The sequence below is a fragment of the Mobula birostris genome, chromosome 15 (assembly GCF_030028105.1).
Source record: "Mobula birostris isolate sMobBir1 chromosome 15, sMobBir1.hap1, whole genome shotgun sequence".
Taxonomy (NCBI): domain Eukaryota; kingdom Metazoa; phylum Chordata; class Chondrichthyes; order Myliobatiformes; family Myliobatidae; genus Mobula; species Mobula birostris.
The window spans coordinates 32,893,226-33,804,628 of NC_092384.1; the positions used below are offsets into that span (position 1 = coordinate 32,893,226).

A 911,403-nucleotide genomic window follows, 5' to 3' on the forward strand; every position below is an offset into this window, starting at 1 on the left:
ATATGGTCTTCTCCCAACTGAATAAACCGTTGTCACTTAGCCCAGCAATTGCGAGCGTTAAGCCAGTTTGCATTTTAATTTGGCCCTGAAGTTACTTATTTCATTATTGATCAAACATAATGCTGAATCAATGTTCATCTTGTTACCTGGGACATTTCCATGTAATACAGTGATAGCACTGCCCGGAGTTACTCATTCCAATTCAAAACTGACTTTACGAGAAATCAATGGTTATTTGTTACTGATATAGGACTTCGAATAGAGTGTTAGGGCTCCAAGAAAAAAACGAAAAAGAAACGCATTCGATGATTTTGCGTACTTTGTCGATTCGCATAACAAAAACCACGACTTCAGCAAAATTAACTGCTCCGTTTCAAGTATCAAGCTGCTCAAATGCTCGCGTTAAATCAATCAGTAAATCCGTCCATCTATTGGCTATCGCACATAGTTTCCATCTGTAGGTTACACCAATTAAAACATTACAAATCCTGCACGATAAAGTTAATCAGGGCATATGTTCGGAATAGCGATACGCTTTCAGGAGATGGGACTAGATAGGAAAATAAAGTCATTTCAATAAGGCGTGCTGTAGGTACAGTAACAATGTTCAGATTACAGTTGTAAATTGCATTCTTCAGATATAAAGGCAAGGAAAAGTGGGGATCGAGATCATTCTGTGCGCGAAAAATGCGCGGATCCAAACTTTTTTTCATGTACGCCCCAAGTCTTTACTTTGTTCAGATCAATTTTGTTTAGAAATAGTAAAACCGCGTTAGAGAGTGGGGACTGTTTGTCTTGGTTTGGCTCTGTTTAGATTGATTAATTAACATGTCCCCGTGGCATTTGTCTAGCCAGAGAGCCCGCGAGAGCGCGAGAAAGAAGTATTCTCCGGGCGATCATTTTTACACTGATAGATGCTCCAGTCATTCGGTCCCGATTTCAGTAAGTAAAAGTTCAGTGTAAATAGCATTCAAATAATCAGACGAAAAGCCCACAATAAAACACGTGGAAGCCCCCACAGGAGCGACTGCACAATATTTACTAAAGACTCAACGGCAGCGAAGCCACTAACAGCAGCAGGCTGCCTGACATCAGGAGCCCTGACCTCCCCAATCAATTACTACACAAACTCTCGAATTTAACCACAAAATCATTATTTATGGGTTCCTTTTAACATTCACCTCGCAGTTGTTTCCTTTACCAGGCCCTGTGCACCGTTTTCTTTCCCACAATCTAATTGACAAACAGCATTGACTGGCGCCCTGCTTGCCCAGTACTTAAACAACTAGTGCAAAACAGTGGTTCGAGCTGTGAACACAATATTTTGCCAACGGGGCAATATTGGAGCAGTCTAATTGTTATGGCATGGAATTACATTTTGCGCAGCGCCATTATGAAATAGTCATCTTATTTTAGAACTGTTCCTTCTTGATTGTAGTGTTAATACAGCTTCTGGATTCTAACCGTACATAACCCGCTGAGTGTTTAATTATAGTGCTAAAATATATAGTATTTGTAAGTCAGTTTCGTGCAACGAGCCATCTTCCTAAACATCATGTAAATGAAAACCCTCGTATTGAAATTGACTCTACCGAGATCTAAAGGGAATTTAGATGTAGTATTTGCTCACTCCTAATCCCTGGTTTGCTGGTATGAAGTCGCTCACAGGTGCCTTATACTAAGGCTTCTCATTCGATTGCGCCTCATTAGACTAAAATGTACTCTACTAAAGAAAGCGGAGCTGTTTGTCAGCTTGTTCCCATTGACCCGTTTCGCACGCGTTGAATTGGTCCCTGCATATTCACCTAAGGCAGGAAAAAACCTCCTTGAATACCTTTTATCGCTCCTATGCTTAACATCCCCACGGAAACAACACGGTGAATAAATATCCAAAAGATAAATACGTATTCTACTCATCACAATTCGTCAATTTGTATTGAGTTCATCATATCCCGAACTTTACACTTCATGCTTATCTATAAACATTAATTGCCAATCCACGGATAAAATATGCAAAGTACTCCAGCTAAAATATCGACTGTTTATTAATGATATTCTTGGGGCAGCGTTACCCTTTGGGTATATTTAAAATATGTCCTGTTGAAAAAAAAACGAAAACGCGCTATTGGAGTACACAGGTTTCAAGTTTTGCGAAGGAGCTTCTTTTATTCAAAAATTTGTAAGGTTCAGCCCCCATTCCTACCGTTCGGCTACGGGAAAGAAACAGCAGTAACTAATTTGAAATCCCTTGACGTGCAAATGCGATCCCTCTGCTGTAATGAAATTTAAGATGTAGATTCTTAGGAGACAAGCCGAACTCCCCAAACGTCCTGATTTTATTAACGTCTCCCTCCAAGAATTTGCAAATAAAAGTTTATGTTTTTTAAGGTAGTAAAAGAAGTTGTGTCACGGGCTTTCAGACCGTTGGGTCCAATGGGTGCGCCAAACATTGACTGTCATTAATTGTGTTTTCTTTTCAAATCAAATGTCAGTGCAATTAACAGATTTTGATTGGAGGACTGCTAAGGATTGATTCCATATGCGATAAGGAATGTGCAACTTGTTATCTGTCGCCCCGGAATTACGAAAAATCTCCAAACGTGTAATTCGAAGAAGTGCTGGCTGCTCTTTCAACACTTTGATCTCTCCCGCTCTCTATTTTTTTCTCTCTCCAACACTTTTTTTCTGCTTGAAAGTTCCCGCAGATTTCTTGTTTGGTTGAAATAGCTTTCGAATATTATTGTAAATTGAATAGACATGAATTCTTCCTAAATGCTCAACATCTATTTGTAACATTCGAAAATGTCTTCGGGATTTCACATTTAAAAAAGGCATCCTATATGGTTCAAGTTAAAGCTAGCTGCCAACAAGTTTCGTAAGTTTACCTTCAGATAAAACAGTGAAACGACTAAAGTTGGATTCAATTACTTGCCAAGAGAAGCAATATCTTTAAGTTACATTATGCGGACAGTTATAAACTAATCCCAAAGGATCCGGTAGATATAGAGTATGAGATAAAATCTCAAGGTTTGAGAAATATTGTCAATTACATTATGCATACTGTACAGCCCTACTGGATTTTGGCAGTGATGATTAGCATTGAGAATAATAAGTATTTGAAATAAGAAAAATAAAACTCAATCTTACTTCAGAGTCATTAAAACTTTATTTATAGTTCACAGCGGAAGTCTTAGGGTAAGCGCTGGACCAACTTTGTTTAAAAAAAAGGACCGGTTTCAGATTATGAAAGATTTTATAGCGCTTCCTTTAACCAGGACTTCTTACACATTCCCTGAAGAGGTTTATAAGTGTAAAAGGAGTAACGAGTGTTAAAGAGGAGTAATAAATCAGCAGCTGGCCAGCGGGTCCTGACACCGCCCGGAGATGCGGCACGTGTCATGGCCGGAGTCTGAGTGCCTTAGAGCGGGGAAGTATCCCAGCCAGGACCGCCGGTTGGACAGCTTCATTTATTGTGTTACAGTTCAAACATGGAACGAGTTGATCTGACCTTTTAACATTTTTTTCAATACTGATCAAAAACTAATTCCACAAATGTACATGAAATAATAAATAATGGTGTTTATAGTCTGATGACTCCACTGTAATGAAAACCCGACATGAAGCTTTTGCCCTGAAGGAAACATTGATCCTAATAGCATAATGGCCTTCCATGAAAGAATGAGCAAAATATACTATAACCTCGCTTAGCATAAACTGCTATCAAAGGAACTCTGTCACAGTACTGGGCCACTATCTGATAGATTCGTATAAGTATCTAATGTTTTACCGCTCGACATTCATTATTACTCTTTGCATAACTCATTTTAAAGCAACTAAGCATTGAAAGCATGTTAATTACACAGTAATTCAACGAAGCTCTCAAGTCTTCAAAGGGTTAATAACAATAACGTGTTTAGTACCGTATGTTCCCTAAAATCAAGAGGAGGGCTTCTTCGGTCGACTAATTGATTTTTGTACAGTGTGTACTTCAGCCGCTAAAGTTACTCATTAAATTAATAGATTATTAGTGCGTTGGTGCTGTTGCTGATGTCAATGACAGAGGAGACACGTTTCTTACTGAGCATATTAAAACCAGTCACAATCCACGTGTCTTTCAGTAAGTAACAAACGTCTAAATTACTGATACCACGATATGAAGTACGCGCAGTGACACGGGGCAAATCACATTAGCATGACAATATGGAATCTATAGAAATGCAGCGTCGAAACGTTCCGTGCCGTGACCTCCATTCCTCACTGTTCCCTTTAGCTGCATCACCTGCGGCCACCATTTGCTCTTGATTTTTGTCCAATGTCATTCCTTGTTTTTACTCATTTCCTATTGTCTCACTTTCCCGGTCCTCCCCGCGTTCTAGCTCGGCTGTGCGCTGTTTGTGCCCGCAAATTCTTCGCACACTTGCTTTAATCACTTTAAAATGTCTCTCCGTGCCCGCTTTTCTCTCGCGTTTACTATTTTGCCCTTGTGATCTATTTTCCTTTATTTCAGTCTTCCAGCCTGTGTCTTTCTTGCCTTTATTCTTATCTAGTTCTCTATCCTTTTTTTAAAAAGAGATATGTTCAGCCTACATTGCTGACTTTTCATTCTTACTTCTTTCTTTTCATCCTCTGCATTCTTCATTTCCTCTGACAATGTTTAATCTCTTTCGTTTGTTTCAAAAATGATCCAAATGCCCGGCTTCTCATTTCCTTGACTCTGTACCCTTCATTGCTGCTCTAAATATTCTTTTTCGGATGTGTTTTCTAATATTTGTATCACTTTGCGCCAATGTGATTCCCTTCAACACATGCGGCTAAGGGTTTCCTGAAACACCCTTGTAAATGCACAGGCACACAATACTGAATTTTTCAAGATGATTAAAATTCTGTCTACATGACACATGGCAGTGTACCTGAGATAATTAATAAGCTAATAATCTTTTATTATCCCCCTCCCCATCTGGGCAGAAACTGGAGTGGAGCTGATTCCGCCCCAAAAATCAGTCAGATTAAACTGAAATAACAAGCAGCTTTCCAATGTGCTGCAAAGCACATAATCCGAGATGTGGACGGCGTTCGTCCTTGCAAAAGCACTAAACACAGGTCACTTCGAGAACCCTCCTCCGTTACAGCAAACAGGAACACCCCCGTATAAAATTAATGAGTTGAGTTTAATATAGCAATGGTATCCGACAGCGCGCGTAAAGTGGCATCGCAGTGAATTCCTCCAAAGGGAAATAACGCACCGACCAAAGCTTAGACCTGCACTGCAAGTTTAAAGTACAGAGCACTGTTCCCCTTTTGTGCGCTTTCTACTTCACCGCGCATACCGTTTCAAGCACAGACGCAACGTTTGATTTGCAAAACCTTTCTCAGAAATCAGATAATAATTCGATTTCCAGATCGTATTTCTACTCATTTCGATACATGGACCTAATGTTAACAAGACCAAATAAATAAAATGTAAAACAAAATACTTTCTTCTTCAAACAATAGGTGGGCGATTATCTGACATCAAATACCAAAAAGATGAGCCGTAAAGCGATTAGATGTGGTACATACAGATTTAATATATCGATTCGGAGAATTTCAATCCGGAGACTTGCTTCACTCTAATCCGCATTTATTACAACCTCGTATTTAGCTTTATCATACAGACCCATCGTTGCTGAACTCCGCAGAGGAGCAAGGAACAGGGTACAAACAACGTGGGGTCATAAATTTGCTAATTACAGTTTAGGGACAGGACTAAAAGTGATAATGAGTTTGATTTGAAGGCGCTGGTGTCTGATTCTCACACCATTTATTTACCAGTTCAACCACGGGACTGGGAGCTTCTGGGGTTGCGCCGGATTTTTTTTGTTTTAATATTGCGTTGGTTCTCTTTGATGTCAAATGGTGACTACAACTGTTTGAAGTCCATTATTAACAAAGAATTAACTCGATCCTAAGCTGTATTGGCCATTCTCAGCCTACGCGGAGAGGATTCCTGCAGCGTAAGAACCGCCAGCTCAATTAGAAAAAAAATCTAACCCATTTGTACCAAACAAACGTACTTTATTTAATAGAACAGTTATCAGGATCAAAGCTGAAGTGTATGCATTTTGTACTGACGTCACCAAAACTAAGTTTCTGCCGAACAAAGTTTAAACAATAGCTAGGAGAATGAAGTTTAGTCACACTGAGTGAAGAACTACATCAAAGAGATTAAAAGTTGTTCAAATTCTGTTTTGGTTTACTTGGGTCGATTTTCTTTCCTTTTTGCAACCAATTACAGTTCTACAAATACGTAGCGTTTGGAAGAAACCCTATGGCAAAAAGTGGGAGGCGAATGTTCTTCTTTAAAAAATTGGGAGCGGGCGTGTTTTTTGCCGGAGAAACTAGTACTGATTGGCGATTGCAAACTGCGACTTGAATGCAACTGAAATAAAAGATCGCGACGTCAGTAAATAGATTTGGAAAAGACACGCTCTGTGACAAAAGCGGAGATTGAGTAAAAGCTGCGGCGGACCCTAAAGAAATAGGAGGGGCTTAGTTAATACCAGAAATGTCAATCAGGCCATCAACTCCGAATAATCTCTACGAATCTGTTAGGACCTGACCCGGGCACCTTCAGATCAATAGCAAGTTGAGAGTGAGCGATCGGATCTGTTACAGTGCGTCTGCATGTGGAAACGTATACTTTCAGCTGAGTCTATAGCATTAAAGGTGGATTCTGCGGCTCTTTCTGCACAGAGGTTTCTCTCGCAGTAGTCACTGACCATGTCTTTCCCACAACTGGGATATCAGTACATAGCTGCGACTAGGCCACTATACCCAGATCGCCAGGGTATATCGTCTTCCAGGACTGGGAGCGATCTGACGGCGTCCGGTGCTGCTTCTACTGTACTAACCATGTATGGATCCCCTTATGCCGCTCAAGGATACGGCGCCTTTTTGCCTTATGCAGCCGATCTCCCCATGTTTCCTCAGCTGGTAAGAACATTTACGTCGATTCACTCTATCTGAGTCTCTTCCATCTAGTAAATCATTAAAAAAAAGTTTGTTGCAACCATGAAAACAAGACCCAGGGATGAGGAAAAGGAGGTATAGGTCTCTGCGTTAATGCCGTTTTCTTTTTAAAATGCAATCGCTGCTTTTCTTTTCTTTTCACGGCGAGTTTTCTCGATAAAAGTTTTTTTTTGCCTGTCGCTGTGCTGCGTTTGCTAGTTTCACTCGCACTTCCTTCCTAATTTCACTTGCAGATTTTTTGTGCAAATTTCATTGCTGGTTTGTTTCTAACCACTTTAAACCTTCTCCTCCTGATTCGTCCCCCAAACAGATAAATTTCCCCACCACCGACACCCTTTCCATCCCCACCCCCCACTGCATTCACATACTTTTTTTGTGTGTTTCAAAATGGGCGGATCGTTTAGTAATGCAGAATGTAATTGAAATAACAGCAATGCTTTATTTTAACATGTATGCTTAAAAAATATTCCCACTTTCGTCCTTCGTTTTCTTGCCCAGGGCGCCCAGTACGAACTGAAGGACAGTCCGAGCGTACAACACCCTGCTTTCCCACACCACCACGCCGCTTACTACCCTTACGGCCAGTACCAGTTCGGGGATCCATCCAGGCCGAAAAACGCCACAAGGGAAAGCACCAGCACCTTGAAAGCTTGGCTGAACGAGCACAGAAAGAACCCATACCCGACCAAAGGGGAGAAAATTATGTTGGCCATAATCACCAAAATGACCCTGACCCAAGTGTCTACCTGGTTCGCTAATGCTCGCAGGAGGCTTAAGAAGGAGAACAAGATGACTTGGACTCCCAGAAACCGAACGGACGAAGAGGGTAATTCGTATGGAAGCGACCCGGACCTGGAAGGGGAGAAAAAGGAGGACGACGAGGAGATCGATTTAGAGAATATCGATACCGAGAATATCGAGAATAAAGAGGACGAAGACGAGCACGACCCGGACTTAAGCCTGGACTGCAAACTGGACGGGAGAAGTGACTCTGAGATCTCAGACACTTTTGATGACTTGAATGGTTCGGAGGACGGTTTTCTGAAATCGGTGGTAAAAGATTCCAGAGTGACTGAAGAGAAGCGAGGCGATCTTTCGCCTGAGATTTCAGGACAGTCCAGTGGCGACCAGACCAAAAACAACTCCGAGGGGAAAAGCCCCGTCTCCTCTCCAGCCGAGAACAGCCTGTCGCTGAACCAAAAGCCTAAGATCTGGTCTTTGGCTGAAACCGCCACCACTCCGGACAATCCCCGCAAGTCCCCACAGATAGGCAGCTCTCCAGCGGGGCCTCCAGCCTCGTCTCTCCTCGGCCAGCACAGACTATTCGCCTGCCCCATGGGCAAATTTCAGAACTGGACAAACCGAACCTTTTCTCATCACCCCCTGGCTTTAATCAATTCAAACCACTTCCTCGGACTCAGTGCTAGTCAAGCAGCCCCGGCTGCTGGTGTCCCTGCATTCTGTACTCTAAGAGGAGAAGAGCGGGCTCAGACAGCAGAACCCACAGTAACAGGTACAGAGCATTTGACTGAAAAATACAAAATACATGCTCCAGCCAGACTGTGAGAACATCAGACAAAATTTTCAAAAGGATCAACGTAATGCAAAAAAAGAATAAAATTGATTGGCAGCCTTAACGCTGGGCCCCCACTAAAGTTCAAAATTTAAAACGAAAGTGAACTCATTGAAGATCTGCAAAGTGATCCATGCTGTTTCGAATTAATTTTATTTTCTGGTAATATCTATACAAAGGCTCTCTCTCCAAGCTTTTGAATCGATACCTAAAGATTTTTACATCCTGTTTCCGAAAAGTAGCATTGCTCAACTGTAACTGAATACAAAATAAAACTCCTACAAGGCGCAATCAAAGTAATGGGATAATGATTTTTGATGGCCAAAATTACATTTATTATAAACTGATTTTTAGCACATTGTAAATGATAATTTATAATTTGATTACAACAACTTTTTTCCAATAAGTATTAAACGGCAGAAAAGACCAATGTAATAAGATAACACTTACCATTTGTTGTATTCGGATCACTTTGTACTTGAAGTTGCATAATAGGTAACGATTCCCCAACAAAGTTGAATTTCAGCGTGTCGCTCTGGGTAAAGGTGGCCTCGGTAATGGCGAACAATACCAATTATAAGAACTCGTTATTATTTACAGATCGAAGCAGTGCCTTGGAAATAGAGAAAAAAATAGTAAAGACAGCTTTTCAGCCGGTTCAGAGACGGTAAGAAATACATTTTATTCTTCCCTGTATATTCCCACGATTTCATACCAGACTCGAGATCCCAATCAAAACAGGCCTACAGCTATTTTTGGGGGTACCTTTCACTGCAGTTAATCTGCATTCAAAACTTAAATTGCAACATTTTATGCAAAACATGGGTCTCAATGTTTATTACAAAAGTTGTAAACACTGATGGTCAATAATTTTATTCGTTTCAGACCCCAGAAACAACTCGATGCAGCCATGGTTTTGTCGGCGCTCTCCTCCGCATAGTCCCTTTTGGCTTTTTTAAACTTTTATTTTGTAACCATTTTCTTGTTAAATGGAATGTAAAAAATGTTTACCCCTGTATAGTTTAACCTGTAAGCATGTATGTGTATTAAAATAAAATTGGTAATGTTATACTGGCCGAGAAGGCGTGTATCAATTAGTTCAGTTTGTGACATGTGGAACCCAGATTTTTTTTTGTAAGTCGAGTGAAAATTAGGTATCACCTGGTGTTCAAGATGTTTTGTATATACCGCAAACAAAAGTGTACATACGTGTGAACGAAATTGTACAAGAAAGTATATATTTTTGGCTAATAAATGAACGATTATGACTTTACATTTGTGTCTGAATTTTCAAAACTCTCAACGAGCAGCAATTCCCTAGGAACATATTAATGTTTTGTTTGCTAAATGCATTGAGATGTATGACTATCAATTGACATTCCGGCCAAGAGAAAATACATATTGGAAATCTTGTAAAAGAAACGATTTGACTGAAAAAGCCTAAGCAGTATTTAATTTTGTTTTTAGTATGGTGTTTTATAACAGTCCGCAACAAAGTGTAAAACGATATGATCCCCTCTGAATTATTTTTAAAATGCTGGTGGCTCCATAAGCGGGAAGAGCTAGTTATTGCATCGCTTTTTGTAGCCAATAGTTTAAAAACTATTCCCAAGTGCCGAAATAACGCAGGTTAAATTGTTGCACTACGTTTGTAACATTATTGAAGAAACCAAAATACGGCACTGAAGTACAGCTTCGTCGTTTGTTTAGATCTTTATTTGTAAACAATGCTTTGAGGATTATCCTGTTGTAGGATTTAGCAAATATCTTAACTGGTTGCAAGAGATCATAATTTCACTTTATCGTTAATGATTGTGGTTAAACATCACGGCAATATTTTAATGCGAGATGATTGTAGATGCTCAAGACACTTATGCAGTATAATGACTAAATGACTTGTATAATACCAGACCCCCGAAGGGCAGACGCTGATGTGTTGGGTTTTACAGTGAGGGGGAGGCGGGGTGGGGTGGGGGAGGGGGCAAGAGTTGGACTAAGAGCGCCTCCTGCAGGTCTATACTGTGAAATGCTGCAGTACAAAGCAGTGGGAAACGCCGCAAATTAATGGTGGTATATCAGGGGGAGATAAGAGTCATAAATGCCAGCTGCTTCATTTGCTCTTGCTCCGCTCAATCCCTTCATTTTGTAAAATTTGATTGTCTGTGAAAAAAAACATTTAAAAAACGTTGACTCGCCCTGTGCGTTGCTTTCAGAGCCGTGGGACTCTGAAACTGCCATTTATCCTCGATGGTTTGCAAAACAGTCGTGAACTCTGAAATGTTCCAGGCCACAAGTCAAACTTTAGTCGGCTCCCAACTTTGTGAAGAAGTTTGTTCCCTGAGACTAAGCCAGTTTATTCCCTCCCGTATACTGTCACCTCCCGAAAGGGAAATATGTTAACGAATAAAATATTGGGAATGGTTTAAACAGGCCCCTGCCAGTTAAGTCCGCAGACATACAATCATTGTGAAAAAAAGAAACCTCCTTTGAAAATTGGTCAGAAGGCGCATTAATCATATTTTAAGGGGATCGACATCAAAATTATTTTTCCTAATAGAATGTCCATTAACAATTCCTAACCAAGTTCTTTATAAATTATTGACAATGAATGGAATTAAAAACTGTTTTACACGTTTGTTCACTGTTGGTGCGGGGTCCTTTGAATTCTTGTAATGTGTTTCATTGTAGTTGTTAATGATTTTCACTGAAATCAACCCGAGTTTCGTTAAAAAAAATCAAAAAAAAGTCTTTACACCTGGCACTAAGCGCGGAATTACCCAAGCTTTCGGATTCTTCCGAAGGTAAGAAATTGATACGCTCTCGATCATTTTGTTACAAAACACGCATCTGCTGGATCTCTCAGAAAGTAGTATTCTGCAGATTACATGATTAAACCGTGCTAAAAGACTTTTACATCGCATTCATGTATAACATAATAAAGTAGTGCTGTTTGAAGTGTAATCGATTACGACGTTTAGGTTTAAGTCAGCGAAGGTAAAATAAAGAAATATTAAGTTAAACTCATTTTAAAATTCAAGTTCCTTTATTGGATCGCTTAATGACATTTTAATGAAAATACATTCCGATTAAAATTCGGTATAAACGTGCTTAAACGACGGAAGGAGATTTGGGGTTTATAAGTCGGGTGCAGACTAGTTGATCAGAGCAAATGATAATTCTGTTTTGTACCATTTATAAATTAAAACACCACTTTCCCGATTATTTAAATAAATGCAATAAATGGAGATTCCTGTCGTTTTCTAATTGTTACGCAAAGCGCATTCATTCAGTAACTGAAACATGCAGTTTCGTTTTGTTAAACTAGCACAAAGTAATTCGAAAAAGCTTTAATTAAACTGTTGTATATCGTGATTTAGTTTCCTAGCCAAGATCCCCACCGTCCTTTATTTTGATTATGAGAATGTATAGCTCGGCAGACGCAACCAGGGTGTATGCGGTATCTATCTCACCAAATACTTCCTGCACAATTTACTTCAAGCTATCAGATGTTTCATTCGGTTAACAGACTCGAAGCTGTCCTTTCTGTTTCATTTCCTTGGTTTAATCTTAGACTCGGTTAAAATAAAGCCAATTAAATTAAAAACACTTGTCGCGTTTGGATAGTTCGCCATAAACGTGGGATGTAGGAAGTTTAGCTGGGACTCGTTAAAAGAGATTGGGGAGGCCGTAAAGTTTCTCTCTCTTCTCTTCTTTACTCTCTCCATCTCTCTCGATCCTTCTTTCTCTGCCTCCCTCTCTCTCTCGCTCCCCCTTTCTCCCTTCCCCTCTCTCTCTCCCTCCCTCCCTCCCCCTCCCCACAAAAAAACGGCTTCACAGTCTGACGACAGCACATCAACTGTACCCCTGACATAATTTGGAGGATTCTTTGAACTTTCCGCCTTTAATTGGTGTTTGCTGTTCCTGCTAATTTAAGGAACTCCAGGAGCTCCACTTTCGACAGCACCCTGTCCCATTTAACCAGCGAGGCAACAACGAGCAGCAACGCCCCAATTGCTTTAATACTCATTAATATTCTGGAAGTTTTAATATTATTTTGGGAAATTGCTTAAAACTTATCGGAACGTATCTTTCCGCTAATAATTGGACCAGTCTCGGGCATTCATTACTTTAGCATGCTCATTGATGCGTTTGAAAATATAGTTAGCTCTCACTGCGCAATCTTCTTATTCCGTTTTCCACTCCCTCCCTCCCTCTTTGGCGCTCTCGCTCATTCCCCCTTCCCGTCTAATCAATTATCTACCCACTATTCCTGTTCAGAAGTGAGAACCCATTACGCATATTCATAAATCATCTCTGGTTGGCCTGACACTGATTGATGCAATCATCTTTTCCCCACTCAGTTATTTTCACTAGTTCGCTTGATGAAGGATTGTATTTAAAAATAAAGAAACAATGCAGACTTGGGTATTTTGAAGGAGAGGAGGCGACGAGGTTGATTTTGGTGGTGATAACTAAAACGTTGAAAACCAGCTGGACTTGTTCGTAAATACTGCTATTTAGAAGTTAAACTTTTGCAGCAGTCCCAGTTACTTAACTAAAAGCATAAACCTGAATCGGCCAATTGGCATATTGTTTCAATATGTCGGATTTTATCGCAATTGGGTAATTCCCCGTCTTGAACTCATGTTGTTAATAAAAGAGTCCGCGCTTTCAAGTTAATGCTTTTGAAATGATTTAATGACGGTCTTTATTTTTTTTTTGCTTTCAATTAATCTTTGGAATTGATTACTTTAAAAATTGATTTCCCAACAAGCAATCTTTTAAAATAACTAAATCTTTGAAATTCATCACATGGGTTTGGGGCAGTTGGGAAACAAAGTTTCACAAGGGAACAAGGCTTGGCTTAATTTATATTTCTCAGACCCCGAACCTCTTCATCCAGCATATTACCCTCGCCGACCAGCGGCAGAGGTGGGGCCGTGTTTCGCGTAGAAGTGAGGGAGGAAAGTTTTGCGCCCAAATAGACAGCTACATCCTTGAAGAGACAGGTGCGTTGGTTGTTCTTCGTTATCCCAGCAAAGAACCTCTCGGCTGTCACAGCCATGGGAGGGACAACGGGGTTTCTCAGCCACACTGTTACTAAGAATATTAGACTAGCCAAACACAGTCGGGCGAAGAGATTTGCTGGTTTATTTGGTACATTCAAAATGCTAAATGTATTCCAGACTTTAGAACTGGTTCATTTAGTTTGGTGTCTTTGGTTTGAAGTGGACTGGCAGGAATGAAGTTGCCCATAATTGTCAGCATTGGCTAATTTTAAGGGTTTGCTACACTGTATAATGTGCAACAGCAGTAGCAGGGGTCTGTGGATCTTCTGACCCGCCGCTTCATAAATAAAGAAACAATTATTAGACCTTATGGTTGGAAATACTCTGTAAGGTTAGAGAAAATTTCTCTTGTAATATCGGACCGAATGAGATTGAATGTCACGTTATAAAGAGAAGCATAAAACTTCGGATGTCCTTACGGAAATGCTTATTTGGAAGATTGGGTTTTTCAATCACACCTTGTGGAGATATCAAATGTGCGTGTTCGGGTACTTTGGGACCAATTACCGAGAAGCTCACGGGTTGACTGCGAAGGTTGGGGAGTGGGTTAACCCACTTCTGCATTGATTGGTTGAAAATGAAGGAATCGTTTTATTTTAAAGTTTTGCAGAGCTGAAAGACTTATAAGTTTATTCGAATACATCTGTTTTCGGAGATCTAAACAAAATCATGAAATAGTCACAGCGTAATTCTAATTTTCTGCAGCGACAGTGAGCGGTTTGTGAACTGCCTTGAGCCTCGAGTTAGGACACTAAATGTTTAAGAGTTCAGTAATGATACCATACAAGTATGTACACGTAATGTATAACATTGCTGGTGGCTTCTAATATTATACTGGGTAGTGGGGATTACTTGCAGTGGAATAAAAATCTCTAGACTTCAATTTCAGTTGGCTTAATGAGACGATCAGTAATTCCAATGTATAATAAATTTAATAACTCTAGTGATTCGAATTTCAGAAGATTCTGCGCATCTTTGAAAGTATTCTTAGTCATGCATTATGTTGAGGAAGTGGAAATAGCTAATCCAAAATGACGAAAGGGTAAAAGAGGGCGATCTTTGAAGTTAACTAAATGTTTCGCCTCTTCTGTGATTGGCTCTTACCTTCCTGGTGCAAATTCTAACCCGGACAGTGACCAGAGTGAGTAATACTCTATTGGCTCCTGGCAATCAAAGTTCTATCTTTTCTTTTGTGATCTTGGCCTGCAAGTACAAACGCTAACACGAAACAAAAGAGGTTGTTTTCATTAAAGCACTTACAGTATATGTTCATACCGCACTAACACGTGAACGGTTCTGCATTCCACGTCCATTAAGGACAAGTTCAGGAGATAAGCGCAGGGCGATATAATTCGCCATAATTGCTAAGTGTGTGATTCTTCTGTTGGGAACATGTACAGGAAATTAACGATGGACTGAAATTGGATCAGAAGCGCATGGGAAAATGAACACCAGCCTCACAGTTAGAGATTTGCGTGTAAATTATTGTCGTGTGTGATCGTTTGGTAAATGTCATCCTCAGCACAACTAGGTCCGAGTCGGAAAGTCAGGGTACAACCTCTTTCTAAGGGGTTGAGCACAAAGTCTAAGGCGGAAATTTTGCACGGTCAGTGGTAGGTTAAGTAAGCTAAGGCCATACTGTACTATCATCTCCGGTGGATACAGAAGTCGCGGTGCACTACTTGCACTGTCCTGATCAACACTCCTAAACTGCATATGAAATAGACTGTGAAAAGCAGAAAGTGCTGGAAACGTTAAGCAGGCCACGCAGCACGGGTGGGAAGACAAAACTGAATTCATGTATCAGGTTGAACGCCTTTTGACAGCATCAGTGTCTGGTTAATTGATTTGTGGAATATTACAATGCAGACATAGGCATTTTAAAAGTAATTACTTCTTTTAAATAACATTGATGCCTTTGAGATATAATCGGGTTGTGAAAGGTGTTGTGCAATTATGAGTTATTTCTGATTTTTTTCCAGATCAACAGGTACTCCTGCAAATGAAATCATATAGTATTGCTCTTGTAAATATTGATTTGGATATAACTGTTGCCATCACACCAGAAAACAGGCAACAATCTCCAGACTGTATACATATGCAGTTAAACTCAAATGCATGCCCACCACTGTTGCTGTTTTTCCATGGCGTTTGTTACTTTGTAGCCTTCTCCAGCTTAATCTTCAGAAATTACCTAAGAGTGACTCTCCTTGAAAAATACTCCAATGGATTATGTTTTGTTGTCTGGTGTAAATTTTATGATGTCATAAGCTGTTTGCAACTTTCCTGTACTGCAAAACTAATTTTATATATGGTGGAGTTTAATTCTCTCAAATAAATATTTGAACATTTAAAGGATTGTAATAATATGCCTACAGTTTTAAAGCAGTTTTTATTTTGTTTGAAATATTGTTGGATTCTTTACGAACATAAATTTTGTCCATAGAACTGAGACGTATCAATGCTTAGGAGCGGTGAAATCCATGCTAGAGAAATTACTAGATTTCCATGGTTAGGTTTCCATACCAATGAATGTTGTTGCCCAGGAAGTTCTTGGAAGTAATTTACCTGCCATTTGCCTGAAATATGACAATATATTTTGATTTGAAATGACAGGTTATTTTAACCATCTTCTTAAAAGAACTTGCTTAAATCCTCCAAAATGTACATACCAAATATTTTTTTAAAATGTATAATTTCTCTTGATCTCATGATATCTGCTTTCAATTGGATTGTCTAAAGAGGAATGGTTGGGTTGGCTAGACTAGAGTTTAGAAGAAGGACAGGTGACTGGATTGAAATAAGGAAATCTCCTCTTGTTCAAAAATCGAGAACTAAGTGTTACTATTCACCCCTTTAGGACAGCGATGGGATGATTTTTTTTCTCTCTCAAGTCACTGCTTAAGCATCAGTGGAGTCAGTTTTTGAATGACTTTAAGGTAGAGAAAGGTAATTTCTCAATTAGCAAAGTTGCTATATGCAGATAGGATTGTGAAAAGGATACTACAATCCAGTCAGACACATTTTCACTGAATATAGGATCGGGCTTGAGAAGCAAATTGGACTAGTCGTGGCTATTTTTATATGTTCATTGGGGTAATAGTGGAAATTGTTGGATGCATGGCAGTGCTAACATGGGATTGAGAAATGGTGAACCCTTGAATTCTCAGTGGAGTATTTATTTCTAAGTGGGACATTGAGAATAGTATTTTTAGATGTATTTTAATACAAAATAGGATTTACTTTTTATATATTCTTTGTCTAATAGAAGGAGACTACTTCCTAGAGCCACTAAGCATAAATGAGATTTTGGTTATAGCTCAAGGCAAAAATGCTCTGTTCTTTGCAAACTGGTATTAGCACAAGTGGAACTCAAAATGGTTGTGAAGAAACGTAATCTCATCCATTTATTATTTGGATAGTTTGATTGATCAAGAATAGCTGGATGACCAAAAGGAAATTTTTACATAAAGCCCACTCAATAGGCTCACATTACACAAATTTTCTGCTGCCAATTTGCATACATCAATCTGTAAGGCTGAGTTCCACTGATAAAATGTTCTTGAAGTTGTTTTATTTCATCACTTTTTTCTTGATATATAATGTTAATATCTACACATTCATTGTCCTATCATTTATAAGCATTCATTTAATAAACCTAACAGGATTTATAAAGACAGAATGAATTTTATCCCCCACATAAAAAATGAGCCTCTTTCTGTTACAAAAAATTATTGCAAGATTAAAAACATTTTAGTTGTCTGCATCTCGATACTTTTTTTCTGGCAACTTCACACTGGCTGCTCACCAGTCACAAATGTAAGGTTTATTTCATCACACTGGCATTCAAACATGTTTTTGTTTGGATTTTTTTTGTATCACAACGGAAAGCAGTGAGAAGTTGCTTCACAGACAATGCATTCCATCCAGCCCTTCGCAAGCATGAGGTGCTAGGTGACAGTATATGTTTCATGTGTGTGAAAGCTGTGTCAGTGAGATCTGCTATTCAGATTTTTATATCACTGATACCTTCAGCGGAGTGAAGTTTCTACCTTTTTGACATTACAGTGCTTGTTTGTTGTTACAGTTCTCTTTATTTGTATAAAGACATCCTACACATCCTGTACATAGCAACCTAGCTAGTGAGTTCTTTATAAAGCAAACAGCGACACATCATTTGATATTATGGCAACGACTAGAACACTTTACAAACAATGTGAAAAAAGAAGTATCAGTAATGTATTTACTTTACAAGTTAAATAAGCAAGTAGGTACCACAGTAGTAGATTGAGGAGTTAATCTCATTTATAAGCATATCATTAATAATGTATTTTAGTCACATCAGTTTTTCAGCCTAGAACAAGGTAACAGAGAACTAGAAATGGCAACTTGGCCCATCTATCCTCATTCTAAATGATCAGAAGTATTGTGTTATTGCTTACACCCAATATCCTTGATGTAACCTTCATGGAATATATAAACTATACTGCAGCCACAGGCAAAGGCGTGTGTTTTAAATACAACAGGATGACAATAGGACCTGACATTTCCATTGAAAACAATCAAGATTGAATTGCATCAGTTATTATTACTGAAGGTGCACAAAGATATAAGAGGCAGAACCAGCTATTCTATTCAATTAAATGTGCTCCAGATTTTTTTTTTGGCACCATTCTCCTACTATTTATCTCTGTTGTTCAAAATTTCTGTTGAGTGCCAAGTTAACTGAAAACCAACTATGTTCCACTGTTGCATTCATAATGACTCTACTGAGTGACTGAACCACAAAATCCAAGAAAGTCCCAAACTGGGTTATCTGGAGTAAGTTCAGCACATACAATTGCTCTAAAAATGTTCCTCCTTGACTGGGGTGGAGAAAACTGGGCTAACTTTTTATGCTTTATCAGCACTCAGTGGCACTTATTGGATTGAACATATTGGCGCAGGCACTATCAGGGCAGACTTTAATGTTGCCACAAGTCCATCATTATCATTGTTAAGCAGCATTCACAGGGATGGTCAGCTGGGATAGGTACTGGAAAAGAATTGGCATTTGCATAACTCTACCCCAAGGAGGAAAGGGGGAGAAAGTTAGAGCCATAGAGTCGAAACAGGTCCTACAGCCCACTGTGTCTATGCTGACCATATATTAATTTCACTTGCCTGCATTAATTCCATATCCTTTTGTGCTCTACTCTTTCAAATACCTGCTGAAGATGCCTCTTCAGTGTTGTTCCTGTTCCTGCCAGCTGATTAGAGAAAAGCTCGAAAATATTGGAGGATGCCTTCACATTGCTTTGCCTTACTTTGACAGAGTATCTACAAAAGTAGATATAAAGAACGCAATATTTATCTCTATAATGAAAACTGGGATAATTTTGTTTTTCAATTTGATTAGGTACTCACAACACTCGTCTTCACACTTTACAAAGCAAGTTCCTGCATTATGAACAAAGTATACAAGTGCAATGAACTATTGCTGACTGACCATGAAAAGTTGTCTCTTTCATGGCGGTTTTTATCTGCTGTAAAACCAAAATAATCACAATTGATATTTCTGTCACTGTCTCGCCATCTCTCAACATTCATCAATACCTACCAGTTTGTCTATGTACAGTTGCATAATTTGTATATATACACAAAACAATGGATTGGTCCCTAAAAAATTCAAGTAAAATACTGACTTACAGGCCATGTCTTGAATGTGATCTGGAACCCTAGGTGATGCAACAGTGCCTCTGGTGACTCTGCATACTGTATTCTTTAGCCAATTATTAATTGCCCGTTTTGACTATATAAAAGGACCGAGGATATATTTTTAAAAATTACGTCCAATTCTATTGGCCAGACACACCAACAAGTATAACATGGCAGCAATTGCAAAATGTTTGCTCTGGTTTCAGGAAACTATTATAGAATAACCTACAGATTGACCCACTTACCAGCAAGTCACTTAAAAGTAACTTACCACCACATGAAATCTTGACAACATCAGAGTTTTGCGTGTGGAAAACACTACTCGTTTTCAGTCTTTACAATCCCTTCTTTTAACCAAAAAGCATTTTTTTGAGGACTAAAGATCATAAGGCATGGTATAACGTGGGACACAGGAGCTGAAGAGGGGAAAAAAAGTCAATTGGGAAGCAATGGCTAGAGTCTCCCAGTGATACCTCAGAAGGTTTAATCTAATACAAGGAACAGTTCTCATGAGAATAGCACCACCTTTAAAAAAATAATGCCACAGTTTATCTATAATAATAAAAAAGACATTTACAGTGCTGCTAAAAGGTTTTATAAAGGAGTGGACAGTGGCTTACAAAAACCATTCACTCTGCAGTAGATATAAACCCATATGACTCATCGGTTGTGGCTTACTAAAATCGCATTGTGAGGTATATTGTAAAACCATGGTTCCAAATTGCATTTCTTTGATGTATTTTAAAGAGGTTGAAGGGCTGCGGTAAGACCAGACACCAGGAGTTAAAGTGATTATTGCTCTAATTACTGGATGAATTATTTGCGTTTTCTTTTGGTTTGGGTGGTGACATATCTGTAGGTGTAGAATCTGTATAAAATGTACACTTTGGGGGCTGAAAGTGAGACAGTAAGGGATATGCAGGAGCAAAATGAGAAAGCTGACCTCACTGCGGCTCAGTGGTACTGCTGTCCTTTCTGAATCTGGTGGTGTGTTTTCAAGCCCCATTACAGAACCTTGATCACATAATCTAAACTAGCGTTTCAGTGCTGCACCACAGGAGGTGCTGTCCTTCGAATGAAATGTTAAACCAAAACACTGCCTTCCCTCCCAGGTGGACATAGAAGACCACACAGCAATATTTCCAAAGCAGCTTGAGAAATTTTCATGACCAACATTTATCCTTTACTCAACATTGTGACAGCTGATGATCAGTGTTCATTTCATTGATGTCTGTGAGCCCCTGCTATGTGCATGCTAATTGCATTTCACCTGCATTACAGGGATGACTCCATTAACTGTGAAACACCTTTACACAGTCAGAAATTGTGGAAGGTTTTTAAGTGATTTTTAATATTTTCTGATTCTGAATGGGTGTCTAGACTTTGAAATTATATGAAAATATGTGGTAAAATTACAAATAACTTATCAGTTTCAAATTTAATTTCTCTGATTATTTATTTCAATAATCAGGCACTTTGTATTTTTTTTAGCTTGGAAACCAGATATTGTGGCAGTTGCTGATGGTACCCGCCTTGCAAATCTCTCAGAACACAGCATTAGAACAGTTATGCAACTGGGAATTTGGCCATGAAAACTGGTTTGTTAAAAATGGCTGTGCATCAGTTTTGATCAAAATAAAAGTTTGCAGCTGTAATTTATTACGTGAAATGCCTTTTGCTTTCTTGCCATTGGAGTATTGTTGGCAGTTAATTAGCGGAGATATTGATTTTTGTCAGATGAGATAACTGTTTGCAATCTAGAGAACCTCTGTTTCATCAGGAAGATATCTTCTTCAGTGGATAAACACCTACTTTATGCTCTCACTACTGTCTTTGTTGACAACTAGTATAAAGAAGTGACGGTAGTGTAGCACTTTTCTGACATTAAATGTCTCAGCTTTCCAGTGATTTCAAAATTTATAAGAATTAATAGTGAATGAACCAGAAATAATATGTCTAATGTAGTTTCTGATTTGAGCAATTATAAAGAAGTTTTGAAATGATGGTTAAAAAAACTAGAGCTAATTTAGAAGAGACTAACTGTTACAGCACTTCAGAACCTTAGCCCTGGGGTAGAACAGCTATAAAATTTGTATAAATAATAATTATGGAGCTATTTCTTATATTTAGTTGTCTATGCAGATGACACTTAAATTTTGAAAGAGCTCCTCTTTTTTGAAGAATGCCACTATTTTGGTTTTAAGATGTAGAACTATGTAGCCTCATTCCCCTAAGGTTTTGTTTGATTTATTTTACACGTAGCACGCTCAGTTTAAAACGTCGAGAGTACCATGCCTTAGTCTCAGCTGCTCCAACCTGCCTCTGTGCACCTGTTCATGTACAAATGTATTGTGGCTACTGATAGCTTAGGGGCCACAGTCGCTATTACCTCAGGCAACCACGTTAACAGTAATTGGTCCAGTGGAGTTAACTACAGCTTTTAATTATTTTCCTAAAGAAGTATCTGCCAATATAAAGAATATTTTTCAAAATATTCTTTGGCATATTAGTATTCACAATGCAATTGCCAACAAATCCTGCCTAAGGCATATTACATCTTTAACACAGTGAACTGTCCATGAAGGGTTCATTGCAGTAAAGGTGAAGAACAAACTTCCATTTATATGGTATCTTGCACATCCTCAGGGCATCCCAAAGCACCTTACAGCTAATGAATGAATTGTAATTGAAAGTCTCCTCAGCAGTCTAACCATGCTGGGGCAGTTAAGTATCAACCATCTTAAGTAGATATTGCCCTGTGAGATACAATGAAGCACTTTTTCAGTTTATAAGAAAACTACACAGCAGTACTTATTCTTGTTCACTTCATTTCTCTATTCATATAGCTGTTTCCATCAAACTATATCAGGGTTAATAGTGAATGAATCAAACACACTGTGTAAAGATAATTGTCAAGTTATTAACATCTCATTTCACTCAATTTCATTTGCATTGCATTAAAATTACTGAGATATATAAGAGGGGTCCATTTGGTTTGTATTGAGTCTGATTTAATGAAATTGTGCAAAGTTGCTTTTTTCACAAACAACTTTTCCATAAGGAAATATACTTTGCAAGCATGGATAAACAGCATTAATATGCATTTACTGCTTAGACATCAATTCATCTCCAGTTAAGTTGGAAATTTCATAAAATTGCAGGGGAGTTTGGTCTTGACCAGATTCTTCTTATTTAAATCATGCTCTCAGCAGGTTTTTAGAATTTTATTTCTCTCTCCTAATTAGTGCTGTCTGATTAGAAAGGTAACCATATGTCTGAAGAAAAATGAAGAGAAATGTTTCAGAAAATGAGATGTCGCCAATATGTCAGTTATTTGTGGAAAATAATGTCAGTCTAATTTTGAATATTTGAAATGATAAGACATTATTTTCAGCATATATAGAAAAATCTGGTAAAGTATTTAAGGTCTGTTTTAAAACAAACCAAGATTTTTGCTGAAATTAAATTTATATACTTTAATTTTACAGTTATGCTGTGATGCTCAACTAAGTTGAGTGGAAAAACTTAAGCTGAATAATTTGACTAAAATTTGTGTATGAACATAAGTATGTTTTAGGTTCTAGGTGTAGGAACGGTAAGAAGTCTGATGATGTGCCATGTTAGGTACACACTGTGTGTGGGCATATTTATAAAATAACTGGAAAAAGAAACAGTCACTTCTTTTTGTACCACAATTGGAATTACTATCAATGCCTGCTCGGATAGTCAGTGCTGGACGCACTGAATTTCAGGGAGTATATTTCAACCAGGAACATGCTTTACAAGTGAGGAGGAATAATTTTACTCATAGATTTTCTTTTTTCAAAAAAAAGATCAATGCAAAAGACAAAAAAAAATGCAGCTGCAGTCCCAGTTGTCTTTCAGCCACGAAATAACAGAAACAGATCTACTTTAGTTTTATTTCATGATATAATTTCAAAAATTGATAAATCCAGCCAATGTTACTTTTAATAAAAATGTTCACTAAATGACTTTGTTATAGCATCAAAGAAAAAAAAATTAAGCAGGTTTGTTAAACATTGTCTATAAGGAATAAAATAATCATGGATGCATATATTCCCCTTCGCATCCAGCAGGATTCTCTTATATTAAGCAAATGAAAATGTTAGCTGAGATTTTGCTTAGAGCTACACCAGGACTATTTCCATCAGGACATGGTGTCATTCATTTATTCACACACAAAAGTATGTCCTTGTGGCTAATGAGCAATAATCAACACTGGCTTGACTTTATTCCTTTGCTCCTAGCAATGTTAAATACTGTGATGCAATCCCTTTGCTGAGTCACTAGAGAATATGATTGAGAAGCAATGAAGCAAAGCCTCAATCCAAAAGCCACAGCTCAAGTTCCATTGTCACTCAATCTACTTTATGCTTTTATTGCTTTTTGGTATAGTTCTTCAAGGCACGCCGAAGTGGGGGGAAAAAAATTAAACGGAATTCATCAGTTTTCTTATAGGAAGAAACAATGATGGCGCTTCTAGGTTGAATTCATCATATTGTGTGAAGATATGTATGTTTATCTTCTCACAAGGTTTAAAAGGAAAAGATGCCATCAGCAATAATTCAAATTAGAGAAAATTCAGAAGTAAATAAAACAGTGTTGTTTGCAAATGCCTTTTCCATGCTCAGGAAGACAAGGAGTAATGTTTGGTGTTTCTCAACCTCTTTCCAAATTCACCCATTGTTTACTTGCATCATGAACAGCCAGCACATTCATCCAGTGCCTGCCTAAGCCCTAGCAGGAACAAATGTCATCCCTATTGTGTTGTTGGCCTGGCTTTGAAGCCACCGCAGTTCTTTGTCTGCCCTACTAATCCGTTTATTAGGCTCTCCTGATTGTTCTTTCTGAGTATAATCACAAAAGCTTGTCTTGTGAACAAAAATGTCAGTGTCAAAAGAAGGGGTATGCAGCGATTCTGAGCACAGAAGACCTGTGCTACAACTTTCCAGGAGTAGTTGATGCTGGGACTGAGACAAAGGGTAGATAAGATGCTATTCTTCAGTCCGAGCTCCTTTACGAGAAGAGGACAGTGATTTTGTGGCTTTTGTTGCTGAAAGGAAGGAGCAGGATTCTCTCACTGAATTGGAATAGTAACAAGTGGGACTGAGACCTCTTTGGCTTTTGTAGTGCACTCATCTGAGAGACTGTGCTTTTCTCTGCCCTTCAGATTTATTTTTCCAAAGTTACAGGGCAATTATGGAAATGTACCCTTTGAAGCTCTGCCGATTTCTCTTTATTTTCTTCCTCCTGACAAAGCAAAGCTTCTCTCACAGCTCAATATTTTTTTGGCAAGTAGGCAATCATTACATGAGGGTTCCAAGGAATCACGCCAGCAGTCACTTGACCAGCGATAATAAGTTTTAATAAATGTACGTTAAAAGACAGCCTTTGAAGGTAATGGGAAGGAAGTCGGATACAAGACCGGCTGAGTGACACCTAGAAATGGGTTCATGTAAGCTACGTGTTAGTACATGTCATCTTTCCTATGAACAGGCCCCAGTGAGCTAAGATTGCAGATGACTGCCAGGCATGCAATATGTTTGGCAAAATCATCAGCTCTGCTGCCATAAGTTCCTGCCATGCCAACATATTTGTCAGTACTACAAATTTAGCAGAATAAATGCTCTACTCTCCATGCCACACATCTGAGAAGCAGAAGACAATCAACAGCTCTGTACTTTTTCATCTTCGCACTTTATTTATCACTGTAGGACAGAATCTCGCCGCACTATGTGAACTAGAGAGACATTTTCTCCTCTTCTTGACATGTTAAAGTTGAGCAAGTCATTCTGGCTAGATGTAGCTCAGAAGAAAATTATAGAAAATAATGCTGCAACCACATGAGGTATTTGCACATTACCACTGTGCAGTGTAATCATTCCACAGCTGTGCTATGCAATGCATTCTTAATTTTCTGCTTGGTTTTAACAACCCTAACTGACATTTTTTAGCAATGATTGAAAGATAGGGAAAAATGTCAAAATCTGGTTTATGACTATTAAGCTTTTTTTGGACTGGAAATAGGAACAAATTTCCCTTTGCAAAGCTTTACAACATAACACCTAATTGTTTACATGCTTTGAATTCATATTAAATGCACCTGGGTTCTTCAATGAAATGTTTTAGACTAATAGCCCTAATCAAACAGAAGAGCAAAGCATGAAGGGCAAAGAGCAAAATAAAACATCAGTGGCATTTTAAAATGGGTGACAAACCTCCAAAAACTTTCAGATATAATGTTACACAAGCTCTGTGTTGTTATTTGAATAGCAAAGAAACATGGGCTGCAGTAGATGTGTTTCTTTTAAACATTATCCCACCTGGAAGCCTTTTTGATTGGCAACTTGGATTCCTTGGCAGGCAAGGAACACTTCAGCTGGGGTCAGAGGCCAACCGCTGTGCTGGAGATAATAGCTGGGGAAAGGATGGGCATTCTGTTGCCTGTTGGGTGAGGATGTGATTGCTGGTGGCTGAGATACCGAGGGGTATCTGGTAGGGTGGGAAACTTTCTATTGATCACAGAGCATCCTGGTTCTGGTGCAGGAAGGTGATAATATTGAGAGGTCCAATTATATATGGGTGTGTCCAATCACAGGATACGAAGGTTAGATTCCAGCATCTGCAGTTGCTTCTGTCTCCACCTCTACCCTCATCATGGTCTCCATGTAGTCTTAAGACCAGCAGGTTCCAGGCAAGTTAGATTTTTAACTTTACATCCCACTTAAAGTTTTGTGGAGTATACAATTATTATCCCTGCTGTGAAAGGGGTCATAAAGGACAAAGTTGAAATAATGTACATTCTGAAACGTATTCTTTAATACAGTGACTACATTTTCAATGTTATCTGCATTTTTCAGATCTCACAAGACAGTTATGTCTTTCAGTTCATTTAGTAAAGCTCCAAAAGGAGTTGCATTGAGTTTGGTTTAATCTATTTTAAGCATAGTTATTACGATGTCATATCCATAATATATCTTACATATGATGGCAATTAAAGATAGATCCTGTAGCGGTATATTAAGGCGTTAAATCTGCTATTTTTAGGCTATTTATATTTAGTGCATCAAAGAATATCAAGTACCAAGAAAATATGGTAACTGTTTCTTAAAATTACAGTTATCATTACATCAAAAGGGGTTTCTGGATCAAAACCCAGTGTATGCATAAACTGAAGATATCGCCTTCTCAAGCAATTAGGAGGAAAGTAAGCAGACATGACCACTCCTGCCACCAGCAGTGCTTTCCAAAAGCACTGGATGTATTGTGGTGTTAAAGAAATGGTCTCTTACATTGAAAGAGTAAGGATACCAGCAATGTAAAGTGACAGTGATAAATTACTGTTACGACTTTAATGCACTGCTGTTTTTTTCCAGGAAAAAAAGCTAAGGTTTGCATCAAAATTTCACACATTCTTAATTTATTTTGGTATTATATGACTGACATAACAACTGTTTAAGTGCAAAGGGAATTCCACGTATAAAGCAACACTCAGAACCCTTATTCTTTCCAATAATAAGAAAAATGACCTGGAAGTTGGCCCAAAGTATAGGCCCACATGTTTGGCTATGTAGGAGGGCAGGCCCTGTCATATTTTCCAGTGGAGTTTCTCCCCTACGTCAGATGGTAGGCTGCACCACAGGGAACACTTAGGCTGAGGGCAGCATTGAGAACTCTCTGTAAAGTTCTGATCTGCCTACTGTAGGAAGGTTAGAGTCACAGGGAAAAGTACAAAACTTACAAAGAAAATATCAGTGCTAAAAGACTGAACAGGCTGTGTCTCATGTTACTCTATAAGAGTGAAAGCTGAGGAATATTTACATATGCCTGACATAATGAAGGGATTTTACAGAGAAGTACTTAACTTCTTCTCTTTGGTGGGAGAATTCAAAACTAGGCATCATGAAGATGATGAACACTCATGGTTCCAGTAAGAAACTTGGGAATAAAACCCAACGAGAGTCAGAATGCAGAAAACTCCACCACAATGAATGGTTAAGATAATTATATGGAGGTATTTAAGAGGAATTCAAGCTAAATAATTCTGAAATTAAAAAGGCAGTTGGATTAGATGAAGTAGGGGTGGGAAGAAATAAATAATGGAGCAAAAAACACTGGCATGATCTATATGCCATGTTTGGGTGGTGTAAGCTGAAAGTAACTTGGCTGTGGCTGGATGAAAATTGAAACAAAATAGTGAAGTAACCTATTTTGAGGAAGTCCACATCTTCAAAAGGCGGCTCTAAACCAGACGTATGCACAGACTGCTTGGTAAAACGGTGCCATTCAAAGCAACAACAGTAAGACGTTACTCTTTCTCCTGGTTGCAAATGAAGAAGAACAGTGCTCCATTCTGTGGTTCCCTAATGACGATTATAAAGCTCGACACAAAATATAGAAGGAATTCCCACATCCTCTGAGATATGTCCTATAAAGCACCATCAATAACCATTACTCTTGTGCTTCTTGGTGTTACATGTGATCAGACCTTTTCTTGTAGATACAGGAATAGACTTGCAGCACAGTGTTTTTCTGTCCGGAGGGTTCTCAATGGGGTCAATACCTAAGATAGAGTTGGAATAGGACAGTCAGCCAGTAAAAGGAATACAAGATAAGTAAGGCCATTCCGTTGATTTAGCTACGTTGACAAGGATAATACATTGCTGCTATTTCAGAGGGCAACTATGGCAGGTGAACCAAATGAGTTTTACACCAAAGCAGTAGTCTTACTGCTATTTTTTTATTGATATTTGCTTTGCAGTCTATTACTTGAATTTACATTGCCTGTAAGGAGATGAATCTCAAGACTGTATAATGTACACATATTGTACCTTGATAATAAATGTACTTTCAACTTTGAATTTCAGCTGTTCCAGTGGTGAGAGTCAAACCATGGCTCCAGTTTAATAGTAACACACGCAGAATGCTGCAGGGACTCAGTAAGTCAGGCGGCATCTATGGAGAGGAATAAAGAGTCAACGTTTTGGACTCAGACCCATCATGAGTCTTCAGTTTAATAGTTCAAGCCTCTGGATACTTGTCCGGTAAATTAACCACACTGCTACCATTATCTCATTACAAATACACGCCACTTCCTTCCTTTTCTGATATCCTGGGCTATCTGTTTTCAGTCATTAATGTAAACATATTCCCTACCCATCATACTGAAGACTGGTTAGCAAGAGATATTGAGGCCCTGGTGAAGGAAAAAATAGGAGGTGCTTTGCAGGTAGGAACAAATGAGGTGCTTATGGAGTATGAGAAATGCAAGAGAACACATAAGACGGAAATCAGGAGGGCTAAAAGAAGGCATGAGGCTGCCTTAGCAGACAAGGTGAAGGAAAACCTAAGGGATTCTACACATATGCTAAGAGCAAAAGGATTACAAGGGACAAAACTGGTTGCTAGGAAGATAAGAATGGTAATCTCTACCTGGAGCCAAAAGAGATGGGGGAGATCTTAAGTGTATTTTTTTTTTGGATCTGAATTTACTCAGGAGACAGACATAGAGTCTATAGAAGTGAGGCAAAATGGTATCGACTTCATTGACTGTATACATATTGCAGAGGAGGAGGTGTTTGCTGTCTTGAAGCAAGTTAGGGTGGAAAAATCCCAGAGTTTAACAAGGTGCTTCCTGGGACCCCGAAGGAGGCAAGTGCAGAAAATGCACTTTCAATTTAAGTATTTAAATATTTAAATCATCCTTAGCAATAGGTGAGGTGCCGGAGGATTGGAGGATAGCTGATGTTATTCCACTGTTTAAGAAAGGCTCTAAAAATAAACCAGGAAACTATAGGCCAGTAGTGGGAACACAAGCACGAGGAAATCTGCGGATGCTGGAAATCCAAGCAACACACACAAAATGCTGGAGGAACTCAGCAGGCCAGGCAGCATCTATGGAAAAGGGTAAATAGTCGATGTTTTGGGCCATCAGAACTGGAAAGTTATTGGAAGGTATTCTAAGGGACCAGATATATGATTATTTGGATAGACATGGACTGATTAGGGATAGTCAGCATAGCTTCCTGCACAGTAGATCATGTCTAACTGATCTTAGATAGTTCTTCAAGGAAGTTACCAGGAAAGTTGATGAAGACAAAGCAGTGGAAGTCATCTACATGGACTTTAGGAAGGCACTTGACAAGGTTCCGCATGGAAGGTTGGTCAAGAAGGTTTAATCGCTCAGCATTTAAGGTGAGGTAATAAATTGGGTTAGACATTGGCTTTGTAGGAGTATCCAGAGAGTGGTAGTAGGTGGTTGCCTCTCCAACTGGAGGCCTGTGACGAGTAGAGTGCTGCAGGGATCGGTGCTGGGTCCGATGTAGTTTGTCATCTATATCAACAAACTGGATGATAATGTGGTTAACTGGACCAGTAAATTTGCAGATGAGGCCAGATCTGGGGTGAAGTGAACAGCGAGGACAACTATCATGGCTTGTAGAGGGATTTGGACCAGCTGGAAAAATGGGCTGAAACATGACAGATAGAATTTAATGCAGACGAGTGTGAGATGTTGCACTTCAGAAGGATCAACAAGGGTAGGTCCTACACAGTGAATGGTAGGGCACTGAGGAGTATGGTAGAAGCAAGGGATCTGAGAATTCATAATTGATTGAAAGTGGCATCACAGGTAAAGAAAACATGAACTCACATCAAGCAATAAAGAATGATTTAAGCTATAAGAAAGCAAAACAAAAAAAAATGCGTGAATGCTGGAATCCTAAAATGAAAAGTAAACCTTCAAAATGGATGGAAGATCCGAATGTATTTTAAGTTGTGATTCTAACTAGAGGTCCACTTCCAGAGCACTGTAGTGTCAAGGAAGAGTGTATCATCCAATCCTTTTCCTAATCTTTCTCACCATGCACTGTGGATTATTGGGGATTGGTAGGATTGAGTGTGGAGAGATCAAGGAGAATGTAAGTGAGAAGCTGTCATGAGTTGAAGGTTTTGGTCAAGACAACATATACTGAGCTCACCTACTATATGTGTGTGTCAAACCTCATGACCATCTGCTGGATTGGAGATAATCTGTAGGGTGAATGGGATCTTGTTCAACTTCCCCTCCAGAATGAGGACATCCAAACTAAATCATCGAGATGCAGCCCACAGTATGGGGTTGACGTTTGGACAAAAGCAACCAAGAGGCCAATCTCCACATTATCGTCAGTTCCTTCACTGAAGACGTGCAAGAGAGTGGACCTTGAACTTAATGTCAACAAAGCTGCCCTCTGACAATAAAACACTGGAAAATCTGGAACCCTTCCCATAACTCAGGAGTGTCTGTTAGTAAAGACAGGCCTCAGTAATTAAATTCAACATTATTTTCAGTACAGCCTTTGACTGTCTGAGGACAAGAGTGATTGAAGGTCAAAACCTCAAACCCAGCACAACCATATGGTCTACCTTGGGGGGGGGGGGGGAGAAATCCCTGCCCGTTGTACACATCTGAGACTTGGATCAACCTTCGGTGGACGGCTCAAAACATTACAAGAATTTGCCATTCTCTTGTACGTGAAAACAAGAAAAGGAACTTAGCTGGAAATCTTAACACAAAACAAAATGCCACAAACACTTAGGAGATCAAAAAGCATCCATGGAAAGAGAAATGGAGTTAATGGTTCAGTACAAGGACATACGATATAGGTCTCTCAATCTGAAACATGGACTCTGTTTTTCTTTTCACAAAGGCTCCTTGGACTTCAAACCAAAACTTCCTGGTTTTATAACACACCAATGTCATCTTTCTTTCCTAGGCAATATTCTAAGGGGTGAGAAATGCAGTCAAATCTAATGGACAGGCCATGTTATTTGCATTGCTGAAGCAGGAACTCTAGTCAAACACTTTCCAGAAACAATGTAATTCCTTCTTATTTCATTGGCCAATCAAGATACAGAAACTGGTCCTGTAAACCTCAAGTATCTTCATCAGTAGTAAGCAAAAATCTGGTAAAAATGACAAAAGGTGAACACCACTTCCCATCCTACCCACCCATCTGGCTATCAAGCTCACCTTTGTAAAATCTGTCTCAAAATCTACAGATTGCACATTGGCTTCTTAGAATCCATGGAACTGGAGTAAAGTACATCAACCTTGATCTTGATGGATCAATGAGACTTCCAGAAACTCAGTATCCTATGGGTAAAGAAATCTCCTCATGTCTTGGTCCTGAATGCCTGACTCCTTACTGTGAGACTTTGTACCTTATTTCTACACAACTCATCCAGAAAAAAAATCATCTTTGTTAAGCATTACAAGAATTTTGCATGTTTCAATGAGATCATTTCTCTTTCTTCTAACTAGGCCCAACCCACTTAATCTCTTCTCATAGGACAATCCTCTGAATCCAAGAACCAACCTGATGAACTCCCTCCGTTCCTGGTATATTCTCCTTTTGGAAGGGAATGTAGACTTGTGAACAATAGGTACAGCTTCACCTGGACCCAACAACATTTCAATAAAACAATGTACCCAAATCCTCTTAAATAAAGGCCCATGTAACATTTGCCTCTCTAAATGCCTGCTGTAACTACACGTTACCTTTCAGTGCTACATGTTCAGAGAGTGCTGGTCAGAGGACTTCACTCCTTCATCCACCTAAGTTAGAAAGTGAAATTGAAAACGACTTTTCAGCACAGAAAAGATAGCACAAAACACTTTGACCATAACAAACATTTGTCCAAAGGCATATTTCCCTTTTATTGCATTCCTTTGCCCGGCCGCATCAGAAGGTGGCATGTGTACACAATCAGCGGTGGAATGCATGCTTCTCTTCAATGTGAACACAATAAATTGCTTGGAATGTCAACCTTCACACGTCTCCCTAAAACTCGTTCATTTAACTCCCTGACTGTAGAGAATTCACCAGAATCATTATTTCCTTTTCCAAATCCTGCGCTGTTTGATTCTGACACAAAAATCTTTCTTATATTATTTGTGACAACAATGTTAGGAAAATAATTTTGGACGTGCCAGAGCAATCTTGTATGTCACAGATATCCTGTTGTTTTTTATGAAATAAGTTCAATTTGAAGTTATTATTCTAGAACAGGATGTTATGCCCCATGGCATCATAATCAATGCATTTAAAACATCTGTGCTTAAGGATCCAGAAATAATTGATATTTGGTTTAATCTCTCTGATTTCTTATTTTAACTGTTGCTTTGAATTCAGCATTTCCTTTTGCTTACTCCTTTTTGGGAGCTAAATTCCCCAAAAAAATCTTACAATTACTTTGAGAATAGTATATTCTTATTAGTTGGGCATGAGTGCAAAGGATAAAAGGTGAATAGCTAACCTCAATTTCTGCAGAAATTCAGTCACTAGGTGTGCAAATGTTGCACTACATTTTTTAATTGAATTGAATTGACTTGATTACTTACAACCTTCATATACACGAGGCATAAAAATCTTTATGTTACGTCACAGTCTAAATATGCAATGTGCAATTTATAGTAATTTATAATAAATAGTATGTACAACAGGACAGTCAATATAACATATAAATTCAGTTGTGTCAGCATGAATTAATCAGCCTGATGGCCTGGTGGAAGAAGCTGTCCCGGAGCCTGTTGGTCCTGGCTTTTATGCTGTGGTAATGTTTTCCAGGTGGTAGCAGCTGGAACAGTTTGTGGTTGGGGTGACTTGGGTCCCCAATGATCCCTCAGGCCTTTTTTACACACCTGTCTTTGTAAATATCCTGAATAGTGGGAAGTTCACATCTACAGATGCACTGGGCTGTCCACACCACTCTCTGCAGAGTCCTGCGAATGAGGGAAGTACAGTTCCCATACCAGGCAGTGATGCAGCCAGTCAGGATGCTCCCAATTGTGCCCTTGGTAGAAAGTTCTTAGGATCTGGGGGTCCATACCAAACGTCTTCCACTATCTGAGGTGAAAGAGGCACTGTTGTGCTTTTTCACCACACAGCTGGTGTGTACAGACCACGTGAGATCCTGGGTGATGTTTATGCCGAAGAATTTAAAGCTGTTCACCTTCTCAACCCCAGATTCATTGATGTCAATGGGGGTTTACCCTGTCTCCATTCCTCCTGTAGTCCATAGCCAGCTCCTTTGTTTTCGTGACATTGAGGGAGAGGTTGTTTTCTTGGCACCACTGTGTCAGGATGATGACTTCTTCTCTGTAGGCTCCCTCATTATTATTTGAGATTAGGCCAATCAGTGTAGTGCCATCAGCAAATTCAATTAGCAGATTTGAGCTGTGGGTGGCAACACAGTCATGGGTACACAGAGAGTAAAGGAGGGGGCTTAAGACACAGCCCTGAAGGCACCAATATTGAGGGTCTGAGGGACGGAGGTGAGGGAGCCCACTCCTACAACCTGCCGGCAATCTGACAGGACGTCTAGGATCCAGCTGCACAAGGCAGGGTCAAGACCGAGGTTTCTGAGCTTCTTGTAAAGCCTGGAGAGAATTATGGTGTTGAATGCTGAACTGTAGTCCAAGAACAGCATTCTCACATAAGCATCTCTCTTCTCCAGATGTGTAAGGACGGTGTGTAGAGCTGCGGCTATTGCATCATCTGTCGATCGGTTTTCGATAGGTGAATTGTAGGGGGTCCAGTGTGGGTGGCAGCATGCTGCGGGTGTAGTCCTTGACCAGCCTCTCAAAGCATTTGCTTATTATTGAGGTGAGTGTGACGGGACACCAGTTGTTCAGACCTATTACCTTGGTCTTTCTAAGTACAGAGACAATGGTGGATGTTTTGAAGCAGGAGGGCACTCTACACTGAGAGAGGGAGAGATTAAAGATGTCTGTGAACACGCCTGCCAGTTGTGCTGTGCACACTCTGAGTACCCGCCCTGGGATGCCGTCCTGTCCTGCAGCCTTGCGACTGTCCACTGGTTGGAAGCACCCGCGTACCCCAACTTCAGAGATGACCAAGCTGCAGGTCACTTTAGCAGCTCTCCTCGGGGCTCAGTGTTGGCAACATCGAATTGGGCGTAAAAAAGATATAGCTCATCTGGGAGGTAGGCAGCAATGTTGGAAACTCCACTGCATTTAGCTTTGAAGACTGTGGTGGTGTGCAGACCACTTTTATACCCAACATCGAATATAGGATCTTCAATCAGATCAGCCATATTCTTTTTAAATCGTAGGTCATGCTTGAGGGGCCAACTGATCTTGACAACCCATTTCTCCTCCCTGTTTCCTTGGAAATCTGTGATATTAAATATGCACCTGCTCCTCATTATGTCCATAATATAATTGCAGAAGTCAACTCATTATAACACAGTTCAGAAGTAATGCACTTAGCAGGTGTGGGAAAAGTGCTCTTTTCATAGATGAAATTAGGTATTGCTAATAGTTCTAACATCTCCAAGCCTTCCTGATTGCCCTTGGTGATGGTTAAGTGCCTTCTACAACCATTGCAAAAATATTTCATAGTAATGTTGGATCGGGTTGCAGGGTGGAGATATGTCTCTACCAATGGAGGTGTAAGGCACTCCTTCCCTGTGCTAGCCTGTAGGTCACCCTTAGGAGAGGTGTAACACCTGCTTAGCCCTCTCATCAGGGTCATGTGAAGCCATGGAAGCAGATGGCAGATGGTCATATGAGCTGCTGGTGCATATCACAAGTCTTGGTTACGTAACCACTGATGCAATCTCTGAAGAGTATTGATAATGGCTGGGGTCACCCGCCTCATAAAGTCACCGCCCAGAAAAAGGCGATGGCAAACCACTTCCGTAGAACAATTTGCCAAAAACTATCATGGTCACGACCACGATTGCCCACGTCATTCAACATGGCACATGATGTTGGGTAGGGAATTTCAGGATTTGGATTTAGTAATGATAAATGAGTAGCTATACATTTTCAGATAAGGATGATGTGCTACAATACACCTGTTGATTGTCCTTCTCGGTGTAAAAGATAGCAGCCCTTTGGAGGTACAGTTAGAGAAACCAGAATGCATTTGCAGATCATACATATTATTAGTCTGCATGAGAATACATTTCTGGATTGGTGGACAGGATGCCAGCTTTGCAGATTGCTTTGTCTTGGATTATGTTGAGTTTTTGGGTCTTGTTGGAGATGCACTAATTCAGACAACAATGGAAGCAGGTTTTACTTATCTTGGTATATCTTCTACTGGCTGTCTGTGTTATTCCAGCTCCATCTTGGGTATTGAGGAATCTCTGGACAGAAAAGCATTTTATTCCTCAACTACCATACCTACAAAAACAAAAAATGCCCAATCAAGTCTAACACTAAGAAGAACAAGAGCAATGGTTATTGTCAGTGCCCTTTAGGACATACCTCAGAGAATGAGGGAATTCCTACGATATTTTGTGCCAAGCTTTACGAACTTCACTTGGGAGCTCTAAAACAGAACGAAGCACAGCTCTTTCTCACTTGCAACTAGGTGAAGGAGTAATGACTCACAGTTGTTTTCATAGGCATCAACAAAAAAAAAATCTCAGGAATACAGAAAAGAGTTGGCTGAACTGAAGTATTTATGAGATTTTTATGCTGAGCTCTGGCCAGAAAAACAACTAAAACAGGAGAGTAAATGTATGTAGTATATGATGAGTCAGACAGGAATTGAATTTAAATGGTATAATTTTTTTTGAGCAAAATCTATGGTTCTGAACATTAAAATGTTTTTTAGGAGGGCAACAGTTGCCCTATAGAAATAACTTTGTTCGACTCTAATTTTAAAATAGTCATATAGATCATATTAATTGGGTGACAGCAATGAAGCTGTCTGAGAGGTAGTCATTTTTCAATGTTCAATCCACTTCATGTAAATCATAGCCATGCAGGATATACAGCCTCTGACCTGCCCTCGTAGCCACATTATTTATGTGGTTGGTTCAGTTAATGACCATGAATCAAACAGTGGCTATTTTTCCCTGGCTTATATGACACTTCCTGAAACTAAGAGATTCTCTCAATCTCTCCCTTTATTCTGCCAGATGTCCTTAAATTAATGCTCATTGCAGAAACAACTTGCTTTAGCATGTCAAAGAGTTTCAGGGTCCTTCACAGGAATGTTACATTAAAAAAATGAAATTAATGCCAAGCCACACAAGGTTATAGGGTAGATGACTAGATTCTGGATCAAAGTGTCTGATTTCTTATAATGGCATTGAGAAGGAGAGTGAGTTAACTATGATTAGGAGACAAATTTGAGAAGGGTGGTGTGAATACAGCACTGAAGGTGTTATATTTGAATGCACCTAGAATACAAAACAAGGCAGTTGAGCTCATAGTGCTGTTAGAAATCAGCAAGAACAATGTTGTGGGCATCAAAGAGTTGTGGCTGAAAGAAGATCGCAGCTGGAAGGTAAACACCCAAGGCTGCATATCCTATCAAAAAGACAGGCAGATGGGTAGAGGGGGTGATGTGGCTCTGTTCATGACAAGGGGAATCAAATCCTTAGCAAGACGTGATGTAAGATCAGAAGATGCAAAATCCTTGTGGGCAGAGTTAAGAAGCTGCAAGGATAAAAAGACCCTGATGGGAGTTATATACAGGCCTCCGAAGAGCAGCCAGGATGTGGGGTACAAATTACAACAGGAGATAGAAACAGCATGTACGAAAGGCAATGTTACAATGGTGGTGGGGGACTTCAATATGTAGATAGATTAGGAAAATCAAATTGGCACTGGATCCCAAGAGAAGGAATTTACAGAATGCTAATTGGATGGATTTTTAGTTCAATTTGTGGTTGAGTCCACTAAGGAAAAGGCAATGCTGGATTGGGTGTTGTGCAATGAACCAGATTTGTTTATGGAGCTTTGGGTAACGGAATCATTTGAAGACAGTGACCATAACATGATAGAATTCACCCTTGCACTTGAGAGGGAGAAGCTAAGATCAGATGTATCATTATTACAGTTGAATTCCGAAAAATACAGAGGCAAGGGAGAGGTGGCGGCCCAGGTTGCAGGGACGACAGTAGAGAAGCAATGGCAGGAGTTTCTGGGAATAATTCGGAAGATGCAGGATCATTTCATCCCAAAGAAGAAGAAGCATTCCAAAGAGAGGGTGAGGCAACTGTCACTGAAAAGGAAGTCAAAGACAGCATAAAAGGCAAAAGAGGGGTCAAACAATAATAGCAGAAAGCCAAAGGAGTTGGAAGTTAGAGGACTGGGAGGCTTTTAAAAACCAACAGAAGGCAACGAGAAAAAAAAGCAATAAGGGGAGAAATGATGGAATATGAAGTTGAGATAGCCAATGATATAGAAGAGAATATCTGCAGTATTTTTCCGATATATAAAGAGTAAAAGAGAGGTGAGAGTGGATATCAGGCTGCTGGAAAATGATGCTGGAGGAAGTAATACTCAGGAATAAAGAAATAGCAAATGAATTGAATGAATATTTGGAATCAGTTGTCACTGTGGAAGACATCAGCAACATGGAAGAAATTAAAGAGTGTCGGGTGAAGTTGTAGTTGCTGCTATTACTAAGGAGAAGGTGCTTGGGAAGCTGAAAGATTTGATGGTTCACATTTACCTGAACCATATGGAGTGCCCCTCAGGGTTCTGACAAAGGTAGATGAAGAGATTGTGGAGGCACAAGTAGTGATTTTTCTGGAGTCATTAGAGTCAGGAATAGTTCGGAGAACTGAAGAATTGCAAATATTACTTCACTCTTTAATAAGGGAGGGAGACAAAAGATAGGAAATTATCAGGCAATCAGCTTGACTTCAGTGGTTGATAAGATTTTAGAGTCCATTATGAAGGCTACTTGGAAGCCTGTGATAAAGTAGGCCAAATTTAGCATGGTTTCCTTAAAGGGAGATCTTGCCTGACAAATCTGTTGGGATTCCTTGAGGAAGTAACAAGCTATATAGACAAAAGAAAGTCAGTGAATGTTGATTATTTGAATTTCCAAAAGGAGTTTGACAAAATGCCGTACAAGAGGCATCTTGATGGTATTAAGGAAAGACCCTAGCATGTACAGAAGATTGGATAACTGGCAGAAGGCAAAGAATGGGAGTAAGGTTTGGCTGCTGGTGACTAGTGATGTCCTGCGTAAGTTGGAGTTGGGTTTGCCACTTTTTACGTTACATGTTAAGGATCTGGATGATGTAATTAACAGATTTGTGGCCAAGACTGCAGATGATACAAAGACAGGTAGAGGAGCAGGCAATGTTGAGGAAGCAGGAAATCTGCAGAAGGACCGGGACAGGTTGGGAAATGGGCAGAGAAGAGACAGATGGAATACGGTATAGGGAAATGTATGGTCAAGCACTTTAGTAAAAGCAACAAAGGCATAGATTATTTTCTAACTGGAGAGAGAATTCAGAAATCAGAGGTACAAAGGAACTTGTGAGTCCTAGTGCAGGATTCCCTAGATGTTAACTTGCAGGTTGCGTCAGTAGTAAGGAAGGCCAATACAATGTGAGCATACGTATTGAGAGGACTAGAATGAAAAGCAAGGTTTTATAAGGCATTGGTCAGACCACATTTCAAGGATTGTGATCAGTGCAGGGCCCCAAATCTAAGTAAGGATGTGCTGATTCTGGAGAGAGTCCAGAGGAAGTTTACAAAAATGATCTTGGTAATGAATGGGCTCTGAATCAGAATCAGATTTAATACCACTGGCATATGTCGTGAAATTTGTTGTTTTGCAGCAGCAATACAGTGCAATATATAATAATTTTAAAATTACAGATTACAAAATGAATATATAAAATTAGCAGTGCAAAAGAGAGCATGATAATAAAAAAGTAGTGAGATGATGCCCATTGGTTTATTGTCCGATCATAAGCTATTCCTAAAAGGTTGAGTGTGTGTCCTCAGGATCCTATACCTTCTTCTTGATGGTAGCTATGAGAAGAGGACACATCCTAGGTGATGGATATGTCCTGGGTCCTTAATGATAGATGCAGCTTTTTTGAGGTACCACCTTTTGAAGATGTCCTTGATGCTGGGGAGACTTGTGCCCATGATGGAGCTGAGTGAGTTTGCAACTTTCTGCAGCTTTACCCAATCCTGTGTAGGGGTCCTTCCATATCAGACAGTGATGCAACCAATTACAATGCTCTACCCGGCGCATCTGCAGAAATTTTCTAGAGACTTTGGTGACATAGCGAATCTTCTCAAACTCATGATGAAATGTAGCCACTGATATGCCTCCTTTGTAATTGCATCAATATGTTTGGCCCTAGGTAGATCTTCAGAGATGTTGACACCCAGGAGCTTCAAACTGTTCACCCTTTCTACAGCTGATCTATCAATGAGGACTGGTGTGTGTTCCCTCGACTTCCCCTTCCTGAAGTCCACACACAATTCCTTGGTCTTACTGATGTTGAGTGCATCTTTGTTGTTGTGACACCACTCAGCCAGCTGATCTATCTTGCTCCAGCACGCCTCCTCATTGCCATCTGAAATTCCGCCAACAATAGTTGTGTCATAAGCAAATTATAGATGATGTTTGAGCTGTTCCTAGCCACACAATCATGGATGTAGAGAGAGTAGAGTCATGGGCTAAGCATGCATTCTTGAGGTGCGCTTAAGTTGACTGTCAGCGAGGAGGAGATGTTACTTCTAATCTGCACAGACTGCGGTCAAGGATCCAGTTGCAGAAGGAGGTACAGAGGCCCAGACTTTGGAGCTTGTGAAATAGTACTGATGGTGTGATGGCGTTGAACGCTGAGCTGTAATCAATAAACAGCAGCCTGAGGTTGGTATGTATTGCCTTTGTCAGGTGATCCAAGGTCGAGTGGCAGCCCAGTGAGATTGCATCTACTGTGGACCTATCGTGCTGATAGGAACATAGCTGTAACTCAGATAACCATGTGTTGCAAGAGTGGTGGGCAGCAAAGCAACTCTGAGCACACAAGTCAACGCTTGAAGTGGATGGGCTAGCAGAAGACCATGAACATACACTCAGTGGTGCAGGAGGTACTTAATAAAGTAGCCACTGAGTGTACATTGCAGCTAAATTCCACTATATATATTATTCCTCAACATGGTTTTTAATATACTCTTTTTAATTGCATTCTGCAGACTGTAAAAAAATCTTGTGGAAAATCAGTTACAGACATAACAGGAATGCACTGTATTTTGACAAAGGCCATCCCAGGCATTTGATTTAATCTTGGTTTCTCATGTAGTGATCTGTCAAGGTTAGACAGGTGGTCTTATACAGAGTGGAAAGAAAAATAATTTTAGCTCTCTTACCTCTGGCAACCCCCACCCCCACCTTCCTGTAGTTTGATCCCTTTCACCTCTCTCCTTCCCTGCTGCTACACACAGATTACAATGCTGCGGCTTTGAAGCCTCTGTGGTACTTTCCTGCTGACTAGAAGGTGTCTCCCACCACTCTGAATGGCACTGCTTCTGTCCCTGTGTCCCAAGCTCAATCACCCTCTATCATCAAAGGAGTAGGAGATCATGGAACTGAGTGATATGTGGCTAACATCGAAGAACTGATATAAATCTGTCACTATCTGTCTTAAATGTTACACTATGTGCGCCCATCAAATAGGAAAAAAGTGTTTTTTGCATTTTTTTAGAGATAGTTTCTGCTATTTCAAGAGCATAACAAAAGCAAGCCAGCAATGGCGTATTTGCAGTTTAAAACCCAAGCAGTGACAAGCACATCCTAATTAAATTACAAATTGGGGAACGACTCTGAAATTCAACCATACTGATCACAGTATTTTCTTTCTACTAATCAACTATGAGCAACAGAAGGCGAAATTAGGCCAAATCCTCTTGTCGGGCTGCTTTTTTGTTAATCATCTGTCATTTCATGCTGCAGTCATGAACTCTAAGGCCTTTTCTGCAGACAATCTGTAAAGAACACTAATCCGATATAAATGCAGGGCTGGTGAGAGGTTATAACAACATAAGGCCTCGTTAGAACTGATAAAAAGTAGAAATTAAGCAAAGTAAGGGACAAAAATTATCTGGAATAAGGCACCTGTTGCTTTTATTATCTAAATACATGGGCTCATTTATATCTTATTTTGGTAAATGAGTCCTGTATTATTCTCTGCTTGATTACAAATACAAAAAGGTATCTTTGTTCATTAGCATAACCAATTTTTTTGTCTCACAGTACTGAAAGTCTGAGAGTAAGAAAGCATGAACAGCCAAGATCCAACTTCTCTCTTTGAATAAGAAGTTTCTGATGTTGGAATATGTTTGTAAGCCATTGGGAGAGTTCTTCTATGCTGAAACCATTTCTGTTGTTATGCTATTTAAAGTCACATTTATTTTTCAGCTTTTTTCTTGCCTGGGTGACAGTATTTCCTGATTCTTGGTGCTATCCTGAACAAAAATAATATCTTTGAGTCAGACAATGTAGAAACAGTGCTTCCTCAGAGTTACTCCCTCTCAGGTGGTGTTAGTCTCTATTGGAAACAGAATGCATACAGATTTCCAAAAATTCCATCACACTTCCCTGAATCACTGAGTGTGTGCCTTCAGGCTCCTGTACCTCCTCCCTGATGGTAGCAATGAGAAGAGGGCATGTCCTGGGTGTTGGGGGTCCTTAATAATTGATATTGCTCCTTGAAGATGTCCTGGATACTGTGGAGGCTATCGCCCCTGATGGAGCTGACTGAGTTTACAACTCACTGCAGCTTACTTTGACCCTCACCATCCGCCCCCCCCTCCACCGGTACTAGACGGTGAAGCCGCATGTTGGTTCTCCACTGATTAAAGCTGCGGCAAGTTAGGGAAATTTTGACATTGGTCATGATGAACTAAGTGTAAAGGGTGCCACAGCAACTCCAATGACAACCAGCTAATGATCGTTCTTTTCACTGAATAATTTCTATGTGTTTGCTCAAAAACTAGTGGATAGTTTTTCAGACAGACCCCACACAACTTGGGAGGCTAGCATTCTAGGTGATGCTCAGTTATGTGAAAAGCAAAAAGGTCTGCTTTCGTGTTCCAGTACCTCATCGCCCCCCTTAGTTTTTACCACCAATTGTAAGCATAATTATTACACAGAAAGCAGTTGAGTAAGATTTGAGTGCACAATGTGGCATTTATACAGACACCAATTATTCCTTGTACTCTTTTACAGGAGATGGAGGTTTCTTTTTAAGAGCACTCTTTGTACTCTCTGGAAAAATGCTGACAGATTTCAACAAGTTCCAAGTGGCTTCAGCCAGGCCAAGATTCCACAGATTTTTTAAAAAAAATCATGGTATAACAAAAAACGACAATTAAGTTCAAAATAACTCCCATGTTTGCTTCTTGGATTGGACTCAAATCCACTCCAGATAGATTCAATGAGAACTATTTCTTTATTTCATTCTTTTCTCTCATATCACTACCAGAGGTCTCAAGTGAACTGAGTATGGACGACGTCTACTCGTTTCCTAGTGGACACGAGTCTACAGCAAAAAAAAGAGACCATGATCTGGCATTCTCATTGACAGGATAGCATAAGTGCACACAAGGGCAGTTCCTTTCAAGTGTACAGGCATGTTGTTGAGAAGCAGTTGACCTTTACTATTCCACATCTAAGAGTATTTAGTGGTAGCATGATATAGAAAGAATATATACCACTTTCATGCTCTCATAGCAGCATAGGAAAGAGAAATTGATCCACTCAGAAGATGCTGGTCTGGAAATAACTCTGAGAACTTTCATTATAAGAATGCTTAACACATTTGTATTAAATTCCTTTCTGTTACCTTTGCAGATACATTAGTCTGTTTAAAATGTATGAGTAATCCTCTGTAGGAATAATGAAGAGAATTGTGCTACGAACATGATAAGATAATATCAATTACTGTATATCTACTTTGAAGGGTGTTTTTGCTGAACTTTGACCATTCCCATCTAAAAATTTTAATTTCTACGGCTGTAGACAAAAATTTACTCACTGCCGTCAAGAATTTGGAGAATCAAGTGAAGTATCTACTTACAGGATTAAAATTTTTAGAGATGTACTGGGGGATCTATTTGATGTGAAGAGTTCACCCGAGGAGTAAAACCATTTAGAACTAAAAGGAAGAGAAGTTTCATCATTCAAAGGATGGTGAGTCTTCGGAATTCTCTTTTTTAGGAGGAATGTGGGAATCAGTGACTGATTTCTGGAAATAAGAGGATTCAAGAAATAGTGCAAGTAAACAATGCTTGTAATGGAAAATCAGTCCTGATTGTGGAATGGCTCAAAGGGCTGTGTGGCCCACTTTGAGGGCCATATGACATAAGTTGATGCACAGCAGAGAAAAAAGGCCCTTCAGCCCACAAAGCCTCTGCTGATCATCAGGGATTAGTTACACTAATTCCATTTTATCCTCCCCACATACCCAGCAGCTGAATGGTGTCCGATTAGGAAAGGGGGAGGTGCAACGAGACCTGGGTGTCACTGTACACCAGTCATTGAAAGTGGGCATGCAGGTACAGCAGGCGGTGAAAAAGGCGAATGGTATGCTGGCATTCATAGCAAGAGGATTCGAGTACAGGAGCAGGGAGGTACTACTGCAGTTGTACAAGGCCTTGGTGAGACCACACCTGGAGTATTGTGTGCAGTTTTGGTCCCCTAATCTGAGGAAAGACATTCTTGCCATAGAGGGAGTACAAAGAAGGTTCACCAGATTGATTCCTGGGATGGCAGGACTTTCATATGATGAAAGACTGGATGAACTGGGCTTCTACTTGCTGGAAATTAGAAGATTGAGGGGGGATCTTATTGAAACGTATAAAATTCTAAAGGGGTTGGACAGACTAGATGCAGGAAGATTGTTCCCAATGTTGGGGAAGTCCAGAACGAGGGGTCACAGTTTAAGGATAAAGGGGAAGCCTTTTAGGACTGAGATGAGGAAAACTTCTTCACACAGAGAGTGGTGAATCTGTGGAATTCTCTGCCACAGGAAACAGTTGAAGCCAGTTCATTGGCTATATTTAAGAGGGAGTTAGATATGGCCCTTGTGGCTACGGGGGTCAGGGGGTATGGAGAGAAGGCAGGTACAGGGTTCTGAGTTGGATGATCAGCCATGATCATACTGAATGGGTGTGCAGGCTCGAAGGGTCGAATGGCCTACTCCTGCACCTATTTTCTATTTTTTTTTCTATGTCCCCACACACTAGTGATAGTTTACAGTGGCCAATTAAAGTACCAACTGTACTTTTTGAGGACGCGGGTGGAAACCGGAGAGCCCAGAGGAAAGTCATATGGCCACATGCCACACAGATAGTATTGGAGATCAGGACAGAACCTGGCTCACCAGAACTGTGAATCAGTAGCCGAACCAGCTACACCATGCATCACACTGTGTACTCCAGCTCCTGTTTCTTATGTTCGTATTCATATATTTTACGTCATTTTGCACTGATGAATCTTCAATAATGAATCATGCACTGCTTCTTACACGCATCTGAGCCAATAATACTCATAGCTTTTTACAGCAGTGCTGGTAAAGGGAACAGGTCGTGACTGTCCAATTTTAGACTGACAAGTTCTTTCAATGGAAAAGTTGACTAATTGAAATCAAATGAATAATTACGTAAGAAATTATCATAATCATATTTTGTTGGATATTTTCTCTCTTTCCTTTCTAAGACGCCTTATAGAGATGGGGTTCCATTGTAATAAAGTATTACTTAATTTAATTTAGGAAAACAACACAGCAACAGGCCAATAAGGCTGCGCCACCCAAGATGAATTTCAAGGTAAAGTAAAATTTATTATCAGTGTACATACATGTCACCGCATACAACCCCTGAGGCACTTGTACCTTCTACCTGATGGCAGCAGTGAGAAAAGAGCCTGGCCTGGGTGGTGAGGATCTCGGATGATGGATGCTGCTTTTCTACAAGAACGTTTCATGTAGATGTGCTCAAAGGTTGGGAAGGCTTTTCCCTTGATGTGCTGGGCTGAATCCACTACCTTTTGTGTAGGGTTTTCTGCTCAGAGGCATTGGTGTTCCCATACCAGGCCATAATGCAGCCACTCAGCAGACTTTCCACTACACATCTATAAAAGTCTGCCAAGGTTTATGATAACAGCCGAATCTCCACAGACTCCTGAGGAAGTAGAGGTGCTGTCGTGTTTTCTTTGCAATTACATTTATATGTTGCTCATATTTATATTTATATTATTTATAAGATATTTATGTTTATATGAACCCAGGTGTCTAACTGACCTACTAACCCATATATCTTTTTTGGACTGTGGGAGGACACTGGAGAGCCAGGAGGAAACCCATGGGGTCACAGGGAGAGCGTACAAACTCCTTACAGACAGCAGCAGGAATTGAACCAAGGTTGCTGGCACTGTCATACCATTTCACTAACTAATGTACCACCCCACCTTATATGTGGGGTTTGACATTTGTCAGGGAGCATTTGTAAATGGTGAGTGCAACAGTTGAGATCAGATATCTAAACACAATAAGGTCAATATTCAATGTGGGCATGGGTGTTTAACTGGTATTTGAAGGTGAACTTTCCTGTTATCCCTTCATTGACATTGATGGAAATGAAAATCAAGTGACATTCACAAGGGGAGAGTGATTTGTGACTGGCAGTTTTCTGTTTGCACCTTGAGGGAAAGAAAATTATCCCTTTGCATTTCCAGGAAATGTTAATAAACAGAGATCTGAGCAGTGATCTTTAAAGCCCGATCAATGATAGCATTTGCTCTGCCCTAACTGATATCACAACAGGGAATATAGGGGATTGAAGGAAACTCCTTATCTCTACTGCTCTTCTCTGGATAAACACACCAAGGCTGCAATGGGAAATCCCAAGGGAATTGCAGATCAGCCAAAGTTAATGTATTTTTTTAAATTTAAATCAAACAGAGTTGGTGGAGATAATGAGTTTAAAAACTTCAGGATGTTTTTTGACAGCTTACAACAGAAGGCTAATCTATATAAAACAGAGATTTCCCAAGTTGAACACTTGGCTTTTCCTTAATTACTGGACCACAACTGGCTAGCTGATGGGACATTGCATACATCCTCTGCATGTCTCTGACCAGAGATCCCACTTCTGATTGCTAAAACTGATTCCTGCTGGAATGTGCATGTTTGCGTATGACAGGTGAGAAGAGGATTAGCCCCAGTTGTGATGTCTCTTCACAGCTGAATAGTTCGCTGGCACTCATGGTTGACACTTATGCAAAGTTTGCCAGTAGAATGAAATGGTGGAGGAATTTTCAGTGTTTATAGAGTCATAAATTATTAGATTAAAAAATTAACTCTTACACCTGCTCACCTAAGACTACTTAATAATCAGTTGTCACAATTTGCAAACATTGGGTTTAATTATTCATTCATTGTAAAATTTTAACGAAGGATTATTCTGATTCATCTGAGAGGCATACTCTTTATTAATTACACAGTCAAAGAATTCCTTTAAAAATTGGTTTTCTGATCAAACAAGTCTTTTCACTTCATTGCATGAAGACATACATGAGTGGAGGTAGCCATACCGTGCTTCTGGAAGTTACTATTCTTCTAGTAATGCAAAATGCCATAAGAATTCAGCTCTACAAGAATTGAACCTTCTGCACCTTCTGCTGTGGGATACAAAGACAAGGAACACTGAAATTTTTACTCATTTCCAAAGTATTGTCATAGCAAAATCAATATACATGAGGTCCCTAATCAGAATTTTTTTCAGGAAGGTATAATTAATTAGCTGCAAAGACTACTTAATATGTCATTAGAATTTTTACATTTCCAAAGAGATTAAAATGAATTTAGTTGCCTGAAAAATATTTAGATTTGAGGCTGATTCTTGGGCAGGCATTCTCAAGCAAATATGTTATTGAAACCGATTATGTCATGGTGTAATCCACAAGAGAACATATCTGACAACCATGAACACATCTGTCCAATAAATTTTAAATCTCTCCAAGCACAAAAATACCTCATTACCCTAAATTTTAAAGACATTGCTTAAATTAAAAATATATTTCTACCTATATTTTTAACAAACATAAATATGTGGCTGGTGTTAAGTGATGCATGAGCAGTTTTCTCCTGGGCTTTTGGGGTAAGTTTAATAAACTGAATTTTGAATACTAATGAAGTACACCTGATAGCCTTTATTGTATCTTGGTTTTGATATGCTCTAGTAAAGCAGAGATGATGCCACAGAGATCATTTTCTATAATGCATTCATGCCGTGTGAAATTGGCTAAAGGTGATCTGATACAATGTAGATTTGTTATGGAAGTTCTGTTTTGGAAAAAAAAACACATTGTTTAATATAATTTCTCTTGGTATTATAATCACATAGCTTTGAGATATATAAAATATCCATTTAATGGAGATGGGATTATTAGAATATTAAAACTTGTCTGTCCTGTTGTTAAAATTTCTGTATTCAATACTCATCAATTTCAAAGTAATATCATAAATCTAAGTAAATTAATAATTTAAAGATTTATATTAATGGTGTCATAAAATGTTTCATAAAGTAGTAATTTAATACACAATGTAGTATTGTCTCCAAACTGTATTTTTGCCAAATCACTAAGATGCTCTGAATTTCATAACTAGGTAATCTTCTTGCTATTGGTATTGGAGTTATGGAAAGAACCTCTGGGATATATTTACATCAACGAGAAATTGGAATAACACTTAACCACCAGTGAGTAGCAATGGAATAAAACTCACATCACAATAAAGTAATTTATTGTTGCCTGGAAAACTAGTAATTTTCTCCCTGACCTGTTCCAGAAAATATTGTCTCATGTATCAATTACTATCAGCTACCTTGTCAAAAGAGAATATTTAGCTGTGTGAGAGGATTTAATCTGCATCCACGAGACAAGTGAGAGGAATGTCGGATTTGTACGTGACTCCAGAAGTAAAGAAATATGGTTGGCTCTGAACTGGACACAAGATGCTCGATAAGGGCATAATGCTGGTCTAGCCTACTGCCCATGAATGAATAAACCTAAAAAGAAAATGTATCAGAATTAAGCATGATCCCACCTAAGGAAATCTGTTTAGATCTATAGATTAGGATCAAAAGGTGGTGTCAGGAGGGATTGCTTAGCTAGCTTTTGATTTATATAGTCCAGGTTCACGAAAACTACATTTAATACCTCACTCTGCAGAAAATGGATCAAAACTGGATCTTCCTTCAATATGTGGCATATGTGGCATTTGTTACTTATAGCATGATCACAGGCCATGCTCTTTTCCCACTGCTGCCATCAGGTAGAAGGTACAAGAGCCTCAGGACTCACACCGCCTGGTAATGGAAAATCAGTCCTGATTGTGGAATGGCTCAAAGGGCTGTGTGGCCCACTTTGAGGGCCAGATGACATAAGTTGATGCACAGCAGAGAAAAAAGGCCCTTCAGCCCACAAAGCCTCTGCTGATCATCAGGGATTAGTTACACTAATTCCATTTTATCCTCCCCACATACCCAGCAGCTGAATGGTGTCCGATTAGGAAAGGGGGAGGTGCAATGAGACCTGGGTGTCACTGTACACCAGTCATTGAAAGTGGGTATGCAGGTACAGCAGGCGGTGAAAAAGGCGAATGGTATGCTGGCATTCATAGCAAGAGGATTTGAGTACAGGAGCAGGGAGGTACTACTGCAGTTGTACAAGGCCTTGGTGAGACCACACCTGGAGTATTGTGAGCAGTTTTGGTCCCCTAATCTGAGGAAAGACATTCTTGCCATAGAGGGAGTACAAAGAAGGTTCACCAGATTAATTGCTGGGATGGCAGGACTTTCATATGATGAAAGACTGGATCAACTAGGCTTATACTCTCTGGAATTTAGAAGATTGAGGGGGGATCTTATTGAAACGTATAAAATTCTAAAGGGGTTGGACAGACTAGATGCAGGAAGATTGTTCCCAATGTTGGGGAAGTCCAGAACGAGGGGTCACAGTTTAAGGATAAAGGGGAAGCCTTTTAGGACTGAGATGAGGAAAACTTCTTCACACAGAGAGTGGTGAATCTGTGGAATTCTCTGCCACAGGAAACAGTTGAAGCCAGTTCATTGGCTATATTTAAGAGGGAGTTAGATATGGCCCTTGTGGCTAAAGGGATCAGGGGTATGGAGAGAAGGCAGGTACAGGGTTCTGAGTTGGATGATCAGCCATGATCATACTGAATGGGTGTGCAGGCTCGAAGGGTCGAATGGCCTACTCCTGCACCTATTTTCTATTTTTTTTTCTATGTCCCCACACACTAGTGATAGTTTACAGTGGCCAATTAAAGTACCAACTGTACTTTTTGAGGACGCGGGTGGAAACCGGAGAGCCCAGAGGAAAGTCATATGGCCACATGCCACACAGATAGTATTGGAGATCAGGACAGAACCTGGCTCACCAGAACTGTGAATCAGTAGCCGAACCAGCTACACCATGCATCACACTGTGTACTCCAGCTCCTGTTTCTTATGTTCGTATTCATATATTTTACGTCATTTTGCACTGATGAATCTTCAATAATGAATCATGCACTGCTTCTTACACGCATCTGAGCCAATAATACTCATAGCTTTTTACAGCAGTGCTGGTAAAGGGAACAGGTCGTGACTGTCCAATTTTAGACTGACAAGTTCTTTCAATGGAAAAGTTGACTAATTGAAATCAAATGAATAATTACGTAAGAAATTATCATAATCATATTTTGTTGGATATTTTCTCTCTTTCCTTTCTAAGACGCCTTATAGAGATGGGGTTCCATTGTAATAAAGTATTACTTAATTTAATTTAGGAAAACAACACAGCAACAGGCCAATAAGGCTGCGCCACCCAAGATGAATTTCAAGGTAAGGTAAAATTTATTATCAGTGTACATACATGTCACCACATACAACCCCTGAGGCACTTGTACCTTCTACCTGATGGCAGCAGTGAGAAAAGAGCCTGGCCTGGGTGGTGAGGATCTCGGATGATGGATGCTGCTTTTCTACAAGAACGTTTCATGTAGATGTGCTCAAAGGTTGGGAAGGCTTTTCCCTTGATGTGCTGGGCTGAATCCACTACCTTTTGTGTAGGGTTTTCTGCTCAGAGGCATTGGTGTTCCCATACCAGGCCATAATGCAGCCACTCAGCAGACTTTCCACTACACATCTATAAAAGTCTGCCAAGGTTTATGATAACAGCCGAATCTCCACACACTCCTGAGGAAGTAGAGGTGCTGTCGTGTTTTCTTTGCAATTACATTTATATGTTGCTCATATTTATATTTATATTATTTATAAGATATTTATGTTTATATGAACCCAGGTGTCTAACTGACCTACTAACCCATATATCTTTTTTGGACTGTGGGAGGACACTGGAGAGCCAGGAGGAAACCCATGGGGTCACAGGGAGAGCGTACAAACTCCTTACAGACAGCAGCAGGAATTGAACCAAGGTTGCTGGCACTGTCATACCATTTCACTAACTAATGTACCACCCCACCTTATATGTGGGGTTTGACATTTGTCAGGGAGTATTTGTAAATGGTGAGTGCAACAGTTGAGATCAGATAAAAAGAAAATGTATCAGAATTAAGCATGATCCCACCTAAGGAAATCTGTTTAGATCTATAGATTAGGATCAAAAGGTGGTGTCAGGAGGGATTGCTTAGCTAGCTTTTGATTTATATAGTCCAGGTTCACGAAAACTACATTTAATACCTCACTCTGCAGAAAATGGATCAAAACTGGATCTTCCTTCAATATGTGGCATATGTGGCATTTGTTACTTATAGCATGATCACAGGCCACGCTCTTTTCCCACTGCTGCCATCAGGTAGAAGGTACAAGAGCCTCAGGACTCACACCGCCTGGTACAAGAACAGTTGCTGCCCCTCAGCCAACAAGCTCTCAAACAAAATGGGATAACTACACTCATTCTATTTCTGGTGTTTCCACAACCGGTGGTCTCAGCTAAGGACTCTTTATCTTGTTATTTCCATGCTCTCTCGTTATTTATTGCTATTAATTTATATCTGCATTTGCACAGTTTGTTTTTCATTGATCCTGTTTACAGTTGCTATTCTGTAGATTTGCTGAGTTTGCCTGGGGCAAAAAGAATCTCAGGATTGTATGTGGTGACATGTATGTACTCTGATAATAAATGTTACTTTGATCTTTTAGAAAGTATTGTATTTTATCCTAATTGAGAGGGTTACTTCAAATGGTATGAATTCATATGGCATTTTTGCTCTGCAACATGATTAGTATTCACAGCCTGGGCTCCAGAGTTATCCAGTCTGTTGTATTTATGGGGATATTTACCATATGACACTGGTACCCTGATAAAGTGGTAAATAGAATGTTACGAGCTGATTTACAGCACTTGGAATGGAAGTCTGTTCATTAACAAAGTGTTGAAATTGTCAGATGTTTTAATGGTTTGGAGCTAGAGATAGGGAAAGAACAAAGTAGCAGCCAGTATGTCTGTTGTTTGGGCCATGTGCTTGGAGAACAAGATTCCAGAGTCCTATGCCAAGCACTGAAACAACTGACAAATGGGGAAAAAATGAATGAAAGTCTGAGAATAGCTTAGTAAAGAACTGTAAAATAAAATTCCCCTGCAGTCTCCTCCAATACCTTTTACTTTTGGCTTCCCCTTTGAGTCACACGTTGGGTAAAAATTCTGGAAGGCCCTTTTTTTAAATAGGATAGGATCAGGGAATCACAGGTTACAGCATGGAACGAAGCCATTTAACCCACTGAGCTGAACAAAGCAGCTCTCCTGCCCTCTCCCTGTACCTCGGCAATATTTTTTCAAACACTTAGCCAGTTTGCAATACAATCTGCCCCCTCTGAACCCCAGCAGATCCAATTCACTGCTGCATTAAAAGGGCTTTGGAAGGGAAACTAAGAACTGACAATAAATGGCAGTGAAGGCAGACCATAGAATGAATTTTGAAAGAAGCTTCATCACCTGGGCATCGGCAGCAAGTCGACACTGGGTGGAGTGAAGGGGCTTGTGCTCACTGCACCAGATGACACAGTTTGGTGGCGTCTTAAAACTCAACATGGCAGGATAATAATTTTCTAAAGGTGATGCATTCCACGAAATAACACAAAACAATCACTTTTGATATGGGATGTTTGAGGTGCTATTATCATACAATACTCTATAAAAACAGCCTATTAATGTTAGTAAATGCTTGCAGTATTTTTCATGGCTAACATGAAAAATGAGCAATTCAACAGTACAGCAGAGATAAGGCACATCAGCAATTGTGAGTAGACAAGGTTATGTATTGCCTGATAAATAACAGCTTGATTTGTAGGTAAAAGCACTTGCTGTTAACAGCTAGTGGATAACTCCTAAGATGCCTGCAGATTAAGATTATACTTTCAACAAAATGGTTTGCTCAGCTGTCATAGCAACACATCAACATATTCTTTTAAAGACATTGCTTGGTCTCTGACACAGTGTCGCCATGGAAGAGCAAAGGAAAAAAAGCAGCCATTGAGTCGAATTCCAGTAATTGTAATATGCATATTTACATTAATAGAGTTGGCTTTCTCAGAAAATATCCAAGAATTTTCTTAAAAATGTACTTTTTTAATCTTTATGTTTTTATTCACATTTTACAGCTTTGAGAGGTGCTTTTCTCATTATTTAAGAATTTTGAATAATTGACCAGATTGTAACATTTTGAGAAGAAAACATCGCTTATTTCAGAGTAAAATACCCCCAGCACACACTAGGCAAAGCTTAAGCATGGAAACTTACAGGAAGTTGGTATGATGTTCAAACAGGTGGGTAGTACTGTAAGTAATTACTCGCATGACTGATGAGAGAAGTGAGAGAAATGAGCCACTGTCATAGTTCAGCTTTGAGAGTTGGGCAACAGCTTGGCATCGTTTGGATAGAGAAGTGTTTGGATAGAGAAGAGCAGGAAATCTTGCAGCTTCTCAGCAGAGTTGAGCCAGAGGTAACTGTAGTGTATTTAACATTTCAGTAATATTTGAGTAACATTGTAATAGATTTAAATATATTGTTTGATTAAGCATTCTTTGTTTGTTGACATAATTCATTACGGGAGATATTGAAGAAGTACGTGAATGGCATATGTCACTATGCATCCACATCATATGTGCACGCCTCACTAAAGAAAAAGAAAGTAAAAATTAAGTAGACCCGTTTCCTGGTTTCTGTGCTTTACTTTCGACTAGCTTCTAGTGTTACAAACATAACAGCAGTGACAAAGTAGTTTTAAAATGAACTTGAGATGACTACCTACCTGTTGAAGTGCAGCAAGTTTTTTCTTCACTATGGGAGAGAGAAGTTCGAGTTTAAAGAAAACACAACATATGTTTCTTCGGAAGGGGTCAGGGACAGTTGAGTTAAAAAAAAAAGTGGAGAAAAATGGATGAAATTCATGTGTTCATAACCAATGAGTATCAGGTGATAATAATAATAATAAACAAATAAAGCAGAGATGTCTGGCTACATCGGAAAGATAGATATGTTCAATTACACAACAGACAACTAGATGATATATATTGAATGAACTGAACAGTATTTTGAAGCAAATGAAATAGCCAATGAAAAGTGAGTGCGAGCGTTACTGAGTGTAATAGGTGGAAAAGCATACCGTTTGCTTAAACGTTTAACTGCTCCAACCAAACCAGATAAATGAGCTTTGCTGATATAATGAAAGTAATGCAGGAATATTTAGAAGCAAAATCATTGTTGAATGCAGGACACCTTAGGTTTCATAAGCAAAATCAAAAGGAAAGGGAGTCCATTTTAGTTTACATTGATGAATTGAACAAATTGTCGTTACAGTGATGGGCTTGATGATGCACTGAGAGATTATTTAATTTGTGGAATCTTACAGGAAAACATTCAAAAACTGAAGCACAACCCACATTTAAAAGAGCAGTTGAAATTACTGTGTCAATGAAAACAGCAATCAGAGATGCAATTGAGTTACAGTCAGGAATGAAAGTGAACATGAACAAAATTGCAACGTCTAACCAGAAATTTGCCTGAATGAACAAATTGTGTAACCATCGTGGCAGAGGCTCACATACACTAGACCAATGCAGATTTAAAGGTGAAACTTGCAGAAAATGTAACTAGGTAGGACACAGACAAAGAGCATATTGGGCAGGCAAAAATAAATGGGCTGCACAGGGAAGAGAAAAAGATAAAAGTCAAGTTACAGTTTCAAAAAGAGAATTAAACTTCATGCTGCTGATGAAAAATCTAATAATAAGGAGAATGACACAGGATGGGATAGCTTTGAGGTTTACAATTGTTATGAGCCCTGCGGGCCAGTGTGGCAAGCCATAGAGGCTTGTCAGATCTACCATGGTAGATACAATGTTTCTAAATTACATGCAATGGTCCTGAGTTATATACAAAGTTCCCAAGTTATATATAAAGTTCCCAAGTTACATGCAATTTTCCCAAGTTATATACAAAGTTCCCAAGTTATATGCAATGTCACCAAGTTTACCAGTCCTGTCTTGAGAACATCAGGTCTGTCTTCACTTTACCAGCTTTGTATCAAGAGCATCCAGTCTGTCTCATTTACCAGTCCTGTCCTGAGAGTATCAGGTCTGTCTCAAATTTACTAGCTCTGTCTCAAGTTTATCAGCCCTATCTCAAGAGTATCGGGTCTGTCTCGAGTTTGCCAGCTCTGTATTGAGTTTACCAGCCCTCTCTCATTAGCTTCGGGTCTGTTTCGGGTTTATCAGCTCTGTCTCAAGTTCCCCAGGGCTTCCTGGACCATCAGATGCCAGCCTTAGGTAGGGAGGGACCATCATGACCCTGCAGGTTAGCGTGGCGAGTCATATGGTGTTGGTGCTGAAGTTTCTAAAGCACTTGTATTTGTTAATTATTGTCTTAACTAGAGTCATTCAGCCCTTGTGTTTTCTGTTTAATTTTCATTTATTTTGACTAGTAGGGGTTTTCCCACATACTGTGATAATTTAAAGTGGATTCACAATTAGCCCTTATCGCAGGGTTCTTGTTTTGAGAATGATTCAACTGGCTGTGTCATTTGGTCGACCCACTGATGTTCTCTCAGAATTCCTATGTATAAACTATTGTTTCCGTCTCTACATGTGAGTCTGTCGTTTCTCTGCACCTGTGTTCAGTTGTTGCCAACTCACACTGTGACAACAATGAGAAAGTCACTGGGAGACAAGTAATATGGCTTACAGCGGAAGTGAACGGCAAATTAATTTAAATGGAATTGGGCACTGGCTTGGCTGTTTAAGTCATTCCACAAAATGTGTTTGAATTGCATTTCAAAGATAATGAACTGAAGCCTGCAGATATCCAACTAAGAGCTTATACTGGAGAAAAGATAACTCCTGTGGGAATGATATTTGTAACTGTGAAATACAACAAGCATCAAGCCATATTGGGCTTGAATGTGGTAAAAACAGGAGGGCCAGCATTGTGGGGCCGAGATTGGCTGAGATGCATCCACCATTTGCATGCTAAATCCCCTGTAATAAAGTCAACTGAAAATTAATTAAGGAAGGTACTGGATGAGGCATCAGCAGTGTTCAAGAATGGCATTGGAAAATTCTAACATATCATGGGTAAAATGGTATTAAATGACAATGCCTCACCCAAGTTTTAGTTCCTTATACCATCTTTAATAAAGTAGCCAGTGAGCTAGATCACATGGAGGCTGAAGGAATTCTTTCCAAGGTTGAGTGGAGCCCATGGGCAATGGCAGTGGTCCCAGTAGCCAAGAAGAATGGATCTGACAGGATCTGTGGTGATGGTAAATTTAAGGTCACCGTCACTGAAAGAAAATCATACTCACTGCCCAGGATAGAGGCTATCTTTGCAAACCTTTCTGGAAGAAAACACTTCAGCAAAGTGGACTTACCTGCAGATGGAGCTGGAAGAAGATTCCAAAGTGTTTCTCACAAATGGCTTTATGCTATAACAGACTTATTTTTGGAGTTCCATCAGCACCTGCACTCTGGCAGAAAGCTAATAACTGGGCACTGAGTGTTACCAGAGTGACAAGGAACATCTCTAAAATCTCAGGACAATGTTAAAAAGATAAGAATATTATGTGTTCAGAGTACGACACCACATAATCTTTTTTAAACCAAGCATCACTTACTGTGGTCACACCATTGATGCACAAGGTTACACAAGTGTGCTGAGAAAATTCAGGCAACGGTGGATGCCTCTAGGCTAAAGGATGTATTACAGTTGCGTTCCTTTGTAGAATTTGCTAATTACTATAATAACCTGACTGCGGTGCTCCACCCTTGAACTCATTACTACAGATTGAGAAGAAATCTCAATGGACAAAGCAGTGTGAGCTGGCTTTCCATAAAACAAAGGAAATGGAGATGTCAAACACTCTACCCATACATTGTAATCCACATTGTTCAGTGAAGCTTGCCTACGATGCCTCACCTTATGGTATAGGTGTGGTCATGTCACATGGTATGGAAGTGTACGCCCCATAGCATTTGCATTATGTTACCTTACTGCTGCAGAAAAATTACGTACAGATTGACAGAGATGCCTGAAGTCTGGTTTGGGGTGTAAAACATTTTAACTAGTACTTGTATGGAAGAGAGTTTATCCACATTACTGATCATCAACCACTCATGTCCATTTTCAACCCACAGAAGGGTGTTACACAACAGCAGCAACTCAACTGCAAAGATGGGCTGTTTCTTGGAAATCACAATTATGTGACTGATTTCAAGAGGACAACTAATCATGTAATGATGATGCATTGTCCTGTTTACCCTTGGAAAAGGAAATACCTGAAAAATTTACGAAAGAGGAACCTCCTTTGGGTATGTTCTCCCTAATGCAAAATGAAAGTCTCCCTAATACGGCAAAGATGATCCAAAGGGAAACCAGAAAAAAAGACACTGCAGCAGGACTAAATGGCTGGAATGTGCAGCAGAAATTCTAGTTCCCCCATTTTTAACAGTGCAGGAATGAACTTCCCCTTGATGGGGGCTGCCTTATGTGGAAATTGAGAGCTGTTGAAAGTTATTGTACCTAAAGTAAACACAAAATAATCGGCATATGCTGGGATCAAAGCAACACTCACAACATGCTGGAGGAACTCAGCAGATCGGGCATTGGCTGAAAGCATTGGTTCAAAGATTTGTCTGATGGCCTGGGATAGATCAGCCAATCGGACAACTTGCCATTCACTGTTTGGGATACCAACATGTCCAGAAGATGCTAAGAGGAACAATTCTCCATCCCTGGGAATGGTCTGCATTGCCCTGGCAGAGGATTCATGCTGGGTCATTCACAGGCCCAAATTTCTTGGTAGTAGTGGTTGCAGGTGCAAAGTGGCTAGAAGTGTTCCCAACAGCCTCCACTACAGACCTGCACACTTTTGATGTGTTGAAAGGCTACTTCTCAGGGACTGGTGTTCCAGAACACTTAGTCAGTGAAAATGGACCACAGGTTTTTGCAGAACAGTTTTAGTCATTCCTGAAAATGAATGGAATATGATATATTACATTGGTACTGTACCACCCAGCTACAATTGACTTGGTGGGAAGGTCTGTCCAGAGTCTAATGAACACACTGTAAGCAATGTCAGCTGAACACACCACACTGACACCGAATCAGAAGCTCACCAGTTTCCTCCTTGCATATCGCAATGCAGCACACTCCACAACCAACAACTCACCAGCAATGCTGTTCCTGGGTCAGCTCTTACGCTCACACTTGGATCTCCTCAAACCCAATCTCAGAAGGAGTATTACTACTACTACTACTACTACTACTACGTCGACTCAAGCCTAGGGGGCCGGCGTCGGGCACGATGACGGACTCTCCACTTCTCCCTCTCCCTCATCAGTGTGTTCAGTTCATCTACATTAGCCACGCCGCTGTCTTCTAGGAGCGTGTTGACCATAGTGTTGGGAGGGTGCCCAGGGTTCATCCTCCCGTGCTTGGGCTCCCATATGATGACTAGGCTGGCAGGTAGCTTGGGGTGGCGTAGACAGTGCCCTGCTAGTTGCAGTCTTCTCGCCTCGATTTTAGTGGAGAGCATCAGTAGGTTGTTATAGAGCTCAACGTTTGTCATGTGCTGTTGCCAACTCACATCAAGAGCCATCCGGAGCATTCGTGTATAGCAACCATCTACAGACTTTCACATTGTCTTGGTGAGTGTCCACATCTTGCATCTGTATGTGAGAATGGACTCTATGAAGGAGTACATAGGACAAACAGCTGAGTCAGATTGAGGGTTCCTCAAACAAAGAGATCTGATGTTTCACTCATGGACAAGTAGTCCTGGTGAGGGGCTACAGAGCCAAGTGTGTACTTGGAGATTGCATCTGATATCATCTGGAGACGACATATGCATTGGTTGAGGAGAGCCGAGTCAGCTGTTAGAGAGGAAAGGTGTCCAGAGCTGCCAGGACCACTTCCTGCAGTCCCAGGGTCACCTCCTTGAACCACTATGGAGGAGGTCCCACCTGAGATTGTTTCACAGTCGCAAGTCTCACCTACAGAGCAGAGTGACCCCACTTGTCAGGAAAGTCGTATCCCACAAGAGTAAGAAATCCTCAACAGCGATTAAATTTCTAGGCCTGAATGGGACAATTTAAAATGTACTATGCTGTGCATGTCTATATAGCACTTGTGTATATAAAATGACTAGAGAGCAATATGTTACATATTTGATGTATATGAATGGCATACATCATTACACCACCATATAATTCTATATTGAGTTGGATTTTATAGCTAAAGGGGGAGGAGTGTAGTGTATTTAATATTTCAGTAATATTGTAAGTACATTGTTCGACTAAACATTCTTTGTTTACATAATTCATGATGGGTTGTACGTAAGAAGTATGTGAATGGTATACATCATTAATGCACCATATCATATGTGCAATGTGTATGCCTCACTCGAGAAAAGGAAAATAAAAACAAAGTAGACCCATTTCCCAACTCCCGTGTTGTTCTTTCAATTAGTTTCTGGAGTCAGAAGACATAGCAGTAACTGATTAAGGGGGAGAGATGGATGGTGATGTGTTGTACTGGGAAGCTGAAAGGAAAAGAGAAGGTATATGTGAGGCCAGGAGTTGCTTAAATTCCATGTGACTGACTTGTTTCTGAGTGTTGATAAACAGCTTGAAGCCATTCTGATCAATTAGAACCATAGAACCATAGAAACTACAGCACAGAAACAGGCCTTTTGGCCCTTCTTGGCTGTGCCGAACCATTTACTGCCTAGTCCCACTGACCTGCACACAGACCATATCCCTCCATACACCTCCCATCCATGTATCTGTCCAATTTATTCTTAAATGTTAAAAAAGAACCTGCATTTACCACCTCGTCTGGCAGCTCATTCCATACTCCCACCACTCTCTGTGTGAAGAAGCCCCCCCAATGTTCCCTTTAAACTTTTCCCCCCTCACCCTTAACCCATGTCCTCTGGTTTTTTTCTCCCCTTGTCTCAGTGGAAAAAGCCTGCTTGCATTCACTCTATCTATACCCACCATAATTTTATATACCTCTATCAAATCTCCCCTCGTTCTTCTACGCTCCAGGGAATAAAGTCCTAACCTATTCAACCTTTCTCTGTAACTGAGTTTCTCAAGTCCCGGCAACATCCTTGTAAAACTTCTCTGCACCCTTTCAACCTTATTTATATCCTTCCTGTAATTTGGTGACCAAAACTGAACACAGTACTCCAGATTCGGCCTCACCAATGCCTTATACAACCTCATCATAACATTCCAGCTCTTATACTCAATACTTCGATTAATAAAAGCCAATGTACCAAAAGCTCTCTTTACGACCCTATCTACCTGTGACGACACTTTTAGGAAATTTTGTATCTGTATTCCCAGATCCGTCTGTTCCACTGCACTCCTCAGTGCCTTACCATTAACCCTGTATGTTCTACGTTGGTTTGTCCTTCCAACGTGCAATACCTCACACTTGTCAGTATTAAACTCCATCTGCCATTTTTCAGCCTATTTTTCCAGATGGTCCAAGTCCCTCTGCAGGCTCTGAAAACCTTCCTCACTGTCTACTACACCTCCAATCTTTGTATCATCAGCAAACTTGCTGATCCAATTTACCACATTATCATCCAGATCATTGATATAGATGACAAATAACAATGGACCCAGCACTGATCCCTGTGGCACACCACTAGTCACAGGCCTCCACTCAGAGAAGCAATTCTCTACCACCACTCTCTGGCTTCTTCCATCGAGCCAATGTCTAATCCAATTTACCACCTCTCCATGTATACCTAGCGACTGAATTTTCCTAACTAACCTCCCATGCGGGACCTTGTCAAAGGCCTTACTGAAGTCCATGTAGACAATATCCACTGCCTTCCCTTCATCCACTTTCCTGGTAACCTCCTCGAAAAACTCCAACAGATTGGTCAAACATGACCTACCACGCACAAAGCCATGTTGACTCTCCCTAATAAGCCCCTGTCTATCCAAATGCTTGTAGATTCTGTCTCTTAGTACTCCTTCCAATAACTTACCTACTACTGACGTTAAACTCATCGGCCTATAATTTCCCGGATTACTTCTCGATCCTTTTTTAAACAACGGAACAACATGAGCCACTCTCCAATCCTCTGGCACTTCACCCGTAGACAGCGACATTTTAAATATTTCTGCCAGGGCCCCCGCAATTTCAACACTAGTCTCCTTCAAGGTCCGAGGGAACACTCTGTCAGGTCCCGGGGATTTATCCACTTTAATTTTCCTCAAGACAGCAAGCACCTCCTCCTTTTCAACCTGTACAGTTTCCATGGTCTCACTACTTGATTCCCTCAATTCCGTAGATTTCATGCCAGCTTCCTTAGTAAATACAGACGCAAAAAACCTATTTAAGATCTCCCCCATTTCCTTTGGTTCCGCACAAAGCGGACCACTCTGATCTTCAAGAGGACCAATTTTATCCCTTACAATCCTTTTGCTCTTAATATACTTGTAAAAGCTCTTTGGATTATCCTTCACTTTGACTGCCAAGGCAACCTCATGTCTTCTTTTAGCCCTCCTGATTTCTTTCTTAAGTATTTTCTTGCACTTCTTATACTCCTCAAGCACCTGATTTACCCCCTGTTTCCTATACATTTCATACAACTCCCTCTTCTTCTTTATCAAAGTTGCAATATCCCTTGAGAACCAAAGTTCCTTATTCCCATTCAATTTGCCTTTAATCCTGACAGGAACATACAAACTCTGCACTCTCAAAATTTCCCCTTTGAAGGCTTCCCACCTACCAATCACATTCTCTTGGTTAAACCACTCCAAGTCTTTTGCAAGTCAGGAGAGCGTATGGATTACATTCTCTGCTGACTGGTACCCGAGAATTATGTACAGTTACTTCAAATTCCCTAAGAATCTCATTAAAATATTTTAATTAGACCTCCCACCTTTATCGTTATCTGGCAACCAGTGGGTGGTAGCATTGCCTGCCTACCATCTGATATTTCAGTATGAGCAAAATGTTTGGCAGATAAAAAAATTGTCCTCCATGTTTAAATGTGGCTGCAAAATAGACAAAGATGAGAAGGGGTTTGTTTATATAGTGAGCTTTATCTTGAATCAGTAGTAAGTAATTTCTAATACAATCACTCAGGATGATTAAAAATCTGAACTACATACAACTGTATTCCAATTTATACTCACTCCTAAATCTCATACTCCACTAAGTCAGCAGTAAAGTAAAAATCAATCACAGTTTGAATTTAGCATTTTCAAATTGAATTTTCAAGATTTTATATTCATTTTTATGAGGGCAATTTTGGTTCAAATGAATCTTTCTTTTGTGCAAACATTTGGAATTTCAAGAGAGTTAAGGAGTGAGGAAGGATTTTGCTTATAATTATATAGCTGTGGCTTTTGTCCTTGGTTGTGAATGGTGCATCTTTGCTGATAATCAGTCTTCACATGCTAGGAGATTTTTTTTGGCATTGGAACAAGGTTATGCCAAGTGAATATTCAGATGAGGGTTTGTATAGCTGCTAATTCTTTGTTACATTGAGGGAATATTAAGGAAATCAAAGAAGATAGGGATAGCATAAATTAATAAAACTGAGATGGAAGATCAGCCATGATCTTGATCAATAGCTGAAGAGACATGAAGGCCCAGATGTTTAGTCCTGTTCCTAGTATTGGCACTAGTGACAGGTGTATTCCAGGCCTCAGTTCTTTGGATTGTGGCATAGGTGTATCTATAGGAATTGCATGGCTATTCAGGTGCTGGTGATTTCTTGAGTTGTTATCTACAGCCAGATGTGGAGGCAATTAGCACAGAAAAATCCTAAATATATCAGGCTGCAAGAATGTTATCGAGCCTTCCTCCTGCAGGAGAAGTGTGGTACCCAGAACTGGACACAATACCCTAGCTGTGATCAACCCAATGTTTCATAAAAGTTCAAAATTATTTCCTTGCTCTTGTACATTATTGCTCTATTTATAAAACCAGGGGTGCCATATACATGTATAACCATCTTCTCTGCCACTTTCAGTAACTTATGTGCATATACTCCAGATTAATGTTCTTGTCCTTAATATTAGAACAGGGTCATCTACTTTAGAACGCCTCTTTCCATTCTACCTATCAAATGCTTCATATTTCTCGGCATTAAATCCCATCTGCCACCAATCCACCCATTTAACCAGCCTGTCTCTGTCTTCTTGAAGCCTTTTAGTATCCTCCTCACTGTTCATTATACCATTGAGTTGTAGATCATCTGCCAGTTTAAAACTTGTTTCTTGTACACCCAGCTCCAGGCCAGGAGAATAAATTGAAAAGCCAGCATTAACCATAGGGTAACACAGATGAACACCTCCCTCTAGATCAAGATAAGAGCCATTCGCCACCCTCTGATTCTCATTATTTAGCCAATTTTCCAACTATTATTTCATGGCTTTAAATTTAGACATAGCATTTATGAAGTGCCATTAGAAAACCCACATATGCCATAACAATTGAATTTCGCTTATCAACCCTCCATTGTATTTTCTCAAAAGATTCCATGAAGTTAGTTAAACACAACTTGCATTGAACAAATCCATAATAGTTTTCTTTAATCAGTCTGTGCAAAAATCTGAAGGCTCTGTTCCGGATTACTGTTCCTAGAATGTTTCCCACCACTGAGATTGGTGTAACTGGTCTATGGTTGTTAGGCTTAACCCTGCAGCCTTTCTCAAACAAGATGTAAAATTTGCAAACTTTTAGTCCTTCAGCACCATCTCTGGATCCATAAATGTTTGTTAGATTATGACCAGATCATCAGCATTCAGGCTGCATCTCTTGAATTCAGCAGAACAAACCAGTATAAATGCACATGGTTTTCCTACTACTACAACATTGTTTATTTTTATCCCATTCAGAATCTCAGTTTTGTCATTTTTTACTGTAAATTGGCATTGGTGTGTAGGTGAGTGGCGGAGTTTGGAGGGTGCTGAATATTTATTGATTTAGCGATACAGCGCGGGGTTGGGCCTTTGAGCTGCACCACCCTAGCAACCCCTGACAACCCCCATTTAACCCTAACCTCATCACGGGACAATTTACAATGACCAATTAACCTACCCATTACGTCTTTGGACTGTGGTAAGCAACTGGAGCTCCCAGGGAAAACCCACATTCCAAGGGGAGGGGATACAGACTCCTTACAGATGAAGCAGGAACTGAACCCCGATTCCCCGATCTGTAATATTGTTGATCTAATGGCATGCTACTGTGGCACTCAACAGTATGTGAGGTGAATAAAACCTGAGATTAATGTAGGATTGGTGTAAACTGGATGGTTGATGTTGCTGCAGATTGTAGGGCCTGTTTCTGGGCAGTATCACTCTGTGACTGACATGGTAACTGAGGTGGCAGCAACATTTCATTCTTTGTTGCCAACTGATATCTGGCATCCATTCATTACTTCCCACATGCCCATATCCATATGAACATATTTCCTATTTTCCCTACTCTGCTCTTATAACCTGCTTCCTTTCAACAATCTGTTGGTATTTCTAGCTTTCCTTTTATGTTTGCCACCCGTATTTTCTCAAGCCCTCTCCTTGTCTCTCTCATTTTCTTTTTCTCTTCTCAGCTTAATGTAATCACTTTGCACTGGTGTTAGCAACCTTTTCTACTCAGTTTTACTTCCCAGTTTTGGTCATATATGGAGCTTTGACTTTAACTTCTCCTGGAATTCTAGAATGCTCCTAGAATTTAGCTGAGACATCTCCAATCTTTAGGCCTCTGACAGCTTATTTATATCTTTCTTTGCTAAGTTTGATTGCAGTTTACCTCAGCCAGATTTGTTCTCCTCCCATTGAACCTGACCTTGCTCCAACTGAATAATTTGACCTTGGAATGTTCTATGTATTCTTTTCAATAGCTATTCTAAACTTCTTGGCATTATCCCAGATTTTTCCCCACTTGGTCTGGCACATTTCCAATAACGAAGTCCAGTCTATGACATGTCAGTCCATGGACTCCTCTACTGTCGCAATGAGGCCACTCTCAGGTTGGAAGAGCAACACCTTATATTCCGTCTGGGTAGCTTCCAACCTGATGGCATGAACATCGATATCTGAAACTTCTGGTCGTTGCCCCACCCCCACCCCTCTCCTTCACCATTCCCCATTCCCATTTCTCTCTGTCACCTTATCTCTAAACTGTCCATCATCTGGTGCTCCTCCTCTTTCCTTTCTTCCATGGCCTTATGTCCTCTCCAGTCAGATTCCCCCTTCTCCAGCAGCTTACCTATCTTTCACCTATCCACTTCCCAGCTCTTTACTTCTCATCTCCTCCCAGTTTCACCTCTTACCTACTCTTGTATTTCTTCCTCCCCTCCCCTCGCCTTCTTACTCTGACCTCATATTTTTTCTCCAGTCCTGATGAAGGGTCTCCACCTGAAACATCGATTGTTTACTCTTTTCCATCAATGCTGCCTGGCTTGCTGAGTTCCTCCAGCATTTTGTGTGTGTTGCTTGGCTTTCCAGCATCTGTAGATTTTCTCTTGTTTATGCTACCTTCCCTACTGGATGAGAAACATGCTGATCAAGAAAGTTCTCCTGAGCACACTCATAACCTGCTATCCCCCTTGACTTCTTGTATCAATGTTCTCATAGTTGGATAGTTGCCTCACACTTCCTCACCTTTCAATATCCTTTCCATTGATTGACAGCTGACAGAATGGCACCATGGTGTAATTGCATTTAATTGTTTTTCAAAAATATTACCTCTATCCTTAATCATGGAGCATTGTCTCTCTGCAGTATTTTCCTGAATGAATATGTCTGCTTCCATGCCTTTCATCCCTCCTCTATCTTTCCTGGGAGCCAGGAATTTTTTGAAAACATTTTTGCCTTTGTTCTTATGGCAGGTGCCTGTTATTGCCACAACATCAAAACATCATATTTCTGATTGCTTCTGTGTCCACCAACCTTACTTAATACACATCCTGTATTTACGTACATAAACCGTAAAGTTGACCAAGACCTTCTTGCAAACTCTTAGTTTAAGTATGTCGATGACTTTCTATTTTTTTGGTTCTGCAGTTATTTAGTTCTCCTAATACTTTTTGTACCATTCTTCACTTTTTCAATGCTCCTTCCTGAATCCATCCTAATTGAATTAACCCTTTCCTCACTGCATGTACAAATCGTCCTGATCCCCGTGGAGGAGCTGTCTGCTTTGTCTGCACAGACATCATCTTTCTCGGAACCAGTGCTAGTGCCCAAGGAATCTAAATCTAACTCCTTCCTGCTCTATCTCTCTAGCCAAACATACATCTGTGCTACCTTCTTATTCTGATACTTGGTGGTATATGCTGCAAGCAAAAATCTGAAACATTGATTTGAGTAGGTCAACCACCACCTCAAGCCTGCTCTGCCGTTTATCAAGATCATATCTGAATTACTGCCTGAGTGCCACTTTACAGCAATGCCCCTGTGCCTTTGATCTCCTTAATATCCAGAAATAGTTAATTCTTTCTGCTAAAAGTGAATGTCAAATCGGTATTCACAGCTCTCCAGGATAAAAAATCCAAAACATCCCCAACGCTCCAACTAAAAAAATATTCTCCTCTCAGTCCTTATCAGTTGTCTCCTTATTCTGAGACCGTGAACCTGGTTCTACGTTCATCAGTCAGGGGAAACATCCTCCATGGAAATGCAGAGAATTTGTTGCATGGTTGGATATTGGGTGGAGCTGATGTTCAAAGGGACCCAGTTAGGCTCATAAACATTCATCCCTTTTTCTACCTTAGTCATTCATACCAGCATGAAACACACCCACTGGTTCTTCAATCTCCCCTCCAGAAGTTTCTGCAACTGTTCAATGATATGCATAACACTGTCTTCAGGAGAAATCAGACCAGCCTGAAATCCTAAACACAAGAGATTCTGTAGATGCTGGAAATCCAGAGCAACAAATGCTGGAAGAACCCAGCAGGTCAGGCAATGTCTATGGAGAGGAATGGAGACGATGTTTCTAGAATCTCGAGTGTGTGTCTTCAGGCTTCCGTACCTCTTTTCCAATGGTGCTAATAAGAAGAGAGCGCACTAAAACCCCATATATTTAGGGTCAGAAAACAAAATACAGAGCATTGGACAAATTCATTAAATAATCCACTGTTTAGCAGTTTATTAATGTGAATTAATAAAGCAAGCATTTTTATTAAAAGGATTCCTGTCACAAATTATGATATTATGCTGACTTTGTGTTTTGTAACTACTCATTTAAATCCTGTTCTCTTTTTGAATGTTAGCATCAAGTAAGTTTAAGAATTCTGCAATGCAATACCTGATCAGCTGCTTCACTCTCCATTTCAGGAGGTGTTAGCTCATATATTATTCATATTTGATGGCAGAGACTGAATTCAGTTTAGTTCTGTTTATGGTAATTAAATGATTTGAAAGAAACAGAACTATTATGACCAATGCAAAATAAAATAGCTATCAGACCTAACCAAATAATAGAATAATAAAATCCCAAATGCATAATGATGTGGGACTCTTGCCTTAGATAACTACACAGCTGAAGAATATTCTAATCATACAACAGTGCATTTCTATAATCAGGAACTATTCATTTTTCTTTTGAGTAAAGGTTAAAAGAGATGAATGAAACTGAAATTGAACTTTACACAATGTGACATTTCATAGCATCAAATTCTGTGGAGTTGTGGGAGTGAAAGGTTTATTGGATAAGCACACTTTGGTTTCAATTTTCACAGCTGGATTTAGGGCCATTCCAGACTAATGAAATGAAAGTCCAACTTTTTATGGCTATAATGAACCCAAGTGGAATAAAACTTGACAGCATCAACTCAATTCACCACCATCTTTTCAGGGGCAACTAGGGACGGAGCCTGAACTCTGCCCTTACTAGTGATGCTCACAGCCTGAATAATCAGCTAAAGAAAACACCAGTGTTGCTTGTGGCACATAACCAAAGCTCTGATCAATAGGTTCCTCCAAGGTGCACAATTAACTCAGGCCTGATCACTTGAATTCAGACAATTTATTATTTAATTCTACCTGCAGATCATGTATCCATTGTCCATTGATCTTTATAGATGGGGCAAAGCCTCGAAACTGAGAGTAGCTGTCATTGTCACCCTCATACCAACTGCCTAGATCCCAACATTGTGCATGGTTTAGCAGATAGTTCAGAATTTGGATCCTGATACAGTCATCAAATCAGCAATATGCCACAGCATCTGTCCTGACCCATCTAGAAAACCAGGACCTTTTTGTCAGAATGCTTCTTATGGATTTCTGTTCAGCATTCAACACTATTGTTCCTCAGACCTTTGTGAATAAATTCCTACTCCTCGGTTTAAATACACTACTGTGCAAAAGGGTGTTGGACTTCCTAACCGCAGACCTCAGATAGTCTTCCTCCCCATCATCCTCAACACGCAGGTCTGTGTGCTGAGCCTGCTGCTGTACACTCTGCTCACAGGCTACAGCTCGGCCAAACACCCAAGCAGTCGCATTGTCCAGATTGCCGATGACCTGACAGCGGTAGGGCTCGTCACCAACAATAAGGAGATGGCCTAGAGAGCAGGTGGAAGAACTTGAGGCCCGATGCCGATCAAATAACCTCTTCCCTAATGCCAACAAGACAAAGGAGATGGTTATCAACATCAGGAGAACTCGCACCAGTCAGGGCCCTCTTCACATCACCGGCACAGCGGTGGAAATTGGGAGCGCACATCTCACACAACTTCTCATGGTCCCAGAACGCATCCTCCACAAACAGGGAAAGCTCACCAGTGCCTCTACTAGTTATGAACATTAATACTCACGACCTTCTACAGATATGCAGTTGAGAGCAACCTAACATGCTGCATCATGGAAACTGCACAGCAGCAGACGTGAGGACTACATAACTAGATTAGATTATGAGGACACTCAGTCCTCGTTTATTGTCATTGAGTAATTCATGCATTAAAAATGATACAATGTTCCTCCAGAAAGATATCACAGAAACACAGGACAAGCCAAGACTAAAACTGACAAAACCACATAATTATAACATATAGTTACAACAGTGCAAAGCAATACTGTAATTTGATAAAGAGCAGACCATGGGCACAGTAAAAAAAATCTCAAGTCCCGATTGCCCCATCATCTCATGCAGACAGTAGAAGGAAGAAACTCTCCCGGCCATGAACTCCAAGCGCCGCAAACTTGCCAATGCTTTGGAAGCACCTGACCACAGCCGACTCTGAGTCCGTCCAAAAACTTCGAGCCTCCGACCAGCCCTCCGACACCGAGCACCGAGCACCATCTCTGCTGAGCGCTTCGACCCTGCCCCGGCCACCAAGCAACAAGCAAAGCTGAGGACTTGGGGCCTTCCCCTCCGGAGATTCTGGATCACACAGTAGCAGCGGCAGCGAAGCAGGCATTTCAGAAGTTTCACAGATGTTCCTCTGTGCTCTCACGTCCGTCTCCATCAAATCAGGATTGTGCATGGTACCCTACTTGTCAGATAACAGATATCATTCACCGGAGTGGCTGCTGCAAGCTGCGTCACGCCGCCATCTTCTCCTCCTGAAAACTAGGAGTTGAAACGCATCACTGGAACCAGCCTACCCGCCATCAAGGGCATATATACGGAAGGGTGCCAAAAAAAAGGCCAACAATATCATGAAGGATCTCACTCACTCTGTTCATAACCCGATTGTCTCTCTCCCATCAGCCACGCAGATGAGTACTGATGAGAATTCACAATGGAGTACTTGTAGAACCAAGAAGTCTGCCAGAATTAAAAAAATGAATTACTGGAAGAACTTAGTAGGTCAAGCAGCAACTCTGGAAGCAAAGGGATGGTTGTTGCCCTGCAAGGCCTCAACCCGAAACATCAGGGCCTCGACCATTGAAAGAACTTTGCAGGGAACTCAACCATTTCTTTGCATGGCCCCAACTCAAATCATCAACCATTTCTTTGCCTCCACAGATGCTGCTTGATCTTTGAGTTCTTCCTGCAGTTTATGTTTTGTTCCATATTCCAGTGTCTGCAGGCTCATGTCTCTATATGCCAGAAAACCTGCATACGGGAGTCGACTGCGACTTGACAGGGGCCCTGTGCAGAACCTGAAACCATCCTTTCCAGTGAAGTAGTGACCAATTCTATTGACATGCTTGTGGATTCAATTATGAACATGCCCCCAATTGTTCCTTTGAGGGTACTGACATTTCTCAAGGAAAACCTTATAATTCTCTGAAATGTATATTAAACATTTGTTAAACTCAGGAAGGAACATGAGTACTGAATCTCCAAATGCAGTGCATGCAGAAGTTTATTGCTCATGCCTCTGATTTTTTCCTGTACACAGTAATTTCACAGGCACGAGGAGTTGTCGAGTGTCTGACCCAGCTGGTTATTTTACATTTGTGAGCATGGAAGATCAGTGTCAACAGGTCATTAGAATGTGAAGTATATCACTCTATTGTGATAATGACACCAATTTGTGAACTTTCCTGTGGGTGTACACAGCCTGGCTAACTCTTCTCTTCTATGCCAGAGAGATGAGAAATTTTGACAGCACTCCTTTCTCTGACTATATTTGAGACCAACCAGCTCCACACAGAGCTGAGATCCAAATGAAGTGCAGTGACAGCATATAGCTTATTTATACAAATGGGATATATTGGGCAGCCCTGGGGCATTGTTCATTTTTCTAGGCACTGCACCATCATTGCAAGCATTGCAGAATGAAGAGCATAGCTCATTTTGAAATTCATTAAAAGAAAATCTTCACAAGAAGACAGGGCACGTATTAACTTTTAGTGCATTGTGTGTTAAGCAGCATTTGGCACAGACACATGAATTCAGTAGAACCAATGCTTATTTCATTAATGCTTTAGTGTATAAAGGTCTCTGAAACATGAAAAGGTAAAATGACAATCCTCATTAAAGGTCCTGATTTCAAAATACTTTTGCCTAAATGAATATGGAGCCTGAATGATTCTTTATGTTTTCTTTGTTAGGGAGTACATAATTTCAGGCTCCTGCACTTGAAGCGACTGATAAAGAAAATATCTGCATCACACACAAAATTCTGGAGTAGCTCAGCGGGCCAGGCAGCATCTGTGGAAAAGGGTAAACAGTCGACATTTCGGGCCGAGACCCATCGATAGATGCTGCCTGGTCTGATGAGCTCCTCCAGCATTTTACGTGTGTTGTTTAGAATTCCAGCAACTGCAGATTTTCTCTTGGTTGTGAAAGAAAATGCCTGATTTCTTAAAGAATGAAATTAGTAGAAGGAAAGATCATCTACAATGGTTTGTATCATTTAAATAACATGCTTCAAGATAATAAAACATTTCAAATCTGGCAGTCATTTCCATAACTTGGAAACGTTTGTTCATGAAATCTGACATCACAGAAATCTTTTTACTCATTCCAACTCACCATTTGCTTGTTGAAGCATGCATTCACTTTAAGAACAATGCTATGGACCCTTTTCCTTTATACGCGATGTGTCTTTGAAGTTGAGATTGGGATATAGGAAATTAAAAGAAGTATTTACTTGGGTGGAGAGTAAACTCTGATTTGGGTCAGTTAGGTCGAATGTTGTGATTTACTCTGGTAACATCAATGTGAAAGGGATACCTGAATAAGCTGTCAATCAAAATAGGGTTCAAGGATCTTCTGGTGCATGCTTGTCATAGTCTTTAAAAGCAACTTTCGAGAAGAGTTGGGCACCACAGTATCGTGGCGGTTAGTGCAACGCTATTACACCTCGGGTGTCGGAGATCAGAGTTCAATTCCACATCTTCTGTAAGGAATCTGTACAATCCCTGTGGAATGCGTACATTTTCTCCAGGTGCTCCAGTTCCTTCCCACGGTCCAAAGACTAGTAGGCTAATTGATGGTTGTAAATTGTGCTGTGATGCCGTGATTAGGCTCGGGTTAAATCGGGGGCTGCTGAACAGTGCGGCTCAAAAGGCCGAAAGGACTTATTCCGTGCTGTATTTCTAAATAAAAATTATTTTTTCTACCTGAGGAACAGAACCAAAATAACCATTTCCAAGACTGCCATAGTCAAGTTGTCATTATCAACTATATGTACATGCAGCTAGCAACATTAAACCGTTCACTTGTTTAGTTACCTAGGGGATAAAGTGCGAATCCAAATGCACAGCTATTAAAATATTCAGACTTCATAAGAAGGAACAAGTTAGTTCTCATATCAGAATCAGTTCTAATTTTATCTTCCTATGAGTTGAAATTCTTGCCAGAATATTGCAGTCAAATTTGAGGAAAGGTTCAAATTGACTTTTACCTCAGCATTTACTATTTCATATATATCTCACAGTCTCTGTGTAATAAGTCTCGCCAAAGCTGCAAAATGAACATTTTTCCAATTTTTTTTCTTCATCTTGCTGCTTATCTGTTTTGATGTACAAGTGATAAATAAAGCTAATCTTTATCTTTAGCCCTAATTGTCGATTATCTCTCTTCCAGTTCATCAACTATAATTAGAAGCAGTAATTTCAATGTGGTTTGGCTAAATGGTACAACAGTTTTAATTTGACTTCAGTGAAAATGTACTCAGATGATTTTAATTATATTATTCAGGATGATATTTTCTTGATATCTTGGTACTATTTTCTAGATTTTGTGGTAAATTCTACAAATGCGTTTAGATCACTTTCAAATTCATCCTATACTTTATCAGTTCTCCTCAGGAAACAGTACTACCTATTTTAGAGCCTGTATATTTCACAACCTTCTGATTTATCAATTATTGGCATGAAGGAGCTTTAAAACAAGACGAGAGGCAAGCTTAAAAACAACAATGTATTAAGAACAGCATGTTGCTAATGAACACAAACTTGAAATAGATCCATCAGTCTCACCTCCTTGTCTGAAAATCCCACCCCTGACCTTAAAGGCACCAAGAGAATGACATGTAAACCAACACATGATCTTGCAAACGGGATCTTTCAAAGCCTTTGATTATTTTAATGTCATTTTCATTTTCTCTTGCTTGCACACTCCCAATTGCCACCTCTGTTGCCTGGCGATAGGTAGGATAGACAAATAGAGGTTGTGATTCCTTTGAATTGGTGATCCTTTCATCTCCCTGATGCAGCCAAATGAGTAAGTACTCCAGCCTCCCCAGTGCAGTTTACCGTAGGAGCCTGCTTTAGAAACAGTGCTATTTGGTTTGCTCTTTCATCAGTTGAAAGGAGAGAAAATCTTTGTAAGTTATTGTTTGGATCTGGTTCTGAACGAGTAGATTAATCTTCTTACCTGAATCCAACATGCTTTTGGAATTGCCTCAGAATTAAAACACAACCTAAGGGAAGTAAATATTCTCTGTGTAAATGGATTGGGCTGTTGGAACCTGCTCCCATTATAAATGATTACAAATGCACTGGGAATACCAAGGGTCACACCTGAGTAAGTGTAGACTGAATAACCTTAAAGAAGAGATCTGTGTCTCCATGGATCACAACTGCAGCAATACAACAGATTACTGAATGTAAAGTAAAGAAAGCATGCATACAATTTCACTGCAAAGAAGTTATTGATTTATAACACTTGATTGATAGGATGAAACACTGGTCAATTTTTTTTAAGCGTGTCATACCAGACATTCAGTCATTCTTGTCTATCACGTGGTGTCAGGATTAACCGGGTCACGTTATGAACGTTCCTGACTCGACCCTTGTCTTTTTTTATGAGGCCGAGTGGCTAGCTCGACACTCACCTCAGCACAGATGGAAAGCGTGCTCGGTGGTGGCCCGACCTGGATTCGAACTCAGGAACCTTCGCTCCGGAGTCCAGCACTGATCTCACTGCGCCACCAGCCGGCCACTAGTCAATTAAAACAATATAACATTTCTGGAACATTTATGATGTTAATTTGGAAAATATTTGATGCTATTCACAGCTGTAGCATCTTCTGACTTCTGTTTTCAGTTGCAGCTTTCCTTTATACCACTGCTGCTTCTGTGCAAACTACCTCTCTACCACACCTAGCTGTGCGAAAGAAGCTATATACTGTACCTAGCTCGCCTATACTCAGGCAGTTTCTCAGGAAAAAGGGTGATTTACTTCCAGTACGGGTGACTAACGCAGCCAACGTGGAAATCACAGACTCCTTCTCAGGTGGGGCGGGTGATCTTGACTGGGCAGGCAAGAGGGTACGGGTAGTTTGTAAAGTGGTGTGCACTACCTGTCATTCGTGCAGGCTTTTGATGTGCACCTGATTCGTAAGCTTGAGGTTCTCGAAACCATCCCAAATGCTCCTTCTCCACCTAAAGCAGTCATGGATTAGGAATTCCCAGCTGTCCATAATTGTGCCAATCAGTCCATCGAGCCTGGTCTTCCATTCTATTACGCTCAACCCCATATTCCTGACTTCTCTCCATAATTTTTGATGCCCTTACTAGTTAAGAACCTATCAACACACACAAAATACTGGAGGAACTCAGCAGGCCGGGCAGCATCTATAGAAAAGAGTACGGTCGATGTTTTGGACCGAGACCCTTCAGCAGGACTGGATCTACTCCTCAACTTTTTTTCTCCAGTCCTGCTGAAGGGTCTCATCCCAAAATGTCAACTGTACTTTTTTACATAGATGCTGCCTGGCCTGCTGAGTTCCTCCAGCACTTAGTGTGTATTGCTTAGATTTCCAGCATCTGCAGATTTTCTCTTCTTTGTGAATTAAGAACCTATCAACCTGTGCTTTAAATACACCCAATAACTTGGCCTCCACAGCTGTTTGTGGCAATAAATTCCACAGATTCACCAACCTCTGGCTAAAGAAAATCCTCCTCAACAGGGATGCAGCATTTTTACAAAGAGGCTTTGAGCATTTTCTTGAATCATTTCCTTTGTCTCTCCCCTGTCCTGGGCTAAGACTCGTCATCCAAGCCTGAGCTTAGAAGAAAGAGTCATTCCACTAACTTCCCTGTCCTTGTACAGCCCATGGATCTTAATGCTTCCTTCCAGAGGCGTGTAACCAGGGAAATAGCTGCCATGGTGGGAAAGGTGTGTGCACATGTGCGTAGGTGTGTGTGTGAGAGAGAGGGAGAGACAGACAAAAATGAGGGCTGGAGCTGTGTCTTAAAATGGGGCTGAAATTGTGAGCTTCTGCTGTAAATGCGTGGACTGCTGCTTTGGCAATTCTACCGAGGACATGGAATTTCTTCCTGCACAAGGAACTATCACTGCACCCCGCTCCCGTCCTCTGGGGACAGAGGCCGACTTCTCTGCTCTGCTTCATCCATAGCAATGAAGTCCTTATCTGCAAGACAGGGAGATGACTCCACACCCCTGCAATGGGCTCCTGTGGTCACTTTGGCACACTCAGCAGGACAAACACTCCCAACAGTGTTGTGCCATGGAATGAATGCTAACTGAGGCTTGGATTGTTGATATCACAGGCTCCGGGTTCTGAGTCATTAAAAATTGTGAACTGTACATTAACGAGACAGAAGAAGTGCTGCAAGTTTAAAGCATGCATAGATACTTTTGGACCGACCTTGACTGAATATTGTGCGCAACCTGCACCAATATGAATTGGAACACGTTAACCATGCAGTAAATCTCCACCTAACTCTCCAGCAACCCATTCCCATTTAATGGAATCATCCTATCCTATTAAAGACCTAAGCCAAGGAGATTATAATGTCTTTTGACCCTTCTTCCATCCACATCCCTTACATTGGATTGGTTTCCAACAAGCTGGATGAATCAAGATAGCTCAGCAATCTGAGGAGGCTGAAGAGAGCCAGACTATGCACGTTAATACTCATGGCCTTCTACAGTTGCACAGTAGAGAGCATCTTAACATGCTGCATTACTGCACGGTATGGAAAATGCACAGTGTCAGACAGGAAGGCTCCACATCGGGGAGTCCAAACTGCACCATCCTGGCCTCCATGAAGTACATATATACAGAAAGATGCTGCCAAAAATCCATGAAGGAGCCCAGCCATCCTGCTCATGGATTGTTTGTCCCACTCCCATCAGGGTAGGTAGCATCTACATCAGAACCACCAGACTAAAAACAGTTATTTTCCCCAAGTAGTTAGGCTGATCAACACAACCACTCACTAACCCACTCCTCCACAACCTCCACCACCACTACTTTATCATTTCCTATCAGAGTCACCTTATGTACAGACACTCCTGTGCCTAGCATCACTTTATGGACCTACAATCAATCCGTATTGGCTATCTTATGTATTTATATTTATTGTGTTTTTTTATTATTCTGTTGGTTATCTTATTGCTTTTTGTGTTGCACTGGATCTGGAGTGACAATTATTTTATTCTCCTTTACATATGTGTACTGGAAATGACGTTAAACTATCTTGAATTTTGAAAAGACTCAGTATATGACTAACCATTCCTTAATGTATCATGGCCAGGTGACTAGAAGTTCCAGTGGACCCATGGTGAAATCAGAATGAGGGACACTTAATCGACATGGATATCTGACTAAGAGATCCTTACAAAATACACGGAGTTCCAATAACTGGATCAATCAATACAGTTTTACTCTTGAGTAACACCCTGGGAAAGGTTTCACTGCTAACGTAACGGTCTTTCTGTAGCAGCAGTGTTTGGGTTATGGTTAGAGATAATGGGTGCTTTGCAATGTGAGCCATCCAATCAGGGGAGCGGGTTCTTTGTGTCGTGTGCTGGACTTCGGTGTGAGCTGGGGTCCTTTGTGTGGTGGGGATGAAGAGAGAAGACGCTGGAGAGAACCGATGGTAGGATTCGAACTGGTGGGGGACCGTGATTCGATGGAGCCAGGTGCCGAGATCGATTGAGGGTCAGTGAATATAAATTTTGGGAAGAGTTGTGTTCCAACTTCTGCACATTTGACTGTTTAATTGTAATGGGTACTTCATGTTTTTTTTTCTTTCTTTTCTTTGCTAACCCTTTAGTCAGGTTGAGATTCATAAATATAATTCCTTTAATCGTTTGCAGTGTGCTGTCTGATATTTCGTGGCACTGAGTTGTAACAGGGCAGCAAATTACACAGCATCCACACAAACCAGAGTTTGGGGAGGGGGAGCCATCTCAACCTCACGGGTTTGGTGAGACTGGAGTGTGTATTCCCTAGAGTTACACAGCCACGGAAACCAGCAGGGTTTCACTTGTTTTTGAGCTTATAGACTTAAAGATTGGTGTAACTGCTGCAGAATACAGTTCTTCACACTTCCAGCTCCCAATACGCGCAGCATGTTATATATTTTCCAAGCTAAATACACATTAAATCTCTGACAGTATACTTCTGGCATCAGCTTAGCTGAGCACCACCTTTTCACCAATCTGACTATTTTTATATCCCAATACATCCTTTCTTTGGCTTCTATGAGTGAGACTGCCAGCTGTTGTTGAACTTGCACTGAGGGCAAATAAAATTGGATTGAGATGGCCCATACTCATTTCAATCAGGACCTCTACAGCCAGCAGTCACAGACAGATTCAGCTCCATCACTCTGTACTGGAACAGTTTTAAATAAGGTCTTGAGGTATAGGCCAATATCCAGCCAAGCCCTCCCCTCAGCTCTTAATCTGAAAATCTATCACTGAAGGTCCATCATCATGTCACAACATCAGTGTTCCCTACTAGAACAAATGTCAGGTAATGTTGTACTGAGCATCAGAAGTTTATAATGGAAAATCTATAATTTCTAGTTGCAGACAGTGCCTCAACCATAAAAGTAGGTGTCAAAGATTTCAAATAATTCTAACACCTTTGAGTGCGTGGACATTTAAAAATTCAATCTCCATCAGTGATCTTTTTTCTTATGTTGTAATACAGTAAAGCTATTTACCACGTCTTTTATACTTTGAAGACCTTTATTTACAAAAATAAATTTGCCATTTGATGTTCCCAAACGACAGTCAGAGGCTCCTTGCAGGGTTTCTGAATGGCTTGACCAAATATTTTTTTTAAAATTGGTTCCTCAGAACATATTCAGATTTACATGTCATTAGGCCTTCACGAATACCAATCTGAAGTAACTGCTAATATATGCATAAGAACAAGCTAGTAAGGCCTCTCCAATCCTCCATATCATTTTTATTTAGAGTCTTTGGCCAGCACCTATAAGACCAGCACAGAACCATTTGATTGTTAATAAGAGCTAGGACCTGGCCAAAGTTAATTCTTCAGTGGTTGAGGATAGATCTGGATGCTCAAAGTGAGAAAAGCTTCATTCCCTAGCACTGATATTTCACAGACCATTAAAAGCTCAAGAGTAAGCAAATGGGCCTGTAGTCTCCACCTTTGGTCACTGACTTTGATTTTTCATTCATGATCTATCCTTGGACAGCACTGAGCTCTTTATCTGAACTATATTTGCCTGGAGATAGATGAGTGGAGAGTCATGGCACCAATTATCACCATGCCCAATGCCCATCGTTGATTACATAGGGTTGAGTAGGTTTACCAGTTACCTGTGAAGGCAGAATTTACTTTCAAAGGACAATACTATTCATTAAAATTTGATATATAGCCACAAGAACAGAGTGGCATCATTCTTACATTTCTGGAATTACAGATTAAAAACGATATGATTGAGAAAGTGAAGTCATTTCTCTTTTGCCTGTAGTCAGAAATCCCTGTGAAGTAAGTTTGAGCTATCTCGATTTTCTTGCTAGTAAGTGATAATCCACACAATTTGATATCAGCTTCCGAGATCATGTGTTCCTCTGAGGATGACAAAGTCAAATTTTTATGAAAACCAGAGCGAACTCTGCTCAGTGTCTGGCCAAACCATAGCTGCTCAGGCAATGGTTGAGACTCCAAGTATGTGTTCAAAATGGAAAAGTATTCCAGTCCTCCACGCCAGTATTCTACAGCTTGCTATCAAAATATCGACACAATTTTTTTTTGAAAAACTTCACGGCTCCTTTCCAATGCCCTCACAGGATCATTTACTCATTCAATTTAATTATTCCATTAACACAATAATTCTGTCAGGGACCAAGTTCTTCCCTTCCATTTAAAAGCTCTGAACTGTGTCACTTTAACCGTGAGGGAGAATTTGAGGATCAAAGGTAAAAACAAGTCAAAGGTTCGGCACTCTAAATGTGCACATAGTATAGAAATGGAAGACTAACTACTCTCCAATTGTTTAAAGGGAGTTTCATAAGTAGTGCGACACTCCGTCTGGTAACTCTGCCTTGATTTATAAGGAGCTCCTGATTGTGAGCAATATTCAAAGGCCCCAGAGTTCTGCCACTTGAAAATCTTAGAGACCTGAACTCAGCTTTAGAAACTGTTAAGCAACAGTACAGTGTAACAATAGTGTCTCTTAATGCAGGACTATTAAATTGTGCCACTTGAATATAAATCTCTCTTAGAAAATAAATCTATCATTTAAACTTTATCCCAAAAATGTATGAAAAAGTAAAATAGCAGTGCATATTAATAATAACCAGCGTAGCCTGCTGGGGATGAATGATTGCAGTGGTGTTTTCACTTGTTGAGTAAGACCTTCATAACTCACTCAACCCCCCTCTCTGGAGCTTATGAGTTATAAGTCTTTCACACGCACGAGCAAACCAATTGAATTTACTTCATACCGCATGTACGGTCTGAGCAAAGAGCAGATAATTTCATTTTGCCATGTGCTTTGGTCAGCAATGTGATATAAAAGCACCTCCTGAGCATCACCTTTCACGTCAGCTTGGCTCACTGAGATCAGGATTTCGTTATGGCAGGTAAATTACCAGCCCATCAGGAATCACTTTATGCAAAGAGGTAGTAGAAATCTGGAACTGTGCAGAAATGTCTGCAAATGCTGGAACAAATGAGGAATTGACATTATTTACGGTAAGTAAGGTTCATGTGCAAATAAACCTTAACTGTATAGTGGAGCTGACTAAAGGGGCAACAGGTCTCCTTTTCCTAACATCCCTGCTATTTTGTGGTACAGCAAACTATTAAAATAGTACGTGGCATCACTGGACTGTCACTCATCACTTAAACAGATTGCTGGCAGAATGGGATTTTACTTAGTCAATATATTTCACTGAATGAACAGAGATTCTTATTATTAACCATAAGCAGTTCTGTGAACAGAGGAATGTACACAGCAGAGGGACATTGTGCAGTGAAGAAAAATCATAAACATATATAAAGGAAAACATAATTAAAAAAAATAGAATTTGGATTTGCCCGGGGCTTACAAAAGTGATTTCATAGCCTGCCAGAAAAGAGTGAGAGGCAGCTCGCTATCAACAGATGTGTGACATGGTCAGGATGTGTGGGTGTGAGCTACAGAGACACTCAGAGGCAGCAGGTCTGTACTGCACCCTCAAAGCCTGTGCTCCTCCTAACAGAAACAGGTGGGGAGATCTGATTTTCAAATATGGGTCACAATGCACATCTCAACGAGTGTGTCACTGATGCCCGTTATCCTGGGAAATCACATCGGTTCTTTTAACGATGCTGGTATCAGTGGCTGCCTGCCCGGATGCAGGGGTAAACAAAGAATAGCTCTTCCTACTTCGCCAGTCCCCTTCTGGAGAGTGGCTAACCAAGAGCATGCACTATCTCACTACTAAGCATAAGTTATTCTGCACTTCTAAATGGTCTTTAAATAAAATTAAAGAGCAAGGTAGCCTCCGGCATGTGACATTACTGAAGATGGCTAAAGAGCTAATTTACCTGAGCTAATTTGATCACCGAGAAGAAGTCTTGATCCAGCCCTTCTCTGCACAGTAAGCGGGTCAACATCAGTGTGGGGGAAAAGCACAAAAAAAAAGTAAAACCTCCCCCGTTAAAAGCAAATTGGCCCATCACACATTTGGGTGCACTTTTATCTTCCAGTACTGCTCTGTCCATTGAAGAAGCAACAGAAGAAAGTAGTATTGAAAGATAAAAGATCACCCAAATCCTGCTATTCCCAAAACGTCAAAATAGAATCAAATCACACACCAATCAAAAGCTAAAATACATCAAGCCTTGTATAAGAGGAAAGCAAAATCAAACTGTTTTTCTTGGTACAGTGTGACTAAAATGTAACTGGTTATTAATTGACAACACTAATAAATCAGGCTAGACCATGCTTCATTCTAAGTGAACTGCACAGAAAGTCTGCTTAAATAATTGCTGCAGTACTGAGTTAGTCAAGTGGGCCTGCAGGGTAGGATCAACACTATTGGTTTATTCTCTCCCCTTTATTCCTACAAACATAAATGTTCGGGCTATTATAAAAGTCACCATGTCAACTTTCCCTGCGGTAGAAGCAGCTGCCGGTCTTAAAACTGTATCAATTCATAAAGCTTGATACTGCTGTATTTCAACTCTATGATTTATGGCTCAAGGGCTTTAACGATGAAACGGAGCTATGCCAACATCATCCGCTCCACTCAGTATCCTTGACATATGTTTGTAATCAGTGTCTCCAAAATATGTTTGGTTAAACAAAGCATGACAAACAGAATCTAATACTCCTCACTACAATCCAAATTGTTTGAAGTGTAGACATTTTGCTCTTGTTATAGCATATGATTATGCTCTCTGCTGATCTATTACATCACTTTTCAGCGAACAAAAATGGAACTCTCTTCCATGGATTTGCTAAAATATGTTCCAGGCACAAAGCAAGTACCTTTCTTTCCCCCATTTAGGAAAAGGATTCAATTAAATGGACACTGCCTTCACAAGAAATAGTTGATTGCAATTTTGTTTGAGAAGATGGAAAGGGCAGGAGAGCTCTTTTAGACGCAGTAATACGATACACGAGAAATTATGGATCCATAGAATAATGCAGCATAGAAGGAGGCCATCGAATCTGGGCCAGCTTCTTCAAAGAACAGTCCAATTAAACCCACTCCCCAGCTCTTTTTGCTTATCCTTGCAATTTATTTCTCCTTCAAATATTTATCTGATCTTTCCTTTGCACACTATAGTTGAACCTGGATCTGATCAGGAAGTGCATTTGCTGCATTAAAAAAAAGCTATTCTTCATGTTGTCTGCTTTTTACCCACGTAAAAGAAATGTGAACAGGATGGGAATGGAGGGAGAAGGACCACGTGTAAGCAGATGGGATCAGTTTAAATTGGCGACATGGTTGGTGCAGACATGGTGGGCCAAAATGCCTTTTTCCTGGGCTTTACTATTCTATAGTCTATTCATGTTCAATCTGTAGTTTCTGGTCATCTGCCCCCCAACTATGTGACTTATGTTAATGTGTGGTAAGTTTACAAACTCAGAACAATCTTTGGTTAGAAAAAAAAACTTCCTCAAGGGATGAGATCCATTCAATGCAAACACTTTGAGATAAAATGGTTTTTAGATGGCCTAACAATACCTCCAAGGTACTGGAGTTTTACCTTGAACATGGAATTTGATTTCAATTCATTTCAGAGATTTGTAACTAGGGTTTTCCCACAAGTTGAGTTGGTGATTCTTAATCAGAGATGGAATAAAATTCAGAATGTGACTGTCTTTAACTGTCATTCCTAATGGATTGACTGACCATTAATATTTATGGAACCTATTGATAAGCTAGCAAGCTGCCTGACTGAGGACAATCATGAATTGAAAATTATCTTGAGAGGAAGAAGTAGAAGAATTTTATAAAATTAAAACTATCTAGGATGTTGTTTTTAAAAAAGTACTGATTTTAATGCATTGAATTTAATTGAATCTATACAGATATCTATATTGTTCAAAAGTTAGCTAGCATGATCAGTGGCGCAGTTACAGACAACAACTTTAATCTGAACAGCTTCAACACCAAACCTGCCAAGAGGGTCCGGTCTGTATTGATTCTAACAAAAAGGGCGAGTGAAACCATCTCATCTATATACTCAACTCCCCTCTCATTCAGTCTTGGACTGAATTCTGACACAAGATACATGCTGCATTAAAGCTATATCTGCAGAATCAGAGCGAGATGAAGCCACCTCAATATCAGCATAATGACGATCACTCATTGAGAGTTAACCAATGCGTTATGTAATAAGAACAGAAAGTGTTACTGCATATATATGTTATATAATATGAGCTTCCAAAACAAATTTCATACTGTTGAAATACAAATAAAAAATGTTGCTGGACGGCTCTGCACCAGAATGGACTAGTTCTGTATCAAACAGGCAAGGCTGGTTATCTGAAATTGTTGAATTGAGCAATGAGTCCCTAGGGCTAAAATGTGTCAGGACAGAAAGGGAGGTGTTGTTCCCAGAATTTACGTAAGGTTTTGCTGGAACAGTGTAGGAATGTAAAAACAGAGTTGAGAGTGCGAGTGGGTTAATTAATTAAAATTATATATTCACTTCACCACCAGGGGTTATTTGCCTCTGCCTATAAAGAAGCTCCCCAATATTTGCAAATTTTCCTCCTGTTTTGTTGTTTGCAGAATTGTGCCATACTGCTGTAATCTTGGAAGCTCTTACGCAAGCACAAGTCACTCCCTAAGCATTGCCACTCTTCTGATGGCATCTTTTGGGTTTCCAATTATGACAGCAAGATTTCAAAGGAAACAGAAAAACATTAAGAACATACACAAAAGCTACAGTTGTCTTAACAGAGGAAAATTGCCTGGTTGGAAGCCAGTGAGTCTGAGTCTGAGTTCAAACACTTCATAAGCAGTTTTGAACCTCAGTTTGAAAGTGAGCATTCTGAAAAAAAAATAACATCTTACAGGAATTGAATATGTGACCACTCTATATATAAAAAAACATACAGTGAAGGGAGCAATGTGGCATAAATGCCAATGCTGATATTACATCAAATGCTCACAATATACTGTTTTGTTCTGTAAAAAAACAACTGCTAAAGTGCACATTAATCTTTAAAATAGCAGTAATAATATTTACGTCACTGCATTGCACAATTTGTTTCAACTAATCTACAAAGTAAACTGAGAAACTATCAACATTTTTAAAAATTGAGGTATCACACAATGAAAATAGTATTTTCATATTTACTTCTGCAATATAATAATATTTTGATTAATAATAATAATCTGTAGAAAACTAGAATGTGTAAAACTCTGTTTGCAACTATGGTATGGGGAAAAGCCTTAGGTGAAGTGGGCCATTTTGCAACCTGGTCTTGGAATATATTTGCAGTTCAACAAACTGCTTGTCAGTTCAAGGTCAGGAGCAAAGCAGTCGCTTGTGGGTTTGTATCCAGTGGGTATTTCCTTCAGCAGATATATTAGCACTGAATTCCACATGAACAAATGGAAAGACCCAAGTAAATAATACACACAATCACATATGAAGGACAGGAGCAAGAACTGTTCTGTAGCTCTCAAGGTTTGCTCATCTCACAATCAGATTCTAGTAAGTTTCATACTACGGAAAAAGAGTTCAGAATGAAATCTTGAATTAACCTTTAATTTTCTTATAATCAAGGATTTGTTGTCAGTTTAATCCATAAAATATTTATAGAACTTTAGATAGCAAAGGGAAATGGACAAGTTTTATATACAGAGAGAGAAGCATCAACAGAAACAAATTTGAAAATCAGGCTTCTACAGGATCTTTCTATACAAAGTCGGTAAAGGTATATGTTTGCAGAAAAAAAGGCAAAGTGCCATGATTGCAAATATCATTTGTTTCAGTACAAAATATTGTCCAATGTTTTCTGCACATTGCTGAAGAATTTGCCTTCCAGCTCCAGATTTGATTAAAGGATCTTTTTCTAAGCCACTGGAAGAAAAAGCAAAACCGATGTGAAATGTAATAATACTCTAGATTCCAAAACAATGAGTAACATGATACAATGAGGCATGGGTTACACCGTGGGTAGCCTGCCTCTCTTGTGCCTAGGTCCACCTGTAAAGCAGTCTGATCTGAAGAAATTCCGTGGTTTAGGAGATCAATGACTGACTGGAGTATGGATTAATCAGCAAAAAGAACAAAAACTGACATAACCGTACTACGTAAGAATGTAGCATTTTACAGTAGGCAATGGCTGTGCTCTGTCTGAGCCTCCACACATCATCCATCATGTTACCTCAATAACACGTTTCTAATTCTTTTCTCCCTTCTGTGCTGATAGTTATAAGGTAATTAGTGAAAATAGACTCAGAAGCATTGGTCCTTTATGCATAAAAGTATGTATGCATTTACTAATTGATGATATTGATGAAAAGTGCTTACTGCTGGAAGATGTCAATGCACATAGAAAAGTGGCACATCTATCACGGAACATCAGTCGGCTATATCTAATCTTCAAAAATCCACGCGACAAAATGAACTCAAGATGGGGAAAATTGAAGAAACAATTACTATAATGAAGAAAAAACTTGACTTTCTGACCTTTAAAAACTCTGACTTAGAATCCAGAATGCGACAGCAGAATCTTCGAATGATTGGTGTGTGTGAAGCTGTTGAATCTGACAACCCTATGAAGTTTTTTTCTCAACTTTTAAAAGATGCATTTCCTATTGTATTTCCTGACCAACCACCGTTATTGGATCGTGTTCACAGAGTTCCATCATACTCGTCTAAGTCAGATAAACCTCGACATGTCATCTTACGTTTTCATTACTTTCAAGACAAGAAGAAACTGTTTCGATTCGTTTGATCTAAAGGTTACATTGATTTTTTGGATCTTCATTTCCGATTTGTGGAGGATTTCAGTAAACCAATTCGGGATCAACGGGTTCGTTACAGATCTGTGATGTCGGAACTCTACAAGATGGATTTAAAACCAGCGCTGCTTTACCCAGCACGTCTAAGGATTCATACGTTGGATGGAGCCCTCCGTTTTTTTGAATCTCCATCGGATGCCCAGAGTTATCTGGATCAATTTTCACCTTCAACATCTTAATCGTAATTTTTAACTATCTCGGTTTGATCGGAGGTTGTGAATCTGTCGGCCTTAATTTTTTTTTTGCCTTATATGGGCAGAAAAGTTTATTTTTGATTAATTAATATAGTTGCTAAACTTTCTTTCTATCTGCGTCATTCCTTTCTTTTTCCCAGGGGATTCTGGGTGGTTATTTCCTCAGCGTCATTCTACGTATTTCCTTTGAGGCCTTAAATTTTGTAGTTTTTAAATCTATTTTTTTTGTAGGTTTTCATAACTAGTTTATGTTAATAATTTCATTTCTTTTTTTTGTTTATTCATAGGGTCTGGGGTTTGTTGTGGTTTTTTAAATATTTTCTGGCTTTTTCTCTGTTATATTAAGTGTTTGTTTTAATTGATTTCCTTTTTTTATTCTTTTACTGTTTTATAACTAGCTGATCTTTTTTATATTTACACTTTTTTTTTAGTGAGCGTCTATCGGAAGTCATGGGGTTAGTTTTAGTGCTTGCTTCTTTCCGACTGGTCTGTTTTAGATTTAGCCTTGGGGTCATGGGGTGGGGGGTGGTGGGAGGGGCTTCACGCTTTAGTTTTTTTCTTCTTGGGCTATCTACACTATTGAAGTATTGGTTGCGTTCTCCTCCCCAGTATCTCTTGTTTGTTCTGTTCCCTTTCCGGGTTCGTGGGTCGAGCCTATCGTCAATCCTCCTTTTTGCGGGTTGACTTTAGGGTTTATGGAGTTTATTATTAATTTTGTCTCCTGGAATACTAATGGTCTTAACCATCCTATTAAAAGGAAAAAAAATTTTAAAGTGTTCCGGAGACTTAAAGCACAAATTCTATTTTTACAAGAGACCCATGTGCGGAGGGGGGACAGACTACGTTTTTTTAAATTCTGGAAGGAACAATAGTTTCATTCGAACTCTAACGCTAAGATTCGAGGCATCTCTATTTTTATAGACTCCTCAGTTACTTATATACAACATGATATTATCTCTGATCCAAATGGTAGATTTCTACTGGTTAGTGGTCTACTATTTAATAAAAAGGTAGTTTTGGTTAATGTTTATGCTCCCAATATGGACTGTCCGGAATTTTATAAATCATTATTCAATCAGTTCCCGAATTTGAATGAATTTTCATTGATCTGGGGCGGAGATCTTAATACCTGTTTATCTCCAGCTTTGGACCGTTCGGCTCCTCTACGGACCTTACCTAATAAATCTGCAACTTTGATTAATTCATTCCTCTCTGATTCTGGGTCGACGGTCATTTAGCGTTTTTTGCATCCTCAGGAAAAAGATTTTTCTTTTTTTCACATGTTCACCATTCCTATTCAAGAATTGATTATTTCTTTATTGACTCTCGCCTTATTTCTTCAGTGATTAAATGTGATTATGACTCTATAACCATTTCGGATCATGCTCCACTTAAGCTTTCTATTAAAATTCAGGCCAATACACAAAATAATAGACAATGGCGTTTTAATTCGCTGTTGCTTCAGGACTCGGACTTTGTTAACTTTATGAATGAACAGATTGATCTTTTTTTTACAATCAACTATACAGAGGATATTTCTGTGAACATTCTTTGGGATACTTTTAAAACTTATATTCGTGGTCAGATTATCTCATATTCTGCTGCTTTGAGGAAGAAGCTGAAGCAGGAGGAGTTGGTAATTGTGGACAAGATTAAGGAAATTGATAAGAATTATGTTACAGCTCCCTCTGAGGAGTTATATAAACAAAGAACTGAACTTCAAATGGAACACAGTTTATTACTTTCGTCCTCGATTGTAAACCAATTAAAGAAAACAAGAAGTGAATTTTATGTACACAGTGACAAATTTTGCAAACTGTTGGCTAACCAATTGAAGTCTAATTATGCTAAATCTCAAATTAATCAGATTTATAATCAAAATGATTGACTGATACTTGATCATGCAGGGATTAATCAAACCTGCTTTGATTTTTATTCTTCCTTATATCAATCAGAGTCTTCCCGAGACTCTAAATATATGAGTGATTTTTTAGATAACCTAGATTTCCCTGAGATTTCACAGGATATGTCTTCTATGCTAGATACTCCCATTACCACTGATGAGATTAAGAATGTTATTTCCTCTATGAACCTGGGGAAAGCTCCTGGCCCTGATGGGTTTACCGCAGAATTTTATAAATGTTTTGCACCTTCATTAATCCCTTGGTTCTGTAGGGTTTTCGAGGCTTCATTAAAACTTGGTAAACTTCCCGAATCTTTCAATAGAGCGTCAATCTCTCTAATATTAAAGAAGGATAAAGATCCTGCTCAATGTGCATCTTATAGACCAATATCTTTATTAAATGTTGATTCTAAAATTTTTTCTAAATTATTAGCAAACAGATTAGAAAAAGTACTTCCTTTTATTATTTCGGAAGACCAAACGGGTTTTATTAAAGGTCATTACTCTTTTTATAACATTCGTACACTGTTAAATATTGTTTATACCCCCTCACAAAATGTTCCTGAGGGTGCTATCTCTTTAGATGCTGAGAAAGCTTTTGATAGAGTAGAATGGCCTTACTTATTTAAGGTGCTTGAAATGTTTAATTTTAGCTCGAAATTTATATCCTGGATCAAACTGTTATATCATTCTCCTGTGGCCTCAGTCTGCACAAACTCTTTAAGCTCACCTTTTTTCCCCTCTTTTTCAAGGTACTCAACAAGGTTGTCCTCTTAGTCCTTTATTATTTGATATTGCATTAGAATCTCTTGCAATTGCCATTCGAGAATCTCCAAATATTACTGGGATAACTGGGGGCTTAAAATCCCATAAAATATCACTCTATGCTGATGACTTACTTTTATATATTTCTAATCCTCAAAAATCCATCCCTGCTGTTTTAGATTTATTAGCACAATTTAGTCTTTTTTCAGGTTATAAATTAAATCTTAGCAAGAGTGAACTTTTCCCGATTAATAAACAACTTCCCTTATATCATAACTTTCTGTTTAAATTGATTAATAATTATTTTTCATATCTTGGGATTAAAATTACTTGTAAATACAAAGATTTATTTAAGATTAATTTTTTACCCTTAATTGACCATATTATTCAACTTTCCTCTAAATGGTTTCCATTATATTTAACTTTGATTGGTCGTATTAATGCAGTTAAGATGCTTATTCTGCCAAAATTTTTATATATATTTCAGGCATTACCGATTTTTGTTCCAAAATCTTCTTTTGATAAAGTTGACTCAAAAATTTCTTCATTTATTTGGCAAAATAAAAACCTGAGACTGGGTAAAATACATTTACAGGAAGCTAAGAGAGATGGAGGTTTAGCATTACCTAACTTTAGATTCTATTATTGGGCAATTAATATTCGACATATGAAATTTTGGTTACTTGACCAGGATATACTATCCATTCCTAAATGGGTAGCAATGGAATTACAATCTGTTCAGGGCTATACACTTGGCTCTATTTTAGGTTCCTCTCTTCCTTTTGATTTGAAATGCCTCAAACAGGTCTCTAACCCGATAGTTAAATATACCTTACATATTTGGTTTCGATTCAGAAAATTTTTTGATCTTAACCAATTTGGGCTAGCGATTCCTATTTTAGGTAACATATTTTTTCCTCCCTCTTTCACAGATCGTGCTTTTCAAATTTGGAAGACTAAGGGTATTTCACGGTTTTTGGATTTATTTTTAGATGGTTCCCTTATGTCTTTTGAACAATTATCTAATAAATATAATTTATCAAGAATACATTTTTTTAGGTATCTACAAGTTAGAAATTTCCTAAGTACTATACTTTCTTCCTTTCCAATGCTTCCTCCTGCATATATTTTAGATACTATAATTAGCCTTAATCCATGTCAGAAAGGTGCATCGGCTATGATTTATAATATTATTATGAAACTTAGGAAAGCTCCATTTGATATGATTAGGGTAGATTGGGAACAGGAATTGGGTTCTATCATTTCCGTGGATGACTGGGGGCAGATTTTACAATTAGTCAATACTTCCTCTATCTGTGCTAAACATTCCCTAATTCAATTTAAAGTTGTTCATAGAGCACATATGTCCAAAGATAAATTAGCTCGTTTTTATTCTCATATTAATCCTTTTTGTGATAGATGTCCGGGGCAGATAGCCTCTTTAACTCATATGTTTTGGTCTTGTCCTACTCTGGAAACTTTTTGGAGAGACATTTTTAATATTATCTCAAAGGTATTGAATATAGATATCTCTCCCCACCCTATTACTGCTATCTTTGGATTACCTAAAATTTCCTGTAATCTTTCTCCTTCAGCCCGTAGAATGATTGCACTTCTTACTTTAATGGCGAAAAGATGTATCTTACAACATTGGAAAGAGCTTAATGCTCCAACTATCTTTTTTTGGTTTTCTCAGACGATATTATGCTTGAATTTGGAGAAAATTAGAAGCAATCTCTATGATTCCTCACTTAAATTTGAACAGACCTGGAGATCTTTTATTCAATATTTTCATTTAATGTAATTTTTTTTTCTTTTCTTTTTTGCTCCATATTTATATTCCCTTCTTGTTTTTTTTTACTGTTTTTAATGGAGGTCGGGTTTGAGGACGTGATTTTAAGTTCTTTAACTCTACTTGGTTCCAAGTTAGCCCATTGCTTTGCTTTGCTTTTAGTTTAGTTGCACGGTGGGTTTTTTTGGGGTTTTTTTTCCTTTTCTCTATTGATATATATATATAAAAATTAGTATACTATTATGTTACCTTATTATGTTGTTTAAATTACATTGTTTGTATCATTTTTTTATCTGTATTAATATCTCCTGTAATTTTATTATATTCTAACAGTGTATTAGTGCCTATATGGCTTACCTTTTTGTATACTTATTTCATAAAAAGATTTAAAAAGAAAGAAAGAAAGAAAAGTGGCAAATGTTGTTTAATCCAGATTTTAAGGGAATATATTTGGAAAGGGTAAACAGAGGAAAAGAAGACACAGTAAACAGGATACTTAAACGTGTACAAGTACAGAGGGAGATTGGAGTGATCTCCTGGCTTTTTTGATAGTAGCAGGTCAAATAGATGAGGTGCTTACTATAAGTTATCAATCCCCTAGTTAAAGGTAGTGCTTAACACTTAGCTTTAGTTAGATTGAGTACTGAGGTAAAGAAGTAGAGAAGATTAACCCATGGATAATTTAATTATATGTTAGTATTTAAATTGTTTTAAATGATTGCATTTAAAAAATATATTTTTAAATTATTTAAATCTAGTCTTTATCTGGTCTAGAATTTCTAGAGAAACGCCAGGATTTTATTTTGCTGAGTATAATGTGGTGGGAGCCTGGGATTAATATCTGAAAGTGTGGTTTAGACATTAAATTTATAATAGTATTTGTCTGAGCAACTTTAGAAAGAATAACTTATACAAATATAGCTGAAAATTTGGGAAACTGAATGGTTCCTTTCCACATAGAACAGGCATAAGCCAAATGGGGTCTTCAGGCTCCAATAATCTTCTATGATCCTACTATGAAATTTATTTTAACAATGAGTTCATGAGTTAATGATACCGTTTCCAAAATTTTAAGCTAGTTTATATTTAGTACATTTATTTTATTTATGGGACAGGCGTAAATATTAATAGTAATCTATTGGAACCAGTCATTATTTTATACCTTGCTTTGATAGCATTACATGACCATGGTGTTGTAGAATCTGGGTAGGTTTAACCAGTGATTATACTAGAGAGGCTAGTCTAATTTTTGTCAGGGGACTAAATTTGCTTGGCACCTTGTTGGTGCCTGAAGAGGACTGAGGGTGATTCCAGTTTTCACGTGCTTCTCAAACTTTTTCTCCGAGGAATTTTCCTTTAACACAAAAATGTAATACATTCTACGTATTGGTTTCTTTCACTTGCTTCACTTTATCTCCTTTTCTTTTTTAAAAACTATATTTTCACATTTTCTTGAGAATTCACAGTGGATGTCCCTTATTATCACTAACAATGCATCGTACTGAGGTGACTTTGCCATTTTATTTACTTATTGAGATATAATGTGGAATAGGCCCTTCCGGCCCTTTGAGGCACGCCGCCCAGCAAACCCCAATTTAATCCTAGCCTAATCACAGGACAATTTACAATTAACCTTCCAACTGGTACATCTTTGGACTGTGGGAGGAAACTGGAACACCAAGAGGAAACCCACACAGTCACAGGGAGAACGTATGAATTCCTTACAGGTAGTAGTGGGAAATGAGCCCCAGTCGTCTGTACCGTAAAGCATTGTGCTGACCACTACCGTGCCACCACTATATGACCACACCGCCTTTTGGAGCTAATTTCTTTGCATTAGAGGAGGCTGGAAGGTACTTAACTGATCCTACCACTAAACATATCTTTAGTCCCCACCCCCTGCAGCCCCTGCTTTCCGTGGATATCGCTTTCTCCCCGATTCCCTTGTTCATTCATTCCTCCCCACTAATCTTCCTCCTGGCACTTATCCCAGTAAGCGGCCTAAGTGATACACCTGCTCATACACCTCCTCCCTCATCTCCATTCATTGTATACTGAGGGACCGCCTTGTTGAGCAACTCTGTTCCATTCACCAGAATCGGAACGTCCCGGTGGCCAAATGTTTTAATTCTGATCCCCATTCTGACATGTTGGTCTATGGCCTCCTCTTGTGCCAAGATGAGGCCACCCTCAGGATGGAGGAGCATCACCTTATGTTCTGTCTGGGTAGCCTCCAACCTGATGGCATGAATATCGATTTCTCCTCCCAGTAAACTAATTTCCTCCCCCCTTCCTCTATTCCCCACCCTGACCTTTTACCTCTTCTCACCTGCTTATCAATTCCCCCTGGGTTCCCTCCTCCATTTCTTTCTCCCATGGTTCACTCTCCTGAAAGATTCCTTCTCCAACCCTTGACCTTTCCCACCCGACTAGGCTCACCTAACGCCTTCCACTTAGTTTCCTTTCCCCCCTCCCACCTTTTTATTCTTGCATCTTCCCCCCTTCTTCTTTGTCCTGAAGAAGGATCTAGGCCCGAAACGTCAACTGTTTATTCATTTCCATAGATACTGTCTGACCTGCTGATTTCCTACAGCATTGTGAGTATGTGTTGCTTTGGATTTCCAGCATCTGCAGATTTTCTTGTGTTTATACTTAAGAGATGTACTTAAATTTATGGTCAGACTGGACTGAACACATGGGCGTGCAGGTATAGCTTGCTGGTCTAATACAATAAAATAATCAGTCAATTTCTATTTGCAACTAGCTAGCGACTGGCACCAAGTGAGATATGGAGAGGTGGCACGGGGAGGTGTTACTGAACAAATTGGAGAAAACAGCAGCTTGGGAGAAGTTCAAAGCATGACTTCTTCTCTTAATAATAACAAACACTTAAATTGTGTGAAAACATTTGACTGTTACCCTCCTGTAGGCTCTTTAAGGGCTACTGCACTTCTTTCTTTTGCACTTGCCTTCAAGAGCAACATGAAAGGTGGGAAGTTATCCTGTGACCTCTGGTTGTAGTCCCAACCAGTGGGAAAAGCCTGCTTGCATTTGAAGTGCTTGGAAGTAGGTACAGAGGAGATGTCAGGGGTAAGTTTTTTTACGGAGAGAGTGGTGAGTACATGGAATGGTCTGGAGGTGGATACAATAGGGTCTTTTAAGAGACTCTTGGACAGGTACATGGAGCTTAGAAAAATAGAGGGCTATGGTAACTTCTAAAGTAAGTACATGTTCAGCACAGTACTGTGGACCGAGGGGCCTGTATTGTGCTGTAGATTTTCTATGTTCTATGCATTTACCCTATCTATACCCCTTATTTTATATACCTCTATCAAATCTCCTCTCAATCTTCCACATTCTAAATAACACGTTCCTAACCTATTCAATCTTTCCTTATAACTCAGGTCCTCCAGACACGGCAACATCCCTGTAAATTTTCTCTGTACTCTTTCAATCTCGATTACATCTTTCCTGTAGGTAGGTGACCTACATACCTGCATACAATACTCCAAATTAGACGTCACCAATGTCTTATACAACTTCAACATAACATCCCATCTTCTGTACTCAATACAGTGCTTTATGATGGCTAATGTGCCAAAAGCTTTCTCCATGACGCTGCCTACCTGTGACACCACTTTCGATGAATTCTGGATCTCTATTCCCAGATCCCTTTGTTCTACCACACTCTTCAGTGTCTGATCATTCACTGAGTACGACCTACACTGGTCGGTCCTACTGAAGTGCAAAACCTCACGTTTGTCTGCATTAAATTCCATCTGCCATGTTTCAGCCCATTTTTCCAGAGGATGCAGATCCCTCTGCAAGCCTCCCTCACTGTTCACTACACCAATCTTGGAGTCACCCGCAAATTTGTTGATCCAGTTGACCACATTATCATCCACATCATTGAAATGATTACAAACAACAAAAGACCCAGCACTGATTCCTGCGGCAAAGGCCTCCTGTCAGTGAGGCAACCATGTACTACTCTCTGGCTTTTCACACAAAGCCAATGTTTAATCTAATTTACTACCTAATCCTGACGGCTGAGCGACTGAACCTTCCTGATCAGCCTCCCATGCGGGACCTTGTCAGATGCCTTACTAAAGTCATGTAGACAACATCCACTGCCTTGCCTTCACACACTTTCCTGATAACTTCCTCAAAAAACTCTATAAGATTGGTTAGACCTACCATACACAAAGCCATGCTTAATCAGTCCATGCCTATCCAAATACTTAAGAGGAGTGATTGATAAGTTCATGGCCTAAGATAGAAGGAGATGAGTTATTAACTTCAAACTTTCTGCATAATCACTCAAAGAGTTGAACTGCATGTGCATGTAATGAGAGCTGTATAACTTCTCTTTCGACATTAGTCCATGAACTTATCAATCACCCATGCTGTGGACACTTTCTGGAGGTCCAAGATCCGTATGCTCCACGACCGCTGGACTAAGTGTGTAAATGTAGGAGGGGACTATGTTGAAAAATAAATGTGCTAGGTTTTCTAAAATTGACTCTTTCTACCTTAGGCCACAAACTTATCAATCACCCCTTGTATATATCTGGCCCATAGAATACCTTCCAATAACTTTCCCACAAATGATGCCAGACTCACTGGCCTATAATTTCCTGGTTTATGATTAGAGTCTTTTTTAAACAATGGAACAACATTGGCAATCCTCCAATCCTCTGATACCTCTCCTGTTGTTAAGGATGTTTTAAATATCCCTGCTAGGGCCCTGACAATTTCTGCACTTGCCTTCTGTAGGGTCCGAGGGAATACCTTGTCAGGTCCTGGGGATTTATCCAACCTGATTTGCCTCAGGATAGCAAACATCTCCTCCTCTGTAATCTGTACAGGGTCCATAAAGTTGATGCCATTTTGCCTCACTTCTACAGACTCTGTACCCATCTCCCAAGTAAATGCAGATGGAAAGAATGCATTTAAGATCTCCCCCATCTGCTTTGGCTCCACACATGGATTACCATTCTGATCTTCCAGAGGACCAATTTTGTCCCTTGTAATCCTTTTGCTCTTAACATATCTGTGGAATCCCTTAGGATTCTCCTTCACCTTGTTTGCTAGAGCAACTTCATGCCTTCTTGATTTCTTTCATAAGTGTTCTCTTTCATTTGTTGTACTCCATAAGCACCTAATGTGTTACCACTTGCCCTACCTGCTTTGCACCTCCTTTTTCTCTTAACCTGGCCTCAATATCTCTTGAAAACCAAGGTTCACTACACACTTGTTATCTTTACCTTTGATTCTGACAGGCACGTATAAGGTTTGTAGTCTCAAAAGTTTGCTTTTGAAGGTGTGTTTTCCAAGTACGCCTTTGCCAGAAAACAGCCTGTCCCAGTTCACACTTGCCAGATCATTTCTGATACCATCAAAACTGGCCTTTCTCCAACTTAGTATCTCAACCTGCAGACCAGACCTATCCTTTTGCATATTTACTTTGAAACTAATGGCATTGTGGTCACTGGATGAAAAGTATTCTCCTACACAAACTTCTGTTACCTGTCCTGTTCAGTCCCTAGTAGCAGATCTAGTATCACATTCTCTCTTGTACTTACTTAACAGAAGATTTCTTTGAACTTTTGACAGAGTTTTTATACATCAATGCATAGAAAGAAAACAGATAATTAAGAAATTCCAAAGTAATAAAAACTGTTTCCTGATGTGAAACCAGTGCAAAAACATCTACATGGCATTTAAAAAAAATGGAGAATCCTGGAAGAGACAAGTTAATTGAGGATTCTAAAGTGTCTCACATCTAATTACTTTTCAATGAAATATCTCTTGGTTTGATAGAGGTGATGGCATGATTTTGATGAAGTGTATCGTTGGAAGCAGAACTATAACACAGCAAACTTGCTCTTCAACCTATTTTCAGTGGATGGAGCCCCTAGTGTAAAGTAACCTTTTATGATTTGCAACTTGTATAATAATATGCATCAGTTCTAACTTTACTCTTTGCAAGTAACTATGTTATTTATGAGGCAGTGGTGGTGCAAACATTAAGTATAATAACACAGATATAGAACAGAAACAGCCAATAAGTCCATGCTCGTTTATTTCTCAACACTATTGTTTAATCCCTTCGAAATGTCCTACTATAGCTTTCACTCTCATATCCATTTTCCTCAACCTCAGTTCCATTATCACCTCAATTACTCCCTCATGTAGTGGAGTCACATTCTAACGAACATCTCAAAAATTCAGTCCAGTAACTGCATCTTCTCAATGTTTTCCTGTCCAGAGATTAGGCAGCACTTTTGCTGGAAATCAGAGACCCCCACCACCCAGGACCTACTCTCTTCTCGCTGCTGCCATCAGGAAGAAGGTACAAGAGCCTCAGGACTCACACCACCGGGTTCAGGAACAGTGACTACCCCTCAACCATCAGGCTCTTGAACCAAAGGGGATACCTGCACTTGCCCCATCATTGAAATGTTCCCACAACCTATGGACTCACTTTCAAGGACTCTTCATCTTATGATCTCGATAGTTATTGCTTATTTATTTATTTTTGTATTTACTCTGTTTTTTTTTACATACTGGTTGAACGTTGTAGTTGAGTGGTTTTTCATTGATTCTGTTATGGTTATTATTCTATAAATTTATTGAGTATGACCACAAGAAAATGAATCTCAGGTTTGTATATGCTGACATAAATATACTTTGATAATAAATTTACTTTGAACTTTGAAATGTAATTGTGTACCTGATCTCTGCTACCTGTCATGTAATCAAACTAAAATTTAAAGTAACTATAAGATAGTTGGGACCTCCACACTTGTTACGCATCAAAGAATAATGCAGTTAATTTTTCTCATCCCTCTAGCTGTGTGTTTATGTGTATCATGCTTGTCAGCAGCACCTCATATTTCCACAATATTATGGGTACTCACATGTGTTATCATTGATCTAATCAATTTACTGTATGATACTTTCCCCTGATGACTGGGCTCGACCATGTGCCACTTTTTTTTGTGATCGACCCGACGGTACACAGATATATATAATTGGTATGTGTGGATGGTTGGTACATTTTAGTTAGCAAGTTACATATTGTGTCTGGTCAAGTTAAATCTATTTTAACATCTTTGAAAGATAGTACTCATTTGGGTATTAATGATACTGGAATGAACATTGCAGATGTTTTTGAATTGTTAAGCAGATCAGAGACCTAGAAGACTCTTCGGTTGTCCATCGAAATCCGATGACGACGTCCACTCTTTTAACGGTGAGATCTTTGATGACTATACAGTCCTATCCTGGACCCACAAGCTCTATTGCAGGTGGGACATGTATATGTGGTAGTGGTGGCAACCATGGCTGCATTTCTCCTGGCTCTCTCCTGGAGTCTTCTGGTTGTTTTTTCCATCTCCAGAATATGAACCCCATCCCTACATAGCTGTTGCCAAGTGGTACGGTCAGCAGCAACCTCCTCCAGGTCCTCGGGTCTGATCTCGCACTTCCTTAAAGCATTCTTCATCTGACCCTTATAGCGCTTCTTCGGCCCTCCAGCTGAGCGTTGACCATGATGTAGCCGGCCGTATAACACTGTGCAGGATAGCCGACATGGGGGCATCCTTATCACGTGCCCCAGCTACTGCAGCTAACGCTGGGTGATCATGGCCTCGATACTTCTGCAGTTGGTCTTTACAAGTATTTCAGTGTGAGGCACCCACTCACGCCAGGAAATTCCCAGAATGTGCTGGAGGTAGCTTATGTGGAAGCGCTCCAAGGACTTGATGTGACGGCTGTAGGTTACCCAAGCTTCACAGCTATTAAGGAGGGTGGTGACACAGACTGCTTGGTATACGGCGACCTTTGTGGAGAGATGAAGGCTCCTGTTCTGAAAGTCTCTACGCCGAAGTCTCCCAAAGGCAGCTGATGCCTGTTTAATGCGGCTCTGGATGTCGTTGTCAATGCTGCTATCCTCAGAGAGAATGCTCCCCAGATATTTGAAAGATGGCACTACTGACAGCTTTTCATCACCAACAGTGAAGGCAGGTAGAGTGGGTGGGACACTGGTACTCCATTGGCAAACCACTTCTGTCTTGGTGGTATTGACAGTCAGCCCCATCCTGCTGTACGCTCTCACCGCCACAGCAAGGACAGTCTGAAGATCCTCTGGAGTATGGGCCACAAAAGTGCAGCCGTCTGCATACTGCAGCTCCAGGACCCGCTCTCTACAGAGTTTAGTGGTTGCGTGGAGCCTCCTGCAAGACTACTGCACAGAAACAGGCCCTTTCACCCATCTAGCCTCGCCAAACCATTAATCTGACTAGTTCCATAAACCTGCAGCAATTTCCTATGAACGGTTGGTATGCTCAGAAAAATACACTTTGTAGTAGCTATCATACGTGTCCTGAAGTCGAAGGCTTGGTGTCTGCCAGTCTGCTGGCCAGGGATGACCCTCCCAGGACTGCAAGGTCCAGGGTTGGAGGCCCATGTGGTTCTGGAGTCCCGTGATCAGCCAGTCCTGGAACTGATACTGACGGTCAAAGATTGCCTGATGGTTGAGCCCCCTAGATCAGCGGGTCTAGAAATTGGAAGCCCAATGTCTGCAAGTCCGGACCAAGGACTGTAGGCCTGGAGGCAGCCTGTCCTGGAGTTGGAGACAGCTCTACATGTGTGAGGGAGAAAAGGGGCTTGCTTTAGTCATAGTCGTAGTCATCGTCATACTTTATTGATCCCGGGGGAAATTGGTTTTCATTACAGTTGCACCGTAAATAATAAATAGTAATAAAATCATAAATAGTTAAATAGTAATATGTAAATTATGGCAGTAAATTATGAAGTAAGTCCAGGACCAGCCTATTGGCTCAGGGTGTCTGACCCTCCAAGGGAGGAGTTGTTTGATGGCCACAGGCAGGAATGACTTCCTATGATGCTCTGTGTTGCATCTCGGTGGAATGAGTCTCTGGCTGAATGTACTCCTGTGTCCACCCAGTACATTATATAGTGGATGGGAGATTGTCCAAGATGGCATGCAACTTAGACAGCATCCTCTTTTCAGACACCACCGTCAGAGAGTCCAGTTCCACCTCCACAACATCACTGGCCTTATGAATGAGTTTGTTGATTCTGTTGGTGTCTGCTACCCTCAGATGCTGTAGTTGTGTTCTTGATGTTGTTTGTGCTGTTCTGCTGAACATTGTGGGAATGCTACCTTGAGACCAGAATGTGTGGTGACACTTGCGGCCTGCCCCCAGCACACCCTTAGATTGTGTTGGTTGTTTACACATACAACACATTTTACTGTATATTCCAAATGTGATAAATAAATCTGAATCGTGGGTTGTTCTGCAGAGACATGCTCTTGCACAATTAATTCTAAATATTCAGCAATGATGTTGAATGCTGCGCAGTGCATATGTGATGCCCCGTTAACTGATCCAGATTGTCATCGAGTGCTATTTCAATGTACATTTTCATTCCATGTACAGTTCCTAGGTCCTTGCTCTGGAAAGTGCACATGCCATCTTGTCATCAGAAAAGAAAACAGTATTCTGTGCATGTCTTTATTGCAACAGCATGCCGGTCAGTGATTACAACACCATTCTTTGAAAGGTACAATCTTTTCAGCTAACATGTTAGCCTTAACAGGCCAATTAAGCCATGTGGCAATCCACACAGTAGGGAGTTTGAACTCTACCTAGATTTATAGCAATTCACAAGGTGGCCTTTCAGGCCATTGTATCTGTACTGGCCAAAAAACATCTACCCAATCTATATTCACCTTCCAGCATTATGTCCATAACTCTACAGGTCAAGTAAAAATGCAAATACTATTTCATTTTGAAGAAGGCTTTTTCTTTAAGCAATTTTCTGTACAGTAAGAGGTTCCTGAACTTTATCAATTTCTGGATGAAATAATTTCTCCATTTCTTACTTCCATTCCTTCCACCAATGCCAATGCTCCCCCCTGCTAAAGAAGGCAGGTCCTTTCTATTTAGACACCTCATAATTTTATAAACCTCAACGGTCTCACTTCAGCCTCCACTGTTTCTCATCTGATCTTTTCTCATAGGCTTCAACCTGCCATGTACTCCATATCAACAGCTTTGTATACTACATCAAATGTTCAAAAAGGTCTCCTGGCCCCCAAAAGCATTTAGACTCAGTAATCTATATTTCTTATTATAAATATATCATAAGACCATAAGACATAAAAGTAGAATCAAGCCGATCAGCTCATCAAGTCTGCTCTGCCATTTAATTGTGGCTGATTTATCTTCTTTCTCATCCCCAATCTCCTGCTTTGATGCCCTGACTAATCAAGAATATATCAACCTCTGCCTTATTATACACAATGACTCGCCTTCCACAGCCATCTGATTCCACAGATTCACCACCTTCTAGCTCAAGAAATTCCTTCTCACCTCTGTTCTAAAGGGACTTCCTTCTATTCTGAGGCTGTGCTTCTGGTCCTAGACTCTCCAACTATTGGAAACGTTCTCTCTATGCATCCTCTGTCTAGACCTTGCTCAATGGCTGAGGCTCCACAGCACTACCTCTTGGATCCTCCTTCCTGCATCACTCGCCATCACATCCTCTTGTCTCCGGCCATGGACTGAATCTGATGTAGTTAATCTAATGGGCATGATTGCTTCCTTAAACACAGTGCCCAGGTAAGTGCCCCCCTCCCTCTTGCCTCACAGTATTAAAAGCTCAGATTTCAGATCAACTTTCAGCCTCAGATCTCAGACTCCTACACCGGCCTGTTCACAAGATGGCCAGTCCAAACTATCGGTTTACACACGATGAAACAGAGTTTTACTTTTGAAATGCTGTCTTAACCAATAATCAAATTGACAAATCATCTTTTTTTTTTAAAATCAGCCTTTTATTACAATGAAAGTGAAAAGCTGAATCAGAAAATAGAGGTCTGATTTTCCAAGTTTTCTTGGCTGAAGAGTCAGAAGGTAACTTTAGTTTCAATCAGCTTCATCTGTAAAAAAAGATATATAATTTTAAAAATTCATAGTAATTCATACCTGATCCATACTAGATGCATACAATTGAAAAATAACCTTAAATGGAAGAAAACAGAGAAGCACAGCCTTATATCTTCCAGGCCTGTCGCCAGCTGCACACTTCAAATTACTTTTCACTAGATCGCAGGAAATGATCAGTGACCAATCAACAATTTACATTAATATAGTGACTTAAAGTAGAAAAAGTGTGGCATGGTGCTTTGTAAGCTATTTTCCTTCTATTCCCCTTTAAAAAGAAGCATGACCCATTCCCAAAGGAATCATTTAGAATTTATTAAATGTGCCTCTTGGCAATGTACAAAGTGACTAGCACAACAATTTTACCCAGACAAATTACAAAAACCTCTGGAATTATAGTTTGAGCAAGGATCTTATGTCAAATCTTGATCTAACAATTCAATCCTTTTGAAACTGCAGAAAAAAAAAGGATGACCTCTGCTCGCAAAGTGGCAGATAAAATAAACACAAGGCCTAATTCAGGGCTTGAGTGATGGCTCCGTACTCCAAACAGTCTTCCACACTGGGATCAATTGTTATTCATTTGACATCTGGCCCATTCCTAAATTATGAAGCCCTCTGTGGTGAGCTGAGCCTTGAACTATGTAGCACCATCATTTAGAACATAGAGCACACGAACAGGCCCTTTGGCCCAAAATGTCGGTGCAGACCATGATGACAAATGAAACTAATCCCACCTGATTGCTCATGATCCATATCCCAACATTCCTGTCAAGTTCATCTGTTTGTGTAGATGCCTCTAATGTCTGTTTATACCACCACCCTTGCAGCGTGCTTCAGTTTACCAGTTGAGCAATCCAACCACACAAGAAAAAACCGGAAAAAGTTTCGACAGGCCTGACCAACTGTAAAACCTTACAAAGAATTTGGAAATAAAGATGGACATTGCTAGAAATACTCAGCAGTTCAGGAGGCATCTTGGAAGTGAGGAATGGAGTGCTTAGCCATTCATCAGAACTGGGAAAATTTGGAGATGAAGTTTAAGCTTTGGAGAAGGGGGGGGAAGGGGCTGAGAACAAAATGAAAAGCCCATGATAGGGTAAACATGGAAGAGAATGAATGGCACCAATTGTGAAGGTAGCAGCTGAAGAAGTTGATAAAAGTTAGAGAATGCCGAACGAGTACCTGGGGAAGATTCAAAGACAGGGGCAGATCACATCTTAAATATCAGAGAAGAGGAAAGAAAACGGAATGCTCTTTTGCAAGGTACAAGACTGGATGGCTTATTATTTAAACCGTTGAATTTAATAATTTTATGTGTGGAAGCTGTAATACACCTTGTCAGATCATTAGGTGTTGTTTATACACTCATTGGTCAGTTTATTAGCTACACCTGTGCACCTGATCGTTAATGCAAATATCTAGTCACCAATTACGTGGCAGCAATTCAATGCATAAAAGCATGCAGACATGGTCAGGAGGTTCAGCTATTGTTCAGAGCAAACATCCAAGTGGGGAGAAATATGACCTTAGTGACTTTGACTGAGGAATGATTATTGGTACTAGACATGGTGGTTTGAGTAATCATAAATTGCTTATCTCCTGGGATTTTCACACACAACAGTCTCTAGGGTTTGCAGAGAAAGGTGCGAAAAACCAAAAAAAAATACCCAGTAGCATCAGTTTTGTGGGTGAAAACATCTTGTTAATGAGGGAGGTCAGAGGAGAATGGCCAGATTGGTTCACACTGTCAGGAGGGTGACAGTAACTCAAAGGACCACCCATTACAACAATGATGTGCAGAAGAGCATCTCTGAATGCCCAACATGTTGAAACTTGAAGTAGATGGGCCTAGGGCAACCAAAGACAACAAACATACACTCAGTGGCCAGTAGGTGGATGGAAGCTTGTGATTGATAGGAAATGCTACTTATTTAATAACAGATTCAGATTCAGGTTCATTTCAGGGGTGTTATGAACTGAATAAACTCCTGAGGTTCGTGATGAGGTTGAAGAAATATGGCATTTGTCTTCAATCTCAAGAGGTACCTAATAAGTGGCCGCTGGGAGTACGTTCAGCTTCATTGGAACAGTGTTGATGACAAACTCTGCCACCTTCATCAGGGATGATGCCTAAGCATATCTAGTCCAATGGTATTTGTACCCCCATCGTCTGTCCCCCCGGTTGATTAGTCCTCATCCAGTCAGGTTTCCACTCCCTCACCTTGTTCACAATCGAATTCTAATTCTTACTTAGAGTGAGACTTTTATCTTAGTTAAAATTCTTTTCCTCTAGTTTTATTTCAATGGCTCCCTTTACCAGGCAGTCCCAAAACCCACATTAAGGAGCACAGGAGGTGTATCCGTTTGGGTTACCTGGAGGACTTGGCAGTAGCAGAACATTGCATTTTCAATGGCCATAGGATTGACTTTGACGGCACAAAACGAGCGTGCCACGCCGAAGGCTTTTCAGACCGCTTGATGAAGGAAGCCATTGAAATAAAACTAGAGAAATGAATTTTAACAAAGACAAAGGCCTCATCCCTGATGAAGATGGCAGAGTTTGTCATCAAAACTTCATCTAAAATCGATACCTGGTTGGAAGTCTGAGAAGTAGTTGATCCATACCATTTTGTAAGACAATTAAATATCTACTTAAAATAATGATGAATACGGTTGATTGCTAATTGAACACTACATTACCCAAAAAAGCCACTTCATCCTAGTTTATTTCAGAAAGAGCTGAATGATGAACCTTTGGTTACAGCATTTACTGACTGTGATGTTCAGAAATATCATTTTAAAATAGCTAATAATTTTGTTAAAATACAACAAAAATCAGAAACGTAACTGTACAAGACAAATTATTTCACTCAATGGATTGATATAATTTGGAAAAATGCATGAAGTCCAGCATAGATAAATCATAGTATGTTAACTCAAATCCTAAGAATAGCTGCAATGTACACACTAACGCTCAGGAAATTAAGTCTTAATACACAAGTGATTATAGAAGCAACACACATCAAAGTTGCTGGTGAACGCAGCAGGCCAGGCAGCATCTGTAGGAAGAGGTGCAGTCGACGTTTCAGGCCGAGACCCTTCGTCAGGACTAACTGAAGGAAGAGTGAGTAAGGGATTTGAAAGTTGGAGGGGGAGGGGGAGATCCAAAATGATAGGAGAAGACAGGAGGGGGAGGGATAGAGCCGAGAGCTGGACAGGTGATGGGCAAAAGGGGATTCGAGAGGATCATGGGACAGGAGGTCCGGGAAGAAAGACAGTGGGGGGGGGGGACCCAGAGGATGGGCAAGAGGTATATTCAGAGGGACAGAGGGAGAAAAAGGAGAGTGAGAGAAAGAATGTGTGCATAAAAATAAGTAACAGATGGGGTACGAGGGGGAGGTGGGGCATTAGCGGAAGTTAGAGAAGTCGATGTTCATGCCATCAGACTGGAGGCTACCCAGACGGAATATAAGGTGTTGTTCCTCCAACCTGAGTGTGGCTTCATCTTTACAGTAGAGGAGGCCGTGGATAGACATGTCAGAATGGGAATGGGATGTGGAATTAAAATGTGTGGCCACTGGGAGATCCTGCTTTCTCTGGCGGACAGAGCGTAGATGTTCAGCAAAGCGGTCTCTCAGTCTGCGTCGGGTCTCGCCAATATATAAAAGGCCACATCGGGAGCACCGGACGCAGTATATCACCCCAGTCGACTCACAGGTGAAGTGTTGCCTCACCTGGAAGGCCTGTTTGGGGCCCTGAATGGTGGTAAGGGAGGAAGTGTAAGGGCATGTGTAGCACTTGTTCCGCTTACAGGGATAAGTGCCAGGAGGGAGATCAGTGGGGAGGAATGGGGGGGATGAATGGACAAGGGAGTTGCGTAGGGAGCAATCCCTGCGGAATGCAGAGAGAGGGGGGGAGGGAAGGATGTGCTTAGTGGTGGGATCCCATTGGAGGTGGCGGAAGTTACGGAGAATAATATGTTGGACCCGGAGGCTGGTGGGGTGGTAGGTGAGGACCAGGGGAACCCTATTCCTAGTGGGGTGGCGGGAGGATGGAGTGAGAGCAGATGTACGTGAAATGGGGGAGATGCGTTTAAGAGCAGAGTTGATAGTGGAGGAAGGGAAGCCCCTTTCTTTAAAAAAGGAAGACATCTCCCTCGTCCTAGAATGAAAAGCCTCATCCTGAGAGCAGATGCGGCGGAGACGGAGGAATTGCGAGAAGGGGATGGCGTTTTTGCAAGAGACAGGGTGAGAAGAGGAATAGTCCAGATAGCTGTGAGAGTCAGTAGGCTTATAGCAGACATCAGTGGATAAGCTGTCTCCAGAGACAGAGACAGGAAGATCTAGAAAGGGGAGGGAGGTGTTGGAAATGGACCAGGTAAACTTGAGGGCAGGGTGAAAGTTAGAGGCAAAGTTAATAAAGTCAACGAGTTCTGCATGCGTGCAGGAAGCAGCGCCAATGCAGTCGTCGATGTAGCGAAGGAAAAGTGGGGGACAGATACGAGAATAGGCACGGAACATAGATTGTTCCACAAACCCAACAAAAAGGCAGGCTTAGCTAGGACCCATACGGGTGCCCATAGCTACACCTTTAGTTTGGAGGAAGTGGGAGGAGCCAAAGGAGAAATTATTAAGAGTAAGGACTAATTCCACTAGACGGAGCAGAGTGGTGGTAGAGGGGAACTGATTAGATCTGGAATCCAAAAAGAAGCGTAGAGCTTTGAGATCTTCCTGATGGGGGATGGAAGTATATGTAGAGCTTTGAGACCTTCCTGATGGGGGATGGAAGTATATATCGTTGACTTTATTAACTTTGCCTCTAACTTTCACCCTGCCCTCAAGTTTACCTGGTCCATTTCCGACACCTCCCTCCCCTTTCTAGATCTTTCTGTCTCTGTCTCTGGAGACAGCTTATCCACTGATGTCTACTATAAGCCTACTGACTCTCACAGCTATCTGAACTATTCCTCTTCTCACCCTGTCTCTTGCAAAAACGCCATCCCCTTCTTGCAATTCCTCCGTCTCCGCCGCATCTGCTCTCAGGATGAGGCTTTTCATTCTAGGACGAGGGAGATGTCTTTCTTTTTTAAAGAAAGGGGCTTCCCTTCCTCCACTATCAACTCTGCTCTTAAACACATCTCCCCCATTTCACGTACATCTGCTCTCACTCCATCCTCCCGCCACCCCACTAGGAATAGGGTTCCCCTGGTCCTCACCTACCACCCCACCAGCCTCCGGGTCCAACATATTATTCTCCGTAACTTCGACCACCTCCAACTGGATCCCACCACTAAAGCACATCTTTCCCTCCCCCCTTCTCTCTGCATTCCGCAGGGATCGCTCCCTACGCAACTCCCTTGTCCATTCGTCCCCCCCCATCCCTCCCCACTGGTCTCCCTCCTGGCACTTATCCCTGTAAGCGGAACAAGTGCTACACATGCCCTTACACTTCCTCCCTTACCACCATTCAGGGCCCCAAACAGTCCTTCCAGGTGAGGCAACACTTCACCTGTGAGTCGACTGGGGTGATATACTGCGTCCGGTGCTCCCGATGTGGCCTTTTATATATTGGCGAGACCCGACGCAGACTGAGAGACCGCTTTGCTAAACATTTACGCTCTGTCCGCCAGAGAAAGCAGGATCTCCCAGTGACCACACATTTTAATTCCACATCCCATTCCCATTCTGACATGTCTATCTACAGCCTCCTCTACTATAAAGATGAAGCCACACTCAGGTTGGAGGAACAACACCTTATATTCCGTCTGGGTAGCCTCCAGTCTGATGGCATGAACATCGACTTCTCTAACTTCCGCTAAGGCCCCACCTCCCCCTCGTACCCCATCTGTTACTTATTTTTATGCACACATTCTTTCTCTCACTCTCCTTTTTCTCCCTCTGTCCCTCTGAATATACCTCTTGCCCATCCTCTGGGTCCCCCCCCCCCACTGTCTTTCTTCCCGGACCTCCTGTCCCATGATCCTCTCGAATCCCCTTTTGCCTATCACCTGTCCAGCTCTCGGCTCTATCCCTCCCTCTCCTGTCTTCTCCTATCATTTTGGATCTCCCCCTCCCCCTCCAACTTTCAAATCCCTTACTCACTCTTCCTTCAGTTAGTCCTGACGAAGGGTCTCGGCCTGAAACGTCGACTGCACCTCTTCCTACAGATGCTGCCTGGCCTGCTGCGTTCACCAGCAACTTTGATGTGTGTTGTTTGAATTTCCAGCTTCTGCAGAATTCCTGTTGTTAGTGATTATAGAAGCCCTCTTCAAAGATACTTATGTAATTTGATGGTGAAAAGTCAATATACAGTAGGAATCTTGAGTGGATAATGTACTTGTGGTATAAGGAGGTGTTTTTAAACATCAATAGTTAACTGGCTAGACATTTGTTACTCTATAGCAATAATTCTATACTATTCCCACATTCCCCCTGCCACCATCATTTACTGCATGTCCGGGAGTAATTGGGGAAGCAATTGGACAGAGTATGAAGAATCCAACACAATCAAACTGGACAGCCTGTCAATATAATAAAAAAAGCCAATACAATTATTGATGATCTGCTGCAAGCTGCCAACAGCACATTTAGTAAGTACTACATCATAACCGAGTCTACAAAGGATGTCTGAAAGTCAAAGATCACTGCTGCACCACTTCAGGCTGAACATATTATGACAAATTATGTAAACATTTTAGTTTTGCTAATCCTTTGGCCAATATCATAATACCTAAGTTCATCGGGTGGAAGAGAATGAAAAGATACTAAAAACTGAGTGGAAGAGAAACCCAATGCACATTGGTTTATGTAGTCACACTGCTGAAGCTTCCTGACAACCACAACTACCGCCAATATATCAGCTGTGGAACCACAGGAGCCAACACACTTGACCACTGTTTATCAGCATCAAAAACATTTATCGTGAAGAGCAGGGTTATTAAGTGCTGAGAGGTTGGTCATGACTAGAATCAACTCCTGTATCAGGACCTAGATCTAATTTGCCTATAGGTCTACAGTGGATACAATCTCAGTGGCTCACCACTCAGCCTTGAATCACCTGTACAATAATAATACCTATGTCAGGCTGCTGTTTATTGATTACAGCTCAGCTTTAAACACAATCATACCCTCAGTTCTAATCAACAAGCTCCAAATCTGGGCCTCTGTACTTCCCTCTGCAACTAAATCTTTGACTTCCTCACTGGGAAACCACAGTATGTGTGGATCAGAATTAACATCTTCTCCTCCTCGCTGACAATCAACACTGGAGCACCTCAAGGATATGTGCTTAGCCCACTGCTCTACCCTCTCTACACATGATTGTGTAGCTAGGCACAGCTCAAACCCCATCTATAAATTTGTTCATGACGCAGCTATTGTTGGCAGAATTTCAGATGGTGATGAGGAGTCTACAGGAGTGAGGTAGATCAGCTGGTTGAACGGTGGCACAACATCAACCTTTTAATGAATGGTGTAAGACCAAGGAACTGATAGTGGGCTTCAGGAACGGGAAGTCGGAAGAAATACACCAGTCCTCGTTGAAGGATCAGTAGAGGAAATGGTGAGCAGTTTCAAGCTCCAGCAATGCCAATATATTGATGCAATTACCAGAGAAGGCACGGCAGTAGCTATATTTCTTTAGGAGCTTGAGGAGACTTGGTATGTCACAGAAGACATTCGCAAATTTCTACAGAAGTACTGTGGAGAGTATGATAACTGGTTTCATCACTATCTGGTATGGAGGGAGGCCACTGCACAGGATTGCAAAAAAGCTGCAGAATGTGGTAAACTCAGTCAGCTCCATCATGGGTACTAGCTACACAGCTTCAAAAGTCACCGCCTCAAAAAGGCAGCATACGTCATTAAGGACCCCCAACACTCAGTACTTGCCCTCATTGCTACCATCAGGGAAGAGGTACAGGAGCCTGAATATATATTTTATATATATATATATATATATATATATATATACACATACACACACTCACACACACACACACACACACACGCAATATTTAAGAAACAGCTTCTTCCCCTCTACCTCCATTGATTCATTGAGTGGACAATGAATCAATGAGCAGTACCTTACTATTTTTCCCTCTCGTTTTGTACAACTTATTTAATTTATTTTTTTATATATACTTATTGTAACTTATAGTGTTTTTATTATACAGTATATTGCAATGTACTGCTGTCGAGACCCGCAGATACTGACATAGAGTCAGCATAGACATTTAGATGACTGAGCAGTCTGCTGTGAAGGTCGAGAGAAAGGAAGGCCCTAAAGAGTATCTGTAGTTAAGTCATCTGGTCAAGGTGAATGGTGCCATTCTACAATATTTGATATCTATGATTGAGTAGGGAGGTGACCATGAATTACTCTTTGATATGCTCACTGTTGAGGAATAAACTATGCATGATTCAGATTCTTGGTGAGACCAACTCACAAGCCCTGCATCCAAACTGTCAGTGGAAAGGTCTATCACTCCAGTGGATGGACGGACAACAGATGAAAAAAAAATCTGGGAGATCCTCAGCTATGTTCAAACCTTTCTTTTTTCAAGTATCACCCTGCACACCTTTTACCTGTTACGATGTTACAGAATACTCATTTCAAGGTTGATATTAAAATGGAAATGGACAATTTAAGGATTGGTTTAATACCACTCTAAAAGTTATTGGGTTATAAACTCAGCAAACTCTGAAGGAATTACAGAATTTTGTGTGTGTGGCTTTATCAAATTGAAGCTGCTATTTATAATCAGGGATTCTCGTGTTTTCGCCAAAGGAAAGTGAAGGAAAATATGAAGAACATTGGGTATTGATGAACTATTCTCCATTTCAGAAGGCAATTATAGTTGCTCAGATATTAGTCCATAGGTACTTTAAGTATCTTCCTCACATGGTTACTTTTTCAGTAGGAGTTCAGACAATGGGATTCAAAAACTTATTCAAAACTTTTTCATCTTGGCCTTGAGGGGATCCGAGGCAGGTATGCTTAATTCTGCCATTAGGTAATAGTTACAAATATGCAGGAGGTTATGGTATAGGTCAGGGACTTTGGCTGACTATCCCCCTGCACTCTTCATTTTAATCAAGGAGATTTAGGAAACTGTCAGACAGCAATTGCTCTTCTAGCTGTGACTGTGAGTTAAGAACATGGTGGAAGAAGAATACAGATCCTTCCAGTCTATATTTCCTGGTACCACATGACATAATGTGCAGCTCCCATTCTATCTTTACACTATCTTCAAAGGAATGCTGATTGATTTGCAGCTTTTCATCAAAACGAACATTGCCAATGAGTGTCTTTCAACAAATTCAATGTTTTAAATATTTTATTTTGAGATACAGCACAGAACAGGCCTTTCTGGCCCATCAAGCTGTACTACCCAGCAATGCACCTATTTAACCCTCGCCTAATAACAGGGCAATTTACAATGAACAATAAACCTACTGTAGTATATATTTGGAATGTGGGAGGAAGCCAGAGCACCCAGAGGAAATGCATGAGCTCATGGGAAAAATGTACAACCAGCATCGGAATTGAACTCTGGACTCCAAAGGGGTTGTGCTAACCGCTATATTCTTTTGATTTTATTCAGCACCCTTATCATTCCCTGAAGGAGCCACCACTGGATTATGACCAGAAAAGGAAAATTGCCAAATTTTCCCAGCCCAATAGGCTACAATTTAGCTTACCCTTCATTCAGAATTGGGAAGGTGGTCAGTTGTGTCAAGCAGATCCTAAATAGTGGCAGCTGATATCAGTGACTCCTTTCAATTCATAATTTTAGGTATTTTAATGTTTATACTATTGTGATGCTTTTAAATTTAATTAAGTCGGACTTCAAAAGGTACATCAAACCTCAACTAAATGTGAACAGATACAAGTCATTGGGCAGAATCTCCAATTGCACTGCAAGCTGGCGATTTTGAAGACATCAGCAGCAAAATACTTCACAAACCTCGGGAAACTGTTTCCTGTGGAATCCCCAATGGGGATTGGCAGCCTGTATGATCAATATTAACTTGAACAGTACTGATAACATCACCCTTTCAGAAATATCAAAAAATAGATAGTCTTCTCACCTTCCAAGTGACACTCACCTTGGAAAAAGCCAGGATCAGGCACAGACAATGGACGGACAATTGTCATTGTGTGAAAAATAGGTTTGCGTCTACCCCAACCCTCCACTGCCACAATTCCCCACAGTACCTAGCATGGATATGCTGTACAGACGACTCAGCCATTTTATTGATACAATCATAGCAAATGTGTGGCCTTCAACATTTCAAATATTTCTAGCAGTGATTGGAAAAATTGCCATTTATAAATAAGTGAATAAAAATTCACTTTTTTAATCAGTGAAATTTTAAAAAGTCTCTGATTCAGTGATTATTTCTACTGAATAAAAAAACGTCACTGAGTTGACCTTTCACATATCCTTTTTAGTTCCCTACAAATGGCTAAGCAGATGGATAGTTAGCACTACAAGAGCAGCCTTTGGAAGAATATAACCGGAGTGTTATGGAAAGCAATGGTGCTTTGATGGAAAGTATTGTCCATCACATTGAGATATTTGATAGGAAAAAAGATTAGCTCTATTTGTCAGATGTACATTGAAACATCAAAACATACTGTGAGATGTGTCATTAGAGTTAATGAACAACACAGTCCAAGGACTGTGCCGGGGACAGCCTGCAACTGGCTCCATGCTTCCGCCCCCAACATAGCATGTCGATAATTTACTAATCCTAACCTACACATTTTTGGAATGTGGGAAGGAAACTAGAGCACCCAAGGAAACCCACGCGATACAATCTTGCTAGTGAAGGCATATAATGGGTGTTGTTAAACCTATCAACTCTGGTAGCGCACGAGCAGCAGTTGGCACAATGGGTTGACAGGCTGGGACCAGACCTGACAGTAGCAGTAGTGCAGGGAATAACGCTGCTCCCAATACTCTGCTGTGCAAAGAAAGATTTTTCCATCCATCACTTACATCAGAGAAGATACTCTTGCACATCGTATTGAGGTACAGATTGAGGCTGCATGTGGCCTACCATGTGCAATCATCGCCATGGTATAGATGTCTGAGCATGCACCTGGATGAAGTATTACTGATAGTCTTGTCCAATGCATAACTTCCCAGAGCTTGACATCGCCCTTTTTACTCACTGTTGGTACACTGTATAGTGTGTCACTGAACCACTCCAAACAGCCAAAACCCAATTTAAGGGCATGAATTGTCTTTTCTACCATTGTGTGCTTGAGAGCTTATGCACAGCTGTATTGCTCTGGGTCTACAGAGCTTACTTCACATAAGAATTTGTGAAGTACAGAATTTGGCAAAGGACACATCAGTCATATGAACTTGTACAATGAGTGACAAATAACTACAGAATGCACAGTATTGCATGTCAGAGAGGCAGCACAGTTAAGGACTGGAAAATGTGCTGGTTTATGCATGTGACTGCTTTATCGCATGGAATGTGAGTCCCATCTACTATACCAATTAACTGAGGCAAAGAGAACCATCATCACTGGCCCTCCCAGTGAACAAACTTCTAATTGAAGCCCTTTGAAGATGATTTCCTTAACCTGACAAATATAGACAGTCATGTTCTAGGCCTCTGTCCTTATCTGCAAAGAACTGGAGCCTTAGTGGCCATTGCCAGTGAATTCAGGTCAACAAATGGTGCTCACATTTTCCTTAATGGTGTGGCATAGATGTGCCAAGGCACGCTTGCTGAATCAAGGTCTCCACTTTCATAACTCCTCAAATATCATCTCCTGGGGCAATCCCTGTCAGCGGAATCTCTCACATGTAGGCCCTTTTACCAATGGTAGTGGATTGATGTGAGCTCCCTCCTTCTCCACCGCACACTTCAGATGTTTATTCTTTCTTAATAGTAAATGTGTGTAGATTATGTTTGGCCTCCATTTTAGTGGAACCAGTACATCTTTGGACCGTGGGAGGAAACTGGAGTTAAATCTCTGCTCCTCAAACCTATCAGCACAGGCAGCACACTGGTAACAGCTGGCAAAATGGGTTGAGGAACTCGGACCAGACCTGACTGTAGCAGTGGCGTGGGGAATACTGCTGCTTCCAATACACTGCCGTGCAAAGAAAGATCACACTTACCCCCACTGTCACTGCGTATGCATCCAGTGAACACTCTATAACAGCTGTCTCCACAAGGCAGGATAGTGGTAACTGTCATACTCATGTGGTGGTGGAACACTGGACATAACTGTGAGGCCTAACTAAATTGCTGATCATGCAGCCTCATTTCAATCAGATGCCAAGAAGTAGCTGTACACATAAATTGTGAAATGCCCGCTTTCTGACAATTAAGTCTAAATTGTTTCAGATTACAGCACCCTTATTTGTCTGTAACACCAGATTTTTCCTTCACTTGGGGCATACTTGCTCCAATCCTTCCCCATCATTAATGGAATATGTAAACATATCATTTGCCAATTATCACATTTACATAGATACATTAGATTGCTGCCCTATGTCTCTTTAAATTCAAAGTCAAGTTTACTGTTATATGCAGAAAGAGCATGGAGCCACAGGTAGCCTGACCATATGGCAACAACATAGTATCAACATTCAGTCATTAAAAGGCTGCCTGTATTTTAAGGCAGCTGGAGTCTGTTGGGCTGTGATCTATAAACTGGGCCATTGTTAGCTCACTCACAGGATGTACCACTAAACACTTGTTTGTTTTCCCATTTACCTTTGTCCAAAACGTGCTCTTACTAATAAAATAATATGATTAATTTTCATTTCTGAGAACTATATATACTGTATCTCCCATTCTTATTTGCTGATAACCAGGATAGAGTTCTCACTGGAATCCACAAGTAGCTATGGACTTGGTGCACTGACTTTCCTCAGTACAGAGAAGATCAGTGGCAAACCAAGAGCATTCACCAGTGAAGGAGCCAGAAGATGGTCAACATTCTCAGTTAAGCAAACCAGGACTAGTTAGGAGCTCAGCAGACAGCCATAACCATCTCCCGGCAACTGAAGTCCTGAATACCATTGGTTAAGATGGTGTTTGAATTATCTGGCCTATTGTTTAAAGCAGATACTTGTTGAGTCAGAATTTATTGTGAGATAAATTGCTAAAGTTTTACATATCTAGCACTTGATCAAAGACTTCAACCCTGAAAGAGACTGGTACACTTTAAATACTAACTTAACTGTTTTCTCCATGATTGATAACTGATCTGATATGGTTCTAGTCTCTTATTTTTGTGGTTCAGAGTTTATAACAATAATCTTAGTAGTCTAATTACACAGGAAGACACTCGTTATTCCTTATTTACTTCCTTCATACCAAACAAATATGCAAGAACTGGCATATGAGCAGATGCAGAGGTTTAATCCATTCCTGTAAGTATTTTATTCAGATATAAGTAAATTTGTTCCAGTAAATGACTTAAAGACAGCACACACATCCTTAGCATTTAAAACCCAAAATAAAGGAAGTTTTTGACAAAGAACTCTAAATTAAGTATTAAATATTTCAATTACTGTTCTTTAAAGTCAGACAATAAAAAAAACACAAATGAAGGCCTTACCTCCAATAGACAGCAGCTCTGCACCTTTAGGATCAGTTCATTTCTTTTATTAGTCAGAATGAACAGGAAATGCTAGGGGATAAGATAAATAGTGCCTGGCACAACTAGCTAATCACAGAGTCAATATGAAAAGGCTTCAATTGTTTTCTTGTTTACAGCCGAACCTAAACATGACAGGCAGCAACAAAATGTGAAGATACCGAAAGCTGCAGGATGGCCTGAATAAAAACAGGCACAAAGGTCAGCCCCACTTGAGTCTGTTCTGTTAAGCCATCACAGCTGACTCTAGACATTGCAGTCTTTCATCAGCAAACAACCTGGTGACCTCTTTTATTAGTAAAATATATGAACCCAGACCTAATGCAAAAATTCAATATTTTCCCCAAATATTTAAAACATTTATTCAACGTCCCTGGTGGAGTCAGGGAGTCTGCTGGATGTAATTTGACATCTGAATTATTTTGAGCCAATATGGAAAGCTATTCAGAGTCTTATTTGAAGATGTGTCAATCAAGATATCACTTATACTGCACAGAAGCACTTCCAAGATTTCCTTAGTAGTGATATCCTTCAGACAACTCCAGATAAGTTGAAGAAAACCTTTGATGAATCTGTCACATTTTAATGCTAAGAGACAGTGATAAGGAAAATATTTTAATACCCTCTCGCTGTTCCTTTAAGTACCACCTGTTTCAGAATTTATCGAAGCTGATAGCCAAAAACTATGACAATATGCAAAATGATTCTCTTTATTCATTTTTTGCATAGTAATGATTAAGATTTTAAATTATGTTGTTAAATCAAAATGGCAGGCCTGTCCTCAATGATGAGAAATTAAAGCTCTGCTCACATGTTCGCTTGTTGAAACAAGTGGCCTTTGCTGACTTTCGTGCATGCAGAGGCCAGCTATATTAAGCACCCTTTCATCCATTTTAGATGAGATCTGGATGATTGAATTATGTGCGATTGTCAGCAAGAAGTAGCATGAAATAAAATGCTAGTGCCAATTCCTTTTGATTAAAACCTATTCTAGGATTGTGAAGTTTGAATTTTGTATTTCATTTCTCTGTTGTAGTTTCCCTGAATAATGAAAATACTGGACATGAATAAAACAGAGTTCAATATGTTGATATAGGAAAGTATCACTCATTCAGTTTTGGAGGCTTGTGATTTGTGGAATAATTATTCTACTTAATCCAGTAATCTCCATACCTGGTTTGGGTGTGAGGGATTTCCAGGAAAATATAACGTTTCATTTCAAATGCAAATTTCACTAGTTCAGTCCTGAAATATATCACTTCAATACAGTAATGAACTTAGACACAGACCATAATTCTGAGGTATTCCCCCTTCTTCATTTGTTGTGGGAGAAAAAGGGATCTTTAATTAACTTCAGCATTTCAATAGGCACACAGTTTTCATCACGGGTAATTGCCTTTGATTGCCTTCCTAATTTACTGTTGCTATTGTAATATTGCTTGGCATATTCACTAGCTTTAAGCTTGTGACCTCCAGTTTGCAGCATTTTGTGTTAGGCATCAGAATAGCTTCAACCTTATAAAAATTGATAATTTTATCAATTCAACCACCACAGAAATTGCTGGAGAATCTAAACTAGCTAAATAGTGAGGACCTGACTTCAAATGGCAGCTAAAAAGGATATCATATACTCTTAGATGCATCTATAACAGCAATAATACTGTGGGCAGCTGAAACAACCATGCAAGCCATTAACTGATCTTCTTTAATAAGTTAATTACCATAGTTTGTAGCACTAATTATGTATTTAAATACATGTCTCACTTGTAAGCAATGGGATTAATTTATAAACACACTAGCTGCATAGCCATTTAGAAATACTGCTTTGGTAGTTCTCCTACAGACATTTTGCCATTCACGGAGGGAGTCTTGAGAGAAAACACTAATTTTAAAAGGCTGTATGAGAATAGACATATCTATTCAAAATCATTAAAGCCCCTACAGCATAAAGTTGTCATTGTTAATGGCTGCTGTAGTGATGTTCCCTGCAGAATTTACGAAGAAAGATTTCTGTAAAAAAACACGGCATGTGAGTTGCAATTTGAATCACTGAATCACCCTGCTCAAAGTAGAAAGAAGCATATTTATTAATTTGCTAATTAACTGACAGCAGAGTTTTAAACAAAATTCAAATCAATATTCCAAACAGACCACAGAAAGGACCAGTGCAGATAACTTGCAGCTTTATTATGATTTATTGTAACCTATTCTCTCTTCATATATCAACTAATTATAATACAAGGCAAATGCTCTGTGAAGGTTATTAGTAAAGTACAGACTATGATATTTCAAAATATTTCATGTAAGCAATATAAACAACAAGAGGTAAAATTTATCTTCAGTGGAAATCAAATGAACAGCTGTATAACAGTGGCCTGTTAATTGCTCGAGTTTTCATCAGAAGAATGTCCCTCCCCCCACACAACTGAAGGAAAATTTCACCTGCACAGCCATTCTAAAAGCTGCCAAAGCATTGAGTAATAATATGTTGTTGAAGGTAGGGTCAAAATAATTAAAACATTGTATTTCATGAAACACAGACTGCAAGGTTGTGTTTTCCTCTCAGTGTAAACATTTCCACCTAAGTAAGTGTATGACGCAATGTTTATATTTAATCAGACATTCCTTCAGTTCTGTGATACAGTGTGAATATTAGGGGATACAGATGAATTTTATAAATGGAAAGGAAAGGTATGTCGCATCCGGAGTTTCTCCGGTTAGCGGACTATTTCTCTCCACGCCTCCCTGACATAGTGGGGAACCGTGTACGAGGCAAGTTACAGCAGTGGTTTGCCATTGCCTTCTGCTGGGTGAGTTTTCAAAGAAATTACCAGCTCGTAACACAGCACGGATGGAAAGTGTACAGGGGAGCCGGCTGGATCGAACTCAGGACCTCTCATCCCGAAGTCCGACGCTGATGCCACTACGCCACTAGCCGGGTCCTAAAGACAAAAAAAACTTAAAATTTGGAAAACTGAACCTAGAAGAAAGGAGATGCTATGAAGATGTGTGTTTTATTTTTTATTTGCAAAGACTGCTGATGTTTCAAGTCAAAATTTCTTTCAAAAACATGGAAGAGCCTTAGACAAAAACATTAATTGCACTGAAGCTAAAAGCAAATTGCTTTGATGTTTAATTCTAGTATTTACCGTTTTTTCTAAAGCAGTGAGTCATCAGACCAAGCTATCCACTTTAGCCTGTCCACAGAACCTGAACAGCTCCAAATACTCACAAAGATTATTTACACTTTTACAACATCAACTGCATAGTGCAACTGTGTGCAGAGATTACAACAATGGAAACTAAAGTGTGCCCATGTTAAATATAAATGCTTTTTAACTCTGCTTTTCAAACTCACATCAACAGAATGTAAAATGCAGCTATAGTGACAACAAATATTATAAGTATAAAAAGTTGTGAACACAGAGAATGAATTATATTTGTAAGGGAAGCTTAACCATTTAGCTCCTCAGTGGCAAACACTGAATAGTTGAACTACAAGAGAGGAAAGTTGGGCTGGATCCCAGCATGTTATCTCAGCTCTCCATTTCTCCATTAATTACCCTCCACAGTCCCACAACCAACTCACAACTCAATGGCCCTCTGGTCATACTTAGGGCCATGATGCTCCTAACCCCTTGCTAACAATGTTGTAATAAACTCCCACTATTAGGCAAAGACTCTGTCTTGACTCCGCCATACTTAGGAAAGACTGGTCTGTGTCATATGCCAGTGTGCAATGGATAACTAAGTCGGGTGAAGTGGAGCCTGGGTGAGCAACATTCAGGCTCCAGGCAGAGGAAACTAAGAACCCACCCACAGTCCACTATGATAATCCTTTGACAGTTTGTGCCAATGACGGCCAAGTTTTGTATTTCTAGACAGCTCTGCCAATCAAAGAGAAAGTTGGAATCAGAGGAATATATATATATAATTTTTTAAAAAATCATAATTTCCTATAAAATTTTAAAAATATTTAATTCCCTTAAAGTACCACTTAATAGCGGGAGTGCAGCGTAATGCTCTGCAGTGCCTGTGATTGGGGTTCAACCCCTACTCCTGTCTGTAAGGAGTTTGTACGTTCTCCCCATGACCGCGTGGGTTTCTTCCAAGTGCTCTGGTTTCCTCCATTCTTCCAAAGATGTATGCGTTAGTGTTAGTAAGTTGTAGGCATGCTATATTGGTGCTGGAAGCATGGCAACACTTGCTGGCTGTCCCCAGCTCACCCTTGGACTGTGTTAGTCATTGATGCAAAAGGCACACCTCACTGTATGATTCAATGTTTGGATGTACATGTGACAAATTAAAGTTGATCTTTCTTTATCTTTATGAAATGAAGATAACAAACCACTGAGCTACACTTAATCTCTAATGGTTAGCAACTCCTATCCAAATGAACTAGCCCACATTTGGATGTATCAGATAAGGAGTAGGTTACAAAGCGTGTCTACTTCTTCAGTTTGATTTGTTAGGGAATGGTCCTGAAGACATACCCAGGAGCAGTATAGAAGACCACATAGGCTCATTCTCAGCTCCAGTGTTTTTAGCCTCCTCAGGGCAGTGGAAATCTAGTACACACTTGCTATGTTTGGTAACTCCAAGATTAGCTGAAAGAAAAATACAGAGATGGGAATAATGCATCTACCTCTCCTTTCCTTAGCGAGGTGCGGCCTTATGACATGGCTGTATAATGACATATGCCATTCATGTAGTTTTACATATAACCTGTAATGAACAATGTAATCAATAAAGAATACTTAATCAAACAATATATTTACAATATTACTCAAATATTAAATACACAATACTCCTCCCTGCTTAGCTACCAACACCAACTCAATATAGAATGCATCTCAACTCAAATATGCAACGCGCATACACACACACACACACACAAACAAAAGACATAGTTATATAGTAACCCTGTCAAGGAAAAGTTCATACCAGCACTGGTAAAAACAGGGAAACTGGAGATTCTGCTGCTCATTCCAGCCATTTAGGGTGGCCATGTAGATCTGAGACAGTGTGGGGTCTTTTCTGGTTTCCCTTTGGCTCATCTGTGCCACAATAGTGAGACTTTCAATTTGTATTAGGGAGAATAACATCAAGAGGAATGTCCTCCTTTGCAAACTTTTCAGGTATTTCCTTTTACAAGAGAAAATAAGACAATCCATCAGCATTTCCATAATTAGTTGGCCTCTTGAATGCGATTTTGTAATTGTTTCCTCTAAGAAACAGAGCTCATCTCTGCACTTGGGCTGCTGGTATTAGTGGTGCACCCTTCTTTGGATTGAAAACACACACTAGTAGTTGATGATCAGCAATGAGAGTAAACTATCTCCCATGCAAGTACCGGTTGAAATACATTACACCCCAATCCAGGGTCAAGGGCTCTCTCAATCTGCAGCTGTAAAGGAAGGTGATGTAAAGGCTTTGGGACATTCACTTCCATCACTCGTAACATGTGACAAGACTGCACCTATACCATTAGGCGAGGAGTCACAGGCAAGCTTCATTGGATGATGTGGATTACAATGTGTGAGAACAGTGTCTGACGTCACCATTTCCTTTGCCTTTTGGAAAGTCATCTTACACTGCTTTGTTGATTGCCATTTCTTCCTGATCTGCCATAACGAGTTCGAAGGATGCAGCACTGTGGTCAGGTTTGGCAGGAAAAATCCTAAAAAAGGCCAGAACTGTGGCACATCCTGTGACCTTGGGGCATCCAGCATCCCTGATCTTTCTAAGTGCACTTGTGTAAATCCTTGTGTGTCAATGATGTGACTACAATAAGTGGTGCTTGGTGTAAAGAATTCACACTTGTTCCATCATGCCCTGAGCCCATAATCAAAATCTTTTTCACACTATCTTGAGATTTTGGAGATGTTCCTCATCATCCTTACCGATAACAATTATGTCATCCAGGTAACACTGAGTGCCTGGGCAGCTTTGCAGCAAATGGTCTATGCTCTATGGCTTTCTTCCAAAGTGCGGGTACAAATGCTACTCCAAAAATAAGCTTATTATAGAGATAAAACTCCTTGTGAGTGTTTATGGTGAGAAACACTTTAGACTCTTCTTCCGTCTCCATCTGTAGGAAGGCCTCAGCTGTTCATTTTGTTGAGGTGTTTTCCTCCAAAAAGGTATGCGAAGATATCCTCTATCCTGGGCAGAGGGTATTGATCTACGTTCAGTACTGGGTTGACAGTGACTTTAAAATCACCACAGATCCTGATAGAACTATTCTTCTTGGCTACTGGGACCAGTGGTGTTGCCCATGGGTTCCATTCAACATTGGAAATAATTCCTTCAGCCTCTATGTGATCCAGCTCACAGGCAACTTTATCATGGATAGTATAAGGAACCTGACAAGCTTTGTAAAACTTAGGTGTGGCATTTTCATTTAACACTATTTTACCCTTGATAGGTTTGAGTTTTCCAATGTCACCGTGAACACTGCTGTGGCATCATCCAGTACCTTTCTTAATTTGCTTCCAGTTGACTCTATTGCAGGGGATGTGGCATGCTGATGGTCGATGGATCTCCAATCAAGTTGTAGATGTCTTAGCCAATCATGGCCCCACAATGCTGCCATCTTATTTTTACTACGTACGAGCTCAATGCGGCTTGTTTGTTGTGGTATTTTGATTTTTCTTATGAAACCTGAAGTGTTCTGCAATCAACAATGACTTTCATTTTAAATGTTCCTGCATTACTTTCACAATATCAGCAAAGCTAATTTCAGCTGGTTTGGTTGGAAGAGTTAAACTTCTAAGCAAACTCTATGCTCTTTAACCTATTGCACTCAGCAAAACTGGTGCTCTTTTCTCATTGGCTATTTCATTTGCTTCAAAATAATGCTCAGTTCACTCAGTGTACAATATCAAGTCATCTTTTGTGCAATCAAATACATGTATATCTTCCTGATATAGCCAACATTTCTGCTTTTTAAAAATTTACTATTATTATCACCCAGTACCATGAACCTGTGAATTTAATCCATTTTCTGAATTTTCCAAAGAAACTACATGCTGTGCTTTGCTTTTACCCAACCATTTCTCTCCTCTTGTGAAAAAGCATGCTGTATTTCCTTTACAAACTTGAACATCTTGCTGTGCTTCAACAGGTAGGTAATCATCTCGGGTTCATTCCAAAATGTACACGCCTCCACTGTTGTTTAGTACTCCAAAACTAATCAAAAGAAAAATACTGACCCGGAAATAACATATCCATTTTGTTCTTTACTTTAGCAAGGTGCGCCCTTGTAACATGGTGATGTAATGATGTATGCCTTTCATGTACTTTTACATTATAGCCAATAATGAACTATGTACTGTAAGCAATTAATACTTAATCAAACAATATATTTATAATATTACTCAAATATTACTGGAACATTAAATACTTAACAATACTGATACATAAAGTGCAACACTGATGGTTCTCCACAGACCCGCCAGTGAATGTTCAGTATGACTTGACAAAAGACTATATTTGGGTGATCTGAACCACAAATAGCACAACCTTTCCAATCATGTTTGTCCTAGATCCAAGTTCATAAGGTCATAGCACGATGACCCAAATTCAGAGTTACCTGGAGACCAAATTGAAAGTTGGATTAACATTGTGTGCATGTGTGTGTGTGTGTGTGTTTGTTTCCCTCTCTCTCATGCACAACGATTTGCAACATTTTCTGATCACCACAAACCTAAGCACTTCTTGAATGCCATGTTTTACAAAAGCATCATATCTTGTCATTCCAGAGTGCTTCCTGAACAAATTACCTGTCATATCTGCAGATAACATTTGAATACCTGACCTGACAGGTCATCCCCCTCAATTCTGACACACAACACAAACTTGTCTTTCCTATGTATGGAAGATTCAAGGCAGAGTCTTTGCCTGATCAAGGGAGTTTATTTCAGGCTGCCTTTGGGTTGGTCACTGGGGTCAAGCAATAAACACAGACAAAGAGCTTGATTTTGCGCTTTTATAGCAAGTTCAACCGCGCAATAGATTTGTAAGCTGGACATGCTTTAAGAGGATTTTGAGTGCTCATAAAGCTGTATGATGTGATTAGAATAGTAAAACTGCTAACTGGCCATCTAGTTCCCTTAGTGTTTAGCTTCTTGAATACCTCTCAAATTCTATAAATTAATCATAATGGGGTATACCTAAAATATGGTCTACAAAATCTTATGTCAACACAGTCAGACTTTTTCATCAACACCATCTGATCAAGAAGTGTATCTTTAATGTACTTTTTAATGGAAAGGCACGTTAAACAAAATGGAATTTGATGTGAATTTAAATTGGGCAATGGAAGAAAAATTTTGGAAAACTTTTGTTCCTGCTGAACAATTGGAAGTTATAACAGAATAGATGAATTGATCTTGTAAGCATATCCTATGCCTTCAAGAATACTCTAAATTCAGAAAAAAAGACACATTTTTACATCTGTTTGGGACTTTATTTCCTTCCCACCTCCATCTAAGTGAATTATGGCTTCGATGAGCAACAGCTTTACTTCCCACCTATTAGGAATGTTGTTAGGTTTCTACTTTCTTTTTTTCTGTGCCAAGAAGAGGGAGCTACATTGGATGAAATGAAAACCACGAGGAACGGTAATGATGATGATCAGTCACCAATTTTGGATCAGATAACTCTTGTACAAGAGTCAATTAAAAATGTTATTTCCTCATTACCCTGATATTTGTTGTTTTTTTTTGTCTTTGTGGTACATATCCATTAATTTTCTCTCTTTCTCTGCAAATCTCTTCAAGACATACACTCTTCTAACTGTTGTGAGTGATTTAGTTGAAGAGACTCTTTTTACTAACAATGTAATGTCATGTATATCATGAAAATTGGTAAACAAATATTCCTCGAGCCATTTGGAAGGACTAAAATCATGTCGGCCCCTTCATGTATTGATATTTTTTCGAAACTATTCACAGGAATTTCTGTTGCAAAACCAATACAACCAATTCTTTCCCTGAGTGATGGGCTTGCAAGTGCCAGAGACAAACAGTGAAGCTGTGAAATCTTGCTTAAGACAAAACCAATCTGCCCACTTATTTTTTCTCTTTCATTTCTAGAAATTGCCAAATACAATTGCTCGGCCAGAATCCCAAAATCATGATCTTGAAATCACCTTGTCTATTTTCTAATTTGTGGCATTTGATACTTTATTTGGTGATACAAGAATCAGTTTGCTCTGGCATTAGCAATGCCACTCTCGGTGTCAGATGATGTAGATAATGATCGTGCAATGTTGATGTTCAATGTGACTTAAGTGTGTTTGTATACAACCAGGTGCAGCAATAGATCAAGAGGACAAATAGCACCAAAAGCATTTGAAACAGGAATAAGGAAATCTCATTATAATTGTGAAAGGCCTTGGTGAGACTGAAGCTGGAGGACTGTGAACAGGTTTGGTCTCCCTATTAAGAAAAGGATGTATTTACCATTATGGAGTGATAAACATTGATTAGACAGGTTACAGGAACGGCAGATACAAGAGACTGTAGAAGCTAGAATCTGGAACAATGAACAATCTGCTCGAGGAAAAATTCTGCAGATGCTGGGAATCCAAGCAACACGCATAAAATGATGGAAGAACTTAGCAGACGAGGCAGCATCTATGGAAAAGAGTAAACAGTCGATGTTTTGGCCCGAATCCTTATCAATCTCTTTTCCATAGATACTGCCTGACTTGCTGCGTTCCTCCAGCATCTTGTGTGTGTTGCTAGAGGAACTCAGCAGATTGAGCAGTATCTGTGGGAAGAAAGGAATTGCTGATGTTCCAGTTCAAAGCACTGCATCAGGATTCCTTTTCTCCCATAGGTGCTGCTCAACCCAGTGAGTTCATCCAACAATACATCCCAAATGCTCCTTCCCTCTTTCAGTGATAATAGTACAGAGATCCTCAGTGGGGTTGCTATATATCTTAAAGGACATTTTGAGTAACATGGCAGGAAAGTTCAAAGTTTAAAGTTCACAGATCAAAGTAAACTTATAATCAAAGTACATATATGTCACCACATACAACCTTGAGATTCATTTTCTTGTGGGCATATTCAACAAATCCACAATAGAATCAATGAAACACCACACCAACTTAGGCATTCAACCAGCGTGCAAAAGGAAACAAATTGTGCAAATATAAAAAGAAAGAAATAATAATAATAAATAAATAAGTAATAAGTATCAAGAATACAAGATGAAGAGCCTTTAAAAGCGAGTCCATAGGTTGTGGGAACATTTCAATGATGGGGCAAGTGAAGTTGAGTGCAGTTATCCCTTTTGGTTAAAGAGCCTGATGGTTGAGGGGTAATAACTGTTCCTGAACCTGGTGGTGTGAGTCCTGAAACCCCTGTACCTTCTTTCTGATGAACACAGTGAGAAGAGAGCATATCCTGGGTGGTGGGGTCCCATGATAATGAAGACTACTTTCCTGCTACAATGCTTTGTGCTCAGTGGTGGGGAGGGCTTTATCTGTGATGGACTGCGCCGCATCCACTCCTTTTTGTAGGATCTTCCATTCAAGGGCATTGGTATTTCTATACGAGTGATGAAGCCAGTCAACATACTCTCCAGTACACATCTATAGAAGTTTGTCAAAGTTTTAAATGTTATGCTGAATCTCCACAAACTCCTAAGGAAGTAGAATCACTGCTGTGCTTTCTTCATAATTGCACCTACATGCTGGGCCCAGGACAGCTCCTCCGAAATGATGACACCAAGGAAGTTAAAGCTGCTGACTCTCTGCACGTCTGATCCTCCAATGAGGACTGGCTCATGGGCCTCTGGTTTCCTCCTCCTGAAGTCAATTATCAGCTCTTCGGTCTTGCTAACAGTGAGTAAGAGGCACCACCAAGCCACATTTTCAATCTCCCTCCTATATGCTGATTCATTACCACCTTTGATTCGCCCACAATCAAGGAACAACATTTTGGGTGTTGTTTATATGGTAAATCACCACATAAAATAACAAAAACAGGGAATAGAAAGCAATCTATTATTAAAGAGGAGGAATTAGTTAGTAGTTAGTAGTTAGGAGACATAGTGTAGAGCTAATACGTATGTTGTTAAATAAAGAAATATTAACACTGACATCTTTCAGGGATCTATCTATACTGCAACCTGAGTATTCCACTGTATTTATAAGTCACTTAAATACCAGATTTACACTTTAGTTCACTGACAATATTGGCATTGGTATTGGTTTATTATGTCACATGTACAAAATACAGTGAAATGTTTGTCTTGCAGACTGTTTATCCAGATCAAATCATTACACAGTACATTGAGCTGGAATAAGGTAAAACAATAACAATGCAGAATAAAGCGGAAATGCAACCAAAAAAGTGCTGTTCAGGTTAACAATAAAATGCAAGATTTTCCCAAGGTAGTTTGTGAGGCCAAGAGTCTATCTTATTGAACAAGATGTCCATTCATGAATCTTATAACAGTGGCATAGAAGCTGTCCTTGATCCTGGTGGCACATGCTTTCAGGACCCAGAAAGATTATTTTCTAAATAATGAGAAGCTAAGATCATAGAAAAGCAGAGATGGGTCTAAGTCTTGAAATTATTAAAAACTAGTGAAAAAGTTAAAAAAAATCAAAATACTACTGGCATATTAGCACTTATCTTCCAATACCTGAATATAAAAGAGTAGAATATAGATTACATAGATTCTGGTTTGGCATCATTTACAGCATTCCATTCAATATGAACATTAGATTGCATAGTATTCCCTTAAATATAGAAGGCTGTAGCTTGATTACTTCAAGTGTGTAAAGGTAAAAACTTTTAAAACTGGATTATAGCCTTAACTTAATGCTGTTTAATGTATGGCCATGAAGTAATTCTTTGCACAAAGTTAAGTGGAAATCCTAAGCAAACTCTCCTTTATGAAGACATAGGGAAGGAGATAAATCTATCAGATATGCTCTCTACTGCCTGGTTCAGTGATGTAATTATAAGGGTCATCTTTATCTGCCTTCCCTCACTGGCCTAAGAGCTTCTCCCTGAATTGAAATGTAGGTTCCATCCATTAAGTGGATATAGCTTCACCACATTGCAAAACCAAGAGAAATGCGGGGGAAACATTCACCACTATAGATGGACTAGATTTCGCTGAAGGCTTCCAAACTGTCTTAAACAGGAGCGCTATGCAGAAAACTTCGCAAATCCGGATGCTCTCAGAAGTTTATCTCCATTCTCCCTCTGTTCCATGGTAGCACGGACAATATGATTCTGACTAATGCATGTCATTGCATCAACTTTCTTCTCAAACTTCCCTGATGCAAATTTCACCTCATTCCTAATAAGCTTCCCTCTGGAGTGGAGGTAATAGCAGGATGAAAGGGAAATTATTGAATCTCTGTTGACATTAAGAAGGCATATGGTGCATTGGTCTTCATCAATCGTGGGATTGAGTTTAAGAGCCGAGAGGTAATGTTGCAGCTACAATATATAGGGCCCTGGTCAGACCCCACTTGGAGTACTGTGCTCATTTCTGGTCGACTCACTACAGGAAGGATGTGGAATTCATAGAAAGGGTGCAGAGGAGATTTACAAGGATGTTGGATGGATTGGGGAGCATGCCTTATGAGAATAGGTTGAGTGAACTCAGCCTTTTCTCTTTGGAGTGACAGAGGATGAGAGGTGACCTGATAGAAGTATACAAGATGATGAGAGGCATTGATCGTGTGGATAGTCAGAGACTTTTTCCCAGGGCTGAAATGGCTAGCACGAGAGGGCACAGTTTTAAGGTGCTTGAAAGTAGGTACAGAGGAGACGTCAGGGGTAAGTTTTTTACGCAGAGAGTGGTGAGTGCGTGGAATGGGCTGCCGGCAATGGTGGTGGAAGCAGAAATAATAGGGTCTTTTAAGAGACTCCTGGATGGGTACATGGAGCTTAGAAAAATAGAGGGTTACGGGTAACCCTAGGTAATTTCTAAGGTAAGGACATGTTTGGCACAGCTTTGTGGGCCAAAGGGCCTGGACTATTCTGTAGGTTTTCTATGTCTCTATTACTCCAGCACCATGTTCAGTCCACCCTACCTTATTTGCTGAGCCACCGATGCTTGTGAATGTGCACACTTAGATGCTAAGCAGTAAGCCATCATTGATCTCATCCCTTGAAGCTGGGCTTCATATACTGATTATCTATCAAGCAGAAGCACTCCACTATCCTGCCCCTGCTGCACAACACAGCCTATTCCTGTAGGTAGAGATACACCGTGACATCCTGGTAAAAAATGTTCACTCTTCATATCTTGGGATATATTTCCCAGTGAAGGCACACGTCAATGATAAAATTTACCAAGGCCACCAGCACAATCTTCAGAAAATGAGCAAAAAAAACATTCAAAAATCATTACATTAATGTCTTGATTTCTTTACACAAAGTGATGTGGAAATCCTAAGCAAACTCTCCCTTTGAACACAGGCCTTCATTATGCTTCTGATACATGAACTATCAGTTGGTACCTCAAACCACTCACCAGCGTTGTCTCTGCAAAGTCTGCCAAATCCATTACAAAATCAGGAAACCAGAGTCAGTGTCCTCTTCCAGGCTAATATCCCTAGATCAAGACTCTAATTACACTCAGCCAACTTTAATGGGTGGGGCACATTGTTTGCAAGCCCAACATCAGACTCCCAAACCTGGCATTGAACTTCAAGCTCAGTCATAGCAAAATCTTGTGGGCGAACAGAAGAATAACTGAATGATTTTCTCATGCGCTATTTAAAAAAAAACTGTAACAAGCTCAACAAAATGTGGGAGTCTCTGGCCCGTGAATGATCAGAGTGAAGCAGCAACTGGGATGGCATTGAGAATCTTGAGTCTCTTTGTCAGGATCATGTCAAAGCTCGACAGAAGTGGCCATACTGCCAATCCAGTTGCCCCATCAAGCACCTCCTTTCCCACCTCTGGCACAATTCATGGATCCTACATTACCATCATCAGCTACTTCAGAGCACAGTCAACTACAGCAGAAGTGATCACTGATCCCAGAGACTGCCTAAGAAGATGACAGCGTGCCAAAGCAATTTACGCCAAAGGAATGTTTCAGTGGCACTTCATTTTACGTTGCAAACTCCCACAAGTGGAAAAACAAACATTATTTGACTCCTAGTGATGCTGAATGAAGCACAATTATATGCTAGTATACCAGGAATACTTTCCCTATCTTGTTCAAAATACTGTAATGGGTTCTATTCCATCCACTCAAGAGAACAGACAGGACTTCAACTTAATGTCACAGTCAAAGGAAAGCAGATTTCCCTCAATACTGTTCTGCAGCATCAGGCTACATTTTTGTGCTCTAGCATCTGGAGAGACAGATTTGAACTTCCACTCTTACAACTTAGAGGAGAACCGAACTGTCACAAATTTTGGAATCACAATGTTAAGCAAGAGGTAAAATTCATTCTGTATTGTTAGTGCTAAATATGTGATTGAGTGATAGACTCTGCTTTCAGAATGCCATTCTTCAGAAAGGCTTACAATGCACAGACACCACCAAATGACAGTTTAACTCCATTTTATCTGAGAATGAATTTTTGGTTGAGAGAATCAGTAATTACAGGGGATGTGAAATGAATTAGCATCTAGCTAATATGAAATGTCTACATGTTTGTTGAGCTGACAATATATCCTACATGTCCTTTTGTCTCATATCAACAGTTGAATGAAAACTTGCTATAAGACAGAATCAAATACATTGGGCATCTCTCAAGTGATGCTTTAATCCCACACCAAGCACAATAGCCAAGCACTGATGAAAAATGCTGTGATCTCTAGATAAGAATTAACGAGGAGGCTCACTTGTAGCTATTTGAATTATGATGTAGAAGTAAATCTTTGAGAAGTATTTAAGATGGAACAAAACACAGGCTGTTTTTCTTTCATTTGAAGCTGTGGAGCATAAGCCATGGGAACAGGAGAGCTGAAGGCTGTCTTATCATTCTCATCTTTATTGGCTTTTGACAATTTCTTCTCCAACTGAGCATCTGTCAGTTCAGTTTCAATGATCAAAAACAGTTTATGTTTCTGGTGCTTCACCCTGCAATGGAACTTTTGACAGAAATCACAAAAAGCTTATGGTTGGGGGACAAGTACCAGAAACAATGGGCATGGTTGTCATTGGTTCCTCACACAGAATGGGAACTCTAACACAAAGTTCAACATTAAAATGTGAAAAAGAAATAGAGCAACAGAACAAATGACATGCACATCAGGAAAAAAATGCATCTGAAGCTGTCTGTCAAGGGATACTATGATGTGCTACTGAAAAGGAAGGTTAGGTGATCCCACCCAATGTATATTTGAGAAGAGCAGTGTTTCTTTGAGTTGATTTTATTTCTCTGCCGTGCATAGCATATGGAGTATTTTGTTCACTAAGTATGCACCTCCTTGACGCTTTCCTATAAACAACACTGCACACTGACATCTGGGTTTGGGGAGAAGCCATCCGTTCAAATAGTTCTGCTCCCCTAACTGGACATAGGAAGCAAACTATCTTCCTCAGGAGAAAAAATGCAAACAGAGGGAGGGAGAGGTGGGGAGAGAGAGAGAAAGAGAGACGGCCACTTAGTAGGTGGCAGAAACTAGATTAAAATAAGAAAATTAATCAAAACCACAAAGTGCACCATGATTTGGCACGGAAAGCCAAAAGGAAAACCTATGTATATTGGCTGACTGCAAGTGCCGACAGGCAGATAGATCTGTATCTTTTGTAATCAATTCAGCTTGTCAAACATGTAGACAACTTCAACTCATTCGTCTGGGCCTAATGAAAACTAAAGGTAAGCAAAGACATGCACAAAAGCATTTTAAGAGTAGCCTTGCTCTGGAATATGAAGACATAATTTAATCCATTTCCCAAGTCTGTCTGATCTTGGATTTACGTCGATGTATACAGACAGACAGGGATTAACCCTTATAGAACTGCAGAAACACTTGACCTTCATTCAGCAACAATTCAAAGATCAAAAATTGTCAGGATATTCAGTTTAGTAATTGATATGATATTTGCAAATCCAAGAGCTTGATTAAAGTAAGGATAAAAGTGCTCCTTTTAATAGGCTGACAAATAAAGACATTTTAATAGTTCCCAAATCCACACAGACAGGTCCCTTTTGCACTATATCTTTCAAATAATTTCCATTAGTGGTTGAGTTAAAAGACATTGTCTTTATTATTGTCTTCCATTTTATTATCTGGACTGATAATAATATGTTGTTTGTGAAGGGTTCCTTATGCCTGTTTATACAGGCTGTAATCTGAAAGTCTGGGTGAGTGAACAGTGTTATAAAAACTTAACAAAAACATACTCATAGTATAAATAAAAACTAAACATTTTACATATTATACGCCTATTGAATCATTTTCATTCTTTCTGCAATGTTTGAATTAAATACTGTCACAACCTTGTATACCATGTATGAAAATAAATGGTAATGCAATTTTAAGCTATTAAATTTTCTGCATTACAAGTTGCAAAGAATGATGAGGAGCTCATGAGGTTATTATGTTTTGTCAGATTGCAAGCAGGCTGCTTTGTTACATACTTTTCCACATTAACCTAAACCATTGTCCTTTAATGAATGGATAGGTTTATGTGTTGAGATTTTGGCAAATAAATTAACTTCTGCATTTCAATCCCCATTGTAGACTGATTTGGAAATTCCACTGAATTAACTGTTGCACAATATCTGAAGGATTCTAGCAAAATTATGCGTGGTATGGTCATGCATTAATATGTTTAGCTAGAGTTACTTCATTGAAGGTCGAAGCTACTTTTGTGTCCAGATCTGTTGTATGTGGGATTTAAAATTCTGATGTCTTGTAATTGAAAGTTCTTTTCAGCACATGTTGCATTTGGGTTGTAATTGCACACAACCTACAACTGCATCACTCCTTGAATATTAACAATGTAGTTTCATGTTCAGAAGGAGGTGTGGGGTTACATTTTCAGTGGCAGCCCAAGAGGACTGAAATGCCAAAGAATTAGACACATAAAGTAGTAAGTAACGATAAAAGACATAAAAGAGAAAGTAACCAGTAAATATATATCTAGTGAGAAAATCAGAATCTGTAGGTCAAGATGAATATCAAGGAAATCTTAAATAAAGTGTAGGACAGGGGAGGCAGGGAGAAGAGAGTGAGGGACCATTGACTTCCCCTTGCTCTTATAATTTTTAGTAATCATTTGCACTTGTAACTACCCAGTGGCTCCTCGAACAGAGAAACAGAGTTAAGGTTTCAGATTAATGGTCCAATGAAAGGTCATTGATCTGAAGCATTAGCTGTTTTTCTCTCCACTGCTGCTGCCTACTCTGATGAGAATTTCTACTTCTCAATTTTTATTTTGGATTTTGCACAGTTGTCTTTTTGCCTACTTTCCTATCGCTACCTTCTTTCACAGCATACTATCAATGTTTTTTGTCATTTAATTTCTCGTTCTTTCCACCTTATCACTGACCTCAGCTTTTGTTATTTCCTTCCCTCTCTGCTTTCTCTGCACCTTTAAGCTTATTATATTTTCTGTCCGTTCCATCAGAATCTTACAGTGTGGAATGAAGTCTATGTTGGCTGTGTGAAAGAACTGTTCACTTTTCCCACAATAACTACAAATAGGTATGGGTAGAGTAGCCTTTCCAATTCAGGAAGGAAACCCAAGAGAGACTGCAGATGCTGAAAATTTGGAGCACCACACGAAACGATGGAGGAACTCAAAGGATCAGGCAGCATCTATGGAGGGAAATGGACAGTTGACATTTTGGGTCAAGAGGTGAACAATTAATAAAAAAAGTCTAGAATATTGTACAAGTATCAGTAAAATGAAACTACCACATCATTTTATTTAAGAAATACATCTGCTTCAATAATGCACTTCAGTGAAAGAAATCTACCGTCCTTACCAAGCTTAGCTTGAGACTCTATACCCATTAATGAGTCCTAGTTGGTTTCTCAGGCTAAGTAGGGATAGGTCACTAATACTGGCAATACCAGCTCACACTATGTTCCCTTATGATGAATTTATCAGTTTATCTTCTGAAACTTGCTATGATCCTCTTCAACATTTACTATATTAACAAGGGTTATATAATCTACAGACTTCAAACATTATATCCAAGCCCAAGCCATTTCTGTGCACTAAGTCCATGCTATAGATAAACATTGTTTGGTTTCTCTTAGCCCAGGTTTGGGCGCTTCTTTGAATAAATTTCAGTGATTGTATTAAGACCGAGAAACTTATTATAACTGAAAAGAAACATTGACCACATATACCCCAGATATTTACTGACACGTCCTTCTCACTTGCGCAGACTCTAAGCAACAATAATTCTAAATGATATATTGTGATTACACCGAAAGGTATTGGATTGGCCATATGTTATCAATACTTCAAAATAAAAACTCACTTAATTCTGAAGTTGAAGTTATATTTTTACCAAATTTTACATTAAAAATACATAATTCTGAGGGACCAAGGTTCTAATGTAAATTTTGAAATCACAAAACAGGAATAAATTAATTCATAAAAGTTGCTGGTGAACGCAGCAGGCCAGGCAGCATCTCTAGGAAGAGGTGCAGTCGACGTTTCAGGCCAAGATCCTTCGTCAGGACTAACTGAAGGAAGAGTGAGTAAGGGATTTGAAAGTTGGAGGCGGAGGGGGAGGGATGGAGCCAAGAGCTGGACAGGTGATAGGCAAAAGGGATACGAGAGGATCATGGGACAGGAGGTCCAGGAAGAAAGACGAGGAGGGTGGAGGGGACCCAGAGGATGGGCAAGGGGTATATTCAGAGGGACAGAGGGAGAAAAAGGAGAGTGAGAGAAAGAATATGTGTATAAAAATAATTAACAGATGGGGTACGAGGGGGAGGTGGAGCATTAGCGGAAGTTAGAGAAGTCGATGTTCATGCCATCAGGTTGGAGGCTACCCAGACGGAATATAAGGCGTTGTTCCTCCAACCTGAGTGTCAAATTGAGAGGCTTGGAAACGAATCCTAAAGCCAACTGGAGTAAGTTGGCGATGGAGGCACGTTCCAAGAAAGGATATATTGCTGTGATAGCGAGTCTGAGTCAAAATGTGGTCGATAGCGAGTCTGAGTCAAAATGTGGTCACCTTATATTCCGTCTGGGTAGCCTCCAACCTGATGGCATGAACATCGACTTCTCTAACTTCCGCTAATGCCCCACCTCCCCCTCGTACCCCATCTGTTACTTATTTTTATACACACATTCTTTCTCTCACTCTCCTTTTTCTCCCTCTGTCCCTCTGAATATACCCCTTGCCCATCCTCTGGGTGTCCCCCCCCCCCTTGTCTTTCTTCCCGGACCTCCTGTCCCATGATCCTCTCGTATCCCTTTTGCCTATCACCTGTCCAGCTCTTGGCTCCATCCCTCCCCCTCCTGTCTTCTCCTATCATTTTGGATCTCCCCCTCCCCCTCCAACTTTCAAATCCCTTACTCACTCTTCCTTCAGTTAGTCCTGACAAAGGGTCTCGGCCTAAAACGTCGATTGCACCTCTTCCTAGAGATGCTGCCTGACCTGCTGCGTTCACCAGCAACTTTTATGTGTGTTGCTTGAAATTCCAGCACCTGCAGAATTCCTGTCGTTTGCGTTAATAAATTAATTCATATATGATTTCATACAGGAATCATAATATGTAAGTAAGTACAAAACCAGACAATACCTATAACTAAGAAGAAAAGGTTATCACCTCCACAAGGATAACACCAAGATATATTCTCACATCATCAAATCCTGGAATCAGCACTGATTAGATACTTAACGAACTTGATAAATTCTGTGACCAGGACTTAACTTCATTCATCCTAACAATGAACTGATTTCACAACCAATGGACTCACTTTTTAGGACTATACAATTCATGATGTCGATATTTATTGCTTATTTATTTATTATTATTATTATTATTTTGAGGGGTTTTTTTTGCACAAATTGTTGAATTTTTAACATTGCTTGTTTATCTGTCTTTGTTGTATGCGGTTTTTCATTGATTTTTTTTTGTGTCTCTTTGTATTTACTGTGAATGTTTGCAAGAAAATGGATCTCAGGGTAGTATATGGTGACGTATATGTATTTTGATACATTTACTTTGAACTTTGGAATGCAAGATGACGTTGCAGTTTTGATAATTCATGGTGAATCCCTCACCTTGTCAGTCTCGAGACAGTTTTCACCAGTTACAAGACAAAAGCCAGCAGTTATGTGAATTTATGCCTCTTCAATAACACTCAACAACATCCAGGACTAATTAGCTATCCATCCACAAACTTAACCAATTAATGCTCCACCAATGTGCAGCATTTACATCATACAATTTTGCAAAAAAGCCAGCAACTTCCAAATTCTCCAAATACAAGACATTTTCGTACCTCTTGGAAAATAAGTCTTAACAGGGGTGTAGTAGCATCAGTGACTCCAACAAGTCCTCTAAGTCATCTGGTACCTTGACTTGGAATTGACTTGGCATATCTTTACCATTACTTGGCCACAATTTGTATATTTTTTGACCTAGCTAAACCGTGAGGATACCTTCATCATATGCACAGTTGTAGTTCAAAAAGGTAGCTCCCACCCCCACCGTTCTCAAAGATGATCAGATTTGTAACGTAGTACGAAACTAAAAAAAAAGATCTAAATTGTATCAAGCAGGGCATAATTCACAAGAAGTCATAAATATAGGAGTAAGACTATTCAGCCACTCATGACTACTCTGATCTGCTTTTAACTAAATCTAGCTCCTATTTTATACTCAGTGGCCACTTTATTAGGTATAGGAGGGTTAGGTTGGTACCTAATAAAGTGGCCACTGAGTATATGTTTGTGGTTTTCTGTTGCTGATGCCCACCAACTTGAAGGTTCGAAGTGTTGTGTGCTCAGAGATACTCTCCTGCACACCACCGTTGTAACGTATGGTTATTTGAGTTATTGTTGCCTTCCTGTCTGGCCATTCTCCTCTGATCTCTCTCATTAACAAAGTGTTTTCGCCCACAGAACAACCGCCTACTAGATTTTTTTTGCTTTTTGCACAATTCTCCGTAAACTCTAGAGACTGTTGTGCATGAGAATCCCAGGAGATCAGCAGTTTTTGAGATATTCAACCCACCCTGCCTGGCACCAACAATCATTCTACGATCAGTCACTTAGATCACATTTCTTCCCCATTCAGATGTTTGGTCTGAAAAACAACTGAATCTCTTGACCATGCCTGCATTTTTTTATACACTGAACTGCTGGCACATGATTGGCTGATTAGATATTTGCATTATCAAACAGGTGTACAGGGTGTGCTGCTGAGTGTATTTAATAAAGTGACCACTTTATATATGTATTAGATCAATTGCTCTCCACAAATTTACAAAATATATAGAGGCTGAAAACCCTCAGGTAAGCAAATTAGGTAACTTTCTACCCCAGTGCATCATATTTCTTTCATAATGAGTGACGGGTAAGAGGAATTAAAATAGTTACCTTAAAGTTGACTATTTTCGAGTAACCATTTACCTGAAAGTTAACCATTTTAATTTCTCTAACCATTCACACTTTATGAAAGTAACATGACATGTGGTGGGGTGGGGTTGAAAAATACTCTTTCATTCTTGTATTTACTGCTGAAAGGAATTATGAACATGAAGATATAATAGAAAGGAAATATATTATCTGTCAAAGTTGATTAATTCCCCCCATTTACCTTTAGGTAAAAGTTGATTCCTCAAAAGTGAAACAATTTCTTCCAGGTCAAAGGGAAGAGGCATGTTAGGATCTCCCTCGTGCCAGTAAGGGCGACATTCTGGCTGCTCATCAGCAGGTAGATTATTGGCAAGTCTGGACTGACACCTGGAACAGAAACACAAGAGTTGACACAAGCACAGAGTAAAAAGAATTTTACCAATATAAACAGATCAAAACAAGTTTCATAAGGATCAGACTTAAAGTCAAAAGAAACTTTAAAAAAAGAATTGCTTTTTACAGTAATTCAATCATGAAACAAAATACAAAATTGAATTGGGATGAATCTTTCATCTTTATGGTAAAAAACCTTAAACAAGTTTTGAGTTCATTAACATTATCTGCCAAATGCTACTGCAAGTCAAACATGTCACTGGAAAAACAAAGAACATATTGTTGCACAATCCCCTAAAGCAGATTTGGATTATATCATATCATTTTGTAATTTTCTCATCATTTTCTTTAAAATAGAGGGTAAAAATTGTTTTAACTTGTAGCTTTTGACTTTGTCTGGCTCTTCAGTAAATTACTTAATCTGACAGAAAAGATCTTTATTCAATTGCAAGACATTTGTCTGACATGAAATATGCTAGATCTATGTTAACATGCCAGATTTATTAAAAGTAATGCTGAAAAATAGTGCAGCTCAAAAATGTACTTTGTGAATAGATAACCTAAGATGAAAGCACATTACAACACAGATCTTCAAAGCTGGCTCATTAGAATGCACAAGATTCAGTGTATGTCTTTTAATTACAGATTCAGATGCTGTAAAAGTCCCAGCTGTAGTATTGTAATCTCCACAGCATCAGACATTAGAAGTCAATTTACTTTAGTCTACTAAACATCATAAATCAAATCTCATATTTCTCCTTTATGACAACTAGATCTACTCAAAATATGAATGCACTTATCTGAATTAATATTTCCACTTTGACAGAGTTTTAAACCAGCACATTTTAGGGTTGTAACTATTATTAACTGTATGGACAATGCATATTTAATACTTTAAAAATAGTGAACTACCAATTTTGGTTAAGAATGGTAAATAGTTTTGCTACCATTCACAGTACTTATTCCAGGAGCACATTAGATGGCAAGGACTCTGTTAACATATAACATGCCAATATATCTTCAGTAGCCTCCATCATTTCAGGATAATAGCATCTGTTAACATGCACTAAGTACTATTATGTAGCACATCACTTCATAAATAATAAGATTATCTGACCTCAGGGCTCTGAAAAGAGTAATGTGTTTAAATGTTCTCATTATTTATTTAAAACAAGAATTAAGGGGACAAAAGCAATGTAGGACAGCTCAGTAACTAAAAATGACTGAGTGTATGGGATTAGTCAAATTGCAATTAGAAAATCTCTGTGACTCTGGACATAAAGGGTTGTTCTTCATAACAACTTTGTACAACATTCGAATTTTAAAAACAGAGTTGAAACATTGCTGAAGAGATCTTAGTACTTAAGAAACTAAAGTGAACCAATTTTATTAAAGTATGGATTAATTAAGAGCACCTTGGTAGTCAATAAAAGGTTAATGTTGATGTCAAGGGACAAAATGCCATTTAGCTCAGCATCACTACTCTAAATGGCTTTAATACTGTACTTGGTCTTTGAGATCAATAGCGTTTCATTCATGTGGTTTTTAAATCTGTGCTAATAATTCCATAGTTCAAAATTATTACAAACACATGCAAAGGCGACAAAAATTGATATAATTAGATTTTTGACACCAAGTTACAAAGCTACTTCCTACTTTCTGTAAGAAAAAGGGATGACTGAAGGGTGAAGTTCACTTTTTGAAGCTCTCCTCAGAAGTGAAGATAATGCATTTCTATGGAATTTTAAAACAGTTCTGTCAAAGAAAGACAGAGTATATTGGTTTATCACATCTAATACAGTCTTCAGCTTGTAATGTAATATTAAACTGTGAATGTTAGTGAATCAATTAACATACTCGGTGTGTTACAGTGCAGCAACTAATAGAGTCACTGCCTCACAGTTTCAGCAACCTGGGTTCAATCCTGACCTTATTTGCATGCCTTCTCTATAACCATGTGAATTCCCTGTTATGCTATGATTTGGGCCCATGTCCCAAAAACATACAGGTTGGTAGCTTAATGGTCCATTGTATATGGATTGTGTTTATAGATGAGTGACAGAATCTGAAGGGGAAGTTGATGGGAATGTTGGAAGAATACAATGGGTTAAGGTAAGATGAGTACAAAGATGGTTGACAGGTACTCATTGGACATTGAGGCTGCCTTTGTTTATAGGTTACAATAGCTGCAATATGGGTGGTGGGGTGGAGATACATCACTACCAAAGGAGTTGTAGGGTGCTCCTTCCCTCTGCTAGCCTGCAGGTCACCCTTAGGCAATGTGTAGCACCTGCTTAGCCCCCCCTCCCCCCCCACCGATCAGGGTCATGTGAAGCCATGGGAGCAGGTGGTGGGTGGTCGTATGAGCAGCTGGTGTATATCACTAGTCCTGGTTATGCGACCACTGATACCGGACACACAGTCTCCAAAGAGTATTGACAACGGCTGGGGCCACCCGTCTTGTAAAGACACTGCCCAGAAAAAGGGAAATGGCAAACCACTTCTACAGGCCAAGAGCAATCATGGTCATGGAAAGACCATGATTGCCTACATCATACGACATGGCACATCTCTCTGGCTATCCATCCCTTAGGATGATGGTGGTTCCTTTCAGTCAGTTAGTGGGGTTTGATAGGATACCCCACTCCTCAGAAAGGAACAGCGTGTACGTGAATGGATTTTAGGTGAGTAGGGGGTTGCACAGGTCCAGACCCACCCTCTCAACATCCCCTCCGGGATCCAGTGGCATGGTGGGGTCCAAGACGGCTGGAGGAAGTTCTGTTGCAGTGAACAGCCAGAGTAAGCTTCGATGCAAGGGATGCCCTTTCCGCACATCACGGCACGTGTTTGCTAGATGGCCGTTGACTCTACAAGAGGGTTCATCTCCCCTTTGACAGGTCTTTTCTTTCATCCTGCAGGGTGTCTAGCCACCCACCTCACCAGGCAAGCCTGGTGGGGGAGCCGGTTTAGTCACCGACCATCCGACCATGTGACAGGTGGTACTGGGTTACATGGTACCAGTAGCACTCAAGACGAGTGACCTGACATGGCACATAACGAACAAATAAACGGTTGCATTCCTATTCTCTACTTGTTTTAAAAACTGTTGTCTGCATCAGTTCATATACTGATTTATTCATATTTGTGCATTCATTTATTGAGTGGAACTAGTTGCCATATAGAAAATTAATCCCAGGGCATATGGTAACATATACATACTTTGATAATAAACTCACCTTGAATTTTGAGGAAGAAGAAATCCGAGATTTGATTCGTGATTTTTAGTAGACTTAAGTAAATTGATTTCTAATGTTTGCTGTCTTTAATATTTATTAGGATTTAAATGTTTGGCAATTTTCATAAGGTCAGTGCTTTATGAAGATCCACATACAACAAATATAACGCAGGCTGCTAAAATACCTTCAAACATATTAACTGAATGTCTGAAAACCTCACAAAACTTCATGCAAAGATTTGTAAGTGGATTACGGACACTTGAAAAACATGATAACATTGCGTCATTTCAACATGCTATATACATAAACTGGAGATTGGAGGCGGTTATTTGCTGTTTAAGGAGAGTGCCATTTTGAAGTTGAGTAAGGACTGAGTTGCATTTAAAGGGCAGGGTCACAAGATCAATGGTCATGAGTTGCAACAAAGCTAGTATGTCAGGTCCCATTCATCTCAATATACGCAATATCTTTCTAATCAGTCACATAAAAAGAAACAAAAGTGAAAACGTAAGATTACTCTTGCGCTTGAAAGCAACAGAAACGTTGCTCAGTTGAGAAATACTTTATTGTGAAAGCCCATACTGGTTGCAAGAATGCCAATGACATAACCTGCATGGTTCCTATGACATGATTCAACCACTGTTACATGAATATTTATAACTATGTTAGCAAAATTGAAGCAATAATCTTTTTAGAATTTGATCTTCAGTATGATAAGATCTCACATACGAATGCAGTCATGAAAATATAAGAGCTCTATACATTGCTGTTTCAGAGTCAGAGTGTCATCGAATGCTACAACACAGAAACAGGCCCTTCGGCCCACGTAGTCCATGTTGAGCTAGTAATCTGCCTAGCCCCATTGACCTGCACCTGGACCAGAGCCCTCTACACCCTCCCATCTGTATACCAATCCAAATTTCTCTCAAGTGTTGAAATTGAATCCACATCCACTGGCAGCTCATTCCACATTCTCACCAACCTCTGAGTTGCCCTTAAACAGTTCACCTTTCACCCTCGTCTCACCTGACCATTTGAGGAAAGGGTTTTGCTGCTCACATCTACTGTATAAAATCAAACATTTACAACTTCTGGTAATTTTTCTGTCTTATGTTCAATAATTACTGTTATATAATCCAAAGAAATACTTTCTGTTAAAATTGCCATCCTCACCTGGAAGCTTAGCCAGTGGAAACCACTCAATTCAGGACTGAGGGAGAATTAATAGAATTTTAGCTATGATCACAAGCTAACTGAAGCCTCTTTAGTGATTAAGTATTTCTTATTGTGAAAGTATTATTCCAGATCATTTGTGCTGCACAGCTCAACATATCTTTCAAGCCTGAGTCCCTAATGGGGATGGGAGCATACACTGCTCAAGCAACAAGATAGGCTGAAATTTTCCTTTTAATAATAAGTTGTGCAGTGCTCAGCTTCGCCACAATGAATCTTAATGAAGATGTAGGAATGGGCACCTTTAACATGACCAGTTGCTGAGAATGTGATTTAGTTAGCAGCTGTTAATTATAAAAGGAAACAGGCTTGTTTTCTGTTTTTTGTTGAAAAACCAATTTCATCCACCTTATTGTATTTAAGTCACAGAGAAACAGAAAGGGATTTACAAGGATATTAAAGGTAAGACTTCTTTTACAATGTTCTGAATTTTTTTTTGAAGACCATTGGCAGAACTGGACAGAAGGATATATGTTCTGAGATTTCATTGCAGCCTGACATCTATTTGATCTAATTGCTGGTGTATGTTTTGTATTCCAATATTAAATATTCACCTAAAGCACCACACACAAAACGCTGGAGGAATTCAGCAGGTCAGGTGGCATCTATGGAAATGAATAGTTGACATTTCAATTTGAGACCCTTTTTCAGGACTGAGAAGGAAGGTGAAAGTTGCCAGAATAAAAGGGTGGGGGGCAGGAAGGAGGCCAGGTCGACGGTGACAGGTGAAGCCAGGTAGGTGGGAAAGGTCAAGGGCTGGAGAAGAAGGAATCTGATAGGAGAGGAAAGTGGACCATAGGAGAAAGGGGAGGAGGATGGGGCCTAGGAGGAAGTGCTAGGCAGGTGAGAAGAAGTAAAGGGTCAGAATGGGGAATAGAGGAAGGTGGGGGGGGGGGCATGTCGGAATTTGTTTATTGGAAGGATAAATCGATACTCATGCCGTCAGATTGGAGGCTACCCAGATGGAATATAAGATGTTGCTCCTCCACCCTGAGGGTGGCTTCATTTTGGCACAAGATGACACGTCAGAACGGGAATAGGAATGGGAATTAAACTTTTGGCCACTGGGAAGTCCCCCCTGTGGCAGATGGGGTGGACTACTGTATCCATGAGGTCATGTAAACTTGGTAATCATTCCCTGCTTTGACTCTCTTAGTTTAACACTACAAAGAACAAGCAGAATTGCAAATCTTCATCCATGGCTTATTCTTCCAACCACTGTGCTCCACTTATAGACAGCAAAGCTAGACAATTCAGTAAATGAGGAAAACTTCCTAGTCACACTAAATATATCAAGCATAACATGCTTAACTGATTTGACAATACATTATTATTGATTTGTCCAGACTACAATGCCTTGTAAAAGTATTCTGCCCCCAACCCTTTGCTCACATAAATGAGTATTGCAGGGATTTTGATCAATTTAACTGAGAACCTTTATTTGTGAATCACATGCTCCTTTTTTTTTTACACAGCACAGCCCCTCACCCAAAAAGCAGGGATAATTGTAAAGTATGAAAAACTAAAAATTCAAAAGCCAAAATGTCAGCAGTTCAAAAATATTCACCCCGCCCCCCCTCAGTCAGTACTTAGTTGAACCACCTCTTGCAGCTATTACGGTCTCTATTAGCTTTGCACAATGTGATGGAGCAAGATTTCTCTATTTCTCATTGCAAAACTGCTCAATCTTTGCCAGGTTAGTTGGGGAGCGGATGTGGACAGCAATTTTGGGGTCTTGCCAGAGATGTTTGATTGGGTTAAGGTCAGAACTCCGACTGGAAGACTCAAGGATATCAATTTTCTTCATTTGAAGCCACTCCATGGTAGCTCTGGCACTGTGCATTGGGTAGTTGCCCTGCTGAAAGATGGACTTCCTCCTCAGTTCAAGCTTTCTGGCAGAGGCTAGCAGAATTTTTATCCAAGACCTCTCTGTATTTAGCAGCATTCATCTAGACATCAATCCTGACCAAATTTCCATTCACTGCTGCTGAAAAGCCGCTCCATACCACGATGCTACCTGCACCATACTTTAGAGTAGGGATGGTGTTACCTGGCTGATGCGCAGTATTAGATTTACACTACATGTACAGTGTAATGTAGTGTTGAGGCCAAAAAGTTCTACTTGAGTTTCATCTGACCACATGACCTTCATCCACATTTTTACAGTATCTTTTAAGGGATGCTTTGCAAAGTCTTTACAGGCAAGGATTTTTTTTTAAGAGATACGTTAATGCTACTTTTAGTTTGCTAGCTGTAAGAGCTGCAAGAGGTGGTTCAACCAAGTTGAATGGATGCATATAACAAATTCTGCTCCATCTAAATCTTAGTCACTATCCCTCCACAAATCACTGATCCACCCCCTGGGTTGTGACACTTTGCCATGCAGGAGATATAACATCTGCACCTTTAATTCTTCACTTTCTACCTTCAAAGGATCCAAGCAGTCCTTCCACCTAAGGATGAAATTCACTTGCATTTCTTTCAGTTTCAATATTGCATAACATGGTCTCCTCTACACTGGAGAAGCCACCGATAGAGTGACTGTAATTCAGAACACCTTCATTCAGTCCACAAGGCTGATCCAGAGCATCCAGTTGCCTGTAATTTTAACTTTATGCTTGATTTCTACTCTGTCTCCCTGTCATTAACTTCCTATGTTGATCCAAAGATGCCTAAAGTAAGCTTAAGGAACAGTTCCATCTGGGTGTGCTACAGCTCTTGGGATTGAATATTCAATTTATTAACTTCAGGTAGCAATTCCCATTTTTTCTAACAAACGTCTAAGAGAAACATCCTTCTGTTTTATTTTATTTTTGCTTCCTGTCTACAAAAGATTTTTAAAGTAGTTGATACTATGACATCTTTGGTCTACGTGTCCTATCATAGATGTTCCCCTTGTTCTCTCCGTCCACCCACTTTCTGCAATTTAAATCCTCTCACACTTACACTTTGATAAGGCGTCCTTGACGCAAAATGTTGACTCGGTTTCTCTCCACCCTGATGCTAAGTACTTCTAACATTTTCAGCTTCACCTTCAGATTACCAGTATCTGCAATTTTTTGCTCTGATTTGAAAGATGGCTGAATCATCTTTCACCAGAGGTTGGGCTCAGGATAGCCCCATTCAAACAGTATTCCAGCTAAAGGCACTGAAGATCTAAACTGAACAATATTAGTAGGGTGAAAGACTCAGCAGGGACTTTCAGAGCTAAGCCACGATTCACTTTCAGAAAGTGAGAGTCCAAAAGACAATTGAGTACAAACAGCTCAGGACATGGAGCTGACAATGAAAGAGTTAATTAATAATATCATCATTCTGGAGAGCATCTTGGGTAAAATAATGCTTCGAAAGATTTCAGCAAAAAAGTACAGAATTCTGGGAATACAAATGCTCAGAGGCTATTGTGAGTTAGACAATGAAGCTCATTTATCATCTCTCTCATTTCAGAATGAAAATCCAAGGCTGAGATTACTATATTCTATGTTTCCATACAGACAGATTTATATATCAGATGGAGGCTACTGCATCTGATTCTGGTATATCTTATAATTAAAATCTTTTAACAAATGAAATATGAAATCATAAACTTCATATAGCTCAGTAATGTGATAAGCTATGAACATAAGACAATTTTCAACTTAGGCCAGTGCCAGAAAGCTGGCATGCCGGGCCACCAGTGATACTTTATTATGTGCAGCAGCCACTTGGGAATTGAAGGGTAGTATTTCCTGCATCACAACAAAACAAACTGTATGAGTCCACAGCTAGTTCCTAATCAATAGAGAACAGTGTAAATTTTTTTCCCCCACCACCCCCCAAAAGGAGACAGTGTCACACAACTTGGGGTTAAGGAAACACATAGTTTAATTATAATATAATGTCAAATCTAATTTTAAAGTAGTTAGGGAATCCCTTAGAACCTTAAGAGGTGATTTGAGACAATGGGCTCTGAAAGGGTCATACACATGGATAAGTATAACAATATTTTCGCCCCAAGAGTCCATTTTAGATCTAGAAACCACCTGTAATCAATCCTGCAGCCTCAGTACAAATATAGTCTAAAATTTATAATATTGCAGATGATTTCATTGAAATCAAAACTTCTCACACAAAGGAATCAAATGCATCTGACTGCATGTATAATTGGACTAATTTGTAAAATATTCTCTCCAAAGCTCACCATCAGAAAAGCATTTGGGTACATTCTTGCTATCACTTTGCTAACTTGGTTACATGTCCATTAACCATTGATGGGAAACAAATTAGGTAACACACAGTTTTAAAACCTTTCGCTAAAGGCACTTGTCTGGTCCACAGCAGCATTTAACACATGAAAATTTATGACCGGCAATTAAGGTTTTAGGCTGGCAGGTAGCATGCAGAAAACATTTTATACCCAGGTCTATTTGTCTCACTGTCAGTAATATGACTGAGGTGATAAATGGGCCAAAATGACAGCTGAACAGTAAGTGCTACCTGATCTTTGACTCAAGTCACATGATAAGGTCATCTGAAACTTACTCAGTTCCCATCTGACTATGGGCAACAATATAAAGGTCAAACAGGTTTGCTAATTATATGGATCATGTCTGGAAACACCTACATACAAGCACTAGCACTAGCTTTAGGGTACACTGGCTTGGGTTACCAAGTTTTTTTGATGGGTGAAGAGCACAAAAAACATAGAAAAGATATATAATTTCAAAGTTTCGGCCTGTCTTTACACTGGCACATAATGACTTTATTGTTTCTTCAAACAATTTGTGAATACAAACACATTTAAAATAGATTTTTTTACATTATTATAACAGAAAATATTTATTACAGTTTTCCATGGCCATTAATTATAAATGTCACAATATCTAGGAATACATCTTTTGGAACTTATTATCAACCGCAAAAACTGGTTAGATTACCTGGAATGAATAGGCAAGACATTGTAAAGTTAGATCGGAACAATTGTTCAGTGTGAGACTAAATTTACATCCTAGAGGTGAGGTTTTCACCAAGACTATTAAAATCAGCATATGATTTGTACAAACATAAACATTCTACAGGACTGCAGCAATGATCAAAAGTTTTATTCAAATAGTATAATTTCTAATTGCAGACTCAAACGTTGCAGCCAATTGTCACGTCTCAAGATCACAGCTCCAAAGCCCTTGCCTTGTTCTTACCTTCCATAGTCTGATTAAAGATTGACCAATATTTCCACCATTTTTTGTAGTTGTTATCTTAATTCATTCTGTCTCAGTATTTATTTTGTTATTATTCTGGTATTGACTTTAAGGTATCTCTCCTGTTAAAAATAATCTTTGAAAAATCAAATAAAAGAAAATGAGCTTGGCAAAATTATTTCTTTTCCCAGCAGGTAAACAGTTGCTAGGAGTCAAAACATAGTCTGTGATGTATTTGATCTTGTTGCTGAATTGCCTTTGACTCTGTTTTATGCTGCAGTTTCCCCTCTACTTTCCACTTCTTACTTCCTTTTCTCTGCTAAGTGATCAATAATGCCAAGGACTCACTCATTCTCTATTTCTGCTTATCACCAACCCATCTGGAATATTATTTCAACTTTCCACTTCATAATCCTTTACTTTTTGAATATCCCTCCCCAGTGATAATATTGGAACAAGTTGTTTCCTTTAGTTTCGGTAAGTCCACGAGCACCTCAGGAGCCTGTAACCAACAGCAGGCCTCAGAAAAGTGATCATTGCTTACCTGAGTGTCAGATTTTATTTTACCTATTTAAAGAACGATATACTTTGCAATAAACCAAAGAGCTTAAAGTAATCCTTTGTTCACCTAAAACTTGTCATCAGCTTCAAGTTTGGAAAGATTTTGAAAAGTAATTGCACTATGTCAAAAGGTTCCAGTCAACCTTAGGCACTGCCTCAAGTTACAGTGTATCCATAGCACAGAGTTATAGCAAACAGAAAGTTGACAAAAGATAGTAGAAAAGGCAGCTGAATAAAGGCTGTAATGAATGGGGAGATCATTTTGCCACAGGTGGCGGAATAGCAAACCTGCTGGAGATGGGTATTATAGCCACCTGCTGTTCAATAAGAGGGCTATGATGATATTTTCCTCATCTTACGCAGGGACTGATTACAAAATTAACTTTAGTATGACATTATCAGGCACAATTAAGACATTGTGAAACACTGAGGTTCTTCAGCAAACTAACAACTTTACATTGGGGATTCTAACAAAGATGGGTGACAAGTCTGCAAGGATGACCATGAGCTTCTGTCACTTCCTCTCTGATCTCAGACTTCTGCTTCCTACTCTATTCCAACAAAGGCCTGTACAAACCTCTGGATTCAACACGGGGTTAGATTGTACTTGCTTGCTGTTGACTATCTGCCTACTCAATTCATCCTCAACTTCTGCACCTGGTTATTGAAATGCAGAAGCTGGAGATGTTAAACGCCTGCCCACTTGACTCTGAACTCACAGCTGAACCATTGGCAGAGCTCAGGTGAACCGAACAAAGGAAACCAGATGCTTTTCACATTTGGCCCCTCAGCTCTATGCTCAGGATGGTTGTAGCATAAAATGTGATGCCATTCATTTGAATTGGGCTACAAAGCTCGGCAAAAAAAAAACATTTTTTGAATAAGTGGTTTTCACATTTACTCTATCTTAATTTTTATTTAGAGATACAGCATGGTAACAAGTCCTTCTGGCTCACCGAGCCCATGCTGCCCAGTTACACCATGTGACCAATTAACCTACTAACCTGTAACTCTTTGGAATGTGTGACAAAACTGAAGCAAACCCATGAGGTCAGAATCAAAATCAGAATCAGAATCAGGTTTATTATCACCGGCATGTGATGTGAAATTTGTTAACTTAGCAGCAGCAGTTCAATGGAATACACAATCTAGCAGAGAGAGAAAAAAAATAATAATAAACAAGTAAATCAATTACGTATATTGAATAGATTAAAAAAAGTGCAAAAACAGAAATACTGCATATTAAAAAAAGTGATGTAGTGTCCAAAGCTTCAATGTCCGTTTAGGAATCAGATGGCAGAGGGGAAGAAGCTGTTCCTGAATCGCTGAGTGTGTGCCTTCAGGCTTCTGTACCTCCCAACTGATGGTAACAGTGAGAAAAGAGCATGCCCTGGGCGCTGGAGGTCCTTAATAATGGATGCTGTCTTTCTGAGACACCGCTCCTAAAGATATCCTGGATACTTTGTAGGCTAGTACCCAAGATGGAGCCAACTAAATTTACAACTCAACGCAGCCTCTTTCGGTCCTGTACAGTAGCCCCTCCTTACCAGACAGTGATGCAGCCTGTCAGAATGCTTTCCACGGTACAACTATAGAAGTTTCTGAGTGTATTTGTCGACATGCCAAATCTCTTCAAACTCCTAATAAAGTATGGCGGCTGTCTTGCCTTCTTTATGACTACATCGATATGTTGGGACCAGGTTAGATCCTCAGAGATCTTGACACCTAGGAACTTGAAGCTGCTCACTCTCTCCACATCTGATCGTACAAATTCCTTATAGACAGTGGCGGGAATTGAAACCCCACCAATGGCGCTGTAATACCATTACACTAACCACTATGTTGCTGTGCAGGCTCATTGTTAACTTAAAGAACTTTAAAATTCTTAAATTATTACTTACTAAATTTGCTTAACTTGTTTGTAATACTATAAGAAGTTTAACTGTTTAAACATTTTATTTTTAAATTTATTCGCATTGTTTTTAAACCTTTGATTATTAAAGACATTTAAAGAATTGCTCCAAGACCTTTGCGAGCAGTGAACCTGCTGACAGCCTGCACTACTTCATAGGATGCCCTTTGGTGATGTCATAGTCATAGTCAAAGTCATACTTTATTGATCCTGGGGGAAATTGGTTTTCGTTACAGTTGCACCATAAATAATTAAATAGTAATAAAACCATAAATAGTTAAATAGTAAGATGTAAATTATGCCAGGAAATAAGTCCAGGACCAGCCTATTGGCTCAGGGTGTCTGACCCTCCAAGGGAGGAGTTGTAAAGTTTGATGGCCACAGGCAGGAATGACTTCCTATGACGCTCTGTGTTGCATCTCAGTGGATTGAGTCTCTGGCTGAATGTACTCCTGTGCCCAACCAGTACATTATGTGGTGGATGGGAGACATTGTCCAAGATGGCATGCAACTTGGACAGCATCCTCTTTTCAGACACCACCGTCAGAGAGTCCAGTTCTATCCCCACAACATCACTGGCTTTACGAAAGAGTTTGTTGATTCTGTTGGTGTCTGCTACCCTCAGCCTGCTGCCTCAGCACACAACAGCAAACATGATCGCACTGGCCACCACAGACTTGTAGAACATCCTCAGCATCGTCCAACAGATATTAAAGGACCTCAGTCTCCTCAGGAAATGGAGAAATGCTTGTCTTTTATGTATAGAAAAGTATGTAAGATGGGTAGGTGGCAGGGCAGCACAGTTAGTGAGTTTAGGCAGCTGGTTGGATCCACGATGATCCAACCCAAAATATTAAAAAAAATCAGGTAATCAACAATTCCAATCTTGAACTTGATAGTTCCTCTAATTACAGCTATTTTCTATTTCTGACAAATTCAGTTTCTTTCGAACCTCTCCTGCCTGGTATACTCAATATTGTCCAATTCCAGCCAGTACTGCTACCAGTTTTGAAACACACTCCTTCTTTGTTTCCACCTTTGACACACATCTCCTTATGGTCTCTATGCCCTCCTCTCTGCTCTCTGTAACTGAAGACTTGTTTTATATGTAGTGTTTTCCCCCTTCTGCTTTAAGAATATCAACCCAAAACCATAACTCATTTTCACTTTTCACAAATGCCTCCTGATCTGCTGAGCGTTTCCAGCAACCTTTGTCGAACTTAAGAAATATATCAATGCATTTTGTTCACAGATTTACATTTAATTCTTTTGGAAAATAAGGAGCAGGTAAGTATTAGGTTGTAGTCTTGGGGTTAATCCCACTCTGGTCACTGCATCGGTCAATTTTCAACGTTTGGCAGGAAAATTAAAAGAAAGAAATTATTATCATTCTTTATTAAGGAATTGAATACAACAGTAGGGAAGGTATACTTCAGATACATAGTTATTCTTCAGTTACATAGGGCATTGGAGAGTGGTTCAAAAACCGTTTTACTAGACTAATTTTTGGAGTGGTCAGATTGCCTTATGAGATCATAAGGCTATAAGTCATAGGAGCAGAATCAGGCCACTCGGTCAATCAAATCTGCTCCACCACTTGACCATAAGCTGATTTATTATCCTTCACAATCTCATTCTCCTGTCTTCTCCTTGTAACCTTTGGTGCACTTACTAATCTAGAACCTATCAACCGCTGCTTTAAATATATCCAACAACGAGGAAAGGGTCAACAAAGTGGACTGGTATCTTCTGGCATTTAAAGTTGTAAGGAGAGATATCAATGGACCATGTAAAATGCTGAGATGTTGATAACAAGGATGCAGAGACGATGCTTCCTCTTGTGGGAGAATCTAGAACTAGGTGGCACAGTTTAAAATTGAAAGGGTCACCCAATTAAGTTGAGATGAAGTGATTTTCCCCACCTTAGAGGATCCTGAGTCATTGGAACTCCCTTCTACAAAAGGGCATGGAAACAGAGTCTTTGAATACTTTATAAGGCAGTGGTTGATAGATTATTGATAAGTAAAGAAATAATAAGAAAACAGAGCAAAAGTTACAGTGAGATCAGCCATGGCCATTTGAATGGCACAGCTAGCTGGAGGGGCTGAATGGCCTACTCTAATTTTATTTTGCATATTTGTATTCATGTAGACAACTCAGCTCTACATTTGAAAAATAGAGAGCTATGGGTAAGCCTAGTAATTTCTAAGGTAGGGACATGTTCGGCACGACTTTGAGGGCCGAAGGGCCTGTATTGTGCTGTAGGTTTTCTATGTTTCTATGTTGAAACAAGCATAAAACCAGTATTATAAATATTTACATAATTTTATCATCAGGCAAAACAAGAGAACCTGATCTATATTAGGTCTATTATCTCTAATGGCTCAAACACAGAGTACTCATCAAATCCAATGGATGCCCAAAGGCATCTTGTTCGCCATATCATATGGAATTTGCTGATCATTTCTTCAGTGATGTTCCTAAGCTTTGCAGATTGCAAATCCAAAAATGAGGCTTCAATTCTAAGATTTTACGAATAACAAAAATCTATTTCTCATAATTAGTTAGTAACTGTCTCCTGCAGATGTAGAGCCAACATGCCACTGCACAGATTGAAACATCTTTGTATTTCAAGAAAGACAGACCAGTGGAGATCAGTGGAGGTGGCTACACCTTTCCTAGTGAATCAATTATTTGAAAAAAATCTGTACAGAACTAAACTTAACTGACTTGCTTTCTGTCTGATCCTCCTGTGAACAGTTTCAAAGCTACAACTATGTTATTTGAACTAACTTGGTATTAAAGCTTGCTGCCATGAATTGCTTAAATCTTGCATAAACTTGTTTGGCAACTTATTCAACAACAAAATATCTGGTGTGATTGATATTAATAGTTGTCTGAAGTGACAATTAAACTGTTTCATTGCTTGCCATGGCATTCTATCCAAGATTACAGGATCCACTTTGAACTAAGAAAGGACTTGCATTATCTGGAGAAGCTCAAATCATAAAAGCCAGGTTATACATTTATTCTTTAAAATTCTAATACAATGTAGGCTGCACATAGCAAACCTGTCCACAAAAGTGTTGAAAAGTATTGGCAGCTTGGATGATCATGTCCTCTGGCTTAGCTGGCTATCAAAGCTGTCAACAGCTGTTTCCCAGTATCTGACGTACAGAAACATTCAAAGGTTAATAGGAGACTAAACAAACTATTGACACATACAACTTTTATCAAAAATAATAAAACCTAAACACTTAAAACAGAGAATCATCTAAATATTTAGGAAAATTTAACAATTAAAAATATTACGAATTAACTAATGTTCATCCCCACTCAGACAGTAAAATGACTTGAGATGCTGTTCCTGTACCAGCTCCAACTTGGCAGATGTCATTTTGGAGGATTCTCAACGTTAGAGGTTAGGAATTGTTGGAACCTGGAGCTTCCTAATTGGGGAACTCCTGTATACAGAGTCCACTGAGGACATAGTCAGCAAGTTCAGAATGTATGATTTGGCGCTTCCATGTTTGAAAACACTAAACCTGCTGGACTTTCAGCATTGTTCCTTAAAATTAGGCTATCATGATTTTAACTAATGGTCTATGAAATTCTATGCAGTTGAGATTAAATCTTGTACATCAGGTCTAACTTTTCAACAGATAGGCTCAGGACCAAAGGCTGGGTAAGGGATGGGATGAGTACTCCTTCACTCTTTAATAAGCTCCATTTTAATCACTAGGAATAGTCAAGGCAATTTCCTCAGATTATAACCCTTCTTGTGTGCTTTTCTTTTAATACTGTACCTTCATTCACAACCTCATCTGTTTCCACTGAAAGATGCATTTTCTTTAATAAACCATGTACTACTCCCCAACTCCTAACTGGCAAAAAGCTGAATCAGATCAGAATGAGAATCAGGTTTATTATCACTGACTTATGTGAAATTCGTCACTTTGCAGTGGTAGTACATTAGAGAGAAATAAAATTACAGTGAATTACAAAATAACTAAATACTGAGAAAAGACGGAATAAGAGGTAGTGACCGACTGAAGTTTCCCAAAGTGGAAGTCGAAGATCTAATTGCAGAGGGAGGCATGCAGTTTCCTTTTGGATTTCAATCTGTTCAAATTGATTAAAATAGGCCTCAACAGCCTTTTCAAATTATAGACTTGTAGAGCACAGATATTGGGCCTTTAGCCCACCATGTCCATGCCAAACTTTTGCTCATCTATGCTAATCCTATCTGCCCACATTAGGTATGTACCCTGCTACATCTTGCCTGTTCAAGAGCTTGTCTAAATGTCTCTTAAACCTAACAAATGTATCTGATTCCATCACTCCGTTTGGCAGCTGGTCAGATGTTAACCATTCTCTGTGTAAAAACAAACTTCCCTCCTCGAATCCCCTTTAAAATCCTTCCTATCACCTTAAAACAACACACATCAAAGTTGCTGGTGAACGCAGCAGGCCAGGCAGCATCTCTAGGAAGAGGTACAGTCGACATTTCAGGCCGAGACCCTTCGTCAGGACTAACTGAAGGAAGAGTTAGTAAGAGATTTGAAAGTGGGAGGGGGAGGGGGAGATCCAAAATGATAGGAGAAGACAGGAGGGGGAGGGATGGAGCCAAGAGCTGGACAGGTGATTGGCAAAGGGGATATGAGAGGATCATGGGACAGGAGGCCCGGGGAGAAGGACCGGGGGGGGGAGTGGGAGGAGCCAAAGGAGAAATTATTAGGAGTAAGGACTAATTCTGCTAGATACTCTTAATAATTTCTCCTTTGGCTCCTCCCACTTCCTCCAAACTAAAGGTGTAGCTATAGGCACCCGTATGGGTCCTAGCTATGCCTGCCTTTTCGTTGGCTTTGTCGAACAAAAATTTTTATTGTTAATAACTGGGTGTGGAGGAGGATGGACAGGCTAGTGTCACGTTTCATCCCCAGCAGCTGCGTAACAGAGGACTCTCTGATCTACGGGCTGTTCCCGGGGACGCACACAGAGACCAACATCCGGTGCTGCTGGCAGATCATCAACTCGGTGAAAGACACCCTTTGGTCAGCCCGAAACTTAATGATCTACCAGCACATGGAGCTGTCCGTGGGAGAATGCTGCCGACTGGCACATTCTCAGCTGCAGGAGTACGTGCTGAGGGACGCACTGAAACTCGGTGCAGCCACCGCAAGGGCCCGGTGGGGAAGGACCACAGTATAGGTTTCTCCACCCGTGGGAGTGGGAGGGGTCGGTGGGCGGGGAGTATACCCCTCAACAATGATATGGTAAGCTGAACTACTGGAGTGCCACGTGGGTGGCTATAAATACAGATATGTACTGAGTATAATGGAAATGTATGTAAAGGATGAAAAGTTATTGAATGGTTTATTGTATATATTTATTTTTGAATAAAGTATATTTTGAAATAAAAAAAACTGTATTGAATAAGGACTCACAGTCAATGAATGGTTTTCTTATCTTGTATGTAATTATTTTTATTTTGTAATATTTCTGAATAAAGTATTTTTGGAAAAAAAAAATTCTGGTATCGTCCCCCACTATTCCTTCGCTACATCGACGACTGTATTGGCACTGCTTCCTGCACGCATGCTGAGCTCGTTGACTTTATTAACTTTGCCTCCAACTTTCACCCTGCCCTCAAGTTTACCTGGTCCATTTCCGTCACCTCCCTCCCCTTTCTAGATCTTTCTGTCTCTGTCTCTGGAGACAGCTTATCCACTGATGTCTACTATAAGCCTACTGACTCTTACAGCTATCTGGACTATTCCTCTTCTCACCCTGTCTCTTGCAAAAATGCCATCCCCTTCTCGCAATTCCTTCGTCTCCGCCGCATCTGCTCTCAGGATGAGGCTTTTCATTCCAGGACGAGGGAGATGTCCTTCTTTTTTAAAGAAAGGGGCTTCCCTTCCTCCACCATCAATTCTGCTTTCAAACGCATCTCCCCCATTTCAACACATCTGCTCTCATTCCATCCTCCCGCCACCCCACTAGGAATAGGGTTCCCCTGGTCCTCACCTACCACCCCATCAGCCTCCGGGTCCAACATATCATTCTCCGTAACTTCCGCCACCTCCAACGGGATCCAACCACTAAGCACATCTTTCCCTCCCTGCCTCTCTCTGCTTTCCGCAGGGATCGCTCACTACGCGACTCCCTTGTCCATTCGTCCCCCCCATCCCTCCCCACTGATCTCCCTCCTGGCACTTATCCTCGTAAGCGGAACAAGTGCTACACATGCCCTTACACTTCCTCCCTTACCACCATTCAGGGCCCCAAACAGTCCTTCCAGGTGAGGCGACACTTCACCTGTGAGTCGGCTGGGGTGATATACCGCGTCCGGTGCTCCCGATGTGACCTTCTATATATTGGCGAGACCCGACGCAGACTGGGAGACGGCTTTGCTGAACACCTATGCTCTGTCTGCCAGGGAAAGCAGGATCTCCCAGTGGCCACACATTTTAATTCCACGTCCCATTCCGACATGTCTATCCACGGCCTCACTCTACTGTAAAGGTGAAGCCACACTCAGGTTGGAAGAACAACACCTTATATTCCGTCTGGGTAGCCTCCAACCTGATGGCATGAACATTGACTTCTCTAACTTCCGCTAATGCCCCACCTCCCCCTCGTACCCCATCTGTTATTTATATTTTTTTTATACACACATTCTTTCTCTCACTCTCCTTTTTCTCCCTCTGTCCCCCTGAATATACCCCTTGCCCATCCTCTGGTTCCCCCCTCCCTTGTCTTTCTCCCCGGGCCTCCTGTCCCATGATCCTCTCATATCCCCTTTGCCAATCACCTGTCCAGCTCTTGGCTCCATCCCTCCCCCTCCTGTCTTCTCCTATCATTTTGGATCTCCCCCTCCCCCTCCCACTTTCAAATCTCTTACTAACTCTTCCTTCAGTTAGTCCTGACGAAGGGTCTCGGCCTGAAACGTCGACTGAACCTCTTCCTAGAGATGCTGCCTGGCCTGCTGCGTTCACCAGCAACTTTGATGTGTGTTGCTTGAATTTCCAGCATCTGCAGAATTCCTGTTGTTATCACCTTAAAAGTTATTTTTGATAGACCTACCATGGAAATAAAGATGTTAACCATCTACCCAGTCTATGCCTTGTAGGAATTTATACATCTCTTTTGCTCAAGGAAAACAAGCCCTTCTTATCTAATCTCTTCAAATAGCTAAAGTTCTCCCGTCCAGGTAACATCCTGGTGAATTTCCTCAGAATTCTTTCCATAGCAATCACATCCTTCCCATAGTGTGGTGATTAATTGCACACAATACTCCAGGTGTGCTTTAACCAGTGTTTTGTAAAGTTTTAAGATAATTTCCAAACTTTCCTATTCTATGTCCTGCCCTATGTGGGCAAGCATACTTCATGATCCTACATACTGGTGTTGCCACTTCAGGAATCTATGGATTTGAACCCCAAGATATCATCGTTATATGTCCCACCTTGGTTTGATTTCCCAAAATGCATCACCCCATAGCCGTCAGGCTTAAATTCCATCTGTCAATGCTTTGCCCAATTTTCTAAATCATTTATATCCTGCTGTAGCCTTGCTATCCACAACACCACTAATTCTTGTGTCATCTGCAAATTAACTAATCAAACTTCCTACATTCAAGTCCAAGTCATTAAATATATCACAAAGAGCAGTACTGATCTCTAGAACATACCATTGGCCACAGCCTTCCAATTAGAAAAACATCTTTCCACCACCACCCACCATCATTACCAAGCCAATTCTCGATCCAAATTGCTAGTTTGCCTTATCCTTCTGGGCCAAACTACTATGTAGGTCCTGATCAAAATACCTTATTATTTAACTAAAATGAGATCAAAGTACTGCCTTGTCTCTATTAGGACTCTCCACATGTTGCCTCAAAATCTTCGATGCACTTAAGAAATTCAACCCCATCTAGACCCCTTGCAGTAAGGCAGTCCCAAACAATATTGGGAGAATTAAATACGCACGACTAAAACCCATATGGCTTTATTGGGTGATCCCTCCAGGATATCCTCTCTAAGCACTGCTGTGATATTCTCCCTAATCAGTAACGTGTTTCCTCCTTCCCTCTCCTTCTGTCATGCCTGAAACTTCTATATGGGACAATAAGTTGAGTGTCCTACCCTCTTTCAGCAATGTTTCCATGATTACGAACATCATAATTCCTCATGCTGATCCATGCTCTCAAATAATCCAATTTACCAGTGACTCTCTGTTCATGAAAGTAAATGCAGATTGGAATGGCAATCCTCCCATGCTCCCCAGTTTGCCTCAGTCTGCTCTACCCACTGGACTTGGTTGATTTATCCTCTCATACCCGCTGCACTGCTTTTATGTTTCCCAGTCCCCTGCCAAATTAGTTCAAACCATCCTGAGTAGTGTGAGCAAATATTCCTGCAAGGATCTTCATTTCCCTCCAGTTTATGTGCCACACATCTTTCATACATAGTGCGCATTTATGCCAGAAGTGATCTAAATGATCCCTCCTGCACTAGCTCATCAGCTACTTATATATTTGCGCTATCCTCCTATTTCTACCCTCATTTTTATCTGGCAATGGTGAAATCCTGGAATTATAACCCTAGAAGTCCTATAATTTAAAATTATGCTTGACTCCCAAAACTCACTTCAAAGAGCGTCACCACTCTTTCTACTTTTGTTGTTAACACCAATGTGTACTATCACCTCTGACTGTTCTCCCGTCTCCTTCACAATATTTGGTACCCAATTCGAGACATCCCTGACTCCTGACCAGGGAGCAACATACTATTCAAGTCTTGTTCTCAGCAACAGAAGCATCTGTCTATTCACCTCACTAATGAATTCTCTACTCTTAGTGCTTGTGTAAGCTTTTCCTATCAGGGTCATGGTGCTACAGAGTTGACTGTTACTGTGTCTTTCCTATGAGAGGCTACTGCCTCTAACAATATCCAAAACTGTGTACGGTATCTGCTTGAGAGAGGGATGATGATAGGGAGCACTGCACTACCTGCCTACAGCTACTGACAGCAATCGAAATATTCAGCAACAGCCACGTTCTATAGATCAAAGTTTGATTTAACCTTCCTGTACAGACTGGAACAAATCAAAGTCTATTGCCATTAGGAATTAATAGACAGAGAGTCATTTTGAAATGGCCCATATTAAACACTGTCTGATATGGCAAAGTCATAATATTTATATTTTAATTATATTTTATGAGGCCAAAAATTGTACATTTTGGATAACTCATTAGGCAATTGTCTAAAAAAATTACTTTACATTTTAATTATAAATGAATCATTGCAAAATCCAAACCAAAAACTCAGCTGATTTCCAAGATCTAAAGATACAGAAATCTAAACATGCTATTATTGATAGACATACTTACCGTTTAAAATAGTGCACAATCTGAATGTTGCACGGGACTATTTAAATAAATGGATGAAAATGAAAGTTCACATTCCCTTCCTATTTACAGACCATTTATTACTTGTAAGTTTAAAACAACACCGTTTCAAGTAGCAGTGTTTAATAATTAACAAATCATTTAAATAGAAATTTGAGAAGCACATTTCATAGTTCATTTTGAAATTTTTGATTGGAAATGTATATGGTTCCTTTCAGCTTTGTTTCAGTCACAAAGATTCACTATTCCACTGTTGGAATATCAAGATTTCTAAGTTTTGTAGCAACAGCTGTTCAAGAGAAGGTCATACAGAAATAAAAGGACAACACCTATTCATTCAAAATGTCACTGTATAAGAGCATGGGAAAACTAGTTACATTGCAAGTCACCTTTTCAACTCCCACACATACAACTATTAATGGAGAAACCTAGTCACTAAAAGTACATTAAGGAGCCAAGGTCACAAGGGAAACAAACAGAGCTTGCTGTTATGTGAAAGCAAAGAAACAACTTGGTCTCTAGCAAAAACCTTTCGACCTTGCAAAGTGCACCTATGAATGTTAAGCTCCTTTGGCAGACCACAAAGCTCCTGTTCACACTTCTTCCGTTAACAGTGCTTCACTGCAAAGAATACTGCGAGGGCCTTTAGAAACAATCTTCTGGGTCATATTATGTTTCGCCAACCTGCCTTTTGATGGATTATGTACACAGTAAACTTGGGATAAATACTGCACTCAGCACATGAGATTGTTGGTTCAACTTGGAAGTGGCAAAGTCAAATCGGGTTACAGCTCAACACACAAACCTCAAATCAAAAGCTGACGAAGGCTGAAAAATTATTAGCACCAAAGTCGATTGACATTAGTTACGTAGAAAGCATGCAATTATGTTACTGTTATCAGAAATGCTAAACAAAACAAAAGCAATTTTGAACTGATTACAGTGTGAAAAACATTACACAGCACAGTACATTTTTGTTTCTATTTCCTCCTTCAATGGATTCAAAGCAACACCCAGGAGTAGTTACTAGCCATTAGAGTCAAAAGGAACTGCAGATACTGGAAAAAGGAGCAAAAAATATAGAAAGAAACAAACTGAATCAGAATCAGGTTTGATATCACTGGCACATGTGGTGATATTTGTTAACTTTATGGCAGCAGCACAATGTAATACATGATAAATATGGGAATAAAACTGAATTTCAGTAAGTAATTATATGTATATTAGATTAAAATAAGTGGTGCAAAAACAGTTAAAAAAAAGTAGTGAGGTAGTTGGTGTTCATGGGTTCAATGTTCATTTCAAAATCGGATGGCAAAGGGGAAGAAGCTATTCCTGAATCACTGAGTGTGTGCCTTCAGGCTTTTGTACCTCCTTCCTGATGGTAACACTGAGAAGAGGGCATGTCCTGGGTGGTGGGGGTCCTTAATGATGGACGCCGCCTTTCTAGGCACCATTGCAAGAACTCAGTAGAAGGAAAGAGATGGTCGATGTTTCAAGTGAAGAAACTGCAGTGACCACCAACAAGAAAGAATCCAGTTTTTCATGTTTAATGTTATTACCATTGGCAGTTCACCCATGATTCACATCCTAGGGTTAATAATGAAGCAGTAACTTATCTAGACCAGCCACATATGTAATGTGCTGATAAAAGAAGGTCAAAAAGCTGGTTATACTCATGTCATTTATGACAAGTGACTCATGTTATGATGTTCAATACCTTTCCACCATTTGTGATGCACAAGTCAAGAACATTATCTGTGGTGCCCAAGAGACACCCAAGTAACTCAACGGCATTCAGTATAGAGTAACACACACTAAATGTTGGAGGAACTCAGCAGGTCGGGCAGCATCTATGGTCCTGAAGAAAGGTCTCAGTCCGAAACGCTGACTGCTTATACATTTCCTTAGATGCTGCCTGACTGCTGAATTCCTCCAGCATTTTGTGTGTGTTGCTTTGGATTTCCAGTATCTGCAGACTTTCTCCTGTTTTTACTATAGAGTAGCCCATTTGATTGGAATCTCACTCACCACCATAAACATTCACTCTCTTCCACAACCCAACCACTGTGGCTGCAATGCAATCACGGTGCTCAGAAGAGTCACCTGGACTACTCTGACAATATCTCACAAAGTCATGAACATGAAGAAGACAAGGGCAGAAAATGCTGGAAACTCTACCAAATGCATATTGCCCTCCAAATTCCACATGATTATGACCAGAAATATACAATCGTTCTTTCATCATTGTTGTTCCTTTCCGCACCTTGTCGCTTCTTTCGCAATCTTGTCTGTTTATTATGAGGCAGGGTTGCCAGCTCAATGCTTAACCCAGCACAGATAGAAAGCATGCAAGGAGCCGGCCGGATTCTAACCCAGGACCACTTGCCTTGTAGTCCGGTGTGGATGCTATTCTTTCATCATAATTTGATTTCATAATTCACCATTGCAACAGTATTGTGGGTGTACTTCACAAGATGGACAGTCACAGTTCAAGAAGATAGCTCATCAGCATGTACTGTAGGGCAATTAGAGATGTGCAATAAACGTTATTTTGCCAGCAACATCCATTTCTTGCAAAATGAATAAAAAAATTGATGGAATACTGAACAGACAGTAGATTTTATTGGTTTCAATATTGTATGTTACAGAAGGTAGTTTTTTTTGTCTGCATCTCCTAACATAATTTATTTGTTAATAAAATTACAACTGATGTATTACTGACTTGTACAAAATTCAATAACAAACTTATTTATTTTTATAATAGTTAGAAAAATGGAGGAAAATTTGCAGCCTAAATTGACAACAGCTAACAATACTATTTCCTAACTATAGCAATTAATACTGACTGTGGTTGAATGTATTAATCAGGTACAAACACATGATTCATGTTCAAAATTGACTTTGATGTGCTACGAAAAGAAAAGAAAATGGACGAGGGTCCAGAATAACCTCTGAAAAGGCAAAACAGAACTCAAGCCAAACAATGGCTCTAATTATTAATAAATATTAAAAATGTCCAAAAAATTGTCCGTACACAGATTATTCAGTTTTTTGTACCTTGAGCTTCTTGTTGTAGGGCAAGAATGTATTCTGTTTATACCAAGGATCTACTGAATTGTTCAGTCTCTACTCTCTTCTTATTCACATTTTTAAGTTTCAAAGAAGAAAGGAGGTGGGCAGGAACCGGCTGACCAGTGCCAATGTCTCCAATTGGTACCAATGATGTTCCACCCTTGAAAATGAAGTACGTTATGGACATAGCAGATGTGTCATGAAATGCTGAATTAAGATACTGGCTTTACTCAATGAAGCTCCATCCCCATCTTTGCTCAGGGTGCTTGGGGAAGGGACTCGTCACTGTGCTGCCTGAACAACAGCATCTCACTGTTGGAGTGCACAGGACCCCAGAAGTCTCGTCCAGGGGTTCCCAATTCTGATGACATGGACTGCTATCATTAACTAAGGGCTTCGTGGACCCAAGGTAGGTAACCCCTGGTCTGGTGCTATTCACATCTTAATGGGCATAGAAGGATCATGAGTGGCAATTCTGTGTCAAGAAGGTATAGAGTGGGGGTAGCAAACATCATGCCAGCTAGTTCAGGTCCAAAATCTTGAGAAATTGTTCTTTCATTTATTTTCAATGGCACATAAAATTGATCACGTATCATTGCTGCATTTCATTTGTCATGTGACATCAAGCAATTTAAACCCCAAGCATGTACGTTTAACCTTCATCACAGGGTCAAATTCTAATATCTATACCTATCAACAATTTAGCCTGCTGTGGGACTTTTAATTTTGAAAATTATTTCAAGGTACTAAATCAAAGGAGTAACCATTATTTTAGATAACCTTCCTAAAAACATTGCTTAATATAAATCTTAAAAGGGAAAGGGGAATTGGTAGAATGTTTTGGGAATGTTAAATAACAAAGGCACAACCATTTATAACTGCTGAATATTTCCAGCATTTTCGAATATTATTAGCACAGCTACTGTATCAACTTTGATGTATATAGGGGAAATTGGGATAGTAGAGATGGAAAGTGATAAAGAACTGTATAAGCATTTTAACAGACTCAGCCAGTCATTGTGGTGAAGAAACTTTGAGACCGGAATCTCATCACAGGATCAAATAAGACATCAGGATTGTGTAGAGTCTCACCAGAATCTGAATCAGGTTTATCCGGGGGCATCCATCTCAATGCTTTTCAGAAGACCCAGCAAAATCTTCTGCTTAATCTCAAAATGTTTCAGTACTTTAGTATGCCCCACTCTGACTTCACTATCCTTCAAATCCTTCTCATTGGTAAATACCCACATAAAGTATGCATTTACAGTAATATATCACCTCTGGTTCCAAGTATAATCTAGTTTTAGCTTCCTAAACCTTACATATGCTTCGTTTCCTTTCAGACTGAATTCAGGACTTCTTCAGTATCCAAGATTCCCATACCTTACTGGCTGGCCCTTATTCCTTACTGGACCAGGCTGATCCTGATCAGCTGGTCCTTAAACAGCTCCCACATGAGGATTAGCAGTTGCTCCTAATTAATGCCCTTTAGTTATTGTATCATCCTGTTGTAATTTGTCCTCCCCAATTTCGTACCTTCTCATAAGGTCCGATTTTATCCTTGTTCAGAATTATCTTAACACACAATGAACTGTGGTCACTATTCCCAAACATTCACCTATTCACCACTATCAGGTCTATAACTTGGCCTAGCTCATTCACCATAACTAAGTCCAGTATGTTCTATCTCTCCGTAACAATTCTTGGATTCACCGAAGGAACCTGGCTCCATCTAAACCTCATGTATCAAGGAAGTTTTAATCAATAATAGGGAAGTGGGTCCATCACTATTATAAATCATCGCAAAAAAAATGAAATAGTGTTCATAATCTCATGGATATTTCAAATATCTGACGGCAGAGAGGAAGGAGCTGTTCTTGAAATGTTGTGTTTGGGTCTTCAGGCTCCTGTACTTTCTCCCAGATGATAGTAAGGAAAAGGAGGCATGTCCCAGATGGTGAGGTTCCTTGGTTATGAATGCCACCTTCTTGAGGCACCACTTCCTGAAGATGCCTTCAATGGTGGGGAGGGTTGTGCCCATGATGGAGCTACCTGAGTTTACAAATGTCTTGCAATCTACTGTTTTAGAGTCTGTGATGCAACCAGTCAGAATGTTCTCCACTGTACATTTGCAGGAATTTGTAAATCCTTGGTGACATCCATACTGTGCAAAAGTATTAGATAGATATATATATATATATATCTATCTCTAGGGTGCCTAAGACTTTTGCACGGTACTATAGTAATTTTATGCTTTACACTGTACGGCTGCCACTAAAAAGACACGTATGAGTGATAATAAACCTGATTTTGATAATGTGGACTGAAAGTGGGAAGGGGGGAAGGGAGAGGGGAATCTTGGTTGTGAAGACAGGAAGGGAGAAAGATGGCAGCGGGAAGCTTCCAAGAGACATTCCGTAACGATCAATAAACCAATTGTTTGGAATTAAATTACAGTGCCTTGTGTCTCAGGGTTGACTGTGCCACTCACACCCCACGCATTCATTTTCTGCCACCTGTCCCACACTACTCCCGTGGCTCTCCACTCTCACCATTCCCAACATCCTTTGCTCCTGACAGATTTGCAAACGGTTTCTCTGCTCCATGTTGACAAATACAGTACTATGCAAAAGTCTTGGCCACACTAGCTACATATATGTTCTTAAGACCTTTGCACAGCACTGTGCCAATTCTTATCAAACCCCTTATGAAGTAGTGCTGCTGGCAGTCCTTCTTCATGAATTGGAGCAACACAACAATGTCTAGGTGCTCTAAGTCAGAGTGGAGAGCCAGTGAGATTGCATTTACTGTGGACATGTGGCAGTCTGCAAACTGCAGCAGGTCCATGTCCTTGCTTTGGCAGGAGTTAATTCTAGCCACAGTCAACCTCTCAAAGTAGTTTGTCACAGAAAATCAATCTGAGACAGAAGCTGTGGAAGAAGGTTATACCAGTGGCACTTATAGAGTTTACTAGAACAGCATAAGATTCCATATTAGACTACTGTAACCCAGGTTAATTAAACCCAAAGGTGTAACGTTAGAAAGTTCCACCTGCAAAGGGATGAAAATGCGGGTTACAGGATTAAAAAAAAAGAGAATTAAAAAAAAAACACTATGCAAGGCCGGGGAAGGCTGGACACAGGACGGACAAGAAGAGAAACGCAGCAACGATTAGAAGCTGAAGACATGAACTGTTCAGAGTGGAATTAGTAGTAAGTATCTTTACCCTAATAACTTGAAACCCCCAGGGTGAAATCCCTGGAGGAGAGACAACAGCGATAAAAGATTTATTGAAGCTACAGCTATAACATGCAGTAGCTTTAATGAGAAAATATTGGCAGAGATCAGTGTCCAAAATCCCTACCGTGTAGTCGGGAATTAGTTCTGTAAAATCATACCAAGGGATTTGGTCAAGATTTTGTACAAGTTTATGAATTGGCTTTCCGTGGATGATAAACTATTTCATCCAATGAACCAAAAAACAAGATGGCGAGCCACCCAAGATAAAGAAGCAGCGGGGGAATGAAATGTGTAATGACACAGAGGATTTAATACGGTTGGATGTATAAGTTATTTTCATTTGAAGAATCTGAATTTGACTTTCTGCAAGAACTGATCATTTTTGCAAAGTTATGGAATAAGATTTACTTTGTTTAAAAGTTGTGACGTTGGAAAATTGTCGTGAAAGGAGTTAAACTGTGTACATAAAATTTTTGAATTTGAATTTAAACTTATAGATGTACTGCCTGGAACTGAAACTAAAGTTAACTATAATACTTAAGAATAGGAATTACATTTGGTTTTCTAACTAGCCTTGGATAAGTAAAAAGGAAAGTTTAGTCTATAAACATTTAAATAGGGAATAACACTAGATCTAATTAGATAGTGAGATTAAGGTAATAAAGGAATCTCACTGATTCTAATTAAAAAGGAATTTGTTTTGGTTTGATAGCTAAGATTTGGTACCTAAACAGAATGTTTGAATTTTGAATTGTTCTTGCTCCTTAAATATTTTGTATGTATTGTTCTTTTCTTATAAACAAAACTTAACTCCAGAAGTGTGTGGTTTCTATTCACTGCCTCCTTCCGATACCTGGATTCTTCTGATGGCCTACTAGCATCTAGTGCAGTACTACGTATTTTGATTTTCTCAAAGAGTGTGTTGACTAGTCATGTGCGATAAGATGGGTGCTACACAACCCAATACTTAAATGAAGAAAATCAAGCTCAAAGAGCCAGAGAGGATCACAGAGCAAGAAACAAGACCCTTCAATCTATAGTGTCCATAGCAACCATCAAGTAATTATCTATACCATAGATTCATTTTCTAATACTTGTTGAGAGATTATCTCCCTTCACCACCCCATCAGGCAGAATGTTCCAGATTTCAAAAACTCTCTAGGTGAGAAGATTCCACCTCAAATTCCCTTCAGATCTTGTAACCCTGACCTTAAACCCCTGGCATCTGGCCATAAATGCTCTATCAAGGGGAAAAATATAATTGAAAGCTTCCATATTAGTGGCCTTCATAATTTAAATATATTGATCATGTCCCCTTTCATCATGTTTTCATTCTGATGAATGGTCTAAAAGCTTAATTTCTCACAGCAGTAGCTTCCTGACTTGTTGAGTGTAACCAACATTCTCTGTTCTCCAATATCTGCAGCTTTCAGGTTGCTGATCATAATATAAGTGATGTTAACTTTGTTGTATTGCTTCATCTTCACAAAGAAAGAAAATAAATAGCTGACAAAATTATCAGTGGGTTGCACAGTGCTAGCCAATACACCATAACTGTAGCTTAATTGAAACTGCACTCCTGTACCTAATAATGTGGCTACTGAGCTTACGTTTGTGGTCTACTGCTCCGTAGACCATCCACTTCAAGGTTCAACGTGTTGTGTATTCAGAGATGCTCTTCTGCACACCACTGTTATGTGTGGTTATTTGAGTTAAGGCAACAATCATACGATTGCCCAAGAAGAGCAGGGTGAGCTATTGCAACAATTATCACCCAGTGGCATTCACATCTACCGTGATGAAGGGCTTTGAGAGGTTGGCCATGTTAGGAATCAACTCCTGCCTAAGCAGGTATCTAGACCGACTTCAATTTGCCTATTGCCACAATAGGTCTGCAGCGGATGCAATCTCACTTGCTCTGCACATGGCCTTGGATCACCAGGATAATATTAATACCTATGTCAGGCAGCTGTTTATTGATTACAGCTCAGCATACAACATAATCATACCTCAGTTCTAATCAACAAGTTCAACAACCTAGGCCTCTATACCTCCCTCTGTGGCTGGATCCTTGACTTCCTCACTGGGACATCACTGCCTGTGTCAATCGGAAGTAATATCTCCTTCTTGCTGACAATCAACACTGGAGAATCCCAAGAATGCATGCTTAACTCACTGCTCTACTGTCTCTACACCCACAATTGTGTGTCTGGGCACAGCTCAAACACCATCTATAAATTTACCAACGACACAACCTTTGCTGGCGGAATTTCAGATGGCGCCGAAGAGGCATGCAAGAGCGAGATAGGTCAGCTGGTGGAGTGGTGTTGTAACAACAACCTTGCCCTCAACAGCAGTAAGACCAAGGAATTGATTGTGGACTTCAAGAAGGGGATGCCGAGAAAACACACACCAGTCCTCATCGAGGGATTATCAGCGGAAAGGGTAAGCAGTTTCAAGTTCCTGTGCTTTAACACGTCTGAAAATCTATTCTAGGGCCAACATATTGATGCAATTCCAAAAAAAATGTATGATAGAGGCTATATTTCATTAGAAATTTGAGGAGAATTAGAATGTCACCATACGTACTCACAAATTTCTACATCTGTTGGGAGCATTGTAACTGATTTCATCACCATCTGGTGTGGAGGGGCCACTACACACGATCAGAAAATGCTGCAGAAAGTTGTAAATTCAGCCAGCTCCATCATGTGCACGAGCCTCCCAAGCACTGAGGAAACCTTCAAAAGGCATTGCCTCAAAAAGGCAGCACACATCATTAAAAAACCATCATCCAGGACATGCCCTCCTCTTATTGCTACCATGAAGGAGGAAGTAAAGGAGCCTGAAGACACGTACTCAACATTTCAAAAACAGCTTCTTTCTCTCCACCATTGGCTTTCTGAATGGACAGTAAGCCCATGAACACTACCTTACCATTTTTTCCTCTCTTTTTGCATACAGAAACACACACACACACTCACATCACATACTATGTATTTATTGCAAAGTACTGCTACCGTAAAACAACAAATTTTATGACATATGCCAGTGATATTAAACCTGATTCGGGATCTAATTCTGATTCTGATGCTTTCCTGTCAGCTTGAACCAGTCTCACCATTGTCCTCTGACCTTTCCCATTAACAAGGAGTTTTTGTCCACAGAACTGCTGCTCACTAGACGTTTTATTGCTCTTACATCATTTTCTTTAAACTCTAGAGACTGTTGTGCATGAAAATCCCAGGAGATCAGCAGTTTCTGAGATACTTAAACCACCTCGTCTGGTACCAACAATCACTCTACGGTCAAAGTCACTTAGATAACATTTCTTCCGTGGTCTGATATTTGAACAGCAGCTGAACCCTTTGACCATGTCTGCATTCACTGAGTTGCTATCTCATGATTGGCTGATTAGATACTTACATTAATGAGCAGATTTACAGTGCACCTAATAAAGTGGCCACTGAGTATATATTCAACATTTTGCTTAGGAGGCTAATAAATGATTTGAGAACTAATCACAGGATCATCCTGCACAAAACTGCTGATCTCCTGGGATTTTTCACACACAAAAGCTCTAGAGTTAACAGAGAATGGTGCGAGTAACAAATAACATCCAGTAAACGGCAGTTCTGTGGGCGAAAACACCTTGTAATTGCGGAGGTCTCAGGAAAATGACCAGACTGGTTCAAGCTGACGAGGAGTGACAGTAACTCAAATAAACCCACATCACAACAGAGGTGTGCAGAAGAGCAGCTCTGATCACACAATATGTCAAACCTTTAAGTGGATGGGTTAAAGCAGTAGAAGACCACGAACATGCACTCTATAAAGGATGAAACAGGAAATAGGAAGAGAATAGTTATGAGAGGAAAATGTGAGCTGATTTTAAGTGTCTCCCAGTTTATCTGTTTCACATTACAAATTATAAATGTAATGCTTTAAAATGCAGAGAAAACAAACATGTTAATAGAAAAGAGAGGTTATGATTATGTTACCAAATAAAGTATGAAATGTTGATGGTGTTCAAAAACAAAGCATTCCATATAGGTCACATGCCACCTTTCATGTGCAGTAGTACTTGTACCTCTGAGAAAAAAGGCTTAACCTATAGTCCAGCACTTAGGCACATAAACTAGGCTGACAATACATTTCATTGTTGGTGGTGCTTTTTAATAAGATGTTAAATATGATCCTTTTCTGATAGATGTAAAATATTCAATGGCCTCTACTCAAAGAAGAACAAGAAGTTTACTTTCTGGTCATAAAACAATCATTCATTCATTCCTGGGTCATCATTCCTCAGACCTGCACAGGGAGGCACCTCCCAGTCTCCACCCAGCTAACAGGAGTCACCTGCCACTCTTTTCCAATTCTCACCTGCAGCCTATTTAAACCCATCTCTTACCTACAATCCTTATCTCGCCCACTCTCTGCCATTACTCTGACCTATCTGTGCTCTCTGGTGATGTATTGTCTCTGCAAACCCCCAACTGCTTAGCAAATTTGGACTTGCAGTGAATCAAGTACGAGATTGTTGAAAAACATCTTGGGGCTGGGCAGGAGACGTGGATAGGCTGGGAATTGAGGCAGGAAGCAGGGGGTAGAAATGGATGTCAGGAAGTGCTGAAGAAGATGGAAGTGGCAAATGCGTATTGGGTGATAGGAGCTGTATGGAGGAAGGCAAATGGCAGGTTTCTGAGAAACGGAAAAATAAGCGTCAAATTGAGGATTATAGTGGCCTATCATACAATGATGAAGGCAGTAGACAAGATTTAAATAAAAGAAAGAAAAAAAGTTTAAAGTATTGCTGAGTTTAGAATATGGATCTGTTTCCACTATCAATCTGATTAAATTAACTAAGAATTTGATAAAAGCATTGGGAGATATTGTGGGTGCAAGAGCATCAACAGATGGAGCATATGTAATGTTTTGTAGAGATAGTAAGCAGTATGAGAAAGCTTTAGGGTTAAAAGCTGTGGGAGGAAGGAAAGCAACATCAAGGAATTATTCTGAATGACTGGCTTTGGGCAGTAATCACAGGATATATCTAGATGTCTCTAGATGCATCTATGGACTAAATAAATATAATTTAGTTGGGGGAAAATTTGTAGACACGAAATCTTTAAAATGGTTTTGTGGTAGAAAAGATAGCTTATTGGTGTTGATTAAATTTGATGCAAAAGAAGTTGCTAGATAGGGTTAATTTAGATTATATGAGTCGATGTGTTGTCCCCTCTGAGATGTTTTCAGTGCCAGAGATTTGGCTATATAGAGTTGAATGTTGGGGTAAAAAGTGGTGTTGTAGATGTGCTGGAGAACCTGATTATGGTAATTGTGAAGAAGGCTTTAGGCCAAAATGAAGCAATTGTGGAGGGGAACATAGTTTTGCTTATGCAGGGTGTCCTGTGTACAAGAAAGCCATGGAACTTCAGTACTTTTGGGTAGAACTAAGCACATCATATGCAAAGGCTCTTCAGAAATTGCACAAGACCGTGTTAATGGGACATATTAATATCCAAGGTACATATAGATTAAAGTCAGCATGTAAGGTGCATATTTTATAACAAACAATTTGCTGGTTGTTGATCAACTAAAATTTATTACTTTCATGGTAAATTGTACAGCGCAAACTAAAGTAGGACAGAAAAAAATTAAAATTATATTAAAAGCTGCAGGAAAAAACATCTAGTGATTAAATACTTAACTCTAGAAGTTATTAATGATATTTTACAAGGAGAGATAAATAATATTCTGTATAATATTCAGATCCCTTTTTCCTTTTTCATTTTTTCTTATAATGGATGCTAGAATTTTGTTAGTTAATGGTCAGAGAAGGGTTGTTAATAATTTTTTTCTTTGTTAGCTAATGGTCCAGAGATTTTAATGCTCTTAGTGACACAAATGTGAAAGGGACGGTGGTGGAAAATTTATTGGAAGAAAAATACTTGATGTGCTTGAATGATGTTAGGTAGGTGGCGGTAATGCACCTAACCTTGGCCTGCCAACCGCCATTAAACATTACTAGCAGAGAAAGTACAATCCTTGTTCAGTCATCAGAGCAGCATAACTCAACCAGTTGCTCCTACTCTTCAGTTACTTTGTTATCTTGCCATGTTAAGTGTTCGTTCTCTCTTGTTCTGTGGCCACACATGGCTTGTTATTTTGCAGCTTATTACTAAAGTTATTGCTCACCGCTAAGTCATCTCAGCTGTTCTGCCTTTGGGTCAAGCCTGCACTACATTTCTTGATACCATGAGTGAAAAGAGTGATTGACTCAGCAGGAAAGCATTGACCATCTGCTTGCCACTCTCAACCAGCTCTCCGTCTTGATACAGCAACTCCACAATGGTCAACTTCATCCCTCGGAGCCCTGAATTCAGGTGCCTGAATGCTTCAATGGATCCCCAATAAGATGCTGCAACTTCCTGACCCTGTGTGTCCCACAGTTTGAACTCTAGCCATCTCTGTATGTTACTGGCACAGCCAAGACAATCTTTGTCATTGCCTTTTTGACTGGGTGAGCTCTGGGCAAGTGCCAGCGACCCAAATGGTCCCTCGATGCTTGTGGTCTCACACCTCCTTCAATTTCATCACGGGTTTGCAACCTTCCTATGGAGCCACAGTGATCATGATAGCGGTGGACCAGTTCTCCAAGGTGGCTCACTTTATTGCCCTCCCTGAACTTCTGTCAGTCCAGCCGGTGGTGTAGTGGCATCAGCACTGGACTTCAAGGTGGATGTTCCTTAATTCGAATCCGGCCGGGTCTCAACCTGGGCAGTAGCAGTATCTGAGTGGAAGAAAGGCCTGGCAATCTACTTCTGTATCTTGCCATAAAAACCCTATGGACAACTACAATACCCATAGGGTTCCCAAGAGTCAACAATGACTCTAAGGCACGCAACAACAAACTTCACTGCCACCAGGCCAACTGTGGCACCGACTCCCACAAATTCTTGTCCCATTTTGTTGGTCACTTCAAAATTACTCATCTCATCAAGTCACTTACCATCTTCAGCTGCAACACTCACAACACACTGGAGGAACTCAGCAGGTCGGACAGCATCCGTGGAAACGATCAGTTAACGTTTCGGGCTGGAACCCTTCGTCAGGACTGAAGAGGGAAGGGGCAGAAGCCCTATAAAGAAGGTGGGGGGAGGGTGGGAAGGAGAAGGCTGGTAGGTTCCAGGTGAAAAACCAGTAAGGGGAAAGATAAAGGGGTGGGGGAGAGGAAGCAGGGAGGTGATCGGCAGGAAATGTGAAGAAGGAATAGGGGAAAACACAATGGGTAGTAGAAGGAGGTGGAACCATGAGGGAGGTGATACGCAGCTGGGGGAGGGGGCAGAGTGAAATAGGAATAGGGGAAGGGATGGGGAGGGAATTACCGGAAGTTGGAGAATTCTGTGTTCATACCAAGGGGCTGGAGACTACCCAGATGGTATATGAGGTGTTGCTCCTCCAACCTGAGTTTAGCCTCATCATGGCAGCAGAGGAGGCCGTGTATGGACATATCCGAATGGGAATGTGAAGCAGAGTTGAAGTGGGTGGCAACTGGGAGATCCTGTCTGTTGTGGCGGACGGAGCGGAGGTGCTCGACCGAGCAGTCCCCCAAACTGTGTCGGGTTTCACCGATGTAGAGGAGGCCGCACTGGGAGCACCGGATGCAATAGATGACCCCAACAGACTCACAAGTGAAGTGTTGTCTCACCTGAAAGGACTGTTTGGGGCCCTGAATGGTGGCAAGAGAGGAGGTGTAGGGACAGGTGTAGCACTTACGCTTACAGGGATAAGTGCCGGGTGGGAGATCCGTGGGGAGGGACGTGCGGATCAGGGAGTCGCGGAGGGACTGATCCCTGCGGAAAGCGGAGAGGGATGGAGAGGGAAAGATGTGCTTAGTGGTGGTGGCCTGTTGAATTCCTCATGATTCTGCCTCCTTCTACATGGCCTCCTCTACTGCCATGATGAGGTAAACTCAGGTTGGAGGAGCAACACCTCATATACCGTCTGGGTAGTCTCCAGCCCTTTGGAATGAACATAGAATTCTCCAACTTCTGGTAATTCCCTCCCCCTCCCTTTCCCTATCCCTATTTCACTCTGCCCCCTCCCCCAGCTGCCTATCACCTCCCTCATGGTTCCGCCTCCTCCTACTACCCATTGTGTTTTCCCCCTATTCCTTCTTCACCTTTCCTGCCTATCACCTCCCTGCTTCCCCTCCCCCACCCCTTTATCTTTCCCCTTACTGGTTTTTCACCTGGAACCTACTAGCCTTCTCCTTCCCATCCTCCCCCCACTTTCTTTATAGGGTCTCTGCCCCTTCCCTCTTCAGTCCTGATGAAGGGTTCCAGCCCAAAACATTGATTGATCGTTTCCACGGATGTTGCCTGACCTGCTGAGTTCCTCCAGCGTGTTGTGAGTGTTGCTTTGACCCCAGCATCTGCAGAGTACTTTGTGCTTATCTTCAGCTGCAACTGTCCCTCAGAATCACTCCTACCTTCCATGTGTCCTGTCTCAAGCCCATTGTCCACGGTCCACTCAACCAACCAGAGCCTGGATCTCCAGAACTTAGGATGGTGGAAGGTAATCCAGTGCACATCATTCGCCAGTTGATGGATTTACGCCATCGTGGATGGGGTGTACAGTACCTGGTGGATTGGGGAGGTTATGGATCAAAGTGGAGGTCTTGGGTGCTGTCCAGGACCTGTCTGGATCATCCTGGGCCTTTGGGTGCTGCCTGTAAGAGGGGGGGGGGAAACTGTCAGCACAGGCAAACATCTCTCAGTCTCCAGTTAACACGAGTCACTTGCCACTCGTTTTCAATTCATCACCCGAAGCTTATTTAAACCCAGCTCTCAACCACAATCTTTGTTCACTCATTGAAGCAGCCAGCCTCAATCAGTTGCTCCTAGCCTTCAGTTACCATGTTGCCTTGTTGTGTTAAGTATCTGTTCTCTCTTGTTTTGTGGCCCTTCATGGCTTGTTATTTTGCAGTTCATTATTAAATTTATCACTTGGTGCTACATCATCTCCGCTGCTCTGCGTTTGGGTCAAGCCTGAAGTCGTCCCTAAGTTATAAGAATTTGACCAGTTGCCAATGATAATAGCATCCAGAACACCTCTTTAGAATTTGTTTTGTATTTCTGCTGAAATAATAACATAAATGCACTAAAATTTACAGAGAAATGTTGTAATCTAACATCACAATAGCTATTATGCCTTTTTATATAAAACTGATCATGCTTCAGGTAGTGTTTCCAGCTAATACTTTATTTTACATAATTGTGTGTAAATACTTATCAAAACTAGATATAGATAATTTCTGAAAATGATACCAAAACATGCCAAATATGTTACTGTGTATAATATGAGAGAATATAATTTATGAACAACAGGAGAATTGTAAAGTAAGTGTGCACCAGTCAGTATGATTGTCTTGAGGAAACTCAAAGCAAACCTGGAATGTTTCAGCTTTTTAATAGAAATGCCTCTAAATTAGGAGCTACTGTAAATTAAAGTTGGCTATGTATCAATTTGAACCAACATTATCAAAAAGTAAATAGAGTGATTTTTATCAGCTAACATTCATCTGACTAAATTGATAGAATAGGTGAAGCAGATAATGATAGGTTTCTTATTTAGTGATATGAAATCAACCAAACCTACCTTACCATGGAATTTATTTTGCAAGACATTGCAGAAAATGTTCAGGAACAACAAAGGAGTTCCAGTGTTGCTCCATTGTGTAAAGATAGGGTGGAAAAACAGACAAAGTCAAAATATGAAATTATATAACAAAGTAAAAGCTCAGGTATACTTGGGTTAAAAAGAATTAGAATGATGACCGAAGTATCCTTAATAATAATATGTCCAAACAGCTGCTATGCAATTTTTAATCTATTTGACATGTTAACAAGGAAAAGCAAATAAGATATGCATTATGAGTTAATAACTGATAGAAAATGACAAATACTTGACTTGCAACACAGTAATATTTCTTAACAAGTAATCAAATTGCTATTAATGATGTTAAAAACAGGTCTGGATGACCTTATCTGATTGTGTAAAAACAGATCAGAATATATTTGCTGTCAATTGAGATAAAAATAACAGTTTTGAGCTGCAGTAAATAACCTCTTAAGGGCAAATCATAGCTGATTTTATGATGAAACCAAGTACCACATTGTAAAATACTCAGGGGGACAATGGTCCTGGTTATATGGAATCGCAAAACATTGAAACAGGCCCTTTGCCCCAAAAGTCAGTGTTAACCATCAGCCTTGATTACAAATGCAAGGAGTTTACTATTCATTTGCCATGAATATTTTATTTTATGATACTTTCCTAGAACCATTCTAATAGTCTATTTATACTGGATAATTGTCCTGACTAATTATCTTCACTAATTCATAAAAAACCCGCTGTATCCGCTCTCGCCACTACCACTAGAAGTGGCCATTATTCTCAGATTCAGATTAACATTAGTTGTCATATACACCAGAATGTAATGTAGTTCTTTGCTGACATAAAGCTCACAGAGTAACAATAATAAATACAACAATTAATACACAAGCACAAAACAACATAATAGTGTAAAGAAAAGTGGTTTGAACTGATGTAGTGCAAAACAAAAGGCCAAAGTGCCAATAACAGAAGAGGTATAATTAAGGGGATGAGAATCTGATGGCACCACCATGAAGGGAATGTGAAAGAGTTTGGTTTGTGGATTGTTTGAAACCCACTTCCAAAAATGACTCCCTAAATGAACTAATACATTGCTGCCTTGTTTATAATATAGCCATCTCTGTCAGTCAAAGTATATACATATATATTACCATATACAGTACTATCTTAGATTAATTTTCTTGAAGACATAAACAGGAAAATAAAGAAGTGCAAACAAATTGTGCAAATAAAGAGGATAATTCTGAGAACAAGAGTTGCACAGAGTCCTTGAAAGTGAGTCTGTTGATTATAGTATCGGAGTTGTGTTGAGTAAAGTTATCCATGCTAATTCAGGAACTTAATGGTTGTAGGGTAATAACTATTCCTGAACCTGGAGGTGTAGAACTTAAGGCTTCTGTATCTCTTGCTTGATGGTAGTAACGAAAATAGTGCTTGGCCTGGATGGTGGGTGTCTTTGATGATGGATTGGATGCTGCTTTCTTGTGACAGTGCTTCTTATAAATGTGCTCAGTGGTGGGGAAGTGGGGGGGGGGGGCTTTGCCTACGATGGACTGGACTGTATCCACCACTTTCTGTAGACTTTTCCATTTCTGGGCATTGGTGTTTCTATACCAGGCAATGATGCAATCAGATAGCATACTCTCCACTGTGTACCTATAGAAGTTTTTGGTGACAGGCTGAATCCAAGCAAACTTCTAAGAAAGCAGAGCTACTGTTGTGCCTTCTTTATGATGGCATCTATGTGCTGATCCCAAGGCGGATCCTCTGAAATAACAATGAAAAGGAATTTAAAGTTTCTGACCCTCTCCACCTCTGATCCCCTAATGAGGACTGGCTAATGGATCTTTGACTTCTTCCTCCTGTAGTCGATAATCAATTCTTTGGTTTTGCTGGTGTTGAGTGAGAGGTTGTTGTGGCACCATTCAACCAGGTTTGCAGTCTACCTCTTACATGCCAATATGTCACCACCTTTGATTCAGCCAATAACAGTGGTGTCATCAGAAAACTTAAACATGGCATTGGACCTGTACTTAGCCACAGAATCATAGGTATAAAGTGAGTAAAGCAGGTGTCTGAGCACATAGCCTTGTGGTGCACCTGTGCTGATGGTGAGTGTGGAGGATATGTTGTTGCCAACCCGAACTGACTGGGGTCTGCAATCCAGGATCCAGTTGCACAGGGATCATCGAAACCTAGATCTTGGAGCTTAGAAATGAGTTTTGAGGGATTGATAGTGTTGAATGCTGAGCTGTAGTCAATAAAGAGCATCTTGATTGTCCAGGTGTTCCAGAGCAGAGTGAAGGGCCAATGAAATGGTATCTACTGTTGACCTGTTGTGACTGTAGGTAAATTGGAGCAGATCAAGGTCACTCCTCAGGCAGGAGTCGATATGTTCCATGACCAACCTCTCGACGTACTTCATCACAGTAGTCATTGAGGCATGTTAACACATTCTTTTTTGGGCATGGGTATCATTGAAGTCTGTTGGAAGCATGTGGGTGGCTATCTCAGTCAACTGAAGTGAGAGGCTGATTAGCACAATACTTTAGTACTTAGCCAGGTACACAGTTTACTCCAGATACTTTCCACGGATTCATCCTCCTGAAGGATGCTCTTAATTTGGCTTCAGATAATGACATCATAGGGTTATCAAAAGCTGTGAGGATTTATGAAGGTGCTGCCATGTTCTGTCAAAGTGAAGCATCAGTGGAACTAAAATAGAAGTAGTGACTCAAATTCTGACAAACAACTAAGTGCCTCTTGTTAACCTACCGCAATGGAGCAACAATATATAGTATAATTTGGTGTCATCCTTGTTCTGCTCCTGAAACCAACTTTTCTGGGATTAAATTTGGGCATAGACTATGAATAGCTCACAGATTTCTAACATATTATTAGTGAGTTATCCTTTGGAAATTAACACATTAAAAGTTGCTGTTAGATTTTTTACACCCCAGAAAAACCAAATAATAAGCCAGAGCAACAACAGCTTGCAGACAGCCACATTCCACTTGCCCCGTGTCTCTGCCAATTTAAGAAACTATCAGGAACAAAAGATTCTTTTTATTACAATGTCAGCCAGCATCTAGCAAAGCTCTTACCTACTCCACCCTTTGTGACTAGACTCAAGTATACACCAAAGTTTGGAGTTTTGCCAGCTAAATCACTCAGTTTCCATGAAATGACAGACTGGAAAGAAAAGCGCAGACATGGACTGGGAGTCAAGTTAAACAAAGTTTTAGAGTTTTTATTTTGTCAAGGATTCAATGAAAATCCATAAAATGTTGGTAAAAACAAAGTTTATTCTGAGTTCCAATTTCTCCATCTCTTTTATATCTGCACCTACTCTTTTAGATCTCTGCCCTGCTCAGCACAGGCAGGCCAGCAGGACAATAAGTAACTTGGATAGTGTAAACTGTCAACCTGCAAGCAGCTGGTCAAAGCCTGAAAACAGGAGATTCAAAATGGACTAACATAATTTAACAAATGCATTCCACTCTATCACGCTGGAAACCTTCCCTGATGTTATGGTGCTGATCAGTAATTCATCACAAAATGTACATTTATATTGATATCCCACTTATACTCAATCAGAACATAACCTTGCAGCATGTCAGAATGCCACTTTGCCTGGATTACAAAGGAGTAAACCCAAATTAGCTGAGGACTCAAGAATTACAAGTCACAAGATGTTTAGGGGGAAGATGTTTCAGACACTTTTTATACAAGACCATTAGATATAGGAGCAGAATAATGCTATTTGGCCCATTGAGCCTGCTCCGCCATTTTGGCACGGCTGATCTATTTTTTTCCTCTCAGCCCCAATATCATACCTTCTCCCCATATCCCTTCATGTCCTGACCAATCAAGAATCTATCAACCTCTGCCTTAAATATACATAAAGACTTGGCCTCCACAGCTGCCTGTGGCAATGAATTCCACAGATTCACCACTCTCTGGGAAAAGAAATTCCCCCTCATCTCCATTCTAAAAGGATATAGAGAGAATCCAGAAAAAAAAAATTAACCTGCAGGCCATCACATCTTTATATCTAGATCGTTTTCACATTACTCCAATTTTGAACCTTAGGTTTGGCCCAAGGAATTATTAATTCTGATCAACATGTTTCTTAAACCATTGCATCTCTTCTGTTAAAAGTTGCTTTCTTCCCTCGATACTAATGTTAACACCAAGTAACCTCAGTTGAGAAACTTCACTATTTTTTCCTGTTAACATGCTTAACAGAGGGAGGTAGGCATCTTAAAGTATATTGGTGTTGGAGGCAAAGTTGAGATGGTTATTCTGGCAGTCTTCTGTCTGCTTATACAAGATGGAAAATTTCTTGGACGTGCCACATATCTGAAGGGGGAGCAGCTCCAAGTAATTTCCCATCTTTCTGCTCTTCAATCTGCGGTGACTGTGACAAAGCCACTGAAGACTTACATTGATGGATGCAAAAGGTCTTTATTCAAGCCAAAAAGATCTTCTTTAAACATTAGCTTTATTTTCACATATCCATCAAAACATACAGTGAAATGTGTGGTTTATGCCAGCAACTAATATACTTCAAGGATTTGCTGGGGTCGCCATGCTTCTGCTGCCAAGACAGCATGCTAATAACTTACTAACCCCTACTAACCTATGCATTTTTGGAATGTGGGAGGAAACTGGAGCATCTGGAGGAAACCCATGTGGTCACGGAGAGATTGTGAAAACTCCGTACAAAGTTGGGAAATATATTACTCCCCTTCTGACACTGAACAGTATAGTAATATTTTATACTTTTTGAGCACAAAGATGATTAACTACTGTTTCAATGCCTATAATTATCTACTTAGCTTTAACATTTTAAATGTAGTCAGGCAACTTCGCAGAATTATATATTTGCAATGGGAACATATCCCAATTGACAGAAACCTTTGAGTATTCAAATACTAGTGGCTAATCCAGAGGGATTTTGAAACCAAAACACCAGACACCTGAAATATATTGCTTTTGTTGCAGTATTGAGGGATAGCTCCCTAGATATACAAACTGTCAGAATATTAAATACAGAACAGACATGTCCTGAACTGTGTAAGACAAGGATATCTTTTGAATGATGTATTAATATAGGAGATGGCCATTTAATGTCTTCCTGATTTCATTGTCAGGAATGAGTGCTTCAGGTAAAACACAACATATAGACTAAGACATTGATTTACTGTACCTGTGGCCTATTAGTATTGATATGTATAACCAGTGTTTCACTTTAACCCACTCTGTTTCATTTTTTTTGTACTTGGGGCAACCTCATACACAAGCAATTATCTACTCTCTTCAGGGTGTTATGCATAGTAACCTGGAAATTCTTGGGTGACAATACAATGAGGTGTCACAGCAAGGATTCACTGTTACCTGAATGTTTCTTCCTACGTTCATTATGAAGTCAAAAATTTATTCTGAATATACCCTTTCTAAACTTAATTCCACCGAGTGTAAAGAAAGTTATTGCTCTGGCAAACAGAATTATCACAGCAGAGGGGTAAGAATTAGTTCTGACAATTTATCACACTAATATATTTCACCTCTTGGGTGAGTGAAAAACAAGATTTCAACAAATATTTTACAATTTTATAAGTCCTTGCTCCTCAACAAACTGTATTTTGCAGGATTGTTACTCTGACCATGTAGTGGTCATATGTCTTGAAAAAATGATGAAATAATCATACGCAGCATTCAGGTTATTAGTAAAATTAAAACACATTTGAAACTTCAACCATCTATTTGTTGGTATTAAAATGTAATTGTCTTTGATGTCAATGCTAACTTATTTAAAATGGTATACAGTCTTCTATCATATTTCACTTACAATGCTTTCTATTTTTCTATTTTTATACACCTACCTACCCATTGTCTTGACTTCATATTTTGATCATGTTGGTAAATTCAACATGCTCCAGGGTTCTATACATATGAGTAAATTTGATTTATAATATTTCCTCTCCTTGGACAAGTACTGACTACCAATGAGAGTGTGACAGGGAGAAAATGAATTCTGCCACAGGCAGGATGAGACTTATATAGGCTCTTTTCTTGCCACTGTTTTCAAAAGAGGATCAAGAAGCCTTGCAAAATCCTGCTCAATTAATGACATAATAAATAAAAAAGGATAAAATTTAGGAATAAACAAAAAAAGATACTCCCCAGATCATCTGCCTTCAGAAAATAGAATTAACAAAATAGCATTTACAGTATATAATACAGTGAATGGTTCATTGAAGGCACTTGGTCGATCATTACCTTCTAGCAATATAGGTTCATTCTTAGAACTTCTGATGCTATAATATTCTTCTAAAGCAGTGTCTGGGGAATCAAGGCTTACTTGCTTCCACCCTATTTTGCGGGTTCTGAGGTGAACCACAGACTCTTCTGTAGATGGGGCAAAAAATGCCTTTGGGGTAAGTGGTGGGAAAAAGGTACCTTGTAATACCACATCTATCATAAGCTCAGATAATGGTACTGTGGAGGCTAGTGTGATGTGTTGTCCATTGTAACCAGCTTCAAGTTCTGAAGTTGCAGCAGAGTTCTGTTGAAGACATTAGGGTTAAGGTTGTCCCAGAGATTTGAGTTGAAGACAGCAAAAGTTGAGTCTATCCGTCCTCCTTTAATTTGAACAGCCGCAAAGCATCAGTGAAATCATCGTTTGGTCTGAGTCACTGTCAACAGAGTTCCTTGCAAAAATGTGATGGATTTTCTCACAGCAAGGATTTAAAGGTGTTAGGTGCACATCTAGTACCTGAACCACACCTCTGTTGTAATTGTGATACCTTCTCGGGAGAAAGTGTCTGTTTGGAATTCTAGAATGGTGCAAAAAATGAGGAATTGCTCATTATTATATTTTGCTTGGGGTAAAGCTGATTTTAAGTTTCTTACTGCTGGGAAAATAGCGTTATGCGATTGACTTTCTAAGCCCATGTTTTATTTACTTCAACATAATGCTGTGCTTAATTGGGTTGAAAAACAGCTTATGTTTATACTTATTAATATTTCTTGTTGTGGACGATGGTTCAATGTAAAAAATGAAATAAATAATAATTTATTCACCAGAAAAATCACTCATCTACTGTAGAACTGGTTATAGTTTCTAGAAAATGAAAGATAGGGCAGTTATGAAGTATGAAGGATGCGCTTTCACAAGCATTTTTAACCTGAAAGCCCATAATAGTAAATTGACTTCTCTCTAATCTTCCACACTTATTGTGTTGGAAGTTAATAAATGAGCAGAAGTTCATCTTGTCTAGCAACGGAAAAGTAGAACATCCTGACAAGAATGTACCCTAGGCTAAAGCACCTGCCTTAGTTTATTATCCATAAATCAGTTGCCAGGGCATTTTTCACAATCTAATCTTATAAATGTTATTGAATTCTCCACAGAATAAGTATGTGCTGGATGATTTTTTCTTTTTTCAATTGATCACTGTTGAACTGACTCTAAATATGCTTCATTCAAGCCTACGCCATTTGAAGTAATATATTTTCCTCTGGATTTGTGCCAATAATCACAGTTACGAATTTAGATACCCTCAATCCTTCAAGAGGTAGCACTGAAATTTTGGAACAAGTTTAATACTTAAGGGGGTGTCTAAGAATATATCATTGATTATAACCTTTGCAGGTACCTGCCTGGACCCAAGTGGTCATTTAAATTTGGCAGTTAAACTCTGCTTCCTCTCTTTTGAAATGTGAGAGTAATACATGCTTTGGACATAAATGTTAGCTGTCACTAGATGTCAAGATTGCTGAAATTGTGAATTAGGAAATGCCCCTATGAAGCAGAAATACAAGGTTCTTCATTGTTACTGAACTCGTGCCTTTATGAAATAAATTTGCACCATTTTGAGCATATTGGAGCCACATATTGAAGGTGATTTCAGAAGAGAATACAGAAGAAAGGATTTTGTTTTGAGTTCACACTTGAATAAGTAAAGTTTTATTCCTGGAAGAAAGAAGTTTGCCAAAAGGACTCTGAAAAATCAGAGCCTTGAACAGAACTAACCTTGCCAGAATTGTAGCTAAGGTTTGGACAGGAAGAGGAAAAATGTGGGTTGACAATGTTAACAATGTTTTGTGTTACACGATTAGAAAATAATCATTTCCCCAGAAGCTGTAGTCAAAATTTGTTTAAAAGTGGTGAGAAATATAGAATGGAACACATTTGAATATCTATCGACACTATACTATCCTTTGGCCTCAACCGTCACATACTTACAGATACTGATTGCAACATTTCAACAGTAAACCAAACATCTTCCTCAGGCACAAGTTAGTCAAATGACAAGTCCCCCCACCCCCGGCCTCAAAAAGACAACTCTTTTTATACCTTCTCAAGTGTGTGGGTGAGGTTTAATACTTGATCCTGATTGGATGGATCTGAATACCTATTCCTGATTGGCTAGTTTGAATTAGCCTTGCTCTGATTGGTCAAATTTTTGGACCGAACCCTCTTTGGGAACATGTGGTCCCAGACTGGAGCTACCTGTACACCCTTTGAACCTGCATTTAGGTTCCCATCATGCTCCATCTCTAGTGATACCCTAATCTTTCTCTTGTAGACATTCTTTTCCTTGCCGAGGGTGTTAGTCTCATCAAACCTTGGTCTTCATGACAATGATAGGCTGAACACTGAACTAATGGGACTTGTCATTTGACTACTTGTGCCTGAGGAAAACATTAGGGTTTAATGTTGAAACTTTGCAATCAGTGTCTGTAAGTATATGACTGTAAAACCCAAAGGATAGCGTGGATAGATTTGAGAACCAGTCACAAAGCTTCCATAGTCAGTAAAGTTTGGATGTAACTTTATGAATATTTGATGAGCAAAGATTAGGGCTTCTGCTGATAAGAGGCAGCGAAGGTTGGTGTAGAGATAGAATGTTCTGTACACAAAACATAAAGATGGGCTCTATGATAGCATCAACGAAACCCATATTGTCTACCCATCACAAGGTTTAGCACAGTAGGTACACTATTCAATTTTGGGGGGCCATGGTAGTGTAGCAGTTAGCCCAATGCTATTACAGCTTGGGCTGTCGAAGTTCAGAGTTCAGTGTCTGTGAGAAGCTTGTATGTCCTTCCAGTGAGTGTGTGGGTTTCCGCTCACATTCCAAAGACGTACTGCTTAGTCGGTTCAATGGTCATTGTAAATTGTCTTGTGATTAGGTTAAGTAAGTGGGTTGCCAGGTGGTATGGCTCATTAGGCCAGAAGGGCCTGTTCTACGTTGTATCTCTAAATAATAAATAAATAATAAAATTTCACTCCAAGTCACACATTATATTAACAAAGAAATATTGCCTTTTCTCCATTGTGGCTCTGCTGAAACACTGGAATTCAGTAGTTTACCATGAGAATATATTCGCCACTTGAACTGCAGTGAATGAGAAGCAAGCTTATCAACACTTTCTTATGCCCAACTGAAAGAATTAACTTTGTGCCATTGGAGATGAAAAAGGTAAATGGGATTTGGAGAGGGACAATAGGATTTAGGATGAAGTGATTAGAGAAGATAAAGGACAAGCATCTAGCCAGGAGAGCAGTAGAAGAGGCTGAAGACAAGGCATGCATGTGGGTTTTAGTGACAGATGTATTGTGGGAGGGGCAGAGGGAGGCGGTATTATGGAATTAGAATTGGACAGGAAGCTTTGAAAGAGAGGACAAGACTGGAAGTCCACCGTGGGTTGCTTTGGGACTCTGAGCTACAGCTCTCTGTTTCAACATACGACAGGAACAAAAATGAGATCGGTTGCAAGGGGCAGTCACTGAAAGCAACAGGTTCTGACAGGGAATTGGAAAAATATGTTCACTCAAGGCTGGATGTGAGATAGGCTGTCAGATAAAAGTAGAGCACTATGCATATAGAAACTCTGAACTTAGATTCATTAGTAGTGAAGTTCTTTCCATCAAGCCCACAGCAACTCTTTGGAGAGCAGTTCAAATAATCCCCTGGCCTCACTTTTCCCTACGCTCCACAAATGTTTCCTTCTGCAATTTAACAGAATCTGTTTCTGTTAACTTTACACACATTCCATTCCTGATCACTACAAATTACTATGTTAAAATAATACTCATCTCACCACTGTTTATTTTGCCAATTACTTTCTAAGATTCAACAGTGTTGCGCTAAAGGACCCATATCTGTGCAGGATAACTCTATTACTTCATGAGTAATTCAGCAAAATGAAGGCAAGGAAGTGGCAAAGCCTGATGATAAAATCTTGGGAAAACTTCCTTCAAAATTATCTCTTTATAGTTGGCAGAGAAGAGTACAACTAAGTAAAGTTCTTAAAACATCTGCCAAGAGTTTAAAATGCATACCTGCCTTTATCACCTTTTATGGGGTGCATGGGAGGGGTAGCACCTCTAGAAGGGGAGCTTGTCGCACTCCTTGGAGAGGTTCATCATCTATTGGTCCTCACCAATGCCCCAGCTTTCACCTGTGGCTCCTCATAGCTGTTTGCATACGACAGTGGCCACACCCCAGGCAAAGGCTTCGACAGGCCGGCCAAACGAGGTGAGGGTAGCCAATGGGTCTGAAGCCCTTGGTGAATAGGGATTTGCTCATCCCAGCTGGTGAACACTGCTTTGGTGGATCAGGTGGAGGAAACCCTGGGGGCTCAACGGCTGAGAAAGCGTTGCAGCAGCGCATTGTGGAGTGCGTAGGGCACAGCAGAGCACTTAAGAAGATGCGGCCATCCAATGCAGCCAAGGAAGTTGCCACGCGTAACAATTTTTCGTGCCACTGGATCCTGACTTCTGAGGCCGAGAGAGTAGGATTGTCTCTGTGCAAGGCTTTTCCACTTTAATATCTTTCACGCACTGGTTACATTGTGAAAAGGTCGGCTGGTGGCTCAGTGAGATCAGCGCCGGGCTCGAGAATGGAGGTTCCCGAGTTCGATCCAGCGACAGACTGCCCCCGAGCGCACTCTCCATCCGTGCCAGGTTGATGTCGAGCTCGCAACTCGGCCTTGCAAAAAAAAAACTGCCACCCTGCACAACATAGTCTTCCTCGGACCCCGAGACAACCAACATAAAGTAAAATCAAGCGACATAGGCGACAACTGGGCTTCACTTCCAGATGAGCTCAACACCTTCTAAGCTCACTTTGATGATCAAGACATGGAGGAATCATCACAAACTCCCACACCTCCCAATGATCCTATGATTTCAGTTGCTGAGGCCGATGTGAGAGCAGGCTTTAGGAGGGTGAACCCACAAAAAGCATCTGGCCCAGACAGGGTACCTGGCCAAGCACTGAAGACCTGGGCTGATTAACTGGCTGGAGTGTTCACTGAGATCTTTAACCTCTTGCTTAAGCAGTCTGTAGTACCCATCTGTTTCAAGCAGATTTCATTTATACCAGTGCCTAAGAAGAATGTGCCTCCAAGAGGACCACAACCTTGTCACAGGGTTTGGAAGCTTGTGTACCTCAATGACCTGAAGAGCTATGTTGGCTGGGGTCAGGGCCTAGTGCTTTGAATCTTGGTAGGGCCACCCCTGCCAAACACGTAAAGGGGTAGAGGCCAGACCAAGAGTGGTCCACTGGTCTTCCCAGTTTTGGGGGTTCATCTCAAGGCTAACAACCCTGATCGGTGAAAAAAAAAGTTGTGACGAAAACAGCAATGAAGAATCCTTTGGTATCTGACAGTATTCCTGAGTCTCCACCCGGAATTTGCATGACTGACAGTAGTGAAAACCGAGAGGAAGCTACTGGCATGATGAAGGAAGCCCTGATCACCACAAAGGCCAAAATCAAAATTGTTTTTAGGAATGTACGAACCATTAGCACAAATAACTGAAGAAATGCACCAATACAACCTACATATACTGTGTAAACAACAGGAATTCTGCAGATGCTGGAAATTCAAGCAACACACATAAAAGTTGCTGGTGAACGTAGCAGGCCAGGCAGCGTCTCTAGGAAGAGGTGCAGTCGACGTTTCAGGCCGAGACCCTTCGTCAGGACTAACTGAAGGAAGAGTGAGTAAGGGATTTGAAAGTTGGAGGGGGAGGGGGAGATCCAAAATGATAGGAGAAGACAGGAGGGGGAGGAATGGAACCAAGAGCTGGACAGGTGATAGGCAAAAGGGATACGAGAGGATCATGGGACAGGAGGTCCGGGAAGAAAGTCAAGGGGAGGGGGACCCAGAGGATGGGCAAGGGGTATATTCAGAGGGACAGAGGGAGAAAAAGGAGAGTGAGAGAAAGAATGTGTGTATAAAAATAAGTAACAGATGGGGTACGAGGGGGAGGTGCGGCATTAGCAGAAGTTAGAGAAGTCGATGTTCATGCCATCAGGTTGGAGGCTACCCAGACGGAATATAAGGTGTTGTTTCTCCAACCTGAGTGTGGCTTCATCTTTACAGTAGAGGAGGCCGTGGATAGACATGTCAGAATGGGAATGGGATGTGGAATTAAAATGTGTGGCCACTGGGAGATCCTGCTTTCTCTGGCAGACAGAGCGTAGGTGTTCAGCAAAGCGGTCTCCCAGTCTGCGTCGGGTCTTGCCAATGTATAGAAGGCCACATCGGGAGCACTGGACACCGTATATCACCCCAGCCGACTCACAGGTGAAATGTTGCCTCACCTGGAAGGACTGCTTGGGGCCCTGAATGGTGGTAAGGGAGGAAGTGTAAGGGCATGTGTAGCACTTGTTCCGCTTACACGGATAGATGCCAGGAGGGAGATCAGTGGGGAGGGATGGGGGGGACGAATGGACAAGGGACTACTGTAAAGATCTACTGTAAAGATGAAGCCACACTCAGGTTGGAGGAACAACACCTTATATTCCGTCTGGGTAGCCTCCAACCTGATGGCGTGAACATCGACTTCTCTAACTTCCGCTAATGCCCCACCTCCCTCTCGTACCCCATCTGTTACTTATTTTTATACACACATTCTTTCTCTCACTCTCCTTTTTCTCCCTCTGTCCCTCTGAATATACCCCTTGCCCATCCTCTGGGTCCCTCCCCCGCTTGTCCTTCTTCCCGGACCTCCTGTCCCATGATCCTCTCGTATCCCTTTTGCCTATCACCTGTCCAGCTCTTGGCTCCATCCCTCCCCCTCCTGTCTTCTCCTATCATTTTGGATCTCCCCCTCCCCCTTTCAAATCCCTTACTCACTCTTCCTTCAGTTAGTCCTGACGAAGGGTCTCAGCCTGAAACGTCGACTGCACCTCTTCTTAGAGATGCTGCCTGGCCTGCTGCGTTCACCAGCAACTTTTATGTGTGTTACATATACTGTGTGCCAGGCATATACTCAGTAAGGCAAGATGGTCAGCATGATGATGACATAGCCATCATTTTGAAGAAAGGCATTGAGAAGTGCTTGCTGAAGTGGAAACCAATCCAAAATAGGGTGCTGAGAGTCATATTGAAAGGGAAACAAGTGAACATGACTGTGATCCAATGCTATGCTCCAACTATCTTAAGTGACATTGAAGAAAAGGACGTCTTCTATGAACAGCTGCAATCGGAGGTAAAGTTACACCACGCTATGACATAATCATCATTGTGGGAGATCTAAACACCAAAGTGGGAAATAACAACTCACACTTCACTAGGGGCATGGGTACGCATGGATATGGAACGATGAATAACATTGGTGAAAGACTGGTAGAATTCTGTGCATGACAATCTGGTCTTAGGAGGGTCTCTCTTTCCACATCATGTAATCCACAAACAGACATGATGCTCACCAAACTGACATGACAAGAACCAGATTGATCATTTAATTATCAATGGTACGTGGAGATGATCCTTGCAGGATGTAAAGGTGAAGAGAGGAAGTGGTCACCACTCTGTTGCAGCAGTGATGAAGCTCAAGCACTGGGACCAGAACACATGCACAGACGTTTCGATGTCGAAAAGCTCAAGGACACCAGTGTGAGGTCTGCCTTTATCATTCAAATTAAGAGAAGATTCCAGGCCTTGCGAGACCTCAATAAGGATATGTCAATAGACAGGATCAACACAATGTGGGAACAGATTGCCTCAGTTTTCAGGGAGAGCAATGAGGCTTGTCTAGGAGACAGAGCTGGAAAGAAGAACAAAGAAAGGTGGAAAATTAAGAAGAAAGTGTTCGATGCAAAATCAACATGAATTAAGGTGAAACTTCAACTAGCATATACAGAAGCTAAAAAGAAAGTGAAGAGACTTGTAAGAAAGGATAAGAGAGTCTACATGGAAGACCTTGCAGAGGAGGCCGAAGCAGCAGCCAATCGAGGTGATCAGGGAAATATATATACAAGATTTCAAAATTGGTATGCAGAAAGTTCCTGGCCAGATCCAGTGGTCCTATGAGAGTTAAGAACAGTCAACTGAGAAAGAGCAAGAGGCATGATGGACAGAACATTTCAGAGAATTACTGGATAGACTACAACCAAGTGAAGAACTTGACATACAAGAAGCAGCAGAGGACCTCGGCATCAATACAGATCCACCCAAGAAAGAAGGGATTGTTGATGCAGTTAGTTATTAAAGAACAGCCAGGCTCCAGGACTTGACAATTTGAAAACCAATCTGTTCAAAGCTGAACCAAAAGTTGCAGCAGCCATCCTGCAACCACTGTTTACTATAATCTAGGAAGGAGGACAAGTACCCAAGGACTGGCTAAAGGGAGTTATTGTGAGGATCCCCAAGAAAAGAGTGCTAAGTGATTGCAAGAACTGGCATGGCATCATATTTTAGTCAGTGTCCAGCAAGATACTTGCCAAAGTCATTGTGCAATGGATACCAGATGTTGTTGATGACTACTTGAGGAAAGAAAAAGCTGGCTTCAGGAGAAACAGAGGTTGTGATGACTACATTTTCACGCTGTGTAACTTCATACAACAGTGCACAGAGTGGCAGAGACAACTGTATGTGAATTTCATGGACTTTGAAAAGGCTTTTGATAGCATCCACAGGGAAAGCCTCTGGCAAATTCTCAGATCATATGGGATCCCTTCCAAAATGGTTCAGCTTATCCAGGGTTTCTATGCTAACTTCACCTGTACAGTTGGGAACTGCAATTTGAACTTCAAAGCCAAGACAGGAGTCAAGCAAGGTTGTGTGATGTTGGCGATATTATTTAACCTGGTGATTGACTGGGTTATGAGGCAAACAATGAAAGATAAGCAGAGAGGCAATTGGTGGACTTCATTCCCTACTTTAGAAGACCTTGACTTTGTGGAGGACTTATCACACATATACCAGCACATGCAAGAGAAAACTCAGTGCCTGAGTATCTTTCAAGGACAAATTGCACTCAGAGTCAGCCAGAGAAAGACTGAGACCTAAATGTGGAGTCTCTTCCTCCCATCAAGGCATACGATGTTGACTTACCCAGCACTGTCAGTTTCACCTACTGTGTAGCATCATTTGGCTGGATGGTGGGGCCAAGGATGACATTCAGCACAGGCTCAGCAAAGCTGGAAACATCTTTAGAGCAATGAGCAACATATGGGGATCAAGCAAGTACAGCGTCCTCACCAAGGTGAAACTGTACCAGAGCTGTGTTCTGTCTACACTTTTGTACAGGGTCAAAATCCTGGCGCACAACAGAGAATGGCCTTGCCAAGTTGTCATCATTCCACACAATGAGCCTCCAGAAGATCCTCTGTATTTTCTGGCCAAGAAAGATTTCCAACTCCTTCACTGTCAGCAAGAGGGCATGGCCACAATCATCATGAGGAAACATTGGAGATGGATTCAGCACGTGATGAGAAGACAGGCCAACTCATCATCAAGACAGCATTTCACTGGACCCTGAACCACACCTGGAACACAATAGATAAGATGGCCATGGAGAGACAGATGTAAGACCTTCATTGCTGCCCTAAACAACAGTGGTGGAACAGGCAGTAACTAATAAAGAAGATTGTGGTAACCTGCCTCAGTAACTATTGTCCAGTAGCACTTACATCTATGTACATCCATGGCATTAAAGTGTTTTCAGAGATTGGTGATGAGATATATCAACTCCAGCCAGAGCAGTGACTTGGATCTGCTCCAATTTTCCTACTGGAGCAACAGATCCACAGCAGATTCCATCTCATTGGTTGTTCACTTAATCCTGGAACATCTGGATAGCAAATATACATACGATAGGATACACTTTATCAACTACAGCTTGGCATTCAATATCATCATCCCCTCAAAATGAATCATTAAGCTTCAAGACTTTGGCTCGATACCTCCTTCTACAACTGGATCCTTGATTTCGTCACTTGCAGATGCCAGTCAGTTCGGATTGGCAACAACATCAGCACAGGTGCACCTCAAGGCTGTGTGCTTAGGCTCCTGCTCTATGTGCTTTACACGTATGACTGCGTGGTTAAGCACAGCTCCAATACTATATTTAAGTTTGCTGACAATACCACTGTCATAGGCTGAATCAACGGTGGTGACAAATCAGGATTTAGGAGGGAGATTGAAAATCTGGCTGAGTTGCGCCACAGTGTCTTGTGTCATTGTCAGCAAGACCTAGTGGTTGATGTAGACCTCAGGAGGAGGTAAGCAGTAGTCCATGAGCCAGTCCTCATCAGAGGATCAGAGGTGGAGGGAGTCATAACCTTTAAATTCCTTGGTGTTATCATTTCAGAGGACCTGCCTTGGGCCAGCGTGTACGTGCAATTATAAAGAAAGCACACCAGCGCCTCTACTCCCTTAGGACTTAGCAAAGATTTAGTATCTCATCTAAAACTTTGACAAACTTCTGCAGATATTTGGTGGAGAGAATATTGATTGGCTGCTTCACAGCCTGGTATGGAAACACCAATGCCCTTGTCTGGAAAATCCTAAAAGTAGTGGATATGGCCCATCAAGGGTAAAGCTCTCCCACTATTGAGTACACTTACACAAAGCATGGTTGTAGGAAAGCAACACTGATCATCAGCTGGCCCCCACCATCCAGGCCATGCTCTCTTCTCACTGCTGCCATCAGGAAGAAGGTACAGGAGTCTCATGACTCACAGCACCAGGTTCAAGAACAGTTATTACCCCTCCACCATCAGGTTCTTTAACCAGAGGGGATAACTTCACTTGCCCCATCATTGAAATGTTCCCACAGCTTATGGATTCACTTTCAAGGACTCTCATCTCATATTCTCGATGTTTATTGTTTATTTATTTACTATTAGTATTTCTTTCTTTTTGTATTTACACAGTTTGTTCTTTCCTCCACACTGGTTAAGCACCTAAGCCGATGTGGTCTTTCATTGATTCTATTATCCTATTATGGATTTACTGAGTATGCCTGCAAGAAAATGAATCGCAAGGTTGCATATGGTGACATATATGTACTTCAATAATAATTTTATTTTTAACTTTGAATTCTGTTGCTGATTATTGTTTTTAGAAATGAACTTCAAGAAGATATTGGCATACTGGGGAGTAGCACACCTTTGAAATTGAAATTGAATGCAGCGACTTGGGAGTTGATATATTTTGAAATGGAAAATAAGGAGAGACAAATCTAGTTGAAGTACACAATTTTAACAAGGATCAAAAGACAGTGTCCTGAGTGTTACAGTATTTTTTTGTAGTGGGACGGGTAAACAACCCAATGGACCAAGTGAATTTAAAGGAAGGTGGCAAAGTTGATGAAATTGACGAACACCAATACAACCATCAATGTAACGCAGAAAGAATTGGGGAACATTACCAGGGAAGGTTTGAAACATATTCCACATAGCCAACGAAAAGGCATGCATAGCTCGGCCCATGCAGGTGGCTGTAGTGACACCTTGAGTTAAGAGAAAGTGGGTAGAGCTAAAAAAGAAATTATTGAGGGCAGTCCCACCAGACGAAGAAGGGCGGTAGTGGAGGGGAACTGGTCGGCTCTGTTGTCAAGAAAGAAGCGGAGCACTTTAAGGCCTTCTTGATGGTGGATAGAAGTGTATAGGAACTGGAAATCCACAGTGAAAATGAGGCAATCAGGGCCAGCGAATTGAAAATTGTTGAGGAGATCGAGAACATGTGAAGTGTTGCAGATCCAGGTGGGAAGAAACTGAACCAATGGGGATAAAATGGAGTCAAGTTATACAGATATGAGTTCATTGGGGCAGAAGCAGGCAGAAACAGTTGGCCTACCCAGACAGTTAGGTTTGTGGATCTTGCGTAGGAGGTAGAAACGAGCAGTGCAGGGTAAGGGGGATAACTTCACTCGCCCCATCATTGAAAAGTCCTTACAACCTATGGACTAACTTTCAAGGACTCTTTATCTCGTTCTCCATATTTATTGCTTATTTATTTATTATTATTATTTCTTTCTTTTTGTATTTGCACAGTTTGTTGTCTATTGCACACTGATTGAATGCCCACGCTGATGTGGTCTTTCATTGATTCCATTATGTTTATTATTCTATTCTGGATTTATTAAGTATGCTCAGAAGAAAATGAACCTCAGGGTTGTATATGGTGACATATATGTACTTTGATAATAAATTTATTTTGAACTTTGAAACAAAATAGGACCTTGCAACCCTTCTTGTGGTAGGTTGCACCTTCATTACTTTTTTCTCTCCTTGTTGCAGTCCTTATACTGTATATTAAAACGTTACAACATAAAAATGCTTTAAAATACTCTAAATTAATAATGGAGAATATGAAAAAATGCTGAGGTAAAAAGAATAGCATGCAGACTTAGAAAATGTAACGTTTTTTTAAGTTTCCCATTCATTGTTCATAGAAAACATAGAAACAGCACAATACAGGCCCTTCAGCCCACAAAGCTGTGCCGAACATGTCCCTACCTTAGAAATACCTAGGCTTTACTCATAGCCCTCTATTTTTCTAACCTCCCTGTAGCCATCCATAGAAACATAGAAAACCTACAGCACAATACAGGCCCTTCAGTCCACAGAGTTGTGCCAAACATGTCCCTACCTTAGAAATTACTAGGCTTACCTAAAGCCCTCTATTTTACTAAGCTCCATGTACCTATCTAAAATTCTCTTAAAAGATCCTATCGTATCCACCTCCACCACCGTTGCCGGCAGCCCATTCCATGCACTACCCACTCTCTGAGTAAAGAGCTTACCCCTGACATCTCCTCTGTACCTACTCCCCAGCACCTTAAACCTGTGTCCTCTTGTGGCAATCATTTCAGCCCTGGGAAAAAGTCTCTGACTATCCACACGATCAATGTCTTTCATCATCTTGCACACCTTTATCAGGTCACCTCACATCCTCCGTCGCTCCAAGGAGAAAAGGCCGAGTTCACTCAACCTATTCTCATAAGGCATGCTCCCCAATCCAGGCAACATCCTTGTAAATCTCCTCTGCACCCTTTCTATGGCTTCCACATCCTTCCTGTAGTGAGGCGACCAGAACTGAGCACAGTACTCCAAGTGTGGTCTGACCAGGGTCCTATATAACTGCAACATTACCGCTCAGCTCCTAAATTCAAATCCACGATTGATGAAGGCCAATACACCGTACGCCTTCTTAACCACAGAGTCAACCTACGCAGCAGCTTTGAGTGTCCTATGGACTCAGACCCCAAGATCCCTCTGATCCTCCACACTGCCAAGAGTCTTACCATTAATACTATATTCTACCATTATATTTGACCTACCAAAATGAACCACTTCACACTTATCTGGGATGAACTCCATCTGCCACTTCTCAGCCCAGTTTTGCATCCTATCAATGTCCCGCTGTAACTTCTGACAGCCCTCCACACTATCCACAACACCTCCAACCTTTGTGTCATCAGCAAACTTACTAACCCATCCCTCCACTTCGTTATCCAGGTCATTTATAAAAATCACAAAGAGTAAGGGTCCCAGAACAGATCCCTGAGGCACACTACTGGTCACCGGCCTCCATGCAGAATATGACCCGTCTACAACCACTCTCTGCCTTCTGTGGGCAAGTCAGTTCTGGATCCACAAAGCAATATCCCCTTGGATCCCATGCCTCCTTACTTTCTCAAAAAGCCTTGCATTATAGATTTCAGCAAGGCATTCATTGTTCATGACTAGCACAGATGTAGAACTAAGTTCAGCTTAATTCCAAGTGACTTCAATGTTCCCAAAATACAGTAGAAGGAAGACGACAACAAGCTATAAATATAGGAAGAGACAGAAAATCATTGAAAATCATGCTTTTATGAATATTTGATGAGAAAATGTTAGAGCTACTGCTGGTAAATTACTAGAAATTATATACATCATGTGACTCTGTCAGCAAAGGTTAGTACAAATGGTTTTGGACTTAGCTGAAATGACAGCAAGGATTACAAAGATTTGTCCTGTCTGCACTGCAATTAGACTTTCTGTGTTTTAAGGATGGAAGACATGTCATTAGGATTAAAGCAACACCAGTACTTCAGAAATAAAGCCATTTTGTTTACTGCAATACTATCAGGGTTTACTTTCAAAAACACAAATATTTCTTCTGCCTTAATCTGCATCTCAAAACCCAGCTAAAGATATGCTTCAGACCTTAAAAATGATTGGTGAGTGACTGATTGGAATTGGCATGCTTGTGGAATCTGATCGCATGCAGCCTGTGAGCTGAGGTCCACTGAGACCCAATGCTCTTGCTACTCACACTTCTTCCACACTTATAGCCATGTGAAAAAAAGGAAATTTAACACATCAGGAAACCTGCCAACTTATCAGATCAACTAATCAATACCATTGACTAAAAGCACTGTAGCCAGTCTTGAGTAAAACACAAGATCCACAGAGCCTTTACCAACATATTAGCATTATTCCACTGCTTTTGCTGCAGACTTCTGGGGCATCTAACTTTCTTTACCATTTCTTCCACTCAAGTGCCTTTTACCTCCCTCAATCAAAATAATGCACCCTTGGTTGCAACACGCAGCTTAGGAAAAGTCAGAGCCTTAATCATAATCTCAAGGGCATTAGAAACAGTGATTTAAATCATAGTATAGCCATCCAGCTGTACCTATGCTGTCATTACCATAGTTCATGCCTGTGTAAATCCGTGCACGGCATTTGACTTTGCAGAGACTTGGTGGGATACAAATGGGTTCTTCATGTACAACCTTCACTCAAAGAGATATGACTTACCTGCACTGAATTAACTTTCATGCTGTTTGACATTCATCTGACGGTATTGGGGGTCAGGCTGATACATTAAGACTAAGAGAATTTAATGCTCTAGAAAACACTATGACCCATTTCCTTTGTTTTAAGTTAACTTTGTAACACAGTAATCAATACATTTCATCCTTAGTTTGCTATATGTAACATTGCAAATAAATAATAAACAAGAGCCAAGTCCGACCACGCAGATTCAAGAACTCAATTTGTGTCAAAAATAAAATCATTTTTCTGTATGCAGGGAGAAGCCTTGCAAACTAAATCAGAAACATTTGAACAAATTGAGGCAGAACTGCTTTATGTTCAGCAGAAATTATAGGAATTTTTTAAAACGAAAGCATCAAATATTGGACAACTTGCATAAATCAGAACTGCTGAGTTTTTTTTAGAGATCTGCATAAACACTGATAACAAAATGCTAATTTAATGCTTTGTACTACCTTGTTACAACAGATGTGTCAGTAAAGTTACTGGGCTGCGAAGTTTGTTCATTTGAGATGGTAAGGGTATTTAAGGTATGAAGGGTATTTAGATACTAAGGATGCCAATACCCAGATATTAAATTACTAAGGTTATTTAAATACTCCTTTGTATAAAAGTTCATGTGTAGAACTAGCCCTAGAATTGCAAAATTAACCAACTGGAGCTAGAATCCAATAAAATATTTTATTTAAATAAATTTAGTTCCTGGTTAAGTCATATGTATAAGGATAAATCGAGATTTCCTTGTATTATAGTTGTGGCAATTGAGGGTGAATGCAACATACATTCTTCTGCAAGTTTGTGTCTAGTGAAGGCATGAGCTGCACTTTAATAATGATGTTCAGAATTGTGGTCTACCTTACAAGCAATATCATCCTCAAATTGCTCTTGTATAAGCTTGCAATGACTCAAACACCCCAAGGCAAATTTGGCACCTTGCTGAATTGATTCATGATATTGTCAGTGCAGCTTATAACACTCTGACTGCTCGACAGCAAAAATTAGTACTGAGGAGTGGATAAGTTAAAAAAACACTCGGTTCTCAACAACTCTGAACTGAACTCAAATCTCCCCAGAATTTACTTCTCTCAACAGTTTGCATAACTGATCATTGAAAGCACATCTTAAGCATTTAATAGATGTTCAAAGTGTGGAATCTTAATGCTGTGCATTATATAAAGGAATAAGTGAGTGATGGTTATGTACATAAGGATTGGAATTCTGTAGTCTATGCCTGACAACCTCCTTCATGCATCATGTCTGATCCTATAATCAGTCATGCCCACAGGGAAAGGGTACAGCTGCACCTTAAAGAACTTATTTTCTCATGAAAAATCATGTTTATGCAATAAGATTTGCCTACTTTCACAGTAATTTTGCCTTGCTTTTGTTCCATATCCAAACATTTCTCTTAAACTTTGAAAGTCTAACTAACTAGAAGGAAAAAAGAATGTAGAATTTACTTTTAGCTAAACAATGACTTTCAGTAGGTAACCTTTGCTTTTCCTTTGATTTTTTCCAGGAAATAAAAAGATTGACATTTATATTACATCCAAATTATTAGAATGGATTTCAGTTAGCACAATTTGTGAGTACAGTAGTATCAATGAACAATGAGATTGAAGGGTCAAATTTTAGGAAGATTACGTCTATAATTTTCTAACAGAGAACACTAACATTTCTGGCAAGGAAATTCAATGGAAGAATCATATGCTCTCTATTCATAGAAATGTGTTTCCATGATACAGAATATGTTAGTCTGTGCATTTCCTGTCCCATAGTCTAGCCGTAACTGAAATCATCGATCAGCATGCTGGCCACTGCAGAAGTATAAAGTTGCATCCTGATTATGCCATTTTAATAGTGAGATGAAAGTCACAAATGGAAGTGAAATAGTACAATGAAAACAACAGATCCAGTGAAGTTTATATTCTCTTTATGATTTGATCTCCTTTGGCAGAAAGGATTTTCTTCTACACAAGGAGGTGATGGTTCTTTTCAATTTAGTCAGTTACTCTCTACCCCATTCCACAAATCTCCTGATCATGAATGCTTTCAGGTCCCTGCTTTATTACAAAGCTTATAATTGTCGTCATTCCTGTTGGCTTCTGGTGAAGTTCAGCTCTGGTACCTGCAAATCAGACCCAGGAAACAAGCATCTGAGACAGATTTCCAATTATTTTGGTTTCTGAGATGGGTAGCAGGTAGGGCTGCTACCTCACTATATTAGAGACCTGAGTTTAATCCCAACTCCAACCATTGTCAAGAGTTTAAAAGTTCTCCCCATGACTGTGAGGGTATCTTCCAGCTGCTGCCACATCCCAAACATGTGACAGTTGACGGGTCGATCAGAGTGAGTAGGTCAATGGTAGAATTTGGGCCAGATTGATGGAAATGTGGGTAGAATAAAACTGGAATCTATTCTGGTGTAAATAGATTGCAGATTCAGTGCGTTGAAAGGTCTGTTTTTGATGTAGCTATTTACGAGATCAAATTTTCACCCAATTTAAAATCAGGGCTGTATATTCTCGAATGCAAAAAGTAAATGCCCAAGTACCTTTGAGTAATATCAGGGGTCTTGCATCCTCTGATTAATTGATATATGTACACAATGTTGATTCAAATTAGGAGTGAGTGTTGTATTAAGAGATGCACCATTTGTACAAAGCTGAGATCAATTTCCTTGTCAACTACTCTACATTTAATAAGTAGCAGGAAACAGCATTATTCTAGACCTTTTAAAAATGCATGTTGACTTAGACAAATCCATGCCAAATGGTGCTCAGAATTTGAAGTTCAGAGAAGACAAACCAAACCTGTTAATTATGATAAACATTAGTTTATCAATAGTAGAAGAACATAGTAATTTTATTCTGTTTGTTACTGGCAAGAAATTTCCAAAACACTGCTTATTATGTTTAAATGTTGCCTGCCTGCTAACACATTCTTGGACTGTTTTGACATTGGAATCATGCAAACCAACTTTTACATGAGCGAGTAAGTAAATCAGCCATGATTGAATCTTTGGGTCTGATGGCCTAATTCTGCTGCTATGTCTTATGGTGTTAAGATTCTGTCTTGTGAATGAGTCACGAATGCACTTGAATTGATATATATGCTGTTTAACAATGACTTTATAATTTCAAGTTTTCATATGTTTGAGCATAGGGTATTGTTATTTTGATTTTCATCCTAGAGATTAGCATCCTAATAGACTTAAGCTTAGAAATTGGATCATGTAGCATCAAGATTATATATGCTGCTATATAATTCAGTATCAATGAAAACCAACTTGTAATGGAAATTTTCTAAAGCCCATTTCTTTCCCTTCTAGATCTTCCTTGCAGATGACACATGGAGAAGCCAGGGCAATGTATGCATGTAAATGTTTCATGTAATTTCCATCCATGCATCGCTGGATCAACCAATTGCTAGTTACTCCTACAGAAGCAGGTTTTTAACAACATTTGTGAGAATTGCTTCAAGGCAAGTCCGAGACCAGTGCTGAGAACTACCTCAGATGAGTTCTCTTCAATTATCAAATCTTCCAATCTTCAAGTTCCCAGTCCACCATTCCCTGAACTTTTGTACTGGCAATCTGACCAGATTTCCTCCCACCAGCCAACTAAACTCTGTCAACACAAACTACTGACCCAATCCTGTTTACAACTGTCCCTCAATCTCAATTGATTCCAGCTCCTTACCCTTGCTAAAAATTTATACATCATGTTAGGGACTGAAACATCAAGCTACTCCTTTCACCCATGTGATCCCCAATTTTCCCACCCACTCCCAGACTCCAACTTCTTTAAAGCTCTGGAACTGACCTGATGTGACTTCCACTGGGCAATCTGCAATGAAAGGGTGAATGGAGGAAATACCATGGAGTGAGTAAGGCCTATTTGACAGTATATTATGTGCTGAATCTTACTGAGTTTCTCAGCAGTGGGAATTTTACTGGCCAATGTGAACTGTACTTTCAAAGTTGTCTGTCAATTTCTAGGCGTTACGACCTTGCAAAGGTGCATCTATGACAATATAAATTTCACATTACTCACCAGGAAGCAGGGATGAGAGGGTCGATCTATCATAAGTGGCAAAAGAAATTAGATCCATTTTCTTTGCATTTTAGAAGAATGAGGGCTGACCTTATTGAAACTTATAAAACCCTAAGGGGCAATGACAGAATAGATATAGAAACATTTCTATCTGTGGGAGAATCAAGGGGATTTACTTAAAACTTTAGGGACTGTCCTTTAAAACTGAGGTCAGCAGGAACTTCTTGCATTCACTGAGATTCCTTGCCCCTGAGGATAGTGGAGATTACTTTATTGGAAGGGGGACAGGATTTATGGAGGATGTAGGTACATTTTTGAAAGGTCAAGGAACTGATGAGTATAGGGAACTAGCACAGAAGGATGGTCCTGGTAACCTATTCTTGCTCCTATTTTCTCACATTCGTGTTCAGTATTATGTATCCAGTAACTTAATACACTTCTTGTTCTTATACAAATACTTAGGTTTAAGTTAATACTGTCATTTATTGAGAACTAATGACTGTTCTTGGAGTACTCTGCTTTACAGGAAGCCACAGCAGTAAAGTATGGAACTCGATGTAACCTACTATCTAAAGTTTAGTGTAGTTGTAGGAAAGCAGGTGTTAGAACAAGGATCAGAAATAACCTGATCTGATATTTACCCATGTATGCCACTTTTCAAGCAAATTCAGATTTCCGTCTAGCCCTAAATATAGCAAACATACATGGTAGCGTATGTTATCGTCTTTGACATTCCATCAGTGATTCATCTTGATCAGCACCAAACTAAAACTTCACATAACAAAATGAAATAGAGAAATAAACAGCAAGCAGGCAAAATAACTTTAAAAAGACTGTTGTACAGGTACATGGATGGGAACGGTTTAGAAATTTATGGGTACAAACACTGGCAAATGGGTCTAGATTGGACAGGCACAATGGTCTGCATGGACCAGAGGGGTCAAAGGGCTTGTTTCCATGCTATTTGACTCTACAATTTATTTCATATTAGACATCTCAAATTTTATTTTGAATTAAAGAAATGCAAATGTTTCAAAACTCTCTAGAGACTCGTGTGCATTTAATGTATTTTGCTCAGCTCAACTACTTAAATGGTTTTCAGTTTGAATGAATCCCAATAATTCTATAAAATACAATTCATCAACAATTTTCAATGATAAAATACATTTAGAGCAGAGAAATATCTTATTGCATGCAGAAGAATGGATTTGGATACTAAGCAGTCACAAATCTTTTAACTTTCAATGAGTATAAAGATCAAAAATGGTTCCAAAATAGAAATAATGATGCCAATTCTGATAACATAATGACAACAATACTTGTTCATTCAGAGTTAAAGAATTATTGCACATCAAAACCACTAGTCTTGAAATTCAATTGTACAATACTTTTGTTGTATAAAATTGTTACATTATGGTGCGCATAATGCATACTGAAACATTTCTGAGCATATTATGTCTTATACAGTATATACACGCAAAGAATGCTGAGCACACAGTGGTGATGTACAATGTTGTACAACATACATCTGATGCTAGTGCTTTCACAGTGAGCCATCAAAATGCTCCATAGAAGTAGAGTGTGCCATACGTAAGCAAGCATTTCCTAAGAAGAGGCAAGTAAGTCTGCTAAATTTCTACTTAAAGGGATAGTTCATTGCTTGCACCTCTGTTGATAAGTGTGATACAGCAGAGATCCATACAGTAGCTCAGCTCTAACACACACAAGATTTTTGTTTTTTCCAGGATATCTGATCCTCTCCCCAAGTGCCCTCCTCTGCTGTGATGATCTCCAAGTCATTATTAAAGAAGGAGCCATTTATAAGTTCACATTTCTTCAACCATTTCACAGTAGGCCATCTCATAACTACTGGCAGTGGTTGTAGTTCCGCACCAATAATTTAAGAGTCTTAACACTGTGTAGGTTCATTCATGCTTTGTATGTGATTCCCAAAATTACATACAACAAATGTGAGCAATAAGGAAAAAGGAAATTATGAAATGCTCCATTTACCTACATAAAACCTTGTACAACTTGCACCAATGAAAATCAGTTTCTGGCAGTACCAGAAAATGACTATCATGGATCAACGATAACAAACATGCTTTAAATGAATATGATTTTCTTTTAAATTTTATTATTGAAGTTATTAGTATAAGAAAACAAACAGCAATAGAAATTTTCCATCTTTTTATGGGCTTTGAGATGTTAATTAAACCATCGTATATTATATTATACCCTATAATTAAACAGATGCACGATTTTAAGAATATAGACATGGCTTCACTAAATTCCTGTTTAAATAAATATACTGACAGTGGGATTTAGTTTGGTGCCAAATGACCTAGTCATTATGCTTTTGTGATTTGAATAGCTCTGGTGGTCTGTGGGCATTCCATAATAATCATTCTGTAATAAAACTGCTATACTTTTGACAGTCTTGATAAAAACAATCACAGTGAGAGAAGGAAATGATTCATTGAGAGATCATTTTTCTCACACCGCTTTTTGCTTTTGAAATCCATTCTCCTGGCTTGGAGAACTAACATACAGAGCAAAGAAGTCAGCTGACTCATTGAAAATCAAGGCACATTGACAGTCATGGAGGCAGACCTTTGTTCAATGTTCATGTCTGTGTATAATGACAGAAGGCTCAAAATGCTGCCTTCTACTAAAGAGCAAGTACATGAACCAGCACGGTTAATCAATAAGTTAATGGAATGAATCGATAGCAAAGATTTTTAGGAGATCTTAATTAAAGAAACACTTGCAGAAACAAATGATGTATTCAATCTATTGATGGCATCAGGGTGAGGGGTTAAACAGGAACAAAACCATCAATGTTATTTTGCTGGCAAACATTTTGCTAAGCAGCCAAAATAGCTCATAGGCCTCAAAACCTGCCCATTAATCAGTCCCCCGTCAATTTCCACGTGAACAGTACAGGCAAATTAGTCCATACTAAAAAATTTTAATTACTGAACAGCAGGGTAAAATGTGATGATGAAAAATAGATGCAAGAGTCTGCATCCGGCTTTTTTTTAATCTCAGTAGAAGAAGCTGAGTCCCTTGAACAGGAATAGCTCAGCTGACAGAGTCTCTTTCCAACTGAGAAGTGTATAACTAGAATAATTAAAGAACACCTAAATTGATGGATCCCATTAATGCAGAAGAATTCTCCTGTGGATGGTCTGCACAAACATGTTAAGTCAATATTTTTGATTCCCCTTGATGGTTCTGCACCAGGCACTAGTTTAAAGAGACATCAATCTGTGATGTCAGCATTTATCTAATGAACCTTCAAAAATCAATGTTCAAAATTGCCTGCTACATGTATGCGCACAATTTGTTCATTCTCAGTGGGCTAACAGCATAAAACTAAAACATCAGAATAGTAATAATCACCAGCTCTAGTGACCACAACTGACTTTCAAGTTAGCCATGGGGAAATTATGTATGGAACCAGATTCCAGGATTCATACTCACACCAAGTATGTTTCTTGGTGCATCTTTCAGTATTTCTATAGTGAAAAGGAGTCATTAGTAAATTATTCAGCAGCCATACAGACCACTAAGACAGATGCATCACAGGTGGTTAAGAAGACCTGTGAGAGCTAAATGAGGAGAAACATACAACTGTAAATTATATTTCTAATACAATGGGAAGCAGTATTTGAAAAGCTACTTTCTAGGAATAATTAATCTGACTAAAAATGCTGTATCTTTTCTATATCTATGATGCTCTGATAGAAATTGACTGTCAACGCATTGCCTGCATGTAAAAAGTATGAGAGATTGATGGAGACTGTGATGTGCCAGGATACTGTTCAAAGGCTGGTGGCTTTTCTTTCGCCTTTCAGCTAACACACGGCACATATGGCCATATAACCCTGGACTAATTAATCTCCACCATAAAAAATTCCAGCTTTATTACTTTAGAATTTGGTAATAAGTAATGATAATTTACAACTGTGTTTTGCATCATGTCGCAACAGTCAGCTCAAATTAGTTTACATTTCTTTCGCCAGGTTTTTTTTAAATGCATCACTACCTCCCACACAGTGGCAGTATTTTTCTTGGCTGGTTAATATTGCTTGAGGCTTTTATATATGTACATAATACAACACCTTTGGAGATTGGGCCAAAAATGTATAAGCACATAAAAATGAAGCAGTTACCACAGAAATTGGATCTTTTTGAGTTTCAACCAACACTGGATAAATAAACATAATAAAGAGAAATAAGTGTTTAATTTACTTTCCTTGGCTCTTTCTCAACAATGGAATGCCTCACATGAATTTTCTAATTTTGCTTTCACAAATCAGAAGTTTTGCTCATGTCAAAAAACTAGAACTCTGCTAAAAGTACAGAAGAATTATTTTGCCCCTTCAAAAGTTATTTAATCTGATAAAAATATAAAGAAAAGGCAAGCTAACTGTTGAATTAATTGCTGCTTTAGGAATATTCCGATCTTTTATGAGCACACACATTGCCTTATGTGCTGTGTTCGACAGTTGTTTTTTGTTAGATCTGTACCCAAATATGTTTTGCTGCAAATGAACATTTGATTGCTCAAATACTTGTATCTATATTTGTTGATGGATTTATATAGTAATTTAAGAAGTCAAAGACAGATCCAGTTTAGAGCAATTTTATATCATAATATTAATATTCTGTGTTGCCTTCTTCCAGTATTAACATGAAAACCAGAATGGCATAAGTTTGCTTGCATTCTCAGGCAAGGGGGAGTATTCCTGCCATGGTCAATGTTTTTCAAGTCTAGTTGAGGAACATAAAATTTCAGCCCATACTCATTTATGGGAATTTCTGACAGAATTTTAATTAACTTGCAATTTTGCTTCAATAGATGCATACTCTTAGTTGCTATTTTAATGAGGATAAAAATCCCAACAGAGTAAAGTTTGTTGTTGAAAAATGTAGGCATATTTATATTTTAAATACATTCATTGAATAAAGGACATATTTCGAGGTGGGGGAGAAAGGATTACAGTGACTGATCTTGATGGGCTCTTGCACAGCAGGGCAAGGAATGAAAGTGGATAATAACATTAGTGAAACCTTAAGTGCTGCTCACTTTACCCAATCATACCCAAAACAAATCAATGGACTCTGAGAGACTGTGGATTTAGAGTACAACATCATTCCCAGTACAGCTGCTGTCTGAAGAGCAGGCTTTACTGTCTGAACTCAGCAGAACTGTTCAGTAGGACACAGTGCCCCCTGGAACTGCAGGAAGAGAGACAATTGATAGGATGAGTCACCTGACATGATTAGTCATTACTGATGGAAATCTCCACACTGTAAACCTCTCCTCTCTCCTCCAGCTCTGTCCCCAACCCCCTCCCCCTTTCATACACTCATCCCTGCAGCATCTTCATGCTTTTAACTGAGCCTCTAATAGTTTCTGTCAGTACAGGTGACTGGGTACCACTCTGGATGGTCCCCAGCCATTTACACATTCAGTTATCTGTCTTCATGGATTTGTCCTGGACGTCAAGACTGTGATGTACAATGTTTATTGTCAGGGTGACAAAACAATCTCTCGCATGCCACAGATGATTCTCCATCCACAGACTGGGTACCCACAGAGCCACAATGACACTTTCTATCTGTACACCAGTGTGCGTTGTTAGGTGTTATTCATCCCCTGGTAATCGTGCCTGATTCACAGAAGGGATTTAACCCCCATTTCCTGGTACTGAGAAAACAAAACTGAAGAGCAATTTAAAAAAAAACATCTGCCACTGGTGTCAAGTGGTGGAATATCAGGACTTTTCTGAGCTTCACTGGCCTCCGAAACTGACACGGTTTGATGGGAAGTTTAATGTAATAGGCTGTGAATGCCAAAAGGCCTGTTGTCAGCAATGAAGTCTGAAAGTTAGCAGAATTAATATTATAGTACAATGGAACTGCCCTCAAGGGACAGGACTGCCAAGGCAGGACGGAAAAAATGGCTTTAGCAGACATCGCAGTATGACATTCTGTCAACGCTGCTAAACAGAAATAAAAAAAATCATTGAAATCACTGCATGCCTTTTATGTGGCCTTTTTATCTAATATAAAGTAATGACATTGACGCTAGCAGCCCCACCTTGGCTGGGACAAGACCCACAAGGGAAAAGCACTCCATTTTGCATCGTTAAATGCAATAAGAATGAATGCAACCCAGAGTCTGTTTAGCAAAGAGTGATGCCTGGTTTGTAGCACATCAAAGGCCAATAAATCTCAATGCTTCAACAACAGATGAAAATGGTTATCTCATCATTGCAGCACTGAAGTGAAATTTTCTCTGTGCTGGAGTATTTTTATGCATGATTTATGTCGGGGGTAGGGAATTACTTAACAAAGTGGCAGATAATGATAAATAGAAACCATAGAAGAGTCGAAGCAAGGGAAAGGGACTTCACAACTACAGAGAGTAGAATATAAAGCAGCGCAGGGCGTCAGCCTAATGGGGCGCTTATTTAACACTAAAAATTACCCAGGGTGCAACGCCCACCCAAGCCCTACGCTCATTAGTGCTCGTAATTAACTTTATGACTGTCAATGTGAGCACCACCAAAGCTGACAGATAGATGATAATGATGAGGGTAATAATAAATCTGAAAAGGAACAATTGACACACAGATCAGAATGATGCTGGCAATGAAGAAATGTTGACATCAAATCTAATTAAGGCTGAAACAGCAAGTACTGCACAATCCAGAGTAATGTAATGTTATTACTAGTGATGTGCCCCATTGAAACAGCAGATCAACACAGCGTATGATTTAGTATTTACAGTTTGGTGTCATATTTAGTAAGGACAATATCAGAGGGAAAATGATGGGATCCATGACCTTTTCAAGTCAAAAATTCTAATGATAAATATATGCTTAGAAGGCATACTAGATTATGCCCAAAGAGTTTCAAAAACGGGTTATATATTATACATTTATCAATAGTTTCCTCAAGAATATCACTAGAGGGAAAATAGCAAGGCAGGAAGAGACTTTTCTGTGAATTATGCAGCATTAATTGTCAATCCTTACTTGAGCTGAGCGAAAACTGCCCCATTTTCATACTGAAATAACATAACGCTATTGTGGGAAAGCAATGGCTTCTTAATGCAGTATAGATGAGTCTAATATTTGGATCATTTTTCACTCCGTTACAATGTGGAGAGCATTTCCTGCTTACAGCTGTCTTGACCTTGGGCAATCTTATGACCTAAATTTGCACTTGCTCTGAGCAAATATCTGCAAAGCACAATTTCTCATATTTTTGGTATGCATAAAAAAGTGAAATATCTTTTATCATCTGAACTGTCAAGCGGAGGTTATAAAAAATAATATTAGTTTATCCTCTACCAATTTTGGTTCATTCAGTAAGCAAGACACCCAGATCTGCTAGGCAGAAAATATTCTAAAATCAAAACCATTTGTCTTGTGTGCAGTTTGAATCACAAATAAACTAGACAACACAGCTCATTGTGGATAGTGTGGCAACAGTGAAGATTGTATTGTGCTCTGCGGTTTTTTTTCAGCAAAACATTCATGCAATCTATTTGTTTTCATATTTTGATAATCCCCCATTACGTTAAACAAATCTAAATCTTCTTTCTAATTTATACTGAAATTTTCTTCAAGCTGAAGGAACTGAATTTCCATTATTATTTATAAACATTAAACTACCAAACAGCCTCACACATATGTAAATACATACGGACTGCCTCCATTAAGTATAACATACTGTGTGCTACAAGGCAAGTTTGTTACAATTCAAGTGTCAAACTGAATGCAACCCATTTCTGAGTTAGAGCTAAATAATTAAAGAAGATAAATTCAGTCTGTTAAATGGACAGAAGCACTCCAATTCCAGCAGATAAATTTCCAGTTGTCTCAGAAGCAACGTTCGCACTAATTTTTTATAGCCAACCATTGCTCTGAGTAGGAAATTTTTACATGACCTGAAAACTGCTCAGCCCTGTGCTATACTCAATACAAGCTCCAGCAGTGTGGCAACAAAAGCTATGTGCATGGGAGCATTTCAGTTACTGCACGGTGATGCACCTGCTTAGCTTAAAGGGAACACTGATCAGAAGTTGTACTGAAACTTCCCAAATGTCTCCCCTCATAGTGATAACCTATCATTTTTGTTCCTCTCGGCCATTTGTTTTCAACATCTGATATTTTCTACTTACTTTCAGATTTGTAGTTTTTTTTAATAGAAAAGAAAAGCATTACTGAGGTAGGCCTGTTAAACATCTGGACAACAAAAGCTTTACCCCATGAAACAGAAATCAACTTAAATGCCAGATTCCAATTATTAGTGCCAGAATCGTTATGTGACCTATATGGAGGAGAGACCATTCTGCACTGTGAATACTGAGATTTGTTATTTTAATATAAACTGTAATATAATTGAATGTGAATGCAAAACTGATCAATTTGTTTTGTTGCCTATTTAATAGAAAGTACATGCAGGGGAAATGCCATTTTCCCCACATGCATAGTGCAGAAGACCTATGGAAACACATCTATTTAAAACTGTCTTTAAAAATATCAAATCCTATTTAAAAGATCTCCATGATCCAGGCATCTTCCATTCAGTTGACAGAACCCTTTATCAATATCATGTCCCCAGGAGCAATCTGTTCTTTATCACTGCATCCATACAGTAAAGACAAGTCCCAAAGTGAGTATTCCACATTGACTGAAAAGCCATTCACTTTTTAAACCTTTGCCAGCTTCTTGAAACCAAATGATGCTCACACATGCATGGCACTTTTGCTCATAATACACAAAAAAAACTTGTGATTGTCGACTTAACAGGGCCTTCTCTCTCAGGGAGAACCATAAAATTGGTTTCTTCTCCTGATCATCGGAAGGTATTACTACCTGCAGGTTGGCACAAGGAAAATCAATTTAAGCAAAGGACTTCCAAGTGATTTCTGCCTACAACAAGCTATGCAGCAATCTGGTAACACAAAACTACTTAGAAATCAGCACTAGATGCTTGTCAAAAGAGAACATCCGCGTTCAAATTTCTCTTTTCAAAAGTTAAATAGAAATAAGTTATGTTGGAATTTATTTGTTGCCTTGGGATTTCCTTCCAGGTAGAAGATTCAAAAGTTCACTTCATTTACGCTGCAGATACTTCATAAGTTCCAGCATGAGTCAGGCCCATTGCCAAGTTAACAGACATTAGCATTTGCACTGTTAAAACATGCTGAAAATGTGGTGGCTGGCCAAACGATAGGGTCAACCTCCATATTGTTTAAAGCAGTTACTGAATTACTGGAACTTCACTCACCAGTAATGCTTTCCCTTAACTTAATACTTGTGAAAGCACTCTGCACGCTAGCTGTGATTGGCTTCACCTGGCTTGGTATTTTACATCGTCCATTAAAGCTACTCAGGTTAACACTTCATCAGATGTTGTAAGCTCCTTCTTGACCTCAATGTTCTGCACAAACAATTTATTCTTCAGTATTAGAGACCACTTGCATTGTGGGCAGAGGGAGAGGAAAGCATGCAGAGCTGGACGAGCTGCTGAAAGAGGAAGAGCAGGAGGCTAAAGGGCCTTCAAGAGGAAAACTTGAAGCTGCAGCTTCAGAAAATGAACATGTTGCCAGCAGCTACTAAGTTCATCAATGCAATAATCTTCCTGTGCTAAGCTCAATACAAGCTTCAGCTGTCCATTGTTAAATCCACCTTTCCATCAGATTGATCAGTAGAGGGCTAAAGGCAGAATAAACAAGATACAACATGGTAATCGATAGTTTCCTTGAAGTACAGGGCTCCACAGGCTGCATGCATGCCATTCTGTACGTAACATATGTTAAATACAAGATGTAAAATAATAAAAGGGATTCTACTCTATAAACAAAGCTTTGCAAGATGTCAATAATAGCAGCAAGAGGACATAAGCTGCAAGTCAAGCAGGATGTGTCACCTGTTTTTAATCCACAGTTCAAGAATACAGACAACTTTATATACTGAATGGAACCCTGTCACAAGAGATGTGATAGAGCAGAGCATGTATCTACTCAAACCTACTGATGACCAGCGAGGCCACATATCATCATTTCCCATCTTTAGGCCTTGGTTTTACAGCTACCATAGCCCAAGATTCAAGAATCAATTGAAGGTCAACTCTTAGTCAAATGGTTTGGCCTTGCAGAGCACATCTGTACATTGCCAGAAATACCACAGGCATCCATCCAACACTCACTGGCTTTTGAATCTATCAAATGGCAGGGACATCATTAGAAAATGTTGGAAAAGCTCATAGCTTCTTGGTGTATCACAACAATGGCTGGAAAATTGGCTAGGGGGAAAACTGAATGCATTGTTGGGACCAAAGCGCATAACTTTACAGATGACAGTGCATTCGTTTATCAACACAAATCACAATCTCAAGAATCTTTACTTGACCAGCAATTTTTCTTTGTTCCCTTCACAAGTTTCTAACTGATCTTCAGTTAGTGAATTACACCGAGTGTATGAAGGCAATAGCATTCTGTGGTATCTAGTATCTTTTGAACTGTATCCTTTTCTCTCTGCCCAAATCACTGACAAACTAAAGACATTCAGTATGTAATATAAGGTTGGCAGGTCTGATCATCAATGTAACAATGGGTATTTTACCATTTCCATCTGTGGCTTTAAGCCAAATGTAATTAATATATGTCTCTTAAGCAAGCAGGAGGGTGGGGAATCACTGCTGCCCAGTAGACCAAATTTTGTACTGGATTTAAGACCCTGATCTTCAAAAACTCTTTTCTTCATATGGCCAACAGTTATGCTAGTTCAGAGAAAGCAAAGGAGAATTACATCTTTAAACTGTGCCTTCCTTGAGAAGGCGGCTTCTATGTTGTGAAGGATCAATCCATAAAATGGTAGGTGCTGGAAATCTGAAATGAAAACAGGAAATGTTGGAAAATCTCAGCATCAGTAGAAAGGGAAATGATTATCAGGTCAAAGATCCATCAACAGAACTGAGAAAGAAAGAAAACAAATTAGCTTTGGTAAACACAAGGGATTCCACAGATGCTGGAAAACCAGAATAACACACACAGAATGCTGGAGGAACTCAGCAGGTCAGGCAGCAACTATGGAGAGGAATACTTAGTCCACGTTTTGGGCTGGGACCCTTCATCAGGACTGGCAAGGAAGGGGGAAGAAGTCAGAATCAGGATTCCAGAATCAAGAAGCTGCATCTTCCCCTTTTTCTTACCAGTTCTGGTGAAGGGTCTTGGCTTGAAATGTTGACTGTTTATTCCTCTCCATGCCTTACCTTCAGAGTTTTGTGTGTTAATTAACACTGGTAGCAGGGAAAGCTGGGTAGGGCAATGGATGAAATAATGAAGCCATTAAATGGACAGTTAAGCATTGTGTCCATGTAATGTGTTGCTAATATCTAGGTAATGTATAGACTGCCCTTATAGATATACAAATGAAGAAGAAAAAGAAGAATGACAAGTAAAGATGACCAGTCCTGATGCAAAAAGAAAGAAAGAGCAAGTTATCTAAATCTGGAGAATTCAGTCGAGTCCTGCAGGCTGGCATATGCTCGGATCAAAGTCAATGTGCAGCCCTTGTATATGCTGAGCCTCTTTGTAACAATGCAGGGAATTACCAACAGAGTTGACAGAGTCAGAGCTGGAGAGGGACTAGGATATTTAAAGTGGCAGGCACCTGAAACTCGGGGCGATTCCTGAGGACACTGCACAGGCAATCCACAGAACCATCAATCCACAAATTCATCAGCCCAATCTGCATTTGGTTGCACCTGCAGAGTCGGCCACACGTGAACGCTGAATGGAAGGGTAAGTGCTGGGACACACATGTTCACAATCTTAAACAGTGAGGAACCATGTAAAGAATTCTAGTTCACTAATGATACAACGGTAGATGGTAGTTTGAGATTCAAGGAGGACATAGCGTGACATCATGGGGATAAAGATAAGCTAAGTGGAAATGTCAAGACTTGGCATAAGACTCAGGGAAATTGCTTTGTCGATGCAAAACTGGTTCGCCCACAGAAGGCAAAGAGTGGTTGTAGACGGGTCATATTCTGCATGGAGGTTGGTCACCAGCGGTGTGCTTCACGGATCTGTTCTGGGACCACTACTCTTCGTGATTTTTATAAATGACCTGGATGAAGAAGTGGAGGGATGGGTTAGTAAATTTGCTGATGACACAAAGGTTGGGGGTGTTGTGGATAGAGTGGAGGGCTGTCAATGGTTACAGCCGGACATTGATAGGATGCAAAAATGTGCTGAGAAGTGGCAGATGGAGTTCAACCCAGATAAGTGTGAGGTGGTTCATGCTAGTAGGTCAAGTATGATGACAGAATATAGTATTAATGGTAAGACCCTTGGCAGTGTGGAGGATCACAGGGATCTTGGGGTCCAAGTCCATAGGACACTTAAGGCTGCTGCGCAGGTTGACTTTGTGGTTAACAAAGCATACGGTACATTGGCCTTCATCAATCATGGGATTGAGTTCAGGAGGCGAGAGGTAATGTTGCAGCTATATAGGACCCTGGTCAGACCACACTTGGAGTACTGTGCTCAGTTCTGGTTGCCTCACTATAGGAAGGATATGGAAACCATAGAAAGGGTGCAGAGGAGATATACAAGGATGTTGCCTGGATTAGGGAGCATGCCTTATGAGAATAGGTTGAGTGAACTCAGCCTTTTTTTTTGGAGCGACTGATGATAAGAGGTGATGTGATAGAGGCATATAAGATGGTGAGAGGCATTGATTGTGTGGATAGTCAGAGGCTTTTTCCTAGGGCTGAAATAGCTAGCATGAGAGGGCATGGTTTTCAGGTGCTAGGAAGTAGGTACAGAGGAGATATCGGGGTAAGTTTTATACTCAGAGAGTGGTGAGTGTGTGGAATGGGCTGCTGGCGATGGTGGTGGAGGTGGATACGATAGGGTCTTTTAAGAGACTCCTGGACAGGTATATGGAGCTCAGAAAAATAGAGGGCTATGGGTAACCCTGGGTAATTTCTCATGTAAGGGCATGTTCGGCACAGCTTTGTGGGCCAAAGAGCCTGTATTGTGCTGTAGGTTTTCTATGTTTAAATATAAAATTTAATGTGGAAATATCAGTGATAACTCACTTTGATAGAAATAGTAGAATAGTGGAGTTTAAAAAAAGAATTAAAGATTAAAAGGGGTCTACGTTCATATGAATCTCGGTACATTTGCCAATTAATCATTTTTGAAGCATGGCAAATAACTAAGAGAGCGAAGAATATGCTGGTTTGTTCCAAACTACCAGGGCACTGATGAAACCAAAGCTGGAATACCATGTACAGTATGGTCTCCCTACCTGAGGCTTGATATAGTTACCTATAGAATACTCTATTAAAGTTGATTCCTGGGATGGAGGTAAAGATGAGGAGGGTTCATGACTAGTTGCCCTGTGAGGACAGTTTGAGCAAACTATTACATGTTCTGTGAAGATTAGAAGAATGAGATGCAATATCACTAAAACAGAAAATTCTCATGGGCCTGTCAACAGTTATATTACAGGAATTGGGAATAATATTAGTGCTGGAAATTGGCACTGAGATAGAATATCAGACATGATCTAACTAAATGTTGGAGCAGGTGCAAGCAGCTGAATAGGTTTCTGCTTCTGTTTCTTAAGATCTGAATAAGGTTCATGCCTTTGCTAAATAAAAGCCAACATTTTCACTACATGGATAGTAAGCAACAAGTGGGAGATTAATCACCTCTCCCTGATTCCTCTACTCTCTCTTTGCTCAGATGAGTGCTCAAGTGCTCAAGTAGTTCAACACCATCCAAACACAAAGAGCCTGGCACTGATCCACCAGATACAATGTACTATGCTGCTGCTTCAAGATCCTAGAATCACCTATCAAGCAGCATTATATGAGTGGCTTCACCACCATTTTCTCAACAGAAATTAAGGATGAGCGATAAATACTGGTCACACAAAGTGAAGCTCACAATTCATAAATGAATTTAAAACAAGGGCTGCTTTTCAGCAATACTAACTACTGATTAAAGACCATCAATCTGAAATGCTAATTCTGTTTCTCTCTACAGATGCTGCCTGACTAGTTGAGCATCTTCAAAACCAGAATCAGGTTTATTATCATTGACATATGTCACAAAATTTGTTGTTTAGCAGCAAGGCATAAAATTATTATAAGTTGTAAAAATAAATAAATATTGCAAATGACAAATAGCAAAGTAGTGTTCACAGACTATTCTTAAATCTTTTTCATAAAGCTTTAGGCAGCACTGATGCCCTGCTGAGCAGCATAGGCAACAGCAATGTGGTTGGTATGGAACACAATTTTATTAATCAGAAAATGGGCCACTTCCTGCAGGAGAAGGTGCAGGATAATCCTGCACTGCAATCCCAGACTCACAGTCCATCCAGTCTATGTATGCCAGCTCTCTGCAACCGTAACTGAGCAGATGTCATTCCTCCATGTTGCCTTGCACAATTTTTCAATCCAAATATTTATCCAATTCTTTGAAAATCAGAATCTACCTCATTGTTTTCCCTTGGGAACCACACCATGATTACGAGGGATCTGTCCTGCACTGAAACTTTCTAGCTAATGTAAGAGAAAGGTATCAAATGAAGTTGTAGGTGTTTAATGATGATTGTATCACGACTATTTAGACTGGCATCATCTTCAATGACTGTTGGATCATGATAATCCAGTCACATCTTTCAATTGGTGCTACTGATTTGCTGTAAACACTACACTGTTGCTTGCAGAACAAGATCTTACTGTGTGGGTTGCTTGTTGTCTGTTGTGGTGATTGCCTTAGGTGCAGAATGTTGAGCTACAAAATTAAATGAATTCCTCACTTCACTCTGTCTAATGATTTGTGGCATTTCCCAGACCTGGCTGTCAGTATATGTGTTAGCAGGTTACCTGATGTTGGATGCTAGTTAAAATAAAGTCAACAGGATAAAATTATTGGAGCAGATGATGGGTTCTTTAAAGTTTACTAATGTAATGTAAATCTGGTAATACAAGTCCAGTGGTTTGTAAGCAGCATAAATAGCTAATCGTAGATGTGTAGGAGAAACTGTTGTATTGTCCTCTGTGTGTGTGTGTGTGTGTGTGCGTGTGTATATGTCTAGCAAACTCAAAATGAGCCATTAAAGGCAAATTGAGTTTGACAAGTCTCTCTATCAAAGGACTTTTTTTTTTGCACACAGATAATAGGGGCTATTACAAATATAGGTTTTTGTTGCTCTTCTGATAGCTGAATTATTCTTAAAGGTATGATCATTTTTTTAAATATGGATCCATATCCATCATTTTTCCTCAAATATTTGCATAGTTTTGGCTGACAGCATGAAAACTGATTAAGTTTCATTCTCGTAAATCTGTCTCTCTATCCTTTACTAAGTCCACAACATTCCCTTCTTATAAAATTTATAACAGTTAATTCAATTATTGATATAAATTTATTGCAATTTCTGCACAACTTTGTGCTGGCTGGTTCTAACAACTTCTTCAAGGTATGATTTTTCTTTCAAGATGAGCAGTGTAAAATATTTTAAAAACATTCTTCTTCAATCTGCATTTTGATTTCACATCCTACATCAGTAAATTTATACTTTGTTACTTCTTGATGTAAGTTCCCAAAAGTGTTTATGTTTATCCTGGTGTTGACCGACTATCAAAACCTTAGTGATTTTTATGTTATATTCTACTGGGAGTGAAGTTATCCTTTAAAACATTCTTATCCTCATTGCAATCTCTGTCATATCCTGTATTGGGTAGCATGTGGGATAAATGATGCAAATGATCTTCCTCATGTAAAACAAAAGCATTGTTCTCTTTTGCATAAATTTGTCAAAATCTGTCATGATCTTTTCAGGCAATCTCATTCAATCTCTTATTTCTTGAGAAAACTGAAGTAGGATCTTGTTGAATGCAGTATCTGCAACAATCAATATTTAGACACTTGCCCCAAGCTCAGTGGCGTATGACTAGTATCAACATCATGGCTACCACAAATCTGCTGCTATTTACTCATTCTAGACTTTTACAGACATGGCTAAAGACAAGCATGCATTTAAACTTCTAATCCTTTCACACTATGCAACTCCCTGTGGCATCTGTGCCTTTGGCTGACCATTCATTTAGTCTGGAATATTATCCCAAATCCTCCTCATTTTTATGACATTTATTAAAACCTCAATGACTAAGATATTCGTTATCCCTCCTAACATCACATTCTCTGACATTATGTTAACTTGTACTTATTACACTCCTGTGAAGCACTTTATGAATGCAGACCACTCTTATGCAACCATTAAAAATCCAATATGTTGGATTTATATTGGTTCCTTAACTTTATTTTCACTTTTCTCAGTTGATTCTTTCACTAAAACTTTTGAACCAACTTCTTGGTCGTTGACTGTACCCCTTCCTAGAGATGCTGCCTGGCCTGCTGTGTTCACCAGCAACTTTGATGTGTGTTGCTTGAATTTCCAGCATCTGCAGAATTCCTCGTGTTTACGTCTTGGTCAAAATGTTCCTTGTTGCAAAAATATTCCCAGTCCATCACAGGCAAAGCTCTCTCCATCACGGAGTACATTTACATGGAGAGCTGCCACAAAAAAGCAGCATCCATCATCAAAGATATCCACCATCCAAGCCATACCTTCTCTCTACTACTATTGATTAGGAGATACAGGAGCCTTAGGTCCCACACTACCAGCTTCAGAAATAGTTATCATCCTACAGTCATTAGGTTCCTGAACCAGCATGGATAACTTCAACCACCACTACTCTGAACTGACTCTACGACCCACAGACTCACTTTCAATGCTCTTTACAACTCACGTTCTCAGAATTATTTTCTTTATTGGCAGTTTGTCTTCTTTTGCACACTGGGTGTTTGGCAGTATTTGCGTGTTCATGAGTTTTTCATAAAATTGTACTGTATTTTTTTTCCCCGTAAATACCAGCAAGAAAATAAATTTCAAGGTAGTATATGGTAACATATACATACTTTGATAATAAATCTACTTTGAAAGTGGCAGATAGGACAGTGAAGAAAGCAAATTGCTTGCTTACCTTAATAGGTTGGAGCACAGAATAGAAAAGTTGGCACGTTATAAAACACTGGCTGGACTGCACCTGGAATACGCTCCGACCCCACTTAATGCTGAGGATGCATTCCTTGGAGGTGGAGTGTTATGTAAATCAGTGCAATGCGGGGTTATTATAACATTACGTAAATGGACATGTCTACCTGTGGATCCTCCTCTAACTTTGGCTTCTTCCTCAAGTAGATGTCGAGATTTGACAGCCTTTTCTTAAGTTTCTTCTCATGAAGCAGTTCTCAGTGGCAGGAGATCATGTTGAGAACACCTCTCTTTGCCTTTTTGTTTTGCTCCTAGTCAAGTTCATTATTGATAAACTGCTCCATGATTTGTGTGATTGTGGTGATGCTGGTGCTGAGGAATTTTATGGTGAGGTCTCTTGCTGGTGTTCACACATGCGGGAGAGGCAGAGCGTGAATCTTCCATCCTTGGACTCACTTCACACCGCACGCTGTTGGAGCAGTGCTGCCAGGATAATCAAGGACACGACCCACACAGCCAACACACTTTTTGTTCACCTTCCCTCCGGGAGAAGGCGCAGGAGCTTGAAGACTCATACGGCCAGATTTGGGAACAGCTCCTTTCCAACCGTGATAAGACTGCTCAACGGATCCTGACTCGGATCTAGGCCATACCCTCCAAATATTCGGACCTGCCTCTCCATTTTTTTGCACGACTTTACTTTCCCTTTTTCTATTTTCTATTTATGATTTATAATTTAAATTTTTAATATTTACTAATTTGTACTATTTTAAATATTTTAAATATTTAATATTTGTAATCCAGGGAGCGGAAAGCGCAGAATCAAATATCGCTGTGATGATTGTACGTTCTAGTATCAATTATTTGGTGACAATAAAGTATAAAGTGTAAGTATAATATGTGATTGGCTGTGAGTGGCTCAGAGCGTATGCAGAGCGCTCTTATTGGCTGATTGAATGTTTACTATAATGGCAGCTACTCTTGAGAGTTTTAAGCATTGTTTAGAAGGCATTTTTGTCATTTTTAAAAATTTCAGTAAAGAATTAAATAACTGTGTTGTAATGAATCAGTGCTGTGCAGGGTAGTGTTTTGTGGGTTCTGAGTGTATTGTGTATAGTTCTGGTCGCCACATAATAGGAGCCACCATATAAAAGTGGGAGGAAAGAGTCTTAGAGGGGATTTGAGGGAAAAGCTTTTTACACAGAGCAGTTGATACATGGAATTGATTGCCAGAGGAGATGGTGGAGTCAGATATGATCCATACATTTAAGACACTTTTATTCAGAACTTTAAAAAGGCAAGAGATAGAATACAGTAAGTTAATGGGGTTGGTGTAGACAAGCAAAAAGGATGAAAGGGCCAATTTCTGTGATGTACACTACTATCAGGCATATGGTGTTTATGTTCATTAAACATCATTTGCAGCATGTATCCTTCTACTTATGCAATCTGATAGAACATCTTGGTTTCTGGCTTCTGTTACCCCTCCTTTCTCGGCCCAAAAGGTCAACTTTTTATTGCCTTAAACAGAAACTTGCTGAGTTCCTCCAATATTTTGTGTATATTGCTCAAGATTTCCAGAAGCTGCAGAATCTCGTGTGTTCTGGCTTACTATCTTGTGATTGGATGTAAGCACTATCTTCAGGTGCCCAATGTGGGGCCAATCAAGTAACGTGAATCACATCCCCAGCTGGAGGTAAGTAGTCCCACTGCCTATGGGCAGCCTCAGGAGAGACGAAGCCTACGGGAGTAAACCCAGATAGCAAATCTGGAGTCCCTTAAGGTGGCTGGACATCCTTCTGGAACATCCTTCTGACAGCTCCTGCAGCCAGGCTGGTGCCAAACGTACTGCTTCATAAGCTTTCCTTTGGATTACACTGGTGAGGCCAAGAGGGGGATCTTGACGACTCAGGATCTCCATACCCTCTGCCCAGGCTTGTGATGATGATCACCATCACTCATTGTCCTTTGAGACAGATGAATGCCAACCATTACATTCAGGTCATGAAACTAATTACAGAAGTCCTAACAATTCCCTATCCAAATCCAGCCAGCTACAGAGACTAGAAGTTCTATATGATCTCCTTTCTCAATCATACAATAAAACATTATCTGTGACAAGGCCTACTAATCCAGTATATCAAATATATCTACTGGTATATATACTTGTTTCTACACACAAAATATGTTTTTTCAGCCTCAAAAATGGGCAAGTTAAAATGTGGAGGTTTTGTAACTATTAATTAATTGATTCTGAAGTATAACAGTCCTGAACAAGGTATTCTGCAATCATTGTAGACTCCAAAACACCTGGTAAGGTTTTAAAATATTTGTTGTCAAATTGCATTCCGTTTAACTAACTCCTAGCAGTGCACATCACAAACAACCTCTCCTGGTCCATAATACATCCTACGGAGTCAAGAAAGCGCACCAATATCTCTACTTTCTGAGGAGGCTGAAGAGAGCTGTACTTTGCACATCCATATTCATGTCATTCTACAACTGTGCAGTAGAGAGCATCCTGATAAGCTGCATCACAGCTTGATACAGAAACTGCACTGCAGCGGACAGGAAGGCTCTACAAGTGGTTCTCAAAGCTGCCCAATGCATCGTCGGCAGCCGACCCATCATGAAGGACAAGTATACAGAAAGGTGCTGGAAAAGGGCCATTAACATCACGGAGGATCCTACCCCAACCTGTTCATGGACTGTCTGTCCCACTCCCATCCATGCCACTCCATGAACACTAAACTCAAAAACAATTACTTTCTCCAAGCAGTAAGGCTGATCAACAGTCCACCACTACTTTATTATGTCCTGTCAGTCACCTTACATACAGCCTAGTTTCACTTTGTGGACATACAATCAATTTATGTATATAAGCTATCTTACGTATTTATATTCATTATATTTCTTTTTTATTATGATTGTGTTCTTTATCTTTTATTTTTTTTGTGCTGCATCAGATCTGGGGTAACAATTTATTTCATTCTCCTTTACACTTATGTACAGAAAATTACATTAAATAATTTTGAATCTTGAATTTTGAAGTTGATAATCAGTTTTAAATTATACCTTGAACTACTGGAAATGACAGGAAAATGAAATAAAACAGAAAATGCTGGTAATAAGTTTTAAACTATTTATTTGATTGGAAAAGTCACTTGCAACATTTATAACAACACACATAAAAGTTGCTGGTGAACGCAGCAGGCCAGGCAGCATCTCTAGGAAGAGGTGCAGTCGACGTTTCAGGCTGAGACCCTTTGTCAGGACTAACTGAAGGAAGAGTGAGTAAGGGATTTGAAAGTTGGAGGGGAAGGGGAGATCCAAAATGATAGGAGAAGACAAGAGGGGGAGGGATGGAGCCATGAGCTGGACAAGTGATAGGCAAAAGGGATACGAGAGGATCGTGGGACAGGAGGTCTGGGAAGAAAGACAAGGGGGGGGGACCCAGAGGATGGGCAAGGGGTATATTCAGAGGGACAGAGGGAGAAAAAGGAGAGTGAGAGAAAGAATGTGTGTATAAAAATAAGTAACAGATGGGGTACGAGGGGGAGGTGGGGCATTAGCGGAAGTTAGAGAAGTCGATGTTCATGCCATCAGGTTGGAGGCTACCCAGACGGAATATAAGGTGTTGTTCCTCCAACCTAAGTGTGGCTTCATCTTTACAGTAGAGGAGGCCGTGGATAGATATGTCAGAATGGGAATGGGATGTGGAATTAAAATGTGTAAAACACCTTATATTCCGTCTGGGTAGCCTCCAACCTGATGGCATGAACATCGACTTCTCTAACTTCCTCTAATGCCCCACCTCCCCCTCGTACCCCAACTGTTACTTATTTTTATACACACATTCTTTCTCTCACTCTCCTTTTTTTCCCTCTGTCCCTCTGAATATACCCCTTGCCCATCCTCTGGGTCCCCACCCCCCCGTCTTTCTTTCCGGACCTCCTGTCCCATGATCCTCTCGTATCCCTTTTGCCTATCACCTGTCCAGCTCTTGGCTCCATCCCTCCCCCTCCTGTCTTCTCCTATTATTTTGGATCTCCCCCTCCCCCTCCAACTTTCAAATCCCTTACTCACTCTTCCTTCAGTTAGTCCTGACAAAGGGTCTCGGCCTGAAACGTCGACTGCACCTCTTCCTACAGATGCTGCCTGGCCTGCTGCGTTCACCAGCAACTTTGATGTGTGTTGCTTGAATTTCCAGCATCTGCAGAATTCCTGTTGTTTGCAACAATTATAATATGTTTTCTTGATATTCTTTTGATATCAGACAAAAGATTGAATAAAACAAGTCAGCTAGACAAACAGCATCTTTGGAGCGAGGAATAAAGTTAATATTTCAAGTTAACGTCCTGATGCCAATAACTGTTTGTTCTTGCTGCAGATATTTGTAGACCTGTTGAACATTATCAGTATTGCAATGTTTTGTTTCTAAGATACACCTAATTAAACTGGAACAAAGATTAAAAAGTATGTTAAAAATGTTAACCTTAGACACATTGAAGTGAAAGAATTTGATATTTGCAACTATCAGTGGCAAACTACATAGGTGAAAATAATACGAGTAGAAACAGTGAAGTTAATTTGCAAGTACCACACTGCCTGAGTAGCAGGGACACACAACTAATAATAATTCATTTTGAAACAAAAGAATAAGCAATATTAATAACAAGGGAAGTTGCAGTAAGTATACAATTGCTAGATTTTTTTCAGCTTTATGCTAGTTCCTAAAAATCATACCATTTCAAATCATTCTATTATAGTAATTGTAATAGTAAAAACTGAATTGTTTATGAGATATACTAATTGATACTCAATTTCTTGTGATGCATATTAAATCACAATATGCTGCAAGATGGTCATAACTCAGCAGGGATATGTGGGTATGATTTTGTTTCCTAAAGGTACACTTAAAATCTGTAGGATCTCTGAATTAATATGATCTATGATTACTTTCAATCCACATTGGGTCTACCAACAAAGAAACACACCATCAAGAAAATACCTCATAGATAAGTCAAAAGTTACATTTTTTCTAATCAAATAAAATAGTAGAGTCTCTCAGTACTTTTGGAATTTAACCAGTGTAGTTGTTTCTAGCATTCATTTATGATAGTGACAGCAGCATTTTTTCTGTAATACAGTGGCATCTGGCTTGTGAAAAACCTGCAAACACTTTAATTAATTGCAGAGAGATTACATGGTCTTCCAACCGTGTAGTTTGTCATCAGTGCACATTACAGATTTATATTAATGCATCACCACAGTGTCAGTAATCATTTAAACAGAATAAGAAATGATGCCAAGCAATAAGGCTGTATTGCTATACATCAACAATGATGTCCTAAATATTTTACCTCCAAAAGCCACTTTAAACAAATCCCATTTTACCCAGGTTTAGAATGCTGACATAAGAGTTGGAACATAGTCTCCGACAGTGAACAGATGAATAGTATTTAAATAAAATATATTGCTGTATTAATCAATTCAAATTGCCAAGCACTAAATCCATCTATATATACATCACAAAACATTTAGATAGAGGACTGTGACGTGTGTGTTTCTAGGAGTGCCCTTACTGTCCAGGCCAGACTAGTTGATGTTTTATTTTGGTTCAGTAATTAACTCTTAAATTGTGCAGGTTGTGCAGTTGTTTTTCTCCACTGCTTTTATGGACTTCAGTTCAATAGTACTCTCAAAGAAATGCATCATCTTTTTCTATGTTTTTTCAGTTTTTAGATCAGGGAACTAAATGAGTTGCTTTCCAGAGATTTTATAACAGGAATATATAATTACTTTCACATTACTCTTTTCATAATATTGGCAAATTTGGTACACCAATTGATACAGTTACACCCTGTATAACTCCCTGCATTACCATGAAACTCAGTGGTGCAAATAGACTGGGCTTGTTATTTCAGTTTCAATCAACCTTTGTGACTACCTCCATCAACATGTCCACTAAGCAAGTCATGGGACTGAGTCAGATATTTCCACCATTGTGATTAAGAAAATTATATCATCCCCTAATGATATAGAGCCATAGAAAGGTACAACACAGAAACAGACTCTTTGGTCCATCTGGCCTGTGCCAAGGCATTTACAATTCACCTACACTGGGGCTGTAGGCCTCCATACCCCTGCCATCCTATCCAAACTTCTATTACAGTGGCATGCAAAAGTTTGGGCACCCCAGTCAAAATTTCTGTTACTGTGAATAGCTAAGCAAGTAAAAGATGAACTGATTTCCAAAAGGCAGAACGTTAAAGATGACACATTTCTTTAATATTTTAAGCAAGAAAACTTTATTTCCATCTTTTACAGTTTCAAAATAACAAAAAAGGAAAAGGGCCGGAAGCAAAATTTTGGGCACCCTGCATGACCAGTACTTAGTAACACCCCCTTTGGCAAGTATCACAGCTTCTAAATGCTTTTTGTAGCCAGCTAAGAGTCTTTCATTTCTTGTTTGGGGGATTTTTGCCCATTCTTCCTTGCAAAAGGCTTCTAGTTCTGTGAGATTCTTGGGCTGTCTTGCATGCACTGCTCTTCTGAGGTCTATCCACAGATTCTCAATGATGTTTAGGTCAGGCGACTGTGAGGGCCATGGCAAAACTTTCATCTTGCGCCTCTTGAGGTAGTCCATTGTGGATTTTGAGGTGTATTTAGGTTCATTATCCTGTTGTAGAAGCCATCCTCTTTTCATCTTCCGCTTTTTTTTACAGAAAAGTTCTATTCAAAAGGTACAAAGCAACATCTAAACAAGCCTGATGCATTTTGGACACAAATCCTGTGGACGGATGAAGTTAAAATAGAACTTTCTGGCCGCAATGAACAAAGGTATGGACCTCACAGCCCCCTGACCTAAACATCATCGAGAATCTGTGGATAGACCTCAAAAGAGCAGTGCAAACAAGACGGCCCAAGAATCTCACAGAACTAGAAGCCTTTTGCAAGGGAGAATGGGCGAAAATCCCCCAAACAAGAATTGGAAGACTCTCAGCTAGCTCCAAAAAGTGTTTACAAACTGAGATACTTGCCAAAGGGGGAACTGACCATGCAGGGTGCCCAAACTTTTGCTTCCGGCCCTTTTCCATTTTTGTTACTTTGAAACTGTAAAAGAAGGAAATAAAAAAGTTTTCTTACTTAAAATATTAAAGAAATGTGTCATCTTCACCTTTATGCCTTTTTATGCCAGTTCATCTTTTAATTGCTTAGCTATTCACAGTAACAGAAATTTTGAACAGGGGTGCCAAAACTTTTGCATGCCACTGAAGTGCTGAAATTAAGCTTGCATGCACCACTTGTGCTGGCACCTCGTTCCACATTCTCATAACCTTCTGAATGGAGAAGTTTCCTCATGTATCTCTTAAACTTTTCACCTTTCACCTTTAACCCAGTTGTGTCCCACCGAACCTCAGTGGAAAAAGCCTGCTTGCATTTACCCTATCTATACCCCTCATAATTATATATACACCTCTATCAAATCTCCCCTCAATCTTCTACATTCCAAGGAATAAAGTCCTAAAACCATTCAATGTTTCCTTTTAACACAGGTCCTCCAGTCCCAGAAACATTTTTGTAAATCTTCTCTGTAGTGGTTCAACCTTATTTACATCTTTCTTGTATGTAGGTGACCAAAACTGCACAGAATATTCTAAATTAGGCCTCACCAATGTCTTATACAACTTCAACATAACATCCAATTTCCCGTACTTGATACTTCGACTTATGAAGGCCAATGTGCCAAAAGATTTCTTTATGATCCTATCAACCTGTGACACCACTTTCAATAAATTATGTACCTGTACTCCATGATTCCTTTGTCCAACCACACTCACCAGTGCCCTACCATTCACTGTGTAAGACCTACCCTGGTTGTTCCTATCGAAGTACAAAACCTCATGCTTGTCTGCATTAAATTCTATCTGCCATTTTTCAGCCCATTTTTCCAACTGATCCAAATCCTGCTGCAAGCCATGATAGTCTTCCTCGCTGTCCACTACAACCCCAATCTTAGTGTCATCTGCAAATTTGCTGATCCAGTTAACCACTTTATGATCCAGATCATTAATATAAATGACAAACAACAATGGACCTGGCATCGATCCCTGCAGCACTCCACTGGTCACAGGCCTCCAGTCATAGAGAGGCAACCATCTATTACCACTCTCTGGCTTCTCACACAAAACCAATACAGTCTGAAATATCAAAACATCCTGGAACATTTTTTAACATACACAAGTATAAAGAAAATGCTGTAACAATTTGCACCAAAGATAAAATGAAAGAGTTGTTGATACTGTTGAGAAGGATTCAAAGCTAGATACTGGGAGAAATTGCAGCTCTTCCTTGTGGACCTTTAACATGCAGCTGAGCCATATAGCACCATAGAACGGAACTTTTGAGTCTCCAGAATAACCTCAAACCTGTCCTTTCTTATTAAGATGAGTCTATATTTAGAACCAAAGACAACTGACAAACTAGTAATTGGAATAGTGTTGCTAGAATTAATAACAATTTTCACATTTTTGAGGATTTTAATGTCCTTGATGTAGTGAATGATAGCATTAAATTCTCGCATCTAACATGATGTAATATTGGCTACAGGCTATGGTGACTTCTGCAATTTCCTAAGATTTCCTGCTGAAGTCCTGAGACTTCAAGAAAATTAATGGAATAAATTCATAATACTCTCCTTTCTAAAATTGTAATATTGATCCAATGAACACACCCCAGAGCTGGCGAAGCCAGTGCATTCAATGTAAACTCATTCCTAATTTTAAAATAATGAGCAAAGTACAAATCCACGTATCTTTGTGCTTGGCTGACACTAGTGCTGATATGGATGGTAGTCATAGTAATGTTTGAATTAAATACATTTAAAGCTGTAAGCTTACAACATGGATATTGACTAATGTTGAAATTCTAATGTATATTTATTCTGTGTATGTACAGGAGACCATAGTCTGGCATGACTCAGCAGGATAATTTGTTTACTGTAAGTGTATGGCAAAGAAGTTGTTGGCTTAAAAGGGCTACTTCTAACAATAGAAAAATCCACTCTCTCAACTGGATGGATCTGTGATTGATTGTAATGGGCAGTAGAATGGTGTAGCAATTAATGCTGCTACCTCAGAATTTAAGGACTAGTGTTTAATCCTGACCTTGAGTGTTGTCTGTCTGGCATATACACATTCTTCCCATGACTGCGTGGGTTCAGTCAGGTATTCCAGTTTTATCCCCCAGAATGCTGATAAGTTTAATTCACTTAATGTCTGTAAGTTGCAAAAGAATCCAAGAGGAATAGGTGGGCAAATGAGAGAAATTAAATTGTATGGTATAGAGAAGTAGAAAAGGGGGAATGAGACTGAGGGAATTGATCTGTTGAGAGCTAGCTTATACCTAATGTGCCAATAAGCAACCAGGTACAAAATAACACAGCCTTTTATAGCTGAAGATTTGGATTGCACCGACATTCCCAGTAATCATCAATACTTCAACATCAGCTATGCTAACTTAGTCGGATTTCATGCTCTTGCTACTTGTATGACCAGTCACATTGGGAGGGTTGTGCAGCATGCCTCAGTCACTTTGAATAGACATTTCTGAAGCAGTGGAACAACATGCAGAGTTGGCTTAGTGACTCCAGAAAGTAATCTCCACCTTTCTCTGATATTGTGCCAGTCCATTTCAAATACTGTGAAACATGTAAAAATGGTGACATTCAATCATTAAATTCCCTTCTTAAGGGTCTTGCCTGAAATTGTGTGTGATCTTTGGAAAAGTTCTAATAGTTCTTTCTATATTGCTACATTTTTTGAACCAGAACCTGTCAGGAAAAGCATTTTTAAAAATATATCTATGTAGTCATTACATTGTAATTATAAACTCTTGTAATTACCTGTCTATAGCTCAGTTTCCACTCTCACTTTCATTAAATAGTGAAATAACTGTTTTCACACAGGTGCTTTATATAACATTGCCTTACTTTCCTACGAGGATTTTTGGATTTCTGCACTTCAGGCTAGCTAAAAAGTTCATTAGATAACCAGACATTAGACCATTACAAAAAATTACTTTATAGACTTAATACAGGAGAAGATGAAATTCTACTGTGCAGGTCCTTATTATTCGACATAAAATTATGATCCCTCAGCTCATCATGTTCCATCTATTACCATTACTAAACAGAATGCTGAGTGTTGCCATATACTAAGGAGTACTGCAAAACAATTAAGTACAAGAGCTACAATGCCATCTGCAACACTAACCAAGACTATCTTTTCACCAACATAAAGATGAATTACATATCCACAAGTAAAAGATATGAACACAAATTTAATCGTTCTCAGATTAAACTAATTTTTGCATTGTAGAGGTTTCAACTCCCTGATTTGTGATTTATGACAAAAATATTTGGTAAGGACTTGTTGAATTTAAAAAGTGAACTAACATTCTGATATCGAAACTGCCTGTAGTTCAATATAAAATGCAGTTTATTAACTGATTGGCTATTGTTCCATTAATCTCTGCTTTTACCCATTTAAAAAAGTTCACTTGACAGAGCAAGCAGTTTTCTTGTTACATAAAATATCAGCCCTGGTTATTTAAAACTACATTTCAGGATTGATAAATACATACATGGAGTAATTATTTATTTAGTCAGTCAGCCAACAGTCACATTTATCTTAGAGACAGTAACATTCTTTAGAAGTATAATCAGTTTTGTGTGAAAATGAATGTATTCATTAAGTGTTTTCTTAGACTGAACTGCTGAATGAATGATTACAAGGATCGAGTTGCAAAATTTTCAGAGTTCTAATCTCTGTTTCATAGAACTTCAGATTTAATGGTAATGTTTCTTTGAAAATTAGTTATTTATCCCACTTTCTATAAAAAACATTATTTTATAGTTATATTAAATTAAGATTAAAGTGTAAGGCATGCAACTACACACTGAGGTTTCAACATCAATGTGTCTAGAGCCAAATGCATGCAATATATCAGTGAACAACTCACTCATCAAGGATAGAGTTGATGCCCTTCCGTAAATGTACATGCATCACTGTGATAAACATCACATGAGTACGCTAAAAGCACAGGAAAATTTGTAACAAACAAGGATCACAAAAAGCAAGCAGTTTGTCATCTTCAAATTATTACATTCCTTGCCAGAGGCATTACCCAGGTGCTAGTAACACACCCATATAGTAAAGATTAATAAGTACACAAGAAGCCATAACAGTTTGCTCATAGCTCAGAAATTTCTTGAATGTGCCTATTGGATTTTCAACTTTTATCTGGAAATGAGTCTTAATAAACATAGACCAACAGTGTGGGTATTAGATTTCCCTCGATAGATTGTACAATCATGAAACACTGTTGACCTGACTGTTTAAAATGTTAACACCAAGTTCTAAAAACATGATGATATATAGTCATAAAAATAATTAAAACATGAATTATTTTATTACAAAACTTGAAATGTAACATGATGCAAAAAAATGTATGGTTTGTTTTACTTTTTATATTCACCAGCTAAGTCTGGAATGTATAGCTCCATTAATTTTCCTGGAATAACAAGAAAATGCATTAAACACTCTGGTACAACTTCTGATAAGAAAATCATTTTCAGGAGAGATATTTTGATAAAGGCCTAGGTGACTAACCACTGGTTAAGAATAATCAACATCCGCTTGTGGGCTTCCACCTTACTGCCTGAGTAAGTATTGCCAAATTATTACACTTGTCGACTCGAGTGTCCTAATTGGCTCAGAACCCAATTGTGAAGCAGTTGGCTGATGTTTTAAACAAATCTTGTACTGTTTTGAAAAAAATGTTAAGTTGCTTAACAGCAAAAAATATAATTAAGGCCAAATAAAATGAACACATTTTCTCCTTGGTTTACAGATGCATTAAAAAATGCCAATACTCTTTGTCCAATATTTATCACACTTGTATGGTAGAAAAATGCATAGGTGTACAATGTTAAGGATTGCGTCAAATGAAAACTAGTAAGTTTACCTCAAGAACATTGAAGTTAAGACAAGACTGTTTTATACAGACCTACAGCTAAAGATAATAACTTCCTCTTGGGTTATTTTGTTAGCTATTCTATTATTTCTTTCTCCATTTACAAAATATAAACGGCTTTCAAATCCTTTTCTAAAAGCTTTGTAACCAAACTATATTGGTCATTTAGGTTATATACAGAGTATGAGGACTGCTCCGAACTAATTTTGTGCCCTTACCTGTATTTAATCAAGAATTCCAATGGAGTTCAGCATAGTCACCACGCGGGGACTCTTTATTCTGACCTATGTAGTGCATCAGGTCAGTGCAATAACCCACAAAGCCAACAGGCTACCTTATTAATTTTTAATATCCTTATCTTAGCTTGTATTTTCTACCTGCACAGTCACCACAGGAAAGCTAAGGTTTGTTAGCTTTCTTAAATAGACGTCAAGTACTACCTGTCATAAAACATCAGGTGTCTCTGTTTTTCCCCAGTAATGTTATGGTTTTGTTGACTGAAGTGTCTCCAACTTTTCTCAGAGTCAAAGGAGCCATTATTGCTTCTTGTATCTTTTCTCATAAAAGATTACTTAACAAGAAAAACATGTCAATATGCTGCGAAAGCTTACATTTATGGCATCACATTGAGCTAACTGCTGCAAGCAGCACCGTAAATAACCGCTAAGAATGTGTAACTGGGCTCCCTTTTTTAAGCAAAAGGTCCACCTTGTATGCCAGCAGATACAACTAGACTTTACACAGCTTCAAATAATTTATTATGTTATAACATTTTTCCTATTTATCTCCTCTCCATCCTAGTGACCCTTCCAGTCCAAAGCAATTACTACATCTGTTAACATAAATCATCTCTCAAATTTGTCAGTTTTATTTTCCTCTTTTATTTGTGAAAATTACAAAGATGATTGAATTAAAATTGCGCTCAGGAAATTACTTTCACAAATTACAATAGAGATGACTACACACGGATGTTGACCTGAGCCATTTATTGTTCAATAACAAACATTGATATGTAGATGCATTTGGATCTTATATTATAATAAAGGATGGTACCCTTATGGTAAGGCTGTAGGAAACTGATCAAAAACAGGTGTTAAGCCAAGTTAGTGTTCAGCTTCAAGCAGCTGTCAACTAGTGATAGATTAGACAAATCTGATTGTTCTATCAAAACATGCATCTCGCATCTTGATCAGGTAGCCTATTGAATTATGATTAATTCACATGAGTGTTGCTGACAGATAAGATGCTTTATCTTAGATGTGAGGCATTTGCTTGCCTGAAGCAAAAAGACACTGGAGCTGCTGGTAAAATAAAAAGTATCAAGTACTGTACAGTTTGAAGTTAATCACCTACATGCACCTCCTATTTTATCAAATTCATTTAACTGTGGAAAACCAATGCTGACATACAAATAGATAATTTGTAGATATGATTACAAATATCTATAATGTAAATACAATAGTTTCAAAATTTTTTTATTCACTTTACTCATGACATCAAATGATGTAAGAAAAACTGAAAGAACACCGCCTGCTCCCTAACACCTTCAGATTCTGTTCTAAATAAACAAAAATTTTGCAAGGATTAGTGAACATTTGATGACCGTCAGATTTTTTGGCTAACAGTAATTCTATTTTCAACCAGGCCATATATTAACAAATTTACTTGCTAGCCTTTTTCTATCTGATGGTTTAAATGGTTGGTTACTGTAAGACATATTAATTATGTCCAATCTGTAAAAAACTAGGAAAAATAATCAAACAATATGAACTATTAGTAAAATTTATACAACAATCGATAAAATCTTTTCTGAAATAGCATAGGATGAGAAACTGGGACTAATTAACTTATTGTAACCTTAATACTTTACAAAAACACTAATGTATATTGTAATTGCATTTTTGACCAACATGTATTAACCTTTCTGTGACTTACTTTTGCAGCCTTAATTGATTTTGTACTGCTGCTGAGGTCAAGGAGTCTGCTAACTCCTTTCATGGCCTGTACAGCTCCCACTCAAGGGGATAAAATGTTTTAAATGGAGTATATTCTAGAAACATCAATATATGATTACTGCAATGATTTCTATTGATCTCAGCAAAGCAATGCAACAACTTTATCACAATATAAATTATGACACATGCACCAGCAAAATCCTTTTTCTTAATATATTACCACAGTGTATTTAAATAATTCATTATGGAAATTTATTACCCATTTTACTTTTAGTACACCTTAATCCGTTCCAAATCATATGTAAACAAAAAGAAAATATGTATTTCATTCAGGTATGGACTGCCTCTTAAAAACAATTTCATTAAGTGATCTAATCAACAATTGTTCATTCTACATTTTACAATCATGACATAGGATTCAGAAGCCATATATTTGATTACTAATATTGAATGGAGTGCAAAAAAATCTACATAGAAATTAGTTAATAATATTACCTATAAATTTAATTGGAAGCCAATACTTCTTAAAAGTTATGCAGGTGATTCGGGCAGATGGGTCTCGTCAGGCCTGGTTGGAAAACTGATCTCAAACCCCCAATGCCTTGTAGCTACACACGTTATGGGGAAGACTTTGGGAGTAAACTCCAAGGGAAGATCTGGAGCTAGCCTCCCTACGGCAGTCCTATGTTGAGTTCAAAGCTGACTGGCACTCCAGTCCTGTTCCTTTGGATTCATCAGCTGCGTGGAGAAGGGGAGCCTGCTGCATGGGCAACAGCTCACTCTCCATATCGTACTGCCTTGGCCTGTGTATTGACTTTGATGTAGACAGCGCGGATGTAACATCCACGGTTGACCCCAAACAATGGCGAGCCTAACTGGCCTTACTCTAGGTGAAAATTGATATGCAATAACAACCATTTTTGTTTTGTTTCATGTTACTCTGGAAATTTGATAAGACACCCCTCCCCAGAATGATTCACCTTTGCAAACTATTGCAATTTCCATGTCAATAATATACAGCATTTCCTGTGCAATGTCCTCTTGGAACATTAAGAGGCTCATTAATTTGCAATAATGCAGCATCGCTTTGGGACATCTGTAGGCTAAATCCATGCATACATTTTATCTTTTTAATCAATTCCCATAGTTCCAACGACTTGTATCCCCTCATTGGTCCCAACTAGGGTTGCCAACTTTCTCACTCCCAAATAAGGGACAAAAGTAGCAGTCAAATATGGGACACTTGTGTTTACCACGAGAAAGACTACCATGACCATGAAGCCTTGCGCAGGCACCTGTGTGCGCATGCGTATATGTGCCAATTTTTTTCCTACAAATCGGTTTTGGCTTAATCTTCCCGATTCTGTGCTTGCTTCTTGATCCTCCAAAATATTGTGCAAGGAATTTAAACTGGAGTTAAGTCAAACTACACTGTACATACATTATTTCTACTTTATATAGGCTGTTTATTTATCATATCATTCCTACTTTTACTATAGGTTAGTGTTATTTTAGGTTTTTTGTTTTATTTGGTATGATTTGGTAAGTTATTTTTTGGGTCTGGGAACGCTCAAAACTTTTTCCCATATAAATGAATGGTAATTGCTTCTTCGCTTTACGCCATTTCAGCACGAAAGGTTTCATAGGAATGCTCTATCTTAGCGGGGGGAGATACGGGGCAAGGGCAGTCCCGTATGGGACAAACCAATTTAGCCTGATATACGGGATGTCCCGGCTAATACGGGACAGTTGGCAACCCTAGTCCCAACCCTCCTTAGGCCCCAGTTCTCTGAGCACCTTTGAGCACACTTATTGTAACTAAATGTATTCTATGTGCTATGTGTGACTGTTAGTACTATGTTTTGCACCTTGGCCCTGGAGAAACACTTTCTTTTGACTGTATACACGTGTATGATTGAATGACAATTAAACCTGAACTCGGTACACCAAGAGTATCTCAATCTGAAACATTCCTAGCCTTTCTGATGTTTCAGGGCATTCTACACCACTTAACCCTCAAGCATTCTTATGTCTTGGCTTCTACTGAAATTAGCAGCTGATGATCCACAAACAAAGCTATTCTGAGCCCTTAAGATATTCCACACCTGTGCAGTTAAATTTCAAACTAGACCTCTGTGTTAATATTTTCATGTCGTACCAATTAAATACATTGTATTGTTTTGAAACAGAAAATGGTCACCAGAATTCTAAGGTGTGCCTCAATCCCTGGTAAACCCCTAACATGATTTTCTAGTGACAAAAGTTTCCACGGCCCAAGAATAGATATGTAGTCACAGAGTCATAGTGTTATACAAAATGGAACAGAGGTGGAGAGGGTCAGTAGCTTTAAATTACTTGGTGTCAACATACCAGAGGATCTGTCCTGGTTTAGCACACAAATATCATCACAAAGAAGGCACAACAGTGATTCTACTTTCTTAGAAGTTTGTGTAGATTCGTCATATCACCAAAAACTTTGACAAACCTCTATAGATGCACAGTGGAGAGGATCCTAATTTGTCGCGTCATGGCCTGGTGAAATACCAATGCCCAGGAAAGAAAGTGTCCAGAAAGTGGTGGCTACAGCCCAGTCCATCAGAGGTGAAGCCCTCCCCACCACTGAGCACATTTATATGGAGCACTGCCACAAGAAAACAACGCCCATCATCAAAGATCTCCACCATCCAGGCTATGCCCTCTACTCGCTACCATCATCAGGCATCAGGCCTTAGGTCTGACACCAGTTGGTTCGGGAGCAATTATTATCCTACAACTATCAGACTCCTAAACCAGCGTGGATAACTTTACCATTATTTTCAATTGATTCTTCCCTTTCATGGATTCTTTACAACTCATAATCTCAGTAATATTTTTATCTGCATAGCCTGTCTTCCTTTGCGCATTGCTGTTTGTCAGACTTGATATGCCTATGCATAGTTTTTCATAAAATTTTGTTTTATTTCTTTATTTTCCTGTAAATGCCTGCAAAAAAATGAATCCCAAGGTAGTATATGGTAACATATAGCTAACTTTGATATTAAATTTATTTTAAACTTTCAAACAGGCTCTTTGGCTCAACTTGCCCATGATGACCATGGTGTCTGTCCAGATCAGTTCAATTTGCCTGCATTTGGACCATATCCTTCTAAGCCAGTTGTTCCCAATCTCGGTTAATGGTAGGGGTCCATGGCACAAAAAAGGTTGGGAACCTGTACGCGCCTTTCCTATCCATGTACGTGTCCACTTGCTCTGTCAGTGCATTCCACATACCCACCACCTCTGTGTGAAAAAGTTTCAGGTCCCCTTTAAATTTCGAAAACACAAAAGATTCTGCAGATGCTAGAAATCCAGAGCAACGCACAAAATGCTAGAGGAGATCAACAGGTCAGACAGTGTCTATAGAGAGGGATAAACAGTCTATGTTTCAGACCAAGTCCTGATGAAGTTTCTCCACATTTTGTGTGTTCCGCTTTAAATTTCTCCCATTTTATCTTAAATCCATGTCCTCTAGCTTCAGATTCCCCTCCTATGGTAAAAATGAATCTGAATATATTCCCCTGTCTATGCCCTTCATGATTTTATATACTTCTATAAGGTTATCCATCAGCCTTCTAAGCTCCAGCTTATCCAGGCTCTCCTTATAACTCATGCCTTGTAAATCTCTTCTGCACTCTTTTCTCAAATTTATGACACCCTTCCTATAGTTAGGTGACCAGAGATGCACACAACATTGGAGTCGCAGAGTTGTTACATGATGACCTAACTGTTGGACAAAATGCCCTGACAGACAAAGGCAAGCATGCAAAACACTTTATTCACCACTTTCCCTATCTGTGTCATCATTTTCATTTGTCCCCCTTTCATATTTTCTAACATTAGGCTCCATTTGCCACATCCCTACATGTTTGTGTAACTTCTCTATTTTTCTTTGTAATCTTCACAATCTGATCGTCTTTGCGTCATTGGCAAGTTTAGCACCAAAAGTTTTGGTGCCTTTATCTGAGAATGTAGAAATGTGGATAGCTGAGACTATTGAGGTATTTGAAAACACAGGTGAGAATTTTTAAATTATGGTGTTATTTAATTAGCAGCCAATGTACTCAGTAACCACAAGAGGGGCTTAGTATGAATTCAGATGCGGAGAACTGAATTTTGGATGATCTCATTTACAAATAGAACAAAGGAGGTTAGGCTGAAGTGCATTGAAATAATTGAGTCAACAAATAACGAAGACGTGGACAAGTTTTCAGGAGCAGGTGAACTGAAGCAGAGTTGCATTGTGGAAGTTTGGAAATGGAAACAAATAGTCTTAATGAAGCCATGCCTGTGCAAGTCCATTTGGAAAATCTATACATATTCATGAAATAAATATTGTTTAACTGTGATAATTGTCTAAGAACATTTACACTTAAGCAGGATGACACTAAATTAAGAGGACCAGTAAGAGCAAGAAGTTACAAAAGGGACAAATAAATGGCAAGAGAAATGGAGTTCAACAATGGGAGGTTGGTGGATATTTTGGATCAAAGGAAAGAAAATCAAATTAATTTCTTAAAGAAATAAATCACTAGAAGCTGGTGAATGGGTACATAAAGTAATCTAAATATTGAATAGAGTGCTATTTGTCATTTCCTTGAGGTTGGAGTGCAAAAGTAAGGAGGTAATGCCTCAGTTGTACACAACTTTAGCTAGGTGTCAAATGGCTCAGTTGTAAATGTCAAATCTAGAGAAAGATAAATTAGTTGGTGTTGCAAAGGGTACAGAACAGACACTAGAATGCTGCCGGGACTTGAAAGGATAGATTATGAGGGCATAAATATGGCTTGTTTTCCCATGAGTTAGGAATGTTGTAGAGTGATCCATTTGGAATTTAAAATGATTAAGGGATTCAACAACAGGGGTACAACACTATATTCCTCTGTAGCAAAATAGCAGAAACTTAAAATAAGAGATGAACTTTTTAAATAAAAATTAAGATGCACTTGTTCCAAAGATAAAATTGGAACATTTTTAATGTGTGTCAATGATGCCTACTCTAAGCAAGCCTTTTTCAGCCATAGTGCCTACAAAACTTCATTGGCAGATCAGAGAGAATCAGTATCATTCAGGTAATAGCACACTTTAAAGATGGGTTTGTGTGAAGAACGATTGGTCTTCAGGGAATTGGGAGGTCCAGTTATTACATTTTTAGGGATTGGTACATAACAATTAAAATTGACAATGAATGTATTAGAGGGTAAAACTTAAGTTGCAATTACAATTCATTCCAATTATCTCTGGAACTTAATAGTAGAAGATGGCATGTCACATACCAGCAAGTATATATTTTATCATTTGTTGGTTTTTCTTCATGTGGTTTTGAGATATTCTAATGTATAATCTTGTTGTATACATTTCCCAATGGTGCAACAAAACATTCAGCAAATGCTGACTAGAACAAACTAAAAAGCAGCCCTATTGACAATCCATCAGCTCTGCAGTAATGAACACTCTGTCTGTACTTTCACCTTACAAACGAACAGCTCTAAATTATGATATGGCAGAAGAGGGACCAGTTGCCACATTTATTACACCATCAATGCTGTTCCAAATGGAATAATTGTAAGGTCAAGAGCAAGTCTGTGGATCTTGAATGTAAAAACAAGACTTCAGGGTTGGGTTCTGTGTTTACAGAATTGAATCTTACAGAAGAGACAAATTTCGATTTGCTCTTTTTTATTCTTAGAATTACACCATTATGGTTTTATTCTTTGCTTCTTTCCCTCATTCTTCATGCAAATTACAAACACAGTGGGTAACTGGACTTCATTTTTTCTTATTCTGTGGACTTGTCATTGTCATTACTGCTTTCCATATCATACTTCACACCAATGCCTATTCACTCATCACTTTGTGCATCTATACTGACATATATCTAAGTTGCACAAAATGTCAATTTTAAGATTCCCACCCTCTTTTCAAATCTCTTCACTGTCTTGTCCCTTTTTATCCTTGTAAAGTCTTTTTAGCCCAATAACCCTCCAAGATTCCTGTGTTCATCTTTTTTCTTTAGTTGTAATCTACTCTTTCTGCTGCAATTTTCTAAAATTCCCTACATTCTGCAAAGCATCAGAAACCTGCCATGTGATTCTCCTACTCAAAAAATAAGAATCAAAAATTGAGCAAATAAGGTGATTAGCCTAACATCGATTGTCATAAAAACGTTAAATGAATTAATCACTAAGGAAGTAATGGCAGCACATTTGGAAAGTCATGATTCGATTCAAGCAGAATCAGAAAGCTACATGATGTGGAAGACACCTCTGACACATTTTCTAGTGTGTTTTGATGAAGTCTTAACTTTAGAATTCCAGGTGCCTCACTAAGAGTTAGCAACAAGGGGTTATCATGCTGGATGTAAGCAGGCAGTAATCAGCAAGTAAGGATAAAGAGATTAGTTTTAGATCGGCCCCAGGGATCAGTACTTGACTGCAGCTGTTTACGATAAATATATTAATGATTAGTAGTAGGAAGGGAGCAAGTATACAATAACTAAATTTGAGGACAACACAAAAATTAGGTAGGAAAACAAGCTGTATAAATTAAAACTATTGTTAGATTATGTGAATGGGCAAAATGCTGGTAAACTGAGTATAGTGAGGGAAAATATGAAGCTGTTTATTTTGATGGAAGAACATAAAATACAGAATATTCTTTCAATGGACAAAAACTGCAGAAAGCTGCAGGTTAGAAAGACTTCCTTCCCTTCGAGGATTATGCCTTTGGAACTGCTTGCCACAGAGAGCGGTGGGGGCAGAGCTCTTGTACATTTGACTAAGCACAATTAAAGCTAAGATCAATATATATATCAATATATATATAATCAATAAGAGATGCATGGGTTATGGGGAAAGGGCAAGAAAGTGGATGTGAGGAATGATCATACTGAGTGTAGAGTAGCTTGAAGGGTTGAATATGCTGTTTCTACTTTTTTATGCTCTAATGGCTCTTTGAGATAACGCAATTTTAACCAATCAGCAGTAGATGTAAGCCAAATCTTAGAAATTCCTTCTTAAATCTCTGCCTTTCTCTTTTCCATCTTCTTTAAAATGTTCCTTAAAACCAATCGCAGAGAGCACCTGCTCTAATATTGCTTTATGTGACTTGGTGCGCTGGAGTCCAGAATACTTTTACAGTAATGAAGGGTCACTATTCTAAAGGGTGTTCAGAAGAAAAACTTCATCTCCATATCATATCAGTTCCATAGAATTATATTTTAAGGGCTTCCTCAACGGGCTGCAGAAGGGGGCAATTTGTGAAAGTATGGTATGGTGAATGATTCAGTCTGCAATCATAGCTTTCCGTGTAGGTGGGAGCTGCTGGTTTTTAAATAATTGGTGAAAATCATCGTGGAAACTTGATTTGAGGTGGACTTCAGCTGCACTCAAAATTCCTCAATCTTTTATGTTGGTTTGTCCAGTCATGTTGTGTGAGGAACTTGAACAGTGCAATCTTGAGAAAATTCCAAGACAGCCACATCAATAAATAATTTCTTGTCAGTGTTAATGCAATAATAGACAGCAGAAACAAGATCAAGACTGTCTGTCATTATATAACAAACTTTCTGGGTTAGATCTTGCTGGGAAATATCACAGATAAACACCAAACTGCTGGCATTTTTCAGTGTAACTGTCAACAACTTGGGATTCACTTGAACTTGTTTTAGTATAAGGAATTTTTCAATTGCAGTCCAATGTTGGTCTATATGTCCATCAGTGGAATGTGACAGCAAAATGCTCCAGGTGCTGGAAATCTGAAATAAAATCAAGAGCGCTACAACTATTTAGCAGATCAGGTGGTATCTATGGAGAGAGAAACTAAGTTAACATTTCAGAATTTTATTGATTTATACTGGTACTTGAAATATTTTAAGTATTTCTGATTATGGACAACTTAAAATAGTTTTTGGGAGGTTTGACAGATAGCTTAGCCAGGGAGCATGGCTTAAGCAGCTGTACAAATTTTTTTTATGCATGGGGCTGGTTCTGGCCCCTCCACATAATAGCATTACATTGAGAAAGGCTTGCTTTCACATAGGGCCTGTCACTTGGATTTGGGATTCTTTGGAGATTAAATTCACGGTGATCACTTGCAAAATTAAAGACATAAAGATATTTATTACGCAGATTATCAGTGAATATGATCGATGTAATATATATGTTCTTGTATATTTATTACATAATGACAGCTGCATCACAAAGATTCACAAGAATGTTGCCAGGACACTTGAGCTTGAGTTACATGGTCTGGATGACTGGGACTGTTTTCCCTGGAAAGCAGGAGACTGAGAGACAAAATCATGAAGGGTGTAAATAAGATGGATTCTCTCAGACTTTTACCCAGGGTAAAGAGAGTCTAAAACCAGAGAACATAGATGAAAGGGGAACGATTTAAAGGGGACCTGAGAGGTGAGTTTTTCGCACAGAGGTTGCAGCATAGATGGAATGAACTGCCAGAGGAAGTGGTAGAGGTGGGGGCAATTACAACATTTCAAAAGATATTTGGACGGGTACATGGTTTGGAAATATTTTGAGGGATATGGGCCAAATTCAGGCAAATCAGATGAAGTTCAGTTGGACACATCTGTCGGCCATGAAGACATAGAGCCTTTTTCTGTGTTGTATAGCACAGTGACTTTATCTATTAGTCTAACACTTCTTTTAATAAGACCAAAATGTCCTTAATTTTCAAATACAATGGATTCCTGTTAATGCACCATCAGTTAATCAGGGCACCTGTTTATTTGAGACAACTCTTAAAGAACAAAAACTAAATTGAAAAAATAGCCATAATTACCTTTGTTTATTTGGGACACTATGCTGCTTAATTGGTGCTATTAAGCTAAGCAATGAACTAAATAGTTCTTTGAACACAAACATGTTTAACTAACACGATTTAAAAACTGATTTCTGAACATTTTCCAACTAGCGTCAGTCATGTGCATATGCGTAGCCGTTGAGACACTACACCATGCTTACAGCAATCAGTTTTTAAACCGCATTAGTTAAATATGTTTGTGTTGAAAGAACTGTTTAGGTCATTGTGGTTTCAAGCATTCCAGCTTGGAAAGGCCAGAAAGTGCTAGGAATAAAAATGAAACAATTTCACTACTTCGTCAAGTTAGGAATTACAAAGGTATCAACAATCATCTTGAATGTTACAATGATAATGAAGATTTGGTGGATGCAATTGTCTAAAGCATTGCATGAAGGCAATCCATTATCCACACCAGGTTTCTGTGCTGATTTTGTTAATTTACAGTCAATCAAAAGAACACGGCAGATTTTCTTCACTATTAAGGACTAATACACAGTTTTATTGTACAGTACAGCGAGGTATAGGTAATGTTCTAATTTGTTCTTTAAAATACAATTATTGTTACTCAGTTAAACAGTAGTTTTTTTTAATATACCTTTTAAATATTTCCACGAAACTTTCACTAATTGGGGCAACCATTTTATTGGACCAAAATATACTGGTTTTGGTTTGTCCCAATTAACTGGAATCCACTCTGTTGAAACGTTTTAAATATTATATAGAAATAAAGAAATGTCAAAATAATCTTAGAACATAGAAATCTACAGCACATTACAGGCCCTTTGGCCCACAATGTTATGCTGGCCATGTAACCTACTCTAGAAACTGCCTAGTATTTCCTTACTGTATAGCCCTCTATTTCTCTAAGCTCCATGTACCTATTTAAGTCTGTTAAAAGACTCTTTTGTATCCGCCTCCACCACCATCGCCAGCAGTGCATTCCAAGCACCCACCACTCTCTGTGTGAAAAACTTACCCCTGACATCCCCTCAGTACCTATTTCCAAGCACCTTAAATCTATGCTCCCTCATGTTAGCTACTTCAGCCCTGGGAAAAAGCCTCCGGCTATCCTCACAATCAATGCCTCTCATCATCATGTATGATTTTCAAATTTGACAAGCACCACTTCCTTTCCACAGGATGAAACTAAGTGCTAACATAATGAAGCCAAATAAAGCGAGTAAGCTTTTCCATCATCAGGATATAGTTGTGCCAAAATATTCTGCAATGAACTGCTCCCTTTCTGCATGTGACTCACATGGAGACAGTCTTACAAAGTACACAGAGGGTAACTTAGAAGTAGTTAGTCTCAAAAGCAAACTATAAATATTTCCCCTACTGAAGCCTTATATAATACCTTAATATCAATAAATTTGATTGTTGTGATTATCACAATAGTAATATGTGCCAAGAAGCCTTTGAGGCTTAGACAGTTTTAGCAGACATGGAGGCGACAGAGATTGCTTTTCATTCTGATACAGCAGTGAAATCTTTGTAAGTGATTTCCACCAACTATTAACCAAGTCAGAATAGTCAATCTTTAAAAGTCACCCAGCCTCATGCCTGTGCTATGTGCTGGATGATCACTGAAGTACGATAACATTGCTTTTTCATTAATTACATTTTTTAGAAAATACTCCAAAGTTCAAAGTAAATGTACTATCAAAAGGATGTATATGTCACCATATAATACCTTGACATTCATTTTCTTGCAGGCATTCACATTAGAACGAAAAAATACAGTAGAATCAATGAAAAACTAGACACAAAAACGGACAAAGAACTAATGTCCAAAAGAAGGCAATAGTGCAACTATAATAAATAAATAAATACTGAGAACATGAGTTGAAAGTGAGTCATGGGTTGTGGAATCAGTTCAGTGTTGAGGTGAATCAAGTTATCCATGCTGATTGTGTGAGTATTTTTCAATGCGTATGATCTGCCTCCAGTGAGCATTAGAACTGCCCTGTGAAGTGTTCTGATATCAGCAGAATATAAACCTTCTAAATGAAAAGTGCAAAATGGCAACTTCGACCCATTTCAGCTATATTGGGAGCCTTGGCATTTATGATAAATCACCTGACCTCTTCAGTTCTAATGTGGAACAGATGGAGCTGTTCTTTAGGGGAAACAATACTGTTGAAATTGAAGGCAAGGGTGAAAGTGTGACTGCTCAAAACAAAGTCATACGCGAATGTAAGAATGCAGTTTTACTAATAGGGACATTCAAAAGGCATTCAATGAAGTATCAAACAAACTTATTTAGAAAATAATGACTTAATGGAATAAAGGAAAGTCTAAATAAAGAGATTCAAAATAATGAGGCATTTTTGTAGTAAAAAGATGTAGAGCTAATGTTGAAACTGAGTCATGGATAACTGTATGGCTGGTGGTCATATATGTAAAAGAACTGCTAAAAGAACTTGACAGGAAATAGGCCTGCTTTCTCCACTCAGATGGTAACTAAGATCTAGAGCAGGGGTAGGCAACCTACGGTTCGCGGGCCAGATCCAGCCCACAAAGGTATTTTGACCAGCCCACGAGCAAATATTGGGATGCTATGCTTATCTGGCCCACGAGCGATTTTTCCTTATTCTGAGTGTTTCACGCGACCACACTGATGGACATGCATGGCGTCTTGTTACATTGGCCCCAGGTTCCGTTTTGTTCCAAACCAAACACCGGTATATACGAATGACGGGAAGGTAGACTACTTTATTAATATGTATTAGATGCTCTCTGTGCACGCGCAGGTTTTCAGATGAGATCGTTCAAATTTGTAAACAGAAACAGTGCCACTATGTTTTAACAAGAAATCCACGCTAAATAACCAGATATTTACATGTACTACGATACTTGTTGAATAACTCGCGTTTCGAAATAAAATCAAAGAAAAAAATTTCAATGGCAATGAATGCAAAACGCAGGAAGGTAGACACTGAGTGCCAAAATTTTCAAGACACTTGGACACTAGACTACTTTTTCATCAAGCAAGCTGGGAAACCAGTTTGTCTCATTTGCCTAGAAAATGTTGATGTGAAGAAAGTGGCAAATATCAGGCGACATTACGAGACCCGCCATAGCGGAAATTTTAACAAGTTCACTGGGCAAGCGAAGAAAGATGAAGTTGAGTGAATGAAGGCTAGTTTTGGAAAGCAAACTTCATTTTTTGCCAAGAATAGCAGTGAAAATGAAGGAAATACCCGTGCCGGCTACGAAGTCTCAAAACGTATTGTCTCAAAAAGTGGACAATGCATCAGAAATTTTTCAAATGGAATTGATTGAGATGCAGTGTGACGACATATTGAGATCGAAGTTTCATTCTGAAGATGTCTCCGTGCTTGACTTCTATAGAAAATATATTCATCCGAGTGGGAAGTATCCTAACTTAGTGGACCATGCAAAAAAGACGGCATCATTGTTTGGCAACACTTATCTGTGTGAGCAACTATTTTCAAAAATGAAGCACACCAAGAACCATTTGAGAACAAGACTGACTGATGCCCACCTGGATAATGTCTTGCTCTTGGCATCAACAAGTCTGACACCCAATATTGAGATGCTTTCAAGCAACAAACAGCATCAAGGTTCACATTGATTTATCGACTGTTTGCACTAAAATTTTCTTTTTTATTATACTTAATTACCACCATTCAATGCATTATGTTCATACATTTTATGTTTAAAGATTCTTTGTATCCTTTTAATAGATTCAAAAGATAGCTTGATTGAAATAAATTGCAACTAAACTGAGTTCTTTGATTACTAATTGGCATCCTTGGTTAAGCACTAATGATATTCTAGAATGCATTATTCATTAATTTGAGGCAAAACATAACTAGATGTATTTAAATGGATAATTCCCATATTTCAAGTTTTTTATGGCATTTATCTGGCCCACCGTCCGCTCATTAATACGCGATCCGACGCACAGAGGCAAAAAGGTTGCCGACCCCTGATCTAGACCTTGCTACTTGAAGGTTCAATTGAAACAAATTCCATATAAATTTACAAAAGGAAATTGGACATATACTTTAATTTATGAAGATATGGAGAACTTAAAATTGGATTAAACTTGGATAGCTCTTAAAGTAATAGTATGAGGTGCTAAATAGTCCTCATCAGTGTTAGTCTATTATTCTATGTTTGCCATATTTTAGATATTAAATTCACCTTTCTCTTGCCTGGCTCAAGCAACTGTGTTGGTCAGAATGGATCTTTGATTTGAAGCGTTAAGCAAGTATAGCTATTTTCTACAAATGAGCCATAAAAGTCAATAGGAATCCTAATTCAAGTAGGAAGTTGTTCTTGGAGTTCATTTGAATCATGAGCAAATTACTCAGTTATAAAGATATTCCTAGAAACTATTGCTGGCCTGTGTTGGGTTGCTTTAGTAAAATCATTGTCAACACCCTCTGAATCATTGGACTAAAAAGTTGGGGGGGAAAATCCAACAGTATTCCTATTTCTGGAAACTGGGATATTTGCAGTTCAGTTTAAACTAACAAGTCCTATGATAAAACAGCTAAGATCTAATTTCAAAACTTATACCCATGAATAATTAGTTGGGTGAGTAACAAGACAAGAAAATATCTAAATCAAAAGCAGATGTTATTATAAATTGGGTATAGCAGGTTAATCCTCGTGGATGGAAAGCCTGGCTTTACTAGGTCATTCTTTATCCAACTAGACTAGCCTTTTCCGGTAGACACGAGACACAGTAACATTCTAGTAAAATATACTATAAATATTAAAATTATCTCTCATTTAGTGATGAACAGTGGCAGCACTAAGCTTACTTAATGATACCCCTTAAATTAAAAAATCTGGTCAGATCGCTCTATGGCTACTGAAGAACAAAACTTTTCTTAACACCTGATTTGCATTTACTTCTCACAACACACTTCATAATTGCCCTTACATTTTCTAGGTCTCCAATATTCTCCTTAACAGTATTTTAGATGCCACCATGCATAAAGCATGTTTGTTCAAATTCCAGCTTTTGCATCCTGTTCCTTCATATCCACTACCATTAAAAAAGAATTCAACTCAGTCTTTCTCTTCCACATTCTTGCTCCCTTAACGTTGATATAGCTGAGGGGAGGGTAGTGGGGTTGGACTCCCACTACCTATTAAATGTTCCCAATGGCATGCATCTCACATAACCTTTGACAACCAAGTCCAGCTTTTGGCCTACATGTTCAACTTAGCTCCTAAGCCTGGCAGAACCATTGCTACTGACAGGAGAAGGGGCAAAGGCAGGTTACTGGCACCTTAAATCAGTTGCTCCGGGCAGATGGGGTTCATCAACCGTGGATGGCAGCTCATCTCGGAAACTGAAAACTCTGATCTCAAACTTACTTGAATTGCAGCAATACCCAGTTATGAGGAAGGCTTTGGAAGTACACTCTGGATTTGGAGTCCCTAAGGCAGTCCTACTTTGAGTTCACTGCTGACTGGCAACTGCTGTGAATCCACTGGTGCCAGACTGTATCAGTCTCTGTTATCAGCTGTGTGGAGAGGGGTGCCTGCTACACGAGCAACAACTTCCTCTCCATATCACACTGCCTTGGCTTGCTTGTACGTAGACAGCTGGGACGCCACATCCATGGTCAACCCCAAACAACAGAAGCCTCATTCCCATTCATTCATCCATAACTCTCTAAGAAGAAAGGTTTTCCTTTGGGATAATATCATCTACCAATCTAAATCACGGTTATTGTCCTGTCTATTTATGATTGTTTCCTTTCTTAATTCAAAGTACAGGATTTCAGTTGTCCCATCATTCAATATGTCAGTAAACCTCTTCATCTTGCTATTCTCTCTTGCTTCCAGCTGAACTTTTCAACCATGTAATTCATTAGTCCTTCTGACTTTGCTCATCAGAGTTTAACTTTTCTGCTTACTTAATTATGCCATGAGCCAGATATTCTTTTGTATTGTACAAGAACAATACTAAAACATCTGGTAGAGGACAAATTCATTGGTTGAATCCTAGCTACTGCTTGTGGGCCATCCCACCTGTAGGGATAGCAATGGCAGTCAAACCCCTGGTTTGAATATGGGCAGCATCTGGGATTAAATACTATCTGCTCCATTGGCTTATTCTTACTCAATAACACTTTAGTTAATAAGCTTTCCTCCACATCGTCACTGAGGCTCGAATCATCCAAATATATTCCTGGACAGAAAGCAAAGCAAAACTTTCAAACCACTGTAGAAGCCTACCCCCCCAACCCCCCCATCCAATGGGTGAGTAGTTAACAAGACCATAACAAGAAAGTGTGACTGTCTTCAACATGACAATAAATACAATTGTGGTACAATTCCAAACATACACAGCAGTTTTGACCTGTGGCCATCGATGCACCACCTGGTATCAATCAAGCAATGCACACTGTTAATTACATCACACTGAGATGTACTCAGTAATGTTGCTAAAAATCAGTTGCATTAATTACAATTTCTGAGTGACCCAGTCATGTACACTGCATCTTTAAGCTCTTTTTAAGCAGGACCAAACAATCTTCTTACATAAAAAAAATGAATGCACTACTGGAAATGCATTACAGTAAATTCTTCCAATTTTTAAATGTGCACAAACATTTTTTGCGGAAATAGGTCATGGGCAGTTACGTGATCACAGCAAACTTCCTCTACAATATATCCTTGGTCACATTCAAACATTGAGTAAGGGTGAATAGGACGCACATTCTGTTGTTTCCCATTCATTCAGGTCTGCATTTTCCCTGCTCCATACCTTAAAATTTTTTTAATCTCAATCACACAGCAATAAAAAGATAATTAAAGGTCATAAAAAATACAGGTTAAATGTATGAGATCATGTATGATTAACAGGAATTAATCACTCCTTCACTTCCCTTTATGACAGCTTTTCAAGTTTGTTTCATAGCTGTTTTATGCGCAGCTTGATAGTACCAGGTATGCCAGATCATGAAACATGTTCCTCAAACCTGATGTCAATAATCCGTACAGTGCCAAAATCTACCCTAGTGTGTGCGGTGTCCTGTGGCTTCCTCTCTGAATGGCTGCTGGCTGTTTCAGGTAGGCAAGAAGCAAGGCACAACCGGTTGGATGACATATAACAGAAGAGGTCTGAATTTCCACTTGCGCAAAATGCTGGATGATTTCAGCAGGTCCGGCAGCATCTATGGAAAGGAATAAAAAGTCAACATTTCGGACAAGTCCTGCTGAAAGGTCCCAGCCCAAAACATTGACTCTCTATTCCTCTTGATAGATACTGCCTGACCTGCTGATTTCCTGCAGCATTCTGTGTGTGTTATCTGAATTTCCAGCATTTGCAGAATCGCTTGTGTTTATAAGTTTCCACTGAGCCATGTAGATTTAGATTTTTATAACTCAAGGGGGAGAGATATCACTATGAGTCTGCAATGAAGAATATGGTAACAATGAGGGCAGTCAGCAAGTAGAGGAGTGCTCAGTATTCATGGACATGGACAGAAGTAGAAAATGAAATGCAAGGAGGGGAGGAGGTATCTGAGAAAGCAGATTCTCAATTTGCAAATTTCGCTTATTATATCTGCCCAGTAGGGATCATGTGCTCGGTTATATACTGATTCATTGTATGAAAGTCCCACTGCTCTATCAAATTTTGGGATTGGAAAGATCTGATCTAATGAGGAAGCTTTATACCTTTTTAGCATCTTATCCTGCAAGTAGAAGTATAAAATAAGAATGAATGCTTTGATGGGAAGTGGTCATCATATTAGTACATGGATGTCTGTGTTCACATATGCACACAATGCATGTGTTGCAGTGTCTGATGATTTTTGAAAGAAAATAACTCTGGCCACACATACGAGTTCACTGATTTTATGGGAAACCTTCTCCACTGCTACTTTACCACCACTCTACAGAATATCCCTGCCATTATATAGAACATCCCTGTACCATTCCATATTTTCAATCTGCATGGCAATATCATTGAGGTTCACTGGAGCCAGCTTTTAAAAATACTTCAAAAGTGTTGATCTTCTGCAGTGGTATACATTAGTGGTTAAGTACACTTTACCAGCTGGAGTCAGGATCAGTTTCACAAATGCAGGCCATTATTTTACAAACAAATTCGAATCATGTGACCAATTGGAAAGTAATGTGTTTCCATCTAAAAATAGAACACACCGTTGCACGAAGAGAGATACCGAAATATTTGCACAAATGACAGTGCTTTAAACTGATGCCAGTTACCTGTGGAGTTGAGTGAATCTATTTAAGGACAGAAGAATATTTAACGCACTTCATCAATATAATTTGTTGTTGTATTGCTGTTGTGTGCAAAAAGATAATTCTAGTCCAAAAGTACAATGCATAGTGAAAGGAAAAATACAAATTAGTAGACAAACATGAAGGCAGGATAAAGTAACTTCATACTTTTTAAATTAGCTATTCTATCACATCCAACTGATTCCCAGCTTGTATAAAATAAATACTTCAGCGCCTTAACTGCTTCTAAACTTGAACAGCAACAAATGCTGTAGGAGTTGGATTCATGTGGTGCCCAAATAGGCCAATAAATGGTGTGCTTGTGAGCAGATGTTGGACAAGGTTTTAACAATGTAGGCATTCCAAAGTATGTGAAGCACATGGTCCAGCAAAGATCCTTTAGTTATTTAATAGTGGCTGACAAGTCATTGTTTCTAGTAATAACCTGATAACAATTATCATGAAACAAAGTACTAAATTCCATGGGACAGGATTTTGTAATAAAAGGAAGCAATTTAAATCATTCTCTGATCTTTTGGTACCGAATTCCAATTTCAAATTTGTGTAAGATGTTCTCTTATATAAACCACACAACTGTATAAACTTGATGTAAGGGGCCGTGTGATGTCACATAAGTAAATTTATTGCTGCTTTTTTTTTTACCTTACAAAGAGGTAGAAAGAATGAAACCTGTTGTACTTATTCAGAGTTTTCACAAAACATGTTAGTCTAAAAGTCTTAAATACATTTAAATGAGGGCTATTTCACCTAATTCTTTAACACTTTTTCAATACTACACTCACAGTAAGGATCCCAAGGCCGAGGAATTAATCTGTACCATTAAAAGAGCATTAAAAGAAAGTTGTAATGACTTCAAATGACTGCTTCAATTGTGGATCTACTATTACATAAATCAGTACTGTGAACAGCTGTTGAAGTAGGCACTCTGGCCATTTCTGACTGCCCCTACAGTACATGATGGACAAAGTGGCAAGTGGGACTAGGAGTAAAAGGAATGGCAGTTGAAGGCGAGATCGGGAAAGCAGGCGGGGTTGTGAGGGAGCATTTAAGATCCAAGCCTGGGTGAGGGGGGCAGAAACTTGAATATGAGGGCTTAGAGGATGCCAACATGACAGATGAACTGAAGACCACAGAGTTAGTTTGCTGGAATGGCTGGTGACTGTAGACTGGGTAGGTAGCTAGAGATGGGGGCTTTGGAGAATTTGGGCATGGTAGTTCAGGAAATGAATTGCAAGACTGGGTCTTTAGTTTAGCAGTGTGGGGTGTGATTCTGAGATATATATAGTCTTATGTAAAAATATAAAAAGAGACTGATCCTGGCAAACGTATGGGTTCAGCAGTCATTCATTATAGCACAAGTTTATAATGTTGATGGAAACCATCTGGTCTGAGTAATTACCTGGAGTGACAAAAGGCTGATTTGACTACCTTATTTCTCTGTTGTCCTCCCCTTCAGAGGAACTGACTGGTTTTAGACACCCTGTAGTTGTCCAATTGGTTGGCAACCATCACTTCCAATTTAAAAATTATCTTTCTTGTGAATTGATAACATCTTGAGAAACTATATAAATTAAAGTTAGGATGGCTGGCAACACCACAGCTGGTCTAGGAGGTGGTGGTGCAACTATGGACTCTAAAGTCTACCCTCTGGTATATAACAACAATGACATCTAATATCATCAGAAATAAGATCCTTCTAAAAAAAAAAATGAAATGATGGCTTCTAACCTAAGATCTCTCCAGCTGCCTGCCTTAACTGACAGCATCCAACCAGCAATGTGGCTTTTGGGCAGAAGTGCTTCCCTTTGCAATCATCTACTTCAATTGCAATTGTGGAGGAATTTATTTTTAAAAGAAAACAGCAAGATTCAAGATTGTTTAATGTCATTTCCTGTACATAATTATAAGGACAACAAGTCTGATGCAGCAAAAAAACACAGAAGGTAAAGAATGCAATAATAATAAAAAAGGAAACATAATAAATAAAAATATAAACACATAAGATAGCTGATACGCATACATTGATTGTATGTCCATGAAATGGCACTAGGCTATACATAAGGTGACAAGTGGGAAATAATAAAGTAGTGATGTAGTTAATGGGTGGAGGTGTTGATCAGCCTGACTGATAACTGCTACAGAGTCTGGTGGTCCCAGTGAGGATGTTAATGAGAATGGGACGAGCCTCCATGAACAGGATGGGTAGGGTCCTTCACAATGTTACTGGCCATTTTCCAGCACCTTTCTGTATGTATGTCTTGATGGCAGGTAGGTTAGTGCCAGTAATGTATTGGGCAGTTTTTGACTACCCATTGTATAGCCTTCAGCAGTGCAGTTTCGGTATCAAGAGTGATGCAGCTTGTTAGGATGCTCTCTACTGCACATCTGTAGAATGACATGATTATGGATAGCAAAATCCAGCTCTCTTCAGCCTCCTCAGTAAATAGAGGCACTGGTGAGCTTTCTTGACTGTGTAGGGTGTGCTCTGGGACCTGTGCTCTCTCAGGAATTTGAAACTGCTTGCAGTTTTCACTGCTGTACCACCAATGTAAAAGGGAGGGGGGAATGAGTGATGTGAGTTCTCCTTAAGTCGATAACCATCTCCTTTGTCTTGCTGACATTAAGGAAGACGTTATTTGCCCGGCACCAAGGCCTCCAACTCTTCCACTTCCTCTCTGTAGGCCATCTCATCATTGTTGGTGATGAGCCTCACACTATCGATTGCCATCAATAATTTTCTCAAGATTTCTCAATCTAATTAGCATGACATTTTTTTTAAAGCTTTCATTCTTAAAAGGTTAATTTTGAAAAGATAATTAAACATGAAATTAGCTCAGCAAGATTTTCCCATTTACATCTGAGACTGAGCAAAACCAGTATGGATTTTATTTACTAAATCTTAATGTTACAAAAATTGTCTACTGAGATGCAGCAAATTCATTTTCAGTTTGAAACTGTAGAGGAATTGCAGACCAATGTTTGCCAACACAGTGCATTTGTCCTGGCTATTAATCAAAGAGTTTAGAAGTTTGGAAGAGAAATCCTACCGGTGATCCTTCAGGAAGCCAAACATTCATCTTAAAAATTCAAGTTCAAAGCAGCTCAATTTTCATGTGTAAAATATCTCTGGTTAAAGCCTTAGGCTGGTTTCTGTGTAAAAGGTTGTGTTAAGGTTTAGACTTGTGTACTTTGTGGACAAGCAATTGAGATGCACAGGGGGGGTAAAGAATGCTAATTTCATTAAATGCTTCACTACGTGATAAACAAAACTAATTCTAAACATGTGAAATAATACAAAATAACTTCTCCAATGTTGCTGAAATTAGTAACCGATCTTATGAAAAGTCTTTGACCTAAAATATTAAATCCCTTTCTTCTCTCCACATCTGCTAACTGATCTGTTGAGTGTTAGCACGACTTTCAACTTTTATTCAGATTTCCTGTAGTTCCCTCTCAGGAGAACAAAATTGTGGAATAAACTGTGATATTTCCTTCTTAAAATAATTGTAGTGTCAGGGCAGCACAAGCAATACTGTTAAATTGATCAGCAATTCAGCATGGATTTGGGGAGAGAAAAATGATGTGTGTTCCGAATTAACAGAAATTGGCCTGTAATATTTAACACTTCAATTCAAGGGAATGTGCATGTGGCTTCAAGAACTGGTTAGAGTAAACACAAAGGTGATTAACTTTTGATCAAACAGGCAAGCTGCAATATTGAGGATGTTAGGAACCAGGCTTCCTCTGGCATTGTACTGCACTAAAATGAGGATTTGGTAAGATTGCGAAAAAGAAGCAAAACTGTGTGATGCTGGCAGAAAGCACCCCAGGCACATACAACAACAAAAAAAGAAGAATGTTCGGAATTGAGTGACAAGGCACTGGACTAAGTACCACCAAAAATATAATTCAATGATCTAATATGTATGATTAAAGATAATGAATGCATCTTAAAATGCTATATCTCAGTAAATATACACCTCAAGTCTCACATGCGATCATTTAACCAACAGCAGCTTTGATCAATCTGGATTCCTAACATTCATGTTATGATACATACATCCTCACACACTAAGAACTACCTCACAACCACACTTTTTAACCATGAGAGCTTCATCACCCAAATAAAAAACTCAGTGATATTCATTACAATAGAACTATGTTTTCATGTCTTATTTTCTTACCCCCTGCAATTACAAAATACATTTTAACATTCAGATGGCTAAGAATACAGTCTGGCTAAACAGTGGTGCAAACAGGTGGAAGAGAATGAAGATAAAGATCCGCATCTTTATATAACACTCTTTGCTGCCAGATTAGATGTGGACATAGCATGGAATTTGGAGGTTTGCTCAAGAGGGAGAACCTATAATGGCCATGTCACTATGAAGGGTCTGGAGTAAGACAATGGAAATTGAAGCATAGCCAGCTTCCTGAGGCTGTAGATCTCAAATGAGTTTTCCCATGAGGAAGAACTTGGTGGCGAGCAGAGAGGAGAGATTGATGTTCAGGTGCAATGAAATGTTTCATGAATTGGCAAGGATATCAGAAGGCCTGTGCCTGTGGCTGAGAGAAATCGAACAAAAGTAGTGCAGCAGGTAGAGCAGAACTTGGAATCCTTTCCAACAAAACAGTAGGAATTCCCTTTACCACAATTGCATTTGCAAGTTTTTTGCTTGTTGACCTCAAATGGAGAGCAGATCAGGAGCAGTCTGACAACCACTGTGGCAGAAATAGAAGACGCCCAATATTTGTGCATTGTATGACTTGAGGATTTTTGGATACCAGAAAAGTCATTATATTATCACAACAGTCCAGCAAACAGTGCTCCCGGACAACTTAAAGGTTGCTAAGATGCCACCTCATGAAAGAGACTGAGTGGAACAATAATTTGCCATCTTTTCACAGGATGACAGTATTTATATTCTCACTTGTCTATGCCTTGAGTGCCTTGATCAGACAGCTTGCACTGTCATAGTTCTGTTTGAATCCTGGGAATTGACTGGGTACTTGGAAGGAAAATAATTTAAATTGGCCACGGTAGAAGAGTTTGCTCTACAGGGAGTCTATGAATGCCCTCTATGCCATTATAACCCCATAATGCCAGCAGACTTGGTTCTTCAGGTTCACAAAGAGACACTCCCTACCTGCATTATTGTTAGGAATGCATTTCAGAGAACATAAGAACATAAGGAATAGGGTCAGAAGTAGGCCATCTGTCCCATCGAGCCTGCTCCGCCATTCAATAAGATCATGGCTGATCTGACCATGGACTCATCTCGACCTACCTGCCTTTTCCCCATAACCCTTAATTCCCCTACTTTGCGAATGATGCATTCAGCTCCTATGCTAGATGTGACTCATCATTTTTAAAGGTGAGGCCTTTAACTTCCTGAAGCTGTTCCAAATGAAAACCTTTGCATTAAGATCTTCAGTCATGATGGGCAACTGCTTTGATTTGCTTGCAGTTTGCAGGCAATTGCCATATTTCTACCTAGTTCACATGAATATAGATGATAAAAACATGCCAATCGTTTCTCCATTGAATTCGTAAGCAGACAAAACTCACTTCACTGCGTGCACAGATTAAAGTGATTTTGGTCCTTTGTACATTGGCGTTTCAATGCATTTGTTATGCAATGTACAAATTCACAAACAAGATTTAAGCTCTGAAATCTATTTTGAAGTGGCAATATGTGGTCATTGGTTCTAAATCTTCACAAAGAAATGAAAAAATGATATAAAATGGATAAATAGGGCAGCATAGTAGTACAGTGATTAGTGTAATGCTTCTCAGCACCAGTGATCAGAGTTCAATTCCTTCTGTGGTCAGTAAAAATTTGTATGTTCTCCCCATAACCAGTGTACTATATCGATTAGTAAGTTGAGAGCATTCTGTATTGGCCCTGAAAATATGGCGACTCTTGCAGGCTGCTCCCAGCACATCTCCGGACAATGTTGGTCGTTCATGCGAAAGATGCATTTCACTGCATGTTTCGATGTATTGGTGACAAGTAAAACTTATCTTTATCTCTTTAAATGGATACTAATGTATGCACGTGAACTGCAAAGAAAATCAAGGGATTTAGAAATATCAGAAATGTAAACTATTGATGTTCGTCGACATCATTGTGAATGCGCCATAATGGAAGAATGATAGTAGATTATTCCAAGTCTGAACACCCTTGAGGCACCAAAATATGTGAATTCCAATATAAGCCATGTTAATAAGAAAATTTTTGCTCAATCAGAATGGCTCATCTTCAGTATAAGACTTTACTGTATATTTGAAACCTTTATCACCATAATGATATTTTGAAAAAGTTCCTTAATGTTTTGACATAATTCCAGAATAATGAACAAACTGTTCTCAGGCTTCCAGCGGGGCACAAATACCAATTATAACCAACGTTTCGATGACAAACTCTGCCATCTTCATCAGAGATGATGCCTGGGTGTGTCTAATCCGGTGGTATTTATACCCCTGTAGGCCTTCACTCCTGATTGGTTAGTCCTCATCCAATCAGGCTTCCGCTCTCCCAACTTGTTTACAATCGAATTTCAGTTCTTACTTAGAGTGAGACCTTCATCTTTGTTAAAATTCTTTTCCTCTAGTTTTATTTCAATAGCTTCCTTTTTCCAGGTATTCTCAAAAGCTATTGATGTGGCACAAAGATTTTGTGTCATTGAAGTCAATCCTATGGCCATTGCGAATGCAGTGTTCTGCTGCTGCCAATTTCTCTGGGTAACCCAAACAGATACACCTCCTGTGCTCCTTGATGTGGGCTTCCACTGTGCGTCCCATCTGGCCAATATCGTGTAAATGCCAGCTAACCTGAGTCCCAGGTCACCTTTGATTCACATAAGCTGTGTTTTGTGCTTCCTTAAAGAAGCCAATGCTTTTGGGACTACCTGGTGAAGGAAGATAGCAGAGTTTGTCATTGAAATGTTGGTTATAATCGATACCTGTACCCAGCTGGAAGGCCGAGGAAAGTTCACTTGTCATGTATGCCAGGAAAGCACACGATCCTTTTTCTATTATAGCTCAGAAAGTTGATTTGTGAGGATCACTCTCAGGAGCTGACAGATCAAAAGAATGATTCACACATCATAAATGTACTTGGTTTATAGCTAAATGAAGCAGAAATTTGTATAAAGGATTTCAAGCATTAAGGTAGCTACTTGGTAATAAACAATCTCATTCCTCCATTTATTTCCCAGTCATCTATTCTTTCAGATATTCCATTAACACTCCCCTGATTCTGCAATCCACTACCTACCCTGGAGGTAATTTACAGCGCCATTTTTTCTTGGAACACAGGAGGAAATGAGGGTTCCTAAGATAATCTCGAACAGTCACAGGAAGAATGTGTAATCTTTGAGGTTGTAAGACAGCTGAACTACCTGTTGAGTGACTGTCTGCCCAACTGTGCCAAGCATGAACGTTACAAAAAGTACTGCAGTGTTAAAATCGATATTCAAATCACCAGTTTATCTCAGTGATTTAGTCTCCTGATTTGAACCATACTACAATGCCTAGATACAGATCAAAGACCTGAAATTCTCTAAAGCACAGGGATGAATATTTGGAAACCAGTTCGAGAGCCATTTGTATATTTCTTAAAGGATTCCACCTGCTTCTAAAGACACAGATATATTCACACTTATAGTCTAGGTCAAGAAAAACATGTCATTATCCCACAGACCTTCACTTACAAAGGCAAAACTCGTTCCCTCATCTCTGTAACAGAATGATACAAATTTAGGGATCTACTATTTTCCCTCCAGAGTAAAGATCCAACTTTGTGATACAAGTACAATGAAATGACACACTGATCTTGATGTCACATGACCCACATTAAATTTGAAATTTGTGTTCTGACCGATATTCCATCAAGGCAGCCCTAACAATAGCATCCAATCTGACGTGTATCTAATTTGTGGCGCAGATGTACTTTAACTGAAAAAAAAGGAATTGATTAAATTTACAAAATAAATTACATAAAGCACCTACACAAATCACAAGCCACAGAGAGATCCTACCACAATTTTGCTGATGCTTCAGTACAAAGCAGGTATTTAGTGCTACAGTACGTACTTTTGAAGGTGGTGGACCAGCCAGCATTTGCCAGTAGTTGCTGTATATGTGACATTTAAGCCTACTGATCTTAGTATTACTGACAGACTTTGGTGGTGTTTGTGATTGTATTCCTGATTTCAAAGCCTTATAAACAAAATGAAATTGGAGCACAGATGCAAATACAGGCACAGCATGTCAGCAGTAATGATATCTGAGAGCATAAAAATCATGCAAACATTAAATCTCTCTTGGTAGCAGCATTTACTGAGTGTTGAAGGGAGGGAAGTGACACTGAAAAAGGAACTCAATTAAAATGAGCCTTAATGTTTTCCTATAATTATGTGAGAAGAGGAAGGAAAGAAAGGCAAATGTTATAATAATTTAAATAACTGTTATATTTTAGTTTCCATATAATAGAACTACTTGATATAATAACAGAAATTGAAACAGATATCCATTTTAAGAGTAAATGGGTTATATATAAGGATATCACAAATTCAGTGTTTGTTTTAGTAAGTCCAGTTAAGAAAAAATATGCTGTTACATTTCACTGTGATATAAGAGGCAGCTCATAGAGGTATGTGGCTTTGTGTGTGGTAGGTTGTGTCTAACCTATCTTACAGAGTTTTTCGAGGAAGTTACCAGGAAAGTTGATGAAGGCAAGGTAGTGGACGGTGTCTACATGGACTTCAGCAAAGGCCTTTGACAAGGTCCCGCATGGAAAGTTGGACAAAAAGATTTAGTCATTTAGCACTCAGGATGAGGTAGTAAATTACATTAGACATTGGCTTCACAGAAGAAGCTAGAGAGTGGTAATAGATTGTTGCTTCTCTGACTGGAGGCCTGTGACAAGTGGTGTGCCACAGAGAACATTTCTGCATCCATTGTTTATCATCTATATCAATGATCTGGATGATAATGTGGTAAACCAGGTCAGTAAATTTGTACATAACACCAAGATTGGGGGCGTAAAAAACAGCGTGGAAGACTATGAAAGCTTGCAGTGCGATCTGGACCAGTTGGAAAAATAGCATAAGGTGTTATACTTTGGGAGGACAAACCGGGGTAGGACTTACACGGTAAGCGATAGGCACTGAGGAGTGCAGTGGAACAGATGGATCTGAGAATACAGATTCATAATTCCATGAAAATGGTGTCAACAGCAGATAGGGTCATAAAGACAGCTTTTGGTACACTGGTCTTCATAAAACAAAGAGTTAAGTGCACGAGTTGGGATGTTATTTTGAAGTTGTATAAGACATTGGTAAGGCCTAATTTGGAGTATTGTGTGCAGTTCTGGTCCCCTACCTCCAAGAAATATATTAATAAGAATGAATGAATGCAGAGAAAATTCACAAGCATGTTGCCAGGACTTGACCTATTTTATAGGGAAAGATTGAATAGGCTAGGAATTTATTCCCTAGAGTGTTGGAGAGTGAGGGGAGATATGATAGAGGTATACAAAACCATGAGGGGTATAGATAAGAGTAAATGCAATCAGGCTTTTTCTACTGATGTTGGTGAGACTAGAACGAGAGGTCATGAGTTAAGGGTGAAAGGTGAACTGTTTAAGGGGAACATGAAGGGGAACCCCTTCATTCAGTGTGTTGTGAGTGTGGAACAAGCTGCCAGCAGAAGTGGTGTATTCAGAGAAATTTGAATAGGGACATGGATGGGAGGGGTATGGAGGGCTATGGTTCAGGTGCAGGTCAATGGGACAAGGCAGATTAATAGTTTGGCATGGATTGGATGGGCCAAAGTTTCTGTGTTGTAGAGTTCTATGACTCTTTGTATACCATCATAACTAAAATAGTTTATCTCTCCTAGTCACTACTGAAATTTTACTCAAACCAGGAGTTTTATGGTATATCTAACGATATAGAGTCAGAGCCAAGAACTTCAATTCATGTTTGTTATGGCTAGCAGTGAATCTGAAACAATGGTTTCATTACTTTATCTCTTTAATTAACATGAGTTATTAATGAAAGTAATAATGTGTGCGGTTACATGAAATCTCATTGTAAGTCTCTGTTGGGCAACATATAAACAGATTGTCAGTCAAATCTTGTGAATAGCCAAAGTAAATTCTAAGACAACATGAGGAAAATTTAAACTATGCTTTTTATCTAAAAAAAAACTCAAATAAAACAGAATAATTTGCTGATGATTTACAGAACCTGAAGACACATACTTGACATTTCAAAAACAGCTGCCTTCTCTCCACCACTGGCTTTCTGAATGGACAATGAACCCATGAACACTACCTTACAATTTTTTCCCTCGCTTTTTGCATGACTTATTTAAATATATATATAGTTAAATATATATAAATTTTATAGTGCCTATAAAAAGTATTCACCCCTCTCAACACACATCAAAGTTGCTGGTGAACGCAGCAGGCCAGGCAGCATCTCTAGGAAGAGGTACAGTCGACGTTTCAGGCCGACACCCTTCGTCAGGAATAACTGAAGAAAGAGTTAGTAAGAGATTTGAAAGTGGGAGTGGGAGGGGGAGGGGGAGATCCAAAATGATAGGAGAAGACAGGAGGGGGAGGGATGGAGCCAAGAGCTGGACAGGTGATTGGCAAAGGGGATATGACAGGATCATGGGACAGGAGGTCCGGGGAGAAAGACGGGGTGGGGGGGAACCCAGAGGATGGGTAAGGGGTATAGTTAGAGGGACAGAGGGAGAAAAAGGAGAGTGAGAGAAAGAACGTGTGTATAAAAATAAATAACGGATGGGGTACGAGGGGGAGGTGGGGCAATAGTGGAAGTTAGAGAAGTCGATGTTCATGCCATCAGGTTGGAGGCTACCCAGACAGAATATAAGGTGTTGTTCCTCCAACCTGAGTGTAGCTTCATCTTTACAGTAGAGGAGGCCGTGGATAGACATGTCAGAATGGGAATGGGATGTGGAATTAAAATGTGTGGCCACTGGGAGACCCTGCTTTCTCTGGCCGACAGAGCATAATCACCCCTCTCGTAAGTTTTCATGTTTTACAACATTGAATCAGTAGATTTAATTTGGCTTTTTTGACACTGATCAACAGAAAAAGACTCAAATGTCAAAACAGATCTCTGCAAAGTGATCTAAATTAATCACAAATATAAAACACAAAATACTTGATTGCATAAGTATTCACCCCCTTTAATATGACACACCAAATCATCATTGGTGCAGCCTACTGGTTTTAGAAGACACATAATTAGTTAAATAGAGATCACTGTGTCTAGTCAAGGTGTTTCAATTGATTGTAGTAAAAATACACCTGGATATGGAAGGTCCAACTGCTGGTGAGTTGGATCTCATTTCATCTGCTCACATGGAACTGCATCTCCAGACCAACAACTCACTGACCCTGGGGGTGGGGCTCCAGCTTTTATCTACACTGGCATGCTGGTTAGACATCTGGCCGGATATTCTGGCCTGTCCCATGGTTGTCCGAAGTCTAGTCCACATTGCTAGCCTTCAAACGTGAAGTGGAGACTTAAGACTCTGGCTGTCCTCCAATCTCCCCATGTTCTTGATCCTAAACCCTAAGCTGACCCTAACTCCCTTTTCTATCCCCAAAACAATCTCAGGAACCCAAAATACACAAAACAACTAAAACAGAGATGCAACCTCAATGAAGATTACAGTTCCGTGCCATTTTGAGTTTTCTGAGGAAGGCACCACAACTTTACTCACTATAGAACAATGAAAGGAGATCACTAACTCTTTCAAAGCAGCCTTGTCCTTCTTTGCGAATAATCTCATCCAGAGCAAATTATCTGCATTACCATACCAGGCTGCAGATACAGGCTTTTCTATCTCAATCAAGAGTGCAGCAAGCTTGGTTTCATATTCCCAAACACCCTTCAGGCTCGTGACTGGAAAACTCACCCAAGGTTCCCACTTCCTTGGTCTGTCTATGAATCCTGTTGAAGATGGTGAATCATATGGCTTCCAGCCACGTGGTCCTTTGATAAATCAGTAAATCTTCTCACCTATTTATGAGTACAGATACTAAGGGTTGGACTGTGCTATATCCACCCCTCTGCGAGCAATATTATCTATCAATCAGAAAGCCTCTTGATCTAGATGAAGTAGTGCAAGTATGCAAAGCTAAAGTTTACTGAACTTTTAAATAATTGAAACCATTAGCTCCAGCCCACAAGATTTGCTCCTGGTTTGGACATCAAGTAACTTATAATTCATAAGTATAGATACTGAAGATATTAAAACAATATTTACTGTTACTATATTTTTCTGCTTTCTTTTATACTTGGACTCACTTCACCCTATGGGTGTACATTTGTAATGAGTTGAGTGGACAGTAAGTCAAACATTGGAGATCCACTTTTAATATTAACAATATTACCTTCTAGGAGCCCTGTAATGTACCCCAGAGCATAACCAAAATAAGAGCTTAAGAGCACAATTCCTACTAAAGAAAAAACTATATTAAGAATAAAATAATTCCTCATAGCAATCCAATATAAAACTTTGTTTCTTACTGCCAAGCAAAATGAAGTTTTTTGAATGCTCACATTAAAACAGTTTTCACTGTTAAACCTCTGACCTTATTAATATGGGTATAAAGATAAGTTCACAAAAAAGAAAGATCATATTTATTTTGGGCATAGGGATATGATTGGAATCTTTTAATTTATACGATTGACTTCTGTGCCAATTTTATATTTCGTATTTCACATCTTTCTAAAATATGCTTAAAATATTGAAAATCTTAGACCTCCATATGACTTCCTGGCAGTATTTTATTATTTTCTTTTGACACATGCTTCTCACATTTTTTAACCTAATGTTTTTACCTTATAAATTCTAATGTCTACACTTATAATGAAAAACACTTACGTAAGCACATCATTATGTATCCACAATCTGGGAAATTTCACAAAGTATTTTTCCAGAATTATTTTCATCAGGAATTTTAATTTCTTAAGTCTAATAAAGCAAGTCACCTGTGGCTGTCTACTAGGAGTGGTTAATAACTAATTCAAAGGAAAATCAATTTTCTTTAACATGTTACGTGTGCATAATAGAGTTTCACACTACTTACAGACACTTCCTGAGATACTTCACTGAAAGTTATGTTCAGGAAGCCATCTCAAATCCTCAGAGGTTAAGGCACTATGAGAGTCAATACATTAAGTGGTTGGAGGGGGTTGAGGGGATTTACTGGGAAGAACAAACCTAGTGCTTAAGACTGCGGGGAAATAAAAGCATGATAGGTACTGAAGTCATATCCCCAGCTTAGTCAGCTGTCAAAATATTTTTAATATGTTTGAATATCTTGGAGACACTCAATAGCTATTAAAATTGGAAAAACATTATAAAAATTGGAAAATATAAAATATATAGTGATCAAAACATCTTAACACCAACTTAAACAAGTGAAAATTACTGGCAGTGTAACATTAAACTGCAATTAACTGGAGACTATTTATCTTCCAATTGTGATTTATTCTGCATATCATTCAATATCCTTAAGTTCAACTAAAATAAAGAAAATTAAGAATTGATAATATTCAGCATTCAAATGATACAAGAAAAATATTGATATTGCTTGACTGTAGAAGTTTTTACCTTTGTGAACAAGAGAGACATTAAATGCAATGGAGACTGTAAATGTGAATGTCTGCTGAACTTGGGGTCCAAGTCAACAGCGCCCTGAAAATAGCAACACAAGTCGATAGGGTGGTAAAGGAGACATATGTCATGCTTGCTTTCATCTGTCACAGTACTGAGTAGAAAAGTCAGGAAGTCATGTTGCAGGTGTGTGAAACTTTAGTTAGGCCGCATTTGGAGTAAGTATTGTGTACATTCCTGGTCATCTCACTACAGGAAGGATGTGGCGTCTTTGGAGAGGTGGCACTAGAGGTTTACCAGAATACTGCCTAGATTATAAAGTATTAATGAAAGGGAGAGGCAGTACAAACTTGGATGGCTTCCTAAGGAGTGTTGGAAGTGAGGCAAGAGCTGAAAGAAATATGTAAAATAATATGAGAGGTAAAGATAGAGAACCTAATAACAGTACTTTTCTGGGCTAAAAGTGGGCTGGATCTTCTTAGTGGGCCAGCTGCTCTTGTTTCCTGCTCCTCAAATTTACACTTCTTGAATCCAAAGGCTGAACTGGCTAACCAGGGCAGTATTGAAAACAAGTGGAGACAAGGCTTCATAAAATATAGATGATCATGGAGGCAAGAACAAGCAAAATCTATGCATGAAATTCCTCTGAAAACCATTGATAAGAAATCCATATCCTAGGCTTGCTGCTTAAGCTGTCAAAGTTCTTCAACATTACTGCTAACATTGTGGTTAGCACGGCACTATTACAGCTCGGGATGTCGGAGTTCAAAGTACAATTCCAATGTCATCTGTAGGGAGTCTGCACGTCTCCCCATTGGAACGCGTGGGTTTTCTCTGAGTGCTCCGCTTTCCTCCCACAGTCCAGAGACATACAGGTTTAGTAGGTTAATTGGGCATTGTACATTGTCCCGCGATCAGGTTAGGGTTAATCGGGGGCTGCTGGATGGCATGGCTCGAAGGGCCAGAAGGGCCTATTCCACACTGTATCTCAATAAATAAATATGTAGATAAAGTAGATAAATAAATAAATCTCTGACATTCAGAATAGTTATGAACTAAAAATATTAAAATAAGCAAATTTTAAGAATATCTTAAATAGAAATTAACTCAACTAAAACTATACAAATCCTCAATAATTAAACCTAGTAAGCCAAATACAATTAATTGTAAACAGCTTTTGATTGCCTTACGTAAATGTCAGCAAGCTCCTAGTTTGCCATTGGACTCCAAGTGGAATGCAGTTAGGGCATTACAACAGCTCTCAGGCAGTAAGCTGGGGCCTTCTGTGTTTGTATGAGACTCCACATGTAATTGCCAGCAAAGTACTAGACAATACAGGCTATTATGCTCAGCCATCTAATATAATGTCTCTCATGATACAATGTTTCTCAGTATACTGCACCACCAAAATGGCCTTTAAACTTTCCCTTTTGTTTATTAAACAAGACCACTGGAAAGCTTCAAAATACAGTAGACAGAAGCTGAGGATAAATTTCACACGGGAATTCAATAATTAACTGCTGGAAAATATTTTAAGGCATTTTTACTACTGTTAAGTATGTGGAAGCTGCAGCCAAATTTAGTTAAACAGAAGAAATTGTGGTACTCTCTATACACAATGGGACAAGTAAACAAGAACTTTGAATTTAGAAAACTATCTGTTTAAACACAAGTACATCTATGTATTCGATGGCATGGTAAGAAGTCTGACTCCAATTTTTTAAAACTGAGAATCTGTGTAAGTGGACAGAGTATCAAGATATTCTTAGGTATGTTTCAGTTCTAAATCTGTGCTTCCTACCTTTAACTCAGAAATGAATCTACTTTGTACTGCAGGAAGCGTGCTGTCTGTTTATGCTGCACCACATTCTTGCTGCCCTCCTGTGTTTTCAGTGAATAACTGTCAATAGTTTTAGTACACATTTCCCAGAGCCACTAATCATCTTTCTAATGTAAAAGATTAGCTTTATTTGTCAATAGTACATCGAAACATAGTACATCAAAACACAGAGAAATGCATTGTTTTCTATCAACGGCTAACACAGTCTGAGGATTGTGTCAGGGACAGCCCGCAGGTGTCACCACACTTCTGGCCCACAACTCACTAATCCTAACCATAACTGAATTTGGAAGGAAACTTTTACCACTCAGAGGAAACCCAGGTGGCTCAGGGAGAAGGTACAAAGTCCTTACAGACAACGGTGGGAATTGAACCCAAGTCGGTGATCTGTACTGTAATACTATACTGCTGTGTAATATCACTGTAATACTATAATGCTGCAGTATATAATCCCAATTCAGATCAATTAAGATTATAAATAACTAAAATTTCCAAATAAATTATTCTTTTCCACTTGCAATGAAATGGCATCTAATTCTGATTTATTAAATAAAGGAAATTGTTGGTAGCAATAAATTAAATTAAGTACAGGCATTTCTAATAAAATAAGAGATAACTTACACTTTCACTGCCTAAATAGATGATAATGCTATATAAGCAGGAAACTCTTAGATTTAGGTGAAATCAACTAAAGCATGATGTGATTCATACAAAATGGTTAATATAATTTAAAATTATTGAGAATCAAAATGTATACTTTTAACAAATACTGTATGATTGCAATGGAATGGTGGGCAGACCTGATCCTATACATTATGACTGTGATTCTTCAATAAGTATACACAGTATAGAAATACAACAAACTATATTATATAGAATTTTGAATCAAAATGTAATCTAAATATTAAAAATCCTTTTTGTGTCTCCGCATTTTCAAGTGCAACTTTTCTTTGTCATCTTTTTAATCATAAACCTGTTGGCAACTTTTATAACACAGGAGGTAGAAAGCACATATGAAAAAAAAAGTTAAGCCTAAAATGCAACATCCCAGGTGATTGACCAAGAATATGTTAAAATTGCAAGTCTATGCAAACTTTCTATCAACGTTACCAGGTTCTTCATCTGTGTGTAAAAGAGAACTATCCACTGAACTCTATTATTTCTGGCCTAATAGTCTCAGGAATCACACAGGCAGATCACGTGCAAGTTATCTTGATGCTATTACACACTCTTGCCCACTATAGGTGCTGCCATGCTACCATAATAACACTGACAGGAAGGTGTCATTACAGGGTGCCAGGGTGCACAAGTAATATCAATTGTAAATGTGGGGAGAAAATAATCAAAATAAAACCTATACTGAATTTATGGCTTTAAAATAAATCAAATTTAAGCTCTTGTTTCAGTTATCTTGTGACCTCTAACCCAACTTTACCATTTCTTGATTTCCCACATGCAGTATTGTTGGAAATGAACTGTTATTACATTTACGTAGCATAATCTTTGAGATCTGCCTGTGTGATTTCTGTGACTCTTAGGCCAGAAATAATAAGAATTCAGTGGGTGTGTGCACACACACACTTCCACATACTCAAAAATAATGGTCAGTCCAATATTTAAAAGATTAAGAATGGCTGCTTGCCTTTATACAACAATGTTTATAGCTTAATGGAACAAAGCAGCTATTTCACTTTAGTCTTATACAACTTAAGTGTTTGAAAATGAATTGCAAATTCTTATCTTTTAGTTTATGCCGAGAAGCAATTCTATTAGTCTTGTTCTTCATCTCATTTCCCTGTAGCCCTGCAACTAGTTATCTCTCATACATGCCATCTTGTCACTGCAATCCTTTTTCCTGTAAACCTGCACTAAAGGTGAGAGTTCAATTCCCGCATTCAAATGTAAGGCATTTGCCCGTTCTGCCCGTGAGCGTGTGGGTTTCCTGCGGGTGCTCCAGTTTCCTTCCATGGTCCAAAGACATACCAGTTGGTAGGTTAATTGGTCATTGTAAATTTCCCTGTGATTAGGCTAGGATTAAATTAGTAGGTTGCTAGGCAATGCAGTTCATTGGGTGGAACGGCTTATTCTGCACTATATTTCTAAGGGATAAATAAATAGATAGATGGATAAAAAATGGTCAATGAGAGATTGTGCAAACCCCAGAGACTGTGCAAACCCCAGCATCAAAGACCATGATCCAACCTGGGATCCTTGAGCTGGATGGAAGCAGAATTATATAACTCCCTATATATGTATGCAGAAGGATCGATAAGATAACTGCATGGATAAGCTGTCTTGAATGGGCAGAACTCATTTCCGTTACATCAAGTTAACTTAATGATATAGAAGAACAAAGATCTAGCAGAACTGGTATTAAAACCCAACAAGCAGATGAAATAATGGGAGAGCAAGGTTAATGGTTGCAGGAATGCAAATGACATAGGGTGGAAAATGAACCAGTACACAGTTTGCCAGTGCTCTGAAACAAACTGTAAAGTTGGCCCACTTGGAAGGTCATTGTGCTCTTGATTCCCACTCTTGCCTATCATTGAATGGACGTCAGGAAAGTACTGACGATCAGATGCTGGTGGACTGAATCCAGAGGCAGAGCTCAGCAATGCTGAATGTGCAGATAGATATAATTTATATCTGACCCCTTAACTCCATGTCAGAGAGGGAATTCGAATGCAACTGCTGCCCTAGGTTGAAAAAGCAGGTAACTGTAATTAAGGTAGCATGGTAATAGCAGTTAGTGCATCACTTTACAGTACCAATCACCGATTGGTGTCCAATTCCTGCCGCTTCCTGTAAGGAGTTTGTATGTCCTCCCCGTGACCGCGTGGGTTTCCTCCCGGTGTTTCACCTTCCTCTCGCATTCCAGAGTTATATGTTTGGGATTAGTGGGCTGTGGGCATGTTATGTTGGCACTGGAAGCATGGCAGCAATTGAGGGCTGCCCAGCACAATCCTCACTGATTTGATTTGACACAAACAATGCATTTCACAGTATGTTTTGATATCTCGATGTAGATATGATAAATAAAGCTAATCTAATCTTAATCTGACTAGTTTTAGTAATAACGATCTTAACATACCTGTATATCAGGGAAGCGTATTTCAACTAAATGTAATGTTTCTTTTTACTTCTAAAGTAATTTCACTACAGATACTGTCTATCCTATTAAGCTTTATTGGGATTTTTGGTTTTTACTTTATATCATAAAATACTGTTTTAATATTAATAAAACACAGATTAGAGGTATTTTTTCTATCATGGCTACATCAAAATACCTGGAACATGGCTCACAATTAGCTTGATGCTATATTATTCCATATATACATACTGGGTTGTAATGTAACATTACATATGTTGTAGAATACACCTTCTGGTGCTACTTGGACACGTCTTCAGTGACGAACCCGGGGTCATAGGGTATTTCGGATCTTTAATCATCAGATAACCTCAACCAGGCTACCCAGCCAGGGGTGATATAAGTATGAGCCTAACTTTGTGGACAGCATTAAAAACAACAAATTTTAGCACTGATGAAACATTCCCACCAAGATCTTTGGATCTCAACTATGTATATTTCACATGCTCCAATATCAATTTGATTCAAGTATCAATCAGTTCAAGGGAATATCAGGGATTGGGAAACTGATCTCAAAATATAGGCTGGGCTGCCAATCATTTTCAAATATTCTGAGAAACAGTAATCTAAGACCAATAAATGCTTCTTGGGCTTCCAACCTGGTACAGGTAACACCTGTAACCGACGTTTCGATGACAAGCTCTGCCATCTTCATCAGAGGTGACACTTAGGCGTGTCTAATCCAATGGAGTTTATACCCCTGTCATCCGTTCTTCCTGATTGGTTAGTCCTCAACCAATCAAGCTTCCATTTACCCACCATGTTTATAATCAAATTCCAGGTTTTGCTTAGAGCAAGACCTTCATCTTCGTTAAAATTCTTTTCCTCCAGTTTTATTTCAATGGCTTCCTTTACCAGGCAGCCCAAAACCCATTGGCACAGCATTGTAGTTTTGTGCCATTGAAGTCAATTCTATGGCCACTGGGAATGCAATGTTCTGCTAACACCAGTTTCTTGGTGAATGTGGAGTAGCATATATCAGCCCGATGGCTCACACACTGGAAACCCGCATCAAGGACCACAGGAGATATATCTGTTTAGGTTACCTGGGGAAACCGATGGCAGCAGAACATTGCATTTACAATAGCCATACGATTGACTTCGACATTGTGTTGTGCCAGTGGTTTTTGGGACCGCCTGCTAAAGGAAACCATTGAAGGAAAACTGGAGGAAAAATTTTTTTAACAAAGATGAGGCTCTCGCTCTAATTAATAACTGGAATTTGATTGTAAACAAGGTAGAAGAACGAAAACCTGATTGGATGGGGACTAACCAATCAGGAGGGACGGATGACGGGAGTATAAATACCACAGGACTAGACATGCTCAGGCATCATCCTTGATGGCAGAGTTTGTCATTGAAACATCTGTTATAGTCAATACCCATGTACCCGGCTGAAAGCCTAAGAAGAGTTTATTCACCATATACGATGGGGAAGCATTAGATCCTTTTTCAGTAATCTAGTAATTAAGGAATTCAGTGTTTAATGTTTTAAATACAATCTATGGAATTGTATGAAATTATGGAATTTAAATAATCTAGTGATATTAAGGAAGAGATTGAGAAAATATAAAGAATCTTTCTCAAGCATTAAATTTATTGAAGAATTTTGATAGATGTTTTGTGTAGGACAGGGGTCCCCAACCATTTTTGCACCGCGGACTGGTTTAATATCGACAATATTCTTGTGGACCGGCCGACCGGTAGCGGGGGGGGGGGGGGTGTTCAAGTAGGGTTAAACTCACCTCAACGTGTCTTTTACAGTTAGGGTTGCCAACTTTCTCACTCCCAAATAAGGGACAAAAGTAGCAGTCAAATACAGGACACTTGTGTTTACCCTGAGGAAGACTACCATGACCATGAAGCCTTGCGCGGGCACCTGTGTGCACATGTGTGATGTGCACATACATGACGTGTGCATGCGTGTACGTGCCGATTTTTTTTTACAAATCGATTTTGGTTTAGTCTTCCCTATTCTGTTAAGTGAAACTACACTGTACATACATTATTTCTACTTTATATAGGCTGTGTATTTATAATATCATTCCTACTTTTACTATGTGTTAGTGTTATTTTAGGTTTTATGCGTTATTTGGTATGATTTGGTAGGTTATTTTTTGGGTCTGGGAATACTCAAAAATTTTTCCCATATAAATTAATGGTAATTGCTTCTTCGCTTTACGCCATTTCCGCTTACGAACGGTTTCATAGGAACGCTCTACCTTAGCGGGGGAAATAGGGGACAAGGGCAGTCCCACGTGGGACAAACCAATTTAGCCTAATATACGGGATGTCCTGGAAGATACGGGACAGTTGGCAACCCTATGTTCAAGTTCAACAGTGCGTGACAGAGAATGAGGAAAGTGCAGCTGACTCATATCGTTTACTCGCGGCCCAGTAGCACATGTTTTGCGGCCTGGTGATTGAGGACCACTGGTGTAGGAGTGAAAATTCATACACACAAAATAACCATTTGAAGAATTCATCGAAAATTCATCCACACAGCATGCAAAACATCATTAAAAAGATTTTTTTTGCAGCCTGAACATTTCAGAAACATCAAAAAACTGACTTTCAAAATCAAAATAGTGAAACTTGCAAAACAGGCTTTCATCAGTCACAAATTCTGGATTTTTTGTTATGTAACGATGTGCAGACTTTTGAAGTTGTTACAAATTCACAATGTAATGATAACAGGCATTAACAATTTGACCTTTAACACAGCAAATTCTAAGTCATTAGAGCTTGAAGAAAACTCCAAACTATTAAAATATTATTTCTCATAAGTAAATACAGGCTCTCATCTGTTAAAAACACAAAAGATCCTACAGATGCTAGAAATCCAGAACAGCATACACTAAATGTTGGTGGAATTCAGCAGGTCAACAGTCAAGGTTTTGAGTTGAGACCCATCATCAGGACTAGCATCCCAGCTCCATCTACAAAAAGTGGAATTTCCCAATAGCCAACATTTTAATTCCTATCCCCAATCCCATTCCGACATGTTGGTCCATGGCTTCCTCTTCTGCCATGATGAGGCCACTCTGTTTGGAGGAGCATCCTCATTTTCTATTAAGGTAACCTCCAGCCTGATGGCATGAACATTGATTTCTCCAATTTACAGTATTTTTTTCTTGCTCTCCTATTTTTCATTTCTCCACTCTGGTTTCATACCTCTCCTCCTTCCCTACCTGTCACCTCCCCCTGGTGCCCTTCCTCCTTCCTTTTCTCCCATGATCCACATTCCACTCCCATCAGATTCCTTCTCCAGCCTCATCACCTCCCAGCTTCTTACTTCATCTCCCCTCTCCCCACCCACCTGGCTTCACCTATCACCCAGCTTGTCCTCCTCCCCTTCTCCCCATCTTCTTACTCTGGCTTCTTCACCCTTCCTTTCCACCCCTGATTAAGGGTCTCAGCTTGAAATGTTGACTGTTTATTCATTTCCATAGATGCTGCCTGACCTGCTGAGCCTCTCCAGCATTTTGTATGTGTTGCTCATCTGTTATAACCCACTTGACGCTGCATGCTAAACAGAATTCGAAGCTATACTCAGAAAAAAAAGTGAAACAAAATCACGAGATAACTAGTATATAAATAAAAAACAAAGTAATTCAATCAAAAGTAAATTACTTCCCTGCGAATTAGCTCAATATGCATACTGCATAGAAAAAGAACATGCATTGCATACGGGAAACATTTCAGCTTATGTTGATGTAATATTTGTGACTGTTGTTCTAGATTCAATGCTCAGCTAATCAGGCATGTGTGTGTGTACTGGCTGTAGAGAAGAATGTACACCTGAGACAAAGCTCGAAATGCCAACTGCTCTGAAATTTTTACAGTATGCTTAGATAGACACACAGTGGATATTCTGGTTGGCAGAACCAGTCAATATAAAGCAACAACCTTTAATAAAATAAATTACTTTATGTAAAAAGATGTCTATCTGACCTCTATATCAGTGAGTTGGGGTGAAACACACTCAGCACCTCCTGTATCTAATAATTTGGCCACTGAGTGTACGTTCGTGGTCTTCTGCTACTAAGGACCACGCACTTCAAGGTTCAATGTGTTACTCATTCAGAGACGCTCTTCTGCACACCACTATTGAAATGCACGATTAGTTTGAGTTACTGTTGTCTTCCTGTCAGCTTGAACTAGTCTGACCTCTCTCATCAACATGGCATTTTCAACCACAGAACTGCCACTCACTGGATGTTTCTCGCACCATTCTCTGTAAACTCCAGACACTTGTGTGTGAAAAATCCCAAAAGATCAGCAGTTTCTGGGAGACTCAAACCACCCCTTCTGGCACCAACAATCACTCCACAGTCACTTAGATCTCATTTCTTCCCCATTCTGATGTATGGTCTGAACAACTGAACCTCTTGATTATGTCTGCATACATGACTGGCTAATTAGATACAGTATTTGTGTTAGCAAGGTATACAGGTGTACCCAATAAAGTGGCCACTGAGTATATCTGCGTAGGACTTGTATATTCTAAATTATACAGTGATGTTTCTCAGATGTTAAAATGCCACTACTCACTATTCAAAATAAAAGTGTATACCAGCAAGTGAACAGGTATAACTAATAAGTTAATAAATACACTGAGTGTATGATATCAATTGATTTTGGAATAATTTTGTACAGCCCAACTTTTTAAGAGATGAAGTCCCAGTTACTGTTGACATGCATGACTGAAACAATTGGAAAATTTCTACCAGTTGTAATTAATTGATTATGTCAGCCCTCTGGTAAACATATACATTTTGAATCATATTAATAATTACAAATGCTTGTATACTGTTAAATAATTTGCATTCTTAATGCTGCTGAAGATGACAAGCCATAGCTGTACTTTACTGTGTGCTACCAATAGCTTACTAAATAAAACACAATAGTAACTATTTTGATTTGCTGCAAATAAAATCTGTCCAATATTGATTGGACATTTGAGTTAATATGATGGATGTAATGCTAGTCAAGAGATTCACAAGTAATCAACAACACCAGCCAAGAGATTTATTTGATTTGATACATTTTTATGAAGATCCTGTTTGAAATCAATAGACATGAATAAATATTTGGGTTAATTTTATTTTTTGAAATTACAAACATTTATGTTAATGTAGGGGCACATCTAATTTGGTCAAATTGATTGCAAAGCATACAAGGAGAGTTTAGAATAAGATATCGATTTATATTATATTTTCAAATTCCTCTCAGGATCTCCCAAAGCATTTTACAACCAATGGTCTATTTCTGATGTGCGGTCACGAATATAATGTAGATAACATAGCTTCAGTCTACATGGAGAAAGCTGCCATATACAGCAAGTATTATCATCAGGTAATTTAGTTTTAGGAACCTAGAGTGGAGAAAGGTAAATACTGCCTTACTCTTCTTTAATAGTTTTATAGTTACCCAAGAGTGCAGAGAAGGTCTTAGTTTAACATTCCTTTCAAAAGATGCCACCTTTATTTGACCCATGCTCCATTTTAATTGTGTGAAAATGTGTGCACCTCAGAAACACATCAACTAGTGACTTAAGCAACACACAGAAAATGCTGGAGGAACTCAGCAAGTCAGGCAACATACATGGAGGGAATAAGCAGTCGATGTTTTGGGTCGAAACCCTTCATCAGGAGTGGAAAGGAAGGGGGAGGAAGCCAGAAGAAAGTGGGAGGAGGGGAAGGAGTACAAGATGGCAGGTGACAGATGGGACCAGGTGAGGGGAAAGGTGAGTGGGTAGGAGAGAGGGGGGATGTGGTAAGAAGCTGGGAGGTGATAGGTGAAAGAGGTAAAGGGCTGAAGAAGAGGAATCTAATCGGACAGCACAGTGGACAATGGAAGAAATGGAGGGAGGAGGGGCACCAGAGGGAGGTGATAGACATGTGCAGAGAAAAGACGGGTTGAGAGGGGAAACACAACTGTTTATCCCCCTCAATCAATACTATTTGACTTGCTAAGTTCTTCCAGCATTTTGTATGTGTTGCTTAAGATTTCCAGCATCTGCAAAATCTCTTGTGTTTCTGAACTAGTGACTTTAAGATATAAGGTCCTTCTAACTAAGTTATGCATGCACTGTCAATAGGGTTAGCAGACTTGCATTATCCTAAACACCAACTTTGATGATGCAACCAACTGATGCTACTGTTATAAAAAAGGTCTTAACACTACGTGACCAAAGTGCTTATCAGTTCCTAGAAGCATGCTACTTGTTATACAAATCAAAACCCTAAGGCATGCAAACATGCCTTACTTGAAGACAAGTAAGGCACTTGAAGACAACTGCTGCTTCATCTGTTCCACTCTTTTCAAACCATTGACCTCATAATCCATCCATTAATATACAGCTTGAATATAGAAGTCTTAAATTTTAATTCTCCTGAAAAAAAATTGGTCTACCTTGAACTATTCAAAACTTACCCGGTTAAGAATTAGGCATGTACAACTAAAGTAAACAAAAAAGTGCCAATTGAGACTAAACTACTAATATGGTTCATATAAACTCTTTTCCTGAATAATTCTTTAAAACTGAAGCCGCATTTAATGACATGATGTTGCTTCAGGCTATTAAGTGATATGACTTGAACCTGCCGCTCAAATAGCCATATCCAAGAATGCTACAGAGCCAACAAGAAGCTAAAGAAAAGATAAGTTTAGAACTTTAATGAAAAGAACACTCAGCTGGTCAGGCAACATCCATGGAAGGAGAAACGTTTACAAAGGGCCTTTCACTTGAATTGTTGACTCTCTTTATGCTTCCTGACTGCTGAGCTTTTCCAGCATCTTCTAGTTTTGTTTCAGATCTACAGCACCTGCAGATTTTTTATCTTTAAACATCCAGGTGTAAAAGATAATAAATAGCATAGATGGAGTGGATAGCGAGTTATTCTTATTCCATTCTCAGCCTACAGCTTCCAGCTCTATTCAACTCTTAACTCCATCATTCCTACAGTCCCGATTGAAAAGCTACAAAACCTTTGGCTCCGTACCTCCCTCTACAACTGGATCCTTGGCTTCCTAACCGGAAGACCACAATCTGTGCAGATTGGAAATAATATCTCCACCTCATTGACAATCAACACTGGCGCACCACAGGGATGTGTGCTTAGCCCACTGCTCTATTCTACACCTATGACTGTGTGGCTAGGCATAGTTCAAGTCCCACCTGCAGTATAAATTTGCTAATGATACAACCATTGCTGGCAAAATCTCAGATGGTGACGAGAGGGTGTACACGAGCAAGATATACCAGCTAGTTGAGTGCTGTCGCAGCAACAAACTTGCACTCAAAGTCAGCAAGACCAATGAGCTGATTGTGGACTTCAGGAAGGGTAAGACAAGGGAACACAAACCAATCCTCATAGAGAGATCAGAAGTGGAAACAGTGAGCTATTTCAAGTTCTTGGGTGCCAATAACTCTGAGGACTAAACTGGTCGCAACGTATCGAGGCAACTATAAAGAAGGAAGACAGTGGCTATATTTCATCAGGAGTTTGAGCAGATTTAGTTTGTCACCTAAAACATTCAAAAACTTCTATAGGTGTACTGTGAAGAGTATTCTGACTGGTTGCATCACTGTCTGGTCTATGGGGGGAGGGGGGAACAAGTGTAACTGCAAAAGATTAAACTAAGTTTTTGAAAGTTGTAAAATTAATCAGCTCCATCATGGGTTCTAGCCCCTATAGTATCCAAGACATCAAAGTATATAAGATGATGAAAGGCATTGATCATGTGGATAGTCAGAGGCTGAAATGGCTATCACGAGAGGGCACAGTTTTAAGGTGCTTGGAAGTAGGTACAGAGGATATGTCTGGGGTAAGTATTTTACGCAAAGAATGGTGAGTGTGTGGAATGGGCTGCCGGCGACAGTGGTGGAGGCGGATATGATAGAGTCTTTTAAGAGACTTCTGGATAGGTACATGGAGCTTAGAAAAACAGAGGGCTATGGGTAACCCTAGGTAATTTCTAAAGTAAGTACATGTTCGGCACAGCATTGTGGGCCAAAGGGCTTGTATTGTGCTGTAGTTTTTCTATGTTTCTAAATCGATGTCTATGCCATCAGGTTAGAGGATGATGTGTTGTTCTTCCAGCCTGAGTTTGACCTCATCATGGCAATAGAGAAGACGATGGACAGAGATGTCAGATTGGGAATGGGAAGTTGAATTAAAATGGTGGGCCACTTGGAGATCCTACCTTTTGCAGCAGACAGAGTGAAGATCCTTGACAAAGTAGTTCCCCAATCTGCATTGTCTCTCACCAATGTGGAACACCACGTCATTATTCCTTGTTATTGCACTGCACTACTTATTATTATTGTTTATAGTAATTAAATGTCTTTGCTGCCATAAAGCAACAAATTTCACACTGATAATAAAAATATAAAACTGACATTTTATAGCTTATGTCAGCCTGAAAAAAGACCCTGCTTTATGCAAATCAATATCTATACAATGATCCAATAAAGACAATAAAATAGAGGAGCAGAATCAGGCCATTTGGCCCATCAAATCTGTTCTGTCATTTCATTATGGCTGATCCAAATTTCCTCTCAGCCCCAATATCCTGCCGTTTCCCCATATCCCACTATCCCCTGACCAATCAAGGATCTATAAACCTTTGCCTTAAATATACATAAAGACTTAGCCCCCGCAGCTGCCTGTGCCAAAGAATTCCATAGATTCGCCACTCTCTGGCAAAAGAAATTCATCCTCATCTCCATTCTAAAAAGACAGCCCTCTGTTCTGAGGCTATGTCCTCTGGTCTTAGACTCTCTCACCATAGGGAACATCCTCTCCACATCCGTTCTATCAAGGTCTTTCACCATTCGATAGGTTTCAATTAGGTCACCCCTCATTCTACCGAATTCTAGTGAATACAGGCCCAGAGCCATCAAACACTCCTCATATGATAAGCCATTCAATCTTGGAATCATTCTCGTGAACCTCCTTCGAACCTTCTCCAGTTTCAGCACATCCTTTCTAAGATAAGGGTCCAAAACTGCTCACATTACTCCAAGTGAGACCTCATCAGTGCTTCATAAAGTCTCAACATTACATCCTTGCTTTTATATTCTAGTCCTCTTGAAATGGATGTTAACATTGCATTTGCCTTCCTCACCACAGACTCAACCTGCAAATTAACCTTTAGGGAAATCTACACGAGAGCTCCCAAGTCCCTTTGTGCTTCAGATTTTTGTAGTTTCTTTTCATTTAGAAAATAGTCAACCCTTTCATTTCTTCTACCAAATTGCATGACCATACACTTCCCGACATTGTATTCCATCTGCCACTTCCTTACTCATTCTCCTGATCTAAGTCCTTCTGTAGCCTTTCTACTTCCTCAAATCTACCTGCCTATCTATTGACATGAATAAATATCTTCAAGGAGTGGTGCCTCAGGAAGGTGACGTCCATTATTAAGGACCCCCATCACCCAAGACATGCCTTCTTCTCATTGTTACTGTCAAGAAGGAGGTACAGAACCATGAAAGGCACATACTCAGAGATTCAGGAACAGCTTTTTTCCCTCTGCCCATTCGATTTGCAAGTAGACACTGAACCCGTGAACACTACCTCATGACTTTTTATTTCTGTTTTTGCACTACTTATCTAACTATTTAATATACATATATGTATATACTTACTGTAATTTAGCTTTTTTCCCTATATTTATCATGTATTGCATTTACTGCTGCCACAAAGTTAAAATAATTCATAACATATGCTGGTGATATTAAACCTGATTCTGAACACAAACAAGAGATAATCTGCAGAAGCTGGAAATCCAAGCAACACACAGAAAATGCTGGAGGAACTCAGCAGGTCACACAGCATCTATAGAAAAAAAGTACAGTTGACGTTTCAGGTCGAAACCTTTCAGCAGGACGTGCATTGTTCTGATTCTGAACTTGATGATGACTGGGCTGCTATATATTGTGTCAACTCAAGCTATAGTGGGATGCTCAATTGTGTCAGGAATGTACGAGTTAGGTGTAGAAAGAGGCCATTCAGTTCCACAAGTGTGCTTAGCAATTAACAAAATCATGTAATCTGACTGTAACATCAACACCACGCTCCCATCTGCTGATAGTAACCTCTCACTTCCCCCTCCCCATTGCCTATTTAGAACCAAATTCTGAATTAAAATTATACAAAGACTTTACTTCCACTGCACTTCAAGGAAGTTTGAATAACACAGATCTCTGACTGAAAAACTTGGGCTCCATGGTAGCGTAGTGGTTAGTGCTGCAATATTACAGATCAGGGTGTGGGAGTTCAATCTCAGCATCCCCTATAAGGAGTCTGTATGGCTTCCCTGTGGAACACACGGGTTTTCTCTGGGTACTCTGGTTTCTACCCACAGTCCAAAGACGTACAGGGTAGGCTAACTGGTCATTGTAACCTGTCCTGTGATTAGGTTAGGGTTAAATCGTGGTTGTCAAAGGTTACTGGGTATCACATCTTGACGGACCAGAATGGCCTATTCTGCAGTTTATCTCTAAATAAAATAAATATATATTTTTTTAATTGACTCATCTCTTAAATGTGCAACTCCTGACTTTTAAACAGTGTCCCGCAGTTCTAAATTCTTCCACAAGAGGAGAAATTCTCTCTTCTTTTGGAAAGACCCCTCAGCATCTTACATTTTTCAGTCAATTCCCCTTTGAATATTCTACACTAATTGTACAACCCCAGCCTGTACAACCTTCACTCATAAGGCAACCAGATACAAGTTTAGTATAACTTCTCTGAACTGCTTCCAATACACTTAAGATTCTTCGTTAGGTACACTCAATATCATTTTACTGTTCCAGTACACCAGTCCAGATGAAGGATCTCAACCTGAAACATCAACTGTGTATTTTCTTCCATAGATATTGTTTGACCTTTTGAGTTCCACCGACATCTTGTACGTTGCTCCATATGGCAGCATCTGCAGTCCTAGGCTATTGTAATTTTACTATTGCCCATTATACTTTTGAATTTAATTCTCCTCGCAATAAACAAATATTCTGACAGCCGTATTGAGTACTGGTTGTAATTGCATACTACCATTTGCAAATCATGTACTAAATTTTTCTTTACCTTAGAGCTCTGCAACATTTCACCATTTCAATGCTGTATTTTGTTTTATTCTCCTGCCAAAATGTTTCCAAGTTATATTCCATTCTCAGGTCTTTGCTCACTCACCAACACTTTTATCCCTTTGTATCCTCCTTATGTTAACTCTGCATTATACTTTTCTACCTTTCCCTGCCCAGCTTTATTTAAGAAAGCCTAAACCTCAGAATTACAAGTCTTTCTTTTTAGTTATAGGGAGAGCCAGAACTTTGACCAGTCAACTGATCAAAATTTAAAACTGCCTCTGTGAATCTAACATGGGTGACATCAACTTTGTTCTGAAGACATTCATTTTCTACTGGCGGAGCAGAAGCACCACCTACACATGATCCAAGCCTATGTGTGACTTGTTCTCTGTGCAATAGAATCCAAATCAGTTGAATTCAACATGCATCAAGAAAACATTATACTATTCCTAATAATCTTTCATTTAATATATACACATCAATAAATGACAGCCCCCAACCTTTCAGTGCAAGCTGATCATCTTCAAAATTAAAAATGAACTCTTTCACCATCTGATTATTTTTCCAACTGGAGTTAGAATAACCAATGTGTCTTGTAGAGGACATCTATGGTGTACTTTCCATATCAAGGAGTAAAATTTAAATAATTTAGTAATTCTTTTCCTCTCAAAAAATTCTTAGTATGTACAGTCCGTAACCATTAAGACACAACATTCAGAAAGGCCTGCCCATGTATTAATCCAATTATTCAAATGTCAGTTACAACTGTCAATTACAGATTCCCATAGTTCAGCAAAAGTGTTAAAAATTAAAACTGCTTTAGCCCATTTAGTCTATTTGCCTCTTTAATATAAAAAGCATAGTGTTGACAAAAAGTTTGGGGATTTAACTGGGAACACAGATGGGCCTGGCTGTTGTGCATATACATTAATTTACAGCTAAAATTTCTATACCATTTAAAAACCCACTAAAATAAGTATAATTTAATTGATAATTCTCAGCTAATACTTTGAAGCTGTCACAACAGTTGAGAGAATTCAGTTAAATACAAAATGTACATTGCTGACTGTGAAAAGTGAAAAAAATGGAATCAGAGAAAATAACTGTCCTGAGCACAAAGCCCCTAGCCTCAGACTAACTGACAGCACTGAATCCCAACAACATCTAACATGTTCTTCCTGTGGAGAAGACAGCCTGTTCTCAGAGTCTTAATTACATCCCAGCTGACTGCCCAGCTTTAGTAGAACAGGCAACAAACGATGCACCTTCACCAGCAATATGGTCTGTTAACTGACTCCTACTCAACAGAAATATAATTTCTCGATGAGCTGACGAAAAAAGAAGTGAAAAGTGATGGTAAACAGCAATCAGGAGTATGAGAAACATCTCCTCCAAGACTGATGAGCTGAGGAATGAAAAAAACCTAGATGGATTAAAAATAAAAATAAACTCTTCAAGTGCAAATACATTACCAAGGACTCTGCTTCTCAGACCTATGTCAGTCTGCCTATTAACAAAGGAAGCTACAGAGAACCAAACTACTTAGGCCATGATAATTAAAGACTAACAGCATGCTATAGTCTGCATTTGCAAATGGTATCATACGCAGTGCAGACCATTTATCAGGAAACTAGAGTTACTTAACTCTCTAAGGCCTACATAGCAATCTAGCCCAATATATGGCAAAAGCAGAATTTAAAATTTATTGGAAAGAAAATCAATGAGAATGGGTTTGTAGATTATGTAATTTCATCTCATGATTTTACAGGAAATTCTGTTACCTCAAATGAGAAACATTAAACAGTTCAATGAGAGTTAAAAAGAAAACTAATTTTAATAATATTTATTTAAGATAATAGTCCAAAGACCAAATGATTCTTTAATGAGATAACATTCATCCTGCTTCTTACAGGAGGTTGCACGATTGAATCCAATTATTTTGAATGTGAGATCATTGTCCTTTAAAAAGATTAAAGTCCATTGACTATTAAGTAACCTTACAGGAAATATTGTTCAGCATAGTCAGGTAAGGCATTTGACTTAGGTAGAGTGAAACATTCTGTCTCTTTCAGAGTCTAAAAAAAACCAAATCTATGTAGGCTAGGTCATGGGGCATGAAAAAAATCTGTCAGCCTCCCTCTCCAGTAATGAAGGAGTGGTATGAAAGTATAGTAATGTAGGTGACGGCAATTAAGTAACATAATATATTTGCCAAAACTAATTTACTTGTGTATTTTGATCATATACACACATTTTCTACTCACTATCAAAGCTAAACTGCAGAACTGTTTGTATGTTAGGTATGCAGCATTATACAGTAAAAATAACTGCATTACTACTGCCATAACAACTAGATCACTAATAAGATTAAATTATTGTTAATAAATGCACATAATGATTATAATTACATAATATACATTGGATGATCTTTCTGTAATCTGCTTTTAATCATGGTTTAGCTCTTCTGCTTTTTATGGTGAAATGAAGAGTTTATTAAACCTTGTAACCCTCAAACGGCTGATGATTTATTTGCTTCCAGAAAGCTAGAGCAATCTCTTCCTTTATTACTGGTACTAGTTTTGAATATATTGCACGTCATAAGGAAATTTTACCTCAGGGTTATGAAGCCTAAGTTTAATCTTCATCTTAATGATAAGATCCTATATGTACCATAATTATTTGTAATAGATCTAGAAGCAGGCAAGGAATGTACTTAATGGGGAATTGAATCTCCACCAGTGAAGAGTGGAACATTAAAAGTGGGCAATTGGATATTATTAAAGGTGAAAGACAAAAATAACTAGGATGGCAAACAGATCTGCATTCAGACCATGATTTACATTAAAAATTTCAATTACTATGTAAAATGTACCCTTTAAGTGAGTTACATATATAATATACATGATCCACATATATAAAGTATCAATTCTAAACAAAAGTATCAAATTTTTACAGTAGCTATTTAATATTCCTTTATAATAAATATCTGTTTAAAATATATGCTAACATTCTTTCTGACAAATTATATGCAAGTTAACATTACTATTTGTAATGGCATATAACATAGAATCCCTTATATTATAGAGATCTTTTTTTTACCTGAATTACACCAAGATTTGTATAAACACACAGTAAAGATATCAGCATAAATTTGTCAAACCTTAGTTTATTCAAGATATACCAGCTCATTTGAGACTCTCTCAAAATATTGATCCAGCAATGCATTGTACTAGTTTGATGACTGCAGTTAACAGTGCAAGACCTGCTGGTGCAATGTCAGAATAGGTATAAAGGCTATTCTGTCTAACTAATGGTTTGGCTTGAATCTTTGGTCAGAAGACAATTTTTTGGATATAAACACAAGGAGTGGATGCTCTAGTTTCCTTTGAAACTCAAATTCCCATTAAGCATGTCCAGTTGTGTTCGGCACTTCAGCAGAAGCTGCACCACCTGACCTCGTGTAGCTTGCCAACTCACTAGATAAGCAGGCCTGAAATATTCACAGCACCTCCCATACATCAGCAGGTAGCAAGATATTATCAGATCCCTGTGTCTCAAACTGTGTTTCCTCAAATAGTAAGTCTATCAAACAGCTGCCAGCATTTTGTGAGACAGGACAAGGTCTGCTAGGTCCCCTCAGGGAGTGTTTGTAATGGGAACAGGGGTTTGCCATGTTTTTCAGTTCTGCAAGCTAAGTAATACTGCAACTATAGCGTCTATAGGAAAAAGTCATAAAAATATTCTTTGTGCTAAGCTTTTTCAGGAACCAGAAATGATTTAATAAACATCATTTTTGGGATTAATTTTAGTTCCAGTCTCTTGAATTTGCACTAGACCATTCTATTTTATTGCCAAAATTACATAAACCTATAAACCTGGCCATTCAAACTTATATCAGGATACAGTATTCTTAAATATCCTTGCTCCTTTATTCAAATTCTATTGCTAAGAAGGCCAATGTACCATTCATCTTCTTAATTGCTTTCTGTATCTCCACATTTGCGTTCAGTGACCAATGTACAAGAACAATCAAGTCTCCTTATACATCAACGCTTTCCAATTTTACACCATGCAAACAATATGCTACCTTTCCTGTTTGCTGCCAGATTTTTGACCATTTACTTGCTCAGTCTAAATTGCCATTAAGTATTTTTGCATTCTTATAATTAGTAACTCACCTAGATTAATACAATCAGCAAACTTCAAAATATTACATATTATTTTATCATCCCAATTGTTCATATATAGTAATGAAAAGCTGAGGCCCAAGTACTGTTCTCTGCAATCTGTGTTTATTTTCTTAAATGTAGAGGACACAACTTGGTGAACACTGATTGCAGTACGCTAGATTGGAAGAAGTGCAGGTGGAAAGTTGTTTGGGTCCCTGGATAATGGGAAGGGTAGGGCAGGGAAGGGAAGAGAAGAAAAGACAAGACAAGTGTTGCATCACTGCCACTATAAGGATAAGTGCTGAAAGGTGAGCTGTAGATGACAGTGGTAGAGTGTACCAGGGAGTCATGAAGAGAATGCTTCCTGCAAAATGCTGAAAGAGGAGGAAAGGGCAAGATGTGTCTGGTGCTGGTACCTCTTTGAAGGTGCTGGAAATTGCAGAGGTAGCTGGGGTAAAAGAAAAGGACCAGGGAGTTCTAGTCTTGTTTTGTCCCAGAGGAGCAAGTTTAAGCACATAGATGTTGGAAAAAAAATTAAGGGCTTTAGTAACAACAGGAGAGGGGAAGCCACAGTTTAGGAAGAAGGATATTAATAAAAATTGTATGGAAAGTCTCATTGCTGAATCAAATATGATGGAGTTGGAGGAACTGTGAGAATGTAACAGAGGTTTGCAGGAGGCAGGGAGAGGCAAAAAGTAGTGAAGATAGCTGGGCAATAAATAGGCTTATAATGGATGTTACTTCATGAGATCCAGAAACAAAGGGAATCGACAGAGTGTGACTATGTCAAAGTGAGAATAAAAAGTTGGTAACAAAACTAAAGAAATTATAGAGTTCTGCTTGGATAAAGGAAGCAGCACCACTATCTTGGATATCAGACTGGGTATTATATTCAGTATTTTGAAAGTATTTACCAAGTCATGTTGATGCTGTCTGAACTGTGCCCAAATAATGTTTGATGGGATCTTGATATTTTTCTTAATCTATGTCATGCTAAACAAAATTATCTTGGATTTTGTTCACATGTTGTTTATTGGAAACCAGAACAGTCAAATGGTTTTTATTTCTTTTATTTTTATTTCGAGATACACCGTGGAACAGGATCTTCTGGCCCAATAAACCACACTACCCAGCAACTTACCTATTTAACCTTTGGCTAATCACAGGAGAATTTATAATGGCCAATTAATTTACTAACCAGTTCATCTTTGAGATCTGGGAGGAAACTGGAGTACCCAGAGGAAACCCATGTATTTCACAGGGAGGACATACAAACTCCTGACAGTTGGTGTCCGAATTGAACTTCGATTGTTTCAAATCTATTACTTTTTACATGTGCAAAACAGTATTTGCCATTGACTGGCACCATTCACAACCCCAAAATTAAATCACATATTTCCAAATTTGAAGACATTGTTCATTATATATTGCCACTAAATTATAATGATTTGATGGTCTCAAATTTCATTAGCTCCGTAAATTTCATTAGCTTTGTAGGGAAGTCCTATGTGCAAAAGAGATAGGAGACCATCAAGGGAAAAATGCAAAATGAGCTGGCAGAAGGTTGCAGACCATACCTGCTAGTTATGCAGTTCTCGGAGCAACAGACTGAATGTGAAAGTAACATAATTACATAACTAGGCAGCATATTTCAAGTTGAGAGCTCCTGCAATGTTACCTGCTCTTCAATTATTCTTTCATCAACTAACATTGTTAACACTCATCCCAAAATCAGAGATGACAAGCCAACACACATCTTTCCAAGCACTCTGACATCAATAAAGGTGCCATAGTCATAGAAACAAACAGCCAAACAAACAGGTTTGACCAGTCGATTAGGGAAAACTTACAGAGTCACTCAACAAGGCATCTTTAGATTCACTCCTATATGTTCCTGTACATCCTTCTCTTCATCCTGTTCTTGCAGTTCTCTTCTGCTAATGGCTTCATGGAGGTGTAGCAAACAATTAAAAAAGATGAAAACTTGTTTGTGGAAAAGAGTAAAGTTGACGTTTCAGGCTGAGACACCAATTGTTTACTCTTTTCCATGGATGCTGCCTGACCTGCTGGGGTCCTCTAGCATTTTGTGTGTGTTACAGCATCAGCAGATTCTCTTGTGTTTGTGAAAATCTGTATGCTGACTTCTGATGGTATCTTTGATTGTTGCACAGAGGGATTTCAAATAGATGGCAACAGCAATGTTACCTTAGCCTTTGGCTTTCACCGTAGTGATAATTATTTGAGAGCTTGCAGTTAGTTCTCACAAGTTATGAAGCTTGGGATAGCCTTTTATAATCTAAGATCCACCTACCAGGTCCACCTATCAGGTTCCACATACCTGCTACTGCACAGGACTGAAAGAAGCTGCAGAGGGTTGTAAATTTAGTCGGCTCCATCTTGGGTAGTAGCCTACCAAGTACCCAGGATATCTTTAGGGAGCCGTGTCTCAGAAAGGCAGCGTCCATTATTAAGGACCTCCAGCACCCAGGGCATGCCCTTTTCTCACTGTTACCATCAGGTACGAGGTGCAGAAGCCTGAAGGCACACACTCAACAATTCAGGAACAGCTACTTCCCCTCTGCCATCCGATTCCTAAATGGACTTTGAAACCTTGGACACTACCTCACTTTTTAAAAATATACAGCATTTTTGATTTTTTGCACGATTTTTAATCTATTCCGTATACATACACTGTAATTGATTTGCTTATTTATTTATTATTATTATTATTTTATTTTGTTTTTTTTCATCTATGTTATGTATTGCATTGAACTGCTGCTGCTAAGTTAACAAATTTCACGTCACATAATAAATCTGATTCTGAAAAGATGTTTAAAATTGGTAGGTACTGTAAATTAGATATCTCTGATGGCTACAAGGGATGTTGTTCTCATCCTCAGAAATTATGACACAGAAAGATGCCTTCGCATCCAAGTTAAGTGACTGAAACATTGAGGAACAAAGGACAAGGAGTAATCCACGTCCAGGAGAGAGCGAAAGCTGAAGAAGAATAGGCCTATCACCATCTACACCTCGAGAAACTCTTAATGCTGGTCAAGGCATGTGTTCACCCAGGCCCCTCTTCGTTCCTCTCAGCACATGAATTGCTTTTCTTTGAGTACAGTATGTTTCTTTCCAGTGACCTCCCCTCTGCTGTGATTACCATCAGATATTTACACTCAACACAAAACAGCCATGGTTGCCTGTAACGATCCTGAAGCTGAGTACTTCGGTAGTTGAGTTCTGGTAAAGTAGGTCAACCAGATACAAGCCTGGATTTATGTCGGCAAAATACCACAAATATCAATGATGAAAGCTTTTGTAAACGTTAACCTCCAGAGGTAGCTCCTTTGAGACATCAAAATGAGAACATCGGGTACAGCAGGCTCTTTTGAGGAGTAGTCAGTGAACATGGACACTTACATGCTACTTCACTTGGTGTGCTTGATTTTGCCTATGGTGCCTATCCTTCGCCTTCAAATCAGTGGAACCAACGAATACATCAGTTTGGTGTTAAAAGTGTTCAAATACTAATATAGTGTTTTCTTTGCTCAACAGAAGCATGTCACAGCAACGTCTGCCAGCCTTGTCTGCATGCTACAGCAGACTGCTAATGTTGTAACTAAAAGTTAGATGATCCAGTCCCATAACTGATATGTGATCATGTTGAGAATCGAAGGCAATATTATCTAATTTCACTTGAAAATACTTAAAATCAAAGAGACATAGAGAGCAAGATTGCTAAATGTGCAACTCATGCTGAAAACCAAGGCAAGCATACTTCCTTATGAGAAATACCCAGTCAAACTTCTAGAATAACACACATAAGATGCTGGAGAAACTGAGCATGTCAGACAGCATCCTTGGAAAAGATTAAACAGTCGACGTTTTGGGCTGAGACCCTTCTTCAGGACTGAGAAGGAAGGGGGAAGATCCCTGAATAAATAGTGGGGGGAGGTGAAAGAGGTTAGCTGGAAGGTGATAAATGAAGCCAGGTGGGTGGGAAAAGCCAAGGGCTGGAGAAGGAAGAAACTGATAAGAGCAGTGAGTGGACAACAGGAGAAAGGGGAGGAGGACAGGACCAAGGAGGAAGTAATAGGTAGGTGAGAAGAAGTGAATAGTCAGAATGGGGGAAAAGAGGAAAGGATGGTGGGTGGAATTGGTTCACCGATAGGAGAAATCGACATTTATGCTTTCAGGTTGGAGGGTACCTGGATGGAATATACATAAAACTACTCCAAAATGGATTTTATCCTATATTAGACTACAATAAGAACATAGGAGCAAGAGTAGGCCACCAGCCTATCAAGCCTGGTCCACTATTTAATAAGATCATGGCTGATCTGACCATGGACACATCTCTGCCTACCTGGCTTTTCCGCATAATTCTTAATTCCCCTACTATGCAAAAATCTATCCAACATTATCTTAAATGTATTTACTGAGGTAGCATCCACTGCTTCAGTGGGCAGAGAATTCCACAGATTCACCACTCTTTGGGAAAAGCAGTTCCTCCTCATCTCTATCCTAAATATACTCCCCTGAATCTTGAGGTGATGCCTCCTAGTTCTAGTCTCACCCAGCAATGGAAACAACTTTCCTACCTCTATCTTATCTATCCCTTTCATAAGTTTATGTTTCTATAAGACCTCCTCTCATCCTTTTAAATTCTAGAGTACAGTCCCTGGTGACTCAATCTCTCCTCATAGTCTAACCCCGTCATCTCTGGAATCAACCTGGTGAAGCTCCTCTGCACCACCTCCAAATCCAGTATATCCTTCCTCAAGTAAAGAGACCAGAACTGCAGGCAGTACTCCAGGTGCAGCCTCATCATTACCCTGTACAGCTGCAGCACAACCTCCCTACTCTTAAATTCAATCCTCTAGCAATGAAGGCCAACATCCCATTTGTCTTCTTGACAGCCTGCTGCACCTGCAAACCAAACTTTTGATTCGTGCACAAGCACTCCCAAGACCTTCTGCACAGCAGCATGCTGCAATATTTTACCATTTAAATAATAATCTGCTCTTCCATTTTTCCTTCCAGCTTGAATGACCTCACATTTACCAACATTGTACTCCATCTGCCAGACCTTTGCCCACTCACTTAACCTATCTATATCTCTCTGCAGAATCTCTCTGTATCTTCTGCACAATTTGCTTTTCCACTCAATTCAGTATCAATTTAGTGAAGTGGAGTGAAGTTATCTCCTCTGGTTCAGAAGACTGATAGTTCAGGGATAATAACTGGTTCCGAACCTGGAGGTGTGAGTCCCGAGGATCCTGTCCCTTCTTCCTGATGGCAGCTAGTTGGTAGGGGTCCCTGATGATGGATGCTGCTTTTCTGTGACGATCCTTCATATAGAAATAGTCAAAGGTGGGGAAGTGTTTACCCGTGATAGACTAGGCCTTATCTACTACTTTTTGTAGGATGTTCTGTTCAAGGGCATTGGTGTTTCCATAACAGATTGTGAAGCAGCTAGTCAATATACTCTCCACCAAACATCTATAGAAGTTTGTCAAAGTTTTAGATGCAACGACGAATCTTCACAAACTTCTAAGTAGAGGTACTGCATGTAATTGCACTTAGGTGCTAGGCCCAAGACAGATCCTCTTAAATTATGGCACCGAGGAATTTAAAATTGTTGATCCTCTCTACCTCTGATATTCCAATGAGGACTGGCTTGTGGACCTCTGGTTTCCTCCTCCTGAGGTCACTGTTTCTATGTTACTATCTTCTGCATTTAGATTCATAGAAACATAGAAAATAGGTGCAGGAGTAGGCCATTCGGCCCTTCGAGCCTGCACCGCCATTTATTATGATCATGGCTGATCATCCAACTCAGAACCCCGCCCCAGCCTTCCCTCCATACCCCCTGATCCCCGTAGCCACAAGGGCCATATCTAACTCCCTCTTAAATATAGCCAATGAACTGGCTTCAACTGTTTCCTGTGGCAGAGAATTCCACAGATTCACCACTCTCTGTGTGAAGAAGTTTTTCCTAATCTTGGTCCTAAAAGGCTTCCCCTTTATCCTCAAACTGTGACCCCTTGTTCCGGACTTCCCCAACATCGGGAACAATCTTCCTGCATCTAGCCTGTCCAATCCCTTTAGGATTTTATACGTTTCAATCAGGTCCCCCCTCAATCTTCTAAATTCCAACAAGTACAAGCCCAGTTCATCCAGTCTTTCTTCATATGAAAGTCCTGCCATCCCAGGAATCAATCTGGTGAACCTTCTTTATACTCCCTCTATGGCAAGGATGTCTTTCCTCAGATTAGGGGACCAAAACTGCACACAATACTCCAGGTGTGGTCTCACCAAGGCCTTGTACAACTGCAGTAGTGCCTCCCTGCTCCTGTACTCGAATCCTCTCGCTATAAATGCCAGCATACCATTCGCCTTTTTCACCGCCTGCTGTACCTGCATGCCCACTTTCAATGACTGGTGTATAATGACACCCAGGTCTCGTTGCATCTCCCCTTTTCCTAATCGGCCACCATTCAGATAATAATCTGTTTTCCTATTTTTGCCACCAAAGTGGATAACTTCACATTTATCCACATTAAATTGCATCTGCCATGAATTTGTCCACTCACCCAACCTATCCAAGTCACCCTGCATCCTCTTAGCATCCTCCTCACAGCTAACACTGCCACCCAGCTTCGTGTCATCCGCAAACTTGGAGATGCTGCATTTAATTCCCTCATCCAAGTCATTAATATATATTGTAAACAACTGGGGTCCCAGCACTGAGCCTTGCGGTACCCCACTAGTCTCCGCCTGCCATTCTGAAAAGGTCCCGTTTATTCCCATTCTTTGCTTCCTGTCTGCTAACCAATTCTCCATCCACATCAATACCTTACCCCCAATACCATGTGCTTTAAGTTTGCACACTAATCTCCTGTGTGGGACCTTGTCAAAAACCTTTTGAAAATCCAAATATACCACATCCACTGATTCTCCCCTATCCACTCTACTAGTTACATCCTCAAAAAATTCTATGAGATTCGTCAGACATGATTTTCCCTTCACAAATCCATGCTGACTTTGTCCGATGATTTCACCGCTTTCCAAATGTGCTGTTATCACATCTTTGATAACTGACTCCAGCAGTTTCCCCACCACCGACGTTAGGCTAACCAGTCTATAATTCCCCGGTTTCTCTCTCCCTCCTTTTTTAAAAAGTGGGGTTACATTAGCCACCCTCCAATCCTCAGGAACTAGTCCAGAATCTAACGAGTTTTGAAAAATTATCACTAATGTATCCACTATTTCTTGGGCTACTTCCTTAAGCACTCTAGGATGCAGACCATCTGGCCCTGAGGATTTATTTGCCTTCAATCCCTTCAATTTACCTAACACCACTTCCCTACTAACAAGTATTTCCCTCAGTTCCTCCATCTCACTGGACCCTCTGTCCCCTACTATTTCTGGAAGATTATTTATGTCCTCCTTAATGAAGACAGAACCAAAGTAATTATTCAATTGGTCTGCCATGTCCTTGCTCCCCATAATCAATTCACCTGTTTCTGTCTGTAGGGGACCTACATTTGTCTTTACCAGTCTTTTCCTTTTTACGTACCTATAAAAGCTATTCAAGCTATATTCTCAGGATCCAAGTTAGCTTTAGTTTTTTCACTTTTGATTTTTAATGTGCAACTAGAATTAAGACTATTGCATGTATGTTGAGGATAGTTAGGGGTTGGTTGAGTAGTAGTTAGTACATCATTTAGAATTGTGGATGATTACAAAGAAATAAATGGTAGCACAATTCTAACAGTTCTATTACAAATATACTAATATCATATTTATCAATATACAATGATCTGATTGCATATCTGACTATACATCCATATACACAAAACAATTCTTCATACAATCTTAGTGTTTGGGCAATGTCCTCCCACATTTCCCTTCCTTATTGCTTGTGCATAACAACAGAGATGCAACATAAAGATTCTTACTCCCTCACGTTGTGAGATGGATGTAAGAAATAAAATTCTAATTCTAATATATTTACATAATATGTCAATGATTTGGATGACGGAATTGATGGCTTTGTTGCAAAGTTTGCAGATGAGATGAAGATAGGTGGAGGGACAGGTAGTTTTGAGGAAGTAGAAAGGCTGCAGAAGGACTTAGACATTAGAAGAATATGCAAAGAAATGGCAGATGGAATACAGTGTCGGGAAGTGTATGGTCATGCACTTTGGTAGAAGAAATAAAATGAAATGACTATTTTCTAAATGGAAAGAAAATCCAAAAAACTAAGCTGCAAATGGAGTTGGGAGTTCTTGTGCAAGATTCCCTAAAGGTTCACTTATAAGTTGAGACTGTGGTGAAGAAGGCAAATGCAATACTAGCACTCATTTCAAGAGGACTAGAATATCAAATCAAGGATGTAGTCTTGAGACTTTATAAAGCACTGGAGAGGCCTCATTTGGAGTATTGTGAGCAGTTTTGGGCCCCTTATTTAAAAAGAATGTGCTGAAACTGGAGAGGACTCAAAGGAGGTTCATGAAGATGATTCCAGGATTAAATGGCTTGTCGTATGAAGAGCGTTTGATGGGTCTGTGCCTGTATTCACTGGAATCTGTGCCTGGATTTCAGAAGAATGAGGGGTGACCTCACTGAAACGTACTGAACGGTGAAAGGACTTAATAGAGTGGATGTGGAGAGGATGTTTCCTATGGTGGGAGAGTTGTGGACCAGAAGACACAGCCTCAGAATAGAGGGTCATTGTTTTAGAACGGAGTTGAGGAGGAATTTCTTTAGTCAGAGAGTGGTGAACCTGTGGAAGTCTTTGCAGGCAGCTGTGGAGGGCGGCTTTATGGCCTAACTCTGCTCATATATCTTATGGTCTTATGATAAATCTATACTAACGCTGAAAATCTTGAAGAAGTAATTTAAAATATAAATAAAGGGACTGAAAATTGAACTAGAAAATTGATCCAGCCATTAGCTACCTAGAAGTCTGGATAAAACTACACCTCCGCTTTCAGGCTTTTGTAAGCCTCTTTCACATGGCTCAGACTTGGCAGACTCCTGTTTATACAAAATCACAGATTACAGTAGAGTTTTTCTGTTCAAATTTCTGATGTGGGGCTTATTTTCACAGCAAGATTGTTACCAACCAACCCACACCTCATGCCAGGCACTTGAAACTAAGTTAACCTACAATGAACTTCCAAAAGGTGGAACAATAAACCCAATGATGGAGGTTCAGATGAGGGATGCACTGAAAAAAATACAACTTGCCTCTTCTATAGATGTTGACTGGTCAGCAATTTATTTATAGCATTTTCAGCTTTTATAGTTTACAAAGGCCATTTTGTTGCAGGAATATATGTATGAGGATTGGATGCAGGTGCATCTTGTAATTTTCTTTGTCTCAATTTGAAAATTGATCATTTCATCTGGAAGTAACTAGTCATTCCACTTTTCTAACTATGTGAGCTACATTCTTCATTAATACTATACTCCAAAATGAACTCAAATTGACTAGCATATAATTAATCATCTATGTTAACTTAAGTCCTACACAAGATGCTAATGTGATGGTGGATTCCTTTGTAGTCAGTATGGATATAAATAACAGAATATAATTACATTATTTAACTATGACAAACAATCAAAGTCATCATGCATTAATATGGCACTTACATAGAAATCAGACTGTTAAAACAGCTTTGATACAATACTGGTGAGAGCTTCCGAGTGACACTATCCTTTATGATTAAGATATTCAGTAGTTCACAAAGAAAACTTTGGTTTTAGTCCATAAAATCTCCTTTAAATATATGGCTTGCATTGTTTTTTTCTGACAGTAGAAAGTAGACACTCTACCGCTTGAACGTTTTACCATACAAATCAAACATTTCTATATTGAAGCACACTTGGTTTCTTCATCCTTCCATCCACATGGGCTTTACTCATGTGTGAGACAAGGCTGTTAAATATTTTATAGTACAGTTTGCAGTAGAGCGTAAGATGACCAGTGAATAGTCTAAAGCTATATTTCTTGACAATATATCAGTAACACATGGAAAAAGAATGTTATAATTCTTGGCATGAATTTTCTGTTATTACATGTATCAGACTTTTTCCAAAAATAGTACATTGAAACTATTCATCTTTTTTATTTCTTTTATTCTGATTCACCTTTCTTTCCATTGGGAGGGAGTCCATGGTTTGGCGAATAAATGCCACTGGAAAAAAAAATCAATACCTTTCTATGGGAAAGAATCTGTTTAAAGATCTCACCAATAAACACTAAATCACTGATCCTCTCCCTTCCAAATAATGGCATTTTTAAAGTAAATCTTAATATATGTTAAGAGGCATGTTAGAAAACTGAAGAGACCTAAAATTAAGAAACTTTAATAACCTACATTGATTGTTCAGAAGCAATTATACAGTCAGAGGCTACTTTATTTGATATCTTCTGTACTTAATAAAGTGGCCACTGAGTGTATATTTATGGTCTCCTGTTGTTATAGCCTATCCACTTCAAGGTTCGACATGTTAAGTGTTCAGAGATGTTCTTCCACACACCACTGTTGTAGTGCGTGGATATTTCAGTTACTGTCAGCTTGAACCAGTGAGGCCATTATCCTCTGACCTCTCTCATTAACAACGTGTTTTGCCCACAGAACTGCCGCTCATTGATGCGTTTGTTTCTCGCAACATTCTCTGTAAACTCTGGAGTCTGCTGTGCATGAAAATCCCAAGAGATCAGCAGTTTCTGAGACATTGAAACCATCCTGTCTGGCATCAACAATCATCCACAGTCAAAGTCACTCAGATCACATTTCTTCCCCATTCTGATGTTTAGTCTAAACAACAACTGAACTTTTTGACAATGCTTGCATGCTTTTATGTAATGAGTTGCTGCCACATGATTGGCTGGTTAGATATTTGCATTAATGAGGCGTACCAGTGTACCAAATAAAGTGGCCACTAAAATATGATATACATATATAAAATATGTATTGTGCAAACAAAAGGACTTGAAATGCTAGTAATAAAAAGTAATTTATCTATTTATCAGTTTAACAAATCTGACAGGTTTAGAATAGAACTGGTACTGAAGGTATGATATTCAAGACAAATTACCTTTTTAAATTATTTGAACTTCGGCTTTACTAATCAAGCCAAAAAGATTACAGTACTGTGTTGTCTTCTTTAAATATACAAATGATTCCTGAACATGTTAGTTTCTTTTTTCTCAATAATTAATATTTAATTACAATAGTACGTGAAGCTGTACCTCACAGAATTATAGTCATATAGAAATAGGCCCTTTAGGTCACCATGTCAATGTCTATCTACACAAATCCTATTTTTCAGTATGTCTGTGAAGGTTCTCAGTCATCCAGGTCATTGTATATCAGGCAGTAGTAAATCAAGGCAACTGGACTTGCTGTGTTGTCTGAAGACATTTCGCCACTCATCTCAGAGGCTTCTTCAGTTCTGATCCATGGTGGGTAATTTCTGGCTTTTAAACACTGTGAGTTGTTTAAAGGTATAGTAATCACATGAGGGTTGTTAAGAGTTGTAGAGGTAATGAGAGGCTGAATGGAGGTGTGAACTGCTATGGAGAGATGTGCTGGGGTAGAGATGTTAGCTGATAGGTGGTGTCGATTCTTTTGCTGACTTAAAATACAATGACTCACAACTCCGACTGAAGAAATTCAGAGTTCAGGAGAATGAGGGGGATCTCATAGAAACATTCTGAATGTTAAAGGGCCTGAACAGATTAGATATGGCAAAGTTATTTCCCATGGTAGGGGAATCTAGGACAAGAGGGCATGATTTCAGGATTGAAGGACGTCCATTTAGAACAGAGATGTGGAGAAATTACTTTAGTCAATGGATGAAAAGGAAAAGAATATTGCCTTTTAAACTCACAGGGAGCATAGGCCATAACCTTTTGCTGTTGATGTTTCTGTAGCAGGCAATTTCTTTTTTACGAGGTCGAGTTGCTAGCTCGACGGTCAACCCAGCACGGATGGAAAGTGTGTCTGGGGAGCTGGCTGGGTTTGAACCTGGGAGCCTTTGCTCTGAAGTCTGGTGCTGATGCCACTACGCCACCAGCCAGCCAGTCAATGGGTGATAAATCTATGGAATTTGTTGCCGCGAGCGGCTGTGGAGGCCAAGTCATTGGGTGCATTTATGGCACTGATAGATGGCACTTGATTAGCCAGGGCATCAAAGGTAATGAGGAGAAGGCAGGGGAGTGGGGATGACTGGAAGGATTGGATCAGCTCATGATCGAGCAGCGGAGCAGACTCAATGGGCCGAATAGCTTACTTCTGCTCCTATATCTTATGGTCTTAAATTTCTCCATGTCTCAGTTATAACAATGTGCACCCCCCCTTTATTCTGAGAATGTGCCTTCTAGTCCTAGGTCTACCTAAAGGAAAACACCCTCTTGATATTTACACCTAAAGCCCTCTAAGAATTTTATATGAATGAGATCATTTTTTCATTCTTCTGTTCATCAATTGTACAGGACAACCTGCTCAACTTTCTTCATAAGACAATTCCTCTATAACCAGAATCATCCTCGTGAAATTTTTCTGAATTCCTTTCCATGATATGGTATTTTTCCTTAAACTATAGAGTTTGGTCAGTGAAACCATACATAACAGTACAGATTTTCTAGATGTACGCTAATATGATTTTATTCATGTCTTGAATAGTTATAGTAAGATCTTCCTACTTTCCTGCTCCACCCTTTTTGATATTAGCTTTCCTGATAACCTGCTGTATCTGTATGCTAGCTTTTCTGTGTTTCATGCATGATGACCTCCAAGTCTTCTTTGTACTGCTTTCTTTTGCAGTTTTTCTCCATTTAAGTAATCATCTGATTTTTCATAATTCTGCTATATTAGCTTAAAACCTTCCTAATAGCATCACTGAACAAACTTACAAGGATACTGGTTGCAGTCCTATCTGGATTTAACCCTTCTGTTTTGTACAAGTTCTAACTTTCCTAGAACTAGTCTCATTTCAGGAATTTAAAGTGCACTGTTCTGCACTCACTTTCTAGCACGTCATCCTCCTATTTCTACTCTCATTAGTGAATGGCACTACAAGTAATTCAGAGATTACTACTTTTGAGGTCTTATTTTTTTAAAACATTTCTCAGCTCCTAATATTCAGATTGTATTTTTCACTTCCTCATTGGTACTACTATGACCAGTAGCTATTCAACCTCCCCTTCCAGAATGTCCTGCAGACAATCTGTGAACAGGAAGGCCACAAGCCATTCTGGAGTCATGATGCCAGCCTCAGGACTTTTTTTTATTTAGACATAAAGCACAGTAACAAGCCCTTCCGGCCCAATGAGCTCATGCCATGCAATCACACCCATGTGACCAATTAGCCTACTAAACTGTACATCTTTGGAATGCGGGAGGAAACAGAGCATCCAGAGGAAACCTATGCAGTCACAAGGAGAACGTACAAACACCTTAATACAGTGACAGAATTGAGCACAGGTAGCTGGCACTGTAATAGCATTGCGCTAATCGCAATGCTGATGTGCTGCCCCTAAAGTTAATAAATATAAATCACTAGTACTCCCCTTTCCTGCAAACCCTGACCCCATCACCTCTTAAAATACCACCAGTTTATATTGCCCATATCATTCTTCTAAACAAAATGTATCACTTCATATTTTTTTGCATGAAAAGCATTTGCTTAGAAATTTGAATTCATACTTATTTGGTGCACTAAAAAGCAATTGCAAGATGGAGTCCATATTGCAAAACAGATTAAAAACAAGTGCACAATTGTGTTAGCACAGTTTTCACCACAAAGAAAGTTCTGAATTATGACTCACATGTTATACAGCTTCTACCACTTTACAGTGCAGCTCTTAGAAATAACTTCCAACCATAAAGTCACTATTCCCATGCCAACACGCAGTAGCAGCATTGATACTCCTAAAGGGGGTAAAACTATAGGGGAAAGGTTTCTATCGACTGTCTATCTGTGTTTCTTCCCCCAAGGTCACCTAACTTCCCAGATTCAGCTGCACACATAGAAAGATAGGAGTATTAAACACAGGAATATCATCTACTGGCTCAGATTCATGTTATGCATCACTCCAACTTCAACAACACTGAAATCCTTTCATTATTTTTGGTTCTAAGTCCTGGAATTCCTTACCAAACAATAAAGCAGGAGTACCTTCACCAAAAGAACTGCAATAGTTGAAAGCAACATCTCATCTTTGCTTCCCAGTTACAAATATGTTAGACACACACACATCGCACCAATAAATGGAAAAAAGTCTCCTTGCTGAGTAACAAGATAAGCCAGGTGAATATTAGAAATACAATGGGAACCATTGATTTACAATTAAATCTACATTACCTCTATGTTACAGTGGGGAGAGAGGGGAGGGTGTTGGGTTCCTAAAAAAACAAGCTTTTCCTAATGCAAAATTGTTTCATCTGTGCATGTACCAAGAAACAAATTGTGTTTTTTTTCCCATATAAATTCGGTGAGTGCAATTATTATTGCATATCTCAAATTTTTGGGTAGTGATTTGTGAATGCTATTAAGGGTTAATTTCTGTTACCTAAATGGCTATAAGGTGGGTTTGCCTGTAATGCACTAAAAAATGTTTTCTTAAAAGATATGAGAAGTAATTTTGCCTTCTAGCAAGTATACAAGGAGAGCTTACACATAATGTTTGCATGCCTAAGTCAGCAGCCTTTTGTTACTGCACTGATTGACTATAAACTGTTTAGAGCTTCCTCATTAAAGCAAATATGATAAAAACTGCAAATCTCCTGAAAGCAATTATAAGTGTAGTTCAAAACAGTTAATTTTTCTATGATATTATGATAAAGCTCTAATTGTATAAGCACCACTTTAATATAATGAAACAAAATATATTGACAACAATGACATGACTGAAAACTCAAGATAAGAATAATGAAAGAGCAGATATAATGCTACACACTGTCACATAAATGAAATATAACCCTCTGGTAACAATGGCACTACTGCACAGAATTTAAGATTGGATGACTTGTTTACAGATTCAAAACTACATTAATATTACATAAGAATACAAGGAGCCAAGAATGAGGAAAAGTCATTCAACTCATCTAGCCTCTGTCATTTAGGTCCACATTCAGCATGTGTGTAGAAAGCTTTCATCTCCTTTCTGCCTCAGCATCAAACCAAGATATATTTATTAAAATTTCACAAAATAAGATGAAAGCAATTAATAAAACATATTTATTACTTCCCCCTAGCACTCTCAAATACTGGTTACTTTTCCCCCCTTTTAAATGTGAGCATCATAAAACATTCACAGGCAATCACAATCACAATCCTATCTAGTGTTTTTTTTGTTCATTATCTGTTAACTACTGATACTGGCAAGTGCTCAGGTTCAATGGTAATTTCTATTCTCTTGGAAGGTGGCAACTTTTCTAGACAGTCAGATCAGTTGCAATACAATTTATTTGAAAAATCATTAATGCAAGTTCATTATACTACATGTGCTGACTGAAAAGTTGTGTGAAAATCCAAACAGAAAAGATAAATACTTACTAAGAACTAAAAAAAGACGTTGCTGAAAACTCATGAAATGGCTTGTGATGTTTGTTTTAATCTGCAATAAAGGTGAGGCTTAAGCTATTAAATCATTACTAAATTCTTACTCTAAGTGTTTTCCTAGAGACCTCCTTTATAATACAGAGCTAAGGAAAATTGTGTTTCACACAGGTGCTTCCAACTCTTCAGAATGAATTATGTTTGAGATTGGCTCTCTTATGATATAAAAATATCCGTTCAATAAATCATGCAAAGTAGGAAACACATGGAGGGAAATATTTACCTTCTACTTATGTACAGGAAATCATACTTTGTAGTAATTAAAGAGGCTCATAACCTGACTTGTCCACTGTTTGACTAGAGGGCAGGGAGCCCGTCACTAAGATTTCTAACATGAATGCTGTTAATATTGTTCTTGAGCCAAATGGTGACCTCTGAAGGCATGAGAGTTTACCACTTGTAAAATATTCCCCTTCAGGTTTACTGTGAGTGTAAAGATGAGAAATTTATCCTTAGCTGCATATGCTACACATATGACATGCACATTTAGAACAGGAAATGAATTTCAGAAATGCATACAATGCACATATCAAATGATCCGCACTTTTAACTGCTATTTCCAAGATTAAGTTTATACTCTTCTCATTTTACCTCAAATTTCTGAGAGGATACTGTTGAAAGTATTCAGTATAACACTGCTAAATGGAATTCAGTTTATAAACAAATTCCTGATACTAAAATATCACAACCAAGTCCTCTAATTTCCCATTACTTTCCAAAAGCAAAACACAAATACAGATGCTGGAAATTTGCCAAATAGAAAACAGGGGTCCCAAGATAGCTTAGCAGTTAGCACAACTCTATTACAGCTCCGGGCGTTGGAGTTCAGAGTTCAATTCTGGCACAACCTGTAAGAAGTTTGTTCATCCTTCCCATAAGTGCTTGGGTTCTCTGGTTTCCTCCCACAGTCCAAAGACATACTGTTGGTAGGTTAATTGGTCTTTGTAAAATTGCCTTATGATTAGGCTAGGACTAAATAGGTGGTTTGCTGGGCAGCGTGCTTTGTTGAGCTGGAAGGGCTGGTTCCAAGCTGTATCTCTAAATTTTTTTTTAATGCTAGATATATCCAGCAGGTCAGGCAGCAACTGCAGACGTGAAAGAAAACACAGATGCCATTTCAGGTCAATGTCAGATGTTGCCTGACCTCTTAGTCTTTGGAGTATTTTGTGTTTAATTTCCCATTGTTGTTAGAAAATCTATACTTTATATATAAACTATTGTAGAGCATTCAACAGAACATATTTATCTGTAAAAATTGTATAATACTGCAGATAAGAACATAAGTGTTCCAAATATATTCTTTTCATGTAATTTAAAAAATTATATTAAAGTAATCAATGTTTTAATCTGATGCCCTAGTAAAAATATTTTTTCTATAATACTTTTTCCTTGGTGTTTATTACATTTCCAAAACTCTTAGAAAATTGATTTATGTTTTAAATATTCTAGGCTGTTAATCTCACACCATAAATATCATTCATACTGAAGATGAAGTTGAAGTGCAGTGAGCTTCTGAAGTCTGAAAGTTATTACTCTTTTCACCCTACTGACAACTAAAATCTGTAAGGCTGCTGTGCTACAGAATTACAGTATATTCTTTAACAATCATATTCCTAATGATCATCTCCTCCTGTCTGCCCTTTAAGAAAAGGCACAAAAGCAAACTCTGCATTAGTCATTGGAGAGATTTTGACTGATTATTTAAACATATTTCTTGTGTATTTGTAATTGACTATGTATGTTAAATGTCACAATCAAATTCAAATGTAATCTTGCACCTACAATAACATTCAAGAGTTTTAAACTGCTAACATGGTCACAAAGACAAGCTCTGGAAAATATTGGCCTAGAGTCTCCTGCCAGCAGTGAACCACAGGTTTTTGGCACTAATCTAAGAAAAAAGACCCAAAAAACTCCAAACATGTGTCAATTGGCTACTAAGTATTGGCCTTGATCCTCACTGGCAAAGATGTCCTCAAGTGGTGGGATAAGGGCAAAGCTCATCTAGAAAACAGCTGGGGGAGAAAAACATAAATCACCAGATAGATCAAACCCCTTCATTATAAAATTCAGAAATAATTAGGAACTAACAATTAACAAATATAAAATTAACACATTTTATGAAAATAAACAAACACGCAATGGCCACGCCTAATAGTATTTACAACTGTTTAAACACAAAGTTGTTTCTGACCACATCTGACTTTTCCTTCATAGCTCCTGGCAGTGAATATCGCAGCATAAATTTCATGGTCATATAACAGCATTCTTTTATTGGAATTCTTTCCAATTGCAGTGAATCTCAAAGATTCATATAAAATGCCTGCAATGTGAAGACAAGTTGAATCACAATACCAGCTCAATAGTCAGTAGTTAAAGTTAATCAAAACAGAAGAAAATAATGCCATCATCTTTACTCTGACGTTTCAGGCCGAAATGTCAACTGTACTCTTTTCCATAGATGTTGCCTGGTCTCTGAGTTCCTCCAGCATTTTGTGTGTGTTGCTCCATCATTGATAGTTCCTTTTTACCAAGAGTCGGTTCCTGAGGTACGGGAAGTGGTCCAGTCTCAACATGCGCCTTTATTGTGGAGAGCAATATGGTGAGAAAAAGGCAACCTGGTTAAGGATTTCGGCCTTGAGGATGTTGACTGTAAAGCCTACCAATCTCATATGTTTCACAGAAAGCACAACAAAGGTTTCATTTAATAATCTTGCACAAATGCAAGCATCATCTGGATACTGCAGATCACTGAGATTTTGATAAACTTTATTCAGGTGTGTAGTTACGGCTTGTTGACAGTATTCCCTTTAGCTTTGAAGATTAACTGCTCTCCTGCAAGGAGTTTGTTAGAGGTGACATGCAGTACAACAGTAAGAAAGACTGAGGAAAATATTGGTGCATTAACTTGTTTGAGAATAGTTCTGCTGTAGACCCACTGGTTGAATTCAGTTTGCATGTCATAGTTGTATAAGCATAAGAATTTCTATGAGTAGCTGAATTTGAGGAGGGAATTTCACTGTCAGCTTCTAGTGATAAATCTCAAGGCTATGGTGCGGTTGAAAAATGCCATTTATAACAGCTACTTCTGCTTCTCACATTTTTTCTGGAGCTGTCACACAATGAAGATCAAGCATATTGTACCCATGGATGGACTGAATCCACACTGTACTTCAGAGAACTACTCAAAATGATCTTTTAAAAGGAAGAAGGAGGGTTCAGATGCCACTGGCAAGCTCAACTACATTATTTTGGAGGACACATAAGCTCAATGTAAATGGCAGAGGAAGCCCACCTGCTCAAGAACCTCCTATCCACATATGGCAAGATCTAAGAGCCCTAAATTGGCCTCAGAACCTATAGAGCAGGAGTTCCAGATCAGGGGTTTCCAATCTGTGGTCTATGGACACCTTGCTTAATGGTATTGGTCTATGACATAAAAAGATTGGGAACCCCTGAAGTAGAGGAATAACGGAAGAAAAGAAGATTGAGAAATCAGGAAATTTCATCAATGTCATTATTAATACTAGCATTCTGGATATAATAAAAAAGTAATTAACTATTGTTAAATTTCCCCAGTTGCCACGAATTCTTGCTCCCAGATCAGCAGACCAAGCTTCTAGACTTCTAATCAACCAAGTTAACCACAACCACACCCTTCTAAGGGATATACACAAGTGGCTGATCTTTATAGCCCTGAAACAATTTGAAATACAGTTCCATCTTTAAGAAACCAGTCTGAAACAGGAGTATTCCAGGGAATACAGAAAAGTTGTGGTTAATTTATTAAACTAGAGGCCAGAGTTCTGGATGATTGATCCAGGAAAAGAAGCTTGAATTCCACCACAGAAGTTGGGGGATTTAAATTCAACAATTAAGCAAATCTAGGGTTTAGATAACAAATAGTCTCAGAAATGAAGACTGCAAAACCACCAGATTTCTCCAGCAACCATCTGGCTCAATAATGTCTATCAGGGAAGAAAGTCATGGAATCAGAGACATACAGCACAGAAATAGCCCCTATCAAGTGAAGTTTAATTTAAGAAGCCATGAGATGTTACATTCTGTAAAGCCAAATGCAAGGAGAAAGTATACAGTTAATGGCATCAATACTCAGAGGGATCTATGGGTCAAAGTACATAGCTCCCTGAAAGTGGCATCACAAGTAGATAAAGTGGCAAACAAAGCGAATGACAAGCTTGCCTTTATCGTTCGAGGCATTGAGTATGAGGGTCAATAAGTCATGTCTCAGCTAAGAACTGTATGAAATTTTGGCTACCCCATTACAGGAAATATGTGGAGGCTCTGCAGAGAATTCAGAAGAGGCTTACCAGTGTGTTATCTGGACTAAATATAAGGAGAGTTTGGACAAATTTGGATTATTTTCAGAGGAGCGTCGGAAGCTGAGTGGAGAACTGATAGAAGTTTATAAAATGATGAGAGGCATAAACAGTCAGAACCTTTCTCCTAGGGTAGAAATGTCAAATACCAAAGGGCACTGGTTCAAGATGAAAGGGAGAAAGCTTAACGACGATGTGCAGGGAATTCTTTTTACATAGAGTGGTAGGCACCTAGAACGCACAGCCAGGTAGTGATGGAAGCAGATACAGTAGTGGCATTGAAGAAGCTTTAGAAAGGCACGTGAGTATGCAGGGAATGGAGGGGTATGAATCAAACATAAGGGATTATTTGAATTCGGCATCATACTCAGCAGACATTGTGGGCTGAACAGTCTGTTCCGATGCAACATTTTTCGATATTCTATGTATATCAGTCCACATTGACCATCAACACCTATTTAACCTAATCCTGCACTCATTGAATTGTTTATTCTCAACATATTTTGCTCAACTACCCTTAGATACGACTACATTCGCATATACTGTATATGTTTGCTTAATAGATAAGTTCTGCATAGAAAATAATGGGATGTTTTGCTCATGTCTTTACCGCAGATATACATTATATACAATAGATATTAACAAGATGCTTCACAGACTTTTTTTTTACCTTTTCAGGCTATTATAATTGAGCACAAATCATTTTGAAGAACATTTATAAATTATATTTTTCTTGAACACTTAAAAGGTGCTAATACATCGTAAATCTTTTCTTATTCATTTTACCCTTCTTGTCACAGACATGCTGCTACTAGATCCAGTAGCTAAAAATGTTTGCAGTTAAAATGATATCATAAAGGCAGTCAAGTGAGGACAGACTGAGACAGTTTAATTAAGCTCCTTATTATAACTTTATCTAAAGCTTCAGGCATCAGGTTCAAAACAAGTGTAAAAGTGTGTGGCACTGAATGACAACAGAAAAAGAAGATACTCTCTACAGCAAGCTTTCTTATTACCCTGGCATCAGGTTGGCTACAGGTGAATGACAGCAATATAACCATCACAGTAGGAGGGGTAAGTTCAAAGAACAATCATTTATCTTGTATTGATTTCTGAAATCTATGTCATAGGTAAATTCTTTGGGAGAATAACAATGCACTTCTCTCTGTGGGTAGGACAGAAGAGACCAAGTAGTACCAGAGCCTTTTTTGTTTTTTACTATGTGTTTCATTTTACAAATGTACTGTGGTCAAATTATTTGAAACAACAAAATCAAAACAATTTTATCAGTATGAGTTAGGGATGGTAAAGGTATCACGTCCTTGCTTTGCTGTAGCATGATTGGAAGTTAAGGGGTCAGAACCAAGCACAATTGGACTATTTGGTTTTATCCCAGGTTACCTTCTTTCTCTCGTAATTGAACTTGCTCAATTCTCTCAGTGATCTTGTCAGTCATAGGCACTGTTTGTCATTACTGCAAAATGCTTCATGTCATATAATACTGACAGAAGTGCTGCCGCAAGATTGAAGAACTCTGAGCACCCAGCATAAGTGTTGCAGAAAATGAGCCCGAGTCCATTTCTCCAGGCACCATGTTCCAGTACAAAATTAATGATGTTCGAAGCTGTGGCCTAGCAGGTGAAAATGTGCTGCAACAATTATTCTAATGCAGGAATACCACAGCACCAAATGTTGCTGTCATGGAATGGTTTAATTACCCTGGCACCCATGCCACTTATAATCACCTGTCATTAGTAACAATGTTCGCATCTGTTTATGTGTTCTGTCAGAAATGCCAGTTTTCTCTAGGTCTAAAGAGGAGACAGATTTCTTAATGACAGAATTTTAAGTTAAAGGTCCTCTCATTGCTTCTGACCAGTACAGAATTGAATTGAAGCCAGAAGCTCTCTTTTCATCACAGCTAATTATATATATATGATGAAATTCAAACTGCCCTGTTACTTACTGTACTGATTGTTTGGCTCCTGTATCTGATATAGATAGTGTAATTCCCGAAAAGGGAATAAAACAGGTATTTCAAAATTACAAGTCATGCACATTCAGTGATACAGTGGATGAACTTTTCCTTTGGAGTCTAATTGACAAGAAAATGTGCCCATGTTCTCATTTATGGAAATGTTTCACAGTGGGATCTAGTGCCTAGGATTTTTATTTCAATTCAGTATCTTTTTTTTTTACAGTGGATGTACTTATTTATGAAAATAAAAATGTATAGCATGTTTCACAGTATTAACTGCTAGTGCATATACCGTATACATTACCATTTAAAATTTGTTACAACCTGAATTTGAAGAAATAATCAAATATTATTGATGTACTTAATTAGCACTGTATTTATCAGTGTGTCATAGAATGAAGTATTTTTCGAAGTGCTGTGATTATTTTGGAGGCATCATGGCAGCCTTTCTCACAAACACGCATTTAGTTGAATGGTTAAACAGTGAGTTCTTTAGTATTTTGTTGGTATTGGAAAGGAAAGACCTGTGGGCCGGCTGGTGGCACAATGACATTGGCGCCAGACCTGGGAGCAGAGGTTCCCGGGTTCGAAACCAGTCGGGTCCACTCCCGTAAACACTTTCCATCCATGCCAGGTTGAGTGTCGAGATCGCAACTCAACCTCGTAAAATAAAGGGAAAATGCTGCGAAAATGTCTGTGTAGGGAGTGGCGTACCACAGTCTCTCTCTCTCTCTCTCTCTCTCGTTCTGTGCCTTGTAAAAAGCCATGAAAAAGACATCATCACTGACGCACGCACGCAGGCACACGCCCAAGATTGCTGCAATAATTTCTTTGATCACCAAGTTGCCTCAGCAGAACTGAAGCTGGATTGAACATAAGAACCTAAGAAATAGGAGCAGGAGTAGGCCATCCGGCCCATCAAGCCTGCCCCGCCATTCAATAAGATGATGGCTGATCTGTCCGTAAACTCAGCTCCATCTACCTGCCTTTTCCCCATAACCCTTAATTCCCGTACTATTTAAGAACCTATGTACTATATTATATTATATAGTATGTATTATATTATATGTATTATATATATATATGTACGTATTATACATTATTTATTTGTCAATCTTGCAAACTAAATGCTCCAGGAAAATCTGATTTATTCTTATATTAGCAAATACTTTTTTCCCAATAGCTGAGTGAACTATTAGAAAGTATGGGAATACAACCAACTTATTTATCCAGCTATATATTGCAATATTTTATCAAATAAAATTTGACTACTACTTGGTCAATGAATTAAATTCTTATTTTACAACAGCATTCTTACTATAGAATATCTTTATATAAAGAATCAATATAATTACATATTTATTTGTCAGTAGTGTGAGCTGCACAGCATGCTCAGAGAAGCTGCAGGAAGTATCAGTATCTCATGGAAATTATCGAGCTTTGTAGTGAAAGTGCACCACTGTTTTCCCATCATGTTAAATCACAAAAAAAATGTCTCCAAAATGTCCAAGGAAAATCTATAAAAGTTTTAAAGTTTCCTGTAAAAACTCTTTAGTATTAAATATGCACTCTCATGTTCACTTTTTTTTCCACAAGGTAATTATTAATAGCTTTTTTTTTGTCTTTGGTATTTCCCCAGAAATCAGAAGGGAAAAAAATTAATTTTTATTTGGTATATATCAGCCAAAACTAGTTCTATCATTATTTTGTACTGGAAAATTGTATAGAAAGATGATTAAAGCATGAGGTGCAGCTAGTGCTTTAATCAGCTCCAAGTTCCCTATTCCAGATGGAACACCCTGGGGCACTCATTACAACCATTAGTATACACGACAATTTTCAAATTTGTTCTTTCAATGCCTCAATATGTGAGTTTGTTAAAAAACTCACATACAGTGCTGTTTTTGATTCATGACATGCAATTTTAGATAGTGGGCTTTTTACAGACATTAATGTTTGATCTTCGAGTCACTAGTATTGCTTCTTTTTATTAATCCACATTGCAACGTGAATTAAACATGTTTTGTGGTTTCAACATTTATTCCAAATTAAATTTTCTTCTAGGTTCTTTTGACTAAAACTTAGCTGAGGGAAGAGCATAGTGTCATGCTGTTACAATGTTTGGTGTTTGGTGTTTGGTAAGAATTGCATGATAGGATAAGCTCTCTTTTTTATCCTTACATCTTCTTGGGAGGTGCCATTTTATGAAGCCCTGCAGATATCTCACATCAGGTACATAGTAAATCTGTCTGGTTGCTGCAAACAATTTCTCATCTATGAAAGAAAATTACGAGCGATGTTCATGTGAATTGCTGATGTGTGCAGTAAGCTAGATATTCAGCATCCCTGCAGATCTGTATATTTATCCGTTTGTCACAAGTGCCAGTCTGCGGCATAGTTTATGTAAATAGAGCAGAAGAATTGGCAAGTCAACACTCACAACACGCTGGAGGAACTCAGCAGGTTGGGCAGCATCCGTGGAAAAGATCGGTTGACGTTTCGGGATGGAACCCTTCGTCAGGACTGTAGGGGGAAGGGGCAGAGGCCCTATAAAGAAGTTGGGGGGAGGGTGGGAAGGAGAAGGCTGGTAGGTTCCAAGTGAAAAACTAGTAAGGGGAAAGATAAAGGGGTGGGGGAAGGGAAGCAGGAAGGTGATAGGCACAAAAGGTGAAGAAAGAATAGGGGAAAACACAATGGGTAGTAGAAGGAGGCGGAACCAAGAGGAAGGTGGTAGGCAGCTGGGGGAGGGGGCAGAGTGACATAGGGATAGGGGAAGGGAATTACCAGAAGTTGGAGAATTCTATGTTCATACCAAGGGGCAGGAGACTACCTAGACGGTATATGAGGTGATGCTCCTCCAACCTGAGTTTAGCCTCATCATGGCAGTAAAGGAGACCATGTATGGACATATCTGAATGGGAGTGGGAAGCAGAGTTGAAGTGGGTGGCTACTGGGAGATCTTGTCTGTTTTGGCGGACGGAGCGGAGGTGCTCGACGAAGCGGTCCCCCAATCTGCGTCGGGTTTCACCGATGTACAGGAGGCCGCACTGGGAGCACCGGATGCAATAGATGACCCCAACAGACTCACAAGTGAAGTGTTGCCTCACTTGGAAGTACTGTTTCCCCCACCCTTTTATCTTTCCCCTTACTGGTTTCTCACCTGGAACCTACCAGCCTTCTCCTTCCCACCCTCCCCCCACCTTCTTTATAGGGCCTCTGCCCCTTCCCCCTACAGTCCTGACGAAGGGTTCCGGCCTGAAACGTCAACCGATCTTTTCCACCGATGCCGCCCGACCTGCTGTGTTCCTCCAGCATGTTGTGAGTGTTGCTTTGACCCCAGCATCTGCAGATTATTTTGTGTTCACAAATTGGCAAGTCAATTTGCTTTACCATGAACAACTTAGCTTTTGTTTTATATGTTGTACATATTGTCTTTTGAATACCTTCAAGGCATTCTGGTATTGACGTATGCACCAAAATGGATGTGGCAAATTCACTTCCGTCCCAGTTAACTTTATTAATCCATCCAATGAAAAAGTGTAGAACGTCCTTTTCTGTACAGTTTTAACATGGCAAAGTGGAAAGTTGCCCATGTATATCATGTTTTCAAAACATAGAATAAATCCAATAGTTTCTCCTTTCAGTTGTCAGCAAAACCATGAAGGTGTTTTTGAGTGAAACTTACTAAGTTATTAAGTGAGACTTACTCATTGATAATCTGCTCATTGATTCCCAGTTCCAGTTTCATTATGACCATGCTGCCCAGACCCATCCCATTCATAGAACAAATAAAGACCCAAGAGCTGAATTTCAGAGTTGAGGTGAAAATGACCATCGCTGACACCAAGGCAGCATTTTGCCAAGCTTGGAATGGAGGAACCATGGTAAAATGGGACAACAATCCAGTGGTTGGAGCCATATTATACACAAAAGAAGCTGTTCATGGTTGGAGAGCAATCACCCTTTTTCCAAGGTATCTTTTCAGATGTTTCAGAGTTCAAAGTAAATTAATGATCAAAGTATGTATATGTTACCATATACTACTCTGAAATTCATTTTCTTGCAGGCATTCACAGTAAAACAAAGAAATACAATAAAATCATTGAAAATCTACACACAAAGACTGATAAACAACCAATATGCAAAAGAAGATAAACTGCATAAATTAGTAATAATAAAAACAACAGGAATTCTGCAGATGCTGGAAATTCAAGCAACACACATCAAAGTTGCTGGTGAACGCAGCAGGCCAAGCAGCATCTCTAGGAAGAGGTACAGTCGACGCTTCAGGCCGAGACCCTTCGTCAGTCCTGACGAAGGGTCTCGGCCTGAAACGTCGACTGTATCTCTTCCTAGAGATGCTGCCTGGCCTGCTGCGTTCACCAGCAACTTTGATGTGTGTTGTTAGTAATAATAATTATATTAAAATAAATAAACATGAGTTTAGAGTCCTTGAAAGTGAGTCCATAGGCTGTGGAATCAGTTCAGTGTTGAGATGAATGAAGTTATCCACGCTGATTCAAGAGCCTGATGGTTGAAGGGTAATAACTGTTCCTGAATCTGGCAGAGTGGGACCTAAGGCTCCTGTACCTTCCTCCTGATGTCAGCAGCGAAAAGAGAGTATGGCCTGGATGGTGCAACTCCTTGTAATAAATGACCACTCCATTATTGCTACTGGAACTACAAAACCCATTTCCAGAAAAGTTGGGATATTTTCCAAAATGCAATAAAAACAAAAATCTGTGATATGTTAATTCACGTGAACCTTTATTTAACTGACAAAAGTACAAAGAAAAGATTTTCAATAGTTTTACTGACCAACTTAATTGTATTCTGTGAATATACAAAAAATTTAGAATTTGATGGCTGCAACACACTCAACAAAAGTTGGGACAGAGTTAAAATAAGATTGAAAAGTGCACAGAAAATCATGCTACTGTGATAATTATAGCCACCTGGGCTCGGGAGTACTTCGGAAAACCATTGTCACTCAACACAGTCTGTCGCTGCATCCAGAAATGCAACTTGAAACTGTATTACGCAAGGAGGAAGCCATACATCAACTCTATGCAGAAACGCCGGTGAGTTCTCTGGGACGAGCTCATTTCAGATGGACCGGAAGACTGTGGAACCGTGTGCTGTGGTCAGATGAGTCCACATTTCAGCTAGTTTTCGGGAAAAAAAACAGGCATCAAGTTCTCCGTGCCAAAGGTGAAAATGACCATCCAGGTTGTTATCAGCGAAAGGTGCAAAAGCCAGCATCTGTCATAGTATGGGGGTGCATCAGTGTCCACGGCATGGATGAGTTGCATGTATGTGAAGGTACCATCGACTCTGAGGCGTATATTAGGCTTTTAGAGAGACATATGTTGCCATCAAGGTGACGTCTCTTCCCGGGATGTCCATGCTTATTTCAGCAGGATAATGCCAGACCACATTCGGCACGGGCTACAACAGCTTGGCTTTGTAGACACAGAGTGCATGTGCTTGACTGGCCTGTTGCCAGTCCAGCTCTATCTCCTATTGAAAATGTATGGCTCATCATGAAGAGGAGAATCAGACAACGGAGACCATGGACTGTTGAGCAGTCAAGAATGGACACAATTTCCAATTGCAAATCTACTACAATTAGTATCCTCAGTTCCAAAATGATTAAAAAGTGTGATTAAAAGGATAGGTGATGTAACACAATGGTAAACATGCCTCTGTCCCAACTTTTTTTTGAGTGTGTTGCAGCCATCAAATTCTAAATTTGTGTATGTTTACAAAATACAATTAAGTTGGTCAGTAAAACTATTGAAAATCTTTTCTTCGTACTTTTGTCAGTTAAATAAATGTTCACGTGAATTAACATATCACAGATTTTTGTTTTTATTGCATTTTGGAAAATATCCCAACTTTTCTGGAAATGGGGTTTGTACATCCTTGAACTATAGGAACTATAGGAGCATTTTTCAACAGAAGGAAGACTTAGAACCACCTTTCTCAGGGTAATTACAGATCTGCAATAAGTTCTGGGTTTTCATGTAACAACCGAACCCCAAGACAATATGGATAAAATCTTGTCATCCTTTGAATGAAAAGTTATTGTTGGTTTGACTTTAACATTACATTACTCATTTAAATTTACTGTATATGTAATTATTTTATTTTCCTGGTTTATTTTAAAATATTAAACAATTGTTTAATCATCTGTATGAGTACAAACAAGGATCACCTAAATCATTTTCTTCCTGAAACACAAAATATAACTTTCTAGTATTTCCTTCTACAAATGGAATCATGCAACTCCTTACTTTCATCAGTGCCTTTGGATTTTTTTTTTGTGTGTGGCACATTGCCTGAAACCTAATATATTAAATATCATCTTATCAGTACGGCACGCATGTATATTCAGTGTTCTAGAGTTTTAATATTCCTCTTTCGATGTGGTACATATATTGATATTTCCAACACTTCCATTCTCAGAATGCATTTTCTAATCATATTAAGTTTTTTAAAAAAAGTTTTAGCTGCAAAATTTGATCGAAACCCCTTATAGGCATATAGGCTACTGCTGCCTCTATTGTCAATATAACTGTGGAATTGTTAGTAACTTGAAGTTATTTTAGTAAATGAAAATCAACAGGGACCCAAACACTGACTTTCTGAGAAATGCCCACAAACCAATTTTATCCCCCTTGATTACTTTCTATCTTGTAACTATTGCTTGAAGAATTTCGTGAGGCACATTTCAATGTAGCTTACTTTCGTAAGAACTGATATCACCATTTTCTCTAATTACACTTGCATTTTTTAAAAGTAAATCATTGCTACATAGATAATTTCATTACTGTCGAAGTCCGCTAATATCTAAAGACTTACTTGTGAACGTGACCAATGTTCTAGTATCTTAAACCCTTCTTGCATCAGCACCCAAGATTAATAATGCCAATTCCCCTAGGAAAATAATAAAGCTCAAGGTTCTAATAGGTTTTAGTACACACATTTAATTTTCTCAAGACCATTAAAACTTTTGAATTTCATCTCTTAATCGTCGAATATTACCAAACTATACATATTTTTAAAAATTAAGTTTCATGTTCAAGATTTTCTTCCTATTTATTGGCTGTATTAGAATAGCTAGCAATATCTTGTGTTCTACATATATCAAGTCAAGTTTATTGTCATTCAACTATATTCCTATACATAACATATATAACCACATAATGTATATAGAAAGAATTCAACACTTCTCCAAACCTGGGTATAACCTAGTACACATAACACACATAACGCACGATAACTTATGAAGGAAAAGATAAATTCTACATATGAATCACACATAAATAACAAACTAAAGTGCATTAATATTAAATATTGCAAGGCATGGAACAGATGATACTTCGAACACGATGTGGCAGAGAGTTCAATAGCCTAATGGCCTGGGGGAAGAAACTGTTTCTCATCCTGACTGTTCTTGTTTTCATGGATCGTAGTCTCCTGCTTGATGGTAGAAAGTCAAAGAGGATGCTGAATGGATGGGTGGGATCCTTAATAATACAAAGGGCCCTGTGCACATAGCATTCCTGATAAGTGTCCCTGATGGATGATAGGGAGACCCCTATGATCCTCTCAGCTGTTCTCACAGTTCAATGCTCTACTGCTCCCATACCAGATGGAGATGCAACTAGTCAGGACACTCTCAATGGTGCTCCTGTAAAACACAGTTAAGATGGGAGTGGGGAGTCTTACTTGTCTCAATCCTCTGAGGAAGCGAAGACACTGCTGCGCCTTCTTGTTCAGAGAGGTGACACTAAGGTAAATCAAGGGTGTTTTTACCACCATTATATGGCATTATATTTCTTAGATAATTTAGCTCATTTTTTTCTGTGTGCTCAAAAAGTTTTTATTTTCTCATTTTATTTAGTCAAAGATCCTATGTTGGTTCATTAGCATACTGTTATTTTTCTGCAGTATACAAATCTAATATGAAGATTTTAAAAGTTACATTTTAAAAGTTAATGATGCCCTCAGTAATATTTGCTAGTCTAACATGTACTTCTGAAATCTATAAATACAAAATACAGATGGTTAATTATGTTTCTAGTACAATTCTCATATTTTATATTTTTCTACAACATAGAAGTTCAAAGGACTCAATGATTCTACGCTGATTCTCATGGAAATCTCATCTGTTCAATTCTTTGCTTGTTTTTCTAACCAATTCCATCTCACATACCCATTAACTCTCCCCAGTTCTCCTACCACTCATCTACACTAGAAGCAATTTCCAATTGCCAATGAACCTACCAATTCATACATTTGGGGAATGTGGATTGAAATTGGACTGGCCAGGTAATACACACATATGGTCACAAGAAGAACTTGCAAACTCCACCCATAAAGCACCAGAGAGCAGGATCAAACCCTGAATTGGGGCTGTGCAGCTCTTGCTGCTGCGCCACTGTACTGCAAAATACTTTCATAAGAATAGGTTATGTGGTAGTAGAAAAAGGTACAATTTTACTACCCAATAGGTACTTCCTTGATTCACTACTACGCACCAGACCTCAATGAGAATAGCATTCATAACACTAACTTTGATTCAGTTATATCCTTTCCATCAGAAATATTAAACACAGGGTTGGCTAAAACTATGATGACATTATTTGCACTTGCCCTTGTTTTATATATATAAAAAAAAACACAAACCTCCCAGAGAGGCAGTTGTGTTTCTAGCTCTTAGAAAGCATCTGGTTCTATACACATCCAATTGCACTTCACTTAAATTGTAATGAATGTTTGACAATTCTTGATGATTGCTTTCAGATTATTTGAATCTAATCCCATTACTGCCATTCATACACACTGCTTCTAGCGGTAACTGATAATTATTTTCCACTCTCTAATTCAGAAAAACATATCAGATTAGATATGATCTTACTGAATGGTATGGCAACCTGGAAGAAAGATATGTTCTACTTCCACTCCTAAGTCTTATATTCTTATGTTTCAAACCAGTTCTGCAAGTATATCACTAATACAGCCCTTTACAGATTGACACAGAATAGATTTCTTGGCTTGCTTAATTTAGCTACACATTGGATAAGCATATTAAGTGATCAAGAGGGCCTCTTTTTGCACCTTGTCTTCAACTGGGACACCATTTGTTTCAACCATCCCCCATTTCTCCAAATTATTGTTCATTATATCTCTGATCTGGATATTGGATCACTCCCAATTTATTTTATAAGCCAATTTATGTATCTGTTATATGCACAGAATAAAGGTTTTCAATTTTTTTAATATTGGTGACCCCAGCAAGAACAGGAAAATGATCTCTTAAATTTAAAAAGCAGTAAATAATCAGCATGATTAAAATTAATTTATCTTTCTTTTCTCATTGTTTCAAAATAAAACAGCACACTTTGTGTACTATTGCTGTAAGTAATACATTTTAAATAAGAATTTATAAATAGAATTTCATTTGCAAGCAATAAGATAATCACTGGGATGGATGATATTGTTTCCTAGACATTTGCAGTTATATTTCGGATGTTGTATTAGAAAGGGCAAATCTAATGTCATCCTTCAACCGCTCAGAGGCAGTAATGTCAATAGCTTCATTGAGTTACAGACCGAACATAAAGAACATATAGTGTTTAATTTTGTGCTCAGCTTGAACTTTGATATCTTCCAGTATCAGGTACATCCTGTGCTTCATAGTATAATTCAACAAGGAAAGCATATTAACCATTAAGACTGGATCACTGCCAAGTTTAAAACTACACTATGTCTTTATGCTTCTTATATGATGCCATGTGCCTGTGCTGCTGCTGTAATTAAGTTTTTTATTGCACCTGTGCATATATGTACTTGTACGTATGACAATAAACTCAACTTTGATTTTTTAACATTGACTTTGAACACTGGCAGAACAAGCTCATCACCTACTGTACATGGTTTCTTGTGCAATTGTGGGGACACTGCTCAAAAGGGGCCCTTAGCTATGCTGCCAGAAACTTCCATCTCCATCAAGCCTTGTTTTCCTTGTTTCATTTCTATGTCTGAAAAACCTTTCATTTTGATTTTTATGCCCATGGTATCTTATATCATCACTATTGACGTTTGCATTGTTTCATCAATTCAGCAGATACAACCCTTGCAGCAAATTATAGTGATTTTTTCATACCTCCAAATAATTGATACAACTGTGTTTAATAAAAAATTCAATAACTTTCTTTCCTTTGTGATTTTAGAACAGCAGCATTTCCATTGTTCAACTGGTCTGCAGATCTATGAGTACTTCAACTGCTGATAAATAGAACTATATTTTTGCCCTAATCCAAATGTGCATGTACTGTCTCCAGCATCTAATAACAATAGCAATGTCCGTAAAATTATGTCATGACTTTTTATGGAGTTGTGACAACAAGTTTGCGCACCTCTGCCACAGAACAATAGAATTTTCAATTGGTGTCCATGCCTCTGTACACTAATGCACTTAATTCAGTACACTACCTTGGAAAGGATTATTATAGCAAAATATCACAGGAATAACAATCACTTTGCAATCCTTTAAGATTAATGAAGTCCAAAGTTAGTGCGGTATTGACCTTTGAAGTTCAGAAATCAGTCTTAAATAATAATCAGTAACAGCTTCACTTTAAAGGATATGCAGGTTAATATTGGGTGAGCAGAGAACAGAATTAAATTACTGTGGTGAAGTCTCCTCATAGCAGCAACTATTTGGCTTGAGAGAAGAATGGAAACTTGGGTGAGGCACGAGATTGGCAGGGTACATTTATGCTACCTGTTTAAAGTATATTTTGCAGCAATATTACATTGGCTAGGCAAGCCTGAAATCTGGCCCCAGTGAATCTCAGGAGTAAAATAATATTGGACTCTCTTGGGCCTTTAATTTCAGACTGCTTCAGTCTGACCAAGCATGGAATATGAATCCCATACTATATCAAGACTGCTTTGCAAAGTGCTCAGTAGGCTTGTTGGATACTTAGGCAGTTTGACTTTCAACCATGATCAATTTAAACATTCAGGGGATAGAAATTCCCCATCCCAAGTTTCTGAAAAATACAATAAATCTTTGACAGTTGAGAGATTACTGTGCTTCCGCAAATTCTTTATTTAACAAGACTGCTGTAGATTCAGACAAACAGAAACCAAATAACATAAAAAGTGTGCTTCCTCACTGGACAAACTTGTGGATACACTCCACAATATCAAAATTATACCAACACAAAAGGAGAAAGCAACCATGAAAAAAGTAAAAAAAATCAAAGACTATTTAAGAATGTTAACAGCAGCTGTACATTTAAATTTGACAATATAATTTTATGAAAATTCAGATGGTACCCTTTAACTATTTTGATTCAGACAGAGTAGGAAGGAGTAGGGTATTTGCTGTTTAACAACTTATGTTCTCCTTAACTCCTGTAATGCCGCTCCTCAATATGACAGCAGTGAAGAAAAGGTCTTCATACCTGCCTACCTAAAGAAGGTTCCTGTTAAATAATGAACACAGACAGCTCTGGGACCATACACCTGCACAGCCTGCCTTTTACTGCTTGAAAGGAGAGGCCACAGGGGATAGGCAGAAGGTGCATGTCTGACAGGGCCAGGACAGGCTTCCTCTGTGGTGACAGCCTGGGCCCTGCCTCCTAGGCCTGACCCACCATAATTCCTTCACAATGCAGTGGCAATGCAGCTGACAGTAGCAGCTGCGCCTCCTAAGCGAGATGGATGGAATTTTCATAACTATTTCCCCAAGTTACATTTCACCTTCAAGATAATTTATGAGCTGCTCGGGAGCCTTGAAGAGACAATATGCTTGCCATAAAATTAACTGTAACAGTCTTGTAGGTTATAATTAACAACGGGAGGGTAGCACCAACTGGATGAAACACATGGTATAATTGATGATGAAACTGGGAAATTAAGGAAGCTAACACTATCATTATTGCACACGTCACTCCAGTAAAGCTTAAACCTTCTAAGTGTTAATTACAACCCCCCGCACCCTGATGTGGGTATGAGCTTCTGAGCTGGGAGGAGACACTTTATTGGCAAGGCCACCTTGCACCTGGGCTGAAGTACATTTCATATTCTGCCTGGAAGAGAAATATGAGTCTAACCAACACGATCTCCTGAACATCTGTCGACAAGCCCGACATTATTTCCAAATACCTGTATGTGGCTCCTTAGGTGCTTTGTAAGCCAGCTAGACTTGTCCATTCAGGGTTTAGAGCCTTACTTTGCCTTTCAGCGAGCCAATAGCAATTTAACTTAATGAAAAATCTCATTAGTAATGAAGGAGGAACAACTGTTCTTTTTTCTAAGCTGCTTTCATTAGGCTTCTCTGCACAATTAATTTTAGCAAAGCAGACAGAAGCTCTTTTCACCTCTACACTAACACTCCTAATTCTTTTCTATAAAGTCTCAGCTTTCTGAATCCCAGGCCTTTACTTCATCATTTTCAGTAGCCTGCCGATTTATCGCTTTTGTTTCCTCTTGTGAATTCCAAAAAAATCTTAGAGCTTAGTTCAAAAAAAATTCCCTCCATTGTCCTTCACAATTACACTTCACTGTGAATAATGAAGAAGAAAGTATCCTATTTATTCTTGAAAAGGAGGAGGTGTAAGAATTCAAAAGGAGGAGACAACAAGAGGAAAATGTTCTAGAGGAATCAAACAACTGGTGGCTGTTAAAATGTAGCATTTAATCAAACAGTGTTCCTATTGTCTGTAGGAGGGCTCACAACTATTCACCACAGTCCCGATTTATTTCAGAGCCAGCAGACAAAAGTGACACAGGTGAAGGACAGAGGTATGGAAGCACAAAGGGTCATGGCAAACAAAGGGAATGCAGTATAACTTAAAATGCACTCGGGTCAGAGGGCTTTGCGGGCAGCTGAACATCGAGCACAACTAAACGTCCGACATCTTCATTTAGAGCTGAGCTTCATTCTCAGCATTTTAAGGCTGTGCTCTCTGCTTAAGCATGGTCTGCCGTCCTACAATTAATCTCATCCTATTCATCACAATGTGAACCTCCCTCTCCCATTCATCATATATTCATCCTCAACTATGCTGGCCCCCTTTCCGCTCACTTTTTCTACTTAATCTATACTTTTGATTCATTATGGGTCAGTAGATCTGCATCTACCATGCCTTTTTTCTGAATCTGTCCTCCCCTAAAAAGGCAGCCTAGAAGCCAGATGGGCATCTTTACAGTCCATTTATCAAGCCCAATGCATCCTGCCTCAATAAGCATTCAGCATGTTTATTGCGTTAATGTGGTAAAGCGTCAGTGTAATCTGCAAATAATTTTCATTATTGTATTCTGACCTTACCAGTCTCAGCAGTTCGCACAGAGAAACAGACAGACAAATGTGTTTGAAAATCTCACAGCTGGCAGTTTTAATGTTAGCTTGCCATCCGTAACACCTCTCATATTTTATTGACCAAGTAACGACCTTTACTCTGAAAAGGTCAAGAATGTTCAGTTCAAATGGCCTGAGCACCTCTTGAACAGCTGTAACAGATTGCCCATCAGAAGTTATGTTCTAGCAAATAAACTGCAGCCTTTACCTCTTGTGATGTAGTCACTTCAACACATTCAGGAAGTGTGAGGTTGAGGGCTTTTCTTATCAAATCCAGCTGATCCCCCTTCATCAGTAAAAATAAATAGCTATAACAACAGACTGAGTTTTAAAAAGAGACCAGAGTGTAAATCATTTCTTGTTTTGACACATTTTTAATGTAATGACAATGGCCTGATCTCTGCTAGAGTGGCTTGGAAGTATCTTGGCACATGTTTTATAGCTTTCAACGTTGGCAGTTGATAAATAATATTGTTAGTCTTTCAGTCCATATGACATGGGTCACCTCAGCTTTATAACTGTCACCTTAACACTTTGATGAAGTAAACTGAGGTGTGTGCTAACAATCTGTTAGAGCTACTCTAGTGCTTCACATGTTCACAATGGCTCATTGGGTAGAAAAAAATCAAAAGAGAAAGGGTCATATATGTATCAGCCACTGGGGACAAACTTTCTAGCAGAATTTCAAGACAGTTAGTAAAACCACGTTTTAGATCTTCCTTCCGCTTTAGGTTAAAACAACTCCTTAGCTGCTGCTGCTAAGCTTCAGAGCATATTGAAATGTAAAATCATTTCTTTAATGGTAGTTACTGCCTTTGATTAAAATGTTCAATGCAAGGAAAGATATCTTAGCCAGTTCTCCAATACCCACCACACCAAAATCTCCTTCACACAAAACTGCTATTTATCCCTTCCACTGATTTTTTTTTATCAAGGGTGATGCAAGCTTCTCAAGTGTTATGGGAGCTGTACTGTACATCTAGAAAAGTGGGAACTATTCCAACCCAATTCTGATGTGGCTTGTGATGGCAGAAAGGCTTTGGGATGGCTCTTACTACAAATTATGCAGTCTCTAATATGCTTTTGAAGACAAATAATTTGTACATTTCTGGACAATGATGACCAGAGGATATAAATAATTGAAAACCAAGGGGATAATGTCCATCATTTGGAGGTAGCCATTGACTAGCACTTCTGTAGCATTGAAGTAACTTGCCATTTATCAGCCCCTGCCTGAATGCTCAATCCCATGCTCCAGATAGTTTCACTTGCCATTGTTTCCTTCATTTTAGTTAAATGGTCTCAGTCAGGTTGTATAGTTATACATAAAAAAACTCAATCCAGCCCTACAGTTCTAGAATGGGTGCTGGTTTACATGCAGCACCAGAAGCATTGGTTACAAATATTGGAGGACACTAAACGCAGGCCTTACCTTACCACCCAGGTCTTTCTCATTTCTTGGCGCTCCTCAAGCAGTGGCAAAAGACAACAAATAATTTTCTGTTTTTCCTCTGAACTCCATTCCATTTTATTGATTTCACACAGCAAAATCTTTGTCTAAAAGAAAATTAAAAAAGCCGACAATAAAGCTAAAAATTAATAAAATTGCCCTATGGCAAATAACACATGGAAAAAAAGAATCAATATCATCTTTATTACTCACTTCTACTATGAACAGATCAATGAAGTTAATGATGACCAAAATGGATAATATATTTATTTCCATTAAATCAAGTTACATGGTGCACTCAGGGTGAACCTTTACCATTTTAAATAATTGTTTACAAGTTGACCAGCACTGCAAAGTTAAGGGTCAAAGGGTTCAGGTAATTCGGAAACCTTAAACAGAGATGTTATCAAGAGAGACAGCTACAAGAAAACAAAATCATTCTTCACATCTCAATTGCACATAGTGCCTGAAAACAACTGACTCGACAACTACCAGAAACTCTGAAAGGAGTGCTTGCTGTTTAAAACCATGCCAACAATTTTCCCTCTAAGATTTTGTCTCCCTTTCTTTATTAGTTTAATGAAGGTTAATGACAGATAATCATCTTCTGAAGCTCTTTGTTCATTTCTTGTTGAGTGAGGCTTTCACATTTTTAAACTTTCATCCCTCTGAGTGCAACTATGTTAGAGACTTCAGGTCAGGAGAACAAACAAACAGTTTGGGCAGCCCGATTGCCTGTCTTATCTCATCCTTCAGTTAGCAGAAAACTCAAACTGCACAAATGTTTACAAGCTGATGAAAATTTCATTCCACTCTTTCTTAAAAATCACCAAACAACCACTGGCATGACCTCTTCAGTATTCCAGAGGTGAACATTTCTTTTGAACGGAAGCAGGCACATACTAAGCCCAGATCTACCTGTTATTCTCTCTAGATAAAGGGGTAAATGAACCTATAGTATAAATAGACACTAGAATTAAAACAAAAGACCAATCCTAATTAATTCTAAGCAAATAAATTATTTGTTCATTTCAGAATAATCATAGCTCCAAGTAATTTCAGTTTCCATGTCATCTTGCTACATTTTTATTCTATAAACACTGAATACTGGTGCAAAATATTTACAACATTCTGTATTTTCTCCTATGCTTTTCGACAGACAACTGGCTAGAATCAATAGATGTAAGGGATCAAAAATCCTGGAGCCAGAAGATAAGAGTGTTAGAGCCTGGTTACTGTTAAGACATGGTTCCTAATAATAGCTCAGAGGCAATGAGTTTTTTTTAAGCTTACAACAATATTAACATGTTATGACTTAAATATTAACTGCTTAGGTAACATGCATTTTTACAATTGAGGATAAAGAGAAAAATTCCAAGCTTCACTCGGCAATTTGTCTACTTCTGACAGAGGGAAAAGGATTTTGCTTTTTCAGAAAAAGAACTGCACATGGATGAGGTTGTTACAAAGGTCAACTTGTTTAGGTTTGGAGAGATAATTCCAATGGCTGTTATTGGCCAACAAGCTTTGTATGCGAATAGGTATAGGTACACCCTGATAACTAATATCAATACTTTTCAGACTATTGTATATTCCTGTGTGGGTTTTACTGCCAAAGGCATGAAGGACCACATGGAGGAGAGGAAGAGAGGAAACATTAAGTAATTTACACTTCTATACATTAATTGGCTCATGGCTTTTATGCTTCTTAGCTTAATGAAAACAAAATGCTAGAAATACTCAGCAAATCAGGCTTCATCTGTGGGAAGAGAAACAAGGCAAACATTTTGGGTAACACACACAAAATGCTGGTGGAACACAACAGGGCAGACAGCATCCATAGGAAGAAGTACAGTCAACGTTTCAGGCCGAGACCCTTCTTCAGGACTACTGAAAGAAGAGATAGTAAGAGATTTGAAAGTGGGAGGGGGAGGGGAAGATCCAAAATGATAGGAGAAGACAGGAGGGGGAGGGATAAAGCTAAGAGCTGTAAAGTTGATTGGCAAAAAGGATACAAGGCTGAAGAAGGGAGAGGATCATGGGACGGGAGGCCTAGGGAGAAAGAAAGGGGGAGCGGAGCACTACAGGAAGATGGAGAGCAGGCAAGGAGTTATTGTGAGAGGGACAGAGAGAGAAAAAGAGAGAGAGAAAAAAAAGGGGGAAAATAATAAATAAATAAGGGATGGGGTAAGAAGGGGAGCAGGGGCATTAACAGAAGTTAGAGAAGGCAATGTTCATGCCATAAGGTTGGAGGCTACCCAGACGGAATATAAGGTGTTGTTCCTCCAACCTGAGTGTGGCTTCATCTTGACAGTAAAGGAGGCCATGGATAGACATATCAGAATGGGAATGGGACGTGGAATTAAAATGTGTGGCCACTGGGAGATCCTGCTTTCTCTGGCGGACAGAGCATAGGTCTTCAGTGAAACGGTCTCCCAGTTCAGAGAAACTGTAATTTTTAAAAATTATTTTTCACTTTTCTTATACAGATGTCACTGGCAAGGCCCCAGTTGCCCTTGAAGTGCTGCTAGTAAGTCAACATCTTGAACAGTCACAGTTCCTCTGGTGAAACTATTTCTTCAATGCCATTTGATGGAGAGTCCAATTTTGATGAAAGATGATGGCATGTTTCCAAGTTAAGACTGTGTATGACTTAGAGGGGTACCTGTGATTGGTGTTGTTCCATGTTCCATGTGCCTAGTGCCTTTGTCCTTACTGGTGTACAAGTCATAGGTTTATTCATTTTGTAGATTGCATATACTGCAGACAAAGTTTTGGAAGAATTGAGAGGATTGGATATAAAGAAGCAAGCTGATTTGACATAGGTTATGGCAAGCTTCTCAAGTGTTGTGGAAACTGTACATCTAGGCAAGTGGGGAATATTCCATCACAATCCTGATATATCTTGAGATGGCAGAAAGGCTTAAATCTGCAGTCTCTAATCTACTCCTTTATCAAAGATTTTATATATTTCTAGACAATGATGACCATAAGATATAAACCACTGAAAGTCAAAGCATTAATGTCTATTCTGTTGAGCACTTCTATAGCATTAAAGTTAAATGTTCCTAAACATTTATCAACCCCTGTCTGAATGCCAATGCTCCAGATGATCTCACTTGCTTCATTTTGGTTATACGGTCTCAATCAGGCTGTATATTTATACTTCAGAAAGAAAATCATACACTCTTACTTTTCCAGTCTTGTCAGTTTATTACATATGACTTTGTGAAAGAACTTAAATTTTTTTTTTGCTTGGTACCAGAGTAAAGGGAAGCTGCTACTCCCTGGAGCTATTACCCCACATAGTCTAACTTTTAGCCTAGGGCAGTTAAACACTCTTAGAGACTCCGTGTTTGAATTAAGTGCACGTAATCTGATCAAACTGGGATTACAAAAAATATTGGGTAGTCTTCAAATTAAATGCTCAGTTAACATACAGGGAGATTAGATTTGTACGTTGGCATGAAATAGTAACCTCTCTTTATAGAAGCCATTTTTTTCTTTTCTACCTTTTATTCCCTCTTAGCCTTCTCTATCAAACACATTGATGCAGTACTCTTCTGAATGTCAAGAGTACGTCATCAGTGCTAGAGCTCTGAGATCTTGGCCGTGTTGGCATTATTCAAGTGGCAGAATGTATAATGTCCATCAACATACGTTAATCCACTGAACCAAGCTGAATCCTCACCTCATACGATGTTCACATATGTACACTTTCATCTAGAGTAGCTGGATACTAGTCTAGATTTGGAGTAGACCGTTCTTAATAACAAGGTGCAAGACTTAAATGTCCTAAATCATTTTCAAGATGTATCATTATTCTAAATGGTGAAGGTTATCTTGACACAGGTACAAGATTAAATCTGCATGTTTCTGTTCTGCTTATAACATTTCCAAATCTACACAAGATGCAGAAAAAAATCTCGTTTTAAAAATATACTTCTAGAGATAGGAAACATTATAGGCAGCTATTGTGATGTGCTGATTCATGAAAGGCAAAATTGGTATGCAGCTACAGCAAGCAAATAATGGGCAACCAATATGTTAGCCTCCATTAAAAAGTGTCTGGAGTACAAGAGTAAAAAAGCCTGCAGCGATTGTACATATCTTGAGTATCACATTTGGGCTACCTAATGCAGTTCTGGTCTCCATATCAAAGAAAGGATAAACATGCCTTGGTGCAGCATAGATTTACGAGATTGATTACTGGGAGGAGGAGACTGTCTTATGAGAACAAATTGAGTAGGACTGGCTCTTACTCACTGGAATTGAAAAATTTGAAATAATATCTCATTGCAAATAAGATTCAATATGGATCAACAGCTTAAATACAGTTTACTCAGCCTAGAAAGCCTAGACTTCAATGATATTGACAAGCTAAGGTTTTGACTATTTTGGAAGTTGAGAAGTTTCTATATACATCTTGCTGCAAATGTTTGGGATCTGTGCTCAATACGTTCAAGTCTGTGATCAACAAATTTTTGTACATCAAAGAAATCAAGAGATCAAATGTAAAAGTACTTGTGGGGTAAATCACAAGATCTACTGAATGGCAGACAGGCTTAAGGAGACCAATGACCAACTCTGTATTATATATCTTACATACTACCGTTGCCTCACGATCTCTCAAATGATGACTTAGTATCCTTTCTGTGTTCAAAGACAAACCTTTTACAAACAAGTGGACTATAATGAGTTGAGAACTTTTAGAATAACACAATAAATTACCATAATATATCCCTAAGAAATAAATTCTAAAGTATTCTGTTACATTTACATGATAAATAAAAGGGAATTGTGGACAATCAAAATGCATTTCATTATACTAAGTCACTGTTTTTGGCCTTAGTTTAAGTGGAAGGCAGGGGGGAATGAAGCAAAGGGAAGTGGATTTGAGCAGCCCTCGTTTGCAATGCCCTGGTCATCCTGAATTTTCACTATTGCTCTTCTTTCACTCATAATCTGTAAAGATAAATTTGAAATTATTGTATCTTCAACTTAACCACCTGTGTAACATATCAGAATATATACTCCAAAACTGGCAATGTGGTCCTACCTATGTCATTAATATCAATTTTTACATAGCATGTAACTTGGATGTCCAACAATATTCTGAAGCCTGAAGCAAACTGAGATTATCACAGCTAACAAAAGCAGTCCTAGTGTTAAGACCTTTTAGTAAGTCCTTCTTCCTGGAAAGAAGGAAAAATAGATACCATATTAATTTAAGATTTGATAAAAGCATCAGTTTCTGTACTTTAGCTTCCAGTAAATCTCCCACTTCAGTATGCTCTAAAAGACAAATTCCAATAGTTTATAAATGCAATATATACAACAATTAGTAAATGTTGAACATTGCTTAAAACTAGACATAAAAGGAAATGGTCACTTCAGACTTTTCCATTATTCTACTTTAACCCTAACTCTTCAAATTTAAGAGTTGTTCGTTGTGCTGCCAGAAATGCATTCTTCCCCAATCAGGTTCTTGAAGCTACAAAAGATAAGTCACTTGGCACCCACTAATGCATGGGTGATTTACCCTCAGAGCGAGCCACTTCTTTTGCCTGACATCAATTATTTCAGGACAGAAGTAGGTTTTGCATACATGCCAGATTATATGAAGTGTAAAACATTGGGAAAAAAATGCTTTTGAAGAGCAACGAAAGAAATTACACTTGCAATAGGAACCAGCTGACAGTCTAGTCCTTAACAAGTGAATATCCTTCAAACCATTGTGAATGCAAGAGCAGAGGCCGTCCTTTGTTTTCTTTTCCTTAGAGTGTCCTTAACTCAACAGTTGCCTGCACGACTGAACATATGTTTTTGCAGAAGTACTGAGGCAGAAAGGAAGTCTTTGTTGTATTCCAGTCTTTTGTATTTAATTCTTTTCTCTTTTTGCTCAGATTCAAACATGTTACAGCAAGCACTTATGGTTCTTAATGAAAGCTGAAGAAGTCCCTCTGCTACATGCTTCAATAATGTTTCAGAATTATTGGATAGCATCAAACTACAAAGCACACAAACAATGCCTTTCGTTGTTCTGGACTGTATATTTTCAATGTAAACATGCTAAAACAAAGTTAATCTTGAAGAAAAATGAAAAATGTTAGTGTACAAAAATAACCTCAACACTTGTTATTTTAAATACTTAGATTTAGTCTTACTTTAATACCTGTCAGTGAACTCAAAGTACAAGCAAAAGAATAATCTTCTTGTCCTTTAGGCACTAATAACTAAAAGGGATAAAAGGTGAAAAAAATAGAGATGGGGGTGTAGTAGGGTGGAGATTGGACAGACAGGGCCAGTAGGAGACGAAAGCAAGAGAAAGAGAGAGTAAGAGAGGAAGGATTTCTGAAATGATACGCGAGGGTCAGAGCAAGCACCGAAAAGGTCAAGGGAGCAAACCTTCCCCCCCCCCCACAACCCCACCCCCACACCTCTGCATCACCACCTTAAAAATATCCATTGTTAAATGAATAGATGAGGTTGTGCTTCGATGCACATAGCTAAAGCTAAACAACTGTGCTATGGAGATACAAATAACAGGCCCCCAGTGTGACAGTTCTACAATGTTATTTAGCTTAGCAAGCTCTTGCTTTGCACCCTCCCTATACAACTTCTGTACACATTAATGAAAACAAAAGGAGGCAATTTAAATTGTAACCATGCAGTAGGATTATCCATGTGACCTCAAAGGATAATCTACTTCTGTGTGGCAGATAGCTTTTTGACTATTCACACAAGAATTACTACAGTTCGAGAAAGGGAAGACAATTAAAAACAACCTAAAAAGCATGTTCTACAGCTGCCAAGTTTTAGCTCCACCTGACCTTTGAGTGGAAGTTGATAAGAAAAGGAAAGAGACTCTCATGGGTCAAAAATGTTGCAAAGTTTCTGAAAAAACACAACTTTCCTTTTGTTTGATCAGGCATGTCATTCATCAGTGTTTATTTAGAATACAAATATATAAAAAAGCACCATGTTTGCTCGTAAATAATTACTGCTATTCTTTTCCATTGGACTACTTGGAAGACATGGAATAAAAATGAGTGTACTTCTGCCACCTGGGCATGTTTGACAGCCTGAAATTAACAAATAGTTAGAGCAATGCAAACTTTAAAATGCAAACATCGCTCTAAATTGAACAAGAGATTGATTAAGCTGTTAGAACAAGTTTAAAGAATTAAGCAGCATAACTATTGAAGAGATGGATGAGGAAAAGAAATCAAAAGGCTTTCAGACAGCTAGAGGATTGCATTTGTAAGAGGAAACAAAATAGACCGGGAGGCAGGCTTAAAGATAGACAACTCACCTCCAGGCACACTTGCACATTCTTTAAATTATCTACTGCAATGCATTGGTTCTGTTATCCTTGAGGATTACAAATTAGTGAATAAAATTAATGACACCTTGTCCAAATGCAAATAAAAGAGAAACCCAGATTTTACTGCATGAAAAATATATTTTGTGAAATATAGAAGTTGTTGCAGCTTTGCATATCCAGTGTTCGTTTTGTTTCCATATTCTAATACTAGGTACCTTCATTACTTACTTTGAATAATTAATAATTAGGGAACACAAGGGATTCTGCAGATGCAGAAAATCTTGAGCAACACACACAAAATGCTAAAGGAATTCAGCAAGTTAGGTAGCACTGACAGAGGGAAATCAACAGTCGACGTTTTGTTTTGGACTTTGTCATGTAAATTAGCATCAAATTGGCTCTACTTGAGTAATATACCCAGAACAGTATGATTTCCCTTGTAGATGAAAAGGGAAATGTACTAAAGACAAAGCAGCTTAACAGCTCCGAGGTTTTGCGCCATTGATTTGTGAAAATTATATTTCTTTATTCATGCATGAGGTGCAGATATTTTTCTGGAAAGCCAGCCAGCCTTTATTTTCCTTAAGGAGGGGTTGATTAGCAGCATTCTCAAACTTCTGCAGCTTGTGATGAGAGTAATGTAGTTAATAGGTTGTTTGAGGATCTCCACAATTTGACCCACAATGAAGAAAAGGCTAGATTTATGTCAAAGTTAGAGTGGTATAAAACTCAAAGGAAAACATAAGAGGTAGTAATCATCTAATTAGTAGAGATCACAATATGAAGGCGGCTTGATTAATTGTTGCTCATATAAAGACACACAATGGCAATCTTACATCAGTGAAAAGGAAGAGAATGTTTAGAAGAATGCTCCTCATGTAAATTGTTTTTACCTAGAATGCATCAGGTTTTATCAGCTTTGCTTAAACTACATTCACCGAAGGAGATGGAACAAATTCTATCATACTGTTGACTTGAACTGGGAGACAGTGAATAAATGGAGAAATCTGGAGATGCCACCGAATGCCCAGACATTGATCTATTCTGGTATCCACATTATACACACAGCTAGTCCTGTTAAGATATTTGTCAATAATAATCTCCAACACATTGATGGTGTCTTTATAGTATTGCGATTGAATGTCACAGAATGGTACTAGTATTAGACTCTATTATTAGATTCAGCTCGTTATTGCCTGAATGTTATCTAGTGTCATTATGGCCTTGGTCTAAAATTAGACAAGTTAAAATTGTTTCCTTTTGCATTTCTGGGCAGACTATTTCAACAACAGCAGAGCTGGAAATAGAATTGGATACTGTACAATCATTTCTACTTCTGACCTTATGATGGAAGGAAGATAAATCAACTGTTAGTTCATAGTTAGTTCTAAGACACAGTCTTAAGAAACTTCAGCAACGATGTACTGGATTTGTGATGACTCAGCTGCAAGTCATTATCTTTATGCTGAACATTGATCTAGCCAATGCACTATTTTATCTCTGATTTCCAGTATCTTAAATGTTAATAGGAAAAGAGAAGGTATGTCACATCTGGAGTTTCTCTGGTTAGCGGACAATTTCCCTCCACGCCTCTCTGACGTAGTGGGGGACTGCGTACGAGGCAAGTTACAGCAGTGGTTTGCCATTGTCTTCTGCTGGGTGAGTTTCCAAAGAGATAACCAGCTCGTAACCCAGCACGGATGGAAAGCGTGCAGGGGAGCCGGCTGGATTCGAACTCAGGACCTATCGTCCTGAAGTCCGACGCTGATGCCACTACGCCACCAGCCAGGTCAAATTTTAATAAAGTGTCCTAATACCACTTTCATGGAAACTGCATTGACGTCAAGGGAAATCAGAAAACATAGAGCTCTTCAGCACAGTACAGGCCCTATGGCCCATGATGTGCCAACCTTTTAATCTACTCTAATCTTTACTTCCAGCATAGCCCTCAATTTTTCTATCATCAGTGTGCCTTATCTAAGAGTTACTTAAATGTCTCTAATGCATCTGCCTCTATCATCATCCCTGGCAGGACATTCCAATCACTTACCACTCTCGGTGTGTAAAAAAAAAACTTACCTCTGACATCCCCCCCACAAAATACACACAAAATGCTGGAACAGCGCAACAGGTCAGGCAGCATCTATGGAAATGAACAAAGAGTCGACGTTTCAGACCAAGACTGCTATACATTCCTCCAATCATCTGAAACGTCTGCACGCTCTTATTAGCCATTTCCACCCTGCAAAAATATCTCTGACTATCCACTCAATCTATGCCTCTTACCATCTTGTATACCTCTATCAAATCACCTCTCATCCTCCTTCATTCCATCTATCCACACAATCTATCCTCATAAGACATGATTTCTACCCAGGGAGCATTGTGGTAAATCTCCTCTGCACCATCTCTAAAATTTCTGTATCTGCCTATTCACTTCCTCCCTCACCTCCATTCAGGGCCCCAGCCAAACCTTCCAGGTGAGGAAGAACTTCACCTGTGCATCTATTGGGGTCAAAAACTGCAGCCAGTGCTCCCGATGAGCCCCCCTTCTACACTGGTGAAGCCTGGCACAAATTGGAGAACCGCTTTGTTGAGTACCTCTTCCCTATCCGTAAAAAATGGAATTTCCCAGTGACCAACTACCTTCATTCCTATTCCAATTCCAACATGTTGGTCCATGGCCTCCACTATTGCTATAATGAGGCCACTCTCAGGTTGGAGCAATAACAACTAGGTAGCCTCCAAACTGATGGCATGAACATTAATTTCTCCAACTTCTGGTAATTTATTTTTTCCCTGCCCTTTCCCTCTTCTTCCATTCCCCACCCTAGCCTCTTACCTGTTTTCCTCAGCCGTCTATCACCTAGTCCTGGTGTTCCTCCTCCTTCCCTTTCTCCATGGTCCACTCTCCTCTCCTATCTGATTCCTTATTCTCCAGCCCTTTGCCTTTTTCCACCCATATCTTATATTTCTTATATCATCTCTCCTCCTTCTCCCACTGGCTTCACCTTTTACCTTCTAGTTTGCCTTCTTTCTACCTTCTTATTCTGGCACCTTCCCCCTTCCTTCTCAATCCTGATGAAGGGCCTCAGCCTGAGATGCCGACTGTTTATTCATTTCCACAGTTATTGCCTAGCTTGCTGAGTTATGCCAGCATTTTATGTGTGTTGATCTAACTCAACCTCCTGACTAATGAAGGCTAACACACGATATGCCTTCTTAACAACCCTATCAAGTTGTGTGGAAACTTTGAAGGATCTATGGACATGGACCCCAAGGCCACTCAGTTCCTTCATACTGCTAAGAATCTTGCCATTAACTCTGTGTTCTGCCTTCAAAATTAACCTTCAAAAGTGAATCACTTCATAGTTCTCCAGGTTGAACTTCATCTGCCAATTCTCAGCCCAGTTCTGCATCATTATCAAAGTTCAGTTGTATCCTACAGCAACTTTCTACACTATCCACAATTCCACAAACCTTTATATTATCAGCAAACTTACTAACCCACTCTTCCACTTCCTCATCCAAGTCATTTATAAAAATCACAAGGAGAAAGAGGCCCGGAACAAATTCTTGCAGAGCACCACTGGTCACCGACCACCAGGCAGAATACGCCCCACCTACAACCAGTCTGTGCCTTTACCTCGCATCTGGATTCAGTTTTTTTGGCACAGAACCTAGAAAAACACAGTACAGAATAAGCCCTCTGACCCATGATGTCTGTGCCAACATAATGCCAATTTAAATTGCTTACATATGGTCCATATCTCTCCATTCCTTGTCTATTTTTTTGTTTCCATGCAATTCCCTGGAAGTGCATTCAAAGTACCTACTACTCTTCTTCCTTTCAATCATTCAGTTTCTGAACAAGCCAGAACAACCTTAATCAGAGTTTAGCAACACCATGACCCTTGATCACTTTGTCCTAAAATGGACTATGTTTTTTCTGTTCTCTTTCAATATTTTTATTAATACCTGTATTATATAAATTGCATAAATACAAATACAAAATTCATAAGGAATCTAGTAATATGAATTACATTACATTTAAATCACAGTATCCCATATTCCAAATCAATCATGTAGAAAAAAATATTGAATTATGAAATGAAATAAAATAAAATAATTGTATTTTATTTAAAAAAAATCTACTCCCACTACCAAAATGAGCTGGTTGATTAAAAAAAAAGAGAAAAAAAATACTTTACCATATAATATTATAATAACAGTTCAAAGATTATGAAAATAACTCAGAAAGGGTCCCCATAACATTAGAAAATCATGTTTAGAATCAGAAAGCGAACAACGAACCTTCTCTAGATCAAGGCATAACATAACATCAGATAGTCATTGAACATGAGTGGGCAGGGTGGTCTCCTTCCACTTGAGCAAGATCGCCATTTTTTTTGTTCTAATTGTGTTTTTTGTAAAAATTGTGTTTAATGTGTGTTTTCTTACAAATGTTGCTTACATGCTATTTGCCTGTGATGCTGCTGTAAGACTTCCATTGTTTCTGTGCATCTTGTGCTTGTGCATATGACAATAAACTCAATTTTGGCAGTTTATGTAAAAAAATTGTCTCAGAAATCCCCTTTAATTTTTACTCTCTCACCTTAAACCTATGCCCATGAGTATTTGACATTTTCATTTTGAGAAAAACAGTCTAGTCATCTACTCTAATCTATGCCTCTCATAAATCTATACTCAGGTTGTCCCTTGGCCTGACACTTCAGAGCATACAATCTAATTTCAATCCAACCTGCATGTATTTCTAATACTCTCTAATCCATGCAAAATCCAGGAGAACCTGTTCTGTACCCTCTTCACGAGCTCCACATCCTTCCTGTAATGTAGTGACCAGTATTACAATACTACAAACGTGGCCTAACCAAAGTTTTATACAGCTGCATGCAACATGATTTCTTGACTTTCATACCCTAACCGTGGGCACGTGGCCAAGTGGTTAAGGCGTTCGACTAGTGATCTGAAAGTCGTGAGTTCAAGCCCCAGCCGAGGAAGCGTGTTGTGTCCTCGAGCAAGGCACTTAATCACACAGTGCTCTGCAACGACACTGGTGTCAAGCTGTATGGGTCCTAATGCCCTTCCCTTGGACAACATCGGTGTCATGGAGAGGGCAGACTTGCAGCATGGGCAACTGCCGGTCTTCCATACAACCTTGCCCAGGCCTGCACCCTGGAGAGTGAAGACTTTCCAGGTGCAGATCCATGGTCTCGCAAGACAAACAGATGCCTTTAATACCCTAACCAATGAAGTCAAACTTGCAGTATAGTTACTCTACCTCCCTACCTAGGTGTGTTGCCACTTTCAGGGAATTATGGACTTGTACCTCAAGATCCCTCTGTACAAAATTTGTGGCTCAGAAGAATGATGATCTCATCAATGGAGAGCTTCCCAACCTCATCTCACTAAGTCTGCAGAAGTTCACAACTCGCAATACACTTTGAAGTATTTCTTATGATAGAGGTTTCTGTCTCTAGCACCCTTTCATGCCACATGTTGAAGACCTCTTTCACCCCAGACATATTTTCCTCTCTCTCTTCCCAAATACTTTGATCAATTAACTTAAATTTATGCTACCTGTTGCTTTTACCACTCAGTTTGGGGAGTTAGAACACATGATTCTTGATATACTGTTCACTCTATCTTGGCCTCTTACAATCATAAATAACTGTTAAATTTTCCCTCAGTTTTCTCCATTCCACATAATCCTTGCAATGTTAGACAACGGCTGCAATGAAGTCAAGGGCCAAGTTAACCTGACATAACTGATCACAGGTTTGCAAGGTATTAGCAGTGGCACTCAATTATATGGTCAATGATTACTTTCAACATTTTACATAAGTCCAAGAATACAATGTCAGAGTGGCAGTTAGTTAGAATAGGTTTGTCTTGGTTTTTGTGTACTGTAAATACCTGCAGAATTTTTTTACTTTGTTAGGTGAATGTACTTTGAGCTAAACATACAGATAGTCTGGAACAGAAGTCTTCAGTTATATAGACAGGATGCTGTTAGAAATCAGACATTACTCCCTCCAGCGTGCTCAGAATGAGATGATATTGAGTTTATTCCTCAAAGGGTAGCAAATACTTTGAATCATTCTACCTCAGAGGGCTGTGGATGTTGCATCACCAAGTAACTTTATGGGTGAGATTTTTGCATTACAAGTGAATGAAAGATTATGGGGATCAGGTAAGAAAGTGGACTAAACGTCAGATCAGACAAGATGTTACTGAATGGGGGAACAGGCTCAGGAGATCTACTTCGTCTGTTTTTGTTCTTGTAGCTTCACCAGATTCATTTTAGATACAACTGATGCTTTTATACTCTTCTACACTATACATTGAACAAAAATACTATTAGAGTAAAGAATATGCAGACTGCTAAGCTATGGATTTTAGTGGGAGGTAGTTCTACTGCCATTTCTTATTCAGTAGCATGGTAGGCCATTTTTTGAATGACAGATTTGTTCTCAATCTATCACATATGGTCATATCATGCAACAAAATGAAGGATGTACTGAGAGAAAATTCAAGTTTTAGAACTCAAAAGGATTTTGTCTCCATGGAAGTGAACAAATAAAAAAATGAAAAGCAATAAGGTTGTTGTGATTTTTGAAATATAATTAGAGAATGCTGGAATTATTCAGCAGGCCAGCAGAAAATATGATGAAAGAAACAGAGGAATCAATGAGTTCAACATACTTCAAATCATCAAAGAAAAATGCTGAGAAATTGAAAATGGGAAAATTCCTACACATAATAAATCCAGAACTTTGAAAGTGATGACAACAGGGATGGCAGATGTATTAACCATGAGTTTCCAGAATACTTATATTCTAGATTGCTTTCAATATTTTGAAAAGTGGTAGAAAGTAGTTATAAGAATGGTAGAGAGAAAAGAAGACAAAATTATAAATCTTGCAATATGATCAACTATCAGCAAAATCCTGGAAACCATGAAGAAAATAATAACAAGCACTTGGAAAATCATATCAAGCAATCTTAACTTGTTTACATAAGGGGAAATATTTCCATAAATCTTAAAAAGTAACTAGCAGGGTAGGTGAGAGGGGACCTGATGGAATATATTTAGATTTTCAAACAGCAGCCTCTTAAGATTAGAATAGAATAAAATGGAATATAACTTTATTATCATTGATCAAAGACAATGAGATTGCAGGGTAAAATGATCAGAGGGCTAATTAAAGGGAAAGAAAAAGAGTAGGAATAAAAAGATTGCTTTTATATTACCAGAGAGTTATTAGTGGACTGCCACAGGGATCAACGGATCCTCAGCTATTCACAATTTCCACAAAAGGTCAAGAATGTAATATATCAAAGTTTGCCTTGATGCATAGCTAAGTGAGAATATCAACTGAGAGAACAAAGGAAAATACTGTATCTGGTAAGAGATTTGGACAAATGCAGTATGACACTGGAAAATATATAATTTGGTAGCAGAACAGAATATTTTTTAAAACAGTAGGAAACTATTGTTCTTGAGATCTTGATGTGCTGCTTCACAGATCCAGAAAAGTAACATTTAGGTAAAACAAGCAACCAGAAGGCAAATGAATGTTGACCTTTTGCAAGGACATAGGGAATACAAATAAATAGGGAAACTTTGCTAAAGGGGTGCAAGTATTGGTGAGATCATTTTTGGAATATAGTGCTCAATTTAAGTTGCCTTCCCTGAGGGAAGTTTGCCAAGAAATTTAATTCAGCTGAAAAGACTTTTTTTCTGGAGAGACATGTAAGAAACAGTATTTTTAGATAATTTTGCATAACTTTCAATATTCATGAATGATTCATTGCAGTACCCCTAATGAGACCTCTGTATCAAAAATTGCCCAAGCATCACTTGTCTTGAACACTGCAAGCCAACTTCAATGACTCTGCCCTAATAATATGCAGAAATAGGTTAGGATGTCTGCCAGAGGAAATCAACATCTTGCTTTGCATCTTTTATATCCAGAATCAACCATCCTTCCTTCATACTGCCCACTCCTGATCACCCAAATCTTATGAACACCTACATTTGCAACATCCTCAGTCCTGTGGTTGCTTGATTACCATGATCCAATAAGTGATCTCCTTACACAGTCCAAAAATATATTACCTCCCTATCCAAAATTGTCTGTTTTGATTCTCTTTCCCAATCTTATTCACATCTAGAAAAGTGCCGCTGCCTCATTACATTTCAAATGGCTAGAAGCACATGTCCTTCCCCATTCCAACCATCCAAACTACAGGGTTTGATGAACCAATTCCAGTCATGAAACATGCTCAGACATTATGGTGTCAGATATTCTGAATCCAGCCTCTGAACTGAATATTGCGAGATAAAATTTCAGTGCTGAATATGTCCACTGGTGATCAGCTGTGTTTATAGTCTGAGGCCTCTGTCGAGAGTCCATCTTCTGAGGAAAAACATGCAAGGCTGAGCTATACTTCCTGCAGCTTAGAGGAATAATCTCAGTGAGTATTACAACATTCTAAGAAGACGGCAGAGCAAAGATCATTTCCTCTAGCCAGAGAATCTAAAACTGGGTTGCATTATCACATGATAATGGGTTTATCATTTCAGACTCAGATAAGATTTTGTTAAATAGCACGCTTTAAAACTTTGCTATGTTTCATCCGCAGATGTTGACTCAGTATATTCAAGGCTGAAGTCAACTGGAAATTAAAGGTATCAAAAGAGGATTGGAAAGAGTATATGGAGATAAATTATCTGGCATATTACTAAAATATTAAAATAATTAAGGGGGCACTATGGTAGCGAAATCATTAGCACAATGCTACCACAGCTCAGGGCATTCTGGAGTCTGGAGTTTGGAGTTCAATTCCAGCGTCATCTGTAAGGAGCTTGTACATTCTCTCCGTGACCACATGCGTTTCCTCCCAGTCCAAAGATGTACCAACTAGTAGGCTAATTGGTCATTGTAAATTGTACTGTGATTAGGCTAGTGTTAAATAAGTAGGTTGCATGGATGGTGTGGCCGGAAGGGCCTGTTTCTTTAAAAAGATTATTCTTCTATTTCCTTTGTAGAAAAGTATGGTAGCCACTTCATCCAATTCTGCTAAAGATATACACACAGTTGCCACTTTATTAGTTACCTCCTGTACCTAATAAAGTGGCCACTGAAGTACGTTCATGGTCCTCCGCTGCCATAGCCCATTTACTTCAAGGTTCAATGTGTTGTGTATTCAGAAATACATTTCTGCACCATTGTGCGTGGTTATTTGAGTTACTGTCATCTTCTCATCTTTCTGTCAGCATGAAACAGTCTGGCCATTCTCCTGTAAACTTCACCATTAACAAGGCATTTTCACTCGCAGAACTGTCACTTACTGGATTTTTTGTTGTTTTTTTGAACCATTCTGTGCAAACTCTAGAGACAGTTGTGCATAAAAATCCCAAGGGATCAACAGTTTCTGAAATACTCAGATCACACCATCTGGCATCCACATGGTCAAAGCCACTTTCTTCCTCATTCTGATGTTTGGTCTGAACAACAACTGAACCACTTGACCAATTATGCATGCTTTTATGCATTGAGTTGCTACCACATGATTGGCTAACTAGATATTTGCACTAACAAGCAAATGTACAGGTATACCTAATAAAGTGGCCACTGAGTATATATCCCAGAGGTTTCAGCCTGCTCAAGTCAATAGCAGTGCTACCATAAAACTCTTTGCAATGGATATTGCAAATGCGCCACACAGGCCAAGGTTTGTGCTTTTGCTGATCTACCGACTTCTTCTGGAGCAAACAATGATCAGCTGGGAAAGGATAGTATTACTACAATCAACTGAAATCCTTACTCTTTTTTGATTAGGACTGTAAGCCTTCATGTGCCATAGTGTTATCATTGAAAATCCCAAGGCCACAATGTCATCATCAACAGGGGGTGACTGAGTCACCTAGTATCTAATCCGAATCACCTGTGAGGCAGTTATCCCGATTTCAGCACAGATCCCCTGCTAATAGCAAGAATGATGTTGAAAGCACAATGGTACAGTATGGGTTTGTTTTGTTAAAAGTAATGCTAAAGATGCTGCTGGGTGATACGTGTCATATTTTTTGTGTCACAGCAATTTGATGAAATTTTTGATTAGCCTTGCTATTTCAGACAGCAGTCGAGATTCAGTCACATTGTTACTGGTCTAGTGACATGTAAATTCAGGCCGGGTAATGGTGGGAGATTTCCTTTTCTAAAAGATATTAGTGAAGCAGATGGTTGTTGTGGCAAGCTGGTCACTACTACTGGCACCATCTTTGTTGGCAAGTCCCTAGATCAAAGCCCCACAATTAGCAAGTATTGGGGTCGATACTAGGGTTGCCATCTTTCTCACTCCCAAATAAGGGACAAAAGTAGCAGTCAAATACGGGACACTTGTGCTTACCCCGAGAAAGACTACCATGACCATGAAGCCTTGCGTGGGCACATGTGTGACATGCGCATGCGTGTACGTGCTGATTTTTTTTCTACAAATCGGTTTTGGTTTAATCTTCCTGATTCTGCTCTTGGTTCATGACCCTCCAAAATATTCCGCATGGAATTTAAACTGGAGTTAAGTGAAACTACACTGTACATATATTATTTCTACTTTATATAGGCTGTGTATTTATCATATTATTCCTGCTTTTACTATATGTTAGTGTTATTTTAGGTTTTTTGTCTTATTTGGTACGATTTGGTAGGTTATTTTTTGGGTCTGGGAATACTCAAAAATTTTTCCCATATAAATTAATAGTAATTGCTTCTTCGCTTTACGCCATTTCAGCATGAAAGGTTTCATAGGAATGCTCTACCTTAGCGGGGGAAATACGGGACAAGGGCAGTCCCCTATGGGACAAACCAATTTAGCCCAATATACGGGATGTCCCGGCTAATACGGGACAGTTGGCAACCTTAGTCGATACCGATGGCCGAAGAGCAAAGTCAGCGAGTCTGGAAGTCAAAGCCCAATAGTTAATGCCCCAGTGTGTGTCCCAAAGCTGGATGTCTGAGAGTCCGGACAGGGACTGGAGGTTGGATGCCCGGAGACGGCCTGTCATGGGATTGGAGGCCCATTTGTGTGTGTGAGTGGCAGGGAGGAAAGGGGCTTATTTTTCTGTTGTTGTGCTGCTACTTTCAGTACTTCTGCTGTTGCTGTGGGCGCCGGATTATGTGGCAACATTTGTAGTCTGCACCCAGCACATCCTTAGATCGTGTTGGTTGTTAACACAAAAGATACATTTCAAAGTATGTTTTGATATACATGTGATAAATTCTAAGTACTAAGAACCTATGCTGATCAACTGACTACTGTGTTCGCTGAGATCTTTAACCTCTTGCTTTGGCAGTCTGAGCTATTCACCTGCTTCAAGCAGACTTCCCTTCTACTAGTACCCAAGAAGAATGTGGTAACCTGCCTCAATGAGAATCACCCAGTAGCACTTACATCCATAGTGATGAAGTGTTTTGACAGTTTGGTGATTAAACATATCACGCCTGCCTGAGAAGCGACTTGGATCCTCTTCAGTTTGCCTATCAGAGCAACAGGTCCACAGCAGATGCCATCTCATGAGCTCTTCACTCAACTCTGGAACATCTGGACAGCTAAGATGCATACATCAGGATGTTCTTGATCGACTACAGCTCAGCATTCAATCCCATCATCCCCTCAGAACTAATAAATAAGCTCCAAAACCTTGGCCTCAGAACCTCCTTGTGCAATTGGATCCTGGATTTCCTCACTTGGAGACCTCAGTCAATTCAGATTGGCAACAACAGTTTCACGATCTCATCAGCACAGGTGCACCACAAGGCTGTGTGCTTAGTCACCTGCACTACTTGTTTTACACTTATGACAGCGTGGCTAAACACAGCTTCAATACCATATTCAAGATTGCTGATGACACCACTGTAATTGACTGAATCAAAGGTGGTGATGAATCATTATCTCAAAGAAAGCTTGAAAATCTGGCTGAGTAATGTCGTAAAAACCTCTTACTCAATGTCAGCAAGACCAAGGAGCTTATTATAAACTTCAGGAAAAGGAAAACAGAGATCCATGAGCCAGTCCTCTTTGGAGGATCAGAGGTGGAGAGGGTTAGCAGCTTTAAATTCCAAGGTATTATCATTTCGGAGGACCTATCCTGGGCCCAGCGTGCAATTGCAATTCCGAAGAAAGCACAGCAATGCCTCTACTTCTGTAGGAGGTTGCAGAAATTTGGCAGTAAGAAGAGAGCACGGCATGACATCTGAAACATTGACAAACTTCTATAGATGTTTTGTGGAGAGTATATTGACAGGCTGCATCACAGTCTGGTATGGAAACAGCAATGCACTTGAACAGAAAATACTACAAAAAGTAATGGATATGGTCCAGTCCATCAAGGGTAAAGCCCTCCCAACTACTGAGCACATTTACATGCAACCTGCTACAGGAAAGCAGCATCCATCAACAGGGACCCCCACCTCCCAGGACATGCTCTCTTCTTGCTCCTGCCATTAGGAAGGTGGTACAACAGCCTCAGTGCTCACACTACTAGGTTTAGGAACAGTTACTACCCCTTAACCATCAGGCTCTTGAACCAAAGGGGATAAATTCACTTCACTCCCAAATTCTGCATTATTACAAAACAGAGCTCTGACACAGACAACAAAAGCCAGGTGCTACTATGCATGGAGATAAATAAAATCAATGGAGGAAATATTCTGATTTTGCCAGAGTATGGGACAAGAGCAAGTTGTTCTTTTCTTAAAGTGTAAATAGCAAGAATCACAGTTAAATTGGAAAACGTTGCTTTTATATAGAACTTAATAAAATTTTGTAATATTGAAAGAGGTTACTTGGTTCATTGCATCAGCATATTCTCCCCAGTTCATTTCTTGATCCAATTTCTATGTTGCTTAAAATGTATCTTTTTAAAGTCTGTTGTATCTGCTGTATCTGCTAGTTATTGTCCCCCACTGTTTTACAAAACCAGTAGAAAAAACATTCTAATCTCTCCCTTGTTTTTTAGATCATACACATTCATGATTTAGCTATTGACCAACAACAGTGGAAATGTTATTCCAATATTTACTTCATCAAAAAAGTTTTTCACTTCGAACTCCTCTCCAACATCTTTTAATTTCCACTGAAAGCTTCTCAGCTTGTAAAGTACCTTCTCCTAATTAAAATTTCCCTTTATCAGTATTTTTAAACCTTCCCTATAAAAGGACATTACAAAAACACTTCATCACTATGGATGTAAATGCTACCAAGTGATACTCATTGAGGTTACCACATTCTTCTTAGGCACCAGTGGGACGGAAATCTGCTTGAAGCAGGTGAATAGCTCAGACTGCCATCTATAAAAGGACATTAAAAACATCAGAATTGAGGTGTGATTCAATGGTAGTAAGAGTGCAGCTCACAGTAGACCACAAGACATAGGAGCAAAATTGGGTCATTTGGCCCATCAAGTCTGCTCCACCATTCGATCACATCTGATTTATGTTTCCTCTCAACCGCATTCTGTTGCTTCTTCCCTGTAACCTTTCACACCCTTATGAATCAAAAACCTATCAACTTCTATTTTATATATACCCAATGACTTTCAGATTCAGGACCCTCTGGCTAAAGAAATTCTGCCTTAGCTATGTTCTAAAGGCATGTCCTTCTAATCTGAGGCTGTGCTGTCTGGTTCGAGACTCCTCCACTATAAGAAATTTCCTCTCCGTGCCCACTCTATCTAGGGCAGGGGTTCCTAACCTCTTTTACACCATGGACCCCTACCATTAACCAAGGATCCCAAATTGGGAACCCCTGATCTAGGCCTTTCAATATTCGGTAGGTTTCAATGAGATCCCCCTTTATTCTTCAAAACTTCAGTGAGTACAAGCCCAGACCTATCAAACACTCCTCAAAGGTTAACCCTTCAATCCCAGGATCATTCTCATAAAGTGAATTACTTTTTATATTTTATACATCTACACATAGATTCTCAGATATGTTGTATTCTACCACCCATGAAGATTTGCATTTTTAAATCATGAAGAGTCCTTATTTTCATCATGTAATCTGTACACACTTTTCACTTATGTTGTTGCAAAATGCATCACTGCACAATTTTGCACATTAAATTTCATCTATCTAGCCAGGTAATATACAACCCTATAGTCACTTGCTTCATGATTTATTTCGATGTTATGTTGTATGCATATTTTTTTGTCTAGTTCACACACACATATAGGATCTACAGTTTGGAAGAGCAAAAATGGAAATGTTTTCATATTTTTTTAAACTCTCACCAGTTAAAAACACCTCTACTTTTCTATTTTGTTTTTGCCAATGTGGACAACTCCATGTTTCTCAACGTAATATTCCATCTGCAACATTGCTACCCATTCACTAAGCAAATCCATTTCCACCTATGACTTTCTAAATACTTCTCACAATGCTCTGCATCATCAGCAAACTTGGATAGATTAAATTAAGTCTCCTTATCCGAATTACTGATGCACATTGCAACAGTTGAGTCACTGCTCTCTCTTGCTCCTCACACAGCCTTGCAACCCAAAAAAACGACTTTGTTTTCTATAGTTACTTGCTTTTATTGTTTTTTTTTAATGTTGCTCATCCCACATATACATGGTCTATCAAGGCTCCACATTCCATATATCATCCATTCATAGATGGTATCCAGATTTTTAAAATATGTTTTTTAGAATTGGGCACACTGACAAAGACAGCAGATTTTCCCTATTTCTAATTGCACTTGCCAGTGAGTTTCCATTTTGAGATTCATTTTTAGCTAGTGGTTTCAGCAGCACCCTGAAAGCCACCACATCAGAACGAACAATAGAAAAAATTTGAACCTTTTTTGCAAGTTTCTGAAGTTTCCATCAAAACCACTTCCTACCGATATTCTATGTCCATTTAAACATTTAGTGCTATAATGATAATCAGCAAGCCTTCCATGAAGCAACCTGTCTCTTTCACCTCCCTGTGGAGCCCATTGCCTCAGGGATAAAATCAATTCTTAGTTATATTCTCTCCTCTCAATCGGAAGGTCATGGGTACACACCCTTCTCCAGAGATTTGTATACATAATTACAAATGACACTCCCATAGCAGAGCTGAGAGATTGCTGCATTTTGATGGTATCATCCTCAAGTGAAGACAATAATCTGAACTATCATCTGCCTTTCGGTTAATAGCAGAAGATCTCACAACTCTATTCAAAGTAAAATGCAGAGGAGTTCTCACTGATATTCTAGAAAACTTTTGCTCTTCTCTCTAAGTCAGTACGGTGAAATATCGTGGGCCCATACTCTGAAATTTAAAAGATTGAGAAGTAATTATAATGAAACATACACAGTTTTTATGGAACTTCACAAAGTAGAATACAATAATTATGTTCCCTTCACTAAGGTGCTTCAGTCTAGGATCCCCATTTCAAGGGGTCAATCATTCAAGATTGAGATAAAAATAAACTATTTCATACAGGTGGCTGTGAATCTTTGGAATATTCTACCAAGACCACTGTGGAGGCTCAGTCACTGAGAATATTCATTGAATAGCATATTATTGCTTCTATTTTGTAATCCTTATGTTATTAAAACAGATTACCTAAATATTTAATTGCTGTTTATGTGTATTAAAACTACACTACAAATTCTTCCTTTTCACTTCTTTCAAAATTAAGTTTAACTTCGTTCCTGCCAGTCCTGAGATCTTCCTTTTCAAATTTCTTATTTGATGTCCCTAGATCTTCTACGTAGAGGGTGCTACATATACTGTATATAGTTTTTTTTACATCATATAATTCATTCATAAATTCTAAAATGATGGAGCATTGCAAATGAAATACACATTCCTTTTAATACAATTATTAATTTAATGGTTAGCACATTGCTATATGCAACCTAGTCTCAGAGTGGCCCCAATGAAGTTCATAGTCTGATCTTGCAGTGCTTAAATTGGTGTAAAAGTAGTCCATGAAATCTAAATGGGCCAGTTAATCCACAATCACTTCTTTTACTTCGAAACATGATGTCCAACCAAAACAAATGCATATAATTCTGAACAGAGAAATCAGATTTTAGGAAGCCAATTCAACCTGCTGTCAGTTCTGATTAGCTGAGGGCATAATCAGAATAAGTGCCTCACAGGTGTTACAAAGCCCTGCAATTAAGAGAGAATGTCAGTGGTGTCAATGTCTATTTAGAATTGCAAGGAGCTTCAGCAACCTTGTCTTTTAACAGATAATGTTAATTCCTTCTTTCAGACACTCAGCTTTCTGAAATCTTTCTTATGGAGAATTCTAAAATGTCATGAGAATCAGGAATAGGAAAATCACTGTATATATTAAAGGCAATAAGTGTTATATAGGATAATATACATTTGATTTTTGTATCAGTTGAGTATTCATATTATGAGTATTTAGTACTGGATAGCAGCTTTAAACACAAAAGTAGATTTATAACATTAGTTTTATCATCCTGCGTACCTGTTTTGCAGGTGAATATCAAATAAATATCTGCACCATTATATTAATAAATTAAGTTACTTTATAGTAATTAAATTCACATTTATCATGATCAGTAATTGTATTTTCACAAAAAGCTATTTCCTTCTTTTCCTAAAGGAACTTGTCTGCCCTTAGAAAGGTTAATGTGGAAACAAAATCTGAAAGAAGATGCATTAAGCAGAGAGTGTTTGTGGAGCCATAGGTCACATAGAAAAGCCAAGGTGCTCCACCTGAAACAATTTTTCATTGACCAGTTTTCCATCTAAAGGTCCTTACTTCACAACTATTCTTGCAGCCTGATAAGGATCAGGCTCTGAGGTAGTCATCTACAACAACATGTTCAATGCTTGACATTTCCTGTTTCAAGCTTTTGCTTTCCGTATTCACATCCCCAACAGTTTATTTGTAATCTTGACTCACCATCGGAGATACACGGCACACTGCACCCCTACTATCATGAGAGAAAAACTGGGTTGAAAATTGTTTGTGATTCTGATCTTATTGTTATTCTTTGTTGTAGTCTAAATTGAGTGATTACACCATTAGAGGGATGTGCATCTGACAAGCCCGTGCACAACTTTTTTAAAAATTTAATACAGATAATTAAAATTTATTTGTTTCTATTTAGATGGTTTGTGATTTATCTCTTTAGCTTGAATTAATTGTTCCACATTTTGTAAAGCCTTTGAAAAATCAAACGGCAAATTCCCTTTCAACATCCCAGGGAAGAGCTTTCAGAGAAAAGCATTAGTGCTAAAACTTAAATGGCAACATGAAAACCCTTATCTGTTCTTCTACTAAGTACAAGAGTACTGCTTTGTGTCTGCAAAAGATTTCTGGCACAGTGGGAAAACCTGGTCAATCTCATATTCTTCCCTGGGACCTGTCCAAAGTGCCAACAGCAGCTAAGCTGGAAATTAATACACTCTCTACCATCAGAAGCTGTCAAACATATCAGGGCTGAGAGCCATTTTAATCAGTTTTAGTATTTTTTTCCATAACAAGCTCAGCACTGGTAAGCACATTTTAAATGACATTAGTCTCGATAGATATTGGTCAGGCGCATTTAGCATACAACTCACTCTATAAATAATGATGCATATTCTATCTGACCTCAGAAAATAGCTATTAACTAGAGAATTAAACAATTAGAAGTCAGCAGTATGCAATGGTTTATTCTAATGCCTTTACAGATATTGTCATCTATGTATTCTCAGTAGGATAGTATTCAACACCTCATCTGGAGGTCCAAAGCTGCAGACCAAAATAGCTTAAGGAAACAAGAATTCACTTAATATTTTTCCTTAAAGCAGTGTGTTACAATCAGGCAGGCATCTTCACAATTTGTACTATCCAGGGAGATTGCAGAAACATTCTGCAGGTCCTCTATTAGTAATATTGCAAATTGCACCAGCTTGCTACTTCCTATTCGCTTTTCATTCAATGACTTTCACCACTGACTTTGAAAAGGAAATATTGCCAGCTGTGAAACTACTGTCAAAATACTGCAAGACTAAAATTAAACATTACCAATACTAATTGTGCAGTGGTTATACGCTATAAAATGGAGCAAAAAATCAAGATCTTGCTATTGTTTGATTCCTATAAGAAAACAAATGTTAACAGAGCTCCCAAGCAAGCAGTCATAATGGCTCAATGTTAAATATTTAAATATTTTAAATTTAATTTTAATTTGTTAAAATGGTTTCTGTTCTATAAGCAAATTATTTAACTTGTTTCTCTTTGCAATTTACTTTTATATACAGCACATCTGTTTTTAAAAACTGTTCAGACTGTGTACATTTTCCAGCTGATCTGAATTTTAGTTGCTTTTTGGTTTGCATGATTTCAGATCCTAGGAGATGGGTTGCTATCCTATGCATCTAGGAACAGCCACAGCAAGTCTCAATCATCTCAAGAGATTCTGGCTTTTTATGTTACCTCTTTTACTTAGAAAGCAAAGCTTGTATAGGTTCTTTTGAAAGGTAACTATCTTTGAATGGTGTTGACGGCTATCTTAATCTCACACCTGATAATGCTTCAATCTCGGATGCCTTTTATGAAGCACAAACATTTTCTTAACCTTCATCTTTCAATAAATGCATCATTCATCTAATAGCTCATCATTTCATACGATAAAATTTTGCAAAAATGCTTGCTGCTTTATCTAGATGTCATTTTAATGGAAGGTTCAACATTTACATCACAACAGTGAAAACTGTGGGGGGAAACTGTCCACGGGGAGATAAAATGCCAGGAATAAATAGTGCTATTAGAATATGGTAAATAAAATACCTATTCTTGACTTGTGCTTTCAAGAACCATGACACCTTGAAATTAGAAATTTAATAATAATTTTCTCCCAAACAAATAGCAGAAATCTGTCTGCAGATCACATGATATTTTTCCATTCAACCACACTGTTGGATATTTCAAGCTAATTTCATTTTAAAATATTCATTATTTTGATAGCAATAAAACCTATATCAAAAAAGGCCATCAGTGGATTGACAATCAGAAATTTCCAGTTATATAATATTTAAAATAGCTTTTAGTATAAGATAAGCATTTTTAAAGAAAAGTGTGCTTTGTGAACCCTTCTTGTGAATCTGACACTGGCTCTGCCCGATCTAATTTGTTAATGTTTGGAGCATGGATTCAAGAAAGAAGTAGTTCTCAATACTTGGTTTTCAGTTGTAGCAGTGGAAGCACTATGCAGTCCTGTCCAATTTAAATCTCTATCCTAAGCCCTATTAAAAATAATCTTAAGGTTATGGAATCAAAGTGGTAATAAAAAGAGTGCATAATAACTTAATTTTGCTTCAAAATCTGTAAAAAAAAATTAAGAAATACTAATAAGTTTAAAAAGGAATTTAATTAACTTAAGGGAGTGGAGTATTATCCAAATACTTTCCTTAAAATTACTACATGATCTATTGAGCCATATTTGAGTTTGACCAATAACATTTAAAACAATATGTCTCATTATCTCAGGGGTACTAGAGTAATATGTCGGCCTTGTTTTTCAGCTCTATTTTTATAGTTCTTCTACAGAATACTGTTGAAATTATCCCTGATATTTTGCACTGCAGTTCATCAAGCACTGTTCCTTAAGATGTTAGGTGACAGAAAGCATGTTTGCATTCAGCAAAACGTCAAGAAAACTCAGGATCCAAAAGATAATCGAGATGCACCATGTAGGGCTTGTGACGCCGAGGTATATGGTCATCTCCTTCCCTGGATTCCACAGTAAGTGCTAATTACTTCTGAAGGATTTTTTGCATTTTCTTAAAAAATAAATTAAATGAAGAAAACAACTTCTTATATATGTAAATAAACCTGCATTTTGTTTACCAAAATAAAACCTACTTTTATCTAATCTTTCTATTCATTACATTTAAACATGTCAAAATGTCATCAGTTTTATACCACGATATAAACTGTAACCTGTGTTGTGTATATTTTTCCAGATAAATATTTTCTCAACTTGGTATATTTAACTTAAATTACACCTATACCTTTCGGATCCAGCCAAGTGAAAGCTTACAGGCATTTCCTTTCACTTAATTGACTCTCAATATTTAAAAAGCCACCTTATAATAATTACTTATTTTACTTCCCTGATTTCTATCTGATTTCTTTCATATATCCATAAACCTGTACAGCTATGGCTGCTTAATATTCTACATGATGGCTGGCAATACCACCTGCCTTTATTGTACAGTTGAATATAATAATAAGGATTCATTTTGCAAAACTGACTTTACTGAAGCAATCTATAGGCTCTACGGAAACTGTGATATATGAAAAAGCACTGGTATGTTTGATTGATGATGGTTTTAAAATTTCAGCAAATGTGGGTCAATAATAGAGATGGTGAACTTTAAAACCTTTCCTGTAGCACAAATAGAAGATAAGCATGTAAAGCAGCATGTGGCTATCACATTGCAACTCACTGGATTAGCATAATGGCTTATTCTAATGAAAGTCTGCTTAAAAGCACCAAATGCTTGTTAGAGAGCCACAACCAATACAGAGCTCTGCATGGCCACTGTAGCTTTGCTCAAATGGAGTATCCAGTTCCATTATGGTCTTACTGGTTGTTTCAAGGCATATCCACAATCTTCACAGTACTATATAAACTAACATGGTAAAATCGATGTCCAATGTAAATATTATATCATTCATTATGTATTGCACTCTGACACACAAATGTTATGAGTGGGGCATATTTTTATTAGCTTCAGAGGAATCTTGTTCACTCAAAAATACAATTAATTCTCTCGTCCTCTTGAATTTTTTTTGTCTAAATGTTGATTCTTGGAATCCTATTAGGCATGGAGAAAATTCTCAGTGACAGGGCAAGTGGGCTGAATAAGTAAACTGTAAGGATACTCATTAATCCTTTCAATGTTTCAAATAAAATCCTCAATGCCACCAGTGGCAGGGACTCCTCCAACAAAAGTCTTATATTTATGATGTCATTGGCGGCCAATTTCCAAAGACATCTGCTTTTAAAAAAGTGAAAAAGATTATGACTCCTAGTAGGGTTAACTTTTCATAAAGTACATCAGATAGAATGCATTTCAAATCTGTATGATGCACTAAAAATATAATAGGCAGCCTAATGTGGCAACTCATCTAAAGTGGTGTACACTTTACAGACAGTACCCAGAGATCCTGCTGAAAGTGACTGCTGTACCGTTTTCTCACTAAGCACTCCTGTTAATGAGGCAAGACAGAGCATCCATTTGCTTCTCTGTGTTGAAACAATTTACAATTTTACAGGCAACTGATAGAATTTTCAGAGAAGATAAGACCAATTGTCCATTGTAAAAAAACTCTGCAGAACCTCTTGTGTTTAGCATTTACAATTAGCTTCCAATCTTCAATAAAGAACTTTCTATTACCCTTGTGTTTAAAAAATCATTGCAGAGCTACATAACGACTTAGAAAAATGAAATAAATTATTTTACATGAATAATCCTGTTACTAAATTAGTCATTAAAATGTTATTAAAGGTACTGTGGAAATGATCTAAACTTCAGTTCTCCAGGGCAAGCAACATTGTGTGCAAGCTCTACATTTTCTTTAGGCAAAGCAAGCACTTACATCAAAATCCCAAAGCAAATATACACAAACAAAAATAAAGTAGCTACATCCCAGTCTTGTCTGTCTACAGAGGACTCCTGTGGTAATCATTAGAGACTAAGTACAAACGTTTCAAAGTTAAAGTCAGGAAAACTTAAACCTGATTTAATTCTGAGCTTTTTGTCAGAGGGACATGATGTAGCCCTTTATTATTCTCCTGCTCTGATCTGAATAACTACTCACCTTTTGCAGCAAAGATTACAAACAGGCTACCTGCTGCCAACTTGTAACACTAATTATAAATTGGTTGAAAGAATGTATGTCAAATCAGTTCATGGATGCATATTCATTCTGACTGATTGCCTTTATTCTTGGAAAAGTTCTCAATACTGCTGTATAGCTGTGCAACTTAGGTCGTACAGTGTAGGGACTAAACCCTCCATTCTCATTGGTTACGTTTGCAATAGTAACTCTAAACTCAGCTTCTTGATATTGTGAATAAGAAATATCTGAATAATTTAATTGCCACCATTTATATCAATTTAATCCTCAATTTATTTGCTATTGCTGAAATTGTAGAAGTAGGAGGATTCACAGTGAAGCACTAATATCCAGACTAAGGTTGTACTCAGTAACACATAAAGACACAAATCAAATTTTACACAGTGTGTCTTAACTGGAGTACAACCTTCAACTGGAGGAGGAGGAGGAGGAGAAGGCCACTTCGGTGGTGATGTCTGTTATGTCAAGTAGGGGACCGTGCACAATTCTAATTTGATGGAGACGGACGTGACAGTACGGAGGAACATCTGGAAAACTTCTGAAATGCCCACTTTGCTGCCGCTGCTACTGTGTGGTAACCAGATCTCCGGAGCAGAAGGCCCCGACATCCTCGGCTTTGTGTGTTTCAGCGGCCGGGGCGAGGTCGAAGGCGTTTGGCAGAGGATGACGCTTGGGAGGCTGTATCAGAGAGGCTGGTCAGAAGCTCGAAGTTTTCGGACAGATGGACTTAGTGTCGGCTGCTTCCAAGGCATTGGCAAGTTGACAGTGCCTGGAGGTTTATGGCAGGGAGTTTCTCCCTTTTGCCGCCTGCTATCGGGGACTCAGGAGTCGATCGACTCGGGGACTTTTGAGACTTTATTTACTGTGCCCATGGTTTGTTCTTCATCAAATTATGGTATTGCTTTGCACAGCTGTAACTATATGTTATAATTATGTGGTTCTGTCAGTGTTAGTCTTTGGTTTGTCCTGTTTTCTGTGATATCACTCCGGAGAAACATTGTATCATTTCTTAATGCATGTACGCATTTCTAAATGACAATAAAAGAGGACTGAGTGTTCTCATAATCTAACTAACTGCTTTCTAAAGTAGCTCAACAAGCTACTCAGTTCAAGACAGCAGCTCACCTTCTTGAGTGCAATCTGGTTAGCTATACATGATGGCCTTGCCTGTGACACCCACATCCCAAAAAGAATTTAATCATCTTTTAAATTTGCTTTATTTAGTTTGAAATCAAAGTCTATGAGAAACTGGAAATGTCTGAAACTTCAATAGTTACATTCACTCTCACAAACTGACCTAAATATAGCCATTTAACATATCCCTTACACGGATTGCTAATTTAGTTCAGTTTAAATTACAAATATGAAGAATGTGCACATCCTATGAATAAGAACTGAACCAAAATTACCATTGGCATTTTTTTCCTGAAATTTACTCCTGTCAATCAAGGTAACTCACTATTTCACAAGTTCACAGGAAATAGATAACCGTACATAAATATGAGCAAGACTATTTCAGGTGATAGGTCAAAATCTCATGTTGCTAAGGTGGCACAGTTTGTTTTTCTGATCTCTAAGTGAAGTTGCTCCTGTGCAACTACTGGTGCAATAGTGTCCTCTGCTGTCTAAATTCTGCATTTACATTGACCACTGCCAAGGACCCTCGTTGAGCAAAACTGAGGTGAAAAGCAGTTAATTGCTGTCAAATTGCAAACTGTTAAAAGGGGTCATTGTTATATCAAGTCTTGACTAAATGTGTAAAAGAGTAAAAGTAGTAACAATCAAATGAGAATTAAAATCAGATCTGAGGACTCAATTTTGGTTCGGAATGTCATTGTTCGAATGATTTGTATTTTTTTCTCTCTCTTGCGCATCAAGTATTTTTTTTCTTTTAACTGGGTCCTTTCAGCTTTCTCGCTTTGTGGCTACCTGTGTGCAAGCAAATCAAGGTTGTGTAATTTATACATTCTTTGACCATAAATGAATCTTGAAAAACTGAGATTTTTTTAAATCACTGTAAACATGTTTGTTGAAAGGTCTGTTGACATTAAACTTTTTCCATCCAAGTCACATGGCTATCTTACAAATAACGAAGAGTTTAAAGAGGACTCTTTTTCAACTTAGGTTCTTATTTAATTTTCCAATGTGTTTGTATTATTTCAAGTACAGGGACAATCCATAAATGAAAATACATCAGTATGAACTGCAAAATGTACTTTTATTTTAAATAAAGTTGATGAGGAAAACACTGGGTCAAATAGGATACAAATAATTACATACCATTTGCTCCATTTCCTTCCAGGAATTCTCCAGCACAGCCATCGGTCCAAACCACCAATTACTCAGTTTTGCAGAACGCTTTCCTTGAAACCAGAATTGCCGCAACCACTCAAACTCCACCTGCAGCAAGAAAACTTCAAATAAGAAATGTCTAACAACAACAAATTTTATTGTGTAAAGATGGCACTCTTTTTATAGAGTTGGATATTTCAAATTGGCACTTTCTTATTAAACAAATTATTCTCTATTACCTGTATGTTCTAAATAACCTAATTAATTGCTAGCAAGGTTGAAAATCAGAAAGAAATTGATCAAGTACACCAGTATCCATAAAGCTTTGTGCCCAAGAAACTAATGTTTTACTTTCACAAATGCTTATATACATGTTTTTTACAGCAGTTTCTGCTTTTAACTTAAGATTGTAAAAGTAATATCACAACCTACAAAGATCTAATCGTATGAGTAACCATCCACTAAATTTTCTTATGTTATATTGGCAGTATGATCAAGTAACATTTCCATATTTATTTAAGATAGATTATCAAGGGTTATAGTTTAAAAATATTACAATGGAGTTGAGGTACGAGCCATCCATGATTAAATGGAACAGTAGAACAGGCGTGAGGAACTGAATGGAAAATCATGTTCCTATCCGCCACACTATTTGTAAATGTCGCCGTTTTATTAAAAGTTGCTACTGTGTCCTAAATAGCTTCTCATTTATGCTAAATGTCAACTAAACAAAAAAATCTAGTCACTTCATGCTGGTTTTCCTGCACTGTTTAATTCTGCACCAATAATGTCAAATCAGAAAATTACATCATCATAAATTTAAATACTGCAAAAGCTGCAAATCTGAAATAAAACAGAAAATATTAGAAATATTCAATATACCAGCCAGCATGTGTAAATAGTGAAACAGCTGGTGTTTCCGTTTAATCTCAACTGGTGAAAGGTCAAACTGAAACTTTTTTTTTTGCCTCCACCAATGTTACCTGACCTACTTCAGATTTCTAGACTCTTTTCTATCTGTTCTAATAGTAATGGCACGTGTATTAGGATGCACAAACAAGCATGCAACATTTTGAGGAAAACTAAATGGTACAGTACCAAGTGTATTCCAGAAAACATTGATTACTAAGCCACTGATTTAGAAAACTAAGAGAGAGAGAGGATAGAAATTTGCAAATCCAGTTTCACCGTTTCAGGACTTATACCTGGAAAATTGCTGTCATTGAACTGTGCAGCTCCAGTTTCTCTTTAACCAGCACCTTGGAAAAGACATAACCTCCTTGCCACACTATGCTGCATACCAATGCTCTGAGCTTTGCTATCATAATAGAAGAAAGTAAACAAGGTTTAAACAATGACCAACACATGGCCTAATATTAGCTCAGTCTCTACTTTAATTTGCACTGGAATAAACAGAAGGGAATTAGTGGACGCTCAGTTCCATCCATTGCATCAGCACTTTCTATTCCATTACCGACATCCCCTTCAAATGGGCTAAATCATGCTGAGGGTTGCAAAGGCATAAACTATTTCACACGCAATGAATTTTCGAAGGTGAGTGCAATGAGGATATGTCTTTAGTTATTTTTGTAAGTTATTCTACAGCACCTCTACAATTATTGGTGAAATGACACATAACTGTATTTAGTGCTATGATTTAGATGAAAGAAGAATATACTCATATTACAAGTAGGTAGGAAAGGTTCTCCAGATAGAATCCTAGAGTACAGGAGTTCACTTTTGAAGAAAGGTGCAGAAAAATGGGTCTCTTTTCTGGTTGAATGAGACCAAAATTCATTGAAATACACTGGGGGGAGGGATGATAAAATTTGACTTTGTACGTCTCCTATTATCTACAACTTCTAAAGGTGTTGACAGTGTAGTTGCAGTTAGGATCCTTCCTCAAATGTGGAAATCTAGCAATTGGTAGTATTGTCTCCGGGTACGCAAGGCTGAGATGGAAAGGAGCTACTCTCAAATTGGGAACCTATGACTGTCCCAGACTGCCATGGAGTAATTATATATGCTCAAAGCTGTCATAGGGTGGCACCAAAATAAAGTTCTGTCCCATATCACTATTACAACCACGATCTTATTGAACGCCAAAGCAGGCTCAAGGAACCATATGGTCAACTCCTGCTGCTATATTCTTATTAAACAAATTTGAGAATTAGTTTTGGAGAAAAAGAACTCACTTGAATCTCTGAAAGCACATGTAGGCTTTCCCTCCCAAGTAGCTGATAAAATGATAAAATACTTTTCATCATTTCTATATGGTTTTATGCTACAAAATAATTTAGAGTCATAACATGGTAAAAGCATTCCGCTTTTAAATGAAATGGATTAAATTATCCATCTGTATAAGAATAGCCACAACACCAAGATCCTATTGTTTCAGCATGATACATAATTACTGTCGGCAAATCTACTGTAAATAAGCTGACCCATAAGTAATGGCCTAATTATGTTCAATGGGGAGCACGCCTCGCTACCTAACATTTAACAGGTCAATGGGAAAAATAAAACTGTACACTCAGTGGCCACTTTATCAGGTACACATGTACATCTGCTCGTTAATGCAAATGTCTAATCAGCCAATCATGTGGCAGCAATTCAAAGGTTAAAACCATGCAGACAAGGTCAAAAGGTTCAATTGTTGATCAGACGAATGAGAATGGGGAACAAATGTGATACAAGTGACTGACTGTGGAATGATTGTTGGTGCCAGACAGGGTGGTTTGAGTATCTCGGTAACTTCTCATCTCGCACAACAGTCTCTAGAGCTTAAAGAGAATGGTGAAAAAAACAAAATATATCCAGTGAGCAAAGGTTCAGTGGGCAAAAACACTGTGTTAATGAGAGGGGTCAGAGGAGAATGGTCAAACTAGTTCATTCTGACAGGAAGGTGACAACAACTCAAATAACCACACATTACAACAGTGGTGTGTAGAAGATTATCTCTGATCAAACAGTATGTCAAACCTTGAAGTAGATGAGCTACAACAGCAGAAGACCACTATCATACAGAAATACACTCATTGGCCACTTTATTATATACCTCCTGAACCAAATAAAGTGACCATTGAGTGTATATCCGCCTGTTAATGCAAGTGACAATTTGGCCTCAGGTACCAAGTACCAAGTCACTGGTTATTATAGACAAAGAAACAGAGTTGAAACAGATTAAAATAAATTCCAAATAGCAAACATTTTAAAGCATAAATAATAAATTTACTCAAAATAAAATATTACATAATTTTAAAACATTAAGTTAACTGAAAGAACTGATGAAAGAAAACTGACTTGCTTGTTCATTCCAGGTCAGGCACCCTATTCAAATGAATGGGATTATGCTACATTAGCCAGTTATATCTGGCAATAAACTAAGCTGTCCAATACCAAATGTACCCAGCCTCTCAACTCAGCATGATGGAGCTACCCCACAGCCTCAGAATCAGTGCTGAGTCCAGTGGAGGACTGGGAGGTCAGATGTGCTGGGTTCTTATCACTAGCTCACTCTTGAATCTTGCAATGCACAGATGTGGGAATCAGGAACATGGTGACCCTTGGGAACCACTGGTTGCAGTTCATTAATATCCAGCTATATATGGTATGTATGATTATAGATAAGATTGATGTCTATTCACTTCTCTAGCCTGCATTCAAAAGTGGAAGGAAAATGTCTCTTTGCTGACTCCTGATTAAGTCTTGTAGAAGGATCTTGGCCGAAAACATTGACTGTTTATTTCCTTCCATAGATGCTGCATAATTTTCTGAGTTCCTCCAGCATTTTGTGTTTATTGCTCCAGATTTCTAGCATCTGAAGAATTTCTTGTCTTTGCTGACTGCCAAGACTCCTATCTGAAATTAGAATTTTCCAGAAATGTACCAACTCTAGTGCAGTTATGTCAAAATCTTAGTTGTTTGGAACTCCAGTAATAATTCTTTCCAATATGCCTTAATAATTATTTCCAAAGTTTCTATCATAAAATTTGTCCCCATTCTGCATAACCAACTTAAGTAATGACACTGAGGCTGTCACAGACATTGTTACACAACACGTAACAGGTGAGTGACACAGCATGCCAACAGGCCCTACTGTCCACCATGCACCCATCTACATTAAGCCCACTTGACTCTCCCTGCATTCCCATCAAGTTCTTACAAATTATATCACTCTCCTATACAAATGGGAGTATTTGCAGGGAACAATTTGCTAATCAAGTGATGCAAGTGGAATTCTAGTCCTGCCATCCTTGAGAAACCAGCTGACAAGGTGATTAATTTTACCCAATTCATAATGAGTGCATGCCTGCAGAATCAAAATAACACTGCAATTTCAAAAGATTAGGTGAGAAAAGGTTATACTGTAGTATATGAAAATATAGTGAATTCCAGTTAATTGGACCATCAGTTAATTGGGGCAGCTGCTTATTTGGGTTAAAGAACAAAAACTATCAAGAAAATTGCCAAGATTCCCTTCATTTATTTGGGACACTATGCTGCTTAATTGAGGCCGGGGATTGTTACTGTACAAGTGCTAACTAATGTCAGTCGTGTGTACTTCTGTGGTCATCAGACACCACACCATGCTTAGAGTGAACAGTTTTTAAATAGCATCAGTTGCATATGTTTGTCTTCAAAAAGCAGTGACTTTTGTCACTGATAGTCAGCAAGAAATAATTCACAACAGTTTTGCTCACTGCGGTTTCAAGCGTTCAGGCTTGCAGACGCCAAAAAGAGCCAGAAGTGAAAATAAAACTACTTTACTACTTCAACAAGTTAGAAACTATGAAGAAGTAAGGTACTGACAATCATCTTGAATGTTGCAATGAAAAATAAGACTGTATTGACCGTAGTGCAATCGTCAATAGCATTGCAGAACGGTAGTCCGTTATCTGCACTAGGTGTCTGCGCTGATATTGTTCATTGTGTACACTGGTGAATTGCTCCGTCAATAACTTTTAGGAACTAATACACAATTTTATAGAGCTGCAGTACTATTGGTAGTGTTCAGATTTCTTCTGCCTTTCATTTAAATACTGTACAAAATTTGTTACTCAGTTTGTCTTTATTATTCCTTTCTAAATATTTCCATGAAACTTTGGCTACTTAGGGCTGCTTAACTGGGCCAAAATGTACTGGTTCTGATGTGCCCCAATTAACTGGAATCCACTGTATTTCTAAAGTTTCAAATGAAGTAAAATGAATTTTGTTTGTTTTACTGTACCAGACAAGGATATTTGATGCCATCACTTGATAACTGAAATAGCCTATTGTTATGTGAATATTGTATCCCCAAAAATGCCTCTTTCATATATATAGCCTGCACAAATCTGACAAGTTAATCCAAACTTTGCTATTTGATGACCACTGCCAGTTATCAGCACCACTGCCCCATAACTTTTGGGACTGCAGCAGTAAAAGTAGAAAGTTTGAAATTTACTGGAGGCCAGTGATACTGCAGTCCATTTCTCTTTTGGACAAAGGAAAACCTGGATGCAATTTGAAACTGGACTTTAACTTTCTGCCAGAAAGAGCTGGACTGGGATAGTGACTTTATGCTTTCGAATGAGGTCGATCACCTTGAGCTGGCACATGCTGTAACCTTACAGCTCTGGCCACTGGGATTTCACCTGAAGCTCAGGCTTCCTTTCACTATCCAAAGATGTTCTGGTATGTTAATCGAACACTGCAAATTATACTTATGGTAGGCAAATGGAAAAAGAATCAAAGTGGAATTGCTTAGCATATGAGTTTATATGCTTAGCATATAGGTTGCAGAGAAGTAAGATAGGGTGCGAGCCATTGAATTACTCTGCTGAGAGCCAGCATGAGCCTGATAGGTTAAAGTGTCAGATTCTGTACAGTAAATAGATAGATATACTTTATTGATCCCGAGGGAAATTGGGTTTCGTTACAGCCGCACCAACCAAGGATAGAGCATAAATATAGCAATACAAAAACCACAAACAATCAAACAACAAAATGCAAACTATGCCAGATGGAAAATAAGTCCAGGACCAGCCTATTGGCTCAGGGTGTCTGACCCTCCACGGGAAGAGCTGCAAGTTCGATGGCCACAGGTAGGAACGACCTTCCATGCCGCCCAGTGTTGTATCTCGGTGGAATATGGCCGAAGTCCAACAGCAAAAAGTTCAATATCCGGTCTACAAACACATTCCTCGATCTTAATATGACCCGGATTGCACCATCTGTTGTTAACCAGAGCAGTAAGCCCCCAACTCCTTTACGCTTACCGCTCTCAGTGCACTTCCGGTCAGCCTGAACGGTCTGGAAGCCGTCCATGGAAAAGTTTTGATTGGATATGTCCTCATGCAGCCCTATTCCAGTGAAACACATAACACTGCGCTCCCGAAATGTTCTCTGACGCCTGGCTAGCGCCCTGAACTCGTCCATTTTATTACCAACCAAACTCCTCTTCTCCATAAGTCTCTGTTGTCTCGACCTGGTCCTCTTTCCTCGACTTTGTGATCCTCCTCTGCATCCTCTGTGTGTTTTCCTCCAGATTTCAGCAGGGGTATCCGCCGCTCTGCTCGTTAAACTGGCCAGCATAAGCGCCATCAGTTGGTCCCTGCAATACATAATGCTACCATGTTTCTGTCCCACTAATGAGACGTGCCGGAATGTAACTATTTCCAGCGCTAAAAAGCCAAATAAAACTCTCGCTACCAGCATGTTAGAGAGGGTGCAGCTTCGACGTGTTACCATGCAAAAAAACACAAAACATAACGTAATTTAAAAAGTAAGAATACTGGTCTGGAACGGCTGTAACAGGCTGCATGCACAACTGGCACATGTGCACAAAAATGAAATATATGTAAGTTATTTCCTTATTTTATATTGCTTTTGAGTGTTTTATTTGTAATCACTTATTACAAAGCTATTTCAATAGCTTTTAAGAATGTCCCTGACCAACAGAGATTTAACATAGTTAAAAAGCCTTTGCCAGCTGGTGATCTGTCAAAGGCTGTAAGGGAATTCAGGAGACAACATGTCAGGATATGACACTGAAGAGCTCCTCACCACTTGAAGCCTGCTCACTTCATCAGAAGCTTGTCAAATATTGAGGGTTAGCTTGTTCAACCCACCATATGCAGTTAAAGTAGGTGCAGATGGTCAGTGAGTTCAGTATGTCCTAGCGCATTATAAACAACAGGTAACATCCCACAATGCTATTGCACATGTAGCCAAACATTTCATCTGTACTTAAATCCAATGTTTAGGCAAAATTGAACAAATAAAATAAAAATCTCTACAACCATTGCATTTTTAAAATTACCTGTACTGCTTCCAACCTTTCCAACCAAAATTCCGACAGTAGTCTCAAATATAAATAGATTTCAAAAATTTTTACTTCAGAGATTCATTACCCAACCAGATTGTACTGTCCTCGACTCACTATGATTATAGATTTGTTGGATATCTTTAGTGTAAAACTTAGCAATGCAGAAAAACTTTACCCGAAGAGATATGATGACAAGATTGATGACATATGAAAATATAGGTATACAATTAAGCCATATGAATGAAGAATGGGGGTTTGGGGTGTCAGGGAGTGGTAGCACCTCTGGTGGGGGAACATGTCGCGTCATTTTCAGGGCAGTTAGTCCACCTTTGGTCCCCACCTGGCACTCAGCTCTCACCTGTGGCTCCCCGTAGCTGTTTGCATGCGACAGCGGCCACACCCCGGGCAACAGCTTCGACAAGCCGGCTAAACCAGGTGAGGGTAGCCGACGGGTCTCAAACCCTCGGTGAGATAGGGAGTTGTCCATCCCAGCATGTGAAGACAGACTCCGACGGATTGAGCGGACGAGACCAGCGGAAGGTCCAACGGTCAAGAAGGCGGTCTCTGCAAGCGTTGTGGAACGTGTAGAGCAGGACAAGACACAGAAGACGTCCTGGTCATCCACTGCGCCTAGTCCCATCTCCAGCCATCTAGACTCTGTCTTGCCACTGGATCCAGATGGGAATTGGGAAGAGAGAGTGAGGCTGACGCTGCGCAACTCTCCCTCACTTAAATCCAAATCACGCGCTAGTCTCGACACCATCATTATTGTGTCGAGGTCCTCTTCGACGTCAACGATGGACAAACAACAACAACATGAATGAAGATACACTTCAATGTTTTTAGATTTTTCTTTAATAAACCACTCCCACCAATTCAAACAGCAATTCTGCCTGAATATAATTCCCATCATAGTTATTGATGAAATTCATGCTACACCACAAGTCAAAGCATGTACAGAGTCATATAGCACAGAAATGGTTCCTTTAGCCTAGAAGAATCACGGCAACTGTTCCCCGCCCCCCACCCCACCCCTGTCTACTCTAATCCTATTGGCCTGTGTTAGGACCATATTCATAAGACCTAGGAGCAGAATTAGACCATTTGGCCTATTGAGTCTGCTCTGCCATTCAATCATGGCTGATCCTTTTTCCCCTCCTCAGCCCCACATCCTGACCTTCTCCCCATAACCTTTGACGCTGTGGGCAATCAAGAACCTATCAATCTCCGCCCTTAAATACACCCAACAACCTGGCCTCCACAGCAGCCAGTGGTAACAAATTCCACAAATTCAACACCATCTGGCTAAAGAAATTTCTACGCATCTGTTTTAAATGGGTGGCCCTCTATCCTGAGGCAGTGCCCTTTTATCCTAGACTGTTCCACCTTGGGAAACATCCTTTCAACATCTACTCTGTCAAGAGCTTTCAACATTTTAAAGGTTTCAATGAGATCCCATTTCATGCTTCTAAATTCCAGTGAGTACAAGCCCAAAGCCATCAAACATACTTCATATTATAAACCTTTCATTCCCGGAATCATCCTTGTGAACCTCTGTACCTTCTCCAATATCAGCATACCTTACCTCAAGGTGAGGCCCCACCAGTACCTTATAAAGCCTCAGCATAACATCCCTGCTCTTGTATTCTAGACTTCTTGAAATGAATGCTAACATACATTTGCCTTCCTCACCACAAACTCCAAGTTAACGTTTAGAGTGTTCTGCACAAGGACTGCCAAGTCCTTTAGCATCTCAGATTTTTGGATTTTCTCTCCGTTTACAAAATAGACTACACATATATTTCTTCTAACAAAGTGCATCACCATGCATTTTCCAACATTGTATTTCATTTGCCACTTTCTTGCCCATTCTAAGTCCCACTGCAGCCTACCTGTTTCCTCAATACCACCAGCCCCTCCACCAATCTTCATATGAACTGCAAACGTGGCATCAAAGCCATCTATTCCATCATCGAAATAATTGAAAAACAGCATAAAAGGAAGCGGACCCAACACCAACCGTGCGGAACACCACCGGTCACTGGCAGGCAACCAGTACTGGATCCTTTTATTCACACTCGCTGCCTCCTAACAATCAGCCAGTGCTCTAACCACGCCAGTAACTTTCCTGTAATGCCATGGACTCTTAACTTGGTAAGCAGCCTCACAAGTAGCACCTTGTTGAAGGCCTTCTGAAAGTCCAAATTTATAACATCCACTGCATCCCCTTTATCTATCCTACTTGTAATCTCTTGAGAAATCCAGCAGGTTCATCAGGCAAGACTTTTCCTGATATCTGATTCCATCAGCTCCTCAGACAACAGAAAATACACTAGCTGGCAGAACTGTACAAACTGGATAAACTATCAATCTGTTTAAGGCCATAAGACATTGGTGCAGAATTAGGCCATTCGGCTCATCGAGTCTACTCTGCCATTTCAATATGGCTGACCCATTTCCCTCTCAGCCTCATTCTCCTGCCCTCTCTCCTTAACCTTCATTGCCCTGATTATTAAAAATCTATCAACCTCCGATTTAAATACACTCAATGACCTGGCCTCCACAGCTGCCCGCAGCAATGAATTCCACAGACTCACCACCCTCTGGCTAAAAAAATTCCTCCCCATCTCCATTCTAAATGGACTTCCCTCTATTCTGAGGTTGTTCCCTCTAGTCTTAGACGCCCCACAACAGGAAACATCCTCTCCACAGCCACCAAATCTAGACCTTTCAACATTTGATATGTTTCAATGAGATACGCCCCCCCCCCACCACCTTCTTATTTTTTGGAATTGCAGCGAGTACAGGTCCAGAGCAATCAAACGCTCCTCATATGATAAATCTTTCAATATCAGAATCATTTTTGTAAAACATCTTTGAACCCTTTCCAATGTCAGCATATCCTTTCTTAGATAAGGCGACCAAAACTGCTCACAATACTCCAAATGAGGCTTCACTAATGCCTTATAAAGCCTCAGCATTACACCTTGTTTTCATATTCTAGTACTCTCAAAATGAATGCTAACATTGCATTTGCCTTCTTCAATACCGACTTAACCTGTAAGGTAACCTTTAGTGAATTCTGCATGAGGACTCCCAAGTCTTTTGCACTTCAGGTTTTTAAATCTTCTCCCCATTAGAAAGTAGTCTAGGCTTTTGTTCCTTCCGCCAATGTGATGACTATACATTTTCCAACACTGTGCTCAATCTGCCACTTCTTTAGCCCATTCTCGTTCTGCAGCCTCTTTGCTTCCTCAATACTACCTGCCCCTTCACCCATCTTCACATGTCTGCAAATTTGGCCACAAAGCCATCAAATCCATCATCGAGTTTATTAACATACAAAGTAAAAAGAAGTGGTCCCAAAACCGCCCTTGCGGAACACCATTAGTCATTAGCAACCAATCAGAAAAGGCTATCTCTATTCCCAATCTTTGCATTCTGCCAATCAGTCAGTGGTCTATCTATGCTAGTATCTTCCCTGTAATACCATGGGCTCTTAGCTTGTTCAGCAAGCTCATATGTGGCACCTTGTCAAAGGCCTTCTGAAAATCCAAGTACACAACATCCACCGATCCTCTTTTGTCTATCCTGTTAATTATTTCCTCATAGAATTCCAACAGATCCGTTAGGCAAGATTTTCCCCAAAGGAAACTATGCTGACATTAGCCCATTTTATCATGTGCCTCCAAGTAACCAGAGACTTCATCTTTAACAATCGACTCCAACATCTTCTCTACCACTGAGATCAAGCTAACTGGCCTATAATTTCCTTTCTTCTGCTTTCCTGCCTTCTTGAAAAGTTGAGTGACATTTGCAATTTTCCAGTCCCCTGGAACCATGCCAGAATCTAGTGATTCATGAAATATTATTATGAATGACTCCACAATCTCTTCAGTGACCTCTTTCAAAACCCTGTCATGTAGTCCACCTGGCCCAGGTGACTTAACTACCTTCAGACCTTTCAGCTTCCCAAGTGCCCTTCTCTCTAGTCACAGCAATTGCACTCATTTCTGCCCCCTGACACTCTTGAACATCTGGCATGTTACTCTCATCTTCCACAGTGAAGACTGATGCAAAATACTTATTCAGTTTGTCTGCTGTTTCCTTGTCCCCCATTACTACCTCTCCCTCATCTTTTTTCAGTGGTCTGACATCCACTCTAGCCCATCTTTTACTCTTTATATATCTGACAAAAACTTTTAGTATCCTCTTTGACATTATTGGCTAGCTTACCATCACTTTATATCTTTTCACTCCTTAACGGCTTTTTTATGAATCTGTCATCCTGCCTTTAAAATACTACTACTTTTTTGAGATGTATCTATCCTGTGCCTTCTGAATTGCTCCCAAAAACTCCAGCCAATGCTGCTCTGTCGTCATCCCTGCTAGTTTCCCCTTCCAATTAACTTTGGCCAGCTCCTCTCTCTTGTCTCTGTAATTCCCTTTATTCTGTTATCATACCGATACATCTGACTTTAGCTTCTCTTTCTCAAATTGCAAGGTAAATTCTATCATATTATGGTCACTGCCTCCTCTTTAAACTCCCTAATAAAATCCGGTTTGTTACACAATACCCAATCCAGAATAGCTGATCCCTTAGTGGACTCATCCACTAGCTGCTCTAAAAAGCCATCTTGTAAGCATTCTACAAACTCTTTCTCTTGGGATCCAAAATCATCACCAACCTGATTTTCCCAATCTACCTGCATATCGAAATCCTGAGGGCTGCATAATGCAGTTTGTAACCAGGAGGAGTTTAACAATGCAACTGAAAATATATGGATTTGGAAGCAAGGCTCATAGTATGTTGGTTAAAAATTACAGCATAATTAATTTATTTATTTCAAGAATGATGCTAAAGGAATGGAGCTGCACATCTGGACACACCCAAGGCATGATCCAGTGCACACTGGAATTTTTTTTTTAAATCAGGGACCTGGTAGTGCCAGGCCATGAATGCAGGCTGTTAATAGGATAAAGGTGGACTAGGAACACATCCTCCACAGTCAACAAAGCTCAACAATGCCTCTGCTTTCTGTGAAGGATGAGGAGAGCTGGTCCATGCAAACAAATACTCACAACCTTCCACAGATGTGCAGTGGAGAGCATCTTAATATGCTACATCACTGTGTGGTACAGAAACTGCAGAGTAGCAGACAGGTGGGCTCTACAACGGGTAATTAAAACTACCTAATGCATCATCAGCACCAGCTTACTCACCATTAAGGACATACATACGGAAAGGGGCTATAAAATGGCCATCACGGAAGAGGCTACACTGCATCGACAATAGAACCTCTAGACTTAGTAACAGTTACTTCCCGCAAGCCATCAGGCTGATCAACACTTCCACCCATTAACCCATATCACCTAGAATCACTTTATGTACATGCAATCAGTCCATGAGTTTAACAGTTTTTGTATTTTATGTTTTACAGGATTGATTTTATATTTATACTTATTGTGTACTTTATACCTATTCGCTTTTTTATGCTGCATCGGATCTAGAGTAACAGTCGCTTCGTTCTCCTGTACAATCATGTACTGAAGAATGACACTAAACAAACTTGAAACCAACTTGAACTAACAACGTTGCCAATATATGCATGGATTATATACACTTCATGACCCTTGTATTAGGTACCTCTTGTTACCTGACAAAGTGGCTAACTGAGCGTATGTTCGTAGTCTTCTGTACACCATAGCTGTAGCGTGTTGTTACTTGAGTTACTGTCACCTTCCTGTGAGTTTAGATCAGTCTGACCATTCTCCTCTGACTTCCCTCATTAACAAGATATTTTCACCCACACAACTGCCACTCACTAAACTATATATTTTTCTTTATCATACCATTAAAACTCTAGAAACCGTTGTGTATGAAAATCACAGGACATCAGCAGTTTCTGAGATACTCAAACGGCCCCATCTGGCACCAACAATCATTCCACAGTCAAATTCATTTAGATCACATTTATTCCCCATTGTGATGTTTAGTCTGAATAGCAATGTAACTTCATGCCCCTGTCTGAATAGTTTTATGCATTGAGGTACTGCCACATGATTGGATGATTAGATATTTGCATTAATGAGCAGCTGTTCGGGTGTACCTAATAAAGTGGTCACTGAGTGTATATTTCAAAGGTTTCAAAGGTACAGTTAATGTCAGAGAAATGTATACAATATACATCCTGAAATTTTTTCTTCGCAACCATCCAGGAAAACAGAGGAGTGCCCCAAAGAATGAATGCCAGTTAAACATTAGAACCCCAAAGCCCCTTCCATGCGTAAGCAGCAGCAAAACAATCCCCCTCCCACCAGCAAAAAATTGCATCAGCACCCCCCTACCGAGCACTCAAGCATGCAGCGAAGCATCAATAATGACACAGACTTGCAGTACCCCAAAGGCTACTATTTAGTTGATGCTATTATCATTTCCCAATACATTATAAAATGCAATTATGAATCAGACAACACAAACAAAATGCTGGAGGAACTCAGCAGGCCATCTGCATCAATTGAAAAAAGTGCAGTCAATACTTCAGGCCGAGACCCTTCGGCAGGACAGGAAACAAAAAGATGAGGAGTAGTTTTAAAAGGTGGGGGTGGAGAGAGAAACACAAGGTGATAGGTGAAACCAGGAGGGGGAGGGATGAAGTAAATATCTGGGAAGTTGATTGGTGAAAGAGACACAGGGCTGGAGAAGGAGGAAGTCTGAAGGGTAGAAGGCCACGGAAGAAAGAAAAGGGGGAGGGGCACAGGGGGGATTCGGCAGGCAAGGAGATAAGGTGAGGGAGGGAAAAGGGGATGGAGACAGGTGAAGGAGAGGGCGGGGGATTGGCTATTATTGTTCAAGAAATCGATGTTCATGCCAATGGGATGGAGGCTACCCAGACAGAATATAAGATGTTGTTCCTCCAACTTGAGTGTGGCTTCATCGCAACAGTAGAGGAGGCAATCGATTTGCATGTCAGAATGGGAATGGGAAGTGGAATTAAAATGGGTGGCCACTGGGAGATGCTGCTTCTTCTGGTGACTGAACGTAGATGCTCAGCGAAACAGTCTTCATTGGTGAGAACCAACGTAGATTGCGATTTGTCATCTTCTAGTTTGAATTACAGAGGAAGCCATGTAACCACCGAGTCCATGCTGACTCTTAAGTCAGCAATTTAGTATGTCTCATTCCTATTTCTTATTTTCCTGTGCTGCTGCAACCCATACCTCTCAAACATTTTAGTTCTTTTTGCCACTAACCTACACTAAGTGTAATTTATAGTGGCAATCCCCATGATTTTAGGATGTGGGAGGAAACTGGCGGAGCCAGTAAAAAACCCATGTTATCACAAACAGAACGAGCAAACACCTCATTGACAGCATATGGGAACAGCTGAAGTAGGTTTTCATGGGGCTGCACTAACTGTTGTGTTACTGCACCACTCAATTAGCAAGGGTTCATAAAATACATTGTACAGGAACCTCATCTATATCTCCTGGTTGGCAGTTCATGAGTGACATTGACAGCAAGAATTAGAGGACAGGAAAAAAGCACCAGGTAGTAGCAACTGAGTTGAAAACAATTGGCTAAAACATTATTTATCGATAATAAAACTATCTGAATAAATATGAAAAGATACAGTCCATTTTAATATTCTCCGTTGGAATCTAGCACTCTCTCTGATTTTTAAGTAGTACCAAGATTTTGGTATCAAACATTGAACAGCAGCATACCTTACACACCCCTACGCTCATCAGATTGGCCCAATAAAGGTATTTAAAAAGCTTGTTAATACATCAAATTGACCAGTTTTTATTTATCAATTGTTAATATAATTATTTCAATAGTTATGCGATTAAGAGACAAACTTCTTCTAATGTATTCTGCATCATTTAACACATTAATGACAACCTCTATACATCCATAGAATCCAACTTTTATATAGGATTAGCAGAGAGGTGCAGTTACTTTTTAATTCAAAAAGGCATGTGCACCTAGTCATAGGAGTACTATAGCAATTCACTGCTTCAGTCCAAGTGTATACTGAGAATATAAGTGTGGAGTTTGTGTATATATTAATAATCTAAAGACTAAATGATCAAGAAACTTCTGGGACTTGCTTCATGGAAGTATAAAGTTTTGACATAGCAAACAACAGGCTACAATTTGAAAGGAAGAAACATGGACTGTACCATAAGTTATTATATGTGAACACTGAAGAAACAATTTGCTTTTGTTACAAAATGATTGAAATTCAGCTTAAGGAGTGTTTTGCTCTACATTCAGAAGTCAGGAACTAGTTGCACAGTCTCATAATATTATGATATTTGAAAGTAAGGCATCCGTATGTCTTGCGAGACCATGTATCTGCGCCTGGAAAGTCTTCGCTCTCCAGGGCACAAGCCTGGGCAAGGTTGTATGGTAGACCAGCAGTTGCCCATGCTGCAAGTCTCCCCTCTCCACGACACCAATATTGTCCAAGGCAAGGGCAAGGGCCGATACGGCTTGGCACCAGTGTTGTCGCAGAGCACTGTGTGGTTAAGTGCCTTGCTCAAGGACACAACACGCTGCCTTGGCTGGGGCTCGAACTCATGACCTTCAGGTCGCTAGTCAACTGCCTTAACCACTTGGCCACCTGCCCACACGAATGATATACACATTAGAGAAATCATTGCATTTAGTAACAATAAAGGAAGTTGACTCCATGCATGCCAAAGGATCAATTTCCACCTGTTATCAAAATGTATTTGATGTTAAATACTGCCAGTTTGAACCGCTCTATCACCAACTGAATGGATAATGACTGAACAAATTAAGTTCAAATCATTTGAAACATGACCAAACTATTTTAGTATCAATGTCCAGTTTTGAAAAGGTTGTCTGCCTGCTGTGATTGTGTGACATGGTGAATTACAAATATGGATGCTAATGAACCTGTATACAGATAAACACTGAATCACACTACCCGTTGAGAGTTCACAGGAATGAATTGTAAAACACAGCATGCTTTTCTCAACAATTCTATCAGATTAGAGGCAGAAGCTCAAGTTTTTAGTCAGGATTAAATATCGAAGGTCAAATACAAGAGTGCATGGCATTTCGCATACATGACATGCTGAGCCAATTATTTACAAACCTTGCTGAATGAAGGCCACCCGCTCAGGTAATCCATATTTAATTTCCTTTATACCTGCAAAACTATCAGCTGAATTGACATTCCATTGTGACAAGCTGCAACATACTTTACCCTTGCTGTGACTATTTCCAGAACAGTATTTTCACAACATATCTTGTACTTCACTATCGTAATTCCTTTCAATGCAAGCAGCTGAAATTTTACTACAGTGCACTTTTCACATGCTAATTTTCAGAGGACCATATAGTGGTAACTACAGAGTAAAGGAATCAATATCTAACATGGTTTTAGTTGTACCCCAGAGCTGCAGGTTGGCCGGGTCTAGAAAGCATGATCCAGCTGGCTCAGTGATCCACCAATCAATCAACCATAGCAGATCGTATATTTTATTATAAATTAGAACTGACCACATATTCACCAGCCACCTACACAGATAACATATTCTGTAATAGTGTAATACGGTGACAATCTCAATGCTAGATAATTCCTTCAGCTTACTATATTTGAATGCTTATTCAAACATATTAAGAGCTTTCTGTACAAAGTCTATCAGCAGGATTCATTGTAAAGTCAAGAAAAATATACCAAAGACAATGCATCGCTTGCCACAAAGAGTCAATAAATCAAAAATCAAGAAATGCAACTCTCCTGGGTAACCCGCAGCCAACAGGCTAATCTGTCATTTCCAAAACTGCAGAAATAACTGGTGACCTTTCAGTGCAACTCTGCACTCTGTCATATTTCTAAACACTGTCCAAGGACCAACTTCAATTCAAGTTAAAGAGAGCAATATATAAAAAGGCTCATGATTTGTACAGTTGTATTCGCAGCAGTTCAAATTCAAACACTTTAGATTGCAGAATTACTTGACTTTACAGTTGTTCAAAATGCTGTCACTTTATTGTAATAGAATCAAGGGCATATAATCTTGCATGGAAAAAAAATAAAACTCAAAGGGGCCATCAGTCAGTAGGGTAGTTCATCGTTCTCATGTTAAGACATATCTATGGCAATGACTAAGTTCTCTCTGAAACTTCAGCTACTTGATTGTAAGCAACAATGACAATGCCCCTTGCTCCTTTCAAATAATAATTTTTGTTCCTTTAGATCTTTCCAGACCTTGAGACAATGAAGTGCACCAAGGGTGCTGAGTGCTGCAATATCTCAAACAAATATGAGCAAACCTCTGTTCTGCCATAGTATTATGTAGAAATTGCCCTTGGCTCCATCAAAGAAAGCTATCATGGAACAAATGATACCATGTTTAAGTGGCTTTGAATTAGGAAAAACAGCCTTCATGAATTGGCAAATGTGTTACCTGAATTATATCACAAGATCCATTTCCAAACATTAATTATATTCAAGTTTCATTGGGTAAAAGGACAGCATCAAGGATCTCAATTGTAAGCTTCTACACATTCCTTAAGTACACAAGTTGGAGAAGATCACACCATTTCAGATTCAGTTTTAATATCACTGGTGTGTGTCATGAAATTTTATTGTTTTGTGGCAGTAGTACAGTGCATAATAATAAAACAATATACTATATATCTTTTTGCTCTCTTTTTGATACGTTCTGTATATATAATAGATTAAATACATTGTGCAAAAGGAAAATAACAGTGAGATAGTTTACATGGATTCAATGTCTATTCAAAAATCTGATGGCAGAGAGAAAGAAAATTACTGCCCATTGTGCCACTGGATTTCAGGCAGTAATGAAGGTCCTCCATCTGTCTGTCCATACAGTCACACACAGATGTAAAAGGATTCTTCATTGCTGTTTCCGTGACAATTTTTTTTTTTTTGCCATTCAGGATTGTTAGTCCTGAGCTGAACCTGGGAACTTGGAGTACCAGTGGACTACTCTTAGTCTGGCCTCTACCCTTTGACCTGTTTGGCATGGGTGACCCTACCAAGAGCTAAAGCACAAGGCCCTGACTCCAGCCAATATAGCACTCCAGGTCATTGAGGCACGCAAGCCGCCAAACCCTACAGCAAGGTTGTGGTTCTCTTGGAAGAGAGGGGAAGAAGTGGCTCCTAAAATGTTGAATGTGTGTCTTCAGGCTCCTGTAGCTCCTCCTTGAAGGTGGCAATGAGAAGAGGGCATGTCCTGATTGATGGGGGTCCTTAATGATGCACACAGATTTCTTGAGGCATCACCTTTTGAAGATGTCCTCGATGACTGGTGCCCATAATGGAGCTGACGGAGTTCACAACTTTTTCTGATCCTGTGCGGTGGCCCCTCCATGCAACCAGTTAGAATGCTCTCCATGGTACATTTGTAGAAAGTTACTAGAGTCTTTGATGACAAACCAAGTCTCCTCAAAATCCTAATGACACATAGCCACTGTTGTGCCTTCTTTGTAATTGCATCAATACGCTGGGCCTAAGATTGATCTTCAGAGACGTTGACATCCAGAACTCGAAACTGCTCACCCTTCAATGAGGACTGGTGTGTGTTTACTCAACATTTCCTTCTTTAAGGTCACTATCAATTCCTTGGTCTTACTAATGTTGGGTGCAAGGTTCTTGTTGTGACATCACTCAACCAGCTGATCTACCTCACTCCTGTAGACCTCCTTGTTACCATCTGAAATTCTGCCAACAATTGTTGTGTCATCAGCAAATTTATAGTTGGTCTTTGAGCTGTACCTAGCCACACAGTCATGGGTTTAGAGAGAGTAGAGCAGTGCAGTGGGCTAAACACACATCCTTAAGATGTGCCGTTGATTGTCAGCAAGGAGAAGATGTTATTTCTAATCCACACTGACTGTGGTCTCCCAGTGAGGAAGTCAAGGATCCAGTTGCAGAGGGAGGTACAAAGGCCCAGGTTTTGGAGCTTATTGATTAGTACTGGAGATACAATGTTGAATGTTAAACTGTAATCAATAAACAGCAGACTGACATAAATATTGTTACTGTCTAGGTGATCCAAAGCTGAGTGGAGAGCCAGTGAGATTTATTTTTTATTTTAACAATAAAGCAAGGAGTAGGCCCTTCCAGACCTTCAAGCCACGCCGCCCCAGCAACCCCCAATAAACCTGGTTAACACCAGCCTAATCACAGGACAATTTACAATGACTAGTTAAATACCTGCTATATCTTTGGACTGTGGGAGGAAACCGGAAGACCCAGGAAAAAAAACACGCATTCCATGAGGAGGACGTACAAAGACTCCTTACATAACAGCACAGGAATTGAACTCCAAAACGCCCTAGCTGTAATAGCATCACACTAACCACAACACGAGGAAATCTGCAGATGCTGGAAATTCAAGCAACACACACAAAAAATGCTGGTGAATGCAACAGGCCAGGCAGCATCTATAGGAAGAGGTATAGTTGACGTTTCGGGCCGAGACCCTTCATCAGGACTAGCCACAATGCTACCGAGGAACCTGAATCCAGTGTAAACCTTTTGTGGCAATGGGCAAATTGCAGTGGGTCCAGGACTTTGCTTGGGCAGGAGTTGACCATTTTTAAAATGATTAATAATTAAAAATTAAATTACAGGTCGACATTCACTAATCCGGCACCATTGGGATCTGAGGAGTGCCGGATTAGTGAAAATGCCAAATTACAGAAGGATCACATTAAGAATAATCAGTGCTGGATTATCAAAGGAACCGGATTACAGGTAGTCGGATTTGTGAAGGTCAACCTGTACTCAATTAAAAACAAGTTTTAAAAATGTAAATTAATGTTACCTTTCTCTATCATAGCCATTCATCTCCATGAAAATGAATTATCTTGCTACTCTTTCACAAAAGTGCTGTCACCATCCAAACCATATAGAATTTTAACTGAAGACCAATAAAATGCTACTCATTCATCAAATTCAATGTTTAATCTAGCCACAAGCAAGATGGTGGCTGAAAATAAACAAGGTAAATTTTAATTTTACTTTTGAAAGGCTTATTTCTTGAAATCTCAGGTGCCTCAAACTAAAGCTACCCCTCTACTGTGAGCTATCCTTTCAATTTCCCAGCAGTGGCTTCACCTAGCTGAAATAACGTTTCTGTGCTACAGGAACAAAAAAAAATTTGGGGCTCAAGCGACAAGAGTAGGTGAAAGGATTCACAAAGTGGTCCATGAACATCACATTTCCTCACAGGTTAAAATCAAGGCTGTTGTTTCTGCATGTACATAACTCAACATTTAATTTCTAAATCACTTTAACAACCATTAGCTCGGTCTCTAAATCGTCTCAGTTTCATACTGAGGATTTACTCTTGGCTTTAATACAACCATATTTCTTAAAGCTGGAAGAAATTATTTGTGTGTGTACAATATTCGTTGTCATTTGACAATCCGTGTCTGGACAGCTGAGTAGATTAGTACATTGAAACACAATCAATTTAATATATTGCAGACAGTTATTAGGTACGTAATCGAGGAAAGGTTAATATATCCTGAATAGCTTTTACCTCATTGTGGATCTCTTCTGTTTGTCTGACAAATTCAACGTTCAAGGAAGTTAGGGAGGAAATGCCCAGTGTTGAATCTTTTTGCAGGTTCTTCATGGCTACATCGCAGCGCCCAAAGATATAGTCCAATGTACCACTTGAACACTATAAGGCACATAATTTCACTGTACATTAACTAGATTTTGACTTCATTTGAGATAAAAAACTTGGAATTCATTTGTAATTTGGTTGTGGTGTTCTTATAATTTCAAAGTCATTTCGCCAGAGGCAGTTATCACATCCAGTAAAATCATGATGACAAAATATTACCTCCGAGAACAATAATGCAGAAAACAAGAAGCAGATTAAAAAAAACTCTGACAGTTTAGTCCTAGTTCAGATGTATTTTATGAACAGCTGTTTGCTGTATTCTGTTCACTTAATGACATTAATACCATTCCCTATTTACATTACTATTTAAGTGGAGGGTTTTATAAAATTTCAAGTACTGAGGCATGCGCCATTTTTTAAATTATATAACCAATGCATTTTGAAATGCTCTCCCATTTGTGATCAATTACTAAATGCTGTAGGAGTCAACTTTTTTCCAGGTGAACATTGAGACCAAAGTCATCAGTTTTAGCCTTGGCTATATTTTCCAGTTTTGGTACTTTTTCCCATTTCATTTGGCCTTTCCAGAATCAGAATCAAGCTTGGCATATTATTTGATTCAATTTCATATCTCACATCCCTTTTAAAAACCAAAATGTTTATTCCCATTTTCTTCCTGATAGATGCCAGTCACTTTTGATTTTAAATACATTGATATAGCTAACCAAGCTGGCACTTATTGTCTATCCCTTTTTTACCGCTATAGTAAAACAAAAATCAACCACATTTTTGGAATTAGGATTCATAAGGTTGGCAGATCTCCTTCTGTAAAAGACATGATTGAAGCAGAGGCAATTGTGAAGAAAGAACATCGGATATATCCAGCAATGTCTGTCCTAATTTAGTGCACTTTTTCCCTTTTCAATATTCTTGTCTCTGCCAGGAAATTCCATGGCCTTGGAATCAGTTCAAATTTCCTAATATCAAAAACATTGAATGAGCCTTACTTAATGGGCCAGGTAGCTGTTCATTCACTGCTTATGTTTCCCATAAGAGCCCTGTCATCATTAACCAATAATTTGCATATTTCTATAAAATCTTGGTCATTGCAGTGTGGAAGGGAAAATATCATTTAAATAGATAAAAAAGATATTAATTCATGAAAGCTTAGTTAAAATAATCAGATTTCTAGATACTTTTACAAAACGGAGTAGAAAGACAAAGGAAAACAAGGAACACAGAAGATTCAGTAGATGTTGGAAACCTAGAGTAACACACACACACACACAAAATGCTGAAGGAATAAAGAGAATGTTTTGGGGTGAGAGATTCATCAGGACCACTCTTAGATGGAAAATAAGGAAAATATGGAAAATATAAAGAGATATGGGCTGTCATGTGAGATGTACTGCTCATACCAGTGTGGAATGAGGACAGGTAGATTAAAGACAATAACTGGAGAATCTAAACACAAGATGGAAGATTAGGTTCAGGTTTAATGAGATGATTTTACATTTTTGTTCAGTACAGGTCACAAAGCCATGTGAAGCCATTTGACTTCGAGATAATGTGAAGACTGCAAAGAAGTTACTAAAAAGGTAAGACCAGATATGAAAAGATTTCACGGAATTAAATGGATTTCATGATGAAAGTCATGGAAGGAAAACTCACATCCATCTGGAATACACAGATGGTGCTTTCAGAAAACGAATGCAGGTGCAGTGGGCCATGTGCTTTCCAATGTGCTGTAACATTTTATAAAGAGTAAATGATTCCAACAATAGAAATATATTGAAGACATTTACACAATCTCAAGGTTCACTGACTCCTCTAAACTGCACAAAAGTTGTCCTATAGTTTGCTACACCATTGAATTGTAAGACAATTGTAGCTAGTGCTTGTTAGAGGCCACATTCAAGTCTTTATGCACTACATTATTTATTTATATTTTTTCCAACTTGTATTGCTTGTGATGAACTAAGTTTCATCAAGCTCTGCACTCCAGGTTCTCATATAAAAACTTGGATTGCTGGAAAAAATCAAAACATCAAAGGAACAGGCTCTGGGTTATGAGTGCATAACAACTCATTAAGACATAATTGAAACAGGGTATTGACACAGCATGGTGTTATTCCTCAGCAAATTAATTATAAAGTGTTAAAGTTCAAATAAAATGACATTCAAGGTATCATACATATTTAAAAATCTTAGCATAAATTTGAACGATCAAGATCACTTTGGTTGCAGTTCACACAGAAATCTGGTTAATTCTAACACTGACTAAAACAGTTTCCAGTTGGCAATCCATAAAAGAAAGCATTTATTACCACCATCAATTAACATACTGGTACAGGAGTAGCTATGTATGAGATTAAGAATTAAGATCTAACTTTAACAAGTTATAAATTCTTTTTCAAAAAAAGATAATTTATCAGGTTGGCACCAAGAACAAATGCTCTTAAGTAAAAAAATGTGTTCTCCACTCTTATACTCATAATGCCTTTGGAAGTGGCACAAAATAATCACCATCACGTTTAAAGTGAAAGGATCATTATACTATTTCAGTTTTCCCCACAAACTTCTAACAACCAGAATTAACATTTGGAAAACTATGCTACAGGTTATTCTAACAATTTAACAGCAAAATTCTGCTCTGTCAGCATTCCCGAGTCTTTCTCATCCTAATTGCAAAACGATTTACTAAAGATGGAATATCACAAAGTCAATGGCTTCAGATCAAAACAAAATTATAGACCCTTAGTTCTAAGAACAGTCTCCAACCTGAAATGTGAACTGCTTCTCCTCTCACAGATGTGGCCTGACCTGCTGGGTACCACCAGCATTTTTATTTTAGTCATGGACCCTCTACTAATCAACTATCACATCCCTCAATTGATGCTTTTTTGTTGACTATCAAAAGAAAGAAATTATTTCCAGATTAGACCTACAAAAGATAAATAAACCTGCATGAGGAAGCAATCTACATGATCTTCCCCCCTCCCCCCCCACTCAGTTTCTCATTTGTAGGCATAAAGTATCTGTATATCATAACATTAGCAGGTAACTTCTCAGGTATCCTTACATCATAACAAGATAGCTCACATCTCTCTTTCTTTAACCACAATAAAACAAAAGTGTACTGAAGCAAACAGAGACATGCATTTATATGGTATCTTTTATAACATCATGAACTTTCAGAAAACAGTGGTTTGCAGATGCAATTTTTTTAAATATAGGAAATGCAGCAGAAAAATGGTGTACAGCAAACTTTCACATATAGCAAGGTGAATGACCAGATAACCTGTTTCAATGACGTAAATTGAGGGATAATCATTGATCACAATTCCAGGAAAATCCCATGCTCTTTTTGAAGGAAAGCCATCAACAAGGTATATGTATGGGCATGGGAGGGGGAGAGAAGGAGGGAAATACTGGGCTTACTTTGGCTGCTGTTGTTTGTTTCTTGTTGTGTTCTGTGTTGTTCTAGAGCACTGTGGGCGTGCTGTGTATGTGGTGACACTGACCTTAGTACACCCACAGGCATTTCACTGTATGTTTTGATGTACACGTGACAAATAAACTTGAGTCATTAATCTTGAAAGGTAAGTTAGGACCTCAGTTTAATGTCTCTTTCAACGGTTAACCCCTCATTTACTCACTTTGGTAGAAAACATCACAAATATTCTTTTAAACATGAGAGATGAGCAAATATCCCATTCAAAGAAACTTGGGGTTCCATGTATTTATCACAGAGCTAACTTGAAACTGCAGGAAGTAATCAGAAAGACAAATGGCAAATTTGGTTTTTGTTCCTGGAAGTTTTGTGTAGAAATTTAAAGATATCTTCTACACTAATACTGGGGTTGTCCAGACTACATCTGGAGTATTGTACCTAAGCCTTAACTTAAAAAAAATAAAAAATGTACTTGTTAAAGAGAGAGTGCAACAAAAATTCACCAAATACTTCCCTGGGATTGGAGGTCATAGAGCACTACAGAACAGAAACAGGCTCTTTATCCCATCCACTTCTTGCTGACTTGATCTTCTGTCTACTCCCAACTAGCTGCACCCTGATCATATCTCTCCAAAACCCTCCCACCTGTGCACTTATCCAAACTTCTCTTAAGCGGGGGTCCCAACATTTTACGCTATGGACCAATACCATCAAGCAATGGGTCCATGGATCCCAGGTTTCAAACAAACCTGTATCTACTATTACCACTGGCAGCTCATTCCACATTCGTACCACCCTCTGAATAAAGAAGTTTCCCTGCATATTCCCCTGGAATATTTCACCCTTCACCCTAAAACTATGACCTCTAGTACTAGACTCCTCTAACTTGAGGAGAAAAAGCCTGCATGCATTTATCCGATCTATTCTCTTAATAATTTTGTATACCTCTAAAAGATTTCCAGAGCTGTTTCTTTCCACATATAGCAGCTCCGTCTGTCAAATGTGGAAAGAGTGAACAAGCTACATTTCTATTCACCAGATGTTTCACCAGATGAAGGGTAAAATTATTAAAACAAAATTCTTAGACAGCTCAGTCAATTTGATATGGGGAGAGGTTTTTACTAGTGCAGTGTGCATTTGTGACCATACCAAGCATACATTAAAATTAAATACATCCAGTGAAGCTGCTATGGATCTCACAAATGCCTTAATGTTTTCCACAGACCTACTGAACAACTTGCAACAAAAGAGGCTCCAAAAATGGCCACAACACTTCGACAGGTCCGAGGGCCATCGTAATTAGCACCCATGAAAAACGTTCTTGGTCTCTCTACCAGAAAGCACCAGATCTGATTTGTTGGAAGTGACTGGGAGGTCCAGAAACTAACTAATCACAAACACAAGGTATTTTTGGGCTCACTCCTTAAAGAAAAATGAATAGCCCTGAAGGAAATTGAAAGGTGAGGTCCAAAAAGAAAGATTATGAACGAAACAACAGATACTTAGAGGAGATAAATCCCAAATTATCAAAGAATCTCTTTTACATAAGCAACCATTATTTTCTTTAAAGAGACGGTTAAAAGAGAATTATTAATAAATTACTTTGTACATGATGGTCAAAGAGGCCTGTTCTACATTATTTACAGGAACTAAATATGATTTTTTAAAGTGTTGCTCTACTACACTAAGTAGGTACAGGAGCCTCAGGACTCACACATAAGATTCAGGAACAGTTACTACCCCTCAACCATCAGGCTTTTAGTCAAAGGAGGATAACTTCACTCAACTTCACTTTCTCCACCTTTGAAATGCACCCACAACCAATGGACTTACTTTCAAGGAGACTTCTTCTAATGTTCTTGATATTTACTGCTGATTTATTTGTTATTATTATTTCTTCCTTTTTCTATTTGCACAGTTTGTTGTCTTCTCCACACTGGTGAATGCCCAAGTTGGAGCAGTCTTTCATTGGTTGTGTTATGGTTGTTATTCTGTACATTTATTGAGTACGCCAACAAGAAAATGAATCTCAGCGTTGTACGTGGTGAAGTACATGTACTTTGATAATAAATTTACTTTGAACTTAGCATATTCAACTTGAAATTCAAGATAAAATATTTCCAGTTGAGGTTAAGAATTTAAGGTTTTTATAACAGTAAATAAGGAAGCTCATTTGAAGATAGTTTGATTATTTTAAAAGTAACCACTTTCTTGAACTTTGCGTTTACCAGTTAAAACAGACTTCAATATCATTCATAATCTATACAAACTCTATTCAGTTAATTTTCCTGGCACTTAAATGTCAAAGTTGAATACTAAATCTCCTTCAGTTATTTTGGTAAAATGATCCTGTGAAGAATTTATTTGATGCAAGTAAGTTGACCTCCATATTCAGATCGTAATTATTTGAGGTTCATACTGGGGCCAATTTTAACTGTCTCTACCGGAGGTGGACTGCTCAGATTTGAAAATTTCAATTCCAAATTAGGCTGTCAAATATATTGAACACCAGCTGGTGGTCAAACAGTATCTTTCCCCTCAAGTTGCTTCTATGTTCTTGTCAATGGAAAGGCTCAACTTGTCCTCTTGAGAACAGTCATCCAGGCTGCACTTTCTATATGTGCTTTCTGATTCTTCTGTTTGGCCTGTAATTCATGATTGGAATTTCAGTTTCTAAGCAAGTACATTCAAAGACAGCTGACCATTATCATTTATTTTAGAACCACCATTGTAGTAAGCCTATTTTTCAAGGTGCAAGGCATAAATTTGGATTAGGAAAAAAAGGGAGAAAGCACAAGTTAGAGCATAAGATAACAGTGGGAGAGAACTTACAGCAAACTATGTTGTAACATTATCTTAAAGATAATTGTCTGAGATAAAGTTGTAGGTAAAAGTAATAAGCAGGCACATTTTTGAACAAGGCTACAGTCACTGATGCTTGACAAGTTGTCATTCATTCTTTCTCCACCTGTTCCCCCCCACCCCCTTTCTGGCGGTGTTTTGAATTAGTAAAAGACTACAAGTGAAGCACTGTGTAGTACTTGTAATAAAAAGGGAGTTGCCAAATTTGTGGTGCATCATGCTGAGAAGGAAAAAGAAACAAGCTATTAACATAGTTTGGACAGTCATGGCAGAAGATTGAAGTGCATTCCAAATATTACCAGCTAAAATTAGCAACCAATGAGGATGTAAGATGAAAGTAAGAGAAAGTTGATTCAATGCCCCAATCTGATGGCAGGAAAATTATGCACAAGTGTTGAGAGATACATGGATTATGAACTGAGGGGTTGCTATGGCAATTTAGCACAAGTAATCAGAGGCAGCAAGAGATTATATTCACCCCTTTTCTCGAGTCAGAGAACTGAAGCTCTGGAAATATTGCAGCAATCTGGGTTGGTCTGCTATTGCTATTTTTAGTTAGTAGCTCTCAAGTCTGCTGCAAGGTCTCTATAATTATTTACCTACCATTAGTGGTGCAAATAACAACCTTAATGTCCTTAATTCCATTAGAGGATCATTGTCATTGAATCACAAAGTCATGAAACTCTTGCTTTGGTCAGGTTGCAGCTGAAATTCACAAGGATTTACAGCAAAAGAAAGTTCATCTTGCTTTGAGAGGAGTAAATATGCTTTTATTTGACTCCAACCGAATCATACCAAAGAATCAAGTCCTCCGAACCACCATGTCTATGCCAACCATTAAATATCCTCTCTACTAACCCCATTACCCAGCACTTGGTTTTTAGCCACCTCTACCAAGTGCTTACCAAGATACTTCTTAAAATGTTTTAAAATTCTCTGCTTCCATCAACCCTTCAACAATGCATTTCAGATACCCAACATCCTCTGGGTGAAACAAAAAATTCCAGATCTCTTCTAAACTCCATCTCCTCATCTTAAGATTATGTTCCTAGCTTTCTATACCACTGCTATGAAGAAACAGTTCTTACTACGCATTTTAATAATTTTGTACACAACAACAGGCCACTTAATGACACTGTTTATGAGGGATCATCAGAATGACTTAGCCCTCAAATTGAGAACATTGTATGGAAACCAAGCATCCCTTTTAATTGCTTGACTGAGAAGCCATCCAAAAAATCAATTTAGCCTTTAGTTCCAGTTATCACACAGTAAAATTTAATGTTATAAGCCAAATAGAAATGAATATTAAGGAAACATTATTTTATTCTTGTCATAAATACATTAAAAGTATTTTTCTATATCTCAGCTTTCTATCTTTGCTTTGGGTAGTTTAATCAAAAGTAAGGTATGTTAACATAGATTTAACAACTAACTGATCTAGCTTTATTGGGTCACATGTTCAGTGACATACATATAAAATATAATAATTTAATCTTGAACAAAGCACCTAGGTATCAAAATAATCTTTTATTCAATTTTCAGTTTATAGTGTATTGGGTCATAATAGTTCAGAGAGGGAAAATTCTTCAGAACTGCAGACTGTACATGTACCTTTTAATATTCATATGGTGCTCAACTCTGATAATTGTGTTAACGGGTTTAAAAAAATTAGTAATAGAGTACAAATATACCAATTACAATTTAACGTGTAATCTTACCTCCGCTACTCTGTGTGTAGAGCTGAATCGAGCCTGCATTCCAGACAGCACACAATGTTGATGGGTCATATTAAAATCATCTAAGAACAGATTATAAGCCACAATCATATTTAATCCATGTAAAAATATTGAACATGATACTTAATCTTTGAAGATAGAAAATTAGGTACTGTACAATGCACACGACCAACCAATCAAATAAGATTTGTACTTCTTGATTCATACTTCACTATGTACCAGAACCTGCAGGATCAGTGTTAGAAGGAAATCAGATGAAAATGTTCAGAATTGACTGCAGGCATGAAGTTAAAATAAGATGTTCATCTTTAAATTGATCCTTAATTTCATGACGGCAGTTTATCAATTACACTGGACAACAACGATTTTGCTTCCTCAATACTTTTGGGTGCTTCTTATGGATTTTGGGCTGCTGATCATGAAAATCACCATGAAATTTGCCACTCATGTATCATTGTTTTAAAATAGCCTATATTTGTTATTTCAATTCATAATTCAAGTCAATTAAAATGTTGCCCACAACGTAAGCTGAAAAGTTTTCTAGCATCTTGTCCCAGCATGCTAGGCATGCATCGGCAGGGTGGATGCTTCATGGCAGGACAGATTTTAGAAAGGCTATAAAGGCATCACGCACACACTGTTCTATGCGTTGTGTTTACATGTAGATCGGTTTGCGATCATGTACATGATGTACGTGCATAGCATATTGTGTGTACTCATTATAATAAAGTAATTGTATTTTCAGGAGTATTTGTGATAGCAAAATGTCTCAACTCTGATGAAACAACTGTGATACATTGTTATATTTGTGGTGACTACAAGCTTAAATAAGAGGGCATGACTCCTCTTATTAAGAAAGCCTATGATCTCCATTTTGGATGTAAAATTGTCGACCAAGAAAAAGCCTGGGCTCCTCATATTTGTTACGTAACTTGCACTGTCGATCTTAATGCTTGATTCAGAGGCACCTGAAGTCAATGCCATTTGCTGTCCTGATGATATGGCGAGAGCAGAAGGATTATGTGACAGATAATTACAGTCTGGCTGACCAGTATGTCTGGTTTCTCTGCCAAAAACAAGAAATCCATTTAATACTCCAATCTCCCTTCGGCCATGAGTTCTGTGCCACATGATGATAGCCTTTCAGTACCAAAGCCACCACAGACATGGAGTCCAGAGGAGGCAGATAAGGATGCCATGATGCACAAGCCAGGAATGGAAAACAACACTGTACTGATACAGATTTTAAACCCCTTATGTTGAGTGAGCCTCATCAGATAACTCAATCTGAGTTAAATAACCAGGTCAGAGACTTGGGTTTGTCAAGAAGCAATGCAGAATTACTGGGTTCAAGACTGCAAGGATGGAATCTGCACTCACCAGGCACAAACATTTCCGTGAAGGATTTCGATATTTGAGACAGATGTTTCCCAGAATAAATAATGCCAAGTTTAAGGAAGGTATTTTTGTTGGTCCACAAATCAAATAGGTTATCAATGACAGGTAATTTGAAGAACTTCTAGAGTGTCCGGAGAAAATTGCATGGAAAGCATTCAAGGACTTTGTCGAAAATTTTCTTGGCAACTACAGAGCACTAAACTACATGCTGCTGGTTGACAACATGCTTCAAACATACAAAACCATGAAGTGCAACATGTCAATAAAGATTCATTTTCTGCATTCCCACTTAGACTTCTTCTCTGCAAATCAGTAACGAGCATGGTGAAAGGTTTCACCAGGACATTGCGGTCATGGAGAAACTGTATCAGGGAAACTGGAATCCATCAATGCTGGCTGATTATTGTTGGACTCTTAAGTGAGAAGCCTCAGACACTGAGTACAAATGAAAATCATCAACAAAATATTTTAGCTTAGTTGAACTGTTGCAAGCATCAGCACCGTTGTGCAATTAAACGTATTATAATTCAATAAAGGTTAATTTTCCATTTCTCCCAATTTCTACGTGATACAAATAGTCTGAAATTATATCTGTATTCAACTTCAAATGGTCTATCATAAACAAAAAAAAATTCTGAGGTAGCAACACCTTTGAAAAAATTTGCAATCCAGTGTTACCAAATTGTAGAAAATAGGTTTTCAGTGTGATGCCCTGGTTCATAGTTTTACTGTTATGCTATATGTATTTCATTTAGCAGTTCTGTAAGAGCAGTCTGTTCTGTTTTCAGCTTGTTTGGGTGTTGAAGATAAGAGATGAGGAGAAATGTGTGTTATCTAATTAGGATGGTCGAAATAAGGGGAGGTTTCTCTGGTGAGGGACACTAAGGTTGCGCTCGGGGCCTTTTTTCGAGAGGAGATGAAGAGGGAAGATGGGATCATGATTTGACAAAGCCAGGGGTGAGATCAATTGAGAATTGATGACTATGGAGAAACTTTGAGCTCCAACTTGTGCACATTTGACTGTTTCATTAAAATAGGCCTTTTTCTTTTGTTCATTCTCTTTGCTAACCCTTTAGTCAAATTAAATATAATCTTTTAGTTGTATGTGGTGTACTGTCTTGTTATTTCGTAGCACGAATTTGTACCAGGGTTGCAAATTACACAGCATCCACACAAACAGGGGTTTGGGGTGGGAGAGCACCTCAATCTCACAAGTTTGGCAGGGTCAGAGGTCGTCTTCCCTAGACTTATGCAGCCAAGGAAACCAGGTGGTTTCATCAGTTACAATGAAAAGCTGGTAACAGGGTATCCTGTATTCAGAAATATTCAGTGTAGTGAGGAAGAATGATCCAGTAATTATTTCTCTTTTTCCTTTACTCTTCACACTTTCAACTGTGACCATTTATAATTACAGCACAAAAATTCATTTATAGCACTAGTTTGCAGTTTACAAATAGTTCAGCTTTATTAATTTTGTTAAAATATTGTCAGTATAATTTAATATATATGTAACACTCCGGTTCCGTCAGCTGCGTAAGTCTAGGGAAGACACCCTCTGGCCCTGTTAAACATGAGAGATCGAAGTGCAAACCCCGCCCCCACAAATCCCCCTGTTTGTGTAGATGCTGTGTGACTTGTTACCCCGTTACAAATCAGTACCATGAAATAACAGACAGTACACTGCATACAATTAAAAGATTTAGCTTCATAATTTTTAATTTGACTTAAGGGTTAGTAAAGAAAAAACAAAAAAAAGGAAAGGGCCCATTTTAAATGAAACAGTCTAATGTGCATATTAAGAGGAATAGATAGAGTGGATAGCCAGTGCCTCTTCCCCAGGGCATCACTGCTCAATACAAGAGGACATGGCTTTAAGGTAAGGGGTGGGAAGTTCAAGGGGGATATTAGGGGAAGGTTTTTTTACTCAGAGAGTGGTTGGTGCGTGGAATACACTGCCTGAGTCAGTGGTGGAGGCAGATACACTAGTGAAATTTAAGAGACTACTTTAAGGTGGGGGGTTATATGGGAGGCAGTGTTTGAGGGTCGGCACAACATTGTGGGCTGAAGGGCCTGTACTGTGCTGTACTATTCTATGCATATGTTGGAGCTCACGGTTTCCCCTTCGCCGATCCTCCTTCAATCTCCCCGGGCTTCATTGAATCCCACCCCACTCTGGGTTGACTTCTCTGACCTCTTCTCTCTGGCGTCTTCTCTCTTCTCCCCTCTCAAAAGCCCCAAGCCCAACTTTAGTGCCCCTCACCAGAGAAACCTCCCCTGAATCTGTTCATCCCTATTGGATGGCATACATTTCTCCTATCCTTTATCTTCAACAGTAACCCAAACAAGCAACTTACACAGAGAACAGAAAAGTATAACAGAAAAAATATGAACTATATCTGACCCCATTTGGAGTACTGTGCTTATTTCTGGTCACCTCACTACAGGGAGGATGTGGAAACTATAGAAAGGGTGCAGAAGAGATTTACAAGGATGTTGCCTGGATTGGGGAGCACGCCCTGTGAGAATAGGTTTAGTGAACTTGGCCTTCTCTCCTTGGAGCGACACAGGATAATAGGTGACATGATAGAGGAGTATAAGATGATGAGAGGCATTGATTATGTGAATACTGGAGGCTTTTTCCCAAGGGTGAAATGCCTAACACGAGAGAGCAGTTTTAAGGTGCTTGGAAGTAGGTATAGAGGAGATGTCAGGGGCAAGTTTTTTTTTTACACACAGAGGGTGGTGAGTGCGTGGAATGGGCTGCTGCTGGCAGTGTTGGAGGTGGATATGATAGGGTCTTTTAAGAGACTTCTCGATAGGTGCATGGAGCTAAGAAAAATAGAGGGCTATGGGTAACCTTAGGTGATTTCTAAAGTAAGTAAGTTCGGCACAACATTGTGGGCCGAAGGGCCTCCATTGTGTTGTAGGTTTTCTATGTTTCTATGTGAACCAGGGCATTACATAGAAATAACATAATTCCACATCGAGAGCTGATGAAGATGTTGACAAGTTTATGTGATGGGTAGTTATTTTCCGATTGCACTTAGTGTCTTCTACTAAATTTCATTATGTTAACATGATGTAAGATTGACTTTTTTTACATTCAGTATTAAACTATTACACGGGGCAAATGGGTTGTAATAATTAATGTATATATCAGGAATTCTAATCTTTATCTGTGGAAAACAGCGGTAAAACAGTTCACCGTTAGTTATCTTGCATTACTGAGAAGAAAATCTTTCTAACGTAGACTGCCAAAATGGTGGTGTGCAGAGATGCAACGGCTTCTTTAGCTCCCAACGATCTTCAATCTAATCCTAGTATTAAAACACATATTTGTCAAATAAACCATTCTTCTGGCATCTACGCTTTCCCTTAACTCCTAAGTTGCTATGTTCAGTTAGATATTAAATAAAATAACTTACAGGGAAATAACATAGCAAAGGTGGCAACCAAGCTTCACTGTTTAGAAACAGGTACTACAGTCAAACATTTCCATTTGTACGGAAATTCTGAGGCATGATTCAGATTATACAATGATGTTTCAAACATAAACAGCTTAAGGGCCAATATAAAACTTACTAGAACTGAATATTATTGTTTATTTGGGAAATTACAAACAATAATTTTAAAATTAGTTTACTTCTATATCAAAGTTAAAAGTTCAAAGTAAATTTATTGTTAAATTTATTACCATATTCTATCATCAGATTCATTTTTCTTGCAGGCATTCACAGTAAATACAAACACAGTAGAATCAATGAAAAACTGCAAAAACAAACAACCAATGTGCAAAAGACAATAAACTGTGCAAATACAAAAAAGGAAATAATTAATTAATTAAGAAGCAAGCAATATTGAGAACATGAGTTGTAGAGTCCTTAAAAATGAGTTTATAGTTTGTGGAATCAGTTCAGTGGTGGGGTGGGAATCAAGGCTCCTGTACTTCCTTCCTGATGGCAGCAACAAGAAGGGAGCATGTCCTGGATGGTGGGGGTACTTTATGATGGATGCTGTTTATAACATAGTTGTGATACAAGATACATCTAAGACCATAACACAGAATCAGGTCTTTTGGCCCATTGAGTCTGCTCCACCATATAATCAAGGCTGATCCATTTTCCCTCTCAGCCCCAATCTCCTGCCTTCTCTACATATCCCTTTAAGCCCTGACTAATCAGGAATCTATCATCCTCTGCCTTAAATATACCCAATGACTTGGCCTCCACAGCTGCCCGTGGCAAAAAATTCCACAGATTCACTGGTTAAAAAATGTTCTCACCTCCATTCTAAAGATGCCTCTCTATTCTGAGACCCCCCCACCATAGGAAATATCTTCTCCCAGGCTATCAAGGCCTTTCAACATTCAATAGGTTTCAATGAGGTCACCACTCAGTCTTCTGAATTCCAGTGAGTTGAAGCCTAGAGCCATCAAATGCTTCTCATATGCTTCTCAATACCAGAATAGTTTTTGTGAACCTCCTTTGAACTCTCTCCAATGTCTGCACACATTTTCTGAGTTAAGGGGCCCAGAACTACTCAATATACTCTAAGTGAGGTCTCACCAATGCTTTATAAAGCCTCAACATTACATTCTTGCTTTTAGACCATAAGATATAGGAGCAGAAGTAGGCCATTCAGCCCATCGAGTCTGCTCCACCATTCACCCAGAGGCTGATCCAATTCTTCCAGTCATCTCCCTGCCTTCTCCCCATACCCTTTGATGCCCTGGCCAATTTATATTCTAGTCCTCTTGAAATGAATGCTAACATCACATTTGCCTTCCTCATCACCAACTCAACCTGCAAATTAACCTATTAGGGAATTCTGCATGAGGACTCTCAAGTCCCTTCACACTTCTGATTTTTGAATTTTCCCTCCATTCAGAAAGTAGCCCATGTTTTTATTTTTTCTACTAAAGTGCATGACCATACACTTCCTGAACTGTATTCCATCTGCCACTTCTTTGCCTATTCTCCTAATCTAAGTCTTTCTGTTGCCTCTCTGCTTCCTCAAAACTAACTGCCCCTCCACCTATCTTTGTATCACCCGCAAACTTGGCTACAAAGCCTCCAATTCCGGGGTCATCCAAATCTTGACATATAACACTAAGTGGTCCCAATACAGACCTCTGTAGAACACCACCAGTCATCGGCAGCCAACCAGAAAGGAATCACTTTATTCCCACTTCTTGCCTCCTGCCAATCAGCCACTGCTCTATCTATGCTAGTATCTTTCCTGTAATACCATGGGCCCTTGTTAAGTAGCCTCATCTGTGACACCTTGCAAACACCTTCTGAAAATTCAAGTACATAACATCAACCAATTCTCCCTTGTCTATCATGTTTGTTATTTCTTCAAAGTATTCCAACCGATTTGTCAGGCAAGATTTTCCCTTAAGGAAACCATGCCGAACTTGGCTTATTTTATCATATGCCTCCTCGTACTCCGAAACCACATTCTTAACTATCGACTCCATTTTCCAAACCACTGAGGCCAGTCTAACTGGCCTATAGTTTCCTTTCTTTTGTCTCTCTCCCTTCTTGAAAAGTGGAGTGTAACTGCACTCTTCTAGGGCAATACAGTTGTGATTAGAAAAGGAAACACAATACAATAACTGTGAATTAAGAGTTCATGATTGGAATAGTTCATTGTTTGTTTCTTCAAAATATTTTCTTCAAAATATATTCTCCAATTGCCAACTTTATTAAATACCAAAATACCCATCTGTTCAAATGTCTGTATGTGCCGATTTAACACTTTGAATTTAAAGATTAATCGTGATTTAGGTACTGACATTTATTTGAAAATGTATTTTACTGGGTAGTTCTGAATTTAGTTTGAAAAGAATTTTCACCCCAAAAAACCTTCAATTGTGATATCAGCAAAAAAAGGATTCATTGCCCATTGACGTCACTGAGCACATGCCTGTGTGTGTAATGTTTTATTAAATAGATTAGTATTACATAGTTAAAAATTGACTGTGCATTGACCCAGTGTGTAAATTACTCTGGACAACTTTTGGCAAATACCTAATTATTCAATGGTGTTAGAAATATTTCAAACAGTGAGTGCTTCAGGTGTCTGTTGACTTAGAAAGAAAATTAAGGGTAGCCAATTCGAAAAGAATTCTCCAGTATCACTCTCAGTTGAATTAGTCCGAAAAAAAAGGTCAAAATAGGGATGAAGCACGTGAGAAGGAGATATGTCATATTGCCAAAGAAATAACAGTCTGAAAGCATTATTATATATTTCTAAAGTTCACTTCTGGAACATGAGACCAAATGGTTTACAGTTGTAATATCAAGTACAAGTCTATATTTAGTTTACCTCTACCTTTGAATTTAAATTTTCAATTAGTCATAAAGGTGAATAAGGACTAACAGAACCACAGACAAATAAACATAGCTTTTGAATTGCAAGTATGAGAAAATCTGTAGAAGCTAGAAATCCAAAACAACACACACAAAATGCTGGAGGAACTCAGCAGGTCAGGCATCATCAATGGAAAAGAGGAAACAGTCAAAGCTTCAGACCGAGACCCTTCATCAGGACTGGAAAGAAGGAGGTCAGATTAAGAAGGTGGGGGGAAGGTAGGAAGTAGTACAAGGCAGTAGGTGATAGAGGAACCGGGACTGGGAAGTTGATTGGTGAAAGAGATAAAGGGATGGAGAAGCAGATATCTGAGAGGAGAGGACGGAAGACCATAGAAGAAAGGGAAGTGGAGGAGTAAGAGAGGGAATTAAGATGAGGAGGATAAAACAGGAATGGAGAATGGTGAAGGGCAGAGGAAATAGAGTTGAGGGCTGAGGTGGGAGGAGACGATAGCAGCGCGCCACACGTGCGCAGCTCTCCAGTGAAAATATCGTATCCATTAAACTGGGGCGGTGGACAATTCTGATTTGATGCAGACAGACGTGAAAGCACAGAGGAAAATCTGGAGAAATTTCTGAAATGCCAGTTTGCTGCCGTTGTTACTGCACAATCGAGAATCTTTCAGAGGGAAGGCCTCAAAATCCTTGGCTTTGCCTGCTGCTGGCGACCGAGACTGAGGTCGAATCGTTCTGATAGAGATGGTGCTCGGTACTCGGTACCGGAGGGCTGATTGGAGGCTCGAAGTTTTCGGACGACTCAGAGTCAGACTGTGGTCGGGCATGGCAGGGAGAGTTTTCTTCCTTCTTCTGTCTGTGTGAGATGTGGGACTTCTGAGAAATTTTGAACTCTTTTACTGTGCCATGGACTGTTCTTCATCAAGTTATGGTATTGTTACACTGTTGTAACTATATATTATAATTATGTGGTTTTGTTAGTTTTTTCAGTCTTGGTCTGTCCTGTCTTTTGTGATATCACACCGGAGGAATATTGTATCATTTCTTAATGCATGCATTACTAAATGACAATAAAAGAGGACTGCGTGTCCTCATAATTTAATCTAATCTAATCTAAATAACCAGAAGTTCAAAAAACCAATGCTCATGCCATCAAGTTGGTGACACCCAGACAGAATACAAGGCATTGCTCCTCCAAAATAAATCTGGCCTCATCAGGTTGAGGTTCATTCATAACTAAGGAGTAATTAATAATGATCTTGTGCAATGAGCTCCAAGCATACAAGACACATCAATTCAATGTTGTCAGATTATATTCTGATCTTGATGACCGATCTTCTTTGTGAATACATTTCTGTCAAGGCAAGAGCTTAAAATATTGTTTTTTGTTCATTATCATATCAATTTATTTTAGGAACAGCAAATTTATATATTTCAGGGGTGGCATGGCAGCATAGCAGTTAGCCAGATCAATGATGGTGATATACAAAATACTGATTTAATCAATGACATTTATGAGACTGGAATAATACCAGAAGAGATGAAAAAATCAGTACTTATCACTCTTCCTAAGAAAACTAGAGCAATAGAATGTGAATTACATAGGACCATAAGTTTAATGAGTCATATCACCAAAATACAGTACCTCTAAGAATTTTGATGACAAGAGCTAAAAGTAAGATATAAGCTGAAATGGGCAAAGAACAATGTGGTTTTGTGAAAGACAAAGGTACAAGAAACGCAATATTGATGTTAAGGATACTATCTGAACGAGCTATTCAAGTGCAAAAAGATTTGTTTGTTTCATCGACTACACAAAAGCATTTGACAAAGTGAAGCACAATAAGTTATTTGAAATATTACAGGAAACTCTAGATCTAGATTCGAAAGACCTCCGTCTGATCAGAAACCTGGGAACAAACTGCCACTGTAAGAATAGATGGAGAAGTGAGTCAGTTTATGAAAATCAAGAGAGGCATGAGACAAGGGTGTGTTTTCTCCCCTGATTTATTTAATGCATACAGTGAAATATTACAAAAAATAAGAGACATCTTGGGAATCAAAGTTGGCGGTGAAAACATCAATAATTTCAGATATGCAGATGACACTGTGTTAATTGCAAGTACAGAGGAAGAACTACAAAACTTAATTGATAAAATTGTTGAAGAAAGTGCAAAAATGGGTCTATCTATCAATTGCAAAAAGACAGAATGTATGGCGATAACTAAAAAGGAGAATCCTATCTGCAGGCTGAGAATAAACGGGAAAGATATAAAACAAGTACAGAACTTTTGCTATTTAGGAAGCTGGATGACATCAGATGGCAGGTGCGACTTGGACATCAAAAGAAGAATAGGGATGGCAAAAGACACCTTTATGAGAATGAAAAGTATACTGACCAATACTAAACTAGGCATGACAACCCACCTCAGAGTTCTGAAATGTTACCTTTATCCGGTTATGTTATATGGCTCAGAATGTCGGACAATATCTAGTAACATGAGGAAACGAATTGTAGCAGCAGAGATGTGGTTTTTGAGGAGGATGCAAAGAATATCATGGACGAAACGAATATCTAACGAGGATGTCATGAACAGAGCAAACACAAAAAGAGAAATAATGTATCAGATCATGAAAAGGCAACGTAACTTCATTGGACATGTGATTAGGAAAGAGGAGTTAGAATGCATGGTAATTATGGGAAAGATTAAAGTGAAGAAAGCAAGAGGAAGAGGAAGACAAAGACAACGACAAATGATGATGGAGACAGCAGCCAGAGAACTGGAAATGAATACCAATGAATTAATCCACTTGACCCGAAACAGGAGTGTGTGGGCCATGGCAGTCAAAGCTCAAACAGGGCATGGCACCTGATGATGATGATGATATAAAATAAAAGTTGAACTTGATTAACAGTGGTATATTGAAACAAGTAGAATGAAAATAAGCCATACACTGCAGATGGCTGGATGTGTGTCTCAGCCCCTCCCTGCTTGACTCTTGTTGGCAGCTGCATCCGCCTATATTCAAAGTATATATTAGTGGAAACTATTATCTAGAAAGTCAAAACTGTAGTTTACATGTAGCTTAAAGATTTATTTGATTGGGTCTGCAAAGGTAGATTATTCATCATCAGACGAGGATGCACATTTACAATTTGCCACAACGCTCTCTAGATTTAAAAGCTGGGCAATATTTCACTACAAAAATGCAGTTTTAACAGTCTACAGTAAAAAAAAACCTCATGGGATTATAAAATCATGCTAAGATCCAAAACTAAATTACATTAAAGATCTATATTGAAACTATGTTTGCCCAACAAGGATATAGGTCCTCCAAAAGGAGGTTTGGCCATTCACAGGAACAAGTGAGGTAAATGAATATTTAATTTATAATGTTTGACAAAGAATCAAGTTATTTCTCTCAGTACCAAGTAAACATTTCATTCTATAATTGTACAACTTATAAATAACTTATTGGAAACCAGTGATGCTACAGATGATGTACAAACTCAGTGGTTAAAATGTTAATCTTGCCTGTTGAGAAATTAAGGCATTGTTTAAACCTGGCTGACACTGAAATTTTGAGTATGCTTGGCAAGGATAAAAAGCACGACTTCAACAAAGTGGGAAAACTAGAATGTCAATGTCTTCTGGTTCGATAGGCTCTCTTAGATTGTAATAGCCCTTCAAATGCATTCTCTCTGGATTAAATCTGCCACTTTTATCAGAGCCTCTAAACCTTCCTGCAGTCTGATGCCTTTCTTCTCTGTCAACTTTGCAGCCACCATTTTTATTTCCAATCATCTGCCGACATTGTAATCCCAGACAACAGGACTTCTGCAGATGCTGGAAATTCAAGCAACACACATCAAAGTTGCTGGTGAACGCAGTAGGCCAGGCAGCATCTCTAGGAAGAGGTACAGTTGACGTTTCAGGCCGAGACCCTTCGTCAGGACTAACTGAAAGAAGACTGAGTAAGGGATTTGAAAGTTGGAGGGGGAGGGGGAGATCCAAAATGATAGGAGAAGGCAGGAGGGGGAGGGATGGAGCCAAGAGCTGGACAGGTGATTGGCAAAGGGGATATAAGAGGATCATGGGACAGGAGGTCAGGGAGAAAGATAAGGGGGGGGGGAACCCAGATGGGCAAGGGGTATAGTCAGAGGGACAGAGAGAGAAAAAGGAGAGTGAGAGAAAGAATGTGTGTATAAGAATAAATAATGGATGGGGTACAAGGGGGAGGTGGGGCCTAGTGGAAGTTAGAGAAGTCAATGTTCATGCTATCAGGTTGGAGGCTACCCAGACGGAATATAAAGTGTTGTTCCTCCAACCTGAGTGTGGCTTCATCTTTACAGTAGAGGAGGCCGTGGACAGACATGTCAGAATGAGAATGGGATGTGGAATTAAAGTGTGTGGCCACTGGGAGATCCTGCTTTCTCTGGCGGACAGAGCGTAGGTGTTCAGCAAAGCCGTCTCCCAGTCTGCATCGGATCTCGCCAATATATAGAAGGCCACATCGGGAGCACCGGACGCAGTATATCACCCCAGCCGACTCACAGGTGAAGTGTCACCTCACCTGGAAGGACTGTCTGGGGCCCTGAATGGTGGTAAGGGAGGAAGTGTAAGGGCATGTGTAACACTTGTTCCGCTTACAAGGATAAGTTCTGCCCTCAAGTTCACCTGGTCCATTTCCGACACCTCCCTCCACTTTCTAGATCTTTCTGTCTCTATCTCTGGTGACAGCTTATCCACTGATGTCTACTATAAGCCTACTGACTCTCACAGCTATCTGGACTATTCCTCTTCTCACCCTGTCTCTTGCAAAAATGCCATCCCCTTCTCGCAATTCCTCCGTCTCCGCCGCATCTGCTCTCAGGATGAGGCTTTTCATTCCAGGACGAGGGAGATGTCCTCCTTTTTTTAAAGAAAGGGGCTTCCCTTCCTTCACCATCAACCCTGCTCTCAAACGCATCTCCCCCATTTCACACACACCTGCTCTCACTCCATCCTCCCGCCATCCCACTAGGAATAGGGTTCCCCTGGTCCTCACCTACCACCCCACCAGCCTCCGGGTCCAACATATTATTCTCCGTAACTTCTGCCACCTCCAACGGGATCCAACCACTAAGCACATCTTTCCCTCCCCCGCCTCTCTCTGCTTTCCACAGGGATCGCTCCCTAACGACTCCCTTGTCCATTCGACCCCCCCATCCCTCCCCACTGATCTCCCTCCTGGCACTTATCCCTGTAAGTGGAACAAGTGCTACACATGCCCTTACACTTCCTCCCTTACCACCATTCAGGGCCCCAGACAGTCCTTCCAGGTGAGGCGACACTTCACCTGTGAATCGGCTGGGGTGATATACTGCATCCGGTGCTCCCGATGTGGCCTTCTATATATTGGCGAGACCCGCCGCAGACTGGGAGACCGCTTTGCTGAACACCTACTCTCTGTCCGCTAGAGAAAGCAGGATCTCCCAGTGGCCACACATTTTAATTCCACATCCCATTCCCATTCTGACATGTCTATCCACAGCCTCCTCTACTGTAAAGATGAAGCCATACTCAAGTTGGAGGAACAACACCTTATATTCCGTCTGGGTAGCCTCCAACCTGATAGCATGAACATTGACTTCTCTAACTTCCACTAATGCCCCACCTCCCCCTCGTACCCCATCCATTATTTATTTTTATACACACATTCTTTCTCTCACTCTCCTTTTTCTCCCTCTGTCCCTCTGACTATACCCCTTGCCCATCCTCTGGTTCCCCCCCCCCCCGTCTTTCTCCCCGGACCTCCTGTCCCATGATCCTCTCATATCCCCTTTGCCAATCACCTGTCCAGCTGTGGGCTCCATCCCTCCCCCTCCTGTCTTCTCCTATCATTTTAGATCTCCTCCTCCCCCTCCCACTTTCAAATCTCTTACTAACTCTTCCTTCAGTTAGTCCTGACGAAGGGTCTCGGCCTGAAACGTCAATTGTACCTCTTCCTAGAGATGCTACCTGGCCTGCTGCGTTCACTAGCAACTTTGATGTGTGTTGATCGTAATCCCAGACTCCACCCTTATACACACACTCTCTTCTGCCAGTTTAAGTCATTACAAAAATATCTATTCAAGTTAGTCAAACAGGACCTCTCTTAACAAATGAACATAATTTCTATTAATCTATGCCTTTCTAATTGAAGGATCATGCAATACCTTGGATTTGATTCCAATGATTTCTCACCTTTAAAATTAAAATAATAGACTAGCAATGACTGAAAAATGATAGCTAATAGGGCCCATTAAATAAATGGGATGAAATGTTTGCTTCATCATCTTAAAGTTCCTCAACGGGATTTGTTTTGAATTACAGGTGTCCCCCGCTTTTCGAACGTTCGCTTTACGAATCCTCACTGTTACAAAAGACCTACATTAGTACCCTGTTTTCACTTTCAGAAGGTGTTTTCACTGTTACCAAAAAAAAGCAGCGCGTGATAAAAAATTCAGTGCGCGATAAAAGGCAGCACGCACCCCGGGCAGCCACTCTCCCCGGGATTCAGAACGGCATTCTCGTCGTCATTGCTTAAACACGTGTCTGTGAGCAGCCATTTGCAAGATGAGTTTTAAGGTATCAGAAAAGCCTGAAAGAGCTCGAAAGGGTGTTGCACTTAGCGTAAAACTAGACATAATTAAGCATTTTGATCGTGGTGAACAAAGTAAGGACAACGTGAGTTTGGCTTGTGGAAGCTGACAAACATGATATTGAAGAGGTTTTGGCATCCCATGACCAAGAACTGACAGTTGAAGAGCTGATGCAATTGGAAGAAAAAAGGATAACAGTCAAAACCGAATGAGTAATGATAAGTACGACTTTAATTTTGAAAGGGTACATCAGTTTAGGGGATATTTGCAGGATGGTTTGAGTCCTTACAAAGAACTGTGTGATAGAAAAATGCGCGAGGTTCAGCAGTCAAGCAAGCCTTCCACATCAGCCACAGCAGACGACGAACCTCGACCTTCGACATCGAGGCGGGCAGAGATAGAAGATGACCTGCCTGCTCTAATAGAAACAGATGACGAGATGACACCCCAGTGTCCCACCACCCCAATCCCCAGGCCACGGACAGATACTGATTCGCGAAGAATGCAACGGTAGCCAAGGCACACAGCACATGTTAAGAAAAAAGCCGAAATAAACATGCTAATTAATTAGGTGCTGCCAACACGTAATTGTCAGCCCAGATCAAAGGTGATGCAATCTGCAATCGCCCCTGATCTGGGCCAACAATTACATGCCGGGCAGCACCTAATTAGTTAGCATGTTTATTTTGGCTTTTTTCTTAAAGATGTGCTGTGTGCCTCCCGGCTACCGCTGCATTCCTGCATGCTTTGCGGCAATGTATCGCTCGGTGGCCTGGAGGGTGGGGGCCGCTGCACCACCCAAACTCCGACGACTCAGCCTAACACACCATCATCCGTGTGCTCGGCGCTGTCTTCCCGATTCCAGTAAGTGATACTACACTGTTATTTGGTATGATTTGGCAGCTTCATAGCTTAAAGGTTACTGGAGAGCGCTTGCGTGAGATTTTCTGCCGACGGCGCTTGCGTGAGATTTTCGCTACGGAGAACAGTTCAGTAATGATTGTGGAAAAGTATTTCTACTTTATATAGGCCGTGTATTTATCACATCATTCCTGCTTTTACTATATGTTACTGTTATTTTTAGGTTTTATGTGTTATTTGGCATGATTTGGTAGGTTGCCTTTGGGTCTGTGAATGCTCACAAAATTTTCCCATATAAATAAATGGTAATTGCTTCTTTGCTTTACGACATTTCGGCTTACGAACCGTTTCATAGGAACGCTCTACCTTCGGATGGCGGGGGAAACCTGTACTGTGGCAAAAAGATAATGTAGATATAAGAGCCTAAATGGCATTCTCTATGCTACAAGCATCTATGGTCCTATGGGCTTAATTTTTGTAAATGTAATCTTTTCAGCAGATGTTACATGTTAGGAAAAGTTTCTAATTTGAATCAAAAATCATATGACATTCAGGAGTTATAACTATTCTTCAATAAAATCAATTTACAGTGTAGAAAGTGTGTGGAATGCAGTGTGAAAGTCATTTAAGGCAAGTTGGTTTATTAACCACAGTGCATTGCTTATAGTGAGATATCTGACAAGAATTTATAATTTTTTAAGTTCTAACTATTGAGAATAGATGAAAAAAATTGTTTGATTTTGACTGAGCCAAAAGCAAATTTTGAAATCGCCTCCAGACTTTTCCTGTTAAACATACTTATTAGTTTCCAGCAGCGTATCAATATTCATTGAAATAATCCATTCAAATTGCTCCCATATTGGCACCATCAAACCTTTCATGAAACTCAAATTTAATCGGCTAACATTGTTAAAATTTGGTAACACTGCAATTTTCATATTTCGACAAATACAATTGACTGGGTTTGCAACGGTTATAATTCAAAAACTCAATTCATAACATTTAAAGTTAGATTTTTAATTTTTAAAAGAATTATTTAGACATGCAGCATAGTAACAGGCTATTCCAGCTCAATGAGCCTGCAATGCCCAAATATACCTATGTGACCAATTAGCCTACCAACACATACTTCTTTGGAATGTGAGAGTGAACTAGAGCACCCAGAGGAAATCCACATGGTCATGAGGACAACATACAAACTCTTACAGACAGCAGCAGAATTGAACCCAGGTCCCTGGCGCTCTAATAACATTGCGCTTAAGACTACACTGCTGTGCTACCCAAAATTAGATTGGTGGAAGTCAGGGAAAAGGTTCAAGTTCCTTCAACGTTTCCATGTGACAGACTGCTATTTATTATCAATGGTTTAAATGGAATTTTAAAATAATTAAGCACAGTTCAAATTTGGGGTGGTGGAGGGATGAAGCATTTAACCTCTAAAAACAGATGGATCATGAAGCCCATTGGTAAAATTCTTATTGTTCTGCCCCACACTTTTAATGAAGGTGGGTCAACTGGGACAGGTGTGTTAGCAGGGAGACACAGCTTCTTATTGTTATACAAATCTCAAAGTTTTATCACTGCTCTGCCATATCCCACACTACTTTCACTTTCATCTGGGTCATCTGACTTTTGCCTTCCTTCCCTAGACAATCTCCACTTCCTGGGTTAGATCCACAGACACCTTGCTTCTTGTAAAGACTCCATATCATTCTCCACACTTCTCATACAGGTTGATCAATAAACTTTCTTTTCAGAAGGGTGTATATTTTAACTTAATGGTATTCTGTTTTTAATCTATGAAGACTCATGGATTTTGAAAAGTACCAGATAACCCGTGGGTTAAGTATCTTTATTAAGCTTACCTAAGTAACATTCTTCTTCAGAGACTTTTTTCCTTCCTTCAGTCCTATTGATCAATCTATAAACACAGAACTACTACACATTTTCATAATTATCATCTTTTAAAACATTTCAGTCTCCTCAGCCCACTACAAGTTTTCAATTAACCTCTTTGCAAATGCTGCAATGTGTGACTCCCCTCTTCTTCCTTACACTCAACAAGTTTTCCACACTAAAATCAATGAATTCCCACTTTTCCAACTTCCCTCACTTCCCCATTTTTCCCTTGTAGTTGTAGTCTCTAATGCACATTGAGCATCTGTTACATTTGGCTTTAATCCCCTTGTCAGCAATCTTTAAATCCTATGCACAACACCTCCACTCTCCTAAGCTCAACCTGTCCATACATGGCCACTCTCATGATCTCAACCATTCCATGTGTTCTTCACAACTTCCAATTTCATTTGTCACCTTTACTGCTATCTCTACAAACTTGGCACTTATTCCTCAGCTGCTTTCTCACCAGCTAGTCTAACCAAAACAGCAATCTGTTAGACTGGTAACATGTTGAGAAAACCCAGAAGACATATTTCATTTCATAAGGCAACCTGCAGCCCACATTTCCAAGTTTCCTGTATGAATATCCTTTGTCTCTATTCTTCATGGACAAGAATCACTCACCCAAATGAGACTATTAAGACAATCCTAAAAGGTAATAAATGTCCTGATCCATTACAATTGGCATGCAGCACACACATCAGGAACATCTCTCAATCATGGAACTATGTGGGAAATCATAAATTAGGAAAGAAAAGTATGTGTTTATTAAACTTTCTTTTGTTTTAGACTACAAATGTAGTATATATTTTTCGTCATACTGTTTATTTAAATCACCAACTTGGTATCACATTTGCTTATGATCCCTAAATAGTACACATTTGCCTTATTCTTGCCTATAATTATTTTCTTTGTTAAAATCACAGTAAAGTTAAAGTCCCAACAAAAAATTATTTTAAAAAAGTATTGATACATTGAAGTAGACTGCAGGCTGATATTTGATAGTGTAAGTTTCTCTGTGACAAGGTCATAGACAAGGTAAACATGTAGTCATTACTCTGTTATCACTTCTAAACCTCTATGTTGGTTTCTCCTCTAACGGGCTGAACTTCAATATGGGCAAGAAAAGATGAAGCATCATTGTTTATGAGAGGACAATATTCACATTCTCTAGCACTGAATCTATAGCAACTTTGTTTAACTAGACTTCTGGGCATAAACCTTAAAACCTTTCACACACCTTCTTAGTGTGTTGTGAATTTATGGCTCACACTGAACAACTCATGTATCAGACACACTGGAACCTGCATCTGAGACAGCAAGACCCAGCACACACTTCCTCTGCAGACCAATATTTTATTGTTAATTAAGTGAAACAGTTTCCCCTTTATAAAAAAAACTACGAAGTTCAAATTACCATTTGTTTCAAAGCAAAATGTATACCTATGGTAAGGCACAGTGGGACCCAACTACATACATTGAACGAGAATTCTCAGATCACACTGCTTCATTCCAATGAGAGGAATGATTATCAATATTAGTTCATAGTGCGAATATATTTTTACTGAAGGTACTTACATAGGTAAATGCAGGTCATAATAGAATTTAGACTACTTGATAGTGATGAAGAATGCATTACCCAAAGGTGATTGGGAAGATTACAATTTATTCATAAACAATGCAAATTCCTGTTATATTTCTTGAACTGAGAAAGGCTCCCAACCACTGCCTGATGTTGTCCTTTTATGACAATGGTTTGGATATCAGAAGCTGCAAAGTGTACATGTAAATACGTATCACAAGCTCTGTATTATAAGTAAAGCAATTCCCATATATTTTAAAAGAAACATAGGATTAGAATGCCTGTAGATCTTACTAAGGCAATATTTGAATTACTTGACCTCACCACCTAGAGTAATTCATGGGAACCAGGAAAGCTATTTAGGTAGAGTGCTAAAAAAAGTTACCAAGCATGAAGTAACAGTCGCCAGGGTATAGTGGCAGTGTCAGCCCTGGTGTTGCAATGTCCCAGGCTATTTTTAGGCCAACATGCCAGAGTGTTGGGTCTCTGCCTTTAACTGAGCTCTTGTTGCTTTGATCTGAGGCAGGTCCTAAATCTGTAAAGAAAAAAGGGCAAGAGTTGAGTGTAAATGATTTATTAGAACCTCAAAATCCTCAGCAAAATATATGTCTCCTTTAAAGAAAAACCACATATTCAGAAGCAGTTTAAATACAGCAGGCTAATAAATTTAGTCCCAACTAAAAATGATTAGGAATTTCGTACACTGAAGAACCCTCACAACAGTAAGCCTGCCTCTCTAATATATGCACTGTAATCTGTCTAATGATTCAGTTATGCTCAACTGTAAATAAAAACACAATGAAAAGCCCCACTTGGTTTTAGAACAACTGCAGCCTTGGATTCTCAAATTTGATTTTAGAGCATACAAATAAAAATAAAATGTCTCACAAAGCAAAGTATCTTAATGGATTTTATTTAGAGTTCGTGTTTATAAAACTTAGAACTTTATTTCACAGTAGTGATTAAAAAAATTCTACAAACAAGACTGATCTGAGGCACTGTAACATAATAGAGCATAACAAGTACACCAAGAATTCTCTGTGAGCTAACTACAATGTCTGTTCCACAGAACTTCCCTAACTTTTGGCAGACATCGTCTAACTGCAACACTGCTCCCAATATGGCACCAATAAAATACAGAACTACAATCAAAAAGAGTAATTTCAATCAAGGTTTCCTGGGGCTTCCTAATAAATCCAACACCTTTGGAATGTGCTCGTTAAAATGAGTTTTTCTGGGTTTCTTTTCCCAAATAGTTTTATTGTTAAAACCTGAAGTTCAAGCAGAGCACACAGATTAGGCATTTAAAAGGTCTTGTAATTATGAACAACAAAGAAGCTACATTATTATGATTTTGAAGATAAAATAAAAACAAAACTATATTCTATTGATTAATTTACATATAAAATGCAGCATAGCATTTGTTAAAGGTGTGCTTGTAATGTCTGGGTTTCTTCAGTTTCTGTTGAAGGAAGCATATTACAAACAATAGTAAAAACTGAACAAAGTACTTCTGTTCAAAGCTAACCCCAGTAGTATCTTGAAAGCAAAGTATATGGTAATAAAATCAGCATGCAGCAACAGTTAGTTCATTTTTGACAAATCACTCCAATAGAGACGATGATGTCAATGACAATAAAAACATTTATTTGAGTTGAGATGTGCACCTGAGGGACCCAGCAATGAATTATTTTGCTAAAGATTTTATATTCTTGGCATCAAACTGGTTAGGTAATTACAGTTCACACAATCATTGCATGCATAGAAAATATAGGGCAACATATGTAAACAAAATGGATTCCATAAAATATGGAAACATGTATGCCCACACGTGTTGATTTAACATTTCTGCTGCACTCTAAAACAATTAGCAAACAGTAAATCTAAATTAGTTTACAAGTTTGCAGGTGTGCAGCCTCTGTGTGTGAAGCAAGCTTCAGGGGCAGGAAACATTAAAACAGCAAGTAGTAACTTGGTAATTCTCCACTCCTTTCCATACATACCTTCACAGCTGTAGTTATACACTGCAACAGTTGACCTTTCCACCAGGTTCTCATCATGATGCCAACTCACAGCCATCTTTCCCATTCCGAAGTAAGGTTCCTCTTTTAAGTACGTCATTTTTGAAGGGTCCATGTAGTTCAGAAGAGCCACATTAAAAGAAGTTCTATTTTTTAGCACAGTATCAGCATTGCTTTGATTGCAATGAACTCCTTTCACACTGTCAGAGCCCTCAGTGGAAGTAGAAGTTGGCTTCTCCACAAATCCCATTTCTTCATCACCAGCTGAATGACGATTCAATAAAATCTTCATTGCTTCCTCATGTAAGTATTGATTAAGATCTTTAATAGCTTGGCAGGCTTTACCTATTTCATCGTTGCTGTACATCACCTCAGCACCATGGGTAGGCCAAGGGATTGCAAACAGCCTTGTATCTAAGTAACGGTATGTGTGGCCTGGGTTTCCTATAAGTAGTCGATATACTGGTGTCAGAACATCTTTGCCTTTTATTTGAACAAGATCTTGTGCAAAACATTTGTAATCTCGCAGAGCTGTCAATCCTTGATGAACTTTTTGATGAATTTCCGCAGGTACACAGCTGGCTTGGTTCAAGTGTAATTTGGAATATTTAGCCTTTAACTAAAAAGAGAAAACATGTTTTCCATTACACTTTTCTATTTATGCACATCTCCCAAATGTTTTTCCGTATATCACAAGTTTCTCTCTATAAATATTAAAACTGCAAGATTTAGATCTGCAGTACGGATTCCAGTAAGTATGGATTCCAATTCTTATTCAGTGAGTGGTGTGAAACAATAATTCACCAATGGTATACTTGGTCGATTTATGACAGCAGAGATGACAAAGTGTTCATTGTAATCTATCACTTTCACATATGAAAACAAATTTACCTCCAGAAAAATGTTCAAAATCATATCCTGTGACACTTTCAGAACATTTTTTTAATATATAATTGCAAAAAAGTGCATATACTAGAAATTCTAAATACAAAGGGAAATTACTGGAACATCTACTCAGGGTAGGCATCATCAATGGGAGAAAAATAAACTTTGCTTCTTTGTGCAATAACCTTTCACTGGTTTTAACAACTAGACGTTGACCTGAAACAAATAAGAATAGAAAATGCTAGAAATAGTCAGAAATCAGGGCAGGTTCTGTGATGAGAGAGCTAGCCGCTGTATTTTTGCTTCTATGAGTCAAAAGGTTGAGCAACATGCCACTCCACTCACTGGAAGTGTTGTCTGAAACCCTTACTAACAATGCGAAAACATAATTTTTCTTGTATACTGTACAAGAAGCACTGCTGTTGCACTTCACTAAACTAAGCATGCCTTTTTACTTGTGATTATTTGTAATTGTCTACCTCAATCCAAATCTGTAGAAACTCCATCTTTAAATATATTTAAGGAAGAAATTAATAGATTTTTGGATACCAGGTGAATTAAATAATCAGGAACTGCTCAGGTAGGTAGCTTTGATGAAGAAATATTAGCCTAATCACATATTGTGGCCTAATAACACAATAATTTATAAACCAAATCATCAAAGTTCCTAAGAATGAACTCACTCAGCAATACTTAAAGGACAGGTGCTTTATCACTTGCCCAATGAGACTTTTATCTTGTTACTGTTGGCCAGAAGAAACTACAGTCTAATCAAGGACAGGGAAAGCACCAGAGTCAAGCCAGTTGTCTTTGTTTCCTCCTTTCTGTGGACTCTAAACAGTTTCTTACTCTTGGATCATCTAATCAGAGCAACAGAATGTGGACACAGGAAGCTTCAGGTAATGATCTGCTAAACCTGAGACCATTCTCAAGCAGATAGCCATCTGTTATGTAAAGGGCATGGATTCTGAACTGATTCTTGCTCTGGGACAATCTAATCAGAGCAATAAACCCCTGAGACCATCTTCAGAGGAGTAGCTACTCATTATGTAAAATGCCAGACCTACAATCGGTAATCTCATTAGACTGGCTGGGTTACCTCATTTAACTGGTTTGGACTAGTCAGAGTGTAAAGTCACAAATACACAAGGCTGGGGTGGGCAGAGCCATGGAACAATGTTGGCTGTAGCCCTGTACAATGACCAGTAAGAAGGTGGCCCAGGTAGGTTAGGTGACTGAGTCAATGGGATGGAGAGCTAATGGTTCAATTGATGAGGAACAGTATAAGACTCAGAAGCTCCAAATACTCAGGGGCGATAACTCACCGGCAGCCAGAGAGTAACCATCGCAGATAAGGAGGACCCCACAGACACCTGGAGATCAGGACCACAAGGAATGCCTGGCCAGTGTAGGCTCCTTTCCCGGGTAATACCTTTTCTCTTCATTGACTGTTCATAGAGTGTCAGGGGTTTTAGTAGGGAGCACACAGGTAGAAGTGAGTGTGAACCTGCATGCTTTTTAGTTGAAACAGTAAAAGTTACTTGTTGGTAAATAGAGGTTTTCTGTACCTCACTAATCACTATAACAAAGGGTGATTCTTGTAACACTACATTGACAGAAGCAATATAAAACTACTACCAGATCTCCTATCGATATAACATATACCTAGTAAAATCGCTATATTTCTAATATAATTGACAAATTCAGTGATGATACAATTGTTGACCAAATCATGAGACAACGCGAGAATGAATATCCGGTTCAGTGGTATCACATTAACAATACCAAGAAGTTAATCATAAACTTCAGAACAGGCAAGTCGGTAGACCACATGCTAGCTCTTATTGGTGGGCTTGAGGTGGAGACAGAAAGCAGCTTCAAATTCCTAGGTCTCTGATTATCTGCCCTAGGATCTTCTTCAAATATGCAATCATGAAGAAGAAGTGCCAATGCCTCTTCTTTCTCAGGAGTTTAAGGACCTTTGGCACATCGCTAAATACTCCAATAAACATCTACGGATGCACTACTTAAAATATCCTGACTAGATGCATTATGGCCAGGTATAACATTTCCTGTACACTGGAACACAGGATGTTGCAAAGTGGTGGACACAGCCCATTCCAATGATGTTAGTAGTCATTCTGAGGTTATAAAATTATGGATAGCATAATTATGAATGAACTAAAATGAGAATCAGTCTTCAGGAAATAAAACCTGTATACAGTTTAACTTCCAATTTATAATTTGTGGCTGATTTGTGTGGGAAGTTGTAATTCTATCACATTAAAAAACTAAACAGGAAAAGAATGGTGCTGTTATTAACTCATTGTTAAAAGTGTATCCTTGCACTGTCTGGACAAATCTGTTTTGTCACTTAACCTTCTGGTTAGTTGTATCTTCACGTTGCCATCCTTCAACACTAACAAAAGCGTACAGTTTTGGTGTCTAGTTTAGACTTCCAGGCGTTTGAATATTCAACGGGCTTTTTCATGTTAAGATATGTTACCATTGTAACTATGTCATTTTTTAAATTTACACGATTACATTCCAAATGTTAAAGGGGGTGATTATTGCAATTGGAAGTGTAATTTATTGTTTGTTGTTATCTTTGAGTTGAAAAAAGTACAAAACATTGTGACAGGAGAATGAGATTCCCTTGGATTCTCTTGGGCTTGCTTTCTCTCCTGGAGCTTTGCTGTGTGAATAAACGCTTTTATATTTCCCAGTTACAGCTTCTGTGTTGGCTTAGTATTATTCAGTCACAACAAGGAGCACAGCCTTCCCTACTACTGACTGCTATGCAGGAGGTGTTCCTCAAAAAGGCGACGTCATTAAGGATCACCACATCCAAGTTATGCCCATTTCTCACTACTACCATTAGGCAAGAGGTACAGAAGATAAGTCCAGTGGCACCAGGTTCAAGAATAGCTACTTCTCTACAAAAATCAGGTTGCTGAACCTAGCTGTGTATCTCTAACCCTAACTCAGCAATGGAACACTTGCTCTACAATGGAAGTATCTGTGTCTTTTTTCCACTAAGGTCTTGATTTTGCACAGGCTTTGTTCCTCGCTCTTCACTTGCCTAGCTTGCATAAAAGTTATGTATAATTTATATTGTGTGTTGTCTGTACCTATGTGCCTGTGACACTGCAGTTTTTCATTGTGCCTGTTCCTCACCAAACATGACAATAAACTCTATCTGTCTTGCCATTCAGGATTTATTAAATGTGAACTTAAAAATGGTGGTTTTGATATCATAAACTCATTCTGTGTGGTAATAGCTATTAAAAAATAGTGGAAAATTTGCAAGATTTATAATAATTAAGCATGTTAGCATACCAGCTGCTCAAATTCCACATCTTCAGGTGTTAAATATGGAAGCTTTCGGTCTTCAATCTCTTCTAGTAGCTTCTGCCTCTGTTCAAAAAAGGGAAATAATGAAATTAATTTTAAAGTAAAACAGTAGAGTATATTACTGCTTTTTATCATTCATATTGCCAAATGGCTATCACCATCTATCAAAATTAAAGTTTCATAATCAGTATGGTTCTGAAGGATCGAAGTTTGATAAGAGTCCATAAAAGGCAAGTTAGAACTGTGATGGATAATAGACAAGCACCTCTTACCTATTGGTTGCAATGTAGGCTGAAAGCTAATTTGGTGTTGCTGTTCATTTTAAATATAGTCTATCCTGCTGCAGATACACTGTTGTTAATTGGCTATTCACATGAAAAGGAGTAATCTATAACTGCACAAGTGATTCAGATCATGGAAAAGATCGGCGAATACTACAAGTAGCATGATTCTCAGACATTAAATTGATGGCCTTGAATGGACGAGTCCCAAAGTAGGAAAGGTGTCCTACTTCTGTAGAGGACCAAGAGCAATCCATAGACATATTGAAGGGACAGCAGATAACTGCCAGATGTCAACAACAGTAATGGTGCCCAAAGAACCCATTTGTAGTTAACGAACCTGTAAATAAGGGAGAATGGTTAGGACCTCCATGTTGTCAAATAAATGCCATGAGGACAAACACTAGCTAGATATTTCAGAAGTAGAATCTTCTTCTTAGCTGAAAAATCCAACGCAACATGTGTTCACTGCCAAAATAACACATTCAGTCAGTGACTTCCTGCATCACAAGAAAGTCAATATGTTATATGGATAGATAGTGACTCACTTCTGGAGCTTGAAATAGACCTATAGAACAAAAAGCAAATATTTTCCCTCCCCCTTCAAGTGCCTTTAGTGTTACATGTCCACAGCATATCTGGGCTGTTACCAGCCAAGATGATACAGTCCTCAGCAAACTGCAATTGTTCTTCCTTTTCCTTCACCTGTTCATTTTCTCGCTTCTCAAAGGCTTTCCATATGGCCAAGTGTTTCTCCGCACTGACCTCCCTTACAGAACAACGCAAAACAAATCGCTACATTTTACAAATGACTCCACGTGTATACTTGGCTTCTGACACACTACAGCTCCTTGGTAGCCAACAATGTCACTTACACAGCTTTATTTTCCAATTATTGAAATGCAGTTATCTGACTCAATTTCCCCTTGCGGAAGTTTAAATAGGAAGATTGTTTCCTTAATGGCTTACTAAGACACAAACTTTTGCCAAGATATTTTCTTTGCAAGTTTTTAAGTTCTGCTCAGTCTTCCAGTTATGCCAGATTTCAATAGAATGCATACCACCTACACTTAAGTAGAAACTATGAAATCTCCACACTGTCCTTTATCATCCATTACAGCATTCCCCAGCACAAATTTACAAAACTGTAAAAAGCAGCAATAAAAAGAACAATAGCTACAATCTTAAGGAATCAATCAAATACTAATATGTCCAATCGCAAACAAGACAATCTGCAGATGATGGAGATTCAAGTAACACACACAAAATGCTGGAGGAACTCAGCAGACCAGGCAGCATCTGTTGAAAAAAGTACAGTCAGCGCCGCAAGCCAAGACCCTTGCAATTCAGGTCTCACCCAAAACATTAATTATACTCTTTTCCATAGATGCTGCTTGACCTGCTGAGTTCCTCCAGCATTCTGTGTGTGCTGCAACAACTAATGTGTATTCATTTCCATAGAGAGTGGGTGTTTATTGGAGTATTGAAGGCAAAAATGGCAAAACCATTGTCTGCACTCCACTCATTCCGCATTTGCTGATATGCACCACACAAACAAGCACAAAACAATGTTTTATGCATTTTGATGGGGAAAAAACAGGTGCTAAAAATCCCAATTACTCCATGCTGGAACTTGAAATAATACACTAAAACATTATGTCTTAGGGTAATTGAAGTCATTTTTTTGCACCATTATTTTAGGCAATTTTCAATTTAGATTTAACCATAATCCTGACTGAACAAGATTACAACATAATTACTGTGTACAGAAATAGGAAGCTTATTATGAAATGTGGAATTATGACAAGAGGGAATGAGATATTGTGCAGGATGATTCCGTAGAATACCCTTTTACTCTACTTCCTAAATCAAAGCCTAACAGATAGTCTAAGCTTTCCACTCACTTAATTTTCTACAGAAAAGGAAGTCAATATGATCATTCATGTAAGACTAACTGGCCTTTTAAAGGATTGCCCCTAACATTTATGGTTTCTTATGGCTACTTACACTATTTTAAAATCTAGAACCATAACTATTTCAAAATTAAATTAAATAGATTAATCAACAACCTATCATTTCAGGACTTTTTGTCTTATTTTCAATTACTTGTTATATTATTTACAATTACCTAACTTTTATTTACAATTCTTTGATTGAATTATTCCTTCACAGTAGATTTACCCAGACTAAAGGCTAATATAAAATTATTATTCAGTGCCTACTTATTAGGTACACTTGCTCGATAATGCAAGTATATAAATAGCCAACAACTCGATGCATAAAAGCATGCAGACATTGTCAAGAGGTTCTGTTGTTGTTCAGACCGAACAAAAAAATGGGGAAGAAATGTCATCTAAGTGATTAATGGTGTCAGACAGGGTGGTTTGAGCATCTCAGAATCTGCTGATCTTCTGGGATTTTCATGCACAGCATGTAGAGTTTACAGAGAATGTGTAATAAACAAAAAAAATAGGCAAAATGAATTGTTAATGAGAGAGGTCAGAGGAGAAGACCAGACTGGTTCAAGCTGATAGGAAGGCAACAGTAACTCAAATAACTATGTGTTACAACACTGGTGTGCAGAAGAGCATCTCTGAATGCACGACATGTTGAACTTTGAATTAGACTGGTTACAACAGCAGCAGAAGGTGAACCTACATTCAGTGGCCACTTTATTAGTTACAAGAAGTATCTAATAAAGTGGCCAACTGGTCCGAGTACATCACTGTGGAATGTTTAGTGAATTTTATTTCTAATGTATTATACATTATCAAAAATGAACAGAGCTGTCATTTGAAACCATACCTGGAGATTTCTGCCAAAAACAATTTAATCATGTAGTATAAGCTATAGGATTCATAGAAAATTTGTAAAATTTAAACACAAATTGTGCTGTACTGGCTTCACCAAAATGTTGCTGATTTCTATTTGTGGTAATTTAACTCTAGATTGAACTATTTTATTATTACTAAAATGTTAAATAGCAGACAGCAATGGATTTCCTTGTTTCCAGCCTTAATTTCACATATTTTACACAGAACACAAAGAATGGCAGCCACCCATTTAATTAAAATTTGAACTATATTTCCTCAATTGCCTTACGTTTGTAAAAATATGCCTCAGAAACTTTTAGGTTTTATGAAAGTGAGTTGACTGTTATTCCATAGCATGATTTCTCTACAGTGAAGCACAGATCTAATATCTCAAATATACTGTAAAATGCTGCCTCAAACTTTGAATATCTGGCATAGCATTTATTAAAATGTACTTGTATTCTATTATTCTTGGTTTAGAACAATGAGAGAGGCTGTATCTGGATAATTAGAGCAACCAACATTTCCACAACTTAAACAGATGGCCAGTTGGTTTTTGTCTAACTTTGTAATGCACAAATTAGCTGCTGCATTTCCTTAGTGTGGCAGTGATGACACCTCAAAAATATTTCACTGGCTGTTAACTGCTTTGTGAAATCCCAAAGATGTAAAATAATTTTCTGTTTTAGTTGCATGATGTATTTAAAATAACAACTAAATTTAAACATTAGTTTGAGTGTGTAGTAAGGCAATTGGTTATTATGGGAAAAAACTTAAGTCATACATAAAAATTCTGCTGGTTTTCCCACTTTGATTATTTCCAATTGTTTTCCATTTATTCTTTATCCCTCCCCTCATGACAAATTCTTGTCATAATTTCATATTATCTACCAAATGACCACCTTTCAAGCATGAGCTTAAAACGTGAACCATGTGGACCATCATAATCAAACACAGGACTTCCTTTCCACCATCCTTTCCAGTGATTTTACTTGGAGTTTTGTTGATAGCAATCAGAAGTATTTTTTCCATATTCTTGAGATTGCAAAACTATTTGTGCATCCTACTTCAAACTACTTTGCTGAAATTGGCAAATATGGCACAAATCACAATTTAATTATAGGATCTTCTTTTTATTTGCATGGAGTCATACTCTGGGCCAAAGTATTCATTGATACAGTTAAAACCTTGTAGAACCGGCCGAGTAAATTTGCACTATCATGTGCATTCATAGATGTTCTATCTTCAAACTTAAGAAAATATAATAAGTAAAACAGGAAACTTTCAGATCATAAATTTGAAATATTAACTGTTCCTCTTGCCACCAATGGCTGACCAGTTCCATTTCCAATATTTTCCAAGATTTCCACCAACTGCAGTTTTTTGATTTTTCTATCATGGAGAAATTATCTGACCACCTCAGCAGAAGCAAATATCATTTTATTTTGCTCCAAAGTTATTTTTGTGGGTGGGTGGACACATGCTGACTACAAGAGCCACATAACGACAAGTAAATCAGCATCATCTTATATTAGATTTCAAATATGCAAATATGACTACCACTGAATTGAGACCCTGTCAACTATGTTCAGCAGGAGAAGGACTGCCTCTGTTGGTGAAACAAAGTTCATGCCATTGCTGTCATGGAATCCACACTCCTTCAAACCTACAAAATAAATCAGGTACCCTATGTAGCAACTTATCCAATTCCTCCATGTGACCTATGGCCAATCAACCATTGGAGTCCACAAATTGCCTCTGGACAACATTTATGGACAAACAGCTGCCCAAAAGAATATTAGTCATGGGCAGCTTACATGATATGACACCTTCCCACCTGAGAATTAATATTTACTCTTAAAATGCTGTGAAGAAATTCAGACAATGAAAACTTGCAATCACAAAAAGGAACATTTGACAACTTTCCTGGAACTGAAATAATTTTACTGAATTAACAAAATGAACAAGATGGGGAAGTTATCTGATTAATTAGAGAAACAGTGCAGATAAACAGATTGTGTGATTCCTAGTCAAGAAGGAATCTGCAGACTACACAATATTTCAGTGGATTGATCAGTAAAAAATATAAGTGATAAATAGATTTCAGAAGTATAAAAAAAAGCCAATAAGTACAATAAATGATAGGGTACTGAGAAGTGTAGAGGCTCAAATGAATAAATAAAATACAACATATGAAGGTTACTTGCATTTTAATTTTTTTCTTTTATTGGTTGAAGAGGAAGGAAATTGATAAATTAATTAGATCACGGGTAGAAAGTTGTTTTCTAACCATCACCGACTTTATCCGCTCAGGGGATCTCCCATCCACTGCTACCAACCTTATAGTTCCCACACCCCGCACTTCCCGTTTCTACCTCCTACCCAAGATCCACAAACCTGCCTGTCCTGGCCGACCTATTGTCTCAGCTTGCTCCTGCCCCACCGAACTCATTTCTGCATACCTCGACACCGTTTTATCACCCCTTGTTCAATCCCTTCCGACCTATGTTCGTGACACTTCTCACGCTCTTAAACTTTTCGATGATTTTAAGTTCCCTGGCCCCCACCGCTTTATTTTCACCATGGATGTCCAGTCCTTATATACTTCCATCCCCCATCAGGAAGGTCTCAAAGCTCTACGCTTCTTTTTGGATTCCAGACCTAATCAGTTCCCCTCTACCACCACTCTGCTCCATCTAGCTGAACTAGTCCTTACTCTTAATAATTTCTCCTTTGGCTCCTCCCACTTCCTCCAAACTAAAGGTGTAGCTATGGGCACCCGTATGGGTCCTAGCTATGCCTGCCTTTTTGTTGGGTTTGTGGAACAATCTATGTTCCGTGCCTATTCTGGTATCTGTCCCCCACTTTTCCTTCGCTACATCGATGACTGCATTGGCGCTGCTTCCTGCACGCATGCAGAACTCGTTGACTTTATTAACTTTGCCTCCAACTTTCACCCTGCTCTCAAGTTTACCTGGTCCATTTCCGACACCTCCCTCCCCTTTCTAGATCTTTCTGTCTCTGTCTCTGGAGACAGCTTATCCACTGATGTCTACTATAAGCCTACTGACTCTCACAGCTATCTGGACTATTCCTCTTCTCACCCTGTCCCTTGCAAAAACGCCATCCCCTTCTCGCAATTCCTCCGTCTCCGCCGCATCTGCTCTCAGGATGAGGCTTTTCATTCTAGGACGAGGGAGATGTCTTCCTTTTTTAAAGAAAGAGGCTTCCCTTCCTCCACTATCAACTCTGCTCTTAAATGCATCTCCCCCATTTCACGTATATCTGCTCTCACTCCATCCTCCCGCCACCCCACTAGGAATAGGGTTCCCCTGGTCCTCACCTACCACCCCACCAGCCTCCGGGTCCAACATATTATTCTCCGTAACTTCCGCCACCTCCAACGGGATCCCACCACTAAGCACATCTTTCCCTCCCCCCCTCTCTCTGCATTCCACAGGGATCGCTCCCTACACAAATCCCTTGTCCATTCGTCCCCCACATCCCTCCCCACTGATCTCCCTCCTGGCACTTATCCGTGTAAGCGGAACAAGTGCTACACATGCCCTTACACTTCCTCCCTTACCACCATTCAGGGCCCCAAACAGTCCTTCCAAGTGAGGCGACACTTCACCTGTGAGTCGGCTGGGGTGATATACTGCGTCCGGTGCTCCCGATGTGGCCTTTTATATATTGGCTAGACCCGACGCAGACTGGGAGACCGCTTTGCTGAACATCTACGCTCTGTCCGCCAGAGAAAGCAGGATCTCCCAGTGGCCACACATTTTAATTCCACATCCCATTCCCATTCTGACATGTCCATCCATGGCCTCCTCTACTGTAAAGATGAAGCCACACTCAGGTTGGAGGAACAACACCTTATATTCCGTCTGGGTAGCCTCCAACCTGATGGCATGAACATTGACTTCTCTAACTTCCGCTAAGGCCCCACCTCCCCATCGTACCCAATCTGTTACTCATTTTTATGCACACACTCTTTCTCTCACTCTCCTTTTTCTCCCTCTGTCCCTCTGAATATACCTCTTGCCCATCCTCTGGGTCCCCCCCCGCTTGTCTTTCTTCCTCCTGTCCCATGATCCTCTCGTATCCCCTTTTGCCTATCACCTGTTCAGCTCTTGGCTCTATCCCTCCCGCTCCTGTCTTCTCCTATCATTTTGGATCTCCCCTTCCCCCTCTCAAATCCCTTTCTCACTCTTCCTTCAGTTAGTCCTGACGAAGGGTCTCGGCCTGAAATGTCGACTGTACCCCTTCCTACAGATGCTGCTTGGCCTGCTGCGTTCACCAGCAACTTTGATGTGTGTAAGTTGTTTTCTATTCAGCTGACTGCATACAACAAGAATATAGTAGTAATAGAAAAGAATATAAATGAGATTAATGATATAGTTGTCTCAGGACTGTGGAATTGTAGCTCTGAGGAAAGTGTAGAGGCTGGGGTTGTGTTCCTTGGAAGAAAGCAAGCAAAGGGGAGATTTAAATGAAGTGCATAAAATTGAGGAGCTGAGATGGAGTAGATTTCTCATAGCAGAGGAGGTCAACAACTAGGGTCATGGGTTTAAACTAATTGGTAGAAAGGTTGAAGGGGAAAAAAAAAATCATCCAAGTTGTGAGTGGCCTCGAACCCAATTACCAAATAAAATGTGGCACAATGGAAGACTCAAACAATATTTTGATGGCACTTGCCACTGTAACCCACAAAGATATCCACCAAGATCTGGGAAATAGAATTAAACTAGCTAGTTTCCCTCCAGCCAGCACAGGCATGAAAAATGTTATAAAGCTTAAATTGACAGCAGAGGAAGGCAAATCTTAATAATCCTGATATGAAGCAGTATTGGAGATGCACTGAATACGGGGATAAATAGGCAAGATTGCCTTTAATCTTAATGAATAAACACAGAATCAAGAATGAGTGTAGAGGCTCTAGAGAAAATCTAATAACTGTCAAATTCATATAAATATTGGCCAAGAATTTACACTGAGTGGTGACGAGGCGGTGTTCTCCATTCACCTCCATGACAAATGCATACAGATTTATCACAGGCATATAAGCAAAGATCTCTACTAATATGGCATTTTTGGGAGCATAGCAAACCCTGCATAAAACTTCTGACATCTGAACATTGTAAGCAATGATAAAATAAATATATCATTTACATAGGAGAGTTTACACAAGTAATAAATGTTTAAAAGCTTTTTCTATGACCAAAATAAATTCTATAACTTTCAATAATCTCCTGTGAAAGATTCCAACCTCCCAAAGATCAAAAGTTCTACAGCTAATAGATTCAAAATATGCTACAACATACAAATTTGTTGCACAATATTTCAACCATATAAATTGCTATAAAATTTCACCTTTATATACATCTTAAAATAGAAAACAAATGGTAAAATACTCTATCAATTGGATTCAAATGGTGGTGATAACAACTTCTTGTTCATGTGCCTTGCGTGTTACACACTTGGGTGATTATGGCTTTCCACATCAAAAGATCCCACACAGTGTCAATGATATCTCACACACTTAGATCTGTTAGTTCTGTCATAGTGTCCATATATTTTTTTCTTTGCCTTCCTCTTCCACGTTTCCCAGGCATACGGCCTTGTAATGTAAGGCATTCTATTTCTCCCTTTCCGATGACATGGCCCAGGAATTTAAGTTTCCTCTCATTTAATGTTCTCATTAAAGATCTTTTTGTATGGGCACGTTGGAGTACTGTCTCATTAGTTACCCTATCTCTGTATGATATTTTCAGCATTCTTCTAAGAAACCATATTTCTGTTGCTTCTACGAGGAAATCTGCAGATGCTGGAAACTCAAGCAACACACACAAAAAATGCTGGTGAATGCAGCAGGCCAGGCAGCATCTATAGGAAGAGATAGTAAGAGATTTGAAAGCGGGAGGGGAAGGGGGAGATCCAAAATGACAGAAGACAGGAGGGGGAGGGATGGAGCTAAGAGCTGGAAAATTTGATTGGCAAAAGGGATATGAGGCTGGAGAAGGGAGAGGATAATGGGATGGGAGGCCTAGGGAGAAAGAATGGGGGGAGAGCCCAGAGGATGGGCAAGGAGTTATAGTGAGAGGGACAGAGGGCGAAAAAAAAAAAGGAAAAAAAGGGGAAAAGAAACAATTCATTAATTAATAAGGGATGGGGTACGAAGGGGAGGTGGGGCATTAAAGGAAGTTGGAGAAGTCAATGTTCATGCCATCAGGTTGGAGGCTACCCAGACGGAATATAAGGAGTTGTTCCTCCAACCTGAGTGTGGCTTCATCTTGACAGTAGAGGCGGCCGTGGGTAGACATATCAGAATGGGATTGGGACATGGAATTAAAACGTGTGGCCACTGGGAGATCCCACTTTCTCTGGCGGACAGAGCGTAAGTGTTCAGTGAAACACAGTCTCCCAGCCTGCGTCAGGTCTTGCCCACCTCCAATGGGATCCCACCACTAAGCACATCTTTCCCTCCACCCCCCTCTGCTTTCCGCAGGGATTGCTCCCTACGCAACTCCCTTGTCCATTCGTCCCCCCATCCCTTCCCACCGATCTCCCTCCCGGCACTTATCTTTGTAAGCGGAACAAGTGCTACACATGCCCTTACACTTCCTCCCTCACCACCATTCAGGGCTCCAGACAGTCCTTCCAAGTGAGGCGACACTTCCCCTGTTATTCGGCTGGGATGATATACTGCATCCGGTGCTCCCGATGCTGCCTTCTATGTATTGGCGAAACCCGACGCAGGCTGGGAGACCGTTTCGCTGAACATCTACACTCTGTCTGCCAGAGAAAGCAGGATCTCCCAGTGGTCACATATTTTAATTCCATGTCCCATTCCCATTCCGATATGTCTATCCACAGCCTCCTCTACTTTCAAGATAAACCACACTAAAGTTGGAGGAACAACACCTTATATTCCGTCTGGGTAGCCTCCAACCTGATGGCATGAACACTGACTTCTCTAACTTCCGTTAATGCCCCACCTCCCCTTTGTACCCCAGCCCTTATTTATTTTTCTTTTCCCCCTTTTCTCCCCTCTCTTTTTTCTCCCTCTGTCCCTCTCACTATAACCCCTTGCCCATCCTCTGGCGCTCCCCTCCCCCTTTCTTTCTCCCTAGGTCTCCCATCCCATGATCCTCTCCCTTCTCCAGCTTCGTGTCCCTTTTGCCAATCAACTTTTCAGCTCTTAGCTCCATTCCTCCCCCTCCTGTCTTCTCCTATCATTTTGGATCTCCCCCTCCCCTTCTCAAATCTCTTACTATCTCTTCTTTCAGTTGGTCCTGACAAAGGGTCTCGGCCCGAAATGTCAACTGTACCTCTTCCTACAGATGCCGCCTGGCTTGCTGAGTTCACCAGCATTTTTTGTGTTCTGTTGCTTCTAAGTTTCTTTGGAGTTCTGGTGTTATAGTCCACGTTTCGGAAGCATACGGCAAGATTGACCAGATGTAACATTTTAGTAGCCTAAGCCTTGTTGTCATAGAAATGTGTCTATTGGTAAAAATGGTTTTCATTTTTTTGAAGTTGGTTTTGGCAATGGCAATTCTTCTTTTTATTTCTACTTTACTTCTAGCATCTTGTGATATAAAGCTACCAAGGTAATTAAAGCTGGTCTTTTGTTCAATCTCTTGGTTACCGAAGTACAATTGGCAGTTGGGAGTATTCTGCTGTTTTCATATTACCATACATTTGGCTTTTTGTACAGTTGATGGTTAGACCAAAATCTGCACTTGTTTGTCCTACTTTGTCTAGGAGGATTTGTAGGTCTTCTGCAACACTTGCTATTAGGATGGTATCGTCTGCATATCTTATATTATTGATGTTAACACCTCCTATTTTTATCCCATCTAGGTCTTCTAATTCTCTGAGAATCATTTCACTATAGATGCTAAGCAATTCCGGTGAGGCAATGCATCCCCGTCTAACTCCTCTTTGAATTTTAGTCCAACTGCTTATATTATCATCAATTTTTACCGCCGTCATTTGGTTCCAATATAAATTTTGAAGCAGTTGCTGGTCCCTTCCGTCAATGTTCAGTTTAACAAGAATTTGAAATAATTTTTCATGTTGCACTTTGTCGAATGCTTTAGTGAAATCAATAAAACATAAAAAGGCATTATTTTGATATTTAGTTGCCCTTTCTGAAAGCATTCGTAGTATGAAAATTGCATTCCTAGTTCCTCTATCCTCAATAAACCCAGTTTAGAAGTTTCTGGCCTTAAATTGTTTTTAAATTCAACTCAAAACAATTCTCAACAAAATCTTTATTATGTGACTCATAAGACTGATAGTTCTATAATTTTCGCAGTCAATAGTTCCAGGAATTTTTGGCAGAGTTATAAATATTGATTTCAAGAGATTGTCGGGCAATACACCAGACTCATATATGCCATTAAAACAGTTCAAAAAGAATATCTATGCCCAGATCTTCTTGCGCTGTATCATTTCCACTGAAATTTCATCAGGTCCAGTAGCTTTACCATGTTTCATGCCTTTCACCGCTTTAGTTATTTCTTCGTTGGTAATAGGTGGGCTAGAACTAGGGTGTTTAACATCTGGAGGTTCCCCTCTATTATCCTCAAACAGCTGCTCTACATACTGAATCCACCTCTCACATACTTTATCTGGATCTGTTAGTATGGATCCGTCTGCTGATCTTCTGCATCCTGTGGAGGAGGTTTTCTTAATTCCAGTAATTTCCTTAATTTTCTTGTGCATTTCTTTGCTGTTGTTAATATGACCTTCTACTTCATTGCACTTTTGATTCAGCCGTTCTTACTTTGCAATATTGCACAATTGTCTGTCTGTCTAGCTCTCTGTATTGCACTTCACTATTCTTCACTAACCTTCTTTATTCCATCAGATCTAGAATTTCTTGGGCTACCCATCCCTTGTTGGTGTGTTGAATTTCTTGTACTAGGATTATCTACTCTGCTGATTGCTGTATAGCATATTTAAATCTGTCCCAAAGAGGTGTTGTTACATTTTCGTTGAGGTGTTCTTCTACAGCTGTCTTGAATTGTTGCTTAAGTATGCTATATTTTTTAAGTTCTCCCAACATATACTTCTTTCTCTTTTTTCCACGTTTCAGTTTAATTTTGTTTTAATGGTAGCTATTACTGAATGGTGACCTGAACCACAGTCTGCTCCTGAGTAGGCTTTAGAATTTGTGATTATTATTTCTAAAGTGTTCATTGATGGTAATGAAATCTATTTGATTCCTTGTTCTATCTCCAGGGCTAATCCAAGTACACAATCTACATGGATGACTTTTATACCAAGTATTGGTGATCACTTGGTTGCTTCTGACACACCAATCAGTAAACCTTTTCTCCATTTTCATTTTTCTCCCCTAATCCAAAGGGTCCTATGATGTTATCAACCCTTTCCTGTCCAACTTTGGCATTAAAATCTCCCATGACTAGTTTTATATCCTGAGATTTACATTGCTCATAAGCATTGTCATGATCTTCCTAAAACCAGTTGATAGTCTCTTTATCTGCATCATTTATTGGTGTGCAGGCTTGGATTATGCTAATGTTAAAAGGGTTACCCCTTAATTTAACTAAAAGCAGCCAATCGGATATCGCCCAATATCCCATAAGACATTTTTATACTTGTTTGTTTAAAGTAATTCCAACTCCATACATATGCTGTTGACCTCTAGAACACATTATCAGAGAACTATTCTTAGTGAATTTGCCACTGTCGGTCCATCTAATTTCTGACAGGCCAAAGATATCAACTTCCAACCTTTTCATTTCATTTAATGTGTTGTCCAACTTTCCTTTCTGGTAAAGTGTATGGATATTCCATGTTGCTACCCTTAGCCTTTCCTTATTGCTTACAGTCCCTGGATGACAGTCTGGTGTCACCTGCAGCATTAGACTACCCCTACTGAGTGAGGTGTTGTTCTGTTGATTAGAATCAACCCCATTCACGCTGTTGTCTGGTTTCCTTCTTTTGTTTCTGTCCATGATTGACTATGCAAAAATTTCAACAGTGGTTTGCCGTTGCCTTCTGTTGCCACGGTGCTCATCTAACTAGAGCATTTGACCTCTACTGGTGTTCCCAGTTGGGAATCCTACACTAGACGTCGCTCAACCTTTGCTGTTGTTGTACAAAGACAATCCGCCACCAAAGCTTGGAATCCATTTCCCTGCGGAAGAGACTTCAGTGATTTTAGGTGACACCACCACCATTAGTCTGGTTATTTTTCTGGCGCCAAATATTCGCCATAGACAGAGCTCCTTCAGCGAGACAGGGTGTACCCAGACCTAAGTCCTACGTGAAGGTGGAGTTGTCTTGGGTGATAGAAGATAGATAATCACTATTGTCATTTCCTGATATTTAGTCAGGACCCAACCACCCCATACACCCAACACATTTACCAAAAATGGAATCCTAACCTTGCTCTGAGATGGAGTGAGAGTAGTTCAATAGAACATTTAAAGAAAGCAGCTTCTTGGAGAAAGATGAAAACCTTGGATTCCCTTGCAATGGACTTAACAAACTAGAATCCTTTAACCAATGCTCAAGCAGGCCTCAGCCCTTCAGTTCAGAACACAGAAAAGAAAGATACAGCATCACAACATGCCCTATAACCAAACATGACTGTGCTATTATGTCAAACTAAAATAATCAAATCTACCTGCACTTGATCTTTATCCCTGCATTCCCTGCCTATTCATTTGTCTGACTCAATGCCTCTCAAATAATCCTTCTACCACCTTCCCTAGCAGCGTGTTCCAGGCAGCCACCACTCTCTGTACAAAAGCCACTTTCCTCACAATTTTCCTTTAAGCTTCCCTGCTTTTACTTTCTAGGGGTTCCCAACCTGGGGTCTACAGAGCCCTTGCTTCATGGTGTTGGTCCATGGCAACCCTATGCCTTCTAGTATTAACATTTGTACCCTGAGAGAAAGATTCTATCTACCCTATGTCTCTCAAAATTTTGCGTATTTCCATCAGCTTCTGATGATCTAGAAAATAAACAGCCCATGTTTTGTCCAACCACTTTTATAGCTAACTCCAGTCCAGGAAAGATCCTGGTGAACCTCCTCACCACACTCTTCCAAAGATTCCTGCAGTGTGCCAGCAGAACTACACACAAACGTGTAACAACGACATTTTTTTTTATGAAGTTGCAGCATGACTTCCCAACTTTTATATTCAGTGTCAGACCGATGAAGATAAGTATGCCATATGCCTTCTTTGTCACATTATCCAGCTGTGTTGCCATTTTCCAGGAGCTATGGACTTGAACTCTAAGGTCCCTTTGTACTGTACACAAGTGCTCCTAAGAGTCCTGCTATTTATTGTAGGCTTTCTTCTTAAATTTGACCTTCTGAGGTGCAACTCATAAAAGTCTGAATTAAACTACCAATCATTTCTCTGCTTAAATTTCCAACTGATCTGTATCCTTTAACAACCTTCCTCTCTATCCACAATCCCATCAATTTACATCACCTGCATTTTCATCAAAATCATTAATAAATATCACAAACAATTAACAATTGCTGGTCAACAATGTGCTGATAATCAGGAAAACACTCCCCTACCGCAACATTCTGGACACATCATATAAATATAAATATGCACATGCCTCTCCTTCCTTCAGAGTCTGCGGAGATCTGGCTTGTCATCAAAAACCTTGGCAAACTTCTATATATGTGTGGTGGAAAGTGTGCTGACTGGCTACATTACAGCCTGGTATGGGAACACTAATGCCTTTGAACAGAAAATGCTACAAAAGGTAGTGGGCAAAACTCTCCCAACCATTGAATATATCTATATGAAACATTGCCATAAAAAAGCAGCATCCATCATCAAGGATCCTCACCACTCAGCCCACGCTCTATTCTTGCTGTTGCCATCAGGTAGAAGGTACAAGTGCCTCAAGATTTGTTCTACCAGATTCAAGAGCAGTTACTACCCCTCAGCCATCAGGCTCTTGAACAAAAAGGGATAATTACACTCATTTAACGACTCTGTAATATTGTTATTTCATTCTCGTTATTTATTACTATTTATTATCTGTATTTGCAGTTTGTTTACAGTTTATATATCCAGTTTACAGTTACTGTTCTAAAAAATTGCTAAGTATGCCCGCAGAAAAAAAAATCTCAGGGTTGTATGTGGTGACATGTATGTACTCTTATAACAAATTTTACTTTGAACTTTTTTTTTTACAATCATACAAATTTTGGGTCCATTTTACTAATTCACGGTGGACCCCATATGACTTTATCTACTGGACCAGCCTACCATAAGGGACATTATCCAACGTTATTCTGAAGTCCATGTAGACAATATTCACCACACTGCCCTCATCATTTATCACTGTCACTTAAAAAAAAACTCAGTCAAACTTGCGAAACAGGTAAATAAATACAGGCCTTTTCCCATGGGAAGTTATGCTTTTGATCCGGAATAAGCCCATCCTTTTCCAAATGCAAGTTAATCCTGTCCCTAGGATTCTTTTCCAATAATTTGCCAACCACTAGAGTAAGGCTCACCAACCTATAATTACCCGATTAGTCCCTGTTGACATCCTTAAAGAAACATTGGTTGTATTTCAGTCTTCTACCACCTTTCCTGGGGCTAAATAGAACACAAAAATTAACTATTTAGCATCAATGCTGTTGTGGACCTTGTATGCATGTAGAATTTTGTGCAAGTGACGTCAAATCAACTTCATACAGTTAGCAATTTTAAACAATCCTTATTTGGCCTTCTCATGATTACTTCCTGCATGATTTATCAATGCCCCAAATTTAAGCCATTATCTCACCTTAGCTGTATGCTCAGAGTTGCCAAATAAGGTCACAGCCAAATTGCATTCCAGTTCTTTTGAGAAAGGTCCGCACTCTATTTGAGGCTTCGTACTTTCAAAGAAACAAGGTAGATCAAGTGTGTGGGCAAGATGAAAGTAAACAGTTGTGCCATTCCAGTTTGAGTTGCTGCACCAGGTAATAGGTATCTAATCAGTCTTCACTGTGGAAGACACTAGCAGTATGGTGGAAGTTCCAGGTGTCAGGGGGCAAGAAGTGTGTGAAGTTACAGAAGAACCTGAAACCTCACACACTTCAGTTTACCAAGAACTTTCTCTAAGGAGAAACTGAAAGGTCTATCACCTGGACCAGATGATGTACACCCCAGGGTTCTGAAAGAGGTGACCGAAAAGATTGCGGAGGCATTAGTAATGATCTTGCCAGAATCACTAGACTGGAAAATTGCAAATGTCTTTCCATTCTCTAAGAAGGGAGAGAGGCAGAAGAAAGGAAACTATAGGCCAGATAGTCTGACCTCCGTATTTGGGAAGATGTTGGAGTCGATTGTTAAGGATGTGGCTTCTGGATGCTTGGACGCACATAATAAAGTAGGCTGTAATCAGCATGGTTTCCACAAGGGAAAATCTTCCCTGACAAATCTGTTGGAATTCTTTGAAGAAATAACAAACAAAATAGACAAAGGAGAATCAGTTGATGTTGTATACTTGGATTTTCAGAAGGTCTTGACAAGGTGCCACACATGAAGCTGCTTAAAAAGTTAAGAACCGATGGTATTACAGGAAAGATTCTAGCATGGATAGAGCAGTGGCTAATTGGCAGGAGGCAATGAGTGGGAGTAAATGGAGCCTTTTATCGTTGGCTACCAGTGACTCGTGGTGTTCCACAGGGGTCTGTGTCAGGGCTGATACTTTTTACGTTATATGTCAATGACTTAGATCGTGGAATTGATGGCTCTGTTGCAAAGTTTGCACATGATATGAAGGTAGATGGAGGAGCAGGTAGCTTTAAGGAAGTAGCGAGCCCACAGGAGGACCAAGACAGATTAGGAGAATGGTCAAAGAAGTGGCAGTTATAATACAGTGTTAGGAAGTGCATAGTCATGCACTTTCGTATAAGAAATAAAAAGGTTGACTATTTCCTAAATGGTGAGAAAATACAAAAAAGTGAGGTGCAAAGGGACTTAGGAGTCCTTGTGCAGGATTCCCTAAAGGTTAATTTGCAGGTTGAGTCTCTGGTAAGGAAGACAAAGGCAATGTTAACATTCATTTCAAGAGAGCTAGAATATAAAAGCAAGGATGTAATATTGAGGCTGTATAAAACATTGTTGGGGCCTCACTTGGAGTATTGTGAGCAGTTTTGGGCCCCTTATCTTAGAAAGGATGTACAGAAACTGGAGAGGATTCAAAGGAGGTTCAGGAAAATGATTGCAGCATTGAATGGCTTGTCATATGAAGAGTGTTTGATGTCTCTGCATGTATTCACTAGAACTCAGAAGAATGAGAGGTAGCATCATTGAAGCCTTTTGGATGGTGTAAGGCCTTGACAGGGTGGATGTAGAAAAGATGTTTCCTATGGTGGGAGAGTATGAGGCCAGAGGACACAGCATCCTTTTAGAATGGAGATGAGAGGGAATTTCTTTAGCCAGACAGTGGTGAATCTGTGAAATTCATTGCCACAGTCAGCTCTGGAGGCCAAGTCTTTATGTATATTTAAGGCAGAGGTTGATAGATTCTTGACTGGTCAGGGCATGAAGGGATATGGGGGAGGGGGGTGGGGAGAAGCAGGAGCTCAGAGAAAAAAATGAATCAGCCATAATGAAATGATGGAGCAGACTCGATGGGCCAAACGACCTAATTCTGCTCCTATATCTTATGGTCTTAATTGCTAACTTTTTCTTACTGATAACCAAATAACAGTGATTTCATTAAAAATGTAGTAACCTGTACTGAAATTTAAAAATGAAAATAAGTAATTCCATTATATTGTAGTACTACAGTTTTCATCACTCCATACAGCTTGAGTACGAAAAGTTATAGAAACCAGGAAAACATATAAATCATCTTTCTCTCTCTCACACACATCCCTGTCCATGTCAAAAAAGTAACCTATACCAAAATAACAACAAAAAAATGAACTTGAGTTTTAGTAGTTGCTCACATTAGATTGTCATTTATGGCTAAGTGCTGCTCCTCAGCTTGATGCATAGAGAAATATACACAGCAGGGTTATTGCAGCATACTGCACCTTTCAAACACAAGGAAGCTGTCATGCAGATGTCAAATACATCAAGGTACTCGCAAATTCCACAAAAAAAGAAATGTTAAGTCAAGCTATACCAGATGGGTGACTGAGTAAGTAAGTAGCAGTTCACAGCTTCAGAGACCAACATATCTTTTCCTATCCTGGGAAAGAGTACAGCAAATTTAACAGCACTTATAAGTTCATACAAGAGCTCTGTATATATTTTAAACTAAACTTAGACCTCGAAATTGGATTTAAACTTAGTTCAGCAAAAGTAACTTACTCTTATTTTATATTTGAAATATAAAGCTGAAACTAATATTTCAGCTAATTCTAAATAGACATTTTATTATTAAGCTATAAACTGGGAGCATCACTGGCAAGGATATATATTACCCATTGTTCCCTGTCCTTGATAAAGTTGTTTTGAGCTACTTTGACTGCTGAAGTTCTTCTGGCAAACAAACAACACTCATAATTTAATTCCAACAATTATGAAGAAATGGCAACCTAAAATCTGGATAGTATGTGACTTGGCAGAAACCAATGGTAGTCTTCCTGTCTTTATTCTTCTTTCAGGTAGAGCTGACAACTATGAGGGGTGCTGCCAAAGAAGTCCTGACAATTAACTTGTGCATTTTTTCACATGGTACACACTTGCAACCTCAGTGTAAAGTGAGTTTTTAGGGTGGTAGCAGGAGGCATCAATCTAACAGGTTATCTTGATCCAGATGGTGCTGAGTTTTGAATGTTGCCTGAACTAGATTTATTCAGGTAAGTTTACATCACAACTTTACCTTGAAGATGGCTTCCTGAGGTCAGGTCAAGAGTCACTGCCATAAGACAGATAACCTCTAACTTGGTCTTTAGCCATGGTACTCCTGTTGTAGGTCCAGCTAAGTTTCTGGCCAGTGGTATCTCCCAACTACACAGCTACCTTAGTGGTCAGAAACGTGATGAAGGTACTACAGTTGGATGTCACACACAAATGATTGAGATCTCTCAAATGGTAAATGGTAATTGCTGGGCATTTAAGTGGTAAGTAATAGTGAAACCACAGATCAGACCTTGTCTGAATATTGTATAAAATGCTGGGCTAGTCATTTTCTGAGAAATTGAGAATGAAAGGGAAATATCATCCTTGTCCTACCAGTGAAGCTCCTTTACATACTTCACGAAGGAGGAATGTTATTGATAATATAGGTGAAGGTGTTTTGGGCCAATAATAGTGCCATGAGAAATTTCTGCAAAGGCATTTTTGGACTGATCACCTACCACTTTATTAAATATGACTCTAACCAGTACAGTGATTTTGATCAATTCCCATTGACTTCAATTTTACTAAGGCTGTTTGATGACATATTTCAATATATGCTGCCTTGATATCAAAGGCTCTGGAACTCAGTTCTTTGGGCCAAGGATATAACACAATATGAACAGTGAACAGTGCCAGTGAAACATTCTTGGCAGCATTCATAATGTTATTGACAGCAAGTACAGCTTTGTGGTGCTGTTAATATACCTTCCATTAAGTTACTGATTATGGAGAGTATACAGCTTGGCAATTTAGGCAGATTCTATTTATCCTGCTTTTTATTAATACCACTTTCTAGGACATCTTTCTACAATGTCTGCGGATATCAACACTGTAATTTCACATATACAGCTGGGTTAGAACTGCATTAGAATTATACAGCATAAATCTTCAACACTATAGCTGTAACGCTGCCTTTGGTCTTCTGGGTTTCTTGATACCACATGGTGGAGACTGAATTGGTTTCTGTCCTCTACAACCAGTCCAGTATGTCATAAGGAAGCCAACATGGATCTGCCACTCAGTTGCTGGTCTGGACTTTGACACTCAGATGCAGAATTCTGCTATCGTAGAAGCACGCAAGTACCCTCCTCTTGGTAGTGTCAACCAACATTTACAACTGACAGTCAGAAGAGCTTAGATTACACAGCTTTCCCTATTGCGAGCTGCTTTTGTGAATAGCATGCGAGAGGTCCTTTGATGAGCTCGAACCTCAATTTTAGGAATGCTTGGTTCTGCTCCTGGCACAACTTTCAAATAATTTCAGTTAAGCACAGTCTACCTTTCCTCAGAAAAGAATTTTGCTATAGACAGTTTATGTGCCTTTAGGCCATCTTAATTTGATGCACAGCACAAAGCTAATCTTTTCCAAATAAAAATGTGCCTTGTTCTTCTGTCGAGTTAAAGTTGCACTGCAAATCATCCACAGAAGCAATATTTGAGTAGTTGAGTATTCATCACAGCCCAAAATAGTCCAATGAAGTCAACATGTGTCTCATGCGCAAACACTGCGATGAATGAGTGTTATAATAGGTAGAAAAATGATTCCTGTAACGCATTTAGTGGCCCTTAGAGTAATAATTCACACCTGAACAAATCTGTCCAATAGCACAGCCTTAGGTCTGCACAGATGCTCAAAGCTAACAACTTCGGAGTTACAATCTAGAGACGTTTAGCCCAAGGAAGCAAGTGCAGTCAGGTCATTCTGGTCACTGTTGTAACCCTCAATTAAATAACAGAAAAACAGTAACCTAAGAAAACAATGTTTTATATTCTTTGCTGTATTGCTATTAAATAGGTCTTGTGTTCCAAGTCAAATGCCTTTGCTCATTCCTATTTATCAAAAGCTTTAGTTTCTGGTTCCCACACAAAAGTTGTCATGCATATGCAAATTATGTTTATCTAGCCCAAGGAAGATAAAAGTTCACCTACATTAGAGCTAATTTTGCTTTTACATCATTAAATTTGTCTTGCAATTTCCTTATTCTGAAGTATACTATTTTGTATTTAATATCTGCATATCATTTTAATTTAAGAGAAGATCCTTGCTACATTCTAACGAAATAGTATCGACAATCTACTTGCACAGTTCGGCGTTAGATTTGTCACACATGATTTAACACTTTAAGTAATGATAATAGGAAGTTAAAATGATAGATAATTTTCACGAGACCTCTTTTTGCTGGTATTATGCCCCTGAGCCTCACCCCAACAGATACTATCAATAAAGTCACAGTATCATTCTAAATGTCTTGACAGCATAATCTATTTTCAAGTTCCCTTCACACTTGCGCATCCTCTTTTAGCAGGTGCACTCCTTTTGTTAACAGAAGCCTTGAGCCTTCTGTAAATGTTGGAAGCAGGTGCATTTCCTGTACTAGGAAAATGACTAACCTCAAAACACCAAGCCAATTTCTCATTTCAAAAAAATGGAAAAGCAGAAGGATGTATTAAATTTCCATCTGTACACAGTGGACAGGGAAATGTCATTTTTCTAATCATTTATGCAGTATTTGAAATTTCTATTTCAAATTTAAAACCATTAAAATAGTGCATAGTTTTATTCATAAATTAATAATTAAAAATAAAATCAACTTCAATTATTTTTTTGTTTAGTTTAATAATTTTAAAAATATTTCCTTACTTTACTTCTCATCCCCACAATCTTTATCAAAACCCTTGAAAAAGTAGATCCTACACCAGGTCTAACTTGGTGCAGGGTCCACAAGGTGATTCCCCCAATGTAACCGCTGAGGAATCTCAGTAAAATTAAGCTTCCATAAGTAACACATAGAACATTACAAATCTATGGGTAAATTTGATACTTCCAAGTTCAACAACACAAGCATGGAAATCCCTAACTCCATTTAAATGGATAAATCTGGGAAGTTCCATTTGCAGCCTCTGGTATTTACCAGCAAGGTCCGGGCAATAACTACTGTACAGAGAGAAAAAAAATTATGTTATCAACATACATTATCAAGCTAAATGATTACTAAACTGTTTTTATAGTACATAAATAAATGACTTGCTCTGCTAGTATCAGGTTAAAGACTATGACAAGAGAACTACAGGCAAGTATTGTTAAGCATGCTAAGTAATTTATAAACATCCAAGTCAAAGGCAGCCAAGTTTAAAAGGGGAGAAAGAGTTAATTCAACCACTTATACAGGTTTAAATACCATTAAATTGTTTTGGCTATCAGACACCAATAATAAATTGTGCAAGCCAAGACCAGATTTTGCTTCATAAGATATATCAATGCACACAGCAAATGTTACTGTACAAATTGTGCTGAGTAAAATCTGGCAACAAGCTCCCTATAACCACAAAACAATTCCCAGAGGCACTAATGATAGAACCAGAGTTTTAAGAACAACTTCCATGCCCATTTTGCCAACTAGAACGAGGATTCGTCAGGAGTCCAACCATGAAATTTTAGTGTCTCTGTAGCAGTCGTCATTTATGTACAACAATGCATTCTCTAAGTGTTATTACACTAGGAATCTCTACCTGACACAACATGTCCAATTTGTTAATAAAATAATTTTCATTGATAAAAGTATGAAAGTAATGATATGGAATGTTGTGGATCAGAGAACAGTGATAAACAATAAGCTGCTTAACATCATAGAGTGGAAATAAATTATTTAATCTTTCCAAGTTAGTAATATGAACATGGTCCTTTTGATATATTTTCACTACAACCAAATAGAAAGGTGGATATAAACAAATAAATGAGGGTAAGGTGAATCTTAAATTAATTTTTTTAGTATTTGAGCTAAAAGTGGAATATTTTTAGTTGCTTTTTCACTGGAACTAGTTCTCATACAGATTGGAGAGAAGCAAAATAAAATAGGTGTTATATTTCAGGTTAATTCTTAGCTTTCAAAGCATTCTCAAGGATGAAAGATTAACACTGTCTTTGACTGCGAATAACAGCCAATGCAGACTGAGCAGTACAACAACATAGAGAGAGAAAAAAGTTAATATATTGTTTTCGAAACAATGATGCAGAAAATAGCGCTGTAGATAAAGAGAGCAGGTTTCTGACCTCCTTAATTTATTTCACAGAATGTACACTCCTGTCACGTACTCAAAACAATGGGAAAATTTTAGGGTGTGAGTTGCTACCACAGTTAGTGTTAAATCTAGCTAATTATTATACCAAATCAGTATAGTTAACAGGGCATAACTGTGAGAAGGGCATGTTCTGGGCATTTAATGGCAGACTTGAATGGTGCTGAATACATTACACTATGCCCCCAATAATAAAACAAAATACTTCATGTCAGGGACTTGGCTTAGAAAACCAGAAAATGGGAAGCTAGGCCTTGTTCTGCACCATGATGTTCCAGTGCCCCCTAGTGACAGACTAAAATCCCTTTAACTCAAGATTCTTTTCTACCAATTTAATTGTGCCCTGGAGCTTATATATAATTATCTGATAATAATAATCCTTATTTGTTACCATTATACTAATGAAGTAAATTTCACTTTACTTTAATATTCCTAATATTTATTAAAATGACACCAAGAATCATTTTAGAACGGGACAATATTTACAAAATACTGTATATTGCTTTAGCATGACAATCTACAAGCATGTTTAATAAAGCTGTAAAGACAATGAGCATTCACAACAAAATTATAAGTGTGCAAACAAGATGGCTGGTGAGTAACAATGGTTCAACAGCTCCAGAGGCCGGCATTCCTTGAGTGGTGTCTTTGTAGAGTTTGAAAGTTCTCTCTGTGACTGGTTGTGTTTCCTCCAGGTGCACCAGTTTTCACCTGGTTCCCAATGGCCTCTTGGTAGACTAGCTGCAATTGCTGGACATGTGGAAGAGTAAAAATTGTTGGTGTACAGAGAAAAAGGGAAAGTGGTAATGGGAACAATGGGATTGCTGTCCTGGAATCCATCATACATCACAGAGCAATAGGCCAAATGCCCCCCCTTTACACCATTATAACTTAAAAAGTATTACAAGTAATAAGAAAGGGTTTGATGAGGTTTTCGAAAGTACACATAAAGATGAAAGTCATTTCAGAATAATTTCTTAAAGTGTCAAAACATCTCTGATGTATTATTGGGGAGTGGAAGAATGGATGCAAATAAGGTCAGAATACAAGAGGGTGTCGATCAGGCCATGAAATGATTTTAAAAGTAAAATTCTACTTTCAATGTATATTCAGTACGCCAAATCAAAAGGTCCCAATTGTGCAAAAGGATGCCATGCCTTTGTTGAGTAAGTGGTATCTAGCTTGAATTTAGTCCACTGGGACAATGAAAGCATATTTACTCACTGACAAGTTTTTATGTTGATGGCTGTCAGCAGTTACCTTCCCAAATTTAAGTCCCGTAGGGGAAAATAAACTACTAAAATCTCACTTAGCAAACTATTGTGGATGGCATTTTTTAAAATTTGTTTTGTGAATTCTCATATACAGGTAGAACAAGTTAATTGGAAAACAATTTGTATCTTAACTTGTATTATAAAGTGATTGGAATATACTCAGAAAGAACTTAGTGCGATTATACAGAAGTTTAGGGAGATTTTACTTGGATTACCCATCCTTACCCAAGGAAGGATATACTTGGCTTATACTTAGAGACAAATTAAGAAGGTTCATTGAACTGATTTCTAAGATAAGGCGACAAACAAGCACACCTACATTCAAAGAACGCAAGGTGATCATATTGAAAGATGGAAAATTAATTAACTCGGCAGGATAGAAGCCGAGAGGACATGCCATGCCTATGGAGTCTAGAACTATGATCAGACATAATTTGTTATTATTTTATTGCATAATTTTATTACATAATTTTTATATTATATATTGCAGTGTACTTCTGCCACAAAAAAACTAATTTCATGACATATGCCAGTGGTATTAAACCTAATTCTGATTCAGACCACAGAGTACAGGTGCTCTGAAAGTGAGAGTTGAAACAAGGAAAATGCCTTCAATCAAATGACTGAAAACTTTGGAATTTGCTGATAAATAGAGTATATAGAGAACGAAGGGATATGGATATAGTGCAGAAAGGCATTTGGTGAAATAGAAAGTTCAAGTTGGCCACAGTGCAGTGGATACTTACAATTAGTACACCATTATATTTGAGTCAACTCAAATGTAAAGGTTTGCACACAAACCTACTCTTCAGGCTTTCACCTAACTGCCATCACCATTGCTATAATACTGCTCACTTCACTTGTTTAAATATAAAAGTTTCAAAGAGTTCTTAACAATTTTCCATCCATTTCACTGAAAAAGGAAGCAACATAAAAAAGTAACACACATCAAAGTTGCTGGTGAACGCAGCAGGCCAGGCAGCATCTCTAGGAAGAGGTACAGTCGACGTATCAGGCCTAGACCCTTCGTTAGGACATAAAAAAGTACAACTTAAATATAATCTTATCATTAAAAGAAAAAAAAGTTTATAAGTATACAAGCAATCACTAAAGCAAATAATTCTGCCACCTTTCAACACCACCTGTGCTCATTTTTCTCAAATTCATCTGTTCCTTTTTAAAGCATTGTCTTCAAAATGTTTCCTCTGTTTACATCTCAAAGTTTAAACTCCAGCAATCATTTGTTTTGCAGCTTACATAATAATGCCTATGATAAAGTTATTATGCAAGTATATTATTATTGCACAATTACTTTCTTTGTTACCTTGTATCTGGGCCACAATTTTAAAAGGACTGGTAAAATAAATGCATGTTCTCATAAAAATAATTATCAGAATAAAAGCAACAAAGGAATCCAGAGTAAAGATAGTTCAATTTTGCAACACATTTAAAATCAGTGCTTTAAAATTTTCTGTCTTGTTTTAGAATAAATTATTTCATTTCAATAATTTTTTTTTGCAGATCACACATTCTCTAAACTGTCCCTCAAGAAATTGATGATCTTTGAATATCAACATTGTGAAAAATAGGACTCATTATCTTGGATATCTTCAAAGGTAAAATGTTGCTCTAAAAATCTTATCTCTTTCAAAGAAAACAATATGCATTTAAATATTATACTTGCTTTGAATATTGTTAATTATACTTTGGAAGCTGCAAAGACTGCAGCAAAGAATCCCATTCTCTTTTCTGGCTGCCAATATGCATCTGTCATACTAATAGGCACCTCCAGGGATAAATCATAATTCAATTCATAATGTTATCTACTTTTTGCCATAATTCATTAATTTGTGTATATATTTGCTTTTACTGAACATTCACAATTACTGGTTTGCACATTATATTTGCTATGTAGATACAAATATGGATGTTTGAAAGATTTTCAAATTGATCACTACACACCCAGAAGTGATATACAAAAATCGTGATTAAAAACTCTTATTTACTATTATTAGTCATTCTTTGATAATCACAACTCTACAAGAAAATGCATTTTTAATAAAACTAATGAAGTTTGACTCTAAAAATAGCAATTTCTGAAAGAATATTTATACAGTTATAACTGTAATAAAGTTAAATAACAACCATTATATGACCAAGAGCAACACAACTTATGTCAGAAAAACTTGCATGTGAGCTGGGTCTTGTTCCAACTGAACCTACAATTGCTTTGTGAAAATGTCACCGTATAAAAAAACTGGCTGAATAGCAAACTATAGTTAAAAATGTTTTCAGGGAACCAAATAACAAACTGAAGTTCAAAGTTATCATCGAAGTGCATATACTGCATGTGACTATATATTACTCGGAGATCCATTTTCTTGCTGGCATTTGCAGTAGATACAAAGAAGTACAATAAAATCAATGAAAAACAGCAAAGATAAACAACCAATGTGTGAAAGACAACAAAATGTGCAAATAATAAATAAATAAGCAATAAGTATCAAGAACACAAGTGGTAGAGCCCTTCAGAGACCATGAAGTTTTATTTTTCATGCAAATTACAACAAAGAACAAGTTGATACAATGCAAAATCCAAGAGTAATACAAAACACTGAAATCTCTGAGTTAATCTGCTAAACAAGTTTTATTCACGAAAATAGATTAGGTTTACCATCTTTCCCTAAGCCCTGAGTTTTCTTCACTGAAATATGAGGTGCACCAGCGATATTTACAGACTGACCTCCATGCAGTATGTTTTTCAATTTTCAGAACCTTACCTAGCTCATTAAAACTGACCTCTAGCCTCTCAGATGGCAAACAAACATAAATTACACTATGTTATAGCCCAAAGGTGAGCAAGATGAGAGTGTGGTAAATAAGGAATAATGCAAGAGCCAGATGGGTCAGATTTCCATTAAAGTCCCTTCAAAATCTATTAATCTTACTTGTAATCAGAGGACTAGAAATAATTACTTAATCCAGCCTATGTTATACAGCATGACTGACGATTGGGACAGGTCAGTCTTAGCACTTTGTGGAGCCACAAATCATCACAAGACCACAATTGATAGATGTAACAACATTTTGGCATTACTGTGGTGCTTTCAGAAAAACTAATTCATGGAAGCAAATAAAATTTAGTTAGGCACCAAATCAATGTTTGTCCAAACACTTTGGTGCCCTTTGGCTATTGGACTAAAGGCCTGGCGCCATGTGTTTCATATTGATAGTCTATTGTACTGACAAGTCTGACTGGCAGATAGTAATAACACTGCTTACCAATCTACACGCTTCTATCCTTTTGTACCTGCTAAAAGCTGCTTAAGGGGACGGTTACCCAAAATCCCCTGCATTCTTGTCAGGACTGGTATCCCAGGTGCAAATTTAATTACTTCAGGTGAACTATTCCATCTTGTCTAGGGGTTCTTGAGAATGCAACTGTAAACAACCTGTACAATGTAATCAGGTGTCACAAGCTTGTTTGATCTCCAACAAAAAATGTCACCGATCCATGGCAGATCATGGGTTGAGACAAAGAACAAAAGAAAATACCTGTCAGAGAATTCAGCAGATTACGTGAGTGTATCTATTAGCACACTACATCCCCATGCTCCTGTCTCATGCTGTCCATACAAAGTGCTACTTGTCTGACAGAGTGCACAACTGCCAATGTGATCAAACAGAAAAAAGAAATAGCTTGATAAATAAGTTACAAGCTTCTTTACTAAACCTTCATGATACTACACTGCCTGATTTTGATAAAATATTAAATGTCTTAAACAACAGTAAAATTATCCAATCCAATGTCCGAGAAATGGTAAACTATTCTATCTTGTACTTTAACTAGTTTTTCCTTTAAGTTTCATTGAATGGAACGTTTGCTTCAAACAGTGGCAACCTCGTCATTGCAAAACCATCAAGAGAAGTGCAATTTAAGACAATATCAATATTGAAAAGCATGAGACATTTCGTATATAAGTGATTCAAACTCCAGATCCAGAAATAATGAAAGCAAGTCTCTGCAATGGCGATGCAAACCAAATAGTCATGCTCACTTAATCCTGAGAACAAGAAAAATCCCATAATAAAAAACAGATATTTAAATTAGGACTATAACAATAGAATCAATAACAATGATGCCATTGCAATAAACTGACTGACTGCCTGGTCAAACTGAGTTGAGTATTGCTCAAGAAAGCTGCTCAATTATATCAAATAATTTTCTTTAGATTCTAAATGAAAAATAAAGATCATTTTTGACAAAAAATGATGGGACAGTGAAAAATTCAAGCCCAAATTAATCTTGTAAACTTACAGCAGAGTCATTAATCTAATACCAGAGAAATGTTAAGGTTTTGATACAAAATTGATTTAATACAAAATTCCTTTGCACCCGTTACAGAAAATCTCGATTTCTTTTGTCTACATGGCTAATGCACTCATACAAAAGGTCATAAGAACAGATATAAATATGCAAGGTTAAACAATTGCTGCAACAAAACCAAACATGGCTGGAAAACTGAGTCAGCTTCCTTTAGGCAACACACATCAAAGTTGCTGGTGAACGCAGCAGGCCAGGCAGCATCTCTAGGAAGAGGTGCAGTCGACGTTTCAGGCCAAGACCCTTCGTCAGGACTAATTGAAGGAAGAGTGAGTAAGGGATTTGAAAGTTGGAGAGGGAGGGGGAGATCCAAAATGATAGGAGAAGACAGGAGGGGGAAGGATGGAGCCAAGAGCTGGACAGGTGATAGGCAAAAGGATACGAGAGGATCATGGGAGAGGAGGTCCAGGAAGAAAGACGGGGGGGGGGGGGGACCCAGAGGATGTGCAAGAGGTATATTCAGAAGGACAGAGGGAGAAAAAGGTGAGCGAGAGAAAGAATGTGTGCATAAAAATAAGTAACAGATGGGGTACGAGGGGAAGGTGGGGCCTAGCGGAAGTTAGAGAAGTCGATGTTTATGCCATCAGGTTGGAGGCTACCCAGACGGAATATAAGGTGTTGTTCCTCCAACCTGAGTGTGGCTTCATCTTTACAGTAGAGGAGGCCGTGGATAGACATGTCAGAATGGGAATGGGATGTGGAATTAAAATGTGTGGCCACTGGGAGATCCTGCTTTCTCTGGCGGACAGAGCGTAGATGTTCAGCAAAGCGGTCTCCCAGTCTGCGTCGTGTCTCGCCAATATATAAAAAGCCACATCGGGAGCACCGGACGCAATATATCACCCCAGTCAACTCACAGGTGAAGTGTTGCCTCACCTGGAAGGACTGTTTGGGGCCCTGAACGGTGGTAAGGGAGGAAGGGTAAGGGCATGTGTAGCACTTGTTCTGCTTACACGGATAAGTGCCAGGAGGGAGATCAGTGGGGAGGGATGGGGGGGACGAATGGACAAGGGAGTTGTGTAGGATTGTGTTCCTTTAGGATTGAGTGCAGGGGGTGGAGAGAGACAAAAATACAAGTTAATACTTGAAATTGGGAAGCTCTTCTTCATAGAAGATACTTCTGTAAAGTAGCCTTCTGAGATCTGCAATGCAACGACTTGCTTATGTTGAGTTAAAATTTTTCATCTGCTAACAGGGCCACAGTTATTTGGGCACCTTCTCAGGAAAGAATAGATTAGTCAGGTTTACTCTTACTATGAGAGGACTCTAAAATAGCATACAATTTGGCTTGGCCAGTATCTACAGCCATTATGTCACCAGCTGAATAACGTGCTAATAACTAATAATTTTCACGTTCAGGATCTTGGTGCCCCTACCATCGAGAAATTGGCAATGATACTTAAACAGTTGTTATTTTTCACTGTCAAGATCTCTGAGGATCTATCCTGGGCCCAACATATTGATGCAGCTATAAAGAAGGCAAGACAGCAACTATACTTCATTAGGAGATTGAAGAGATTTGGTACGCCAACAAAGATACTCAAACTTCTATAGATGTACCACGGAGAGAACTCTGACAGGAGGCATCACTATCTGGTATGGGGGGGGGGGGGGGAGGGGCTACTGCACAGGACTGAAAGAAGCTGCAGCGGTTCGTAGATTTAGTCAGTTCCATCTTTGGTACTTGGCTAGTTGGTGGCGTAGTGGTATCAGTGCTGGACTTCGGAGCGAAGGCTCCCGAGTTCGAATCCAGGATGAAGAAGAAAGCCCTTAATTCCAAGTGGAGTCATCGGGATGCCGTCATGACGGCATTTTTTTTTTTAACAGGCATTCTTATTTTTACAAGGCCGAGTTGCTAGATCGACGCTCAACCCAGCACTTTCCATCCGTGCTGGGTTGAGCGTCGATCTAGCAACTCGGCCTTGTAAAAATAAGAATGCCTGCTAAAAAAAAAATGCCGTCATGACGGCATCCCGATGACTCCACTTGGAATTAAGGGCTTTCTTCTTCATCCTTGGTACTAGTCTACAAAGTACCCAAGGACATCTTCAAGGAGTGGTGTTGCAGTGTCTTATAAAGGTAACGTCCATTATTAAGGTCCCCAGCACCCAGGGCATGTCCTTTTCTCATTGTTACCATCAGATTGGAGGTACAGAAGACTGAAGGCACACATTCAGCAATTCAGGAACAGCTTTTTCCCCCTCTGCCAAAGGATTCCTAAAGGGACATTAAACCCATGAACACTAACTCACTCTTTTAATACTGTATATATTATTTGTTTTTGCATAATTTTTAATCTATTCAATATACATATACTGTACTGCAATTGATTTACTTACTTATTTTTACCTTTTTCTCTTTCTATATTGAGTATTTCATTGAACTGCTGCTGTTAAGTTAACAAATTTCATGACATACACCAGTGATGATAAACCTAATTCTAGATTTGGACTCAGCAGTGATTAAGGACTGGTGATGTATATCCAAGTTAAGATGGTTTGCGACTTGGAGGAGAACATACAGATTATGGTGTCCCTATGCACCTGCTGCCATTGTTCTGCTTGTTAATAAGGTCATACTGTCAAAATAGCATGGATGAATAATGCTGCATATAATACACCCATTGTGCCCACAAAGATAGTAGGGAAATGAAATTTTCAGGTGGCTGTTGGAGTGCCACCAGGCTCAAGGACAGCTTCTGTCCTGCTGTTATTGAATGGAACTCTTTTATGATAAAGATGAATTCTTAATCTTTCAATCTCTTGATCACTTATTAGTCTATTTGCAATGTCCTATGTAACTGTAACACAACATTCAGCATTCTGTTTTTGTTTTTCCTTCTCAGTGTATTTGTATTTGAAATGATATGTTTGGGTAGCATGCAAGATAAAGCTTTTCACTCTACCTCAGTACACCTGACTGTAACAAGCATGACAAATTTTGTCATGGATGGTGCATGCATCTTAAATGGGATTCATAATAACAACCTATCACCAAGATAAATAAAGCCCAACTAACATTCAGAGGTAATGGAGATAAAATTGAATAATGCTCTATAATTGCTGACATTTTTGGGCCACCTAAACGAGGTGATAACAATTTTCTGAGGTTTTCAAATTTCTTGGATTAACCATTGATACAAAAACTTTGCATTTTAAAAGATATAAAAGAAATAACATTCCTCTTACTCCACATTTTATCAAATTATTCTGGTGGGTATATATTTACAATTTTATTATGTTTTTTTAAAAATCTTGGAATTAATATTATTCTTCACTATCCCAACTTGTTTTAGAAACAGAATCTTGGTACTACTGGGAGGGTGAGGTTTTCTAAAGGATCTAACTTCATTGCAGGCCAGAACTTCTATTAAGCAGGTGAACCCTGATTGAGCATAAATGGTCTTGGGGGAGTGTTTACCACAGATCAATTTGCAAAGGAAATGACAAATCTGTTGAGGTAAAGCATGAATGACCAATTTGCTAGCACTTTTTGATCCCATATTGCTCAAAAATAGAAAATTTCTTCCCCAAATATTTAAGTCCCATGATGACAACTAGCAACATTTCAAATTAACATTTGAATATTTGCAGTTAGCATTGATGGTATGCAATTCTATAGAGTTTACATTTTATACTAAATTCATTCCCACTTACCATAGAAAGCTATTTAAAAATGATTTTTTCTTTGATACATTTATGGATCTATTTATGAAATGCATGAAATACCCACCACTTATTATCTTTGTGACCAGCAGAATGGTATTGTTAATACTGGGAAGGGAAGAATCAACTGTACAACTAACATGACCATTCTTCTAACAGTTTGGAATGGGAATCCTCAGTTTGCTCAAATCAGTATCATAGCAATACTGCTTTCTTTCTGTAAAATTCTTCACTGAGATCACAATATTTTAATTTGCCAGATGCTTGTTATTTATTTTTCCAGCCAATTCTTTGTGCTCGCAAGTTCAGATTTCTCCACATCCGACTTCATACATGCAAACTACTGAACAACCAAATGTGCCATCAAAGTTTGGCTTTAAAAGGATTATTTGTCAGTTATGACTCCAAGTTGGAAAGACTGGCTATGGGTTCAAGTCTGACATCAGAGATTACAGTGAAACAAAAATCATGGATTATTCTCCAGAAAAGAAATAAGGAAGAGCTAGAATGCTGCTCTCCCAGGTGACACAAAATACCCTGTAACAACACTTCAAGGAAACGCAATAGAGCTCTCCTTGATATCCTGGAAATACACGTTTGTCATTCAATACAGCAAACATATCATCTAACCTTGAACATAATGTTTTTTGAGGGAGCCTCTCAGTGGCCACTTTATTAGATACACCCATACACCTGCTCAGTGATGCAAATATCTAATCAGCCAATCATGCACAGAAAGTCATAAAAACATGCAGACATGGGCAAGATGTTCAGTTGTTGTTCAGATCAAACATCAAAATGGCGAAGAAATGGGATGTAAGTGACCTTGACTGTGGAATAATTGTTGGTGCCAGATGGGATGGATTGAATATCTCAGAAATTGCTGGTCTCCTGGGATTTTCATGCACAAAGGGTTTAAAGAGATTGCTGCAAAAAAAAAAAATCCAGTGAGTGCCAGTACTTTGGGGGGGGGGGGGGGAGTCACCTTATTTATGAGAAAGGTCAGAGGAGAATGGACAGACTGGCTCACATAGGAAGGCAACAGTAACTCACAAAACCATGCATTATAACAGTGGTGTGCAGGGGAGCATCTCTAAACTCACAAAACATCGAACCTTAACATGGATCAGCTACAGCAGCAGCAGACCACGAACATGCACTCATTGGCCACTTTATTAGATACAGGAGGTACCTAATAAAGTGCCTGCTGAGTTTATATTAAATGGTATATTGCCTGCAATTGTGACTACCCTTTAAAAAGTGCTTAATTAACAATGAAAATCATTTTAGATGTCCTGAAGTCATGAAAAGCACAATATAAAAGTATTAATTTTACATGGAAGATTCAAAGATTCAAAGCACATTTCCTATCAAAGGATGTACAAATTATACAACTTGAAATCTGTCTGCTTATAGGCCATCATAAAGCAAGAAACTCAAATAACCCAATTAAAAAAACAAAAACCGCTGCGCAGAGAAAAAAAAACACATCGTGCTAACAGTAGAAAAGGTCATTGACATACTTGTCCAAAAACTAATTTGAAAGGACAAATGTAACAGACTAAGAAAATATGTTCAAAATGACCAGTGAACTTTTTTTGCATTATAAACTATTTGTATTTGATCGAATAGTCAATATAAACTGCCTATGATGCACATAAATGGTTAATTGGTACAGATATTTACAAAAGGCATGAAAAAAATCATAAATCAAATACCAGGTTTTGAAAATTGGAACTAACAACTGACAATACTTTCTTGTAAGTTAACAGAATCAAATACTAACTAACTTTACTGTTAAATTGAAAAACACTTATTCAGAAACATGCCCTTTAACCAATAATATTCTGGACTATTCCATAATTTTATAGTTTGAAGTGCCTAATGAAACCAATCATGTCTTGCACTTAATATCAAAAACTTAACTAATCAAACTGATCAAATCCTAAATAAAGTTGCATAGAATTTGTAACACAGGGCAACAACCAAGGCTTCAGTCTTCAGCAACCAAATTTGGATTCTCACCATACTCAGTGGCTGAATAAGTATTCCACAAGTTGTCCTGCATGATGGAAAATGATCATGAGGGCCATTTTATAAAAATCTATTACTTGATTACTTCCCTCACAGTGTTGCATGCTAAATCACAAAAGACTTCTAGCCCTGATGGTGTTTCATGCTAAACTCCGTTTGACAATCAAGTAGTGACAAGCAAGCAGCTGTCTGATCTTTCTGATGCCAGTCATTCACTAATGTCCTAGCCTCTGAATGTCTTTGCACGAAGGGGGTCAAAGAGCAAGCATTAGAAACAGATATTGGTGAAGGGCAACTGTCACGCACCAGTGCATACTGTGAGGCAGTCAGTAGTAGTTGTCTTCTACAGAACATGCAAAGTACTCACATCCTGTCTGGGCAGATACACTTGAAAGTCCTAAATGAGACCATTGCCAATTCATGAAATATAAAACTGACAACCTGACTCTTCTGCTGTCTTACTGAAATTTGTTTTGCCATTTCAAATCAAAAATATATGCAAAATATCGACTCAATCTATTGTTTATAATAGCACCATTTTAAAGTCCACTTTAAGTTAAAAAACGAAACATGACAGGGCAACAGTAGCCTTTGAATATTTAAAAGCCCAATTATTTAATTATAAATAGTCGGGAACTCCACAAACCTTTCTAATTCCACTGCTGACAAGTAATAATCGAGCATTAATTAAATTTTTAATCATAGGATACGCTAATATTAAATGAACCCAATGGGAATATAAAGAGCTATTTGCAGGGTCAACCATGGTACAGACAGATACTGAAGGTTTCTTGATATTGATGGCAAGGTAAAAAGAAATTACCAAATACACCAAATCAATACCTAGTTTCAGTGTTACAGCCGTCCCTAGACATAAAATATCTCTCTTTACTGCTACAAAAATGGTGATAATGAAAATACAAGATAAATGTTTCCCTCAAGGTAAACTGTTTGATTAGCTAAGGGCAGAGGTGATAACCGCAGAGTTAGAGAAACTCCACGACCCAAAATAAATAGCTTGGTTAGGCTACAAAGGTCAACATTGGTATTTGCTGGTCATGTTACTACCTTAGGTAAGTACAGTGTTTAAGATGGACATAGAAAGTTCAACAGCGTTGGTACACAAAACAGGCAATAGTGAATGGATAGGCAGTATTTTACAACAAGGTAGATACACATAGAATGGTTATAAATTAGCAGTATAACATTAAGACACATTAACAAGGTGGTGGCTGCACCAATCTTAATTAAGCTAAGCAACCTAGCTGGCTCAAACACTGGACATTCTGCGTGAAGGACACCCTAATTATTATACAGAAAGTTGAATGCTAAGAAGCTATCTCACTGCCAATATTTGCAAAACAGTGAAAGGCAAAGCTTTTATATACTTCGATCTTTGTTATCACACTTATTTTATAGGGGATTAGTATCTTGATGTTAGAATCAATACTGAATACTAGTTCTATTACATACAAGAAGAGAAACATCATTCTCCCACCACCACCTCCCCTCCAGTAATTAAGTATGTGGGTTGTTTATATTTCATATTCTGTGTCTATTAGTGCAATAGTTTGGTGATTATTCGCCCAAGCAATTTTAGCAACACGTGACACAGTTAAAGGAATGGAACATGTACATCACTCTTCAATGAACATCTGCTTACATATTTATTGCACTGATTCCTATTATTTAATCTGTTGTGTGTGAGCAGCAACTACCATCTCTCAAATATAGTGCTATTAATATTGTCCACAGCCAATACTGTGATGGACCTATTCATATTGCTGCTGACATGAGTCCTTGCTGACTTTGCTAAACACCAGACACTCTTCACTTTAATAAGAAACATGCATACCTTAAATACATTATTTCCCAATACTTTTTAATACTTGAAAAATATTATTTGTAAATTAGCAGCCTTAACAATATCACAATACAATTTACAAAGCAATTCTTGTTTTTGAAAACAAATGCACCTACCCTGCAGCTTTTCTGTACACTGTAACATTCTGCTAACATGTGACAGTATACATTAAAATGTTGCTAAAGGACTAAACACCATAACAAGTTATCTCTTTTATAAAACAGGGCACAATGCATAAAGGATTGTGATAATTACTTTATCATCAAATAATTGATTATATAATGAATAAGAGAAAATCTGCAGATTCTGGAAATCTGAGCCACACACACAAAATGCTGGATGAATTCAGCAGGCCAGGCAGCATCTATGGAAAAGAGTAGTCGACGTTTCAAGCCGAAACCATTCAGCAGGATGCTTCAGGCCAAGATCCTCCAGTCCTGCCGAAGGGCCTCAGCCCAAAACGTTGACTGTACTCTGTTCCATTGATTATATAATGTATTTCCTCATGATTTTTGGTGACAAGCATTTCAGGTTATTTACATTGGGAAAATGTTCTCTAGTTATGCTCAGATTTAGTAGATTCTTAATTTTAAGTTTCACAGAAATGTACTATTATAATTAGCTTTCATCTAAGCAACTTAGTTCTACTTATTAGTTTTGCAAGAACTGCACATAATCAAACCAATGCAATGTTTAAACTTAGAAAATAGGTGCAGGAGTAGGCCATTCAGCCCTTCAAGCCTGCACCGCCATTCAGTATGATCATGGCTGATCATCCAACTCATGCCTTCTCTCCATACCCTCGATCCCTTTAGCCACAAGGACAATATCTAACTCCCTCTTAAATACAGCCAATGAACTAGCCTCAACTGTTTCCTGTGGCAGAGAATTCCACAGATTCACCACTCTCTGTGTGAAGAAGTTTTTCCTAATCTCGGTCCTAAAAGGCTTCCCCTTTATCCTCACTGTGACCCCTCGTTCTGGACTTCCCCAACACCGGGAACAATCTTCCTGCATCTAGCCCATCCAATCCCTTTAGAATTTTATACGTTTCAGTAAGATCCCCCTTCAATCTTCTAAATTCCAGCGAATATAAGACTAGTCGATCCAGTCTTTCATCATATGAAAGTCCTGCCATCCCAGGAATCAATCTAGTGAACCTTCTTTGTACTCCCTCTATGGCAAGAATGTCTTTCCTCAGATTAGGGGACCAAAACTGCACACAATATTCCAGGTGTGGTCTCACTAAGGCCTTGTACAACTGCAGTAGTACCTCCCTGCTCCTGTACTCGAATCCTCTTGCTATGAATGCCAGCATACCATTTACCTTTTTCACCACCCGCTGTACCTGCATGCCCACTTTCAATGACAGGTGTACAATGACACCTAGGTCTCGTTGCACCTCCCCTTTTCCTAATCGGCCACCGTTCAGATAATAATCTGTTTTCCTGTTCTTGCCACCAAAGTTACCTATCCAAGTTACCCTGCATCCTCTTAGCATCCTCCTCACAGCTAATACTGCCACCCAGCTTCATGTCATCTGCAAACTTGGAGATGCTGCATTTAATTCCCTCGTCGAAATCATTAATATATATTGTAAACAACTGGGGTCCCAGCACTGAACCCCACTAGTCACTGCCAGCCATTCTGAAAAGGTCCCGTTTATTCCCACTCTTTGCTTCCTGTCTGCCAATTCTCTATCCACATCAATACCATACCCCCAATACCGTGTGCTTTAAGTTTGCACACTAATCTCCTGTGTGGGACCTTGTCAAAAGCCTTTTGAAAATCCAAATATACCACATCCACTGGTTCTCCCCTATCCACTCTACCAGTTACACCCTCAAAAAATTCTATGAGATTCGTCAGACATGATTTTCCTTTCACAAATCCATGCTGACTTTGTCCAATGATTTCACCGCTTTCCAAATGTGCTGTTATCACATCTTTGATAACTGACTCTAGCATTTTCCCCACCACCAATGTCAGGCTAACCGGTCTATAATTCCCTGGTTTCTCTCGCTCCTTTTTTAAAAAGCGGGGTTACATTAGCCACCCTCCAATCCTCAGGAACTAATCCTGAATCTAAAGAGTTTTGAAAAATTAAACAGAGCTCAGAGAATAATGGCTTTAAGAAACAACAACCAACAAATAATATAAAACATGTTATGATATAACCTGTTCGGAAGGAAAAATAAAAGGTAACTAAATTTAAATAAAATATTGTATGTCAAACTTTCACCAAATCTAGATACAGAACATACAACTTAACACAGTACAGTGTGAAAATTGGCCCTTCTGTGGTGACCATGATGCCATGGTACCATAGCAGTTCACGTGAATTTATTATGCTCAGGCATCGGAGTTCAGGGTTCAATTTCAGCATCTTTTGTAAGAAAGTTTGCATGTGCTTCCTGCATGTGTGTGTGCGTTTCTTCCCGGTGTTCCAGTTTCCTCCCACAATCCAAAGCCGTACCTATTAGTAGGTTAACTGGTCATTGTAAATTGTCTTGTGATTAGGCAAGGGTTAAATCGGTGGGTTGCTGGGCAGTGCGGCTTGGTGGACCTGAAGGGCATGTTCCACACTATATCTCTAAATAAACTAATACCATATACTTAACATGGCCTGTATCCCTCTATTTCCACAGATACTGTTCGATTTTCTGTATTCCTCCAGCAGTTCGTTTTTGCCTCAGACCCCAACATCTGCAGTCTCTCGTGTCTTGCTCTACTTCCTGCCCGTTTAAAGCCTTTTAAATGTTGCTATCGTGTCTGCTTCCACCATTTCTCCAGGCAGCAGATTCCAGGCACCTACCACTTTGTGTTTAAAAAAACTTGCCTCATAAACCTCTAAACTTTTTCCCTCTCCCCTTAAAATTATACCTATTAGTATTTGTCATTACCATTCTGACTATCCCTGTTTCTGCTTCTCATAACTGCATATACTTAGATCAAGTTGCCCCAGCTTCAGAGAAAACACTTCTCTATCCAGATAATATCCTGGTGAACAACTTCGGCACCTTCTTCAAAGCCTCTACAAACGTTGTGGTGTGGTAAACCGAACTGCGCAAAACGTACAGCCTAGCTAAAGTTTTATACGGTTGCAACATGACTCACTAATTTTCTTATCTAATGCTCCACCTGACAATATGTGGTGGAGAGTATATTCGCTGGCTGCATCACAGACTGGTGTGAAAATACCAATGCCCTTGAACAGAAAATCCTACAAATAGTAGTGGATACGGCCCAGTCCATCATGGGTAAACCCCTCCCCACCACTGTGCACAACTACAAGGAGTATTGCCACAGAAGAGAAGCATCCATCATCAGGGACCCCCACCACCCAGGTTATGGTCTCTTCTCCTTGCTGCCACAGGAACAAGGTACAGGAGCATTAGGACTCACACTTCCAGGTTCAGGAACAGTTACTACTCTTCAACCATCAGTCTCTTCAACAAAAAGGGGTTAACTTCACTCAACTTCACTTGCTATATAATTGAAATGTTCCCACAACCTAAGGACTCACTTTTAAGGAATATTCATCTCACATTATCGATATCTATTGTTTATTTATTATTATTTCTTTCTTTTCATATTAGCAGTGTGTGTCTTTTGCACGCTGGTTGAACGCCCAAGTTGGTGCGGTCTTTCATTGATTCTATTATGGTTATTTTTCTATTATGGACTCATTAAATATGACCTCAGAAAATTAATCTCAGGGTTGTATATGATGATACATGTACTTGGATAATAGATTTACTTTAAACTTTGCCTTTGATCTTTGAGAACAGCTCTATTTAGTCCTGTTTAGTTTTAATAATTACTTCAATTTTTGAATGATTTTAAATGTGTGGAATTTAAATTGCCAGTGCTATTGGCAATCCATGCCTATCAAAGATGAGAGATCTGAGAATGAAGGGTGGCAAACTTGATATAGCACAATCCAATCTTCTGCTTAAATACTGACATTTTACATATGACATATTAAATACTGTCCAATTACAAATAAAATTGTCATAAAATATTTAAATTATATCACCCTCTCACCCAAAAGGGTTACTAATGAATTTCATTTTAAATGCTAGATGCAAAAAAAGAACACTACAGTAAAACACATCTGAATCTCTCATCCTTCAGCCAGTATTCTATGGATAGAGAAGGAAAGAAAATTCCGATTCAAGATAGTGGTGGTGAAGCACAGCGATGACTTGCAGGTAGCAAAAGAACAAAAAACTATTGTATTAATCTTACTTTTTCTTGGATACAATCACTGCAATCAATAGCCCACAAATTCCCTGTTGGTGCTGAGCTGCACTATCTGTACAACTTGGCAGTCTTGCAGTGTGAACTGAAGTCTCCAAGATGCAGGACAGTTGACAGTCGTAGCCTGTATCGGCTTAATGGAGGCAGTGGGGCCCAGGCACGAGAGCAGGAATGAGCCAAATTTTGACCATTGTTGAAATGAGCTTGGAGGCAATTTGATGCAGCAAGACCGAGACAAGGTGGAGTTGAGGCAGTGAGATCCAGGACCGTGCTCGCGAGCAAGGAAAGACCTGAGGTTTGATCAATTTACAACTAAAAGATATAGGAGCAGAATTAGGCCATTTAGCCCATCATGTGCTCCAATGAATGAAGACCAATGCATGCTTAAATAACAGTAACTTACGTGCTACCTCAATGTGTTGACATCTTTGCAAATCAATACTAAATTCAATTATTTCAGTTTTTCTGTTTTTGTCAAGAACTTCCCAATTCTGTTGTAAGGTTAGCTACCTTATTTTTTTTCTCTTTCTCCACAATTGCTACCTGATCTGCTTGTTATTTCCAGCATTCTCTTTTATTTCAGATTTCCAGCAACTCTTGTTTTCTCTATTGCACATTTCCAAACTGCCACCTGGACAGCCTAGGTCTCCAAGCTATTACATACATTCTCTTCGTTATTTTGCTCCTGTCCTGATCCACAACTCAAAAATCACTTGTTTCTGTACCTCTCCTGTTCTTTTGAAGTGTCATCAATACAAGATATTGACATAGTTTATCTCTCCACAGCTACCTGATTTACTCGGTACTTAGCACATAGCTACTTTCATTTCAAATTTCCAGTATCTGCAGTTTAAAATTCAAAGTTAATTTATTACAAAAAACATATATACTCAATGGCCACTTTATTAGATACAGGAGTGGAACCTAGTGTGATCTTCTACTGCTGTAACACATAGCTATTTGAGTTACTGTCACCTTCCTATAAACTTAGCTGCCACGCACTTCGTGTCTGTGAGCTTCACAGTGATTTGCCCCACTATATGAACTGAGACTGAAGCTATGGGCCTACTCTGGCTGCTCTGGGATTTGGGACTATGGACTCAATTTAGTTCAGAATGCTTTTATTGTTTGCATGATTTTCTCTTTCTCTGCGCATCGGATGTTGGTCTTTTTTTAATTTGGGTCCTTTTGGGTTTCTTGCTTTGTGGCTGCCTGAAGGCAGACGAATCTCAAGGCTGTATAATTTATATGTACTTTGATAATAAATGGTTTTTGAATCTGCCTAGCCATTTTCCTCTGAGCTCTCAATTAACAAGGCGTTTTTGCCCACAAAACTGCCACTCACTGGACATTTTTTTATTTTTCACACCATTCTCTGTAAACTCTAGAGACTATTGTGCATAAAAATCCCAAGAGATCAGCAGTTTCTGTGATACTCAAATCACCCTGTGTTGCACCCATCATTCCATCATCAAAGTCACTTCATTTTCCCCCATGCTGATGGGTCTGAACAATGACTGAACCTCTTGACCATGTCTGCATGCCTTTATACATTGGGTTGCTGCAACATGACTGGCTAATTAGATATTTGTATTAACAATCAGGTGTCCTTAATCAAGTGGCCACTGAGTATACGTTTCCATATACTACCTTGAGATCCATTTTCTTGCAGGAATTTACAGGAAATAAAGGAAATACAATAGCGGAGGGCCACCCCTGTCTGCTAATGGAGTAGCAGTATTTTTCTGCTGCTCTTAGTTTTCTTTCTTTCCTCCTAGTTTAAGCTTTGAATTTAAATTTTTTACTTGTTGATTCTTGAGGATGATCAATACGTCTATGTCTACAAGAAGTGGGAAGAATTTACCTGAACCTAGTGATAAAGGTAATGGGAAAGGAAAGGTGCAAAAGGAAAGATCTGATGAAATGCCATCGTGGGCTGAAGATATCGTTCCGACACTGAATTCAATTAAGGATCAGAATGGATCAATTAAAGACCAACTGGAAAAGAATAGTAATGAAATGAAGTCATTTCTGGGAAAACTTAAAGACCTGGAAACTCAAGTTATTTCACACGAAGAGGAATTGAAGATAACTAAGCAAAAGCTGACCGAAGCTACAACTCATTTGGAAAGATATCAAAATAAGATTATAGACCTGGAAACTAGGTCTCGACGAAGGAATATAAGAATTGTTGGGCTGCAGGAAGGAGCTGAAGATGCAGATATAACGGCTTACTTTGGTAAGCTTTTCCACACTTTATTTTCTACCATTCTCTCAAAGCCGCCTGCTACAGAAAGGGCACACAGGGCGTTTATCTCGAAATCGAAGGACTCTAGTAAACCAAGATCTGTTCTGGTTTGCTTTCATCACTTTAAAATTAAAGATCAAATAATACAACAGGCAAGAAAACAGAGAGTTTTTAGATTTATGGAATCTGAGCTCCGCTTCTATGAAGATTATCCAAGAGAGATAATGGAACAAAGATCAAAATTTGCCCTGGTACTGAAACAAGCATATGATAAGAATCTTTTCCCATCTCTGAGGTATCCGACTAAACTTAAAATTTTTCCTCCTAATTCTCCTCCTCGTACTTTTTTTGATCCAAAAGCTGCACTGGATTTTGTTCGGGCCTTGCCTGCCGCTGTCACCGACACCGCTGTTGAATGATCCATCCGAAGGGCTGATTGGCTATTTCTATATTATTCGCATTTTGGAAAGAAGATTTATGAAGGTCACTTGTATATTTCATCGACAGACTAATTAAAGAACATGGGGAGTTGTTTTTTATTGCATATTATTGGTTTTCCTTTGGAAAGATTTAGGGTTTAAGTATCTCTGCTCAAATGATCTCCGGACATTTTATGACTGAGGGAAGAAGATAAGGCGATTTGTTCCTTTAATTTAATACTTCGTAGCTAATTGGTAGTTTTTCCTACTAATAGGGCTTTTTATATATTTTTCTGTTCTATTATAACATTTTATAACTGAATTTAAAGCTTTTTTAGGGAATTAATATTAAACTTAAACATGGAACTGGTTTTTCTCTCTAAGAGATAATATTATTTTGGTCCTTTGTTGTTTATCAGTCAATGGAATGTAAATACCTTTTTTTCCTGAGACTTTATTGTCTTTCTCACAAACTCACTCTACTTTTTTACTAACTGGGGGGAGGGAAACAAAACACAGACAGAGCAGTCAGCAGCTTTGAATTCTATTGTACATCGCTTGCCTTTTTCGGGTTTCCAGGTGTGGGTGGGTGGGTGGGTTTAGAGTTAGTTTTTTCCCATTGGGTGGTTCCGGAGCATGCGTGTTTTTTATTTGGTTGTATTCTTCATCGCCGCCGTCTTTGATCATCCTGCATTGGTATATGCTTTGTGCATGTATAAAGTAGAATTAAATTATAGTATGCTGTTCAAACAGATTAATATAATAAGTTGGAATGTACGTGGTTGGAATCATTCTATTAAACGAAAGAAGACTTTTAAAATTATTAACCGATTCCAACCTGATATAATTTTTGCTCAAGAGACATATCAAGACAGGAGATCAAAATAGATTTTTTAGATGGTGGAATGGTTTGCAATTCCACTCCACTTCTCAGAGTAAAACAAAAGGCGTGTCTATTTTCATTAAACTTAATATATTTATTCAAGAGGATATTGAATCAGATTCTAATGGTAGATTTTTAATTGTTAAAGGAACAATCTGTAACAGAAAAGTTGTCTTGGTTAATTTGTATGGTCCTAACTTCGATGATCCTTCTCTTTTTAAAAAGGTATTCGCTTTACTGCCTGACTTAAATGAATATATGCTCATAAGGGGTAGAGATTTTAATTGTTGTTTAAATCCTATGATTGATAAGAGCTCAACCAATCAGCGACTTCCAAATCGATCTGCATCATTTATTAATTCCTTTTTGACTGATTTTGGGTTGATTGATTTGTGGAGGTATCTTCATCCCAACAATAGAGAATATTCTTTCTTCTCACACATTTATAAAAAATATTCGAGGATTGATTATATTATAATCGATCCCCGCTTCTTGCCTAGTGTTAAAACCTGCGAATATGACGCTATTGCTATATCTGATCATGCGCCTCTGAGTTTGTCTTTTGAATTTGATGATGTCACTCTTGCCCGCCCACATTGGCGCATGTCTCAGACATTATTGCAAAACTCTGACTTTGTCACTTCCATTGAAACCCAGATAAAGGATTTTTTTCTTTTTAATGACATAGGGGGTATGTCTAAGTTAGTTATATAGGATACATTTAAAACATTTTTACACGGTCAGATTATTTCTTATTCAGCTAAACTTAAAAAACAAACTAAAGCAGAATTAGATAGAATTTCAAAACAAATTAAAGATTTAGATAATATTTATGCAATTTCCCGCAATATTGATTTATTTAAACAAAGGGTGGAACTTCAATCACAATATAACCTGTAAGTAACTCATCCCATTGAAGGTTATTTGCTTAAGTTAAAGAGCCAATTTTCTATGTCTGGAGATAAAAATAATAAACTGCTTGCATCTCAATTAAAAATGGCTGCAGCCAAAAGGCAAATCATGAAAATTCGTAGGAAAGATGGTACCTTAGCTCAGGAATATGAGGAAATTAATAAACTTTTTCAAGACTTTTGTGCTGAGCTATATAAATCTCAATGCCCGTTAGATTCCTTTAAAATGAATGCTTTTTTACGAAAGATTGTTTTTCCTAAAATCTCGGCTGAGGATCAAAAGATTCTCGATGCTCAAATTACTAAAGCCGAAATTCATAAAGCTATTTTTTCAATGCAATCTGCTAAGTCCCCAGGACTTAATGGCTATCCCATAGAATTTTATAAAAAATTTGGAAAGTTGCTGTCTCCATATATGTTGGAAATGTTTAAGGATTCTTTTGTGAAAGGTAACTTACCCTCTACTTTTTATGAGGCCTCTACTTCTTTAATTCTTAAAAAAGATAAAGATCCTACTGACTGTGCTTCATATAGACCTATTTCATTACCGAATGTTGACGCTAAGATTTTGTCAAAGATAACGGCCAATCGGTTGGAGAATACTTTGGGTAAAATTATTTGTAAAGATCAAACAGGCTTTATAAAGGGTCGTTATTCCTTTTCAAATGTTCGGAGACTACTTAATATTATATATTCATCCTCTCCTAAAATTCCACAATGTGTTGTATCTTTGGATGCTGAAAAAGTGTTCGACCGAGTTGAATGGAAATATTTATTCAATGTTTTAGAAAAATTTGGCTTTGCTATTAATTTTAATAATTGGATTAAAATGATATATAAAGCCCCTATTGCTATTACTAACGATTGTAGGTCTCCTTTTTTTCAGCTTTCACGGGGGACAAGGCAAGGCTGTCCATTAAGTCCTTTGTTGTTTAATTTAATATTAGAAACCCTTGCTATTGCTCTTCGTGAGGCTAAAAATATCCATGGGATATTTGTGAATCAGACCATGCATAAGGTCTCTCTTTATGCTAATGATTTATTGGTTTATATATCTAACCCTGATGAATCCATTCCTGCCCTGTTAAAATGATTTAATGAATTCGGAGGTTTTTCAGGATATAAAATTAATTTTAGTAAAAGTAAATTATTTCCTTTAAATGATTCTGTTTCTATATATGATAATACTCCTTTCAAAGTTTCAGACTCCTTTAGATATTTAGGTATTGTAATTACTAAAAAATATAAGGATCTTTATAAAGCTAATTTTGTTCCCTTAGTAGACTCTATAAAGTATTTATTTAGTAGATGGAGTCCACTTACATTTCCACTTGTTGGTTGTATTCATATAGTTAAAATGATGATTCTACCGAAATTTTTATATTTATTTCAGAATATTCCTGTTTTTTTGACTAGCAAGTTTTTTGATTGGATTGATTCTATTATTTTATCTTTTATTTGGAATAATAAAAGATCAAGAATTAGTAAATGTCATTTACAAAAATTGAAAAAGGATGGAGGTCTTGCTTTGCCTAATTTTAGAATGTATTATTGGGCTGTTAATCTGCGATATTTGTCTTTTTGGTTATACTGGGTTGATAAGACCGATCGGCCAATTTGGGTAGACCTGGAACTAAAAGTTGTAAAACAGTTTTATTTAACTTCGTTATTAGGGTCTCCTTTACCTATGCAATTAGGTAAAGTTGTTAATTTAAACTTATATCCTGTGATTAAGTATTCTTTACAAATTTGGCTCCAGTTCCGCAATTCTTTTAATCATAAAAAATTTAAACTTTGTAGTTTAATTTACCGAAATTACTTTTTTAAGCCTTGAGTGATCCAATTTTTCTACTTTGGAAAAATAAAGGTATTAATTCTTTTTTGGATTTATTTAAAGGAGATAGATTGATGTCCTTTGAACAATTAACTGATAAATATTCTCTTTCATATTCACACTTTCTGCAATACCTTCAAGTTAGACATTTTTTACAAAAATATTTAAGTAATTTCCCTTACATATTGGAGGCTGACCTGTTAGATACTATTATGAGTATGAATCCTTTGATTAAGGGTTCTATTGGAAGAATTTATAATTTATTATTACAATGGGATAAGCATCCTTTGTCTAAGATTAAACAGGATTGGGAAAAGGAACTTAATTTGACATTTATGACAGAGGACTGGATGCGGATATTGAAGTTGGTTAACTCTTCTTCAATTTGTGCTAGCCATTCATTGATCCAATTTAAAATTATACATCGTTATCATTTGACAAAGGAGAGACTTTCTAAAATCTTTCCTAATATTGATAGTCATTGTGATAGATGTAAAACTGAGATAGCTACACTGACACATATGTTTTGGTCTTGTTCTATATTGGAACAGTTCAGGAAGTCAGTTTTCTCAACAATTTCTAAAGCACTTAAAATTAATTTACAACCTAATAAATTAACTGTGCTTTTCAGAATAATTCCTCAAAATATTCATGGTATTTCTGTGTCTGACCAACATGTTATTGCATTTGTTACATTGATAGCTAGGAAGGCCATTTTGTTGAAGTGGAAGGATACATCAGCTCCCACTTTGTCACAATGGTTCTCTCAATTGATGCTACGTCTTAGTTTGGAGAAAATTAGAAGTCGAACCTTTGAACCTTTATTTGATTTTGAGAAAAGATGGGGCTCATTTGCTCGTTATTATCATTTGAGTTAATTGATATAATTTTTCCACGATCTAATTGTAAATTCTTTTAGTATATTTTCTTTTCTTGCTGGCGGTTTGATGTTTATTTTTAGAAGCTTTTTGTATGACGCATGGCTCCGGGGTTGTACACCTAATGGGTTCTCTTTTTTTTTCTCACTTTTCTGCTCAGTAGGTTTTTTTTGTTATCACAAAATTTTGTTTTCAAGCTTTAAGATGATGGTGTTTTTTGAGGCATTGTAAGTGTTGTTACTTTGATGTACTCATGTTATTTTTCCTATATACATACACACACATATATATATATATATACACACACATATATATACACACACACACATACACACACACACACATACATACACACACACACATATACATACACACACACACATATACATACACACACACATACACACACATACACACACACACACACACATATATATACACACACACACATACACACACATACATACATACACACACATATACACACACACACACACACACACATATATATACACACACACATATATAAAAATAAAATAAAAAGATTTGAAAAGAAAAGAAATACAATTAGCATTTCACAAAAGATGTATACAAACAAAGCTTGGCAAACAACAAATGTGCAAATGAATAAAAATATATTACACTGAGACATGAGGTTTTTTTCCTGCCAAGAGTTTTCCGCCATCATCCTGGTTGCAGTGCACATTCCACCACAGGCCAATATCAGGCAGGAACTGAAAGAACTGAGCACCGTAATCAGCAGTCACAAAACAACGGAGCATGATGCCTTCCTATCTTTGCAGGGGATTTAAATCAAGCCAGCTTGAAGAAATCTCTGAACAGCTATCACCAACATAACACCTATGGAACTAGAGTCAACACACTTGACCATTCTTATACCCAGCATCAAGAATGCTTGCCGTGCCATCCCACACCAGCAGTTTAGAAAGTTCAATCAACTGGCTGTACTTCTACTCCCAGTGTATAAGCAGAGACTAAAGACCACAGCATCGGTGGTGAGGACCAAGGTATGGTCAAGGGAGGTAGAGGAGAGCTTAATGGGCTGCTTGGAGTTGGTGGATTGGACAATATTCAGGGATTCATCTTCGAATTTGAATTAATACGCCACAGTTGTTGCCAACTTCATCAAGATCTGTGTGGATGAGTGTGCATACCCACACCAAAAGCTGTGGTTATATCAGGGTTCGTAGTCTGCTGAGGGCTAGGTCTGTGACATTGAAGATTGGCGATCCAGAACTATACAAGTAGTCCAGGTACAACCAACAGGCGGCTATTTTTAGAATAAAAAAAATTCAGATTGAAGTTCGAGATAGAATCAGATGCATGTCAACTCTGGCAGGGTTTGCAGCCGTTATTTCCTACAAGACAACCTACCATCATGAATGGCTGTGATGGTTCACTCCCGGATGAGCTCAAAGCCTTTTATGCATACTTTGAAAGGGAGAATAAAACTACAACTGTGTGAATCCTTGCAGCTTCTGGAGACTATGTAACCTGTGTTTTGGAAGCCGATAACAGAACATATTTTATGAGGATGGACCCTCGTAAGGCATCAGGCCCTGATGATGTACCTGGTAAGGCACTGAAAACCTGTGCCAACCAACTGGCAGGAATGTTCAAGGACATCTTTAATCTCTCACTGCTACAGTCGGAGGTTCCCATCTGCTTCAAAAGGGTAACAATCATAACAGTGCCCAAGGGAGCAGGGTGAGCTGATTCAATCACTATCAATCTATTGCACTCTCATCTACTGTGAATGAAGTACTTTGAGAGGTTGGTCATGGCCAGAATCAACTCCTGCCTAAGGACGGACCTGGACCTGCTGCGATTTGCCTATCGCCACAATAGGTCTACAGTGGATGCAATCTCAATGGCTCTCCATTCAGCCTTGGATCACCTGGACAGCTACAGTACATACATCAAGTTGCTGTTTACTGATTACAGCTCAGTGCTTAACACCATCATATCCTCAGTACTCATCAACAAGCACAAAAACCTGGGCCTCTCTCTGTAACCGGATCCTTGATTACCTCATTGGGAAACCACAGTCAGTACAGATTAAAAATATCTCTTCATTGCTGACATTCAACTCAAGACGCATCCTAAAGATGCGTGCTTAGCCCACTGCTCTGCTCGCTCTACACCTGCAACTATGTGGCTAGGGATGGCTCAAATGCCATCTATAAATTTACCAATGACAAAACTATAGCTGGAAAAATATCAGATGGTGATGAGGTGATGTACAGGAGTGAGATAGATCAGCTGGTTGAGTGGTGTCACAGCAACAACCTTGCACTCAACACAAGACCAAGGAATTAATTGTGACCCTCAGGAAGGTGAAATCGAGGGAACACACACCAGTTGTCATCCAAGGATCAGCAGTGAAAAGGTGAGAAGTTTTAAGCTCCTGGGTGTCAAATCTCTGAAGATCTAACCTGGGCCCAACATGTTGATGCAGTGACAAGGAAGAGACAACAGCAGCTACATTTCATTAGGAGTTTGAGGAGACTTGGTATATCACCAAAGTCCCTCACAAACCTCTGAAGATGTACTGTGGAGAGCATTGTAACTGGTTGTATCACTATCTGGTATGGAGGGTCTCTGCATTAGATCAGAATAAGCTGCTGAAAGCTGCAAACTCATCCAACTCCATCACAAGACTCCCAAGCATCAAGGATATCTTTAAAAGGCTATACCTCAAAAGGCAGCATTTGTCATTAACAAACCCCGTCAAGCAAGACCTGCCCACTTCTCAAGGTGCTGGTACAGGAGGCTGAAGACACAGTTAACATTATAGGAACAGCTTCTTTCCCACCGCCGTATTTCTGAATGGGCAATAAGCCCATGTACACATTTCCTTTTTAGCTCTCTTTTGCACTATAAATATATATTTTTTTTAAAAAGAGAGTCTGTAGGTTGTAGAATCAACTTGGAGTTGTGGTGAGTCTAGTTATACACACTGACTCAGGAGCCTGATTGTTGTGGGGTAATAACTACTCCTGAACTCAATGGCATGAGAACTACAGCCTCAGTACCTCCTGCCCAATAGTAGTAGCGAGAAGAGAGCATAGCACTGAATGGGGGTCTTTGATGATAGATGCTGCTTTCTTGTGGCAGCATTCTATGTAAATGTACTCAAAGGTGGGGAAGACTTTGCCTGTGATGGACTGGGTTGTATCCACCACTTCCTGTAGCTTTTTCTATAGCAGCTTTCTGGTTTTCAATGTTTATGCTTTATTCTGTGTTTCTTCTAAATAAAAAAAGATTATGCGCATTCCGACAGGAGATAAGGATAAACTTTTTACGCACTGGATCATATCAAGCTGAAAGTCAACCAGCAGTTGCATACAGAACTAGTGGCTGTCTGCAATGAAGTATTAGCAAATTTTGGACATACGCACCTGCACACTACAGACATACAGAATACACTGGAAGTTAGAGGTGGGCATTAGGGTCCTTTCCCTTTAACCCTGGATCTAGCATCATATCCAGAGGCTGTGTATACTGTAAATGTCTTCAGCCAGGTGATGCCAACATTAATTTTAAAAGGCAAGTGAGCTATTTGTTCATTTTACTATACATTATTACTTTTATAGATTATCAGTACTTCAATGACTTTAAAATAAAACAAAAAATAAATTATTTAAATCAATTCCAAACATTTAAATGACTTATCATTAGATATTTTGAAAAGGTATTTAGTTAAGCTATGAGGACCCAGATTTTTCAGACTATTGAACTTGACTCAAATTACTCCAACACAATTTTATTTTAATTTTTTTCACATGCTACACAGCAAGATAATAAATTTTCCAGTGAACCCGGGAGTTTAAAGGAAACACAGTAAACAGAACAAAGAAAGTTTCACCTTATAAATTTCAGCCATGGGTTAAGATGAAATATGCAAGCACTCTAGATTCCAGCTCCTAATGAAAATCCAGTTCCAGCCACACCCGGTGCTCCTTATCCAGACCCTCGCTCCAGCCAGTTCCAGCCACTCACTTCAGACACCCAGTGTTCCTTACCCAGACCCTCACTCCAGCTCTGGCCACACAGTCAACCCACACACCCAGTAATTCACAGTCAAACTCATGAGTACACAGTTAGATGGATAACAAGGACCGGATGTATTAATACTCTAAACCACTGGGATTTCTGAATAATTTGCATACTGGATTATTGAAATTTTACTGTAATAAAATCACTAACAGTGGCCTCATCTGTTCATTGAACAACTGTTGAACCAAGAAGTCATGGTCAATCAGAGCAAGCTATAGTACAGATTGAGCAAATTCCAGTTAAATAAATTATGTTTTTATTTCTCTATGACAGTGACTGAATTGGTATTATTTTCAGTAACTTTATTTGTGAATTTATAGAAATCTAGAACTTGGGACACACCATTTGCAAGTGAAAGGTCATTTTGTGAATAGAAGATCAATGATATTCGAGCTAAAACATGGGCAGAAACTCAAGACTCAAAAGTCTATTAAAATATGTTTTGCTCAATTTTAAGGTAACATTCATATTGCACAAGTGCCAAACAACAACTAGTAATGATAGAAGAAAGTATACACCAACCTTTAACATCACCATTTCCCGTTAGCCCACTAGCAGCAACTGGTGAGTCACCAGAAACTCAACTGAAAGAGCAATGCAAATACTCCAACTACAACAGCAGGTCAAATGCTGTGCATCATGCATCTCAAGGCATGAGCTTGATAGAAATAGCACCACATCCAAGAGGCTCAGCACCAATAAGGATAAAGCTCTATGTTTCATCTCTACCACCAACACATCATAGCTGCAAAGTATGCACCGACCACAAAATTCACAGTCGTCACTTGCCAAAACATTTTTAATGTTGATTCCCAAATTAGTGACTACTACCACCCATATGACCAAGAGACATATGTGCCTAGAAACACCAAAATCTGAAGTTTAGCCTCCCAGTCACATACTATTCTGTCTTGGAAATATGTTGCTGCTCCTTCATTATCACTGCTTTGAACATGAGAACATACTTAGCCTGATTGGGGGAGGAAATAACTGCAACAGCTCACCATCATTTTCTCAATGGCAATTAGGGTTAGGCATTTTTATTTTAATTCTAGGCTATATTAGAAAGCTAACAATGAATTACTTTGTAATACTAAATGAAAGGAAGGAAGCAGCATCAGGTTTTGCTCAAAAACCTGATCTTGAAATAATTATTAATGAACTTAATCAGGGTATTTAAAGTACGAAGAGAAATAATGATAGAAAACCAAATATAATAAAAAATAAACTGCTATGACGGCTTGGAAAATTGGATGAATATGCCAAACTATGGAATCCCTGATAATTCAGCATGGCAAGAGCTATTTTAAAAAATATTACTATACATAATTAAAACTGCCAGACTCTCAAATTATTATTATTTCAAACTGACAAAGAGAATCCAAAGTGTCCTTCTGTTGTCTGTGCAGCTGCTGAGTAAGCTGAGACCACAAATGTTTAGAATCCTTGTAAAACAACATTTGGAAGTCATTCAAGCCTGCACAAAACCTAGGCACACATGGCATCCAGTCTATGTGGGAAGCCATATTAAGACATGCTCTGCTGCTTACTTAAATTTTCCAGACATATGTACAACTAAAAGATATGGTTAAAACATTTTGCTGTAAAACATGCAGCTACCTGGTACCTGTTGTCTCAATTCGTAATTCATATCCTGTATTGGAAACCTGGAACAGATGTCACAGATAAGCTTGCCAAAAACTTGACCAAACCAGGTGTTTTAGTCCTATGCAAACAGAGCGAAAGTTTAACTTTGAAAGATAGCAGAGTTGAACATTAGTTTGCAGAACAAGTATTAGCATTCCTGGCACTTTACATAATATCTAATGACCATATGCAAGCAATTTTGAGTAAACAGCAATAGACATTCATTAAGGTACTCATTAAGGCCATTTTATATTGCTCCATGGGGACAAGTTTTACTCTTCTTTTTTCCTTGCAATGAGCAGGTCATCCCAATTTGGGCCTTTGAGTGGCTTATGCTTTATGGTCCCTTTCTTGGCATGATGTACAAAAGCAAAGAACTGCATAATATATCGTGAGAACTGGAGGTAACATTCACTATGCAACTATAAGCCTTCAACAAAAGCAGTAATGTATACCTGAACAAAGACCACATTGTCAAAATTAAATTAGTGTAAATATGGAGGTAAATAACAGAATAGGTATAGCTGATCAGTTCTTAAGAGGAACTTCTTTCATCTCTGCTCATTCAGAAAATAAAAACTAAATTAAAAAGCGAAAATGCTGGAAATATTTTAAATCAGACATCGTATGTGGAGAGAGTTAAAGTTTAAGGCCAATGACCTTCTAATATACTGGGACCAGGGGAAAGAGAGGAGGAGTTATAGGGAAAGGGTAAATAGGCTAGGACTTTATTCCCTAGAGCGTAGCAGAATAAGGGGAGATTTGATAGAGGTATACAAAATTATGCAGAGTATAGATAGGGAAAGATAGGATAGGTATGTGGATGGTAAGGGTAAGAAGGGCTGTGATCTAGGTGCAGCTCAATGGAACTAGGCAGATTAAGTTTGGCACAGACTAGATGGGCAAAGGGCCTGTTTCTATGTGGTAGTGTTCTATGACTATGACATTATGACCAGGAAAAGAAGACAAAATGAGAAAATTTGAAATAGAGTAGCAAGCAGGAGAAACTAAATGCGATCATGTGTAACTATCTTGATAAGTTTAAAAAGATTGCACCTTATATATACACAGGAGTTGCTCAAAGTGGATAATTGCTTTCACAATAGGTGTACTATTAACAAAATGCAGCAAGGATGTGACAATTTGAAAAAAAATCATGCACAAAGACCCAGGATTTTATTTTAAAAAGCCGAGAAAACAGTTAATAAAAGTTGCATAATGTTAATTAAGTGTGTGAAAACAAGTCCTTTATAAAAATAGAATTTTCAACGCAAAAGATCTATGTCCCCAAGATCTATCTTCCAGAGTTAGTAGGATGGCAACATATAAAATTAGCTTCTGGCTAAATTTTCAACCATCTCAAATTTTCAAAAATATGCCACTCTCAAAAGTTTTAGTAATACTGAAGGCTATAACTGGCTGTAGGGTCAAACGCATCTCCCCTGCAGTTATAGGCATAGTGTGATACAAATCAGCCAGAATCACCAGTAGACTGACCCAAACTGGTGTCCCTGTCACCAAAAATACCCAAGAAAGATCAAACAAAAGTCAAAGTAGACATATATTTAACAGATCAACAAGAGCAATACCTGTATTGGTGAAAAGTAATACTGTCTGTTAGTGGCAATATTATTGCATCTTACAGAGAAATTTACTTAATTGAGTTAAATCCACTCAGTTACAAACAGCTCTCAGGTACAGAAACACATTGTAACCTTAGATGGACCTGTATATCACTTGGAGGCAGCTTCTGAGAAAAGAGATTGGTCTCATTGAACATAGAACAGTTCAACACAGGAATAAGTATTTGGGCTCACAATATCGGTGCCAAACACAATGCCAAATTAAACTAAATCTCTTCAGCCTGCACAGAATATATATCCCTCTATTCCACACTCTTAAGTACCACTATCCCCGGCAGTTCGTTCAGGCATCTACCTCACTTCGTAGAAAAACCTTGCCCTGCACATCTCCTTTAAACTGTCCTCCCCTCATCTTAAATATGTCTTCTAGTATTTGCTATTTCTACCCTGGGAAAAAGAAATCTGACTTTCTACCCTATTTATGTCTCTCATATTTTATAAATCTCCATAATCTTCATTCTGGAAATTTCTGCACTCCAGTGAGACCAATCCCAGCCTATCCAATCTCTCCTTGTAACTAAAGCCATTCATTTCAGCCAACATTCCAGTGAATTTCTTCTGCACACCTTTTTTTTTTATATAAAGTGTTAACATATCTTTTTTTATAATGGCAAATTGGATTCGACATTAGCTTCATGGGAGAACCCAAAGAGTGGTAGTAAATGGTTGCCTCTCTTACTGGAGGTCCATGACTAGTGGTGTGCCACAGGGACTCGAGCTGGGTGCATTGTTCTTTGTCATTTGGTAGATAATATGGTAAATTTGTGGATGACACCAAATTTTCAGGCATAGTAGACAGCGAGGAAGGCTTTCAAGGCTTGCAGCTGGAAAAATGGGCTGAAAGATGGCATATGGAATTTAATTTAATGTAGACAAGTGTGACATACTGCACTTTGGGAGGACAAACCAGGGTAGGTAAGTAGTAGGGCACTGAGGAGTGAGGTAGATTAGAGCGACCTGGGAGTACACATTCATAATTCCTATAAAGTGGTGTAACAAGTAGATAGAGTTGTAAAGAGAAGTTTTGGCACATCAGCCTTCATAAATTAAAGGATTGAGTACAGGAGTTCCAATGTTATTTTGAAGATGCATAAGACATTGGTAAGGTCTAATTTAGAATACAGAGAAAATTTACAAGGGCGTTGCCAAGACTTCAGAACTGAGTTATAGGGAAAAGGTTGAAGAGATTAGGACTTTATCCCATAGAGAGCGTAGCAGCACGAGGGAAGAGATAGGGTAAATGCAAGTAGGCTTTTCCCACTGAGTTTGGGCAAGACTAGAACTAGAAGTCATGGGTCAAGAGTGAAAAGTGAATTGTTTAAGGGGAAATTCTTAACTCAGAGGGTGGTGAGAATTTGGAATGAGTTGCCAATGAATATGGGGAACTTGGGTTCGATTTCAACATTGAGAACAAATTTCGATAGGTACTTTGATGGGAGGGGTATGGACAGCTATGGTCCAGGTGCAGATCGATGGTACTAGCCAGATTTAATATTTCAACAGGGACTAGATGGGTCAAAGCACCTATTTCTGTGCTATACTGTTCTACAACTCTAATACGGTGACCAGAACTGCACACAATATTCCAAGTGTGGCCTAACCAATGGCTTGTACAGCTGAAACATGATGTCCCAGTTCTTATACCCAGTACTCCTACCTATAAAGGAAGCAAACTAACCACATTCTTTATAACTCTGTCCAACTGTGTCACCATTTTCACGGAATCATGTACTTACACCTCAAAGTACATTTTAAAAGCGATTTCCTATATAATTGCATGAAATTGTCTTTTACCTCATCGCTTTCACCATCCAGGAGGCCAAACAAATTCTCCAAGTGAAGCAAAGATTCACTTCTTCCAATACAGTGCACTATATGTGGTCCTCATAATGTTGTTTTCTCTACATTGGACAAACAAACATCGATTCAGTGATGATTGTTTGGAGCACTTCTAATTAGTCCACAGAGATAACCCCAAGCTTCCTGATATTGTTCACTTCAATTTTCCAACCATCTCCTTGGCTTACCAATCCATCTGTGGGGCTCCTGCCCTGTTATAATAAGACCATTATCTGTGCATACTGTAGTCTTCAAGTCTCAATACTGAATGTAACTATTTTATATAACTTATTTTCTGTTATCTGTATCAGAACTGGCTTTTCTATGTTAGTTATTCTTCTGCAATATTAACAGTTTTTACTCGTGACTGATCTGCTAAGCATTTCCTACAGCCCCCCAAAAGCTGGATTTCACCAGCTTTATTCAGGAACAATGAGGGGAAGATGTGCCTGGCTCTGGAATCTTACTGAAGGTGGTAGAAATGCAAATCCTGATTGTTAGTTTGTAGAGACTGACAAGATACAAGTTGAGGATCAGGACTTTTCCAGAAGAGAGTTGAGACAAGATATGCATAAATTGATGTATTCAAGGGCTCTGTTAATAGTAGAGGCAAAAGCAGAAAACAGGAACAAGCAAGACATTTTAAGCAGAAAGCCTCTTTATTGAAGCAAAATAAAGCAGAGATGGAGGGACTGGGAGGATGGAGACAAGTTCTTCTGTCGACAGGAGGATGGGGAGTGGGAAAACAGCAGGATAATCAAAGTCAAAGTAAATTTATTATCAAAGTACATGTATGTCACCTATACAACCCTGAGATTCTGTTTCCTGCAGGCACACTTAAAAATTCTGCAATATAGTAACTAACAGGATCAATGAAAGATCCAGTAGAGGATAGAAGACAATAAGCAGTTCAAATGCAAATATAAATAAATTGCAAGATCATAGAAATCTACAGCACATTACAGGTTCTTCAGCCCACAACACTGTGCCGACCATGTAACTTACTCTAGAAACTACCTAGAATTACCCTAGCGCATAGCCCTCTATTTTTCTAAGCTCCATGTACCTATCTAAGAATCTCTTAAAAGACCCTATTGTATCGACCTCCACCATCGCCAACAGTGCATTCCACGCATCCACTACACTCTTTGTGGAGAAACTTACCCCAAACATCCCCTTGGTACCTACTTCCAAGCATCGTAAAACTACGTCCCCTCATGTTAGCCATTTCAGCCCTGGGAAAAGACTCTGACCCACCGCACGATCAATGCCTCTCATCATCTTATACACCTCTATCAAGTCACTTCTCATCCTCTGTCACTACAAGGAGAAAAGACTGGGTTCACTCAACTTATTCTCATAAGGCATGCTCTCCAATCCAAGCAACATCATTGTAAATCTCCTCTGCACTCTTTTTATAGTATCTACATCCTTTCAGTGTGAGGTGACCAAAATTGAACACAATACTCCAAGTGGGGTCTGACCAAGGTTTTATATAGCTGTAACATTACCTCACGGCTCTTGAACTCAACCCCATGGTTGATGAATGCCAACATACCATATGCCTTCTTAACAACGCTGTCAACCTGTGCAGCAACTTTGAGTGGCCTATCGACATGGACCCCAAGATCTCTCTGATCCTCCACACATCCAAGAGTCTTACCATTAATACTACATTCTGTCTTCAAATTGGACCTACCAAAATGAACCACTTCACACTTATTTAGGTTGATCTCCATCTGCCAGTTCTCAGCCCAGTTCTGCATCCTATTGATGTCCTGCTGGAACTGCTAACAACCCTCCAGATTATCCACAACAGCCCAAACCTTTGTGTCATCAGGAAACTTAGTAACCCATCCTTCTGCTTCATCATCTACGTCATCTATAAAAATCACAAAGATGAGGGGTCCCAGAACAGATCCCTATGGAACACCACTGGTCACTGTCCTCCATGTAGAATACAAACCATCTAGAACCACCCTCTGCCTTCTGTGAGAAAGCCAATTCTGGATCCACGAAGCAAGGTCTCCTTGGATCCCATGCCTCCTTACTTTCTGAATGAGCCTTGTATGGGAACCCTCATCAAACGCCTTACTAAAATCCACATACACTACATCCACTGCTCTACCTTCATCAATGTGTTTCGTTACATCCTGAAAGAATTCAATCAGGTTCGTAAGGTATGACCTGCCCTTGACAAAGCTATGCTGACTATCCTTAATCAGATTATGTCTCTCCAAATGCTCATAAATCCTGCCTTTCAGGATCTTCTCCAACAACTTGCCTTTCACTGAAGTCAGACTCACTAGTCTATAATCTCCTGGGTTATCTCTACTCCCTTTCTTGAACAAGAGGAGAACATTTGCAACCCTCCAATCCTCCATTACTTCTCCCACCCTTATTGATGATGCAAGGATAATCACCAGAGGCACAACAATCTCCTCCCTCACTTCCCACAGTAGCCTGGAATATATCTCATCCCGTCCCAATGACTTATCTAATATAATGCTTTTCAAAAGCTCCAGCACATCCTCTTTCTTAATGTCTATATGCTCAAGCGTTTTAGTCAGCTGCAAGTCATCCCCACAATCGCAAAGATCTTTTTTCCTGGTGAATACTGAAACAAAGTATTCATTAAGTACCTCTGCTACCTCCTCCGACTCCATATACATGTTTCCATTATTGCACCTGATTGATCTTATTCTCACAAGGCTCATCCTCTTGCTCTTCATATACTTGTAGAGTGCCTTGGGGTTTTCCATAATCCTGCTTGCCAAGGCCTTCTCATGGCTCTTCATAGCTTTCCTAGTTTCATTTGTAAGCCCCTCCCTGGCAACCTTGTAATTTTCTAGAACTCTATCAGTACCTAGTTTTTTGAACCTTTCATAAGCTTCGCTTTTCTTCTTAACTAGATTTTCCACATCCTTTGTACACCATGGTTCTATTACCCTACCATCCTTCCCCTGCCTCAATGGGACATACCTATTAGAATGCCATTTGCTATATTTCTGCCGTGCATTTCCCCAAGAACATCTGCTCCCAATTTATGCCAAGTTCCTGCCTAAAAGCATATCCCCCCCCACCCCAATTAAATGTTTTCCCAAATTGTCAGCACCTATCCCTCTCCAGTGTTATGGTAAAGGAGGTAGAGTTGTGATCATTCCCTCCAAAACTTCTCTCCCACCGAGAGATCTGACACCTGACCAGATCCATTTCTCAATAACAGAAATAGCGAGAGCATGAAATAACTATATAAAGAATCCTTAAAATGAGACTATTGGTTGTGGGAACACCAGAAACAGAATGAGTGTAGTTATCCCCTTTTGATCAAGAGCCTGATGGTTGAGGGGTAGTAACTGTTCTTAAACCCTGGTGCTGCAAGTCCTGAGGCACTTCTACCTGATGGCAGCAGCGAGAAAAGAGCATGACCTGGGTGGTGAGGATCTTTGATGATGGATGCTACTTTCCTATGACTGCATTTTATGTAGATGTGCTCAATTGTTCGGAGGGCTTTACTCATTACGTACTCAGCCAAATCCAGACTCAATCAAATCAGGTTTATAATCACCAGCATGTGTTGTGAAATTTGTTAACTTAGCAGCAGCAGTACAATGTAATACATAATATAGAAGCAAAAAAGAAATAAACAAATCAATTACAATATACATATATTGGAGATTAAAAATCATGCAAAACAGAAATAATGTAAATTGAAAAAATGAGGTCGTGTTCACTGGTTCAATGTCCATTTAGGAATCGGATGGCAGAGGGGAAGAAGCTGCTCCTGAATCACTGACTGTGTGCCTTCAGGCTTCTGTACCTCCTACCTGATGGTAAGAATGAGAAAAGGGCATGCCCTGGGTGCTGGAGCTCCTTAATGATGGACACTGCCTTTCTGAGACACTGCTCCCTAAAGATGTCGTGGGTACTTTGTAGGCTAGTGCCCAAGATGGAGCTGACTAGATTTACAACCTTTCGCAGCTTCTTTTGGTCCTGTGCAGTAGCCTTTCCATACCAGACAGTGATGCAGCCATAGCCACACAGTCATCGGTGTAAAGCGAGTAGAGCAGAGTCTAAGCACAGAGCCATGTAGTACACCTATGCTGATGGAGTTCATGGAGGAGATGTTAGAGCACAAGGAGGTATTGAGGTCCATATCTTGGAGTTTACTGATTAGCTTTCAGGAGATGATGGTATTAAATACTGAGCTGTAATTGATAAAAGCACCCTGATATATGCATCTTTACTGTCCAGCTGTTCCAGGGTTGTGTGAAGAGCCAATCTGCTGTGGTCCAAAATTGCAGCAGATCTGAGTTGCCACTCAGACAGGAGCTGATATCTTTATCACCAGCCTCTCAAAATACTTCATCACTGAGAATGTGCAGTGCCTACAAAAAGTATTCACACCCTTCCCCCTCGGAAGTATTCATGTTTTATTGTTTTACAACATTGAATCAGAGTGGATTTAACTTGGATGTTTTTTGGCACTGATCAACAGAAAAAGACTCTTTCGTGTCAAATTGAAAACAGATCTCTACAAAGTGATCTAAATTCATTATAAATATAAAACACAAAATAATAGATTGCATAATTATTCACCCTCTTCAAGTCAGTATTTAGTAGATGCACCATTGACAGCAATTACAGCCTTGAGTCTGTGTAGAGAGGTCATCAGCTTTGCACATCTGGACATTGCAATTTTTCCCCATTCTTCTTTACAACACTACTCAACCTCTGACAGATTGCATGGGGATCATGAGTGAACAGCCCTTTTCAAGTCCAGCCACAAAATTCTCAATTGAATTGAGGTCTGGACTCTGACTTGGCTACTCCAGGACTAGAACATTTGTTGTTCTTAAGCCATTGCTGTGTAGCTTTGGCTTTATGCTTTATGTCATTGCCTTGCTGAAAAACAAATCTTCTCCCAAGTCACAGTTCTCTTGCAGACTGCATCAGATTTTCCTCCAGGATCTCCTTGTATTTTGCTGCATTCATTTTGCCCTCTCCTTTAACAAGCCTTCCAGGGCCTTCTGCGGTCAAGCACCCCCACAGCATGATGCAGCCACCACCATGCTTCACAGAAGGGATGATGTGCAGTGTTTGGCTTCTGGCAAACAGCATTCAGTCTGATCGACAAAAAGCTCAATTTTGGTTTCATCAGACTATAGAATCTTCTTCTAGCTGACTTCAGAGTCTTCCATATGCCTTCTGGCAAACTCTAGCCAAGATTTCATGTGAGTTTTTCTTCCCCTCAACAGAGGCTTTCTCTGACATCTTCCATAAAGCTGTGACTAGTGAAGCACATGGGCAACAGTATGAGCAGTCTCTCCCATCTCAGCCACTGAAGCCTGCAACTCCTCCAGAGTTGTCATAGGTCTCTTGGTGGCCTCCCTCACTAGTCCCCTTCTTGCATGGCCACTCAGTTTTTGAGGACGGACTGCTCTTGGCAGATTTACAGCTGTAACATATTCTTTCCATTTCTTGATGTTTGACTTAACTGTACTCCAAGGAGTATTCAGAGACTTTGAGATTATCTTGTATCCATATCCCGATGTGTGCTTTTCCATAACATTTTCTGGAGTTACTTGAAATGTTCTTTTGTCTTCATGGTGTAGTTTTTGCCAAGATACTGACTCACCAGCAGTTGGACCTTCCAGATACAGGTGTATTTTTACAACAATCCACTGAAACAACTTGACTGCACACAGGTCTCCAAAAACAGATCTCCATTTAAGAAATTATGTGACTTCTAAAACCAACTGGCTGCACCAGTGATGACTTGATGTGTCATACTAAAGGACGGAAGGGTGGGGGTGAGTAGCTATGCAATCAATTATTTTGTGTTTTATATTTACAACATAGTTAGATCACTTTGAGGAGACCTGTTTGCACTTTGACACGAAAATGTCTATTTTGGTCGATTAATGTAAAACAAAACAACAAATTAAGTCCACTATGATTCAATGTTGTAAAACAATAAAACTACCAAGGTGGTTGAATACTTTTAATAGGCACTGTAAATGCAACTGGGTGATAGTCATTGAGAAAGTTCATCACGCTCTTCTTGAGCACTGGTGTGATTGAAGCCTGCTTGACATAGGTGGGTACCCACACTGCCGAAATGAGAGGTTGAAGATACCGATGTACACATCAGCCAGTTTGTCAACACAGGTCTTTAATACTCAGCCAGTATTAAAGTACCCTGTCCAGACAGGATGCTTTCCTTGGATTCACTCTCCTGAAGACCGCCTGCACATCATCTTCAGATATCGAGACCAAATGATCATCAGGAGGTATGGGAGTTTGCTATGGTTCCTCCATGTTCTGGTGGTCAAAGTGAGCATAGCAGGCATTGTGCTCATCTGGAAGCAAAGTTCTCCTGTCCTCATGTCACTTGATTCAACTTTGGAGGAGGTTAGAGCATTCAAACCCTGCTACAGCTGTCAAGCATCCCTTGTTGATTCCAGTTTAGTCCAGAATCTCCACTTCGACCATAAGATGGCTTTCCAGAAATCATACCTGCACCTCGTGTAGCATTCTTGATCTCCTGACTTGAATGCCTCTTATCTGGCCCTCAGTGAACTTTGGATGCATGGTTCATCCAAGGCTTCTGACTGGGATAGCCACTGAACGATTTTGTGGGGACACACTCATCTACAGCTGCTTTAATAAAATATGTTGTAACCCTGGTGTAGTCATTCAGATCCACAGATGAGTGCTTGAACACAGCCCAATCTACTGACTCAAATCAATCTTGTAATCATTCCTCAACTTCTTATGACCACTTCTTGGTTGTCTTAATCTCTGGAGCTTTGGTTTTTAGGCTGTCTGTATGCAGGTAGTAGGAAGACAACTAAGTGGACTGATTTACCAAAATGCAGTCTAAGTAAGGAACGATTAGCATTCATTATCATAGCTGTCTAGTGTATTGGGACCTCTGGATAGAAGGGTGGACAAGATAGTTATGGAGGTACGTAGGCTTGTAAAGTAGCCTATGCCTTGAAATGGAAATGAAGAGACCCACTAAAGAAAAATCAAAGAGAATCTGGAGTGAAAGTGGGTGGAAATTTGCAGCAAAAATAACTAAATTTGAAATAAAAACAGAAAGTAGTGTACACACCCAGCAGGTTGGGTAGCATCTGTGGAAATATTTCAGGTCCAAAACATGAAGTCAAGTTCTGATGCAGAGATTTGGACCAAAAATAGTAACACTGTGTCTTCTTCCACAGATACTCTCTAACCTGCTGAATGTGTCCACCATTCTTCAGTTTTTATTTCTAATTTCCACCATCTTTCTTTTTTTGATTTTCAGCAAATAATATTCGAGTATATTACATGTTAAAACAAGTCACCCGTTAACTAAGAGGAAAAGATTGAGGGAGAGCCCACAGTACCAACCCCAATTAGGACGAAAGCAAACAGATCCAGTCATTGGAAACATATAAACTATTTGGACAAAAATACACAAGGACTGAAGAGTAAACTTGCAGCCAACACAAAAATCATCTCCAGTCCTGAATAGTGAGAAAATTGGTCAAAGTACTGAGGCAAAATGTAGGAAAATTAGAAATGTGGGCAGTGGATTTGAAGATTGCGCTGAATCCAGACAAGTGTGACATGTGGCACTTCCAGGAATTTGTACAGTAAGTGGCAAGACCCTTAGAAGCACTGATGTACAGAGAGATCCTTGGGGTGCAATTCTGAAAGTAGCAACACAAGTCATAAAGGTGGATTGAGTATTCCAATCTGGAGGTCACATTTCAGCTGTATAAAACTTTGATCAGGCCACACTTATAGAGTATTGTGTATAGTTCTGGGCATCACATTACATGAAGGAAGTGGAGGCTTTGGAGTGAGCACATAAGTAGTTCACCAAGGTGTTGCCTGGATTAGAAATTATTAGCAAGGAGAGTTTGAACAAACTTGGATCGTTTTATCTGACGCATCAGCAGCTGATGGGCGACCTGGTAGAAGTATGTAAAATTGTGAGAGGCATAGAGTCAGAATCTTGATCCCAGAATGGAAATGTCAAATAATAGAAGGCACAGCTTTAAGATAAGCCGGGGAAGTTTAAACAAAGTTCTAAATTAATTTATATTATCAAAATGCATATATGTCACCATATACAACCCTGACATTCATTTTCTTGCAGGCATACTCAGTAAATCCATAACAGAACAGTAACTATAATAGAATCACCACCCAAGTCACCAACTTGGGCATTCAATCAGTGTGCAAAAGACAACAAACCGTGCAAATGCAAAAAGAAAGAAATACTACTAATAAATACGCAATAAATATTGAGTACATGAGATGAAGAGTCCTTGAAAGTGAGGCCATAGATTGTGTTAACATTTCAAAGATGGGGCAAGTGAAGTTATTCTCTTTGGTTTAAGAGCCTATAGTTGAGGGGTAATAACAGCTCCTGAACTTGGTGGTATGAATGCTGAGGCTCCTTTACTATTTTGCTGATGGCTGCAGTACAAAGAGAGCATGACCTGGGTTGCAGGGGTCCCTGATGATGGGTGCTGCTTTCCAGTGACAACACTTCATGTAGATATGCTTAATGGCAGAGAGGGATTTACCCATAATGGACTGGACCACATCCACTACATTTTGTTGGATATTACGTTCAAAGACATTGGTGTTTCCATTGCAGGTTGTGATACAGTCAGTCTCCACTACACATACAGTGAAGTTTGTCAAAGTTTTAAATGTCACGCTGAATCTTTGCAAGCTCCTAAGTAGCGGTACTGTTGTGTTTTCTTCATAATCACACTTGCATGCTGGGTCCAGGACAGGTGCTCTGAAATGATAACACCAAGGAATTTAAAGTTGCTAATCTCCCTACCCCTGATCTGCGATGAGGACTTGCTCGTGGACTTCAATAATCAGTTCCTTGGTCTTGTTGACATTGAGTTAAGAGGTTGTTGTGATGGCACCACTCAGCCAGATTTTCAGCTTCCCTTCTATATACTGACTTGTCACCACCTTTTATTTGGTCTACAATAGTGCTGTCATCAGCAAACTTCAGTAAGTTCAATAGGCACATTTAATGTTAGAGAAATGTTTATAATATACATTGTGAAATTCTTTTCTCCTCCCCCCACAAACATCCACAGAATCAGAGTACCCCAAAGAATGAAACATTAGAACCCCAAAGCCTCCCCAGCTCCCCCTCCAACACAATAGCAGCAGCAAGGCAACACCCCCGCACCACCAAAACAGCATCGGCGTCCTCCACCAAGCATTCAAGCGTGCAACAAAGCATCAATAAAGACAGACTTGCAGAACCCAAAGACTGCTCTTCATCCAGTAATTCAACATACCACAGGCTCTCTCCACCACCCCCCCCCCCCAAATCAGGGAAAAAGAGATGTCCCTATTTCATAACAAACAACTTGCTGATTTATGATGTTAAAAGTCTGTTGCGTCGCTTTTTCCGAGCTCTGCGCCAGAGTATCGGCCCTGGAAAGGCTCAGGTCTCTGGACACACAACCGGCAGCCAATCCGCTGCTCCTGATGTTCTGTGTTCTCTCGCGACACCTCAGTCATGAGCACCAGCCTTGAATTAGCCCGTCTCCAGAACCACGAAAATCCAGCACCCCAAAGGTGCACTAGTCTTCCAGGCCACGTATTGACATTGGAGATGTGATTAACCATGTAGTAGCAAGTGTAAAGTGAGTAGAGAAAGGGGCTAAGATTGTGGAGAAAACATTGTTGCCGAACTGACTGGGGTCTGCAAGTGGAGAAATCAAGGATCCAACTGCACAAGGAGAAAATGAATCTCAGGGTAGTACATGGTGACAAATGCATACTTTGAACTTCGATGTTTATGCTCCATTTACTTGTTTGTGTCAGTTTTTTAGCTACTGAAATTATTTAGGGTTATACACATTTGACTGAATAGCAAACATAAACACTAATTTTAGCAAAGCATTTAATAGCTCCTGCATGGTATGCTGGTCCAGAAATTATATTACATGGGATCCATGGTGAACTAGCCATTTTAATACAAAATTGGCTTGGTAGAATCAGCGGGTGGCAGTGAAAGGTTATTTTTTTCCCAGATTCGAGACCTATGATCAGTGTGTGCTGCAGGGATCAGCTGTTAATATATATATTTTATGACTTGGATACAAATGCAAGGAGAGAACACCAAAATTAGTAGCGTGGTGGACAGTGAGAAAGGTTATCTCAAGGTCACAAAAGGAATGGCACACAGAACTTAACTCGGACGAGTGTGAAGTGATGTATTTTGGATAGAGCGAATGGCAAAGCTATGGGGAATGTTGTATTAGAGACCTAGGAGTACAAGCGGCAAAACAGGTAGACAAAGTGAAGACACTTGCCTTCATCAAGCAGGACACTGAGTACAGGGCTAAGACACTGTACAAGACATTGATGTGCAGTTCTGATCGCTATATTATAGGATGTGTTTAAGCCAGAGAGGGTACAGAAAAGTTTCACAAGGATGTTGCCAGAAATGGAAAGTTTGAGTCACAGGACTGAATAGACCTGGAGCAAAGGAGGCCGAGGTTTGTGAAATCATGAGGGACATAAACAAAGTAAATGGTCTCAATATTTTTCCTCAACTAGAGGATATAGGTTTAAGATGAGATGGGAAAGATCTAAAGGGGAACTGACACGCAAGTTTCTCCCCCGCTGAAGGTGCTGACAGTGAATCAGCTGCCAGAGTAAGTGGTAGGGGTGGGTACAATTACAATGTTTAAAACATCTGGACAGGTACACAATAGGAAAGCTTTAGGATATGGGTCAATTGCATACAAATGGGACTAGCTCAGGAAGGCATGGACAACATTGACATGTTGGGCCAAAAGTCCTGTTTCCAGCTGAATAACTCAATGATGCTTTAATGATTTGTGTTTCATGGCACACTATTCTACACTTATTTGAATGACGTCTTTGTTTTGTTACCTCAGTCGCTACCCGTGTAAAACTCGTGTTCAAACAGTTAGGCAGATTGAAATTACCTACAGCTTGTATCTCGAAGGATTTTGCAGGATGGTCACGAAACAAAGTTTGATATCATGCTACATAATGCAACATTGGTAGAACTGGTCGAGAATTTTATGAAACGGATATCCAAAACTACCTCTTAAACTCAACTTAAAGGGGAGTAGGAGTCAAAGTTTTAAGGAGAAGATAGAGTTGAAGGACCACAGTGAAGTCACAAAAGTGTGGAGCAAGGTGTTCCCAACCTGGGGTCAACAGACCCCTCAATTAATAGTAGGGGACCATGGTATTAAAAAATAAGGTTAGGCACCTCTGGTGTAGATGGAGGCAAAAAAATAGTAGGAGATTGAAAGAAGTGAAGATTACAGACATGGAGAAAGAAAAAAATCATGGATTTTTGAAAGGCAAGTCTAAAGAGACTGATCCATTAAAGGAACTGTGGATGAACTTAGGATTTAAGGAACGTCTAGAACTAGTTGATGGTTTTTCAGTTAAGACAGTACCAAGTTGAGGTATCAGTCGAGATCATGGCTCAGATTTAGCTTTTCCTTAAGCTCAGAGGGGTGATTTTGGGGACAGAGGGGAGTTAGGGTTTAGGGACAAGAGTCTCTGCTATGTGCTTCAAGGCCAACAACATAGACGGGTTGACAAAGGAAGGACATGTATGGATGTCAGGCGGTCCCAGGTGATTAGGTCCAGAAATAGGATGTCCATACAAGCATCCGGATGTGCAAAGCAGCACTGGAGTACTAGTCTAGACAGAATCATTTAAGATTGTGCACACCTCTATCCAATGAAATCATGTCTGGAAAGAACCTGGTGGTGTCTGCTGAAGGTTCTCCTTTCCTTTAATAACTCCCTACCTAATTAGTATCCGAATACAACTATATCACCACCAAGATTGGCCCTGAACATTATCACAGCTTAATGTTGAGTGATATCCTGATTTTTCTGAACTTGCAAGTCTTTTAAAAAAAAAATCGCCAAACTATTGCCCAAAACAGTGCAATATTTTGAATGAGGCATAAAAAAATTAATGAATTAAGCCTTAATGTCTCAGTATCATAAGCAGCTTAGAATCAAATAATAATATTGGGGTATCTAAAACAATTGTCTCACATGAAATATTTACCAATGTAAGCTAGCTTTAAAAATCAGTTATTTGGTCATGAAGTAAAATAATCTGAACAGGAGACCATATGTCACGCACCCTCACTTTAGACTGATATGCATCTTTACCAACTACCATTACTATAGAATACAAATTATGAGGTACATAAATTCCACTTCTGCTAGTCTAAATATTGCACTGTCAAGTTTGAAGGAACATGTAAATTATGCTTGAAACACCATAATTCATAAAAAAATACCCTAATGACCAACTGACAGAAGAACTTGGAGTGCTAACAGAATCCAATGTCATTAAGTCAAATACTCCATATCTCATACATGGCAAATAGCAACTAAGAAATCAATCACCTTGATTTGTCAAGACTGTGAAAATATGTTGCAGGACGAATGTGAAAGATTTATCTGAAATGCGTGCATATTTATTTTACATCACACATAGATTGGCAAGCTAAAGGTAATATAGTGTTTAAAATCATTGTCAAAGAAATTGTTAATAACTGAAAGCAGCAGTCCAGTCTGTAGATTCAAGAATTAAATAGAAACAAAAATCTTGCTTTGATGGGGCCACAACTGCCTCTGCAAAAATTAAAAGCAATTAGATCAATTTCAACAATGCAGTTTCTTTGGCATATGTTTGTGTTTACTTAATTGTAAAACCTAAATTTAGTAAAACAAACCAGAAACTGAAAAATAAATAAAAATGATAAATAATGCAATCCCAACCACAAGATGAAGACACAAGCAAAGAGTGCGGAAGAAAAGATTTTATTTTTCTTATATTGCATGGGAAAATATATGCAAATTATCACTGGCACTTACATTTTCATGTCATCTCGGATCTTTCTGATATATTCCTAACTCAGCAAAGATTTCTTATGTATACCATTTTGCAACTTAACTTGTCGGCTATTCACTTTAGAAAACCAATTGAAAAACATGAAGAGTATTTCTTAATACAATGTTAGTTCAATTTTTTATCTAAAACATTACAAGCTCTCACACCAGAAATACACTACAACCACTGGAAACAATGCACATGTCACTCCTCTGCTGTTCACAAGACAGCAAGATTCACTTTCACTCAGCTCAGAACATTGTGAATTAAAAATCTTATTCCAGTGATACCAATGCAAAGATATCCACTGACAAACTCAAGTTCAGCAGTGAAACACTGCCTTTTAGCTAAGAAAATCAATCAACACCTTTTCTGTTCTCCTAGACCACAAACTACTATTCTGAAGAACAGAATCTTATCAACTGCCAAAATTTATGCCTCAATCAAAATTACTAGGCCTTTTGTATAAAATCCTGCAAATTCATAAGCAAACTAATATCAGTCCCCTCTCCCCAACAATGACTTATATACCCCCTGGTTCATGTACATTGCATTTTCCAGAACTGGTCTCACATCCACCATTTTCTAAAGCCTTTCTTTTATTCACTAACTCTCCAGCAGTACACTACTCTGCACAATCTTTCTATTTCTTTACTCACTGCTATATGGGATCAGGAGTTGGCCAAAGATCATCCTAGATACATGAACACAATAAAATTGTTTCTTAAGTGAAAAACAGATGCTGCTCATGCCTGCTGTCATTCAACATGATCATGGCTGATCTGTGTTGGATATCCTGCTCCTTCAACTCTTCCCCAAAACTGAATTCTGCTCGCAAGTCCTAATCTTTTTTTCTATGATGTTAGGACCAAATTAGACCATCCTCATCTTTGCCATAATAGCTTCCCTCTTCTGCAGAATGCCCTGAAGTTACTCGGTGATAGTTTTTACACAAGATAGTAAATGCTAGAATGAGGAAGTTCAGGAACATTTTCTGCATTTGTAGAAAAAGAGTACCAACTTAAGCACCTGGCAAATGTGATGTGGTGTGAGCGACAAAGTCTGGAAATTGCTCATCGTCAAATTACTGTATGATGGCGCACAACATCATATAGCAAAACTACACAGCACAAGACAAAAAAAAAAAAAATCACATCTTCAGAGCATTTTGAATCAAGTCATTGAGACAGATATTTAAGCTCTGGACCCAGAGACATGACACTAACCCCCAAAGTCATAAGGATATGTTAATGCAAAAAGAAGAAAACTGGACCTATACGACAAGATGTGTCTGAGTGACACCATGAAATTGTATGAGTACATGATATACAAAATCTTAATTATTACTCAAGCTACACTGCACCAAAAAAACATGCAGACAAATCATAAGCCAACTGATAACTGTCGAAAGCATCTATTATATCAACTTCCTTAATACATCAATTCAAACAAAGCTAATGCAAGTAGCCATGACTCACTTCCAAAAGGGTAGAGCATGATGAAATAAATCTTGAAAAAATGCCTACAGATTACCCAGAAAATCTAATGATCATATAAAATTATTACAATGGTTATCTTAATTTTGAAATCAATATATTTAATTTTGTAAGCTTGTCAATTTCTTTCGTGAAATTTACTATGAATCATGCAATCAAATTCAAATTATCAACCAGCTCCTGATGTCATTAACCAAACCTGTCAAACTTTTAAAATCTGCTCACCACCAAACCAACGAACATATCAAAGTATATCTACAAATGATTTCAGTATTTTCTTATCCTACCTTTATGGCAAGGATACACAGGGAAAGAAAAGCTCCCATTAGTAGTGTAGAACTATAGGTCCAACATGGCAGAATACCTCAATTATTAATCAGAAAAATAAAACAACAGCATTAAAGAAAATAATCATTATGATAGGGGATTAACTCCCAAAATTTGATGTTGCAGGCAATAACTATCAAAATGGTGAAAACACTGGTTGTCATTTCTTTTTGTATAAATGCGTACAGTGGCATGCAAGAGTTTAGGCACCCCTGGTCAAAATTTCTGTTACTGTGAATAGCTAAGCGAGTAAAAGATGACCTGATTTCCAAAAGGCATAAGGTTAAATATGACACATTTCTTTAATATTTTAAATAAGATTACTTTTTTATTTCCATCTTTTAGTCTCAAAATAACAAAAAAGGAAAAGGGCCCGAAGCAAAAGTTTGGGCATCCTGCCTAGTCCATACTTAGTAACACCCCCTTTGGCAAGTATCACAGCTTGTAGACACTTTCTGTAGCCAGCTAAGAATCTTTCAATTCTTGTTTGGGGGATTTTCACCTATTCTTCCTTGCAAAAGGCTTCTAGTTCTGTGAGATTCTTGGGCCGTCTTGCATGCACTGCTCTTTTGAGGTCTATCCAGATTCTCGATGACGTTTAGGTCAGGGGACTGTGAGGGCCATGGCAAAGCTTGCACCTCTTGAGGTAGTCCATTGTGGATTTTGAGGTGTGTTTAGGATCATTATCCTGTTGTAGAAGCCATCCCCTTTTCATCTTCAGCTTTTTTACAGACGGTGTGATGTTTGCTTCCAGAATTTGCTGGTATTTAATTGAATTCATTTTTCCCTCTACCAGTGAAATGTTCCCCATGCCACTGGCTGCAACACAAGCCCAAAGCATGATCGATCCACCCCCGTGCTTAACAGTTGGAGAGGTGTTCTTTTCATGAAATTCTGCACCCTTTTTTTCTCCAAACATACGTTTGCTCGTTGCGGCCAAAAAGTTCTATTTTAACTTCATCAGTCCACAGGACTTGTTTCCAAAATGCATCAGGCTTGTTCAGATGTTCCTTTGCAAATTTCTGACACTGAATTTTGTGGTCAACCAGCAGGGCTGTAGCTGAGGCAGCAGAGAAAGGATCAGCATGGGTGTGGACCAACTATGTCCAGAGGGGCAGATAGACAGTGTATACAAATCTTGCAAACCCTTCAGTAGTTGCATAGACACCTGAGGAGTAGACTATCTGTTGGATGGAAGTGACCAACAACTCTGACAGAGGAAGATGCCAAGTTTTTAAGCTCACCAGTGGGAGGTGGTGCTTTAGCACTACTGGCCCACCACCTCGAAGGAGTCTTGATCATAAGCGGGCCGAAACTCCTAAAGACAGGTGGCAGATCAACTGATGATCCCACTGGTGATAGCACAGGACCGTTAACATCTTAGTCCACGTGTATTTTGTAACTCTGGTAAGGACACAGGAAACGTTTTTTTTTCTGATGACTCTTCCATGAAGGTCATATTTGTGCAGGTGTCGGTGCGCAGTAGAACAGTGCACCACCACTCCACAGTCTGCTAAATCTCCCTGAAGGCCTTTTGCAGTCAAACGGGGGTTTTGATTTGCCTTTCTAGCAATCCTACGAGCAGTTCTCTCGGAAAGTTTTCTTGGTCTTCCTGACCTCAACCGTTCCCGTTAACTGCCATTTCTTAATTACATTACGAACTGAGGAAACAGCTACCTGAAACGCTTTGTTTTTGTTATCTTCTTATAGTCTTCTTCTGCTTTGTGGGCATCATTTATTTTAATTTTCAGGGTGCTAGACAGCTGCTTAGAGGAGCCCATGGCTGCTGATTGTTGGGACAAGGTTTGAGGAGTCAGGGTATTTATAAAGCTTTGAAATTTGCATCACCTGGCCTTTCCTAACGATGGCTGTGACAAGCCATCGACCTAACAAGCTATTTAAGGTCTGAGACCTTGGTAAAAGTCCTGAGAGCTCAAATCTCTTGGGGTGCCCAAACTTTTGCATAGTGCTCCTTTCCTTTTTTCCCCCCACTCTAAAATTGTACAAAACAAAAATAATACACTAATCTTGGTTAAAATGTTGAAAAGAATGTTTCATCTTTAACTTTATGACTTTTGGTGATCAGTTCATCTTCTACTCACTGAACTATTCTCAGTAACAAAAATTTTGACAGGGTGCCCAAACTTTTGCATGCCACTGTAATACCTCCCAGATTGGAAGTTGGTATATACAGTACATCCCCACAGTTTAAGACAGAAAACAGGAGATTAGAGCACTTAGCCTCACAACAGTAGTAAGAAAAATGCTTGAATGTGCTGATGTTTACTAGAAACTTGTGAACTAGCAGAATAGAAGAGGAAACAGTGGATGTGGGGTATTTAGACTAAAACGTTTACATCAATATATAGAGTAGTGGCAGTAATATACTGGCACGGTTTGAGAATTGGTTATTGGACAGAAAACAGGAATAATTAATTTTTGACTAGGGAGCACATGGCTAGTGAGGTACAATGGGGATTGGTGAGGGCGATCACTGTATCAAAAACTTCGAAGACAGTGTGAGAGAAAGAAAGAGTGTAGAGGGGCTGAGTAACCTAGTACTTTGCCAGCCAACGTGCTGCAAATGGATGTTTTAGCTCAGATTTATTCACAAAGTAAAACTCGTTACCATACAAAATTTCCACGGATGCTTCTGTAACTAGTTCACTAAAACTGACGGCGCTACAATGGTAAAGCAGCAATTTTTCCAAAAAGTCATCTGGCCCGAATTCAAAGTCATTGCATAGAACTTCCAACAATCACAGACTGAAGACAGATGCAGATAAAACACGCAGCAATACTGCTGCAACCGGAGTCCATAAAAATGACGCCTGGGCGGCAGAGTAACCCATCATGATTCGTGAATTTAGGCCTTGCTATCTCACTGTCTCTGTTAACACCGTCTCCCCGGAGCGAATGCAGTTAAACACCGCAACAGCATAGACGCCAAACAGAACAAGCGCCTAATTCCATGCACCAAGAGTGTACCTTAATCTCCTTCGCTTTATCGTATTTACTGAACCTTTTCATCCTCATTCCCGGCTCATCGCCGTCAAATTTAAACGCGCGCCATTACCGTCCCAGCATACAGCGCGATTACACCCCCCGCGAGCAGCTTCCCGGGTCTGGGCCCAGCGCGAGAGCCAACCGTCAAAGCCGTGCTCGCGCGACAAACATGAAGCAAACGTCCAACTCTCCCATCGGACATCCATCCAAAGAACAAAACCATCCTGCCACCTCCCACCCACAAAACAACAAACTAGCACTAACTAATTACAGCGCGTGAGCAAGACTGATGCTGCCCCAAACCAATCAGAAAGTACCAAAGTCATTTAATTAGGCGGGGCACGGTATTTCACTGACTTGCGATCTCCCTTATGAGTGCGCACTGGGAATTGTAGTTTGATCGTCCAACATGCCCCCGTCTCCGGTTGAAGGAAAGCGATTCAAGACTACAACAGGACCCAGCATACAGAGCGCTTGGTAACCGGAGATTACGATACGGAAATTGACGTACGCTAGCAACTGTCGTGGTGGTAAATGAATCCGTAATAAGCTGTGTGGAGTGTATATGGTGAGTGGTATTTTGTAAAAAGTAGTCCAACAGGAGGGGAAATAGTTGGTGTTTTTCAAGGTATTATTTCTGTTCGGCTCTCATAGGTTGAAGTTTACTGGAAATTATCTCATCTTGCGAGGATGTATTTGTATTCCCTTATTGCTATTATAGAATTTGGACATACATACTGTTCAAATGAGCGCTCAGTGTCATTTGACATTCTTCTTGCGCTCTCTACCTTTTACAGGAGTGTAGCATTTGAAGTAAAATAGAATTAACAGGACGAGGCAATAAGCGCTCCCTTCTTGACCGGTTGGTGCAAATTTGCAGGTGATAGCGTTCTCATATATCCTTCTAGGTGGAGACCACAAGTTGGTTAACGAAGCCTAGATGAATAATCATAGATCGAAAACACTGCAGCTACCTTGCACCAAAAGTGGACTCTGTGAATATTGAAAATGGAATGCCAGTCAAGCAACTGGATTCATTCTGGATGTCGAAAATTTTCTTGAGTATTGTTGCAACTAAACTCATCTAGAAAGAACATTATTTCATCCCAATCCTAGCCTGTGCCCTGTAGACAATAAAAGTATTATGGCAAATCATATATATGTTAACCAAACTCTAATCTGTTCTATGGTCACAGTTTTTGTGTGAGGCATCTATTTAAAATTCCAGTCAAAGCAGATACCTAGAACGTTGAACAAAGTTTAGCACAAGTAATCTTGTTGAAGTCCTGCTGATTCCATCCCAAACTTGAGTTTCGGAACAGTTCAACATGATTGTGCCAAGTGGTGGGGGAGTCCAGAGGTGGCCTACTCTAGTTCTTACTGTTGCTCCTATTTTTGTCTGTTACCTATACCACCACTATCTCAAAGTTGCTGTGGCATAGACTACAGAGTATGTTAAAGTATTAGCGAGTGCATCCTTAGTAGCTCTTCTCAAATGTGAAGGATTTCAGCAGCAGCATGGAAACACCATTTTTGCTGCAAGCAGATCATTAACTGTATGATTTATGTACTGAGATCATCGCTGAATTTCCCTTTTTTGACATTTTTGGAGGGAAAGTTATTGAAGAGGTGGGTAATGATTGAGTATAGAGTAATTTTTTGAAGATCTCCTACATTGGTGTCCTTGCCTGAGTTGATTTGCCTACAGAAACTGTTACCATCTTCCTTTGTGCAATGAAAAGTTCCAGCTTGTGATGTTTTCCATTGGATTCCAGTTGACCTTAAGGGATTAATTATGTTCTCACGACTGAGTTTGAAGATTTCATTATATATGTTAACAAAGTTCAAAGTAAATTTATTATTCAAAGTACATATATGTCAACATATACAACTCTGAGATATATTTTCTTGCAGGCAGTCACAACAAGTTCAAAGAAACACAGCAGAATCAATGAAAAACTGCACCTAAAATGGACAAACAACCAATGTGCAAAAGACAAACTGAAATACAAAAAGAGAGAAGAAACAAACAATAATAGTAATAATAAAAAATAAATAAGCAAAAAACGTCAAGAGCATGAGATAAAGAGTCCCTGAAAGTGGGTCCATAGGTTTTGGGAACAATTCAGTGCTGGGGTAAGTGAAGTTATCACCTTTGGTTCAAGAGACTGATGACTATTCCTGAACCTAGTAGTACGGGTCCTGGAGCTCCTGTCCCTTCTTCCTAATCACAGCAGCAAGAAGAGAGCATGGCCTGGATGGTGGGGATCTTTGCTGAATGCTACTTTCCTGTAACACTGCTCCTTGTAGATGTGCTCAATGGTGCAGAGGGCTTTAGCCATGATGGACTGGCCTGTATCCACTACTTTTTGTAGGCTTTTCCATTAAAGGTCATTAGTGTTGCCATACTAGACCGCGATGCAACCAGTCAGTATACACTTCACCACACATCTATAGAAGCTTGAGAACATTTAAGATGATGTGCAAAATCATCACAAACTTCTGAAAACGTAGAGTCAGTACTGTACTTTCTTTGAGTGGCACTTATAAACTGAATCCAGGACAGATCCTCTGAAATGGTAAGAGAATTTTAAAATTGCTGACCCTCTCCACCTGGATCCCCTGATGTGGGGTTCAAATACGAGAAAACCTGCAGATGCTGGAAATCCATGCCACACACACAAAATGCTGAAGGAACTCAACAGGCCACACAACATCTATTGAAAAGAGTAAACAATTGATGTTTCGTCCGAGACACTTCATGAGGGTAGATGAAGTGTGAGGTTTTTGTTGTGGTGCCACTCAGCCAGATTTTTAATCTCCTTCATGTATATGCTGATTGGCTGCCACGTTTTATTTGGCCAAAGGCAGTAGAGTCATCAGCAAACTTAAGTATGGCATTGGAGCTGTGATTAGCCTCAGATACATAAAGTGAGTAGAGCAGAGGACTAAGCACACTGCCTTATGATGCATCTGTGTTGATGGTAATTGCGGAGCAGATGTTGCCAATCCGGATTGACTGAGGTCTGCAAGTGAGGAAATCAAGGATCCAGTTGCACTTCAAGGTATTGAGGTCTAGGTCTTGGAGCTTATTGATTAGTCTTGAGGGGTTGATAGTATTGAATGCAGAGCCGTAGTCAATGAAGAGCATTCTGATGTATACATCTTCACTGTCCTGATGTTCCAAGGTTGAGTGAAGAGCCAATGAAATGACATCTGCTGTTGACCTGTTTGGGATGGTAGGCAAATTGGAGCAGATTCAAGTCGTGATAGACAGCCAGTGCCGTTAAACCAGCCTCTTGTTTGCTGCTGCAGGAGGAAGGTGTCTGCATGTGATGGTCTCTCACGCTGCTCTCGAAGGAGGGTCCCTGTGTTCCAATAGTCTCTCTCTCCCCCCTGCTTGATGCTGCCTTAAGATTGTGCTGGAGTCCTGGGTCTTGAGCAAGGTTTAATCAACACAGTTTTGTGGATTGGACTCATTCGTTCACATTATCATGCCTGGACTCTTTCAATTTTGTTTTTTATATTCTGTATTTCTCGCTCTTTTTTTTGCCATTTGCGTGATTTGGTTTCTTTTGCATGTGGGGGAGGGGTGATGTTTTTCCTTGAATGAGTTCAATGGTTTTTTTTAGCTCCGTGGCTGTCCATGGGTAGATGAAGTTCAGGGTTTTATACTGCATACGTACTTTGATAATAAATGTACTTTGGATCTTGGAATCAGAATCAGGTTTACGAAGACCGGCATGTGAAGTGAAATTTGTTAACTTAACAGCAGTAGTTCAATGCAATACATAATCTAGCAGAGGAAAAAAAAATAAAATAATAACTAAACAAGTAAATCAATTATGTATATTGAATAGATTAAAAAAAATGCAAAAACAGAAAAAATGTTCCTGGCAACCTGGCCCTGCCAATTGGTTAATAAATAATTTTTTAAAAAGTGAGGTAGTGTCCAAAGATTCAATGTCTATTTAGGAAACGGTTGGCAGAGGGGAAGAAGCTGTTCCTGAATCACTGAGTGTGTGCCTTCAGGCTTCTGTACCTCCTACTTGTTGGTAACAGTGAGAAAAGGGCATGCCCTGGGTGCTGAAGCTCCTTAATAATGGATGCTGCCTTTCTGAGACACTGCTCCCTAAAGATGTCGTGGGTACTTTGTTGGCTAGTGCCCAAGATGGAGCTGACTAGATTTACAACTTACTGCAGCTTCTTTCAGTCCTGTGCAGTAGCCCTTCCATACCAGACAGTAATGCAGCCTGTCGAATGCTCTCCACAGTACAACTATAGAAGTTTTTTGAGTGTATTTGTTAACATGCCAAATTACAGTGGATGCAAGTGCTACTGGGCAATAGTCATTAGGGCAGATTACCACACTCTTTTTCTGCACCAGTATAATTGAAGCCTGCTTGAATTTGCCTGCTCAAACTGCCGAAGAGACAAGTTCAAAATATCAGTGAATACTCCAGCCAGTTGATCAGCACAGGTCTGACATATTGGTGTGAAGAAAACAACCTCTCCCTCAATGTTGCAAAAACAAAGGAGCTGGTTGTGGTCTACAGGAGGAATGGAGACAGGCTAACCCCTATTGACAACAATGGATCTGGGGTTGAGAGGGTGAAGAGCTTTAAGTTCCTCAGCATCCGCATCACCGAGGATCTCACGTGCTATGTACACACCAGCTCTGTGGTGAAAAAGGCACAACAGCGCCTCTTTCACCTCAAACAATTGAAGAAGTTTGGTATGGGCCCCCAAATCCTAAGAACTTTCTGCAGGGCACAAGTGAGAGCATCCTGACTAGCTGCATCACTGCCTGGTATGGGAACTGTACTTCTCCCAATCGTAGGATTCTGCAGAGAGTGGTGCAGACAGCCTAGCGCATCTGTAGATGTGAATTTCCAAAGGACCATTGGGGACCCAAGTCACCCCAACCACAAGCTATTCCAGCTGCTACCATCCAGGAAACAGTACCACAGCATAAAAGCCAGGACCAACAGGCTCCAGGACAGCTTCTTCCACCAGGCCATCAGACTGATTAATTCATGCTGATACAATTGTATTTCTATGTTATACTGACTGTCCTGTTGTACATACTATTTATTATAAATTGCACATTGCACGCCTAAATGGAGACGTAACGTAAAGATTTTTACTCATATTTATGAATTATGTAAGTAATAAAGTCTATTCAATTAAATTCAATTGACCAAGTACCCCATCTGGGCTAGATGCTTTCTGTGGGTTCACTCTTCTGAAGGATGCTCTTGGGTTGGCCTCAGAGACTGAAATCATAGTGTCATTGGATCAACATCAGCTTAATGTATATCTAAACAGTCACAACTTGAATGAAGGGAGATTTACCAGTATGATCTGATCAAGTTTATGTCCACAATTTTCTCATTTAATGATCTATTTTGTGTCTGTTAAATATTCTTGATCTTTATAAGTAGACTGTGGGATTTTTCATATATTTAAGAACTGGGCCATGCCAACTTTGAAAATTGTCTATTGTCATTAGTCTTTGATAGTTATGTGATCTTAATCATGAAATATATCTCAGGGACATTTATGCATGTTGCCAAGAGATACACCAGAGAAAACTGGCCATTGCCCCTCAAGTATGGTGACCTCACATCCTTAACCTAACAGGAAATCTGTTGGAAATAACAGGCAGCATAGACTAAGGACAGTCAATGGATGTTATTTACAGGTGTCCCCTGCTTTTTGAACGTTGGCTTTACGAAACCTTGCTGTTACGAAAGACCTACATTAGTTACCTGTTTTCGCTAACAGAAGGTGTTTTTGCTGTGACGAAAAAAGGCAGTGCGTGAAAAAAGCAGTGCGTGCCCTGAGCAGCCAAGCTCCTCCCCCGGAACTGCACTCTAGCCGGCATTGCTTAAACACGTACCTGTGAGCAGCCGTTAGCAAGATGAGTTCTAAGGTATCAGAAAAGCTTAAAAGAGCTCGTAAGGGTGTTACACTTAGCGTAAAACTAGAGATAATTAAGCGTTTCGATCGTGGTGAACGAAGTAAAGACAAAGTGAGTTTGGCTTGTTGATGAAGGAAGTTGATGAAGATGACGTTGAAGAGGTTTTGGCATCCCATGACCAAGAACCAATAGATGAAGAGCTGATGCAATTGGAAGAGGAAAGGATAACAATCGAAACTGAATGCAGTAGCGAACGGACCGAAAGTGAAGTCGTCCAGGAACTGAACGTGAAGCAACTGCGTGAGATTTTCGCTGCAATGATTGCAGAAAAGTACGACTTTAATTTTGAAAGGGTACGTCGGTTTAGGACATATTTGCAAGATGGTTTGAGTACTTACAAAGAACTGTATGATAGAAAAATGCGTGAGGCTAAGCAGTCAAGCATACTGTTGTTTTTCAAGCCTTCCACATCAGCCACAGCAGATGACGAACCTTGACCTTCGACATCGAGGCAGGCAGACATGAAGATGACCTGCCTGCCCTGATGGAAACAGACGACGATGAGATGACACCCCAGTGTCCCACCACCCCAACCTCCAGGCCGTGGACCGATACATTGCCGCGGAGAATGCAGTGGTGTAGCGGTAACCGGGATGCACCCAGCACATCTTTAAGAAAAAAAGCCGAAGTAAACAAGCTAATTAATTTGGTGCCGCCTGGCACATAAATGTCGACCCAGATCAGAGGCGATTGCTGATTGGCAAGTCCATGGTATTACAGGAAAAATACATGCATAGAATATTGACTAACTAACAGGAGAGAATGAAGGCCTTCTTTTAGTTGGCTGCCGGTGACTAGTGATGTTCTGCAGGGGTTGGTGTTGGGACTGCTTCTTCTCACATTATATGTTAATAATCTGGATGACAGGATTAAGGCTACATCCACACTACGCTGGATAATTTTGAAAACGAAGCTTTTTCTCTTCGTTTTGACCTTCCGTTCACAGTGAAACGGCGTTTTCAGCCCCCAAAAATGGAGATTTTCAGAAACGGTCTCCAGAGTGAATAAATCTGAAAACGCCTAAGATCCCTTGCAGTGTGTACGGGGTAACTGGAGCTTTTTAAAACAGCTGTCATGACGTGCCGGAACAGATGGCAACAGTGCAGCATTCGTCCTCCCCTTCCTCCCCCTCCTCCCCCCCATTGTCACCAAACAATTGATACTACAGCGTACAATCATCACAACGATACTTGATTCTGCGCTTCGCAAAACCTAACAATTTCAGAGCAGACAGCAACGAGACTGAAGCCAGAAGAGTTAGAAATGTACTCACCAAATACTTTGACCCATAGCTTACTGAATAAATAAGTATACTCACTTTGCCCTGTTTTCTGTCCTTGCTTGTATGAAGGTGGTTTACCTATTTATGCAAGTACTTCTCTGACAATAGATGTGTAACAGCCTAATGTAACATTGTATGGAAATACAAGATAACACTGAGGCAGACATGTTTTATACATTTAACAAGGTGCTTTATTAATGCAACAGAGTTAGTCAGTTTTTCAATGTTTGTCATCAGCCGGGTCATGCTGTTCGTGAACTCCCTGTCAGTTGCCTCCATATGCTTCAGTATTCGTTTTTATTTTAGTTTTGAGTCCTCCTGCACGAGAGCCAAGAGCAATTCAGTTTTTCTACTGTGTAACTGGACAAACGTGCACTAAGTATACCGTTTCCTCTTCGCTTGTTTTCTGTGTGTCCTGCATGTGCCCAGTAGAGGAGATTCGCCCAAATATTCGTGTTAGTGCGGACAGAGATATTTTGAAAAATGCTTAATGTGTACGCCTGTCGTTTTTACTCGAAACCGGCGTTTTCAAATTTATCTGGCGTAGTGTGGACGTACCCTAAAGGTTTTGTGTCTTAAATCTGTGGATGATTCAAAGATAGCAGGAGGGCAGGTAGTGTTGAGGAAACAAAGGGTCTGCAGAACGATTTGGACAGATTAAGAGAATGGGTAAAGAAATGGCAGTATAGGGAAGTATATATCATGCATTTTGTTTGAAGGAATAAAGGCATAGACTATTTTCTAAATGGGGAGCAAATTCAAAACTCAGAGGTGCAAAGAGGTTTGGGAGTCCTCTGCAGGATTCAATAAAGGTAAATTTGCAGGTTGAGTTGGTGGTGAGGAAGGCAAATGCAATGTTAGCATTCATTTTGAGAGGACTAGAATATAAAAGTAGGATGTACCATTGAGGTTTTATAAGGCATCAATCAGACTGTGTAATAAGCAGTTTTGGGCCCTTCTAAGAAAGGGCGCGCTGACATTAGAGAGCATCCAAAGAGGTTCACAAGAGATATCCCTGAAATGAAGGGGTTAATGTGTGAAGAGCATTTAATATCTCTGGGCCTGTACTTGCTGCAGTTTAGAAGGATGAGAGGGATCTCATTAAAACCTACCAAATATTGAAGGGCCTAGTTAGACTAAACATGGAGAAAATGTTTATGTGGTGGAGGCGTCTAGAACCAGAGGGCACAACATCAGAATATTAGGAATTTCTTTAGCAAGAGGGTGGTGAATCTGTGGAATTAATTGCCACAGATGGCTGTGGAGGCCAAGTCATTAAGTATATCTAGAGCAGAGGTCGATAGGTTTTTGATTAATAAGGGCATGAAATGTTACAAGGAGAAGGCAGGGGAATGGAGTTGAGAGGAAAAATAAATCAGTCATGACGAAATGGCAGAGCAGAATTGTTGGGCCAAATAACCTAATTCTGCTTCTACATTTTATGATTTTATGATGGGATTATTGCTGTTTTGTTATACATACCAATGACTGAGAAGTGAACATAAGTGGAATGATTAGTAAGTTTGCAGGTGATATGAATGTTGGTGGTATTGTGGAAATAGTGTTGACAGTAATCTTAGGCTACAGAATAATTTTTGATCAGATGGTAATTTGGCAGGAGGCAATGGCAGATGGAACTTAATCCTGATAGTGAGCGGTGAAGCATTGTTTGGGGTTGGACAGCCATTTTGAAACATGTCATAACATTTAAGTGGTTAATTGAATCAAAATGATGAATAACAGGTTTTGTGATACTAACCTCCACATCTTTGATTTTCTTGAAGCCCTCACCAATCTTAATTTTCTTTTATACAATGTTGTTTTCTTCATAATTGGAGATCCTCATCCGTATTGAAGATGACCTTTAAGGGCTGTTTGCAAGTGAAATCTGGTTTTGCGTGTATGGTTGTGATTTCTTGGTCTCCCTCCCTTTTAGCTCTTTCAACCTTCCATTTCCTTTGTGTTGCTAGCAATTTATCCTTGGAACCAAATTTTTCTCCATTTAAAAGGAGGGGGTGGTGGGGTTGAGGGTAGGAATCATTGCCATTGGGACCTGATACAAACTTCATTCACTAGCTGCTGATTTCATCCTCTACGCTGGCCACTATTCATGTTGAGTTAGAGTATTCATAACTTTGACATCCCATTTGATTTGGAGCTAGGGTTCTAACTGGATTTCCTCTTTATAGGTAATACCATGTACTTCCCTTTTCTGAGAGTATTTGTCTCTTATTCTGCCTTATAGCTTCTGTTGTTTGAATCCTGTTCCTCCCTTTTATGACCTAGATTCAACTATTCCACTATTATTCTGATTGACTTCCAACTTTATAATACCGATGAGCTAAATGTAGGAAAATGAATTTAATCTATCCATCTCTAGTTGAAGTCAGGCAAAATAGCGTGATAAAATTTATTCTTCTTCGATAAATGCTTTGAGGTCTTTTGCTTATCCCTACGATCATGGCTGGGGCTTCTGTCTATGCATAAATCTTTAGAAAGGAGCTTGAATGCACAACCTGATTTAGAGGTCAGAATACTATCACTGAACTCCATAGATGTAGGAACAGAGTTAGACCATTCAGCCCATCAAATGTGCACCACCATTCGTTCATGGCTGATTTATTTTCTCTCTCAACCCCATTCTCCAGATTTTTCCTCATACTTTTCACACCCTGACTAATCAAGAACCTATCAAACTCTTCTTTGAGTATACCCAATGAGTTGGCCTCCACAGCTGGATGTGGCAATCAATTCCACAGATTTACCACTCACTGGTAAAAGAAAGTCATCCTCACCTGTCTAAAATGATGTACAGGTTTCTCCCACCATCCGAAGGTAGAGCTTTCGTATGAAACAGTTCGAAAGCCAGAATGTCGTAAAGCGAAGAAGCAATTACCATTTATTTATATGGGAAAATTTTGTGAGCATTAGCAGACCCAAAAATAACCTACCAAATCATGCCAAATAACACACAAAACCTAAAATAACAGTAACATATAGTAAAAGCAGGAAAAATATGATAAATACACAGCCTATATAAAGTAGAAATACTTTTCCACAATCATTGCCTGCACTGTTCTCCGTAGTGAAAATCTCACACAAGCGCTGTTCGCAAAAACATGGCGCAAGCGCTCTCCAGTAACCTTTAAGCTATGAAGCTGCCAAATCATACCAAATAACACGTAAAAATACACAGCCGATATAAAGTAGAAATAATGTATGTACAGTGTAGTATCACTTACCGGAATTGGTTCAGCGCCGAGCACACTGATGATGGTATGTTAGACTGAGTCGTTGCAGGCTGGGGTGGTGCAGTGGCCCCCACCCTCCAGGCCACTGAGCGATACATTGCCGCGAAGCATGCAGGGGTCCAGCGGTAGTCAGGAGGCACACAGCACATCTTTAAGAAAAAAGCCGAAATAAACATGCCAATTAATTAGGTGCCGCCTGACACATAATTGTCGGCCCAGATCAGTACCAATAGCGTCAACTCTGATCTGGGCTGACATTTACGTGTGGGGCGGCACCTAATTAATTAGCATGTTTATTTCGGCTTTTTTCTTAAAGATGTGCTGTGTGCCTCCCAGCTACCGCTGCATTCTCCGCGAATCAGTATCTGTCTGTGGCCTGGGGGTTGGGGTGGTGGGACAGTGGGGTGTCATCTCGTCGTCTGTTTCCATTAGAGCAGGCGGCTCATCTTCCCCTATGACTGCCTGCCTCAATGTCGAAGGTCGAGGTTTGTCGTCTTCTGTGGCTGATGTGGAAGGCTTGCTTGACTGCTGAGCCTCGCGCATTTTTCTATCACACGGTTCTTTGTAAGGACTCAAACCATCTTGCGAATATCTACTAAACCTACGTACCCTTTCAAAATTAAAGTCGTACTTTATGATTACTCATTCGGTTTCGATTGTTATCCTTTCCTCTTCCAATTGCATCAGCTCTTCATCTATCAGTTCTTGGTCATGGGATGCCAAAACCTCTTCAACATCATGTTCGTCAACTTCCACAAGCCAAGCTCACTTTGTCCTTCCTTCATTCACCACGATCAAAATGCTTAATTATGTCTAGCTTTACGCTGTGTAACACCCTTACGAGCTCTTTCAGGCTTTTCCAATACCTCAGAACTCATCTTGCAAATGGCTGCTCACAGGCACGTGTTAAAGCAATACTGGCAAGAATGCAGTTCCAAATCCGGGGGGAGAGCGGCTGCTCAGGGTGCGCGCTGCCTTGTTTCGCGTGCTGATTTTTTTCGTAACAGTGAAAACACCTTCTGTTAGCGAAATCAGGGTACTAATGTAGGTCTTTTGTATCAGTGAGACTTCGTAAAGCGAACGTTCAAAAAGCAGGGGACACCTGTACCTCTTTTCTGAAGCCATGTCCTCTAGTTCTAGATTCTACACGTTAATTCTATCTAGGCCTTTCAATTTTCAGTAGGTTTCAATGAGACCCCTCTCCCTCCAATTAATCTAAATTCCAGCAAGTACAGGCCCAGAGTCATCAATGCTAGCATATCTTTTCTTAGACAAGGGGCCTAAAACTGTTCCAAATGCAGTCTGACCAATGCCTTATAAAGCCTCAGCATTTATCTTCGCTCCTAATTTCTAGACCACCTTGAAATGCATTGTATTTGCCTTCCTTACTACCAACTCAACTTGTAAGTTAACAGTTAAGGAATTCTGTTTTAGGATTCCCAAGTCCTTTTACAACACTGATTTCTGAATTTGCTTCCTGTTTAGAAAATAGTCTATTCTTGTACAAAGTGCATGACCAAACACTTCCCAACACTGTATTCCATCTGCCACTTCTTTTGCCCATTCTCCAAATCTATACGTCCTTCTGCAAACTCTCCACCTACCTTTGTATCATTTGCAAACTTGACCACAAAGCCTTAATTCCATCATCCAGATTCTTAATATATATATAATGTGAAAAGTGGTGGACCTAACAACAACCCTTCCTGTAAATCAATAGTCACCTGCAGCCAACCAGAAAAGGCCCCCTTTATTCACACTCTTTGCCTTCTACCAGTCAGCCAGTCTTTGTTCTATGCTAGTATCCTTTGTGTACTAGGCTCTGATCCTGTTTCGCAGCCTCATGTTTGGCACATCCTTATCTACGAATCATCAATTTGTCATGATAGAGAGGTTTGTGAGTTCCTGAAATCCTGAGACTGATGCCTTCTGGAGCTTAACTTCTGTTGGGGTCACCCTTGATGGTGAGATCAAAGGGGAGGTTCCAGAAAAAGAGCATTTCAACCAACACCTCAGTTGTGGAGTTGACAGAAGATGATGACACATCACAGTGAAGGCAGAAGAAGGCTGCAGCAGTGAAACGTCCCCCGTCATGCCATCAGTGCCATGCCACTGGACCGTGACTTGAATCTGTCAAGGACCATGTAGTAGCTGCCTGTGCATGAGCCTCCCCACGTTGAGCAAAGTCACATGCAGGCATTGTCCATTAAGGGCAAACTCTTAGGAGAGCGTCATACTCCACTCCAGTGATTGCACTACTACTTCCTTGTCAAAGGCCTTTCCAGCAATTCAAGTAAGCAACATCCACCGTCTCTCCTTTGTCTTTCCAAACTGATATTTCCTTAAAGAATTCCAACAGATTTGTCAAGGTAAGGTTAAGGAATCCATGGAGATTTTGTCCTATCTTATCATGACCCTCCAAGAACCCCAAAACCTCATACTTAATAATGGACTCTAATGTCTTGCAAACCACTGAAGTCAGGCTCATTGGGCTGTAGTTCCCTGTTTTTTGCCTCCCTCCCTTCTTAAACAGTGGAGTGAACCTCGAGAACCATTCCTGATTTTAGTAATTCTTGAAAGATCACTACTAATGCCTCCACAGTCTCTTTAGCTACCTTGGGTGCAGTCCATCTGGTTCAGATGACTTGTCTACTTCCAGCTTCCCAAGCAGTTTCTCCTTGATAATAGCAACTACACTCACATCTACCCACCGCCTCCCCCCCCCCCCCCCCCCGGCTCTCAAATTTCTGCCATGCTCCTGGTGTCTCCCACAGTCAAGACTGTTGCAAAACACTTATTAAGTTCTTCTGCCATTTCTTAATGGGAACAACTCCATTACTACCTCTCCAGCATCATTTTCCAGTGGTCTAATGTCCACTTTTGTCTCTCTTTTACTTTCTTCATATCTGATAAAACTTTTGTATCTTCTTTTACATTATCAACTAGTTTTCTTTTATATTTCATCTTTTCTCTCCTTATTGCTTTTTAGTTTCCTTGTGTTGGTTTCCAAATCCTCTAGCTTCCCACTAGTTTTTGCTATATTGTATGACTTCCGTTTGGCTTTCATGCTATCTTTGACTTCTCTCGTCGGCCACAGTTGCCTCCTCCCACCTTCTTTCGGATTAACCAATTTTTCATCCTCTGAATTGCTCCCAGAAACTCCAACCATTGTTACTCTACCATCATCCCTGCCAATCAATTTCGGCCAGCTCCTTGCTCATGCCTCTGTATTTCCCTTTACTCCAATGTAATACCAATACATCTGAATTTAGTTTCTCCCTCAAACTGCAAAGTGAATGTTATCATATTATGATCATTGTTTCCTAAGAGTTCCTTTACCTTAAGATCTCTAATCAAATCTCAATTGTTAATCTCCCCTTTTGCCTCCAGTCTTATCTTCAACACTCAAATAATGGACTGCTGAGGAATAGGTTATTTGTGGCGTTACTGCCTCCTCCTTCTTTTACCAACAGCATTGGAAGAAATTATCTGGTGAGTACTCTGGGCAGGTCCCGGCGGATTGGAAAAAGCCAAATGTCATGTTACTGTTTGAAAAAGGATTTAAACAAAAGACAGGTGACTATAGGCCACTTAATTTAATATCTGTAGTTGAGAAAATGCTTGAAGTTATCATTAAAGAAGAAATATCGAGGCACCTGGAAAGAAATGGATTCATCATGCAGATGCAGCATGGATTCAGCAAAGGCAGGTCCTGTTTGACAAATTTACAGGGGTTCTTTGAGGATATAATGAGCGCAGTGGATAGAGGGGAACATATGGAGGTTATTTACTTGGATTTCCAGAAGGCGTTCAATAAGGTGCCACATAAAAAACATAAGATAAGGATGCATAGAGTTGGAGGTGATGTATTAGCATGGATAGAAGATTGGTTAACCAATAGAAAGCAGAGAGTTGGGATACATGGGTGTTTCTCTGATTGGGAATCAGTGGTGAGCTGCAGCGGTCGGTGCTGATCCTGCAACTGTTCACAATATACATTAACGATCTGGAAGAGGGGACCAAGTGTAGTGTATCTAAGTTTGCTGATGACACTAAATTGAGTGGAAAAGCAAATTGTGCAGAGGATACGGAGAGTCTGCAGAGAGATATAGACAGGTTAGGTGAGTGGGCAATGGTCTGGCAGATGGAGTACAATGTTGGTTATTGCGAGGTCATTCACTTTGGAAGGAAAAATGGAAGATCAGATTATTATTTAGATGATAAAAGATTGCAGCATGCTGCTATGCAGAAGACCTGGGAGTGCTTGTACGTGAATCACAAAAAGTTGGTTTGCAGGTGCAGCAGGCTATCAAGAAGGCAAATGGAATGTTGGCCTTCATTGCTAGAGGGATTGAATTTAAGAGCAAGGAGGTTGTGCTGCCACTGTTATTGGGTACTGGTGAAGCCACAATTGGAGAACTACGTGCAATCCTGGTCTCCTTACTTGAGGAAGGATATTATGGTTTTGGAGGTGGTGCAGAGGAGGTCCATCAGGTTGATTCCAAGGGTAAGGGGGTTAGGCTATGAGGAGAGATTGAATCGCCTAGGATTGTTCTAATTGAAATTCAGAAGGGTGAGTGGCAATCTTATAGAAACATACAAAATTATGAAAGGGATAGATAAAAGCAGGAAAATTTTTTCCTCTAATAAGTGAGACTAGAACTAGGGGACATAGCCTCAAGGTTCGGGGAGTAAATTAAGGACGGAGATGAGGAGGAACTGCTTTCCCAAAGAGTGGTGAATCTGTGGAGTTCTCTACCCAATGAACCAGTGGAGGCTACCCCAGTAAGTATATTTAAGACAAGGTTGGATAGATTTTTGCATCAGCTGTGATCTTACTGAATGGCGGAGCAGGCTCAACAGGCCAGATAGTCTACTTCTGCTCCTATTTTTTATGTTCTTGTGTTCTTATCTGAAGATTATTGTATCTTGATATATGCAAGTTTTCTGTCACGTTTCCTTTATATTAATATAGCTACTACAAAAATATTTCATTGATTGTAAAACATTGTTAGGAGGCCCTAAGGTTGTTAAACATAGAAACTGTTCTTTTTGTTTCCTTATTTCATTTTTCTCTTCAGTCTAAATGTTTTTATTCTAAAAAACACAATGTTGTGATTATTCCAAGCTCAAGAATTTGTGAACATCTAGAACTTGTGAATAAATTCCTAAATGGTTCATAACTTTACCAATACAGATTTCTGTGTCAACCACAATATGACCTTATATTTCATTTCTTTGAAGCATGCAGTGCATTTGGAAATGACATCTTATTTTTATTTTATGAAAACTTTTTCACATTGCTTTTAAAACTACTTCTCAAACAGAAACTTAAATGCATACTTATAAACAGTGATTTATAACCATAATATATGCATACAAAGAGGAAAAAATTATTGCTTTTATATTTTTGTGCTTCACCTTTGGTGGCCTGAATTTCACAGTAAATGTAATGAGAAGTCTACCGTTGATCATAGTTAATAATCCACAAATCTTTGAGAATTCTGCATTTGTTTGTTCAAATACAGAAATCATGAAGTTATCATCATCAATTTATGGTGACCTTTCTTAAGGCTGGATACAAGTATTGAAATCAGCCTGCAGTGCAATGGGAATGAGGACACTTAGATTAGCTACCCAAAGATTTTGTATCATACCTCCACTGCATGGTAGCAAGGGGAAACCAATCAATACAAGATGTTCAAGCGGCAGATTTTAAATGGCTTGTTAATCTTAGGGAGACAAAAATCCTTTGGGTTATCAATTAAAAGAAAACTTTAAAAACATTTGATAACTTTAAAAATCTTATGTCTTATTTATTTAGGTATTTTTTTGATACCCTTTAGGTTTCTGAATACTTATACCCTAAGCAGTTCAGGTAATCAGAAGCATCTCCTGGCCACTTGGATGTCTGCTTTTCTGATTCATGAGTGGGTCTAATTTTGACAACAACCCAGACCCCATCAATGTTATGCCTGTCCAATATACAGAATTGAAGGGCATTGCGCAGGAACAATTATCATCATTTTGGCCTTGTATTGGTAGAAGAATCACTGAAGCTGAATATTGTGCAGGTTTTATTCCAAATATAAAGTTTGGGACCCACATGGACAATCCTACCACAATGTTAAAGATGTTGAAATAAACATCACATTTTATATAGTGGCCAATTAACCTTGTAACCCACTTGTGTTTGGGACATGGGAGGAAATACAGGCAGTGACAGGGAAAATGTACAAACTCCACTCTGACAGCATGCGAAGTCAAAACCCTAATCCTAGCTGAGTTGCCAGATCTGTGAGGGAGTGTTTCTACTAGCTGCACCACAATGTCACCCTAATCTGTCATTCTTGCCCTTTCTAGGATGTACTGTAAGTAGATCCAGGCACCCCTGATGATGTTGATTGTTAATTATTTCATAAGTTCAGAAGTAATCAGGAAAAGATAATAAACACCAATTTTGTCAGCAATTTGCTCATGCTGAGACAGATTTTAAAAATACACAAAAAATAAAGTACAAATTCCATGTCATCATGTGCAAGTAAAATATGGCATATCCTTACTGGTGTTTGAAAGTTTGGAATGGATATTCTAACAGAAATTCACAACATCAGAGACAGCTGCTTTCTCTCTATAATCAAATAGCTCTTCCTTGAACCATATTGCAAGTTTTGTCAATTAAGAGTATTAATGAGTTTGTCTATTAACTCCCAAGAAAAATACAAAGAACAGAAGAAACCACCATTTCTGGCCCTTCCCTGATCCCACTAAAACCTTTGACTCCCTCAACCAGGGGGAACCATAGAGAAATCCTCTCAAATATGGTTGTCCTCAGAAACAATTTCCCATTCCTGATCTGCTACATAATTATATCTAAGCCATGATTCTAACCAACACATTCAAACCCATTGATTGAAGCACCGTTCCTGCAGTTTGGAGACCCACAGAAATTCATCTCTATCTAATATTAGCTTCAAGATGGCAGGCAAGCTATGATACAGAACAACAGGTTCTTGGCCTCACACTCCACCTCATTGCAGCCCTGCACCTTATTGTTTACCTGCACTGCAATACTTCTATGGAATCTGTCATACAGGTAGAATACCCCTTATCACTGCTTGTTTGTGTGTCAGATTTTTTTTATTTTGGAATATATAATGAAATAGATTGGCATTTCCATCATTACAGACATTGAAGTTATGTGCTACTGGTAAACAGTTTTTGTCTTGCACTTGTTCATCACACATACTGCATGTAATTAACAGCAAAAATATTACATACCATTAATATAATGAAAATATGTGTGCAGGGCAACAAAAGCAGCACAACAGCAGCTGGAGAATACATTCATTAACTGATGAACAACAACAAACAACAGCATGCTTTCAGTCTCCACCTACGATGCCATGTTTTGATTAAAAGGTTACAGTACACTGTATTTGTATTTTATTTTGTTTTTATACCTTACACAAAACCTAAAAAAAAATCAGCATTGTAGGCTTGTTCTGGTATCAGGTTTTCATCAGTGACTATCTTATATAACCATATAACAATTACAGCACGGAAACAGGCCATCTCGGCCCTTCTAGTCCGTGCTGAACCCTTACTCTCACCTAGTCCCACCGACCTGCACTCAGCCCATAACCCTCCATTCCTTTCCTGTCCATATAGCTGTCCAATTTAACTTTAAACGACAACATCGAACCTGCCTCAACCACTTCTGCTGGAAGCTCGTTCCACACAGTTACCACTCTCTGAGTAGAGAAGTTCCCCCTCATGTTACCCCTAAACTTTTGCCCTTTAACTCTCAACTCATGTCCTCTTGTTTGAATCTCCCCCATTCTCAATGGAAAAAGCCTATCCACGTCAACTCTATCAATCCCCCTCATAATTTTAAACACCTCTATCAAGTCCCCCCTCAACCTTCTATGCTGCATTATCACCGGCATGTGACATGAAATTTGTTAACTTAGCAGCAGTAGTTCAATATATAATCTAGCAGAGAGAGAAAAATAATAATAATAAACAAATCAATTACAGTACATGTATATTGAATAGATTTTTAAAAACGTGCAAAAACAGAAATTCTGTATATTTTTTTTAAAAAGTGTGGTAGTGTCCAAAGATTCAATGTCCATTTAGAAATCGGATGGCAGAGGGCAAGAAGCTGTTTCTGAATCCTGGGGAAACTCATCATTGAATTTCTTTGCTGCTTCATGATCAGCAGACACTATATCATCACAAATATTCAAAAATGTAATGCCATGCCTTTTCTTAAACTTCTGCAACCAGCCTGCTGAATATTTACAATTACCTTCAATTTTCAGTTCATCGTAATAGATCTTTGTTTGTTTCATTATCAGCATGTGACATATGTTCACTCCACACTGACAAATCCACTCTTTCAATACACAATCAAAGTCTTCTTACTCACTTTATGCAGTGTGCTTTTTTAAATTTTTCTTTAATTTCTGTTCACTACGTATGTGAAGTTACTTTTCAGAACCGGCTGTGGAGTGACGTGATTTTCACTACTCGACAACTCTCAAGAAAAATACAAGAAACAGCATCAGCCATTTTTCTTGGCCTTTTTTAATCTTAATAAAATCTTTGACCATCAATCAGTAGAGCTGTTGAACTCTCCTCAAATGTGACTGCTCACAGAAGTTCATCTCCAGCCAATCTTACCTCCAAGAGGGCACGCAAGCTGTGATACAAACCAACAGATATATAGCAGAGCCAATTTTAGTGAAGACCAGTGTCAAACAAAGCTGTGACATTGGCTCGATGCTTTTCTTAGTCTTTCCTATCTCAATATTACACTTCAAATCTAACAAACCTCCCACAGGGTGGACCAAATGTACAAAACAAATAGGAAACTACTCTATTTACAACAACTACACTCCATAACGAAAGCTACCAATTCCCTAATCAAGTTTCGGAATGCAGATAATAGTTGTGTCATTATTAGAACCATATTTAAATTCCCTTACACTGTGCGTGATAGACAGTATGTCTTGATTTTGAAAGTTAAAATATACTGTGTACATGCTCTAAATACTCCTTTTCCAGTGTTTTTTTTACGGTTTTATATGATTGTCATAGAAATTTGTGGTCAGTCACCAGGGTGAAATATGCAGATAGCAGAGGTTGTACACAGGACTTCATACTTCATTTCTGAAGTTTGGTTCCATATTAGTCAATTAGACTGAATTTCAGAAGTGAATTACAATGTCTAGCTGCTATCTTACAGTATACTTATATAAACATTAAGGGTAAATTTATATTCCATTGACTCTCTACTGCTATTCACATTCATCAAAGTCACAACCTTTCTTTTATTGGTAATGATCATCTATAAATCTTGAATAATTGTTGCCACATTCTTCAACTGGAAAGGACAAGGGCAAATGAGCCAAGTTGGATAGAAGTTGATCTGATATACACATGAAAAATTTAAAGAAAGATAAAATATATTTTATTCAATGCAACATATTTCAAAAATAATATCTTCAAAGGTTGTGCTTTTGATAAAATCAATTTGAATTCCAACAGGAAACCATGACCCATTTATATAAAGGACCGACAATGACCAAGTTGTTAACCTAGAAGGCTTTCCCATGATCAATGCCTGCAATCTGATTGTAGCCAAGTTCCGAACCATTTGAAGTTACTTGAGGTTTCCCAACCATTTGAAGTTACTTGAGGTTCACATGCTTTACTACAAGTAGATCACTTACAGTACCTGCTGAAAATTTTGCAACTAAAGCATGTTAATAAATTTGATAGTAAATTCACCTGGAACCAAAGACTACTTTCAAGCTCCAGGGCTAGACTAAGATGTCAATGACCAACAGGCATTATAATTTAGCAGACTTCTCAGCATTTACTTATCAGATAAAACTTTGTTAGTGTTGCTACTTGGAATGATAATTATCATTAGTCACCATGATAACATTGCCAGGAATCTACTTATAGAAGAACTAACTGTACGACTCTCACATAATTGTTAATAGCCTAAATGTTTACCAATCAAGATAAATTAGTCAAGGGAAATAACATTAGAAAGTTCTGTAGGGTGTTTTATTTGACTCTATTTTTTGAAACTGCAGATCAAATGTACTGTAGTCTGGTTGCCAGATTTAGCCATACAGTTTTACTGCTTACAGCTTGTATTGAAATAGGTCATGCAATCCAAATACTTTTTGTTGAAGGATTATAGAGTGCCCCACAGTTTACTGGTTATACATTCAAAATGGCTGGTGGATTTTCTTTCCATGAATCAGTTTGATAACTATTTTGGGGAGTTAAATTACAAACATGTATTTGACATTGGTGCAAAAAAGCTAAGACCACTTTCAACTTTTTGATACTTATATTTATTTCAAACTAAAATGCAGTTCATGCAAATACGACATTAAAGACAATTTACGTTCATTGCGCTGCATAACCGTACAAATAGTTAATTCATAAATCTAACGAATGGCAAATCATTGAGAAAATTATTACTTCAGATTTGATTGAATATGCATAAACTAATTAAATACTTGTTCTGCTAATTTGTTCTTTAAATTGTAATTAGATAAAACTCTATTTCAAATGTTGAATTAGCCAATACATCAAAAATTGAAAATTTGTGTTTTTCCTTGTGAGCAGTCAGTTTCTTCCAGGGATTACATTAGAATTCATTTTTTTCTGTTTAATTCATACCAAAATAGTTTAATGTATTCCTAATGTCTTAGCAAATTTTTTTACCAACTAAAACCTCAATACAAGCTCCCTTAAGACTTCTCACCTACAGAAACAAATTTAAAAGTATTTATTTCCAAAGTTTGCATATGTTCCCATGTTCTACGTTGAGATTCATTTACTTGCAGGCATTAACCAGAAAAAAGAAATACAATAAAATTTTGCATAAACAAAGACTGACAAATAACCAGTCTACAAAAGATGACAAACTCAGCAAACAAAAATAATATTGAGAACATAAATTGTAAAGATCTTGTGAAAATTAGTCTGTAGGCTGTAGAATCAGTTTGGAGTAGTGGTCCACATCAGTTCAGGAGCTGGATAGTTGTAGAGAACCGAAGATTTCTGTACCTTATGACTGATGGTAGTGGCATGAAAAGAGTGGATGGTGGGTTTCTTTGATGATTGATGATGCTTTCTTGTGGCAGTGCTCTATGTAAATGTACTCAGTGGTGGGGTGGGGCTTTGCCTGTAAAGGACAGGGCTGTATCCACCACTTTCTGTACTCTTTTTCATTCCTGGGCATTAGTGTTTTCATACCAAACCGTGATACAACCAGTAAGGATACGCTTCACTGTGCATCTATCAAAGTTTGTCTAATTTTTTTGTGATATGTTGAATCTACACAAGCCTCTAAGGAAGTAGAGGCACCTTTGTGCCTCCTTTGTGATGTCACTCATGTGCTTCTCCCAGAAAAGATTCTCTGATATATTGACACCAATAATTAGGATATTTATTGCTAGTATGGAGAAAGAACTACAAAACTTAATTGATATAGTTGTTGAAGAAAGGGCAAAAATGGGTCTATCTATCAATTGCAAAAAGACAGAATATATGGTGATATCTAAAAAGAAGGAGAATCCTATCTGCAGGCTGAGAATAAATGGGGAAGACATAAAACAAGTACAGAACTTTTGCTACTTAGGAAACTGGGTGAGATCGGATGGCAGGTGTGACATAGACGTCAAAAGAAGAATAGGGATGGCAAAAGACACCTTTATGAGAATGAAGAGTATACTGATCAATACTAAACTAGGCATGACAACCCGCCTCAGAGTACTGAAATGTTACGTTTATCCAGTTATGTTATATGGCTCAGAATGTTGGACAATATCTAGTAACATGAGGAAACAAATTGAAGCAGCAGAGATGTAGTTTTTGAGGAGGATACAAAGAATATTATGGACGAAACGAATATCTAACGAGGATGTCATGAACAGAAGAAACACAAAAAGAGAAATAATGTGTGAGATCATGAAAAAGCAACGTAACTTCATTGAGCATGTGACTGGGAAAGAGGAGTTAGAATGCACGGTAATTATGGGAAAGATTGAAGAGAAGAAAGCAAGAGGAAGACAAAGACAAATGATGATGGTGACAGCAACCAGAGAACTAGAAATGAATACCAATGAATTGATCCACTTGACCCGAAACAGGAGTGTGTGGGCCATGGCAGTCAAAGCTCAAACTGGGCATGGCACCTGATGATGATGATGATGATGATTGTTCATCCTGATACAGTAGTCTGATACACCCAGCCCTCCTTTGTTATTGATGGCAGATGATTCAAACCTCACAGTGCTATTTTCTTATCTCTATTTGAAGCAGGGCATCTTTCAAGGATTTATCAAAAAGCAAATCTCTACCCAACTCTAGACATCTTTACTCCCCTTTCAATACTCGTAGCTTTCATCATTTATTCCCGTCACTTTGAGTATCATGGTGCGTTTATCTACATTAAACAAATAAATAAAGTGTCCATGCACTCATTCTATAGCAGGGATCTTTAGACATGATCTATTAACATGCAAGATGAGTTTCTTTGGTTAAAAAGTAGCATCTGTCTTTAATAAGTACAATTTAACATAAGCTTTAAAACGAAGCTCTAAATTGCAATGCAGTTATCAGCCTCCCAATTATCCAAAATTCCTTCTATAAGCTATTCATAGAATTGTGATGTATCCGTTCAGGGTATTCAGTCTATTGTGACTGTGCAGGTGTTTTGAATGAGCTGTTCATCCTTCATGCCATTCTTTTTCCATAGTTTCACATATTTATTCCCTTTAAGTGTATGTTCAATTTCCATTTGAGAGTTACTATTAAATGGATATCCACCATCCTCTGTCACACAATGTGTGGCCTCCAAACCAAACTAAAACAGTTGCCGCTGCCCGTAACCCTCCAAATTTGTTAAACTTGCATGACACACCCTTACTCCTGTAGTGATTGCTCCCAAAGTCAAATCCTTTATTCAATCCTTTGTTAGGAATTAGCAAACATACAGTCTTGACATAATTCAACCTAAACATACCCATGTGTAAGCTTAGCATAATTGAGCATTAGTGAAGGGTCAGCAAAAGATACGACCACCTTCGGTACCAAGCTACTACAAACTGCAAAGAACAAAGAATGGAGACGCAACTCCCTTCATTTTTACCACACCCCTCATGGGACTAGTTACCATAATAAATATAATAAACGTGCAACACAGAATACAATGCAAATAGAGAACAGATGCATGGCTCCTACACAGTTCATTCCAGAATGTGACACCTAAGTGCAAGATATTTTTTTCATTTCCCCTCTGTTCTTATAAAGCACAGAAGAGACTATCTGGTCAGTGCTAATTGTTAGAAAGGCAATTTCATCTGTTCCATTCCCCTCTTTCTTTCTCCAACATCCTAGAAGTTTTATTTTCCTCAGGTTACTTAGTGGCACATTTCTTTCTCCAACATCCTAGAAGTTTTATTTTCCTCAGGTTACTTAGTGGCACAGCAGTTAATGACACTTCCTGTCAGTTTCAGGATCTCAATTCATTCCTGATTATGGGTACTGTCTGAATAGAGTTTAGACATTCTTCCTATGGCATCAAAGATTTCTGCTGGATGTTCCAGTTCCCCACCCTCACATCAGAAAGACATGCTGGTAGTTTAACTGGCCACGGTAAATTTCCCTTTCGTGTAGGCAACTGGTGGTGGAACTGCAGAGGAGTTGATGGGCATGTGAGAAAAAGTGGGGCAAGAGTACAGGGAAAAAATGGAGGAGGAAATAGGGCTGATGGATTTATTTTGCAGGAGCTGGCATGACTCAATGGGCAGATTAACCTGCTTCTGTATTGTAAAAAAAGTAAGTACCTGTATGGTATGTCATGTGTGACGCCAAGCAGAGCTACCAGACGGATGATGCTAATGAGAGAGATAACAGAAGACAATGGAGAAACATTCAAAGTGCTAATGAGAGAGAAGAGAGAGATTAACGGGAAAGAAACACAATTCAGATATTGACAGACCGGTTGCTTTGAACCTGAACTGTTTGAAGTTTGATGGACAGGTGATACCCCAGCAGGGGGATAAAAGGAGCAGGTTTGCTAAGGCACGAGACACGCCACAAGACCCTGGAAAGAGCAGTGTGCCCCCACAAGTGGTGGGAGTTTGGAGGACCAGTTCGCGGGAACCGATCAGAGGCTCACAGGGTGTAAAGTTACGATCGGTGGGAACCTGGGGTGTGTGTCCGCCCTTGCCTGGGTGCCGGGTTCACTGCCGAAGAACGATCGTATCCGGAACGGAGGGGTCACAGTTGGTGACCACAGCAGGATTAGAAGACATCAAAAGGTCTGGCCGAAACCAACTGCGAAGACATCAAAAGGTCTGCCTGAAACCAATTGCATATCTCTCTCTCTCTCTCTCTATCTCTCTCTCTCTCTCTCTCTCTATCTCTCTCTCTCTGTCTTCTCCCCCCCCCCCAACGGTACAACAGCAGCAATTACTTTGAACTGCACTAAACTGAACTGAACTCTGCTTCACTTAAGACTGATCATTTTACCCCTAGACTGCGATAGAGCTTGGTTGATTCCTATTACCATAGTTCTGTGTATATGTATGTATTATCATTGCTAACCTGTTACATTTATATCCTTACGATTAGAGTACTATGTTACTTATTTCTTTAACAAAACTTTATTAGTTCCTAGTAATCACAGACTCCAACGAGCGTTCCATTTCTGCTGGTTTGGCAACCCAGTTACGGGGTACGTAACAGGTAAAACAATCTTAGGCTACAATCCAGTTGATTGGAAATCCTGCTGGTTTGGTATCTAGCTTACTGTGTAATGTTTACCATGTTCCCTTTCCACTTACCTTGGCACATTATCGGCACCCAATTGCCCGCCATTGAGAACATCTACCATAAACGCTGCCTGGGCAGGGCAAAAAGCATTATCAAGGATGCATCTCACCCTAACCATGGACTTCTTACTCTCTTCCCATCCGGTAGGCGCTACAGGTGCCTCAGCTCCCACACCAGCAGGCACAAGAAGAGCTTCTTCCCTGAGGCTGTGACGCTGCTGAACCTCTCATCACAGCGCTAAGCAGTATTGCATCCGTATTGTACTGTCTCAGTACTTTTATATTTGTGTGCCGTAGCACTTTTTTTATTCGCAGTTATTTTGTAAATAACACTATTCTTTGCATTTCTGCCCAGATGCTAAATGCATTTCATTGGCCTTGTATCTGTACTCGGCACAATGACAGTAAAGTTGAATCTAATCTAATTTCCCATCCCCCCTTTCAGACGTATCCTAGTTTCTGCACTCACTTTCAGTTCCTGGTTTCCATGTTTCATTTCCACTCACCAATTCAATTTCCATACTTCCCTTTCTACACACCTGGGTTCCAGCTCCCACATGCCCTCTCTATTCACCTGATTCCCAATTCTCACACTCCCTTTCCATTCACCAGGATTCTAGTCCCTCACACTCCCCATTCACTGGAGTCATACTTTCTGCACACCCTTCAACACACTGGAGCTTTGATTTCCGCACTCCCTTTAACGTAAAGGAGCTTCATTTCTATACTCCCTTATCACTCACTGGGGCCCAATTCCTGCAGTCCCTTTCAACTTGCCTAGTGCATTGGGTAATTCATTTTCTTATCGTTATGTTTAATGGCGGTCGGCAGACCAACATAAGATGCATTACTGCCACCTGCTGAGCATCATTCAAGCGCACCGAATACTTTTCTTCCAGAAAGTTGTCCATCACCACCCTTTCGGATTTGTGTCACTACAATCCAATGTTCCCTCTGAGGGGTGTGCGTGTCACACATTTGCATGTTTTACTACCAGCACACACAGGAATTTAAATTGCTCACCCTCTACCTCATTTGCATGCTAAGTATATTTCATGATCGCATACGATTACATTTTCTTACCTGGTTTCTGATGCCGACAATGTTGAGAACATGGAGTTTGCAATGAGTTCTCTGCAGCTTTTAGAATTGGCTTATTTATAATGTTGTCACTGGGCAAAAGTTGCACGGCAGGACATTTTCGTCATTACAAATTAGAGGGAACATTGCTACAACCCCACATAGTACTATGAGCGTTAAATTCTCCTGAACGTTAGCTAACAAATTTCTAGCATTGCATTATATATAAAAAAAAGAGAAAAGTTTAAGAACCTTTCTTTGAAGTTGAATATTATTTACTTCTCCTTGGAAAGCATCATTAATATCTTCTGGAGTTAAGTCTTTTATCTCTAGATGTTTTTTCTGCAACTTTTAATATAATTTTATATTTTTCTGTCCTACTTTTAGTTTGTGCTGTACAATTTACCACATCTGCCATAAAAATAATAAATATTAATTTATCAACAATCAAGGAACCCTTTGTTCTAACATCATGTGCTTTATACACTGACTTTAATATATCTGTATTCTGAATATTAATTGGACCAATTGACACATTCTTCTGTACTTTCTTAAGTGCTTCTGCATATGATATGCCCATTTCTATCCAAACAATTTTCTTATATACAGGACACCCTGCATAAGCCGAGCTTTGTTCCCCTCCACAACTGCTACAATTTGGTCTAATGCCTTCTCCACAATTACCATAATCATGTTCTCCAGCACATCTACAACATCAGTTTTTACCCCTACACAGACCTGCCACATGACCAAACATCTGGCACTGAAAACATCTCAGAGGGGCCAGTACATAGACTCAAACCATGTAACTCATATAACCTAAATGAATCCTATCTGGCAAACTTTTTCCATCAAATTTAATCAACACCAATAAGCTATCTGTTCTTACTCCACCACAAAAGTCTTAAACGTTTAGTGTCCACAACATTTCATCGATCAAATTATTTTTAACTTAGTAGTGCATGGATACATCTAGAGGCACTCCGATGGTTACCTCCCTCCCTTCCACAGCTTTATCCCTAAATCTTTCTCACATTACTTACAATCTTTACAAAACACAAAGAATGTACCCATCTCTTGATATCTCAATATCTCCTAACGCTTTTTTTTTTCAAATGCTCAGTTAATCTAAGTGGATTGATGTTAGAAACAGGTCCACATTCAGCAATACCTTAAACTCTTCCCTTCTTCTTTTATTAAATCCTGTCTACTGCCTTTATCACTGGATGATAAGCCACAATCCTCAATTCACCAATTATTTTTCTGTTGCCCAGAAACCTGCAATTTGCCTTTCTCCATGGAAGTCACATCACCCAATACCATCTCCTGTCTTCTTCATCACTTCCTGACATCTCTGTCTCCCTTCATGCCTGAGAGCAACTCCCAACAGCAGATTCAGTCATTTGCTCCAACTTCAAACTGAACTCCACAATTCGTGATTTTACTGTGTAACATCTTAAATGGGTGACAGGGTAGAGATACATCTCTACCAAAGGAGGTGTAAGATGCTCCTTTCCTCCACTAGCCTGCAGGTCACCCTTAGGCAAGGTGTAGCACCAACTTAGCCCCCCAGTTTGGATCATGTGAAGCCATGGAAGCAGGTGGTGGATGGTCATCTCAGCAGCTGGTGCATGTCATGTCCAAAATCAATCATGGTCATGATCACACACACAGCACATGATGATGATGATGATGATGATGAACATCTTAAGGGTGAATTTAAAGAGTTTTAAGATAGTAATAGAAATGCGTACAATCGTCAGGAAAATCTGCTTGTTTGACAGCACCAAAATCCCAGGTGTTCTGGATTATTGGTATTTTACTGATGGAGTTCTTATTTTGAAGTATTTTATTAAAAAAAGTCTCTCGCATCTACACAAACACCATGGCCTGAGGAGCCTGTACTTGAACTGTACTGCTCCTTCTCCCTTGTATCATTTGTCCAAAACTTAATCCTTAAATCTATACCCTTATCTTTGAAAGATGGGCAATAGAAATGACAGATGAAAAATAACAATAAATTGGCATGAACAATACTCAGTTTATTTGCAAACAGTATGCTAAAACTAGAGCAGCACATTGGGTCAGCAGTAGTTCTACTGCCTCACAATTCCAACAAGCTAGGTTTGATCCTGATCTCCCATCCTGTCCGCAGAGTGCTTGCATGCTCTTTTTATTCTCTTTTTATTCTGTTGTTCCATTTTCTTACAACATCCCAAAGATATGCAGTTCTTAGATTGCTATCCCTAGTGTAGGAAAATTGGGTAAAGCTGATGTTCTTGTAAGAGAGAACAGGTTCCAAACAATAAGTGGGAAATGGGATTGCTTTTTGTCTCCATCTTCTGAGGACAAATGTTTCCCACTGTACAAAGTCAAGATGTTAACTACAATTCCTCCCTCTCCACCTTCAATAGGCACTGTGCATTTTCTGTGCATGCTCCTTTATTATACAAGTGTGGTGGTTTATAAGAATGATCATTCAGAGAAACTTACAGTAGATTATGTCTATTCCAGCTCTTAAAAGATCTTATTGAAATTGCATCTAGTGTCTTTGGGAAATCTGAGCTAACTAGTACTACTGTGGTATTTAGAGTCAAGACCTCCACTCACTGGTATAGCACAGCTGTATTCAGGGCTTGGTATGGACTTGGAAAGAGGTTCAAGCAAGAAATAGGGTTTGAAATTGTTCCTGGTTCTGGGTATCTGGCCCAAGGTTCCTGGGTCTGGCATCAAGATGCTCTGGGAACATATATATGGCCCAAGTACTTCTACCAGATTTTGCCAAAAAGCAGCCTTTTTTAAGAATGTGGGGTTGTTGCAGGTATTTTCAACCACGTGACTGGGCAGCTAACATAGCAAGTTACCAAACAGGACAGAAATGGAACTTACAGGGTGGCTGGAATAACAAGTGATCTCAGACCACAGGAGGCCATCCCATGGGCTGGATCCAATCCGAGAGCTTTGTTGTAAATCAGTTCTGAAAGGCATTAAAATACCTTCCTCACCCTGCATTGTTTTAATTATCTATGACCACTGTGGGCAATTGATCAGTGTTTCAGATTTGAGAAGACTGACAACTTCTGTTTTTCCAATCTCCTTCTGTTCCAATGTAAGTTAATTATCCTAATTGACTATATTGACATACTTAGCACCAAGAAAATATGTTTGGTTGCCACAAAAATTCATTGGTACCATTAACGTTATGCTACTACTTAAATAGATTTCCTATTAAATTTTCTGGCAGTTTAAAAAATATTATGTGTGTAACCTACATAGTTACTGTTGGAATCCACTTTTTTCGTGAAAACAGTATTTGTGTATTATTGTGTGGCTTTAATTATAATTCTCAATTGGTGTGTGAACTTCAACACAGCATATATGCATTTTACTTTGCAGAGACTGCAGCATGAGGTAAAACATCTTGTAAAGGAAGAAACACCTGGGTTGGCAAATACTTAAAAAAAAATTTGCGTGGAAGTACTCCACATGTGGAACAGGTGGTAAAGGTTTTAAAGCTGGACTTGGTTATTTCATAATGTAGAACAAAGTAATTGTAAGCTTTGCTTTTATAATTTATCTAAGGTACAGATGAAAGGTTTTAGAACACATAGCTTTTAAACAAAGTGTATATGTATGTAGATGTGTCTGTGCAGCACTTTCAATGCAATTTGATTACTTAAAGAACCTCTGTTTCAATACATGAAATCTCTGTAATGAAAAGCCATAAAATAAGATGAATCCATCTGTTCAAGGATAAAATCTTATGATGTTTGGTACGAGGTGGGGATGAGAAACATTCAAATATAATTTGTCCTTTTTCATTCACAGACCATGTCAGGCCTAGCTGATGAGACAGCAGGAGACCTCCCTGTGAAGGATGTAGGCATGAGCCTGGCTGGAACTGGTGCAGTGCAAGGTTTGGAGCACCTGCTAATCATTACTAGAGCATACTTTGATCAATGTATCCATTAGTTTTACCTCATAATATCATCCTTTTATGATACCATTGATCCATGTGGTCAGGGTTTACTGATTAACATCACAATTGAATATTTGCTGGTGCTGATTGTACCCTTCACCTGCCTTGTGCAAGTAAAGATATAGTCTTGTTTCATGATTGTGTGTCTCTGTAACATCCTGTTACCTTAAACAGAAGTCATTCTGATTGCTGTTTTAAAACTTACATTTCCTTTCTTCCCTTTTCTGTTAGGGAGATTTTGCATTAAGAAAATTTAAGAATATATTATCTTAAACTAACTCCATATGTGATTCTTGTGTTCTTTGATCCTAATCCATACTAGTCTGCTTTGGAGAACAATAGAGTCAGAATATTGGTATCTGTATTCTGGATCATAATTTTTTTTTGAGAATAGTAGCCTTGACCATTCACCTCAGGGATATTTTGTTCTGTAGTATTAACTATTTCTCATAAATAATCAGTGGCTGTTAATGCTAATATAATGTGGAGAAACAGATGAGACCTATCAAATGGGTCTCTAGCTGCGAGGGGTGAATCACGTGTGAATGCACAAAAGATTGTGGATTTTAAACTCAATGGAAGTTCATCTTTAGAGGAGGTTCATCATTGTGATACAGTTTAAGGAAACTTTTTTTAAATTTTGTATGCACATGCATGCACTTTGTTTGCCAGCCAGAATGTGAGCTCTGATGAATTTGAATAGATAGAAACATAGAAACAAAGAAAACCTACAGCACAATACAGGCCCTTCGGCCCACAAAATTGTGTCGAACATGTCCCTACCTTAGAACCACCTAGGCCTTACCCATAGCCCTCTATTTTTCTGAGCTCCATGTAGCCATCCAGGAGTCTCTTAAAAGACCCTATAGTTTCCGCCTCCGCCTCCACTACCGCCCCTGGCAGCCCATTCCACACACTCAACACTCTCTGCGTTTTAAAAAAAACAACAACTTAACCCTGACATCTCCTCTGTATCTACTTCCAAACACCTTAAAACTATGCCCTCTCATGCTAGCCATTGCAGCTCTGTGGAAAAGCCTCTGACTATCCACACGATCAATGCCTCTCATTATCTTGTACACCTCTATCAGGTCACCTCTCATCCTCCATCGCTCCAAGGAGAAAATGTCAAGTTCACTCAACCTATTCTCATAAGGCATGCTCCCCAATCCAGGCAACATCCTTGTAAATCTCCTCTGCACCCTTTCTATGGTTTCCACGTCCTTCCTGTAGTGAGGTGACCAGAATTGAGCACAGTACTCCAAGTGGGGTCTGACCAGGGTCCTATCTGGCTACAACATTACCTCTCGGCTCTTACACTCAATCCCACGATTGATGAAGGCCAATGCACCGTATGCCTCCTTAACCACCCAGTCAACCTGCGCAGCAGCTTTGAGTGTCTTATGGATTCGGACCCCAAGATCCCTCTAATCCTCCACACTGCCAAGAGTCTTTCCATTAATGCTATATTCTGCCGTTATATTTGCCCTACCAAAATGAACCACTTCATACTTATTTGGGTTGAACTCCATCTGCCACTTCTTATCCCAGTTTTGCATCCTATTAATGTCCCATTGTAACCTCTGACAGCCCTCCACACTATCCACAATACCCCCGACCTTTGTGTCATCAGCAAATTTACTAACCCATCCCTCCACTTCCTCATCCAGGTCATTTATAAGAATTGCAAAGTGTACCGGTCCCAGAACAGATCCCTGAGGCACACCACTGGTCACCGGCCTCCATGCAGAATATGACCCGTCTACAACCACTCTTTGCCTTCTGTGGGCAAGCCTGTTCTGGATCCACAAAGTAATGTCCCCTTGGATCCCATGCCTCCTTACTTTCTCAATAAGCCTTTCATGGGGTACCTTATCAAATGCCTTGCTAAAATCCATATACACTACATCTACAGCTCTACCCTCATCAATATGTTTAGTCACATCCTCAAAAAATTCAACCAGGCTCATAAGGCACGACCTGCCTTTGACAAAGCATGCTGACTATTCCTAATTATATTATGCCTCTCCACACTTTTCAGTCTACTGCAAGTCATCCCTACAATCGCCAAGACCCTTTTCCGTAATGAATACTGAAGCAAAGTATTCATTAAGTACCTCCGCTATTTCCTCCGGTTCCATACACACTTTTCCACTGTCACACTTGATTGGTCCTATTCTCTCACGTCTTATCCTCTTGCTCTTCACATATTTGTAGAATGCCTTGGGGTTTTCCTTAATCTTGTCTGCCAAGGTCTTCTCATGGCTCCTTCTGGCTCTCCTAATTTCATTCCTAAGCTCCTTCCGGCTGGCCTTATAATCTAGATTCCTATCATTACCTAGGTTTTTGAACCTTTCGTAAGCTCTTCCTTTCTTCTTGACTAGATTTACAACAACCTTTGTACACCACAGATCTTGTACCCTACCATCCTTTCCATGTCTCATTGGAACGTACCCACTCAGAATCCCACGGAAATATCCCCTGAATATTTGCCACATTTCTTCCGTACGTTTCCATGAGAACATCTGTTTCCAATTTATGCTTCCAAGTTGCTGCCTGATAGCCTCATATTTCCCCTTAATCTAGTTAAACGTTTCCCTAACTTGTCTGTTCCTATTCCTCTCCAATGCTATGGTAAAGTAGATAGAATTGTGACCACTGAGAGACCTGACACCTGACCAGGTTCATTTCCCAATACCATATCAAGTACAGCCTCTTCTCTTGTACGCTTGTCTACATATTGTGTCAAGAAACCTTCCTGAACACACCTAACAAACTCTACCCCATCTAAACCGCTCACTATAGGGAGATGCCTATTATTATTATTCAATATTTGGAAATTAAAATCTCCCACCACAACAACCCTGTTATTATTACCCCTTTCCAGAATCTGTCTCCCTATCTGATCCTCGATGTCCCTGTTACTCTTGGGTGGTCTATAAAAAACACCCAGTAGAGTTATTGACCCCTGCCTATTCCTAACTTCCACCCACAGAGACTCCGTAGACAACCCCTCCATGACTTCCTCCTTTTCTGCAGCCGTGACACTATCTCTGATCAACAGTGCCACACCTCCACCTCTTTCTGAAACTCCCTATCCTTTCTGAAACATCTAAAGCCTGGCACTTGAAGTAGCCATTCCTGCCCCTGCACTGTCCAAGTCTCTGTAATGGCCACAACATCATAGCTCCAAGTGCTGGTCCACGTTCTAAGCTCATCCACTTGATTCATAATACTCCTCGCATTAAAATAGACACATCTCAAACCATTGGTCTGAACGTGTCCCTTCTCTATCACCTGCCTATCCTTCCTTTTGCACTGTCTCCAAGCTTTCTCTATTTGTGAGCCAACCTCTCTTTCCTCTGTCACTTCAGTTCAGTTCCCACCCCCCAGCAATTCTAGTTTAAACTCTCCCCAATAGCCTTAGCAAACCTTCCCGCCAGGATATTGGTCCCCCTTGGATTCAAGTGCAACCCGTCCTTTTTGTACAAGTCACACCTGCCCTAGAAGAGGTCCCAGTGATCCAGATATCTGAATCCCTGCCCCTTGCTCCAATCCTTCAGCCATGCACTTATTCTCCATCTCATTCGATTCCTATACTCACTGTCACGTGACACAGACAGTAATGCTGAGATTACTACCTTTGAGGTCCTGCTTCTCAACTTCTGTCCTAACTCCCTGTGGTCTGTTTTCAGGACCTCCTCCCTTTTCCTACCTATGTCATTGGTGCCAATACATACCATGACCTCTGGCTGTTCTCCTCCCCACTTCAAGACATCGTGGATGTGATCAGAAACACCCCGGACCCTGGCATCTGGGAGGCAAGCTACCATCCGCGTTTCTTTCCTACGTCCACAGAATCGCCTGTCTGAGCCCGTAACTATAGAGTCGCCTGTCATTGCTGCTATCCTCTTGCTTTCCCTATTATTCTGAGCCACAGGGCCAGACTCTGTGCCAGAGGCACAACCATAGTTGCTTCCCCCAGGTAGCCCATCCCCCCCCCAACAGTACTCAAGCAGGAATACTTATTGTTAAGGGGGATAGAAATTTAAATACAGTTCTTTACTAGGTTTGACACAGAAGGATAACATTTTATTATATCATTACAAAGTATTCAATTATCTGTAGTTAATTCAGATTATTAGAATAAGAATCAGGTTTATTATCATCATAAGATGCTGGAAATACTCAGCTTTATCATGAAATTTGTAATTTTGTGGTAACAGTACAATGCAATACATAAAAAAACACTTTAAGGTACGATTATAAATATAGTAAAATATAAATACCAAGTACTAAGTAGGTAAATGGTAGTGTTCATCAACTGTTCAGAAATCTGATGGTGGAGGGGAAGAAGCTGTTCCTAAAATATCGAGTGTATGTTTTCTAGCTCCTGTTCCTCCTCCCTAATGTTAGCAATGAGAAGAGGGCACCTCCTGGATGGTGAGGATCCTTAATGTTGGATGTCAGCTTCTTGAGGCATTTTGAAGAAAGTACATTGTTAACATGTTAAAATGTTGAGTCTTTTGAAATGAGAATCTCAATGCATCCCAGCATTAGAGAGAATAAAGGAATTTGGGTTCTTGCTCTCCAGGATATAGTCAGCTATGAAGCAAGGTTAGAAAATTCAACAAGGCTATATAATGCAGATATAAACAGACATAAAGGAATCAGAGGCAGATTGGTGGGCATAGGTATTGGAATGAAAAATCCACAAATTTGGGCAATTACGTAGAACCATAGTAACTCAGAGGAAAGTGTACCCAAGTTGAACAGAGTATAATAGTTTAGTCAAGGTTATTTTGCAGTTATGCCTGGGAAGCCAATTGGTATGTAATATGATTAGTGTTAAAATGAATAAAGTCACGGAAATGAGTGAAAGTAAAGTGAGAGCAGTAAATGGTGTTCAACACTGACTGTTCCAGAACCAGTGCAATTAGGCACAGGGAAAAATATCCACTGCTTGGGTAAGCTCAGGGGGCACCATGTATGAAAGCACAAGAATTGTTTGTAAGAGGGAAGTAAGATACAAACACCTACTTGCCACCAGAGATAACTGGAATTTTATTTTGTTGCATTTTAGCAGTAGTCCCACCTAAAAGCAACAGCCAATTAAGAATGGGGTTGCCAGCAGTCTCATACTTAAGAAGATTTCTGGAATCCAAAATAAAAACATTTGGTCAAGAAAATGAAGGATGGAGTGGTTTTCAGGAATTCTTAGGCCAGCCAGAACAGAGAGGGACAGAGGTACAGAGGGATGTTGGGGTTCAGGTCCATAGTTCACTGAAAGTAGCTGTGCAAGTGGATACAGTAGTAAAGAAGGCATATTTGCTCCTTACATCTTTATAATCGTCCTTGATTATGCTCTGCGTCAAGCTACCAAGGATCATGACAAGTTTGGTTTTACCATAAAACCAGGGCGAACCAAAAAGGTCAGGCCAGCTACACTCACAGATCTCGATTTTGCAGATGACGTAGTCCTGCTCTCTGACCAGATGGAGGAAGCACAGCAGCTACTGACAAAAGTAGAAATAGAATGCAATAAAGTTGAAGTTCACCTAAACGCTAAGAAGACAGAGTACATGGCGTTTAACTGCGACGAAGGTACTCTCAAGACCGTAGAGAATGATACCATTAAGAAAGCCTTTGACTACAAGTACCTCGGGTCAAGAATGATGAGTTCGGAGAAGGACGTAAAGATACGGAAGGCGCTGGCGTGGAGGGCTGTGAACGACATGAAGGAAATCTGGAAGTCAAACCTGACCAGAGGGCTTAAAAAGAGGATTTTCATAGCAGTCATAGAGTCCATTCTCACGTGCGGATGCGAGACGTGGACACTCACCAAGACGATGCAAAAGTCTCCAGATGATTGCTGGACACAAATGCTCTGGATGACTCTTGATGTGAGCTGGCAACAAGCACATGACAAACGTTGAGCTCTATAACAACCTACCGATGCTCTCCACTAAAATCGAGGCGAGAAGACTGCAACTAGCGGGGCACTGTCAATGCCACCCCGAGCTACCTGCCAGCCTAGTCATCATATGGGAGCCCAAGCATGGGAGGATGAACCCTGGGTGCCCTCCCAAGACTATGGTCAACACGCTCCTAGAAGACAGCGGCGCGGCTAATGTAGATGAACTGAACACACTGATGAGGGAGAGGGAGAAGTGGAGAGCCCACCATCATGCCCGACACCAGCCCCTAGGCCTGAGTCGACGTAGTAGTAGTAGTATTGGTAGGGGTGTTGAGTGTAAGTAAAGCAGTAGCTGTATAAAACTTCAGTCAGGTCACACGTGGAGCATTGTGTGCCGCTCTGGTCATCATTATAGGAAGCATGTGGAGACTGCAGAAGAGAATTACCAGGATGCTGCCTGAATTAGAAGTTATGAGCTATAAGGAAAGGTTGGATGAACTTGGAAGCTGAGGGGAAACGTGATAGAGGATTTTAAAACTTAAGATGCAAGGATCTTAGACTGTTGAAATCTCTTATCTATGGTTTCTATGTCAAACACCAGGGGACATGCTTTTGAGATTAGGAGATAAATTAAAAGGTGTCATTAGGAGTAAGTTTAAGGAAATGGTAGGATTTTGTTGATAATATGGTTGGTGGAAGATGGAAGTATCCTATACCAGCGGTCCCCAACCACCGGGCCACGGACTGGTACTGGGCCGCAAAGCATGTGCTACTGGGCCGCGAGGAAATGATATGATTTGGCGATATGAGTCAGCTGCAGCTTCCCTCATTCCCGGTCACAGCCACTGTTGAGCCATTACGCATGCGAGGTCATTAACCGCACGTCATCCATGTCAACGCGGGAAAGAGATCAACTCCTCGAGCTTGCAAATGACGGCAGGCTGAAAAGTATGTTTGACTTAACATCTTTGCCGGCATTCTGGATCAAAGTCAGGGCTAAATATCCTGAGATAGCCATGAAAGCACTGAAAACGTTGCTTCCATTTCCAACATTTTTCTGCGAAGCAGTGTTTTCTGCAATGAATGCAAGGAAAACTAAATTGCGGATTAGACTGGACATAAGGAACCCCCTTCGAGTATCACTGTCTCCCATCACCCCTTGATGGCACCGTCTTGTTGCAGGGAAACAAGCCCAGGGCTCCCACTGATTCAGCGATATTGGTGTGTTGCACTGATTTTATATGCCCATATGGGGAAAATATGCGCTGTGTGTTTAATATCCAAACGTTACTTAAAATGTTATGATGCTATTGACTTACTTATATAACCATATAACAATTACAGCACGGAAACAGACCATCTCTGCCCTTCTAGTCTGTGCCGAACGCTACTCTCACCTAGTCCCGCCGACCTGCACTCAGCCCATAACCCTCCATTCCTTTCCTGTCCATATACCTATCCAATTTTTCTTTAAATGATAATATCGAACCTGCTTCTGCCACTTCTACTGGAAGTTCGTTCAACACTTACTTCAAGCTCCCCTGTCGTCCCCGGATAATTGACTTATCACTATATTCATGCGAGGAAATTATGCACTGTGTGTTTAATATTAAATTCATTAGATAAACCCTTTTAGAAACAAAATTGAGTGTTTTAGCCACTTATCACCTATATTCTGGTCGTGATTAATACCCCCCCCCCCAAACAGAATCACCAAAAAGGATTTGCAGGGGGAAAGAAATCGGCAGGTCACGACGCGCATGGGCACTGGTGCCCGTGCAAGGTTTCATAGTCATTGTAGTCTTTTTCAGGATAAACACAACGTATTTGACTGATACTCTTGTCCGTTGGCAACCCTAGCCCCCGCCCCCCCCCCCCCCCCCCCGGGTCGGCCGGTCCGCAAGAATATTGTCAATATTAAACCGGTCCGCAGTGCAAAAAAGGTTGGGGACCCCTGTCCTATACCAAATTACTTCTACACTACCTGTACTGAAAAGGCTACTGCTGTTTACTGATTCTTCCCAAATCTCCTTTTCCTTTTAACAGAAAGCCTCATGAACGGTAACCCCACATATTTCCTAATAATATTCCCAGATGTGACAGTATTTTGATCACTAAAGTGTTTTGACACCAGCTTGACCTATGTTAGAATATTGATGTTAAAGTTCTTAATCTCATTTTCAAAATTAAATCATAGAAGATGTAATGAGTTTTGCATGCGACTTACAGTGAGTTAATTTTGGAAGATTTATGAAACCAGCTTAGAATGTACAGCTAATAACTACTTTGCTTTCTAGTATATCAATGGATGGCAATTAACATTTTGTGCATCCTTCTTCTAATGAATAATATTCAAATTGTCCATCAGGGCATTTTGTTGCGCATTCCCATGTTGCTTAATTGAAATAATACACAGTAAACAACTACAGTTATTTGTTCAGCTGTGATTATTTATTATGTGTTATTTTAATTATCACAGAAATCATAGCCTGCTACTAACAAATACATACTCTCTTAGGAGTATTTCAGTTAGAAAGTACAGTAGTTTATTTTGAAATATTTAAAGTGAGCCTTTTTGTTAAATTATCTACTGATTGTACATGATGTAATAACTATGTTTTTATGATATCTGCCTCAATCTATCCTCAACACAGATTTACTTAGTACCCAGAACACTAGAGCTCGCCAAGCAGTGTCTCGTATCTCTCGCGAAGAGCTGGAGGATCGCTTTCTTCGGTTCCATGATGAAAACCTTTTACTGAAACAACATGCACGAAAACAAGAAGATAAAATTAAAAGGTTAGCATTCCTATTACATTAATCTGTTAATAATTAAAAAACTGTTTTCTGTACCATTTGATATTTAACAAATATTATGGAAGTATTTGCATGCTTATGAATTCCATTGTATTATATACTACATTCTTTCAAGTGAAGATTTTCATTATATAATCCTTTCTTTGAACTTTCCTATGTTTTTAATTTTTGTGAAAGCTGGTAATTGTCTTTCCCTAATAACCAGCTTTAAAGGGCATACTATCACTTATTTAGGTATGGGGAGTTGAGGGTTGATTTCTAACCAGTGCCCTACCCAAGTTACTAGAATTCATATGAGAGTATTGAGCATGTCATGTTAGGTAGCATTGCTTATGCTGCTAGATCAGTAATTCAGAGACCTGGACTAATAATTTAGAGACACAAGTCTAAGTACCACTTTGGTAATAACAGTTTAAAGTCTATAGATTGCCTCAATGTGAAATTAAAAGCTTGTGACTATGAAACTATGGCTATAGTTCAATGATGCCCTATAGCAATAAAAATGAGCCATTTTTTTTTCTGATAAGGCTTTCCTGTGTCAAATCAAATCCACTGGTGTTTTGTTAGCTCTTAACACTCCTAGGAGTTGCCACTTAATTGTCCAAAATTGCAATAATGAGTGAAACTGGAGAAACTACCAAGCATCATCTTAGGTAGCGGTTACAATAAAACCATTACAGCCCAGCAAAACACTCCTCAACCTAAACTGGGATGGCAATCTTACAGACATGTCAACAACACTCTTGACTTACTCATTTGTACCATTCGTCAGCCAAAATCACAGATTCTTTCATCACCATTCATTCAGGAGGATAATACCCTCACCAGAGGCTCTGTTGAGGAAGTACAGGAGTACACATTTGGGAGCAGATGCCACTGTTTCCTCACCATTGATTCTGAGTCAATACATTCTCAGGTCATCAAGTAAAATCAGGGCAGGCAAAGCTGCAGATTACCATCTAATACCCTACCATAGAAATTACTAGCTCACAAATATGCATAAAATACAGTGTATTATGTCTTATGGTCTTGTATGAAGATGAGGGTAATAAATCAACCATGATACAATGGGAGAATGGATTCAATGAGCCAAATGGCTGAATTCTGCTCCTATGTCTTATGGTATTAAACAATTTGGGAAGGTACATTATCTATCAGTCTCTGATACGACGTTTTGCTGCAATTATGCAAAGCTTTTTTGAGACCATACCTGAAGTACTGTCCAGTTTTGGTCTCCAATGCCCATGGAAAGATATACAGTAGATTCCAGTTAATTGGACACATTGGGACCAGTACACTTTAGCCCAATTAAGCAGCTGCCACAATTGGCCGAAGTTTCATGGAAATAATTAAAACGGTATAAAAAAGACAAACTACTGTTAAACTGAGTAACAAGTTATGTATTTAAATGAAGTACAGAACAAATTAGAGCATTACCAATACTACTATAATACTATAAAACTGTGTATTGGTTCCTAGTAATACTGACAGAGGAATTCATCCAATGTACGCTGCTCTGTTCTTCTGATTGACTGTAAATAAACAAAATCAGTACAGACACCTAGTGCGGATAATGGACTACTATCATTCAATGCTTTCAATGATTGTATCTTCATTTTAATTGTAACATTCAAGGAAGGCAAAGAAGAAAATATATGGTTACTGTGAAAGAACTAACAGATCTAAGTGTGCGAGATATCATTGACGCTGCGTGGGATCGTTTGATGTGGAAGGTTATGATCGCCCAAGCGTGTAAAGCGCAAGGCACATGAAGAAGAGGATTCAAGATGATTGTCGATACCTTCAAATTCTTCATAGTCCCTAACTTGTTGAATTAGTAAAATCGCTTCATTTTCACTTGCAGCTGTTTCTAGCATCTCCAAGCCTGAGTGCAGTGAACAAAATGGTTCTGTGTTGTCTTACTGCTTATTTCTCACCAGCTATCAGTGACAAAAATCACTGCTTTTTGTACACAAACACTTGTAACTGACTCTATTTAAAAACTTCCCACTCAAGCGCAGTGTAGTGTGCAACAGCCACACAAGTGGCTGTGACTGATGCTAGTTAGAAACTGTTCAGCAACAATCTTCTGTCCCAATTAAGCAGCATAGTGACCCAAATAAATGAAAGGAATCCCAGATATTTTCTTGATTATTTTTTGTCCTCTAAGAGCTGTCTCAAATAAGCAACTTCCCCATTTAACTGATGGCCCAATTAACCGGATCCACTGTACTTGGAGTTAGTCCAATGTAGGTTCGTAGGATAAAGGGATTATTTTATGAGAACTTCTCACTGGAGTTTAAAAGAAATACAAGATTTCACTGAGAGACAAAATTCAGTCAGAACTTGACATTATTGATGCCGAGATAATACTCCAGCTGGAATTCCAAATAAGGGGTTTGCTATTCAGGATGGAGATGAAGATATATGTCCTTATTCATAGGATTGGAAGTTTCTACTCTACAAATGCTACGTTGTGGAAAATATTAATGGATCTTAGAACACAAAGAGAATCAATACAGAAATCATATTGAAGAATTGAATTCAGCAATAGAATGGGTCATGTTCTTTAATGGCAGAGTGGACTAGAGGCATAGGTTATTTCTGCTCTCAGCTAATGAATCATGTTGAACACCACTTGGAAGAAGCACCAAGATTAATAAGGGCACGAAAAGTATACATGGGGCACCACAGTAGCATACTGGTTGGTGCAACAGTATTACAGCTCAATGCATTGGAGTTTGCAGTTCAATTCTAGCATCCTCTATAAGAAGTTTGTACATCCTTCCCGTGAGCGCGTTGGTTTCTTTCAATTGTTCCCGTTTCCTCTCACTATACCAACAAGTAGGTCAGGTGGTAAATTGTCCTGTGATTAGGCTAGGGTTAAAAAGGTGTGTTGCAGGGCAGTACGGCTTGAAGGGCCTGTTCCACACTGTTTCTCTAAATAAATAAATAAAAATTTCTGGGTGGGGATTTCAATACCCAGTAGTACATCATATTAAACCGTGATTTTAAGTTGTGATGGTAATAGCTGCAAGACTGAGACTGTAGCAGATGAAGAAAGAACAAGAGTGTGGGGTAAAAAACCTTCGTGACTGCATTGTCACCAGCCTCCAACTGTACAATCTTGTGGTTGTAATTTCATTTCTTCATACTAAAAGCATTCTTGATCATGATGCAACACTGCCACTATCTGGGTTCAACTAGATATGAAATTGATAATATCACTTAAATGCAGGGATCAATGAGGCACAATGGGCCAGCAGGAGAATTTTATTTCACCAAAATCTGTTACCCCACAGCATAGTGTAACACCCATATAACTTACATTACTATCTTAAAAGTCGACTTGATTTAATGAAGAGTACATTTGAGCATAGCAAGAGCAGCACCAGATGCACATAGAGGTGAAATACCAATTATCATCAGCTGGATCATGAAATACCCCTTCCATCATAAGACCAGAATAGGAATGTTCTCTGATTATTGTCCAGGGCTCTATTCCACTGGAATACTTTTGAAATTGAACTTGTCCATATTCAAGAAGACATTAAACATCAGATGTGAGCTGATAAATTGCAAGTTACATTTGCGTCACATGTGTGGCCCAGAAAGTCAAGTCATTTTGCACTCAGGGTAAAGTAGACAATTGGATACAACATTGGCTTAGAAGCCAGAGAGTGGTAGTAATGGTTAGCTCTCTGACTGAAGGCCTGTGACTAGTGTTGTATTGCCACGGAGATAGGTGTTGGGTCCATTGTACATCATTTATATTAATGATTTAGATGGTAATGTAAACTGGATCAGCAAATTTTCAGGTAACACCAAGATTTGGAGTATAGGGGCGGGTATGGACTAGGCGGAATAATGGGCTGAAAAATGTCAGATGGAATTTAATACAGACAAGTGTGAGGTGTTATACTTTGAGAAGACAAACCAAGGTAATACTTACATGATAGGTTTCTGAGCATTACAGTAGAAAAAAGGAACCTGAGAATTCAGATCCATAATTCCTTGAAAGTGGCATCACAGGCAGATAGAGAGCACTTAACACATTAGCCTCCATAAATCCAGGCATTGAGTAATGGAGTTAAGATGTTTATGTGGAAGTTGTATAAGACATTGATCCGGTTGAATTTAGAGTATTGTGTACAGTTCTGATCACCAACCTACAGGAAAGATATCAATAAGCTTGAAACTGTGGAGACAATATTTACAAGGATGTTGCCGGGACTAGAGGGCCTGAGTAATAGGGAAAGGTTGAATAGGTAAAGACTTTTATTTTCTGAAGTTTAGGAGGAGAGATCGTATAGGGGTATACAAAATTATAACTGGTATAAATGGGGTGAATGCATGCAGTCTGTTTCCCCTCAAAGAGAAGTTCAGGCTAGAACTAGGTATAAGGTGAAAAGTGAAATACTTAAGAGGAATCTGAGGGGACACCTCTTTACTGAGAGGGTGGTGCGAGTGTGAAACAATCTGCCAGCAGAAGTGCCAGTGGCAATGCAGAACAAACCAGATTATGTGATTTAACACCTCAGCCATCACTTTAAATATTCACTTCAGCATTGTATTCCTCCCAAAGGGCAAATTGCACCGATCACTGATTAGCCACACCCAACTTCATTCACTTTGAAGAACACTGCCACCTTGTGGATAGGATAGATACTGTCATTCTATCTTAATCACTGTGCCAAACACCTGGCACTGCCATTCAAGAAAACACCTCTCCACTATCTTCTCAAGAATAACTAACTTCGTCAATGACAGCCAGGTTCAATTAAATAAAATATATTTGTGCCTGGAATTTACTTCTGTATGCAGGAAACTCAAAGAAACAATTGAATGGAATTCAATGATTTGGAGTAAGCATTAGCATCTAAAATAAAAGTCATAGTCATAGAGTCATAGGGAAGTACAACACAGAAAGAGGCCGGTTGGCCCAACTAGTCTGTGCCAAACCATGTAAACTGGCTACTCCTATTGACCATAGCCCTCAGTACCCCTACTATCCATGTACCTATCCAAACTTCTCTTAAACTTTGAAATTGAGCTCGCATATACCGCTTGCATTTGGAACTCGTTCCACACTCTCACAACCCTCTGAGTGAAGGTTTCCCCTTAAACTTTTCACCTTTCACCCTTGACCCATGATCTGCAGTTGTCCCACCCGCAGACGAAAAAGTCTGCTTGTATTTACTCTTGTCTATACCGCTCATAATTTTGTATACCTCTATCAAATCTCCTGTCAACCTTCCATGTTCCAAGGAATTAAGTCCTAACCTATTCAATCTTTCCTTATAACTCAGATTCTCCAGATCCTGCAACATCCTTGTCAATTTTCTCTGTACTCGTTCAACCTTAGGAACATCTTTTCTGTAGGTAGGTGACAAAAACTGCACACAATACTCCAAATTAGGCACACCAATGTTTTATACAACTTCAACATAGCATCCCATCTCCTGTACTCAGTACCTTGATTTATGAAGGCCAAAGTGCCAAAAACTTTATGACCCTATCTACTTGTGATGCCACTTTCAATGAATTATGGATCTGTATTTCCAGATTCCTTTGTTCCACTGCACTCCTCAGTGCCCTACCCTGGCTGGTCCTACCGAAATGCAAAATGTTGCACATGCCTGCATTAAATTCCATCTCCCATTTTTCACCCCATTTTCTCAGTTGGTACAGATCCCGTTGCAAGCCATGATAGTCTTCCTCGCTGCCTAGTGCACATCCAGTCTTGATGTCATCTGCAGATTTGCTGATCCAGTTAACCATATTATCATCCAGATCATTGATATAAATGACAAACAACAAAGGACCCAGGACCAGTCCCTGTGGTACACCACTAGTCACGGGTCTCTAGTCAGAGAGACAACCATCTACTACCGCTCACTGGCTTCTCCCACAAAGCTAATGTCTAATCCAAATTACTACCTCATCTTGAATGCTGAATAATTGAGCCTTCTTGACCAATCTCCCATGCGGGACCTTGTCAAATGCCTTACTAAAGTCCATGTAGGCAACATCCACTGCCTTACCCTTATCAATGTTCCTGATAATATGACTGACTATCCTTAATCAGTGCACGTATATCCAAATACTCATATATCCATTCACTTAGAATACCTCCCAATAACTTTCCCACTACTGATGTTAGCCTCATCAGCCTATAATTTCCTGGTTTATTTTTCAAGCCTTTCTTAAACAGCAGAACAACATTGGCTATCCTCCCGTCCTCTGATACCTCACCTGTCGCTAAGGATAACTTAAATATTTCTGCTGGGTCCCCAGCAATTTTTGCATTTGCCTCCCACAGGGTCCAAGGAAACACCTTGTCAGGCCCTGGGGATTTATCCACCCTAATTTGCCTCAAGACAGCAAACACCTCCTCCTTTGTAATCTGTATAGTGTTCAAAGGTGCAAAGGTTGAATTTAATGTCAGAGAAATGTATACAATATACACCCTGAAGTGCTTTTTCTTCGTAAACATCCACAAAAACAGAGAAGTGCCCCAAAGAATGAACGAGAGTTAAACGTGAGAACCCCAAAGTCTCCCCCCAGTTCCCCCCTCCCACGCATAAGTGGCAGCAAGCAACGGTCCCCCCTCCCCCCACCAGCAACAAAAAGCACATCGTTATCATCACCAAGCCCAAGCGTGAGCTGAACATTTGCAAAGACACAGACCAAAGTTACCCCAAGGGCTTCGCATTTCACCCGACATTCAACAAACCACAGGTTCTCTCTCTCCCTGGCAAGGGAGAGGGAGGTGTCCCCCATTTTCACAGTGAGTGAGAGACATAACAACAGCCAGCTGGTTTACGATATTAAAAATCCGTTCCGTTGCTTTTTTCGAGCTGTGTCCGAAGATCGCAAAGACCTCTGGTCTTCAGGCCCACAGCGAAAGATTTTCCGGCTTCCCTGACGACACACGAGCTTCCTGCCATGACACCAACCCTCGATCCTCCCAGCTTCACAGCTCCAAGATCTTAGGCTTCTGAACGTGATCGAGACTCTCAGGCCAAACCCTTGGCATGTTGAATAACGGCCAGTTGTGGAACCTCGAGAACGGGTCCCATTCCCACAAAGAACCGAAGCCTGTGTGTAACTCCAGGTCAGGGTCTTCAAAAGAACCCTGAAAGGGAATAGTAAAGATATTAAGGATGGAAATAGAGCTGTTTCCAAAGATGTATGCAAAGGAGTCGCGTTAGGTGCCATTATCCCTCCTGCCTATAGGACTATAGGGTCCATGAAGTTGAAGCTGCTTTGCCTTACTTCTACAGATTTTGTGTCCATTTCCTGCATAAATACAGATGTAAATGTATTTAAGATCTCCTACATCTTTTTTTGGCTCCATGCATGGATTACCATTCTGATCTTCCAGGGGGACCGATTTTGTCCTTTGCCATCCTTTTGCTCATAACATATTTTAACCTCCCCTTAGCATTCTCCTTCATTTTGTCTGCTAGGGCAACCTCATGACTTTTTGCCCTCCTGATTTCTTTCTTGTGTTCTCTTGCATTTCATAAGCACCTCATTGTTTCCTCCTTTCCTATACTTGCTATGCAGCTCCTTTTTTTTCTTAATGAGGGCTTCAATAGGTCTTGAAAATCAAGATTCCCTACACCTAATATCTTTACCTTTTGTTCTAATAGGCACTTACAAGCTTTGTACTCTCAAAATTTCACTTTTGAAGGCCTCCCACTTACCAAGTACACCTTTGCCAGAAAACAGCCTGTCCCAATCTTACACTTGCCATCTAGTCCCTTTACAGTATGGTAAAATCCCTCCTGCCCTGTCGCACCTAAAGCAATGGAACCCCAGAATATTGAGCTGCCAGTCCTGCCCCTCCTGCAACCAAGTCTCACTAGTGTCTAAAATATCATAATTCCAGGTGTTGGTCAATGCCCTGAGCTCATCTGCCTTTCCTACAATACTTCTTGCATTGAAATATACACAGCTCATGTTAGTCGCACCATGCTCAACCATTTGATTCCTGACTTTGTCTGAGGTCTTAACAACATCTGTCTCCGTAACCGCCATCTGTTCTGGCGCTCTGGTTCCCATCCCCCTGCAACTCTAGTTTAATCCTCCCCCCAATGCAGCACTAGCAAATCTTCCCGCTAGGATATTAGTCCCTTTCCAGTTCAGATGCAAATGATCTCTTCTGTACAGGTTCCACCTTCCTTGGAAGAGAGTCCAATGATCCAAAAATCTGATGCCCTCCCCCTTACGTCAATTCCTTAGCTAGATGTTAAACTGTAAAACCTTTCGATTTCTAGCCTCATTAACACATGATATAGGCTGAATTAAGAGTTCAAAAAATTTCATACAACAATCTGATCAAATTTATCTAAACTTGTCTTTGAATAGATGGAAACATGAAGACCTCAATTGCTCATGAAACTTCAATTGATTTAAAGTTATAATATTTTCATAGGGTTTCACAGTAGCGTAGCGGTTAGCATAATGCTATTACACCGCCAGTGAACACCATTCGGAGTTTATTCCCACAACTGCCTGCAAGGAGTTTGTACATTCTCCCTGTGACTGTGTGGGTTTCCTCATGGTACTCCAGTTTCCTCCCACAATCCAAAGATGTAGGGTTAGTGAGTTGTGGGCATGTTGTGTTGGTACCGGAAGTGTGGCAACATAGTGGGCTGCTCCCAAAACAATTCTGGTTGATTTAAATTGATGCAAACGATGCATTCATTTCAATTATGTTTCACTGTGCATGTGACAAATGAAGCTAATCTTTCTTTCTTGTTAGCTTAATTCAAGTTATAATTTGTAGAGGGAGCGGGATCAGTACATGCTTTTCACCACACAGATGTTGTGCTGCTCTAATATTTATAGCTTTCAGCAATTTGTTTCAAACTGCTTCATCAGAATTATTTGAAGAAACTTAACAAAAAGAAGTTTCAAAATGTTAAAAAGAAGCTGATTTTATGCTTTGTATATTGCTCTGCTGTTATAGTATTGCTTTGTGTTGTACAAAGTTTTGAAATCATATTAAGGTGGCAAGAGCAGTTTGTTCCTCATCCTAATTTGAGAATTTTCAATTCATTAAAAATTATTATTTGGATTTTGTTACAAATTATCTGAATAGCTCATCGTTACTATTATCATTTTGACAGTTAAAATGATAAACTCTAATTAATTAAAAATCCTCTAATTAGCACTTTTATATTAGTAGGTACAAAATGTTAAGATCAGTGCCATCTGTGAAATGATTAGACACCAAGATAATAAAAGAGCAAATAAGTTAACCTAAGAATTAACCTGTGAGGAGAAACATAGTAAGCAATGTGCAAAGTGCAAATTTCATTTTAATTGTACCCTTCATGGTAAAGTCAGTAGATTGCAAAGATAGAGTATATTCAAAGGCCTTCACAAACTTTCTACAAATCACAAAACTAATCCAGAGCTCTGAATTTTCTGGGTTTATTTAATCACTCAATCAATGCTCATGCACAGCACTGTGAGTGACACACAGACATAACACTTGTTGAAGAAAATTGTGTTGAATTACTTAAATCATTCCATTACATCTTTTTTTTCTTACTTTCTTAATAGATATTCATAGGATGTGCAAGCACCTAAACAAGAATAAAATATCTGATAAATTTCCAGTATCCATTCATTTATTTTGACTTTAGTTTCACTAGAAGTTTCCTTAAAACATATCTTAAAAATGAAGTTTAACTAATCTTAATTATTTTAGTTTCGAATTTAGTTGATATTTGAAGGTAACTCGACATGTGTATTTCTTCAATCTCCTCAAAGATACTTAAATATATTTGAATTCATGGTTATTCACTTATATCCAGCATTTGGCATGTGGTTCATTGGAATACATCATACACCTAAAATGAAGATGTTATTTTATATATGTGACAGACCTAGTGCAAAAAAACAGTTTGTTATTAACCAGACACAAAGTCTTTGTGTTAAAGATGTGCGACCAATTTCATAGGGTCTGTAACTTGTCCTATTCATCAAAGCCACTATTCCTTTTTTTGAATGCCAAATGTTTTCTATTCACCCAAATGCATGTTTTCTATATTACATCACCCTCAAGTGTCCTTTGATAGACTTTTGTTCCCAGTTAGTATTTCACATCAAAACTGGATAGAATCAAAGGTACAGTTGATCAAATGCCAACAGTGGATTCTAAGAGTAATTTTTAAAGATGAAACCATGATGGCTTGTCTTGAATTTAAAGTTAAACTGTGTCTGAAAGTCATTATTTTCTCTAATGTATTTTTGCAGTTGCTTCATTTAAGGTTGCAAAGCAAGGCTAAAGATAGGAACTTATAATTAATAATCTGTTCCATATTGCTTGAGTTTTATTAAGGACCACCTAAACTTTTATAGCATCTTTGGCTTGTGAGGTTTTAAGTCTAAAATTCTCGACGTTGTATGTGGTACAGTAAGTGGAGCTTACACAATGTTGAGGTATGAGATTTAAGACAAACATTCTTCCAACACCCACTCTTTCGAACTATTCTTAGTAACTTATGGTACACTCCCTTTATAACTTCCTTTGATTTGTTATTCATCAAGCATATGGAGTAAGTATGTGTTGACTGTGTAGCAAGCTGGAATGATAAGCCCTCGGAAACTGCTATTTGTCAGTGTTATAAAGCAGATTGCAGTACTATGGTTTTGATTAGTATCAAAGGGTGCTTCACAGGCAGTAATAGTTATATCAAAACCTGAAATGTATTATTCACGATCCACACTAGAGTCTTTAGCAATGTTTATGCACTTTTCAACAAAACAATTTTGCTGACTTTCATATTCTTCTCCTTTTCTCAGGATGGCTACCAAGCTAATTAGACTCGTCAATGACAAAAAGAGATCTGAGTTGGAGAGTGGCGGCCCCAAGCGGATAGGCAGGGACATTGAGATGGAAGAGATGATTGAAGAACTGCAGGAAAAAGTTTGTGAACTAGAGAAACAGAATGAAGGTCTGAAGAATCGGCTAGTAGCTTCAAAACAACAGTTGCAAGTTCAGGGCCGTAGAAATACACCATACAGTTATGTACAGTCACGCATAAATACTGGCCTTAGAAAAGTTCCTGAAGCTGCCTTTACGCAGGAAAATCTCAAAAAAGGTATAAAGTATTGTAGAATTTTTATTGTACTTTTATGTATTCTATATCACCTGTTAGCAATTTGCATACCACTTAAATGAGGATTTCATTCCTATTTTTAAATTGGATCAATGTTAAAAGACTGGTGGTCCACAGTGATCCCATAGCTTTTTTTAGATATTTAATTTAAAAAAAGATCTAATTGAAATTACTTTATAAGAATATCTTCCTCATACAATTCATTGTAAGGATATTCAATTTCTTAATTTTAGTAAATCAAAATTGTGGTTCTTTGAAATGTAGCTTTCTTTTCTGTTCTTACCATTCATGAGCTATACTAATTTAAAAGACACTGATAAAAATTAGTTTCACAGCTGTCATCCAGCCTACTTCTGAATGTTCTTAACTATTCAAGTGGTTCAGACATTTTAAGTTTCCCTCTATTTACCTCCCCTATCTTTTACTTACAAATCCTTGCACATCACAGAGATAAAACTCAAAGTCAAAGGGCAATAGTTGTATCATAAGTACTTAATGATTCTGAAGTATATTGTACTTCTGAATGATCTTCAGCTTTCAACCTGGATTTTGTAGTTATAATGATGCTGAAAATGTCAGCAATTCCCATCATTGCACAATAAAGCAATGATTTCCAATAAGCATTTTTTAATGTGGAAATCTTTGTTGCTGTCAGTTTTTCAGACTAATCAACTATAATCTAGAAAACTCAGTGATTTAAAATATGTGTTATTTCCAAATTATTCTAACTGTAAAACTCTGGAAATCTTTGTTATGTGAGATATAATTAACTTAACAAAGGCATAATAAATCATAATTCTTACCAGGTCGCTGCTTCCAAATTCTAGTTAACATATGTGAATTGTAATTCCCACATAAATATTTAAAAAAGTAATGCTTTGAATTTTTAAAATATTTTACTTTCTATGAAAAAGTTTATTTCTTCCTTCAGTTTTCACCATCATGGTTCATAAAAGCTTGTTTATGCACCCAACATTATTTTATGTTTGAAACCTTTAATGTTTTACTTTTCTTCCCAGTTTATTGACTGATAAAACAATTGGGTGTAGTTGACCGCTCTGCCAACTTGCTGACATCACTGTTACTGGCATGGATCCCTTGAGCTAGTGCATGACAGTAATGATCCAAAGACAAAATAAAGTCCATATCATAGAGGTCAGTAGGGCTAACTTCCTGAAGTCAATGGTGAACAATGTTAGTACATCACTTACTATAAAATCCAAGCCACTAGTTCAGCTTGATAATTAATTAAAATTAGTATTGCACAGCTTTGTAAAGATGCTGCTTTTCCACCCTTTAATGTGACCTTTCGGTTTATTAATTCTGAGAGAATAGTATTCTGCTCAACAGAAGCAGTGCCATTTTCTTTAGTATTCATGAGTTTTGTTGCAAGATGCTCATAATTATCTTGCTCTTCGTTTTTACCACTTAGATTACAGGAAAGAATAAACTTGACTTTGTCAGTATTTTAATCTGACATAGTGTAACCTAAGTGCAACAGCTGGTGGCTTGAGCAGTTCAACCATGTCCTTACTGCCTGTTCTGAGTACTTGCATCTGAATTTTGGTGTAAACGTACAGGCAAAAATGGAATTGTAAAATTTCTATAATTAAATATAACAGATTTTGAAAATGGGTACATGTAGTTTTCTATAATGTATCCCATTAGTACCTTTCATGTTCACCTTAGGAGGGATTTAGAAGCAGCGACAATTAGTAATATGCCAAATTAGCTAAGAAGGCTGATGAGATAATGCAGCATATGAATCAGCTAAGGTGAAATTGTGATAAAAATAGTGTGCTATCATTTACTGAGGGGCAACAGCATTATACAAATGAGACCAAAAAAATTAAGAAATCAGAGAGGAATCCATAAGGGTAATTTAACAGAATACTAAAGTTGAAATTTTCCTTTTAAATGCAAATGTTGAAAGGAAACAGTTTCAGTATATACTAAACCTAACAGGCTAGCATTCTTAAAGGGCACATTGACTCATCAGGAGTGCCTCAGCATTTTTAATGGAAATGTCCCATTTGTTGTAGTATGAGATGCAATTTTAACTTACAGTAGACAAAATAAAGAAACTTTAGAACTGTCCTATTTAATGTTTCCAGCAATGTTCCTACTTTTTCCTTCATTTTACTTCAATTTCCTACATTTTTAGCTTTAATAGTTTCTCTACCTAGCAAGCTTATCATTGCAAGGATCAGTTCCAGTTCTTCACCACACTTCTCTTTTCCAATGAAGAAGAACCCCTGGCCTGGCCTGAACAGAGGGCAAATTTTAGTGTTGCACTGAGAGATATAATTTTCCATATTTAAATTGTATGTGATTGATGTTTTGTTTCCTCTCTTATTTGATAGGCATGACATTTTTTACATTTTAACTAGGCAGTTTAAGTGGTTCGGCATGGACTAGATGGGCCAAAGAGCCTGTTTCTGTGTTGTACTTTTCCATGATTCTTATTTTTATGTATTATCAATTCAGGAATCAAAGTTCAAGATCCAGAGCTGACAACAAAGTATAGCCAACCTTTGCTTCCCAGATATGGACGTAGTTTGCTTGAAGATGCCAGGGCTGAAGTACGGAATTTGTAAGGCTCTCTTTCTTAACTACATTTTAAGTACTCTGCAGGAATGTGTTCAAGGGCTATTAGGAAATTTTTGACAAGTAACCATAGAATAATTGAAACATGAAGTCTTTTACTGATTGATCCTTTGAGTCCACGTCATTTGAAAAACAGCTATCCAGCCTTATTCCATCTCGCAAGTCGTGGGTCTTTAGTATTAATAGTTACCTCAGACCAAATGCACATCCACATAATTTTAAATGGTAAAAGGCAATAAGTGTCTGATAGGACATGCTGATGGATTAATCTGTGCCATTTTAAACGATGATTAAACGATGCTGATGGATTAATCTGTGCCATTTTAAACGATGATGATTACTCAGTTAATCTTTGTCTCACTTTTTAAACAATAATACTCTGTTAGCAGTCTTCTTGAACCCAAAGAGAATTAGAAAAGGATGATCAAAACATCCAATATTGCCCATTTTGCTTCTTTGTATTACTTGGGATAGTTTTGAAGAGCATTCTCAATGGTAAGATCATTTGGCGCTTGTACATTTTTAAAATACACTACATTTAATTCCTTCCTGCCTGTTGTACATTTTCATTCAGATTATGCCACAATATCTCTACCATAGTCAGTATGCTCATATTTCTCATCACAAAATCCTGTGATATCTTTCACCAAATGCTGAGGATAACATAGTTGAATCAGTCAATATTTTTCAATTGTTTCAATTAAAATTGTCTGCTGCTATGTCCTCTTTAATAAATTGCTAATCTGTTAAGCTATACTATAATTATATTGTTTTAATATTTTAACACAACATTAAGGTTTTTCTTTGACAACATATGCCAGCTAATTAATAAATGCCTGCTCTGTCTCCAATGAAATTCACAACATTTATTTGAAGGGCAGTGGAGGAATCTCAAAAGCTTGTTTTCAAATATATTTTAGATTTAGGTTTGGATTTATTTATTACTCATATGTACAGTTGAAGTCAGAAGTTTACATGCACCTTAGCCAAATACATTTAAACTCAGTTTTTCACAGTTCCTGACATTTAATCCGAGAAAGCATTCCCTGTCTTAGTTCAGTTAGGATCACTACTTTATTTTAAGAATGTGAAATATCAGAATAACTGTAGAGAGAATGATTTATTTCAGCTTTTATTTCTTTCATCACTTTCCCAGTGGGTCAGAAATTTACATACACTTTGTTAGTATTTGGTAGCATTGCCTTTAAATTATTTAACTTGAGTCAAACGCTTTGGGTAGCCTTCCACAAGCTTCTCACAGTAAGTTGCTGGAATTTTGTTCATTTCCTCCAGACAGAACTGGTGTAACTGAGTCAAGTTTGTAGGCCTCCTTGCTCGCACACACTTTTTCAGTTCTGCCCACAAATTTTCTATCGGATTGAGGTCAGGGCTGTGTGATGGCCACTCTAATACCTTGACTTTGTTGCCCTTAAGCAATTTTGCCACAACTTTGGAGGTATGCTTGGGGCCATTGTCCATTTGGAAGATCCATTTGGGACCGAGCTTTAACTTCCTGGCTGATGTCTTGAGATGTTGCTTCAATATATTCACATAATTTTCCTTCCTCATGATGTCATCTATTTTGTGCAGTGCACCAGTCCCTCCTGCAGCAAAGCACCTCCACAACATGATGCTGCCACCCCATGCTTCACGGTTGGGATGGTGTTCTTCGGTTTGCAAGATGCACCCTTTTTCCTCCAAATATGACGATGGTCATTATGGCCAAACAGTTCAATTTTTGTTTCATCAAACCAGAAGACATTTCTCCAAAAAGTAAGATCTTTGTCCCCATGTGCACTTGCAAACTGTAGTCTGGCTTTTTTATGGCGGTTTTGGAGCAGTGGCTTCTTCCTTGCTGAGCAGCCTTTCAGGTTATGTCGATATAGGACTTGTTTTACTGTGGATATGGATACTTGTCTACCTGTTTCCTCCAGCATCTTCACAAGCTCCTTTGCTGTTGTTCTGGGATTGATTTGCACCTTTCGCGCCAAAGTACATACATTCATCTCTAGGAGACAGAATGCATCTCCTTCCTGAGCGGTATGACGGCTGCGTGGTCCCATGGTGTTTATACTTGCGTACTATTGTTCGTACAGATGAACGTGGTACCTTCAGGCGTTTGGAAATTGCTCCCAAGGATCAACCAGACTTGACATCATTTTCTGACCTCAATCCAATAGAAGATTTGTGGGCAGAACTGAAAAAGTGTGTGCGAGCAAGGAGGCTGACAAACCTGACTCAGTTACACCAGTTCTGTCTGGAGGAATGGAACAAAATTCCAGCAACTTGCTGTGAGAAGCTTTTGGAAGGCTACCCAAAATATTTGACCCAAGTTAAACAATTTAAAGGCAATGCTACCAAATACTAACAAAGAGTATGTAAACTTCTGACCCACTGGGAAAGCGATGAAAGAAATAAAAGCTGAAATAAATCATTCTCTCTACTATTATTCTGACATTTCACATTCTTAAAATGAAGTAGTGATCCCAACTGACCTAAGACAGGGAATGTTTTCTAGGATTAAATGTCAGGAATTGTGAAAAACAGAGTTTAAATGTATTTGGCTAAGGTGTATGTAAACTTCTGACTTCAACTGTACATTGAAAAATACGGTGAATTATGTCATTTGCTTTAACAACCAACACTATCTGAGGATGTGATGAGGGCAGCCCGCAAGTATTGCCGCACATTCTAGCGCCAATATGCAATGCCCACAATGTTGAGCAAAACAACATAAAATCTGTACTTTTTTAAAAGAATGGAGCTACCTGCTGTACCTGTGTGATAGAAGCACTTGTAATGATACACCAATTGGAGATTATTTTTCAAGATCTGCATACTAGTTCTAGAATGTGAGAGAAGCAGAAACAGCATCATACTTCATCCTAATAAACATTCTTCTAAAGAAAATTGGTTCACTTTTAAAATTCATTGCCTTCTCATTATTCTTTGAATCATTGATGCTTCTTCCCAATCGGAAATAAAGAAAGATAAGAAAAAAGGCAATTAGAGGCAAAAAAGTAAAGTGCTAAAACACAGGATACAGCACCGTATGTGCATGATGCATCATTTACACAATTTAGTTAGCTTGGCTTCAGTGCATTCCAATTTCAGAAATAAACACACATGCACTACTACATGGTGAATATCACCACATGGAGATGATTATTGACTTCAGGAGAACTCTCACCACTCACTCCTTTCTTAACTCTAGCAGCACAGCAGTGAGCAGTTTCAAACTCCTTGGAGTGCACATCTTGCACAACCTCTCATACAACACATTCCAGGCAATAAGGAAAACTCACTAATGCTTCTACTTTCTGAGCAGGCTGAAGAGAGCTGGACTATGCACATCTGTACTCCCTTCATTTTACAGGTGTGCAGTAGAGAGCATCCTACCAAGCTGCATCACTGTATGGTACGAAAAGTTCACTGTGATGGTCAGGGAGTTCAAAAATTCAAAGTAAATTCATTATCAAAGTACATGTATGTCATCATATACAACCCTGAGATTTATTTTCTTACAGGCATACTCGATAAATCCATAATAAAATAATAACATTAATAGAATTAATGGAAGATCGCATCAACTAGGTATTAAACCAGTGTGCAAAAGACAAACTAATAATAATATGCATAAATAAATGAACAATAACTATCAAAAACATGAGATGAAGAATTCTTGAAAGTGAGTCCATAGGTTGTGGGAACATTTCAAAGATGGGTCAAGAGAAGTTGAATCAAGTTCTGCCCTTTGGTTCAAGAGCCTGATAGTTGAAGGATAATAACTGTTCCTGAACCGGTGGTGTGAGTCCTGAGGCTCCTGGACCTTCCTTCTGATGGCAACAGTGAGCAGAGAGCATGACCTGGTGGTGGGGTCCCTGATGATGGATGCTGCTTTCATGCGACAACGCTTTGTGTAGATGTGCTCAGTGGTGAGGAGGGGTTTACCTGTGATGGACTAGGCTGTATCCACTACTTCCTGTAGTATTTTCCATTCAATAGCATTGGTGTTCCCAATGCCCTTGAACTCTACAACGAGTAGTCAAAACCAGCCTACTTGCCATCAGGGACACATATACAGCAGGGTGCCAGAAGAGGACTAGTAATATAAAGGAGCCCACCCATCCTGCTCATGAACTATTTGTCCCACGCCATCAGGGCAGAGACTACATTTCATCCATGCCAGGACCACTAGACCTACAAGCACTTTTCCCAACCAGTAAGGCTAATCAACCTCCCACTAACCTTCCCCTCCACAACCCCCAACCACCACTATTTTATCCTTCCCCAACAGTCACCTTATATACAGACACTCCTGTGCCTAGTGTCAATTTATGGACCATACAATCAACCTACTGTATCTAAATGAGCTCTCTTAGGTATTTACATTTATTGTGTTTTTAATTGTTATTGTGTTCTTTATCTTACTGATTTTTTTTGTGCTGCTGCATCGGATCTGGAGTAACAATTGTTTTGTTCTCCTTTACGCTTCTGTACTGGAAATGGCATTAAACAATCTTGAATCTTGTATCGGGACAAGGATGAAATGCTACATATTTTTGCATTCTAACTCAAATTTGTTTTATTTTAAGTATGTTGAATTTTGAAACCCAATAGAAATCCTTTAATATTTCTGAAGGTCTGTTGTTAATGATTAAAAACATTAACCTGTATGCCATGTTTCATCATGATAACTTTCTAACCTCAATACACTGATGACACATTTAATTATGTTTCAATGGTATTAATCGTGTTTTGGCATAAATATTACATTTTTTTTGTTTCTGGAACATCCATTAAAATCCTCTGATATAATTTTTAGAGAGAATTGCATTGCATCCCAGAAGATTGAGATGGAAGAGATGAAACAAACTGTTGAGGTACTAAGAGAGACGATCAGGAGGAAGGATAAAGAATATGAAGAGTCTCTTCTTCATCTCAGAGAGCATCAAGCATCAGGACAGAGGTAAAAGAAGAAGTGATCTATATCAGTTCTTGATAGCCAGATTATATATGAGTTGTTTGAGCATTTATAATTATAGTTGAGAAATCAATGATTGTCCCACAATTTGATCAGTTTTTATTTTCTAAAAGAACTCCTACTGTGCTGCATTCTGAAAAGTCTCCAGAACTCAGTTTCTCAAATAGCAGTTGTTGAAAGTACAACATAGTATTTAAAAATCGCAATGGTCAACAAATCAACAAGCAGTACAGTCAAAGGCATAAAAATGATCAAAATTAATAACAATGCAGTTTTCTTGGATTCATGGACCATTCAGAAATGTGATAGTAGCAGGAAAGAAGCTGATCCTAAATATTAAGTACAAGTCCTCAGGTTCCTGTACCTCCTCCTTCATGCTAGTAATAAGAAGAGAGCATGGTCTTGATGTTGAGGATCCTTAGTGATGGATCCTACTTGAGGCATCGAGTTTTGAGGATGTTCTTGATGGTTGGGAGAGTTGTGTCCATGATGGAACTGGCTGAGTTTACAATATTCTGCAGCCTCTTTTGATCCTGTGCTTTCATTAAGAGGCTGTGATGGTACGTATAGCTATAGAAATTTGCTAGAGTCTTTGGTAACATAGTGAATCTCCTCAAACTCCTAATAACCACTGTTGCACCTTCTTTTGATTGCAACAACGTATTGGGCCCAGGATAGACCATCTGAGATGCCAATGTCAAGGAACTTGAAGCTGCTCACCCTTTCCAACATTGATCCCTCAATGAAGACTGGCTGTTGTTCTCCTGACTTCCCATTCCTGAAAACCAAAATCAATTTTTTGGTTTTGTTGACATTGAATGCAAGTTTGTTGTTGTGTCAACCAACCAGCTGAACTATCTCACTCCTGTGCACCACATCGTCACATCTTGAGATTCTACCAATGTCAGTGCGCCATCTGCAATATTTTCATAATGAAACTTGTGTGTACCAATATCTAACTCAAAATTCTTTTAGTGATGTCATTAAGTAACCTTAGTAGTATCATAATTTAAAACAATTCTTTTGAATCCATGGTGAATATTTCAAAATATATATCTTTCTTTGAATAAAATCAAATTGTTCTCAACGTAAATTAGCAAATTTGTATAAGATTTTTTCCTTTTCTACAAAATAGTTGAAAGGTACCAAGAATACAGTAGCTTTAGAAAAATCAATAATTGTATCATTTCCTTGTTAACCGAAAAAAAGAAAATTAAGTTCTCCTCAACTCCTACGATCTCAAACTGAATCCCACCACCACACACATTTTCCGCTGTTTTCCTCTCTCCATTTTCCACAGGGATCGTTTTCTCTTTGACTTCCTTGTCCACTTGTCCTTCCTCAACTGATTACACTCCAGGTACTTATCCCTGTAACTGTGCTAAATGTTACACCTGCTCTTGCACCATCTCCCTCACCACAATTCAGAGCCCCAAACAGTCCTTCCAGGTGAGGCAGTCCTTCACATGTGAATTCATCCGTGTCATTTATTGTAGCTGTTGTTTCTAATGTGGCCTCCTCTGCATCGGTGGCACCTAACATAGACTAAAGGACTGCTGCATCGAGAACCTTTACTCCATCTGCTGTTACTGCCAAGATCTCCCAGTGGCCACCCATTTTAATTCCACTTCCAAATCACACACTAACATGTCTAATCAAGGCCTCTTCTACTGCCAAGTGGAGACAAGGTGCAGATTAAAGGATCTCCTTATATTCTACTTTGGTGGTCTCCAGCCTGACAGCATGAATGTCGATTTCTTTGGTATATTGTCGTAACTCCCCTCTGCCCTACCCTCACCTTTTGTTTTCTTTTATCCCACCTGTCCCATCACCCCTTCTCTTTCTTCCCCTACTCTCTTGATCTGCTCATCAGCCACACATTCCTTTCTCTGGTTCCCTTCTTCACTTGCCCTTTATTCCCTGGTCCACTGTTTTCTCCTATTAGATTACATCTTCCTTTGTCACTTTCATTTCAACCTCCCTTCTTACTTCATTCCCATTCTCCCCCTCTCACCTGGACCCATCTATCACTTACAAGTACTTGCTCTACTACCAGCCACCACCTTTTTATACTCCCTTCCTGATAAAAGGTCAAGATTCAAAATGTCGAATGTCCACTTCCCTCCATAGAGGCTACTAGACTTGCTGAGTTCGTCTTGCGCTGAGTATTTTTCTTTCAATAAAATCATGGACTTTTTTGTTGTTGTGGTCCAACTTCAGGCAAAGAATTATGATTTATGCATGTGCTTTACACAATGCTTCGTTATTTAAATTCACATTTTATAACTAATATCTGCTTTAAAAAAAATTCCCTATCTATTAACATTGTTTACACAAACACGAGGAAATTTTTACGAGGAAACAGGAGGAGCATTGTTTACAACTCTCTGCTATCCCTGTTAAACTGATTTGTTGCTCTTTGTTGTGACCCTGGTGGGATACAATACTCCTTGATGATGTTGGTTTATAAATCTGACCAAGACTCCTTTGAAGTAATTGCATATTGAGTTAAATAAATTTGATGATATTGATTATAAGTCAGCATAACATTCATTAAGCACGTTCATTTTGACCATTGCCAGCTTTTCTGATTAAATCATCAACGACTGAGAGAAAAGCAAATCCCAGGTTTTTAGGACTGTGCTATGAAACAAAGAGACCAGAAATCTCTCATTGATTCAGAATTCCCAATCTAATCCCAGAAAGTTTGGATTCCATTGCTGGCCGCTCCAGAAGATTCAGCATGGAATCCAATTTTCCAGGTATTACTAAGTATTTCAATGGGGAATTGACTTGCAGCTTCTGCATTGGGTCAAACTAGCTTTGAAACCTCATGATTACAATAGGATAGGAGTTCTAATGTACAGATTTAGAAGCAAAGGTAAAGATAAACTGTTTTCTTAATATTGCTGTATGTAATCTTTATAATTATTTGTTTTGTAATTATACCTTAAAATTAATAATTCTTCATTGTTTTTAGTTTTATGTATTTCCTTTAATTTTATTGGATTATAAATCTTTGAAATTAACTAAACAGCTTTCAATATTTACAGCCAGCAAAGCTCTGTCTCCAGATGCAAAGATGTCAACATTTTGGTGTACAGATTTCAGAAAAGTTATCAAAAGCTACAAGAACATTTGCTCATTGACAATTAGAACTCATAATAATTATCTTTTTTTAACTTTAATATTAAAACATTGTAACTTGAAACCAACATAATATATGAAAATGGCTCCTATGACATCATAGTAAATGCAGTTGCCTAGTGTAATACAGATTGGTAAAACATGAACAAGTAATATATTGAGCCAGCCAGAAATATTATCATCTAGCTTAAAGATAGAGCACAAAATATAACTCCCAGTTACTGTCTCAAGTTATTCATTTCCAGAGAGAAGCAATTATGCAACAACGTGTTCCACCAAATAACCACAGTAATTAAATTGGAAATAGTACATCATTTTTATTTGTTTACTGCATGTAAACAATTTAGAAAGCAGCACAGTAATATAGTTTTGTTGTGGCGGCGTGTACAATTCACATTGAAAATCTTTCAGTTGTCATGTGTTCCACACATGTTTCATTTCCTTTTTTAGAAAAAATATCAAACATATATATGTACTTGTGGCTCATGTGCAAGTAACTTATTTAATCAGAAATTCCTTTTTAGTGCTCACATGATTTTTTAATGTATGTGTTGACCTTATGGAATATATGTGCACAGGTTCAATGATCCAATCAATTTATTAATTTGTAGAACACAAAATAACTTTCAGACAACAGACTTTTTCATATTTTGTTAAAGGTTCAAAGCTGTTTTTGTTTTAACTTTGAAAGCAGTCAGTTGTTCATATTTAAATGGTCATCATAGAAGACACACGAGAACTGAGTGTGCTGGGGCAAGATAATTGATACTTTTCTTTATTGTAAGGGAAGTTTTCTAATCTAAATGACATACAAGGCAATGAGTCCTTACTATTACGTACTTCTTTGTACCAGCAAGCACTTCACGCTAGAAATGCATTGTTTCAATGCAGAGAGATGTGTAAAAGGCAAATTGCCCCATCGTTCCACACATAAGCAGTATGAGCACCAACTTAAAAAGAGTTTTGAACTCTTAAACCACTTGTTCACAAGGATCACATTTTGGGGAAATGATTTTTGTTGCACTTTTCCCTTAGAAGTTTTTCCCTTATAAATTTTTCCCTCATAAATTTTTCCCTTATAAATTGCTGGAGAGCTTTTACCGTTTTGTTAATACCTTGTTCAAGAAAACCCAAGGGCTATTTTTCACATTTCAAAGTTGAAACAATAAAGATCAGCTTTATGCATCTTTAGTTGGTTTACATATGTGCTTGCTTTTTCGCATCAGTTTTGTATCAGTTTCCATTATAGCTTTGCAGTATTTTCCAAGAAAATACACAAGATGTTTATTTTATGTATATTGATAAAAGAAAAGAATGATATTTACATTTCAGTATTATCTCTGCATACGAAATGTTTAAAAACCTGTAACAAAAAAAAAACAATCCATTTGATTTCTTTAACAATCATCCTAGCTTAGGCAGAACTGTATTCTATTTTGTATCGAACAAAATTATAAATTATTGAGACTGCAAACATCAAAGTTGCTGGTGAACGCAGCAGGCCAGGCAGCATCTCTAGGAAGAGGTACAGTCAACGTTTCAGGCCGAGACCCTTCGTCAGGACTAACTGAAGTAAGAGTGAGTAAGAGATTTGAAAGTTGGAGGGGGAGGGGGAGATCCTAAATGATAGGAGAAGACAGGAGGGGGAGGGATGGAGCCAAGAGCTGGACAGGTGATTGGCAAAAGGGATACGAGAGGATCATGGGACAGGAGGTCCGGGAAGAAAGACAGTGGGGGGGGAACCCAGAGGATGGGCAAGGGGTATATTCAGAGGGACAGAGGGAGAAAAAGGATCTCCCCCTCCCCCTCCAACTTTCAAATCTCTTACTCACTCTTCCTTCAGTTAGTCCTGACGAAGGGTCTCGGCCTGAAACTTCGACTGTACCTCTTCCTAGAGATGCTGCCTGGCCTGCCGCGTTCACCAGCAACTTTGATGTGTGTTGCTTGAATTTCCAGCATCTGCAGAATTCCTGTTGTTTGCATTTTTAAATTACTGAGGCTGAGTTGATTTATATGTGATTATCCTAAACTCGTTGTATTTCCTCTGAGAAATTAATTTGCTTTTATTGTTTTTTCCACTCTTTATGAGCTTTTTACCTGAATAAATTCATTTTATTTAACCCAGGCATATGCCCCACCTTTAAACTTTTCAGATAGTTTTTGACACAGTATCATCAATAGACACTCCAATATGTTAAATTTTAATCTTGTCATCACTTTGTTTTTCTATTTAACTACTCGCAAATAAATTGGATCATTAGTTCCGAACAATCAGCTATAGTGGTGTGCTTGTCTGTAGAAGCACAACGATCGCAATAACCATTTAGTATCAAGGATGCGTGAATATTGGGCAGCATGGTAGTGTAGCGGTTAGTGTAATGCTATTACAGCACCAGTGACCCAGGATCATTGTGCCGGAAGGGCCAGCAATTATCTCGAAATAAAAAAAATAATTAAAATATACCTACATACAGTACCATACAGGGATGGATAAATTAAGTCCGACAGATAAAAGGAAAGGAAAGGTACGTCACATCCGGAGTTTCTCCGGTTAGCAGACGGTTTCCCTCCACGTAGTGGGGAACCTCATACGAGGCAAGTTACAGCAGTGGTTTGCCATTGCCTTCTGCCAGGTGAGTTTCCAAAGAGATCACTTGCATGGATGGTAAGTATGCAGGGGAGCCGGCTGGATTTGAACTCGGGACCTTTCGTCCCGAAATCTGACACTGATGCTGGGTCGGATAAGCAAGTTATATTTGAATATAATATAATATTTGAATTTAAATTACTAATTTGACAAATATTTGATAACTGATATGCTGGGGGAAGATTGATCTGTTTTAATTGAAGCTTTTTAACTGAGAACACAGGCTGATTGCCTTTTGAAATTTCACTGCATTAATCTGTTAGGGGAAAAAACCCATGTTACATGTGTAAAAAAGAATTAACAATTTATGTCAGAATATAACACTTTATATCTTACGAAAATGATATTACTGAATTCTGGGAGAATGAACTTGCATGGGGTATTTTACTGCAGCATTATCCATTTCTACAAATGTAATAGCTAAGTAGAAGTGGAACACAAAGTTGCAGACCCTTCATCAGGACTGTTTACTCTTCTCCATAGACGCTGCCTGGCCTGCTGAGTTCCTCCAGCATTATAGTGTGTGAAACTAAGTTTTGATTCATTTGAACAAGATTGTAGGGACTTAAAACAGATGCAAGTTTTATACCATAGAAAGTCTATTCTATTTTGCCCACAATATAATGCCTATTTTTTCATTAATTATAGGACAACTATCAGGGAAAATATAGAGATGATAAAACTACAAAAACAATTTGTGGATAAAGCAGCTGCATTAACTGTCTTGGAAGGCAAGTTTATGCAAATCCAAGAGGTAAGAATTCAGTTTTTGAACCAATACTTTTCCCAAAAACATCTTTTTTTCTTGAAAAGTGATATGGACAATCTTTCTTTCTTTATCAATCTTTTTATTAATTTTAAAAAAGTACATATATACAGACAAGAGGAGGATTATCTCAAATATCTATATCGATAACAATACATAATAAAATAAACATTATCAAGATCATACATGGTATTAATCTAATAGTATATAATAAAAAAATAAGATAATCAATTATTCTCTTATCATTTCATAAAAAGAAAAAAGATAAAGAAACTTTTATAATTTTTATATATATAAAAAAAACTATTCTCTATAAACAAAAACAAAAAAAAAAGAAAAAAAAGGGGACTGGGCAGCCCACACTGAGAGTAAAAGCAAGAAAAAAAGAGAAACTTTCTGATCAAATCCAAAGCTTCGAGAAAGTAACTGGAAGAGCAATAAATCAAACCATATGAAAATATTGAATAAAAGGTCGCCAGGTTTCTTCAAATTTAAAAGATGTATCAAATCTCCGACTTCTTATTTTCCCCAAACTTAGACAGGACATAATGGAGGAAAGCCAATAAAAAACAGTAGGTGGATTAGAGTCCTTCCATTTAAGCAAAATGGCCCTCCTTGCCAATAAAGTTGTAAAAGCTATCATCCGTTGAGCAGAAACAGGAATATATCCTTATTCCGGTGGAAAGATCCCAAAATTGCTGTAAATAAATTCGGTTGTAGGTCCAAGTTCAAGACTTTTGATAAAGTTTTAAAGACATCTTTCCAAACATTATCTATCTTGATACAAGACCAAAACATATGAGTTAAAGTAGCCACCTCACTATTACATCTGTCGCAAATAGGATTAATATTGAGAAAAATACGGGCTAATTTATCCTTTCACATATCTGCCCGATGTACTACCTTGAACTGTATCAAGGAATGACGGGCACAAATAGATGAGGTATTTACCAAATGAAAAATTTTATCCCATTGATTATCCGAAAGTGACTCTCGAAACTCCAGTTCCCACGCACCTTGATATGGAAATCAAGGAATCAAGAAGAGTTTTACAAATTTATTTTTAAGATTCCTATCAGTTGAATTTATGCTAATATGCCTATTCCTTCCAGTAAGTATATGTACTCTTACAATTTATTCACATCAGAATTGGGAATTTTCTTCCTTTTCAGTATTACTTATTTAAGGAATGCCTGAAAATCTAAAAAAAACAATATTGTATTCTAGAAATGCTACTTGAGAAGTTGTAACTTTACATAGAATTTGTGCACTAACATATGATTCTGAATAGCACAGGCCTCATAAAATTAGTTGACATATCTTCTGAAGTATTTTGACCAGAACAGTGTACATCAGGGGTCCAATCGGGCCCAAGGGATGATTTGGGGAGAAAAAAAGTATATTCACGACCATTTATTATGTATCTGTATGGCAGCCGCTCTCTCTCTCCCTCGCCGCTCTCTCTCCCACCGCTGTCTGTGCTGCCTGCTGCACCGACAGCTTGTGTGTGTTTAGAAAACGATAAGTGGCAGTTAACCACCCGCTGTGCATAAGAACCTACCACCCTGCACTGAAGACCACTAGGGCCTTACTTACGTCGTCAGACACAGTATAAACACACAGAGTACTCAGGTAAGTAACACCTGTAGCAAGGCTGAGACTGTTTGCTGCTGTGGTTCAAAATGCTTTCCAAGAAAAGAAAAGTTGACATCAAAGGTCAGATATTCAATGATAATTGGAAAGATCGTTTTTTCTTCTGTGAGGTCAATGGCAAACCTGTGTGTCTGATATGCTCACAACAAGTGACTGTGGCAAAAGTGTACAATATCAAACGACACTATGAGACGTCACACAGAGAAAAATATGACAAGTACGCAGGACGACTCAGAACACAAAAGGTAAACGAGCTTGAAGCGGCTCTGAGAAAACAACAATCGGTGTTCAGCAAAAGTTGAGAGATTTATGATGGAGCTGTCAAGGCCAGCTATATTATTGCCAACAAAATAGCTGCTGTGTTGAAGCCATATTCACAGGGAGAGTTCATCAAAGCATGCATGCTGACGGCGGCTGAGCTGGTGTGCCTTGAGAAGAGACAGGCTTTTGATAATATCAGCTTGTCAAGAAATACTGTGGCAGAGAGAATCGGGGACCTTGCAGGAGGTTTGAACAGTCAACTAAAAGACAAAGTGAAGTCATTTGTTGCCTTCTCTATTGCAATTGATGAGAGCACTGACGTGACTGATGTAGCTCAATTGGGAATATTTATTCGTGGTGTTGATGCATCTTTGACCATCACTGAGGAGTTTGTGGAGATGGTGCCCATGACAAACACCACAACGGCGAACAACATTTTCTCCAGCCTCGTTGAGACCTTGGACAGACTGGGGGTTGACTGGAGTCACGCTGTCAGCGTGGCAACAGATGGCGCACCGTCCATGGTTGGGAAAAAGGCAGGTGTTGTTGTGAAACTCAGAGAGAAAGTTCCGACAGAGAATCCAGAGCAGGAATTCTGGAATTTTCATTGTATTATACACCAAGAGGCGTGATGTAGCAGGAGCCTGAAAATGGACAATGTCATGGATGTAGTAATCAAAACGGTAATTTTATTAGAGCCAAGGGACTCAACCATCGGCAATTTGACACTCCTTTGTCCGAAAGTAATATTGGACACGGCCTACCCTACCACACTGAAGTTCGCTGGTTGAGCAGAGGGGTTGTGCTCAACGTTTTTTTTCAACTACGTGCAGAAATTGGACTATTCATGAACAAGAAAGGGAAGCCAGTGGCAGAGTTGGATGACCCAGATTGGCTTCATGGTCTTGCATTTTTGGTGGATATAACAGAGCACTTAAATGTGCTTAATGGTAACATGCAAGGCCGCAACAAACTTGTCACGGAATACTATGACAGCATTCGTGCCTTTCAAATTAAATTAGGCCTGTGGGAGATGCAACCCAGCTCATTTCCCCTCTTTGCAGTCTGTGCGTGTTACTCATGGGAATAATGACAACATGGACAGGTACAAGGACAAAATATCACAGCTGAAAAGTGAGTTTCAGAATCATTTCCAAGTCTTCACTCAGCTCGAGAAGGAATTCTCACTATTTTGCTCGCCGTTTGCCGTCAACGCAGCATCAGATGTGCCGGAGGAACTCCAAATGGAACTAATTGAAATTCAGTGTAACTCGGCTTTGAAGTATAAATTTGAGACTGTGGGTCTGGACTCATTCTATCAATACCTGGGACCGATGTACCCCAAGATGACAGACTTTGCCTCAAAGATCCTTTGCACATTCGGGACAACATATCCCTGTGAGCAGGCGTTCTCCGTAATGAACATTAACAAATCCAAACTGCGTTCACAGATGACACTCAGATATCTAGATGACATTATGAAAATCACAACTGCCCAGAAACTGGTCCCTGATGTTGACAGGCTGGTTAAAGCCAAGAGATGTCAGGTGTCTGGAAGCAGCAAGTGAAAAATGAGTGACACTGTTCGATGCACTGTGACATGTCAGCAAATTGTATTATGAAATATTGAGTGTCATAATATTGTGATTCATTCATTTTCTGACTATTCCATTATTGTAAATGTGATCACTTCAATAAAAATTAGAAGTTAACTGTGTTCATTGTCTGAGTTTGATTGCTGGAAGCAGGCTAATAGAAATTAGGTGCAGTCGTGTAGCCTACATTTACAATTTGTTTCGTTAGGTCTACATCTGTGTCTGCTAATGTTCGATTTCAAAGAGTTTATTAATGGAAAGGGTGTGGCTCCCAAAACAATCTTAGCCAAAATAGCATCTTTTTTTCTCTCTCAAATCACAACTTTCTTGTAGCCTACAACTGTAAGTTAATACCAATCATAAAAATAATGCTTGCTAGGCAATCTTCTGCATAAGAAATGAAATTCATAAAGTGAAACACTTTGTAGTTATAGCAGAGACTGAGGCACATGAGAGCAGGTCGAAAAAACGAAGGCAACGAAAGCTGTGGGAGCGCGTGCATTCATGCATGCACAACTCATCCGGCCCGGATGAAGTTGCATTTTGCCCAATCCGGCCCGTGACCTAAAATGAGTTTGACACCCCTGGTGTACACAATCACTATGTATCAGGCCATGGTCTATTTAGTATAACTTTAACCCCATGGATATTGCTGCAAAATGACTATGCATGGACCGGTCCTGAGTTTCAGTATGTTGCAAGGTTAGTGTGGATTGTTATATTATAGATGGAAGCTATTCAACTTCTCAGAGGTATGCCAAAAATGAAGTGCACAATCTTGAAGTTCTGCACCCCTTCTTTTCCTAATAGTCCTACAAATTATTCCCTGTCAAATGTTCCCTCTAAGACTGTTGACTGATCCTTTCAGATGGTAATTGAACTTTTTTTCTCACATTCCCTTGTATCTTATCCAAAATTTCATTGCTTAACTTTGTAACGTACAATCACTGTACCAGTCTTGAAAATATATCGTCTTACAGAACCAGAGAACCATGAAAGCCAGTCATGATGCTTTAATGAACAAAGTTGATGAACTGAATGCACAGCTGAAAGAAGAACGTTCCAAGTGCCTTTGTCTTGAAAATCAGCTGATGTCAGCCTCATTTTCTCAGAAAGCATCTGATGAGGTGTTTTTACTGTCTTCTTTCAAAATAAATATTAGAGGATTGTGAGTGAATATGAAAAAATATGACAAAAAATTGCAAAGTTCTAATTCTCCTTTTTGAATGTATGTGATGTCTCACAATTGTTAATGTAGTTAGTAATTATAATCCAGTCTAGAAATAAGAGCATAGATTTTAACTGTCTTTATGTTTTGTAAAACCAGAAACTGATTAAGCTAATATTAGGGACACTTAAAATCTAATTTGAAGAGGAGTTGCTATTGCCAAATGTAAAACAGTTTTATACAATATCTAGCTTTTTTACAACTGTTCTGAACATGTTAGCTGGTTTATTGAAAATTGACAATTTTTTGCTTTACTTTCCAAATCACTGATAACAGCTTCATGATAAATCCATTATGAACTGAGCTCTTCAAATGAAGTTTAAAAGATATAGACAGTTTGTCTACTCAGCAGTTGTAATACGAGTGTACTGAATCTTAAACACAAGGGATCCTGCGGATGCTGGAAACCCAGAGCAACACACACAAATGCTGCAGGAACCTAGCAGGTCAGGCAGTGTCTATGGAAATGAATAAACAATTGATGTTTCAGGCCAAGACCCTTCATCAGGACTGGAAAGGAAGGGGAAGAAGCCAGAATAAGAAGGTGGAGGGAGGGAAAGGAGTTCAAGCTAGATGGTGATAGTTGAAGCCAGGTGGATGGCGAAAGTGGGATGAAGAAAGAAGCTAAGAGGTGACAGGTAGAAAAGTTAAATGCTGGAGAAGAAGGAATCTGATAGGAGCAGAGAGTGGGCCATAGGAGAAAGGGAAGGAGGGAAGCCCCAGGGGGAGGCAATATGTAGTTGAGGAGAAGAGAAGAGGTAAGGGGGGGCTAGAGTGGGGAATTCAGAGAAACCAATATTCATGCCATCAGGATCGGGTCTACCCAGATGGAATATGAGGGATTTTGCTCCTCCAACCTGAGAGTAGTCTCATCATGGCAGTAGAGCAGGCCATGGATTGACATGTCAGAATGGGATTGGAATTAAAAAGGTTGACCACTGGGAAATCCTGCTATTTGTAGATGAAACAATGGCGCTCAACAAAGCTGTCCCCCAACCTATGTAAATGAGGCTGCATCGGGAGCATCAGGCACCACAGACAAGCCCCAAAAGATTTGCGGGTGAAGTGCTACCTCACCTGGAAGGACTATTTGGGGCAAGGGGAGTTGAGGGAGGAAGTGAATGGGAAGGTGTAGTACTTTTTCCACTTGCAGCGATAAGTGCCAAGAGAGAGATTAGCGGGAGGGACAAATGGATAAGGAAATCATGGAGTGAGTGACCCCTGCAGAAAGTGGAGACTAGGAATAGGTAAAAGTATGTTTGGTGGTCGGTTCATATTGAAAATTCTGGAGAATGATGTACCAGCTACAGAGGCTGATGGGATGGTAGGTGAGGATAAGAGAAACTCTATCCCTGTTAAGATGGCAGGAAGATGGGATGAGGACACATGTCCAGGAAATGGAGGCAATACAGGTGAGGGCAGCATCAATGGTAGAGGAAGGGAAACCCTGTTCTTTGAAGAAGGAGGGCATCTCGGATGTCCTGAAAAGGAAATCCTCATCTTGGGAACGGATGCAGTGAAATTGAGAAAAGGGAATGTCATTTTTACAGGAGACAGGGTGGGAAGAGGTATAGTCAAGATAGCCATGGAGTCAGTAGGTTTATATATCAGTTAAATACCGAGTGAATTTAAGGGCAGGGTAGAAGATAGAAGCAAAGTGGATGAAATTGACGAGCCCAGCATGGGTTCATGAAGCACCAATGTCATCATCAGTGAGTGCAGGAAGAATTGGGGAACATTACCAAGGATGGCTTGGAACATGGACTGTTCCACGTAGCCAGTAAAAAAGGCAGTCATTGCTGGGGCCCATGTGAGTGCCCATGGCTACACCTTGAGTTTTGAGAAAGTGGGAGGAACTGAAAGAGAAGTTGTTGAGTTTGAGGTCTTGTTCCTGCAGATGGAGGAGGGTAGCAGTGGAGGGAAACTGGTTGGGTCTGTTGTGAGAAAGAAGCAGAAAGCTTTTAGGCTTTCTTGATGAGGAATAGACGTAAAGGGACTGGACATCCATAGTGTAAATGAGCAATCCAGGCCAGGGAACTGAAAACTGTTGAGATCGAGAGCATGTGAAGTGTCATGGATGTAGGTGGAAAGAGACTGAATCTTGTTTTTTCCTCATTTTTTTATTGTTGTGTTGGTTTATAACACATTTTCTTTTTGTTCAGCTAAAAGAGAGAATCAAGGATTTACAAAAGGAGAGAGACCTTTTGAAAGAAAATTATGACAAATTATATAACAGGTACATCATTTTGTAGTTTTAAGTTCATATATTACTTAATTTTTTTCTTGAATACTTTGCACATCGACACATACATTCAATACTCTTTTTCCTGGCACATGCACAGCTTCTCACAGCTAAATTTATGGTATTGAATCAATGTGTTTCAATAATTTCTTACTCACTCCTGTCATATTAAATATCTGGTTTAACATATCTATTGAGAGTTCACATGGATACAATGAAAACAAATTTTTTCATTAATTTACTTGAAGATTTTGTATGTCTGCCACAATAATTATGGTATAGGATCAGTTGAACATCTTTGGAATTTACTACTTTTTTTCCTATTGTATACAAAATTATTAATTACCAAGCCATGTCAGATAAAAAATTTTCCTAACGAAAATCATGAAAGCCAGAGGAATTTTGCATTTATTTTTTTCCCACTAACTAGATGTTGTTATAATAGATGGAGCCTACATGATGAAATGTAACATTACCCAGATTAATTTCAATTGAAATAATTGGGAGTATTTTCCCAGTAGTGCAAGTCAGTGACCAAGAAATTATAATGCGCCCATAACAGATTCTTTATTTTGTTATTATAGTATGCATCCATATCTGTTTCAGTCATACGCCACTGCTCCGAACTTCAAAAGACTCTTATCTAAGGCATTACTGTGAAACCATTACAAACAGTTGAGTGAGTCTGCGTTTGGAACAGCTAGGACCCAGAGGCAGAGTGAAGGAAGGGAGATGGAAAATATTCCAGTTTATATTTGTTAAAACAAAACGTTAATCGTGATCCATTCATTTGGACATTTGGCATGGAGAGGGTCATAATGCACAATTGGCGAGGACCTTGTGTAAGGCCACTGCTGCATCTGCTGTATCTAGTTTTACGTGGGATGTTCATACAGGATCAGGGCTTATTTGATGTTGCAGAAGACTAATTTATTGCCCTGAAATCAGCAAATTATAGGGTTTGGGATGCAGGCATTGGAGAATTTGGATCATGATCTACATCCGAGAGTTCAACTGCAATTAGTTGATAATTAAAAAGAATTAGAATGGGAATACATGATGGAGCATGCAGGAAATTTATATAGTCAGATCATTGGTGAATCAGGAACAGTGATGATCAAAGGTAGGGACATTTTCGACACAGCTTTGTGGGCCAAAGGGCCTGTATTGTGCTGTATGTTTTCTATGTTTCTAAGAAGTTGGAACCAAAAGCAATAGTGGAATCACAGACGAGAAAATCTGCAGAAGCTGGGAATCTAAGCAATGCAAACAAAATACTGGAGGAACTTAACAGGTTAAGCAGCATCTAAGAAAAGAGTACAGCCAACATTTTAGGCCAAAACCCTTCAGCAGGACTGGAGAAAAAAAGCTGAGGAGTAGATATAAGAGGTGGGGGTAGGGGAGAGAGAAAAACACAAGGTGATAGGTGAAACCTGAAGGAAGGGATGAAGTAAAGAGCTGGGAAGTAAATTGGTCAAAGAGGGAGGTGATAGGCAGGCAAGGAGATTAGGTGAGAGAGGGAAAAGGGGCTGGGAAAAGGTGAAGGGGTGGGGGACATTACTGAAAGTTGAGAAACTGATGTTCATGTCATCAGGTTGGAGGCTATCCAAAAGTAATATAAGGAGTTGTTCCTCTGACCTGAATGTGGCCTCATCACGACAGTGGAGGAGGCCATGGACAGACATATCAGAATGGGAAGTGGAATAAAAATGGGTGGCCACTGCGGGATCCCGCTTTTTCAGGCGGACAGAGCGTAGGTGCTTGGCAAAGCAGTCTCCCAATCTACATCAGGTCTCAGCGATATACAGAAGGCCACACCAGGAGCACCAGACACTGTATATGACCCCAACAGACTTGCAGGTGAAGTGTCACCTCATCTGGAAGGACTGTTTAGGGCCCTGAATGGTAGTGAGGGAGGATGTATAGGGGCAGGTGTAGCACTTGTTCCGCTTGCAAGGATAAGTGCCAGGAGGAAGATCAGTGGGGAGGGACAAATGGACAAGGGAACCGACTAGAGAGCGATCCCTGTGGAAACCAGCAAGTGGGGGTGGTGAAAGATGTACTTGGTGGTGGGATCCCATTGGAGATGGCGGAAGTTTTGGGGAAATATGTGCTGGACGCGGAGGCTGGTGGGGTGATAGGTGAAGACCAGAGGAACTCTATCTCTGGTAGAGTTTGAAATGGAAGAGATGCGGTTGAGGACAGCATTGATGGTGGAGGAAGGGAAACCTCTTCACTTTGAAAAAGGAGGACGTATCCTTCATTCTAGAATGAAAAGCCTCACCCTGAGAACAGATGCGGGGGAGGCGGAAGATCTGAGAGAAGTGGATGGTGTTTTTACAAGTAATGGTGGGAAGAGATATAATCCAGGTAGCTGTGAGAGTCCGTGAGTTTATAATAGACATCAGTGGATAAGCTGTCTCCGGAAATAATGAGATCGAAAAAGGGGAGGAAGGTGTTGGAAATGGACCAGGTAAGTTTGAGGGCAAGGTGGAAGTTGAAGGCAAAGTGGATGAAGTCAATGAGTTCAGCATGGATGCAGGAAGCAGCACCAGTGCAGTCGTTGATATAGCGTAGGAAAAGTGCAGGACAGTCACCAGTGTAGGCTTGGAACATAGACTTTTCCATGTAGCCGACAAACAGGCAAACATAGCTGGGACCTATGTGAGTGAGGGCATAGTGAGGAATGGTGGTGACAGTTGTGTCCATTGACTTCAGGGATAAAGTGGCTTGGGTTGAAGGAGTTGGTATTGTGGTGAATGGTATGTGAAGATAAGTAATTGGTCTGAACCTTGTAATATCCTAGGCTGAAGTTGCATAAGGAAAACATAATTATCCCACATATGGAGTGTAATGGACTGATGCAGTGTATTTGGCAATGTATGTAAAGGAATATTACACAACTATTTTGATAATTAACAGGAAATTTGCATTAGACTTGCAAGTGGAACACATGCCAAGCAAGTAGATTGTCCTTGAAGCTCATGCAGTGCAATTTACCAGAATTATATCAGAGTTAAAGGACTAAATTATCTGGGCTGGTAAAATAAACCTGCTTTGTATTCCGTCAAAATTAATATGTCAGAGAGCAGATCTAATTAAGGTGGTTAAAATGACAGAAAATGCAATGGAATAGCTGCAGATATAATCTGTATTCTCTGAAGGGGAAATAAAAAAGAGGATCTAATCTTTAAATTAGAGGTAAATTATTTAGGATTGAAATCAGTTTTTTTTTTGTAACACAAACGATACTGGAAATCTGCCCAAAAGACTTTGAATGATGAAGCAATTGAAAAATTAAAAGCAAATTTCAGTAAGATTTTGATATGGAGGGGTATCAAGGGATATAAAGAAGAAATAGGTAAATAGTGCATTTCAGATACATTTAATAAAATTGGCCGATAAACTCAGTAGGCTGAATAGTCTGTTCCTAGTTCCCATCTCCAAACTTTGTATTAATTCTCATCCATTCTTCCCCTGTCCCTCTTCCAGCAATGAAGATGATAACTTTCTGGGTTGTGATCTTTTCTTTTCTTCCATACTTCTATAATTACCAACAGCAGGAATGGTCTCAGGGATTGGTAGCGACAAGTAGTTCCCTCTGAGATTTTGTGCTCTAGATTCAAAAGGGCAAAATCTGACATTAAACACATTCAAATTAAAATTAGGGGGTAAATGAATAGGAGAAGGTTAACCATAATATGAGCATTTAAACAAACAAGAAGCCTCTATTAAACATTGATAACAATGGAATTAAGCAAGATTTATCCAATAAACATTCTACATATTTTAATGCAGTTTTATTTATTTTTCTAAGAATCCAATATTCTTACTTATTTGATATTACACATACTGTAGATTACTAATTTGTGCAGTTGAATCCTTTTTATAGGTTTTAGTTTAGCTATGTAACTTTCTCAAACAGTTCTAGTTGGTTACAGAATCAAAGCAAAAAAATGACATTTTGTAAAAATGTATTTGTACAATTTATTGTTTGAATCACAGGTAGTTGTCAGTTGGCAAAATATGCCATAAACATTTGTACCGTACTTATCCCCAGAGAAATATAATTGTGTTTTCTTCTCCCTGTGCACTAAAGAAAGATTGCTTGCATTACATATAATGTTTAGCAATGTTTTGGTTCTTGAAGAAAAATACTCAAATGTCTCATTTCTAATCAAAATTCATTGGACAGCTGTAGCTACAAAGCACAAGAAATCCACAATATTCCGAACATGATAGATTGAAGAATGATAATGTAATTGTCTTTGGATTAACATTTCACTAATGTTGGAGCTTATCATCTGGAATAGTTCTTAACAAAGAATAGTGTCTTGAATTTAATACAGTTCTCCGTTAGTGTAAATATAAATGAAATCAATTACGTTTGGAAATGTTGCTTTTAGATATTGACATTTTTATGGAACTTAGTGTTGCATCCACATGCTCTTCTAAATTTGATCTTCCTGTTTTTCCTGCAAGGGAATCTTACATCCCAAAGTAGAATTTAATTGATCAACTTTCTCAGTTGGTTTCCATCTCCTTTGAACAACATTATACCTATTCTCTTTATCAGTGAATATCACCATTGCAAGAGAGGGGAAGTTTATATTACCTTTAGTTCTGTTTCTCATTAATCATTCCCAATTATTCATGTTTTTCTTAAATATATATATAGCTTGATACTTGTGATCAGTTGTATCATTCAATTTTATTCATCTACGAAGTATTTTTTCTTTAAGTGCATACTATAAAACAACCTATATTGAACAATTTTTTTTGGTTTTGCCGTCTTTTTTAATAAAACAAATGGGCATATTTTACATGCACAATAATCATTCTATGGGCCGCAATATCTCAGGCATCGAAAACATTAGTGCTTTGTGGTTTAACTTCCTTTCAGCCAGCAGCTGCTTTTTAGTGCTGCTTCCCCAAGAAGCTCCTAAGTACCGATCAGGTAGATAGTTCATGCTATTTATATTGGGGGAATATATGGGCTTGTATGATTTTGTATGGCCCCTGTTGCTGGATAAATTGGATCTATGTATTCAGCTGGGAGTATATCATTGAATTCCTTTCCTTGTTCCTCAAATCTAAATGATGCCAATTTTTTCTGGCTATAGATCTCTAAATTAAGGCCAGTGCCTTTGCTCATCCCACAAACCCTTTCATGTGATTTAACCACAGCCCGAGCAAGGCGCCTTGGTTTCAACAGCAGCAGACCAGCATATGTTTGCTTAATTCCTGAGACATGATGACAGCAGTCTCTGTGCCACTAAGGCTTTTTAGTTTTAATTATTATTCTCTGTGGAGGATTACATCCAATAGTTTTTCACATGCCACATGTTTGGTTACAGTGCTTTTGACATGACCAACGAACAACAGTGGAAGTTGAAGGAGCAGCAGCTGAAAATACAGATTGCACAGCTTGAGACCGCACTAAAATCCGACCTGGCTGACAAAAATGATATCTTAGACAAAATAAAACTAGAAAGAGGTATTTTTGTATATGAAATAAATGAAATTTGTAGAATGTGCATTCACGAATTCATACCACAGGGACGATTAATTTCCACTGTTATTTTTGCTTACATCTGTTTGTTATTGTAAATAATTTCAGTTACTGCATTGAAAAAAAACAATGTAGGTGGGTGTGCACGATTGGTTCATTGTATACTGTCCATTAATTGAACACATTTTCACAATTATTACAGGAGTTAATTTATTAGAACTTGTTTTACTTCATGTAAGGGAAAAGGGTATTATTGTCAAGGATAGCTTTTCAAACACGAGAAAATCTACAGGTACTGGAAGTCCAAAGCAACACCCACTGAATGCTGGAGGAACCCAGCAGGCCAGGCAGCATCTATGGAAAAGAGTAAACAGGCAAAGTTTCGGGCCGACCCTTCATCAGAAATGGTACCACAGCGTAAAAGCCAGGACCAACAGGCTCCGGCACAGCTTCTTCCACCAGGCCATCAGACTGATGAACTCATGCTGATTTGAGTGTACTCTATATTACATTGGCTGTTCTATTTATTATAAATTATTATAAATTACAATGATTGCACATTGCACATTTAGACGGAGATGTAACGTAAAGGTTTTTACCCCTCATGTATGCGAAGGATGTAAGAAATAAAGTCAATTCAATTCAATGACTGATAAAGGGTCTCAACCCGAAACGTTAACTGTTGATTCTTTTCCAAGGACAGTTATTGCTGGTCATCCTAAACTGCCTGTGAGTTGGTAGTGATACACGATTTCCCTAAGGTACTGCAGTCCTGGTGGTGGTGGTGTATTAGGTAGGGAGTTCCAGAATTTAGATCTTCGGTAAGTAAAAAATATCATGATAGTGTGTAACTTGTAGAGTGCAGATGTGCCCATGTTGCTGCCACACTTATCCTTGGTGATGAAAGCCGTGTGTTTAGGAGGTGCTACCAAAGTAGCATAGATAGGTAACTACAGTGTGTTTGATAGGTGGACTATGTTTCGGTACAGAATACTGGTGGATAGAATCTGAATGTTGTGGTGGATGGAATGTAAATCAGGTAGGCTGATTTGTGCTAAATAGTATTAAGCACATTGAATGTTGTCAGAACTATACTTTTCAAAATAAGTAAAGAATATTCCATCACACTCCTGACTTGTGTTTTGTAGATGGTAGAAAGGCATTGAGTTGTCAGGATTTAAATCACTTGCAGGGTAGCCAGGCAGCCTTCTGTGATATTTTGCTGGTGAAGAACTCAAGAATTGTAATCCTACTCCTCGATAGGCATCGTTGCTTACACTTTCTCCTTTAACCTCTTCTTAGGATTTGAAGGCCATCCTTTTAATTGCTGTAAGCCAACTCTATCAACACTCAAGTAGTCAACCATGGATGCCAAAGTATCAGATTCCATAGCATCACCAGCAGTTACTTATAAGTTGGACTAGAAGTCAGATTGTTGTTATCTGAGCTCTGGATGCCAGTGTAATTTCCTTTATTGTTATTTTGGATTTGAATTCATATCTGTGGTTATTTTGTCTCGCTGGTAGCAGAACAACTAAGGCACCCAATTCCAAAGTTACTTCATAAAGTGCAAATTAATAAAAAAATCCACAGCTGCTTTGTGTCATAATTGTGCAATTATTGCATTTTATATTTAGAATTATTCATTGAGTCTAAACTGACTACCAAGCCCACAATCAAACTTGTATTGTGAAATTTACAGTTATTTCTTTTCATTTTATTCCACATCCTGATCATCTCTCCAGACCTGTCCCTCCTTTGCGCTACTCATGATTGAACCAGTCCACTTCCCCACATTTGCCCCATGATAAAACTCTCCTTTCTCCAGACATTAATGTTCTCACTTGCTTATTTTCCCATAGCATGCATATTCCCTCAAAGACTTCCACGATGAACTCCATTTTCTTCAATGGCAGAAGATTTGGTGGAAGTGGCTTTGTGCATATTTGTACAGCCTATTCTAATATGTACATGATCCCAAGTCTCCCAGGCAACTGAATATCGTGCCCCACATGCAGCGATGAATTACCTTACATTTTTAAAGACAGAAGAATTTATAGGTTCCTTGTTAGGGTGTAAAATGTATCAAACAGCTAGATGTGTTTTTTTTAGAATGGCTATTGCAATACAGAATTCCACAGTTCTGGCACAATTAAGTCTTAATAGAAGGACCTAAAGTGGTTTAAGAAATGAGCATCTGTAAGATGTTAGATCTTTCAAGAATTGCACTGTCAGCAAAGTAATACCCTGAAGTTGTATCATGTTTTAAATTGTATATGTCTCTGCAGAATAATTATGATATATTATTCTTTAAATAAAAAAAGTCTGTTAAGGAAGTAGATACAAAGCTAAAATGCAGACTTCACAAATATTGAACAAGTTAGCAATGATAGTTTTATGAACAAAATATCTGCAGTTTTTTTAGCTTTGAATACAGAGATCAAAAGTTTGATTATTTGAGCATAATAAATAATCATAGGTATAATATATATGAAAGGTCATTGACTTGCAAAGTTAACTGCATTTCTCTTTGCATGCATTCTGCTTGATCTGTTAAGTATTTTCTGTTTTAATTTCAGTTTTGCAGCATCTAGAATAATTTTGCTTTTCAATTACAAATATAACTATTTTACATTGTATAAGTTTATGTTCTATGATTTATGAACACATTTAATAGTCCTAAAAATTATATCGAACATAGAACAGTACAGCACAGGAACAGGTCCTTCAGCCCACAATGTTGTGCTGAACCAGCTAAAAAGTAATTTTTTTTTAAACCCTAAAACCTACATAATGTCCATATCCCTTCATCTTCCTCATATCATGTGCCTTAAAAGCCTATAATGTATCTAATGTATTTGCCACTACCCCCATACCAGCCAGCACATTCCAGGCATCCAACACTATCTGAGGAAAAAACTTACCCCTCAAATCTCCTTTCAATTTGCCCTTTCTCACCTTCAGCCAGGATAGAATTAGACATTTCTATCCTGGGAAAAGTATACATCCTGTCTACTCTATCTATGCCTTTCATAATCTTATAAATCTCTGTTAGATTTCCCTTCAGCCTCCGCCGCTCCAGAAAAAACAATGCAAGTTTGCTTGGCTCAAGTTTCTCATGATAGCTCATGCCCTCTAATCTAGGCAGCACCCTGGTAAACTTGAGGTACCCTCTCCAAAGCCTCAACATCTTTCCTATAGTGGAGCAACCGGAAATATATGCAATACTTCAAATGTGGCCTAACCAGAGTTTTATAAAGTTGCAACATAACCTCCTGACTTTTGAACTCAATACTTCAATTTATTAAAGCAAGCATTCCATAAGCCGCCTTAACCAGCTAATTGACCTGTATAGCCATTTTCAAGGATCTTTCTGCTCAGCAACACTGTTAAGGGTCTTGCATTTGGTTTACCTTGTAATTTGTCCTACTCCAATTTAAGACACTCCCGCAAAAACCATATCTATCCTCATCTATAGCTATCTTGAAGGTTAAGGAGTTGTGCTCACTGTTCCCTAACTGCTCACCCACTGAGAGGTCAGTCACCTGGCCAGACTCATTCCCCAACACCAGGTCCAGTACAGCCCCTCCTCTCATTGGACTATCTACATATTATTTAAGAAACCCTCCTACATACACTTAACAAATTTTGCCCCTTGCAATGAAGGTTGCAGTTTATATTAGGGAAGTTGAATTTCCCTTGGACAACAACCCTATTATTTTTACACATTTCCGTATTCGGTTTACATACCTGTTTCTCAATGTCCCAGTGGCTATTGGGGGGGATGTCTGTAATACAATCCCATCAGTGTGATTACATTGTTCCTATTCTTGTGTTCCACCCAAGTGGACTTGGCGTTTGCACCCTCCAATATGTCTCACCCAAGTGCAGCTATGATATTGTCCCTGATTAGTAGTGCAACTACCCACTTTTACCTAGTTTTGCAAGGGGCTGGGAACTGGAGCACCAGGTCAGTAAGTGAAGGATCAGACAGGAAGATAGATATTCTAGAACTTCAAAAACCTGGTATGTTAATCGCCCTTTCCTGCCCCTCTCTCAACCAAGTCTCTGTAATGAGCACAGCATTGTAGTTCCATGTACTGACCCATGCTCTAAGTTCATCACCCTTACCCATAATACTCCTAGCATTAAAATACACACACTTCAAACTATCCATCCCATCATACCTGTTATTTTGATTTTGTTTTTCAATACTTTCCCTAGCATCTACCTTTCTGTCCGATCCTTCACCTTACTGACCTCGTGCTCCAGTTCTCAGCCCCCTGCAAAAGTAGTTTAAACACTCCTGAGTAGCATGAGCAAAGCTTCTGACAGGATATTGGTTCTCCTCCTGTTCAGGTCCAACCCGATCCCCAGAAAAAGTTCTAAAGATCCAAGAACTTGAAACCCTGCACCATCTCCTCAGCCACTGCTTTATCTATGTTATCACCCCATTCCTCTCTGCACTAGCCCATGGCACCATGAGTAATCTGGAGATTACTACTTTCTTGTCAGCCTCTTTCATAACTCCCTATACTCAGTGTGTAGGACCCTTCTCATTTTATGCCTATGTCTTTGGTGTCAGTATGCACCACAACTTCTGCTTGTTTGCCCTCTCCCTTGAGAATATCCTTCACTGGCTACCTCTTTGGAAACTTCTAGGACCCAGGAGGCAACACACTATCCTGATGTCTCTTTTGTGGCCACAGAATCTCCTGTACATCCCCTAACTATCAAGTCCTCTATCACTACCAAACTGCCTGACTTTACCCTTCCCTGCTGATCCTCAGAGCAGGCCATAGTATCACTAGCCTGGCTGCTGCTCCTGATGGGTCATCCTCCCCCCTCAGCAGTATCCAAAGAGGTATACTTGTTGCTGAGTGGAATGGTCACAGGAGAACCCTGCACTGACTGCTTTCTCCCCTTACTTCTGTTGGTCACCCATTTACTGTCTGAAACCTGTACTCTGGGTGTGACCACCTCAGCAAGAGTTTCATCTATAACATCTTCAGCCTCCTGGATGATCCTGAGTACATCTAACTCTTTGACCAAGTCGGTCAGTAGCTGAAGTTGGGTGCACTTCCCGCAGATGTAGTTATCAGGGAAACTATCAGGTATCCTGAATTCCCATATCTGACAGGAGGAGCATTCAATCTTGACTACTCTGTACTCGTGAGATGGTGGTGTCAACATTGTATGTTCATGTACAATTTTCTATAGATGAAGCATGGTTTATTATTTCTATAACCTATTGATTTATTTAATGTTTATGTGCATACTGTATGTAAGAAGCCAAATGCAATTTTCGTTAGCCAGCAAGTATGCCTATAAAATGTCCTGATTTAATCTGAGGCCAGATATTTTTCGGGTAACCTTTGCACAGTCCAAAATTGTGTCCTGTTTGCTCACTTTAGCTGAGTAAACAGATATTACAGAGTTAAGTTTCCTCCTATATCTGTTCTGGCTGACTCCTAATGAGTTGAATCAGACCACTTAGACTAGAACAGAACAAATTTTTGATTTTTATTTTAAACGTTTGATAAGGTGTCAAACATGTTTTTTTGGGAACAATTGGCTGTAACTAATTTTACTGGAACTGAATGTTGGAAGTAGGATAGAATAATCAGACCTTTAGTGCAAAGTAGGCAGTTTCAGATTGGTTTTTCTTTGTACAATCTGCCTGATTGGTCCTTAAGTTGAAAATTGGAGAAAATATAAAGAGCGGTATTCCAATATCATTTGCATGTAAACTCAAGTTCCTTGTATGATACAACAGTGTTTTGTAATTTTGGAGTCATTTTATGAGGACAGTAAACCAATATCACCATAATACCATTTTCCAGTTTTTCAAAGAAACATATATGACCAGGTGTACAGCCTGTTTAAAATTTATGGTGGTGAATGATTACCCTTTAAAATAACCATTTTTATTTAGTGTCTGATAAAATTTCATTTGCTTACCTAAAAACTTGAATAAATGCTGTAAAGATATTGGGAGGGCAATATTTCCCCCCCCCCCCCCCCCCCCCCGCCACCACCATTACTTGTAACACATATCCACAAATATCACAGATATACTTCGAGGGAGTGGGTTTATCATTTTGTTACATGTGGTTCAGGGAAGAAATTTTAAAAGTATTGTAAAAGGAATTACAGTCAGCATTTGAGCTCTTTTCCATACTGTCAGTATTACAGTTTATTTTAACACATTATTGTCCAGCCTTACCTTTGTATCATTTTCTTTTATTCGTCAATGAATGTCAGCACAAAATGAACAACTCTCCCAGGAGAACAAAGAACTGCAGTTGCACTACCTAGAACACAAGCAACAGTTGGATGAACTAAAAGATCGCATGAAATTCTTCACCAAAGTAAGATTGCTTTCTTACCTGAACTCAATTTATATCTGTAAGGATGTGACAGTGGAATGCTTGAAATGTTTTATGCATGCCATAAGCATACTAGCTTTATGCATCATAAAGCCTCGGAAAAGAGAATGTAAAAATGTGACAGTTTATTTATTCATGATATTCAACCCAAATGTCATACTTGGTGAGAATCTACTATGTCATTTTCAGTTATCCCTGTATTATTCATTTCCATTTAATAAGCCCTTTTATTGACTGTTTTAATTTCAGGAGAGTGATATTGATGTGGCTGAACTCAGTGAAGCACTGATGCTTATAAAGGTACTGTAAAGAAGTTGATCCCTCTTTCAATTCATGTCTGCTCTGTGGTCTAATAACAATCTGACCCTCATATGCCCTGATTGCAATGACTAGCATTTCAAGATGCTAATTCATCGGTGGTCTTCAAATAGCCATTGTAGCCCTAATCTCAGAAAGAGCAGGGGAGAATGCTAGAGAAGAGCAATATAGAGTTTATTTGGATTTTGTTAATGTTTAATTGACACAATAAAGTTTAATTAGGCTATATTCAGAAGTTCTGCATGGATTTATATTTTATTCATATTGTAGAGAGTTGTTTTTTAGAACTTGGACATTACAGTCTTTTTTTGGAATCTGAACTAATTATAAGCTAATAATAAATAAAACTACAGGGGTAAATCTTAAAACAAAGTGTATGTTATTTGACCATGAACAGTAAAAACATGCAGCTGTCTCAGTTGGAATTTCACCAAAATTTCATATTAGCTCGAGGAACAACACCTCAACCTTTTGGTTAAATGCTTTACAGTCAGTCCAAATGAGTTCAGCAATCTCAGATTATAACAATTGCTCTCAGTTTTCAGCTACTAGTTCTGATTTAACTATTCCTTTCTGCCTTCATTTTTTTTTGTTTATTAACTTCTTCCACTTTGACACCATTATGCTAATTATCTCTTCAGTCATTCAGGTTGGCTTGACTCCCTGCTTATTCTCTGATTTTGTTCTGCACTTCCTTCATTTTGTTTGAATCTACAAACGTACTAAATCTCTAACATTGTTCCAGATCTTATTCAACATCTTCACATTGCACTGTTACAGCCATTTTCTCTCCTCTGGATATGCTGACTCAACAGTTCTGTTTGTTTCACAATTTCAGCATCTTCTACATTTTAGTTTTGTTCAATGTTTTCACTTAGTCAGAAAAAATGTTGTTGATTATGATTGTGCATTTTTACTCAAATTTATGTTTCAATCTTTATTATAGGTTCGCAAGCATCAGGAAAATGGAAATCTTGAATTTCTGGAGAAAGTGGAGGACAAGATTAATAAGGATCTAGAGCTGTCCATACAAGAGCTTCAGGCAACACATGCAGAGACTGTTCAGGAACTGGAAAAGACAAGAAACTTGCTATTTATGCAATACAAGATTAATAAAGATTATCAGGTAATTTTTTTATATTAAACGTGTAATGTCATACAGAACTAAGTTGATTAGGGTTCGCACAATATAAAAGTAATAATATTATTTCTCAATAGTGAAAGTATAGGTCTCTGTTCATTATTCAGTAACTATAATATTGTAAACCATACGTGCAGTACAATATATAACATTTCTCTCCTTAACTAAGCAAAGGCATGCATGCTAACGCTAGATGAAATGCAGCCAAATTTCCATACACTAGTTCCTGGGTTGCAGAGTTCATTATAAGGAGACATTAAGCAGAGTAGGCCTGTATTCTTTCAAGTTTAGAAATTTATAAAATTCTTTGCTGGATAGATGTTTTCCATCTCTGAGATAGCTAGAACTGAGGTTTACAGCCTCAGAGTAAAAAATATTATTTTTAACTCAGAAGGTAATAAATTCTCTTTTCTGTAGTGCTGTAAAGCTTAGTCATTGAGTTCATTCAAAGCAGACATGGTTAACTTTCTGAATTATAACAAAATCAAGCAAAATTGAGGTAGTGCAGCAAAATGGTGTTCGAGTATTCACGATTTAAGGATTCGAGTATTCAAGATTATTTAATGATATTTTCTATATACCAGTGTAAAGGAGAACAAAATTATTTCTTACTCTTGATCCAATGTAGCACTAAAAACCAACAAAAGATAAAGAACACAATAATAAAAAAACACAATAAATATAAATACGTAAGATAGCTTATGTACATAGTTTGATTGTATGTCCATAAAGTGACACTAGGCACAGGAATGTCTGTACAGAAGGTGAATGACAGAAAATGATAAAATAGGGGTGTGAGGAGTGGGTTCGTAGGTGGAGGAGTTGATTAGCCGTACTGCTTGGAGAAAGTAACTGTTTTGAGTCTGGTGGATGATATGTAGCCTCCTACCTGGTGGGAGAGGAACAAACAGTCAATGAGCAGGGTGCGTGTTAATGATGTTACTGGATTTCTTCCAGCACCTTTCTGTATATATATCCTTGATGGTGGGTAGGCTTAGAATGTAGATATTGGAGATCTTAAGTTGTGAAAAGTAATGAATATCTGTTTTCTTTTGCAACCTTCTTTATTTACAATGTTTTAAGTCATTCATCCTTTGTATTATCACCTTATTGTCCTTTTCTTTTCCATGTGCATTCAGATACATTCTATATTAGACATGCTATATAGTTATAAATTTTCTTTGGTTGGATGTACCATGTTTTAAATGCATATTCAGAGACTTATTGTGAATACCTAATTTCAGAACTAAATAATTACTGCAATTGAATATAGTAATATTGGATATTTTGTGAGCATGCAGAACAACAGAACCTGATAAAATTGCTCATGTTTTCGAAAGGAACAGGTGGCTGTAAATTGTTTCTAATTTGTTTTACATTCTATTGAAATCTGTCTGTATCACAAATTTAAATATATCCACCTTTTTAGTCCAATCATAACCCATTAATGTAAAGGTCAGCACTTTTCAGTGTGTTCCAAGTCTCCATCATACTTTGTGTGATGAAACTTTTAAACTTCATGCTATTTTTTCCACCAATTACCCTATATACAAACTAGATCAAATTCCTTAAGGTGCTTGGAGTTTGAAATAAAGTTAGAAAATGCTAAAAATACTTAACATAGCTGACGGTAGCTAAAGGGAGATGAAAAGTCATTGATCTGAAACATTAACTGTTTTGCTTTTTCACTGATATCAGCTTTCCTACTGATTTTTCCAGCATTTTCTGTTAAATTCTGTAGATCTTAGTCCCCTACTTCTTGAACTCACTAGCAAGGAATTTAAAATCCTTCCTGTTAATCTTGTACAGGTCTCTCATAATTTCCTATCTCAATTATATTCATCATCACTCCTTAGCTTCAATAAAAACGTATACCATTTTACCACATTTCTGCTCATAAAAATCTCCAGCTATAGGTTGTGAAATACTCATGAATCTTTTCAGTACGACTCTATGCCATACCATCCTTCCTATAGTGTGAGGGCCGGAAATGATTATGTTAATCACGTTGACATCTAGCTTGTGTTTTATATAGTTCTGGCTTAACTTCTTTGATCATATATTCTATGCCTAGGCAATAAAGGCAGGTATTCTGTTGTCCTCTGTACTGTCAAACCACCCTTGAACATCAACGTATCACCTTCCCTGCGATTTCGCAGGCTTTTACTTTCCTGATTATCTTAATCCCATAGCTTTACTGATTGCTGCTAATCTTTTATAGTTGTCTTTGAAAGATCGAAGCATGAACCACATAACAGCAATTAGCATAAAAGTTCATGAAAACTTAAAAATCAGCTGAAAGAATTATAGGACATTTAAAAAAAATACCCGTGGACCTTTCAAGAGGCATTCTTCTGAGAAGGCAAGCTGATCTCCTCCTTGCCAGCTTTATATGCCTATATTGGAGACCAACCATCCAGTGTACCTTTGGACCAGAAAATGGCACAGCATTTTTCCCTACCTGTTTTCAAACACAGTTTAAGTTTCTGATTTATTAGGTCATGAATTTCAATAACCAATCTTAGACCTGGGTACAAGAAATGTGATGCCAAAGATTAGGGAAAAATTCTTTTGTTCAAATTTCCTAAGTTCTACTATTTTCAGGTACTTTCAAGTGAAAATCTGTCTCAGTTGTCATCATATGAGGTGTACCTTTGTTTCTGAATGAATTGATTGGAGAATTCTCACAGACCTAGAAATTTTCACATACCTTTAGAAATTGTAGAATTTTAGAAATTCTCACATATCAATCTCCAGAATGCAGACATGTTAAATGATTTGTATGGATTTGATTTGAGTCATGTTTTTTGATTCTTAGAAATAGAATTTTTTCACATGAATTTATTCAAATATCATAATGCTGAAGACAATAAGTAAATAAAATTCAATTTTATTCACTCTGAATTCCAGTCTTCTGAAAAAGGATGCCAGAGTAAGCTACAAAGCCGTCTATTTTCTGTCAAGTCAATCTATCTTTTTCAGTGACAAATACAATAAACGGTGGACTGAAGAAAAGCTGTAAAAGTGTGACTGCCACGTATTGTGGAGAATGTGGAAGTAATTACACTCTAAAAGTGGCAATTTGAATATTTTCAATATGTTGCCAATTTGATACATTTACAAATTAATGGAAAGTAGATTGGACTACTCCTTATCAGTTCAAGATGCAGAGAATCAATGTTAGCTTTTGTGTAATTCCTAATGCAGCTCAGTTTTTACAAAGAATTGAATCTTTAAGTAAACCAAAATTGCTATTCTTATTCAGGATATATTTTAAAGAAAGCAATTAAGATAAAGTATAGTTATATTTCTCAATAAGAGGAACACTAAAATATGAGTAACAACAGTTGCTGTGATAATAAAAGCTTGCTTTCTTGTTATTAGATGACACTATCTAAAATTGCTATGTAGCAGGAAAATAAAGTAATTTAATTATATGATTTTTTTTGTAATAAAAGAAACTATTAGTTTTCTTTTCATTCCAGGGCTTTTGTAAAGATTAAATAGACATACTTATTCAACACCAGGCATGTTTATAGTATCATTTTACTTCCACAGTTAACTTCATCTTTAAGCCCAGTGAAAGGGAATGAAAACCATTTCAAGTTCATCGCCATTCTTTCGATAAAGTGTAATTTACTTTTGGATTCTATTTTCTTTTTATAAAAACCCATCAGATTCAGTATATTAAGTATCATATATAATATATAGTAACTGAATTCTGCCATTACTTTGAAAATAGTTAATTATAGATAATGTAGAAAGGTTCTTACAGAATATAAATAATGTTTATTTATATAAACAGTGGCACCAAATAATCTACTGTTTTTCATCACTTTTTAATGAATAGGTAAATATACATTATGTAGGAATTAGAAACATACTTTAATTTTTGTAAGACAGTCAATTTAACTGGTGACTAGACTAATCAATAATTATTATTTTCAAGCCACTAGTTCTATGGAATTGTAGCATTACAGTATTCAAGACTCTTTAATGTCATTTCCAGTACGCAAGTGTAACGGAAAGTGAAAAAAATTTGTTACTCCAGATCCAGTGCAGCACATAAGCACACAATAAGATAAAGAACACAATCATAAAGAACATGCTATATATATTTAAGTTAGCTTATATACACAAATTGATTGTATGTACATAAAGTTACACTAGGTCCAGGAGTATCTGTACGTAAGGTAACTCTGACAGGAAATGCTAAAGTAGTGGTGGTGAGGATGTGTGTAAGATTGGTTAGTGGGTGGAGGTGTTAAGCAGCTTTATTCCTTGGGGAAAGTAACTGTTTTTCGGTGTCGTGGTCCTGGCATAGATGCTACGTTGTCTCCTGAATGAGAGTGGAACAAACAGTCCATGAACAGGATGGGTGGGATCCTTCATGGTATTGTTGACATTTTTTTTGACACATTTCTGTATATATGTCCTTGATGGTGGGTAGGCTGGTGCTAGTGATGTATTGGGAAGTTTTGACTACTCATTGTAGAGCCTTCCTGTCTGTTGCACTGCAGTTTTGTACCATGCAGCAATGATCTTTCTAAGGTGTGCGCACAGACACATCTTTTGCTACTAGCGCACGTGGGAATTTAAACTGTGCACAAAACATTATCACTCTCTACCTCGTTGGTACGTTAAGTATATTTCACGATCATAAACAATTCCATTTCCTTTTCCAGTTTCTGAAGCGGATGGTGTTGACAATGTGGAATTTGCGATGATTTGTCTGCAGATTTTAGAACTGGCTTATTTGTACTGTTTTTATTGAAGAAGTTATTGGTTCACTATGTCAAATTCCTAAGAAGCAAAGGGTGTGAAGCTTAAAGAACTGCTAAGTTATTTAAAGTGTAATTGCTTAATGAAACTGTAGAAACTGCTACACTAAAAGCTCATGAGGTCAGGAGCGTGCAGCTACAAGAAATATTTATGTAAAATACAGAAACTGGTGTTACCTGTGTGTATTGTCACAATCCAAAACTTGATGGAGAATTTGCAAGTGGGAAGAAGTGGAGTGATATTTGTAAACTTGACTTTTTAAAGCATCAGTTAGCAAGCAAATCACTTATTAACGGTGTGCAGAAGCTCCAACGAGAAAGTCCTTCATTATCAGCAGCAGGCCTGCTACGTATGTTTTGTGAGAGTGCAGATGATCGAGAGTGAAATTGAGCAAACCCAGAGGAGATTGACAGTGTTTTGCTAGCTGTTAAAATGAATAACTCAATATATAAAATTCACTGCTTACATGTTGTTGTCTCTGGGCAAAAAAATTGCAGAGACAAGATTTTTGCGCACACTGGTCATTACAAATTAGAGGGAACATTGCCATGGAGTAATGCAGCATGTCAGGATGCTCTGTACAGTGCATCTGTAGAGATATAAAACTGAAAGATGAACATGTATGAAGCAGACCTTAGAATTTTCTTTTGTTTGCTTCTGAATTAAGCAAATGTTTGTGAATGTGTTATCTTCATCATAATCCCAAAATAATTTTACTTTAAACATCCTGAAGTGAACTAACTGACTTAAAGCAACACTGCCTGAAGAAATTAATGCATTATTTATTGTTTCTCATGGTACTTATAAATTCATGAATACTCTTGCCAGTCTATGTTCCTGTCTTCTGAACTTCCTTAATTAATACAGTACCTCAAAATTTGAAGGTACTTCCATCGTATTGAATTTGATTAACCAGATTTTTTAAATCTCTTAAACTCAATATTTGCATTAGATATAGCAAGCTATATATTGGAAACATCTACCAGTTGCTGGAATTTGCATGTGTATATATAGTAAAAGTAAACTGACAGTTCCTTTCTAGGTTGAGCTCTAGTATCCATATTTTACTGCATTATGAATCTTACACTATTGTTTTGTTAGCAAACAGTGTGGAACATTTTATTAGCTCAACCATAATACTCTTGTTTTGAACTTTAAATCAGAACAAACCCCGTCACAAAATCTAGTTCAAATTAGCAGTCAAATCAAAATTATTCGGCAGTGGAAGATATATAAACACAGGGGTTCCAAATGATCTACACTGTTATCGCAAAGATACATGGGCAAAACCTTGCATGTTTGCTCCTTTCCATGATGGGTTTTCAGACTAAGCAGTAATAGGGCCACTGCTCTACTGCAGGCATTAAAATCGAGGTAGTCCTATTAAACATTGGTTTGCATATAAGTATTTCAACCAGATCAATGCACAAGGTAACATTGCCTTTGAAGCAAAATTGTTTCTGGGTTCTGCATTTAGACTTTCTTCAGCATTCCATTCAATAAGTATATTCAAGAAAAATAATTATGAACACAATCCTCTTCTAAAGGGGCAAACATTTTTGTTCATCTTCAACTGTGCCTGTCAAGTGCTACTATCTGCCAAAAATTTATAAAGTTTATGAAGAAATACACAAATAACGCCATCAGTGGTTCTGAATAATTAATGATCGGTGATCATTGAATAAATTTTAAAAACATCCTTGAATTAAATGCCTTCAAAAAGAAATTGATAATCACAAAAGGAATTAGCTGTATTAAAGATGAATTTAGTTTATCCGTTTAAGAAGTAATTTATGTTAGTAAACATAATTGTCTCAGCGACCACCATAACATTTTGATTTTCAGTCTTTTGAATATTAAAAGTAACTATGTTTTCTCGAATTTAATTAGAATCAAAATTAATGATCTATTTTTCTTTTTGTCCTCTCACTTTTAGAATGAGGTAAACACTGTGACCAAGAAAATGGAAGATAATAATCGAGAATATGAGATCAAACTAGAACAATATGCCCAGCTACTTGATGTTAGAGCTGAACGAATCAGAAAACTTGAAGGTATGATGAAACAACCCTGTAAAGACAATTGTTGTAAAACTTATTTCATTTCAGATATAAATATTGTGAAAGCATCATGCAAGTGGTGCAGTATATGCCACTGCTTCTCATTTCTTATTATACCTTCTAAAGTGTTCTTGTAGTATTTGTAATCAGTGAGGATGCTACTTTTGAATAGAACATATCATAGTACATTTTAAAAATATTGTTAAAGCAAAGTTGAAGACGTGGAGCAACAATCTTCTCCCTTTGTTCCATGGTCTTTTCATAGGGCTTTGACTATTCTCTCTCTCTCTCTCTCTCTCCCCCCCCCTCTCTCTCTCTCTCTCTCTCTCTCTCTGCCTCTCTGCCTCTCTGCCTCTCTGCCTCTCTGCCTCTCTGCCTCTCTGTCTCTCTGTCTCTCTGTCTCCTCTGTCTCCTCTGTCTCTCTGTCTCTCTCTCTCTCTCTCTCTCTCTCTCTCTGTCTCTGTCTCTCTGTCTCTCTCTCTCTCTGTCTCTCTCTCTCTCTGTCTCTCTCTCTCTCTCTCTCTCTCTGTCTCTGTCTCTCTCTCTCTCTCTCTCGCTATCCATCCCATAGGATGATTATGGTTCTTTTCAGTCAGTCAGTGGGATTTGTGAGGATACCCCACTCCTCAGAAAGGAACAGCATGTGCATGAATGGATTTTAGGTGAGTAGGGGGTTTCACAGGTCCAGACCCACCCTGTCGACATCCCCTCCTGGATCCAAGAAGACTGGGGGAAGTTCTGTTGCAGTAGGTGGCCAAACCAAGCTTCGATGCAAGGGATGCCCTTCCCGCACTTCACGGCACATGTTTGCTAGATGGCCTATGACCCTACAAGAGGGTTCATCCGCCCTTTAACAGGTCCTGTTTTTCATCCTGCAGGATGTCTAGCCACCCTCCTCACCAGGCAAGCCTGGTGGGGGAACCGGTTTAGTCGCCGACCACCCGACCATGGGACAGGTAGTACTGGGTTACATGGTACCAGTAGAACTCAGACTAGTGACCTGACCAGACTATTAACAGGCTGTAGATGAAAAGAACTTGCACTAGGGCAGCGACTCCTATCCAAGCTGCTACAATATTAGCATTTCAACTGTCCACCAAGCCTCCGTGAAGGTAAATAAGTGCAATGCTGTTACAATGCCAGCATCCTGGGTTTAGCTCTACCACTGTCTGTGAGGAGTTTGGATATCTTCTTATGACCATGTGGATTTCCTCAGGGCGCTCCAGTTTCCTCCCACATTCCAAAGACATATTGGATGTATAGGTTAATTAGTCACATCAGTATAATTGAGCAGCACAGGCTCAATGGGCCAAAAGGGCCTATTACCATGCTGAATTTCTAAATAAAATAAATAAATAAATCTATCAGGAAGGGATATCTCTAATGAAAAAGGAAACCTTATGCAGCCACATCCAAGGTTGGTTTTGTACAGAATAAGACTACTGCTCCTTCATTGAAATAAAGGCTGTGTTTCAGAGTTCATCTTTGACCAATCTTTGAACTGAAATTGTATAGCATACTTTACTGAACTATACTCTAAGGTGTGCATCAATGTTCTCAAAGTATCATAATATCCTAATTTATTTGTCAAGGGATTGAAAAAATACTTGGCCAAAGATCATAATTCTCACAAGTAAAAATAATGAAGGTTTTATAAAAGAAAAGAGAGATTTAAGGATTAAACAGCAATAACAGCATTCTATTTATTGATATGATAAGCTGAGAATTAAAAGAAAACCACAGTAATACCATTACCAAAGAAACTGCAAAGTTTCAAGTTTAGATTATATAAACTAAACTACCACATTAGGCTGATTTAGATGTTCTCAAAGATTCAATGTTTATATGACTTTCACAGTTCGTAGGCTTCATAAAATTTTTTTAAAATCTAAGTAAATTGCTGCAATCCAAAATGCAGGATACATTCAAGACTGAAAATAACAGAGCTAATAAAGATAATTGATTTCTGATTTATAGCAGAATGGAAAAAGAGGCAACCTGTTATAACCTGTGTTCTATGGTTAGCTATAAAATCTTGCACATTTTTTACGTGGCTTCTAAAGTAAAAATATAAAGTGGTGCTGTATGGTTCACTGTTTAAGGAAATAGATTACAAGAGAAATTATTGATGAAAGCAAGAAGGTATCACTGTGACATTCATGGAAGGATAGTTACAGATAACTGTAAAGCAAGCACCATCATATAAGGCATTTGAAAGAACAACTAACTATACATGTCACTTTCAACAATTTTTTTTGTTATTCTCTGGCTGTAATATAAATAAGGAATTTGAGTTTTTACCATGCCTCATAGGTGAATAACACTAACCCCACTTTAGTTGTCTGGTAATGTGTTTTTCTTTTCTACAGAAAAATGCTTTATTTCTACATACAATTAGGAACTGACTATGTGGTGTGCTTTTCTCTGCTATTTGTACTAATATTGTAAATGGGCATATAAACCTAATGAAATTTTTGCAAGAAATAAAATAAAATCTTCCACCAACATGGAAAATCATGCTTGTTGCCTCTGTAACACCAAGTTAACTTTAAGTGGTTGAGCTAATAATATTTATTTTATTATTTATGGTTAACTGAACCTTTTAAATTTCTACTTTTACTCAAATAATCAGTGTTTTTTTTTCATGCTTCAGTATTTTGGGTGTGCTGTGGGTTAACCGCCTTTTCGAAAGCTGGTTCATTAGCAGATACCCATCAACAGTATGCAATTTCCTTATGAAAGTTTTAATTAAGATGTCCCCACTGTGTGTTAAAAAGGCCTTTGGTATACAATATTTCATCTGATTTATCCCAGAATAAATGTCAAGTTGTAATCCTTGTATGCTGAGTAGCTCATATTCTAGGAATCTATAGTGCTCTTTTCAATATTCTGTGCTGAAGAACTTGTTAAAAATATGATAACAATAGTGTGTATATTCTATACCATCCATTTGCCACATAGAGAAAATCTTGTGCTCTAATGCTTTAATGAAAATATGGGCAAAATTGCATCTGTTTTCATCTTTTTCAGCCCAACTCAAAGACATAGCCTATGGCACCAAGCAATTCAAATTCAAGCCAGAAATAGGAACTGTTGATGAAACTGATGAACTTGATGTAACTGTCCATTTGGAACGTGGAGAAAACCTATTTGAGATCCACATCAGCAAATTAATCTTCTCTCCTGAAGCCATTAAGGTTTTTGGTGAGCAAGAACCTGCTACTTTCTGCACCTATGCATTTTATGATTTTGAACTCCAGTCTACTCCTGTAAGACATGGCATGAATCCAGTGTTTGATTTTACATCTGAATACGTTGTCCGAGTGGACAATTTCTTCCTACATTATTTGCAGAAAAATACAGTAAAGCTAGAAGTACAGCTTGCATATGGCACAGACTATGAAACAATTGCAGCATGCCAGTTACGAATGCATGAGATCCTTGAAAAGAATGGGAGAATTTTTGGCTCAGCTTTTTTAGTTGGTGAGTAAAATGCATGGTTAATCTGATTGCCTTATACTTTCACAAGCCTTCACATATTATGGAAATTAATATGCCATTCCCAAATGTTTTATATCATACATGCTAATTGTATTTTGTCTTAATTAGAGTACCGGTCATTATATTAATTTGAATGAAAGTAAAGTGATAAATGAACAATTCCACTCTCACTGCAGCTTTCATCTTTATTGTTAATGTTTACATTAAAGTACCTGCAAGGTTTTTAAGCGGAGAAGTATGGAGCTAGCTTTCATATGATGTCACAGCTCATGGTAATTTTAAAATCATTCACTCTGAAATCGCGTTTTGTTGCTCATTATACTCACAACACGTAGTGGGAAATTGAAAGAAATGATGGATATCAATTGTGTGGATATGTTATACTCAATAAATTTTAGAATGGTTTATCAACTAAAATGACAGAGCCCTTCAAATCATGGGTAGATGAAGCATTTAAAATATTAATCAGCCTTGAGAAGTTACGGTAGTTCCAGACTGGAATACTCTTTTACCGAGTTGTCATGCAATTAGTTTACAATTTAACAACTGCAAGAATTTTATACATTATAGTGAATTGGTATAAACTAATTATTAGGATAAAAGAAAATATAGCGTACTGGAAAATTTCAAGGAACATCTGCTTTTTAGTGGCTTTATGTTTCAAATTGATAATGAACAGTATTTCTTCCTATGTTCTGGTGTAAGTGGACATGCAGAATTTGGGTTTTGCTGTTTTTTCTTGCAGGGAAAAAAACACCAATTTCCAATTATTTTAATTAAAAACAGTTAAAAATGTGCATGTTATGAATCTTTTCTGTGTCTGATTGATATTCTACAGCAAAGATTTGCTTGGTTGTATGTTTTCTTTTACAACTGTGATCAGTGAATTTATGCAATGTGACAATGTACTAGTGTTGTTCATGGTTTATCAGTCAACATATCTGACAACTCAGGTCAAAGCCTGAATAAGAAAACATTACAAAATGAAAATTATTTTTGATCAAAAGTAATTTTTGACAACTAATGCAAATGTGATGTTAACAATACTTTGTTAGCATTAGCTTAAGATACTATAGTGAGTTAATTAAAAACTGAACATTGTAAACTAAGTAAAATTACCCTTTCCATTTGAGTGGCATGCTGAAATATATTACAGATTAATATGTTTTACATCAACAAAATAATGTTCATATTATAAAAGGAAAAGCTAACTCATTGCCAAAGGAATGTGGAGATAGATCATGTGTTTTTTTTTGTTTTTGTGCCCTTGTTTTAACCACTGGGAAATAATAAGCAGTTGTTAGCCTTTTCATTTTATAATTTTGGCACGCGTAGTTCAAAATTTCTCTATGATTGCTTCAAGTTGCACTAAAAAAGCTTGTTTATCAGTAAGTGTTTGGGAATTTTTATACGAACCTAATGAACATTATGGATTTAATATAACTGTATGCAGAAAACATGTTTCGTATTCTGTCACAACAGATGGAAGCAATCTTTATGACAGTAATGCTTCAGAACCATTTTTTTAAATCCTCAAATATTAACTCTTTACAGGACTTTTTCAATGTGCCTTGCTAGTTAAATTTCAATTATTAATATAATTTCTTACTTCACTCTAGATGTACATGTCTTACCTTTTTTAAAAAAAATTCCCAATTAAAGCTCAAGTCAACTTATTCCATGTTAGTGTGCTGTTACAATTACACTTCTAAATATCGGCATTGTCTCAAAATACATTTTAACTTTAATATTTTGCCATTTGAGAAATTGATAGCATTTTTCTAATATTTTTCTGCATTGTTCCTTTATTTCTATTTTGTAAATGTTTGATAGCTCTGAGAGCTTCATACTCATTCCTCAATCAATTAGTGTCACCTGATGTTGCAGAATTTGCCAGTTTGCTTTTTCCACATTGATGTGGATTGGCTTCTCCATTGAGCAATTCATTATCAAGATGAATAAGTGATCACCACTGTATTTCACAGATCCATTGCCAACTGATGAATGGGTAGCTACTGACTAGGAGTAGGCATATTCTTGAAACTGCTCATATCATGATGCACAGACATTGATGTAGCTTCAATAAGCAAGTATTGAACGTGTCAGTTGTACTTGAAATACATTCTTCCAGTGAGATTGTGAGCTGTCACCACAGTAATAAGTAGGCTATTCAGTCCATCTAGTCTGCTCTGCATGATGGTCTGCTCTGAAGAGCCAGAAGGGTCATTGTTATTGCAGCTATTTCTTCCTTGCCTTGGTAAAAAGATGATATAGCAGGGGATAAGAACATAAGAATTTACAAGTAAGAGATAGCCTTTCAAGCTCTGCCATTCCTGTGACAAGTTTCGACTTCACTTTCTACGGTATATTCATATCCATCAATTCCATTAATTCCCAGAAACATATAACTGTTCTGAGAAAACTCAATGATCTCCCAAAGGTAGAGATTTCCAAAAACTCTCCACTGTCTGGATAAAAGAAGTTCTCCCAATCTTCCTCTTAAGTGGCCTATCCTCTTTTTTTCTTAGACTGCGAACTCTTTGTCTAGACTTTACAGCCAGAAGACACACCATCCTACTGTTCCCTGTAAGGTTTGTGTAAGTTTTGATGGTCAAGAGAATGTAGGCCTTGTCCATTCAGTCTTTTCCCACATGGCAACCATGTCATCCCAGGAACCAGTTCATTGAACCTTCACTGCTCTCCCTCTGTGGCAAGTATATTCTTTTTACATAGGAAACCAAACCTATACATAATAATCTACTCAACAAGGCATACTATGTTTGTAGTGAAACATCTCTGTATTCACATGACTGTGTGGCTAGGCATAGCTCAAATACTATTTACAAATTTGCTAACGATACCACCATTGTTGGTAGAATCTCAGGTGGTGACGAGAGGGCGTACAGGAGTGAGATATGCCAACTAGTGGAATGGTGCCACAGCAACAACCTGGCACTCAATGTCAGTAAGACAAAAGAGCTGATTGTGGACTTCACGAAGAGTAAGATGAAGGAACACATACCAATCCTCATAGAGGGATCAGAAGTGGAGAGAGTGAGCAGCTTCAAGTCCCTGGGTGTCAAGATCTCTGAGGATCTAATCTGGTCCCGACATATTGATGTAGTCATAAAGAAGGCAAGAGAGCGGCTATAGTTTATCAGGAGTTTGAAGCTATTTGGCATGTCAACAAATACACTCAAAAATTTCTATAGTTGTACCATGGAGAGCATTCTGACAGACTGCATCACTGTCTGGTATGGAGGGGCTACTGCACAGGACAGAAAGAAGCTGCAGAAGGTTGTAAATCTAGTCAGCTCCATCATGGGCACTAGCCTACAAAGTACCCAGGACATCTTTAGAGAGCGGTGTCTCAGAAAGGCAGCGTCCATTATTAAAGACCTCCAGCACCCAGGGCATGCCCTTTCTCACTGTAACCATCAGGTAGGAGATACAGAAGCCTGAAGGCACACACTCAGCGATTCAGGGACAGCTTCTTCCCCTCTGCCATCCGATTCCTAAATGGACTTTGAAGCTTTGGACACTACTGTACCTCACTTTTTTTTAATATACAGTATTTCTGTTATTGCACATTTTTAAATAATCTATTCAATATACATAATTGATTTGTTTATTTTTTTTTCTCTCTCTCGGCTAGATTATGTGTTGCTTTGAACTGCTGCTGCTAAGTTAACAAATTTCACGTCACATGCCGGTGATAATAAACCTGATTCTGTATTGTAATAAAAGTGCAGATATAATTTGCCTTCCTAATTGCTTGCTGTATCTAAAAGTTAGCATTTAATTACTTGTGTTCAAGGATGTCCAGGTCCTTTTGAACACCAATATTTCTTATGTGCTAATGTTTAAAAAAGAACTACCTTTCTTTGTGTGCACCACACAAAATTTCATCTGCTATGCTCTCACTCACTCATTTTTCTTAACTGATTTCCTTGAAACCTACTTACATTCTTCTCCCTATTCATCTAGTTGTATGGTATTAGTAAACTTGGAAAGGTGACTTTTGGTCCCCTCATTGATATTGTTTGTGAATAGCTGGATGCTAGCTTGAGTGCTGTGGTACTCTGTCAGTCACAGCCTGCTTACCGTATCTCCTTGCTCTTTCCTTTCTGCCTATTAACCAATTCTCAAACAATGCCAATATATTTCCACTAAATCTATGTGAATTGTTGACTATCCACTGTGTAAAACTTTATCAAAAGCCTTCGTGTGTGTATGTGTGTGTATATATATATGCACCACATTAACTAGTTTGTCCATATCTGTTCTATTCACATTCCCATAGAACTCCAAGAGATTAGCCAAATTTGCTTCCCCTTTCATAAATCTACTGATTCTACTCAATCTTGATATTATTTTGTGGATGTTCTATTATATCATCATGATAGGTTAACTATTGTCTGTAGTAGAGAAAATTACCAAGAGGGGAAAATATCTGCTAAGGGAGAATCTCCTCCTACTGCCAGCTGCCCATATTTTCCTCCTTTTTATCAGGATCAGAATCAGAATCAGGTTTATTATCACCAGCATGTGACATGAAATTTGTTAATTTGTAAATGTAATACATAATCTAGCAGAGAAAAAAATAAATAAAATAAAATAAATAATAATAAATAAACAAGTAAATCAGTTACATATATTGAATCAATTTTTTTAAAAACTTGCAAAAACAGAAATACTGTATATTAAGAAAAAGTGAGGTAGTGTCCAAAGATTCAAAGTCCATTTAGGAATTGGATGGCAGAGGGGAAGAAGCTGTTCCTGAGTCGCTGAGTGTGTGCCTTCAGGCCTCGGTACCTCTTACCTGATGGTAACAGTGAGAAAAGGGCATGCCCTGGGTGCTGGAAGTCATTAATAATGGACACTGCCTTTCTGAGACACCGCTCCCTAAAAACGTCCTGGGTACTTTGTAAGCTAGTACCCAAGATGGAGCTGACTAGATTTACAACCTTCTGCAGTTTCTTTCGGCCCTGTGCAGTAGCCCTTCCATACCAGACAGTGATGCAGCCTGTCAGAATGCTCTCTACGGTACATCTATAGAAGTTTTTGAGTGTATTTGTTGACATGCCAAATCTCTTCAAACTCCTAATAAAGTATAACCGCTGTCTTGCCTTCTTTATAACTACATCGATATATTGGGAGCAGGTTAGATCCTCAAATATCTTGACACCAAGGAACTTGAAGCTGCTCACCTCTCTCCACTTCTGATCCCTCTATGAGGATTGGTATGTGTTCCTTCGTCTTACCCTTCCTAAAGTCCACAATCAGCTTTTTTGTCTTACTGACGTTGAGTGCCAGGTTGTTTCTGCGGCACCACTCCACTAGTTGGCATATCTCACTCCTGTACGCCCTCTCGTCACCACCTGAGATTCTACCAACAATGGTTGTATCGCCAGCAAATTTATAGGTGTTATTTGAGCTATGCTTAGCCACACAGTCATGTGTATATAGAGAGTAGAGCAGTGGGCTAAGCACACACCCCTGAGGTGTGCCAGTGTTGATCATCAGCGAGGAGGATATGTTATCACCAATCCGCACAGATTGTGGTCTTCCGGTTAGGAAGTCAAGGATCCAATTGCAGAGGGGGGTACGGAGGCCCAGGTTCTGCAACTTCTCCTCATCCTGGGGGCTGTAACTCAAGAGCTGAGCCCTCCTGATGGTTAAATTATGGGCCCTGTAGCAAATAGTTTAAGAAACATCCATCCCTCTTTGTGAAATATTATAGTCTAGACTCTCACCTTGAAGATTCCAGTGACATTCTGCACCAAACTCCTGGTGTTTCCATGGCACTGATTATGTCAACACTCACCTGCTTATGCAAGAGTCCAGATAGGAGTTAGGAACCAAAGGAATGAAGGGAAGGAGCTGTCCTTGCTTTTAAAAGTCAGCAAATAATAGCTGAAGTAAAATGCCTGATATAAATGAGTCATGCAAGCAACAATCATAAATGATTTCTTACTCTGGATTAGTCCAGTTGCACATTCAACAAGTGATAGCCTTTACAATGTGTGTGAACATCTATCTTTATGTGAATGCAAAGTGCTATACGAATGCAATCTTTGAACATTCAGCTAAATCCACATGTTTAATCAGACCAGTGGTCTTTGATCAAAGGAAGAGTGATGAACACCCTATCCATTGCAACAATACTGGTTCATGGTTCATTACTGCATTAGATCTCCCTAAAGTACTAATGAACCACCAATCAGCATTGGCCAACCACTATGAAAATGCAAATGGTATAGCTTTCACAATGTTGCGAGCATGGAAGCAACACAGAGATATTTCTTGAGCACATTCAGAGAAGAATATATTATGATATTCACAGGGAATATACAAGTTTTACTAATTTTCAGCCAAACATAGGAAAAGGATGCTAAGCTTATTCACACATAGTAAACCTATCACCCTCAGGAGGAAATAAATTTGGTCTTAGTAAATTGGTTTATTATTGTCACATGTACCTTAATACAGTGAAAAACTGTGCTTTGCATGCCCTCCATACAGATATTTCATTACAATAGTGCATGGGGTCGTACAAAGGAAAACAGTAACAAAATGCAAAATAAAGTATAACAGCTACAGAGAAAGTACATTGCAGGTCGACAATAAGATGCAAGTTCATATCAAGGTAGATTGTGAGTTCAAGAATCCACCTTATTGTACTTGGGCACTGTTCAGCAGTCCGATAGCAGCAAAGTAGAAGCTATCCTTGAACCTGGTGGTACGTGCTTTCATGTTTTTGTATTATTTGCCTTATGGGAGTGGGGAGAAAAGAGTATGTCCAGGGTGGGTAGAATCTTTGACTATGTTGGCCATTCTACCGAGGCAACAGGAAGTGTAGACAGAATCCATGGAGGGGAGACTGTTTCCCTTGATGTGCTGGGCTGCAGCTTCTTGCAGTGATGGGCAGACCAGTGACTCACAGCTGATTGATAATATGCAATTGGTCCTTGAAACATAACCTAAAAGAAATGATAAATCTCCTCCAATCTGTTACTGAGTCAATGTGAGGCCTTTATGTACATTATTGATTCTGAATAACATTCATTTGATGGTATGAATGTGATTTCTAATGTAGATCCTGTTGTACTGATTTGATTGAATGCAGGGCTAAAAAAATGCTATACCTAAAACCTCTGCTTGCTATCTGCAAGTCTTTCATTGTTTTCTGTTTTGGTTACGAAAAGGAAAGTTCTTCTTAACTTACTAAGTGTTGTAATTGAGAGATCATGACTTTAAAGTACATGGGAGGACATAATCACATTTATTAGAAAAGTTAGATAGCTGATATCTTGTGGAAGCATTAACAGAACTTTTTTTTTATAAAAGTCAGCTTAGGCATATGGCTTGTAGAAGTCTTATAGATTTCAGGAGATTAATTTGAATGGTCTCAAATACCAGTCATATTAGTATTTATAGTAGTTGTATTAATGCTATACCTTTCTACCATTTCCTGCAAGATTTGTTTGATGAACTCTCTAACTGAAATTATCTCTGACAGAAACTCTCTGTCAGTCTGTGTCTTTTTGTCTTGTGAGTGCCTTCCCATAAACACAGGCCAGAAACAATTTAAACACACATCATATAGTATTTAAACATCAAACAGAGATCTTATCTCAGCTGATGCTGATGGAAAAGGAGAACTTTATACTTCATAACTGGAAAGACAGTATTTCAAAAACGAGGGTTTTCTAGTGCTTCTACTCATTATATTTCTCAGCAGTAGATCTGAACACATTTTGAGTCTCTTTCTTAGTTATCGAACAAAAGCAAAGTTACCATGATATCTAATAAGACAGTTAAAAATGATCACAGTGTTAAAAAAAAAAACATGCAACATATCTAACCTCTTCCCAGCCTGTTACTTGTAAATCTGCCATCCCCTTCTTACATACTTTCGGTATCCACCGCACCTGCACTCAGGATGAGACTTATCATTCCAGAAGTAAGGAGACGTCCTCCTCCTTCAAAGAAGGGGTTTCCCTTCTTCCACCATCAACGCTGTCCTCACCCAGATCTCTTCCATTGCGCACAGGTCTGCCTTCACCCTATCCACCTGCCACCCGACCAGTGGTAGGATTCTTCTTGTCCTCACCTACCACCACAACAGCATCCACATCCAACACATAATTCTCTGTAACTTCTGCCATCTCCAACGGGATCCCCCTACCAAGCACATCTCCCCCCCCACCACCCCCACCCGTCCCCCTCCCCCCCCCCAGTTTTCTACTTTCCACAGAGATCACTCCCTACATGATTCGCTTGTCCATTTGTCCCTCCCCACTGATCTCGTTCCTGGCAATTAACCTTGCAAGCAGAACAATTGATACACCTGCCCCTACACCTCCTCTCTCACTACCGTTCAGGGCCCCAAATAGTCCTTTCAGGTGAGGTGACACATCACCTGTGAGTCTGTTGGGTCATCTACTGTATCCAGTGCTCCCGGTGTTGCCTCCCTTATAGCAGTGAGACCTGATGTAGTTTGGGAGACCACTTCGCCAAGCACCTATGCTTGATCCACAAGCATAGATCTCCTGCTGCCCACCCATTTGAATTCTACTTCCTATTCCCATTCCATCATGTCAGTCTTTGGCCTCCTCTATTGCCATAATGAGGTCACACTCGGGTTGGAGGAGCAACACCTTACATTCTGTCTGGGTAATCTCCAACCTGATAGCATGAACACAGATTTCTTGAACTTCCGGTAATTGCCCCCCCCCCCCCACACCATTCCCCATTCCCATTTACCACTCTCATCTTATCTCCTTACTTTCCCATCATGTCCTTCTGGTGCTCCTTCCCTTTTCCTTTCTTCCATTGCCTTCTGTCCTGTCCTATCAGATTCTCCTTTCTCCAGCCCTTTATCCCTTTGACTAATTGACTTCCCAGCTGTCTACTTCACCCCTCCCCCTCTCCCAGTTTCATCTATCACCTACTACCTTGTATTTCTTCTTCTCCACGCCCCACCTTCTTACTCTGACTTGTCACCTTTTTTCTCTAGTCCTGATGAAGCGTTTTGGCCCAAAACAACCATTGTTTACTCTTTTCCATGGATGTTGCCTAACTTGCTAAGTTCCTCCAGCATTTTGTGTGTGTTGCTAACAGATCTAATAAATTTTTCATATCATTTGTTCCACAAATACCACTTGATTATTGATTGATAAGTTATTTAGAATTTTGATATTTCTAAAGGAAAACTGTAATGAACCAATACATTTTAACAATTATGTTTGGCCTGATTTTATTCTTCATAATTTTATTTTTTATTCAAAAAATATGCAGTTTATTGATTGTGCAATAAGTAAAGAATTACTCATGCTAATGCCTCAAGAAACATTGAAATCAAAACCCTTTAGTTGTACTTTGAAAGACTATCTGTCAGTAAGCAGGTCATATCCTTTCGTTATCCTGGAAGTGATTTTATTCAATGTACAATATTACTGCCTCTCGGCTGCTGTGAATTTCTTTACTTAATTTAGCAGTTTTGATACAGGTGTCAGAGGAGATGTTGAAAACTACGGAACAGTGGAATATTGGTTCCGGCTACGTGTACCAATGGCTCAGGCCATTCGGCTCTACAAGGAACGAACAAAAGCCTTGGGATATATAACTTCCAGTTATCATGCAATTAATCAGCCACAACAGGTGAATTTGTCCTTTTTTTGGTGAATTTATGTTTGGAAGCTTTTGGGAACAAAATGCTGTGTTTAAAAACACCTGTTTTAAATGAATGTTGAGATTTTTAATGCTAAATCTATGGTAGAAGTGGACCAGATTTATATTACTGTGCAGTAATATAAATCTGTATGACAGCAAACCTTCTCAGTAATTACACATAAAGATTACAGCAAACTTTTTACGCCTGCCATGATCAGAGATTTGGCTCTATGAATCTGTGATTTGGAGCCACAAATTTCTGTTTCCATTTCATATTTTATTGTCGCTACATTCTAAATGAAAAATGTTCAGTTTGGTAAATTTTAAAATTAAAGACAGGAGCATATATTGGATCATTAGGACTCATCTGATGTCATTTTGGCCTTTGATGAAAGTCGTTTTTCAGGTTTAAATTCCAAATCATCTGTCACAAATCCTTCCTGATGAATGGCCCTGCACTGCAGTATGTGTCTTTTTGCCTTGTACACCACATGAATCTCAAAAGCTTGCTTGGACAACAGCTTGGGAAATTGATGTGAAAAACTCTTTCTCCAGGTAGTTGCCCGAGTAATATGCATGTTATAACACTGTTAAAAAACTTTTAAAGATCCATATCACTGCTTGTAGGTCAGTACCAACTGGGAAAAAAACATATCAGGATGTCTCCAAAATACTGACCAAGCCATTGCTCGATGTGAACTCCCGAAGTTGCCAATGTGTATGAAATACTTTGGAAACCATGCTGCTTCATTCAAGATTAGACACAGGCCAATGCAATTCATTTTCTTTTAAGCTGGGCCAATTCCATTTTATATTCGTTATTCTACTGTGACTAGGGAGTCTAAATGCAGTTTAGGTTTAGCAATTGTGAAACCCCAAATTTTGGCAGTGTTAATTCAAATCAAATTCAACATTAAAACATTAAAGGAGGCACATTTCAACACATGCATCATTTAAAAAGGTAGAATTTAAATTTGATGCAGACATATTAATACAAAATTTATTATGCACTGAATGTTAGATGATTGATTTTTGCAGTGATGTAACAGGTAGGCACGTTTTTACAGTTGATTCAGGTAACTTCATAGAGACTCCATTCTCACAGGAAATGCTTCTCACAAGGCTCCCACCTCCTCTGAATTTTAACGATAATACATAGCTGACAAGTATCATTAGCTCTGTAATCTTTAAAAAGGTCAAAGGCTATGGCGTAACCTCAGGTTGGTGTTGGTGGTAGTCAATGACTGCATTACTATGCATTAATATTATGGGAAGATATCTTAAAAAGCTCTTTCAAAGATGTCACATGGGTTAGGATACTATCACTTTGGGGTGTGTTGCAAACCTCCCAACAGTGAACAGATGATAGAGGAACAGGTAGGTAGGCAATTAGCAGTGAGATATAGTTTTAGTATTAGGAAATATCAATTTGCCAAGTAATTATTGGGATTGCCTCCGCAGATTAAGGCTTAGAGGGGACAAAAGTTTTGCGATTTGTCGAGGAGAACATTTTTGCACAGAGAAAAGTAACATTCTGGATCTTATATTGGATAATATATACTGTCAATTTCAAATGGTTATCAAAAAAGATACAGATAGACTAACAACAAAGTGGATAAACCCATATTTTATTAAAATATGACAGGATCTGACAGAGGTAGATGGACTATTTCTACTAGGCAAGTCCACATCTGCACAGTGGGAAGCATTCAAAGGAGAAAATCAATGGTAACAGATATAAGAGAACTCTGAATGTTGATAGATATCAAGGATTACATAAATAAAAAGAACATATTGCAGACATAAGCTGTTAAAATGGGGAGGCCCTTCAAAAATATTGAATGTGGAGGGAGATGTTTTAAAAAGGAAATTCAGAAGACAATGGGAGAATCATGAAATATCACAGGCAGACAGTATTAAAATAAATCCAAAGACATTTTATTAGTATATTAAAAGCATAAAAACAACCAGAGAGAGATTAATGGCACATCAGGGACAATAGAGGCAATCTGTGTGTGGAGCCAGAAAATATCAGTGAGATGGTATAGGTGAGGTCCTAAATGAATAGTTTTCCTCAGCATTCACAAAGGAAACATACTTTGTAGTTGTATGATTTGGCAAAGGCCAATGTAAAATTCCAGTGCCTGAGAGATTTGGGGTGCAGAATCGTTGAGAGACTTTAAGCTGTGTGTAGACGAGCATTTAAGTCATCCAGGCACACAAGTTTATAAGCCAAGTGCTGGAAGATGGGATTAATATAGGTGGATCCATACTGGTCAGTGTTGACATAGTGGGTTAACTGGCCTGTTTCCATGACTTATAACCTTGCGACTCTACATTATTTTAATATTAAAGCATTTTTTTCTGGTAAGCGCAAACTGATTGCATTTACTCTGGTCAATTTCTATTCTTCCTGTTGTAAGGCTATCACATCCAGGTATTTACAAATGGACTACTGGCTCATGGTGCTTCTTTCTGAAGTTACCTGGAAATGTGAGTTGTTTAAACCTCAGACAGCTGCAACAGTAGTAATAGTACTAGTAATAGAAGTAGATAGGACAAAACTCCTTGAATCTTATAATAGATAAACTTGCTTATTTTAACTCAGCTATGTCCTCAATATCCATGTGAGACAGAGACGCAGATTGCCCCTGGTTAACAGAAGACACTGACAATAAATATAAGGCTGTAATGACAAATATTGGTCAACTCTTCCTTAAATGTAACAAGTTCTATGTATGTTTCAGTTTGTCAAAGTGAGTTTGCTTTTAATTTCCTGAAGTCCTACAGGGAAGAGATTGACAAACCTCAGATCTTACTCACAGTCTACTGCAGCTGGTTTGCAGTAGAGTTATAGCACAACTCATGTAGCCATCCTTGGCTTTGATACCTGCTGCTCCTGAGCCAACCCCAATTCCAGCTCCAGCTACATGCTTTGCCCACACACTGGACCTAACCTCAGCCACAGTACTAGCCATATATAATGTTCCATTACCTTAACTAACCTTCCAAAGGCACTGTGAATTACTACGGAAGTCACAGACAGCAAATTAACATGCAAGGTAAATGTAATTTTACATATTCTTTGAAAAATGACCAAGTAGTTCATTTCTGACCCTGACTCAGATGCACACCAGCTATTGATTTTTATTGCACATTTTGCTGCCCAAGACACCAGACACCACAGTAGAAGACTCTGAAGGGGCACTGTAGGGACTACTTGAAAACAAACTAAAATTGCTGCCCGACTAAGTGAGGGAGTATGGTAACTGTATGACACGCTTCCAACTTACTTAATTCCAAGTTGAAAAAGTCATTTATTTCATCATTACAAACCAACAATAAAATCATTTGACTCTTTTATAATTCACGTAAAACAAAAACAAACGAGACAAGCGAAATTGGATCAAATTCAAACACGAGTGGTCAACAAAAAATATGTGCTCCCCACCCACCCACTGTGCTGCCATGCAGGTGAACAGGTGACGATAGTCATATATTTCTACCGCCACCCAAACCCACGTGACAAATTACCTTAACACAGAGTGAGGTTACGCAACACAAATACGATACAGACAGAATAAATACATACATGGCTCCACAAACACATTACGATTATAAACACTCCTGGTAATGCATGGCCAACTTTACGAGTACACAGATCTGCAGAAAGTAAGACAGTGGATAATGAGGACTCAGTTGACGATTTTCCTGCAAGACCAACAAAACCGACATGTTCCAGAAAGATGTCACACATTGGTGGTGGAATTTGAGGCCACTTTTCCTACTTTTCAAATGTGAAATTGATTGACAACAAACCAGATCTGCTATCAATGACACAGGACCAAAACCTAACCAGTGCCTCATTGATTCTGGCTGCCCCGTAGTCATCCATTCTCCTTTCTAAGTAAAACATTAATCCAATCAAAGTTATCATGATGGAATATTTAATTGTTCCAGTACCTGATTCGATATTCTTTAGCCTACCTAGTAAGGTGTGATAGAAATAGTCAAGTAGTAGCTTCCCTATGCATTCTTCAAACGAAGTTTCATCTCTATTGTTCGATTGCTGATTAGTCTTTTCAAACTGGTGTAAGGTTTATTGCTCAGGTTTCAGCAGGAGTGTTCGAAAAATATTTAATCTCTTCTTTGAAGGTTCTATCATTAAAATTAGTTAGTCTTCTCATGGTCTTTCTGCTGGTTATTGCCATAAAGAGCTGGAAAAGGAGCAGAAATATTGGCAGGGGGAGATTCTAACTCAAAGGAATACCTTTCATCATCAGCAGCCTCTAAGGTTATTGACTATTCATCATTGTTTTATGTAAGAGGTTCCCAACCTTTCTTATGCCATGGGTCCCTACCATTAACTGAGGGGTTTGGACCCCAGGTTGGGAAATCCTGTGTTACACCAACAAACATTTTGACATCAAACATGCTGCAAATCTAGGAAAGTACAGCATATTATTTTTCAATTTGCTTACCACCACTCTGTTGGGACTAAGCCAATGAGTAGAACATAGGAGAGAAGTGAGTCTCACCAATCCCATGTAATTGAGTTCTTGTGACTTGAAAACAGGAAGATATGGCAGCAAAATAAGCCTTCTGCAATATAATCAGCAATGCCTCCTGTGATTCCAAGCCATGGTCTTCACTGAAGTGTAGACACCACTTGTTCTATTGCTGTCTGGAATATTGTGGCAGCCTGTACACAGTCTCCAATGGTTACAACTGTACACTGTGCCAGATTCTTGCTGGTTGACTTGCATAAATTAATGGGTGCTTCAAATGATCTTGAAGCGCATATTTATATCAGCCCAATAAGTATCTGAAGCAGTTGGAAATAACTAAACACAAACAGCTTAATAAAGTAGCAGTAGGAAAGAATATGAGAAGCAGCAGAAGAAGATGGATGGTGTGGAATATTAATTTTAGGATAAAGAAGGGATGTGGTTAAAGGCTTAAAAGAGGTGAGGTCACAGCTAGTTTTCAGCTGAAAAGAAAAGCAATACAAGATTGTTTTCTAAGAGCTGTTCCATTTTGTTAGCAATGCTGTTCATGCCATAAACCTATTTTGAAATATGACTGCTACTGCCGAAAGTGTAATACTCTGCATGATCTTCACTGTAACATTATCATTGGTTCAATTCCTTGCTATTGGGAGCAACACATTGCTCTTCTGATTGCCTTTACCAGCAGAACCGCAAAACATAACAAGGGTCCTTACACCAGCAAGTTCTGAACACATACTCAGCAAATTACAATATTCGGTTGAAATGGTTTTCTCTGTTTAAGAGGGGTAGTTTGCCTAAAAATGGCGCTATCATGAACTATTTTGTTTTCATAAGTTAACTGAGCTTCTAATTGAAGTCTTAATCGTGATAATTTTATATTTATTTTTTACTGCTGATCCATGAGGACCTAATTCTCTACATAACAATGTAAATAATTCAATTGGTTTTATGTGCAATGCAGTTCATGGTCCAAAATGCAATGGTCCAATTTCTTTGTAGTGTTGATAGCTCAATGCCATACCTTGCAAAACTTTTAGGTTGTATTGAGTATGAAATCTGGATAACTGCTATAATAATATTATTACATATTTTTATACTTTGAAGCAATTGGAGGAATGTTTCCCGGTGAGGTTTCAGTACTAGCTAATATTTACAAACACATACAGATTGGTTGATTATTACTACAAACTGTTTTGTGAGACATGCCTGACAATGGGCCACGTTGGACCATAAGGCCAGGGCTTAGGAGCAGAATTGGGCCATCTGGCCCATTGTGTCTACTCTGCCATTTGATCACAGCTGATTTATTTTACCTCTCATCCTCATTCTTATGCCTTCTCCCCATAACCTTTGACACCTTTACTAATCAAGAACCTATCTACCTCCATTTTAAATCTACCCAATGACTTGACCTGCACAGCCATCTGTGGCAATGAATTCCATAGATTTACTGCCCTCTAGTGAAAAAAAAACTCCTTATCTCTGTTCTAAACAGGTGTCCTTCTATTCTGAGGGTTATCCTCTGGTCCTCTCCATGTCCACTCTATCTAGGCCCTTCAATATTCCGTAGCTTCCCATTCGTCTAAACACTAGCAAGTACAGGCCCAGAGCCATCAAACGATCACCATATGTTGACCCTTTCATTCTGAGGATCATTCTTGTAAACCTTCTCTGGACCCTCTCCAATGCCAGCACATCCTTTCTTAGATATGGGTCTCAAAACTGTTCACAATACTCTAAATGTGGTCTGACCAATACTCTAAAGAGGCCCAGCATTTCAAACTTCCTTATGTAGTCAAGTGAAATTTGAATTCCTTTGTTTCATTGTTCTTCTTCCTTTGCCTTTTATCTTGTATTGATTTGAACATGAACATTATTGTGGCAAAGTTTACAGAAGCGTTTTTATATAAACCTGCTGGATAAGAATAGAACAAGATTAGTTGGAAAATCTGTTTTACACCCCTTGTGCATTCCAAAGGGAGTAAAATTATCTTGGATCCAAGGGCTGCGTTGCACCAAATTTCAACAACAACTTTTGAATTAAAATTGCAGGCAACATTTCAGTCTTAGTATCTTCATGCATTCACTGCATTCAGTTAAAATATTTCTCACTGATCCCACAGGCACATTCTGCATCTCTGGCAGATGATAATATGAATGATCTTCACGTAACTATCAAGTCTTGTGACAATCTGCAACACAAAAGGAAGGATGCTCAACCAAGTCCTTATGCGGTCTACAAATTCTTTGATTTTTCTGACCATGACACTGCTATCATTCCCAACAGTAATAATCCACAGTTTGATGATCACATGCGATTTCATGTACCAATGAATGCAGAGCTTGATCAGTATTTAAAGTCAGAATCATTGCTCATTTACGTATTTGATGATGCAGATCCTACTGATCCTTCCTATCTGGGAAAGGCTGAAGTCCCACTTATTCCACTGGCTCATAACAAGAACATCTCAGGTAATAACTTTAAAAAACATAGTTTTCATTTCGAAAATGTAACTTAATACAATACCCCATCTTAGAATTTGCTGATAATTAGCCAATAATTACATTGTGGGTAATTCAGGATAAATTTTAATTTGAGAACTTGGCATGATCAGTACCTGTTAAAGAGAAATATGCAGTAAAAACAAATAACCACATGCAAGAATTGTAGAAGTACAAAACTAGGCCACAAATAATGTTAAAGTAGGAGACAGAGTTCTGATGCATAACAGAGAAGTATTCGTCTACTTCTAAAATACAGGATATGAAGCAGACTTGAATATTTTTAGCCCATTAATAGTAGATGAAGTACTTTGAATTTCATCCTAACATGGAAAAGAATATAAGGTTGTAACATCTAATAGATGTAATAAGTGATAAAAACATATATCCAAAAACATATATCCAGTGGTAAGAATTGTGTATATGAATTTAGACCATAAGGTATTGTTAAAATGGAAGACGAGGTTTTGACAGATTAGAAAAAGTGATGAAGTCTGATTCTGAAATAGGGAAATGTGGGCATATAATCCAGCAGCAGCATGTTCAAGATCTTTAGATGACACTCTATCCAAGAAAAGAAGCTGCTAAAGAAGTATAAAGAAAAAACTGCTACAACTTTCTTTTACAGAGAGTTTCAAAAATCCCACGAGCGACCACATGAAAAAGAATTGATAGAGAGGAACAGGGATTAAACCCAATAACTGAAGCTCTAATTGAAATAGAACAGTGAAGGTTTATAAAACTGAAACTTATAGACACATTAGAAGGGTTTGTGTAGACATTTTCCAAGAAATAGTGTTTATAGTCAAAGGAATATTATGGCAGGTGTTAAAATGCAATGGACACAGGACAGCCAGTTTATCTAAGACACATTTAATTTATGGCATCTCTTTGGAAAATATGAGCTTCTGTATTTAATATAATTAAATTGAATGAAACTCTGATATAAAATTTCTAGGGCTATCATCAAAAGTAATGGCAAAGTCCTTACAAATGAACCAATAAAATGCTAAATAATAGAGAGGCTTACTGAATGCAGACTTTGGCAATTGATCAAGCAGTCAAGAAGCATAAGAACCTGTATAATAGATATCTGTTAGCTCATGTCCAGTAATGTTACTACTTCATTTAAATAATTTGATGCATAATTGGCATTGCACCATTCCTTTGTACTTATTAAAATAACTAATAGCTTTTCCGCACCAGCAACAATTTCAAACCAATAAAGCATGGGTGTATTAAATTCCAAGATACCAAGAAAGTTGCCCTGAAGCCAGCTATTGGTAGGTGTAAACAAAAAAAAAGTAGTGCAAATATATCTTGCTATTCGTTTACAAAAAAAAAATCATATGGCTTATTATACCTCGGTGAGGTTCTGTTGATAATTGACCATTTCAAGAGCACAGGGTAACATTTGGTTGCACAATGTGATATAATGTTGCTTGTTTCTGTTGACAGCTGCGCAGAAAATCATTATCTAAAGTTTTGAAACATTGCAGTATTTTCTGAAACTTTAAAAATAATTTGTTATCCCCTTTCAATGTAGTCTCTTTATTTTCATTTAATTGTAGGTACATTTGAAATTACAAACTCTGAAGAACAGGAAATTGGCACCATAAATGTTGAATTAAAATGGATGATCTCATATTTCCCACCAAATGAATCAATAATGATAATGGATCAGGCACAGGTGGTTGCAAAGAAAGAACCAGAAAAACTGCCAATGAGAAAGGACCTACCTGAGAATTCAGTTACGGTAACTAATGTTATACTTTTTTTAAATTATTTCAAGATGTTACTTGAGTAGTTCAGTACATCAAATTTGCAGTATCCACGAGCTTTCTTTAAGCTTAATTATGCTTTCCTTGGTATTGTTTCATGATTAAAGAGTTAAGGAAGGAATATTAAAATGCAAACTTAAGAAAGAGTTCCCACTGATGCTGGAAGTGTATTGTGCACTCATAAAATTTGAAGACATGCATAACTATCACATGTATTTTTGAATTGCCAAATCTTAGCGTAATGTGTTGTTTTGTTTTGCACAGCCTAAGACTCTCTTCTGCTGGCCTGTTGGTAAAAGTACTTAGGCTGGCTAAAAGATATGAAAACAGATGATGATCCAGCAGAGCATTTGCTGTGATGCTGAATCCTCCATAGAAATCTATTTCTAAGGGGATTCATCTAGTTCTTGAATCAATGGATGGTCCCCATTGCTTGCAATCTAAGCAGCAGTGATATAAATCAAGAGAAGCCAGCTCAGTGATTTCCTGGGAGGGTGTAGCTCAACTTCTTCCTCTTGCAGGGGTGAGGTGTTTGAAGCTTCTGTAGCTCTTGAGTTTTTACAGGATGGGGTTTCTAGCCCAATGCCCACCTCTCTTCTTTTCACAGCCAGGCTTGGGACCAGCCATGGCGAAGTTCTGTCTCACTTAGATCTCAAGAATTATTAAGGTCGTCGTTTGGGTCAATTTCTATGACATCACTCTTTGAAGCATCAATAGCTTGATTAAAAAGCATCTTGAAATCCCATATTCTGTATCATATATTTACTATTAAGTAAGTGGCATTTTCCATGTAAAGAGCAAAGGAAATCATGTTGCTAACATCAGTATTGTAATTTGTCTTGGGGTAACTATTCATTTTCAGGGTGAGATTTGTAAGAACTTCCAGTACAGGTCTTTGAGGTACAGGTAATTATAGTTAAATATTAACATATTGATGAAACTATCAATTCAAACTATAAATAACTGTTTTAATGTGAGTGGAGGGAAAGATGACCGGGTGAATTAGGATCCTTTTTTCACAAAGCTCTATTAAGAGTGCCACTTAATTTTAAAATCAATTGCTTCAAGCTTGCACTGATTTTATTTCTCTCTACCAGATAAAATGGAAATAATAAAAGTAACTTCTTTAAAAATCCCAAAATTTACAGTTTTCACATTTTATGGGAGTATGCCCCTCACCCCGCCTGTTTTGTAAAGTTGACTTGTTCTACTAAAGGGCTTGAAGCCATGTGATTTCCAGAATTTGTAGGAGTTTTCTATTTAACTGGAGGGTTATTCCATAAAATTACAATTATTGTTTAAAATCAAAAAAATCAGTATATTTTCCTGTCCTACCCCTCAGCTACACTGAGCTCCACTCCATTTGGCCCCAAAAATTGTCAAAAACCTCTGTTGACCCAACTTTAAAAACTATTCATATCGAGATTATTTCATTCATCTTTAGCTGCAGCATAAGGTACTTTTCTTTTTATCATATTTGAAATGTGCCTGTAATTTAAAACCATTATAAACAAATTAAGGGTTCTTTCATTATTATTTTTGTGTTGATAAGCATTTGCTCCAAATATCCCCTGAATTTAATGACTAGTACCATGCTCATGATCATTGAGTTTTATAATATAGAAACTGGCTCCTTGGCTTACCTGGTCCACAGTGACCATCATGTACTTCACTATACTAATCCTATTTACCAGCACTTGATCTGTAGCCTACTGTACCTTAGTGATTCAGGTGTTAATACAGATACTAACAAAATATTTTGACAGAAACTGCCTCCATTACCTTCTCAGACAATGTATTTCAGATTGCAACCACGCTCTAGATGGGAAAAAATTCTTTCCCACATCTTATGCAAAACTTTTACTCCTTACCTCACACCAATGCACTCTGGTCTTAACTGCTACTGCCAAGGAGAAGGAGTTCTTACTATTTATACCTGCAGCAGGTCTCCCATCAGCCTCCTCTGCTCCTAAAAAAAAATCGAACTTACCCTGTCTTTCCTCATGTCTGAAGTGTTCCGGCAATATTGTGGTGAAATCTCTGCATCCTCTCCAATGTAATCATGTCCCTCTAAAATGAACAGCAACTAGAACTACAGTTCCAGCTATGAATTAACACATATTTTAATGAATTGTACCTTCAATTATATTCTTTGCCCCAACTAATGAAGACAAGTATCCCCATGTGACTAGAATTCAGAAGAATGAAAGGTGACCTAATTGAAACCTATCGAATGGTAAAAGGCCTTGATAGAGTGGATGTGGAGCAGATGTTTCCTATGGTGGAAGAGTCTAAGACCAGAGGACACAGCCTCAGAATAGAGGGACGTACTTTTAGAATGGAGATGTGGAGGAATTTATTTAACCAGAGAATGATGAATCTGTGGAATTCATTGCCAGAGGTAGCTGTGGGATACCAAGTCTTAAAGTACATTTAAGGCAGAGGTTGATTGGTCTGGGCGTGAAAGGATATAGGGAAAAGGCAGGAGATTGGGGCTGTCAGGAAAAATGGATCAGCTGTGATAAAATGGCAGAACAAACTCGATGAGCCAAATGGCCTAATTCTGCTTCTATATCTTATGGTGGCTCTTTCAATATCCTATCTACCCTGTATCTCCACCTGTACATTTGTTTCCCAAGGTCTCTTTGTTGCTTGGTACTTCCTAGGACCCTACCATTCATGAATTATCTCCTACTTTTATTGTACATCCCCAAAATACATCACCTCACACTTTTTGGAATTAAATTCCATCTACCATTGTTCTGCCCAACTTATTAGCTCATCTATATCATGCAGCTTAGACAATTCTTCTTACTATCAATAACACAACCAATCTTTGTGCATTCTGGAAACTAACTAGTACACTTTCTCTATTCACATCCAGGTCATTAAGATACATAATAATAGCAAGCATCCCAGTGCTGATCCTTATGATACAACACTGTCACTGGCTTCCAATCGTGAAAGTAACCCTCAGTCATCACTCTTTGTCTCCTAACACTAACTAAATTTACCAGCTTAACTTGGATCCCTTGTGCTCTAACCATTTGGACCAAACTTCCTTGTAGGATCTTAACAAAAGCCTTCCTAATGTCTATGTCGATCACATCAACCACAATAATCTCATCACTATATTTGAATTTACCTCTTCAAAAATCTAAATTTAATTTTTCTCCCACTAACAAACCTATGCTGACCATTCCTGATCACTCACTGCCCTTCAAAGAGTAACTTAATCCTGTACCTCAGAATTTTTCCCAATAATTCTGCTACCTGTAATGTTAGGCTATTTGGTTTACAAATTACCTGACTTATTTAAACACTACACTTCTTGATTAAAGGTGACACATTTGCTGTTTTTCCAGTCATCTAATGCCAGTGAAGGTTTTTTTAAAAAATCAGTAAACGAGGCACCAATGTGCAGGCTGTATGAGGGAAGATTCTGTGCCTGGCACCATGTCTACGTGTTTGCACAGATCAGCAAGCCCTTTGAATGTGCAATTTTGGATGCCGTATTTAAGGAAGGATGTGCCAGGCCTTGAGAGAGTCCAGAGGAGGTTCATAAAATAATCGTAGGAATGAAAGGCTTAATTTGTGAGTTGATATCTCTGTGCCTGTACTCAATGAAGTTCAGAAACATAAGAGGCCATCTCATTGATACCTACCAGATACTGAAAGGCCTGGGTAGACTGGGCATAGAGAAGATGTTTTCATTAGTAGGCGAGTCAAGGATCAGAGGATGCAGCTTCAGAATGAATGGATGTCCATTTAGAATTGCAATGAAAAGGAATTTCTTCAACTAGAAGGCAGTGAATCTATGGAATTTATTCCCACAGAGTGCTGTGGAGGCTAAGTCATCTGAGTGTACTTAAGGCAGAAATTGACAAGTTCCTGATTGGCAAGGAGGTTAAGGATTACAGGGAGAAGGTAGGAGAATGTGGTTGAAAAACTAATCAGCCATGAATGAATGGAAAACTGGACCAGATGGGCTGGATAGCCTAATTCTGCTTCTATATCTTATGGTCTTAAAATATATCACAGCCCAGACAATATTTTGCCTTGCCCTTTATCTCAGCCTGAGAAACATCTCATCAGTCCTTGGGAGTTTATGTAACTTTATGCTTGCTAAAAAATCTAAAACCTCCTCAAAGAGCTGTAGAATTTCACCATCCCAGCAGTCTGCAATACTTCATCTTTAACTGGGAATCTTCCAGCTGGGGGTGTGAGGCGAGGGGAAGGCATGATGTGATGGTTATGTATGGAAATATTTTGAAAAATATTAGCACCAGCGTTTCAGGTGGCGTTCTCAATTGGCATTCCAGATGAGTCAGCTTATCTCCAATTAGTCACTGAATCTACTTTTTCTGCTTCCAAGAGGTAGATGGCATATCTTGTATGGTAAATATCAACAAGGCAGTTTCTAATGTATTGCTTTTAAACTCCTGTTAAGAATCTGTCAAGCATATAACTGGCAGAGATCAAGAAAGGTGCAATGTATTGCAATATCTATGCAGATAAGTTGGGAACTAAAATTGTGGAAGTATTGAGATAAGTGAAGGAAATTTCCAGAGAAATCAAGCAATAACTTTTTGAAGACTGATTCCATGGCATTTGTTATTTTAGGCAATGAAACTCAAAAAACATTCAGTTAAACAAGAAGTAAGAAGAGTATCATGGGATGACGGAAAGATTGCTGAGAATTCAGTAAGTATTTATTATTTAATTTGATCAGCAATTGTAGCATTTTTCTGTTGATTGGATTTTCCCTCACATATCTAGAATTTTACATTTTTCAGGCAATTTGCTGAAATTCCAAACTGATAATTACACAGTGACATAAATGGAACAGTTGGAACTTGAATATATAGAGACACTGGATCTTCTTAATCAAAATTTGGAATCCTGAAATTGGCAACACACAGACTGAGAAGTATAAATCAGTGGGAATGAATTCTATTAAATTTATGCTATAGGGCCCAGGCGAAATAATAACACTCCCTATTGTCAAAACCACTTTTTTTATTGCTAGAAAGGTAAAGTATTAATAATTAACACATCTAAGAACCTAATTAAAACATCTGACATATTTCAGTACATTTTGTTGTGAAAGAGTGGTGAAAAATATTATTGAAGATTGTAGATTAGTTTTTCCCTCATAACAATTGGAATAGCAACAACAAATGCAACTGGGAATATGAGAGGAGATGGAACAGGAAAGAATTTGTTATCCCATAAAACTTCTTCTTAAATTTTGTTCTATCAACTTCAACATTTTAATATCCATAGAGAAACTTCAGCATACTCATTGAAGCTCTGAGGTTGTAAAGCAAATGACATTTCTCCAGTATCCGGACTTAATTTTATAGTTTCAAGGCAATGTTTGGCACCCTGGAAACCAGAAAATATTGTTTCTTTTCCATGATGTGTTTTATTATCTGTCCCTAACCTACCTTTTGTCAAGCAAATCCTGTCTCCAGCCTGAATTTATCAAACTTATTTTGAAAGATTTTCATGAACAGCTTTGCCTGATAGTCACTTTCGCTTAGGTTCTGTGAGAAGAAAATCTACTAATCTTTGTTCTCGCTCGAAATATTAATTTTAATTCTTGGTATTCTTATACTATGCTCATAGTGATAGTCAGGTTTGTAATTCAAAAGCAAGGAATCCATCTGAACATAAATTTGATCATTAGGATACTTTCCCCAAGCAGTAAGGCTGATCAACTCCTCCACCCACTAACCCACACCTCCACACCTGCCACCACCACTACCTTATCATTTCCTGTCAGTCACCTAATGTATAGACACTCCTGTGCCTAATGTCACTTTGTCAATCAATGATCTACGTATATAAGTTAATCCAATGTATTTATATTTATTGTGTTTTTTAGATTATTGTATTCTTTGTCCTAATGAGTTTTTTGTGCTGCATCAGATCTGGAATAACAATTATTTTGTTCTCTTTTACGCTTTGTATACTGGAAGTGACATTAATCAGTTTTGAATCTTGAGGATATTGAGAGTGGGGGAGGGGTATACAATGGATTACTGAAATTAGACCATAGACCATAAGACCAAAAGGTATAGAAACAGAATTAGGCTATTTAGCCCATCGCGTCTGCTCCATCATTTCATCCTGGCTGATCCAATTTTCCTGTCAGCCCCAATCTCCTGCCTTCTTCCCTGACCAATCAAGAATATATCAAATTCTGCCTTAAGTATACATAAAGAATTGGCCTCTACAGCTGCCTATGCCTAAGAATTTCACAGATCCACCACTCTCTGCCTAAAGAAATTCCTCCTTATCGCTATTCTAAAAGGATGCCCTTCTGTTCTGAGGTTGTGTCCTCTGGTCTTAGACTCTGCCACCAATCTGAGAAGGAGAAGCATAACTCATATGTATCAGTATCACAATAGAATAAAGGGAATTACAGGAGGAGCATGAAAGAGGAGCTTGTCCAGGTGGGTTGGAGGAGGATGCTGACTGGGGTGATGGCAGAGCAGAGATAGCTGAAGTTTCTGGGAATAGTTCACAAGGGGCAGGATAGATATGTCCTACAGAGGAAGAAGTTCTCAAATGGTAGGGGTAGGCAACCGTGGCTGACAAAGGAAGTTAAAGACTGCAGAAAGCTAAGGAAAGGGCATATAAGGTAGCAAAAGTGAGTGGGAAGTTGGATGGTTGGGAAGTTTTTAAAATCCAACAAGAAGCAACTAAAAAGCAATAAGAAGGGAAAAGATGAAATATGAGGTCAAACTAGCCAATTATATAAGCAGAATACTAGAAGTTTTTTCAGTTATATAACGAGTAAAAGGGAGGTGACAACCGATATTGGACCAATGGAAAGTGATGCTGGTGAAGTAGTAATGGGGGACAAAGAAATGGCAGATGAACTTAATGGGTACTTTACATCTGTCTTCTCTGTGGAAGACACTAGCACTGTGCCAGCGGGTCGTGAATGTCAGGGAGCTGGAGTGGGTGCCATTACTATTACAAAGAAAAAAGTACTAGGCACCTGGACCAGATGACTACTTCTCAGTTCCCAGAGAGGTTGCTGAAGAGATAATGGATGCATTGGTCATGATCTTTCAAGAATCACTTGATTCTGGCATGGTCCCAGAGGACTGAAAGTTTGCAAATGTCACTCCACACTTTAAGAAGGGAGGAAGGCAAAAGAAAGGAAATTATATGCCAGTTAGCCCAACCTCAGTGGTTGGAAAAGTGTAGGAGTCAATTATTAAGGATGAGGTTTCTAGGTACTTGGAGACGAATGATAAAATAAGTCAAAGTCTACATGGTTTCCGTGAAGAGAAATCTTGCCTGACAAATCTGTTAGAGTTCTTCAAGGAAGTAGGGAACAAGCAGGGTGAACAAAGGAGCAGCAGCAGTGGATGTCATTTACTTGGATTTCCAGAAGGCATTTGCCAAGGTGTCACACATGAGATTTAACAAAATAAAATCCTATGATGATACAGGACAGTGACTGGCTTGGATAGCAGAATGGCTGATAGGCAGGAGGCGGTGAGTGGGAATAAAAAGAACCTTTTCTGGTTGGCTATTGGTGACTAGTGTATTTCACAGGGGTCAGTATTGGGACCACTACTTTTCACATTGTTTGTCAATGACTTAAATAATGGAACTGATGTCTTTGCAGCAAAGTTTGCAGATAATACAGATAGGTGGAGGGTTAGGTAGTGCTGAGGAAGCAATGCAATTGCAGCAGGACTTAGACAAATTGGAAGAATGGGCAAAAAAGTGGCAGATGGAATACAGTGTTGGAAAATGTATGATAATGTATTTTGGTAAAAGGAACAACGGTGCGGACTATTTTCTAAATGGGGAGAAGGTTCAAACATCAGAGGTGCAGAGGAGCTTAAGAGTCCTTGAGCAAGACTCCCAGCAGGTTAATTTATAGGTTGAGTCTGTGGTAAAGAAGGTAAATTTAATGTTGGCATTTATTTCAATGGGAATAGAATATAAAAGCAAAGAGATAATGCTGAGCTTTTATATGACACTAGTCAGGTCGCATTTGAAGGATTGTCAACAGTTTTGGGCCCCATATCTCAGAAAGAATGTGTTGTGATTGGAAAGGGTCCAGAGGAGGTTTACGAGGATGACTCTGGGAACAAAGGGGTTTAACATATGAGGACCATTTGGCAGCCTTGGGCCTGTATTCACAGGAATTTAGAATAATGTGGGTGGAGATCTCATTGAAACCTACCTAATATTGATAGGACTAGATAGGGTGGATGTGGAGAGGATGTTTCCTATAATGGGGATATCCAGACCTAGAGGTCACAGCCTCAAAATTGAGGGGTGACCCTTTAGAACAGAGGCAAAGAGGAATTTTTTTAGCCAGAGAGTAGTAAATCTGTGAAATGCTCTGCTACAGACTACGGTAGAGGCCAAGTCCATGCATATATTTAAGGCAGAAGTTGATCATTTCCTGATCAGTCAGGGCATCAAAAGATATAGTGAAAAGGCAAATGTATGGGGTTGAGTGGGATCCGGGATCAGTCATGATGGAATGATGCAGCAGACTCGATGGGCTGAATGGCCTAATTCTGCTCTTATGTCTTATGGTCTTTTAGGAAACATCCTCTCCACATTCACTCTATCAAAGCATTTCACCATTCAATAGGTTTCAATGAGGTTACCCCTCATTCTTCTATATTCTAGTAAACACAGGCCCAGAGCCATTAATCTCTCTTCATGTGACAAACTATTCAATCCTGGAATCATTTCTGTGAACCTCCTTTGAACCCTCTCTAGCTTCAGCACTTACGTTCTGAGATAAGAGGCCCAAATCTGCTTACAATACTCCATGAGGCATCACCAGTGCTTTATAAAGTCTCAACATTACATCCTTGCTTTTATATTCTAGTCCTCTTGAAATGAATGCTAACCTTGCATTTGCCTTCCTCACACAGACTCAACCTGAAAATTAACCTTTAGGTGCTCCCAAGTCCCTTTGCACCTCAGTTTTTTTGTCTTTTCTCTCCATTCAGAAAACAGTTAACCCTTTCATTTCTTCTACTGAAGTACATGACCATGCACTTCCCAGCGCTATATTCCATCTGCCATTTCTTTACCCATTTTCCTAAATCTGTCTGTTCTTCTGTAGCCTCTCAACTTCCTCAAAACTACCTGCCCCTCCTCCTATCTTCATATCGTCTGCAAACTTTGCAACAAAGCCATCCATTCCATCATTCAAATTATTGACATATAACGTAAAAAGTATTAGTCCCAGCACAGATCGAGTGTCCGGCAGCCAACCAGAAGTGGCTCCCTTCATTCCCACTCTTTGCTCCCTGCCAATCAGCTACTGCTTTATCCATGCTAGAATCTTCCTGTAATACCATGGGCTCATAGCTTGTCAAACAGCCTCATGTGTGGCACCTTGTCAAAGGCCTTCCGAAAATCCAAGTACACAACATCAACCAACTCCTTTGTCTATCGTGCTTGTTATTTCTTCAAAGAGTTTCAGCAGATTTGTCAGGCAAGATTTTCCCTGGAAGAAACCATGGTACTATGACCTATTTTATCATGTGCCTCCAAGTACCCTGAGACCTCATCCTTGATAATTGCCTCCAACATCTTTCCAACCACTGAGGTCAGACTAACTGGTGTATAGTTTCCTTTCTTCTGCCTCTCTACCTTCTTGAAGACTGGAGTGACATTTGCAATTTTCCAGTCTTTCAGAATCATTCCAGAATCTAGTGATTCTTGAAAGGTCGTTATTAATGCCCCCACGATCTCTTCAGCCACCTTTTTCAGAACTCTGGGGTGCACACCATCTGGTACAGGTGACTTACCTACCTTCAGACCTTTCAGTTTCCCAAGAACCTTCTCTCTAGTTATGGTAACTTCACATACTTCATGGCCCCGACACCTGGAACTTCCACCATACTGCTAGTGAAGACTGATGAAAAATACTTATTCAGTTCATACGCCATTTCATTGCCCCCCATTTCTATCTCTCCAGCATTTTTTCAGTGGTCTGATATCCACTTTCACCTCTCTTTTACACTTTATGTATCTAAAGAAACTTTTGATATCCTCTTTAATATTATTGGTTAGCTTACTTCTGTATTCCATCTTTATCTTCTTAATGGCTACTTAGTTGCTTTCTGTTGTTTTTTTAAAACTTGCCAATCCTCTAACTTCCCACTAACTTTTGCTCTGTTATATGCCCTCTCTTTGGCTTTTATGTTGGCATTGATTCCTCTCATTAGCCACGGCTGTGTCATCTTTCCTTTAGCATACTTCTTTCTCTTTGGGATATATATATCCTGTGCCTTCCAAATTTCTTTCAGCAATTACAGCCATTGTTGCTGTGCCGTCATACCTCCCAGTGTCCTTTTCCAATCAATTCTGGCCAATCCCTCCCTCACACCTTTGTAATTCCCTTTCCTCCACTGTAATACTGGTACATCTGACTTTAGCTTCTCCTTCTCAAATTTCAGGGTGAATTCGATCATATTATGATCACTGTCCCCTGGGGATTCTTTTTCCTTAAGCTCTCTAATCAATTCTAGTTCACTGCACAGCACCCAATCCAGAATAGCTGCTCCTCTGGTGGGCTCAACGACGAGCTGCTCTAAATAGCCATCTCGTAGGCACCCTAGAAATTCCCCCTCCTGGAATCCAGCACCAATCTTGATTTTCCCAATCTATCTGCATGCTGAAGACCTTCATGACTATTGTAACATTGCTCTTTTGGCATGCATTTTCTATCACCCATTGTAATTTGTAGACCACATCCTTACTACTGTTTGGGGGTCTGTGTACAACTCCCATCACGGTCTTTTGACCCTTGCAGTTCCTTAGCTCTATACACAATGATTCAACACCTTCCAACCCTCTGTCACCTCTTTCTAATTATTTTATTTCATTTTTTACCAACAGAACACCACCATCCCCTCTGCATTCCTGCTTATCCTTTCGATACAATGTGTATTCTTGAACATTAAGCTCCCAGCTCTAATCTTTCAGCCGTGATTCAGTGATGCCTACAACATTATATCTGCCAATTTGCAACTGTGCTACAAGTTGATCTTCTTTATTCCGTATACTGCTGGCATTCAGATGCAACGCCTTCAGTCCTGTATTCATCCTTTTCGATTTTGTCGTACCATGCTCAACCTTTTGATTCCTAAGTTTGAGGTCTTACCAACACCTGCATCCACAATCCCTCCACTAACTGTTCTGGCACTCTAGTTAACATCCCCCTGCAACTCTAGTTTAAAGCTCACAATGCAGCATTAACAAACCTTCCCACTGGGACATTAGTCTCCCTCCAGTTTAGGTGCAAACCATCCCTTCTGTACAGGTCCCCACCTTCCCTGAAAGAGAGCCCAATGATCCAAAAATCTCATACCCTCCCTCTTGAGCCACGTATTAAACTGTATAATCTTCCTAGTTCCGGCCTTACTAGCACATGGCACGGGTAGCAATCCTGAAATAATAACCCTGGAAGTCCTGCCCGTTAGCTTAGCACCTAGCTCCCTGAACTCCTTATGTAGAACCTTGTCACTCATCCTACCCATGTCATTGATACCTACATGATACCTACATGATACCATTGACTCTGAGATGTTCAGAATCTTTTGGAGCCTACGAAAATTTATTTTGAATTCCTTCCATTTATGTTTTTATGTGTTCTTTATTCATCCTTTCAATACCTTGGCCACACTGTAAGGCCCTGCACTTACTGTCCAGCCCTAGTTGTTCTTGAAAGGATGGTGTGCATTATTTCTTAAACCATTCAACAGAATTGCTCTCTCTCAAATGAAGGTATTACCACAATGCTTTTGAAAAAGGTATTCTCGTATCTGGATAGGGTAGGAACAAAAGAACTGCAATCTACTTCCAAGTCACAAAGCAGTAGAATTTGGGAGGGAATCTGCAGGTGATAATGTTGCCATTAGTCTCCTTCTAGGTGGTCGAGGTTATGGACTACAAGCTGCCCTCAGATTAGCCTAGGCAAGTAACTTCAGTGCAATTTGGAGATGTTACACACATGCTGATGAAGAAAGTTAATGTTTTTGGATAAAGTCCCTTTTCATCTACTTTGCTATCCACTTGTCAGCTGTTCATCAAATTTGCAAATATAATTTCTGTGGTGTTTTCATGGATATGAAGAGAAGACCCAAAAAAGTAGATATGATCTTGGAATGCATTCAAGATTGAGTTTGGGCTGGGGAAGGAGCTACTTTCTGTAACCTGATGGTATTCTCATTGTAGCTTGCCTTCCCGTTAACTTTTATGTTATTTAAAAATTTAGCTATAGTACACCAGTTTCCTTCCTGTAAGTATTTAATATAAATATATTGTACTGGCCGCAGTAGCACTGACCTCTGAGGCAACTGACTGGTTACAGTTTGCCAGTCTGAGAGTTACACCACTGGGAGTTACACAGTCAGAAAAAGCTGATACAGCCCTGGTCTTTCAAAGATGGAAGGTGGGGATTGAGTGATCATGAACTGAATGTCAGACCTAGCATTATCTGGCCTGGTATAATATTAGTAGAAAAGTTGCACAAAATGCATAATGAACTTCAGCTGCTTTTTTATTTCAGATTTTTCTTCATTTCAGTGCCGTCTTTTCTTTAAATTATGTCTTCCATTGCAATTCCTTAAGATCCCATAATTTAACTTGAAAGCTGGAAAAAGAAAGAATTTTTGTTATCTTTGTCACAGCTGGTTTTGTTAATTTGCAGCCAACAGCAAAAGGAATTGGATATGATGTTCAAGATTCTCCTTTCATAAGTAACACAAATAAGATGAAAATTGATGCATCAGAGCCTGAAGTTACTGGTCAGGTATGAGGGAAGAAATATTATTATACTGAGCATAGTTATGTAATATACAGTTTGTCAGCAGCAACTTAAAATTGTGAGTGTTTATTTCCCTTTTGTGCCATACCATAATCTGAACCCACATCATCCTCTTTTTATCTGAACTGGATTTTCCACTTAAATAGAGAAAGGTACATGCCAATATTCTAGATAAGTGATGAGCATGGAGTAATAAAAACTGTAACTTATCCTTTACTGAGCCTTGAGCTTCATTTTGTTGACCTTTGTTGCCAGACGGGTATCCTGAGGCAACTCATCAACAGTGGATCATTTAGCTCCCAGTGTGTTTAGAAATCCTGTCCCGAGCAACTGCATGCAGGGAGATTGTAAGAAATGAGAAACAAACACAAAGTCAGCAGCAGTTGAAGAAGAGTAGGATGGTGAATTTCAGTCCATCCTTGGTGCATCTCATGTAGTCACAGGAACTGCTGCTACTGCTACTGTCATAAATGCTTCTGTTTGATGCCTGTGTATAGTATTTCTTTAAGGAACTTCAGCTTAATCAGAAAATCGGAGTAAAGCATGCTGCCTTACTGAATTTTTGAGAATGACCATTGATTGGTTATCATAATCTGTACCCACAAGAGATGCAGCACCAGTTTTGAGCATTTTCCACTAATATCTGAATATTATCCAAGCAATGATTGCAATGAGTATACCTCAGGTGCCTTTAGAAATCCAGAGATAACCACATCAAATTGAACCTCTTTAACACATTTTGCATCTGTAAACAAGAGCATCAAGGTCCATATTTGATTCCCCCCTACCCCCCCACAAAAGAGGTTTCCTCAATGCAACAGCTATTTCCATTCAGACTGATGTATGGAGGAAATTTTATTTGGCTTCCATGAACAACTGTATCTCACAACTTAGAGCACTAAATCATAGCAAATAGTTCAAACCTTTGAAATGGAGTGCAAGCCATGTTAATAATGCCAAATTCTTCCCATTCTTCCCTCAACGGTGTCTATTAGCACCATGGTTTTTCCAGATATAGGCATAAATTATGAATAGGGTCTTTCTAAAAAAATGTGGCATTATCCTTTTGAATCCTTCTTGATGCTTATATATACTTATTTGACAACAGAACCACAATATTCACTGATCACAGAGGAAAAAAACTGTCATTATTCTTAGAGCAGAGAAGATTGAGAGAACCTGTTATCGAGATGTTCAAAATAACGAGGGACCTAAACAGAATGAATGGAAAGAAATGAGTTCCCTTTGGAGAAAATATAAAGAGCCACAGCAAAATATTTAAAATTGTCAAAATAATTGAAGGTAACATTTTTACACGATGTGTGATAGCATATGGAATGCATTGCATGATAAAATGATGCAGGCAAATTCAATTGTGGCTTTCAAAATGGAACTGGATCAGTCCTGGTCCATAAAGAAAAAAAATGAGGGACTTTAGGAAAAGAGCCATTTAATGCTGGATCTTGTCAAGTGCTGGTGTGTCCTTCCAGGCAGTTATGATTCCATTCAGTATATTTCTATGAGACCTAATACTTGTTTACCTGGATACTGAAGGACTTCTCCAGTGTAGGTCAAATTGCAGAAAATGGTGGGGTTACAGCAGGTATGTTATTGAGTATTATTTGTAACAGCACTATTCTGAATGTAGGCCTGTTGTGCAGGTACTTAATGGATTCTAGATTCAGGGTCATTGAACATGCCAGAGGAAATGTATCCGGTTTGCTTTGAGATGACCTGCTGCAAAAGCTCAAATATGGACAATGCAGTGGACTGCTGCAGAACAAGAAAATAATTACTACTGCCAGAATAAAGGGCAGTCAGTTTTGGTCTCTAATCTAATAGTTTCTATTGACGCCTTACTACCTATTTGCTATTTGCTGTTCGTGACTAGAAATCTTTGGGCTCTTTTTTTATGTTTAACGCTAATTATGCACTCACCTTCTTAATTTTTTCACCTCCCGTTGAGCTTTCTGTTATCACCGCAGTTCTCACATTTATCATCAACCTCACACTTGTTCTCCTTCTCGTTCATCAACAAGATTCTGGTTGTTCGTTTCATACTGAGGTTGGAACTTGAATGTACCCTAACCATCTCTACATTAAAGGCTGCATACTAATCTACTGCATATGGTCTAGAGAGGTCCAGCTCAAGCCTTGTGATACATTAGGTTTTTTTAGCATTTGACCAGTGTTCACTTATTATTCCCCCAATGGCACTTGATTCACTTCATCAAGTGCATCTTCCTAAACCAGATCCTTCCTCACTTGTTGGGACAGGAAGATATAGATTAAGGTATGCCTCCTGTAGCACACAAGAAATTCTTGCCTTTTCCTGTTCTTTATTACTATGTAGTTAGAGAATGAAGAGCACCTGGTATCATTCCTTTATGGTTCTTGCTTAGTAAGTTCCCTGCAATTTTGGTCATCTGTGTTCATGTTGCCTTTACTAATTCCACATCCTGATTTTCATACTTTTGGCGAGTGGATTAAACTTGTTGGATCCTGATGCTTTTATGATTCAGAGGTTCTTTGAAAGTCCAATACAACCATTGTTGGTAAAATCTCAGGTGGTGACGAGTGGGAGTACAGGAGTGAGTGAGGTATGCCAACTAGTAGAGTGGTGCCACAGCAACAACTTGGCACTCAACGTCAGTAAGACCAAAGAGCTGATTGTGGACTTCAGGAAGGGTAAGACGAAGGAACACATACCAATCTTCACTGAGGGATCAGAAGTGGAGAGAGCGGACAGTTTCAATTTCATGGGTGTCAAGATCTTTGAGGATCTAACCCGGTCCCAACATATCAATGTATTTATAAAGAAGGCAAGACAGCTGCTAAACTTTATAAGTAGTTTGAAGAGATTTGGTATGCTAACAAATACACTCAAAAACTTTTATAGTTGTACCATGGAGAGCATCCTAACAGGCAACATCATTGTCTGGTATGGAGGGGCTACTGCAGAGGACTGAAAGATGCTGCAGAAGGTTGCAAATCTAGTCAGCTCCATCTTGGACACTAGCCTACGAAGTACCCAGGACATCTTGAGGGAGCGGTAGCATCCATTATTAAGGACCTCCAGCACACAGTGCATGTCTTTTTCTCATTGTTACCATCAAGTAGGAGGTACAGAAGCCTGAAGGCACACACTCAGCGATTCAGGAACAGCTTCTTCCCCTCTGCCATCCAATTCCTAAATGTACATTGAATCTTTGGACACTACCTCACTTTTTGTTTAATATACAGTATTTCTGTTTTTGCACATTTTCAAAAAATCTATTCAATACACCTATACTGTAATTGATTTGTTTATTTATTATTTTTTTATTTCATTTATTATTATTTTTTTCTCTGCTAGGTTATGTATTGCATTGAACTGCTGCTGCTAAGATAACAAATTTCACGCCACATGCCGGTGGTAATAAGTCTGATTCTGAAGTCAAAAATGAGGCATAAAAGTTATTACTAGCAATGTTATCAAGTTTACATGAACAAAGAAAGAAAGACAAAGGAAAAAGGAGTCATGGTCATCTCATACTCAGATTAAAGACAATAAAAAATTCCAATGATAGCAATTAACCTATAAAATAGCCAGATTCAAGTGGTGTGACATCTGCTACAGAAAACTAAAAAGTTTCTAGAAACATACAGAAACAATTGTACTGTAATTGAAGCTACATGAGAAACATGCAGCAGTTCCTAAAAAGAGTGAGATTCAAGATTCAAGTACATTTATTATCAAAGAATGTATAACTTACACAACCTTCAGAATTACTTGCTCACAGGTAGCCACAAAGCAAGAAACCCAAAAGAACCCAATTAAAGAAAATAAGAATTAAAAGAATTTTAGAAAAAAATTTTTAAAAGGTGAAGCTTTTGATTGAAGTGTTGAGTACTGATTGGTAGAAGTTTTGATATGTGGGTAAAAGGCTTAACTTAGTTGAGCAGCCGTAAATCCAGATAAAATAAAAAGATTAATTTGTCATATGTACATCGAAACATTGAAAAATACAGTGAACTGCATCATTTGCGTCAAAACAAATCAGCAAAGATTGTCCTGGGGGCAGCCTGCAAGTGTCACTATGCTTTGGGTGCTAACATAACATGCCCACAACTTACTGACCCTAATCCTAACCATACATCCTTTGGATGTAGGAGGAAATGGGAATACCCAGAAGAAACCCATGCAGTTATGGGAAGAAAATGCAAACTCCCTAAAGACAGTGGCGGGAATCGAACCCTGATTGGTGATCACTGGTGCTGTGAAGCGAGTGGGCTAACTATACCACCCAACTATGCCACCATGCCACCCTTAACCACTACACCACAGTGCTGTCCAGAGTGTATACGTACTATTTGGAGATTATTTCTGCACTACACCCACGTTCTTTGAGCAACATTTCTTTATCTTTGCATCTGCACAACCACTTCATCACACTGCCTCCTGACTCTGCATCCCTAATGCCTCTTGTCCACCCCTCTCCTTTTGCATAGGTTGATTCATAAGTCAAAGCATCAAAGCTAAGATATTCTTTTCTATGACACTGGTTATGTCATTATATCCAAAATAAACCTTCCTTTTATGAGGTGAAGGCAACCATTAGTTTATGCTGCACAGGATCAGCAAAAGCTGAAGAAGGTTGCAAACTCAGCCAGCTCCATCATAGGCACTACTTAGCCCAGCATTGTAATACCTCAAAAAGGTGATATCCATCATTAAGGACGCCATCACCCAGGACAAGCTCTCTTCTTATTACTACAATCCAATCACAGGGGAGGTACTAAAGCCTGAAGATACACACTCAACATTTCAGGAACAGCTTCTTCCCCTCTGCCATCAAATTTCTGAACAGATAATGAACCAAGCAATGAACACCTCCTCACTAATCTTGTTCTTATATATTGTAAATTATAGTCTTTTTTAAATATTGCACTGTACTGCTGCCGCAAAACAACAAAATTCACAATGTACTGTCTATCAGTGAGAGTAAACCTGATACTAATTTTGATTCTACTAGTGACTTACAATATCAAGAAAGCTTCCCAATCGCATGTTCCACTGATTCAGATTATTTATCGCATGTACATCAAAACCTACAGTGAAATGTGTTCTTTGCGTTAACAACAACCACAGCCAAGGATGTACTGTGGAGCAGCCTGCAACTGTTGCCACACATTCCAGTGCCATAAAACAGTCTGCCACCAACATAATAACTGATGAACTGTATCTGCATTTTCTGTTATCCACAGGAAGTTCTACCCCCCATCCCATGTGAATAATGTGGACCTATGTATTTGAATTTGTTATTTTAAAAATTTTAGCATGTGACTAACATTGGCCTGTTGCTTTATTTACAAAGCTGGCTACAAACAAATATAGTGAAATCACGTCTTATTACCGACATTTTTTTAAATTTATAATAAAGAGTTATCAATGTTTGATCTTGAAAATATCACTTTCAAAATGTTATCGCATATGATAGGATGCAAAGGGGTAAAGATCCACTACTGTGTTTAAAATACCCATGCTTTCACAGGAATCAGTTAATTTTGATATACTTAATTTATCAGAATTTCATTGAATTGTTAAGTTTTCAATCAGTAAATAACTTTGAAATTAAGTACAGGATCACAGCTTTTAATGTAATGTTACATTTATAGTAACTTCATTGTAGAAAATAATACATATTGTATAAATACCTGTATAATAAAATAATCTAATTTTATTGCATTTCAACTAAGAGTCCATCTTTCCCTTTCAGTTTCTTAAATTGCTTATTGGTGTAATAAATTTGTGTTGTTCTGAATACATATGTAATAAATAACACGTTTATAAACACAGAATGTCACAGGCACAGAAGTGGAAAGTGAAGAAAATGAAGAAGAAAGCTCAGAAGTTTCATCAGAAGTGAGTCTGGCAATTTCCGGAGCAACTAATACAAAAGATGCACCTGAACCTGGCCAAGGTAAGTATTAATATTAATTTTGTTTGCAGATTATTTACAGGATTCCACAAAATGGCCTCGTTTGTGCACTTTGAATGAAAGAATATAAAATAATTTATTTTCAATACATGTATGCTATTGTGATTTATGTTTGCAAAATTAGTATCTTGAGATACCCTACCAAATGAAGAATCAGTCACCTATCCGTTGCATTCATGAACAGCTGACTGGCCGATTTTCTCACCTCTCTAGCGGTGTTCCTGCATGGAGAAATATCAAATTAGCTTTCAAGCATAGGCTGATAATTGGCAAGTACTAATGCACCATACAACTATCTTACAATTAGCATCTCTAAATCAAGAGAGTCTAACCACTACCTTCGACATCAATGAGAATTTCACCATCAACATACTTGGATCATCATTAATCAGAAACTTAACTGAATCAGCCTTATTAATACTGTGGCTGCAAGAGAAATTCAAAAGCCTGTCCCAGAAATATATCTGCATTCCTTCTTGGTTGTGGAGTCCAAATTCTGGAATTCCCCAATGAACAACACTAAATGATTACCATTACAAGAGGGATTGCAGTAGTTCAAGGAGGTGAATCACCATCGTGCTTTCAGAGGCAATTTGCTGCAAAACGTACCATATTTGATACCCGTATCCCAAAAAAATAATTAGGACTAAGTTTTGCAAAGTCGCTCAAGAAAGCCAATGTGTATGTATGTACTATTTACTGGCAGACTTGCTTGTCAGTTCTTCTTCTATTGATTTCATCTTGGTTTCACTGACAAATTCCAGGAAGCTTAATTTTCAATGCCACCTGGGCATGTTGGCATTTACTGTGATTATTGTTTGAAAATCTAGGACTTCTACTAAAGTCTGCACAAATGTGGAAGACCCTAATTTCCTGGATGCTGTTTGCTGGTAATTTCCTGACTGATCTCTTGAGTTCAGCATTGATACCTCTGTTACATGGGAGAAAATCAAGAATTTGTTCACTTGTTCCTCAGCTTGAAAGAATTTTGAAGGGAGAAGGGTAAAATACATTATAATTTTATGTATGCAAGCAAAAATAAAGATCTTCTGTTCAAGGTAAATTTAGATATGATAATCTAATTCTACATGATTACATAGATTCAAAAATGTTTTCAATTACATAATTCACCAGGACATTGGAGCATCATTGAGTATTAGAATTACTACTCCCATGCAGTTTTTCCGTCTCTCTAATATTTAAATAAAGTGAAATCTGCTCCCTTTGCCATTTTGGCCAGAAGTGTAACTCCATTCCAATACCAATATATTTGTCTTATTTGACCACTCCTGGCCTGAACAAGACATTGACCAAGAGAAATTAGCAAGGGACAAAAGTTGACAAACTTTCCTACATACCCCATAAAATTCTAATCTGAAAATGGCATACGCTACATAAAGTTTTCGTATTTATTCCATAATGGCTTGCTTCATTGATTACTTTTTCAACAGGCGGCCTATACTGAAGGTGAGATTAGGGCGTTGTAAAGCATGTGTTTAAATTAAGTTCAAAGTAAATTTATTATTAAAGTATATGTATGTCACAGAATAACAACTAAAGTGCAGAAGACAATAAACTGTGCAAATAAAAAAGAAATCATAATCATCATCATAAATAAATAAATAATAAGTACAGAGAACATAAGATGAAGATTTCTTGAAAGTGAGTCAATGGGCTATGGAAACAGTTCTTGATAGATGCTGCTTTCCTGTGACAGCGATCAGTGCAGATGTGCTCAATGATGGGCAGGCATTTACCTGTGATGGCCAGGACTGTTTCCACTATTTTTTGTAGGGTTTTCCATTCAAGGGCTTTGGTGCTTCCATACCAGTGATGTAACCAGTCGATATACTCTCCACCACACATCTATAGAAGTTTGTCAAAGTTTTAGATACATACTGAATCTTCGCAAATTTCTAAGAAAGTAGAGGTGCTGCTGTGCTTTCTTCGTAATGGTACTTACATGCTGGACCCATGACAAATGCTCTAAAATGGTAGCAGAGGAATTTAAAGTTACTGACCCTTTCCACATCTGATTGCCTGATGAGGACTGGTTCATGGACCACTGGTTTTCTCGTCCTGAATTCAATAATCAGCTCCTTGGTGTTGCTGATATTGAATGAGAGTTTGTTGTTGTAGCACCACTCAGCCAGGTTTTTGATTTCCCTCATATATGCTGATTCGACAACACTTTTGATTCATCCAACAACAGTGGTGTCATCAGCAAAAGTAAGCATGAAGTCATAAGTATAAAGTGAATAGAGCAGGGGACAAAGCACACAGCTCTGTGGTGCACTGGTGCTGATGGAGGTTTTGAAGGAGATGTTTAAAGGTTCAAAGTTCATTTATTGTCAAAGCATGTATTCATATACAACTCTGAAATTTGTATTCTCCAGATAGCCATGAAACAAAGAATAAATGTGGAAATCACTCAGAGAGAAACATCAACACCTCCCAACTCATACAAGAGGAACAGCATCCGGATCATCAACCCCCTCCCCAAAAACCCCCTCCTCCCACACAAAATGGAGCAGGAACATCAACCCCTAAAAGGACAATCTCTCCCCCATACAAAAAAACTAACATAGCAGCACATCGACCTCCAAACACCCTCCTCTCGCACTACAAAATGGAAAAGGAATGGGCGATTTTTAAAAAAAAACACAGAATATAAAAACCATAAGCCTGAAAAAGCCCACGGTCCATAAACACACACTCATGTTGTTGCCAATCCTAACAGACTGGTGTCTGCAAGTGGGAAAGTCGAGGATCCAGTTGCACAAGGAGGTATTGAGGCCAAGGTCTTGAAGCTTATTGAGTAGTTTTGTGAGGATGACAGTATTGAATGCTGAGCTACAGTCAATGGAAGCATTCCTGATGTATGCATCTTTGCTGTCCAGATGTTCCAGGGTTGAGTGAAGAGCTAATGAAATGGCATTTGCTGCTGACCTGTTGTGATGGTAGGCAAATTTGCAAGTTGTTTCTCATGCAGATATGTTTCATCACGAACCTCTCAAAGCACTTTATCACAGTGGATGTAAGTGCTACTGGACAATAGTTATTGAGGCAAGTTATTATGTTAGGCACCAGTATAACTGAAGCCTGCTTGAAGTAGGTGGGTACCTCAGACTGCAGAAGTGAGAGGCTAAAGATATCGGTGAACACTCCATCTGGTTGATTAGCACAGGTCTTCAGTACTTGGCCAGGTACCTCGTTTGGGCCAGATACTTTCTGTGGATTCACCCTCCTGAAGAATGTTCTGACGGCAACCTCAGAGATTGAAATCTCAGGGTCTTTAGGGGCTATGTGAGCTTTTGAAGGTCCTTCCATGTTTTGATGGTCAAAGCAAGCATAAAAGACATTGAGCTCGTCTGGGAGTGAAGCCTTGCTGTCATCTATGTCGCTTGGTTTTCCTTTGTAGGAGGTGATAGCATTCATGCCCTGCTACAGCTGTCAAGCATCCTTCAGTGATTCAACTTTGTTTTACTTTGCATGTGAGATTGCTCTTAGGATGCTTGAGATTTTCTTTAGGTCCCTTGAATTGACAAACTATTGCACTCCATAAATTGGAATTGATCTAATATTGCATAAACTGTGTTCTCTGGGTAAATAATATGATAATTTAATTACTTCTTTACTTAATTTGAGTACTCTTGACAGTACTAGATGTTTTATAGATGTAGCCCACTGATATTCTGCCAATATACAACCTGTAAGTTGATAGAAAAAAATGGTGTTTGATGAAACTATTAGATTTTAGAGACATTTTGCAGATGCAAATGTATATTTATAAATATTATATAAACCTAAGTATTATTTAAAGCTAAGAACAGCTTTTAAAATTAATATGAATTACTGAGATAGACATCTATCATCCATATAACTGTTTTTTGTTTTTTAAATGTTTAAAACGACACCAGATATGTGAGAAATCACTTATGAAATTACTTGATTTTTTAATTACTATTAAACATGTGCTTATCACTATTCTGTAAACTTCTGTTCATATTAAAAATTGTTGAATGACCATCAATGCAATAGTTTTTAGCAGAGGTTTTCTATCTCTCCTAGTTGTTTATGATGCCGAGGAATCTGTAACAGACAGCGATGATTGTATTGTCCCAGGTCGGCAGCCAAGTTGTATAAAGCAGGTTAGTCTTTTCATTTCATCCTGTGAACTGTAGAAAACAATTCTAATGCAAGGCAATATTATGTCTGAGTGAGGCATATTGAACAGATCAGTTAAACACTAAGGAGCGTTTCTTGAAATTTTTATTGCTGATCAAGGGAAACAGCGAGTAGAGAATGAATAAAGTGGAAAGATGCAAAATGACAAGAGGATGGAAAAAATGGCATCAAAATTCAATGCTAACAACATCACACACTTTTTTCAGTTGAAGATGCAAAGGAAGTAATTTTTTTGTCGACATGTTGATGGTATCCTCATTTGTCATAGCATTAGCATGTTTTCAAATTTAAAATAATTCCACCTCCTCCTACAGTTGCTGTGCAATCCTGTAGATTTGAGGTGACATTTTTTAGTTCAATAGATCTGAGTGCAACATTGAGAGTTTAGATTAATAGTCGCAGAATGATTGATAACTGCAGGTGCCCCACTTAGATGTAAGTAAAATTTGATCCGTTTTAGTTCAAATTCCAGTATTGCTTGTGTAAACTAACTGTGCAGATTTATTTTGAAAGAAGAGCAACATTATTGTTTACATATTTCAAAGAAAGTGGGGTTAAATTTGCTGAAAAGATTTTTATTCGTGAAGTGAGTAACTTCCTACTTGTACTAAAATTGAGTTGATTATGGGTTCTACATTTGACAGTCAATAATGATCTGCACTAGCTGAAAGCTAAAAAGAACATTCTATTGCAAGACTTGCTGCATTTCGTAGCCAGCTCAAAATATCAATGAAAAGGTCTTGCTTAAATTGACCTCTAATACATTCTGTATACATTAATGGCTTATTGAGCTATCAGTTACATAACATATCTCAGTAGTTTACACTGTCTTTATTGAAAACATCTGATTGATTCACTTACCAAGGCTAAGTGCAGAAGGTCATTTGAGCCATGTCTTTTCAATGATGTTCTATTCTCTTATATGCTCTTGCATTTCTAGCATTAAGTAGTATAACCAGCTACTTTAGTCAATAACCATTCCTGATTGACTTTCAATCCCTATCCAGTCCTTAAGTAAAGAAGGCCCAACATTTCATTGTGTCCAGCTACATTAAGCAATTGCTACGGGTAATTCACTGTCAATCTACTTTGTTATCTACAGAGTGTAAAAAATGCCACCACTAATAACAAAATATTGACAGATACTTTAACTAGGAGAATCCATACAATATTTACTTTATAGTTCTGCATTAAAATATTTGCATTCTTGACATTCTGAAGTTAATAATTATTGATTTCATTGCAAACTAAAAGTTTATGGAATGTCATTATACCTGCATTGCATTTTGACTTGGGGGAAAAAAAGCAAATGTCCCCAATTATTGACTCTCGATCTGCATGTAAAAATATAAAATTACAATTTATGTTTGGTAATTCTTATTAATATTGAGTTTGAAGTTCATTCAAGTATGCTTTTTAAAGTGGAAATGCATATAATTAAGGTGACTGTACCTTCAGTAGACTAGTTTGTAAACTTAGGAAGGCAAGAGACCACAAGGCAAAATCCTGGCAGATAGAAAGAGTAATTATAGGATTAAAGACTATATTCTCTCCTGTTGACTGCAAGATAATGAAAATATATACTTCCAGGAATGCTTAAGGTGTGGAACCCAGTAGATCTTCTAATTACATAGTAACTCAGCTGATCTTCAATTATATGGTAATTTGCAATGCATACTGATTGGATTTTAAATGCAACTATCTGTTCATGGTAAGCATTGTAATTAAAGTGGTGTACCAATTATAGTATTATACCACTGGAATATTATACCTCATGGAGTTATTTCTTAGATGTTTTGATCAAAAAGAAATCCAACAGGTTTTCTAGACCATGCTTCACTATAGATCCTGTCTAGTTTTACTGCCAGTGATGTATAATTAAACACAGATTACTTCATTTCATTTACAACATTTATGAGCTGCACTTTGTCAGAATGAAATGCTTGTCCCCTCCTTTCCTCACCAAAGTGGCGTAATTAGTGTTAGCATCTTCCTTAACAGTCTACATAAAGTTTAGTGCTTGTATTAAATCAAGTCATTAACATAATGTGCTGTACAATTTGCCCCTATCTCTTTTCGTTTCCACTACATCAAAGCTCTTTTGAGCAGTAGTGTAATTGGGTTGTGCCAGCTTGTCAAGTTCAGTCAAGCTGATGGCTGCTTTTCCTCTGAAAAGCTTCCAGGCATAATAATTAATGGAGAAGAAAGTCAAGAAAATGTAAAAATTTGGACTGTTATCTATGAATATTTAATGTATTTGAATAATCAGAAGTTAAGATTATGAATTTGATCTATAATACATTGATTAAAAGCTCCGTGCAGTGCCCAGAAATAGATATAAAACAGACGTATGAGTTCTGTTGGCAGTACTTAAAAGCTGTCTAACCTTTTGCCTGATCACCTCATTTTCAAATTGAAGTAACGAACAATATATTAACAATTTTGTAATATTTAGTAGGAAAAACGTTTATTGGAAACACAGATTCCACAATTCATGAAGTATGCATTTTTGAGAATACTACTGTGTGTTTATCCTCATTCACAATGTGTCAAACCATTTTCTGTTATAATAACTACAGTGATCATCTGACATCCTTTATCATTTTTGCCAGTTTTAAACACATTTATTATTCATGCCTAAGAAACATTGTTGGTTTTGGTCTGTGCTCAAAAGATAAAAGATATGCTTGTAAATCATTTTCTGTCTCTCACACACACACACACACACACACACACACACGCACACGAAGGTAAACATTTTCAATAGTGTTATTACTTGCAAGCATATATCAATCTATTAATTTTCTTTTCACATTATAACTAAATGTCAATTTGCAATCTTTGATGCACAAATTTGTTAGTGAACATGGATTATCAAAATTTCTGCTATGAAATCATTTCTTTTCATGAAATAAGTTTCAAGCACTAACTTGCTAGTAATTGATGCAAGCAGTAGCCTTCAAATAGATCTTGAAGTCCAGTCTACACTAATGTGAACAGCCACCCAATCAATCCTAGCATTATGTTCAATTCATGTCTGATCCTACCCTGGTTTGTCCTCCCAAAGTGCAACACCTCACACTTATCTGCATTAAATTCCATCTGCCATTGTATAGTTCACTTTACCAGCTGGTTCAGTTCCTGCTTGATAGCCTTCCTTGCTGTCTACTACACCCCCAATCTTGATGTCATCTGCACTTTACTGATACAGTTTACCGTAATATCATCTAATTCATTAACATAGATGACAAAAAGCAAAAGACCCAGCACCAATCCCTTTGGCACACCACTAGTCACAAGCCTCCAGCCTGAGAGACAACCATCTACGACCACTCTGGCTTCTCCCACTCAGCCAGTGTTGCAACCAATTTACAACTTCATCGTGAATGCTAAGTGATTGAACCTTCTGGACCAACCTCCCATATGGGACTTTGTCAAAGTCCTTGTTAAAGTCCATGAAGACAACATCCACTGCCCTTCTTCGTCAACTGGTAACCTCCATGAAAAACTGTATAAGATCGGTTAGACATGACCTACCAAACACAAAGCCATGTTGACTATAACTGATCGGTCATAGTCTATCCAAATACTTATATAACCTGTCCCATAGAACACTTTCAAATAATTTACCCAAAATTGATGTTAGGCTCACCAGCCTATAATTTCCCACTTTATGCTTTGAGTAGGGTTGCCAACTTTCTCACTCCCAAATAAGGGACAAAAGCAGCAGTCAAATATGGAACACTTGTGTTTACCCCGAGAAACACTACCATGACCATGAAGTCTTGCGCGGGCACCTGTGTGCGCATGCGTGACGTGCACATACGTACATATGTAGATTTTTGTCTAAAATCGGTTTTGGCTTAATCTTTCCGCTTCTGAAACACTGTACATACATTATTTCTACTTTATATATGCTGTGTATTTATCATATCATTCCTGCTTTTACTATATGTTAGTGTTATTTTAGGTTTTATGTGTTATTTGGTATGATTTGGTAGGTTATATTTTGGGTCTGGGAACGCTCAAAAATTTTTCTCACATAAATTAATGGTAATTGCTTCTTCGCTTTACGCCATTTCAGCTTACGAACGGTTTCATAGGAATGCTCTACCTTAGCAGGGGAAATATGGGACAAGGGCAGTCCCGTATGGGACAAACCAATTTAGCCCAATATACGGGATGTCCCAGCTAATACAGGACAGTTGGCAACCCTAGCTTTGAGCCCTTCTTGAACAATGAAACAACATTAGTTATCATCCAATCCTCCGGCACCTCAGTATGTTTTAAATATCTCTGCCAGGACCCCCACAATTTCTGCACTATCCTCCCACAAAGTCCAAGGGGACACCTTGTCAGATGCTGGGGCCTTATCCCTGCTAATTTGCCTCAAGACAGCAGCACTTCCTCTTCTGCAATCTCTGTAAGGTCAATGATCTCTGCTGTTTTGTCTCAATTCTATAGGTTCTGGATCTGTCTCCTGAGTAAATACAGATGCAAAAAATCAATATAAGAGCTTCCCTATCTCTATCAGCTCCATGCATAGATGACTATGCTGATCTTCAAGTGGACTAATTTTGTCCCTTGCTATCCTTTTCTCTTAATATATCTGTAGAATCCCTTAGGATTCTCCTTCACCACATCTGCCGCACCTGCCCCTCCCGCAACCAAGTCTCACTGAGGTCTACAATATCATAATTTCATGTACTGATCTATGCTCTAAGCTCATCTGCCTTACCTACAATATACCTTGCAATGAAATAGATGGAACTCAGAACATTAGTCCTACCATGCCCAACTTTTCTGTTCCTGTCTTTGTGTGTAGGCTTAACATTTATTTACCCCACAACCACTCCACTAGCTGCCCTGGTACTCTGGTTCCCATTTCCTGCATCTCTAGTTTAAACTAGAGTTTAATGAAATTATATGTATGAATGGAATGAAAAACAAGTTTTTCACTGTACCTCAGTTCATGAGACAATAATAAATCAACAAAATACATTACTGATGTGTGAAATTAAATTTCAGCGCTGAAATCCAATCAGACACATAACTGAAGTTAAATGCTCCCCATAAGAGAATGCAAAATATGAAATTAGATGATAAATTCTGAAGATATTATTATCTTTATGAGAGTTGTTTAATCATGTAGTCAGAAGGGAAAGTGAAAATGGAAAAGAATGAAGTAAGCAGTGTCATAGTGGTTTATTTTGGGACTCATTTCTTCTATGGAATGTTAGAATACCTTTTGGGTTCAGCCACAAGTGATTATCAAAGCTTACTGGTGAACACTATTCTAAGGCAATAGCTAATTTTGGAAACACAAAAATTTGCTTTTAAATATAAGATAGTGAAAGATGAGGTTAACTTCTAGAATCGTCAAGGACCAGGAATAAAATTCTATGAGAGTTGGTAACTGCAGGTTCTATTCAGATTAGCTACGACTATTATGTTTAGGTAACCGCCATTAAAGTTCACATTGTTTTTCTCTTCTTAATTCACATCATCACATAAATAAAACTTGTATTGATCAAAGTCAGCTATCTTGATTATCCTTCCGTAAATTAAATCATCTTGACGGTTCAAACTCTGTCACTGTCATAGAAATTGTCATAATAGTTATGGTAGTAATGGTGCAATGTTACACCAAGCTCTGTGCAAATCTACATGTTGATATCAGCTACATCAACTCTAATTAAAATTAGATTTTTCAGTTTTCCTGTGCTAGATGACTCTTATTGAAATTGACTTTTATTTCCTAATGAATTGTACTTCTGTAGTTCCCCAAGGGATATAAGGAAACTCCTTTCCATTCATCCTTTTTTTTTATTTCAAACAACTTAACTGACTGTGGCAAACATTCCCTGAAGGAAGGTTGAAGTGTGTATATTAGTTGAGGTCCGATTCAAATTTGTCTCTTTGATGTTGTGTCATTGTCAGTACCTTGTAGATACAGTTTGCACTCAAAAGGTGCAGAAATTTGCATTGCTATTTTTGGATGAAATTTTGTGCCTTCAGTCTAGGAATAACTGAGTAGTTCTTCCAGCAAAGTGACAGCTCTGTTCTATGGTATATATGATAATCAGCGCCCTTCAGCTTTTTAACAATCTAATAAAAATTTTGGCAAATTTCAAGAGGCAAGTTGGAACACCAATTGGCAAAGACTTTATCATGTAAGAGGGAGAGCTGCTTCCAGGGTGTGATGTCAATTAATGTAAGCAAACAATCCAAAGGAACCAGAAAGAGACCAGAGGAAAAACGGATATTGCTGCCATAAGATAATATCCTAGTTATTCCATTCAATTTAATTTATATCAATCTGTTCAAAAGAAAAACTTAATCTTGTACCAAGCCAGTGAATTGATAAAGTAACAGAGGTCATGGAGGAATGGCCATCAGCAGGGTTTCTGGTGACAGAGAAAATTAGATTATTTTTAAATAATTAGTGCAGATAATAATATCAGAACAGCTGTACTTAAACTTAAAATCTGAACATTCAAATTAAGTGAAAAAAAGCTGAAATAATATTCTGCAGAAGTTAATATTTGCCTTCTGCAAACACCTTAAAAGAACAAGATGGCAGTAATGACAGGGGTCCTGATGAAGGGTCTCTGCCAGTAACATTGACTGTTTACTCTTTTCCATAGATGCTCCTGGCCCGTTGAGTTTCTCCAGCATTTTGTGTGCATCGCTTTGGATTTCCAGCATCTGCAGACTTTCTCGTGTTAGGGATGGTTCAGATGTGGAAATACACAATAGTCCAGATCACGTGCATGGTGGAAAGAGAAAAAGAATAACACTTCAGGTTGATTTCTTTTTATCAACAGTGTCAAGTTGTACAGAAAGTGAGCAATACAGCAAAGACCAATAGTGATAGGATGAAAGAAAGGGGTATTTAAATGAGGGCGATGCTGTACATAGCTTTAATGAACTGATAGTGGAACACTACTCAAACATCTAGATATTTAGAGTATTTTTTGCTTAAACTGAAACAAGAAAGCCAGATCCAAAAGGTGTAAAGGATACTGGCCAAGTCTACAACTAACCTGTGCATACTATCCACTTTCTTTGTCTGGTCCAATTCACCATGTTTCATAGTTATTACATTTTCAGTGTTAGGCTTGTCTATTGTTTTTGTGCGCAATATTCCATCAAAGGAATTAGTGACCATTTGTAAATTCCTTGTCAACTTGGATTGCCTATTAATCCAGGTAGTGTTCGTATGATTACAAACTGGTGATTCAAAGATTGGCCAGCAGAAAATTATTTATCCACTATTTTGAAAGATATTGTGTTATCAGGATAATGCTTATGATTAAAAAGTCATCAACCTGAAACATTAATACTGCTTTTCTGGCTGTTTTCAGCAATTGTTGGTTTTATTTCTAATTTCCAGCATCTGCAATAATTTGCTTTTGTATCACTGTTTAGCTTGTTTGGCCAAGCAAGGCACAATCACAAAAGTGTATAATATATACTCTTAAAATATGTGGTCTCTGTTGTAATTTTGGATAACCATGTTCAGTTTGTAGTTTTCAATGAGGCATGGAAAAGAGTAAACCATGTTGGATAGAGAATGTTCTAAATAGTAATTTAGTGTTACCCGCACAGTAAATTGCTTTCAGCATTCTTATTGGCCAATTTTGTCATTGGTTGTTATCTTGATTGCATTGTTTTATTCACTGAAATTTCAGAGGTTTTGAATTTACAAAAAGGCCATGTTAGAATTGTGAGAGCCATTTAGTAACATGGTTCAGCATCTGTCACAACCCTCTGTTGCTGGACACCACATAAAGCCCTATGGCAGAACCCAGTCTCTCTCAGATTACCTAGCATTGCATAGGGTAATCAGTACTCAATTCCCATGGATCAGATAGTGTGCAATCTGGCTTGCTGCTGGTGTCGGCAATCCATACTGTTCCCATATCAGCACTTTTAGTGGCCCTATGAGTTCATTTGTGCTGCCATGATTGTCCTCCAAAGCAGAGTGGTCTGCAAGCAGCAACGAGCCCTCAGGCAGTCAATCCTGAAGCCCCACCCACGTATGACACTGATGGTACTATGTTGAATTCCCATGAAAAGTGGACATTCATCGGTTGGAGATGGTGTCAGATATTAACCAGCAAGTTTCTTTGGTTTTATTTGACCCAGGGACACAACCCTAAGCTTCTTTCCCCACTGTTTAACACACTTCTCATGTTACTCTGATGTTGTTATATATTCTTTTTTTTATTAAATGCAATCGTGAAGAATAGCCAGATCAGAAATGTTGATCAAGTCAACTAGTTCCCAAAGAGAACTCTGATAAGCCAGTCAGATGGTTCACTGCTGCTCAGCGATAGAACACAAAAAAAATCATATGTACAATTAAGAAACATTAAAAAATAGTAGAAATACTGGAGTCATGATGATCATAATTAGATTAGATTATGAGGACACGCAGTCCTCTTTTATTGTCATTTAGTAATGCATGTGTTAAGAAATGATACAATATTCCTCCAGTGTGATATCATAGAAACACAGGACAGACCAAGACTGAAAAACTGACAAAAACCACATAATTATAACATTTAGTTATAACAGTGCAAGCAATACCGTAACTTGATGAAGAACAGGCCATGAGCATGGTAAAAAAAAAAGTTCAAAGTCTCTCGAAAGTCCTACATCTCACGCAGACGGGAGAAGGAAGAAAACTCTCCCTGCCATGCCTGACCACAGTCCGACTCCGAGTCATCCAAAAACTTCGAGCCTCCGACACCGAGCACCATCTCTGCTGAGCTCTTTGACCCCAGCCCCGGCCACCAGCAGCAGGCAAAGCAAGGATTTTGGGGCCTTCCCTCCGGAGATTCTCGATCGCACAGTAGCAGTGGCAGCGAACCAGGCATTTCAGAAGTTTCTCCAGATGTTCCTCCGTGCTTCTCACGACTGTCTCCATCAAATCAGAATTGTGCATGGTACCCTATTTAACAAATACGATATCATGATAAAGTCTGCTGGAGAGAGACATTTACCGGGAGAAAACAGCACCTGTTCTTTCCGCACTGTTCTCCAGCAGTTTAAGGATTATCTCCAGCCGGAACATAGCTCACAAGTGCTCTTGAAAGTCAGGTATTAACCCTACCTACCAACAACCAAGCATTGCCATCCTAGTCCCTTTCATGATAGCTTATGAAGAAGCATGTGACTTCCCTCCCAGAGATGATAGGTTTTTGTGCACTGACTCTTGTAGGCTTGGACCCTATCATCGCAGATGTTTCCAACCACAGCATCTGGAAGGCTGTTCCAAATTCTGATAGCACAGTGAAGGAAGCTTCTATCCAGTGTGTAGGTTCTCGCATCAGGCATAGAAACAGCATGAGCAGGCATAGATAAACTTGATTGTGTGGTGTGCCGTCTCTCATAAGATGAAGGCAGCATGGTGTGAAGGTCTGCAGGGCTGTAGCATTGTATTCTTTTTTGTGTTCCTTAGAATTAGTTAGAATTCTGCTTTAAAAATATCATAACAGATGATCTACAAAATTATCTATTATGATTGTGCAGTTCTGGATCCACAGAAAATTTAATTCTCACTATTGTAACTTCTGAAAGGTGTCACCTTCATCTACTTAGCTGGCTCTTCAGGATATTGGGTGACTTACTTTCAGCATAGTTCTGTAGATTCTGAAATGCCTTGTAAGGCCTACGCAGCATCAATAGATTGTTTGGGATTATGTTATGCTTTCTTTGCTTTTCTGCTTGGTCTCTGCTTCCTCCTGTTGGAAAGATTCAAATTTATCAAAGCCTTCCTGGATGCTTCTCTGCAGTTTAAGCATTCTTGGGTCAGAGTTTCTCTTGAGTCGATGAGGAAAATATTTATTTGAAAAGTCATTGAGCACAAACATGACTTTTTTTCTGCATCCACCTGCTCTCCCCACCCCTTCCTACATCCCCCATCCCCATGATTCATATGTTGGAACTCTTAGTAATGTGCCTGTCTAAGAAGCCTAGTACCAGGCACACAGACAATGCTGACATAAGAACATAAGAATTAGGAGGAAGAGTTGGCCACCTGGCCCATCAAGCCTGCGCTGCCATTCAATAAGATCATGGGCTGATCTGGCCATGGACTCATCTCCACCTACCTGCATTTTCCCCAAAACCCTTAATACCCCTACGATGGAAAAACCTATCCAACCTTGTCTTAAATATATTTACTGAGGTAGCCTCCACAGCTTCATTGGGCAAAGAATTCCACAGATTCACCATTCTCTGGGAAAAGCAGTTCCTCCTCATCTCTGTCCTAAATCTACTCCCGCGAATCTTGAGGCTATGTCCCCTAGTTAGTCTCACTTATCAGTGGAAACAACTTTCCTGTCTCTATCTTATTTATCCCTTTCATAATTTTATATAATTCTATAAGATCTCCTCTCCTTCTTCTGAATTCCAGTGAGTACCATTCCAGACAACTCAATCTCTCATCCTAGTATAACCCCCTCATCTCTGGAATCAACCTGGTGAACCTCCTCTGCACCGCAAGCATCCTTCCTCAAGTGAGGAGACCAGAACTACATGGGGTTCTCCAGATGTGGCCTCACTGTACCCTATACAGAGGCAACATAACTTCCTCACTCTTAAATTCAATCCCTCTAGCAATGGAGCCCGATATTCCATTTTCCCTCTTGATAGCCTGCTGCACCTGCAAACCAACCTTTTGTGATTCATGCACAAGCACTCCCAAGTCCTTCCGCGCAACAGCATGCTGCAATTTCGTACCACTTAAATAATAATCTGCTCTTCCATTTTTCCTTTCAAAGTGGATGATCTCACATTTACCAACATTGTATTCCATCTGTTAGACCCTTGCCCACTCACTTAATCTGCCTATATCTCTCCACAGACTCTCTGTATCATCTGCACAATTTGCTTTTCCACTCAATTTAGTATCATCAGCAAACTTAGATACACTGCACTCGGTCCCCTCTTCCAGATCATTAATGTATACCATGAACAATTGCGGGCCCTGCACGGACACCTGCAGCACACCGCTTACCACTGATTGCCAACCAGAGTAACACCCATGTATCCCAACTCTCTGCTTTCTATAGGTTAACCAATCCTCTATTCATGCTAACTCTTTGTATCCTTATCTTATGAATAATCTTTTATGCAGCACCTCATTCCACCTTCTGGAAGTCCAAGTGAATAACGCCCATCTGTTCCACAGCACTCGTTATATCCTCAAAACACTCCAGTAAGTTTGTCAAACAGGACCTGCCTTTGATGAATTTATGCTGCATCTCCCTGATGGATCCATTTCTTTCCAGATGCCTCGCTATTTCTTCTTTAATGATAGCTACAAGCTTTTTCCCCAACTACAGATGTTAAACTAATCGGACTATAATTACCTGCCTTTTGCCTACATCTTTTTTTGAACAGTGGCGTAACATTCACTGTCTTCCAATCCGTCGGGACCTGCCCAGAGTCCAGAGGATTTTGGTAAATTATCACCAAAGCCTCTACTATAACTTACGTCATTTCTTTCAGTACCCTGGGATGCATTCCATCAGGACCAGGGAACTTAACTATCTTCAGATCAACAAGTTTGCTCAGCACTACCTCTTTAGTGATTGCTATTATATCAAGGTCCTCACCTCCCATCGCATCCATAACATCTCTCTTTGGCATATTAGATGTGCCCTCCACCATGAAGACCAACACAAAATAGTCATTCAAAGCCTCTGTCATTTCTCATCCACCAAGGGACCCATGTTCACTTTAGCCGCGCTTTTCTGCTTTATATAATTATAAAAACTTTTACTATCTGTTTTTATATTTTGTGCTAGTTTATTTTCATAATCTGTCTTCCCTTACTTTATTGCTCGCTTAGTGGTACTTTGTATGCATGAGCTTTTTAGTTTGATGCCTTCCTTTATTTGCTTAGTTATCCAAGGTTGGCTCTCCCTGTAACTCAGTGACTACAGATGGAGATTTCCCGTTTCTGGATTGGAGGTGACAAAGTGTATGTGAATGAATTCCTGTCCAGTGGAGAGTTTTTTGGAGAAGATGAGTCTTTATGAAGCAGCTTCATGAGACTGTTGTTCAACTAGACCATGAGATCCCAGTGTGTGACTTGTTCCTGTGTGTCAGGTAGAAGGACATTGTAAATTTAATGGGATTGGAGTTGTCTTAGTTTTTTCGCAATGTGATTTTTGCTACTAGGTCATTAAAAAAATACTTTTCTTCTTTGGGAACATTATTATCTGCAGCTTGGGCCATAAAGAGTAAACTCATATTATGGGACTGGTGAAGGTGGAAGACCTCATTCATTAAATTTAATCAAGTGGAGCATCAATGTTTTTCAGCAATGTGGTGGCTTTTATGTTTTGTGCAAAAATAAAATGAATAACTCAAGCAGAAAATAACAAATGAGATGGAGGAATATGACACAAATGTTAGTAGTTAGCCAATGAATGAAGAAAATAGACCAAGTTCAGTGGTCTTAGTGTACATGATAAATAAGAAATTTTATTCTGTAAATTAATTTAATTGGAACCCAATGGGACTAAATTTTAGCAAAAGGTGATTTGTTGTAAGAAATTGGATATGCAGAATAAAGTCATATAGAACAGCAAACAGTGAACCAAAATTATTTTCTCAGAAATTTTAATTGATGCCATATATTTATTTAAGATCATAGGTATAACACTTCAAAATTTATTACTACTCATTGCTGTTCGCATCTGTGAGGACAGTTTGTATGATTTGTGCTTTAACTAGACCAAATGATGGATATCAGTCACATTGTACACTGTATTTATATTAGATGCTCATAATTACTTTTTAGAAACTAGTGATAGATAGACACTATAAATTAAGAGCATATACTATTCATTTACAAAATTGACAGCCATATACTGTAAAGCATTAAACATAAATATTTTGAAGCATCAGCTTTTCATCATGCTTTATATAAGGCACACTTTTAAAGAAAACTCAACCTAAGGTGAATACTTTTATTTGCACCCATGGCCTTCTTTATTACATCTGATTTAATTTAATTAGAAGCTGTAGTTGCAGAGAGACCGACTTCACACAATAGGAAATGAAAAATTTTGAGATTAAACAGTTCAAGGGTATATCATATGTATACTTGAGTTTGCATATAACCAGGTCTTAGATTAAGGAGATTTTTACAGTAGTGAATGTTTGATGGAGAAATCGGATACAATGTGATTTTTTTTTTATTAAGTGCAATCATGAACAATAGCCAGATCTGAAATGCTGATCAGATCAACTAGTTCCCAAAGAGAACTCTGATAGGCCAGTCAGATGGTTCACTGCTGCTCAGCGATAGAAAACAAAACAGGCACAAGGGTCGCTAGCCCCTGTACCCCAGAAACACACCTGAGCAGTGCAGCAGACGTATGTGCCATGCGTAGCCTGATCTGAAAGCATCATGTTGACTCATAACAGATCGTGTTCACCGTGGAACAGCTTAGTCAAGGATGGGGTGATCAGCACAGATGGACAAATTATGTCTCCACTACCCCATATTCTGTGATTAAAATATTGCTGGTAGTAAGGTTATTTGATAAATAAAAAATTATAATATGCAAAGTATAAATATTATTAAGGTTATAAGTACATATCCTTTTAGCAAGGAGGTTTTCTTGATTTGCTCCACAGTCCATCTTACTGTACAAGGAACCATTAAATAGTCTTATAATAGCGCGCTCAAAGCTGTCCTTGAATCTGGTGGTGCAGTTCATTATTTCAGGTATTTATATCTTCTACCCGATGGGAGAGGGCAAAAAGAGAATGTCTTTGTGAGTGAGGTTTTTCATTAAGTTGATTGTTTTACTGAGGCCATGGGGAGGGGACTGGTTTTTATAATGTGCTGAGCTATGTCCAGATCTTCCTGCAGCTTCTTGTGGTCTCAGGCGGAGCCATGATGCATCCAAATAGGATTCTTACTATGAGGTATCAGTAAAAATTGGTAAGGGTTGACAGGGACATTCCAAATTTCTTTAGCCTCCTGAGGAGGTTGAGGCATTGCCGAGTTTTTCTTGGCCATGACATCTACATGGTTGGACCAGGACAGGCTGTTGGTGATGTTCTCTCCAAGGAACTTGAAGCTCTCAACACTCTCAAGCTCAACACCATCCATGAAGACAGACACATGTGCACTGCCTCTTTTCCTGAAGTCAATGACCAGCTTTTTCGTTTTTGCTGACATCGAGGGAAAGGTTGTTGTCATGACACCATATCATTGAGCTCTCTGTCTCCTTCTGGTTCTCTGACTTACTGTTATATGAGATAAGGCCCACTATAGTGGTATCATCTGCAAACTTGTAAATGATCACAGTATGACCATACAGACTGAGTGTACAGGGAGTAGAATAAGAGGATAAGCTTACAGCCTTGTGGGACACCAATGTTGAGAAAAAATCATAGCAAGGTTATTGCTGCCTATCCTTACTGATTGTGGTCTGTTGGTCAAGAGAAGTGTCACCTACCTGAAGTGCTAACTGCTTTGCTTACCATAGATGGCACCTAATCTGCTTAGTTTTTGCAGTATTTTCTGCTTTGACAACTTTTTTAAAATTATAATAACTGTCCTTTGAAATGATAAGTCAACACTTTGAAGTGCTGCAGTATTTCTGATCAAGGTGCTTCCACAATGGAGGTGGGAATGAAGTTCCAGGAATTAGCCCCAGTGGTGATGAAAGAAAGGTGATATGTATCCATCTTGGCATGGTGTACAGTTTGTAGGTGATGAAGTTTGTGTACACCTGAAACCCCTGCCCTCCTTGGTGGTAGAGCTCATGATTTTAGAAGTGTTGTCAAAAAGATAATGAGTAATATGTAAATGAAACCTCTCCCAGCCAGTGTGTGCCAGTCATGGAGTGAATGAATGTTCTTAAGTGGTTAATGAGATACTGGGCTCCTTTTTTCCTGGACAGCATTAAGTTTCTTAAAAAATTTCCATTATACTCCTGACTTGTACTTACAGAAGATGGAAAAGGTTATGTGTATCAGGAAGTGAGCCTCAGGATATCCAGCTTCTGGCCTTATCTCATTGTCACGTTATTTACGTGGACCATTTCTGATACTCCTCTCCCTTTTCTATATCTCTCTGTCTCCCTCTCAGGAGACAAACTATCTGCTGATGTTTACTATATGCTTACCAGATCTACATCTCTTCCCACTTTGTCTCATAGAAGAATACCATTCCTTTCTTTCATTTTCTCTGCCTCTCCCACATCTGCTATCAAGATGAGGTTTTCTTTTCAGGACATCGGAAATGCCTTACTCTTCCAGGAAGCATGGCTTCCCTTTTGCTGTGTTTAGTAGAGTCCAATCTCACATCTCCTCTGTTTCTTGTACTTCTGCTGTCACTCTGCCTCCTCCCAGACAGAACAAAGATAGATTTCTGCTGGTTCTTACCTTTGACCCTATGAATATCTACATCCTGCATACCATCCGTAGTTATTTCCACCAGTTGCAGCGAGATCCCATCTCCAGCCACATCTTCTTCTCCCATTCCCTTTCTGCCTTCCACATTGAAGACACCCTCCGTGACTCTGTGGTACACTAAGCCCAACACATCCATCTCTCTCTTACCCCTGACACTTTCCCAATCCTCGCAGTCGATACAACACTTGTCCCTACGCCTCTTCCCTCGTACTTATCCAGGGACCTAAACAGTACTTCCAGGTGAGACAAAGGTTCACATGCATCTCATCCAACCTTGTCTATCGCATTTGGTGATCCCAACAAGGCCTCCTCTATATTGGCGACACTAAGCACAACTCAGCAATCTATGCTCAGTCCACAATGACCATCCTGACCTCCCAGTTCCAGATTATTTCAGCTCTGTGTCCCATTCCCACACTGCCTGTCCATTCTTGGCCTTCTGTACTGCCAGGATGAGACCCAATGCAAACTGGAGGAGCAACACTTTACATTCAGCTTAGGCAGCTTACAACCCATTTTCCAATTTCTGGTAAAACTCTTATTTCCTTTTTTTCCCCTCTTCAGTTCTGGTAGTGCTTTAGTGCTTTGTGTTTCTGCTTATCAATTCAAAACATCAAGTTTTTTTTACTCCCACAGATGCTGCATGACCCTCTGTGTCCCTCCAGCACATTGGTTTTTGCTCCAAATTCCAGCATCTGTAGTATCTTGTGTCCCCTATGTGTCCACTTTATTTATGAAGCTTGTCTGGTTGAGATTTTGTTCAATGGTGGGTGATCCCTGAAGTGTTGATAGCAAGCAATTTGAAGGTGGTAATACAATTGATTGTCAAAGACTCTCTGTGTTAAACATGGCCATTGCCTAACCTGTTTATGTTATGCTTTTTACTTGCCTGAATTTTGTCTTGCTCTTGTTGCATGCTAGCGTGGACTACTTCATTTACTGAGGAGTTAAGTGGAACAGAAATCGCCTTTTCTTTATCTTACTTTATCATCAAATAGTTGAAAATGATTGACTCATAACATGCACAACATTGTACAGGGTCTGACTCCACCCACTGGAGTGTTATTCTTTTAATACCCGTTGACTTCACTTTTATCAAGGCATCATTTAGTCAAATGTTGCCTTGCTGGTGCAAGATATTGGTGAGTAGTTATTACTACATGATATCACTGTAAATGAAAGCAGACTAATTGGGCTTCCTTTAGTAAGATGATGGCGCACATGGTCACAAAAGCCTCTCCAGGTCCAACCAAAGGAATAATTTTTCATCCTTTGTGTCTTTTTCACAATCACAAGACACTGCTAGATATTAGGAACATCAAGTACTGCAGGTCCCCTGCCAGGATGAGACCCGATGCAAACTGGAGGAGCAACACTTCACATTCAGCTTAGGCAGACTATAACCCAATAGCATAATGTCAAGTTTTCCAATTTCTGGTAAAGCTCCCAGTTCCTTTTTTTCCCCCACCTCTCCCCTAATAGCTCCTCTTCTCAACTCCTTTACTTGTCGCAATCCAAGTTGCTGGATAGGGATGGAGCTGAACTATTTGCGTACCATGTTGTTGCCTAGACTTGTTGCATACTGTTGTTGTGCAGAGACGGTATGCAGCCCAACAAGCTGTACAAATGATTCTCTTGGACGTTTTTATTGTGATCACAAGACCCTGTTGGGCATTGATAATATAGAAGACTACAAGTCCAGTTCAGTATTTCATTGGCGAGACCAACAGTGGGGGAGCTGCATTGCCTTAGTTGTTGTGCGGACCAGTCCCCCAAGTTGCAGTGTCACCTGTTTGCAGCTCTGCTGGAGGGAGGCTGGAGACAGTGTCAGGGAGAGCAGAGGCCTGCTAGAATCTGTGCAGGGTTGGAGGCTGGCTCCTCCAGTCAGTGCTGCTCTCCAGTGTTCATTCGGTGGAAGGCAAGTTGGATTGTGTTCAACTCTGGCAGCACTAGCGCATGATGAAGAACTGCTACGTGCTTGGTCTTTGGGAAACATAGCTCCATGCACCATCAATCTACAGGCCATGCCACTCAGGGATTTGGGCTATATTATTTTTCGTGACTGTATGTTTTTTTGCTATTACAACTGTGCTGTGTGTGACTATTGGTACTGTGTTTTGCACCTTGGTCCCTGAAGGATGCTGTTTTGTTTGGCTGTATTCATGAGTATGGTTGAATGACAATTAAATTTCAAGTTGAACTTGAGAGGTCATTAGCCAGATTGGATCTGTTGTACTTTATGTGAACAGATCGTATGCGGACATTTTTCCACATATTTGATAGAACCCAGAATTTTAACTGTCCTGCAGCTACTTGGCTAGAAGTGTAGCTAGTTCTGGAGTACAAGCCCTCCATACTCCAGCAGGGATATAGACAACTCCTATGGCTTTTTTTGTTTGTTTCCAGTACTTCAACTCTTTCTTAATATCATGTGGAGTAACTCAAATTGGCTGAAGACTGACTTCTATGAAGATAAAAAGCCAAGATGTATTATCAACATTGTACTTGCAACATTGGCTAAGCATGGTTGCAAATATTTGGTTTTAATTCTCAAATGTGGGCCTTGCCATCTTTGAAGAAGGGCTTGTCTCTGAAGGCTTAGGCTGCTATTAGTTGGGTAATTGTTCACAGACATGTATGGCTAGATATGGTAAGATTGCTGAGATTCTATCTTGATCTGTTGATTATGAGTTAGCTTAGTTCTATATAATGCAGGTTTTTTTGTGCTGTTTTGCATGCATGTATTACATTACTATGGATTGGAGCATTTTAGGTACGAATGGTGCTGTTGGATTCTGATGCTTTAATTCAAAGTTCTTTCAGAAGTCAGGAAAGAGGCACACAACTTGTTGCTTCATGATTATTTTATTAATATTGATAGAACAAACAAAAATGGAAATGGACAGTGATAGCAGTCTGCTAAGTAAAGGGAGACAGAAGCAAAAAGATGGCATTTGTCTCATGGTCAGCTTTTTTGTACTACATAGGGAAGAGAGATTCCATTCGAATGTGTAGATAAGAGTCAACCAATGAGAAATCTCCTATTCAAATAATGTACTACCAAGGCAAGTTTCCAGAACGATACTGGTGTAACCACTAGGAAGCATAGTAAGCAGTAGCTTGTGTATAACTAATTATATAAAAAATAAAAGCAGACAATTAATTGTTAACTGCAAAGAAAATAACAATTAAACAGCTGCTGCACTTTTAGGTACATCTGGTGCCTTAAGACCTTGAGAACTAGATTAATCCCTTAGCTTGGTAATGATGATAAAGTGAGGAGTGTACCCTTAACTTCTTACTAACTGAGATACAGCTGACATTGATTAATTAAAATGGTCAAAGCACCCAAATGAAATCAATGGAATTAAAATTGGATAGATTCCACATGAATGAGTGATTCAGCATGATGGAATATCCCAAGGTGGTGTAGATAAGATTTTATCCATTTTTAATCTTAAAAGTGTAAAGCCAATTTGCTTAGTTATTTTAATCATTCCAACAATGGCAGACCCAGAACTACGTGAAGTATTGCGCAACATTGTGAGTCACTTTGAACTGCAGATTTGTTTCTCACAGTCACAGAACGTAAGCAAAAACCTGAAAATAAGTCAGCCATTTATCCCATCGTTCAGCAACACAGAAATCAAAACAGAGAAAGAACAGAAATGATCTATTCTTCTTTGTTATATTCTCTATGCTACAAAGCACATGAAATGTTATAAACTATTTGGTTAGGACTAAAGAATATTATTGGAAAGTGTTGTGCAGTTGATCTTAGCCTGCCAATTGTGCGGAGAGATATTCAAGTGGAGCAACTATCAACTATAATAAAAAAAAACAAAAAGGATCATATTTTGAATTCAATAAAACTTTTTAGGTAATTCTGATTACTTTTAAACTTTTGTGGCTGAACCAGTGAATGAGGGATTCCATTAGTGCAGACATATCAATGAAAATTTAAATGTCCTTTTTCATTTTTACTGATTTGGACTCATCTTTATTAAGATTAACATAATCTCTAGAATAAACCTACAGTATATTATTACTGGAAAACAAAACCTATTATGGGAGTAAATCTTGCAAAGCATTTCCACTGCAGCTATTCTTTCTGTCTTCAACATTACAAGCAAGTGTTTTCTTATTTAAAGTCATTTTAACTGAACAAGTTCTTAAAATTGCTTCATATCACATTATTCTGCCCTTATGAAAGATCTTTAGTTTGTAGCTCATAGTTGATGCCTTGCTCAAAAAGTGGTCATGAAAATATCTTGGTGCTTTAGATGAATCCAATGTCATATTTGATCTGAGTAATTATAAATGTGTTTTCATGTTATCAGAATTACACAATATGTGCGCAGGTATTGTTTGAAATTAAACATGAGTATTTGACAGATTTAATTGAAAGCTCTTTTGCTTTCTCTTAAGTTTGTATACTTTGTGAATTTATTGAAAACATCCATCCTCTTTCCTATAGGGGCCAACTTCTAAGGAATAGCATTTTGGTTTAGAATAAAATTTTGTCTATATAATCTCAAAATTGTGTGTCAAAAATAACAATCCCTTGAATTTGTGAAACTGAAATCATGTGGATTTGTTCTTTATGTCTGATTGGTACCAGAAATAAACCTGAATTTCAGTTGGTTTTAGGTTAAATCAGCAACCACTTATTTTGTTCAGAGTGATAATAATTTGCCTGATGCATGCAACTTTACTGTTTAGATGTGAGCATTGCTAATTTAATATACAAGTTATTAGTAGATAATACGATGTGCTTGTATCTTAAAGGATTTAGCATTTCAAGAAGGCAGTTCCCCACACCTTTCTCAAGAATAAATACTGATCTTGCAATAGATGACTAAATATAAAGGAACATTCTCCATTCAACATAATTTCTATCTTCCTTCTATTGCTGAATATCTTACTTGGCACTTGGAACACCATTGATAGAAGTCATGCAATAGAATCATAGAGAACAGAGGAAATTCATCAGCCAATTGTGTGCATTCTGGCCAAAAATGTATAGATTAATTCTACCTCTTGGCTCCTGGTCTACAGCCCCGCAGATTATGGCTCTTCTACTGATCACCTTGGTACTTCCTTAATATGGCAAGATTTGGTGCCATATTAAGGAAGTACCCTTTGTAGGCAGTCAGTTCCAGTCCTCACTGCAGATTGTGAAACAATCCCCTTTAGCAACTCCCCTCTAATCCGTTGATCAATTAACTTAAATCTGTGACCCATTAATTACTGAACTCTCTGATAAAGGAAATTGATCCTTTCTATTTAATCTGTCAAACCACTCATAATTTTATATAGTACATCTCAGTTAAATCTCCTATGAGTATATGTAAAGTAAAGCAAAGCACTGCAAGTTGTGGAAATCTGAAATAAAGCAGAAAATAACACAAATACTTCTTACGGTCTATTTTGTTCCAAAGAAAATAATCCAGGCTAAATAGCTATTCATAACTAATTTTTCAGCCCTCTCAACATCCTCGTAAGTTTCCACTGCACCCTCTCTAGTGTCATCACACCCTTCCTGCGGTGTTTTCAGTACTCTTATTGTGGCTTAGTTAATGTTTCTTACAGTTCTGGAATGACCTCCCTTCTCTATAAGCTAGACATCCATCAGTAAAGGCAAGTATCCTGTATGCTGCCTTAGCCTGTTCTGCTGCTTTCAAAATTGGTGGATATTCCCTCCAAAATCCTGTTGTTCCCCAGGATTTGTAATGATCAAAGATCTATGGCAAGTGAATTGGTTTGGTAATCATTATCACTGGTGAGTTCTAATGGAATTAACTATTCTTGTGTGATTACTTCAGGTTCTGACATTTTTTGAAGAGTTGAAATGCTAGTATTACCTCTGATTACAATCTTATATTTTCAGATGTTCAAATGGAAACACATTCTAATCTGAAATTTAATATGTATGCCTTTAACAATGATATATCCGTACCAACTGAACATAATAGAACTCTGACTCTTCACACAATCATGTGAAATGAAGCCGTTCAATTATCTTAAATATCCCTCCAATTAGTCCAATCTGCTCTTTGCCAAAGCCCTGCAAACGCTTCCTTTTCAAGTGTTCATTCAATTCATTTTTCAAGTACCATTGAATCTGCCTCCACCGTCATTTCAAACACTGCATTCCAGATGTTTTAAAGCAATGATTATCATCAAATGCATTCATAAGCTATTTAACTGTGATTCTAGGAATAAGGGAAAGTTGTGCCCGAATATATGGAATATGGAAATCATAAGCTTTGTTTTGGCACAAAAACATATATTTTTGTTGCTAAAAGTTTATTTTTTAAAAATCAGTTCTCGCAGTGCCAATTATTATTGACTTTTTTATTTAAAGCATCTGGGTACTGTTAAGAATTCAGTATACATCGACAGTTTCATGAATAAAAACTATCAGCGTGAATGGCTCATGTTGTTTTGATCAGCCACACAATAAAACTTAGAATATAGACAGCAAATCCAACAAAACTGGAGTACTTGGCTTAGTACTACATGAGATGATTAGCAACAAATTTTTTGATGATGTAATCAAAACACAAGATACTGCTGATAATCAGTAGGTCAAGCAGCATGTCTAGAGAGGGACACTGACTTAATGTTTAAGGGAGGTGACAGCATTAATTCTATTTTTCTCTCTCCACAATTGCTGAATGACTTTTTGAATATTTCTATCACTTCCTGTTTTATTTTAGACTCCCAGCATCATTTTATTTCTCTTTCCTGATTAAGTAGTGTGTGTTTATAATTACAATACAACAAAGCGCCATCAGAATTCGGAGTTAAATTCCAGCACAAAATGTAAGGAGTTTGTAGGTTCTCTCCCATGACCATGCCGGTTTCCTCACAGTGCGTCGGTTTCCTCACAGTGCGTCAGTTTCCTCCCACAATCCAAAGATGTACCAGTTAGTAGGTTAATCAGACACTGTAAATTATACAGTATTGTGATTAGGCTCGAGTAAAATAGGTGGGTTGTTGGGCTAGAAGGACCTGTTCTATGATGTATCTCTAAATAAAATTTTAAATACTTGCTCTGTTCATCGATTGGTATAGTATGTGTCACTAGAATAAGTATGATATATATAGAATAGATAGTTTATGCTGCAGTTGTTCCCTACAATTTGCAAAACTGTATGCAAGGTTGAGCAGTTCTTTCACTTGCTCGTTGGCATTTCAGGTTGGTCTGTGAATGCACCAAACTGTTCATTATATATCCCTGTCATCTTCACCTATAAGCAGACTCCTCAAATTCCTCATCAGAATCACGTAGACAGAACTTGCTTTGCAGCTAGATAACAAAAAGCTGGCACCTGGGCTTTCTCTTCTGACTCCTTTGGCACCCAGACTATTCTGAGTTACTTTATACAGGAGTAAATTACCAGTGGCTGAGCTACTGGCTGAGAGTCTGATGAGACACTTTTTTTTTAGATTTGTCTCATTTGTTAGTGTTGTACCTACCAGCTATGCAAATGAAAGCTTTTGGCTCTCTGGGAGAAGGAAGGCACAAAAGTTGAATATGGCGAGAGGAGGGTAGAAGTTGGAGCTGCCATCTAATAATCAGACGAGATAGTGGGATGAGGGGGAAGTAAATGTGAGACGGATGATCATGTATCATCAGATGAAATCTATATCACTGCAGGCTGCTGCTCCAATTGTAATAGCTGAGCCATTGCAACCGTGCTCGTCCTCTGCCAATCTCCTGCTTATGAGCAGACTTTACCAGGAAAAAGACAGAGGGAGAATTGTGCTTGTGTGTCTTCTAACATGGTGATCTCCTTGTTGAGAATGAATAGCTGGCAATATGTAAAAGCTAAGAGATGTACATGTAGTCTTGGGATAACTATGAAGTGCATGAGGAGTGAAGGTACATATGAATTTTGGATATATGATTAATGTGGCATATATTACATAAAACAATTGTGTGTGGCTTGAAGTATAATTGTTGGTTGATGGTATTTTATGATGCTTTCGCTAACCTTAACTGCATGTATGAAATTGCTAAACTTCTTGTAGGACTGCATCTAGCTCCATCTCAGTACTTTTTTTTTTGTTTCCTTGTTTGATATCTCCTCTAACTGACTATCCAAAATAAGGGCTTCTTGGACCACAGTAGGTTGCAAACCAAAGCTTCAAAAGCCTAAATTAGAATGCCCACTCTCCCCCATGGGTGGTGCTAAGACTCCTGGCAAGTTCCAAAGACACATGGAATGTTTTCACCAACTCCGATCACAATGGCAAAGCCATGACTTTAGTTAGTGCTCACTGGCTTTAGTTAGATCAATGATCTAGTATAAAAATAATAAGGTTAGCACTGGCTGATAGTGGAAATCATGTTAATGAAGTTACAGCCCAATGCATGCCCTAAAGGTTCTCATTACCACACAGAATGCCCCTTATTCACTTTTGAGTTGTCAAGAACCAGAGGTTCCCAGGAACCAGTGAAAATGTTGCCCAACTTCAAGGAAGCTTTAAATCATAGAATTATAGAGTCATAGAACACTACAACAGAGAAGCAGGCCCTTCATCCCATCTAATCTACACTGAACTACTGATCTGCCTAATCCCACCAACCTGCACCTGGACCATAGCCCATCATACCCTTCCCATCCATGTACCTATCTAAATTTCTCTTAAATGTTGAAATCAAACCGGCATCCATGACTTCAGCTGGCAGCTCATTCCACACTCTCACCACGCTCTGAGTGAAGAAATTCCCCCTCATGTTCCCCTTAAACATTTCACATTTCGCCCTTAGCCCATAACCTCTAGTTGTAGTCTCACCCAACTTCAGTGGGAAAAGCATGCTTGCATTTCCACTATCTTTACCCCTCATAATTTTGTATACCTCTATCAAATCTCCCCTTATTCTTCCATGTTCTATGGAATAACATCCTAAGCTATTCAGCCTTTCCCTATAACTTTGGCCCTCAAGACCTGGCAACATCCTTGTAATTTTTTTCTGCACTCTTTTCAATCTTATTGATATCTTTCCTGTAGGTAGGTGACCAAAATTGCATATAATACTCTAAATTAGGCCTCACCAATGTCTTGTACAACTTCAACATATCATCCCAACTCCTATACTCAAAGCTTTGATTTATGAAGGCCAATGTGCCAAAAGCTTTCCTTATGACCCTACCTATCTGTGATGCCACCTTCAATGAATTATGGATCTGTATTTCCAGATACCTCTGTTCTACCGCATTCCTTGGTACCCTACCATTCACTGTATAAGACCTGCCTTGCTTGGTCCTTCTGAAGTGCAACACCTCACACTTGTCTGCATTGAATTCCATCTGCCATTTTTCAGCCCATTTTTCCAGCTGATACTGTTCCCTCTGCAAGTTCTGATGGCTTTCCTTGGCATCCACTATTTTGGTGTCACCTACAAATTTGCTGCTCCAGTTTACCACATTATCATCCAGATTGTTGATATAGATGACAAACAACAATGGACCCAGCACCAATCCCTGAAGCACACCGCTAATCACAGGGCTCCAGACAGAGAAACAATCACCTACTACCACTCTCTGGTTTCTGCAAACCCAATGTCTAATCCAAATTACTACCTCATCCTGAATGTGAAACGACTGAACTTTCTTGATCAAACTCCAATGCAGGATCCTGTCAAAAGCCTTACTGAAGTTCATGTAGACAACATCCACTGTCTTGCCTTCATCAACTTTCCTGGTAACTTCTTTGAAGAAATATCTGAGGCTGGTTAGACACAACCTACCATGCACAAAGCCACATTAACCATCCTTTAATCAGTCCCTGTTTATCCAAATATATATTCAGCCCTTTAGAATACCTTCTGGTAGCTTTCCCACCAGTGATGTCAGCCTCATGGTTCTATAATTTCCTGGCTTATTCTCAGAGCCTATCTTAAACAACAGAACAATAGCTATCCTCCATTCCTCTGGCACCTCACCCATGACTAAGAACATTTGAAATATACCTGTGCTAGGGCCCTTGCAATTTCTGTGCTAGCCTTCCACACATTCCAAGGGATTACCTTGTCAGGCCCTGGGAATTTATCCACCCTAATTTACCACAAGATAGCAAACACCTCCTCCTCTGTAATTTGTGTAGGGTCCATTATCTCACTGCTTCATTGCCTCACATCTATAGAGTCTGTGTCCATCTTCCAGATAAATTTAGATCCATAAAATCCAAAGATTGCCCCCATTTCTTTCAGCTCCACTCATAGATGACTACCCTGATTTTCCAGATTTCCCAATTTTGTTCCTTGCTATCCTTTTGCTCTTAATAGTGTTGTTGAAGCCCTTGGGATTCTCCTTCATCTTCTCTGCTAAAGCAATGTGATGCCTTCTTTTAGCCCTCCTGATTTCCTCCTGAAGCGTTCCCTTGCATTTCTTATACTCAACTATCTCATTTTCTCCTTGTACCTGCTATATATCCTCCATCTCCTTAACCAGTGTCTCAAAAAACCATGGTTCTTTAAACCTGTTTCCTTACCTTTTATTCTGACAAGAATATATTAACTTTTTTTCTCTTCTTTCTAATCTCTTTCTGCAACAGAGCTTAGAATAGGTGTTTTTCGGTGAATGACATGATCTGCCCAACATAGTGGACTGGAGTAACTAGAACCTAGGTGCCTGGGTTAAGGCAAGGGCACTGACATTAGTTTGCTAAAACTGAATTATCAATTGTCAATTTATCTAATGAGAACAACTTTGTCATGCTGTTCCTGTTTAAAAAAAAAGTCTTATTAAAGGTTGTACCAATTATTTTTGATCATTATATTAGCAGAGTTAAATGATACTTGAACTTTAGAAACATTACATTTAGTTAGCCCCCACCCACCCAACCACATGGTTCAATGCCATATCTAGGAAATGCTAAGTTGTCATATAAGACAATGACTTTAGCTCGGCATTCAAAACTGTGATCCTCTCTAAGCTATCGCCAAACTTCGCCAGCTTGGTATCAGCTCATCCCTCTGCAATTAGACCTTGGACTTTCTGACTAACAGACCCCAATCCATTAAGTTAGACAACCTCTCCTCCTCCACTCTCACCCTGAACACTGACGTGCCTCAAGGTTGTGTGCTGAGCCCTCTTCTGTACTCCCTTTTCACCTATGATCGCATATCAAGTTCGCAAACGACACACGGTGGTTAGCCTGATCAGAGGGGGTGACGAGACAACCTACAGGGACGAGGTCCAGCACCTGGCCGCGTGGTGTGCCAACAACAACCTGGCCCTTAACACCCAGAAGTCCAAGGAGATCATTGTGGACTTCAGGTATGCTAGGAACCACATTCGCGTCCCCAGCTATATCAACGGAGCTGTACTGGATCGTGTATCAAGCTTCAAATTCCTTATGGTCCACATTTCCGATGATCTCACCTGGTCCCTGAACTCCTCCATGCTGATCAAAAAGGTGCAATAGCACCTTTATTTCCTGCGGAGCATCAGGAAAGCGCACCTCTGTCCCAGGATACTGACGGACTTTTACCACTGTACCATTGAGAGCATACTCACCAACTGCATCTCAGTGTGGTATGGCAGTTGTCCCATATCGGACTGCAATGCACTCCAGCGTGTGGTGAAAACTGCCCAGCGGATTATCGGCACCCAGTTGCCCACCATTGAGAACATCTACCATAAACGCTGCCCGGACAGGGCGAAAAGCATTGTCAAGGATGCATCTCACCCTAACTATGGACTTTTTACTCTCCTCCCATAAGGTAGGTGCTACAGGAGCCTCTGCTCCCGCACCAGCAGGTGCAGGAAGAGCTTCTTCCCTGAGGCTGTGACCCTGCTGAACCTCACATCACAGCACTAAGCAGTATTGCACCCATATTGTACTGTCTCAATACTTTTATATTTGTGTGCTGTAGCAGTTACTTTTTATTTGCAGTTATTTTCTAAAAAAAACACTATTTTTTGCATTTCTGCTTAGATCCTAACAGCATTTCATTCGCTTCATATTTGTACTCAGCACAATGACAATAAAGTTGAATCTAATCTAATCTAATATAAATATATCTATTGTATATAGATGACATAAAATATCCTATAGCACACTGAAAAAGTGCAGAGAGGAATGGATGGTGTTTGGCCAACATATATTCTCTACTAATGTTGTCAAAGAAAATGAATTGGTTAGTCTTCTTATCACTGTATATGTAATCTTATTAATTTGCTTTAAACATCTGCCAACACTAAAAACAAAGATAATTTTCGTATATTGTTTGCAAAGTGTTTTGGAATATAAATACTATACTAATAGATTCACATTCAAAATATGACTTCTCTCTTTTCAATCTATTTTATTTGCAAAACACTAAGTTGTTTTTTCACTTGGTGATGATGTTAATTATACTGTTGTAGTTACGGTCTTTTTCTGGCGCCGATAAGTGGTGACTTTTTGCATGCAGGTCCGAAGAGAATTGTTAAATATTTCTGTTTAGGACTATCACAGTTGGAATCCACAGTCACAGCCTTGGGTACTTCAGTAATCAAAATCATTTTAAGATGTTTAAAAAATCTATTGATCCTCAAAATCGTAAGACCCCAGATTGCAGATTCAGGCTATGTGTGCTGTTCCCCTTTAAGAAAAAGAGAAAAAGGATATGAGGAAAGCATGCCAGCTTGCAAGTAAGATTGAAATGCAGAGCCTTTGGACCCCCATTCCCTACTAACTTGCTAGCAAATACTGTGGTGCTAGAAAGTTAATAAACCCTGTAGAATCTTCTCTGTTTCTGCATAAATATGACCTAAAATGTGATCAGATCTTCGCGCAAGTCCTAAAACTAGATAAAGAGAACACAATAAGTAAGTAAATAAATAAATAAATAAATAACACAAAAGGCATTGTACTTGTCCATTTATTTATTGAGAAAAATGGTTCAAATTTACATGTATTTATTGAAAGAGTATGTGAACATTTACTTTGAGTAACTGGTGTGACCCCCTCGTACAGCCAAACCTTTCCGCTAACTGTTAATCGGTTTGGAGAAATTTTAGGCCATCCCTCCTTATAAGACTGCTTCTACTCTGGGATGTTGGTGGACTTCCTTGCATGAACTGCTTGCTTCAGGTCTTTCCACAGCATTTCTATAGGATCAAAGTCAGGGCTTTGACTTGGCCATTCCAAACCATGAATGTTCTTCTTTATAAACCATTCTGTTGTTGATTTACTCTTGGCTTTTGGTTCATTGTCTTGTTGCGTTATCCAACTTCTATTAAGCTTCATGTGACGGACTGCTACCCTGACGCTCTCCTGTAAAATGCCTTTATATAATTTTGAATTCACTGTTCCCTCAATGATTGCAAACAAAACAGAGCCAAACTATGATACTCCTTCCACCATGCTTCACAATTGGGATGAGGTTTTGGTGTTGGTGTGCAGTACCCTTTTTCCTCCAAACATAGCAATGTGCATTTCTGCAAAAATGTTCAACTTTTGTCTCACCTGCCCACAGAACATTGTCCCAGAAGTGTTGTAGAACATTCAAGTGGTCTTTTGCAAACTTGAGAAGTACAACAACGTTTTTTGGAGTGGTAGTGGTTTCTTCCATGGTGTCCTTCCATGAACACCATTCTTGTTCAGTGTTTTTCTTATAGTGAACACATGAACAGAGACTTTAGCAGGTTCTAGAGATTTCTACAGGTATTTTGCTGTTAGTCTTGAGTTCTTTTTCCACCTCCTTCAGCATTGCACGTTGTGCTCGTGGTGCGTTCTTTGCAGGATGCCCACTGCTAGGGGGAGTAGCAATAGTACTGACTTTCATCCATTTGAAGACAATTTCTTTTACTGTGGACTGATGAACACTCAGTTCTTTAGAAATTCTTTTGTAGACTTTTCTAGCTTCATGCATCTCTACAATTCTTCTTCTAATGTCTTCTGAAAGTTGTTTTGATCAAGGCATGGTTGTTTTTAGGCCATTCTTGTGTAGCTTTGTCTTTGTGCTTGGGGTCATTGTCCCACTGGAAAACAAATCTTCTTGCAAGTCTCAGTTCTCTTGTTCACTGCATCAGGTTTTCCTCCAGGATTTTCCTGTATTGTGCTGCATTCATTTCACCCTCTACCCTCACAACCTTCCAGGGCATGCTGAAGTGAAGTATCCCCAGAGCATGATGCAGCCATCACCATGCGTCATGGTAGAAATGGTGTGTTTGGCTTATGCCAAACGTAAAATTTAGTCTGATGGCCAAAAAGCTCAGTTTTGGTTTCATCAGACCATAGAAACTTCTTACAGCTGACTTCAGAGTCTCCCACATGCCATCTCACAAACCCTAGCCAAGATTACATGTGATTTTTTTTCCAACAGTAGCTTTCTCTTTGCCACTCTCCCATAAAGCTGCAACTGGTGAAGCACTCGGGCAACAGCTGTTGCATACACAGTCTCTCCCATCTTAGTCACTGAAGCTTGTAACTCCTCCAGAGTTGCCATATGTCTTTTGGTGGTCTACCTCATTAGTCCCGTTCTTGCATGGTCACTCAATTTTTGAGGATGACCTGCTGTAGGCAGATTTATAGCTATGCCACATTCTTTCCATTTCTTGATGATTGACTTAACTGTACTCCAAGGGATATTCAGTGACTTGGAAATTTTCTTGTATCCATTTCCTGATGTATGCTTTTCAATAACCTTTTCACAGAGTTGCTTGGAGTGTTCTTTTGTCTTCATGCTGTAGTTTTTGCCAGGATACCGACTCACCAGCAGATGGATCTTCCAGATACAGGTGTATTTTTTACTACAATCAATTGAAAGACCTTGACTGTGCATTAGTGATCTCTATTTAACTAATTATGTGACTTCTAAAATCAATTGGCTGCACCAGTGATGATTTGCTGTGTCCCATTAAAGGGGGTGTATATTTATGCAATGAATTATTTTGTGTTTTTTATTTGTAATTAATTTAGATATCAGTTTGTAGAGATGTTTTCACTTTGACATGAAAGATTCTTTTTCTATAAATCAGTGTCAAAAAAGCCAATTAAATCCACTGTGATTCAATGTTGTAAAACAATAAAACATGAAAGCTTCCAAGGCACTGTATCACCTGAAGAGCTAGAGGAGCCAACGCATTTGACCACTGTTACACCACCAGCAAAATACTTACTGTGCCATCCCATGCCCACACTTTGGAGAGTCTAATCATTTGGCTGTATTTTCTACTCCCAGCATATAGGTAGAGACTAAGGACTGCAAACACCTGTGGTGAGGACCAAGAAATTATGATCAAGGGAGACAGGGAAGTGCTTACAGGACTGCTTTGAGTTGGTGGACTAGACAATATTCAGTGATTTAGCTTTGAATCTGAATCAATATGCCAGAGCTATCACAGACTTCATCAAGACCTGTGTAGATTAGTAACATAGAAAATAGGTGCAGGAGTAGGCCATTCGGCCCTTCGAGCCTGCACCGCCATTCAGTATGATCATGGCTGATCATCCAACTCAGAACCCTGTACCTGCCTTCCCTCCATACTCCCTGATCCCTTTAGCCATAAGGGCCATATCTAACTCCCTCTTAAATATAGCCAATGAACTGGCTTCAACTGTTTCCTGTGGCAGAGAATTCCACAGATTCACCACTCTCTGTGTGAAGAAGTTTTTCCTAATCTCGGTACTAAAAGGCTTCCCCTTTATCCTCAAACTGTGACCCCTCATTCTGGACTTCCCCAACATCGGGAACAATCTTCTTGCATCTAGCCTGTCCAACCCCTTTAGGATTTTATACGTTTCAATAAGATCCCCCCTCAATCTTCTGAATTCCAACGAGTATAAGCCTAGTCAATCCAGTCTTTCCTCATATGAAAGTCCTGCCATCCCAGGAATCAATCTGGTGAACCTTCTTTGTACTCCCTCTATGGCAAGGATGTCTTTCCTCAGATTAGGGGACCAAAACTGCACACAATACTCCAGGTGTGGTCTCACCAAGGCCTTGTACAACTGCAGTAGTACCTCCCTGCTCCTGTACTCGAATCCTCTTGCTATAAATGCCAGCATACCATTCGCCTTTTTCACCGCCTGCTGTACCTGCATGCCCACTTTCAATGACTGGTGTATAATGACACCCAGGTCTCGTTGCACCTCCCCTTTTCCTAATCGACCACCATTCAGATAATAATCTGTTTTCCTGTTTTTGCCACCAAAGTGGATAACCTCACATTTATCCACATTAAATTGCATCTGCCATGACTTTGCCCACTCACCTAACCTATCCAAGTCACCCTGCATCCTCTTAGCATCCTCCTCAGAGCTAACACTGCCATCCAGCTTCATGTCATCCGCAAACTTGGAGATGCTGCATTTAATTCCCTCGTCTAAGTCATTAATATATATTGTAAACAACTGGGGTCCCAGCACTGAGCCCTGCGGTACGCCACTAGTCACTGCCTGCCATTCTGAAAAAGTCCCGTTTATTCCCACTCTTTGCTTCCTGTCTGCCAACCAATTCTCTATCCACATCAATACCTTACCCCCAATACCATGTGCTTTAAGTTTGCACACTAATCTCCCGTGTGGGACCTTGTCAAAAGTTTTTTGAAAATCCAAATATACCACATCCACTGGTTCTCCCCTATCCACTCTACTAGTTACATCCTCAAAAAATTCTATGAGATTCGTCAGACATGATTTTCCTTTCACAAATCCATGCTGACTTTGTCCGAATTTCACCGCTTTCCAAATGTGCTGCTATCACATCTTTGATAACTGACTCTAGCATTTTCCCCACCACCTTTGAGCCTGTATGTGCTTTTGAGAACATGTTGGATATACCCAAACCAAAAGCCATAGATGAAGTCCAGGTAAACCTATAGAAGGCTATTTTAAGAGTAAAAAACAATTCTGATTAAAGTTAGACGTGGAATCAGATGCAATTCAGCTCTGGCAAGGTTTACAAGCATTTTCTTCCTACAATTTATTTATTTATTGTTTTATTTTTATTTATTGAGATACAGCACAAAATAAGCCCTTCTAGCCCTTTGAGTTGCACTACCCAGAAACCCCCAATTTAACTCTAGCCTAATCACAGGACAATTTACAATCACCAGTGAAATTACCAACTGGTAAGTCTTTGGACTGTGGGAGAAAACTGGAGTACCCAGAGGAAATCCACACGGTCACAGGCAGAACATACAAACACCTTACAGATAGCAACAGGAATTGAACCCAGGTCCACTGTACTAATCAACAAACACCACTGTAAAGTGCTGTGCAAACCACTATGCAACTATGCCATTACAAGGTGAAACGTAAGATCATGAATACTTAGTGTAATGCTTCACTCCCAGATGAGCTCAATGCCTTTTATGCGCGCTTTGAAAGGGAGAATAAAACTACAACTGTGCAAATCCCTGCAGCATCTGTGATCTCTGACTTGGAGGCCAACATCGGAACATTTTTCAAGAGGGAGAGCCATCACAAGATGTCAGGCCCAATGGTGTACCTGGTAGGGCGCTGATAACCTGTGACATCTTTAATCTCTCACTGCTGCAGTTGGAGGTTTCCACCTGTTTCAAAAGGGCAACAATCATACCAGTGCCCAAGAAGAACAGAGTGAGCTACCTCACTGACTATCACCCAGTTGCACTCTCATCTGCTGCAATAATGTGCTTTCAGAAGTTGATCATAGCCAGAATCAGCTCCTGTCTAAGCAAAGACCTGGACCCACTGCAATTTGCCTGTTACCAAAATCTACAGTGGATGCATTCTTACTGGTTCTCCACTCAGCATTTGACAGACTTTGAGTACCTGGACAATAGCAATACCTATGTCAGGGTGCTGTATATTGATTACAGCTCAGCATTCAACACGTTCATACCCTCGATACTAATCAACAAACACCAAAACCTGGGCCTCTGCATCACCCTCCGCAACTGAATCCTTGACTTCCTCATCGGGAGACCACAGTCAGTGCAGACTGGAAATAACATCTCATCGCTGACAATCAACACTAGCGCACCTCAAGGATGCGTGCTTAACCCACTGCCCTACTCTCTACACCCACAACTATGTGATTAGGCACAGCTCCAGCACCATCTATATAAATTTGCCGATGACACAACTCTTTTTGGCAGAATTTCAGATGGTAACGAGGAGGCGTGAGATAGATCAGCTGGTTGGGCGGTGTCGCAACAGCAACCTTCCAATTAACATCAGAACAATCAAGGAATTGATGGTGGACTTTAGGAAGGGGATGTCAACGGAGAACATACCAGATTTAAGGATCAGCTGTGGAAAGGGTGCACAGTCCAAGTTCTTGGGTGTCAAAATCTATGAAGATTTATTCTGGGCCCAACATATTGATGCAATTACAAAGAAGGCATAAGAGTGGCTATATTTCATTAGCATTTTGAGGAGCTTTGGTCTGTCAAAGACTCCAGCAAACTTCTACAGATGTACAGTAGAGAGCATTCGAATTGATTGCATAACCATCCGGTATAGAGGGGCTTCTGCACAGGGTTGGAAAATGCTGTGGAAAGTTGCAGGCTCAGCCAGCTCCATCATAGGCACTAGTTTGCCCAGCATCGAGGACATCTTCAAAGAGCGATGCCTCAAAAGATGGCATTCATCAGTAAGGACCCCCATCACCCAGGACATGCCTCCGCTGATTCCTGCCATCAAGGAGGAGGTACAAGAACCTGAAGACTGCATCAATTCTCTTGGGTACACAGGGTCATGCAGTTTTATAAGAATATCAGCTGATAGGTTGTTCCTAGCATCTTGGAGAACTGGTCACAATGCTTCTGCAGACTCCGACTGTCTCGCTTCCTTCTGGAATCCAACAGCCTCGATAATGTTGAGATCAGGACTCTGTGCAGGTCATACCATCTGTTGCAGAACTCCCTGTTCATCTTTTCATTGAACATAGTCCTTTATCACATTGGTTGTGTGTTTGGGGTCATTGTCCTGCTGCAGAATGAAGTTGTGACTGATCAAATTCCTCCCTGATGATATTGCATGATAGATGAGAAACTGTTTGTACTTCTCAGCACTGAGGATTCCATTAATTCTGACCAGATCACCAACTCCATGCAGAAATGCAGCCCAGACATACAGGTAACATCCACCGTGCTTCACTCTTAGTTGCAGACCCTCATCCAAGTTGTATTGCCCAGCTCTTCTCCAGACAAACTGCCTCCTATTTGAGCCAACAATTTTAAGTTTTGACTCGTCAGCCCAGAGCATTTGCTGCTACTGTTTAGCACCGCAGTTCTTGTGTTTTTGTGCAGAGGTGAGTCCTTTGGCTTTGTTTCCACCTTGGAGGGATGACTTTTTGGCAGAAACTTACATGAAGATCACTTCTGATCTTCACTTCTCCAGACTGTAGGGATGCATTTGGATTCAATGGTTTCTGTAAGTTTACAGCTGATAGCAGTGCTGGACCTCTTCTGAGTTAGAAGGGACACCAGTTTGATGTATCTCACATCTGCTGCACTCAGTTTCTGTGGCCGACCACTGCATTTCTGATCTTCAACCTTGCCCATTTCTTTGTGCTTCTTCAGAAGAGCTTGGACAGCACATCTTGAAACTTCTGACTGCCATGACATTTCTGCTTGGAAGAAACTTTACTGATGCAGGATGGCCAACTTGTGTCTCATTGATATGCTCACTCTTGTCGTGGTGTAAGAATTGATGATTTGAAAGTTAAACTGGAACACCTTCCGCACCTTTGTCTTTTAGTTTTCGTTGGCCTTCATCCAGTTTGATTCCTTCTACATCCAATTCAGTTAATCAGTTTAGTTCATTCTTCTCACTATGTCATTGATCATTAGCACCTGTTTGTTATCTTTGTTTAATCATACACTGGCCTATATACCTACAAAGTAATCAGAATTTATTTGAAAAGTGGTCTATTACTTAATATGTTATCTTTCTTCAATGAAATACAAAAAAAAAATCTCTGTACCATTTAATTTTTTGGAAAATGAATGTTTGGAAATATAAAATTTGCTCTTTTTTTTACTGACAAAATTTACAAAACAAAATAAACATCTAAAACAAAATTAACATAAAAAATCTAAAACAACAGGAATTCTGCTGATGCTGGAAATTCAAGCAACACACATCAAAGTTGCTGGTGACTCGAAGGGTCTCGGCCTGAAACGTCGACTGTACCTCTTCCTAGAGATGCTGCCTGGCCTGCTGCGTTCACCAGCAACTTTGATAAAAAATCTAGAGTGGCTAAGACTTTTGTGCAGCACTGTATATATTTGTAATTTTTGGGTGTTTAGTATTATGTTTGCATTGTACAGCTGCAACAAAACAACAAATTTCAGGATATATACCAGTGATATTAAACCAGATTTTGATTCTGATTATTACTTCCATTTTAGGTGTTAGAGAGGAGGTTGTTATTGGCTTTAAAGAAGTAGGCTAGGAATTAAAATTGGAAAGTGTGAGTTGCAGTAGTGAGAAGTAAAGGAAGATCAATTATATCATTAGAAGGAGATAAAGGTTTAAGAAGGTAATAGTGTATAGTACATGAAGACATAAGGAACAAAGAATTGCACAGCACAGGAGCAGGATCTTCAGTCCATCAGGCCTCCTCCTACCATGATGTCAATCTATTTAATCTAATCTGCATGTGATATGTAGCCCTCTCCTTCATGCTTGTTTCTGTCTAATTGATAGCTTCGTGGCCAACACAAAGATAGGTTGAGGGGCAGGTGGTGTTGAGGAAGCAGGGAGTCTGCAGAAGGACTTTGACATATTAAGAGAGTGGGCAAAGAAGTGGCGGATGCCAAACAGTGTAGGGAATTATTGGTCCTGCATATTGGTAGAAGGAATAAAAGTGTGAACTATTTTCTAAATGGAGAGCCAATTCAGAAATCATGGGTACAAAGGGACTTGAGAGTCCTTGTGCTGGATTCCCTGAAGATTAACTTGCAGGTTGAGTCAGTAGTAAGGAAGGCAATACAATCTTAGCATTCATTTTGATAGGCCTAGAATATACAGTAAAAGCAAAGATGTAATGATGAGGCTTTATAAGGCATTGATCAGACTACACTTGGAGTATTGTGAGCATTCTTGGTCCCTTATCTGAAAGAAAGGATGTGCTGGCATTGGAAAGGAGGTTCTCAAGCATGAAGAGGTTAACATATGGAGAGTGTTAGATGGCTCTGAGCCTGTACTCGCTGGAGTTTAGAAGAATGAGGGAGAATCTCATTGAAATCTATTAAATATTGAAAGGCCTACATAGGGTGAACATGAAGAAGATGTTTCCAATAGTGGTGGAGTCTATGACCAGGGGACACAGCCTCTGAATACAAGGATGTCTCTTAAGAACAAAGATAAAGGGGAATTTAATTTCACTAGAGGGTGGTGAATCTGTGGAATTCATTGCCACAGCCAGCTGGTGAAGCCAAGTCTTTGGGTATATTTACTGGATATATTTATTAAATGCCCTTACTCATCAAGAGGCTGATAGGCTCTTGATTAGTAAGGGCATTAAAAGTCACGGAGAGAATGGGGTTGAGAGGGAAATCAAGTCAGCTGTCATTGAATGGCAGAATAGACTCGATAGTCCAAATGCTGCTCCTTTATCTTATAGTCTTATGGTCTATCTTTGCACTTTGAATAGTGTTATGAGATCTTTGATTTTCAATTGAATGGTATTATAGGTCAGTTACATTATGAGCAGACATGTACCTACAATATAAACCAGGTAATGACTGAGGAACACTCTTCATTCTGTTCAGTTGCTGAAGTGGAATTTCACATTAATGCAGCAGCAAGAATTATGCTGATCCTCAGGACTGGATAGTGCAGCTGAATACAGGAAAAGAGAGTGAAAGGTTCAAGAACCAGGATGAGCAAATGTGATTAATATTGTTCCATCCAATGATAAATACCGGTGGGGACCACTGACTGTTCCAGTGTTGAACCTTAATTCTGTGCCTCGGAGGTCCATAGAACTGCATAACATAATGAGAGATCAACTAGCCTAGCTCATAAATGAGAATTGCCATGGTGCATTTGGTACTGATTTCTGGGATTCCTTACAGTCTACTCCAAATGTAAAGAAAACCAAAACTGATTTGGTAAGATTGTTCAGATAATGCAAATAGACAAAAATACTTCAGTGGTGTGTGCTAATAATTTGCTTTGGACAGTCCAAAGCTTTGAAATCTTTGTAAATATAAGTTAGCAAAAACAGCCTTTTTAAAACAAGGCAGTCATTAACTTGAATCAGTAGAGTTCGTTTGGTGCTGAAATTAACTCCTGCCTGCTAAATATCAGACATGATTCAGCAGTTGCTCTCTTGCCCCCAATTCAGAAGATTGTGGGTTCAATATCTACAGTAAAAACTGAATGCATCATCTAGGATCTCAAAAATGTTGTACTGAGGAAGTGTTCATTATCAGCGGTGCCTTCTTTTAGATAAGGTCCTAGGCTCATGAGTTCGAATCCAGCTGGCTCCCTTGCACGCTTTCCATCCGTGCTGGGTTGAGCGTTGAGCTAGCAACTCGGCTTCGTAAAAATAAGAAAGCCTGCTAAAAAACGCCGTCATGACGGCATCCCAATGACTCCACTCAGAGTTAAGGGCTTTCTTCTTCTTCATGTCTAATTTCTGTGACAGTAGTCAAAATGGAGGAGTCCTCTTGCTATCATGGGCACTACGAATTTCTTCTCCAACTTCACTAAAATACATTATCAGTTCATATCCTGTTGAAGCTCATCTTGTCTTTGTTTCCCTACATCATAACATATGAAACACACTACAATGACTTTGGGATGTTCTAAATAATGCAAACAATTTTGTTTTATATTTTTCTTATTTTTCCTGCCAATGAATTCCCATGTCAGACTAGCCTAGTGGCTAAATTGATTACTCTGTATAAATACATTATTAAAATAAAACATAACACTATTGTCATTCTTAGTAGTTGAGCTCAGGATTATCTGGGTTATTTGCAAACCTTTTCATTGCTTCGATCTCTTTTTCTTCTTTTCTAATTTGAATATGAAAAGCTTATTCAATTCAAAGGCCATCACTTTAATGACACTTGGCAGTCATTTGATTTATTAGGTTTAGAGGAAAAAAATCCACTAAATTTTTCATCATGCCATGCTAATCCTCGTAATATTGCCAGATGAAGCCTTGTACCTGTATTAGCAGAGACAGAATGGTGCGTAATTTTCTTGCCATCTTTGTAAAATTTCCATGAATCTTCTGAATAATAAAACAGATTTCTTGAAATATTCAGATTTAGGTTTGCCGTAAAAGTAACTGAAAATACATAATAAAGGAAAAAGATTCATGGTTTAATGTACATTTCAAGGGTCCTAAAGGCGAGTAAGTGGAAAATTAACTTTTCACTAGAATGCCTCAGGTCATTTTACAGGATGAGACACCTATTCATTGAAATTGCAATAACTTTGTAACCTATTTTGTCTATTATTTTGTTTTATTATTGTCCCTACAGCCATCAGAAAAGATCCGAATTGAGATTGTATCTCTTACCCTAAGCGAAGACAGTCCGATCCTTAAGGATGAAACTATTCAAAGATTGTTTGTTGAATACAGATTCTACAATTTGCCTGCTGAAGAAACGCCATTGTCTCTTCCAAAGCCATGCAGTGGACAATGGATCAGTTATAATCACAGCAATGGTAAAGATAAAATAGGTTAAAGAGGGTAATTGAATATGTTTCCTCCAAGGATTGCCATTTATAATTGCCATTTGTTAATCATTAATAATGGAGTCAAGATTGCCATCTAATTAAAATGATTCATTTAGCTATTTGCTATAAATAGAATTTTGAATTAAGTATATGTTATATTTAACGAGAATGAAGCCAATAAAATTAACAGTTGTCAGTGATAAGATATCGGCAATGGTTAATGATAGATCACAATTTTGGGAGTTGTTAATTCTGCTAATTTTTTTTCTTCCTTCTGAATCATCTTATTACGAAGTAATTTGAAACACTCTTTTTGGAAGATGTGGAGAACAGTGGTATGACCATAGGTACATCTAAAATTAAGAAATAAATAATGTATGCAATAAATAAATAAATAGAGTTGATTGAAACTGATTCCTTACTATTTTTGCAAAATATTTACTGCAGAAATATTTTCAGGAATCTCTTTAAAAATTATTATTGAACTATTATGGAAGTTTTGAGAACTGTTTACACATCACTTCAGAAACGAGAATCAGTAAAAGAACTTAACACAATAAAGAAGCTATCATTATTGGTCATAATTTTTAATAGAACACAATATTGAACAATAACAATATATTGAACTTTTCACTGTTGGACTTCGGCCACATTCCACCTTGATACAACACTTGGCGGCATGGGAGGTCATTCCTACCTGTGGCCATCGAACGTGCAGCTCCTCCCATGGAGGGTCAGACACCCTGAGCCAATAGACTGGTCCTGGACTTATTTTCCATCTGGCATAGTTTGCATTTTGGTGTTTGATTGTTGAGGTTTTTTGTATTGCTATATTTATGCTCTATTCTTGGTTGGTGCAGCTGTAACGAAACCAAATTTCCCTCGGGATCAATAAAGTATATCTATCTATATAACAGAAACAGAATAATGATTTTAATAATTGGGCCTTATAGCCAATAAAAATACAAAAGCTGAAAAAGGTTTTTAATGGGAATGCAGTTCTATAAATTATTATTTTGCTGGATTAATCCACAGTTTTGTTTCACTTCAAGTCGTGAACTAGTTCCAAATAATATTACAATGATAATGTTTGACAGAAGCTTTCAAAAACATACTTTGAAAATTTAGAGCGTACTTATGGAAATATGCCAAGAATTAGAGTTGCTGAATTATCAATAGTGATCATTTCTGTTGCCTTAAGATTTTTTATTCAGAAGTTACTTCAGTTAGTTTGTTTTTTTATTTGTTTTATTGGAATACTATTTAATTTTAATTCTATTAAGCTGCAATTATGGAGGTTGCATTGCATTCTGTAATATATATGCAAGAATGCTTGCTTAAACACAAAAAAAATTATAATGAGGAGATCACTGCAGCAGTTGTGGCACCAGCAGTGGGAGTGAGGTCCGGTGGCATCAACAACAGGAGTAACATCCTGATAAGGAAATAGGATTTGAGACAACAACACTGGGAGAGGCTCCTGATTGCCTTTGCAGTGAGAGCATGCTTTCATTGCAGGGTATGTGTTGTGAAAATATCAACTGCACCACAAACCAAGTCATGGGAAGGGTGTGGAAACGTGTAGGCAGCAGCTTAAATACGTGGTCCTAAAGCAGTAGCATTAGGAGCAAGATCATGTTGGGATTAGCAAGATCCTTGGTGGAGCAGCAAAGCAAATATGGGTCATAGCAAGAAGTGAAGAATTCACTTAGACCCTGGAGACTATCCCTGTCTCTTAATAAGCTCACAGCTTATCTAACTATAGCCTCAATTCCACTTTCCCATCAACTTCTCACCCCTTTGCATATCAATAATCTGTATCCCTCTGCCTTAAAAATATACGATCTGCCTCCAATCTTTTGAGGAAGAAAGTTTTGAAGATTACAACCTTCTGGAAAAAATACATCATCTTGATATTTAGTCCATATCCCTCTAAATCTTTACTATCCATGAGCCTCTTTATATCACTTTTAAGTGTTGAAATTGTACCAGTCTCTATTACTTCCTCTGGCAGCCGCTTGAGTCCCTTGTAAATCTTCCTCCTCTCATCTGCAACCTATGCCCTCTAGTTTTAGACTCCCTACCCTGAGAAAAAGACTGAAAGAATCCATCATACCTATGCTCTCCATATTTATATAAGCCACCATAAGGTTTGGCAAATCTTTAACATTGAAGTAACAAGCCTACATTTGTAGCCTCCTTAGGAGCTTATTGAAAATTATTTTTCTACATATCTCTATGTCATTAGCAAAATTAGAACACTTTTCTTTGGTGTCTATATCAATGTCATATATATAAAGTTGCGAAGTTGAGGAATGGGCAAGATCCTAAAGGCAGCTGCAATGGCAGTAATAGAGAAGTCCTGGCAGTGGAGCTATATCCCAGAGGTTCTGGAGACAACAGCAGCTAGAGGTGTTGGGTCCCTGGTCAGAAACGTATGGTTAATGTATTTTTTGGAATTCCATCACACTGTACCCTGTTGTGACAATATTCAAAAATGTTTCAAAGAAAGCAATCTCATGAAAGGTATTTTACTAGTGTCTTCCTTTCCAACTATAGAGCTATGAAAATCCTTTTATCAAAACTAATCCAGGTTACAGATGTTCAGATATATTATAAACAATCCTCAGTTTATTGATAATATGTATAATTTGGAATTGTACAAAATTCAAGAGCATTGGATTTCCTATGTAATCTGCCTAACAACTGAAATAGTCCACCGATGGGCAAATGAAAGTGTTGTAGTAAGAATAATTGTCAGTGGTTCAGACAAATGGTTTATTGTAAAATTTCATTGAATTCTCTTCTTAAATAAGGTGGAAACTAGATATCATAATGGAGAAGGAAAATCTAAATTCATGTCATGACTAGTGGTTTCATTGTACCTCTATTTAGAGAGATTTCAAACAAAGATGTATACTTCTCAAAACTATTCTGAGTGTTCTTTTGCCATTTTGAACCTCATGGGCCAAAAGAGTCAGTGAAGATGATCATTTCTTCAAGCAAACTGTGTGCACATCCTTGAATCTTTTCCTCTGCCTACCTGGAAATCTGCTCCCATGACACAGCCTGAAATAGAGTTATCTGTTTCAGGAATTTGATATTAAGCATGTGCCTGTTATAATTGACTATCTGTGACTAGGGCTTCAGTGCCAGGGATCTTTACCTGGGTGCAAATTCTGGAGTTGGTGCACTTATATTTGCAGTGGATTTGACAGTTTTTTTATGGGGACAGTATTTGTAGTATCTTTCCATTATTTTGAGTTTACCAGCTGTATATTGTCGAGGTCTTAGAAGGCCTTGTAGATCATAAGTTTTGCGCCAGATCTAAACTTTTGTTCTTCAAATACCCTTTTCCTCAATCAACCAAAGTTTGCACTGAGGCACCGAAGATGCTGGTGAATTTCATTGTTGATGCTGTAACCCTGAGCTTCCAGTCTCCTATCACTCTAATTCTCTGCCCCTTTTCCTCTCTGTTTTTGTTTTCCTACATCACTGCAAAAATGCCCCACATAAGCTTGAGGAAGACAATATTTTCCTTTTGGATTTAGTGATGCCCTACAGATTCAATATTGAATTTATTAATTTCAGGTAACCTCTGCTTTTTCTTTCCTCTCTCCCCTGACGTGGTTGTAAATTCTCTGTTTCAATGTACTTCTTTTTCCCTTGCTATTTTCCAAGTGCTGTATTTTAAAGTATTTGTTACCTTGACAACTTTTTTCTCCACCTTATCACAGGCATTCTTTCTGTTTTCCCTTCTCCCTCTCCCTCCCACTCCACCCTCCTCCTCCCTCCCCTCCCCTACACACTCTCTCTCTCTCTCTCTCTCCCCTCCCTCTCTCTCCCCTCACCCTCTCTCTCTCCTCCCTCCCTCCTCCCCGTTCTCTCCCCTCCTCCTTTCTCTCTCTCCTCCCTTTCTCTCTCTCCCCTCCCCCTTTCTCTCTCTCCCCTCCCTCTCTCCTTCTCCCCCCTCTCCTTCTCCCCCTCTCCTTCTCCCCCCTCTCCTCCCCTCTTTCCCTCTCTCCCCTCCCCCTCTCTCCCACCCTCTCTCTCCTTCTCATTCCCTCCACCCTACTTACCTACCCCACTGTTTCCTTCCTATTCTGTTTGTAATTGAGGGCCTTGTTCCCAAACATTTACTCTATATCTCTCTCCGTTAAAGCTGGTCCTGCAGTCTGTGCATTTAGTTCGAGATTTCCATTATGTATAGTTTTTTTTTGCTCTGATTGAAATGAAACCCTGATTCAGTGACATTCTTTACAAAGTAATATTTTGAAACTCCAACTCACACATAGCCTCTTGTGTTAAATATTTTTTATAGGAAGCAATAAGAAAATAATTAAAAACTAGCATTGAACTGTTCCATATACTGAATTGTTCTCAGTTCTGACAAAATGCCATACTGCAAGTTTTACTTAGTGCATTACAGGACAGTTCTGTCTTAGCAGAGTTGTGGCAGATGTAGAAAATTAAATTACTTGCAGAGTCAGGAAGGATAACTGCTGTGCCATATACGATCATTATCACCATGTCTATGGGTGAAAGAACATGCAGTAAATCCCCTTAAATATATGGCAGTAAGTGGTGACTGTTTTTCCAGTTGACACTGCCAGTGCCATTAACAACAAGTGACAGTTAGGTGGCACAATCAAATATTGCCTGTATCATTTTCTGACAGTACACATATAAAGCTGCCACCAATGTGACATGTGATCACATGATCTTAGATTTAATACAATGATACCTTTCAGCTTGCTATTTCTTGAAGGGTAAACATAGAAAGGGAAAGAAATAGAGGCTTTTATGTTTTTCTAAATGGAATGTAGAATTGTTGATGTCAGTTTGCATCAAATGATCTGGCATGTCTTTTCTTGACAGTGATCCATGTGGATAAAGAAAATAACCAGCAGAGGAGGCAGTTCCTTGGGTCAGTGCTTCAAGGTCTCGAGTCAAACCTTGAAAGGTAATTATTAATTGCAGTTATGTCACACCAGTTTTTTTTAGGATGCAATGATAAGAACTTCTGTGTACTATTTGAAAGTACTTTCAGATTACCTGGGTCTGAAAAATATTGTTCTAGCATGTCATTCCTTTTTAGAGCATTTTAAAGAATCACATTAAGTAATAAAGCCCAAGTAAACCTTTCTGCTTAATATATTTACACCCTTATTGATAAAAAGAGAATCAAACTTTCATTTTGGAAATAATAATCCTTGAGTTATTTTTCAGCCATGCTTGTTATTATCAAGGAGGTCATTTAGTCCATGGTGGCTCCAAACAGAGCAATGTCATCGGTCCAACTCCCCATCATTTTATTGTCCTATACCCCTTCAACTTAGTCCCTCCCACACATCCAGCAACTTCACCTTTTGATTCTTCAGCTACATACCCACAGGGAGAGGCAATTCATAGTCATTAATTAACCTAACAGCAGGATTTGGGAAGAAACTGGAGCATTTGGAAAATATGCAGTTACAGGAAAATCTTCAGGCTGACAAACTGTTGATGGTGATCTCCGTGTAAGGCCTCAACCATTTATATTAGTGACCTGGATGAGGGCTGATGTAAAAAGGCAAGTGGGAAAGCAAGCCATGAAAAAGACAAAAGGAGTCTGTAAAGGCTAGGTGAGTGGGTACAAATTTAGTATGTGAGGATATGTTAGATTAACCAAGTTGGATAGAAAAGTAGAAGAACTACAGAATGATGCTGTAAAGTCAAATCAGAGTGTCTTGGTATGTCAAACATAGAACATTAATGTACAAGTACAACAAGTAATTAAGAAAGCAACTGAAATATATTACGAATTAACTACAACAGCAGGAAAGTCCTGTGACAACTGGGTGTTGGTAAGACCACATCTTGTGTGATTGTATTACCTAGAGAGATATAGTTGTTTTAGAGGCAGTTCAAGCTGATTCCAGGGTTGAAGTAGTTTTGTTAAGAGGAAAGATTGACCAGACTCACTGGAATTTTGAAGAACTGAAAGGTGGGCTTGTTCAAACATATAAAATTTGTAGGGAATTTGACAGTTTAGGTGATGAAAGAATATTTCCTAATGAGGGAATCTAAAACTAGGGAACATAAATTCAGTTTAAGGGGACCGTACAACTGGCAAATATCTTCTCCTATTACCTCTAACAAAATCCATCTGCTTGTTGTTCCTAAAGATCCTTAGACCTTCTACCTAGGGGGAGGTTTCACCAAAGTAAATATTATGGTGTTGGTCTATAATCTGGATTCCACTCACAAGTCTTTCCAGGCTCTCTCTCTACAATATCTTCACATACATCATTACTGCTCACTAATGCTTTAGCCTGAAACACAACAGTTGAACCATGTTTCAATATTCACATAGTGGATCTGATAAATTACTAGGCCAATATCTCTGATATACTTCCAAACCAACACATGACTTGCAATTCAAAAAAGTCACATCATTTTAACCATTACTGATTTTCCTTTAATTGTTTCACTTAGTCATTTCAATTATCTCTGTAAACAGTATTTGCTAATAGTTACATTAGACAGAAAAATTCTTTCAAGTGTGACAGAGAAAGATCTGTCATTTTAGTTTGAAGATTTTAATTAGAAGATTTCAACTTTGTACACAGTAGAGATTTCCACTGGACTCTTGGAGTATCTCTTGAAAAATTTACCTCTGCTTTCATTATTAGTATAAAGTTTACGGTTGTAAGTGATCCACCTGAAGATGAACAGGACCTGGAATGTGAAGATATTGGCTTTGCATATGTTAATCTGAGAGAGCTTTTCCTAAAGGAAGAGGACATTATTGAACAGGACATTGACAGTGAGTACATTTGAAAATGAGAGGACAATTTTGTTGGTTCAAGAACAAAAGATGCCACAGTTGTAGCAATTGCCCTAATTGGATTTATGGCCTGTATATCTTTGATAAAGCAATTTATTTGCTCTTCATTATCAATAACTCAAAATGTTTCAATCTAATTAATAGGCATGCAGACAGATACCATAAAGATCATTATAAATCCAATACCTGTTAGTTTTGGTTTGACAATTCAAATAATCTATAAATGAGAATTTATGAATTCATGAATTGAGGGTTAAGGGGCAAAAGTTTAGGGGTGACATGAGGGGGAACTTCTTTACTCAGAGAGTGGTAGCTGTGTGGAACAAGTTTCCAGTAGAAGTGGTAGAGGCAGGTTCAATTTTGTCATTTAAAAAAAATTGGATGGGTATATGGACAGGAAGGAATGGAGGGTTATGGGCTGAGTGCAGGTAGATGGGACTAGGTGAGAGTAAGCGTTCAGCATGGACTAGAAGGGCCGAGATGGCCTGTTTCTGTGCTGTAATTGTTATATGGTTATGGCAAATATGAAAACTTTCATATAATCTACATCTTTTGGAGAAATGTGCTGCAGGGTCTATTGCTGTTATGTTTGCCTTTCTTCATCAGAAGTGCTACTTTATTCTCTTTTAAGTTCTGCCTTCAGGTGCAACCCTTTTTCCCAAGGGAACTAAAAGAAATTAGAAACTTAAAAAAATAGATATTCCAGTGATGTACATAAGGAAGGGACATTCACAAAAATTCTCTGTGCCATGACACACTTATCAATCCCAAGAATGAAATAATCTCCATATTCAAAGTAAGTATCAGTGCACAGTTGTCTGGTTTTGAATTGAAATCTTGTTGCTCCGTAGGAAGACACAAATAATAGCAGAGATAAAGACCAAGTTGGGCTGACAGATACTGTAAAGACCAAGGCAAAGGCCATGAAGGGAAGTTCAAAGTAAATTTATTATTGAAATACATACATGTTACCATACATAACTCTGATGGTTGAGGAGTTAATAACTGTTCCTGAACCTGGTGGTGCAAGTCCTGAAGATCCTGTACCTTCTTCCTGATGGCAGCAGTGAGAAGAGAGCATGGTCTGGATGGTTGATGATGGATTCTGCTTTTCTGTGACTGTGCTCCATGCAGATGTGCTCAATGGTGGGGAGGGCTTCACCTGTGATAGACTGGGCCATATCCACTACTTTTTGTAAGATTTTCCACTCAAGTGTTTCCATATCAGGCTGTGATGAAACCATTCAATATACGCTTCATCACACATCCATAGAAGTTTGTCAAAGTTTTAGATGCCATGCTGAACTTCACGAACTTTTAAGGAAGTAGAGGTGCTGCCTAGCTTTCTTCATACTGGCATTTATGTGGTGGATCAAGGACAAACTCTCTGAAATGATAACACCGAGGAATTTAAAGTTTCTGACCCTCTCCACCTCTGATCCCCAGATTAGGACTGGTTTATGGACCTCCAGTTTCCTTCTTCTGAAGTGAATAATCAGCTCTTTGGTCTTGCTGACATTGAGTGAGAGGTTGTTGTTGTGGCACCACTCAGTCTCTCTCCTATATGCTGATTCATCACCACATTTGTCAGAAAACTTAATTATGGTATTCAAGCTGTGCTTAGCCTTACAGTCATATGTATAAGGTAAATAGAGCAGGGGGCTAAGGGCATAGCCTAAATTATCCCATGACTAGGGTTGTCGGGGGCTGCTGGGGTGGTGCTAGGGCCTACTCCATGCTAAATAAATAAATGAACATCCTCATGGAATCCCAGAGGGTCTCTGGATCCTGCAAGGTGCTCAGAGTGGGTGAGTCTCAGATCCCATTCCTGAACTGCCCCTAGCACTTTTGATAAAACACAACCTTACGGGAGAGGCAGTGCTTTGCTTAATGTTAAACCTGTCAAGGAATTTAACAAGTGTTTTAAAATGCTTGAAGTTGCTGGAATTAAAGTTGTTAAGTAGTAACATAAAATAAGTTAGTTTAATGCTCAAATCAATTAAAAATAACTAAAATCATTAAACCAAATTAAATTTTAAAAACTCATATCCTGCAAATGAGAATCCCCATTCAAATGTGAATAGGTCTCCAATCCTATGGTATATTGATCCAAGTATAATACTGAGGAACCTGGCTTGAACTTAAAAATTATTTGGGATTTGTTTGGTGTGAACACCTCAATCTTGTATTTAGATTTAGATTTAGATTTAGATTTATTCATCACACGTACATACAGTGAAATGTGTCATTACTTTAACAACCAACACACCCAAGGATTTGCTGGGGCAGCCGACGAGTATCAATCACCACCCAGTCTGATGCCAAAACAACAGAAGAACACAAAACACAGCAAAATTCGGCACACCAAGCAATAAAGCAACAACAGTGAAACAAGCCCCATTCGACCCTCTCCCACCTACCACACAACATAAATTCTCCAACCCCATACAGGGTCTTCTTTAGCCTTCAGCAGACCTGCGGATTCACAGACACTGGGCCCCGACTTTCCCAAAAGACTTGCAGAGATTCGCAGACCTAGGCTCCAGCTATTGTGCCTCAACTTCCTGACTTCTAATCAACCTCCAGGCTTCAATCCAAACCTCCGATCGAGCTTTCGGGCTTTGATCTGATCGACCTGGACCTGATTGACCTTTGGGCTTCCATCTTTGGTATCGACCCATGACTCACCGATGATGACGAATGAGAACCCGAACTCTGGACCTCGAACAGGGGACTCCTTTTCCTTTCCCTTCAGAATTAGGGACCACAGCAAGTATGATTTAGTCTTGTGAGCTACACATTTGTCAAAGGAATTACATCATAGCTTTGTGTCATGCTGTCCATGCAGAGATTCTACGTGGTTCTGTGTAACACACCAGTACCATTCCCTTGGTGGGAACAACAGCCATGAAAAGTCAGTACTAATGTAGATTCTTTCCACCAGGCTTATGTTTAACATGATGTGTTCAAATGCTACAAAAGACCTACACTTCCAATGCTAATGGTAAAACAAATGTGGCTTCCAGGGTAAAAGACATTACCAGCAAAAATATATTGGCAATGGAATTAGATATTTCTAACTTATGTTCTTCAGTAAAAGTAAACATATCTTTTTATATATTTGTTATAATCTTGCCACAAATAATGTATTTAGGGAGTCTCCCCCATTTCTGTTTTATTGTACTCTCGTGAAACTGACACTTACATTGACATGCTTTATCCATCAATCAATCAATGCAGTAAGCGCAGTGCAGTAAGTGAAAGACAGTAGTTTTATCTTTGTGATCTCAGCAAATCATAACCTTTTATTTTATAGCTTTTTGACATAAATCATCGAAGATGTTGCTCTCTGGAATGAGTTAACAGCCAATGATGATTTCTTTTATATCACATCATGAATGATGCAATAAAGACTGCTTAATGAAATCAGTTCTGTCCACTTTATGGAAGTTGAAAATTTATCAGAATCTTGAATATGATAAAGCCTTTGTAAAACCATTGAGATTCGTGCAAGCTGATTATTTAGTAAAGTTCTCAAGGATTTAACCTAAAGATAAAAATTAGAAGTACAACTAAATTCCAGTATACTCTTCTGTCATCCATAAATGTTGTTTAATCTATTCATCCAGTTCAGTATTCCACAGAAGAACTAACTCTATGAGACTATATATTTTATAAATTCGTGATACATGTAGACAATTAATGCAATGCCTTTCTATCTATAGTGCCTTGAAAAAGTATTCAGACCCACAACTATTTTCACATATTACTGTCTCCTTTTCTAAATTTAATATATCGAACCTGGATTTTTGAGCTAATCTATAAAACATTGTGTATCAAATCAAAAGAAAAATTACCAAACCTTGAAGTTCAAAGCACATTTATTGTCAAAGTGTGTACACTATATACTGTACACCCCTGAGATTCATCTCCTTACAGGCAACCACAAAACAAAGAAACCCAAGAGAACCCGTTAGAAAAAAACTGTCAAACATCCAATATGCAAAAAAAAGAATCGTGCAAACAATAAAAGTAAGCAAATAATATTCAGAAGCTTACAAAAGTGAATCCATAGCCACGAAGCCAGTCACAGCCGATCCAGGAGCACAGTAGTTGCAGGCCACAGCCTCAGTTCCGCGCAGAGACGAGTAAACCTCGCTGAGCAGCAAGCTGAACACTGAACTCACCTCCAGCCCCAAAACCCTGATTTTTCAATCTGGCTCGGCTAAGCAGCGGTCTTTGCTCAATCTTGGGCCCAGGCACTGGCACCTCGCCTCAGTTCTGCCGTTTCAAATCGCCTCCACGTCTGCTCTGGCAGCCAAACATTGGCTAGTTCCCCACTCTTGAGCCAGGCCCCTGCGACCTTGATTCAGCATGTCTACACCACACCACCACAATCCTGCACCTTCGAGACTTCAGTTCACACCACAAAAGTGGCAGGTTGTACAGGCGGTTCAAAAGCTCAACTCAGAAGGGACGTTACAGGCTATTGATTACAGTGATCGTTTTTGAGAAAAAGTGTGATTAATAAAGTAGTTAATAGGTGTTTTTGAGAAATTATGAGGCTGAAAAATATTCATCCACTTTTGTAATTACTACACTAATTTTCCTCAGGTGCAATACTCTATATTACCTTACTAGCTCATCCAGTTTGTTGATGTAGAAAATTGGAGGATCACCTGTTTTCAATGAATTGTTAAGAATAAATACCCCCTCTCTCTGTAAGGTCCAACAGTATGGTAGATTTTCAACAGACCAAACCAAGATGTAGATATTCAAGACAAGTCAGGAAAATGATAATGGAGAAGTATAAATCTGGGGAAGAATACAAAACCATCTCAAAGGCATGAACATACCTCAGAGCTCAGTACAGTCTATCAAAAAAAATGTGGAAAAATATGAAACCACAGCTATACTGCCTATGTCACGCTACCCCTCGAAACAACGTACTAGTGGATTTTCTTATAAAACTCCATGACAATGTGCTTAAATGAATTGATGAACTTTTAAAGGTCACACCAAATATTGAGTTGATTTAGTTTTTTACTATTCACTGTTCTTTATAGTGAATTTTTCAGTAGATGCTTGTCATTTCATTATTTTAAAAGCATCTTCCCTTTACAGAATATTCTTTCATGAGCCTGCATTTTTATGAGAATGGTATAAAGAAAATGGTGGTTTTTATTTTTACTTTTGAAAAAGATATAGGAGCAAAAGAAGAGCGAAACCTGCATTAAAATAACTATTTTGACTTATTGATATGTTGTTCCCACATTTGCAAGAATTTCTGCTCCCATTAAGGTGATGTGCAGCTAACGATAACGGGGTTGTCATGATGGGAGATATTAAATTCCCCAATTTTGATTGGCATCTCCCAAGAGCAAGGGGTTTAGATGAGATGGAGTTTGTTAGGTATGTTCAGGAAGGTTTCCTGACACAATATGTAAATAAGCCTGCAAGAGGAGAGTCTGTACTTGTTCTGGTATTAGGAAATGAACCTGGTCAGGTGTCAGGTCTCTCAGTGGGAAAGCATTTTGGAAATTGTGATTACAATTCTATCTCCTTTACCATAGCATTGGAGAGAGATAGGAGCAGACAAGTTAAAAAAAACGTTTAATTAGAGTAAGGGGAAATATGAAGCTATTAAGCAGGAACTTGGAAGTATAAATTGGGAGCAGGTGTTCTCAGGGAAATGTACGGCAGAAATGTGGTAAATGTTCAGGGGATATTTGAGTGATGTTCTGCAGGGAAAGAATGGTAGGGTACAAGATCCGTGGTGCACAAAGGCTGTTGTAAATCTAGTCAAGAAGAAAAGAAGAGCTTACAAAAGGTTCAAAAAACTAAGTAATGATATGAATCTAGAAGATTGTAAGGCTAGCAGGAAGAATGAAATTAGGAGAGCCAGAAGGGGCCATGAGAAGGCCTTGGCGGACAGGATTAAGGAAAACCCTAAGGCATTTTACAAGTATGTGAAGAGCAAGATGATAAGACGTGAGAGAATGGGACCAATAAAGTGTGACAGTGGAAAAGTGTGTATGGAACTGGGGGATGTAACGGAAGTACTTAATGAATACCTTGCTTCAGTATTCACTACAGATAAGGATCTTGGTGATTGTAGGGATGACTTACAGCAGACTGAAAAGCTTGAGCATTAAGGCATTAAGAAAGAGGATGTGCTGGAGATTTTGGAAAACATCAAGCTGGATAAGTCACTGGGACTGGACGGGATATACCACAGGCTACTGTGGGTGGCAAGGGAGGAGATTGCTGAGCCTTTGGCAATGATCTTTACATCATCAGTGGGGACGGGAGAGGTTCCGTAGGACTTGAAGATTGCAGATTTTGTTCCCTTATTCAAGAAAGGAAGTAGAGATAGCCCAGGAAATTATAGACCAGTGAGTCTTACTTCAGTGGTTGGTAAGTTGATGGAGAAGATCCTGAGAGGCAGGATTTATGAACATTTGGAGAGGCATAATATAATTAGGAATAGTCAGCATGGTGTTGTCAAAGGCATGTCATGCCTTATGAGCCTGTTTGAGTTTTTTGAGGATGTGACTAAACATATTGATGAAGGAAGAGCAGTAGATGTAGTGTATATGGATTTCAGCAAGGCATTTGATAAGGTACCCGATGCAAGGCTTATTGAGAAAGCAAGGAGGCATGGGATCCAAGGGGACCTTGTTTTGTTGATCCAGAACTGGCTTGCCCACAGAAGACAAAGAGTAGTTGTAGACGGGTCATATTCTGCATGGAGGTTGGTTACCAGTGGTGTGCCAGGGATCTGTTCTGACTCCCCTTCTCTCCGTGCTTTTATAAATGACCTGGAAGAGGAAGTGGAGGGATGGGTTGTAAATTTCCTGATGACACAAAGGTTGGGGGTGTTGTGGATAGTGTGGAGGGCTGTCAGAGGTTACAGTGGGACATCGATAGGATGCAAAACTGGACTGAGAAGTGGCAGATGGAGTTCAACCCAGATAAGTGTGAGGTGTAAACACAAGGAAACCTGCAGATGCTGGAAATTCCAGCATCACATACAAATTGCTGGTGGAACGCAGAAGGCCAGGCACCATCTATAGGAAGAATTACAGTTGACGCTTCGGGCCAAAACTCTTCGCACTGATGAAAGGTCTCGGCCCGAAACGTTGACTGTACTTCTTCCTATAGATGCTGCCTGGCCTGCTGTGTTCCACCAGCATTTTGTGTGTGTTGCTTAAATGTAAGGTGGTTCATTTTGGTAGGTCAAGTTTGAAGACAGAATATAGTATTAGTGGTAAGACTCTTGGCAGTGTGGAGGATCAGAGGGATCTTGGGGTCTGAGTCCATAGGACACTCAAAGCTGCTGCGCAGGTTGACTATATGTTTAAGAAGGTATATGGTGTATTGGTCTTCATCAACCATGGGATTGAGTTTAAAAGCCAAGAGGTAACGTTACAGCTGTATAGGACCCTGTTCAGACCCCACTTGGAATACTGTGCTCAGTTCTGGTCACCTCACTACAGGAAGGATGTGGAAACTATAGAAAGAGTGCAGAAGAGAGTTACAAAGATGTTGCCTGGATTGGGGAGCATGCCTTATGAGAATAGGTTGAGTGAACTTTGGCCTTTTCTCTTTGGAGCGACGGAGGATGAGATGTGACCTGATAGAGGTGTAAGATGATGAGAAGCATTGATTGTGTGGATAGTCAGAGGCTTTTTGCCAGGGCTGAAATGGCTAACACGAGAGGGCACAGTTTTAATGTGCTTGGAAGAAGGTACAGGGGAGATGTCAGGGTTAACTTTTTATGCAGAGAGTGGTGAGTGCGTGGAATGGGCTTCCGGTGACAGTGGTGGAGGTTTAAGAGACTCTTAGAGCTTAGAAAACTAGAGGGCTATTGGTAACCCTAGGTAATTTCTAAAGTAAGTACATGTTTGGCACAGCATTCTATGTTTCTATGTTGGAAAATGGTTGATATATTGCACTGTCTTTTGTGGCCTCATGATGGTGAAGCAGTGATTCCCTATTCTAATTTTTTTCAAGTTTGACTTTTCTGTACCAATTTGTTATTACGCTTTGGTTTTGTAGACTACATGGAAAAGTATGCTTACATGTTTGAATTCAATAGGTACATTTACTATCAGAGAAATGTATACAATATACGTCCTGAAATTCAGAAAACATCCTGAACATCCACAAAAACAGAGGACTGCCCCAAAGAATGAATGACAGTTAAATATTGGAACCCCAAAACCCTCCCCAACTCCCCCTCCCATACACAAGCAGCAGCAAAGCAACGATGCCCCCCCCCACCAGCAAAAAAGCATCGGCACCCCCCCCCACCGAGCACTCACGCGTGCAGCAAAGCATCAATAAAGATACAGACTTGCAGTACCCCAAAGACTACACGTTCACCCAGTAATTGGACATACCACAGGCTCTCTCTCCCTAATAAAGGCAAAAGAGATGTCCCCATTTCACAGCGAGAGGGGAGACATGGATACGTAACAAAGCAACTTGCCGATTTATGGTGTTAAAAGTCTGTTGCATCACTTTTTCTGAGCTCTTTGCCTAAAGAACTTGGGACTCTGGGCAGACAACCAGCAGCCGGCTCACTGCTTTCGATCTTCTGTCTCCCACAACGCACTAAGCAGTGGCACCAACCTCGAGTTCACCCGCCTCCAGAGCCACGAAAATTCTGCACCCTGAAGGCGTGCTAGTCTTCTAAGCTGCGTCCTTGGCATATTGAAAAACGGCCAGTTGTGAGACCCCGAAGGCAGGTCCCGTTCTTGCAAAGAACCAAAGTCAGCGTGTAACTCCAGGTCAGGGTCTTCCAAAGAACCCTGAAAAGGAAAAAAAAGATATCAAAAATAGAAATAGAGCTGTTTCCGAAGATGCAAACAAAGGAGTTGCTGTTGGGCACCATCATCCTCCTAAGTATTCCTGCTTCTTTTAAGATATTGAAGGACAGTAGCTCATCCTTTTTTCAGAAGTCAAGTGCTTTGGAGGTCATTAAGTACTTTTGAATCCATTGTTGTAATGTAGGAAAAGATGGGCATGAACTTTCACACAACATCCCTTAAACAGCAATAAATTAAGTAAAAATACAATTTTCATTTTGATTCCTAAGTGGGGAGTGGGTTGTAGGCCAGATCAGCAGATAAAACTCCCCTACTCTTCTACAAAATAACTTAATGGTATCTTTTACATCCACACTGGAGAACAAAGGGCTTCAAATTTAACTTCTCATTCAAAGATTGGTGTCACTGGCAATGTAGCAATTCCTTAGTAATGGACTGGAGTGTCACCCTTAAGTTTTCTGTGTTCAACTCTGTAAAGCATGCATTCTTCCAAGAATTGGAAGTGCTAACCAATGCACTAATGCTGGCAAACTCTTTTTCAAGGCTTTAAAAAGTTACTCTCAGCCGTTTGCCTCTGTTGATTGCCTATTCTGGGTTCTCTCGACAAGCTGAGGCTAAAGGAAACAATCAATTCATACCCCACTCACCTGAGAGTCATAGTTTGCAACTTCTTGAAGCCTGGCAATTAGTGTATATGTATCTGCTCAAGTTTTCATTACTTATGAGTGTAAGGGACCATCACCCCGCTACACCTCCCCTAGCACACACAAACAGAGTGAATCTTGTTAGTTGGACGTAAAAGGAAATAGAGCAAGTGAAAATTAAGTGCATTGTCAAAGTGAGAAATTGGACTTGCCCTAAGTTGTTATGTACCACTCAATATTTACCTGCAAACACGTGATCTGAGGTCTAGGTGTGACCAGAATAATGCAGGGTGTTACTATTCAGAAAGGAAATGAACATTATTAAAAGAATGAGTTGAAGTAAATTATACTGGCAACTTGTTTCTTTAAGAAGGTGCGAAGGTTAAATTAGTGTGTGCTGTGGGGAAATGTTTAGTAAAGAAAATCCAGTATAGAATGAATTAACATTTGGTAAAATATGAGCTAATGAATGAAAGTCCAAAATTTTGTAAAAACAGATCTTATTTGACTAATTTGATTGAGTTTTGATAAAATAAGAATGCATTGATGAGAGTATTGCAGCTGATGTTGCCAATATGGATTTTCAAAGTATTCCTTTGATTAAAATGTCATATCAGATAAATCTACAACCAGAATGTAGTAAACTGTGATGCTTTTCAACAGTAAGTATTGGGACTATTGCTCTTTTTGGTGTATTTAAATAACCTGCATTTGAATGCTGACAATATTCATAAATCTCCTTTGCACTCTTCCCAACTTAATGATACCTTTCCTACAACAATAAGGCTGAATCTATACACTATAGTCCAAGTGTGGCCTCACCAATATCTTGTACAATATGTTAGTCAGTCGTACTTTGATCATGGATTTCCCCCTTGCACGGTATGAGGAGTGGGGCCTTTGTACAGATGTCTGATGTGGAGAATGGCTGATCTATGCAAATGCAAATCACAACTCAAAGCATCTTGTTGAATTTCCAGAAAATCATAATTTTCAGACATCTTGGTTGATTAGCCATTTATCTAGTTATGTGCTACCGTACTGAGTTGTGCAGTCTTATCCTGTCCCTCAACCAGCATCTAAAATTATTCACCCAATTAATAACAAAAGAGGTTCTGTAGATACTGGAAATCCAGAGCAATGCACACAAAATCCCGAAGGAACTCAGCAGATCAGACAGCATGTGTGGAGAACCCCATCTTCTTATTCTGACCTCTTCCAACTTATTTTCCAGTTCTAATAAAGGGTTTCAGCCCAAAATGTTGACTGTTTATTCCTCTCCTTAAGTGCTGCTACCTAATCAATTAATTCAATTGTTATTTGTGAACCCTTTGAAATCTTGCTCTGCATAAATTTGCTGTTATGTTTCCATAACTTGTAGCTTAATAAGCACTATTTAGTCCATAAATATTTTTTGCAATGGCACTAGGCCATGAAAAGCACTGTACTTACATGTGTCTTTTTTCAATTGCTTCAAGAATCTCACTACTGGTACCTGGCCGTAACCAAAGCTACAATTCTGTTTAATGTGTAGATTGACCTTTTTCCGATCATATTATGATTGCAGGAAATGAGTGGAAATATCATTCTTGTGGAAAAAGATCCTCTACCCAGTGTTAGAGTTAAGAAACATTGTTCAGAGGGAAAGGATATCTGTATCTTTAATTTGGTTTTGCTAACTCTGACCTGATTGCTTCATATTGACAGAGTGTAAGATCTCTCAGATTCGCTATCATCCTCAGTATAATGGAGAACCAAAACCACAATGAAATGTGTACTTAGCTATTAAGTTTGCACTTTTAATGGGAAAGTGAATATCTTGTTTCATATTGTTTAAAACTGGCTCAGATTTAAACAAATATACTAAATTGTGTGGTTCCCACTGCAGCCTGCAATAAATACTTAGGACATGATATTCTGATCTCTTTGCAGTTGTCGATCCCCAGGACAGCACATTAGTGACTGGTAAATTGAAAGTGACGGTGGAAGCATTGGAGGCATTGCGCTCAGTAAATGAAGAGAACAAATAGAGACAACTGAAGAACCACATATAATCTCCTGCTTGTAATACAGATAACAATGAGTTTACTTCTATTTTTCTGCATTGTAGGATGTATCAAAGTTATTTAATTTCTGTGTTTCCTTTTTTCTGTTCTTCAAGTTCTGCATTCGTTCAAATTCATTTGTTTCCTACCTTTTTATTTAACACCATTGAATACTCACCCTTGCACAGGGTTTTATTAATAATTAATAACAGAGTGATTGAATGATCTGCATCATTTGCATTTTTGAACATTGTTACATATATATGTAAAGTGCATAATTTTTTAATAAAGTATACTTAGCACACCACTTGTAAGTTTTTATATTGTCATTATCACTTAAGTAAGTGAGAAAATAAAACCTTATGATTAGCTTCATTAAGAGTATCACGCTGTGAAGTTTTTAATAGTGGTAGAGTATAAAAATTGCACAGCAAAGCCTGGATTAATGTGTTAATCTGCCTCTTTAAAATGCTAATGACTGTTTTATGCACATTAAATCTCAGTTCTGCTTTCCTTTGATGCATGCAAATTCTATAAATTAAATATTGATAATAATTGTAGGCACCTATAGACATCTCATACTCAGAACAATTTTTAAAATGTTTAAAACATCATACTTGTATGTGGATAGTGAAAGCAGATCAAAGGCTATTAAATTCACATAAATTGCAATAATTAGTCTCTGCATTGAATAGCCTATAAACTGGGGAAACATTTACAGTTAAAATAATGTAAAAATACTTAATATAGATATTAATTAAAGAGAAAAAATATGTGCATTAAAAGTGAGTTTTTGGAGGCAATTGCTAGAGGCAGTTTCGCTTGCAATTTGGACAACGTGGTTTCTTAAGTGCCTGTGAGACATCCTTTTATTTGCAGTGTGTACTTCCTTATAGGCATGTTTAAATAGAAAAAGAGTGATGTGATTAATTAAAATAAACCTAATTTGGCATGATACATCAAATTTTTGCCTCAATGAACATGACTCATTTAATTTTACAAATTAGGCATTCACTTTTTCAATGATTAAAACTCTGGAAAATGAGTTCTCTCCACAGATTTAAGAACATTGAAGTCTGCTAATGGAAAGAAGATGGAATCGATTATGAAACAATTCATTACAGTTAAATACTAAAGTAGATATAATGTGTAAAAGCAAGGAAGGGTATCTGCATACAGTTTGAACCTTCTGATTAAATGACCCCCAATAATGGATATTATCTTTGTGATCCTTTGATATAAAGCCTATGCAGTATTAAGTTGTTGATGTACAAAGTGACGCCATTGAATTAGCCTCTGACCACAGCTATCTATAATCTTTACAATGATCATGATTCAGTTGTCTTTTGTCTATTACTACGGTAGTCTAATACAGCATGGTAAGACTTCACCAGTAATGCATGGATGCTTTTTTTTAATGATTTAACCTCATAAATTTACTAAGCTTACAATTCAGTACACATTAAGCAGCTATTTATAATTTTATGCAGTAATCTTCAATTGTGGTGCATTATTGCGGATGTGCCAACATTCCCTAGAAGAGCAAAATCACACCATGAAGTTCATTCTCACTTTGAAGAAAGCACACTTTCGGAACTGAGAGAAGACTTGCCTCTGTTCGCTGTGGGTCTTCTTGTCCTTTTATCCAACTGAAGAAGAGAACGTTATAGAGGCAAATTGCCTTTAAGAAGACACAGTGGAAAATAATCTCTCTGTAAAATTCATAAATGCAACTTACAAATAACAATTTTATTCAATATATATAACATAAAGTACTCAATGGAAGGCAGCATTTTAGGAAGTTTTTACTATAGAGTTAAGATTTTACATTTAAAATTAAATCACAGAGAAGTTCTGAAAATGATGTTTTAGGATGAAATTACTTAGAGACATAGCAAATTGATTAAAGCTCTTTTAATTTTCTCCAAAGTATTTGAGAATTTCCCATGACAAACTATTTCCCTTGGCCATCAATACCATACTTCTCTCTTGTGTCCTTGTCTAACTGAATTAGACCATTTGCAGATCATGATGTCGTACCTGATCCTGAATTAAATTTTGAACCATATATCCATCATTTTAATCACTTGGCTCTTTGGTATCAAAATCCATTTGAAAAAATTCCAGTGACATTTTTTGAGCCCTCTTGTTACGTGAAAGGCATAATACTGTCATGTAGCGGTTAGCGCAATATTAACCATCGGAGTTCAGAGTTCAATCCCAGCATCCTCTGTAAGGCGTCTGTACATCCTCCCTGTGGGCTTTCTTTAAGGTCTTCCAGTTTCATCGCACAGTCCAAAGACGTACCGAGAAGGTTGATTGGTCTTTGTAAATTGTCCAGTGATTAGGTTAGGGTTAAATCAGAGTTGCGGGGCAGTGTGGCTCAAAGGGCTGCTTTGTATGTCTAAATAAAATACTTAAATATATAGAATATATTTAGTGCTAGGCAATTTTGTTAGCAAAGTTGTACTGTTAAGTTATTGCAAATCATTTGAAAACTCTCCCAAAGGAATTGTTCAATTTCCCAAAATGGATTAATCAAGTATGCTTTAAAAACTTCTTATCTTTGTAGTGTTGACTATTAATCCATTTTGCCAAAAAAAATATTAGTTCTCTGCATGCTATTCTTTACAAAGCCATGAAAGGTCATTTCAGGCTTTGAGGATAAACTTGTGATTCATGGATCTGACTGTTAATAACAGTGAGAAATGGTCTGTGCTTCAGACAGTAGTTCCATGGTAACCGAATAGACAATTTATCATTAAGTTTCAAAATCAAATTGCTTTATCAAAATGGTTAAAAATCCAATCCACAACCTGATTAGCAATTTTGTGTATTTTTTTTCTCCCTGCTTTTACCTTTCTACTGAAAAACAGATTGCTCCTTGACCACTCTGTATAGTGTCTGTACACTGTGTAAAATGTGGCTAGTCGGTCAACTTTGCAAGCCTTTCCAAATCCAATCCCATCCTCATTCACTTTACATGAATGGAATTCAATTAAATGTTAGTTTAAAGAAGTGAGAATTATGAATCTATTCAATCTCTCCCACCCTAGTTCCCCTTTCTGATTTGTATTCCCTTTCCAATTTGGATCCCCTATCCTGATGTATTATCACTATTTCTCTAGCCCTACAGTTATCTATGATTAAACTCCTCTGGGGCTTCCAACCGGGTACAGGTGTCGATTTTAACTGATATTTCGAAGGCAAGCTCTGCCATCTTCATAAGGGACGATGCCTGGACATGTCTAGTCCCATCGATACCTGTACCCGAAGAAGCCCGAGAAGAGGTTATTCATCGTATACGCCGGGAAAGCACTAGATCCTTTTTCATCTAGTTATCTGTTCTGCCTTGGCCATTATTTGTACTCATTAAATGTTTATTCTTTTTATGCAAAGGTATTAAGGACAGGTACATTCTTGTGCAAATTAAGGATTAGTCTGAAACTCTGAGCCCTCAAATAAGTACTTGGTATCTTTGCATTCTTGTAAAATACCTTTACAACAATATATCATATGCAAAGAAAAAAATTCCAAATAAATAGAAGAAAATAAAATAAAACTCTAATGCATACTATTTTTAATCTAACCCATGAGGTAAGGCAGCTTTGCTGTGGTATCTATGCTGAGCAAACATACATTTTGATTCATAAAGGTATTGGGGATTAAGGTGAAAATAGATTTATAATGTTAGCTCTACAAAATTAAATCCAAGAGCAATGTATATTCACCATACTGAAAATGTTAGCCACATATTTGCATGCACACTATTTCCAGAGGTAAGGAAACATTTAGCAGCTTTGTAAAATGATACGACCAATGCTTCATAAAACCATTGTGTCAGCAGTGGAAAAAAAACAGGTGCTCCATATTGCTACCAGTGAACATTAGTTTGACTGATTATGTTTGTATGAATCACTATGATAACACAAAACAGAATGCAAATACACAAACAATTATCAAATTGAAATTCTTGTGGATTTGGAACAGAAATAAGCAGCTCAGTTAAATTGGCCTCCCTGTTGCACAGTAAATTATTTCCTCATGGAATAAATGGTGAAAGACAAGTAATATTCCTTTGAAAGCAAACAACAAGAATTAAAGGAGTTGGTAAGCATATGTTTATGCCTCTAGATCTCAAAAATAAAAGGCTCATTAATTACAAAGCAGAAAGAAATGTCTTAATTATAATTTTTAGGAATTATTTAGGCATAAATAGAGTAGACAGATAATGTCTTTTTCCAAATGTCTAATATCAGAGGGCATGCATTTGAGATGAGAGGGGGTAATTTCACTGTGGGCAGAAGGGCCTGTTCCTGTGCTGTACTATTCCATGTCCTATTTTGTAAGAAAATCAGCAGAAATGTCCAACAGTATTTTTAAGTATGCAAAGAATATGGGTCACAAGAAAGAAAATCAACACTTTAATTGTAATTCTGATTAAAAAGGCATTTATTATTATTGTCATACTTTTCTTTAACTGAGTAACGCTATCAAAAATAATTATAATTCTCTGGCCAGTTAGCTGAGAACCAGAATTTCCTGTTGCATGTAACCTTCGTGCTTCACCAAATAGTTTGCACTGCTTATCACATGGAATCATAGAACAGGCACACAGAATGAACTGTCATATTATAGTGCACCAATTAGCACATAATTAGCTATACTGGAGCATGAAAGCCAAAAGGAGCAACGCAGCTGGTGCAGCTCACATGAGACAGCTAAATGTGGTGTATCAGATATTTAGGAATAAATTCTGGGAAGGACCACCCCAAAGCTCAAATGTGTTGCAATGGTTTGTTCCAGCACTGTGTGCACAGAATCTGTCACAATGGTTCAGAAAGTTAATAAAAGGTTTACAAAATTGTAATTAATGATCTTGGTCAAGATCACTTAAGTGTTAAATTTCACCTGAAATTGTATACTTTAATATGTCTGCTGAAAGGAAATTTATTTCCAGCAAAATAAAAGGCCTTATAATGATCAATTTGAATTAGTAATTTACACATGAAACAATAACTAAAGGTTATGGGCCACTAGTCCATGCCAAGCAGTTATTCTGCCGAGTTCCAATGACCCACACCTGGACTATAGCTCTTCATTAACCTCCCACCCATGTTCATCAACAAACTTCTCGTAAAAGTTGCAATCAAATCCACTTCCACCACTCCCATTGGCCGCTCGTACCACCCTCTGAGAGAAATTGTTCCCCTTCAGGTTCCCATCAACTATTTCACCTTTCACCCCTAATCTATGACCTCAAATTCTAGTCTCACCCAACCTCAAGAGAAAAAGTCTCCTTAAACTTACCTGTCTACACCCCTCATGGTTTTGTATACTGTACGTCTATGAAATCTCCCCTCATTCTCCTACATTCCAGAGAATAAAGTCCTAACCTATTCAACCTTTCCCTATAAAACAGGACCTCAAGTGTTGGCTACATCCTTGTACGTGTTGTCTGTACTCTTTCAATCTTATTGACATCTTTCCTGTAGGTAGGTGACCAGAACTGCACACAATACTCCAAATTTGGCCTCACCAACATCTTATATAACTTAAGCATGGCATCAGTATTCAGTATTCTGATTTACGAAAGCTAATGTGCTAAAAGCTCTCTTTATGACCCCATCTACCTGTGATGTCACTTTCAAGGAATTATGGATCTGTATTCTTAGATCCCTTTGCCCTACCATACTCCTCTGTCCCCGACATTCACTGTGTAAGTCCTACCCTAGTTTATCCTCCCAAAGTGCAAAACCTCACTTTTGCATAAAATTCCATTTGCCATTTTTCAGCCCATTTTTCCAGCTGGTCCAGATCTTGCTGCAATCTCTGATAACCTTCCTCACTATCCACTACACCCCAAATCTTGGTGTCACCCACCAAGTTGCTGATCCAATTTACTTCATTATCAATTTACTTCATTGACAAACAACGATGGGCCCAGAACTGATCCCTGTGGCAGTCCATTAGTTACAGGCCTCCAGTCATAAAGGCAACCACCCACTACCACTCTCTGGCTTTTTGTGTGAAATCAATATCTAATCCAATTTACTACCTCATCCTGAATGCCAAGCAAGTGAACTTTCATGACCAACCTCCCATGCAGGTCCTTGTCAAAGACCTTGCTGAAGTCCATGTGGACAATATCCACTGGCTTTCCTTCATCAACTCCCCTGGTAACCTTCTTGAAAAACTGTAAGATTGGTTACATACTACTTACCATTCACATGCCATGACTATCCCTAATGAGGAACTGTCTACCAAAATACTTATACAATCTGAATATATTCCAATAAATTTATCACTACTGACATCAGACTCACCAGCCTATAATTTCCCAGCTTATTCTGAGAGTCTTTCTTGAACAACATTAGTGACCCGCCAGTCCTCTGGTTCCTCACCCGTGGTTGAGCATATTTTAAATACCTCTGCCAGTTTCTGAACTAGCCTCCCACAAGGTGACACCTTGTCAGGCCCTAAGGACTTATCCACCCCAAATTGTCGCAGAACAACAAGCACCTCCTCTTCTGGAATCCAAATACAGTCTATGACCTCACTACTATTTTCCTCAGTTCTATAGACTCTGTGACCATCTTCTGAGTAAATACAGATGGAAAATATCAATTTAAGATTTCCCCCATCTCTTTTGGCCCCACACAGATGACCATGTTGATCTTTAAGTGGACCAATGTTGTCCCCTGCTATCATTTTGCTCTTAATATATCTGTAGAAGCTTTTGGGATTTTCCTTCACCTTGTATGCTAGGGCAGCCTCATGTCATCTTTTAGTCCTCCTGATTTCTAAGGTGTTCTTAAACACCTCAAGTGCTTCATTTCAAGTTCAAGATCATGTTTATCGTCATCTGTTTGTACATATATACAACCAAACGAAACAATGTTCCTCCAGACCACAGAGCACACACACACAACATATATTACACATAGCAGATAAATTAAAATCAAGGTTCAAAATGAAATTCATTATCAGAGTACTTACATGTCCCCATATACAACCCTGAGATTCCTTTTCTGCGGGCATATTTAGCAAATATTATACAATAAGTAATAAAATATCATTCAAATCATGTAGAAGGTGCAGCACAGGTAAACAGTGAACAGCTCTCTGTCCTAGTAATGAGACCTCAGTGGGGGGGCAGGGTATTCATTAATCTCACAGCCTGAGGGCAATGCTCCCCATAAATGTCACAGATAAGGGGAGGGAGACCCCAATGCACCTCAAAGTAGTTTTTAAGTCCTCTGTAAGGTCTTGAGGTTCAATGCCTTTCAGCTCTGGTACCACATAATGATGCAACCAGACAAGACACTCATGATGTTCCTGCAGGAAGTTGTTAGAATGGAAGTGAGGAGCCTTGCACACCTCAATCTCTTCAGAAAGTGTAGACACTGCTGCACCTTCTTGACTAGTGATGAGGTTTTGTGGGTCCAGGTTAAATTACCACGTCAAGGAACTTTGCGACTGTACCTCTTCCTAGAGATGCTGCCTGGCCTGCTGCGTTCACCAGCAACTTTGAAGTGTGTTGCTTTATTTGTTCTTTGTTTCTTATGCCTGCGATGCACCTCCTTCTTCTTAACCAGGGCTCCAATGTCCTTCAACAATCTCAATATCCCTAAACCTGTTAGCCTTGCCTTTTATTCTGACAGGAACATATAAACTCGGTACTCTCAAAATTTTGCTTTTGGAGGTCTCCCATTCACCAAGCATCACTTTGTCAAAATACAACCTATCACAATCTACACCAGCCAGATTCTTTCTGATACCATTAAAATTGGGCCTTTCTGCAATTTAGAATGTCAACCTGAGAACCAATCCTAGCCGTGTTTACTTGTCACATGGTAGCATGGTGACATATGCAATTCACATATTTATAAATATAACCCATAATGAATTATTTAAGCAAACAAGAATGCTTAATCAACCAACACATAGTGCCTATAAAAAGTATTCAACCCTCCCCCCCCAGAAGTTTTCATGTTTTATTATTTTACAACATTGAATCACAGTGGATTTAATTTGGCTTTTTTCAAATCTGATAAACAGAAAAAGACCCTTTCATGTCAAAGTGAAAACAGATTTCTACAAAGTGATTTAAATTAATTACAAATATAAAACAAAATAATTGATTCCATAAATATTCACCCTTTTTAATATGACACCAAGTCATCACTGGTGCAGCCAACTGGTTTTAGAAGTCGCATAATTAGTTAAGGTATCCTAGCTATATATAAACCTATGTGGAGTCAAGGTGTTTCAATTGATGTAGTAAAAATTAGCTTGGAAGAAATGAATGTCGGGCTTTAGATTCTGTTTTTTCAAGATTTTTTATTATGATGGATTAAAAATCTGGAGGGAACCATAGTTATATACTTTATCTGTGCTCCCATTGACCTGGTAAATGACCAATATTATTTATTTTAAAATAAGAATGTAAGAAATAAGAGCAAGGGTAAGCCATACTGGCCCTTGGAGCTCACTCCAGCATCAATCAAGCTCATGAACAATCTTCTAGTTAAAGACCATTTTCAGAACTCTCCCAATATCCTTTGATGCCCTTAATGTGAGAAATCAATTGGTCTGTTTTGAATGAACACTTTGGCTGAACTTGTGGAGTAGGTACCTACAAAGATTCATCCTCTGGGCAAAGATCTGGGCACTTCTCTTCAGTCCTAAACAACCTCCTATTTTTGATTCCTCACTCAGCTGAAACACCTTCTAGGTATCTAGTCTGATAAGGCTTATCTAACACTGTAAATTTTGACTAGATCTCCTCTCATCCTTCTAAACACAAAAGAAAATAGTTTTGGTCCACTCGAAACACTCCTCATCTACAAACCTACCCTCTCTGGAACTAGTTTGCATAATCTTCACTGTATGTCCTCTGTTGGCAAGTCTATCCTCTTTAGGTAAGGAGACCAAACTATCCAGTATAAAATGTAGCAAGGAACATCAGACCCAATTGAAATTTAGCCTACAGTATATGTGGCTAAATTATATTGACCCAAATAGTCCCTAGTTTGAAGAGATCTGTACAGATTTAGCTGAACTTGTTAGGGTGACAATAAAAGCAACAGCCCTCAATGCCTGATTTGCCACTCTGGATCACTATCCAGAAGTCCAGTTGAACTCCACCTCTATGGATGTTGATGTACAACAGAAATGTCTAATAACCACTACAGTTATAAAAGCTATTGTGGTCCTCCTTGGATAAAATGTAAAGAGCTAATTAATCTGGAATTCATGGAACCATATAGTTTATCAGAGATAATGCCTTTTAGTTGAAATGGAGAAGCATAAAAAGGAAAACAAAAAAGAATAAAAATGTGTTTATTTGATGGGCATATTGTTTCATTTTTTGTTCACTCATCATGACCATTTATTCTTCTGATCAGATGTTTCCTTGAAGTGAAATGGAGATTTCTGCAGCAGAGCAAGCTTTTAAAGTGATATCAACTATACCAACTGTATTTCAATGCTTCTATTGACACCAATAAAATCTGGAAAATGTTAGCTTTCAATGTTCACAAAGGAATTCGCCACTTAACAGGGAAGTGATTAATAGAATTTAAAGGGACAGCTATTAATAAATCAATAGTCTTCATGCTTTTGGGTTTTTAAATGCAGAAGTTGCTCAATATTTTCACCAAGGATTGAAAATTAGTTTGCTGAGGTAGCTTACAAGCTCAAGCTGATGAATCCTTAAATCCTAGTGAAAGGGTTGCAAGGTTTGAGAGACCGGGTTGTCTCGGTTGTACAGGGATTTGTTCACTTTCCAGTGACGCTATTAAGAAGAAAGTTGTTACATCAGAAGTGTCCCTGTGTCATCCAACACATCTACCTTCATCTGGGCTTTATCTAATGTGCCTCAAAGCTCAAGAGTTGAAGAGATCCCTCCTGCTAGTGGCAAGTTGGACTCCATTCTCTCTGTAATGGAGCACTTGAGGTAAGGACAGTGATAGTAAAGAAAATTGGTTTGGATCTACCTCTTTCACAATGTACTATTTTTATTCCCATAAGAATATCTACTTCAATGTATATCCCTTTTCACGACAGCTATGCAATTTTAAAGTTTAAAAACTTCTGTGCTCCTTGAGGAAGAATTTTCAGAAGTGGATTGAAAACTCTGGGTCATTCCAGCCAGCTGGAGTCTACATCAAGCATTCCTTTATCTCTTCAATCTGGACTAGATTTGAAGGTAGCTCCCTAAAGGTTAATATTTAACCATTCCAATGGCTTCACCTATCCAAAGAGTTTGTAGAATATTTTAATACATAAATGTAGAAATAGTAGAAGCAGTGGGTCAAATCCCTCCTTGAATCCACTCTGCTATTCAATAAGGTATATCAACTGAATAAATTTAATAACTCAACATTCACTCCTCTCTTTGTGTGAAGTAGTTCAAAGATTCACAGCACACTGAGAGGTTGAATTCTTTCTCATATCAGATGTAAATGGACGATCCCTTATCCTGAGACAATGGCTCCAAGCTTCCTCACAACATCCCACTTGTCAAGGCCCCTTTAGAACATTACATATTTTAATTAGGTCATCTTTCATTTCTCTAAACTCAGGAGAATATGTTTCCTCATAGCCCTCTCATTCTAGGAATCAACCTACTGAACCTTGACTACTCATATTCTAATGCTAATACATCCCTCCTTAAATGAGGAGAACACAACTGTACTCAATACCCCAGGTGATATTTCACCAAAGCCCTGCAAAACTGTAACAAGACTTTTCTGTTTTTGTTCTCCCTTGCTTTTGGAAAGGATTGCACTCAGTTCTGACAAAGAGACTTCAATCTGAAATTTAAATCTTTCTGTTTTCACAGATGTTGCCTGACCTGCTGAGGTTTTCCAATTTTTTCTGTCTTTTATTTCTATTATGTTTTTTAATGGACCATGATTCTCTGCTTTCCATCTATTTCCATTTCTTTTAATAGTGGAGTTACATTAGCTACCCTTCAATCCATTGGACTTTTTCAGAACCTAATGGAACTTTCAAAAATGACCAGCAATGCAACCATTTTGAGGTACTTACCTAAGTGAGATTTAGTTTATCAGGCCCTGGGGATATATGGGCTTTTAATCCCATCAAATTTCCTACTAGTATTCGACTAAAAATAATTACCTTTTGTTTCTTCCCTCAATAGGCTCTATTTTACCCATTATTTTTGGTAAGTTACTAATATTCTGCTTCATGAAGACAGAACCAAAATATGTGTTTCATGAATCTGGTATTCTAAGTGCATCTTTAGAATTATCCCTTATTTGGACTGTAAGATTCCAACATTTGCTCTCCAAACTTACTCTTAGGATCTATTTCTCCCTTTTTAATAAATCTTTTAGTCCTCCTTTGCTAAATTCAAAGCTGCTCCATGTTTGTGGCATTTTCTGACCATGTTATATATCCCTCAATTGGATCTAATATTATTCCTTTCTCTAGGATTTAATTTTATTCTGTTTTGTTTGGAAGTCATGATTTAGCCCATCTTTCCTGTTTCAGCTTATTCCCAGACTGACAATGTATATAATTCATCCAAACTCTCTATAAGTGCTAAACATCCGCCCTTTAAGTAATGTTTCTCAGTCTGTCATAGCCAGCTCGCACCATATACCATCATATAATAAGCTTTAGCAACTTAATTTTATCATTTCTCTCATCTTAATGGAGGATTTTATCATGTTATTGTTAATTTTCTATCCCCTTACACCTAGTCTACAACGGCCTGTCCTCAAAATGATTCCTCAACACCTTGCTTCAAATGTGATTGCAAATGCATTACAGGAATTCCTCCTGGACAGTGTTTTGTGAATTTTGTTTGGCTAAACCATATGTAGATTAAAGGCATCTATAATTACAGTTGTACTCCCATTGCATGTGTTTCTAATTTCCTTTTTAATACCATTCTCTATCTCCCTATTTTATGTTTAGGACTCTATAAATAACCCCCATCAATATTTTCTGCCCCTCCGTGCCCCTTAGCTGCAACTATGCAGTTTCTGTGGCAAATTCACGGAGCTAATAACCTTCCTTAATATTGTATTGTTTTTCTCTTTTACTAACTTCACTGCCCTACCTCCTTTTTCCTTTTGGAATGTCCTTCCCAAATATTGAAACCCCCTGGAAATTCAGTTCCCATTGTTGCTCATTATGCAGCCATTATTTTGTAATCACAAAGTAATCATATCTGTTTACAGCTATTTGTGTGATAAATTCACCTACCTTGTCGGGAACATGATGCCATTAAGCTTGTTTATCATCTTGGCATTGTTCTGCAGTCTGATCTTGTTTGTTGCTTCCATTTGATTTCTACACCTTCCACTTCTGCCTTTTAGTTTCCTGTCTTCCATTTCTATTCTTATTTTCTCTTCCTCAGCAACACCCCCCCCTCAGAGTCTCAGCCCCCTATCATTGTCACTAGAATTCACCCCAGAAGTTCAGTAAACACCCCTGTAATGACATTGATTCCAGTCCTGACTGCATGTAACCCATCATCTTTGTATAGGTCCTACCTTCCCACAAGCAGTCAATGTCCAAGGAATTCAGTAGACTAAGTCACATGTGATCCACAGAGAATTGCTAAGTTGGATCTAAAATTATTCTGGTTATAGAAGGAAAAGGGTAATGGTAATGAGCTTTTTTTCCAGACTTTAGGTCTGTGATCAGTGGTATTCTTCAGGGATCTCTGGTACTCCTCGAAGATCTCTGTTGGGGCCTTTTGTTTGTCATAGATATTAATGATTCGGATGAAATTGTGGTTCTGCTCTTCAGGCTCCACCTTGTGCTCCTGGGCTCTGGGTATCCTGGCTGGTTCACCTCTGACACCAGCGGCTGTCATTGATGTGCTCAGTGCATTGCAGTGAAATTTCCACACCTGGTCAGTTTAAACTGCAAGGTGTCCCTCGACAGCTGCAAGTAATGGAATTGCATTTCCCAAACACTGTTGACGTGTTCCATAACTATTAGAACACAGGACATAGAACAGTACAGCACTGTTGTGTTAAACTATTCATATTAGTAATCAAATGGTTAACTAATCTCTTCTGCCTACACAATGTCCATATCCCTCCAACTTCTTCATATTTATATACCTATCTAAACATCTCTTAAAAGTCCCTAATATATCTGCATCTACCACCATTCCAGGCAGTGTTTTCCAGACACCCACCACACTGTGCAAAAAAAACTTGCTCTTCACATTTCCTTAAAAACACCCCCTCTCACCTTAAATGTATTGCCTCCAGTATTAGATATTTCAAACTTGGAAAAACGACAATGTCTGTCTATTCTATCTATGTCTCTCATAATCTTATAAACCTCTATCAACTCTCTTCCCAGCCTCTGCCGCTCCAGAGAAAACAACCCAAGTTTGTCCAACTTCTCTTTATAGTACATGCCCTCTAAACCAGGCAGCATTCTGGTGAACCTCTTCTGCATCCTCTCCAAAGCCTCAACATCCTTCCTATAGTGGGGCGATCAGAACTGTACGCCATGCTCCAGATGCAGCCTAACCGGAGTTTTATAAAGTTGCAACATAACTTCCTGACTTTTGAACTCAATGCCTCGACTAATATTGGCAAGCATACCACATGCCTTCTTAGCCGCCCTATCAACCTGTTTAGCTACTTTCAGGAACCTATGAATGTGGACTCCAAGATCCCTCTGCTCATCAACACTGCTAAAGGTCTTGCTCTTAACAGTGTACTGTCTCTTTATATGACTACTAAGTTGTAACACTTGGCATTTGGCCAGGTTAAACTCTATCTGCCATTTCTCCATCCATATCTGATCTCCTCTGTATTCTTTGTCAGTCATCTGTGTTATCCACAACATCAATCTTTCTACCATCTGGACACTTACTAACCCACCCATCTATATTTTCATCCAGATCATCACAAGCAGCAGGGGTCACAGCACAGATCTCCACAGATCATCACTAATGACGGACTTCCAGCTAGAATAAATCCTTTCAATCACCCTTCTCCACCTTCTGTGGGCAAGCCGGTTCTGAATCCGAATGGCCAATTCACCATTGATCCCAGACTTTGCGACCTTTCAGCCTTTGTGTAGCTCCCGTTGCAGCATTTCTCATTTGCAGCGTTAGGACTGTGAATAGGTGGTGAGGATTCGACAAATAGGGGGCAGCCCCTTGTTCTCCAGGATCGATCTCTGCTGGAAGTGCTGGCCACTGATCATGACTGGGAGTCAATACACTTCCTTGATTCTCCTGATGGAAGTCAATGTGTTTGCAGGCCCCTTGAGGAAAGAAGTCCAGAAACGAGAGTATGGCCAAGGCGTTTCCTAAGAATGCTGTGTATGTTAGTGATGACAGCCTCAGAAAACATTATGTTATTGTGTTGTTCAGCAGAGAGGTCCAGGTAGGATGTGGTGTTTTTCAAGACCCGTAACACACTCTGGTAGCCAATCATTGCCATAATGCCACCTCCAGTGATGGAGTGTTGCTAGTAAGTCACCACTCACGCCCCACTGAGTGAGTTTCTTAGTGCATTTTTCCACCATTCAGCTGCTGAAAAAGTCATTCAATCTTCAAGCACTTTGTTCTTCGTTCTTTTCCCTTGCCAACAGCATTACCATCCATTCCCTTACTTTACATCACACTGACAAAGGCCTTTTGGTTGAAGCATACCTGTGACGACCTCTGAGCAAACTGTTGTGCAGCTGCTCGGAGTGGTGTCCCTCGGTCTGGGGAATGTCTCTTTAAATGGTGAGAAAAGAGGCGTAGAGGCTCAATGTGCTCCCAGTTCAACTGTCAGATGGACAAAGGCTTGAGGTTTCACCTTTGAGCTCAATTCACACTCAGTGGCCAATTTATTTAGTTCAGGAGTGGAAGCGGATGTGGTCTTCTGCTGCTGTAACCCACTCAATTCAAAGTTCAGCGTGATGTGCGTTCAGAGATGCTCTTCTGTACGCCACTGTTGCAACATGTGGTTATCTGAGTTACTGTCACCTTCCTGTCAGCGTGAATCAGTCTGGTTATTCTCCTCTCACCTCTCTCATTAGCAAGACTCTAGAGGCTTTTGTGCATGAAAATCCCAGGAGATCAGCAGTTTCAGAGATACTCAAACCACCCCGTCTGGCACCAACAATCATAGTACAGTCAAGGTCACTTAGAACAGATTTCTTCCCCATTTTGATGTTTGCCCTGAACAACAACTGAGTGTCTTGACCATGACTGCATGCTTTTATGCATTGAGCTGCTGCCACATGATTGGCTGATTAGGTATTTGCATTAACGAGCAGGTGTACAGGTGTACCAGTGTACCTAATAAAGTGGCCACTGAGTTTACACTGATAAGGGAGAAAATGGGTGATGTTATTTGGTCCATGTTTGATGTCAGGGACACTGGCATAAATAGTGCACAGAGGTGTCCAGTCCAGTTCAGTTTCACAGTGAGTGCAGCTTCAACTGAAAGTGATCGTTGAATGATCCACACAGGGTTTCAGTAACTTTTGCATTCTGTGCACAGAAAAGTAGCACATTAGCACATGTGTCCCATTTCTAGTCTTTTGTGCCCTCATAAAGGAAGTTCCCATCTATCTATATATCACAAAGAAGTAGTTATTGGCTTCAAACCATTTTTGAAATGATATGCCAGACCATATTTCAACAACTGTAAAACCAGCCTACCTTACACAACATGTCTGAACGACTGGTGTCCTGTCATACTCACCTCATTAATAAGCAAATACTTTGAGAGACTGAGTCAAGGACTACATCTGCAGCTTGCTACCACCTACACTGGACCCTCTACAATTCACCTACCACCATAACGGATTGACAGATGACGCAATAGCCACAGCTCTACACACCGTCCTTACGTATCTGGAGAAGAGGGATGCTTATGTGAGAATGCTGTTCTTGGACTACAGTTCAGCAGTCAACACCATGATTCCCTCCAGGCTTGACAAGAAGCTCAGAGACCTCAGCCTTCACCCTGCCTTGTGTAGCTGGATCCTGGACTTCCTGTTAGATCAAAAGCAGGTGGTAAGAGTGGGCTCTCTCACCTCTGCCCCTCTGACCCACAACACTGAAGTCCTAAGCCCCCTCCTTTACTCTCTGTGTACCCATGACTGTGTTGCCACCCACAGCTCAAATCTGCTAATTGAATCTGCTAATGACACTACACTGATTGGCCTAATCTCAAATAGTAGTGAAAGAGCCTACAGAGAAGAAGTCATCACCCTGACACGGTAGTGTCAAGAAAACAACCTCTCCCTCAATGTCGCAAAAACAAAGTAGCTGGCTATGGACTACAGGAGGAACAGAGACAGGTTAACCCCTATTGACATCAATGGATTTGGGGTTGAGAGGGTGAACAGCTTTAAGTTCCTCTGCATACATATCACCTAGAATCTCATGTGGTCTGTACATACCAGCTGGGTGGTGATAAAAGCACGACAGCTCTACCTCCTTCTACCATCACTCCTGGAAGGGCATTCCAGGCACTCAGCACTTTCTGTGTAAAACAAAATACCTCTGACATCCCTGCTATACTTCCCTCCAATCACCTTAAAATTACGCCCCCTGGTATTAGCCATTTCTGCCCTGGGGAAGAGTCCACTCAATTGTATGCCCCTTATCATCTTGTACACCTCACCCTCTTTTGCTCACTCAACACATCCACAGAAGGCATGCTCTTTAATCCAGGCGGCATCCTGCTAAACCTGCACCCTCTCTAAATCCTTCCTGTAATGAGGCAACCAGACTTGAACACAATATTCCAAGTGTTGTGACAACTCTTATAAATATGATGACTTAGTTTGGATACCAACGGAATTTCTAAATTCTGTTCTAAGATATCACCATCTACCCAGAGACAAACATCATTTCACACCTGTCAATACAATCTTTATCCATAGAATGTTATTATTGCAAACATCTATGAGAGAGAAATTAAAAAGTGGGAGCATAACAAAATCCACAGAAAATTTAGGCCAAACAGTAAGTTGCTGCACTTCAATTTCAACTTGAAATATGATGTTGTATCACTCATAATTGCTGTAGCCAGCGGGCTCCCCCAGTGGCATGATTTAAAGTTAATACAGAAATTGGCCCAAGATCGATGGTGAAAGAGCTCCATCAGTCCATTCTTGTCGACGTGAGCCTTGAGTTGTTTTGAAGTGCTACCCTCATTTGTTTGCTGCTGAGCTGAGAACTGCCTCTCCACAATGTCTCCCTTTTATCACTTGAAAGGAATTATTAAACTTCTCCTTATCCCACCTCCTCTCAGGGCTGGCAGAGAAAGGTACACTTTACTAATTGCTTGTTTCGCCTTTTCTAGTTGTTCACAGATTACACAAACGTTTCCAGTAATTGAAAATGTTAAAAGGTAATCATTTCAAAGTTTTGATAATAGATCTAATCTAGCATAAGCTGCAAAGTGGTTGTTTCTTCCTCAGTCAAACGTTAAATTGTCGGTGTGATAGAACTGTAAAACATATGTATTACATATAGAGAGCACTGGAAAAAATAACAGGCAATAATTTATTTCCACTGGGCAACATTATGGTACTTCATGATGCATTCTGGTAAATCCTATATTGACGCCATATGGCTGTGATAGTTCTTGAAACACTTTGACAGCTTTTCTCTTCCCATCCCCAGTATCATTACTATCAATCTGCTGATGGAACAATCTAGCAAGTCCTGATGCAGGACATCAACGTCAACAATTCCTTTCCTCACGCAGATCCTGTTTGACCCTTTGGTTCCTGCACCGGGTTGTTTGTTAATCCAGGTTGCATCATCTGCAGTTCTTCATTTTGCATCCACCTTCCTGAAGTCTCTAATTCCATTCAACACAATGTAATTACCATATATATCAGAATAACCTTTATAAAATAAGACATCGCTCAACATGCTACTTCAATTTTTTGGGGAGATTTTATCTAATTTGGGATTTTTAAACTCACTTCTTTCTCTTGAATGTGCTGCAAACTGAGGATGTTAATAAATGTCTAACAATGCATTTCAAACATTGGTTCATGAGTAGCCACATTAAAATCAGAAGCATTTTTTTTTGCACAGGAAGCAATCCCATTGCCTCATCGTCTTGTGACTGGGACACTTTGTACACGTAACCCTCCTGCCCCCTGCAGGTTGACAAGCAGTGAAGTCCATTTGCTTTCGATGCTGAAACAGTCCTCAGTGCTATATAAATACTAACATTTCTGTTGTAGTTTCAGCAGCTTCTCAAGGAGCAACATGTTCTGGTCATTACAGATTTTTTACTCTTCTGCCTATGCAACGCTCATTTTTAATAGTCATCACAAACCAGTAAAGAAGCTGCCCATTTAACCAGTGCAATCTAGTCCCACTTGCATTAAAAAGGCTAAATGCTGCAGGATCTCAATTTCACTGATAAACATTTGTACATTGAGTCTCAAAAGCTGTAAATTGCCTTCTAGTGCTTTCATTTAATTTAACAGTGTTGCTAAAAGCATGTCTTTTATTTTGAATTCCCTGAGGACTTCACATTCACTTGGCTGCACAAACTGGAGAAAGCTGTCAAATATGTTTTTTTTCCCTCAGCAAAATTAGCTCATTCCGGATGATTTCACATTTAAAAAGGAAACAAAGTGATACCAATTATTAATTCCAGATGAAAAAAGTAAGTCATTTAAGCTTTGTTAAAATTTACATTAAACAGGTTACATACAAATTAATATTTTGCCATATATTTTCACCATGGTAGTTCAAAAGCTATTTTATGCAAAATAAGATTCTTCAGACAGCAATAGAAAAAAATGATCATTTGCCAGGTGGTGGATTTCACTGATATTTTCATTGGATGTTTCTGATCAACATAGCAGGCCTATGAGATAGAAGCCTCAGTAATCAATTAAGAGCCAACATGTCTCCCAGCAACATCAGAACAGAGATGAGGAGGAATTTCTTTAGCCAGAGGGTGGTGAATCTGTGGAATTCACTGCTACAGATGGCTCTGGAGGCCAAGTCACTGGGTATATTTAAAGCAAAGATTGATAAACTCTTGATTTGTAAGGATGTCAAAGGTTATAGGGAGACTGCAGGAGAATGGGGTTAAGAGGAAAAATATATCAGCCATGATTGAGTTGTGGAGCAGACTAGATGGGCCAAATGGCTGAAATCTGCTCCTGTGTCTGATGGTTTTATGGTCAAACACTACTCAAATTTGACATTCTTATTATACCTGCTTGTGTTTATAAGTCATAAGTCCTTGCTTTGAGGAAATGAATTACATAGAACAATCTCTTTCCCAATATTAACCATAAGACTAGAAGGATCACAACCATAATGCTAATGTGAGTAGGGCTACTATATTAAATCCATTGAGGTAACTGAGAAAGTGTTTGCTTCCTGTTATTAATTACACTAGTCAACTTTATTAACCATTTTTGGTAAGGAATTTTACAAAATAAAACAAACATTTAACATAAAATTGCATTGTAGATTAACTTTAGTGACTTCCTCAAGCACCAAAATTCTTTTTAATGTTATAAAGACTCTTTTTTATATAGTCAACTGCATAGGGATGAAAATGCTTAAATATATGTAACTTTCTGATAAAATTGCCTTTTCCCTACTACCCAATAAATGATCAACAATCTCTTTGCCTAGTAAACTGTTCAGTAAATCACCTTTGAATATTCACAGATGTCCTTTATACAAATAAATGGAAAAACTGAAATGTAATGCAGTGCAGATCATTTGACTACTTCCTTTTTTTGATAAATAAAATGCTTTTCTTAAAGCATTTACATCATAAATGAATGAAAAAAGAAGTTAAAAACATGAAATGCAATCACTGCAAATGAGCATTCATCAATGTCTGCAGGATCCCATAACATTGCAACTACCTAGGGATATATTTCAATGTGGTTTTTATTAAGATTCTATCTGTGATCTTCTATAATAAAGTATCAGTATAAAGTTTAATATATTTCAACAATCATAAATTTCATGTCTTGAAAACAAATCAATCTGATACCCTTCACCATCTGCATTCAGTGGTCTTTGCATGGTGATTAATACAACTTCTGACGAGTCCAAATCAAACATGATTTACTGATTGCACTCAGTTTTGGGCATATTGATTATAACAACCAAATGATGCTATCTTCATCGTGCCTTGTCACATGGATATTGTTACAAATGCTCTAAACTGAGAAACTGTCGTTGCGTGCTCATCGGTTACTAGTGCTATACCACCATCTGGAGTCTAAAACTGAACATTGCGATTGCACATCTACCCCTGAGCAACAGAACTGAAGTTAGTGGGACTGAAGGGTAGAAAAGGTTGTAAAATAGGGTGCTGTTTTACTATGCTTCATTTTACATAGTTGCACAGTTATCTCAGAGAGTACTTGCATTATCATAAGCTCAAAATACAGAGCATAGGTATTGACATGGGAGCCGGGGAGCAGATGTGTACATTGAAATATACCAATCCTGGTACTTATCTTTAATATTTTAACAGGAACAGAAAGAGTATTCTAATCCCACCTTGACTGCTGAACAACTTTTGTACAAATTGTTCTGTAATTATAATACTGGTTAAGTACTGGTAACTAATCATTTAGAAGGAAAGCTGTTGGCTGGTTAACAATCAGAATCTGAATTAGATTACTCTTTCTGTTATTGCTAAAATTTCCATGAAATATTAAAGATTATCAGGATTGTTACATTTTCAATGTATTTATTACCCGGCAGCATATCAATACTTATGCTATGTTTCAATGTTGTTCCAATGTGATATCAGCTCTGGTACCATCAAACTAAACCAGACTGATTTCTTATGTTTGTATTATGACTATTATTCATTGTAGTCCTTGCATTTATTTGACTAGCTTTCTATTCTTCAACTTCATTCCGTGTCTCTGCCCTTCCCCATTTGCTAATTTTGAAGGCATTGATCTGCTGAAGTGCCATTTCATTGGTACTAAGTGCACTCCAGTTATGAATTTTCTTCTGTGAACTGAGATGCGGCATACTGGTAACTAATCATCCAGAAGTAAGTTAGTTGACTGTGGATAACAATCAGAATCTGGACGTTTTCAGGTTTTTTTCTACCTCACCCACAATTTGGCATGGACTAGAAGGGCCGAGATGGCCTGTTTCTGTGCTGTGCTGTTATATGGTTATATGATGGAGCCAAATCTAACACCACAGGACCTGTCTCTGCTCTCTCTCCCATGTCCACCACCACCGACGCCACCCACAACCACAATTCTGATTAAGATCAACTTAGCCATTGCAGGCAAGAGTCAAGCTAATTGCATTTTTTCCCACTTGAGGAGCCACTACACCAATGGCTAGTCAATCAACAAATCCTTCCTTTTATCAAGTACTCCTTTGGATGATGTGACAAGTTGAAAGGAGTTTTAAATTTAAATATTTGTTACGAGATGACAAACTCTTCCAGTTGTGCTCATTAATCGTGCTGAGTAATATTCATGATTTAAATTCGAAACAGTCTGCATGATTTTCTTTTATTAGTTCCCATGTTATTAAATGTGATTGTTTATGACTAATATATGGCGAAAGCTCAGGACGTAGCTCCAAGCTGTTATTCAAATCAAATAACATGTACCTTACTTGTGCCTAGCACTAATAACTGCCAACTTTGAAACATTTGGAGGCTGTTGTCATTTATATTAAAGTAGGCATTCCTGCCAGCAATGTTTCATAAACTGACTGATCTGTGAATAACTGAATTTAATAATTTAAAAAAAAAATTATATGATTTAAACCCTAGAGCATCAGATGCTTTGCAGTCACCCAAACAGATTATTTATTGTGTGAATTGGCTGGGTTAGGCTGTAGTTAAACAATGCAATTTTAGAGCAGACTAAAAAATAAGTGTTTGGAATTAATAATTTATTTGCCTAATCATGCAATATTTTATAATATGTTTTTGTAAATGGATTTATTTACTTCTACTTCAGATGACGGTATATCATAAAACAACTTTGCAAGATCTAAATAGACAAAATTCTATGGCTTCATGTGCCGATGTAATGATGAAAATCATTCAGTTCCTAACTTCATAAAAACTTATTCTTGTACTATTTAAATAACAGTTTATGTGAGGTGAGGTCTCAAGAAGGAGAGTAATTGGTTGGACAGTGAAATCTGTCCTCCTCACTTTATTCAATCACAATAAGAGCAAAAGAAATAGAAACAGGACAATCTCGTCCTGAGCCTGATCCACCGTTCAATAAGATCATGTCTGAAAAGGCCTTGACCTCAATTCCATTTTCCTGCCTGATCCCTACAATTTTCTCTACAGTCCCAAAAATGTGCCCTTCTCCGCCTTGAATATGTCGTTTGCACCTGCACAACATTCTGAAGTAAAGCATTGTAAAGAAGAAATTTCTTCCCACCTTGAATTCAGAAGATATCTGGTTTCCCCCCCCATCGTCCAAAGACGTACTGGGTAGGTTACTTGGTTGTTGTAAATTGTCCCGTGGTTAGGTTTAGGTTAAGGTTAACTGGGTTTGTCGGGGGCGACGTGGCTCAAAGGACCTACTCTGTGCTGTATCACTAAATAAATAAATTATAAAACTAAACATCGATCAGAATTTTTTCTTACAACTAACAAGCTTGCAACTTAACTACAAAGAGTCAACATTAAGTAGTCAGGAGAGCAGAACCAAAATTACTTATGGATTGGCACACTTCTAACATACCAGATGCGGTTTATATTATCTCATGACATAATTGTAGACATGGTTCCAAACTTTTAAACTGAAATAGAATAGCATGATAACACATGCTTTTACAAATCTGCTCACCATAATGACTGTCTGGTCTTAATTTTGCTGCCAAAAAAAATAAGTTAAAAGCAATTCAGCATAGGGAGAAAATGAAAATGGAAATGCGAACCTGTGGACTGGATTCTCTTCAAAACAACTTCATTGGGACAAACATCTAGGGTATTGAGAACAGGAAACCGTGTTTGCATCAGGAGTGACACAATACTGAGAGAAAAGCATTCAGTTAATGTGGGGTAAAGAAAATAAATAAAGGCAAATTGCAATATCATTTATAATGACATGACTTTTTCAGAAATGTATTTAAACATTGTACCTCTTACTAGGATTTGATGTCGTGCCAGATTATAGAATAAGGATAGCTAATCACTTTAGCATGCTATGAAATTAGTTAAGTTATTCTGAGTGTAAATTAGTCTGAAATTGAAAATGATCACAATTCATTATTAAATTGTCATCACCGGAGAGAGGAAATTAGTGGAAGAATCCCTCATGAATGTTCCTACTAATGGTATAGATTCCTTGGGATGCCACCATGCAATTTTGACCAGCTTCTACTAGATTCCTCTATGCTCACATAAGCTGTTTTTTGTGATGACAAGATCCCTGTTAGCAATGGCAATGCTTGGAGTCGTGCCGCAGCAGTAGTTTAGACTAGTGTCTGTGGAAATCTGTTCCATCACAAAGCCTACCAGAGGCAAGGGCTTACATTGCCTCAGGAAGCAAAAGTCACAGCTGCTCCAAAGCCCTGGAGGTCCATCAGTATCAGTTGCCAGCACAGACAGCTGCCTTCTGAATCGCATGCAGTTAGCAAGCTACTAATGTGATCACATAGTATTGCTATCCATTCAGTTCATCATTGTAGGGTAGACCCACAAACAGTGCAGCATAATTCGTAAAGTAGAAGAAGCAAGTATGCTAAAAAGACGTATTGAACATTTACAGCGCTATGCAAGTTGGCAAAATTCATTCCAATTCACCATATTGTGCAAACTTTCATTCTCTAGTTAGAACATAGAACACAGAATAGTACAGCACAGTACAGGCCCTTTGGTACACAATGTTGTGCCGACCCTCAAACCCTGCCTCCCATATAAGCCCCCACCTTAAATTCCTCCATATACCTGTCTGTTAGTCTCTTAAACTTCACTAGTGTATCTGCCTCCACCACTGACTCAGGCAGTGCATTCCACGCACCAACCACTCTCTGAGTAAAAAACCTTCCTCTAATATCCCCCTTGAACTTTCCACCCCTTACTTTAAAACCATGTCCTCTTGTATTGAGCAGTGGTGCCCTGGGGAAGAGGCGCTGGCTGTCCACTCTATCTATTCCTCTTAATATCTTGTACACCTCTATCATGTCTCCTCTCATTCTCCTTCTCTCCAAAGAGTAAAGCCCTAGCTCCCTTAATCTCTGATCATAATGCATACTCTCTAAACCAGGCAGCATCCTGGTAAATCTCCTCTGTACCCTTTCCAATGCTTCCACATCCTTCCTATAGTGGGGTGACCAGAACTGGACACAGTACTCCAAGTGGGGCCTAACCAGAGTTTTATAGAGCTGCATCATTACCCCACGACTCTTAAACTCTATCCTTTGACTTATGAAAGCTAACACCCCATAAGCTTTCTTAACTACCCTATCCACATGTGAGGCAACTTTCAGGGATCTGTGGACCAGTACCCCCAGATCCCTCTGCTCCTCCACACTATCAAGTATCCTGCTATATACTTTGTACTCTGCCTTGGAGTTTGCCTTTCCAAAGTGTACCACCTCACACTTCTCCGGGTTGAACTCCATCTGCCACTTCTCAGCCCACTTCTGCATCTCTGCAATGTCTCTCTGCAATCTTCGACAATCCTCTACACTATCTACAACACCACCAACCTTTGTGCCGTAGACTGAAGGGAAATTTATTAACTTCCCCTGAGGAATACACAATATCTTTTTTTTTGCAGTGGTACTAGAGGACTCTAAAAAAGTATCTGTGACCCTTGTGGCACACCCAAATTACATTTACTTGGTCTAACTCTGACTGTCCCTATTTGGTATCGCCTCCATATCTCCGGGAGATATGCAACTGTACTTCCCTCCTAGATCAACAGGCAGAGTCATGCATTTCCCTTGTCCATTACATTCTCAGCCTGCCATTGCACCTTTCACTTAAACTCCCTGACAAAGAAAACATAACATTATACTACTTTGGTCACTAGCATGGTGATATTTTGATTTTTTTTCTGTTCTTTAATATCACCAATACCTGATGAAGTTACTTAGCTCAGCCACGAAAAATTGCAGACATTTTCTTTTATGTTTTTTTTATGCAGCCCATAAAAAAAGATTAGCTTGCTTCATGTTTTGTAACATTACCACACTTGACTATTACAGCTGTACTGCCTTCTCAGTGTGGATATACAGAGCTATGCAGTGAGTTAAACACCCTCTCAAAATCACCCAAGACCGAAGCCTCCTTCAGGGTTTTTAATGAGAAATTACTTGTGAAACTGCAGAAAGTTAAGTAATCTATGTATTAAATTCAATACAGAATCGTCACATGCCTGAATAAACTAATACTGTTGATTATTCTCACGAACAGCATTAATTACTGTAATACGCACACACGCACAATCACACAACACTCCATCACTATGCCTAGTAAACACAAGTAAACTTGGGTGCAACGATATCTTCATAACAATAATCAATAAATATAATACTTCCTTCAAAATATATTCACCAATTGTTTACCAATATTGTGTTTACAAAAACTTAAGGTATTGCTGTTTCAAAGGCAAATAAATAGCGGGTGGAAATAGATGTCTCTCCAGTGTGTGCTTTAAGATAAAATCCAAATTAACCCGCACAGGAAATTATATAAAAAGCAGCTTACGTGCAGGAAGTGATGTTCATTCAAAATAAAATGTAAATAAAATTAACCTTAACTCTAGAAGCCAGAACACTTGAATCCATAGATTGTCAAACTTAACTACTGAAACTAAACAATAAATGATCATTTCATTAAGCCTTTAACAAAAGAAAGATGGTCTCGAAGACTGGTCTTGAAAGCAGGCTTACTAAAACATCTTTTAACTGTTCACGCTGTGTGTTTTCTAACTTCCCATCATCACTAGGGAAAGTTTGTGTGACTAACCTTAAAGGCCGATCATACCTCTCGGCTTGATTGTCTTCCACTTTCGTGTGAATTTGGCCTCTCAATTCTCCACTTTGGCTGACTCTAGGGATTGCTAATGTACTCTCCTCATCACCTTAGCCAAAAGTTTTTAGCTAAACTCTGGGCCTGCCTCCATTGCTGCCTGCATAGGTTGACACTGTTACCCAGACTGCGCTGTCAGATGTCAAGGTCCTGTAGCCCTTTAGGTGGCAAACATTGCATACCCTCAGCACAGTTGGATGCGATCTTATGCAGTCTGAGATTAGACTGTACCAAAATGTCTTGCACTGCTTTCCACACACTGACTGCTTCTTCTGCGCTAGAAAATGGTATAAGAGCACCGTCAACATAGGATTGCTTCTCTATGTATCTCCACGCTTCAGTCCCAAGTTCCCTCTCCCTCAATAGGTGTTCTCTTAAGGCCATAGATTGCCACAGCTGGCAAGGGGCAGTTACCAAATACATGAAATCTCATGCGGTACTCCAGAACCTTGTTGCCCAGGTGGTGGTCATGAAACCACAAGAATCTGAGGTAGTCTCCAGGATCCTCTCTCACTAGGCAGATGTGGAGCGTTTGGTCGATGTCTGCCATCGCTGTGATGGACTCAGTTCTGAAACAGATGAAGACTCCGAGTAGAACGTTCTTGAGGTCTGGGCCCCACAAGAGCACATTCTTCAGTGATACACCTTTGCATTGTGCACTTCAATCAACGACAATTCGTATTCACGCAGGTTTCTGGGGCTGCTAAGCAGCAAAGTTGGGCAAACACCAGTTTCCTTTGCTGGGATTTGGTGGAGGAGCTAGCTCAGCATGATTGATCCTGAAGAATCTCTCCATAAACTCTATGTGATGAACTTTCATTGCTGGTTTCTTTCTCAATGTTTGACTGAGGGCCTGCTTGGTTTTTTTGCTAGGAGTTCTCATTGAGAGCAGGACAAAACGGGAGCTACCAATTGGGGTTGACTCATCTCTTCAAAACTCCTTGTTCACGATTCAAAGGGAGATGCCAGCTTATGTAAGTGACAGAAGACCAGCTTCCCTAAATCTGGTTGAGCAGAGCTAAGTATGACAGAGCGCTGGGTTTGCCTACCTGCATTCTTCTCCTCCATACAGATTCTGCTCTCACAGGGTGTGAAATTACTTGGGTGCCCGTTCACCTGGATATTAGTCTTATATGTAATGACAGTAGAATGAGGAGCACCATCCAGGCAGATTTCATCCACTCTGACCCAACCCAGGTCCGGTCTTTGGCGTACGGTGCATCCTTTTTTACCGTTGTGCTGTCCACATACCTTATGTGCACGGATGGTGAATCTGCCAAGCAAGAGCAGAATCTCACGGAGCATCAAGCAGGGGAATTTTGTCAGCCATGTCCTGACGATGTGAATAACCGCATGCTGCTTCAGGATTTGAGGTTTAGTTCCTGTTGCTGGGAATATGGTCGCACTCAATGAGGGCTGTCAAGGGTAAACAAACCTCCCCCTCCTATTGACTGCATAACAAATCCATTGGCTCTTCTTCCAGCAACTTCTGGTGTTCCAGAACGTGTCTTAAGAGTGTATGAGGAAACAGCACCTTGAGCACAGAATGTGTCAAAGAATGTTGATACATTGCTCGGATCATCTAATATCACACCTGCCTTTATTTTTTACTCAGGATGTCTTTTCGGGTAGATGGTGGCCAGACTTATTTCAGAGCAGGATGTGCCTTGGCAGCCGTTCCTGGATACCTCTGTGCATGAGGAAGTAGCAACATTTGATGGATGCTCAGCAGCTCCCTGCCGTGCTCTGCTGCTGGTCTGCTGGAACCAATAGTAACCCAAGGTGCCGGCCCAGAATGAAGTGCTGGTCACTGCTGTATGTCTGATAACTGTACAGTCCTTTGTTTTGTGTGCTGTTGAGGCACAACAATTGAAGCACATTGAATGCTCCTTCAGAAGGCATCTTCAGTCTGCAAGCAGTTTTTCTCTGAGTCCTCTGCATTTCCTCAGGGGGTGAGGTTTCTTATAGACAGGCTGCTGTCTGTCGGGGTTCACGATGGAGTTTTCTATTTCAGTTTTGTTGACCGTGATAGGGGATTTGGTTTTCCATGCTTTTGCTGGAGACCTTTCTTTGAATGAGGTGTTACCCAGAGCTGTGAGTATAAAACAAGGGTCACTTCTCATTTCTACATGGTGGCAGATGAATTCCACAAAGAATAAAAATGGCGATAGTGGGCATGATATACTTGAACCCTTCAGTTATCCACAGTTCTTGTTTGCTGCTTGGCAGTTTCTCCACTATAAGGGTTATCCCTCTTGCTGTATCTAAGAAACTCAGTCCTAGCAGATAACCCTTGTTTTCTCTGTGGCTTGTAGTTCTGACAATAGGTCTGCGAGCTCCTGTAGCTTCTACAGTTCTTTGTGTGAGAGCTTTGGAAAATTATCGAGTCTGCAGAAGAGAGGTTCTTCAATTGCCTCTGGAGGAACATAGCATCTATCCAGTCTCTGGCACAGCATTTGCAAACCTGTAGCTAGCTCACTAACCCCTGTTGCATATTGCAGCAACTCCCCATCAAGCCACTTGCAGAGAAGGTCTGGCTCTTCAATGGTTTGAGACTTAGTCCTTCCCCAGCATTGTGAAAGCTTGACTTCCAGGGCAGATAACTGGCAGACTGGTTGTTGAACACTTTTAGTCCTGTTTGACAAGCCAGATACCAAGTCAAATCTAATGCATCTGTGGCTCCTACCAAATGTGTGTCCTGGGATAGATGGAAGCTCGGCCTGTGTGTGCCTGTGTAAATGGGGTTGGTATCAGTAGCAACTCTTGACAGAGGTTTTTGGTGTGATGAAATTGCAGAAGGGGGTGTCGTAGACCTTGATTAACAATACCTGGACTATGTGAAAGGCAGGTTGGCTCCATGGAGTGGACATTTTTGCCTTTTACAGATTGAGCACTATCTTTTTCTTTTCTTTTTTTTAATTTTATTTTTATTTGGATAAGGAATTCACAAATATCATGTACTTTTTTCACACATATAACCTTTTCCATTTTTTTATATGTATAAAACTACAATTATTTATACATTCTTAAGTACACATTGAGATGATATAAAAGGAAAATAAACATTTAAATAGATAATTATGTACTGTGGTAAATCTAACCTATTAGGCTAAGTAATGGAATTAGTTGTTAAGAAAAATGGTATTAATAGTTTCCATATAACCCTTCTGGACCATTTCCACTGGTCCAAAATGTTGTATATAAGCCTATGTATCAACCATTGTAGGTGTTTGTATCCTAATTTGTTCATGCTTGCTCCTGCCCGCAGACATAATTATCCAATCCCTATGTGCTTATTTACTTAATTTTTTCATTTTTTTATCCCTTTCCCAAATCTTTCCCTTCACTTGTGTTAATTCTCTATTTTCCAAATGAAAACAAAAAAAAACAAACATTTAGACTAGGGGTGCTTACGTTAGCAATATTACTGTGTTGATGAGAAGAGCAGTATAAATCATTAGGAGAGTCATCTAAAGTCTGCTCGCATTGGGGTTATATATTCAATCCATTTATTCCAGATTTGATAAAATTTTTCTTTTTGAGTTCTCAGGGAGTAAGTCAACTTTTCCATTTTAAATATTTCCAAGATAATTTCGTACCAATCTTCTAATGTAGGTGGTATTGGATTTAGTCATTTTCTAGTGATTGATTTCTTACTTGCCGCTAAGAGGGCCTGCAGCAACTTTATATCTTCCTTCTGTTCAAGAAACAATACATGCCCCAAATAGAGCGTCTCAAAGTTCAGAGGTATCTGGGACCTAAGTACCTTAACTAATGTTCTATGAATACCTTCCCAAAATAGACTTAATTTAGGGCAATCCCAAAAAATATGAAAATGATTTGCCTCCTTGGAGCCGCACCTTCTACAACACATCACATTTGTATCTTTATATTTTTCCTGATATGGGGTCTTGAAGTATCTTATAATGTTTTTCCAACAATGTTCTCTCCAAGTCAAAGAATTAGTCGAGGACCATTGAAAGCTGCAGATTTTCTCCCAAGCCTCCTCTGAAAGTACCAACCCCGCTTCTTTCTCCCACTTCTCCTTAATATACAGTGTATTTACATTTTTAGCATGGGAGAGTGTATCATATAATCGAGAAACTGATTTACTAGGTATTGAACTGCAAGCCGAATTCAGAATCTTGAAAAATTCTAATTCTACTGTTGATAGGTCTGTATATCTACAACTCTGGTTAACATAGTTTCGTACTTGAAGGTACCTAAAAAAGTCATTATGTTCTAGGCCATGTTTGTCCTGCAGGATTTGGAAACTTTGTAATACTCTTTTATCTATAAATGAGAGGTAGGTTGTAAGACCTTTCTTTATCCATAGCTCAAATCTTTTATCTCCTCTGTTGGGAAGGAATTCGGTATCATATGCACACCATCTAAAGAGTTTTAAGCTGCAATGGCGATTGTGACAGCAAACCATGAGTGATTCTGGTTGTCGACACACAACTGTCTAAGTTCCCTGCTACTTCATATACATTTGCATCTACTGTGGCTGCCTCAACTTCATGCTCTTCCCTGAATGCAGTTGACTTGATGTTGGCTCTACACACACTCTCTCCACATCTGTATGAGCTTTCTCCATTTGCATCTCACCTTCGTGTTTAGCATAAGCCGCTCTCATTCTTGTCACTTGAACTTTGGCGCAAACTTGTGCTGTGGCTACGCTAATCGTAGATTCTCTAAATCGTCACGATGACACAATCGATGCACTGTGTTCTGCCCTCACTTCCAGCTCTTGGCATTGGTCGTTTGGGTCAGAAGTTGACATTGTCACATGTGCTGTTAAGGCATGTCTCCAGGCCACAGGCGATGCTTTTGAAGACGAGTTACCTTTTAACTCTACAGCTCTCTCTGTGCGAATATACAAAGCCTTGCAGTGAGTTAAACACCTTCGCAACAGTCACCAGAGACAGAAGCTTCCTTCAGGGTTTTTAATGATATCTTACTTGTGAAACTGCAAGAAGTTAAACAAAATATGTATTAAATCCAATACAGAATCATTACACACCTGAATATACTAACACTGTTGACTATTCTCATGATCGGCATTAACCAAGGTAAAACAAACAAGCCTCACTCCAGAATTATACCATGTAAACACGGGTAAACTTGTAGTGCAATGATATATTAATAACTACAAGTAATAAGCATAATACTTCCTTCAAAATATAACTACTAAATGTTTACCAATACTATATTTACAAAAACCAAAGACTCAGAGATATTTATTGTGTACAGTTTTGGTCACCGAATTATAGGAAAGATGTCAACAAAATAGAGAGAGTACAGAGAAGATTTATGAGAATGTTACCTGGGTTTTATCACCTAAGTTACAGAGAAAGGTTGAACAAGTTGGGTCTTTATTCTCTGGAATGTAGAAGGTTGAGAGGGGACTTGATAGAGGTATTTAAAATTATGAGGGGGATAGATAGAGTTGACATGGATAGGCTTTTTCCATTGAGGGATGGGGAGATTCAAACAAGAGGACATGAGTTGAGAGTTAAGGGGCAAAAGTTTAGGGGTAACATGAGGGGGAACTTCTTTACTCAGAGAGTGGTAGCTGGGTGGAACGAGCTTCCAGCAGAAGTGGTTGAGGCAGGTTCGATGTTTGAAGTTAAATTGGACAGCTATATGGACAGGAAAGGAATGGAGGGTTATGGGTTGAGTGCAGGTCGGTGGGACTAGGTGAGAGTAAGGGTTCGGCACGGACTAGAAGGGCCGAGATGGCCTGGTTCCGCTCTGTAATTGTTATATGGTTATAAGATCAAATAAAGCGAGGATGGAGATAGGAGTCTCTCCACCGTGTACTTCAAAATTAAATCCAAATTAACCCACACAGGAAATGAAATAAAAAACAGCTTACCTACAGGAAGTGACATTCATACAAAGCAAACTGCGCCCCCTTGAGGCCAGAACAATAACTGTCATGGTGACAAGAAGCTAATTAGGAATTCATGGGTATATCTGAATAGAAAAAAAATTAGCATTTCTGGCCCATTGTCCAAACCACCTTCAAGAATCCTGTAGCATCTTCTCTCATTAACACCCCTCATTCAATTCAAGACTGTTTTATGTCCTTTTCAATACACAAATGTAAGGGAGAAAAATATCATTGTTACTTCGGACCCAATACAGCACAAAAAAAAATCACCATAAAATAAAGAACACAATAATAATCAGAACACAATACATACTGTATAAACATGTAAGGTAGATTTTATTTAGTACATAGATTGATTGGATGTCCATGAAGTAATGCTAGGCACAAGAGTGTCTGTACATAAAGTGACTGACAGGAAATGATAAGTAATGGTGATTGGGGATGTGAAGGGTGAGTTTATGGGTGGAGGTGTTGATCTGCCTTACGGCTCGAGGACAGTAACGGTTTTTGAGTCTGGTGGTCCTGGTGTGTATGCTACATAGCCTCCTCCCTGTTGGGAGTGGGACAAGCTGTCCATGAGCAGGGTGACTGTGATCCTTCAGGAGGTTGCTGGCCTTTTCCCAGCACCTTTCTGTACGCACGTATGTCCTCCATGTACACCACCACCTAATTCTGCAGCCACCCACCCACACCAAAGGCAATTTATATTACCCAATTCACCTTACAACCAGAACGTCTTTGAAATGAAGAAGGAAACTTGAGATCCACATGATTAAAGCGAACCCTGCTGTGTGCCTCTTATTTATTGTTACTGCTTTTCATATATCTACCAAATGTGCAACAAAGTCAGATGTGATCTTCTTGTCTAATCAAAATACCCAACCTATCAGTACAAAGTAAGTCTAACCAATCATGGGTAGTTACAACATACTCATGATATATTACCCTATCCTAGATGATAAACTTTGATCCGTGAATCTATGTACTCAGCAATCATTCTGATGACCCAATCTATTGCTTAGAATTGTTGGAGAAAACCCAGATACTGCAATAAGTGTGGTATGATCCATAGAGTTTTACCAGGGTTACAGGCTCCAATAAGAGGGAGAGACTGTAAAGTTATGTGTACAGCAATGAATGTACAGTGAATAAACATGCAAATCATATTTATTTATACACTCTGTGCTGCTTTCTTCTGCTGACACTGATATAAGTGACTGGGATAGATGCACTAGTCACACCCATGTCCACTCAATGACTTTTATTTGACAGTACAGAAGGAATCATTTGTGCATTCCCCCACATTTCACCTTTTTTTAAACACTTGTCTTAACTTTCTTATTAGCAAACATAACAACAGTTGCCTGGAAATTATTTTATTACATTTTATTAGTTTTGAAGCAGCATTATGTTGCACCCCACATACGGCCAGATTTGGGAACAGCTTCTTTCCAACTGTGATAAGACTGCTGAACGGATCCTGACCCGGATCTGGGCCGTACCCTCCAAATATCCGGACCTGCATCTTGGTTTTTTTGCACTACTTTACTTTTCATTTTTCTATTTTCTGTTTATGATTTATAATTTAATTTTTAAATATTTACTATCCATTTGTAATCCAGGGAGCGGCAAGCGCAGAATCAAATATCGCTATGATGATTGTACATTCTAGTATCAATTGTTTGGTGACAATAAAGTATAAGATATAATTCTTTGTTAAATTCATCCATAAATATATCCAAAGCTGTATAAAGGAGGTAAAAGCAGAGGTTCTGTCTGCACGTTTCCATTCTCCCCGGCTACAGAGGTTGTGGCAAGCAGATTTAGAAAGAGAGGAGGAGATAAACTGAGTAATTTTTGGTGAGTTCATTTAACTTCAGTGGAGAGCAAATTATTGGAATCAATTCTGAGGTTCAGTAGATCCCTTCATTTAGAAAGGCTAAGGCAAATCAGAGACAATCAACATGGATCTGTTAAGGAATCCTGTGTCTGAATTGCTTCAGGAATCCTTTGAGGAGGTGATGAGGATCAATGACAGCAATAGAGGCTTGAGCATGGTCATGCTTGATAGGCTGGTCAGTAGTGTGGTTCCACAGATTCGACATTTGGTCACTTTATTTTTGTTTAATATATAATGGTGCTTAAGAACACAATGTAAATATAATGAAATTTGTATCGTCTCAAATATTGGCTATTTGACAGTAAGGGATAGTACCTGCAGCAAGACATCGATAGTAGGGTTAGATGGGCAGAAAATGGCCTGTGTGAAATAAAGCATTAGACATCTTGCAACAAAGCAAAGAGATATCAAGTTAGCAGGAGGATATGGAGAGATATGAAGGTCCAGAGAGACATTGGGTATACGTGTACTGATCATTGAAGAAAATAGAAAAAGTCAATGAAGTGGCTAAAGAAGCATACTGCATGCTTTTTTTATTAGCAATGACAAAGAATCAAAGAGCAGGCAGTTTATGCTGTTACTAGAGGGACAAAACAAGTTAGACCACAGTTTTAATATTGTGTAAGGATCATAACATTACATTACACCAAAGTTGTGTTTGCCTAGAGCGTGTGCTGAGAACGATGTCGCCAGGTCTGAAAAAAATTTAAGGGGAATAAATGGATAGATTAAAGTTACTTTCTTTGCAATAAAGCAGGCCAAAGGGAGACTTAATTTGAGTGTGTGTAAAATTAAGGTAGAATAGATAGAAAGGACCTATTTTCATATTTGACCAGCTGAGGCAAAAAACAGGGACCAGTTAACGTAATGGATTAGAGGGGAAATGAGGATGATTTTTACACACAGCAGATGGTGTGAGTCTGAAACTCACAGCCTGAAAGATTGCAAAGAAATTCCATCATGTCTAAGATATATTTGAAGGTGAATTAGAAGGGATGTGACCTCCAGGGCTTTGGAGAGTGGGATTCGTTTGGGTGGCCAGCACCTGGGCCATGAAGCCTCCTGTGTTGGAAATGTTGAAAACTCTGTCATTCTGTGTTTGCAGCCTTTGATTGCAGGATTCCCAGAAAAGAGTTTTCAGGTTTCCATTGAGGTTCCACACTGTCTCAGTCTCACCTCGGATTATTCTACTCATTCATTTAAATATCTTTCACAAGCAAGACTTAGCTGTGAGCCTGGGGGTAATAATGGCATGTTGTTTTGCAACTTAAATAATTCTACATGATTGTTCTGCATGTTTCTCAGAACTCTGAAGTGGAAAATCATATTGGGGATAAACTTAGGGTGTCACACTATTGTAGATAGCATTTGTGTCAGCCTAATGCTGGAAGAATGATTCCAATACCTCCAAAAATCTTGCTGTAATGATTTTAGTACTTCCAAAAAACTTGCTCTACTCTGGGTTAAAACTGCTTCCAACTTCTCCACAGCCTGTGAAGGAATTTTAGGCCTTTACCTCCAACATGTTTCAAGAACAGGAAGGAAATCAGCAAAACTTTGAATTTGTCCTACACTTCAGTGTATACTATTGGCAGTAAACATGCTAGACACCGGAAAAACTGACGGTCACCTACCCATTCTTGCAATGTGTAACCATAAAAGCACAAAAATTGGGAATAAATTAAATTAATGCAACATTTTAATCCATTAGTACATTGTCTTTTGAAATAATTTAATGTTCTGAATTGAGTAACTATATATTTTCAAACACTTCCAAATAATTGAGCACAATATGGAAAAGAAACAAGCTGCTATTATGTTAATCATGGTTTTGGCTTATGATGTAAAAGTAATCTAATTCTTCCACCTACACATCGGAATGCAGGTTATTACTGCCAAAGGTTTCCTGATTGAGACTGCCTCTAATTGGTAACATCCCCAACTCACTGGCAAAGTTATGTGAAATCATCTCAATCTGGGATCAATCTTGACCAGGTTAATGGAAATGTAGAAAGGTTCTAAATGAATTGATTTTCTTTTTACTTATCCCTGGCATGGGGAAAATGAGCAAAATTCTCCAATTATGTCTTATGTCTATCAGTGTGGTGATGGGCCCCTGCTACATTTTTTTGTAGTGACGGTGCTGCTGAAATCAGAGAAAATGAGGGGACTAATGTATGTCAAACGCTGGACAGTGTAGAACCAAAGAAGAAAGTAGAAGTGAAGGTGCTCTTGCTCTTGACTTTCTCAGTCTGAGGGAGTGTTGCAGTAGGAGAGGCTGACAAGGTTAAGCTCACAGGGGCTCCCTGCATCACTGAAGGAATACAGTGCAGTGGAGTGGATGCTTAGTCCAGCAACTGTCAACTGAGCATAAAGACTGTTTCACTTAAAATACTATCAATGTCGAACTCATTAGGCAGAGGCAAGTTGGTGAAGCGACCATCGGCAATGTTATACAGACAGCTCACAAAACTACTAGATACTCTAGAATTAATGATTCTCAACTGCAATCACTGCAGTCTGCAGGATGTTCTTTTGAACCAGCTAAACACTCTGGCACTTTTGCATTCTCCTGGGGGATTCAGTGAGCTCGACTCTTGAGAATGCAGGTTTGGTAAGGACAGCCATCACCGGTGGTGCACGCTGTGTCGAGGTCTGATGGCAGAAGACGAGCCGTGGTCGGCTCGATTACACCGCGCTGGTTAAAGCATCGAGCAAGATTAAAATCGTCAAGGATGAGAGTGGAAAATGAACAGGCAATGCTATCTGCCTGCATTTGACCAGTCTTCCTCTCTTCTCGCTACAACTGTCAGGTGGGAAGTGCAGGAGTCTTGGGTCCCACATCGCCAGGTTTGGGTGCCGTTGTTGCCCTGCAGCCAACGTTCGGGCTCCTGAACGGGCTTCACTCGCCTCAGTGTTGAAGTGGATCTGCAGCTGTGGACTCACCTTCAGGGAGTTGGCAGATTGTGTTCCATGTGCTTTTGTTTATTTTATTTTACTGTTTGCCTGATTTGACTAAGGCATTAAGACTGAGGGTGAAGGATGAACCAGTGTTCAGGTTTACTTGCTGTATCACTGAACTGGCTCCACGCTGTGGCCTGTCTCACTGAACTGGTTCCATGGTTATGGTCTGCAAACATCAGCACTCACCTCATCATTGAACTGACTCTGCAGCTACAGCCTACGTCGCTGAACTGGCTCCGTGGCTGTGGCCTGCAAACATCGGCGTTCACCCCATCGCTGAACTGGCTCCGTGGCTGAGTGTGATTTTATAATGGCTTCTACATTCTCTTTGTTTTGCGGCTATGTGCAAGAAGATGAATCTCAAAGTTGTATTCAGTGTACATATTTTGATAATAAATGTACTTTGAACATTAAGCAAAGCTGCAGCTTCAACCAAAGGCATTTTGAATGAAAAAAATGTAAATGACCAAATAGTAACATGAGAACATAGAAATGAAAGAAAGTCATTCAGCTCCTTGATCCTGTTTTCCTCTCTATATGTCATGGCTAAACTATTCTTCAACACAACTTACATAGCCCTACCAAGTCTTCCAAATGTACCAAGTGCTTCATTGTGCTACTGATACACAGTCCACCTGTTCTAGTAGTCTCTGTGCGTGATATGTCTTGGCTTGGGCGTGGGAACAATCTTCTGTTTTTTTCTGAATGATGCCATTGGAAGTATTCATCCGTCTTTTTGAATCTACCTGAAAAAACAGATGAATACCTGTTATCATATAAATGATTGAATGCAGTATCCCCTCAGTATCCCCATGAAATTCCAGCTGAAGTTATTGCTGAAGTTCTGGAATGAGGGCTGATGTCCAATTTTTAACTGAGGGAAATGACCTGATATGCACACATTTCAGAGGCGGAGGGATCCACCCTCAGAAGGGGAAAATAGCCATTTAACTACGTGAGGTGCACCAAAAAACTACTGTAACACAAGCTAAGGTTCTTGTTCCCTTATCCCAGGTTGCAGCAATGTCTATGAGTGAAACGTGAATGATGAGATACTTTATTTAGAAATTAGACTCATTATACTTGAACCCTAACACAGGAACTATTACAAATGTTTGACTGGCAAATCTGGTAGATTAATAAAACATTTTAATAATTCTTCCTCACCTGCTTATAATTGTACTTTTACTTCTGATATTTCCCATATGATTTGACAACACATGACCCAGAGGGATGCCTTGTCTTGCAGCATATAATTATAAAATTACCTTTGTCTTGCACAATACTGGGATTGCCAAGACCAAGTAGATAACCTGGCTTTGACACATTATTGAAATTGAGCTCCTAAAACCACAGTCAAACTTGAGAGAAGGTAAAATTTATGGACTTTCGCTTCACAGGTTAAATCTCATGAGCTATAGCTGTCATGAGATTCAGCAAAATGGCAGGTGGAGAACAAGAATACCAAAACTTTTAAAAAGTGTGCATTAATAATGAAGGGAGAAAATGCATTCCAATTTGTACAATTAATCTAAATTACACAGTTTATATTTCTACTAGACAAAGTCCTATGTTTATTGATTTGGCAGAACAGCCCCATTCTCTACAAAACTATTACAAATATATTGAATATATCTGAATTAGGTTAATATATATGTGACTGGAGGTTAGTTTGCTCCTGAATAGAAGCCCCAAATCTTCATGGTGTGATGAACGTAAACCTTTTCCTGCTGGTGCAGGTCAGTTGGGATCTTGAATTCCAATCCTTGCAAAAATGTGCAGTGCAATGCTATCTGCATTTGGACTTTATAGAGCTGGTAACATTAGTTGACTTCATGATCCCTCCCCTTAAAGGGTAGTCTGATTGTATCACAGTACAGCTGTAAGTTTGGTTTGCTTTTGTTGGCTTAAAGGAAGTACCAGATGGAGCAACTTTTCAGGGTAGGGTGCCTTCCTTTGCCACTGCCACCGGCCACATTCTGCCCTACTTTACCACTCATTAAAGTGGAGAGAAGCGATAACCCATGTGAAGGAGGCCGTCCAGAGCAAGCACCAGGAAATTGAAGCAGGAAGTAGTCACAGAGTGTCTTTACTGTGTTCTGGGCTAAAGCAGTACCAAATTGTCACCTCATCTAACAACCCAGAAAGTCATCCTCTGGGTAGTGTAGCTAAAATATATTGAATCTTCAGCTTATCTAGGTCCTTTTCCATCAGCTATTCTCTCAGGCCAATGACTAATCTGTCTATACACACCTGCATGTGTCTTGGCCTTGACCACAACAGAACTATATACTCACCGTTGCCACAGATTTTACCATTGGAGGCTATTGGAAGAGATCTGCCAAATGGAAAGGTGCAGATAAAGGAGATAAGGTGAGTGAGGGAAATGGAAATGGGTAATGGTGGGTGTGAGGAAGGGTTGGCAATTACTGGAATTTCAAGAAATGAATGTTCATGCCATCAGGTTGGAGGCTACCCAGACAGAATACAAGTCATTACTCCTCCAATGTGAGCGTGGCCTCATCGCGACAGTAGAGGTAGCCATGCACTGACACAAAAGAATGGGGATGAGAACTAGAATTGAAATGGGTGGCCACCGAGAGATCTGGCTTTTTCTGGTGCTCGGAGCTCAGCAAAGGAGCCCCCTCTTTCTCTGGAATGTTTATTATTCATCTATTTATTGAATGCTCTTGGAACTAGATACACCATGGAATCTTCTCATTAACATCTTGTGTGCCAGTAGCTATGGAATCATTTTCTCTCAGAAGGTGTAGATGTTGAACGAGATTCATAAACTTTCTAGCAGCTGTGCAAAAGTGTTCACTGTCTGGGAACCCCAAGATTTTGCTTCATTCCATTGTGATCTTTAGCAGATTTCCTGTAATGTCTCACCCTTACTTCTGACCAATTGTTGAAGAATCAATTAAAAGTCAGATGTAGGCAACAGTGAGAAGTGAAGACATTGTCAAGATTACCTGCAAAGTTCAGGAGAGGAGCAGAGTGATGATGGCGCTAAACAGCGACTCCTTCGCTTGCATCTTAGGAAACAGCTCTATTTCTATGTTTGTTATCTCTTTTTTTCTTTTTCAAGGTTCTTTTGAAGACCTGAGCCTTGGGGCCGACACTCTGGGTGCAGAGCTCAAAAGCAATGCAACAGTCTTTTAACATCTTAAATCAGCGAGTTGTTTCTTATGTTTCCCCTCTTGCTGTGAAACAGGGACACCCCTTTTTTCCCCTTATTAGCAGAGTGAGAGAGAGAGATCTGTGGTATATCAAATTGCCAGGTGAATGAGTAGTCTTTGGGGTACTGCAAGTCTGTCTTTATTGATGCTTTGCAACATGAGCAAGTGCTTGGTGAGGGGCGCTGATGCTCTTTTGCTGGTTGGGGGTTGGGGTCATTGCCTTGCTGCTGCTTGTACATGGGTGGGGGGAGCTGAGGGGCACTTTGGGGTTCTAACGTTTAACTGTCATTCATTCTTTGGGGCATTCTCTGTTTTTGTGGGTGTTTGGGAAGAAAAAGAACTTCATGATGTATTTTGTATACATTTCTCTGACATTAAATGTACCTATTGAACCTATTGAAACATCCATTGCCCCAATGGTACCTCATGTCACACATGAAATGTTCTCTGCATTTGGCCTCCATCAGTTATTCTCTCCAAAGCTGCATCAACTTATGGTGCATACATTGTGCCAAAATACTATTACTAGCCTGCATTTCTGTATTTATCTCCAAGGATGGGTGAATGTATCAGAGTAGCTTGCTGTTCACTTTATTTGCATTGGATTTTGGCCTCGACTCGACTGTAATGTTGCTGACCTTATCATGACAGTGTTTAATTTGGCAGATCATCATTCAGCACAAGGCCTCTCAGCTCTCTAATCCCTGAGGAAACAGAAACTGGAATCATCTCAGCTCCTCAAGAACATAGAAACCGTTGTGAAATAGCTATAATTTAAGCAATCAGCAGTAACATACTTCCTAAGCAAAGGATTTCCAATTATATTGCTAATATTGATTTCTCAGCAGTGTACAAATTAAACATTGCACTTCCCTGCAAGGATTCCTAATGAATCCCTAATGACTGAAATCTGTAAGAACTGATAAAAATTCCACAACTCATAAATCATGAATCCACTTGATTAGAAAGAAAAATTCATCTCAGTATGTCTAGAACTTAGCATTAAAAAAATTGTTAATGAGAAGGCCGTGTGGACACATACTAAATACCTGAGCTGTGGAGTACTGTGGTAGGTGGGAAGTTGTACATTATTCCCCTTCTCATTCTTCTTCTGGAACTTGCTGGATGTTTTGAGTCTCTCAGAAGCACTTCTTTGTGAGGTCTATTGCAGATGAAGTGAAAATGGCACTATGTCAGTAATCTCATACTGAGGACATTTGCCAATTAAATCTCAAGGATTTGTTTTACATTTGGAGCCTATCAGTTCCTCACAATCAGCATCCCTCCCTGAGAGCCCATGGAATGACAGCTTCAAGAGAATGTGTGAGCAATCCAGAAAGGGCCTTCCCTTATTATTACCTTTCAAGATACCATTCTTCTGCTCATTGTGGTAGATAATCCTCTGGAAAGAGGGTGTTTGGAAAAAGCCTGGCCCATCCTGATGCTTTGTCATTACCCTGAAGGGAGATGAAGTAGGCAATTTTTTTTCTTCACTGGAGGAAGTTCATAACATTCCTAATGCTGATGGGAGCAGTGAACTACCCAAAATGTCGACTGTACTTTTTTCCATATAGATGCTGCCTGGCCTGCTGAGTTCCTCCAGCATTTTGTGTGTGTTGCTTGGATTTCCAAGAGGTGCAGATTTTCTCATATTTTGGAAATGTTTTTGCTGCTACCTGGAATGATCTGAAGGCTAGGATGATCTAGTGGAGTTTAGTAATGGTAGCAAACTGTCACAATGGGGCACTGGTAGCAGACCCAGATGCAAGACACAGACACTGAAGTACAAGGAACAGGACTTGACTAGAGTAGGGACATGACAGGATTCAGACCAGGAGCAGGGACAAGAATGCAGACTTGGGCTTGGGAAAGCAGGACCAGGACTAGAAACCATGGACATGGAGACAAGGCTTTGACTCCGAGCCCAAGACTGGACAAGAACCCAGAACCTGGGTTTTGCCTTGGGCTCAGACCCCAGAACCAGGCAAGGACATGACATGGCTTCAGGACAGGATGTGGTTGGGGTCTAGAGGCCTGAGCTTGGCTGCGGGACCCTCGAGGCTTGGGTTCTTGGAGCTTGGCTGCGGGACCCTCGAGGCTTGGGTTCTTGGAGCTTGGCTGCGGGACCCTCGAGGCTTGGGTTCTTGGAGCTTGGCTGCGGGACCCTCGAGGCTTGGGTTCTTGGAGCTTGGCTGCGGGACCCTCGAGGCTTGGGTTCTTGGAGCTTGGCTGCGGGACCCTCGAGGCATGGGTTCTTGGAGCTTGGCTGCGGGACCCTCGAGGCTTGGGTTCTTGGAGCTTGGCTGCGGGACCCTCGAGGCTTGGGTTCTTGGAGCTTGGCTGCGGGACCCTCGAGGCTTGGGTTCTTGGAGCTTGGCTGCGGGATCTTCGTCTTGAAATGTGGAGGCTGATAACTCAGATGCTGGAGCTGAGACCGACTGGGAACTGAACATCAACATACAGCCGGAACTTGTCCTTCGAAAAGCTGGGACTCATCGTTAACATGACACCAACATGAGAAAGGACAGCACATAGACAGAGCCAGGACTCAACCTCTCCACACCAAGGTGGGACAGGTCCACCTGTTGGGTAACGGCAGAACAGCCAGACTTGCCCAACAGAGGCAAAGGACAAGACATGTCCCCCCACAGGGCAACAGCAAAATGGCCTGACTTACCCCACGGAGGCAAGGACAAGAAGAGAAAAACATCAAAGAATGACAGACTGTTCCATCTCTGCTTCAGGGTTGCTCCAAGTCGCAGTTACAGCCAGCAACCTCCGCTGGCTACAGAAACAGCCAGATCCCTACCTAGCTCGGAGTGGCTGGCAGTCACTCAGCTGGCCCGGGAAACAGCGGAATCCATACCGCAAGGACCACTCCAACAAGTGACAACAAGGCTCCATGAAGCAGTGGTCCTCCAACCAGACCTAGAGATCACAAATGGTTTCACTAGCCTTCCATCAGCAGGTTGCTCCACGGGGGACTGACAAGACAAACCAGCAGCCCACTCTTCTTCTTCGTTTTATGGTGGTTGGCAACCAGTTTTTCAGTGCATTACCACCACCTGCTGGATTTCTTGTGTTCCAACCAAATATGTCCTGGAGTTCTCTACTTTAGACAATCTAGTTCAGTCTGCAGTTCTCTATTAGCATCACTCTGGAGTTGCAATTCCTCGTGAATGCTTAATGCGCTCATTAGATAATGCCACAAACTGCTATTCTTCCCTAATTTTGTCACACGCTTTCGCGCAGTTGTAATACCTCAATTACATTGATTTCATCTACATCACTTGTAAGACTAAAATTGTCTTGTTAAAGAATAGTAATTATCACACGTTATACTTTTAAAATTGCTGTTTTTCCAAGTCTATCTGCTTTTTCAGGTTTTCCTTTTCTTGGATCGTAGCCTACAGTTGTTTACTGAGACCTCGGAGATCTTCTTCATTTGCTTCCATGTTTTCATTTTATAATCTGAATGTAGATAATTCACTTTGCAACAAATTCCTTTTCCTTTTGTATCCTTGTAATAATTTCCTCCATTTTCCAATCTCTTTCCAGCTCACTGTTGTTCTTGTCAGATACTTCTATTTGTTGTTGGAGTTCTGCACATTTACCCTGGGCTTCAACCATAAAATCTGAGGATTTTCCTTAAGTTCAGAAACATTTCTTAAATTCTTGATCATTTGAAATAAATATACTGCCATTAAGATTCCATCCCCCCTGCCTGTGAACTGTTGGATCCTCCATTCAGCGTTTCTTTGACTTCTTCCCACCTAATCCCTTTAATATCAAGATACTTTTCTGCAGACTTAACAATAATTTTAATTTTCTGAGTTCTTTTGCTTGTTTGCACTGAACAATTAATCGCATCCACCATAAAAAGCATGAAATCCTTTCTCTACTCATTAATAGTATATCCTTATTTTTCATATTATAGCTCTCACAGTTCACCAGTTTATTATTCCTTGTATTTGTTTGCTTGACAGCCTCTTTTTCCATCAAATTCTTTCACTGCCTCTGCATAACTGATTCCTTGAGTTACTTTTATATATTGTATCTCAGCTGCCTTCTTGCTATAACTGTACCCTCAATAAGCTGCACTGTGTTCCTCACCACAATTGCAGCATTTCAGCCTAGCTCCCACTTCACATTTCCCATATTCATGTTTTCCAGCACATCTCCCACATCTTTGTTTTCCTCTGCAGACCACAGCAATGTGCCCAAATTCCTGACATTTATAGCATCTTAAAGGCGGTGGTATATATATCCTAACCTCATAACACATATACCCTAAGTAAACATTAGTCAGTAATCTCTCTTCATCAAAGTTAATCATTTCCGATAAACTATCACACTTTTTCCCATTTCTTGTAACTTTCAGACATTTGACCTCAATAATTTTTGCTCCTTTTATGTTCTGTTTAATCTCATCCATAGTAATTTTTGTTGGTATCCCCAAAATGACACCTCTAGTCCACTTTCTATTGTTGTGTATTGAGCATTGTACTTCTTTGCCATCTATTTTACACAATCTTATTACTTTACCTTGCTGAGCACTATCCTGACAAATCACCAATAGCAATCCATTTCATAAAATCTTTGCTCCTTTAATCTCACCTATAATTTTGTTGAGCATCTTCATCAAACAAATGGGGTTCCAATCACCAAAAGACACCCCATCTTCACTTAGTTTTATAATTGCTTTAATCTCATCTTCTTTCCATTGTTTTGCTGTCCTGTTTTGATCATCCACTGACTCCTCAAAGGTTGATATCCCATACCTCTGCTTTTTTTTCTTCCTCTCTCCATTCCATTCCTCTTTCCCACCAACCTCCATCTCTAGTTCACTTCCACTCTCGCCAAAAACTTCCTTCAACAGCTTGGCTTTTTCCTTTATGTTCGTTTTTTTTCTCTCTCTCTCTCTCTCTCTCTCTCTCTCTCTCTCTCTCTCTCTCTCCACCATTTTCCAGTCACAACTCAACTCTCTCTTCAAACAGCACTCCCAAAATGGATAATGGAAACTACTTCTCAGCAGCCCACACTCAACCCCAAGGCTACTTATATTCCAAGCCCCAAGATGGGAATCAGGTGCCTATCATTAACTCAAACAAATGAGGGACAGCTGGAAGACCCAGAGTCCTAAGTCCACGGACTGGACCGTGAACCGGAATGCGGATTTTATGGACCGGACCATGGCACAAACCTCAGCTCATAGAAGGTTTGCTCAATGGAATGCTGGAGACAGGGTTGAGCTCCCTGAAAGACCAGAATACTCAGAATCGATGTGTTCAATCTAAGTCAGCAGGCAACCTGGACAGAGTTCTCAGCAAACCAGAGAATTGGCTGGGAGGCCTATTAAATGAAACTGCTTCATAGAATGAAGAAATTTGAAAATGAGCTAATATATGAGTGACCAGCTGTCAAAAGTGCAAATATGACTGTTACACAGAAGACATCCTTCAAGAACTATGTGAATAGTTATTACCCTACAACTATTAGGCTCCTGAACCAACGTGGATAACTTCACTCACTTAAACTCTGAACTGATTCCAAATTTCAAGGATTCTTTACAACTCATGTTCTCCTTATTATTTATATTTTATTTGCACAGTTTGTCTTTTTTTGCAAATTATTTGTTTGTCAGTCTTTGTTCATATATAGTTTTTCATAAATTATTGTATTTCTTTATTTTCCTGTAAATACCTGCAAGAAAATGAATCTCAAGGAAATAAATGATAACATTGGACAACAATTTTTTTTAAAAGTATTGCTTCCTCAGAATTTTTTTGTTTATGATAGATCATTTGAAGCTAAACACAAGTATCATTTCAGACTTCTTGTATCATGTAGGAATTTGGAGAAACAAGAAATTAACTCTTATTGAATATAATGTGTTTAATTGCATGATGGTACTGATGCTTTGCAATAGTTTAACTAAGCTAAAAATGTTTTGTTGATGATTTTCATTTGTACTCAGTGTCCGAGGCTTCTTGCTTAAGTGTCCAACAATAATTAGCCAGCATTAGTGAATTTTGGTTGTCCTGATACCGTTTCTCCAAGACTGTGAAACCTTTCACCATGCTTGACACTGGCAGCGCCAAGATTTGCAGGGAATGCAGAAAATTAATCTTTAGTGTGTTGCACTTCATGGTTTTGAATGCTTGAAGCATGTTGTCAGCTAGCTACACATAGTTTGGTGCTCTGTAGTTGCCTTCCATGTGATTTTCTCCAGTCCCACTAGAAGTTCTTCAAAATGCCGGTCATACATAGATGACCTGTTTGATTTGTGGACCAATCTTGGCATCAGTTATTCTGATTTGAATTATGAATTGAAATAAGATAGGGGATTTTTAAAAAATGGTGCATGATAGAAAAATTTCATGGTGATTTTCATCATCAGAATCCAAAGATCAATAAATATTCAGGAAGCAAAATCTTTGGTGTCCAATGTTATATATAAGTACTTTGATAACAAAATTTACTTTGACTTTGACTTTGATTTTGACATTGACTTTGAATATCAGGTATTAATTCAAATTAAAGCTAGAGTTTTAAAAAACTGTTCAAAAGTAAACAGTTTTGAAACTAAAAGGGCCACTTTTTAAACAAACAGTACTGTCAATAGAGCACAGACTACTGGCCCTCAACATGAGGCAGCTCAAGAGATAGGGTTTACAATCTCACATGACTATATGCATCAGCAAAACAATGGGGGTGTGTTAACTGGCCTGCATAAAACCAGGCATCATACACATTCAGCCAAGTTACTTTGTATCATTGTGTTAGAGATTACAGAAGGTTCCAGACCTACCTTATTTTCTCACTAAGTGCATCACAGTAATTGGCATATTTTCTCTATCTATTCGTATTGGGATACCTGTGTACTCAGAGTCAGCCGCAAAAGACTAATTTTGTGTACATGTGTTCTCTGTTCTCAGAAACTTTTAGACCATCCTTCGTCCTAGTAAGAGTGCTTGAACTCCAAAACCGTCCTATTAGTCACAGTATTCTCCCATTGTAAATATGTAATTCAATGGAACCATTTGTAGACTCAAAATATTGAAATAAATTATGTAACTATAGCTATAATTATATTGAATCACCTGCTGTTTTTGTTGTTAAGACTATAAAGACTTGATGTACTTTGAGTTCATTGAGATTCTACTGAGAGTATCTTCAAGAAAATGCCTGCTTGTCATGATGAATAAATACCTTGTACATCCACCCATTTCAGTTTCCAATGGTTTAGTTACAATAGCAACAACGACACCCACATTCTCCTGGCAACTCTCTAAATGACCATGATATGAGTGCTAAGGTAACACTCTGAATATTTTCTGTATCAAACGTACAACAAGCACCATCTATAATATAATTCAAAATGCCTGTTGATTTTCCCAGTCTACATGATTCTTGAGTAGAATTTTGTGATTAAAGGAATGGTTTCCATCACAAAGAACTGAAAACTTTAACATAATACATTCTATTTTCTGAACTGTTAGACAATACAAGACCCACTACAAAGATATAATCAATCTATACATACTTTTGCCATTATTGTTGGCAAGAACATCATATATAGCCTTAGGTATTTTTAAAATTAAATCTATTCACATCCTACTGATTCCATTTTAAATATAAAAAATAATATTGGAAAATTAATTCAACTTCTCCAGTTTAATTAAAACATGCTTAATTCTTTAAAAAAGAAATTGTGCTATGGTTGATGCCTGATGTTTTAGTGTCACCTATTTAACTCTGTACAAAGAAGTAAGTTATTGATATGTACAAAGTTGTTCTTCACTTGTCATTATGGAGATCAGTTTTCAATGGGGCAAATCCTTTTCAAGATCAATCTGCCACTGAAGATGCACATAACTGGGTACTTTCTGATCAGAGGTTGTAATGTAGTATCTGCTTAGCAGAGCACCCACTAAAGATTTCCGCATTGCCTGGTGGGACTCCACATGAGTCAAAGGAGGCAGTGTGGACTTTTGCTTTCAGCCCAAGAAAATTCCCGAGTCCACAAGAGGTCAATGAATGAGATGAATGGGAAATATCAGCTGCCATTTAATATAATTGTTAGTTTAAATGCTTTATTTGTTTTAAGAGTCCTTGTATGTTTTTCACTCTTTTAACTTGCCATTTTTCATCAATTATTGCGTTTTCATGTTATATTTAATTGTAAATTGTCAAAAATATTCACAAAATTTATTTTAAAGAGCATTTGACAACCAATGAGTGGGGCCTCACTGCTGTCTTTATTTATTCCATGACAGGAAGTGGTCATCACTGACATCTAATTTCCATGTCTAGTTACCCCTGAACTAAGGAGGCAATGAAGAGTCAACCAACCACATCTATAGATCTGCAGTCACATGTAGGCAGGGTGACAATAATGATGGTAGATTTCCTTGTCTGAAGGACATTAGTGAACCAGGTGGCTTTTTATAACAATTTAATGGTTTCAGTTACTTCTAATGCAACTAGTCTTTCCAAATCAAAATCAGAATCAAGATCATTATTACTGACATATATGGTGAAATTTGCTATTTTGGGCCAGCAGTAAAATGTAAGATATGAAAATTACTTCAAATTTCAAATGAATAAATATATAAATAAATGGTGAACAAGAGGAATGACAAGGTAGTGTTCATGTATCATTCAGACATTTGATGGCAAAGTTGAATATGGACGGATCAGTTCAATAGATAAGTTTGGTTGGTTACATAGTATTCAACATATGAAATATGTAACATGCTCACTGTTCACCTTTTCTATTGATTCTGCCTCTTCTGTTTTTGTATTTTTCATTTCCTTCCTTGATTTAAAGAATACATTTCATTCATAACCAAAAATGTCCTCACAGTTTCCTTTTAGTGTAGTCATCGTCTGTCCACTTTTTTCTCTCAATTGCTTTTCTCTCCTTATGACCTTTTCATGATTCACTCTCAGCAGATATTTTCAAGTGGTCTCTTCATGGATTTTTTTTTTGCATCCTTCTCCTCCTCCACAACCTTCAGTTGACCCAGATCAGTAATCTGGGTTTCAAACTTTGGAATTCACTCTCCAAATAGCTCTGCCTCTCCCCCCACCCCGCCATTGTCCCCAACATACTTTATAACATCTTTCCTTCAGTGCAAGCATTTGGTTCCTGATTTAATGTCTTCCTTCTTTGTCTTAATGCAAATGTTTCTCTGATTAGACTGTGGTGATATGCTTCAGGGTGTTTTGCAGTTAAATGTGTATGAAAATGCATGCAGCTTTCTTTCCTTTACCGTTATTTACAGCAAATTAATATCAGTTCTTTTCTAAACCTTAAACCACCATCACCTTCCAGCACTTCCTGCTGTTGATAAAAATCCAAGTACTAAGGAGATCTCATTGATATTCATGAAAAGTACATTTTAAATAGACATGTGAATGTTTTCGATCAAAAACTTTGAAATTGCTCTGAGTACAATGGATTGTTAATACGTTTGATCACTATTTTTATACCAGTATTAATCTATTAATTTTACATAATTTCACAATTGGGATCTTTTAAAATTACATTTGCATCTATTAAGTACTTACTGTTTATCATTCATCTACAGTTAATAGCACGTTGTCCCTTCAAGCCCAAAAAGGATAAGTACTGAATGAACTGGCAGGTAGGAGAGTGAATGTTAAAAGTATTCAAGAAATATGAAGAGAGATCATTATATTCAACAATAACTTTCAAATGTAAACAGGATGATTTCTTGAAGGAGTGAAAAGCATCATGAGCCAATATGTAACCTCTGAAGCAATGGGAAATTGGATGAAATAAAATTAACGATACTCTGAAGCATTTTATAGGAGTGTTACACAATAGACAACAAGTAATTGCGTAGATGGCCAAATAATGAAGATCTGCCCACTATATGTGTTAGAATAATTAAGTTTAGCAATAAGAGCAGAATTAAAGCATCACAAGGTGATAGGGAACAGATGAGCTGATGCAAAGTTGGAACTGGACAGTGTTACAGAAGTGCAATATTATGGAACTAGAAGTTAAACAATGGTGTGGATTTGTGGACTGATTGTGAGGTCTGGTTCTGTTTCAGAAAGTTACCTGAAAGAGGACCATTGTCAATGGTTAGGAAATAAACTTTGTGATGAAGCAGGACAAGTGTCCACTTCATCCCAATAGAAAAGTTATCATAGGCAGGAAAAATAGATCCATTCAACAATGCCTTAACTAATCCACGTCTGTCACCTGAAGCCCATGACTCATTTATCCCTCACCATGATTGCCTCTAATAACCACTAATAATACTAAATATCTCACATAGTTGAATGCCTAAGTACAAGGCAATCAAAAACACAATCCCATTTATTAAACAGTTTTAAAAAAAGATTTCAACTCACAACTAGTGCCTCATTGTAAACTAATCTACTTAGGTACTCCATTTTTTTCAAGCCTTGGCAAATGGAAGCAATAATATCCACCATAATGTGACTAAGACAATCTCTTCCCACAAAATTTGATCTCCCTCCTCACTCAAGTCAGTGCATTTATTTATTACTAACATTTCTAAATTTGTAAAATTTAAATAAATTATACTTTTTAAAACTCAGTTCATCGCTTGAATTATTTTACCACTTATGGTTTTAATTTGAAATTTTATCTAGGACTTGGTAAATACCAGAATTTTAGAAACTTGCACAAGTTTTATCATGGAAAGGAAATGTGTTCTGTCTGCTATACCTTTTGTGGAATTACCATGAACAGAGCATAAAACAGCAATCCTAATTCACATGATGACTGAATAGAAAATGAAATTTGTGTTATTGATCCTAGAGGCAAGTGTTGAGTGTGAGAGATTTATGTTATTGAAAACAATAATAAGTAATGTAGTTGTGAAGAACTTGTTCAAATCCATTAATGGGGAGTAAAAGAAAATGTTCTCACAGTAAGAATATAAACAGTAACAGATTTTGAGGAGAATAACAAAACAACTTACACCATAACTTAAATATTATTCCCAATGTAGTTATGAGATGCACATTTTCACTTCTGTAAGGTTTTTAATAATTTTGACCTACACACTCATGTGCTCAATTGCTGATATGATTGTTCAATTATAATGAAAGGAGAAATACCCTGACATTTAAGTTGCAATAAGACTACAGTAAACAGCAGAAATCAAATTCCACTTCATGAATAATGTCACAGGAAATCTATTAGTATACATTAAACATAGAGTGTGCCTCATTATATACCAACACCAACTCATACTAAAAACAAAGGTGCATGAACAGACCCACATTGTATAGCTATAAACTTCACCAACACCACTCTAACTTTCATACAAACTGAATCCATTACCTCCTTCATTTAGTTCTCAAAAGCTTAAAAAATGTCTTCATCACATCTCCCCCTCCTCATAAATGTCAACATCTTTGAAACAAATTTGCTGAAAGAATGCGACAGCAGGGTTCATAAGTATTGCCCACTCTGTTTTCTAGAACCCATGACAAATGACTTTGAGAAAAATAACTGTGCAGTCGATCCATATTTTCGAAATTATACATGGGTGGACAGTACAAAAGGACTGTTTTAAATTTTGCACAATATTTATCGTTGACCATCCTTGGATTAAATGAAAACACTGAATGTCATAAATCATTTTGCATGAACAGACAAAGATCAATTATAAGAGTCTCGCGTGTTTATCTTTTAATTAACATTTATTAACGATAGGTGCGGCAGAGTTGCTTTTATCATTTAGTCTTTGTAGAGGAACACACAAGGGTTCTGAAAGAAAAGCCAATCAAATGTGATATGAACTGCTGCCTTTGAGTTTTATTATCTGTATCTGCAGTGTCATAGCAGAGCTGAAACAGTGATATGTGATTTCAAAGATCAGAAGAAATAATGATCATAAGCTCTGAAAATAAAAAGCAAATTGAAGCATTTCTTGACATTTTGTCAGCTTGCTAACAACATGAATTAATATGCACCACCATCCCTTTTATTTTCTTAGTGAGTATTGCCAAGTAACTTTATCAACAGTAACATTATCAAGAGCCTTCTTTGGAGCACTGCTCTATTGCATTCACATCTGTGATTCCTCAACACTTGTCACTGTCAATCAAATTGCAATAATGTGCAGCTGATTTGCTCATTTGGTTTAATAAAATCTCATCACTTATTTGCATTGCAGTCATTATACCAGATAATTGCTGTACTGAGGTGCAAGTAAGACAGTTGCCCAAGGGGATGAAAAGAGACTATGCTATACGAAGAATTGCTTTTTGCCTCTGATTCTCCCCAGTCACTCATATACCTAAAATTAATGTTATATTTTAAGAAAGTTTTGCCTTTTTCTCATACAAACATCATTATTACTTATTAGCAGGGTTTGAAATGACTTGTTCTTTACGCTAATGTCAAAATGCCAACACCAATTCAGTTTGAAAATCGTATGCAATTTTTTTACCGCTCTTTTAAATAAATGGAAATTTAAATCCAAGGTGAAGGTTTTCATGGAAACCGAGTGATTTAAAGTAATGCTAGATTATAAGTTATCTCCAGTGGGACTACTTTGTCAGATTGTGTACGAATTATCTTTATCTGGCAATTGTTCTTGATCCAAATGCTGAACCAAAGTCCACAATGAGTGGTAGCATACGGCAATGGAGATATCTCATGGATGAATAGAGTAACAGATAGTTATTCATAACGACAGCGGTGGACAAGGGCAAAATATATACACAGAAATGAAGCAGCTGCAGAGGACAAATCAGTTCTGCTCATTAGTTTGGATTTTAGCAGCCCATTAATATTCTTGTAAAGAAACCAAATTAGAACTGTATAATGCATTGAACAGTTTATCCGGTCTGCTCTGTTCAGATCCAGCCCGACAGGTGAACATCTTCTTAAAACTAAGACTCAATTTTCAGAAGTTTTTTAGATAACCTTATTGCTCCTCCATTTGCACTGTACTAATTTATGATCCCACACATTTATTTGCATATTTTCATTGACAAAGATATTAATAACTGCTCGGGGAACTGTGACTAATGAAGGACAAAGATTAATCTAACATACCTTCGAAAACAGATCACTATATAATTCAATTTTGACTTTAGGTATTATAAGTCATACCACAAGTCATGCCCAGGTGAAACCATGTCAGTTATAGACTACAGAATAGTACAGCACAGGAAACAGGCCATTTGGCCCAAAATGTTGGACAGAACTAGCTAAAAAGCAAATCAAAAACGCCAAAACACTAATCCTGCTCCAGTCCTGCTGAAGGGTCTCAGCCTGAAACATTGACTGTACTCTTTTTCCATCGATGCTGCCTGGCCTGCTGAGTTCCTCCAGCATTTTGTGTGTGTTGCTTGGATTTCCAGCATCTGCATATTTTCTCATTTGTGTTCAAACACCAATCCCTCCTACGGACACAACGTCCATATCCCTCCATCTTCCTTGCATCCAAAACGTCTCTTAAAAGCCTCTAATGTATTTACCTCTACCAACATTCCAGGCATCCACCACTCTGAGTAAAAAATTTACCCCTCACTTCCCCCTGAACCTACCCCCCCTCACCTTCAATGCACGCCCTCCAGTATTAGACATTTCAACCCTGAGAACAGATACTCCCTGTCTACTCTATCTATACCTCTCATAATCTTATAAACCTCGTTCAGATAGCCCCTCTGCTTCTGCTGATCCTGAGAAAACAACCCACATTTATCCAGCCTTTCATGATAGCACATGCCCTCTAAATCAGGCCTGTTAACCCTCTTCTACGTCCTTTTCAAAGCTTCAACATCCTTCCTAAAGTGGGGCAAACCAGAACTGTGTGAAACACTCCAGATGTGGCCAAACCAGAGTTTCTTAAAGTTGCACCATAATCACTTGACTTTTGAACTCAATACTTCAACTACTAAAAGCAAGCATTCCATAAGTCTTCTTACCACGTTATTGGCCTGTGTAGCCACTTTCAAGAAGCTATGAACTTGGACCCCAAGATAACTCTGCTCAGCAACACTGTTAAGGACCTTGCTTTAACAGTATACTGTCTCCCTTGCATTTGCCCCACCAAGGTGCAACACCTCACATTTATCTGGGTTAAACTCCATCTGCCATTTACCTGCCCATGTCTGCAATTGATCTATATCGCATTGTATTCTTTGCTAGTCTTCTACACTACCCACAACTGCACCAATCTTGGTATCATCCACAAACTTATTTACCTATCCCCCTACATTTTCATCCAGGTCATTTATATACAGTGCAAACAATAGAGGTCCCAGCACCGATCCCTGTAGAACACCACCAATTGTAGTCCTCTATCTTGAAAAAGTCCCTTTGACCACAACCTTCTGTCTGCTCTGGATCCGAACAGCTAATTTACCATAGACCCCATACATCTGGATTAGCCTCCAATGAGGGACTTTGTCAAATGCCTTACTAAAATCCATGTAGACAACATTCACTGTCCTACCCTCATTAATCTCTCCAGTCACCTTGTCAAAAAACTCTATCAAGTTGGTAAGACACGAAGTGCCTCGCTAAAGCCATGCTGGCTCTCCCTAATTAGACCAGGGGTTTCCAAGTGCTTGTATCTTCCATCCCTAAGAATTTTTTCCGGCAATTTCCCTATAACTGACATAAGATGCATTGGTCTATAGTTCCAAGGATTTTCCCTTGTTCTCCTCTTAAATAAAGGTACAACATTAGTCACTCACAAGTCCTCTGGGACCTCACCTGTGGCTAGAGTGGACAAAAAAATACCAGTCAAGGCCCTAGCAATCTCATCTCTTGTCTTCTTCCATAACCATCAGGCCCTGGAGACTTATCCACCTTAATACACATTAGGAGGCCCAACTCCTTGACACTTAAATGCCCCAGCGTATTTATACACTCAGCACTGATCTCCTGGTCCTCCATATCCTTATTAAGTACCTCACTCACACTCCCTGCATTCAAACAAATGTCCCCCCCCTCAGCCTTTAACCTTTAGTGGTCCCACCCTCTCCCTAATTATCCTGTTGCTCTTGATGTATGTATAGAATGCCTTGGGATTTTCCTTGATCCTACTTGACAAGGACTTTTCATGCCCCCCCCCGGCTTTTTTAATTCCCCTCTTTAGTCCATTTCTGCCTTCTTTACACTCTTCATGCGCTTTGTTTGATCCAAACTTCTGAAGCTTTGCATACTTTTCCTTTTTCTTCTTGACTAAATTTATCACCCCTCAGGACATCAAAGTTCTCTTACCTTCCATCCTCTTCCTTCCTTCTAACAGAAACATACCTTTCCTCAAATCTGTGCAATAGATCTTCAAACATCCTCCACATGTCTGATGTGGACTTGCCAGAAAAAAAAGCTGTTCTCATTAACTCTTCTTAGTTCCTGCCTAATGCCCAACTCCAATTTAAAACTCTCTCCAAAGGATCATAGAAACATAGAAAATAGGTGCAGGAGTAGGCCATTCGGCCCTTCGAGCCTGCACCACCATTCAGTATGATCATGGCTGATCATCCAACTCAGAACCCTGTACCTGCCTTCCCTCCATACCCCCTGATCCCTTTAGCTATAAGGGCCATATCTAACTCCCTCTTAAATATAGCCAATGAACTGGCCTCAACTGTTTCCTGTGGCAGAGAACTCCACAGATTCACCACTCTCTGTGTGAAGAAGTTTTTCTTAATCTCGGTACTAAAAGGCTTCCCCTTTATCCTCAAACTCTGAACCCTCATTCTGGACTTCCCCAACATCGGGAACAATCTTCTTGCATCTCGCCTGTCCAACTCCTTTAGGATTTTATACGTTTCAATAAGATCCCCCCTCAATCTTCTAAATTCCAACGAGTATAAGCCTAGTCAATCCAATCTTTCCTCATATGAAAGTCCTGCCATCCCAGGAATCAACCTGGTGAACCTTCTTTGTACTCCCTCTATGGCAAGGATGTCTTTCCTCAGATTAGGGGACCAAAACTGCACACAATACTCCAGGTGTGGTCTCACCAAGGCCTTGTACAACTGCAGTAGTACCTCCCTGCTCCTGTACTCGAATCCTCTTGCTATAAATGCCAGCATACCATTCGCCTTTTTCACCGCCTGCTGTACCTGCATGCCCACTTTCAATGACTGGTGTATAATGACACCCAGGTCTCGTTGCACCTCCCCTTTTCCTAATCGGCCACCATTCAGATAATAATCTGTTTTCCTGTTTTTGCCACCAAAGTGAATAACCTCACATTTATTCACATTAAATTGCATCTGCCATGAATTTGCCCACTCACCTAACCTATCCAAGTCACCCTGCATACTCTTAGCATCCTCCTCACAGCTAACATTGCCGGCCAGTTTCATGTCATGCGCAAACTTGGAGATGCTGCATTTAATTCCCTCGTCTAAGTCATTAATATATATTGTAAACAACTGGGGTCCCAGCACTGCGCCTTGCGGTACCCCACTAGTCACTGCCTGCCATTCTGAAAAGGTCCCGTTTATTCCCACTCTTTGTTTCCTGTCTGCCAACCAATTCTCTATCCACATCAATACCTTACCCCCAATACCGTGTGCTTTAAATTTGCACATTAATCTCCTGTGTGGGACCTTGTCAAAAGCCTTTTGAAAATCCAAATATACCACATCCACTGGTTCTCCCCTATCCACTCTACTAGTTACATCCTCAAAAAATTCTATGAGATTCGTCAGACATGATTTTCCTTTCACAAATCCATGCTGACTTTGTCCGATGATTTCACCGCTTTCCAAATGTGCTGTTATCACATCTTTGATAACTGACTCTAGCATTTTCCCCACCACCGATGTTAGGCTAACTGGTCTGTAATTCCCCGGTTTCTCTCTCCCTCCTTTTTTAAAAAGTGGGGTTACATTAGCCACCTTCCAATCCTCAGGAACTAGTCCAGAATCTAAAGAGTCTTGAAAAACTATCACTAAAAATCATACCTATCCTTATCTATAGCTATCCTGGAAGTTGAGGAGTTGTGGTCACTGTTCTCTAATTGCTCACTCACTGAAAGATCAGTCACCTGGCCAGGTTCATTTTCCAACACCAGGCCCAGTACAGCCTGTCCTCTTGTTGGATCATCCACATGTTGACTTAAGAACTTCTGGGATATACTTAACAAATTCTTCCCCATCAAAACCCCTTGCACTAAGAAGGTCCCAGTTTATTTTAGAGAAGTTGAAATCAGCATATTATTTTTACACATTTCCTTAATTTGTTTAGAAACATAGAAACATAGAAAACCTACAACACAATACAGGCCCTTCGGCCCACAAAACTATGCTGAACATGTCCTTACCTTTGAAATTACCTAGGGTTACCCAGATCCCTCTATTTTTCTGAGCTCCATGTACCTGTCCAAGAGTCTCTTAAAAGACCCTATCGTATCCACCTCCACCACTGTCGCCGGCAGCCCATTCCACACACCCACCACTCTCTGCCTAAAAAAACTTACCCCTGACATCTCCTCTGTACCTACTTTCAAGCACCTTAAAACTGTGTCCTCTCGTGTTAGCCATTTCAGTCCTGGTAAAAAGCTTCTGACTATCCACACGATCAATGCCTCTCATCACCTTATACACCTCGAACAGGTCACTTCTCATCCTCCCTCAATCCAAGGAAAAAAGGCCAAGTTCACTCAACCTACCCTCATAAGGCATGCTCCCCAATTCGGGCAACATCCCTGTAAGTCTCATCTGCATCCTTTCTATGGTTTCCACACACTTCCTATAGTGAGGTGACCAGAAGTGAGCACAGTACTCCAAGCGGGGTCTGACCAGGGTCCTATATAGCTGCAACATTACCTCTCAGCTCTTAAACTCAGTCCCACGATTGATGAAAGCCATCAATCTTAACCACAGAGTCAACCTGCGCAGCAACTTTGAGTGTCCTATTGACTTGGAACACAAGTTCCCTCTGATCCTCCACACTGACAAGAGTCTTGCCATTATATTCTGTCATCATATTTGACCTACCAAAATGAACCACCTCACACTTATCTGGGTTGAACTCCATCTGCCACTTCTCAGCCCAATTTTGCATTCTATCAATGTCTTGCTGTAAGCTCTGACAGCCCTTCACACTATCCACAACACCTCCAACCTTTGTGTCATCAGCAAATTTACTAACCCATCCCTTCACTTCCTCATCCAGGTTATTTATAAAAATCATGAAGAGTAGGGGTCCCACTGAGGCACACCACTGGTCACTGACCTCCATGCAGAATATGACCCATCTACAAATAATCTTTGCCCTCTGTGGACAAGCCAGTTCTGGATCCACAAAGCAATGTCCCCTTGGATCCCATGCCTGCTTACTTTCTCAATAAGCTTTGCATGGGGTACCTTGTCAAATGCCTTGCTGAAATCCATATGCACTACATCTACTGCTCTACCTTCATCAACCTTAGTCACATCCTCAAAAAATTCAATCAGGCTTGTAAGGCAAAGCCTCTGACAAAGCCATGCTGACTATTCCTAATCATATTATGCCTCTCCAAATGTTCATAATTCCTGCCTCTCAGAATCTTCTCCATCAACTTACTGAAGTAAGACTCATTGGTCTATAATTTACAGGGCTATCTCTACTCCCTTTCTTGAATAATGGAACAACATCCGCAACCCTCCAATCTTCCGGAACTTCTCCCGTCCTCATTGATGATGCAAAGATCATTGCCAGAGGCACAGCAATCTCTTCCCTCGCTTCCCACAGTAGCCTGGGATACATCCCATCCGGTCCCGGTGACTTATCGAACTTGATGTTTTCCAAAAGCTTCAGCACATCCTCTTCCTAAAATCTACATGCTCAAGCTTCTCAGTCCGCTGCAAGTCATCCCTACAATCACCAAGATCCTTTTCCTTAGTGAATATTGAAGCAAAGTACTGATTAAGTACCTCTGCTATCTCCTCTGGTTTCATACACACTTTTCCACTGTCACACTTGATTGGTCCTATTCTCTCACGTCTTATCCTCTTGCACTTCACATACTGTGCTTGTAAAATGCCTTAGGGTTTTCCTTAATCCTGACTACTAAGGCCTTCTCATGGTCCCTTCTGGCTCTCCTAATTTCTTTCTTAAGCTCCTTCCTGCTAACCTTATAATCTTCTAGATCTCTATCATTACCTAGTTTTTTGAACCTTTCGTAAGCTCTACTTTTCTTCTTGACTAGATTTACAACAACCTTTGTACACCACGGTTCCTGTACCCTACCATCCTTTCCCTGTCTCACTGGAACGTACCTATGCAGAACTCTATGCAAATATCCCCTGAACATTTGCCACATTTCTTCCGTATATTTCCCTGAGAACATCTGTTCCCAATTTATGCTTCCAAGTTCCTGCCTAATAGCCTCATATTTCCCCTTACTCCAATTAAATGCTTTCCTAACTTGTCTGTTCCTATCCCTCTCCAATGCTATGGTAAAGGAGATAGAATTGTGATCACTATCTCCAAAATGCTCTCCCACTGAGAGACCTGACACCTGACGAGGTTCATTTCCCAATACCAGATCACGTACAGCCTCTCACATATTGTGTCAAGAATCCTTCTTGAACACACCTAACAAACTCCACCCCATCTAAACCCCTTGCTCTAGGAACATGCCAATGGATATTTGAGACATTAAAATCTCCCACCACAACAACCCTGTTATTATTAGAATCTGTCTCCCTGTCTGCTTCTTAATGTCCCTGTTACTATTGGGTGGTCTATAAAACACCCCCAGTAGAGTTATTGACCCCTTCCTTTTCCTAACTTCCAGCCACAAAGACTCCATAGATAATCCCTCCATATCTTCCTCCTTTCCTGCAGCCATGACACTATCTCTGATCAACAGTGCCACGCCCCCACCTCTTTTGCCTCCCTCCCTGTCCTTTCTGAAACATCTAAAGCCTGGCCCTTGAAGTATCCATTCCTGCCCCTGAGCCATCCATGTCTCAACATGCCACAACATCATAGCTCCAAGTGCTGATCCACGTTCTAAGCTCATCCGCTTTGTTCATAATACTCCTTGTATTAAAATAGACACATCTCAAACCATCAGTCTGAGCACATCCCTTCTCTATCACCTGCCTATCCTTCCTCTCGCACTGTCTCCATTTGTGAGCCAACTGCCTCTTCCTCCGTCTCTTCAGTTTGGTTCCCACCCCCTGGCAATCCGAGTTTAAACTCTCCCCAATAACCTTAGCAAACCTCCCTGCCAGGATATTGGTCCCTCTGGGATTCAAGTGCAACCCATCCTTTTTGTACAGGTCACTCCTGCCCCAAAAGAGGTCCCAATGATCCAGAAATCTGAATCCCTGCCCCCGCTCCAATCCCTCAGCCACGCATTTATCCTCCACCTCACTCTTTTCCTAAACTCACTGTCACGCAGCACAGGCAGTAATCCCAGGATGATTACCTTTGTGGTCCTGCTTCTCATCTTCCTTCCTAATTCCCTGTAGTCTGCTTTCAGGATCTCCTCCCTCTTCCTGCCTATGTCGTTGGTACCAATATATACCACGACCTCTGGCTGTTCTCCTTCCCACTTCAGGATATCATGGACGCGATCAGAAACATCCCGGACCCTGGCACCCGGGAAGCAAACCACCATCCGTGCTTCTTTCCTGCAACCACAAAATCGCCTGTCTGACCCCCTAACTATAGAATCCCCTATCACTGCTGCCATCCTCTTCCTTTCCCTACCCTTCTGAGCCACAGGGCCAGACTCTGTGCCAGAGGCGCGGCCACTGTTTCTTCCCCCAGGTCCCCCAGGAGTACTTATTGTCAAGGGATACAGCCACAGGGGTGCTCTCTAGCCTCTGACTCCTGCCCTTCCCTCTCCTGACCTACTTATCTGTCACCCCAGGCCCCTGTGTGACTACCTGCTTATAGCTCCTCTCTATCACCTCCTCACTCTCCCTGACCAGACTAAGGTCATCGAGCTGCATCTGCAGTTCCCTAACCCGGTCCCTAAGGAGCTGCAACTTGACGCACCTGGTGCAGATGTGGCCGTCCAGAAGGCTGGGAGTCTCCTGGACTTCCCACATCTGACACCGAGCACAGAACACCAGCCTCACACACATACTTCTTGTCTGTATTTTACACAGGCAACCTACCTTGCCTCGACCCGTTATCGCCGAATCTCCATTGAGACAAAGTCTTCCTACTCTGTCTCCTTCTACTCTGTCGCCTGCTCCTCCTCACATGCGCTCTATAAAGCTGTCTCCTTTTAAACTCTTCTCACTGTTCTTACTGGCTGACGTCCATGCGTTTGTGCAGTCATGCCCCGATTAAACTGCTGAAGAAATAACATATCTGCTTCCCAATGTCCCACTGGCTATTGGGGGGTCTGTAGTACAAATCCATCAGTGCGATTGCACCCTTCCTATTCTTAAATTCTACCCAAATGTGCTCAGTGACTGACTCCCCCCATTATGTCTCCACTGAGTGCAGCTATAAAATTGTCATTGATTTGTAGTGCAAATCCACCCCCTCCCCTTTTTACCTCCTCTTTAATCTTTTCTAAAACTTCAAAAACCTGGTACATTAGTCACCTATTCCTGCCCCTCTCTCAACAAAGTTTCTGTAATGGCTACAACACCATAGTTCAATGTACTAATCCATGCTCAAAGTTCATCACCCTTACTCATAATGCTCCTAGCATTAAAATATACACATTTCAAACTATTTGACCCATCGTACCTGTTATTTCAATTTTTCCTTTCAATATTTTCCTTAACATCTACCTTCCGGTCTGATCCTTCCCTTATTAACTTGGTGCTCCAGTTCACAGCCCCCTGCAAAACTTTTTTAAACTCTCCTGAGTAGCATGAGCAAAGCTCCTGGCCAGGATATTGGTTCTCTTCCAGCTTAGGTGCAACCTGTCCCTCTTGTACAGGTCACCCCTTCTCCAGAAAAAGTTCAATGATCCAAGAACTTGGAACCCGGTTCCCTGATTCTCCTCAGCCACTCATTCATCCGTGCTATCACCCCATTCCTACCTGCACTAGCCTGTGGCACTGGGAGTAATCCGGAGATTACTACCTTGGAGACCCTTCTCCTCAGCCTCTTTCCTAATTCTATATACACACTGTATAGGACCTCTTCCCCTTTTCTGCCTATGTCATTGGTGCCAATATGCACTACGACCTCTGGCTGTTCACCAACACCCCCCGTCCCCCGAGAATATCCTGCAGCTGCTCCGATACATTCCGGACCCTAGCACCAGGGAGACAACATACCATCCTGATGTCTCTTTTGCAGCCACAGAATCTCCTGTCGGTCCCCCTAACTATTGAGTCCCCTGTAACTACTGCACTACCATGTCCCTTTCCTGTTGTGTCTCCGAGCTGGCCACAGTGCCCCCAGCCTGGCCGCCTCTGCCATGCTCTGATAGGTCATTTAGATTAGATCAGATTAGATTAGATTATGAGGACACACAGTCCTCTTTTATTGTCATTTAGTAATGCATGCATTAGGAAATGATACAATATTCCTCCAGTGTGATATCACAAAACACAGGATAGACCAAGACTGAAAAACTAACTAAACCACATAATTATAACATATAGTTACAACAGTGCAACAATACCATAACTTGATGAAGAACAGTCCATGGCACAGTAAAAAGGTTCAAAGTCTCTCGAAAGTCCCACATCTCACGCAGACAGGAGAAGGAAGAAAACTCTCCCTGCCATGCCCGACCACAGTCCGACTCTGAGTCGTCCGAAAACTTCAAGCTCTGATCAGCCCTCCGACACCGAGTACTGAGCACCATCTCTATCCAAACGCTTCGACCTCAGCCTCGGTCGCCAACAGCAGGCAAAGCCGGGGATTTTGGTGCCCACCCTCCGGAGATTCTCGATCGCACAGTGACAACAGCAGCGAACCAGGAATTTCAGTAATTTCTCCAGAAGTTCCTCTGCTTCTCACGTCTGTCTCCATCAAATTAGAATTGTCCACCACCCCTATTTAACAGATACGATATCATTTCACCGGAGAGCTGCGCGCGCTGCCATCTTCCATACTTGTTGCTGAGGGGAGTGGCCACAGGGGAACTCTGCTCTATGAAACTGGCCATGCATTTCCTCGTGCTAACTCCTGTTACTGAGCCTGATATTTTTTTACCATTAGTCACACCAATGATTCACTTATTGCACAATGCCCTTTCCGCTTGTACTCATGTAAACTGGAGCAGAAAGCTCCACATTATGAATGATGTTATATGGTTTCACAAGAACTAGGAGCACATTATGTTAATTTGTTACATTTGTCATAAAGAGATGCTCTGCTTACACAGATGCCTGAATTTTCAGAAGTATCTACCGGCTGCTCAAGTACCTTCAGGAAGCCTAAAGGTTTCACTATAACTTCAGTGAATTGCAGCAAAGTACCTATCCCCTCAGTTCTTTGGAGAGACACATCTTGAAGGGACTTCACAAATGATCAATGTATTTACGGGTGCAGATTTTTCCAATCGGTCTCTATTGAGTTACATGGCATTCTGTGAGGAGACCTACAGCCAAGCGTGTATGGCTAGACAGCTTTTCCCATGGACATCGCTGTCAACTTCCTCATCACAATTCTAAATAATGGCTCCAGATCATTTCCATGTCTCCCAAGTTGCAGTCCACTCTCCAGGGAGAACACCCAGGCACTGAATTAATGGATACCTTTATGTTATCCATTTTGATTTTAATGCAAGATCATTTTAATGTGTGGCACCACCTGAAGGGATGGATCCTGGGGCAATGACTTCTCCCAATTTCCCAAGCTCTTCACGCCAGTGTGCTGTCTAACTACAGAAGCTAGAAAGGATAGACTGGCACTGGAGAGGGTTCAGAGAAGATTCACAAGAATGATTCCAGGAATGAAAAGGTTACCATATGAGGAATGTCTGGCAGCTCTTGGGCTATATTCCCTGGAGTTCAGGAGAATGAGGGGGGGGGGGAATCTCATAGAAACATTCCAAATGTTAAAAGGCCTGAACAGATTAGATATGGAAAAGTTATTTCCCATGCCAGAGGATTCTAGGACAAGAGGGCACGACTTCTGGATTGAAGGATGTCCTTTTAGAACTGAGATGTGGAGAAATTACTTTAGTCAGAGGGTGATTAATCTGTGGAATTTGTTGCCACAAGCGGCTGTGGAGGCCAAGTCAATTATCATCAGGAACTGATTTCCATAAGGATATCAGCTGTTTCTTCATTCACTGAGATCTTATCTGAATATTCTAGTATCCTGGCTGTGGAGGCCAATTATCATCAGGAACTTATTTCCATAAGGATATCAGCTGTTTCTTCATTCACTGAGATTTTATCTGACTATTCTAGTATCTTGGCTGTGGAGGCCAAGTCAATTGAGCTGCGCTGCCCTGCAGCCTCCCAATTTAACCCCAGCCTAAACGCGGGACAATTTACAATGACCAATTAACCTACCAACTGGTACATCTTTCGATGCTCGTATCATGTGGTTTTGATAGCCTGGTATGTGAATGAAGTAATGACACAAGATGCTGGAGGACGGCAGTGAGCCAGGCAGCATCTATGGAGGAAAATGGGCAGTTGACATTTCAGGCTGAGAGCCTTCATCTGGACTCAGTGTGAATGAACTCGCCTCCCAGTTGTAAGCAGCTGGATATATGGACCTCAACGTGATGGGTGTGAGCCTTGTCCTGTCTCTGAGTAGGACTTTTTGCCAAGCACGATGTATCCCTTTGCTTCAATATACAGTATTTTTTATTTGCATTTGGACGAGCTTTGACGGAAACCCAGCAGAGGTCGGGATGAACTGGGTTGCTTGTCCGTCAGCTGGAGGAGGTTGGAGGTCAGAAGCAGCGCCACCTGGCGGCGCCTGCATTGTTTATTTGAGATTAAATATGGCGTCCGTGACAACAGGGAGGTCAAGTAGACCGACAAGCCCCACTCCTCGTGACGTATATGATTGACAGTACGTCTGCCTTATAGGAGAAGGACGATCTCCCGAAGAGAAGGGGAGCGGAACGGGGCCACCAATCAAACGCCAAGGGTTAGGCCTTCCGGCGTGGTTGTGTTTAATGGACTGTGATATGGGTGAGTGTTGAGGATGCGGGCGAGTCAGCGGCGTCCGGAATTTACCGGGTAAGCGAGCGGTTGCTTCTGAGCATGTCAAGGGCCCAGATAGTTCTCGCTGCGCAGATGTGAGCGGCTGGTGTTGACAGACGCCACCTGATGAGAAACCGCCACCGGTGTGTGGTCTTGCGGGCCACCGGGGCAGCGAGAGCCAGTGGCGGCAGTGGGAAGGACGGTGAGGCGACGGTCCGCATGGCTTGACTGACAATGGTCCGGCCAATCCACTCAATACTCAGGGGTGACGCGCGTGTTGTGGTGGCCAATGGGGTTGTCCGGGACGGGGCTCCTGGTTTGATTGAGGTGAGCAGATTGGGGTTGGTCTGGAGCCAGAAGCCAGTGGGGGCACACCACTGGTGGCAGGTGTATTGCCCACATCTCGGACACGTCCTGAGTTCCTTCATCAGTATGTGGTCCATCTCTTCTTAACACTTACTCTGTAAGCTCCCGACAGAAATGTCCGTGTCTTTAAAGCAAGAGCCTGACACTTGCGTTTACCTCACACCTACTCTCTGCCCAGGAACCCCAATAGGAATTGAAATTGGATGGCCTATCGGTTAGTCTCCAGAACCTCGGTCAAATAGATTAAAAATTATTAATAGGAACAAAAAGAAGAGTTGCTGATAATTGTTTCTTGAATATTTCAGTAGTCAGTCAGCATTGGCGTTTCCAGGCAAATTTATAAAGGGTATCAGTAGTCCCAAGACAACGAGACATTTCAATCTTGTGCTGTCCTTTTATGTATGAAAACGTGCATTACAAGGAGCATTTTTCATTAAAAAAAAGTCTTATTAAAACGAACTTTATTGTAGATGTACTTCTGACAAGGAGAAAAACTAAACTTTTACTCTTTCTTACCTTTTGTCATCCTAGCTTGGACTATGCCAAGTAAATTAGTCAATCTATATATTATGCTTAATTTTAAATTAATTATGCAGTGTGAAATAATTCCCTTAGTGATGCATACGTGCTAATGTAAATATAAATTTCATTAGTTCTCCAGGAACTATCCAAGATATTAACCAAAGTGAAAATCTGAAAACTTAATTTGCAGTGACTTTTGGTGTGATTGTCATCCAATCTGCTGGCTGTTTTGATAGCTGCAAAAAAAAATTTAATGTATGATTACATATATAAGTGATCTAGTTGAGAATGTGGGGGTTTAATTACTAAGTTTGATACATAAGCTGTTGGGATAGTGGCAGTGAAGAAACTTGTCTGAGATCACAACAGGCTATGGATCTAGTACAAAAGTGAGTAAGGAAATGGTAGATGGAAGTGGTGCATCTGGGGGTAGTTAATCGAGGCAGGGTATGCACAATGAGTGTCAGGGTCCTGAGGAGTGTAGTTGAATTGATAGACCTTGGGGCTACAAGTATATGGTTCTCTGAAACTGACCACACAGGTAGACAGGGTTGTGAGGAATGTGGTGTGCTTGCCTTCGTTAGCTGGGGTATTGGGTATAAGAGTTGGGACCTCATAATGTTGTACAAAATGTTGGTTAAAACTTCGCTTGGGGTATTGTGTGCATTTCTGGATGCCAAGCAAAAGGAAGGATATAATTAAAATAGTTGTCTGGGGTGAAGGGCTTGTGTTAGAAAAACAGCTTGGATAGGCTGGGTCTATATTCCTTGGAATAAAGACTGAAAGGTGAACTGATAGAGATAAATAAAATTTTGAAATGCAGATGAATGGTAGATAACGAATGTCTTTTTCCTCCATGTTAGTGGTGTCTGCAACAAAGTGTAAGAAAGAAGTTTGAAGGGGATCAGTTAAATAAATCTTTCACTGAGTGTAGTTGGTACCTGCCAGAGGAGATGGTGATTGTAGGGGCAGTAACATTTACTTGAATGAGCAAGGCTTAGAGCTGTATGGAATTAAGTTAGGTTGTTATACATAAGAATCATGGTCAACATAGACAAATACTGACTCTCAGTTGCTAATATTGCAATTGATATTTTCTGTCTAGATGGGCAAGTATCATTGAGGTTATTTTGCTGGTAGATTAACTTTAAAACTGCCAAAAAGAGGTGTGGTATAAAGCTTATTCAAAGAGTTGGTTGATAAAAGAAAACAATTTGAAGAGGGAGAGATGGTGGAATGAACTTCAGAATAGATTTTCAGTTGTATGGAACCTTTGAACTTTAAGCTGCTGTATAATCAAGATTTTATTTTGTAATGTCACTCTTATGACAAGGTAATGGAGGAACAGTTAAACATACCTATCTACATTATCACCTGTTGGCTGAGGTTCTTTGTATGCTGGGAAAACGCCCCAGCTCTTTTTCAATTTGTGCCAGTGCTCTGTCAGCCAGCGTGAGGAAAAGCAGTTTAACGTGGTGGATATTATACTGAACTTTTGACACCTTTGCCTCTTATTCTAAAAGATTAGCCTCCATGCTTTGTGCAAACCTCTGATTCTGAATTGTAACATTTTCACATGTTGAATATATCAAAATAAATTCATTGACTGGTTTGGATATTTTGGGGGTCAGCATTAGAAGGAAACAACCTGGCCTCATTATCTGCTGCTTTGCAAAGTGACTTTAATAAACTGAACCAAAAAGTATTAAGATATTGTTTTTTTTTAGTCTGTGATTAGTTTCAGTTAAATTTTAGGAACTTTGCACTGGCATGAAGCAAACTTCAGTTGGGAATTAAAGACATTTTTGCATTGGCTTGATCTGTAGTTCAGATTCTGAACGAACAGGCAGTGGGACAGCAACAGAACCTTAGGCAGCAGAGTGATGAAGACCTACCCTGAGTGACTGACAGCGGGCAAAGCTGGGGGCTGAGACTTCATATGCTGTTTTAAACAAATAGGTGTAACTAAATTTGTGAATTTTAGTTCTATTTTGATCACCGTGCGCTACTAATATTAATTAGAATGTCTGGCAATAGACATTGTGGTCTAGTTTTTTTAATGTTTAAAATGTGGTCTTTTTAAAAACTCTTCTGATTAGATTCAAATTTTATGGCATTCACTGAACATGTACACCACATGACTAAAACAAAGATGGGCAACACTGATCTCTTGGCGTGGAATATAACTGCATACCACCAGGCTCAAGGACAGCTTCTATCCCACTTTATAAAATATTTTAAAATGGATCTTGATTGGTATTGGTTTATTATTGTCACGTGATGGACTCTTGATTTAACAACCAATAAGGTGTCATAGCCTTGCACATTATTGTCAGCCTATTCTGTACTTTCACAGTAACTGCAACATTTTATTCTGCATTGTTATTCTGTTATTGTTTTCCCTTGTATTACAATTGTGATGTGATGAAATCAGTATGGATGACAATCAAAACTTTTTTTACTTCAGTACATGTGACAGTAATAAACCAATTGATAAGAACAACAAGACAAGGGGACTTAATTCTGTTGGGGGGAAAATTGAAGATTTACTTGATTCAACACAAATCTCCTATCAATTTTCTTCCTTCCAAGAAACAATTTAGCTGAGTATTCATTTGCTTGTTGTGAGATCGTCCTTTGTGTCCTTTGGATATTGAGTCTCTATAATGACAATAATAACTTAGTTTTACTTATAATGTAGGTTCTCATTAGAATGAAGATGGCAAGAGATTATATTTAACTTGTCTGTGTATATTTTGATTTCCAAAGCAAAGCTTGTATGCTGAATGACTTTCTGAAATCTGTAAAATTGCTAATTTAGCAGCATTGTAATTTGTGTGAGCATAATTGCTTTTGAAACTAGATTCAGTTACATTTATTATTTTAGTTTGTATTCACTATCTAGAAGCTCCTTTATTTGCCCAAGTATTTTGAAAACCATCAAAGTCACTTTATTAAGTTGACAGATAATTATTGCTTTGCATTATAAATTACATAAATTTTGAGACATGCGCTCAAGTGAAGTTCGCAAATAAAAGTTGACTAAAACATTGCATGAATTTGACAGACATGTTGAATATTAGAGCATGGAACACTGCAGCACAGGAACAGTCCTTGCAGCGCAGTGTAGTCCAAAGCCCTCCTAAACTAATCCCTCTGCCCGCACACTACTTTTAAACCGGAACCATGGAATAGGAGTGTTGTAACAATCTCTCAAAGCCTTAAGTAGAGGACTCGTAGTTTGATTATTTGAATAAACTGCTGAAGAAATGAAAGAGATTGTTACATCTGGTGTAGCAATTAATTGTTAATAACATGTTGGAAATAGAATATAGCTTGTTAGAAATAGTTTGGACTGGTGTTGCTTTTGATTTAATACAATTCTAAATCAGGTTGAAATACTGCTGAATAATTTTTCCATGCAAATAATAAAAAAAATACATGCTAACATGTGAACCCACTAAAGTTTTTTTTCAAGATTGCGCTTGAATAACTTCAATAGGATGTTATTTATATTGGGGTATTAGATTAAATATGTTAATGGAGAGTTTTTAATCTTCAAATCAGTAACCATTTCACCAGCCCGACTTCCCCATAAATGTTTATCTCTGAATTATTTTCTCTTCATTTGATCTTTCAACTGCAGGAAACTTGCAAGTTGGTGTTTGTTTTGTAGTCTGCAATTATAATTGTTTTGTTTTAAATTAAACTCCTAATCTCAAAAATGTGACTTCATTATCATCAGGAACTGATTTCCATAAGGATATCAGCTGTTTCTTCATTCACTGAGATCTTATCTGACTATTCCAGTATCTTTTCCTCTTGTAGCAGTTGAGATTTTTGTTAACAATCTCAGATCCAAAACTCTCAATTTCTATTTGTTGGTGAGAATTTTAAATTTAACACTTTCCAAGCTGAAATATTTTATAAAATCAACTAAAGGAAGCTGAAGGGGGAAGAAAACAGACTGTTTCTCTGAACTTAACAGTAAATTACTATCATTATCTTAGAAATTGATATTGCTGAATTTAAATTGAGAATTGCAGCAGTTCACAGAATTAATCACTGCATTTTAATGGTTGTGAGCTTCTATTATTTGTGTTTTTAAACAAATCCTTTTAAGATGACCAAGATTATCTGTTGTTTGGTGGTGGGCTTTTGGCACCTTCTGTCCTCCACTTCAGTGATTTCTGTTACTCACTACCCTCAAATCCAATGCACTAACTCCACTAATTTGAAAGATAACCTTTCTGCTTGTACATTTCAGTTGTGAAACTCCATTGAGCCTCTTTAGCTATGTTAAGTCAGAGAAGCTAAACAATCTCTGCGTTTCCACTTAAACTGTAAATTCTCTTCCTTAGGTTGACATTGTTTTAGAAACAATGCTCTTTTTGCCTTGCCAGGGTTTCCAGATGAAAGGTGTATTGCTTTCTTATAAACTTCAAATTATTGGCATGTATCGACTTTCCTTCTCATGTCTGTCATTATTTAATGTTCTAAACCATATACCCCAAGACAAGCAGATGTTCATATAATGTTTGAACATGAGCAGTGATGTTATCTAGTTGTATAAATAATTTAAAATCTGTGAATATTATAACACCAAAGCCTGAGATCAAATTTTAGATTTTGGCCTATTTCCAGGTGAGTTTTATTCTTGTTTTGTTTTAGTTGGGTGTATGCAGAAAAAAGTTGATACTTGCTTATCTTTGGGAATATATATTGCACAACTGGTTCTGTAATACTGATACTTACAGCAATTTTTGGCATCATATGTTAAAGATCTAGTACTTTTGCTGTGACAGCTGTATGCTTTGTCTGAATAATGTTTGCAGTTCCATAAGTTGGATATAATTCTCATCCACATTGGTTTTTAAAAGGTTTTTGCTTTTTTTTCCCTGCTGAACTATTGCACTTTAAATTAAGTAAATGTCTGAGTAATTATGTAGAGCTGGTGCTCAGGTGCTTCAATTTTTCTGTTATAGTGGACTAAAATTTCTATCTTTGGCACCAGTGCAATTTAATTACTCTTGTGCAGAAGTAATTATGCTATTAAACAATTGCTTGTACAAAGATTAAATGATATCATATTTTTAAACAAAATACTGGAGATACTTAACAGCTCTCCAGAGAGGGAGAAGTAAAGTTGTTATTTTAAGTTGATTGCTTTTCATCAGAACCAATGTCGGATGAGAAAGGTCCTTGACCATAAGCAATAATTCTTTTCCTTTTTCCATAATTGCTGCCTGTCCAATGTGTCCAGTATTTTTTTAAAGTGTGCTGGTTCTTGGGGTTAATAGCATTTTGTTTTCAGTATATACAGAAACAAAGCAAATACATAAAAAGTAGTAATTTATTTATAAGATGGGATAGTAACTCCACATTTTGAGACATTTTTCAAGATTTGCTTCAAACGTACCTGTGTGTTTTGATCCGCAAGTATCACATAATGCTGCTATCTAATAGAAACACAACACCCGTATACTAGTATAATGCATGCTTTGGGGCCTCAGTGGTAAAGCATCCACGGAATTTCCTTTAAACTGTTTGTAACCGCAATAGTTCCACTACTGGAGGACTTTATTCAGTCATCAATTGTGTACCACAGCAGTGTTTAAAGCCATCCAATTAGTCCTATCCTCCAAGACCTTTTAATTCTTTCTTTTCAGATACCTATCCAGCTCCACCTTGAATGTCACAATTAAATCTCCCTCTATGCTTCCTGCAGAATATTCCGGACTCTAATCATTTGCCTTGTTCAGTTAACAATATTTTATTTTGTTGTTACTCTTTTTGGTTCTTTTCCTAATCACCTTTTTTAGTTCTTGACTTGGTCAGTAATCTGATTTTTAAAAAAATATCTGTGGGAGCCCTCCCAATCTCATTTCTCTTACTGAAGTCCCGCGCCCTCATAATCATTTTGGTAAATCTCTTTTGCAAGCTTTCCAAAAACTTGAAGCTCAGGACTGGAACAATATTCTTGTGTGACTGAACCATAATTTTTATAAAGGCTCATTGTGAATTCCTTACACTTCTAATCTTTGCTTCTAATCTCAATTTGTCCTGCTAATTTTAAATGATTCTGTGCGTAAGTGGTGGTGAATCTTCATGTGTTAACAAGTACCATCTTGTGTAGTTAAATGTAAGCAAAGGCAGGTAATATTGAAATTGGGACTTGAAGACAGATGTTAGGAGTAATAATATGTCATTAATATAAAGCAATGGTGGGGTGGGGGGAAATAATACTCTCCTCTAGGGATTTTCAATAAGAGAGCACTAACACTCACAGCAACATGTCTACATACCCACTTAATCAGCAACACCACATTTAGCCTGGTCACTCTTGCAGGTTTTAGGTATCAAATTAGTTTTTGAACTTGTAGCGACAGATATGAATGCCAAGAAACTTCTTTTCTTCACATTTAGTTCAACATGACTTCTGTACTGAAATGTGTATTGGCACAACTTAATGAACAAGATCTCAACATCCTGAATTAGTTTATCTCCTAGCAGAGATTATTTCATCAACGTGATGACATAATTCTCTCTAATTTTAGCTAAGTATCTCAAGTTCTGCAAGCCTACTGGTTCTTATCTCCCACTTGTGTAAGCTAAGTTTTAGGAATAGTCCAATAAGCCACTGACTGGCCTTGCTGGAAGGTTACTTTTCAGATTAGAATTGTCCAATTGAATCTTGAATATTCTTGCAACATCTGCTTGTTAAGAATGTCCTCAGTTGCTCTGACCACTCATTCATCTGCTTGATATGAAACCAGAGGATAATGAAGGCATTGTTGTATGTTTAATACAGTTCTGTTTCATAAACTTTGTGAATAACATTGATTGAAACTAAGGACCACTGTCAGGAAAATGGGTGTTCAAATACAAGGTCATAAACACGCATCTTGACTGATCCTGTGTGTATTCAATGGTTGTCATGACCCCTTATGTTGCACTTCAATCCATTCTGTGACAATCACTCACTGACAGGAAATTCTCAATTCCTTTTTCACAAGACTTCATGGTCTTGATTGCAAATAGTTTTTTCTGGTTTTATCGTACAACTTTGGCAAGTAAATGCAGTTTATGCAACTGCATTGAGATCATTGTCCAAACAAAAGTTGTTGCAGTGCTTTTACATGCTGACCTTTCCAGTGTGTTTCGTATATTTAGCAAAAATATTTTGCCTCATAGTGATAGGGTATTATTAATCTATGACCTAATTTATTTTGTATTATATTTCATATTAAACATAGGCTATTTCAAACCAATAAGTCTATGCTGGTTCACTGTGCAATCCCGTTCACCCATACTTGTAATATATTTGTGTGTGTGTGTGCAGTACAATTTTCAGTGGTTAATTAACTTACCAACCCACACATCTTGGAAATGTGGTTAGAAACTGGGACACCCAGGAGAAACCCACACAGTCACAGGCAATATGAAAACTGCTCATAGACAGCAGCAGAGGTCAGGATTGAATCTGTGTCAGTGGAACCTGGTCGAGGCAGCAGTTCTCTCAACTCTGCTGCCTTCTTAATGTACTGTTTTTTTTTTCCCCTCATGAACCTGGATTGCGGAATGGTTTTGGTTTGCAGTTTATAATTGGTAAAACTTTGTTCCGTTATCTGTTCATAGACCCTCTTGAAGCTGCTGGCAAGACCTAGTATTTAAGTAGCTACTGGATAGCCCTTGCTAATCACATTTAACTTCCATTTTCACTTCAGGCATTAGACTTCTCAAGTGGTAATTGCAAAAGAACACCCACGATAGTGTTCTACTTGGAACTATCATATTTAGTTTAGTAATTGTACTGCAAGAGAAGAATTTTGTATTCTTGATGGTACCAGGACAGGTAGCCCCGATATGCCCCAATATTTTGTATCAACAAGTAGGGTGGTCAGTAACTCAGAGGTTCCCTTGGACAGTAGATGTAAAAGTAGTAGTGGATATGTTGGATATTTTAATATTTGCGGCGGTTAGGACACTCTGAGATGGTAAAATTGAATCAGGATCATAGACTGGCCAAAGTTAATGTAAGCAATACAAACAGTACTGGTATTTAAAAGGTGAAAGTTGCCCAGGACTCAATTGATTCCATCTTGGGGGTTTTAGAAGAAAGATTTGTAAAGACCCAGTGAAATTTGCTGGTGACAAAGGATTGCAAGAGCAGATACACACGGAGGTGGGTGATGGTGAAGATAGAATCATAATTGGATATTTGAGAGCTTTGAAACTGACAGTACATCTAGTGATAAGGGATAGCTGTATAACTGCCCCCAGTTTAAGGCAGTTCAACAGCGGAGAGGGGTTGGAAGGTGTCATTAACAATACTTAAAGTTGCAGGGAGGTATGAGGTAATGAAAAGGCAAAAGTTCATTATGATCATGTGTGCGGAGCATTTTTTTTGGCAGACACGGGAAAAATGGGCATGAATGTAAAAGAGAAACTTGCTCTTAAGTTGACAGTGATTGCAGATGGGAGTTAAGGAGGGAGTAAGATGTTTGAAAGATCATGCTTTAAGTGTTGATAGTATAAATGCTAGTTTATGCAGGATTGTTGTTGGTTGGTGTATTTGATTTCAGATGAAAGTCAATGATTAGGTTATTGTGATTACAGCCACCTGCACAGGTCAAACATGAAAAGATTGATTTACATGGGGAGAAATGTTTGAAAATATTAGTGAATCAGCAAAAGAGCACATTAAAATGTGAAAATAAATGAATATGGAATAGCTGTATCCTAATGGTACAGGGAGTGTATATTTTAAAGGAAAAAATGGAGATAAAAGACATTAATTATGCCAAAAGGATGGGAAAGCTATTACTAAGAAGCATCTGGGAGAGTTTACAATGACCAGTGAACCTACCCAGAATGTCTTTGGACTGTGGGACGAAACCTGAGAACCCTGGGGGAAACCCACGCATTCCATAGGGAGGATGTACAGACCTCTTACAGATGACGCCCGAATCGCACTCCGATGCCCCGAGCTGTAATAGTGTCACACTGTCCTCTACGTTACCATGGTGCCCAGTAAATAACATTAAACAATCTTGAATCCAAGGCAGTGATGTGCTTTAATTTCTCAATCTGACATCTACTGCTTTTGTTAAAACTAGCACTACAGGTACTGCAAGAATAAAATGCTGATTAGGAGTATTTGCAAAGAATATAATTGATTTGGCTTCAGATTTGGACTGTAGATGCAGGAATATGCAAGAGGCCAAAGTAAGCTTCTGGAAAAACCCAGTTGGCAGGTCAGCATCTGTAAAGGGAAATGTGCAGTAGACATTGGTTTTGACCTGAAACAACATTTTTTTTTTTTTTTTTTTTTTTTTGCAGATGTAGGATATGTCTGGCTTTAAATGAACTTTTATAAATGAAAGTGTTGCCTAAAAACAGTGATAACAAAATGACAAAAGGAAAAGTAATGGCAGAAGTAATTGCATAACAAAAGTTTGATGCTACAAGGCTCAATTCTATGGTAATAAGACATGTATGGACACACTAATGGGTCTAAAGGAAGTATAAATTGTTAAAGTACAATGGCAGAGTTGGAAGAATGGATTGAAAAATCTTGCAAAACTAAGTGGAATACTGTAGATACCAGGAATTTGGATCACAACATTGGCACTTGATTGATACGCCTTCAGCACTCCTGGTAGCTTTTGTACAGCCAGTGGAATCCTTTTACAGTGGTGGGAGTGGGTCAAAGAATTATTCTTCCCTGCCCTCTTTCTGAACAAATACAATTGTTATAGTAAATTGGGAGTCTGGAATAATAACAGAAAATATCCACATGAATGTGTTTAGCATTTACTATGTATTAACTTTTATGAATTGCAAGGAAAATAGATTAAAACTATAAAAGCCAATTTCAAAGGATTGTGAATTACTAAGGAAAAAAAACTTCATAAAGTCTTTCTCTTGAATCTTAAATGGAAGAGAAATCTGATGTTAATTTAGTTATCAGCTTCTGTTTCTAAGTTCGAGTTTTCTATTTAGGCTGCCAGATGATTATGGTGCTGGCTGCCTGATTTAGCAGTGCTGTCACCAGCTGCCAGAACACGTCAAAACATTTGCTTCCTAAGTAACTTTTGGCGCAGCGTTGCATAAGGCCCGAGCTTCCTGTAAGTAGCCTTTTTTCTAGCACTGCACTCTAACTCCCGGTAGGATGCATTTTCATGATTTTTTTTAAAAAAAGAACATTTCTTCCACAGTGTCTCTTTAATACTGTAGCATTGTCTGATGAAGTCTCGTTGACCTGAAATGTCTACCTTTTTACTTCCCACGTGTGCTGCTTGACTGGCCATTTTTTTTTCCCAAGCATTTCTGTTTTTGGTTTGTGTTCCAGCATCTGCAATCTTCTTTTGTCGTCCATGCTCTTTGTTGTTCATTGTTTTTATCAGCAGTTTGTCTTAACACATACAAGTACAAATGGTGTTACTAAGTTTCAGTGCAATGGCTTGCGTGCCAGTGACACAGCCTTTTTCTTGTCTGCATTTGTATGCATATATTTTGCACATACTTTTTTACCATTTCAAACTTTTCTCCTCAGAGGTTCTGATTTAGAGTTAATAATTTTAACTCTGCTGGAAACCCTCTGCTGGTTTGTCTCAGTAGCTATTTGTTTTCGCAAGTCTGTGTTGGCTCAGGTCCAGTGGTAAAGTTTTACCTGATCCAGAAAGCTGAGACGTCAAATTCAATACTAAACTTGATCCAAGCTGGTGTTTCATTTCTGGCCTGAGAAAGTCAAAGGTACTCTTTATTTTAGGATGAAAGTCTTGTTAGCTATTTTTTGGTTGGAAAAAAACTTTTCATTCATGGAGCCTGGAAGAAAAAGGAAGAACCTTTTTTAAAGTTTGAGGAGCAAGTCTGGGAGTAATGCTAAGCAACATTTCAGCGCAAAGTGTAGTGGAAATTGTAACCGGTTTCTTCAAAAAAAAAAAATTAGGCTAAATCAACTGAATTTGTAAGCATTGAGCTTGGTAATCATTGGACAAATCATAACTAGTATATGATAATAAGACATATATTCCCCGTCATCTAATTGACCAGTAAGAGGGTTCTACTATCTCCTTCTTCCATAGGGGGCAAGTTGACAAATTGGATTGGTAAAAGGAGGCTGAGGAAGATGGTAAAAGGTTGTTTCTGAGTGATTTGGAAATTTGTAGCCAGTGGTACACCACTGAGATCAGTGATTGCATACATCCAAGTGATTAGTACATTTTCGGATGACTCGCTAACTGGTAATATTGAAAGTAAGGAGAATACTCCCAGGCTGCAGATGCTATTGATGATTTGCTGAGATGCACTTAACAATGGCTGATGGGGTTTAATCCTAATAAGTGTCAGGAGATGCACTTTGTGAGGACAGATTAGAGTATGACACACAATGAATGTTGAGGCCCTAATGAGTATTAAGAAACAGTGACCTTAATATACAAAAGATCCTTGAAGGTGGTAGCAGAGCTGGGTAGGATGGTGAAGGAGGCATAAGGGATACTTCCCTTGATTAGTCAGAGTACAGACTGTGTGGGGAGAGGTTCGTGTAAAAGTTTATTAGTGAGATCTTAATTAGAATGCAGTGTGTACTCTGGTCACCACACTATAGCAAGGAATGAATTGCATTGTACAGGGTGTAGAGGAGAATCATCAGGATGTTGCTTAGGATGTGAGCAGAGCCTGGATAAGCTGGGTTGGATTTCCTTAGAATGAAAGGTTGAAGACAGCATGGAATAGACGCATATAAAACTGAAAGGCATAGATAAGGGTAGATGTTAGGATTTTTTTTAATCCCCCATAGTAGCAGTGTCTAAAATTAGTGAACAGATACAAGATTTGCAGGAGATGTGAGGATTTTTAGTGCATAGAGGAGGCTAGTAGTCTCACAACATTTTGAAATCTATTTGGATCAGCATTTAAAATGCAAAAACATACAAAGTTTGGGGTGAAATATGGTGGATGGGATTAGAGTAGATGGCTACTTGATGGTTGGCATAAGCTGATTGGCCTATTTCTGTGTTATACCACTAAAAAAAGGGCGCTTTGACCCAATGAGTCTATACGTATTCACAATGAAATCCCATGCCCCACTAATCTCGTGATTTCTATCAGCAATCTCCAGAGCCTCCCACCTTTCTACACACTAGGGCCAACTTACAACAGTCAATCTATCAACACAAGTTTTGGGATACAGATAAAAAAAAAAACTGAGTATCTGGAGGCAACCCACGTGGTCGCAAGGGGAATGTGTAAATTCCCCAGACACAGCTTCAGAGGTCAGAATTGAACCTGCATCACCAGAGCTCTACTCTGCCTCTTCTGTGTTCTTCAGGGTTAGTATGAAGATCCCATCCACAATCGTCTACAAAATGTGAATTAACTCAAATTATGTCTATAGGTTTCTGGTGATTATTACATTTTGTCACTTGCTATATGGAGTTTGTGCATTATTATAGTTACTTCATTATCAAGTGCTTTAGGAAATCAAGGTGGTGAATGATGCAAGACCAATAGTTTAGCGTGTATCAAGCCTTTCAAACATAGAACCAGACATGACCGTGATACTTGCAGCATCATTGCCCAAAATGCCAAGGGAGCTCGATAATTATAAGGGAGAATGTCCACTATTTTGTTTTTCTGGGCTCTTAGTTGCCAAGTCTGGTTAATCACCATAGCTACTGATTTTAAATTAACATTTCCATGCAAATATTGATCCAACACTGCCATGTTTTTTTTGAATTGAACTCTTCAGGGAAAGGATGGAAGTTAAGTTTGTGCATCTGTCTTACAGAAATAGGCCTTCAGGTGACTAAGGTATCTACCTGAGTTTAAACAATTTTCCTGTATTTGGTTATATTCCTCAACCCTTTCCTGTAATTGTACCAGCTTCTACCATTTCCTGTGGCAGCTCCTTCCATTTACCCACCTCCCTCTGCGTGGAAAACTTGCCCCTTGGGTCGCCTTTAAACCTTCCTGCTCACCCCTTAAAATGATGTCCTCTAGTTTTAGACTTCCCCCACCCTGGGGGAAAAAGGCTTTCTTATCTTTGCTGCTCATCATTTTATAAATCTCTGCAAGCTCATTCCTCAATCTCCTTTGCTCCAGGGAAAAATGTCCTTATCCAGCCCTCGTGAAATCATACAGCACAGAAACAGGCCCCTCAGCTCATCCCATGTTTACCGACTACGTTGCTCAGTGAGCTATTTGCATTTGGCCCTTAGCTTGCTAAACTCCTCCCCAGGTGCTTATCTAGACGGCTTTTAAATATTGCCAATGTTCCCATCCCTGCCATTATTTCTGGCAGCTCTTTACAAATGCACACCACCCTTTGTGTAAGGAAGTTACCTCTGATGTTCCTTTTACCTGTCACTTCTGATTTTAAGCCTGTGCCCTCTGGTTTTTAGCATGCCTTCCAGTGAAAAAAGACTGTTTTTCACCCTGTCAGTGTCCTCATGGTCTTGAATACCTCTATCAGGTCGCCCTTCAGCCTCTTAATGTTCCAGTCAATGAAGTCCTAGACCATGCAACCTCTCCTTGGAACTCAGGTCCCCCAAGTTCAGGCAATATCCTGCAAAGCTCTATCCTCCTGCTCTATTTCTGTTGTATAATAAAGCAACCAGACCTCTGTGATATTCCAGGTGCAACCTTACCAACATAAGACCTGGGAGCCCCATTCTCCTACCTTTTCCCCATAATCTTTAACACTATTACTAATCAAGAACTTATCAACCTCTACTTTAAGTATACCAATAACTTGGCCTCTACAGCTATCTGTGGCAATCAATTCCATAGATTAACCACCCTCTGGCTAAAGAAATTCCTTCTCATCCTTGCTGTAAAGAGATGTCCTTCTATGTTTGTACCCCTGGTCCTAGGCTATCCCACTATTGGAACTACCCTCTATATGGGCACACTATCTCGTGTAACTGCAAAATACTTCCCAGCTCCTATACTCAGTGCCCTGAATGCAGTGCCAGCATGCCAAATGCTTTCTTCACCACCTGTCTACCTGTAATATCTCTTTCAGTGAACTATGCGCTGCAGTTCTATGTACCCCCTAGACACAGGCCTCCCCAGACTGAGAAGCAAACCTCTACCATTGTCCCTGCTTCCTCACACCTGAGCGACTTATGAATCCAGTGCACTCGCTGTACCTAGATGTTTGATCTAACCTTCCTGACTAGTGTGCCGTGAGGTATCTTGTCAAAAGACCTTGCTTCAGTGCTTGTAAACAACATCCACTGCCCTATTCTCATGTGTCATCTTGGTTAACTCCTCAAAGAACTTCAAGAGATTTGTCAGACACAACTTCCCCCACACAAAGGCATACTAACTGTCACAAATCAGACCCCATCTCTCCACATGTTAGTAGATCATGTCCTTCAGAATGCTCTGCACTTTTAAGGCCTCCAATACCTCCTCCCATGCTAATTTGTCCAAAGCACCACCACCACCAATTTCCTCCATTTCTTTAGCTTCCATCACTTACTCCACAGTAAATACTGAAGCAAAATATTCACTAAAAACCCCCTCTTTTCTTTGGTTGCACACAATGCTTTAAGGGGACCTATTCTCTCCTTGGGCATCCTTTTACTCTTAATAAACTGGTAAAATCTCTTGGGATTTTGCCTCCCTTTGCCTGCTAGATCCTCCTTGTATCTTTTTTCCCCTTTTAATTTCGCTGTCAAGTGCACTCTATACTTTTTGTAGTCATCATGTGATTCACAACTGCTTTTGCACAGATTACATGTCCCTCTTGTCAGCCAGAGATTTGTAATACCCTCCTCAATCTCATTATCGTATCCTGAACATTTGATGTAGATATTAATTTTTTTTCCTAAAACAATCTATTCCAGAATATAAAGTTGACTAGAAAGGCTTAAGCAAGTATACATTTGGCTTGGTCGTGAAGTTGGTGCAAGTAATGAACCCTTTCTGGATCATGTCTACAAGTTCTACTCGTAAGGTAATGGAAAATTGTTTATCACAGCCAAGTATTTATTCTCTCAAGTTTAAGACCTACATTCTCTTTGAAGGCGATCAAGGAAAGTGTTTTTGATATTTCAACTGTTACAGATTTTAAATGACTAGGCTATTTCCACTTTAATTAAATACTATGCGTGAAAATAGTTGCAATATTTTTCCAAAATGCTGACAGTGAACAATTTGATGTTTTGGAACTGTATGATAACTGGACTACACTATATCACATAGGCTATTCAGTGACCAGTCTGATCCTATCTTCCAGTTTCTCATTGGTGGCCTTGTAAGGTACTACTCTTCAAGTGCACATCCAAGTGTTTTTTAAATATGAGGATAGCTGTGTTACCAGCTTTCTTTGAGCCATAAGTTTCATTTGTGAAAGTATTTTCTTCCTTCCCCTCTAATCCTTCAGCAGGTGACCTTAAATATATATATATCTCCTATATTTGATTTGGCTTCACTGCTCTCATCCACAGCTAGCATATCTTTCTTGCAATGTGATAGCCCACTATTGTACATGATATCTGAGTTATGGCATAGTAAACTTTGTACGTCGTTCTAGCATTTCCTCTAGCTCTTATTAAACAAAATAAAGGTCATCCTGCTGGCCCATTTAACCACCTGATCTATCTGTCCAGTTATCTTTTTATGGATGTGTGTACATAACTTCAAGCTTCATTTCTTCTGCATTATCTTGGCATTTATTGTATATTTCCTTGAAATTTCACCTTTATTCCCCCCACCTCATTTATTTGGATTAAATTTTGTTTTCCACTACTTTTATAATCTCTTTGAAGCTCAGCTTTCCTCTTCACTGTCAACCAGACAGCCAGTTTTAGTAGCCTTGGGAAACCTCCTTGTGCTTCCTACATTTAAGTCAAGTACTTCACAAGGCAGAGCATGATCTGGGAACTGAGCCTTGTATGACATCAGCGGTAACTACCATAGATCATAAAAATGCCAATCAATGATAACTCCTCTACAACCTGCCACTCGGCCAATCTTGGATCCAATTTGCCACTCCACTTTTGTATCCTGTAAACCTTTAACCCTTGACTTGCCTGGCCAACAAAACTTTCTGAAACCCACAATGTTATTTTAAACAGTTGAGGATATTGTAGAACGTAATGAAATTTAAAATAACTTAATGACTTTGTCTTGTACAGAAATCTGACAGTGAAGAAAGGAGTGTATCTGGTGAACAGAAGACTAGTCCTCCACGGTCTTCAGCATCTAAAAAACAGTTGCCCTCAATACCAAGAAATGCTGTTCCTGTAACTAAACCTATTTCTCCTATCACATCTACGCAGTCAACAAATGGAACACATGCTTCATATGGTCCATTTTACCTAGAATATTCTCTCCTTGCTGAATTGTGAGTGGTGTATTTTATTTTTCATGTATTCCTCTTGGTGCAATATCACGTTGATTTTAAAGAATTTGCTAACATGCTGTCACCCCATGAAACTTGCAGAAATAAGTATTAAAGTACAGCTGAGAACTGCTTAATGAATTTTGCATTAACGTAGTATAGTTCTCAGCTCCATATTCATACAATTCTTGATGCTTTCCCCTTTGAAAAGGATGAATTGGAAAAGGCACATCTAGTTCATATGCCATAGCTAGAAAGGTTTTGTTTGGTGCATTTGGATGGTGATTTGAACTTGCTGATCTGGTGAAATTTTGAACTTTATAATTTTGATATTCCTATCATTTTACAGTACCTTAGTTGTAAAACAGAAGTTGCCTGGTATCTATATACAACCTTCATATGGATCTGCATTAAGTAAGTATTGTCATTAAAAGTTTAAACTGGTTTTAGATAAATTATTTCTAAATTTTCTCCCTACTCTTATTTAAATCAAAAATGTTTTTTATTCCTTCTCGCAGTGTGGTTTGGAGTAATTTTCATCAGGCATGGGTTGTACCAGGATGGTGTGTTTAAATTTACTATTTACATCCCTGATAATTATCCAGATGGAGAGTGTCCTGTAAGTAATGTTCATATAATTCCCTTTACAATGTGTATGATTTACACTTTCTCATGTTGTACCACACTGATATCACTTAAGGTAAAACAGTTTTGATTTGAATAAAATAACATTTTGCATTATCTATTATTCTGTCAGTCTGCCAAATGAGGAATGAAGTAACGAACTATCTGAGGGTAAATGTGACATTCTTTTTTTAAAAAAAAAAAAAATGCAGATGAATAGTCAAAGAAAATTAATCTCTTCCTGTTAGTGTGTTAGACTAGGTGTAGTTTTTTTTTTGTGACATTTTTGGTGGCATGTATCCTAAACTGAGGTCTAAAAGACTATAAGATACAGGAGCAGAGTTCTGTCATCCAGCCCATCCAGTCTGTTCTGCCATTCCATCATGGCTGGTCCATTTTCCCTCTCAACCTTGTTCTCCTGTCTTTTCCTTGTAACCGTTCACATCCTGACTAATGAAGAACATATTAACCACCACCTTAAATACACCCAGTGACTTGGTCTCCACAGCTGCCTGTGGCGAATCTGTGAAATTCATTGCCACCCTCTGACTAAAGAAATTCCTCATCTCCGTTCTAAATGGATGTCCTTCTATTCTGAGGCTTTGCCCTCTGGTCTTAGGACTCCCCCCACAATAAGAAACATCCTCTCCACATCCACCCTATATAGGCTTTTCAGCATTAAATAGGTTTCAATGTGATATCCCCTCATTCTTCTAAGCTCCAAGTACAGGCCCAGAGCCACCAAACGCTCCTGATACAATAACCCTTTCATTCCTGTGAACCTCCTCTGAACTCTCTCCAATGTCAGTACCTCTTTTCTTAGTTAAGTGGCCCAAAGCTGCTAACAATACTCCGTGAGGCCTGCCCAATGCCTCAGCATTACATCCTTGCTTTTATATTCTAGTCTTCTCGAAATGAATGCTAACATTGCATTTGCCTTGATCACCACTGACTCAAACTGCAAATGAATTTTTAGACAGTCCGGCATGTAAACTCCAAAATCGCTTTATTCCTCTACCTTTTTTTAAAAAATTGTCTGTTTAGAAAATAGTCCATGCTTTTACCAAAGTGCATGACTATACACTTCTGACACTATATTCCATCTGCCACTTCTTTGCCCATTCTCCTAAACTAAGTTCTTCTGCAGCCTCCTTGCTTCCTCAACACTATCTACCCCTCCATCTATCTTTGTATTGTCTGCAAACTTGGTCACAAAGCCATCAATTCTATCATCCAAATCATTGACACATAACGTAAAAAGAAATGGTCCCAACACAGACCTTGCGGAAGACCACTAGTCACTGGCAGCCAAACAGAAAAGGCTCCTTTTATTCCCACTCTTTGCCTCCTGCCAATCAGCCAATGCTCTATCCATGCTACCATCTTTCTAAAATACCATGGACTCTTATCTTGTTAAGCGGTTTCACCGACACTTCGCCAAAGGTTTTCTGAAAATCCAAGTACACAACATCAACCGATTCTCCTTTGTCTATCCTGCCTGTTTTTTTTTCCTCAAAAAATTCCAACAGATATGTCAGGGAAGATTTTTCCCTTCAGGAAACCATGCTGACTTCAGCCTATTTTATTACATGTCTCCAAATATCCCCAAACCATCTCCTTAACCATCAACTCTAGCATTTTCCCTACCAGAGGTGAGGCTGGCTGGCCTATAATTTTCTTTCTTCTGCCTCCCTCCCTTCTTGAAGAATAGAGTGACATTTGCAATTTTCCCGTCCTCTGGAACCATGCCAGAATCTAGTGATTATTGAAAGATCATTATTTAATGCCTTCACAATCTGTTCAGCCACTTCTCTCAGAACTCTGGGTTATAGACCATCTGGTCTAGGTGAATTATCTACTTTTTAGAGCTTTCAGTTTCCTAAGCACCACGTCCATACAAATAGCAACTTCACTCACTTCCGCACCTTGGTACTTTTGAACTTCTGGCATACTGCTAGTATCTTCTACAGTGAAAATGGATACAAAATACTTATTCAGTTCATCCACTATTTCCTTGTCCCTCATTTCTATCTCCCCAGCGACATTTTCCAGCAGTCCGATATCTACTCTCGCTTCCCGTTTACTCTTTATATATCTGAAAAATCTTTTGTTATCCTCTTTGATATTATTGGTTAGCCTGCCTTCATATTTCATCTTTTCACTCCTTATGACTTTTTAGGTGTGTTCTGTTGTTTTTTAAAGCTTCCCAATCCTTTAACGTCCTACAAATTTTTGCTGTAGTATACGCCTTCTCTTTTGCTTTTATGTTGTCTTTCACTTCCCTTGTCAGCCACAGTTCTGTCATTCTGCCTTCAGAATGCTACTATTTTTTTGAGATGTACCTACTATGCTTCTTTTGAATTGTTCCTACAATCTCCAGCCATTGCTGTCCTGCTAGTATCTCCTTCTAATCAACTTCGGCTGGCTCCTCGCTCATGTCTCTAATTCCCTTTATTCCATTGTAATATAGATACATCTGACTTTAACTTTTCCCTCTCAAATTGCAAGGCGAATTCTGTCATATTATGATCACCCTCTCCTAAGGGTTCCTTCACCTTAAACTCCCTAATCAAATCTGATTCATTGTACAGCATCAATCCAGAATAGCCTGTGGGCTCAACCTCAAGCTGATCAAAAAAAAAACCATACATGAGCATTCTACAAATTCTCTTGGGATCCAGCACCAACCTGATTTTCCCAATCTAACTGCATATTGAAATACCCCATGACCATCGTAACATTGCCATTTTGACATGCCTTTTCTATCTCTCGTTATAATTTGTACCCCACATCTTGACTGTTCAGAGACCTGTATATAACTCCCATCAGGGTCTTTTTACCCTTGCAGTTTCTAAATTGTAACCTTAAGGATTCTACATCTTCCGATTTTATGTCACCTTTTTCCTCAGAATTTGATTTCATTCTTTACCAACTGAGCCATGCTACCCCCTCTGCCTACCTCCGTGCTTTTGATTATAATGTATATTCTTGGATGTTAAGCTCCCAACTATAATCTATCAGCCACAACTCAGTGATGCCCACAACATCATACCTGCCAATCTCTTAACTGCACTACAAGATCTCTACCTTATTCCATATGCTGAGCATTCAAATATAACACCTTCAGTCCTCTATTTGTCATCCTTTTTGCTTTTTGTCTCCAAGTTACATGGCAACTCAACCCACTGACTGGAATTTTGTCTTGTCATCTGCCTGTCCTTCCTGACAGTCTCACTACACACTCTATCTGCTTGTATGCCAACTTCCATCAACCTTTGTCAGATTACTCCAGATATTCTTGCTCTGTTGCTTTTGGAATGTTAAACATATAAAAACTTCTAAATTTGCTTTTGGCTCTATTTTTACAGTCAGAATCTAAATGGCATAGGAGTCAGAGTAAAGTTGAAAATGAGATACTTTCAAATTGCTTTAAGAAAATAAAATTGAGGAATTTGATAGCCAGAGACTGGTTTCCAGGTTGTAAATAAGGGGCATAATTTAAGGTGATTGGAGGATAGTGGGATGCCAGAAGTAAGTTTGTTTGTTTTGTTTAGACTGGGATTAGTGGGTGTGGAACAACCTGCTAGGGGTGGTAATAAAAGCAGATACATTAGGGACATGTAAGAAATTCTTAGATAGGCATATAGATGATAGAAAAATGGAGGGAAGTGTTTGATCTTGGAGTAGGCTAAAAGGTCAGTGCAATGTCATGGCCTAAGAGGCCTGTAATATTCTATAAAGTGGATTAAGTTAGGCCCCAGATGCTGCCTGAACTGCTAAGAATCTACAGCATTTTGTTTTTGATAAATACTTCACAATGTATTTCAATGTTAGCTATGCATTTTGGTTTTAAAAAATGTAGATCTCAAAATGCAATTGTCTGTAGATTGCTGGGCCAAATACATTTATTTGTTTACGTGCAATAATCTGCCTGGTAACATGGAGTGTGGGTGATTCCCGAGGCAGTAGACAACTGAACAGGTGTTATTATTGTCATTACAAATTATAATGTAGATATGGATACTTTATTGATCCCAAAGAAAATTAGTGTCACAGTAGCATTACAAGTGCACAGATACAAATATTAGAAGAGAAGTAGAAAGAATAAAGAAAAATGTGTTGCCACAAACACTCTAACAGGAGGAGTTCATCACTTACCCAGCTATAGGTTGACTCATTATAGAGCATAATGGTTGAGGGTAAGAATAGCCAAGATGGCATGCAGGGGGTGAGAAACATTATCCAGAATTACCTTTGTTCTACCACAGCATCCAGTGTGTCCAGTTTGACTCCTGTAACAGAGCCAACTTTTCTAATCAGTTTATTGAGCCTGTTGGCATCACCCGTGTTGATGCCATTGCCCCAACACACCACTGCATAGAAGATTGTACTTGTGACAACAGACCGGTAGAACATGTGAAGGAGAGGCCTGCATACTCTAAAGGACCTCAGTCTCCTCAGGAAGTAGAGGCAACTCTGGCCCTTCTTGCACATAGTCTCCACTCAAATCTGTCATCCAGATACTTGCAGGCTTCATCTTCCTATATCCATCACCATCTCCTTTGTCTTACTGATATTGAACTGCAGATGATTCAGCTTGCACCATTTGACTAAGTCCTCCACCAGGGCCCTGTATTCGTCCTCCTGTCCTCTTTATACACCCGGCTATTGCTAAGTCATCAGAGAATTTTTGCAGATGACAGTGTTGTAGCTAAAGTCCAGGGTAAGCAGGAAGGGAGCCAGTACAGTTCCCTGTGGGGCCCCAGTGCTGCTTATAGCCATGCCTGACACACAGCTGTGAAGCTGCACAAACTGTGACATAGAAACTGAAAATTAATGCATTTGGCTTATCTTTTTAATAGATAATCAAAAACACCTTTTAATGCCAATACTGGTACAGAAACATCCTGAATTAAAATAATTCAAGGCCCAGCTTTAGATGTTTTGCCTATGCTGTGCTAACAATGAGAACCAAATGCTGTGAACTGTTGAACATCTTCAAAAGAATATATTTAGATATTTCTTTGTGCTCTGCATTATTTTAGCGTTTGATGTTTGATATACCAGTCTTCCACCCACTAGTGGATCCATCGACAGGAGAATTGGATGTAAAAAGTGCATTCACAAAATGGAGGTTAGTACACTTAATTGTTTCACATTATTCAGCGTGTGACACAATTTAGTCTCCTAATGGGATGCTGCTTCTGTGGCATCAGATATATAAATGAGGTCTGTGTGATATAAATTTTATAAATAAGCTGCAACAAGCAGGCAGACAAGTCAGTCAGGCTCGGGAATTATTAAACAGCAAACGAGGAAATAAAGCACTGATTTTTAACATTACAGGTGCTTATTTTGCCATTAATTCTACTTTGGTATTCTGTTCTTTTTTTAAAAAAAGGACTGGCCACACCTTGTACAACAAAACTTTTTATTGAGAATACAATGAGAGGATTGTGCAAAAAGCTGAAATTGTTATCAAGTGACTATTTCTGTTTCAATTGCATGCGCAAAGAATGTAACCAGGGTGGAGCAATGATGATAACTATTTCAACTATGCCGATGCTGGAAGTTGCTCTTGAAAGTGTAACAGCCTTGCATAGTTTTTAAACAATTCTAGCCCTTGGCCTTGTCTGTTCCTCATCCCTGCAACTAGTGCAAATTAAGGTACACAATTGTTGCAATTGCTTCAGTAAGGTGTGAAAATACCTTAAGAGAATTTGGGTGAAAAAATATGCCATTTACTAATTTATTGCCTGAAGGTTATGGGGAAAAGTAGCAAATGTTAAATGAGGCAAAATATGTTGAATCTTTCCTGATGGTTGTATGTGTATGTATTTCCTACAGGCGAAATTATAACCACATCTGGCAGGTGTTGATGTTTGCCCGTCGAGTGTTCTACAAGATTGATATCCTTAATCCCTCGAATCCTGAAGCTGCAGTACTGTGAGTTCAAAACTTTATGGCCTAACCAAATTTAAGTTGCTGTAAGCCCACAACTCTAAGAGTGATTTTGTACCTGATATTTATGGACAAAATTATAGTGGGTTGAATTTTAAAGAATGGGCTAATGATCTCTGTTCTGGAACTGACTGCAAAGTGGCACTCTCAACTGACCCTTCCAGCTATCAGCCATGCTTAACTGTATAAATCTATTTGAAAATTCTTGCTAATTTCATGGTGTCACAATAGTAATCATTACATTTGCAAAATTTAAGTTATTATTGTAGTGTTGATAAATGTTTGTTTACAGCAACCTTCCAAACTTGTAGCCAATTAATAACTGAATATTTGAAATTTCAGGAGATAATGTTGGAAAAAATGAGTAGGTTGTTGAAGTTTTTTTTAAAATAAAAATGTAATTTGAACGGTACAGGTTTCCCCGCCATCCAAAGTTAGAGCGTTCCTATGAAACAGTTCGTAAGCCGGAATGTTGTAAAACGAAGAAGCAAATACCATTTATATGGGGAAAAATTTGTGAGCGTTCGCAGACCCAAAAATAACCCACCAGATCATGCCAAATAACAGATAAAACCTGAAATAACAGTAACATATAGTAAAAGGAGGAATGATATGATAAATACACAGCCTATATAAATTAGAAATACTTCTCTACAGCGATTGCCTGCACTGTTCTCCGTAGTGAAAATCTCACACAAGCGCTGTTGGCAAAAACACGGTGCAAGCGCTCTCCGGGAACCTTTAAGCTATGAAGCTGCCAAATCATACCAAACAACACCTAAAAATACACAGCCGATATAAAGTAGAATTAATGTATGTACAGTGTAGTATCACTTACGGGAATCAGGAAGACATAAAGTACACTGATGATGGTGTGTTAGGCTGAGTCATCGGAGGTTGGGGTGGTGCAGTGGCCCCCACCCTCCAGGCAGCGAACCGCTACCGATTCGCGAAGAATGCAGGGGTGCAGCGGCAGCCGGGAAGCACACAGCACATCTTTAAGAAAAAAGCCAAAATAAACAAGCTAATTAATTAGGTCCCATCCGGCATGTAATTAATTAGCATGTTTATTTCGGCTTTTTTCTTAAAGACGTGCTGGATGCCTCCCGGCTACCGCTGCATTCTCCACGAATCGGTGTCTGTCCGCGGCCCGGGTGTTGGGGCCACTGGGGTGGTGGGACACGGGGATGTCATCTCATGGTCGATCAGGACAGGCAGGTCATCTTCTTGTATGTCTGCCTGCCTCGATGTCGAAGGTCGAGGTTCGTCGTCTGCTGTGGCTGTGGCTGATGTGGAAGGCCTCGCGCATTTTTCTATCATACAGTTCTTTGTAAGGACTCAAACCATCTTGCAAATATGCCCTAAACCGATGTACCCTTTCAAAATTAAAGTCTTACTTTATCATTGCAGCGAAAATCTTGCGGTTGCTTCACGTTCAGTTCCTGGATGACTTCACTTTCGGTCCGTTCGCTACTGCATTCGGTTTTGATTGTTATCCTTTCCTCTTCCAATTGTATCAGCTCTTCATCTATCAGTTCTTGGTCATGGGATGCCAAAACTTCTTCAACATCACCTTCGTCAACTTCCACAAGCCAAACTCACTTTGTCTTTACTTCGTTCACCACGATCGAAACGCTTAATTATGTCTAGTTTTACGCTGTGTAACATCCTTACGAGCTCTTTTAGGCTTTTCCGATACCTTAGAACTCATTTTGCTAACAGCTGCCCAGAGGCATGTGTTTAAGCAATGCCGGCAAGAATGCCGTTCCAAATCTGGGGGAGAGCGGCCACTTTTTTGGCGCGCTGCTTTTTCTGCGCGCTGCCTTTTTTTCGTAACAGTGAAAACACCTGTTAGCAAAAGCAGGTGACTAATGTAGGTCTTTTGTAACAGTGAGGTTTCGTAAAGTGAACATTCAAAAAGCGGGGGACACCTGTACTTAGAATATTGATGAATTTTCCTTCCAATATGAAGTAGCCTTAAAACTTTATGGATATTTGTCTGATCCTACACTATTAGGTGGGTGGCTAAAATGCTACTAGTCATGTAAATGTGTTTGCACTGTTGTTTAGCATTGACGAACCACAGCAACTTTGTGCACATTCGAGATCTGTGAATCTGAGGTCATGGATAAAAATCTTTTAATTAAAAACCTTGCAGAATATGAAAGGTGGTTACAGATAAAGATGTGAATTAAAGGCTCAAAAGCAAGCCACTCAGTTTGAAGCCCGGTCCCTCATCATGTCTGCATCTTTCAATTGTTCTCGGGCTTAATTAGAAACCATTGCACTGATCAATCTGAAAATGTACCTTCCTTTCCAGATACGAAAAGGACATACATTTATTCAAAAGCAAAGTAGTTGATAGTGTGAAACTATGCAACAGTCATCTCTTTGATCAACCCAAAATGGATGACCCCTATGCAATTAGGTGAGTTTGATTAAATTTTAAGCTTTGGGACTAATTCTAATACCTTCCCATTAAACCAAAACTTATTTGTATCCAACGTGCATTTGAAGTGTGTGCTTAGTAGTTATGATTATTGACTTGTTCCTGTCATGTGAAAGATAATTTGATTTTGATCTACAAATGGCAAGTTTACATGTGATTGTGTTTTTATTATAAAACCAGGTTTGTGGGAATTTTCCATCATGAACAATAAGGTATAACTAAATTAAAGTGTCAATAACTCAATCTGTCCTTTGCATGAATAAATTATTTGTACTGCCAATAATGTTTTTGAAATCAACACTATATATAAGTGGTTTTGGGAGTAATTGTGGCCTACTTGATGGACTAACATTGAACATCTGGCCTATTCTAGATACATAAAATAAGGTTTTTGATGTTCCCTGCTGCCTGAGGCACACAAAATATGAATATTTGTGGAATAATTTTTAATGACACAATTTATTGTAATATGTTTGAATTGTATTGTAATTAAAATTATAAACTTTGAATTAAGTTGATAAATAACTACTTGAACATTCTTTTTACTTTAAATTTGCTTGATAATGTTATCTTATGTAATACCAAAGTATTTTTGTGATGGGCTTTCCTCAACATTGACTGTGTGGTTATGTGCAGAGTAGATTGCTTGATAATGTTTAGAACTTTAGTCCTGGTAATTTTTTTTGTTCGGCTAAAATTTTAAATGTACATCATAATGAGGAAATGAACTATCCTATGTGCCAAGAATAAAAATCTCTGCCATTCTGTTCAACTTTGCAGTAGTTTTACAATTCTAATTGTTGCTGAGGATAGTGAAGATAGAATTTGCTTTGAATCCCAGATTAAGCAGGGACATGGAAACCAGCAGTTCCACTTGTGATTGAAGTGATCATTAATTCCTTTGGCTATTAAGCCTCCATATGAACTGAACAGTTTCAAATTTCAGGCTGAGAACTCAAATGGTCACTTGAAAAGGCTCTTTGAAGGCTGTCAGTACTTGTAGAATTTCATGCCACCAAGGAGGTGTTGACTTTAAAAGAGATAAAAATTTGGATCATCATATGCAAAGTGAGAATTACATTTTTTCTTTAAAAATATATACCTGTTTTTTCCAAAGCTTTTCACCCTGGAATCCAGCAGTACATGAAGAAGCCAGAGAGAAGATGTTGACCCAAAAGGTACATTTCCTACATATATTGAAAACTGTTTTGTTACTAGCTAACATGTCATCCAGCCCACCCATTTCTCCTTCATAACCATCCTGTTCAGTCCTTGTCCTCGATCATGATCTCAATTTCATGACACATGACTGCTTCGTATTTATGTTGGCTGATTGCTGGAAGACAGGTGCTCATATGCATTTAAATTAGAGCTTGTGCCAAGGTGTTTCGGTTACAAGCAGTAACTTTTTGGCCGCATTGTACAATTGTGAATTGCCACTTAGATCTGATGTGTAACTAGCAGTTCCTCTTGCTGTTTTCAGTGGCAGTGCTGAAAAAATATTTTTCTGCTTTTTTTGTCCTGACTTTTATTTTCGTGCATCTTTCCTACCTATCGCTGTTACAATTAAGTTCAAGTATCATCTTGGACTTTGGTTCCTTTACTGTTCTACGTTACCCAACTTGTATCCAGGTTCAAACTTGTGCTGCCTAGTCCCCAAGGTGTTAGAGTCCCTCCTTTGGCTTCTAGTGTAATCATTTTTAAGATGCCGTTTTAAACTTGCCTTTTGTAGGTTGGACTTTTGGTCACTTGTCCCAACCATCTCCCTGTATGGCTTGGAGTCTTATTCTGCTTAGTTATCATGCTGTAGAATGTTAAACATTCACTTACCATTTTAGAGGAGTCCTTGTTCACCTGAGTTTCTCTTTCTATTCCACTGTTTATGGGAAAGCTATTTGTCCCGCCCCCACTTTTAAACTAAACTTCTAACTTCCCTCTTCCACTACTTTAAGCCAGTTTAGTTTAATTTACTAACCAATCTTGTGCAATGCTTTGAGGGTCTGGTTATTTCCACCTTATTTGATATTCTGTACAGTATTAAACTTGGAATTGTGAGATGCATGGTTATGGTTTTGTTTTCTCTTGCCTAGAGAAAACCTGAAGATCAGAACAAAGGCGTGCATGTGTCTGGTCTTTCCTGGGTAAAACCTGGTTCGACACAACCTTTCAGCAAGGATGAAAACACTGCACAAACCTAGTACATCTTATCAACGGCACAAGAGGCACTTTCTGTCTGAGGCATAATGGACCAGGTCAACTGAGATATAATATTTTTTTTCCCCTGTGTTGGTTCAGATATTGGACTTTGTTTTAGCGGCAACGGTTTAAAAACAAAATGCAGGTGATGGTGTTCCTTGCGCATAAATTATAAAGATTTTAAACTTTTGTTTAAATTCCACTTTTAACAAAGTTTGTTAAAACTTGCGTTTTGGAGACCTCTACTACCTAGGTAATCTTGGCAATACAACTATTAATTATGTTGGGGTGGTTAACTGAATTGCGTGGTTCTTTCATAAAGATGTCACCATTTTTGTAATACTGCCATTATTATGTAGAAATGTTTTTCATGTTTCGGGACTGGCCACTAGAGTTTTAAGATTTTGAGTTTAGACATTCAGTAATCATCCAGATCAACTATATTTTACATAGCGTATGACTATTTGCAGTTTTCATAAAATCATGGTTGAGTTTTCTAATGTAAATATTAGCATATATATTTTGTAAATAGCATTTTTGACCCTATAGTTAGCACTTTGAGATGAAATGGTGCTGAAAGTGACATCAGTTCATTGGACGTGTATTTGAGTAGGTTAATCTGTTAAAGAAACAGTGCATTCAGTGGGGCCCCAAGCTTTGTAATTTTGGTGATCTTTATATAGTGTGTCTGAATCAGTTCAAAGAAGATTATTTCCTAGACATTCATGTTATAATTATCTTGTGCAATCAAGCAGCACATTGTGTAATAAAAGTGCTGTTTACTTGTGGTGGGGTCTATTAAAAGGTGAAATAGCTGCAGACCAACAAACTGATGTCATTATGGCTTAACTTTAAAATAAAAACAAACTAAAACTGCTGATTACTTTTTAATGTGTGTATGTATGTACATGGGCACACGAGTAACTACTTTTGGAATATGCTGTCTCTTTCCATTTGAAGACTGTTGGCTTTGATTGCCACTAGTGATAGTATTAGTTATTTTTGATAAAATGCCTACTTGCATTACAGTATGTGTATTTACCACCAGATGGCACTGTGGTGCAAATTCATTAGCTTTGGCTTCGGCACTTACACACTCAGCTGTTAACCTTGTATGTTAATCTCTTTTGAGCTTTTTGTTTGTGGGTTTTTCTTTCTCTAACCTGCTCTGCCTCTCTCTGATCACATTTTTTCTGTCTTCCTGCATCGAACAGTAATTAGCTTGTGTCCTACAGTGATTCTACCATCGCCATCTCTAGTCTTGTAACTTGTTTTTTTTTGTGCTATATCACTTCCACCAATTTAAAAAGTAGATTATTGCCAATCCTTCAATTTCCCCCTCCCACCCCCACTGAATATCCTTTTAATTCAAACAAATATGAAGGGTTTGAAAAAGAATTAGCCATAATCACATTCATGATTCTGCTTTTCCTCCCGAGCATTTTACTTCTCTATTGTGTTTTTGTCTGATATTATCTGCTGTCATCCATCCAGGAATTTGATCTGAACTCCATGTGCAATGTGATAGGAGTTTAGCCACTATTTGAGCTAATGGATACCTTCACACAAAATAAAACTATAAGTTTGTAATTAAACTACTATATAAGATGGCAGTGGTTTTGAAAATCTAAGTGATGCCCTACACCCTGTGTTTTTGATACCTGAATTAATGTAAGTATTTGTCCAAGAAATACTAAATGCGGATATTGAGTTTGAGTTTTTTAAAAAAAAAACACAATATAGATTTTATAATGGCATTTACTATAACTCAAGTTACATGTACAAACTGGTCTTCAAGAGCAATATGAGCATTGGCTGCTTTCAGTATGCTGTAGAATCTTGAATTAACAAGGTCTTAAGAATATAAGAAATAGACAGGAGTCAATTATTTGGTCCTTATGTGCCTGCTTCCACTATTCGTTGTTGTTACCAATCTTTTATAATGGCATGATTCTCTTACTAATCCCATATCCCTGGATTCCATTAATATTTAGTAATTAGTCAGTGCCTTGAATGCCGAAGATGCAAGTAGCAGGATGTTTGTTGTTTTGCACCCCCCCCCCCCAACTCCACAAGCACGTTCTATAAGCATTGGAAAGAAAAATGTTCACTAGCCACTTGCATCTAAAAACCACGTCTATCCTAATGTCCTGAATGATCTCTAAATTGATGAAAAAAAAGTGCAGCTTATTTATTGCAACTTTTGAAGATCCTCCAAACACCAGCAAGATTTTTATTTCCCTAACCAGTGTTTACAATGGGGAATCAAATTTCTTTTCTATGGAATCCAGAGTCTTGTATTTTCAGTTAAACTAAATAAGCTCTAGCATAATCAGAAATGAGTATTGTGAATGCTTTTAAAAGTTTGACTGCAATATAACAGAAAATGGTAGAGGTTCAGATGGCTCACTGTCTGAAAGAGCAGGGATGGCTTAAATTAATCAGCAATGAAGAACCAAATAAAACCGCACTTAAGGTTTGGTTTTTAAACACTGGATTTCTTTTGCCTCAAAGATTATCACTCAACTTCATAGAAATTTTACTTTTAAATATAGTAATAGTCATTTGAGTTTTCATTCAGTTATAAAATTATGTTTGCTTATTCCTAAATCAATTTCCTGAATTATAAATTATGGGCAGTAACCAAAACAGACTCTCATGCCAACATTCAAGTTGAGACATGGATTTAAAAAAAAATGTTGGTGCAGGTGTCTTCTAAAAGACTAATTTCCATCAACTTTTACGGAAATAGAAAAACAAATTCTAGTAACCTGTTCTAAGATGTGTGATGTGACTGCTTGATCATAAACCATTTTCTAAATTAGTAACAAATTATTTTATAAAAGGATGTAGACACATACAAATGTTAAATCATCAGATTTCACAACTTTTACAGAGAAACAACACAAAACATTTTCTTTAACGAATCAGTTATAATTTAAATACTTCTGCAGATTAATAAGCTTTAAAACAAGTTGTTTTTTGACACACTTGCGGGGTCCCTGTTTAAAATAAGAATTGTAGTAATTCCCATTGTTATCTGGACTGAACTCACTTACTGCAAACTACAATACAATAAACACCATAACCACTTAACTAAAATGATATCCTAAATCAATTATCCCTTAATCTTTTAAAAATTTTATGTAAAGTTGTTTTTAATTGAGAAATTGTGTTCAAGGACTGGTACTAAAATGTAAACCCATCTAGCCAAAATTTTACTATAGGCTTTTTGCATTGCTTTAAAAACCACCTTTGGGTATAGGCTATTTGAGGCTTTCTTTTTGTCTTTGAGTGCACGTCGATGTTTTCAACTGATCTGAGCAACATGGTGAATCTGCAGTGTCAATGGTGCCCAATAAAATCTGGATGCTTTAATCCCAACCTATATTTTCTGCACTCATGATACAACAATAAAGATTGCTATATTCCTATTTAGTATCTCCTTTCACCAATTGAAGAATATGACTAATACAGATTGCTTTCTTGCACGCCAAAATATTTACATCTGGTTGAGATTTGTATTACCAAGGCATGGTGAATGAAGCTGACAGGAATACATAAGAACTGAATTAAGTTCTTGTGAATCTGATTTCTTTGAACCATTAAAGAATTGATGACAGCCCTTTCTCTTCTACTAAAACTCTATTTTATGCTAAGTAAATAATAAGGTAGAATACATACTACTCAAACACTGAGGACAAAATAGCTGCAAAGTATCATGGAAAACTGAGACTTCTACTGAATGTTAAGGCAGGTGATTGGAAGTAATACCATACTCTTCCTAATCAAGAGAAAGTCTGCAGATGCTGGAAATCCAAGCAACACAGAAAATGTTGAAGGAACTCAGCAGGCCAGGCAGCATCTATGGAAAACTATGCAGTCGACATTTTGGGTCAAGTCCATTCATCAGGACTTGAAGGATCTTGGCCCAAAACATCGACTGTACTCTTTTCCATAGATGCTACCTGGCCTGCAGAGTTCTTCCAGCATTTTGTGTGTGTTACCATACACTTCCTGCTCAGTCTACTGATTTGTTCCAGGTAAGAGACTCTGAAATCTATCTACCAAGGACATTTAAGATGTTTGTTAAAATTTTAAATACTCCTCTTATTTTTTTGTCAGTAAATTTAATTATAACAAATTTAATGTCAAGTCAATGTCTAAAAGTTTATATATGGGGTTTACTAAAGTTAGCAACCATATTAATCTGTCCTATTGGGTGCATACTGTGCTTCATAGTAATTGCTTGTTAATTTGAAAGAACAGTAGAATTACTTGTAAAGTATAAATGGGAATTGAATGGCTGACATCAGATTGTAACAGCTATTGACTGAAGTAACACACAAAATGCTGGAGGAATCCAACCGGTTAGGCAGCATCTGTGGAAATGAATAAACTGTTGACTTTTCAGTCTGAGATCCTCTGAGTATCTGCTGTGGTCTTTTTGTGCTCCGTCTGGTGTGAGATCACGTTGTTTTGTTTTTCTTTAGTTACAGAACAATTCAACTGCATTGACCAAGTTAGAAAATAACTGTTGTGGCAATAGATGTGTGATTTATGAGGCATTTCAGATCAGATGAGCAAAGCATTTGCAGTAGATTAGGGTCTGTTATTAAGCAGTCTATTAAGTGAGCAAAGGGGTGATTAAAAAGATTTGGTTCTGAATCTGATTGCATATTCCACAAGCTAATAGCAGATGCTGACAGAATTTATGTACCCATACTCACAGCGTTCATTACTACTGAGTGGTAACCAATCCAAACAAGTAGCAATACACGTTTCTCTAAAGGTGGGGTAAGTGTTGCACAAATGTTCCTTTGTCAGTTTGTTTAATTCTCAGGATCAATTTGGTGATCCAGAAGCAAAGTGTAGGGTCTGGATATATTAATTGATTCTTTGAATTGTGTTTTGAAAAATCTCCATATCCTCGAGCTGCAGGATGCTGTTTAAATTCCTGACTATAGCCCTCATGACTGATCAGCCCTCTGGAGAGTGCAGGTAATATTGAAAAAGAACCACTAAGGATTTGGAGACGAGATTGCAGCTGCTGGAATCTGGAACAACACAAAGCACTGGAGGAACTTAACCCGACATACTGACTGCTCATTCTCCCTCTACAGATGCTGCGTGACTTGTTAAGATCCTTCCTATGCACTGGCAGTCAAAAGGTTGACTGTTTACATCCTTCTGCAGATGTTGCCTGACTTGCCAAGTACTTCCAGCTCCAATTGTGCTCCAATTTGTGTTGCTGGGGAGTTGTTTTATTAAGTGCATTATCTGTGTCATTGTACATTCATTTAAATAAATAATTTTATCTCCGCACAGCCTAAGACTTGAATGATGAATGTTCAGTACACCACTTGAGGACAAACACTGCATGACAACAACATGCTAAATTTGTTTCCTAACTTGAAATCCCATTACATTTGATTTGGATATTCAACAGCCTTAAGTTAAAACTTTTACTCTTTCCAAATGTTGCCTGACCTGCATTTTTTTATTTGTCTGTCTGGACTTTCAGCATCTACAATATTTTGTTTTTGCAATAGATTAACTTGTTAATCAATAGAAAGTGAAGGGTCTAAGTGACATCAAGTATGAAAACCTGAAAATAAAATGGGTCATCTTCCATAAAATCAATATTCTTTTAAATAGAAGCTTTTGTTTTAACATTTTCTCTCCTAAACTATTGTCTCTAGTCTACCATTTCAAACTCATATTTAATTTTTGATGGTTCCGTATTTATTATTTGCATGCTATTCATGACCTTCCACGCTCACTGAACCCACACGGCCAGTTTTGGGCACCAAAATCCACTGTAGATAAACTGGGCACTTTGAATGTAATCCTTGGACATGGAATGCTAACTGTGGAGGAGGGAAAACTTGTCCATGGGAATTTAAACGCTATTGTCCAATCCGAACAGTTGCACAGCACAATTGTATATCAGTAATAGGATCATATCCTAAATTTTGCTTTTGAAAATAACCTGTCCTTTCTAAAACGTATTTAAAATTTTAACATGTTAACCTAAGTTTACATACAAATGTAGTAATAGTATAATTGAATTTGATATGAAAAACTTGTTATAAGTCTGTTTTAATACTTATTTTGGAAAAGCTTAAATAATAAAATGCTATTTAAAATACTTTGCTTCACAAATCTCTTATCCTAAGATGCCCCTCTTTAACAATCCGATCTTTTAAAGGTAAACTGCTTTACAAAGCAAGAAACTGTGGATATCTGTTAAAGCGCTTGACCCTTTGTGTCCATTTCGCACTTTCCTACAGCATGTATTCACTGACTATATGGCTTAGCAAAAGCTTTAAGCATAGCTGTAATTTTCCTCTGGTCTGCTTTCCAGTTTCTTGGACTCAAAGGCAGGGGGACAAGTCATGAAGTTGATATAATTAGTTGGTATTTGTGCCAAAGCCCATTACTGTTTCTCAACAAATTACCAAAGTAATGAGGCACAAATAGAATCAGTGTGAGCCTCTGTCATTGGCCACATCTTGCAAACGTCTATATAGTGCAGTATGGTTCTCCTGACAAACCCGCTTAGCTGGCACTTCATTGCCATCATCCAATGTCAAGCCACGTTTCTTGGTTGGAGTTTCACCAGTCTTGATCATGTTGTTGATATCTCTCAGTCTCTGCAGGTGGTAAAAAAAGGAATCATCTTAGTTGCAAGAAAAAAATTGGCTTGTTTCCAAAGTCCACATTCAGAATTTGATCATAGGTCTGGTATCAAATAAGGCGGAGAAAACGATGGCTCATGTTTGATTGTTTAAATGGCTTATTTTGACACGTCTATTGGAACAAAACTGGCTTGGTTAGGAGGCAGAGTAGTAATGAAGGTTTTTATTTAAAGATTGATGGCCTGTAACTAGTGGTGTGTGCGGTCCTCAGTTTGTCATATGAGGATGCTGGTGATGATAAATAAAGTGATGATTAGTAAATTTGTAGATGACACCAAAATTGATGGTGTAATAGATACTGAAGATTAAGGTTACAAAGAATATTGATCAATTGAGAAAGTGGACAAAGGAAGATGAAATTTAAAATCAGATGTGCAAAGTGATACATTTTGGTAAATTACCCCTTACCCTGTTTGCCAGAGATATCTCATGGCCTTTTTCTGCCCTCTTAATGTCCTCAATTCTTGAAGGACTCACTTAATCCCAGCCACTGTACCTGACATAGACACAAAAAATCTGCAAATTCTGGAAATCGAATGCAACTCACAAAAAGCTGAAGGAACTCAGCAGGTCAGGCTGCATCCATAGAAATGAACAAACGGTCAATGTTTTGGGCCAAGACCCTTCTTCAAGATTGGAAAGGAAGGGGGAAGATGCCAGAATAAAAGATAGGTGGAGGGGAAGAAGGATAGCTAGAAGATGGGTGAAGCCAGGTGTATGGGAAAGATAATGGGCTAGAGGTGAAGGAATCTGTTGAGAGGAGAGTGGACCATAGGAGGAAAGGAAGAGGGGCACCAGTGAGAACAGGTAAGAGGCCAGGGTGAACAAAAGAAAGGGTGGGGGGGGGGGTTTAAAGTCAATAAGGAGAAGTTGATAACAAGATGGCAGTGAAGACAAGTTCCCAGGAAGAATATCTGGCTGTGGTAAGTCTGGGTGAGTACATAGTTGAGGCAGAGGGAGAGCAGTAAGAGAGGGTCTCACTGAACTGTCAAACATAAGATGGAGATTTCTTCAGGGTAGGCATACCTTGACGAGGCTTCACAGTACAGCAGCGAATCATAAACACAATAGATTCCTTAGATGCTGGAAATCTAAGGCAACATACACAACATGCTGGAGGACTCAGCAAGTTACTTAATGGAAGAAACCAAAGAACCTGGAGGAAGGTCACAGTGCGAGTGAAATGACAGCACAGATATCACCTAAACATAAAAGTGTGCTTGTGCACATCAGTATGGTACAAGGATTGTAGAAAGAATAGAGTTGCCAAAGCAACTCCTGTTACCCCATCAGACTGAGACAAGTGTTGGAACTTTTCTGCAGCTCTTCCATAATCTCTACGGTCATGCTCAAAATCCCTTGTTTTCTCCACCTGTCCCTGAGATGCCCTTAATCATGGCGCAGTAAGACAGCCAGAAGATTCCAGAATTAAATGTAGAATCTACACATTGCACAATCTATAGCTAATCAGTAGATGAGTGCTTAATCTGAAGATATCTTTAGTACCACCAGGCAAGTTCGGGTAACAGCGATCAAGCAGAGCCAAATTATCAACGAGACTATTCTTTTAAGCAGAACTCCTAAGCTCAGTATTTAAATACTGCTCCAATATTTAAAATAATTTGTGGTTTGTGTTTGACGCTGGCAGAGGTAGATGTGTAGCTAGTTAAACATTTATTTAAGGATTGTGACTCACCTTTGAAGGACTTCTACTGAAGCAATAAAACATCTTTTCTCGTGGTGAAGGGGAACCTCCATTCTTGTGCGGTGAAATGTAAATGGAGTGATGTTGAGAGAGCAGGACTCTGCGTGGTGATCCTGTCCTTACAGATGGAAAGGGAGATAACGGAGGAGCTTCATTCTGTGTAAACAAATGGGTTCTTCAAATTCAGAGCCAAATTTATATACACAAGCAGTAATACTAGTGTTAAATACTACAGCATATTCCAGGATTTCATCTATAATTTATAAAAATCTTTCAACATTTTAACCATTGACGTAACATGAAACAAGTTTTATTCCAAAAATAGTACTTTGCAAATTGGTAGGCCTGTTACTTGTTTATTTAAGTCGCTGTGATTAATAACTCTGATTTGTTTTTTTAAGTTGCTTAGTATTTCTATCAGAACCTAACTGTTCCCAGCTAATAACATAATTTGAAATTCCATTTTCACCCAATGAATGTTAAAATCAGTTTACACTGCACAGTATCAGTGGTTAAAATCTACATATTTCTTGCGTACATCAGTAGATTATAACTGTTGCTAAGCACTTAAAGCTACTTTCTCTGTATTATGTAACACCTTAAAGCAAGCAATTTTTAATGTGCAGTACTGTACAAAATAGAAGCCTAGATAAATTATCTACCTCCCAAAATGTGAAACAGAATAAGTCACCTGGACTGAATGGACAACATCCCAGGACTCTGAAAATGGCTGAAGAGATTGTGGAGGCACTAGTAGTGATCTTTCAATAACTTACCAGATTCTGGAAAATCACAAATGTCATTCCATTTTTGAAGAGGCAAAGGATGTAGAAGAAATGAAATTATATGCCAGTCACTTGACTTTCATGAACGGGAAAAGGTTGGAGTCCATTATTAGGGCTGAAGTTTTGGGTACTTGGAAGCACATTATGTTAGTCTGAAGTCAGAATGGTTTTCTTAAGGGGAAATCTTGCCTGGCAAATCTGTTGGAATCCTTTGTGGAAATAACAGGCAGGCTAGGCAAAGGAGAGGCAGTGGATGTTTGCTTCGTTCTTCAAAACACTTTTGATAAAGTGCTTCACAGGACGCAGCTAAACAAGAGAAAAGCTGGTGATGGAAGATGTTCTTTGCCTTCTGCTACAGGACAGAATAAAGGAGGCTTTTCTGGTTGGCTGCTGGTGACTATTGGTGTTCCATAGGGGTAGGGGTTGGTGTTGTGTCTGCTGCTTTTGGCGTTACATACTGATGATCTAGATGACAAATGATGGTTTTGTGGCCATGTTTGCAGATAATGTGACAGGTGGAGGGACAAATGTTGAGAAAGCAGGAAGTCTGCAGATGAACTTGGATAGATTAGGATAATGGGCAATGAAGGGATATATGGAATTCAAGGTAGAGAATATGGTCGTGCACTTTAGTAGAAGGAATAAAGGTGGAGACTATTTTCTAAACAAGCAGCAAATTCAGAAATCAAAAGTGCAAAGGGACTTGGGAGTACTAGTGCTGGATTTCCTCAACGGTTAACTTAGAAGTTGAGTCAGTAGTAAGGAAGGGAAATGCAATGTTAGCATTCTTTTCAAAAGGATTAGAATATAAAAGCAAGGATGTAATGCTGATGTTTTATAAAGCATTGCTCAGACCACATTTGGAGTATTGTGAACAGTTTTGGACTTCCTATCTGAGAACGGATGTGCTGGCATTATAAACCACCTCTGGACCCTTTCCAAGAATTTATACTGGGAATAAACAGGTTAATGCTTCAGGATTGTTTGATGGCTCTGGGCTTGTACTCACTGGAGTTTAGAAGAATGAGACCAGATCTTATTTAAAATCTACCAAATATTGAAAGACCTAGATAGAATTGACATGCGGAGGATGTTTCCAATGGTGGGGGAATCTAGGACCAGAGGGCACAGCCGCAAGGACGTCAAGTTAGAAAAGAGTTGAGGAATTTTTTGGTGTTCTGAGGGTAGTGAATCTGGAATTCATGGCCAAGATTACTATGGAGGTGAAATCATGGATATTTTTATTTTCTTTACAGATACAGTGTGGAACAAGCACTTCCACCCCAACCCATCTATTTAACACTAGCCTAATCACAGGACAATTTACAATGACCAATTAACCTACTAATCATACACCTTTGGTCCATGTGAGGAAATCGGAGTACCTGGAGGAAACCTATGCATTCATGGGGGGAAAACATAGAAACTCCTTTAAGATGACAATGGAATTAAACAAACTCTGGAATGCCCCAAGCTTTGCTCCTTTAACTCACAGGTTCCCGACCTTTTTTTTATGCCATGGACCAGTACCATTAAGCAAGGGGTCTGTGGAGCCCAGGATGGGAACTTCTGCATTAACTCCTAGAATTTGGGTTTGGTTCCAATCTGTCCTGAGGGACTGGATAACTACTTAGTGAACAGCTTCAGCCCAAGCCTAATCTTGGTCAAGCCCATAGTGTAATTGCAATAATCTCCAAATTTTGTTGTCATCAGCCACTTTGTTTACATACAGTAGATTGTATGTCTGAATCAAAAAATTACAGGACACCTGTTGTGAAATAAGAATTTACAGCTGTACTAGTAGGGTGTGCATTGGGGAAAAATGTTGTCCTGCACCATAATTAAATATTAGAATATTAGTAATTTGTAGTTCTTTCCCTTTAATGTACCAAGTATTTAAAATATTTTTTTATTAGGCGAGAGAGAAAATGTTCCAAATTGTTTTCTTACGAAACCCTTATGTGCTAAATCTGTTCCAAACTGTTAGACCTAGTTGCATGAACCTCCACCTGGACCACAGTCCTCCATACCTCTCCCATCCCTGAAACTACCCAAAATACTCCTAAATGTTCTCTTAATGTAATAACTCGAGGACCTAAATTAAGTTATAGTTATTTCTTCTGACACAATAAATACCACACTACAATTTAAACTTAAAACAGCAACAGACAAATCAAGGACAAATGTGTCAATCCAATACATTGATAAACAATGTTGACATACTTTAGCAGCATAAACCAGACCAGAATGACTTCTCAAAGTTCTCATGAAGAAATACACTTCATATGCACGGATACTACCCACAACCATTCATTGTAAAGGTGCATGAAATCTGATGTAATCAAGATGTGTAGTTGTGTGTTTGCAAAATACCTAGTTAATAATGTCACCTTGAGCTAATTGTGCTCCCATTACACATTTAAACTTTGATCATTGCAAAATGCATTAAAATTTCCACCAAGCAACAATAATAGTCAGATTGTTATTTCTGTGTTTCAAGCCTGAATTTCTGATTCCCTTATCAATTCTTAAGATGACTGCTGCCACAGTACTGTGTGATCTACATGAAAAATGCATGTTTTCAATATTATTCACTTCGATATTGTAACATGTTAAATGAAAATCTGCCAATAGTAAAACTGACAATTTACCCCATTCTCCAGGCTTGATGTAGAATACTTCAGTGCAAATGCTTTTACTCTCCGGATGTAAATGTTATTGTAGAATTGAATGAGATCTCCCCGCTCTTCCTCTTCCATATCACTGTTAGCTCCAGCCAGCCGCGTTGGTGTAGGTGGTGCACTACTTGGCTGAGGTACTGGCAGTGTACTGTTGGACCTCATGTTTGGACTAGAGTCTCTACTGTCTACAAGAAAAAGAGGACAACTTACAATTAAGTTAACTGAAAATTTTATCTTGCATATCACTCCAGTAAGAAACAACTACTGTACATACAAGTTCAAGAAGCAAGAGGAAATATTATACAGATATGAAGTACTTTCCTGTAGGGAGATTGTGGAACTGTTTCTTTATGCTAAGTGTCTGTCCACTTTGTTTCAAAAGAAGCAATTTGTTTAAAATAAAGGTTGTACAAGGTAACATAGGAAGAAATGAACAATGGATAGAGGAATAAGTGAAAAAAACTTAAGCCAAAATATCAGAATATAATTATACAGTCCATTTTTGCACTATTGCACATTAATAATTAGATGCTTCAGGAGAGGCAAACTATTATCAATACTATATAATGTAATACTATAATTGTTATACCATATAATGTATTAAAAATACTTACTCCTATCTCTGGTTGTCTCTGTTGGTGAACCCTGGCGACCACTACTGTCACTACTGCCAGAAGTTCGTCTTCTTCGAACTTTTAACAATACACTCCTATATATCTGCACAGACATAAATATCATCAGGTACAGAATACTAACAGGAACAATTTTAAAATTACAATTAAAAATGATTCTAGGTTTATTAAATTTCCAATTGCAATGAATGTTAAGGAATATTCTTGCACAAGTCAAAAGAGTCAATTGAGAGGAATGAGGCCCAATTATGTCAAGGATATTTTGATTCAAACATCTTCCACATGAAATGGTCAATACATACTTTTATTCTTGTTACTCCCAGCAGGTCTAAGGCTTTAATACATACCTGAAGTGGTTCTCCTAATACCTCTCAGATTCATGATTTAAAATGTTCTATTTGTCTGAAAGTGGAACAACTTTGTCCTATATCTTGTGTACCTTTGTATCAAATCATTTTTAAAAAAGGATCAGATGAAAGTGCAGGGGGGCATAACAGATGATAACCAGAGCTTATCAGGATACATTTATAAATATTCCTCAAAATCAAGAAGTGGGAAAGATAGTAAAAAGCTAAACTGAAGGTTCTCTATCTGAATACCAGCAGCATTCTTAAAACAAATAAGTTCATGCACAAATAGAAAAAAAAAATGGGCTAATGAACTAGGAGCTACAAGCCAATAAGACATAGGAGCAGAATTAGGCCATTCAGCCCATCAGGTCTGCTCCACCATTCCATCATGGCTTATTTATTATCCCTCTCAAACCCATTCTCCTGTCTTCACCCCACAATCTTTGACTAATCAAGAACCTACAAACCTTTAAATATACCAAGTGCTTGGCCTCCACAGCCACCTGTGGTGATTGAATTCCACTACATAGCCTCTGAAGCCTTGACTAATCAAAAAATATGAACCTTCACTTTAAATATACCAAGTGACAGCCACCTGTGGAAATTGAGTTCTATACTCTGTGACTATAGAAATTCCTCCTCATCTCTCTGTTAAATGGACATCCCTTCTATTCTGAAGCTGTGCCCTCTGGTCATACATGCCTCCACTTGTAGGAAACATCCTCTCCACAACCACTCTACTAAGCCTTTCAATATTCAGTAAGTTTCAATGAGATTCTGCCTCATTCTTCTAAAGTCTAGCGAGTACAAGCCCAGAGCCATCAACACAGCATAATTAACCCTTTCATACCTGGGATAATTCTCATGAACCTCCTCTGGGCCCTCTCCAATGCTAGCACTTCTTTTCCTAAATAAGGGGCACAAACCTGCTCACAGTACTCCCACGTGTGATCTGATCAATGCCTTTTATCATTGCAATACAGACAAAATGCTAGAGGAATTTAGCATGCCAGGCAGCATCAGAAAAGAGTAAACAGTTAACATTTCAGGCCAAGACCTTCATCAAGACTGGTTATGGAAGCCTGGTTACTGAATGTATTCAGGCAGAGGACGACAGATTCTTTATAAGTCAGGGCGTGAAAGGTTACGGGGAGGGAATGGGGTTGAAAGGGAAATAGATCAGTCATGATCAAATAGCGGAGTAGACGTGATGGGCCAAATGGCCTAATTCTACTCCAATGTTTTATGGCTTTATGTCTTATAAATTTTCAACATTATATCCTTGCTTTTATATTCTAGTTCTCTTGAAATGAATGCTAACATTGCCTTTGCCTTCCTTATGACTGACTCAAGCTGCAAGTCAACTGTTAGGGAATCCTGCAAAGGAACTCCCAAACAACAAGAATTCTGCAGATGCTGGAAATTCAAGCAACACACATCAACGTTGCTGGTGAACGCAGCAGGCCAGGCAGCATCTGTAGGAAGAGGTGCAGTCGACGTTTCAGGCCGAGACCCTTCGTCAGGACTAACAAGGAACTCCCAAGTCCTTTTGCACCTCTGATTTTTGAATTTTTTTCCCCACTTAGAAAACAGTTTACATCTTTATTCCTTCTCAGCTGGCTGGTGGTGTAGGGGTATCCACAGCGAACTTCGAGGCAAGCAGTCCTGGGCTTAAATCCGGCTGGCTCCCTGCACACTTTCCATCTGTGCTGGGTTGAGTATCGAGCTAGCAATTTGGCTTCGTAAAAAACAGACAAAAATGCTCAAGGTTGCCTCCTGATGCACCACAAGGCATAGAAAGGAACAAGTGACTGACTTTATTCCTTCTGTCGAAGTGCACAACCATACACTTTCCTACACCAAAATCCATCTGCCAATTCTTCCTATCTTCATATCGTCAATTCCATCATTCATATCATTGACATATAACATGCAAAGAAGCACCCCAGCACCGACCTCTGCAGAATATCACTAGTCAGCAGCAACCAACTAGAAAAGGCCCCCTTTATTCCCATGCTTTGTCTCCTGCTAGTAAGCCATCCATGCTAGTATCTTTCCTGTAATGTCATGAACTCTTATCTTGTTAAGCAGCCTCATGTACAGCAGCTTGTTAAAGAGCTTCTGAAAATCCAAGTAAACAACATCCACTGATTCTCCTTCGTCCATCCTACCCGTTATTCCCTCAAAGAATTCCAACAGATTTTTCAGGGAAGATTTCCCCTTAAGGAGATCATGCTGACTTTGGCCTATTTTATCATGTGCCTCTAAAAGCCCGAAATTTTATCCTTAATAATGGACTCCAACATCTTCCCAACCACGGAAGTCAGGCTAAGTGGCCTCTGATTTCCTTTCTTTTGCCTCCCTCCCTTCTTAAAGGGTAGAGTCACATTTGCAATTTTCCAGTCCTCCGGAACCATTTCAGAATCTAGTGGTTCTTGAAAGATCATTACTAAAGCCTCCACAATCTCTTCAGATAGCTCTTACAGAACCCTAGGGTGTAGTCCATCTGGTCCAGGTGATGTAACTACCTTCAGATATTTTAGCTTCCCAAGCACCTTCTCCTTCGTAATAGCAATTACACTCAATTCTACTCCCTGGCACTCTCAAATATCTGGCACACTACTAGTGTCTTTCACCATGAAGACTGATGCAAAATACTTATTAAGTTCATCTGCTATTTCTTTGTTTCCCCATTATTACCTCTCCAGCATCATTTTCCAGTGGTCTGAGATCTACTCCCACCTCTCTTTCACTCTTTAGATATTTGAAAAAACTTTTGGTATCCTCTTTTATATTATTGGCTAGCTTGCCTTCATATTTCATCTTTTCTCTCCTTAAGATTTTTTTAGTTGCCTTCTGTTGGTTTGCAAAAGCTTTCCAATCCTCTAGCTTCCCAATAATTTTTGTTATACATTATACACCCCCTCTTTTGCTTTTATGCTGTCTTTGATTTCCCTTGCTGACCATGGTTTTGCCATCTTCCTTTTAGAATACTTTTTAATCTTTGGGATATATTTATCCTGTGCTTTCCGAATTGCTTCCTGAAACTCCAGCCACTGCTGTTCTCCCGTCATCCCCACGTGTCCCCTTTCAATAAACGCTTAATATTTTTTTTGCAATTACTAATTATCATTGCATTATCTATTATCTAGGCTATTTTTAGCTGTAAGTCAAAATCAATAAAACTGCACATCCTTGAGATCTGAGGCAAGAACATAAAATGTAGGAAACACTGAGCAGGTCAGACAGTATCTGAAAAGAGAAACAAGAGTTGGCATTTGAAATTGGACACCCTATGTCAGAATTGTTCTGAAGAAACATTAACACGAGGAATTCTGTGTGGGCGAAGGGGGACAAAGGTGAGGCCCTTACTGAGGACAGAGCGTTCTGCCTCATTAACTCTGTTTCTCTTTCTTCAGATGCTGATGAGTCTGGTAATTAAATCCAGAACAATTCTCATTTAGAAGAGTCAGACAAATGGAAAGTAGGGATAGCCCAGATAATAAACAAGGAAAAGTCAGTCGAGAGAAAGGATCTTAGCTCAGAAAGTCAAGAAGCAGGACAAGTTTGAAAGGAGTTAAGAAGCAACCAGAGGCAGTTTGTTGGAGTTGCCTATCACAGCCCAGTTAATGCATAAATCAGAAGGCAACGGTAACAAGGTTAAAACAATAATAATGAAGGACTTTAATCTACATTAAAATCAGTGTAAATCTAATAATTGGAATAGTGTTAATGACGAATTCACGGAATGTGACAAAGCAAGGAAAGAATGGGTTCTAAAATCTTGTGTGTGATTTCCTTACTGACTGAAATAGAAAGAACTTATCTTGGAGAATAGGGAAAAGACAAAAGAAATTAAACAAAAATTTCTTTCTTCACGGTAGAAGACACAGAAAACCTTCTATCACTGGTGAGGAATCACAAGTCTACAGTGATTAAGATGAAAGAAATTAGCAATAGTGAAAAAATGAACTGGAAAAGCAAGTGGAACCCAAAAGATGACTAATTCTCCAGGACCTGATAACCCACATCTAGTTTTGAAGGAGATGGTCATGAGATAAGAGATATAATGATTCTCATCTTCCAATTTCAAAATTCTACAAATTCTAGGGCAGCTCCCAGAGACAGAAAGATTGCAAACGTAACCCTATTTAAGAAAAGAGGGTGACAGAAAACAGGGAAATACAGATCAATCAGCCCAAGATCAACACAAAGTAAAAATGCTAGAACGTATTATTAAGGAAATGGTAGCAAGACAGTTAGAAAATAATAATTAACATGGATTTATGCAAAAGGAGATCATATTTGACAAATTTGTTTAAGAGCTTTTTTTTAGGTTGCAGCTCACAAAATAGGTAAGGGGAATTGGTGGGTATGGTATACAGTGGATTCCAGTTAATTAGGACAGCCTTTTATTTGGCATAACTCTTAAAAACAAAAATTGAGAAAATAGCTGTGATTCCCTTTGTCCATTTGGGACACAATGTTACTTAATTGGGACAGGAGACTTGTCGCAGTTTCTAACTAGCATCTGTCGTGTGCACTTGTGTGGCCATTAAACACTACACCGTGCTTAAGCAAACATCTTTTAATGTCAGTTGCATATGTTTGCCTTCAAAATGCAGTGATTTTTCTCACTGATGGTTGGCAGGAAATAAGCAGTAACACAATTCAGAACTGTGTTACTCACCGCAGTTTCAAGCAACCAGGATTAGAGATGCCAGAAATGGCCAGGAGTGAAAATGAAGCAATTTTACTACTTCAACAAGTTAGGCACTACAAAGAGTTTGAAGGTATCAACAATCATCTTGAATGTTACCGTGAAAATGAAGATTTGAACAATGCAATTGTAAATAGCATTGTATAAAGGCAGTCCATCATCTCCTGTCAGTGTCTGTGGTGATTTTGTTCATTTAGGGTCAATCAGAAGAACATGGCAGCATACACTGGATGAATTCCTCTGTCGATAACTATTCAGGAACTAATATACAGTTGTATAGTACAGTACTGGTATTGGTAGTGTTCGAATTTGTTACATATTTCATTTAAATACATAACTTGTTACTTAGTTAATTTTTAAACAATTTCTTTATACCTTTTTAACTACTTCTATGAAACTTTGGCTAATTGGGCACCACTTATTTGGGCCAACCAAAAAGTACTGGTCCTGATGTATCCCAATTAACTGGAATGCACTGTATTTGGAATTCCAGAAGGTCCTCAATAAGGTATCTCATAAGGGGTTACTAAATAAAATTAACGTTATGTGTTATGGGGAGGGGGCATGGAATGAATATATTGGCATGGAAATAGATAAATACATTGGCATGGAATGAAGATAAATTAGAGAGCAAAATACAGAGAATAGTGTAAATAAATTATTTTTGGACTTCACTAGTGACTAGTGAGCTGCCACAGGGACTGACGACTGGCCTCAGCTGCTCAAAATTTATATTCATGATTTGGATGAGGGTACATATCCAAGTCTGCTGAGTAGTTGGTTACGAGGTAGATGAAGAGATTTCAAGCAGACTAAAGTGAACATATGAAGTCATGAAGAAAGCAGACAGCATCTGGACTTCCTCTGGGAGCCACGGTAGCGTAGTGGATAGCACAACACTATTACAGCTTGGGGTGTTCTGGAGTTCAGGGTTCGATTCCAGCACTGTTGTAATGAGTCTCTGTATGTTTTCCCCAGGTGCTCTGGTTTCCTCCCAACAATTAACCAGGTAACCCAATTACCCAAACCTAATCACAGGGCAATTTAAATTGTCCTGTGATTAGGTTTGGCTTAGTTGGGTTTCTGGGGCTACTGGAGTGGCGTAGCTCAAAGGGCCAACTCCACGCTGTATCACTCAACACATAAATTCATTCACTGCAGGAGGATTTACGCAGGGCCATTCAATTTAAATTATATAGGTTTCTGATAAGGCTGCACCTGGGATATTATGTACGGGTATTATCTCCCTACCTAAGGATTGCTGGATCACAAAAGAGGGACTGCAATAAATGTTTATCAGATTAATGCCAAGTATTGGAGACTGGCTTTTTTTGTCTAGAGTTTCCAAGAGGTAATCTAATTGAGACATATAATTCTTACAGGACTTGAGAGGATAGCTGCAGGGACTATGTTTCTTCTATATGCAGGGGTCATAGACTCCAAATAAGGAATCGGCCACCCAGGATTAACAAAAAATAGATCCTCATCTAGACGATAGAAAACCATTCCACAGGCAATGTACATACTCTGTAAAATAGCCAACTACTTATAGAATTCAATGTTTATTTAACTCCAGGAACTTTCACAATGAACCTATTCCTGTGCTCATTCAACACAATACATATATTTTTCCACAGAGATCAAATAGAGGAATCATGAATTGGAACCTGAAGTTATTTTCCCTTCCATCATCTTTGGATACTGAGCCAATATAACTAATGTTACCCCAGCTGAGACTACATAACTTGGTACACGCTAGAGACCTGATTCACACTATATGGTGTATAGGACAATGCACAGTGCACATAACCACAGACTCATCATTGTGACTAACACCATAATGTTGATGCCTAAACACTCCAACTCTCGAAGATTTAGATGAGCTCAAGGAGAACTTATATAAAAGTGACCTTGGTCCGTAACCCAAAGGGAGACAAACTGATAGCCCTGGATGATACAATCAGAGTGAGCAAGGCAAAATTAGCAAAGAAGAAGATTAATTCCAATGGGGTATTTCTCATAACAAAATGCCTGAGGGACAATCTTGTCATAAACAACTCCATGCTAGTCAAATGGACAAGCACAAGACCTCAGAGCAACAACCTCCCACTCCATGACCCCACCAGTGTCTAGGACAGGTACTGAATACCACCTGAACTGCTCCACTTCCTCAATCAATTGGGCCCTAAGATATTGGGGCAAACAAATTGCCACAAGAAGTTCGATGTCCACAGACGCCACAAGAGAAACTCTTCAAAGAGGGTACTTCAGACAACCTCTCACCCACAGAAGAGAACAGAATCTGCAGAATTTCCATAGTATACAGGTGCTATGAAGACCACAATAAATGACATGTGGAGCAACTTGTGATTTCTCTACCAAGATAACATATGACTGGGTCTACTTCCAGTATCGGAAGCTTCATCATTTCTCAATCAAAAATAAATAACACTATCGATACCTGAAGGCAGAGGCCCACACAGCAAACCTGTGACTTAAAGAAAATAGGGTGGAAAGAGTAGAGGAGGCTCAGCAATTCAGCTGACATCCATAACAGCATGGATTGCTCAAATCTTCTCTGGGACGAAACCCAACACACACCTAACCAAGGGCCAAATTTGGAGGCAAACCAGAGATGATAACTTCACCATCTTCACTCACCCCAAAACTTAACTGTTCCCACAACCTATGGACTCACTTTCAAAGACTATTCTTCTCATGTTCTCAATATTTATTGTTTTATTATTATTATTATTTGTTTATTTTTGTATTTGCACAGTTCGTTGTCTTTTGCACATTGGTTGTTTGCTCATCTTGTTGTGTGCGGTCTTTCATTGATTCTATTGTGTTTCTTGTATTTATTGTGGTTGTCTGCAAGAAAATTAATCTCAAGGTTATACAGGATGGACATATATGTACTTTGATACTAAATTTTCTTTGAACTTTGAACTAAACTGATCCATCTTTTCAGGTGAGGTGTTGAGATACAAAGTTCACCAAAAGGAATGACAAGGGTATGAGAGGGCAAAACTATACCTGTTTTCAAGTGGAAATTAACTTCTGAGATGCCAACCACCAATATATTCCTTACATTATAGTATAAGCTTCAGTAAATCTGTTTTAGTTAGATCTAAAGCACATAATGAACTAACAAGTAAAGAATATTAATGTACTGCTAGCAATTTTCAAATACAGGTTGAGTACCCCTTATGCAAAATTCCAAAACGTGAAAGCAATCAGAATACAACTTTTTTTTTTGAGTGCTGACATGTCATCAGAAATGAAAAATTCCACAAGATGCTGGGATGGTTTCCAGGTGATGCACAGGTTTCTGTTCACCACAGACAGTTCTGAGAAGTGACCTCACATATGTAATGAACAGAAGTTAGTGAAAAATAGAAAAACACTGCAAAAAGTGAAGATCTTGATCGTGTATCGTCAGTGTCAGAGTGAACATACACCATATAGTGGTATGCTAATCATGAAACAAGCAAAGATCTAACACAATGAACTGAAAATTGAAGGTAATTGTGACTATTCAGCAGGCTGGTTGCAGAAATTTAAAAAGAGGCACAGCATTAAATATTTATACATCTGCTGGTCACGAAAATCTAACACCAGAACAAGTCTATGATGCTGATAGTTTTTATATCTTACATAATGATATCAGAATTTTAAAGAGTCACTGATGAAAATCTAACACTAGAAACAAGTCTACAACAACACTGATTGTTTTTATATTACATAAACCTAAAAAAAATACAAATACAGTGTCCTGTAACCTCTTAATCAAAGCACGGCATCACAGGCGAAATCTGAAAGCCTGCCATTGTTTGTTGTTGTTCAACAGCTGATTCAGGTATTCTCCCGATGCTGCTTTTGTTACCCTGCACACATTATATTTTCATTCTATTAATGGTATGTAATAATTTTACTGTTAAGTACATACATGTGTTGAACAAGTGTAAGACAAAGTCAATTTACTGGTAGCACATAAATTCAGTTAGAAATTATGGCAATCACAGGCCAACTCATTATATATTCCAAAATTCAAAAAAATCCAAAATCTAAAACGCTTCCAGCCCCAAGTATTTCAGATAAGGAGTACTCAACGTGTATTATTTTTCCAGATGTCAGTCTTTTGTGTTTGTTCGGAGAAATAAAAAGGGCTAAAATAAACCTATTTCCCAAAATGTGAAACTTTAAAATTTCACGTGTTGGAAAACAACCCTCCAAAAAAATTAAATTCACATTGTATGGCATAAAACTCAATGCTCTTTAAATACATATACAAGAAATTCAGCAGGCATATTTAAAGGTTTCTTAACATGATAAGATCATTACATTTTTAGTGAAATTTATGATTCAGAACGATAAAACCAGTGACTGTAAACCCAACTGAAGGCTTATAAAATATGGTTAATAAATCAGCAAAATTACATATCTGTTAAATTCCCAAATGGTAAGTTAATATAACAATTGGTAAATCATTAATTCCTATGTTAAAATGCCTATTCACTTGCTGAAAATATCTAAGCAAGAGATATATATCAGGTTAGTTAAATATATCCAAACCAAGTCTCCTGCTATTAATTGCTGATAATCATTAAGTTAATATGAATAACAAGCAGACATTATTAAAGAAAAATACCCATTTTTAAAATTTTACTTTCCTTGTTTTATAATTTTTCCCTCCTCAGACTGTTTACAGCCCGCTGCACAAACCCAAATCATCATGATCTATTTAGTTCACTACAACCTGTACTAATCAGTGCTTAGAAAATAATTTAGCTAAAGGCAAAAGATTTCTTACCAACCTGCCGCTTTTTCTGAATTGTGAAATATCATGGATTGGAGAATGCCACTTTGATGTTTATTAGTGACCAAGAAATGGCTATCAGCAAAAAGAATAATTCACTGTCTGGAACGCTTCTCACATCACCAAATAAGATAGACCATAGAACAGGAATAGGCTCTTTGGCCCATTATATCATGCTGAACTATTTAAACTAATGACACCTATTCCCTTCTGTCTGCACATGGTCCATATTCTCTGCATGTTCATGATGCTGCCTAAGAGCCTCTTAAGTGCCTCTATTGTATTTGCCTGTAACACTACCACCGCCACCTCTAGCAGCACATTTCAGGTACCCACCACTCTTTGTGTAAATAAACTCCCCACACAATTCTCTTCTGAACTTTCCTCATCTCACCAAGTACATGCCCTCTAGTATTAGGAAGTTCAACTCTGGAAAAAAAAGATACCAGCCGACTACTCCAGCTATGCAACCCATAACTTCATAAACTTCTATCATGTCTCCCTCAGCCTCCAGTGCTCCAGCGAAAACAACCCTAGATTATTCAAGTTGCCCATGTAGCACGTATCATCTCATCCATGCAGCACAGAAATATAGAAAACCTGCAGCACAATACAGGCCCTTCGGCCTACAAAGTTGAGCCGAACATGTCCCTACCTTAGAAATTACTAGGCTTACCCATAGCCCTCTATTTTTCTAAGCTCCATGTACCTATCCAAAAGTCTCTTAAAAGACCCTATCATATCCGCCTCCACCACCGTTGCCGGCAGCCCATTCCACACACTCACCACTCTCTGCGTAAAAAACCTACCCCTGACATCTCCTCTGTACCTACTCCCTTAAACCTGTGCCCTCTTGTGGCAATCATTGTCGCAGCCCTGGGAAAAAGCCTCTGACTATCCATACGATCAATGCCTCTCATTATCTTATACACCTCTATCAGGTCACCCCTCATCCTCCGTTGCTCCAAGGAGAAAAGGCCATATTCACTCAACTTGTTTTCACAAGGCATGCTCCCCAATCCAGGTAACATCCTTGTAAATCTGCTCTGCACCTTTTCTATGGTTTCCACATCCTTCCTGTAGTGAGGCGAACAGAACTGAGCACAGTACTCCAAGTGGGGTCTGACCAGCGTCCTATATAGCTGCAACATTACCTCTCGGCTCCTAAATTCAATTCCACGATCGATGAAGGCCAATACACTGGATGCCTTCTTAACCACAGAGCCAACCCGTGCAGCTGCTCTGAGTGTCCTATGGACTCGGACCCCAAGATCCCTCTGATCTTCCACACTGCCAAGAGTCTTACCATTAATACTATATTCTGCCATCATATTTGACCTACCAAAATGAACCACTTCACACTTATCTGAGTTGAACTCCATCTGCCACTTTTCAGCCAGTTTTGCATCCTATCAATGTCCCGCTGTAACCTCTGACAGCCCTCCACACTATCCACAACACCCCCAATCTTTGTGTCATCAGCAAACTTACTAACCCATCCCTCCACTTCCTCATCCAGGTTATTTATAAAAATCACGAAGAGTAAGGGTCCCAGAACAGATCCCTGAGGCATACCATTGGTCACCGTCCTCTATGCAGAATATGACCCGTCTACAACCACTCTTTGCCCTCTGTGGACAAGCCAGTTCTGGATCCACAAAACAATGTCCCCTTGGATTCCATGCCTCCTTACTTTCTCAATAAGCCTTGCATGGGGTACCTTATCAAATGTCTTGCTGAAATCCATATACACTACATCTGGAGCATCCTGGAGGCTAAATAAATGAATACCTGGACAGTGGAAGAAAATTAATATTTGGGGATTCATAAAGCCTTAGGTCAAAAGATTATCCAGTCGAGTAATTTTACCATGGAAGCAAGGATACAGAGGTAAAATTGGTAAACTCATGAAACTCAGGGTATTGCCATGATTTGATGATAATCAATATGAATATGGAAGAAGTTAGTCATATAATTCTTCCATCCATGTATTAACTTTACATTTCTAATGAAAAAAATTAGAAAAACTAAAAAGAAGCCAATTTAGATCAAATTAACGAGTACAAGGGCAATTAATCTGGAACTCATGAGTGGTAAATTGTGCCTCACGAATCTGAGTTTTTAACGTATGCTGCAGAATTATTGGATAAAGATCATGGTGGCATTATCCAGGATATAGCATAATTGTTATAATACTAGTGCAGATCGAAACATGTCCTTGAAAATCTTTCTCTTTAACCAAGTTCTTGATCATCTTTACTGAACCTGATTTTTCTGGCTTGATTTTATATTCTGTTCAATAGATTGCTGTTAAGGTAAAGGACCTCGAGGCATTTTACTCTTAAACACAAAATGAATTCAGCTCCAAAACATGCTAACAAATGTATTCATTTTAGGGCTACCAATAGTAAATGACGGTGGTGCATATACGAGGGGTGATTGATAAGTTTGTAGCTTAAGGTAGAAGGAGATGAGTTATACAGCTCTTGTTACATGCACGTGAAGGTCAACTCTTTGAGTGATTATGCAGAAAGTCTGGTTAATAACTCATGTTCTTCTACCTTAGGCCACGAACTTATCAATTACCCCTGCTGTGGACCACTTCTGGAGATCCAAGACGCTGACTTCTACAAAGAAGGGATCCGTATGCTCCACGACCACTGGAAGTGGTCACACAAGTGTGTAAATGTAGGAAAAATAAATGTGCTAGGTTTTCTAAAATTGACTCCTTCTACCTTAGACCACGAACTTATCAACCACCCCTCGTATACTATATTCTCTGTCATCTAACAAATCTAAAGAGTAAAGGACCACTAAATAGAGTTAAATTATCTTTCTCCAAGAATAGATTCTAATAGATCATAAAATAAAAGTTAACACAAAGGAAAATTATTTCAGTACCTAAGTCTTAATTTCTGGCTCAGAAGTGAGAATTCTGATCTGTGTTGTTGTTACATCTCACAGTAGATAACCATTGTGAAGAGAAAACCTAGCAAACCAACTGAACCCAGAACAACCTAATGAAGTTGAATCTCCAATGCTCTATGTAGACCCTATCTCTGGAAATTAAAAGGGAAAATTAGGTTGTGATGAATGCCCTTTCATTAATGGCAGCCTAACTGAAGATTGTTACAATATGATAGACCAAAGTAATCTTACTGTTATGGGTAGAGGTCACAAATCAAAAACAGCAAAAATAAAATAGTTTTTCTATTTCATTCTTTTAATGAAATACTTGCATTGTTTAGAAATCTATTAACTGTTTTTAGATAGGTAATACAATTCTACAAAATGCCAATATTTCATTACAAATAATTCAACTGTTAATGATTTTCACTTTAGAGGGAAAAACTAGTAGTTTTCACACTAAAGCAGAGATTTCTGTTTCGTGAAACTCAGGGGAATTGCCAGAATTAGAAAATAATTATTGTGTTTCACAGGCTACATTGTAACAAATCCATAATTAAAGTAGTAGATATATGCACTTTATTACAGATGAGAAATACTAAAGATAACTCATCAAGCAGACTGTAAATAATCTCTTGTCCATACAAAATAAATCCAATCCTTGATAATGAAAAGAATAATCTTAGGTTGTCTCTTGAGAAGAATGGGCAAAAAAGTGGCAGATTGAATATAGTGTTAGGAAATGTATGATAATGCATTTTGGTAAAAAGAACAATATTATCTAAATGGGGAGAAGATTCAAAGATCATAAGTGCAGAAGGACTTTAGGAGTCCTCGTGCAAAACTCCCAGCAGGTTAATTTACAGGTTGAGTTTGTGGTCAAGAAGGCAAATGCAATGTTGCCATTTATTTCAAGGGGAATAGTATTTAAAAGCAAAAAGATAATGCTGAGCCTTTATAAGACACTAGTCAGGCTGCACTTGGAGCATTGTCAAACGTTTTGGGCCCAATATCTCAGAAAGGATGTGTTCTCATTGGAGAGAGTCCAGAGGAGGTTCACGAGGATAATTCTGGGAATGAAGGGGTTAACATATGAGGAGTGTTTGGCAGCTTTGGGCCTGTACTCACTGGAATTTAGAAGAACGCGGGGGGTGGGGAATCTCATTGAAACCTCCCAAATGTTGAAAGGGCTAGATGGGGTGGATGTGGAGAGGATATTTCCTATGGTGGGAGTGTTCAGAACTAGAGGGCACAGCGTCAAAATTGAGGGGTGACCCTTTAGAACAGAGGGAAGGAGGATTTTTTTCAGCCAGAAAGTAGTAAAACTGTGGAATGCTCTGCCACAGACTGCTGTGGAGTCCAAGTCCACGTGTATATTTAAGGCGGAAGTTGATTTTTTTCCTGATCAGGCAGGGCATCAAACGATATGGCGAGAAGGTAGGTGTATGGGGTAGAGTGAGATCAACCATGATGGAATGGCAGAGCAGACTCGATGGGCTGAATGGCCTAATTCTGCTCCTCTGTCTCATGGCCTCATGGGATTGAGAATGACTTTCACTCCATTTTTTGAGGGGTACCAAGATAAGAGTTGCAGCCACTGTGGGGACAAACTGACTCTTCCACAGCTGGAGCAGCTGGGCAAAAATGCAGGAAAATGCCCAAAGTTTTATGCTGAGCTGGTGGCACTTCTTCAAATCCCTCTCTCACAAGTGTCACAAAATGCTTGACATCCATGTCAATCCAAGTAAGTCCTGATGTTCTTGGCTGCTTCTGAATGACAGGACAAAGGAGTTTCAGCAGTTTCATGGGCAGCCAGACCTGGAGGATCATTTTAGCTTTGACCAGAATGCTGATACCAGTGTATCTGTATAAGACAAGATTGTACTTATCTCATGGGCCATTAGCAATTGTAACTTTCAATTTCTGGCCTATACTATTTTACTATGTAAGAATTTGGTGCATCTTCAACAGTAGGTAAGGTGGCCAAGGTTCACATTCACATTCCCTTACAAAGATCGAATATGCAATCCTTACCCTTGTGGCTTGCAAATCCCGCTTCCTTCAGAGGTTTTAACGTGATTCTTAAACCAGCAACAATTTTTTTTATCAAATAGATTTCCAAGCCTAGCTTCACAAAACTACAGATAAGTAATCATTTGACACAAATCAAATCCCGCCAGTCAGTCAAAGCTCAATAATCAACTTCAGAAGCTGAGGGCTACAAACACAGTGGTGACATTTTATCTGTAGATTGTTACTACATGCAATAGTCATCTGTGAAAAATGATTCATTAATGATCTCAGTAGCTGTAATATTTCGATATAAGTTTAAGCCGAAACATAATCAGAAGATAGGTGAAGCACTCAGCAGGCAACATCTGTGGAAGAGAATAAGATATAATGTTTCAGCTCTGAGATCCTTTGGGAAAACTGGGAAAGAAAACGAATGCCCAAAGAGGGTCAGGATGGATTGAAAAAGGGAATCTCTCTAACAGGGTGAGGCTAGAGTTATTATATGATGAGCTGTTAACTAAATTATCTGGCTGATAGAATAATGAGAGACATTAGAGAAAGAGAAAACATGACAGAACGTAACAGCTATGAAATGGCGAGCTGTAGAACATGCCCAAGTCATACATTGGTGGTGAAAGGAGGGAAACAAACTGCTCAGATGACCTATGTTCAAGTACAATTTAGTTTTTTGCTCCCTGCAAATCATCTGGCATTAACGGAAATCAGACAGCAGCATTGAATGCGTACATTTGATAACTTACCAGTGATGCACTTCATGTAAAATTCAGCTTCTTGAAATTGATGCAACTGAAGATGATAGGAGGTTGGGGCAGTGGTTTGGGGTGTTGGGTTGGTTCACAAAAAAAGCTGCCCATTTAATACCACTCATTTTGAGCTGTGTCTCAAAGTTTGTTTCTTTTCCACAAATACTAATTTACCATCCTGAGAATGTGAAATTCTGATACTACAGTGGAGCAAAGGGAATTACAGAGGCATGAAAGAGGCGTTGGCCAGAATTGATTGGAAAAGAACAGCGGCGGGGTAACGGCAGAGCAGCAACTGCTGGAATTTCTGGAAGCAATTTGGAAGGCGCAGTATATATACATCCCAAAGAGGAAGAAGTATTCTAAAGGAAAGATGACACAGCTGTGGCTAACAAGGGAAGTGAAGGCCAACATAAAAGCAAAAGGGAGGGCATATAATAGAGTGAAAACTACTGGGAAGTTAAAGGATTGAGGAAGCTTTTAAAAACCAACAGAAGGCAACTAAAAAAGTCATTAAGAAGGTAAAGATGGAATACGAAAGTAAGCTATCCAATAATATTAAGGAGGGCACCAAAAGTTTCTTTAGATACGTGAAGTGTAAAAGAGAGGTGAGAGTGGATATCAGACTGCTGGAAAACGATGCTAGAGAAGTAGTGATAGAGGACAATGAAATAGCGGATGAACTAAACAGTATTTTGCATCATTCTTCACTGTGGACGACACAGGCAGTATAGTGGAAGTTCCAGGGTCATGAAGTGTATGAAGTTACCATAACTAGAGAGAAGGTTCTTGAGAAAATGAAAGGCCTGAAGGCAGATATGTCACCTGGACCAGATGGTGTACACCCCAGAGTTCTGAAAGAGGTGGCTGAAAAGACCAGGAAGGCATTAGTAATAATCTTTCAAGGATCACTAGATTCTGGAATGGTTCCGGAAGACTGGAAAATTGCAAATGTACTCCACTCTTCAAGAAGGGAGACAGGCTGAAGGAAACTATAGGCCAGTTAGTCTGACTTCAGTGGCTGGGAAGATATTGGAGTCGATTGTTAAGGATGTGGTCTCAGGGTACTCGGAGGCACATGATAAAATAGGCCATAATCAGCATGGTTTGCTCAAGGGAAAATTTTGCCTGACAAATCTGTTAGAATTCTTTGTAGAAGTAATAAGCAGGATAGACAACGAGAATTGGTTAATGTTATGTACTTGGATTTTCAGAAGGCCTTTGACAAGGTGCCACACATGAGGTGGCTTAACAAGCTACGAACCTATGGTATTACAGGAATGATTTGGCATGGATAATGCAGGGACTGATTGGCAGGAGGCAAAGAGTGGAAATAAAGGAAGCCTTTTCTGACTGGCTGTCAGTGACTAGGGTGTTCCACAGGGATCTGTGTTGGGAACAATTTTTTTAATGTAGTTTCTCTATGATTTAGATGATAGAATTGATGGCTTTGTTGCAAAATTTGCAGAAGATATGAAGATAGATGGAGGGGTAGGTAGTTTTGAGAAAGTAGAGTGGTTATAGGACAAACAGATTAGGAAAATGGGAAAAGAAATGGCAGATGGAATACAGTGTTGGGAGGTGTATGGTCATGCACTTTGGTAGAAGAAACAAAAGGGTTGACTATTTTCCAAATGGAGAGAAAATACAAAAAAAAAACAGGTGCAACAGGACTTGAGACTCCTTGTGCAGGATTCACAAAAGGCTAATTTGCAGGTAGAGTCTGTAGTGAGGAAGGCAAATGCAATGTTAGCATTCATTTCAAGAGGACTAGAATATAAAAGCAAGGGTGTAAAGATTAGACTTTATAAAGCACTGGTGAAGAATCACTTGGAGTATTGTGAGCAGTTTTGGGCCCCTTTTCTTAGAAAGGATGAGCTGAAACTGCAGAGGGTTCAAAGGAGGTTCACAAAAATGATGCCAGGATTGAATGACAGCATATGAAGAGCATGTGATGACTCTGGGCCTGTACTTACTAGAATTGAGAAGAATGAGGGGTGACCTCATTGAAACCTATCGAATGGTGAAAGGCCTTGATAGAGTGAATGTGGAAAGGATGTTCCCTATGGTGGAAGAGTTTAAAACCAAAGGACACAGCCTCAGAATGGGGGGGGGGGTGCCCTTTTAGAATGGAGATGAGGAGGAATTTCTTTAGTCAGAGAGTGACGAATCTGTGAAATTCTTTGGTACAGGCAGCTGTGTAGGCTAAGTCTTTATGTATATTTAAGGCAGAGGTAGATAGATTCTTGACTGGCCAGGGCATGAAAGGATATGGGGAGAAGGCAGGAGACTGAGGCTGAGAGGAAAATTGGATCAGCCATGATGAAACGGTGGATCTATTCATGGGAATGTTTGCTGTCACTGAACATAGACGTATTATTTAACACGAAAATTTAAAAAATGTAAAACTCAATTACGTAACTACAAACATTAACTGGAGGCAGAATGCATTTATAGAATTCTGTAGATTGAAACCATATTTCCTTATGCAGTACATTTTCAGTTTCATAAGCTAAAAATATTATCTGCATTTACTTAAATAATATTTGCAGTAGGTGGTTATCAATTGGATACCAGATGACTCTCTTCCAGATTGAGATTTTCCCACAAAAGTAAATCTTTAAACACAATGGCTTGGATGTGTCAGGAAATGTCACTGTGCAGGAAATAGCAATTGCAGTGATACAAGCTTAGACCCAGAAGCGAGTACTGGGAAACTGGATAGACAACTTATGAAATGCAGTCTCAAATTTTGAAAAAGATTTGGATGCTGATGTTGTTAATGGGATATTTTTTGTATGTGGAAATATAGCTTCTGGGATAACTTATAGCTCATGATGGAATTCTTTGTGATTTTTTAGACATTTCCACAATGTTCACACATTTAATCTCACAATTTTTACTTGATCTTGTTTGTGATTTGAATGATTTCAGGTATGTTTTCATACATAAGGTGTGAGTATTAGAGAGTGACATGGTGCCATAACCATTGGAAATAGTCTTATGAGCAGGTATTATTGCACTGCTTCTATGAACACACTCATTTGAAACATAAATCAATTGTAACAGACACAAATCTATTTCCTGTTAATTTCTCAAGTATTTTACAGGTAATATTGCAAGAGATAATTGTTTCAGAAGATCAAGTACCTATTCAACAGTGGTATCTGCTTTGACTGCTATCCCATTCCCTGCTGGATATTCTCCTATAATAGAGCAACACACATCAAATTTGCTGGTGAACGCAGCAGGCCAGGCAGCAACTCTAAGGGTCTCGGCCTGAAACGTCAACTGTACCTCTTCCTAGAGATGCTGCCTGGCCTGCTGCGTTCACCAGCAAATTTGATGTGTGTTGCTTGAATTTCCAGCATCTGCAGAATTCCTCGTGTTTACACTCCTATAATAGAAATGGCTTTTATACAGAGCTCTAACAGCTATCAAGAATGGGTGATGTCCTTGATGTTAATAAACAGCACAATGACCTGTGTGCCAATTCAGCAATAGCTTTACTTCCAATGGAGTGCTTTTTCTTTTTTTTCCAGTGTTTTTTTTACTTTGCCAGAAAAGATAGAAATCGCATAGTAACCAATATGTAATATAAATGTAAATTATGAGATCACAATATTGAGTTATGAGAGTGCAGATCACAACATCATCTAAGACTCTCCTGTTGTCTCTGGATGTACTGGTCCAATTATCACTTGACTGTGATTACCTTGAATATTTACTGCAATGTAAGGTAAACCCTGTTTGCAGGAAACTAGAATGTCATGCTACATAATAAAATCATTCATGAGCATCTACATACAATGTAAAAGAGGAAGGCCTACTTATTTCAGATCAAGATGAAGAATTTTCACGTGCTGCCAGCAACAGAGTATGCATGTGGCCCATGTAGCCTTTTGAAGTAAAAGTGCAAATATTAGAGAAAAAACAAATGGCCGAGCTTTAAAACCACCACAGCTGGGCCAGGTTTTCTACTTTCTGTAGTAAAGAGTGAAAAAAACTCATCATTTAAATAGATTTTCTATTGTAATAAAGATATACTTGCTCTTTAAATTCATGTTCAAAGTACATATTTCAGTTCTTCCTTGTACCAAATTCTTTTAACTTAATTAGATTTATGTGAAAAAATTACATAGGCCAAAAGGGAATTACCTCATAGCAAATCTCCTTCTTTATGTAGGATTAAAAGAGATACATTTTCCATCCTTTTCTGGTACTATTATAATTTGTTAATTATTTGCAATCAATAGGTAAAGCATTATTATATATCGCAAAAAATAGTTTACAGAAGAAAAGGCCTTTCAAGCTTTAATTACCACATTGATTGTAACTCGATCATTATGAGCTTCTGCCAAGCCACTGGGTTTCTCCTAGAAACTAACCTTTCCTCTAAAAGCACAATGACCCTCTCATGCAGATCCATCTCCAATACCTGTTCATACAGTCCTCATCTTTTATAACTCAGCTATGTCCCAAGCATTATAAGATCTTGACCGAACAAGTTGGCAATGCTAATTCTCCTGCTAACCTGCCCCTTTGCTCAGTTCTCACTCCTCCTCGTTCTGTCCCTGGTCTAATTTTCCCAGTAGTTCACACACAATATAAAAATAAGGATTCTAGACACAGGCATTCCAAAACAGTGTAATTTATTTTCACTCACACCGTTACATCGGTTAGTAGACAGCAGAACGGCCCCAAAGACCAGAGGGACAGTTTGCAGCATCGTAAAATAACGCCTCGGTTAGTGGGAGTAGGTGCACCACACCATACGCAGGCAACACCATTGGTGGGGAGGCATTATTCTTTTATATATATCTGAGCATGTGGACATTGATTTATGGGTTTAACTAAGGCATTTGTTGTGGAATAAAACTATAGGATGTTAGAATCCCTGTTTAAAATGTTCCAGTTCTGCATCTGAAATAATTATTATGTCTGGTCCTGTGCGTATTCCCCCGCCCCCACCCCCTCCCCGCCATCTCCGCTCAGACCAACAGTATTTCCTGGTCCTTCTAGGCTAGGCGGAGGCAGATTTAAACCTTCAGTATGGCTTTGCTAGAGAGATGTGGAGGTTGGTGAATAGTTATATTGGAAAGTTAAAGACGAAGTGTGTAATGGAGAAAGCCTCTGTGTATTTGTAAATTTTTGTATATACATGTTTGTTTTCATTTGTCTATTTGTAAATACCCTTTTCCTTCACAACTTTTAGGCAGCTTTTGCACTTTTCCCTCCCAGCACTAAATAGAACCCCTTTGCATTAAAGTGCTGTTGCAGCTTTCCAGCTGTTGTTTTTCAACTGGTCGAGCACGCTTACCCACAGCAGACAGCGAGGTGTAACAACTATGCTCCAGGCCTTACATTGCCTTCAAACAGCTTCAGCTCAGTACAATAGTACTGAAATGAATAGGGTAAAAGCTGCATTAGATGATGGCCTTGCTGCACCCCACCCAATTCCAATCAATAAAGTAATATAGTGGGTAATTTCCAACTTCACCATTTTGCTCAAAAGCTCATCGAACTGCACGTTGTGGAATGGGACCGGTTGTCCCACCACCCTTACCGGAACATGCTGACCTTGAACTCATTCTAATCCTCCAAAGAGACTCCCACTTGCCAGTTGTTATTTTATCTGCAATCATCCAGTCCTAATCTGTTTTCACCAGGTCCTCTCTTATGCTATTGAAATCAACCATCCTCCAATTTACAACCTCAAGTTGAGGACCAATCTATTCTCTTTTCATAACTGCTGTGAAACCTACAGAGTTAAGGTCACTGTCCCCAAAGTGTTCTCCAATTTCTTATACCAGGGATGAGCAGTACACTTTAGTGGGATTCTCTACATGTTGTCTGCAAAAGCTTTTTTGGACACATTTAATTCCGCTCCCTCTAACTCCTTGCACTAAGTCCATCTCTGTTAATACAGGGAAGGTTAAAATCCCCCAATTCTATAATCTTATTGCTCTTATATCTTTTAAAGATTTTGTTACTTATCAGTTCCCTTAATTCCTGCTGACTACTAGGAGGCCAACAGTACAACCCTAGCTGAGATACTAGCCCTCTCCAACCTCCTCTTTTGGATCTTCCTCGGTCACATCTGAAATTTCTCTACTCTGAAACATTAAGATGCCAGTCATACCCTTTCTTCAATCACATTTCTGTGATTGTGATAATATCTCAATTCCAAGTGTTGATCCATGTTCAAAGCTCATTTGGATTGTCTACAAAGCTTCTTATATTAAAATAAATGCATTAGGTTCTACAATAGGTGGTTCATCAGCCAGGTCACTGCCCAACTGACCCCATTGAGACATTGGACATAAGACAAAATACAAAAATAAACATAAAATGGCCAAATTAAGTAATCTTACAAAAGAAACCCTGTGCCAAAGTATACTCACCTAATCAGAGAAATAATTGAAGCATACCAGTTTGAGTTTTATTTACTGTAAATGCTTTTAAGCTTCTAATAACAATCTTCTAGTAATTTTACGGCAGAACAACTTAACTATTCTTATTGTTTTCTGTTTTCTGCACTTAATATGCTTCGCTTTCTACATGTATTATGCTTCTATTATTCCAAGTGTTTCCACAGAACTTTAACTAAAATAATTGAAAGTATTGAATGTATCAAACGTATTGCTTCATGAGCTTTCCTTTGGACTACACTGGTGAGATCAAGAGGGGGGTCTTGATGACTGGGCATCTCAGGATCTACATACCTTCCACCCAGGCTTGTGATGATGATGATCATCACCCATTGTCCTTCAAGACAGACGGATGCCAACCAATTGAATGATTATCAACTTCTTTCACTATCTGTTGCCCCCAAACAAAAGCAACAATATCAAATTGCTTAATAAATAAAAGCAAGGAGACAGCAGATACAAAAAGACCACACTCGAATGGTTCATCATCTGCCAGCCAGTTAGTCACATGCTTCAACAGCAGTAGGTTGTAGGATCATTGCAATCTATCATTTACTATATAATGGACACAGAAATAACACAAGCTTGGACAGTATGAGAATCACTCAGTCATATTACATTTAATAACCTCAGTCAATAGCAACAAACTCAGTAGATCGTAGAGACACCAAGCATTCATTTCTACGGCAGTCAATGGAAGCATATTTCAAAGGCCCCTAAAACATTTTGCATTTGGTGTTACACTCCTAGGTTTCAAGGAGTGCTCACTAAATTTCTAGCTTGTCATGTTTCAGAATACTCATATATCATATTCCATAACGTTATCAGTAACTCTTACATTACTACTGGCCTGTGGTTGGGTCCTGTAATTACGTAAGATGTTCTGGAAGGATTTATCTTCCTTTGTTACCTGAAAATAAAAAAAAATATATATATAGTTTTATGATCCATGGTTGATGAAACAGGAGCATCTTAATAACATAGAAGTGAATGGAAGTTTAAAACAAAAACAAGGAAGGTGCACTTGAGCTACCAATTCACCATCATCTTTGTTATTCTAGTATCATACTTCATGCGAGTGAATGTGATCGCAGGAAACGTGAGAATGCTCAGCAATTGAGGTCTGGACCATTACTAAGCTTGGAAATATGCTACTACAGGATGATCAATTAGATAAAACAATATGAGTGCATTTATTTACATGCAAAGCTCATTTAAAAGTACATGTTTAACCACACTCAGTCAATACCACCCACTCAGGGCAACTATGTAGGAAACATGTACAAATGAAACATAGTATGAAACTCCAATTTTTCATTTTTTAAAGAAAACAGTAAGTTGGAAGTATGCCACTTTCCTTGGGGTCTAATAGCTTATGCTGATTTCTGCTTCTAATTCATTTTATTAAAAAATCTTTAGACAGCACCTTTTATTTCAGAGATTAGCAGGACACTTGGTTGCAAATAAATATCAGCAAAATAGATATGCATAAAATAGGATGTCGATTTGCACTTAAATCATTTCATGAAATTCCATTCCTGTATAAATGCTTTTTACAATGCAATTGGGGAAAAGGAAGAAGTGGTCAATATATTAAAATGATATCCTTGAACCTAATCTGTTATTGACTGCGCCAAAAACTTCCTAATATATAATTATTTAAGATGTAAATTTTCAGTCATCTGGAGATAACAAATCAACATTGGTAAGAAAGCATAATGGGCTTGTATCTAGCTGAACAAACAAGGCTAGAAATTAGTCATATTCCGGTTTCTTTAACAATCTAGATTTTACCAACGTAAATGTTTAAGCTATCTGCAAGTTTGGTATCTAGATCAGGTCTAGAGAATAGGAGAGGTACTGGATCAACCACAGTAGTGTAGTGGTTGGCTTAAAGCTTTACAGTACAATCAACCCGGGTTCAATTCCCACCGCTGCCTATAAAGAGTTTGTACGCTCTCCCCGTGATTGCATGGGTTTCCTCCGGGTGCTCCAGTTTCCTCCCACAGTCCAAACATGTACCGACTGATAAGTTTGTAAATTGTCCCGTGACTAGGCAAGGAATAAATGGGGGGATTGCTGGACAACATGGCTCGAAGGGCTGGAAGGGCCTATTCCATGCTGTATCTCAATAAATAATTAAAATACTTGTGGCTTTTGAAAACTTAACTAACAGAAATTAACTGACAAGTTAATTAAACACACACATTTCATGATCTACTGCATCAGAAGCAACTACCCTATGGCTTGAAAAAAGGACCTTCAGAAGTACAGTTTAGAACACATTTTTGAACATAGATAATTCAAAAATTATAGAAGAAGAAACTGACAATAGATTAAACTAGACAATATATACCAGAGACAAAAAAAAAAGCATTTGAAATACAAAATGTCAGAACTTCACATATCAGTAAGCATTTGTACAAGGAGAAAAAGAGCGAATGTTTCAGGTTAACAAGAGTGTTTTTATCGCTGGGGCAGAGGGAGGGGAATATAATAAAAATAGTCAGAATTGTAAAATACAGAACACAGCACTGAAACCAAAGAGAATGTTAAATATAACTAGCATATTAGACAGCAATTATGGAGAGGAAAAAAGCACTGGCTTAATGTTACAGGTGGTAGATATTAACTTATTTACAATCATTTTTTCCTTCTTGTGCCCTAATTGGCAAGTTTGGATGAAAGTTAACATGAGGCCAGTTCTTTACTCCCATCACAAACACTGTCAGATCTGTTTTGTATTTCCTACATTCTCTTTGTTCCAGCTTTCTGGAAACCATGGCTTCCTATATTTCATACTTCCTGCATGCTTTATTGTTTCTTTTCTTTCTCTAACAGCCAGCACTGAAAGCAAATATATTATTTGGACTTGCTTGATTTCCAAGCTGTCATAGACATTTCTATACAACCTTCCTGCAACTCAAGAGACATTTATTTGCTCAATTTTTTCAATTGTGACAAAGAATCATTATCCTTAAGTGTTGACCTGGTTTGCTTCCACAGGCAATACCTGTCCTGAGTGTTTCCTGAATTTCTGGTTATAGAATACGTATACAATGCACAGCTTGTTACATTGATTTCTGATTGTTTGCAAGGACATTACCTTCGCCATTATGTAAATAGCACACATCAAAAGTTGATCTAAATGTCTATCAGCCATTAGATCAGTGCAGTTAACCAACGAATATTCAAAGCACGTCCAGATTTTCCTCCTCAAGTTATCTGAGATGTCCAGTTTTGCACAGAGGTCCCGCAGACGAACACTTGCTAAGTGATATACCTAAGCAATTGACAAGAGCAGAAACAACATCTGAGACCACAAACACATAAGCTATGAAATCTCTTACTCAAGAAAGATCAAGATATCTTGTCTTCTCTCTGGACAAATCTTGGTGACAGTAGAGTCACAACTACTCATACACCCAAGTGGTTCCATTCATTTTAATGAGAGCTGCAGCTTTGGAGTGCTACCTAACCCCAAGAAGCACACAATAAGAAAACAGTAAAAGTGCAGTGACATTTTGCATAAACTGTCATCCAATTTTAATTTAGTAAATAGACCGTAGGTTATTGCATTTATAATTTAAATGTTTTAAATGCTAGCTATCTAAAAGTAAATTTAAAATTACAGTGTTATAATATTATGTTAGAAAAAGACAAAATATACACCCTAACTACTTTTTCCAGTTTCTCAGATAAATGATTTGCTCATGATTTAAGGAATTACTCAACATTAAAGGTTACTTTGTGTGAGTGAAGAACATATGCAATTGCTAATGGTGAATGCATGCGGGAGCGATAATGACCTATCAAATTCAACCCAACACATTCAGTTTCATTGACTTCAATGCCAGTTTAGCATTACCAAATCAGGAAAAAAATCTCCTCTGTAACCGCAGGATATTATAATGAAAGAAGGGCTTTGTTTTTTGCCCCAACAGTATATTTTCCATTTGCACTTACAATTTTATCATTAGAAAAAAATCATCTAATGTCCTCCTTTGAATAAGGCATTTGAATTTGAAAGTCCATGACATCTAATTGATAACAATGATCTGATTCTCAATAATCCAAGAATGAACTACGTAAATTATGTAATTTCTTGTTATAATGAATGCAGAATCTAAAGCTGATGAACATATGTGTTTATTTCCCTATGTACCTCAGCATAAAAACACTTCAACATTTATGAAAAGTCATACCTTTCGAAAGAACAGAGCAATCGAGCCTGTCTTTTTGGGTCTGCTGATTACTCCTCCTTGGTGCTGGCTTTGTTTTTGGCCTGGGGAATGTTGAACTGACACCTGCCCAGCAATCGGCATTGAAGTGCCAGCTAACTGGTGACTGCCCAAACTACTGGCAAGGTTCTGGGCTGTAAGAGGTTGAATGGTACTTGTCACAGACTGAGCCTGTCCAGAGACATTGAGCTGAACCGGAATGAAGGTAATGCCTCCATTTTCATTTGCAATACCTGAGATGAAAATTTAAAAAAAATAAAGACCTAAAGACCAATCATAGAGATAAATCTCTTAACAATATTATTCTAACAATAATGGTAAAAAACCTAAGAGCAAGTATGAATACATTTCATAACAATTTCTACCTAAACATGCCAAGGTATAAAGGACAAGAAAGTATTTTTCTTCCCACAGTGAGAACATTTACTGTCTATTCTTGATTGCCCCAAAGATAATGAGACAGTTAAGGGTCAATCACATTAACCAATTAGGGCAAGGTTGGCGGATTGCTTCCAAGGAGGACTTTAGTAAACCAAATGGGTTTTAATAACATCTGCTTTCCTGATACTGTATTTAGTTTTAAATTTTAAATGTATTTATTAATTCAAGTCTAAATTCCTTAGTTGCTATGGTGGTATTTATTTTATTTCATCTAGAGTTGCAACATGGATCAGGCCCTATCAGCCTACCAAGCCACGCCACCCGGCAACCCACTGATTTAACCCTAACCTAATCACAGGGCAATTTGCAATGACCAATTAACCTATTAACCAGTACATCTTTGGACTGTGGGAGGAAACTGGTGCACCTGGAGGAAACCCACACACACAAGGGAAGAATGTACAAACTTTCTTACAGAGAACACCGGAATTGAACTCTGAACTCTGACACCCTGAGGTGTAATAGCATCACACTAATTGCTAAGCTATCGTGCATTGAAACTCTTGTCTTTGGATCAATGATCCAGAACTGACAACTGATCCTGCAATGTAATTATTGTGTTCGCAAATTAAAATGCAGCAAAACCAGCAGATGGAAAGAAGAGAATTCCACACAAGTTCTCAGTAATCATTTCCTGTAAATATCATTCTAAATCCTTGTTCATAATACTTCAGCTGGAAAATTCCTCCTTGTACACAACCAACAATATTGAGAAGGTTCATTTGTGTTAATAGCTACAGTCTCATGCTCAAATTGTGTGAAATGCAGGAAATGTATACTTAAACTCAGTTATAAATTACTTGCCTTGAACTGGAATTGTGACTGTTTGTCCATTAGTAGCTGTAACAGTTGCGGTTGCCATGGTTACTAATGTCTGTCCCGGGACATGAGAAATGGACACAGTCTCAGCGGTCACATTCTGAACTGGTACGGCATTAACAGTTTGTTGCTGGGAAATTCTAGGAGAGTTGGTTGTCGAGTCTGGGTTGCTGTCATTATCTACAAACAACCTCCTCCTTGCATTACTTGCTGTTGGAGAGCTGTATCGATCATGAAGCGTTGTTGGTGATACAATGGTGTCTAAGAACAAAGCAGAGACAGCATTTGGGTAGTAATTGCTGATAGAATAAATAAAGTATCTTTCAGATGTAATTATTTTCTCTTATCCAGTTTCTGAGAAAGGAACTGGAATTTTCGTGTTCATGTTTGTGTAGCATGATTGATAGGATCTTTTTTAACATCCTGGGCAAAATCAAGGAAATCTGGATATACTGTAGATGGAACTGAAATACTTTTGCAAACCTTTGTTTATTAGTAAGCACATCGACTAATTCAACCCAAAGATCGCGTTTAATGTCAACCAGGTGACTTACTTTAAATGTATGAGAGACTGAGCAGCAGTGACAACTCACAAAATCCATGTATATGATTCCTGCGGGAGACATAGCACACTTGTGGGACGTAATAATGAAAATTTGCTTTACCTGAAGGTACCAACATGCCTGTGCACACCTAGTCTAACCAGACAGTAAGCCATAGCTTTAGGTTGTGCTCCATACCTATCCTGCCACTCTCAGCACGAGCTTCCTTTAGTCTTGAATGAGTAATGGGAGAAGACATCTCATTGTTGCCAGCATTCTCCAGATTTTCAAAATAATGTGGTGGCATCACCTAAAGAAGGAAACAAATTCCAGATGGATTCTGTTTGTTGCAAACGCACCTAAAACATTGTGTCCTACTTCCCTCACAGTTTTTCCCACCAATGAGAAACAATATATTTTTTTCTGAAAATATGTACTTTTCATTCCATTGAATCACTGTGGGGAGAGACACATGAACTTGGATGGGATATTCATAAATTCCTAAAAGCAGCAGGACAGGAGGTTACAATAGCTAAACAACATTGTGGTCTACCTTTCCTTTGATAGTTGAGGCACAAAGGATATGGGTGGGAAGTTATGACAGAATGGATTTGATTGCACTAGACTAAATACAAAGGAGTCTTGCAAAGATGCTTTCAGGGCTTAAGAGTCAAACCATGGTCAAAGTTCAAGAGTTTGATATATATATAACAATAATTTTCAGGAAAGATAAATACGGTCTGACATTTCAGTGAATCCATGCACAATAATTTTACACATCTCAGTCTTGGAACTGAATTATCTCTCAGACCCAAGGACCATTTTATGAGAACATATGAAATAGGAGCAGGAGTAGGCCATCCGGCCCATCGAGCCTGCCCCGCCATTCAATAAGATCGTAGCTGATCTGTCCGTAAACTCAGCTCCACCTACCTGCCTTTTCCCCATAACCCTTAATTCCCTTACTATGTAAAAATCTATCTAATTGCTTCTTAAATATATTTAGTGAGGAAGCCTCAACTGCTTCCCTGGGCAGAGAATTCCAGAGATTCACCACTCTCTGGGAAAAAGCGGGTTTATTTGAGGACTCTGCTCTTTTCACTTTTGTACACCAACTTCACTTGTAATAGATATATTGACAGCTGCACAACTATGAAGTGAAATAAATTTATTAATACATCATGTCTCCTTGTTAAGCAGTCAGAGGTCAAGGATCACTTCCTTCCATTCCAACACAGTGGGTTCTGAAGTGCAATAAGGGCAATGTGGGACCCCCCCCCCCCAATACAAGGCAATAGATACTTAGCAGGGCACGTGGGTAGGTGTTTATGAGGTGGTGCTTACTTCTAGCATTTACTATGGGTTTCCGTGTGCTCTCAATGAATGAACTCCAGGTTTTCAATGCCATCCCAAATGCTCCTTCTCCAGTTTGAGCGGTCGTTCCGAGTTCTTGGTGATATTAAATTTCTTAACAAAGCATTGAGAACATCATTGAACCTTTACCTCTGCCACACTGGCATTGCTTGCTGTGATGAACTTCTATGTTTCAGGAGTTTGATGTTGTGCTAGAGTATGCCAAACTATACTATCAGAGCCAACCAAACGTTGTTTTCCTAAGAGAGAGCTGTGATATTGACTTACTTGCATAGCCAGTGCATTTATCATACTTTGAAGAGAGGAAGCAACAGTGTTTGTAGTTCCACTCCAAGAATTTGATGTGTCAGATGAAATTAGTTCATGAATGTTAAGTATACAACTGGGCAAGGATTGTGAACTCTGAGCCTGTTTGAGGTCTTGACTTTTAAAACCTTTCTTCAGATGGTCAAAGACTGTGCTGACATACTGACTGCAATGGTAAACTTCATTATCAATGTGTTTGTTAAGGGCACATTTGATTTGGTATTATATTGTGAAAGCAGTATTGAATAGCAGCAGCATGCTGGCTGAGGATCTGTGGTTTATAGATGCTAGATACACTTAACAACAAAGAATTTGCTTCCTGACTACTTTTGGGTGTATTTTATGGATTTTGGGCTGCTGATCATGAAAATCACCATGAATTTTCTCTATCACACACTATTTATTTGTAATCACCTATATTTTTTATATCAATTCAAAATTCAAGTCAATTAAAATTTTACCCACAATATAAGCTGAACTATTTTCTAACTTGTCCAGCCACGCCTGGGTGTGCTTCGGCAGGATAGGTACTGCGTGGCAGGAGAGGGTTTAGAAAGGATATAAAAACATCATACACACTTCATTCTATGTATTGTGTTTACACATATATTGGTTTGTGATCACATTGATGCGCATGCTCTACGCGCGTAGCACATTGTGTGTACTCATTATAACAAAGTAATTGTATTTTCAGAAGTAATTGTGATAGCAAATGTCTCACCAATATTTCAACAACCCCGATACTTTCTGTTATATTTGTGGTGAGTATACACTTAAATCTCAAAGATGGAACATGACTCCTCTTATTAAGAAAGCCCATGAGCTCTACCTTGGATGTAAAATTGGCGACCAGGACAAAGCCTGGGCTCCTCACTTTTGTTGCACAACATGTGCTGTTGATCTTCAAGCTTGACTCAGAGGTATTTGGAAGTCAATGCTGTTTGCTGTCCCGACGATATTGAGAGAGCAGAAGGATCATGTGACAGATTGCTACTTCTGTCTGACCAGTGTCTCTGGTTTCTCTTCTAAAAACAAGAAATCCATTGAATACCCCAATCTCCCTTCAGCCATGTTGTGTTGCATGATGATAGTCTTCCAGTACCAAAGTGCCAGAGACATGGAGTCTTGAGGAGGCAGATGAAGATGCCGTGATGCATGAGCCAGGAGTGGAAAACAACACTGATACTGATACAGATTTTGAACCCTTTACGTCGAGTGAGTCTCATCTGATAACTTAATCTGAGTTAAGTGACCTGGTCAGAAACTTGGATTTGTCAAAGGCAAAAACAGAACAACTGGACTCAAGACTGCGACGATAGAATCTGCTGTCATCAGGCACAAACATTTCCGTGAAGGAGTTTGATATTTACGACAGATGTTATTTCCAGAATAACCAGTGCCAGGATTAAGGAAGGCATTTTTGTTGGTCTACAAAAGAAACAGGTCATCAGTGACAGACAATTCGAAGTACTTCTAATGGGACCTGAGGAAATTGCTTGGAAGGCACTCAAGGATGTTGAAAATTTTCTTGGCAACTACAGTGCACCAAACTACCTGCAGCTGGTTGACAACATGCTTTAAGCATACAAAACCATAAACACCAACATGTCACTGAAGATTAATCTTCTGCATTCCCATGTGGACTTCTTCCTTGCAAATCCTGCCTCTGTCAGTGACGAGCATGGTGAAAGGTTTCACCAGGACATTGCGGTCATGATGCAATGGCATCAGGGCAACTGGAATCCATAGATGCTGGCTGATTATTGTTGAACACTTAAGCAAAAAGCCTCAGGCACTGAGTACAAATGAAAATCATCAACAAAATATTTTTAGATTAGTTGAGCTATGCGAAGTGTCAGTACAGTTATGCAATTAAATGCTTTATATTCAATAAAAGTTATCTTTTTGTTTCCCCAAATTCATACCTGATACAAGTAGTCAGAGATTATATTTGTGTTCAGCTTCAAGTGGTCTATCATAAACAAAAAAAATTCTGAGGAAGCAACACTTTTGAAAAAAATTTGCAGTCCAGTGTTTTCAGACCATTCTCACGAATGTCTCAGTGAACAAATTGATGATGTCTTGGAAGCTTGACTTCCAAACAAAAAGCATGCATGAGGGTCATTTGCATTTATGCAGTTCAGATGACTGATTCCAAAAGCAAAGCAGCATAGGTTGGACAACATCTCATTTACCCTGTTACTAGCATCGTAATAGGAGGAAACTTGTTAGGAGTTGAGGTGTAGCACTGTGCTAGAAATCCAAAGACCAAGTGTTAGGACGCACTTACATTGACGCAGCCTTGTTTTATGCCAGTTTGCATTGAGACAGCATCTGTTCTGGACCTATTGGTTAACGTGACAGTCTACAAGCCACTTTGTAGCAACATTAAATGGAAGCAATTTTTTTCAAGCAGCCTCATTTCAGAAGGATGCTCCACAATGCCTCTTGACTGACATAATCAAGGATTTCTGTGAGGTAAATAAAAACCATGTATTGTGGTTAATGCAGGAATTGGAGCACAGTGAAGATGATACCCATTGTGCCTCTAGGTGGACTCAATCCACTTTGCAGTCTAGGAAACTGCTCTTTAGCCAGTGAGAGCAAATGACAAAGACCCAGGTGTGTCTTTCCTTGTGGCTAGCAGCATGAAAACCTCCGTGGAGATGCTGCGGCTGATATGTTCTGGTTTTGAAGATGTCTCGTTTCTTGAAGTTAGTCACAATCACAGCATCTTTAAGTCCACTGGCATATGGGAAAAGAGGCGATGAATTTATGATTGAGTTCTTTTCCTCCAAGATTTAGAATTTCAAGAGGGATACTACCTTTCACCAAATCACATTGGTTTTCAACTAACATATGGTCATTCCAATTACTTTTTTAGTTAAGGTTGATGATAATGTTGGACCAGCTAATTAGCCATGGAGTGGAGTCAAGCATGCTCACATCAAGAAAAGAGTCACAGATGATCAGATCTTCAAGTTGTTCCTTCCAACAGTGGCCTGCCCCACTGTCTTCCTAATAAATTCACCTCCATTCTTACAGCAATAAGGGCCCTTAGGCTGTAAATGACACTAAAGACAATTGACACTGAACAACCGGTGTAGGCCATGATTGCAGTAAATAGCCAACCACCTGCGCTTGTAACAACACATGAAAAAGGAAACTAGGCAAATCATTGGTTTGTTCTGATTCATCCTACTACCCTGTTGTATTTGTAACTCATGGTCACACAATCTCCTGAGAAAAGAGAGTTATGAGGAAAAAAACTTTAGCTAACTAAAAGAAAACTCTAAGTAATTCCATTGCAGGTCCTATTGAAATCAAGGGTAGGACAGTATCTTTCATGAGCTGAAATCTCTAATTACAGTTAACCATTGATTCCCATACAAAGCTTAAAACCCAAGACCGCTCTACATTGATCCCCAAAGTAAATCCATACCACCAGCATGGTGACAATGGTTTTGAATACCATTTCATGTTAACTGCACATGGAAAATCATGTTGTAACATATTATAATCTATTCTTGATTCCCTAAGTAAAAACTTGTTGTCACCTCTGTTACCATACTTTGTGCATAACTGAGGCTCAATTAACTCAACAAATTGGGCCTTCTAATATGTGTTATGTCAAAAGCCTATCACCCTGATGTCCAGCAAGCACTATTGATCTTTAAACACGTCCTGAAAACAGCCTTCCATAAATGTTCTTTCAAATGACTAACTCTCAACTTCATCTATGGAGATCCCAAAAAAAGGTGTAACCGTGCCATATCAATCAGTTCCACAGCATTTACCCCATTTAAAGTCAAGTAATACTGTTGAGTGGAGAGTTTACAGAGTAGGAATGGGCCACTTAACTCTACACTGCAGTATATTCTGCTACCACTTTGTTCCTGCTGTGTATTGCCATACACCATGTTAAAAAACAATTAAGACAGAAACTCGAGATATATAACTTTGTATCACTGCCGGCCTTAAAGTAATATTTTACAGTTATTGTTCTAATTGGTTGGGAAGAACTTGAGGAAAAAATGTGCTGAACAAAATCATGGAGCCAGGTCCAACATTTGCACAATTCTGTATATCAGGTAAATAAGCTTAGAAACACACTTCTGTCTTGTACAGTTGAATACCAATGAAAAACAAAGAGTGTTGGAAAAGCCTGAAGCCTCACAAATTCTGCATTTTTCATTCTGGGTTGTCAGAGTTTTGATGTAAGGATGCATGGGGGATCCTGGACAAGGAAAGCAGTTACAGAGGTGTGCTGTGCTTGCTTGGTGTCATTTGCAGCAACTCGTTTTATGTCTGGCCTGGTCTATCCTTCGGCCACGCGCGTAGAAGCAGGCTGTCACCGCACTCGATTAAAGGAGGCCTACCTGGGGAGATCCCAGTCGACTATCAGGTAAATGCCTCAGGTAATTCCACATTAAGTGGACTCCCTACAGTAACCCGGTAGCCTTCACCCGGCAACCCATTCATTACAATCTGCTGATTTCTTTATCAGTTTACTAATCAACTGCCCCATTTCTTCTCTGATTTACTGATTCATCATGATCTTCCCAAGCACTTCAAGCACTCTTCCCATCAACTAATTCTGATTGCCAATTGTATTCACAACCCCAAACACTGGTTTAGACTCCTTCTTTCTCCTCTTACCTCCACAACACCTGGCTTGACCTTCGACGTAACTTCTTTTCTTTCACGTACTCTGTAATAATAAGCCAGGTTATGGAAGACCTTGCGTGTGTCTGGGGTGGTCAGTAGCAGACTGACTGTGTTGCCGAGTTTCCCAGCACTGGGTGGCTCCATGCCAAACATTCAGCGGTCTTTATACAGCGTGCGGTTCCTAGCCATAATTTTATGCTACTATACTTCTCTCTCCTCTCCTCCCTTCCCACTAATTGTTATATCTAGTTGTGTAGGGCAGCAGCAGTTTTGAGGTCTCAAGTGCTTTCTCCAAAATAAACATGGTTTGTAATGACAGTCAGAACCATAATCAGAATCATGTTTATTATCACCGGCTTGTGACGTGAAATTTGTTAACTTAGCAGCAGCAGTTCAATGCAATACATAATATAGAAGAAAAAAATAATAAGAAGCAAATCTTATTCAGTATACTTTATACAGTATATGTATATTGAATAGGTTAAAAATCGTGCAAAAAACAATAATACTATATATTTTTTAGAAAGTGAGGTAGTGTCTAAGGGTTCATTTAGGAATCGGATAGCAGAGGGGAAGAAGCTGTTCCTGAATCACTGAGTGTGTGCCTTCAGGCTTCTGTACCTCCTACCTGATGGTAACAGTGAGAAAAGGGCATGCCCTGGGTGCTGGAGGTCCTTAATAACAGACGCTGCCTTTCTGAGATACCACTCCTTGAAGATGTCCTAGGTACTTTGTGGGTTAGTACCCAAGATGGAGCTGACTAAATTTACAACCATCTGCAGCTTCTTTCGGTCCTGTGCAGTAGCCCCTCCATACCAACTAGTGATGCAGCCTGTCAGAATGCTCACCACGGTACATCCATACCAGGGTACCAGGTTCTGCAACTTCTCAATCAGGATTGTGGGAATTATGGTACTAAATGCTGAGCTATAGTTAATGAACGGCATCTTGACATAGGTATTAGTGTTGTCCAGGTGGTCTAAAGCCATGTGGAGAACCATTGAGATTGCATCTGCCATTGACCTATTCTGGCGATAGGCAATTTGCCATGGGTCCAGGTCCTTGCTGAGGCACGAGTTCAGTCTAGTCATGACCAACCTCTCAAAGCATTTCATCACTGTAGATGTGAGTGCTACCAGGTGATAGCCATTAAGGCAGCTCAAATTATTCTTCTGAGGCACCGGTATAATTGTTGCCTTTTTGAAGCAAGTGGGAACATCCGCCTGTAGCGGTGAGTGGTTGAAAATGCCCTTGAATACTCCCGCCAGTTGGTTGGCACAGGTTTTCAGAGCCTTACCAGGTACTCCCTCGGGACCTTCCACCTTGCGAGGGTTCACTCTCTTTAAAGACAGCCTAACATCAGCCTCTGAGACAGAGATCACAGGATCATCAGGTGCAGCAGGGATCCCTGCAGTCATTGAAACATTTAACTAATGAAAAACAGACCAATCTAATGTGCTGTCTTACTATTGCAATTTATTTCTTATAGACCAATGGCTGTAGCTTGTGGTTCATAAATTTTCCATAAATGTAACCTATGAGTGATCTACAATTAATTCAGGAGCAGTACTCACTTCTTCACACGATGGAACCTTGTTTTCTGAGTCTTTAATTCCATCCCAAAGAGGGGATTCTTGCTTCCATGCAAAGTTTTCCAGGATTGTTTCTTCGATATAATTCAGATGCTTTACTACCTCCCTGAAAAGACCATCCTCTGCTCTTATGAGTACCTCTATCACCTATAAAAAATGGGCATTCAGTTTTAATAAAATATATAACAAAATATTCCACCGCAATGTATACCAAATAACTTCCCATTGCGGCCAGCACCCTAACTGTATCTGGCTTATTACAGTCTTTTCCACAAGCGAATAAATTCCCTATAATCAGGAATAATTTAACATTTTGTAGAACATTTCATTTAATGGTATTAATAATTTATATTAAAGACAAACATTTGGATTATCACTGAAATACTAGTGCAATACAAAAAGTTGAAGATGCAATTCTAAATCAGAAAAGAGTCTGACGAGTTTAGGTATGGAAACTGGAAACAGGATAGATTTATCTTATGAAGTTCATTTGAAAAATAAACATAAAAAAATCTTGCTTATAAATGGAAATAAATATCCATTGACAATCTAAAGCATGGCCAATATCCTCCAAACAGTTAAGGGCCCTCAACATTTTCCAGGCTGAATCATTTGTTATGACAGTTCTTTGCTTTGCCTGAGGATGAAGACATCAGATCGGCAAACTATATAGGAAGCGCTCCCTGTACTTTTAAGTGATATCTTTCTCATATTGTCAAGATCAGTTAAAATTTTTACTTTTAAGTAAATAAAGCATAATTCAAGTTATTAAGACCCCTCACATCACTGCAGATTATACCTAACAGATGCCAATCAGGAAGAAGGGCTAATACAAGAGAGAGATTACTCCATCTGATTGCTGACTCTGTGGGGGCTCAGCCAGTGGACAGTGGGGACCCTCTGGCATCTCCTATCATCTCCTTCAAGGCTCCATCAAGACTACTTTGTGAAGCTGTATTTTAATCAGGCTTCTATTTATCAGGGAAGAATATTGCTGGGAATCTGTGCTAACTTCAAAACCATTTTAACGTGGTGCTCAGACAAGACATTAAGTGAGTTAAACCCAATGAGCAGCCAGAGTCAGTTGTGGTTAAAAGGAGAAATTCCTAAAAGGAGCACTGCTTTATTTATAACATGCTGAGTAAAAAGTCAGGGAACCGGGGTATCTATATAATGCTGCTGAGATACATCCCAGGATGCGCTGGGACGCAACAGGTGATGTAACCTGACATGTCTTCAACACCTGAAACTGGGGCTATCTACATAGCATCGAGTTTAGAGTAGAGAATACCACAGTACCAATCAGGAAGGAAGAACACATCTTGATTATAAAAATAATAAATAGATAATTACCATAATAAACACAGACTCTTTCTTCAAGACGTTACCCAAAGGTAAAATCTTGGGTTTCTTTGTGGAGCATTAATTTAAGAAGGAAAATAAATATTGATTACCTTGTAAAAATGATAGGATGGAAGGTCATAGATATCAATGATCCACGAAAAATCTCCTGGTGGTTTATAGGAAAAGATAACTATTTCAAGGCAGCAAGCCAGAAGAGACCGATGGAATATATCTTGTTCCAATATTCCCTGTGTGAGGACAACAAGGGGAGATTTGATAATGGTATACAAAATTACAGTACAGATAGGGTAAATGCAAGCAGGCTTTTTCCACTGAGGTTGGGTGAGATGAGAACTATAGATCATAGGTTAAGGATGAAAGATGAAATATTTAAGCGGAAACTGAGGGGGAATGTCTTCAATCAGAGAGTGGTACAAGTGTGGAACCAGCTGCCAGCGGAATCAGTGGATGTGGGTTCAATTGCAATGTTTAAGAGAAATTTGGATAAGTGCATGGATGAGAGGGGTATTGAGGGGTATGGTCTAGGTGTGGGTCGATAGGACTGGGCAGAATAATAGCTTAGGATGGACAGGATGGTCCAAAGAGCACGCTTCCATGCTGTAGTGTTCTATGATTCTAATATGAGTTTGCCATAGTCTACTGAAGATAAACCACAAACATTGAGCATTGGATTGATTCCTCATTGTACAAATCACAGTCTGCAGTTTGCCTACCAGGAGCACATTGGAGGTGACGATGCTGTCATCTACCTTCTGAATAGAGCCTACTCCCATTTGGATAAGCAGGGCAGCACTGTGAGGACCATGTTTTTTTGATTACTCAAGTACCTTCAATACAATAAAGCCCTCACTGCTCGGGGAAAAAGCTCTAAGCAGCAATGGGGCTCCAAAGGGGACGATATTGGCTCCCTTCCTGTTTACCATGTATACCTCACCTCGGATTTTAGATACAACACTGAGTCATGTCATCTGCAGAAATTCTCTGATGACGCAGCAATAGTTGGATGTATTAAGGGAAGATGGGAGGATGAATACAGGGCTCTGGTGGAGGATTTTGTCAAATGGTGTAAGCTGAATCATCTGCAGCTCAACATCAGTAAGACGGAGGAAATTATGATGGACTTTAGGAAGACTAAGCCTGCACTGCTTCCTGTCACTATTGATGGTGAGGACGCGGATGTGGTGAGGACCTACAAGTACCTGGGGGCGCACCTGGATGACAGACTTGAGTGGAGCACCAACACAGAGGCTGTGTACAAGAAGGGCCAGAGTCGCCTCTACTTCCTGAGAAGACTGAGGTCCTTTAGAGTATGCAGGCCTCTCCTTCACATGTTCTATCAGTCTGTTATTGCCAGTACAATCTTCTCTGCGGTGGTGTGCTGGGGCAATGGCATTAATACGGGTGATGTCAACAGGCTCAATAAACTGACTAGAAAGGCTGGCTCTGTTATAGGAGTCAAACTGGACACACTGGAGGCTGTGGTAGAACAAAGGACCCTATGGAAAATCCTGGAAATTCTGGACAATGTTTCTGACCCTCTGCACGCCACCTTGACTGAACAGAGAAGCATTTTTAGTAATAGACTAAGACAACTGTGCTGCTCCAAAGAGCGCTATATGAGGTCATTCTTACCCTCGGCCATTCGGCTCTATAATGAGTCAACCTATAGCCGAGGAAGTGATGACCCCTCCCCCCTATCAGACTTTTTGAGGTAACTTATTTTTATTGTTTCTTACTTCTCTTCTAATATTGGTATATATGTGTATCTTTGCACTTGTAATGCTACTGTGACAATGTAATTTCCTTTGGGATCAATAAAGTATCTATCTATCTACAATTTTTTTGAAATTTTCCAGTCCACCCTTTATGGGAGTTCTATCTCATGGTAGTTTATTTCTTGTAGCTATTCTTTATAACTATGATATTATTTTCATTAAGCAATCGTTGAACTAACTCATTTGTGGTAAAAAGGATGCAAAAAAAGCAAAATGCTTTTTTTTACAAAATGCGTAAAAACACCAATCCAGAATCAGAACAACGAACTGCTTTTTAAAAATGATGCAACTTCTTTATGTCCATTTTAAATGAAGGAGAAACTGTCACAGTTTCCAAACTTCAAAAGGTAACAGGCTTGACTTTATACTTTCACTGAAATTTTACTCCAGCTTTAGAGTATGTATCAGTAAGTAGTGCCTATAACCTACTTGGAGTATCCAAAGAAATGGTATCAAATGAAGGTGGCAGCCAAAGGACCTACTGTTCTGTAATAACATTTAAAATGGACCAAGTTGTTGAAGTGCCTGCCAATAGCCAAATCATTACGTACAAAATTAAAAAGTACTGCAAAATGACAAAGGCAAAAGAGAATTGAAACTCAATTAACATTTTGATATGCTCCTGGTGGGCAAACTATCTGAAAAGCACTCACAATTTGTGTAACAGTTCAATCTAAAGTTGATACTTTTGTGATATTAACACAATAGTAGTAATGTCCAAATTTAACTTCAAAAATATATTAATTTATACTTACAGTCAGATCTATTTCTCCTAACCTTCTCCTTTCTTGCTCAATCACTGCTTCTAAAACTTTGTAGTACAGAATCTCTGCTAGCCGAAGGCGTTTAGTGGCATAGTCTGTGTATAAAACATGTATCTTAACAACTCTATTTTGCACCATTGAAAGCAATTCCTAATACATAATTTACAACAGAAATATAAAAACTTGTTTCTTAATAATACTATAATGAAAACTGTTTCACTCTCAGTTATTTGAAAATCGAAGCAACTACACAGATTATGACACAACATATCATGACTTGGAGGAAGATGGGATGTAATGAATACTATTACATCCCATCATTTTTAACATGGAATAATGCACTAACTATACAATGTAATGAAAAGTGCAATTGGTAAGCACAGTCTTCCAGAAATATGTTCTGCACCATTTCTACTAACCTATTGAGAATCCGGAGTGATCCTTGGTGGATTGTGTGTAATGATGACAGAATATTTCACCCATCTCCTGAACTCTGTTCTGGACAGACTGTGTAGGATCTCTGGAGCAAGACCTGATGGAAAAGTATACACAACATCATCCTCTGAGCAACTGCCTTTTGAAATAATTTCCAGTTTCAATCAAAAACAGACCGGTCCAAACCATCTATCCATTCTTTCCCTAACTCTCTTCTATCAATCCCTTGAACTTTGTTTTCTAGGCATATGCTCTAAAAACTTATATTCTACATTCCACTGTCAATCAACTAATATAAGATCATTTAATCATGTATGCTCAGATAAAAAGGGGAGGGGAGGGAACGTCGAGTCAGACCATGAGAAGCCTGCGTCGGGCACTTTTATGCCTTACAAGGTGCAGACTGGAAGTCTGTGTGGGGCTCCACTCCTCGCACAGACACTAGAGCAATGTGTGGTTAAGTGCCTTGCTCAAGGACACAAACACGCTGCCACAGCTGAGGCTCGAACTAGCGACCTTCAGATCACTAGACGAAAGCCTAAATAAAAAAGATAAAAAAGAACTTGGAATTATCTTGATCTTTTATATCCATATGAATTTTGCAAACCTCTTTTTGTCCACTGAATTACCTTTGCCCAAGAGATAAGATTCAAAGCAGATATCCAGTTTATCAACAAAGTGGATTACTTTTCATCTCCATGATACACCATCTCCACCTCACCTCAGCTTATCTAACGCTTAGATCTTCACTTGTCTAATTTTTATTTTAAAGTTCAGAGGTTTTTACTGTAAACTTGAGCTCAAACAAAACCCTCTTGCCCTCATCAGGTTCTATTCATCCTTCACCTCTAAATTCAATGATCTATGGTGGTGCTCAAAGTGACAATATTCAGATCCTGTTTTCAGCTTTACTCTATGACAGAGGTATTCAACCTGGTGACCACCGACTCACTTGCTTAATGGTACTGGTCCATGGAATAAAAATGGTTGGGAACCCCTGCTCTGTGACATTGTCCCCTTTACAATGAAACCTTAATAAACCTAAAATTCTCTGAGATGTCTCTGCTTCTTAAAGCTTAAATTTTTGCACCTCCCTGTTTTTAATCACTTTACTACATTTGTCATGCTGCCAACTGTTATGGTCCTAAACTTTGCAACTCCCTCCCAAAATCTCTTCATTCTATTTTCTTGCTGCATTTCAAAGGCAGAGACAGATAGGTTCTTGATTAGCCAGGGCATCAAAGGGTATGGGGAGAAGGCAGGAGAATGGGAATGACTGGAAGAATTGGATCAGCCCATGGTTGATTGGTGAAGCAGACTCCGCGGGCAGAATGACCTATTTCTGCTCCTATATCTTATGGTCTTATTTCATTCTGCTCCATTGATGTACTTCCTGAAACCTAGCTTGGCAACTAAGCTTTTGGACATCTGTCCCCAATATCTCCTTCATTTGCTAACCTTCCTCTAGAATCCCACAGGAACAGGTTAGGATGTTAAAGGATCTGAATCAAATAGATATAACTGCTAACAACAGGAATTCTGCAGATGCTGGAAATTCAAGCAACACACATAAAAGTTGCTGGTGAACGCAGCAGGCCAGGCAGCATCTGTAGGAAGAGGTGCAGTCGACGTTTCAGGCCGAGACCCTTCGTCAGGACTAACTTCCTTCAGTTAGTCCTGACCAAGGGTCTCAGCCTGAAACGTCGACTGCACCTCTTCCTACAGATGCTGCCTGGCCTGCTGCATTCACCAGCAACTTTTATTTATAGATATAACTGCTGCTGAGGTTTAATCATGGTTCACAAGTAAACATGATAAAATTGTAAAAATTACATATTACATCGCTCAGAAACAATTCAAGCAACGATTGTTTAATCTATTTTTAGCACCGATGGTCAAGAGATAAATATTAATCATTACACCTTTACAGCTAGTTGCATATATCATTCTGGGATTGCTTATATCATTTAGACAAGTTCTTGATGCAATTCTGAATCATAAAGACAGCAGATCTAACACAAAACTCTATTAATATAAGCATCAGTACAGAAGGCTTTGAATTTACAGCCTTTGAACACAAAATTTGCAACATCTTCTGCATGGATGTAAATTTAGAATCTTCAAGAATATCAATTACTTTTATGTCAGGAAAACTTCAACGTGACTGTGAGAGATAGTCTTTGCTGCAGTATGCAACTGTAATCTGGAATGCTCTGCCTGTCAATGTGACAGTATTAGATAAAATTGTGGCCACCAAAAGGGAATTTAATAAATACACGGAACAGAAAAACTTGCAAGACTGGGATGAATTAGAAGATTGCTTTGGTGGAGAACCAGAGTAGGCACAATAGGCCGAATGGCCTCGTACTGTGATGTATCTATTCTACAATGCTGTATGACTTTACCAACTTTGGTCTGCATCAAATCACAGAAATGTCTCAGTTACCTCCACACTTGCCTAAAATCTTGAAACACACTTTTTTTCTCGCTTTTCTAATGCCGAAGAGTCCTTGATCTTAAACACTAACTTAGTTTTACTTGCCATTTCTTTCTGCCTGATCTGCCAAATACTTCCAGCACTTTCTTGTTTTTCTTATGATTAAACATGATTGGGTTGTGCATGCCCAATTATGGGCAGCTTCAGAGCACTACAGTCTAGTTTTCTCCAGCAGTGCTCTGTAGAAAATGAAACCAGACACAGGAGGTAACACAGAAGGAACTTGTCCTGGGTAAAGGAGTGTTGCACTAGGAATAATCTCATAAGTGCACAACGCAGGAGGGCCACGAAGGAATCATCTCAGTGAGTTTACTAACTGAAACAACCACAAAGTTTACTCCAGAAACAAAATAATTTTCCTTTGTATTTAAAAGGAGTACCTTCCTTTTGCACACAATTGTTTACTTTTGGAAATAAGGGATGAAATTTAGTTTTTATCAGGTTACAAAAAGCAACAGCTGATTTTCCTCCCTATATAACCTATCCAGTTTTTCTTTCCACTGAAGTCAATAGACAGGGTACGGAAGGAGAAACCCAGCCCCTATTATCAAGTTTGCACAACCATTGACGTTGAATCTTAGTACAATGAGCCATCTTTCTTTAGAGTATTTATAAGGAGATCAATTACTTATACTGGCGATTGGAGATAATCTGGGAAAGGTCAAAAGAGTTTTCAGTTTTTCAGAAGCTGACATTTTGCAAAGTGTTTTCAACTAGAAATTACATTACCGAAGGGTGAAATTCCTCTCTTCCATTGTTGAATTTGCTATCTCATAGCATCCTACAGTCAAAGCAAATTGAAGAGTCCAGATCCTAGATTGGCTCAAAACTGCAAAAGCTTTCAATTATATTAGCAGCCCTACTGCTGGAACCATCACTGCTTATGAATGAGCTCCTTCACCTTTAAGGTCAAGTATCCAAAAGCACGTTTCTGTTCTTTTTGCTTCTTATGTTACAACTTCTCTACATTCTTAGAACTCATTTGCTCTTTACCATTCTTTCCTATTAACTGTGACTAGGTCATAATTATATAGTATTGTAAATGCTACCAATCCATGCAGCTACTTCAGATAACACCTTGTAAAATCAGAGAATAGTTTCTACTTCAGGCTGAAGGTTTTGAGATCTGTTGCAATATATGATAATTGGCTGAAATATTATGCACAGATCTACTTCAATATAATGCACCTCATTATATTATGGTTTCAGATGAGCCTACGATTTTACCATGCTAGCTGTTGCAGTGTGTAATTTATTTGTGGTTAAAGGAAGGTAGGGATATTCCCAGTAGAATGTAACGTACCTTCATTTATGAAAGTCTCGCATCGGCAGTACTGAGAAAGGAGCAATGGATTTTGGAATCAGATCAGTATTCAGTATTGGGGATCTGTTTTACAAATTGTAGCTCTGGGATGCAGCAATGGAGATTGACTGGGGAGAATGGGGCAGCAAAACAGCAAATTTCATGACATACATCAGTGATAATAATTCTGATTCTGATTCTGGACATGCATGACATTTGTGTAAACAGAAGATTCATGTTTGCTTCTCTTGCTATTTTGTTTATAAATCAGGTTATAATTCACTGATAACCAACACAGGCACACCTCAAGGTTGTGTGCTTAGCTCACTGCTCTGCGCTCATTATGCTTTTGACTGTGTGGCAACCACAGCCAGAAACATCATCTATAAATTCGCAAAGGGTAGAAAATGTGTTAGTAAAATCTCAGATGGCGACGAGAAGGCATACAGGAGTGAGCGGAGTCACAACAACAATCTCGCACTCATCCTCGGCAAGACTGAAGCATTCATTATGGACTTCAGGAAAGGGAAGTAGGAAAAACACTTACCAGTCCTCACTGGGGGGTCAGCAGTGGAAAGGATGACTGCCTTAAGCTTCTGGGTGTCAACATCTCGTGGGCCTAACACATTGATGCGGTCACAAAGAAGGCACACCAGCAGCTCTACTTCATTAGCAGTTTGAGGATATTTGTTGTGTCACTAAAGACTCCTGCACATTTCTATAGATATGTGGTGGAGAGCATTCTGACTGGTTACATCACAGCCTGGTGTGCAGCCTCCAGTGCACAATATCACGAGAGATTGCAAAGTGTGGTAGACTCATCCAGCTCCATCATGGGCACGACCTTTCCCATCACCAAATACATCTTCAAACGTTAGTGCCTCAGGAAGACAGCATCCATCATTAAGGGCCCTCACCGTCTGGAACATACTCTCTTCTCATTACTACCATCAAGGAGAAGGTACAGGAGCCTGAGGTTCCATTCATGAACAGCTTCTTTCCAATCACCATCAGATTTCTGAATGGTGCATGAACACCACCTCATTATTCCTTTTTTTTGTACTATATATTTATTTCATCATTTATAGTAATTTTATGTCTCTGCACTGTACTGCTGCCACAAAAAATAACCAATTTCACATCATACAAGACAAAAGTGATTTTCAGTCTCAAGTTGTTCCACAGCACCCACAGTATACAATATTGAGGCTGTGCAGTACTAAAGTGCCTTGTACAAGTATTCAGCCCCCAACCCTTTGTTCCCATAAATGAATATTACAACCAAGAATTTTGATCAGAGTAGAATCCAAAAAACAGGAAAAATTGTAAAGCATGAAACACTAAAAATTAAAAACCTGGAATGTCATTAGTTCAAAAGTATTCATCCGTCTTAGCTCAGTAAGGTGATCCTCCAATTTTCTGCATCAACAAATTGGGTGAGTTGTTAAGGTATTACACAGTATTGCGCCCGAGGAAAGTTAGCCTAATAATTACAAAAGGATGAATGCTTTTTCAACCTCACAATTTTGGTTGTTAATTTTTAGTAAACTGTTGACAGGTTTTGGAAATTTTCTTTGATTTGACATGATGCACAATGTTTTTTTAGATTAGCTCAAAAATCCTACTTTAAAATATTTTACATTTATGAAAATGAGATAGTAAATATGAAAATAGTTGAGAATAGTTGTGTGGGCTGAATAATTTTTAAGGCACTGTATTATTTTAAAGACATCTCAACCCTTACAGAAGTACATTGAGATAGTGAACGAATAGCTGGTCATCTATAATTACAGGAATCAGATTATGTATGACTTTTGATTGTATTTCTTAAATATTCTTATCAAATATTAATGGAGATGCACATTATCTATGATTATTTCTGAACACCTACCATTGCCTGAAAGGAGACATTCTCAACTTCAACACAGAGCTCACCTGAAAATCTGTAATAATTTTTCACTTGGAGCATTTTTCAACCCAGTTAGCATGGCATGAAGACGACTAACACACTGCGTAGCGGAGGATATGGGAGTCATACACAAGTTACTCTCCTTTATGTACTTCCGAGCAGTAAGTGGTGTTGAAACTGTGAGTGCCCTAGTCTGGTGAAGAAAATAAATGATATGATTATAGCCTTTTCCTCTTGTGATTATTCCACACTGAAGTGTGCAGGTACACAAATACCAGAATTGTGTCTAGTTCAAATAGCTTAAGAACAAATTCAATGAATTTTTATCTTGATAACTTTTATAATCTGGGTCTAAAATTATGTTTAAAAGCTTATTTTCTAATGGCGTATATTGGTAGGAAGCCTTACTTGTTAATAATTGAGAAAACAAATATACCCTGCTTTATTTTGTGACCATTAATTTAACTGATTGTAACTTAATACAAATCTCTGCATTGCAATCTAATTCTTCAATCAATGAGGACCTGAAAATCCAGAAAAGATCATTCAAAGTCTGGATTGTGCTTGACCCATGCAAAGCATTCACTGCCTGTGAGAGACCAGCTGTTGAACTTTAGTGATTATATGGCTCTCGACATCTGAGGCCTTACAGTTAGGGCTGTTCCATGAGCCATAAAAGGATGGATGTGTGGACTAGGAACCTTTGTCTTACCTCTAACAAATATCATACTCTGTATTGCAGTACACAGATGCGCAAAAAAAAACATTAACAGACATGCAGAAGCTAACCAGCAATTGCATTTAATTGCTAACTTGTAGCCATCAATACCATCCAATTTGTTACTTCACTAAACAAAAGTCCAAAGGCCACTCTGTATTTATGTTGTTACCACCCTATTCTTGTTACTAGTTTATGTTCTGGAGAATTGTCCCCTTGATTTCAGCAGTTCAAGTAAATAATATTAGTTAAAATGCTAACCTCCTCGGTAAGGCTTACATTCACACTTTTCATCTCACGTTGAACATGCAGGCAAAACATTAACAACATTAAGCTATGTTTACTGCAGTGTCTTGGATTGGTGCTAAGGACATAGTTCAGCTACTATACTATTCCTTAGCATCATAATAACTACCTGAATGAAATAACCTGTCTGCAATTTGGCTTCGCCAGCTACTGCCAGCAGTAACAGTGCAGAATAAAATTTTGTTTTAAATCTACTAAAATCATCAAATAAAAATGTAATCAAATAATTACTTTTGCTTTAAAAAGTTGCCACAGCTTTATAACAGTTATCATTGTTTATATCTGATGCAGCAATGTTGGCAGGAAGCCCCCACCGACCAGCCACACTCAAGAAATCAAATTACCATTTACTCGGGAGATAGGCTCAGGTACCCCTGTTAGCAGAGTTTTAAAAATACGAGTGCTATTTCCTTGGGTAGAAATTCTGACTGCTCTCAGGAGCCTAACATTCTTAAGGATCTGAGCTGGAAGTATTGCATGAACAACCAAGCTTCCTGATCTTCACAGGATCCAAGATGTCAATAAACTGCTGTGTCCAGTTCAGCTGAGCAAATAGAGATTTGACATGGACATTCAGACTGGAACAGATGGCCATGAGGAACATTTTAAGTTGGTATGAGCAGCTATGGCAAATGTGCTCTAAGAAAGACACATGTACTGTGGCATGTGTACCCAGCAGCTAATTTATGTAAATCATCCAAGAAGGATTTTCATCCATGGCTCATAATCTTTAAACCAGCATTTATTGCAACAGAGTAGCAAGCATCACTTCTCACAATCAAATACATATTTAATATAATACTATAAGATTTGTTATATGTCCAGCTGTAGCTTGTTCCTGAATTCTTATAACAAGCAAGCTTTGTCTTGTGATGCATAATTCCATTTTCAAGCTTGTTTTGTACTCTTTGGACTTACTGAGTGAAGACGTATCTTGTTTCAGACAATGCAAGAGTCCAAAACTTTATGAGATCTGTAACTGGTGCCAATGAAGAACAAAAAGGAATTCACAAGGCTTTGGTCTCTGTTTGCAAGCTAAAACTACAAGATCCCTGCTAGCCACGTAAAAGATATCCTTAAATGTTGATAATGCAGTTTGATCTCCAAAATGCACCTTGTCAAAAAGTAGTAGCCCAGTCAAAATCTCTTTGTCTCTTCTACCTGACGGACATCGAGTGGCTTAACATCTCAATAACAAAATAAACATTAAAATTTAACATGAATATTTTAATATTACTAATATTCCACAATTTGAGTGTAACCCACTACAGTGGTGTCCAATGCACAAGGACACATTCTGATCACAAGATAAACCAAATACTTTGCTTGTTGTAACTTGAAGTGGTTCTGTGCATTTATATTGCACACAGAAATGTCTCACTACTGCCCTCTAGCAATATTTCCATCTATAAAAGTACTTTTCTCCTTCAGTATTTGTTAAATGGAGTTTCAAAAGAGGATAGTACAATGAGATCTGGGTGTCCTTGTTCATCATTCACTGAAAGTAAGCATACAGGTACATTAGGCAGTGAAGAAAGCTAATGGCATGTTGGCCTTCATAAGAAGGGGAGTTGAGTATAGGAGCAAAGAGGTCCTTCTGCAGTTGTACAAGGCCCTGGTGAGACCCCACCTGGAGTATTGTGTGCAGTTTTGGTCTCCAAATTTGAGGAGGGACATTCTTGCTATGGAGGGAGTGCAGCGTAGGTTAATTCCAGGGATGGCAGGAATGTCTTATGTCGAGAGATTGGAGTGACTGGGCTTGTATACACTGGAATTTAGAAGGATGAGAGGGGATCTGATTGAAACGTATAAGATTATTAAGGGATTGGACGCGCTAGAGGCAGGAAACATGTTCCTGATGTTGGGGGAGTCCAGAACCAGAGGCCACAGTTTAAGAATAAGAGGTAGACCATTTAGAACGGAGTTGAGGAAAAACTTTTTCACACAGAGGGTTGTGGATCTGTGGAATGCTCTGCCTCAGAAGGCAGTGGAGGCCAGTTCTCTAGATTCTTTAAGAAAGAGTTAGATAGAGCTCTTAAAGATAGCGGAGTCAAGGAATATGGGGAGAAGGCAGGAACAGGGTACTGATTGTGGATGATCAGCCATGATCACAGTGAATGGCAGTGTTGGCTTGAAGGGCCGAATGGCCTACTCCTGCACCTATTGTCTATTGTCTATTGTTTATAAATCAATATCCTTCAGTAGAGAGAGCACTTTATGGAACAACATTTCTTTATAGCTTTACAGTATATTTGCAAAACTATTCCAGCATGATACCTGTAGAATGGTTGAAAAAGGCATATACCATGTCCGAATCTTGCCTGTTTCAAACCCACCCACAACAGAAGTGGCCTGATGTTCAAGTTCCTAAGGTGGTCCCCTTAAAACTTAAATAGTAAACTCAGACATTAATTCTGGAAAAATGTCAAACTTTACCCTCACTTAAAAAGTGATAAGGTCACAGGTTACTGACTTAGGCACTTAAGATTTTTCTCTACTTGTACAGAGATTAATTATTGTATCCATATGATCCCTTTATTCTGTAAGAATAGATAGAGAAGTGAGTCAGTTTACAAAAATCAAGAGAGATATGAGACAAGGATGTGTTTTCTCCCCTGATATTTAATATGTACAGTGAAACAATATTACAAAAAATAAGAGACATCTTGGGATCGAAGTTGACGGTGAAAACATCAATAATTTCAGATATGCAGATGACACTGTGTTAATTGCAAGTACGGAGGAAGAGCTACAAAACTTAATTGATATAATTGTTGAAGAAAGTGCAAAAAAGGGTCTATCTATCAATTGCAAAAAGACAGAATCTATGGAGATATCCAAAAAGAAGGAGAATGCTATCTGCAAGCTGAGAATAAATGGGGAAGACATAAAACAAGTAAAGAACTTCTGCTACTTAGGAAGCTGGGTGATATCACATGGCAGGTACGGCTTGGACATCAAAAGAAGACTAGGGATGGCAAAAGACACCTTCATGAGAATGAAGAATATACTAACCAATACTAAACTAGGCATAACAACCCGCCTCAGAGTACTGAAATGTTACGTTTATCCAGTTATGTTATATGGCTCAGAATGTTGGACAATATCTAGTAACATGAGGAAACGAATTGTAGCAGCAGAAATGTGGTTTTTGAGGAGGGTGCAAAGAATATCATGGACAAAACGAATATCTAACGAGGATGTCATGAAGAGAGCAAACACAAAAAGGAGAAATAATGTATGGGATCATGAAAAGGCAATGTAACTTCATTGGACATGTGATTAGGAAAGAGGAGTTAGAATGCAGGGTAATTATGGGAAAGATTGAAGGGAAGAAAGCAAGAGGAAGAGGAAGACAAAGACAAATAATAATGGAGACAGCAGCCAGAGAATTGGAAATGAATACCAATGAGTTGATCCACTTGACCTGAAACAGGAGTGTGTGGGCCATGGCAGTCAAAGCTCAAACTGGGCATGGCACCTGATGATGATGATGTTGATGATCCTTTTGCTATTGATCCTATAAACTCAAGTGCGCTCACCACTGGTCCAGACAAATGCCATCCCACTTTAATTCCTGTGATTGACACCTGCGTATTTTCCAGTGTTATTTAGTGCAGGGATGGGCAACCTGTGGCACATTGGATAATTAGAAGTGGCGCATTGCACCCCAGTGATAGTAATAAAAAAGTAAGCCTACTCATGCAAAAAGTATTAAGCAAAAACAGATTTGTAGAAAAAAAACTATAACAGGAATTCAAGTAGCTTAGAGCTAGAAATGGGTTTTACTGAGAATAAATCTAAAACTTAGCAATTATTTTTAGCAATTTTATTATTTCGTGCACATCTTTTGGCGAATGTTATCTTCTTTCACATTAATCTGTTTTTAAATTTTAAAAAAATGTTCAATGAGTCAAACTAGGAAAGAAGGACTTTTGTTCTGCAGTCGTTCCCTAACTGTTCAATACATGTTTGATACTTGTTTGATCCTGAGGTGCCAGGCGTCTGTAGCAGCGGTGCGTCGCAGGTTTTTGCCAGTCAGTTTACATTTGACACTCGTACGCTACGGAGTTGTGCTTTGTTCGTCCTTTGTGAACATTTGCAGTTTTGTACTTTTTCGAAAATTAAGTCTTGTTTTTACATTCAGTTATCTATCACAGTGCAAAAGAAAAGCAGAAAGTGATAGTAAGCGTGAATTCAATGAACAGTTGGAAAATGAGTTCTTATTTATAGTGGGTCCGTCAGGAAAACCGTTCTGCATTGTTTGTGAAAACACTTTCTCACATATTGGAAGACATGATCTAATAGACACTATAAAACACAACATCAGACTGAAACAGAAGGAAAACTGAAGACAGTGCTTGGGTTTGAGTTACGGAAAGAAAAAGGAAGAAATCAGAAGAAGACAAAGTATATTTGTTAAAAGTCTCATTAAGGTAAGTAATATTTATCTTGTTTTTATATTAAATCAATATATCATGTAAAAATGCTAAATATGTCTATATTAACATATTTTTACAAGAATTGAATGGGGGTACAAGAGTTGTATGGAGCATCTGAACTTGTGCGTGAAAAAATTGACACATGGAATGTAAAAGGTTGGCCACCCCTGATTTAGTGTCCTTAATAAGGTACTATCTGCTGAGAATTCACTTAGAGAGTTAATACTTACATTGTCAAAATGTTGCTGAAGATTGTGCTGTATTTGCATCCTTTCAGCCGTTTCTATGTTGGACATGCTGCTCAGATACCTATTTGGGGTTCCTATCTCTTCATCTGCATCATCTTCCAAGAAACTCCTTTCATCTATGCTTCCCACAGTTAACACATATTCTTCATAGGCCTTGTTAATGGCTTTACTGGGAGAAAACATTAGGAAAAAAATAACAGCAACTCTCCTAAAATAAAGCCAGAATTCAGTTTTAGAGGCACTTTGCTTGCTTACAAATGTGCCAAATAAATTATATTTTTCATGATACTGTTTCAAAGTATCATGCAAAATGCAATTCATTCATAGCCAATGAAATAGTTTCCAATATAGACAAGGCATTTATACGGACAAATATATAATTCATAAAAGGCAAGGTAACTAACCAGGTAATGTGTTTTTGTGGTGCGAGTTGAGAAATAAATATTGGCTTGGAATCATAATAGAACTACTCAAAGACTGAATAGCTTTTTCAAATTGACATTGAAAGCCCAAAGTTAAAGAGAAATTAAATGTCTGATCAAATAAGTATCTGTTACCACTTACTACCTTGAGGCCTAGGACTTGGGCTTAGTAAATAGTTTTGAGGGGATGGTGGTGTTGAATGCCCTATCAACCTTCCCAATCGGTCCCCACAACCTATTTCTAAAGCAGGCATGGGTTTTCTCCTGGGTATTCCAATTGTGGTTACTGGATGAACAATTAATCAAAACATATAGTAATGTTATTTTAACAATGTTAACTTGTTTCAGGCAGCATATCCCAATGCAATGGCACCTGAACTTTGGTGGTTGTAGGCTTTTTAAACTGCTTTTGTTTTTTATCCTAAACATTTAAAAGCTATTTTAACTGATTTAAGTAATTTAATACATTAAAATAAAAACATAGATTTACAATGTTAAAATGCCAATAAATAATTTAAAATGTCCAAAATACAGAAAGAAAATAAGAAAACTCAAGTACTTACTAGAACTAAGAATGTGACTGAAATAGCAGAAATTTCCAAGTTTCATTGACAGCACTTAATTAATATACATTGTAGGCTCAGGAAATTACACTAAATCCATCAAATTTTTACTAGATCTATCTTAGGACGCTATAAAAAGCCAGGAAGTAGATAGTTGGGGCCATGATTGAGATCCTGAAAATGCCAGAAGACTGGTGGATGTCTAATGTTGTTTAAAAAGGACAGGAGCGTGTCTTAACCATAGGAATATTGCTAGATTAATTTCTCAAGATTAGTATTTACATTCATTTGTAAAAGCAAGAACTGATTAGGGTAGTTAACATGGCTTTGAGCAGAATTAGGCCATTCAGCCAGTGAGTCTTCTCCACCATTCCATCATGGCTGCTTTATTTCTTGTCTTATTAATCCGACTGAGATTTTTGAGGAGTTAACTGAGGAATATGATGAAGGCAGGGCATTAGATATTGCCTATATGTATGTTATTAAGGCACATGAGATCCAGGGCTCATTGGCAAATTGGATCCAAAATTGGCTCAGTGATAGGAGAGAAAGGGTAGTGGTGGTAGGATTTTTTTTATTGGAAGTGTGTGACTACTGGTGCACCAAAGGGATCAGTGCTAGAAGCTTTGCTGTCTTTGTTATACATTAATGACAAAGATATGAATGTAGGTGGTATGATTAACAATTTTGTGGATGGCATGAAGATTAGTGGTCCTTTCACAGTGAGGAAGGTTGTTGAGGGCTACTGAAGGATATATGTAGATCACCTGGAAAATTGGGTGAAACAATTATCTTTATAAGAGACCCCTAAATAGGCAAAGTATAGAAAATACAGGCAAAAAGTTCAGCATGTATGTGATGGGATGAAAAGCTTGTTTCTGTGCTGTACAACTGGATGGCTTTAAACTTTTGTACCAATAGTGTATTGCTTTTTGCACTGCTACCAATATTTTAACTTTAGAACAGGACATAATTTATAAAAAGCCCAAGAAGAGTTCAAATATGACTTACATGCTGTCTGTAAAGTTCCCAGGGTCCAGAAAACCAGTCAGAGTGTCTCCTCTTCCCTTCAGAATCTGCAATCAAGCACAAAAATACATTTATTACCAACTTGTCAAGACGTGTTAAATAACGGACAATACTACCAATTAATTATTTTTAAATGAGTAACTGGATGCATATTATTCTTTGAAGTTTAACAAATTTGTGATTTGGTATTTTAAGTACTGGGCCATCATTTCCTGATCTTTCAAATAGACTGGTTTACTGTATCTGCAATATTTATACCATTTTCTATTCAGGTTACTTTATTTTGTTTTACTGATAGTTTTTTGGTATACACCCTATCTCGGACTTAAAGACAAACCTGCCAGGGATGTGTATTGATAATCATCTGTGGCTGGGATAAAGGAAGATTACTGGTACAGAATGGCGAGTTTTACTCTGAATTAAATCCACTGTGTTAATAATGTAGACTTCCCATTTGCAACACTTAAACTGCTCACTTTGATGAGTACAGAGCTTAATGCTTGTGGATTAGCATCAGCTCTACATCAATGTATGAACCAAATGACAGAATGGATGCTAATCCAATCATACTTTTCTTCTGCCTGCACTAAAAATCTAGTGAACTCTTAATGCATAAATGGTAAAAACTGAAATTTGTGCTATCATCCATTTAAGAGTGAAATATACTTAACAAACCTTCTTCTCAAATAGCTTTCTGATGTAAGGCTTCCAGTAATGTTGTTTAATCCCTTTTGCCTCCAATTCCAATCCATCATACGCTGTACATAATTTGTCAATAATACAAGGTGGCTCTGAAGGTGGTTTATAATCTTTACTCTGGAAATCTTCAGACAAACCTGTAATAAATACAACAGGGTAACAATTAGATTGTGGATCTCTCTTCACCATTGGATAACTTTGGGCAAGAATTCTTTTTGTTCATAAAATCCATTCTCATTAAAAGAAAGTTTATAGAAGAAGTAAATGTACCTCTGTTTTGAATATATTTAATGACTTGACCTTGATTGCCTTTTGTGGATGAAAATTTCACAAGTTCACCACACTCTGCATAAAGGAATTCCTCCTGTTCTCAATTCCAAATGGGAATCCCAGTCAAAGGGAACATCCTCCCTGCATCTTGTCTGGGTCTACAGCCCTGTTAAAGTTGTATTGATTTTCATGAGATCCTATTATTTCCTTTCTTTGAATCTCCAGTAAACTTCCTGCTGCCTCGGGGAAACAGCTGACTTAATCACAGACCACCCCCGTCATAGTCATTCTCTCTTCTCACCCCTTCCATCAGAAGATACAAAAGCTCGGAAACATGTATTGCAAAGGCAGTGATGAGGTAGATTGAGAGGCTAAGAATTCATATTTATCATATAAGAGGTCCATTCAAGAGTCTTGCGGCGATAATAAACCAACTGCCAGTTACATAATAGTCAGCCCTACCATCCCAGAAATCAGTCAAACTAACCCTTGCTACATTCCTCTGGGAAAAAGCACAGCCTTCCTCAGCAGGGAGACCAAAATTGCACATGAAACTCAACAAGGCCCTGCTTAGCAACAGCAAGATATTCTTGTTGCTGTACTCAAATTCTTCCTCCTGCTTGCTGCATCTAAATGCTTGTTTTCAGCATGTGATGTAGCAGGACACCGAGGTCAACACCGTCATGGACAGTCCTAAGCCTAGCTGTGAAAGGAGGAGTGTCAGGCATCCCGTAAAAACCCAGTGCTACAGAAATGCCAGTCGATGCTTCAAAGACCTCATCCTGGGAGAGGCAGGATCTTCGCCTAGAAGATGCACAGATGAACTTCACCTGGACTTGGAAGACTGGCTCAGTACAGAGGACTCTGGTGAGTTGCTGTTGATGGCCTATGCCCCAGTAGAAGTGACGGGCTTAAGAAGAAGATGACACTTAGGACATAATAGAAACATAGAAACATAGAAAATAGGTGCAGGAGTAGGCCATTCGGCCCTTCGAGCCTGCACCGCCATTTATTATGATCATGGCTGATCATCCAACTCAGAACCCCGCCCCAGCCTTCCCTCCATACCCCCTGATCCCTGTAGCCACAAGGGCCATATCTAATTCCCTCTTAAATATAGCCAATGAACTGGCCTCAACTGTTTCCTGTGGCAGAGAATTCCACAGATTCACCACTCTCTGTGTGAAGAAGTTCTAAAAGGCTTCCCCTCTATCCTCAAACTGTGGCCCCTCGTTCTGGACTTCCCCAACATCGGGAACAATCTTCCTGCACCTAGCCTGTCCAATCCCTTTAGGATCTTATACGTTTCAATCAGATCCCCCCTCAATCTTCTAAATTCCAATGAGTACAAGTCCAGTTCATCCAGTCTTTCTTCATATGAAAGTCCTGCCATCCCAGGAATCAATCTGGTGAACCTTCTTTGTACTCCCTCTATGGCAAGGATGTCTTTCCTCAGATTAGGGGACCAAAACTGCACACAATACTCCAGGTGTGGTCTCACCAAGGCCTTGTACAACTGCAGTAGTACCTCCCTGCTCCTGTACTCGAATCCTCTCGCTATAAATGCCAGCATACCATTCGCCTTTTTCGCCGCCTGCTGTACCTGCATGCCCACTTTCAATGACTGGTGTATAATGACACCCAGGTCTCGTTGCACCTCCCCTTTTCCTAATCAGCCACCATTCAGATAATAATCTGTTTTCCTATTTTTGCCACCAAAGTGGACAACTTCACATTTATCCACATTAAATTGCATCTGCCATGAATTTGCCCACTCACCCAACCTATCCAAGTCACCCTGCATCCTCTTAGCATCCTCCTCACAGCTAACACTGCCACCCAGCTTCGTGTCATCCGCACACTTGGAGATGCTGCATTTAATTCCCTCATCCAAGTCATTAATATATATTGTAAACAACTGGGGTCCCAGCACTGAGCCTTGCGGTACCCCACTAGTCACCGCCTGCCATTCTGAAAAGGTCCCGTTTATTCCCACTCTTTGCTTCCTGTCTGCTAACCAATTCTCCACCCACACCAATACCTTACCCCCAATACCGTGTGCTTTAAGTTTGCACACTAATCTCCTGTGTGGGACCTTGTCAAAAGCCTTTTGAAAATCCAAATATACCACATCCACTGGTTCTCCCCTATCCACTCTACTAGTTACATCCTCAAAAAATTCTATGAGATTCGTCAGACATGATTTTCCTTTCACAAATCCATGCTGACTTTGTTCGATCATTTCACCGTTTTCCAAATGTGCTGTTATCACATCCTTCATAACTGACTCCAGCAGTTTCCCCACCACCGACGTTAGACTAACCGGTCTATAATTCCCTAGTTTCTCTCTCCCTCCTTTTTAAAAAAGTGGAGTTACATTAGCCACCCTCCAATCCTCAGGAACTAGTCCAGAATCTAACGAGTTTTGAAAAATTATCACTAATGCATCCACTATTTCTTGGGCTACTTCCTTAAGCACTCTAGGATGCAGACCATCTGGCCCTGGGGATTTATCTGCCTTCAATCCCTTCAGTTTACCTAACACCACTTCCCTACTAACATGTATTTCGCTCAGTTCCTCCATCTCACTGGACCCTCTGTCCCCTACTATTTCTGGAAGATTATTTATGTCCTCCTTAGTGAAGACAGAACCAAAGTAATTATTCAATTGGTCTGCCATGTCCTTGCTCCCCATAATCAATTCACCTGTTTCTGTCTGCAGGGGACCTACATTTGTCTTTACCAGTCTTTTCCTTTTTACATATCTATAAAAGCTTTTACAGTCAGTTTTTATGTTCCCTGCCAGTTTTCTCTCATAATCTTTTTTCCCCTTCCTAATTAAGCCCTTTGTCCTCCTCTGCTGAACTCTGAATTTCTCCCAGTCCTCAGGTGAGCCACTTTCTCTAGCTAATTTGTATGCTTCTTCTTTGGAATTGATACTATCCCTAATTTCTCTTGTCAGCCACGGGTGCACTACCTTCCTTGATTTATTCTTTTGCCAAACTAGGATGAACAATTGTTGTAGTTCATCCATGCAACCTTTAAATGCTTGCCATTGCATATCCACCGTCAATCCTTTAAGTGTCATTTGCCAGTCTATCTTAGCTAATTCACGTCTCATACCTTCAAAGTTACCCCTCTTTAATTTCAGAACCTTTGTTTCTGAATAAACTATGTCACTCTCCATCTTAATGAAGAATTCCACCATATTATGGTCACTCTTACCCAAGGGGCCTCTCACGACAAGATTGCTAATTAACCCTTCCTCATTGCTCAAAACCCAATCCAGAATAGCCTGCTCTCTAGTTGGTTCCTCGACATGTTGGTTCAAAAAACCATCCCGCATACATTCCAAGAAATCCTCTTCCTCAGCACCTTTACCAATTTGGTTCACCCAATCTACATGTAGATTGAAGTCACCCATTATAACTGCTGTTCCTTTATTGCACACATTTTTAATTTCCTGTTTAATACCATCTCCGACCTCACTACTACTGTTAGGTGGCCTGTACACAACTCCCACCAGCGTCTTCTGCCCCTTAGTGTTACGCAGCTCTACCCATATCGATTCCACATCTTCCCGACTTATGTCCTTCCTTTCTATTGCGTTAATCTCTTCTTTAACCAGCAATGCCACCCCGCCTCCCCTTCCTTCATGTCTATCCCTCCTGAATATTGAATATCCCTGAACGTTGAGCTCCCATCCCTGGTCACCCTGGAGCCATATCTCTGTGATCCCAACTATATCATAATCATTAATAACAATCTGCACTTTCAATTCATCCACCTCTCCCTTTCCAATCAATTGCCTTACAGACAATAATATCATTGTGCTTTTAGATCCAAAATGGCTACGTTCACATTTATCCATGTTATGCAATATTTGCAAAGCATCTTCACAACCACCCAGCCTGTTAAAGTCATATCGAATCCTCTTTGTAATCTACTCTCAGTTCATAGACCTCTCAAATCCCAGAATCTGCAAACTTAAAGATGTTATACTTAGATCCAACCAATCCCTGTGCAATCTCATTAATCACTGCCTGTTCCCCAGAGGAAGATCTGTTCTTATTTATTCTTACTTTACTGTTTGTCAACAAATTCTCAATCTATAGCACAAAATTTCCCTAAAATCTATGTGCTTCAGTTTTGCACACTAACATCTTTTGATATTTCAAAAGCCTTCTGAAGAAATGTTATCCATTGGTTTTACCTTATCCAATCAATCTCCAAATACTTGAAGTAGATTTGTTTGACATGATTTCCATTTCATAAATACTTGTTGATTACTATGTTCCAAGTGTTTTGTCATTACATCATTCACAATACACTCTTTTCCCAATTGGGATGTTAAACTGACTGGGATATAATTCCCAGTGTTTTACCGTCTCCTTTTTTTAAGATAATAGTTGAGTTTATATTTGTCACTCACATTAATTTTGAACTTCATCACATCTTCAGTTCAATAGATTATAAGCTAGTTCAAAAATATTTATGGATTAAATAAAGGAACCAATTTACATGGGATTCATGTAAGATCCCATGAATGAAAAATAAACAATTAAAAACATTTCTCTTAGTGTTAAAGAGTATTTTCCAGGGCACCATAAGAATGTGCTCTAATTCAGGTAACACTACAGGATCTTTCTTTTTTTTATCTGAACTGATAAATGGTATGTTTGTCAGCTCACCCAAAGTATAGCGCAAATGGGATTCCTTTTTGGGATGAACATAAAATGGATGAACATGATTGACTGTCCCTTTCATAATCCACATTTATTGTAATTCTATTAATGAGGAAGGAATGCACTGAGAAGATCAGAGAGATTAAGGATGGCGGAAGAAATGATGCCAGAATTGGTGAGATGATGGGTTATGATTGGGAGTCATTTTAAGAGGGGTTTAGAGTGAAATCCAAGAACAATGATAGGGAGGTAGCATGGTGTGTGTGACCATGAAGAGACAGAAATAATTTTGGCACAGACTTGATCATGCAGCTACAGTTTTATTCAAAAACTGTAGAATTCAGTTAATGAAGCTCTTCTTGCAAAACAAATCTACAATATTAAATGTAAAATAAATAAGATGCATTTATAAACACAAGAGATTCTGATATTGGAAATCCAGAACATTACACACAAAATGCTGGAGGAACTCAGCAGGTCAGACAGCATCTATAAGCAGGAGTTCTCAACCATTTTGGACCGCAGATTGGGAACCCCTAATCTATGGATCTTTCATCAAGACTGGAAAGGAAGGGTGAAGATGCCAGGATAAGAAGGTGGGGAGAGAGGAAGGAGGACAAGCTAGATGGTGATAGGTGAAGCCAGATGGGTGGGGGAAGTAAGAAGCTGGCAGGTGAAACGTGGAAAAGGCAAAGGGCTGGAGAAAAAGGATCTGAAAGGAGAGAAGAGTGGACCACGGAAGAAAGGGAAGGAGGAGGGCACCAGCAGGAGGTGATAGGCAGGTGAGGAAATGAGGTAAGATGGCAGAGTGGGAAATTAAAGAAGAGGGAAGGGGGAGGGAAAAAATATTACCAGAAGTTAGAAAAATTGATGTTCAATCCATCAGGTTGAAGGCTATCTAGACAGAATATGAGGTGTTGCTCCAACCTGAGGGTGGCCTCATCGTGGCAGAAGAGGAGGCATGGATCGGTATAGCGGAAACAGAATGGGGATAGGAATTAAATTTAAGATGCATTTATGCCACATCTTTAATGCAGTGAAGTATTACATGAAGGAAAGCAGAGAAATGGTTTTAGCTGTAACAGGCTGAAACGGGAATATTTAATTGTATCCATTGATAGTACTGCTGCTACTCGAGTTGCACCTAGCACCCCTGAAGTCACAGATTGTCAGTAAGGCGAAAGAGCTGATTGTGGACTTCAGGAAGGGTAAGGCAAAGGAACACATCCTAATCCTCACAGAGGGATCAGAAGTGGAGAGAGTGAGCAGCTTCAAGTTCCTGGGTGTCAAGATCTCTGAGGATCTAACCTGGTCTCAACATATCGATGTAGTCATAAAGAAGACAAGACAGCAGCTATACTTTATTAGGAATTTGAAGAGATTTGGCGTATCAACAAATACACTCAAAAACTTCTATATTTGTACCATGGAGAGCATTCTAACAGGCTACATCACTAGTTGGTACGGAGGTGCTACTGCAAAGGGCTGAAAGAAGCTGCAGAAGGTTGTAAATCTAGTCAGCTCCATCTTGGGCACTAGCCTACAAAGTGCCCAGGACGTCTTTAGGGAGCGGAGTCTCAGAAAAGCAGTATCCATTATCAAGGACCTCCAGCACCCAGGACATGCCCTTTTCTCACTGTTACCATCAGGTAGGAGATACAGAAGCCTGAAGGCACACACTCAGCGATTCAGGAACAGCTTCTTCCCCTCTGCCATCCGATTCGTAAATGGACATTGAAGCTTTGGACACTACCTCACTTTTTTTAATATACAGTATTTCTGTTTTTGCACATTTTTAAAACTCTATTCAATATACGTAATTGATTTACATTTGCACTTGTTTGTTTATTATTATGTTTTATTTTACTTGTGGGCACGTGGCCAAGTGGTTAAGGCACTGGACTAGCTACCTGAAGGTCGTGAGTTCGAGCCTCAGCCAAGGGAACGTGTTGTGTCCTTGAGCAAGGCACTTAATCACACATTGCTCTGCGACGACACTGGTGCCAAGCTGTAGGGGTCCTAATGCCCTTCCCTTGGACAACATTGGTGTCGTGGAGAGGGGAACCTTGCAGCATGGGCAACTGCTGGTCTTCCATACAACCTTACCCAGGCCTGCGCCCTGGAGAGTGAAGACTTTCCAGGCACAGATCCATGGTCTCGCAAGACTAATGGATGCCTTTATTTATTTAATTTATTTAATTTATTATTATTATTTTTTTCTCTCTCTCTCTGCTAGATTATGTATTGCATTGAACTGCTGTGGCCAAGTTAACAAATTTCATTTCACATACCAGTGATAATAAGCCTGATTCTGATTCTGATTATTAGGAGAGATTACACTGACACTCATTTGCATTACCACAAACATTCCAGGAATCACTAATGGCCTACATCTCAACTGGACCAGCCACAAATATACCTGACTAGAAAGGGACGGAAGACAGCCCTAAGATGTTTAATGATGTACAAAGCAGAAAAGTATGAGGGACTATCCTCTACTTGTTTAACTGAGTGCAACTGCAAAATATTTAAGATGATTAATATCAGCTCAGACAAATCACCCATTTTTTTGATGCTCTGTTCACCACCCTAACTATTCAATCCCTCTGCCATGGCTCACCATGGCATCTGTGCCATCTACAAAATGCACTGCAGTCCCTTACCTACTTCACTGCAATACCATCTGCCAAGCTCACAACTTCTTTCCTCAAAGACAAAGGTACAAAGAAACACTGTCATCTGCAAGTTTCAATCCAGGTGACACACTATTCCTGATATATTCTTGATGCTTCATTTCCACTTGGATTAAATCCTGAAACCTTCCACCCAACGCCACCATGGAAGGAATATAAATGCTCAGAAACCTAGCTCACCAGCACCTACACAAGGGCAATTAGTAAAAGTTGGCCTGGGCAGAATGCCCATATTGTGAAAAATGAATAAATTTAAAAAAAAATAATTTAGCTGTTAAGTCACATTTAGAGAGAAACAAGAGAAAATATTTATTAAATGCCAAAAAAACTACTGAACATCTCTGCAAAACTAAAGGTGAACATCTCTGCAAAACAAAGATAAAGTCTCCACGAAAATCTAGCAGTAAATGAGTTAACGCTAGTATTGTTAGATCTGAAAATTTTAACTTCAGTTCAGTATCCACTGAAATTGTCTGCCTGCTGAGTGTTTCCAGTACAGTATTTTCAGTTTATTTTGATTCCTGAACCTGCATTAATAACGGGCTTTCAGCAGTTTGTCTGCTTGCAGAGGCTACAGCTCAAACCATGTCTACAAGAGGTAAAGAGAAGGAAATGTACAGAAGAACTTACCATATAAAATAAAGCAATATAACATTGATAGGTAAATATTCCAAGTAAAAGCTTATCAAATAAGAATAATGATTTAATTGCAGAAAAATATTGTAAAAATTAGTTAAAATAATCCAATAGAATTTTATCAAGTCACACAAACTTCGGAAAATGTATAGGACCTCTTTTCCTCAAATAAACTAACACATGCTACAAAAATTATAATTTGCAATATCACATTTGGACAAAACAAAAAGTTCATATAAAAAGCAGTCTTACAAATTCACATTCTGTATTTTCAAACTTTACTGACCTTGTAATCTCCTAAATATGGACTAAAAGTAACAGCAAAGGACAAAGAAATACTTGCCCGTACTCAAACAAGAAGTAGTTTGGAACTATTCAGATAGCATTCTGAAACTTAAAGCTCCAGTGCTCTGTGAACAGTTAGAGATCAGTTTGAAAACAGCTAAAATTTACACTGCTGACTCAATGGAAATTTATTGCCCACTAATTATTTGCACATGCCTTTTATCAGGTCAGTCCACAGATTTCTTCCATGCAAACTTGAGAGAACTGCCTGGTGTACTGGCTGCCTGCCACTGAGGTTCAAGCAAGATATGTAAAATAAACGCCAATCTTACTGTCATTGTCATGTCATTTTGCTTTGCATCCCTTGTTTTTCTTAAATGTTCCATTTGCTAATGAAAAAAGACAAACCATTTACAGTATTCAGCAAGGCTGGAAGCATTCATGTGAATTCAAACCTCCCAGTGGACATAATGTATTTTATCATGTCGTTCCAGTACCAAATGGAAGCAGAATTTGCTTGATCCCTCAGCAGTTGGATTTGTATGTTCCACTGTTTCAATTAAATAACAAGTACTGGGGTGATGCCAGAGATGGGAAACTAATCACTTTGAGGAGAAATAAGGTACAGGGATCATTTTTCCTGGAACAGCGCCAGCAAGAGAAGATTTAATATGTTTTAAAACTTAAAGATTTTTAATGGTGCAAAGAGAGAAATATCACTGCCTCGTGAGTATCAGTGTCAAAAGTCGGCAAATTAAAGGTCAGGAGGAAACAAGAGTTTCATTAGTTTAAACAGAACTTATATTACATGAGGTATCCAAGCTAAAAAATATTTCTACTTTTAAGGGGCAATTACAAAATATGGGCTCCTACTTCTGCAGAGCCAAGGCAGAAGAGTACATATTCACATCCATAATCTCCACATGAAGATTATATTTTTAGATAGGCATTGTTTTCAATGCAAATGCAGTGGAAGTAAAGAAGGGATTTATGAGTAGACTATGCCAGTGCAGTATTAAAGATGCAGAAATGTTAATGCTTACTGGCAATGCTGAATTATAAGAATGGGTTTGTCCAGTTAGATGTTGGGCTGCTTGAGTGTTGCTGAGCTGATTGCATTCCAGCAACATGTTTCTGATGTGTTACTTAAATGATGGAAAGGCTTTGCAGTATCAAGAGGAGGGTCACATCCTACAGGATATTTGACATGTTCTTATAGCCACTGTATTTATGTGATTGATCCAACTGACCTTTCAGCCACAGATGACTCCTGTATATTGATGGTGGGGGACTCAGCAATGGTAATACCATTGAATTTTGTAGGTAGCTCAACTCCCTTCTGTTGAATGTTCATTGTCTTGCAGTTCTGTGCCACAAATGTTACTTGCTCCTTATTTGACTGTACCCGAATGTTATCCAGTTCTTGTTGCACTCCGATATGCTTGCTAACGAGTTACAAATGGAATTAACCATTGTGCAATCATCAATGACCATTCCTACTTCTAATTTTATAAAGGTCATTGACGAAGGAGATGTACATGGGCCACTGGCCTGAAGAATACTTGTGCTAATATTCTGGGAGTGGGATGAAAAACCATCAACAACTGCAACCATCTTTTGTGTGAAGTATGGTACCAACCAGTGGAGTGTTTTCCCCTTGATATCTGTTGACTTCAGTTTTACCAGCATCTTTGTTGTTAAGGGCAGTTATTCTCTACCGTCCATCGATGAATGTATGCTACTTGATTGCACTGTTGAGAACCATACTAGTTACTGCTGATGACTGCGAGTAGGCTCATTGTAATTAGACAAAATGCAAATGTCCTGCTTTTTGTGCACAGGACATACCTGGCAATTTCCGCTGTGTCTGGCAGATTCCAGTGTTTAACTGTCAAGAACAGTTTGGCTAGAGGTGCAGTTGGTTCGGAAACCCAGGTCTTTAGTATTGCAGCTGTGATGCTGCCTGGTCCAACATCCTTCAATGAATACGGTGTTCTTGAATATATTGTGGAGCAAATAAAGGGAAGAGTGAATCTGATCCTGTCATTGACTGTATACTTAAATATTGCAACTGTACCTAGCATTGAGATCTAATAGCAAAGACCAGTGAGTTTTATGGAAGATGAAGTTATTTGTATAGACCACTTTGGTAAGTGGCATTTCATTAGATACCAGGTCACTCACAACCTACCCAGTCAACTATTGTACACAGTTTGGAAATAATATTGAACCTGCTTTGTAAAGGAAGGGCCCCTTCCAGATCTATGCCTTCTGATAGCTTATTCAAGAATTTGTATTTCATCTGTCTTCCAGTTGATATCAGCAAGTGCAGAAAACTTTCAACTTATTTGTAAGTTCATTGTAAGACTATTATAGTTCAGTTGCATCTGCAACTTGGTCTCATCAAGGTTTTGTTAACTGGCTTCTTTCTTTGCTCCAAAGCTAAGCTATTTGCAGAACCTCCTTTTGCAGTGTTCATTTGATGCTGGTATTGAAACAACTTTTTAAAATTTAGTTGTTTCTCATTGTGGTACTTGTTTAAAATCTTCCACCCATCTTCAGTTAGCTATTCTCCCCATAACAGTTGCTTAAAAAGACTATTATTATCAGATAGTTTGTCAAAACCAACATCAGTGCAGGCAGCCAGTACCATAACATCAGATCTTCCCATTTCTTCAATGAGAACACTGAATTTGTTTTGAAATGATGTCCTAAAATTATACTACTTCAAACTAATAGAACATAGAGCATTACAGCCTATGACGTTGTGCCAATCTTTTAACTACTCTAAGAACAATCTAACACTTTCCTACCAAATAGTCTTCCATTTTTTCCATCATCCACATGCCTATCTAAGAGTTACTTAAATGTCCCTAAGGCATCTGCCTCTACTTGTACCTTAGAACAAGTACCTTCCATGACTAGGATAGACCTATATACAAGGTGCCATTGGATGCCAGATTTCAAATTGCCTCATGAAATGTACCAAACAAATTATGCAGCAAATAAATATAACAGAGGAAGAGACCTTTCTTCTTTCATTCCTTACACATTTTTTGTAATACACTCCCACTCAGAATGTGGGAGGAGGAGAAGATGGCGGCGTGATGCAGCTTGCAGTGGCAACTCCGGTGAATGATATCTGTTATCTGTCAAGTAGGGTGCCATGCACAATCCTGATTTGATGGAGACAGACATGAGAGCACGGAGGAACATCTGGTGAAACTTCTGAAATGCCTGTTTCACTGCCGCTGCTACTGTGTGATCCAGAATCTCCGGAGGGGAAGGCCCCGAGTCCTTGGCTTTGCTTGTTGCTCGGTGGCCGGGGCAGGGTCGAAGCGCTCGGCAGAGATGGTGCTCGGTGCTCGGTGTTGGAGGGCTGGTCGGAGGCTCGAAGTTTTCGGACAGACTCAGAGTCGGCTGCGGTCAGGTGCTTCCAATGCATCGGCAAGTTTGCAGTGCTTGGAGGTTCATGGCAGGGAGATTTTCTCCCTTCTACCGTCTGCGTGAGATGACGGGGCTATCAGGACTTGACACTCTTTTTTTACTGTGCCCATGGTCTGCTCTTTATCAAATTACGGTATTGCTTTGCACTGTTGTAACTATATGTTATAATTATGTGGTTTGGTCAGTTTTAGTCTTGGTTTGTCCTGTGTTTCTGTGATATCTTTCTGGAGGAACATTGTATCATTTTTTAATGCATGCATTTCTAAATGACAATAAACGAGGACTGAGTGTCCTCATAATCTAATCTAATCTAATAAATGTCTTTAATGCAGGTCAACACTATAGGTCTCATTTCCATGAAATGAACCAAAAGATTTTATCTTCCTAGGAAATGTTTACAGTATACATTATCAGAATAATACATTCCATGTTGAACATAAAACTTTCAAGCTAATTCCAATACAGTACAATTACTTTGTCAATCACCTCTTTCAGCTATTAGTAAACTTGTAAACAGTGATACAGGCATGGTCAGCTACTTATGATACAACACACTTTGTATTTAAGGCTGTGGTTTTAACGATGCACAACACTGGCACCCCCTCATGTTTGATCATTGTTGAGGTTGAAGTCAAATTAGTAATGTTTAATTCTTTCCATCTTTGAATTGTAATGAACTACAGGAAGGAATTATCTCATCCAGTTATAAAATAGATTAAACGTTTCATTGATAAAATGAACAAATTCAGAGCTTTTTATATTGCTACATTAAATGTAATATTTGAGAATATATTACCAATCTACATAAATTATTTCTGTAATGAATAATATAAACAGTACCTTCACTTGATTATGCTATCATCTTAAGATTTTCCAGAGGATATTTTTGTTGTAAAAATGCATAGATTAGTTTATATTCTCAATCTTTCACTCTTTGAGTTCTACAGATTTCGCTCTGTTATATCACATTAATGGCAAAGTTCTGATGCCACAAGTCACATTTAGCGATGAATGCATTAATTTTTTTTAAGTTAACAACATCAATGGCATAAGTTAAGGTCTCAAGCATGATGACAACACCCAGTTTTAATTCTACTTGAGTAAAAGCTCAACTCCACCACACCACTGTGGAATCAGACTACCTATCCAAAAATTTAGGTTTTATTTGGGTTTTCTTTAGCGCTGGAAATGGTTACATCCCAACACGCGGGACAGAAGCAAGGTCGCATTGTGTATTCCATGGACCAGCAAATACCGGCCAGTTTAGTGAACAGAGTGGCGGACACCCCTGCTGAAATCCGGAGGAAAATACACAGAAGGGGATCACAAAGCCGAGGAAAGAAGACTGGGTCGAGACAACAGAGACTTTTGGAGAAGAGGAGTTCGGTGGGTAATACCGTTCCGGCTGACCGTAAGTGCACTGAGAGCGGTAAGCGTAAAGGAGTTGGGTGCTTACTGTTCTGGCTAACAACAGATGGTGCAATCCGGGGTATATTACGATCGAAGAACGTGTTTGCAGAGTGGGTATTGAACTTTTTACTGTTGGACTTCGGCCACATTCTACCGTGATACAACACTTGGCGGCACGGGAGGTCGTTCCTGCCTGTGGCCATCGAACGTGCAGCTCCTCCCGTGGAGGGTCAGACACCCTGAGCCAATAGACTGGTCCTGGACTTATTTTCCATCTGGCATAGTTTGCATTTTGGTGTTTGATTGTTGGGATTTTTTGTATTGCTATATTTACGCTCTATTCTTGGTTGGTGCAGCTGTAACGAAACCAAATTTCCCTCAGGATTAATAAAGTATATCTATCTATCTATCTATCTATCTAAAAACCATGCCTAACCAAAACCAAAAGCCTTTGAAGCCACTAGACTGTGATGAGTCACTATCATAAACCAGATTAATGCAACATGCTCATGAACTAAAACTGAGATAGTGAAATATTACTGACTGTACATTTGCATCACTGGTAATCACATTCCCAGCACCTGCAGACTATCTTAACAATAACATAGTTACACTCTGCTCTAGGCTTCTCATGGCAGTGTCTGGATCAATCTCTACCAAGTAAGTGGGTAGCTGAATTAATACAGCTGTGTAAAATCTGGAGTACTTGCCCTCAACTGCACTCTTACTGCAGAGGGATGTTTTTCTTTATCTTCTGGAAGTTCTGGTTACTCCTGACTTGGGTCTTCATAAAAATCTTCTCTGAATATAAATTCTTCTGATACTGCACAGGTCCTAGCTCCTGTCCACCTGCTGAAAGTGCTCCTGGCATGGGAACTTCCCACATCCAGGTAGCAGCTCCAACTCAAGTCTAGATCCCTGTAGCTCAATACATGGGAATCCAGTAACAGAGCATGTTGTTGCAACTAGTTACTGGTCCATTTTGAAAAATCAGCCTACTCTTAACAATGACTATTTGTATTTACAGAATGGTTTTAAATTAGTCAAATATCCCAAAACACAGTTCTGTATCAAATTTAATTTTACCATTAGGAAAAGAACAAAGTAGGGTTTAAGGAGCATTTGAAAGTAGTAAGGGGTGAGAAGGAGCAAAGATTTGGAGAGAGAAACTCCAAAGGTGAAGCTGCTCTGGACATGGCCATTTACAGTAAGATGAATAAAATTGAGAATGTTCAAGAGGCCAGAGTTGTAGAACTAGTAAACCCTGAAAAAAACAGAGATAGTCACAGAAAGAAGAAAGATGAGACCACGGGATTGCTCCCCCTCAAAATGAAATGATAAGGCCAAAGTTTTTTTTTATTTCAAATGAACTTTGTCCATTGAGTTTCCATTGAATCTTCGTATAATAGGAATATAGTTTAAAGTCCACGATAACTCTGTCACCTTGAATCCTTAAACAGATTCCTTTTCCCTACCTTACCTAAAATTATCATAATCTTGTAGAATTCTATCAAATCTTCCATGCTTCCACATGTAAACTTTCCTTGCTCCAAAGAAACAAACTAAGTTTTCCAGTCTAACTTTGGAGATGAAACTCCACATTTCTTGAGCCATTCCAATAAATGTCTTCTACTCACTGACATTGTTCAAAAGTGCAGTAAAGAGTATAAGACATAAAACTAAGATTTATGCACATACACTCAGAAGCTATTTTATTAGGTATTTCCTGTACCTAATAAAGTGGCCACTGAGTGTATGTTCATAGTTTTCTGCGGCTGTAAGTTCATCCACTTCAAGGTTCAATGTGTTGTGTGTTCAGAGATGCTCCTCTGCATTACACTGTTGTATTGCCCAGTTATTTGAGATACTGTCGCCTTCCTGCCAGCTTGAACCAGTCTGGCCATTCTGCTCTGACCTCTCTCATTAACAAGGCATTTCCACCCACAAAACTGCTGCTCACTGGATATATTTTCTTTTTACACTACTTTCTGCAAACTCTAGAGACTGTTGTATGTGAAAATCCCAGGAGATCAGCAGTTTGATATATTCAAAGTACCCCAACTGACACCAAAAATCATTCCGTGGTCAAAGTCACTTGGATCACACTTTTTCCCAATGCTGAAGAAGGGTTTTGGCCTGAAACATTGACTGTACGCTTTTCCATGGATACTGCCTGGTCTACTAAGTTCCTCTGGTGTTTTGTGTGTTGAGTTGAGCAGCAAACCTAGTACTTTATTCTGGTCATCTTCTGGCAAAGATGACAATCCAGTAAGTGCCCTTGGCCATTTTAAACAGAATTTGGAAGTGTATTCAGAACCACAAATCAGAAAATTCAAAGTGAATATAATCTAAATGCTCTGACTATGAAGGAATTACTCTGATCTGAGATTCTGGTTTATGAGGGAAGGTCGGGGTCAATGATCAGTATAAAATTGCCACCAAATGAAATGCAACTACTCTTGCCTTTTAACAATGAATTCGAAAGATGAATGCTGCTGGCCAAAAATGCACATTTTGCCAGTGATACGACAACAATGAAATCTGACCTAGTTGTGCAGGAAAGGCCAAGAAAATACATTCTGGTCTAAAGCACAATGTTCCCAACTGACATGAAAACATATGGTTGGAGTCCTGCCCTATTGAGGATGAAAATCCAGATGTATCCAAGACATAAGAAAGGTGCTTCCAATCTGCCCGATGGATAAACTGTATCCACATCAGGGAAATCCAAGTACTGTATTGATAATTTAACTGATCTAAAATGGACACTTGTACCAAACAAGTGTTCAAGGGTTAAGGAGACTAGTTAAGCAAAGGTATATATCTTCCAATCAATAAACATGCAGTGAGCAATTTCACTGCATATGGCTCCAACTCATTTCCTGACTACCATATGTTTGGCCTTCAATATATCAAGAGGAATATAATCATTCTTAAGGTTGAATTAATAACGAGTGCTTAGCCTACAAATCATGGGATTTTGGCTTTTGTACATTGAAAATGGTTTCAGTTCTTTCCCTTCCTTTCCTGCAGGTGTTTATCACAGGAACATAGAGCCTTTTTAGGGCTTTACAATGGTATGTTCAGTTCTTGGCCTACACAATGAGTGTCAGAAGGTTTATCAGCCACAAAGCATTCACAATATGGCATAATTTGTTATGTTTTGTAAATTTATAACATTAAGCTAATTACAAGAAAAGGCAGAGCTGGGAAGGTGAGTCTAACTTCGTGTTTTACTTTAAGCAAGGCACACACATGGCATGGTAATATGATGAATATAATTCACATATTTATATATATAATTATTTAATGAATTATCTGTAATGAATTATTAACAGTAATGCTTAATCAATCAGCATATACACAAATATTACTGAAATATTAAATACACAACATAATCCCATACTCAATCTGTCCAAATACAAAAGAATATCAGACAAACTGAAGCCCAGACAATTAAGGCAGCTCATGCATCAAGCTTCCCTGACACGAGAGCAGTAGTTCCCAAAGTAGGCGATATCACTCCCTGAGGGCAGTGGGAGTTTCTATGCAGGCAATAAATATAAGGGGGGCAGCGGGGGAATACATGCTTAATTTAAGAAATGAATTAATTATTGTAAAGATTTGATCCTCAGTGCCTCATAAATGATTACAATGATGATGTAATCACCTCATCTCTTGCTAACCCACCATTCTCTTAGGTTTTGCTCGGAGCGCATTACAGTTGTTGAAAAGCAATGTGACATTTCTGTATTTGGCATATCATGAGAAATATGGACTGAAGAAATTATGCTATTTCCAGGTCCGGCCTGTGCATTATTGACATTCACTACTGTGATACAGTGTTAGCTAGTATGATTCCCATATTTTAATCACATAGTGATGCAATTCCTGTGAATTAGGGTACAGCATTCACTGCTGTAAAGTTCAGATTCTGCTCTCTCGAATGTTCCTGACTGGATATCTCTCACCCATGGCCCAACCGAGATATTGCTGCCCCAATTTATGTACCTTCAAGCTGAGAGTCAGGCTCTGCCTGAGCTATGATGACATCATAATATTTTCCTTTACAATTTCAGTGTTTGAGATTGGACCTAAACAATAGGTGACTGATCGTGGTTGTTAATCTATAATAAAAATGGCAGAGCAGACCAAATGAAAAAGAAGTGTAGACAGTATAGTGAGCAGTATCTGAAATTTGGATTTATACCAACATCAAGCAACCAGCAGCAGCCAATGTGTCTGGTCTGTGAAAAAGTTTTTTTTTTCAAATGCGGCAATGAAACCGTCCAGGGTCCTTGAACATTTAAAGGGAATATACTTTGAGTAAGCAAATAAGAAATGGGCTTATCTTCGGTCACTTCATGAAAACTTTCAGAAAGGGAAAACACTTCAAAACATGTTTGCCAGCTCTATACAACAAAGCAGTGATGGTTTGCATGCTTCATACAAGATTTCATTGCTAATTGCTAAATCTGGAAAGCTCTATACAATTGGAGAAGAAATGATTCTACCAGCAGTAAGGGAGGTTTCCAGTCAGTGACAACTTCGTGCTAGGACTGACCAACTCAAAAAGCTGTATCTAACACATTTACCATTGACTGAGCGAGAAAACCTAAGTGATTGGCTGCACGAATCATTAAATCCTGTTATCGCAGTGGTAAATAAAATCAAGTCCCATGCTCTCAGTTCTCAATTATTTTCAGTGTTTTGTATTGAGCATTGTGTGTTATTTGGAATGCAACTTGCAGAGGGTGTTCCTATGCATCTGCAGCCCTTGTTCTTCATGGTGGTACAGGTTGCAAGTTGGGGATGTGCTATTGGAGTGAATAAGGCGAGTAACTGCAATGTATGCTATATCCACCTTGCACCAGTGGTGGAGGGAATGAATGCTTAGAATATTATAACTGTACTGACTGTTTGAGTTGAGAAGAAGCACAGAACATCACTGAAGTTTAATATAAAAGGAATCCAGAAACTGGCTGAACGGTTTTAAATCACCAGACAAATCTGTTTTGCATTGTCAATGGCAACTCTTGCTTTGCATTTTAGATATAAAAATCAAAATCTTTATTATTTTCTTACAGAAACATCTGCATGATGCTAAAACTTTTTATTCCATATTTTGCATTAAAAGCATAGATTGCTTATTTTAGGCAATAAGACCCTAAGACATAGTAGCAGAATTAGGCCATTCAGCCCATCAAGTCTATTCTGCCATTCCACCATGGCTGATTTATTATCCCTCTAAGCCCAGTCTCCCATCTTCTCCCTATAAGCTTTGAGCCCTATGACTCTAAGAAAACTCTAAGCCTTTCATCATTCTTCCTTTAAAATATACCTTAAGATATAGATCATTGATCATCTGCCCTATTTCCTTATTTGCTAATGTTAAACATTGAGGTATTTTGTTACCTTAAGAATATTATACAAAGCATTAAATACAAATGAGAATTAATAGAGATACTAACCAAAGACGATCAAAAAAATTCAAAATTTGTCTTTTTATACATAAATTGATTCATTAGAAATAAGCAGATTGTACATTGAATATTATTACATATATCTATTTAAATAAAATAGAGCAGTGCTGCCAGGATAGTCAAGGACACGACCCACCCAGCCCACACACTTTTCGTCCCTCTTCCCTCCGGGAGAAGGTTTAGGAGCTTGAAGACTCGTACGGCCAGATTTGGGAACAGCTTCTTTCCAACTGTGATAAGACTGCTGAACAGATCCTGACCTGGATCTGGGCCGTATCCTCCAAATATCCGGACCTGCCTCTAGGTTTTTTTGCACTACCTTACTTTCCATTTTTCTATTTTCTATTTATGATCTATAATTTAAATTTTTAATTTACTAATTTTTTACTATTTTTAATATTTAATATTTGTAATCCAGGGAGCAAGAAGCACAGAATCAAATATCGCTGTGATGATTGTATGTTCTAGTATCAAATATTTGGCGACAATAAAATATAAAGTATAAAATATGTATTATGGTAGAATTGATTGAACAGAGATCATTGCAAAGATTCATAGGTATTCATTTTAACATTGTTCTTATAATCTATGAGACCTAAAAGACAAAAGATATTTATGTGGTAGTGAACAAGCAAATTGTGAAATAGCGTACTAAAACAAATGGGGAACTGATTAATTGACATGCTATAATACATTTCACACTTTTCAGCATTTGACTATGCTTTTAGACAGCTCATTTTCATGCAGTTTAGAACTCAGAAGCTCACAAATGGGAATTCAATCTCTTTGTTACAGCATTCATATTCTGTTCATAAGAATGCTCGAGAAAAAAAATTCTGATGAAGAGCAGAGATGATAAAACAGAGTTTCAGAATTTCGAAATTCCATTTTAATGACATTAGCAGAGATTTTGTGGTACAATTTGTGCTCTAACTTTATACCAATGTGGTTAGTGAATCAAAAGATCACACTTTCTGCATAAGCTACTGTAGAAGTCATGCATCTGTTCTCTATCTGAATTGTATTCTGTGTTGTGTGTTTACTATGGTAACTAGTTACATGAGTGGGTGTGTGGTAAGAGCAAAGGGAATAAGTTATTTATTCTTCCTTACTTCGTCGCAGTCAATAGCTTGGGACTGACGGATGTTATATCTTTTGCTAATCGCTCAATAATGCTCAATTACACCTAACTTTCATTTGGGTACACTTAAGTTTCATTGCTTTATGTTTGTATGCTTGCTAATTGCTATTAAAGGATCAAATAAAGGATCTGACTTTTGGAACAAGTATTATTGGAGCTGGGGGTGCGTCATGCAAGTATAACAAATCTGCAGGGTCACAGCAGCGGCAGTTGTTTTGGTTTTTGGTTTGGTGTTGCCTCAACAGCACACCCTACAGTCAACAGGGCTTTTATCTTTAATTGCTAGGCAGAAGCAGATTTTATGTGGTAATTCAAATTCAGTTAAGTGCACTTCTCTTTAACAGCAATCGCAGCAATCTTTTGCTCATGTTATCCAGTGTTTTGAGACAGGTATGATCATCATAATTTTTTTAAAAAGGTTCTGATTGTCTGCCATAACTGTGATAGGATAATCAGCAAATCTTCTGGACTAACAGACCAAATATTTCATGGATGTGCTGCTGAAATGTCTCCATGCATCCCTGTAAAAGTTCACAACAATAAGCTCATTTTCTCACTGTACAGAGGTACCAGAAGCTCCAATCCACCATGACTCAATTCAAGTAACGTTTTTATTATACATACCTTACAGATGCATGGTGTCAGTATAGGGAAATTAATTATGACTCTCTAAAACATTCCAGTTCCAGTACAATAATCAATACACTTTTGTCGAAATAGATAATCAACCCCATTTGAGCCATTCGTGTCAATTTTTGGGCAGGCAGTGGAGGAAAATGGGAAAGCCGTCATAGCACCAAATCAACATCTGTCTTTACAATCTTTGTATCAGATTGGACACTAGAATATCAATCACATGCAAAAATCTCAAAATCCATATCTAGTTATTGAATGATACGGATATACTGAATAAAGTACCAAGTATCTAGCAGTGTTTTGTTATTATTGGCTTAAATTGCAAATTGATAAATGCTATCAACATGGTAATGGCACATGGTAATTGGAGAAGCATGGACTAAAGAGTTGTAATCACACAGAAAACAGACTTGGAATAAATATCCTCTCTTAGATTAGAGAAATGTAACTCATGATGTCCTCAATGATCAGTCTTCATTTTCAATTATATTTATACCAAAAGCTTGAAGGAGACAATGTATGAGGTATCCAATTGTGCAGATGGCACGAAAATAGATGGAAGGGCATGATGCAATGGGGATACTAGAACTCTGCCACAGGACACAGATAGGTTAACTAAGTGGATAAAAACTTGAGTTTCATGTGGGAAAGTGGGAAATTAAGCACTTCAGTGCCAAAAATCTTAATTACCTTAATAGAGAACGAATACAAATGCAGAGGGATTTAGATGTACACAGTGTGAAAGGTTAGCAGGCAAGTGCAGTAAATGGCATTTGACTTTCATTTTAATAGAGTTGGAGTTTAGAAACAGAAGTATTCTTACAATTGAATGGGATATTGGGAATAATATAGTGCCATTGGAAGCAGTCCAAAAGAGATTTGATCGGCTAATTGAGGCTAAAGAAATTAGATCTATATTCTTTGGAGCTTTGAAGAATGAAGGGTAATCTTATTCAAAGGATGCCAAGATCGTTAGGAAGCATGACAAGGTACGTATCAAGATATTTCCATTTTTTGGGAGAATTTCAAACTAAGGGCAGTTACACGAACAGAGGCTGGATATTTAAAACAAAGTTCCATAGGAACAACTTCTCACAGACAGTGGTGAATCTCTGGAATACTTGTGGAGGCCAGATCAGAGAGGTACTGAAAGCGAAAGTGGAGAAAATTTTGAAAGGAGGAATTGGGGCCCCTGCGGAGCTGGTACAAAAGTGGAAATGAGGCTGGGGCAAATCAGGCATGATCATACTGAACAGCAGAGTAGGTTTATGAGACTGCCATGCCTCTCCTTGTTCTATTTTCCAATATTCTTGTTATCATAGCAATGAGGCACTTCCTCAACAACAAGAAGCTCTAAATGGCTGACTTCATTGCAAACAAAAAATGAAACTATTCTTTAACTGGTTTCTGAGTTTTTAAAAATGTCAGAAGGCCTTCTGTTTTATTTCCTTCTATGGAGCATTCATCAACAGGCTGAGGAGAGGTCCAGAAACTGAGTAAATATTTAATACAAGTTTCCCTTATTTGCAGCTCCTTATGGGAAGAGAATAACATTTACAGTGCAAGATGGGTGGGGAAGGTTCTCATTGCTCAGTATGGGTATTTGAAAAGTGGTGTACAATCTAGGGAAAGAAAGTAAACTAGATGAAAATATGAAAAATGCTTCTAACATTGTAAAAGTACAAGATTAGACTGCTGAATTTTATTGCGTTAAATGTAGTGAGAGATTATTTTCTTTTGGCAATGTCACAACATTCTAATGGAAGTGGAATGTATCCTATAATAATTTTCTTCCTCAAATTCAAATCTGGATTACCCTTTGCCAAATTTTAGCCAACAACTTAAGAATCTGGAAATACATGGTTTCATACTTTGGTGAGTTAATTCCAAACACTGTAATAATCAACTGGATACCAAGTTAAAAAAATGGCAGCCACACCTCATTAAGTTGCTGCAGTCAAGTTAACACTGCAGTATTGTGGAATTGTCTGTGCACACTCCTTTTTAGGAAGGGAAGTAGCACTGAAAGTCTGTGGACATTATTAAGATGACACTGACCAAATACATGGGATATAGTGCCTATAAAAAGCATTCATCCCTCCCCCAGAAGATTTCATGTTTTATTGTTATATAACATTGAATTTGGTTTTTTGACACTGCTCAACAGAAGACTCTTTCATGTCTAAATTAATTACAAATATATAAACAAAAATAATTGATAGCACAAGTATTCACACCCTTAAAGTCATAATTTATTAGTATCAATTGTTTGGCAACAATAAAGTATAAAGTATACACACCTTTGGCAGCAATTATAACCTTCAGTCTGTGTGGGTAGGCTTCTATCAGTTTTGCACATCTGGAAACAACAATTTTCCCCATTCTTCTTTATAAAACTACTCAAGCTGTCAGACTGCATGGGGATCGTGAGTGAACAGCCCTTTTCAAGTCCAGCCACAAATTCTCAATTGGATTGAGGTCTGGACTTTGACTTGACCACTTCAGGACATTAACTTTGTTGTTTTTAAGCCATTCCTGTTTAGCTTTGGCTTTAGGTTTGGGGTCACTGTCTTGCAGGATAACAAATCTTCTCCCAAGTCATAATTCTCTTGCAGATTGCATCAGGTTTTCCTCCAAGACTTCCTTGTATTTTTCTGCATTCATTTTACCCTCTACCTTCACAAGCCTTCCAGGGCCTGCTGCAGTGAAGCATCTCCACAGCGTGATGCAGCTTCACGGTAGGGATGGTGTGTTTTTGGTGATGTGCAGTGTTTAGTCTGATGGCCAAAAAACTCAATTTTGGTTTCATCAGACTATAGAACCTTCTTCCAGCTGAATTCAGAGTCTCCCACGTCTTCTGGCAAACTCTAGCTGAGATTTCATGAGGGTGGTTTTCTCTTTGCTACTCTCCCATAAAGCTGCAAATAGTAAGCACCCGGGCAACAGTTATTGTACGTGCAATCCCTGCCATCCCAGTCACTGAAGCTTGTAACTCCTCCAGAGTTGTCATAGGTTTCTTGGTGGCCCCCCTCACTAGTCCCCTAATTGCACGGTCACTCAGTTTTTGAGGACAGCCTGCTCTAGGCAGATCTACAGCTGTGCCATATTCTTTCCATTTCTTGATAATTGATTTAACTGTACTCCAAGAGATATTCAGTGACTTGGAAGTTTTCTTGTATCCATCTCCTGACTTGTGCTTTTTAAATAACTTTTTTAAGGAGCTGCTTGGAGTGTTATTTGTCTTCATAGTGCAGTTTTTGCTAGAATACTGACTCACCAGCAGTTGGACTTTCCAGATACAAATGTATTTGTACTACAATTAATTGAAAGACCTTGATTGTACACTAGTGATCTCCATTGAACTAATTATGTAACTTCTAAAACCAATTGGCTGCACCAGTGACGATTTGGTGTGTCATATTAAAGAGGGTGAATACTTATGCAATCATTTATTTTGTATTTTATATTTGTAATTAATTTAGATCACTTTGTAGAGATCTGTTTCACTTTGATATGAAAGAGTATTTTTCTGTTGATCAGTGTCAAAAAAGTCAAACTAAATCCACTGTGATTCAATGTTGTAAAACAATAAAACATGAAAACTTCCCGGGGGGGGGGAGGTGAATACTTTTTATACGCACTTTTATTTGTCACAGGATCCCATTGACAGTTGGAAGTCTAATCTCAATACAGCCAAAGGTAAACATACCATGGAGGAAACCCAACCAATTATGCTTTGGTGATCTATGTTGCCATAACTTTATGACTTTCCAAAATTGACTGCATATGTTGATAGCAAACTGAAATTAGGTAACTGGTGAAGATCGAAGTGTCTTCAGTGTGTCATGGTAACACATAAGGACCTCATATGATAAGCAAGGTTTTGTTCTACACATGTCACAATTCCAGCAGCTGAAACTTTGAGTGAATTAAGAGATTTGCAATTGTGGTTAAGAAAGAAAATAAGTATTTTGCATTGCTGTTAAAGGATTACCAGTTTTACAAGGGGGTAGGCAGCAGCTTGAGTATATTAAGGAGGTGAGATTACCAAACTTCTAAGTTGAAGTCTTTGGAGCGCAATTCTATGGTGGGATGAGAGAAGAGTGCATAATAACTCGGCAGCATTCAAACTGGTAAGCTTGTGCCAAAGTACTGCGAGTGTTGAATTCATTCTGGAAAAAAAAACTTGGCAGTGTGCACAGGATATTAATTACATACAGGTGCAGTTTTAAGGAAAGAATTGGATGATATAATCCTGTGCTGTTTACAAAAAGTGCAAAGCATGAAAATTCTTCTTTCATAATTTACTCCATTTTCTTGTTATTTGAAAGGGTGAATCATATGTTTTGCCTCAGAAGAATATTATTCCCCCTTGTGGTTACTCAGTGTAACCATATCAGATGTTCCAATATTTAAGCTTTATTTGTGTACAATTATTTAATTTTTTAAATCCTGAATTATCAATTAATGGAATTCATAGTTAATCAGACTGCACATCTCAAATATTTAAATAGTTACTCAAGGATGTTGTAACATGTAGTTGAGGAGTATGTAAATCATTGGCCCTTTTGCTGGTTATAAGAAAGTAAATGGAACCATTGTGAATATGTTGGAACATAAATGTGAGGTGATTTTTTCTGGCTGGAGACTTCAATATTAGATGTCACTCTCAGAAGGTTCAGCAAATAAGGAATGAGATTAAGCAATTTCTCCTCATTCGGAGGACTGTGATTCTTTGGAATTTCCTACCAAGGTCATTTTGAGTGTTCAGTCCTTGCAGAATCAGAGCAGAAGGTTTACAACTTTACTGGGAATCAAGAGAAATGGGATTAGGGTGATAACATTGTCATTTGTGTAGAAATTCAATTTTATTGAATATTGATTGGACTTAAGAGTATAATTTAATTTATCAGGACTCTGGGAAGATTAAAATCGAACACAACAGCTATATTACGTCTGTTTCAAGGTCCTTTCTTCATACTGTCCAAAACCATAGTATCAAAGGGCTAATAAATCACAACCATCAGTGTTTCTCAACCTTTATCTTATCACTATACAGGCTAACCTATCTGATCTTTCAATCCAAGATTCTTCCTCACAACCATCCCAATTTTACTGTTCTCTCCTTTTCTATTTTCTCTGTGCTTTTCCTCTAATTTTAGGTGTGCTGGGACATTTAATTTCCAATCTTAGTTGCCATGAAATGGTTGTGTTCTGATATACACCAATTCAAAAAAAATGGAAATAGATTTTTGATCTTAAAAAGATTACCTCACAGCCATGTTGGAACACACCTGCCACAGTTTTTGACCACTCATGTCATCTGTCATTATATCTCTATGATGTTATACATCTACACTAATTACAATGTCACCAAACTTTATGCCATTATCCAATTAAAGTATACAATTCCCTATTGTCTTATCAAAATAATTTAATAAATGGTAAATATAGTACATGGGAATAAGATTTCTATATCAACACTGTTTACAGTTTATTGTCATGGTTAAAAAAAACACGATTTAAAGTAACAAGATTGTTTTGCATGCTCAAGAAAATGATTCCACATCTCCTTATTTCAGACAAAATTATCCATTAAGGTGAAGAACAATTTCAGAAGGGACCTACCTTTGAAATTGGGATTCAGCAAATCTTTACGGTGAGAGCAAAGCAGTGCATTCCCAAATACCAAGTCAATCACACACAGCAGAAGATGATAGGAATTAACAAGGTCATCACTGATCATGGGAAAGTTTCCTAAAGAAGAAAGAAATGATGTATCTAAGTATATTTTTACACAAACATTTCCATGATATTTATAATGATTTTACCCTTATATTTTTGGCATAGTTTTCTGTGATATAATTTAATAATTAATCAATAATTTCTGAACTTGGAAGAGGCTGAAAAGCCACATCATCACTTTGGAAAAGAAAACAAATAATGTCACTTATGGAAGTTCCATCAATCCAATTACCACCCCTTAATACTGATTTCTTAACAATAAACATTGAAGTTTCCAACAATGAACCAAAGCCAAATTTCAACAAATGCCATCAGATTTTTGAAATAATAATTGAAAGTACAAGTCACACTCAGCCCGCCAGGTAACTAAAGCTAAAATAAAAGCATGCCAATCAAGTGGGTTTGGTTGATCTGAAAATCTAACTCATTATAATTGTGACAGGCAGAACGGAGGCGTGACTGGTGGAGCCACTACTTCATTGCATCAGTGACTAGGTTTCGCCATTACCTCACAACTGTCTGTGTGTCTGAGAACATAGGTCGCAAGTATGAAGGCCAGGAGTACACACAGTTTCCATCCAAATGCTTTAGTTTCCTCCCACATCCCAAAGACATGCAAACTGGTAGGTTAATTGGCCACTGTAAATTGCTCTTTGGTACATTGATGAATGGTAGAACCTGGTGGGATGTGGGTAATGAATTAGTGTAGATGGGTGCTTAATATACAGCATAGATTGGGGCATCAAACGGTGTGCTTCCATGCTTATGGCCATGACCCAATAACCAACTGGGTTTTTCAATCTGAATTTTCTTCTCCCACAGAATTTGAGCAGCATCCTTAAAGGCTCAGACATGAGATGAGAGTACAATACAAAGTTCTGCAACAAAGTCCAATCTCTTAAAGTTGATGCCATGATAGAATAGTTAAGTGATATATATTGGATCAAACATCATATTATTAACATAGCAACAATTCACAATAAAAGGATCACAAAAATGAACATCTGCTTCACTGAATGGCACATGGTTTTACTCCATAAAATAGTGTAGCTACTGCACACACTCGTATATGGCATCTGCTCTTTGTTAAAAAATAACCTTGAGTTACTGAATTATTCCTAGTTAGTTAAAACAATTTTTACTTTATTTCATAAAATACTCAAATGAACTTATATAACCTGTTCAACTCACATATTAGCAAGTTTCATTAAAAGCACAACTACTGCTTAATGATCAGAAAATTTCCATGATACACACTTGCCAAGCTGATTATTTCCTCACTCTCAATGGGTTGTAAAATTCCACTACAGAACTTAGAAAAATAACTCTACCACCCTCTCCCCCTCCCCGCCCCATTAACATGAAGCAGCACAGGAAATGTGTGTTTCTTTTGACCACAAGCATTTCAACTATCCATACTGGCACCAAGGCTGGAACTTTACATTTTTGATGTTGAACACCTACCACCTGCCTGCGCATAGACAATCCCACTACAGTAAAATCTGGAGTCACGGAAACATGACTAAATAGTGAAGCAGGAATAATGAATTCAGGACTGCAAACCACTGAGAAACAAAAAAAAATCTAGTTGCAAATGAGCTTAAAACAATTAAAAATTAAACTGAAATAATTAGGTTAAAAGAATTATTGCACCCTAATAGCACAGGGGTACTCAAGTACAAGTGGAAAAAGTCAACATCCATAAGTAACTGTAAAACAAGTTTTGTGCTCAACCTTTTTGAAAAGACATTCAAATCCTGAAATGTTATTCTGCCATTTGCTTTCATAATGCTTAACAAGCCTGGTCTTTGTGTTTTTGCTGATCAATCTGCTAAAGAATGGTGACTCAGCTTGCTTCATCAACGAACTGATGAAATTGTGGTGTAGCCAGCAGGTACCTCACTGTTATGGACACTTCAGGTGGAGCTTTTCAATAGCCAGATGCTGACATGGGGTTAGGGCATTTGACAAAGTACTGAGGTAAAGTAATTTAACCTTGCATCTCAAAATATGCTTGCCAATGCACCGATCACAAAACCATTACTTCCATTTTAATAGGGTACCAAAGGACATCACATCAACTAGCCCCAATCCTACAAAATAAAAACTCTTTCACTCAATCTAGCTACAGCGGCTGATATGTCATTCCCATGAAAGGAAAATGATCAAGACAATGAGGATGAAGGAAGAAAATAAAGAGAGTCTTGAGATATGAGCAAGAGGCATAGTAGAGCCACTGCTTTGCAGCACCAGAGACCTAGGGAAAGGGCTCAGGGGGTTATGGGCCTAATGCAAGCATTTGACACTAGAGGGGAGATGCTGAGGTTGGCATGGGCCATTCAGCCTGAAGGGCCTGTTTCTGTGCTATATTACTCTAGTAGGGTTTCTAGATCTGCTCAAATTAGTGGACATAGATTGAAGATAAAAGGTTTAAAGGAGATCCAAAGAATCCACCCCCCGCCCCAACCTCCCTATGGTGGTTGGAATACGGAACATAATGGGTGCGGACACTTTCTACATTCAACAAGTATCTGGATGAGCACTTGAACTGATAAAGCATGAAACCAAATGGAATGTGTACAGCCTATTGGTCAGCATGGACAGGAATGGTCAAAGGGCCTACTTCTGTCCTGTAGAATTCCGGCAAACTGGTTAATGTGATCAGTCGAGCATATTCTTTCCTTCACATTTCTGATGTGCATTAACTAAAACGTTATTTGTTGCATTTTAAAAGATAGAGAAACAAGCAAACTCTGCAAGAGTACAAATAACCAATTGCAATATTAACTGAATCTCAAATAGATGTTGTGGCCTAAAAGTCACACTTAACACTTCATATGATAAATTGCTCTGTTCTTAGAAAACAGCGCATCTCATTTAATGTAGGTAGCTGTATCAAATATTTACTTAAAATAATCAATTGATCTTCGTCATTCATTTTAGAAACAGAACACCAATTATTCAAATATTTGTGTGACTTACTCATTTCTACAATCCAAACACAATAAAATCTGCAGGTGCTGGAAATTCAGAGCAACATGCACAAAATGCTGGAGGAACTCAGCAGGTCAAGCCGCAGCTACGGAAAAGAGTAAACAGTCGGTATTCCGGGCCCTGCTATCCTTCTTCAGGACTGAGAGGAAACAGGGTAGATACCTGAATTAAAAGGTGGGGGGGGGGGGGGAAGAGGCTAGCTGGAAGGTGATAAGTGAAGGGCTGAAGAAGGAATCTGATCGGAGAAGAGAATGGACAGTAGGAGAAAAGGAAGGAGGAGGGGACCTAAGGAAGTAATAGGCAGGTAATAAGTAAAAGATCAGAGTGGGGAATACTCAAAAGGTGGGGTGGGTGGGGGGGGAGGGATTTTGTTCACCGGAAGGAGAAATCAATATTCATACCATCAGGTTGGAGTGTACCCAGATGGAATACAAGATGTTGCTCCTCCGCTCTAAGGGTGGCTTCATCTTGGCACAAGAGGAGACCATGGATCAACACATTAGAGCAGGAATGGGAATCTGAATTAAAATGTCTGTAGTATTTCTACAATAACTTGTTTTAAGGTGTGACCACACATCATTCCACTGTGACCTCTGCAAACATCAGAGGATTGTTTTTCATACTAAGCACCCCCCCCCCCAATGCCCAGAACATGAAGGATAGTGGACCAGGAATGACCAATGCACAAGGGAAACTGAGCTCAAAGAACTGGTGATTGCCTTGAGAGGATAAGGTTCTAAATGTCTTATGCTTCATGGAACTACTTGGACTTTCAAGTATATGGACAAGACTAGTCCAAGTCCCAATAGGTTTGCTGGGTCAGTCCTACACTTAGACATTGTAGAAATTGAAATTAAAGCAATTTTGTCTATTATCCTTTTGTCCTTTTATCTATTATCACTTCCCCCGGACATGCCTATTGCAGATGCAGTTTATAATGTAAATACTAAGACAAGGAAATCTGAAACCATTTCCTCTTCATTCTGCTTTGGAACTGAATATTCCCTGGGTACAACAAAAATGAAAATCTACTCCCCCTTCCATTACTAATCTGAACTTAATTTGAGTTTATGTCATAATAAGCATTCAAAGCTATTTATCTTCAAGTAGCAAAATAAACAGCTGGTATAATAACAGTAATATTCAACCAACACATAGCAAAATGAATCACGCATACTTACATGACCTTTGAAGTTACAGTACCTACACAATGCTCTGGTGCTCATTTGAGTAAAAAGGAAGTTGCAAGCACCAGGCTCCAAGTCACAGGGTGCATCATGCAGACAAGTCCAGACTTGTTGAGTCTGTGTTGTTGCCATGCTAAGTGACGCAAAAATATGGCAGTATAGAAATCGTAAACTATTCATATTGAACACTACCAGCCTGTTAGGCACTACTAACATTTCTATCTAGTACACAGGCAAAGAATCCAGTACAATGTATATACTGATTTCTGTTGGCAATTATTTTATATTTTATACAAAGGATAAAATGTACTAATTGCCACTGTCCTCTATCTCCACTACAAATCAGTCAAATTGTTGATTTGACATTGAAATACAGGACACGGCTGCAAGAACAATATTTGGGTGTCTCTTCCTCAATACGAAAAGAATGTATGCCCCAATAAAGGCAAACTGAGTGGAATAATTAATTACTCTCCAATACTCAGCAAATATGAATGCTTTCTTCTTGTAATTCAAATATTGTGCTAATTTTAGACTTGAATACTGTGTCACTAACATTTGACACTTATTGCAACCAGTTAATTTAAAGGCAGTATATAGAAGAGGATGCATTTTACTTTGTCACCATCCCATATTCGATCACACCAACAAATTACACCATCATTAAAATTTTGTATTCCAGGTGATATTTAGAGGGTTAGCTGAAGTAAATTATTTTAAACGTCATTTGCAAAACAGGCAACATTTCGTCATGTATATTTCTGGCAATTCATAGTATGCTAAAATATTGGTATTGAAAGGAATACTGTGAACTCCAAATTTCCAGAACTTGCTGATTAATGTAGGCCATTAATCAACAAATGGCATCTTACCTTTACATCACACTGATAGGTCTGTAAGTATTTTTCTAATTATTTTTCTACAGTAATGGATTATTAACTAGCAGCAATAAAGCAAACTGCTGGAAATAGTCAGGCCAGACTGCAAATGTGGAGAGATAAACAGTAAACCTTTCAGAATGATCACCTTTCATCAGAATAACAAATATTTAGAAATCAGACATGTTTATATTGCAGAGAAAACAGAAGCAACACAGAGAACAAAGGATTTATTTACAATTGGTTGGAGACAGAGAAATTCTATCGCACAAAGTGTGATAATGTTTGCTGAGAGAAGTTGTTGAAGGTTTATAAAATCAAACCTGATCTGTCTGAATGAATTGGAGGAGAGAAAACAGACCAATGAGAGAAGCAGAATTCTGAAATTGAACAAATTTTCCTTCAATGACGCACTTCCTCCAAGTCAAACGCAGAGCTATGCGTCACTCCAAGCCATGTTGATCTCTCGTGAAGTTGGCAGAACAGTCTTTGTTTCAGTCCTTCTCTGGCCCCTTTGCTGATGATCTTTATGGTCCAATGATAACTGTATCAGCACTAATTCCAGCTCTTGTACAGTTTCATCACCTTTGCATCCAATTTTCACCCTGCTCTCACTTTCCCAAAGTCTATTTGAGATTAAGCATTCTATTCTTTCTTGATTGTTAGGTTAGTAGCTAATAATTATTACTAGCCTAGAACTCTCACAGTTGTTTTGATTAAATCTCTTTCTACCCTGCTTCCTTCAAGCTCACCATTCCCTTCTCCCAATTACTCCTGTTCCTTTTTTCCCCTCCAAAGCCAATCATTCTTGTTCCCTTTTACATAAATCTTGGCTTTAGTTCACCCTCCTTTTCAGTCGCTCCCTTACTTTTAATATCAGACTTTAAACTCAACATTTAAGGAATTTCTCTAATGTCCCAGGGATCCTGTTGCTCTCACTGCAATGCACCAGCTCACATTTCTATTCTTTAGAGACACTAAATTGTGACAAACTTCTACAGGTGTGTGGTGGAGAGAATATTGACTGGCTGCATCGCAGCCTGGATGGAAACACAAATGCTTTGAACTTAAAATCCTACACAAAGTGGTCGGTATGGCCCAGTCCATCACGGGTAAAGCCTCTCCATCCTTGAGCACATATATATGGAGCACTGTCACAGGAAAGCAGCATCCCTCATCATGGATCCCCACCACCCAGGCTATGCTCTCTTCGCACTGCTGCCATCAGGAAGAAGATACAGAAATCTCAGGACTCACACCATCAAGTTCAGAAATAGTTATTACTCCTCAGCCGTCAGGCTCTTGAACCAGAGGGGATAACTTCACCTAGTTTCACTCACCCACATCACTGAACTGTTCCCATAGCCTATGGAGTCATTTTCAAGGACTTTTCATCTCATGTTCTCAATATTTATTGCGTATTTATTTATTTATTATTATTTCTTTTTTTAATATTTGCACAGTTTATTGTATCACTCTCTCCAGTGTTAGTGTATCTTTGTAAAGTATTAGTTTGAGCCCTGTACTGTGCTTAAATCATGGAAGTAATTAAAAACATTAAAAAGGACAAACACTTGAAATATAACTATGCATGAAAGAGATGCAAATATTATTCAAGTTTATGACTCTAAAAATTGTACTTGAGGTGGGTCCCTCCACCCAACTCACCCATGTTAACCATGGTGCTCAGCAAGCTAGACCTATTTCCGTGCATTTGCCCCATATACCTCTAAGCCCCTCCCATCCATGTAATTTTGGAACAGAAAATTTATTGCGGTTGCCAAGAAGTGATCTCTGCCAAGCTGGTGAATGCAATTAAGACCACAAATAGCATTAAGGGAATTTATCACTGACAAGGACAGGCCTTGCTACTACTGAACATATTAAGACATCATCATGCTTTTTGCTATATTTGTCAGCAGAATGAATAATCATGCATAAAATCTTTAGTTGATGGAATGGTTAGTAAATAACATTAAATGGTTAGAAATGAAACCAAAAATGTAAAAAGGTATAAGCTCAAAGCATAGACCAAGCTCCAAACTGTCTGTTTTATTTTTGCTAATTGGTTTTAAGATCACCAATACTTGACTAGAAGTTCTTATGCCTCCTGAACACTGTACTAGAATGGTATGGATGTGGTTGGGATAAATGGCTGTCGCTGCCAACTGTTGCACTACCTCCCACCACATGCCCATTTCAAAATGTGCTATGTGAATCTCCTCTCTCAAGACCAGGCAATGCATTGGAGGCTACTGATTCTCTGCATGAATAGTGAGGTTGAGGGATTGAGGAGACCAGAGGGAAGATGATCAGGACATTTTGTACAACATGTTTGAATCAAGGTCTTCACACAGGGCTCGCTGCATGTTTCACATAAAGAATCAAGATTTCAGGATGGTAAAGACATTCTTAACAGAGTGCAATATGTCTGAACACCTTTCAACGACACAAGTGATAGATTCCATCTAAAGGACACTCATGCATAAATTAGTTAAAGCATGCAACTGAATGCCCTACAGAGAACCTAAGACAGTACCAACTTAACACCAAGAATCCAGCTCAGATGGGTCCCATTCAAGTAATTTACAGAACCAGCTTTCCCTCATATCTATTCCTCAAGTTCATGACTCCTATCGGACTCTTGTCCCCACATTCATTTGGCCTGAGCGCTCTACATGCCAACCTCTTGAACTAACTCTCATGCTAATGGCCATTGCACTTCCCCGATTATTACAGGACACATCTTTTATAAACTACCGATTCTCACGGTTATCTTGACTATACAGTGCTGATATCCCTATATTTTGCTGCATTCATTTTACCTTCAACCTTCACAAGCCTTCCAGGGCCTGCTGCAGTGAAGTATTCCCACAGCATGATGCAGCCACCATCATGCTTCATAGTAGGGATGGTGTGTTTTTGATAAAGTCCAGTGTCTGGTTTACATAGCATTTAGTTTGATGGCCAAAAAGCTCAATTTTGGTTTCATCAGACCACAGACCCTTCTTCCAGCTAACTTCAGAGTCTCCCACATGCTTTCTGACAAACTCTATCCAAGATTTCATGTGAGATTTTTTTCAACAGTGGCCTTCCCTTTGCCACTCTCCCATAAAGCTGTGACTGGTGAAGCACCCTGGCAACAGTTGGTGTATGCACAGTCTCTCCCATCTCAGCCACTGAAGCTTGTAACTCCTCCCAAGTTGTCACAGGTCTCTTGGTGCCCTCCCTCACTAGTCCCTTCTTGCATAGTCACTTAGTTTTTGAGGATAGCCTGCTGTAGGCAGATTTAGAGCTGTGCCATTTCTTGATGATTGACTTAACTGTACACCAAGGGATATTCACTGACTTTTCAAGGAGTTGCTTGGAGTGTTCTTTTGTCTTCATGGTGTAATTTTTGCCAGGATACTGATTCACCAGACCTTCCAGATATAGGTGTACTTTTACTACAATCAATTGAAACACCTTGAAAGCACACAGTGATTTCCATTTAACTAATAATGTGACTTCTAAAATCAATTTGTTGCACTAGTGATGATTTGGTGTGTCATATTAATACTTATGCAATTAATTATTTTGTCTTTTATATTTGTAATTAATTTAGATCACTTTGTAGAGATCTGTTTTCACTTTGACACAAGCCTTTTTCTGTTGATCAGTGTCAAAAAAAAAAGCCAAATTAAGTCTACTGTGATTCAATGCTGTAAACAATAAAAGATGAAAACTTTCGGGGGGGGGGGGCGAATACTTTTTATTGGCACTTTATCTCTTCCCACCCTATATCCTGTAAAAGTGCTATTCACCTTTCTCAATTACTTCGCCTCCGCTGCATCTGTTCCCAGGATGTCACCTTCCTTTCCAGGACATCACAGATACCTTCTTCAAATGACAGGGTTTCCATTCCTCCACTATTGATGCTGCCCTCACCTGCATCTCCTCCATTTCATGAACATCTGTGCTCATCCCATCTTCCCACCGCATTAAAAGTGATAGAGTTCGTCTTGTCCTTAGCTACCACCCCTTCAGCCTCCACATCCAACATATCATCCTCTGCAACTTCCACCAACTCCAAAGGGATCCTACCACTAAACATATCTTTACCTGCTCCCCCCAACTTTCTACAGGGATCGCTCCCTCCATCACTCTCTTGTCCATCCATTCCTCCCCATTAACCTCCGGCTGGTACTTATCCTTGCAAGTGTTACACCTGCCCATTCACCTCCTCCTTCACCTCCATTCAGGGCCCCAAACAGTCCTTCCAGTTGAGGCTACACTTCAACTGGAAATCTGCTGGGGTCATCTCTTGTGTCCAGTGCTCCCAATGAGGCTTCCTCTACACTGGTGAGATTGGGGGACCACTTCATCGAGCACCTCTGCTCCATTTGGCAAAAGTGGAACTTCCTGCTGGCTAAACATTTTAATTCCAAATCTCATTCCCATTTTGACATGTCAGTCCATGGCTCCTCTTGTGCTAAGATGAGGCCATCCTCAGGGTAGAGGAGCAACACCGTATATTCCATCCAGGTACAGTAGCATCCCACCTGACAGCATGAATATTGATTTCTTCTTCATGTAAATTTTTTCCCCTTCTACTCCCCTCTTCTATTCCCCACTCTGGCTTTTTACCTCTTCTCACTTGCCTATTCATTTCCCCTTGATCCCTTCCTTCTTCCCTTTCTCCTATGATCCACCCTCCTCTCCTATCAGATTCCTTCTTCTCCAGCTCTTTACCTTTCCCACCCACTTAGCTTCACCTATCACCTTCTAGCTAGCCTCCTTCTCCTCCCCCACATTTTTATTCTAACATCTTCGCTCTTGCATTTCAGTCCTGAGGAATGGTCTCAGCCTGAAACGTTGATTGTTTATTTATTTCCATAGACGTGCTGAGATCCTCCAGCATTTTGTATGTGTTGCTCTGGATTTCCACATTGGCACACCTTCTTGTGAGTACTGCAGTCCTCATCTTCCCCTACTCTAAGGTACAATATACAATCATGGCATGCTAACCATTATACCCAGAGACAACTACTATCTGCACTTGATATCTTCCCTCATCAAACCCATCCACTCAGTTATCTGGTTCATAAACTTCCCCTCCTATTCCTAGGTTTCCCATGCACCATGAACAGCCCCCAATCTTACCAGATTTCCTTCCCACAATCATCACAACGGGAATGTGCAATAGGCTATGATCACTGAATCTCACTTACTGTGACCACGTACACATTTTACCAGCTGGACATCTCTTTGGTATAGGGATCTATTAGCACCTGCATTCAAACTTAGAACAGTACAGCAGAGAAACAGGCCCTTTAGCCCATAATGAAGTGAGTAATCAAATGTCCAACTAAACCAAGCCTTCTGTCTGCACCATTTCCTTGTTCTTCCAGTTCCTGCACATTCATGAACCTAAGAGCCTCTTGAACATTTCTATCATATGTTCCACTCCTGCCACCCCAGGTAGTACGTTCCAGGCACCCACCACACTCTGTGTAAAAAAACGATGCCCGACACATCTCCATTGAACGTACCCCCTCTCACCTTAAATGTCTGTTGTCTGGTAATTCTAATTTAAATTTACAGAACCAGCTCTCCCTCATACCTATAGAAATCCCCAAGAAACAGACTAATCTTATCTATACCTTTCATAATTTTTGTACTTCCATATCTGTACTTCAGGATTATTTTCATGCAATTCTTTACTATTTATAATTGTTGATTGTTGTTTTTTGTAGCACGTTGCATCAACACTCAAGTAGATTTCTAAAATATGTAAATATATATGGCGAAAGTAGATCCTTGATAAACATCCATCAGATCTCCACTCAGCTTCACTCTCTCCAGAAAGTCAACCTAAATTTGCTTAACCTCTCCTGCCACCTAATCCAGGCAACATTCTGGTAAATCTCTGGGGCACAGTCTCCAAAGTCCCCATATCAGTGCTATAATGGGCAACGAGAACTGCATGCAATACTCCAGATGTGACCTAATTAAAGTTTTATAGCTGCAATATAACATCTCAACTCTTAAGTTAGATTGCTTGACTAATAAACTTAGGGGAAGCCTTTTAGGACCGAGATTAGGAAAAACTTCTTCACACAGAGAGTGGTGAATCTGTGGAATTCTCTGCCACAGGAAACAGTTGAGGCCAGTTCATTGGCTATATTTAAGAGGGAGTTAGATATGGCCCTTGTGGCTACGGGGGTCAGGGGGTATGGAGGGAAGGCTGGGGCGGGGTTCTGAGTTGGATGATCAGCCATGATCATAATAAATGGCGGTGCAGGCTCGAAGGGCCGAATGGCCTACTCCTGCACCTATTTTCTATGTTTCTTTGTTTCTATAAAGGCAAACATGCTCTACATTCTTTACCACTCTATCAACCTGTGTAGCCAAGTTCAGGGAACTACGAGTTGGACCCCGACATCTCTCTGCACATCAGCACTGTAAAGGGTTGTGACATTAACAGTGTACCATCTCTTTTACATTTGATCTCCAAAAGTGCAACACTTCACATTTGGCTGGGTTAAATTCCATCTGCCATTTCTCCACCCACATCGGCAACTTACACTTAACAACAAATTTTTTTCCAGAAGTATTGCTGCCTCTTTTGTTTTTGTTTATGATAGGCCACTTGAAGCTGAAAAGAAATATAATTTCACAGTACTTGTATCAGGTAGGAAGTTGGAGAAGCAAGAAATTAACTTTTATAAGTATAATGTGCTTAGTTACATAACAGTGCTGACGATTTGCAATGGTTCAACTAAGCTAAAAATGTTTTGGAGTTGATTTTCATTTGTACTCCATATCTGAGGCTTCTCGCTTAAGTGTCCAACAATAACCAGTCAGTATTGATGGATTCCAGTTGCCTTGATACTGCTTCTCCATGACTGGAATGTCCTGGTAAAACCCTTCACTATGCTTCACTGACAGCGCCAGTATTTGCATGGAAGAAGTCTAAATGGGAATGCAGAAAATTAATCTTTAGTGACATGTGGCACTTCATGGTTTTGTACGTTAAAGCATATTGTCAACCAGCTGCACATAGTCTGATGCTCTGTAGTTCCCAAGAAAATTTTCAACAATATCCTTGAATGCCTTCCGTGTGATTTCCTCCAGTCCCACTAGAAGTGTTCTTTGAATTGCCTGTCATAGATGACCTGTTTGATTTGTGGGTCAACAAAAATGCCTCCTCAATCTTGGCATCAGTTATTCGGGGAAACATCTGTCTTAAATATCAAAATCTTTCACGGAAATTTTTCACGGAAGTCTTGAACCCAGTAATTCTGCTTCTGCCTTTGACAAACCCAAATCTCTGACTGGTCATTTAACTCAGATTGAGACATCAGATGAGACTCACTCAACATAAAGGGTTCAAAATCTGTCTCGGTATCAGTGTTATTTTCCATTCCTGGCTCGTGCATCATGGCACCTTGGATCGCTCTGTGTTGGTATTGCAGGTGGAGCGTACCATAACATAAACCACAACACTTTTCCAATGGTTCATGCATTCCGAATTTGCTGAAACTAGTTGACAAATAAGCATAGACACAACAAGCAGCCAAAGAAATCCATTGTGATATGATAACGCATAAGCTCGAGTTTAAAAAAAGTATTTGAAAGTTAAAAACGACCAAATCAGGAAAAACACCCTTTTTACATGAATACTACACTAACAGCAAAAAAAGGGGGGCTTCTGTCTTCAATATTCAAGTATCTGAAGGTCCTGCGCTATTTCAAGGCTCATGCCTGGATTTTAATTAGGTGTAAATAAGCACACTGTAAATCAGCACCAATAATTGTAGTTATAATTTACAGGATTAATTATTAAAATAAAGCCACAATCAAATTGTTATTTGTGGCATCCTGCTCCAACTGGAATGTGCAACTTCTGTTAGCTATACCTCTGTCCCAGTGACACTACACAATGTTAAAGCTGTACCATCGCAAAATAAAAAAACTTTTCAAAAATACCAGCACTGACTACTGCAAGCATGAAAAGCCGATCACATGATATGGTCTGACACCAGAAACCACACCATTAATTCAGTAAATTAGAGGTTATGATCAATTTTAACAGATTGGAGTGAATGGAGCAAGCAACATGAAATGAGTGTTCGTCCTTCTGTGGCGATAGTCTTTATGGAGAAATGCAAAATTATAGCATGGACATACATCATGATTCTATGCAATTTCTTGACAACAGCAGCAACAATATGTCTTAACTATGTTGAAAGTTTCCCAGAAAATTCAGGCCCAATAATGTTGATCCACTGTGACATTTTCCAGTGAAAGATGAATAACCTGAGCAAAACCCCTTTTTATCAGCTTAAAATTTGCAACTGAATACCATTAACAGGTTTTTTGGGTCATTAATTATCTACTCGCAGAAGTTGCTGATGGACTCTCTTAAAAGGTCAGTTTCAAGATAATCTTGTTCACCAAGAAAGCCAATATTAAACCAGCAAATGTAATCAAAACAGTGATTTTGAATGTCCAGATTTAAATTTAAGGGAATCACTGAAGGTAACTGCAACCTTCATCTGAGAACAAATTACTACACATCCCTACAACCTCCATTAAGCCACAATAAATGAAGAGCTTTAGTGTTTAAATAATTGCTAAGTTTTTAAGCTTTCAACAGTGTGTTTGATTTGGTTGTGAAGGTCATTGCTGACTATATTACAATATTTTTAGTGGAATTCAGTTAGCTGTTCAAAACCTTACCTTGTGTGGAATAATTCATTTTTATAGTCAATAACAAACCGGTCTGAAACAGTTCATTAACTATTCAAATTAGCTCTATTATACTTTCAAAATAAATGATTTACTTGCTGGGTAAGAATAAAGGCCTAGAAATTATTTTGCACAATCCAGAGGGGGAAATCAAAAATCAGTGTTGCCCTTTTGAAAATTGGCTTTATCCAGAATAAAGAAGTTTTGCAGTAATTGTTGGGGATTTCCCTTCTCCCCAGCACAACTCCCCCAAACATCGCTAACAGCAGTACAGCACACAAGATTCATCTGAATCAAGGTTTTCAGCCTCATTACTCTAAAAAACTTAGAGGCCTTATTTACTCAGAACAATCAGATTCTACCGGCTCAGTTCACCCTTAAATCATAGTAGTTAAAAGGCCAATGCTCAAATTGATTTCTTTGTACTCATGAAATCTGTGACCTAGTCGATCTCAAGTGCAGTCCCAAATGTATTCTGACTGCTTTGTCCATTGAGGTTAGGGACAAGGTTACACTTATTTTCCGAGGTTCCAGAGTGTTGCTGCTGAACCATGCCCCATCTCAGTTTGCTGCTTGTTGTTACATTCAAGTCACCCAAACTTCACATTCAAGGAGAAAAGATTTTATCTACATTGCCCCTGCATTTGGGTGGAAGAAAAATGGGGATGAGCATTTGTGCACATTGCAGGCTTCCCCAAAATTCATGTATTCAGAGATTGCATTCATATCCCATAGGTACCTCCCCTGAAACTTCCTGCCAGCAGCTCTACACAAAGAGTATGCTTGCCAGGAGCACTGTTCTTCACCGGCCTGTGCAGATCCTGCTGATCCCTTGAAGGCATTTCTCACTGCAGCCTATATTCATTGGCAACAGTCTCAAGTAAATGTAAGAGTGTTATTTTTATTTTAATAGAATATAAACATCCTTTTATTTATCACCATCTCTTTGAAGAAATGGTGACAAGGATCACAAGCTGACCATGGCAAATATCTGTAACACATCAACAAGAAACTGCACTGAAACTGTCCCTGCCAGTTTCACCAAAGGGTCATACAGAGAAACCTGACAACATGATCCTGGAAATTTCACAACAACTGATGTTCTCATTCTTTATGCAGCTGTCACAAACAACATTGGAATGCCGCAGAATGCTCTCTTAATAGCACAAGAAAAATGGTGTTGAACAATTTCACGTTCCTAAAGCTAAGAGCTTATCAGAAGTATCTAAAGTTGTAAGAAAAATTATGAATAGTTAAGTTGTAGTTCCAGACTGCCATTAAAACTGCTGTATGTTCATGGATAGATTGAAAACTGTAAAGCCGACACCAGAATCCAGTCAACCAACTCAGTCACAGGACTGGGAAGGAAAATAAACCCTGGATGCCATTGGCACATGCTACAAAACTCATCTTCCTTCCCAGTTTCTTTCCAGAGTCCAAGATGTTCAATAAAGAGATTGTTACTTAGTCTAATCATAATTGATTTCACAAAGATGTTTGTATATTTCAACTACGAGCTGGCAGCAAATAACATTTGAAAAGCCCCGTGAACAGGTAACATGCTAGCCCTTGAGGATAAGTAACAAAGCCCAGGGAAAAATAAATGGGGAAGTGGAGGAAGGAAAGCTATCATTAAATTTAGATGTGAAAAAAGGTGAACTTTTACAATCATTTTTTAAAAATCATACAAGAGAAGGCATGTTTTCAATATTACTTAATTCTCTAACATCTGGCAAGGGGTTTTTGTTTTATATGGAACTATTTAGTGAATCTTGATGCCGAATCAGTAGGTTTAAAAGGACCTATGACTGACATATGTAGATTAGTGTTGTTATAAGAGTCCACTGCACTGCAAGGAAGTAGGCAAAAACTCTCCCTAACCAAAAGGTTCCCAAATCTTCTTGCCTCTTGTTTTCCTTGAGTCAAGTCTCAGTCTATTGACTAACTGATCAACAATGATTGCTATTAGTCCACAACTCCAGTATGTTGCATCACGCAATAATATACTGTATAGGATAACAGAAGATAAATGAGATGGATTTGGGAATCATCAGAAAAGAGGCCGATGTTAAAACCATTGTCTTTTAAATTTTTAACAAACTAGTTGTATGCATAAAAATACAACTTTTTAAGCAACAATCTTTCATTTCTAAAACTTGAAATTTACATTTAAAATACGTGCTTATTCCCTTTCTCTTCAAGAGAACAGGAGAAAATAATTTAACTAATGACTACAGTTTAAGTTATCGGAGTCGCGAGGTGTATGTTTTCACAGCTGTACTGCAATGCCCAGCACTGAGTTTTATTATAATTTACACATGCTCATTATGAAGATTTGGCATCTGTCCAACAATCTTCAGAAAAATTGAAAGTGAATAACTGAATAACTATCATGTTTATTCAATTTCCAGTTAAAATCAGCAGGAATTCTATGATTAGAAGTCTTTTGTTTCTTCAGTCTCCAACCCCCCCCCCCCAAAAAGTAATGCTTGGCTAATGATTTTAAAAGATGTTCCTACCTGATTTATTCTCAGATGCATAAAAAAAATATGTTGGCTTTGCTTTTAAACTAATTCTCCTTGTGCTGCAGATTTTCCTTTTTGCCTGCTTCATCTCAAACAAGATTTAATTGAAAATGCAAAACACACTTACAGCTGAGGTAAAGAATTTATTCAAAGTCAACTTAAGAAATCTTCACTATGTAATTAAAGTTGCAAAAATCTAACATATTACGTAGCGATATTGGTGCTTTGCAAGTCCCAGCATGCAGTTTATATACAAAAGATTATTGCTTTTCCAGTGCACACCTCTGATTTTATTTTTGAATGTTTGAATCTAAATGGGCTTTTGGCTTTTCAAAAGATAATTCAAGTCAAAGCACAATAATTTCCTTAATATCCCCTAAAATGCAGTAAATCCTTTCAAAGGTATTTCAATCACCAGCATTGTAAAAATGAGCAGTTATAAATTGTGTTACAAATTGTTGAGGTACATATTGTATGATATTTTCTGCAAACTTGAAAATAAATTTCCTTACCTCAGCAATCGTGAGCTGTCATGAATTGACTGCAGCCCCTGTAGGATACTAAATGCAATGAACTTGGTTTATGGTTCCAACTTCTCTTTCAAACCAGATCTTGAAAAGCTTTAGCGATTCAACAGTGAAGCGGAAAAAGTTAAAAGAGTAGCTCAGCCTTTCACTGAAGCCTATGACTGGTTGAACTCTGAGGAGGAAGCAAGCATGCCTGCACAGGTCGATACAAATCTCTGTAAATACAATTAACCATCGCTGAGGAGTCCATCCAAGTTCCAACATGACCAAATACTGCCTGTGCTTCGAGAGTCCCAGCTGGAGTTTGCTTAAACTGAAGCAAAGTGTCTGGCAAATGGTACTGAAATATGATTGTGCAATTAAGTCTTCGGCTGCAATTGCAGCCAAAAGTTGGCTCCTCATATCCAAAGTCAATAAGAGTGTGACATTCTAAACCCTGTAGCCATGTTGATGGGATGGCAATTAATTTTTTTAAAGGAATTCACTACAAACTGATAATTCTGGAATAAAACCTATTCTTAAACAGCACATTTCCTTGCTGAAATGCTTAATAAACAGTTGTTAAATTAAAAGACTGCACCTTTTTGGAACAATATTACAAACAATATCAGAATCAGAATCACTGTTTAAACTAAGCAACTTTTAAAAACTGCAATTAAGATTTACTTTGGACTTCAATAGCAGTTGTTTATTCAGCAAAGCAGGGAAGTGGAACAACTAGCTGCGTTATAGAGTGCACAGAGCAACATGATTCTCCATTTGTTTGTTCCATAGCAAAGATGTGAATGGTGGCTTCCATTCCAAACATTACATAAATGCATACAAAAGGAAATGACAAACTTCTCCATCAAGCCAAGCTCATGATAACATATGTAATTTACATGTACCAATTATTACATATTTTTCTGCCTTCACACCCAGAACCCTGCAATCTCCTGGGAAGACAAATCAAAATGATTGAATGCTGAATTTTGTTGAGGCCAAATTGAAACCTCACATATTGCGAGTTAGAAATTGTCCTCAAACTCCACTTAATAAGAAGGGTTTAGAACCACCTTCACTGAATACATTTTCTATTTTCTTTGAGCACTCAAACATCAGAATTAGGTATAGTATCACCGGAATATGTTGTGAAATTTGTTAACTTTGCAGCAGCAGTACAATGCAAAACATGACAAATATAGAAGAAAACTGAATTACAGTAACTATATATGTATATTAAATAGTTAAATACTGTAAGTAGTGAGGTAGTGTTCATGGGTTCAATATCCATTTAGAGATCAGATGGCGGGGGGGAAGAAGATGTTCCTGAATCACTGAGTGTGTTTCAGGCTTCTGTACCTCCTTCCTGATTGCAATAATGAGAACAAGGCATGGCCTGGGCGGTGGAGCTCCTTAATGAGACACCACTCCTTGAAGATGTATTGGATACTATGGAGCCTAGTACCCATGATGGAGCTGACTAATTTTACAACTTTCTGCAACTTACTTTGATCTTGTACAGTTGCCCCCCACATACCAGACAGTGATGCAGCCAGTCGAATGCTCTCCACAGTAATCTGTAGAAGTCTGAGTGTTTTAGATGACAAACCAAATCTTCTCAAACTCCTAATGAAATATAGTTACTGTCTTGCTTTCTTTATAGCTGCACCAATACGTTGTGACCAGGTTAGGTCCTCAGAGATATTGATACTCAGGAACTTGAAATTGTCACTCTCTCCATTTCTTATCCCTCTATGAGGATTGGTTTGTGTTCCCTCGTCTTACCCTTTCTGAAGTCCACAAATCAGCTCATTGGTCTTGCTAATGTTGAATGCAAGGTTGTTGCTATGATATCACGCAACTAACTGGTGTATCTCGTCCCGTACACACTCTTGTCACCATCTGAGATTCCACCAACAATGGTTATATCATCAGCAAATTTATAGATGATGTTTGAGCAATGCCTAGCCACACAATAATGGGTGTTGACAGAGTAGAGCAGTGGATCAAGCTGTGATCCCTGTGGTTCGCCAGTGTTGATTGTCAACAAAGTGAAGATGTTATTCCCAATCCGCACACTTGTAGTTAGGAAGTCAAGGATCCAACTGCAGAGACCCAGGTTCTGTAGCTTTTCAATCAGGACTATAGGAATGATGGTGTTAAATGTGGAGCCATAGTCAATAAACAGCATCCTGACATAGGTATTTGTATTGTCTAGGTGATCCAAGGCTGCATGGAGAACCATTGAGACCGCATCAGCTGTAGACCTATTGTTGCAATAGGCAAATTGCAGTGGGTCCAGGTCCTTACTCTAGTCATAACCAACCCTTAAAGCATTTCATTACCACAGATGTGAGTGCTACTGGACAATAGTCATTAAGGCAGCTCATGCTTCTCTTCTTGGGCACTGGTATAATTGTTACATTTTTGAAACAGGTGGGAACTTCCGACCGTAGCAATGAGGCATTGAAAATGTCTTTGAATCTGTGAATGGTCCTGAAACTGCTTTAAACTGGACAGCTGAAGAAAAGTTTTGGTTAGATGATGTGAGCTACTGCAGCAGAATGTAAAGAAATTTGGCCTGAAGGAGGAAGTTGGGCAAAGAGGCAAGTTTCTTCAGCGTATTTAAAGACAGGCAGAAAGGTAATATGGCATAGAGGTTAGGAAAGAAAAGTGAAGGACAAGGATAATAAGATCAAATGACCCATTTAATAAGGAGCAGCAGAGAGCAAACAATCAACTAAGAACTGATAGAATGAAGGATATGGACAGGAATGCAAGGTTGGGGAGAATTACTCAGTAGGATGAAGTAGATCATGGTTCGCACAGAGATCTCCATCAGGAAACAATTTAGAAGTCTAATGGTACTGTAAATTTACAGAAAGGACCAAATTACCACACCCTTTCATGGAACTATATTACTTCGGGTTAAAATTGTAAAAGAGTACACAAATGTAATCAGTTCCTATTTTAACTTTATACTTACTTTATAAATTTCTGTTCGCACCTATACCACCTATCAAAATAATGACACTTTCATTATGCTGTCTCACCTGTTATAATGAGATTTTCGTCTTCATTTAATATGATTTTGTCATCATTGACAAGACTGGAATTGATTGGCCAAACCTCATGGCTCTTGAGAGGGAGCTAGCAAGACATCTGCCAGAAGAGCTGCAGTATTTTTGATAAAGGTAATCCTACAGCATTGTAGGTTAGAGAACGCCAAAGTGTGAGAAATAATAATAATAATATATAATAAAAGACCAAGAAATTCAAGATGGCCTAATTCTGCTCCTATTTCTTATGGCCTTATGATAAATATAGAAAATGCCAAGAAAAACCACAAACAATCCAATACAGGACCCTGCAGCACTTTAACTCAATCTGATTACTTACACAGGCACAATCACGTGGCAAGTATCAGTCACCAAAATCTTGCTTTAAAATACAAACTCACAAAAGAAATCATACCTTACTATAAATACAAGCCTGATGCACTTTTAGAGTCAGAATCACACAAATCAGATTACAACGGATCTGTTATTACAGATAAGACAATCTATAATGACTATCCAGATATAGTAATACAGGATAAACAAACAAGAACAACTTACTTAATAGATGTAAGGGGGTTTCGACTTTTATGTTACATGCGGAGGCTAATTAAAATGGCGTCTTTGTTATGTTAATCTGGGGAACGTAGCTTTGTTGTGTTAAACGCTGAGAAAGTTTGCGCTAGCAGCTTGTTTTTGCTTTAGAGTGTGATAAGAAAGTGCCAATTGGGATAGTTGTTATGGTTTTGGTGTATTTGAAGATACTGTATGTGCGGGGTTTTGGGAAGAAGGCGGGAGAGCGAGACAGAGGATGGACGATGTGCTGTGATGTCCGCTAATAGGGTCGGACCCCAAGGAGGGCGTTCGGCGAGGAGACGGAGACGGACTCGTGTGGACCGTCTGGTCGACCACCGTTGTTGGTCCCAGGCGGCCGGTCGAGGTGGTCCGAGGGGTCGCAGGGTGAAGAAGAAGGTCCTTGAGCTCCAACAGTTTTTGTGCACGAAGAAATTGAACTTTGATAAGTGTGGCGCCTTTTATTTTCCTTTTATATTTTATTCTCTCTTAATTATATAGTTCCAGTAATATCTATAAACTGTAAATCATTTAATTGTATCTGGTGTATTGTCTGTTATTTGGGCGGGGTGGGGTACCTCACACAGCATCCACACAAACTAATTACTCAGTTTGGCGGGGCCGAGGCTGTTTCCCTAGATAACAGCGAGCCAAGCGACCCTGAAGGTGGCCGGGGGGTGGGGGGGGGGCTACATAGATATAGCCATTACTTATATACATTACTTATAGAAATCAGTAGTGAAAAACACCTGAAATATGCTGAATTAAAAAGAGGAAATTGAAAGCCTTTGGAACATGAACAAGGTATATATTGTCCTGATCGTAAAGGCACTACACAATAGCATTAAACAATTAGGGCTACACAGCAATATCTATGCCAGGGGCCCCCAACCTTTTTTGCACCGTGGACCAGTTTGATATTGACAATATTCTTGCGGACCAGCCGACGGGGTGGAGGTGGGGGGTGGTGTGGTGTTAATTACAACCGGAATATAGGTGAAACTACAAGTCACTTATAAGTGGCTAATAATACACTCAATTTCGTTTCTAAAAGGGTTTATGTAACGAATTTAATATTAAACACACAGTGCATATTTTCCTCCCATGAATATAGTGATAAGTCAATTACAAGTCACTTATAAGTCAATAGCATCATAACATTTTAAGTAATGTTTGGATATTAAACACACAGCGCATATTTTCCTCGTATGAACATATAAAATCACTGCAACACACCAATATCCATGAATCAGTGGGAGCTCTGGGCTTGTTTTCCTGCAACAAGATAATCCCATCGAGGAGTGACGGGAGACAGTGATACTCGAAGGGGTTTCCTTATGTTCAGTGTATTCCGCAATTTAATTTTCATTGCATTCATTGCAGAAAAGCTCGCTTTGCAGAGATATAATGTTGGAAATGGAAGCAACGTTTTCAGTGCTTTCATGGCTAACTCAGGATATTTAGCCTTGGCTTTGATCCAGAATGCCGGCAGAGATGTTATGTCAAACATACTTTCCAGCCCACCGTCATTTGCAAGCTCGAACAGTTGATCTTCTTCCTGCGCTGACATGGATGATTCACCAGGGACATTCACAAATAGGTCACGGACCCATTCCTTTGAATGTCTTGGGTGATTTGCGGTTGGGAAGTAATGTTCAAATTCTGCCGACAGCGAAGTTAGGCGATCACGCATCAGCTGTGAGAAAGACGTTGCAGCTTCAGTCTCTCCCAAAATCCCAGTTAATGTTGGGAGCAAGTCAAATATGCCCCTGTCCACTCGCCGTCCCCACAGTTCCAGTTTGGCTTTGAAAGCAGACACTTTATCTGTCAATTTGAAGACAATTGTCATTCTCCCCTGAAGTGACAAACTGAGTTCATTGAGCAGGTTGAAGATGTCACACAGATAGCCACTAAGTACGACGCTCTCAGAGCAGCAGCAATTGTGGAGGTGGTTGCTCTCAGCACTTGCTTCTGTCCCGCTTGCTCACGTCTTTTCCTCTCAAAAAACTCAACAGGTTCGTCTTTGAGTGCAGGGTGCTTGGACTCAAGGTGCCGAAGCAGTTTTGAGGGCTTCACTGCATCATTAGACAGCTTGTTTCCACATATCACACACAGGGGGCTTGGCGCGTGCTAGCTGGCTAGTTGATGGCAAAAGTCTCAATGGCAATTATGCCAGTAGATATAGAGAGAAAGTTCTTGGACTCCCTCTTTTGGAGACAGACATAGCCTGCCACTATGAGATTAACACAAAGAATTAATATAGAAAAGGGTTTAAAATTTTAATGTTGGAGAATGGGTGAGGAAGCTAAATCGGATCTAATCTAACCATCACCCTCATTTAGTGTCAAAATACTTACTTCAGAATATACAAATATCAGCAAAATTATAGTTATGCAAACAAATATTCCCCCCCCCACCTCCAAAGGTAATATTTTTGTCAAATGAAGAGCGTTTCCATAGTCTGGAAATTATAATTGTGCCAATTCAACCATAGCATTTTTTATTACAAATGCAGGAGAATTTTGAGGCAACCTTTGATTTCATTCATAATTCGTCAACCTATTCTATGGGGTCGACAAGGATCCATCTAATTTCCATCTTCCACACTGTGGATGAGGTACAGTATGTTCAGGATACAAGAGATTCTGCAGTGGCATAACAAAAAGGAAACACACACTTGGTGCTTATAACAAAAATATTGGCATTAGTTAGGTTATGAGAGAGAAAGAGAGGGAGAGCACAATTACCTAGGATGATTAACAACTGAATCTACCACTGCGACAAATACCCTCAGTAGACCCAAAAATTGATTATCAAGATGGAACTAAGTGCAAATCTTCCCTTGACACCAATAACTCTGTCTAAAATGAATGAACAGCAGTAACACTTTACTGATGAAGAACAAGGAACATTAATGATGTTTTACATTTTAGTGATTATCTGAAGACCACTAAAGTTAATCTGATGGCATGAAGCTGAGAAGAGACGTACTGTGATGGAGAGACACACAAAAATCAAAACTCTAGCAACAACTGTAACACCCTCCCTGGCTGCAAAGACTGCCTGAAGCAATATATCTATCAGACTGGGTGGTATCCTTGCTAATTCCATTTTATTAGTTATTTTTCCTTTTTACTTGAAACTTACACAAGCTGTGCAACAAAGCCTGGGTTTGGGTCAGAAAGGGTCAGCTATTTGTAAATAACGTTTTTTTAAAATGGTGTTATTTAAATTCATTGCTTGGTGGCAAGGTGTTTCAGTATCAAAAATAGGAGGAAATGAGCACTGACAAGCCAGGATAGAACCAGTGATGCTGGGAACCTGCCATGCCCTGAGCAGCCAGGCAAGAGAAGTGACCCATAGGAGAGTGCTCCCTCCCCATGGCCAATATCTGCACCAAAGATTCCCAAACATCTGGAGGCTAAGGCAGGCAATAGCTGTTCCTTTTCAAGTTTGTTTGCCCAACCATGGTGACAAAAGGCTACTCCATGAATCTAAGAAATACAAGTACTACGGCTGTTTAACGCTGTCCCAATTAGATTAGATATTCATTGTGTCTATCATGACCAGTCCACAAAGAGGGCAGATGAATTACTGAGGCTAGCATTTCATTGTCTTTTTTCTCTTTACTTGTCCTCAGAATGACCCTTTGTGACTGGTAATTCATTTAATCTGTAATATCATTTCCTATTTCTGTGCACAAAGGTATCAATGACTGCTATCAAATTGGAAAGTACAATTTATCTTGTAACAATTAATGATTGCGTTAACATCTGATTAAAACAATGTTTTTTCAAAGGGGTAACATTAATACAGAGGAATCAGAAATGAAAAGGGGAAAAATAACTAGAGTGTTAAATAAAATATTTTTCAGGTCTGCCACAAAGAGCATGAAACATTTTTAGCTCCTTGAAGTTCTTTTAAAGTGGCTCTGTTGTTGCTGGTAATAAGAGGTGTGAATAAGGTCTTCACACTGTCTGCATATTTATGAAATCACTACAATCAGTGCGATATCAAAATAAATCCTAATGCAGGTTTTTATATATGCTTATACAAAAGTGAATGTGCTTATATTACTTCAGTATGAAGCAGAAATCTATGAAACATTAATTGTACTTCTATCCAGGAATCATTAGGTTAAATATCAGTGGCTTAGAGTACCCAAACATTTCATAAATTGGCTGAGCAAGTAGACCATTTGATCATCAAAGCAACTGGCACAGTTCAGTGGAATAATATCCTAACGTCATAGTGTATTAACAAAAGTAGAAACATGTGATCAGGAAATGAATACTATCCGAGTACTAAATTGAGTTACAAGAGTTTATCTGTAGAGATCTACCTGAAGCCAACAAAAGAAACTTCAATTATTGTGAAATGAAGTTTAATCTCCATATCCTGTTCTGACAGTTTTTATATATTTAAATAATACACCACCACTTAATGTAAACATCAAATCATTTTGTCATATAGTTTAGAGAATTGTAGAGCATAGAAATAGGCCTCACAACACGCTGGAGGAACTCAGCAGGTCGGGCAGCATCTGTGGAAAAGATCGGTCGCCGTTTCAGGCCGGAACCCTTCGTCAGGACTGTAGAGGGAAGGGGCAGAGGCCCTATAGAGAAGGTGGGGGGAGGGTGGGAAGGAGAAGGCTGGTAGGTTCCAGGTGAAAAACCAGTAAGGGGAAAGATAAAGGGGTGGGGGAGGGGAGGCAGGGAGGTGATAGGCAGGAAAGGTGAAGAAAGAATAGGGGAAAACACAATGGGTAGTAGAAGGAGGTGGAACCATGAGGGAGGTGATAGGCATCTGGGGGAGGGGGCAGAGTGCCATAGGGATAGGAAAAGGGAGGGGGAGGGAATTAATGGAAGTTAGAGAATTCTATGTTCATACCAAGGGGCTGGAGACTACCTAGACGGTATATGAGGTGTTGCTCCTCCAACCTGAGTTTAGCCTCATCATGGCAGTACAGGAGGCCATGTATGGACATATCTGAATGGGCGTACGAAGCAGGGTTGAAGTGGGTGGCCACTGGGAGATCCTGTCTGTTTTGGCGGACAGAGCAGAGGTGCCCGACGAAGCGGTCCCCCAATCTGCGTGTTGCGGCCTGACCTGCTGAGTTCCTCCAGCGTGTTGTGGCCTGACCTGCTGAGTTCCTCCAGCATGTTGTGGCCCGACCTGCTGAATTCCTCCAGCGTGTTGTGGTCCGACCTGCTGGGTTCCTCCAGCGTGTTGTGAGTGTTGCTTTGACCCCAGCATCTGCAGATTATTTTGTGTATAGAAATAGGCCTTTTGGCTCACCACATTCATGTCAACCTTTTTGTTCATCTGCATTAATTCTATTTGCCCATATTAGGCCTGTATTTTCTATGCCTTGCCTATTCAACTGCCATTCTAAATGGCTCCTAAATGTAGTAATTGTATCTAGACCCACCACTTCCTCTGGCAGCAAGTTCTACATATCAACTACCCTTTGAGAGGGAAATGGATCAACCATGATGAAATGACGGAGCAGACTCAATTGGCCAAATGGCCTAATTCTGCTCCTACATCTTATGGTTTTGTTCCAGAATCTAGTAATTCTTGAAAGATCATTAATGCCGCCACAATCACTTCAGCTACCTCTTTCAGAGCCCTGGGGTGTAGTCCATCTGGCCCAAGTGGCTTACATACCTTCAGACTTTTCAGCTTCCCAAACACCTTCTCCCTACTAATAGCAATTGCACTCACATCCGACCTGACACTCCAACTTCTGGCATAATGCTAGTGTTTTCCACAGGGAAGACCAATACAAAATACTTATTCAGCTCATCCGCCATTTTTTTGTCCCCATTCCTACTTCTCCAACATCATTTTCCAGAAGTCCAGCATCTTCTCTTGCTTCTCTTTTACTCGTTGTAATCTAAAAAACTTTTGGTAACCTTTTTTACATTTTTGGCTAGTTTACCTTCACATTTCATCCTTTCCCACTGTATGGCATTTTTTGTTGCCTTCTGTTAGTTTTTAAAAGTTTCCCAATCCTCTAACTACCAATCAATTCTTATTCTATTATATGCCCCCTCTTTTGCTTTTATGTTGGGCTTGACTTCTCTTGTAAGCTACGGTTACATCATCCTGCCTTTAGAATACTACTTCTTTAGGATGTACCTATCCTGCGCCTTCTGAGTTGCTCCCAAAAACTCCAGCCACTGCTGCTCTGCCGTCATCTCTGCTAGCATCTCCTCCCAATCGACACTGACCAGCTCCTGTGTCATGCCTCTGTAAATCCCTTTACTCCACTGTAATACTGATACATCTGACTTTAGCTTCTTCCTCTGAAACTGCAAGGTCTATTCTATCATATTATGATCACTACTTCCTCAGGGTCCCTTTATCTTAAGCTCCCTAATCAAATTCAGTTCATTACACAACCCCCAATCCAGGATAGCTGATCCCCTAGTGGGCTCAACAACAAGCTGCTCTAAAAATCCATCTTGTAGAAATTCTACAAATTCTTTCTCTTGAGATCCAGCATCTGATTTTCCCCAATCAACAAACATATTGAAATCCCCCATGACTATCATTACATTGCTCTTTTGACATACTTTTTCTATCTCTCGTTGTAATTTGTAGCCCACATTCTGGCTACTGTTCGGGGGGCGGGGGGGGTGCTGTCTTAAATCTCATCAGGGTCTTTTACCCTCGCAGTTTCTTAACTCTACCCACAAGATTTCTACATCTTCCAATTCTATGTCACCTCTTTCTAAGGACTTTCTAAGGATTTGATTTTGTTTTTATTTTAACCAACATAGCCACGCCACTCCCTCGATAATTTGCCTACCTTTTCAATACAATGTGCATCCTTAGATGTTAAGCTCCTAACTATAATCTTTCAGCCATGACTCAGTGAAGCCCACAACAGCATAGCTGTTGATCTCTTAACTTCACTACATAATCATCTACTTTATTCCGTATACTGCGTACATTCAAATATAACACCTTCACCCTTTTTAGTTTTGTTCATGCTTTACTCTGCAACTCATCCCACTGAGTACAATTTTGCCCCACCATCTGCCTGTCCTTCCTGACAGTCTTAAAATCAGACAGCCTCTGATTGGAAACCAACATCCCTATCCTCAGCCCTATCACCCCGTTTTCAATCACCCGCCAATTTAGTTTAAACCCTCCCAACAGCTCTAGCTAACCTGCCCACAAGGTTATTGGTCCCCCTCTAGTTCAGTTGTAACCTCTCCCTTTTGTACAGGTCAGAACTTACCCAGGGAGATCCAAATGAAAACCTGTCCCCTGCACCAGTTTCTCAGTCATGCATTCATCTGCCAAACCATCCTATTCTTGCCCTCAATGGCACATGGCACATGGCACAGACAGCAATCCAGAGATTGCTACCCTGCAGGTCCTGCTTTTCAGCTTTCTACAGGACTGAAGTCTTGGCAGCTGCAAGGTATTATCATAAATCAAGAGTATTATTACTGAAACTAACATTGCATTGCTTTACCAAGGGAAATCCAACCATGCTGCCCGGGAACCTGGGAAAAACTATGACATTGATGGAACATTGAAAACAGCATTAAGATGACATATGACATTTTTATAGCACCATTAAAATGTAGCCAAGCAACTTCTAATCCAAGGAATACAGACAATGTATCTGGCAACAACAATACATCTTTAAAGGAAGCCACAGATACCAATGGAGACCAGGAGAAATAACATAAACAAGAACAATAATAAAATCTAGAAGCACTATTGTTAATCCACGCAGCTACATCTAATCATTTAAGGTTATGTACACAATGTACACATAATTTTATGTTGTAACTGAAGAATAAATGCAAGAAGAACTGATCTGGATGACTTTACAATTATTCAAAGTAGTTATCAGAATTTCAGTATGTTCCACCTGCCAAAAATTGAGAAATGCCAAAAGTTTAGAGATGCAGCGGATCAAGGATCACATCGCAGCTTTGAACTTCAATAGAGATCCAGATGCAATTCTTGAATGTGTCAGTTATCTATTAATGGAGAATGTGATTATTTAAAATGACTATTTAAAATCTGCAGCCTTTAGATGACCATTTTAGCAATTGTATTGGACATTTAGATAATGAAATGAAAACACTTCACACTGCTTACATAAAAAGCATGAAATATTTAGCAATAAAGATAACAGCCATTTAATTAGCTCCGGCAGCATAAACAAGAACATGTATGATCCAGTTCCACAGGTTAAAGATCTCATTTAACTGATAGCTATCATCAAAATATTTATACAATAATAAAAAAACAAATTCTACTAATAAACTATGGACAGCTTACAAAATAAAATCGTTCCATTTGAGGCAAAAAATTGTAATGAACTCAGATTATAGAGTGTGCTGCTACACACTGAATCACAAGGACAATAAATGATCAAATTTACTAACACTCTAATCGCCTTAACTTACACAATCCACTCCCTTCACCTTCTTACTCTGACCCCTCCTCTGCCTTTCCAGTTCTGATGAAGGGTCTCCGTCCGAAACATCGGCTGTTTACTCTTTTCCATGGATGCTGCCTGACCTGCTGAGTTCCTCCAGCATTTTGTGTGTTACTTTAACTTACACAATGACTTGTTCGGTTAAATGCATCTCTACTGTTGTTTAAAAGTTTAACACTGTGACTCAAAAAAAAATCCTTTCCAGTTGCTCATAACATTTTATCCACTTACCTTTGGCCAGAACAAACAGCACCCAGCAAAAGTTAAACACTTCAGAGACTGTACAAGGTTGCCGCCTGCTGAGGAAGAACATTTAAGGTTACCAATTCCTGCACAATACTACAAAATGACTCACTGATTGCAGAGAATGAACAATGTCATTTGATGAAATGCTGCAAACTATGTTTTTGGCTGAAGCTTCTTTCAATAATTAGGTAATTACTGAGAGATGATTTTATGGCTTTTCCCTCAAAATTGATGTGAAGCTGACAGAAGAGCAAGAAATCCTTTGCAGTTAATACAAATGTAACAAAATAACAATGGATTATTTATTTTATGATTAACGATTTGCAATTCAATTAAAGAGTTCACATCATAGTATTTTTTAAAAATTAAGTATACCAAAAAAAAAGCATCTAAGAACAGGAGCTAACTGATGATTACTGCATCGTTAACCTATTTGATAACAGCGACTATTACAAATCTCTAGAAAAAGCATTTTTACAATCATTCAGTAAAAAGTCCGATGCTTCATACTTCACGATGAGTGTCATGTAAAGGGCAAATCCAGAAAGCAGAGGAATTTGCCACATCAGAAATTAAGAAGAAAAACAACTAGGTTTTTCTTTGATTTGTGGCTACTTGATCATTCTGCACCAGAGATGTGCACTCACGGACATATCACGGACTGATGCTGTCACTGTGTGATGGTGTTTTGGCAGTCTTTATCACCGTTTTAAATCCATTTCCCTCTTGTAGATGTTTTTGGACCAGTGATTTCACAGTGCTTTCTTTTATTGCATTTCTGTAAAATTACTTTGTCAAAATTTGCTTAATACCAAATTGGAAATTTGAAAACACAATCAACCAGCACTGAGAGGAGGAAATTCTCACTTTGAACTGAGGTCAATGTCACAGATCCTAACTGATTAAATCAATGCTTAAACCTACTGTCCTGTGGCTCTTTGACAAGCTGAATATTTACAGGACTACTAAAAGATTTAAAGCATTTTGTCCCCAATGTAACCAAGACAGAGGAAACAGTAAAACGGTATCAGTAAAATGAGTACCATTAAGTCAACAGGTATCTATTTAAAAACTTGGTAACACAGATAGTTATTGATAGAGGGAGTGAATTACATTTGCACATGGGAATTAGCAGACTGTACGCGGGTAGGCAAAGAACTGTTGATATGCTGTAGAACAGTGAGCCAGGATCTACAGGGAAGGAAATTTGATTTGAGCTTCAGAATATTGCTTTAATAATATTAGGCCTGCTCACTGAATGCATTAAAGGTTTCATACATTTTTGAAACCACTCAAACATTGTGATAATTCCAAATATTACAGCCAGATATTGTTATGAGTTCTACCTAAAGTCAGCTGATGATTCAACAGTTCCCTTATTGAATACTGCAACATGTTAACCATCAATCAACACAAATCACTTAATGTACTATCTACCCACAGAAAATCTGTGTTGCTAACACAATTGTCACAAAAGCGAGTTGTGCTTCAGCTAGGCCTATATGTGCAAGTAGTTTGTCAAACTGCAAGCTTTAAATTGTACAAAACATCAATATTTTTGGTATCTTTGGCCTCACCTTTGTTTTCGACCTCTATGCTGACGTGGTGGTGGTTCTTCTTGGAGGTCCTTAAAAATGTTACAGAAGATCGGCTTGCACTTCTTGAAGATGACAGCAGAAACAATAAAGTTCCTCTCCAGCTTTTCAGTACGTTCCCTGAGTTCTTGTGACAGGTTTGCCATGTCTGCCCATTTTTGCATTTTATTGAAGAATTCTATTAAACTGAAGCAACCCCCCCCCCACAAAAAAATTAGCAATTTCTGTATATAATGCAATGACATCAATGATTGCAATAACTCTGGGAGACTTTCAGCGTAAGATTCTTTTGTAGTGGGACTGTTTTCAGGCATGGGCCAACAGAAGCTTCAATTCTTTTATTAACCAAGTGCTAAACTGTTTTCTAGACTGAGCTGCATTTTAAAGAGTCTAGAGAGGCAGCTATTAATTTAGTCATACAGCACAGAAATGGGCCCTTTGGTCAATCATAGATTACACATCTGCAAAAAGCTTTAATGGTGACGTCATTGATTTCAGGTACTTTGGCTTTAAAGCTAGGTACAGTGCCTTGAAAAAGTAATCAGCCCCCACGACTGTTTTCACGTTTTACTGTCTCACTTTCTAATTTTAAAATAAATTGAAGTAGGATTTTTTGAGCTAATCTACAAAACATTGTGCAACATGTCAAATCAAAAGAAAAATTCCAAAACCTGTCAGCAATTTACTAAAAATTATAAACTAAAATTGTGAGGCTGAAAAATAATATTCATCTTCTTTGTAATTACTATGCATACTTTTCTCAGGTGTAGATTGTATGTTACCTTACCAATTCACCCAATTTGTTGATGTAGAAAATTGGAGGATCACCTGTTTTCAATGAATTCATAAGAATATTTATCCCCTCTCTCTGTAAGGTCCAACAGTACAGTGGAATTTCAACAAACCAAACCAAAATGAAGACTAAAGAGCATTCAAGGCAAGTCAGGGAAATGGTAATAGAGAAGCACAAATCTGGTGAAGGATACAAGACCATCTCAAGGGCACTGAACATCCCTCAGAGCCCAGCGCAGTCCATTGTGAAAAAAAATGAAACCACAACCACGCTGCCAAGGTCAGGCCGCCCTTCTAAACTTAGTCACAAGAGAAGAATGGCACTTGTAAGGGAGGCTACTGTGACGCCAATAGTCACGCGGAGTCAGCTGCAGAAGACAGACTGCAACTGGAGATGAAGTTCACAGCTCCACAATCACTAAGGCGTTGTATAAAAAGGGTATTTATTAAATAAAGGCAAGGAAGAAACCTGACTAAAAAGAAACACATACCTTTTCCTGTCAAGACTTTGTAAAGTGTCATTTGGAAGATACTTCAAAGATGTGGAAGGCGGCGTTCTTCTAAAGTGGAACATTTTGGGCCTCAACACTAAGTGCTATGTGTGGTGTAAATCTGATACTACACATCAAGCAGGTAGAAGTATCCCTACTGTAAAGGATGGTGGAGGTACTATCATGCTATGGGGATGCTTTTCAGCAACAGGTACTGGAAATCTGGTCAGGACTGATGGAAACATGAATGCTGCTAAATACAGAGAGAAGCTGGGTAAAAACCTGCTAGTTTCTGCCAGGAAAGAAGTTTGTCTTTCAGCAGGACAACGCCAGAGCAATCATGGAGTGGCTTCAAACTAAGAAAATTCATGTCCTTGAGTGGCCCAGTTTGAGTCCTGACCTTAACCCAATCAAACATCTTTGTCAATACTTCAAGATTGCTGTCCACCGCCACTCCCCAACTAATCTGGCACAGCTTGAGCAAATCTTGCTCCATCATGTTGTGCAAAACTATAGAGACTTGTCCAAAAAAAGTACTGGCTGTAACAGCTGCAAGAGGTGGTTCAATTAAGTACTGAGCAAAAGGGGATGAATATTTTTGAACCGCTGATGTTTCAGTTTTTGAATTGTTATTTCTTCATGCTTTAAAATTTTCCCTGTTATTGGGCCTCTACTGTGGAAAAAAAAAGGAGCATGTAATTCATAAATACAAATTCTCAGTTAAATTGATCAAAATCCCTGTACATAATACTCACTTATGTGAATAAAGAGTTGAGGGCTGAATACTTTTACAAGGCACTATACATAACACATTGAGAAAGTCAACATCAGTCTCAAAAGTATAGACTTAATCAGGACTAATCTTAACCTAATGGAGTTTGAAACAAATGTGTTGTACATAATTCCTACCTGAGCTCTGAACAGTGCAGGATCTTTCTTAAGGAGACACAATTCCCTTCCACAATTCCTCTTCCCACTGATGGAATAGCTTTTCTACATGCTACATATAAGGCACAGGCCAACCAGTGAAGGTCTTCTCCCTGAAATCAAACAACCTCCAGAGTAATTATTATTAACAAAGAAATGGAATTCCATTACGTGGCTTGTGTATCTTATCAAGACGTCTATCTGGTTTGATTACTTGAAAGGAGTTTCCCATTCCCAGACATCCCACCTCTCCCGGAAGTTCCAGGAGTCTCCCGCATATTAATAGCAGCTCCCTAACGCCCGCAAATTATAGACAATATCCCGGAAATGAGCAGGAAAGGGAGAGGGAGAGCGGGGAGCGGGAGCAAGCATCCTGATTGGTCTCTCTTTGTGATAAGTAGACCTATCAGTTTTCTCTGTGGGCGGGCTTTACAGTCGACCTCTGTCTCTCCATCAGTTCAGTTTAGTGTCCTGCACCGCCATGGCAGAGTGTTTCAAAAAACGAAAATATAAAATGCACTTCACCCCAGACTACCCTAAAATTTTTGACCCTGCCTAATAGGGGTCAAAAATAATGACAGTGTTGCTCACTGCACTGTTTGCAACAGTGACTTTTCTATTGCCCATCGTGGGTTAGGACTGTAAAGGGCATGTTGAGGTGAGTTTAACATGTGTCATTCGTTCATTAGCATAGCTAACGCTATTTAAACTAGCTGGCTGACTGCTAAGGAGCTACTCTATTGATGTCCTACGTAATGAGGCCAAACTCCCTGTAGACATGCTTAAAGTTGTAAGAGAATTAAAAACAACTCCATGATAATATGTAAGTACATATTTTAATGTCACATTTTCTGCATATACCCAGTTTACAGATTACAGATTGGTTTACAGATTAGACAAAATCACTAAACAGAGTATTACATAAGACAATATAATAAGGATACACCTTATGCTTTTATTTCTTTAAGGGACCACAATATATTAGGGCGGCTAATCGCAGGGAAGGCTGCTCAAGTATTTCACAGTTCTTTTCAGCAGAGCCACATCACAGTACAAGGAAAGCTTGCAAAAGAAATAGAAAAGCTATTTGCATTAGCATTGAGATTGCCAACAAAATACATATGTGTGTGTGTGTGTGTGTGTGTGTGTGTGTGTTTGTGTGTGTGTATGTGTGTGTGTGTGTGTGTGTGTGTGTGTGTGTGTGTATGTGTGTAAATAGTTTCAATATGTGTCAAATAAATTGTGTTCTTTCATAATCAAATGTCTCATATACATGCACCCTTGGAGGTTGATGGGGGGGGGGGGAGGGGTGCTACCTCCCTGAAATGAGTTTTTGCAGGGTGGGATGCCTGCATTCCTTCTTTATTTTATTGAATTTATTTTTAAGCTACTATTCAGCAATCTGCAAAAAAGAAAGCTCTACTGGTTGAAATATGTAGGAGCCTGGTCAGTTTGAGGTGAGCTGAATGTATAGAAGAGCTGGATTGTTATCCCCTGTAACTGAGGTGTTGAAGAAAAATCAGAAAGGTCTAATGAAAAGGCAGCTACATGGAGAGCAAGCTGTGTCTGCAAGCAAAGCAGTAAGGTGTCAGCTAAACAGTTCAGGGAGTATATTTTGTTATCCAGCTAATGCTCAGTAGAAGAGATGACAATTCTTTAAGCAACATGGCCAGAGCCAAGTCACTAACATTGGTGAATAATCTGCCTGAGACGGAACATAAAAGGTGAGGAGAAACAATGGATTCAATAATGAGTTAGGGAAAATTTTAGGACACTGCTCTTAGCTTCTTTATGTCTGTCACTTTGTAATCCTCTACTCCACTTTCACTCAGACCTATACACTTTATACTTTATTGTCACCAAACAATTGTTACTAGAACGTACAATCATCACAGCCATATTTGGTCTCCTAAACTGTTTCCAACCCACATGAGCTCAAGGAATACTGTATCTTTCAACTAAGCACATTATATTCTTCAGCACTCAAGAACAAATTCATACATTTTAGGTATTCATCTTTTCCAGTCTTGTATTTCTTTAAAATTTTTCTTATTTCATCTATGCCACCTCCAGGTACACTGTTATTCACTTAATTTTGCCACCCTCTTTCAGCCAGCTCCACTGTCTTTCAATCTCCCTAACCCCCATGACAGACTTTCTTTTTCTTTCTTACCCTTTCCCTTTCTCTACAGCGTTAAACTTGCTTCATTTTAAACTTTTCCTACTTCTGAAAGATCATGAACCTCAAACTCTACAGATTCTGCATGTTTTTACAGCATTCAATCTTATGGATTTGCAAGATCTTGCACTGGGCAAGTTGCTTCCCAAATGCCAGAGTCAGGAAGTCATTGAGTGACTCCAGAAGATTCTGTTTCAGGTTGTATGGTGAGAGGACATATACCATTATGATACTAATTACTTGGGTGGAAAATAAGACAAGATCCTGCATGCAAATTACAAGGAGTTAAGGATCAGATTTACACTCCATCACCATATGCCAGCGAATATAAAATAATAGGACTGTGTGGATGCATGCAGGATGAAAGAGTTGAATAAGTGGGAAGAGCTAGAGATCCCTGATTATTATAACTACTGTGCAAGATAGCTGGCTTCAGTTAATACAGGGAAATTTGTTAGTGACATTGAGAAGGCCAAAGGATAATATAATTGTTATCCAACTTAGCAAGGTGTTTCAATAGGCAAAGAACAAAATTAGGATATGTTAGTCAAAGGTTTAGTAACTGAATTTGGAAAGTGAATAAAAGAATAGATGGAACATTAGAATATAATATTGAGGTATTTGCTGAAATAAGGTTTAAAGAGAAACGGAAGTTCGACATTTCTGATTTACAACATCCTCCTATGAGAATAAGAGGATAAAATGACTGCAAAATGGTTAAGGAAACAATTGCTGGTGAGGAGTTAGTTGGGTTGAACAGCAGACACAAGAATGGCATGGTCTCCTTAAAGTCAGAAATAGAGTAAATCTGAATGCCTCAAAGAAAAGAGTAATGATGGAAGATTTCAATCCCAGTGGTAACTTGGAGAGCAGCAGAGTATAAGGATGTAGAAGGGGCAGAGCTCTTAACAGACCTTAACATACAAGGGCTTTCAGTCTGAAAAAACATAACCCAACCTATACTGAAAAGTTTAAGGAATAAAACAGACAAACAAAAATTGGTATTTAAGGCAGCAATTATAGTCTAGTTGGATTTGCAATAGTTATGGAAAGGAAAATTGCTTCATATTTATCAGGATTAAATTCCTTCTGCCACTCCTCTGTCATCTTCGATCTTGTACCATCCTGTAGCCTCAGGCTATCCTCACAATACCACCTGACTTTTGTCCTTGTTGCTTATTGGGTATTTCAGCTATATAAAACCAAGACGTCCACAGTGTGCACATGCTAATGTTCTCAGTGAGGGGCTGGATCTCCTACGATATTCCATCCACCATCAGTTCTTTAGGTCATTGGCTTGCTGTTGGATCTTAAGGTTCAGATACTAATATGGACTTTTTTCCCCTTTTTTTAGCTATGGTTTCTTTCTTTCCAAGAATGAATTGTTTGCATCAAGGCAATCCTGGGGTTTTCTGGTAGAGAAGCAAAGATGCTAATTATGATGAATTTCAGGGTAGTCTATATACTATAGACACTTTACAGTTCCTGTTGACTGCATGCCATCAGATGTCTGTGGGAAGCTGCCCTTGAAACCATCACAATCAATTTCCATTGCCGTTGTTTTCAGGCCAGGCTACTGGAAGTAACAGTATATTGTGTTGGTCAGATCAGCAGTCATTATTATCTGTTGTGGTCTCGGATATGTGAACATTCTTACAATAACTCACTGGAACTATGAAATAATTTAACAGGTGCTAGTGGCTAGATTGAGAACTGTTGTCATAAGATCTTGTGCTTGTCTCTCTGGCACACCACTGGTTATGATAAGATCATGCCCCAAGTATTTTATCAGGAGCAGACACCACTGAGCTTTGTGTTCTTTCCAGTCCTGGTGCTGAAATCTTATGGCACATCTGTCTCTGGGACATAGTTCCTGTTTTTTTTCTTCATAAAGACATCTTTAGCCTGGATGATAGTATATGCTGAGGTCAACAGTATGCTGTTCCCATTTAGTGAATCACACAGTCACTAGGTGTTTGAACAATTCCAGAGGGAGTTTGAGATGCCTAACTAGCTGGTTCTTGACTGTCTAACATTCCAGATGTTTTGCCTTTTGACCTGGTCACCTGCTCAGTATGCTGTCTCTGAAAGTGGAGTTCTAGATTTCAGTATTTGAGCTTATGGGCTATGGCAGCAGATCGACATTCCGGTCAGTCCTGTTGTTATTCATGAAGGTCCTAAACTTATTGTAGAGTGGAAGTTGCCTGTGTGATTTACTATAACATGATGCAGCTGTTGCAACTATCTTCTCAATAGACTTGATAGGGTAAAGACTTGGTCTAGCAGCAAGGGGCACAAAGTGACTGAAGGTCAGGGTCTGTTGCATAGCTGTTAAAGGATACGCACATGCTGTCATGTGTACGGATGCCTGTTGGGATGCATGAGTAAAAAAATGCAAACATTTCTTTAAGAACCCCCCCTCCCCAAATCGCCTCTTGGTTCCTTCCCACGCTGACCACTCCATCCTCTTGCATCCTTCTATCATGTTCCCCTCTGAAGGCATCCTATAGCTTCTGACCTGCTGTTCCCTTCCCCCTTCCAAGTACCTACCTCCCTCCCTGGTCGTAAGGAGAAACAATGTCCACCCAAGACTCCATACAAACCTTTCTCAGGATTACTTTAAGAACATGTTATTCAAAGAGAGTCCTACTGACTACAATTTAGATTGAGAGGCAATTAGGTTGACTTGAGTGAATTGATGGTGTAGATAAAACGTTTCTTCCTGTTGGTTGGTGCCATGCATTCAAAGGGTCTTGATTTTTAAAATAGGTAAGTATTTTTGCTAAGTATTCAAATCCGAATCATGCTTCTGGAAAAAACTTTAGGTAAAATATTAATGATATCCAAATAAAATTTAAGTCACATTTTAATTAAATAGCACCAAGCTGTGATGTCCATCAATGTTATGGTTCAGACTTTGTTATTTTTAAGATATGTAGGGGTGATTTTTGGGGGAAGTACAGGGAGTTTGGAGATAGGTTAGGATTTAGGGACAGGAATGAGGTGGAGTCAAAGGTCAGGGATAGTAATGAAGAGTCACGCTCGGAGCCAGTGTTTGGCGTCCAGGTCATACAGCTCCATGCTCAAAGGTTAGCAATCCCTGAGATCGGTTTGGCAGGCGCTAAGGCAACCAGCGACCCCCAGTTCGGCAAGTATTGGGTCAGAGTCCTCGTGTGAGCAGGAGAAACAAGGGGTGATGGTCTCCCCTTTCCCACCCACCTACTGACCCCAGCAGGTCACCGTAGATTCACCCTCCCACCCTAGCAGCTCACCAGGGTTAGAGGTCCATGCTAGTCCTTAAGTCGAGGCCCAAAGGTCAAACCCACGATCAGGGAGTCCTGGGGCTGATGCCCCGACATTGGTAAAGTCTGGAGGGCAAAGCTGAAGATCGAAGACTAAATTCAGTGAGCCTGGAGGTAGAGGCCTGATGGTCAAAGTCCCTGAGTCAGCTTGTCAGGAGGTCAGAAGCCCAATGTTTGCAAATACAGGCCAGGGACAGGAAGTTGTAGGCCTGTTGTCTGCGAGTCTGGGGCCAAGGACTGGAGGTGGCCTGAGAGTGGATATGAGTGTGGGAAAAGGGCTTGTTTTCTTGTTGTCATAGCTGCTTGTGGTGTTCTGCTGAACACTGAGGGCATGCTGTGTTGGCGCAGGAATGTGAGGCAAGCAACACATTACACTAGGTGTTTTGCCGTTTATGTGAAAGATAAATCTAAACCTGAATCTGAAATCTTAAATTCTTGGCCATCATTTACTTTTTCAAATCCCCCTTTATTCCCTTGGTTGTAAAAGTGTGCATAATTACAGGCTTAAACAGCAAGTTTGAGTGATCTGAGCCACAGTCCATCTCAAATCTGTAACTGATCTTTTCTTCCAGTGAAGATTTGGTAAATTTCCTGAAATTTTACTTCATGTCCAAACTATACTTTGCAACTGGGTGACAGTTGTTGAGTGTCTAATCTGAAGGTAGTTTTATCCGGTCCATCTTCTCTACCGTGTCAAGAACCCTTTAACTGTCTTTTCCCAGCTTAACTTTGCTACTAGAATATTCTCTAGGATTCTATGAATTGGATTATCGCTTCTGGTTCCTCCTATTCTGCTCCAGTCAGATTTCAATGTGCCTTCCCTGAAAACCACTTATATTGGAGAGGTTGGCAGAGTGAAATTTCCTTCCAGCTAAATTCTGGGAAGACTGAAGCTTTTTTTTTCCCCTGCTTGTCAAAACCTCCTCACCCGCCAGTTTCATTCTTCTTCGTGAACCAGACTGCCTGTATCATTATTGCTCATACATCTGCTTTGTGAATACAGTAGTCTTTATTTGTTTCTCAAAGTGCTGTCCATTTCCAATTCTATCCCATTTCCTCTAAGCTCTCAAAGACTTAATTTTGCCCATTTTTCCATTTGCATCGTCCTGTTTACTCAGTCTTATTGATTTCAATTAGCCCTGCCTCTCCCTGTTTCTCAACTTTCAACCTTTGTATCTCTAATAAAAACCTTGCATGGTGCCTTGCGAGTTTTAGGCCCAAACCCACCTTTCTCCATTTTCTTTATCATCTCTTTATTTTCTTTTAAACTTAGCAATGAAAACTACTTTCTGCTTCCACTATCCTTTACCTATACTCCGCTGAGCACCAAATTTTCCTTTTTGACCCCCCCCACCCAGCTGCAGTGTATCATGTTCTGAGACTTTGATCCAGAGTCAATTCCTGTCCCCTGCAGAAATTGTAAGTTCAATTAGCTCTCATTGAAGATGGATATCTTTAATCCAGATGAAAGGTCTCCACTAAAACAACAACTGTCCATTTCCCACTCCAGATATTGCCTGACCGCCTCCAGTATGTTTGTTGTGTAGGACTGTTTTTGTTTCATTCTTATGTATCTAAATGTAATCTTAGAATTAACAACAACAGCCTCACATCCCACACATCTGGTATCTCCAATGTTTTGACGCTGACAACCTCATTCACAAGCTGTCCTTTAGCAAAAACGTAAGTTTGCATATATTACTCGTATTACTGTAATGGAAGCAAGTTGACCGCAGGCTCCAAATTAACAGGACGTAGATTGGTTGCAAAGGACATGAGTAATGACTGAGTATTTTAGACTGGCAAAGCCGAGCTCCAATAAATAATTATCTGAGAAACTATTGGCTGCTGCAATGGGGTGAGGTCCTGCTCTGTGAAAACACGAGGAATTCTACAGGTTCCGTGGCCCTGGGTTGGGCGGCCTTGCTCATTTGTGTACATGAGTCAGAGGAGCACAGCATAAACAAACGGCACGTTCTTCCGGTGCTGCCGCTGGAGAAGCGAGTAAACACTTCTCTTCAGCGCAGGCGAGTGAATTTAAGCTGTGCGATCCTGAACAAGGGCTCTGCAGCAGCTCGACACCCAGCTACACGGGGTGATGGGTGCTGGTGAAACAGGCACAGCCGGTTAGCAGGCCTACTCCCCACTCAGCGCCAGGCACGCTCGGGCCCCTCAGGAAAAGCAGAACAAACATCATCGGGGGGGAAGTGGCTTAAGATTTGCTGTGCAGCATGCATCCTGTGTTGCGCTGCAGCCTTGCTAAATGCCGCCGGATGCAGGCTGTCGGTGGGCTGGGCTCCAGCTGTCAGCCGTGTGTGTGTATGCAGCCGACGGCGATCTGTCATCTCTGCTCTCGCTCACTCACCTCCAGCGTGTAGTTCCTGCTGATGCTCTCGTAACTGGCCCAAGCTTCGCACTTGGCACATTCGTCCATGTTCAGCCTCTGACACAGCTCCTCGAACCTCTGCTTGGTCCGGCGGCCGCCATCCTCCTCATCATCCTCGGTCTTCATGCTTCCCGGGCTCCGCTGCGGTGGTTTACAACAATCCCAGGATGGCAAGATTCATGCAGCACCCCTGGGCCGCACTGTAGGCATTTAAAAGCCGTTGATTGACAGCCGGGCCAGCAAATAGTACGACGCTCCGCTCCCATCCCCAATGTTTCATTGGTCTTCAGTCGAGCTTCGGTGCGCGCCTTCCCGCAGTGTTTCCACTCGCTATTGGTCAGTAAACACGTCAATCGTCGTTTTGTCTTCCACAGCCCCCCAATGGTGTGGTTCTTGTGGACGAAAACGTAACCGAGTGTTAGAGGTTGAGAAAGGAGGTGGACGGGCTGCTGAGGGTTGCGGTAACCGTGCAAAGCTGAAGTACGCTTTCTGTGGTTTGGTATATGCTCCCCTTCCATGCTGTGAAGACATTTCCCAGAGGCCGTCAAATACTTTGGCATCATATTCTCTAATCTTGTGAATTTACCCCAATGGAAGCTCTGACGTACTGGATGTGTTTTCGTATATCTGGTCAGGGCGTAGTTTGCACTTTTTTTTATTTCTACATAGACGTCCTTGCTGCTGAAACATAGCGCACACAATGCTGAAGATTTCATGAACTCGTTAGGATCCTAGATCGCATAGCACGGAAACAAACCCTTCGGCCCAACTGGTCTATGCCAAGCAAGACTCCCGACGAAACTAGTCCCATTTGCCTGCGTTTGGCCCATATTCCTCTGAAACCTTTTTTTAAATTTACGCACCTGCCCAAGTACCTCTGGAAAATCATGTGCCATGTCTCTAATTGTACTAACCCTCGCCTAATCCCCTTTCATTCTCCCATATTTCTAATCAACTCTAACCTCCCCCCCCCCATGCTACACTAACCTACACCTGAGGGGTAGTTTAGCCAATTAAGCTACCACCCTCCATTTTGGAATGTGGAGGGGAATGAGCTGAAACTAAACTATATTAAAAAAAATTATGCAGTCACTGGGAGAATGTGTTATCTCCACATAGACAGTGCCCAAGGTCAGGACTGAACTTGGCTCACTAGAGCTATGAGGCTACAGCTGTAACGGCACTTGTCTGTGACTTATTTTTAGCATATCACAACTTTGGGCTTGTGTCCTGTACAAAGTAATTATAATAATGATTAAACTCTATTGCTAATGTTAGTTGACAGTTGTAGCTCCAAGCAGGTACATTGGTGTTGGTGACCCATGAACTAGGATTCCTTCAATGAAGAGAGCTCCAACAACTGAAGATTCTCAGTGGGCAATAATCTTGCAACCCTTTCTTATTTAAAAAAAATAAAGAGAACATTCCAGAGGCACTAATACGGCTACCATATTAAGAACGAAGTAGCTTTAAGCATATGAGAAATATCAGGATCTTGTGAGCCATGTCCTTGATGATAACTGGATGTCCAGTATCATTGGCAAGACTTGTTTGCCCAGGTTATTTCTCACATAACATTATTCATGAAGGTGGAGAGAAGGTATATAAAATAATCCCAGGAAGGAAGAACAACAAGAATATTCAGGCAAATCATCTTAAGTATATAAGGATCAGAAGCAGATTTAATATCATCAGCATACGTTGTGAAATTTGTTAACTTTACCATAGCAGTATAATGAAATATGTGATGAATAAATAGAGAAAAAACTGAATTACATTATATATATTTTTTAAGTGGTTAAGTTTAAATAAGTAATGGAAAATAACAAATAAAAAAGTAGTGAGGTAGTGTTCATGGGTTCAATGTCTATTTGAGAATCAGATGGCAGAGGGCAAGAAGTTGTTCCTGAATCACTGAGTGTCTGCCTTCAGGCTTCTGTACCTTCTTCCCAATGGTAACAGTGTGACGACAGCATGTCCTGGGTGGTGGGGATACTTAATGATTGATGCTGCCTTCCTAAGGCGCCGCTCCTTGAAGATGTCTTCGATACTATGGAAGCTGGTACCCATAAGAGAGCTAATTTTATAAGTTTCTGCGACTTATTTTGATCTTGTTCAGTAGCTGTCCCCCCCCCCCACCATACGAGATAGTGATGCAGCCAGTGAGAATCCTATCCATGATACCTTTGTGGAAGTTTTCGAGTGTTTTAGTTGATAGCCCAAATCTCTTCAAACTCCTAATGAAATACAGCAAACAACAGGAATTCTGCAGATGCTGGAAATTCAAGCAACGCACATCAAAGTTGCTGGTGAACGCAGAACGTCCTGACGAAGGGTCTCGGCCCAAAACGTCGACTATACCGCTTTCTAGAGATGCTGCCTGGCCTGCTGCGTTCACCAGCAACTTTAATGAAATATAGCCGCTGTTTTGCCACCTTTATAGCTGCATCTGGTGAGTAATATTGGGACATCACCAACACATTAATACACTGTGAGGAGTTGATCATGAGGCATACACCTCCACCTCTGCTTTTGAGACTCAAATGATCTATCTTGATGGTGTGTTGTTTATCGGAATTGCAACATCCGAGATTCCGTAAAACAAAGGGTGCACGCGTTTGTCCGTTTGATACAGCATCTTAACTCTGAGATGGTCAATGTTATTTACCAGAGACTGTACATTTGTCAGAAAGATGGTTGGTACTGGGAGTCAAAAAATCTTGTCTTTTTTTAAACGCACCATCAGAACAGCAGTTTGACCCCTCTTTTGCCGGCGGCTTCTTAAAGGGACTGTGCTGGCCACAGTCGGGTCCATTTCTGTCGGTTTTAAGCAGCGACAGATCGTTCAATCACACAAAAAAAAATCACTATTGACTGTACGCATCATAGAAGCAGTTATGGTTTTCAGCTGTAGCAGGCCAAACCGAGAATATATGATGTTTTCCATCATTTTCAATGAGAGCTGCAGTTTGGATTACCCGTGGTGTTGGCGCCTGAAAGTGCAAAAAAAAAAGCCAGGTCTGTTAAGAGTTGAGCAGCGACGATAAGCCCACTATTCAGAAAATTTGGAAGTGGTACAATATCATAATTATATATAAGGGGTCACCATTTAAGATACAAAGTAAAATTCTTTCCTGAAACTTAAGTTGTTGGAATTCTCTCGTTGAAAGGTGTGTTAACAGCCTTTTTACGGTAAATTAGTAAATTAGGTTATTATTCAGAATCAGGTTTAATATCATTGGCATATGTCATGAAATTTGTTAATTTTACAGCAGCAGTACAATGCAATACATGATAATAGAAAAAAACTGAATTACAGTAAGAATTTTTGTGGCCTCCGTCGGTCGTGGTCGACCATGGGTACTGCACCTCTCGTAGTCACTGGGGAGTGGCCTCACCAGGGCAAAGTTGATAAGGAGATCCGTCTGTTGCCCATGCAGTGGGACCCCCCTCTCCATGCTGATGACAGGTCCAAAGGAACGACGGAAGTTGATACCGTTTGGTGCCAGCAGCATCGCAGGAGTTGCCATGTCGATGCTGGGTACAGCAGTCAGCCGCCTTCGGTACTCCGACTCCGGATTTTTCCTCAGGGTTTAGTCCCAGAGCCTTTCCCGTGAGCGGGTATAGCCGCAAGGCAGCGGAGGTTTGAAACCGGAGTTTTCCCTCTCCTAGATCCGTGGTTAACAAGCCCCATCTGCCCCGAGCAACTGGTTTTAAGGCGCCAGTGGCCCGCCTTTGCCCCTTCTCCTGTCAGTGAGAACAGCTCCGCCGGGCATAAGAACTATGCCACACGTGAAGGCCAGGAGTTGGACTTGGTTGTCAGAGGCTGTTTGAGACACACGCCATGAAGAGCATTTGTTGAGCAGTGGGAGCTCGTTCCCACTACCACCCTTCGGCAACCTTTGGAGCCACAGTAAGAATATATATATAATATTGAAGTAAGAAGTGAAAAAATACAAATTAAAAAAGTAGTGAGGTAGTGTTCAATATCCATTCAGAAATTGAAAGGCAGAGGGGAAGAAGCTGTTTCTGAATCGCTGAGTGTGTGCCTCCTACCTGATGGTAACAATGAGATGAGGGCATGGCCTGGGTGGTGGGGGTCCTTAATGATGGACACCACTTTTGTGAGGCACTGCTTCTTGTAGATGCCACGTTATGACCACATTATCTAAGGTACAGTGAAAATCTGTTTCTATTACAGATCATTTCATTGCAAAAGTGCATTAAGGCAGTGCAAGCAAAAGCATTATCAGAATGCAGAACCGTGTTACAGTTGCAGAGAAATGCAGGGCAGGTAGACAAAAAGGTGTGAAGCCACAGTGAGGTTAATTGTAAGGTCAAGAGTCCATCTTATTGTAGTGTTCAAATATTCTTATAACACCAAGGTAGAAAGTAATGGTATGTTCTTTCAGGCCTTGATATCGTCTGCCCAATAGCTGGGGGTAGAAGGAGAAAGTCCTGGGTGGGTGGGGTCTTTGATCATGCTGGTTCTTTATCAAGGTAGTGAGAAGTATAGACAGTACATGGAGGGGAGGGGAGGCTGGTTTCCATGATGCGCTGAGCTGTGTCCACAACCCTTTGCAGTTTCTTGCAGGCTTGGTCAGAGCAATTGCCATACCATCAACATACATCAGTATAGGATGCTACTTATGACGCATCAATAAAAATTGGTGAGAGTCAAAAGGGACATGCCAAATTTCCTGAATCTCTTGAGAAAGTAGAGGCATTGCTGAGTTTTCTTGGCTGTGGGGTTAATGTCATGGACCAGGACAGGCTACTGGTGGTGCATACTCCTGGAAACTTGGAGCTCTCTCATCTCACAACCTCAGTACTGCTGATGTAAACAGGAGCAGGTTTACCACCTCCACTTTCTGAAGTCAACCCACAGTGTCTCGTGACGGGCAACAATGAATATAGAATTGAATTGAGTCAGGTTTTATAAAAATAATCAAACATTTGTCAAACTCTGCTCAATATGAAAAAAATAAACAAACAAAAATCTTAACCAGAAGTAAACTGCTATGTGGCCATTTAACAAACCGCCACTCAGTTCTAGTTCTTAAAGCGATGAATGCGAAAACAGTTCTTAAAGCGGTAAATTTGAACACAGTTCTTAGAATGGTAAATTCGAAAGTCCAAGGGATTTATATGGTCAATTAGGAGAGACTTTCCTGAAGTAAAGAATTCCTCAGACACGACGTCACGCCAGTCCCGGCTGGATCCTGCCTTGTCCACAGGATTCATGACGACGGAAGTAAAACAGTTTAAAGGCACTGACCTTTACCTTTTCATACTAGATCATGCACAGCCTTTTCTGCCACTTTTAGCAGAGGCTGTCTCATGCAGATCACTCTTTCTTGAACAAATTCAATAATGCTTGGTCCTTTCAACTGTCGAACGACTCCTTCAGGTTCCTGTCTTCACTCTCCAATACTACCGAAAGGATACATCAAGAAACCTGACAGAAATTAGTTAAACTGCCGGTCCAGCACTTTTGTATCTTACAATAGGACGTAAAACTCCATTTTAAATCAAAACTGCGTCATAAGGCAAATATGCAACGGAGTGGAGTCTCTGGCTAATGTTCTAACTGGAAAAACCGACTGCATCACCCCAGGGGTCTCCTTTTATACCCGTGGTGAACATGTCATCACGTGACCTCACAACAGTGGGGAAATCACATCATGTGACCTCCAAAAGACCATTACATCATCCTCGTAAGACAGTCACAAGATATCCATGAGGTATTTAACAACAGGAAATTTTTACTGTCTTTTGTCTGACGCAAGCTGATCAGCATGGCTCATCTTAAATGTAAAATGCTCCATTAAAACCACCCTGAGTTTACAGCATTTTTGTCCAGTAATTGGAGCAGTTCTGAGGAGGGGAGCCTGGATCTGCAACACCATCTCTCTTCCCACTAATGCTACTTGAACTGCTGTGTGCTTCCAACTTTCTGTTTTGTTTGATTTTGCATAATCTTTGATACCTTCTAGAATTTCACAGTTCATATTGAGGGCCTAGCTATTTGACTCTAACTCACCAGTAAAGTTGATCTACATTTTTTTTTTGACATTGATACTTTTTTTGGATATTGATCCATGTCCATGTTAAAGAATTCTTGTCAACGTAGTTGGGTTGCTTGGGGAGAGAGAGAGATTTTAAAAGAAGTGAGCAGGGGCAGTCAGCACATTTTATGTAGCACAGTCCCAAGGAGACACTGGATTATTTGGAGGGAGAGAGGGTTCAAAAGAAGCGAGCGAGTCAGTCAGACTATTTTTCACGCCACAGCCCCAAGGAGACATTGGACTGCACAAGATTAGGCACCTGGCAAGTACCAATAAGAAAAGTTAGGTTTAAACAGCGGCTATTGTTGGAGTGGGGTGTTGAGGCTTTGGTTCATCAAGGCTTTGATGAGGAAAGGCTAGGCTATAGGTAGATTTTTTTTCATTATTTATTATTTCTTTATTTCTTATGGCACATTTAGAGCAGTGGGGATACTAGATAGGATATTGGAATGCTCATCTTGCTGGATATGAGAAGATAGAGAGACCTCCAGTCCCCCTGATAACTACACCTGCAAGAAGTGCATCCAACTGCAGCTTCTAACAGACCATAATAAGGAGATGGAGCTGGAACTGGATGGACTCCAGATCATTTGGTAGGCTGAGGGATTGATAGACAGGACATACAGGGAGGTAGCAGGACACAGGTAACTGGGAGAGTGTCAGGAGGGGGAAAGGAAATAGGCAGCGTATCCCTCAACAAAAGGTTTACCTCAAACAAGAGAAAATCTGCAGATGCTGGAGGTCAAAGTAACACACATAAAATGATGGTGGAACTCAGCAGGCCAGGCAGCATCTATGGAAAAGAAGTAAACAGTCAACATTTTGGCCTGAAACTTCAACTGTTTACTCTTTTCCACTTGCTGAGTTCCTCCCGCATTTTGTGTGCATTTAACAGGTATACCGCTTTGGTTACAGTTTGGGGGCGGGGGGTGACCAAGCAGAGGAAAGCCACAGCAGTCAGGTCTCTGGCACTGAGTCTCACTCTGTGGCTCAGAAGAGAAGTGGGGGAAAGAGGCAAGCTGCAGTGTTAGGAGATTTATTGTTTAGGGGAACAGAAAGGAGTTTCTGCGGATGAGAACGAGGTTCCCCGATGGTATTTCAGCAACACTTTGGATTGAGTCCACAGCATTCTTAAGTGGGAGGGTGAGCAGCCAGAGACCATGGTCCATGGTGGTACCAATGACATGAGTAAGAGGTGTGACAAGGCCCTACAAAGTAAATTCAGGGAGTTCGGTGCCAAGTTAAAGGACAGAACCTCCAGGGTTGTGATCTCTGAATTGCTACGCATGCCATGTACTAGTGAGGTCAGAAACAGAAAGGTCATATAATTTAACATGTGGCTAAGGAGTTGGTGCATGAGGGAGGGCTTCAGATTTTTGAATTATTGGGTTCAAATTTCAAAATATTTTTTATTACCAAAGTACCTATATGACACCATATACAACCCTGAGATTCATTTTATTGTGGGCATACTCAACAAACCTAAAGAATAATAAAAATAACAGTATCAGTGAAAGACCACCCAACTAGTGCATTCATCCAGAGTACAACAAATTGTGCAAACGCAAATATAAATAAATTATCAATAAATATTGGGAACATGAAATGAAGAGTCATTGAAAGTGAGTCCATTGTTTGTGGGAACATTTCAATGACGGAGCAAGCACAGTTGAGTGAAGTTATCCCCTTTTGTTCAAGAGCCCTTTGGTTGAGGGGCAGTAACTGTTTTTGAACCTGGTGATGTGAGTCCTGAGGCTCTTGTACCTTCTTCCTGATGGCGGCAGCAAGAAGAGAGCATGTCCTGGATGGTGGAGATCTCTGATGATGGATGCTACTTTCCTATGACAGCGTCTCATGTGATGGACTGGGCCAAATCTTCTATTTCTTGCAGGATTTTCCATTCAAGGGCATTGGTATTTCCATACCAGGCTGTGATGTAGCCAGTCAATATACTCTTCACTACACATCTATAGAAGTTTGTTGAAGTTTCATATGTTATGCCAAATCTCCACAAACTCCTAAGGAATAATGATGCTGCTGTTTTCTCTGTAATTGCACTTACGTTCTGGGCCCAGGACACATCCTCTGAAATAGTATCACCAAGGATTGTGAAGTTGCTAACCCTCTCCACCTCTGATCCTCTGATGAGGACTGGCTCATGGACTTCTGATTTCCCTCTCCTGAAGTCTATAATCAGTTACTTGCTCTTGCTGACATTGAGTGAGAGATTGTTGTTATGACACCACTCAGCCAGATTTTCAATCTCCCTCCTATATGCTGTTTCGTCAGCACCTTTGATTCAGCCAAAGACAGCAGTGTCAATCGCAAATGAATTGAAGGTGGGACCTGTACATAAGGGATGGTTTGCACCTGAAATGGAGGGGGACTGATATCCCAGTGGGAAGGTTTGCTAGTGCTGCACAGGGGTGGGGTGGGGGTTTTAAATTAGAGTTGCAGGGAGATGGGGGCCAGAATGCCAGAACAAATGGTGGAGTGGTTGTGGAGAAAGATGTCATTAAGCCTACATAGGACTGATGTCCTGAGCTGCCTATATTTCAATGCAAGAAGTATTGAAGGAAAGGTGCATGAGTTTAGGGCATGGATCATCATGTGGAATTATAACATTGTAGGCATTAGTGAGATTTGGAGATTAAAGGGGGAGGGGTGGATTACTGGTCAGGGAAAATACCATGGCTCTGATCAGTCAGAACAGACTGGAAAGCTCATCTAGTGAGGGTTTATGGGTAGAATTGAGGAATAAGAAAGGTATGGGTTATATTACAGACCACCCAGCAATCTGCAGGTTTAGAGGACCAAATTTGTAGAGAGGTCACAGACTGCTGCAAGAAACAGAAGGTTGTGACAGTAGGTGATTTTAACTTTCCACATTGACTGGGACTCCCATACTGAAAAAGGGATGGATTCGAAAGTGTTCGTCAAATGTGTTCAGGAAACTTCCTTTAATCAGTACGTAAGAGGGCCCAACAAGAAAGTATGCAAAACTTGATCTCCTGATAGGGAATGAGACAGGGCAGGTGACAGAAGTTAGTAGTGGGGAACCCTTTGCACCTAGTGATCATACTGTTGTGTTTGATCTTGAGGGATAGTGCAGAGACCACGAGGACACCAGCAGCATGCGGGCTATTCAACTGAACTTCATTGATAACTCTGCTTGAACAGTATGTGAGCTCCTCCCATGCGGGACCAGCTAACTGAGTGGCATAGGATTAACTCATTACCTACCACAACATCTCCCCTTCTTGAAAAAAAAAGGAAAAACTCGGTGTGTACTACTTGTCCATCAAACTGCATTGAAATTATAGTCACGGAAATTGAGTGATTCAGTTCACTTTACCCAGTGCAGGTGACTTATGCTCCTTACAAAAGCATAAAAACGAATTGCCAACATTATAACTGTCTTTCTCTTAGTTCTTAGTGCTCTCCCTCTCTCTGTTTTCCTCCTTTTCTTCCACCAATTTCTTTTTTTTCTTAAGAACAGCCTCATTTTATGAAATATTCTCAACATTAGAACTCTTTTTTAAAAAAAGTCACTAAATCTCATGGAGGTGAGGGTAGGCTGCCTGAACACAATGATAAAGTGAAAAGATTATTTTGCTTTTTTAGTCATTTTCCCTGAGCTATTATGCTACGGAGTATATCACTGCGGTGTGGCCAAGTGGTTAGGGCATTGGACTAGCGACCTGAAGGTTGTAGGTTCAAGCCTCAGCCGAGGCAGTGAGTGTGTCCTTGAACAAGGCACTTAACTACACAATGCTCCAGTCTGCCCAGCTGAGAATGGGTACTGGCAAAAATGCTGGGGGTTAACCTCGCAATAGACTGGTGTCCTATCCGGGGGGGGGGGGGGGGGGGGGGAGTCTTGTACTCTCAGTTGCTTCACACCATGGAAACCAGCATAAGCACTGGCCTACTCTCGTGACAGACTTTAATCTTTAATATCTCTGTGGTGGGACAGATAACTGTGGTGGAGCAGATGGAGATTCTTGAACGGGCTATCTCTGGTAAATTCCACTTGATTTCACCTTGTGATGTTTTGATCATGTGCATGCTGCTGGACTATTGTTTCTTTGGTGAATTCAATCAATAGGAGCATTTAATGTCAGAGAAATGTATACAATATACATCCTGAAATTCTTTTTCTTCATAAACATCCATGAAAACAGAAGAGTGCCCCAAAGAATGAATGATGGTTAAATGTTAGAACCCCAGCTACCCTCTCCCACGCACGAGTGGCAGCAAGGCAACAATCCTCCCTCCCCCACCAGCAAAAAAAGCATCGGCATCCTTCACTGAGCACTCAAACGTGCAGCATAGCGTCAATAAAGACACAGACTTGCAGTACCCCAAAGACTACTCGTTCACCCGGTAATTTGACATGCCACAGCCTCTCTGTTTCTCTAATAAGGGAAAAAGAGGTGTCCCTGTTTCACAGCGAGAGGGGAGACATAACAAACAACTCACTGATTTATAGTGCTGAAAGTCTGTTGCGTCACTTTTTCCGAGCTCTGTGCCCAAAGAACTCAGGTCTCTGTGCACACAGCTAGCAGCTAGCCCGCTGCTTCCGATCTGTGTTCTCCTGCGACGCCTCAGTCAGGGGCACCAGCCTTGAAACAGCCCATCTCCAGAGCCACGAAAATGCAGCATCCTGAAGGCATGCTAGTCTTCCGGGCCGCATCCTTGAGATATCAAAAAGCGGCTGGTCGTGAGGCCCTGACAGCGGGTCCCATTCCTGCAAAGATCCGAAGTCGGAGTGTAACTCCAGGTCAGGGTCTTCAAAAGGACCTTGAAAGGAAGAAAAATAGATATCAAAGATAGAAACTGAGCTGTTTCCAAAGATGCAAGCAAAGTAGATGCTGCTTAGCGCCATCGTGACTATGCTCCACCATCCGAGGTCTGAACTGGTCTGAATCCCAAACAGCTTCATCACCCCTGAGTGGTGTAAACTTTTCGCTCTGTGTCTGGGATCACGCATGCTCTTCGTTTTTCTTGAGTGAGGTTGGAGAAGGGAAGAAAGAGCAGGCAGGCTTGTTCTCAGTCTCCAGCCCATTGACAGCTCTGATGGATTCTAGAGATGTGAAGCGATAAGCTAGCAGTGCTTTGTAGGGGTCGTTTTCAGTAGGAGGCACTTAACAGTTTTTCTCCTCTTTCCACTTCTCCATTTTGGCCGTGAGTACTGTGGA

At 39.0% G+C, this 911,403-nt stretch overlaps 5 protein-coding genes and 1 long non-coding RNA gene across 19 annotated transcripts; 4 read left to right on the top strand and 2 right to left on the bottom strand.

Annotated features, from left to right (window-relative positions):
* The first annotated feature begins 6,289 nt into the window (after positions 1-6,289).
* On the top strand, positions 6,290-9,854 carry irx3a (iroquois homeobox 3a). Its single transcript, XM_072279551.1, has 4 exons — positions 6,290-6,972; positions 7,507-8,521; positions 9,182-9,248; positions 9,467-9,854. Exons 1-4 carry the CDS (start codon positions 6,760-6,762, stop codon positions 9,519-9,521), a joined length of 1,350 nt encoding a protein of 449 aa, XP_072135652.1. The 5' UTR covers positions 6,290-6,759; the 3' UTR covers positions 9,522-9,854.
* Positions 9,855-100,874: 91,020 nt separating this feature from the next.
* On the bottom strand, positions 100,875-478,520 carry fto (FTO alpha-ketoglutarate dependent dioxygenase). Of its 4 annotated transcripts, none has more exons than XM_072279552.1 (11): positions 478,288-478,520; positions 403,616-403,693; positions 399,374-400,010; positions 397,756-397,905; positions 378,659-378,738; positions 370,532-370,675; positions 349,651-349,770; positions 318,113-318,237; positions 173,001-173,089; positions 136,358-136,503; positions 100,882-100,966 (listed from the first exon to the last, which is right to left on the bottom strand). In XM_072279552.1, the coding sequence occupies exons 1-10, from the start codon at positions 478,333-478,335 to the stop codon at positions 136,379-136,381; spliced, it is 1,596 nt and encodes a 531-aa protein (XP_072135653.1). In that variant the 5' UTR covers positions 478,336-478,520; the 3' UTR covers positions 100,882-100,966; positions 136,358-136,378. The 4 variants fall into 4 exon arrangements, with proteins under 4 accessions (XP_072135656.1, XP_072135653.1, XP_072135655.1 ...); XM_072279554.1 differs by lacking the exon at positions 100,882-100,966 and adding an exon at positions 130,845-132,382; XM_072279555.1 differs by lacking the exon at positions 173,001-173,089 and having other exon boundaries at positions 100,875-100,966; positions 478,288-478,519.
* On the top strand, positions 351,122-372,219 carry LOC140210535 (uncharacterized). The gene is made up of 3 exons (XR_011889254.1): positions 351,122-351,216; positions 369,827-369,991; positions 372,147-372,219. It is a non-coding gene; the product is annotated as an uncharacterized lncRNA (long non-coding RNA).
* A 266-nt stretch (positions 478,521-478,786) lies between the features above and the next one.
* Positions 478,787-672,655, top strand: rpgrip1l (RPGRIP1 like). Of its 6 annotated transcripts, XM_072279559.1 has the most exons (28): positions 478,794-478,873; positions 480,220-480,441; positions 492,212-492,313; positions 508,603-508,690; positions 517,325-517,469; positions 528,312-528,610; positions 531,116-531,221; positions 536,061-536,204; positions 542,662-542,767; positions 547,269-547,415; positions 549,679-549,752; positions 555,116-555,255; positions 561,535-561,641; positions 561,909-561,959; positions 562,924-563,103; positions 569,837-569,954; positions 572,991-573,443; positions 582,976-583,127; positions 589,774-590,122; positions 591,724-591,908; positions 596,557-596,637; positions 604,652-604,753; positions 610,608-610,731; positions 614,821-614,900; positions 653,835-654,021; positions 658,912-658,996; positions 660,708-660,841; positions 672,273-672,655. In XM_072279559.1, the coding sequence occupies exons 4-28, from the start codon at positions 508,606-508,608 to the stop codon at positions 672,368-672,370; spliced, it is 3,732 nt and encodes a 1,243-aa protein (XP_072135660.1). In that variant the 5' UTR covers positions 478,794-478,873; positions 480,220-480,441; positions 492,212-492,313; positions 508,603-508,605; the 3' UTR covers positions 672,371-672,655. The 6 variants fall into 6 exon arrangements, with proteins under 6 accessions (XP_072135658.1, XP_072135661.1, XP_072135662.1 ...); XM_072279557.1 differs by lacking the exon at positions 480,220-480,441 and having other exon boundaries at positions 478,787-478,873; XM_072279560.1 differs by lacking the exon at positions 480,220-480,441 and having other exon boundaries at positions 478,787-478,873; positions 572,991-573,164.
* Positions 672,656-737,326: 64,671 nt separating this feature from the next.
* aktip (akt interacting protein) lies at positions 737,327-766,772 on the top strand. Of its 3 annotated transcripts, XM_072279575.1 has the most exons (11): positions 737,367-737,452; positions 748,310-748,434; positions 753,166-753,275; positions 754,459-754,667; positions 755,014-755,078; positions 755,183-755,283; positions 760,334-760,422; positions 761,136-761,234; positions 763,570-763,677; positions 764,816-764,876; positions 765,789-766,772. In XM_072279575.1, exons 3-11 carry the CDS (start codon positions 753,234-753,236, stop codon positions 765,894-765,896), a joined length of 882 nt encoding a protein of 293 aa, XP_072135676.1. In that variant the 5' UTR covers positions 737,367-737,452; positions 748,310-748,434; positions 753,166-753,233; the 3' UTR covers positions 765,897-766,772. The 3 variants fall into 3 exon arrangements, with proteins under 3 accessions (XP_072135677.1, XP_072135675.1, XP_072135676.1); XM_072279576.1 differs by lacking the exon at positions 748,310-748,434 and having other exon boundaries at positions 737,327-737,404; XM_072279574.1 differs by lacking the exon at positions 748,310-748,434 and having other exon boundaries at positions 737,362-737,452.
* Positions 766,773-771,004: 4,232 nt separating this feature from the next.
* On the bottom strand, positions 771,005-900,362 carry rbl2 (retinoblastoma-like 2 (p130)). Of its 4 annotated transcripts, none has more exons than XM_072279571.1 (22): positions 900,117-900,362; positions 892,253-892,383; positions 890,043-890,246; positions 888,451-888,515; positions 859,175-859,303; positions 832,837-832,997; positions 832,144-832,208; positions 830,130-830,316; positions 824,460-824,626; positions 818,709-818,821; positions 818,281-818,384; positions 815,840-815,977; positions 814,368-814,532; positions 806,644-806,755; positions 805,889-806,164; positions 804,608-804,876; positions 803,509-803,685; positions 801,241-801,312; positions 778,381-778,483; positions 777,737-777,951; positions 774,292-774,456; positions 771,005-772,550 (listed from the first exon to the last, which is right to left on the bottom strand). In XM_072279571.1, the coding sequence occupies exons 1-22, from the start codon at positions 900,261-900,263 to the stop codon at positions 772,380-772,382; spliced, it is 3,336 nt and encodes a 1,111-aa protein (XP_072135672.1). In that variant the 5' UTR covers positions 900,264-900,362; the 3' UTR covers positions 771,005-772,379. The 4 variants fall into 4 exon arrangements, with proteins under 4 accessions (XP_072135672.1, XP_072135671.1, XP_072135673.1 ...); XM_072279570.1 differs by having other exon boundaries at positions 888,451-888,518; XM_072279572.1 differs by lacking the exons at positions 888,451-888,515; positions 890,043-890,246; positions 892,253-892,383; positions 900,117-900,362 and adding an exon at positions 876,121-876,310.
* Positions 900,363-911,403: the final 11,041 nt, after the last annotated feature.

Bases quoted from the DNA above. Each gene is read 5' to 3' on its own strand.
- irx3a (XM_072279551.1), top strand. From the start codon at position 6,760: ATGTCTTTCCCACAACTGGGATATCAGTACATAGCTGCGACTAGGCCA. The intron at 8,522-9,181 runs GTACAGAGCATT...TATTATTTACAG, and splicing joins AGCAGAACCCACAGTAACAG to ATCGAAGCAGTGCCTTGGAA. The intron at 9,249-9,466 runs GTAAGAAATACA...TATTCGTTTCAG, and splicing joins TTTCAGCCGGTTCAGAGACG to ACCCCAGAAACAACTCGATG.
- fto (XM_072279552.1), bottom strand. From the start codon at position 478,335: ATGAGGATGAAAAGGTTCAGTAAATACGATAAAGCGAAGGAGATTAAG. The intron at 378,739-397,755 runs GTAACTTTTTTT...ATCTGTTCTTAG, and splicing joins CGACTGTTACTTCATGCTTG to ATGATTTTAATATGACCCAT. The intron at 173,090-318,112 runs GTAAGGCCTGCG...CCCCTCTTACAG, and splicing joins AGAAAGACCTGGGTGGTAAG to GCAGCACCCAAAGGCCCAGG.
- rpgrip1l (XM_072279557.1), top strand. The intron at 596,638-604,651 runs GTAAGTATTTAT...GTTAATTTGCAG, and splicing joins GAAAGATTGCTGAGAATTCA to CCAACAGCAAAAGGAATTGG. The intron at 604,754-610,607 runs GTATGAGGGAAG...TTATAAACACAG, and splicing joins AGCCTGAAGTTACTGGTCAG to AATGTCACAGGCACAGAAGT.
- aktip (XM_072279576.1), top strand. From the start codon at position 753,234: ATGAACCCTTTCTGGATCATGTCTACAAGTTCTACTCGTAAG. The intron at 760,423-761,135 runs GTTAGTACACTT...TATTTCCTACAG, and splicing joins AGTGCATTCACAAAATGGAG to GCGAAATTATAACCACATCT. The intron at 763,678-764,815 runs GTGAGTTTGATT...TTTTTTCCAAAG, and splicing joins GATGACCCCTATGCAATTAG to CTTTTCACCCTGGAATCCAG.
- rbl2 (XM_072279570.1), bottom strand. From the start codon at position 900,263: ATGAAGACCGAGGATGATGAGGAGGATGGCGGCCGCCGGACCAAGCAG. The intron at 859,304-888,450 runs GTAAGTGGATAA...TTTCTTCTTTAG, and splicing joins GCTGTTTGTTCTGGCCAAAG to GAAACTTTCCCATGATCAGT. The intron at 806,165-806,643 runs GTATGGAGCACA...CTTTGTTCTTAG, and splicing joins TGCTGAGAGTGGCAGGATAG to ACACCATTGTATCACCAACA.